The 1,153,433-nt window shown below is 33.1% G+C and overlaps 19 protein-coding genes and 3 long non-coding RNA genes across 79 annotated transcripts in view; 10 read left to right on the top strand and 12 right to left on the bottom strand.

Moving 5' to 3' along the window:
- LOC141455619 (neuroligin-4, X-linked-like) overlaps positions 1 to 370,834 on the top strand; it is a 577,612-nt gene extending 206,778 nt beyond the window's left edge. The window contains exons 1-14 of one of the 8 annotated variants that reach the window (XM_074130803.1): positions 107,372 to 107,528; positions 108,802 to 108,979; positions 119,863 to 120,033; positions 125,953 to 126,161; positions 128,026 to 128,111; positions 232,341 to 232,493; positions 259,249 to 259,431; positions 268,711 to 269,095; positions 269,997 to 270,243; positions 286,741 to 286,892; positions 291,806 to 291,924; positions 360,366 to 360,512; positions 368,930 to 369,137; positions 369,368 to 370,834. In XM_074130803.1, coding sequence (XP_073986904.1) covers positions 119,917 to 120,033; positions 125,953 to 126,161; positions 128,026 to 128,111; positions 232,341 to 232,493; positions 259,249 to 259,431; positions 268,711 to 269,095; positions 269,997 to 270,243; positions 286,741 to 286,892; positions 291,806 to 291,924; positions 360,366 to 360,512; positions 368,930 to 369,137; positions 369,368 to 369,650 — 2,289 coding nt within the window. In that variant the 5' untranslated portion in view covers positions 107,372 to 107,528; positions 108,802 to 108,979; positions 119,863 to 119,916 and the 3' untranslated portion in view covers positions 369,651 to 370,834. Of the gene's footprint in view, positions 1 to 25,615; positions 25,658 to 107,371; positions 107,529 to 108,801; positions 108,980 to 119,862; positions 120,034 to 125,952; positions 126,162 to 128,025; positions 128,112 to 175,530; positions 175,684 to 220,719; positions 220,772 to 232,340; positions 232,494 to 259,248; positions 259,432 to 268,710; positions 269,096 to 269,996; positions 270,244 to 286,740; positions 286,893 to 291,805; positions 291,925 to 360,365; positions 360,513 to 368,929; positions 369,138 to 369,367 lie in introns of those variants that run through there. The other 7 variants (XM_074130806.1, XM_074130802.1, XM_074130807.1 and 4 more) reach the window with 7 other exon arrangements.
- Positions 188,396 to 197,731, bottom strand: LOC141455623 (uncharacterized). 2 transcript variants are annotated; one of them, XM_074130841.1, is made up of 3 exons: positions 190,507 to 190,788; positions 189,608 to 189,810; positions 188,396 to 189,304 (listed from the first exon to the last, which is right to left on the bottom strand). In XM_074130841.1, the coding sequence occupies exons 1-3, from the start codon at positions 190,733 to 190,735 to the stop codon at positions 189,086 to 189,088; spliced, it is 651 nt and encodes a 216-aa protein (XP_073986942.1). In that variant the 5' UTR covers positions 190,736 to 190,788; the 3' UTR covers positions 188,396 to 189,085. The 2 variants fall into 2 exon arrangements, with proteins under 2 accessions (XP_073986942.1, XP_073986943.1); XM_074130842.1 differs by lacking the exon at positions 190,507 to 190,788 and adding an exon at positions 197,421 to 197,731 and having other exon boundaries at positions 188,399 to 189,304.
- On the bottom strand, positions 219,139 to 220,737 carry LOC141455624 (uncharacterized). Its single transcript, XM_074130843.1, has 2 exons — positions 220,637 to 220,737; positions 219,139 to 219,560 (listed from the first exon to the last, which is right to left on the bottom strand). Exons 1-2 carry the CDS (start codon positions 220,654 to 220,656, stop codon positions 219,173 to 219,175), a joined length of 408 nt encoding a protein of 135 aa, XP_073986944.1. The 5' UTR covers positions 220,657 to 220,737; the 3' UTR covers positions 219,139 to 219,172.
- Positions 282,164 to 284,007, bottom strand: LOC141455621 (T-complex protein 1 subunit beta-like). The gene has a single exon (XM_074130816.1). It carries the CDS (start codon positions 283,908 to 283,910, stop codon positions 282,303 to 282,305), a length of 1,608 nt encoding a protein of 535 aa, XP_073986917.1. The 5' UTR covers positions 283,911 to 284,007; the 3' UTR covers positions 282,164 to 282,302.
- Positions 370,835 to 373,705: 2,871 nt separating the features above from the next.
- On the bottom strand, positions 373,706 to 489,548 carry LOC141455622 (uncharacterized). Of its 22 annotated transcripts, none has more exons than XM_074130823.1 (12): positions 474,088 to 474,238; positions 446,581 to 446,691; positions 430,627 to 430,819; positions 393,018 to 393,183; positions 391,167 to 391,322; positions 389,671 to 389,780; positions 385,732 to 385,827; positions 384,545 to 384,606; positions 382,570 to 382,949; positions 381,347 to 381,511; positions 380,300 to 380,552; positions 373,706 to 379,495 (listed from the first exon to the last, which is right to left on the bottom strand). In XM_074130823.1, exons 3-12 carry the CDS (start codon positions 430,749 to 430,751, stop codon positions 379,467 to 379,469), a joined length of 1,542 nt encoding a protein of 513 aa, XP_073986924.1. In that variant the 5' UTR covers positions 430,752 to 430,819; positions 446,581 to 446,691; positions 474,088 to 474,238; the 3' UTR covers positions 373,706 to 379,466. The 22 variants fall into 22 exon arrangements, with proteins under 22 accessions (XP_073986924.1, XP_073986925.1, XP_073986919.1 ...); XM_074130824.1 differs by having other exon boundaries at positions 381,347 to 381,514; positions 385,732 to 385,824; XM_074130818.1 differs by lacking the exon at positions 474,088 to 474,238 and adding an exon at positions 489,269 to 489,546 and having other exon boundaries at positions 373,764 to 379,495; positions 381,347 to 381,514.
- On the top strand, positions 381,597 to 383,344 carry LOC141455625 (uncharacterized). Its single transcript, XR_012459360.1, has 2 exons — positions 381,597 to 381,963; positions 382,589 to 383,344. It is a non-coding gene; the product is annotated as an uncharacterized lncRNA (long non-coding RNA).
- Positions 489,549 to 491,790: 2,242 nt separating the features above from the next.
- Positions 491,791 to 498,027, bottom strand: Uvrag (UV-resistance associated gene). 5 transcript variants are annotated; one of them, XR_012459359.1, is made up of 10 exons: positions 497,899 to 498,025; positions 497,416 to 497,465; positions 497,130 to 497,343; positions 496,589 to 496,987; positions 496,189 to 496,395; positions 495,860 to 496,032; positions 495,166 to 495,392; positions 494,917 to 495,087; positions 492,749 to 493,836; positions 491,791 to 492,667 (listed from the first exon to the last, which is right to left on the bottom strand). XR_012459359.1 is itself a non-coding variant. In XM_074130812.1 (9 exons), the coding sequence occupies exons 2-9, from the start codon at positions 497,479 to 497,481 to the stop codon at positions 493,455 to 493,457; spliced, it is 1,839 nt and encodes a 612-aa protein (XP_073986913.1). In that variant the 5' UTR covers positions 497,482 to 497,490; positions 497,889 to 498,027; the 3' UTR covers positions 491,791 to 493,454. The 5 variants fall into 5 exon arrangements, 4 of the variants coding, with proteins under 4 accessions (XP_073986913.1, XP_073986914.1, XP_073986912.1 ...); XM_074130812.1 differs by having other exon boundaries at positions 491,791 to 493,836; positions 497,416 to 497,490; positions 497,889 to 498,027; XM_074130813.1 differs by having other exon boundaries at positions 491,791 to 493,836; positions 497,416 to 497,490.
- Positions 498,028 to 498,087: 60 nt separating this feature from the next.
- On the top strand, positions 498,088 to 506,618 carry LOC141455618 (uncharacterized). The gene is made up of 11 exons (XM_074130801.1): positions 498,088 to 498,229; positions 499,421 to 501,091; positions 501,762 to 501,839; positions 501,915 to 502,051; positions 502,156 to 502,358; positions 504,191 to 504,341; positions 504,440 to 504,652; positions 504,730 to 504,892; positions 504,979 to 505,111; positions 505,186 to 505,297; positions 505,698 to 506,618. Exons 1-11 carry the CDS (start codon positions 498,214 to 498,216, stop codon positions 505,818 to 505,820), a joined length of 3,000 nt encoding a protein of 999 aa, XP_073986902.1. The 5' UTR covers positions 498,088 to 498,213; the 3' UTR covers positions 505,821 to 506,618.
- Positions 506,619 to 510,063: 3,445 nt separating this feature from the next.
- hzg (CTD small phosphatase herzog) lies at positions 510,064 to 526,365 on the bottom strand. Of its 4 annotated transcripts, none has more exons than XR_012459258.1 (7): positions 526,165 to 526,365; positions 525,701 to 525,739; positions 524,393 to 524,634; positions 517,991 to 518,140; positions 517,548 to 517,733; positions 515,291 to 515,552; positions 510,064 to 515,019 (listed from the first exon to the last, which is right to left on the bottom strand). XR_012459258.1 is itself a non-coding variant. In XM_074130476.1 (6 exons), the coding sequence occupies exons 1-6, from the start codon at positions 526,235 to 526,237 to the stop codon at positions 515,367 to 515,369; spliced, it is 876 nt and encodes a 291-aa protein (XP_073986577.1). In that variant the 5' UTR covers positions 526,238 to 526,365; the 3' UTR covers positions 510,064 to 515,366. The 4 variants fall into 4 exon arrangements, 2 of the variants coding, with proteins under 2 accessions (XP_073986577.1, XP_073986578.1); XR_012459259.1 differs by having other exon boundaries at positions 510,064 to 514,959; XM_074130476.1 differs by having other exon boundaries at positions 510,064 to 515,552.
- A 138-nt stretch (positions 526,366 to 526,503) lies between these two features.
- On the bottom strand, positions 526,504 to 539,484 carry Glg1 (Golgi apparatus protein 1). Of its 2 annotated transcripts, XR_012459257.1 has the most exons (18): positions 538,992 to 539,484; positions 538,458 to 538,787; positions 538,148 to 538,375; positions 537,263 to 537,443; positions 536,701 to 536,921; positions 536,503 to 536,624; positions 536,089 to 536,350; positions 535,775 to 535,944; positions 535,195 to 535,312; positions 534,680 to 534,835; positions 534,341 to 534,598; positions 533,572 to 533,760; positions 533,291 to 533,491; positions 533,092 to 533,211; positions 532,615 to 532,846; positions 530,847 to 530,965; positions 530,557 to 530,765; positions 526,504 to 527,850 (listed from the first exon to the last, which is right to left on the bottom strand). XR_012459257.1 is itself a non-coding variant. In XM_074130472.1 (17 exons), exons 1-17 carry the CDS (start codon positions 539,181 to 539,183, stop codon positions 530,610 to 530,612), a joined length of 3,255 nt encoding a protein of 1,084 aa, XP_073986573.1. In that variant the 5' UTR covers positions 539,184 to 539,484; the 3' UTR covers positions 526,504 to 530,609. The 2 variants fall into 2 exon arrangements, 1 of the variants encoding a protein (XP_073986573.1); XM_074130472.1 differs by having other exon boundaries at positions 526,504 to 530,765.
- An 886-nt stretch (positions 539,485 to 540,370) lies between these two features.
- On the top strand, positions 540,371 to 562,224 carry Spred (Sprouty-related protein with EVH-1 domain). Its single transcript, XM_074130475.1, has 5 exons — positions 540,371 to 540,666; positions 545,185 to 545,353; positions 546,092 to 546,260; positions 557,531 to 557,604; positions 560,760 to 562,224. The coding sequence occupies exons 1-5, from the start codon at positions 540,647 to 540,649 to the stop codon at positions 561,396 to 561,398; spliced, it is 1,071 nt and encodes a 356-aa protein (XP_073986576.1). The 5' UTR covers positions 540,371 to 540,646; the 3' UTR covers positions 561,399 to 562,224.
- Positions 562,225 to 562,481: 257 nt separating this feature from the next.
- On the top strand, positions 562,482 to 1,064,227 carry RhoGEF2 (Rho guanine nucleotide exchange factor 2). 5 transcript variants are annotated; one of them, XM_074130467.1, is made up of 36 exons: positions 562,482 to 562,800; positions 566,038 to 566,255; positions 568,019 to 568,068; positions 568,773 to 568,830; positions 643,342 to 643,508; positions 644,210 to 644,407; positions 649,972 to 650,202; positions 653,702 to 653,786; positions 655,255 to 655,481; positions 655,572 to 655,694; positions 655,831 to 655,944; positions 656,025 to 656,123; positions 656,209 to 656,301; positions 656,772 to 656,965; positions 657,555 to 657,738; positions 658,018 to 658,129; positions 658,221 to 658,385; positions 659,984 to 660,037; positions 888,906 to 889,041; positions 895,509 to 895,590; positions 923,722 to 923,777; positions 974,853 to 974,930; positions 975,967 to 976,178; positions 978,554 to 978,780; positions 979,897 to 980,090; positions 981,570 to 981,798; positions 982,712 to 982,931; positions 984,617 to 984,704; positions 1,053,343 to 1,053,465; positions 1,053,637 to 1,053,800; positions 1,053,879 to 1,054,028; positions 1,055,235 to 1,055,408; positions 1,056,175 to 1,056,350; positions 1,056,448 to 1,056,556; positions 1,057,131 to 1,057,228; positions 1,060,549 to 1,064,227. In XM_074130467.1, the coding sequence occupies exons 1-36, from the start codon at positions 562,769 to 562,771 to the stop codon at positions 1,060,603 to 1,060,605; spliced, it is 4,977 nt and encodes a 1,658-aa protein (XP_073986568.1). In that variant the 5' UTR covers positions 562,482 to 562,768; the 3' UTR covers positions 1,060,606 to 1,064,227. The 5 variants fall into 5 exon arrangements, with proteins under 5 accessions (XP_073986568.1, XP_073986570.1, XP_073986569.1 ...); XM_074130468.1 differs by having other exon boundaries at positions 562,483 to 562,800; positions 975,976 to 976,178; XM_074130469.1 differs by lacking the exon at positions 1,057,131 to 1,057,228.
- On the bottom strand, positions 748,154 to 752,647 carry LOC141455413 (peptidoglycan recognition protein 3-like). Its single transcript, XM_074130473.1, has 4 exons — positions 752,464 to 752,647; positions 752,246 to 752,380; positions 749,352 to 749,894; positions 748,154 to 749,226 (listed from the first exon to the last, which is right to left on the bottom strand). The coding sequence occupies exons 2-4, from the start codon at positions 752,343 to 752,345 to the stop codon at positions 748,670 to 748,672; spliced, it is 1,200 nt and encodes a 399-aa protein (XP_073986574.1). The 5' UTR covers positions 752,346 to 752,380; positions 752,464 to 752,647; the 3' UTR covers positions 748,154 to 748,669.
- Positions 1,047,750 to 1,050,452, bottom strand: LOC141455416 (uncharacterized). 2 transcript variants are annotated; one of them, XR_012459261.1, is made up of 3 exons: positions 1,049,611 to 1,050,452; positions 1,049,010 to 1,049,486; positions 1,047,750 to 1,048,016 (listed from the first exon to the last, which is right to left on the bottom strand). It is a non-coding gene; the product is annotated as an uncharacterized lncRNA (long non-coding RNA). The 2 variants fall into 2 exon arrangements; XR_012459260.1 differs by having other exon boundaries at positions 1,047,750 to 1,049,173; positions 1,049,250 to 1,049,486.
- Positions 1,064,228 to 1,068,257: 4,030 nt separating the features above from the next.
- On the top strand, positions 1,068,258 to 1,080,799 carry LOC141455780 (uncharacterized). Its single transcript, XM_074131159.1, has 12 exons — positions 1,068,258 to 1,068,556; positions 1,068,769 to 1,069,082; positions 1,069,932 to 1,070,097; positions 1,070,230 to 1,070,553; positions 1,072,467 to 1,072,792; positions 1,073,214 to 1,073,455; positions 1,073,897 to 1,074,077; positions 1,074,280 to 1,074,517; positions 1,075,377 to 1,075,517; positions 1,075,718 to 1,075,849; positions 1,076,314 to 1,076,448; positions 1,076,539 to 1,080,799. Exons 2-12 carry the CDS (start codon positions 1,068,787 to 1,068,789, stop codon positions 1,076,800 to 1,076,802), a joined length of 2,445 nt encoding a protein of 814 aa, XP_073987260.1. The 5' UTR covers positions 1,068,258 to 1,068,556; positions 1,068,769 to 1,068,786; the 3' UTR covers positions 1,076,803 to 1,080,799.
- Positions 1,080,800 to 1,082,776: 1,977 nt separating this feature from the next.
- Positions 1,082,777 to 1,083,941, top strand: LOC141455786 (uncharacterized). Its single transcript, XR_012459433.1, has 3 exons — positions 1,082,777 to 1,083,088; positions 1,083,230 to 1,083,604; positions 1,083,807 to 1,083,941. It is a non-coding gene; the product is annotated as an uncharacterized lncRNA (long non-coding RNA).
- Positions 1,083,942 to 1,084,002: 61 nt separating this feature from the next.
- LOC141455784 (venom serine protease 34-like) lies at positions 1,084,003 to 1,087,987 on the bottom strand. Of its 2 annotated transcripts, XM_074131174.1 has the most exons (6): positions 1,086,784 to 1,087,978; positions 1,086,272 to 1,086,470; positions 1,085,059 to 1,085,253; positions 1,084,820 to 1,084,980; positions 1,084,586 to 1,084,745; positions 1,084,003 to 1,084,141 (listed from the first exon to the last, which is right to left on the bottom strand). In XM_074131174.1, exons 1-6 carry the CDS (start codon positions 1,086,934 to 1,086,936, stop codon positions 1,084,104 to 1,084,106), a joined length of 906 nt encoding a protein of 301 aa, XP_073987275.1. In that variant the 5' UTR covers positions 1,086,937 to 1,087,978; the 3' UTR covers positions 1,084,003 to 1,084,103. The 2 variants fall into 2 exon arrangements, with proteins under 2 accessions (XP_073987275.1, XP_073987276.1); XM_074131175.1 differs by lacking the exon at positions 1,084,586 to 1,084,745 and having other exon boundaries at positions 1,084,010 to 1,084,141; positions 1,086,784 to 1,087,987.
- A 679-nt stretch (positions 1,087,988 to 1,088,666) lies between these two features.
- On the top strand, positions 1,088,667 to 1,092,134 carry Dcps (Decapping enzyme, scavenger). 3 transcript variants are annotated; one of them, XM_074131170.1, is made up of 7 exons: positions 1,088,686 to 1,088,903; positions 1,089,083 to 1,089,393; positions 1,089,457 to 1,089,602; positions 1,089,679 to 1,089,903; positions 1,090,073 to 1,090,190; positions 1,090,753 to 1,090,895; positions 1,091,909 to 1,092,134. In XM_074131170.1, exons 2-7 carry the CDS (start codon positions 1,089,087 to 1,089,089, stop codon positions 1,091,918 to 1,091,920), a joined length of 951 nt encoding a protein of 316 aa, XP_073987271.1. In that variant the 5' UTR covers positions 1,088,686 to 1,088,903; positions 1,089,083 to 1,089,086; the 3' UTR covers positions 1,091,921 to 1,092,134. The 3 variants fall into 3 exon arrangements, with proteins under 3 accessions (XP_073987272.1, XP_073987271.1, XP_073987270.1); XM_074131169.1 differs by having other exon boundaries at positions 1,088,687 to 1,089,393; XM_074131171.1 differs by lacking the exon at positions 1,091,909 to 1,092,134 and having other exon boundaries at positions 1,088,667 to 1,089,393; positions 1,090,027 to 1,090,190.
- An 887-nt stretch (positions 1,092,135 to 1,093,021) lies between these two features.
- LOC141455779 (uncharacterized) lies at positions 1,093,022 to 1,107,364 on the bottom strand. 4 transcript variants are annotated; one of them, XM_074131154.1, is made up of 18 exons: positions 1,107,066 to 1,107,364; positions 1,106,639 to 1,106,763; positions 1,105,774 to 1,106,145; positions 1,105,606 to 1,105,686; positions 1,104,519 to 1,104,619; positions 1,104,368 to 1,104,444; positions 1,104,141 to 1,104,283; positions 1,103,963 to 1,104,059; positions 1,103,724 to 1,103,836; positions 1,103,349 to 1,103,609; positions 1,103,076 to 1,103,198; positions 1,102,842 to 1,102,970; positions 1,098,457 to 1,098,625; positions 1,097,819 to 1,098,133; positions 1,096,233 to 1,096,341; positions 1,094,924 to 1,095,486; positions 1,094,723 to 1,094,829; positions 1,093,022 to 1,093,447 (listed from the first exon to the last, which is right to left on the bottom strand). In XM_074131154.1, the coding sequence occupies exons 1-18, from the start codon at positions 1,107,193 to 1,107,195 to the stop codon at positions 1,093,367 to 1,093,369; spliced, it is 3,096 nt and encodes a 1,031-aa protein (XP_073987255.1). In that variant the 5' UTR covers positions 1,107,196 to 1,107,364; the 3' UTR covers positions 1,093,022 to 1,093,366. The 4 variants fall into 4 exon arrangements, with proteins under 4 accessions (XP_073987255.1, XP_073987256.1, XP_073987258.1 ...); XM_074131155.1 differs by having other exon boundaries at positions 1,104,368 to 1,104,441; XM_074131157.1 differs by lacking the exon at positions 1,105,606 to 1,105,686.
- On the top strand, positions 1,106,335 to 1,109,959 carry LOC141455785 (dynein regulatory complex protein 8). Of its 3 annotated transcripts, none has more exons than XR_012459431.1 (7): positions 1,106,342 to 1,106,429; positions 1,107,511 to 1,107,548; positions 1,107,627 to 1,107,737; positions 1,108,577 to 1,108,700; positions 1,109,149 to 1,109,359; positions 1,109,451 to 1,109,575; positions 1,109,745 to 1,109,959. XR_012459431.1 is itself a non-coding variant. In XM_074131176.1 (6 exons), the coding sequence occupies exons 1-6, from the start codon at positions 1,106,401 to 1,106,403 to the stop codon at positions 1,109,751 to 1,109,753; spliced, it is 522 nt and encodes a 173-aa protein (XP_073987277.1). In that variant the 5' UTR covers positions 1,106,335 to 1,106,400; the 3' UTR covers positions 1,109,754 to 1,109,959. The 3 variants fall into 3 exon arrangements, 1 of the variants encoding a protein (XP_073987277.1); XR_012459432.1 differs by lacking the exon at positions 1,106,342 to 1,106,429 and adding an exon at positions 1,106,725 to 1,106,864; XM_074131176.1 differs by lacking the exon at positions 1,109,451 to 1,109,575 and having other exon boundaries at positions 1,106,335 to 1,106,429.
- On the bottom strand, positions 1,109,386 to 1,115,760 carry LOC141455783 (delta(3,5)-Delta(2,4)-dienoyl-CoA isomerase, mitochondrial). The gene is made up of 8 exons (XM_074131173.1): positions 1,115,547 to 1,115,760; positions 1,114,450 to 1,114,579; positions 1,113,996 to 1,114,084; positions 1,112,568 to 1,112,695; positions 1,111,266 to 1,111,392; positions 1,109,990 to 1,110,143; positions 1,109,786 to 1,109,912; positions 1,109,386 to 1,109,701 (listed from the first exon to the last, which is right to left on the bottom strand). Exons 1-8 carry the CDS (start codon positions 1,115,617 to 1,115,619, stop codon positions 1,109,603 to 1,109,605), a joined length of 927 nt encoding a protein of 308 aa, XP_073987274.1. The 5' UTR covers positions 1,115,620 to 1,115,760; the 3' UTR covers positions 1,109,386 to 1,109,602.
- Positions 1,115,761 to 1,116,311: 551 nt separating this feature from the next.
- LOC141455781 (damage-control phosphatase ARMT1-like) lies at positions 1,116,312 to 1,124,047 on the top strand. 8 transcript variants are annotated; one of them, XM_074131162.1, is made up of 9 exons: positions 1,116,312 to 1,116,448; positions 1,116,709 to 1,116,860; positions 1,119,098 to 1,119,177; positions 1,119,283 to 1,119,388; positions 1,119,974 to 1,120,206; positions 1,120,291 to 1,120,462; positions 1,121,725 to 1,121,890; positions 1,122,307 to 1,122,537; positions 1,123,583 to 1,124,047. In XM_074131162.1, exons 2-9 carry the CDS (start codon positions 1,116,807 to 1,116,809, stop codon positions 1,123,948 to 1,123,950), a joined length of 1,410 nt encoding a protein of 469 aa, XP_073987263.1. In that variant the 5' UTR covers positions 1,116,312 to 1,116,448; positions 1,116,709 to 1,116,806; the 3' UTR covers positions 1,123,951 to 1,124,047. The 8 variants fall into 8 exon arrangements, with proteins under 8 accessions (XP_073987263.1, XP_073987261.1, XP_073987264.1 ...); XM_074131160.1 differs by lacking the exon at positions 1,116,312 to 1,116,448 and adding an exon at positions 1,116,496 to 1,116,640; XM_074131163.1 differs by lacking the exon at positions 1,116,312 to 1,116,448 and adding an exon at positions 1,118,298 to 1,118,553.
- The last annotated feature ends 29,386 nt before the right edge of the window (positions 1,124,048 to 1,153,433 follow it).

Below are 1,153,433 nucleotides of genomic sequence, written 5' to 3'. Positions count from 1 at the left end.
AGTACACAGCGCTCTAGATAACCTTATCTCATAGAAGCCACGAAGAAGAAAGAATTAGAAAAAGAGTCACTGTTACCACATGGCAGTCATGGAGAAGAAAGAAGTGAATGCTTTTTTTGCATACTGGCACATTGTATTTACAATTACAACATATTATCTGGCTACTAATAAGCAGCGAACGAAGCTGCTTCTTGGTGTGAAATCATTCAAAGTATATCCCAATTTAAAATTTCGAGACAGGGGCATTTGTTAAAAGTTAATACTTAGAGAGATTCACCTTGCAATAAGTTAGCGTACCATTCAACTACTAACTTCAGATTCTGATTCAAAAGATAAAAAAAAAAAAAAAAAAAAAAAAACTTTTTTAATAAAGGAGACACTAGAACGGCTTTAACTTCCGAACAATAGAATAAGAAGGAGATGTTTGAGCTGGAGGCAGTCGGTAGGTGTACCAACTTGGGGATTGGCGGTGAAGAAAGAGATTTCACTCCGCAAGGCCTTTCCTTGCCGCCCTCTGAGCTCGGTATTTATAGCCGAGTGGCTCAGTATGCCATCTACCGTAAATGAAATACAATATTTCAGACAAAACGTTTTTTCCACCTTGCTGGTGACCTCTGTTTCGTCCGCTTGCTCATTAAAGGTTTGGGACGTAGTTTACATATTAATTGAAAAGTTACAAAAAATAAAAGAGGATAAAAGAGAAAATGTTGATTAAAAACACTTGCATTTTCGAAGAGTTAATGTTGTTTATACAATTGTCCGTTGCATTCAAATTGATGTTTCTACAAAAGCCATAGCCACTGATTCTGGGCTACTGTTGGATGAGCACTGGGATGCGTCTCTTTTTTTTTTGTGGAAGGGGGTGAGTATTTGAAGTGCACTCGCAGCATCACAGCGTGCAGACCAGATCTACTGTTGAATAGTGAGAGTAGCGGATGTAGCAGGTTGTCGGATTCCAACGGTCCATGACGATGTTCTTTTTTTTACCATGTTGGCTCTCATGGATGGGTTCCAATATCCCACGGGTATTATACAACCATCCTCTTCCATCCGCCAATCCTTTATTCACGCACTGTTTAATTTGTTTTAGTTTAATTTAAAAAAGAAAAAGTTTAAAATTTGCGAGAATCATGGTTGATGTTAATGTCTATAAACTGCTCAGCCATTGCTAGCTGACAGTAATTGGAATCTGATCAATGATTTCTTTCTTTAGCTCTTTATAATCTCGTGGAAGGAGAAAAGTTACCAGCGAGAACTCTCACTTAGGCTTTAGAAGAAGCTGGTGAGAAAGCTGAAAGAGGCAGTTGAGATGGGCAAATACCACTTTCATATCCGTTTCACCAAGACATGGAAGTCCTCCTTCTTCTCCATCAGTGGAGCTTGCCTTAAGAATTATGTAAGCATTAGTAAGCACATAGAATTCTCAATCAATCATTTACCAACATAATCATCATCTTCAGCTTAAAACTTCATCATCTTTGAATCTTCATCTTCTGTTGTCAAAGTCGATGTGAAGTACACCTTACCCAGATTTATATGGAAGTTCGATTCTTCAGAATCTGGTTTTTGGTTAAATTCATTTACACTCCTCAACTGAGCTGAATATGCATAAACTGAGACCATTTTGAAGCATATAAAGAGAAGAAATTTTGCTGTTTAGAATAGCGATTGTGGTACAGTCTTCTCGACTTTATCAGGACAGTGGACATGATCATCTGTATAATTATTAGAGACACCAATCATTTGACTCTGGGGGAATTTTATTGGTCGATTTTCTACATGATCAACGTACAGTGAATGCGGTTTACTACTGTCAGTTGTTACGGTCGGCGAAAGCCGCCTATCGAAACAAAAGACGAGGCATGCCCATCAGAGATGTCATTCTCCTCCATGATAACGCCAGGTCTCACACCGCGGCTTTGACAAGGGATACACTGGAAGAAATGGGCTGGAAAACCCTTGAACGCCCTTCTTATAGCCCTGACTTGTCCCTCTGTGACTATTTTTTGTTTGCGCCTATGAAGGAATCACTGGGAGGAAAACGATTTGAGAGCAATGAAGAAGTCGAGGAGCACGTGCGCAATGGGCTTAAAACTCGCCCTCAAAACTTTCTATGACCAGGGAATACTGAAACTTCCAAATCGGTGGCAAAAGTGTGTAGATCACGCAGGAGACTGTATTGAAAAATGTTAATACAATAATAAGTGTATAAGGTTATCAAATAAAGGTAAAAAAAAAAAATTACCGTTTATATTTGATTAACCCTCGTAGTTCTACAATAGACAAGTCCTGGAACCATTTACAGAATGCCTTGTCTTAACAATTTGGAAGACCATGAATCCCCTAGGGATAAATATATTTGGTCCTCTGGGTGTCGTATATTATAAGGTAAGTTTATAAAGTCGACTGAGACGGCTCCTTCTTGCCCAGCGATCTTTATCTTAAAGGATTCCAAAGTCATGTTCTGGATTCTGATTCTGTTTAGACCAAACATTTTCCAGTTAGGTAAAGTCAATTATATGAATTCCCTAGTTTCTAAGATTTTATTTTTTTAAATGAATGATTAAAATTTTGTCGCTTGCTACTAATAAAACAGGCTAGTAATTCTCAACAGCGCGATAGCAATAATGTCTAGTTTATGTGGGTAGTTAAGTTAAACAGATGGTGTGGTTGTCGTAAGTCGTAGCAGATTATGGTTCCAACTTGACTACTGATCAGGCGGCACAAACTCTGACGTATGCTAATGGCAGCAGCAGGGTTCTCTACTAAGTCCACTACTGCCTCCCAGCCACCGTAACTTCCACTGGCAAAGCTTGACCTACAAAAACTACAGTTCACAATCTCCTCTCTTCACGGTATAGCCGCCCCCCAAGTCAGTGTGTCAACCTTTACAAATAAATTTAGCACCACGACGGTTCCTAATTTATTCATTGCTTTAAATTGTACAATTTCGTTAATGGAATCTCTTCTTTTTTTTATATATATAAAAACCTTTTAAATTTAACTTTAGGATTTAAGCATTTTAATATTTGTTTTTTCGTTTCTTTCCTAAGTGAGGGTTTAAATTATAAATTTCATCAAATGAAGCAGAAAGTTGAACCTTTGAGGCTGTTAAATGTTTATTCTTAAAATTATCAAAATATACTAGCTTCAATTTTGAAAATTTCTCCAATTTGCAATGAATTACTACTTAACAAGCTAAGTGTATATGTAAAATTACTTAAAAGTATTTTTTCTTCTCGAATAAAAAGTATTTTTTTGGGTGGCGCATCGATGGCTGCGGTCATCAGCGCCTATGAAGTAGTTAAAAGATATTAAAAGTAACAAGGAGCACAGTTTTCTATTTAATAGTTCAATTCTTTTCCAGCGAATTAATAATTTGTCCCTTCATTTCTGTTTCTAGCTAATTAAATACAACATCTCCGGGTGAGTTGCCATTTCTTCGAGAAACTTCCTGGGAATATCCTAGCCTAAATTTCTGAATTTTAAAATACTTATTACTATTTATATTAAATTATTTTCATTAAATTAAAAGAATGGTTGTTAAATTCTCTTGGGAGATAAAGTTGTGGCCGATTTTAATCTTTCTCACTGACAATTATAAGTGTGACTTTAATTCATTATATTTTTATTGTTATCATTCCGGATGGGATTGGCTCATTAGTTAAAGCACAGGATTTCCACATGATATCTCGGTTTCAAATCCTGCCCTTAGATTTTACCTTCCTAGATGCCCTTTTCAGCTCAATGTTGGTGATGAATGTGTTAAGAGAAAACGAAGAAGGCCATCGATGCTCTGATAAAGGCTCTAGCCGCCAATGACCACATTTTGATTCCATTTAAATAAAATGATTAATAATACCATCCATTAGTTCCAGCAACTATTGTAGTCGAGAATCAATATCAAGATTTTCTGTATCACTAAAATTTCTTTGTATTTTAAATAAATTAATACGAGAACTTTTAATATGTAGATTGTTTGCAATGTAAGAGGGTACGAAGTGACCATGAAAAACGATCCATCTGAGAGGGGTGGTATGACGCCAATTGTTTTGGCTGCTGCTGTACAGAAAATGGAACCGATGACGGCAGTAGAATAGGGGTTCATAGTTTGCCGATATTATTAACTTCTTATAAAATAATCCAAGACACATAATTAACCAAAGAATGTAATGGAGACACAGTTCATCTAAGCAAACCGCTATAACAAAATACATTCACCAGTTATTTCCTCTTTTACTAAATATATTGTTCCTTAATAAAATTTAAATTTCAGCCAATGAAATACAGTTGTTCTTAGAAGATAGGGTAATAAAGGAAAACAAAAATGAGGCCAAATAGAACAACTCATGCTGCAACGACACAAACATTCCAATATTCCGTTTTATTTCCATGCTTTTTAGTTTGTCATCGTCGAACCTAAATCAGGGCAAAAGGTTTAGTTGTGCAAATAAAGGGTGTTTATCTTGTGTATTATGTCGTCCATCCCATACTCCAGAAAGCATTCTTGCAGCTTGTTTACTTGCTCGCAAGGTTCAGGGCGAATTCCTAACAACTGCAAAAGGAAGGTCGAAGTTGAAGGAGCAAAAGAAAAAAATATCCTTCTATTATTCCAATGCTTGCACTTACTGATTGTAATGTTATTTTTAGTAAACATTCTTGAATATTTATAAGAATGTTTTTAAAATAAATCTTACTCCATTGTAGAGTTATAGAATCAATCGCAAACACACTTATCTCAGCAAGGTAATAAAATAACTTCTATTGTTAAAATATAAAATTGAGTCTAACTCTAAATTCTGCAAAAAATTCTTTAACTCTTATCAATTAAGAAGAATTAAGTCGTTGAATTTAGGTATAAAATGCAACTTTATTTGAAATGTAAATAACTTCCTTTTTTAGAAGTGATATTTGACTATTACAGGGAAAAGATGCAATTCTTTTCTTTTTTTCCATTCTTGAACTTGTTTTAAATTGGCGGTTCTATCAATTTGCCATCCACTAGTTCTGGCTAACTAGACTTTGATGCCGTAGCAGGCAACAAACTTTGCCAGAGAAGGCGTTAATATTACATTTAGGTACTATCTCCCTTTTGTTCTGAATTTTCGTCCTAAATTTTCTAGCTAGAAGTGTAGCTAACTTAAATCCATTTTTAGATTCTTTTTATTTGTAGGAAAATTTTTACGATTACGTTCGAGTTTCCATCTCCAAAAAAAAATCCGGAAGAATGGAAACGAATGAGACTCTGAGACATAAATATAATTGTAAAATTTAAACTTGTACATTCAGGTTTGAATTTTGAGAACTCTGAACTGCTACACATTACGTTGTGTTCTGGCACAGTTCAATCTAATATAATTAATTATGTTTATTTTAACATATCTTTCTCATTTACCATTAAGAAGAAATTGAATTCTTATTTTTATTTGTACTATTACTTTTAAAATTATTAAATAATCTATTATCAATTTTCGAAATCTATGTAATACAACTAATGGATGGATCAGTACCCTATATTCCTGCCATCCTTTTAGCTTAACCGAAATTAAAATCACGTAATCCTTTTCTAACCATTTTCTTCCATTCATTCTAATCGGCTATAACTTTTAAATACACTCATATTTTTTAGCTAGCTCTGCTACAGATTTAAGCACATAGAAGTTGGTGGAGAATATTAGGTCTTCGTAGCGAAATGGTGCATCTAAAATACCTGTATATATCGTCAAACATTCGTTTCCTTTCTACCACATAACGTGGGACATATCATTATTATATGTTTGAAATCCTCCTCCTCATCGCAATCTATGCAGAGAGGAGAGGACCTCGCTGTTAAGGAGTGCAGAAGTTGAGTCAAGTTAGTGAGTCCAGTAAAATCTAAATTCTTTAGGCTCGTAAGTTGATTTTAAATTCGAGAAATTTAGAGGAAAACTTGCTAAATTCGATAACGATGAACGTTGTAACTAAATCGTAAATACCTCCCATAATTGATTAATCGCTCATAGGTTCTCTCTAACCCCTTTACTCACAAAATACACACGTGCATACATACCAAATATACGAGTACATATATGAGAATATGCGAGTGTATGCTAGTAAATTAATTATGAAGGGGAACATCATCCACTTGTGTAAACCGATTAACTGGTTCTGTTGTACAAAATCAACCTACAGACCGGCTGACATGAATATGGTCCTGTCGTTTCCAAACTCTCTCAATCTATTCGGGATACTAGAGCTGGATGCACATATGTTCATGATTAGTGTGCCCTACATCTTCTACATCGTACATAAAAAATATATTAAGGATGAGGTTTTTTCGCACATTAATTAGTAAAATGACGACAAATATTACTCATTATCACGTAGAAAATTACCAACTTCTCATTTTTTAATATTTATCCAATTACTATTGAACATAGATTCATTTTCATTTACTAATTCTAAGTTATAGATAAATTAATAATCAAAACAACCATAAAAGCCCTCAATAGCGCGTTGACTCCTTGATAGGGAGGAAATGAGTCCTGGAAATTTGACCTTTTTATTGATCCCCAATTACGCTGATTGCAAAGAAAAGCTCTCAGAACTCTAATTATTGAACTTCTGAGAAAATATTTCTAGTAAGAGTTTTAGGTTTATGTATTTGTAATCAATATACAAAGTTTATATAAATGTAAGAGCTGTTTAAAAGGAAACCTTTCTGCTTTAAGGGTCATTCTGGCTCTAATTTCCTTATTTCTGCTTCGTTTTTGAACTTCTGTTTCCAAATTAGGGCGACCTAATGTGTAACATCTAGCTTCGTTGTAAATATTAAAGGTAAATGACAAAATACACTGCTTTGCTTCTCAATCTATCGCTAATTTCCTTATTTCTCCTTCGTTTTTAACTTCTGTTTCCAAAATAGGGTGACGTAATTGGAAACAAGAGAGAGCCATTTAGGTAAATACTTTGTCTAGTTGTTGACAAAGTTTTTTACAGTTAAAGGTTAAGTTGTGGCTAACAAAAATGTGTATGAGTTGTTGATTACTTAATGTGATTTGTTTTAGTTAACATAAAACTGTTTTTGAACTGCTGTAGGAGTTATACTAAACTTGACTGCCTAAATTTTTGTTAACAGTTTTCTTAACTTTGTAATAGTTTTATTGTAGCTTTAGCTGAGAGCCCTGGTGGTAACAGTGGCTGCCACATCCTGTCTTGGTTCGCTGTAGAGATAACGGACAACTCTTTTATACCAGAGAGGCAGGTATAAAATGGTTTGTGTAACCAGACATGCAGAATAATTTGCCCCAAGTTAGCAACTTTTCCTTTGGATGTTACCTTTACAACTTTGAATTAATATGTGAAAGTTATGCTTTTCCACGTTAACCCTTCAATTTTCACTCACACCCTTTTTGTGTTTCTAAAATTAAAAAGTTAAAATTTAATTCAAAATATTTTTAAGACAAATATAACTGTAGTGTACATAATGTCTATATTGCTGGTCAAAAACAAATACATTAGTGGTTCTAAAGTTTTCTCCGTAAATTCATCTAACTGTTTTTTATAGTTAGTGTGTTATTTATAATTATTACAACGCGTTTACGAACCAAAATTTTCAAATCGGAAATACTCGTGAGATACTGTATTTTTTGTTAGAACTTTCAGCAGGAAGTTAGCTAACATCCTGAGCGAACAGACATCTTAACCGTACAGGCTACAGAGCCAATTGGATCTTCCACATGTATTTTTATGCTGTATTTTGGATAAGTGTAACAAATGCTGGCGGAAATACATAACCAAGTGGTTATGCAGAAGCGCTAACGTTTTGTTTCCAGAAAGCCCAATAACCTCACCAACGAAGTGCTCTTAATTACTGAGAATCACGTCTCACTTCAGAGATTTTCCGAGAGAACTATTGTTTAGAATCAAAGCAATAGAGATACAATGTGATAGTTTTGCGCATAGTTGATATTTCTTTTTAGAAACATCGAGGAATGATTGGACAATACTGGGCCAGGATGACGAGGCCTCTTGACCGGCTACTCTATGACGAGATTATACAAGATTCCTTAAGGGTTAGCCAAAAAGCTACTGTAACCCCTAAAGTGTCTATTGGAGCACCCACTAGTTACAGCAGGGGTCGCCAAACGTTTTTGATCATGGACCCCTATATAATTTTTCGAAATCTCCATCGACCCCCATAAATGTAATTTTCAGTTGATTAGGTACTGTGTTTGTACATTCATTTTATGATTTTTAAATATTTATTAAAGTAATTTAATAAAGTATTATAGATTAGATCGCTTCTATAAAGAAATTACGCGTGGTTAGAAGTTGAGAATTGCCAAGATAAGAAGTTGCTGTTCTTTTCTCTAAGCAGCTGAGGAGGCGGATTAAGAATCTGATGTTTACCAGCCGTAATGGAATAAAGTGGTTATGAAAATAAAAGATACGATATAAAATTGATTTGGATTGAATAAAAAACCATTTTAATAAATTCATCAAAAACTTTTCTATCCAATGAATGTTATTCTTCGTGAACAAGTCAGTGCAGAGTGTTTCCATGCTGCTAGGATCTAAATGTTCGAAGCTCAAATCAATCAACTCCGCTTGGGCAGGGGTTGTAAAAAGATTAGTGTTATCAGGTTCTGTAATCCATGAGTGCTGGAGCAGCAAGAAAGAAAAAGAGGTCACTCGGGCTTGCTGGAAGGCTACATAGAGCCGGCGGTGGACTTGTAGGCGGTTAGTTGTGTGGCAGAGTGAAATGTCTGTCAGGATGGGGTGCTGGCTGGCTGTACGTTAAAGTATAAGAAGTGGCGAGGGGTAGTTTGTCGGTTGAGCTCTAGGCGACTATAACGTCTGGCAGTGGGGATGTAAGCCGCAAATTGCGTTTGCAGAAACTTTAACTTACCTCCCACAGATCTTGGCCAGCCTCCGCTACAACTCTGCTTTCCACCCTGCTTCGCCAGTAATTTTGTCAGCAAAAGTAATATCTCTTGTCAGTTCATCAACACAGCTCCACAGTTCATAAGTCTTCGCTTCATCATGTATTATATATAAATATAAATAAATTGCTTCTTCTTTATTTTTTTTATATATGTTATATCTGTTTCTGTTTTTTCTTCAGATAATATCCCATCCGACGAAATTTCCTACGCCAGAAAGAAGAATTATTGTGATCTTGCAGAATTTTAATCGACCTTATGCGTTTTCTGATCTCGAAATGCGTATAAAAACATAAAAGCTCTTCCCTAGAATTGGTTCTCTTACCAACAAGTGCGATGTCAATCCTTTTTTTAAAAAAATGGCATTCAAATTGCCAATTTTATTTTAATACTTTAAATTACTTAATTCTAGTAAAGATAAATTACGTTAATTCAGTGTTAGCCGGTGCCCATGTTTAAAATCTACTCTATTAAAAAGCATTTCCTGTAAATTCTTACAAACACAATAATCATAAGATTACAGAAAAATAATTAAGACAACCCAACAAAAAAATGAAAAATAAATAAAGGTTATTTCCCAAAGACTGGTTGAAGCTTACCATATTGTACAAAAGAGTCTTGAAAAGGTTTTTCAAATAGTTAAACATCGTCTAATGAAGACGATCACGTAAGGTGCAGTTTGACAGTTGTGATTGAAGTACTAGCAAATAACTTAACAAAATTGAAATTGATTAATCTTGGAGGTACAAGGAACCACATTATAAGCCAAGAATCATATTTGAAACAGTTCCTTTTGGATTCCCTCCTTTAAATAGAGAATTACCCTGAGTCCTTAAGTTTTATTCCTTGAGTAGAAGCGGATTGTTGACTTTATGTGCGTAGCATTCCAATCCAGACAATCCTGGACGTACACTAATCGTTTTCTTTTAAAGTGCATCAATCAGTAGAATTAGAATTAGAATTAGAAACGGGACGGGACCTACGCCCCACGGCACCGCAGCCACAAGAGGCAATGAGTAAACATTACACGGTGGAAGAAAAATTGATAAACTAGATTAAGGAAAAGATTAAGGTTTTATTTAAAATTAGAAGTTATTAATTATTAAATACACAGATCTTTATGTACCTACTGCTTTATGTAACTTTTTCATTCATGGCTTTAAATGAAAAAAAAAAATATATTTATTTTTATAAATACAAAATACAAATAATATAAGTAATAAAACTAAAGAGTTTTAGCATAAAGTTAATGTTTTATATACCAAGAAGATATTAAGTAAATTTAATGACAGTTGAAATGCATGCGACCACTCTTACCCTCCACTAAAGTTATAATGTAATCAAACTTAAAACTACGTTACTGTAATTACAAGATTAAAGAGCTTTCAGAGTTTATGATTGTAATTTCTTTAATGGTCTAAGATAAAGCTTTTATTGGTAACTATCATCCTTAAACGTACAAATAAAGAGAAATAGTGACCGTCCAAACTAAATAATATATTTATCGCATTAATCTGTTAAGAATAGAATGTTGATAGCTACAATAATTGTTAAAAGATATTTATTTGTATTCCTTTATTTGGAAGAAACGTGATATCATGTAGGAAATAAATTCTTAGGTTGTGAACATAACTTATCTCTAGAGGGGTGAGGAATTGCGATCAGAGAGATTTTCAGTTTTAAGTATAATCTGGAAATAACGGTTTTGAGATCTTGTAAGTTAGGAAAAGAGTTTTTTTTTGGGTGTGTTAAGAAGTTTGTATCTCAAAAAGCGGAAACTGTAAAGGTTCTAATTGAATACGTTGATTTTATCCAGCACTGCGGATCTGATTTTCAAATTTCGACATTTGATTCAATATTTGAATTGGCACACTTGAGAGAAAGAAAAGCAAAAATTAAAAAAAGCAAAAATTCAACTGTTTGTTGAATAGTGATTGTATTTTGGTCTCCTCTTCAGAAATATTCAATGAAATGTGTAAATCTTCAAGGGTTCCTGGAAAAAATTAATGAAAAAATCAGTTCAGAAAAATCAGACTAAAATTAGTTCCATAATTAAGTACAATGTACATTGTAGAATCATCTAAGAGACAATTATTCCAGCACAGAATATAAACGGATAGATTCCAGGCAGAATCTAGGTCTAAGGAATAAAGCGGGGCGGAATCTGTGCCCCGTGGCATTGCAGCCAAACGAGGCTTATTTTGCCTCCTCCCTTTAAATTTAGTAGATGTAACCTCCCCTAATCAGGAGGTTGAGGACTTCCCCAACTAGTTCTTTTTGTGCTACTGTCTCTCAAAGATCCAAAGGTTTCATAGCGCAATCACTCTATCATTAGCCAGTGAGAGGCCGTTTCCTCTTCACCCTGACACAATCTGCACAACGGATCCGAGCTAATAAGCCCCACCTTAAACAGATCCTTCCTGAACCTACCATGCCCGGTGAATAGACCGGGTAATAAGAGTAATCTGATTTCTACCCAAGCACAGAGTCACTTTGCCTCTTTGTATACACAGCCAAGGCTTCTTAGTCTTGCTGTGTTTGACCCCCAGGACACTTTACCCAATTCTTTTCATGTTCTCTGCAGATCCAGTCTCTGGATGCAACACGAAGTTAAATTAAAATTTTATTAAATCTTTAATGAACGAAAAAAAAGTGTCATATCCATCGTCATTTATAATCAGCTATATTTGGGAATGATCACCATTTTTTCATTTTTCCATATTATTGGCGATCAGTTCACAACCTCATCACTCACAGCTAGAGCAGATTAATAATCAACAACATCCCTGCTAATCTCTAATGAGAGTTCAACAGTCCCAATGGACGTTAATTTCGTTCAATGACCGTGAAAGATATTCAATGAAATTACTTCATTAATCTCCATTTCAATAGAAATGTGAGCAATTAGAGCAAATCGGCGGAAGATTCAATTATGGTTATATTAACAATAAGGATTATATATTATTATTACGAACAACATTGGAATGAATACAGAATAATTAGGGACTTCAATTAATTGTTTGTTTTAATAAAGTTGAATTGTTTGGCATATGATGGACATTCACGTACACTCTTTGATTCATTGAAAGGAATTTATACGACCTGTGCGAAAAAAAAATTCTTTGAATGTGTCAACTTGATATGTACATGATATCAAGCGATTGTCCACAGAAATTAACGCGTGCCTGCCACTTAAAGTCAAATGAAAGCTTGCTTCAGGAGATTATTAAATTCTTCAAGGGTTTGGGGATTAGCGGTATTACAAGTAGATACTTTTGGCGACCTATTAGTTTTTATGCCGAAACTATTCCTTTAACTTGAAAAGTACGATATAATCAATCGCTACAAACTCTTCTGTGGAATCGTCAGGCTTGAACGAGTCATTGATCGGACCTAATGGTCTGTTTTCTCGGTTGATGCCATCAATCAAATCGGTCGTACGACAAACATGCGTGCTATTACGGAAAAAATCAAAGATATTTATTTTTATTTATCTGCAAAAAAACTTATGCAGTTCACTCATTTCCGATAACTGATTAACTAAAATATAAACATATAAGTTTAAATTAAAATTCACAATTTTATGTGTTAAAACATGTAATGAGAGACTCAAAATTAAAAATAATAGAAATAAAATAAAATAACAAATAACAAATAAATAAAAGAAGTATAAAACGTTGTCTTATTCGAGTGCCTAATTTAACTATCCCAAGATACTGCATTTAAGGAAGAATACATTTCTTTCTCAAACTTAGCGCAAGCAGCACAACACCTTTTCAGGAAGTGGAAAACCTTTTCTTTAAGAATACAAGATAGCAAGTATATAACTTCCTCCAAAAGAAAAGTTGGTAATTTAGATTGTAAAGCCTCTCCTTAGTTCTTAAAGAAAGCTAGGAGAACTGGGATATTAAAGTCATTTATACATTGTCCACATCTAAAGACAGTTTTTTTTTTTTTTTTGTAGTTGCAAGTTACGTCGCATTCAATGCTTACTTCTGAACTCCGCTCGTTATATCAAACCCAATGACGATTTGACCATCTTTTGAACTATTCAGCCTCTATCAGCTTACTCAAGATCCTTCCAAAAACACCACAAATCTACTTTCCAGCACCTTTAGATGAAGCTCAAGAATTTTTTTCGTCACCAACCATACCAGCAACTTAAATTTCTATTTCTGTTTTTTGTTTGTTTATTTTTTGCCTGTCATTCAAATTCAGAAGGTGACTTTTTGATGAAAATAGTATACTATGGCTTCCTACATTTCATATTCGTTGGAGATCACATCATTTAGAACAATGCACTAAGATGATCTGATGATGCTATCTGTACAAGTTTACGGTTGAAATAGTGAAATTATAACCACAGGTTAGGCTAAAGTACATCCTTCAACAGCGCTGAATATTACTAGTATACAGACTGAGTTAATGCTGTCTTAACGAATTATCTCCCGCAGAACATTTGCTAGCGGTTTATATCATTTACCAACAGCGTCCTAATCTAATTTGTGAAACAATCCAAAAGATGATACAGATTAGTGCTCAGAGACTGATACTAGGCAGAGACTACAAATATATGAACTCACTAGTCGAATTTATGTAGTTTACTATATATAATAAAGTTACATTATCTCGAGAAAATCATCTCTGTTTACGGTGGGAAATTTTTTAGTATTTTCGCAAGATCGCAATGGTTTTAGTTGGGACATTAAAAGATGTTTATTTTGAAATAAACAATCTACAACTTCACAATTTCGAAGATATGTATTTACCACATTGCAGTTATTAGGAATTCACTTAGAATGTAGAGCTTTTAGTTCACACTCTTTGACTTTACTGTCATACTGCAGTACTATTAATAAGAATACAATTTTATCTTAATCAATTTAAGTTTTTACTCGCTTCCTGAATTAGAATTTTTATTCTTTAGGCGGGAATTTCAAGATACATACAAGAATAGTGAGCGGCCAACTAATTGGTTGTAACAATGTCTGTTTGAATACAATTTACATATATATTTAATATGTAAATCCTTGAGGTCGCAGACTTATTTAAAATGGTGCCCAGGTTGTGAGCAGTGCTCTGCAAGCAGTAGAGTACCCTCTCACCGCGTTCAGTTCCCATCAAATAGAGAGAATATTTAGAAAGAAGGTAAAAAAAAAATGAAGTCTTATACACCTTTTTTCGTCTCTGCAATTTACCCGTTATTGAACGTTTTTATTATTCAAATGTGTATAAATATGTCCTTTTTAAAATTCATTAATTAATTACTGTTTCCTGTCTGATATTGGTTAAAAACACAAAAACAAAACATTTCGTGTTTCTTTTCTAGTTTTCTTCTCATCCGCTACTCCTAAATGTCTATTGAAAGTGGGCCAGTTCCATATTTATACTAAATAATTACTACAAAGTTGAAGAAATTCGACGAAGAGAGAATTCTGCAAGCTAGAGTAGTGCAGCAAGTAGTAGATAGAGATATCTTGACGGATGTAGATACAGTGGAGAGTCTCGGTTATCCGTCATGACCGGGACCGGACACGCGACGGATAGTCGAATAGACGGATAATGGAAAAGAACAGGAAAATTTCCAGATTCTTTTGTTTAACGTGTATAAAACTTTGTATTAACTGGTATACATATTTTATACGTTTATACGCTTAAGCCTTAAAAGGTCAGGTATCTTTCATTATTCAATTCATTCTATTGTGTATTAAAATTAATGAATACAATGTCTGCGACATCTAATCGGTTTTGTGGGCGGTTTTGTTTGTGGTTGATCTTTTTTAGGAAAAAACCCACAAACTGTCGAATGATGGACATGAGTATGGACCTAAAAGACAAAGGAAAAAATCTGAAAAGAAAATATTCACACTCTGCGTTGAACGGGGTTGTGACCGTCACTAATTTTTAATTTTTAAATACTGAGGGCAGTGACGGTTAATTGGAATAGACGGTTAAAAGTGTAACTGATAACCGAGACTGTACTTATACATATTTCTGCAATAAACTGGATGGTCCTGCATGAAGAGAATTGTAAAAATTGGACTATAAAACATAAAAAATGGAATGTAACGCCAACTAACTTGGCTGATCTAACTCAATTTATTGGAAGCCATAAATTTTGTGTGTGTAAAATCCTGACTTTACACTATATAACCTCATTTGCAAAGATTAAATGAACCTCATTTTCGTATTTAGTATCCAGTTTACTAAAAGATGAACTTATTTTAAATTAAGTGTTATCAAATTAACTCAAAAATGAAAATTGTGAGGAAGTAAAATTTGTTGATAAAGGTACAAAAATTTCTTGAATCGACCCCATTGCTCAAGATAAGTTAACTTTCCAACTCTCTATTTTAACTTTTAAAAATGTCAGCCTTTCAAAAAATAAAATAAATAAATAAAATATTAAAAATATTCAAATGAAAAAAAAAAAAACCGTGGTTCAAGAATATAAAATCAGGAGAGAAAAGGATTGTTGAATTTCAAACATTTTAAAAGTCATTTCACAATTCGCAAATAAAATTAAAAACTGAAAATTATCTGTTGTACGGCAATTTTTTTACAATATTTTACTTATAAGAAATATAGATATATAGATAAATAGATTTATTTGCTTGTAGTGATATTTCCTCCATATAATTAGAATTAGTTTGCAATGCATTGATATAATCTTTCTTTATTTTGGATATTTATATGTATACATTAAAAAATATTCACTTACATCTAATTTTAAATTGCTTCTTAATTCAAGATAAAATATCTTCAACTGAAATTGCTCTTGTTTTTAATGCTGCAATGATAAAATAGTAGAGATCATCTAACTTAACTTTATTTGAAAACTGCAGTAAATTGTCAACACTTTCTACTTCATCTGTGTTGATATACTTCTAAATATATCTATTTCTTGAAAGCTTGTAATTAGGGTATACAATCAGGAAGTGATATAGACTGTCCTGTTCGCAAATGTTACATGCCGGGCATTCATTTTTAAATATCTATTTGAACAGCGTCTAGTCTATCTTCCAAACGGACAAAGTTGGCTTTTAAAGTTTAAAATATTCGAAAAATTCATTTGTAAGTTAATTTAAATGTGTATTAAAGCTTCATAAATCTGCATAAAATTTAATGTGAATTTGGAACATTTGGTTTAAAGTTGAAAGAGATGTACCAAAATCTCAGCAAATGCGGTTCTATGGCATTTACGAAAAAAAATAAAATAAACAAAAATCATAACTTCTGAACGAATTGACTTAGAACAGCCAGGTTTGTGGCGTTTCACTCCGCTTTTTATGAACCTCGGCCAAATTGTTTCTTTCTTCTTTATGCAGGACTACTCAGTAGGCCAATAAAATGAAACAATAAATGCATTTAAATAGACATAAAATGCTTAACATGTAAACACGTAACCTCGTCAAAACGTTTCGTTCTTAGTCCTAGAAAAACATAACTTAAATGGAAGCTACAATTTATTCTTTATTCTGTATATTCTAGTATTTGGCATAACTATTAGTAGTCACCGATAACAATGATCCAAATGGGCTTACTTTATTTTTGAAAGAGTAATTTTAATTGGATCAGAAACAAGAGCGTTTCCACCCAATTAAATTGATTTTATTGATAATTCAATTTTTAGGCAGAAAATTTCACTAGTTTTCTGGCTACACCAGCTGATGACGCGTTTACATATTATTCAAGGATCCCAGTTTTCATTCAAGTAAAAAATTTCTTTCTGTAAGAAGGGTTAAATGAAGGACCTGAAAACCAGTCTCTGCAAGACCCTATCCTCCTTTGTGATGAAACGCAGGAGGTTGGAGTGGAAAAACGCCCTGAGAGGCAATTAGGAAAAGGCTAATGCGTTTTTAAGCGAGCTCCAAGCTATGAGAAGCTTTTCTATCCTCCCAATAACCCCACCTCTATTTTGCCAATAAAGTCTGGACCAGTTTTTGGTCCTCCTGCTCACAGGGTGCTGGGCGCCTTGCAAATGTCGCCCCACATACTGAACGGCAAAGTATAACAGACCGTATTGAAATTAAATTACCTAACCCTATATGTATACATAGCAGCTGGCAATACCAAATTCCATATTCCATTACCAAACCCTGTACTTCATCCTGCGACCCTTATTAATTCTATTTATTAAATTATAGAACTATCATCACGTTGAAAATTTAACTAAATAGAAAATTTTCCCATTATTCTTTATTCATTTTAAAGGAATTTCCTTCTTTTAAATGAGCTTTATTGTTTACTATGTTTAGATAGAATAGATATATCAACTTTGTGAGCCTAAGAGTCTTGGAACATAGCCCCAAAATTGAAAAGACAATTGCATGTAATGGAGAAGCGATATGTAAGAAAGGTCTCAGTTTAAAGTCCAGAAGGAATAGGATTAGGGATGAAGAGAACCGGGCATGGAATCTTCCAAAGAAAGAATACAAAAATCTCTGCCCCACATATTTAGAAAACCAGAGAATAAAATCTGTTTCTAAATTGAAGGACAATAAAGTTAACTAAACATGAATTTTTATAGCAGCAATCTTTCTTAAGCAATGCATTGCATAAAATAATACTAACCAAACTAAGGTTACTAATGGCGACAATTGTGAGCATTCTATTTGAGAACTAAGTGATTAAAAAAAGTATTAGAATTCCAAAATAGCGTAAGACTGGAATCAGTAAAGAAGCGTTTTATTCAATGGAACTTAGAGAATGCAGCGTTCATACGCTTCTCATGATTAATGTTTGTGAAAGAAGAATTGAAATGAAAGTTGCTTACGAAGCAACACGTTAAACACAAATTAGTTTAACGTAAAAAGCCACCACAGACAGGTGGATATACACGATAAGTGTAACAGAGTAAGTGAAACTGAATAGCAGTATTTTATTTAAAATTATATTGCTATAAGCTTAATATGAGAGATATTTTAACTGCATTTTCCTCAACATATTTCTGCGAACAGTAAATAACAGCGACACATTGCTTCTATACTAATTATAATCGCCAGGATGCATCAGTGTTTTGATGGAACGCCGAACTTAATATGCACTCTAAAATCATCCTCCTTTTATGAGAACTTATTGCAAGTGTATGATGATCCTCTTTGAGATGGAGCAGTGTTAGGCGGAAGGTTTAGGTCGGTGAAAGTAATATTGCTTCTTCAAGTAGTGGAGATATAACCTGGGCCTCTTCTATCGAAGTGATGAGAGAAAATCTAGATAAAGTTAACATATTTTTGGTCTTCTATTAAGTGGACTGCACCTTAGTCCAAACATTAATGGAAGTAATTCTTAATGTGGACATTTACGCTTATTTTGGTCTGTTTGCTAACATTCGAAGGCGTTTTTATACGCTTAGTTTTAGAAAATATTTGTATTTCTATTCAAATACACTTCTGGTACCTTATCTTGACCACCTTCATGACCTTCTACGCTCATCGAACTTAGAGGGGAACGTTAATAATCTTTAATGGACAAGATGAGCTTTAAGAAATGTTGAGTTAATAACTTTCTCCCTCTGGTGAAACTTAGTTTTACCCTCTAAAATATTAAAATATATTTGAATTAAAGAAAATGTTTAGTTTGGGGAAAATTTTCACAAGTATAATATTATCTTATTTCATGAGTCAATTCATACGTAACTGTTAAATGGTCTCTGAAATAGGTGCGCACGCTAAAGTGTTAGTGTTAAAGACTAAATGTAATAGTGGATGGAGAGGCTGGAGTTGTGAGAGTGAAAGTAAGAGAAGATAGGAGGGATGGTGTGCATGAGAGAGGCCGATAGAAGTTGGAGGCAGCAACCGGGGCCCGAAATAAGAGATAGGAACTACCGTCCGTAGATGTAAGAAATGGAAGCTGTACCATTGGACCAAACTTAAACATTTCTACCACATTAACTTTGATTCATACGTTCCCCTGTGGTTCAAACAGTCTTCTTTCCGCGGCCCATCCTTTATCTTTTCTTATCCTTAACAAGGCTGCCACACACGACCATTCTTCTATCTTTTATACACATTCTAATATATCAAATCTTCAACTCTTTCCGTTTTTCTATCCTACTACCTCTTTTATACATTTTTTTAACTTGTTTTTTTGGATTCCACAGGGAGAGGCAATTTTTGATCATGTACTGTCCTTTTTCATTAGTTGGCCTTCTACAATACATTTTCTACTTTACAAAATATCTCTGCATTACTGTTGGGCAATAGAATTTATCTATACATTTTGCTGTGATCAAATCTGACATTAAAAAGGGTAGACCTAAATAACGGCTAGTTTTTCAGGCGAAATAACATCCATCTATAGGCTCTTTCACAATCTACACTATTATACCATCCGGTAAAACCCTTGCCTACTATTCAATAATCGTCATCTGTCTCTATTTCCGCCATTGTATCCAGTCTACAGTAATCGCGCTATCTACTCTTCTATAATTGCGCTTCTCAGCGAATTTTAAGACAATACAAGCAAGCATACTGGAGAACTGATCTTGTAGCCTTAACATTCGTTTTCTTTGTTCCTCGCCGACAGAACCTACCTAAGGCAGCAGTTAACGAGTTCTCTAATCACTGCTAGTTCTGCAGCAAGGTCACAGATTTTTGCATGTTGGATTTGTTTTCGAAGATTCCAAATAGTGGCATTAACTTCACAAAATGGAAGTCCTAAAAGCTTTTTCTAAAGTCGTATCACCATTATTAAAGTTTTTTCGGCTAGCTGATTAAGCACACTGTTTCAATTGCCCACAGCCTCAGCCTCAGCAGCTGTGAACTATTTTCTTCTTTTAATGTGAAACTTTTAGTTTTCTGGAGAAAGGTTATTGATCTTATTTTTTGAAGGAACTGAGTACATTAATTGCCTTAGGCTGCACACCCTCAACATCACAGGACTAACTGTGCGGTTACAGAAACTCAAGAAACTAGTTCGAGGTGGGTAAGTTCATTTAATAGAATAAATTAATTAAAACTTGAAACGTGTTGAGATAAAAATTACTTGTGCACAGAAGTGTGATAAAAATTTTCAAGCGATTTCGTAAACGGTTGTAAACGGAGGGAAAGCGCCATTATTCTTTGCTGTATTTCACTCATATTAATACATTAAACCAAATCGGTAGCCAAGGATTCGAACCTAGAGCAGCTTAGCTTGATTATTCATACTTCTATCACTTGGCGCCTTGTGATAAAGTTACGTGACGGCGGCATAAAATAACTGAAAACAATATTGCTAACAAAAAATTTGTTAAAGACATTACTGATATCTCACAACTCGCTGTTTGACCATCTACATTCATTATACACAGAAAAATGCTACCCGTTGCAGTTAAAATTTCATGAATGACGATATTTATTCAATGTTAATAAGAAGAAAGTGTAAGATTTTAGAATCTAAGGCACCAATGGTATAACTAGGAATAATTTATTCCATTCTACACTTTACAAGAGATTCATGAGTCCCATGGTAGAGCTTCTACAATCCAGGCAACCTTTTGGACATCATTAATGTAGTATGTAGTTGGAGCTACGTTAAGAACACCGGGAAACTCCCAAGAAGGAAGGAGGATGAAAAAGATGGGTTTGAGACTCAAGTTTGTGTGGTTTTTACCTTTATTTTTCAGGAGAGCAAATAGAACTCTGCCTTGCACAAACAAAACAACACCAACTACTACTGGTCGTTGTTTAGCCTCCGGTAGTGGAGAGTATTCTATGAAATATTCCACCATCTACTGCATTGTTCAAGGAATTAAAAGTGAGAAGGAGAGAGATATATGAAATGAAAGCTGGAGAGGATGTACCATCCACACTGTGAATATTGCAGGAGAAGTATTGTCACAGGTATCAAGATGGCTTTTCATGCAGATACGCACTCAAGTACTTCTGCAAATATTTGAGGATGGTATCTTGTGATAAAAGTATTATGTTGTACGTAAAACAAACAGCTGTAAGCTCGGAAGTATTAACAATATTATAGTTACAGTATAGAGGTTTAAATAATACATGGAATTACTTGTATTCTTGTATTTTTTAAGACTATTTTTGTATATTCACTTCTTATTTTGGGTATAAATTTATATAAGATTCACAGGAAATTATTTTTTACTGTAAGCAGAGGAATTTTTTCGTGAGTATTGAAGAGAAAGTACATTGCTTTTTCATTTTAGATATATCCTTTAATTTAAGGTATAACACAACTATAATTTAAGCACCATAACCCATTTAAGTTATAATTTAAACATTCATAATTGAAACAGTCATTAATAATTAGGTAGTCACTTTAAGCTCATGACTTTGTGGAGGTCCTCGAACCGCTCCATGACTGAAGAAGGATGAGCCGTGGAGATGGCGTAATTTCCTGTTATGATATCGCAGTTAGCCTAGATCTGGGATGGCGAACCTTTTTGAGACGTGGGTCAAATTTTGTTCATTTTTTTTTTTAGTACTAGCTCTTGGGTCACTAATGCCCATTTGGACAAGAGTTAAGTTTAAAAATTTTAAACTGAATATTTTCAAAACTAAACTTTAAAATTCAGTTGGCTTAACTGGGTAAAACGGGACGAAACAAGTGCTGTGGAAGTCTCTTTTTACAAACATAACTGAACAAAACCTTACAAAAGTGTGTTTTACCTGAAGAAAAATCTAAATATGGTTATTTGCTTTGGGTTGTCGATTTTTTTAACAAACAAAATATGAGTAAAATTATACATTTTATTTGATATTTTGTAAACACTTTTGCTTTATTTAAAATACTACAAAAGCATTTTTCGTCATTTGTTTTTTAGAAATGTAATGATCAAACTAAAGGTTATAGATAGCATTTAAATTGCTTTTGTGTCAATGCGTGTTTGAAAAAAATACAGATAGAATATAAATTATCCACACAATTAGAAAATCTAAATCAACCCGCGTAAAAAAAAAAACAAATGGTTGCCTAGCAATTGTAGGTCAGTGAAAAAGCTTGTTCGGGTGAGTGTGTGTGCCCCCGGGTCATAGGTTCGCCATCACTGGCCTAGATAAACTGAACACTGACTAAATGCATTAAATTTGTGTTGATGAGAGGATAAGAGAATGAAAATCACTTCGAAATTTATAATTATCTTGGACTCCACTGGCTATTATTTCCTACGAAGTTAGTTCAAGGCATTGTGAGGACTATCTTCTTCTTTAAAAAAATCAGCCGATCTCTTGGCTCGCAGCCACAACTAAAACCATTTGATCTAACCGCTATCATCTACATTACGATCATTCAACTTAGCCCTAGCTATTTATCCGGATATTGTTTATTATAAACAAGTTTGAAGTATGTATTCTGCAGTTTTGCATAGTCTTGCATCATAATATTACTCTCAACTCTACATTCTTAAATCTAGATATTTCTGTAACACTTATCACTTCCCTTAACGTAACCATGCTGCATAAGAAAATTTTTACTGTTTTCTGAATAGAAGTGTTTGTCCTCACAATAGTCCTCACAATGCCGCATCTGCCTTTATCCATTTGTAGTGTAATAGAGGTAGATGCGAATGCTCCCTCGTACTTTTAAATTTCACCAACTTCTGTAACATCCTAGTACTTTTTGTGACTTTATAAGCAAATAATTAGGTCGGTTAAAGTTAGACTCCTCCAAATAGTTACTCAGAAATCTAATGAAGGAACATGATAGCAATAAAAAGAAGAAGAAGAAAAAAAAAAAAAAAATTAGTTTCCTATCTTAACTAGTATCCTTCTGTAAGTTTTATCTTAAATGATATCTTTAGTATTAATTTAGTGTCAGAAATAATGCAATTTCCTGCTGACCGAGAAATACTATAATAAAAACATTTTATTAAAACGTGCTTGTTAAAACTTCAGCCAACTTTACTTTGTATTTGATTATAAATTTCCGCAGGAGTTTGTAGAATTAAGGAAGTTTAAATTCCTTTTCGTTTATTATTCATTAAAGGTTTTAGGATATCACATTGTGCTGCTGTTGATTTATTAATCAAGAATATTTTACTCACATCAAATGCCAGTCTATATTTCTGAAAAAGTTATTCGTTATTTTATTAGAACCAATGAAAATATAATTGCTTCAATAAAACAATGATTCTGTTAATAACATTATGGGATTAATAATGTAGTAATTATTAGTATAAAAAAGGAGACAAGCTTGAGTGCGGGAATTACCGAGGTATCTCACTACTGGGTATTGCGTACAAAATCTTCTCCAACATCCTTCTAAAGATAACTAATATTTTTGCTGAACGTGTCTTAAAAGACTATCAATGCGGATTCCGGGGAGGTAGGGGAACGTCGGATCAAATATTCGTTGTAAGACAATTGCTCGAGAAGTGTTGGGAGTACAAAATCGGGTTACACATTCTCTTTGTGGACTATCGCCAGGCATTCGATAGTGTCAATAGAAATAAGATGATTGAAGCTCTACGCGAATTTGACTTTCCCTGCAAACTAGTTAGGCTCATTAAAATGACGTTAGACAATAGTAGTGCTAAAGTGCTTATCGGCGGTGGCCTGAGTCGGGAGTTCCCAGTAACGACAGGAGTGAGACAGGGCGACGCGCTCTCAGCCACGCTATTTAACCTCGTCCTCCATAAAGTCATGCTGAAGTTAAACCCTACTGGCAACATACTACGTTCATCCAGACAAATCTGTGCTTATGCGGACGATGTATGTTTGATCGCGCGAAATAGTGGGACGCTCAAGGAAATGCTGTTGGAGCTTGACACGGAAAGCAAAAGGATGGGCCTGCGAATAAACGAACAAAAAACAAAGTATTTGTGCACTTTAGGTGATAACACCGCTAGTTTCGCGGCACATGGGTACATTTTTGAGCGCGTTAAAAGCTTCACTTACCTAGGGTCTGAAATAAATGAGGAAAATAAAATTTCAATGGAAGTAAGCAAAAGAATCATGACGGCCAACCGCGCATTTTTTGCCAACCGAAATTTTTTTAAAACGCCCGACTTATCCCGGACTACTAAGGCTAGGATATATAAGACTTTAATAAGGCCGGTGCTAACCTATGGAGCAGAGACGTGGACCCTTACTGCTGCAATGGAAAACAGCCTCAGGATATTTGAACGGAAAATGCTAAGAAGAATATACGGACCTGTGTTAGACAGTGAGTCAGGCAACTGGAGAATTCGTAAAAATAGTGAGCTGTGCGAGCTATACCAGGATGTCAGTGTCGTTCAATTTATCAAAATCCGACGTATTGACTGGCTGGGCCATGTGGAGAGGATGCAGGACGATAGAATGCCCAAGCAAATGTTGTACGGGGACGTATATGGCACGAGAAGAAAAGGGCGCCCACGAAGAAGATGGCTTCAAGATGTTGAGGATGACCTAAGAACACTTTCCGTCCGCAGGTGGAAAGAAAAGGCCATGGATAGAGATGTATGGAAAGGCATTATTAAGGAAGCCAAGGCCCACCCTGGGCTGTAGCGCTACATACAACAACAACAACAACAATTATTAGTATGGTTTGCTTAAATTTAGGCTCTGGTGCTAGTATTGTCGGAAGTTGGAGGTGTAGAGAAAATTAATTCATTTAATCCACATCATGTTTGCATTTATAAATAATAGAAGAGTTAGTTTCAATAAGATTTTAATGCTGAAATATTGAGGACATTTTAAAGCAAATTAATTTTTCGTGTATGTAATACATAACTTTCAAAGTGATTTAATGTTTTATAGTTTTTATAGTTTTGAGATGGCTGGCTTGCAATCTACGATGAACAATGTTAGGTGATAGACAGCGATGTCTGTGACAAGATTCTAGTTTGAGTTCTGTGCAGCTACATTTTATTGAAAGACAAAAGTGATGATGCTCAGATACAATTAACTCATGAATCGAGGAAATATTCGAAGCTTAATCTTTATCTTTTTTTTTATTAACAAACATTTCATTTTATTTAAATTATTATAAATGTATACAAATGTAAATTTCATTTTATATTCAGCAGGCAAGTTTTAAAATTAGATATCTGAATACCTGCACCAATCTTTATTTTTTAGCAGCCAATCACTTATTCTGAATTTTTTTTTTTTTTAGTTATTTGTTCAAACATTTTTTTAAAAAAATTCAATCTATTCTCATATTACTATACAGCTCTGGAATGACAGAGAAGCATTATGAAAATCTGCTGAATGTAGGCGGAAAATTGCAAATTGATCAAACGTAAAACCAATAAAAGAAGACGTCTCCTTTGTTAGTTGGTACTTCTATCCAATATTCTCTCTTTGGAGAATTACTTGAGAAAGGCTTCCGTCTTTTATTTTGCCTTCCATCCCTCCTCCTCCTCCAAAATCCACTTAGATATGAAGATAAAAGTAGATGAGAGCACAAGAAGAATACTTAAATGAAACTATGGATGAAAATCTTTTAATAATACCAATTTTTGATTGGAATTTGTTGATTTTTTTCGCTGCTTGTTTTTGGGTTCTTAAATAAGAGTGATTAACGATACTGCTTTAGGATTCCACCCCAACAGAAGTGTGCTGGGACAGAAACCTTAAGGATAGCCTAACGACCTAATGCTAATTAGAATCCATAACTGTCAATCAAAGATCCATAAGGCAAAGGATATCCGTCTCTTGGCCATAAAGATGTACATTTGTATCTTACAAGAATTAAAATAAATAATGCCGTATTAGTAATTAATTTAAAATTAATATTTTATTTTATTTTCTGTTATGTTCCAGAGGGAGCTAAGGTGTAAAATAGAAGGCTTCATAATCTAGATGGTAAGTGATATTTTCTCTGCATTTCTCGGTTATTGATTGTTCTCTGTTTTATGACTACAACAAAATCACCCTTTCAGGTGATAAAATTGATTGGGTGAAATATAAATAGTAGACTATAAATAGATAGCGTATGCCTAAGATAAGTTGTATTGCAGTATAGGGTTCGATTCCCAGTTTCCTTTACATTTTTTTTTGTTTTTTATTGTCTCACTCATACATGTCTTCCAATTTCGGTACTTCTTCTCAGCAATAAATATTGAAAAGGCTCTCTTAGAGTGACAGTTTGTTTTCTTGTTATTGTTGTTACTACTGTTATTTTGACGGCAGTGTAGAGGGAGAGCGATGACATCTTTACCCCATACTCCTTCCTGTACAGCCGCAGCCACAGGAAGATCCTTCCCTCGGCTAACCTTGTTTGCTAGCAGTTTTAATTTATGTTTTCCTCTCTTGTCTTCGCTTCCCCCCAAAGATATTTGCTTCTTTTCTTTTTCTCCACATTTTATTCATATTTTACCCGCAAGAAAAGCGCATATTTATTTAAATGTGTAGCTATTTCCGTACTAAGACGAAGTGTGTCATATATTTAAAGAATATAACAACTCAAGTTTGTACATTTTACATTTTGCACTGTTTTTGTTATTTTAAACTTATCCCTGATAAATATATTTCTTAATATTTTGTTAGTGCGGTTACTGCTTTCGAAGGCAGAAGGTTTATGAAGTTTGTGATTTTATAAAGGAACATTTTTACAGACAAATTTTTGTTATGGTAATACTGTGGGAGTAGGGCATCCCACTAAAGTCTCATTCTAGACCTTGACACTTATTAACGAATATTAAATGCCTTTAAAAATCCAATTATGGTTGAAATTCGAAAAAAGTTTGTCACTTAGTACTTCCAGAATTGTAGTAATGGGAATTAATATGAGAGTTTAATACCAGATTTTAACCCCAAAGGAGGGAAAGAAAACAAAGAAAGAGGAAAGTTAGGTATGTTGGAGAACCAGAAAACTTGAAGGTGTATCTAAGAAGAAAGGTGAGTACGGGTTGACATTAAATAGAGACTGGGAGCCGCGCTGCGGAGAAGGTACTAGGATAGCAGATCACGCCCACTATCTCCAGCAGAGTTCCAGGTATACTTGGTACCGGCTGGCCGTAGAGTAGAACAAACAGGAGTGGGCAGACGAACTTGGGCTCCAAAGTGTGAGTGAGTAGAAAGGCTCCAGTTCCAGCTCCTGTAGCTGTAGTCTGGAGGCTATCCACGAACCATAAGACAAATTAACTCCATCCATCTTTTTCACCCGCTATTCCCTCTTCATCTAGTTCACCTAGTAGCCTCTCCCCTCTATTATTGACCAGAATTTTCTAGAAAGAGAGAACTTGTGCTCGTATATTCGGTGAGGAAACATAGGTGGCAACATGTTAGCGAGCCTCTTTGATTAATTGGTAGATAATTGTTGTTGGTAGAGAAATAGAACGCCCTTACCTTGCGTTATCCAGGTCACAAATATCTTATACCCTATACTCCCGTCTTTTATATTTCAATTTAATATTTGAAAATGAATGGCGCAGCCTCTACGTCTAGAAAGTTTCTTAATTTTCCTAAAATACTTGGATAATTCTGATCACACATTCCGCGCTCCTTCAGATATCTTTCTGCTTTCATCAGAGATAATTAGTTTTCCTTCATCGTAACTTGATTTATCGTTTCACGCTGATACTGATAATTCTCTTACACAGCTGGCTGGCTATTACCTCCATTTTAAGGCTCGTATGTTTCGATTAGATATTTCTTAGCCTTACTCTGTAATTGTATAATTTATCTCTTTATTTATTTACTGTTCTTAAAGGAATTCCTTTTAACAAGAGTTGGAGCATAGGAATTTACTTATTTATTGATTAGTTATTGACATTAAAACAATGGTTAAGCTCACAACTTAATCACTTACAAACCCCACATCAAATTATATTTTGCAGAAGGTTAAACAATGATATGTATTACAAGAGTAACCATTTAAGGAAACAAAAAAATGAACGTTGCTGACAGACACGTAATAATTATAAAAAATAAGAGAGAAAATACATCTTACTATTCCACAAAATCTTAGCTGAACATCCGGCTTCTTTAGCCTCTCGCCTCTCATCCTGAACAATTTCTGACGATCATCCTAAACGTCTTAAACGTCAATGGCCTTTTGATTTGCTCTAATTGAATGTAAGGGAGTGTTAAAGTTTTATGCGGAGTGCTACCATTGGATAGTTTCTTCCCTCATTAATTATTAATATTGTACAGAACAACTGAATTACTTTCGGCAAAATTTTGCCATTGCAATAATCAAATAAATTAAAAATATAAAAAGTGTAAGTGAAATCCAAAATTTGATGATAATCTGACGAGCGGAAGTGTCACATTACTGAATAACTTTTGTGATTTTCAGCTACTTTTTCTTACGCTAAATAGCTTCAACAAAAATTTTATTACGCGAATTGAGATAAGTCATCTAATTAGTTTATTTTAGGATTATTTCGATTTTAGTAAATCTTCTCTACATTCAAAGTATAAATTAATCTCTTAATTAATGTATATCACTGGAAATTTAAGTCAAGAAATTGCTTTAATCTTGAGTTAGAGGTATAAATAGAAGTAGGCTGTTGTGTGCGAAGAGTTTAAAGTTTCTTGGAGTGAATAGAAGAGCCCCTCAGGGGAGTACAACTAGTAATTGGTTGGCTTATAAAATGAGCTTTAAGCTAATATATACCTACTAAGCTTGGCTATACATAGAAGTACTATATACAAAATATTTATATACTGGTAATTAAAGCCGAATTCAACAGAAAATATAGTTTCTTTAACTTATCCTCTACTTTCTCATATTTCTATTTATGTAATGTTCAAGTAATCTAATTTTTATTTGGTACATCACTTTGCACGAAGAGATTAGAGGTTTTCTAAACATCTGAACTAGATAAATCTATCGTGAAACAGGATCTCATATTTTCCTTTTATTTCAGTTTTTAACTTCAAGTTTTACTTAAAAATTGAAAGTATACGCAATAATGTTTGTTGTACTTACTGTCATACAACACAATCGAGTGTAATGGAAGGGTGAAGAAAGAGATAAAAAAAAAAAAATTAAAAAATCCCAAAAACATTTAAAAGAATGTCTTGGAATTATCTTAAGATTAGCAAGGAAATCTTAAACTCAAAAGCAAAATAATTGGGTTTATTATTTTGTAGAGAGATTATTTTTTAGTAGTAAGAGATGAATGATTGGGAAATAGTTAAGTGCAAATGATGTTTGAATGAAGAAGTGTGAATGTGATTTCACGAGCGGTTTTGTTGATGTCTCTGATGTATGACCAGTGACTCAGATTGATTGTTACTGCCTGAGTCACTTTGCGTTCACATTCTTCTTCAGCTTTGCTCCACCTAGGTAAGAATAAAGGATCTTTCCACAGGCTTAATGAAAAAGGGCGAAGAAGTAACCTCCATATTCTGCTACTTGGCGAAGGCTTATCGTACTACCGCTGGTAATTTTTCTCTTCATTCCTTGCGCTACACAAGGCGCTAATTTAGTTAAACAACTAAGTTGCAGACGCAAACCCCTTCTTCAGTCGACTACTCCTATTTTAAAGGTTCAAAACCCTACTGAGTTAGATAGAGGCTCTCGTTGCAACTCATTAGACAATGGCTTTAATTCTGCGGTGGAAACAACGTACAAGAAAGTTGGCTATCAAAGCTTTTCAACAAATATATGTAACACAAAAGTTTTAATACGTTCTCAGGAAGATCGTAAGAAAAAGTTGTAATTTTAATGAGATCTGTGTATTAAAGTTATTCTGAAAGTTCGAAGTAAAGTGAATTTGATATTGCTAACAAATTTCTTATATGGGATTCAATTATGATATCCGAGTTTTAGAAATACTAAGAGCCAAGGATGTAGCTTGGTATAAGAAAAGTTTATAGTTAAAAGAAGAAATTACATTAAATAATTCAATTTAAAAGTATAATTGTAAAGAGTTTCTGTCAGCCAGTTGTAATTTTAATTACCAAGTTATTGTTCTTGTATTTTTCTATAATTTACCCAATTTTCAATTTTAAAGTTTGCTCGCGGCAAACTTACTGTTTACTTTAATTTCATTATATATATATATATATAATTGTTTATGATTTTAAGACATCAGATCATCATCATATTTTCAAACTTTGGTTTAACCTAAATAGTTAGACACAAATTGAAGTTAAAAAAACTATAAAATAAGTAGAATAATAAGAGCAATTTTCATTTATTAAATATAGGACTAGATAGACAACTATAACGCTAGATAAACTGGAGTTCAGATACAGCGTGATTGAGTTTAAACTATTTCTCTTCTAGGCAAATCCTCTCATCTATTCAAGCTGTTCACTGTCTTTTTTGTGTTGTGTGGTTTACCTCCTGGGAGATAAATAAGGTTTGTTAGTGAAACCCTTTTTTTCTTCTGACCATAATTATCTGTTACTTGCACCAAAACTAGAGATTTTCTAATCTTTAAATACCAATTTGCTTTTCGTCTGCATTTGCCATTAAAAAAACAAGCCACAGTGTAGGTTTTCCGTGAGCCTTCAGGCGACAACTTGTTGAAAATGAAGTGAAGATGTTATTGATTAAGGTTTATGAGTGAGAGATCTTGGGCAATTTGTTGAAGGAGGTCGAAGTTCTTTAAGATCTAACCGAGTTCGTTTAATGTTAGTTGTCTCAGTTGAGTCTTCAAGTTTCTTTTATTAAAGCCGTTTAGAAAGAGTTTCGAATTACCTATTTTATTTCTTCTATTCAAGTTGAAAGAAAACTCTGCGATCATGTCAACTTTGTTTTTTGTTTACAGCTGAACATTAATAGCACTTTTCAAGTCCAATAAGAGCCAATTGTTATAAATAACTACTTCATGTCAGAGATATGCTACGGTACTTCGGACAAAAGGAGTGACAGTTTGTCAGCTTGTAGGACAGGTTGGCGATTACGTTGAGGACATTTAGTCATGTAATACACAAGAGCTGGGCTGTTAGTGTGAAGGGGCCAGAGTAACAGTGATACTCCAACTTGTTCACACATCCGTTGTATTGAGTGGTTACGCACTTAGAGCAGTAAATAAATAAATGCTATTGAGTTGCGAATGAGTAAATTTTAATGCAGATTCACTGACCGTCTATCAACTATTGAATGATGGTAATCTTACTTTTTTACAATCCCAACATTATTATTACATTATATTTTATTTTGTTTTAAGATTTATTAGTTTGATTATATTGATTATTAGATTTAATAGGCCTCATCAGATGTTAGGTTGCCCTCTTGTTTATGTATTCTAGTTGGTTACGTTTTACTTGTGCCTAACAATGGATATTTTTAAATTTAATGGAGAACCTTCTTCGCCTATTAACAATTCTTCATTCTCTTCATACTATGTTTCCAAAGCCATTCATTAAAGACCTCTTAGTGTCCAAAAAAAACTTTTATAGCCCTCTCTCTGAAGATTTCTCTGTCTTCCTGCAACTATTTAAATGATGCGCTACTTTTCGACCGAACAAGATAATAATTATAATAAACTGTTTGATCTTAATCTTTATCACACTCATCTCGATCTGACACCAGATTCTGAAACCTCTCTCTCTCTCTCTCTCTCTCTTTACTCAATAATCAATCAGTCAATCAACAGAGATTTAGGGTATTTACCACTACAGTTTAAAAATTTACATAATCGGAACTATCCTGTTTCCGATTAGAAGCTTCCTAAACCACAAAATCCTTTAACTTTAATAGGCCTAACCACTTTTAGTTACCAAAAGTGCCTAAGTTAATCCGTCAAGGATGCAGCAACATCTCATATTCGATCCAATTAGGGTCTTTAATCATGACTTTAGTCTGCTGCCAAACAACTTAGCTCATCCACATAGAGGAATTCTGATACAGATTAATGGTTCAGTTATCAACCGTATTATCTTGATTAATTATTCATGGCTATTGAGGAGGATTATTAAAAGGAACTTCTTTATTACCAAAGTTTTGGCAGATTGATAATATCCTTCAGGGTCAAAATTAACAAAAATTAGCCTAATTTAACTAATAAGCATTCGTTTAACAATGAAACTAGGTAACAAAGTCGCGAATACATAAAAGAAATTAAATTAAAATTAATTTTGAAGAATTTGTTTTTTACCTAATCACCTCTATTTGATGTGGATTCAGCTTCTGTCAAGATTTTGACTGCTCTATCAATAATATTTTCGTGAGGTTTGTGTTAAGGTTCTTTGGGTAAAGACGAAAAAAAATTATTGCCAATTTCAGTCACAAGTTTATTTATTACTTTTGGCAAAGTTTTCGACCTCGGGACTAGGTCATCTTCAGAACTTACGCTAAATTATTATAATGTTTTTTACATTATTACATCTATAAGATTAGTGTGTCTTCTTAACAATGTAAAAAAAAATTGCGTGTTATTACTGAAGATGACCTAGTCTCTAAAGCTTAGCAAAAATTACTGACAAAATGATGACTGAAACTGATTATAATTTTTCTTTGTTTTGGATCATCGATTCAATCATCAAAAACTATGTACAACTCCTTAACAAAAACTTACAGTTTAAAATGTTAAGTATAAGGGTTGATTAAACGCCAAAAGGTACACAAATCAGCGAGTACCCAACATTTCATTAATAGTTAAGTAATTCTACTGCATTAATTTTCATTAATAAGTTATTTTTTAGAATTTATTAGATGTCACAGACCCTTATGCTGGCCATTTTCGTCTACAAAATATATGTTCAAGTAGCACTGTAGATTGACAGTAATATCTAGTTATCTAAAATAATCAAACTATTAATTACAGGTTAAAAAGAAAAACGTTACAAAAAATAAAAAAAATTATGAGGCTAAAAAATTCAAAAACTTTTTTTGTATAAAAAACTTACACCAATGATTTTGTTGATTTTATTTATTTATTTTTATTTTTAAATAAAAATCGTCGGTTTAAGTTCTTTCTTCGATTAAAGTAATTGTTATTTTATATAGTAGTCAAACGTTTGTAATAATAAGTAATAAATAATCTGGCTTTATCGCAAATAAAATAGTTTTTTTCAATTACATTCTCAATCTAGGTATTCATCCCACAATGTTGTATATATGTAATATAAAGTAAATAAGATATGCATATTTTTAGGGCAACTAATTATTCCAGTATTTTACTATAAGTAAAATTAGGGGGCCTAAATTAAATTACAATTGAGAAATGAATAATTGTTGTTGAATAATCTACTTGTTATTAACTGTGTGTTATTTGTGCTCACGAATATTTCGGTAAGACGAATTCAAGACAGTAGCCTACTCTAACTTTGTCTTTTTCTACTTTAACATGCATGTACATATTTATGTGATTTATCATAATTATGACAAAAAAATATTATAAATGAAGTGGCCAGCATAAGGGTCTGTGACATCTAATAAATTCTAAAAAATAACTTATTAATGAAAATTAATGCAGTAGAATTACTTAACTATTAATGAAATGTTGGGTACTCGCTGATTTGTGTACCTTTTGGCGATTAATCAACCCTTATACTTAACATTTTAAACTGTAAGTTTTTGTTAAGGAGATTTTTGTACCTTTTTGATAGATTTTCCTTTTTGTTTATTTTACAAAGTTACATATCTTCTTTACATATTTTTTTAAAATTTGGAATAAACAATTCTATCATTATAATCTGATAAGGTGTTGAGTCGGAACCGTAACTACCAATGGAGAGATCTTTTTAAAAAATGATTATAGTTGCGTTCCCTCAAACCATCCTCAATAACAATTTTTTTGAAAAAGCGTTTTGAATAACATAGGAAGGTATTTGTACGTAAATAGCAAAATTAAACTGCGATTTCAGTACTTCCTTTTAAGAGGAGTAAGAAAAATAAACTACGATTTCAGTACTTCTTCCTAAAAGGCAAAGAGGCAAAGATCTTTTAATCGAACGACAATTCATTGATTTAAATCGGTTCACTCATTGATAATTTAAATGATTGCAGTACTTCCTCTTAGTAGGTGCAAGAGCATCAGCAACGTAGAGGAGCTTTAACCACTTATTCGAGCTGAATTTTATCAAAATCGCACTAAGCATTATAGAAATATTGGTAATAATAGTTTTAGAAAGGGCCTTATTTGGGTGGGGCAAACTCCCCTCCTTATGAGGCACGGCGTCGAGACTTTTAAAGTGCAAATCTGTACAAAATTTCGATTCGAATGACCCTTCATTCATGCAAATCGGTTCACGTGTCGATAATTTGCAACGATTGCTATACTTCCCCTTAACAAGTGTAAGAGCAGATCGTCGCTTTAATGTTACGTAGGGGAGCCCTCACCCTATCATCCTACCAAATTTTATCAAAATCGGACCAAGATTTACAGAGTAATTAGTAATAATAATTTTGGAGGGGGCCTTACATAAAGGGGGCTAACTCCTCTCCCATTCAATGTACAGGATCGAGACCCCCAAAAGGCACATCTACATAAAATTCCGAATCGAATGACACCTCATTCATGAAAATCGGTTCACGCGTTTAGGCGCTACGTTGTTTACAAAAAAGGTAACAAGAAGAAGAAGAAGAAGAAGAACAACAACAACAACAAGAACAAGAACATTTTTTGAAAAAGCCGTTTTTGCTCATTTTTGGCAACTTTTTTCTCGAAACCTATTAGATCTGGGTTGTTACAAAAAAATTGCAGTTATAAAGGAGGGTTTGCCCTATAATTTAAAGAAAATTTGGGAATTTTATCTTTTATAGAAAAAGAGAAAAAAATTGTCAAAGTTGGGTGTTTTTCAACGTTACGTTTTTTTGTGCATTTTTTGATGATCAACCCTTATACAACTGTCCTACCGGACAGTTTTAATATTCTAAAAAAAAAAAAAAAAAAGACAATATTTATGTACAAAATTATCTTACAAAATAATTGAAAATGAGAATTAATACAAAATTAAACTTATAATAATTTTTGTCGATTAATAAATTTACAAAATTAAGGAAAACTTATTTCTTTATTGTAACAATTATTTGGTTTCTTAGCTGAAGTTTGGGCTTTGGATGATTTTGCAGAGTTATTCTGCAAAGACTTATCCAATCCTTTCAGATAGCACAGAGCTTTTTCAATGTCAAATTTTGATCTTAATTTAGGCAGTAAACCTCTAGAGAGAGGTAGAGACAATAACTAACTTTGATCTTATTCTCCTCAGAAATTCTTCCCCTGATGTATCCCTATTCAAAACAAATTTAATTTTTGTTTCTAAAAAAGGGGAAGCCGTGGAATACTGACCAACAACTAACGCCGGAAATTTCAATTATTTTACTAACACTAGTTTTATAAGCGTAATTTAAAATATTCTGTTTAATTTATAAAAAGGAAATAATTTATATATATTTACTTCATCCTATAAAAAGTCGACCATTCGCCAAGAGTGAATGACTATCTATTTATTAAAACATCCGGCCGCATAAAAAAAAAATCGAAGGAAGTCCTGAAGTACCTAAAGTCACCATCCCTTCACTCAAACCAGAAAATGAAGATATCATTTTATCTGCTAGGTTTTCCAGCTCTAAAAAGGGCGATGGAATCCATGAACGTGAATTGGATAGTCATCGATCCAGTGGACGACAAATATCACTGGGAAATATTTGGCCAAGACATGTATGCAATAAACATTCCTCATCATTAACCTTGAGAAGGCAGTGCAAGAAAGGATTTTTTTGGTTATTAATTTATTGTTGCACAAACTGGGCAACGCGAATTTAATCTAGGATTAATTCACATTTAAATTCTTTATTATTCTGTCTAATGATTGTAATAAAAAAGATAAAATTTTATTAATTTATTTTAAAACACTGAATGAAACAACAATTTATTACAATAATGAAAATAATTAGTTATCTGCTCAAGCAATAATTACTTATTTTCTTTTTACCGTGAAATGCGAATAGGTCTTTATCGCTAGTCTATTTCGGTTCAAGATGAAAGGAAAATGCTGCAGATCCTTCTTTTTTTCTTCTGCTTCCCTATCCTTAAGGTTTTCTTTTCACAAACAACTATCCTCTTATCTTCCGTCAGCAGCGAGATGAGAGCTTCTCTTGTTTGGTGATTTTTTTATTTGACACCAAGAGAAATCTTTCTTTCTCCTCTTTTCTCTGAACGTCACTTTCTCTTTTATCTTTAAGGAAGAATAATCTTTATATTTGGAGGCGCACTTAGGCACTGGCATTCCGTTCTTTTAGTTTACGTAGGAGATGTGAAAGTTATGAGCGGCTAAGAGATAAAATATGACCCTGCCAACGGTTAACAACACTTCAAAAGGGTACTTTACCCAAACGCTCCTTTACTTTTTCATCCTAAAAAGGATTTCATTGTCTGTTAAATTGTTATCATCATTCATTTTTAAATTTTCTTTTTCACATTATCTCGCTCTTCATTAGAAATTTGAATTTCATTTGTACGATATTGTGCTTCTTGCTCTCTTAACCAATTGAAATTTATTTTTACTCAACTAATTACAGCTGTATTACGATTAAGGCCTTAAGTTATTTTGAAGGAGCCGATTTAAAAGTTTCTGAACAAAAACGTTAACAGGCGTGTGTGTTAGTGTGGATAGAATTCCACAAGAACTAAAATTCCTCGAAAAAAACTCAAATTTCATATTCTATTTTGGTTATAATTATTATTATAATTAACAATTTCTGAAACACAATGATACTAATTAATTAAAAAAAAAGTAAAATCTTAGGTGCAGAACCTATTATGCAAGCACTGCACAAAGATTAGAGCATTTAATAGCTAATTTTCAGTAATATTTTCTTTTGATTTAATTGACAAATAATTGATATTCTAATATTATGAGCGTTTGTTGAAAATTAATTAAATCAGACCAGTTATAGTCAATATTGGTCCAATTCATCGTTGTGACTTGAGGCAATTTATATTCTGACAGAATAGGATAAACCACCACGATAGCCGAGTGGTTAAAAGCGAGACCTGCCAAGCTGCGAAGTGTTGCGATGCTGAATTTGATTCCTGGTATTGGCCTATATCTTATTTAGTAGTAAATATGAGAAATTAATAGTAAATTAGATTAGCAAATCAACTCCGCCAACGATACAGTTGGGCTAAATTTATTTGAAATTATGACTCTGAAATAATTGATTTTAATTTGCTTATTTCAAAGAAAATATTTATGTAAATAACACACTGCAACTTCAACCCGCCAGCTTAGGTTCACTTTTTCAAAACTTTCACTTCTTTTCTTCCACGCGGAATCTTCATTTCATCGATTTAACACTTTGAATAAAAGTGATTTTAGTTACCAGCTGGTGAACCCAATTTGATTGTATGAAGGTGCAGGGAGTGAGAAATGCGAGAAAGTTTGTTGTTCTTCGGGGTACATCTACCACTTTTCTCAGCCCAAAATTTTTTTGTTTTCTTTAATAATTGTAGAAACTTAATAGCTATTTATTAATCAATGGCAAATTATTAATAATAAAAGGCCTACGTTACAAAATAAACTACAAGAAAAACAAAACTTCATTTTAGAGTAGTGTATTTAAATAAACGTAAATAATTTTAAAAATCAATAATGATTTACAAAAGTCTTTCATGTTTAAAATGGCGGATAATTTGATTAACCAGAAAGCGGATCTGTTTCTAACAGAAAGCAATCTTAAAAAGAACTAAATTAAATTTTGCTATAAATAACAGTAAATGTAGAACTGAAGCGTTAAATAAGTGCCCACACAGTTCTAATTTGTTAAAGATCGCTTTTATTTTTCTAGTAAAAGAACAAACAATTCTTGAACAGTAATGAAATGAAAATAGCAAATTTGATAGCATAAAAAAAGTATTATTTATTTTAGTGTATTTATTTATAATTTGAATGTTATTAATGAAAATGGTTAAAAAAAAACAACTTTATTTTTATTTATTTTATGTTGAGATTCATACAAAGGAATTTAAAGATCCATGAAGATAAGTGTGACAAGGAGTGCGGGCTTAGATCCCATAATACCCCACAATAAACTTCATTTTGCGGGAGAGAATGGGCTGGCATCTAGCATGGCAGCCCCAGAACACAGCCCCGTGCAGATTTCCATTATGATAAACCAGGATGTAATTTTTATAAAAAATAATTACTAACTAACTGGTGTACGGTTGGTTGGTTACACGAGAGGAATTAAAGACAGGAAGTGTGGGAAGGAGGAAGATGTGGGATTGTGATTTGGTGGCCTGTTGTCTGACCCACAGCCTAAAAAGAGAGGAACCGAGAATGGGATAAAGAGAGAGGACCAACGGAAATGTAGAAAAGTTTGCATCTTTTGCTCAACATTTTGTTTTATTTTTCTAAATTGTTTGAAAAAGCGGGACAATTAAAAAATATTTTTTTTAATTTTCTCTTTTAGGAAGAAAAATAATGTAACTATCGAATAGATTTTTGATTGAAACGTTATGCGGAAAAGTCCTCTTTAAGTTTCCCTGAATTCACAAAAATGATTTTTTTTTTTAAATTGTTCATATTTATGACTCAAAGAGGAAACATTGCAGCAAGATGAATATTTATATTTTCAGTCAGTTCATCAAGAAACTCTACTTCAACTTAGTGATTAAAAATGTATGACTCTAGAGAATATCTTTGCATTCTGTTCACTTCATTTTGTACTTCCGTTAATTACCTGATGGTTTCGTTTTCCCTTTATTATAGTCCTAATCATGAAATCTATTTTTATTTCATTACTGTTCATGATTCGTTTCTGCATCCTCAAGATTCCTATAAGCTAACACCTTCAGTTATTATTAAGACATTGCTTATTTATGAATAAAAATATATAATTATATCATACTTTAAAAACATTTTGAATGTTGAATAAGACAAAAGATACATTTCATAAAAACATGATATCCGCCTTTCAGGCTAGTCCAGAGGTCGCCAAAGTGGTCTATAGACCCCCAGGGGTCTATTTAACAAAAGTAGTGGTCAATCTGAGCCAGGGAGGTCGAAGGAAAAACAATTTCGAACCCAATATAGCTAACCTTGCAAAGAATATTAAGGTATTTAAATTTCAACATTAAGATATTTTTCCCGACTACTCTCTGGCACAGGCTGGTGTACCTCAAGGAAGTATTCTCGGACCGCTTCTCTATACTGTGTACACATCTGACCTACCAACTGACTCAAACACACTGCTCTGCACTTACGCTGACGATACTGCTATTCTCTCTTCTAACTCAGACGCCACTACAGCCTCCTCTCATCTACAATATCATCTACACAAACTAGAACCCTGGGCCAAAAAGTGGAGAGTCAAATTCAATACTCAAAAGTGCGAACAGATAACTTTTACTCTGCGTCGAAATTCTTGTCCTACTTTAAATTTTAACTCAATTCCTCTTCCTACTGCTAATTTAGTTCGCTACCTTGGGATGTACATTGACAAAAGATTAACGTGGAATCCACACACTAAACTGAAAAGACTCGAACTCAACCGACGAAACAAATTACTACTGCGACTAATTGGCAGACAATCAAAACTACCATTGGAACATAAACGACTAATATACAACAGTGTACTTAAACCGATCTGGACTTACGGACTTGAGCTGTGGGGTTCAACCAAACATTCCAATTCACAAAGAATACAGTCCTTCCAATCAAAAATTCTCCGACAGATTACGAATTCTCCATTTTATGTCTCTAACTCTACTCTCCATAACGATCTCAAAATCTCATACATAACTGACGAATCTAAATTTAAGTATAGAAAATTTTTTGACTCTCTTCCACTCTGTACCAATCCTCTTGTTCTAAATCTCGCCTCCACAACGATTCCAGATCGTCCTCCACGCTGTTGAAACGCTGTTGGCCTCGTGACAATCTCCAGTAATGTAAGAAAGAATAGGTATTACAATTAATTAAATAAAAATAGACTTCCTAATTGAGAGTTTAAAAAATAAAGTGAAGTACCATATAATCACCATCAAGCAATATAAAATAATTAGTCTATACTAAAACGAAAAAATGCTACTTTCATTAGAATTTTATTTCCAGGATACTTCGACTTAGGAAACTTCAAGGTTGTGGGATTTGTAGTCTTTCTTCTAAAGTATCATTTGAGTAAAAGGTACAGTACTATGTCTTGTATATTATTAGGTAACGATAAATGAGTTATTGCAATACCAAGTTTCAACAAAATCCCACATTATTGAAGTGAAAAATTTTCATTGATTTTATCGATATTGCCTCCGACGATTTCCTTAATACTTCGTGTATTCGTTACGTAGATTATTAATGTAGAATGCTTTTATTAAAAGAGTCCTTAAGTGTTATGTCAGTGTAATGAACAGTAAGTTTTATCATTTGGATAATGTTAGTAATTAGATTAAATATGTTTTAGTAATTTGACTGTCTTCAAAACCACGTTTTAGAAACAGTTTATATCTTTCAGAAGTTTTTTTCTTTGATTTTTCAGTTGTAAGTAAGCATTTATTTAAAACTGGATTAAATTGTTTTTTTAAAAAAACAAGGCGTAGTCTTAAAAAGTGCGGGAGAAAAAGAAAAAAAGATTCCATGTTTCTCTTTTTTCGGCGGGGTCACGGCTTTTTTACAGCCGGTTGATTCCACGATCAACTCTGCCCATCCTCTCCATAATTGTTCGCCCCCTCCGTCTCCTCACATCTCTCAATACCCGCCTCAGCATCTCTTCTTTCTCTTCTCCTTCTTCACTCTCCTGGTTCTTCCCTTAATCGCCAAGCCTGTTTTAAACGAAATTAAAATTAGGTATCGTCTATTCCAGGAAAGAAATATTAAAAATAAGTTGTGTGTTAGAGGGTGCAGAGAGAAAGATTAAAAATATTGATTTTAATAAGGTCCATTTTAAATTCTAGCTGCTGTTACTCCTACGTAAATTTCATTTTGTATTGTAATTATTTATATATGAAGAAAATTATTAAAAAAGAGTACAACATGTTAAACTAATTTCTTAGTTTTTACACTACAAGTCATGTTGTCTTTTTCAGAAGGAACTACCTACAAAATTTTAATTTGCGGACAAATCTAATTCCCTAACAGAAATCTATGGTAATCTAGTTTATGAAATAATGGGTGTATTTATTTTAAAGCCTTCTTAAAGTAAGATTACGTTTAGTATGCCATTATTCTGTTTTCAATTAAGGCATTTCAATTAAGACGTTGATCTTTGTCGTGCGCAAAATAGAAAGTAAAATATTAATTCTATACTAATTTCCATTTTTCACCCATCTGTAATTTTAAATTTTGATCTAAATAAAGTTACTAAACATTGCAACGTTTTGTATTGTTACCCTGAACTAGCTACTAACGAATTTTCTGACTTGAAAGCATTCAGTAAAGTTTTGAAGTTCAAAATATGGTCAGGCTTCGATATTGAAAAATTTTTTGATTTATTTTACTTAGAACTGGGACACTTCGTTAAATGATATTCAATTTTTTATAAAAGACTTTCTTCACTGTTTATTACTTGATTTATCACTGTACATATATCTTTTACAAGAGTACAGATGTAAAGACTATGATAAAGATAAGAGAATATGATTTGTAGTAAATAAAACTTTATCAGGTAGTCGAAAATATTTTAGTAGTCTGACAAGTGTTTCTTCATCTATTGTGACATTTGATCATCGATTTTACATCATATATCTTTCAAACAGATAGGCTACTCTCGTGGCAGAATGCAAATGGGTTTGGCGGAACATGTTCACCTGTAATTGTTTACTTTCCATTATGTTTCTTTCTCTCACATCTTGTAAGAAGAGGTTTTACAATCGTGCTGATTTTCTGTTTTGAGTTTCAAAAGAAGTATCCATCTTGAAGTCTTTTGAATCCAAAAAGACACTTGTAAAATTGTTTTTACAAGTTGTTCTAGCATGTGTGAGCAGAATTATTGAAAAACAGAAAATCGCTGAAAGTTTAAATTTATTAATTTTTTTAAAGAAAAGGTGATTAGCTTTGGAATAAAATCAGCCATCTAAAAGATTATTGAATTGATTTCTTATTTTTTGATTCTGCCAAAAACTGCACCTACGATTTTCTCTAAACTTGGTGGTATGCTAATTGCACAGATGTAGATAGATAATATTTTTAAAAAAGAGCGATAGAACGTTTTTAGAGATCAGATAAAATAGTTAAATAATGACTTAAAATGTCATTGAGTAGAGTCAAAGAACAACGTTCTGTGGTTTTAAGTTTTGGCAATAGATAATAAACAATACGTTAGGTATATGAACTGCATTTTGTCATTATTACATTGAGAATTTGACACTATTACAAAACTATCTCTTACTTTCGAGAAAAAAATCAGTAATGTTGCATGGTATGCAATAAGTAATGTAATGGCGGAAGTAGGTTTTAATATCAAAAGACAACCGTAACGATTTGTTAAAAAAAATATATATATATTTATAATAAAGTTTAATTTTTTCCATTAATTAACATCGCATTACTCATGTAACTACTTACACTAATATTATTAATGATAAGTTTGTCTACACTTAGAGAAGAAAATAGACAGAGGGTTCATTGTTCACTGAAGGAAGCAGATTACAATTTGAGAGAGAGTGCTGGTGATACGTGATGAGAAGTCGGCTGAATTGATGCACCACTCTTGAAGGCGCTCCATGAAGACGGAGCGGGTATGCCATGAGGAGTGGTAGGTGAATGGCGTGGTAAATGGATTACTGACAGTTCACTAGGGGAACACCAGATAAATGTAAGCAGACATTATGTGGTTCTACGTAGTATGTGCAATAAATACACTGACGCCTCAAGGGATATGGGATCTTTCTACTTCTTTCTGTCGTACTTAAGCACGAAGAGATGAGTATGAAGTATTAGTAGCTGTAAGAGGAAACTCACAATTTCGGTTCATTCCTTCTCAAATGGATTTTCTATTAAAGAAAATTGTGTGAATCAATCAACGGCTACAATTACCACAATCCTCTGATGATTTCTTTTAACCTCAAATTTTTACTGGAGCTTCAATAATCTTGCAAGAAAATTATTTAAGAAACGTTGAGATGACTTTCTAGAAAAGTTTTAGAATAGCTATAATTAACTCACCATTTTCTTCAAATTCAAAAGTATTGTATTCATTTTTTATTATTATTTTTATTATTTTGCATCAAGAAATATACATTCTGTAGCTGCAGAGTTGGGAAACTAAGCAAGTAGAAATTAAAATACTGTTAATTCTAAAATGAAAAACAGCGAGTAACCAATACACTACTTGAAATAAATCATTATTTTAATTCATTTAATTAATTAATTTTAATATAAAAAATTAATTAATTCATTTACAAAAATAAATATAACAGAAAAAAAAGCACTTTTAGTAAATAACTTTTAGAAGGACTTTTCTTCAATGTAAATTCTTTAATTGGAAAGTAAAATCTATCCCTTATTTATTTCAAGGATCAATAAGCTTTATTGTATAATTAAATATTTCAATCTGAAATAAGTTTTTTTTTTTGTATATGCATTTAAGATGGCCCTGGGACTCACATGGGAACAGAACATTTTGATTGGATTAGTAAAAGAGTAAAATGTATTACTTAATAATAAAAAGGCTTTGCAAGTATCAAAATCAGATACCTGATTGGTAAATATACTTAGATATTTACTTAACTCTACAGAGAGAAAGTGATGTGCAATCAAACGACAAGTGAAGTATTAAAGAATTTACTGACTATTCAGGGGGAAACAGTATATTCCAGAACTAGCGATGTTCTAGAGCATTGTTTTAAAAACATTTGTGAACCGAAATAGAGAAATATTGTTTTCCTAATAAACTAAAACAGTGACATAAAATGGCAGTCGAATTCACCAATAAATCGTTAATAAAATCCTTACTTAAAACATGATTTTTGAAAGAGCTATTGATATTACAGCTATTTCGCTTTATTATTGTTTAATGTTCTCTCAATAAGTATCGCAATAATTAGGAATTTTAAAAAGATTCCAAATCCTTGTTAATAAACACATAAGTGACCGTACTTTACACTAATGTGGCACGACTTTAGAGAGAAACCAAAATGCAGAAGTGGTCTTTGGATTTTTTCTTAGAAAATGTTCAAGTAAGTAATAAATATATGCCTTTTTTTCAGTAAAGCTGGCCACTTAGGATAGACAGATTCTCACAAAAGGAAGATCAATAATTAATTTCATTAAATATCTCATCCTTTGAGTATAATAGTTTAATTTCCTTTTTCTCCCTCTATATTCTAGATAATGAGGTAGTTCTTTAAAGTTCTATAGAATTTAAATATCTAATATGTATTTATTTAAGGTGTCATGAAAGCCGAGTGGAGAGGCATAACCCAAAATAGGTTTTTCTGATTTCGATCCTTGAGGTCTGGGCCATGGATTTCATTTGATAAGTTAAATGAGAAAATTAAGTTCGGTAATTTGTTATCCTCCTACAATCATCACATCTGATCCATAGTTAGAAGAAAAGCCAGCCAGAAAAAAAAGTAGGGATCGTTTTTTTTTAACTTAATAATTTAGGAGTTAGGATTAAAGATTTATAACTCGTATTTGTAAACTTTCATTAAAAACGAAAAACAAGATAAAACAAAAATTGCAGCCTTCTATCAACTTTTGAATTCTTCCTTCTTTAATACTGAATTGTATTAAGTATAAATGTAAATAGTGCTGTTTAGACTGAAAGATTAAATCGTTAATTTCTAGAACTGAAATTCGTGGATATGGTCTGATGAGCTTCATTTCAATAATCACTATTTAAGAAATATTTACTAAATAGACTATTTCAGAACGCAATTACTTTAAGCTGATTAAATTTTAATTTTTGTTTTTCAAATGTAAACATTTGAAAGATTAATAGTAGAAAAGGATAACCGTTTCCGCCTCTTTAATAGTTGATTGGTTATTTTTCATTCCGCAATTTGGTCGAACCCAATTTGACTGTACCTCCCTTCCAACCTCTTCCAGATCGACAGTCATTGCTACAGTACGGTTCTAGTGCTTGGCGGCTGTGCAAACTCGTTTATTTCTCCATTGACCATCCTCTCTGCATCGGCCGCTACCTTCTTCCTCCCCTATCATCTTTTTCTCTGTCTCTCTTTCTACCAAACAAATAGCAATTCGTAAAATGTTTATCAAGCAATTAACGAACCACGGACCATTAAGCCCCACGAGACTGTTCCATGAAAGTCTGTGCCAACTTCTATATTTAGAAACTGAGTACAGAGAGGATGTGAATGAGGAAGGGTTGTTGGGGGGCTCCATTCTCCCTAATGGTAGTGGATTGGGAGAAAATGTACAAGAGATCATATCTAACACAGCAACAACATTCTCTTTTCTAGTTGGAACGTTTTATGAGCCAATAAAATTTTAAAGCGGTTTTGATAAAGTTAGGAATATCGACAGTTTCCCTTTTACAATATGCAACAAAATATATATACACATTTTTATCGCAAAATTCTTCTATTCTAGTTGGACCCTATTTAAAAATAATAATAACTACAGATTAGGTAACTACGTACCAATGGGAGATAACAATTTACCGCATTTTAGTAACAAAAAATATTATTTAAAAACTTTTTAAACCATTGTCATCAAAGTAATTAAAAGAAAAAATGTAACAAAATAAAGTTACAAAATATAAACATTTTAATACCTACCGCCGAAACCTCGCTTTGCACAAAAGTTAGAAAAAGGCACAGATGTTTTAGCTGTTTTAGTAAGATACTACCAAGTAATTTGGCCAGATTTTTGGACATTGTGGCATTGGCCAGCAATGAGAAGTCTGACAGTATAGCTGGAGAGCTGTCACTGACGGTGTTCCATAACAGATGGTTCCAGTAATGAGATTGTACAAAAGTAAAGAAGAAATGGAATCTCTGATAATATTTCCAGCAATTAAAAACGATATAAACAAATTGAGCTCTTCCGACTATAAACTTCTACTTTATTATAAACTTCAAGAAAAAGAAAAAAACAATCTAATAAACAAGGGATGTTTCCTTAGAGTATTATTTATGGACAACAAAATGCAGCGCTGGTATTTTCCTCCACAGGATTTCCAGTTGTACACATCAGGATTCTCTTTCACTTCCTTATTTTCCACAGGCTTTGGCTGATTATATCCTTTGCATTGTTTTCTCTCCGCAATTTCAGCAAAATAGTTTGTGTGAAAATACATAGAGTTCTATGTATAAGCATATAAGCGACCAGGGATAAAATGGGTGGAAAAGAATAACTATATTACGGAGTTCTTTTTATGTACTAAGTATATATTTAAAAAGGACCATTGCAGATGGATGCATACTGCTTTGAAGTGGTTACTGCAAACTACAGTGAAAGCCTCAAGAGGCCTATTATTTGTAATTTACAGTGACCTCAATGGTTTGATTTTATCGAGGTTTTCTGGCACCAGGGCCGGATTTACCTATAGGCTAACTAGACTTCAGCCTAGGGCCTCAAGTTCAAGAGGGGCCTACATTCAAATTGTTAGCAAAATTAAAATTACACTATTCTAAAAACAGTGAACACTAAAATACTGAACAGAAAATAAGGAGAAATTTCACGCATATGACTAATAAACAAATATAAAAATTTATTACAAACTTAAAAATGGGAGATGAAAGGGCCTCATAAGTGGAATAGCCTAGGGCCTCTTTTCATCTAAATCCGGCCCTGTCTGGCACCCGCTGCTTTTTCGATGCACAACCAACATCTAGACAGTGTACTCTCGTAAAAGATTACACTATATACCACGAGAAGAGAAAACCAAAAAGCAGACTGGATTTAAACTCAGGATGAGTTCTTTGCACTAACTTCTGAAGTAATGTCTTCTCTTTTACAATTTTGGGTTATTGTACCGCCCGATGTAGGTCTAAAAGGAGTAACTGCCTCTTTTTTTTAAGATTCAGAATTGTTTCCCACGTTGCTTAGGCTATATCCTCTACTCTAGTCTTAAAGTTCCCAAAACAAGCGATTGTGATGGAATCAAATAGGATTTTACATGCTCACTGGGTGACCTTCAGCCCCTGAAAGTCATTGCTTTCTGTGTCTGCTGTGGCAGACTCATTCTCCTCACCACTCTTTCTTTCAGTGCCAATCGGCAGAGCTTTCTCAGATTCCTAACTTGTACTACCTGCGATAGGTTGAATCTCCAGAGAATTAAATTCTCAGTGGGCTTTGTCCCTTATCTTTTTTTTTTTTTTTTTAAAGACCATATATTTCCCACGAAAGTCACCGTGCTAGAGCCTCGCAAAAGGCCTACTACTCTGGGAAGAGGCTGGTATTCCAGAATATAGTTTTGAAACAATTTACCGTTTACCGTGTTGGCATCAAATCTACAGCATGGATCGTTTAACAACTTGGGATTTAGCTTACAAGAATAAATATGTGAACTATGGATGAGCACAATCACATTGTTCTCAACTGGCTATTTGTGATTGGGAAAAGAAAAGTTGGGAAGGCTGGTAACTTAATGAGAGATAGAAAAAAAAAAAATGAAATTGATGTTTATAGTGAATCACGTTACAAAGTTTTCTCCTTCGAACCATTCATCCATCCTGTTCGCTTTGACTATCATCTATTAGGTGAATAAAAGAAAACTTTTTTTACTATTAACCTTAACAGAAATATTTTTGAATCAAAAGTTAAAATGCTGAGTTAAAGTATCTGAACAAGAAAGAATATACCATTATATAGATGAGTATAATTCTATTGAAGAAGTAGTAAGCGTCCAGAAGACATTAAATTTGGAAGAGACGATCTAGAGCCCCCAACACTTCGGTCCTTCTTCCCCGTCTTGTCATCTCCATGTTCATCATTACACAATTTCTTCTTCACTTTACACAAGAGGCTTTTACAGCTTCATATTGTGGTAATAGCCTAATATTCTAAGATGTGGCTTGGTGAGTTTTACCGGCAAAGTGATATAACTAGATGATGGTGTTGAGGAGGGAAGGGCAAACATGAAAGAGGGACGTCGAGGAACTTTGGTTAGTATGTTACTTGCAGCCCTAGGTAGCAGCACTTTCACATTCTATACCATCTTCATAATACATTTTGTTCTACTTGCTGTATTAAACCTTTTAAAGACCATAGCTTAAACCTTTACCCACCAAATGGTCATTTTTGTTTTTCTTTTCCTCGTAAAATGGGCCACATTTCTACTGAACGGTATTCTTGTATCCTGAAGTTTTATACGATATAACTTACAAGTAGGCACTCATAATCCTTGGTTCAACTTCCTAAATTATTGAAATGAAGTAATTGATTTTCTATACATAAACAATTTTGTGTGAAACTTTACGCTTGGGTAGGGCTCTGTGCTCAAGTCGTAAGGCCGACCTCTTAACTACCAATTTTCATAGAGGAGTTGAATTTTTCTTACTAGATTTTCTTTTTTTTGTACTGTCAACTTCTTTGGTCTCGAAGTGCCAAAGATCTCATATGGGGAACTAGGATTGCAATTCATCAGAAAGGAAGTAAGAGGTGAAAATGAATTAAGAAAATGTACATATAATGTTGGTACCTCATCTCACTAATTATGTATCTTTCCTGTACCCAACCTCTTGTTTTTGTTGTTACTTCTTTCTTTCTAAGGAGCAAACTCAATTATTCCAAGAAAACGATATTATTCATTTTGAAAATTCAGAATTGAGTACAACTTTATTCTTGATAAAGATAAATATAAATGAATCGAAAATTACTTACAAGAGATGGCACTTTACCAAAAATACTCTCATAAACTTAACTTTATAAACTTTCAACTCTTAAAATAAAATTGATAACTAAAAAATTAGGAAAAAAGGGAAAAAGTAGGAGTGTGAGAGGAAACGATGTGGAGTTTTTCAACGTTATTGGATACGATAATTTTTTATAATTCCTCTAATTAGGCCTGAAGTATTTGTTCGCTGATTACTTTTTAATGATCATTTGAAAACATTCATTTTCCTTCTAAATTAGTTAAAAGAAAATTTTTAACATTATAAAATTGTATATATTAGTGGCATTGCGATTAGCAAGGAAAGACCACTGATTTAATTTCAGCCGCTTAGAAAGAAGTATAGAAAATTGATTGTTCAGTTCCAATAGAACAAAAGGAATAGGAATTCATCAGAGTTAAGTGAACTATTATTATTTTACCCTTTCACAACAGTGGTGGCTGTTATCTAAAGCGTTTTTACCCAGTTTACGCAGAAAAAAGCACACACTCATAAAATGAGAAAAAACATTTACTAAATAATTTTTTTTCTCGATGCACCTAAACTTGTATTTATAGAGAACATGGATAATAATAAAATAAAATAAAGAAATTCGGACGCGCTTCTCGAATTAATCGATACTCTGCGTTAAAAGATAAAACAAAGAGAGTCGATTGAAAGAATGGTCTTTTATCTTTGACTAAAACTTCTTAATAAGAAGAATCTGAAACGCCAAATATAGTAATTTTGTAAGCATGTATTCCTGGGCTCTACACACAATCCAAACAATCCAGGAATTCCTAGATCTTGACGATAAAGCGTAATCCAAGAAAAATCAGAAGTGTTTGTTGGCATATCCAGTGGTAATCGTTGACTGTAGGCCCCCGTTGCACTTGCTAGAAATTTCCTAGTGAACCTAGATGACTAGTTTCGCCATCTGAGAGTGCTAAAGGATGAGTGGTCTCAAAGAGTGTTGAACTCAGTAGATCTATTTTGGACGTAGGGCGGTCAACTCATTAATAAATACCGGTTGATGGAGAAAATTCCAAAGCTTGGGTGCGACAAGCCTACTTTGGTAAAACAGAATAGAATTCCACAATGTAAATAAGGATTGTATAGAAAATGTTTGAAAATGCAGTACCGTAACAAAGTGAAAACTGTTTGGCGCAATACCAGACAAAATGAAACATAGAATTTGATGAGCTGAAGGTGGAAAAATCTGGAGGAAATGCCAAAGATCTCTTGCAGCAAGGTTATTCATTTAATTAGTTTTTTACTGAAGTATAATTAATGAGAGAAAGGTGACATCTTTGCTTTGGTATATTTAATCATTACACTTTATTTTTTGCCAAACATTAATGTGGAAAGAAATACAATTTAATAAAATTACCTCGGAAAGTCAATTCTCGACAAAGAGGTTTTCAAAACACCTGGTACTTTTAATCTAAACATGCTGAAAAGATAGAATTGGTAAGTATGTTGTTCAGAATTGTCTCATTTGAATGGCTAAAGAAAATGAACCTTCTTGAAAAGTATATTATTCGGGCAAGATCAAGAAGAGGGAATGGTGAAATGAACATGCAAAAGGTAAATAGCGCTATCGGTTCTCTCTTTCTTCTTGATGGTAACGCACATACATAGTACAAGGTTAACATTTGCCCAAACTTAGAGGAACAAGGGACGCATATCCGAATGATATGACCTAACTCAGGAATACCTGCCTCTATTTCCCAAGGGATCACAATGCTTCGTATATCTGTACATTACCTACCTTCCTAATGCATATGTTTATACCCTACACCGGCCCAAATTCTACTGATGCGCCTTCCCTTGCTACAGTATTTTTATTATGCTTTCCGCCTTTTAACCAGTTTTACTCATCTTTTTTTTTGTATCTTTATTAAGGCAAAAAATTACCATTTTCAACGCTTATTAAGGCCAGACCAGTTTAACCTGAATGTAGGAGAAGGTAATTTAGTTGTTAGATATGGTAAATTGAATAGCATTGTTATTTTCCATTAATAGTTAAGAAAACTAAGGTGACCGTGCAGATTTTCGATTTGGAATTATAAACAAAGCTCAACTTTAACTTGTAGCTTGTGCCAAGCTTTTTATTTGGCTAAAAGCTACATTCTCCATTAATTAAACTTTTCGAAATATTTCATTTGTAATAAATAATGAGTCTAGAGCGGTGTGTTTGTTCTACAGATTAGGCACTACATTGATAAATTTTCCAGCATCTTTCTGGTGGAAATTTCGCAACCAGGAGAAAGTAATTCTTTACGATAGTCAGGCGGCCATTAAAGCGGTGATTTAATGTGCCATCAGCTTACAAAAGTTTGGAAAATGCATTAACCAACTCAATGACTTGGAAAAGTAAAAAATATTTACCACTGTTAGGATGTCAGTCAGAACGTGCCGACATGGAGGTAAATGAGAAGGCTAGGTACCACGTTCATTGGGGCCAGCTACTGTCTTGTGTCCAGCTAAAGGGGCCAGCAGAGCTAAGCTCTAGAATGAATTTCCTGGACATAGAAAATCCAAAATCTGTCATACGCAGAAGAGTTTCAACTATGCTTAAAAGTTTCCTTACTAGGCATTGGTTACTCGGCTGACACTTAAAAACGCTGGGCCTGGAACGTTCCTGATTCTTTGAGGAGAAGAAGGAAACTTTAATTCACCTCCTGAGAACTGCGAAGCTGTATCGAAATCTTTACCAAGTATTTGCAATGGAATTGGGCAAAGCCCGATTACGTTCTGTAAGAGTTACATGAGTTAGTGTTCAACTTTATAAGACTGTTTTACTCGCATCTGCTTCTTAGAGATTAATAAGGTTAACTCAAAAGCCGACCTAGATAGACAAATAAATAGAATGAATTTAAATAAATTTGTTTTTATATGTACACTCGTTTAATTCATTTTTAATGCTAAAAAATTCATAAAAATAGAAAATAATAAGTTGTTAATTACATAATAACTTAATTCAAATTATCTGGAGTTAATTTGATGAAAATACTTTGGTTACCAGTTTTATTTCTGCTCTGTTGGAATAAGAGAGAACACTGCTGGGTATGTGCGGCATGTACATCTTGATTTGTCTGAGAGCTCCTTCGCCGAGGAGCAAAGGGATCTCTTAATAGAGTTCATGCAGCTATCTCTGGCATCTGCATAAGAATACTCATTGTTGGATGTTATAAATGGTGAGCTCTATTTAGAACAAAATAGAAAATATTAGTATTTTGGGTTACTCCTTTCAGGTTTTAAGATTTATTCAAGATTTTTGTCCAAATTTTTTTGATCACGGTGGTCCAGATTTGTTATATTTCAAGTTCAACAAGAATAAAGCTAATAATTACTGGTATTCAGCGACTAATTACTACGTAAAGGCAAGTAAGTTTGTTTAGTAGAGAATCTGAAAGCAGTAAGTAGATTTATAGACAGTCAGGTAGATTTGTAAATATTTGAATGGTTTTAGAGAACAGTTAATAAAATTAACTGAGATAATTTTGTTAGAATATGTAAATTACAATATTCTCAGCATTTAAAGCTTTAACCCTCATAAATTGTAGATAAAATACGTGCAGGTCTCTCGTAAGTGTTTTTATAACTAATTTAAGAGGATTATATGCTAAAAACCAAGAGATATCGCAATTATAAACTTCAAACAAGGAAAATTCTTTAGCGTTGAAGTAGAGTTTAGCTTGTAAAGTAGAAAATAAATGTAAAAAATTAATAAATATTTTATATTTTATTTACAAGTTGCGTTTTGAATGATTTTAGATAGTCTTCTTTAGATATTGATCTTACTCTGCCAGCTAATTTCTAAATTATTCCAATGCTTGTCATAGTTTATTATTTTATTTCACATGCTCAGACCGGCAAACATTTTGACATGGGTTTGTCCACCATCAGTGGTGTCATGTCAGTGAGAGGAGGCTACCCATTGAAGGAGGCAGCGACAACAGGCTGACAGCTATCAACACCTGATTGTACCACCTTTACAAGTGATACCGCAGCAAATTGCCGTATCGTAATAGAACCACTAAAGAACTCGAAACTCCGACTTAATTAGAAATTAATTTTTCATTTTTTTTTTTATTCTGAATAGTAATTACCAGTTTGCTATTGTTTGACGCCATTTTTCTGCAAATTCGCCTTATCCAGCGTCATCTTGGCAGTCCTAAAAACTTCTACCACTTGAATAAGTTTCGCAGACCTTTCGTGGGGTTTTTCATTCGCGTTTCTGCGATGATAATCCAGTGAAATTTTCTTTCCTCATGATTTAACCTTAGAACAAGTGCTGAAGTCAACATCCATGCCAATACAGTAGTTATAATATCACAGGACGGAGAAAAGTTTTGCAGGTCGTAATTATTTTTAATTTGGAGACATGCATTTTATCAAGTGACCGGATCAAAATGGATTGTTCCTTTATTTAAGTCTAGACTGTTATTTCCAAGTAAATTCTAACACAAATAGACAATTGAACATGAAGGAAGGAAGGAAGGTATAATGAGGAAAGGTAATAAAAGTTGAAGCTTTTGTTCGTCGTACCATTTTATTCATCTCAGGGCAAGCTCTCTGACGTAATTTCCAAATTGGTTATAAAGTTTCACAGTCGAGTAAAAATTGAACGGTCAGAGAAATTTAGCCATTCAGTGGGAAAAGGGAAGATGTCTAGACACTTGTTGTTTTGAAGTTTTCATATTGTTCGTTAAAATAATTGTATTTTTGACGTAGCTTGTCTTTTCCCTTTAAAATTATTCATTTATACAGCGTAATTTAAAAAAGTATTTAGATAATGGTTTGTTCCAGAAAAATTGCGACATCTTGTGAAGAAGAAGAAAAATAAACATTATTTTAGAGAAAAAACAAATAACACCCTAGGGTCGAATTTCAAATGCCAAGCCACAAAAAAAGAAAACTGACAAGATCATTCCCTTGGTCTGATTGTTGCTTTAAATTGTGCAATAGAATATTCAACTGAAAAGATACGACTAATTAATTATCTTGAACAAATAAACGAAAATAATCGGCTGTAGATGAAATAATGTTCTTACTTTTTATCCGGGTGTACTAGGTTTTTCTTCATTTCCGGAAAGGAACTTGATGAACGTCCGGGTGTGGTTCGTATGAGGAAATCGCTGGCATCATCCACTTTATGTGACGCATCTGTGCTGTTTCTCCAATTGTTGCCCTAGGTAGGTGAGTACTCCCTGACTTTGTCAAAGGCCTTTTACTTGTCGATCCGGTCCACACAGCCTCCAAGTTATCCCCTAGATCTCACCCAAAGTACTCACAAATTACCATTCACTTTCCTTTAATAGTCAAAATCTGACTAACAGTGTTATATCAGAAAATTTTCCTAATTGCTTATTTAATCCTCGCTAAATGCCACGAGAAAAGCCTTTTTAAATAATCAAATAACTTAAGAAAATAATTGTTACGTACGATGGTGCAAAAAGCAAACAAAAAAAATAGTTAAAATACAAATTGTTAAAGTAAATAATTTTTTGTCCTTCAACCTTTTTGCTCCGTACTCACTATCTATTCTGTTTAAATCTTAAAATAAACTATCGAGTTAATAAATGGTTATAGCAAAAAGTTTTAAATAAATATTTTCTTGAAAATTATGTTTAAAGTAAATTTCATATTAGCGGTAACTGGAGAGAAAACTTGTGTTTGGGTTAACTTCAGTTGAGGTTAACTGTTAAGCAACTCTGATGTAGCCTAAGGTAAACAGTGAACGTTTAACGATGCTTCGTATTGATTAGCTTTGTAAACTATATAACGGTTCAAAATATTGCAACTGAAGTAACTTTCAGCACCCTCTATCTCACCTTGCGGTTCTAAAATCGAGGCTGAAATATTAGCACAGTTTCCTCTAAATACTTATTGGTTTTCTAGAACACGGTCTTATAATTCGACAACGAAAACTCGCAAGAAGTGCGAATATTATACGATACATGTTTCGCTTTACTAACATAGGATCCTAGGATGCACTGAAAATCCTTAGAGATGAATACCCACCAACAGGAAGTACTGGAAGAATGGATCTTTCACTTTTTTGTGATATCATCGAAAATGATCTATTGGTTTCCTTTAGCTCATCAATAAATTCCAATGCCTAGACCGAGAATTGAACTCGGTCAACTAGAACCATGTTCTAGTTGAAAAGAAACTTACTCAGCATAAACCTTCATAGTGTTTAGTATCATACACTATCTTCATAGCATAATTCGCCCAACAGGAGCTGAAAAAGATGGACTTGATTGTACAACATAAAAAATGAAATCAAATAAATTATTTTAATTTCAAGAATGATTTTTCAAATTTCTTATCATATACTTCAATCTGAATTTGAAGGATTATTTTGAATATTAAGGCATAAAAGAAGAGATTAGCTAAGATTGTACACATTGTATTTGTGCTATTCTAAGCAATATCGATTTTCAGACAAACTTTCCGTTCATTTAATTTCTTCTTTCTTTATCTCACTTGCTTTTTATCAGATTTTTTATTAAATTTGTTTATTCACTTAGATTTGGTTTAAGAAGCTAATAAAATACAGCTACTTCACTTAATTTGATCCACTACGTTTGCTAGCAAACAAAACGAAATGCTGAAAAAGTAATTTCCATCACCATTATACTCGTAAATCTTTTTTACTATTAAAGAACGATGTTTGGAAAGTTGAAAATGCTATCAATATTTTTACATTTTGATATTTCTAATGTAAATAAAACTAAGGTTTTGCTTGTATAGTGTACTTCGTTTATAAATTCTATAATTATCTAATACTTTAGAGAAATCAGAAATGAAGATTGATTGTCACCTACTTATCTGTGCGCAAACTTGAAACTAATGATATTAGGAAATGTTTGTTAAAATTAATATTAAATTTCTTCATTCGCTTGTCATCTGACAGTTTTTTGTGTTCACTGCTCTGGCGCTAATACTCTTCAGCCTGTTGCGTTCTCAATTATTAAACACGTGTTTAGGAAGACAATGAATGCTAAACAATGGAGAACGTTATGAATTTGGTTAACTCCGCAGGGCTGGATAATATCGCTAGTTTTATCTGTTTAGCACGTAACTTTTCTTTTTTTTTTAATTGTATTTTCCCGGCCGTCTTCAAATTTTCATCAATCAGTGTTCTTTTTAATCATTTTGGTAGTGAAAATTGGGCTTTAACTAAATTTTCATGTCTCATTCAATTAGAACATCTTGATATCTCCAAGAGCTAGAAATGCTGGAGCTTCTTTGCGACCTCGCTTTTTTTTTTTTGGCCAGTAAAAGGGTGTTATCCCTCAAGGAGAACTATAATACAGACCAGCACTAGATGTTAGAACTAAAGAAGATCTTGTTCTACAAACACAATGCGAATATATAAGAATTCTGAGCTTGTTAGGGCAGAAAAAGGGTGCTTTTCGGTAAGGAGTACCACAATACAGGCCAGCTCGAAAAGTTACAATTGAGGTAGATCCATTTCTACAAACACAATGCGAAATATAAGGAAATATTAGCTAGTTAGGCCACATAACAGGTGTTTTCCTGTGAGTAGAACCACTATACAGGCCGCTACATCAAATTTTTTGAAAGTTCCTTCCATTGCTACTTTGTCACCGCGAATATGAACACATTGTCCGCTACGTGATGGGTTTAACTGGGAAAAATGTGAATTAATATCGCTTTCTTATTCTATTAACAATTGTGTTATCATAAACGATACATTTTGGAGTCATTGCTTTTGATTTGATGTACGTACATAAAAGAAGAGTTGAAATGAAGCGGATCGAGGAAATAGTAGAGATACCGCGAGGAATTTGATAAAAATAAAAAAGTTTAATGTTGGTAATGAAGGCTCGCTGCAAGAGAGAATGTCTTTTACAGCAGTACTTCAGGTAGGCTGTGGACTAGATGATGAGGAATGACTGGGAAAAGTCGTTAGATATGACTGAATGAGATAGCAGAATGAAAGCCTAAGTTGGATGAGATTGGAAAGGATAATATTTCTCTTTCAAAAGTTATTGACTGCTTTCTTTGGAGGTAGAGGTTATATTGTACATAAGGTCTTGAAGAGACGAACAGGGAAGAAGAGGTAGAGGCCATCCAGTTAGTTTGGCATTGTGGTAGTAGATATCTCTAGAATTGTGGCGCGAGCTAGTCGTCACCCTCTTTACTCCCTCTTGCTACTGGAATTATATAAGTGGAGTCGGTGAATGGATAGTATACCACTGGTCCTAAACTCCAGTACTATCTGAACCACTCAGTTCCTATCTGAGCAGACCAATCCATCAACTAGGGCAGCAAACCATCGCTTTTATATAGGTAGTGTACTCTGTATATTTGTTTGGTCAACCAACTCCATCATCGTAGTTTGTGCTTTTATTGGATTGCGTGGAGAGGGATGCCAATATCTGGCCAAACTTTTCTCTCGCACACTTTTCCTCGGCTCCATGCATTCACCAAACATCACATTCTCTTTCTCAATCGCCTGTCACATCGCACTGCTATCACCATCACACTCATTGCTAATTCATTGCCCTTTTTCACCAAACTTAATAATATTTAGGTACTTGTCGGGATTGCGTCCTATTTTTTTTATTTCTATTTAAATTATATTCAAATATTGATTAACATTTCATCTTCGTCGCATGAGTATTAACAACAATCGTGTTGGAGTTTCCATAATTGTTTTTGAACAAACAATTGCCGAGGAACATCTAAGAGGATGTTGAATCTTCCGTAAAGGCTGGTATGAATGTTTGAAAATTAACAATTAACAATTATGAACCAAGCACGTTATTTTATTGGAGATAAACAGATGTGGTTAGGTCAGCAGTGTATCGGAGGACTACCTTGCGTGGATCCCGGGTTCGAGTCCTGTCTTTCGCTACTTATTCTCTTAAATGCTTCTTAACTGCTAGAATGTAACGAGAACAGTGTCTAGAGCAGTTGTCCTTTTTTCTGCTATACGCCAGTCTTTATAAAATTCTTATGCCCCCTAACATATGCATAATTTTTAATATTCAAAAATTGAAAAGTACACTAAAGAAATTTGAATGATAGGGTTTAGGCTGAAATTACGGGCAGAAGTTACTTAAACTGGAGGTTTACACAGCAACTGAGAGTCACCACGGAACTTTGGGCGAGTTCATTTTCGAATTGCCTTTCCCGTGGGGCGTAGGCCTCACATTGGGAACACTGGTCTAGATGATGCAAATCACTGTAAGGATCCAGGCGCCTAAGTCTCTGATGTAGACGATCCTCAATTTTTTTAAAAAAAGAAGGTTTTAATTTTTTGAGACAATAAAAATACAAATGTGTTAATATCACTTAATAATGAACAAAATGGAAGATGCTAATTATGATAAAAGTAGATGTGTTAGATTAACAAGTTTGGTATCATTTGCACTACTTCCAAGAGAGTGAAATGTATTAAATTTTAAATTCATTTATTTGTACCATTTATTCCATGCATTTTGGGAATGTTTAAAATTTCTATTTCCAATTAAATCTTTCACTTCGACTCAGTCCAGCACCTGTCATAATCGTTTAACAGGTATAAAAAATAAATCCCTACCTACAAGTGGGAATCGAATCTAATGATGTTCAGAGGATTGCAAATAAGTACATGCAAATTAACATTTATTATTCATCATAGCTTGCATAAATGTGAAGACACGAGAGTAAGGTATGTAAGAGGGGTTAGACAAGTGAGACGAAAAGTGAACTCTTGCTAATTGTGGACTAGACATGATATAAGCTGACAGCTGACATATATGTCACTCAGCTCTTACCAGGACAGTCTCAACTTCATCTAAGATTTCCACGTCTCTTCATTATGACTCTAACTTTCACTTTATTCGAACTTCCTCCCCCGTACCACCTCCTCTCTCGTTTTAAATTTATTCAATATACTAATGAACATTTCCATTAGTTTAATTAAAAATTATATTACGCCTGTTATCCAAAATCATTGAATATCCTACCCAATCATTAATTGGATTCATATCTTTTCAGCGAGGTTGACAATCAATTCCTGCTTTTATTGCAAAAAATTACTACCTAAATGTTTTCTCATACTTAGAACTACCTTTTTGACAGTACATTGCACCCAGGTTGGTTATCTATACTCAAGGCCACCAAAATCCTTCTTTACATATTCTTGCAAGTCATTGAAGGCAACTGAATCCTCCTCCATTCATCCGGTTTTTTGCAGTCTTATCTCCTTTATTATACTCACTTGTCATACTTATTCACCCAAATACTTTAGTTTACATCTTCGCCGTTGATACCGCTAATTCTCTCACTAAATCCTGTTCCTGGAACAGCATCCCCTTCACTTTGAGCTGAAGTCACATCCCTTAAGTTTTGGTTTTTAAAGTAACAAATAAAAATGATTTTAGATTAATGTAAATTTGACATTTATCTTTAAATCGCTAAATCTTCGTCGCATTTATCTCAATGAAATCCCCTCTAGCTGATCATGTACATTATCTCGGACTGTGCCCAGACAAAAGACACATAGGAACCTCATACTCCATTTGAACGAAGAATAGATTTTAGAACACATTTCAGAAGTTAACTTCCAGCTTTATGTATCCAAGCTTACCCTAATATAGAACTCAGTTTTGTTACCCATCAGACAAAATTTCTAAAAATAAGTTCATAAATTGATGACAATTTTCTAATACAATTAAAGTAAACACAGACCAACAATCTCAACATTATTAAATCATTGTCATAGTCACTTATCGGCTAGACGTTTGCTCAGGATGGATAAAAGGCCTAACTAGGAAATTTATGTACAGAAGTCAGCTTTAGCAGCAAATGGAAAATTAAAATTAACCACGACAAGACAAACGCTATACTCATCACCAAACGCAGACCCATTCTTAACCGTCAAATCAGATGTAATAACACACTCATTCCGTGGCCTACCCACGTGAAGTACTTAGGGCTAAATTTTGGACAACAAAACTGACTTTCACTAAGCACGTTCAGGACAAAATAAACGCAGGCAAACTGGCTATATGACTATTATTTCCTCTTCTCCCACGGGACTCCAAAATGACAGTGACTAACAAACTACTCCTTTACAAAGTAGTCATTAGGCCGATGTTGCTCTACGCCTGCTCCGCCTGGAGCATGACTTGTAGTAGCAACATCAAGAAAAATTCAGATAACCCTGAACAAATTTCTCAAACTCGCAATAGACTCTCCACGACGTACTAGAATTGACTCACTCCATGAGACTACGTCCATTACTCCCGTACACTCCTTTATCCAAAATCGTCTGCTCAAACTCCTTTCCATCCTAGACTGCCATCCCAATCCAATATGCCGTGACATTGCCTCCTACGATCCTTCTACAACATACTGACACAGAAGACTAAAACATATCCTACTCTAACTTTCTACACTAGCTGCAGGTTTTTCCTCCTTTTTCCCTGCATTCCAATCCTCCTCACCTAACTTTTCTCTTACTTCACTCAGTTAAGAAGGTTGAAATGTTTTTATATATTTATACTTCTTTATTTATTTTAGGTATTGTATATATTATTATAATAAATATTTATTCTATTTTATTTTAATACAATAAACTAATAAAGTAGCAACAGGAACTAGGGAGCATTGCAACTCAGTGCACTGAATAAACGTAGTGAGATCATAAAGATTACCAGATGCCACTATCTCCGGGAGGGAAACATTTAAACTCCCGAAGACGAGGAATCTAGTTTTACTGTAAAGTAATTTCTCACTAAGAAGTCTTTGTCTGGTGTAGATTAAATATTTAAGTAAAATAACAAAGCTGAAGAAAATCGGTTCAGCTTCTATTTTGTGATTTTTTTCTGTGCAAATTCCATGTTTCAAGAGAAATTAATCTTGTAAAACTTTCGCAGTAAGAGAAAGTCATGTGAGTGTGCTTGGACACAATTTCACACAGATAGATGTGAAGCTATCATACGTAGTGATGCCAATATCTGTGATGTCATTAGTTGATAAAGTTATTTCCACTTTAAATCATTTAATGGTCCAGGAAATTAAATAAACTGTTTTAACTTACAATAATTTTGTCCGATCACCTGACTTCCTTATTTATAATTTAACTTATATTTTTTGAGCGGATGTATGTTTTATAAACCGGCCACTATAATTGAATTGTAATGTTTTTTTCCCTGTTACTTTCCGGTCGCGTTTTTTTTTTTTTAAAGATAAGAATTCTGCTTTAATCTACTTCTTATTTACCAATGAAATAAAACATAATATTTATCATTACAAGAGAGGATATCCACCTTAGTGCAGTGTAAATACAAAAATTAAATATTCATCATTCCAAATGCAAAGTTTCCACTCTGTCACCTTTAGAAGGATAGTGAGTTCATTTGATGTTGACAAACCTAATATTCACTTCTCAATAAAACTTGACAAACTTTAACGAATTATTTAAATATTTTACTGTAGAATTTATGAATTGCATTTGCTCAGTTAAAATTAAAAATTTGCAACAGGTATATTCCACGTGAAAGTATAGAGCAAAATTATTATTGCTTCATTTAAGAGAAAACATTTTGCTAGATTATGTCCTGATTTTTCTATTTGGTAATAAAATACATCGATCAGTGTCGATTACCACCATTCATCGAGGTTTTTAACATTTAAAAAAAGCATATTAAATTTTCTAACGATTCTCTCAATTAAATTTTGGAACACCAATAGATGGTTTACAGTTGGCAATTTCATAACAATGCCTTTGAATGCAATTATATTTTTTTTTTTTCGCTTTATGCGAGTTTTAATTGTTTGAATGGAATTGTGAATACTTTTTCTCACACCCACCACATTTTGGAAAGAATGATTTTGGTCCGATTTTGGTTGGATCAAAGATAACTTTATCTTTTAACTTTAGAATAGTCACTCTATAATATTGTAATGGCTTTGCTTAACAACATTAAAACTTTACAACTTCTACTAATTCCTGTTTTAATTTGTTATATTTTTATGATTGTTCTGGTAAATGGTTCTAAGGAATTCTTTCAATCCAGATTCTAAGTACGGTATCTGGAGCGTTTTAAATTGAACAAGTTTGTCTGATCACGTTTGATTGTTAACATTTGATAGAAACATTATTTTAACATGGCATATCTAATTTACTTCGATCTGTTAATGTTAGTTGATTACCTTCAAAAATTAACAGATACGATAATAGTAAAGTATAATGTTGCAATAAGTTATAATGTTACGATTGATAATTTAGTAGTTGGTGCCAACTTTAAAAGATCCGTTCGTGTTGATGAAAGTAAAATCAGATGAATACTGAAACGTCAGTTACCTATTTAACTATCATCTCGATCACTTAGTACAAAATTCCTAATCATATATGATAGATAGAGATTGTTTCAAAAACGAGAATTGGAACCCAAAATAAGGTCCTCTTTTCTGAGTGCCCCATTTTTAAAAAAGTGCGATCAGATATTTGAATTTTTTAGATTGAAATTGAACATGGTTTGTTCAAAATTTAAAAAAAAAAAAGAACTAAAGTAGTATAGTAACTTGAAGCACAAAACTTAAATAAAATAAATGCTAATGTGTGGTTGCTTCAGCCGATAATGTTGAGAGCAGTAATAATCAATGAGAATTCAAACTTGAAGAAAATTCATCTTTTGGATTGAGAATATAGAAAATTTCTGGCAGTAGGGGTTTCACACTCGACTGTATCTAAACAAATACTGGATTTGGAAAAATGTCCATTATGTCACCATCTCTTCCAAAGTTTCAATACAAAGAATATATCAGAGATATTTATTATTTATTTTATTTATAACCGTCGAATATGGGGAAAATAACTGTAGCCAACTTAGCGGAAAATATCGTTTTCCATACATTTCCATTCAAATTTGATGAGTAGGCCACTGAGAGAGACGTGATGACAAGGAGGCCGCTAGTAATGGAAAACGAATTAGTGGCGAAGTAGAGTTGTAGCGCTCCTGCACACTCTTGAGCTCAGCAGGAAACCGTCCCGACCACCAGAATGGGACTACATGAGTGTTCGGCAGCGTAAAAAAGGAAATTGCCGTCCCTTGTAAACCGCTTAATCCTACCAGCACGGGATACAGAGAAGCGGTCTGGTCGGCACAACAGTAAACGCGTCTGGGTTGCTGGAGGGGGGCTCTAGCCCTGTGGGGGTCTGTTCTGTGCCGAAGGGTGTTTGTGGCACTAGGTATTATGCGTGCCAGAGTGACGGCGCTGTATGAATGTATTCATGAAGGCTTCATTGGCACACCACTCCCGTAGCAAAAACCTTCTATAGACGAGCCTCTACCATCAGCCCAAGATATAAATTGCGGTGGCGGTAGTTCGCCACCAGTTCTTCGAATACCTGGCCTGCAGTATTGAATTATAAATATGGAGATTATGTATTATTCACCTTTCCGTGTATATATGTGTTCATCTCATGGCAGAAATTTCTCCGCTTTACGGAGGAAATGTTAATCAAATTGCGATTTTTTAGAAATAAACCGCAATATGTTGAATCAATAATTACGTAACTTTTAATCTCGGGGTAAATTCATTCCCTTACCACTCCTAACTGGAAGTATAGCAATCATTTTAATTTTCTACATTTTAAAAGTAGGTTTTACAAATTTCTCTCTCCCCATCTCTTCCTGCCCCAAAAATTATTTTGATTATTGCTATGTACATGACGAAAACTCAAAAGAGCTCAAAATAAAACTTGATTGCACTCAACTTAATTAGTATGCTCTGTTTGATTGCCATATTCCCCGCATTACCATCCTGGTTAGTCACCCTTCCGCAAACAATACCTCTTTTTTTTAATAGTCATCTAGTTTAGTAAAACATTTTTTGGGACATTTGCACCTTCTAATTTTCCCTAATTAGAATCAAAGAGAGACGAAACATCAGATTATTTTTTAACAAATCTAAATTAATTAATTAGTGAATTAATCCGATAAATTAATAAAATATTTTTAGCTAGACAAAACTTTAGTCATGTGCAAATCACTGGATTTAACTTCCCAATATTAATTGGTTAGAGCACTTTGGAAGTGTTTCTAGAGTTTGTAAAGTGGTTAAGTGGACAAGCGTTTCAATGAGTTCACTCTGGACCACAAACCACTAAGTGATGGACTCTCACTGAGTTGACATCAGTTAACAAAAGGCCAGTTTGTAACGTTATACAAATAACAAATAATTCATTTGTCAGCATGACTGATTCCTAAACAATGACTGCATCAATAATATTAGTAATTTTTTTAACTTGGATAGTATAATAAACTGATGGATATTTAGCTAATTTAGAAACTGTAATTGGCGACAAAACGACAAAAGACAGCGTTTTTTTTTTTGGCTCTAATGAGTATTTAAAAAAATGAGAGCAGTTCTTCTTGAATGTTATATCAATTCAACCCACCCTGATACCAATAATTCAATTCCACTTTGGTACTATGATGGTTTTTTGAAGCTAAAGGATTCAAGTAAACCTACGTTCACTACCTCTTCTACAATAAATGTTTAATGAGTCATAGATCAGACGAAGTACTAAGAAGAAAAAGTGTCAACTCTAGCTCATTTATTTTTGAGGCAGTTTGATGCAGGGTGTGTGGAATTCTACTTTATGTTAGAAAATTCTCATTGTTAAATGAAGAAGGGCCAGAAATCACCCTTTCCAATTGCGCTGTATAGAGGATTAAATAAGAGAGATTGCCTAACATGAACTCAAAACAGGTACTGAAATATGGGAAAATAAGGTGCAGACTTTAATTACACTTTATACATATATAATTTAAGGCTCATCAACATCTGAGGCGCAAGGAACCTTTTCTGTAAACTACCACATTGGGTTCTGTAAATTCTGCACAGGGTTCTCTTATTACAAAGAACAGTTTTACAGGCTTTGAGCTGTGGTAGGTTTCTTAGAAGTGAAGCAGCTGGATTTGAACTCTGAATCTCCAAGTGAGAATCAACCACATTAACCACACCGTTTCAGCACCCTATTATTATTACTTTAATAAATTTCAGCCCCATTAAAAATATAAAGATTTCCATTGCAGACAAAATTGATTTGTGATTGAATAAAGGGTATCGTCTAATTGATCAAAGAGATAATTTTCTTATTTCACGTTCTCCTTAATTTAAAACTTTCGTATTGTAAATATTCGTTAATTTTCTCGAACATATTCGGTCAAAACGTTAATGAATTTGTTTTTAAAAAATCATAAAAAACGTCAGCCATTTTTAAAAATTTCAATACTCGAGAGAAAGGAATCTGGAAAGAAAATTTCCTGTGATAAAAAGAGAGTAATTTAAAAACTTGATTAGTTCCATTGAAGCTTAGAGGTTGAAATGATGTGCCCCTTCTGCAGGATGTCAAAAGACAGTACAAAGAAGTATCCCTGGGAAAATCGTATAACATTCATCCAAGTAACTATCTCAAAACAAAGAGTCTGGTTAGTGTGAGGACGGAAAAAAAGGATGGGGTTGAGCGCTGTTAAGCCATCGATAGGGCTCAAGGGTCCTACCGAATCGAGGAGCCCAAGGGCCGTCAGTAGAAGAAGGAGAATACTTGATTAGTAAGCAGATCGTCTGCAGACACGAGATAAACATTTCTTTTCTGTATCATCTCCAAGTTATCAGCTCGGGAAGAAATGCCCGTCACATAAATAAGATAATTCTTCATGCTTTCAAACAATAGGGGAAAATAACTTAGCCGACCGTACCAACCAAGGAAAGACTGCATTTATAAGGTCTCTTAATATTCAATTCTCGTTTGAAATTTGCATTTCAGTATCAGTCAATTCTCATCCTTCTCATCTCTCCCCACTTTGCCATCGAAAGTACCTCCACCCGGGTGTTCCTAGTCTGTACTCTTTATCACAGTTCGCAACTAGCTGTCTGCTACTCTACCGGATAGTTGCTTCCGTACTATCCTAATACTAATTTTCAATGACGTTTCACAAGTGGGTATTGTGCGGATTACAGATTAGTTGTGGCAGGAAGTGTTTGCTCTAAATATATCAGTATTGTATTCTGAACAGGTGATTTAGTTTTCACTCCGTGATCATAAATTCTTAAAGAAATATTCTTTTAAAAAAGTCCTAATTTTATTGTCAATTTAAATTTAGATTACTCATTTATTCCATCGTACCTTAAGTATTACATATTTAAGAAGAAACATTATATTCCTACGAAATAAGTGTATCAAATAAATAAAATAAAATTAATTTAGATAGGTTTGTGAATCGTAAGGCCTTAATGTACGATGAGAAATATAAAGAATGTCTTATCTAAAGGCATCATCTTTTTTAAAACCCCTCAAGTATTCTTATGGATTTTAAATTCCCTGATTCAATTTTTATTTACTTTAAATTCCTTGCAGCATTCAATTGCTATACAGAATTTTTTCTCGAAATCTATTTGACTGTCGTTACTGCAAAAAATTACCCTTGTAAATGGGATATGTTCTTTATTTTAAAGAAAATTTGGAAATTTTACGTTTAATAGGAAAACAAGTTGTCAATTAAATTTTTGTAACCTAATGGTTAGAGGCGTGCCCTCAAAGCAATATTGTATTACGATATACAAGGGTAGATCTCCTCACTTGGGCCTTGAATTAATTTATAACTTTAGTGAGAGAATTTTAAGTGAAGAGCTAGCTGCTTTCCTCAATCAGCTAGAGAAATGTCCTTCAGGAACTTTATAGGTGAATCCTCTAAATCTCTACAAAACTACTAAATCAACAACAGATTATGAATGAAAATCTAAAAGCTGTCAGCAAAAAGTCGAGAATATGTGCTTGCTACGGATGGTTAAAAATTTACGATTTTAGTATTTCGTATGGAAGAAAGGTCTGTCCGTGAATTTTACTAGCAACATCCAAGAAAATTACACCTTCAATAGCCCTAAAAATAAACATTTCAATATTGCTCTTATCAAGACAAGAAATGTCTACCATTAGTAAATTTTTAAAGTAAGAAACGGTGGTAATTTTCTTCTATTTGTGGGTGAATTTTTTCAATTACTTGCCACCACCAACGTGGGTTAGTACTTACCTAAGCGCCCAGGTAAGTAACGAAGAAGCCTCACATTGGATGGCCGAGAGAGATGGAACGAAAGTCGTTTACTCTGTCTGATTTATATTTATACCTAGACTCCCTGTTTCTGATTGAAAAGGCCATGTTATGTGTTCTTTCTTCCCGTTTGTTGAAGTGTTGCCATTGGTGGGGACTAGTCCAAGATGGCCACATTCTCTCTCAATACAGCCATGAGTTAGTTAAATATTTAGGCCTGCAGGCTTCTTCATCCGTTTTCTCCTCTCTACCATATCCATCCTCTTCTCGCTTTCTCTTCCACCTGGAGGATAAGACGGGATTATTTTTATTTCATTGCTCTTCGTCTTCCTTTTTTTTACTTCCTTAATCTGCAGAAAAAAATTGTGTATTCTTTAGGGATCAATATTTCTTTAAGCAAGAAGTTTAGAACAAATTTCTAAGTAAACTTTTTATTATAATGTTAATATCTTAAAAATGAAGTTCAGTTAATTTTCTTTTTTTATATTAAATATACTACTTGAACAATTCCCGTCTAAAAATTTATTATATATTACCTAGTACAAAGTTTATATAATTTGTAGTTACAAAAATATTTGAATAAAAGATAATATGTTTATTACAATATTCAAAAATTTTTGATTTAGCGTAATATTTTCTCTAACGGTTATTTTACAATAAAAATTCTCCCTACATTGATACATATCACTCTAAAAAATCCGTAATGAGTGGTATTGCTGTTACCTCTTCTTAGGCAGTTGTTGACTGTTGATTGCGTTTTCTCTCATGAAGTTTGCAATGAAAAGACATGCGATTTGTGGTGAAAAGTTAGGCACATTCTTAGTCTAAAATATAATCACCTTGTTTCTTACAATTTTTAAACAATGTGACCAAATCTAAAATAGACACTAAAGTTGAAAATTAAACAATTAGCGACTGAATATGGAAGACCTGCTTTAATTTTATTTAAATGACGAATTTCAGACACATTATTTAATGATTCCTACAAGGGAATCACGATAAAGTTGAGTCCGCTTCTACATTATATAACTAGGGCCACTTTAATTATTTCTAGCCATCCATTCGAGGTCAACTTGAGTTTGGCCAGATTTATTATTTAGTTATTTTGCAACTAAAGTACAGTGTGCTCTAAGCAAAAGAGACTAAAATATGCATACAGCTCTGGACAAAAAACTGGCATGAATGACTGGAGGTCGACCATGGAGTGATGGAATCGGCAGGCTGTTAGACATGGTTTCTCAGCAGCTACCCTAGGAGGATGTTGAGGCTGGTTGCATAGACACCGCCCTTTAGTCTGCGATGAAGATTAAAAGGAATTTATATTTTTAGTTCATGTGATGTCCATGGGTTATCGAGTGTGCCAATCCATAATCTATGCTTCTCAGCTTGTACGCTGTCACTAACTATCGGTGTTACCAAGTATCATAAACTTGTCTCTTTAATTGATTCACATCCTCAATAAGCACGCTGCATTAAACTTTTATGTACATCCATATACTATATCTCTTAGTGTGTAGGACTTGAAATTGGTTGATCCCAGAATGTTAAGCGCTTCAATAGAAAGGTGTTCAACTTAAACTTAATCTTCCATCCAATTTAAAAATATTTGACCTCTTTGTTTTTCACGTTTATTCTATTGGTGCTACAGCTTATATAAGCAATAGTTATTTATAAATTTAATAGCAAGTTAGAAGAATTATTATTTACTATCGAGAACATAAAGATGTGACATTATGTCGGGTACTCCCTTTTGGGCCTCACTTAAAGAATTCAGTTATTCGCCGCCGTTAAGCATCAGCTCGTGACGCATTCCAGCCCATCTTCTCTCGTCCACGGCTGAAGCTAAAACTTTAAAAAAGAAAATAACTAATGCTCAAATTTGCTGAAAGTGAACGCAAATTCTTTGAATAAAACTTAGTTCCAAAATGATTTGTTAACTCGCTTATCCACTTGTAAAGTTTCTCGCTAAATCCAGTTTTATAAAAAACAATGTTAGCATTAAATACTCAGTTTATTTTTGTTAATCTGATTGTTCTGGGAAGCAAAATAAGAGATAAACATGAGATGCACGCTAGTATTTTTGTTTTAATATAAAGCAAAAGAAATAAAAAAAAAAACAAAAAACACCTAGATGGGTTAGACCGCAAATGTAGACAACAGTCTGGCAGGTTTACGGTGTCGACTTGTGAGCAACAAAGAGGTTTGCTCGCTGTTTTAACATAGTGCAGGATGCTAGGGCCTGTAGAAGGGTTACTGTTGCTAGCACGGTCCTACGATCACCGGGTGGAACAGGAGACATGTTAAACTGTCGGCACTTCCTTCGGCCCAAGCCCGGGCCCCGTGCTTACCTCCTTACCTTTACTGGCCCCCTAAGACCTTGCTCCTTCCCGGCTATTTTACGACACCTCTGGTATTAAGTTTTTCTTTTTACTTTCCATTGTTCTGCCTCCAACTGCCAGCCATTCCATTGTTCTGAGCTGTTTCTTCACACTCCTTTTTGACATTTGACTGCTTAGTTTAAACTATTCTTGAATCAAAATTTCCACTTGTTACTCATCTATTTTAAACAAAACATTGTTTTTACCTTACCATTAAAATTTAAGTGTGTTATTTCTTCTTTATTCTTTTATTCATCTTTAAATTATTCTAATAATCCTCTCTCATTTATAATAACATAAATATTTATTAAAATGGAAATCCAGTAATATTTTTATAAAATCTAGTTAGATTTTGTCAATAAAAGCATTAATTCCGGATCAATGCATATTTTTTATTGTTTTATGATTGCTTTTTTCAAATACAAAGAATTTCAGTACCTGCTTTGATACGGTATAACGTTGTTTTGCGTAAAGCTGATGTACATAATAAGTTTAATTACAAATTGTGGATGTTACATTAGCCGTGGACAGTTGGTCCAGTATTAGAATTTGTATTTAAGCGCTAAAGCAAGGGATAGAAATGTGAAAAGGTGTCCAAGCACTAGGATAATGTGAGACCAAATGTTTTAAGTGAAATTTTAAATTCCTTGTGTGAAGCAGTTAATTAGAAAGCAGCAAACTATTACAGAGTTTGTACAGACATATCTGACAGTGAGAAGTCACTAGGTGACGAAAAATATTCACAAATAAAATAATGTGTAAAACTGGTACATATGCGATTTTGTTTTTTGCAAAACAATTTAAAAAAAGAATAGCACAAATGAAATTGAACCATTCTAGGGTGTCAGGCAATTGTTTTTATTGTCTAAAACTATAGCAGCGGATAAATTAACCCATTAAGGTTCTGTCTCTCTAGAGTCACGAGATAAAGGAAGGTTTCTAGTTGGTTGTCCCCTCGCAGTTTAATGGCCCGCTTTTATTTTTAGCAGGATTCATGCTGGTAGGAGTGCTTACGGTGATAGACGCTCCAATAAGTAAGTTCGTCATCTGTTTTTTATCATTTTTTCTGCCCTTCTGCATTTAGTCTTGAGGTTAACTTGCTACTACGTCTAAAAGGATTGTGGTTGGGCATTGGTAAGCCCTTTATTTCTTTAATAATGGATCCTCCTACTTCTTCGCTGGTGAGGACGGAGACCTTTCTATTACGTTGGTTTTTGTAAGTTTCTAAGTTCTTTTGCAATTAAGTGCAACTAAATCCTTCTTTGCTCGATTAACTAACACCAGTTTCAACTTTACAAATATAGTGAACGAGTTTTCAGCAATATTTCAACCACCAATAATACGCCGCCATCTTTGTTGCTCTAATATAATATTTTCTGCGGGTAGTACATATTTCTATTGGAATAAATGGTGGTTGTGGAAAGTAAATTGACGTTTATATAAAAGAGGGAGTAATGAAATATAAATCATAGCTTGATTTAATCCTCCCTTGTAGTAGAGCTTGGAGCTTTTTGCTTCAGCGCCTTTTTAGGATGCTGAGGAGTGTCACAATAGTTTGCCAGCGTGGAGGGGGAAGTGAGAAGCAATGTTACCCACGAGAATGAGAGAGTAACCGGATGAGGAGAGGATCCTGATTTCCCGTTGCCATATCTGACCCTTGAAGCAGCATTCTCACAATGTGTTCTTCCACTTTGCTCACTTCTCTGAAGATGAAGAACATTTCCCTGTTGATGATTTACTGGATGGTAGGCCAACGCGTCAAATCCTTTTATTTATTGCCAAGCTATTGCTCAAGCCGTAACCACCAGTAACCCTCATTTCTTCATTTCGCGTCCTCCTATCCCTTTCCTAACCCCTACTGTTGCCTTGTAATTCAGTAAAAATCAGTTGCGAGAAATTGCTTTCAATGTACCTGCTCTATTAATTTTTTTTTTTTTTAATTTACATTCATTTTACTTTTGAGAAAACTCAATTACGAATCTACTATTCTCTAATCGATTACAAACAAAAATTTCATCTTTGTCAATAAATTTTACTACTGTACTCAATGGATGGTTCAAGTTTTTTTAGCTCATTGCTTCGAAAAGTAGTAGAAAGAAAATCTTGGTTCACAAGTAGTTGTTTTTGATCAACAAAACTTTTTCAGAAATACATACTTTTTTTTTATAAACATTCATTTCAGATAATTCTCCTCGTTTTTGTGATATGTGGTTTTCGTTAGCCTCGAAGTTCATATTAGTTACTCATATAAGGATTTACTGCTTTTATTTTATTTCATATTTTTTCAAAAGTGAAAAATGATTTTAAGGCAAAAGATAAGTAGATCATAGCCTTTTTTTATACTTTATTTTGGTCAGTATTAGTAAAAACTGTCAAAATCTTTAGAAAATACTCGCTTACAGTTATCAACCCTGATTTTTTGTAAACTTATTGAACCGCAATGCTGAGCACTAAGGATATTGTTATTTCTGGTGGGCTGATTGGCTAAAATCAATGATACAGTTGTTTGGCCCTTGTTACCCTATTGTATTGGCTTGCTTGTTATGCACATTGATTTACTCGGAAGATACCACATCGAGGTTTGTTCTGAGTCCCTTCCAATTATCTTACTTTTGATATTTACAGTTCAGAATATATAAATTAAATTTTTAAACACAAGAAACGATTTAAAATAAAATGAAAAAAAAGGAAGAAATAAACAGTTCAGCTGAGCACTCCAGTATAAAGAAAATGCATTAATCGTTTTATGTTAAACAATTACAAAACAATTGGCCAACTGTTGTTGACGTTGTTGAGAAAAAATTCTTTTTAAACCGTTTGGTTAGCGTCACAGTGCAATTTCCTAAGGGTGTGTCAGCTAGTTTGATGGATCGCATAATATTAATGTCTGGGGAATCGATGCGCCTTTACTCAAGGAAAATCTGTCTAGCAGGATTGGGTCAATATTGGCTCAGTGTTTAGTGGCAGCCCTTCTGTTTAACTATCTTAAAATTATCAATCAAACTTAATGGTTCTTCGATTTTCTAACTTCCGTCTATTCAGCCCAGCTGTATAGATAATCTTCTATTTTGGGCTAAAGATGGTTTCATCTTCTAAATATCGATGTGGTAAGAAAAGTGGCTTTGGTGTCTTTATAATTAACAATTAATTTTAATCTTCACTTCGGATGAAGATATCAGAATACTTTGGAACTATTTACTCCCAAGAAGATTTTAGCTTTGTTTATGTTGTCATAATATTCTCCAATTGGAAGTTTATCTTGTTACAATCTCTCTCCAGAATTTCGAGAGATTTGCGAAAGAGTTCCAAAAATTTGTTTAGGTCTTTGTAAACGAAGTATAATTACATTTGTAGGGCCACCATTGCTGATATACAGCTTTCAATAACCTATTTAAGTGTGATAAATAAATTTATATAATTCTAAGACCACGTACATTTTTTTTTCTGTTGGACGTGCAAAAGTTTTCTGCATTTTCTTCATTATTTCTTGAAAATAGCCTAATCGATTTTAGTTATAATCGGTTGTTTTGAACTTAATTCAATACGAAAAAAATATATTTTAAGAATTATTCGATTTTCTACTTTCTTCTAATCTTGTTTTCTAGTAACATATGTTTCGAAAATTTACGTTTTGTGGTCCTCTAGTGAACTCTTCTCTTTATACAAGCGAATGTAGAACAAAACTCAAAATTGCTTTGAACAAATTTGGGTTTAAATTTAATTGATTCTGCATTTTATGTTTTTGGAAGATTCTGAAATATTTTAAAAAAAAATATCGCACAAGTGAAGGGAATTTAAAGAAAAAAGGTCCTTTACCTAAAGCTATTGCAGTGAGACCCTTTTTCGACTTTTCTGGCCCACAAAGCTCAATTTTTTTTTTTTTTTCTTTAAATGACAAATTTTAGAAATTTAATTTTATGACGTTAAATGGAGACTTCTAATTCTAAAATTAATTATTTGAAAGTACTGCCTACTCAGCAGTACCATTCATCGTCAAGATTACTCCTGCTGAAATTAAGGCGATAAAGATGTAGAGATGTAGTGGTAATCTATTTATTACTTCCCTAACAATGATGCAATCTCTCGGCCGTGGGAATGTGAAAAAGACTGGGGCAGAGGCAGCCTGTGGGGTGCTCCAAGTAGGTGGATTTAGATTAGGAATTATCAATCACACTGTGTGTGCTACGGAGGAGCGGAGGTGTGCCACATTTGTGTACTGGTTAGATCCAAGTAGCCTGTAGGAGCACTGGCGGCCAAATACTCCAGTTCCTCCAGGACTTCTTCTCCACCAGTATATTGGGATTACCAACTCCATTACCAAGCACCGCAACCTCTCCACTCAACCAGCACTCGCCAACTTTCATTTCATGGATCGACAGGCACTTGTTTCATAACCTTCAACCCAAAGATCTCACCACTCCATCCTATCCTGCTGCTCCTACCAACTCTAACTATACTTACTCACCTTCATCCTCTCGCAGCCTTCTACAACGCGTCTGCTCTTCTTTGAAGATTAATCATGTATTTTATACCGATTAGGAAATTCTACGCTTTAAGTAAATATCCAGCTCTGCCAGAAACAGGAAATTATGGTCGATATTTGACCTGAATAATAATTGTCAAAATGTGTATGAAGTAATTAATAACTCTCTTCATAAACTAATTAATAAAATTCAATTGAAGGTTGAATAGAAATGAAGTTGAAAATGTGCAATTAGCTCTTGTGTTGTGCACATTACTTTCTAGGAATAACTTTTTTAGACTCTCCATTGGTAGAGTAAATTTTATCTTTTTAAATCGCATGCTAATTAACAAAAATTATAAAATTTCGTTAGAACTTTGATCAGATAATGATTTCTAAGAACCAAAATTAATTTGAAACTACTTGGCTTTATATTTGGTTTTTCGTATAGTATTGGGCTAATCCAATGTGAAATCCTTTTGCGTCTGGAAATAGGGACTTAAAATGAATACTATGTAAAAATCAGCTTAATTAATCATCTTCTACGCGGGTGGATTTATTCCTCTAAAATGGTTTTACAAGAACAACTTTGCGTTTCCATCCGAGAGGCACCCCGTTTACTGAGAGAGCAGGATGTATGTAGTACACCTTTGCAGGTGATTATGCAGGAAATCATGCTCAGTACTGAGATGGAAATGACCTGAGAGCTACATTTCAAGAAAGGTGGGGATTGATGAAGGAACTTCAGAAGATGATACCATTTCATTTCTTTCGCCTGAAATATTTTTAGAGGAGTTCAGTTTCTTATTTGCTTACTTGTTGTAATGAATCAGGCAGATATTATCGTCTTTCTTCGCTAATCCATCCACCATCTCATTGACTCATATACAGCGGCTGCAAATCCAGGGAAGGGCTTTCCTTCTCCCTTTTTGGCTTAGCCAATTAGAAGCCTAGTTTGAGCCTCCAATTCCATTTTTAGCGATCATGTGCAATTAGAGCTGATATTACAGATTTATAAATTATTAGGTTGACAATTTTATCTATCGGATTCACTGCAGAAACAATTGGGCACCAGTATACAGCCTTTATTTCCTTGTCCCTCCAACGATATTACTTAACTGGGGCAGTAGCTTAAGCTTTACTTTACATACATTTTCAAGGTTCCTTCTGCTTAAACTAGCTCTTTATAAAGGAGTGCAGTTTAAAAGCTTAAATTTGATCACATCCACTTTGTGTCAGTTCCTCAGAGTCGGTAGATATTTATCACGAAGAAGTCCAAAACAAAGCTACAGAATTCCAATCCTAAGATACGTACACACTTTAGTGCGGCTTTTGTCTGAAAGAAAAATAAAGTTCCGCTTCACAAGTCGATCAATAGTATTCTTAGAATTTATCATTTATTAATTTATTTGGAGACTAATATTCCTTGAAAAATCTCATTTTTCTTACATTTTTTAAATAAAATGTTGGTCTTTTTTTTAAACGGATAGTTTCATTTGTTTTGTCAAAAAAAGAAATAAAAAGAATGAACGTTTTTCTTTTTCCATTAATATTTCTTTTGATTTAGAACTCAGCGTGACAAGAGTAACATGAGAAATTGTAGTCGTTATTATTGTGACAGGGTAGAGGAGACTTGTGGGCCCACAAGTCTTAACGTCCAATTCAGCCTCACTCCAAAGCAGCCCCCATCGTCTCCAGTCTTGATTGGCTATAATCGCCTCACAGGTTAAAAGATTTATCATCCCCCTCGGCAATAATTTATAAACCATTCCACCAACCTTTCTCCCCTACGTCTTCTTCTTCTTCTTTTTGGTTTTGTTTTTTGTTCTTTCCTGTCAGCAACAGACCTATGTATTTGCAAGATAAATAAGATATCTAACATTTAATTCTTATGCAAAGCGGTCTTAATAGCTAAAGAAAGGGAAAAAAATTTTTTTTCTTCTATTTTGTTCTGAATTCGAAAGGCAACATCTTGATCACGTTGATCTTAATCACAAGAAGTTACAACAGTCGGCTGTTAAAAAAAACACCTTGCATTACAAGCAAAGCCTTTCACTACTCAAGACCACATAATAGTTGTTGCTGTTCGATAACAATATAATCTAAAAATAGGGTGTTTATGTGTTCCTTGTGCAATCTAAATGTCCCTGAAGAACTGTTCACTTCCTAGGAATATGCCCAATTCTAGGGGAATTTAGAAAGGCACATTTTGGTAAAACTAAATTAAGTCAAGAGGAGGTGGTCAATTTATTGAATGGTACTAACTGGGTAACACTCGCCAAATATTTAAACACGGTTATAAAATATCGGAAGTTCCTGGTTGAGCATTTCCAATATAGCAGCTAAATTAATATATGTATGATAATAAATTCTGTAATTAGAAGGTAAGAATGAATTAAATTTTAAAAAAAATTAAAGTAGGCAACTCGACAGACGGCAAAAGCCATTGTCTTATACGCTTCTTTTTTGTAAAAGCTATTTGTATTTATGTAATTTGCGAATAAAAGCATTTATTCATTCATTCATTCATAATCTAAAAACCTTGCGCATTTCATAAAAAAAAAAAAAATATAGTTCTTAAAAAGCATATACATGTAGAATATTAAATATTTCATACAGTATTATTATTCTTTCGCAGATGATACTGCTTACAGCTTCTATCCTAATTTTGCATCAAAGCCACAAGAAACCTTCATCCTTAGAATTATGCTTTTATAAAGTTTAATCAACAAAAATATTAAAACATCACTTTTACTCTCAGGTACCAACTACCCTTGAAATCCCATAAATTAGCACAATGGCTTTCTCTTCATATAAGAAAGTACATGGACGAAGCCAAATTGAAAATATTAAAATAAAATTATTAAGTCCAATAAAAGTACCAAAAAATTTGGTAACAAAAAGTTGTTAACCTGTAAACAAACAAAATTTAACACACAATGGCTTTGGACGGTAAACCTTACTCTCCAGAATTTTTACATTTGAGTTTCCTATAATTTTTGAGTAATCCATTTTACACAAGACACATGTCCAACCCATGGGTAGTGTGACGGCATATTCATTTGATCTCAACAGCTATATTTCTGTTTTTGAAAAGTTTTCATAACCCCATTTCTTTAGAGTATTAAGCGATTATAAATCTAATAAAAAAAAATGCGAACTTGGTTTCATAATTTTAGCATCTAGAAATAAATTTTAAAGTAAAGAATCGCTCATTGTTTTTCAGTCAGGACTTAACTTCCAACTAACGATTAGGTTAGTTTTTTGTTGCCTAACTAATATAAAGTAGTTACAACTTGCTAGATTCGAACTGGGGATCTCAAATCCACGTTCGTGTCCAACTACCCAACACCCAGCCTTGAATGAATTGTTTGAATTAAATTTCGATAACTCTTTAAGCAGATATAAAGTTGAATAATTGAAATTCTCTGTTGAAATTAAATTTAATATAACCACTTGATTAAATATAAATTATTTGAACAGAATGGAAACAAAACAGCATTTAAAATAGTTTGTTAACAAGAGGTAACCCGAGCTAATTACGTATCAACTTAGGTACAACTATAATTATTGGACGTACAGTTTATTAAAACAACACAAGAGCAGGTTACACCTAGGGGTGTATTCCTTTTCTTTCTGGTTAAGCTCAATCCCGTTACGCAATTCTCTAATCATCATAACCCTTTGATTAGCAATCTGATGCTAGAAAACGACATTAACGAAAAGCGGCATTACTATATGATCTCCTAGGTTTGCCAATATGACTAACTAAATGCTTCTCAATACCCATTGTTTACAAACATATTTACTTGCCAAATACACATAATACTCCATTTCCATATCATCTCCTTGTTTGCTGAATCCTTCTTAATTGCAAAATTAAATAAACAAACAAAAATCTTTGTTAGTTGAGTTCCTTTAAACTATCAGTTTACAAAAAGTAACAGTAATTTTCACCTATAAATTTGTTTATGAGTATTATTTTTTTTAAAAAATCGTCGCCAGGTAGTTAAGTTGTACATAACTAGGCAAGTGCTCATAGTCCCAATATGATTTACTTGACCCAGTTTTCATATTGAATACCCTCTAGAGCAAGGTAAGTGGTATTGCGGAGCGGGTATCCCAGAGTGAATGGAAATACGCTCTGGCAAAAGAGCCGCCCCTCATACACTCTGGAAGTTAAGAGAACATCCAGGATTTTGCGCAGAGAACACTTCAATGGCAGATATGTGAGTGTATAACCATTTGTGTATACGTACATATAAATGCATTCACCAATGAGGATTCTGTCTGTAAAGGGGAGGCTTTATACATAATCCGGTATTATTTTAGCTGAATACGGTGACATCCCTAAAACATAACCCAACAATCTCCCTGCCAGTTTTTTCAAAACAATATCCAGTATTGTGTGGTCCACTTTATGTCATACGATTTAACTGTAATTAATTAATACAATTTAAATAAGTGGATTTATATAATTACATTGGCTCTTTATCTGCTGAAATTTATTGTGCGCTTAAATATATTAATTTTCAACTCAGACGGAAGTAGGGAGCCTTTGATGCGTCCATTGATGTTTCATAGTAAGGAAGTGTTATCATTTCTTTATATCTCTTTCTTTTCTCTTATATGATTGATAGAACGTTGGAAGAAAACTTTGACTTAAAATTTAAAAAAATTAGTGCGGCCATCAACTTTATTTATTTAAACAACTTCCGCGTGTGAGGGTATTATCAGACCACTTCTGGTCTCCAAAACCCTCTCCAAACTCTCTTTCCGTTTTCCATGACCTGCCATTTTCATGTTCCCACTAGACTTCCTCTTATGATTTTCCTAAACAAAGAACCTCCGCCGGGCCATATCCTCTAGCTTAAGTGCTCTTACCATTTAATTTTACTCTCTGCCATTATCAGATTTTCTAAATAAATCTTAAATCACTTGAGACATATGCAGTATTCTCTTTTTTGGCCCTTTGGAAATCTTAAAGATTCGGATATCCTTCGTATGTTTTCCACAATCGCTCTAATTTTCACTAAGAACCACATCGCATAATTCTACCACCGTTCTAAGTCTACTAAAGTAAAAATGCAATTTCCAATTAAGAAATAATTTCTCTACATTTCTCTGTTAATTGCTAGACTGGCAGAATTTTCCTTAGAAAAACAGCTCTGTATTTTCCGGAGTTAAACGGTTTTCCAATTTATATTCTTTGAAATTTTCATCAACAATTTTGTTTTGTAGCTTTATACAATAATTCCTATGTAATTAGCAATGAATAGCCATAATTGGCAACTATTTTTATCACCCTTTTTGATAGTTAAAAATGAGATAACCAAGCCTAAGGTAATCTATTTATGAAAACTAAACAGATAAAATCATAATGATTCAAATTAGATAATCTAGATTTATATTCTTAAAAGTTTTATTTATGAAGGAGATAATGTATAAAATGAGACGATTTAAAGAACTCCGTTTGCAGAGTAGAGAAAGGCGAGCACAAGAAACCAAGGACTAGTTATTTGTGGGGTTAAGTAAGTGTTAGCTGTATAAACGCAGAATTTAGAGCAAACTGTCGACTGTAAACTAGAAAACATGGTCTCGCAATCCGCAACTTGCTTTCCTTTTCCATTGCAATAACTTTGTGGATTTGTTATTTATTATTTGAATTTTTTATTATTTCTTCCCTTGCTGGCCAAATATAAGTAAATTAAGTTTTATTTTAATAGTGATCTTACAAAAGAAATAAATAATAATTGACTAGCCATAAGCCACTCTATTAAAAATTTAAATAAATCGAGTTAAAAGAAAGCTCTAACTGTTGTTTATATTGATTGAAATTGAGGTGCCCTTTTTAAAGGAAAGAACAATAACACTAAATATTATGTTTCATTTAACTAATTCGTATTTACACTGAATTTACACAATTAAATGAATAAATCAAGAGCATAGTTTGTTTTTTTTTCACTCTACCACAACTTGGCCTTTGTAACTTGTCGATGAAGTATATCCGACAAGCAAAGTGAATTCCAAAGGATTAAAATTCGATTTCTCGGCTCTAAAAGTTGAACAAGATAATTAAAGTACCACTAGCTCCGTTTTGCACAGCGGTCTAGAGGTATTCTAGGGTTTTACATCTTTTCTTTTATTTGTAAGCTAGTTTTAAATCAACTGGTTTCATATATATTACTTGCATGAATAGTCATTAACTTGTCAAAATCTCTCTACTGTTTGTGGAAGGGAGTGGAATCCAACAAATTGAGCATTTCAAACTGATAACACCGACTGCAAAAGGGCACAACTAAAATCATAGCTTAAGGGGACGGATTCCCAGCAAAGTGGCTGTATTAGTTTTGAACTGTTATTAAAGTTGAAATCTTTCATTTAGAATAAAACTCAATATTTTAGGGCAAGGGCCTATACTTCCTTTTTCATGAGGTAAGAATTAAATGAATATGAAGGTCAAGTGTCTTTTGATTAGAGCAACTTATTCAAGTAGTTATTCAGTAATCCCAGTATTTATTCTGTAGTTAGAAGTCTACTAGTTATTCAGCATGCAAGAATAAAGTTGATATACTGTTTGGCCCACACAAAAACGTGAAACCTATCTTTAAAAGTTGTTCTTCCAAGTACTGATTTCTAGACGAATAATGGACGTCAGGGGATATCGACTTATAGTTCAGAAATAACTGAAAAACATCATTTATTCTAATATCGGTTCTACGATCGAATTTAATAAATTTCACTTTAGGAATTGAGAATAAAATTAAATAAAAAAATCAACAATAATGGCTTTTAAGCAAAAGTAATTTTTTGTTTTTGTTTTTTAACTATTAATCTGTTAAAAGTGTTTTTTTCTGTATGAAGTGCGAGTTAGCGAGCCCAGAGAATAAGAGATAGAAGAGAGAAGCGCTCTCCTCCGTGGGGACTGTGTAGGTAGATCCCTGGCGGTAGAAATTGACGGTTTAGTTTTTGTTCCACTTAGTCCCTTACCCACTCGTTCTACTTTCCACCAAGTTTAACTTTTGTTTTGTGTTTTGCGGAGCCTTGGTCCAATGCGAGAGAGAGCCGAGTTATATTGGCCTGCTGAGGTCCTCTCCAAGCCTGGCCAACCATGTCGTCGTCTCCCCTATGCTTGATTGTAATGGCCGAAACTGTTCTCCACTGTTCCAACTTCTCCCACACTTCAGCTCCATTCTACGACAGAACGTAATGTTTGCGTCATTGTTTGCGCTATTGTAGAATTTATTGTCTTCCATGTTTATTTACAATACTTCCCTATTTTTGAAAATGTGGTTAGGTCCTAATTTTCTTAAATTATATTTTCATCTAAGAAATTGTTATTTGGATAAATGTAAGTAACTTGAATAGTGTTTTTGTCTAAAAAATAGAACGCATTTCTAGTAGTTCTTAAAAAGAAATTTCATTTGAAAACAAGTGCTCTTATATTAATTATTTTTGTTTTACTCCATTTTTATTCAAGTGTTGGCAGACTGTCTATCTTGCAGCAGATATTCTGGGTTTCAAGGATAGGCTATTGTTTTTTATTCAACTTTTATTGTTTTCCTGTTTGTCAGACTTATAACAAGAACATAACAAGAAGGTTTTCTTTAATTTGTTCAAACGAGCACAAAGCGCTGCAGAGATAGTTCGAAAAATTGAAGTACCCATATTTATTTATAGTGAAAGCACCAATGGTAATTGAATAATCATGGAAACTGACCCATCTTAGTAGGTGCAGAGGATCGTGGAGCGTACACTATTTTGGAATCGTGATAAAACTCGAAAAGTGGATGGTGACTCATGATTTGAACTATCGGTAAAAACGATAATGTTTGGAAGTTTGTTCTTCATTGTGTGCAACAAAAAAATACCCTTCTTTTTGGATCGAATCGTAACCTGTATGTAATGAGAAGCGAATCCTAGAAATCGTTCTGTGTACAGTGGTTCGACTAGGATCACCAAAAATTCTTCCTACACTGTTCAAAACTCCTTTAAAAATAAAAGTAATAAAACTATAGTAATGGTACAGTGGTTATATTCTCTATAAATTTTCGAAAGCCGGAAAATAAATATATTCGAATACCGGAGAGGTATCGTCAAGTAATCGACAAAATTTATCAACAAAGAGAAGCTAATCAATATTAGGTGTCCGATCCTGTTACATTACAACGCTCGCCCACTTGTTCCACAAATCACTGAATATTGAACGAGTAGAGGTTCTGCCTCACCCAACGTAGTATTTGACTATTCGCCAACTGATTATTCTCCTTTTGTAAGCATCTGGACTGAGGAAAAGATAATAACAGCTTTCGTCAAATTCATTGCATCCTAGGATCAAATTTTTACCTTGTTGGGTTGCATCAATTTGTTGCTAGATGACCGAGTATTTGCTAAGACTGTTGGTTTTTATCCGCTCCTATATATGTTGTGAATATAACGCTTGACACTGCAAACCGTTCCTACCAAAAAAAAAATTAAACTGCCTGATAATCTATTTTCAACCAACTTCGAATTCACTTACAGTGTGTACTTCGTTTATAACGATAAAAGCCAGTACATTAATTGAAAATTCGCTCTCAACACCCACGTTGAAATCAGTCCGTGCCCAAAACGTAATGGCAGCCCAGATAGGAAATATCTCTAATATTTCCAAGTCCTGAGATTCTAACCAACTACATAAGCATCTTCGTAAAATATAAGAAGTCCTTAATGTTATTTTATACAATTTATATAGCTGTAATTTGCTATAAATTTCTGCTAATTTAATACTGTTTTGTTACATCTAAGTTCACACTAAACACTAGTTATAAAACAGTTCCACTATTTTACAGAGATTCCGTTGAAAATTGTCATATAAAAAGGTTTCTTTTTCAGTATGCTGGTATTCAACTTGGCTTAAAAAGGTTGTTTGTTATTAAGATGCACTCTGTTATTCTTTTTATTCCATTCATATTTTTAATATTTTATTCCCTCTGGGAGATAAATCCGGTGACTGAGTTTATATTAAAATGCATTCTTGAAAGTACAAATGTTACGTGAATGAAATTTTCATTATGGAATGCGTAGATTTGATATCACTTCATTCGTTTATACTTCACAAAATTGCTTTTTCAATAGTAGTTATTCATAAATTATTTATCGAAGACAAAAATCTTGTATTAAAGAAAATATAAGGGCGTCCTGAAGAAGAAGGGTAATGACCGTATTTTTTAAAAGAGAGATAACTAAGAATAGTTTGAGATCATTTTATTTATTTATCATCATGATTTCATAGTAATTTGTGTATTATGGACATTTCATTTTTGGAAATAATAATATCTTTTAAGTTTATGTTTTTAGAATTGAAATGCCTCCATTGCTCTAAATCTGGAATAACTATAACAAACGAATTTAATTTTTTTGATAACAAGCCATACTTCTTTATCCTGAGAATACTACTTTTATTGCTACATATATCGACTTCCAATTAACTCGAAATCTCAACTTAGTTTCTGAAAAATTTAAATTAATAAAAATTCTAGGGAAAGTAAACACTGAAGCTCTTTAAGACATTTATTATTATTATTTATTTATTTTAGATCAATGGGCAAAATCTGTATTCTTACCTTCATGAAGGATGTTTATGTATATAGTTAATAAGCTTTGGTTTATTCTCTTGGTTCTGTCGCAAACTTCATGTTTTCTGTTAATGATCTTCCTTAATGAACAATCTTCTATGTTCCTTCTTAAAAGCTTGATTTTGCTGAAGTTCGGCCCAAAGAACAAATTTTGAACTCAAAACAAAAAAGATAGTAAGGAGCTCAATCTAAATATTTTGTAAAATATAAACCAACATTATTATAGCACCTCACCAAAGATGAATATAAACATCAAGAAATGTTTTCAAAAAATCAAGTTACTCTAATGGATGCGAGGGTATTCACTTTTTGTGGGTTTTTATTTAAGCCTCGTTGATCTGGAAGTCATTCACGATCAGAAGCCTTTTTAAACATATAAAACAGCTAGCCACTCAGTGGCTTATTATGGTTGCGCTAAAAGGTGAAAGGTATTTAAAGTGTGTAGAATGACAAGAAGCTCACATTTTTAGAAGACATGCCAAAACATTCCTTTCCTTGCTTTTTCTTTGAACTACAGGACTAAAGGACCAGGGCATTTCTAGTCCCTATACCACCCAGTCCTATCCAGCACTCCCTTCACCCTTCAATCTTTCTCTACATCATACATCCACCTCAGTCTTGGCTATTTTCACCTTCTTACATTTCTTACAATTTTTAGGCCATTTTCTTTATTCACTCCAAGCTACTGAACCACCTTAATCTTAATTTTTTAATAAACCCTTCTATATCTTCATATCGATACAAACACTTCAAACCCTGGCTATTTTTTTCCAACCCATTTTCCTTCTAAACACGTCAGGAAATCCCTGTCAGAATTTTTCTCCTCTAAATGCATAGCAGAATTTAATTTTTCCTTTCCCAGTACCCATGTCTAAAATTGTTCATTTTATATTGACAATTTGGCTTGCTAAAATATTAAGCGAAACAAAATTAGCTTTATGATAATTAATGCTATATGCTATTTTATTATACGAACTTGTCAATAAATCTGTCCTAATCCAATATTTTCGGTATCTGATATTTTATTATTCATATGTTTTTAATGATCAATAAATCTATTGCTTTCAGATAAATGATTGCATAATTTGGGTACATAACAGCTATTCTGCTTTCGGAATAGGGCAGTGAGAATGTTTAAATAAAAACGATCAGTTATAAACCTTCCATTCTGATATCTCAAAAGCTTACTGGACACAGTTAATATGGTGATTAATTTTTAGCCATGTTCTAGAAATGTTTGTTCTGTTTTTATTCTTTATTCTCCAGAGTAAATCTATCTTAAAGACGTTCATTTTTGGCACTATTTTAAATAATTAGTTTCACTATATTTATCCAGCGAGAAAAATAAGAAACATGTGCCAGTTTTTCTACCATTTTTTGCCTCTTAGTTTAAAGAAAAAGGTTCAACCTTGGGTTTGTTTGGACAAGTTTGCACATGATGGATTAAAATTACATCTGGGAAAAGTTGCAATCAACAACAACAACATAACTAGTTGAAAATTGGCACTTAATGTCTTAGTTGAAAAGAAAAAATCTGTAGCTTATAGTCAAACATACAAAAAAAAAGCCTTTCTTTTGCATTAGTGTCAGTGTGGATTAGTTGTAATAAATACAAGTGAAACTGATTGTGTATGAGTTTGGAAGCTGGTAGAAAGGACTAGAAAACATGTGGCAATGTTTAAAAAACTATTTAAAGAAAATTTGTGACTAATCGGGAACTAAAATCCTGAAATGGTTCTGGTTTATTGCCTGAAAGAGTCAATTAAAAAATCGCGACCTGTAGACTCACAAAAAAAACTTCTATTTATATTTTATACATAAATTTAAACATTTAAATACAGACTAGTTCTTAACTAGTGAATAGTGAACTTATAGTAACGATCCTAACAATGCTAATAATTCTAATATATCCTTTTATATTAATTATAGTTTACATTGAGTAGTGCATAGATACCAATAATTTTAGATAATACATATTCCCATAGATCGTACTTTTTATTGCATATTTACATTGATAGTTTTATAATAGATATCGTATTGTAGAGAGAAAGGCACAGTTTCTTTTATTTTCTGTGAAAGGTCAGGTAGCGTCAAAACTCAGTACGACTTTAATCTTCCCATCTGCTCTCCCACATCTTAGACTTTTTTTTTTTACCTATATTCACTAGATCACTTAATAAGACGTAGAATATTTTTTGAGAAATTGTAGAATTGTTAAAGTGGCCATGTGGAAGAGAGTAGTTGTAAACATTGCAAAAGTTTGACCTTATAACAGTTGCCATTTCTATGTCACATCTGTTTGGAAATGCTTATTTCTTTTTGATGGTCGGTGGTTGACAAAGCATTTATTGGTTAAGGTCCACTTTTTTTTCGTTGGGTCCGTTCTTGGAAAATGTGTCCAATGTAGTTTTACTTCCAGTGTGATCCTTAATAATTTCTTATTCCATCAGCTTCTGTCCTTTGTAAACTAATCTCTAAAACCACATCTTGGTTGCTTACATACGTCTTACATACATTCCTGTGTCTTATAGTCAATCTCCTTTTATTTTATTTAAGGAAATATTACTCCTTTACATGTCGACCTACCTATCATATACGCGCTGGTACGAGACGTGCCTCTGTATCTTGCTCTATATTCCTGCTTTTAATAAACATCAGCTGATGTTCGTACAATGTTAGTCCATTTCTTTTAAGCAATAAGATATTATAAGCAATTCTAGATTGTTTAAATTTGACTCTTATTTTCGTTTCTTTAGATTTCTTCATTCTCGAAGATATAAGAGATTTCTTTAAGGTTGGGAAATGTGCACTCTAAAAGAGACTACACTTTCAGATGCCAATCTCAAGCCTGCGTATGTATGTATGTGCGTCCAACTACTTCAGATTCATCCCGTTCTCTTTCACACAGACTAACAAATTCTTTTTTGCTGCTAAAAGCTTGCCCTGCCACCATTCACTCTTTCTCCGTGCTATCTTTCTCTCGGGTGACATCGCAGGCTCCGCTGGAAAAGAACTGTCAGAATAAAACCCAAAACTGCACAGATACTTTTACACGTACAAATATATTTGTCAACTCCTTTTGACAAATCTTCATTGCCTCGGCCGGATCTAGAGCTAGTAGATTACACTAACGTTTTGTTCTTCCTTATTTTTCTTTTGTTTATCAAACTCATTGTTCACCCGCTTTGCTAGCCATGCCATCTGCCACAATTTATGCATTCTTTTTCCATGATAGGCTCTGTTTTCCGTATGCGTTTTCAATTTTTTGTTTTGTTTTTTATGTTGGGGATATTATCAGTTTTGTTTTGTAGCAGATTTTTAAAAATTACCCTATTTGCGTGGTACATGTAGAGAAAAATATTACTTCTGTGGAATCATTACATCATGGACGAATCCCCTTGCATTAAAAAAAACGAATATGAAATATGAAAGGATTAATTACATGTTGAACGACAAAACAATCTGCCAAACCAGCTGCCCTGACAATTTACCATCCAGCTGACGGAATGGACATATTTTTAAATTTTTTCACAGTGTCTTGAAAATGGAAATTTGAAAAATTAAAATTCTACTACGATAATTTATTGATATTTTATTGATAATCCCCGGAGAAATAATGTTATTACAAATTGAAATAATCCACAAATGATCTCACCATCTAATAAATAATTAAAGACATAATCAAGCAGAAACCAAAGTGGAAAATAAAGAAGGCAGTATTACCCACGCAGAATTTATACCTTGTTCCTCGGTATTTATGTTACTGTTCCTATTGTTAGAGTTTTCCTTCCAAACTAAAGAAACTAAAAAGAAATAGTATTTAAGTAAGTAGTAACAACTTTTTGGTACTTTAGGTACTTATTTTAAGGTAATGGTTACCTTTTATTCTTACCGCTTTTACAACCTTTATGGGAATAGTTTATAAATTGCCCTATACATCTTAAAAGAAGTTTTATAAAACTTGGTTTCGGTTCTAATAATAGAATACTATTTCACTAGTAAATTAAAATAATAATAATAATAATAATAATATATAAAAGTCTGTATTGTTTGCCGTTTATTCTACATTTATGTGGGTGGGTGTATTAGTTTATTAAATGAGTCCGCAATTATTTAAAAATAAGAATAATTGTAGCCGGTTTTTAAATAAGTTTCAAAACTGTAAGCGCGAAACATACGAAACATGAGACCAAGAAAAAATGCAAAAAAGAGAATAATGGTTCAAGTTTGGCCGCAAGATGCAAAGTAGCTCTGTTACAGACATTAATTTCTTGTAGAATATTCTACAATCAATTTACTAGAGCTATTCAGGAAATCCATATAGATTTCTTTTTCATTATCTTAAAAAAATTATTTAGCTAAGTAGAGAAAAAAACAAAAAATGCTTTAAAAACTTTACTCAGTGTTTCTTACAAGCAAGATCATGCAAGATATGTAGCTCTCAATTAATGCGAAGGATTTCTATTCCTAATGTTAATGTGTCAGACATTAATGCGTATATCACATATAAGAATAATGCTCAACGTAAAAATATAAATTTCAAAATGGACCGGCGCACCTTCCTCAAAAGTTTGGGGCATCAATTATTGCGAAACGTCATTATCAGAAGGTCGCTGAGCACCGTGATCCCACGGAATTTGATAGTGAGGATCAATATGTATCTGCAAGAAGAAGGCGCAACAATTCTTCCGATTGCAACAAATGGAGAAGACATTCCTAACCCTAAAAAACGAAGAAGATGCCACATATGCCCTAGTACAAGGGACAATAAATATACTACTTTTTGCAGTAACTGTAAAAATTACATATGTAAGATACACTCAGTAACTATTTGCACTAACTGTAGAAATAATTGTAATTAATTAACTGTTTTAATTTTAATTGTAAACTGTCAATATTTTCTCTGTTTTTCATTACATTCTAAGCAGTACCTCATTTAGAAATTACATTTTTATGTTATTGATTTTTTTTTAAATTTGTATTTCTGTTTTATTAAAGTATAAATAAATGTTTTGTCTTCGATTTCTACTCCCTATAACATGATATTAGTTAGTTTTTCCTTTTTATTTAATAGTTTTTAATGCTGGGTCAATATGACCCGAGGTGACGGATTATAGCACTTTACAAAAGGTGACGGCTCATGGGTTAATTAGTTAAGTAGTGTTTTAGTTATTTATCTTGGCATATAACTCAGTAGTTTAGCTTTGGTAGTTTCTCAAAGCCATTTTAGTAACAAGGGTGCCCCTTGACACTTGATAATTCTACAGCCAATGTTCCCACGAAAGCTCTGATGTGATATTTACAAGGACGAAATGCACATCAATGCGTGAAAACTAGATGCATACGTAGATAGATGCATATTTTTTGGCAAAACCGAAAGAAATTTTAATTGGAAATGTGATACATGCTGAGGTGGTGTTCGATTTTATTATTTTTTGAATCGCCCATTGTATTAATTTTTTATCGGGTCCTAGAACATTTAATCAATACGGTTTGAAAGTAAAATATATATATATATTTTTTTTTTAATCATTTATTTAGTTACAATCAACGCATTTTGCGTTATAAGCAACAATGATAACAATAAATAACAGAATAACAGAGTGGAGAAGTTACCCAGCGGTAACACACCAAAAACATTTTACTTTCTACTGACTCTCTTCATCAGAGAGGAGATCGCGAGGCCACTGTCTTTTAAGACGTCTGGAAGTGTTGTCTGGAAATGTTCTTGAAGATAGATGTTGTACCAGTGGATTGTGATGTGTTTGTATGTTAAGATGGAAATTTCTGTAACGTGTTTTTGCAACTTGGTGACGTAGAAAGGAGCGTTTACTATAGAGCGAAGAATTTTAGATTGCAAGGACTGGATCCTTTGCAGATTTAAGTGTTTGGTTGAACCCCACAGGTCGTTGCCATAAGCCCAGACTGGCTTTAGTATACTTACATATATTAGTCTTTTGTTGTCCAGAGTGAGTTTTGATCTGTTGTCGAGTAGTCTTTTCAGTTGTCGGAAGCGTCTGTTAAGTTCTGTTCTCTTAAGTCGAGTATGAGGGTTCCATGTGAGTCTTCTGTCAAGGTAAAGCCCAAGGTAGCGGACTGTATTATTTTTAAAAGTGTATTATTTGGGCAGGTTCATTAATAAGTAGTTCACCAATTAACATACCTTTATTAACTGACATACATGTCTAGTAGTGATCCCCACTACTTCTCTTACTTCCTACCTTTGTACATATACAACATCTTCCTTTTTTTTTCTTTTTTTTTTTTTTTTTTTTTAAATTTTATTTTTAGATAATTTGAAAATTAAAGAACAAAACTTTGTGTAACTTATCACTACATCTTTTACATTTTTTTTTTTTTTTTTTTTTCAACTCATAAACTAAAAATACGCTGGAACACTTAGTATATCTACTATACTCTAATAATCTACCACAACTTAACTGAACTGACTACTGAAAATAAACTGTATCACTTAATTAGCCTACTCTACTAAGAGATTTTACTTGTATTTAACTAACAATATCTCATTTTTCTTATATAAGATATTTTAATTATTCTTGATATTTTACTGGTACAAATGTTTTACGACCATATTTGGTTGTGAACGGTCTCAGGGTACCATTTAACTTCTTATTAGATTGCGGAGTTTCTATTTTAAAGTTATTAGAGGGTCTTAAGTGATAAGAATTTCTCCTGACTAAACTTTCATTTTCTGTGCTAACCCCATAAGATCTATTGTCATACTTAGCTACTATCTTTCCTTTCTCCCAAATTTTCCCTTTCCTATAAAACACATTTTCATTAAGTTTAAAATCACTTCTTTTCCGGGTGCGTCTGTCATAATATTTTTTCATATTGTTTTGTTTATTTGTTAAATACTTTTTAAACCCACTAACTACTTTGGGACGCAACCTTTCTTCTGTAGTTGGCAAGTTTACTCTTAACTCTCTGCTTTGTAATAACTGAGCAGGAGACCACGGACTTCCTAATACTGGACTATTTTTATAATGTAACAGAGATAACTCAAGATCAGTTACATCTTCTGTACATTTTTTTAACATATTTTTCGATGTCTGTACTGCTCTTTCCGCCATACCGTTAGATTGTGGATAGGTCGGACTCGTTAAAATGAATTCTATACCCCACTGCTTGGCAAATTTTCTATACTCAACAGAATTGAACGGATTATTGTCTGCTACTACATATCTCGGAATCCCAAACGAACTAAATACTTCTTTTAAAACATTTATTGTTTCAGTGGCAGTTTTATTATTTATTGATTTTAACTCTAGCCATTTTGAGTAGTAGTCAAAGATGATCAAATAGTACTTTTTTGAAAATTCTAATATATCTATGCCTATTTTCAAAAACGGAATATCAGGTATTTCATGCGGAATTAATGGCTCATGCCTATTATTATTTTGATACTTAGCACATGTTTGACACGATAACACATAATTCTGTATATCTTTAGTTATGTTTGGCCAATATACACAATTTCTAGCGACTTTTTTAGTTTTGGTGATACCTAAGTGTCCCGCATGTAATTTTTTAAGTACGTCTTTTCTCAGTTTTAGAGGTATTACTAATTTCGAATTCAAATACAGTAACCCCTCATTTTCTAGAATATTATCTCTAGCTCTAAAAAATAATTTCATTTCCGGTTGTAGTCTACTTTCTGATTTGGGCCAACCTTCACGACAATATTTCAATATTCGATTTAATAGTGGATCTTTGGCAGTTTCTTCTTGATATTTCTTAATTGTTTGTTTAGTCATTACTACTTGAGGTTTCACTTTTACTGTGTGTACCATTTCATTAACGAATGATTCATCAAAATCATCTTTTCCTATTGCCGTACGCGATAAGAGATCTGCAACATGCATGTGTTTTCCTGGTACGTATTTAAGATTTAAATTGTATTTTAATAACTTTAACTTCATTCGTTGTAATCTTGGTGAGTGTACTTGAGAAATTGGCTTTTTCATAACTGTTATTAGTGGTTTATGATCTGTATATACTTCTATTTTCCGACCATATATATAGTGGTGAAACTTCCGCGTAGCAAAAACAATAGCTAGAAATTCTTTTTCAATTTGTGCAAAATTTTTTTCACTTTCATTTAAAATTCGCGACGCAAAACAAATTGGTTTACCCTCTTGCATTAGGCAACACCCTAGCCCATAACTCGAAGCATCTGCTTGTATTGATACTGGTAATTCTTTTTTAAAATGTTTTAAAGCTGTGCTTTTTAATAACCTATTTTTTATAACATTTAATGTCTCATTATGTACAGGTAACCATTCCCATTTAGTATTCTTTTTTAACAGCGAATGTAACGGTTGTGACAAAGTGGCTAAATCCGGAATAAATTTTCTTAAATAATTTATCATTCCCATTATGACTTGTAATTCTTTTACCGTACCTGGCGCTTTCATTTGAACAATCGAATTTATATAATCTTTATCTGGTTCTATACCCTCTTTTGAAAAAATATGTCCAAAATATTTAACAGACGGAACCATAAATTGTAATTTATTTTTATTAAATTTTACTCCTTTCTCCCGAGCTTTTTTACATACCTTATCTAAAACTTTTCTGTGCTCATCTTCTGACTCCGTAAATATTAACAAGTCATCAAAATAAATAAACACATTATCTATATCTGAGAAAATTTCATTATTTATTTTTTGAAACATTTCTGGTGCATTGGACAAACCAAATGGTAATTTCTTAAAACGATAACACCCAAAAGGTGTTGAAAAAGTACACAAGCTAGACGACTCATCATCAAGATCAACATGATAGTAACCATCTTTTAGATCCAAAACCGTAAATATATTCGCTTTACCGATTCTTCTAGCTACATCCTCTACTGTCGGAATTAACTGGTATTCTCTAATGATAGCTTTATTTAAATCATAAGGATCAAGACATATACGAAGACTACCATTGGGTTTCTCCACTACAACCAGATTACTTACCCAATTTTTAGGTGTACATTTTTCTGTAATACCTGTAGTTTCTAATTCTTTTAATTTTTGTTTAAGTTTATTTTCTAATATAAAAGGAACACGCCTAGGTGGGTTCATAACAGGTTTAATTGACTTATCTATTTTTATTGATTGTTTATCTGGAAAACAACCAAAGCCTGTAAACAAATCCATATTGTTTGCTACAAACTCGTCTTTACTAACATAACCTTTGGAACTGCTAATTTGATTTTGTTTAACACTAGCAATATTGTTTATGTTATGCAATGTTTTTCTTTGAATTAAGTTTAGCTGTATACAATCTTTGAGACCTAAAACTGGCTTTAACTTTTTATTAAGTTTATCATCAATTATAGTGAATTTAATTATTTCTTCTTTTTTATTAACCTCACATTTTATTTCTACCAACCCCATCGTTTTCAATTTTGTTCCATCAAAAGTTTCTAATAAAATATTTGAATTTTTTATTTTATTTTTAATGCCAGTTTTTTCAAAAATTGTAAAAGGTATAATACTAATATCTGCGCCACTGTCAATTTTAAACTTTATGTTAGTATTCCCAATCTTTATATCCTGGTACCACTTTTTATTATTTTCTTTACATATTTCTACTTTATCTATTGTTAGTAATTCTCCGATATCTTTTATTTTATTTTTAAAACATCCTACTGCAAAGTGATTATATTTTCCACAAATTTTACACTGTTTATTATAAGCAGGACAGTTAGCTTTTGTATGATTAGTATTACACTTTTTACATTTATATTTTACTGAACTTAAATTGTTTTTTACCAAAAATTGCCGGTTTCCAGCGAAATTTTTCTTTCTTCTTATTGTTTCCTTGCTGTTGTCTGTTGCTTGTATCTCTTGCTGACTTCCTCTGTTGCCCTTCACTTTGCTAGATCTACTGCGTATCTTATCTACTTCCTCCGTACAGTTCATTATTTTAGACTGAGTTTTACTTATTTCAGCAGTACGTCCTATCTCAATTGCTCTATCCAAAGTCAGGGATTTTTCTCTGAGCAGTATTTCCTGTAATCTTGAATCGTTAACGCCTTGTACAATCTTATCCATTAATATTCTTTCTTGTAGCTGACCATAATCACAATCTTGTATTAACTTTTTTAAATCCATTACAAATGAATCAAATGATTCAAATTCATCTTGAATTCGTTTATTAAACAAATAACTTGCAGTTATTAAATTTTTCTGTGGCTCTACATACCTATCAAAAGAAGCAATCACTTCATTATAATCGTCTCTTTTCTCTTCCGGTAACTGAAAAGTGTAGTATAACTTCCTACCTTCAGCTCCTATTAAATTTAAGAGAACTGCTACTTTTCTACCAACTGTTTTTTTATCTTCTGTTATATCAGCTGCCTTTATAAATATTTCAAGCTCAGCTTTAAAGCTTCTCCAATTCTCTGCCACATTACCAGTGAGTACTAAAGGTGATGGTGGTTTAAAACAGTCCATTTTATTAATTTTATTATTCGGCACTGTTTTTTATTATTAACTGTCACTATTATTACTTCACTTCACAGTTTTTAATTGTAATTATTAATAATTATTACTAGAATTGTTCACCCTCGACTGCGCCATGTATTATTTTTAAAAGTGTATTATTTGGGCAGGTTCATTAATAAGTAGTTCACCAATTAACATACCTTTATTAACTGACATACATGTCTAGTAGTGATCCCCACTACTTCTCTTACTTCCTACCTTTGTACATATACAGCTGGTAAGGGAATAAGATTGTAAAAGACAGGAGGAAGATGATGCGTCGAAGAGTGAAGGTAATATTTTGAGATTTAGTTTCGTTCAGTTTGATAGCCCATTTTTTGAACCAATTTTCTAAGGAGGTGAGGTGAGACTGAAGATTTCTATGAGCTATTATTGGGTCTTTGTCAGTTGATAAGATGGCAGTATCGTCAGCATAGGTGAGAAAAGTAGTTTGAGGATGAGTAGGTATGTCTGAGGAGTAGATTGTGTACAGAATGGGGACTAGTATGCTGCCTTGCGGACCTCCAGCATCAGCATGGCTGAATGGAGAAAGAATAGTTCCTACCTTCACTCTAAAATGTCTGTCAGTCAAGTAAGATTTCAAAAAATTATTTTTAACAATACTTTATATAGTCATGGAAATATAAAGTATATATACATGCGGAAAATTATAATGAGGCTTCTTCTCTCGTATAAAACTGCGTAAGAAAGATTTTCCTCGGAAAATGTTACAAATAAAAGTTCTACATGGAAAGTTGAAAGAGAAATGTAGGAGTCGTTTTCTAGAAATTCCACTTTTACTTGACTGATTTTGTCCAATAGCTTATTGCCAGGTTTCTTTGGAGACGTCGAGTCGAAATAGCAAATTTGAACTTGTTACAATTTTACGTTTGAGTTTCGCTGAACAAACTGTCCCACATTCTTTTAGGGAAAAATGGCACTTTTACGGATATAAGATACTACAAAACTTTTATTTTCGTTGAAAAAGTGAAAGTAGAAGTTCCCCTCAATCGCAACACTTTCTCGTACTAGAAGGAAATGTCTGTAATAATATAGTACGAATTGGATAGGACTGAATTGGGCTTTATTCCATCTCTTCTTGCATTTTTTATTTATTTATCTAGCAGAGATCTCTGAAAAGATGCTCACCTAAGTGTCTAAGAAATCCTGAACTAATGAATCTTGTTAGCGCGGAAAAAAGAAATTTGTTATTTTCCAAATGAAAGAAAGAACATTCATATCTGGTCTTTTCCACGGTTGTATCCATTATTATCCGAATTTACTTTTCACACTCATTACTTTTAAAGAAAAACACAATTTTCACATGGAAACACAATTTCAAGAATATCTTGAAGAAAAATTAATCCCATTTCCTGTGTGAAAAGTAAGATTTCACAAGACTGGCTTGTTTCCTCTTGCTTGTTGAAACATATGAAACATTTTCTCCAGAATATTATAGTATATTGGGGCACGGGCGTCGCCCAGGCTAGAAGGGCAACCAAAACTCTTACAGAGTGAGTTAAACGGAAAGAAATCAGAGAGAATGTAGAAGAAACATTCTTATAGACAATGAAATAACTATTTCATAATAAAAAAAAAAAAGTTTTTAAATTTTTGGCAAATTATCAAGTACTTTTACATAAAGTAAACTTAGTTGTTTAACACAATTTTTCCATTCACTTTCCGAAATGATAGGGAACACTATCCTGTTTAAATAATTATAAATAATGAGGAATACTGATAAATAATGATTTGTTATGTCCGCTGAACTTTATCATTCAAAAATTGAGACCCTGATGGTAGCTAATCGAGTTTCATAATATTTAAATGCTTTAAGAATAGAAAACATGATTGCTAACATTGTTGAGAAAAATAAAGCTTGAGTTACTTCTGAGTGAGTGGTTGCAATCTGTTAAGCTATGGTGAATTCATGTTACTGCTAATGTAATTCTGAGCATTGAAAAACTATTGTATTTGTGAAGAAATTAGTAAGGGATCAAATACCTTTCTTTCTTTTTTTTTTTGCAGATCAAATTATTCTATGGGTGGAGAAAAGCTTTCATGATGAATCCTCAAAAAAAAAAAAAAAGAATGCTGTATGATAATGATATTATGATGAGTATTAATATTATGAGCTTATCAACATTGTTTGAATGTACTGTAATTTGGAAGCAGAAGGGGCTTAATTTTCGAAGGAATGTATTTCCAGGTTCATTTTGATACTAATTGATGGTATGGAGGAAACTAATTTAGCGAGCGTAAAATAAGTTGAAAGGAATTTTAAGAGTGCCTGTATTTTTTTGTTATATTCAATGTATTAGATGAAGTTGTAGTTTACCATCGGCAATGTTCAGAACTTTATCTTGCACTGTTGGTAACTGCAAAGGTTTTTGATGATATCTGTCAGAAATATTCCTTCTTTTTTTTTTTCTTTTTGTAGTTACAATCCAGAGACTTTATGTAAGAGGATGGTGCATAAAAAAAAGGACCTACATATAAATGGACCGAAGAAGGGTGTTACTATTAAGGAGTGGGAAGGACTCACAGATACAGTTTTATGCTTGGAAACCGGGTTTATTCTCGTCTCAAAGTTACGATGTACCCTAAAAGAGACAAGGCTATCGCTAAAGCACTTAAAACTACCCCATCACACTTACAGTTCACCTGGTGCCGCCCTTTCAACGCTGCAATCCTAAAAGTAAATTAGCTTAAATATTGCCTTCTTTGAATAGAAGAGTACTGATCCAACCATCTATTGCAGTGAATTTGATTATATTAAATTTTATAGCCCCACCCTATTTGCATTCAGTGCTGCTCTATTGTTTCACTCAAAATCTATACAGATAGTTTTGAAATCTTATTGCAGCTCTGTTCACTATTCCAAAATAACTAAGTTCGGTTCATTCTGAATAATTTGCCATAAAAAAAAAATTAACATTTCGCAGCCCTATAAATCAGGTACGCTGCAATTACGCCTTTACGAAAACAGAAAAGGTAAGTTCTATATTTCTAAAGTTCCTTTGCATTGATGGCTTATACCATCAATTTTAACTGGAATCTGAACATTGCTAGGTCGTAAACTAAATATCAATTTTAATCTAATAGTGTTATACCTTATTCCTTCCTTATCGTGGAAAAGGATATAAAATTTCTCGCCGATTGTGGTGTACTCATACTGCGAGTGAACAGCTTATTCTTATGATTTGAATGTTTATTATTCAAAAATTACTTTGACAATTTTGATTAAGGAATTCATAAAAGTTGATTTCGGAAATAACTTTTTTACAGATGATAATCTATATTTCCTGTGATTTGGGCTTCGCTTAACGAAACAAAACCATTTATATATTTATAATTTTATTTTATATTGAGATTTGCTATTTTCTGTTTTTTTTTTTTTTTTTTAATTTTTCTTAGAACAGTTTTGCATGTCTTACTCTCTACTTACTAAATAAATGCAAACTGATCAAGGAATTAAAATAAAATAGCAATGATTTATGTGTCCAGCTGCCTAACCCTATATATAAACTAATTTTACCTACTTACAATTTCTTCTACTGCTCTCTTTTTTCGGCCAACAATATAAATGAACAAGCTTTAACTTCCTCAGCCCATATATCATTTCTGCGATGTTCAGTGCTGCAGGATTTTGATGGATGATATTCCCCAGAGGCTGGATGGCTAAATCCAGAATATATATATTTTGGCCCAGTGTTAGAGTTCTTGGGAATTGTAACATGAATGTTAGATTTAATAATATTTGTAACTTATTTCTCTCTTGTTTATTTGGAAATATTTTATTTTCACTGTTTTTTAGTGATGATAAAAAGAAAAACATTTCCAATTGTCCCAAGATATCTAATTTGTTAGGTCCTATCGCCTGAAAAAGTAGGCGATTACTAACTTACAAGTTGGAGAGTAATAACTAATAAAACATCAATTTTATTTTAATTATTTATCTGCAAAACATTACGTTTGGTAGTTTTTTAAATTTTAACTTTAACTATTGTAAGAAGATCTAAAAAGGGAAGTTAGTAACTTAATGTGCTGACATGTGATAACCTAATCTGGGAAATCTTAAGCCAAAAACAAGCCAGCATTTTCCTCAATGAATAGGGGGAAAAGCGCAGGATTTGAAGCCAGAGAACTATGAAGGCCGCCAGTAGCCCAAGGCCCAGATGATAGCGCATTAAAAAAACGAAACAATTACTAAACCACCCTTCCTAGACCATTTAGTCCGTCGCCTTTCATTTCGGAGCCTTACTGGCAACCGTCCTGTAGTTTAGTGAAAGTGCTTGTGCAAGTATTCATGAGAAAAGAGAAGGTGTAAACAACAGTAAACAGTTTTTTAATCTTGCAACTTGCGCTTTTTGTTTTATTGATTTTTTTAAGAATTTGCAAATAATTATTGGGAGGTAGAGTATAAAAAGCACTTTTTTCCAATTAAAATTATTGTTCTATTCGATTAATAACAAAATAAATAAGCGAAATACCCTAAGAGAATGATACAAGTTTAATTTAAAAACATTTGGAAGAAAAAGAGCGGTAAGTCTATGATAAAATATTAGAGTGCATGAAGTTCAAACACGTTTGTTTTCAAACTGCCGACTGAGCTTCTGACTTTATTGCGTTTTAAACAGAACTGCAAGCCATAAACACATTTATAGGTGTGGTTTAATGCAGCCGGTTCATTTAAACCTTTTGGCTGTACCTTGCTTCAGATTTTTTTAAAGCCATTTTTCATTTCTTTGTGAATGCTTTTTTTTTTTAATTAATGACAAAGCATTCGACACAATTTTTGAAAGTTGAAATCTTCAACAAAATTGTGATACGAGTACGTACTATGAGAAAACGGACTTTGTAATAACAATAATTCGTAATAGAACAGTAGATAACGATTCGTTATCATATTTGTTTTTGGATTTTATTTTAAGAAAAAAATAAAAATAAAGAAAATGAAATAACGAAACGTTATTAGTAATGAAAATTTGGCTGAACACACACAAATATTTGATACTGTTATTCTCAAGGTTCTAACCCACAAAATTTGTCGATCTCTGATTATTTGAGTCATATTTAATTTTTAATAGCATTAAGAATACTCAGTTAATACTCGTGTGTCTGTGTTTGTGTGTAGGAGAGAGTCCATCTCAGAAAAAAAATCCATGTCCTCAGGATCTTATTGCATGTTATTCCCACGAAAACTAATTTTGAAAATTTCAATCGCACGACTTCATCTGTGATTATTGGAGCTCAAAGCACTTTGGGCAGTTTCTTATTACGGACAATTCTAACGGCAAATGAGTTGTATGAGGTTCTAGGGAAGCAAAAAACAAGGGCATGTTAGCTGGACTTGCACCCTGGGGAATCCTATATCTACTAACAAATTAGCTAATCCCTTGTTGCTATTATTTTTTCGCGTCATCACTTTACCACTTTTACTTATCTTACTTCCCATTCATTACTCAAGCAATCACTCAAATTTTCCATGTTTTAAAATTAAACTTAGTTGGAAAAAAAAAAGTGTTTTAACAAACATAAAATTTATGCTTAATCATGGACCAATATGTAAATAAAGCATGGCTCAATCAAATACCATCAACAGTTGCAACTTAATTGAGCAAACAACCAAATCGTCCACTTTTAATGAACACAGAACAAGTATGGTAACCAAGGTTACGGCAATCAACGCTCGGCATTTATGAGGGCAGAGTCGCGACCCTAAATAAGTACATATATTCTCATCAGGTGATGTTGGTTTCCAGGTTTCCATGCAATAGAGACCACCGCTTAATGGGCGTTTTCCAGGATAGCTGCCTTCGTTTTTATATTAACTTTACATTAGGTAATACTTTCTTTTCTGTACATGTTACCTTATTATTTTTTTAACTTGTTTCAAATAAATAATGCACTAATATCAATAGTGTGATTGCAAATAGAATGGTCGATAGCACTTCTGAAAGTTTCGTCTGGACGTAAATTTTGTTACAATCAATCCAAGCCTTCACCACCGTATCTCCTCCGCCTGATTGTTCAACCATCTAATCCATACGCCTGTTCAGCAATCTGTTTTTCCGCTTTAAAAAAGCGAAACCTATTTTATACCTTTCCTTGCTGTCTCTGAACATGTTCAACTTTGTTTCTGTTTTCAGTTTTATCGCGCAGTTATTCCTATATTTGTGACTGCAAGCAGTGGCAGAGAATGCTTTGTACATTAACTGTAATTCCTCGATACTACTTTTCAGCGCTGACTAGTCACCTGACAGCTTTGGAAAGAATGCGACAAAATGCCAGCGTTTGCGCTAAATTAGTTGATCAAACCAGACTTTTGATAAATGCACTCCATATTTAAACTTGTTATTACATTAATTTTAAGTTTTTCAGACCGAGTAAATGTCCATATCCAACAAAATGTGCATTTTCTTAGGCTTAGATTAATTAAAATTGAATTTATGTAAAGTTGACAAATTCTCAACCATTCACAACATCGTATTTCCATTAGCAATTATTTCTGGGTTGTCTGGGCTGCAGTTTTAGATACATGATTTGATAAATAGTTACAGCGATTGTTCAATATAAAATATCTGTAAATATTGCAGGAGAAGATTATTAGAAGCAATTTATATGTTGGTGAAAATCCAAACAAAGAAACAAAACTAAGTTGGAAAAAATCCAAAGATGCAATAGTTACTTGTGTTAGTGGTGACGGTGGTTGATAACATGTGTTGGAGGCATGTTTGGCACCAGAGAGCTCTAGTAGGAGGGTGGTGCACCTTGAGGGGCGTAACTGTAGCCTAGAACACGTCTTCTGACAGGGAGTGGAGAACAAACTTTGCTCATATCGCCTAGTTAGCCAGAACCTAGCATGTCAGTTAAGTGTATAGCGGTGTATGGTTTAATATTACTATTCTCAGAGCACCTTCCAATTTCGTGTACCAATACGAACACACACTCCTTACTCCATGTATCTGTGTCCATAAAGTTTGGGCTGTGTATGAGTTTTCACTACATATTCCATCTTGTATGTTTCTTAAATAAACATAAACCATACACTAGACCATTCGTTTTGCCTAGGATATATAATTTGATAATCATTAAGGAAATTCATTAACATTTTTCACTGAATGTTTGAAGGTAAAGGCCAGGCGCAGATCTAGCAATTGGCATGCTCATCACTAGACAAAACAATATTACATTTTGATGAACTCAAATCAAGAGCACTTATACATTACACTCACTTAGTTAAGCGTATTCAATAAGCTTCACGACTGCTTAAATCAAAATTTATTGATTACATGGAGCCATGCCCAAAATGTGAGTGCTCTTTGTGCTCCTTAGGGGTACAGGAGGATCTCTATAGTTTCCTAGCTATACGAGCTCGTATGTCCGATTCTAGGTGAGCTCCGTCTCCGGATCATGGGTAGTTCTAGTCTTTCTGGCCATTACATTGTTAAATTGCTGTCCGCCTCGGTTAATCTTCCAGTGATTACTTTTGCCAAGAGAGCCTGGATTGTAAGATACAAAATTATAAATGAAGAACTTACATTTTAAATATCTTTTATTTATTATTATTTTATTTTCAAGAAGTTTGATTTATTTTGTTCTTTTAAAAAAGCTCTAGAAATTGATTTGCTCTCCATTGTACTTCAACTCTCATCTTTTTCTGTCTCATGTCCTTTTTTGTATTTTTTTATATGAATTTATTTATGTTTTTTTTTCTTTATTTATATAAAAGCTAACTCCTGCAGACGGCTATAAGCCATGCAATTTCCTAAATTTTGTATTTTGTGTTATAAAAATAAAGGATCAATTAATTATAAAAATGTGAATAATGAAATAACATTCCATTAAAAAAAAACTAAAAAATCTATATTTAAATATTAAATAACGATAATTGAAATTTTAAATTGAAAATTTCTAGTGGAAAGACTACTTTTTAATTATTAAACCAACGAGGGAGATAGCTTTTTTTATTCAAACAACTAACAATGAAGTCGTGTGAAACAACAAGAGACTGAGACAGTCAAACTAGGTGAATAATGAAATTAATGATTTTTGTGTCATCAAACAGTTATGATGATATAGCTCTAACTTAAACTTAACAAACTTTTTATAATACCCTGAAGAAGGAAGTAAAAATTACCGAAACGTTGGTATAAAGCAAAAAAGTTGTATTTATTGATGACCGCACCTCGATATTCCCAAAAAATCATCTATCAACAAAGGTCGAAAAAAACCAAAACCATCAATGAAACTAATGAGAATAATATACCAGATAGAAGTTTCTATATCCTCTCTGAAAAAGACAGCAAAAGTAATAATGGCAAACCCATACAGTATAATGGCAAATGGATCTATACTGAGACAACAGCTATGCAAGATGTAGTTGATATATGAGCTTTTAGCAAAAACCGATTGAAAATTAATAGAGAAACTATCAGAGCCTGCCATTTTTTTTTTACCACTACGGGTTCTTGGAACTTTTATCAGTATGTGCAAAGACCATCTTAAGTAAGATAGTCCATGTTTCATTAAGTAAAAAAAAAAAAAATTGCAAGCATAAACTTTTCAAAAAACAACAAACAAATAAATCACTTCCAAATTGTACAATAGAATTTTTGATGTGGCCATTGAAATATCTGTGACATTTAAAGTGAACCAAACAATAAAAATGTCTGAAAAAAATTTCTACTTTTCTATGTTGTCAGAAATGTATGAATAGGAATAACTTCAAGATCAAATACTAGGAGTTTTTGGTTTATTACTTTTTAAGTGATAAAGGAAAAAAAATCTAACAGAACTAATTGAAGATGGTTTTATAATAGATCACATATGTCGCACACTAAATGTAAATAAAGATTAAATGAAGTATTCTTGCTATCCAACTGCCCATATCGTTCTTAATTCCACGGCTTTCTTACATATATATTTTTTTTTTCTTAAAAGAATTTAAGTCTTGGAAGGTTTAGAAGAGCCCCTCCACTTAAGGAAGTAATACATCATCTCCTTTGTCTTCTAGGATCTTGTTGTACTATCCAGCTTGTCTTCATTTGTCACTTGTTATTCTTGTGTCCTCTCTCTCCATTTTCTCTCTCTTGGTTAGTTTTAATTTCTTGCATTCCCTCATCTGAAAGCGCTGGCTTTTCAGAGAAGAGAAAAGCATGTTTTTAACTGTCACGTTACTCTTATGAAAGAAAGATTCTTCCTAGTGAAAGTAATAGAAGTTTAAAAGCTCATTTAGATATCTCTGTTTCGTAATATTTATTGAAGTGCGCTTAATGAGGATGAACAAATAAAATGGGTTTAACTGAATGTTCAACATATTTTTTTTTTACTGTTTCTTAACTATTTTCTGTCAACATAGCTTACTTTTTTTTGTAGGAAAAAGAATATTACATTCCACTATTTCTTTCCCTTCGTGGACAAAAGTATTGCAATTGTCCAAATTTTGAATGTTTTTATTTAATTTTAAACCGCAAGCGTAGGTTCCCTTAGAACGAATTTTTTTTTGTATAGATTTTTGCTCTGAAGTAATGAATGATTTCAGAAAGATTCCAAGATGGGAAATTGCACAGTTCAGAGACTCTCAGTTTACACATGAACATTTATAATCACTTTCATTTGATATATTTTTCCGTTTGAATTTAATGGGGGTGACATTAAACCCCTATTAAAGCGCCATTTGAGGGTATTATTATATGGTTCCAATATCGGTATAACATCAATAATGACCAATTTTCATTCTACATAATCTTCTTCCATCAGAGTTCCAATAAAACTCTTCTGACTTCAGATAACATTCCTACAGGCTACAAATAACATTTCCTAATTCTCTCCTAATCCCGCATTTTCAAAGAAATGCTATTAATCTCTTTTTCTAATAACAAATTTGATGATCTTCGCCAATAATAAACTATTTCCAAGGATTAAGCCAGCCCGTAATTTTAGATTCATGTTTAGGCTAAAAAAAAAGTAAATCTAATTTGTTAATAATTCATTTTGCAATGTTTCTTACGATAATCGCAACGATGCTTGCAGCAATGCAGCAGGTAGAACTAATTACAAATTTTCTCTCATTCTATATTTTTGCAAGAATATGGATTACGGTTGATATAACGTCAGAGTGATTTTTAGAAAGATAACTTCTACCTACAAATTGTTGACGTGATATCTTTAGAGAAACTGAAGTTTACTTTTACTTTCCTGAAGCTTCTTGTTAGCTCTACGTGACACGTTGACTTTATCCGTCCATAACTCAGTTATTATTCCAATTTGGGAGAGGTTTCGCTCGTCATCAGAGGTTCATTCATCATTTAGATGTAGAAAAATTGAACTTTCAGTTCTTTTTCTGTTGCACACTATACTTGTTGATTAAGAACGTGATCATCTTCTAGCACTGCAATCAACCACTTGATTGACTTTTTAAAAATTCTAAAGAATTGTGTAAAAATTTATTCCTCACTTCTTAAAGATTAGATACAAATTTGTTGAAGTCTGCTGAAGATTACAAACTAGTTGGATTTTTTAAAATTAAATAGCAGTTTATATGAATATCACTTTGAAGAAATTTGCATTCTTTTTACTCAAACTGGTATTTACTTCTTTCGGTCAGTTCGCAATATATTGTTTCAGCTAGCACTTCAATGAACTACTGATGAATTCCTGTAGAAGAAAAAATGCAGAATTCACTCTCCATAAAATAAAGGGGCTTTTGATTAATTTTTCCACCATTCTCCTAAGGAAGAAGAGAAATTTGACGTTTACCAGTGTTCAATTGAAGTTTTTTGTTTTGACACTCTAGAAATGTTCTCTAAAACGCAAGGATAGTTGGAAGTCGATTTTTTGGATGAACCTAACTGACAATCTCCGGGCCAAACTAAATATGGAAAGATTCTATTTGCTGAGGCTTGAAATGAGCGTTTCGAACAGACGCAGAGCTTTCTCAAAAATTTCTAAAGAGTAATTGGTGAAGCTTGAAAAGCTTAACTTTCTCGATTTTTTTTTCTACATCAGAAAGAAGAAAAGTTTGACAAATCTGATGAGAATTAATGACTTAATTGTGGCCCAGGAATTGGGAGGGGGTACCAAGGAAAATGACGGTTAATCACCTTACTTGTGAGATAAACTCATCAAGTCAAACATTTCAATCGCCTGTTCTTTTAAAGGATCAAAACAAGGGAATACAAAGCTCCAAGAATGTTGGGCCAAATTCCGTCCAAAGGCACTCAACTGTCCATCATGAACAGCTCCACACCTTAACTATTGATTTATTCAAAAAGACCATGCAACCACACAAATTACTACTCTCTTTTCTCTGGCCATTACAAACTGAAAAAGAAGATAATAGAATACACGGAACTGGCAACGAATACCCTGGAAGATTTCTGCCACGACTAAGTGGAAATCTCATTGGTGTCGGTATGAAGGACTTACAGAACTTAGGAGTTGAGGAATTCGGTTCCGTTATGAATAATACAAATCCTTTCAGCTATACAAAAAAGATCTCTCTAAAATCGTAAATAAACTAAAGAGATAGGTCATAATAGGGTAGAAAAGAGATAGACTGATTGTCCAACTACCAAAGAAACAAACTTCAGTCGCACATAGCTACTTAAAAACGTATTAAATCCTTATAAATTAATAGATAAGTTCCTGCTTATTTCAGACAGATAAAAATAATGGTACATTTATCACTGGACTTTTGTAGAAGTAAATAATTATTCGTTAGAATGATCTATCTTTGTTTCCGTAAACAATAGTTAGAGTTGACATTCAAGAGCAGGAAAAGCGTAGTGAGTAAGAGAACAGGCTGATGGAACAGTAGACATTTTTATAATAAATCAAGTTGAAAATAGAAGTGCAACCCATAGAAAGTAGACAAACAAATAAATCTTTTTGGCCTTTATTTTTTAATTATTAATAATGCGGACATCTTTTAATGAAAACTTTTTCGGGGATATAATTCAATGAGAAGATTAAAGAGAGACGAATTTATTTTAGATATTTAAAAGCAGAAAATAATCCTAATCTTTTTAAATAAAATGTAAGGGGTGTTCGCATAAGTTTATCTACAAGGAATAATTATCTCCTCCGCTCATCGTTAGAGTTTTCTGTATCTAGAGATAGGTATAATATCTACAGATTTTGGGACAAACTTTTTTTCCTAACTTTATAGCAAAAAAAATTGTTAATTTTGATTAGTCAGTTTTAATTGTCAGTTGATACTGATTTAGAAGTACACCAGTTAATATTAGAGGGGAAAATTAAACCTTGTTATTTTAAATCAACAAGAGCTGAAGCTAGATCTGAGCAGTAGTTTATTGATTATTTTAATTTTACAACAACAAAAAAGATATATACCTACTAATCCTTTTTATTTTCCACCAGGTGCTCTAGCTCAATTAAATCGTACCTTTGTCTTTAACATAAAAGAGATCTACAAGTGAACATTTAATTATTTTTCTATCTTTGTGCACTAGACACACCAGCGAAGTAAATGTTCTGGTAGTTGGTGTGCTATGCTCAAACCCTACGAGGAATGGTAAAATAGTCTGTGGGTAAATCTAACCAATGTTCGTTTATTAACCCTTTATAATTAAGATACATAAAAACCACGGCTAATAACAGGCAAATTGGTACGTTGTAAATCCGAAGATCTAGATCTCTTCTTTTACAAGAGAACCTATCGCATAAATGTGGGTCATGTGATTGTTGAGACATATCAGGTACACTGAACCATGTACCTGGGGTACTACGTTATTGTTGGCAAAGAATAGTACATTGGATGGTACGGTGGTGCAGTGTTATCAAGGTATTGGTATGAACCCGATACCTGAGATTTAATCAGTTCTAAATTGTATTAACTATTTTTAATTCGGGCAGGTTTTCCTTCAGTATTTGGGTTTTCACATTCGCTTGGTTACTTACCACTTTCAAAAACTTCGAATGATTTTCAAACTTGGCCCTAAACATTCTTGTTCAACTTTTTACGATCAAAATAATATTTATTTAACGATTAGTCATTTTCCCTTACAAGACTTATTGCTCATTGATGATCTGAAAAGTCGAATAACTCTAGCCAGTCTAGATCTTGACTTCGCCACCATAAATCTGCTACAAGCAAAGCGTGGGAGTCCAGAGTTTTGGCTTGCCTATTCGTTGATTGTGCCCAGTTTGAATAGATTCTTTAGAAAAAAATAACGTAATTTTGATAGTAAACTGAAATTTGTTTTTCATATTTTAAATTACCATAACTTTTGAAAAACCTAACCGATTTCAAAAAAAATTTTTTTGGTGTTTTTAGAAGCTCAACTACTATAAAAATCTGCAACAAAAAATATAATTTTCATTTGAAAAACAAAAGTTAGATGCTGTATCTCGAGATAAAGAGGTTTAAAAAAATGGGTCAATCAATGAAAATAAACTAGACTAAAAATAATTAAATACGTGTTTTTTATTTTTTCGAAATTTCCCGCCGTTAAAAAAAAAGTGGGTGGAGCATATAACTCTGGTCATCCTGTATATATACATATGTATATAACACTTACGGTAATTCGTTTTTAAAATTAAATTTAATTAAAACACTTACACTTTTATTCGTTCCTAATTCAAAGATTGAATTCAATATTTCATTCCCTTCCAACAGTTTTTTTATGTATCTTCTGATTATCAGTTTTTACCATTTTGCTCTTTTAAAATAAGTGTACTTAAACGTGCAAGTTGCCCTCGTTCACGTTCATAAAAAGTAGCATCATTTCAATGATTTCCGAAATCGTTAATAGAGAGCATTGCAGTGCACTTTCTAGGTTGCCACTTTTGGCTGTGAGAGTACCACCAGTCGGTACAGTTTATATCCTTTTTGATTGGGTATCTGTTAGATTGCAAGTGACGTTTCAACTTCATTCTACAACGCCCTCTCTAAATATGGAGAACAACAGGCAGGTCAGCATGCTCGCATCGAAACTACCATACAGTAGGTACTGGGATCGTCGTGAAATTTTGTTTATACAACGCCTCAACAGGAATTTTGCAACATCACTCCACAGGTATCATCACAGGTACTGCAAGCTTTTTTATGTTCTTACTACCGTGATCTCACCTACTCCCGCCACGTAAATAATTCCATTTAGCCATTCCAGAGACTTTAATAGAATATAGGACAAATGTCTTCCCCCTCATCGCCCAGCTTCTTTAGGAATTTTCCACTACTTAATTTAAGTTAGACGATAATTGAAGGGCAAGGCGCATGTTGAAACGCATATATCGCGTGTGAACACCTTATAAAAGTACTTTTTTAACCAACAAAAAATGCCCATTTTGGCTACGGTTGTTGCACACAGTTGTTCTACACGCCAGGCTCTGAGGTTGACGTACCATTACAATAAATATTTTTAGCGTATCATTCGTTTTAGTGATGCAAATTCTAACGTTAGTAACAGTATATTAGACCCTGTTACATAATTAATCCTACTTATCTGATTTTATGTTAATATTTTATTACTATTAACTATATTTTAATTTTTTTAATAGTTCTAAAAATATTACATTTTTCTGATATTTTTTTATTAGTTATTACTTGTTATTATCATTAGTTTTGTTTTTGGCGGGATATTATTGGACGTTTCAGAGATGTCTATGATCGAGTGTTGCACAAAGGTCTTCAGTGGAAGCCAAAAATTAAAGCGTGAGATCTCATTGAAAGAACACTTTCGTAATTCTAGGCACATCCCAGTCTTCTATTCTAACCTGGCTTGCTGGGTACCTCAGAGAAGCGTTATAGCGCCTCTCCACTACTTAGTCCGTTTACAATAAATCCCCACCCCTCCACTGACGCTGATGAAGCTCCCGTTCTTTTCACAAATACTGCATTAGAATTGCCCCTCCTATCTAATCTTTATTTACCAGAACCGCGTTAGTAACAATGGCGTATACAAAATTAACTTAGGCAAATCTGAATACATTCTTTATTAATCGCCAGGCTTTCGCTCTCGTCTTCTTATATAATTGTCTTATCCCTCCAACTGACCACACGCAGTACCTTAAGACTGTACTTAGGTAAGAGACCTGGAAAATGAGGTACAAACTGCTGGATAGGCTGGCTACACGACTAAAGTTGAAATGTAACATTTTAAAATAAAGTTTTATTTGTTACTTTTAAACTGTGGCTTATTGAATTCTTACATTCAAGTAAAAAAAGTCTGCGCGTTCTAGTTTCCATTCAGAATGGCTTTGTTGAAAATTTGATAAAATAGAAATTTAATTTTTCTGTTCAGAATAAATTTGTTTATAAATTGATGCATAAGTTTTATTTATTTTAAGTAATATTTGTAGATTAATATATGAAGCGGAAAGTAAGCAGAAACAAAAAATACTGAACTTTTGCAAGTAAAAACAGATGGTGGTGGTGCTTTACAAGAAGAAATATTGTACAGTTGGGATGGAAAATGAAATCTGTTACTGCGGATTAACCACATTTAACCAGAATTGTGTTTATTGCTTTTTTGCTCGGGTGAGTCTTTTCAAACTGGTAGAAATATATATATTTTTGAAAGAAATTAAAATGCACAGTTTTGAAAACATCATAACTTTTTGTTTTTTGTACTTAGACAACAGTGGTCATAAGCGTCCAGCACTAATTATTATTAATTTTTTTATTAAGACGCTTCAACAACTGAGATTAGGTCAGTTGCAATGCCGGTCTCCGGATGGCCTCGATACAGAAACACTGCTGTGAGAAGTTTCTAGAAAGAGAAAATCTAAGGGCCAGCAGCTGTATTCGAACCCATGATCTCCGCGTTGGAATTCAGTATTCACTCACCACTCAGCTAACCAACCCCTTCCCTAGCACTGATTATTATTTCTAATTTCGCTGAAATGTATAATTAATCTTATTAAAACTTTTTGTTGTCTGGTGATCGAGTACACTTAGCCAATTAAGAGATTTTAAGCCTAAGTGTAGGTCATTCAGACATGTAGATCAGTGGTTCTCAACCTTTTTTTACTCGTGGCCCTCCAAAAAAACAATATTTGCACGCGTGGCCCCCTTCCCACTAGTAAAAAAATGCATTTATTTTATTATGTTTTATACAATGTACATATAGAAAAAAAAAGTGCAGTATAAAAATGTATATCTTATTCTTTAAAATTTCTCAAGGATCTCATTAAGAAGTTTTATTTAGTGAGATCCTTGCGCCTGATGTAAACTAGCCAATTTTCTTATATCTGGCTCCAAGTTGTCAGTAACAGACGAAGGTCTCCCCTTTTTTCAATATCAAGTCGATTTCGTTCTGTTGATAATAAATAAACCACACGTACTAAATGCAGATTCTACCAGGTAGGAACTGGGAAATGCTGTAAAAAATAAATTTGCTTTTTTCTAAAGCAAGGGAAACTTACTAGCTATTTCATTACAAATCCAGAAATTTTGTTTATTAGATTTATATTTAGCTTGAGCAGTAATATCGCATTGTAGCTCAATAAGTGTTTCTTGTATATCTGTATCAACTTCAGCAGCATCTACTCCAAATGGATCTACTAACAATTTGTACAGTAGATTATGTGTTTAAAGATTGTTTGTGTCAGTGAATTGTGTAGACGAGGTGTCCATGTTTCTGTTAATAACATAAAGTCTTCAGACATGGTAAGTTAGAGGGTTAAGAAATTTTTCCCAATTAAGTGGCAGGCAAACAGTTTATGTTTAGACTGCATTCCAGAATTATGTACGCCGTGTCATCATCGTACATGAACAGAATGGGGAGTTAGCCAGACATATTCTGTGAGATGCTAAGAGGAGAAGTTGTGATTCAAACGCAACCTAGCTATTGTTGAGACAAAAGCTTTGTATTCTGGAGTTTAAAATAAATAAAGGATTTTAAATAAATAATTCATTTTAATTTATCACGGAATAGACTAATTTCAGTGGCTGTCGCGTTTTTGCAAAACAATATCTCATTGCTGCTTATTCAGAATTGTGAGAGAATTACCATGCGGGTTGGTAGTTTGTAGAATAGAGTTCCAAGTCGAAGTGCTTTCTGTGTTGATCTAACTTCTAAAATCTAATAAGAAAATGTTAGAATATGTTTTCTATAATTAAGCAAATGAATCGTTAATTAAATACCAACTCTGTCAGGGTAGATTTTTTCACGCTGTTAATTTTACTGCTAATCTAAAACTTTTGGGAATCCCTTTCATTTTGGAGTAGTTATTAATTCAACTTTCTTAAAAAAGTAGATGTTTTCAAATTGAAATTGTATGGGAATGCCCTTGGTCGAGCAACACTTGTTCAAAATCTTTTATATTGCAAATTTTCTTTTAAAAATTCCCACGTTTTTCTTGCTGTTGCCGAGTTTCCCATTTTGAAATTCATCACTATTCATTTTAGCTCATTCTTAAATCTTCATAAAATATTTAGCAGATCGGTTGCATGTTACATTTTAGTAACGAGTATTTAATTCAAAGCACATTTCACTTCATCAGTCCTGAATGAAATCGTTATCTATAATTTTAGTGAGAGACTTTATGTGAAGAATAATAGTTATAGATGTGATATAGAAGTGTTATAAAGTAGAAATGTTGTGAGTCTAGATCAATTTTGTTTACTGGATAGTCAATTTTTGGTTTTTAGACCAGCATTGATTGAGAAGAGAGTAAAGGTCAACTTATCAGTTCTCTACTTCTTTCCAGGCTCTACTCCTCCTTCTTCAGGGATCGTTTCCATATAGCTTTCGAGATGGTTCTACTTCCTCTTAGCATGTGGCGGAAAATCTTTGCAACATCTATTACAGAACATCCTTTATCTTATAAACGTTTTATCAAAAATAATAATTAGTAGCTCCTTGTTGCTTTTAAGTGCTGGATATTCTTCTTACTAAATTTATTCCGCTTCGGTCTTTTTTTTCTGAAAAATTATTACTTAGGAAGCAATTCGTTAAATCTAAATGTTCCTTTATTTCTTGGAGTGTACATTAGTAATTTATTTCCATTTCACTTTGTTTCTAAACTGATAAATTTTTACCAGAAAGGAAAGTAGCCAAATTTCAATGTAGCTGTTATGGAATACTTGCGAAAGTTTCAAGTAATCAGTTCTATGTTTATTCCAGTTATATTTTACGTTTTTGTGTTTGTGAGTGAGATGAGGGTAGCTGGTTGGGACTCCATGTTGTTTAGATGAAACTTTTCCTGGAAGGAATAACGAACGAGAGCTAAAAGATTGAAAATGTGTGAGACTTTATTTGAACGTCTGTTGAATAAAAGATGAATCGTCATTTCATGTGGAACATATTGAGATGAAATGTATCACACCAGCTTCTCCCTCGACCGAATCGCAACAACACTATGACCCCACTCCATCACCATTGCCACCACTGAGCCTGCCGCAACAGTTGTTGCTTGGATCAAGACTTGCCTACATATTTGGTCGCCAACTTCGTTAACAAATGAGCTGCAACCCTTTTTGCCAGTTAATGCTATTTATGTTTGGCATTACCATTGTTTTATTAGTACTCTTTTGTTTCTTCCGCTTAAGTATACTGAATCCACAGTGATCCCCCTTGCTTCACTTCATTCATTCATCCTCTGCTTAAAATATTCAAAGTAAATAAATCTTTTGTAACAACATTCGAAGTTTTACTACCTACCTGTCGACAGTGAATGTACATATTTTACCTTTATTTACATAATTCTGTGTTTAATGTGGGTGCTATTATATTTAACAGTTGAAACAGTTCCTTTGTATTGTGTCATTGATCCATGTTTTCCCAGTTTCTTAAATATTAATAGAATTATTCTCTTTCCATTTTAAGAAATCTTGAGAGAGACGCACAGCTTTCTCATTCATCATCATGTCGTCAAGTATTTCCACTAGCTGCTGTTACTGCAATTATAAATTTATAATTTTTTCCTTAATACTAAAGTTAAAGTTTCTGGCTAAGGTTCTTGATAGGATACATTGTCAGGAAGCTGCAAGAGAACAAGCTTAGTAGAGATTTCATCGGCTTAAATGTCGGATTTTTTCAATACATATACGAGGGTCGTTTGAAAAGTCCGTGCAAAGTCAGAGAGATAGCACCACTGGCGCGTATCGAGGTTATGTTTAGTTAGTAGCATCTCTTGGAAGAACACACACCAAGTTTCAGCCAGATCGGTCTATTTCTTTGTGTTTGGCATTCGTTTGAATCGAGGAAGTCGAGTGATTTTCAAAAAATGGACGAAAAAGAATTTCGTGTGTTGATTAAACACTACTTTATGAAAGGCAAAACGCCTAAGGAGACTAAAGAGAAGCTTGATAAACATTATGGTGACTCTGCACCTTCGATTAGAACAGTTTATAAGTGGTTTCAAAATTTTCGGAGTGGCCATATGGGCACAAGGGACGCTGAACGTTCTGGACGCCCTGTTGAGGTTACTACTCCAGAAATCATTGATAAAATCCATGATATGGTGATGGATGACAGAAGAGTGAAGGTGCGTAAGATTGCTAGTGCTGTGGGCATCTCGAATGAACGGGTACATAATATTTTGCATCAACATTTGGACATGACAAAGCTATCCGCAAGATGGGTGCCGCGATTGCTCACGCTTGACCAAAAACGAAATCGTGTGAAGTGTTGCAAGGACGGTTTGCAGCTGTTCCAGAAGAATCCGCAGGACTTTAAGCGTCGTTTCGTCACTGTGGATGAAACATGGATACATCACTACACTCCTGAGACCAAAGAACAATCTACTCGTAAACAATGGGTTACCAAGGGGGAATCTGCGCCAAAAAAGGCGAAGACCGTTCCTTCGGCCGGAAAGATTATGGCGACTGTCTTTTGGGATTCGCAAGGAATAAACCTCATCGACTATCTGGAAAAGGGTAAAACTATTACAGGTGAATATTATTCATCGTTATTGGACCGTTTGAAAACCGAGCTACGCCCACGATTGGCCCACAAAAAAGTCCTTTTCCATCACGACAACGCACCAGCTCACACCTCAGCAGTTGTGGTCGCAAAATTAATGGAAATAGGGTTCCAACTCGTTTCACATCCCCCCCTATTCTCCAGACTTGGCTCCCTCGGACTACTATTTGTTCCCCAATATGAAGAAATGGCTGGCGGGAAAAAGATTTTATTCAAACGAGGAGGTGATTGCAGAAACGAATGGCTATTTTTCAGACTTGGACAAATGCTATTATTCGGAAGGGATCAACAAACTAGAGCAGCGTTGGACGAAGTGTATAAGCCTAAAAGGAGACTGTTGAAAAATAAAAAAGGTTTACCCCCTAAAATTAAGTAGTTTTTATTTTTGCACGGACTTTTCAAACGACCCACGTATATCCCAAGTAAAATTAATTCTCGCCATCAAGTTTTAGAGAAGAAACCTGACTGTAAAAACGATTCTCAGTAGAATTAAAAATACTTTCAATTCTTTACCAGTGTAATTTACGACACAACTTTTGTATCAATTCAGATCGTTTAGTTTTTACTATCGAGAGAGTTAATACGCTGTCCTCAACAATTTCATTTAATTAATTCTTTACTGCCATCTTAATATTAGTACTCAAAACATAAAATTTTAAAGAAAACATTATCATAACTTTAAGATAACATTAGATTGTAATACTTTCTTCTCACAAGGAGTAAAAGAAGATAAAGTTACTTTGGTAATACTGGATATGTAGGCAATGGTTACAGTTCTACTTAAAAAAATTTCCTAAAAGTAACCTAGAGAAATGGTTATCTTACAAAATATATGACGATGATATTTCAAACCTAGTACCTTAGATTCGGGCTTAGTTTGATCTCTTTTTGTAGTCTTTCCTGCTCTAATCGATTTTATAACCTTATGTATAATTTATATTGTTCAAGCCTTTCCAATAATACAATTGTCCATTGTGAAAGTAGAATATTAGTATTGAATTACTGGGAATGTTTTTTTTTTCTGGCAGCGGTATTCTTGCCCAGTTTTTATGTGGATCAACTTTTTGTACTGGAATGATATTAGTTCCCCTCTTAACAAGAGCACCTATTTAAACACACAGACATATCTGGACGTTAATACACAAACACACACCACACACACATATATACATCACTGAAAACAAAGCCTCTGGCAAGAGGCCTACTAATGCTTTGTAAGCCTTTCCACCGTCCTCAGCCGCCAACCATTCCTTTTCTAAAGCCGGCTCCCCCATCGCTATGTCACTTGCCTGACCTATATTCTGACACAATACAGCCAATCAATTATTACCCGTCCAGTATGTTTGTATCAGAAGTATTAAAACTGCTTCCAACAAAAATAAAAAAAAGTTAAAGCTTCTTTTCCCTCATACGAAAAAAACATACATTTATCTACACTTAAAAATATTTTTTTTAACGATCAAGCTTTCATAATAAACAATACCTTTTATCATTTATAATCAATAATTTAATAAAAATTAAAAAAAAAAAAGTTCCCTTTTGAAAGAAACCATTACCCATCACCTTTTCTTTATTTCCATTGTTAACCATTTTATATTTGTAACTTTCATTTTTACACTTTTATCTGTGATAAATTACTTTGGTAGATCATGCTGAGGACACTGGGCTAGCCAGGACTTGGCACTCACTTTCTAAGCATTTATTTATAATAATATTAATAATAGTAATATTTCAGATTTTTTTGGGAGATAAACATTTTCTTTTCAGTCGGTTATACATTCTATACCCACAAAATATTTTCTTACCTTAGTAAACCAAAAAAGATGTTCCCTTAAAGAAATGAAAGATAGGATAAACACAATTTTCTCTCTTACTACTTATTAACAAGGTTCTGTCATACAAATTTTCTTTAAACATTTGAATCATATTTAATTCTAACAAACATTATACTGTGGTAAAACTGTACATTACTCTGAAATGAAATGATACAGGCTACTTTTTATCACCCAGGGGTCCTCATAACTTGTTATTTAAGGAAAGATCTCGAACTTGAAAATCGTTTGAATGTACTAGCAGAATGAGAGAAAGTAAATATTAGCTTTATGGTTGTATTAGTCACCTTCCTAGGCTCGATTAATTATCAAAAAAAAAAAAAAATGAGAGCATTTTTTTACTTGCGATCAATAATTGGGCTGGAGAATTTGGAATGAGCCAACTGGGGACTTTAAAATTTTATTAATTTTTATTATTAGCAATAGTTAATGCCAACAAATCCTTAATTAATAATTGGAAATTAGTACATTACTCGTTACAGTTAATAATTTCATTTTGTAAGTTATAACACAATTCTATAGGCACTGCCTATTAAATTTATGATTTAATATTTGGTATTTCTGAAGGAAGGGCAGAATAATGGAACCGTTAGGTGGTGGTCAAATTCCCTGTACTCCCTTGGGAGAATCATAATTACAATGTTTCTTATGATTAAACTAATTTTCTGAAGAGCGGTTAGTTGAAGTTAGTTGCGGTAAAGAGAGTGATGTTGCTCAAAATTTATTTACAGAAATGTGCTATGATGCCCGAAATCTAATTATTGTGAAATAGTAGTGTTTAGTACGAGGGTCGTTTGAAAAGTCCGTGCAAAAATAAAAACTACTTAATTTTTTGGGGTAAACCTTTTTTATTTTTCAAAATAGTCTCCTTTTAGGCTTATACTCTTCGTCCAATGCTGCTCTAGTTTGTTGATCCCTTCCGAATAATAGGATTTGTCCAAGTCTGAAAAATAGCCATTCGTTTCTGCAATCACCTTTTCGTTTGAATAAAATCTTTTTCCCGCCAGTCATTTCTTCATATTGGGGAACAAATAGTAGTCCGAGGGAGCCAAGTCTGGAGAATACGGGGGATGTGAAACGAGTTGGAACCCTATTTCCATTAATTTTGCGACCACAACTGCTGAGGTGTGAGCTGGTGCGTTGTCGTGATGGAAAAGGACTTTTTTGTGGGCCAATCGTGGGCGTTTTTCTTGCAGCTCGGTTTTCAAACGGTCCAATAACGATGAATAATATGCACCTGTAATAGTTTTACCCTTTTCCAGATAGTCGATGAGGATTATTCCTTGCGAATCCCAAAAGACAGTCGCCATAATCTTTCCGGCTGAAGGAACGGTCTTCTCCTTTTTTGGCGCAGATTCCCCCTTGGTAACCCATTGTTTAGATTGTTCTTTGGTCTCAGGAGTGTAGTGATGTATCCATGTTTCATCCACAGTGACGAAACGACGCTTAAAGTCCTGCGGACTTCCCTTCTGGAACAGCTGCAAACCGTCCTAGCAACACTTCACACGATTTCGTTTTTGGTCAAGCGTGAGCAATCGCGGCACCCATCTTGCGGATAGCTTTGTCATGTCCAAATGTTGATGCAAAATATTATGTACCCGTTCATTCGAGATGCCCACAGCACTAGCAATCTCACGCACCTTCACTCTTCTGTCATCCATCACCATATCATGGATTTTATCAATGATTTCTGGAGTAGTAACTTCAACAGGGCGTCCAGAATGTTCAGCGTCACTTGTGCCCATATGGCCACTCCGAAAATTTTGAAACCACTTATAAACTGTTCTAATCGAAGGTGCAGAGTCACCATAATGTTTATCAAGCTTCTCTTTAGTCTCCTGAGGCGTTTTGCCTTTCATAAAGTAGTGTTTAATCAACACACGAAATTCTTTTTCGTCCATTTTTTGAAAATCACTCGACTTCCTCGATTCAAACGAATGCCAAACACAAAGAAATAGACCGATCTGGCTGAAACTTGGTGTGTGTTCTTCCAAGAGATGCTACTAACTAAACATAACCTCGATACGCGCCAGTAGTGCTATCTTTCTGACTTTGCACGGACTTTTCAAACGACCCTCGTATTTTAGAATCCGTTAACCTAACAGGTGTGCATTGTTTGATTCTGGTGATATAGAAACTTTGGTGGAACATCTCATTGGTCTTTGTCCTATATTGCAGGAATTCAGAATAAAGTGGTATCGTAAATGATGAAAATTCCCTTTAAAAAAGTAATAAAATATTTAATGGAAAATGCGGGTAGATAAATCTTCAAAAAATTACTGTCACAATATAGAAATAATACGCTATATTTTTTCAACTAAATTATTTAAATTTTAGTTTGATGAGATTCTGTTTAAAAGTTAATATATTTTATTTTGTGTTGTTGAGCGTCTCTTTTGTTTACTGCTATAAACTTGGCTGACAAACCCTTGAATCCATGTCTATGTGTCTATTTATACCTCAAAAGAATTCGTGGCTCGGCCACGGTGATAACCGGAGTAGTTAGAGGTGAGGCCCCAAAAAGCTGAGATGTATTTGTCGGTTCTGGGTTCATGCCCAGCATAAGTATTGGTTTCTACGTTCACTGGTTAATATTATGAGAAATTTATAGTAAAATATGTTTTGCTAGTTGCCTCCGAATTACGAATTTGGTAATTGGACTTGAAAAGCCAGCCTGAAAAAGTGGGCATTACTCTGTTACCTCTGTTCTTGCGATCCAGCTTGATTACTGCCTTTAAAAGAATGCAATTTTTAGTTGCTAGGCAGGAATCATAAGAAAAAGCCTGTATCAGCTGTGATTAAACCGCTGAAGATTTTAGAAAATTTTATTGCATGAATTTTTGAGAAGACCGTTATTGAGCTACACCCTTAGACCCTCTTCATTTTTATTGGTACCTAATGATTTGAAAATGGTATTTTCATTTTTTTTTTTCAACGGTCTATACCCTGAGGGAATATTAGCGAAATTAACTAACTTAAAGCGAAAAAAAAGAACTCTAGCAACGTAGATGTTAATGTTTACGTACAAGAAAAACAAATTTGGTACAAATCTCACCCGACTTTCTCTTATTACTATTTACGATTACAATTTTCGATTTTTTGACTTACAGGAATATTTTAATAAAAACTAAGAAAAGTTTATAAAGAAGGTATTTTTTTTTTAAATCTCAAAAAGTAAACAATCCATTCAATAAAGTTGTACTATACATACAATGTTGTACGGTACCAGATCATTTATAAAAACAAATTTTTTCAGGCCCAGAAGATCTCTTAAGTTGATATTTCCAATATCCGAATCGAAATCGAAAATTCTTAGTGTTTAACTAGTAGGAGAAAGTAATAATTAAATACAGTAGCTAAGAAACTTTCATTTGTAAATTAATTAAATTAGTTGCTGCCACTACAGATGCTAGTGATTAGTTGTGAGAATTGCGAAGCTACTTTGTTAAGAGTCTCTGCAGAACTTGCATTTATTTACTTAGTTTGAGAAGTAGAAGTGAAACTACTTAGAAGTGAGTTATCGATAGAGTTCTATAGTTGACTGACTACAATCTAATCCATTGCGAAGCTGAAAATCTATTGTGTAATTTTCGTGGCCAGTCTGCGTATATCTTGTTGAGTCAACAGTTTGTGTAGCTTTCCCCAAACACAAAGTTGCTTGTACGTATCAGCAATGCAAGCTCCATTGTATAGGGGCCTAAGTGAGAGAGATGTCAGTTCAACCTTTAGTTAAATGTATAGTTCCTCGCTCGAGGGGGACCAAAATCTCCGAAGAAGTAACCTCATAGTAACGAGACTAGTTAATTGTTCTCTTGTTAATTTTGTTAAATTTGCTAGTAAAAGGGATTTAATTTGGTAGTAAGAGTGCGTTACAACTTAAATGAAAATATTTTTTATAATAAAAATTATTTTGCATTTTTCAGTAATCACAACCATGTTGTTGTCTTTGTAGAAATATGTATTTAATTATAATAATTATTGAAATAAAATAAGCAAAAGTAAAAAGTGAAGAAACCTAGTGATGAATAAAGTAAAATTTTGTGCTTACTTTCCTTAAATCTGCCAACTGTGTGGCACCAGGCTGTGGTTGGGGGATATCTTTTTAATTCTCCTTGTATTGAGAAAAGTGACTAGCAATCTTGTCATAATTTTAGATTCAAGGGGGAATTAGTTTTAAGATCAGTGTTATTTTTAAAACGTTTCAGAAAATAATCTCTGGATTTTAGAAGTGGTGAAACTGTCTTGAACTTTACTCAAAAATACTTAAGCATCAGTACACGATAACGAAGTTAATGATGATTTTCTTTTCGTTAGTACCCATGTAGGTCCCATATCTGTCATTTTAAACTTTTTCTCGGAAAATTGATTTCACGGGGATTGTTAATGATGTGCAGTCTTAAGCTTAGCCCCAAAGTGACCCTTCTGAACAATTTGCTGCAAGAAAAAAGTATCTATACATTTAGAGCGATGTTAGAATTTCAAATTTGTAGGAAAAAGAGGACCGAAGGGCTCCCTATGTGACAGTTAAGCCCTTTCATAAATTTTAGCTAGGAACTTTTAGCTCCAATCTCCCAAACTACATGAAAGTGATATAATAACTCTTTTAGTTAATTTACTTTTCATTATATACATACTAGTAATGATGGCGCACATTTGTTTAGGTGATGGTGTAACAGCCGTGTGATGAAGGACAGAGATGAAGGTTGGTGCACAAGATGAGTCACTGGCCAGGCTGCCTCGTCCTCCTGGCCGCCATTTTCCTATGTTGGACCACTGCAGGGCCCAGGTACTCTTCCAGGATCGTAGAAACCAAATCGGGACCAATCAGAGGTGTAAGTATCTTAATTTTAATATTTCCCCCCCCCCAAGAAGGTTTTATCATCTAATTGAATTTAAATAATTACAACAGTTTTTCAGTACTAATAATTTCAATTTTAATTAAATTGAACAAATTAATTAACCTTCCCTGGTTTAGAACATATTGCTAATTAATAACACAACACAAGTAGTAATAGGATTTATTTCCAAATATAACAGATTTCCACGAGGAAAATTACATATCTTTATCTCAAACAAAATAATATAAGCAATTTCATCTATTGAAATTAAAATATCTATTAAGGTAAAAAGCACAAAAATCCAATGTCGCCAAAAGTAAGGAAATTAAATATGCATTGATAATTTTTTTGTATTCGTTCAGGTTTGTTTCTAGCATATTTGTATTGTGCTTTACTTCTCATATGGTTATTTATGTTTAAAATATTGTCGAAAATCCGTACACTTTATTTCACATCGATTGAAATATTTCAGTATTCTTGTACTGTTGTATCTACTCGTTTTGGCGACGTGTACAAGCTGTACTCGTATATTCGTGAACATTGACAAACAGTCATTCCCTTTTTTATAATTGCAAAAAAAATGGATTAGAAGTTATCAATAATGGTCATCTACATGTGGGAATTCTGTGTTTGGGAGAAAAGGGAATTTTAGGGATCCTTGGGTTGTTTGTTGAGTTAAGAGTGGGTAAAATAAATGGAATGCTTTAGTCAAACTTGGCAGAGCGTTTTTCCAGGAATTTCTAACCTTCTTCATTATTCCTGAAATACCGGCAGCTGAATCATTCTTTTCGGCTTTAAAAAGAAAAAAGGGTTTTGTTTACATATTATCTTTAGATTTTTTAAAATATTTTTAAACTAATCTTAATGATAAAAACTAAATTTTAATCCAATGTTACTATTTGGTTTGATTGGTTTAGTTTTAGTAGCTGGTTCGTTTCATTTCGGTTTGGTTTACTGCTATTCTAAATAAAGTTAGCTACTATCTATTGGCACCCCAAAAAATTTGCATTCGGAACGCACAAAATGTGGTTTCTTCAAACATTGGCTCGCACTTGTGAGATTTGGCAAAAACTTTCTGCACAATAACACCAAATGTTTATACAAATAGAAATAAAAAAATATATATATTATGTATCTCAGCGTTTCCCAGTTCCAGATATCCAAGAAATTCCAGGACCAAGAGACCAGAGGGTTACAGAGAGGACATGTCCCCCTCCATCAAATGTTAGCTTCCCAGTAATCTAAATGTGCCTTGGATAATAGCATCCCATTTATTTAGGAGGTGAATTAAAGTATCTCCTTCACAATCTGCAGGCCATCAACTTTCATACCCAGCTTTTTTAGATGTTCTCTGAGTCAACATTGTCTCATGAGGGAGGAGGGGACCTGTCAGCTAGCGAAATTTATCTTCACTCAGGCCAAGGCAAATCTCAGACCTATTCTGGTTATAATTACTAAGAAAGATCTTCATCTGCCTTAGGCAGGAAAACTGGTTGTTTAGAACGCAGCTGTAAATTATTCTTCCTTTTCAACTTCACCCCTAGATAAGAGAGGATTTGACGCCTAGCCTTGCCTGGGTCTCCACTTACACCCCTAGTCCCCACAGTACGGTAACTGCCCGGAGGTTGAATTTGCTAGGCATTCCCAGACCATCCTCGAGCAGATGTCACAGCGCTTTGATGACAATCCAGCCGTGTTTCGTGCTTTCGCATTATCATTCTCTCCTTGGGGATGTTGCAGAGGTACTGAGATATTGCCACTACTTGTTACCCAAGCTCCCCTTCTCCTCACTCCTTTCTCTAGTGATTAAGAAAACAGCCGATTTTGACAACCTTTCAACATCTAGGTGGAGAGTGTTCTATTCCAGATTAGGGATTAGTCTTCATGCACAGACGTTGCACTTATCTTAAGGCTTTCTTGACAGTTGTCAGTTAGACCCTGAACACAAACATTGGATTGTATTGGGAACGAGAATGCACATGTATGCGGTATCAGTTTTGTGTCTAAGAGTGCAAGTATAATATTGATGTGACAGAGAGAAAGGGTAATCTAAGTTAATGAATGGTACTAATTAAATTAACACTTGACAATATTCTTAACTAAATCCCACAATCCGAGCTAACTAATATGATTAATATGAAATATTTGGTAAAGTAGAGATCTGAAATGATGTAGTCGAATAATGTGCTTAGGGCAAATATTGGTTGAATAATTGAGAACTGAGAGAGGTTTTGACAGGAGTTGTAGATTGATCATTGATGGATTCTGTATTGAACACAGTTGATTGAGATGATGATTATGTTAATGAAGATTGATTGGGTAACTCTATGTGTATGTCACTAAGTAATATGTTTCTTTGACCTCTCTACTCCAAGACAAACGGACTTTACCTTAAGCTATGCAAAAAAGCAAAAAGAAGATCTAATAAATATATTGTGTCTGTACTAATTCTTCTATTTCTCCCTTGCTTAAGTTCACGGTGGAAACTTGTAATTACAGTGTGTATATAGTGTATATAGATATAGTAACTTAGGCGAACCCAAAGCAAAATCAAAGAGTTATACAGTGAATCCTCGCTCATACAAATCAGATATCTGGACAAAAAAAATACGCTAGCATTCCACTATGAAATGCAAGTCGCAATAGATGTTTAAGGTCGCAGTGGTTTTGGCTCTGCAGCCAGTCCCTACAAAATCTAAACTAATCTTTTTAAACTTAACAGTTTCTCTTGAAGCCTCTTAAAGGGGGGTTATTTCTCGAAAAGTTAGTTCTAATACTTGTTTGTTATTTTTACGAATCTCTGGGGTCATTTTTCTGAATCACTAAAATTCCATTTGAGAAACTGTAGACTAATAATTTAAAATTGAATTTCATGGAATTTTTAGTTTTTTAAAATATATTGGCGATCCGAAGTATATTTCGGTATTACTTTGAATCGACAGCTTGTCCTTAATCAATAAGACTTAAATAAACAAGAAAAATAATAATAATAATAGAGTTTAATAATGAAAGTTAAAATAAAAGGAGGCAAATACTGGATCTCATTTGCAAGTATTAGGGTAATGCTTGAGAATTTAATAACTCCCTGAACTTGTTTTAAAGGTGAATTTGTGACTCGAAGGGAGAGCTCTACTTCCTTCTTTCTTATTGTTCACCAGCAGCAGCAGGTTGTGTGGTCGATGTTACCCTGTACCTGCTCCTCACCCAACCCTTTCTTTATAATCTTCCCATTTTATTTTCCCTTAATTCTTTATTTTTGAATTTAAATCTCATTTCTTTCTTTCTTTCAGACCAATCAAATCATTCAATTTATCCTTGATTAGTATCTTATTGGTAAAAGGCTCAAAGAGAAAGATACTACTAAGAAGATTTTATGTAATAAAGATATTTTAAAAAATAGATTTGAAGGTGAAGATTTTTCTATTATATTGGTTTATGGAAATGATCAGAGTTTTGCATAAGTATTCCTTTTTAAGTAAACGAATTATCTACCTTCATTTCTTCTTCTTTCTTCCTATTTCAGACGAGCTTAACCAATTGAGGTGTTTTGGACGGAGGCGACTAGCAAACATACTTTACTGTAACTTTCTCATTTATACCATTTAAATAAAATCCAAGGCCTAGACCGGGAATTGAACCCAATAACTAACAATATAACTTAGCTTTGAGGGCCTCGCTCCTAACCACTCGGCTACCTTGCTTACATTAAATTAGTACCTTAAATTTTTATTTATCTTACCACATGTCTTCATCATTAGCTTTACAAACAAACAGAATCGTACTAATTATATCTGCCTTTCTAGCACGTTTAAAATTCTAATATCATTTGTATTTTAGCACATACTTTTATACTTTCAACATTTTTAGGAAGTTGCAGTAGAGTAATAATTTATCTTTGAAATTTCTAGTTTCACAAGTAATTTTGTTGTCAAAACTTCCTAAACTTTGATAAACTACTTCAAAGTACTTAGGTAGAAAATCTTAGACGGGTGGTATTAGTGGCTGCCAGGCCTTATTTGTGTTTGGAATTTTAGCAGCCACATTTCAGATATGTACTCGGTATGCCACAGTATATGCATTCTAAATTTAAAACTGTTGACGTCATTTGTGACCTGAGGTAATTTGACCCTGGGTCAAATCGAAGATAGGTTATCTTCGTTTATTTTATTGTGTTACGTTATGTTTAGATATATTTTTATATATGAAAAAATTAACGTAGATGTTACAATAGGTTGATCAACTTACTTAATAATTTTTCATATTTCGAGCAAAAGTCTTGTATCTTGTTCTAGTCTCGTCCAAAAAGTTTTTGTGGAAGTTCTGGGGAATTTGTGTTTGTATTTGGAATTCTTAACAAGGATGAAGTCAATTTTCTTTTTAAAAATCATTCCAGTCTCATCGGGAAGCCCACTACTGTGGGTAAAGGGAAATCGCTTTAAAACTGAAGTGTAAGGAAGAGTTGGCAAAGGTTATAAAGAAACTTTAGTAACAATTGTTGTGCTTTCAAATTTGGGAATTGGCTGACTACAGCCTGTTCTATGGCCATAATAATCTGCACTAGGTATGACCGGTTTACAGCAAGGAAAGTTCGGCATTCCCTTATAAATGTTTAGTGGTTCGGTCCTTTCAGACATCAGATTCATCTAAAACTTGAGCGACTTCATTTATATTTTCGGTAGTTGGGAAAATCTCCTAGTAAATCTTTCTTTTAACATGTTATCCTTGTAAGATTACATTCCTTATCTGTTCAGAAATTATTCGCCTGATCTCTCGCCCAATTAGGTGTCTGTTTTGTCTTAAAAATATTTTAACAATTATTTCAACTCTTAGAAAAACTTTGCTACTTTCGTGATTACCATTTAATTAACTAAACATTCTTAAAGAAAGATAAAACACTGAGAAATTAAGCATAATTATAAATTTTAATAAATTTAAAAATTGTTTATTTAACTAAAGAACATCTCTTTTGCAAGTTTTATTTTTTCAAAGAAAATAATATTGAAATGAAAAATAGTTTGCACTAAGTGACTCGTTTCTCTTATACCATTTTTTTTTATTTTTACTTCTTCTTATTTCTTTTCGTGGCGAGCGGTGAGTGGCTGTATGAGAAATTGTTTCATTAGTGGGGCATCTTAAGAGAATAGTTATATATTTCTGTGGTAAGACATTTCCAGCAGTTATTACTAAGAATTTTCATCTCTCGCTTGGATTTCCCGAAGGGTTTTTCAAATAAAACCCACTGTGGTAAAAAACAATGACATCTAAAAACATAATTAACATTTTTTTATTTATATACAAGGCTTTTTACACAAGAAGGGTGTGATTTTATTGATTACAAAGCAGCAGGAAATGTAAGCCTAAAATTGGAATGAAAGATATAAATTAATATTATATATTATGCAATTAAAAACAAATTTAGGATTGTTATTTAAAGACAAAATTTAACAACCGTTTGACTGTGATAGTCACAATGATTTTCTATGTGCTAACACCTGAATTAGACCAAAGAAAATGAGACAAACTAAACTACCAGGAAGAAATCTAGTTTAAATATGTTAACCTAATGAATAGAGAGGACATTTGTGAATTAGAAGAAACCAGGAGTTAAAGAATTTGTAATAGGCCTAGAACCAGTGGTAAGGGCGTGGGAGTGCTGAGATGTTCTGTAACCTTCATAGTATAGAGAAATTGATATTTGGTATTGCATGGTTTTAATACTTATATACAAAGATTGAATATTTCTCGTTTAGATATTTGTCATTTTCGGCTAACATTAGCGACATTTCTTTCAGCATCAATAGTTGCTCGCTATGAAATGTGATCCATTGTCTGTCTATTTTTTTTATTTTCCTCCCAAAACTTATTAATCATAAAATATTGCCGCCAAATTTAATTTATAATGTTACATTCAAGATTATCCTGGAATTGAACTCCGGACGACTAGAACCAGTAGAAGCATTTCTCGGTGTGAGATACGCAACAGCAACAAGATACAGTTGGCCAACGTTTGGAGTGCGCTGGAGTTCCACCAAACTTGCCGATACAATGCCACCTGTTTGCCCTCAAGCATTTCCAGATCTGTCGAACAGGTCGGCAGCGCTTCAAGTAATGCCGCGCAACAGGTAACGCATTCCTTCCTTTTGGCAGGATTTTTTTTTTTCTGCAATTAAGTAAATCCACAGACTGAACTTTAATTTAACAACTTGGTTTGCTAGTTGGTCAATAAAAAATAGATCACTATTCGTTTTAGCAAGTATAATTTTCATTTGAATATGTTCTTTTTTTCTAATTAATTTTAATTTTTGCTTTATTTATATGTGCTAATTTTTCTTTGTTTTAATGCTTGACATAATCGTTCGTCATGTAAATTCGGGCAAGTTCACTTAGTAATAAGTGAAATTACATTTAGTAAGAATTTAGATTTCTAGGAAAATTTACTGATATCTAACCCTGAATTTATTTTACTTTCAGATATTAATTGCTTGAGCACATTATTATTATTTTTTTTTATTTAACCCTTCTAAAAAATGAATTTATTGAAAATATACATGGCATCCGAGCTTGGGTGCAATTCGCAGCAAAGGATTTTAGAAAAAGTTCAGTATTGAACTTTTCTCTTTGCAAAAATTATGAATTACCTTCGGGCCCAGCGGTAAGTTTGGCGAAGCCAAATTGGTTACAATTTTTCCAGCCTGGACTAAAAAAAGAAAGCATGCTTATTTTGAAAAGCATAATTTTTGCATGAGTTTTATCATTTCTATAGTCCAAATTTTAAAACATAAATACTTTCTTAACTTGGATGCATTTCCTGGTTAGTTTACAAAACAAAAAATATTCATTATTTCATGAAATCAGGATTTAGCCAAGCATGTTAACCAATTATTTTTTCATCTTTTTGTATTTTATATTAATTTACTTATTTATTTATTTTTATCTAGAATATTGCTTGGTGTTTCTTTCCGTATTTGTGGCTTCAATATTTTATTCTTTAGATGAGGCGGCAAGAGGCAAACAAAACAATTTTTTTTTTTTTATAATAATAAATCATAATATTTATTTAACGTCAAATTTACATGTATAAATAAAAGTTGGTTGTAAGAGTACCAGATTTAATTGACGATAAAAAAAATATAAGTTTTTATAAAAAGCTTATTTTTATTTATTTATAATTTTGTAAGGGCAATAGCCCATTTACAATAAACAAAAAATGAATTGTTTAACATACAAAATGAATATAATAAAATTAATGTCATATGTAACATAATATTGTATAATATTAATATAACAAAATAATAATTAGAATAATAAGGGTGTTAATAATATCGCCAGTAACAGTTATAAGCTTATGTCTCAATAGTGGCGTTTTATGGTGTTATGGAGATGTCAAATTAATAAACGCCTAATTTACATGTATAAAAATAATTTGGTTATATGAGTTAGAACCAGATTTAAATTATGATAATAATAATATAAACATGATTCATCATTCTTGATATGCCAGAATAATTTAAGAATTATATTTGTGGTATTGTATTAGATAGAAAGTTAAGGTACTAAGAATTTGATGAGAAGGTACATTGAAATTAAAAGCAAGAGTTGTTCAGAAATTTTGAGTCATTTTGTATTTTTAATAAAAACAAAAAAGAGGTAGAAGGTGGAGAGATTCAAGATCATTTAATTATACAGAGGTTCAGTTTACAAATTTAATTCACTATCCTGTTTGCAGATGTAACAAAATCTTAATTTAAACTGCTAGCGTTCCAAAAGAAACTCTCTGTAGTCTCTCGTTGTATAAAAAATTCAATAAATAAATAAAAATAACTGATTTCCGGAAATTTAGACAAACCAATATTTTGCTTAAGAAAAAATAAAGGCAATTTTTTTTCATCTGGTCTCTATGCACATTTAAGACTGATTTAATTTTATTAATAAAATTTTAAAGCTAGGAATTAATTATACAGAGAATTTATGTTTATATTTTTGTAGGTATTACTTTCTGAAGAGGCTTGCGCCATTCCTGGCAAATCAGAGCGAGGATTGCCTACATCTGAATATTTATGTTCCTGGAAGCGGTATGTGCTGTTCAGTTTTGTTATAATTTTCTAAAATTAATTCATTATTTATTTTCATATTATCTTTTTTGCTTGCTTATAATTCAAAGTAATAAAACTACAGGTAAATTATGGAGGATATTATTTTTAATACTCCAGATTAGGTAATTGAATGTATTTTGACAAAATAATGGGTTGCTTTCAGTACAAGTAATATTAATGTTTCCTTATTTAGATAAGTAGTCTTCATATCTTACTGTTGCACTATAGGGGGTCTTTTGCTTTGGATTTTAATGTTTTGTTTCTGTAAACTAAAGTTTCCTATACCACAAAAGTGGGAGTAGTAAACATCATTTTTCATTACAAATCATATTTATATTGAGAATAAATTTTGCATAAATGTTTTCTTTGGCACAGAAGCGGATCTTGTTTCATTCAGATGTTGGGTTTAATTTAGGTGCATAACTATCATCCCCATGATTATCAATACGTTATTGTGTTCGTCCTCGTTTCTTGCTTTAAAGGCGTGTTAACGCGTATGATTATTGCATATGATTAGTGAAGGCGTTTGATTGGTGGTTGGATTTGTTTGAAATCTTCGAGAGATTTTACTTTTGCTTATACTTAGCATCAATCATGAGCTCTAAATTAGTTTTATTTATTTATTTAATTTTCCGCTCCCATCTAAGTAAATTGTTATAGTGTAATCTCATTAGGCCTTTCTGTAACTGATATTACATGTGGCTGGTAATATATATACAAAAACTTCTCAAAAAACCAAAGAAATCATAGAGAATGATTTTCATTTCATTTCAATTTTCTACTTTTTATTAAAATAGTTTCCGGTAGAATAAAGTTTCCGGTAGAATAAAGTTGAATATACTTTTGTTAAACTCTATTTATTAATAATAAAAAGGTCAATCAGTGATCAGAGAATACCTTTTTTTGGAGGCCAATTTCTTTGTAGTAGCTACACGTTTCGATTGCCATTATTCTTAACCTTATTCAAAACTTGTTAGCCATGGAAATCAAAAAAAGACTCTGGTTATCGCTGGTAAAAACCATCATAAGTTAAAACTTGGTAACATGTTTATTGAGATTAAAGACGTTTATATAACTAATTTGAAATTCATTAATGAAAACCTTTAAATTCAGCAATAAATAACCTCATATTTAACATAACACAATGTAATCATTCAGTAAAAAAACAATTTCCAGTTTCAGTCATAATTTTTTATTATTTTTGTCAAGCTTTCGACGTAGGGACTAGAACATCTTCAGGACTTAAGCTTGCAGACAATCATAATATTTTTTTACTTTACCATTGATGTTAAAAAATTAACGGTTTTCTGCAAAATTCGTGTACAGAATTCGTTTTCAAGTTGAGCAAAATTTGAACGTTTCATCCAGCAGCAGCGCTTATCTCTTTAGTTACCACAACCTTTATGCAATTCTTAATATTAGTGAAACACTGAAAATATTTTTAGTTTGATGTACACAATTTAGAATGGAAAATGTACAAATAAACGCCTAATTAAAATTTCCCACACTTCTTTACATTAAATTTTTGGCTTAGTGAGAACTAGAGTATTAATTGCACCTCTCTGATCTTCACATTAAGAGCAAGTATGTTCATTTGGAAGCCAATTAAAACACGGTCATCTATCAGGTTTTTTTTTGTTATTACTCGGACAAAAATTCAGAAACTTAATCTCGCTTTTTAATTGTTCAAGTACTTTCTTCTCAAGGATTGGCTCCTTTATTTATTAATTAGGTATTTTGCATGTAACAGGTGCTCCGTAATGCAGACGTTATTTTTTATTTTGTAAGCAGTTTTACTGTGATAAATAATTCGTGACTTCAAGTTATTGGTAACTATTTTCATTCGTTCTGTTTTATTCTATGCGTAAATCTAACAGATCGCCTGAATGGCTGTTATCATTTGTAATATTGTTTTCCCAAACGTTAGTGCCTATATTCTACTCAATATCTTCTACAAATAGAAGGTTGGAGCCTTTATCGTTAGTCTTCAATTTACTTGCTGCCGTCATTTCTGGTATATTCACTGCAATATCACCTTATTACTGTTATTGTTATTATTATTATTATTATTAGTAGTAGTAGTAGTAGTAGTAGTGTTATTTCTATCCTTTTTATTAATATTATTGCCTGATTATTAATTTTGTGCCCACCGTGGTTACGCTACCATTTTTTACCAACTTAAGCGCTCAACGCTTGCTCAGGTATGTTCACTCCCGAGCAAGAATTCATTTATTACTTTTACTTTCAGTAAAAGAAGCTTGATCCGCAACTGTGTGTGTGGTCCGATTTTTGTCCGGCAGACTCCTGTCCTTTCCTACGTGCTTACACGTTTTGGTTGTTTTGTTCTTTTTGTTTACCGGTTAGAATTCTTACCATAATCTGACTTCATACCTTGGTCGAGAAGTATCGAAATTCCATCAACCTTTACTCACGTTACTACGACCAAGAGAATATGGTTTCTTTTTTTTTTGCTAGTATATAATTATAATTGAAGTTGCCATTATTTTCTTAATGATTTAGTTAGCTAGTAAACTGGGGTTTCAAGGTGAAGTCAACTCGGCCAGGGTTACTATCATTTAGGTCGCCAAAAGGGAGCAGCGGTTATCAATGTACAAATATAGTTGTTACACCTGCAACAAGGAAGTCTTTTTCAGCAATTTGAAGCAACAATTGAACATTTTTAAGGATGCATTCAAGTAGCGTAGATTAAACCAGTAATAAGAAGTTATTAAAAAAGAGTTTTCATTTGCTCCCCTGATTGGCAGAAACCAGGATCCTAGTGAGTCCGTAGATTTCTTTTCTTTTTTCCACTTTAGGCTCGGAAATCAAGTACATTCTCAACCATCCGTAAGCCTTCCTTCCACTAATGTACCTGGATGTAGTCTAGGTTGACCATTAAGGAAGTAGAACACCATTAAGATAGTACCTCATTTCAACTATACTGCTCAGTTTGGAACATATAATTCAGTACATTTGTCTTATTCAAGAGCAATATAATTTCTCTTCATTCCTTCATTAAATAAATAACTAAGAAATCATCTTGAAGTAATCATTATACAGCAAGGTTTCTTACTTCAGTTTGAACTCCGCTAAAAGTTCTTATGATTAGGTACCCTTTAAGATAATCAAAACAGACGACTGTTCACAAAAAAATAATAATAATAAGGTTCCTCTTTTTTTTTTTTTACATTAAGAGCCTTTCTTTCCTCTTGAAAAATGGGATATATTGTAACAAAATAAATCAAGTGTCCTGTGAGGAGGTTGTTCTTGGAAGTGACACAATAGCCTTTGGAATGGTTTGGGAAAATGGAAAGTTTTTGTGACCCGAGAAATTTTTTTTAGCACTCAACCAGTGACAGCAGTATCTCTTGGAGGGTTTTTTCCCCATGTCTCTCAACAGGGCAGAAAATATCTCACAAAGAAAAGGATTGCTAAAATCAATATTTGGTGAATTAAACTTATTAAAGTTATACCAAACATAAACATTTTCAAAAAAGAAGGAACAGTCTCTAAAATAATTGCTGCTTGGGTGTATAAACTAACCTAACATCAGAGATGTAGCCGTCCGTCTGTTCGATAATGAAGTGTCGGACCGTTTTGAAGTATTTACACTTTCATCGAGCCGTGAAATTGTCGAATTCAAACATCACCTTCATTTTCATAGTTTCGCTTTAATTCACTATTAATTTAATTTAATTTAACTTGAAACCGTTATAATTTAATGATTTATTTTTGTTGGTTTCAAAGTAGAATGCTTGATTTTAATTAAATATTAAATTAATTAAATACGTTTAGGTGCTGCTAGGTCGGTGATTTTTTTTTATTATTATTATTATAACACTTTCAGAATTTCTTTCGTTATTTTTACTTCATTCGGTTTGGGAAGCGAACTGAATTTTTATTTATAAGTGTTAGTGTAGGACAGGTACAGATTTTAAAAGTGAAGATTGAATCTCAGATTCCAGTCAGCAGCATAAATATTAGTATCCCCAGTGGATATCAAGATGCTGGCTAGCAATCTTGCCTTTTGGAAGTGTGTATGTGTGCGTATGTATTTAGGTATCTATTTCTAAAAAATTTTGTGTAGAATTTTATTATCTATCGCTATTAGACTTTTTCCATATAAAAAGTGATAAAAGTTAATTATCTCCTAAAACCAGTGAATTTTGTAGGAGCGCTTTACGAAGCTAATGACAATTCCTTTTATCAGTTGTCATTAGAGAAATAAGGCGAAATTATTCCAATTTAAATTTTTTAACTTGACGGGAATCTGCTATTGGGACAAATTAGGCATTTAAGTCACATAACTCAGTCCATACAAACCGTGTCGTGTGCTTTTACTCTGGTTTGTTTTTTAAATAAAAATATAATCTTGTATTATGAAAAAAAAAGTTTAATTTTTAAAAAATAAATAAATTTATCAAAAATGGAATTAACAATCTTTCTAGTTTTAAAGAATGTTACAAAAAATACCATTTTTTTTTTTTTTTACAATAATAATTAGGTAAAATGAAACATAAATTTGTTTATTATAAGCCGGCATTATCAATCATTATCATTTCTAAGATGTTTCTTTAAAACAATAGCGTCAAACAGCTTGAACTAATCTTGTTATTTTAAAGGTAATTCTTATGAAAACAACTGAAGGTAATTCTTCTTTTCTCTGATTAGAGTGTGCCTTTTTGTGTCTTCCTTTTTGTCCTTAGTAATTAATGGGAAAATAGCTGCAATCTTTTCATTTAGATTTTATTTTTAAGTCTTTTCTTTTAGGTCAAACAGCCTTTGATCCTGATGGTTTATTAAATCCACTACAAGTATATAATTATCATATATATACTTATATAATTTATCATGCATCAAAAGAAAGGTGGTCAGTGGAGGAGTACTTTCTCGAATACTAATCAACAAATGACTTATTAGGTATTTGGAATGATTGTTCATGGTGTGCAATTTGAAAACTGTTTTTACTGTAATAAAATGTGGGCGTAACATTTCGATAAACATATGAAGTATACTTCTATTTGAGCTACTCCTCACCTCTATAATCATCGGCGTGAGATGTTGCTTTCGAGATATCATCGTTTTCTGTTAACTGCACGGGCATTTAGTAGTTACAAGTGGTATCGAGGTGAGATAATAATAATAATGAGTGAAGGGATTAGCTAAGTGTTTAGCAAATATTGGATTCAGCGCTGAAATCCCGGATTCGAATCCAGGTGCTGGCCTTCTCTTCCAAGGAGCTTCTTACAGCTTGCTGTCAGCGCATGAAAGTGTTATCTACAACGCGAGAACACTGTTCGAAGAACCGGCAGTGCACTGAAAAAGCTCCTTTAAAAGAAAAATAAAATTATAATGGGATTGTTATATTTGATAAAATGTGAAAAATCTGGTAAAATCGTTAACTTTTTATCATTATAAATTTCATATAATCGATAATGCTCTCATTCTTTTGGCATATCCGCTTATAAAATAAAAATAAATAAACTCTGCTGCTTTCATTTATTCACCTAAATACGTATATTTTGTGAGAAAAACTTTCACGAACATGCCAGCTGTCTAACTTGCCTTAACTTGACATTTACTTCTAAATCCTGTCAGATTATATATTTTTTTTCAGGCTAGGTTTGCTAATATCTACTTGGGTCTGAGAGACAGTCAAAATGTTACCGTGTCTAGTTAGGTTTTATCTTTCTTATAATCTGCGATGGCATAAATATATATAATTTAAATAAACTCGTTGTCTCATAGTTTCTGTTAAGTGTCCAGTGTGGATAGATTTCCAAGCCCACTTTAGATTTTAGTTCTTGTCACTTAAGTATTTGTTTGTCTTATGTTACTTAATTTATCGGCGTCCTTAGACTTCGGCAATGCAGAACGATCAAAATACTTATCCAGAGTAACCCTTTATGCTAGTTCATGTAGTTTTCTGGTAGATGTCTCGTTACATACTTATCTTACTTTGTTGCTGATCTACCACTTCTTTCTTTTTCTGGTTTACCTCCCAGAGGCCTCTTTTTAAGGTAGACAATCCTACGAATTTCCTGTTTACGTGAACTGTTTGCTTTTCTCTTTCCTGTCTTGTTCTTAGTCCCTGTTGAATTTGTAAGCGTTGTATGCCCCTAATATATATATATATACAAGTTTAAATCTAAATTTTATTGAACAAATTGATGCTCTTTAAATATGAAAATAGCTCTTCTATAAACGGAGATCCTTCTTTTAACGTTGCGCATCAAGTAAGCTAATATAAGTTGATTGAAATTTTTTGGGATCTTTGACTGAAATCTTCTGCGAATCTCCCACATAGGAAAAGAGAAGATATGTTCGAGTTTTCGATTATATTTCGTATTCAGTTTCAAGTTATTTTTACATAAGGACTTTACATAGGTAAAAACTCGTTTAAACATTAACAAATTGTTAATATCGATCACAAAGGAACCTCAAGACTTATGTATGTGGGAGGTGTAAATTCAATGTTAAAACTTTGATACTATCATAGTTGGATCCTGATAGTAACCACGATAAAGTACGTTAGATTTACTTGTGATAAATAAAGAATCCTATTAGTTTGGCATAAGCCCAAATGTCCACTACGTACACACAAATATATAAGAGTGAAGAGCAAATTGTTAGCTGAGGGAGCTTCCACATAGATTTCTTTATATAGAGGTTATTTATTCAAAAGCTAACAATTTGTTGGAACGGGATAATTGTTTGGGGTGTAACAGGAACTTGAGAATAGCCTAGATTACTGCGAATTTACTGGTATTTACCACTCCAGGGTCCGGCATTTCCTTTCCAATGTGACTTATTTGCTGCAATAACTGTACCAAACTAGGCACACTTAACATTAATTGTAGATCTTTTCACATTTCACTAATTTATGGTGATTTAATAGATCTCTTTTTCCAGGATATGGTTTTTGTCTTAACTTTTTGTTACTGGTACTATTACCATTTGTTATCTTTTCTTCCTGTTTTATTACTCCGTTAATTTTATTCGAAATAAATTTTATTTAATTTGTTTCTAATACTGAATTTATCTCTGTTTAAGTTTGGCGTAGATCACATATAAGAAAATGATTACATACTTTTCGAGGTTGCATTCGGAAAACTGAAAGAAAAAACAAAAGAAAAAGAAAGTTGTTAATAAAGATCTAGTCTTTGAGAATGTAGTAAAATCTACAAACGAAGTGTGCTCAAATTAATGAAAAATTAATTTTTTCTGTCTTTTTATTGAAACAGTAAATAATGAAAATGCTTCTGTAAAATTTCCGTTGTGGACAAAATATTGATCTCACATGATATTTTACTAAGAAGCGTTCTAGGTCACTCACTCGAAACCCTTAAACGATTCTTCTCTTAATCTGGCCAAGTTGCTAATAATTTAATAATGTAAATGAAACTTGTGGAGAGCTTAAGCTTTCTTTTCCAACTGCAAGTTCAGAATTATTATTTTTTTCTTTTTTTTCTTTACTTCCATTTTTTTAAATTTATTATATTTAATTTTTTTAAATTAATGTTTTGAGTAAAACTAAATTTCTTTTATGTGGGGTGCTGCTTAAAATATTTTTAAAAAAAAGTTTGCTTGAAAAGTTTAGTTGTACTTTCCTCCCCCCCCCACGTAGTACAACTTTAAGGGGTAACATTTGGTTGATCAGTTTCTCTCAACCTTTGTGGTATTAATATACCATTTTGTACAACATTAAATACCAACAAAATTTTATATGTGTTTATTTTGGAGGAAGCAGGTGTTCCACAAATCTCATTGGGAACAATGAAATAAATTAAATATCCCTCTTTCACATTCTCTCATTCCCCACACTCATGCCACGTATAAAAACTACATACAGCTGTACCCCCAATATTTCGCTGTAGCAGGCTCGGGAATTAATATGAACAATTGCCACCTAAATTACATATATTTTCACTGTTTTATAATTGGCCCACTTTGCCACTTGTGTGAGAGCCATGAATTTTTTTATTTTTAATTAAATTTATAATAAATTAGTTAACTTGGTTTTATTAAATGTTTCATTTTTTTTTTTTTTCAAATACCAGAATACTTTTTGTAAATATTATTTTTTGGGCTTAATTCGTTCCTAATCGCAAAACATAAAAAATTATAAAGCTGAGGGATATTTAACAAAAAAGATGGACTTTTTAATATATTTTTTGTATTGTTTCTCACTTTCACCTAGTTACTACGTGTACTTGTACCCAGTTTTGTTGTCTTGTACCAGGCGTAAAACTTGATTTTGGTTAGTATCTCTTTAGCGAGATACGTCGTATGTTTTAGATATAGAATTGCCTTTCACCACCCAATCCCTTAAAATTAAGTTTGACTTGGATAAGTGACTAATTATCGGCATAATATATTCCTCTTTACTAATGTTTATTTGCTGACCTCACCAACGTTTCCAACGCCAAGTTCTTCTTAAAAGCATCTCCCTGACATCATACAATTTAGCCCTATTAATGAATTTTTTTTTTTTAATAGGACCATCGTTCCCTCATATCGCCATTAATCACGTTCTCTTTAATTCACCCTAATTTTATCCTTCCTGTTGGCAATTTCTAACATTACCAGATTTGTTACCACAACGGGCATTCTATTTTTGAAAGCGTGCATTTTGTACATTATGCGAAAGTGCACTAACGTAGCTTTGTAATTCAGTGTTTTTATTCCATGGCTGAGCTTTTTTGTCAGTTCTGAAGCTTTCCAGATAGCTACCACGTTCGCTGCTTGCCTCTAAACAATATCCAGTAATTTGCATTTCTGAAGTTTTTTGTGAGTAGATTTCAGTCAGTGTAAAGTAAATAAATATGTATGTGTGTGCGTAAAAATTTATTGCGGTACGGAATTTATCGATATCCAGTGTTGGCCTTGGATTTTATTTAAAAGGATGTTAGCAATTCTCCTACGTTCACGACACCAATCCATAGTTGGACATTACGCCTTTTTCTAAAATAAACTTTGCTTTTTTTTTTTTTACTTTATGATTGTGGGAATGACGTGATTTATAACAGTTTAATTGATATATAGCAAAATATATTTCAGATTACTATTTATTTTTATGGAGTTTCTGTAGAATTGTCGACCGAATGTTCGTGCATCCTGGATGGATAGAAATCTGATAACAGATCAAGTTGTTGATTTAGACTAGCGAACGTGCTATTTAGAGCGTTACGACAAATAAAGTAAATCGAATAAATAAATACTTAAATAATAAATTAATTTATCTCTTGTCATTTTACGAAATAAGTTTATGTATAATTGAATAAATGTTATATTGCTTTATAAGATAAAACAAATATTGCAAAGATTGTATTAAAACTAAAGATAAATAATAAAAATAAATAAAGTAATAAATAACTAGGAAGAAAAGAAAATATAAATCCGTGCTATAAAATCGAAGTAACATAAAAACAATGGAACTAAACAAATTCAGATAAAAATGTTTAAAGTCGACAGTTTTATAAGTTGCAACTTTTTATTTATTTAGAATAAATTCTAAATACAGTCTAGATAAAGTACAAAATTTAAATAAATCTTATAATTTAGGATATGAGTGACTCGTACGATTGACTCGTTGGTATTAAGGGCTGCTGATGATGCGGTTCAGATCTATAGATTTTATAGATTATATTACAAAAAGAAAAGAATGTGACGGGATCGCTCGAACTAAGCGGGGCTTCGTTCCAAAGAGAGCCGAGAGAGAGAGAGAAAGTAAAAGAAGTAAGAGCGGGATGAAAAAAAATGATAGCGAGAAATCGGCCAAGGCTGGATGATGTTAAGAATGGCATCAGAAAGTTTGTTACGAGAAGGCAATAAAGTGTATTCTAGAGTGAGTGATATTCTAGGGATAAGCACCTAGACGATGCTGGCTGTATGGCGGAAGCCAATGCCAAAAAAAGAAAACAAAAAAAAAAAAAAAGGCAATAAAGGTAAAGTCGAGGAAAGAGATAATCAACAGCTGATTATTGAGGAGGTTTCGGTTGTCTAAGAAAATAACGAGGCGAACAGGACCTTAATACACGCATGGATGCTGAGATATCTGCGGGAAAGTCAACTTTAAGCGCTGCAAAGTATCTTACTTATTTGTTGGAAATAATAAACTTACTTGTTAGTTGACGTTAACAAAAATCATCTGGGTTTTGAGATGAATATTAGTACGAACTAGTAGAATGATATAATCTCAAAATTAAAGTAAAATTAATTCTTGAACTATCAAGAATGTCTTGACTCAGTTTTCCCTGACTAATCGTTACCTCATCGTGACTGATATCATAATGTTATTTTACCCTCATCACTTGTTGCCATTTGTGTTGACATGATAAGAATATCCGAATGTTTTCCAGGGAAAAGATGGCTGTTAGGGAACAGATTGACAGGCATCTTAACAGAACCTTAACATTTAAATTATATGGCACGGAAACATTGTTTATTCCAATAATTATGCTAATATAGATATCAAACGCATAGTATACATATCATTCATGCAGACACAAATATAGAACTGCATATATGCACCAATGTACACATATACATATATTTCAGTTATAAACATCTCATAGAGAGGCATATCCTGCCACTGACATTTGAGTGAATTACAGGCTCTTTGCCTTTACTCATCATTGTTACACTCAGGCACCGAATGACTCCATACATACTCACATATAGTCACATTAGTTTTGGCTGTTCTCCAAAGAGTGAGTTAATGCCTTATTAACTCTATAATTTTTCTTTATTTTACAGAATATTGGCGTAATCAATAACTTTGAAATAGTTAAATACTCTACTTCGCCTTTTTTTTTTACTGTTAACCAATCGAATCGAAAGAAAACTACTTTAAACAATTGGCTTAACTGTTTTAATTTTAGAGACCGTAAAGGGGCTTCAAGGAGACTATATTCACACTGAGTTAAAACAGATTTAAATTAATAAAAGTATACATTGCCATACAGTATTACCAACTAATCATGTTAAAGTAAAAACACTATTTAAAAATGAAGTTAGAAATTGTTTAAGTGTGAGTTAATCTTAGATGGCTCAACCTTGGTACCCTTTTTGGGTTCGAAGCCTTCCAATATTAATGTTTTAAAAACCTGTCAACCGGTATTTCGACTTTACTGACTTCAGTCGTTCGAGACTACGTCGAAAATAGTTTCATCAATTCTCTTTTAATTTCCTATATTCTTTCTCAGCTAACATCACGTTTATTGCGTTCATTTTGGAGCTCTTTTGAGAAAAATTGATTTCGAGCGGGGTAGAGAATTGCTCATAAAGTTGCAATCATAATCACCTTTCTGCCACTTCAATAAATTTAGCGATTTCGCCTTCCAAATGAAATAAACGAACATTAAAACATGACAAATTAGTTTTCATAATTTGAGCAAAGTTAGATCACTTGCCATTTTTGCTTAGAATTTGCTTGAATAACCTAGTGCTCTCCCTTGTGTTGCTAAAAAAAATTCTTCCGCAATTGACAGAGATGAAAATAACTTGAATCCAATAGGGGAAATAGATTGGCCATTTCTCCAAGGTTCTTGGCAACACAAACAACACTCTAATATACACAGGATGCGCATAGGGAAGTGGAAAATTAGTTAATATCTGCGGAGAGCATTGGTGGATTGAGTTGACGCAAGAGTCTTCCCTCTCATCATTTTGCCTAGAACTTTTCTTGAGACGCTGGGTGCGTTTGTTGTCTCTTCATCTTTGGTTACAGAAAATGATTGGTCTGTCAGACATTTCGATTGGACAGATGCGCGTCGAGATGGTGGTTAGTCTAACTAACATTCATTTATTTACTTAAATTAATGGGAGGCTCGTAAATCCTGCGCTTAGTTAAGAATAACTAAATGAGTTCAATAAACCTATAAAAATTTGTCACCTAGAATTTACGTGATAGAAAGTTATGAGTTCCACGCGAAATTTTCAATATAATTTATGATACCTTTGTTTTTTATTATTAATTACAAAATTTAATTTAATATCGTAAAACAACTATTGAATAGATTTACTCCAAACTAAGATAGTTATGATCTAATGCAAGACCGGCTAAAACAAACTTTAACTTTGAACCTGGACAAATAAATGAAATCCGTTGTCCTTAAAGCGAGAAGTACGTTGGTCAATATAAAAGTGCACAATATTCTGATTTAGTTCTCGTATTTCTCCTTTACATGGCGTGCAGATCATCAGAAGTGACTTTTTTTACAGCTTCGTAAGAGAGTTGGATTTCGTTCATAAGTTTCTCTTTTTTGTATGTACCTTCGTTATTTTCCACTTGTGAGTTCCAAGGACCCATAGCTTGCCTGACATGTTATTTTGATAAAAAAGAAATAAATAACTTCACCCTTGTAGTTAGGTAAGAGGAAATTTGTCAGTAATGCATCGCTTGATTCGCTATAACCTATTTCAGATATATTTTGTATTGATTTTTGTAGTTATTTTAGAATGCAAGTGATAGAAATGTAGATTGATGAAAGATTAGTATGATAGCTTGGTATTTGTGTATGATATTCTTGTTTAAATAAAATGCACATTTTGTTGGTAATTAGTGGTATTGCTATCTGAGATTGTCAAGCAACTAATCGTACTTTCGCGCTAATTCTTCTATAAACTGTGAAGTAATCTGGACTCTTCACTTAAACTGTGATGAGGGGGAATTTACTGGTGCTATGCATTCCCCGCTATTAAGTAAAGTATGGTTTAATCAATTGCCTACTTCTTTCTCTAGCAATACTGTACTCTTTTATGTTTTCTGCTTTGGCCATTGTAGCTAACATCCATAAGACCCTGGAATAGCCGAGCAGTGTAATAAATACTTCTAGTTTGAAACGAAAATAGACAAATTATATTTGCGGTAATTGCTGGCAGAAAAAGTAATTGCGAGTTCCACATCGAGTTTTTGTACATAAGAAAAGTTTTCACAGTTTTAGTAATACAACAGATATTTGCAACTTTTTTATTTTTTAAAGCAAAGTCATTTTATGTAATCCCAGTTAAATCTGATAATAGCTTTAGCAAAATTAATTTTCTTGCCATTTAATTACTGTTGGATAACTGTAATCCACCTACAAGATTATCTAATTATATTTTTAATTATCTTAGCGGTTAAATGGTTTCTTTATTGTTTTCACCATGTAATATTCAATCTGATTAAAATAACTGTTTGTCAGATAAAGAGTGAGTGAGAGTCAGAGAAAGAGAATTAAACTCGTGAGTTTTGTAATCTTAATAAAATTAAATACAATTGCATTTGAACAATATCTCTTTTACCTTCGCTAAACAAAGAAGTGTTGATATGTAATTGGTAATATCTTGAGAATTTTTCTGTTGATATTTTTTCTTATATGGGTTTGTCCCTTAAATAATAAAGCCAACGAAAATCCAAATACGTTTACAAAAAAAGAAAAAAAATAGCAACAAGAACAATTTCTGAAAATACCTTTTTTTCCCATTTTAGGCAGGTTTTTTTTTTTTTAATATTTCATCTGCGTTCTTGCAAAAAATTAAACTTACAAACGAAGGTATGCCCTTTATTTTAAAGAAAATTTGAGAATTTGAACTTATATAGAAATAGAAGAATTGTCAAAGTTTTTTTTTTCCAACATTAAGCTTTTTCGTGCAGTTTTTGATCAACCCTTATACAACTGTCTTATTGAGACAGTTTTAATTTAATTTCTATGTAACCAGGCTTAATGCAAAATTAACCTTTCAAATACCAAGTGGATAAAATCTGGTTCTGTCAGTATTTGGATTATTTCACAACAAAAAAAGAAGGTTCTTATTGGCGTTTCATTTTTCTTTACTATCGTTAATGCGTACTTGTAAAACTCAGTCCTTTATCCAGTACTGAGCTTAAAAACTAAATCTCGAGTGTCTCTTTGAATTGCCACACTTTTAATTTTTTTCTTAGTTTTACGAGATCTTTCTCAGTCAGGTCTTAGTTTGGTCGCAATTAATCCCTATCGTCCACTTACAGCAGTTACTAATCTCATTCAGTGTGAAAGTTTTTTATGAGTGCTAAATATAGTTTTTCATTAAGTAATTATATTACCGCAAATGCCAAAAAAAAGAAAAATTATCCCGAGAATGAAATAATTTGCCCAAAATGGGATATGAAGTAAGAGAGAGAATCTTGTGGGTGTTAAACTCCAAAATGTTTTTCATACAGGCGACCTCTGACCTCCACACCCAAACTTTCAGTTCTGTTCGCAATAATACACCTTATCGTAAGATAATTAATTAATAACCCGGACTGTTTTGAAGAAAGTTAATTTTGTAACATTAAATAATTACTTCACGTAACTTTCAAAAGTAAAAGACATTGAATGTGTTAATTAACATCTATTTACTTTTGATAGAATGGAAAGTTTTACTGCTAGAGTGATGAAAACTTTCTGTTAACAACCTTAGTTAGATTTGTGCATCCAAAGGTGTTGCCCAGCCAGGGTTTTGTTCTGTTTTATCCTTATTAAGTGGGAAACTTAAACTCGGGTTACTTTCCCTTTTGAATTACTGATTTATGAAAACATGACAAAAGACAAAATGGTAAATCGATTCGTTTATGCGGGGAATTCTAAAACCAATGCTGTATTGGTTTTAATTGTATGCTGTTCTAATTTTATTGACATCTGCATTAATTATAAAGTTATGAAAATAAAGTTTTTTAGAGAAATAATTATCTCAGGTGATTGATTGTCTTTAATAAGAAAACACTGTCCGGCTGGCGGCAGTGCACGAAAAAGACCACGAAAATTTGAAAAATTAGGAACTCGCAACTCAATTTTTAGTCATTTATCTTACTTTAGAGGGTAAATTTTTGATTACTACGTGATGCATTTGTTAACGATTACAAATGTTCAATAAATATGAACTTGGAAATAACATAATCCCACAACTCGTATTTTTAGATGACTATTTTAATTTTTAATCCCTATTTTCTAGGGATCATTTTGGCGAAAGACTTGAGTAATCGTAATTATTCTTCTTTATAGGTAAAGAAATTAAATATAGAAGGTTATTCAAGCTTTCAAGCGCTGTTCTTTTGTCCACATTAATTAACTCTTTACTTGCAAATAAAAATAGAGGGATTACTTAGGAATAAGAGAATTTTGGTGCAATAGCGTTGAATTATTTCTAAATGTCATTCAGTCAATTTTTGAAGTTCGTAGTTCTAGACTTAGTTTTGAACTTGGAGGATTTTTATTTATTAACTTTATTGGTACAATGCAGAAGAATTTAAAAGAAAAGTGAAAAAGGGAAGTCCAGTTATTCAAAATAGAAGATCTGTATCTCTTTCTTACCTTTGTTGTGCATGATGTAAATGTTGACATTTTAAAACGTTTAGAGATTAATTATAATTAATAAGTTATTTTTTATATTTTATGCTCAATGTTTGTAATTATTTTCTCGGTTATTCTTTGAAAGAAATGTTTCGTTTAATGATAACTTTTTCTAAAGTCATAATTCATAGCTGTTGGCCGATTTCCCGATAAGACTGCTATTCGTTTCCCATTACGACGCATAAATCCAACCCCAGTATGCGGCTACAATTTTTCATACTTCTTAGATGAAGCGGAAGCTGTCATAAAAAGTTAGCTGGGAAGAATGAAAATAATGGAAGCAGAGGAAGATTCTGTTGGATCTAGTTGAGATGATACGACTCCCAAGCTTGGGGCTTGGTGCTGGGAACGACGTCAAGAACGGCCCCCCCCCCATAGTGTGTTGCCTCATCCTCTTTTAAACCTATACAATTCTTCGAAGTTACCTTGCCACCAGTTCCAACAGGCTAAATGAGCTGTAAACCGCTTTATGATTTATTTGTTCGCATGTATAATGGAGTGAATTATAGTCCAGATTGTGGAGACTTCCTCTTACAGAGGGATAACTAATAGTCATTATTCCACAATAAATTTGTTACAGACCTTACTGTGCAGTGCATACGGTGCATCTCACACACACACCAATATATATATATACAGTGCAGAATTAATTTCTATATAAACAGTAGTGAATTTATGATCTCAGCATTGGCTTGGACACTGGATTAGGTTTATTTCTGAGGAAGTCGGTACAGTAAGTTGAAGATTCAGTTGGTTTTAGAATAACAAAACCATTACTGTCCTTTTTAATGATTATACAATTTATTGAAACAATGATGCGATAAGTTTTGCTCAGAACGCGTTTTAGTTTGTTGCCGAAATGATTTCTATCATATCGCTCTGTACGATTAATTTGTTCGCATGTACTTCGATGGAGCAAGGCAAATTGAAGATGTAGGCATAGGAGAGTTGGCAAAGAAGCGGGATCAAAAGGAAACATTTCCTTTCGAAATTTTCGATGAATTGTTTTATACGAAACTTCTTACTTCACTCACCATCATTTATTTGATGTTACCTTACAAAATTTCTGTGTTTTCAAATGTTTTGCTCAGTTTTGATAATTACTTAAATTTTTATGAGAGAGAAATATTAGTGAATAAAGAAATATGAGAGAGAGGAATTAGTGAATAGGGCAAAAATAATCTTCAGCATTCTAATTCCTAACCATACTTGTAGAAGAAAAGTTTGAATTTATTGTATTTAGGAACCGAACTCCAAATGAACTTTACCCAGTTGTCGTTGGAACTAAACATATCTGCATATGGAGAAATCAGGAATTATTGCCCCAAATTTACAAATTCGGAGGAAAAATTTTCTTTTATCAAAGAAATTGCCTAATTTATTTCGGTCTAAAATAATTAATTAATTCTTTTATTCTTCACTTGACTGAAGATCTGATATTGTTATTTAAATTAATAGCTCCGTTAGGCACTTAGCAGAAGACATAAATTTAAAAAATATTTTTTGCCATTGTTCGGCAAAGTCTTGTTCTTTTTCTTTCTTTTTCAAATTTTCTTTTTAAAGATAAAGTATTTTTGTATTTTTAGTTGACTGTTGACAGTCGTGAATTTTAGACCCGCATTCAACTTTGGGTGGAAGTTGTGTTTTTATTATTTTTTTTTAATTTGTGAAGAAAAAGCGAAATTACATTTGATTCGCTATTGCATAATTAACCAAGTAAAATATACATATCTGTTTTTTTAAGCATGAGTTCGAAAATGCTGTAACGCAAAAAGATTTCAGTTATGTTTTTCTCATAAACAGTCAGCAAATGTAGTGTGTGGTATAAAGTTGTGGAAGTCTCGAATTCTCTTCACCAGCCTGATGAATCAACCTCTGATAATGGATGAAAATACGAAATCTATCGTGAGTGTTATCAATCTTGCATGACAATAAATTCAGCGATAATAAGAAGTCATACTAGAATTGCCATAGAAATTCTAATTTTAATTCTTTTATCATAAAACAGCAAGATAAGTGTTAATAAGCAACCTGTATTATAACGTATTGATAAATTTATGAATAAGAACTATATAAGTTACTGAAACATTTCTTTCTGATATTGAATAATCTCTTTTAGGATGGATACTCTACTCTCCCAGTCTAAACTTTGGTAGATGTAGTAGAAAGCGCTTCTGAGCACTTATAATGGTGCATCACTTTTCTCCTTGTTATCAATAACTTTCCCTTTACATTTACTTGGAATATAATTGCTGGTAGGTGTACTAATGTAAAGGTATTAGTTCAGCAATTCAATTAGCGAGCCAGCATACACCTTGCCATTTGTAAACTAATACTATTAGGGCTAACATGTTTGCTCAGTTCTAATTAAACAATCCTCATTGGACAATGGATACGTGTCTAAGTGATGCTACTCAGGACCAATGTTTGTATCTGTTGCTATAAAATTGTCAGTGATATCAATTAATTTTTATTTCAAAGAAGTGTAATGCAGCCACAATAATATTCTTTGTTTTACTAATCTTTTTTTTTTTTTTTAAAGTTACTTGAAATGTTTATAAGAAATCCTCACATTAAGCCCAAACATATTAAAGATCTTTCACAATTTGGTAAAATTACCAAGCCAGAAACTTTCATATATTTCGTGCAGCATTGCGAATTAGGTAGTGAATTTGTTAATAAATAAAAAGTTAGACGCTATGTGAATAATTTAATGCTTTGGAAAATGCGATCATACAGCAAATAACTGATCATGATAAACCTGACCAATTTCTCTGCTCTTTTCCCTACTTCCACCAAAGTGGTATTTTGCGTTTAATTATATTCTATTGTTCTTGAAAATATGGACAAATAAATTCTCTTGGCACAACATAATTTTACCACTCCTATCGCTGTGCCTGCATGTTTTAGGTTATTGACTGTATTTGCAATTCAGACTTCCTGGACTTAGTCCATTAGGTTCGACTAAGCCTTAAAATTTCCTTTCCAACCAATCTTCTTAATCAAAACTCCTCTGCCGAATCACTGACTGCCTGTGATGTCTCTAATGTTATCATCAATAATGACCTCATGTCCGATTCGTTTACGATTTAATTACGTTGAATGAAGATTTCCGATGATACCATTGCAATTAATTATTAGAAAGGGATATTGAGGGAAGATACACTGCGTGCGTCTCTTTGCTTCCAGCAAAGTTGACACCATGCCACTGTATCCTTTAAATATTCCTTTCTGTGCCTTAAAGTGAACTTAGATGATTCCATCTCCTTACTCAATTTCACGATGCTACTCTTTGTAGTTAACGGCCCTCTGAATTAAAACTGTCCGGTAGGACAGTTGTATAAGGGTTGATCGTCAAAAACTGCACGAAAAATCGTAACGTTAAAAAACACCCAACTTTGACAATTTTTTTCTCTTTTTCTACAAAAGATAAAATTCCCAAATTTTCTTTAAAATATGGGGCAAACCCTCCTTTATAGCTGTAATTTTTTTTGCAACAACCCACATCTAATAGGTATCGAGAAAGTTGCCAAAAATGAGCAAAAACGGCATTTTCAGAAAATGTTCTTGTTCTTGTTCTTCTTGTTGTTCTTCTTGTTGTTACCTTTTTTGTAAACAACGTAGCGCCTAAACGCTGGAACCGATTTTCATGAATGAGGTGTCATTCGATTAGGAATTTCATGTAGATGTGCCTTTTGGTGGTCTCGACGCTGTACATTGAATTGGAGAGGAGTTAGCCCTCTTTATGTAAGGCCCCCTCCAAAATTATTATTACTAATAACTCTGTAAATCTTAGCCCGATATTGATAAAATTTGGCTGGTTGAAATTTAGCTTATGTTAAATAGTTTCTACACTAAATATGCAACAATTTGACAGCTTTATTTTTTATGAATATCTTTTTGCTTTCTTTCTTTATTAGTTTCGGTTGTATATCTCACTTGGGATTAAACGAAATTAATCTTTTTGTTTTGTTTTCCAAATTCTGATTGATTTCAAATGATGGATTATAAGTGGAGCGTGAGTTAAAAGTCAAACTTTATGGATATATGTATTTCATTCCCTGCAACATAGAAGGAAATGTCTAGGGATTTAAAGGGAAAAAGCTGTTTTAAATAACCAGCTCTAGGCTCCAGAGTCTTTTTCATTTCCTCTCTATCTCAGCTCTACACAGCACAGCCAGTACAACGAAGGGCAATAATTTGCAACTGCAACAACCTTCATTAATGTGGGTAGGGTTAGTTTTTTAATTTGTTTTAGTTGGATTCCGTTTTTTGTATTTGTTCAGAAAAAACTGCCTTTGATTAAATAAACACCCACTAGATTTATTTTTTATTTCTTATTCTAATTAACAAAATTTAGAATGAGTAATTATTTTAATAAATAGTTAAATAAATATTTTAATAAATAGACACAAATTTTAGTGATAAGTATTAAAATATAAAATGCAAATATTTATGAATACAAACTCTAAAACTTTTAATAGTATCCTACTTATATTTACCACAGAGATTAGTTAGAAAACGTTGTTTTGACGCATGGCAAGAGTTTTAGGATCTGGACAAGAAAAATAACGGCAATCCAAATTATTGGTTTGGGATGAAACGGATTTTATATTGCAGAAAGTAGTAAAAGCATTTGATCTTCCATTGATAGTGAAAAAAGACAAATAATGAAAAAAAAGTGCATGCCTCAAAATCTGTGTAAGAAGAACTGGTGAGGAATTTTGTGAGGTCCTGTATTAATAAACGACTAGAAATGCTCAAGCTTTCAGTGTAACAAGAGAACAAATTGAGTCCGATGACATTATATTCATCTTAGGACAAATGGATAGCTTGTTGATAAATTCTTAATTTGAGAAAACGTAGTATAGGATAAAGAATAGGAGAAAGAAATAATAAATATTCCCTCTTTAGCAATCACCACTTAACCATCAATGTAGGTTTTTTATATTTATGAGGGAAATGTAGAACATTAAAAATGAGAATAAAACTTTTTTAAGCCCAAGACAACAGGTATTTAATATTTTATTGAGATGAAAATAACGAGATTTGAATTTGGTTTAGGCTTAACAGCCAACTACAAAGTTTAATTATCTGGGAACTACCTAAATGAAACTCTGGAGCATTAAAAGAGGAATAGAGAGAAAGAATTAGTGCAGCTGGAATATTCTTGGAAGAAATGTGAAAGCTATTTTTATCATTAAGATGACAGTTTTAACTGGTGTAACTCCTAATAGCTAATATCAACTTACCTTCGAAAATCGTAGACTCACACTTTAAAATATCACTTTGGAAATAAAGTTTGGATAGAAAGACGTGGTTATTACTAAAGGTTGAACAAAAAACAGCCACCCAGACGTCTTTGCAGAATGAAGTAATAATTATGAGAAAGCTTTCCTATGAAGAAAGGACAAAGTGCCCAGAACAGGTCTTCTTGATAGAGATAAAGCAAATTATTTAGAAACCCCGGTATCTCTTATGGGATGAGGGGAAGGCGGGGAACAATGGGCATTTTGGATTGCCTGCGTTCCTTCACCGTTTTGGTGGAACCGCCCTTTTAATACAATCTACAAATGATTTAGAAGAGGAAAATTTTGCATTTTTTCCTTATATCTTGAAATCTCATGATTTGTTTTTTAATATGGATTTTAATTTACTTATGAAATGTTAGATTTAGCTTGTGAAGAGAAGCGGGCGCTTTAAATTTTTAAATTATTAATTTAGTATATATATAATTAATAGTAAACCAAATACAGTTAAAATTGAGAGTGTATGTCGTTTTGAGAGAAAAAGATAAAGAGAGAATGCTGGCATTTCAAAGACGACAGCTGAAAGTATTGACACCGATTCACCAAGTGAATTTTATAGCATTGTAGAATAGTACTCTATAGCACTTCAAAACATCCTTGCAGAATTGTTAAATGGTTTATAAAAGCAACATCCGCTTTTACGATGTAATTTTGGCCCCTCTGTAAAGAACTGAAGTAGAGCATTCAGCTAAATGATGTAAGGTTTCCAAAGGCAAAAATGTCTTGAGCTACATATATTTCAGTAAAATGCTGAATGTAGGAAATTTATATTTTAGATCACAATTAAAACAGTCCGTTACTCCAGCGAAAGCAATAATAAAATTGTTAGTGTTAAATTTAAAGGGACCTCAAGAGAGGGAAGGGAAGCTCTCTCTCTCTCTCTCCTGCACGTTCTTCCGTGTGTGGCAACCCACATCAGCGGAAGGAGGGAAGTCCTGGACGCTGAGGCTAAAGATGACCTACAGGCTTTGGAGGCCACACTCGTCTTTAGACCTTGCTTCGCCTAGAGAAGTGGTCAGTCGACAACCCTAGTTAGATCAAGTTAGAATTTCTAACTACATTGTGGAGGCCTTGGAAATAATACAGCCCAAATAAACCAGGTGATTCAGTTTTTAAAGGAATTAATTTATTTGAACACATATAAGGCTGAAAGTGGAATTAAAACCCTGACAATTGAGGGAAGTGAAGGAGAAGAAATGAAGATGAAGAGAGATGATGAGCAAAATAACCAAAACGTTCCTTGCTCAATTAAATAGTGCATTTTTTTTTTTTTTTCTATAATTCTCTTCTCTTTAGTACATTAAGTATTTGTTCAAAGATTTATTTTCTATAAAATAAAAAAATTATATTCTTTCAACGGAGGACGTTTATTTTTTTCCGCTGTTATCTATCAGTGAAAAAATTTATTAGTACATAATTGATTAATAATGGTTAATTAAAGATGAGCAGAAAAGCGAATTAGGTGTTAAATGTTGAAAACAGATCATTTGATGGTCTTTATTTTAAAGTAAAAATATTCTTCTAAAAAGAAGACAAATAAAAAATATATATTGTGAAAAATTGTGAACCTGTTGTTAAAAGATTTTATACAATGCTAAGATGGGTAAAACTTCTTCTAAGAAGAAGTTGAATTTAGTATTACATCGTGAAAATTAATGGCCCATTTTTCAAACAGAATGGACCTTCTAGAGGGAAGAGTGTGTTCCATGTAATTTTAGTAATTTGACTTATTTTCCTACCCATAATTACGTATATTAAATTCTTTGGATATCCAGTGAATAGACTGGAGAACATAACATTCTAAAATTCTTGTTCATATAGCTAGAGGTTTAAGTTATGATGGTAAAAACGGAGTGGGTGGTGTAACAGTTACATGCTAGCCGTGATGGAGAATGATTTTATTTTATGAAAGATTTCATCTGGAACGTAGCGTATATATGCCTTATTGTAGTCCATAATTACAACAAAATGAACAAAAACAGCAAACACCTGGTAGTTTACTACACCTGTTTAAGAGGAGCTTCTTATTTATCTCTAGAGCAATATTGGTAATAATTTCCCAATTTTCTATTCTGCATTTTCACTGAAAAAGCATTTTAGGTCCTCGAAAGCGAAAGACGTATTTTTAGCAATACTTAACTATCAGGAGCTCATAGAATAAAAGGGCCATTGTTTGCTGAGGTGTGATTATATAGTTATGCTGATTGTGTGCTTGAATATAGGATTAGATAATGTTGGAAGATGATATCTTGATTTGTGATTAATGGTTCGTAATAGAATATATGTAGTAGTAAAAAATCTAATTAGCAATTAGGTAAAGGAAGTATTGCGATTTCGAAATGTATGGACTTATCAACTATTAAATATTAATCATATTAATAAATATTTATAAATATGAAGAATCGAAAATGCCATTACTGAAATTTTTTTTTTGCGATTTTGACGGTAGATCTGTTAGGCACAGTTCATCGATGGAATGTTGGCTCTAATTAATTAAAATTGAGAGGTTATTATTCTGATAACCGTTTTTGAAGATTTGAGATGTTTGTTGGCGGTGAAAATAGAAATGCTTGGTGGGGTCCTAAACTTATATATTCCTTGATTCCGTATAGGTATCGGTTTTACAGTAGGTATTGTAGGCAGATAAGACCTTTGTGGTCTAAGTAAGGTTAGACAATCTAACGAGTATCCTTTGATGCAGTTTGTATCGTCGATTTAGTTCCTGTCTGTTGAGTTTATTGTGTCGGTTCTAAACAAAAAAAAAATTAGAGAATTTTGTCAACTGAAGGATTTTTGTTTTGTTTTCATGTTCTGAATGACAAATGGCTTTATTTTGTGTGTGAAACTGATTTGGATTCGTTTGCCAGCTTTTTTCTCCTTCCTAAACCAAAGGTGGTATTTTGACAATAAGAATACCTTATGTAAAGTTTTATTTTAAATTGTCAAACTCCTGGATCAATACTATTAATTCCCCCAATTTTCGGGAAGTATCAATTTAATGTTTATCTTATCCAGATTTTCTTTAACTTCAAATTAAAGGAGAAAAACTTATAGTAAATTTCAATAATAATTTTTTTATTTTTGCCAGCTTTCGACCGAGAGACTAGGTCATCTTCGAGGCTTATGCTTGAGACAATTATAGTACTTTTTCACATTTTTAACTACAAAGGTTGGTTAGTACCTAAGAAGAACTGAAATCGCACCAACCTTTGATGTTAAAAATATTATAATTGCCTACAATCATTAGCACTGAAAATGAATTTTTAAAATATAACAAAAATCCGAATAATCTGAACTTTTAGCCTCTCTCCATTAATAATAGATGAGAGATAATTTTACATAGCACAATATGAGGGCATTTTGAAGATTGCTAATTCTGGACTGACAATCGTGGAAAGAAGAAAAGTTTTCCATCCATCAATGTCCTAGGTCTTAGATAAATTGTCCTACTTGAGGGACAAGCATTCATTTTAAGTAAAGTTTGAAAGTAAATGTTAGTCCGGTCTTGACAGTTCTAATTAATTAACTATTTTTGAACTAAACTTTGTAAGGAAAAATTATTAAGTAGGTGAAGATTCTATATTTCCTAAATCGATCTGTCGGAAAGGAATCTTAGTCGATTTTTTATAATTTTGGTACACTACTTTCAAAACTAAATGCCTAAAACTATTATTAATTAGGAAATTAAGGAAGAAAAATTATTATCAATTTCAGTCATAATTTTTTGCCAAGCTTTCGACTTAGGGACTAGGTCATCTTCAGGGCATATGCTTTGTAGACAATTGTAGTATTTTTTACATTTTTAACATCAAAGTTTGGTCAGTATTTAAACAGAACTGAAATCACCCAAACCTTTGATGTTAAAAATATTATATTTGCCAATACACATAAGCTCTGAAATTGGTAATAATTTTTCTCCCTTTTCGATCAATGGTTCAATCTTCAAGAACTACGAAAAACCTTCTAAAATATTAAGAAATAATTTGTAATTATTAAGAAAAACGTTTTTCAGAGTAATCGATTTTATATTCTGGTGTAAGACGCCGAGCGGTTAGAGGCGAGGCCCTCAAAGCTAAGAGGGTACAGGTGGGTTCGATTCTCGGTCTGGGCCTTGGATTTTGTTTAATGGTGTGTATGAGTAAATTATATTTTGCTAGTCTCCTCTGTCCACGATACCTAATTTGTTAGTTGGACGTAAAGATCGCCTGAAAGAAATATGCGTTTCATTACTTTATTCTGGAATATATTTGATATTTATGTGATTTTTGGACAGGTACTAACTGTAGTTGTATAATGCTAAAATTGCTAGAAAAGCAATTGTACTGGCTGTTATAGCTTAGTAGAAGGAGACTTTAAATTTTAAGTTTTCATAGTAATAATTGGTACTTGTGAACCTTTTACCCTAGATTTTGTTTAAAAAATCAAATTTATAATAATGAATATTTAATTTATTTCACAGATGCATTAGTTTATTCCTTTCAGCATTGATTGCACTTTCTTTTGTTAATTCATTTCATTAAACTTATTTACATTTTCTAATGGTTTTGCTCAGTGGGAAAGTTAATATGCAAATAAAGGTGAATTCCAATGCAAACACTTTGTTGGATGAAATAAAAATACTATAAAACGGGTAGTGCTGAACCATTTACTATTTTTTCCTCTTAGTTCACTGTTATTCTATCTTTTTTTGCTCAGCCTTTATAGTGTGCCATTCTATTGGGTAAATTGTCCACACTTAAACATTTTTATCTTCAATGCCAACTGTTTGTTTTGTGTCTCTCATCCACTGAAAAGCTGCTGAACTACCGGGTTGTTTGGATACACTAATGTAAGAAAGAATTATAATTTTGTTCTACTGGTATTTTTTTATGACTTCAAAAATTCATTAGACCCACTTAAGGGGATTCCATTGTCACAAAATGCAAAATTTCATTATTAAATACATTTATATATGGATTACAATTCCTATAGTGTGTATAATCTCTCAAATATTAGGAAAAATATTTTTTTATTCTACACAAAGGTTCAGGTTTATTATTGTAAATTTTGCTGTGCCTAAACTTGAACAGTCTAAACTTCTAAACGAATGAATAAAGCAAAAGGAAAAATAATAAATTATTAAATATTTAAAGAACACTTTTTAAATATTCTGTCATTAAAATTTTTATGAAAAGGGGAACGCTGGCCGTTGTTAATGTTACCTCAGTCATTGGCCAGGAATAAAAGAGGACGGGAATGCAATTATTAGGTATTTGAGGTTTTTTTTTTTTTTTAAAGTAAAAGGTTTAAGAGATATTCGACTAAAAAAGTATTATATCAATATTTCATATTAGTTCTTAATGGAAGAAAAATGCTAATTTCTGTTGGCACATCTCGCTATGACAAAGCCCCGATTTATTAATTATTTATCATCACATAATTTATTACTCGTCCCAGCTTTGAAAGTAGATTACTACAAGCTTCTAGAACTGTTTGCTAAAAAAAAAATTTTTCTCTCATCTTCGACTATAAAGAAAAACCTCGCATTTTCCGTTTGGTGAAAATATTAATTTAAATTCACATGTTAATATGACTTTAATTGCTTTCCTTTAGAGTTTGTATTTTGTTTTGCGTTGCCTCAACTTCTATTTACATTCCTTTAAATGGCTGAATTACGTTTGTCCGGATTGTTTAAATTAAGTCTTGGCCGGAAATACTTATTTTAAAACCCACTGAATATGAGAATTAGTTTTTTTGCACATGGACTAAGTGTACTTTTGTCTATGTGAAGAGAATATTTCAAAAACAAAAAATAGCACGTAGATAAATGTGGTTGCGTTTGCATTATCGCTTTCGGATAGAAATGACTAAAGTTTGTTTAAAAGGTTTCTTCGTACAAATGAATTTTATGAGGATCCCGATGAAGGGGCATTAGAGCTTCTTTTTAAAGTGCTATTTCCGTCTAAAAAAAAAAAAAAAAAAAAATTGTCTCTTACATCTAACAGGAGATTTTAAAATTTGGGTTGAAGTTTATTTGATTTGAACAGTCATAGCCTGTATTAATTGTGATCAATTTGTCTATAACGAACGTGGAGAAGAGCCGTGTACCTCGTTAGTGTAATGCGAACTTTTACTGAGGGATATTGTAACCAAAACGACAGTTATTCTGTCAGTTAAGGCAATAACAGCTCGCAAAATAATGTGCCTAGTTTTAACCAGCTTTTTCAGAAATAACGCGGGTCTGGTATCTAGATTAGTGTGAGGATAATTTAAACTGTTCCTTAGAAAACAAAACACAAGATTTGCAAACGTGCAGAGTTTCTATTTTAGTTTTTCCCTTTTAAAGTCCTCTAAAAACGAAAAAGTTTTTTTGTGCAAATTTATGTGTGCTGTATGTATCTATTCAGGGGTAAACCGTTAGTAGATTGTGCTAGAAGATTGGGATGTTTCTTTTAGGTTGTTATGGAAATTTTGGAAACAGGACAAGATTAATTTAGTGGCAACTAAACGTAAAGGTGGTGGTAAGTTTACGTTTGGAAAGATGATAAGATACATTCATTATTCAGCGAAGAACTTAGCATTAGAAAGTTTTGAGGTTTTATTTTGAAGGTTTTTGTGAAGCCCTAAATTGTGTGAGTTTTAAGATCAGAATTCTCCAGTCTTTTATCTTTTTAATAATATTTCAACCTCATTAATTGCCTCTATTCTTTCACACACTTCTTCACTGTGCTTATATAAGCCTAGCTTATATGGGAATAATGGAAGTAGTCGGCACAATATTCATGAATTAAGGACCATGTTAATGGGAGTATTAAGATGCCAGCCACATTACTTCACGGAAAACTTCAAAAAGTATTTTTTTTTAATAACTAGTACTCCGTTTTCTTTAACCTTATTTATTGATTCTTTTACTGGGCTTTCTGTCCCTTGAAGCGTCTCTTCTATTCGTTTTTAAACAATCCTCTAGCTAGCCTTTATTGTCCAAGTACTGGTCATTTTTTCTCCCTCTTCCTCCTTGGCCCTATTAATACTTCTATGGCGAGGATTTATACATACCCGCGCAATACTATATTATCCAAAGTTGGGTGTGTGGACTGCACAGCCTGGCCAGTTCTGATAGCAGACTTTCTGTCTGGGGTACAGATAAATCTGGATACAGCCTCACCTTGCCGATGTTATATTTTCTCTGCTGTTATATTTCCCCCTTACTCACCATTTTCCATTTAGCGTAAATCTCTTTCACTATGCGGGCAAGAGCTGATATTGTTTAAACATTGCTTATTCAGGGGTAAATTTCGCTTTCCAATTATTTGCCAAGCATAATTCTTAGGTGATTCTGAAATTTATATTATATATTTAATATGTAACTGAATTAATTACCTATATAATATATCTCTGCTTAATTTTACTTATAAAAATTTTGAAATTATATTATTTCTCAAACTCCGATACATAAAATTGTTTTCGAAGATAGCTATATTAAATAATAACTTAATTTTTGCAAACTTCTTTGTGAGAAGTGGTGTGTGACGAGAAAAGGAGAACAACTTATTAAATATATTTATTGTATCCAAATGAACTCAAAAAAAAAAAAAGAGAAGGGCAGTGCCCCCATTTCAGCAGAAAGGCAGGATGAACAGTAATATAATTAACTAGTTAGTGTCTGGAATATTAGAAGCTGTTATTATGTCTGGTGTCAGAAATCAGGCTGTAATGTACTTCATTAAGAGAAAGTACTGTAGAGTTAAACCTAAGCTGAAACCGAGAACTAAATGTAAAGAAAGGCAAAAGTCCTTGTCCTAAAATATCGTCTTATTGTACTCATGAAACTGTCAATGACTGTCTTGAACCGAGGAGAATATAAAACAGCTTTCATTCTCCAACTTCAAGAAAATTAAATTGCAATCGAGTCCTGAGCCTGCTAGCAGCTCTTCTTGGCTGGTTGTCACCCGGAAACAATCTACATTGCCAGGAAAAACAATTTTTAAAAATCAGAAACAATGCGAGCAAGAGTGCAAATACTAGAGTTAATGGTATTCTCAATGCTCTGACATGTTTTGCTCAAGATTTTATCATTAAAATTCCTTCTAATTTTGCTTTGTTGCCTGCATATTTAGTTTTATTAGTAATCGTTGAACCAAATACAATTTTTGAATTTAGATTCGAATGAAATGTCATTGCCCCACTTCTCTCCGACACCTTATTAAATCAGTACTTATCCTTATTCATCGGTTTCAAGAAACATGATCTCCTATATTAATAAGAAGGTTTCATACTTCTTCCGTGAATCAGACTACCAATCTTCTTTCAAATCGTACAGTCATTGCAGTCGTGGTCGAACTTGTACACTGACTTTAGGCTTGCACATCACTCTGGCTGAAAGCTCTTGTTAAGAGTAATCTGAACTAATATAATTTTGCTTTCTTGGGTTTCCTTTCCTCATTAATCCTTTAAACAGTGTCCCGAATAAAAATGGATGAGTTTTATAGGTGCTGATGAATTTCGTTGTAATCAATTTTAGTTTTCTATTCTAGTTTTCCAATTTTTCTGAATTTTTTCTAATACTTTTTCGTAGAAACTCACAAATAGAGATAGTGCAACCAAAAAAAGGTGACATTTTATCTTTCTTATAATGATAACATTAATGAAAACATCAGAAAAAATATTCTGAATTAAAAAAATTAAATAAATGAACCGATACCGATGATTATCCATGTGATTCTAAGGAAAGTAAAATATTCAGCTAAATATTTCAAGTTAAGCCATTACCGTTAACAGAGTTGGATAAATGATGAATATATTAATTGTCATTATCCCATGATTAATAGTAAAATGGTATATGGTATCCGGTCAGTTCTATAGTTCTGTGTTCTCATTAACAAATCCAACCCGTTTTATTTGGAAAACAAACATTTCATGATTTAACAAGACCTATTACGGCGTGTATAATGGAGTGAAATTTGTTCGAAGTTAACAGAATGGAGAATTCATGGTTTGAATGAACAAGAGAAATAATCAATGTTCGATGCTCGTTAAATACAGCGCATTTGGCTGGTATTCTTTGTTTGCCACATGTTAACTCTGCTAATAAAATATTCCTACGGCTATCGTACATGCCTTTTACTACATTCTTCTCCAATCTTGACCATTAGTTTATTCCCAACCTTAAATTTACTTTCAGTACTTGACCTGTTCCTTAACACTGAAGTAATAAAGTGTGTAATAATTATATTGAAATATGAGGTTCCTTAAATTGTATAAATTAACGATTGTAAATTAAAACCGAATTTCTCAACTATTTCGAGGTTTATCTTCTATTAAGCTTGCATCTTGCATATATGTAAATATAACTGCATTTCAGTTTGACGTGATCGTAGAAACTGTCAAACAGCCCTGGTTCAGATATTTTGGAATACGGTAAAGCGTGAAGCAATGACTCAGTATTCTATGAAAGTCGCTAAATCCGATCTTAAAAGTATAATAGTTTTTTAAATTAATACGCCTGGGGTAGACGGTGTTTCAGTGATATTGAATCAATATGTTTCACAAGGTTTTTTACTAAATGATCAATTCAGCCAAAAACTATTATTTATTTCGCCGATAAAAAAGTCACATTGCAAGGGACTTTTACCATTCATGTATTTCCCATCTATTACCAAAGGACGCCGCTAATTGAATTTATTATTTTGCTGTAGCAAAATTTGTAATAAAATATTTTTAAATAAATTTATTTTATGTAATCATTCTAGCCAGTTTTGTGCAAAACTATTTTAGTTCTGTACTAGCTGAAGTAGTGTACTAAAGTAAGAATTTATTGCAAGAGGGAAATGGGCTCCCTTTTACGGTAAAAGCCACGCATATATATTTAAGAAAAATAAATTCTTTCCAAACGGTTCGCTACTTTTAATGTTACACTTTCAAAGTACTTTTTAAATGTTTCCTGGGATATACCATTAAATTAAACTACGTTATTAAACGATCTCTTGTAAGAAATATTATTTTGGAAAAATCCAGAAGTGGGTACTGTGCTTTTCTAAATAAGAATTTGTAAAGAGATTTAACTGTCAATCTAACCGTATTGTATCTAAAGCTTAAATTGAAAAATACTCTGGAACATATTTTCATAATTTCTTTTTCATTTTGACCAGAAATCCTTGAAAATTGCATTGAACAGTAATAATAGTTGCCTGGGAAAGAATTTGCTAAATGTTAATTATATAGATTTAGAATGCGAATATGCCAGGATGCAAATCTCCCTACTTTCCTAAACCGATGTATTATTTGTTGGAATTCAGTGTTATGCTCGGAAGTGGAAATATTAGGAACAGTGCAAATTGTTTATTTTGCATCAAATATGATACAAAAAAAAAAGCAATGCAACAGGGCCAAAGGCCATTAGAGTTTGTTTGTTCTTTTATTTATTTTTTTTTAAAAAGATCAAAGAAATGAATGATACAAACACGGGTCGTTTTTATTGGGTTGGGTTTCCAAGTTGTTCAGTATCAGCCAATTTTCCCTCTAATTTAATTTGTAAAGTCTACAGTCTCTGCTGCACATTGGTGTACGCAGACCGTTATTATTACTCTTACAACTTCGCGACCCGCAGAGATGAAATGTATTGTGGGCACTAGGTTCGTCTCCCGGTTTTAGATTTTATTTAAGTGAATAAAAAGAAATTTTTATGCCACTCACTGGTAACTTGCGATTATTATTTTTCAAAAAATATAATATATAAACACTACGCGGCTGCAGGTAATTGCTGAGGGGGTGCACGTGGCAGATGTTTTTTGAAAATGGCTTTAAAAGTTAAACTGGCCTAAAGACATGTTTTGCTTAACTATATCATCTATTGCAGGGCGCCGGTGTGCTGTACACCATTGGTAGTTGTTCCGCCGCCCATACAGTAGTTACAACGCAGAGGTGTTCAGCTCATGTGCTGTATGTAACTCGTCGTGTAAAATAAATTAATAAATACCTACAATAATATCAGTGATGGGGGTGAAGGTGTAGTGGTTATTATAATTCGTATGTAGGTGATCTACAGTTCGAATTTTACTATGTAAAATTAATACCGAAAGAGGAAAGGATTAGCTCAGGAATAAGCTCATTAGATTCCCACGCGGATATCCAGGTTCGAACCCAGCAGTCGCCTTATGATTTTTTCTACCTAGGATCTCACAGCCCAATAGTGTAGATATTGTAACAAGACAGCTGTCCAGAGACCGGTAAGGCACTGTAAACGGCTCAATTACCTAGGTATTGATTATATTCATACAAAAAATAAATAAAATAAAAGAAGGTTACTTGGGCACTGCCTTGAATTGTTGCTGCTTTGAAATAATAAATAAAATTTACAAGTTACCTTAATATTTTAAAAAAATCACAAAATAGTGCCAATATAGTTTCAGAAAAATGGCATCAAATTAAAATAAATTTTTCTTTTAATCTACATCATTAGTATAAAAAAAGGTCTATTATGAAAACAACAAAGACAAAGATAATTTGGCGTGCGATTCAAACGCGCGATGTAAAAAAATATTCTATGTTCATTATGTATATTTTTAATGTAATTAACTCTAATTATTATATGTTATTTCTGCAAACAAAAGGTGCATATTACTTGTGTAAATAACGGCTTTAGGTTTCAGTTAACACCTCAGGTGTTAATCGTTTACCAAGGGAATTAAACAAGTATTTAGTTTGTGAGCGAGGATTTAATAATAATATTTGTATCACAGTGAAAATACTCGGCTTTTAGAACTATTAATAAATATGTTCTTAACCTAAATTCATATTGACCCTGATTTCATCTTTTTTTTTTTTAGAGAGAGAGAAAGATCTGGATGCAAAAGTTTCTCTTGCTTCAGTATTTAAGTTCCGTTTACTTTTTTGTTATAATTGAATTTTAAAGAACGTTTAGTTGATTTTAACTAACCAGGTGTTCTGCCAGTGATAACGCAAAATCTAAACATGACTTATTCTTATAGTTTATCGTGACTAAACAAAAAAAAAACATTAATACCAAATCGCATTTTTTAGGATTCCCTGAGAGAATCATTTTAATTTTAAAGTAAATTTCGGCTCCCACTATACTTAGGATCTCTCTAAGGCTCCAGACTAAAAGGTATCTAGCTTGGATGTTCATTACAGAGAGCAGCCGGCCCAGTCCTTCACAAACAGCCAGAAGTAACTGGTTTTACGCCAGTTTATCCTGTAAGTGAAGAAATGGTTCCAGGCTCTTTTAGGCACTCAATGTCTCCCAATGTCGGTTGAAATAAGCTCAGCTTTGACAGTAGTCAAATCTTCATCCTCGGTGAATAGTGCTGCATAGGCTTGTTAATTTCCGCGATTTCTTTTTCCAGTAGATCCCACGGCAATTGAGAATTTCAGGAAATGAGAAGCTGGTTCATTGACTAATTCTAGCAGACAGCAATAGTACTGAATCTAGCGAAAGGTCTGATAGAGAATACCATCAGTTCTCACTTGAGATGCACGACTAGAAATGAGACGTGATAAATGGTGTAGCTTTATTTTGTGATATCGTATCCCCAGGGATCTTGACCAAGCTTTGAGTGGATGTTTTGCGCCTATCAACTGGCAGTGACTCTCACCTTTGGCAAAACGGAATTTCCAACTCGATGTCTGTCTTCAGTTCAAGGCGCTTATTACCAATGCTAATGTAAAAGCGACTAGATGTTGCCTCACTTCTTAAGATAGTGAGAGGGCTTCGTGCTATCCGCGATCGTTTTTTTTACTTTCATAACCTCCTTGATTAGCTTTACATTGAATTTACTTTTTCCATATCCCCTCCAATGTATTTTTTTTCTTGCCTAATTACTAGTTGACTTTAATTCTAGTTTACCACAATTATATATTAATTTGCGTACTGTACATATTTCACATGCGTTCTTAAAATAATGCTGTTTTAAATAATTTGAAGAAAGAGAGAAAGAATGAAAGCTCTCTCTCTCTGGCCATTATTAAAAATAGTTTAAACCGGATGAGCTCTGGTCTGAGGAGAAGCACCTCGACCTTCTACTAACCCTCGCCGCTTAACCGCCCCTGTGGACTTGGTATGGTGAATACCCAGAGTTGTCCTTTTGACATTATTCTCCTTCCTTCAGCACTCTTTTGTAAAACTTGGTGAAATTATAGCCAGGGATTATACCCTGAGCATCTCCCAAACCAGTTCACAGAAATGGAAATTTAAAGGGGTAAAAAAAAAGAAAGTAACTGCTCTAGAGAGTAAGGCAGCGTCACCTTTATCCCTTCAACTTTTCTCCGTACGGTTTTTCTCCGGTTAGCTTTCTCTCGGAAAACTCTGGTTCTTGAACGTATTGAATTCAAAATATTAACTCGATTTCCCTATCTTCTGTTTAATTCGTAGCTTGGTGTCTTTTTTTTTTTTTTTTTTAATTGAATTATTCAACGTATGTGAAAATACAATATTGACATACTTCTGTGAAATACTAAGATACGTCATTTTAATGCTTGGAACAGTTTTTTGTATTTCTTTGTTTTGTTATCACTCGAGAAGTGGCAGAAATGACAAACCTTCTGCAATCTAAAAAAGAAACTGACAAATAAAAAAGAAACCCAGAAACTGCCCACAATTTCGTTTACTGATTCCTTGCGAACGGTTGAGTACTGATTAATATTCAGTGTATTGTTCACATTTACAGATACGTATCTCCTTTCCTTAAGTGCATCTTCTTCTCTTTATTATTGTTGAAAATGTAATTAAAAGATTGTCACAGAATTCAGAGAAACGAAAGATATTACTTTGTGCAAACACATGCATATAATGAGATATGAGGGGTAGCAACCATCTTCCTTCTCAAGAGCCTTATATCTCGCAGACCATTTCATAAGTAATATTGTTTAGTCCCAGTCAACTCCCCACATTGCTTTCTTGTTCGGTCTCTTTTCTTTAATAATTAAGTTACATTGCTTACTAGATTAAAGGGACACATCTTTTATCAATCTCTACCATGTCTTATACACCTTAAGCATCACTAATTTGCTTACTCTTGTAAATTCAATAGTAAATTAGGAGCGTTTATTCTTATCATTTGTCACATCTCACGTCCATTAACCAGTCACAAAGAGGCAGGCCACTACCTGCAAGCTATAAAATCTATTGTGTTTAAAGTTTCTGCTGACCTAATCGAATGTGATGTAAAATTTCACCGTCAAGTTAAGGAGAGTGATATCACGTATTTTGACATGAAAATTCAGGCAGAAATGTGCCTTACCTACACGATTTTTTGTGTATCATTATAATTTTAGATTTAATCCTTTTTTTTATTATTATTATTATGGAAAGTGACACAAAATTAAGAAATGACTTGCGTCGTGTAATGGTTGTATGTGTCACGAGCCAAGTTAGTGGTTTATCTGGCGGTGGTAAAAAGTTTAGTATTAGAGGCGCAGAACTGTTTTGGCTGGTGGACATAGCCACTACTAATGAGTTAGTGTCCAAGAGAACCCGAACAGCAGAAGGTAGTGATGCAGTGTGGCCACGTGACCAGAATACACCCTACTCACTTCATGCAGCGACCAACGTTACAAATGAACTCCTCAGCCACCTTTACATCAAGAGACCATTCCGCTTCTCTATGACCTCTGAAATAAGAGCTAGAGAGAGAAAAAATGAAGGAGTGCTCTCCCCAGCACATTTAGCGCGCTGATGTGCTTCATCATACTGTAGACGTGTGACTTGTGATGTAGGTGACAATTTTGACTCCAGTTTGATTGAATGACATGAAAATATTTTATTAGTTTAATTAGATAAATAATGCCTATTTTTTTTAAGGCTTGCTTTAGTTCAACTAGCGATTAGTAGGTTTCATGGACGGAGGCGGTTACCAAACATACTTTAACACAACAAATCTTGACTGCGGATCTCGCTTCTAACCGCTAGGCTAGCTTGGCTAGCCTAATTAGTATTATTAGTTAATAATTAGTTAAATTAGGTTAATTAGAATTATGAAGAATATTTGCGTAAACGCCATTTCTCCTTAGGTTATTATAACATATCATTATCATAATAAATAATTAAAATTATTTTTGTTAACTTGTTAAATTGAAACAATGGTACAATTATCAACTAACGAAAACCACTGTTGATCATTTAAAGATTCCGTCATTTCCTGACATGAAATGCTTTCTTTTCCAAATCATAATATGTGCTCGCTTTATTTGTTGCAAGCAGCAAGAAAATAATTAAGATGGATCGATAACACATGACGCATAAGTGATAACTGTTAAGTCCTTAACGTTGAAATGGCAAAAAATCTTGACCCAAATTTAACATGCTTGCTATCAAGCTTTTATAAAAACTTCTGTACTTTTAGTGGTAACTTTCTGCTAAGAAAAAGGCTTAGGCATCAATTTCTTAATCTAATTGCATTAATTTATATAAAAAGGAATTAATAAAATTCTCCTTTTCACTTTTCTTAGTCTGGACAAAAATAACATTCTAAAAGGTAGGCATTACCTTAACTAATTTCAAGATTACTTAAAAAATTTGTTGTTCCTTATACCAATAAAGCTTTTTGACAATATTATTGGTTGCAAGCATACCAGGTTATCTATTGCTTTGGCATGTTGAATGCCTTTATAATACTATCAAGATGCATTTTTAATATACATATAAACAAAAATAACTAAATTTCGTGTTTATAAAGATTGATGGAGTTGAATTGTTTTTTGTTGAACTTACATTTTATTTTGAATGCTTACTTTTTACTTTTGGTGGAAATAAGACTAGAGATTTTGGCAAACGTTTCTAGCCCCAAAAGCAGGACTTACACTGAACAGTTGTCTCTCGCGCAACTCCCATAGGAACTGCTGAGATTGTATACCCAATAACTCTGCACTGAACAAGACACTTACATTTACTCATTAGACTTGTAAAAAGCAGAATCTCTCTACAATCGTACTACAAGCACTCTTGACTGATAGAGAGAATTTAAATTCATCTTCCCTCTTTATGCCAACCAAAAAAATCAAGAATCGAAAATACATAGCTATCCTATCAAGGATAGAATAGTGGAGACAAGATGCAACCCCCAAAAAACATCTTAGTCTCTAAGTCGCGCTACTCCTTCACTCCGCCAGTTGAATCAAACGCTTGCGATATCCTGCTATACCACCAATTGCTGAGCGAAGCGTTAAAATCATATAATATGAAATTTAAATAGAATTTTTTATTCGTATTTGTAGTAAGTGGACGCAGCCATTTGTTTAAAACCTGAATTTAACTTATTTCCTGTCGAGCTTGTTTAAATCAAACTAAAAAGGCATTACATTATGTAAACAACAATTTAATTATAATGAAGCCACATTAGTAATTTTAGGTCAGAGTAAACTCGGCTTTACATCTTCTAGCTTTATAAATCTAATCTAATTTATTGAATTACATGAAATTTTCATTTCGAGGGAGTCAGATAGAGTTCATTTTTGAACTATATCAGCTTATCTTTGCGAAAAGCTAAACTTTTTTTTAATCGTTATTATTTTTTAGACACATCAACATTTGATGTCATCGATAAATTATTCAATATTTTGTTAATAAATATTCTCTGATTGTTAAAATCGTAATATTACGCGAGTAAAACATTGTAATAAAAATATCATTTTTCCTCTTAAAAAAAACTAATTCATTTTATTCTAAAGATTTTTGCAAACATTAGAGCCAAATGTACAACAAATATTTCCTTATCTGATTTTTCTTCCTACTTCAATTCTGCCATTCAAAGTTAGTGAGAAACAAAAGTTACTAATTTACTTTTCTTGCTTTCATTTTAAACGAGGGAAAAAAATGTGGAGAAAGATACTGATTACATTACTGCCTTTAAGATAATTTAAAAAGTTAGATTGTTTTTTTTTTCTTACAAATAAGAAAAAGGTCTCTTGTAATTAGTATTTTATTTTTTCGTTTTTACTTCAGCGCTTTTCACTTCTCTGACACTCTTTTCGTTTTCAGTTCTGGGGCTGTTTCTTATTCTAGCCTGCTAATTTAATAATACCAGCCGGCCTTTTTTGTAAGAATTCCATTCTAATGAACCATGATAAATCAAGTTGGACGATAGTCGTCATAGAAAAAAAAATATCCTTGCCCTGAAAGGTAATAACAAGTTATTTTTGCTACTTAAAAAGATTTCTGTTCTCTTATATGCTCGCTAGTTTAACAACAACAAACGTAATATTTAATGAATTCGTCTATGTCTTATTTTGTTCACTGACTTTTAGGATTTCATTTTGGTAGGATCTTAAGACATCCTTTTCTTAAACGGAAAAGTCCGGAGGAATGCAAATTCAAGAGTAAGATAGGGACGATAAAAGAAAGATAAAGAATGTTTAGATAATTTTTATTTTTATTTTCTGTATGCAAGAGAGATAATGAGATGGTTGCAAGAAAAAAGTATTAATTAGGCATAATTTAGGAGATTTATTGGTGTGGCGGGAGCTAAGGTCAGAAGGAGAAGAAAAAGTGGCGAAGGATTTAGATTTAATAATTAGGAATTAAAAATAACACTCCGAAATTCACTGAATACTTAATAAAACGTAAAAGGTATTAATTATTTTAAACAGCACTTTCGAGAGGGCCTGCTAATACCTAATTAGGAGTTTGAAAGAGCGAGGGAAATAATATTTAGAGTGGTAAGAAAGAAAAGAAAGGGGCTTAAAGGCGTCTCCTTTATCTTTTCTGGGAGTAATAATGTTGTAGATTTATCATTAGGCATTGGATGGCAAATTGGTTATTTGTGTAGCTGTTAGACCTGTTGAAAGAATAAAAAAAAATTTATAGGCACTTTAAATTAGTACAATTTAGAAGAACGTTGGATCTGCCTTTATGCTTGCTAGTCAATCTTAAACTTGACTTTTCGCTCCATCACTAGCTACTCGGCTAACTCTAGGCTGGGTAATAGACGATAGATACTGTTTCCTTGACTAGTATGGCTGGCGTGTGGTAAAAGGAACGTCCACTAGCTTTTTTACATAATTTTAATGTGTTTCTGTAATTCTGATAAAAGAACTCTATAAGTGGAAGGCTAGCGATCGAAAAATGGTCTTGTAATGAAAAATCTTGTAATTATATCTATACGCAAGAGTCCCTAGGTGATTTTCTACACTGATTTTTGTGTCCTTGTAATGAACCGCTGGGAGAGAATTAATTTTGAACGTACAAGTTTGTAAAGATTCGATTCTATGAATGAGCAAGTGATGTGATTGAAGAATGGATATTCTAGAATTGATTCTCACGCAAATTATTACTTGAACAAAGTTCTACTGCTGAGCGCCTAATAGAGAGCATGAGCCTTCACTATAACACATACATTTCGCCGTTATTTAGAAGTAGTCCCCGCCTAATCGATTGTTTTAAAGGAAAAAAGTTTCTTTTTAAATAATTTTCTTCAAGTATATTTATATGGCGAATATATGTGGGAGTAGAAAAATGCCAGTTGAAGATTCAGTGATTAGGTCGCATTTCACATTTTGCTTGTCATATTTGACTTGACATATGTTGAGAAAGCTATATAATTTGGCAGTCAATTTCTGAATCTTTGATTTCTTTGTATTATACTGGGATTAAGTCAAGTAATGCCTATTTTTCCAGGTGGGCTTTACATCCAGCTAACAGTTAAGATGTAATTGAAGGAAATCGTCTAGCAAATATAATTCACTATAGATTGCTCATACAAATCACTAAATAAATTCCAAGACTGTACCAGGAGTAGAACTGCGTACCACAATATTTCTTAGCTTTAGGGCCTCGGCTATAATTGCTCGGCTACGTGGCGCTATTAATACCTATGAAAAAATATGTTATAACTGCATGAAAATATTCGTGACTATTAGGGGCTTCTCTTCCGAGGTGAATAGCCCCACAGACCTCCGGACAGTGTTTGCTTGTTACAAACAACTCTGTTCGACATCATCTTAACTCCTAGAAGAAAAAAACTAAGGTTATCCATCAAAACTGGTACTGACCGAGGAAATGATAAGAATCAAATGCATTAACCTATTAGGAATTCCCTGTTAATTCTATTTCTTAATGAATGTTTAACTCACTATTTGTAATATAAGGCCACTTCAAATATCACTGCGTAAAGTATAACGGTCTGTCTGTTCAATCTTTAACCGAACTCTAGAATTTCGTGATGAAATTAAATAATTTTTGTAACTGGTATGTAAGTTCATTAAAAGAGTGCGGAAGGGATTTTTCTACCACTTCATATATTAGCATGGTAAGTTTAGCAATGTTGTGTGGGCTTCTAATCTGCTAGCGCGAGGCTACGAAGAATTGTGAGACATTTGTCGCCGGCGAATTGGATCACTGTAATCAGTTAACAGGAAATAGTGTGGTTGGAGCGCGGCTCACCTCCTACCTTTCTGTCCGCCCACTGAGGGCTAAAAAGAGCCTACAACTGGCTCGCCGAGCTGGCACACACCCAGCGACTACCTGCCACTAATTGCCAAAGCTCTCTTTCTTACTTCCACATCTCCCATCCGGATGCCACTGATGTTGGTTAGCACCTTTAATTAATGGCTAATTAAGTTTGATTTAAAAGCACTGCGCCGATTTGCTGCTGTCCCTCGTATCAACTTGTCTAAACTAGTTTTGTGTTCTTTTGCACCCGCATTTAGCCTCTGTCTTCTTTATTCACATTTAATAGGCCGTCACTTTTCCTAACTGAATTTGGTTTTATATTTTCGGCATCCAATTTTCAGAAAAATCTTAATTCACTTTTAACATTTTTCATTTTTATGTATATTGTCTTGAATTAAGTCTAAATTTGGAATAATCTAAAATTATAATTAAATTCAATGAGTGTCAATTAGGAATTAATGAAGCGTCGAATTTCAGCTATTTGGATTAAAAACTTCCTTCTCACAATGGCTAAAATTGGATTCCATCCCGGTCTTGACATTGAATTTATAGGGAATTATTCACTTAAAACAACAGAATTCGAAAGTTTGAGGAGAAGCTTTCCATTTGATTCAAAATTACTCTTATCACTAGATGGAGGATGGTACCACAAATATTTGTATTTATGGTGTGTAATTGTCCTGAAGGGGCAAAGTACAAGTTTTTCAGATTTAGTTTTCAATCTGAAGTGTTTGCTACCTTTGAGTGAAGAATTTAAGTGACCCTTGGGCTGGAAGGTTGTTGTGCATTCTGCTCTAGGCTTAGATGACCCTAACTGACTCGCTGATCCTAAGAAAATATAGTGTATATTTTGACGTAATCCTCAAATGAACGATAGTAACTCAGTAAAAGAATAGATAAAATACATTAATAATTTTTGGTAACTTTAATGTTTGAACAGAAATCAGATTTTATTATTTATTTCTTAAATAAAGAAAATTACATATTCAGTTGAGTTTTTACTGAATGATTTAAGATTACGATGATAATAACAACGAGTTTTTTTATTTTATTTTATTACTATACTAAATCTTTTTATTAAAAAGTTTCCCTTTTTATTCTTGTATAAAAAGTTTACTTACTCCTCGTTCTTTCTGGTATGTGGGTCATTACAAAGAAAAAGAATATGCCAAGAAACATTTCTTATTGTTTCTTCTGTAATAACTTTTGTAAAATACAAAGAGTTCAGTAGTTGCTGAGCCGAACCTTTATTTTGTCTTTATTTTCTTGTAACATTTGTTTATACTTGGTAGCTTAGTGAATAAATAAAGTTATTTATTTATTTGCGACGACATATTTATCATTACAAGCAAATTTATCAGAAAAATCAGAAAAAAAAAAACTCGCTTGAGTCAAAACTTTCCTTCTTTGCCTGGTTAACAAGCTACTAGTATCTCCACAACATCGTTCATAGCTAACCTCGTAACGCTGTTACATTTAGTCTAACCACGCAACTGACTGCATTAACTAAACTAACGATTAAATGTTAGAATTAACTGTTAGAAACTAACTATTATAGAACGAAAATGTCTTTTGAGGTTCACTCCAGATTTTGATTTTTCTTAGGACATTTGTATTTAAGTACGACTTCTGCTTTTTAACAAAAGTATAAGCTGGATTTGAAAAGTAGACTTATGCTAGTGGATGTTTTAGGCATGAAGTTATGGATGTAGTAAATTTATGAAGATTTATTTTCTTTGTGGAATAAGAGCACATAATCTTAAATTCTTTGAACCTAAACTATTATTTTAATAATTTAAATTCGTGTACCAATGAAACATTAAGTAAGGAATACACAAATTTCACAAAATGTTAGATAAAAAATAGAAGTTAGGTGCTGTAGAGAAAGACAGCTAAGGTTGTCTGGTTGGCAAGTTTTTGTCTAAGTACCCTTGACTTTTTCCACAAAAGTTTTAAAATGTTATTATCCGGAAAGTTAAGCGCGTTTCCTTTTTCTTTCTTTTTTAACTTTAATTTTCCCTGACCCAGAGGCAGGTTGAAGGGCCATGGTACAGATCAACCCGAAAAAGCAGTGCTCAGTAGAAGAGAATAGGAAGGTTGCCGCTACTAGGAAGTAAGTTTTTAAACCAAAAAAAGAAGCAAAAGTGGGAAAACGAGATATTTCAACAAATTTTAGCCCTCTTCCTGCGGATGGGGAATTATTAACAAAACTTGGAGCCAATGAGCGTTCTGTAATAACTTCCTTTACCACCTCCTTCACTAGGGCAAGTTAATGTACGCCCCCAAAAAAGTTCTTTTGCTGTTCTAGTTGTCGCCACAAGGGTTACTTCCAAGTACTTTCTCACATTACTGTAGGTACTATGATTAGTTTAGTTTGGAACTACTTTAAATAAAACAAATCAACAATTAGAATGAAAGCATTAAATTTTTTTACTAAATATTTACTTTCTTTGATTGATCTGTAAATCGAAAATTGTACCTTTGACATATGAAAAAAAAAAATGCTGTAAGTGACTTAAAAAAATTACACTTTTTTGCTTAAGGTTCCCAACATCTTTCATAAACTATGAACAATACAGGTCCTTAAATAGTACCATGAACAGTGGGCCCAGATTTGATAAAATAAATTGTTATCTTACCCACATTGCTTATGCTTCGAAGTAGTGATGGTCGTGATTAGAAATGTATATTGCACCATTTTGTTAACTGTATTAAAAAAAAAAGAGTTCTATTTTAGAAAATTGTATTTTATGCTAGTAGAGAGTGTGGGATTTCTTTCACATTAAAGTGTCGCTATAAGTGATCATTTTTATTGTTACATCCGCAAATGGATATTTTCGGTGAAATTCGATATCAAACGTTTGTCACGACTGCAGTGTGTCCTCATACTAAAAAGAAAAAGTAAAAATTAAGAACATTGTAAGACAGGAGTTGAGAATCCATTAATTTCTTTTGATTAAGTTAGAACAGCTGGGCGTTTATTGATCTAACCATTCCTATCAACAATAAGTTATAATTTTTTAACCATTGAACATAAGGCTACTTTGCCTCAATATGTCAATTTTACGTTTATTGCTCACTTTATTCAATTAAGGTTCTTGATTAGTGATAATAATTTCCCACTTTGTAGACAAGGCATGTATTGAAACTTTAAATTACCTTACAAATGGTAATGAACAAGATCGGGCAGTTTGTTAAAAGCGAACACAATAAATTGATTTCCCATTCAAAGTTACAAATTGTATAATTAAGGCACAAATTAAAACGTTCTATAGAACAGTAAATTGAAGTTAAGCTGATAAGGTGCGATTTAACACTTTTATTGATCATTAAACTAAATTAAAATGTCTGTTTCTATGAAAGTTGAAATTATCTCTTGATTACAAATATTAATGTGAACACATTTTGAGAAACCGAGCTGAAAGCTATTAATTAAACATAGTCTGATTCCTTAAGTCAACTCTTAAGACTGAGATTCAAACCTGGTACCATCTTAACTTTGCAGGACGCGCCTCTAACAGCTCTGCTGCCTCGGCGCCAGTATGAAGGTAATCCCAAAAAATAAACAGTTCCAAAGAGCTTAGGCCGCCGAATAACTTTTCGGGTGGCTGTTGCTATACTGCTATGTTTTTGCTTCCTTTATTTCTCAAACAAGCCGCCGTTAAGGTCGCTGTGGTTTCCAATGTCCAGCAGCCGTTCATAGGTGGACCTCGCAATGGATAGATTGGGTTAATAAACGCTTAAGACGTTGAATCGCTTGAAATCAAACGTCAGTTGATGAAAGTTTATGGGAAGTTGGATATAATTTTACGCAGCTTGTCGTACTGAAGTTCACAACGAAGAAGTAGCACAATTGAAGTTGAACGGCCTTGAAGGTTGAACAAATCGTGTTTCGAAGGTCAGAGGATCACTTATTTTGGTCCCTGTTGTCACTCGAATCACCATTCGTATTACTTTGACTAAATCATTAACTTAGGTTTACTAAGATGTAATTTAGTTAGACTTTTGAACTCAAAACTCCACTGTTGACAACGTAGAAGCTTTTAGTAGTTTGGAATCAAGAGTACCAGAAGATTTTTAGAATCCTACAGATTCCTATTTAGTTTTCTAAATTTTACAATTTCATACTTCTTTTCAAAAGAAGTACCTGTTATATTAAGACTATAATAAAACATATATTCTGAGGTAATAATTGAGAAAGACATGCGAGTGTTTCAGTTTTGCTTGTTTCGAACTTTGAGTTAGCCAAGAGATCGCGCAAATTGTTCATGATGAATAATAAATCATAAGATCTTTTGCTTTAACATTTAGCTTTTCTTCACATTTTCTATAAATCTCTAGGATGGTTTATTTTCTGTACACAAATCTAGTCGGGAAGGCTAAGTCCAGAGGGAGTGGCCCATAAGAGTGAGATAATTGTAAAACTTGGCACCCATTAGCATACTTGAAGCTATCAAAATTCAGTCTTTAATACCAGTTCGAGAAGTGAAACAGGAGTTAAAATGGATTTTAACACCTACTCAGATTTCTTATTTTGCTTTCTTTTCACAATAATAACAGCTTAATTCAACATGGCTTCTGGTTTCAACATGGTTTCTCTTTTACAAAAAAATTTGGCTTTCTGTTGACACAGCTTCAATTATATTATTATATCTTCAAAACTTTCTTTTACTCCTGCAAAGAGATTTATTGCGGACGTGTCAGATTTTAGAGATTGAGATTTAATCGGATTTACACATTTTGAAGCTCTCTGAGTTTAAAAGAATTTATTTTTATGCCAGCTATAAATTCTACTATTAAATTATTTATAAGCTGTCGGAATTAATAAATTTAGCTGCACATATAAATAAATGCACATACGCAGAAGTGAACTACTTTTTGCCACAATTTTTGAAATGAATTAAATCAAAATTGGATGGACAGATTTTTATGTGGAATGCATTTTAGTTACAGAATGTTTTCAAGAGTTTAAAAGGGCTAACAAAATGACTTGAGTGAGTTGCATGTCAATTTATTTTTGTTATTTTAAACAGTTATCTAAATGCAACATATAATTGATCTGAATTGATAGTATATATATGTGTATATAAAACAAAATAAAATATCTTGATACTTTATTAGCTACCACCTGCTGTATCATGAAAGCGAAATTCTTAGCTAAAAAGTAATCACTATTTTGTTATACATTTTTTTACATGAACATTTTTACCAACACCATTGGCGACGTTACTTACGTGTTATAAAATTAATTTGATTAATTTTCTCACCCACTAATTCGTGACAGTAAAGTAACATGATTAGAGAATATACTCAATGGATGAAATGCACAGAAAAGCTCTCTGAAACAAAAGCAATCCTGTTTATAAAGAAGATCGCAGGCTTCCAGCCCTTCAAGCATCGTAGGCTATTTCCGGACAAGACAGCAAAAAGGGCCCTTCAGCCTTGATTTTGCAGATCTGGCGTTACTATCTCTAAAGTTCACTAATGAACTTCAAAACTGCCTTATTAGCGGTAACTCACTAGCCCAGAGTCTTGATGCGGAATTAGAAGTATTATAATTTCACTATTTTTACTCGCCAATAAAGAATCCGCGCTCAGTTTGGGTCTACTAAATTTTTCCTGGTTATTCCTCCTCCTATTTATGCCCATTTGTCCTGGCAAAGCTAGTAAAAATGTGTATCATTTATTTGTTCAAAAGTCTGTATAAAGCCCTGATAGGACTCAATAAATACCTTTTATGTATATATACTTATTAACAACATGCAGTGATTTTACCAAAAGCAGTGAATTGAAGAAGTATCTTCAATCTCTTGTGATTAAAAAACTTTTTTAATCTCAGTGGTAAAAAGTACTCATACAGGGTAGTCACTTTTCAATTAAACAAATTTTAGCTCTTTGATTAAAACCTCTCATAAATAATTTAAAAAAAAAGTTTGTAAAGTAAAACCTATCATTACAGGCAGATTCTTGAACTACCAATCAATAGTTGTGGACGGAGGAGGGTTGCAAAAGCTCTTACTATTATTTCTCATTAATGCATTAAATAATGACCGTAGGCAAAAACTGAAATCGAATCACTTCTTAGTTTGGCAGTCATTAGTAGTGCATCAATGTCTGTGGCCAATGGTGCTCAGGACCTTTGCATAAATCTCTGTCCTTCTCTTTAAATGAACATGGGATACTCACAAGCATCGTGCGGAAGTCGTCCCTATCTGAAAAAATCCATCAGTAGTTCTTGATTCGATTCTGGGACTTACTATGTATGCAATTGTCGCGCACCAGTTCTCAGTTAAATTCCCTTTTTTCCATTTATTGTTTTACTATGTTTTTCCCTTATACATTGGCAATTCTATGCCTTTTGTTCATTTTAAATCCATTTTCCCATTAAGCCATTGTCGTTTGATGTTCAGTGATCGAACAAAGTCTGCGCTGAGAAAGTTTTCTACTGCTTGTTGGGAATTGAGGAAGAGTCTTCTTTTGGTTTACAGCTGATGTATCTAAGGCTATATTTTTACCCGTCGTGAGGAGTATTAATAATACGTTTAGATAAAAGGAGAAAAACCGTGTATCCACTGAGTTTGTAGCGTTTAGTTGTCCACCATAATTGAAAGTTTCAATTTGAGGAAACTGGTAGTTTTCCATTCTGAAGGTAGTGAATGTGGGAAATCTGAATTCTTTTGAAATCCCTTTAGAATGTAGCCTACTACGATATCATTCTTCTTGGAACTATGGAACAGAATGAAACGCATTTAATGCGTTTTGAATGCTACATTTAATTTTATTTTATCGGGTTGGATTATAAATATATCTGAGGACTAATTCAAAGCTGACAAAATTCTCGGGTCCCGAGTGTCTCCAGTATCTTGTGACAGTTGCCTGGCTGGCTTCCAGAATGGACAATTTCATAAATTGGTCCCTCTCCTACGGTTAATAATAAATAATAGACGTTATGAATTTATTCCTAAATTGAGTAATTCATAAATAACTAGATCAAAAAGAACTAGTTTGTTTGTAATCCTCAAAAATAAAACAATACAAGCCCTTGTTTTCAACCGGCTTGTACAATAACTTTAAAGCAAAGCAGAATTCATAATAGAAAAGCAGGGTCACAAAGATTATCACTTCACCTCAATGCAAAATAATCATAATTAATATTAATATTACTATGGCCGCTATAAATCACTCAATATATTTAATCATCCTAATAGACAGAAGGATATAAAAGAGCTTCACATTCATGAAGCTATGTTATATAAAAGGTTTTTTACTCTTTAGATTAGGATTTAAGACTGTTAGTTTTTCTTAATAATTTTTATAGTAAAGTGACGATATATCAATTATTCATTTTAATACAGGATAGAATTAACCAGCTACCTGGACGCTGTCGCTATATTGGTTTTAAGCAGCTACTGCAGCATCACATTTTGCAGAAAGAGAGGCAGTGAAAGAAAAGAATAAAGTAATGACTAACAGTTGTGTTACACCTACACCTATCACTATAGAAAACGGTAATTTTTACATTTTTTAAGAATCAGTTGGAGTGTAAATGATTTAACAGTTCAAAATGAGCTGCATAAAAGTAAGAGTAATTGGGAATGTTTATGAATTTTCTGAGTTGTTAAAGTAAACTGGGTGGCGAAATTTGGTTACAGCGTGTTCAAGTTGTCGATAAACCAATGGTTAACGAGCTAAACAGAATAGATAGTTTTTTTAACGAAAGCTTTTGAGGATTGAAATGTGATACTTGATAAGAAATTGAGTCGCTTCAAACATGAAGTGTAGAACTCCCTTTAACCGTAACCTCCTCTAATGTGGAGGAGCACCTTCTCCACTTTCATTTCTGGTTTTATATTTCAAGATGATCTAATTATGTTAAACGGTTTCAATTTTTTTATTTTATAAAATATATTTCGTGATCCTTTAACTTTAGGGTTGGCCACTTTTTTTGCTGCGCTTAGCCTCTCACCCAAAATCTCATTCAAAAGCTTAAAAAGTTGTCCTTGAGTACACTTAAATTTATATAGCACATATTCACAAAAGATCGCTTAAATCTTTTAATTCTTCTGGTACGTTACCCCTATGATTTTGATGAATATTGTTGAATAGTTATTTAACCTTTATTGATTATGTTAGTACAGCAATTTATTCTACTTAGGTTCATTTTGTTATAAAGGCCCAAAAGTAAATATCGCAGTACAATTTATTGTCAATATTGACTTGGATAAGGTAACCCTTGTTATATAAGTGCAGTGGGTTTGCAGTGTAAAGGAAATGTATTTTGTTGGATTTTGCGATAGGATTATTTCTGTGGCCTGATTCCTTTAAAATTTTGAGGAAAATATCAGTCACAATATAGAAGAAAATGAAGTAAGAAAAAGTGAGATGAGACACTCTTCACTTAAATATAGAGGCGTCGAACCTTGAGTTGTCCCTTTGAGCAATAGTTAAATTCTAGATCAAGTGTATCCCTTCTCATAAAACTTTTTCGTAGAATGACCAGAATGTAATGAAAGAGATCATTGTTGCAAAAAAAGAATCTACTGGATGTTTTCTTTAGCTGAATAAATAGTGCTGTTCTCCATGAATATGGCCAATCTATTTAATTATTGTTTTCTACATTATTAAGAAGATTGCTTCAGAAATCATTTTTAGCCGCAATAAGCTTAACAAAAATTGTTTATTGTTAATTCATAAATTCATCAAGAACATTACTGCAAACAGAAATTCTTATTCACCATTTTACTAAAATTAACATAAAAATTTCAGAGCACCAACTAACTAAGTCAAAGCGAATTGACAAAGTTATAAACTTAAATTATAATGCCTTTTGTTAAATTCTCGTTATTGCGTTTGAGTAACTTTTAAATAAGAGAATGTTTCGTTCAAACTTTGACAATGGAGTATTTGGACAGAGAGAAAGCGTTTAAAACACAAAGACTCTGGATATCTAAAAACAGACTAAAAAAAAAATCTTTACAAAAAAAAAAAAATCAGTTCAACATTAATTTACATAGAGTTTTAGAAGTAGTAATTATATTTTCGTTGTGTCAATGAGGAAAAGTTGTTTTAGATTCTTATAAAAGTTCTATATTACACAATATGTAGATGAACAGCGAAGCTTTTTTAATTGTTATTTAATTTAAACAAACGAAAAACCTATCTGATTTTTAACAATACTTTTATTTGTGTGTGTAAATTGAGATGAACAATCTTTTAACAAAGAAATTCTGATCTTCTTCATACATCTATTTATGTACCGAACATCCTCTCGCATTTTATTATACAGGTTTTCAGTGCCGATCTTAAAATATTTGACTTATTTTGAAGTGGGGCCCGCAGGTAGCTTCTCCATTCTACTATACAAATCAGTCATACAGACGCTTCATAGAAGTAATATCACAAAATTAATCTTAAAAACCATAACTGCATTAGCAGTTTTTTTATATATTATATGAGTTATTTCCATTACTTTCATTTAGAGCTGGAATTGGAACAGTGTTCTCAAGATTTCTGTGATGTGTGGCAGTTGTTCCCCGAATCTCTCTTATATGCATTTCTAACTTCCTCTACAAAAGATCTCTACGAAAGAGTAGTCTCAAACCAATGCTGTTCAATCCAGTTGATTACTCCAAGGATGGTTTTGCATTCTAAGACAGCCCCTTTTTCGTAATCTCCAGCTATCTACTTTCGGTGTGCCAAATATATTTTCCTCCAATAGCTAGTAAGTTAATTGTTCAAATTCTTTCTTGATAATAATCCCTAGACTTATACACCGCAGCTCAATTTTTTTTTTTTTTTTTTTTGGGGCCTTCTGGGCGTGCAGATTAGCCAAGCTCAATATTTCCTAGCTCTCTGTTACTACCGCGTGTCTACTTTTGTTCGTCTCAGATGGCTCCTTAGATTGTATGACAAATTTAGTTTGTTTCTTAACCGACCTATAGCATTGTTTTATTAATGTATTTTTCAAGCATTCCTTAGTCAAAGAATAGTGAGTGGTGTTGACCTTTTCTGGATCTTCCAGTTGTGAAGCCAGACCGATACTTTCCAATCATTAGAAAAAGAATACCTCTTAGTCGTTAGAACACTTGCGAACACAGGGTTGACGGCAGGAACTATTGGCGGTGAGCCACCTTCTTTATACAAAACCAGCTTCGTAAATTGACAAAACTGATAAAGCTAAAAGAAGAGAAAGTAAACAGACAAAAGTATTAATGAAAAATAAGGAACGGAACGTGTGTAACGTATCTTATGTCATATCCTGTGTGAATTTGACATACAGTGCGACAAAACACAGAAAATAAAAAAAAAAGAATTGACTGGAATAGTTGATAAGATTAATCATATATTTGGATACAAATCGAAAGAAAAACAGCTGGTACCATTTCCTTCCATTTAGAATATTGACATTTATATTGTATATTTATATATTGAATGGATGTATCAATACATGTACCATTTACAATATTCACTCATCGCTCTTCACAGAAGCATATACACGTACATATACAGCAGCGTTACTGTTTCATAATGTACAAAACGGTAGAGAAATACTTCGCATTACTAACATTACCTTTTTATTGGATTCCATAATTTGAAATAAGAAGTACTTTCTCCATGATATGGGATAAGAGAACAAAATGTTTATATTATTTGCTTTCATAAATACCAATATTTAGGTCTTACCTTCATCTTGATGAAAAGTTATTTTTTAATTATTATATAATGATTATTTTTTTATAATGCTATAAAAGTTTTATTTCTCGAATCCTTAAGTACACGAGTTTAATTCCTTAGATATTCACAAAAAAATACAGTTCAATAGCAACTGTTAACAGAACGTCAGCAAGTGTCCCTCAGATCTACTCTCAAAATGAGGAAAATTTACCCTCATGTTGAATTTTTCTTTTACCCACAAAAAAAAAAAAAAGAAAAGAAAATTTGCAATAGGATGGAAAAATAAAATCGGAACGCCTGCGCTTTCTATACTCGTATTGGCTAAATTCCGTTTTTAAACGTTGTAATGTGCATTGTTAGTATTAGAGAATCGTTTTATCAGCTTTGCGCAATTATCTCCAGGTATTGTACCAAGGTGTTACTAACTACAGACATTAAAATAATATAATAAATTTTTGGCTATTTCTTTGTTATTTATTCATAGATTATCTGCTTTCTAATTATGCAAAAATAAAATAAGAGATCGGTCATAATTTTTACTTTTCTTCCCTAATAAATTTAAAAATGTAATTGCATTTATAACTTTATTAAGACCCTACTTTCCCAGAACATTTATTTATTATGAGTAATTTGAAGAATGTTTTGATGCTTACTCTTCAGAAGTGCCGCTTTCAGAATAATCAAACATCGCTGTTTCAAACAACAAGCCTTAAGAGTAAATATTTGTTTAGTAAAAATGTTTTTTTGAATGAAAATTGAAAATATCATAGAGAAAGAGCGAGTGTGGAAAGAAAGTATTTCGTTCCAGATTTATTTATTTCTAGCAGATTTTTTTTAGGGGGGGGGAATTTCTTCTTCAAAAACATTTATGGTCTGATAAAGGGAAAATATGAGTTCTGCCATTTGTTGGGGTTCTAAGAATAATGGAGGACATTTTATTTCTACAGCTCCCTCCTTCGCTAACTTAATCGATTCTTCTTTAAAAAGCTCCCATTTCTCATGGCAGATATGATGTATTCCAAGTTTCTCTCTTCCAATGGGGGTGTCTTAAAAATGGATAGCAGAATTTTTTTGCTTCTTTAACCATGAATTATTCACAAGTTACGATCAATTATTTATGTAAAGGAGATCCCCGGGTTAATAGAAAAGTTACAAAACGTTAATATCTTTTTTTCAGTCTTTCGCCAAGGACAGTTTACTTACATTGAAGCAAAGGTGTGCGTGCTCACAATGAACTTTCAGCTTTCAAAAAGTTATCCACTTCCATTAAGGCCTGTCCCACTCGATAGGTCTCATTCATCTCTCAGTCTCGTTACAGTACCTTTTCAAATTCATCAGGATCATGAACTTGTCCCCCAGAATTACATCTAAAGATCCAAAATACATTGTACAAACGTGAGCAGTTATTACACTCTTCGATAAATACCAAAATAATACACCTACAAAATGATTTTATACTTCTACTTGCCTCAAACATTTTTACAAAGTAAAATAATTTTTATTATTAGTAAACTGATTATCAAATTATTTTAAATGTAATTTAATGTTCTCAAAATAAACAAATTAATTTACAGATTCCCCACAAACATTCTTTCACCTTATTTGAATTTGAATCGCCATTCAAATAAATGAGAGGCATTACTCAAACTTAATTAAAGTTTCATTTGCTGTTTGTATAACCAATCTCTCTACTTCATTAACAGAAAGGGTGGCCACTAACTTCTGGAATCTACCGCAGAGAGAGAAACAATATTTGGCAATATCTCGCTCGTATCTGAAAAAGCTACGAAGAAATTTATATTTATTCATCCACGTTTTAGATCCTGTCAAAAAAGCGCTATCGTGGAGGGAATTCATTCATCAGTATCTCCCGCATTGTAGATTGTAAGATGAGAATTAATCACTACTTTACGTTTACCTAGAGTTCTGCAAACAAACTCGATTAAGTGTCTTCCACAGCGATTGTTTCGTGATTCAAATGAGCTACTTCATTGGCCCACCCTGTGCGACTATGCCATAAGAGGATTAAATTTCCACTTGATTCTCTCTGTATCGATCTCGTTTTTCTACTGAATTCCTGAACGTATTTCGTATGCCACAAAATTGTCCTTATTACCCATATAAGTGTAAAGAGTTTTTTTTTTTTTGGTAAACAATTTTCCTAATCACCCTTTTTGGTACATAATATCCAACAATCCAAACAATTAAAGACTCGCATGAAATGTTTTTTGTGTCCTTGCTCAATTATACCTATTGATCACCAGGTAAGTTAAGCTTGATTTAGAGAATCGTGAAAGTAATACGAGTATTACTCTGTGACTCATATATCAACGTGAAGTAGTCTTTCATCATTTTGCTAAATAATGGATGTACGCTTTAGAACCTTTCGAAAAAGAATTATTCAGCTTGTCATTTCCTGAGGTGACTAATCATTAGCAAAATTATTATCAGCCTCGCCTCATTCAAGCAACCATCCAAAATATTTTACTGTAATTTGAGAATTATCCAAGGTAGTCTCTTTGTTGTTACATTAGTAAGAATACCTTTGGCATATTGCTTAACACATGGTTCCAAATATTTCTAAACTTTACCACTCAGTTTAGTAGCTATCTCTCTCAGTTTTTGTTCGATCTAATATTCATTCAAAACATTTTACTGGTCATCCCTGACTTAATGATTTGCCTCGCGTTTTTTTGTTTTTAAAAATAGTACCAACTGTATTTCTAGTCTGATTGTAATCCCCACCACATTGAAAAGCCTTCATGCAAATTCAAACAGAAGCAAATAGAATTTAACTCAGTGAATGTATCCTAGAGCCCGGGGTTTTTGAGAGATATAAGTGGAAAATTTACGACTGGTTAGAACATAAATATAATTGTACCGCCCTTTGTTTTCTACTCTGGTAAAATATCCGCTGGTACACATGAATTTTAGTGAACCAATTCACTCTCCCTCCATCGAATGAGTGACTAGCACGTTCAATAATCCGTTTTATCCTCAGTAAATGTACTCTCATTTATTTTATTTATATTTCTCTAATGCATATTTAGTTGATAGTTTTTTAGTCAGTATTTTAGAAGTCAAATATTTTTTATTTGTTCAGGGTTTTTTTTTTTTAATTTAATTTTCAAAATAACTGTGAAATAACAAGAAAAAAAAGCTTGTGATGTCACTGTGATTTTCTAAAATTCTTTTTCTTCAACATTGAGAAAATAATTTCAGAATAAAATAAACGGAAATCTGTTCCTAAAAAAAATGAGTTCTGACATTGTGTGTCACCAATGTCGCTCCTCCTTCATCTTGGGTCTGACTAAGACCGCAGAGTGACATTTTTATTTTATTTTTTATTTATACCGTTTACGTCTCTTAGATCTTTTATTTATTTATCAAAATTGAAAGATTTGGATTACGTTGTGTCATTCTTCGATGACTTGTATTAGTATTTGAAATTACTAAATTGTAAATAATATTAAATAGTTGATAATTTTTAGGGATATTGTTAGTGATAATACTGTGATAATATTAAATTACTGTGATATTACTGAATCTGTTAATCATATTTTTAAGGACATTGTTATAAGTTGTTGTTAGTATTTGGTTGTTTAGTTTGTTATTTAGTTGTTTAGTTACTTAGTCTAGTTAGTAGTAAGTTTAGTCAAAAGGAACAAGGGCAGAGGGCATAGGAAAGTTTTTTAGTTTTCAAGGGAAGTATTAGGAAAGTTTTGAACTTACTTTCAATATATATATATATTTTTTCCAAATTCTTTAGGAACATATTAACGAATGAAAAGGGGTATTCTACCATTTAAAAAGCAGCTCCCAACCAACTGAAATTAATCTTTCTTCGGTAGTATCAATTCAAGGTTGTACTAGTATAACTCAGGCCTGCAAAACTAATATTTATTGGGGTATTGGGTTTGATTCCCGGTCTAGGCCTTGGATATTATTTAATAGTTTATATGAAATTGCTAAGTATGTTTCTTAGACGCCTCCGACCACGACAAGTAATTTGGTAGTTGGACGTAAAGGCAGCCTAAAAAAATAGGCATAACTTGATTTTTAAAATTTTTCTTCTTAATCTAGGACTATATTTCTTTACTTTAGACATATTTCTTCTTGGAATACCTTCTGAGATGTAAGAGGTGAGAAAAATAAAAGTTTGGAATATAATAATGACGATAGAAGTTGGCGAACATACTTGACCGGTGATTTATTATATTGAATTTAATATATTGAATTGGACAGCCCAGACCGTGAATCTATCCCAGTATAACATTGTTTCTTGTACGCATCCTACCGCTCTTGCTATTTGCCACCACTCCATCTTTTTAAATATTTGTGTTCATACAATTAATATTTTAAAAAAGTAATTTTAATTAACATTTTTAAATATAACTAATATTGTTCCGACAACTATTTAGTAAAGAATATAAAAAGAATGACATTTTATGAATAAATATGAATTGCAATAAAAGAACAAATTACGTGCTTTTTTTTAACAGCTAAATTAATCTAATAATTACCAGATTATAGCATTAAATTTGCAATTACTGTAAAATGCTATTCTGGAAAACTAGAGAACATGGTCTTAAAAATTAGTTTTAAAAAAAGAAAAAAGAAATCATAATTTAGTTAAAAAAATATCTAGGGAGTATAATAATTTTGTTAATTAAAAAATTTTTTAAAAAATACGAGTATGTTAGGAAAGACTTAAGTAGGATTTAATGTGACATATAACTCTAATAAATAAAAGTTAATAGGTTGGAGTCACAGGAAATAGAAGATAGTTGACTGAAGGAAGAGGTTGCATGGAGGCGCGGGTGTAGCCTTGCTCCGAGTTCTGAGTTAGTGGCGCTCGTTCCTGAATACTAAGGTATGGCGCCCGGCACTCTCCTCTCATTTGCATTAAGATAATTGGTGCATGTCCTCCCCCATCCTCCTCACAGACTGTAGTCGACACAAACTTAATGTAAATCATCTTTAGATTTGTTGTCTTCTACCGCTCTTACTTTGGTTGGCCATACCTGATTCTGTCTTACATTACGAACTTTCTTTCTTATCGGGATGATATGTAACAGTTTTCGTTTCTTGGTTCCACTTCGATTTTATAAATTTAAATATTCAATTAATCACGTAACGTGATTAAGTAACCGAATGAGTAATATTTAATAAATTAATTATATTGTCATAATATTAAGTAAAGGGAAGGGATTAGCTATGGGGTTACCGTATTGGATCCCTGTTGCGAATCCAGCTGCTGACCCTTAGATTTTCTCTTTCTAGGAGCTTCTTAGTGCTCACTGTCCGGTGATGGACAGTTTTTTTGGATCGAGAACATACTATCCGGAGGCTGGCAGTGCACTGAAAAAAACTCCGGGCGCTAATAACCTCAGATGTTGACGCGCCTTAAATCGTTAAAAAATAAATAAATAAAGTAAGAATTGTACTTGTCTTAACTTTGTTAAAAATAGTTTAGAAATTGATAGGAAATAATACCTGTTATAATATAATCTTCAATAGTTGTCTTGCCAAAAAAAAAAAAATCTTAAATGTTGACGTTTTGGACGCCTCTGGTGTTCTCAGAAAGTACAAATGAAATTTTAAAAGTTGAAAAATTAATACGATAGAATACTTATAAACCACTTGGTTTATCATATTATTCGAACAATATTACACTAATATTATAGTAGAGATAATATTAGTGTAATATTGTTCGAATATGATTTATATATAAAACAAAATAAAAATAGAACAAACTAAATAGGTAAAGAAATAGAATAGATGATTCCAGAAATAATAATGTAAAAAGGAAGGAGGATCTGAAAGAAAGAGCTAGATATTTAATATGGAATTTATGTGAGTTAAGTGGAGATGTTCTTTTATTAAGATGTGATGTCTTTACCCTTTTGGAAATTAATTGAGCAAGAGTGGTTCGTTGGATAGATTCAGAAAGAAGGCGTTTCAAATGCTTGGCATAGGTAGATTTTTTTGTCTATATTGGTTAAACAAGGCTTAGTAATTAGCTCAGTAATTTCTAGAAACTAGAGATGTGATCCAATATTGGCAGCGATGTCCCATGGACCTAACTGGACTTCTTATAATTGGAAGTATAAATTAATTAGATAGAATCAGTGAATAAAATGTGAATTGTCCTCATCGCCATATATTTAAAGAAATTAAAAATCATTAAATTTTATTAGTTTGGAGAGAATTTATAAATTATAGTCACAGTTATTTTTTATTTGTTAGTTTGATTTTATGGAATGAAATTTAAAATAATTTTAGTAAAACTAATGTTGTTTTCTTCTTAAATATTTAAATTTTGCCATAAATTTTGTCTGTACCATCTTACTGGGTTTGCTTATTTCGGACAGTTGTATTCATCCATCACTGGGTGCTTGGTCTGCAGTGTTAGCGCGGTCGATTTAGACACCCTTTAGAAGACTAAGAGAGGGAGTGTTCCGGCTTTTTATCCATCCGACAGACTTCCATGTAACACTCATTAAGGCTGCCTCGTAAAGTAACTTACTTGACTTTCAAGTTTCTTGCTTTCAAATAACTCTTTAAGTATGTGTTCTTATTGCTAGAACACGTTGTAAGAGGAGGTAAAATAATTTTCTTTTATTCGTCCGAGGGTATTCTATTTGGACAGTAGACTCACGTGAAATCCACACACGAGACTGAAACGACTACAACTAAACCAAAGGTACGGACAACTAAGACGCATGATGGGACCTAAATCTAAACTAACCACACCTAATAAACTAACTCTCTACAAGACGTTACTTAAACCCATCTGGACTTACGGATCAGAGCTGTGGGGCTCAACTAAACCTTCCAATATCTCCCGCATCCAATCCTTCCAATCAAAAGTCCTCCGCCGAATTGTAAATGCTCCCTATTATGTCACTAACATCATCCTTCACAAAGACCTAAATATTCCTTTTGTCACTGAAACAATCCATTCACGATTCCTCAATTTCCACAAAAGCCTATCCTGTCATCCCAATCCAACAGCTCAATCTCTTTCCTCATCATCCCATCCTGATAATCCCCCACGACGTCTGAAACGACGTTGGCCTCGTGATCTCCTAACCTAGACCTTTCCACAACTAGAATTCCCGAGAGTGTCAGCACTGGCTGATTTCTCTCTTCCTGCGTCCTTACGGTTGCGGTGTGCGTCGGCTATGCCCGGCAGTTTTCGCATCCTATACTGCACTTCTACTATTAACAATTTGCCTGGTGTATATTTATTTTTATACAGGTAGCAAATAAAAAAAAAAAAATTCGTCCGAGGGTAATATTTAAATAAGCAAAAAAATAATTGTAATCAAATTGTCACTAAAACTCGTTTCTACAAAAGTAAGCGTAAAATTTCATCGATAATTCGATCTTATTGACTATATCTGTCCACTAGACTTCTCCATTGGTCTTAAGCATAGGTCAGCTGCAACAGCCAAAAATTGTGAGATACTTCGCTCCTTCTTTAATCATATTGATAACCTTCTTGTAATTCCTTATATTCAAGCAAAGTATTATTCTTCTTTAGTTAACAGATGATCAGAAAAAAAAAATATGGGCAATCATTTAAAATTATTGGTAATACGTAATCACGATAAAGTACCTTTAGAACAACATACTTGACGGTTACGATTCCTTGTGTCATAAATTGGATATAGAATTTGATAACTGAAAAATGGAATCAAATATAAATTAAAAAAAAAAATAAAAATCTTAACGCCAGGATGAACTAACTGAATCATACTTGTCTGAGCAACTTAACTTTGATTTATCTATATTCGGGATCGTGACAACAAAAATCATCAAAAATAAAACCAACACACTTTTGACGTGATCCACATTAAAAAAAAGTAATTTAGTTCGATCTCTCACAAGTCTCTCTCTACCTGCAGTTCTCGAGATTCTTGTAGAAATTAATGTAATCGTCTAATTATTTTCAGGCGGAGGTTTTACGTCTAATTGCCAATTAGATGTCGTGGCCGGAGCTTAACATAACTATGTTCAATGTAAATTTTTGTTATCTAAAAATGATACAGAGTTGTTTGATCACAATATATTTTAAATGCGGTTATATGTAGCCTTTTATAATGAAAAATCGTGAACTGAGGGCTCCGTATCCTGAGGAAGGAAAGTGGAAGCAGCAATGTTTGATCGCAGTCCAACATGTATTAATATTAATAGAAATTTGTTTTTGTTATTAAAATCGAGTTAGTGTTTTCTTTTTTCTTTTTTTTTAATCCGGGTGTTTGTGCTTCAGCGGAATGTAAGTGGGAAGAATAGAGTGGAAACCATAAATTTTCACAGGGGTGTCAAATGGTTTCGCTGCATTCATCCTGGTTCCTGTTATGTATGTGTAGTACCCTCTATGGATGCCTCCTTCATTATACCTACATATCCTGATGTTTGACCCGCACTTTTTTTTTTTTTAGAAAATCTGGTTTCTTTGCAGTACTTCATCATTAAGTATTTCAGTAGTTATTATATTTCAAATCAAACTTTTTAACAGATTATTCAGCTCATTCAGAAAAAACTACTCAATTAAACTAGATTTTTTTTTGTTAAATTGCCTTGAAAATGAACGAGACTAAATATGTGAAAGAAAATCTTATTTTCTTGAATAAAGGATGATCTCTTCTAAAATGGAAGTGAAAAATATCTTTAGAGAAGTGTCTTAAAGCTTAACGCTGGGTTTTCACCACCCATCTCTCAAAAGCTTCTCAATACTGTATTAATCTGAACAGAGGGAAAAGACCGTTGAAGATTGCATTCCACTCTTCAGGTTAGAGTAAACCTATTTTCCGCTTTAACGCTTTCCCCACTTTTCTCAGTTTCATCAAGACACCTTTTGTTTTTTAAGTGAACTTATTCTCAATATTTCAACAGTTACCGAGACTTTCAGCAAATAAATAACCACGGAAAACTTTGAGTAATTAGGATATATTAAAATTTGATCAACTTTTTGACTATCTTGTAATAAAGATTAATTCACTTAAAAAGTATATATATTTTATAACAATCATTTAAAAAAATAATTTAAAAAAGTAGGTTATTTAGTCTACAGATATTTGTTAACAACAACAATTATTAAGGGAGAGGACTAGCTAAGTGGTTTGCGAATACAGGATTCCCTAGCGGAGATACCGAATTCGAATCCAGCGCTGGCTCTTAGATTTCCTTTTTTTAAGTAGCTTCTTCTTCGTATGAAATGCAAGAGCACTAAGAAAATCCAAAAGAGAGAGAAGGATCCTAATCGATTTTGCAAGTTTCCTATTGCTTCTACATCATCTTAAAACAACTGGATGAGAGACCGAAGGTGCCCCGACCTTGACCTGATTTCCAGGTCTCCTCTCATAAAATTTTGTAAATCAATACCGTGCAACACGAATTGACACTGCGTTTACCTCCTCGATTTTTTCGAGCTAAGCTATTTTTGTGACGCATTTAAACCAAACTAATGCTTCTATTTAAAATTTAATTTACTCATTTTAAAACATTTTAGGATATTCAACTAAATAAAGGAAACAATTCTAGAACTTTTGTTACCCCTTATTACTACATTATACTTTTTTTAAAGACATTCAAACAGAATATAATGTAATTATTGCACTGAAAGAAAACTGAAGTAAAATTCATTCCATCTTTGTGAGGGAAGGAATTAGCAGAATGGCATACTTCAAAGCGGATATCCCACATTTGAATTTCAACTGCCTGTCTTCAAATTTTTTCGCTCCTAGAAGTTTTTTACTCCTTAGCTTCATGTTGGGTCCTTTCTTCAAATAGACAAAGGATATCTGCATCAGTTGTCGCTTTTTGGAAGAAGACACCACTCCCAGCTTCTGAGATTTCTTACAGTTTAATTTCGAACGTTGCCAAAGAGGGAGTAATCTCGCATTAGTAGGTGCACTATATGAAGATCGCAGTTTACTAGCCGCTAAAAAATTATTTTTCAAATTAACGCTCTAAGAAGAAACTAGCAAATCTACTATAGAATTTTTATGGTAATTATCGTTGATTTCAATACCAAACTCAGATCATTTCTCTTTTTACAGTTGCGTATTGTTAAATGTTACTTCTCATACTCCTTTTTAGTGGATATAACTCGAATTATGAATTAAGATTTAGCTTCTTTTTTTAAATTTTATTTAAAATCTGTAAGTAGGAACAGTAGTGAGGAGTGTTGGTGAACCAACTGTTTTATACGAACATATAAATGTGCTAGTATGCTGTGTTGTTGTTGTTCCAAATGTAATCTTGTGAATTGTAGTCTTCACAATCAAAATACTGCTTTGAAGTTTCGTTTGAGGAAGAAGTAGTAGGTTCAATATTCTTCATTTTGCATACTTTTTCAAAATTATTCATTGCTTCGCATAAGACTCTTCTAGCTTCGCCCAAATCTTCTACTAGCTGTACTTTTTGTTCCTTAAGATTCTTTATCTACGTTAAAAAAAATATCTTTTAATGTTTTTAATTTTGTTTTTTGTAAACTTGCATCATTGAGTTACAATTAAAAGAATTTATATCTTCTTTTTTATCCATTGTAGCTCGCGTGTTTGTTGAATCTCTCACCCGTTTCGGATTTTTATCCATTATCAGAGGTTAAAATAATCTCGGATGACGGGTGAAAGCCCGAAACTGATCAGGGGTACCAAAAACAAACATGCTTATTACAACGGATACAACCATCGATATTATCCAGTTCTGTGAACCTAACCTCATTTTAATTTTAACAGAATTTACCTCACAATTGTTCCTCTCGACTCTTTTATAAAGTTTCTTAATTACACATAAAATATGTTTTCTCTGTAAAGCTGGCGTATATCCTTCTGCAGCGCTTGCATTTTCCTGATTCTCTTTTGGAGGAAAATTACCTTCACGGAACTCTATGTCTTGTAATTGACATTCCAACTGTTTTCGTTCCTCTCTCGCTAATATATATTCCTCTGCAACAATAAATCACTATTTCATTACATCTTCTAGACTCTTCGAAACCCTAGAACCCTCCTAGATGATTGAGGTGCCCCTGGATGCTTGACGAAGCCTAACGCCTTAAGAGCCTATTACGGTTGTCATCACTGGATAGTCGTCGTTAAGAAATCAAGCCAGTTCATGTGCGCTGGCGCTAAGTCAACGCACATATTTAATGTATACTCATCTTTTTTACTTGAACTTGCATACAATTGGAAAATTCTAAAATTAAAAAAATAAAAATAATCTTCTTATAATGATTACATGCACACCTAGGGAACGTAAGGAAAACCATTAAGAACTGATAAATTAATATTTAAAGGATAAAAAAGTCTTTTGTCGGAGGAAATATATTTCAGTACGAGATCAAAGCATGAGTGAGGTGGCGCTGAAACAGAAGCATTAGTTATTTTTGAAAAGAATAGCGGAAATTGCACAAAGTTAACTTCCCTTCCAATAACAGTAATATTATCAATGTTTTGGGAAACCTACCAAATCTAATGATAAAATAAAAGAAAATTTTATGGAAATTAACAAGCCTGTTCAAAAAATTTTGTTATTGTTGTTAACAAACTGATGTGTTGTCTCTGTAGTATTGTACAAATTGTTATGAGAACGTTTATGATAAAAGAATGTGTAATTTATAAGTAATTCCATAGTGTTTTTCTTACCTCTTCTAAGTTTTAAATTTTTCCTGGCTTTTTGATAATCTGTCCAAAAAAGATAGGCTGACGTTATAGGGACGATAATTACTATACTTGCCAAAAGGTTTGTTAATGTAGTCAACAATAAGGAATTGCAACAGCATGCTACTTGTTGGCTACAACGGCTACACGGATTTTGATCTACCGTTGTAAATGTGCAGCGTGATTCCACAATACTATCAATATTTTCATTCATTAGCAGTTACTATACTGTTTAATTTAACTTTTTATTTTGGTTAAATGTTTCCTTGGCAACAGAACGTGATTTTCTTTAGTACTGAGTATTACATAAAAATATCTTATTTTATTAAATATAAACATATAGAAATGTTGTTCAATATAAAAATCAGAAAAGGTTAAAATTACGAGTTTCAAGTTTCTGTATTTCAGAAGCACGAAAAATCTTTTTAATGAAGTAAAGGAATGTAAGAATATTAAATTATATATTGAATTATATGTGCAGAGAAATCAATGTTTATTTTGGCCTTAGCAAGACGAGTAAGATTTTTAAATAATTGATATTACTGGTTTTTTAAAAATCTTTTTGTGTATCTTTTCTGATAGTATGACCGCCCTAAAAGCTGGAAACGTACTGTTACAAATAGAAGATCGTCAGTGTATTCCGCAGAGATATTGAAGCACTGGCTAACCGCAATAGCGGAAGGCTAAGTTGAGTGCTGGGTCCGAAAGTTATAATAGATAACTAGAAAGGCCGACAGGTTGCCAAAATGGAGATCTTGCGGGTACCCATTTTTTGCCGCATTTCGTATAAATGCGCTTGAAAAACTTGCTTGTTTAGAACAGATGTTTTGGGGATACGGCCTAAATGGAATATGCCTGATCAAACATACTTAACCTAGGGTTATTTGCAAAACGAAAATCGAGCTGAAAAAGAATCGTCTCTCATTATCGGGCATTGTCTCAAAGGAAGCATCTAGCTGTGAAACTCTGAATAGGACGGACCTCCTTTCGTACTCTTTGGCAAAGAGTTCCTAATGCTGGGTCCCCAGTAATCACAGAGCTGAAGTGAGCTGCTTTGCAGGGCATAATGGGGATATTTTATTTTCCTAAATAGGGCATATGTGCAGCCTAAGTGCACATTTAGGGGAGGCCCCTTTTTCAGAATTGATTAGAAGAATATTTCATTTTCCTCTTTAAAAAAGGCTAGTCAGCTAAGGAGATTTCCCTGATTGTTAAAATTTCTAGGTACAGTGTGCATAGAGACTTTTAAAGCAACAGATTACAATGAAATAAAAGTAGAATAAGAAACTTTCTGTATTGAGGTTTTAATTAAAATCGCGGACAAAAGGAATTCTTAGGTCTTATGAATAATTAGAATGTAAAATCTTGAAAAGGCGCTTTTCACTGCTTTTGCAAATGGCCAGAATTAAACTCTATGGAGACTCTTGGAACGATAATTGAGTCCCTCATAATTCCCAGATGAGATTCAGTTTAAAAATGGAGTTGCTTAATAAAAGCTGAATCAACTGCGACCTGAAAGAGCTAGTCTTTCCTAAGTGTTAGTGTGGATAGTGATTGGCTGTGAAGTATATAGTGTGTGTAACTGTGAGCTATAATTTGTCCTTGGGTTGGCTAATTCCTAATAGTTGAACTTACCAACTTTTGAATGTCCTACATTTATTATTCTTATGAAGTTGCTTATATTGTAAGTGTAGGATATGGGCCAAGATCGCGACGCTAAAAGTAGATAATCTTTCTCTTACGAAGAAATTCCAGATTATCGTGGTTATGAGTTTTCCAAACAAAATAGTGATTGGTTGGTGTAAAAGAAGCTTAAAATTTCATAAAAATACATATCTCTTCATTTCTGATTTTTTTAAAATTATTTCCCATCGCCTCTGTGCCCTTTGTTCCACAAAGAAGTGCAAAATAAAGTAATCAAGTGGAAAATTGTAGAGGAAAAACATTGAGCAAGAAGAAATATTGACATGGCAGGAAATAGACTTCGTGGCACTTTGATTTTTTTTCTTTTAAATTTAAAGCGGGCGTCAGTCAACGTATTAGATTGGCTGCGCCTGCCTCCAGTGTTCCTTTGTTACAGACTTGCCTGTCAACACTGGCTTTCACAGGGACTAAAAGGCTCCTAGGAAAAATAAGATCTAAGGTCAGCCAGCTGGATTTGCATCTACCTAGAAATGTAGTATGCCAAACACCTACATAATCTGTTTTAATTAGATTTTTAATTGAAGAAACAATACGCATAAAAATTTTAAGTACACTACGTTTTTAGTAACGACAAAACGTTTCAACAGTTCAGAGAGCATTATCGTACAAAATAGTATTAAATTTAAAGTACGGTGTGAGAATATTTTCTCTTACGCCAAGGACTTGGTTTGAATCATACATTGTTTTAGATGTTCTTTTCCTAAGAGTCTCTAAAAGTTTTCAAACGAAACAAAACTGCCCAGAAGCGCCGGCACAGAACCGAAAAAGACACTAAGCGCTAATGACTTCCCAGAGGAAGACATGCCTCAATAAAAAAAATATTTGTATAAAAAGTGATGAAGAGATTCTAATACTCTAAAAATTGAAATTTACGATGGAAAACAATCAGCACGGCCATTTGCAGTGTAAAAAAATGATCACTAACGTGAGGTAGACAGATTGATTAAATCTATAGTCAACAGTGATCGTAGTATCACCTGTGACAACTAGTTCACATCTATTCCTCTTGTTAAAAAAAAAATAAATAGAGATGGAGGAAAATTTACCAGCTTTGGAACCCTTACGTTAAATATAATTTTACTTATAATTTTTAACTGCATCCTGGAAGTTGAAATGTTTAAATAACTCTCAAATAGAACTCCGCGCAGTGCTAACTATAAGAAGAAGATACCTGAAAGAATTTAGCCATGTAACTCGAATAAATCTTTCGTCATACAGGAAATTCTGGGATTAGTCACATCCCTCAAAGGAAACATAATAAACTGGCTTGACCCAGCAACCGTCTTGCAAATAAAAGATCAACAGTGTAATAAACCTTGGAAATAAAAGGTCAACCGAGAAATAATTTAAGTTTTTTCTGCACTAAGAGATAATAGAGGAACTATACATGTTACATCTTTAAGAAAGTTATGTGAAATGAACATGCGAACGAGTGTCTTATTTCAGATAAATAATTAATATTGCAATCATTCTTTCATTTCTAAATTATTTACATATACAAATTGTTACATTTTTTTGCAATTTTTTCTTTGTATTTAATATATAAAAAATAATTAATACTTTAAAAATACTAATTTTTCTGCAACCATGTAGGGAAGTTCTCATTACTCAATTAAAATCAGCTGTGTAATGCCTAACTTCCCACACTAGTGGGGGGAAATTCCCATTAGTGTCACTTTCCGCACAAGTGAGTGGAAAAACTTTATTGTGCTTCCTTGATATAAGAAGTTTTGTTATTAACATAAATATTTTCTGTAAAACTCTAATAAGCTTATTTAAATTTATTTTATTTAAATAATTAAAAAACGAATATTAAAAAATAAAATAAAAATTGAAAGGAATATAGAAATAAAAATAATACTTTAATAAATAATTAGATATTTTTAATTATAACAGTTAAAAAGGTTATAGTGTTACCTTATAGAAATTTAAAATGGATTCTAGTGATGCCTGTTTAGAAAACACTCCTCCATCAATAAAAGAAACAGCAGAAAATGTAATAAGTAATGTAAATACGTAAGTAATGTAAATAATTGTAATATAACAATAAATGTTTATAATAAATAAATTACTTTTTGTAGACTGTAAAAATGAAATTTTTAATTTTATTAGTTAATAAATGGTTGCAGAAAAAATATAATATTTAACTCTAGTGTAAAGTATTTTCCTCACACTCGGCAATCTGCACTTGCACTCGCATCGCTTCGCTCGCTCGTGCGTGCAAACCCTGCCTCGCGAGAGGAAAAGTACTACTTTCCACACTTGTTAAATAAATAACTATTGTTGCTTAAATTTATCAACTTAAAAGAGAATTTGCCATAAATAAGCAAAACCAATAAAATTTAAGTAACGGTATTTACCACCACCAGTGGGAAGGACCCCGCTCGGGTGACAATGAAAAATAGATCAAAATTTTCAAGCTAGAGTTTTTTTTATAAAAAAATCAATTCAAAGCATTTTTATATTAACAGTGTAAGTTGAATAAAGTATGCTTTCTCTAATGATATCTTAAACATTCATTTCCTCTTTTGCCACTCTTCTGGATCTTTAAGTCAGTGCAGTGAGTGTTTAAAACTATTTATTTCCGGTCCAAAAAAAAAGTTAAGGTCATCTAAAACCCCACACTTTGAATATGAATTCAATTAATGTTAAATGCCTATTCAATACGTGAATATTCTCATAAATAATAATACATTAATAAAAATAAAGCAAACGCTCTGAATTAAAAATTACCAATTTAAGAGAATTAAAATTTCTGTAAATGATACGGCAAAAAAAAACCTGTTGAAGGCTATAACTGTCTGTTAGGATATTGGGTGTATTAAATTTTGCTAGATCACAGTTTGTTTTAGCGGAGCCAGCAATCCGTTTACTAATATAAAATAAATGGATTTCTTGCTAAAGGAAAATGGGAATAAATTGCAGGCTGATCATTGGAAAAAGATTGGTTTATGGTTCAGTAATTTGGAAAGAGATAAGGCTTATCATTCTACTGTTGTTTCGTTTGCAGTAGGTTTCAATTGATTTCTATATATCACATGAATAAACAGAAAATAGAAAATATGCGATGTACACTGTTGCAGCATATATAAATTTTAATATTTGATTCATATTTCTATTAAAAATAACAAAATAGTGTTATTAATAACCTTATTATTAAACATAACGCACTCAAACTCTTTTCCTCTAGAGATTTAGAATGTAATTAGTTTAAATGAATACCAAAAACTGTAATTAAAGAAAGAGTACGAAATAGCTGTGGATTAAAGCATATCCTAATTTTGTTATTTATTTATATGGCTCCAAGCATCAGGGTTATATTATATTATATGCATACATAAAACATTTGCCTAGATAGAGATTTTCGGGCTAGAGATAGAGATTTTAGGAAAACTTGACTTTTGTCTTTCATATTTAAATGCTAATACCGAAAGTATTAGACAAGCTTCTGCGAACTTTTTTTTTTAAGCCAAATGCCCCAAAACAAGTTTAATGTTTGAGTTCCCAAAAAATTATAGTTAATGCAATCAATAACTAGTCTTCAGCATACCTATCACACTTTAAGTCTACTTAAAAGAGAGTTTTTTTTTTGTTTTGTAGAGCTCAGTAGTACTTGCTTGTATCAAACGATAAAAAGGCTTTTTTCTTTAACAATGTACAGACAATGTATAGACAGCTATGTACGAAGTCTGTACTTCATATCAAAAAACACAATTTTTACAGTTCTCTTGTAGATGCAATAGTTCTTTCTAAGGTGCTACTCAGTGTGTTTTACGACTGTAACAACTTTAAGTTAAACAAGTTGTATAACAAAATGCCGTGTCTGAGGAAACTTTATCAACTTTAATATCGTGTAAAACGGTTTAGTCTTTTTTTGCATTTTAAAACAAGCTTATCCTAGCACCTATTTTAATATTCTTTTTTAAAAGAAGACAAAAGATTACAAACATAAAACAAAAGAGTAGATGAGACAGAGAAGTGATTGTAGAAAACCGTCTGATTCTGGGAAGAGAATCTTTTGTGTATTGTATGGGTGACTGGGGTGTTTATATTGTAGATTTACGTTTCATTGTTTGCAATGGAAGGAATAGTGTGGAGTAAGACTTGGAAGTTGTTACGAAGCGTAAAGTTGTATCAGTGTGAAGCAAAGAATAGTTTATATAACCCGGGCACGTATATGTAAGAGTCGACTTTATAGTACTGCTAAAGGCGGTTGGTTGTTGGTTTACGGGAGGAAGGCTTTACTCGCATTGTGCGAATATCAAGATGAACTCATGAACTCATTCTGTCAGTTAACTGATTGTACAAGTTGATTTTTTGAAATCATTACTTTTACATAAAGGTTTTTGTACAAGACGTACCACACAAAAGCCTACTGCCTTTGCTGAAGGTGTATCATGGAAAATGACCCACCTAGACGAAATGATCCTGCCGGTGAATCTCAACCTGGACCAGGTTTAATGCCTATGCCGACTTAATTTCACTCAATATGTATAAAATATATGTATATATTTATAGAGGGCAGTTAAGTCACGTTCACCCTTCGATAAAACCTAATTATTAAGAAAACGTAAAATGCGTATTCGATTGATTAATTCTCTGTAAGGATTGACGGATAATACTTAATACACTGACTGCGACGCCATTGTTATAGTAATATTCAGTTACCTGGGAATTCCTGATTCTGATTCTGGGTTTTCTTCGACAACTGGGACTGACGAGGTGCTATAGGAACTAGCTCCAAATAGAACTTATCCCGTGAAAAGGAAAGTTACTTATTTCTGTATTCTGCCCTTCATTATTTAAATCAGAAAATTTCTACCATGTAAATATATAAAGTAAGGCCTCATAAATAAGCGTTGCACTGTCAACCAAGGATGTATTTACAAAGTTCTTAAGGAAAGTTATATAATGCGGCTTGCTTATAAAAAGAAAAACCTCAATGACCCAGTGACCTATTGACTTATTGTGACTCCGTTAACGTTCATGCGGTGAATAAAGAAGTCTTAAAAATGTGAAAGTGAATACAAAATTAATTTGTTCGAATTAATCTTTTCAAATCTTGGTTGGAAAACCTCAATAATGTGCCATATAATTTGATTCACGTCTTCATTATTTTCATCTTCAAAAATTTGTCCGGCAGTTAATAAGAAAGTATTTAAAATAATAATAACGATTATAAAAAGCTAGCCTACCTCGTGCTCGTTGCAGTTTGTTTGAATAGTAGATCCACCTTATCCAAGATAATGCAGCTAACAATGGGAAACCGTATTTAATCAATGTCCCTTTAATGAATGACCATATGCCATGGCTATATTTTGAACATCGGTCGCACTCCAGATCGACTATAACTTTACCACAATGGGGACAATAACATTTCCAGCCGGATTCAATTTTGACCACTTTTTCTCTTTCCATTTTGTATCGTGTCTATTATGTGTTTTTGTATTCGGTGTATACTTTTAATTTTTACATTCTCCTGTCGTAACTATGGTAGAATTTTCTCTCTATAAAAATTTGATCATATGTATGTATCATATATTGCAAAGTATTGAGATTATTTAATGTACCTATATAAGCTTAAACACGTTTAAGGCTTTGGATAGCATAAGGTTTCGACGCTTCTCAGTACTTGATCATTAAGTAATCATATCCAACTGTAAATTCTTTTGTGTCAGGATAAATTAGAAACTCCGTATTCTTCAAAGGAAAGAAGCCTCTTCTTTTTCCATGCCCAAGGCAAACTACTTACACTATTTTTGAGTATAATAATTGAATAAGATAAAGGCTGTTTGTGGTTTAGGCTTTCTGAAAAGGAACATTCTCGCCTTCCCTGTCACACGTTGGTATTGCCTAATTTCAGTTTGGATTTAGTTTGGCCTTTCTTAATGTGAATGATGTTCACCATCTCTCACAACAGCAGCTAGTAGCCTTGGAGCTATCAAGGCTTGCTGGACTGTGATTGTTATTAGAAGTTGTACGACCTTAACTACAGTTTCCACCGCCATTAACTGTTGTCTTTTGCTTCGGTTCATCCACTGACTTCATCTTACTCACTTCGTGGCACTCCTTTAGGATCTTTAGCCTCCTATTGTTTCAAAATTGTTTCAACCATATCAGTCTGTGGTCTTTTTTATCAGAGTATTATATTCGAAGCTAAAAAAAAAATCAGCTCTATCTCTTCTAACTGGCTCAACCGAGAGCGCCCCTTTGGTCTTCTTCAATCAATGTCCGTCATTTTCTTAGCTCTTTTGCTAATCATCCATGGCACCTTACTCGTTTAATTTGAGCAACTAATTAGTTCCCTTAGCTCAGTGTTCCTTTTATCACATTAAGAGCAATATTTTAGGGGTGAAATCATTTAAAGCTTTTTACATACTATGAACATTCCCTAGAGCTTCCCCTCGGCCATTGACACAGAATTTTCGAACCTGATTGTGTCAGCGTACGTACTATTTTTAAAAAAAATGGAATCTCGTTATTATTTATTCGTGTTCGAGTAAAATTTCTTTGAACTTTGATAATTGGCATATTACCCGAGATAGTATTTATATGAAACAAATATAACTTAAATTTTAATGCTGGAGAAAATAGTCATTCTAAAAAGCTGTATGTTTCCATTTTTTGCTCTTTGGAAGCATCAAATTTGAATTTTGACTTGACTGCTCTCTCTCTGCATTCCATTATCCTGTTCCTGAAATTCAATTTATATTTTTAAAATTTAGCAGGTAGATTCAAATTTAACTAACTGACAGAATCTTGTAGTCAGTTATTCCAGTATTTTTTTATTATTAGGTACTTATTATTATTTATTATTTGTGAAAAGAATTTTTCACATTCTGATTCTTCGGTGCCATCAAGGAACTTTTTTTATGTAAAATTCCTTTTTTAAATTCATTTCAAGAATGGGTGTTATCCACCCCATCCTTTTAAATAAATGAGAGTCTAATATAATGTACATACAGCCATTGCTGTAACTTAACCTTACATAAATACTCTATTATGTAAATTTGAGAATGATTTAAAAGTTGAATATAATGGTTCCCTGACATATAAGTTGCAGATCCGTAACAAACAACATTCACTGTTGCAAGAAATTAGAAGATAAGTGGTTGCAGGCCAAGAAGGTAAACTGATTAGTAAGCACGTAAGGCGGACCCTCTCGTCTCCTTTATTACTTCACTTCTCCACGTGGCTAAACAGATTTGCCTAAGTAATTGAACCAGGTGTATTCCGCACTAAGACGGTTACTTCCTTTAATGCATATCAATAGGATAAAGTGTTCTACTCGCATGTATCTATCTATACCCATCTCTAGTTCTGTACGGTAAACTTATACGCAACATCCCTGAGCTGCCTCTTTTCATCTCATTATTGGGGAAAGGGGATAACCCACTTCAGTGGCCTTCCTTGAAAATTAAGGAGCGAAATTTAAACTATCTTTGTGATTATTAAAGCAATTATTTCTTTCTTTAAAAAAATTAATAAATTATATAACTTTTTTAATTTTTTTTTTTTTTAGTTTCGGCTTTCTCTAACTCCCGGTGAGAAGTACGCGATCTTGTACAGCTTCCAAAATGGCTTTGGTTAAGTACTAGAAATATTTGAGACCTCTTAACTGTTAATTCCAGTGATAACTTGAATTAAAAAGCTGCACGGTAACAATATGTTTTCTTTCTATTATACGATCTCGTACTATGAGAAACCAAAATTAGGCATTACTTCATTTCTTTATAAGCTACGATTTTAAAACTAAATCAAGAGGCATCAAGATTTCTTTGTAGCTTATTTTGATTGATTAATTTTCTAAATTGACAAAATAATTAACTGCTAATGAATATTCAATCCTGCATCCTTATAAATTTAAATTATTCGTGCAAACGTAAACAATTGGTTTAAATTATTTATGTTTTTATTGAAAACTAAATAATAGTTTTACAGATTGCTGTTTGTGAGGGCACATTTAAAGCAGAAGTGGGAGGCCGCCAATTGGTGGTGTAAGGCGTAAAAGATAACACATTGTGATCGCTGGAGTTTACTATTTGAACATTTTATAACCCACTGTTTTGTGGACCCACGTAGACCTAATTAAGGCAAAGACTCCATTACTAGTACTGGCCCTTCTCAGACCGTCACAGCTTCATTTCCCCCTCCACATACCTTGCCAGTCTTTTCCCTTCACTCTTTACATTCACAAAATCCACCACTATCCTGGGTTTTAGTGTTAGTACAGCTCTCTAGCTCCACCTTCTAATTGGTTGACTAAACAACAGGCCGGTAGCTCCCCAAGTTAATAAAACTCTTAATGCTTTTACTCCGGCCTCATTGCTTTTTCAATGAGCAAAAACCCTTCTTTTAATTCTGTACAACCAACTCGCACTTACTTCAAGCACATATCCGTTTACTTATGCTTTCACGTTATCTGAATTCCATTTCGACTAAGTTTTCTCAACTGTTCGGTTTGATCCGTTTGATGATGTGAACATTAATCCATTTACGAAAATCGTTGGGGTAAGAATCTGGCGCTTCGTGCTTTAAGCATTTTCATTTTCCTCAGTTTAGTCACTGGGTGGGTAACTCAGAGTGTTTTTATAGTTTGGAAGTCCAAGGAAACTAGTTTTTCAAAGAACTTTTTTCTAATTACTATTTTTTGGATTTTCCACTTTGAAGTAAAACCAAATTAAACCGTGTGCTTGATTGGTACTTTAGTTTTAGTGTCCTTTCATGTAAAATAAGCCATTTAAAAATCAGTCTTCCGAAAAATTAGTATGTTTTATAAAGTTTCATAAACTAAACAGTAGATTTTCAAATCATTTTTTTCAAAAAAAAAAAAGCTTTTCCTCGTTCTTTTTTTAAACGCAAAAACTAATTAATGAAAATAATGTCCAACCCTTTGTAATTAAAAATAAACAAAGAGTTGCTTCTTTATTAAAAGTAGAAATGCTGTCTAATTAAGCGAAAAATTGAGATGATTGCTGGAACAAAAACTATAAAAACCGTAAGCTAGTCATGTAGCAGTCTTTATATACTTATACCCAACAAGCACCATTCTGACTTTACTTATTAGCTAAACTTAATTAAGACTTCCCTCTTGGTAAATAAAGCGGCACGTTTTAAACTTGAAAACTAAATAGAAACGCAAATGAAGATACAATTCAGTTTAAGGGAAAGCGGCCATGATGAGGGGTGGTTTCTGCGGGAAACAGAAGGGGGGGAACTAGCGAATGAGATGGAAAAATGCGGTGAAGCTTGTGCCACATTTCCTACAGCTGAACAGAGCGCTTTAAAGCGCAAACAGAATAAAAGAAAGGAACGCTTAATGCTTCCTCAGCCACAGTATAAATGATCTTCAGACTTCGTTTTTTAAATCATCTTTTACAGTGGAACTTTCCACATCTAAATCGTATTGACAGAATAGTTATAAGAGAAGCTTTAAAGTACTGCATTAATTACATTAGGAATAAAAAAAAGTTTCGTAACATTTATTTGGGAATTCGTAATCCTAAACTAATAAAATAAGAAAACAGAGGTGAGCTAAGTCATGAAGGACCATCGACAACGATTTTACATCCGATGTTTTTTCTCATAGTAAGAAAAAAAAATTATTTTAACCCAATACCAATCTCAAAATCGATTTTCTGATTTCAATTCAAAAGTTTCGACTAGCCACAATTTTTGCTACTTGTACTTGGCTTTATTTCATTAATCTTAAAATGTTTGAACACGAACAACTGCTTTTGTGGCTCCATAAGACCTTAATAGCCGCTCATCTAAAATACCTCTCTCCCCATAAATGGCGGCCCGCGTATGTTGGTTAGAGTTACAGTAACTATGGAAATCCTTTTTTTTTTAGAAATTTGAGTGGTTTCCTGTCTAGTATCGCAAACTCTGATCGCTTGCAAAAAAAAGAAAAAAAAAAGGCAAAACTTGCACCCACCGGCTACAGGAATTAATTTTATTTTACTAGCTTGATAGAAGGATTCGACTTATTAGATTTCAAATGCAGCGAATTCTTCTGGCATTCCCTAAAACATTTTTGCAATTAATTTGTTACAATAAAAACTTATTCATAGTAAGTTCAAAACTTATGTTTCGTTTGGATGTTAAAACTGTCCGGTAGGACAACTTTAATCATTCTTTAAAAAGATCTCCCCAGTGGTAGTTACGGTTCCGACTTAACACCTTATCAGGTTATAATGATAGAACTGCTTATTCCAAATCTTAAAAAAATCTGTAAAGCAGATATGTAACTTTGCAAAGTAGACAAAAAGGAAAATCTATCCAAAAGGTACAAAAATCTCCTTAACAAAAACTTACAGTTTAAAATGTTCAGTATAAGGGTTGATTAAAAGCCAAAAGGTACACAAATCAGCAAGTACCCAACATTTCATTAATACTTCATTGATATTATTCAAGTAATTATACTGCATTAATTTTCATTTGAATATCATGTAATTAAAACTGTCCGGTAGGACAGTTGTATGTTATAAGGGTTGATCGTCAAAAACTGCACGAAAAAGCGTAACGTTGAAAAGCACCCAACTTTGACAATTTTTTTCTCTTTTTCTATAAAAGATAAAATACCCAAATTTTCTTTGTAATATAGGGAAAATCCTCCTTTATAACAGTAATTTTTTTGCAACAACCTACAGGGGGTGGACAAAAGAATGGAAACACTTGACTTTTGGCATCATAATGATTGAACATGTTCAAATCAATCAAAACTTGACATATTTCAATGTTTTTTTTTTAAATTCTGCAATTTGCTATGGCTTTTTAACCTACCTTTTTTTTAAAAAACAAAAGAAATTTAAGGAAATTGTTTATAACCTTCTAGAAATGGCGGACCTCTCAGACTTTCAAAGAGGCCAAATTGTTGGTGCTCGAATGGCAGTGTAACAGAATGTGCCCGAATATTTGGCGTTTCAAGAGGTAATGTCTCAAAAGTAATGACTGCTTTTGAAAGAGAAGGGAAAACGTCCTTAGCCAAGCACAGGTCTGGTCGAAAGTCGAAGTTGTCTGAGAGAGACCGTCGGACTCTGAAGCGAATTGTTAGAGCTGATCGCAAGACCACAGCTCCTAAAATCACTATTGAGCTCAATAGACATGTCCAGAACTCAGTTTCCACAAAAGTATTTTGATGATTTTTCAAGGTGTTTCCATTTTTTTGTCCACCCCCTGTAGATCTGATAGATTTTGAGAAAAAAAAAAAAATGCTGCAAATGAGCAAAAACGGCTTTTTCAAAAATTGTTCTTGTTGTTGTTGTTACCTTTTTTGTAAACTCAGTAGCGCCTAAACGCGCGAACCGATTTTCATGTATGAAGTTTCGTACGATTCGGAATTTTATGTAGATGCGCCTTTTGGGGATCTCGACGCTGTACAACGAATGGGGAAGGAGTTAACCCCTTTATGTAAGGCTCCCTTCAAAATTATTATTACTCATTACTCAGTAAATCTTGGCCTGATTTTGACAAAAATTGGTAGAATGAAAGGGTTACCCAAGTACTCCTCTATGTAACATTAAAGCGACGATCTGCTCTTACATCTGTTGAGGGGAAGTACAGCAATGGTTTCAAATTATCGACGCGTTAACCGATTTTCATGAATGAAATGTCATTCGAATGGAAATTTTGTACAGATTTGCACATTAAAAGCCTCGACGCTGTGCCACTTAAGAAGGAGAGTTTGTCGCACGCAAGTAAAGCCCTTTCTAAAACTATTATTACTAATATTTCTATAACACTGTCTGGATTGATAAAGTTTAGCAAGAAGAAGTGGTTAAAGCTTCCCTACGTGACTCCACAGCGCCATTATGCTCTTACACCTACTAAGAGGAAGTATTGCAAACGTTTAAATTATCAACGCGTGAACTGATTTACGTCAATGAATTGTCATTCGATTCGATATTTTATGTGGATAAAGCTTTTGTGGATCTCGAGTTTTCAACCCTAAATATCTCGTTTTCTGCTTGATAGATTTTTACTAAATTTTACACAATTATAGACAATAGTAGTCTTCGTACAAACGTAAAATATAAACAAAATCTATCGAGTAGTTTTCGAGATATTTGAAGTTAAAGTTTTCACTTTATAGAACGGAAACAAACTTTAACCCAAAATATCTTGTTTTCTGTTCGATAGATTTTTACTAAATTTTACACAATTATAGACAATAGTAGTCTCCATATATAGATAAAATATTAACAAAATCTACCGAGTAGTTTTCGAGATATTTGAAGTTAAAGTTTTCTCTTTATAGAACGGAAACAAACTTTAACCCCAAATATCTCGTTTTCTGCTCGATAGATTTTTACTAAAATTGACACAATTATAGGCAACAGTAGTCTTCGTACACAGGTAAAATATAAACAAAATCCATCTAGTAGTTTTTGAGATATTGGAAGTTGAAGTTTTCTCTTTATAGAACGGAAACTAACTTTAACCCTAAATATCTTGTTTTCTGCTCGATAGATTTTTACTAAAATTGACACAATTATAGGCAACAGTAGTCTTCGTACACAGGTAAAATATAAACAAAATCCATCTAGTAGTTTTTGAGATATTGGAAGTTGAAGTTTTCTCTTTATAGAACGGAAACTAACTTTAACCCTAAATATCTTGTTTTCTGCTCGATAGATTTTTACTAAAATTGACACAATTATAGGCAACAGTAGTCTTCGTACACAGGTAAAATATAAAAAAAATCTATCGAGTAGTTTTCGAGATATTTGAAGTTAAAGTTTTCTCTTTATAGAACGGAAACAAACTTTAACCCCAAATATCTCGTTTTCTGCTCGATAGATTTTTACTAAATTTTACACAATTATAGACAATACTAGTCTCTATATATAGATAAAATATTAACAAAATCTACCGAGTACTTTTCGAGATATTTGAAGTTAAAGTTTTCTCTTTATAGAACGGAAACAAACTTTAACCCCAAATATCTCGTTTTCTGCTCGATAGATTTTTACTAAAATTGACACAATTATAGGCAACAGTAGTCTTCGTACACAGGTAAAATATAAAAAAAATCTATCGAGTAGTTTTCGAGATATTTGAAGTTAAAGTTTTCTCTTTATAGAACGGAAACAAACTTTAACCCCAAATATCTCGTTTTCTGCTCGATAGATTTTTACTAAAATTGACACAATTATAGGCAACAGTAGTCTTCGTACACAGGTAAAATATAAACAAAATCTACCGAGTAGTTTTCGAGATATTTGAAGTTAAAGTTTTCTCTTTATAGAACGGAAACAAACTTTAACCCCAAATATCTCGTTTTCTGCTCGATAGATTTTTACTAAAATTGACACAATTATAGGCAACAGTAGTCTTCGTACACAGGTAAAATATAAAAAAAATCTATCGAGTAGTTTTCGAGATATTTGAAGTTAAAGTTTTCTCTTTATAGAACGGAAACAAACTTTAACCCCAAATATCTCGTTTTCTGCTCGATAGATTTTTACTAAAATTGACACAATTATAGGCAACAGTAGTCTTCGTACACAGGTAAAATATAAAAAAAATCTATCGAGTAGTTTTCGAGATATTTGAAGTTAAAGTTTTCTCTTTATAGAACGGAAACAAACTTTAACCCCAAATATCTCGTTTTCTGCTCGATAGATTTTTACTAAAATTGACACAATTATAGGCAACAGTAGTCTTCGTACACAGGTAAAATATAAACAAAATCTACCGAGTAGTTTTCGAGATATTTGAAGTTAAAGTTTTCTCTTTATAGAACGGAAACAAACTTTAACCCCAAATATCTCGTTTTCTGCTCGATAGATTTTTACTAAAATTGACACAATTATAGACAATACTAGTCTCTATATATAGATAAAATATTAACAAAATCTACCGAGTAGTTTTCGAGATATTTGAAGTTAAAGTTTTCTCTTTATAGAACGGAAACAAACTTTAACCCCAAATATCTCGTTTTCTGCTCGATAGATTTTTACTAAAATTGACACAATTATAGGCAACAGTAGTCTTCGTACACAGGTAAAATATAAACAAAATCTACCGAGTAGTTTTCGAGATATTTGAAGTTAAAGTTTTCTCTTTATAGAACGGAAACAAACTTTAACCCCAAATATCTCGTTTTCTGCTCGATAGATTTTTACTAAAATTGACACAATTATAGACAATACTAGTCTCTATATATAGATAAAATATTAACAAAATCTACCGAGTAGTTTTCGAGATATTTGAAGTTAAAGTTTTCTCTTTATAGAACGGAAACAAACTTTAACCCCAAATATCTCGTTTTCTGCTCGATAGATTTTTACTAAAATTGACACAATTATAGGCAACAGTAGTCTTCGTACACAGGTAAAATATAAAAAAAATCTATCGAGTAGTTTTCGAGATATTTGAAGTTAAAGTTTTCTCTTTATGGAACGGAAACAAACTTTAACCCCAAATATCTCGTTTTCTGCTCGATAGATTTTTACTAAAATTGACACAATTATAGGCAACAGTAGTCTTCGTACACAGGTAAAATATAAAAAAAATCTATCGAGTAGTTTTCGAGATATTTGAAGTTAAAGTTTTCTCTTTATAGAACGGAAACAAACTTTAACCCCAAATATCTCGTTTTCTGCTCGATAGATTTTTACTAAAATTGACACAATTATAGGCAACAGTAGTCTTCGTACACAGGTAAAATATAAAAAAAATCTATCGAGTAGTTTTCGAGATATTTGAAGTTAAAGTTTTCTCTTTATAGAACGGAAACAAACTTTAACCCCAAATATCTCGTTTTCTGCTCGATAGATTTTTACTAAAATTGACACAATTATAGGCAACAGTAGTCTTCGTACACAGGTAAAATATAAACAAAATCCATCTAGTAGTTTTCGAGATATTTGAAGTTAAAGTTTTCTCTTTATAGAACGGAAACAAACTTTAACCCCAAATATCTCGTTTTCTGCTCGATAGATTTTTACTAAAATTGACACAATTATAGGCAACAGTAGTCTTCGTACACAGGTAAAATATAAACAAAATCTACCGAGTAGTTTTCGAGATATTTGAAGTTAAAGTTTTCTCTTTATAGAACGGAAACAAACTTTAACCCCAAATATCTCGTTTTCTGCTCGATAGATTTTTACTAAAATTGACACAATTATAGGCAACAGTAGTCTTCGTACACAGGTAAAATATAAACAAAATCTACCGAGTAGTTTTCGAGATATTTGAAGTTAAAGTTTTCTCTTTATAGAACGGAAACAAACTTTAACCCCAAATATCTCGTTTTCTGCTCGATAGATTTTTACTAAAATTGACACAATTATAGGCAACAGTAGTCTTCGTACACAGGTAAAATATAAAAAAAATCTATCGAGTAGTTTTCGAGATATTTGAAGTTAAAGTTTTCTCTTTATAGAACGGAAACAAACTTTAACCCCAAATATCTCGTTTTCTGCTCGATAGATTTTTACTAAATTTTACACAATTATAGACAATACTAGTCTCTATATATAGATAAAATATTAACAAAATCTACCGAGTAGTTTTCGAGATATTTGAAGTTAAAGTTTTCTCTTTATAGAACGGAAACAAACTTTAACCCCAAATATCTCGTTTTCTGCTCGATAGATTTTTACTAAAATTGACACAATTATAGACAATACTAGTCTCTATATATAGATAAAATATTAACAAAATCTACCGAGTAGTTTTCGAGATATTTGAAGTTAAAGTTTTCTCTTTATAGAACGGAAACAAACTTTAACCCCAAATATCTCGTTTTCTGCTCGATAGATTTTTACTAAATTTTACACAATTATAGACAATACTAGTCTCTATATATAGATAAAATATTAACAAAATCTACCGAGTAGTTTTCGAGATATTTGAAGTTAAAGTTTTCTCTTTATAGAACGGAAACAAACTTTAACCCCAAATATCTCGTTTTCTGCTCGATAGATTTTTACTAAAATTGACACAATTATAGACAATACTAGTCTCTATATATAGATAAAATATTAACAAAATCTACCGAGTAGTTTTCGAGATATTTGAAGTTAAAGTTTTCTCTTTATAGAACGGAAACAAACTTTAACCCCAAATATCTCGTTTTCTGCTCGATAGATTTTTACTAAAATTAACACAATTATAGGCAACAGTAGTCTTCGTACACAGGTAAAATATAAACAAAATCCATCTAGTAGTTTTCGAGATATTTGAAGTTAAAGTTTTCTCTTTATAGAACGGAAACAAACTTTAACCCCAAATATCTCGTTTTCTGCTCGATAGATTTTTACTAAAATTGACACAATTATAGACAATACTAGTCTCCATATATAGATAAAATATTAACAAAATCTACCGAGTAGTTTTCGAGATATTTGAAGTTAAAGTTTTCTCTTTATAGAACGGAAACAAACTTTAACCCCAAATATCTCGTTTTCTGCTCGATAGATTTTTACTAAAATTGACACAATTATAGGCAACAGTAGTCTTCGTACACAGGTAAAATATAAACAAAATCCATCTAGTAGTTTTCGAGATATTTGAAGTTAAAGTTTTCTCTTTATAGAACGGAAACAAACTTTAACCCCAAATATCTCGTTTTCTGCTCGATAGATTTTTACTAAAATTGACACAATTATAGACAATACTAGTCTCTATATATAGATAAAATATTAACAAAATCTACCGAGTAGTTTTCGAGATATTTGAAGTTAAAGTTTTCTCTTTATAGAACGGAAACAAACTTTAACCCCAAATATCTCGTTTTCTGCTCGATAGATTTTTACTAAAATTGACACAATTATAGACAATACTAGTCTCCATATATAGATAAAATATTAACAAAATCTACGGAGTAGTTTTCGAGATATTTGAAGTTAAAGTTTTCTCTTTATAGAACGGAAACAAACTTTAACCCCAAATATCTCGTTTTCTGCTCGATAGATTTTTACTAAAATTGACACAATTATAGACAATACTAGTCTCCATATATAGATAAAATATTAACAAAATCTACCGAGTAGTTTTCGAGATATTTGAAGTTAAAGTTTTCTCTTTATAGAACGGAAACAAACTTTAACCCCAAATATCTCGTTTTCTGCTCGATAGATTTTTACTAAAATTGACACAATTATAGACAATACTAGTCTCTATATATAGATAAAATATTAACAAAATCTACCGAGTAGTTTTCGAGATATTTGAAGTTAAAGTTTTCTCTTTATAGAACGGAAACAAACTTTAACCCCAAATATCTCGTTTTCTGCTCGATAGATTTTTACTAAATTTTACACAATTATAGACAATACTAGTCTCTATATATAGATAAAATATTAACAAAATCTACCGAGTAGTTTTCGAGATATTTGAAGTTAAAGTTTTCTCTTTATAGAACGGAAACAAACTTTAACCCCAAATATCTCGTTTTCTGCTCGATAGATTTTTACTAAATTTTACACAATTATAGACAATACTAGTCTCTATATATAGATAAAATATTAACAAAATCTACCGAGTAGTTTTCGAGATATTTGAAGTTAAAGTTTTCTCTTTATAGAACGGAAACAAACTTTAACCCCAAATATCTCGTTTTCTGCTCGATAGATTTTTACTAAATTTTACACAATTATAGACAATACTAGTCTCTATATATAGATAAAATATTAACAAAATCTACCGAGTAGTTTTCGAGATATTTGAAGTTAAAGTTTTCTCTTTATAGAACGGAAACAAACTTTAACCCCAAATATCTCGTTTTCTGCTCGATAGATTTTTACTAAAATTGACACAATTATAGGCAACAGTAGTCTTCGTACACAGGTAAAATATAAAAAAAATCTATCGAGTAGTTTTCGAGATATTTGAAGTTAAAGTTTTCTCTTTATAGAACGGAAACAAACTTTAACCCCAAATATCTCGTTTTCTGCTCGATAGATTTTTACTAAATTTTACACAATTATAGACAATACTAGTCTCTATATATAGATAAAATATTAACAAAATCTACCGAGTAGTTTTCGAGATATTTGAAGTTAAAGTTTTCTCTTTATAGAACGGAAACAAACTTTAACCCCAAATATCTCGTTTTCTGCTCGATAGATTTTTACTAAATTTTACACAATTATAGACAATACTAGTCTCTATATATAGATAAAATATTAACAAAATCTACCGAGTAGTTTTCGAGATATTTGAAGTTAAAGTTTTCTCTTTATAGAACGGAAACTAACTTTAACCCTAAATATCTTGTTTTCTGCTCGATAGATTTTTACTAAAATTGACACAATTATAGGCAACAGTAGTCTTCGTACACAGGTAAAATATAAAAAAAATCTATCGAGTAGTTTTCGAGATATTTGAAGTTAAAGTTTTCTCTTTATAGAACGGAAACAAACTTTAACCCCAAATATCTCGTTTTCTGCTCGATAGATTTTTACTAAATTTTACACAATTATAGACAATACTAGTCTCTATATATAGATAAAATATTAACAAAATCTACGGAGTAGTTTTCGAGATATTTGAAGTTAAAGTTTTCTCTTTATAGAACGGAAACTAACTTTAACCCTAAATATCTTGTTTTTTGCTCGATAGATTTTTACTAAAATTGACACAATTATAGGCAACAGTAGTCTTCGTACACAGGTAAAATATAAAAAAAATCTATCGAGTAGTTTTCGAGATATTTGAAGTTAAAGTTTTCTCTTTATAGAACGGAAACAAACTTTAACCCCAAATATCTCGTTTTCTGCTCGATAGATTTTTACTAAATTTTACACAATTATAGACAATACTAGTCTCTATATATAGATAAAATATTAACAAAATCTACCGAGTAGTTTTCGAGATATTTGAAGTTAAAGTTTTCTCTTTATAGAACGGAAACAAACTTTAACCCCAAATATCTCGTTTTCTGCTCGATAGATTTTTACTAAATTTTACACAATTATAGACAATACTAGTCTCTATATATAGATAAAATATTAACAAAATCTACCGAGTAGTTTTCGAGATATTTGAAGTTAAAGTTTTCTCTTTATAGAACGGAAACTAACTTTAACCCTAAATATCTTGTTTTCTGCTCGATAGATTTTTACTAAAATTGACACAATTATAGGCAACAGTAGTCTTCGTACACAGGTAAAATATAAAAAAAATCTATCGAGTAGTTTTCGAGATATTTGAAGTTAAAGTTTTCTCTTTATAGAACGGAAACAAACTTTAACCCCAAATATCTCGTTTTCTGCTCGATAGATTTTTACTAAATTTTACACAATTATAGACAATACTAGTCTCTATATATAGATAAAATATTAACAAAATCTACGGAGTAGTTTTCGAGATATTTGAAGTTAAAGTTTTCTCTTTATAGAACGGAAACAAACTTTAACCCCAAATATCTCGTTTTCTGCTCGATAGATTTTTACTAAATTTTACACAATTATAGACAATACTAGTCTCTATATATAGATAAAATATTAACAAAATCTACCGAGTAGTTTTCGAGATATTTGAAGTTAAAGTTTTCTCTTTATAGAACGGAAACAAACTTTAACCCCAAATATCTCGTTTTCTGCTCGATAGATTTTTACTAAAATTGACACAATTATAGGCAACAGTAGTCTTCGTACACAGGTAAAATATAAACAAAATCCATCTAGTAGTTTTTGAGATATTGGAAGTTGAAGTTTTCTCTTTATAGAACGGAAACTAACTTTAACCCTAAATATCTTGTTTTCTGCTCGATAGATTTTTACTAAAATTGACACAATTATAGGCAACAGTAGTCTTCGTACACAGGTAAAATATAAACAAAATCCATCTAGTAGTTTTTGAGATATTGGAAGTTGAAGTTTTCTCTTTATAGAACGGAAACTAACTTTAACCCTAAATATCTTGTTTTCTGCTCGATAGATTTTTACTAAAATTGACACAATTATAGGCAACAGTAGTCTTCGTACACAGGTAAAATATAAAAAAAATCTATCGAGTAGTTTTCGAGATATTTGAAGTTAAAGTTTTCTCTTTATAGAACGGAAACTAACTTTAACCCTAAATATCTTGTTTTCTGCTCGATAGATTTTTACTAAAATTGACACAATTATAGGCAACAGTAGTCTTCGTACACAGGTAAAATATAAAAAAAATCTATCGAGTAGTTTTCGAGATATTTGAAGTTGAAGTTTTCTCTTTATAGAACGGAAACTAACTTTAACCCTAAATATCTTGTTTTCTGCTCGATAGATTTTTACTAAAATTGACACAATTATAGGCAACAGTAGTCTTCGTACACAGGTAAAATATAAAAAAAATCTATCGAGTAGTTTTCGAGATATTTGAAGTTAAAGTTTTCTCTTTATAGAACGGAAACTAACTTTAACCCTAAATATCTTGTTTTCTGCTCGATAGATTTTTACTAAAATTGACACAATTATAGGCAACAGTAGTCTTCGTACACAGGTAAAATATAAAAAAAATCTATCGAGTAGTTTTCGAGATATTTGAAGTTAAAGTTTTCTCTTTATAGAACGGAAACAAACTTTAACCCCAAATATCTCGTTTTCTGCTCGATAGATTTTTACTAAATTTTACACAATTATAGACAATACTAGTCTCTATATATAGATAAAATATTAACAAAATCTACCGAGTAGTTTTCGAGATATTTGAAGTTAAAGTTTTCTCTTTATAGAACGGAAACAAACTTTAACCCCAAATATCTCGTTTTCTGCTCGATAGATTTTTACTAAATTTTACACAATTATAGACAATACTAGTCTCTATATATAGATAAAATATTTACAAAATCTACCGAGTAGTTTTCGAGATATTTGAAGTTAAAGTTTTCTCTTTATAGAACGGAAACAAACTTTAACCCCAAATATCTCGTTTTCTGCTCGATAGATTTTTACTAAATTTTACACAATTATAGACAATACTAGTCTCTATATATAGATAAAATATTAACAAAATCTACCGAGTAGTTTTCGAGATATTTGAAGTTAAAGTTTTCTCTTTATAGAACGGAAACAAACTTTAACCCCAAATATCTCGTTTTCTGCTCGATAGATTTTTACTAAATTTTACACAATTATAGACAATACTAGTCTCTATATATAGATAAAATATTAACAAAATCTACCGAGTAGTTTTCGAGATATTTGAAGTTAAAGTTTTCTCTTTATAGAACGGAAACAAACTTTAACTCCAAATATCTCGTTTTCTGCTCGATAGATTTTTACTAAAATTGACACAATTATAGGCAACAGTAGTCTTCGTACACAGGTAAAATATAAACAAAATCCATCTAGTAGTTTTTGAGATATTGGAAGTTGAAGTTTTCTCTTTATAGAACGGAAACTAACTTTAACCCTAAATATCTTGTTTTCTGCTCGATAGATTTTTACTAAAATTGACACAATTATAGGCAACAGTAGTCTTCGTACACAGGTAAAATATAAACAAAATCCATCTAGTAGTTTTTGAGATATTGGAAGTTGAAGTTTTCTCTTTATAGAACGGAAACTAACTTTAACCCTAAATATCTTGTTTTCTGCTCGATAGATTTTTACTAAATTTTACACAATTATAGACAATAGTAGTCTTCGTACACAGGTAAAATATAAAAAAAATCTATCGAGTAGTTTTCGAGATATTTGAAGTTATAGAGTTAACTTTGTACAATTGCTAACAATTAACATTAAGATTGGTATTTTAAACATTCCTGTTCTCTCTTCTAAAATAAAATAACAATTTTCCAAAGCAAATTACTGATGGGTGTCTGCGAAATTGCTTTGAAGTTGAAGAGTTAGGGGTGAGCGTTAGGGTCTACCTATTTATAGAGTTCTTGTGGTCTTTACAGAAATAAAACCCTTTCCACCCTTCATCAGAACCCTTTCCGTCTTTCACTCTCGAATACTGGTACATTCTCTCTATTCCATCCCTAACGCCGTATTTTTTATTCCATACCGCATCGGGTTAGCAGTGAGCCGCTGCTACCTGAGCACTTCAGTTTCACCTTTGTGACTAAAGCCGATATAGTTTTTCTTTTCTTCAATAGAAGAACTTTCTTCTTCCGATATTCTTCTTTAGTTGCTTCAATCTGCATACTCTATTCACCTCTATATATGCAAATGGGAGTGGAAGGCCGCAAACTACCACCAGTAGATCGCAGCACTATTTTTATTATGTTCTGATTTTTTGTCTCCTTTTCTACACTTAATGTAGTATTAAAAATAAAAATAAAAATGTTACTTCTACAATATACAGTAAAATATCTTTAGCATCCGTCATTTTCGTAGTTCTTGTCTGTTTCTTGTGAGTGCACAGAAGACAGCTCCGGATGCCCAGATTGTCTTATTACGGTAGAAAACTGAAGTTTTAGAGGTTACATTCATTCCATGGAATGAATCCCCACTAGGAGTTTCTCTTACTTAGTTTATACAATTACCTTACATTAGAATTTAATGTTCTATGGCCACTAACATTAAATAGGCAGTTAGATTTTGAGAAACAGTTATTGTAAAAGTGCCTTTTATTGCAAGAAGTTTCTAGGCACTTCTCAGAGGTTTAGAAGGGCGTGTCAGATCTACTCCACGTTTAATGCCATGAAGATAGATGGTTGGTGGAGTTCCAATGCAAAATTCGGGAGATTCCTCGCAATATTGACAATATGATCTACTCGGGGTTTACTCTTACCTGCTTGAACAGTTACCCATCCAGAGTCCATTCCTGGACGTCCAAAGGAATTCATGACCTCACCTTTCCTCATTCTTCATCACTCTCTCTCTCTCTCTTTCTGTTCTCCTTAACCGCATATCATAATGTACCTAATCTAATTTCCTTCATTTCATCAGCTTCTCTATGTAGTTTGTACAAATCTGTTATCTCTCCTACTCCCTTAAAGTAACCTACCAAATATAGAAAAAAATTTAAGTAAATAACAACCCAAAATTTACAATATTATTCCAAACAACTCATTCAGCTTATTTTCTTTAGATCAGGAAAAAAAACTATTCAAATAAATAAAACAATGATAATATATAGGGAAGGGATTAATAAGGAATTAGGGATTAGTGTTTACTAGATGCCATCGCGGAGATCCCTGGTTCGAATCCAGCTGCTGGGCCCTTAGATTTTCTCTTTCTAGGAGTTTCTTAGTGCTCACTATCCGGTGATGGACAACATTGTCCGGAAACTGGTATTGCACTGAAAAAAGCTCCGGGTGCTAATAACCTGACGCTCCTTGAATTTTAAAAAAATATAAAATTAAAATTACTAGCTAAATTGAAGAATTTAGAAGAAAGTAGAAGTACTGAAATTGAATACTAGCATTATTGTACACGTAATTGATTATTGTAATTGATTATTATTATTAAACAATATTGCGAAAATAAAAATTTATATCTTGGCTTTCTGTTCGAATTTCACATTCATCTTGCAAAATTCATAGAGTGCAATATTTCAGAGAGACAAAATAATTCTCTTCTTATTACTTATTACTGTTAGCTCATATATGAATATTTAGGAATCCGCTTTTATACTTCCGATGGCGACAGTGTTATAAAATAAAGAACACGTATCTTTTGGGTCTGCAATATCTGAGAGTCTGTTCCAGCCCGTATATCAAGTATGAATAAATTATTGGAGGAGTACCCAATATAGTTTGTTTGGAATGGACCTTCCTTACTTGCAACAAAATTTCAATGTATATTTTCATTGAATTATTTCTGAATGAAAAGTTGAATGGACGACATATGAACTTGTTACATTATTATACCGTTGAATAAAGTATGTGTGTTAGATTTTGTAAGTTGTCTGAAAAAACGATCAGCACTTAAAATGATAAAACAATAAATTATTCTTTTTTGTTACCGCCCCATTCCATCATTTATTGCTTACTCTTAGATTAGATTAGATCCAGTAGGGCGGCCTTTAAGGGCCTACGCCACCGCGACCCAATGGATTTATTGCCTCCTCTAACTATTGCAAGTAAATTCCTTAAGGGGTTATAGGCAGTCAGAGGCGCCAAAAAAGTCATTTTTTCTAATTTTTGGGGGGAAAAACGTGTTTACTTTTTTATTCGGGAACTTTTGCGTCATATCAGTCCATGTTTAAAGAACTTATTGTAATTTTTTCGTTACAAATTAATAATAATTGTACTAATGGCGAATATTTTAATGCAACACGTCAAAAAAATGCAACCCTCTCGTGGACATGATATCTTGAGACTGGATCATCTGAAATCAAAATTTCGAAAAGATTTCGTTAGTAGATGACTTTATCTCGTACTTGAACGAAGGATTTAGAAAAAAATTGAATTTTTAATTTTTGGGACAACTTTAAAGTTTGATTCACGATTTTCACTAAAAAAAATTGACCATTTTATGTTTGTAAAACAAGTTCTATTCATTGAAAAAAAAAAATCCTTCGTCCAAGTACGATTTTAATATGTGTAAAAGAAATACGTAAAATTTCAAAAAGATCGGTGCAGTAGATTTTGAGATATCGTGTCCACCGACTTTGAAAACGTAGTTTTGAGAAAAATGCGTTTAAAGTTTTCAGCGGTTAAAGGTTTGCGAATAAAACCTGGATAATCTTTTTTTCAACTTACACTGTGTCATCGATTCCAGGCCCATAATCAAGTTTTCCGATTTCTGCTGTCTGCGTAGGATTCTTGCCTCCCGCGTAGCAAGTTGAGCTCTGTGCTCAGCGATGGTAATTCGAACGGTCGCGGCTTGTAAACACTTTCACTCTTGCAATTTTGCTCGGATCGACTTGAAATTTTAGGACAACATTCCTGAGATACTATACTTTAATATAAATTTTTTTTAAAAAAATCGATTTTTTCAAATTTCTGACTGCCTATAACCCCTTAAACAGTGTTTGTAAGTTGCAATGCAAACAATTATTTCGACCATTTTTAAACTATTTCTTTAAATGAAAAATCGGAGGAAGCTCGTACTTCTTCATAATCTTTGACCACCACATCCAAATTTCCGCCGTTTATATTGTTTCACTTTTGCCTTTTAACTTCGTTTTAGAGCAGCAATCTCCTTAATTATTCAGATTTATCAAAAGGCAATTTATAACTTACAAGATAATTCATGGTCCGTTTTTGGATTACAATATAATTTATACTTTTTTCCAATAATTTTCGCAAAAATTTATGTTATAACGTTACTTTTCATCTTTATAAATTTATTAAACTAAAAATTTCATTTTAAAATGAAGGATAAAAATTGAAGTGTCCAAAGTGAAAGATTGGAGCAGGCTAATGAGAAGCTTCGTGTATTTTGTAGTTGTCCTGTACTTATAATTAATTCTTTGACTAATTGCTGCAGTGTAGTGATGCTGCCCTGGCAGATAATAGCTAGTTTTCATTCATTTGAGGAAAGACGATCTAGTGTACTTGTGAAAGAAGAACTCAAGTATTTTCCTAGCACCATTTTAATGAAGGGCTGGCAGCTAATTATGTTTGTTAATGCTGTCAAGTTCAACTTTTCTAAAAGAATGACCTAACCATTAACTTTTCTTCTAACTTTTGTTTTCTTTCTAGTTAGTTTAGTGAAGTGTAAAATCTCATTTTGTGATTCACACAATTTTTTTTTTAATTAGTAAAAAGCTAATAACTTTTTTGCATTTTTTTAAATATAGTGTTCGTAGAGTGAGTGATAATGAATAAATAGAAGTAGCAAGAGGTTATGTTGTATGCAACTTCTTCAAAATTAGCTAACTTGAGCTCATCATCACATACTTAATTTATGTTAACGAAGGATAAACTTAACAATCTACACAACGGAATATGACCTACATGCGGTTCACCACTCACGTTACACAAATCCGGTTGTAGATCAGAGCACTGGTGAGATAGCACGTGGGTGTAACTACATACTTCAAACGCATTCAGTGTAAACTTGATTACGTGGAGTACCTTACTTAAGAATAGGAGATATACGGGAAATAGATATATCGTAAGATAATACCTGCTTAAAAACTGTGAAATGATCAGAGTTTGATAAATAATGAGTTTTCATTATGGTGACTTCATAAGATTTGAAATTTTTTTGCACGAATGGCTTATAATTTTTATGTTTACCTCGACTAACTGGTATTGGTGAAAATGAACTAAACATGTGACTTGCCGGCCGTCAAGTGTCCCAAGCAGGTCGTTCTGCTACTAAGTGAAGAGACATCTGAACTCTAATGATAGGACTGCAGTAGGGTAGCCTACGTCTCATCTTCTTTGCCATCGTTCAACTTAATTTTCACCTTACTTTCTAACTGTACCACATTTAGTACAGTTCAAGGACCAATTTACTTCCTGTTCCCTTCCTGCCGCTGTACTGAGTATCAGTACACCAACTTAATTGATGTGCTAATAACTTCTCGTTGTTACTCTACAGTTGTGCTGTTTGTACCTCCATGTTCGTTCACTCCTGCTTTGCGGCCGTTTAGCCCCAAAGCGTGAAGAACATAGTGATATATAAAAATAAATTTGCTTTAAGAAACGGTTTAGATAATTTTTTTGTTTTAATCAAGCATTTTAAAATGTTTAATCTAGTAATTTATTTTTAAAAAATATCAAACGGAGACAAATTATTAACTTTGATTTTTATGGAAATCAATCAATTAGCTATAAAAATAATAAACCAATCAAAATGAAGTGTGAAATAAAGGTATTTAATTACCATTGGGAACGCCGAGATTCCTAAAACAACGGCTACGCCAGTTTTTTTAAATTTCACTCTAATAAAGGAAAATCTTCTCGCAGTTTAGAACACAGCTTTTCTTTTGGCGAAAGGAACTACTGAAATCGAATGAAATCAAAAGTGACCTACGTTTCTTTCAATAAATTCTTTTCCCCTTCACTCTCCATTAAAAATGTTCTTCAAATCTCTTAGATTTTAAATGGAATAAATTATACAAGCATTGCAGTTAAATGTATGCATTTAATTGTCAAGAATCAATCTACATTGTGGGCAAACAATAAATCTTGATTATAGGCAGAAAGTTTATTATTGATTATTGGTAATTTACCCAATAATTTGGTATAATCTTCCATAATTGTCGATTCTGAAGGATCATATAGCAATTCAGTATTCATATCTAAGTATAAATGTTTATGATCTAATTTGCGAAATGGTGTCCCAATTATTTGTTTTGGTAATTGTAGATTTGGTATGATTAATTCATTAGAAATACCAGGATCTGTCAGTTCTTTAGGTGTATTTAGCTGTTTTAATAGGCCACCTATTTTGCGTAATTCTCTGTGTATAAGATCTTGAATGGTGAATGCATGTCTACTGCCAGTTAGAATGGACAATACTATAATAATCACTAAAGAAAGAATCCTGAAAAAAGTACTTTATTCAATTAGCAGTTTCATAAAATGGCTTGTTTTATTATTAACAGGCAGTTTCTAAAAAATAATGTGAATATAAATGGGTTTCCAAATTGGTGATTGCAGCCTTCCATATATTTATTGAAACTGCACTTGATACTTTACTTCTAATGGTTGTTTTGTAAATAATGTTTTTATTTTTAGTTGTTCAGCTTTTATTTATAACAAAAAAACAAAATTCAGTTATAACGGGCTATGCTACGAAAGTCCAATTGGCCAGGTTAAAGGAGGAAATGTTCTGAAAGAACGGAAGTCATCTTCTGTTACAAGTAGACTGAGATATCACGAGCAAACCAACCCAACATTGCCCATCTGTATTGGGATGATCGAAGTGAAATTCCCCACTATAACCCGGAAAAGAAAATAAAAGGGATAGTCATAGACACTCGGTGAGTTAATTCCTAAAAACAAATTCATTCGGTTTAGAGAGTTGTTTGCTTATTTTCTTGTAAGACGATGAGGCTAAGTAGTTATTAATTTTTCGGCAAAGAAAGGATATTTACAGTGGTGCACGCAGGCCCTTTTGCAGGAGCACTAATTGTAGAGTGTTCACACCCGGATAGTTACTTAGCGTGGTTATGTTTATGGAAGTGGAGTACGTCTTGGAGCAAACAGCTAGTACGTGCTGACGTTTCATTCTCCATCTTAAATGAAGCTCAACAGTTCCGATCACGCACCCTCAAATTTTGTTAGTTTCAATCAATGATTTTTCTTTAGGACGCGGGCTGCTAACTTGAAGCATGATCTTGCCTTTAATACATTGTAGATCATAATTGCATGAAAATCATACAGAGTTTTACAAATAAAACAAAACATAGAAAACTTTTGAGGTATTTTTCCATCCCAATCTAGCTAAATTCCTGATAGAGAATCACAAATTGTTGGTGTAGAAAACTAATTTAGTACCAAAAAAATTGAAGTTCACGTCTGAAAATGAAATTACTTTTCCAGTCCGCAGCCCGTGACTTTTCCATTGCCTACCCCGTGCCTAAAAAATAAATAAATAAAATAAATTTTCTCTCTTACCTAAAAGAAAACCATACCATTTTTCCTTGGTTACTAAAAACAAATACATAATTTATTACATATGTATGTATGTTATTTTGAATGTTTTACGTTGGCGTTTGATATTTTAAATATACAGAATAAAAAGAAAACAAGGTAACAACATAAAGGAAATATTATTTTCCCCCTTCCCTAACATTATTATTTTGAACTTACCACCTTTTGGGAGCCATTTACATATTTTTCCATTCCACTTTGAACAGCAATTTATTTTTTCGCTACAATTATTACATTGTTATTTTCTGCTGTAAAAGCTTATCTCCTGTGAAAGTGTTATTCATTGAAGCATAAATAATGGTTGATTCTTTTTTTTTTTTTTTCTACGCTAGGTTATTGGTTGATGTATTAGATTGTGATTGTGGAAAAAGAGTTGTTTTTATGTGATGCAGACATGAAGAGCAAGAAAAGCCGGTTTCTACGCATACTGTTTTATATAGCAAGCTTATTTTTAAATTTGAATTTAAAATAGTGCCACATTCACTTTAATTATTCTCCATTATTTATTAAGAGGAAGAATTGCTGTTATGCCAAAAGTGGCCTCTTTTAAGGATGAATGGAATTATAGTAATCGATTTGTCAAGTCGTCTCTGCTATTAATATCTTTTCTCAATAATTTAATATTACGTACATATTAATATATTTACAATACGGTAATAAATTATTTGATTACTTCTACGTGTTTGTACAAATTTCACAGACTATTTATTCTCTTATCTTCTTTCTGTCAGTTATCATGTTTGGATATCTGCCGATATTTGTATAATACATTGAATGGATTCATCTTTTAGGAAGGTGTCCATATCGTATATTTGTTCCGTTTCTAATTTTATGATAACATTTCTTTTAAGGCTTGTTCTAATACATAAATAATTATAATAAATAATAACTGATTTAATGGCAAAAGAAAATTAATAGTATTTGCAATAAACTGATCTATAATCGCTAAGACCAAAAATAAAAACTTACCATTCAATTCCATAAATTAACCAAATTAATGTCCCTTTGTTTTACTCATTAAAAAAATAAATAAATACAAATTAGTTATAAAAGTTACCTTGAATTTACGGGGAAAAAAAGTTTACACGGTGATAACTTGGGAACACTACTGCGGAACGTTTATGATGCTTATTTGCTCTTCATCACCACGTTCTAAAGCTTTCTTCTTGAAGTCTAGGACACACCCTTTAAAAGAAGCGAAGACGTGGAGAGCGGTTGATTTCATCAAAGAAATCCGCTTTTTGAGGGGAAGAAAGAAGCTTTAAAACAATACCTCTCTCTCACTCGCATGTACAGCCTTCGTGAGTACATACTTGATTCAAAGTTAATCCAACAGTTCCACCCTATAGTCAAACATAAAATGGCTAATTTTTGAAAACACTTTTCGAAATACGCGCTTGTTTTCTCCCATCTTTCTTCTGCTAATCCCGCCTAATTCCCGCTGATCGAATATATTTTTGTAGAAACTTTAACTCTTTTTTGAGATGTACTTGGCAAAAAAGACGTGTTCTATGCTAAATGAAATATAACTAGTAACTCTATTCTCACTTAAAAACTAAGAGGCTTCTGGATGTATTGAACTTGACAATTCTAACGTTTACAATAGTAATATGGAGTAAATTTTACTCTTACATCCCCAAAGCTAAAATTAATTTGGTCTTAAACCAACCTGAAAAGTTAAATATATCACGACTCATCGACCGAACTCAACTCAGATAAGCCCCCGTATCATTCAAGAATATCTGTACTTGGCGAAAGAGAATTTCATCCTCATATTCTTTTACAATCATAATGAAAGCATTACTCAAACGGATGAAACAGAGGAGTTTCCCCTTCGTGCCTTATTTCCTTGAAAGAATCCCCGAAAGTATTGGTACCAGTCTCGAAAAAGAATATTCAGGGTAGTGTTCCCATCTTGTTAGCCCACGCCGTGGCAAAGTGATTCTGATCCTCCAGAAAAAAATCTTATAACGAGTATTTTAGTTTCTCGACGTTCCTCCTTGAATGAGATCGTTTCTATATGAATTTTTTGTTGTCATACATATTGTATTCAATATAAATTTGATGTAACTAACTTATCAAATCAACGTTACTTATTAAGTACAGTAATTCTCCCCAGTTGAAGTTATTACTTAAGCTGGCATTACGAGGGTAAGAGTAGTTATATGGTTGGATGGTGATGACTGTGCTGATTGTCTGTAGGTAATTAACAGTTTGAATAAAGCTAACCATTATTGAACATTTAATCGAGATAAGGGTGTGCAAGGTTAGAACTATGTAACTAAATCATGAGATTAAATCAGCTGTAAATTTATTGTTATAAACATAATGCTGGCTCTAATTTTGTGTTAATGTTACTTATAAACTGTTATAATAATCGTTTTAATATTTGAACAGGGTTATCTAATATGTATCTTAATGTATTTATCCTTCTAGTGTTGATACACCCCTTGATTAAGAACAGGTCATCGTTTTCTTACACAAAAAAAATTAATTTTAGTTTTTATAGACTTCCTAGTGGAAAACCAAGAAATGCTTTTCATGGATACCAAGTTCCTTAAATAGTAAATAGGTAAAGATACCAGTAATTATGCTTCAATATTCGAAAATTTCCTTGTGGAAGTAAAGAAATGAGTGTTATGATCACTTCGAGGAATATTTCATCTGAAATGTAGTAATCCTGATTGCTTAAGTGAAATGAGTGAAATTACCGAATTGAAGGAGAGTTCTCTCGTTACAGACAACACTGTCCATCACCGGACAGTGAGCTGTAAGAAGCTCCTAAGAAGAAAAAATCTAAGAGGTCAGCAGATTCCAATCGTTGGTAACATTGAAAATTGAAATATTGGACTCGCATCATAGAAACAACCAAGTGATGTTCGTTTTCTGCTCGTTACAATAGAAGTGATTCCAGAAAAAGAAGACGTAATGTTAGACAGTGTTATTTCTCTTATTCATAGCAATCTGGACTGTCTTACAATTTTAGATTCAAGTTCAAAGTTTGGTGATGTAATGAGAAGACTCGCGCATAAAACATTCAAGATTGACCAACGTTTCGGCTGGCCAGGTTTTGAAAGCTTTCAGAATTAGATGAAAATATGGTTAATTTCGCAGAGCTGGATTATATTGCCGATAATGCAGTATTTGGTGGAGTTCTCTGGCGCAACCATAGCATAGGGATGACCTGCTATCGGCACAGGGTTCAATTATCAGTCTTGGTCTTGATTTCTTATGCAATTATTCAAAATTAGGCATTTTCTGATTTTTTTTTTTGTCATATACGAAATAATATTTATTCAAAATGTTTTATGGGCCACTTGAAAAATATCTAGGGAAATTTCAAGCGTGATTCAGCAAAAATAAAATAAACTAATTTGCATATGCAGCAGGAAAAAAATTACAGACATTGAGGTTTGTGGGTGAAATCTGTAAAACGCGGGAGTTGCATGCTCTCCAAGGATATTTAATAACCTACCACCTCATGTTATGTATCACGTTATTTGAAAGGAGATATAATTCAAGCCTTCTACTCCTGTGAAACAGCAATTTCAACCTTCCTAAAAATGAGAAAAATGTAGAGCGGGCTGTTCAGTGAAATATGGGTAAATCGAGAGAGGAAGGAAACTGGTTGTGCGATAATGAGCTGTAAGTTTGTGGCACCATTACTGCTTCTTCCTGGACCATCTAGTCCTTTCCAAGAGGAATTTGTGCTTTATTTGAGCCTTAAAGTAAAAGGAATATTTACTGGAGCTTTTTTACATAAATCACTTGTATTTTAAGATACATTATTTGACCGTATTGATTTCTCAATTTAGTACAAACTTTTAAAAAGTTTACATGACGTACGTATACATGAGCCAAAATTTAATAAAAATTTGAATTGAATAGGCCATAGGAGGAGTGTTGGAATTTTTCTCTGAAGAGGAAATCTTACAGTCACTGGTTTTTTAGATAATAGAGCGGAATGTAATTTGTCCGATTAAATTACTGCCTTGCACCTCCGTCACCTAACTGTTCTGCCATGATAATCTATTAATAACTTAAAGGGTTAGAATGAATATTGGGAAATGTAGAAAAATTCAATGAATTCATAGACTTAGTGGCTTTAAACCTTGGGTCAACCCCTTGGTGTGAATTTATATACCCGAAGGCAGTAGACTTTAAAAAATTTCAGGAATCGATTTTGGCCGAGGCCATATTTTTATCTTTTAAAGAATGCAGACCAGTTACTATTTTCTAGGTAGACACTACTTCATTATTTATAATACAGATATTGTTATGAGCACTTTGCTCTTTTGCAGGCCTTAGACTGTTCTTCAGCTGAAATGCTTCTCTTCAAGTCAGTAGATTTAGACCTGGCAATATTCATTCATAATTATTATTTGGCTCCATGGACCGCCCAATAGAGGGCCTTGGATTCTTTGATGCGTTTCCGACTGTCATCTTGATTTATTGCCGCTGATTGAGTCCTCTGCTACTCCATTCAACCCAACAGAACCTAGTTCTCAGTATTCCGTCCAGCCTTTTCTCCATAACCTTCTTTGATAGTTAGCTTTCGTCCATTTTAAATACGTGAACTGCCAATTTTATGTTGTCCTACTTGATAATTTGAAATCCATTTTGATTTATTTAAATTAATGATGATCAATTTTGGTAATGTGACGGAGAGAGAACTTAGTAAATCTTACATTGTGAGCATAGTGATCTTGGTTCAAACCATATTTACTTAGTGCCATATTCTGCCAACTGCAAAAGCTTTCTGTCCCTACATAAGTGGTGAGTTCTGGTTGAAGAACAATAAGTCTTGGTGGTTTGGTAAGTAGGTGCGTAGAATAAGAAACATGCAGGAAATGTTTTCAGGAAATGCCAAGTGCGGGGCGTAGAGAAGAGAACCGTAGTTCTGTTAAAGTATTTGTGCGGTGGTGTATTCACTTGAATATAAGAACCCACCTTCCGAGTCTCCTTCTGGATCCTTCCGAATGTAAGTCCTCTCCTCCGCCGCACCCACTAACACTCTCTCTCTCTCTCTCTCACACACACACACACACACACACACGATGTTCACAAACTCCTGCTTCATTTGAATATTATTCTATACAAATCATACATTTTCAGCTACATCTTGTTGATCTTTTGAAATCGCATTTCATACGAAGAATACAAAACACAATTTGGTCCATTTGGTAATTTTATTAAAAAATTATTTTTATTCGTTTACTTTTTATTGAGGCTACTTTTTTAACCCAATGAACCATTTCTAGCGTATAAAAAACTAAATGTAAGAAGGTAAAAGTTGTTTCCTCCAACAAGTAAAGAGGCAACAGAGAATTTATCAAATTCTAAAATCTAGATTTCACTTTCTTTTACTTCGAGAAAATATTTCGTTACCTTTTTTGATTCTGCACTACATTAGAAGTATGAAACCAGAAATATAATGTTCAAAACATGTTTATTTTTGGACATTTTTACGATATCAATTTTTATTGCATTAATCGATAATTTATCAAATACCTATGGGGGAAAAATTAGTAAAAAAAAATTAAATAGTTTTTATATATATTTATATTATAACAGAACCAAAACAGAAAAACAATATAAAATTTATATGAAAAATTTGTGACTTTTTTGTTGCTGAAGTTTGTCTGCTAAACTTTCTATTTCTGGTTTATACTTGGTCCATTTCAAAGCCAAGCAAGCGCCACTGACTTCATCTGTTAATCGATTCCGTTTGTTTGTCTTAATATTATTTGAGTTATGAAATTAGTTATCTTTGAAGATGCGTGTCACCAAAAATGAGCTCGTGTGTCGTAGGTTCGCCATCACTGTTCTAGATTTTCACATCAAATAATTTTGCTGACATAGCGTAAGAATATTAAATTATCTGTTGTGATTTTGGAGATTAATTCTAACTAATTGAAGTTATGTTGCTATTGATTAAAAATTTCGCTTTTCATTATCGGGGGACTACGCCTATAGGTTTTTTAATACTAATTGTGACTGTGTAAGCATGGTGAGTTAATAGAAGAGAGCCACTAGAAGTGGCTTGAGGTGGTCGTAGAGAATCAATAGTACTTTGACTCGGAACACAAAATTGAAGTCTACATTGAGTGTTGCACCAGCTTTATTTAACAAATCATTTGTATTTTCTCTCAGAACCAACGATATGTTATCGAATCTCCACAGTTTTGTCTCTTGAAGCCAGTCTCTGCTGTTTTTTTTTTTTTTATGATTTAAGGCGCGTCAACATCTAAGGTTATTGGCGCCCGGAGCTTTTTTCAGTGCACTGCCGGCCTCCGGACAGTGTTCTCTCATTACAGACAACACTGTCCATCACCGGACAGTGAGCAGTAAGAAGCTCCTAGGAAGAGAAAATCTAAGGGTCAGCAGCTGGATTCGAACCCGGGACCTCCGCGTGGGAGTCCAGTATGCTAACCTCATAGCTAATCCCTTCCCTAGTCTCTACTGTTACCAACAGTTCTGAGACTTTACTCACAAGCGTTTTGTTTTTGAAAATAAGCATCTACACTTGGACTAGAGAGAATTTTCTTTTGACTCTAGACAATTTATTATAGTGGTTGTATTTTTTTGAATTGAAGAGTGTCATGCATGTAGCAAATTAGGAATTCATGAGCATTATTTTTATTATTTTGCCGATGGTGAATACTATAGGTAAAAATATCGCAAATCATTTTGGACCTTATTCCAGCAGACTTAACAGAGAGATAAACATCACAAACACTCGCGTTAGTATAAATTATTAGGCTAATGGGTAGGCAAAAATTCATAGGCTGTGGATGGCCGCTGGAAGAAGGTAGAAGAAGTACGGAAGGTTCCTTTCTATTGATATCCCTTAGTTAAGTTGCTTATCCCACGAAGAAGGAAGACCGTGTGAAAATGTATTCCCTATCGATCCTTTTCTTCTCTTTCTGTTTTTTTTTTCTTTCTTTCTTTCTTTACTTTGAGGTAGAAGTTCAGGTGCTCAGCATGTTGGCGAATGGGGGTTTGGAACCGATTGGAAGCCAAGATCTGTTCAATGCCCGCCGCTTTTCACTATCGGGGGACTACGCCTATACATTACTTAGTATTAGTTGTGGCTGTGTAAAGCGCGTGTGTGGTAGTGGGCTGAGTTAATAGAAGAGAGCCACGAGAAGGGGCTTAAAACATCATGTTGGCATTGGACCAGCTCTGCTCACACGACACGTTCTAGTTTATGTGCTGCACCCTCTCTGCAGACCTCGCACATCTCTTCTGGACCAGTTACCTTCCTCATCCGCGTCCACCAATCAGTCTTTCCCAGCCTCCGGGGATCCTTCTCCCTTATTTCTCTCATTCCGTTTATAAACCAATGAAATTATAGCTAGTATCTATAAAATATTCAGGATTAATCCACGACAAAGAATACTCCATAGTTATCACACTAATTCCATTGTTTGTTTACCCTCTTCAAACAAAAAATGTAGCTAACACCTCTGGTTTAAAAAATAATTTGTATTAATAGTCTTTATTTTATTTCAGAAAAGACATTTGTTCATTGAAAATTACAATTTAGCAGATAATTTGGCAGCTCATTCACCAATTGTTCACTAGTTTGTGAATTTTTTTACAAGAACTCGGCTAGAGAAGACTCATGCGATATTTTCTTTGCTTGTAATTCTAATCCTATTTCAAATTGAAAAAATTTTCTTCGTATGAAGAATTTGTAACATTTTTAGAAATAAGTCGTATCAGTTTTGTATAGAATTTTGACTTTGAAAATAGGAAAGCGCCTATATTCTAGTTTTATGATGCTAAAAACTTACGTGGTCATACCGTATTGGATACTCTAGTACAAGGTTCATTATACATTCTTATCTTCAGTTACTTCATTCACTCCAGCCTAAAATCCAACCCCGTAATTTTATGTTCCAAACTAAACCTTCACACAGGCTTGGAAATTCCATTGGGTTGCCGTAACGCTTCACAAATCAGAAACATTCTTGGTTGCGTTATTTTATCTCTTCTTGCCATCGTATATTTACATTCAACATTTCTAGACCTCGGTCGTTGAGATTTTCTCTACTCGAATCAAGAGAGCGATTACTTCCAAATGTTACTGAGAGTTAAGACTGCTGTGGTAACTTTTTTTTGCTGATGGATTAAGATCGATGTGCCTTTTAGGGCTGTTATTGAGACAGTCAAGATACATAATTAGAAATTTCTCAGTCTGCCTGACAATTTTTTTTCTAAATGAAGGGTTATTCTGTAATGGTTGCTTTCCGAATTAATTTATTTTATTATTATTTTTAGGCTCGTCAACATCTGAGGTCATTGGCACTAGAAGTTTTTTGTATACTTCATCACCGGACAGTTAGCTGCAACTAGCTTCTAGGAATAGAAAAATCTAAGGGCTTACAACTGAATTCGAACCCACTAGTATCTCCATGGGAAAATCCATCCTGTACGCTAATCACTTAGTTATTGTACTTAGTACGCTCCCATTCTTCCCAATTAATTATTTATTAGTCAGATTCAAAGTTTTTAACTCGATTTCTGATTCGAGATTTTATGGACTTCCGATTTCTAAATTATAATGCGAGGTTTTTACCTACATTTCAGAAGGAAATATCTAATAAAATGTGAATTTTAGATGTAAAAAATGCATGAACCATTGTCATCAATAAGCCCTGAATTAACTTTAACTTAGTCCCCAGGTCGAAAGCTCAGAAAAAAAAAGTAATAATGATGATTGAAATTGCCATTATTCTTTCTCTCTTATGGATTAATGAATTAGTCACCAAAAACAATGATTATTGACTATAAAAAAAAGTACGTTGAAGAAACACACAAAGTAATATAATCTTCTTACTTCCTTTTTTGTTTTTAATTTTGTTTCATAACCATGCTCGTGGTTATTTTAGAGTAATATAAAAAGAAATGCTTACTGTTTTTTGTCCAATTTGTTAATAATTCTTCTCATATTTTATATCTTTTTTTTTAAAGCATAATTTTCAAATCATTTAAACCATATAATCATTCAGTGGAAAAACGAATTATTCCAGTAGATAAATTCCATCGTTTTTCAATGCTGGCGCATTGATAATTCTGTTGCTTTCTCTTTCGTTCAGCCATATCAATTTTCTCACAGACAGTTGCTATTTGAGTCAAAATATATAATAACTTCATCTAAAAGAACAGCGAGTAATCTCATTTGTGCTTGGTGCATTACTTCCAGTCTTAAATTAGATTTTATAATTAAGTCTGTACCAACCAGCCTACAGTAAGTTTATTATTAAGTTGTATGTTCCATGTAAAAATGAATCTTCATCAAAATTCATAAAATCACATTCACGTTCTGTGCGTACCTACATATAATGCCCCCTATGTTAGAGAAGAGAAAGAGTCGATGGGGTGGCTGCAGAGTTACAAAAGATTTGACGGAACTCGCATCATTTTTTCTGTACTACCAATTTAAATTCCGTTAAGTGTTTGATACATTTGTAAGAACCAAAATCGCGAAACTTGATGCACCCAGCAAAAAGGACTCATAAGGATATTCACTTCTTTCAGTGCCAGTATGTTAAATTCAGTAATAAACCCAATTTGTAAGGATAAATTCTATAATTAATTTAGGTCTTAAAAAGTGCCAACCTTGAAAATGATTAGAGAATAGAAGAGATTGTCGCGATGACACACCCTAAAGTAGGAATGTATATCTACGTTCAGACGTTATTACTGTTTCTACTATTATTTCTGAATGAATTGATATGAAATTTCCATGAAGGACCAGGCGTTATTAATCAATAAATTTATGAAACCGTAATTCCTGTACAAATAAAAAGAGCCACTCATACGTTTCATTTTTTCAATGAAGTGCATTGTAAATTTAATTGCCTAAACAACAATACAAAAAAGTGGCGGCCAGCTGCCCAGCACAATATACTATATATGTATATGTCTAAGCCTGCATAATGTTTAATGGATATATTACATTATTGATTATGTAGATCAGCAATTTGATGTAAACTGATTTTATACGCTTCATTGCTTTAATGGAATAAATCATCTTTAGATATTAATATCTCGTAGTAATGTGTTACAGTAACGTACTGTTACTGTGTGTTGTATTCTGTACATTCTAACTAGAAATTCATTTTACAGTACTTGCCTACGTAGATTAACATATTTTAAATTTGAATTTCAATTCGTCTCTGCTTGTAATTGATTATGAAGTATAAAAGGTTTGTGATAATTTAGGTTTTCTGATTGTACTTTGAATCCAATAACGTCGAAGAAGGAATAAGAAAAGTGGTTAAATGTGTTAAAATAGTTCCAGGTGCACTTCATTCTAACCAAACGGGAAATTTTTAATTGTATGCAATTTTAATGTTTAGATTCACTTTTTTCTCATCCATAGAAATAAATGTCTATGTGAAAATTGAACTTCATACTCTGAAATAACTGAATATATGTACAAACATCCAATTCTTCCTTCTAGCCACTACCGCGCCAGCTTAGTTCCTCCATTTTCCAGATAATATTCAGTCGGCTTAAACGTTGATCTATACTGACAGATAGAAAATTGTAATATGTACACATTAGAGCGTATGTGATGTACCTAAAAAACTTAGTTTTTGTTTCACTCATATCAATAATAGAGGCTCACTTAGAAATAAGTGTTTAATTGTTTAACTAAGCGACTGTTACTAGCTCAGGGTTTGGCACTTTCAGAAAGAAAAATCTACTCCCTCACACTTTGTCCTGGAGCCTCCTATCAGATTGTTAAGTTCAGTTGATTAGATTGGACTGAAAAGGATGCTTAATTAGCGAAAGCCACAGTAAAATCTATGGGTAGCGATAGCATTGGCTTTTTCACCAATCCTCGTACAATCAAATCTAGATGATTTTTTTTAGCAACAAGTATCTCTTGATGATGGGTATTGTATCTATGATCATATGAAACTGATAGTTAAAAGTTAAAAGATAACGATAAAATATCAAACAAAAAATTTATGAATAGTTTATTAAATATTTATTTTCGAAGTTTCCTTTTTTGTTTTTAGAATAAATAATTTCACATTTAGGTATATGAATTTTTAAAACTAAAATTGAGCATGTTTATATGAAAACTTTATTTTGGACCAGAAGTAAAAAACAAAAAAATAATAATGGTACTATAAATCAAAAACGACCGATATAAAAGTTGGTCACGTGGCTAGAAGGGCTGTGTATCACTGAAAGGACATACACGTGACCCTTGATTATCTATCTTCTCCTTCTACATAGCATAGTTCTGCTGTAGAGCCTACAGCTGTTTTTTTTAGCCCATTTACTGCCACTTTCTTTTGTTTTTCTAGTGAGCAGGGTTTCTTTTTAAAGGAAGTTTTCCTCCAAAATCATCTAGTTCTCCTTTAATCCGAATTTAGTTTCTTTTATTATTGTGAGTTGGAGAAACTAGCCACAATAATTACAAATTCTTATTGTTGATCATTAGAACAATAACAGTAGAGTTCATCATTGAGGCCAGTTAACTGTAAGCCTCAATCCGAATATATACTTCACTAAAGTCCAAGCCGTTATTTTACAAAAAAAATAAATTATACAGTTAATTTACATCCTGCTTAAGCATTCTCATTTTAAGTTTTTTTATTAAGCTGTTTTCTAAACAACATTTTATTTTTTAATGTTACAGGTGCCCGTGGTATAGAAGCACCGTATGCTGTAATGGTATATCTTCACGGAGAGTCATACGAATGGAATTCCGGAAATCATTACGACGGAAGGGTGCTAGCAAGCTTTGGTCACGTAATATTTATAACAGTCAATTTCCGGTTAGGATTACTTGGTATGCATTGTTCTGAAATTTTCTAATTTGTTTTTTTTTTTTGTAATTAATCGATAGATTGTTAAAAATTGCTAATGCTCTGAGGATTGTACTAGGATTGTCGTATTATCTGTACGGTTATACAAAGCAATCCAGGGAAAGGAGCGTACATTCTTTTTTAGTACTGTTGTTCAGTCGTCAATGAGGGTTGCGTACGATCGGATTTAGTATAACCAAGTCAACCAAACTTATGCTTATCAACGTGTGAATTGCATTAGCACTATAGAGTTGAAAATGTAGTTAGGTCTGCAGTGCTAGATAATAATAACTCAGCAGGTGAGACGGTAAAGCAAGTGAAGTAGAAATCTGTACACCAAACTGATTTATCTACCTCTCTATTGATGGATGAAAGTCAGAACCGGTTTGGATATAAATAACATATTAAACATGGCTGCTGCGACTGATACAATCAAAGATGCAACATAGACTCCTTAAATAAACTGCATCTATGGTTCTGTGAGCCAACATTATATTTGATTTTACTAGATTTATCTGTAGCTTTGGATCAGGTGGACCACCATGCGCTTTTTTGATAAACTATCGGGACTAGGATAATCTACTAAAGTGTTAGCTTTGTTAAAAAGACTACGCGGTAAACCGCACGTTGTTAGGATGTAAATAAGGACTTTCCTCGATACAGTTGTTGGAATGAAGCGAAGTTATTAGCTCAGTCCACTCTTATTCTCAATTTTCATAAATGAAAATTATTGGATAATGTTTAGGATCTGACAGAGGATGTTGCTAAAAAAAATTATAAATTCCTTTAAAGAAAAATTCTTTTAGAGCAATTCAGGGATTAATTTGGCCAAGTCAAAGATACTTGCCAGGCTTTAAACCTCCTTCAAATTTCACAATATAAGATACTATTTAAATTAGGTTGGTCGACTCCAAAACCACATTTGCTCCAACATATTCATGAATCCAACATGCTCCTTGTGGATTACTGATTCTGCCCTAAAAGAAATACAGTACTGTTACAGATCCTTTTTTCTTGTACACTGTCGTGTCTAAAGTCAAATTAAATTTTTTCTATAGAACTTCTTTTCATTATCAATGGAAACTACATTCCGTTTTCTTCGCTTACTTTTTTTCGTACTTTTTAAGGTTGTTTGTTCCACACTTTCTTAAGATATTAATCGGGGATCCATCTCTTACGGAATAGCACTCTCGACTTTCGATATATTTAATGCAGCAATACTTTCATAATGTTCAACAAAAACAGTTTCTCTATTTATACGAGTTACGTGTCTTTTGGTGTTAGTGACAAGTCTACAAATAAGATGTAATTCTTAAGCGCCCGTACAAATATTTTGTCTTAGGGAATGATACTCGAAAAACAATATCAATGTGCAGCAGTTATAATCAGCGCTAGCTCTAGGCATGCCCTGATGAATCCCAAGTAGTTGCTTCAAAACCTGAATTCTTTATTTTTTGGTTTTCTGTTTGTGCCTTCAGCAAGGTTGGAATTGAATTGACATCTTTTCGCTTATGTTATGATTGGTTTTTAAAGTACTTCTTCAACTTATTTCCACCGCCTACTATTATCTAAGAACATCGAAATCATTGCTGAACTTTTAAGGAATATCAGCGTTGAATGTAGGAAAAGGCAGTAGTTACAAACAGCAACTGTACTAAATAGTAGAGCAAAAATGGAGAACAAGATGAAATTCGCGATATTTTGTCCTGATGAGATTCACAATGAGAAGGGGAAGTTAAGTTCTTTTTTGAAGAATAATGATTTATCACGTAGAAAGCAGCAATTACTAACTTTTGTATTACGCATTCCTATAACGTATTTCATAAAGACGTCCCCTTCCACTTTATTTTATAGACAGAAAATAAATATTTTAAAGTGAAACGATGAATATTTAAGAGGAAAGTTACAGTTACAGTAGTAATTAGACCATTTCGAAAATTCAGTATCAATTAATGGGACAAAATGTAGGAATATCATATGAGATTATTCTCGGCGCTAGCATTATCCTGACTAATTGGCTCTTTGACATGAACCCATTTCTGTCCTCCATCCATTCTGTTGGCTTACTGGCATACATCTTCACCTAGTCACTGGGTTAATGCCTTATCTTCTGCCTACTATACTACCTGTCCGTTTTTATTCTTCTAATTTATATTCTCCGTGAAGATAGGCAGTTTTATGTTAGTGTTACATAAAACCGTTATCCTCGCTTCTCTGAAGTAATACATCTCTCATTCAACACAAGCACTATGTCCTACAGGCCTCTCCACCTTCACTTCTCATGCTCTCTAGTTGTGATTAATTGTTTAGAAAGATCACGTAGAAGCTTGCTACTACCGCAATAATACGACGAGGACTGATAAAGCAAATGTTAAATTATTTTTTGTTTTAATTTTATATAAAGCACGCAGTATAAATACAAATGTAAGAAATGATGTTATCTTCTGAGTTCACTCTTTTACTGATGTTAAGAAGTATTATGGTCAAATTTTTGAATTGCTACATTTAAACTAAATATGCCAATTATTTTCATTAAATCCGTGAATTTGAAACGTTTTTCCAGGAAAATTATTTTGAAATATATCGTAAGTTTCAGTGAACATAATACTGTTTAGAGTTTTGATTGGTTCTGAAAGAGGTATGGCTTTCATTAAAGTTTTATTTATTTTTACTATATCCAACAAACGAACTCCGTTCTTCATTAAAAAATCACAGGCTTTAGTTTATTTAATGGCTTATATTAATCGATAATTTTGTAAAAAAAGTTTTCTAAAATTTGCATTATTGTATTTAGTGCTGATTTAGTGTGTTATTGACTGTTTGTACTGAGAGAGCATGTCGTTTAAATATTTGTTATGACAGAAAGGGAGATGTTATGAGAGATGTTTAGCTACATATGTTTGTTCACTAATCTTGTTCTAGGCACACTCCTAGATTTATGTATTTTGGGACCCTCTTCTCCCCCTTTTAATTTTATTTGATAAATTTGCTACGTCGGTGAAAACATAACTTTATGTGAGTAATTATTTATGTATATACATATATCTGCGTGTGTTGTGTACACTCGTATAAATTGATTTCAAATAGTAACAGTTCATTAATTAAACAAACAAAATTTGACAAACTTTCTAATATTTTGTATAAAGTTTAAACTGAGTTTAGATCTAATTATTACATAAATAGTAATTATTCAATTTAACAGTTATAGCTTTGTAATAACTCATTAGGTGTTTGATTATAATTTTAATAGCAATTTATTAGTCGGGTTTTGTTTGTTATTAGAATTTTATTTGGCTTCTTTTTACTTTACTTTCTTCTATCAGTTAAGATATATTTTGAGAAACAAATTTTTTTCTAAATTAATGAAGTCATTTTTCCAAATAGCCCCAACGATTTTCTGTCCACTTCGTATTATGTGTACATTTAAAGGCCTAACACATATAAGTATATATTGGACCTTTTTTTGGATAAATTAATTAAGGGTAGTTTTGGGGAATTAGACGTGAATTATATCCTTTAACTGCTGAAAACATCATCCGAGCAGCAGTGAGGAATACTACTATCATTCGTTTTATTATTATTATTTTAAACTATTTTATTCACTATCCTTAGTTCACCACTATCCGTGGGCTCATTTCTATTTTGCTTCAGACACGCCATTATCTGTTACTTTGTATGCTAATGATCCTCTCTTCCAAGGGAGAGAGTTAGTATTGTGTTCATTGCTCTTCTTTGTTTTGGAGATATCTGAGAGTGCATGATACATATTCTGGAAGTGGTACTACAGAAATCATGCCCCGTCAACCATTATGAAATTTCAGGTTTGCCGGGCTATGATTCCGTCAAGCTCTCCCATTTTTTCTAACGCTTATTTGATTGACTTCTACTTTTGATGAACCGCAGTAAGGTGCTCGGTCAGCCCAGCAGTGATCTGTAAGTAATGGTGGGACTTCTCGGTATTTAGAGAGTGCTCTTTTATTTGTCAAAAAATGGTGTTGCCACGCCTGGGACTCATGTATTTGGTATTTGCTTCCGATCAGCTCAGTGCGTTTTATTGGCCAACTTTTCTTCCAGATGTATTTCTGTTCTTTCTATTCTAAGCAAGACATCCGCTAGTATTGCCGTTTGAGAATTGGGGTATAGCTCGTTTCATCTTTCACCTTAAGGGTAGGGTTGCTGAACGGTACGTTGTTCATTAATGTCGATGAATTGGTTTCCGGATCCCTAATAGCTATGTAAGTAATCTTTCCTCAATGAGGACTTAGATTGTTGAGAAATACTCGCATTAGTGTGCAATTGCGGATGGTATGTTTAATTCTGGCAATGCCCTCACAGTACCTGAGTATCACAGTACCTCAGTACCTTCTTGCTACCAGTAGCTCTTTTTGGATCTGCAATTCTACAGGCGAAATCTAGGCTTAATGAATGAAATTATATTATTGTTGTTTCATAATTTACTCTGCTGAAAATTTTCTGATTTTTTTATTTTTTTCTAATAAATTATATATGACTCTTTCACTGCACAAATCGATTAGATCCATTATTTGCAATTTTTTAAGTTTAAGTATCAAAGCACTTGGTTCACTCCATAGCTTTTTATATTTATAATAAATTTCCTAAATAATAAAGATTAACACCATTAAACGGAAAAATTGTTTGGGTCATTAAATAATAATTGATTTTGATTAACTCCTGCTCCTGCAAATCGTTGCAATAATTCAACTCAAATTCAGTAGCAGGGCAATGAATGATAACGGTAAATTTATCTTGAATTTATATCATAAACGGAATTTTAAAAAACATTGTACATTATTTCATCGCATTTCTCCATTTGTTTTATGGAGTTATGGAGTTAATCGAGTTTTGCATTTAACGGCTCATATTACACTATCTATATCAAATTTAAACACAAATAACCCTTTTGATTTATTAAAATCCTCTTGGGAGGTGATTAATCGGAATAAAGATAGATAAGTACAATGAATGACTCCTTAAATACTGGTGTAAAGAGTGAAGCAAAAAGACACCAGAGTAAGGTAGTTACTAACCGTGGCGGGGTAGTGGAGAGTAAGAAAGACCCATCTTAAGTCTTTAGTTACCTCCAGTTACCTTGGCTTTCTTCTTACCCCATTCTCCTGGCGGCCATTGTTACTGAAGAACAAATGGTCGAGATCACAGATGTCTGTATTCAGCCTGGACTGATAACTTTCTTTCTGCTATCTCGTTCAGACACTAATCGCCCTCATACAGATTACCACTACATTGCTCAATTTATTCCACTTTATTTACACACATTCAAGTTTTACATCCTGGTACTATAAAGTTCCTTCTCTCCTAGCATTTATTCTGCTAATTCATCAACGACTTTCATGTTTTAGTACACAACTATTAACTAAATTTCATTTAGAATAAAAAATAGCACTGTATTAAGTCATTCAACAAATGTCCCACCCTCGGTAAATTGAATTTTATTTTCACGAAATATCAGTGTTGTTCTCTTTATAGCAAAAACCTTTAATGACATATCTCAATTCACCATGATTTTAAAGTGTACTATTTTTATTAAGCAAGATGTGTTAGTTTCAAGTCTAGGTGAAGAATGCTGTTGGTTTTCCTTATTTGGAAATGTTATGCTCGCTTGTTTTGATTAAGGTATACTTTCTAAAGTTAGAAAAATCCAGTCTACTTCAGATTACATTTACGCTTAAGAATCTAAGGCTTACAAAATATTCGTTGCTGCAAAACAAACTAAAAGAAAAAAAACAAGGTTGGCAGGGTCTTGGTTCGGTGGGAGCATTGCTTCATAATTAGTGCATCGTAATTATGTATTTTAACATTGGTGATGATTTCCGACCCAACGCTGCGAACAGGAACATAAGAACAAGGTATATAGCGAAGTATTTTGTATTACTTTTTAATCGTAGTAAGAACGCAATAAACAGTTAAATAATCCAATTTGAAATAGTTCAGTTTACTGAGAAGGGAACATGTTTCGATCTTTCAAATCGGTACAATAAATTTTATATTCTAGAAACTTCTCAAACTTCAGTGTTCGTCCACCTGTCCCTAGAAGCTTCCCCACACCGTATATGCTATTCTAAAATAGGAACATTTGAATAAAATAATTAGTAAAATTTAATTTGACCTTGTACTTCTGAATCTTAATTGATTAGAGAGTTTAAATTTACTTCTAACCCAGAATGCTTCTAAATTAATGTTTGACACGTTGGAAAGTTAGTATTTTAGTTAGTAAATGCGGATGGTGGTTGGTGAATAAGGTTTAGAGTTTTAGGCACTGGCAATGACGCACTATCGTGTTTCTGGTTGAACCATATATACAACTCACAGGTTCTTTGTCCATTAACCCACTACGGTTAACCATTATGCATTAAATACAAAATCGTTTAGCAATAGGTTAGGTTGGAGTAAATTTTATGGGCATTATTAATTCATGAACCACATTTCCTAGATCTCTGCACACGCTCTTCATTAACTAAATGGGCACCATTTTACATCCTGTTACAACAGCTATAATTTTATAGCACTAACCGCATGGTTTCACAGGTGTAGACTCTAATTTGGATCAGCTTATATTTTAATTGGCACTCGGGCTTGTATGGAAACTTTAGGGCTTCTAACCAGTACTTAGTATTTGATTGTAAAGTTGGTATCTAACCGGACGTAATATCTAGTTCGGCATTTCTCCAATTTGTCCTATTACCGCAGGTTCCGCAAGGCAGCGGTACTAGATCCTCTTTTTTTACACTGTTTATACGGCTGACTTATCTACTCTCTAATTTAAGGCGCTATTAATAATTCTCCCCATGAATATTGGAATTTATTGGGAGATAAGTTAAGCTGGCCGTTTGTTAGTCGGAGTGAAACAGAGTTGAATGATCTGTGGTTCTCCACGTAGACGAACATGTATCTAAACTAAATTAAGCTCGGCTTAATTATTTAAGATGTATGCTGTCGGGAAGTTATGACTTACTAACGGCACTTAGTAGTTTTTATTTTTTTTTTAATAAACACTTTTCTCTCCTTTCACTCGTTTTTTGCAGACTACTCTGCTGCCATCCTCTCAGTACATATCGATCCCGAAATAATCCCAGCAATCTTTGAAACCTTTAAAGCTTTACTTTTAGGAAATATTTTGACAATTTAGAAGTTTCCTTATGAATTTTTGTAAGCAAATTTTGAGTCATGGAACACTCTTAGAAGTGGTTTATTAACCTCTCGAAGTTTATATATCAACTGATTATTGGAAACAAAAATATAAAGTTGAGTGAATTTGCTGCAGCAAGGCGATTTATTTAAAAATAAATGCAGCTCTGAAATTATGCTTTATTAATTTGAATAAATATAATTGCATTTTGATAATGCATTATTGAATTTAGAAGTTTTTTTTAATACTTTGATGTATATTGTGGATTATCCCATATTTAATACATTGTTACTCCGTGGCATCCCAAATTCCATTGTTTCCAAGCAGCGCCACTGACATACATTAATAGAATTTTCGGTCCTGTCAATGAATGCTCTAGAAAAGTTGGATCTCCATGAAGAAAGCATTCTTAACATGAAAAGGATACCTTGCTTCAAGAAAGAACAGAAATCAGAATAAGCTAATGGAAATACAGTTCTAAAAATTGTATTAATTGAGACTTGATAGTTGTCACTAAAATAGAAAGGAAAAATCTGAAACAATATAATGTCGTCCTAAAATAGCAGATCAATATTTGAAGGAATATCCTAGAGAGATAAAAGAAGTCTTGACCCTTTCGTTGGCATAAGTGTTCTTGAAATAAATAGTAACTTTTTATATATTTTCTGAGTAATGCCCGGAACCCTTACTTTTATTATTTATTCTATTGCTCCGTTATCTTCATGTTATGGTAGGATATTTCTCTTTACTCTTGGAGTAGCATACTATTATAGAAACAAAATACTTTGGAATAAATATTTATTCTGCCCTTGGATTTTTGTCTCTTCCTAGAAACGACTTACAGCTACTGTGGTCAGTGTTGACGGTGAAAAAACTTGTCACGGCATCGATAAAGATTCACCGACGTCCCCACCTTTGATCTCAAAATGGATACTTTCTATGAAAAATTAAAATCGAAGATCTGAATGAGTTTCATCAGATATCTCAGAAAAAGAATAAATAGATAAAAATGTGGTTTAAACAGTAATGCTGCTTTCTCTTACCTACCATGTCTTCAATTTTTTCTTCAAACGTGGTATTTTAGCGTTACAGATAAGACTGTATATTATTATAAAATGGTAATTTAGAGGAAAAAATTCTCTTTCAGAAGTGCTTTTAGTAGAATTTTTCTGAGAAAATGTTTTAAGTAGTTGTAGTTCAATATGGTACAATGAGTTCATGAGTTTTAAGAAAGTCGTTGGAGCAATTTTCGTGGAAAAGTAAAAAAAATGAAAAGACCCTGCTGAAGAAAATAATATTTGGCTGATAAACTTTTGATCGCTAAGTTAAAGTTGGATAGATAGATCCATAAACTTTAAATATGTACAATTGATTACAAAGATGAAGTAAATGTAAATTTACATTTCAACCTTCGTAACAGTTTAGAGGGACGGTTAGGTTGGGAAAAGGATAAAATATGCAGGAAAAAAGGATATAAAAAACCTGCTTCTTAAGGAGAAAGTTGTAGAAGAACTTATTTAATCCTTTTGTGTCTGTAAGGAGTGGGAGGATCGTAGGTGGTTATTTCGCGTCAAAAAGACAATCTAAAGTAGAAAGGAGTTTCAGCAGACGGTTTTGGATGAAGGAGTGTACAGAGATTATGGAAACAATCTCATGGAGTGATTCGATTTTAGTACGTCGAGAAGAGTCTGTCGTAAGTCTGAGAAATTTGTTCTTTATCGTCTGGAGTTTCTTCATGTTACAACAAGGCTTCAGGAAGAGCAGGCTTACAGTAACATCGACCTAAAAAAACTATTTGATTTTTATTAGTTTTCTTATCCTATTTTAATTAAGATGTTTGTTTTTCCATGGAATAAATTAAGAATTATACTACGGCTATGGTAGTGCCTGCTACAAGTGATTTTTTTTTTTTTTTTGTATGAGAAAAATAATCGATTTCTGTCCTGTATTGAATTTTTTTTTATCCACGTTGATCATCATGGATAACTCACATCCTGTTAGCCTTCAGCCCCTTTTTCCTGCTACTCTATCATTCTACTACGGCTTCCTTTATCATGTCTTCCTCTACATCATTTATTGGATCCAATTACTTCTTGGGCGCCCCATTTTCCAACAGACTTTTCGTTAAATCCTACAGGAATTTCTAGATTTCACATCCTTTTATATATCTAATAATTTTTGTATTTCTTTGCTCAATTTTGTTCGCGATAATAGCGGGCAATGAACATTTTTCTATGTCATAACGCTATTTATTATAAGTGCCTTTTAAGAATGGTAATTCTATTTCAGCGTTATTACATTATGGGTTACTCAAATTCGAAAGGGATAGAAATAGGCTGAATAGGTCGGTCAGCAACCAAGAATGTGTACAAAATCCACACATTACAAAAAGATTTACCTAAAAGTACTCCAGATAAAGTAGATGTGTTAATGACTAGCTCAAAACACGTAAACTGGTACACAAAAAAAAAAGACCACCAAAAGAAAGTGAATCAAATCATTTTAAATTGGGATTGTGGGAATTTCAAGGTCCAATTCTTTACTAGCCTGCTTTGTCCATTGCTACTCCCTGACTTCTGTTTCCTGTGCTGAATTTTCGTTTTGCCTTCATAGACTTCTCCGAAACTGCATCTTCTATCAGAACAATTTTAATTTTATTTTTTTACAAACAGGAATCGTGACTTTTGCAATATCCTTGCAGCGGCATTTAGCTTAGAGGGTGTCTCTCCCTTATAAAAGCAAAATCTGAATACTTAAAAAGTAAGTACTAATAAGTAAAACGCTTCCTGAGACTACAGTTCCTAACTTCTAAAGCAAACTTATGCAAAGGATCCCTGATTACTCTTTTGCTTGCCGTTCACCAAGGTATTTTTGCATTCCTACAGCAGGATTCCAATTCGCGCGAATCCTTAAATTGGATTATTCGAGTGGGTGTGTTTTGATTGAAAGAGAAAAACAAATTTAATATCAATATTTCATTTTATAAAATTAATTACTATATTTAAATTATAGTAGTATAATTAAATAAATAAATTAGAAAAGTTGATATCAACGAAAACAAATACATATACCCAATAAAATTCTTCGTCTTATCATTCATTATATGTATATTATTAATGGTATTGCAATAAAATGTTTAAAGGAGAAATTTATTGGAGTAAATTACTTTTTACGAGGCAATCATTGATTTAGTAGAACAATTTGTTGACTGTCTGTCCCTTTGCCTATCCAATTGCAAAACATCATAAAACAGTCGTCTATCCCCCGCGCAGTCACTATACTCCCAGTCGAGTGCCAGCCTACCACTCCTATATCTTGTTGGTCGATAGTAAACTTAAATAAATATCTCAATGCGCTGTACATGTAGCCAAACTAACTTATAATTTATCTATTATTTGTAGTAGATTGTACTTTATTTAGAGAAAAGTGAATCATTTTATATCAAACAAAAGCCGTTATTTCTATTATTTATTACTATATTTCATTTTTCAATTAGTTTAATGAAAAACAATCTCAGATTTTTTTTTATTGAAATTTGTATTGTTCTAAATTTTCGTAAGATTTCGAATTAGTACTAAATTTTAGTTGTTGTTCTGGCTGCTGCTTTATTGCCTTTATAGGTAATTTAGCACTTTATAGTCTCCCGCCCATTCTAAGCCCGGACCAATAGTTCACAGCTACCCTTAGAACGGAAACTAGACAAACATAGAATTTAGGGTTGTATTCAATTCCCTTTATAAGACTTGAGAACGATTAACAACCTGCACGCAAACAAATTAACATAGTAATCATTGCTGCCAAATCAAACATTTGTTAACCTAGAGCTAGAAATCATTGAAATTGATTGAATAAAGTATTCATTATTAAATTTCGTTAAAATTTAATAAAAGAAGGCTTTGAAAAATATTTTCGTCTTAAAAAAAAAATATGTAGGTGGCAAGGTTTTCGAACGACGGTCACAGTTTTAGAATTTTTGAGGGAAATTGTGATGTGAATTTCGAAAGAATTTATTGTTATAAAGAATAATCTAATTTTTAAAAAAGTGTGTACGTGTCTGTTTTTTGGGAATTTTATTGTGAAACACATTTAATGTTGTTATTTTCATTTTTTAAATGTAATATTATTTTCTGGTTTCCTTTAATAATTACAGTTCTCTCAACAATTAGTTTTCGGGAGATATAATATGGATACAGTAATGGTTAATTAACGAATCGCCGAATCTCGATAAATAAATCTATCAGTCCCCTCTAGCTCCATGTTATTCAAGGCCCCAGAAGTTTCAGGCTGAGTTAACTGCTGAAAACTTACGAGATTTTGACCATTAGCAACTCGAAGTCCTGCCAAAACTAACGATGAGGATCGATCGATGGTAATAATTTGGGAACATGAAAGTGACTGTCGAGAGGATTAATTTGCAACATCTTACCCAGCTAACGTTTATAATGTCACCGGGAAACAAGATTTAAGTTATTGCAGTGTAGAAAAAAAAAACATCCTAATGAAATAATTCTTTAATGAAGGGAATTATTAAGGTATATTAAGTCTACAGCCGTCTGTTCGAGCTATTTAAAGGAAATTCTATCTTCATTAAAATAGAAAAAAACAAACAAATTTTTAAGATGTCGAGAAATTGTGAGTCCAACTTTGCTACATAGTTACTCTTATAAATACCAAGAACTAGACTTAACTATTTGTATATACTATAATTACTTATGCTATTGTATAATATATCTATAATAGTATGTATGAACAATACAAAGTACTTAATTTACTATTCGAAATAATATATTTTTACATAGTTTGGTTAAATTTAGTTCAGTAATTATATCTTTGTTGAAAAGCAAACCATTTATCAGCAATTATTTACCAGAGGGATCAAATTGTATAAATGAAAATAGTAGTTTAACGTAACTTATAATTATAATCAATTATATCCATTTTAAGGACTAGCACTAAGTAGCTGAGCGGTAAGTGAAGATGAATGCAAAGCTGTATTGTACTGTGGTACTGGGTTCGATTCCCTGTCTAGGCCTTGAATTTTATTTAATGTTTTGTGCTAGAAATTTACAGTAAAGTATGTTTGCTAATCTTCTCCGACTAAAGCTGAATTATAATCACACCTAAATTGGTAGTTGGATGTAAAGCCAGCCTTAAAAATAGGCATCACATTATGTTTGTACTGTTGAGGTTGCCTCAAATTAATTTATATTACCTCGCTGCAAATTGAGTTAGCAGAACATTTGTGTAAACTGGAAAATTATTGTAACTAAAGTTTAAAAGAAAGTAGAGGATAGATTAATTTTGTGGAAAATTTTACGAAGAAGATGCTCTTGGAAAAACTATTCACTGAAATAGTTCAAACTTCTTTATACAAAGTTTGATGGATACCGGGTTATAATTAATTTCTGTCCTCTATGAACGGATGGTCACAAGGGAACTAACTTGGCATTTATTCATTTTTGGCAGAAAGCTTTCCAATTTTGTAAAAATAGATAATCTTAAGATGTTTCAAATAAGATTTTATTGTTGCAACATTATTTTATTTTGTGGAATATAACTATCATTAACATTACTAGAGATGTTTATAATGCACAGTTCGCAGTATTTTCCTACTTCTTTATCGACCTGTTGTTCACCTAGTTGCTTGTATAAGAAAAGTGTATCCGTAGTGCAGGAAATATCCCATTAGCTAGCGAACGTTGTAAGCGGTAAGGTGGATCCTTTTTGCTGGGCCCATTAACTTTTTCTCTTAGGCGAGGATTTGCAGACAGCTTTTAACTCATTAGCCTCGTCTCCACCCTTTTGCCGGCTTGCTTAATTCACCTTGCCGTGCGCCTGTAAGTCCAGAAAGTACTCGATGTTTTGGGGCTAGACCACAAATCCCCCATCTCTAAAAACACGAAAGTTCTTGTCCATAATAGTCCTTCGTTTACTTTGCTAATAAGATGTCTGACATGTTGCTGGAGATGCACATAGAAAATATGGGCCTTTCCAACACTACTATCTAAGAACTTTTCCACTAGAGAGCTTAACTTATTTGAACCTTGCACGCAATCTGTTGTCTAGTTAATTATTTTATTTTTTCCTCCATTACAATATTGTACGTGCGTTTTTATTATTTTTATGCTAATTAATTATTCATCATGTCTTTTCATGTTACATAAAATATCTGCATGGAACCTTCACAAACTTTTTCTATTGCTAGTTTTATCTGCCAGTCGAAGGTCCTCGTTGTTTAAGAAAGTTTTGAAACAATAATATCTTGGAATTAATTTATCGATTAAAGAAATTAAGCCAAATTTGTAAAATCTATGTAAAGCACCATTCTCCCTCCGTTTTAAGAATTTGTCTACTCTTACTTTATCATTGACCCTTTCTTTTATGTTAAATGAAAGTTCAAGAATTTAATAGTAATTCATTTATATTACTTTAGTACGATGATAACGAGTCTTCAAAGTAAATTTTAGTTGAGAAGGTTTTTAACAGAAGTGGATGACATTAAATGGGATGCAAAGTTTGATGTAAATCCCTGGAAATATTTTTCAGAATATTGTTCAAAGCGTAAGGGAAAGGTTGCCAAATGATTCTAAGAAAATAATTAGTTTTATTTATTTAGTACATTCATTTTGAACAAACATTCTTCTGTAATTCAATTTCGCCTTTGACTCGATTACACTACATCTTTAGCCGACCCGTAGTCGAGGAAAGTAGAAATGTAAGGATATAAGATTACTGGCAGCGGGCAGCCAATATAAAGAAAAATCCACAAATCTTAAGACGACATATCTTATTACAGAATCTCTTATAAATAGATATTCTCTATTTTTCTTCCGTTGGTTTACACTACCATCTGTTGAAGAAGGAAACATTATCCATTATACTTAGTTTCTGTCTTCACCTCCATTATTCAAGCAGTTCTGTTTGTCCTGACTTCTGGAAACCAGCATTTTACATCAAATGGTAACCTTTTTATTTCTTCTTCCTCTTCCTATGTTTGAAGTCATAGATTAGTGCAGCGTTTCCCAACCTTTTTTGGCTCGCGTACCACTTGGTTGTACATCATGCTAAATTGTGCTACTTGGTAAAAGATTGTATTTCGTGAAATTTGTTCTTCCGAGTGTTTTATTTTATTATTATTATTTGTATAGAGGTACAATGTATCTGTTACAAAAGTGCATTACAATCAGTCTCTTTAAGCTGATTTTTACAAGGGTTTTTTTTTCTTTTGGCCTTGTGTTTTTAGCAAACAGCCAAGGGTTATGTTGCTTTAAAGGGTTTATTGTTTAAGTTATGAGGCTGCAATGGTGTGGTAACATTATATAGTGGCTTAATGTGGTTGTTAATGTTTTGTTATTATTTTTAATTCGGTGTTATTGTTAGTATTGTATAATTTGTATCGGGTGTGTGGAGAAAACGGTTGGTCAATAGTTTAAGATTATTGGTTTTTATAAAATTGTATGTTTAAGTGTATTTGATCGGTTTGGTTGGCTAGTTGAATTGCAACATAAGTTTGCAGATGAGTGGAATCTGTAGATATTAACCTACGCCACATATTGGAACTTCTCACGCTGACTCTATTGGAACTCTTATCATTTTCAACAAATCACCCTCTAACAACCCGTCAATCTTGTTCTATTCTTTTCTTCACCTTATCTGTGTATCTCCTCGACAGGGAAAGGATCAAGAGCATCCTTCTCTTCATCTTTTCCTTCGCTGCCTTTATCTCTTCCTGAGAATTTCCTGTTCAAATCGAAATGTAACAACCAATGTGTTTTAGTACAAATTTTACAGGGTATTAAGAATTTTAATAGAAGATTTCTAAGGTATCACTAATTTTGTTACACTTTTACTTTCAATGATTATAAAAAGAACAGTTGTATATACAATTCCGGGAACATTTTTGGTTTATCAACGCGTTTAAAATTCAACTATGATTAATAGATTATCGTTTGAAAATTATTTCTCGGTAGATTTATGGGTTGAGTATATTTTAGAGTAGATCGTTGCCATTTATTAGTAACTAAAATACCATCTTCCAGGTTTTTGGCAGCTATTTCATAATAAAGCCAAGGTAGTTGAAGTGGATAAGGAAGGTCTACAAACGAAAGACAAATGACTGATGTAATATTTAAGGTCTGAACTCTGGTAGTATACAGGCGGCGGGCACGTCAACTGAACATGACATGTTATCCGATGAAGGAAGTAGAGAAAGCATGTTCCTACAGTATGGCTTACTTACTACATCCAGCTTTGAATAAATATTGTAAGGAACCCTTTCTGCCTGGATATTAAACATCAACATTATTTCCTCTGTATTTTGATACTAGGAAAATAATTTATCAACAAATGGTTAAGAAAATAAATTTTACAGTGAAATCTTAACAGTTTCCATTCAGTGGAGATCTTAAAAGCCTAAAAATAGCATCTTTGCTATGTGTGAAGTCCTCATTAAAATTTATAAAGAAATTAAAATGTACGTTGTACTGAAATGATACTGAAAAAGAAAGTCCCCCTTCATTTTCCAGAACTTTCTCACCTTTAATTGTCCTACATAATGTTTCTACCAAATACTATACATAGTTTTACAGTTATAACTGTAAAGTAAAGATTTCAGTAGGAGAAAAAAGGCAGTGAAAATAGATTTAACATCAAGAAAATTATGAGAAATATATGGATAAAATAGAATATCTAAGTTTTCCATTCAGCATTACTGGTTCGTATAAGTCAGCGATGTGACATTTCATAAGCCAAAGGAGAAATAAAAAATTTTATAATGCTAAATATCAGCAGTGGGCAGCCAGTTGACAAATTAACACGATGAATTAAACTTTTTATAGAAAAAGCCTGCCTCAAGTTAACAAAAGAGTGTTTTAAAATATACTGAAGAAGCAGGTAAAAAGCGTAGCAGAAAACTTCTTGTCTCTCTAATACTCAAGAGTTGTCACAAAACTCCATCATGAATATAATGAAAACCTTCGCTCTCTTGTTTAGTTTTTTTTCTGTGAAATAATTGTCTAGAAAGTAATAGCAAAAAGGAATATTAAATTACGATTTTAATTCTAGTTTAAGTAAATTTAAATTTAATCTGGCTCTAAGTTTAAGTCCATTTTTGATCTGTGTTATGTGGATCGTAGTTAGCAATAATATCTTTGCGATGTATTTTTTTTTCTTTGTTACTATTCTTATTATTTTAAATTTAAGACCCCTCAACATCTGAGGAAAATGCGCTGTATTATTATAGAATAGATAATTTTGATGTATCAGTATTGGGTTTCAAAACACGTATCCATTTTACCACAGGTTCACCTTCTGAATCTAATAACGTTGAGGTGTGGTAACACATGGAGAGTTACTGTTTCTTATTATTCTATCACCATTTCAATTTCCATCATTATTAACTTCAATCAACATTAAAATTTCTATTCAGGATTCTTTTCTAGTTTATAATTTATTCGTGTGTCGCATTTTAACAGAATTTCCATTATCTATTCAAGTGATTGTGGGGTGTGCGGTTCTGATGTCCACTTTCTCAACTTTAACGTAGGAACTGTTAAACTAGGATTTAAACAAAGCGACATTAGTAGCTTGTGGGAATAGCCACGGCTATGTCAAAATTATTGAATTATTTAATAATGTGGTCGTGGAATTGCTTGCGATTTTATTAACGACGTTATTTGAGAAAATTTGTGTTATTTGTATAGAACCAAGTCATTGGTTGCTGTGAGATGCAATTTTAGGAAGATTAAAAAGTGGAGAAAGAGAGAATCAAGAAGCAGCGTACATATATGAAAGAATGATTTCAGGCTGGAAAGTTTTGGGCATAGAGCCACAATGATAGGCATCGTTCCTGCAATTTAGGTTGTTGATAAGTGTGCAGGCAAGTAAATGTAGCTGGAATGCTTTATTAAAGCGTGTAAATATCATCATATATCTCGGGTAAATTCTAAACTAAAGGAAGTTGTTGATAAAAAGTGTGAGTTTTCCTTCATCTAAAAGTATTCAGTTGCAATGAATTAATACTAGTGTGTGACTTTGCTGCGAGAGGGCGTGAAACTTTGCTTTCAGAGGGTCAACAAGTTTGTTATACTCCCAACGGTATGATGGAAGGGCCTCCCTATGTTTACACCCTTAATACCCAAGTTGAATCTGCAATTTAGTTTCTAAAATTAAACAAGAAAAGTTTCCCCCCTTTTTTTTCTTTTGTTTCCTATAAGAAAATAGTTAAAACTGGAAAAACTTTATTGTTAGCCAGCTAACAATAATAATAGCAATGTAGTGATATTAAAATCCTAATTCCAGTTCAGGTCACCAATTCTCTCAGACTTAGCTCCCTATTTTCTTAGATTGCATTATTAAGTTGAGTAGCATCGAAACCTACATAATTGCATTTGGAAGCTGCATATATTAAGAAAGATCTTTTATCCAATTACCCACTGCGCTCGTATCTGTTACTGTGCTTCAGAATTTCTTACTGAATTTATTGTATATATATTGCGGTTATCACTCTTTATTGGAAACGCTTACTTACTATCTTTTAAATCGTATTGAACTTAATCATTCCCGTTAAAAAAATAACGGATGTTATTAATTTGTAAATATTAAAATTTGTTACTAAAAGACCTGTAAGTATTCGTACGTTCTGTTCTAGATTATGGAATCGAAATATGGAATTTGCCTACAGCGAACGGAACTAAATTTACTGAAATAAAAGACCTCTTAGAAAAATGAATGAGGAAATGCATATTCGGAGGAAAATGGACGGCTGAGTACTATGACAAGGCCAAGTGAGGAAATAGGCAAACTTTAGCTGACATTTTAGTTATTCGTTATGTGGTGAGGTCTCGCTTAAAGCCACAAAGCTGCGCCCAACTCTGGAAATAATAAATTTACTACTAAAAAGCTGCTGTAGTAAGGAGCAAAGTCGGCTACAAAAAAAACCATTAATAAGCGTCCAAGACAATCTTCAATCTGTAATTGGAGCGGTAACATCTCTCAAATTTCTGTAACTTTCTCAATGAAGTCTCAACTGGTACACAAGTTACCTTTTACTTTTTCCGTTGCATGACCGTCCACAATGGTGATCCTTATGATACATGATAATTTATTGTCTGTCCATATGACAATCTATTTCTTTAAAAATTGTTATACCCCTACAGCTGGCTGGCGAATCCCTCCAGACACTCTCCAGTCCCAAATGTCTGAGACTTTTCAAGATTCGAGAAGATTCCAGGGAGGATAATGCTCCTCCAGCACCTGGTAATTTCTCTCAGGTGTCTGAATATTCCTTGAACAATAGCATTGCAATATGTTATGAGGTGTACTAGAGTCTGCTTCATCTCCCCAAAAAATCTGCTTGTGCCATTACTTTCTTGTTTCTGAGTCGATAATGCTCCAAAAGAAAACCTGTCATTTTCTAAGGGAAAAATCCAAAAGAGATCCAAACTCCTATTAAATTTGAACAAAGATTGGGAACCAGTAGTAGGTAAAATTTTCCTGATGACTCATGTGCCTCTTCGTGCAAAGCTCTTTCCAGATATTCGAAAACTGGCCTTTAAATTAAAGGTTGGGTGCTCTAAGAGGGTAACAGCCCAAGCTTTCCAGGGAATCACCAGAGTTCGGAGAGGCGGTAGATTGGGATACACCACTCCCAACATCAAAACACTCTTCCCAGTTTTTCATGGAGGACATACTCATATTCTCCCCAATACCCTTAATCTATCTAAGCTTTCAGAGTTACCTCCAGGGAAGGAGATAAGACGGAGATAAGAGATTCAGTTATATGACCACTTCTTAAACCTTAAAACTGCCTCTTTCAAGAGTAGGATATATTCCCCTCCATGTTCCTACAGTCACGTTGGGCGAGGTTGGTTGGTCTTCATAATTCTGTTTCAATAACATCACTCTTCGCTCCATCTTTAAATAATAACTGTAGTTTAACTGAAATGAAGTGTGTGCCAGTAAAATTTGAGCCTTCGATTTCATCATTTAAATATACGCATCCGATTTTACATTATCAAAAAAAAATATTTAACTTATGTAAAATTACTTTTTATTTAGAGGAGGAAACAATTTCTGTTTCCATTACATTATTAAAACAATTTTTTTTCTTTTAATCAAGCTTCTTAAAGTTATAAAGAGACGAAAAAGAAAGAACGTAGAGTTTTTATTAGAGAATTGTAGAAAAGGAATCGTCTTTTAAGTTGCTTAAGTTCGTTATTGAAATGTTTTTTCATAATTTAATTAAATAACAAAGTTTTTCAAAAGAAAATTTTATAATTTTAAATAAGTCTCAAGTCCTCTTTTTGAAATAAAGTAAAATTAAAGTATTGTAATCGCCTATTTTTTCAGGCAGGGCATGTCGTCCAGTGAGCTACGAAGTTTAATTAGGTTTACGGGACCGAGGGCGGGGGTTCGGAAGCTCATACTTAACACACATTTATTTACTCTTTTACATATAAATAAATAGAGAGTCAATGTTTGGTATTGAAACAGTGAACACGTATTTCTTGCGCTCTTCAATTTTTTATTTTTTAAACAGTTTTTATCTTGTTTTTTTACAATAATTTTATATGTGTGAGTTCTTTTCATTGTATTTGAATTTTTTCGAAAGTTATTTGGAATTCTACCGATGAAAATTGGTGAAAAACAGTTTTAAAGTGTATTTCAAGGTCAAATAGTTGTTATTATTTGGACAAATTTTAAATTTGAACATCGGACTTGGCAAGCAGAGGAAGTGCAGCATTGTTTATAGTTGGTGCCAGTGGTATCTCTGGAGTTGGTGTCTCTTAGTGGTGGGGGACCATATCTCTGTCCTTCTCGCACCATTCGCACTACCCGGCCAGCTACTGCGAGACTCCGTATGTTATATCACCTAATTTATTATTATAACTAATTAATTGCAATATTTGGTGATTAAATTTGATTTTTGCTGCCGAACTCTTTTTTATTATTTCTTTTTAAAGAATTAAATTTTACTGGTGAGTCATCAAGTTTGGCATTTAATTATTAAAACTATGAATCAACAATTGATCGACTTGCTATCTCAATTCAAAGATGAATTGAAAAAAGATATTAATACTCAACGTAATTTAATAGTTTCTGAGCTTAAGGATTCCCTAAGCTTAATGAGTAACAAAATGGACAATTTAAACAGAAAGGTTTGTCAACTCGATAGAGAAAATCGCAAAAGAAATTTAGTGCTATTTGGCATTTCTAAGGAGTTTAAAGATTTTTTTGAACTGGAACGTTTTGTATGCGAATTTCTAAACGAAAAGTTGCACCTTACGTTAGATTCAACACATTTTGACTTCGTAAGGAGATTGGGAATTTTTCAAGAAAATAAAGCGCGACCAATTTTGATTGGTTTAACGCAGTTCCGTACGAAGTTGACTATTTTAAAAAATAGTCCAATGTTAAAGGGATCAGGAATAAAGTTGTCCGAAGATCTTCCTAGAGAGGTTCTACAACACAGAAAAACTTTGATCCCCAAACTCATTGAAGCGCGAAAAGAGGGCAAATACGCCGTAATTAAATATGACAAATTAGTTATAAGAGACGGCAATAACTCGGGGTACAGTATGGCACAAAGGCAAAAACGTCAACTCTCTGCTACGCCTCCCGAGAACTTGGATGAGAATAGGAAGCTAAAGGATACAGCAATAACTAAGAAAACAAAATCAGGAACAAAACCAAATCAGATTAAAGAGAAACTGCAGCAATTTAGTTATGGACCTCACGGCTCCTCTTCACCCAGTGTGCTCTCCGATCAATCAAACAGCGAGACTGACTCTACTGTGTCTACTCATAAGAAATAGCAACTATTCGGGACGGAACGACATCTGCGAGTTTTGGCTTATAATATACATGGTCTGCGGAATAAGAAAAACAATTCAGATTTTATTTCATATGTACAGCGATTTGACATCATTCTATTATTTGAAACGTTTGTGGAAGAGGAAATGATAAAAGACTATGAAAATATTTTTCAAGATTTTCAGCTATTTTGGGTACCAGCGGCGAAAGTGGCAAGGCATGGCAGAGCATCGGGCGGACATCTCTATGGCATCAAACTTCAAGCTACCAAGGATCATCTGGTATCTTTTTGTCAGATTTCTGGCAAAGACTTACTGGTAATTAAAACAAAACCATTTCTAACATACATTTATCCCGTGTACTTAAACTGTAATTGCTGGGCGGATGAATTTAATCAGTTGTTCAATTTTTTTTCGGTAAATAACAATTTAACAATATGTTTAATGGGTGATTTAAACGGAAGGATCGGTGATGGCCAATCTTTGTCCAAAAATCTTATTAATTTAAACTGTAAAATAGAATCCAGAAATAGAGTATCCAAAGATAAATTTATTAATAGTAACGGTTATAAACTTTTGGATTTTTTCGATAGCTTCAGTCTTATAGTCCTTAACGGTAGATTTGAAAATGATTTGGAAGGCGAGTTCACCTACATTAGCGAGGTTGGCTGTTCGGTAATTGACTATTCCTGCATTAGTATTAAAGGTATTGACATGGTAAGTAGTTTTAGAGTAGATCATCAGCTTTATTCAGACCATATGCCAATTATTACCACTCTGTTAATTCATGATAAACAACAAATTTACAACGATAACACTTTGCCTCTTTTACCAAAATTAAACTGGTCCAAGCAAAATTTACAAAAATATCAACAAAGTATATCTTTTTATTTGAACCATATTGTTTACAAGTACGATACTCTAGATGCGGAAGTTAACTATTTAAATGATATAATCAGGAGTTCAGCGATAGGTAACAATAATAAGAAAGGCCCTAAAGTGTGGAAAGCAGACTGGTTCGATGTAGAATGTGACCGTGCTAGAAGGAAATCTTTTAAGCAGCTTAGACTGTTTAGGAGAACGAATGAGGTAGAAGATAAACACTTGTATTTAAAATATAATTTTGATTTTAAACGTTTATGCAAAAATAAGAAACAGAAATACTATGTAGATTGTGCTCGCAGACTTTATAATGTTAAAAGCAGTAAGGAATTTTGGCAGCAAGTTAGAGCTTTTCAAAAACGCAAACCCTGGGTGTTAGGAAATGTATCTCCGGAACAATTGTTTGAGTATTTTTGTAGCCTACACAATTCATCAGTAACTGCTAGATTGGTATTTGATGTGTCCCACCGAGTCGATGCCTTTTTAGACAAACCATTCTCGTTTGATGAATTAGAACTTGTTCTAAGTAAGAGTAAAGAGAATAAGGCCCCTGGGACAGACAGAATTTGCTACGAATTTTACAAATTTGCTCCGATAGTTTTCTTAAATAGGCTTCTATTACTTTTTAATAAAATATTCGAAACTAGTAAGATACCGGCCTCTTTTAAGGAATCAATTATTTTTCCCTTATATAAAAAAGGAAATAAAAATTCAGCGTCTAGTTATAGGGGTATATCTTTCATTAATGTTATCTGTAAACTGTATTCCGGGTTAATCCTTCATAGATTAAATAACTGGTTGGAGAGTAATAATATTCTAAAGGAATCACAGGCAGGATTTAGGTCAAATTATTCGACCATAGATAATTTATTTAACTTAACCAACATTATTAAAATAAAATTAAGCAAAAAGAAACAAAAGGTATACGCCTTTTTTGTGGACCTGTCGTCGGCTTTCGACAGTATTGACAGGTTTAGTCTTATCTATAAATTACATAGAACTGGTCTCTCTACAAAAATTGTGACTAGTATTAAGAATCTGTTATCGGGAACCACTGCCTCTGTTATGTGCAGAAATGGGCTCTCACCTAATTTTGGTACAAATATTGGAGTGAAACAAGGATGCCTCCTTAGCCCTACCTTATTTTCTATATTCATTAACGACTTGGAGGAGTGCCTAGGAGGAGGGGTGGTAATAAGTGATAATTGCAAGATAAAACTACTGGCTTATGCCGATGACGTAGTTCTGTTAGCCTCCAATCCAATCTCCCTCCAGTTAATGATAAATGAAATGGAGTCTTATTGTTATCGTTGGAAATTAAAAATCAATTTACAAAAATCTAAAATTATGATTTTCCGCAATGGTGGCCGTCCAGCCAATAATGAGGTATGGTATTTAGGTACACAGAAAGTAGAGGTCGTCAATGAATTCAAATACCTCGGTATAATACTTACCCCTACTCTATCGTATACTAAACATTTTCAAAACAAATTGTCTAAGGCCAAAATGAGCTTAAATACAATTTGGCATCATTTTATGGATAACACTAGCATTCCTTTTTCTACAAAAATTCGCATTTTTAATTCTGTAAACAGATCTATGATGTGCTACGGTGCCCAGGTGTGGGGTTGGCAAAGATTTGTCGAAGTGGAAAGACTTTTTTATTTTTTTATTAAAAAATTATTTAAATCCCCAAAAACTACTCCATCAGCTTTTATTCATACTGAAACTGGAATTGACCCCATTTATCTTTACACATTTGAAATGCACTTTAAATACTTAGTTAGAGTTCTGCAGCTCCCCGATAACAGATACCCTAAAATTTTATGTCATGAAATTATAAAAAGTAAAATCCTTTGGTTTTTGGAAATTAAGAATCTTATAACAAAATTTAACCTTCCAAATGACTTAAATTGGCAAAATATTGGAAATTTTACATTATGGGAAGCCAACTTCAATATTTTAATAAAATCCCTGCAAGCCGACATGAATAATACTTTCCAGTTGAAATTATTTAATTCTGGTAGCCATCCGCTATATAAAAATTTGCAATACAACCTTGGGGATAATCCATATCTATCTGATAGCCACCCGTTTCATTTAATCAGAATGATTTTCAAAGTTAGAGGGGATCTTTTGCCTCTAAATTATAAATTTTATAAGAATAGAGATCTTGACTGTTTAATGTGTGCCAGTGGAGAGGTTGAGGATCTGTTCCACTTTCTAGCGGTTTGCCCTGCACTGAGCAACATGCGCGAACAATGGTTCGGATCGCGAACCCTTCCCGCTCAGCACGTTGCGGCTTACTTGAACGGAAAGGATTGGGAGGCGTTGGCCAAATATTGCCTTGCTGCTTTGTCTCGCCGTGCTTTATTAACATAGTTTATGTTTACTAAAATTTACTTATTTATTAAAATATATAATATATAGTATAAAATAAATAAATAAAAATTACAATCATATTTAAATATATATATCACACTATTAATTTCTGATTCACTAAAAATTACTTCACTATATCTGAACAGACTCCCCTGACGGTCAGAGTACCATGTGGATGTCTTTATGGCTAAATATTCTAATTAAATTTTAATTACTTAAATAAAGTTTCTTTTTGTTTTATTATTATATGATTTATAAATTTGTACATTATGTTTTCTATAATTTATACATAATTTTTAAAAGAAGTAATTATAAGTTATGTATTTTTTAAATTGAATAAAGACTTATTTCATTTCATTTCATTTCATTTCATATAAATAAATATTCTTTTCCTAAAATGTAAAAAGTAGCTACACGCTGGACTTGAACTGGAATTTCCCACTTACTTATCCGAACCCATAACCACCTCACCAGACCTGCCCTTTTTTTCTGAAATATCTTTTCCAATATTTGGAATTTATTGATGTGTTTTGTTTCCTTCCTTCTCTTTTATGTTTCTCTTAGGCATTACTGTAACTTGTAGACATGGCATTGAATTTGTCATATAAAATTTATAGTACCTCATCATTATGAAAGCTCTTAATATGAAGTTAAGAATCAAATTAAAAAATTATTATTTTCATAAGAGATAAATAAGAGAAGAGAGTACTGTTTAAAATTAAGATGAAACTTTTCACCATTTAGAGAAATCTATGGAGCTAAGATTTGTAGCGCGAAATAGCTATGGCTTGTTTGGCTTAATAGAGAAGTTAAACAACTTTAAGTCAGAAGCAATGGTTGGTGGAGCTAATAGTTGGTGTGGAGAGTGTCGCATTGAATGTATAGACACATTAGAACTGCGCAGTGCGAGCGAGAGAGGCAAGGTTGTTATTAAAGTGCCGTCAAGACATTCAAGTAAACACGTATATATCCCAAGTTACAGCAGTTCAAGAGAGCTTAGTAAGAGCTGTGAGATAAAGAGAGCTTCTCTTCGTTCCTGTCGAGCTAGCAATGTGATAACAATACTATGCGCTTAACGGAGTTAGATGGTACATTTTGTTGTTATGGTGCTGTAAACATTGCACTTAAATAATTTAGAAGTAACATATATGTATGTATGTTTTATATGTATATATTACGTACCCACAACCTTTGAACAAATTCTCATATTTAGTCAACTAAAGTTCAATATTATCCAGAAATATTTATTGCATCGAACATGGGTAATTCATATTATTAGTTAGTGAACTATTTTTTTAGCTTTGATGTAAATTATAGGTCGTTTCTTCTTTTAGGATATAAGTTAATAATTCCTTGCCCTTGGAGCAAGGAGTAGTCCCACATAGTTATGTTGATGAGGAAGATCTTTAAATTATGAATTAGGTATTTATTTCGTTCAGCGGGTAACAGAAGCTATGATGAGGGAATTTTATTATTGCATCCAAGATTATTATACTCCAAACTTAAATACACTTAGTTACTTACACAAACACGTCAATTAATTACTCATATTCCAAATAAGTATATTCATTTACATTGTACTCGTAATATAGTCATTAAAAATTTATATCCAACAATTGGTTGGAATTGAATACTTATATTCTTCAATGCCTAAATCTTAAAATGTAATGTTTAAATATTTAGAAATGAACTAGCGAAAATTCGGTCAAAATAAAAAACAGCAACTCCGTTTTTACGACAACTTTTCGACAATTTATTGTCTTCCTCAAGGTGTGGTTATGTGAGTTGATTGAGTTACAGAAAAAACGTCTTCCTGTAACTTTTGGCCTGTTTATACCTTTTTTAAGAGCTTATATATACATATATCTAAAAAAAAAAACCATGGTTCGAAGTTTACGCATGGAGATCGGAGTAATTAGGTTTAGGAATAATATCATTCGTTTAGCAGCTTTGTTTTCTTTTTTGACTGTTTGTAATTTTCATCCATTACCAGACTATGAAACATCAGGATCTTTACTTTTAAAGTTTCTGTTGCTTAGAATAGTCTTAGACGGGTAAGGATGCTACAAAACTTTACAAGGGTGTCTAATTCTCTGAAAAAAATAGTACTTATGCGAAAGAGAAATTCGTTGTCTGATCCAACCTTAGTTCAATTGATAATAGAGTAACTGAAGTTCATAACAAATTATGCCATCTCACATCAGTTGTATTAAACAATTCTTTCATCCAAACAGCTTATGCACTCGAGAACAAGCCCTTGTTGATTTAATTAAGTTATTTATTAAGCGTTTCTTGACAGTTATTTCTACTAAAAATTAATTTTAGATTTCCTAAAACCGTAATTCTTTTCCGTAATTAAACCTTTATTAAAATGATGTGTTTTACACATTAAAAATGTGAAATGAAACTACATATTTTTCATAAAAAGATAAATTATGTTGTTCCATAATAAGATATTAACATTTTAAGAAAAGATTTTAACCAGTATGTTTTTTTCAGGATTTCTTCGGGCCGGTTCAGGCGTGGACACCCCACTAGCCATGGGCGATGTAATGGCAGCCTTGCGTTGGATCAAGGAAAACATAGGCTCATTTGGAGGTGACCCTAAGAGAGTTACACTTATGGGTCATGACACTGGCGCCGCACTCGCCAACTTACTCCTTATTTCACCACAGGCTAAAGGTGCTCATTTAAGTGTTAATTACTAACTTTCCATAGCCTATTAAATATTATTACTCTAGGGTAAAATAAACACAAGAAATTAATGCCTATATTAATGTACATTGTTAGAAACAAAATCTTATTTTACGCTATTCACAGGATATTTGTGTAAATGCCTTTTAATCTGGGTTAAGCTGTAGTTAATCCCTTCGCCCTCAATTGTGAACCTCTACATTAATCTTGGTACTTGTAATTTATCAACGATTAAAAGTTACGTTTTATCTCTGGGGAGATTTTCTACTCCTCGATTTTCTAGTGGCTGGTTACGTTGCCCCCACTTGAAGCAGCAGACAAACTTATTTTTCTGAGTTACCTGAAGCTATTTCCTGTAAAATATCTAAGGAGCTAGAACATTCCAAGTTAAAAAAAAATCTTCGGGACTGTTTTAAGGATTTTTTTAAAATCTTCGATATCTTTTAAATCCCTATTTCTTTACAGTTAACCAATTTTCTTCTCTCTTGCAATTTTTGTAATGTTACTTGATATTAAGTAGGTGATAGGTCTGCAAATTGTCGTATAATGGATCTTTTCGATGTTTTAGTTTACATATCCCTGAGAGACTGCTGAAAAATCATTTACTGATTATATAATTGAGATAAAAGTGGCAATCCTCTACATGGGTGCGAATTGAAGAAGTTTCAAAAGATTTGAATTATGAGTTTAAAAAGAGAAAAAGAAAAGAAATCTCAGTTTCCAATTATACAAAGGCATTAGAAGTGAAGTTGGTGTCCAAAGGAGTTACCATGTTTGAGCTCTTGTTGCTTTTTTCCTCCCCATTTTGTGTTTTTTAATTAGCAAACACATGCAATACTTTTATTCGTACTTAGTGGTTACAAATATACAACTCATTGGAAACTTAGTTTCATCACAAGTTTCCACTTCCTTTTGTATTAAGTAGAAGTAAAATGTGCCGCAATCTATATATTAATATTCATCGTATTTCCATTAAAAGTTCTTAATCTATTCACAGAGATTGCACGTGACATGTAATTACGGGACTGTCTTTGATTGGCCTGAACTATTATATTTACTTCATCATCACATAACCGTGACTCCCCCTTATTCTAACTTCTAGTGACTTTCCTCAAGAAAAGGGGCTTTAAAATTTTTTCTATATTAACTTTTCCTCTCGCCAATAATTTTTTATTGTATATCTTGAATAAACTATGCTATAAATAGGCTAATATAGGTTTATACTTCAATATTTACTAGCATAATGTTTTGATTTACAAAACAATAAGTTTTGTAATGAATTATTTTAATTTGTAGGATATTACTTGAATTACAAAAAGAGACAAAAAATAAATAAAAAAGTAATCTAATAAAAGAATTAAAACACAGTTCCTTAGAATGTTTTGTTTCGAAAAAAAATCAGTCATAAATAGAATTAACTGTTTCATTTGAAAAAATGTTTATAAAAAGTTCATAAATTCTTTTTGGCCATCTCTTTCATGTTTCCCAAAACAATCTCTCTTGCTCGCTACAATTTTATTAATTCTTTAGACTATTTGTTTTACACTTTTTACTGAATGAAGGAGAACTTGCTTCTCAAATTAAAGAGGCACCTCATGATATTAACTTTTTGTCTTTTTCACAAAATAGTCACTTCCAATCCTCTTAACTTAATACAATTAAACTGGCAAACGTAAGGCACCTATAATTGTTCTCAACTGTAAGGCCATTCAGTATTAGCGGCGAATTGATCTTTCGCTCTAAAGATTAGTTTGCACTTTTCAAATTTTTGAGTTCGGTAAATGAAACTCTTTTTAATTTGTTCCAGTTTTACTTTCAGATGTTGTACTGCAGTAAAACAAAAGCCGCAATACTTAAATCCACTAAGGCAATCCGAGCAAAGCATCAGAATAACCGGGGAATATAAAACCATACCACTCCATATCGCCACATCTTTGTAGTGATGTCATGTGAAATTTTTATAAAGTTCAAGTTAAATTAAAGGTCTTTAATTTAATCCAATAAAATTTACAGCATTTTTTAAATGTAAAAGGGGGGGCAAAATGAAGTGAAAATTGCGAATCGTGTAAATATCAATGTGAATTACCTTATGATCACAATGGTGAAACATTAAAGGTCTCTTTAATTCAGGATATATTCAAACATGTATTTTCGGCAAAAACTAAAAATAGAAATCACCGTCAAGGACGCAGGATTCTCTTTTAATTAGCTTCGAGGTAGTTATTTCTTATTAACTACAAATAAATTACTTTCCCGTAGCATTTGAAGTTCTAAGAAGTTGAAATAGATGGTACAAAACTGGATATCAGAAAATAATAAGCACCAGTACACTTGCATTATCATGTGTTTCTTTTCAATAAGAATTGTCCAATTTTCTTGAAGTAGGAGCCACAATTCTAATATTACATCTCAATATTACTTTCTGCGCTATATTGCTACAATTTATCCAAGGTGGCGTCTTTTATATTTTTGTAGTAAAATACCGGGTTATATAAATGTACGTATACATATATATTTATATACTACATCTATGAAACGGTTAGGTACTTCGCCATTTCAATGTATTTCCCGTTTAAATTTATACGCTCCATTATATCTCGAAGATTATATTTAAACTTCTACTCCAGTAGGCACCTATGGATCTCTCAATTTTCTTAGTACACGAATAAAAACATAAATTTGGTCTTATTTCTTCATTTTACTATTTCTTATTGTTGTAAGAGGAGTGAAAGACCGGAGGTGGTGCCTAAACGGAATACCAAGATTTTAAATTTTAAATGAATGTAAATAATCCTTCAACTAGTCAACTTTATTTTCTAAAAAATTTTGTTGAGGGCCCACTTTTTCTAATTAAACGTTCTGAAAAATGCAGTGTTGATAGTAAAGTACAGCAAAATTCTAATAATTGTTGCAATAGAAGATCAGTAATTTCAGTAGTTACATGGCTTTATTGCGAATGATAAATTGTCGAAAGATAATTGGTTATCCAAAATAAGATCCAGTTCATAAATAGAAGAATTAGCTAAGATTGGAGCTATGTGTTCCAAATTAAAGCAAAAGTTTCCAGTCTAGGGAATCTTTATGGATTGACTTCGTTTATATTGAGTGTATCTATTTAAAACTAAAACTGATCATTTTATCTAAAGATCTCAATAGAATAAGGAATTTGGTGCCATCAACCAAGGCCTCAGTAGTTCCTCTTTTTAGTCAGAATAAATATTTAATAAATGAATTTTCTGCACTGGCTAGATGGATAAAAATCTGAAACCAGTTGCATTTAAAGATCAAACAAACTGTGGCAGATACAATAGTAGCTGTTCGAACTGCGCATTACAAAAAAAAAAAAAAGTTCAAAGTGTGAAATTCCTCATTAGTTCATCAATATTTCCTTCTACCCCGCACAAGAAGTCTTATTAAATAATTTATGGCTTTAGTATCAATTTAATCAAGCTGTAATGACTTTAGTTAAGTTTATCATAAATCACTTGTCAATTGGAACTTTGAGGGCTTGGCCTAGGATGCTTTGGATTTCATTCTCATTTGTCAGTCAAGTGACATCCGAACTTTTTCTACTGCTACAACCACACTCTACTTAATCTGAATGCAAAACTAAACAAATTCACTAAAAGTGGAGCCTGGTGGAATTGAGCTCATTTCTCACGAAAGTTTTTTTATCCATCCCTTACACTTCCCTGATGGGTAAAAAGCTCTTTGGACTGCTTCTTGGTTACGTAGCTTTTCCCATAAAACTATTGTTGTTTGATGAAAAGAGGGACATATAAGAAAATGGGTGAAAATACGCTAAATATCAAAAATGTTTGTTGCAGTCAACAGAATATACATTTCACATTACTCATCTACTACTCTCTTCCATATGTAGGAAAATAAACTAATATGAAGTAAAGGGTAGATATTGGGGAACAGAATATATTAGCACACAGGAAAATACCAAGTAAAAATGTTAATTTAAAAAAATTGACCATTTTGTATTACATAAACTGAACTAACCTAATGTTTTTTGTATCTCTTTGTACAGTTTTATTTATTTAAAAAATCTAGTGTGAACACCTAAAGTACTCTAAAATTTCTCAACTCACAAATTTCTTGAATTCCAAAATTTTCAGATTTATTAAATTTTGACCACTTTAAAAATAATCTAATCCATTCTATTCTCTTCAGGGTTCTCTAATAATTTGTAATAATGGCTTTTAATGACTGGAATTAATCAAACAAAGATTAAACATCACGCTCAAAATAGGATCCCTTAGTTTCAGGCCTATTCTTACCTCTGAAGCCCTCCATATAGCTCTATTCAGCGCCTCCATTCTTCATCTTAATTTGGTAACCCGTGTTATGTGGCATCATAACTCAACAAGTCGTGCCAATTTACTTAGTATCCCAAATGCATGGCTCAGTTGTCGGCTGATGCTTGCTTGATCTCTATACACACTGTCATATGGTTGCGTTTAATCTCTAAATTAGTCGGCAATGTACCCTTAGCCCTTCTTTAGGACTCTTTAGAAGAATATGAGATCAATAGCTCATTTCCCTTTTCTGAAATCGCGCTAGTAATCTCCGTGTGGTAACATTTTAAATTATAGAAGTAACTCTTGAAGTAACTTATGAACTTATAAATTAAGTATTATTGGTATCTACGACTGCAAAATGGACATTAAGGTTATCGTAAGTTTAGATTGTTAAAATATTTTTAAATCGACATTTGACAATATTAGATATTTCCGCGTAAATTACCTTCTTTGCTCGGAATATTATTTAAATTAAAAAACAGACGTTATGGAAAATTTGTTGTAGTTGTATAACTGATGTAGTTATTTATAAATAACATTACCACTGGGAATGTATTTTACAAATTTTCTGAAATGGCAAAAAAAAAAATGAGGTGTACAAATAGAAAAAATACATAAATAAAAATAAAATAAAAAACCTCTGCGAGAAGCGTTTGGAATAAAGTGGCATAAACTTGTTACAGCGAAGGATAGAGTGAGTGAGAAAACAGTGTTGGTTTAGTGTTAGGGCTGTCAGAGAGAGATAGTATAAGCGGGAGCATGGAGCGGCTGAAACATCTGTGAACTCCTGCTAGATGGAGTAGATGTTTGTATATTTTCACATCCATTCGCGGTATTCCTTATGCTTCTTCGAATCTTAGAAAGACTTAGTTGCCGTCTATAATTCCAGCGTACATTTCTTTTCGTGCTTTGTGTGGGGAGCAAGAGCGGAGGCTTTTGTCCTGTACAAGTCAAATTAAAAGAAAAATGCCTTTTTATATGCCATATTCTTTTTAAATTGTTCATTTTACTGTAAGTATTTTCCTTAAATTTTACAAACTAATATCATTGATGTTAAAAGCAGAACTTGTTTATTCTTTTTTACTCCTTACCTCACATAGTGTACATAATTATATTCTCGCTTCCCACAAATTTACTTTCAGCAACAAATAACCTATGTACTATCTGTCAGTGGACTTTTCAAACAACGCCCTGACCTTAGATATGTTTATTTTGGCCAGAATCGTATTGTTACTTTTCAATTTTCTACGTTGAAAGGGTGTAGTCGGCTGTATTAAGGCCAAAGTCTGTGTCTCTGATGTACTCGGATAGGATTTGATTGCTAAACGGGCCTCCATTAAATTAAGTGGTAGTTTTCTCTATTAAGTGGTAGTATCTCTGCGAACTAATTAAACATAGAAAATATGTCTAATAAAATAAATAATTTTTATTAATGCTAAAGATTTAAATGTTCTAAAAACAAAATAGTACTTTCGCTAACTACGCTCACGGGAAGTGATCTATCCACTTCTTCAGTTATGTTGGTGTTTATCTCAACTAGTAGTAAATGTAGCATACAATCTAGCTCACCTCATATTGTACACAAACTCTCAATCACTCACCTTTCTCACATTTATTACACTTACAAAAAAAAAAAAAGAAAGCTAAACTGAAAAATATGGCTGATATTTTCTTCAATGATAAAGGAAATCTTGATTGTGTAATTCTTGGTCTTTAATTACTTCTTCAGAAAAAATAAAACGGTAGGTCAGTTGTATAAGGGTTGACGTCAAAAATTGCACGAAAAAGCATAACGTTGAAAAACACCCAACTTTGACAATTTTTTTCTCTCCTTTACTTTAAAAGATAAAATAACTAAATTTCCTCCTTTGTAAGAGGTTTTTTTTTAAGTGATAATATTTAGTGAGAATTGAAAGGTTCAATTTTGGAGGTTTGCAAATACCTTAAATTTCAAACCTCTGTAACCCTCTTCCTATTCTTCAGAATTCAACGACTTCTTACCCAATTATAGAGAAAAGTTTACTCTATAAATGGTACAAATTGCAATGTTTTAGTGATCATTGTTAATGAGATATAAAGGGTTCAATTTTGGAGGTTTGCCTATACGTTCAATTTCAAACCTCTATAACCCACTATGCTTAAGTTGTGAAGATATTGAGAGTTGAAATTTTTTGGGGATCATGACATTCTCTAAATTACGCCCTCTATATCTGTTCCCTCTGTAAACAACATATTAGTATGAAATTTTGCTCTGTTAAGCGCTATACTTTTCAGTAAAAAGCCATAATTTTTTCGTGTACAGATCCATTAATTGAGAAGATATTAGGAGTTGAAATTTTTTGGGTCATGACATTGTCTAAATTACTCCCCAATATCAGTTCCTTCTATGAATGTTTTAGTGATAATAGTTCATAGAGATATGGTAGGTTAAATTTTGGAGGTTTGCAAATTCATTCAAAATTCATACCTTGTTTCTCTTTTCGTATTGTTTAGATTTCAATCATTTGTGCGCCGAATTGTAGAGGAAAGTCTGCTCTATATCTGGTATAAATTGGAATGTTCTAGTTGTAATAGATAATGAAATTTAGAAGGTTAAATTTTGGAGGTTTTCAATTACGTTAAAATTTCAAACCTTAGTATCTGAATTTGTATGGTTCAGATTTTAATAAATTCTTTATCGAATTGTAGAGAAAAGATAGCTATATAAGAGATAATATTGCAATGTTCTAGTTATAATAAATAATGCGAAATATATAAAGATATCTATCTAGATAACCAGAATTTCTAAATAAAGGCCTATATTTCTAGAACTGGATTCGAACAAGATTGCCCCCTACCTTCCTCTTTACCATATATCTGAATAATCTGGTTAAAGAAATCGGAGGTGACATCTTTTAAGAAATGTGAACATTCGTTTACTGATCTTTGCGGACGATGTGTTTTTCATCACCTCCGCTGTCCCACAGGAAAATTTTTATTTCTTTTAGGACTGTTCAAATCAAAATTTAAAAAAATGGAGTTTTTGAATAAAATGGCCCCATATTATTCTCATGAGCACGAAGGAAAATTAAAACAAATGTTTCATTAAGTTTAAAAAAAAAAATCTTCAATTTATTATAATGCTTTGTTATTCTTCTCTGAACTTTTTTAATTGTTTTTTCCTTTTTTTTATTCTTTATTTTTGTATTTAGAGAAGAAAAAAAAATAGTTTGTATGAAAATTAAGAAACTTCTTTTTGTTTATCCTGACTTGAGCAACTTCTAGGCTGGCTAATACAGCTTACAAGTTTTAATAGAACTTGGTTTTAAGAGACTTTGGCCAAAGTATAAAGTTATGTATAAAAGTTCTTATAAAAATTGTGTGAGGTGAATTGATGTAGAAAATGCTACCGTGAAAAAGAATTTTTTTAAACCAAATATTATCATTGGATTTTTATTACGTGGTCAATACTTAAGTCTTTTGTATGGTTCAGATTTCAATGAATTCTTTATTGAATTGTAGAGAAAAGATAGCTATTTATATAAATGGTTTGTAATTCACACCCAAGCAAAAGCAGATTAAGTAATGGCTGGCTATTGAGAGTTATCCTAGATACTTACTTATCCTTTAGCGTACTTGTAAGGACATAGCAAATCTTAATTACTGAATTCTTAATTTTGAATTAAAGACAGCTATGGGGCTCCTATGTTGCAGGGGGGGAGGGTTAGGCAAAAGGGCCAATATTCCTATCCCAGAAAATGTCATGTCACGAAGCCAAAACCAAAAGATAATTGGAAGGAACGATGTCAATATAATCAAATACTAATACCAATAATACAATCTAAAATTCCTAGAGGACTAGAAATGGAGCTGGAAAAATATTAAATCGATGTGGCAGTGATTCAAGAGATTAGTTCGAGGGTAGAAATTCAGGTGGCGAATCTAAAGTGTTATACACTAATAAACACACTAATAAAACGAATATTTTTGGAACAGGCTCTTTCATAAAGAAAGGACAAAACACACAGACATGGATTATCATGTGGTAAATAATACAATATATTGTGTACGATTTAATGGAAAATTCTTTTACCTCAGTTTAATTAGTGTTCATGCACCGACAGAGGATGAGTTGGATGAGGAAAAAGAGGCCATCTATTATGAATTGAATAGGTTCTATAATAACATCCGTACTCATGGCGTGAAGTTAATACTCGTATTATGGGATTTCAACGTTAAAATTGCCAAGAAACCGGCATTCTATCCAATTTAGAAAGCACGATGTCTCAATGTTAATGTGCTCAGAGTGATTGATTTTGCTGATTTTGAAAAAGGCATTAAGATAATAAGTACGTGTTTCCAACATAAAGTTGTTTTCGTGACGTGGATGAAAATTTTCTTATTTTTTCTTAAATTGTTTAATTTCAAAATGTTACTTTTGTGAGGAAATGTTACTTCATTGAACAGTATACAAGAGTTATTGCTTTAGTAATAATTATTGAATCAAATAGCTCACTAGGGATTCAGTAGTTATCCAGAACGTTCGCTTTACTTAAGTCCCTTCTGAATTAATTCGGCATTCTAGTTGAGAAGTGTTATCAAGGAGTTGTTGTTATTGCTAACAGTTGTTCAATCACTAATATTTTGTCGTTCAATCAGTATTCGTTAACTTTCACCTTTCAACTTCTTTCACACTTAAGTAGTGATCTGTTTATTTTAATTTAAGGTGTATCTTCGATGAAATATATAAATAATAAACTAAAATAAGAATTCGAAAAATTCTGAATCTCTTACCATTGGCAAAGTACAAATTAACAGGAGTCAAGTCGCAGAAAAATTGATTTTTTAGCTAAGAAAATAAATAATAATGTTTAATAGTTTTAGTTGACTTTTATTGTTTATTTTACCTTTTTCTCTTTACAATGTTTCCCGATATGATTCCATGACATAAGTAAAAAAATACGTTTGTTTTTGATTGCAGGCTTGTTCTGCCGGGTAGCTCTTGTCTCTGGATCAATTCTGAGCCCTTGGGCAATCTCGCAGGACCCGATCGGACTCAGGGAAAGAGTATCCAATGAACTAGGTTGTAAAAATAGCGCACCAAATAAAGAAGATTTGGTCCGTTGTCTTCGCGGCCTTCCTTTATCAGCCATTATTAATTTACGTCCTACACCGCCTAGATTCTTAACCGCTATTGGCCCATGGACCTCTAGAGTTGAGCCAAGTGTTGCTGTTGAAGGTGCGGGCGAACCGTTCCTCTCGTCACAGCTGTTACTTGGAACTACTTCTACGGAGAGCTATTTAGATCTTAATAATCAGGATATACAGTATGGAATTGAAGAGGACCAACGAAACCGGGTGCTCAGGTATATTTTCCTCTTAAATAACGAGTTTGGTACAGAGAATTTGACTCACTTATGTTTTCCCTAAACTGATTAATCATGATGATAAAACTATGATGATAGATGTTAGTCAAAAAAATGCGTGCTACGAAGTATAAAGTCAATGATGTCCACATTTTCAACCCTTAAATGTCTTCACTTCAACACTCATCCAAGAAGTGTTATTTTTTTTTTTTTAATTTAAGGCGCGTAAAGATCTAGTTCATTGGCGCCTGGAACCGTATCAGTGCTCTGCCTGCCACTAAAACGTATACTCTTCATTTTACAGAGAACCATCTCGGATAGTGAGATGTAAAGGGTCCTGGAAACAGATAATCTGTGGATAGGACGCAACCGCGGGATACTAGTTACTAAGCTTATACCTTCCCTGTTTGTTGAAAATTGATGTATATATTGTACTTAATAAAAATAAATAAGTTGTAGGCTAATTGTGTGTGCACCGTAGTGTGTAAAGAAATTAGCAGTAGTCAACTTAATAAAATTTAAACTCAAAGAATAAAAAAAGTTATATTGAAATATAAAAGAGGAGCAAATCTAATCTCTCAGGAGATGGTAGGAAACGTGATGTGTTTATGAGGCAGTAAAAATAAATAAATAAAATTATAGAAGAGTTGAATGTTGGTCGTTAGAATGTTGGTTGTAAAATGTTCAAATAAATTACATTAGCATTTGACAGACGGTAAGCCTTCTCTAGTAACATCATCACTCTGTACTCTTGCTTGTTAACAACCTGTTCTGTACAACAAACATTCACTGCTCTTTACCAACATTACATACTACAAATATACATTATTTACCTAATTATTAAATTTTCCTCCAGTTTTATTAAGTTTGCCTATAGGGTAGTTTGTATTTATTTTTACAGGACTTACGTTCGTAACGCATATGTGTATCATTTGAATGAAATATTCTCTACAGTCCGCAACGAATACACAGACTGGGAGAAACCAATTCAACATCCAATTAACCTTCGTGATTCCACATTGGAGGCGTTGAGTGATGGTCACACGGTGGCACCACTATTGAGGCTCGCTTATCTCCACTCTAGAAGAGGAGCTCCCACCTATTTTTATCACTTCAATTATCAAACAAAAGAAAGTGATTATCCACAGGTAGAAATAAGATACTAATTGTTAATTTTTTCTTTTTTGCAAATTAGATATGTGAGGGTTTAGTATGCACATGATTTATTTCTTCTTTTTTTTTTGTACTTTTTAGTTAAGGTGATTTCAGATTTTTAACCCCAAAATGATTTACTTAATTAATTGTATTAAAAATTGGTCTTAAAATCGAATTTAAGTTTAATGTGATTAGTTGTATCAACCAATTTCTTAACGTCCCATCAGCTTCTTCTGTATCCCATAAAAGAATATTCGAAATTCTATACCTTTTTGGTTTCAACTAATCCTCATTTTATCCAAATTATTTTCTATTTCAATCTGATTGGATTCCACAGTGGTCATTCCGCTTTCTAAAAGCCCAAAGCATTGTAGAAGACATCATCATCTCTCTAAGGAGAAAGCATTAGTGAAACGTATGTCGTCTTCCAAACCATTTCAAGCACCAGACAGAAGTTCGATTATTGCATCTTCAGCATAAAGACTCTGTCTAAGAAGGTCGTTTCTTATTATCTAATGTTAAAACCATATTAAATAATCCAAGAGCCAAGGAGAAAGAACTCGTAGCTTGAATTCCAGATCACTTAATGCTGATTACCCAATGTATGTTCCACTCCTGGACTCCATTCATAAAAACTCTGATTGCGCGTTTCTTTCGTTCATTTTCAACTTGTATCAAATGTGCTTTTAAACTTAACACTCATTTATGAGTTACAAAAATTATTGATTGCACAGTTTTGATTTTTCACAAGACTTTTCGAAATAACAAAAACTTACCTCCTTATTATTTTTTTATTATATCATTCTCTGGTGTTAATTTTACACTATTCTCATAGTTCACACGAAGCAAATCCTATCATGCAAATTAAACTATAATTTATCTCTACAATCTCCTTTAAACCTTTTCCACATTCTCTCTCTCATTTTAAACCTCCTGTAATTCCAATAAGATCAAGCGTCGGTAGTCACGCGACCTTTTTCTACAAAAAAACAAATAAATAAATTTTTTGCATTGGGAGTGAACATAGCAAAGAGTAATAGTTCCTCTCGCTTAATTTATTACTAATCATCATGAACATGTTAGCCGCCTTTCTCTCATAGCACTCATGTGACGCTTTTAATGAGACAAGTTTGTTTTGGTCACTTCATAACTTGCTCCATCACTTCCATACTAAATTGGTTCAAAACTAAGTCTAAAATAACCCGATCCATCATCGATTCAAATTGGTTTCTTAGTTTGTCCTACTTTGTCCTTTATGTTTGCGATTGTATAATTTCAAGTTGGATGTTATTAGTTATTTCAGGAAGTAATTTCACACATTTTAGATTGGGAAAGTTTATATTAAACAATTTAAATGCCGTTATACCTCTAAAATGTTTACGGGTGCGATTAAACCAATTTTTATTGTTAATTATTAAATATAAAGTGATATTCAGATATTTTTCTTTTTTTATAAACTTTTACCGTTATTTAATTTCCCTTCATATGAAATTTATTAGTGAATTTGTGCGGAGTTTGAATAATATGATCATGTTATTATTCATAATTCTAATAAATATACAACAAACTTTGAGAAACACCCATATTTCTCTTGAATTTAATTTAAAGATTTCTGATCACTTTTCTTTTTAGCCACCTAGAACCTTTTTTTTTTTTAAAAAAAAAAAAAAAAGAGTTTTTAATATTGAGTTTTCCTCGACCAAATATTTATTTTAATTTCAGCTTCCAACTCGATCTATCCCGGATATCCACTTCTCCCAGTCCATAACCGTGGAGGCTCTCTCGGACGCTTTTCCTATCCACTTTTCCTTGAGTCTGCCTTCCTTCGGCTTCCCAGTTTAGGATTTCTTCAGTCATTCTTCCATCATTCATGGATTTTCTTTATACCTAAATTTCTTATTCTCTACCCTCTAGAAAGTTCTGTAGGCATCGAATACACCATGATTTTCTGTAAAGGTGGGATATATGACTAACTTCGAGTTTTAATTGATAGAAAAACAATTTCCTCTAAAATAATAAAAATTAAAACAGATATTGCTGAAAACTGTCAAGATAATGTGCTTATGTTTAAAGGAATTTCTAAACCAATTTTCGGGAACAGCTTAAAACTGGAATAATGTTTTCGATTTATTTCGCACAGTTCTCTCCAAATACGAAAAGTTAGCGACTTACCTGATCTTTTAAAAAAAGTGATACTTTATATTTATTTACTCGTGAAAGAAACTAATTGTGATGCTGGTGATCCCTAAAGCGAATAACAAGTTTTGGCTACCTGCGAAGCTATTGATCCAGAGGCTCAGTAAACGGTTCTAACAATTTTAATTTTTACGCATTTCTTTCTTTTATTATGGAAAAGGAACCTAAACTTCCCCACAAGTACAGGCAAATATTGTTTTTCAAGAATTCATCACAATTTCATGATGGTAGGTTTTTTTTAATTCCGTGTACATAATTTATATCCAGTTAGGAACTAGCTTTCTTTTAGTATGCTGAAGCTGTCCTGTTCCTAACATCTCAGTTGCTGCTCACTCTTTTTATACTTGTAATATGCATCTAGAAATCAGCTTAATTCTTCTTAGCGTGTTATAGAATTATGCCAATGGCGACGATAAAGTGTTCGATTAAATTTGAAAGACCGTACTTTACAAAAAGCAAGTAATCATAAATGGTGAAGATATTTTTGACTAATTTATCCTAGTCGTAAGTAACCATATTGGGAAGTCTTAATTGCTTTGCATAAAGAAATAACGCGAAGCTCATGTGGCTATCCAAAAAATGCAAAGGTAGAAGTTATCAAGAGGGTGGGCGAATTAATTAAATGGGATTCTGGTTTGAGACCTCGTGCAAAATAGCCGTCTTTAAGCAATTTTACGATGAAGAAATGGTGGAATGTTCTGTTATACCGAATCCTTGGGAAGAATGCAGGGTTACAGATTAGGTTCGCCAAAGTGGGCACTCATTTGAATATACAAAATGGGAAGTGTGGTCGGTCCTCATGAGTTTGGGAAAACGTTAGATTATCGCGACAAAGTTTTTTTTTTTTAAGTAAATATTACTATAAAGTAATTGCCTATTTTTTCAGGCGGGCTTAACGTCCATCTACAAATTAGGTGTCGTGGACGGCGGCGACTAGCATACATACTATACTGTAAATTTCTTTTATTAACCATTAAATAAAATCCAAGGCCGAAAACCGGGAATCGAACCCAGTACATATTAGCTTTACAGGTCTCGCCTCTAACCGCTTGGCTACCTTGGCGCCTTAAGTTCAGCACATTTGAATTGCTATGATTGTAGGGTTATTAAGTGGATGCTATTGATACTGGTAAATTGTTATTGGGGAGGTTCCTTTTTCTTATTTGGCGTGGTAAGAGTTGCACATTATGCTTAGGTCTCCTCCCTTGGGATCCACTATTGCTAGTTATAATAGATAATTAAATGTAGCTTAAATCAAATTTATTTTTAAAAAATTTATAATTAGGGGTAGAAAAATTCAATGACAGTTTTTCAATTATGTAATTGTCACTTTTTCTAACAGGAACATATTTAAAAGAAAACATAATTATGTTATGGAAACACTAGGAAAGTGTCAGCCTAATTTCCACGCCTTTCGTACCTAGGGAGAATGGTCTAGAATACGATAAACTTTTCTGTCACTGTATAACTTAAGAAACAATAGAGTAACTTCAGTTAAATTAATTGCATCGTGAAGTTCTTAAGCGTGAATCATGTGTGTATGTTTTACCATGTTAATGGAATCGAAAGACAAATAAGACTTTATAAAGAGAGTGCTTAATGCTCCAGAGTTCTTGTAAAACAGTTTTACTGATAGCTAGTTAAGTGTTTATAAATAGGGGATCGCTTGTGCATATAATGTTCACTTTATCTAAATCATTTCCTACTAGAGTATTAAATTGAATTACCTAGCCATGGTACAGCCAGCCGGTCCATGCTCGTCATAATAATAACCTAAACAGAGTTTCCATTCTACTAGAATTAGTAAGTGGAGTCAGGGGTTAATTACTTGCATTGTTTACTATCATAAATACTGGGTACAATGTCCATTAATAGACCATCAGACCATCATTACAACTGGTAGGCTGCACTATGACTTTACGACTATGTTTTGGAGAACTAATATAATCTAAAACTGGGCCCACCTCAGGGTAGAAAATATTTAGGAATCCCATGTAATACAACTCTTAATAATTTTAATTAATAATTTTTTGTAATTTTTCTTTATTCTAATGTATAAATTTAGTTCTATTCACCTTTTTTTTTGTTTTTTGGGGATTCATTTCTAAATCCGTTATCATTATTTTATAGATTTAAGAATTTAAGTTTGTCTTGTGCATCTCCCGTTAGATGGATTTCAAGATTTTAAGGAAGGCTGTTATTAATTCTTTCTTTCTTTCTTTCTTTTCTTCTTCTTATTTCGTCAAAGTGACTGCAATAGGCATTTGCATCTGTTGTCAACAGTCGAAGAAGTTAGGTCCGGAACCTTAGTTCAATGTACAAACCTACTACCGGACAACACTCTCAGCGGGATCAGCGCATGGGTGGCCAGTGCGCCAACACTGCTTCTCCCTATTATTATTGTATATTGTGCCAAGGAAAGAATGGCGACCTCTAAAAAAGAATTTCTTTAACTGTTCATCCTGTTGGGAGCGGACTTTTTGGATGATATACCCGTTACCTGGTTTGGATGATCTTATTTTCTTATAGGAGGCTGCATTATTTCTTATCGTTATTAGCATTAAGTCTCCGCTCCTTTTATATTCTTAAGAGATAACTAGATCTCGTGTTTCTCATTAGACCTCCTCTACTCCAATAACAATATATGGTTAATTAGGTGAATAATAGAGTTGACAGGAATTTTTGTTTGCTTTAATCCCCGTTAAAAAGGATCTCGATTCCGTGTCCAGTCAAGTCGGATTCGTTGGAGGTACCATGGTTTCGTTCCAGAAATAAATAGAGAGTGAGCTGGGCATCTATTTATTTTTAAAAATGAGTTAATCCTGAGAGCTTTCGAAATAATAACTAGGTTATTACGACAATATTCTTTTTGAATGAGTGAAGATAATGAATAAAACTCAGTTATGAGATACTAGAGAATGTTTTCGCCAATTACCAAACTATTAATGATGACCAATTTTCTTGAAAAAAGGAAAGTCCCCTTGACCATAAGTTCTAGAGTTTAGTATTGGAAGAAGTAGGAAGTAAATGGAAGATTCTATGTGTATGGCTGGAGGAGGAGGAGTAGTAGAACGACGGAAATTACGTGAAGGGAATTTAGGTCAATAATGACCGGAAGTAACCCCAGGGTGACCGTTTTCACTCTTCCGCCACAGACAATACTGAATGTTGGGGGTATGTGCGTAACTAACTTAAATTGTGTAACTGCTGCTGCTTGTAGGCGATTTGTGCCCATTCAACGCCACGCTTTACTATAATTCCACCAAGTACGTTCAACCATTCAAACAAACCACCTTCTTTCCATTCTGGTACAAATTGAGCTGTGATAAAACTGGCACTGTTTACAAACAAGAGCTTTTCTCTTTCTTTACCATTGCCTTAAATTGCACTGTTTCCGTTTCAATTAGATAAAATACCGAATGTTTTAACAGCCATTAATTCATATTTATGAGAAAACCATCGAATATATAGTATGTCAATTGAAATCAATAATTTTAAAATGAATTTTGAAAAAAATGTTTAAAAGAAGGTAGTATTCAAAGTGCATGGTAGAGTCCGGAAGTTTTGTAATTCCGTTACTTTAATTCTGACTGGTTTGGAAGTGTTCTCTACTTCACAGAGTGAGATCGGGATTTCGCGGAAGCTGTGGCTGATAAAATTTTATCAAGTAATTTATAAAGTAATAGTTGAATACTAAATACCGGGTGTCTGACAATATTCAGTGGAACTAGAATAATATTTTCAGGTAGAGGCAGTGCTCCTTAAATACATCATTCTTCCGTTTCAATTTATTAGTTAACTCGGCTTGATAAAAATGATGGATATTTTTTCTTTATAAAGCGTTGGCAAAGAATTTACAATTTTCTGTTATATGGGAACTTTTTATTACCTTGCGACTTACATATATTTTGTTTTAAGGTATTGACTTTATAATTCATTCCAAAAGTATTTCCGTTCTGTAGTATTTTTTAAGTGCTTAGAAGAAAGAATTTTGAATTGACATGTCCGCTATTCATTGTTTCCTTATAAAAACAAAGTTACCAATTAAAAAGTGATGAGCCCTTACTGAGATGAGAAGAAAGCCTGCTCTCATCCTTCCTACAATAACTCTTTTGAATGAATTGTTCTTGGAAAAATTTTAAAAGATCTAAATGTATACAATTAGTTCTCGAAGTTTAAAGAAAACTTCGTTTTCGAGACAAATCCAAAAACCGAAAAATCTATTCTTTAAGGTGTCACTTTGAGGTTGACGCATCAATCTTAAAGCTCATTGGGCCATCTAATATTTGAACTTTCTCAAGATTTCTGTTTTTGACTCTATGCTAGCCACAAAACACTGCTTTCTAAAACTAACTCTTTTAAGTTTCTCAGGAAACCTCAAAACGTTAATTGCCTGTTTCAAAATTTCAAAATTGAAAAAGTATTCACTGTCACAATATCGCAAAAGTAATCTGTTTGAGAATATAACTTTAAAAGTAAAATGTTTAAGCATATAAAGTTAATTTATCACCTTCTTTAATATTAGTAAAAATTCATGTGCCGAAAATTCTTAAATACCTTGTAACTAAACTAGAACTGTAAACAATTAATAGTACATAATCCATTCTCAGGCTTACAGAAACATTTCTCTTTGAGAATACGTAATCAGTGGTGTTAATATGCTCTGTGTCTATACTCAGTACCATCGTCTTCATTCTGGATTAATAGAAAATTGAATAGCAAAGTGAACAAAGGAAATAGGCCTTTGATATGTGTTAGAAAGCAGACAAGGAGAGTCCCTAATCCGGCGTCTATCACTATGTGTCTCTGCCTTTGACAGCAAACTCTCATCCTATTATCATTTATGATCTTATCTTTAATCCTGGCAGTAAATGTGCTCTGTGAGTTGCCAGGTACTTTGTTTATCTATAAATAGACAACAACAGCTAATGTAGTTTATTTATTGCCTACCGAAATTGTGCGCAATAATTTCTAAAATTTACACTATCATTGCAGTTGGGAAAACTATTGTTTGTTTCACTAGTAATAAGTTGGTGTATAAGGTGACAAAAGTTGAAAATATAGTTTTGCAAAGCTAAAAATAATCCAACATTTTATCCGTCATAAAACTTGCTTATCATAAAACATTCTACTCTTCAGATAGTTTAGTGACCAGTAACAAATGTCGTATGAAAGTAAGTCAAAATTCCTCTACATTGTCTCTAAAATACTGGTAACTCTTTGCATTTGAATGGTCTGTTTTCTCTTTAGTTTTGCCCTTGTCTTTCTTCTTCGTCATTGCTTATCCTGAGAGTGTTCCTTATCATGTTTTAATTTGCATACTTTCGAGTTAAGTTTGTAATAGGGTCATATGTTTTTAAATTTAGTTTTCACTAGTAATAAACGAAAGTTGAATGAATATATTTATTTTCTTTAATTTCTTGAAGGTATAAAACTGTCTTTAGAATTTGGTCTAAAACTAATTCCATTTTTAAAAATTCCAAATTTTAATTTTATTAGATTATGCCATTGACATTAGAGTTTTAATTACTTATTTTTACTTTCCTTTAGAAATTATTGTTTTTTTACTTTTGACTGCAAATATTAAAATAAATAAATAAATGTAGGCGCTCTATGGTGTTTTGTGTGGTGATGTTGCGGACTGGTTGTAAAACGATTTATTTACCATTCCACAACCACCAATCCAATTAAAACGCTCTTCTTAATCTAGGTGGAAATGTTCCATCCGAGCCTTAAGGGGTACAACGGATTATTAAACAATTTACGGGTTGTTGCTAAATCTTTTCCCCATCTGTTGTTAAGTATTTATTTCTGCTCAAAAATAATCGAAAAGATTTTCAACACAAAGATATTAGCTACGCCACTAACAATGAAAATATGGGGTTATTCTTACAATAATATTTCCAAAAACCTGTGCTAAAGTTGAAAATGTATACTGTTTTTATTTTAAAAAGTATGTTTTTACTCAAATTAACCAACATTTAAAGATAATTTCCATAGAGAAAACTCAAAAACATTAATCTTATAGTAGTTACATATGTAAATTCTATTTGCTTAATAATTAGGTAGCCAAAGCTATGCACAAAATGTAAAATAGTACCGAATGTGGTCGTGATGTGACCATGTCACTAAATTACCACCAAAATTAATTCAATGGAATGCTCACTATAGGCTATTATGCTAATCCCCCGTCGTTCTCCTTATTACCATAATGCTTTTACTCAACATCAAATATTGCTTCTGTCTATATTATACAGAAATAAAATAAATATTTTTTTTTGCATTCTGCATAAATAATATTAAATGTAACATAAATGAATTAAGAATTAATTATTAAGTTCCATACAGATGTTAAAAATGCATTATGAAAAAGTGTGCATTAACTTCTATCAAAATTTCCAAAAATTTAATTATCCAGAAATTGAGCTCTCTCTCTCTCTACATATACTCACACGATTTTTAATTTTTTATACACCGAGTGTAAATCAACGGAAAAAGTTTAAAACATGACATAGTCGTGTATGATTGCAACAGTATGTTTATATTTGAGAAACGTTAGGGGTTCTAAAAAAATATGGTGTAATATCATACGACTTTCTTTAATTTCTCTTCTCAAGATTATAAATAATAAATTTCCTTCAAATTCCGAACATTTGAGTAACATTTAGTTGTGTCCTACATTTTACTTGTTGTAACTACACTTTAAAATGAATTGTAATCGGACAGGTAGCCTAAACCACCGACCCTTTCCACAGAACCGCCTGGAATATTTCTACAAAAATTATAAAAGAAAAAGTTATGTATCTATATTTAAATGTAATTATTTGTGAAGTTTACTGAAGTGCCTAGGAATCATTTTCGATAAATTGGTCAAATCCATTGAATAAGGAAGTACCTCGGTTGAGGAATTTTCTTCTAACTCAATTTAGTTCCTGCTGTAGAGTGGGAGGAAGTTAACTATAAAATCTGATGATCTACGAGTATATTGCCCTTATGGGGGAAGTTCCTCAACCTCTCAACCTTGTGAAACCTCTTTATCAGAACACTATTGCTAAATCTCCGGACACTCTTTCAACGGCTCAGTAATTCTTTCCGCAAGCATGGTTACTATTCAGGTAAACGACAATAAATGAAATATTGCGGCCATTTGAACAATTTGAAGGGCCATCCTTCTAGTGAACTGGGCAAATTAAAGGTAGTTTTTTGGTACTTCTTCTTGTAGCGTCACTGTAAATATTGTACCTCTTTAGCCGTTATTCAATTTATAAATTGCTTCAATTTATTTTCTTTTATCGACTTCAACAATTCGTTCAACAGTGGTTCAACATCATCGTTTAGCTGAATGGCCGCCCAGTCCCTCCAACCTGAAGGTTCAGAGGAAATGGTTTCGGGGATAAACTAGACAATTGCTGCGTTTACTACACACTCTGAGCCTTTTCCACCCATTTAGGAATTGTACATATTGTTTTTAATGTTTAGTATTCCACATAACCGTGTCCGTGAGGCATAGAAAAACTAATGGGCGCTTTTTAGAAATAGCCCATCAAGAGGGATGACAAAAACTGTGGTATTTGTATCAGCTTGCCAGTTACTGCGCGCTAGCAGAGTGCAGAGAAACATTTTACGCCCTTCAAATTGTCAAACATATCTTCTAATCAAACTAATGGTAATACATTTCGATTCATTTTGTAATCTTATAATAATTTTTGAGTGAACACCTTTGTGTTCAGTTCCCTGAATTAGATCATATAAGTGTCAGATGTATTATTTATACCTAGTAGCAGAAAATCAACCATTAATTCTAAGTTATTTAAACTTGTCAAGTACTAAAGATGTTAAAAGACCATTTTAACTAAACTTGACCACTTGTTGAGCAGAGCCATTCCTACGTAGCAATAACCACTATTATACTATTAGAGGGCCTCTCCAGGGTAAATAGTTAACCTACCCAAGCTAGAAGCTTGAATGAAGATGTAGAATGTAACTCGTAAAATAAATAACCATACTATGTTCTTACTTACATATCCCAACTTTACGCATTTTCAGTGAGAGAGGAGGCGAAAATCGGCCAACCATATACATAAATGTTTACTGCTAGAAATGGCTATGGGGGCGGGCCACTTTATATTTATGAAGAGGTCTTTAGGGAAACATAAGTAAAGGCAACCTTTTTATTGGGAGTAAATAACTGGAATTATTCTGATATATGGTAGATACTAGTATATACATTCTCCTTAAATTTTTGTACAATTTTACATTAATACATATTCAGAAGCCGTTATTGCAAAAATAAAAAGTTAATTTAGCATGAAACTATTCCAAATCACTCATCCAGTTTTATTTAGCGAAATATAAAGTAAACAACGTTAGCGCTTTACGGAATACGTTTTTTTTTATAGATTCATTGAGTTTTTTGTCGGAAATTGTTTCTTTAGTTGAATGAGTTTGACAGTTCGTTTTTTTTTTTCTTCTTCTTCTTTAAATCGTACAACACACCCTTTTATCTGCCTGATTGGAGCATTAATCTTACCTGCTGGCCAGTACTTGTTTAAGGAACATTCCAGCCAAAAGAGAAATGAAATTCTTCTTGTATAGAATTCTTCATACAAGTCTCAAATGTTCCTTCCTGAAAAGTCAAATTCTCATTCCTCCATAAAGTTATCGATAATGCTCTGATTCAGCACTTAGTAATAATAAAAAAAAGTGGCTTTGGTTTGGGTTTAGTCGTTGATAAGTTAGTAGGTTACTTTTTGTTTGCTAAAAAAATGTTAATTGTAAATTATAAGTTTTCGTCCCCGTTTTTGTCACCTACTTTGGTTGTTAAGCTCCGCCTAAAAAAAAAAAAAAAAAATTGATGATAGCTGAATTTTGTTACTTGATGCTGAACATGTTACTTGGAATAGAGACTCACTAAACAAATTAAGGTGAAATTGAATGTACCAATAAGAACATAATTTAAGTACAAGAGCAGTTTAAACCCAATGCAAAAGTAGGGAACCAAAAAATAACTCTCTTAACCACTCTTATACAGCTTTCTGCCTGTAGAGAAATCTAAAGGGTTTGCCCAGTTTTTTAGAGTGTAATATTTTAAGTTAATTTTATTATATTCTTTATGGTTGGTAAATAATTAATTACTTCTTGTTTTTCAAAGTTAATGTTTATTTTTTATAATTATACTACATAAATTTTTTATTATTTTTTCGTTATAGGATTTGCCCAGACTACTTGCACGCAAAAAAAAATTATTACAAGATGATTCCCGAACATACTATAATATTCATTATGTGAAGTATTGGTACTGTTAGAACCGGTTTACTTATTGATAATGAATCGTTTATTCATTCAAGATATGAGGACAGAAGATATTTTTAAATTTTTTTATTTATTTCTGAAAGAGTAAAATTTAAAGGAATTTAAAATTGTACAAGGATGATTCACTTCTACAGGCTCCTCCTCTACCGTAAAACTATTTTGTTATTCTTATTCTTACACCTTACTTGTACTTTGTGTCCTAATTGAATTCAGCAATTCTTTAGAAGCATTAGTGACGTTGGTTTTTATTATTTTTGTTTTTTTCTTACTGTTTCATTCCCGTCTCTGCAATCTGTAGGTCTGTTTATTTTACTTTAAATTTTTTATATTTCTCAAGCATCTACTTTTCCATTAACATATTTTCATTTTTATACAGTTTCGTTAAAGTTATAATAAAAGTTAAAATTATATTTTGAAATTCAATATTCAGTTTATTGTAAAAATACAGTAACAAATAACACTATGGCAGCTTAATTAAGGTATACTTGCAAAAAGAAAAATTCACATACTTTTTATTTGATAAAAAGAAAATATTTTGAAATAATTAACATGGTCGACGATCTTCTTTTCTAGGCCTGGGACCGGCCTTCATTATGTGATCCACACGTAAAATAACTTCAGTAGCTTCAGTAGCTGAAAATATAATCTGTCGTTTAATGGCAAAAGACTCAAATACTCCGAGCTTATTCATATCTGTGATGTCTCCATTCACCATGTCAATACCACAAGATCTTTCACCATTTTTATGCGCCGCTCTGAGTGCTGTAATAATGTAGGATGAATCGTAGCCACCATTGTCGGAGATCGCCATTGGTATCTCTAGTAATGCTTTAGAATATGCTTCCATTGCCACAGATTCTTTACCAGTAATGTTAATTGCAGCATCGGATATTGCAGTGGACATTTGTAATTCGGCAGCTCCTCCTCCGTAAATAATTCTTTTATCTCTGATTATTGTGATCAGCACGCATATGACATCGTGTAGAGATCTTTCGGCTTCATCTATTATCTGTTCTGTCGCCCCTCTGATCACAATAGTGCAAGCTTCTCCTAGTTTTACTCCGCTAAATCTCAACAGTTTATCTTCGCCGATCATAATTTCTTCAATTAAATCACACTCTCCAAGAATAATAGACTCTGGGTTATCAAAAGTAGATGCTATTTCACCACCAGTAACCAACGCTAAACGTTCAATGCCATCGAAATCCGCGTGTTCAATAGCCATTACACCAGCGTCGGCAAATAATTGTTCAGGATAATTGTATATTAATTGGCGATTAATGAATACATTACATTTATGGCTAAGTATTTTGGTGACTTTGTCTTTCATTTTTTCTTTTTCACACTGTTCAACATCTGCAACCATCGCAGATGAATCTGTCCGAACTCTTGAACCAAAAATCTTAATTTTGTCCGTATCCATAGGTGTGTTTGCAATAAGTATTTTGGCGTTTTTTATCCGTTTTGGTTGAAATTGACCAATTTTTTTGTCTAATATAAAACCTTCATCTAGAAATGAGTCACTTAAACAGCCTCCTTTCTTTTTAATAATATGTATAGCGTTTATATTGCCAGATCCTTTCAGTCTCAAAACTGCTTTAACAGCTAATTGGCTGAACATCTTCTTATCCGAGCTTAATATCTTTGAACTGAGCGCTGTAGCCGCTGCATTCAGTAGAACGTCTTGAAATATTTCTTTATTCTCACTATGATCCACGGCATTCTTTTCCAAAGTGTCCAAAGCTACCTTTGTTGCCAACCTGTATCCTGTAATAATTGTTTGAGGATGTATTTTTCTTTCAATCATTCTTTCTGCTTCACGAAGTAATTCAGACGCTAAAATGGTTACCGAGGTAGTACCGTCGCCTACTTCATCGTCTACTCCAATCGCCATGTTTACCAAAATTTTACCAGCAGGATTGTCAACTCCGACGGCTCTTAGTATGGTTGCTCCATCATTAGTCACTACAACTCTACCTTTATGACTTGGATCGAATGATACTAACATTTTATCCATACCTTTCGGGCCAATTGTACTTTTTACAAGATCTCCTATAGCGATGGCGCCAGCAAAGTTTGATAAACGAGCCATTTCGCCTTTCTCCTCTTGTGCATCCAATTTTAAAATGCGCACCGGATTCAGCGAAATCATTTTAGCTAAATATGTAGTTCACTCTATTTTATAATAAAAAGTAAACGAAAATGCAACTGTGTTAGAAGGCACGCACGCTACTCCCATATGATTTAAAAAAAAAAATTGTCAGTTATGTCACATGTTTATTGCAATACATCTAAATTTATCTTAAATACAAAAAATATTTTATGAAATATTGTAAATAAATTGGTTAGAATGTGATTTTAAAGCCCTTTCCTCCTCCAAAAAATTAAAACTTTTATTTACTGGATGCTTGCTAGTGTTTACTGAAAATTTTTGCAATTTGCTCAGCATTACAGATAAAAGACCTTTCACATGTATTTGAACTTTTTTTTTTAATTTAAATTCATTTTTGGAACTTCCAAAGGGATGACTTAATTTTCCTTAAAAATTCTCTTTAGTATAATGCACGGTTTTTTCACTAATATTAATTAACGTGTAATATCATTCTCCAATTTTTAATTACAAGAAACATGATAAATTCTGTAATTGATAGGTTAAGTTGTACTAGAACATACACTGGGCCAAAAAAGTCTGTGAACACTAACCTAAATTTTATTACTTTTATTATTACCTTATTAGAAACTTCTTTTATTTTCAAATGAAATATACTATTCGATAGAGAGAAACCAGAGTTTTTCATTTTATATTCAATCTTTTATTTTTGTTCAGCAGGAATATCACAATTAAATGTTTAACAAAACAACACCCCAAACGAATGCAAAAAAAGTCTGTGAACACTTTGCAGAAATAAATCATTCTCACACATTGTACGTGAATTATAAATTTTAAAAACTTGTAGGACCTCCTATGTTCCTAATCACTTCCAACAAGCGAGCTTTCATCGATCCTAATAATTTTGTGGTCGTCAATGTTGGAATTTTATCCCACTCTTCTAAAATAGCGTTTTTTAGTTGTTCACGGTTTCTTATTCCTCGTTTATTTATTTGGCGGCTGATTTCATCCCACAAATGTTCTATTGGGTTAAGGTCTGGCAATTGTGGAGGGGTGTTTAGGCGCCAGAGTGTATTATTTAAAAGCCATTCCCGAGTTTTTAGTGCGGTATGTTTCGGGTCATTGTCTTGTTGGAAGACAAACGTTCCCTCCAACCCTAATTTTTTTGAATTTTCTTTTAAATTGCGTCTTAATATATCCACATACACATATTGGTCCATCATACCATTAATTAGATCTAACTTGCCCACTCCTTTAGCACTCATGCACCCCACACCAGAATGTTGCCTCCCCCATGCTTAAAAGTAGGCTTCATATTTTTCATTTTCATAGCTTCATTTCGTTTTCGCCACACTTTTTGTCGTCCATCAGACCCACATACATTGAATTTCGACTCATCTGAAAAGATTACGGTTTCCCAGAAACTAGAAGGCTTAGAAACATATTCTTTCACGAAATCCAATAGGCGGTTACGATTTATTTTATTGATTAAAGGTTTTTTCCTCGGGACTCGACCGCAACAATCGTATTCATGTAATTTATTTCTAATTGTCTGCGGTGTTACGCTTACACATAACCACTTGATAATTCTTGACTGATTTTTTGAGCGCTTGTCCTGGGTTCTTCTCGAACAGACTTCAGAATTTGCCGTTTATGAAAGGAATTAAGTTTTGGTGGCCGTCCACTGCGTGGCCTACTAATCACATTTCCGTACTTTTTAATTATATTATGCACCGTTGAAGGGTTTTTTTGAACTATCTTCCCTATTTCTCGAATACTTTTTCTTTCATTTCGCAACGTCACAATAAGTTCTCGAATTGGTCTGGGAACTTCCATATTAGTGGTTAAATATGTACTAATTAGATTATTTATTCACAAAACTGACTGTAGTGGTTTCTACAATACAATAGAGAACTTTGAAACTTTATTCAATCGTTTTTCTGTTTGTTATCTTAATGTTTTTACATATTTATACAGCTGTTCACAGACTTTTTTTGCATTCGTTTGGGGTGTTGTTTTGTTAAACATTTAATTGTGATATTCCTGCTGAACAAAAATAAAAGATTGAATATAAAATGAAAAACTCTGGTTTCTCTCTATCGAATAGTATATTTCATTTGAAAATAAAAGAAGTTTCTAATAAGATAATAATAAAAGTAATAAAATTTAGGTTAGTGTTCACAGACTTTTTTGGCCCAGTGTATGTACATATGTATCTGAATTTTTCACCTTCGCCTTTTTATTTTATTTTGCATTTATTAATTTATTTTTTGGCGAATTAAATTTCCCCTTTGAAGAAGTTTGATAGAACGCTACGCCATCAATATAGGGTATAGAAAAATTGAAATTAAGAAATAGATGTAATTATTGTATAATTGAAGTTTATTCGACAAAATGTTTCTGAAAAAAAACACCAAATACATTATTTTAAAAATGAAAGTATAGTATAAACTATAATTATAAAGTTAGTTTATAAAACTGTAAAATTAAATTAACTGTCGGTGGTTTAAACAATTTAAAACTACGAAGTTGGAGGAATTATTTCTTATGAATGGTAATTTAATCAGTTATCGGGGTTCTTGAAAGGGAAGGTGAGGCTCTTGAAATACCGTGTTCTGGTAGGAAGAATCTTCATTCTAGACGATATAAGTACATACCAACTTAAAAGGAAAGTTTAACTTGAAACAGAAGTAACTACTTCCTTGGCTCTAGATTTCAATGTGAACCGCTTTTCAAATTGATCAACTCTTGTGTATCACACATCGTCACCCGCTGGGAAGTGGAATTTGTTCTCAACTTTTTTTTTTTACAAATTTAAATATTTATAATTTTTTCTAAAGTGAATATAAAACAGTTAACTTGATTTGTTTAGAGACTGGGCAGTGTTAGAGGAGAGGATGTCAACTACCTGTTAGGATTGCCTCTGGTCGGAGGATATCCCTACTTTCCTCAGAATTACACATCACAGGACCATAAAGTTGCAGAGTCCGTCCTTATTTTCTTCACAAACTTTGCTAAGACTGGGTCAGTATATTTACTAAATAATTATATCCAACTAATTAGTGAACCACTATAATTGCACAAACTGGATTACCAATAATTGAACTGTGTTTCTTATAGTTATTTATTTTAAAGTTGTGGTATAGGTAATATTTCTTGTGAAAAGTTCATTATGTCAACATTGATTTACTGCATGTTTGAGGGAAGAGAATATATGCAAAGGCTAATTATGTATGTTGTTTATACTTGATAAACAGTGCTGTGTACTCACTAAGTAAACAACATGTACATAACTTATTCGGAAGATTTCTTGCTCAAAGTTGCTCATTCATCGGAATAATTGAGCTTGTTTTAATTGTATATAAAAAAAGGTATATGTATATTAGAATTATATTTTTCTTATTTATTTTTCATTAACTTGTCTACTTATCTATATGAACTTTACCAGACCTTTTGTTGAATATTGCTGCAATTAAGTCCCTCAACAATGTAATTATTGCAACATTGCTGAAATTAGAAATATTTTGAAGCATGTTTTGAAATTCTCTTTAATAGTTGTCGCCGACATTTTCGGCAGCACACAAGTAAAAAATATTTAATGTATTTTATATTATTAAAACTTATTCTTTCAAAGCTATTTATGTTGACTTAAGTTGAATCCGGCGATTAAAGTACATATACAAAAGTAAATTTATGTTTACTGGAATGGTTTTTACAGGTCAGTTATCTGGTTAATTAGATTATTGTACATATTTTATTTATTTATTTTTTGTTTAACATAGGGAAGTTTCAACCATCAATTATGTGTCTATGTATTATGCTCCTCATTTGCGGCTCCCAGTAATTTTCAGAGTGCATAAGCGGTTTTAGTGAATCTAGCTTACAATTCTGCCTGAAGAAGCTCAGACCCCCCAATCAGTAGGGTAAGCGATTAGTTGCACGTGATTTAACTAAAACGATCAAAGACATGCTACGTCTACAAAAACATCCAAATACTTATTTCTTGGTCGCAAAATGATGATTGGGATAAACCACAGGCATATAAAAAAAAGAGGATGTTTCTCCTACTTGACCAACAAGGGGTCGGTATAATAAATCGTCAAGGGGCCTGGGGAATCGTCTGGGATCCTACGGACTTGTCTACTCCTTTTTAATTCTAACATTTTAAGAAAAATTATGTCAATAAATTGTTAAAGAAGCTGGTGCTATCTACTGATTATATTCAAAATTATCAGATGATTGCACTTGCTTTTACGTCGGCGATGATGATTGCGCAAATATAAACGTTCAAATATATAATATACATATATGTATACGAGTTTGTGAGGGATATTAATGAAAGATGTTTTTATATTAAGTTTAAATTTATTTCGTTTCCAGAAATAGGATCCGGCCGGTGTCCTGCATCGTGTTAAGGAAAATGTTTCACTATGGTTCAGAAAGGTTGTTTTGAGTGTTAACTGCAAGAGAATACAGCTGGTCTGTTAGAGATTGAAACAGCCTCAGATTGTGGGCGGCATCTGTGTAATATTGGCTTAACACACAAGTACGAAACAAATACTACTGAAAACCAAATAGGAGTTTATATACATATATACCGATTATGTATATATAGCAGCTGGGTACACACCCACACAAATACATGTGAATAATACGGTCAAAGTTTGGCCACCATCCTATCTTAAATAGATAATATTGTATGCAAAACAGTTTGTTGTTCTTGGATGTTCATCTTAGCTAATGAGAACTTCTCTTCTACACTCAGTTAACTCCAGAAACAGACTTCATCATTATTTCAAACCGCCATGTAACACAAAGTTATGGGATCGGTCGTATCGGATTTTCTCGAAATTTTCTCCTTTGTGCTATCAAAGCCTCAGGGTTCAGAAGTATGTATTATAAAAGTTTAAAATAGTCGAATTGTTTCAACGTAAATAATAAGATTTTCAGTGCATTATTCTGCCATTAAAAAAAAAAAAGAAAAAAAACAAACAATTTTGTGTAATGTTTTCTACTGTTATTAACTGTTTATTTTATTTATTGGCACTCGGAGCACTCCCGTCTCCATTCTATGTTCTCTCGTCTCAAACAGTGTTCTTTAAGAAGTCAGCTAACAGAACTTAAACAGGTGTGAGTCCAGTGCGCACTGCACCAATCAATTATTTTTATTCTATATTCTGCAGTATCTTCTGGCCAAAATTGTGGTGCTCTGCTATAAAAATTGTGTGCTAACACAACAAGCCCCAGCAATGTTAGTTGCATTTAAGGACATACTCTTCTCCCTCCGTGGTATGTCTGCCTTCTATATTAATCGAAGTACATTCGCCTCAATAAGTTTTGCCCGCAGCCACACTCAGCTTCATCTCCTTTAATCTAGTTAGCTGATGGTTAGCTAGAATTGGATCTGAGTTAGGTGTGACCACTCCTATTAGAAGATCTTGTTCACTTTAGAACATCTACTCCTTCCCCACCAGAGATCATCTGCTAAGATGCTCAAATTCAATTCGCTAACGTCTTTAGAGAATGTGCTGGCTGACACGTTCTCGCAGGGAATATTTACTAAATATTCTCACGTCTTTATCATTATTATTATTATTAGTTTTCTAAATAATATATATTTTTGTTAAAGTCTGTGTAACGCAATCAAAGGACATACTATGAATGTTATAAAATTGTAGAAATTTTTAATTGCAACTCTCAAGGTCAAGTAATCATAGCAATGGACTTGTTAGCAACCTAAGTATATAAATCAAGAGAAAGTACTGTTTCTGTCAACATGTATGTTTATGAGAGCCTGTTTTACTATGATAAGGCGTGGGTTTATCCATTTCTTCTGTTAATAAAGAGGAATAGTATTCTTATTTACGTTTATTTAGGTAATTGAGGTGTGTCACTGATAAAGGGAGCTGGAATAAAATGTGGCCACCTATATAATTTGATTTGAATATCATATTATTGGCAATGATTAATTTAAAAAAGCGGCATTTTAATTGCCCTTTTCCTGTTTTACGAATATCCAGCGGCGGTGACCACTGTGTTTATTTATTGATGGGAGTAAGACGAAAGCCAAATTTGAATAAAAAAGGATTTTGAATATATGGCGTGGATTGTTTGTCGTTGAGTAAGTAAGGTAGTTTTGACTTAGTAGCCACTGTTTAAACAACTGAGCAGAACCACTCTCTTTTAGGAAATGTCTTGAATGTTTGTCAGATTATAGCTGTAAAGATCTCTTCGGCGACTCCAATTACTTCAAGACAGACTCTATAATGAGGCGCTTTAAATTTGAAAAAAATTCAGACCTGATGATCAAGCTACTCATACATTTAATATAGAATTCTTCGAATCCCTTGGCTTAGATGGAAACTAGAAAAAAGTTGTATGATGAGAATCAACTTAGTAAAGTTAAGAGGTTTACGTGATTGAATGAGCTGATACTCTGGTTAATCAGGCAGCAGAGGAAGGTAATCCAGCTCGTACTTATAGCCTAGATCCCAAGTTTTAAGAACAGGCTGTCTGATATGGGAGCGACCGAAGTCAGTCACTGAGAAAGGCGGCCTGACCTGTTAAGGAACTTTCTTAACTTAGGGAACAGCTCTAAACTTCCAGCGGATGGCTTCACTTCATCACTCCCTCCCGAAAAGAGTACTACACCCACGAAATTAATTATCCAGGATGGGCTAATTTTCTTACAGTTTTTCAAAATATTTCTAGTTTGTCATATTTAGTAGCTAATGAAATAGATTATCAATCAACCTGCCTAATTTTTTGGAGATAGATAGTTTGTCAATAATAATATTAACAATAACACAAATAATACTGAGATAATGATTTATCTGTGTCTTGTATCTTTAACTCTGGCATCTCATATTTCTCATTTTCATCAGACATCAGATATTAATTAATTAAGGTTGGTGCAGAGATTTTGATTTCATCTTAGTGAGGGAATTTAATCCGAACTGATCAATCAATATCTGTTGATGAGTCAGAATTAAAGGAAAAATTAATGCTGCGTCGGATAAAATCACTATTGTTATCTGGAACTTCAGACACAACCACGAATCCAACTGGTTGTTGTGTTATCTGTAATACTTATTTTATTTCGGTTAGCTGTGTAGCTATTTCTGCTACTTAACTGTCAATAAAAATTTAAATTTTGATAATTAATTAAATAATTTAAGCTATTATTCTCTCTAACCACCACTCCCTTTCTTTTATTATTTGCCCAATACATTTTATTCTTCTGTACCTTTATAATTTCCATTTATCCCTTCTTATTTATTTATTTTTACTAAATAATAGAGAGATTTATTTGCAACAGAAATATACATACGTTTACATAAATAAATTTTAGTCAAATAATCTCTACTCCTTAGTCCTAAGACTGTAAGAAGGAGGGTTATCGCTTATTTTACTTGTATTATTATTAATATTTTTTTTATAACTAACAATTTCAGTTATGCTTTTTATCGGCTTTTTCGATCGTTTGGTGATTTTGATTTTTCGGCGATGTAATTAACTATTAAATGTTAATTTTATTCTAATTAATTGAAAATTATATCTGATTTTAATACATAAATAAAACAGATATAAATAATAGTACAAATGGTACAAATTCAATTTAAACAAAAAATATAAAAATCAAAAGTTAATATTTTACATAAATTTGCAACAATATGTAACAAAAGTAAACATAACAATCATGCAAAAAAGTTCAAGCAAAAAATAAACTTTTTAAAGGTAAAGTTTAAACATCGCAGAGACCAATAAATTTATTTAACGAAGAAGAACATACAAGCCAAAGTTCATGGCTAAATTTGGAAACAAAATAAAATAATCCGATCTTACTCGTCGTGTCAGGGATCAAAAAAACTCAATATTTCTTATAACTCCACTATTAAATTTATTTTATGTTAATTAATTTATTTATTTCATTTTAGTGATCCCAATGAACCTAGACGTCAGGAAGGAATATCTTCCCATGGTAAAGAAAAAGGAAGACATCGGGGTTTCCAATGGGATCTGTATGAACCAGCAACTCAACTTTACCTCAGTCTCTGTGAGTACAAGAATGTAACAAGGTTACGTACGATTCAGACTGCTAAACTAAACTAAAGAAAAATATTTTAATTTTGTCTTAATTCTTTGTTTTCTGAGAGAAAATGTTGAATGGATTTTAAAAAATCGTATCTATGACTCCTAAAAAAATGAAACTTTTTGATTTTCATATCTGCTGTCTGTATTAATATACATATATTTTTTATTAATTTATTGGTCATTTATGTCTGTGAATAATTGAATGTGTAAAAGTAAAATAGTGAAGTAATAAATAAATTTATTTAATTATTTAAGTTGAGCAGACTTGGAACAAAAAAAAGATGTTAAGAATGATTTTTAAATAATTATCAATGATAAGGAGGGGAAAATTTGACATAGTTATGAATGAATTTCATTTTAGCGTCGACTCTAGATCCATTCTTCTTGAACTTTATGTGTACTTGACGTTTAGATCACTCTGTAATTGGCGCGTTATTGAAGTATCAAGTCGTGCCGGGTAGATTGTGATGGAACATCTAATATTGCAATTCTTTGAACTCGTTAAATAAAAAAAAATTTGAACGTCGAATTATAAAAATGCCTTTTCATATCTGTATTTGGTTGACTAGTCAGTCAGAGCACATTGTTTATATATATGTTTATATATTTATTAATTAATTAATTATTACATGAATCTCAGTGGTATTTAAAATATTTAAGTTTTCTTCAAAGCTGAAAAATCTATCTTTTCGTCACTGCTCACAAGTTCTTTATTAATATCCATTCCGTGAGAACGCCTCAAAAGAAACTAATGTGTAGAAAAATCATAAAGAAAGCAAGTAAATTATTGACAGCGATTCTCGCCACTCGAGTCTTACTGAGTAGCGTGTGAGAGTCGCCTACAGAGAGCAAAGAGTCAAATACTAAAGAAAACGGAACAATCGAAATAAAACAATTAGGGCAAATGACTTAAGAGGTATGGGTGATAAAATGAAAGAAATGGATTATTTCATGCTTCACAACTTGCTTGTTTTCTTTCATCGACATGTTTCGGATTCTTATCTTTCGTCACATATTGAATTATCAGGGTTACTTGGAGAAATTAATCATCATTTTTTAATAAATTTGTAACATGGCTATTCTCACGTCAGAATGGATGAACCATTAATATTGTCAAGCTTAGCAGATCCAAACAAAGGTTCACTTTCGTACACATGACACTTTCCAGCATTCTCTTAGATACATACAGCTGATACCACAAAATTAGTTATAATTATATTAACAATAAAATCCGTACCCGTACTACTTACTGTAAAAAAATAAAATGGCACCAGAATTACTTTAAATATCTGAAACAGCTGCAATAATAAAAAAGTTTTATGAATAATTTTCATTGATTTTGACAAAGATAATTCTCTTGTTTCTTTGATTCTGACCAACACGAAGATTGGTGCAGAGAATTCGATATCCACTTACAAAACTACTTCTTTACGCTTCACTCTTCATGTAGCTTTAATAGCGCATAACCAGAGCTATAAATTGTGCAAGTTCTTTAGAAGAAATAAGGAAATAATATAGGATCTAGTGATTCGAGCATTATAGTTTCCAACTCATTTCCCGACAGGACACAGTTCCAACCATATCTTAAGAGAAAGGATTAAGTCAGTTTAGTCGCGCTGGGCAGTTTCAAGATAGACCTAGATTGGTTAGTTTTTCTTTGCCAAAAGGTAGTGCCAGGATATGACGGTGCATATTATTTGCGAAAAAGTAATATTTATTAAACATGGAAAACATTTGAAAAGAAAAAGCACTTTCTTGTTTTAGTCGCATTTATTTACGATACAGGATGTAGCTCTTGATTAATATTCATTTATTTATTTTTTCGTTTAGCTCTCAATAAGAGGAAATAACAGCATTCAAGTCATAAATAAATAATTGATCAATATTTATTCATTTTATTAATTCTGTTATGTTGAAAACGCCTGTAGTTTATGTTAATAATACAATAGAATTGTTAAAGATAATTTTGTGCGGTTAAGAGAACGTTCCCAAACCGCGTCTAAATCAATGTCGCAACGAGTTAGGTTTAGTATAATAGAAACGCTACGAGGTCAGAAGCAGAGTGTACACTAGAGCTGGGGTTTATATTAATTAGCGGTGTTGGGAGTATTATGTGTAATTTAAGCTTGCAAGTCAAGTTGGGAGTAAGTCTTGAGTGAGTGTGTTAGCTTTGTGTGTTGACTTCTAAACTCTATATGTTGTAGGATGAGAGCATATTATATTTTCCGCAAGTTGCTGCATAAATTGGTTTATGTATGATTTTATCACACTCTGTTGTTAGAGGTCAAAGTAGCTGTTTGGAAGAGAGAAAAAAAAACAAATAGATATTTGCAGAGGTTGTGGTGCTTGGCGAAGATACATTAGTTTTTTTTTTTTTAACCCTCTTTGTTTTGGGTATCTGTTAGTGGAAACATTTACATGTTAGCGCAAATAGTCGACGTTGTGTCAGAGAAGTGTGAGCTGGGAACTCTGCGTGTTCTGAACAATCAATCAGCCAGGATTACCAGTTCTCGCTCAGTGTCAGCCAAGAGAGCCGTGCGCTTGAATAACAAGCAGTTTACAGCTAACTTATCCAGAACGGCAAGCTTCTCAGCACGGTCCTCCTTGTTTGGCTGTTTCTAAAACTTCTATTGTCTCTTTTATTTTATGTATGTTTATTGAATTCATTGTACTTTCCAGTGCATAATGCTCTACTTGATCGTGAATTTTCCTACGATATTAACAGAAGTTATTGTTGATTTAACAACATTCTAGTCTGTTTACAGTAATCTGGGGGTTAATTTTGGCTCGCTACTATTATTTATAGTTCAACCAATCTATTTATCTAGACAACTGAAAACTAATCGAGATATTTATCCCCATACATAAAAAGGATTTTGAGTAGTGGTTATGAGTGTAGAATGTGAGTAGAAAATTCTTTTTATTTCTTCTAACGAGTAACATGAAAAATGTTAATAATAAAATTGAGGTTTCGCTTCTTTCTTTGATAGTTGGACGCTAAATCACTCTTGAAAAAATTGACGATTACTTTACTTTTACTGAGCAGCATACATTTTCAGAATTATTACTTGCCACATAGAGAAATGTCTTAAATTTTCCAGTTTGGGACTTTGTGGGTCCAAAAAAAATGCTCATTGTAGACATGTTCACAATTCGCAACTAGACTACAGAAGGTAAAAGGGGAAGAAGCTTCAATTTGGTCTAAGGGCGCACAATCTTTTGATGTCTTGAGTTTATAAAAGTTTTGTTGCAGGGCCGCATCTTATTACCCTTTAGTCGCTCCTATAGAGCTTATAATTCGATAATACTTCGTTGCTTCGTTTACTGACACAGAAATTTATACAAATGAATGTTTAGTATTACTAATCAGCAGAGCAGTGGGAAAATTGGCTTATATTTGTATAAGTTTTGTAAGCTTTTTACTGTTTGATGGTAGGAAGCTTCCAACTTAATGGCAAAATTGTTTAAAAGTTATTCAGCACCTTGTAAGTAAATCACTTTGTAGGATTGCACTTTTAACTTAAATACTTAGGTATAGCCACTGCTAGAACGTAATTGATTTTTCCTCTTTTACTTTAGGTTAGGCCAACCTTATAGGTAGCTAACATTGATTAAGAATATTATGAATGTTGATCGTTTCTTGGACAAGTTGTGCTCATAATTAAAAAGGGATCGGTTTCAGTCGTGTCTAATGGACGGTAAAGAATAAACAGTGGTTAAATTTTTTTCATTAATATATAATTTGGCAGAATCCTGGTAGACGTGGCTCAGAATGGATTTAAGCATGGAGTCTAGTTCCTCAAAATCAGATAATTCAAACGGAAAATCTTCACATGGAAATGCGTAAACCACTGAGCTTATTTCTTAACATTATCTACTTTTTTTTATTGGGTAAACTTGAATCGTATCTAATTAAAAATTAGTGTGCATAGAACAGTGGATAAAATTTATGCATCAGCCGTAGAAGAAGGATTTAAAGTAGGGAAGAAAAGTTTATTTAAAGGTACAAATTGAAGAGGAAACTAAGAAACAAAAACATTTAGCAACAGAAGGAAAATTAAAAGAAGAAACTGTTAGTGAAGAAATGTCTCTTAGAATTGTGAATGCTTTTTTGCATGCACAAAATACTAGCCGGTGTCACGATCAGGTGCAGATTTAGAGTATAACTTGGAATACTACACCCATTCCATGCTTCCATTGAATAATACTGAATAGAAACAGTCTCAAAACAAGGTTTAGCCGTTAGAAAACGTGATCAGAGGGGAAAAAATCGGCCGTGAGTTGATTATTAAATAGTTATTAATTTACTTCCCCTTGCGATAGATTGCGTTCTGACTCCATCTTTTTCGAAGTCTATATTTTAATAATTTCTCTCATGGTCGTTGTGTGTGTTTGAGATTGGCTGTCATCCTACAACAACCTTCTTTTTATTCACAATTTTTTTATTCCGTTAGGTTTTCTGTTTGATAATTAGCTTGACTTTTAGTAATCCGAGTGTGATTAGTGTATTTACTTATTTCTAAATTAAAAAATAAGTCTGTACAAAATATTAATTGCTTTTTTAGACAATAGTTATCAGCAGAAAGGCTTTTTTGGTCACCTTAAGATGTCAATAGATGTCACCAAATGGCTTCATTTGATCTTGGACTTGAAATCATTTGGACTTTTAATTCGACTTTGGAATTAGAGCTGTTTGCACTAAAGTCCGACCATATTTGAATTGGCGATGCTAATTCTTGACTACATCATATGATGGAGAATCATCACCACCATAAACCTCTTTCATCTCATCGAACGACTACTTTGGTATGCGGCCTTTAAAGTAAAGGTTAACTTGATAACTGTTCTGTCACTGGATCCATTATCAAACCTCACATCACTTCAGCACCTGCTAAATCAAGACCGTCATCATTTCTGAGTCGCAAATAGACACGTAACCTATAGAGACTAAAATCATTACATATTTCCAGTTACAGCGTCCTGTTATAAATAGAAGTGGGCCAGGAAACATTTTTAATGAATGCCCCTCGTACCTTTATTCCTTCTATTTCAAAATTTCTTTGGAACCAAAATAATTAATTATTGCAACATTAGATAAACGCAGGTCAAACAATTAGAAGGACTTTACAACCCAAACTAACCTTTAACTTACTGAACTATTGAATATTTTATGTAGAACTGAACTGTGAAACGTACAGTTCATGTGATCCTTTTAGTAAAATACACGTTTACATCAACGCGAACCTCCATTCTCATACTTGAATAACACTAATTGAATCTACAACCTAATGAATAGATTACCTGTTCAAACTTCTTGAGAAGATTCATGGTTACTTTTATTTGAAACACAAAACATAAGATCGTAAGAACAATCAATTCTTGTTTGCGAAATCTGATAGGTAACTTTAAAGTACGCCCTAATATCCAACTATCCAAATTACTGACCTACAGAACAAAATAAACTTCTTTGCACACTGATTTCATTAATCACAAAAAATGTCAAGAGCTTATACCCAGAAGACTCTGCTGTACGATCTATCATGAGACCACGACCACAGTTCTAACAGCTCAACACACAACCTTCATCTTTCTATAGTGAACATTCTCATATGGTGGGGCAGGTAGACTAGGAATATTGAAGAAATGAACAAGTGACCGATGGAAGTTGTCCACCGAATTACAGTGGACAGAAGCAGGAGAGAACTCGATGTTTCACTGAGAATCCACACTAGCATCTAACTAGTGACGAATGATTTCAGTTTATAAGACAAAAAAATTAATAAATAAAAGAAGAAATATTATACTAATGACATCTTTTTAACTACTACACAATAATTTTTATTTTATTTATTTGCACAATAAATGACTCTTAATGTAGTTAACAAGAAATGATTCATGAATGAATCACTAGGATTCATGAATGAAAATACATTTGGGCCAAACCTTCGAGACAGGAAAAACATCATAAATTCTTAGTACCTATTTTAAAGAATTTTAACTAAAAAAGGAGCACCTGTAACTGAATTAAGGTGCTTGAAGAGAACTATAGTTAATATTACCTTCCATTCCTATTTCTTCATTGACTTTGAAAATACAGACTGAGTTGAACCTCTCATCTGCTTGCATTGCTTAGCTTTTTGTGACTTAGTATACACTTGAATAAAAGGTGTTTTTTTATATTTATATTCTAAACTTAACCAGTTTTTGTTGTTGTTTTTTTTTTAAATAGTTCTGTAGAGCCTCTCTTGTATACCAACTAAAAGCCCTATATCTTTCAATCAGTCTTTTACTTATGAAGTCATTTTCCGACAGTGTCGTGACTAGGATTTAGACTAGGACTTATCAGATGATTTGGAGGGAAGGAGGCTGAGTGGTTAGCGAATATTGGTTTCCAATCAGTGGTTCGAATCCAGCTACTAGACCTTTTTTTTCTTTTAATTTTCTCTTACATTTCTCCTAGAGCTTCTTACAGCTCACTGACCGGTGATGGACAGAATTTTCTATAACAAGAGAACACTGTCCGAAGGCTGTATGCATTGAAAAAAGCTCCAGGTGAAATTAAAAAGCCATATTCCTACAATGCTCATCGAGCACTTGTAATCGCGCTGATTTTGGAATTTATTTAGTTGCAAAAAATTTTATTCTACCTCTTCTTTCCTCCCAAACTGTAGTTCGCAACTATTCGACTTCAAGGAACTTTTTTTTAATTAAGCCATAACATCAAACTTTTTCGAGCCCAGATACAGACCATGAAAATTATTCAAATTAAGACGTACATATGTTATACAGATGTAGATCCCTAACAAGGTTCATGAATTTCGTATCAGTAGTGAGATAAAATTAATTCATTAAAAATAATAATACAAATTGGTAATGTAGTACCTAAAGTGAGGATCGCCTAAAGAGATGAGGGGAAAGACAAAATTGACTACAGGATGAGCAGATGGGAATGAAAGAAACATATCAAAATTGGGTAAAAAGGGGGGGAAAAAAATCAAAAGAACAAATATAAGGTAACAAGAAGCAATGGAAAGCATGAATCGAACTTGTTGCACAAAGAGAAAGAAAAGTGGCCGAGAGAAACATAACACAAACTCTTGATCTTGTATATTATCAAGAAAAAAAAGGACAGTTTAAGGAAAATCTTGCGTTAAAAAAGGGAAAAAAGAAGATCTTTATTAGCGAAAATATCAAAAGTTAACGTAAATCACTTTATTATTTTTTATTATATTGAGGCAAATTTCAGAATGCCTACAAAACCTTAGCCACGCAAAATAGACAATGTAAATTGGTATCCTTGTAATTTTTCGCATAATTATGTAAAATTATTTGTATCCTCTCCTTGTTAGAGGTCCTTCGATCCTGTGAGCTTTCATTATACTGCTGGAGCTTAGGTTTCCTCAATTTTCGCTGCCATTCTCTTCTAACCTTTCGCCTTTACCACTAAATCCAAGTTTTAAGATGTCTTTCGTCATTGGGATCCTTTTTTTTGCTCTCCAGGCCTAACGTCTTACAATCACTTCAGTTCTTTTACTGGTGTTACTCATCTCAATCACGTTGCGTTTTACGAAGACTTAGTTTCTTACCTGTTGTTTGCCTATTAATTCGACTCTTACCACTCTTAAGGTTAATAAATGCTTTTAGCCGTATATCTTTGTGGTTACTAAGCCTGAAAATATGTATGATAAAATAAGATCCTGCTAGGAATCATCTCCAAACTCATCTTCGCTTCGATTGTAATCTTAAATAGCATCCAAAACGAATACGAGTAACTCTTCCATTATCTGTCTACCATTCAAAATCTCTCATCTCCCTTGCGTAAATTCAGTATCCTATTCTAAATGAAATTAGTACTCTTTTTCAGAGCCATTGGAATTTATAAAAATTGTAATTTAAATCAATATTAATCCTTTAATTTATAAGAAGTGTAATATAAATTTAATCGTTCCTTTTGCAGGATAAGAGCAACACGAAATATTTTTCTTGCTTAAGTTTTTACAAAATTTTATCTTGACCTGGACAGAATCACCGTTGCTCACAAAGGACTTTAACAAAAGTTACGTTACCTTGGAAACTTGGCGTTTGCTAAAACTTTTTTATCCGAGACTTCTGCAAAGCCAAGAAAACCAAAGTGATAAAAGCTAAGTTACTACGAGTATCTTGTTCTGTTCTATCTAACTAAACAAAAAAGTTGATTTGGCAATGCTCAAAATGATTCTATTTTAATCATATACATTAACAAAATATTAGTTTCAATAACTTTTGCCTAAATTTTGGTATTATTGAATAATTTATTTTGCCTAACTCTGATTTGTTCAACAATAATACATAATTAATGTTAAACAGTTCAAATTACGTTAACGTTATTATGTTATTACGTTATTTTGTTAACTGTACTAATTACAATATATCTGAATGATTTATACAGATACTTTTATTCTTTTTTACCCAATTTTTGTTTTAAATATGTGTCAAAGTGATTTTTGACTTAGCCTAAATTACAGCTACGCTTATTATAAAATGAGACACTCACCATTCTAATTTCACTTTACTGGTTCGTATTCTTTTTTTTCTCGAATTTTAACATTCTTGGCAAAGATTGTCTAAGTTCTGTGTAATAACTCGAAAGGTTAAAGTGAGGCTGAAGTTAATCTGCACCCTCAAATCAGGAAGAGTTGAAAGATACGATTTTTACATGTGTATACTTCCAGGTATACATAAGTTTTAATAGTTTTAATAAGAGCGGATGCCAACCAAAGCGTTTTTTTGTTTTTATTGCTACTGAGGTAAAAATAAAAATTGTGCCACTCAAGTATTGTTTGAAATATTCAGCCATTCATCCTGTAAATTGAAGTCAAGAAAAGAATTGTCCCTTTGGGAAATTAGCGCGATCAGTTCAGATCACTGGTATTTGTTGATTTAAAAAAATAAATAAAGTTATTTATTTATTCTGTATTCTTTCTTATCCATAATTCAACTTAGTTCAGTTTTAATAATGTAAAGTGCTGTGAGCGTAATATTGCCATTTCTTTTACTTTCGGAATATTTAATTGAAACCTTTTCATTTAAAGTTAATGAAAAAAAACAAAAGCAAAAAAATTAATCTTAAAGTATATTGAACCTAACGTTTGCAGAAGGAGTGTATTTTTATTAACAAAAAATGACTAACTAAGCTTGTACTGAGAATTCACCAACGATGAAAGTGATTTTTATTAAAAACAAAACTGTTTTTGATTTAAAATAATAATTCAGTCAACGATACAGTCTTCACTACACACATTTGGCCACTTTTTTATTACATTTTTCTAATTGCACTCGCCCATGTCGGCCGGTCCATTGGATCTGGGTAAATAAGGATTGGAAATAAGGATGAGCCTGGTGGATAGTAGAGTGACGGTAGTTTCAGGCGGAGGTTTTACAAACGAATTAGGAGCAGTCTCTCAAACATTTTCACTCTACGGAGGCTGATGGGTTGGTAGGAGTTAAGATGAAGGTTTCTTGGTTTGGCAATAATGCAGATGGAAGAAAATGGGTAGATTTTAAATTATTAAAATATTCTCATCCGTAATTGAATATGATTTGATAGATAATTATTCAAAATACATTTTGTTCTGTGAATATCCAAAATAGGTCAGGGCAGTAGAGAACGTGAATTATAATCATTTAAATTTAAGTTTGTTCTAGAAGATAAAAGTTACTTTTTTCTTTACATTTTAAAACTAATTATGAAAATTTATTAGCTATAGTTGTTAGTTTGCTTGTATAATAGATAACAATCATAAATTATTTAAGACAATTTAAAGATAGTTTAGTGATAATAGTTACAATTAATGATTGCACAACTAAGGCACTTGTGCCAATTCATATAGCTGTTGCCAATTTGGTGTGCCGCCAGGTGGTTATCCAAATTGAATTAAGACGATTTGTAACGGTTAACCGACACCTCTTGAATAATTATACAAATTGGCCGGTGGACACAGAGCCCTTAGGGCCTTGTGTTACAGAGCATGTGTGTACTGTAGGGTTAACTACCCGGTCACCTCTTCCACAGATGGCATAATCATCTCTCCCAGTGACGTTTGATTGATACTCTTGTCTCATTTATTTCAGGGCTGCGGAATTAACTAATTTTATCCACGATTAAAGGTTTTATTCTAGCAAAGTTGTACATTAAAAAGGCCGCGTTTTTTTTTTTTTGCCTGTTTACGAATTCGAAACTACATATATAAAAATTCAAGAATAAAGCTTTATTTACTGTTAACACAATGTTCAACAACGTTTGAACTTCTAAATTTATAATTAACAGTCTTTAGCGAAGTTCTAGTTCAAACTGTTGATTGATGCTGAATGAAAAATGACTTTCTATAGTATAGAACTGAAATAGCCTTTGTTATTCAATCAAATGATCTTTCCAATATCTTGTGAAAATTGGTGAATTTGGGATAATATGTAGATCAATTTTAACTTTATTTATTAATTTACTATTTACTAAAAATCCAAGCAGATTATTACTTGCAAGTATTTTTGCAATAATCACCATCAACTACTACCGTTTCCTCCATATTCTTTACAGCAAAAAATTCTTAGAAGAAATCCTTTTTTTAAACAATGTTAATATAAACAGCTTTTATTGAAAAATATTCAGATAATTTATAGCGACTAGACAGAAAGTGACATTCTATGGAAGAGTGCGGTGAATGCGACGGGAAAAGGATGTCGACGCTATCATAATGGACAGCATCAATCACGAGGGCACAATGTGATTTTTTTTTTTTTGTTCGTCTTTGAAAGTCATTCTAATCTGCAAAAAGATTTACCACCAATTTTTTATCAAATATTTGAAAGTAAATGGTTTACAACAAGTAATTAGATGAAATTATCTATTTTTATGGTGTAAATCCCATTACTGTTAGTGAGTGCACTAATAAATGTGGGTTGGCCACAAAGCTTAAGCTAACGCGACCCAGTATTGGGACATTCACTAATTAGTGCACCATCTTCATTGCTAAGTGTTAGGTAATATTTGAGTACAGCACATTTTGGAAAGTAGTGCCCATTGGATATTGCTGTTATGAAGGTTACGAGATCTGACAAAAAGATTTTTGTTAACCGAAATAATAAGTAATGAGAAAGACATGAGCAAATGGCAAGTTGATAAAAATAGCTTTAATCTATATAGTTTAATTTGTAACCCTTCCAAATGTGATAGACTATTGGATGGAGAAATGAATAAGTTGCGGTTATTACGGGAGCTAAAAAGAAAATTGTTTGGACATATTTATTGAAAGGACTAAGAAAAGGTCGGTAAACAAAGTGGCGGAAATGGGACATGTTTATACAGGATGAAAAGTGGAAGATCAAAAACCTTTTTTAGAACTTGTTTTAAAAGAAAGTTAATAAGGAAACGGTCTTTCAGACTGAGAGAATTTTATGTTAGAAATTTTTTAAAAACTCATTGAAACATCTAATTGTGTGAAGATTTCCTTGATAAAGAGGGAAACTCTTCCTTAAATTAAACACTCGTTAATTACTTAATTAGTTTATTACGTAATGGGAAATAGTATTATACTGTGGAAATTGCAGTTTATTGCATCTTATGCAGAACCAAGATACAAATTCTTGATAAATACGCACTGTGGAACTAAAGCCTACTGTGATGAATTTTAAAGAAAGTGGCGTTGCCCTTGCGTTTCTGGCTCTAACTGCCTCTCCACTTTTAAATCATGTTGCTGGAATCTGGAACAATAGATAGGGATTCTGAGTTTCTGCAGAATTCAAACTCTTGTCCACTTTGGTAACAAAAAACAAAACAATGGTACTGTAATATTCAATGAGTTCTGTACCTAGTTGTTTTCTATATTCATCTCATGGAAATTCTGAGCTAAATAAAGCTATAAAAATATTAGCTGTATAGTGGCTAAATTTTTATTTTTATTAAAATCATGATACTTTATTACCTTTCCGCACCTGTCACAAATATAATTATTTACAGGACCATGAATTGAAATTAAAATTATTCTAATGGCAATGTAATTTCAGCGTATTTTAACAAATATTTTTCTTGCCTTACTTTTTAACATAAGTTTTTTTCCAATTTTCACATTGGTTTCAGTGTAGTAGTCAACCTTCCTCTTCATTTCTTCTTCACTTCCCTACGGAAAACAGGCACAACCAGCTGAAATGTTCCTACGGAACACCAAATCTAATAAACAGCCCTTTCCAAACTGATTCAACTGTCTCTACTTCCACCTCGCCCAATCCTTACTGCTTCATAGTAAGATAAAATTTTCAGTTCAACCCTTTTCCCTTTCCTTTCCACCCTAATTCGATTTGCAAAAGCGAAAACTAATTTTCTAAAATTAGCAGTGAAATCCCTTTGCCACAACTGAGATAGGTAGCTACAGACAATCTGTTTAGCTACTCGTTTGGTTGTAAATTTAAAAAATGATTATTGGAAAGTATCTAGTAAAATTCAGTAGATGCGATTTTAAATTACAATTGTAAAAATTATTCTCTTTAATCTTAAATAATGATTATTGATTTGTATTTTTTTTTTTTTTTTTTACAAAAAGAAATTAATTACAGTTTCAGAAAAACAGAAGTTACTAGTCAAACTATCTGACCAAAATGTACTTATAATCGTGTTGAACTTTCTCGTGAACCGGTATTTAACAATCTTAGCCCTGGATGGAAACATTTTTTCCCACCTCTGCTTCTACAATTTATTGTAAATAGAGGATATTTGTGAAGGCTTATTTGCAAATCAAAGAGCATTTTCAAGTTTTTCGCGATTTTCTTTAAACTATGCTCCCAATTACATATTATTTTTATTTGAAATTTTCTTCTCGGGAAACTGGTCTCAAGAACTTTATTAATTTATTAATAACCACCTTTATTTGGAGAATTTTAGATTAATCCACTAGACGGAGTTTTCTGTGGGAATAGAATTAACTTAAACATTGACACCACGGAGTTGTTGTTGTCCCTATATCTGCCGACTCCTTCTTTTCCCGACGCTTCTTTTGAAAGCCTTGATAGTTATGTGTTGAAGGAGAAAATATCTTAGGGAGGAAGGATGTTGGCTACAAGGAAAGGGTTATCTGTAACTTTGTCGGCCTCCCGCTCATGCCAGGATTTTCTTGGAGAATCCGGGTTATAACCAGCGTTGAATTGTTTTTTTTTTTTAACCTATAATATATTTATTTATCAGTCATCTCAACAACAGGAATCAACACCTATTGTTTAGTAGAAGTGGTTGCATTAATAGCAGGTTTATCAAATAATTACAATTATATGATTCTATTACTTATTGTAATTATTGTATTATTGGACAAATCCTGTTACACCAAATTTCATTCCAAAGTTTCCCAATGCTTGAAGCCGCTCATACACAATCTGTTCCAAACTGTTCTTCCCTCGAATCCTCCCCAAAGATTGAAGCGTCGATGGCCACGAGTGATCCATGATAGAAAAGGGGATCCTTCGTATTCACTTCATCGGTGTCCTGAGTTAGCCGATTCATGTTGGACATCGTTGGATGGATTGTACGCAATCATATTTCCTTGCTGACAATAGTCAGTTGAAAATTAATTAGAGATGAAAAAAAAAAAATGTGAATTAATGAAAGCATGAGAAAAAGTCATGAAAGCAGAAAGCCGATGATATCTTCAGTCAGGGATACTCCTTTCTAGTCCAAGGTTGGTCAAAAACCTAAATTAGGCGCCACTCTTTCATCATAAATTTTATAAAATCTCATTCTAGTTTTTATTAAATTTATTACAGATTTTCCAAAGCATGTTGTAGTTTAATTTTAAATTCTACAAATAATGTGATGATTATCTTTTTAGTTTAGTTTTATAATTTTACTAGCTCTTACATAGTGTTCTTCTTCTCAAAATAGTTCAGTTTACGGAAAGTTTTGAACAAAATATGGGTGAGAGATAATTAGTAAGTTGTTCAAAATTTATGTTGCAATAAATCTTAGCCGCTTTTGTTGTTAGCTTTAGTAATTAAGCACAGAAATGAAACTCCTCTTTCTCTTTATGCCATACTCATATATTCGCATAATGATATGCTGAACTAGGCACACACTAGGCCATTAACACGCATTACTAGTTCTATATATCCTAATTGAGCGAATAATTTTATTTTTCTTTCTCGCGCTCTCTCAGTGCCTTTGCTGGAATTAGATACCTGTATGGATTATTCAAGTATATGGGATGAAATCAAAAAGACCTATCTATTAGAACGTTTGATTGAGATTGGCCTGCTTGTTCAAATCGACAAAAGTTCATTCAAGATTAAGATTTGTAAAATCGTTTTGTACAGTTGGATGAAATCAAAAACCGAAAAAAGTAAATCAATTAATTTTTTTTTATAATCAATTTATGAACATCTAATACTTGGCCCCTTAAAAAAATGTAATCATAGAGAAATTCTTACCTCTTCAACTTTTGATTTAGCCTTACCGTATGCTTTAAGAAAAATCAAGAGTATCTTTATTCACCTGAACTATTCCGCTGCTTGATTGTTAAAATCACTCTGTAGATTTACTGTGTTGCATTTTATTAAATAAAGAATTAGACCTAGTTATTAGTTATACATTCTCTAATATACTATTATTTAACAGTACATTATTGGACAGTGTCTAAACACGTGTTCTATAAAATGTTGTAAAAACATTGTCCAACTCAGTGAGCAATGTGTATGATGCCAGTAGGTATTCTAAGCCCATGAAAAATCTAAAAGTGGTTGCACGTCAGTGTATTCATAGTGTATTGTGTAGGTGAATTTTGTCTTTGCACATCAAGTACGAGTAAAACTAACTAGTAAGTTTGAGCTATTTTATAACTCTCCCTTACACCTCTGAAGGGTGTCAGCGTACATGCGCTTTGTGCTACAGGTTGAGCGAACCGCAAATACAGCAAGATCCCTGAAGTTGTGGCAGGTCCTCTTCACAGTTTCAACAAAATACAATCGCACGTTTTGCCTGCCAAAAAAGGGCGCTTTGGGAGGCGTTATGGATGTATAATTTATAACGGGAGAATCAACAGTTGCACCAACAGGAAACAGGCCAAGCTTCCTGGAAATCCTATTCTTCATTCATATATTTATATAAGACCTAGAGAACGTTGGTACAAGTTGATATTTGTTTCTGCAAAAAAACGTTTTGAGTTGATTTGGACATTGCAATATTTCCTACTTTGTTTTGGGGGCACGGAGGGGTTGCTGAGGTGCTAAATCTTTAAATGATACTATAATAATAATTTATTTAGAAAAACATAATAACTTCGTATATACAATATTTATCCTATATTTTAACTGCGGATGTCCTCGATTTCATTTTTACTTACTGTTTAACTGGTTAAAAAAAGTTTAGTTTGTTTACGAGTCAACTTTCAAGTCACGGTGCCAGCAGTTTGTTCATTATTCTTCCATTAAGACATTTAAGATTCAATTTTATTTATTTCACCAAAATGTTTTAGGAAAAAGCTATGTATTCGTAACGGAGTTACAATCCTTACAATCATTCTAGCAATTACCCAGCATTTACTCTCCAATATCCATTCGCTTTGTTACTGACAAGCTAACTGTCAACTAATCGCTGCATTTATGTGAGTCTGTCCTATAGAGGGAAGTATTTTCTTTCCAAATAATGAGTGCTTTGAAATGTTTGGTTGGGAAACAAAGTACCTTGTTTCATTGAGGGAGCTATCTAATCTGGTTATTAACTAATTGATGTTATTATAATCACTTACTATCTTAAATGGATTTATATTAGTTCAACCGAGAAAATTGACTAGTTTCTATTCAGATACTCTTTCAATCCACCTTTTAGCAATGAGATAATTTTTCTTTTACCTGAAAAAAGGTCACAGTTTTCTTAAGTGATGTTCTCATAGCTGAAATAATTATCTACTTGTGCTTACGTTTTGAATGTATTTCCGCTAGGAATCCAGTTTTATGGAGCGCTTAGATGTTGGTTAACATTAAAGAGAATTCGAAAACGATCTTAAACAAAAAAAATAAGAAGTTTTTGTCCCTCCCTCCAGAAATTTGCGTGCACTTTAGAATAATGAATGAATAAGAACACAAATCAAGAACAAACAATTGATTTTGTTGAAAGAGGTTTGTTTTTATTGAATCAAGTGTAGAGTGTTAATGGATGAGGTAAGGCCCTGTTGGATTTCTACACTTAGTGTTCTGTTTGCCAGCTCTGCCGTACTTTACATTGTTCAACCCTGTAAGTTTTCCTCTCTCATCCAATCTAGTCGTCTCTCTCTCTCTCCCAGCTCTCTCTAGCCCATTTCACAATTTTATTTATAGTAGCACTTCGCAACATTTATTGCTCTGATTGCCTCGTTATTGAAGAAAATGAAATGGGCGAGTTCTATTGTTAAACATAGCATCACATAATTAATTATTCACCATTTCCTTTAATGTGAAACAACAATCAAGAAGAGTGTGCCCATAATGAGTGATTTAAAAATACATATTTTTAGCCTACATAGTCTCATAGTAAAGTATTTGTTTAACTAGTTAAAGAGAATTGAGATTGGCTGCAAATTGAAACAAAAATAGGCATTGTTACGAGATGAAATGGATAATAGATTATTCACTTGGAGATAGGGATTCCATTTATTTTTCAGAAATACATATAACCGTTTCAGAACTCTGCATTTGAAAATATTTTTATCTCTTTTTTAGAAAAAAAAAAGTGCTTGCAATATCGCGTATAAAGCTAGTTTATACGCGATATTTGTGACAATTTTACTCAATATATTTTTTTAATCCAATTTTACTTTTTCAGAAATTAAATTAGACCTGCAGCTGGAAGTCATCCCAAGAATTAAATATATACCGGTGTAGAATTATGAAATAAAAAATATTATAGCGAAATTGTGAATGTTTTAGGCAGGTCTACTGTGATGAGGAAGAGATCCTATCTTTACTTTTTATACATTCTATTAAACAATTTTATAAAGTAACAATGAGATAGATGTTTTGTTCTTTGAATAAATCATTACTGATATTTAAATTAATAAACTTAAAACAGGTTTAAATTAAATTGGAGTTACATAGTTCCATGAAAGTAATCCGATCATCCCATGTAAATTTCAAAACTACTCAACAATGATTTACTTTATATATTCGGGTTGTATATTGCAACAGAAAAAGTGGCTTGCCCCATTGGGGGAGAGTACTAGTTTTTCATTTTATCTTTTTTAAACCGCTTAAGGAGAGATCTAATTTTATGAGCGATAAATTTAGAATGAATGAAATAGTAATTCCCTTGAGTTCTGAATTCAAACTTATTTTTCATATCTGCTAATTAAAACGTTCCACGTAATTAATCAGGTGAGGTGGCAGTAAGATAGCCCTTAGGTAATAAACTTTTCTTAATTCTACTTTTGAATTATGAGAGAACAAAAGGGGCAGTAAGATTAGAGAAGTTTACCTCTTTGTTCTAGCTTGATTATTGCTCATTACATCTTCATTTGCTACCTAAATCATTTTGTGGTAGAACAAAATATTCGGAAATAAGTATTCAACTGATTGTCCCAGCTTTCCTTTTCTTTTTTCGGTCGGTATCGATTGTTATAAATATGTCTTGTGAAAAGTAAAAAAAAATTTTTTTTTTTTAATATCTCCTTATCACTTTCTTAAATGGCTTTAAGTCAGGGTTTAAGCCATCCTATTCTCCAAAACACACCCTCCCTTACAATGCCTTCGCCAGATATCATGAGGCTGGCTAGTTTGGCCGCCCTCTATACCAGAAGATGAAGGAAGTATAAGATTGAGGATTACTCATATCCCGGTTAAGGAATAACTTCTCATGCTTCTCTGTTAGCCCAGCTTCAGGGACTCTTAGAGAAGATAGAGATCAGATTCTGCTCTGTCCCTTTACTCATATTCTAACTTCATCATTGTTTACGTCATCCATTTACAGAATCTAAAGTTGATAATTCTATTTTCTCTAATATGCAATAAATATTTTAATCGTTTAGAATATTTGATCTTGATTAAGTTGCCCATAAACAGGTACACTCGTTCTTATAAAACCTCTAGTACGAGATCAGATTTTTAATGTTTAGCACAAGGTAGCTGGTTTGATAGCAGCTTACTCGCAGAGTTAATTGACTAGCACTTATTTACTGATCTTGACGCCCTTGAAGGAGATTATAACGCTAAATAGGGCCTGCAGTGATAATGTGGGCAATTTCTATCCAAAATGAACTCTAGAAGATTCCTTCATTCTATGCATAAACAGTGTTCATTAAAGGGTTTACAGTAATCAGTAATGTGCAAAAATTAGCTTTATATAAATTGCAAATGTAAGACTTCAAAAAGATTATTTATTAATATTAGTTTTAAAGGGCTATGAAATTAAATTGAGGTTAAAAAAATAATTAATAATTTAAATGATTATCATATAAATATTATTAAATAAATTATTAATTAATACAAATAATCTGTAAAACTTTCTTCGAATAATTATTAAATATTAATGTTTTTTTAATAATGTCTTTTATAATGCATAATAAAAGTTAAAATTAATAGATCACCTATTTTTTTCACGTTGGGCTTAACTAAGAATTGAGTTTGTATTCAGGGATGTAAGCTTATATTGTCTTTGATTTTATTTGTCATAGCAGACGTTATTGTATTCCTGATGGTTTTGGCTTTCATTCTTCATCAGACGTAGTTAAATAGTTTGGGGCAGAGATTTCGATTTCATTGAGAATTTCAACAACATTGAGACCCTAAAGTTTTACTCAAATTTTATTAAGTAATGCATGCGTTCTGCAATTTTACATTTATGAGGTCTTCTATAAATCTCTTAACAAACATACAGAAATTATTTCCATTGAAAATTCAATTTCGAAATTGGGATTTCTTTCTGTTAAGAGCAGGTTAGAGACTATCTATGGAAACAGTGCTTTATGTCTGCTAATGATGTGAGCTATTAGAGTACCAGTAGATAGAAAACATGAGGAAAATACTCGTTTGACCTTGAGTTGATGGGAAAATTTGATTAGTTACTGATTTACTGAAGACAAATTGGAACATTAAGGGGATAACAAAGTGGATTAATGCGGCGACGGGACAAGAGTGAGAAAGAGGTAACAACGCTGTTGCTCCCTCGCTGTTCCCCATTTATTAAATTATATCGCAGGTTACTTTGTTGCCGTACAATTTCTTCCCATCTTCAAAGTTGCTTCCTCTGTACTTGGATGGAATGGAAGGACACCCACATGCTAACGTTATATAACTTCCTAACTTGCCTACGAGAGTTTTGACGACGATATAATGAGATGCTCGACCTTTCTTCCTAAGGACAGGACCTTTAACCTTTTTATATTATTATCTATCTAATGGCTGTATTTCGTTATGTTTAAAAGAGAAAGTTAAGTATTAAATTACGCACCCTTTTTTTTCTAAAGGTGTATTTCTAATCCATAAAAAAGTTTCTCGCAACTAAATTAAAGGAGAAACCCCTTGTGCCAACAACTGCTGATGTTGCTTCGGTTAAATAATAATAATAATAAACAATTAAATTTTTCTGCATTTTACCCTTCATACGAATGGTTAACAGATAGAATAAATTGGACACAAAACCCATGATGATTGTGTGAATTTGTTTAGAATTGTTCACAGATACTAGATCTTAAAGCTGTTTTAGGGCTTGGGATTTCTGCATGTTTACATTGTAGTGGGTTTCAAGCGAGAGCTGAGGAAGGATTAGACAGATCGTGTCTTTGTGTAGTAAATTGTTGAACGCTTATGCCGCAAACTTGTTTTAAAAGTTCCCAAAGTTGATTTGTTTCCTCCCATCACTACTTTATTAGGAATATTTACATCTACAACAATTTTTGTAATTAGCAAATTTGATCTTATTGGCTCATTTCTCTTGTAAAGTCATGTAAGAGCAATCACCTCATTGGTGAATCTTATTCATGGTGGATTACATTCGCATCAAGTAAGTCTGTAGGCTACCTCAGCTTCAAGCGACGAGGAGGATTGTCTGGAAGGTTAGGAGAGGAGAGCTGTTGCAAGAGAGGATTAAAATGGGTAGCTAGTAGGGTGTGAAGTTGGCGGTAGCGAGACTTGATTAGATCGGTGACAAAAGATATGTGAAGGTCAGTATGAATGGTGGGGTTAGATATGTTAGATATCGTAATATGGTTCATTCAGGATTTTTAAGATTTTAGACTGTAGTGTCTGAATACGTTTGGATATTTGAATGTTTGGTTGAGCCCCAACACTTCTGCTCCCAATGTCTTGTAGATGGCTAAATTGTGATTCAAGTCAATATTGGACCTGCGGTCAAGTAGTCTAGAAATAGTTTGAAACGTCTGTTCACATCCTTTGTTTCAGTCGTGTATGTGGGCTCCAGAACCTTGCTTGTTAAGAATTTTTTAGATTTGGTAAATATTATTTTATATTTATTGAAAATTTGTCTATTTAAATAAAAACTATTTACGAAGTCTATTATTAACTTCAAGGTGAAGGAAAATAAGTTAAAATCCTGATCAGTCCATTTATGACAATAACTGTGTTCGAGAACTGAGCATCTATACAACTATCCTCGAATTAGTTCCAGAACGCTTAATCATAGAAAAGAGATTTTAGTATAATGTACGAGTTTGAGTGATGTGATGCTCTATTCGCAAGCTTGAGTAAATATCAACAGTCTCTACAGCGCTTATAGATTGCAGATATTTGAAGACAAAACAAACCCAACGTTGCCTAGAGGTTTATTATTGCTCCTCTAAGAATAGTATTCATCATAGAATGAAGACTTTTGTAAGGTGTAGAAGTAAATGTTGTATTTTATTCGTACAGAGCGTAATCGAAATGAAGTATTCTATAAAAGTTGCATTTATTTTTGTAAGAAATGCTTGAATTTCTTTTTGAAGATATAAGGGTCCATCTTTATTGGTTTAATTGTTTCGACTTTCGAAATCGAGTAAAATATAAATCGAGTAGAGAATATATTAGTTTGGGTAAAGAGTAAACACAAAACCAAATCCATGGCGATCTAAAACTTTATTGTGACGTTCTTAAATATGAGTGATTGAGTTAGAAGTTCTGATATGTAAAGGACTTATTAAAGCAATGGGCATCTTAAAAGAGACAATTTGGCCTAATCATGTTTAATTTTATATTAACTCATTGTGTTTGTGTATCTCAGTTAATACTTTGTATTTTTAGGATACTTTTTTTATATAACATAGTTTTAGAACATATGGTAATAGAAGTGTTGAAAATCTGAGAAAAGATCACAGGATTAAAATCAAATTTGAATAAATAAGAAGGAAAAATTCACAAAAGTCTATTTTAAAGATTATAGAAAAGTGAAGGAGAGTATTTCTTTCTCAATAATATTTTGTCTACAAGGGGAGGGTTCTAACCTTACTCCCAATTAGGTAAAGCCATGATTAAAATGAAAACTTGGCACACGTAAACACACTTAGTAAGTAGAAAGAAGTTGTACTTACAGGAGTATAATCTATGTAAAAGGGCGATAAATATCTAGCGCGCCAAGTTGTGGCGGCGCCAACTTGTCTCCAAACTGGAAAAAGTAATCGTGAGAGAGAGAGAGAAAGAGAAGAAGATATCTGTCTAAGTGTGGATGTTTGCGGGGGGATGGTAGTTCGGCAAAGATGTTACCCTGGCCAGGTTAGCGCAGCAATGTGGCAAGTGAGTTGAAGGAAGAAGAGGTTATCGTAGCTGGGTGTTCCTTACAACTCTGAGATTAGTAGGTTTACGGATTTCTCTTGTACATTTCTACCTAATTCTTCCATCTTGAAAGCTTCCACTACCGGGTTAAAGTCCACTCCCCCTTAACTGTCCCAATTTACTTCTGTCTCAAACAACAAATAGGATTACAACTTTACAGCTGGTGGTAATAAAACATAGCAGGACTAATTTATATTAAAACTTATATGTCTTTCTTTGTACTAACATGTTGTAGGTGGGTCCCGTTTTTATTTCTCGCACTTTTATTTTAATTGATAACCGTTTTCGTTTTGAAAAATATGTTAACCCAAAAGTCCCAAGGCAAATCTCCTTCACAGAAATCCAAGGATATAAGAGACCATTAGCGCTTACATCTTACTAGAGTCTAGATACATAATATCAGGGTGCCCCTATATTTTTATTATCCATTATAACAGTAATTAGGCTTTATAAAGATTTGACTTGAAAAGTCCAACCGATGTCGATTTGTAGATTTTTAATGGCGTGACTAGACTTTCTGTAACTAAAGCTTACATTTTCAGAAGTAGTTAGCCTTATTTTCTTGCCTTAATTACATACTGGATTAGTAATTTAATACGCTTTTGCGTGCTGCAATTGTCATTATGAATCTACCACCTGTATTTAGGTATTTTATAAACGTTATAAATATTACTTTAAAATGAAAAAAATAATGCGAATATATGTTTGGAATTCCTACGCTAAATAAATTACTGGTTTTGTATTTCCTAATCCAGGTGCCTCCTTCACCTTTGTGGCGTATTTCCTGCATCTAGGGTTGACGACAGAATCAAGGGAATCTTTCCCATTCCCCTCAGTTTTATTCTAAATTTGTTTTTATTCTTAGTATTGTATATTATTGTATCGAATTTATGGAGAAGATAGTATGTCTGTAGTTTAATATTATTGGATTTCATGAAACTGTATAACTCGTAAGTGTATTTGATCGGTTTGTTGAGCTAGTATCGTCAATAAGTTGGCAGGTAGCGGGCATTTAGAGACAGTAACTGCGTTCCAAAGCTGTTCTCTGCCTTTCTTAAATTTATTACAATCTAAGAATATGTCGTTTGCACCGGGGAGACGATCCAAAACACATGAGCGTTGTGGATTTATGCTTATTCCTATTCTAGCCATGTAATAATGGGGTGAGTAATTGTGGTTAAATCTTTACCTGTTTATGGTATTGTAAATTTTTTTATTAAATTAAATGCTAAGAAATAACATCTTTAAGATGAATGCCATTCGAGTTTCTGAGAGCTATCAGTGATGCCATCACATTCAGAGGTGCATATTTAAAAATCAAACGCCTTCTCTTCCACCTATTATCACATTCCTAAATGTTCACCAAAATCTTCAATGAACAGAAATGTTCTTAAACCTGTAAGCTACTTTTAGAAGTAATCTATTCCCCAATGAACAGAACCTTTCAGTTTTCATTATTATTGCTAAACTAACAAACCCAACTATTAAAGATTGTAGTTTAAAGAAAGAGCGGTTTTTATAAAAGCCAATCCATTGCACATACACACAGATTTATTGTGGCCCTCTAGGTGTCCGGAAGTGAGCTTTGTATTGAGCTAGAATGTTAGCTTTGCATCTGTTCAAATAAGTGTGATTCATGAGGAGCTAGCAGAATGACCAAGTAACTGCACACTCTGCAACATTAGAATATTGCTGTTTTCAGAGCCCAAGAAATTCTTTTTGTTTACCTGACTCCTTATTGTACAATCTAGATGTACAATAGACAAGAGACATTTCTTTCTCTTTAATTACAAATAGTTTTATTCTTTAGCATACTCTTAGCTTTTGCATTTTGGATTACTGCGGATGGCCACCTGAAAAGAACACGTCTACATCACTGTAATTCCGCGCCATTCCAAATCTACCTTGCGTAATTATCTCGTAAGCTTCATTCATCGAACAGTCATAGTTTCTATTACATTATTTTTTATCAGTCCAAACAGCCAGCCTGCAGTTAACTTCTGTAGTTATCGACACTTGATAAAAAAATTAATTGCCTAAGTGTAGGAGTAAAAATAGTTGAAAAACAAATTACCCTAAGTTTATTTTAAGCTGAGTTTCTTTCCCAAAGGATATGGCATAATGAGCAAGAAGTGAGGATTGGAAAGTAATACACGGTCTGTTATTGTAAAGGCAAAAAGAAATCTGTTTTGTTATGTAGCCTATAATTCATCTCGAAATTAATTAACTCTGATTTTATTAATTATTTTAAATAATTTTAAAAAAAAAATGTCAAAGAGGCTCTGCAAGATCTCTTACATCTCTTTCATAAAGCTTTTCAAAAAAGGTTCAAAACCATGGAAATGTAAAGTCTACACGACTGTTTAATATTTCACAACTGCATTTTAATACACAACAGTGCCACTAACAAAAATTTGTTTGTAGGTGATGGCTATTAATTAATAGCAATTAATGATGCATCGTGTTTTCAACAGCATACACAATACTGAACAATATATCGAATGCAAACAATGTTATGTATATAATGAAACATGTGCATATTTGGTTCTCATTAAGGAGAACTGGGTCAGAAATTGGCCCAGTTAGTTTCGCTATGTACTTAGAAAACCAGACTTCCCGGGTTTGAATCTAGTCATGCTAAACTTAGATTTGGAACTCTACAAGCTCGCTGTCCGATGATTGAAAGTGTGATCTGTAGCGAGTAATCACTGATCGGAGTCCGGCAGTGTATTGAGGAGGATTTCAATTAAAAGAGAGCCAAAAAAAAAGACTAATTATATAATTCAATATTTTCTTTGGTAATTTATTTCTTTTTGTACGAGCTAAACGTTTTAGGGCGATTTTTCAAAATTGTCTAGCAAATTTGAGATGAAGATAGCTGATTAAAATTAAAATTAATAATTTTCCCCCTCCCAATTTATGTACCATTTTAATATTAGGATAGACTCTATTAATTGACAATGTTAAGATACTGGTTAATTTATTAATTTTGATCTTGTTAATCAGTATTAATTTTATTCTTGGATCTAAATTTGAAACTATAAAGCTTGGAATGCTGCAAATTAGAAACCCTTATCAACTTTACTGAATAGGGAGGTAGATGTCAATGTTATTTTGTACGTAGTAAAGTCAGATTTTTATAAAGGTAACAAGCTCGAGATGGCTAGCTTGGGATGTTTTCTTTCTTATAAAACTCACTGACTATTTGGAAAAAGGCTTTTATTATACTCTTTCCATTAAATTTATAATTTCTTTTTGGCTTTAGTGTTTTAATAGAAACACTTCAAGTTGTTTGTTTTGTAAATTATATTTATAAAATGTATGAAGTGAAATTGAAAATGAATATATATTTACTATGAGGAACTCAATACCAGATAATCATAGTCAATAGAAATCCCTACCAAGCAAAACGATTAGTTTGGCATTATACTAACTTTTTTAAACCAAGTGCTTCATTTTTTTTATAAGCTTCTTTTCTTATGTTATGATATTCTTATGAATATATATCTTACCTCGGAGTAGAGGATATTACAGTCTCATATAATACCAAATCGATATTTGTGTGTTTTTATAGGAGAGTTAAGCCATTGAGTTTGTAAAAGACTGATATTGTTGGATAAATGTCTACTTGGATTTATGATAAGGTAGTGCCATTAATATGTTTTTTTAATGTCATATTACTATTTGCAATTCCATTGGTCAGGTTACCTGATGTACATAATAAGCTAGTAAAAGAGACACGTGCTAGTAAAATATTCAAGGCATAACATAATACGTATATCGTTTACTCTAAGGGCGCCTGGCACCTTAGCAGTCTTAATATACATTCATAGAGACGTATTAAACAAGACTGATTGTTTGTTTTTTATTATTATACTAAGATTTATAAAAGAAGTAGTTACACATTAAAATGTTTACTATCTTATATTTCAGCTAGATTTTTAACACTTCACTTATGCTGCTTTCGAATTTTGAGCACTCTTTTTAAATGCCTCTTAAAAGAACCATAATAAGCATGATTGGTGCATTAAGTCTTTCATTTTTGAACACCATCATGAACATATATCTTGGAAACTAAATAAAAATTTTCGAAGACATGTTTTTGGATTTAGATGACCCATATAGTAAGTAGTGTATCAGAAATACTGACACCTCGCAAAAACAAAACAAAAAAAGATTCGACCACAGTCGTTTAAAAGAAAAATAGAAGCTTCTTCAGTTCTTCCCATTTCTGCGTCTCCATCGATTTCTCTTCAATCGAAACTCTCTTAGCTCTTTACGCCAATATTATCATAAATTTAGTGCTGGTGTTTGCTTAAAATAGATTCTCTCATGTAAATTTCCAGGCATCCAACAACATTTACTTACTCTTAACGTGTAAAAGGTTATTTCAACTTATTGAGTGACTCACGGTTTTTTGTTTTTTTTATTTCATTTCCACCCCCATTTAATATTTACCTGAGCTTGCATGAAGAGATTATCATTGCTTTTTTAATAATAATTTCTCAGTAGATGCTGACTGCATCTACGAGTAGATTTACCTTCCTTCCTGACTGTATGTGCTTCTTATATGACTTAGAACGATCGCTTCATCGAACATATTCCGATTTAACAATTCTATCTTCATACTTGTCACTTGTTAGTTCATTCTTTCCTCTCAGTAGTAATTCCATTCCCTCATACTGACGGTGATTTATCTCTCTCTCTCTTATCACAATTTACACAATGAACATTTTTTGAAACTTAGACTTTGCACCGGAAAATCACCATAATCTCCAAACATTTGTACGATAAAGAGGCATTTCCGCTCAATGATATTCCTTATATTAGGAATTTAACTTAAATATACAATACCTAATAATAATGTTATAAAAAGTGACTCAAACCATATGCTAAGATTGTCCTGTTCTTTCATTCTGTTACTTGTTCACCTGTGGCTTTATTTATTTATTTATTTATTTTCCTGAATTCTTGCTGATAGCCCAAACCAAAAACATGAATAATCTTAGTGCCTAAGTCCGTATCAAAAAACATGAACAAAACAGACTTCAAGGGCGACGACATTTGATCTTTTGAGTAGCAATAGATTTGGCTTGATAATAATTCCTTCTACACATCTCTCTAACAACATTAATTACATGAGACTCTCTCTCTCTATCACTCAATCACTCTCTGGCCCTTTAGCGAACGACTGCAACATGTTGCAGCTTGTCTGAATATTTTCTGATGTACACGTAATAAATCACTTAGTCGGCCAGGGAACTTTTTTTTCTATCGTAAATCTTCAGCAACACTTTATCATCTATAAAGAATTATTTATTATTTTAAATATTTAAAACATAAAATAGAAAGATTGAGAAAAGAACGAAAGCACTAAATGAAAAAATTTTATATAATAAAAACCCAGAGCAGATTTACAATTTATTTTTAAGATAAAACACCCTATATTACAGAGCTATATTTAGCACAAGATAATAAAAAAAAAAGAAAAAAAGAAATAAAAACATAAAATTTACGACATAATGTGTTATTATTACTCGTTCATATTACTCATCTATATAACCTTTAAACTGGAAGAGAAATATTCCATACATTATACAAAATATAAAGTCTAAAATTTAAAATAACGTTCATAAATTTCAAATCGCTTGTTTTAATGTTTTGCACATATTTTATTTTAAATTACAGAGCAATAGAGTCGAGCAAGTACATAAGTAAATCATTTTAAAGAATAAGAAAGAGGTGATTTTTCCGAATGGAAATTAATTTACTCATTTCCATTCCTGTGATTAGTTATACTGTAACCTTAAACTTTCCATTTAACTTTAAACCCTTCACATTTAGTGAATAACAATCAAATTATGAATTTTACGAGTTAAAAAATCCGAAGATACTTTTTTTTTTATGTTGAGAGATGTTTAAACATTCTCTTAACTTGTCCATTTTAAGACTGATTCTTCACTAGTTTACTGATAGATAAAGACTACCTGAAGACTGGAAAAATCTATTTAAAATTTGTTGAAGATTTCGGAGCCTTTATCACCTAAATTTGTGTTGATTGCTTTGATTACCACTTGGAATTCAGTATGAACCTTTATTTAGACGCAACATGCTACAAATGATTTGCTGCCAAGGAGAATATCGGCCGGCCCTTAGGTTTCTTAAAGGGCCATCAATTCTCATGAAAAAAATGTTTTCTCTTCTAAATAGAAAATTAAAACAAATTGTTGGAAACAATAAAACAATTATTTTTCATAGAAATTACTATGCTTTTATAAATTTATAAATACTAAATTGATTTCTGACAGTCAAGATTGAAAGATCCATCAGTCATTATTATATCAACCGTGGTAAAATAATGATGCTCATTTAATAAGCCTCAAAATGGCAATCACTAATATTGCAACTTTGATGCAACAAATCTGCATATTAAACGCCAAGAGAAGGCCGTCGCCAAAGAGAATATGCCCATCTCAATTAATCGTGATGCTGGGAGAAGGTCGTATCTCTGTTTATGAAGAGGTAACTGCCTTATTACATTGCAATAAAGTTTGTGTAATGTAATAATGCAGTAAACAGATATTTAATAAATATCCAACAACGCAATTCTACAATATATTATTGGAACAGTGTAGAATAATCTACATCAGCACTTCTGATTTTCTTTAAGATGATAAGAGGTAGGAAATTAAGGTTTGTCTAAAGATAGTTATGCAACATGGAAAACGAATATAACTTGGCGAATTAATGCTGATATGCTAAGTCTTTCAATTGATCGAACGAGGATAGTCTTTCAAATCGAATGTTTGACTTAATGTTTAGCCTTTATTTTAGGAGAGGCGCAAGTTTCCAGTCATCAAAAAGATGGGGAGATACCATCTAAAAAAGAAAGTAAATAATGTTATCCTAAAGTATCTCTTTTTTTAACTACAGAAATAATTGTTAGCAAACTTAAGAATGCAGAAATAATATTAAAAATTAACAATAAATAGCAATATCATTCCATACTGATAAGCGACAGTGATAATTCATACAGATATAGCCTAACAATACCCCAATGTATGTTCTTAAAGAACCAAGTACCATTTCTTTTTCAGAAAGTTAACTGCCACGGACCGTTGCTCTTATTTAAATTCCCTCAGTTAATTTATTTGCAGATAAAAAGAGTTAAATTCACATTAAGTTGGTTTTATTAAGGCATCTTTGAACAATAAATATGTATCGCCATTTTTATTTTTGATTCAATGATTAAAATGACTTTTACTCCGATTTTAGAAAGACTTCTCAGCGGACATATTAGACTAAATTTAATATTTATCGTCAATGTTTTCAAATTGGATGAAGATAAGATTTCAAATAAGAAAAGAGGCTTAAAATTTAAATAATTAAAATATTTTCTGAGAGTAGGGAAAAAATTACTCAGCCAAAATCTTTCTTGCAGACTTTTAAAGAAGATTAATTATTAATTTTTCCATGGTTATGAATAATTTTACCTAAACTCTAAAATAACCCCTATACTCATTTTTACAAGTATATTCAAAGTTTCTTGCTTTCTGCATTAATGATGATATTTAGAAAGCTGGTAGGGAAAAGATGGAAACTAGGTGGAGTGTTAATGCGTGAGTAGAAGGGTTGCTTTCTGTAAGTGACTCTCAAAGAAGTCATCTCATGGTAATATAATCGACTGCAGATTCTAAGGATATGAATGAGTATGAATTTGCAATTGTAGAAGTAGAGATTTCGCTAGCTCGAAACTACAGGTAAACTGTAGCTTGAAAAGATAGAAGACCTCAATGCATTGCCTGGCTTCGCCCTCAAACCAATCTCAAAGACTTGACTTAGCTAAGCCCTTGAGGTCTCATATCCACCTTGTCGAGCTATTCATCTGCCTGTTAATGTTGGGTTTGGAATTTAAGTGTTGTCCTTGTTGTCAAAAAGCTTCATAGCGTGGGTCTACAAAAAAATTATGGTCAATTGCTGAATTAATTTAGTATGCTTTTAATAGAAGTGTATCTCTTAAGTGGTGGACAGAAGAACTGGAGTAGAAGAAATCTTCCTTAAACTCTCCCAAGAGGGCAGTTCTCCATGATAAGTAGAGTCGATAATAACTCTTTAAGTTATTAGCGCTGAGGGAATTTAAATAAGAGCAACGGTCCGTGGCAGTTAACTTTCTGAAAAAGAAATGGTACTTGGTTCTTTAAGAACATACATTGGGGTATTGTTAGGCTATATCTGTATGAATTATCACTGTCGCTTATCAGTATGGAATGATATTGCACTTTATTGTTAATTTTTAATATTATTTCTGCATTCTTAAGTTTGCTAACAATTATTTCTGTAGTTAAAAAAAGAGATACTTTAGGATAACATTATTTACTTTCTTTTTTAGATGGTATCTCCCCATCTTTTTGATGACTGGAAACTTGCGCCTCTCCTAAAATAAAGGCTAAACATTAAGTCAAACATTCGATTTGAAAGACTATCCTCGTTCGATCAATTGAAAGACTTAGCATATCAGCATTAATTCGCCAAGTTATATTCGTTTTCCATGATGCATAACTATCTTTAGACATACCTTAATTTCCTACCTCTTATCATCTTAAAGAAAATCAGAAGTGCTGATGTAGATTATTCTACACTGTTCCAATAATATATTGTAGAATTGCGTTGTTGGATATTTATTAAATATCTGTTTACTGCATTATTACATTACACAAACTTTATTGCAATGTAATAAGGCAGTTACCTCTTCATAAACAGAGATACGACCTTCTCCCAGCATCACGATTAATTGAGATGGGCATATTCTCTTTGGCGACGGCCTTCTCTTGGCGTTTAATATGCAGATTTGTTGCATCAAAGTTGCAATATTAGTGATTGCCATTTTGAGGCTTATTAAATGAGCATCATTATTTTACCACGGTTGATATAATAATGACTGATGGATCTTTCAATCTTGACTGTCAGAAATCAATTTAGTATTTATAAATTTATAAAAGCATAGTAATTTCTATGAAAAATAATTGTTTTATTGTTTCCAACAATTTGTTTTAATTTTCTATTTAGAAGAGAAAACATTTTTTTCATGAGAATTGATGGCCCTTTAAGAAACCTAAGGGCCGGCCGATATTCTCCTTGGCAGCAAATCATTTGTAGCATGTTGCGTCTAAATAAAGGTTCATACTGAATTCCAAATGGTAATCAAAGCAATCAACACAAATTTAGGTGTTAAAGGCTCCGAAATCTTCAACAAATTTTAAATAGATTTTTCCAGTCTTCAGGTAGTCTTTATCTATCAGCAAACTAGTGAAGAATCAGTCTTAAAATGGACAAGTTAAGAGAATGTTTAAACATCTCTCAACATAAAAAAAAAAAAAGTATCTTCGGATTTTTTAACTCGTAAAATTCATAATTTGATTGTTATTCACTAAATGTGAAGGGTTTAAAGTTAAATGGAAAGTTTAAAGTTACAGCATAACTAATCACAGGAATGGAAATGAGTAAATTAAGTTCCATTCGGAAAAATCACCTCTTTCTTACACTTTAAAATGATTTACTTATGTACTTGCTCGACTTTATTGCTCTTTAATTTAAAATAAAATAAGTGCAAGCGATTTGAAATTTATGAACGTTATTTTAAATTTTAGACTTTATATTTTGTAAAATGTATGGAATATTGTCAGAATATTTCTCTTCCAGTTTAAAGGTTATATAGATGAGTAATATGAACGAGTAATAACAACACATTATGTCGTAAATTTTATATGTTTTTATTTCTTTTTTTTTTTTTTTTTTTTTATTATCTTGTGCTAAATATAGCTCTGTAATATAGGGTGTTTTATCTTAAAAATAAATTGTAAATCTGCTCTGGGTTTTTATTATATAATATTATATATAATTTTTTCATTTAGTGCTTTCGTTCTTTTCTCAATCTTTCTATTTTATGTTTTAAATATTTAAAATAATAAATAATTCTTTATAGATGATAAAGTGTTGCTGAAGATTTACGATAGAAAAAAAAGAGGAAGCGAGAACTAACTAGCGGATAAAGCTGTCGAATACAAAATGTTGAGGAAGTATTTCACCAAGTTGTCTTAGTTTACACTCTTCCAAAGAGTAGGAAAGGGTTTAAGATAAGGATAGGCAATATGTTGTAACTTTTTTTATTCATATTAGCTGCCAATTTTCTGTTTGAATATTACTTTGCTTGCGCATTATCGATAAGGCCTTCTTATCTTTATTTTTAGATTTAAGATTTTTCTTTAGTTATTTTTTAAATTGAAAGTATCGTCGGAATAAATAATAATGATAATTTTTTTCTAGTTCCTTTCCATCAACGGTTTAAAACAGTAAAATCTTTATTTGGTAATCCACGGTATCACATTTTCCAAATATTGATTCAAAAAGGATATATATATTATTATTATTTTTAAATCCAGTTTATATTATCGTAGAATCAGGTCGCGTAATGTCAAGGAAATATAATTTTATTTAGAGAAGCTTAGTAACTTTGCGCTTAAATGGTCATGATTACGGCTCGAGGAGAGTGATGATGTTGCTAGAAGAGGAAGATTATTGGATTAAGTAAGCAGTGCCGATACCAGGGAAGAAATCTACTGTAGAGTGAATAGGTGGATAAATCCTAGGTAGTGAGCAGAAAGAATGCAGGAATGGAAAGAGCTTAGCGAGTAAAGCAAGTAATGGGTGAAGATTGGAAGGACGATAAGAGGTATTCTGAAGGTCGGCCCAGATCTTCGATTGATATATCGTACATCCTGCCTCAACCTTTCTAACTTCCTTCCTCGCCTTTCTCTCTGCACTACCTTACTGCATCAAGTTCACCATTTTCCTTCTCTCTTCCTACAATATCTGCACTCTAAGTTCTTCTAACATCTGATAACAAGCCGAAGGATAAAGAAAAAGCAGGAAATTGGTTTTCCTTTTTTTCTTTTTCTTTTTTTTTTTTTTGTAGAAATTCAATGTAGATTCCTACTACAGTTCCTTAGCCATGGAGTGGAAAGTCTGCCCTTATTCTTTCTCTCATTGACAAACTAACAAAAATAATATTACCTCTAAAAATAAAATAAAAAAGGGTTACAGATTAAAACTGTCCGGTAGGACAGTTGTATAAGGGTTGATCGTCAAAAACTGCACGAAAAAGCGTAACGTTGAAAAACACCCAACTTTGACAATTTTTTTCTCTTTTTCTATAAAAGATAAAATTCCCAAATTTTCTTTAAATTATAGGGCAAACCCTCCTTTATCACTGTATTTGTTTTGTAACGACCCAGATTTAATAGGTTTCGAGAAAAAAGTTGCCGAAAATGAGCAAAAACGGCTTTTTCAAAATATGTTCTTGTTCTTGTTCTTCTTCTTGTTACCTTTTTTGTAAACAACGTAGCGCCTAAACGCGTGAACCGATTTTCATGAATGAGGTGTCATTCAATTCGGAATTTTATGTAGATGTGCCTTTTGGGGGTCTCGATCCTACACATGGAATGGGAGAGAAGTTAGCCCCCTTTATGCAAGGCCCCCTCCAAAATTATTATTACTAATTACTCTGTAAATCTTGGCCCGATTTTGATAAAATTTGGTAGGATGATAGAGTTAGGGCTCCCCTACGTAACATTAAAGCGGCGATCAGCTCTTACACTTGTTAAGGGGAAGTATAGCAATCGTTTCAAATTATCGACATGTGAACCGACCGAAGTGTCATTCGAATCGAAATTTTGTACAGATTTGCACTTTAAAAGTCTCGACGCCGTGCCTCATAAGGAGGGGAGTTCGCCCCACCCAAATAAGGCCCTTTCTAAAACTATTATTACCAATATTTCTATAACGCTTAGTACGATTTTGATAAAATTCAGTTCGAATAAGTGGTTAAAGCTCCTCTACGTTGCTGATGCTCTTGCACCTACTAAGAGGAAGTACTGCAATCGTTTAAATTATCAATGAGTGAACCGATTTAAATCAATGAATTGTCGTTCGATTAAAAAATCTTTGCCTCTTTGCCTTTTAGGGAGAAGTACTGCAATCGTAATTTATTTTTCTTACTCCTCTTAAAAGGAAGTACTGAAATCGCAGTTTAATTTTGCTATTTACGTACAAATACCTTCCTATGTTATTCAAAACGCTTTTTCAAAAACATTGTTATTGGGGATGGTTTGGGGGACCGCAACTATAATCATTCTTTAAAAAGTTCTCTCCAGTGGTAGTTACGGTTCCGACTTAACACCTTATCAGGTTATAATTATAGAATTGCTTATTCCAAATTTTAAAAAAATCTGTAAAGCAGATATGTAACTTTGTAAAATAGACAAAAGGAAAATCTATCCAAAAGGTACAAAAATCTCCTTAACAAAAACTTACAGTTGAAAATGTTAAGTTTAAGGGTTGATTAAACGCCAAAAGGTACACAAATCAGCAAGTACCCAACATTTCATTAATACTTCATTAATATTTAAGTAATTCTACTGCATTAATTTTCATTAATAAGTTATTTTTTAGAATTTATTAGATGTCACAGACCCTTATGCTGGCCACTTCATTTATAATATTTTTTTGTTATAATTATGATAAATCATATATATGTACATGCATGTTTAAGTAGAAAAAGACAAAGTTAGAGTAGGCTTCTGTCTTGAATTCGTCTTACCGAAATATTCGAGAGCACAAATAACACACAGTTATAACAAGTAGATTATTCAACAACAATTATGATTTCTCGATTGTAATTTAATTTAGACCTCCTAATTTTACTTCTAGTAAAATACTGGAATAATTAGCTGTCCTAAAAATATGCATATCTTTTTACTTTATATTACATATATACAACATTGTGGGATGAATACCTACATTGAGAATGTAATTGAAGAAAACTATGTTACTTACGATAAAGCCAGATAATTATTATAAACGTTTGACTACTTCATAAAATAACAATTACTTTAATCGAAGAATGAACTTAAACCGAAGATTTTTCAAAATCATTGATGTATGTTGGTGAAGTTTCTTTTAAAAAAAAAATTTGAATTTTTTAGCCTCATAATTTTTTTTTATTTTTTGTAACGTTTTTCTTTTTAACCTGTAATTAATAGTTTCATTATTATAGATAACTAGATCTATAAAGATAGAAGATATAAAGGGTTGAAAATATTTTTGGTCATGAAATTCTGTAAAATTATGGCAGTTCTATATCTCCCACTGTGAACCACGTATTGGTATGGAATTTTGTTCTCTTGTACACTTTGTTTTTCTCAATTATAAACTATTGTTATTTTGTGCACAGATCTAAAAAGGTAGAAGATATTAAGGGTTGAAAACTTTTTGGGTCATGAAATTCTGTAAAATTGTTGCCGTTCTATATCTCTCACTGTGAACCACGTATTGATATGGAATTTTGTTCTCTTATACACTTTGTTTTTCTCAATTGAAAACGATAGTTATTTTGTGCACAGATCTAAAAAGGTAAAAGATATAAAGGGTTGAAAAATGTTTGGGTCATGAAATTCGGTAAAATTATGGCCGTTCTATATCTCCCACCGTGACCAACGTACTCGAATGAAATTTTGTTCTCTTGTAAAGTTTGTTTTTCACAATTATAATATATAGTTATTTTGTGCACAGATCTATCATTTTAGAAGATATAAAGGGTTGAAATTTTTTTGGGTCATGAAATTCTGTAAAATTATGGCCGTTCTATATCTCCCACCGTGAACCACGTATTCGTATGGAATTTTGTTCTCTTATACACTTTGTTTTTCTCAATTATAAACTATAGTTATTTTGTGCACAGATCTAAAAAGGTAAAAGATATAAAGGGTTGAAAATTTCTTGGGTCATGAAATCCGTAAAATTATGGCCGTTCTATATCTCCCACTGTTGACCACGTATTGGTATGGAATTTTCTTCTCTTGTACACTTTGTTTTTATCAAATACAAACTATAGTTATTTTGTGCACAGATCTAAAAAGGTAGAAGATATAAAGGGTTGAAAATTTTATGGGTCATGAAATTCTGTAATATTGTTGCCGTTCTATATCTCTCACTGTGAACCACGTATTGGTATGGAATTTTCTTCTCTTATACACTTTGTTTTTATCAATTATAAACTATAGTTATATTGTTCACAGATCTTAAAAAGTAGGAAATATAAAGGGTTGAAAATTTTTTGGGTCATGAAATTCTGTAAAATTATTGCCGTTCTATATCTCCCACCGTGAACCACGTATTTATGTGGAATTTTGTTCTCTTATACACTTTGTTTTTCTCAATTATAAACTATAGTTATTTTGTGCCCAGATCTAAAAACGTAGAAGATATAAAGGGTTGAAAATTTTTTGGGTCATGAAATTCTGTAAAATTGTTGCCGTTCTATATCTCTCTCTTTGAACCACGTATTGATATGGATTTTTGTTTTCTTATACACTTTGTTTTTCTCATTTATAAACTATAGTTATTTTGTTCACAGATCTAAAAAGGTAGAAGATATAAAGGGTTGAAAATTTTTTGGGTCATGAAATTCGGTAAAATTATGGCCGTTCTATATCTCCCACTGTGAACCACGTATTCGTATTGAATTTTGTTCTCTTGTACACTTTGTTTTTCTCAATTATAAACTATAGTTATTTTGTGCACAGATCTAAAAAGGTAGAAGATAAAAACGGCTGAAAATTTTTTGGGTCATGAAATTCTGTAAATTGTTGCCGTTCTATATCTCCCACTGTGAACCACGTATTGGTATGGAATTTTGTTCTCTTGCACACTTTGTTTTTCTCAATTATAAACTATTGTTATTTTGTGCACAGATCTAAAAAGGTAGAAAATATAAATTGTGGAAAATTTTTTGGGTCATGAAATTCTGTAAAATTATGGCCGTTCTATATCTCCCACCGTGAACCACGTATTCGTATGGAATTTTGTTCTCTTATACACTTTGTTTTTCCCAATTATAAACTATAGTTATTTTGTGCACAGATCTAAAAAAGTAGTAGATATAAAGGGTTGAAAATTTTTTGGGTCATGAAATTATGTAAAATTATGGCCGTTCTATATCTCCCACTGTGAACCACGTATTGGTATGGAATTACGTTCTCTTGTACACTTTGTTTTTCTCAATTATAAACTATAGTTACTTTGTGCACAGATCTAAAAAGGTAGAAGATATAAAGGGTAGAAAATTTTTTGGGTCATGAAATTCTGTAAAATTATGGCCGTTCTATATCTCCCACTGTGAACCACGTTTTCGTATGAAATTTTGTTCTCTTATACACTTTGTTTTTCTCAATTGAAAACGATAGTTATTTTGTGCACAGATCTAAAAAGGTAAAAGATATAAAGGGTTGAAAAATGTTTGGGTCATGAAATTCGGTAAAATTATGGCCGTTCTATATCTCCCACCGTGACCAACGTACTCGAATGAAATTTTGTTCTCTTGTAAAGTTTGTTTTTCACAATTATAATATATAGTTATTTTGTGCACAGATCTATCATTTTAGAAGATATAAAGGGTTGAAATTTTTTTGGGTCATGAAATTCTGTAAAATTATGGCCGTTCTATATCTCCCACCGTGAACCACGTATTCGTATGGAATTTTGTTCTCTTATACACTTTGTTTTTCTCAATTATAAACTATAGTTATTTTGTGCACAGATCTAAAAAGGTAAAAGATATAAAGGGTTGAAAATTTCTTGGGTCATGAAATCCGTAAAATTATGGCCGTTCTATATCTCCCACTGTTGACCACGTATTGGTATGGAATTTTCTTCTCTTGTACACTTTGTTTTTATCAAATACAAACTATAGTTATTTTGTGCACAGATCTAAAAAGGTAGAAGATATAAAGGGTTGAAAATTTTATGGGTCATGAAATTCTGTAATATTGTTGCCGTTCTATATCTCTCACTGTGAACCACGTATTGGTATGGAATTTTCTTCTCTTATACACTTTGTTTTTATCAATTATAAACTATAGTTATATTGTTCACAGATCTTAAAAAGTAGGAAATATAAAGGGTTGAAAATTTTTTGGGTCATGAAATTCTGTAAAATTATTGCCGTTCTATATCTCCCACCGTGAACCACGTATTTATGTGGAATTTTGTTCTCTTATACACTTTGTTTTTCTCAATTATAAACTATAGTTATTTTGTGCCCAGATCTAAAAACGTAGAAGATATAAAGGGTTGAAAATTTTTTGGGTCATGAAATTCTGTAAAATTGTTGCCGTTCTATATCTCTCTCTTTGAACCACGTATTGATATGGATTTTTGTTTTCTTATACACTTTGTTTTTCTCATTTATAAACTATAGTTATTTTGTTCACAGATCTAAAAAGGTAGAAGATATAAAGGGTTGAAAATTTTTTGGGTCATGAAATTCTGTAAAATTATGGCCGTTCTATATCTCCCACCGTGAACCACGTATTCGTATGGAATTTTGTTCTCTTATACACTTTGTTTTTCCCAATTATAAACTATAGTTATTTTGTGCACAGATCTAAAAAAGTAGTAGATATAAAGGGTTGAAAATTTTTTGGGTCATGAAATTATGTAAAATTATGGCCGTTCTATATCTCCCACTGTGAACCACGTATTGGTATGGAATTACGTTCTCTTGTACACTTTGTTTTTCTCAATTATAAACTATAGTTACTTTGTGCACAGATCTAAAAAGGTAGAAGATATAAAGGGTAGAAAATTTTTTGGGTCATGAAATTCTGTAAAATTATGGCCGTTCTATATCTCCCACTGTGAACCACGTTTTCGTATGAAATTTTGTTCTCTTATACACTTTGTTTTTCTCAATTGAAAACGATAGTTATTTTGTGCACAGATCTAAAAAGGTAAAAGATATAAAGGGTTGAAAAATGTTTGGGTCATGAAATTCGGTAAAATTATGGCCGTTCTATATCTCCCACCGTGACCAACGTACTCGAATGAAATTTTGTTCTCTTGTAAAGTTTGTTTTTCACAATTATAATATATAGTTATTTTGTGCACAGATCTATCATTTTAGAAGATATAAAGGGTTGAAATTTTTTTGGGTCATGAAATTCTGTAAAATTATGGCCGTTCTATATCTCCCACCGTGAACCACGTATTCGTATGGAATTTTGTTCTCTTATACACTTTGTTTTTCTCAATTATAAACTATAGTTATTTTGTGCACAGATCTAAAAAGGTAAAAGATATAAAGGGTTGAAAATTTCTTGGGTCATGAAATCCGTAAAATTATGGCCGTTCTATATCTCCCACTGTTGACCACGTATTGGTATGGAATTTTCTTCTCTTGTACACTTTGTTTTTATCAAATACAAACTATAGTTATTTTGTGCACAGATCTAAAAAGGTAGAAGATATAAAGGGTTGAAAATTTTATGGGTCATGAAATTCCGTAATATTGTTGCCGTTCTATATCTCTCACTGTGAACCACGTATTGGTATGGAATTTTCTTCTCTTATACACTTTGTTTTTATCAATTATAAACTATAGTTATATTGTTCACAGATCTTAAAAAGTAGGAAATATAAAGGGTTGAAAATTTTTTGGGTCATGAAATTCTGTAAAATTATTGCCGTTCTATATCTCCCACCGTGAACCACGTATTTATGTGGAATTTTGTTCTCTTATACACTTTGTTTTTCTCAATTATAAACTATAGTTATTTTGTGCCCAGATCTAAAAACGTAGAAGATATAAAGGGTTGAAAATTTTTTGGGTCATGAAATTCTGTAAAATTGTTGCCGTTCTATATCTCTCTCTTTGAACCACGTATTGATATGGATTTTTGTTTTCTTATACACTTTGTTTTTCTCATTTATAAACTATAGTTATTTTGTTCACAGATCTAAAAAGGTAGAAGATATAAAGGGTTGAAAATTTTTTGGGTCATGAAATTCGGTAAAATTATGGCCGTTCTATATCTCCCACTGTGAACCACGTATTCGTATTGAATTTTGTTCTCTTGTACACTTTGTTTTTCTCAATTATAAACTATAGTTATTTTGTGCACAGATCTAAAAAGGTAGAAGATAAAAACGGCTGAAAATTTTTTGGGTCATGAAATTCTGTAAATTGTTGCCGTTCTATATCTCCCACTGTGAACCACGTATTGGTATGGAATTTTGTTCTCTTGCACACTTTGTTATTCTCAATTATAAACTATTGTTATTTTGTGCACAGATCTAAAAAGGTAGAAAATATAAATTGTGGAAAATTTTTTGGGTCATGAAATTCTGTAAAATTATGGCCGTTCTATATCTCCCACCGTGAACCACGTATTCGTATGGAATTTTGTTCTCTTATACACTTTGTTTTTCCCAATTATAAACTATAGTTATTTTGTGCACAGATCTAAAAAAGTAGTAGATATAAAGGGTTGAAAATTTTTTGGGTCATGAAATTATGTAAAATTATGGCCGTTCTATATCTCCCACTGTGAACCACGTATTGGTATGGAATTACGTTCTCTTGTACACTTTGTTTTTCTCAATTATAAACTATTGTTATTTTGTGCACAGATCTAAAAAGGTAGAAAATATAAATTGTGGAAAATTTTTTGGGTCATGAAATTCTGTAAAATTATGGCCGTTCTATATCTCCCACCGTGAACCACGTATTCGTATGGAATTTTGTTCTCTTATACACTTTGTTTTTCCCAATTATAAACTATAGTTATTTTGTGCACAGATCTAAAAAAGTAGTAGATATAAAGGGTTGAAAATTTTTTGGGTCATGAAATTCTGTAAAATTATGGCCGTTCTATATCTCCCACTGTGAACCACGTATTGGTATGGAATTACGTTCTCTTGTACACTTTGTTATTCTCAATTATAAACTATAGTTACTTTGTGCACAGATCTAAAAAGGTAGAAGATATAAAGGGTAGAAAATTTTTTGGGTCATGAAATTCTGTAAAATTATGGCCGTTCTATATCTCCCACTGTGAACCACGTTTTCGTATGAAATTTTGTTCTCTTGTACACTTTGTTTTTCTGAATTATAAACTATTGTTATTTTGTGCACAGATCTAAAAAGGTAGAAAATATAAGGGGATGAAAATTTTTTGGGTCATGAAATTCTGTAAAATTGTTGCCGTTCTATATCTCTCTCTTTGAACCACGTATTGATATGGATTTTTGTTCTCTTATACACTTTGTTTTTCTCATTTATAAACTATAGTTATTTTGTTCACAGATCTAAAAAGGTAGAAGATATAAAGTGTTGAAAATTTTTTGGGTCATGAAATTCGGTAAAATTATGGCCGTTCTATATCTCCCACTGTGAACCACGTATTCGTATGGAATTTTGTTCTCTTGTACACTTTGTTTTTCTCAATTATAAACTATTGTTATTTTGTGCACAGATCTAAAAAGGTAGAAAATATAAATTGTGGAAAATTTTTTGGGTCATGAAATTCTGTAAAATTATGGCCGTTCTATATCTCCCACCGTGAACCACGTATTCGTATGGAATTTTGTTCTCTTATACACTTTGTTTTTCTCAATTATAAACTATTGTTATTTTGTGCACAGATCTAAAAAGGTAGAAAATATAAATTGTGGAAAATTTTTTGGGTCATGAAATTCTGTAAAATTATGGCCGTTCTATATCTCCCACCGTGAACCACGTATTCGTATGGAATTTTGTTCTCTTATACACTTTGTTTTTCTCAATTATAAACTATAGTTATTTTGTGCACAGATCTAAAAAAGTAAAAGATATAAAGGGTTGAAAATTTTTTGGGTCATGAAATCCGTAAAATTATGGCCGTTCTATATCTCCTACTGTTGACCACGTATTGGTATGGAATTACGTTCTCTTGTACACTTTGTTTTTCTCAATTATAAACTATAGTTATTTTGTGCACAGATCTAAAAAGGTAGAAGATATAAAGGGTTGAAAATTTTATGGGTCATGAAATTCTGTAATATTGTTGCCGTTCTATATCTCTCTCTTTGAACCACGTATTGATATGGATTTTTGTTTTCTTATACACTTTGTTTTTCTCATTTATAAACTATAGTTATTTTGTTCACAGATCTAAAAAGGTAGAAGATATAAAGGGTTGAAAATTTTTTGGGTCATGAAATTCGGTAAAATTATGGCCGTTCTATATCTCCCACTGTGAACCACGTATTCGTATGGAATTTTGTTCTCTTGTACACTTTGTTTTTCTCAATTATAAACTATAGTTATTTTGTGCACAGATCTAAAAAGGTAGAAGATAAAAACGGCTGAAAATTTTTTTGGTCATGAAATTCTGTAAATTGTTGCCGTTCTATATCTCCCACTGTGAACCACGTATTGGTATGGAATTTTGTTCTCTTGCACACTTTGTTTTTCTCAATTATAAACTATTGTTATTTTGTGCACAGATCTAAAAAGGTAGAAAATATAAATTGTGGAAAATTTTTAGGGTCATGAAATTCTGTAAAATTATGGCCGTTCTATATCTCCCACCGTGAACCACGTATTCGTATGGAATTTTGTTCTCTTATACACTTTGTTTTTCCCAATTATAAACTATAGTTATTTTGTGCACAGATCTAAAAAAGTAGTAGATATAAAGGGTTGAAAATTTTTTGGGTCATGAAATTCTGTAAAATTATGGCCGTTCTATATCTCCCACTGTGAACCACGTATTGGTATGGAATTACGTTCTCTTGTACACTTTGTTTTTCTCAATTATAAACTATAGTTACTTTGTGCACAGATCTAAAAAGGTAGAAGATATAAGGGGATGAAAATTTTTTGGGTCATGAAATTCTGTAAAATTATGGCCGTTCTATATCTCCCACTGTTGACCACGTATTGGTATGGAATTTTCTTCTCTTGTACACTTTGTTTTTATCAATTATAAACTATAGTTATATTGTTCACAGATCAAAAAAGTAGAAGATATAAAGGGTTGAAAATTTTTTGGGTCATGAAATTCTGTAAAATTGTTGCCGTTCTATATCTCTCTCTTTGAACCACGTATTCGTATGGAATTTTGTTCTCTTGTACACTTTGTTTTTCTCAATTATAAACTATAGTTATTTTGTGCACAGATTTAAAAAGGTAGAAGATAAAAACGGCTGAAAATTTTTTGGGTCATGAAATTCTGTAAATTGTTGCCGTTCTATATCTCCCACTGTGAACCACGTATTGGTATGGAATTTTGTTCTCTTGCACACTTTGTTTTTCTCAATTATAAACTATTGTTATTTTGTGCACAGATCTAAAAAGGTAGAAAATATAAATTGTGGAAAATTTTTTGGGTCATGAAATTCTGTAAAATTATGGCCGTTCTATATCTCCCACCGTGAACCACGTATTCGTATGGAATTTTGTTCTCTTATACACTTTGTTTTTCCCAATTATAAACTATAGTTATTTTGTGCACAGATCTAAAAAGGTAAAAGACATAAAGGGTTGAAAAATGTTTGGGTCATAAAATTCTGTAAAATAATGGCCGTTCTATATCTCCCACTGTGAACCACGTATTGGTATGGAATTACGTTCTCTTGTACACTTTGTTTTTCTCAATTATAAACTATAGTTACTTTGTGCACAGATCTAAAAAGGTAGAAGATATAAAGGGTTGAAAATTTTTTGGGTCATGAAATTCTGTAAAATTATGGCCGTTCTATATCTCCCACTGTTGACCACGTATTGGTATGGAATTTTCTTCTCTTGTACACTTTGTTTTTATCAATTACAAACTATAGTTATTTGGTGCACAGATCTAAAAAGGTAGAAGATATAAAGGGTTGAAAATTTTTTGGGTCATGAAATTCTGTAATATTGTTGCCGTTCTATATCTCTCACTGTGAACCACGTATTGGTATGGAATTTTCTTCTCTTGTACACTTTGTTTTTATCAATTATAAACTATAGTTATATTGTTCACAGATCAAAAAAGTAGAAGATATAAAGGGTTGAAAATTTTTTGGGTCATGAAATTCTGTAAATTGTTGCCGTTCTATATCTCCCACTGTGAATCACGTATTGGTATGGAATTTTGTTCTCTTGCACACTTTGTTTTTCTCAATTATAAACTATTGTTATTTTGTGCACAGATCTAAAAGGGTAGAAAATATAAAGGGTTGAAAATTTTTTGGGTCATGATATTCTGTAAAATTAGGCCGTTCTATATCTCCCACCGTGAACCACGTATTCGTATGGAATTTTGTTCTCTTATACACTTTGTTATTCTCAATTATAAACTATAGTTATTTTGTGCACAGATCTAAAAAGGTAAAAGATATAAAGGGTTGAAAATCTTTTGGGTCATGAAATTCTGTAAAATTATGGCCGTTCTATATCTCCCACTGTGAACCACGTATTGGTATGGAATTTTGTTCTCTTGCACACTTTGTTTTTCTCAATTATATACTATTGTTATTTTGTGCACAGATCTATCATTTTAGAAGATATAAAGGGTTGAAATTTTTTTGGGTCATGAAATTCTGTAAATTGTTGCCGTTCTATATCTCCCACTGTGAATCACGTATTGGTATGGAATTTTGTTCTCTTGCACACTTTGTTTTTCTCAATTATAAACTATTGTTATTTTGTGCACAGATCTAAAAAGGTAGAAAATATAAAGGGTTGAAAATTTTTTGGGTCATTAAATTCTGTAAAATTAGGGCCGTTCTATATCTCCCACCCCGAACCACGTATTGGTATGGAATTTTGTTCTCTTATACACTTTGTTTTTCCCAATTATAAACTATAGTTATTTTGTGCACAGATCTAAAAAAGTAGTAGATATAAAGGGTTGAAAATTTTTTGGGTCATGAAATTCTGTAAAATTATGGCCGTTCTATATCTCCCACTGTGAACCACGTATTGGTATGGAATTACGTTCTCTTGTACACTTTGTTATTCTCAATTATAAACTATAGTTACTTTGTGCACAGATCTAAAAAGGTAGAAGATATAAAGGGTAGAAAATTTTTTGGGTCATGAAATTCTGTAAAATTATGGCCGTTCTATATCTCCCACTGTGAACCACGTTTTCGTATGAAATTTTGTTCTCTTGTACACTTTGTTTTTCTGAATTATAAACTATTGTTATTTTGTGCACAGATCTAAAAAGGTAGAAAATATAAGGGGATGAAAATTTTTTGGGTCATGAAATTCTGTAAAATTGTTGCCGTTCTATATCTCTCTCTTTGAACCACGTATTGATATGGATTTTTGTTCTCTTATACACTTTGTTTTTCTCATTTATAAACTATAGTTATTTTGTTCACAGATCTAAAAAGGTAGAAGATATAAAGGGTTGAAAATTTTTTGGGTCATGAAATTCGGTAAAATTATGGCCGTTCTATATCTCCCACTGTGAACCACGTATTCGTATGGAATTTTGTTCTCTTGTACACTTTGTTTTTCTCAATTATAAACTATTGTTATTTTGTGCACAGATCTAAAAAGGTAGAAAATATAAATTGTGGAAAATTTTTTGGGTCATGAAATTCTGTAAAATTATGGCCGTTCTATATCTCCCACCGTGAACCACGTATTCGTATGGAATTTTGTTCTCTTATACACTTTGTTTTTCTCAATTATAAACTATTGTTATTTTGTGCACAGATCTAAAAAGGTAGAAAATATAAATTGTGGAAAATTTTTTGGGTCATGAAATTCTGTAAAATTATGGCCGTTCTATATCTCCCACCGTGAACCACGTATTCGTATGGAATTTTGTTCTCTTATACACTTTGTTTTTCTCAATTATAAACTATAGTTATTTTGTGCACAGATCTAAAAAAGTAAAAGATATAAAGGGTTGAAAATTTTTTGGGTCATGAAATCCGTAAAATTATGGCCGTTCTATATCTCCTACTGTTGACCACGTATTGGTATGGAATTACGTTCTCTTGTACACTTTGTTTTTCTCAATTATAAACTATAGTTATTTTGTGCACAGATCTAAAAAGGTAGAAGATATAAAGGGTTGAAAATTTTATGGGTCATGAAATTCTGTAATATTGTTGCCGTTCTATATCTCTCTCTTTGAACCACGTATTGATATGGATTTTTGTTTTCTTATACACTTTGTTTTTCTCATTTATAAACTATAGTTATTTTGTTCACAGATCTAAAAAGGTAGAAGATATAAAGGGTTGAAAATTTTTTGGGTCATGAAATTCGGTAAAATTATGGCCGTTCTATATCTCCCACTGTGAACCACGTATTCGTATGGAATTTTGTTCTCTTGTACACTTTGTTTTTCTCAATTATAAACTATAGTTATTTTGTGCACAGATCTAAAAAGGTAGAAGATAAAAACGGCTGAAAATTTTTTTGGTCATGAAATTCTGTAAATTGTTGCCGTTCTATATCTCCCACTGTGAACCACGTATTGGTATGGAATTTTGTTCTCTTGCACACTTTGTTTTTCTCAATTATAAACTATTGTTATTTTGTGCACAGATCTAAAAAGGTAGAAAATATAAATTGTGGAAAATTTTTAGGGTCATGAAATTCTGTAAAATTATGGCCGTTCTATATCTCCCACCGTGAACCACGTATTCGTATGGAATTTTGTTCTCTTATACACTTTGTTTTTCCCAATTATAAACTATAGTTATTTTGTGCACAGATCTAAAAAAGTAGTAGATATAAAGGGTTGAAAATTTTTTGGGTCATGAAATTCTGTAAAATTATGGCCGTTCTATATCTCCCACTGTGAACCACGTATTGGTATGGAATTACGTTCTCTTGTACACTTTGTTTTTCTCAATTATAAACTATAGTTACTTTGTGCACAGATCTAAAAAGGTAGAAGATATAAGGGGATGAAAATTTTTTGGGTCATGAAATTCTGTAAAATTATGGCCGTTCTATATCTCCCACTGTTGACCACGTATTGGTATGGAATTTTCTTCTCTTGTACACTTTGTTTTTATCAATTATAAACTATAGTTATATTGTTCACAGATCAAAAAAGTAGAAGATATAAAGGGTTGAAAATTTTTTGGGTCATGAAATTCTGTAAAATTGTTGCCGTTCTATATCTCTCTCTTTGAACCACGTATTCGTATGGAATTTTGTTCTCTTGTACACTTTGTTTTTCTCAATTATAAACTATAGTTATTTTGTGCACAGATCTAAAAAGGTAGAAGATAAAAACGGCTGAAAATTTTTTGGGTCATGAAATTCTGTAAATTGTTGCCGTTCTATATCTCCCACTGTGAACCACGTATTGGTATGGAATTTTGTTCTCTTGCACACTTTGTTTTTCTCAATTATAAACTATTGTTATTTTGTGCACAGATCTAAAAAGGTAGAAAATATAAATTGTGGAAAATTTTTTGGGTCATGAAATTCTGTAAAATTATGGCCGTTCTATATCTCCCACCGTGAACCACGTATTCGTATGGAATTTTGTTCTCTTATACACTTTGTTTTTCCCAATTATAAACTATAGTTATTTTGTGCACAGATCTAAAAAGGTAAAAGACATAAAGGGTTGAAAAATGTTTGGGTCATAAAATTCTGTAAAATAATGGCCGTTCTATATCTCCCACTGTGAACCACGTATTGGTATGGAATTACGTTCTCTTGTACACTTTGTTTTTCTCAATTATAAACTATAGTTACTTTGTGCACAGATCTAAAAAGGTAGAAGATATAAAGGGTTGAAAATTTTTTGGGTCATGAAATTCTGTAAAATTATGGCCGTTCTATATCTCCCACTGTTGACCACGTATTGGTATGGAATTTTCTTCTCTTGTACACTTTGTTTTTATCAATTACAAACTATAGTTATTTGGTGCACAGATCTAAAAAGGTAGAAGATATAAAGGGTTGAAAATTTTTTGGGTCATGAAATTCTGTAATATTGTTGCCGTTCTATATCTCTCACTGTGAACCACGTATTGGTATGGAATTTTCTTCTCTTGTACACTTTGTTTTTATCAATTATAAACTATAGTTATATTGTTCACAGATCAAAAAAGTAGAAGATATAAAGGGTTGAAAATTTTTTGGGTCATGAAATTCTGTAAATTGTTGCCGTTCTATATCTCCCACTGTGAATCACGTATTGGTATGGAATTTTGTTCTCTTGCACACTTTGTTTTTCTCAATTATAAACTATTGTTATTTTGTGCACAGATCTAAAAGGGTAGAAAATATAAAGGGTTGAAAATTTTTTGGGTCATGATATTCTGTAAAATTATGGCCGTTCTATATCTCCCACCGTGAACCACGTATTCGTATGGAATTTTGTTCTCTTATACACTTTGTTATTCTCAATTATAAACTATAGTTATTTTGTGCACAGATCTAAAAAGGTAAAAGATATAAAGGGTTGAAAATCTTTTGGGTCATGAAATTCTGTAAAATTATGGCCGTTCTATATCTCCCACTGTGAACCACGTATTGGTATGGAATTTTGTTCTCTTGCACACTTTGTTTTTCTCAATTATATACTATTGTTATTTTGTGCACAGATCTATCATTTTAGAAGATATAAAGGGTTGAAATTTTTTTGGGTCATGAAATTCTGTAAATTGTTGCCGTTCTATATCTCCCACTGTGAATCACGTATTGGTATGGAATTTTGTTCTCTTGCACACTTTGTTTTTCTCAATTATAAACTATTGTTATTTTGTGCACAGATCTAAAAAGGTAGAAAATATAAAGGGTTGAAAATTTTTTGGGTCATTAAATTCTGTAAAATTAGGGCCGTTCTATATCTCCCACCCCGAACCACGTATTGGTATGGAATTTTGTTCTCTTGTACACTTTGTTTTTCTCAATTATAAACTATAGTTACTTTGTTCACAGATCTAAAAAGGTAGAAGATATAAAGGGTTGAAAATTTTTTGGGTCATGAAATTCTGTAAAATTATGGCCGTTCTATATCTCCCACTGTGAACCACGTATTCTTATGGAATTTTGTTCTCTTGTACACTTTTAAGCGCAACAGAATTCTTTTCCTCATTCGACGCCCCATCCTCTTTGAACTGCCACCTAATTATATGAATTAATGTATGGTTCAGTTTGTGTGGACGAATTAATTAAAAAGCTTCCATGGAATGGTAGGAAAATTATGGATTTTTTTCTATCGACGTTGCCGCAATCTATTGTCTAATCAGGATTTGTAGAAATAAAAAACATAGATTTGAAGGTTATCGATTAAACTAAAAATGACCACAAAAATTGTTAACATTATAGTTTTGATTGATACTGCAATTTTATTATTTCTGTTGGAGATTTTGTGCATTCAGAATGTATATTTTTCGCAACGCATTAACATAACGCTGTTTGAACAATAAGGCTAATCAAAGAAATGTTGAAACGTCTAACGTTAAAAAGTAGAGCTTGAAGGATATTAATTTAAATTCGAGAAATTATTAGATCAGGTCAGACTTATCACGTGTAAATTTCAATATGATCGAGACAAAATGATATCCTAGCCTACACGCGGTTCAGTGGAGAATGCATAGAAGCTCGAATACCTACAATAGTTACGGTAATGTAGCTAAAGTGTGCAGAATTTAGCTTATGCTGTTGATATAGATACCAATGGAAGAATCTCCTAAGCTCTGTTGATAGACGCGTTAATTTTGTTAGACTTAGCAGCAAGAAATTAATAAAGACTAAAACGTAGTACATAACACTAGATAATCATCGGCAGACCGGCAGCTGTAACTTTGAGAATCTCAGTTTAATTATCTTAGATTAGTGGTGAAGGCAGATAACGATACAACTCACAAATTAGCGCCAAGTTTATTTCAGTGAACAAATGTTATTATAGACTCGCATGTTCATGATAAGCATAAGCTATCTAGATGTACAAAGGTTTCCCTTAAAAAATGCTTATACGATATGATATTTCTTGTATATCCTACTGGCAAAGCTTATGTAGGCAGGACACGTTCATCGGATGAAAAAAACATTTTATTACCGAAGAACCTATTCAACGCTAAGGCCTGCCGGATGAAGCAAGTTGAAATTAAGGTGAATGTTCTGAGTGATCTGTGACGCCAGAACTCTGGGCAATCGAACCTGCCAGCTGCTCTGAACGTATAACAAAGGAATAATATTCCTTATTCTTGTAGCAGTGGGGATCGAGTACTGGATTGTGGGGGATTTGAATGATTATAATGATTAAAGTATAAATCGGTTCTAAAATTATTAAAATCTCTTTTAAAGGTATATAGTTTTTAGGAAGTATTATTTGTATTTCTTTCTTTTTTTTTCTCTATTCCTCAGGAGCCATCCTTCAGATCTCTTCCAGCTATTTCTTACGTGATGCTTTTGTAAGCCAACGTAACTACTAGCAACTACGATTTTTCGCTGGCATTACTAAGATGTCAGAAACCTAGATAGGATGATTCTTAATCTTTTGGAAATATGCAAGAAACCTTTGGCAAGGAAATACTTATTCAAAGACATTGCGGGCCATAGAAAGTAAACAAACTCAAATCACTATTATTTTTTTAAATATTGATGATTTGAGGGCGGATAATTTTTTTTTTTTTTCTTTTTTTGTGAGCAAAGTAGTAACTACGGGAATAAATCAGTTTGAATAACCATTATCTCTAAAACTCAGATTTGCTCCATAAAGCCAAGCCTTATTTTTACTAGGCACTTGTATCTCTCTTTGTGTTTTAAAAATACAAAGAACAATTCTACAGAAACATTGAAATTTATAGTTCGAATAACTGTTAAAATTATAGCAAGTATATAGTAGAAAGACGTGAACAGGGCCGTACTAATGGGAACAATTTTTTCATTTTTGGCAAGCTGCCATATGAAACGTTACAATAAAAAAATTAAGTTGTAAAGTGGAAGGCTTTTTTTACCATGTGGGGAAAAAATACTATTTTTCAACTCTCCAATGTTTTTTATATCTCTATGTTTCAAGATTCAAGCTAATTTTGAAATACTAGTGAAAATTTAATATACCCAATTAGGAATTAAAGTGATGATGCTGGAATTCGCGGGCCATTTCTAATTGCTTCAAAGCAATCTTTTCAGTCAGCCGGTATGTGTGGATGTTTCACAGTTCTGAATCACATTGCAACGATTAACTTCCGTAGGTCCCGCTAAATATCTTACTAATATTAATAAGATCTGGTTATAATAGCCCTATAAGACTAACAGCTTATAATAAAAACTCCTTAACAAAAACTTACAGTTTAAAATGTTAAGTATAAGGGTTGATTAAACGCCAAAAGGTACACAAATCAGCAAGTACCCAACATTTAATTAATACTTCATTGATATTATTTAAGCAATTTTACTGCATTAATTTTCATTAATAAGTTATTTTTTAGAATTTATTAGATGTCACGGACCCTTATGCTGGCCACTTCATTTATAATAATTTTTTTGTGAAAATAATAATAAAATGTATATTTCTTCATCATAACTAAATAGAAGCTTATTTTAACTCTATTCCACATTATTTTTCTGATTTATCTCTATTATGCCCTTTATTCTGTGTAATCACATACATATGTACATTAAAATAAAATAAAAAGTTGAGTGTAGTTCTGATTACTATTTCAATTTAAATCACGAAGTTAGAACAAAATTTGAATCTTCAATTTGTCTAACAGAAGTATTTGAGAGCACAAATAACACACAGTTAATAACAAGTAAATTATTCATTTCTCTAATGCAGTTAATTGAGTACTTGCAGTAAAATACTTTAATAATTAACTGTCCTAAATATGTGCAAATTTTATCTATTTTATATTCCATATATACATATAAGATTGTGGGAAGAACACCTAGATTAAGAATGTAGTTGAAGAAAACTATATTGTTCAATATTAACCAAGATTAATTATTACCTGTTATTTTTAACCCTTGAATACATAAAGTAACAATCACTTTAATCGAAGAATTAACTTAAACCGACGATTTTCATTTAAAAACTAAATAAATAAAATAAACATAACGTTTTACTTTTCAACCTGTGATTAATAGTTTGATTATTACAGATTAATAGATATTACAGTCAATCTAAGTGAAATGGTGCGTTACTTGAACAGATCTTTTGTAGATGAAAATGGCCAGCATAAGGGTCTGTGTCATCTAATAAATTCTAAAAAATATTAATGAAAATTAATGCAGTAAAATTACTTAAATAATATCAATGAAGTATTAATGAAATGTTGGGTACTTGCTGATTTGTGTACCTTTTGGCGTTTAATCAACCCTTATACTTAACATTTTAAACTGTAAGTTTTTGTTAAGGAGATTTTTGTACCTTTTGGATAGATTTTTCTTTTTGTCTATTTTGCCAAGTTACATATCTGCTTTACAGATTTTTTTAAAATTTGGAATAAGCAATACTATCATTATAACCTGATAAGGTGTTAACTGGGAACCGTAAGTACCACTGGTAACAATTTTTTTGAAAAAGCGTTTTGAATAAAATAGGAAGGTATTTGTACGTAAATAGCAACATTATACTGCGATTTCAGTACTTCCTTTTAAGAGAAGTAAGAAAAATAAACTGCGATTACAGTACTTCTCCCTAAAAGGCAAAGATTTTGTATCGAACGACAATTCATTGATGTAAATTGGTTCACTCATTGATAACTTTAACGATTGTAGTACTTCCTCTTAGTAGGTGTAAGAGCATGATGGCACTTCACAGTCACGAAGAGGAGCTTTAATCACTTCTTCGAGCTAAATTTTATCAAAATCGGACTAAGCGTTATAGAAATATTGGTAATAATAGTTTTAGAAAGGGCCTTATTTGGGTGGGGCAAACTCCCCTCCTTATGAGGCAAAGCGTCGAGGCTTTTAAAGTGCAAATCTGTACAAAATCTCGATTCGAATGACACTTCATTCATGAAAATCGGTTCACGTGTCGATAATTTGAAACGATTGCTATATTTCCCCTAACAAGTGTAAGAGCAGATCGTCGCTTTACTGTTACGTAGACGAGCCCTAACTTTATCATCCTACCAAATTTTATCAAAATCGAGCCATGATTTACAGAGTAATTAGTAATAATAATTTTGGAGGGGGCCTTACATAAAGGGGGCTAACTCCTCTCCCATTCGATGTACAGCATCGAGACCCCCAAAAGGCACATCTACATAAAAGTCCGAATCGAATGACACCTCATTCATGAAAATCGGTTCACGCGTTTATCCGCTATGTTGTTTACAAAAAAGGTAACACGAAGAAGAAGAACAACAAGAACATTTTTTGAAAAAGCCGTTTTTGCTCATTTTCGGCAACTTTTTTCTCGAAACCTATTAGATCTGGGTTGTTGCAAAAAAATTACAGTCATAAAGGTGGGTTTGCCCTTTATTTTAAAAAAAATTTGGGAATTTTATCTTTTATAGAAAAAGAGAAAAAAATTGTCAAATTTGGGTGTTTTTCAACGTTACGCTTTTTCGTGCAGTTTTTGACGATCAACCCTTATACAACTGTCCTACCGGACAGTTTTAATAACCTCTTGATTTCCGTTCTTAATGGTATAAAATTTCTTTTTGTTTTTCGAAAAAATTTGACTTTAAGATGTTAAAAAAGGTAGTTTCTCTTTTATAAATTCTATTTTGGTATTAGTCGTTTCTCTCCCTGTAAAAGATGGAAGATAAAAAGTCTTATTACCTGTCTTTATTGATATACATTTTAATATAAAAATAGGAAGAAGAAACTGTATAACTTAAAACTGAAGACCTCAGAGGAAGAACGATCGTTAATAAATATTTGAAGATTCCCGAAATTTGACTTGGAGAATATTATGTTAATTTCTAAACGCGAAACAATTCTTACAGTATTGATGAACTTTAAATACTGCAATTTAAAGTAAGCAACTCAATTTCGCTGAATAGGCTCTTGTGTACGCGCAGAAACAGATGATTGCTAAATGGCAACATGGACGTTACATTAAATAACGGTTGCTAATTAAAATTGGAAAAAGCGGATGGGACACCAAAGTTGGAGAAGAGAATCGACTGTCACCCACTCCTCAGAGCACAGTTTAGACGCTTCTGTTCCATGCCAGTACAACACTAATTGGAGCGGCGAACAATTTTTAATTAAGAATCTCCCAAACTTACTTCCTCTGGTGCTATATTTATGAAAAGAGGGGAGAACTTAATAATAAGCCTCTACAGTTTCGATTTGAATGATGTCATTGATTTTTCTTTTCCTTTCTTATTATTTCTATTAAGATTTAACGAGAGAGGGAAAAAATTAACTGTCCTCCTCGTTCATTTCGCTTAATGAAGAATTTTAAAAGAAGCTTTTATTAGTTGATACTGGCAATTGCTATTTATTATCTTATTAATAAAAAATGAAAATAGAGTTACAACGGAAAGATGAAAAGGCTTTTTCCATTAAGATAAAACTATTGTAACCTAATCATTTATTTTATTAAAAGGCTAGATATCTTATAAAACAAACACTTCACATTTTTTTCATTGAAATTGTTTTCATTTCAAAACATTTGTGAAAAAAAAGGGATGTAGCTTGATAACTTTTCTTCCAGTCTCCTTAAGTATTTAGTTAGATCTTAATCTGTTTCCAGATTTTATGGAAAAACCTCGGAAGAGTTTCTTTAAAAATAAAACTAAGACATTATCAATTGTTTTTGGAACTATTTTCAGTCACGCTGTTGTCTAAAACAGGGGTGTACAATCTATCCAACCTTTTAGGTTTAAAGAGTAAGGCCAAAATTAGTTGAGAAGCAGGAAAAAAAAAGAACAAGAATCATTTTCCTGGTATCTACGAAAGGAATATTTAAATTGTGGGAGGTAATTTTGGGGTATTTCGCAAAATAATTACTATTTATGATTTATAATGTATAATGCACCCCAATAATATAGCTTCATCGTTTTTCAATATTTCTATTTATAGGCACCATCAGCCTCCGTACAATATTCTCACGTTACTGACAGTACTTTCCTCCACCAGGCAGTCAACTGAAAGAAGTCTCAAGGAAGAGAAAGTGAAGTTCTTAGTAAGGGTCGGCAGCTGGATTCAAACCCAGAATCTTCGGGTGAAAATCCATTGTGCTATTTACTAAGTTAATTCCTTAATTGCGGTACAGTTGCTAAATAAATTTTTCCCTTTTTTTCTAATGGATAAGTTTTGTCGAAGACAACCCATTTTAAGTAGTCAACGGGAACAGAGATACTTCGAAGTAAACCGTGGAATGTACACATATTTGAACTGTTTGCATAATTGAACTAAATAACTTGGATTATTCTCAAATTGTATGTAGAGAACTCACAATTATAAGTATTAACAATTACACACTGCAGAGATCGTGTGAAAGAGTTTGATCACTGCAGCAACGTTCCTTTGTTCGATGAACTTCTTCCACATTAGCTAGGTTCCTTTTTCACATTTTTTACTGTTCTATCGTCTTCATACCTGACTCGCATTCTTGTAAAATTTAACCTCACTGTGTTTGTTTATTTCATGAAAGTTCACGGTTTTTCATTTTCGTTTTAGTTTACTTGGTAGCTAACCTACGGAAACATAGGTCTACCAGTTATGATGTATTTTTTCTCTAAATACTTATAGTAAAGTAATCGCCTATTTTTTCAGGCAGGGCTTAACGTCCAACTACCAATTAGGTGTCGTGGACGGAGGCGACTAGCAAACATACTTTACTGTAAATTTCTTTTTATTAACCATTAAATAAAACCCAAGGCCTAAGACTGAGAATCGAACCCAGTACCACAATACATATTAGCTTCGCAGGTCTCGCCTCTAACCGTTCAGCTACCGTGGCGCCCCTAAATACTTATATAAAACGGAGAAAAATTTATTTATATACAACTCTTATAGGCTTATTCGATACAGTTAGTAATATGAAAGTAATACTATTTTATTTTTTATTTGAAAAAACCTGATGCTTACGAGACTTGGCAACAATTTCCCGTTAGGCCGATTAGAACGGCTCAGTTCAAAAAACATTTTCCATTTATACGTAACAGTAATCACGTTACGTACGGTCATCGAAACCGGAGAAACATCCTCGTAGCTGAAAACTGCTTACTTAAAAAAAATCGGAGTATTAAATAAATGTATTTGAATGAACCACTTTATACAAAATTTCTTACGAAATTGGTTTCTTAAGTGTTTTTACCGTTATATTTGATCGGGACTAACGTGTTATATATGCGATATATATATCGTATATATATCGTATATATATATATATATATCGTATATATATATATATATATCGTATATATATATATATCGTATATATATATATATCGTATATATATATATATCGTATATATATATATATCGTATATATATATATATCGTATATATATATATATATATATATATATATATATATCGTATATATATATATATATATATATATATATATCGTATATATATATATATATATATATATCGTAGGATTGGCTGAGGAAAACAATAAGTTTTGAAAAACCTAAGGTATGTTGTGTAGTCTAATTTGCTGGTTATTGTATGTACGTTTTGTAAAAATTGGAAAGGTTGTTACGAGTTTGTCCAAAAGTTAACAGAAGTTTTTTTTTTTAATGTGTATCATTTTTAGGACGTTTCGTTTGTTTCTAGTCTAGAACTGTTGTTAGTCGAGATGACGTTTAGTAACTTGAAGTCTCCCAGCCACTGTGCAGGCTGTTGTAGTACCCACTCTAAGTTATAATGTGTCTCCTACAGAACATTTTGTCCATATCTGTCTTTCAAGCAAATTTGAATTACGTTGTTTTCTATAAAACATTTTTATTATTACAATAAATGAATTATTCTATTGTTTACTTATGTAATAATATGTGCGCAAATAAGGTGTACATATTTTAACTTTCTCTAAAACAAGTCTATTATTTAACTAAAATTGGAAACTTCTCGCAATGCTCATTGCTTTATAATTAATACAAGCCTACATTGTAGCCAAATTGTTACATAAATTGCTTCATTTTTAGCTTTAACATGCTTCTACAGCTAAAAACCATTCCATATAACTTTGTAAGCATGTACCAGCATGAACATGTCTGCTTGTTCATACATTAAAATATCCTATTTAAACATTGTAGCAATGAAAACTTTGTTACACTCTTTAAACATAAATACATTCACATATACACGCCTAAACTCTCTCATCCCTTTTATTTACAATGTTATCATTAGTTGCTGCTGCTGTTTAGGCAAAGGACTTACTTTTTCCTCTTTTTGATGCATATAAAAAGGGTACGAATCACCCTCATAGTGTCCAGGTTACAAATAATTCAAGATAACAAATTTAGGAGTAAATAGTAACAATTTTTTGTTGGTTATTTTTAATTTAATTCAAGGCGCTTCAGCATCCGAGGTTATTAACATCTGAACCTTTTTTTCAGTGTACTGCCCATCTCCAGTTAGTGTTCTCTCGATACAGTCATCACTGTCCATCATTCTTTAAGAAGCTCTAGGTAGAGAAAATCTAAGGGCCAGCTCCTAGATTCGAACAAGGGATCTCCATTCGGTACCCAGTGTACGTGACCAATGAGCTAATCTCTTTCCGTTGGTGAGAAGTAATGTTGGTAATTTTAGCGCATACTGTATACGAAGGCAAAAACCGGCAGGAGCTATTGCTTTTTTGTGCTGTTGCCCATTTTCATTTATTTTTTTTTTTTTTTATCATTCTGGACATTTGTCATATTGACTTTCTCTTAAATTTTTCTATACTTCATAACACCAAAGTTACATGCGAAGATTTTGATCATACTGACTAGAACTACCTGATCATCGTGAACGAAATAGAGATCATGAGAGCCAACTTTAAATCTTCTGGCCTTATTTTCTTCCAGATTTCTTTTCAAATTGAGCGCAGTATGAATTGAAGAGCAATAGGTACAATAAATTATGTAGTATAATAAAATAATTAGCTATTATTGTTGACTTTATTAGAATCACTCTTTTTTTTTTAATGATTTAAGGCGCGTCAACATCTAAGGTTATTGGCGCCCGGAGCTTTTTTCAGTGCACTGCCGGCCTCCGGACAGTGTTCTCTCGTTACAGACAACACTGTTCTTCACCGGACAGTGAGCTGTAAGAAGCTCCTAGGAAGAGAAAATCTAAGGGTCAGCTGCTGGATTCGAACCCGGGACCTCCGCATGGGAGTCCAGTATGCTAACCTCATAGCTAATCCCTTCCCTAGAATCATTCTTATGATCATTTAACAGAATATGTTTTGTGAATCAGCGTCCATGGTTTCATTTTTGTTATAAAGGTATTTAATCTCTAATAAATATTAAACCATTTTTACATAAAGCTCTTATTGGACTGTTACTAGCTAATTTGATTTGATTTTATGTTTTGAGTATAAAAGTTGTCTATAAATTCTTACTGTTTGTTACTATATTTAATTCACACTTGACCATTATTAATATTATACTTATATATCCTAAAAGAAAGATGTGAATTTTTCAATTAGAGGAAAATAGTGAAACATTATTAGGCTAGTTAAAGGATAACGAAGTGTGAAATAAATTGGAAGAAGGAACGAGGAACATAATGTTAGATTGAAAGGAAGCCAACAGGGAAGTTTTATTATCTTCCAATTGTAGTTAACGTTGTGCGCGCTAATGAGCACCAATTGCACTCCACCATTTACCAGCTCCTGCCTCCTAATTGGTCCCTCCAAACCAGTTTTATTCCTTTAATTCTATTTTTGGATATTGTTTGAAGAATAACAGCATTTAAGAAAATATTTTTAATTGTTGCAATGTTATATATTGAGGGATGAGAATAGATTGGGAATTTACAACTTACTGAAATGTAGCATCAATGTTCCTTCTACTAGATGGAATTATTTGTTAAAAGATTTGTAAAAAATCTACTTAGTTTTCTAGATAAAGGACTTTAATTTAATTGGAAGCTTAAAAAACTACAGCTTTTAGTTAGTATATTATTTATATTCAGAATGTGTTCTGTGATGCAAATTCTGTAAACAATGAAATAACTTCATTCTAGATTTGAGGAATCCTCTGGAGGGTTTGTATTTCATTGTAATAGGCCACCATTTTTCAGCGCTCATTAACGAAACAGCTGTTATGTGGGCGATTAGTGAATCTTTACATCAACCATCATGCTTCGTCGAATTCCAGTCTTAGCTTCCTTCAGAACATCACCTGCTCATTTTCTTGTAATTTATTTTTTAAAGGGGGGATGCTATTGGTCTAATAGTTGCTTTTTCCTCGGTATGGAAACTACAACTTTGTTTCTGAAAATCGTACGTCGGTTGCACGGCTTTCTATAGCCAGGTTTCGAAATGGCTATGTAAGAACTCATTACAATAGGCCAATCTAAGCTGTGCATTGACGTTACACAATAGCAGAATAAGACTGATGACGAAAATATCCAATTACCCTATGAAGACAGAAGTAAAAGATCGTCTAGAACTGGAGTAATCAAAAAGCATACTCAGAAAAAGAGAGAGGAATTTCAATATAATTTATGGATCTTATTCCTTTCAGTTGAATGGAAAAGTTTTTTTTAAAACAATTTTGATGAAGTAAGTTACGTTGTTGAATTTTATCGAATAAATTATACTATTTCAGATTGAAATTTCCAGTTATGTTTGTTCTGTAATCATCAGTAAACATTGTCTAGTCTAGACAAAAGATGTAACATAATATAAACTAATAATATCCATTAAGAGATAAAACAGGACCTTTTATTTCAATATTATTTTGTTATAGTCAAATGAATCAACTTCAGTTACGTCCATGGCTTGATTCATCAAATAGTTTTTAGTAATTGTTTTACTGTCACCAAGATGTAGTTGTTGGCTACTGATATATGTTGGAGTCACCGGAGTCTCTTGTAAAGAGATTATATGACCAAAAAAAAAAATTTCTATCTTATACTTCTTCTACAAAGCAACTTAGTAATAGAAACGGAACTAGTTTAAATTAGTTTATAACGGATCCTGTTTACTTGTTGGCTCTTTTTTTATAAGATCCAGGAATCGTATTGTTCTTCTGGCCACCGAATTCCTGCACCAACAGTCACAGTCTGTACAGGGTCTGGATAGCACATGTTTGGCAATGTTCTGAGACTTAGGAGCCTAATGAAAAGATTTAAGACCGGATTACATCGTCAGAGAAAACAAATTAAAGTTTCTGGTTATCCCGTTATGCTATCCTCTCTCTCTTACACTCTCGCAGACCAATTGATAAAAATCATTTTCCTGATCCTGGGGCTTTGAAACTTGTATTTTCGATGAAAATTAAAAATTTACAAAATGCAAGAATTCAATATTTCTTCTTAAGAAATATGACTAATTAAAACAATAAAAAATAGTTAAATAATTTTTTTGGGGTGAAAAAAATCAATTTAAGATCGATTATATTTTGGGACATTACTTGAGCGAGCATTCTTCTATAGCTCCCTCTAAATTTTACACGGCAAACCATATATTCTGAGCAGTAAAAAAAAGTGTATGCTAATTTTAACTATAAAGGGTAACAAAATTAATAGTGTGAGATAAGTTAGGTGACAATATTGAAATAGTTGGCCCTGTGTTGTTGTTGATAGCTAAATCAATACGTATTAGGGTGTGGTGTGTGTAGATGGCCGCACAGGCGCGGCATCAGGGCTTCTTGCCTGTTTCAGCTGCCTTAACTCCTTTGTTTTGGCGAGGCTTATCTTCAAGGCTTCAGCCACCGCCTCTTTATCTGTCTAGCAGGGCTTTCCCGGCTGTACGCCAGAAACATCTGTACTAATGCACTAATTGTACTCTCTACTCTCTACCGTAGATTGTCCAGCAACTTTTGCACATTTGGAATGGCCAGTAGAATTATTTTTACCATTCAGACCTTCCTTACGCAGTATCTATAAAAGAAAAAAGAAGTACCGAGTTTGAATTGTGTGTAACTTGGAAAAAATATAGTAAAATATTAGTACAACGTTCATTTTTTAAAGGATTAAACCTAGTTTGGTAACAATTTTTTAAAATTAAGTTGCAATGGCTAAGGTGAACTAATTCTTGGTTTTTGAAGAAGACAAGTCATGAAGCAAAGTTGCCTGAACAGCATTGGTTCAACACTGGAGTGGTCCAGGTAAAATGAAACCTAGGTGCTCCAAGGTCACTCCCTCACTGTTTTGCAACATTCTCTTCTTTCGATTAACAACTTGTGGGAGTTCAGGTAAGAAGAAACACGGCTGTATTTTCGTGGAAAGCACACGGTAGAAAACCCATGAGGTCCCGGTTACCTATAGAAACATTTTAATTATTTGCTTTCTTTATTTGAAAAGGCATCATTTCCTCAGAGGATGATTGCGATTATCTTAAATAACTAAGTTAGTTTATGATTTGTTAACTAACTGAAGTGAAATGAATGAAATTTGTAAGATATTATCAATAAAATAAAAAAACTCTCATTAAATAATTTGAACACTTTCTAAACCCAACAGAATGAACATTAATGTCTTCTTTAACATTAACGAACTGTTCATAAACAACTTTATCCTAAACTACAGTTTATTTAGTTGAATAGATACCATAACATACAAGCAACACATACCATATCCATTACCACTAGGTCTGTACTACTTGGGAAATTAAGAGCGGCCGCAAAGGTATATACTGTTATGGCTTACATAACTTGTTTCACAAACTGCTTTTAGTCCCTTGTTAGAGCTATATATTCAGTCACACTCACCTCTTATAATTTTTTTCATCCTTTCTTTTATCTCAATTCAGATAGTATTCAATTCTAAAATAATATTTCCTTTAAAAACTCACTTTCATTACTGATATTATCATCTAATTTACCTTTCAACTGATATTTCTGGTTACTTTTAAATATATTTTGGTTCATTCATCGAAACATGTTTTTTCTTCCTTTTTTTCGTCCTTTTTCTCGATTTTCACACCCACACAGTGTGTATTTTTGTTAGAAGGAGTACTTTTGCCCCATAATAAGAGCTTGTAAGAATTAGCTCTGTTTCTTTTTTTTCGAAATACCTTCGGTTTGTAACTCAACTAATCTGAGAGTGCCGAAAACCTGAAGAGAATGTTCGAATCCTTTTGGAAAACTATAGTTGAGTCTAGGTCCAAACTTTGTACTTCTAATCCTTGTCATTAGGCGCACCACACCAAGCAACAGTGTTACTGGAGTTCTCAGTCTGATTTTCTATATTAGATAATTTATAATTGTTGTTTTTCTTTCTGATTTTCTGAACTAAAATCTATTTATGCCCTTCTGAAGGCCTTGCTCGGTCCCTTAGTTATTTATTTATATTCTTTTTCTTGAAAGTTTATTATAATTTGAATTTAGTTTAGCCACTAAATAGAACTAAAAATTCCAGCGTTTTCTGCGATATTTTAAATAAAAATAAAGGAGTAAAGGTTTTTACAAATTGGTAAGAGTATCTGTATTTGTTGAATTTTCGCCAAGCATAATTTAAAAGAAAAATAAAACATTGTAAGACTATTAGATTTTTAATTGTTTGTGGAAATTCTCGGAGAAGAATTTAAAATAAAATAGACTATACCAAAAAAAGAAGTTCTTAGTTTCATTAGTAAATTGTGGTAAAAAAAAAATTAATGAAGTGTTGGCACCAGATTTTTTGTCATAATTAAAAAGAAAGTAATTATTATATGAAAGACAAAATGTAGTAATTATTTTTAATTAAATTTGGAAAATTGAACAAAACTATTTTTATGCGTAGGTATTTTTACAGTAGAGTTGGTCTGAATAATTTTAATTAATTCTGTTCAAGCTCTCACCCTCTCTCTCTAAGCCCTAACCTCCCTTCCAGATCCTCTGACTTGTTGGTTAACCCTTAATTCACTGTACATACACTTTTTCTCTCTACTCGGTTCTTTTATTTTCTCTTGTTGGGAATTTAATAGATTGAAAAAGGCAACCACATACATGTTCTTGTCCTTTAGATGGGGGATTGTATTTAGTTCATGATTAAATGCCAAATGTCAATCCACATCGAACACACTGAAGTACGTCAATACACACAATCGACTGCAAACAAGTCGTGTTGAGAAAATAAGATACTTGCTGTATCACATACTGCAGCACTTTCTGAACTCTCTTACTGGCCATCCAGTATTTTTTGTAAATAATGATATGCTAAATGTTCTAGATCCCTGTTTAACAACGCTAAAAGCATCAAGATATGCCTGGAAAGAAATTATAGCTTACAAATACTAACCGCTAGCACCTTACAACTGAATTAATAAGCAATTATTTAAAGTTATTATTGCCTAAAAACATTATTAAAAAAAACAAAAAGATTCGGTTACAGAAATATTTTCTGGTTTTCTCTTCATTGTTTAAATCTCTTCGTTTCAGATAGAAACCTTTTAAAACAGACTTTTGAACGAAAGTTTACTATCTGCAATTCTTTTCATCTGCATTATCTGGAAACAGGTGCCTGTTTTTATTATTCTTTCATCTCCTCCGTGGCGTTAAAATCTGTCATATATATATAAGTGAGTCTGCTTTAAGGTGCTGGTCCATGATGATTATTTGGTGATGAAGTCTATTTCATTTTAATGGAAAGTACTCTTGTATAAGTCCATAATAGAAAATTGAAATTCTGCGGTAAGAAATGGTCGTAATATTTTTCACACTCGATTTTTTATGAGGTCATATTCTCACGTTTCAATTTAATATTCAATTTCGCAAGCTTACCCATACCTCTACAAAACTTTCTGAATTTTCTTATAAGAATTCTTATAATTCTTAAACATACCCATATTTGATGAGGGTGGGAATTCCTTACACGAACTTGAATCTTCTAAGATCTGCAATAATCCGAACAACAGTCACCTAGAGGGTAAACAATCGAAGCACCTCTACTCTACTATCATCCCTTGAACCTGATCCAAAAGAATCTTCAAGATAAATAGTTGTTTTTAACTCCTTTGGTTGTAATTACTGTCTAAATAGATTACTTAAATTTAAATGAACAGTTCCAATTAAAACTGTATTAAGATCAACTATCCACGTTTTTTGTTTAGGAAATAAAATGAGCAAAATACTGCTATGTAGCTAATTTCGTAAATTTTACAATTAAGGCTGCATTATTAAATTAGACTAATTAAATATTATAAACAAATGTATTTCTTTTAATTTCATGGTCGTTGCTCTAATAAACTTCCTCTTTGAGGAACTTTCTTGGAAAAACAGCTTCAGCTCAATATAATTTCCCAACAAAAGGCAACCATTTATTATTAATTTTCAAAGATAATGGAAATTCTTTTTATGTCTATCTTACTTGATGAGGTAAACTCTCTCAAACTTATTTTAGTTGTTATCTCCAGATTTTCTGTTTGCTTTAAACAAACGTCTCCTAGAAATTTTGTTAGCTTTTGGCAGCTACCTCTGCAGGCTCACTTCTTTTTTTGTTTATTGGTCTCTGAGGAGGAACCTTGCCTCATGATAATTATGATTATTAGTTACATAATTTGCTCAGTATGTATAGCAATCGAAAAGTGGATGCTGAATAACGAACTACTGTGATTGTGGAGACGGTAAGGAAATCCTATTTCAAAGCACATAACGGATGCAGACGATGTGGGCATTAATTCAATGTAACTTACCCACAGGCAAACACTTCTTGTTCATCAATAAATAGGTCCACAAGAGAAGAGCATCTTGTTGGTTGCGGTGGTGTTGGTTTTGGTGGTCGCTCTCATTCATATGCAATTATCCGTCTTTTGTAAACAAACGTCCCCCCAAATTGTTTGTTACATCATCAGTCATATCTACTGCCTTATGATCTGGTACATGTTGAGGAATTCATAGAAAACCATCTGACCTTAGCTTAAACATATTTAATTCTTTTAAAAAATGATGTTATTTTTAAACCCTATCGCTGATGCAATTCTGAATTGGAATTTTACATGTACAATTACATATCCAAATATAAATTATATATATATATATATATATGAAAGTGCGTGACTTTTGTTTTTGTCGTTTTATACTAAGATTGAAAAGAAAAAGAAAGAAGAAGTGTTTTGTGCCCAAACAGGATGGAAGTAGACATGTGTATATATTAGATGTTACCTTCAATTCAACTTAATCTAGTTTTTGTCTGAGCCTTCGTAGAATCAAATTACTATCTTCTTGTCACATGTACTGCACTCTAGGCTGAGTTCCATTTTACTTCTTGCCAACCATGTACTTGTCTATTGAACAAGAAGCCATACAGTTTGGCTAGAAATCCATTTCTTACAACACAGATCCAAGGATTTTTCCTTTTCTAACCTATTTTCTCTGTACCGACTATTACTTTATTTCGTCTATTTTCTTTAGCATTTTTATTTTCCTGAACTGCAATCAGATGTGGTTTTGCTTCATGTAGAAATGTGGCAAGCAAATGAAATTTCATAACTTAGACTTCTCTGCGACATGATTTTTTTTCTTTTATTCCTTACGAAATCAGAATAAGTTGATCATTACTTTACTACCGCTTATTTCAGATACGCGTCATGTGTTACGTAAATTTTATGATTGAATGTAAATATATTTACATTAATAATTTTAATTAATGTTTGTAATTCTACACATTAATGGTTGTTTACTGACGGTTCTGATATCAACCGTAATAACTTAAATTATTTCTTTGATTATTGAGAAATTGTCATAAATTAAAAGAAATTTTTACCGATCTTATATTTATTACCTTATGACATATGAAATACATAAATGAAATGTGGCATTTAAATTTGAATATATAATATAGAAAATTAAAAACAGAAAATTACTGAATACTAATTTTTAGTGTTTTGACTGTTGATGAATTCGAATTAACCTTCCCTTAATACTCAACAAAATAATTCATTACCTGTGAACATATACTTAATTAATATTTTATAAGTTGTGCTTCTACATTATCCAATTTCCTAAAAATTAATTGCTCTAGTTTTCATTGTTTTCTTATCTCCTCTAATTGTGACTGAAGAATTCAAACTTTACTGAAATCATCTGATGTAAGGTATGATGCCTTGTAGACGTACAGGTAATCGTTAGAGATCCATCAGAAATGCTTTTATTATGTTTCTGTCCAACTTCACTCCGTCATTTTCATCAGGACTGAAAAAGAATCATTAGCCTGAATGAAAGTAACTCACAAGAATGTAGGTTTGCTATGATTCTTTGTGAATTTTACCTGATAGTATTGAGGTAGTGGTAGAATATCAAACTACTGTATACAGGAACGAGTTGGAAAAAGTAACGTACTGTTTGCAAAAAGTCCCTTATCTTCATCTTACAATAAGGTTTCTCGCTAAATAAAGAGATGTCACTACGAGTTGGGAATGAAAAGATTTAAAATCACAAATCCCTTTATCTCGGCAGTTTCTTTATGTAAAGAAGCGAGAAAAGTTGAAGTAGTGGAAAGAGCGGGCAGAAAGGCTACAAGCAGAAAAAGAATGAAAAGGGCAGAAATACTCTTGAATTGTGGGTGGTGAACAGGGAAAGCGCTTCGGGTGGAGTTTGGTCCCTGCGGTGGAGTGGAGGCCGCGACACAATTTATAGTGCCACCTCTATTGTTGCACGGCCTCAACCATGTCACCAACCGTGGCGGCGCCAAAAACAAACTTACACCTCCTTTAATTTCGTATTCATGAGTGAGAAAGTGGAGGAGCGTTAGCTTAATAGTCTCCCTTTTGCTGTTGTTCGAACGTGACTTTAGGCTGGCTCTCTGTTACATGTTGTTATAGTTGAACCACATTCATATTAACTATATTGTTTGTAAACACGCGTACATTGATAATTGTGTATCATTTGGAGTGGAATAAGAGGCTTCCATTGCAAGCAGTGAAGTAGATACATAAGTTTAAATGGTACAATTCTTAACATCATTTCCAATTTAAATTTGAATGGAAATATTGTCATATTAAAGCTGAAATTGTTGGTAGCCAGAGGATAGTTTATTGAACGTACTACCACTAACTTACTACCCATTGAGCCTCATGGAGAGATCATCTACTTAAACTCCAGGCTAAGTTTTCTCCAGTCAAGAACATAACTCCCACATTTCATCAAGAAACTTACTTTCAATAAGCTTTCAGTTTAAATCTGTTCATATATAAAATAGTTTTGATTGATTCTTCACTATGGATCTCAATATTTTTCTCAAATTAAAATAGTTGATGAATCTATAAAAGTCCTTTAAAAAAAAAACTTCCAAGAACTGTACATTTTTCGAACCCTTACAAATAAATTTTAAGATCAATATTGCAAACTAGTGTAGAAAGAAATTCGCATAGTACGCTGATAGGTTTGATTTTCTACTGTCAAGAATTTTCTGGAGTGAATAAGGTGCTTTTATGCCTTTCATCAGTATCCCAAGCACCAAGCAGTCAAGCATACATTTACTCGCAACCTTTATTTATTTGTAATGTTAAAGGGAATTAACTTTAGCAAATACTCCAGATTAACTTCTATCAAGACCAGATTATTTTTAATTTCTATTAAACCTTACTACATTCAGCGGTTCATTAAACGAGAAAAAGAAAGAATATAAACACTTATTGTTTAAAAACTAATAGACTTGCAGAAAATCTTCAGCAGAATATTGACATATTAATTTCTATTCCTTAAATGTTGGTCACTTAATTAATAATATTGATTATTATGTTATTGCTTGTACACACTGTTTATTAATAATTACACATTTGTACATCATATCGTAATCAGTGGGTACACAGTAGCGGCTCGTGCTGCTTAAGTTAAACGGTTACACATCCCCCAGTTAAAAATGAAATTAAATTTTTGTAATATTTCGTTTTAAATTATTCCCGTAACTGAATATAGCAATAAAAGAAAACAAATTGCAATGGACAGTACTGTAGAAGAGTTAATTATTATTGTTTTACTGTTTTTACTGTTAGTTAACAGTATATCCTCAGTATACTTAGGAATTGCAACCACCGCTAAAATTGTCAACGAGCTGCAAACATTAGAGAAAAATTTAATGTCCTATTTCGCCTACTGAGGTGACATGAAATATCAAAAATTAATTCTGTAATTATTAAGAGATTCGCAGTTTGCTTGGATTGATTATTGTTATTAATTACTTTTCTTATTAGGAAAGTTTGTTGAACTTGTCTGGACTGTATTTCACTTTTGGATTTGATAATTTTTTTTATAAAAAAAAAAGGATAATAAAGATATTTGTTTAGTTTATTCTTAAATCTCTGCTTAAAAGATGATTTTTCCATTTTATGCTGACTTTGATTTGGAATGGACATGAGTTTGGGTTACAAATATTTATATAATTGTTTTATTTTAAAAGTTAATGGAGATATTTATATTTTAAAAAGTCATACCTATATATGTTGAAAAGATATGAATTGGTTTCTGAATAAGGCTTAGACAATTTTTTCTGTATAAAGAAACCACATCTTAATCTGAATTGAATTTCTTTTTGGGAAAGGGTGTGTTGAAAAAGTTCGGTTGAGACTTAGAGCTTCAATAATAATATTGCCTCAATGCATGTAATAGCGGGGCAAAAAGTTTGTAACTTTATCAATAATTAATTATGTTCTAACCCTTATGCTGGGTACATTAATTTGCAACTATACTTTTATTACTATTTAATAGCTTAATGTTTTTGCTAGGGCATAGAAAACTGGTTTTAACCTGTGCTCTAATGGCCGCAGTCCTACGAAGTTCATTTAGTGAGTAACAATTTCTGTTCTTTGTTTACAGCTACAAAGCCACGCATGAAAAGCCATTACCGTGGGCATAAAATGGCCATCTGGCTAAATCTAATTCCACAATTACATCAACCAGGCGACCAGGATGTGAGCATGAGGCATCATCACTTTCACGAAAGAGCTAACCATTATTATTCTGGTTAGTGTGAATACTAAGATTATTTAGCTAGATTTTCAGATTACTGAATTTTATTTTAGTTCTCTTTCGTTTAATTAGTAGCAGCACTTTGAGAGTAGGATGCCAACTTCGATCATATTTTGTAATGAAGGATTACATTGTAGAGATCTTGGAAAAATGGATTTTATGTAACAAACGCTACACCTAAACTTTCAATTTGGGTACTGACCGCTAGACGATTCTAAGTCATTGTTTTGTCGGCCATTCGACAATGTAGTCTGACAGAAAATGCCAAAAGTTGGGACAGAGTATTATTATTTTTATAAATATTTAAGGCGCGTTTATACCTGAGTTATTGGCACCCGGAGCTTTTTTCAGTTCATTGCCGGCCACCGAACAGTATTCTCTCTTTACTGCCTGTGATAGGCATCACCGGACATTGAGATGTAAGAAGCTCCTAGGAATTATAAACTGTCAGTTAAATTGAAATTTGTTTTTTTCAGGATTAATTCTTTTATTTTTTGTACAAAACAGGAAATTTGGTGTGATTTGGTTTAAATTGCAATTTAGTACACAAAATTAATACAATAATTTAGATTAACGATTGTTTACAAAAACTTTCCGAGATCCAGTACCAAAAAGAAGTATCGAATTGCTTTGTTGACTTTAGGTTGATAAAAATAGGCACGTCTGCTCATTTAGCAAGAGCAGTATGGGCATTATTTCTCCTCTCCTTTTAAAATCTGCAGTTTCTATTCGTTCCAGATACCGCTTCTTCAGTTTCGCTCTGAAAAGGCAACACCCCGATAGACATCATTGAGTACATCCGTCTCAGGATAGATCAAGATTAGCCTCATGATTTCCCTGCCATAATTCTGCAAACTGCTGCCTAAGATCACGGAAGACTTGGAATTGTTACTTCGATGTGCCTTCTGACATTCCTGGGTTCTTGGATTAACTTAAGTCTTAGTACAAATTTGGTAAACTAACTTGTTGTGGTAGCAGCATATGCATAAGCTGGGTTATCTTGGTGCCGATTCTAACTCATGTAAAATATCTTACCTCCCCTTCTGGTTCATCTTCTCTGTTTTCTTTTTCTAGAATGGTGAACAAGGGTCACACAGCTGGTGTCAGGCTCAGCCCGTACCTCTTTACCATTAAAAACGTGCTTCTTTACGTTCGACGCACGTGTTATTTGGAGGGCAGTTAAAGAATAAAATGAAACGCCTCTAATACGGCTATCCCAGTAGCCATCTTTTAGACTACTTCTCTAACATTCCTTGCAAGTCATCCTCCTAAGGCTTCTGCGAACTATTAATACTTTAAAAATATCAGCTAAATTCAACCGAGTTCCCAATTTTTATACAAATCGGAAATGCAAATTTTTAAAAATATATTCTATTGATTTTCTATCCATTTTCTAATATTATATCTTTGTCAGTTTCAGAAAAGATGTCCATATGTCCAGATTTTTATTTTTCATTATTTAGTATTGACTCACAATTTGTGAGGATTCTCACAAAGATTAGCAAGAAATTTGTTTTGATAATCCGTCTCGCAGAGTTTCTGCTAAAGGAAATTGGCTCTAATGTAAGCCTAACTCAGCACAGAAATTTATGTTAAATACCGGACTTTATATTATTGCAAAGTATATAAATCAAAACTCATTTCGAATTGTTATAATATTCTATCCTCTTAGTAAATTTATGATTTCTAGTAACTTCTTTTGTGTGGCTATGTTTCCAAATTAAACTTATTTTTAAATTTGTTACTATTCTGCTACACAGAGTTAATTTGTTTGATGCTGATAAATTTAGTACTTTTGTTTAGCACTACTGTGGTACTGTTGAACTAATTTATGACCATGTTTAATTTGTTAAGTTTTCCCTCTGTTTGGAAACTAATTATTGTAAAGTTGTTCAATAAAAGAAAAGCTCTTTTCCTTCCTAAATCTCTAATTCAGCCTGTTATCCGTGGTAAATAACAATTTTATTGCACCTGGTTCTTTTCTCTCCCTAAATAATCTTTTCTATCCCATGAAAATTGCAGAAAATTTGAGATCCTACTTTATCTCTGTAAATAAAAGTTTGGTTTTAGTCAAGAGTGTTTAGAGTGTTATTGATTAGTCTAATTTTTATCTTGTATTTCAGTTAGAAAACTAGAGCGGAATTTCTATCTCATGGTATATTTTACCTTCACTTAAAGAGATGGTTCTAAAGTTATAAATGGAGATATTTCAGGAAATACATGTTTTTAAGTTGGCAGTGAGAATAATTGGTCTGTTTGCAAATCAACCGAAAAAAGGGCACAAAACAAAAAAGCTGTAACCTCAAATTTTGTGTGCTATTGGTTTCACTCAAATCACTTAGCTGTGAAAGCACCTTTTACTGATTTTAATAAATAAAATAATCACATTATTTAATATGACATTAATCTCTACTTTAGATACTTTTATATAAACCTACTTAAGTTTCCACTTTTGGCATAATATCAAATCTAATCATATTTTGTGCGATACTCTAAAAATTTCAATTCTTGAATAATGCGCTTTAAATAAATAGCATTTCAGATGTAGATTTTTCACATTTGTAAAAACCTGTTTTCTGCCTAAATTGTATTCCAACGGTTCTTGAGGCTTTTTCTCCTAACGCGGCCAGTTTTTCCATATGGCTCACAATATGTTAAGGAAGTGTTGCTAATATTTTAAATCCTGTATTATTGTAAACTGTTGTTTAGCTGTTGCTTACTTAAATAGTATTTAATTATATATTTTAGTTTTCTAAAATTTTCTTTTGAACAATTTTATAGCATCAAAAATTTAAATGGATTTTTCACTCACTTGGATCAGAGATGCTAGTATCTCAGGTTATAAAATCAAGTTAGGAGTATTAATTATATCAGTTTACTGAATTTACATTTATAATTATTTCACTAAGTGTACAAGAATAAAAAATCTATTGTTGAACCCTCACATGTCGATCTCTTACATATTTCTTGTCTTTTTCGTTTCTATCAAACACAATTTCAAAAAATGGTTTATTGTAACTAACATTATATAGTTTGAAGATTAATATACTTTTCTAAAACGAATTATACCAGAAAAATTATTATGTGAGCAATTAGTACATACATCAATTTTACAGAAAATTGTAAACGATAAAAACTCTGGATTACTCAGGATGCCATAAATTCTAATATTATGTAAATGAAACGACTGTACATTACAAGAATTAGCACTTTAGAAGGAAATCTATCTATCAGTAGTGCCTTAATCGAATTTTCCTTGGGAAATGTTTCATAAAAGAGATGTAGGTCTACAAAAGAGCAATAAGTATGGCAAGTATGTAGAAAATGGTAATAATTTTTTTATTTTTTAGAAATACTCCAAAAAAGTAAAAATAATCTGTTAAGTAGTACTTTAGGTACAGAAATTTTATCTAAATCCGGAATTTTATTTAAATTTGTTTCTCTTTAAATAATAGGCGGAAGGATTATTTCATTCACTGAAAGGGTACTTAAGAAACGTCCCCATCTTTCAGATTTTTTTTTTTTATCTTTTTTTTTACCATCTTTCAGATATGGCATTAGTCGAATTTTTTGTTAATAAAAGTTTTAAATATACATGCGTGCAATGAATTTACGAAGTTTAAATAAAATGTTGGAGCCGTTTCCGAGAAAATATCACAAAACAAATAAACCATTTAGATAAATGGCACATCCGTTTAAGGATTTTTCTTTGCTAAGTTTCTGTCAGGTCTATTGGAAATATTCAGCTTACAGGTTTACAATGTGTGGGAACGGATTGGCCTGCAAAAAGTGTTGGTAGAGCTCTAACAAGTATTTTGGTCGACCATCCCAAAGGTGTCTTAGGTACCTCCACCTTCGTCTAAATCAAAATTGACAGCGGTTCCATATTAGACATAATATTCTGGTAGGTTCAGGGAAGTTTCTGCATTCTACTATAAATTGACATCAACTAGGCCATTTTCATCACCTCACTTTTTTTTTCATAGCATATTCAACGTTTAAGTTGGTGGATACTGCAAAATCATATTTCTCAACTTAAAAAGATTTTTCTTTTTTCCTTTCTTTAGGCTAGACGTTAATAATTACCTTCAAAGTAACAAAGAAAAAATATGTGAGGCCTTTTCCTTTGAAATACAAAAAACTGCATGAGTAAATTAATAATTCAAGTCCAGTCAAAAACTAATTGATTTTAATATTTAGACCAAGTACGACACCCCATTAGCGGAATGAGTCTGGGCCACACAAGCTTAGTTTGCGTCCTTCAACATCTTATACCTATTTTTCTGGATAAACGAAGAAGGAGTCAGGAAATCTGGTATTCACAAGTTCGTTCCCACGTTAATCTATATAAAGTTACGAACGATTACTTCCGTCTGGGAAAGCTCCCGTTCTTTGGACTTCCTAACTAAGCACCTCGATTAACAGAAGAACTTAATTTTCCACTTTGTTTTTTTTTTCTCTTTTATGAATATTCAAATAACGGTCTTGAATGGATCGTCGTACTGATAGACATATTTTAAATACAACAAATAATCATTTCTCAGCTATAAATCGATTCCAATAAAAAGTGGAAAACTGGATAATAAATCAGTTGAAGACTGACTAATGTAGATGAATCAAGTAAGAAATGGAGCTCAGTACAAAAGAGAAATGGCCACAAAAACAACTAATGCTACATCGCTGTTTATGCTAGAACAATTGTACAAATCAATAAATGGAGAGAAATTCAATTCCTCTTTCACCATGGCTACACAACCATTTAGCAAGATCCTGGCTATTTCAAATCCTATCTTTCATCATCCGCCGAGCTTTCAGTATTCTACAGATTCTTTTCTTAATGTCCTCTATTCTTTATAGGCTATTTCCTTTTATCTTCTATTGCCAATCCAATAATAAACACAACTAGTTACCATTCTTCTTGTACTATATGTTTCTTCCAGTTAATACTACAAGCAAAAGCTAATTGTTTGGTACCCACCTTACATTTTCAAAAACAAGTTTCTATGTTACAGATAACATTAGCTTTAAAACAACAACGTAACATGGCTATTTTATGTGGGTAAGATGTTGCTTGTATAAATCTCCAATTGTCACGTAGTAAAATTCCTGGCAAACTCCTCAATACTGGATTTTATGTGTGTATTTTTGAGTAATAGAACCATTACTATCAATTTACTAGTACTAGTACTGTTACTAGTGCGTTCTGTCTTCTTTTCATTGACCAAACACTGGATTTTATTTTAATGAATTAAGGTAATGAAGCAGCAGCTCTTTCACTTGAATTACGTCTTTTGTGATTAATGGACGCATTCGGTTTTTGAAACTGGAACAAAAATGATGGTGAAGCAATGTACAAGCAACTAGCTTGACACTAGTTGAAAATTGGCAGTCATTCAATCGAGTGTTGTATCTTACTCATGTGTTGTGTCTGCTAGTAAAGATACGATAGAAGCTTGTTGGAAGTCAAATTCTCTTCATCAAACTGATGGTGATGGATCAGCAAATAAATGCTGCTTCGAAACTGTAAAAACATGCGTGGTACTACGGATAAAATCAGCGGTATTATTCAGCTCTGCAGTCCAAAATGCTATATGATGTGAAATGAAAATTTGACTAGGTTAAAGTGAACTAATAAATATTTCAGATTAGTAATAGTAATTCATACGATACACTTCATTAACTGTAATTGTTGGCACATACTTAATATTATCTTTTCACTTAACTTTTTTTTCTTCTAAGTGCCTTTCTTAGTGAATTAAATACTTAATTTGAATTTGCTGATATTGCTTATAATGTGTACATTTTTACGTTATCCTTCCTAATAGAATGATAATTATTTGAAAGAATTTAATATTTAGATTTCATATTTCAAATATTTTTATAAACAAAATTAATTCCCTTTTGTTTTTTTCAATTTAAGGCGCGTCAACATCGTAGGTCATTGGTGCCCGGAGCCTCCAATCGGAGGTTCCGGATTATTCTTTACAGACAACGCTGTGCGTCACCGGACAGTTAGGTGTAAAAGCTCACGAGAAGAGAAAATCCAAGGGCTAGAAGCTGCATTCGAACCCGGTATCTTCGCGAGGAAATGCATTTCGATGATCACCTAGCTAATGACTTCCCTTACATTATTTTGATTATACTTTGAAGCGTCGGTAACGATAAACATAAAAAACTTATCAAACACCAATTCCCATGCAATTATGTTTCGAATGAAACTTTCCTTTGACTACAAAATTTTAAATTCTGCGACTTTGCTTTATCTGCAACACACTTACACTTCAATTTTCAAAATCAGTGGGAAAAATTTCATTAAAACAAGAAAAAATGAAAAAGTATTAATTCTTTAAATATAACAACTAAATGAAAAAACATGTGCAAAGAAACCGATTAAAGTAAAAAAAATAAACTTTGAATGTAAATACAGAAAAGTAAATAAAAAAAAAAAATTGTATACATATTCAGAAAAACTTTTTTAAGGAAATGAATTGAGGGTGATTGCCAATACTTAGGAGAATGAGAGGTGAGACTTTACTTGAGTTTTGAGGAAACTTCTAGAAGATGGACCAAGTTTGTATTGAAGTGTTATTTAATGGAGCGGCTGGTCTCGATTTAGAACGGACCATTTGATCAGGCTCTTTGAATACATTCTACTACTATCAGAGTTTACACCTAAATCACGTTTGCAGGCCACACTATCCCAAGGGAAAGCTATCCATACAAATAAATCCCTATACTAGCACTAGCACTCTTCAAATATATTCGCACAATTTAACTGGATAAGTTGAAGGTTCCAAATGTTACTATGGCCAGACCTAAGAATTTTTAGAAATATAATAAAATTATATGACTTTGCCAAAGGAAACGAACGATGAAAGTTCATTTATTTGTTGAAACGATAAAATCCAGTGGCCTGTTTCCTTGAAAGCGTGAATTTATATTTATTTATTTTTTTACTCAGAAAAGACTTGAAATGATTAAAATAAAATCTTAATATTTAATAGCCTATCTTAAATAAAATAAAATAAACATTATTACTGACTGTACGGTAAGCTGTATGAAAAAAGAGGTAATTAATTTGTAATTTTTAATTGGAGAAGATACTTTATAAAGATAACAGCAACCCCACAAAAAATGTTAAAAGGAAAAAGCTTTTACAGCATTTTTTTTTTTTAATTTAACAAAAGATAATGAATATTAAAATCTGTCTACTACTAGATTTGACATTTACTTTAAAAACAATAATAAATATAACAATATTACATATACTTTTGTTGATATACTATTTGACTTTCTATTTTCTCTAACGGAAAATGGTGTGACCATGCCAAATTGGCGATACAAACATCCGTTGTGGTTTTTAGGAAATGGAGTGAGTGTGATCAAAAGATCTTAAAAACGAAAAATAGCAGAGAGATGAAAGTTTATACTTGAATTATGTCGCATCAGAGGAGAACCTGTAACTTAGCGATTTAAATTCTTCAATCCGAGTGACCACCTGATTGGATTTTTTCAAGAATGCCGCTACGATTATCTCTAAAACTTCGTTCACACATTAAATACATATGTAATCAATAACATAATAATTTTTGCAGACAAAATCTTGTCAGATCATTCTAAAGGGTGACTTTAGTGTAATGCAGTTTTGTAGTATAGATTATGTTAGTAATAAATAGTTAAATAGGTAAAAAAAAGTTTAAGTTAGAACTCGAGAATTAAAGAGTTAGTAAGTCGGGTTAATGTTCATACTAAGGGTTTTTTTTTAGTTAATACTCAATAATAGTTAAAACATGAACATAAAAAAGGTTTTCGGTTAGCTACAATTCTACAAAGATAAGTACTAGTCCTTTATTTTCAATAGAAATGGCTAAGGAGTTTTGGTTTTAGTTTTCAAATTGAGAAGAAATTTAGCTTCAAATTCTTTTCCTACTTGTTGCTTAAAACAGATTTTCAAAATGGTATGGCAACTAATTTTTCTTTGTCACCAATAAAATTCCAATAAATATTCTTTAGTGAAGGCAATTTGAAATATTGCAGTCTCTTAAAAACTATATTCAAGCCTCTTCAATAACAAAAGTTAAACTCGGGATTTTCTTCTAATTATTTTTCAATAAAAGTTGTACAATTAATCATTATTACATATTCGTACATCCCTTGATTAGGTGCTTCTTTAGGGGTAGGAAAGATATTGGTCTTCAAAAAAAATGTCTATCGTCGTAAAAATTTTTCGTCATAAGTTGAGGCCTGATGAATTATTAACATAAAGTTAATCTTTTATAATCATTTGGTTTCTATTTTATCTCACTTTTAAATAGTTTGTAACATAATGGAATTTTTTCTCCTTTATAAGCGATATTTATATTTGGTTCTTTTAAATTAGATAAAGAGATTCTTGATTTGCTTTTCCCTAGGTGCAATCAGAGGGGAATCTTTCACTAGGGTTCCACCTACTGTTGGTAGCGGCAGCACATCATTACCTGGCGAACCGTTGGAATGTCCTCCTAATGTGACTGGAGCAAGTGATGAACCCCTAAGTTTGTCAGATCTTGGACCCCCTCTTGCTGCCGATACTGCTGGACGTGATGATGAAACCGATGTGTTGGAAAAACATTATTATAGGTATTATTTTTTTGTTTTGTTTAATCTAAACCATACATCATCAAAATTTAAAGCATCTTCATTGCAACATTTTATATAGATTTAAGGGGTATTGTGATTTCCATATTCTTTTAAAAGGTTGCTGTAAGCATGAGGCAGATATTGATCATATTGATAATAAACAACAAGTTTATCTGTATACAAATTTTCCCCTTGCATTGATTAATCTCTTATACAATTTTTTCTTGTAGCACGAGCACCGCTTTTGGAGTGACAGTTGGTGTAGGGTGTTTACTTCTGGTGCTGAATTTGTTGATATTCTCGGCTATCTACTACCAACGGCGTAGACAGAACTCATCAAGAGAATCAGCTTCAGCTGCACAAAACGAACAACTAGAAATCAAGACACTTTCTGAATGTTCTTCTGTTAGGGTTCCTGTCAAACAGCCACCTGTTCCTCCAGTACGCACTTCGTCCGTACCACCGCCAGGAACTGTCAAGAAAAGAGTACAGATACAAGAAATATCTGTTTGATTATTTGTGTATTATTTGTATCTCAAAATAATTGTACATAATGCCATAAGGACTATTAGAACTTTTAATGGAAATAATTTGTATTTTACAGTAAGCACTTTGTTCAATTGAATAAGGATTGAGGAGTATATCTTATTGCTGCAAAACACAATTCCGTAATTGTGTTTTACGAGTTAGATTCTTTTCAAGATACACTCTATCGGTCAGAATGATAAAAGAAAATATTACATCTGGCATTTTTGAGGAGGTAAAAAATTATATAGCCTAACTTTTTATTGAGATCATCTCATTCTCTCAGCCTTCCTCAATGAAAGGATAATCAATCACAGACTTTTTTTTTGAACTATTTTCTTTTCGGCTTTTAAAATAAAAAGCTTTAATTAAAAAATATAGTTCAATCAACTTTTTTTTGCGTTCAGAAATACTTGAAGAAATTAATAACCTCATTCTTTTGTAATTAATATTGTTTTCCATTGTAAAAAGAAAAGGTTTGTATAAACTAATAATTGAAATCGAAGAGATTATTAAATAAAATGGATAAATCATTAAGATAAAATGTTTTATCAACTTAAAGATATATTTCTACAAAATTAACAATAAAATAAACGTATAAGCCAGGGAGGTGTTCACAATGTAAGAAAGTAAGATTGACTTTCAAAAAAATGAATTAAAGTGTAAAAGTGTTTAAAAAATAAATAAATAAAACAACATATGAGTTCAATCTTTTGAGGTAAAGACGCTTTTTAAGTGTTCTGAAGAAAGCAAAAGTGTATCTAATGATAAATTGTGGTTGTTCAGAACTGTTGACGAATTAAAAAAAGGTTGTTAAAAAGAATTATTTATAGGACTCTTAATAAACAAATGACTTACTGGAAAAAAAAAATTGTGCGAATGGAAGGAACAAAAATAAAGCTCCAAGACTTTAAATTATGTGCAAATAAGTTGGCCATAAAAAGTTTTAAATAATATTTGTAATAATCGAATGCGCTTCACCAATTTAATGGTTGACTGTAAAAAGGGTGTGTCTTAAGAAGTCACATTTACAGCAAGGTGCATTTATTAATAAATTAGACTGTATTGTTTTAATTCATTTCATTTTAAGCGATGAAGATTGAAAAAAAAATACAAAGGAAACTAATGTTATAAAATAAATGTCCTCACCTTAAATAAAAAAGTAAATAAAATTGTTTTTTGTTTTATGTAAGAAAATTCTATTTATTTATGTTCAAGTTCCAATCATTTTTAATTGGCCAGGAAAACACTCGCACGAACTTCTATATCAGCACTTCTTACATAAATAAATAACTTGAGAACTGATGTTAGAATTGATTAAATTGAAAGTGTTTCTTGCTCGTCAAACGAACTTTCTTTCGAGATTACGAGTACGACACCTTCTCTAAATGATTTGAAGCAGACCTCCGCAGCCAGTGTAGACCAGGGTTTACATCACCTTTTGAAATCTGAGTGCCAGAATTGAATAATTTGTTAATGGAGGGCTGGCCAATCTTTCTACATAAGCATATTTCTCATGTCATTTATTTCTATAATAATAACATTATTGATAAAAACTGATTTTCAATATAACTTACAATTTAATGTTGGTTTTTTCATAATAACAAATAGAACTTCAAGTTGTCTATCAGGCGAGATCAATGTTCGGACTTCACACAACTTTCTCTAACCAAAATTTTCGAATTATTTTTAAACTGGAAGTGATAGTCACTTAATTAGTTGGTGGGAATTGAACTTAGAGGTAGCTGGCTCACATTTCGGAGTGGATTCATTGTCACGTACGTGGCTTTCAGCCTTCTTACCTTATCAAACCGTGCCATATTCACATCTTGGGACTATCGAAAAATAATTTATGAAAGAAATGTTTGAAATAAAAAGCTCAGTAATAAGTACATATATCACTGAAATATAGTTGTTGAAATTAATAAGGGGAGAAGTGATCGCCTGCTCGTGGTGCCCCCTGCGTAATCTAAACGGTCAACAGTGCACCAACCTGAATGGGTTAGGCCATCGGAACGTCTCAGGAAGTAGGAGTTTAACATCCTACAAAATTCTGAAGGTTCTCAAGGCAAGTGTAGAGGCCTAAAGGATGCAACTCCTCCATTACACTAGGGGATTGTGGGCCAATCCTTCATTTATATTGAATAAACGCCTCTACACCGCAAGGTAGATGAGGTGGAGACTAAGTAAGCAAGTAAAACTAATAAAATTGTTTTCTCTAACGAGAAATATGTTGGTCAGGCTCAGCTTTGGAGCCTAATATGAAAATGTCCCACTGCCTATGTGGCTGTAGCGTTGTGAAGTTTGAAGAACTACTTATACCTTTCAACCTGATCAGAATGCAAACATACCTCTAAACTTTAAGGACTGATTCTCCTTAACCTAACTGAAACGAAACATACACAAAAAAAAAGTCTAAGAAGCGTTGGAAACAGGTGGAATCCACTATATTTTATTCTTCGCACGCACTGAAAACCCATAGATCATTGTAAGAAGCCTGAAGTAATTAGTGTATGCTAGCAATTAATTATTCAAATTATTTTTTATTTATTCTACAGCAATGTCAATTTGAAGAAAGTAAGTTAAGTAGTTTTTACTATAAATACTTTTCAGACGAGAAGCGACAGTAGTTAGCATGCATGCTTGCTGGCGTAGCAAAGATGGAGACGATTCTCTTAGATTTTCTGTATCCTGGAGGCCTCTCCTCTCTCATTAAGAGAGGATTCTTACCCGGAGTTCACTGAGAAGGATAAAAGGCTCCAATGAAACCACAGAAGTAGACTATCAATTTTAGAAAAGTCATGCTGGTATCTTATTTACTTTACTACTTTATTTAATTCTCCTACGGTAAAATGTTTCAGAAAACGATCATAAAATATTTTTTAATTATGAAAATCACCTAGAAAGAATTAAGGCACCACGACAGTTCAGTAATTGGAGACGAAGCCCGCAAAACTAAGAAGTATAGTGGTACTGAGTGAGTTCCATTCCCAGTCTAGGCCTTGGATTCTATTTAATAGTTTTTGTGAGAAATTTATAGTAAAGCGTGTTTGCTTATCGCCTCCGTCCGTTAGTTGCATTGAAGAGATTGTGAAAACATTATTTTAACTGCAAACCATAAATTTCGTTAATTTTTTACAAATCTCAATAATGCTTTTTAAATCCGTAAATTATTAATATTAAAAAAATTTTTTTCTTTAATTACAATTGAATGTGCCCTTAGTCAAGGAGCGATTTTTTTCCTCATACAAAGACATTGAAGACAGACCACATTATTTCTGCATGCTCGATGACTTCAGTGTAAACCGCCTTTAACTGTTTGATTTGGTCACGGTGTCCTGGTAAAGATGTAGCGTTAAATTTGGCGAGGGCCTATTCTGAACAGTTTGGTATTATGGTTGAAAAAAGTTCTTCTTTAGTTTTAGAGGTAAGACTTGGGACCTTATCCTAGCAGGTATTTTTATATATAAGAGTATATAATTATTACTACTTATGTGTGGATTAATCTGGGATTTACGTTTGAAATAGATACAGGAAAAAAGTAAAGTTTACTTTTCTTAAATGAGATCATTTATATGTTTGAAGTATTAAATATGTGTGCAGATAGATTGATTGATTAGAAAATGACTGTCTAAATCAACTAATGACATCATAGGTATTTCTGAAGTTAGATTAGGCAAAGAAAATATAATTTGGTTACATTTTCGCTTATTAGAAGAATGGAACAAAATGGGAGAAGCCTATTGTGCTCTTTTAAGGTCTTATTATTATTGATTATTGTAAATATTATTGTGAACTACAGAGAATGAAGGGGCTTTGAGTCGGCTTCTTGGCACTCCGACACGCGAACACCAGCAATCTATGGTGTTCAATGCCTCAGAATTGTCTTAATTGCATATTTATTTTTTACGATCACCGCCAGGTTTGATACCGTAAGTACAAATATGTTTGTTTTCATGGGAACCTATTTCTATATAATAGCTTTCTTTCAAATAATAATAAAAGAAATAGTTATTAGGTTTACACAAAAAAACAAAAACAAAATTATGGCATACAAAGTCTTTCTGGTTTCTATTTATTCAATAAATTTACACATTTAGATATAGGATATAAAATCAAGTTGTGTTTATTAAAGTTTATATTATATATATATATTTTCATATTTATATATTACGTGTTTTTTAAACTTATGTATAAAATAGCAGTGTACCTATAAAATAATGCACACCATCAGTAACAAATTTAGCCTTTTTTTTTACTTTTTTCTTCTCTTAAAAAAAAACTACTTTTTTTTTACAATTCAAGTTTTCCAAAAATGGAAAACCTATTACTTCTCAAAGAAAATTGAGAATATATCTAAACATAAAAAACGAAAGAAAGAAAAAAAAATCTGTTCTCCTAAATACAAATAGCAACTCTGTACTCACTTTAGTAGCATTACAAATCTTTCACGGCAAACATCATTTCTTAAATAAATTAACATAAAAAGAAATAATTAAAACTAATAATTTTGAAGGCTTTGATTCCTTTTTTTATTTTCATGCGCAAACAAAAATGTGTTTTCCAAAATAATAATCTAATTTTCAAAAATTGCTTTCAATTACTCGAAAGTACATGTAGGCAGGCATTCGAATTGATTGGCCACACGAAATGTCTTAAAATATTTTTTTATTTGATTTATTTTTTTGTCAAATAAATGCATGGTATTTTTTTTATCTTTACTTACATTATTTGAAAAATTTTAATTATTGTCAACAAAATCTTTGCTTATTAAAAAGGAATATTATAAACAACGTTGCAAAATGTACATGATGTAGTTACAATGTGTTAAGCTTCTTTTTTTGTTTTTTTAATAAAATTCAATATTTGTGTATTTATCGAGAATGAGAATCCCCAAAACTAATCTTCTTTAGAACCACTATCTCTCTACAAACGCTCTTACTAGTAACAACCCTTTTTTATTATGCCCTTTAAAAAAAATATTTAAAAGTAACAGGAAAAATTGCAAAAGCATCTATTTTTAACTTAGCTTAATTCTGACTATTCTTAGGGAAGTTTTAATTGATTATATTTAAGATTTGTATAGGAAGAAAGAATTGATTATATTTAAGATTTGGTACGGTGGGCTAGATTTGATATGATAGATATGGAAGTCTAGCGATTCGCGAAGAAATTTGATTTTTGGTTGAAATCTATGAATGACAGTAATTAAGTGGGGATATAAGTGATTGATGTCTTTCATTTATTATTTTTTGGAAAAAAAATATATACTAATTAAAGAAAATAAACAATGAACAGAAAGTGTTGGAGGAAGAGATAAAGGGAGAAACCACATGTTTAAAAAACAGATTTACTAAACAAAGCCATTGCAATGTACATAAGCTACGCCTTATAAAGCCACACTAATTTTTTCTTCCTTCTTTTTCATTCAAAATCTTATAAACGTTCGTCTAACAATATATACTTTTTTTTACCTTCTATCTTTGAAAAATTATCTAAAATAGCAGGAACTCATTTCTTTAAATGTCATTAAAAACAACATAAAAAATATTAATAAAATAAATCACATTTTTTTAAAGAAAGAACTAAATAAAAAAAAATATACTAAAATGTACAGCAGTTAATTCTTATAGCTATAATGTTTTACAAAGTTATCTCGGACTTCCCAACTAAAAATTTGAAATATAAATGGATCATTTAAAATGTTCCCGTCTTACGAACAAATTTTTAAGTATTGGTTGATACCAATTCATAAAAAGAAAAAATTCTCAGCAATATTTAAGATAGTTTTTCTTGTAAATCTGGGAATCAAGTTTTGGTGAAACTACCTCTTGGATAAGTATCTCTGGCAATGTTACGAATATTGAAATTTACGCAGCTAAATGAGAAAATGTTCTGGTCCAACACTTAAATTTAGCTTGGAAACAAAAGAGAGGATCAAAGACAGAAGATAGAAATAATTGCAATGAAAAACAATAGGACTGCAAAAATTGTAACATCCCTAAATTAAACACAAAGCGTGAAGGAATGTAAGTTGAATCTTCTATTAAGGATACCGGTTGCGAAGCAATAGGGTCTCTCAGAACCTGAGATTTGCAACACGAACACACGGAATTAGTTTATCTTTTCCGTTTTATATATACAAATTTAACTATACTTTATATATAAAACTTTATAACCCGTTAACCTTTTAGTGCAAGATGTCATTCCACCTATTGTTATGTCGAGGTCAGTTCAATATTCTCGCTTGTTTCCTTTACAGCAAATTGCAGAAACTTTTAACTTAACCTTAACAAACTAATAAAGCAAGAGAAACTGAAGAACGTCATCACGCCATCATATCTCATAAAACAAAACTAAGAACGGTAGGAAATGTAGAAAATGTGGAGAGTGTACGTTAGTCTACGTTACGTTACTCTAGCAAATACAATATTTTAAATATCTTGCAACTAATCTCAACAGCCTTCTTCTAAAAAAAAAAAAAAGGCTAAAAAAGCTATTTTTAAATATACCATTCATTTCCACTGACTTTTCTGGCCGTAAGTAATTTTCCAGGACTCGCTCAAATGTAAGCGATAGAATAATACAAAATAGGCAAGCAAGAAAAACATAAAAAAAGGTAAGAAGAAATATGGCGATCCAATTCAGCATTGAAATCGACTCAATCCAGACGAACTGGAAAGGAAAGAAGTTAGGATGGTCCGATCACCTTTTATGGTTGCTGAGGGTCATTTGACAAGAAGGCGGAGTGGGACCAGAATTGAATAATATCTTAATTACAATTACTTGGAATGAATCAGACATGTAAGACTGGCTTTTCGATTAACAAAAGTTGGATTGGCAGAGAAGTCCATAAGACGGATCTTTAGCATTTTATTTTCCCACTAATGCAAATAAAATGACAATGCTGTAACATTCAAACTGAACCTTGCTGTGCTGAGAGTGAACCTACATTCCATTGGCATAATAATGGATAACATATTATGAGATCTGCCTTCAATATACCGACCTAATAAAAACTTTACGAAAGAAATTGAAGAACTATAAAACCAGATAATTTGTCGAAACCCAATTAGATTAGAAACGGTCAGCGAAAAAATGTAGCAATAGGCCAGTAGTACAGACTAATTTTGCAAATTTAACTCCCGCTTTTCCGTTTATTAGTTGGAAGTAATTAATAAGGTAATAAATTGATAAATGAGGCCAATTTCAACAAATTAAATGTTTCTTCCCAAATACAAATATTTCCTTTTCTATTTTTGAAAATACACTTATAGTATTTCTTGTTTTTTGAGACCATCCTCTTAAAGAATTTTAATATAAAACAGTAATGAACTGTTAAAAAAGTAATTCATAATGCTAAGTTTTTCTGTCATAAAAAATAATGTTCGTAGCACATAAGAAAAAAAAAAAAAAAATAGAAAGTGAAATGTATATAAATATATTTACAATAATACGCATAAATTTCTGTAGTGGAAAACAAAGAGACTTTTGAGAAATACGCCTTAAATTTATCGCCTACATTGTATTATAATGTAATAGAAAACAAAAATCATTATAAAAGTAATAAATAAAAAACTACATCCCTTCTTCATCATCATTTCCATTTACACATCTGATGATTTTAGTCTGTTTTCTTTACTTTCTCACGTTTTTAACTAGAATTTAAAACCCAAGTATTTACTATATATAAAAACGTGATTTTAATTTGAAGTTTTTATCAGTTGTTCTTCATATTTTAATGAAGTTTAATTGTGTAATTTATTATTTAGGCCAACCCAACAATAGTATCACATTAAATGGTGGGTTTACCAATTTTTCACCTTAATTTTGTTGGCCGCACTTACGGCTTATGTTTTCGTTTTTAGTTTCTTAATGTTTAAAATATTTGCTTATATTCGAATAATTTTTCGTTAATACTTAGGTTTCTATATTAAGAAGACATTCCATTTAATAATTACATATACAAATATAATATATAATTACAAGCAAAAACGCAACATAATTATAAGAATAAGAAGATAAAAAAAAAAGGTTTAGAAATAGTAATATTTACAAATCATTTTATAAATCAACATTTTGTACAAATAAAATATATTATTACTTGCTTCACTAATACCGCTGTTATATAACACCACATAAGTTTCATTTCATATATATTCAATAAAAAGAATAAAAAATATATTTAAAAAAGAAAAGAAAAAGAAATTACTCTAACAGAATCACTCAAATCGATAATTGCCTCAACTCTCTAAACCTACATTTAATTACGCTCATTGTTACTGATATATACATTGAAAATTATATATTTATATATATACTTAATTTAAAAAAAGGCTTATAAATCTATTTGTATTCATACATATATATGATCACTTCATTTTATAATTTTTTTTATTTATTTTTTATATTTATTATATATATAAAATAAAAAACGAACAACCATCGGATCCTTTTTTCAATTAACTTTTACATTTTAATAATTGGACTAAGTCCAACAAAGAAGTAATAAAAAAAACCTCAAAAGGATCACATAATACAATATTCCTCATCAAATTTTATGAGAGGAACACTGTTAACACCAAATATATAATCAGTATTTATATTAATATATTGAGCTCATTTTATTTTTTGAAACACTTAAATATTTACTTAAGTATTTCATTAATTAATAATTCCTTCCATAATGGCAACATACACATCTTGTGCCATTTTTGTCATTGTAAATAGCAACTATAAAAATGTTCTGGCCGTCGTAAATTTTTGTTTTGTTGTTTAGTAACAATTATTTACATTTGTTTCATAAAAACTTTCCATACAAAATACTTCAAATATTTATTAAATAACTTATTTTTGTTAATAATTTATTTTGTTTCTTTGTCAGCTGGTTTTTCCAGTAATAAATTGGAAGAGGGCAAAATTCCATTTCGAACCTGCCGCAAGCATTAAAATATAAACAATAGCTGCATGCATGCACTTTAGAATCTTCTTACAACAAAAGAAAAAATAAATGTGTTACCTATATATTCTGCACTACATACAGAAATTAGGCCACTTTGCTTTCTAAGTAGTGAGTGCATATTCATTAATTTTTATCCTCCCTCTCTCTTGGTGTCTCCCTCTGGAATGACCAAAAAATGAGAGAGGATCTTATCTTTATGTTATTTTACTGAATCTATTTTTCATTCTAATCTAATTATTTTAATTAGTTTTTATTTAAACTTTGAACATAAAAGAAAGAAGTCAATAACACCATAAAAATAAAAGATAGTACAACAAATAAAGATGTTAATATAGAAATGAAGAAATGATAAGCCAGGTTTATTTATACATTGCATGTTGTATAAAAGTATCCAACGTTAAGTGTAATGTTCTATTTAATCACTTATAAACCATGAGAGTTCTTGAAGGCAGTGTTATAGAAGATATGAAGAAAGCTTTTGGTAATAACTAATGGTACAAGAAACTTAATTATGTACACATTTACATGTACATATTTTAAACTAATAATCATCATTAAACATTAAATTTGTTCTTTTTTAAAATACCTATTCAATTTCAACAATTAAAAAAAATGTATTGTTTACTCCAATTCTATAAATAAGAAAAAAAAAATATTTTGATTTCTAACATATTTATGGTTTAAAAAAAGTGTTGAATTAAAGAAAAAATAAAAGTAATAAAGCTGTCTAAAGTGAACAATATTTTCCAAAAACTATATAATATTAATCAATACTTTTCTTGGTTTAAAGTTGAATTCAGTCTGTGTTCTTTCTTGGTGCTGGTCTAGTATTATTTTTGTGATTATCTTCTGTTTAACTCAGTCTTAAGAGCTGCACAAAATGAAAACATCAAATGAAGAATGTTTAAATTATAAAGATTGTAAATTAAATAAAGTCAAAAGGTTGTTAATTATAACATATTACTGAGCTAGAAAATGTTCCATGAATCTTAATGAACGCAATTAATATTTGCGACATTCATGAGAAATGTATCAATGGTCATCGCAACAGCTTATGACTGATGGTTGTAAAAACCATCCATAAAGAAAAATTAACGCTAAAGTTGGCGAAAACCAGAGGTATAAGGGAAACAGAAGGCGAGATGTGAAATATCTACACAGGGGCTCAGATGCCTGGTGCTTTGACAGACGTTGTTGGCTTCGGTCTAAATGGTCTAAAAAAAGACATGAGAAATGAAGTAAAGATCCTTTCAACTGTTACTCTAAAATAACCAATTTTAAGAAATGCTCTTAAAAACGTAAATTGATTTACTTGACAATGAAAGCAGATAATGTAAAAAAAAATGAGTAAATATGGGTTCGATCGAGAAATTTTTTTCCTCTGCTTATTTTATTCAATAGATCCGATGAGGATAAATCAAAACAGTCAGAATTTATATATATAATTGAATGGTATTACACACGGTAGATTTTCTCTTTCGAGGATTTTGTTTTCAACTCACGGTACATTTTGTTACAGACGATTTTATCTACAAAAAAATGAACGTAACCCGTAGTTTAGCATTGCGCTGAGAAGGCAATGTCGAGTGTCCAAATTACATTTACACTTCTTCACTTACATCATTACAAGAGTATAAGACAACACTAAAATTAATCCAAGAATCTCGATTTTTACCTTCGATGATGTCCGTTTTCATCTTGTTAATCTCTCTCCTCAATTCCCTGAGAATATCCTGTTTCACCTGCTCTAAATCTGCAGATAAAACTGTTTCACCATTCACCTTTGGTAATGATTCCTCGCTAGATGCTAATTGTCGTCTAGACGGTTTTGGCGAGGCTTCACAACCATTACTTGCTAGTTTGTTAGCCGCATTTCCACTTCCACTGCTACCGAATCCTTTTCTTTCAGCTGTACTGTAGTCAGGTTCCTAAAACAAAATATTAAAATCAATTCTTTACGAGCTGAATCGCAATAAAAGTGAAAACATCGTTGATCTGTCGAAGCATGCATGTTTTTTGGATATTATTTCAGTACTGCGGACCAAACCGATTTTTCAAAACTGAAATGTTTACGCTTTCGAATATGTCACACCTTTGAGTACTAACATTAGTTTTACGATAGCAGAACGCTAACGCTAAAATGTAAAACAAAAAATACGATTCTAGTTTCGCATCATGTATTTCATCTCATCATTCATTTTTTATCTTGTCCAACAAGTGACTTATTTTGTATAAAATGAGATTAGATGGTGGAAACGCCATTCTTTCGATCGCCAACGATAACATAGGTTACTTTGTTTCTTTCTTTTCCTTTTTAATTCGGACCTGTTTGGATCTCATTTCAATGTGAATTTTTATTTAAGGCGAAAATGATTCATTGCACATTACAAAGAAGCAATTTTTACCCAAATTGAGCTACATTTCTGAGAACGTTATCTGTTTTCTTTCCTGATTTACTTTTCAACGAAACGAAACTCACAGAATTATGCATAGCTCCCAATTATCCTTGTTTTTGCTTATTTTTATCCTGGAACAATGTTAAAAAAAAAAAAAAAAAATACAGAGTTCTTGGTTCTGAACATAAAGGTACATAAATATTCAGAAACCAATTCTAAATTTATTTTTTTTGTTAAAAATCAATAAAAATTCAGAGACTCGAAGTATGTATTATCTAATAAAGACACTTGCGTTTATTGCATCAAAGAGAAGAAACGAGACATACCTGGGAAACAGCTGGATCAGTTTCCTTTCTCTCAGCCGCCGCACGCCTTCTAGCTAAAGTCTTGGCCATCTCATCCATCATACTCGCCATGCCAGAGCCTCCACGACCAAGTGTGCCATAATTACTACCACTACTGCTGGTACTGGAGCCGCTATTTTCTGCAGACTGCTGCACAATTGAAAAAGATTTTATTATTACTCGTTATGATACCAATCTAGTTATGATACTACTGGAAAAATCCATTAAATTTTAATGTTCCCGTATTTTGAATCAGCTAAATGCAAGAATTGCAAACTGTATTTCTTTGTAATCAGTAGAACAACTCGGTAATAAATTGAACTAAGTTAATAAATATAACACCCTCTTAACGAAAAATTAAACGGCCCCTTCCAGTTCGCACGACAATAATCAAACAGTGTTATATTTATCACCAGTGATAGTTGATTCTCAAAACAAAAGTAGTGAACATTGTACATACGAAATCAAATCGTAAAATGAAAATAAATGAGTTACTTAAAGGTGTTTTCATTGCACAATAATTGCAACATCTACACGCAAATATTTCTATAACTATTATTAGAAAAAACAAAAATAAAAAGGATAAATCGAATATCACAGTGAGTAATCTTTTTGATTATGATTGATTTCCAATTATTACTTTCTTCATTTTGATTTTTATACAATATTTTTTCCAACAGAACTGGAAGACAGCTTTTCCGTGCCTAAATATGTTTTTTTATTTTATTTACTTTCAAACAATTCTAGCTTTTTGTTTCAAATTATTTTAAACCCAACCGTAAAATAATTCCGGCATTAATGGGAAAATTCAGCACTTTTTTAAAGATTTATTCAGTCAAGATTACCTACATTGGAGATAAATACGTAGGTTTTACAGCATAAAAAACTTGCAATAAAAGGTGCTATGACGGACAACACCTCTTTCCAGAAACGCAGACCCTACGTGTACTTCCCGCTTAAAAAATAAAGGACAGAATATGGACTCGATCTTAGCATTTTTCTTTTAAGAAACGCAGCAAACAGCAAACTTGCTTACTATTTCATATCTAAAGTGACTTTACTCTTTAAGGTGCTAGTTTTAGCCAACAATTAATTAGTATAGGCGCAATTCTTATGATAGATTAAAGTAATATGTATTCTTTTAATAAATAATTGATCAAATACTCGGGTGACAGACTTATTTTAAAAAAGTGTTAATAAAATACCTTGTTTGATCTGCGCAAGCGAGCGCTTTGCAGTTGGGCAGCTAAAGAAGTGCTATCTTGTCCATCGTTGCTAGAAGACCTAGACATGTTTGGCTGAGGAGGTGGCGGAGGAGGCGGTGGAGCATCACCACCTGCACATGTTGGAAGTGCTGGAGGTGTTGGAGCTACAGAAATGACTGGAGCTGCATTGACAGCAGCTGGCGGCATACACGGAGGTGGTGGTCCTGGAGGCGGGCAAGGAGGTGCCGGAGGCGGCGGAGGTGCGAGAGACATTGGCGGTGGTTGTGGAGCTGGTGGAGCCGAAGAAGTTCTATGATGTCCTGGGGGAGTCGGCGGTACAGCACCTCCACAAGGGGATGAAGCGTTACCATTGTTCGAAACTGAAATGTCACAAACAACTTATTATTACTACTTACATTATTTAAACACAAATAATTTAAAACTTATCATTTCAAATTTTATAAATATTTACATGTTAAGTTTGTTTTGCTGGCCATTATTTAGTATCACAAGATTACACTAGAATGGACAGCTAACCAGACTTTTTTCAACCTTAATAAAAAAATTATTTAAACATCCACAAATGTATGCAAAATATTATAACAATATCAGAACTAATATCGGAAGTAAGATCGGAGCTATAATAAAACAAAAACGAAAGACAGAGTTGAAATTAAACAAAGGAACTGATTATATACTAGTTTTAAATTTAAAAAACAAAGTAATCAATTGTTTACATAAAGATAATGAAATTGAAAGAGAAATGTAACATAACCATGATACAACAATAATGTTTACAGAAATTAACATTAGTTAAACCTGAGAGAAAGAGCTGCACACCAAATATTTTAATTAAAAGTAAAAAAAAAAAATGCAATTCACATTTTAAACAAGCAGGTAAGTCAAACAGAATAAAAAGTGTGGTTGCTAAAATTTCCAATAGATAATCTAGACTAAAATAAAAAAGAGCCAGTGGCTCTGTAATGGGTGGAGACTATCAGCAATTGAAAAATACAATAATGCCGCTCGAAAATAAAACCTTGAATACAAGCTCACCTCCTCTTTTTCAACACACAGCGCCACATATGTTAAACTGAGTGATTCATGTCGCGATATACCTATTTACGATAATAATTATAGATTATTATTAAAACATGACTCAATTATTAACGAGTTCAAACCACATCTTGTCTTCAAGTTCATATCAATAGCAATTAAGAAGCATCCGAAACTGTTTATTCTAATCAACAGAATGATATCAATTATATTTTTAACAACGCAATTTGTTTTCAAATATTTTTTCGAAGGAATAAACAACCCTAGCTTATCTTATACTGAATTCCAATTCCTCCTACAATAATTCAGATAATTGTTCTCACAATACAAAGTTTCAATTAATTATTAAAATTGATTTAAGTATTGCAATAACCGAAAACTAATCAAATTATTTACGCATTCTTAGGGGTTGAAAAATATAGTACTAACATACGACACACCCAGTCCAAAATCACCGGTTTTTACTAATTTTTTATTTTTCACAGTACATATAAGTAATTGTAAGCAATAAGGTGAGTCAACATTTGGGATGATTTACAGGGCTTTGCTTCCAGATAGATTTACCTCTTTACAGACATCATACATCCACACCGGACAGTGAGTTCGGACAAACAAGAGACCAAGCTAGAGATTTTTTGTATAAGAGGTGCCTCCTTAAAGAAGTAAGTAAAGAAACCAAAGGAGTGCCTGAGAAAGTCACAGCATTTCATTGACGACTCTGAATCAATATTTTGGACTGGCAACTTCCTCAGAGCTCATCAATAAGAATGAATATTACTAAGATCTTTATAAATAAAATTAATTCAAATTTATTGTCTTCATCGAATTACCCTTTATATTACAATAAAACACCTCATAAATCCAAAATCTGTTATATAAATATTCAAGATAATAAATTTAACAAATTTTAAAAACTTACTCTGAGATTGTTGTGACATTCTTCTTTCTTGAATTATAGCGACATCTTCTCTGGTCATTGTTCTGTTAATAAAAGAAAAATTGTTATCAACAACTACTTGATAAATAAGATATTGATAATATTTCCATTTCACATTCTGATAACTCAAGTAAAACTTCACTGATACCTTCTTACTTATTCAATGAAAAAAAAATCAAATCATTTCAAGAATTAATTACATGTTTTTGCTTCTTTAGTCAAGAGAAATAAACAATGGACGGAAGAAACTTCTCAAGGGTACATAGCTATTCATGCTAATAAGTTTCTCACAATTTTGTGATCAAATCAGCCATAAATGCACCACAACACCTACTTCTACTTGTTATGATAAATTTAGATAACTTCCTAACAAAAAATGCACATATCTCTAAAAAAAATAATACACAAAAATATTTTTAAAATGATTTAATAATCTTTATTTATGCAGGGGTTTTAATAATTCTAAGGTTTTAACACGTTATAAACAGCTAGCTTGTTACACTTACATCATGAGGAAATAAAATATAATGAGATAAGATACTAAAGAGAAAAATATAAAAGATATGATTTCCAAATAGAATAAAAAAGTAAAATCAAATCTTAAAATTACCTTAAGTCTGCCTAATTTAATTTAAAGTTCTCAAGATGTATTTATGTGAAAAGTAATTATTCAAAAAAAACAATAATTTACTTTAGGGAAGGGATTAGCTATGAGGTTAGCATACTGGACTCCCACGCGGAGGTCCCGGGTTCGAATCCAGCAGCTGACCCTTAGATTTTCTCTTCCTAGGAGCTTCTTACAGCTCACTGTCCGGTGATGGACAGTGTTGTCTGTAACGAGAGAACACTGTCCGGAGGCCGGCAGTGCACTGGAAAAAGCTCCGGGCGCTAATGACCTCAGCTGTTGATGCGCCAAAAAAAAAAAATAAAAAAAAAAAATAAAAATAATTTACTTTGATTTTTTATTGGTCTTTCATTAGTGAAAAGCTAAAGGTAACTTCATTATGAGTAACCATCGTATGAACTTTAGCCAAGTAAACGAAAAAATGAAGCATGCATTCTTTAAATAACAAAATGCAAAAACCGACCCATAAATAGGATAAAAATGAAGCAATTAAACAGTTTTTCAAAGAAAAATAAATAGTGAAACGTAAAGCAGAACTCCTTACCTCGAATGAGAACCTGAACTTGGGCTCAGGTCTAGCCGAGTAGGTCCTCCAGGAGATACTTGATGGTATATACTAGGCCTCTGTATCATCTGACTACTATAAACCAAACAACCCAAAAGAAAAAAAAAAAAAGAAAAAACATAACAAAATAATAAACTACAAAGACAAAAGCAAAAATGCAAAACTAATAAACAGAAAAAATTAAATTTTGATTTTGATTTTACTATAACAGATGTAACAAAGTTCAGAGAACATGCCCATGTAAATATGATCATGCTAAAAAAAATTAAGTTAGACATATGTCACATACTATGTAAAAAAGTAAAGTAAAGTAATCGCCTATTTTTTCAGGCGGGGCTTAACGTCCAACTACCAATTAGGTGTCGTGGACGGAGGCGACTAGCAAACATTACTGTAAATTTCTTTAATTAACCATTAAATAAAATCGAACCCAGTACCACAATACATATTAGTTTCGCAGGTCTCGCCTCTAACCTCTCGGCTACCGTGGCGCCCCAAATATTATGTATATATTAATGAAGCCCTCCTTAGTATTTGCTCGGTTTACCTTTCCTCAAATCTGATATATGCTAAACTTAGTTTGCTCAAAATATTCAAATGAATAACATATATTTTATAATCTGAAGTAAGGTAAACTGAGACTCACTTCTGTATAGAATAAGGTAAAAGAGAATGTATCTGCTTTACTTTAGATTTAAATTTATTGCTGGACAAAAATTTGATTTCACTAACTTCTATTGAAAAAAAAAAAAAATAATTAAACTGAAGTGATGAAAAGGGTTAGCAAGAGTGGTTAGACCCGGAGGCCCTGAAGCCTCTAGTAAGAAGTTTCTTCAGCTCACTGGGCGCAAGTAGACCCGTAACACTTGCAATGAACAGTTCATACATAAGGAAATACAATGGCATTAATAGATAAATATTTTGACTGGTTACAAAATTACAGATTTTTATTCTGTGGAAGAAACGTCCATCTGCATAATAAATTAAATGAACAGCCCACATAAAGTAAAAGGAAAGGAAAATTCTTAAAAATACATTTTTTTTTACTTTGATTACTAAAACAAAATGTACGCTATATTAAAATTAATATTAGGAATTTATAACACAGATATTAGATGATTTAATCGGAGCATTTCATGCAAACATAACTGGAAATTCACTTACTACCATTGAATCAGGCATTTTTTTTATTTTTTTTTAATAAAACTACAGAACTATTTAAAGTTTAAAGAATGATGTTAAGGCACTTTATTTATCGCATGAACATAATGAATAAAATGTGAACTGTGAAAAGCTAGACCAGCAGAGTAGAAGCACACAATAAACGTTCAAGGATTTTGTAATTAAAAACATTGTTGCAAATTATGAAATATTTAAAATTCTAACTAATATTTTTTAATTGGTCACCTGCTCATCTTCCTGATGATGCTTGCAGATGATAATTTATTTTTCTGAATGATTAGTAATTAATTTTTACTTAAAGGGTAATGAGAATTTATAATAAATATTTTTATACAACTAGCAGTTGTGTGATTTGATTGAGAAATTCAAGTTTAACCATTAAAGGAATATTGTTTTAAATCACTATCTTAGCAAATTTTTACACGTATATTGTTTTCAAACCAAATGCCCTTGAGAGAAATTCTGAAAGGTGTAATTGTGAAAAATTTGGGAACCGATAATATGCAAGAAAAGAAACTTTCTTAAGAATGAATTTAGCCTTCAAGATTCTAAGACTGAATAGGATGAAAGAATTGGCATTACGACCATAAGGATAAGTCATCTTTGGAACCCCATTAAGTTTATTAAAGACCATTTTTTGCTTGAAGCTTGATATATCAGTTGAGTTGTGACTTGATGTGAATGACTCTTTTTTAATAATAATCTAAATTTTTGTTGAATTTATTTTTGTTAACTAGAATATTAGCAACCTTTTTCCAGCTTTACATTGACATGTTCTTCCAATTGAAGAGAGGAGGGACTACCTCTAACGTCCTTTCAATCTAAACGCGAAATCACAAGGTAATTCTCGTATTAAGGTTGTAAAGGCTGTTCTCATGAACCATTAGTTTGCTAGTGGGCTCTCACTAGATACAAATCCGTTCAGCTCCTAAAATTTTGAAGCTTCTATCCCCTATCCTTTTGGATGACCGGTTAGGGATATGTTCTTTCAAGGAATTCTCAGTTGCATCTAGTTGAAATAAAGATCCCTCATTTTTTGAGATATTGGAATACACCATCCATTCTTGGTAGTTTACTTGCTTTAAGAAAAGGTTTAGATTATCCAGAACTGGTTAGGATCTTTGTTGAGAGAACTGTTATTAAAAGAACATTGATGTCCAATTTATTGTTCTTTATGTATCTGATAGAGTAAATGAAAATGAAATTTCTATTCGAGTTCTAATTCATTGATGCTTGAGTCCAGAGGAATTATAGAAACTAAAAAGTTTGCTTCCACTAATAATAATAAACAAATGAGCTTAATATAATTTTTAATAGCTCCTCTCGAACTTAATCCAGAAAAATCATACAAACCGTTAGAAAAAAAATTCTATCAATAAATATTCCTTTGAACCCCCAAAAAATGAAATCAGCTTATATCTGATCCCCGGCTGAGAAACAGTCGTAAACTATTTGAAAAGCTTTTTTGGGGGGGCCTTTTCTCTTTTAAAAATGAACTTACCCAAAATTAATTCATCTAGATTATTTGGCTCACATAACGTGAAAGGTCAAATTGCATAATTTTGTTTCACAAGTCATTAGCATCGATCTGGACAAATGAAATTCCTAAATCCAAGAAGAAATCCTATATCTAACGCTAAAATGACAATCTTTCAATTTATAAGAGATATTCTTAATTCTTTCTAGTTCATATATTTCAACATAATTAATGTAATTACTACGAAGGTACGATTTATAACAGTATTTCTTTCAGAATTCTATCAATTTATAAATCAGACTAAATAAATAACAATTACGATCACTTAACCATACTTTGTTGGTATTTTAGATGGAGAAAGGTAGTTTATTTTTCATGTATGTTTGAGAGTATTGGTTCTAAATCTAGATGAAGGAGGAAGTAATTTATGAATGCAAGACCGGGAAATAATTATGTTTTGGCCTGTATTATAAATTTGAAAAAACCAGATCTACTTTTAAGGGAAGAAGACCAGGTTTGTACATTCATTCCACAACCTAAAAGGGTATGCAGCAAAACATGCTTCATGGAAAAGATTAAAATTCTAACCATAAACATTGTATATTCTCTAGTTTTACCATATTAGTCAATATAAGAACTTTTTATCATATCAGTGGGTTATCAATTTGAATACGTTGTAAAAGATCAATACAATCAAAGAATACTAATTGCTTTTAGGACCTGAGAAAAGTGGGCAAGGACCGCAAGTTTAAATTGAGAAAATTTTTACTGCAGTTGGAACTAATAGTAATAATGTTAAATCTATTGGAAATATGAATTTGTCACAATATCTTTAATTAACAAGGGATTGAAGCCAATATAATATCGGATAGATCTATCCATTACATTTAGGATAGAAATGCAAACGCATTCAAAGAGATAAACTAGCACCTGGCAGGATAGTATGCGTCAAGAAGTAAGAAATATGAAGGCATACAAATACAATAATTTTGTAAGCATACAAAGATTTACGTAGAAATTAATCGAAAATTAACTATTTCTTCTGTAGTAATGAAAAATAAAATAAAATTTTAAAAAAAATTCAGAAAAACATCCTTTGTTAGCGAAATGTGGAAAAAATATTGAAATAATTCGCCAAACAAATTTTGTTTTTCTGGAATTTAATTTTTATACGTATAAATATATTTATACGGCCAATAAATAATGCTCTGAGATACAGTATTCTGACTTAAATTGTGATAGAGAAAATAATTTCTTACCTATATCCCATGTCTTCTTCGTACTGGCCGTTCGTTTGTTGATAATGGGATTGTGGCTGTTGCGTTAACGGTTGTGGAGGAGGTCTTGGCAATGAATTACTATTTAATACCTAGAATGCATCGATAAAATTATTAGTTTTGCTTTAATGGAAAAATCTTTCATAAAACTTTGAGTTGTACTTCAAAAGAAAAGAACATTAAGTTCTAATAAAGTGAAATGAAGAAAAACTGTTTCATTTAAAAATTATAAAATATATTTTTAACAGAAGCAACACTTGTTTAATGTACAATTGTAATATATTGGATTAAATGGATAAGTGATTTATGTAAATAGATGTGTCTTAAATTTGAGAGATACTCTTCAATAGTTTCCATGAACTGCCTGTCCATAATGTTCACTCCACTTTGGTAATATTCGAAAAAATTTTATGTTATGAAGAACATGCTCTTTATACTCAATGAACACAAATATTTGGAGGAATTTAGATGAATACAAAATGCATCTTTACATAAGGTCCATGGTCTGCTTCGAATCTCTTTAAGTTAATTCAAGGAATCCTTCTGAAGAATGCCAAAAATTCTTATTTTATACAACAAAATGTTTATTTGTCAAAGTAATATACTAATTTCAGAATTCCTTTTGCTTAGTTTCAAGTAAGTTGTCTTATTTTCTGCAACTTATTTTTATTGTTTTATCATAAAACAGGATGTAATTTTTTTTTTTTTAATATTTAAATGTGAATAATGAACTAGTGCACTTAGAAAATGCTTACTCAAGCTAGGGCAAAAACTATAATGAAATAAGAATTTCAAATAACATTTGGAACGATAGGTGATTTAATTAAATCACCCAAAAAGAAATGGTTTTCACAAGTCACTAAAACATTTGCTTGTAAGGTGCCCTGTTTTATTTATTTATTTATTTAACACTGTTTTGATACAAATATGTATTTGACAGTGGGACTGACCCATATAAGGTGCCCTGTTATTTTCACATTTACCTATCTCGTTTATGAAACAGTTACCCCTTTTTCCAACGTTCTTTTTATCTTATACATTCTCAATTTCTTTAAAGATAAAAACAGTATTGTTTCTATTTCTGCCCTTCATTGTTGATTGTTAATAAATTACTTATCCAGTCAGTAGTTTATTAGAAAGCATGCTCCAATGAATTAAAAATATATCTTATGAAGAGCATAAATAATGAAAAACGGAATTCAGGACATATCACGTACAAATATTATGCAAATTCGTGTATTCGAAGTATAAACAAGTTATTACTGTCTGCTAAAAAAGAAATTTACAAGGAAAATGGCAAAAAAGGAGAAGAAGAAAAAAAGAAGCTTAATTATAATCTTGGGCATATGAAGCCGATGAATAATTCATGAATATTCCATGTTTAGATTATTCTAGCATTTTCTTTTAAAAAAATTAAAATAAAAGTTAATGAAACTAAGAATAATAAAATTTTCTAAATGCTTGTTAAAAATTCTTACGTCTAAAGCGTGTGTCATGGCACGAGCAAAAGCGTCCGCGTCATCTCTGCTGCTAAAATTGAGCCCATAAACTTGTTTATTGTCACGCCACTGATGAAATGTCTGCGTCGCTTGATTATATTTCAGCCCTTTCAATATTATACAGTTTATAACTACCTGCAGACAGAATGGAAATTATTATATAATAAATCATTCTTATGTAATTAAAAGTAAAGTAAAGTAATGCCTAATTTTTTAGGCAGGCTTTACGTCCAATTACCAAATTAGGTGTCGTGGACGGAGGCGACTAGCAAACAAACTTTAACACAAAGTTCTCGTATTAGACATTAAATAAAATCCAAGGCCTAGTCCGGGAATCGAACCCTGTACCAACACAATACATAATAGCTTTACAGGTCTCGCCTCTAACCGCACGGGCTACGTGGCCTTTCTTATGTAGTTTATAATATGTACATATATTTAGTTATAAGAAAACATATCAGTGCTGCTCGCAGACAACCAAATAACTATCTTCCTGCAAATTTACTTTAACATTGAAGAATTGTTGTAACATATTCAGCCCTGCCAATTCAGATTATAAATCAATTAATCATTCAAAAGTGATTAATATTCTGCTAGTAACATTTAGCACTTTTAGAAAGCATCCAAGGGCAGTGATGGCGAACCTTTTGAGCTCGGCGGTCAAAATTTTGAAAACTCCTAACTTTACAACTTACGTAACTCTGGTGCCATGCCACTTATAGAAATATTCATTATTTTTTATATTTGCAACCATAGTAAAAGAAAATAGTTATTAAATAACCCACTTTATGATCACTGATTTGAGAAAAGTTTGCCAGATCCATATTCTCAATAAATTCCATAACTTTTTTTCGAAGAACTCCACAAATAGCTACATTATTTTAAATTATATTTTGTCTCTGATGCGGCTTGCACCCAAAATGAGTTTGCATGTTATAGGTTCGCCATCACGGTTCTAGGATGAAATTAGAAGTCAGTAACTATAAGAATAGATTTAGAACTGTAAGTGTAAGAAAGAATTTAACATAACATGCTTGAATTTCATTTCAAGCTAGTTATGTTAAATTCTTTCCGGATGATTTCAGGATTAAGTTCCAACTCTTTGTGAAATAGTAAACTCTTATTTTGGATTCCTAAACTTTATAGGAGTAATGTTTCCCGCTCCAATCTTTTCACCATATGTTCTAGGATGCGTCATTGCCAAGTGAGCGCCTTATAGCGCCACGGATGTTCTGATAAGTTGCCATTTTTTCTGAATATCTGAACTATTACTGATAAATGATATGCATATAACGTAGAATGAATGTCAAAATGTTCAACCACTATTTTATTTATAACTATTCTGTATCTAACAGATTAGATTGCTTGGAATTAATTACTTTCAAATATGTGGAAGAAATTTTAAAAATAAAATATAAAAAATTATAAAATACAGCCATCACCGTCAACTGATAGGCAACCTTTTAAAAGTAAAAGCTTAAACAGAATTGTTTCCATACTTATATCATTTATCTCGTTAAACGAAAAGAAATTAGACGAATTATAAGATTCTGGGGACCAGCCTCTTCTACAAGAATCCTTGCAGTTAACTTAGCCAAATAAAACTAACAATTCTTAAAGGCTGCTAGTCATATTGGCACTCAAAGATTCTAGTGGTACACTGGTCTCTCGGACCTCCCATTTCCGGGCCCTGGTCAGGGAATTATAAAATGGGTTCCTACGGAGAAGAGCGAAGGAAAAGACTTAATTTTTCAGGGCAAAACTGTTGCACTAATTAATATTTTAACCTATTTTCAAAAAAATAAAAATATTTGTATTTAATTTAATTACCTCATGATCTTGTAATTTTCTTGCTACTACCCTGAATGTATTATTAGAGTGGTTCTGAAATATGTGCACTTTGGAAAGACCTGAAGATGAGCCACTAGGTATCCATTTCTTGCTCGTATCATCGTACACCATGACCGAAGCGCGAGCAGAAGCTATACTCTGCTCGCTGAAACATAAAAAATAAACACATTTTATTAGACTAATATTTTTCTTAAAATTAAAATGTTTAAAAACAACTTAAAGCTAATACAATAAAACAAATTTACAACTTCCAGGAATCAAGCTTACTAAATAAATTTACTATTGATGATTTACCTGTGCATGATGTTCTTACATAAACGCAACAAACTGTAGTTAATTCCGAATGGTACAAAGTAAGAAACGGTTTAGTAAGTATAATAGTATCGCGCTGCCGAGGAGTAGATCTCTCTTACTAAGGTAGACGAAGAACACGTTATAAAATAATCGGCTTTTAACAGTGTGTTAGATTTTAGTAGATGTTTGTTCGTATCAGAGACACTCAGTTTACTATCTTATCTCTCTCTAGAAGTTTGAAATAATTCTTCTTATTTTTATTTCCACATTACTAATGCTAACTGTGCTGTCCCCACTCTTGTCACACCTATCCACCCTATTTCTATAATATGACTAATATTGTAATTCAAAGGAAACTCACGCCCAGTACCTTTTTTTTTATATATCAGCACCTGCTTACTGTAAACATGATTCAAGCTTGTCATTACCGGGCATAGTTTCTTTCTTATAAATGAATTCCTATCAAATAATAATAAATTGCCTTTCTTACGATCGATGTATTGCTGTATTAATTTATCATTCTATTAAATAATTTCTATGGACACGCAATGCTCTGAAATACTTCAATCTCTTTAGTTACAACTACAGTAAGATTTGAACTGGCAAAAGTTTCACAATGGAGTCGCCATGGCTGGACTGCAGAGAATTTAGAAGCAGATACTAAAGAGTAAAGTAAAGATGACACCTTCGTGACATTAAGACTATGAATGAAACTCGACTCGCGAAGCAGACTTGCATAAGACTATGCTCGCGAATGGTGATTCAGAATGTGGAAAACCAAACGTGATTAAGTGAGAAGGTGATTTCAGTATGAACCGTTAAAAGACTTATTGAGACTGCCCCTTCCTTCTTTTGTCTGGTCAATGTCAACAAACCATCCCCACCTTAAGGGCGCTAAGGAGGAGTAGAATTCCCCCTCCTATTTCCCCTTTACTTTTTGGCTAGTTAATAGCTGGCTGTAGGGCTGAGTTTCTTCTGTTAAGTCATTCTGGTAACTTTGTATACCATTAAGACTATTTGCAAACTATAAAAACAAAAATCGTAGAGAGCACAAACGTGAAGGATATAAATAGTCTGTTAGTTATTATAAATAGTTTATTATTAATCGAACTACTGCCGCTTCGAAGTTCTTGAACACTATGAACATGATGATACTGACAGAAATTACGCACTAATTTACTACTAATTTTTTCTTTGTAATAGAAAGTACTAATTAAAAGTACTGAAACTGAAACTTGGAATTAGTAGCGACTCTTCCATAATATCGTTTCATTAGACATCCATTACAGCTAGGGCAATTTTATTAAATGATATATCTAATTGTACCATGTACGAGTATACTCAGAACTACTACTTTATTAAGTTCTCTTGAAAATCCAGGGTTTCCATTCCAATTCTTCACATGCCAGTACTTGCCCCTTCTTTTAATTATTTCCTTTGTTATCAGCCGCTCTAATAAATAAACATTTTTTTATCAGCAATTTTGAGTCACTGTGATTAGTAACGTATTTAGACACTTATCTGTTTAACTGCTGTTAGTGGAACAATAACTTTCATTGGTTAACAGTAAACAAAGGAATAAATGACTAGTTGACTCATCGCTATCCACTAGTAAATATCTCTGTCGTGCATATATTAAATTTAACAACTATTAATTGTTCTGTAATTAGTAAAATTATGATTATTCATGAAAAGAAAAATGTTAAGATTTATCCAGGCTTTTCACAAACTAAGTACGAAGCAAAAAACTACTGTCCACGATATATAGAATCAAAGCAACACAAACGATCGCAAAATAATGAAAGAGTAAAAAGATCTAGCCACCTAGAAAGCACATGAACTAATCATACCTGATGCAGCATCACAGTTCAACGCATTTAAAATTCGGAAAATCCAAATATCAACTACGAACCGTTCATCAAATAAAGTCTTGTGAAGTGGGAAAATTCAGATTAACCAAAATTGTGATTGAGAAGTGAAATATTCAATATTCAATTATCTACACTGACTTTGCCCTGAGAAGCATGGTATAGATATACGAATGTTAGTTTCATGCTTCAACCCAACCTTTATTTATGAAAGATACCGGTAATTCGAACTCAGCAGAAGTTTGTCGCCTGCATTTGTAACTTGTTGCATAAAAAGTAAGAAAAATTAGTTTATTATTATTTGAATAAACTATTACAAATTTACTCAGCCGCAAAATTTCTTTGAAGGTTAAAAAATGTGTTGTTAAAAAAAAATGATGTTCAAAAAAGTTCTGTAAGGTTTTCTTTATGTTATACTTGAAGAAACTTGTATGTAAGTAGGACACAATGTGTAGAGGGTGTGGATAAGAAGAGGAATTGTGATAAAGAGAGGAGGGTTAAAAGAGGAGATATTTTTGCACCATTACAATGACTTCTGGTACTTTTTGCCAGAGTTTGAAAGAGATTGGTGTAAAAGAGGTGATTTCTTTTTGTGGAAGGAAGTGGGTCAAACGTACACACGGAGTAGAGAGTGAGACAACCAGAGAGCGAACTGATAGAAGAGCAACTAGTGTTGACGACTCCAAGGAGCAGAGGATCTCTCCTGAATCAATAAACCGCGGGTCTTGTGTGACACCTATGTACAAACACCCAGCTAAACAGCCAACAAAGAGAAATGCAACACTAGCTGCTACACCACTTTACGCCAGATCCCACTTCACTCTGATTTCTTGTCTGGCCATCAAAGTATAAATTTTGCCACTTTAGTCTAATTCTAAAGTAAGTAAAAAATTGGAGGTAGAAATGGTTGCATTTATGCTAGAAAATGGAAGTGGATTGCTCGTACTGCGCTTTAGTATTCACTTGTTGCTAACGGGCGTATTGTGTTCATCGTAAACAAGATGTACTTCTTTTCTTATCAAAGTTTTTAAATGGAGTCGGGTTCTGTTTTCTTTGTCCTCTTTTGCAGATGAACAGCTGGATTTGAAAATGTAGTTTATACTATTTCATTAGATCGCTTCATGTAGTGCGATTGTACTCACAGTCAATCTGTTGGCAGGTACCGAAATTTGGAATGTCAATCCTCTTCTTCTTGACAGAACCTACTGTGTAGGTCTTCTTCCAGGTTCGTGCAATCCGTGTGATTCTTCAATCTACAATGATTTATCACGAAGCCTACGATGTTTGAGCGAATAGCTGTTGATAAAACTTTTTCTCCATTTTAAGGCCAAACAAACACTCCTGCGACCTCTAGGATATACGCATTCCGTATGCACTAGCAGTCCAAGCTTAGTACAGTGCCATTCATTATTAGAGGACGGGTCCCGTAAAAACTACGCAAACCTTTGCCCGGGGATCAAGCGATCTGCCCCGCCGCTTCACTGCACATCTATCCCGAATGTGCGGACATCCAGACGAAAAAAAAACTCATTTTGGCTGCAAAAGATCAGGATTTTTCAGAAAAATCAGGCATGAATTCTTCAGGATTTCCAAACAGTTTCACCCTAGCCTTCAGCAGCTTTCAAAGATCTGATAGCCAGTAAACGTCCCATGGCTATCCGATAACTTCTTAAGAGAAAGAGTAAAATTCCTCCTCTTGTGGTAATAAGTTAAGTTATTTCTATTGTTATAGCTTTAATTTCATAGCTTTTAAAAGATGGTACAAAGTTTAATCTCTCATAAGGCGCTTATTATGTTAATCACCCAAATTGATTCTCTACTCACTCATATGAAAGTGTAATGAAAATTGTTGGTACTTTTCTTTTGCCAAAATTTCATTACAAAAACGTTTTCCGCAAAGTGGTGATGGAAGCGACTTCCTGGCAATTGGATTTCTTCAGTTGTAATCAACTGGGAATTAATTACCATCCCTTACCCATTGGTACAGCTTGCATACATCGCTCTCTATGGTGGCCTTTAAGAAGATTGCTAAAGGTTACAGTTCCCTAAAGATACTTCCTTCCCCCAAAAAAATGTCAAACAAAGAGGAACTTACAATAAGTTGTAGCCGTTGAAAAAACCAATTTCACATAAATTACTGCAATAATATCAATAGCTTTTATTTTTATTTTTTTCTATTACAATAAATGGATGTGATAAAAAGTAGTATTGACAACCCAAGATAAATAAATCCCCAATAGGTAATATCGATTTTTCCGATATACAAGAGGCTCACCTATACATACAAAAAAGTGTAAATCCAGCGATTGAAGAGCTAGCAGCACATGAAATACCACCATAGTCAGAGAGACAATATGTGGTGGTGAAAAGGTCACTTGAATTAACAATGTAGCAGTGTGGTGGAACCATGTAAAAAGGTCATCCAATATCATTAGTAACAGGTACTGTATGGTCTTCTATATTAAATAGAGGGTAAATATAATTAACTTCAATCTTTTTCTAATAAGGAGACAGAAATTAGATTTTTATCATTTATTTTTACTCTTTATTTAACAATCGTATTTGCCATCAATATTACGAGTACTAATAAAAACTAAATGAAGAAAAAAACTAAGATCATTACATACACTGTAGTCGAAAATATAAATATAACAAATTGGTCTTTTGAACAAATAATGGGTCCAACCGTCTATGACGAAAACAATGTCCACAAACTTCAATGAAGGAAACCTGAAGTTACAGTATAATAATCTAAACTTCATGAACTCTTCTTAAAAGACCTTAGTTCACTCTTAAAAATCATATTTCCTGGTAAATAATTTAAAATAAAAGTGATCGGCAGGAAGATAAATACCAACGCAATTTGAAGGAAATCTGTGCAGCTTTTTACGAGTTTTTAGAAAATTAAACAAATCTACTTGGCAAAGTTCCACTTCTGCTAAAGCTATTTTTCTTTACACAGCGATTGCAACAATACTAGTTGCTTGATCAGTAAATAAGAACTATTATAATTTTTAGAGTAAAGATTGTGAGCATGTTCTCGTGGCTAGGTCTTCTAGTTCGAGACTAGCGAGCAACTACATTTTTTCTACGTAACATATGTTCGAAAAAATTAATAGTGAAGGGCATTCGCTACCATCCAAGACCCACCTAATTTGGTACTTGAATGTTAGATTATTCTAAAACTATTCTTAAAATGAGTTACTGAATAGAAATTGAGTGACTGAGCTTGGGTACTAAGTGATTCTGTATGTAGCTCGCATGACAAAAGAAGATATGTTATCAATAGTTCATATGAAAACCAAAAGATAGCAGCAGCAATACAAAAATTAAACCATCACTTCCTATAACTGCTGTTGTTTTTTTTTTACAAATATTATCTTGTAACTGCAAATTTCATCCATTGTTAGTAATGTCTGACCGTAGATTATACTGAAATAGTACTTTAGAAAGAAACCATCACCACCTCTAGTATACCTCAGTTAATTTAGGGTGTTCACACACAAATGCAAACAAACTACTCACAAAATACTAACTGAAAAACCTCTCAGGGAACCTCAAAGCGAATATATCAATTGATATTTTATACTCATTTTACATAAATTAAATGCAACTAATAAAAATTATGGCGGATCAGATCCAATCAGGAGGCCAAGAAGATATAGTAAGTTTCATTATATCAAGAAGAACAAGCTGGCTTGGATTGTAGAAAGTTTACCTGATGTACAGGATGATCAAGAGCGTAACAAAAGAGGGTATTCCCCGGAAATAGAGAAAGATGACACGCCCGAGGAAATGCTTGAGTAAAGACTTAGAAGATGATCTTGCCTAAAATTGGAATGACCGAATGGAGACGAAAAGCTAACGGCAAAAGAGGAATTGTCTGGGGGGCCAAATATATTCTGAACGTTTGATTTGTTCACAAATAAAAATTTATACTTGAAAAATCTTCAAAAGCCAAAAAATGAAAGCCTACTGTTATTATAATACTTTTAAACCAGTGAAAGCGAAATACTCCTTTTGAAAACCCCAGTTCGACGTAATGCCTTCTGATACTATGATGAAAGATATTGAACAATAACCAAAAGTATTCTTTTCCTACAAACACTAAATGTGGAAAAGATTAGAGCCAAGTAGTAAAAGTATTACAAAGTATGTAAAAATTTGCATCCTTAGTCAAACGAAATCCAAGTTAAACGACTGTATTTCTTCTTTTTTTTTAAGGCCCAACAGGTAGCCAAATATTACTGCCATTACCATACAAATATAACCGTCAAGAATTGCTGGAATAGCCGTTGTCATTAAGTGCTGTAAGACGTTGGAAGTTCCCACGGGTAATTTACTGAAGTGCCATAGAGTGTAACTCTCATTTAGTGGTATTTAACCCTAAAGAATTTTGCTGAAAAGTATAAATTTAGAGTTAGAGGGAGAATAACCCCCTGATTCCTCAATTAGTAAACCGATTCAGATAGAAATCATGAATTTTGACTTTTAATATCTTTATTAGGGATTAAAAATGTAGTGGCAAAGTAACAGCGCGCGACCTTACAAAAGGTCAAAAGTTCTTTCAATGCTACGCAGTTACCTTCCCAGCTTAAAAGAGAAAATTAATACAGTAGTTTTCCGAGGTCCCCAAACACTAATTTTTTTCAACTCTAAAAAAAATACGTCCAATAAAAGCATTTAGTAGGTAAGTAAGTTTGATAGGCACTAGGTAAGTAAGTAAATGATTAGGATCTCAATTAACATTTAGAGATAATAACGATCCCAAAAACTAAAAATAAATTCAATGGCAGAGTACTAGACTCTCGCGGAGATCTAGAATCCGAGTCCAGCTGCCTGCCATAAGACTATCACTTCCGAATTGCTTCTTATAAGCTCACAGTACGATACACTGTCTGCGATGAGAAAACACGCCAGAAGTAAACATTGCACTAACAAAAGGCCCCGGATAACAACCATACCAAACTCTTTATTTTTACTTTATAAGGAAGTAAAAGGAGATCCTCTTGATAAAGAGTCGAGTTCCACTAACTTGAAGAACAACAGGAAGAGCTGGGTCTCTCTCAAACCGATCTCTACATTAACTTGACTCCTCAATTTGGTCCTTTCAGAGATTTAAGAACAAAAGAAGCGGAAGATCTGCTGAAGAATCTAAAATTAGTAGTCAAAGTGAGATCGCTAACATCAGTTCAAAGCAAAAAGATTATAAATTTCCTAACTACTAGATTTTGAATATAATTATGAAAATTATCATTTAGCATCATTTTAAACAAATAAAATACAAACTCAACACAAATATTAAATGAATTTCCACGGAAAAAATATTATCTGGATTTTTATCTGGTATCCAGTCAGATTGTGAACAACAACATTGTTATTATTAGAGGATATAACCTAGTTTCTTATCGAGCACATTATGAGACCAAATTAGGGCCATAACAAAATAACAAATTAAGAAATCCTTCATTTCATAATTTCAAAGTGATTAAAATAAGTGCTTCGGATGGTTCCAATAACAGCACGAGATTAACGGTTATCATCTCGTACTAATTTTATTGTCATCTACAGAAAATAGTATCTCTGAGAGACGAAGTTTAAAGAAAAGTAAAAATAACTGAATTGTTTATAGCTGAGAAGAACGGAGTTGCCACTATTTGTGCAAGCAATAGCTCTAGTTCTTGTAAATAGGTTCTTTGTTTACAAAACTAGTTTAAACATATAAATTTCTTTTATTGAACATAAAGTAACAAAATTTATTAACTTGCATTTCTTCAAACTGTAAATAACTAGCATTTATTAAAAATGTGAATACGTAATAAAGTAAATAGGTTATTTGTAAACATGTTAAGAATCTCCGTACGTCCATTTAGATTTATATGATAAGGTGAAAGAAGAATGGGGGGATTTAACATACCTAGCTTTTATAGCGCGCATGAGGGAAATCATAATCAACCCTTATTTACTATTTACGGACGGATCAAAAGCGGAGCAGGGAGTAGGTTGTGCTGTGCTTGACCCGCAAACGGGAAGTTTTCGCCTATACAAGCTCCCTAATAATGCCTCAATATTTACCGCAGAAATCGTAGCGATTTGGAATGCGGTAATCCTGGCGGAACAAATACAAAGTAATGACATAATAGTCATTCTTAGTGATTCTAAAAGTGCACTCCAAAAAATAAAACGTCCGGGCGATGTTTTTGATCCCATAATTATAGAAATTATAAGTCATTTGATTAATGCAATGGGTAGGTTGCATCTGGTTTGGCTGAAAGGGCATGCTGGGATAGTTGATAACGAGAAAGTCGACGTGCTAGCAAAAAGAGCGATCTTATTAGGGGAACATACTCCAGTGCTCAATTTAGCGGATTTCGAAGGTGCTTTAAGAAAGCGTTGTTATGACGCATGGCAAAAGCTCTACGATCTGGAAAAAGAAATTAAGGGTAAATATTACGCTGATTTACAGCCTAGGATTCCCAACAAGCCATGGTTTGTAGAAGTACTGGAGGGGGAAAGGCAATTTTACACAACAATAATGCGACTGAGGTTCAACCATAATCTCACAAATCCGCATCTGCATAAAATTAAGTTATTAGATAGTCCCAAATGTGATTGCGATAGCGGGGAGGATGGGGACATCGATCACCTCCTCTTCAGATGCAGCAGATATAATAAAAATAGAGACAAGTTCCTAAAGGAATTGGCAACACATGTACGATTTCCCTGTAGCGCTAAAAGTATTTTAGCTATAATGAATCCTGATGCGCTACGAATTATTTACAAATTCATTAGAGAGAATAAAATAAAAATATAGGATGCAGCTAAACTCCATAGTTGCGATTTTAGTTCTTAATTACTCAAACAAGTACTATCATAACTACACTACTAATTACACCACTCTAAGCTCACATCAAATAACGAAGTCACATTCAGAGACCATTGTGTTGTTCTAGGAAGGAATGTCAGTACGCAGCGCTCAAGATATCCTTATCTCATGGAAGCCACGACGCAGAATGTAGTAGAAGAGTGGCTGGCATGACGAAGAAAGAAGGGAAAGAGGCTGCGCTATTCCTCAAATTGAATATTGGAAAAGATAGGGCTGGTTTTTTTACACCAACATATTGGTAAATTGAGGCGCTGGAAGCCAACTGTAATTGTTCATGCCAATATGTTGGTTTTTTCCAGCCCTCATATAAAGTAATGGTTAATGTGCAAACAAGACCACTATAACAATAAATAAATAAATAAATAAATAAATAAACATGTTATAATTTCTTCACTATACAGTTCCCCACCGTATTAGTGTCGTTTATAGATAGATTGCTGAGTTCGGGAATTTGTGCAAATCCTAAGTGGACTTTTTACTCCCTCTTTAATTGGCTTTTATCTTAGACTCGACTACTTTCCTTTGTGGTAACAATATGAACCCAGAGAGACATCGGACTTAGACCTTCCTCGAAAGGAGTACATAAAACTGTTATACGATTTTTACTGAAACCTTATTACGATTCTTCAAGCGGAAAATAAACGAAATATCGTCTGAACTATGTATGATTTTATTTTTTTGAATTTTGCAGAACCACACCACAGGTTCAAAGGTAACAGAAGCATTTTAAAAAGAAAGCCTAAAATTTTGGGCAGCAATCCGCCCCAACTGGCGAACACGGACAATAAACAAATATGTTATGAATACAAGCCCAGGTAGGAAATGTTTATATTGGCAATTAAATTTGGGTCTTTGAACCTAGAACTATTCAAACTAGTGATATTTAGTACACGGTGGAAATTCTAATAATAGATGGGAAAAGCGCCTTTACCGGGAGTCATGAACTCTCGGTAGAAAACAACTTCTTTTACCTGTCTGACACACAAAAAAAAAAAGAAGAAGCTATTTCAACATATTTTGTAGACACAATTCCCATCAGATTTAATACAACATTTTAAAACTTTCTGACTGGCAGTTCAAATATTATTACTAGCCGCCCACGTTCAAAGTTGAAAACTGTGTATCAACTTTGTCGGAAGTAGATAATTTTTAGCATCCATCACCTCTTAACTTAGTTTATTTTAAATTTAGAAAAGAAATAATCTGCACGTCATAGAATTTTGTATTTGAATTCTAGTGGGAGTTTTCGAGGAATAATTAAGGACGATTGGCATTCAATGATTTTTTTTTTTTTTTTTTGGCCTTATTGTACCCCGCAAATTAGCCATTGTTAACGTGCACTTGCGATTATTTTAAAGTTGATTAGTCGGATTTAGTATGTGTTGAAACGTACACCTTGACAGATGTTACGAGGGGATATAATTTATTTCTTTTATATTGTTATTTTGTTTGTTCGGATGTAGTTGTATAGTTCTCGGTAGATGTTGTCTGTCTGGTGCGTCAGTATAGTATGTAAATCGGCGGGTAGAGGGCAGTCTGTCTTCAGTACTGCCTTCCACAGCTGATCCCTGCCGTTGGTATATTTGTCGCAGGCTAAGATTATATGATTGGCATCAGCTATTGACTCGGAATCACAAGGACATGTAGAGTTTATGTGAATTCCGATACGCGCCAAATGGTGTGGTGAATAATTATGGTTAAATCTTAGCCTGCAGATGGTGCTGTAAAATCCTCTACCTTCTGTGAATTGATTGAACCACGGTTTGACCGGAATGGAAGGTTGAATGGATGAATAGAATTTACCCTTTAGATTTTTTGATATGGAGTAACTTTCTTCCCACTTTTTATAACTTACTCTCTTGTAATAGCTTTTTATGTCTGAGGGAGATAGTGAGTTAATGGTAGGCTCCCGCAATCGAGTGGCTGCTTTCGCCGCAGCGTCAGCCTTCTCATTGCCGACCAGCCCGTAATGGCCTCTCACCCATATCAGATATACTGACTTACCATTCCTAATCAATTGGTTCAGCAAGTTTAAGGAATCTATAATCAGGAAAGAGGGGTCTCTGCCTGGGTTTTGTAATTTTTGGAGCACACCTTTGCTATCACTCAAAATAATGGCGTGCTGGACCGTCGATGACAGTAAATAAGCTAAGGATTTATTGATGGCTACTAATTCTGCAGTAAAAACTGAGGCTAAATTATTGAGTTTGTATTGAGAACAGGAATCTAACTGGGAATCATAAATTGCACATCCAACTCCGTCACTACTTTTAGAGCCATCGGTATAGAAATAATTAAAGTGAGGGAATTTGTTCTCGAGTTTGGACAGGAGGTAAGAATTATTTACTGCATTGGGAAGATCCGGGTCGTATTGGTAGAAGTTGACGGAGATATGCGAACTATAGTTTTGAATCAGTGTAGGGTAGTCAAAATGATACCTAGGAAGGATTTCAAGGTGATTTAAGGGGACTGAGAAGTGCGACAAGTCACAGAACACTTCTACTAGCATTGGACTTTTCCTTTCAAACCAGTATCTTTCTGTGAGGACTCGAGTAGCTATGTGACTGATTCTGCGAGTTACTGGATGATTTTTGATTCTCAGTCTGTCTACAATGAAGCGGGAAGCTAACAGCTTCCTTCTTATATTTAGTGGGAAGTCACGGGCCTCTACTAAAAGGGCGTTGATAGGAGTGGATTTGAGAGCCCCCAAGCAGGACCTCAGCGCTTTGTACTGAATTCTTTCTATTTTCACCAAGTGATTTTTTGCAGCATCCCCGTAGAGGAAACAACCATAGTCTATTCTCGAAAGAATTAATTGTCTGTAGAGCATTAGCGATGTTTTGATATCGGCTCCGTAGTCTTCGGCTTCAATGATTATTAAATTTCTTTAGTGTGACAAGAGAACACGAAGAACTATGTTCCGTTTTGCCGGAAATAATTGTTTTGACCTTAAATTTCTGTTCTTTTTTTCCCCTCCTCTCTCGTACGAAGATAAATAAAAATATGTAAAATAAAAAATATAGCTAGCAGCGGATTAGGTGCCTTTGTCTCTTCCACGTGCCCTTAAATCTTTTTTATAAAAAATCTGGGAAGAGAGACTTAGGAAACCTTTTCTTAGAGTGATCTAGGAGGTGAGACTACAAGGTCCAGGATCTGTGCAGACTTTGAAAGGAGGAAATGGCTTCTTAGAATTAACGTAAATTCGTTGCTGCCTATTCTTAGTCTACTATACAAGAACTTACGTAACTTGAGACCAGAGCAGATGATAAGTAAAAAAACGACCGATTGGTGGGAAACCCCTCGGATTAACAAGAAGAAAAAGTTTCTCCTATTGGACAAACAAGGGGACGATACAATAAGCTCCAAAAGCTAGTTCGTCTTAGTACACTCCCTTGCAAAATTACTGTCAATTATTACTGTACAGAATTCTGTCCATCAGGGAACCAACTGGAACCTGAAATAGGAAGTTCTCATGATAGGAGGCAAATTCAATTTGACCTGATAAATTATAGGAATCTGTCAGATTTCTATAAGCACATCTAGAAACGAACATAGCGCCTATGAACGTCAAGAAAAAAAACGGCTGTGGAAAATGACAGGGAAGAGATTGTGCCAGTGCAAAGGAAATAGAAAATCCATGCTTCCATACTTTTCCATACGGAAGCCGTCCATCAGACTCTTAAGTGTAGTTTGCGGATACCGCAATAGAGCCTCTGGGCTGCAGTGTCGAAAGACTTTCTGGCTAACTCCTGAGGAATCCAATCTAAAAGAAAAGAAGCGCCTATTTTGGTCAACCTATTCACTACATATTTTCCTTGGATCTGGTATTCAGACTAAAACAAAATGTACTTGTTATTAGAAGATAGTTCTTCTCGGCAGCATCAATTTATGCATCCAATACTTTGTATTTAAATTTTGTGAATACATTAGAAATGACGGCAATTTATCTAGGAATGAAAAAGAAAAAGAAGCAGCATCTTCAAGGAAGTTTAATTAAGCATTATTTTTAAATAGATTTAATAAAACTGAATAGCAGAAATTGATAGCATTGCTTGATAGAAGTGAAGAAGATATATTGTCCACCTATAACCTGTAATCTACAGACGCAAACCATAATATCTTCCAATCCGCGGTTATTAATATATAAAGTACAATCACTTTCCCTCGGGTAATCAACTACGAAGAGTAAATATAGTTTTAATATTGAAACACTAACAGCTCTATTCTCTGGCATCACTATGTCTGCTGACCTTCAAACTATATATTATATTACATACCTTTATACAACTAGAGAGGAAAGAAGCAATGTAATAGACTTTATATACTGTGGCTACAAAAAGTATTTGCACACCTACGATTTTTGTTATTTCCAAAAGGCAAATGAAATAAATTATATCGTACTGTCTTATATCTTTTTATTAGTCATTTTTGATACATATTTTATAGAAAAAATTATTTAATTATATTTATGTTTGCCAAAAAAAATTAAAAACTACATTTTAAAACACAAAAAGTATTTGCACACATCTTGATTCTATATAAAATTTAATAAAAAAATTAATTTTAATATTTAGTATTTAATCCCTGGGCTTCTATTATAGCCTTGAGTCTGTTAGGCATCGAACAAATTAATGGTTTAATATCATCAAGGCTTATTTTATCCCATTCCTCTAGTAAAGCCTTTTTCAGTGAATCTTTATTAGAAATTGTATGTTTTCGTATTCTAACGTGTAGCATTTGCCAAATATGTTCAATGATGTTCACATCTGGAGATTGAGGAGGTGTGTGAAGTCTCCTTGGCACATTATAGAGCATCCACTCCTCTGTAACTCTCGCTGTGTGTTTCGGATCATTGTCGTGTTGGAATAAAAATGAATTTTCCATACCCAATTTACGAACACTTTGGCCCAAATTTTGGCGCAGAATATCTACATACATTCGAGCATTCATATTTTTTTCAATAAACACAAGTTTACCCACACCTTTTGCAGAAACACAGCCCCAAACCATCACGTTGCCTCCCCCATGTTTCACTGTCGGAATTATATTTTGATTTTTAAATTCCTCATTTACCTTTCGCCAAACATATTGCCGGCCATCACTTCCAAAAATGTTATATTTACTTTCGTCAGTGAAGAGCACATTCTCCCAAAATTCTATTGACTTGCCTGAATATTTCTTTGCGAACTCTAGTCTTTTTTTTCTATTCTTCTCACTAATGAATGGCTTTTTCCTAGCAGTTCTACCGTAATAATTTGTCAAGTGCAAAACATTCCTTATAGTGCTTTCACTCACTCGCTGAGATGTTGTCGCGACCATATTCGCCAACTCGCCCGCACTTGTGAATGGATTGGCCCTTACCTGACGAACAATGCCTCTTCTTTGTCTTTCATTTAACACTTTAGGTCTACCGGTTCTTCGTTTATTTTCAATAGTTCCCCTATCTTCGTACCTTTTAATGATGTATCGCACCGTGGACATGTTCATATTTAAGATACTAGCGATTTGCCGATAACTTTTTTTGTTATTCCGCAATTTAATTACCTTAAAGCGAATTGTGTTTGAAATTTCTGCTGTTTTTGCCATGTTAATCTTGCTAACAACTGAATTGGAACCAAAACATAATTATTTCTAATTTAAAATTTTAAATCAACCTTTGAACGGATTTATTAATTAAACAAACAAGAATATTGTTTGGTGTGCAAATACTTTTTGTGTTTTAAAATGTAGTTTTTAATTTTTTTTGGCAAACATAAATATAATTAAATAATTTTTTCTATAAAATATGTATCTAAAATGACTAACAAAAAAATATAAGACAGTACGATATAATTTATTTCATTTGCCTTTTGGAAATAACAAAAATCGTAGGTGTGCAAATACTTTTTGTAGCCACTGTAAGTTCAGAACTTATTTTTTGTAGTAAAAATTACATTACATATAAATATATTAGACATTTACTATCAGTAAATATAATTAAGTGCGGAGTAAGCATGATTATTATGAGGGAAGAAGCTGTACGTACACTATTAGCACTCCTAGTGTGCTTCGTCGTAAGGGCCATCAGCGTTCAGCATGCTGATTACCTGTAATTGTACGGGAAACGAGAGTTTGTATTGAAATTGAGAAGAAGAGTGCGGGCCTGTACCATTGTTGTTATGTAAGGAAATGATGAGATCTTTGTAGAGTGTACAGTTACATTCTAAGTTCAGGAACATCCGTTCTAAGAGAAAATATCACAACAGGCACTCATAAATGCGGACCAGCATCTCCACTTGGGAGCATTTACCACTATTGTTACTATCTTCGCTGGAATTAGTATTTTCTCCAAAATTCTCGCAAAGTTTAGTAGTGCAAGTTACTTGCAGTAAAATGAGGAACTACCACTTAGCCGAATGATTAACCCTGTCGCCCGAACCATTGCGAGCGTTTTCAGACTCTGTATGGATCCTCCAATATATTAGGAATACTCTAATGTTTTCGATTAGAAGGATTGGATAGCATGTTGTAATATTCTGAAGATTTCTTTAAATCTCTTATTACGCAATATGGTAATTCTAAGCAATAACATTAAATCATATAAAAACTTGTTTTTTTTTTCTGGTGACAAGGTTTTTTTTTTTGGATTTGTTTAACCCAGTCTACGTCATTCTTCACATCAAACTGGGATTCCATTTTTCAAATATAACCCTTATTTTAATGACTAACTCTTGTAGCACACACTTTTTTACGGTTACCATTCTGTATTTGTAAACAGGGAATCGGGAAATGAGACTTTTGCATAAACCCAGCAGGTTCTTAAGTAACGTTAATTGGCACATTAATTAATATCACTCTCAATTTCAATCTTGCAGTTCTAAATCAAAGAATTTTCGCCTCCTATAATTCTACTGAAATCCATAGCACAATCTGACTTCCTGTCACGAAGTGAATACTAATCTAGATCTATGTTCTAAACGTTTAGAAAACTTCCGTTATCGCAGTAACTTAATTTATTTATTTTCTTTTCCAGCTCACATCTTATCCGGCTCTTCTACATTTTAATGTATCTCTAGTGAACAAAATGGACTCAAGAACTTACGATATTGTTAATGAAAAACTGGACAAAAAATCACAAATTTAAAAATAATCTGAAACAAATGGCAGATAATGACGACTTCTGAAGTGGCCCTAACTTTTCTAAAGTCTAGGTAAGCTTGAAGCCACATTGAAGGAGTTCTCATTAAAATAAGAATTTTAGTTTGAAGCCATGTTTTCCTATTTTGCAACAAACTGCACGAGAAAAAGGAACTTCTGAAGGCGGCCGGAAGAAGAGACGATCAAAAAATCAAAGTTTCCATTAAACAAAATAAAAACGAACTATTTTGCCAGGTACAATTCCCAACTTGACAAAATTTTTGAAAGCAGAAACGCAGTGAAGACAAACAAACTTGTTTGTCAAAGTTAAAACTTAAGGAATATAATTCCTCCCACTTAAAATACCAGAACGAACAGATCACACAAAACAAGTTATATCTAGTTTATTTTTAAACGAAAATTGTTCCTACCAACTGGACATCATAAAATGAAATTCATCTTCTTCAAATGGGAGAAAACATCTCTAAATACCTATAATTATAACTCTAATGGAGGATTTACAACATGTAATTAGTTTTTAAGTTCAAATAAACTTCATATTTTTAAAAAAAATCGACAAATAGGCAGCCAGTTGTTTCATGGACAATAGTCACTTAATCTCAATAATCTTTATTTAACACTGCAAGAAATCTGGTCTCAAACATCCATAAGTATTTTTTACGGCTATACCCATCATGTTAGATCATGATATATGTCCAACAAAGGTGACATTACACACTTTTTGCCTTATTGTATATTTAAATAGTAAATAATTTCTTTGTCTAATCTTACACTTTGTGTAGGCAACATGGGTATTAACAAAGTGGCCGTGCAATTTAGAGAAGGAAAGTTTTGAGATGATTCTTTAGATGTATAAAGAGGCAGATGGCTATAAAATACGGACGAACCGAGAAATCATAGAATTGTTCGGTCAGCCAGATACAATGAAGTCTGGTTGATTAGTCAGGCTGGAACATTCGCATCAGATGGAGGAGGTGAGTGGTCTCCGGACAACCAGGAGAAAAAAAGGCTGAGGATGTGATGACGATTTGAAAGCCCTTGGAAGAGCTGTGGTGATTCGAGTCTCATGTTCTTCAAGGACCGATGTAGCCCTAACTAAAGTAATGCCTTCACCTTCAATCAGAACTCTCTTCAACTTTCTTTAGGCCCTATTCTCTCTAGATCTAAGCCAAACTTATATTACTTATGCTATAAGACCAGGAACGCGAACAATTCATTGATCTCTTTCAAAAATTGTGGTTTTTAGCGATTATTTACAGCTCAAAATAGTTGCAGGAAACTTCTATTACGTAAACTGAGGTGAGAGAAAACTCATGCGTGTGTTTCATACCAAACATCTACTTTTTCTAAATACAGTAACTGGGAAGACTACAAAAATTCTTTAAAAAAAAAATAATGAAGTTAACATCTTGAATTATTTGTCGTATCAGCGGGAATATAGGTAACATCTAACTTCCTGTTTCATTTATTTACTATTCTTAAACGCTTTGTAACCTCAGTGATCGATATTTGATCAAACGAACCACACTGGCAAGCCACTAAACAAGTCACTAACCGAGTGTTGTGAAACATTTTAGTAATACATACTCCTTACTCATAACAATCGGCGACATGACCATAAAGGCTCCTTAAGAGAAAGAGCAACAGCCTTATTCTCTTTCCTCCAATAGAATTCTACTACACAAGTCCTGACGATCTGACCACATTATTCAGGAAACTGCTCTTTCCCATAACCTATATAAACACAAGTTATGACGTTATCTTTATTTACTAATAAAGCTTATGACTTATTTATGATTCAATGCTAACTAATAATGATGTAATCCAGTAAATCTAAGTAATAATATTTTTATAAGCTAAAAAGAAATTCCGATATTAAAAAATCGAACTAATATTTAAAAAAATAGGTAACCAATTATGATTATCGATAGTTATCTTTCTCAATTAACTAATTATAGTCCTAAACAATGGTTATGCAAATCGTCGAGTCATACAAAGTAAATAATCCCTTATAAAAAATCACAATCTGCTGAGTTAACAGCAAATCTTAATTGCAGTGATAATGTATGAAAAGAAAAAAAAAACGTTCTCTCTGTAATAAATGATGTTTTATTATCATCTTTAGAGATTTAGTGGCAATTATCAATGCTGCTAATAAGTGCTGGCTGCTGTGAATAAATTTAAAATACATAAAATACAATGAAAGAATCATGTAGGACGAAATTACAAAAAATAAAAAATAAAAAACGAAACCCAAGCAGTTGTAATATTAATTAAAGAAATCTGATAAGATACAGGGCAGAATTTCCTCAATAACACTTCTGTTCTTAAATGGCAAATCTGATTATCAGCCTTCAATAATTTTACACTCTTTTAAGATAAAACTTAGCTTAGAGATAGAAAGCGAAATAATCAGTTCTGGCAAAGAGATAATGAGTGAGATTAGTGCACTAAAAATATATACTTGGAAAACACTAAACTTAACACAGAATGGTGTTTACCGAATGGGGTAAATACCAAGTTAATGAATAGATTAGATTAAATACTAGAATTAAAATATTGTAAAGTGATGTGAAGAACGATTTGATTAATGAGGTATAACAAGTCAGGTGCGGCAATGATGGATAATACAGGCTTAAGTTCAAACAAAGCAAGAAATCGCAAATAACAAAATAGATCAGCGTAAAGACTGTCGTGATAATCAAGAGAACGAAGTTGTTATGAAGTGTGCCACAGTTATTTCCATAAATATGTAGACTTACTCTATTTGGAAAGTAGAACAACTACCCCTAACATCCTTATGTAATTTTTGCAAATTAATAAGCTCTCCCCGGCTGACTACTAATCTAGATTCTAACTCTTTCAAGTTACTTAATTCGGTGTGTAATTTTAAAAAATCATTTACGCAGCAATAATTCACTTAGTTTATTTAAGTAATGAATTGCTGCTTGCCTTGACCAGCGGAATAAATGCATCGCGCACTGCGTTTCGTACTCTTGGATTTCTAGATATTTCCACAAAAAGTGGTGTTAGGTAAGGGACTGGCGATCACGAAGCATTGAACATGCACTCGATTCTGACTGCAAAATGAGTAGTAGAATTTCATGATAATCTCTGGCATTATGTGGATGTATTGCTGTCACATTAATGCATGGTAATTTGATGTAGATGATAATCGTTTAAGGATGTGACGACAATAAAAGTTGATAGAGCATCATTTCGTAGAAGTAGCGACGACAATCGTGCAAACCAGAGTAACTGGGAAAAAGGGAGAAGGTGTGGAAGAAGATTTGAGGCTGTAGCTATGGTAACATTGACCTCCCAGTGGGCCGCCAGCAGCTCGCTGGACCACATGCACCACAGCGCGCCGTCACTGCTCCCTTTTTTGAACCTTTAGCAGAGTTCGGCCAACGGCCCGACCTACAGGCGCCTTCCTCTCCATTTCCTGGCTACTTGTTTTTCACCCAGATAATTAACACTTTTAACCCATTTTTTTTTTGGTCTTTTATTTTTACCATAATCAAGCCACTGTGAAATTGATTTCCGATTTGTGTAATAAGCATTGTTTTATGGCTTATTTTATAGAAAATGGTACTGCTTGCCAACGTCTTTTAAACATTCTGTTGAAAGAAAGAGTTAAAATTGTTCTCGCAAATGGAAGGAACTAAAGGGGCAAGTTGCTATAATGTAGTGCGGAAATCAACTACAGCTCAGAAACACGTTCTTGCGAGTTCAAAACTAATTCAAAATCATTTAAAAATCGTAATCTATTCAACAATGTTGTTGATTTTCTTTAGACTTAATTGCAAGAGTTCACAATTTTCCATTGGGACTTAATACTGTACTTAAACTGTATTTAGTGGCGGAAAAGTCCTGAAGGATTAGAAGGAAACCTATGTAATTTCCCAAAGGTCCTCCCAAAAATAAATTTTCAGCAATGGAATTCGTTTCAGTATAAAAACAAGAGCAAAATAAAGACCGGCACAAATTACTAAATAACAATACACAAATGTGATTTTTATATTTTTCTTACCCAGTCATTAAGAAGTCATTTTTGTTACACAGCTCAAACAGATCAAATTTTCTAATTAAAGACTTAAATATTATTGATTATAGCAAAATTAAAATTAATATAAGGATCTGTTAATAGGTCAATATAAATAAGCGTTATTTTTTTTTTGTTTTAATTGTAACAAATAATTATACATCACGATCTAACTTGGGCAGTTAAACAATGGACAGGCTAGGGGCAATGTCCAAAAACAGAAGAATGGGGTAACATCATTTGTAACTTTGCCAACAGAAAATATAAGTGAAAGTGGAATTAACTAAATAAATAACCAGCCTGTTGGCCATTAAATTTAATGCTCGTTAAATTACTTGAATAGACAAATTATTGTCTGTCTGCTCTTCAATTCAATGACCTAAAGACCGACATTAAGAGGTTTTTTGTTATTACAATGAAGGAGTGATCGGAACCTCTGGAACAGCACACAGATCTAAAACATCTGTGATACTATTTTCGTCCTCTCGTCGAGGACATTGTTCACACAGCCTTTTTGATAAGGCTGAAATTTTTCTACTATAAAAAACAAAACAAGGTGAAACTTCAATTGGGTCTTCGGGAAATAATCTAATAAACGGAGACACCAACAACAGGGATATTTTGTGTCAATTCTGAAATCTGCAGGGAGTTCAAAAAGTATTGCAATAAAAAGACAGACAAATTAAATTTTTTTCTATCTATTAATTCCAGTCTTAGTAAAACTTCAAGCATTTTTTTGAAGAGATATTTGTTTTTGTACAAAAACAGAAGATCACTTCGTTTTAAAGAACAATAACAAAGTTGTTTTTTTTATTTCCTCTCTGCAATAACTGTTCCGAATCTCCGAAATAAGCTTACTTTAATTTATTTAACAAATTTAATTCCAGTTCTTGCCAGAATTTACTTAAAAATGCAGTAAATATTCGAACATCATAAGATACACAACTTTTCTTTAAATTAAGTTAACCAAGAATTATCTCTTAGTGCAATTCAAAAACTCTTACTTCAGCAAAGCTGTTCTTTCTGTACCTCAGCGATGTGGGAAAGCACTCGGTGAGATGCAGCTTCACTCTATTTAATTAAACCTCATCGCGAACCGTATGCAACGGTATGAATTGTTATTGATAATGAATGAAAAACATGAGTCTCAAATATTAAAGTGCGAAACATTTTTGCTACAATGTGTCTCGCAACCCCAGGTGTGCGTGAAATTAAAATTAAAAACTACTAATTTAGAGAATTTGAAGAAGCCCAACTTCTTCGTTTGAAAGTTTTTTTGTGCTTACATTGCATGGGAGAACAACCCTTTTCTTGTTAAGAAATACTGAAATCAATTTCGAAAATCTAATAAAACAGTCAACAGGAGGGGCTACGTCGTACAAAGACATTTAAAGAGTAAATTTCTAAAACTCCTTTTGGTTCATTTTGTTTAGTGAAATAAATATGTTAACAAGCTAGCAGGATGTAGCTGGATAACATCTTTTACAATAAACATTGCCGGATATTCTAGCAACTGCCTTCCAAACTTCATATATTTAAATTAAACGACTTTAAATGTCTCCCATCAATATCAATACCAGAGTGGAGAAGACATCAGTTTGATGTCAAGTAGATAAAAAGTAAAAACACAGAACTAAGGTTAATCTAAGCGTTGGCTGGTAGTTAACCACAAACAGGATATACTAATAAAGAGATTGGGTATAATCGGACACAACGTTGTATGAAATGTGATACAGCAAGTGAAGAAGATTTTCAAGAATAACTTCTACAGCTTCCTCTACACCAGTAAAGAAGAGTTCAGCCTTCTTCTTCTTCAATTCTGGTTTTCTTCTTGCTATTTAGTAATTATCCACCAGTAAATGCAAATATCATCAACCAAATTTAAGTTACGAAGTGGTTATTCATTCATATTAAAAACTAAAAGAAAATTTGAAAACACTCGGAAGAATTCTGAGAGAAGAAGTTATCTACGGTTTGGACTTCGGCAAATCATTTTGAGGCAAACCTGCCGTCTATGATTAACTAGTAACTCTAGCAGAAGTAATTTAGAGAGAGTTTTTCCCATGACACGGCTGAACTAAACACCCAAAAAGACTGGCAAGTGTCGAAGTAAGCAGAAGCCTTATCGCTGCAATTAAAAGCTGTTAGTATAATGAAGCAATAGAACAAGTTAAAACCTAATTTTTTGTTTTTCTATAACTATATATAAGGGCTAACTTACAAGGAAGCTGCTATCACCCAAGCTCTTCAACAACTCAGATCAAGGAGCCCTTAAGGAGTATTAAAGATTAAGAAGTACTAAAACCCTTAACAAAAGTATTAAAGCAGGTGGTACTTTAAGATAGAGGACAATGTTCTATGTACTTGACATTTTGCTGATGATCATGATCAGCTGTTAATGGAATATCATTCGATAGCAAGGAATTTTAAGGAATAGCATTCGATGATGATCTTATACTTTGAGAAAGCTGTTTAGAAGAGTACACCGAAAGGTTCTTAGAAATGATTGAAAAAGAATATTTGAGAAAGATATAACTCATGAAATACTTCAAGGGAAAAAAAGTTGCATTAACATTCTTGACGCCATATTCTGCAAAACAAAAAAAAGTATGATTAAGAAGGCAGAAAAGAAGAATATATAGACGCTATTCTGTAGAGGAGTGAATCCTGGACCACCAAGAAAAAGAAGGAATAAAGTTGTTTGCCTTGGAAATCGACTTCTGATCTACAGTGCTGTAGTATTTCCAAGATTCAACTTGCACAAGACTGGAGAGCGGACTAATGTCCATAAAATAAATAAAACCTAGGTGATTATGCCTTCTAATGAAAATGGATGGTATGAGATGGCCGAGGAGGTAAACAATCTAAAGGAGAGGCTGATCAAAGAACCGCTGGTAAGATGGAGCAGAGGATATTAGCTAAAATGTCTTGGATATCACCACCATAATATGATTGTATAAATATATCTGGTGCGTTAGAAGGGCTGTAATCGTTGAATTTCGTAGTCCCTTTTTACTAGTGAATCTGAACACTTAATCATCTGTACAAGACCGTTCAGTAGAATAGTCTTGGGTAACACTTTCTCATAAAACAATCGTAAAATCACAATGAAATTATTTCAACTCAATGTGTCTCTCTCTCTAATATTCAGATCCATTACACCATATGTTTCAATGCTTTACATAACTTAAAATTTTATTAACCACATGTTAAAAAGTCACAAGCTACTGACTAATTATCCATTCAGAGGGCCTTTATTATTAACATTATCTATATATGTATATGGCTTTGGTAATGAAACTTCAACTTATGTTATAACGTAATTAAAGAGTATAAAGACAATAATAATAAGAAAACTATATAAAAGCTCTAAAATAACTCTAAAATAGTGAAATATCTAATTTTAAACAGCTTTATACAAAATGCAGCTCACAAAAATTTAGCCGAAGATAAAGAATAGGAAATATTTCAAATATAATATTTAGTTTACTATTGTTTTAAACCATTGTTTTACTTCATTGTAGCGTCGAAAATTGTTTGCTTTTAGATAAATTCCACAGGTGTATTGTCTTTATATTTATTTTAACTCTTAAAGAATTAAAATAAGTTTTACTTAAAAAATAAAATGAATCAAGTCATAGTCATTATTCCAAAATTAAAATGGCATAATAAAAAAATCATTCTTCGAAGTAACCCAAAAATATTTATCAGAATCCTTGGATTTTTGTTTTGTACAACGAAGTACTTAACAGTAAGCGAATTTAAAGAGTGCCCCAACCCTGAAGGACTTTTGGAGAAGGGCAATCCTACGTAAATCCACATTAGACAGGAAAAGTAATAAGTTTTCAAGAAAATAATGGATTAAACATGAAGTGTGGAAGAAGGTAATGGAATTAAAGTTGGGTTGGCCGTAATAACTGATAAAGGAGAAGGATAATTAGTCAAGGAAATCCTGAACAGAGAAGTCAGGAGGAAAAGAAAAAGAGGAGGACCCAAGATAAGGTGCATAATATATGTAAGAAGAGTAAACCAAAAGAAATCGGACGAGAAACATAGATTAAAAGAAAAGATTGGTATCAACCGACAGACCCATGCTTATGACGGAAGTTAAGCTTATTGCCTTGGTCCTTGTTTAAATTACTTCCTTTAGTTTCCCAACTCTAGCACAAGCTAAACTCGTTTCCTCCCTCGTACAACCCCATCCATCTCTGTGCATGTTTCTGATCCCTTTCACAAAGCATTTTGTACAAACAATGGCAATTTTTAATGTCGGTCAGAAATCTATATAATTCCTGAGGCACCAATACTGATATACTCAATGGAATTTGCAGAAACATGCACAATGTAACTATGTGGAAAACGTCATTTTAGCACTCCCTAAAACTACTTTGCTTACGATCTCATGTTGTAGTTGATTTAGGAAACCTACTATGTGTCTAAAATCCATGAAGCTGTGCTAATGCATATCCACATAAAGGGATCATGTTGTGGCTAGTAAATTTTCATACCTCCACTGCTGAGTTTTTGATTTTTGCACAGAATAGATTGGTTGATAACCAGTTCGTAACAATTTTTGCTCAACTTGTCATAAAGCACAGAATTGAGTTTATTTGACTCATATATTTTTGCGTAAATGAGATGAATAAAACGAAACAACTACGTATAATTAGTTGTAAAGCAAATGTATCCACGCATGATTTGTTAACAAAAAGTTTGACGAATAATGTGCGATATTCAATGATACATTTGTAACTCATTATTTGTTCAATTTCAACGGAATGTTACACTATTTTAATGGAGAACAACTTCTGTATTTACTACTAAAATTTGCTTCCCACTCAGAAAGGCGGACTAAAAAAGAACCATTTCTAAATCCAGCGAGTTAACATGGAAATTATATTGCTTTGATAAAACTGACCGACCACACATCCACTTTACCTTGCACATTCTTCACACTTCTGTTGCTGGAAGAGGTCAGTCATTCGACACACATTCCACCTGTTTCTTGTGATATCGCCTACTATGTGGTGCGCGATTAAGACATAGAATCATCTCCTAACCATTTAAGTTTTGGATCCTTATTAGTTCTCTTTCTTTGAGGTTGTGCATTCACAATGCACAATGCTAACTTCAGGCTTCTTGTCTCATCTACTTTATGCCCAACTTTCAGCCACCTCATGCCAGTCAACTACTTAGTAACGATCACATAATTTTTTTGTTTACCATTCAGTAATTTCCGGCCGGAGACTAAGTGATTTAAGTGGCTGTTTTCAGTTTCACGATTGTTGAGTTCAGTTCAGCCTAAGACGGGACCAAAATTAACTTATTTTATCGCCTAAATCATCTACTTATGCATGTTCAGATTCACCAACAGTATTCCTGATTACTATCTGAGCACATGCGCCTCCGATAATAAATGGTTTATCTAAAAAGAAAAGCCAACTACTAAGCTGGTGAGGTAGTCATCTTCGCAATCCCTAGCTTAAACAGATTTTTTAGTTTAACAAAATGAAAATGAATTTTCATTAAGGGGAGAAGAAGGGTAATGAAAACACCAAACAAAATGAAAGCAAAACAATATCAATTATTTATTTATTCGAATTTATTGGGTCATTCGTGTTAGTAAATATAGTGCTCTGTTATGGTAGAATAACGCCAATGAAGCCACGCCCTATTAGTGGGCACGGCCTTTCATGTTTACTTATTAATGTACATATGTGTGTCTGGGTTGGTGTGTACTTTTGTGCATGTCTACCTAAATATATATATATATATATATGTATGTACATTTTGTCTCAAAAATGAATGTAACATTTACAAAGAAGCCAAGAAATAAGAACATTATTAATTTGAGTGGTAAGAGTCTTTCTCAGGGGTGTAAAACTGGCCCACGAGGTAATTTTTTGTGGCACACGATGTTCTAAACTAAAAAATATGGTTATGAAGAAAATAGCGCTTAGGGGAGATCGAGGCAATAACGTAAACACCAATTCATTGTTGACCGTTTAACTACTGAAGACCAACATAAACATGGCCCAGTGTCTGTCCTGGTGGCCTGTATAAACGCGGTGACTATTTCCGGCGACGGTAAGAAACTCTCCGTGTTACGTAATGTAAACTGATCCCAATAGCGGAAACCTTTAAAAGAGCATTCTGGGTTGAGATGTTGTGGAACATACCTATCAAATCAAATTTCTAAATTTAAAGAGTCTTGCGTAAATCTTGCCTGTTGCACCTAATTGCTCGTCTTTTAAATGAGATTGACAATCCTTGATTTCTACTTTTCCAGTCTTTGTCACCTACTTTAATGGCCAGAGCTAAAGTAAACATCAAGGGTTGCCTTCATTTGGAAAAAGAAAAGTGTAATACAAGGGAAAAACATCGAATTGGCTTCCTTTTAGTCTACTTTTCTACAATTTCTGTCTCTTTCACCTACTTTTATGGCCGGGGCTAAAATAAACATCAAGGGTTGTCTTCATTTGAAAAATGTAATGTAAAATGCAGGGGAAATCACCGAATTGACTTCCTTTTCGTCTAGATTTCTACAATGTCTGTCTCTTTCACCTACTTTTATGGCCGGGGCTAAAATAAACATCAAGGGTTGTCTTCATTTAAAAATGTAATGTAAAATACAGGGAAAAACACCGAATTGACTTCCTTTTCGTCTAGATTTCTACAATTTCTGTCTCTGCCACCTGCTTTAATGGCCAGGGCTAAAATAAACATCAAGGGTTGCCTTCATTTGAAAAATGTAATGTAAAATGCAGGGGAAATCACCGAATTGACTTCCTTTTCGTCTAGATTTCTACAATTTCTGTCTCTTTCACCTACTTTTATGGCCGGGGCTAAAATAAACATCAAGGGTTGCCTTCATTTGAAAAATGTAATGTAAAATGCAGGGGAAATCACCGAATTGACTTCCTTTTCGTCTAGATGTCTACAATGTCTGTCTCTTTCACCTACTTTTATGGCCGGGGCTAAAATAAACATCAAGGGTTGCCTTCATTTGAAAAATGTAATGTAAAATGCCGGGGAAATCACCGAATTGACTTCCTTTTCGTCTAGATTTCTACAATGTCTGTCTCTTTCACCTACTTTTATGGCCGGGGCTAAAATAAACATCAAGGGTTGCCTTCATTTGAAAAATGTAATGTAAAATGCAGGGGAAATCACCGAATTGACTTCCTTTTCGTCTAGATTTCTACAATTTCTGTCTCTGCCACCTGCTTTAATGGCCAGGGCTAAAATAAACATCAAGGGTTGCCTTCATTTGAAAAATGTAATGTAAAATGCAGGGGAAATCACCGAATTGACTTCCTTTTCGTCTAGATTTCTACAATTTCTGTCTCTTTCACCTACTTTTATGGCCGGGGCTAAAATAAACATCAAGGGTTGCCTTCATTTGAAAAATGTAATGTAAAATGCAGGGGAAATCACCGAATTGACTTCCTTTTCGTCTAGATTTCTACAATGTCTGTCTCTTTCACCTACTTTTATGGCCGGGGCTAAAATAAACATCAAGGGTTGCCTTCATTTGAAAAATGTAATGTAAAATGCAGGGGAAATCACCGAATTGACTTCCTTTTCGTCTAGATTTCTACAATGTCTGTCTCTTTCACCTACTTTTATGGCCGGGGCTAAAATAAACATCAAGGGTTGTCTTCATTTAAAAATGTAATGTAAAATGCAGGGGAAATCACCGAATTGACTTCCTTTTCGTCTAGATTTCTACAATTTCTGTCTCTTTCACCTACTTTTATGGCCGGGGCTAAAATAAACATCAAGGGTTGCCTTCATTTGAAAAATGTAATGTAAAATGCAGGGGAAATCACCGAATTGACTTCCTTTTCGTCTAGATTTCTACAATTTCTGTCTCTTTCACCTACTTTTATGGCCGGGGCTAAAATAAACATCAAGGGTTGCCTTCATTTGAAAAATGTAATGTAAAATGCAGGGGAAATCACCGAATTGACTTCCTTTTCGTCTAGATGTCTACAATGTCTGTCTCTTTCACCTACTTTTATGGCCGGGGCTAAAATAAACATCAAGGGTTGCCTTCATTTGAAAAATGTAATGTAAAATGCAGGGGAAATCACCGAATTGACTTCCTTTTCGTCTAGATTTCTACAATGTCTGTCTCTTTCACCTACTTTTATGGCCGGGGCTAAAATAAACATCAAGGGTTGTCTTCATTTAAAAATGTAATGTAAAATACAGGGAAAAACACCGAATTGACTTCCTTTTCGTCTAGATTTCTACAATTTCTGTCTCTGCCACCTGCTTTAATGGCCAGGGCTAAAATAAACATCAAGGGTTGCCTTCATTTGAAAAATGTAATGTAAAATGCAGGGGAAATCACCGAATTGACTTCCTTTTCGTCTAGATTTCTACAATTTCTGTCTCTTTCACCTACTTTTATGGCCGGGGCTAAAATAAACATCAAGGGTTGCCTTCATTTGAAAAATGTAATGTAAAATGCAGGGGAAATCACCGAATTGACTTCCTTTTCGTCTAGATGTCTACAATGTCTGTCTCTTTCACCTACTTTTATGGCCGGGGCTAAAATAAATATCAAGGGTTGCCTTCATTTGAAAAATGTAATGTAAAATGCAGGGGAAATCACCGAATTGACTTCCTTTTCGTCTAGATTTCTACAATGTCTGTCTCTTTCACCTACTTTTATGGCCGGGGCTAAAATAAACATCAAGGGTTGCCTTCATTTGAAAAATGTAATGTAAAATGCAGGGGAAATCACCGAATTGACTTCCTTTTCGTCTAGATTTCTACAATTTCTGTCTCTGCCACCTGCTTTAATGGCCAGGGCTAAAATAAACATCAAGGGTTGCCTTCATTTGAAAAATGTAATGTAAAATGCAGGGGAAATCACCGAATTGACTTCCTTTTCGTCTAGATTTCTACAATGTCTGTCTCTTTCACCTACTTTTATGGCCGGGGCTAAAATAAACATCAAGGGTTGCCTTCATTTGAAAAATGTAATGTAAAATGCAGGGGAAATCACCGAATTGACTTCCTTTTCGTCTAGATTTCTACAATGTCTGTCTCTTTCACCTACTTTTATGGCCGGGGCTAAAATAAACATCAAGGGTTGTCTTCATTTAAAAATGTAATGTAAAATGCAGGGGAAATCACCGAATTGACTTCCTTTTCGTCTAGATTTCTACAATTTCTGTCTCTTTCACCTACTTTTATGGCCGGGGCTAAAATAAACATCAAGGGTTGCCTTCATTTGAAAAATGTAATGTAAAATGCAGGGGAAATCACCGAATTGACTTCCTTTTCGTCTAGATTTCTACAATGTCTGTCTCTTTCACCTACTTTTATGGCCGGGGCTAAAATAAACATCAAGGGTTGTCTTCATTTAAAAATGTAATGTAAAATGCAGGGGAAATCACCGAATTGACTTCCTTTTCGTCTAGATTTCTACAATTTCTGTCTCTTTCACCTACTTTAATGGCCAGGGCTAAAATAAACATCAAGGGTTGCCTTCATTTGAAAAATGTAATGTAAAATACATGGAAAAACACCGAATTGCCTTCCTTTTCGTCTAGATTTCTACAATTTCTGTCTCTTTCACCTACTTTAATGGCCAGAGCTAAAGTAAACATCGAGGGTTGCCTTTATTTGGAAAATGAAAGGTAAACACACCGAATTGGCTTCCTGTTTGTCTAGATTTCTAGAGTATTATGGGTTGCGATGTTATGAATCATACCTATGAAATCTACAAATTTGTAAATGCGATGTGGCCTGCGTGAATCTTGCCTATTGCACCAAATGGGCCGCGTTTTAATTGAGGTGTGTCTAGTGCTGCACGAGAAACGAGACAGATCTCGGTCTCGGTCTCGGTTTTTCAAATATTAATTTTTAGCTACAAAATTATAAAATTGTGTTCTTTATTAATAAATAATCATTACGGGTATTGAATTAATTATTAAAAGATACGATTTTATTATATATGTTCAATATTACTACATCTATTTGACTTCGAATTACATAAGTAAAGTAAGCAAAGTAAAGTAATCGCCTATTTTTTCAGGCGGGGCTTTACGTCCAACTACCAATTAGGTGTCGCGGACGGAGGCAACTAGCAAACATACTTTACTGTAAATTTCTCATATTAACCATTAAATAAAATCCAAGGCCTAAGACCGGGAATCGAACCCAGTACCACAATACACATTAGCTTCGCAGGTCTCGCACCGCTCGGCTACCGTGGCGGCCCCCTTCGAATTACATAATTTTTACATAAATTCACTAAATTTCACTATTCATATCATTCATTCATTCAAATTCATAAATTTCACTATTAATAATCTAATACTTTGTACTTTGATATTATTTGAAATATATTTTAGAATTAGTGAATTTGAAAAAAAAGACTATCTATGCACCTAAAAAATATTGCCACAAATTTTCGTTTTTAAGATACACTTTGCCCAAGCATCGATACATAAAAGAGCTTTTACTGAGTCAGAAGTTAGAGAAGATCTTCTATTGGTCATTATCATCGCAGCTTGCGAAAATAATCTTTCCGATGGCACTGAAGTTGCACAGATACTAAAAATATCTTTCGCCATTCTAGACAAATTTTTGAAGGAATTCTTAAGTGTTTTCCACCATTCTAAAATGTCAACGTCTACTGGTGCTTGGTCTAATTTGGTGTAATTAATTATTTCTGTCTTCCATGCTTCGGTGATATTTGCTGATTTTTGAGCAAATGGTGCAAAAATATTGATGCAGTCGTCGTCGTCGTCAAAAGGTGAATCATCATATTCTTTATCTTCACCAACAGCCATAACTAATGGAGCGGGAAGTTTGTTGGGAGGTGTATTTTTTATTTCACGAATCGACTTGTTGTAGCAGGCAGATATGTTATTTGGGTCTTTCATTTGGCGCGTTTTTAACATCTTTTTGAAATTATATAAAGATATATAACAGTAATAGTAATATATGATGCATTGAAGTGTAAGTAGTTGTCTTCTTTTACACACATTTTCATTACCAATATATATATTAAAATAATTATTAGAAAATAATAACATTTTTTGAAAAGATTATTAATAGCAAACCGCTTTTAATACTTAAACAAAAATTCAAAAAACCGAGACCGAGATATCTCGACGAGACCGAGACCGAGACCGAGATCGAGACTGCACAAAGTCTCGCCTCGTCTCGGTCTCGTGCAGCACTAACCTGGTCTATCTATTTTGTTTGCTACAGTTAAATAACATGTTTATCTGCTGGAGCCAGCAGAAGATACAGCTAACTTAGAATTGATGATGCTGTCTTTCCATTAATCTTACTAGTTGAGACTTGATTGGTGTATATACTGACGCCGTCTTCATCACCGGTCTGACAGGAGAATGAATACCTGTTTGTTATGTATGTACACTATATTAACAAATTTTACACAATAATAAAACTAATGTTAGTGATTATACAATATTGCCACGATATAGTTGGCAACCCTACTACAAATTAGTCCTTGAGTTAAGTTATTATTTCCACTAATTCTATAAATACAATGACACATTTCAAAAACAGCTGTTCGTGCAGGAATATTACATTGCAGCTGTATCTGTAGAATAATGAATAAATGCCAATATAATACACTCTCTCGGCGTGTAGAAATGAAAATTAATTTCATGCTATAAATATATAATATTTGGTAAAGGAAGTTCCTAATTAAGTTACAATGAAATAGAAATGTGAGAACACAGTGTTGGGTCACAATATCTATTGGGCCAAGAAATATTGGAACCATTATAGAAATTGAGATATACAATGAGTTCTTTTCTCCTACTGCATTGTTAGATTTTAGAAGTAATTCAGTTAGAAAAACTAAATTATTTTCAAATATATCCTGCTTGTGAGTAAAGTAGTTTCGAAATACGAACATAGAAGTCGGAACAACAATAATAGCATTTCCTCTTCGAGAAGCTAGAGTACAAAAGGAAACGCTTTATTTACTCAATAGGAAATACCAAACGGACGTAACAATTGAATTGAAAACGGTCACGAGGCAAATTTATGTGTAACTTTACACTCAAAACACTTCTGGGATAAGGCTATTACAGAATAGTTAATATTCTGGTAGAATAGTTTACGTAGATTTGGTTACTGTCCAATTGTAATAACTAATCAAACTAATTTACAAGGGATATTGACGTCACTAAGTTCTCTCTCTCTTTCTAGAGGTGCTCCTCCATTTTCTTGCATTTCTTCCCAAATTTCCCTCTGAAGGTAACCTGTTTAATGCGATAAATATTTATATTAGATAATCTTGCATTAAAATTAAAAATGATAATTTACGTGTCTAGATGGAAGTAGTGAAGAAGCACTCCTTTGTTAGTTTTCCAGTTGTCCGTTAAGTAAACTTCTCATATGAATTAGGCAAGAATGCTTCTGAATAAGAAATTAGCCAGCAACAGTAAAGGATAAGATCAAAGCCTAGCTGCTGTTCTTCGAGTCACAATGGCAGCTAAGAATTGATAGCTCCTGTGAACGAAATCAACAGAAATCGATAAAAGTATTAAGATCTAAGATTTGGGAAGAAGGATAGTGGTTATGCTATAGGCTAGTGCACTGAACTTTAAAAGATCCCGAGTTCAAGTATTGCGTGCTCTTAGATTTCTCGCTTCCCAGGAGCCTCTTATCCAGTGGTAATGGACAGTGTTATCTGTAACGAGAGGAAATCTTCTATTGGCTGGCAGTGTAATGAAGAAGAATCGGTTCTTGAAGTTCTTTTTTTTATGTAAACAAAGAGCTGAATGCGTCCAACGACTTGCGACTTGAAATTCTGTACCACTCGTGAATCAGAACGACAAAAGTAATGGATTAAGTCAAGGCATTTGAGGGTTGGGCAAATAAATTCTAAAAAAAATTCTGCCACAGTGTACGAGCAATAGATGTTATGGGTTAACTGTTAACAGTGATCAACAGATGGATATTTCATTATTATTGTATGGGAAATCGAATTGGAACACTTGTTGAACATTAGGGAAAGTTATAACCGCAATTATGGAGTTCACTTGATTACAAGAACAGATCAAAGTTTTTTTCCTTGAACTGTTGAATTATAAACCGCAGTTATTTTAAGAAATCACATGATTTGTAAACTCTATTTACAAAAAATAAAAAAATAAAATCGACTTAATTACTATCATTGTTTTTCCAGTTGAAACAGAAATATTATCAAAACACGCAAGTTAGAATACTTATTTATTCTCCTTGAAAAATCACTAACAAAAATTTCTATTCCTGCTTTTTTTATGTGTCCCAACTGCAAAAGAAAAATCCAAAATTGAATGTCGGTTTTCAATTAAGCAAATGGAAAAAGAGACGCTTATCTTTTAAAGAAAAGCCAGGAAGCAGAAACATGGTGAAGGTTTGTATTAACAAAAACAAAAAGAAGGTATTTAATCCAAATAGAACTCCAAGTGGTTTTGAGTGTACACCAGTTATATCCAAAAATGTATTCTTCTAGACATGGAAATGATTTCTGGAGGCGAAACTGACAACTGTTTCAGAATTCCAAACTAGGAATTAAGACATCGGGCGAAGAGAAATACCATCATCATTCCACGAAGTAGTTTGGTGTGGCCAAGTCGTGACGATTGACAAAAAAAGAGGGCTACAGAAAATTGTCTAGTGAAGGTGAAAGGGGATGCCGCAGAAGACCAAGGAAGAAATGGAAGGATGATTATGATAGCAGCACTGATGAGCAGAGGTTTACGGAGAAGAGAATTGGCAAGGCGGTAAATAATTATTGGAGGCAACTTTTTCTTTTATGAGCTACAAGATGGATTATTAAATGGAGTCAAACCGTTTGAAAAAATAAAAACTCCAAATGCAAGGAGGTATGTGGAGTTTTAATAATGTAAACGGAGCAAAAATATACATAATATACATATATATAGAGGGAGAAATAGGCCTGATTAGTCACGTGTATTCCCTTGATCAATAATGTGCATGCCTCGTGCAAATTTATATGAATATTTATATTCACCTTGCCCAGTTATTTACAATATTAAATTCTTTTATTAAAGCATTTTGCTAATGAGTTTAAATAATTCCATTATTTTTAATAATATTAAGAAAAAATCTTTCTAATGAAAGCATGCAGTGTAAATTGAAATATATTAAAGCAAATCCGTTATAGACTTCCCGTTAATTCAATTTCCAGGTTTCTGAAAACTTCATATGTTCACTAAAAGTTAATTATTGACTTTATTTGGATTAAATGTAAAAAAATGATAGAAGCGTAATGTCCCAGATAATCAATTTAATTCGATGAATGCAAAACAGTACTTTAAAATTAACACTTTAAAAATTTAAAATAAAAAAATCATCACTCTTCCCCCAAAAACTGTTATAAAATAAATTTTGAACTAAAAATTAAAAACACTTAAATATTAAAAAATGTTACTATTGAATCTTAATAATTTAAAAGAAATTTATTGCTAAGAAAATATACGTATGTAAAGCATTGAAGGGGTAAAAATGGGGCTGAAGATCACAATATGAGCATGATCTAGTTGGAATTTAATAATACAACCTTTTGTCTCCCGGAGGAGTTTAATGCCCAGCGGTTGTACACATATAATTAATGTCATATAACAATTTCAGTAAACAGTCACCTGGCACGATTTCTGTATTATCTGATCAGGCGGTATGGTGCCCATTAATAAATTATTGCATTGTTCACTACAATATAATTCCATTATAATTTAACAACTCATTAAATGGAATGAAGACTGACAACCTTCTGAAATTAATTTCCAAGGTGCACTAATAGCAAAGCTGGATTCGATCTAAAGAAAATTACCCTGTGTACTCCGTTTAAAATCATTACAGACTATCTCACCCGGTCTATAACCACAAAAATTTGGCCTAAAACTAGAAAGAAGAGTGAAGCTTCCAAAATTCTAGAAGTACAAAGCAGAAATCTAGATTTGGAGCTGGTTAATACCAGCCAACGAAACCACAAAGCCAAGATATGAGAAGAAATGACTACAGAGCGTGTCTTCAGAAGCATAACTTTCGGAGGTGCCGAAGAGGACACCCCTAAATGTAAAGCTAAAGTTTAGAGGGTTGCAAAACGTAACACGTCAGGAATGTCTGTTTGGCGTTGATTAAAAAACATTTTTCAAAGAAGGAAAACAAAGACTGATATATAAAGACTGCTTTTGCATATCGCACATTTCACTCAAATAACCTATAATCAAGTTACTAGTCAATCATTACATTAGGTCATTTTTATTTTCGGAGCTGATTATTCTCTTCTAGAAAATATTTAAAAAAATAAAATTGACAATAATTTTGTTATCAACGTCACTATACAGACAACAAAGTTAGCAGATGTGGTTTACAAATTCAAACTCAAGTTTAAAATACCAAATTTGTTGCAGGAAACGAGGGTAACTTTAGGGTACCATCGAATTACAATGGCGATTCAAAGATATTTTGCAAGTAAGAGCTACAAGTAAAGAACAAAATGAAAATTGTAACCAAGAATCTCGCGAGGCAGCAAATTATTTAAGCGACAATAATTGCTTTAGTAAAAGAAAACTGAAAGTCTACAGATCATGAACACCTAACAAATTCAAAAGGCGTTTTCAAGAAGATTGAAATTCATTTAATTAAGAGGAAACATTTTGGAAAAACTTCAATGTGAAATAGAATACTGAATATAAAGAAGTGGATTCAGATACGCAGATGGAGTTAATTGATTTGAGATGGATTAACAGTCACTACCTGTTCGGTATTGTGATAATGTTTGAAGTGCAAAAAAAAAAAACAGAACGTGAAAAAGAGGAGCAGATTATCAAAAAAATAGGTCATACATGAAAGGTGAAAGAGATAAAAACTGGGAAAGTACCATCAGAGAGAAGGTGATAAGAGATGTTAAAAATAGAATGTGGTACACAGCGTGGAATGGTAATCAAAGCATGCTGTGCATGTGTTAATAGGACGTGAGCGAAGATCAAGTAAGCATGTGGGGAGATTCTTGGCCGAGTTCCGTGCCGTAACATTTGTGAACGAACCAAGGGAGATGAGTGAGAATAATAACATGTTTCCAGCATTGGGTACCACCCGTCTAGGTCCTCAATACAAGGATACAACATTCTGGGACACCCTGTTAGATTCCAGCACTCATAAACAACATTATGACTTTAAAGTAACAAAAAAATTGGTTTGATCACTTTGCTCGACTATCTTTTACTGCTGTTATTCTCGAAAGTTTTAACTCACAAATTTTCGTTTTCTGAACGTGTAAATGTAAAGACTGAAGTTTGCTGAAAAACTTAGGCGCCAATATTTGAGAAAATGAACAATCCGTTGAATAAAGCGTCACTTCCACCTGAAAAAGTTCCTATTAACTCAATGAAAGCAACACATTTAACTTACAGTACCCAAAAGGCAAGACAGTATTATACTGAAAATAGGCACTTTTGAGGGAGGTCTAACTACTAACTTTACAGAACGTGTCTTTAAACGACTTTTAAGATAATTTCTTAAACAACTTAATTATTTTATTTATAAAATTTAATTTATAAAAAAAAAAAAAACGATCGAAACTCAACCTACATAACAAAAGACTCTTATACCTGCTCTTACTGCGACCTATTTGGTCATACGGCATCGAAGTATGGAGATCGACTAAACGTTCCAACTCTCTACGCCTTCAGACATTACAGTCAAAAATACTTCGAAAACTAGTAAATGTTCCGTTCTATGTATCTAACCTCACCATCCATAATGACCTCAAAATCCCTTTCCTTAAAGATCTTGCTAAAACTCATTTCTTAAAATTTCATTCCTCTACCGCAGCTCATCCTAAGCCTCTCATAGAACACTTATCTTCTTCCACATTACCAGGTAATCCTCCAAAGAGACTGAAGAGAAGATGGCCTCGCGATCTGCTCTCATCATATGAGCAGTATAGCAAGAGCACGTTAATGGAGTGACAGTATTCATGACATTGTTATCTTTATCACATTTGCTTGTTCCAATAAAAGTTTTAAAAAAATATTATTTTGAGTAAAGTGGTGCTTTCTACAATAGACTACTTGGTCCAAAACTTTACTACGGTGATAACATTTTTTTGAAGTTATGCAAAATATCAAATTTGAACGATCTGCGGATATTTGTATTTTGATGGATACGTAGACACACAATTACTAATTTTTAAAAAACCATTACTCCTAGTTAGAGGACTTTAAAACTAGTATTTCTGGCTAAACTACAAAATGCAAGATCTGCGCATGATTACAATACCTTCTCCTTACTATAGTAGAACAAAACATAAAAAAACTTAAGTAAAACAAATGGCCATACCTTTTCCTGGAGTCATGGTGTTGTGCGGCAGCTGGCGGGGGAAGACGTACGTCCCGCAGGCCGGCCTGACACGAACTGAAAAAACAACACTCTTCAGACATCATGACAAACTGTTTCATCATCATTATCTGTCAGTGATCATTCAACACCAACACCAGCACCGCATCACCAAACACCGCCTCAGTGTTCGCTTCTGAAAGCAAATTCGCCACCCATTAGTTTTGCAACGTTTTTCATACCGGATCTGATTTTATTGTTATTTTGTAACTAAAAATACTTTTTTACAAACAAAAATCGCGAATTTATGCGAGAATCATGGAAGTAGGTAAATCAAATTGGTATTCAAAGTGGCATTTCTTTAAAATGATTTTAATACACGATTATTTTTTTTTTATTATGAGTCGGAGAAAACATAATGCAGCAATAAACTAAGAAAAAAATCGTTAACAGGTATCGTAAAACCACGTGAAACTCGCACAAACTAGCGAAACACAAATTTTACTGCACGAAAGGAAATAGTTTTGAATAGTTTATGAAATGAAAAGCTCAACAGTTAGTTTTAAAGAAACAAAAAAAGTTAATTTAAAATCAAATTAAATGAACAAAAAAGAAAAAAACGCAAACAGTAAATCAACAAAATTAAAACAGTGAAAACGAGGATTTAAAAAATAAAAAATGATAATTACAATACTGAGGCGATTTTAGCGGTGGTTTAGTGAACTATATCTAAAAGTTTAGTGTTGTTAGGATCATCAAGACAGACAGCATCATTCTTTTATGATTGGCTCTCTCGCTCGCTCTGTGCATCATCCACACATACACTCACAGCCACTCAGGGTACGCAAAGGCTATATCATCACACACACACACACACACACACACACACACACACACACACACACACACACACACACACATCACTGTGACATTTCTAACTGTGCGGGGGGTGATGGTGTAGCAAACGATGACTCAAGGAGCAGATGCCGCAATCCAATAGGTATAATAACTAGAAGTGAACTGTGCTACTAATAACGATTATGGATTATTACATTAGTTGCAAGTAGAAGACGCGGGCTAGTGCAGAGTACAAACAAATTACTCCAAGCGTCCAGCAGTAGATCCAAATCAATCCAGTTAGTACACTATATAATTGCAGCTTTGCTCCACAAATCCACGAGAACTGTACTATTATTCATGTAACTGCAGTTTGCACAGAAAGTTAATAATAAATGAAATAAATCATTTGCTTAAACGTTATTAACTATAATAATAAATGTAGTGGCGTAGTTTCCCGTTTTAGGCTCCAAGGCTCCAAGGCAGAGACATTTTTTAAAAAAGGAAACATTTCTTTTATTAAAACCAACATTTCACCATAAAAGTGTAGTTTTAATAAGATTAATCTGAATTATGAGTCCGACGAATAAACGATGCCTGAACATTGTTCAAGAACTACATAAAGGCGGCGGGCGCTTGTTGTAGCCTTCTGCACTTGCGTAATTGTCCACTGCAGTTATGATTATTATTTGATAGTTTTCAAAATCTCATCGAAGAGATGAGATGCACTTTAATCACAGATATAAAAAAAACTTCAATTAATTTAATTACTGCCCAGTATCTGGACAATAAAACATTCGTTCCGTCAATTTTGGGGAAATTGACCCTTTCTGGACTATATAATTAAAATTAGTTCTTATTGAACTATTGAACCAATTACTGTGAATGAAAGAGATCTTGGCTTTAAATGAAAAAGAAAATTTAACTGATACTTACAATAGAATCTCCGTCATTTTTCTCTTACTAACAAAAAAAAGAGTAAAATCTAAAATATCTACTCAGTATCTCATTTTATGTTGCTCATTGGGAAATTTGCACGTCATTTACGAAACTATTAGCAAGAATTTCCGCCATTAAAATGTTATTAAAATTTTTCTGCTCTACTAAATAAAAATTTTACAAGAAATTTTCCCCCAAAAAAGAAACGGACAATTTCTGTATTTTTTGGACACAACAGAGGATACGACCAAAATTCGGAGGAGGAAAAATTTTAATGATTCAAAATTGAAGATTTAACCCAGCTACACACTCTCCTGGATATAATAATCACTCTACACTAGTTCCAATACTTTTTAAAATTCTCAAATAACTATAAAACTATACCTAATCTATTGCTGTTTTTTATTCGTGTATAATGTAGCTTAACGAAATACTGAATCATAGGTCAGACAATTTGTAGAAATAAATCTTATTTTCGTCGCAAGAAATAATTCTTTTGATGAAACGAAAATCATTCGGGGAAGGGTTCAACTGCGTTCAAGCAGGCGAGCTGAAAAGTTGGGACATAACTTGTGGAAGATTGCTTCGGCAGCTGCTGGAAATCATGAAGGTGCCCCCAAGTACGAGGGTCGTTTGAAAAGTCCGTGCAAAAATAAAAACTACTTAATTTTTTGGGGTAAACCTTTTTTATTTTTCAACATAGTCTCCTTTTACGCTTATACACTTCGTCCAACGCTGCTCTAGTTTGTTGATCCCTTCCGAATAATAGGATTTGTCCAAGTCTGAAAAATAGCCATTCGTTTCTGCAATCACCTCCTCGATTGAATAAAATCTTTTTCCTGCCAGCCATTTCTTCATATTGGGGAACAAATAGTAGTCCGAGGGAGCCAAGTCTGGAGAATAGGGGGGATGTGAAACGAGTTGGAACCCTGTTTCCATTAATTTTGCGACCACAACTGCTGAGGTGTGAGCTGGTGCGTTGTCGTGATGGAAAAGGACTTTTTTGTGGGCCAATCGTGGGCGTTTTTCTTGCAGCTCGGTTTTCAAACGGTCCGATAATGATGCACCTGTAATAGTTTTACCCTTTTCCAGATAGTCGATGAGGATTATTCCTTGCGAATCCCAAAAGACAGTCGCCATAATCTTTCCGGCCGAAGGAACGGTCTTCGCTTGTTTTGGCGCAGATTCCCCCTTGGTAACCCATTGTTTAGATTTTCATTGGTCTCAGGAGTGTAGTGATGTATCCATGTTTCATCCACAGTGACGAAACGACGCTTAAAGTCCTGCGGATTCTTCTGGAACAGCTGCAAACCGTCCTTGCAACACTTCACACGATTTCGTTTTTGGTCAAGCGTGAGCAATCGCGGCACCCATCTTGCGGATAGCTTTGTCATGTCCAAATGTTGATGCAAAATATTATGTATCCGTTCATTCGAGATGCCCACAGCACTAGCAATCTCACGCACCTTCACTCTTCTGTCATCCATCACCATATCATGGATTTTATCAATGATTTCTGGAGTAGTAACCTCAACAGGGCGTCCAGGACGTTCAGCGTCACTTGTGCCCATATGGCCACTACGAAAATTTTGAAACCACTTATAAACTGTTCTAATCGAAGGTGCAGAGACACCATAATGTTTATCAAGCTTCTCTTTAGTCTCCTGAGGCGTTTTGCCTTTCATAAAGTAGTGTTTAATCAACACACGAAATTCTTTTTCGTCCATTTTTTGAAAATCACTCGACTTCCTCGATTCAAACGAATGCCAAACACAAAGAAATAGACCGATCTGGCTGAAACTTGGTGTGTGTTCTTCCAAGAGATGCTACTAACTAAACATAACCTGGATACGCGCCAGTAGTGCTATCTCTCTGACTTTGCACGCACTTTTCAAACGACCCTCGTATACGGTTGAATAAGATCAGTTTTCTGATTTTGCTTCTGTAGCTACCGTCTGCAGTGCTAGACGCGCCCTCGATCCAAGACCAACCTTACCATCTAGACCTCGTCAACACGCCTGATCAGACCCAAAAATTAAAAAAAAAAAAACCTCGCTTTATCATGAGCTGCATTTATTTTAATTGCATAGTTCTTTGCATGAGATTGCAGGGTTAACAATAAACAAAGAACGGTTAAAGATTAATGGAGGGGGAAAAAACCCGGAACAGACACTTTCGTCACACACGAAGTAATTCAGTTAGAACAAAAGTTCCAAAAGAGTGAATACAAACTGGTGAACGTAAAAAGATTGATGAAGCCAATGGATGTAGTCAGTGATGTGTTGCAATTATAGAGAGGGATGGAGGGAAAGGATCGCGAGGTCATTCGATCACCACGCCTTAAGACATCGCAAAGCCATGCCCCAAGCATTAATGTAAGTCAGCAAAGTAGCACAGTTGGCTGGACGATAATAGTGTACCAACAGGTCGAAGACCATTCTGCCTATAAAATTAGTCTGCTTTAAATTAGGAATTACCGCAAAATCGTAATATTTTGACAAAAAGAAAAGGGGACTGCAGTTCCAATCGACAGCTAAACTTAATTATTATTGATTGATAACATTAATTAAAATTATATAGTATTAATTAATCAATTAGTCAAATTTAAAGGAGTATATGTTAACCTAACCAACACTGGAACCAGAGAGACCCTGCTTCTCCTAAAGAGAAGCATTCTAACCTTATTTCCCTAAAGAATCTGGTAATGTTCTTTTTCCCAAAATTTAGCCAACAATGTTCTATATAAACGGGTGAAAACCTAAGTTCTGTCCTAGAATTACCTCAATCTCCTCCTAGAAGTATCCCTAATCAAATATTCCGAGAAAAATTTTGCAAATTAAAGTTACAGAACTATGTGCATAATTTACTCAAGTTTAAAGAAGGTCGTTTGAGTCGTTTTCTAGTTAATCTAAAAAAACTATTTTTGAAAAAATTGGTAAGTCCATTTAGTCCCCTACAGATTAATCACTTTTCCGCACCGGGAGGACCTCAAAAAAGAAATCTTCAAACTGGAAATCTCTTAATAGTAGAGAAGAGGAATTAAAACAAAAAACTGATGGTAAAAAGTTTTAGCCAGAAAGTAGCCACAATATAGAATTTTAAATTATCACGTAATCCCCCTGATGACCGTACTCGAACTGAGGATATAATAATAAATTTGGTGGATCCAGTCCAAAGTAACCATTCCAGTTTCCTTTTAATCAATCTCCAGCTTTCTGGAACGCTTCCAAAACTCCTTCTAACTAGAGGGATTATGGGGTAGCCCTTAAAGTTCCACTAAACTTCTACATTAGCATAAGTACAGCAGATTAGTAGTATTAGTATCTTAGCCAAAAATGCTAAAAACTTGTGATATATTAGACTTAGTCAATATCAACATTAAATGAACTCATTTCTGATCATGTAACTTGAATGATTTAAGAGTCCTGCATTAACATTCAACATATTTCTTTATTGTTAATAAAAGTTTGAATCTACAAAATGAATAACTTCAAAATTTGTGATCCCTGCGCAGTCAAAGAATTTTCTATCTCTTTTTATCAAATGATGACCGGTAACTTCCTTTCAAATTTAATTAGTTCTCATTCTACTTTTAACATTTCCTTTATTTTAAATGGCCCAAAAAACCAATAACAGATATTCACAATAACATCCAAAACATGTAGTTTACAATGAACTCCATGGATTAGACTTGGATGCATGCCTAGAGGGCAAAAAACGTTTCTCCAAGAATTTCACGGGAGATATTTGGAAACGTTGTTATTGAATACCGGTCTGTGAACCCATCAGTTCCCAAAACTAGCATACGCTTCATGAAATCCTAATTTCCAGGAGGGTGCCCTTAGGCGGGTTCTACCCGACAGAAAAGCCCTAACTCACAACTTTCACTTTCAATCTTCACAATGGTTACCTTTAAAGCTAGCAGACTGGTTTCAGTAGCTTTTTAAATCAATCACAGACAAGTTTATAAAAGTCATCACTTCGAATAATGAAATCTTTTGTTAGCATGTTAGTAGGTGGTAGAAAAGAACCAAAGAAGATTTATAAAAAAAATCCAAGGCAGGACCAATGTCCTCCAAAGAGATTCTGTAAATACGCGAGAAAAAAAATAGTCATTACTTAATCTATTTATTATTTGTTAACAATAAACCTGTGTATAATTGGTGAGATTATGTGGACACGTTATACATAATGATGATAATTTGAGAGATGACAATACCAGCAGCAGAGGAAAGCTACATTTAATATTCATTAGCTAATAGAATTAATAATGTTTGTACGTAACATTATGAGAGAAGAGAGACAGTGGCAGTGAGAGGAGAGGCATTATTTATGTCCTGTAAACCCTAACATACACACGGACATCATTCACATCACACTATGTAACCAGGTCATCAATAACTGGTTGAAACAATTAAAGATTAATACATTTTCAATTGGCATCATTAATGTATAGATACTAACATTGCATTAATTTTCATTTTCCATCAAAGTATTTTTATAATGGATCAGTTTTAAAATGTTATGAATTAATTCTGTCAAAATATTTCTGCGATGAAAGCTTCATGATGGTGAAAAATAAAAGAAAAGAAATCTCTAGTAGAAGTTTAGATAGTCTTTGACATTTATATGGTTCAGGAGTTCGAACATTCTCAGGACAAATGCTGGTCTAAATTGATCTAGCTTAAGTTAATCTTTGATTCGTTGGCGAGAGATGAGAGAGTTAGAAACCGTGATATTAATAAAATTAATCTTATTTTCTTCCTTCCCCTAGATTAAGGAGAGCTTTTTTAAATCTTAAAGCCATATTTCGACTGAATTAAGTACAAATTATTAAATTATACATAATGTTAAGAACATTTAGAGTCACTACGAACCTGCAGCCAAGCTGGTGCACTCAGCTCGACAAACGGTACCAAGAGTTCCTTCGTTTGGCTAAGGAAGAGGATATCCAAACCTTTATCGCGTCACCGGACATTATTGCCTGAGGGAAAGTGGCTGTCATGGAAATACACTCTCTCTGAGAGTGCGTTGGGAAGAGATTGGTGAGCTTGAAAAGGCTTCTGTTGTTGTTAGAAATCTGAAGCCGAATTCAGGATCAGTGTTTTCGTTAGCCTTTGGCCGAGAGTGTCCTTGAATTGATTGTAATTGTGCAGATTTTCCATTTTTAGTTTCATCTAAAGTGTCCATCCAATAAGTTTGTTCCTCTGTGAGCGTATATGTGCTTAGCCTAACTCAAAAATGAAAAATTTTTGAAATTTCAAATTTGATATTTTGAAACAGTACCATTATGGTAAAAAGAAAGACCAAATCAGCTAACCGAAAATCACTGAATTGATTTCTAAGTTTATTGCTTGCTACTTCAGCAACGATTGTTTTTAAGCTACATAAATTCCAAGTTGCGTATAAATCTATAACTTCAATTTGAAGCATTTACCTAGGAAGATACTTTTTAAGCTAACTCTAAGGAGAGAGGTGGGATTCAACATCCTTAAAAAGGGTCATTCAAGAGCAAAAGATACGGCTAACATGAATTTAATATCCAGTATAATTCTATATTTAAATAAAAAGGGAAGAGCGAAAATGCCAAATTATTGATTGAAGTTGTTACAGTTTTCGACGACTTTTGGGTAAATTGCATGAAGAGGAAGTCGTGCCGGGGATGTTCGTATCGGACTATGATATTGAGGTTATCCTGGAGACAGAGAAATAAAATGACCAACTAACCAGATGCGCTATAAACTTGAAGCATGAGATGGACAAAAGAAGAGGTTGTAATTTAATCAGATTAGGGGGCTCTAATTGCAGCTTTGTAATCATACGCGTTTGGAGGATTCATATGTTTAGCGAGTTGGCTCTACTCCAAATTCAACATCTTCCAAAAAAAAAGAAAGTAAACATCTAATACTTGGCTCAACACTGGAAGAAAGAAGGTAGTGGTGACAGTGTTATGTAATGATCCAAGTATCTTACAGAGGAAATCCTATATCTCACTTCCCTCCTTAGTGTTGTGCAACTGAGCTCATTTCTCTATAAAGAAGAATGACATCAAGAATGCACACTGGAAAAGTTATGAATATACTGTGTTATAATAACTATTGTTATTAAGAAACCATTATCTAATGGGATAGAACTCTCAGGGAAAATGGAATAAACTTCTATTAAAAAATATAAAATAATTTATTATTGCAAACAAGTCGTTTTTTAAATGAGAAGAAGTTATTTTTTCAGACAAATGTTTAAAACAAAAAAATGGCGCTTCGTAAATTTCAGCGAGACCTTATGTTGGATGAAATTAAATTTTATCTATGAATAGAGTGACAAAGAAAAATTTAAGAATCAAGTCAGGATTTTTTGTATTAATTCTCACAAGAAGAAACTACTCGAAGACATACCCATTTTCGAACCTGTGACCATGAAAATTTAATACAAATATGTTGCGTATCCATGCATCCATTGAAACCCGTAAACCAAAAACATCGCAACAAGTTTACAGTTTATATTTGAAGTTTTAAAGTTAAAAACGTTGATTAATAGAAAGCAAACTGGTGCCCTAAAGAATTCGATTGTGGAAAATGCGGTGATTAGGACCACAGTGCAGGATGATATCTTAATATCCGTCGTAGCACGCATATTTATTGTACTCCTGATCGGTTTCTTGGACTTTACTCCAGATTTCTAACAGTTAGCAAATTTAATGCGGGACGAAAACATAAGTGAACTCGAAATCTTTAAACTGATCAGTCTTACCTTTGATAATTGATGAAAGTTCGAGTATGGGTGCTTTGACGGAAAGAATCAAAAATAAGATTTTTGGTCAGCATTAGCTAAACGGAAACCAAACTAATACTGTGTCAATTTTTCACCGTTTTTTTTTGTTTTTTTTCCTCAAAAACGGTTGCTTTATAGTTTCCAGGCAGTTGACAACGGACTTTTGTTACCATCAGACAACAATAATGATTGAACTAGGTACACGTTTATTCTACTCAAAATTAGCAACACTCCAGGTGTTACTGTTAAAAATTAAATATGCTGCAGAAATGTAAAAAAGTACGCTCCACCCAATAAGGTGGTTAGAAAACTCTTACGAGTGGTTTTAACTAAACACAAATTCAAACGAAAGAACCTCCATAGTTATTTTCAGATATAAATAAACAAGAACTGTTTACTGCTAGGCTATTAGCGCGATTGTAAACCAAACATTAGGAGTTTTTAAGTAAGGTACCTATTGTAGTTTTTACATTCTATTCCAGATACAAATGGTAAATAAAACAGAGAAACAAAACTGTTTTTAAGTTCCTATTTTTGTTTCAAAAAAATAGATATTACGCACAATAAGAATACTGTTTTTTAATACTTTCTTACAAATCGAAAAGATTCTAAAACACAAAAAACTTTTCAATGCCTCCGAGTGTAATCAAATGAATGCAGTTAAAGCAATCAATCTTTGGGCTGAATATAAGCGCAAGGTAACTGTTACCAAACTTGGTACCGTTGAACAAGTTTTTGGCAATATTGTGATACATTTTGGTACGGAATTTTGTTACACAAGAATAATTGCAACTCCAATATATCAACAGCTATTTAAAAGGTTCGTGCCTGGAATGTGTGCTCTACAGTAGAATTTAGTATACCAATATCCTTCGAAAGATTACCAAAAATTATTCGAAAAGGAAGAGGCGACCAGGCGTCTGAGACTTGTAGATTGACACGATCGGAGAGAAGTTTTGTCCAGAAATGACACAACATGATCCAAATCCCAAGAATAGAAAAAGGAAATAGAAAAAATATAAAATTCATCATAATTGATGTAATTTCAAATTGCAATAGCTATAAGCTACCGTGATATACGTCTAAATTAAAAAAAACAAAAGCAAATGGTGACGGCAAGCTGTTGGAAATCACAGCACCTCAAGACTGACATATCACGCAAACAACTGAGCAGAGCACGAGAAAATGGTGTTGAACGTTATGAATTAAAAACGACTTGAGAAATCCTAATAATTTTTTTTAAATAAGAAAAACTTCCACGATAGAGAGAAGAAATGGAAAGGGCACCATTGATTGCAGGTGAATTTCAAAGTTTGCAAAAGATTTCAGACTTATGAAAGATTCAACGTCTTCCCTAACCTAAATACTCTGTAGAAAGCTTCTCTTTTAAAAACTATAGAAGAAGAATTTTTGGTAGAATGTGTTCCCAACCAACAACTGGTACCTCCAAGGAAGCCCCAGGTATAACAGGAAGTCGGAGCCAGAAATAACTTTCTCCCGGATCTAATTTACACCATACCCGAACATTCTCTAGATGTTTCTATTCTAAATGGAACGAGTGGGATTTCACAAGTTAAGTTCTTGATACAGTCAAACTGGCGTGATCCATCTTTAGACTAGTCGCATGATACCTTGGATGGACGAAGCCTAGAGAGTAAGCAAGCTTTTTTGAACGATGAAACAATGGTTTTCACATACATAATCTGTCAGGAAAAACCTATTTTAGGGACCGACAGATGTTAGGTCTAAGTCTGAAATGTATTGCGGTGGTACCATTTTTATTTTACCTGTAACAAAGTTTATGACAGGCACTTCCAGCTACAAAGATAATCAAACACATTTCGTGAAATTCCATGAGAATGTTGACAGTAAATTGGCCATTAAGAGCACCAATAAGCGGAGGTCGGGTGTTAAACAATAAAATAAATAAATAAATAAGTAAATACTGGAACGGTTGCAGTAAAGAAGAACACATAACAATCCCGGGAAACTTTTAAAAAACAATAGCAATATAAAAATAAAAATAAGGTGTAAAAAAGGCTCATGATACACAATGTAAGCTGGTGAACACTAACTAACAAGTACATGGCCAACAGGAAGGAAATACCGCAAGGGTTTTTACAAGAACCAGTTTTACTAAATCGCCTTGAAGGTAAATTGCAACAATATCCTAAAAAAAACCTTATACAGTTATATACATCACATTAATGCAGTACTTGTTTTTTTGGTATGGAAAAAGTAATAAAAAAAAAAAGAAGTGGAATGCATTTTACTGCAGCATTTAACTGCAAAACACAAGGAAATAAAAACCTGTTTGAAGAAAATCCTTAGATTTTAAACATTAAATGTTCAATCTCTCCAAAACATTCATGGTTCCTCTAAACCAGAATACAAATTATATATTTTATGGGCATACCTAAAATGGAAATCCTTTCATTGTCTCATAAATTTATTTTTTATCTTTTATCAAAAACGACTTTGCGACCATGCGGTATTCTTTCTCAAATTATGCTACATAATCCAAAAATACAGTTACATACAGAAGAAGTTAATCTTCCCAAAATTTCTAGCAGCAAATCAATAAGTCTGTGGTTATATAGTGCTAAACAAAATTATAATTTACAAAATTATAGGAATTTATGAGACAATGAAAGATAATTTTGATTTTGGAGACGCCCATAAAATGTTCCAATATGCTGAATACTGTGATTTTTTGGTTCTTTCATTGACAACCATACTAGGAAAATATAATTATAATTTAATAAGGCACTTGCATTTCTTGGGCGAACAAAAGAAGCTTTCAATAACTATTTTAATTGAAGAACAGCATAAACTTAGCAATCAGAGCGAGTTTCAGTGGAAATTATGAATTATGACTAGAAAGTTAGTTGGTTTACCGATTACGTCAAATTATAGATGTCCATTAAATCCATTCAAAATTAAGTCTTTGTGGATTTGTGAGATTTAAGACGAGAACATGATCATCAGTGAGTTTGTTGCGAAGGAATCTTTGTATATATAATACATTGGATTTCTGTTTTACTTGTGAAGCCCCACAATTCAGCTACATAGTCGCAGTATTCACTGTATGATTCATGTATACTTTAAAAATTCTATTTTCCATGAAAGCGGATCGTTTATTTGAGATACACGTTGCACTCTATTTATTAATATATATACTGACATAACGTGAAATTCATTATATAGCAGTTGTGATTCTCCAAGGAATATCATGTATACCACTATATATTAGTAAAATAATTGACCACATAATGTATGCAGAAAGTGTCTGATAAATACAAGGATTATCAAATCAAGAACGTTGATATCAGACGAAGAGTTTTGCTACACGACGAAAGATAAAAGATTTGCCTTCTGAATAATGGTAGCCAGTCTTACAAACATAAGAACAGTTTATTTCTTTACTTTCCTTTGTTTCAAGGCGATTGCTTCTGCCTCTGTCATTCCTGCTGTAATCGTCCTCTATTCTACAACAACCATCTTTCAACAATGCTTCCACTTTCCTATATCACTACTCTTTGTTCTATACTATAGATTTTTCTTCAATGAAAATACTTACTCTGCCATTTCTCAAAACATTTGGCCCACAAGTTTGGTTTCCTTCATCGTGAGGTTAGACTTTTTATTTTTTATATAATTTACATTCAATTTTTAGTGGCGGTGATCTAAGAAATTCTCTTAATTTAAGTTATTCTGGACAATCTCAGTTCTATCTTCTCACATGAGACGCATTTCTATTGTTCAATCAATTGAAAGCGCTATATTAAGCGCTTGCACGGGAAACAAACATTGCCGTTCTGAACATAAACTCCCTTAAAGGAAGTTTAAAGCCCAACATCGGTTAATTCTTTCTGGATTCCACAAAGTCAGCATCCGGTCCAGCTTGCATCTACCAGTCTAAACTTCTAGGAACTCCTTCATCAAGATACTGAGCTTTATAGAATGTTCAGAAGTAGTAATTTTCTATTTGCTTTACCATTGTTAAAGCAGTTCAGAACCACATATTGAAATTACATGCACTTTGCAGTGTCCCTGCCATTTTAAAATTCTGAGGGCCACAAGGTAATGGACAATTCTGTAACAGTATTAACAACCTTCGTTTGATATTTCTTTCTTTCGGAGTCTCACAACTCAATGTCATCTAGCTTTGGCGGTCAACGGTTTGGGGCAGATTGAATGCCCACTTTCCAAACCCACTTAATCGTCAAAAATGTTGGGCATAAGATACTTGCAATTACAGTAAGTGGGGCTATTTAATAACCCCAAGCCTAAACAATAAGTTTCTAGCTGTTTACATTTTCAGAGCACCTCAATCAACTCAGCCAATGATCTTTCTAAACCCTGGAACATAGTTCTCCAAGTTAATGCAACCCTCTAGTAGTTTTGGAGATTAGGTTAGTTCCACAGAACTGGATAATATCACGCAACGACAGTTGAAATCAACAAAAATTGCCACTCAATCTATGTAAACCAATCGCCAATTGCCGACAAGACGAGTTATTTCAAGCAATGGAGGCCTTCCGTGTTTTTCGATTCCTAAAGTTTTTAGAGAAGACAATCGCAAGCATTCCTCGAAATGAGCTTCTGGTGTTTCTAAAGTAGACTGACTGCCTGAATGTATACGAGAAAATGGATTCTGATCTCAACACATAAATTAGGATGATTCTGTATTTGATTGATTCTGTATTTCCGTCAAGTTAATATTTCATTCCTATTCAAGGTTCCTTCAAACTTTAATTAATGGGTATGACGCTTTTCTAAACCACTCTGCTCAAAGGAATTGTCTTTGATATTAAATCTACACAACAAAACTATATTTGGTTTGAATTTATTTCAATGTTTTTATATACGAACTCATTATCTGTTTTATTAAGCAGTAATACAAAGAAATATTTTAATCCTGTGGTTTAAGGTGCTACAAGCATTGTCAGAAAGCATTGTTAGAGATCTATACTCGTAAAAGTACTTTTTTCTGTAAATATGTCAGAAATCCAAAGAAGATAGAATAAGGTTTTAGGAGACTAAATATTGTTATCGACTAAATGATCTTAAATCGTAAAACCAATTAAATAAAGTATTAATTTTAAGTGAAATGAAAGGCAAAGTAATTTCAACCAACCAAAGCTAAAGCTCGTGAATTAATCATAAGCATGAGCGCCAATGAAAAGCAAATATAGCCAACCAAGAATTATTGCCACCATAACAACACAAACAACAATCCAATATTCCTATACTAATCGAATTGGTAAATCCTGCAGCAATCAAAATTCGTAGAAGCAGAAAACTGGGCTCGATGAAGCAGCAAATTAAAACGATAAATTAATCAAAAACCAAATTCATTGGTTAATAAAACGTTACATTTTTGGTTTTAATGTTAGGAATGCACATTTTAAAGCTTTCATTTTAACATATTTTCTTGAACAGGACCACGTATAAATCAAAGCTAGAAGAGCTTTTTGCTCAAAAACGCAGCTGCTGATATCACACAATATTTTATATTAAGATCAAAAAAGCTTATTTTTAGAAAGGCTCTACTGCAGCGAACGGTGCATCAATGATTAACAAGATGCTGCCCAAAATGGTAAGCATCGTGAGTGGCCACCGGAACTAGTGTTACGGAAGAGAATTCAAAATAAACAGATGTTCGTGATACACATTTGTAATTGCATAGTGTAATTAAAATAGCAAAATAGGCAAAACTATTCTTAAATATTCTCCTATTGTAAGCAGCACAATACGAGACAATGGATTCATTATATTATTTGTTAATATTAATTAAATGTGTAGGTTATAAAAATATTGATTAGACAAATGTTTGGAATATTAATTGTCGTCATACGAACTTTAAGTAAATGTTTCTTTCCCAGAATACTCAGCACTCTGAAGGACGAATGATCAAAATTACTGTTTTTTAAGCGACCAAACGTCAGACCCAATATGTTTGATGTAGCGCCTCAACTCATTTTTAGGAACTGCCACAAAGTGAAAACACTGAATAATTTTCAACAAGCAAAACTATTTGCATTTTACATCTGCTTCTATCTAGCGCAGAAGCAATCAACCTCTACAGAAGTTCAAGGATTCACAACCTGCAAGTAATTTACCGTAGTGAAAGAGGAAACAACTTCAAATACACATAATGACACAAGCACAAAGTAACGACGCACAAAGTACGAATAGTTCCAGTTTAGTGAACTTTAAACTGTTCTCAAGTGAAACGGATCAAAGTTTGAATTGCTTGGCTACTGAAGAAGAAGAATTTCCTAAATTTTAAAGATGATTTTTGTGATAAGCTCTTCATTTTGCCGTCATGGGCCTGCTTTTTCACAAATTCTACCATCTTCTAGGTGTCTTCGTAAGTGTGCAGAATGATAGCACAAAGAGGAATACTCCCATTTAGTGTAATCTCTGTACTGTAACTTCTCTGCGGCCTGTACTAACCAGAGTCTTCTAAATTGCCTCAACTACTCTTCGAAAGCCAATCTATATTGAAAGATCTTATAGTCTACAAATAGATCATTCATCCACCAACATCTACTTGTACCCAGAACTCTTTTTCTGAACCTTCCTTAAAAATAACAGCCTCGAGAAAATTTTATCTTCCCCAAAATCTGCAGTACCTAATTCTCACTCGTCTTAAGGTGAGTATTAAGATACTTTGACAATCCTACGAGGATTCTCCTAAACATGGCTTCCTTCACTTTATTAAAGCCTTTCTTGGCAAATACATCGCTTACTCAAATAGTCAAAACCAGACATTAGAAAATAATGCCACAAGCATCTATCTACAGCTTTGTGTCAAAATAATTTTTTCCCCTAACATTCAATAGAATAACTGATTTCACTAGTAACTACTTTTTCTCTCAGTTTTAAACTATAAAAATCTAAACAGTCTTTCACCTGCAAAGAGTTCCTTGGGTATATTTACTAGGTCAGTAAGTGCCTCTATCTCTTCAGATTAAATTATCCGCTCTTGCGAAACGAAATAGCTGTTTTAAAAATCATCAAGCACCACACGATCAATTTTTTTGTCTCAGATCTGCCTTTGTAGAACGTGTCAAGAACGCGCTAAGTTTGTTGAATACAAGGAATGTACCGATCTGAATCGAAATTGATGATTGGATAGGATATAATTTCTAAAAATAAATATTCAACATTTACTGCAAATTATTAAAGAAAATTCGAGAATTAACAAAATAAATTATTCTGGTTAGAGTAACTTATTGTCGAAAATTTATACATTTAAAGTGCAAATCGTTTTGTTCTTTGTGGTTTTTTGTTCGGGGTGCAATAAATGATACAAATACAACTTAAGCTTGAATGAACAGAACATTAAACTGTGCATTAGTCTAACTGAACTTGAACTCTGAACATTTATGTTATAATGACCTCATAATTATAATCTTCTTTAGTGCGCGTACGCGAGGATGTCACAGTAGAAATACCAGCATCTCATGATTAAAGCAAGCTACGATCTGACAGGATGAAAATTTCACTTACCTGTAACACATAAAGTCACATTAATAAAAAGTTAAATAATGGCCACAATAAAAGAAAAGGGTTAAATGCTAATTAGGTAATTAGGTACATATTCTAGGCAGGATAATGTTAACCTCATGCGAGTTTAGTATATTAGCAGCTTTACTTAATACTTAGGTGAGGGATATTTCTATCTGGAGTAAACACACCACTTACTAACACTTTTTTCTCCTTCAGAGGACCTTAAACATGTACTTCCTTCAAAATTCAATTTTAAAAGATACATAAATCTTTTACTAGGTATAAGAATAACAAAAAATTAACCCTTCGATACAAGTTAAGTTATAAAAAGTGTCAGCTTTAAAAAACAAAAAATTGGGGTGAACAGACTCAAGACTTCCTCTGACAGCAATTTTAAGGGCTAAAATAACGTCCCCAAAATGTCCTGCATACAAAAAATCCCTTTTGTACAAAGAATGTCTGTAAATCCTGTAAACCATATTTTAGAGTCAATTTACAGAAGAATACTAATAATCCTAACGTACCATTTCTACAGGATATCTGATGAATACTAGATGATCCAGAAGTAACTGCGAAAAGCAAGAGGAACCATTGCGAAATAATGCAACATAAAGCTTGCGCGTACTGTAAGTGCAGAGAGAGTTACTTAGTTATTGCAAAATTAAGGAGAAAAACTTCTTAAAAAAAAAAATAAGTAGGTTGTTATTTAAAGAAACAGCTGTCCAGTACTAAATGTAGCGCAATACCCATTTCTGCAGAGTTATTGCCAATGATTTGCAGAAATACAGGAACTACGTAATTAGTTAGCGAAGCACGCAGCATATTGCAACAGCACAGCTGTCCGTCACTAACTTTATCTACATCTCCTCAGTCAACTGTAAACCGCATCTAAAAATGAAGTTATTTATAGATTAATTTAGAACATTTTTAAAGAATACCATTATTTCCTTAAATGAGGAATATTGGCAAACACATTGGTTTCAAATTTCGGTGAATTATGTTTTTCTTTTATAAATGCACCATTTCTTCGGAAAATTGGCTGTCGAGGAATAAATTAAGAGAAAATCAAGTAATAGTTTGATTTCTAAAATATAAATACAAGAACAAGCCTCAATTCTAGAAGATCTGAGCCTTAATCTACCTTTAATAATGGTCATGCAGTGTGCAGTTAAAGGGGAAAATCAAATTGACTTACTTTAAATAATTTCATACAATTTGAAAACAAAAACAAAAACATTTAAGAAAATAGAAGTTAGTGGAAAGCGGAAAAACGAGTATTTGCACAACAGAACTGAGCACCAGGGTAGAAGGATTAGGAGGGTTGGCGCTAAACTGTGTCAGCAGGATTACATCGATCCATGGCTGTGCTCACTATATCTCTGCCACCTACACCAGGCTCTCTTCAATGAGGACGCGCTACTCTTTCCCATTTAGCACACCAAGAGTGTCTCCATCTCTGGCAATATCTCGGTAATATCTTACACACATATATATATTTAGAGCTGTAGGGGATTAAACCATGATCAATAACCACAGAAAGGAGTGCAAACAAGGGAAAAAAAATTAGAACCATAAAACATCTTAACGCTTTCTCAGTAGAATAATGGAATGCTGAATCACGGAAGGCAACAATGATTATAATCTGCTAAGAATTCACTAAGACTACGAAACTTAAATTCATAAGTCTGCTCAAGTTGGATCATGAAAACATAATTGACAGAAGAATGTCAAACTTACAGTAAACTTACAAGTACAAGTGTATGAACATCTGCTTATCGTACACAACGATTCATTCATTTTTAAAGTAACGTTCATTCAGCTTGGCGAAATAACTTCTAGCGGACATTACAAATAATTTCCCAAAATAAATACGCCATAAAAAACTATGGTTTCATAAGTACAGATGTATATTAAACAGTTTTTAAATAACAATAGCTATCAGATGGAGATCCGGTCAAGGTAAAATAATTTATTTATTTTACATAAAGCAAAGCGACACCTTAAACTGTCTGTTAGCGCACAATCTGAACAGATTATTTACTGCCAAAAACATATATCTTAAGAACAAATAGTGAAACCTCCTAATGCGGACCAACTCCGAGGACGAGATATGTTAGATCTCAACTTATCTGTGATATAGAATTCTGTAAAGAGAGTACAACGTTCCGTCTCTGCCAGTATGTGACAGCAAGCCTTCAATATAGATTAGTAGAATAAGTAAGAATGCTGAACTCCCTAATCTATAACAATTAAATACCTACAGAAACATCCCAAACAAATAATAAATACTGTGGATGCAATCTCTGTATACTATAATCTTTTAGCATGCTAACATTGGACCAATACTTCCATACATAGCCCAACTTGTTCGTTGAACAAGACCACTCGCCCACAAAAATCTATTTTGGTTTTGTTCTCAATCCAAAATAAAACCTGAACACTCTAATAAAGATGCCCTTCTACCATTAAACCAAGTAATATCTTAACTTGAGAAGACCCAGTTAAAGCATAGCAGTGAAATGCTCAGTCTAGAAGTATTACACTAATCTATATATAGAGTATATAATCCAGAAACCCTCCATTTAGATATAAGAAGTCAGTTTAAGTTGCGAATGGCAAAAAATAAAATACGTTTTTTCAAAGACCAGCCAGATTATTATAAATAAATATTTCTTCCAAGGGTAGGTACAAAAGAAAAACTGATTTTATAAAAGATAAGCAGCAGGAATTTTGATTTTAAGTTATAGCTTCTTTTAAACTTACCAGCGTAAGAAAAGGTTCTACCCTGAAAATAATCCAGTTTTTCCCACTAGTTAAAACTTAAGGACTCAACTCTTTGAACAAGAAGCAAACAAAAGAAGACTATCTTAAGGCTGAAGACTTTTATTTCATGCAGTCTCAGTGGACTTTACTAGAAACACCAAGTAATACCTGTGCAGTTGGAAGTGGAATGCGTAAATTTCCAATATTTAGAATCATAGTTGTAACTAACTAAATAATAAGCTCAGAATAAGTTATTCTCTAGGAGTAACATGGCAACGGTGTAGTTCTACGTTTCGAGTAGAAGGTAAGAGGAAGGGGAGAGATAAAGAGGGCGTGGTGGAAGTGAGAGGAAGGAGCCATCATTTTAAATAAAATATAAATGTCAGAACTCAGACAAGATAAGCTCAGAAGAGAGACATAAGAAGAAGCTTCAACGGAACGCAAAAACTCAAAAGGGAAATAAAAGTCGTAAAACTACTACTTCTTTATGGAGACATGCATTATACTATTTAGTTATTTATAACTTAGATGTCTCCATTTTCTTAATTGATATAGACCTTAACTCCCCAGGGAAAATGACGTTTGTGTAAAGTTTTGTTTTCATGAAATATTAGAAAATAAAATGAAAAATGAAAAAAAAACCGCTTCTGGTTTGAATTTTTTCTAGCTTGATATAGAATAGGAAATTATAAGAATTATGAGAGAATAATTTATAATAATTATTTAAAAAATTTGTAAGAATGTATACATTTATACTACGTAGTTTAAAGATAATCAAAGGTTATCAATATCGCTACTTGTCCCCAATCTCAGTCTATCGCAAGATGTAATGTTACAAACAATAGGTAACATCTCTCCTCCTCAGGTTAAGTAATTCTCTCTTTTAACAAATAAATTCATTAGGCTGAGAAATCTCCCAATTTAAAGAAATCTGAATCAAGTAACTAGAGAATGTACTGGAAAAAAATGTTTAAATATCAAGATAATATTGTAGTTATTAAAATAAAATTTGGAAAAGCTATATACAATATAAAAGCTGTATACAATATACAATATAAAAGCTGTATACAATATACAATATAAAAGCGTGTAAAGAAAATATTGACAGCGAAAGGGTGTGGTCCTTGATTGTAACTCTGCAGAAAGGTTCGTTCACCCTAACCTAGATCTCTCCCTAGCCATAATCTCTTCAGCAAAAGATATATTTATTATACATTAGGGTAATACGGTGAAGATAACGAAGACGAAGTAAAATTTATTGAGAAGTAACACGTTATACATAAGTACTTATCCAAGAAGTAGAAACCTATATCCAGTGATTTTATTCGTATTAAAGGTCTCCAAAAGATGATACCTAGATTACTTGGTGAGAATCCAGAGAGATTCATTTGCGAGGTACATAAGTTATAGAGGTACGATATTCAAGGCTGAACATTTTTCCACTCCAACATTGTACCTTAACATTGAACAGCAAGCAAAACGGTAGATTACTCAGATGTAACACTCTGTTGAGAGCGACGCCTATGGCTGTTCTTCCCTGAGAACTAATTTACTAAAAAAATCTCTTCAGTAGAATCATAACTTGCGGAGGAAGACTTGAGTCAAACCTTAGTACAAGAAGTTAAAATGAGTTATTAAGTTGGGAAAAAAAACATTACAAATACGCTCATCACATAAAAAATGCTACAAACGGTTTCAAGTTGAGCAAAAATCAGACTTAATAAAATCGGATTTAATTTCGATAAATTGACAAGGTCGCATGCAATTTTGACCCAGACCAGAAGTTTAGAGAGATAAAAGATGTTAATAGAAGAATATTAGAACATATAAATGATAATATTAAAATAAAAAAACTTAAGTCAGATAAAAACTTGTCAAGGTAAAACGAAAAAAAAAAGACTAAGGTAGAAACAATTACGATGAGAGGTTAAAAAAGCGTGAAACTACAGTGGTCAGCTAGTTGGGATAATGATAGATTACTGCTGCAGTATAATGGAGACAGCCTAAGCATGTAGCTCAACTAATAACGTCATATATGCAGTAGAAAAATTTATTCTTTCGATATCACTTCTTTCAACACCATAATCTGTCTTGTTATAATTACATTGGATTTCCACAATGCATAAGAACAAACTATAAAAAAAAAAAAAAACGAAACGCAAGTTGTCAAAAGGAACAATGGCAATGGTTGTCATTAAGTGAACCAGACTAGCTTCATAAAATCAAGGGAAATGGGAAACGAAAAAGGAGAGATTGCCAACAAACGTTTGAGAATATCAGCAGATTTTCGATATGTACGTATCTTTTATATTAAGGTACTAATAGAATGAATTTGCTAATACAATTTCTACAATTTTAAATACGCCCAAAACAAAAATAAATTTGTTTTTTTAAAAAAAAGAAGCATAAACAAAAATTTTCTAAATTTTTAGTTGCCAAAATTTTATTATCTTTATAAAGTGAAATAAAAAATTCTTATCTTCAAGTATTCTTAGAAATTTTACAGGAAAACAAATCCTTAAATCACTTAAACTCAAAGTGGAAAGTTCCTAATTAAAAGAAAAAGAAACAAAACTCAAATTTAAGAGGAGAGACTCTTCGCTGGAGTTGAGTGGATTTGAAGAGGTTTGTTAAGAATAAGTAAATAATGCGGCAATTTTTTTTATTTTTAATTTTAAAAATAGTAATTCCGTAATATTACGATCACAACTTTTTTTTAAACCAGAGTGGACAAATTTTCAGAGCAGTGATATTATTTATAAAAGCCTAAAATTAACTTAAATAATAAATCATTCAATAAATAACAACCAAATATAAAATCAACAAGATTGTAAACGTGTGAAAATAGTAATATTTCAATGTAAAGGGGGGGATAAAGGCATTAATTTAGGCTATAAAGAGATCAATAGCCATTTATTAGGCTATAAAGAGATCAATAGCCATTCATTAGGCTATAAAGAGATCAATAGCCATTCATTAGGCTATAAAGAAGAAGAATGAGTGAGGCGCAAAGTGACGGAGAAATGCTGCCAAACGTGCGCTCCATTAAAAACAAGCGCCACCTGTCAAAATCTCTCAAGATTACTATCATTAGGAGACAATCTATCTTGGTGTAGATTACATAAAAGCTGTAGAATATTATTTATGAATAATTAAAAAACATTTAATAATGATGTAACGAAAGGCCATCGTTAGAAAATTGTAAAGATCATTAGTATCAATATCGCTCTCTCGCAAATTGGATAGAAAGCTTAGAAAGAGCCTTACTGCCTTACTCTCTTATACCTTGCAAGAAAAAAGTTTTGCAATCGAGGGGATTTTAGATTTTGGGTAGGATAAAAAGTGGTATACACAAAGTAGTCTATAAAGTTTTTTCTATCGTCTTCTAATCCAAACCTCAAGAGGGGAAAATTAAAAAAAGTTAACTCTTAGTATAATAACTAACCGGTTAAATAATTGAGAACTCGTCTGACTGGAATTGGCGATTTCTTTTTAAAAACAAATCTATTACAATTGACTTAATATTTCTTTTGAAGAGACTAAAACTGGTAGAAGTAATTAACTGAAGGTAGTAATATACTCTAGATGATTCATTTAAGAATTTCAAGAGCGTTTAGTTGGCCAGAAACAAGGAGAAGGGATCTTTAACAAGCCAGCAGGACAGTCAAAAGAAAAGTATTCAAAGAATGTTGACAAAAGTATTGTGTAAACACATCTATCTGTAAGATTAGAATTTTAGGAAAACATGAGTAAACTTGGAAATTCCTAAATTGATCCGTTTAGTTTGTATCTTAGCTGTTGACTTTGAAGACAGTGAAATGTTTAACGGATATAAATGCGCTTAGTGTGCGAATGCTGGCTAAAACAACAACAATTATCACGAAATTAGATATAAAAAAAGATGAATCGCTATTAATAAGAGTAAACACAGCATGGAAGTTACTAAAATGATTGTTCGTTACAATATAATTTTGTACAGTTAGCTTTTGAATGCATCTTCATAATAAACGTTGCTTATTCCAGAAACAATCTGATGTTACACCACACATGATTATCTCTTGCTGTCTTTTTTAAAGTTGTGACAATATTTTGTTCAAAGTAGCTGGAAACACCAGAATATCAGCAAAATATAATGAACTTTCACTAATATTGTAACGGTGGTAGAACATTACAAAGTACAGTCAGGGCACTTAACGAAGGAACTCTTCAGTCGGAAATACTCTAAAATATAATTTCAGAAGAGAAAAGAAACTGATAAGCAATTAATTACACTATAAGATTACATTAGATGAGTAATAATTAACATGACCAAGGTTTCGTGGAACTCCATAGGTGTGGATTTTGAGAAAATATACTTTTATAAAGGATAGGAACAGGATGTTACCCTAAGATCACTAGTTAGAGGTAAGCCTAATTCTACTTCCTCAGAAAGGATCAATAATTAATTTTCCTGAAGGAAAAACTATTAAAACATCAACTTTTTTAATCTGGGTCAAAAATTGAAAATCCAACGATTATTTCAAGAAAATCTTGAAAAGATTAAAAATCCATTCACATGCTTTGCTTTCTGTTGATAGATTTTACGCCAAAAGTTATTGGTTCATATCCCTTTGTTGGTATCAAAACTAAATATCAAATTAAAAGTTCTCTAAGATTTTTTTCTATAAAACCATGTGTCCACAAAAAGGCACGATTTTTTTTTAATAATAGACAAATGTTCTTGCAGTGTTGACATTATTTAGTTGGACAATACTTATTGCTTTTGAAAAACCAGTGTGATGGCGGAAACTTCCAGAAGTTTAACATTTTAAGCAGATTGGAAGATGTTTACTAAATAAAATCAGGTTGTATCGGGTATATACGTATGTACATTATACGCATAAACTTTGTCCATGTTTAAACGAAATCGTTTTAGCTATTTCCTTCCGTAAACTGAAGTGAAAGACAATCGACCGGAGACATCTTCAAACTGGGTGGAAGGAAGATAACGATCTCACCTATTTATAAATCTTCAGACTAATATGTGCAAAAAGAAGGTATAAGATGAAAGAAATACAATAAAAATTATTATAATATTTTTGTTGCAATCTTTCTTTTATTAATGCTTACTTCGTGTAAAATTTATACCCTGTTTATTTCATTAAAAAGTGAAAAATGATAAGTACAGCAGAGAAGATAAATGGGAGGGAATAAAGTGGAGAAAAGAATTGCAATTTCTTTATTAACCTGACATTGCAAAACACATTATTATTTGCTAACGTTTGTGCTATTTGATTTCTGAACATCTAAAAGTTGCTTTTCTTCTTCCTAATAGATTGTGTCTCTACCACAAGGAAAAGAAATGATTAAATTGAAAACACAGAAAAACTTCTGAAGTTATTACATCAGCATCTCCTTCTACTAGCGATGAAGTAATTTTCTTTATTTAATTACTTCAATGTAATTTTTATAATGAACAAAATAAAATTTGGCGTCACTGAAACATCATACACCCTTCCAAGAAGCTAAATAATAGAAAAGAATTGGGAAAATAACGCTGCAAGATTGAAAAAGGATTTGAGAGTAGACCTTTATAAATCACTGACAGCCATCTGTTCGGTTTATCGCTCCGCAGGCCCCCCCCCCCCAAAAAAAAACAATTGGCCCAGCACTACTGGTAGAAGAAGAAGATTGTAAAAAGACGTGAGAAAGTTTCAGACCAATAATTTCACTACTTGCTGAACATAAAACAAGACACGGGCCACTGAATCACCGCTATGGAGGAAAACTGCCCAGTAAATCCCAACCGGTTATAGTTTTCTAAATACATACTTTTAAACTCTAACATAAAACAATTAGAAGATTATTCCATCAGAGATGTATGTAGAAGCGCCCTACTCGTAAAATTGCCTAAAATAAAAGGAATATTCCAAGAAAATTATTAAAAGAAAAGTTATAGATGTCTACGTAACTTTCAAATATGAAACCTTGAAGAACCCTAAAATAAAATCAGTCTAGAGAAGTATTAGGTTCTTTTAAGGGTACCCTTCTTTTGGAAAGTGTAAGTTAAAATACACTGGAAAAATACCGAATTGGGTCCAAGTTCGTCTAGATTTCTACTTGTTTTGTCTCCGTTATCTATTTGTAAGGCCAAATGTAAAATATACATAAAGGGTACCCTTCTTTTGGAAAGTGTAAGTTAAAATACACTAGAAAAATACCGAATTGGGTCCAAGTTCGTCTACATTTCTACTTGTTTTGTCTTCGTTATCTAGTTGTAAGGCCAAATGTAAAATATACATAAAGGGCAGCCTTCTTTTGGAAAATGTAAGGTAAAATACACCGGAAAAATACAGAATTGAGTCCAGTTCGTCTAAATTTCGTCTTGTATGTCTCTGTCATCTAGTTTTAAGGCCTAGTTTGTCTAGATTTCTACTTGTTTTGTCACTGTTGTCTAGTTTTAACGCCAAATCCAAAAATAAACATATTTTCCTTCCGTTTATGTATAAAGTGGTTATTTTCGAAACAATAAAAAGCGTATAAAATATATATATTATAAGTCTGCCGATAAGACTATAGTGACAACTCTATATTAATATAACGAATGGTGTAATAGCGTTCATAAACTGATCCAGTAATCAATATTATCATATAATTTACTAGATAAGATATTAATAATTTTTTTTTAATTTTTTTGTAGTTAATTTATGGCGTAGTTAATAAAATGAAGAATTTATTGGATGTTTCAGTGAAAAAAAAAAAAGGTTACAACATAAAACAGAGGAATTCGATGAGACAATAAGAATGCGCGAGCTCTCTGTGATGATGAGGTGGAGGAGTGGTGAGCCATTTACCATCACAGCAACAGTAGATAATGCGCCTCCATTACTCGATGATTACACATTATTGTGAATTTATATTATTATACAATGCTACATTCCTATTATGCGCACTATCTCAAACAGCGAATACAATTTCATTATTCCTGAATTACTGCGCAGTATTATTATTGCTTTTTCTAAGTAAAGAGATATAGAACTATAACAACAAATTAAATAATTACTTACAAATTATAATAAACCACTTGGTGGAATTAACGGCTCTTTCACCATTCTAAGAAGTGTCCTTCTTCTAAAAAGGCACTTCTGTAAGTGCCAAAGGAATTGTATTGTTCCGAGATTTCTAGGATAAACCATTTTTTGAGATATTCTAGTGATCACAAGTGCACCCACTTTCAGACCTTAAGCTAAGCGTCTGCTCAATACATAGGCAAAATAAGACTTTTCTTCGCAAATCTAGACTTACACAGGCCGAGTAAATAAGTGTCAGTTTGGGTGCAAAAATGTTTTCAAAAAATACCTTTGAGAAAGATAATCCAAGAATGCAGGTCTCAGTTTGATTCATGTAGATAGTTTAGCGAGTTAGAGAAGGGAGGTCTGTACAATTCCTGATGAATTACATTGCTACGATGGAAGGAAGAAACCTAAACGTGTATTGTCGGAGAAGGTACACGTCTGCTAGAATCTTCTACTTCTAGTTGTAAGTATCGGCTCCGGAATGCAGGTCTCAATCTTGTTCACCAACATTTTAGATTCTCTTTCACAAAAACCAACCGAAGTAATACCCAATTATTTTAGACATTTAACTGCGAATTATGTTGCTCAAACACTTTAATTCTGTTCCCTTAAACTCTTTATAAATACAAGAATTTAGCAGATACCCACGAATTATCAAAAGCCATTTAAAAGAAAGTGACCACTCCAATAAAATCAACCTCAAGAAAACCAATGTGTCCTTACTGATAGATGTACAGACGCATTAGCATGCTAACGGAATTAGGTCGGCCATGTGTTTACCGTAGAATAACCCACGTGCAGCTCTAGATGTAAACATGCAAGGAACGTGCTAAGAAAGATAAGCTGCAACAAAACCTAGCCAACTCTCAGATGGAACACATTAGCGCACTATTTATAATGTAAGATCCAGTAACTGTGTTCACTGAACTGTGTACATCTAACACATCATTAATTTTGTATGTTACAGCAGGTATTATTGATGATGCAGAAATCAGACTCACTTGAGTAGGCAGAATATCATCCCATTTAGATATGTGTACGAGGTAAATGTACTGGAGAGCACAATGCCTGGAGTTAGAGCAGTGCTGTCACAATGGATGATTACAATTCCGCCATTGTACGTAATTCGTACACAATTATCTAATAATCCTTCAATTAGGTAAGATCATCGGCCTGTATTCTGTTTAAACAAGTTCATCTTCATGTCATTCTTTTCTTTGTCTTTTTAAAGAAACTATTATAAAAAGACATTAGCGGCTTCAAATCCAACGGAAGTGTTGTATGTATATTTTTAATTATTTAATACCAAAAAAATAACTCACACGTTCACACTAAGCCTATGTCTTCTACAACAAAGCGGATGCAAAGAAAGCATAGGCCTTAACTATTACATCCTCATCATTTGTCTTCTTTAATAAAATTATAATTAGAAATGAACAAGAGTTAATTCTGTAGAAGCCTTTCTGCCAATTTATTATTTTGTTTCACACTTGCGCAATGAGAAGGATTGAATAAAGTGAAATTTCACTAATTAAAGTTACTATCTTAAACAGAAAATAATTCTAATAAGACTTAATAGAAAGAAAGTTAATTACAGAAATATTTCTAGGACTTCAAAAAACTTCTAGCCATTTAGTGTTCTCAGTTGAGCTCCTTGGAAGAGAAAATCTGAAGTCAGAAGAGCCATGACTCGAACGAGCTGTCTAACATTGCTGAACTCTTTTCTCTATGCAACTTAAGTTAGAAAATACTTTAATTTTAATAAATCAGATTGATAATTGGCCCTTTTGAAACAGGCTGGTGAAAAAGTAGGTAATAAAAACTTTTAAAACCTACTCAGTAGCATTTTTAGATAAGGGCGAGTCCCAGATTGGCAAGTAAATTTACATAATTGGCCTAGTTAATGCATAATGTCACTCTTATCACTGCTGTTATGGATCAGTGGAGAGAAGAAGGCGAGAATAGCTTGTCGATCGAGTATTGACACAGATGGAAGAACTAGAACTCTCCTATAGATTGGAACCTATCCTTGAATGTACACCCAAATAGCCTTTCAGGCTTACAACCACTTGGCGTATAAAGATAAGCCATTACAATGAACCAACTGCCTACATTTCTTCTTCTTTTAATACACGAGTTTTTCATCACTAACCTCTGACTAAAATGTTATCACACATCATTCCACTGATACAAACTTTCATTTAGGTCAATCACAAAAACATTGTTGAAGACAATTATTAATATCTTTTAGAAATAACTAAAAGTGGATCATCCGTAGCTTTCTTCTAATCTTTATTGGAACTGGAACAAGTAAGCCACTTAAATTTTAAACTTAATCAAACTTAAACAAATCATAAAAGAGAAATCTACTCGATAATTTCTAATCTTTAAAGAACATGTTAACCCTTTTAAACACCAATAGTACAGGCGGTTCAGCTATTCGAAATATGAAAAAATCGTAAAGCTCCCAAACTTTATCACCTTATATCTCCTTCATAAGTACAGCTAGAAGGCGGGAATTCGGCACAATTGTGGAGGTAAACGAGTACTATGAGTGCCTATATTTACGCAGAGATAACACCAATAGGACAGGAGACAGGCAATTAGATATAAGAAGGATATCTAGGGATAACTCCTTAACTTTGTTACCTTATATCTCCTTCATAAATACAGCTAGAAGGGTAGAATTGTGAGCAATTGTAAACGCAAACGACTACTATAGTTTGATACTCTTCTCACTCAGTCAATTAGCGTAGTTAAAGGCACTGACTTTGTGACACTCAAACGAATTCTCCAATTTAAAACTAATCAATCAACAACCTTTGATAATGGATGATAATCTGAAAGCGATCGAAAACATGAAAAACGCCTGCTATGACGCATAAAATAAAAGATAATTATCTAGCAGTGCCTTCCCAGCCACACTTATTAGTAAATATCTGAATTTTTTTTCAATTTTATTCCAATTTTCTCTCCTTTTGTTTCCAAAACGCATCTTTCCCATTGAGAAATACTGTTCACTCAATTTGTAAATTTTATTCTCTTTTCTTGCAGATCTAAATTATTTTAAAAACTGATCAACACTTATTTTACAGTTGTGTATACACTAAATTACATCTACTTCATGTAGCTTAGATATACTGACCTTTACAGTTTCCCAATTTAAAATCTATCCCTTCTGTTTGTGTAACATGTAATAGTCTAGGACCATCGTCGAATAGTCTTCTCAACGTACTAGTTGTTTAAATTCACATACATTAAATTAAAATAGATTACATAAAAGAAAATGTAATTACAGCTGACCTACATAAACTATAGAAGTTTTTACAGAGTTTATACATTAAGTTAATTCAATAATAGCATGTTAGCTAGTATTATAAAAATGAGAACAAAATTATATTTAATAAAAACAAGAAGATATGCCACGTTTTTATGGGTCATGACAGTGATGTCATCAATTCAACAACAGATGACTAGTAGTCGCAATAAGTTTAGTTGCAAATGAAACTGAACTGAATAAGGTCCCGGCTTGTTTTCATTCTATCATCGGCAATTGTGAGCTAAAAACTATTTTTAAAAGAACTGCAATGTCTGCAAAAAGATATTTATATTTTAAATGAAGGAAAGGAGTTGTGAATAATTAAGTTTGAAAAAGAAAAGAAGATACGCTCTGATTGGAAAAACAAAACAAAAAAATCACAAAATAATTGTTGGGAAAATAAAGAGTTTACAACCATTGATAAATTAAGCCAGACAAAGATTTAATGGAGAATAACAAGAACAAAAAATGGAAGAAGAAATATTATTCAGTTAAAAAAGAGGGAAGAGAAATATAACAGGATTTTGATAATATTCTCTAGAGCCAGCACCATCAAGGCAAGTCTCTCTGCAGAATATTTAACAGATTCTCATCTTGCTAATGGATTTTTTTTTCTTTTCTTCATTTTAGATTTAATTAAAGATGGTCTGCTCCAATAAAGGTAGGTGGGGAGTCCTACAGTAACCATCCTTTTATACAAAGTTAATACTGGAACGAAAAATTCTTTTGTAAGATAATAGCGCGACAAAAAACTATGTATTCAATTAATTAATTAAAAATGTATTAGTAATTATTGAAATTAATTCTCAATCAATTTATATTGAAAATGTTAAAAGAAGGAACCGAAGAGAATAAAGAGAAAAAAAAAATACAAGTAAGTACCCAATTCGTGAACTTTAATGTTTACAAATGGTTATGACAGCCGGAAACAAAATAAAGTGGCCTCCTTTGGCATTATGCCCAACAATCCTTCCAAGCTAAAACATCTATTACGCTGATAGGTTCTCAAGCTCTCAAGTACTCGTCTACTTCTACAAAAAAAAATGGAGCTCATATGCATCTATTCGTTGCGATAAACTTTAAAAATAGGAAAAAACCATTAAGCATTCTTTTGCAAATCGTCGAAGTTACTAGGGGAATTTAAGACTGATTAGAGGCATAAAACGATAAGAGTTTGATCTAAAAAGGGAATCGGATAAGAGAAATGCAGTAAAACTGCATTTCTTAGCTAGTATTTTCTGCATTAAATATATTATATAACTCCGTGCATTGCCGGCCTCCGAAGAGAAAAGATATAAAGATGCTTTAGGAAGAAAGAACTATAACAGACATTTGGATACAATGGCTAAATGCAAGAGTTAATGGTGATAAAAGGAGCAACTCTTTAGGCAAAAAGTCAATTCCTTTTCAGGAATTTATCCTGATACACACCTTGTAAGTACTCGCGATCCTCAGTACCCGGTATTCTCACTACTAACTTTACACAAAACCTACCACTTTGAATTTATTGAAAAAACTAATTGTTTTGAAGGGTATGCGAGAAACTCAATCCTTCCGTTCTTAAGCTTCTAATTGTATTCCATCAACTATTAATAGAGTGGTATTCAAATAAGTTTCTGCTAAATAATTTGAACGTAAATCAACACCAGTACTTAAAAAGAATTTATTATTTCATTTAAGCCAAATTTAAGACAAAAGCGAATCTATTAACAAAACTACCACTCTAAAATGTGCTTAAGTCAGGCATAGAAAGGACAGTTAAACTAGACAAATAGGCAAATCCTTCAGCCTTTCCATATCGAATATCACGAAGGTTAATTTAGTATAGCTTTTGGACGCAAAATAATATTTCCTAGTTCTCTACCTTTAAATGAGGTTTTCATTAAATTACTTCATACTATCTTGGAACAAATATTTTTGAAACTAGAGAAAACTAAGGAGAAGATTGATGCAAGCGAGCAGTATTGTGGGCATAAAATTCCCTGCCACATTGATTTACAATTAACTAAAATATAAATTTCAGTAAATTAATAGAATAATTTAAAAAAGAAAAGAATAATGGAGACGTCAGAATGGCGGTAGAACTTCAATTTTCATTGGTGGAATGATGAACTGGCGTCACATACCACGTCCATATCTATCTCGAACTTCACATAAACTCTCTTTTTAATTTAATGTGCTGACAATAGCTAAATAATTCTATCATCCTGGTTTCTACTGTGTAGAATGTAGTAATAAGACCAAGCTACAAACTGCGTACGAATCTAAATATAATAGTAAATTTAAATCTTCAAACAAAAAGTAAGAAAATTACTCCCATGAATCTAAAAGCAAGTAAAACCTGCAGCATTTTGCACCATCATTAATTTAACTGTAATTTAATTTAGATAATACGATTCAAAACACATAAAATACTTATTCTGAACTTTACACAAATCTTGGTAAAGGTACAGGGCGTAAAGGCACTAATTTCTGAAAAAGGAGTGAAATGAAGAGTAAAGTATAAAGAAAAAGCTTATTCTCTGAAAAAAGAAAAAAAACCTGAACCAACTGAAGTGATCAACAAAGAACAGTTGGTAAGATTAAAAGGGAAAAAAGCTCTATAGAGGCCGTGCCTAAGAACTACTTCAGTAAATAGTAAGAAGATTGGAGCTACAAAATTTAAATCTTTTCTTTAAAATTTCGTTTTAAATTTGATACTACCAAATTCATAATTCAAAACATTTAATAACTAATAATCTAAAAGGTTTGACGTGAACATTAAGTAAATAACGGTGAGTTGACCAGAGGACGGCAACAGTGAGGGTGACGTAATAGTCGCCCAAGCGTAAAACTAGGAGAAGGGAGAAGTATAGGGGCTCGTGGCCGCCTGCTTAAGTGCCCCCAAACGCAAAGTAAGGCTTCATACTTCATTATACTTAAAACAATAACTATCATCATACACAATTAAGTATTGGACACTGCTTAAACTGAATCTCTAAAACAACTCCAGTAAAATAGACAACGAAATCACTTGAAATTAACGTCTATCTCAGAGAACAGAACAATCGTTAGAGACTTTTTCGAATTAAAAAACAATTCACAACGAAGAATCAACTTCCGTTTTCCTTCAAACCTGAAGTATACCACTGCATTACCTGGATCTTTCTAGAGCTGCACACTGTACTGGAGTCAAATCAATTTGCCTAGAAGAAGGAATTAGTGTAACTCAACAAGCAATGCTACGAATATAATACTCAATGGAATCCATAAGCGCCAATTCCGAGATCCTGCGGCCTATGAATGTTTCTTCTTCTAATCTGTTCTGACAGGACAATCGATGGTGGTCATAGTGCAGAGGCTTGTCCAACAATATTAGCTGATAGACAATTTTAAATACGCAAATTTGTACTGTGCTGCCCGCAGTAACGTGGTTAATCGCTTATGAACTCGGCATTATCAATAATAATATAAATTATAATAATGCAACAGAAAGAAATGCAATAAAGATTCCTTAACCTTGGTTAATTAAAAACAATTTTCGAAACAAGTAACTTTAAAGAAAATAAGATTACAGAAAGATATATCAACCCTTTAAAGGGTCTAATGTTACAAGAAATAACGAAGAAGTTTTCCCTAGGGAAAACGTTCTCTTTCCTGTTACTGAAAGATATACTTCCTTGCACTGTAGCGTGAACGCGTAATATTTTTATAAAATATAAGCTTTCATTTTGTTCAATGATTCCTTATATAAACTGCTTTCATGTTGCAGTTAACCAACTGAATATTACACGTCACTTATCTGGAAAAACTATATCGCACTAATTATTTTAAAAAATCATATTTAATTAAAAGTGTGTGATCCAATTTCTCATTAAAGTTAATGGAAGATAAAATTTTCTAATGTGTGGTGGTTGGTATAAAAATAGACAACTTATAGAAAGCATGCAGTTACTTTAGAGCTTACGGATGAAGGTATCTATTTTTACGGTCCACATTTATATTTTATTTCCGGAAGAGTAACTTCTATCCTCAAGTAGTCACTATTTGCGGAGCTCCATAGATAGATAAATATTCAGCTGGCTCGAGTTGCTATCCAAGTTTCTGTACAAAGGCTATCTTTATGCACTTCATAGCTGCACTTGCATCTATTTATATATTTATTATCTTCATCTAGCTAACTAACTACAAAGAGTAGTTAAATCAAGTCAAATTTTTCGTTATCGATTCTTTACAGGAAATAAACGTTTTGGTGGGTTCTAAGACTGAGTATTTTATTCCCGAACCTAGAATCTCAAAAACGAAGTTCTCTGCATTATATTTCGGCAAAATCAAGGGTTTTGACCATAACTTAGCTAACAAAGTCTCGGAACTGTTAGAAGCACTTTACTGAATTGGGTTAACATTTAACAACATCTTCTAAGATACAAGAAATCCGAATTATGACTGTTCACATATTATTTTTAAAAACATGTCATTTATGATTATTTCTTCTATTTTTCCTGTTTGATAATAAAATCTAAAGAGCACAAAAATATTTTCTTACTTCACCAATTTATATTTATATTCTGTTGAAAATGTTGAATATCTCCGATAATACTGGCAACTCTGAATCATATGAAACCATGCGGAATTTTTCTAATATCCGTTCTTCAGAATATCCTGTTCAGATCATAGCAGACAGATAATTCTACTGCATTTTATATTACTAACATTTTAGACATAAGATAAATATGTTATTTCTTTTCTGAAATTGCAATTTAAAAAAAATTTGTCGCATGAAACATTCACACAACATGCTGATTCTGTTTTCTGACTTCTCTGAATCAACAGATAAGCTCGCTTTGCAGTCGCATTCCCTTTCTTATTAAGACACAAAACGAACATTTAAAACATGCAAAACTCATAGAAAAACTGCATTTTCGTTCGACCGAATTCGTTTAAATTCATAATTTTAGCATTCCTTTGGCTACTAATATATTGTAGGTGGTGAAATGGAAACCTTTAAATGGAAACTTAATGAGTGCCATCTCGAAAAACTGGACTCTTCCAATCCAAAATAATCCGTCTAATTCACTGCACCAATTGTTCCTACACAAACGGCCTCAAAAGTGCCGTTTTTTTTTGTTTTTTTACTAAAATTAATCAAATTCTGAAACCGGAATTTCCTGTAAAAACATACTAACTCTGTTGCACAATATTTTGGATACCCCTCCATCCCGACAATCCACCTCCACGTTTAAAAACTATCCTATCTCATCTTAAGGAATTCTAGCTGGTATCTTCCAACACGTATCTCAGTTGCGAGTTACGTGACATAAGTGTACAATATTGCGTATTTGTGTACGTAAAAATTACAAAATAAAAATAGAACCCTAATTGGCTGCGATGACGTACTAATTTAAACACAATAAGCATACATCACCTTCAAATCTAATTTGAACATCTTAACCGATATTTAATTGCAGTATTTAGTAGTTTGATAATTTCAATAATTATTGAGGCTACTATCTTTTGAATAGTTCAGTAGTAGCTGATTTAATGGTAATCTATCCTCTAATTAGCTAACATTTGCAGTTTGCAGCTTAATTAAACCGGTAAACTGAGAGGTACTTGAAGCCAAGTTAAAACTATCAAGTTAACATTTCCTCAAGGAAATCCAGACCCCAGGTGGACTACCAGGTGACGTAACCCAAGACCGCAGTCCTGTTCGATATTAACCTCGTTTTATAATTGGGCAATATTGTGCAATTCCTTGAGTTTATAAGCATTAAGGCCAACTAAAGGTTTAAGCTGCTTTAAAAAATGTTAGTTATTATGATACAATTGAGTGGGGTATTTTTTTTTTATTATTATAGCACCTGCAACAATGTTTAGTGGCTCGATTATTGTCCAATTAGGTAACTTACTGCTCCCTCCAAAGAGCACGAGGCAAAATAAAATTAGGAGGCGTTGGGTAAGTTTATACTTTTAAAGGGATGGATATTAAAAGGAAATCTGGAATTACACAGAATGATTATCTATTTTATAATAGTAACATCAGTAATGTATTCATGAAAAGATCATTGAATTTAATCCAAAGATCTGTCCCAGAGCTAACTCTAGTTAGCTACTAACTCATTAATGAATGACCTGCAAGTTTAAACTCTATATTTGTCCTACTTAAACTTCTGCTAGATCTACTCGTCTAGAGGGACAACATTCCAAAAGCCATATTAAACATCTACGAACTAAGACGACTTGACCTAAGTCACTCTATAAATGATATCCATTCCTAACTAACTCGCCTAAATGAATGTCAAGAACTGAATTCGAAAAGGAACTAAACTACACTAATAAATAAGTTAGTACAACTTTATTAGTAAGCTGACTTACAACTACTAGCAATTCTCTGAACAGACTTTGCTTTTTGACATACGTCTTGAGCTGGGCGTATTTCCAGTAGGTGGTCATAGTTGTGACTTCTTGCGCTTGACTCTTCTGAGTAGCAAACAAGTCTAAAAAAAAAAGTAAGTTTTTCCAATTTCCTGGTAGTAATGGAAATTCTTCTTACGAGAATAACGTTTCTGATTAACCTTCGTCTCAGCCAGATTAGTTTACTTTGGCCGTCACTTTTTCTTGATAACTTTAGGAAGAAAGAGGTTCTATAGGTGTCTTGTTAATTTTTTAAGAACAAGAAGCACTAAATTAAAACAAAAATAATCCTGATTTGCCACCAGAGCATAACACTTAAACTTGATGGTTCCATTAATCACACAATGGTTCAATTTACTAGTCTGGTGACTAGTAAAAGCTTATACAGCTTATAATCACACAATAACTAGGAAACTATATGATTTAAAGCCTTCACAAGAATAAAAAAGAACATTTAGCGAGATTTTACAATTCAAAAATGATCTCGTAATACATTAACTTCTTGCCGCGACAATTTGAAGCCTTCCAAGGCAGCCGCATGAAGAAACTTGCAGACGAAGCCTGATAGAAAGCCAGGTGTGTTTCACAAAGTAAGCAACTGTTTCACTAAGCAAGAGATACTGCCTTCACTGCTAGCTAAGTACTATTCCAAACAGTTTAAAAATGAAAAGTACCTTCTCAAAAACCATCAAGATAAAATAGCAAAAGAAATGTACAGGTAATTAAAGAAGTGAAAAGAATGAATCACCTAATAATAAGCACAATTGAGAAACAGGTAAAAGTCGATTGGAGTGAATGAAAATCTGTTATCAATCTGTAATATATTACGTCTACGCGAGTGAGATAAGTAGTAAATAGACAGTTTCATGTAAATGAACATGCTGTTAAATTTATGTATATATATACATACATACGTATGTGAAATGTACATTGTTAATGGTTATCTCTTATCTAGACGATAATAAATCTATTGTTTTCATTTAACTAACGTTCGTCACGTAACTAGCAACACTATTCGGCGCCTATGAACATACTCGTATCTATTCGATATATATCGCTCTCATTAATTCAATTCATTTGCTTATTCATTCATATAAAAAAAAACTGGACGTTAGTGCTATACTGAGCTTAAAAAAATAGAAAATACTTTCAAACGGTTAAGTAGTTACTTTAATGGGCAAGCACCATTCATAACAGGAGATTACAATCTACTGTCTCAACCAAGGACAACCGATACCTCCTTGTTCAAAGTATTTAGCTGTAAATCCTTAAACAAGATTATTTCCATGTCTCCATTTCTTTACTTACTGCTGATAAATTTAAATAGCATTTTTATTGATTAGTTTAGTTATAAGCGGTTATTTAGAATAAGCTATTGAGTGGTTCTTTGTTGTTTTTAACATTAGTTATAAAATGAACTTTTATTTAAATTATCCATAACACATGAGAAACAACTACAGTAATTAGTATTATACATTACAAAAGATTGTAAATACCTCGCTTATTTACTCGAAACAATCGAAATCCCGTTTTTAGATAGTTGGGGAAGTAGCTGGGTTTTTCACATCTTTCCAGAATCTGGTTGGATTCATTGCTAGGCATTGTGGGTCTCACAACGAGACATCTCTACATAATAAGGTCAATATTAGACCATTTTTTTTTTTTTCTTGTAGCTTTATTAAGAAGAGATTGTTACCTAACTACTTCAGGATGTGAGAAGTTCAGGTATAGTAGAGTCTCTGGTAAGTTAGTTGCGTTGAAAAATTAATAGTAATTTCCAGAATAAAATCCGAATTGTTCATTATTGCTTAGTTAGGATATTAATTCAGCGTTAGATCAACAATAGCCTCTTCCGGTTCGAGGTTTTTAAAAAATGTTTAGAAAACCAACTTTCATTAAAAGGCAATGTTCTTACATTATAACAAGACAGACTTCTCCTAACCTAAATTAAAGCACATTTTAGTGAATTATATATGCGATAACCCAATTAATACCAATAAATATGAATAAATATTTTCACATAGAATTTTTATTGTATCTTCTGATACTTTACTAAATAACTACAGGAGAAAAATTAATCGAAAAATTGAAACTACATTTTTTAATTAAATAATAAGTAATAGATAACTATGCAATCAGAATGCGGAAGTAAAGGTTTAAAATAAGGGCAGTTGAACTGGCCAATCAGGATTTGGATCTATCACAGCGGGAACGCCCACAGCCACGCCCTCTCGAATTGCGAAGGCTGGTTGTTGAAATATACAGATCAAGTATAGTAAAAATTATTTCAATTATAAATATAGTTCACTAACTCCAAGTCTAAAATCAAGTTGTAAGAGAAAGACAAGAAGTAGGAACTATTTATTATAGTCTTACAAGCTTTCATCTCGTGATTTTTTTTTTTGTGTCTTTAAACATCCATAAAGCTTCAAAAGGATGAAATAAAGATGAACAAAAGTGATAGAAAACGAGAAAACTGGCGTTTTGCAACCTTGGGCAAGCATGATCAGATCTTAGGTAACCAGCTGGCTGCAGTCACGAGTGTTATGTTTAAAACCCTTTACAAGAAAACACAAGTCCGACCTACAATTCTGGGCCAAAGTCAATACATAAAGCTATATCATGGCCAGAAAAAGAAAATTTTAAATTTTATACTCTCTCAAGTTATCAGGCAGAAACAATATTCTTTTTAATTACAATTCTTCCCTTAAAAAAAATATATAAATACATAATAAATTAGTTTAAAGGCTAAATTGTAAAGAATAAACAAATTTCGTTAGAAAAAAAGATTAATATAAGAGCACCTAGTTAACTTCCATGTTTTAGCTCATAATCAAGGAAGTGTGAGTGAATCTGAGAGCCGGTAGAACCTTGTTTCTCTCGGTTTACCAGTTTAATTTAATTTCCGATAAAGAAGAAGAGATTATGTAAATCGAGAATGATTAAAGAGCTTAATATCCGGCGTTCTTATAACTGCGCCTTGTTCTCAAGCAGCATTTAACGCCGCATAAATGTACGTTCAGCAAATGATTCTTTCATTTAATGACGGTGGTAACCCTCGTTATTTAATTACCATTATTAAATGGTAACTGTTAGCAATTTACAAATTAAATCACGTTTCTTTCCTTCAAGAATGACTAAAAATACACTTAGAAGTGTTGAGGGGATTTTTCAATCTACACGTTATCTTACAAAAACAATCTTATGTTGTATTAACCTTTATTTGAAGATTGTGTTTGTTCAGAATTTACTGACATTCAAGGGAAATGTCTTTAAAAAAAATCTAGAATACTGTCTTCTCCAATGCATCTTAACTTATGTCATTTCTATTCTCACATTTTGTTAGAATATTTATAAGAGTACTGTATGTTTTCAACATTTCTGATTGCTTTTTGATTTACATTTATTATGTTTGATTCATCAGTTTATTGTTTAGATTAATACATTTTATTACGATTCATGTAGCTTCTGACAAGTAAATAATCTGGCTTCTAGACTGAAAGATGTTTGTTGGTCATCATGAAGTATGTTAACGAGTTAGAAAAAGCTTAAAAAGAAGTTAAATTTGCTTCAACAAAGTCTGAGAACAGTTCAATCCAAAGAAGATCCAAATATGTCTAAACAGTAGAGTATTGTCTTCGTAGCAACAATCATAAACCCGTAAGAGCACCATGAAATCCGGAAGCAATAAAGAATCGTTCAAATAAATGTAGCGGTGTCCACCACCAATGCGAGGACATTTCAAATTTAAAGAAAACTATTGAAATTATTTTCTAATTCTAAGCAAAATTTCGAAAAATCTCAAAAGCTTGTATCATATCTCTGTATATTTTCGTCGGACTTCAATATTGGACTGGCTATGTCTGTTAAGGACCCTACCTAAATCCTTCTAATGATGTAAGGATTGAAGTTGATCGGCCAACTGCTAGCTGAAGCTATTTGGGCTGTTGCAGCACTAAGACTTATCATCGAAGCAATGAATGCATCTAATGGATTCAATGTTCTGTATTTGATTTTACATAAAAGTTACGTGTACAGATTTATTGCATTATAAAATCTGTTAATTGTACAAGAATAAGCTTTCTTTCAGCAGAATCTAATTTAGGGTATTTGTTGAAGATTCACTAATGAATTTCTTTATCAAAAGTAAATGTAAATGCCAAAATTCACACTAAGCCATTTTTGGAATATTGTTAATTTACTTCAACACTAATATTATGTTAAATTATTACTTATGCAAACATCAACCTTTATAGTATAGTATAGTAGCATCAGTTTTTTTGTTTCAGTTTGAAGTTTTTTATTGAAGTGCGACAGAAATGCCACCTTTTGTATAATATTTCTTACCTTAGTTCAAGAACAAGCAGGAATTCTTTTTTTTAAAACAAAATCTCAGATGTACAGCGATCATTTACCTTTATAAAAACAATTTCTTTTGATTTCTGCAATTTTTTTTCATTTATTTATTTATTAGAGGTGTAATTTCTTTTTGTTTGAACCTCCACTGTTATTACCCGAGGGAATTGTTCGGCCGCTAGAGGTAAGACAATCAATTCGTCATCCTCTCCTCATTGGTCCATAGTTAACTCACCTTTCTTTATTTTACTTTATTTTTCCAGTAAGGAATGATTGATAGATATCATTAATAATTTATTCACAAACAAAACTAGTATACTGCTAAACTAATAACAACCTTTCTTTTTATCACGCACAGATAGTTAATTAACGAATGTGACCTTGATTTCTTCATTACCTTTCAAATAATAGAGCCAATCAATAGACATTCAATTTATAAATCTAATTACGAAATTACAATACACAGGAACGTATTGAATAATACTTGCATCGCAAACTGTAAACTCTACTTCTAATTATCTAGTTCACCAATGCATTTAATGTCACCCAACTATAAGAATGAAACTGCATATTTGAAACTAAAAAGAATCTGGTGTGAAAATTCATAGGAATTTCTCTCTGGCTGCTGTTCTCAAGGCAATAATTCGCAATAATTCTTTGAAGAGGGAATATTTGAAGAATGTTAAATACAGCCAACAACATTATATAGTTAGTAAATCCGTGCATGATCACTGAAATGTAACTTTTAAGAAAAACCTAACCAAACCCCTTCTCGAGGGACTGCGTTACAAAAATGATCGAAGAGGAATGTTTATGGAATTTATGGAATGAAAAGGAAGTCTATATAAAAGCCCAGGAGCCATTTTCGGGAAGTAAACAATCCATTAAGTACTGTGGCACTTTTGGTTGAGGAATTTTCTTTAAAAGCTATTTTATGAATAAACTTAGTCCCCGTTTATAAGAAGAATGGCTACTTTAAAGACAATCTATCCACTCACTTTTCCAACTCGAATATTTTCGAAAAAAATTGTTTCAAAATATCAGTGGTTTTATTTGTACCAAGTTTCAGCCAGATCGGTCTATTTCTTTGTGTTTGGCATTCGTTTGAATCGAGGAAGTCGAGTGATTTTCAAAAAATGGACGAAAAAGAATTTCGTGTGTTGATTAAACACTACTTTATGAAAGGCAAAACGCCTCAGGAGACTAAAGAGAAGCTTGATAAACATTATGGTGACTCTGCACCTTCGATTAGAACAGTTTATAAGTGGTTTCAAAATTTTCGGAGTGGCCATATGGGCACAAGTGACGCTGAACGTTCTGGACGTCCTGTTGAGGTTACTACTCCAGAAATCATTGATAAAATCCATGATATGGTGATGGATGACAGAAGAGTGAAGGTGCGTGAGATTGCTAGTGCTGTGGGCATCTCGAATGAACGGGTACATAATATTTTGCATCAACATTTGGACATGGCAAAGCTATCCGCAAGATGGGTGCCGCGATTGCTCACGCTTGACTAAAAACGAAATCGTGTGAAGTGTTGCAAGGACGGTTTGCAGCTGTTCCAGAAGAATCCGCAGGACTTTAAGCGTCGTTTCGTCACTGTGGATGAAACATCGATACATCACTACACTCCTGAGAATCTAAACAATGGGTTACCAAGGGGAATCTGCGCCAAAAAAGGCGAAGTCCGTTCCTTCGGCCGGAAAGATTATGGCGACTGTCTTTTGGGATTCGCAAGGAATAATCCTCATCGACTATCTGGAAAAGGGTAAAACTATTACAGGTGCATCATTATCGGACCGTTTGAAAACCGAGCTGCAAGAAAAACGCCCACGATTGGCCCACAAAAAAGTCCTTTTCCATCACGACAACGCACCAGCTCACACCTCAGCAGTTGTGGTCGCAAAATTAATGGAAACAGGGTTCCAACTCGTTTCACATCCCCCCTATTCTCCAGACTTGGCTCCCTCGGACTACTATTTGTTCCCTAATATGAAGAAATGGCTGGCGGGAAAAAGATTTTATTCAAACGAGGAGGTGATTGCAGAAACGAATGGCTATTTTTCAGTCTTGGACAAATCCTATTATTCGGAAGGGATCAACAAACTAGAGCAGCGTTGGACGAAGTGTATAAGCCTAAAAGGAGACTATGTTGAAAAATAAAAAAGGTTTATCCCCTAAAATTAAGTAGTTTTTATTTTTGCACGGACTTTTCAAACGACCCTCGTACATCTGGGAATACGAAAAGACGCATTCAGTGATAATTCCCAGTAGTCCTGGTTAAACCAAAACCTTATTTCGGACTTCTATTGTCACCAAAACGAAATATCAAATTTAAATTTACGGTAAATCTTTACAATAGCTCCCCAGAGGCGTGGCCTAATTCGAAGTGATTCTGATTCGCTGTTACTATAGAACCCGCCAAATTCAAATGTAAATATAAAAATATTTCTTTATTTTATATTTACATTTAAATCTGGCGGGTTATATGGTAACAGCGAATTAGAATCACTTCGAATTATTAATTCAAGATTGAAAATTTTATTTAAAAAAAAATTTCGTGGGGGGCTGTGCCCCCCACACCCCCCCTTTTTGTGGGGGCTTTGCCCCCACGCCCCCTGATCTATTTTTTGTTTTTATGGGGGGCTTCGCCCCCCGCACCCCCCTCACTGCCCCACTAATCCACTAACACAACTCTAATTTGTAATTCAGACACATGAAAAACAAAAGAAAAGAAGCCTACCTTATTCAATGCAATCCCTATCCTTCTGTTTCTACACTTTATGCACTCCCTTAAATAATGCTCTCATTTGATCGCCCATGGAAAAATGACTCCTTTTCATACTTATCTCACTTCCACACTTCGGACCTACATATCTATTACTAATTAAACCAACACTTATTCAAAATGATAAAACTTTCATCTCTTTATCCTCCCTCAGACTACATTCATGCTTTAAATTAAAAAAAAACTGTAAATTCAAAACGCTCATCTTTTATGAAGTTTCAAAAAAAAGGAACCTAAAGTTACATACTGGCACTAGCGGGAACTGATAATACGTTGAAAAAGAAGCAGTTACTATGCAGTAAGTGTACTGCGCATGCGCGCTCAACATAAATAGCTAAGAAATTCAAAAAAATTATATACAGCACATTAGCGGGAAGTTGAGAAATTTAAAAAGAATATATTGAACATTGGCGGGAAGTAGTTTAAAAAGTCAACGGTAACTGTGCTGTACTGCGCATGCACCAAAAATAAACAGGCCACGCCTCTGGGGAGCTATTGTAAAGATTAGCCAAATTTACTATAATTTGATTCATTATTTTTTGAGTTACAATGAATGAGTTGATGTCAGACAGACAGACATTCTCGTTCCCTCAGTGGACCACCAAACGAATATTTCCGCAAAATAAAAAACTTTAAAAATTTTAAATCTGCACGATTACAATACTCTCTCTTCTTTTAGAGTGAGAAATTTAAAAAATGTAAGAATAGTTGAGACTTACTCAGCGACCTCTTCTGTTCCACTTCCTTAGATTGGCTCACAAATATATATTCTTCCTAATTTATTCTCAAGAAAGTAAAAATATTTAAGAATTTTTTTTTTTTTTTAAATATTAATCACTTCAGAACACAAAAGAAACTCAAATGTACCTAGCAACTGTTCAGTGGGCATATGATTTTCCAAACAATGTGCTGTTTTATTATTATTATTATTATTAGGAATTGATATAAAAGTCAGGAATAAGTTCATTCAAAACCAAAGCTAAATACAAACGTCGACAACATTTCTACTTGAAGCGGTCAATGCTAACTCTGAAAATTTAGTTTCGTCTAATGTAGGAAGGTAAAACGATAGTGAAATGATGGAAACTCCCAGGTTGCCTTTATCCCATGTCTTGTATTAATTAGCATATTTCCTGGAGTATTAAAGAAACAAAACTTAGCTGCTTACCTTTTTCGAGGTTTAAAAAGAATGTAAAGCGTTCGTCAAACACTTAATTTTAAGTTTATCGTTCAACACACAGCTTTAGGCTTCTTCTAGAACCAATAATTTCCCTACCAAATTATCCAATGAAAAAGGACCACGAAAGTTAATTAGATACAATCAAAGATGGAAGAATATTATGGCCAAAGTCGTTAAAAGAAAATGTTGAAGGGGCCAGACTCAATACACTGAGCTGTGCAACTCTAATTGGTGAATGTGAGATCAAGTTAAGTTCGATCTGATCTGAGTGCAGTTCAGAGAACGGCTTCTCTATTCTTCTCACTTTTTCACAACCATAATTAAATCAATTTAAAACAAAAATTAACTAAATTCAGTTAATTTGCGAAGAAATTTGGAAAATTAATCCTTAAGAAAATTCTTTTCCAAGTAAGAAAAACTAATCTATTAAGTTAGTAATTACAGATTAACCCTAATTTCTGCAGAAAAGCTTTTATGTCACTATTCTATCAATGATTATATTATTACTGAAGCAATTTATTGAAATTATATCTGCTTCCTTAGCAGAAAGGCTTACTTTAAAATCTCCAGGGAGGAGAAAAGATTTTTCCTATCATAGTACCAGTCTCCGGTTATGTTGGAAGTTGCACTGCAAAGTTTTGAAGAAAATTGTTTGAAGCAAATCTTAAAAAGAAGCAGAAAAGCGAAGAGAATCCGTTGAATAGTTTTCCTGTTTAAAAGATGGCGATCAAAACCTCAAATGGTAAAATGCTGTGTTAATTTTGTAAATGGCTACTTTACTTTGGTTTCCGCTATTTATTACTTTTATGCCAACATACGTACCGTAAACTCTTATTCGTGAAAATCAATTTCTGGTGAGACTACATTCTATTTTGTTAAATGAATATAAGAAATTATATTATGAGATTATTGTTAACAGATTTTATAAAATTTCTTATGAAAAACATTATTTTTTTCATTTAAAGTAGTGTTTGTAAGAAATTTAAGGTTACGTGAAAATTGTGGAAATATTTGAAGCAAAAGAGAAATGTCAAAGATGAAAGCAACATTCCATGGAAGTTTTCTGTTAAAAGATCAAAAGTTACATATTTCCGGCACATGCTTCATACACCATTCAAATTTCAATAAGCACGTAACACACACAGCTTTGATAAATATAAGCTTAATGTGCAAAAGTTATGTTTAGTCTGAAAGTTATGTATAAAATTAGAATAAAAGTGCTGAATAAGTGGAATAATGGCAGAAATAACGCCAGCCATTAACTATATCCCTACACTACAATACTCTATTTTAGTTTTTATTGAAGGTAATTTAGGATCACTTAAAAATCAACAGAGAAATGGCAGTTCATTAACTCCAGGAAGACCATAACCATGTCTGCAAGGTCATAATAATGGCATATCTTATCTTATTGTTCAAGATAGCCAGTATTTAACACACACACTTTAAGAATTTTTTTGCACAATGCAAGCAAATATTATTTGATCAACACTGAATATGAAAGCTACAGGAATATAGATATTGTTATACTTGTCTGATAGTAGAAATTTCATCCAACTTATATTCTGTATACTTAGTCTCATTTCAGGACTTATATTCTTAACTGTAAGTTTTATTTCCAGATTAGAAATGATGTAGTGTTCAAAAAATGGTGGTGAAGAAATGTACACATCTTTGGAAATGATGCTAAATTTCCAAAAGATCAGTTTTATGAGGGAACAATCCTTAATTGTTTCATTAAATATTCTATTAATTATTTTAGTTCCAAGGATTCTTTAAATTAGCGTTTTTTTGATGTAACTCCTCCAGAGACTTCTAGAAAATATTGTCTTTTCTCATTTTTTTTTTTTTTATACCTCAGCATTCAACAATTCCCCAAAATGGTCTTCCCTAAAGTTAGTAGACACTCTTGCTGATTATACTTCAACAGCGAAGTTTCGGTGACTTTAGGACTGATGTAAGAAAGCAATAGGTTTACGCTCTACTGCACAGTTCCATTAAACATATTACTTGCTCCCCATTGCCGAGACTTACCAAATAGAGTCTGCTCCTAAGAAGAATTCTCATCCTAATCATTACTGAAGTTGAGCATTTTAACTTCCAATATCCATTATAGGAGACATGTTTTCCCCATATTTCTGATAGGTTGTAGATTTTCATTAACGTGTTGTGATGCTTCATCATGGCACAGAAATTTAAAACCATCTTTGAAATTTCAAAGAAGAGTCATTAACAAGTCTTTTCAAGATATTGTCTCAAAATTAGTAGGTTGACTAAAGTAGCCGATAACATATAGAGATGTTGGAAACGTGAAATGATTCTGATACAATAATTATCAATGACAAATGAAAAGGTGTCAAGGAGCCGAAGGAAAACTACGAATGAGTTGGATGGATGATGTGAAGGAAGATAAGCATTTGAAGATGGAGAAGAAGAAGAAGCAAGTGATTGTAAAAAATAGAAGAATAATAATTTATCAGAGAAAAGTGTTCCTAACAAACCCAAAAACTCAGTATTTGAATGATAAATGCTCCAAAAGAGGGGAAGAGAGGAGAGATAGAGAGGGAACAAAAGATTGAACTAATCAAGGAATCCTTCCTCTTTGATAATTTTATTCATTTATTTATTTGATTATTTTTAATTAAAACAGTTCAGGATCTAGTCAATAGATACGAAGTTTTTTTAGCAAAATTTAGAGCTTAAACCTTAAAAAACAGTGTTTTAATCTCTATTTCAGAAATACGACTGGCCAAGTATTACAATAGAACGAGAAAAAATATATTTCTTATCTTTTCCAGGTCTACCGAAACCTTGGAAAGAGGGAAATGAATATATAAAAAAACTAACATTTTATTGGATGCCCTACATTTCGGGTACTGGTGCCTTCCACCAGTAGCTTCTTGTGAGCTAAACTACAAAGTACGTTTATAGCATAATAAACCAGAAAAAAGGTATCTTTCTTCTGTGCTCTGTATGTTTCCCAACGAAACGATAGCAATTTAAGAATTAAAATTTTGCATTAACAAACTACAAGAGATGGTAAAAGCAAGCACTTATAAATGTGCAAAAACCTAAGTGACTATAAATAAAGACCAAATCTACTGCGAGAAGTCTTTAAATTTTTCCTTTAACGAACAAAAATAATAATAATTACTAATTTTGTTACCTTCCTTACAGATGATATAAAAAAAGATATGTTAGAACCAGCTCCGTAAAGATAATGTGAAGGTCAAATTGTGAATTTACGCAATTCTTAAAATGTAGGAGTGGCAAACACCTGATCATATTTTAAACGCTGCAATCAATATTACTATTATTATTGAAATCTTTAGCCAAAATACCATTCCATTCCATTAAATATGGATTTACTTGAACACGCGATATTTATATTTTGAAATATCTTTTATTCGTTCAATATAAAACTTTATTATCTGCAAAAATTTAATAAAAGGTTTAGGGATAATCAATAATCTTTGCAAAGATCATCAGGTTCCATGATAGTATTTAAAAACTTATGTTTGCATTTCCTGTAAGTTTTATTTTATTGATCTATTCTTCACAAAAGCACATAAACACTTAAATTCCAAATTTGAAGTAAATTTTAAAGAAAAGTGAGTTTAATGGGTACATTTTATTGTTTTTTAAGAGAATAAAAAATTAAACTATAGTTTTGAAATAAAATTTCATGGCTCAAATCACGCTAAGTGAAAGTCATGCGAATTTTAAGTGATAATTATTCTAATGATGAACGTAGTTCACGTGATAAGTGAATGGAAACTGGATTAGTCCAGTATACGGAATGAATGAGTCACCTACAATTCCAGCAACGAGGTGTAAATTCACAGAAATATTTTACCTTATAACTATATAAATATCTTCCAATTAAGTCAAAAAATTTTAAAGGTGATAGCTTAGTAAGTCAGCGGTGAAACTGGTTTTTCTTAATTCTGAAATCTGTATGAGTCACCAGATTGTAGCATTTCAATACAAAAGAAATTTTTAAACTTCAAACTAATACATTTTTTTCGCAGAAAATGATTAATACTGAAATCATTTCAATAAAAATGATTTAACCTTTTTTTAAAACTTTATTAAGTTCGTAGTACTAAATAATATTGCTAATTTTATCCATTTATCACGTAAGAATTTAGAATTTAAGGCTTGTCAACATCTAAGGCTACTGGCGCCCGGAGTTTTTTTCAGAGCACTGCCGGCCTCCAGATAATTACAGTCGTTACTGTTCATCATCGGACAGTGAGCTGAAAGAAGCTTCTAAGAAAAGAAAATCTATGAGGAGCCTGGATTCGAATCCAGGATCTTCGCGTTGGAATTCACAGTATCACTAACCACTTTAAAGCTAAATACCCTTTCTTAGATTTTTACAAATTCTGACCAATTTTGATTTGCTAAGGAACATTCTTTTAGATTGAAATACAAGTTCAAACTCTGCTAGTACTGCTAGCAGCCCTCTACACTTTAGGGCACCCTTTGGCTTCACTGTATGTGACCCTGAAATCTTAGGTGTTAGTTCATCACCAAAGATGGATAGCTGCTCGTTCTCTTCTTGCAATTACAGTCTCTATCTCCGATAGAGCTTCTAGATTCGATTGGAGTAGATTTGGCTCTCAGCAAATCATCTGATCAACAAATGAACAAGGCAACCCCCAAAAAATGCAAGGAAATATAGACGTATTCATTCAAAATATCTTCTACTCGTTTGAAACTGAATCTAAACTTGCTTTGCGCAGAAAGTTGAAGTATTTTTTAAACAAAACAATGAGTACGAACTTCTTTGTAATATCTTCGACATGAGCATGGGGATAGAAAGGACTTGAGAATAAAGTGTTTCATAAAAAGGTAGAAAAGTAATTTATTGCATTGAAAACAATACAACTCTATATTCAGCGGGAATAAAAGTAAATGTACACAACAATAGCACTGAGATTCCTGAAACTACTACATTCTGTACAGCTGCATTTATAGATATCGCCATTTTGTACACCAAATTGTAACAGTACTGCTAAGTGCTTTACAGCAGCAATATAAAAACTAGTATTAAAATCACAAAAGAACTTTGTACTAGTGGCCGTGGGTTTACCAACTTTTTATCAAGAGTCAAGAAAGAAATTTAATGGTTTCTTTGTTAGTTTATGTTGCTTTTACAAACTTTATAATTATTTACAAAACTTTCCAGACAAAGTAAATTATTCACAATTCACTCAAAGATATTTGCTGACATTATTATTGTTTGAATTAATGCGCGTCATACATCTATGGGTCATTGGCGCCAGGAGATAGCATTGCCAGGTTAATATCAACGGTCAGTGGAGCTATAAGAGGAAGGAGAAAAGATCTAAATTAAACTTGGGGAAATCCGTCAGGAATTCAGTGCACCAACCACTGATATAGTAATGGATAAAAATGCTATCAATTTCTCTATGTTTTTATAATTACAAAAAATAAAAAAGTGTGAATATTTAACTAAATTAAAAATAATTTAAAGTTCTTTGGTAAGTAATACTGGATAATATAATCACTTCCATTCCTTGTCGTAGAGGTTCTGGAACTGCTTGACTTGGAGCAGTTAAATGAAATAATTCTTCAGATACGTTTTATTTGGATTCAGTTAAGGAATTAGCCCGATTAAAGAGAGTTCTAACTCTAAAGCAAATATCTAGATAAATATCCCAATCGCAGGCACAAAGTCTGTTAAAGTGGCTAATAGTGGCTATGTGGTATGACATTAGTTGAAAGAAAAATTAATCAAGATTAAACTAGTACCATACCATGGTTTTAAAGCCTGATAGTAAGTTAAACTGTGTGCAGCTTAAACTGCAATCACGCTATTAGCACTGCAGTATTGCACAAATTTAACACAAAGATATCTGCCCAATATTTACTATGTCCATTAAGAGTTCACGAAATTTTTACAGACTATTTAAAAACCATCACTTTAAAATTCTTTTCAAGCTCCTGTTCAAGTTTAAACCTTACTATCTTCACTTAAAAGCAAAACTGAGACTGCGCTCTATATGAATTCCTACAACAGACATCGCATGCAACTTATTTAACGGTGCAGATGAAGAAAATGTAAGCAATAAAATTGCATATTTATTATAGTGATTTCATCCACTATAACAAACCTTTTTTTCTGTGATTCTGGAAATTCCAGGAGTTTTTAATCCATCTTCCAAGATTGAATCATCAGGTGCAGTAAAAAGAAATCAAAGGTACGTTAAATTAAGCTGGAAGTGGTGTCTACTGTTGGAAATGACGAGAAGCAGTTGACTGAAACTGCAAGAATAACCTGAGAATAGAGGTTTCATTTAGGTTTATTGTAACTAGCAGTTAAGAAAGAACTTCTACTGCAAGTTTACAAATTTAAGATATACTATGTTTTTTTTTTAACATGAACTAAAGAAAAATTTAATTAAGGTTTTTAAATTAAAGAAATACTATAAGATTTTCAATGATTTCAATCATCACAAGCCTGCTTTTTCTTGTAATTCTGACCATTTTTAGATTCTGATCATCTTTGGTGATCATCAGATTTGTGAACAGAAATTTGATGTCAACTTATAAAAATTCAGTTCGTGTCATCACACTAAATGATTGAATACGACCTGAAATCGATCAGAATAACAAAAAATAAGTATTCTATGCAATGATATCTATCATTGTTTATTTCAGTGTTCATACAATTAAGTACAGATTCAAAGAAAACCGAACGTAAACCACGTTCAATATCAGCGCAGAAATATATTCTATGTACATATAATTAAATACGAAAATAAAAGATTATTCTTTGTCAAAGTAATTACAATGTCTGTTCCATCAGAATCTCTGACTGGTTTGTGATTGTGTAGGGAGCATGCGCTATCACAGTTTAATGTTCCATCAGAGTTCAAACCAATAACAAATTTGTTCATCCGCTGTTTTAAACTGAAAGTAAACCCCAACTTCAAACTGATTTTTGTTTGATAAGAGCAGTAAAGAGAACCCCACAACATGTGTTAACAGTTTCGAGATATGCGCAGTAAACTCTTTCATTTGTTTGCTGTACGGTTTGAATAAATTTGAATTTGGGGGGGGGGGAGGCGTGCGCCATTAATAATCAAACATTCAAATCTATACATCGATAGCCAATGCGCACTAAATAATCACAAACCAGTTGGCAACTGATCGCAGACATCCTGACAGAAAAAAAAAACCCTACTGTAAATGAAGTATTCAACTTACTTTAAGACCGTTTGCCACTTTAACAGATTTTTATTACAAAATTTTATTAAAATTTAATAGCTGTATTTAACAGTTAACCCTAGCTTGAGATAAAAGTTTATTATTTACCATTTTCACACTTAATACAAAATGTATACATGAAGAGTCGCGGACACTAACCTAATATCCTTGTGCGGCCAGTAATATTATAATTACGCAGTTCATTGTACTAAATTATGCGGAGTATCGTGCAACCACACACTTTATACTAAAAAAAAAAAACCATCTGTTTAAGAAAAAAAACTCATTAGTATGTGTTCATTTTACATGTAGCCATAGGTAACTAGATACGCCTACACCACCTATTGTATGTGCTTTGACAGGAAATCTTGGTATAAACATAAGCGTTTTATTCTGATATTATTTGAAACCGAAGGTTTATGTTTAATTCATTTTCTCGAAATATTCACATTTATTAAAAATTGTCAACAATAAGATACGTATAAGATCCAAAAGGAAGGAAAAATATTGCCAATTTCAGTCATTATTTTTAATTGTTTGCAAAGCTAGACCTGGGGTCTAGGTCAGTGATCGGCAACATTTCTCACAAGTGGATCATTTTTCAAATTTTGTTTTTCAAAAACATTTTTGCTGATGGGTCACATCACTTTTATTTTGAATTATTTAGTACCGCAGAGTAAAGAAAATTAAAAAAAAAATTACAGATGGGATAATACAATATACGAGGGTAGTTTGAAAAGTCCGTGCAAAGTCAGAGAGATAGCACCACTGGCGCGTATCGAGGTTTTTAGTTAGTAGCATCTCTTGGAAGAACACACACCAAGTTTCAGCCAGATCGGTCTATTTCTTTGTGTTTGGCATTCGTTTGAATCGAGGAAGGCGAGTGATTTTCAAAAAATGGACGAAAAAGAATTTCGTGTGTTTATTAAACACTACTTTATGAAAGGCAAAACGCCTCAGGAGACTAAAGAGAAGCTTGATAAACATTATGGTGACTCTGCACCTTCGATTAGAACAGTTTATAAGTGGTTTCAAAATTTTCGGAGTGGCCATATGGGCACAAGTGACGCTGAACGTTCTGGACGCCCTGTTGAGGTTATTACTCCAGAAATCATTGATAAAATCCATGATATGGAGATGGATGACAGAAGAGTGAAGGTGCGTGAGATTGCTGGTGCTGTGAGCATCTCGAATGAACGGGTACATAATATTTTGCATCAACATTTGGACATGACAAAGCTATCCGCAAGATGGGTGCCGCGATTGCTCACGCTTGACCAAAAACGAAATCGTGTGAAGAGTTGTAAGGACGGTTTGCAGCTGTTCCAGAAGAATCCGCAGGACTTTAAGCGTCGTTTCGTCACTGTGGATGAAACATCGATACATCACTACACTCCTGAGACCAAAGAACAATCTAAACAATGGGTTACCAAGGGGGAATCTGCGCCAAAAAAGGCGAAGACCGTTCCTTCGGCCGGAAAGATTATGGCGACTGTCTTTTGGGATTCGCAAGGAATAATCCTCATCGACTAACTGGAAAAGGGTAAAACTATTACAGGTGCATATTATTCATCGTTATTGGACCGTTTGAAAACCGAGCTGCAAGAAAAACGCCCACGATTGGCCCACAAAAAAGTCCTTTTCCATCATGACAACGCACCAGCTCACACCTCAGCAGTTGTGGTCGCAAAATTAATGGAAATAGGGTTCCAACTCGTTTCACATCCCCCCTATTCTCCAGGCTTGGCTCCCTTGGACTACTATTTGTTCCCCAATATGAAAAAATGGCTGGCGGGAAAAAGATTTTATTCAAACGAGGAGGTAATTGCAGAAATGAATGGCTATTTTTCAGACTTGGACAAATCCTATTATTCGGAAGGGATCAACAAACTAGAGCAGCGTTGGACGAAGTGTATAAGCCTAAAAGGAGACTATGTTGAAAAATAAAAAAGGTTTACCCCAAAAAATTAAGTAGTTTTTATTTTTGCACGGACTTTTCAAACGACCCTCGTACCTTACTATAGATAATTACAAATTTATTATCATCAAATTCCAAATTATAACTTAAAAGAAATCTTAAAATTTTAGCAGAAAAGTACATGTTGAAACGTGTACTCGCACGTAATAATAGAATTTCAACACACTTTGTAACACATCAATTCATAAATTTAACTTTAATTCGTTGGCAAGAATACCTACCGATCGGCGTAATTAAGAATTGTTTACTGGGTCACTAGGTGACATAGGTTGCCGACCACTGGTCTGGGTTATCATCAAGGCTTATACTATTGACAAGTGTCCATATGAGTTCATAGGCGGACAAGACAGAAGGCACACCAAACCTTACGTATAACAACGTAAAAACAATATTACAATTGTCAATAGCAGAAGCCCTGAAGATTTTCTAGTCCCCAGGACAGAAATTTGGAAATAAAAAAAAAAATGACTGAAATTGGCAATATCTTCCTTCCAGATTAATGAATCATTCTCCAAAAACACTTAAAAGAAGAGCTGGTATGTCAGGGGAAAACTGATGGATTCATGGAACCCAATATTTGTTGGCGAGAAAGGCACTTTAAAAAAAATAAATAAAAATAAAAATTGGTAAGTTTTTGAGTATTTAAACTAAAATGAAACAAAACGCAATCCACATTACTAAAATAAAATGTAGCAAAATTATGATCCTACTTTTTAATTACCCTTAATCGAATAACTGTCGATTATTAATCCCATATCTATCGAATTCCAAAGGAATATGTAGGTGTTAGTTCTCATTTCAAGGGGGAGTAATTTCGATCTCTTAATGTCCAAACGTCTCCCTAGGCTTTCGTGGCTGTGCTGCTGTCACAAAAAGTTGGCAGGAATTAGTTTAGTGAGCTTGGTTTCTAACTCTGCCTGCTACCAAAGTTAGGCGATTTAGAGAGAAGCAGTAGTTTGGTGTGAGCAGCGTGATCACCACAGAGGATTCACGTCTCTAGTAGCAGCAAGAGGTTAACCCAGCCATGCCCAGCTGTATATCCTTGGTCTTCATGGGCTGGAGAGATAGTTCCCTGTATCCCATTAGTAAGTAAGTTTTAAGTTGTCCAATTAGTTAGTAAGTAAGTAAATGTCACACCAAGTGATCTGGACTAATGTCATGCTAATATAACCTGCCCTGATCTTTGAACCAACTCAAAATATCTGCTCAGGTTGTGACAGGAAGAAAGAGTACAATGTAAAAGTAAAGTAATCGCCTATTTTTTCGGACGGAGGCGACTAGCAAACATACTTTACTGTACATTTCTTTTATTTACCATTAAATAAAATCCAAGGCCTAAGACTGGGAATCTAACCCAGAACTACAATGCACAATTAGCTTTACAGGTCTCGCCTCTAACCGCACGGCTATCGTGGCGCCTGAGTACAATGTATGTTGGCTAAATAAAACCCTAAGATAAATTTTGATGTCCTAGATTACCAGAATGGTATCGTGCTGGACGCAAATTATGTTATTATTATGGTCGAACTATCTTCAAGGATAACCTCAGTCTTATACCTTCTGTTTGGCTACTGACAAAAAGTTAGTAACCCTGGGCAACTGATTAAAACTGTCATGTTAAGCTGTAGACACGTTAATCCCGGTACTTACACTTGTAATACACAATAACCATTCAATAAATAACAATATAGTATGAATTTTTGATAAATGCTAGTTCCCATTGTGTTGACTAGATACGTGATTACAAAGAAATTTTAATTACCATAGCACTAAAATAAAATAATGGATTATAAAACAGGAATAATTAGAATAAAAAAAGCAAGTTAAAAAAACAAAAAATTGGAGAAAATATATTAATTGCATCTTGTACTTCTGAAAATTCTTTTCAAGTACGGCCCATTAGACAATTTCCAACCAACACTACATGTATCTGTTTTAAAAAGTATTAATTAACAGGTATTATTTAAATAAATAATTTTATTAATATTGTAAAAAGATGTAGGGGCGCCAAATACCCCACAAGGGGTGACTGAGGCATGCCATCGCTTTGGGAGTAGCGGCCCCAACGGTCACTACAACTCAATATCATGCCAGGGGCAGTACAATTATAAATTTACATCACAACACATATGCTCTACAGACAAAGTCACTTACACTCCATAAACTAGGGTTTTCATCCCTAGTTTTTTTGGGAGAAAAACCCTTAAAATCACAGGCCCACTAAGATAACAAGTAATAGCTGCCTACTTACTAACCAGTAATTACTCAGTGGTGGCTAAATAGATGCAAAGATAAGAAGGGGATGAGCGTGGGTTATGCAAAATTTACTTCAGAAAATCCATACTGTTACGAAACAATCCAAGAATGGTCGGGTCTGATCTTCAATGGTACCGTAATCGGTGGAAAATTGAAGACAGGGAGAGCAATGGCACAGAATGATAGAGGCCTTGGACCCCTTTAAAAACCGTCGACTATGAAGAAAAAATAAGGGATACCAAATTATTGGTTTGTCCAAATTTACTTTTTACACGGCCCTGGTTACTTTGTAATAAAACAAAATAGCTGCCTACTTACTAACCAGTAATTATTCAGTGGTGGCTAAATAGATGCAAAGATAAGAAATTAGTAAAAAAAAAAAAAAAAAGGCATGTTGGAATTACATTAATTTAATAGGGCCAGCATTTTGAAATCCATTAGCCAGCGACTATAACTCCCCACTGTCCAAATTAAAGCATCTGTACAGTCATTACGAGCCCAGCTGACTCACACCTCCATATTTCACTAACTTCTCCCTCGTAAAATGGACACACCATGTTCCGAAACTACAAGGCAAAGACTGAACATAATTTTTAAATAAATTTTTAATGCGATCTACAGTGCGATATTTCTAATTTACTTTTTTTAACAGGCTAGTAATATATCCAATTTATACAACTGAAACCCTTTAAAAAAAAAAAAAATCAGCACTATGGTTAGAACAATGTCAGATTATTCCTTTTCCAGATGTACTCAGTTTAAAATCAGAAGGCATTTTGAAAGAAAAATAAATAACTTAAAGGCTGACTGACTTAAGGCTTAATAGTTCCTAGATACCAGACCTACTAAAAGCAGGAATCTCTTGCGGAGGTAAGAAGAATAGCACGGATGTAAAGGTTGGATGTGTCTCATGATACAAGGAAGATAGCAAGAGTTTTAGACAAAACGTGTGAATCTGTAACTGGCAATTTAGATAAAAGATTTCAAAACAATATTTCAATTTTTTTGATACAAATAATTTACCCAATTCTCAGCTCTATACTCCAAAATAATCGACCGAAGAGTAAATTTTGATGGGCAAAATATCACTTTGTTATAGGGAAAAATTGTGTAGTAGAAAATAACATTTTTTTTATAACAAATCAATGATTAAGAACTGAAAAATGTAAGCCTCCAAAAAAGAATTACAATTAAAGACAATAGAAAAAGTAAACAAGTTAAGAAATGAAGGTAAAATACTCAGCCCTTAGTTTGGAATTGTGTGTAAGTATTGTTTGTTTCAAGTATACCCAGCTACAAGATTAACAACGCCTCTCTGTTATACTTCCGACTTCTCTTAACTAACAATGTTTACACCAAAGTAAACATCAAATATAAAAACCAGAACACCCCGCTACTTTAATAAAGAACTTCCAAATGATGAGATATATTTAACTGTAAAAATAACCATGATATTTATAAAGCTTACTGAACACTTATTCACCATAATGGAGTCCAGCAATTATTCAATATCAACAAGATTACCTCTTATGGCCGGCCTTTAACATTCAAAGGAGTAGATTTATTAAAGTACCTCTAAAGAAAACTTCATTGTCAAGTGCAAAAAGAAAATATCCGTTCATTAATTGATAATTAAATTAGTGCAGTTGATAAGCTCTACACATGCAAATCAAACTTGTTCGAAAAGGAATCAGTTCTCATTATTTTAATAAAATAAGTCAGGTATCATGTATTATCTAATAGTAAAGCTCATATTTTTGAATAAATAATGTACAAACAGAATACCATACAAATTTGTTAGTTTAAAATACAAGATCTAAAAAGTAAATGTTGAGTTGAAATTTCAAAGATTAACATAACAGTTAGCCAATAAAAAAAATGGTGTAAATTATCAGCTTCAGTGGTCATCTGAAGTCTGAATATATTTAAAAATTGATGTTAACCTTTTTTTCAAATATAGAGATACAATTAGCACGGTTCTGTACACTTAATGAAAAATGATTGGGATTACAAGAATATTTTTCACTAAAAAATTTGCATAAATTTATTCTTAATAATGTCCCTTAAAACATTGTTAGTCAAAGAGTCTGACACTTGATGTTTTTTATACTAACTTCTTTTTCTAACGAAATAGTAGGAAAACAGATAGAACAAGCAATAAACAGAATATTAACTAATTTGATAAAATATATTTGAGAGCAGTTCTACAATATTTTCAGCAAAATCCTACTAGATCATATCCATATCAACTAAAAGTAGAAAGTGGTTAACCTGCACTTCACCATGTAGATGAAAAAAAAAAACATTAGATAAAACCAATTTATATCGCGATCATAATTATAAAGCGTTTGACATGTTTCCATCTTGCTCCACCCTAACTTTTGCCAAATATTTTTTACGAACTAGGTCATATAACCGCATAATTATAGCAGAAAAAATATTTTTACTTATTTACTTTTTACGCCAATAATTGAAAGAGAAAAAAAAACAATAGGATTGGTCCAGAGCCTGCTTGCCATACAGAGCAGGTGGCCCAGACAAGCCCTCGCAGGGTCATTCCATAATCAATCTTCTAATAAGACTAAACCATCTGGTGAGATTTCTTATTCTTACATAAAATTAACAAAACTTAATTTTGAAAAAAATGAAATAAGATCTACAATTATTCCAAATAAAGAGAAATGTGCTAGCTAAAAAACATCTTTACGATGACAGTGGTTCACCTTGCTATTAGGTAATTTTCTGGAAGAGTTTACTGACTCATCCAACTTATCACTAAGCTGAGCCACCTGCGCACACATTTAATTTCAAATTAAGTTTTAAAAAGTAACTTAATTCTGATCATTTACAGTAAATAAAAATAATGATCATTTAAAGTTAAAATAATTTGTGATCATATAAGAAATTTGTCGTCCGTGAACATGTGAACATTTTGTGGCAAAAGTTATAAAAATCGAATTTTATTGTTTGGATACATAAAGAACAAAGCCATTTAGGTGGGAAAAGCGAAAAATATTTAAAGGAAGACGCAATTAAAGTTACATACTAAAGCATAAAACAGAACCAGCCATAAAAATTAATTGAATGGAGCATTCTCATTTTAACAACAAAAGAGGAAACATTAGTCTCCTACAAGTGAATGTGTGCAGATCTGAACTTCAAACAAATTCACATAATTTTTGGTATTCATTAAAATTTAAAATGCTAAATAAAAAAAGATAGAGTAAGTCTTATCACTAATACTTACTTCATTTTTTCTGCTGTTTCACCTAGCTTGAAAAGAAAATATTCCAATCAAAAGCATCCGTAAAGTTCTCAAGCTTCCACGTCTGGCAAGAAACCACAAAATGCACAATTTCTTTACATGAAAAACACGACTGTAACGTTCACTAAAAGAAGGCAGACGCCATATTAGCAACACAAGAGTCTGACCATCGATTCAAAGCTACCAACAACGGAATGGTAACCGAGTAAAGCAAGACATTGGTGGGGAGACAGAAAACTTGGACGATCATATGAGCAGTGGTCCACGCCCTGTTCAAGTAACTATTTCAGACGCAAGAGTGCAGATAATACCCAACTTCATAATCAGTTGTAGTAGCGCCTGCGCTTGTTTTCTAGCTGCTCAAGAAAAATATATTCAATCAAAAGGGTTGTCCCATCAATGCTTGCAAAGGCACACTCTGAAAAGACGAAAAAAGATGATTTTGTTTGTGTCTAAAAATCTCGCCTGATAGCGGGTATTATTCAAGCCCTTCGCCTCAGTATCTATAAAAAAGAATTTGGATACATTTCTGAATTCAGAATGTCTTTTGCACATTTGCTTCTAACTTATGTATGTACATAGATAGAACGGACTTCATAAACTAAGTTAATGTAGAAAGAGGGCAAAACCATCTGGCTACATGACTTGAAAACACTTCCTAACAATTCATAGAATTTCATAATAAACTGGAATTTGTTCTTTCAGAAGATTAAACAGAAGTATAATTGATCGAATTCTTATTTTCCTATTTAAGACTAAAAAATAAATATCTCAATCTTGGCCAGCTGTGAGACTTTTTAGTCTGCAAACCGACAGTCGTAGATTTTACATTCGATAGAACAAATAGGCATCAGAAATTGTGATTTCATCCATGAATAATTAAGCAAAATATTTTAGATGTTTTGCTACTAAAAGAAAAAGCGATCAATGTTATGTTTTCTAAAAGTTCTCAGAATCTTTATCGTACCAAGGGCCGCGCCCCAGTTTCTGTCGGTTCTCGATTGCAGGAAATCACCGAAGAGTACGTTTATAAATTATTGGCCAAGGCCTTATTAAGGAACAATAAATTTAATGAAAGTCATTGTTTTAACAAAATTCAAACCATTTCAACATACCAACTCTTTAAAGAAAAATTACTAAAAAATAATTGCAATTATGTGCTGTAACTGATACTTTTGATTAGGAGGGTCAAAAACATAAATTGCAGACCAGCTAGTTCTTGTCTAAGATTTAGATTTTACATTTTTCAACGTATTATTTCACATAATTGTTACTTTCATTTAGTTTCCACGAGCGGGCGTTGGATACGGTAGTTTTTTTTTTTAAAAAATAACGCCGAGTAGTCAATTGACTTCTAACACCAATCATAAATTGTCTATTTAGTGGGATCCGCAGTTCTTAATAATCAAAGTCTGAAGTTTCTGCAAACGCAGTGTATCACAATGAAGCCCAATCCTGTACTCCAAACTGATAAATCAACCTCTGTAATGGTTCCGAAATCGATCAATAGATAAAAACAAATATGTATATAAATTGGCCAGCGACTTAAATGCTCTCCTATCATTTCAGTCAAACTGCAAAGCAGAGAGTTCGGAGAATCTTTAACTACAATTCGTAAAGGTAGTTTTGCTAGAAGTCATGCCTAGTCCATTTCTTTTAAATTAGCAACTTAGACTGAGTGGAAAATGTCCAGCGAAGATACTATTTTTTTTTAAAGAAGTCGTCTCCTTTTTGTTAACGACCTAGTTCTTTATAATCGCTCTTCCATAAATGCTTTCTTAAAGTTCCCATGTCTTGCATTAAATATGATATACATATAAATCAGATCTATCCTGACTCTACGTGCTTCTTCGAGCATCTACAGTTTCTCTTACATTACCAGTTTGACCAGTGGGCGCCCCGACCTTGCTCCACTTTCTCATCTCCCTTCCTGAATTATTTTAAGAAGTACTACATAGCTTAAAATGACAAAACATTGTCCAGTTTACAAATAATTCGAGCTAAAGCTGATATCGCTTGAATTTCACAATTTAATTCGCTCATATTACATATTTCTCGTATTACAATTTACAATCAACTCGTATGGCTAAAACTCAAGTAAGATTGTTGTATACTGAAAAATGAATGTCCGGTAACTTTTTTTACTAAAGTACAGTATCAATACTAAGTTTTGTAAAAACACTTCACTCAATGAAATAAAAACAGCTAAGACTTTGTTACATACTTAATTCAAATACTGCAATATTTGATTTGATTCTGTTTGATTCAATTGAATTTAACATGAAGAAGACAATACGTCAGAGCCAATGAAGTGTTTTGTCAAAAATTCAGTGAACAAACGTCACTACATGTAAAAATAAATAGCATAATCTTTTTATAATGCGTTTTGCTGCAGCACATATGTATATTGATATGACTAAACCCTAACTTTTTGTTATAAAATTGCGATGGGCTTTCAGCACGTTTGTTGTGTGTGTTCGCAGGTATATAAATCAGAAATCAACTTTGTTCTTTGTTTATGAATGTATTTACAAATTTATGTTACACAGCTCTTGAATTATTTTGTTTATTAATGTAGAAAATGTAACTTACTATTTAATACACATATGTTTATATACAGAAGGTAAATACAATTATAGTCAGATACTCGTATATATTTACAAATATACCTCTATAAGTAAATAAGGAATGTAATGAAAACTTATGTGTTAAGTTCGAATATAGTGTTAGATTCATTTGATTCGTTAATATATATATATCTTTTCGTATTATATCCCTTCGTTGCATATTTGTCTTTTTCAGTATAAAGATATAAAAGCAAACCAACTGAACTTTCTCGATAATCAAAGAGTATCCCCCAGTTGCGATAACTTTCAAACTTAAATAATGATGAAAACTAAGTTATATTCCTTATTACCTCTTTTTTTGGGTAACGGGTATTTAACTAGATGTTCCTACTCTTCTCTTTGACATGATTTAAATAAATTTTTTGCATATGTTCATCAATATTATGTTTAGATAGTTAATGAATAAATGATAAATTATCGGTGGCAAAAATAATGAATTAGAAAGTTTTCTATATGTTACAGATAAAAACATTAGTAAAAAGTAATGAAAATTTGCGAATTGAAATTAAAATTAACAAATTGAAATCACAAACCCAGAAGTTGAAAAAAAAAGTTCTATGTTTTGTCAAGAAAACTTCAGAGAGAGAAAAAGGCTTTCACAAAATTTCACTCGGGCAGAAATCAACAAATCTCAAAACTATTTACTACAAACTTTCACTTTTACACCATCTCCTTTAAATGTTTCAGCTGATCCAAAGAAAGACTGCAGTTGTAGTCACAAAGTAGATTCACTTGGAAGCATTCTTCTCAGCAACTCATAGCAGTAAAAGTTATTTTAGAGCAAGTAAACACTTATAAGTATTCAAAGGCTTTAAGTCGGATTATGAATACTAACTATTTTGAAATGAATGAATGAATGAATGAATAGAACGGAAGCCGTGAAAGAGTGTTCAAAGCAGCAGGAATTTTCTGTGATTCATGAATACGAATAACTGCTACATCTTCACACTGCAAACATGAAAAAACGTACTAGAAGAAAATCACTTCATTTAAATGAAATTAATAAACGTCTAAAAACGTTTTTGTTTAAGTTATGAGAATCAGCGATAAGTGCAAAGGGGCACGCACGCACTTTTTGGTTTGACTAAACAAGATTATAGCCAAAAGAAAGTGGTCGATTTTGAAGACCTCTCTAACATTCGCAAATGTTATACATTAATGTACTCGAAAAAATAATTAACTGCAAAATAAATTGATAAATTGATACCATTTCAAACGATTTCAAAGAAAAATGATTTAATTATTCGGTAAAAACGAATTTGGTCAACAGTAGTAAATAATCACTAAGAGAACACTAATTGTTTTTTGAGTTTGAATGAATGAACTGAGACAATTAAAAATTATATGGGTCTTTAATTGATTTTAAGGATACGTACTTAAAGTATAATAAGAAATTTCGTAGTAGTATTAAGAGGTATGTTATACTTTTATAGATTATATTTCAACATCAGTCTGCATTTTGCTCACTATTATGATTAAAGCGGACTTAAAAAAACAAGGCAAATAATATCTTAACTTTTTAAAAAATTAATCAATCACTTTCATGTATCTTCTTTTAGGCAGGGGCCGGTCTCGCAATTAGCGGGACTAGGTATTATGAGAGTACAATTAGTCTGAGATAATGATTCAGACTTTAAAGTAGCAAGGTTCCAATTTGGTAATTCTTGCTCTTCTTTCTCTAGCTGAGGTGACGGTGTAGGAGAAATTGAAGGATAATTTTGATGATCAATACTTAATGGTAGAAAACTATCTCTATTTTGAAGATAATCTTGTGGATCAGAATCTGTGTGACGAGAAGGTGTTATTGTACACTTATCCAGTCCGTAGTCTAACGATCTACACATTTGCGTCCTTCGTCTGGAATAGTCGCCTTCATCTTCTGCTCCATGACCTCTACGAATTCGCTGCCATTCTCTAGATGATCTGTTATAAATATTATAAACAATTTACCATGTAGAATTTGTTTAATCAATTTCTGAATAATTAAATCAAGGGGGTAGTTTAATTAAACCTTTCAAAAAAAAATATTGAAGGGACTTACTGTAATTTCCCTTCAGCGCACTTTTTTAGAGATATAGATCAATGATTAAATTGCAAGAAATAGTTCCAAAAGACAAGAAAAAAAAAAGGCAAAGACATGTTTCGAGCAAGATGTTTCGATAAAACAAATCCAGAAAAGTAAACAAAATATCAGAAACGAAAAATAACAAGAAGCTGAAATTTTAGATTTGATCTCGTGTAACTTAGCAAATAAAATTCCGTAACTAGAAATATATTTTACTGAATGGATTTTTCAATTTTTTGAAATTTTATCGAAAATGCTTTCTACGATTTTCTCTAAAATCATATTTCATATACTTATATCTAGCATTCGTTTGGATAATTTATGTAGAGAAATTTATTAAAGTAATTCCTTGAAGGGATTGGGTTAGTTGGACTTCCTCCTAGAGTGTCATTCAATGAAATGAACTGTTTTAAAAACTGTATAATGTGAGTAACAATTGAATATGTTTCGAATTACGAGTTTAAAGAAAATTTACAGGCTAGAATTTAGTGAACTGTAGTAAGTTAATATTTCCACCCCTCATTTTTATTAATTATAAAAATAAAACCTTAACTTTCCAGAATGGTTAATAAACTTACAGCGTTTTCAAGGTCTGTAAGGATTATGCGAAGTGTCCAGTAAACAATTAGACAACACTAACTTACATGGCAAACCATAGGTCACACGCATTGTAAATATCACTGCATTGTATATACAGTTTAGTGACAACAATACTTATTGGCACTCAAAATTTCCATGGTAGATCGCAATTACTTTTACAGAACCAAGTATAAAGTTGAGCTATTGCATCAAAAGAAATCACTTCAAATATGGAATTAAAAGTGAAAACAGTTCTGAACACGGAAGTTCTCAATCCCTCTTTCTGTGCCTCTGAACCCCCATCACTTATAGGTTAATTGTTTGAATAATAATAATACATAAAAGCAATTTAAACTTACTGATGTGATTTTCGATCAAGTGTCATTAATGCTGCAAGATTCTGGAGAGTTTGACGTAAATCCTCCGTTGTAAGGCCACAACACCATCTTAATTGGGCAATATTTTTGTTTAACAAGTAAACACCATAATCAAAAGGTAATTTTTCTTTGCCTTTCGAATAAAGTGGAAATCTAAAAATTAAAAAATATATTTTGGTTGGGACAGAAGGTGGGTGGCCAGGGAATATAAACTTAAGCAAATTTACTTACTCTCTATCTTTATCTGGAATGGTATCAATGATGTGATCAATAATTTTACTTCTTGAACCAAAGTGACAAACAGGATATCTTGTTGGAACATTTAAAAAATAAGCCATCATCTGAACAAGATGAGCAACAAACCCTAATGCTACAGAGATCATTAACTCATCTTTACCATTAAAATCTTCAGAATCGGGAAGATGAACCCCTCTTATGGTATACTGTCCATCTGCTTTCTGCAAATAATCGTTATAGTTGCAATTAATTAACAGCAATGTTTTTATATAGTCAGAAAGAATATAAATAGGTCCGTTATGAGATTTTAACGTTTATTCTAATTCCACAGTATAAAATGTACACAAACATGTATTTATAACCAGCAAACAGAGGCGAGAAAAAACCAAACAGAGAAGGAAACAAAATTAAATAGTGTCACAAGACTTATTAAAGTTTCTATTTATACTGTTACAGCATCATAGATGCTGTAACTGTGTAAATTCATTCATTGATCTGATAAATTATGAAGAGAATGTAACTTCTTGTAAAGCTTCTGTCCCACACTACAGAAGTACAGTCTATGATAAGAGTATTGCATATAAATTAAACGATATTATCTGGCACTGCAGACCCAACTGTATTTTAAAATACGCTTTTACTTGATTCGCTTATTTATTTATAATCCTAACATCTGTATCCTACATACCTGCTTGATTGGATAAATTATAGATAATTCTGACATTAGTTCTTTTCTGCGCACATCTAAAAGAGCAGTTGTATGAGACAACTGGCTTTTTACCTCTATCAGTTGTCTTTTAAATTCCTTACAGTTTTCTATTTCTTTATTCAAAGTACAATACTTTTCAATCAAATTAGTACCTGAAAAACAAATTTTAGAACAAGTAAACGTAAACAAACGATGTAAAGTTCAATTATTTTAATTTTAATTTGAAAGTTTTAAAGTGTTATCCATTTCTGTCACACAATTGAAGTATGGCAAAGTTGGCATTTGCAAATGCTAAAAAGGATACTTACTTATTTCTTTATTTTCATTAGAAAGCTGGTCCTTTTTTTTGAAAAGTTGTTGCACGGTTTGTTCACATCGCTCTTTCTCTTGACTTAATAGCTGCAACCTAAATTTCAATAATTCAATTTCTTTACGAACTTCTAAAATCTCTTTAGGCTGTGGGCGAACTTGAGCAGGCTTACTCATTAATCTCCGCAGGGCCAGGCTTTCCCTACCTTCAACATTATTTGCAATCAACAATCACTCCTCAATAAATAAGCGATCTCTTTGTTATTTTTGTTAATTAATATAACATTATATCAGAATGTTGTTATTAAAAGGATTATTTTCTGCCTAAATGAATTAGGTTCTCATGCAAATGAAAAAAAAAGTTAAGAGAAATTATATATTTTTTATAAACTCTTTTACCCTTATTTGTGGCGGTACCAGAAAAGTGTTGGTTATCAAGACACCCAGCCATAATTTGCTCCTTGAGCACAGTTGCTGCGGCACTTCTCTTTCTTACAGTTTGTTGCAGCGAATGTAGTCTGCATAATAATCCAACGGAATAGCTTGGTTTTACTTGACTAGCATCTAACTGAATTGTTAATGTTCTTGGCGTTACTACTGGATTTCCATCCAAGAAGCAATGCTGTCCAGTAAAATAACCACCATGCATATGAAAAACGAAAGTGTTTGGTCCAAGTACGGATAAGTCTGTTCCGACTAGGCGGGTTCCAATGTAGACGAGTCCACTGAAATACAGTCCCCATGAAGTTATGACTCTATCAGAACCTAAACCGTGCATCCAGAGCCTTATTACAACTCCTAAAATAATACATAATTATTTCAAAAAATTATTCAATTAAGAACAAAAAAGCTTATTTTCTAGAAAACTAATTGCCAAAAGAAAATGGAATAAGTTATTAGACAAAATGGAATAAATTGTTAGGGAAAAGTGGGAACAAACCATTTGCTGCTCCGTTTGCTGATTCTATTTCTATTTCCGACCATTTAGGATTTTCACTTTCCAATTTCTCGCTTATGTAAAGTGGGGAAGACATTGTAGTCAAGTGCAAAGTATAGTAATAAGACAATTTTGTATCTATGGTTTTACTTGCAATAACTTCTTCAGGTACTTGGATATTATAGGCAATAATTTGTATTAAATTCCGGAGTCTTTGCTATAAATTATTAAAACACAAATTAAATTAAGCACAACAATAGATGAAAAAAGTTCTACTGAATCAGCGTACCTGCTGGGTAACAAGAGGTATCCACTCTTTCCACCTCACAATACCACGTTCTGATAACACAGACATAATTTACACCTAAAGGAGAAGAAACTAGAAGAGAAGGAATCACAAAAGTCACATAATTTTATATTAGGCACACCTAAAGATTTTATTTTGTTCATTAACTGATAAAACGTTATTTCCTTATCATTACACATTCGGGACGTTGATTTTTTTTTTTATTTAAACAATTTATTACATAAAAGCAAAAGCTATTAAAAGTATCACAGATTGAATTATTCAGAAAAAAGTTAAATAATAAAAACATGAAATAATTTACTGATTTAAAAGAAAAAATAACGGAAACCACAAACTCTAGAGAAGCGAGCCCATAGAAACATGACCACAGCTTTTTACCAGCTGACTTTCCGATACTGAACTTAAATCTTAAGTCATTACAACGGTTTGCAAAAAGAATATAAAAAAATAATTACTATTAAATACTTTCATCAAATTGGTGTGAATTCAATTTTGGAAACTGCTGTTGCATCACAGCTAACCTAGTACTCCTTTTCGTCACTCCTTGCTTAAGAAAACCACAAAGTTACCTCCGTTGATTGTACTGTGGTTGTGGTTGTATTCCTATGGTATAGTGGCGTTAGTACTTTGTATCTGAGTAAGCTGTAACCAATTTTTAAAGGTCTTCAGGAGTAAATTAACCATGTTTAATTGAAGCGTAGTACATTCATCTCTTGCAGAAATTGCAGTTAAGGAAGAATTTTAACTTCGGCGTGTAGATCAGTCTAAATAATTCACATAATGGAAGTTGATAAAGGTAAAATTTGGGATTTTTATAGATTTTATATTAGATTTTTTTTTTTTTTTTATAGCAGTGAACTTGTTGGCACAAAATATATTTGTTGATTTAAACATTAAAAAAAAGAATTTCCTCTGTTTTGAATGTATTGCTAGTTCAAGTCTAACAATCGAAATTTATTAATCCCAAAATAATAAATTGTTATTCAAAGTAAAATAATAAATTTATTAAGAAGTACTTAATAGATCAGTGTATTGCAGTTTAACTAAACCTTTTTAAATAAAAGGACAAACATATTTATTTATTTATTATTATTGGTTGTATGACAAATTAAAAGCTTAATATAAAATTAATTCACGTTAATATGATTTGATTGACTTGATTGAATAGTATGTTACGTGCAATTTTATTATTAATTTATTTTACTAATCTATTTCAAAATTAAACTGGTTAGTGTGTCGTCATTCAGCCTGTTCATTAAAGAACACATATACCCACCACTAAATAAGCTTTTGATGAAGGGCATTAATAGTGCCCGAAACGTAAATATCCGATAAAGAAGTTGGTCTCGAAAAAATCCGTCGCTGATAAAATCCTCATCGAAATTAAATCAAGCAGGCAACTTCATGCTCGATGTCAAAATAATAATCAACTATCATATTATCTACTGTTTTTTTAAATAAGATCTATTATATTCACGGAATTATTATTAATATTGTTGAGCAGTTTTTCTACAATTAACCTTTTTACAAAAATAAATTTAAAAAAAAATTCATTTGCCTCTTTTCATAATATTTTAAATTTTTTGAACAAATTCTTACCATCATAATAACACAACAGTTGCACATAAGGGCTTCCAAACAAGTTATCTATTAATCTATTCTAAGCATATTGATTATGCTTTTTATTTTCGGAAGAAAAAGATAAGAACCTGACGATACAACTATTAACCGATCAGAAATTTGTTTATGACAGTAATTTGTGCGCCTCTTTGTATTTTCTTCAGTGACACAATTAACACTACATTCAGCAAGGAATCTTTCGTTTGGATTGAGAATGAAATTGTTTTCTTTCTTTCTCAATATTGCTTTTTACTTTGTAAGTCGAAAAACAGCTATATTTAATATTCCGAAAAACATTTTTTTGTTAGGATTTTTATTAGTATTTGATCTCAACCAAATTTATATAGAAAGACTATAATGTTTGCAGATGATATCTTGTCAAATAGCTTGGAAGAAGAAAGGGAAATTGACACAGATTCAGGTGGTAGTCAAGCAGATTCTTTTGAGAAATCGCCTATCAGATCAGAACATGATGCAGCAAGAAGATCTCGTTCCAGATCTACTTCAGTTGAGATGAATTCTAATCATGAAAGCCCGGCTTCAGTAGAGGGTTCTAAATCTATCGCAGAATCAGAAGTTAGATCAAGATCGCATTCTCGTTCTAGATCAAAATCGGGATCTCATTCCCGATCGCCAACCCCAGAAGAGGATGGAAGATCGGAATCTGGATCGGAAAGAGCATCTAGATCACCTTCCCCTCCGCCGGATTCACCAAAATCGCGCGGGTCAAGATCGCGGTCCAATTCATATACAAGAGTTGAAATGCGTTCAGAATCTGGCTCACCTAGAAATTCCAGATCTAGATCTCGATCAAAATCTTTGTCTAGAAAAGGATCTAGGTCACGTTCTGGCTCAGGTTCTAATAGATCTGCATCTAAATCGCCGTCATTAAGAGGATCAAAACATGGCTCCAGGTCACCGTCCAATCAGGGTTCACGAAAAGGATCTCGGTCACGTTCTGGATCATCTGAAGCACGAAATTCGCCGATTCCAGCTAATAAAATAAGGTCCAGATCAAATTCTGCTTCACCCTCGAGTAGGGGTTTCACATCTCCAGCTAAAGAGGTTGGAAGTAGGGTATCCAGATCAAGATCTGGATCAGCGGAATCTAAACATTCTAGATCCAAATCGCCTAATGAAATTCTTATAAAACAGTCGAGGTCTCGTTCAAGATCAGGTTCTCCCTCAAAAATTGTATCACAAAGAAATTCTAAGTCAAGATCGGGATCTCCTAGAGTTTCAAAATCTAGATCCCCCTCTCGATCAAGATCTCGATCAGGCTCGAGAAAATCTCGTTCATTGTCACGCTCAAGAGAAGGATCGAAACCGCATTCTAATGCTGAATCTAGAGAGGGATCTCACTCCCGATCAAACTCTCCGACGCGCTCAAGATCTAGATCTGAGTCAATAGAAGTCTCAAAATCACGTGTAAAATCTGTTTCTAGATCTCCGAAAGGGTTAACATCGCCGTCCAACTCAGCTGAAGCATCTGTTAAAGCAAGATCAAGATCTGGTTCATCGAAAGGATCCAGATCCAGATCAGGATCAAGATGTAGGAAAAGTTCAAGATCCAGATCGGGATCGAGAGGTAGGAAAGGTTCACGATCCAGATCGGGATCAAGAGGTAGGAAAGGTTCAAGATCCAGATCGGGATCAAGAGGTAGGAAAGGTTCAAGATCCAGATCGGGATCAAGAGGTAGGAAAGGTTCAAGATCCAGATCAGGATCAAGAGGTAGGAAAGGTTCAAGATCAAGATCAGGATCAAGACAAGGATCCAGATCTCGATCACGTTCATTATCTTCAGGACCATCGAGATTACGATCTAAATCTCCCTCGCGAAGGAATTCTAAATCAAAGTCCCCTTCTGATCGGATATCGAGCTTAAAAAAATCAAGATCACGCTCTAAATCCGGTTCTAGGAAAGGATCTCGTTCTAGATCAGGTTCTACGAAACCCTCACGTTCTAGAAAAGGTTCTAGGACTGGATCTGCAGCTTCATCACGTTCACGTTCACCGTCCAAAGATGGTACAGATGATGGTATGATATATTATTCATTATTAAATAATATAAGGTAGATTGGTGTACCAAAATCATAAATGAATTAGTTAATTAATACAAATGGTAAAAGTAAATAAATCTAGATTTAACGCCAAGTTGCCAATGCAAAGAGAAATCATTTGTGTTGCAAATTGTTTATTTTTGAGCTTTTTCTTCTTTTTAACCAAAAATGGTTTCTTATTTTTTTAAATCTGTATTATGACTTGGGATCTATAAAATTTTAATTCATTTTTATCTTAAATCTCGTTAAAGCGCCTTATGCTTATTTGCTTCCATAAAAATGTACATTAGAATACTGAACGGTGAACCGTTTTAGAACTGGCTGAAATATTTTTATTATTTTCTCTTTCTTTGTCGCAAGAGAAATCTGTTGTTGTTAATTTCAGATTTTGAGTTTTTACGTCAATATTTTACATATATACTCTCCACAACCTTAATATTCATTTTGAGGGCATCACTTTGTAATCTGGTTATTTCTTGTGGCAGATAATCTGAATAATGTTTTAAGAAAGAAGAAAAAAAGTCCACAATTTGTTTTCTCTTTCAACTGAGACTGAACTCTTTTAACTAATAATTGTAAATTGGTGATGGATTAAATTGAGGTTGCATTTGGTAAATATATAGCTGAAGTCCTCAATATTTTTTTTAGAATTTGGTGAAATAGAAGAAAGGAATTCTGTTGTTGATTCTGATGACTCGGAAATTCAATCTTCTAGACAAAAGAAGGGTAGGTACTTTAACTTATACTGTTTAATTTCCTGTTTTAATTGTAGATCAGGACAAATTAAAAACTAATTTTCAGTTGTACCAGAAAAGGACATTCGTCCCGGTAGTGAAAGTGATAGTGAAGAAGAAATCAGTAGAAAAAAAGTTAAAAGAAAACATGTTGCTGATTCAGATGATGAGGAAAGTGGGAAATCTAATGGTGAAGAGCCTCCAGTAAGTTTAAATTTCTCGTGTAAATGATTGCCCAAAATCTTTCTGTTAAATGTAAGCGTCTTCAAGATTTTTCTGCTTAATTACACTGGTTTTATGTTTAATAGAAAAAGAAACGTGAAAAAATTTTGGATGGAGACGATGAGGATGAAGAAGATGAAGGTGAACAGGCTGATGACGAAAAAAATCAAAATGAAGAGAAAGAAGAAGACGGTGAAAACAAAGATGATGAAGAACCAGAAAATCCGGAAGTACTTCCACAGATTTCTGATGACTCGGACAATGAAAGGCCTAGAAATGAGGATGATGAGTATGTTTTTATTACATTAAATTACTTGCAGGCGATTCCTTTATACCTTTCTTTGAATTACATTACTTACCATCTGCTTGGCTCGCCATTAATAAGTACAATGCTTCTCGAAAACAAACTTTACTTAATATTACAAGTTATAAAAAATAAATTTCAATCCACTCTGGAACTTGTTCTTATTTTTTATCTAAATAAGATCAGATTTTTCCCCCAACTTTAGGAATAGCTGAAGACTTTTTAATTAGAAATACTTTTTACTCTTTATGGTACATTAAAAAATTATATTTACGACAGTACATCCAATTACTTTTCAAGTTCCATCCAAAGATTTTTCTATAATGTTTTAAACCTGACAAACAATTAACAACCTAGAATTTAGAAAGATCTTCTGAGTACCATTTAGTACTAATCGTTTCAATATTCTGGAATGTGAATCTCACTGCGGAATGAATTGTTTAATAGTTTTTCAAGGTTAAAAAAAAACAAAAAACTGTTCTTTGATTTTGGGCATTTTTTTTAGGGCATTTGTTGATTAAACTCCTATATGAAATAAATTTGGGGATTAGAATATATTGCTAAACTACTTCGCAGAAGTAGCAGTGTTGGGCGGCAATCTCATGATATGAGTTAGGCTATAAAATAGGTTACTTCGCACATTTCACTGATGCTACTGCTAGTTACTCTTAATGGAGTTATGCTAACAAATAAATGCACTAATTGGTCAACTTAATTCTATGAAATTAATTTGTTTCACTTTTTGAAGTAGAAGTTTTTTATTTCGAAATCGCGTGGTAGAATTTAGCTGCATTTTCTATTTTGATGAGGTTTTTGGACATTTATTTTTAACGCTTCTTTCAACATTATTCATATATTTAAGCATTTCGGGTGCTATTCATCATGGCCTGCTGACTTTCCCACATTTCCTTTCAACCTCTCCTTGTTGCGTTCCCATGATTTCATCCTCTTCCCTTTGCTTTTTGTCTTCTGCATTTTCATCCACCTTTCAATAATTCCTGAAAGTACTCCTTCCATCATTTCATTATACGTTACCTTCATTTATTCTTTAATAAATGTGTCTGACCTTCCTCTTCTACAGGCTCGGTCCACAACCCTTTTCTCTTACATCTGCCTCGCTTTTCACACATCTCGCTTCAGCTGGCCCACTACATAATTTGCCACTCCAATTACAGCTATCTCATTCACAGGTAACCCTGAATGAATTAGTATGTTTCGTTGTTTGTTTCTTTGCATTCCTATTCTACTTTATTTCGTGGCCCTTACTATCTGCACTGAAGCCTTCTTAAGCATCCCAACCATTTTCATATTCTTTTCGGCTAATCCCTTTATGTTCCATGTTGCATATTTAGTGGATCCGTGTTCTCGCCAGATCGTAGCCAAAACAAGACAGCTTACTTCTTATCGTTTCTTTTAATCGATAAATAGTCGGAGATGTGAATAGGAACGCAGTCTTCTTGCGCTATGGAGGGACTGCCTCCTTCATCCCTCTATCCTTTTCCACTTTTCTATCCTCTTTTTTGTCAACAGGGCTTGGGACCGGTGTAGCTGATTGGGGTAGCTAACATACTTTACTTATATTTCACACAAATCTTTAAATTATTCCACATCCAAGTCCATGAATCAAACCCATTAACATTTATATCATAGCTTAGCGGACTCACCGATCTAACAGCTCGGCTATCGTGGCGCCTTTGCAGTTATATTATAATAAAACATTTTGAGGAAGAACGCTCTTGTATTAAAGTTTTTCTTATTTATTTTTAAATTATGCTTAGGAACTTAGGATTAAATCATATATTATTGATACGTTACAGCAAATTCTCTGGCTTATCTGATTTTGATTTGATGTTGATGAAGAAAAAAGAAGAACAGTCAAAGAGAAGGAAAAGAAAAGATATTGATATAATTAATGATAATGATGATATAATTGCTCAACTGATTTCAGACATGAAACATGCTGCAGAGGTAAGAAAGTGTTCACAAACCCTCAGAACGCTTTATTCCCTTATCTTTGTTGTGTATATCGATGAGAAATATTGCATTTAATCATTTTCTCTTTACAGTTAGACCGTCAGTTGAATCAAATGTCCAAACCGGCCACGAATAAGGTCGCAATGCTGCCTAAAGCATTGTCACAATTGAAGAAACATGACTTACAATTGGCTTTTATTGAACATAATGTACTTGCAGTTTTAACCGAATGGCTAGCCCCAATGCCAGATCGCAGTTTACCAGCATTGCGCATCAGAGAATCTATACTTAGATTATTGAAGCAGGTAAATAATTAAAAAAAGAATTAGAATAAATTTTTATTTGTTCCTGTACCCTTACAATACGCGTTTGTCCATCATAGTTTCCACCAATCGAACAATCAACGCTAAAACATTCAGGAATTGGAAAGGCGGTGATGTATTTGTATAAACATCCGAAAGAGACAAAAGAAAACAAAGATTTAGCTGGCAGACTCATAAACGAATGGGCTCGTCCTATTTTTAACCTCTCAGTTGACTTCAAAGGTATCATTTAAAATCTTTGACTTATCACTTAAGTTATAAATAATAAACTATCCCAAACGAACTATAACTTTGGCTATTCCTTCTAGCCCTTAGCAAAGAAGAAAGAGAAGCTCGTGATCTTGAACAGATGCCAAAAAAAAGAAGAACGTCCGAAGATGAAGCATCAAGTTCAGCTCGAGGCAAAAATGATATCAATAAAGCACTTACTTCAGAAGGCCCGTTAGTGTCACGCCTCTTCACGCTTGACTTAAAACAGAAGCAAAGTTAATTAATTTTGATTTTTTATTTTTCAGTGCATTAAGACCAGGTGATAAAGGTTGGGTTGGTAGAGCAAGAGTTCCAGTTCCTTCAAATAAAGATTACATAGTAAGACCGAAATGGAAGACTGATGTAGATATGTCTCGTGTAAGTCTACATTTCGAATTTTTATAAAGAATATTTTTGAAATTACGATGGATTTAAAAAAAAAAAGTACAAACGTACCCTGTTTTGATTCTGTGCTTACTTAACTATTAATCCAAAAAGAAATAGTCCTAATATTATGAGGGTTCAATTACTAAAGATAAGACGAAAGAAAACCCTATAAATTGTTCCTTGTTGAAAAACCTGGATGAAGTACTTCTTTCATTTCTTTAATGATGAAAAATTTCTGGAAGTATAAAAAAAAATATAACCTTAAGAAAATACTGGTTTTTTTTTTACTCTTTAACACCTTAATATGCCCCTGCAATTAATGTAAATTAATAAATCAACAAAACAAAAAGCATAATTTTTTTAAGCTAAGTTAATGATCATTTGATTTCAGACTACCAAAAAACAAATGAACCGTTTTGAAAGACATTTAAAGAACTTCATAGACAGTAAAAGAGTGAAGCAAGCTAAACGAGCGGTAGCTATTTCCATCGAAGGCCGAAATATGGCACTGTGAATTTATAAATTCTCAGATCCTGTATTATTCAGATTGTAGACTGTGATCTCTAGTTCTTATATTGCTTGTTGCAATATTTTTATATATATGCACAACATCATGTATGTATGTATAAATAAAATTATGTATCATTAATTTTATATGTATACATAATAATGTATAAAGTGTCACTGCCAAGTACTGTTTCTTGTTCAGTATCCAAAGGCGGTTTAATAATTGAAAATATAATTATTATTATTATTATAAAACATTTTTATCTTTGAACAAAAAAAAGTTTAATGAGAGACGTGTTGTAAGGGAAAGATAAATTTTATTTGCTTGTTAAAGAACATTTTTTAATATGTGATTGAAATAATGTTAAAATATAGTACGATTTTATATTACAAATAATATTTGTTGATAAATGAATATCAGATAAAACAGTTTTTTTTATAATAAAATATTAAAGAACATTTCTAAATATTTTTACTTCATTTTTATTAAATTATAACTATAAAAAGATCACTCTTACAACATATCTCAATTTTATTTCGTGAATTTGAATAAGTCTATTCGAAGTACACTTGTAAAAAATAAAAATAAATAAATTATCTATTTGTAATGGCATTTTATTAAAAAAAAAAAAAAGTGTAAAAACTAAAACTTAGTTCGATCGCATTAATATTATTGATAAAACTATATTTTTGTCAAAATAAAAATATGTCATTACTTAAAATTATTGTTTTAATGTGAGATTCAAACCAAAAAAAGTACCTCTGATTGATTTAAATATATAAGTAAACGTCACTTGTTTCTCTACTTTTTGTGTTTGTTGTGAAAACCACAATTCCTCTTTATTCCAGTTTTTTCACAGTGGAACCTGGGTAACGCAAAAACGGAGATGGATGTGCGTGTTTGTGATATTTTACAACACAAATATAGTTTTTAGGGATCCAAGATTAAAGGTTACAAAACAAAAAAAGAGGCTAAAAGCCAAATCCACTGCCAATTTAAAGATACGCTGTAGCTTCCTAACGCGTGTTAGTTTAGTGTTAATCTAGGCGCTTATAAGCTGGTATGCGCAAGGAAGAGTGAATGAGATGAGGTCGAGTTTGCCTGCTGATCTAGTGAGAGTACAAATGTTTGTGTTTTAAGATTAGGGCACCCGCAAGGTCGCCAAGATCCCCAAAGAAGTGGCTAGTCCCATTCCTCTAAGAGAACAAAATACTTGTGCTCGTATTTATAAATGTAGAAAAAGAAGGAAAACTTAATTTCAATAACTTTGTACAATTTTATATCTGTATTCAATTATATGAAATTAAATAATTACGCAAAAAAGTGATTTTTCTTTGGCAATGAATGAACAGTTATGTTTCAGTTTTTTATTACAAAAGTTATAATAACTTGAAAAAGATTTGAACAATACAAAATATTAAGAAAGCAAAGACAATACAAAAAATAAGGACTCATGGCCGAAGCAGAGACAAAAGAAAAACTAGATTTTAGCGATTTTACTTCATTAAAGTAATTAAGAAACAAATTAAAACTCATAGTTTTGTTTACTAAAAATTAAATAGTGCAATGCAAAGTACAAAAAATAATAATTTAACAATCACCCACTAAACTCTAATTCTCGAAAAAACCGGGAGGTAAATGCTTTGTTCAAGGAACCGGATATTGCCAAAATTATAAAACTCGGAAGACTGCGATGGGCGTGGCACGTGGCATGGATGGGGGATGAAGAAATACACCAAAAAAATATGGAGCGCATCGAATAAGGTCCCAGGAGGGTAGGCAGACCAAGAACGTGATGGCAGGATTGTGTGGCAAAGGATGCTTTGGCAATGCTTGGATTCCGCAACTGGAGGGCGGCTGCGCAGGAAAGAGACCCTGGCAGGCACGTCTTGAGGAGGCCAAGACTCTTCATGAGTTGTTGCGCCGTTTAAGAAGAAGAAACTCTAATTCTCACAATAGTTGTACATTTAAAAGGAAATGTATTACCATTAATCCTAGTTTAAAGAATATAATTTCTGAGGAAATGTTACTGAACAGATTTTCTTTTTTACTTTTCTTTGACTTAGATGGTGGAACTTTTATCATTGAAATTACATGATTCATTTCCATTTCAAAACTAGCCAACCTACTATGTAAAACCTAGTCCTGTCTTTAAGGTAGAATGTTAAATGTGGAAAACAGGAAATTTGAACATAAATGTAGTAAAGATTATCTTTTTTTCTTAACATCCAATATTTCCAAGTATGTAACGGAAAACACCCTTATTCACGCCATACTAGTTCAATGTTTCTAACATTTCCTTCGATACTTGCAATGAAATAAAAGAAAAAGGTCTACCCAATTTTTAACATTTACTATTGTCCTATTTATACATGAAGGTTGTTGAAAACACCCTTATCATCGCCAAACTAGCTCACAGTTTCTTACTATTCCTTCGTTTATCGCAATTAAAGAAAAGAAAATGTTGTAACTCATTCATAACATTTATAATTTAACTATTCATGTTGGTAGCGGAAAATAACCTTTTTTCTCGCCAAACTAGTTTACGGTTTCTTACTATTTCTTAAAAATTTGCAATGAAGGAAAAGAAAAAGTCTACACAATTTGTAACATTTACTATTCACCTATTTATACTAGTAGGTAGCTGAAAAATATTAGTATATTTATTTTTAAAAAAAGTTCTTTTCCGCTACCTACTTATGTAGATAGTATAACAGTAAATATCATGAATGGTTTACATCTTTTTCTTTTATTTCATTGCTAAAAACTGAGGAAAAATAAGAAACTGAGCTAGTTCGGCGAGATAAAAATTTGTTTTCGGTACGTACATGGTTATATAGTACAGTAAGTAAATGATAGTAGACAGTGTTAAAAATGGGGTAGACCTATCGGCGATTCATCACTTTTTTCGCTTACACATTCTATTTGTAGTTCGCTAGTAGTAATTAGAAATAGGGTATGCCAGTATTGGAACTTCAACTGTATAAAAGTGTATCCAAGAATGGAAATTACCTTTAGTTTATCCACGATTAATCACTTTTCTTGGATTCTACTTAGATTTCTAGGTCGTACGTGGGGGAGCCACTTTTGGAAGTTCTAGTGTGGAAAAAACACATTTAAGAATAGAAATTACCTTTTAAGAATAGAGACCTCATGCTGTTAAGTTTTTTGTAAGTTTAAATTAAAACTTAGTTTTAAAACGTGATAGTCCAAAAAATAGTATTAGAGAACATGCTCTTGCTATCTAGCGACAAATGCTTGAACTACTTTCTGATTATTAATAATAGTATTGAGATTACATTAATAATTCATATAATGTAGTATCTTTTTTTGATTACTTGTAGTAAAGCACTTTTAAAATAATTACCTACCCTAGAATTTCTAGATTCTAGCAAAGATTTCTATTTTTACCCTTTTTTCGGAACTAATCGACGTATTGTGTATGTTCAGGTTCCGACAAAAAAAAAGAAAAAGAATCTCAGAAGTAAATTGTAAAGCAGTAAAACTAACAATGATTGACCTTTCCATTTTTCTAAACCTCTACATCTAAAACTAACTGACCTACTGGGCATTATTGAAACCAGGCATACAAACAGATTGTTAGAAGGCGAAACTAAGGAATTTCTAAAAAAAAATAGCATTGATTTTCCAATTTTTCCTAACATTCTACTTCTAAAACTATCTGAAAAAACGTGTTTGATCTAGCCCTGGAACAGTAGTAGAATTCTGCAAGTAGAAAATAAGTAATTTTTAGTAAAAATAGCAAAGATTTTCCTAGTCGCCCAAATGCATATGGCCAAGTCCTGGCATAAGAAAAGGTTTTTAGTACAATAAAATAAGGAATTTCTACTAAAACTAGGAATAATTTACATTTTTTACCACTTTTCGATCTTCTATATCCACGCATAGCCGACCTACTGTACATTATCCAGACCTAGCATAAAAATTCAACGTTAGGACGAGAAACTAAGAGTTTTTAGTCAATCAAGTGATTATTTTTTTACATTTCCTTTTTTCCTTAAGGCTTACTGATGTATACTGACTTTTTTTATTAATTTAAAAAAGAAAAGAGAGTTATTACTGGTAAGTTTCCACTTCGAAACTACCAGCAATAAAGATAGCAGTCAACGAAAGCAAAATTCGTTTTGTGATATATCTCTTAAGATAATTAACAATTTTCGAGTTCTAGAAATCAAAAGAGAATATTCAAGTTTAATAGACACGTTTAGGAAATATAAATATGAACATATTTTTAGGAAATATAAATTTATTTTATTTCTTGTTTTGTTGTTTATAATGGAAAACAAAAATACAAAGAAAAGGAAAACAAAAAAGAAAAACGACTTGTCTATATAAATAACTTAGTTAATGCAATTATAAATTCACTTATTAAAGGTATATTGTACAATTATGTAAATTTACAGGTGTTAATAACTTTTTTCACGTGCAAATAACATAATTTATATTTCACTTTATATACAATATAAAGGCTTTTACTTTATTATTTTTTTTATTTTTTATTTGTTATTATTAACTCGCCTATTTTTACAATTTATACATCCCCAATGTCCACTATATACAATTTTATGTATATATAATATTTATAGTATATTTATATATTTATATTTTATCGCAAAAGATTAATTTTTTATTTATATGGAGATTATTTAAGAACATATTCTGCACATATTTTTTTAAAAAAGTTGCAAAATAATAAACTTGAGAGTTTTAATGCATAGAGTATGAATTGTAGGTAAATATAATTTTAATGAGATGATTTTTTTCCAGGCACATTTATCTTATATAATAATATAAACTACACCTGAAATAAGTATAGTTCAAGAAATATTTTTAAAAAATATGTAAGTTAATTCCAAACAAATTTTGACCAATTTAAAAAAAAAATTATTATGTATTAAAAGGCGTTTTTGATTTCCTATCTTTTTAGTATTTCAATAAATACTAAATCTCTTTTTAATTTGGAAGCAGTTACACAATAGTAATATTCATCAGCATTAAATGAATCAACCAATAAAACCACTCGTTAAATAAAGTACCAAATTAAATGTATCAAAAAATCTGCACCATTCAGAAGAAATTTAAAGGCTTGAAACTTATAATTTATTTTCAATGAACTAAGTAGTTAATATTCCTAATTGAGAAAGTAATAAAAACGTTAAATTTACAATGTAGACTATTAGTAATAAAACAAAGTTATTTAAGTTAAGGGATTTAAATTTCCACAATGCAAATACTACGCGAAAAGACAGTGTAACATGAAGTTAATCAAATTGAAAAGAATCCTGGCGTTGGCACCGAAACCATTTCTATAGTTTGAGTATAGAGATTCTGGTCTGAGGAAGATATACAGTACTTCTGAAGAACTAATCAAGCGAAGATAATCAGGCGGGTTTTACGTCCAACTACCAATTAGGTGTCGTGGACGGAGGCGACTATCAAACATACTTTACTGTAAATTTCTTTTATTAACCTTTAAATAAAATGCAAGACCTAAGACAGGGAATAGAACCCAGTACCACAATACATATTAGCTTTGCAGGTCTCGTCTCTTAACCGCTCGGCTACCGTGGCGCCTTTATGGGAGAGGATTCGTCCTTAAACTTCTACTGGGGTAGACTGAATAAGCAAATTAAACTTACATCGCTTTACAAATTTCCAAAGTTGGGTGTTTTTCAAAGTTACGCTTTTTCGTGCATTTTTTGACGATCAACCCTTGTACAACTGTCCTACCGGACAGTTTTAATATTGCTAACAATAGTGAAATGTTATTTATTAAACTTCAAAAAATTACCTCCTCCACTTAAATCATTTATTAACTTGTTAAGGCAAGTCAATATAAAAGTTTCAAGCATATAACTTAATTTCTGGTGGCTTGAATTTTATGACACATAACAGTTTAATTTTTTTTAATAAAATTTTCAACAAATTTTGAGCAATGTAAAATTATGAATAAAGCAAGAAGGGCATATTTTTATGATTACCCATGTTTACAATAATTCAATAAGTTTACTAAATCACTCTTCAATTTGGAAGCAGCTATACAGTAGTAATTTTCAACAGTATTAAATGCAACTAAACCTAAAGAACAAATGTATGAATTTTGTTCGTGAATGTATAATTAATAGTAAAACATTATAAGACAGCTTTTTCAAACTCATATTTTTTAATTTTATCTTTTCACATTTCATCATTTACAAGCAAGCCTTTGTTTTAATTAAATAAAAAAAAAATAAGGACATTTAGTAGATAGCCAAGATTCATGTGATCTAAGAATAACCCTTTAAAACTAATTTTATTATAATTTCCTAACCTTTAAGTAAATAAACAATGATCTGATTTCTTGAAGGGCAATAATAAAATAAGGAGCTTTGGTCACACAGAATTCAAAGGAAAAGTTAATAATAAATGAACCTATTAATGTTTTGAGATTGAATTTATTATTTGATACCCAACTTGTAAGTTACATTAGGCCTATAAAACATTGATTCGAGGAGCAATAAGGAATGTATCAATATCAGAAACAAAGTATTGCACTTTCCCAAATCTTAGTGTAACATTTTTTTTTTTCCATGTTTCTCTGACAAGAATGTAGGCGATTTTACAAATTTCTCTTGGCAATGCAAAAAGTGTATAACTTTGAAACAATTTTTCAAAAACAATTTACAAAAACTTCGTAGAGAAAGATCAATGCTTTTATCTAACAAGAAAAAAGAAGAAGTGAATTTATATAAGTTTATTAATGATTTTTTTTTCTATTAGAATAGCTTCTACCGTAAATTAATAAAAATACCATAACTATTTTAAGTATAATTGAAGTAGATGCGATTTCTTTTTTTTAAAAGTAGTATAAATAGAGGCTTACAAAATTAAATGAAAATGATCATTGCTGTCTTATAATGAAATTAAATTGGCAGATATATTAGGAGTTTTTTTTTTGTTTTTTTAATCAAGTTGTACAAAAATATTTAAAAAATATACAACAAAAATATATATTTTATTATTATTTTAATTTTTTTTTTTATCGAAATAACAAATATAGTATCTAGTAAAAATAAATTTTTTAAATAATTTAACTTATAGTTGGCAAAAGTTAGGAAGCAAAAATAAATAGTCCTATACTTCAATTTCAAATTACATGCAATAATTGTTTTTATTTTTGTCGCAAATTTTATTCATAAAATTGACTTAAAAACTTTCTTTAAAAAAAATATATAAATAGAAATGTTATAAAATAATTATGTAATCAAAATGAAAACTCATCTTGTGATGTTTCTTTTTATTTGTACTCAGATTAACTACATAAATAAAAGCAGTACTGAATCACACACTTTTTATTTTAAATTTAATTTATTTAAATTAAATTAAATTTAATTTGATTTATTTTTGTAAATGCAAACGAAAATATAAAAATAAAACGGAAAATTGTCCATAAGCTGTGCAAGTAATTTAATAATAACAAAAAATACACATCTTAAATTTGGAAAATTAACATTCCAAGGGGAGAGGGAGAAGAGTGAAAAAGTGACATGTGTCTGAAATCAATTTTGTTTTGAAAAATAACATAATTGAGATATGCTACTGAAAAAATGACTATATGATCCAGATGGAGTTATTATAATCTCTACTTTAAAACATAAAAGAAGTAAAATAGAAAGACGATCATATAACTAACGCTCATAAAATTCAAAACGTACCAAACCAAGTAAGAATTAAACGAAAGTTGTTCAATTACTTGATTTTTTAACATAACAAATATGTTCGTATCATGTACATTTACGGTGTAGTCACAAAAACTTTCAAAATAGTTAACACATGTAATCAAATGACGGTCAGATTTTTTGTGCTGCGTGACTCCTGTTAAAGAGAAGCGAAAATCTGATAATGAAATCTAGACTGAAAGCTATGAATCTAGATTCCGAGCAAATATCGAGATGCGCTTCTGCTTTAGTACTTAAGACATCTATCTGATTTACTTGACTGAACGATGACCGAAGGAATAATGAAGAAGAGGTCAATTCACTGGAAAATGTAATAAATAAATAGATCTTTTCTAAATATAAATATAATAAAAATAATTATTCATCCCAGAAAGTAATTTGAAATGTCTCTTTTGTCAATTAATGTAACGAAGTTGACAGGTAAAAATGGTTTTTCTTTTTGACGAAAATAATTGTCAAATGAATTCATGTAAAACCACGAAATAGTGACTATTATTTATTTAAAGGTAACATCGTTAAATCAATTATTTTAGAAGAAGGTGTCAGGACGAATTATTAATATGTTTGTGTTTACATAAGTGAGGATGAGAAAATATAGCATTCTTAAAATCACTACAAAAATCTAACACTGCATGAAGTATTAGAAAAATTATTAACGAAAAAATTGATTTAAGTCACAAGATTGATTTCAAATCACATGTAAGAAATAACAATGATTATTACTACTAAAAGATAAAACTGTAAATAATAATATTTCTTTATAAAATTATAACCTTACAGGCTTTATAGTATAAAAATTAAAACACAAGTTTACCTCAAATCAGATATTACAATTCACAACCTATCGTATAAAATATATCTACTCATACAATAAAAAAAAGTTTCCTAATCTGACAGATTTTTTTTTCTTTTTTTCTTTTTTTTTTTAACAACAGTATGGTACTCTACAGTATCATAAAAACAACTTATTTTGTACAACACATCAATTTGATATCGCTTCTTTTAAACAACAAAAATCATTTTATTAATATTTAAAGTTAATTGCTTACGAATATATTTACAAAGGGTAATATATAATATATATTAAATAACAATTTTTTTTGTTTTCTTTCGAAATTTATTCTAAATGGAAATTAAAAAAAAAAACAAATGAATAAACCACATTACAAAATGATAGACCGTTATTTTTTGGCGGGGAATCTGAATAACTATTTGAATTTAACCAGAAAAAGTAGAAATACCGACAATACTGAGTTTGTATACATACATATTTAACTGACGCAGTCTTCTGGGCTGTACATGTTAATAAATAGCTACATTATTTATGCTACAGCACTCATATTAAATGTGTATGTAATATTTTTAAAGTAAGGATTCTTAGGAGTAAGTTATAAATATTAAATCATCTGCAAAAAAAAAAATCATCAGCAAATTTTGGTCCAACCCAGAAGAAGGCAGTAAGCAGTCTTAAATGAAAACAGATTGATTAACTTACTCTAATGAGAATACGGTATATCTGCTCATATAATTAATTTACGTTTGAATAAAACGTAGATATCTATAAATCTATCTACATAAAAAAACTTAAGAAACAATAATTAAGGGATAAACAATCCAATACCTTATTTGTTATCGCGTATCTTCTGTTTTCTTTTATACGACAAAAGAGTATCAAACATATAAAATAGTGATATTTGCTGATTTTTTTTAAAAAAATATTTGGTAATCGGAACTTACCTTATGGTAGTGTGAAGGCAAAGTTGGCACGTGAGGATGAATTAGCGACGGTGGCAATAGCTGCAATAAGCGTGTGCTATGAGTTTACATGATTGGCTGGTTGTATGCCACCTCCATTATTGGCCATCGTAGAATTGTAAGGATGATTTGAATTACAGAGCATCGTGTACACGTTATCCACTTTGCTCAGTGTTTCGAAGAATGGGATAAGGTCGAGCATTTCCGTATCGGTCATATCGTCAAACCACGAAGCCACCGGAACCTAGAAGTTTGTTAAAAATAAATAAATTTAAAAAAACTTCTTTATGTAAACCAAGAAATGAAAATTCGAATCGAACAATATTAAAGATTAGGTTTAATAAACTAAAGATTTTGTTAAAACTAAATTTTGTTACGTCCGCAGTGCAGGGAAATAATATCTTTGATTTTATCTGTTGGAAATTGCATATTTATTGTATCTCTGACAGGTTTCGGAATTTAATCCATTATCAGAGGTACATTAATCAGTTTAATGAACAGATTTCGACTTCACTTATATTACCAACTCCCATTATACATGATTCTGACGAGTCAGGGAGTAAATATGCAATTTAAAAAGTGATAAAGGCATATTAGGAAACACTTAATTTATAAAATGTATGTGTTAAATAAAAATGAACATAAAATAAACAAATATATTACAGACATTACACATAAATATCTGTACAGACAAGAGATAAAAGTAGCCCAATTTTAGTAAAAAATCGTTTATTTTGAGTGCTTCTGATTTAAGGGCAAGGAAACCTTCATCAACATTTTAGGGTTTTAGATTGAAGTTTAAAAAAATAGAGTGAAAAATGTATGAAAGCTCCATTTCAAAACTTTAGCAAAATAAATGTTTTAAACAAATGGATTAGTTGGATGTTTGGCCATTTTTGCTATATAAAAATTCGATGTTTGGCTCCAAGTAACAACTAATGAAGTTGGTAAAAATATTTATGACGGGCATTGGCAATCATTTCCTTCCTTATGTGTGCTATGTACTTTATTACATTTAGTAGTAGGTAATCAATAAAGCGTGGAAAAAAAATGCTACTGATTGTAACAAGCACTGTACTCGAAGGTAATCTAATTGGCTTCATTGAAAAAGCAGATTGGCATCATGAAAGAAACGAAAACCAAATGGAGATATTGGTTTTAAATTAAGGAGAGTAAATTTTTTTAGTTATTTGGCGCCCTGACTCTAATGAAGCGACCTCTGTACCTATGTTAGCACTCAAGCGAACTATCAAATTTTAACTTTTTAAAATTATTCGTTTTTGTGTCACGGTGGATACGGACAAACAGACAAACGGACAGACATCTCACACACACACAAAACCATTTATTTAAATCTATTTTTTCGCATTCAGGAAACCTAAAAATGAAAATCCTCACGATTGCAATCTTTCTCTCGTTTCAATTAACAGATATTAATAATAATAATAATAATCCCACGCGGAGGTCCCGGGTTCGAATCCAGCAGCTGACCCTTAGATTTCCTCTTCCTAGGAGCTTCTTACAGCTCACTGTCCGGTGATGGACAGTGTTGTCTGTAACAAGAGAACACTGTCCGGAGGCCGGCAGTGCACTGGAAAAAGCTCCGGGCGCTAATGACCTCAGCTGTTGATGCGCAAAAAAAAAAAAAAAAATAATAATAATAATAATTAATAGTACTTAATAATAGCTACTTATTGGACTGGTGGTACAGCAATTCGTCAGGTGGTGAATATTATTAAAAGTAATTAAAAAAATTAATTTTAGTTTGGGTTTAACATTTTTTCATAGATGTATGACAAGTAATACAGCTCTGCACTGATTATTTTCGAATGTACCAGAGGAATTACAAGAATAATAAATAAAATAAGTGGGTAAGATACTTTTCTGGGGGGAGATGTGACAGAAAAAGTTCTGTCAGATCTGTTGATTTGACAAATAAATTTGCCAGTTTGCTTTGGGTCTCTTTGGTTTCGACACAATTTATTAACGTAGTATGTTATTTATTGTAAACAGCTAATGTCAGAACAAACATGTCCACCATATATTGTGTTGAAAATCACTTTTTGATTTCGTAGTAAAACAACAATCTCATCTCCACATAAAAAAAAAAGTATATCGATTAAATATAACCTCAACTTCAAAACAATGGCAACAACAATGTTAACTAAATAAAAATCAATGAATGATTAGGGTAGATTAAAAAGTTAAAAGGGGGAATTATCTTTTGAAATCTACTAACAGCGTTGTCCGGATGGAAGATATATGAGGCGGGTGAATTATCTACAATGACAACCTGTTGTAGATCCCTTCCCAGTTTGTTCAGATCCTTAACATAGTTGCCACGGTGGAAAACACATGATTCTCTGAACAGGCGACATCTGAAAACACCCCACCTGTCCAGAAGGTCCGCTACAGGATCCGCGTACTAAAAAAACAAGTCAAAATAAGATTCTAACAACACATTACACTCACTAATAATACCTATTCAATAAATATTAAATTTGACCAAAATTTTATTTATTTAGAAATTAAAATTAACTAAAACTTCGCAATGTTAAATTTTTAATGACCATTTTTTTTTTTTTTTAATTTTGATGTAATTTTAATTTATATTGAATATATTCAATTTGATTTACGCAAAAGTATAAATAAGCAGTAGTTTAATGATTAACTCCAAATTACCTTGGCAAGACTTGCAGTAAATAAAATACATTCGTATAGTTCCCCCATTCGCTGCAGAAATTCATCAACGTAAGGCCTCTTCAGAACATAAACTTGATGTACAGTTCCATCTATTTCAACAGGCACCACAAAATCTGCGTTGTTGATTGGCTAAAGGAAACAAAAACAAAACAAAAATACTGGAGTATATACTAAATTTTAATTTAGAAATATTGCTTGTTATCTTAGAGCAATACGAATGTAACTTCCGATACTAGCATTTGGTTTGATCTCACCCTGATGGAATTCTGATTGCTATCCAAGTGATTGGTTCACTGGATATCGCATAGAAAAATTTGACTTTCTCTACTGAAATAAAACAACCTAGTATTGTAATCTAAGTTGGATGTAAATACGAATCGAGTCCGAATGTCAGAAAATAAGATAACGGATAAAATCATTCAAGTTTGAATGTTCAAGTTAAAAAGAAAAAACTTTTAGATCTTCTGCTGATGAAACTTGATTAAATATCAATACGAACATTTGCACATAGCAGCATCTTTACCTCCTTTCAAAAAAATGACATTCCTTTCTAAGTTTGTAATCGAAAATTTTGACATAGTATTGTTAAATTGTTACTAATTTAAATATAGGGAAGGGATTAGCTATGAGGTTAGCATACTGGACTCCCACGCGGAGGTCCCGGGTTCGAATCCAGCAGCTGACCCTTAGATTTTCTCTTCCTAGGAGCTTCTTACAGCTCACTGTCCGGTGATGGACAGTGTTGTCTGTAACAAGAGAACACTGTCCGGAGGCCGGCAGTGCACTGGAAAAAGCTCCGGGCGCTAATGACCTCAGCTGTTGATGCAAAAAAAAAAAAAAAAAAAAAAAAAAAATTAATATAATAAACTTCTACTCAACTTGCGGTAGATTCCGTAATACATTTAGAACTAACAATAAAGTTACTACCAATTTTCAGGCAAACCTTAATAAAGATAGATGTACGTGGGCAATCCAACTTTCATTCGAGGTCAAATCCAAATTTCCAGTAGGGAGAGTGCAGTTCAAAAGATTGGCAACCGACTAATAGTTCTTTAGAATTTCCTGTAATTTACTAGGTTAATTTGAACTTGAGCATCATGAAACTTTTGTTAAAATATTGATTATAGTAGGATTTTGTGATATTCGTTTTTTGAGCCCTTCCATTTTATTACCTTAGAGTATGTGGATACGCATAAAATTATGTGAATTATGTTTCTGGTACTAATTTTAAGAAAATTATGGTAAGAGAAACTTATGTGAACGTTGACAAGATTTTTTTTTTTTTGAGAAATTAAATTTCTAAATGCAGAAATGTTCAGAAATTGAGAAAGTTACATTCATGTAGGAAGAGTATATTTGACACATTTAAGTTGGGTACAACAGTAAGCAGACGTCCATCAGAAGACCTTTCCTCTCTATAGAGGTTAAGCTGAATCCCCTTTGATTCTGATTTATCTATCCTTTCTTTGTTAGGGTTCAGCAGCATATCTATCATTTGCTTTCTCCGATAATCTAATGAGCCTTCCTCATAATGAACTGAAAATTATTCACTATCAATGTGAACGACACTGTAAAATTACGTAGTTTGATTCTGCATAGATTTCCTTTCCTTATCCAATAATTTTCTTTAAAAAGCTTCCTGTCAGAAATGATTACTAATTAAAGTTGGATACTTCTCAAGAACTAGTTCATATAACTAAGGGTTTACTAATAATAAATATTTTTATATTTACTTTATTTTATTTATTTCCAAGGAGATACCCTTGACAGATTTTAACTATTTCTAAACAATAATCCTTTACTATTTTTTAAAAACAAATCGTGCAATTATTCAATCTGAGCAATTAAGGTAAACTAAAGGAGTTCAGGACATATATTTATGTATGTATTTATTTATTTTTTGTCTCCCAACAAGACAAACTAGTTTTTTGATCCTTTTTGCTTGCATATTTTATCTTTTCTAACCTAAGCGTTCCGTAATACAAGGTTGTAATGTAATTGTACATATGAGGTACTTCATGTTTGTTATAAATTGCACTTATCTAATTATAAAGTTTATTTATCTACCTATCTCTAGGCCATAATTTCTTACTTGAATCCTTATAACAGGCATCGATTCCAGAACCGGAAGCTAAATAAACCGAAACCCAAAAAAATATCCTTTGCCGCCACATGTGCTGAATCTAAAGCTTGTTAGAACTGAGGCAGATCTGATCTCAATTTGATGGATCAGGCCTGAGAAGCCTAAGTAGATAGAACCTTCCCATACTTCACTAATTCTAAAATAGCGATTTATCTTTTTTAATAGTAGTGAGGCGAAATCTATTGTTATGTTTATAGTTTGTACTTAGAACTAATATCCCCACCCTAATTACTAAGGTAACATGTCAGTTAATAAACAGAGTTGATAGAGTACACACCTTGGCCCGTCTCTGTGAATACCCCAATTCCTTAATAATAATAACATAACATAACATGGCGCAGTCGGATTCGGAACTTTTATGAAAAAATAATTAATAGTGCCGGTTAATTATAATTAAAATAAAATAAAAGAATAAAAATAATTTTGTTAAACGATAAGAAAGAAGAAGATGGCTATGAGCTGTTTTGTACCACCGGCTCCACTAAGTTTGGAGGGAAACTTACTGGAAAATTGGAAGAGGTTTCGAAGTGATCTAGAAATTTTTCTAAAAGCAGCGGGATTCACGGAGACTAAAACAACAGTTGGACGTGCTACGGCCATATTACTCAACTTGATAGGTGAAAAGGGTAAGGAACTTTATAATACTTTCCAATTTGAAGAGGGCAAGTCTGAAATCTTTGAAGAAGTTCTTAAGAAATTTGAAGAGTATGTAAGCTCTCAGAAGAACCTTATAGTCTCTAGTTTTCGATTTAATAGCAGAAAACAGAAGGAACAGGAAACCTTCGATGATTTTGTCACTGAACTGAAGAAGTTAGTAAAAGATTGTGACTATGGAGCGTTGGCAGACAGACTTCTATTGGACCGAATTGTGCAGGGTGTACAAGATAACCAACTGAGAGAGAAGTATCTGCAGGAAAAGGAGCTTACCTTGGACAGAGCCATTGAGTTGGGGAGGACTACGGCCTTGAGCAGAGAACAGTCAGCCGAAATGAAACCATCGGAAGTCGACAGAATTGTAAATAGGAAGCAACCGAAGAAGACGAAAGAGAAAGTGGGTAACTATAATAAAAAAGATAATTACAAATGTAATAATAATAAATTTAATAATTTTAATTATCGGAATAATTATAAATGTAAAAAATGTGGATCTGTTCATTCACAATTAACTGTCCGGCTTTCGGCAAAAAATGCATTTTATGTGGAAAATTTAATCATTTTAAAATCGGGTGTTTCAAAAATAAAAAAGTAGAGTTTGTAAATGAATTAGAAAATGATGAAATTAATGATTTAAATCTGGTTGTTGATGTAATAAATAAAGTAAACAAGGTTAGCAAAATTAGCAGAGGGAATGATGGTCAGCCTTCCCCTTGAGGATCTGTACTGGACAACGTCTCTGTTTATACTTGTATCATCCCTAACGCTACAATTGTTCCGATTATTAGTGCTGTCATGACTGTCATATGAAGGTCTCATATGAAAGGAATTCCTTTCATACCTTTAGTGCCGTTAATGCAGAAGCCCATCGCTTCTATCCCTTCGGCGAGATTGCAAAGAATAAGACTTAAGTTGTTAAAGTATAAAATAAATCTAAAATATATTCCGGGTAAATCGATGAATATATCAGATACCCTGTCCAGATTTAGCCCACAAAATGTGAATGATGATGATGAATTCTTAAATGAATTAGTTCACACTGTAACAGTTAGCCCAAATATAACATTGTCCCATAATAAGAGCAGAGATTTTGCAGAAGCCACTAAGGCCGATGATACGTTAAAAAATATTATAGAATTTTATTTTCATGGCTGGCCAAAAGATAGCAAAGGGTTGAACTCAGAATTACAAAAGTTTTACAATATGAGACATGATATTGCTGTTAGCTCCGAGGGATTAATATTTATTAACAATCGATTAATAGTACCTTCCAAATATAGAGGTGAAATATTGGGTAAGCTTCATGAAGGACATATCGGCGTTACAAAAACCCTGCAATTAGCAAGAAATCATGTGTACTGGCCAGGTATAACCGATGATATTAAAAGCACTGTTTTAAGGTGTCAAACTTGTGCCAGGTTTAGAAATAATAACATTAAGGAGCCGTTAATTCCACACGAAGTGCCTGATTATCCGTTTTTAAAGGTTGGAGTTGACTTGTTGGATTTTGGAGTAGAATCTTATCTTGTGCTATTCGACTATTATTCCAAATGGCTAGAATTGAGGCGAATAAAATCGAAAGACTCAAACCAAATAATAAAATGTTTAAAAAATATCTTTGCTACCTTTGGTATACCCGAGCTAGTAGTAGCTGATAATATGCCATTTGGCTCAAACATGTGTAAGGATTTTGCAAGGGATTGGAATTTTCAATTCCAATATTCCAGCCCTCGATATCCGCGGTCAAATGGAATGGCCGAGATGGGTGTACAGATTTCTAAGAAAATTCTTAAAAAATGTAAATCTCAAAATTATGACCTTGACGCTGCCCTTTTGCAATATAGGGTAACCCCTATTCTTGGTAGTGAGTGGGCACCTGCTCAACTATTACAATCTAGAATTCTTAGGTCTAAGATTCCTATAAAACAATCATTATTAAGACCGGAAGTAGTGAAAGGGTTTACAGAATTCCTGTCTAAGTATCGAAATAAAGTGGGGGATTATTATAATAGATCAACGCGATGTAAAAAAGAATTCCTAGTGAATGAGGAAATCTATTATAGAGAAGGTAAGGAGTGGAAGAAAGGGAAGATAGTTGAGAAAATAAATCCCAGATCGTTCGTTTTAATAAACGAAAATAATAACAAAATTAGAAGGAATTCCTTTCATATGAGACCTTCATATGACTGTCATGACAGTACTAATAATCGGAACAATTGTAGCGTTAGGGATGATACAAGTATAAACAGAGACGTTGTCCAGTACAGATCCTCAAGGGGAAGGCTGACCATCAAGCCCCAGAAATATCCAAAATAGAGGATATTATTTCGTTAAGTATTTTGTTAATAGTTATTTGTATTTTATGAATTTATTTGAATTATGTAAAAAAATAATTGAATAATAAAAATATATTGATAATAGTTAATTTGTTAAATAGTATAGTTGATATTAGTTTTTGTGTTTTCCACAATTTAATTAAAGTTTGTTAATTAAATAAAAAATGTATAATTAATTTTTATTTATGGGGAAGATGTTATGTTTATAGTTTGTACTTAGAACTAATATCCCCGCCCTAATTACTAAGGTAACATGTCAGTTAATAAACAGAGTTGATAGAGTACACACCTTGGCCCGTCTCTGTGAATACCCCAATTCCTTAATAATAATAACATAATATAACAGATTCCGATTCCAGAACCGGAAGCTTAATAAACCGAAACCCAAAAAAATATCCTTTGTCGCCAGATGTGCTGAATCTAAAAAAAAGCTTGTTAGAACTGAGGCAGATCTGATCTCAATTTGATGGATCAGGCCTGAGAAGCCTAAGTAGATAGAACCTTCCCATACTTCACTAATTCTAAAATAGCGATTTATCTTTTTTAATAGTAGTGAGGCGAAATCTATGAGTTTATTTAAGAATTTAGATAACTTCTTGGGCTGATAAAATTATAAAAGGAGTGAATACTAGGTGTAAATAATAAGAAACATTTTATAAATATAGCAAACAAACAGAACCTTGATACGGTTGAGAACTGAGACAAAAGACTTGTTAATTTAAACAATTTTTCATTTGTGAATTGGAACAAGTATAACGTAAGAACTGAAGTAACATAAATATAACATAACGCTGAAGTAACATAAAAATCTCAATAAGCTAATTGTAATTTGAATCGGATCTAAAATATAAAGAACATTTCAGGATGTTCTCAGTGGATGTGCTCAGTTGAGTTGTAGTACGGAGATGGTTTGTTTCCGAGCCTTGGCTTTTAATTGATGACCTCTAATAGTAAAATGTTTGCAAAACTTCTTTCTCTAAAATACGAAATGATAGAACCTCTAAAAACTGCCTGCAGAAAAACACAGCTTCTTTACAGTCTGCGATGCTATTGCTTGAAAATTACCTTTAAGATCGACTTTCAGCGTTTGAACTCCTTAAGATGTAAATAAAATGCAAAATCAAAGCGCTACCTTGAGCACTTCTCATGTAATTTTAACAGCAATATAAATAGCAGCAGGAGCCAAAGCGGTACTGGACACTTCACTTCCAAACTGATTATTATCGTTATTAACTTTAACTTTAATACCTTGAATGAAGAATGAACAAGAGTTTCATCTAAGTCTATGACCATGCACTTTTTGTGCATGTCCTGGTGCCTAACTGGTGGGAGAAGAAACCTTGGCGAGCCTGGGCTTGGTGGCGAGTATCGTCCCTCGGAACCACTCCCCTTTGAACTCTCGCCGGCACCACCACTACCGCTACCATCTCCACTACCGAAGCAGCAAAGAAGTGATCTTAAAACTCCTCGTCGACCCTTCTTCCTTGAACCTGTAGTAAAAAGTTGATGATTACGATATATCAGGTCAAATCTAGCATCAAAACAAAAATAACCAGAAGCAGTTGAAGATTTTCATAAAATAATAAAAGGAAATTTGTCTTTCATGCTGTTAATTCATTATCACTTATTGAAAGCTTTAAAATAATTAGATTGATAATTATGAAATATTATAAATCTTTTCTTAATTCAACAGAAATATTCAAATCTTATTTCCAAAAACCATGTAGGCAGAAATATTTCAACAGCTATATTCATACAAATAATTACGAGGAAATGTCAATGAAAATAGTCTAGTGTCTTGTTTATGAACAAATATTTACAATTTTTATTTCAAATGTAATTAAAAACACTGGTTCGGATTTTTAAAATATTAGCTGAAGTTACTGAACATAATTTAGCTTTATCTAATAATTTCTAAATCTTGCTAATTCAAAAAATAATATGGCATTAATTTATTCAATTGAGGATGGTGAACTTTATATCTGCCGGTTGTAATTTATCACTTATTTGATGTGAACCTAGTGATAAAATTCCAAAATTAATTTTATTAGTTTAAATTTAAAGAAATAGCAGCATATCTATTAAATATGAGCATGAATAACTAAAAAACTTCAAATTTGTATTTCTAACTACATACTCGTATATAATATACACATGGGCACATATAATTTTTAAGAACGCAAGGCAGACTTCCATAAATCAAGAATGTCGGGTGGAAGTAACCTAATTAAGAAATTACTCAATTTATGGTATTAGAACGGTTCAAAGTTCTAATGTCGTATGTCATATGTAGGTAGGTAATCCTGTCAGATATAATTATGCGTACAGCCACTTATTTTTATAACAGCCACACCTCAAATAGTATTAAGTACAACTGAAGATAAAGCACAGTTTAGATCGGAATTATAGTAATAAGAACATCACTGAAGTAAAGATTCTAATTCATTAGAAAATTAAATATGAGGTTTTCTGGAGGCATATTTATTTATAGATGTTAATATGCCATAAAGAGTAAAAAATGAATGAAAAACAATCACTAGGCATTGTAATAAATACCTGGAGCACATAGTTCACCATCCACTCTTGGCAACTGGACTGCAAATTAAGAACAGTAAAGTTAAGATTCATATCAAAGAAAAAAGGAATCTTGGAATATAGGTTAAGAGTAGAATGCTCACTAATTAAACTGCGACGTACGACTGTTTTTTTTTTATCCTATTGGAATTAGGTAATACGATACTTTTTCATTTTAATAATAATAAAATGTCCTATTAAAAACAATTATATTCTATACTTAATTCAAGGTTATTGTTCGCATGTTTACATATTCTATACACGCCTACTTTACTGAAACTGTTCCTATTTTTTATAGTAAAAATGTTACATCTTCAAATAATTTAGAAAAACAACTTTAGCAAAACACTTGATTAGAAAAGCTATACAGTTTTATCAAATCACAATTTGCTATTTAGATGTTCATTAATCAGGGAGAAAAAAAAATTGTTTTTAATTTTACTTACCTCTTTCAGATGAAAAGTTTCCTATTTGTTCGTCATCGCGGGTAACTTGAGTAATAATGGACGTAGAGTCCATTTAAACATTTGTCAATACCCGTAATTTTAAACTCAATTTTGAAAGATTGAATTATCAAATACGAAAAACTCACTCTTATTAGCAAGATGGCAGCTGTTCTTATTGTTGTGGTAACCTATACCACTGAAGTCAAATTGAGGATTAAAAATAGGTTAGCCCATTTCTAATTTTTTTGCTTTCCTTGTTAGCTTAAATTTTTCTTCAGCAATATTATAAATATTTATATATTTTGTTTAAAGAATAAAGGTTAAAGATGTAGTCTTAAATAAATAACTCATATTTATAATTTTTAATAAAAATATAATCCATTTCAAAATGTTTGTACATCTATAATTGATTCATTAAAGAAACAATTCTTCCTTATATGAATATATTTGGCCGTCTTAAACTGTAACAGTTACAGTTACATTACAGTTATTTACACTTCAAAAAATTAAAATTTGTTTTAAGGAAATAATATACTCAATTTTATTACTCCATTCGTTAAACCGGACAAAGACCCTTTAAAAAGAACGGCATTCTTCTTACTTAAAAGAAATAAAAATCAATTTCTAATTGCAACCTAAAAGTTTAATATTTTTTATGTCAGTTAATTTTAATAATGTCCAAAAGGAGTTTAATTTTATTGTAATTTTTAAGTCAGCAAACGCTTGTCTTTTTATTTCTTAGAGTAACTTCTGTTTCGGTATTGGGCTCTTCAAATTTTTTAAGTAACAAAAAAAAAAATACAATCTCACTGAAGTTCTAAAGGATTTTTTTAATGCCCATTTCAAAGTTTATTGTTATAATTTATTCTCTTGAAGTGCAATAATATTGCCTGAAACAGTTTGTTTCTTGTGAAAAACAATAGTAATAATTAATTTGTTATACTTTTTGTTAAGACATTTGTTATTTTCTGAACTAATAATACAATTTACGCAAGTAATATTATGTTATTAGAAACAATAGAACACATATATTTTACCACATTGTTCCTGAATAATTACCCAATGATTACTACTTTTAAAAAAATATAAAATAAAAAAAAAAGTAGTACATTTTTTTTTTTCAGGCGTACTTTACGTCCAACTCTTGTTTAGGGTCGAGGACGGACAAAAAATAAAAAGTAAAAGCTAGAAAGAAAATGTAAACAATTGACATTTGTGCCACATTCATTGGAAACATATTTTGAAATTATAGTATGCCTTATATTATTATTATCGTATTATTGTATGAAAAAAATAGACATACTGCAGAATAGATGTCTACTTTCTAAAGAAAGGAATACTTTTTTGTTACAATTTCGAATCAATGAAATTAAATAATTTTCAAATTATAGAATTAAGGCTGGTCATTTGACTAGTCTGAAAAACTTAATGTTTTCCAAAAAATCTTTTCAATCAATTAATGATTATGGCTTCTTTGCAAAATCTTTTAGTATTTATTAAAATTTTAAAGAAAATCATTAAAGAACATTTATTTTTACTGAATAGCTTTTGTATGCTATAACTTTCAACATTTATCTCGACTAAGCAGATCTAAGAAATTTGTATAAAACTTCAGAAGATTTGATTTGATATCAACAAATATTCAGGCAACATTTGAAAGTAAGGAAAATTATTACAGCATCAGATCTAAATAGAAAAAAAAAAGAATATAAGAGACGAGTAATAATTATCTTAAAAGTGATTAAATAATGCAAACATAATTAACTTCTTAAGAGATTTTTTTTTTCTTTGTACAATTAGATCTGGAGATGAAACAAACAGATTAAATACGCTTTATGAGGCACTCTGTAATTAACTCAAAATTTAATCTGGTTTAGTCTATTGAATCATTTATTAAGGAACTAAAAAAAAAAAAAAAAAAGCAGACCTGATAATTGAAGTCCAAGTCAATCGGTAATTATTAATACTACTGTTTAAATAAGCATAAACTAAAGAGTAATATAATCATGCGGTAATACCTTATTTAGTTGCCATAAATAACAGGAAATAAAACAAAAAAAGAAAAAATATTATCTTTTGTGAACTGCAATAAACGGTGTTATAGATACGTTTATTATTACATAAAATTTATGTTTGCGAAGATCCCTAATGATTTTTACATGGCATGTACAGATAAAACCACCATTAAACTGAGTGGTCGATTTTCTTATGCCCAAGATCTAGAAAGTATAATGCAATTCCAATTTTTACATATAAAATGTGATAGGTTGAAAGATGAATGGCGGTCCAGTCGCAAGTTTTGCAAAAAAAAACTTCATTTGCACCTATGAATGTTTTTGAAATTTAAGTTTATTTCGGAAGAAAACAAAAATCAATTATTGAAACTTTTTGAGAAAAAATCAAGAGATAGGACAGATACTTTTCTTTTCTTAAGCAGCTTAAAATATTTCAGATAAGATTTAAAGTAAGGTAAATATACATTTCTCAGAGAAAGCGATGCCTAATTTTAAAAATAAAAAAATAAAAAAATTTGGCATAAAAAGTTAAACTAGCTAATCAAGTCATTCTAGTAACAAGATAACAGGCAAACATTTTCGAATATTGAAGAGCGTTTTTGCGTGGAAAGCATGGAGCTACCTCTGGAAAACGGGGTTTACGATTTCTTAAATTTAATAGGAATATCTTTGATTTCCTCGTCCGAATGAGGAAACATAATATATACGCCAACCCTGACCAGGGAAAGAACTTTTCAAATGGATCCGATTATATAAAATGACTAAATACGGAATCACAGGCTGAGAATTAAGGTTCTTAAAAAAGTTATTCTTTGAAGCTATGTCAGTCTTGATTATACAAAGTGTGAGTGAGTGGTAATGAAACAGGAGAAACGGTATGAATTCGGGAGATAACGCAGTCTCCCTTCATGAGAGAACAATGCAAAAATTTACATAAAAAGTAAAAATCAAAAAGGTCTTTTTGGATAAAAGAGACGAGCCGATTGATGAATGCAAGGATTTGTTCTTAGTATTAGAAATGAGGCTGATGTTTCGAAGAAACACGAAGACTTTACGATAAAAATCGATTGAGAGAGTTAAGCTACTGGTGTAAGAAGTGAAAGAAGAATAAGCAATTAAGGGGCACAGGCAAAGATAGTTATTTGATAAAGTGATGGATAAGCAATGAATAAAATATTAATAGGAAGTTTTGGAAACTTTCTCCATCTAAAATAGTTCAGACTAATGGTGTCCTACGAAGCGGTATCAGATGGACGAGACCTCGAAGCAAGGTGCGGTCAGAACATTAGGGCTTGCTAAGGACAGCTTTCTTGAGCGTGATTGGTTCCACTCATTTTATCCCTCCATCCTGGGGACTATGATAACAAAGTTATCACAAAGTTTATCTTTGCTATCACTAGCTTCAAACATAAAGAGCATATCAAAAGCTCTGCGAGAAGCTAAAGGGGAAAAGTACCTGATACATTTAAAGGTAGCATCTTTAGAGATCAGTAAACAAAAATAAATTAACTTAATTTTTATCTTCCTTTAACTATTTTATTTTTAAAACTTTTTTTTTTAATTTGAGATCAAATAAATCCTATTCCTTTGAACTGAAACATTAAGGACTATTTAAACTGAAGTAGTGCAATTAAAAATGGAATACCATAATACAATAATGGTACATGCTTCTTCAAAAAGAGATTTTGTTAAAAGTAAATAATAGAGAGAAAAAAAATCAACATTATGAAAGCCTGTTAAATTAGATTAGAGATTTAAAATAATAGTTAAATAAATTTGTTGCATACAATACTAAATTTATCTAACTAGCTAATAATAACTAACTTCTTAAAATTAGCAACTTTGAAAAAAATTGGAATAAATAAAATATTTCGTAACATTAAAATCAAATAATATGAACCAATAGGAAAAATGTTTGACTTGAGGACGTCACTAATCATTCTATGATGTCAACAATACAGAACTCTTATTTACTATATATATATTTCCGATAGCTGAAACATCTATGCAAATAGACTGCCATACAAATACTTACAAAATAGTGGAACTTTCCTAGAGTTTATATAATACATTAGCAATAAGAGTCACTAGAAATAGGATATTGAATAATAAATTTAATATAAAGTGAAAAGGATTTTGTAAAGTGTCATTCTATAAAGTTGACATAACTTAAACTAACCAAAACATTTTGAAAACATGTTTGGATTTCCTAACAATTAAGAAATCTATTGAAAGAGAGCTTAGGAAAAAAACATTAATCATGCATTTATTTGGTGAAATGAAAATCATTAAACTTTTCATAAAATAAACAATTATTTACAAACATTACATGAATCGAAAATTTGTCAAGTATCACCCATTTTATCAGCTTACTCACGTTTGCTTTTCAAAGTAAAATTCTTTTGGTAATCGTTAGACTTTTAGTAAATTTTATTTATTTTTTCCAATATTCGATCTTCGCATAACTCTACCGCAAAACATTCCGCTAATAAATATCATTCCAATAAAAGTCATTAAAACGACTATAAAATATTTTTTTGATGGTGAATGATATACTTGGCCATATAGTTCTTGAAAGTTTTCCAACTGAAAAAGGCCACATTAAAAATTATTTAATTTATTCATTCAAAATAAAATAAAACTTCATGACATTAAGACCACCATTACCCTTTTTGGAGGTTTAATTTTGTACATTTCTATTCTTTCTTTTAACATTTTTTCACAAGACCACTGTAATTTTGTTTGTGAATCTTTATCATGTAGCACATCAATTATGCATTCTAATTCTAAAAATTAAAATAAAATAATTAATTATACAATAATGAATGAAATGTTGTCTACGGCTTTAACAAAAAAATAATCAACTAAATTTTGTTACGGTCTAGAAATGTTAGATGCTGCTAGTAATAATTTTAAAAAACATAATTTTGTATTTTTCTGTTATGTTTGCATTGGCTTTTGCCATCCAGTTAATAATGTCAATGTAAGAATCTTTTGGTTAACAGAAGAATCTGCTCGAGTTTTTGCGAGAAATATTAATAATATTCAAGAATCAAAAATTCGAACTAGAAACAACTATAGTTCTACAAGCAGTCGTCCAAGAGTTGCTCGCTGTAAGCTCTCTTAAAATTCATTTAACTAAATTCGCCTGGCATATCGATTAGTTTTCTAAAAGTATGCCTCTTTTTTTATCCTCAACCAATTTCTATCACCAAAAGAGTTAAAAAGAGCGTTAATAGCCATATTATCTAAAAGCCAAAGCATTTAATTTTATTTAGTATAAGAACTTGACAAAGTCTATTACATTTATCAAGGTTTTCTGAAAATAGATAAAGACTAGAAATTGGTCGATCTCGCTAAAAGAAAACAGGATATTAATTTTGAAAAACTTTCATTCTTGGTCTTCAGGTTTCCGATGGCAATGGAAATAACCGGATCCAAATTTTGAAGATATTAATGAAATCAAAACTGTTTTATTTCTACTAATGTACAACCACATGGTTTGGAAAGATTTATAGATGATTTAAGTCAGTTAAACTATTATTCAATGTAAGGCAGGTTTATTCTAATTTCAAAAATTGGTAATTAAAAGCATACAGACTGAGGAATTTCTCTTGATTACGTGGGGCTTCTAAGGTAATCTGATCTTGGTGAGACAGTACAACCACATTCTGAGAGTATACAAAACAGAGCTTAAAAATAGTTGAAGAGGAAAAGAAAAAAATATTCAGTTACTCTCGATAGGGTGTTTGACGGTTGACGAGCTTCTTTACAGATTGAAGGATCACGGAACATGATATTCAGATAATGTTTGCACAATAGCTAAAGACCCTCTGAGAGTGAAATTTTTTATCTATACAGTAACGTGCTCATTTTCTTTCATTCTATTCGTTATCGGATATGATCCTTTTCCGAAGTTGGATTATCAGATTCGCGAAGAGGATATGACTTCCACCTACAATGTTTCCATTCAACTCAACTAAATACTTCATTGTCTTTGCCATAGATAGTGGAAATGAACTATGTGAAGGTACTACCACTACAAATGGCAGTAAAATGCCATCACCTCTCCGAGACCTATCCTAAACACAAGAAGATAATCAAATAGAAGCTTTAAACGTATGGCTTACAAACCATGTGTGAAAGATTAAATAACTAATCTCATTATCTTGGATATAGAGAAAAACAACAATCACTTTAATCAACTGCAATCAAGGGGCAATCAACTGCAGCTGATCATGTACCCCTTTTCCGCCAATTCATTCAAAAAAGATGTGCTTCCAGTAATGGGATTTAAAATAGAACTTCTTTTTGCGACCCCCGACGCGATTGCTAATCTTACTCTCAAAAAAATTTACCTACACCAGTCCACAAAGTGAATATACTAATTTTGATAACATAATTTATTTTTCATTACTAAAATCCAATTACTTACGCCGGCCAGCTCCTTTTTGTATGTGGGAACAATAGTTCTCAATATCTCTGCTGCATGCTCTGTATAATAGTGGATCTGCATGGATGTCAGCTTTAGCTTCATTAAATAACTCAATTATTTCCTGTTTACAAAGAGTATTCGATATTTGTCCATTATACAATGCCTGTTTTAAACATTCCTCAACTTCTCCTTTACCAATGTTATCACTCAAATTTTCACACAATTGTTTTATCTGAAAAATGTGTTAAAACCCGTATTTTTTTTTAAATGTTTAATCTAAGAAAAATAAATAATAAACTAAAAATAGTTTACCCATCTTGCCCTAGAAAATTAAATTTTAAATGTATTGAAGCAACAAGCATTCTTTGAAATTCAATAAAGGCTATATTTAGTCACGTTAAAGAGGGCAGCAATATCGGATTACTGAATGAAAGCTCTTTTTATAACATAGATTATTAAATAACTTAAAGTACATACTTCAGTAGAACACAAGGCTTTAAGTAGTGGATTAAGTTTATAGTTTAGAGCTGCTTCACGAAGTACCGTTACTACTTCACGTTCACAGCTGGAAGTAAGTTTCCCAGCCCTAAAATGCACCTGTAATGTCACAATTAAACTCATAATTACAAGAAATATATAAAATTAAATGAAAAGTAAAACCGTAAAAACTGTTAACCTTTAGACACTGAATTACTTTTCCTTCTAATTCTCTATCATCATGCTGATTAGCCATAGCTGGAGCACATAAAGATGATATATCATGTCGGCATTCACGATGCAAGTTGGGATTAAATCTATAATCGGATGTTTGTTCAATCATTCTGGAAACCACTACTGCTCGGCAATTATAATCAAAATCATCAGCATATTTAAATTTCTAAAAACAGATAAAAGTAAATAAATATTGAATATAAATTAAAAAAAAAACGCAATCGAGTAATATGTAAAACAATTTACCTTTAAACATGTAAGAGGTTGTTCATTGGAGCTCATATTGGGACAAAACTTGGCAAGCATAGCTCTGCAGGTGTTGATTAATGTATAATCTGTATAACTATCGGTTAATTCTTGTTTTTCAACAACGAAAATCCTGCGACGACAAGTTTCAGTAAGAACGCGTTTATTTGCTGTAAGGCATTCTAATACCTAAAAATGAATACCAAATTTTATTGTAAATATCATGTTTGAATAAATATTCTAAATTTGGTATTTTTTAAGAATGTGTTTATCTAAATATAACTGCCAAGCAAAATTAATACATAGAAAACCACTGTTTAGACCAAAACACCTGAGATTTATTCGAAAACCTATGCATAATCCCCAAAATTGCACCCCATTATTTTGTTATCTTTTAGGATATACATTTTGGGATCTTTTAGGATCTTCTTTCTGTTGATGAAGTCTATTATTTTGTCAACATTGAGCACGTTAATAAGAGACTAATAATTAATATTTTCTGCCTTAGGTTATTTGCTGTGCGTAGTTCAAGATAGTTTGTTTTGTTCTGTGTCTTTTTATTTATACTTTTTACGTCAGCCGACATATATCATGTGTCTTACTTATGATTTCGTATTAATGTTACACCTAACGTTATTTTATATTCTGAGCTTCAGTGACCTGTCTGCAGACTCAGAATAACCCTTACTATTTTATTACTATTACATTTTAAATATTTTTTAATTTTATGTTTTTAAATATATAATAATCACACAAATTTTTGTTATACCTTCGCATTACCATGGGATACTTTTGGGCAGTACTGCCTTATGTCAGCGGCACAATCTAATTTCATTCTAGGATTGAGATCAATATTTTCTCTTTGCTGTAAAAGCTGTGCACGTAACTGTTGATGACATTCCTTTGGTACATGTTGCTTTTGTTCCAACAAAGTATCATTGCGAATCACCTCACTCAAACATCGTACAACTTCTGATTTTACCTTAGCTCCAGGACAAAATCTACTCACATGATTTTTACAAGCTTTCTGCGGAAAATAAAATGAAAAGATTAAAAATCTTCAAATAAAAGAGAAAACACCTTTTACTTTTGCAACTTTAATTTTTACCTTGAACTTAAAAGTAAAATGATAATCTTTTAAGCTGATTAATTGCTGGTGTTCAACTGATGCTCTACATTTTAAATGTAATTTCATTAACGGATCATTTTTTTTCTCAATTAAACAATCCATCAAATCCTGGCCATTATTCTTTAATTGGACATTCTGTAATGTAGTCTTATTGATAAAAAAATATTTAAAATTAAATAAAAAGAATTTATCAATTTTGACTCTCATATACCTCCGAAATAGGCGTAAAAATAACAAGTATTTACATATGGCAAAAAATATAATTTAAAATGGAATATATTAATATCTTTTTGCTAAAAAAATATCAATATGAAGAAAGAAAAAATAATGAAGTGAGGAGCAACAGATTTGGTTATACACGTTTTTAAAATGCATTTATATATTCATTATGTTTCTACCACATACTACATTTATAAGTACAAACTCTACTTATAAATTAATAATTACATTACGAAAAGAATTTGTGTAAGAAGTAAAAAAAAATCTATACCTACATTGCACAATTCATTTATCACTTCTTTACAATTTGTCGTTACAATTGGATTCAATTCCATGTACTCAGATTGGACTTCTGTGAAATTATATATGGCAATAGAACAATCAGAGGTGAGCCTGAAAAAATAAAAAATGTCATCCTTATTTTGTGATACACATTAAGACGCTAATTGTTAATGATTAGACCCTTCTCGAAGCAGAAGTTAAATTCTTTAATGTAGTTCGCCGAACTAAGCAAATTTTTCTAAGCTTCTAAGATTGAAGGCACAACGGGATGTGAAATAGGATAAAACACACATAGTAGCGACCAGTCTCCAAATATGGAAAAAGATGACAAAAATAGGTTAGTAAATATTAACTAGCCACAATACTAATATAGCTTAACATTATAGATTACCAAATAAAACTGGCTTACTTGTAAGTCAATAGGTTAATGAATTTGGATTACTTAATCCATCAAACATACATTAATCACTTAGCCTAAATATTTTCGAAAACACAAATTCCATGTGACAAGCTGATATAAGCTAATAAATTAATAAGCATTGAAAGGGGAAATGTAAGATATTCTGTACAAACCCTTCCAGATTATCCTGTAGGCAAAGTATTTCTTCTCCTTTTCCTGTTTTATCATTGCAATAACGGGAGAGATCCTCTAAACAAAATAATTCAATCATAGGATGTAAATCAACACTTACTGCCCTCTGTCGCATGACTCTTCTAAGCTCAATTAAGCAGCCTGAATTCAACTACAAAAAACGGAACAAAGTGTTGGTCTTAGATAAAAATAAAAAAAAAAGTTTAACTGCAGTATAAAGAGAAGCTTTTCACTATATGTAACACGCCAGCAACAATGTTTAATGAACAATTAATATTAATGATACAAAACTCACCTTGTCTGTATTTCCATAAAGGCAAGGAAGTATAAATGTGGGAGGATTAATCTGATGTCCGGCTACAACCAACTGAGATGCTGAGTGTGACCAGGTTCGAGTAGATGAACATAACTTGCTAGCATCCTCACTGCACGCTTTGAATAACAAAGGATCAAGCTTAAAGTCACGTGATTCGAAATAAAGAATTTGCCTTAACGATTTCTCACATTCCAGTGTCATTAATTCGGTACCAATCTTCTCCATTAAGCAAGACATCATTCTGTCGCAAAAGAAAAGTTATTGTTAACAATAATGAAATAAATTAAAAAAAAGAAATAAAAAGCTGTAACAAGTCTGAAGTTAAACTATAAATTCATTTTCTTTCAGTTTAACAAAAGGAATCTATTGGCATTTATAAATTTGAATATGAACCTTGAATCACCACCTACAATATTACGACACGCCACATTTGCAACACTTTGACAAGATTTCCAAACAACAGGATCAGCTCGCCAATCTTCTCCTACATCTGTCTGTTTTAGTAAATTATCCAGCTACAAAATAATGTTATGTTTAATAATTAATGATGTCTGAAATTGTACATAAAGTACAATTAAAAAGTAATATTACCTCTTTATAACAAGAGCTGCTAATCCTAGTCTGCTTTCTAGCACCAGCGTACTCCATCAAACAATGGATGGTCTTTCCACCAAGTTCAATTTTCTTGCAAAAGGTACTAATTTCTCTCTGACAGCTGTTAGCTAATTCTGGGGAAAGCCTGTAGTCTTCAAGAAGCATTTTGCGGTGTGCTAACATTTCTTCTCTGCACTTAGCCTGGACTAGGTTTGGTCCTAGCTTATACACATTAACTTAGTTATAACAAAAAATACACGAAAAATAAGTGAATGAATCTGAGAAGTTAGCACTAACTTCTTCAAATGATAAAAAAGTTCACTTTGTCGTTTAAAACAAAAAGTGTAAAAATAATGCACTGAAAAATTAGTAACAGGTCTTAAAAAACTTTTATTTGTTTTTTGCGAAAAATACTGGAACGAAATTTAAAAGAAAACAAACAAAAGAAAAAACCGGATTTTAGTGGACTTAACCACATTAATCTCCTGAGTGCTCTATCTATTAAAAAAAAAAATCTTTTGTTTGAAAATACAGAACACAATTATAGAAATTATCTTACCGTAATGTGTAGCGTTTTCCAAGCAAAGCAATATCTGTGCAAGCCGGATGTCTCTATCGTCAGACACTGATTTTCTACAACGGTTATTCTTAATATCTTCTTTACATGCTCTCACAAGACCTCGACTAACTTGATAGTCCTGGACAATTAGCTGTTCATGTCTCAATAACTCACTTGCACACTAAAATGAAGCAAAATGTTAGAAAAAGATCTATTTCAACATTATTAGGGTCAATGTTTAGGTTTTCATCGGCAATGGCCAATGAAAGAATTTCTGGAGACTAATTTTTTGAATTGTATCATTCAATTTCGAATACCATCTGAGCCATTCATCAAGATCTTGTTAGAGGTGGTGAAGTTGTAACCGCACAAACTTACTTTACAGTCACTACTAGATGCAAAAACTTGATAAACTTGGTAAAATTAATTAAGACGATAAAGTAATTAGAGCTTTTGAAGGTCCGTGGAAGGATTCTGGGAGGAAATCCTCGAGTAACTTAGGAAAATTGAGCTAAGGAAATCTGAATTAATTGCCTTGTCTTTAGTTGGTTCACCAACCCCAAGAGAACTATTGTGTGGTGGCGAGATGAACTGACACGAACATTAGGCAAAGAAAGAATGCTCTTCAAGGGCCTCAAAATGCTTGTGAGGGATTTTGAAAAAATAAATGAATGAATGAATGAATAGAAATAGAAGAGAATTCATTAGTTATTTTACAAAAAAAAAGTTATTTCTTAAATACCACATAATTCGGCAAAATATTAACCATCCTGTTTCATTATTTCATGTTTGTGGGAAGTCGAATTATTATTTTCTTCTTCAAAATCGGAACTTGAATTTCTTAAGCATATTTTTAAAATGTAAAACAAATAATAATATAAAAACCTGTGGAGACATTCTCTGCTCATCTTTATGGCGAAACAAGCACTCATAAACTTGACCAGAACCCATACTAACATCTTCACAGAACAAACGCCTCTCAGATGCACATTTAGTTAATAGTTGCTTATCGTATTTTACGTTTTCTGCTTGTAACTCAGACAAACGAAGTACCTGAGTCTGGCACGCTTTTTTCAGTTTTAATAAGTATTTTTGTAAACAAGATAACGTCACCTGAAACCAAAGCACACTTTTAAATAAATATGGAAATTTTTTTGTTTAATCGAGCAAATCTAAAAATTTATTTCATTTTTACCTCAGGATTCCTATCAAATTCACAATTATATTTTGCTACGTCATCATTACATTCTTCAATGAATAAGTTCATGGCCCTTGCGTCTAAAAACGTAAGAAATCGCAATCTTTCTACGTAAGTTTTACAATCTTTTCTCTTGATCTGACTAATGTTTTCTATGGCGCATTTTAGCAGAGCGCCAGGTTGCTCTCGAGAATTGCATGGCAGACTTACTACTTCCGACTGACAGTGTGGATCAAGCAGTTCCAGCATGTTTTGATAATTTAATAAAGTTGCAGCAAACTTCCAAACATTACTCAGACAATTCTGATCAATATTGTTTGGTGTGTCCTACAAATAACAATCGTTAATAGAGATTTTTATTTTATTTAGAAAACAGTATAAAAGAGACAAAGTGGAAAATTATAGATATTTCTGGCATTAAGTATTAACTGTAAATGAATTAAAAATTCTTAAGCTGCCCGTGTTTTATTTTGGCAAACTTTTATTGTTACGTTACATTGCTTAGCCAAAATTGATTAAATATATACTTACTGAGAACTGGACACATTCTAAAATATCTAAATCACTCTTTAGTTCCAAGCGAGGGCATATTTTATCCAACCCTTTGCATTCTGATAAAAGCTGCGGTTGATTTATCTTATTTAACGAACTGCCATGGCATGCGTAATTGATAAAAATCACAAGGTAGAAAATGATATAATAACGGAAAAAACAGCTCGTCATTTCTAAAAGTATTCATTAGCACTTTAGTTGAACCTTTAAATATTTGAACAACTTTTTTCTCAAAGAAAGTAATTAAATAAAAAATAAATTCTCAACATATTAATGATTTTTAGGATTACTTTTCTTTCTTTTAACTTAAACCAATACTTAAAAAGAGCTAAAAATCCCACAGCTCACAATAACATTTCACACTTTCTCACTTATTCTCTAATTTACAATTTACGTCTAAGCTCGGTCCAGGTTCCAAGATGAAGCACTCACATCAGCATCTCACATAGACTATGTTCCAATCGACACTGTATCTTTTAATCGATAAGCACATACTTTCGATTTTTAATTCGATAGAAGATATTTATAAACAATTGCACTGGTTTAAGATCATTTTTACTTTATGGAATTGTTCTGTGAAAGTTAGGACTTATGGTTGGAATTGAAAAATTGTCTTTTTTTGCTTCATTTTTTCTAATTTGTTTGATGCTGGCCTTATGTTTCGGACAGTATGTTGACGGCTCATGATTATGATTATTTCGGCAACGTTAATAAGAACAAACGAAAATCATTATAATATTCTCTGGTAAAAAGTATAGGAATTTCACATAGAATATAAAAGAAATCAAAGATTTTATTCTTTTTATTCTGTTTGCAAAATTTACTTAATTTACTACAGTAAAAATAAAATTTGTAAGGGGTCATTTCATTTCCAATTCTTGAACATACATATATTTATAAGTACATTTTTTTTTTAAATAATTACGAAACCTATTAGAGCATTGAAAACTAAACACTTCTTTTTTTATTTTCCTTACAGTTCCTAATAAAACATTAATCCTGAGTACGTTAACACATTTGAAACGAAATTGGAATTTTAAAATTGTAGTATTATAAATAATTCATAATTTCATTTTTTCTTCTTCTTTTTGGTTGGTAATGAAATGGTATTAGCTTAATTAATTAAACAATTTAACTGACAAGTTAGTTTGTTTTTAACAAAGGGTTGATAAAAAATTCGATATTCATATTTCTAAAAATTAAGTACTTTTTTTATTTTGCAATACATATGTATGTAAATAAAGTAATTTGCGTTTTTGTTAATTCATATTTCAATATAAATTAAATTTCTGAGTAATTTATTTGGATTAAAATTATTTTTAACAGATGTAAATGATGCTAATCCCGTATCATATGCTATAAAAATTTTATGAATCAATCAAGTTTTAAAACTCAGCAATTTTACATTTCATTACCCATTATTTTAATAGCTTTTTTTTATGAATCGATGGACTATTTTTTCATTTTAGGAATCGGTAAGCAGAAGTGCCATGCGCTGTGGAACAGTTGAATGGGCGCAGGTCTGGGCTAGCTTGCTTGCCTTTTACTTTGTGGTCCATGTATTTTATATGCCTCGAAAATGGTGTTAATAAGAGTGAAATGGAGCAAAATTAAGATATTTGACTTGGTGAACAATGACCGAGGGTTTTGAAGAGTAAGTACTCGATATAATCATTTCTCTTGCACACAGTTAAGAAATGGGCGTTTGCTTATCAATTTTGGGGCTAGGTCATGGGTTGGCGTAAAGAAACTAATTCAAAAATTTGTTAGTTTCATTATTCTGCGCTTATTTTGTTGGCCCTTGTAGATTAAGTTGAGATTAGAAAACGCTACTAGTTTCTAAACCTTTGTGCTTCTTATTGTTTGGACTAAACAAACATCCACTCTCCATCTGTAGATGTTAATTTACAATTTTTTACTTAGGTTCTTTTATCAAATCATTATTTTAATATATATGTGTTTTGAACATTCTTTTGTTATGAATAACATAGTTTCAGGTTTCATCATAAATGCTCGAAATGTAAAACTTGTATTAACTAATGTTTGGTTCTTCAAGCAGTAGTTTTAATTCGCCATATCTCTATGTTGTGAATGAAAAAAAAAAAACTTCAATTGTTTCTTTTGTGGTGTAAATTTGTAGTTTGTTTTTGGATCCGTTTGTTAAGCGCCTTAACTTGAGTTTGGTTTTTTCCTTCATTTCTCAAGGTGTATTTCAAAATTTGGTTGTAACACGTCCGTTTTTTATTATTAGTAATTTTGTTGTTTACAAATTATACGCTATAAGTTTTGTAGATTATAATATTTAAATAGTTTAATAATTACATAGTTTTAATAGATAAAACTTGATAATCCTATGATGTTTGCTGGAATATGTATTTATTGTATTAAGAATAATTTTGCAAAAGCATAAATTCTATCATTAATCTGATAAGTATGAAATGTTATTTCTTAAAAAAGAACATTAGAAAAAACATTTATACATATATTTTGGATTTCTCCAAAATATAAGTTTCTCTCTGAAATGCTTTTCATACTTCGCTTTTTTTTTTTTTTCATTAAACTGATTTTTTAGTTATTGGATTAATTTCTTCTTAAATAAGGTTTCTGCCTTTTCAGTGCTGTAAATTTGTTCATCGTGTTCGAATTTACTGGAAGTAAATTAAGAGATCAATTAACCGTTTCCGCTGTTATTTTATTTTTTTAACAGAAATCTTTTTAAATGTACTTTTGCTTTTAAAAATTATTTTCATTTATTAATGTTGAGTCTTCCCTTGCCAGATGTTATCCTGCAATTTTAGCTAATTAATAATTTTTTTGTCATTAATGATGTGCTCTTCGTTACAGCAATATATGTTTAATATTCTTAATTTTTAATGAATATTTAAATGTAAATTTTATGCAGTTGTGAAGAAAAAATCGATTGCAGAATTGTCATATTTCTGTTACATATTACCAAGTTGTGTAAATGTTCAAGTACTTACCTATGATAATTAATCATTGACACATCTTGGTTAGCCATTGTTGTAAGCAACTTGATTTTGGTGTTTTCAAATTGCTGGAAGCAATCGACAGATTTGAATTGTTTAATTACTGAAGCTTTACCTAAAACTGATTGTAGCATTTCAATTTTTTCGTTTTGTTACAGTTGTTTTTAAGAATTCTTAATTTTGTTACAAAAATATGTGCTTTATTGAGTGAATTAGTTTTTATTTATCTGTGTCAAATAGATAACTATCTGCATTTAATTTCATGTAAAATAACAGTTGTTGTTTAGCAAAGAATACATTTCATTTTTGCGATCTGAATGAGACGCAATTTAAATGAAAGCTATACTTTTGTGCTGAGGTTAGAGATTGCTAGTCCACCTTCAGCGGTCTTCCAGTTAGATGCTTTCGATTATGTTCTTTCCAATGCCTCCATATTTTTCTTACTTTATTTTTATTTTTTGTAATTTAAGGCGCGTCAACACCCGATATCATTGGCGCAGCCTCGGTTATTAATGGAGAAATAGAAGGAGCATAAGGGGGTACTAAAAGAGAAAAGAACCTATTGTCAATAACATGCGCTAAATTGAGATGTAAAGCTTTGGAAATTTGGGCTTAAATAAGAATCGGTGAACCTGCGGACGATAATAAGCAGAAGATATTAAGGTCTATGTTAGGTCCAGTTAATAATAACGGCACGTGGTACAGAAGAAAAAAATAATTAGTAATGTCTTTAAAAGTTTTTTACAACTCGTATCGTCTCCTGTGGATAGATGATTACAAGACTGCAGAAATAATAATAACAATAAGAAAGCTAAACAACTGTTAACAGAAAACTATTAAAGGCCAAGTTTGGCTTCTTGCCTGCTTTGCTAGTAGAAGAGGAAGAAGAATTTAAGATTCCTAAAGTCTTCTTTTATGGTGGTCCTGTTGTTGATGACTTTCTAACCTACTGCTTAAACAGTGGTTTAAAAGACTCAACAAATGTTTTTCGAGAATGATTCTTTAAAAAATTTGTTTCAGCTAAAAATGTTGAACACAGTAAAACCTGGTAGAATTCTTGCTAGCTAGCATGTTCACAGGGAGAATCTTATTCAAATTCTGTTAAGACGGAATATCCTATTTTACTTAGAAATATTTTTTTTTACGTTTATTTTTTAAAAGCTAACATTTATTAAAGAATGCGATTATGTTTTGGCAGTAATTAGAATTTATTGGTGGATAAAGAAGAAATATATTGTTAATAAAGAAAGGGCTTTTTAGAACTAAGAATGCAGCGTACCTTGTTGTGTTATTTACATCTCTTCTCGTTGCATGTTACATATCGTCGCCTAAGAAGTGATACCTCGTAACTAAAATTTCAACGAAAATTACATTTTTATATATAAATGTTGAAAAAATAAATAAATGTTGAAAAAAAATTTCTTTTCAATCATGCACTTTCAAGACGACAGTCACACTAATAGTTAATATTGAAAGAAGAATTACTGTATGCCTTAAAATGAATTTTATATCCTGTTTTTTTCCTTCTCCTGTAAAGTTGATATTTTCTAGTTACGAGGTATCACTTCTTAGGCGACGATATTCTGATTTTTAATAATATCTTGATAATTTACTCTTAATAAATGGTGACAGCGGTGGGATTACCTAACGAGGTCTAGGAGCTATCACCGGTTATGATATAGTCCACTCAATAAATTTCAAATAATTATGTGCGGAATTACGTGGTTTTTAGGTATAGCCTCTATTTAGCGAAACTTTTATGAAGTAGGACAAAAGAGCAAAACAACCATTCATTTAACGGAGTTAGTTTGAATATAAAATTCAAAGTATCGTTGGTTCAGAATGTATTCAAAAAAGGATATAGTCTTAGATTGTTGGCTACTTATAGAGTCCAACCTTTGGTGCAACTTTTGTGTAGAGCAGGTTAACTGAGAAAGAAATACGAAATTCGCCTTTCTAAGAGGTGCAAGAGCAGTTTCAATATCGTCGCTTGATTAAGAACTTGGAAGAACACATTCTTTTTAGTAAGGTTATATTGTATGCTTTGTTTCCGTACTTGTTCTCTAAGAAAAATAGTCTTGGAGTTCCTTCGAATATGCCAGCCCAACAACCGAATAGTACTATTACAAAGGTTAATTAAGAGCAGTTTTTTGGTTATTTTAACGGGCTTGCTTGTAAATTCCAATTCCATGGATGATTATTTGGACAGTAGGGCACACACTTAACAGACTTTATACACGATATACTTACCCTGATACCAATGGAAGTTGTAGGTCTTCTTTCGCTTTCTTTGAAAATTGCATTCGAATCTGTTTTCTAGTTTATATCCAACTTGTTTTCTGTAGAGAATCAAATTATTCAAAAGGGCTTGAAAGTCTTTTTTTTTTGCTTCAAAATCCCAAATTATATTGTAATGTCCCGTAATTGGGAGGAGAGGTAATGCTTTGTTGTATCTTCTTCATTGCATAGAATTTATTCAGCAGGTTATGCCATTAAACATTCGGAAACATGCAACATTCGGCGCGGGAGTATTGCAGGAATTCTATCTTTCCTTGCAAGTAGTTTTTCCTATTTTCTACTCACTTCCTTTTCTAAGTATTTATCCAAACTCGCTTGCCTAAGTTTAACAAAAAAAAAAAAAAAAAATAGTAATAATAATGTTTTAATTGTTTTCTAAGGTAGATCTTGTTATTCCTTTATGGAGCGTTGTCTAGCTTGTTACCACGTTGCCAACATTGGCTCGGTATTTATTACCTCTCTTGTCCTTGATCAGATACTCCATAGACTCAATCCAATCATCTTTTATTTCTGATGAAGACAGTGTCTGTATGACTTCCTAGAAGTCTACAAACATTACCGCATTCTTCTCTTAAAGTCTTAAGCTTAAGTAATCTAACATGAAAACTAGATTTCTTCTATTCTCTATCGAGTCTCTGCTTATCATCTTTGATATTGCCTTCCTTGTAGAGATTTAGTTACACTTTGATACTTGCATTTACTGGACTTAGTAAACTTTGCTTTAAATTTTATTGGTATTCTTTCATGAGTCATTTGATGAAGCTCCCCTCAAGATGCAAAACTGTATAAACTGCAATAGCAACTTGAGAGACCACTTTGTAGCTGATATTTTTTTTTCTAATTTTCATGCAAAAGTTATATATATATAATTTTTTTTTCTGTTTCAGTGGTAACTACCTTGTGCGAGTGCGTGCGCAGGTGATGATGCGCGATGACAGCACGGGAGGGTGGGTACCCATGGGTGGTGGGGGCCTCTCAAACGTGTCTGTCCGCAAGCGTACTCAATCGGATAAACATGAATATCTTATATACGGCAAGAGGATTTCTGACCAAACCGTAAGTACAACTAATATTACTTAAACTTATAAATTGGAGAAGTTTGAAGAAGTATACATTCATTCCTTTTGACCTGTAGAGCAAAGCGAGGGGGATCAAGTGTAGAGAAGGGCCTTATTATAGGTAAACAAGTGTATAGAGAGAGATTGTACAAATTTATTTGGTAATTAGTGCGTATGAGTGATGAATGATGAGCAAAAGTTTGCCTAATTGTATGTGATAAACCCAAGTAGTTACATATCATCTCTCTGTAGATCTTAAGTGTACAATGTGAGCATTAGATTAGATTCCATTGAGGTTGGTCAGAAAGCCTTCGCTACTGCCACTCAGAGGATCAGTTGCAGCACTTGGAGATGTTTGAAAGTGTTAGTAGTGAGTGTTGTGTCGGTCAGTGTTACCCTCAGGAACATCAAGTTCTTTGAAGAAGTCCACTTTTAACTAAGAAAAATGAGGGATGTATTTTATTCTTATTGCTTCACCATGTATCCATTGTGCGCACCATGCAAACCCAATTTTGGGTAAGTATTTCTTCAAAAGGCAGAGACTCTCTCCTTTATTCGGAGTGTAGAAAGCGTAGATAACAGCCACTGCCCCTGCCTTGAGACCTTGGTGGTACTCAGGCATTATCCACAGGATAATCCTAATTCTTCTGTTGAATGTAATATTTAACTCAAATAAATTAAATGTTTTTTTATTTCATATATCTATAATACCATTAAAAATGTTTATTATTTGCAGATTATTCTAAGCTGTGTTATAAAAAAAGACTTTGAATATAACAAGGTAATGCCCACGTTTCATCATTGGAAAACAGGAGATAAAAAGTTTGGATTAACATTTCAAACCGCGGCAGATGCAAGAGCTTTTGATAAAGGTGTAAGAACTGCTGTGGAAGAATTATTAGACGGTGAGCATATATTTAAAACTCTAAAAAAATTTATTAAACTGAAAACAATAGATTTCTCCAATCTTTTAGTTTGCTAGTAATTTCATCATTAGTTTAGATTAATTTTGATCTTATCAGTATAAAACAGTTGAAACTGCATCATCTGCACTCCATTTCTCTTTCCCTATATTTCTTTGGATTTTTCGTTACTTCAGGTAAGGAAAGACTTGCGATTTATCGAAATAGAGTTTTTACTTGAAATATCCTTTGTGAAATCCTCTGAACCACGAAAACAGTTTTGTGTGTTTTTGTATTAAGAATGTCTTACAAGTTCCAAAATTATAAGTGGAAGATTACTCAATCTTGCTATTTCTTTCTGGTAATAGTTTTTTTTCAGTTACCAAAATTTTGGTCGAAATTCGTTAGCCGAAAAGCATCGAATGGCTCTGAACGATTTTCTTTAAATTTTGTGTACTATTTATTTTATTTCTTTTTGGATTTTATCTATTATTACCAGATTAATTTGATTCTCCATTTTTCAATTTCTGTTGTACCTATTCCTTAAAACAACGAAACCTCAAAATTTGCATCTTTTTTTTTTAATACAAATCTCTTTAATTTTTCGCCTTTTCTCCGCTAGCATTTTTAATTTTTTTTTTTTTTTCATTCCCTTCTTCCGCAGTTGTGCTGCTTTGAGAACTTTTTGACACCCAATTCTCAATCATTGTTGATTTGTGATCCTCGCTCTCTTTTTGAATTGAAGAAACAAACATACTAACAAATCAAATTATGTCTTCCACATAACATTTTTATCTTAGTCTAAAATTGAAAGACTAAGATGCATTTGTGATAATATCTGTATTTTAAATTGAAAATCCTCTTGTACAGCGAAGGAATCCACTAAGTTAAGCAATTTTTAACCAATTTACTGTTAATGTTATAATTTTTTTTGACGAATTAAACTGTGTTTTTAATAAACAAATTTTACGTTTTGAACAATTAAATTAGAGTATTATCTCTCACATTTCGCTCAGAAAATGCCACAAGGTTATGACCCTTGTCAACTGGAAGAACTATTTTCTCTCATTTTTCTGTATTTTTATTAAATTAAATATAATTGAAAACGGCTGCAATGATTTTGCTGTCATGCGACGCATACGATAATAATAACATTCAAATGTAGATATAAATTTACAATTTAATTGGTTGATTGGAAGTGCCACCAATCAATTGATTATCTCGGAAACGAGATCTCGATTTCCTTACTAGGTATACTAATTGTATAAACGTGAGATCTATTACTGATATTTGTAAATTTTTTCCGTAAAATTCGATTAAATGTACTTATGAGCAAGAGAGAAAGTGCCATTTTGAAATGCCATTCTTCTGAAATTTACTCTTGTGCACTGTTGAGGGAAGGGTGTCGTATGTGTTGCTAAAATCGAGTTTGAAAAAGAATTCCTCAGCCCGAGTACCTCACAATTACAGTGTGTCCCATGGGAAAGGTGACTAATATAAAATTTAAAACAGGATTATATATATTTATTTTAAATTTATAATAATTTTTATTCATAATATGCTCCTTCTGAGTCAATACATCGCTGCAACCTTTGCTATAATGTTTTAATGCTCTCTGTACACTCAATTCTTGGTATGCTGTCCAAAATGGTCGTCGAAGTCTTCTGGATATTAAAAATTGAGTCCAAACTTCTTCCTTTCGCCGCCTAGGGGGGTGATAGGTTAGTGGGTGCGTGAAAACTGCCGTTTACCCAAATTTTCCGTCAAAATACGGCAGACAGTGGTTTTGGGAATACCAGTGAGATCCTATGTAAGCCTGGTGGACACACAACGTTCATTTTGTAAAACTTCAGTCACTTTTTTGACATTGATAGTATCAATTCGAACTGTTTCATGTTGGATCTGCACGCGGATCATCGTCAACACTCTCAATACTATCACGAAATCTAGCAAATCTCTTAAAAACATTTTTACGATTCATCACATCGTTCCCATTAACTTTGAATAATTTTCAAAGCTTCTGTAGCATTTTTACCCAATTTAAGGCAGAATTTATTGTTGCAGCGTTGCTCCATCGTTTTTATTTCAACCGACGTTTTTGTGGTACTACCACAAGTGTTTATTTATTCTGAGCCAAACAAATATTTAAATAGCTCTTTAAAACTTAGGTGGCAAGAAGTTGAACTATTAAACTATATATCGCAGGCAATAACCTACATATGGCGAGCATCGTATACAAAAGCCGTCACGTTATCAATGGCTACGCACTGTGTACAGTGTACAGATTTTAACAGTTTCTTTAAAAAAAAAAAAATGTTGAGGGTTTGCGTGAGCTTCTTTATAAGGTTAAATTTTAGTGTAATTTACGGATACAAACTTTACAATATTAGTAAGAATTAAATAAGACTCAAATTTTTGGAATTTGAAGATAACTTGTGAGATAGAAGGGAAAGTTATGCGAGTGTTCACACGTATTTTTTTTTTTCATTGGAATTTAAAAAAAAAAGTCGACCATATTTAAATTTAAAAAAAAGAAGCCTTTTAGGTACTTTAATCATGTTAACATTCATGTAGTACCTTAGAAGTAGCGCTTCGAAGTACTGCGTGACCGAAGAACTATTGAAGCAGAAACTTATTGAAAGTCATTGAAGCGACGAATGAGACTTCATGCAGTAATAGCCACCCCTAACAATTTCCAACACCTAATAGAGGTTATTGCAGAAGAATACATGTATTATTTCAGTCTTTTAAATTTTCATTCGCTCAGCTAAATACACTAGATCGTATGAGATAAAATCGAGAACTAAACTAATTTATTTATTACGTTTTATGGATTTTGTTTTCATTTAATAAGTAATGTGAATTGTTTTCTACAGATTAAATAATCATTCCTAATAATTCTTGATATCAGTTTAAAGCGTTGACTTTCCTAGATTCAGGCACTTTTAATAAACACTGTTATTATAATGATAATTATTGTTATTAAATAATTATCCCAACATTATTTCGCTTTCTTTAAATTTTTGCTTATTAATATTGCCAATCTGTTTTAGAACTAAAAATTTGTTATCCCTAATGTTAAAGGGTAGATTTTAATTGTAAAATATTTCAATTTAAGAATTGTAAGGTGATAATGATAAATATTGAAAATATAAGATTATTTGTCCATTCTTTGCTTTTAGTTTAAAAAAATAGGAAATTAATCATAATGACGCTCAAGTCAAGAACTTAGTGTTTAGCGATGAAGATACCTTAAATATCTTTTAAAGGATGGTCGCATTTTATCTAGTCAATAGGTGCTTTTAGATTTTTTTAGGGTTATATAATTGTTTTGCGAAAATAGTTAATTATATTCTTTGAGGGTAGACTAGTGAATCTTTTCTGAGAATTATTTAAGATTTAGAGCGAGTTTGGTGAGGTTAATAATAGTGAGCATAGATTCGAAGCTAGAAATCCTCAGTTCGTGATCGTTTTGTTACTAAATTTATTTAAATTTGTCAGAAAAATATTGAAATAAAAAGTATACAACTAATTTTTTAATTGCACGAAAGCTCGCTAGAAATAAAATACGAGATTATGTATTCGTTGAGACATTCTCCTTATTATGCAGAGTGTTTTTGCTTCACAATATGTACTTATAGCTTGTTTACAAAGGAAGGTTTAAACAGAACGAGCATAAATACTATTCTTTTGTGTGAGAACAGGCATCAGTTGCTTTTGGTCGTTTAGTTATATGGGCGCGTAAGTTTAGAAGGTGTGTGATGATGAATGGAATTTTATTAGACAGTTCTGGAAGAGGGAAGGTTAGACTTAGAAGTATCATTTAGTTGAAGATTCCAGCAGCAAGTAAATATATAAAATTATTTACAATTAAATAGTTTCTAAAATACCCAGTCTTAATAAAAGTAGATCTCTCGAATGATTTATTTTCAATATTCTTAAACCATCTACTCAAGTAAAGGCGCATTGCTTTTGTCTGAAATTCTGTTACGTCATGTTTCTTACAAAAAAAAAAAAAAAACAAATCTGTTATAGTGAATCTTTTCTTAAAGCCAAAAACATTTAAGCAAAATAGGTCATAGTTTGAAGAAAGCCTATTTGAATTGGAAAGAGAGTCCTATAAATGTTCACATTGGAAATGTTGTTTAAAGAAGAAGTGTTAACTGTTCCTATTTCTCATTTTCGTACATAATTTCCCTTAATAAAAGGTGGACAATTAATTTACATATAATATATACTGTTATTTTCTTATTGTCTGACTGACAACCATCCTCTGAGCTGGGTTCTTTATGGTTAATCAACAATATCAGCTGTTATCATAAATGATTTGTATTTTTATTTAGCTTGCAAAGCATTTAGTTGTATTTAATGGTTGATACTGCTTTTTAGTATAAATATTCGTACACTCTATAGTAAATGGGAAAAGAAATGTACCCTTATTTACCATTTTTAATTTTATTAATATACCTAATTTCAGATATGGCAGTTTCAAACTAATGAGAATTTAAGATAAGCATACTCTTTGTTTACGCATTTTTGGATTATTAGTTTTCTCTTTTTTTATGAAACATTTTTATTAAGAAATAATAATTTCTTGCTTCCCCTGGATTGTAATGGCATTTACACCGGTGAGTGGTACATAAAGTAACCTTTTTAGTTTTTATTAATATTAATTTTTGTTTTGTTTTTTGTGCTAATATTCTTTTGTGTTTAAATATAATTAAATATTACATAAATTTGGTTTTATCAAATCAAAAATGCTTATTACTTAAAGAGGTAAATTATAGAATGGTTGCTGTTGCTACCAATGCACTGCAGCCACGAAACTTGTGCCTTAAGCTATAAGTATAAAATACAGAGTCCTCTCTTTTTATTTAGATCTTCTGTTTTTTGCCCCAGTCGTTTTTTTCACCATCATCTTCTCACCAAATTTCTTTTCTCTGCCAAGTACTCTGAAGATCCCCTAACGCAAGCTAAATAAATATCTTTTTACTGTTTTTGATTGGGATCTCTTTGAAGGCTCATTTCAAATAACTAACAGTTGCAATGGGATAAAACTGGATACATTTTTTTTTTTTTCTGCATTTAGTGAAAAACTTTTTTTAATATTATTCATCCTCCAAGAAAGAGCTTCTCTGTAAACAGTAATCACTTTAATTGTGATTTGCAAATTTTTACGTCTACTTTTTCCCAGCTTTGCGATTTTTTTCCCTCGAGATATTGACTTTATATTATTATAAGGAATGCGAGTATATTTAATAAAGAAAGCAAGTATGAAAAGGAAAAGTTAATATGTGTTAAGGAAAAAGTACCATGAGAAAAGATTTCTCCCTATGGTTGAATATGAGGAAATTGTAGCTACATTCTCCCATATATTTCCTTTTTTAAAAGGTATAAAAAAAATAAATAACAAAAAATAGAATCACAGTCATTAAAATAAATCTCTTTTACCTACAATATGTTAATATCGTATTAACGAAAAGAGAAGTAAATAAAATTAATAATATTAAATATTTATATTTCGATTTAAATTATTTGATGTACCCTTTGTTTTGGTACAATTAATTGGAACAATCTTCCCGCTTCAGATGATTATAGAAATTAATTTTCTCGCATAAAGGGTACCCTTCCGATAACTCGATTATTTCAGCTTCGAATAAAATAAAAACATGTACTATATCTATCTCATTCCTCAGTTAATCAAAATAATGATCAAACAAAACTAAGAAAGATAAGTTAAAATTGTCTTACTTTCAAGTAAAACAAAACAAAATGTAATATTTAAAATTAGAACTACTTTTGATCTTGTAACAACAGGAGGACTTAATGGAAGATTAATTCAATGTTAAACAATAGAGGAATTTCATTATCTTTATCTTTATCATTATCTTTTTTCGTGTAGCTATTTCTGAAAACTCTAGAACTTCATTTGAACTATATTCAATTTTATTCAGATCAATGCTGCTTATATTCAAACTCATTATTAAAATAAATATTTCAGCATTTTAAAAACTACCTTTCGTATCAGTCACTCTCAAATTGAGATAATTATTAGCCTATTTAAGATCCACCAAAAACTGCAGTTCTTTGCATTAGATTATGAACTTATTGAAAGTTCATGAAAATAAATGTTTATTTAGAATGTTCATGAATTTACTTCTTCCTTTCTGGTGTCTCATTAGTTTCATTACAACAAAAATATCTCATTTTGTGTATTTCCAACCTACCTATTTACTTTTCAGATAATAAAATTTAGAGTTTATCAAACTATTTAATTTAAAATAATGGATTATACAAAATCTTATACTTTTTGGATTAAAGCTGAATTTATATTATTTACATGCGCAAGTTAGATAAACATGAAAAAAAAAAACGGTTTATTTAAGGAAAAGAACAAATTTAATTGTTGTAAAATCATTTCATTAATTTGAGCTTAATTCTGTTTATGTGGTACTTATATTACCTCCATATTGTTGAGGGCATTCCCTGTTTGAATCGAATCTTATTTTAAGTCCTGACTTTCTTTTAAAATTCAGTCGCAGCAACATACAATAATTAAGATTAACCACAAAATTTGCCTTCATAGTGTATGACAATAATTTTAATTTTGCGAATGTTCAAGGCTTAAGTTGTACAAATCAAGTTTTAATATTCTGTGTTCTTAAAAAAGTTGTACAAATCAAGTTTTAATATTCTGTGTTCTTAAAAGAAAAGATTTGAAATATTAGTAAACTCTTGTGTCGCTGATTTTTCTGTTGCAGCTAGATCAGAAGATTTGGTCTGCGACTTTCACCCAGCATCAAAGCTTGACTAACCAGTTTGTGTTACAGAATTTGACTTGCAACTATATTCCCATCTCTCACTGCGCCACGTCAAGTGTCTTACTGGGATGGAAATTTAGTTAAAGTCAAATAATCTTCATTTAACTGGTTAATCAACCGCTCAATGATGTTTGATGAATGTCTAAAACAGGGAAGGAATACAAAAAAATAAAAAGATGCGTCCTGCGATGAATTATTAGCTATATTATCTAGCACTAACCACATTTTCTGTTGGAGAATATTTATTTAGAGACACGTTTTTGCGATCACTTTCTATCATTGTTTCTTTTAACCAAAAACAAGCTATAATATAATTGACCATGAAGTTTTCCTCAGTGATTTGCGTGTACACTTCATTTGTTACGTTTTCTTGTTGTAGCCAACGTTGCCAATTTTGAACAGCAGTTTCATTCTGATAAAATTTGACATCCTTAGCGAAAATTTAGTGAAAAGAATGCTAATTTGATAGATGTTTAAATTAAAGCACAATTATGCTGTATTGCAGTTCTGAATTCAAGTTAAAAAAGCAGTTAGGTGTAAAATAAACAAGTGAATTTGATTGAGGTTCAGGCTATAAAATAAGTCATAAATGCTAATAGTTCATCATATTTCCTAATTTTAAGACTTTTTAAAACTACATTATTATATATATACATTTTTTTTTTTAGTTGTTTAAATTTAAATTATGTCAAAATTACCTGGTGGCTCGGCATTCGGAGCCTTCTCGGAGCAGTGTCAGCCTTGGTTAATGAAATCAATAATAAATAATATTTAAAAAATCAGATGACAGAATTTAAATAAATTATTAGGATAATATCGAGTTCGTGGTAGTTTTTCGAAAGGATTGTTTCCTATAAATTGCTTTTTACGAGAAAGATAAGTGACTATGCTGGCGAAGTTGAGGTTTAAAACTTCATTCATCTGAACACGTATACCAACAAACATGGTTATTCTACCCTCGAAATACCAAAAGGTTGATAGCAGTAGGCAAACACTAAAGAAATGCTTGCATCAATAAAGGTAGAAAAGGAGCATCAATAAAACAACGAAAAAGAGTAATTATAAGAGGATTTTTCTCTCCAAATTGTCGTATATCCTTGATGATTGAACCTCTCACAAAAAACAAAGGTATAAAATTCCTCACTAAGCAGTGTTGATTGAGAAGAAGTGAGGAAGAAGAACGTTGATGAAAATAGTAGGGAAGCCAAGAAACGGAGATGAAGGTCTGCATGAGGTCTGGATTGAATGAATTCTTAGGAAAATACTGAACCAGGCTTGTAAAGTACTTCATGCCCCAAAGGGTATTGTGAGATCAAAATTCTGATAAAGGGATAAAAAAAAAGAAGGAATGAAAACTTTAAGTACCAAAAAACGCAAGACATGTAGATCTTGCACATAACATCAAAGTTGGTTGCTTAAGTAGAAGATGAAATAGTTTATCAAATTTTTTTACAATCAACTGCTTTTTATATCCAATTTATATTATTATTATTTTTTTTTTAAATATTAAATTAATCTAATATTTTAATAAGACAGTCCACTATCCTGTTCCTACAAGAAAAATTCCTTGTGTAAGATGATTTCCATTTAACGTGCGATTTTGTCGAGCAAATAGTGATCACTAGGGAACGGATTCGCATGTATTTACATATTTTTTTCTAGGCAATTTACAGACGTTTTTCAACTAGAAGTATTCTTACTGACACTTTTTAAGCCGTTTGAGTCTACTTTTATTTCACATATTTCCACATATTTGGATGTTATCGCACATTTATACATATTTGATTAAAATAAATAAATATTTCTACATATTTAATCAAAATATGTACATATTTTTTCATATTTTTCATTTTGGGCATATTTTCATAATTGGGAGGTGGTTGACAGGAACTGTGAACCACAGACTGTAGGGCGGTGAATCACAGTGGGTACAATGGTTATTGTAATTTATACAGAATGCTGCTAAACAGTGACGGGCACTTGTTAGTTCTTTGAAGTTGTCTGACGTTGTCTGTTCTTTCAGCTCGTTCGTTGAAGTGTCCAATTCATTTCGTTCGGTCACTTAGTGTATTCTTTTTTGGGTGAAGTGCCACGAACATCGGCCTCAAACAAACAACTGGTTGCTAAATAACTTCGCGAGTTTCCAGCAGAACTTTTTCGAAGTGATGGAGACATTTTGTACTGCACAGCTTGTGACAAGCGCGTTTCTTGCTTTCAACGTTCCCAAGTCACCCAACATATTGCCACCGGATCGCACATAGAGAATAAAAACAGAAAGAAAGAGAGGACGTCCTATCAAGCCTTCCTTACATCTCCATCATCAAGTAAGTCTACTCTGAGTACAGATCTGTGTCGGGCTTTGGTTAGAGCAGATATCCCTTTCCATAAACTTAAAAATCCTCATTTCAAAGGATTCTTAGAGACCTATATTGGGAAAAAAATGCCTGACGAGAGCGCTCTGAGGAAAAACTACCTGGAAGATATCTATAAAGATACACTAACCAAAATTCGAGAACATATCAAAGATGGACCGATTTGGGCGTCAATTGATGAAACCACTGACGTTGAGGGCAGGTATATTGCCAAAGCAGTTATTGGAAAACTTGACAGTGATGCTGATGTGGATTCAAAGCCATTCCTTTTGAACTGTGAGGTTCTCGAAAAATGCAATCATTCCACCATTTCACGATTTTCATAAAAAAAAAAGTCCATTTTACTTAAATATTCCAGAAAATATTTTAAGAAAATCACATATTTTCCACATAATTGACGAAAATAAATGCATATTTTAATTAAATATTTGGCATTTTTAAATACATAAAAATCCGTTCCTTAGTGATCACTTACGGCACCCCTGTCAACGATCCAGAGAACGAGGAACCCAGGTTCTGCTCTATCTATAAGTTTCTGTTTCTCCGAGTAGTAAATTTTCTATGCCTAGGAGAAACGTCAAAGCTCATTCATCCACGTCATGGGCCAAGTAGTGTCGTCGGATTCCCTATTGGAGAATGCATCCATCACCATTCTTCCTTTTTTCCATAACCCTTTTCCCCTTAGCCTGACATTTTCAAATGGCTGCATGCATGGATTCATCCGGAGGAAGGTGTCCACACAGTCTTAACCAATTTTAGTTCATTTTTTTTTATTTTTTTTTTATCTACGCCACCCGTAAGTCACGGCAGTTCTGCCATTCGACGTCGGGCTTCCCAGTACACTAATGCTTTTTTCCTGTAGATATCGTCCGATAAGATAAGACTTCTTATGTCCTCGATAGAAGGACACACGTCAAGGTGTTCGGAGGACATGTCTTCTCTTCCACACAGAGTGCAGGTCGGGTCCACCGCCAACCCAATGCGACATAGGTGGGCCTGCAAATAATCATGACCCATGAGCAGTCTGAAGCAGGCCACGCCATCCCTTCTTGTCAAATTAGAATTTTAGTTCATCATTTTCTCCGTGGCTTTATATTTAGATACGCCCTTATTGTGTTCTTTTGACAACTCAGGGATTTTCCTTCACTTTTAAGCATCTAATCTCTAATCTAAACATCTAATCTCACTTTTCTGTTTTTTTTTTGTGTGTGTTTTTTTAAAGAACTGAGGTTTGTATTTGCGCACTTAGTGTGCAAATTTCTGGGAAAATCGTATTTTTCATATTGCTAGGGTTAACATTTTTCCAAATTTATAAATTAGTATTCCATTCACACTTCATTTCTTAACGACCATCCGCCTTAGTCCCAAATAAGGACATCAAGGTGTTTGAAATGTCGTTTCCTTTTTCGTAGAAAGTTCTCATTTGTCCTTGCCAGTGTTGAGGACATTAAATACTAACAACGGCCAAACCATCCAAGTAAGAGTTTCTTTCTATTTTATTTTCTTCTTTCTTCTCTTAAAGAATTACGTGTAACTTTTTAATTCAGACATTGGAGTGTCTTGAGAAAAGCGTCCAGAATATTGAGTTGGATCAATAAATTCTTATTCTGGAGTATCGGTTAATATTACAATCCGGCTTGGAGGGTATTTGCTTCTTTGATTTCAAGGATTTTTGTGCGCCATTTTTTCTTTATCTATTGAATTATTATTTATTTTTCTAAATTTGTGGTTGAAATTTTTGAATTCAATTGAAAAGTAAATTTTCTTGCTATAAGGGTCTTGGAATGACAGTACCTTATATCTTTTATACATTTTCAAAATTGTGTATTTAAACTTTTTACTATCAAATTCCCCAAGAGTTATTCATTAACTTTCTTCTTGAACAGTGTATTTTAAATTGCATGGAAAGTTTAGCCATTAATGCTAAAATTTTAATCCTCGATACTAATAAAAAAAATGTATTTTGACTATAAATTTAGAATTGTTATTTAGTTTATTATGCCATAACTTTAATTAATTTAAAATAAAACTCCCATTATTTGAGATTAAGTCAAGTTCTAATTTAATATGATTCTTTCAGATATTGCTGCCCAATACAAACAATTAATTCAACATAAACACATTGAAGATGTTGGAGATGATGATGTCTTCATGGTGGGTTCTGTCATGTCAAGTTATCTTCTTTTTTTTGTTTTTAACTTGGACTACTTTTTTATCATAATTATTCTAAAATGTTACAAGTTTACAATAAGTCTGAACAGTCTTTTAAATTAAACAACCAGAATTGAAACAGTGTTTATTAATTTAGGAATGAAAGAAAAGTTTGATTTGCCGTATGGATCAAAAAAATCAGGGATTTTTCCAAATTGTTTTTTAAGTAAGTGAAATATTTGATTGGGCAGCAACCTTGTTTCGTTGCCTCGCCAATTCATTCTGAATCCCATTGAAAACTGGATTTTATATTTTTATTATGTTCAATTATGAAAGATAAGTAGTTCTAAAAAAAATACAATAATTTTTGTATTAAAAAAAAAAATATTTAATTTAATAAGTCATCTCTTAAGGACTTAAATGAGAACTCTATTATTCTACATTTGATTTGATTCTACAAAGGAAAAAAAAGAGTAGTTTTTTCAGTATTTGAATGATTAGCAGAATCAGAATGCATAAATCTTAGAAAGTTCAAATTTCATATTTAATTTAGTTTCGCTGAAGAGGCAATTGTAATAGTTAGTTAGGTCGATTTGATTTGGTTCAATTAAAAAAAACAGAATTATTCATTATACGTAAAGTCTCCGAAAGTATTATTTATACTTAGTATAATATCGCTTCAAAGAACAAGTTTTCCGAGATAAATTAATTTTAGGAACTTTTGAGATGCAACTTTTGACTTTTCTTTTCATTGCAATCTCTTAATGTTGTATACATCTCTTAATATTGGCTACCGGTGTAGTCATTAGTAATTAATTATGTTGCCAAAATCCTTGTGGAATCTTTCGAAGTTAAAAATCAGTGAATAACCAAGAAATATGTAAGAGATTAGTCAATGGTTAATACTGTCAATGGCAGGTTCAAAACCAACTACTAGCCCTTAGATTTTCATATCCTAGAAGCTTCTTACAACTAACTGTCCGATTGATGGACAGTGTTTTCTGTTACGAGAGTACACAAATAGTACAGAAGCCAGCAGTGCACTGTAAAAAGCTCTGGGTCCCAATGACCTTAGAAGTTAACGCGCCTTAAATTTAAAAAAAAAATATATAAATATAATCCTAAATAGCTAGAAATATTTCATTTTATAGGTTTTCATTGCATTAATCATGATCTCAAATACGGCTGTAGTTGCTTCTTTAGTTAAGCTTTGATAATTTTTTTTCACTTTGAAAGTCTTCCACAGTTGTTGAAATTATTTTTCGGTAAAAGCGGCTTTAGTAGAGTGAAATTAATATAGACTCGCTTTGGCCACGTTATTTCTTTCTTAATTCTTATTTCTGCATTACCTAAAATATGAAAAAAATATAACTGTATTGAAGAGTTGGATTTTTAATCTCAAGAGTAAATTTAGCTTTGAGTTGGTTTTAACTGTTGTGTTTCTAATTCTACTTACACTATCTATCTGTCTGGTACAGCCTAGAGCACTAACAATTCAGCCTCCCTTCCCTTTCAATTAAATATTTCTTAATCTGTAGAAGGAAAAAAAAATCCTCTATTCTGTTTTCAAATTTTACAAAATCATGCCTAATACATAACCTATTCTCCTGTCTTGGTAACTCGAGAAAGATCTTACACTTAATTGCATCTTAATTTCTAAATTCTAACATAAATGTAATGAGGTAACGATAAATTACTTTTGAACAACTTATGTAAAACACAGTTTTTCTCCAGTTCAAGAATTTGTTGTTTGCTGATTAGTGTACAACAATATCACTTTTTACTTCATGATTATTGAGCCTTTTACATTTTTTTAATTTACGAACAAGCATTCATTGAACTCTGATAAAAGACTAAAAAAATGTTGTCCAGATTTTAATAGAACGCTTCCAAGATCTTGGTCGAAAACTATTCCATTGTTAAATAAAATTTAATTAATTTTTTTCTCTGGTTTTTAATTTTTTAAGGAGTTCGAACTTCTTTTCTTATCACCTATGCTGTGTTGAATTAACACGAGATATAAGATAGAACTAAAGGGAAAAAAGAGGTGTGGGAAATCTAATTTATTATCTCTACATGCTACTTTTTCCATGTGATGAGCTCCTCAGAATTGCCTTAGACCCGAAAAAATGAGGAATGAATGACGAGAAAATTGATCGTAAAATACTTTGATAGGGGGCTTTAAATGAATTTTTAATGAAGTTGGAGTGAAAAGTGTGATTTTCCACGGCTTTCAAGCTTAAAACTGAACGGAAAAAGTTGTAAACATCTACTTTGTTGGAAACGAAAAGGACGACTTCATGTGCCCAAGTGAAATCAGAAGAAGGGTAGAAACTCGAAAGATTTTCCACGATGTAGACCCATGAAGACCGAAATTATGAGGTAACCCAATCTCATCCAGGAATATTTGACAGAAAGAAGGCCGAAATAAATAAGGAGCGAATAGAAAGAGTCCTCGTGGGCTGATAATTTGGTAGTCTGGAAAGCAAAGATGGAGGTTGTCGGTATATACCGAATCAGTTTTAACCAACGTATCTTTTAAAACGTATCTTTGTGAAATCTATAAATTCTGTTTCCTTTTTCTCATCTCATTTAACCTAATAATGACTATTTTAACTAATTTAATGATCGTGTGTTATTGGCTCATTTTTTATTATTCCTATCATGTAAAGTAGTGAAACTAAGTTTGGTAATTGCGATCAAATTCAGCAGATGTTAGAACCAAAGAATTTGTTGTTTTTTTGTTTGTTTGTTTTGAAACATTACTCGTAGTTGTCGATAAAGTACACAAAAAGAAAGGGGACGCTGGCATAAGATTTAAGAAGAAGAGAGCGTGGTATGATTAAAACTGTCTATGCATGCAAAATTAAAGCCAGTTAATTGTGTTTCCAAAAAACTGTAGAAGAGCATCATCTTCGATATTTTTGCTAAACATTGGATTGCACGTTTTTATATCAAATCCGGTTGTAATAGAATTTCTTTAGTTCTAGAACGAAATCACTTAAAAGTGAAAGTTTAATTTGTAAGTAAAATAATGGTCGTTGACATCTGTGTTAATTTTATCAAAAAATAATTGAAAAGTATTTTTGTTTGTGTTTTTGTAATTATTCTAATATTATATACTTCCAAAATGTTCATACATTACTTGAATTTTACAGACCCTCAACTTGCCGGTGGAGCGGGGAGACTCTAGGTCATCGTCGGATTCATCAACCGGCAAAACACCACCCCAGCCTCCGCCTGCTCCCCCGTTATCTGCTACGGATGAAGGAGGCTATTCGTACGTCCAACTTACCACCGTTCACGAATACATGTATCCTGTTATTGATGAAGGAAAACAGCCATCACGGACTGATTCTGGAGGAAGCCTGAAAAAGAGATCGCCCGGCGCTCCACAACCTGCATCTCTTTCTAAATGTCAGGCAAATATTGGAAGTGCAGGAAGTAGAAGAAAAGAAAGATGTCGACATTGTCAGGAACCTTTTTGCTCAGAGCAGAATGTAAGAGGCAGCTGTGAATACGCTCCAGATTGTGTGAAGGCCAGCATCAATGCGGTCGCTTGCATATCATGTGCTCAGTGTATGCTCTACCATTGTATGTCCGATCCTGAAGGGGACTTTGTACAACATCCATGTGAATGTGGTCCTGTCGATGATTCCTGTTCACGGCGGTGGATCGGTCTTGCCCTTCTCTCCCTTGTTGTTCCCTGTCTCTGGTGCTATCCACCGCTCCGCGCTTGCCATTGGTGTTGTGTGTCCTGTGGCCTGTGTGGCGGTAAGCATACTCCTGCCTCATAAACATTTTAGACGATATAAGGGGCTCCTGTTTTCCCGAGGGCTCAGGGAAAACATGACACTCTCTTGTACCGTTTTGATCAGTATTTACCTTCCCCTCCATCAAACCTAGTCCTTTAAAAAACAAATTAAAAAAAAAACCTTTCCAATTATTATTTTAATTCGAATATGTTGTGTGGTCTTGTTGGATAAACTTTATTCAGAATATTTTAAATAAATGTTGTTATTTAAAGAAATGATCTTATTGCTTTTTATTGGACACTATTTACAGTGCGGTTTGTGCTTGTAAATTAGTCGACAAAACAGTCGACTCATTTGTTTTTACAATTGTTATTGTTAATATTATGAATTATTTATTGCAAAATTAGTGTTCATTAGTTGTTTATAATATATATATATACAAAATATATATTGTACCATTTTTTGTATTTTTTTTTTTTTGTAATTATTGTTTTTTATTTTAATTTGACTCTCCTCTCCTAATAGCTTAAATGAAGAATCTAATAAATGTCCTCAAAAAAATTATTTATTGTTAATTACTTAATAATAGGTTGTATATTTGTTTATATTTATTGCTGTTATTTTTGTATTGTACATTTTCAAGGTTTGATTTCTAATGTTTCACCTTTTTTTTATATTTGTGAAATGAATGTTATGTACGAACTACTTCTCGCCCCCAAAAAGGAGTGCTTTTATTTCCCATTAGCACATTTTCTTTTTAATATTATGTAACTTTCCTTTCTTAAAAATATTATATATTCCACCTAAGATGTAAATATATATATATATACATACATATAAAAAACATTACAGAAGTTATCTTTGAATTTATACCTGTTGGTTTCTTTATTTGCCGCTTTATCCGCTAGATAGTGCTCAAGTGTCAATTATTGGCAAGAACTCAGGATATTACCAGCTTGCACCTTAAAGATTTATTTCAAAATAAAAAGAGAGAAGAATGAAATATAACTCAAACAATGATTAATTTATATAAAATATCATGATTGGTTAAATTTTGTAATAAAAGAGGAAAAATTAATTGTGGGAGGGCCATAAACTCATCCAATATGGCTGTTACTTGTTGGTTTGTTGCACTACTCAGTGACATGGGCGATGAGCTAGTTAGTGCTAGTATCTGTATCCGTCTTGTTGTGTTTTGTTGATGTGTATCCATTAATATTGTCCAATGATTATCGATGATAACGCATTTTACTTATAACAATAAAATAAGTGTGGTGTTGTTATTTAATTTATTCTTGGTTTATTAAGAAAGGCCAAATGAAATGAAGTTTGGTTTGTGATGTGTTTGGTGCTTTTATTATTAGTGATTGTAAGTGGTTTTGCTCCAACTTAGTGTTTACAGATAGTGCATTATGGATAATACTACAACAGGATTATCAGATAAGTATGTATTCGCAGTTTTTTTGCCAACAGATTCACACATTTTTATTAATTTTTTAGGTTACATTTTTTTATTGTCCTCTTCTGGTTTTTTCTTTGCAAGAAAGGAACTAAGACCTATTATTACTGTGTTAAATTTTAGTTTGGTTATATTTTTACGAAGTTAAGTAATTAAAACATTAAGTATTCTCTAGTTGTGATAACGGTATCGTACTGTATTGTAATTCTTTTTGAATTTCTGTGTGGTACTCTGTACGATCTGGCAAGATTCTGAACGTGATTCTATGAGCTTGTTCATTCGATTTTGCTGCCTTGGAACTGAAAGGTCCTAATAGATTTCCACATTTCTTACCATTAACCCCTAGAATTAATGATCAATCTAACGTGAATTTTCATAGCAGTTGTTTTGAACAATCTGTTTAATTAAAGAAGAATGAACATACAATTTTTGACCAATGATCGTTTTTGCATAACTTGATTGAATTTTTCATCTCTTATGCACTGAAATCCATATTTTTAATATAATGCTTGAAATTATCAGGGTAACAACCTAGAATGTTTATATTAGTATTTATTCATATGACACTAACCTGTTGCTATTCATTAAGGCATGAGTGGAATAAATTGACATCACATTTATTGATATTAGTAACTGTTTTACTAGCAACAAATGATAGTTAATTGCAAAGAACAAGATCTTATTCAATATATACATTTAATAACTTTTGAAAACTTCAGTCTGTAGAATTTAGTTAGAAAATTATTAGAGTTTTTGTTCCTTGCTTGGTTAAAATTTCTTTTTAATAAAAATAAATAAAAGAATATTGTTCATGTTTTGGAAAATTAGTGTGAAAAAAAAAAAAAAACTAGGTTATTGTCATAAATTTGAGTTCATTATATTTCTGAACTTATTTGTAATTCTCATTTTGTGCAATCATCACCAATTTGCGTAACATCTTTAGAGATACGATAATTCAGCTGACTCAAATATATTAGAAAATTTGATACTCATTTTTCTAGTCTGTGGTAGTATTTTCTTCAAGGACTTTGGAAAAATTCAATGAATGCATTTCTTAGCGATGTTTATAATATTTTGTTAAGTTTTTGGCTTCTTTTACATATTTTTTCTTTCTTTTATTAACTGTAAATTTAAATGGTTGCAGCTTATTGCTGGCTACTGAATGCTGAGATATTTTTTTTTATATTCTAGAAGATTCTATTTCAATAGTAACTATAGAATCTTATTCATTTTGTAATCATTAAATTTGTAGATATTGTGAATATAGTTACACAACTAACTATTTTAAATTTAGAAAAGAAATCATTCAAGAAACTCTGACATTAAATTAGTTATTTCATTCTAAAAGGATCTCATTCTTTTTATTTTCTTTTTTAATTACTGTATCGTTAAATTGTGCTTCGAGACCTATTTGGATATTTAACTTTCAAATCTTGTTGAATCGGTTGCCGAAAAAATGTATTTCTACTTTCAGAACTTGTCGATATCTTGCACTGTCTTGGCTTCCCTAATGTACTATTTCAGGTCCTGTGCTTTGTATATTATGTAGGAGAACTGAATGAGTTGCTACTATTCATAGCTTGAAAGAAATGCTAGAAATTCAATTTAAGGTACTTCTATAGGAAGGGATGCCAGATTTCTTCTAGACTGATAAAATATAACTGAAACGTTCTGAGATTAAAGACAACTTGTGGTTAATAATTTTGAGAATAGTTATATGAGGATGTTGTATAGCTGTTCACAGAAGATTTTTTTGGTAGTATTTCCTACGATTGTCTCTATATTTCTCTATCTCGTACATCTGATACAAGTTCATGCAGGATCTGTAACTTCTTCGAGTATTGAAGGGAGGCAGATAACTTCAATAACAAATCTCCACACAATAAACCACAAGTAAATCCCTCTTTTTAAATTCTAATTGGTGGGCTAACTTTACCGTTACTGCGACTACCTATCTTTAAAAGATTCAACCAGAACTGAGTTCACTTTGTATATAACTAGTTAAATATTCCAATCGGTAAGAATTCCTATAATTTACCAAGCACAAAACCAAGTTATGATGTTTCTTTTGCGCTTGCCTTTGCACAAAGTCTGTTACATATTACCAGTTGTTTCTTGTAGTCCTTAGCAAAATTTACTTTAGGAGTATTAAAAAAAGAACACATTACACCTCATTGCATTTAATTACCTTATGAGGGAAATTTATGTTTATATTAGTATTTATTCATATGACACTAACTATATAGTTAGTGCTTGGTAAATTATAGGAATTCTTACCGATTGGAATACCTAACTAGTTATATACAAAGTGAACTCAGTTCTGGTTGAATCTTTTAAAGATAGGTAGTCGCAGTAACGGTAAAGTTAGCCCACCAATTAGAATTTAAAAAGAGGGATTTACTTGTGGTTTATTGTGTGGAGATTTGTTATTGAAGTTATCTGTATAGTTAACTATAGCTAATAATCACAGAGAAAATTATGTTTTTCAAACAGATTTACTTTAACTTTCTTTAGATTATGAAAGCTGCTGTTAAAAATGTTCTGCTCTAGGTACCTTTGTCACATGGTGTTTTCAGGTAACGAAGATGTTGACGGTTTGACCAAATTGGTAGTCTTATTCCCTCTGATTAGTCCTTAACTAGCAATTGACGTCCCATTTGTTTCATGCATGTCGGGTATTAAGTAGTGGACATCCTAGTAGCCATTCATAGATTCTTCCACAGTGGTTAATCAGATTATGTGGGGTTATTCTTTGGGACCTCTTTCTCCGGCACTTGGTTGGTTCCATCTCTTGAACATTTTTGATTCTAGCAGACATTACTACAAAAATTGGACTCAAGCCCAATTTTTTATGCTGAGTATCAATTCTCAGCAAGTTTTCTGCTTGCTGTCGAACATGTCTTTATGTAAAGAGGTTCTCAGCTGGTATGCAGGCGCCACGGTTGCTGGGCAGTTAGAAGCACATACCACAAAGCTAAGTTGTATTATAGTTCAATTTCTGGTTTAGGTCTAGGTTTTTATTTAATACGATAAAATGAGAAATTTAAATAAAGTATGTTATGAAGTATCTACCTCCGTCCAAGACACCTGATTGTAATTTACTTTTACTTCTCAGCTGGATTGCGAAAATCATCCACAAATATATATATTTCATTCATTTCTATAGCATTAACTTTTTCTACAACTGTTAAGATACTTTATTTTATTTATTTTGGTTTTCAGTAACTCGAGGCGAGGCTTGTCCAATGGGCCTTCCTTCAGAAGAAGTCCCTCTACCAGACCACTGTCTGGTGAACCACCTCCTCCACATGCAATGCCTGCCCATCACCTTCAACCGCCACTACCATTCTGTACGACCATCACTATATTTAAAGATGAGAAAGGATATGGTATGAAGGTGTCCGGAGACAATCCTGTATATGTCCAGTCAGTCAAAGAAGGTAAACCACTTTATGTACTCCTTAACAAAAACTTACAGTTTAAAAAGTTAAGTATAAGGGTTGATTAAACGCCAAAAGGTACACAAATCAGCAAGTACCCAACATTTCATTCAAGCTTAGTTGATATAATTTAAGTAATTTTGCTGCATTAACTTTTCCTTCACATTTTTTAGAATTTATTAGATGTCACAGACCCTTATGCTGGCCAGTTCGTTCATAATATTATTTGGTTATAATTATGATAAAATGTATATTATATCTTCGTTTTTAAATAGGTACTTTATTTTAACTCTATTCCAAATTATTCTTCTGATTTATCTTTAATATGCCCTTTATTCTGAAGTTGTCACATCTTATACATGCATGTATTATTTGTATTAAAAAAAAAAAATTATATGTCTCAATTAAAGGAACATAATTTTACAAAACAAAAAAAAAGTCTTAAAATGAGAGACTCGAAACCATGGCTCAACTATGTCTCAACTGCAGGAATCCCTGTTTCAATTTCATTTACTTGATATCAATAAATAACTTTATAAATCTCAAAAATAAAATTTTAAATTATTTATTTCTACACCAGATTAATATCAATAAAAATCTTGGGTAACAATATTTTGCTGTTATGAAATCAGAATTTTGGCAACCAATGTAATTCTCAGTCCAGTACTCGAAGAAGAATATTAATAAAATGTACTGCCTTAAGAAGGATGGTTTTATCTAGGATAAACAATTGTGAAATTGTGTGATAAAGGTGTTAATACAAAATATAATAAATAAATAAAATGCGAGCATTCATAGTTAATATTTCGCTTAGAAATATAGTTATAAAAACATGTTTATTTTAGATTGGTAACTTTCTGAGAATTAAGAAAGTGAAGAGGTAAGGCAATTTATTTCCAACATCTCACTTGCTTCTCTCTTAATGTAATGGTTAATATATTGGTACTTCTCAGAATAATTTAATCACAAATATCAGTTGGTAACACTGTTTCGTATCCAAAGATCTAGTGCTTCATCTGTTTTCCCGGGTATTAGTACTTATAGCTCACATTTTATAGTTACTTTTGTTGCAAATATGTATATATTTTTTTTCAATTGTAAAGTAGAGTGAAATGTTAGGTGTCACATATTGTATTTTAGTGAAGATAAGACTGTCATCAATGTAAGAGAAAATAATTATATTTTATAGGAATAATTATTAATTATATATAATTATTGAAACATTGAATAGTATTAATTTCATTTGTAAAAAGGTTTACTTCTGGTTGTTTAAAATTGTCTAATTGAATTTTTGATAAGCCTTTACTAGTTTTCCTAAATTTGAAAGAGAATTTGTGAGTAAATGGTGATTTAAAATATTTAAAAATTTTATATATGAATCTATCTTCAAATCAGTACCTTATTAAAGAATAAATCACTATTTTATTTGGGAAAAATACCATAAATAATTCCCTTTACCACTTTATTATGTCAAAATTGGTACTGCCTAAAATGAAGTGGTACCCAACGACTGTCAGCGAGAACATTTATGTGTATTGATTATATCAAAAAAGAATTAAGCATTTGTACTCAATCTTAAATATGGCAAATTTTTGAAATTGAGTTCGGTGAGTGCTTCACTCAAATTCCTTTTTTTTTTTAAACTCTTGATAACTAGACTTATGTAATCGTATTGTTTAAAATTTTCAGAAAAAAAACTGTCTTTTAGAAAACCATCATATTTCTGGTTTCTTTCATGCTAATGTAATTCCCCAAACTTTCAGGTGGAGCCGCCGAACGAGCCGGTCTACACAGCGGAGACACCATCATCAAAGTGAGTGCTCTTTCCATAATTTCTTCCTCATTATGTCACCGAATACATCATTAAAAAGTGAAACTCTAAACTTTGACAGAACTCGATCCTTGGTTCTCCATGGAAGTCAGAACACTAACTCTTTAGATAATCTGTTCCTTACTAAAAATATTGCCAATTACTTTGACTTTTTCTCAGAGAAACTACAGCAATTTTTTGATCTACTGTTTTTAATCGACATCTCTGTCGTGAAGAAGTATTTATATAATAAGTAATTATATAATAATTTTGTATAATTTTTCTAAGCCGTTCTGAGTGTGGATTAAGGCCGTTTGTAAAGGGCCATTTTAAGATAAAATGCAGTTTTAGAAGCTAGGTCAATAAAAATGTGAAGTTAATCTTCTTTAAAATTCGACGTTTCAAAAAAAAAAAAAAGCTTACATTTCTTCAAATTTTATTTTGATCCAGTTGTGTAAGTGTGTTCACTCGAGATTTTTAACTGTGGTGAAAGAACTCGTTGATTCCTCAGTCTGAAATACTACTTCATTTCCTTATATCCAATAATGCAATTTTTTGTTTTGGCAATAACTTCGCAGTCATTATATCGTTGAAGTATAAAATTTTATAGCATAATTATTGAGTAATTACTTAATAATAAGGATGTTACTTAGGTTTTATTACTTTAAAAAAAAGAAGCAATTAAACTAATAGAAAAATATTTTCAGGTAAACGGCATCAATGTCATCAATTTGACGCACACGGAAGTGGTTGAACTTATTAAAGGTATGTAATTTTTATTTTTATTGTTTATATTTTCAAATCCTTCATCAGATTAGAAATACACATCAATTTGTCTTACAGAAGATTACGAGAGCCCAAACAACATATATAGTACTAAAAGAAAGTCGTGTGAGTGTGCTCATTAAATTTATTCTAAAATAGTTCCATTAGAATGTATTGGGTAATATAAATCAACTATTATTTGATAAAAATAGTAGTTTACAAGAAAACCTAACTGCATACCACATATTAATAAATAAAAGTCGTGTGAGTGCGCATCTTAAATGTTAAATATTAAATAGGAAATTGAAGAAATTAATAATTTTGGTCAACCGAAGCCGACAATTGCCGACTAAAACCGATCACATTCGGCTTGTTAGAAATATAAATGTAAGAAAGTCGTGTGAGTGTGCACATCAGATGTTAAATATTAAATAAGAAATTAAATAAGATTAATAATCAACTAAGCCGAAAATTGCCGATAAAAACCGATCGCATTCGGCTAGTTAAAGAGAAAAGAGAGAGAATAGCGATAAAAATTCCCGGCTAAGGCAGGTTGGGTTACAGATCCAGTAATTCCTAGAATCGCGGTTCTCTAACCCATCGTGCCTTGATGACATAGGTTTGGCCTGACTTTTCTCATCTATAGTGAGTTTATCCCCTATATCTCAGGAACGGGAAGTCGCAGACGTTTCAAATTTCATATTTAGTTCAAGTGACACCACCGGAAGTGACAATAAATTTTTAGTCAAAATAGCTCCACCGGAAGTACCACTTTACTGAATAGATTTTTCACTTTTTTATCGTTTTCTCAAAAACCGCTTCTTGGATTTTCTCCAAACTTGGTATAATTATAGCTCTCAAATAGTTCTACAACTTTTATAGGAAACATTTTTCTGTAAGACTTCGATTAAGGGCACTTTCGGGGGAGGGGGGTGGTGGGTCAGACCGGTAGTATGCCAGTTCACTGTGATATATGGACTTACTTCCTGTTAAACATTAATTTGGTTTAAATGTGAAACAAAAATTCTGTATTTGAAGAAAATTGGTTAAAACCGGAAGTACCATTTTACAAAATGGATTTTACAGTTTTCTTGTAAGTTACTGTTAGGATTTATTTTAAACTTAATATATTTATAGTGCTTCTTTGTGTAGGGCGCTTTATTTTTTTAGTTTTTTAGAGGATTTTTCAAAAAAAAAAAAGTTCTACAATTTTTGATTCAGAATACTAGTTGCATATTATATTTAAAGGAAATAGACTTACCGGAAGTGACGTCTCAATGAATAGATTTTTCAGTATTATGCGATTTTTTAAAAATGGCTCGTACAATTTTATTGAAACATCTTACAGTGGTTATTATCATATAAATGTACATATTTTATTTTTATTTTTTATTTTTGGAGATTTCCTCGTCCCTGGATCGTAGGGTTTTCTGCAAACCTCGAATATTATATATATTTCAAAAATCTGAACTCACCCACCATTTTATCAAAATAAATGATCTAAACGAAAATATAAATGTTAAAAAAATGGGCACAAATCGTGTAATATGAGACAACAAAATTAAAGAGATAAAATATAGAAAACAGAGTTGTAGTTTTATTATAGTAAATAAATGATTACTTCTTTTAAAGCATTACCACGAGAATAAGACTAACTATTCTACCGCGATATAGTATTTCATTGCTAGGGATAGATATTTATTAGCTACTGACTGTAGACAGTAACCTCATTCCATTATATTGTGCAGTTGCTAGAATTATGTGCAGACGCGCAAGTTTAGTTGTAAACTCTTTTGTTGCTCACGAATAGAAGTATAATATTAAATTGCTTATATTTCCAACCTTCACTAAACTATTTTTCCAATTAGAATAATAAATGTATATTTCCAGAAATAAGATTTATGGACTGTGTAGAGGGGCAGAGATTAAGAAGGGATGGTAGATAGGGGTTCTGTAGAGAGAGGAGAGACGCTTTATTCTCTGCGAAATTAAGAGAAAACCGTCACACTATTCTGCGACAGTGGGACACAACATGCAGGTAGCGCGGCCGACGAGCTAGTGTGGTGTGCCGTTAGTTCGGTCAAGGCACGCTCGGAGCACTGCCATCGGCTTTCATTAAGTACTTGTGGTTTAATTGCTTGCATATTGCTTGAGTCTCTTTGCCGTCAACTAAACGGAATTCTCTTCATTGCTCTCTTCTCTGCAGCACATTCTCACCGTTAAACTCGTACTTCTCTTTCTCTCTGTATTCACAGTTATTTGTAATACCTCATTTACAAATAATTTTATTTATTTACAATTAATCCACCATTACGGGTTTCTATTTATCTAAAATTCTCTTCCATCTTTCTCATTATGCTAATAATACTCTCTTTTTTTACTCTCACTTAATCCCAGTACGAGAAAATATTTTGGAATCCTATCATATTTTTTAGAATTAGGATTTTTTTTTTCCCTGAAGATTTACAATTTGTTTATCAGGTGGCTCAAATTTTTGTATTTCTAAATTCCAACAACCGGGGATTACCAGCGTTTCTTAAATCTTTGGAGTAAAATTTTGTTTTAATAACTCGTTTTAAGATTTTAAATAATAATTAATAATTATTTTATTAAAAATTATTTATTATTATTTATTATTTATATTATTATTTCTGGTCATAATTCAATAACAAAACAAATATGTTAAACAAATGAAATAATCGCAATATTTCGGTAATATTCAAAGTTTAAAATTTCTACAGTTTTTCGGCCATCTTTATTACTTGAAAAATTAAGTAAATAAGAAATTTACTCACTATATTATGAACACAAATGTATTATTTCTTAAGTAAATTAAGAAATATAATCTTTTACTTAATGACATTAAATTCTAAAGAATTCCTTGTAAGTAGACCAATAGAGGTAATGTATTATATACATAAATAATCAATGAATAATTGTGTACAAGGGAATTAGGGTGAAAAACGTTGTAATTACTGTTATATGTGTGTCTGTGTGTAATATGGCCGTAATATTAAATTGGGTAACTCATGGTCAGCCAGGTGTTGAAGCTGCCCTATCTCTCATTACATAACTTTTTTAGCAAGGTGTACTAGCAATCTACGTAAAATTCATATGGATTAGACATTGAGAGATTGTCACAATATTTTTTTTTGTGTAATTTCCTGAACTCATCTTTCAATTAAAAAAAAAAAAATTATTTTGTTCATTTTCATCTTTGAAAATGCTAATTTACTATCGTCTTTAGTTTTCTACCAAAAAAGTTTTTTTTTAGTAATAAAAGTAAATACATGGAATAAGTAATTAGCGGCGCAGTGTCCATAAACGTCGATGCGCCCAAAATAAATAAATAAAATAAAAAATAAATAAACGGTAGTCCGCTTAAGCTGTTAATCGTTTTCATATGCGACAATTAAACTCAAATGGTCAGTAAACTGTGTCAGCAACTAGAGTGGTCGTGTGAGTCACTCTAGAATCTAGAGTCTAGATCAGGGATGGCGAACGTTTTTGACACGTGGGTCAAATTTTGTTTATTTTTTTTTTAGTAGTACTAGCTCTTGGGTCACTAATGCCCATTTACACAAGAGTTAAGTTTAAAAATTTTAAACTGAATATTTTCAAAACTAAACATCTTTAAAATTCAGTTGGCTTAACGGGCAAAACGGGACCGAAACAAGTGCTGTGGAAGTCTCTTTTTACTGAACAAAACCTTACAAAAGCGTGTTTTATCTGAAGAAAAATCTAAATATGGTTATTTGCTTTGGGTTGTCGATTTTTTTTAACAAACAAAATATGAGTAAAATTATACATTTTATTTGATACTTTGTAAACACTTTTGCTTTATTTCAAATACTATAAAAGCATTTGTCGTCATTTGCGTTTTAAGACTGTAATGATCAAACTAAAGGTTATAGATAGCATTTAAATTGTTTTTGTGTCAATGGGTGATTGAAAAAAATACAGATAGAATATAAATTATCCACCACAATTAGAAAATCTAAACTAAATCAACTCGCGTAAACAAACAAATGGTTGCCTAGCAACTGTGGGTCAGTAAAAAAGTTTGCGCGGGTCATATGTTCGCCATCACTGCTCTAGATGGTTCCAAAAATATGTGGAGGCAACAATTGGGGATTATTATTATTATTTTTTTTAATTCATTTATCAGGGTCAAGTGTTGCTGAAACAGTACGAAAAAATTAATGCTATTTTAAGGTACTAAATATAGTATTAGTGAAGCGTTGAAAACCAGAAATTTCGGTCGAATGATTTTGACCACGAACATAGGTCTATGAACGAACGATTTACGGTATTTGAAGTCGTTGCTTTAATGAAGCAATATCGAAGCTGCTGAACCTATCTAAAACGGTATTACTTTGCAGTTTTACGGGCTAAATAACACAAAATACTTGAACGAATACCCTTTTATTCGTACTCAAAACGATCATTTTCCTGGCGAACGGACAAATTCGAAAATCAATCTGATTGTAATAAATACATGGAATAAGTAATTAGTGTCCATAATCGTCGATGCGCCCAAAAAAAATAAATAAAATAAAAAATAAATAAACGGTAGTCCGCTTAAGCTGTTAATCGTTTTCATATGCGACAATTAATTTTAAACTTATTATTTGAATTTCATTCCTAATAATTCTAGGAAACGCCTATTTCTAGAAATAGAAATAGAAAAGAAATTTATTATTCTGGGACAATTGTCCCCTAAGAATAAATACAGGAACAAATAGAGGCCTTATTAGTTTGGCCTGTGTTTAAAAGAAAATAAATAAATAAATAAGTATTTACAAAAAGTGAAAATAAAAATAACAGCAGAAATTAAGGAAATAAATTAAAACAATTAGAATTTCGGAGGAAGCTGAATAGAAAGGAGATAACTGAATAGACGGGATTTAAAGATGGATAGGGTAGGAGCATGGCGGACAGATGAAGGCAAGGAGTTCCAGAGAGAGATAGCACGTATTAGGAAGGACTTGTCAAAGGATGAGGTACGGTGAGAGGGAATATAGAGATCAGATGAGCGAGATCTAGTGATACGGGAATGGATGGAGGATTTAAACTTAAGGAGTTGAAAAATATAGGAAGGCCTTTGAGACTGGATGACTTGAAAAAGGAAAGAAGCCAAAAAAATATTGGCGGCGATAGAGAGGAAAAAGCCACTTCAACTCATCGTAGCAGTGCGAAATGCGAGAGCCTCTGGAAATGCTGAAAATAAATCTTATGAAGCAGTTCATGAGGCGCTTGAGCTTAGCTTCAATATCACCAGAAAGACCGCCATACACTGAGCAACCATAGTCGAAATGGGGGAATATAAGAGAGGAAACTAGGAGTTGCCGGGTCTTAATTGGAAAAAGGTGACCGAGAACTATTAAACTGCTTCAGAATATGGATGGAACGACGAGAGATTTGGGAAACATGGTTTTTCCAGGATAGGTTTTGATCGAAAGTGATACCAAGGTTTTTCACAGAGGAACAATATTTTATTGGGGTATTGTAAAGGAAAAGATTAGGAAGAGGAGCCAATGATTTAAGGAGTGGGTTGGAGCCAATAACAATAGCTTTGGTCTATTTCTACTTCACAAAGAAAACACAAAAGAAAGTAGAAAATAAATTACAAAATCATAATTATACCATTAACTAGAACTGGCGTCATGTTATTCCCGCAGTTCTATAGGAAATGGAAAATAATAATAATAAAAACAAAATGCCGTCCTATACATGGCGGCCATCTTCCTTGTTTATTGTTTTATTAAAAGTATTGAATAAATATGGAAAAATAAAAGAAAGTGATTTAACAAAGCAAGTCCTCTGTTTGGAAAGGAGATCGTGAGACTCGCAATGGACAAAAATATCTCTCTTCATGAGAAGATATTAATTGTGTATCTAGACAATAGATTATGTTTATTTACATCTCTTTTCCTCTACTAGTTATATTTACAGCCGATTATTTACTGTATAACCAAGATTATAAAATACATTACATATATTTTAACTTTTACGAAACGAATTAACTTTTTAAATAATTTTATCCTTCTTTTAATAATAATAATAAGAATAAGAATAATACAAATATAAACCTATTTTCCTTGTATAAATGTTTTTATAAGAATTCAGGAATTAAGTTGAATTGTTTATAAAATCTAGATTAGTTTATTTTCAATTTGAACACTTAACTATTTTTATACAAAGTTTATAAATTCTATCACTTCCGCTATCAGACGTTAATGTTTTTGTCTTCAGCTTTGTTTATTTTGGTAAATAGAAGAAGTATCTAAAACGCATTAGAACACCAAGCGAGTATTCTTGCTTAAATAATACGTTTTTCTTTTGGTGTTAGCAGTTCGCGTTCGATTCTCTTGGAGAAAAAAAAAATCCATTACACATAATTGAAAACACATCAAACACAAACTCTGATTGCGGACAAGTGCCTTAGTTAAAAAAAAATAACATTAACTGTTATTATAATGACTTAAAATAGTAAAGAGAAAAATTGTGCATATAAATGTTAAAAAAAAGAATGATTTTGTGGACTTGCAAAACAATAAAAGCTATTTTTAGAAAGCTATTTAGATAAAATAAAAGTATAATAGAGTCTGAGAGAATTCTATCGTACATTTCTGAAATAGTTACAACGGTTAAGCATACATTTCTGTATCCTGTTTAGTATATTTTTTAAAGAACATTGACTAATTTCGGCGTTCTTTATCTTTTTGAATCGCACAAATATGTGCGATTTTAATAGTAATTGTAGCGATCTTTGCACAACCTTTTACACCGAGCGAACATTCCAATATATTTGCACGAATGCTCGAAATGAAGGGAGAATTGGATGCTTTAGCTTGTGTTGGGGTTAATAAAACATATGTTCGTTCGCTTGGTGTAAAACGCATCTTTGTGAGAACTTCACTTTAATACAGTTTTCTGATTATATATGTATAAAAAAGGGAACGTTAAAGATGAAATCTGATTGGAACTTATTACCCAGGTGACATTACATCACATGGGTATTAGCCTAGATAAGTCCTGACATCTTGTCCTGACAATATGATTGGTTATATCAAAGGTACCGACTGCTAATGTTATTAGTACTAAGTACTCTAATTGTAAATGACGTCGTAAGTATTCTTTGGCCTTAGTATTCTGGTCTTATTTTATTCACTGATAATATTATGTGACAGATGAACGCTCGCATACACATGTCTAAATGAAGATTTTAAAGAATCCAGACTTTGATATTTTAAAAGAGTGATATTAATGAGCTTAAATCTTCTTACTTCAGTAGATTTTAGAATTCTTTGCTTGCGAAACTGCCTTACAGACTACTTGGACGACGCTCCAAATTGCTCTTAGAACTCAAACGTTTAACATACAACACTATCCTCAAACCTATGTGGACTTATGGACTAGAGCTGTGGGGTTCAGCCAAACCTACAAACATACGGACAGTACAAGACATTTCAGTCAAAACTCTTCCGATAGATAGTTGACGCTCCTTTCTACGTGACTAACCTCACTCTTCACAACGATCTCTCATCATCCCATTCCTACACCAATTCGCCAGGACGAAATATCGCAAGTTACTGTTCTTTCTACGAGGGCCGTTTGAAAAGTCCGTGTAAAAATAAAAACTACTTAATTTTTTGGGGTAAACCTTTTTTATTTTTCAACATAGTCTCCTTTTAGGCTTATACACTTCGTCCAACGCTGCTCTAGTTTGTTGATCCCTTCCGAATAATAGGATTTGTCCAAGTCTGAAAAATAGCCATTCGTTTCTGCAATCACCTCCTCGTTTGAATAAAATCTTTTTCCCGCCAGCCATTTATTCATATTGGGGAAAAAATAGTAGTCCGAGGGAGCCAAGTCTGGAGAATAGGGGGGATGTGAAACGAGTTGGAACCCTATTTCCATTAATTTTGCGACCACAACTGCTGAGGTGTGAGCTGGTGCGTTGTCGTGATGAAAAAGGACTTTTTTGTGGGCTAATCGTGGGCGTTTTTCTTGCAGCTCGGTTTTCAAACGGTCCAATAACGATGAATAATATGCACCTGTAATAGTTTTACCCTTTTCCAGATAGTCGATGAGGATTATTCCTTGCGAATCCCAAAAGAAAGTCGCCATAATCTTTCCGGCCGAAGGAACGGTCTTCGCCTTTTTTGGCGCAGATTCCCCCTTGGTAACCCATTGTTTAGATTCAGGAGCGTAGTGATGTATCCATGTTTCATCCACAGTGACGAAACGACGCTCAAAGTCAGGACTTTGAGTAAATCCGCAGGCGGATTCTTCTGGAACAGCTGCAAACCGTCCTTGCAACACTTCACACGATTTCGTTTTTGGTCAAGCGTGAGCAATCGCGGCACCCATCTTGCGAATAGCTTTGTCATGTCCAAATGTTGATGCAAGATATTATGTACCCGTTCATTCGAGATGCCCACAGCACTAGCAATCTCACGCACCTTCACTCTTCTGTCATCCATCACCATATCATGGATTTTATCAATGATTTCTGGATTAGTAACCTCAACAGGGCGTCTAGAACGTTCAGCGTCACTTGTGCCCATATGGCCACTCCGAAAATTTTGAAACCACTTATAAACTGTTCTAATCGAAGGTGCAGAGTCACCATAATAATGTTTATCAAGCTTCTCTTTAGTCTCCTGAGGCGTTTTGCCTTTCATAATGTAGTGTTTAATCATTTTTTGAAAATCACTCGACTTCCTCCATTCAAACGAATGCCAAACACAAAGAAATAGACCGATCCGGCTGAAACTTGGTGTGTGTTCTTCCAAGAGATGCTACTAACTAAACATAACCTCGATACGCGCCAGTGGTGCTATCTCTCTGACTTTGCACGGACTTTTCAAACGACCCTCGTACTTGCCTCAATCGTTTCATACACACTCTTGCCTTTCTCTGCCATTTTTTGTTATCCACCATAAATCGACGGTGAATCGTCCTTAAGGATGTCCTTTAGGTACTTTGTCTTCTCCTCGTTTTTCAAGCACCATTTCACTTCTTCATTCGTATTTACATATTGTTTGTATTATTTAAATACATACCTATTGTAAAGTTACTAAATTAATTTTTTTTAAAAAAATATTGATTTCTAATAAATGCCCCAAATGGTGACCCAACAATATTAGATCTTTCACTAAATCCTGATTGTTCGCCTAAAACGCGGAGAGTATCGTTACTAGTCTGAGAATAGGGAGCGCGAAGCTCTTAGATTGTCTTTCTAAATATATTGTAGTCTTTATGCGAGATGTAAAAATATAGTCCCTTTATTGATGGTGACATTTGTAATGATATTTAGTTCGGACATTTCTTTTTCGCATCAACAATCAAGTCGTTAGCTTAAGAATTGTTATTTAGATCTTCCACAGAACGTATAAAAGTAGAATCGAAAGAGTAAAGATTACTAGAAATGTTCGTAAACTTCATAACCCTTGGAAGCACTGTCTTTTTGCATTGTCATACTAAATAAGTGTTGGGTTGGAAAGGGCGGATAGTTAATCCAGTGGTGTCATGATTGTGGTTTTGTAAGTGGGAGTTGTTCCCCAGTTCGAATCCTGCGTATGACTACTTTTTGTTAGAAAAAAAATTGTTTATAGTAAAGTATGAGCTACCGCCCACGCCCACGTTGCCTAATTGGTAGTTGGGCGTTAAGCTCCGCCTAAAAAAATAGGCGATTAACTTACAGAAATCTGAAAGGCAGAAGTGAGTAACTGGGATAAATTGAAGTTTACGTATAAATTTTTCTCTATGAACATTTGATCGTTATAAATTCACAATTATTTTATTACCCATATTCATATGTATATGAAGATTCATATTCCTTGTTATCTTGTATTTACGCTACCTAACACCTTATTTATAAACATTACTCATCGGATCTTCATGAAAAATCGTAGTATACGCACGTAACCCTCTCGTTATCTACTTATTTCCTGGTTTGTGCGTCTACAATTTAGACAATGTTGGTTTTATTTAAGTATTATTTAAAATACGTAATTTTTGGGAATACTTTATATTGAGAATCGTAGTTAAGGGAAACCTTGCTATCACATAATTTTAATGAATATGTTCGTATTAGTTTAGCAGTATATTTGAGGTTCCATTATTTACCATCCTTTTACACAATAAATGGGGACATCTTCTCTATCCGATTTGTTTTGTAATAGCGATGAATTGGTGAGTTTGTATAGAGCTAGAGAGTGCCGAGCCTATTCTGACAACAGGACGGTCCCGTTTTAGTATTTGTTCTCGTGATTCGTCACCACTGTTTGTTGTCGAAAACAGTTTTGTAGGTGTATGTGGCCTCAATTCTCTTGGATTTCTTTCCTCTTTATCTGTTTTCATTTAGTCTTTTATGCGCAGTGTGTCCTAAAAAAAAAATGGCTTTTTAAATCAGTTTCGAAATTCAATTCTTCTTTTGTGCACTACCTTATTTATTTTTTTTTTTTTTTAACCCGGTTTAGATAAATACTAATCATTTATCCATAGAATTTCTGGCGCCAGCTGTAATAGATCACTAGTTGGTTTTAATTTTTATTTAAATTCAAAATTTGGTAACAATAGCCTAAAGACAGGGGTCTTCAACCTTTTACATTTTTAGGGACCCTTCGATCTCATGGTTTTCTTAAAAGAATCTCATGTTTTTAAGTTTTAGAAGTTAAGTATAAGGGTTGCTTAAACACCAGAAGGTACACAAATCAGCGAGTACCCAACATTTCATTCATACTTCTAGTATCATATTTTTTAGAATGTATTAGATGTCACAGACCCTTGCGCTGCCCTTTTATCACCCATAAATATTTTTCTATTAGAATAATAAAAGATGTATCTCATCACCATAGTTAGTATTAAAAAGGCATTTCATTTTAACTCTATTCCAAATTATTCTTGTGATTTATCTTTATACTGAATAATCATCACATTCACTCACATATTAAGGAAGCAATAGGGAAAATTGGAGTTGGTCTTTTACTGTTTTAATTTGAATTACGGAGTTAAAACGAAATTTCAGTCTTGAATTCGTCTAATGTGAGCACAAATTACATAGTTAATAACAAATAACTAATATTTGTAATTATAATTCATTCATTTTCAAACTTTAATTTAAAGTAGCCCTTTAATTGAGTACCTACTTATAAAGAACTTTTATAACCAACTAAAAATATACATATCTATTTTAATTGTATTTATTTTTTAAAATCAACTGCCTTTTTATATCCAATCTATATTAATATTGTAATTTTCATTTAAATATTATATTAATCTAATATTTTAATAAAACAGTCCAATACTCTGTTCCTGCAAGAAAAAAATCCTTTGTATAGATGATTTCCATTTTACGTGCGTTTTGGCTGAGCAAATAGTGATCACTTACGGAACCTCCTGCCCAACGTTCCAGAGAACCCTAGAGTTCCGGTTGAAGACCCCCCCCCCTGATCTAGGAGATTCTGTGGTCTTCCTACTGTTGAGATTCTTAGTCCAGCAACCTGAATACCAGGGACGCCTTCTTGAGATATGCAAAGCGTTCAGTGGATACTAGTCCAAAATTTGAAATAAAATGTTCACTCTTGTTTTTTTTAGTGTTAATTAAACCCTTAAAAATATATTGTTTGCATTTATCTATTCATCTTTCACGTGTTGTAGCAATTGTTGCCATGTTAGGAGTGGAAGGAATCTCTCAGCTATAAATTTTTGTGCATTTAAATATTGCATTCCCATCTAAGGAAATAAAACTTTAATAATGGCTACAGTATATGCAAATTCCCATTGCAAGATTTTCCATCGGCTTGACTACTTTTGGCCTTGAAGATGGAAAAGGGGAAATGTTTTAATGTAGAATTTTCTTTCTGCACATTTCCACTTAGTTGCTTTGCATGAAAACTATAGTCTACCATGCAAGAAGTGAAGTTATATTATTTATTTATTTATATTTTTTTCATGTCCACCTACCACCAATTACGTGTCGTGGACGGTGGCAGAAGCCTAAACATTAATATAAACAATTTTTTTTTCTATTAAATAAAAAGTAGTCATACGCGGGATTCGAACTGGAGACCTTCTAGTTACAAAGCCATTCTCTTGACCACTAGACCAACACCAAGTTATTTATTGCTAAGTTTATTAGAAAATCATTAAGAAAAAAATTAGTTTTTTTGTGGTAAAAATAAAAAAGTTCATTCAGTTTGTTAAAAGCAAACCCTTAACCTCAGTTCTTTCAAAATTATATTATTTCTCTGTTGATGAATTTTTATTCGGATTTGAATTGAAATAAATTATTTTGTTGGCCCTGTTTTTCTTTAGATAACAACCTGTACTCTAAGAATCTATCCATTTCATATAATATAAAAGAAGATAAATAATTATATATTATTGTATATATTTTTATTTTTTTATTTTGGCTAAACATAGCCTGGAGGAGAGGAATATTTAAAACAAATGTATAAAGAATTAACACTGTATAATTAAAATGTGGCCAAAGGAAGCAAAAGGGACAATGTATATTTAATATATCTATACATATTTATGAATGAAATGTGATTTCACCGACCAGTCAGTCTGGTTTCTACTCGCTTTGCTTACCATTAATAAATAGCCCGTTTCTGTCAACTTAGCACTCTTCTGTGTATTTACGTGTGTTTAAAATACATTTTGAACCCGTTCATTTCCTTTCAAATTTCTTCAAATTACAGAGTAATTTTTTGTTTTTTTTGGTCGTCCCCACTTTCCTTTCGTTGTCCATTTTTATTTCTATATAATATTTAAATAGGAATGAGAGGTCGGCAGCAGCATCATGGCTAAGAGATCGCGTGCTGCTGTTCATATATTATTTTCAACGCGTTGTTCATTTTTACAACGTCAGGTCCATAAAGACCGGTTTTGTCGGCTAGTAGAATTTCCTTTTTTAGTATACTCGTTTCCGGAAGAGTTGCAAATGTCCTTGGCTTTTTTCTCTTCTCTTTAAACGATGAATTTAAAAAAAAAAACACTTCATCAATTTGTCTTTTACAGTATTTTTAAAGTTTTTTTCTCTTTTTCTGCTCAAGGTAAAGAGAAAGTTTATAAGATTATTTTATTTTTTGGTCATTTGAAGAAACGTTATGTCTACATAATTCTTCTTTTTTTAAAAAAAAAACTATCAGCGTTATGTGGAAGTTATATCAAATTTACGTAATTCAAAAGCAGAATAGTGATTAATAACAGCTTGCATATAACTATGGGAACTATTTCTGTATTTATTCATTGTAATAACAAGGAATGTGATTATTTTCTTACTAGTTCACTCCTGTGGCTCACAAAATTTGGGGTTCATCGTTAAATTTAAATTATTTGTTCTATATTTTATTTCAATTTCAATTTACAATCCTAGATCTTCTATTAATTCTTAGTTGAACCATTGAGGTCAATTATTTGGTCAATTTACCCTTGTCTCGTTGTAGTAAAGCGAATATCAGGTAGAGTTTAGATTGCGACAGTACAGCTGCTAAATCCAAAATTGTGAGATAATAGGTTAATGGGTTGGTTTGATGGTTGAGACACTGTAGCTCGCTTGCATGGTTTGGGCACTCAGGTTTTGTGGGTATACGAGACCTGTAAATTAAGTAATGAGACTGATTTTTTTTATTCAAAAAAAATTATAATTCTATATTGTCACCTTCAAAATAACTTCCTTCTGAAGCCACACAACGCTGGAGACGTTTCTTCCACACCTCATAGCAGTGCTCGAACTCCGATACTGGAATAGCCTTCAGCAGGTCGTTTACAGCCGTTTGAATGTTTTCTACTGTCCCAAAATGAGTGATACAATTGAAAATGACTCCCATTTTCTGGAATGTGTCATTACTGGTGACGAGTCTTGGGTGTTTAGAGTACGACTCAGAAACCAAGCGCCAGAGCATGGAGTGGCACACTACAACCTCTCCAAGGCCAAAAAAAAAAGCAAGGATGGCGAAGTCGAAGATCAAATGCATGCTGATTTGTTTTTTCAATATCCACAGGAATCGTCCACAAAGAGTTTCTATCTCAAGGTTAAACGGAGTCAATCAACACTTTTACCGAGAGGTTCTTGAAAAACTTCTAAAAATGGGCCGGCCATTCGTGTGAGAACAAGTGGGTGTTGCATCACGATAATGCTACTTGTCACACAGCAATTTCAATAAACCAGAGTTTTTGGCCAGTAAAAAGATTCCTGTGGCTTCTCAGCCTCCTTATTCGCCTGACTTGAGTCCTTGTGACTTTTTTCTCTTCCCGAAGTTGAAAAAATCACCTCAAGGGAACTCATTTTGGGACAGTCGAAAACATTCAAACGGCTGTAATCAACTAGCTGAAGGCTATTCTCCAGAATCGGAGTTCGAGCACTGCTATGAGGAGTGGAAGAAACGTCTCCAGCGCTGTGTGGCTTCAGAAGGAAGTTATTTTGAAGGTGACAATATAGAATTGTAATTCTTTTTCAATAAAATTTTTTTAAAAAAATCAGTCTCATTACTTAATTTACAGACCTCGTATTTTCGATTGAGATTGATTGGTATTGGCTACAAAGTCGAATGCATTGTAGAACAGAGAGTTCCTGTTTTATGCAGATGATTGCAGCCCTTTACGAGAAGGAGAGCATTCATTGGTAGGTGCCTTTAGAGCTGGCTACTTCTTTTAAGCTAATTTGTCGGCCAACTCCCCAAGTAATGGTACCTTTTCGAATATTTTTTTCCCTCCTCATTGTAAATAAGAACTAATTATGTGGATAGCATAAGAAGTCCTAATACTTATTTAATTCTTAGGGAAAATATTTGTCTTGAATTTATCGCCGTCCGCGAGACTCCAAAATACCTTTTTTATTCACCTTTCAAATAAATAACTGATTACTGATGATTATTATTTCTTTCCTAAAATCCCAAATATCCAGCTAGAGTCCCTCTTTCGAATTCAAGATACTAAAAAGAATCTATTGCTGGCAGAATCGTTAGATCCAAAATTTGTTGATAGCAATTATTGCTTTTACATAGTGGGATTAGAGTAAATGTAAAAGATCCAGTGCATCATCTTTAAGAGTTGGTCGCGGTTATTTCAAATGTGGGTGCTTCGTGATGAATGCTAATTTTGGATCTTTACTAAAGTTTATTTTTCTAGTCACAGCTATAAAGATCTATTTGGTTTCCTTCATTTGTGGGTGTATTTGTGGGTATTTATGTTTTTGAGTGATGGTGTTTTTCTTTATTTGTATTTGTGAGAGCTAAATTCTTGTAAATTCATTCTAAAAATATCACTATTACGTGAATAATGGGTGGAAAACAATATCTTCGCTTTATAGTAACCTGCTATTCTATCTCTTTTGTTCAAATTTATTTCTTCTTTTCTTTTGACTTCTACATCCATCCATTACTTGGGGTAAGTTAAGTTAAATTTGTTGTGGTAACCTGGTAGATTTATGTCTGATCTGTTTTACTACAACAGCGATGTGTGGTAACAAGTTGTTCGTAAAATATTTCCTTTATCTTGAAAGTAGCCTTTCTTTCTCCTTCCTCCGCAATATTCCCCTACTATTAATCTAGTAAGTCTTGAAATGTGCTATTATACAAAAATTACTTTAATTTTAAGATCCATTAAATTGAATAAAGGACACTCTCACTAGCGGCTACCTCCATTTACGGACCAGTTTTTGGATTTCCCCATTTTACCCCTACACACTTGCTATGTAAAAGAACCTCCGTCTAACGGATACTCTACATAACGACCGCGGACATTGATTTTGGGGAACGGATTAAATGTTTCACCTCCCACCAACGACCACCTTTTTATTAAAAGTCCGTTTGACGAGGTGATCAAAAAGAATTATCCCCTCTCAAGTTTTTCTTTTTTTCTGGTTTTTCCTAAAGTTTCCTGTATAAGCTCATATACCTTGTACCATTTTAATCATTTTTCAATATTACTTTGGACGAACAATATTATTTTTTCCGATATGTCTCTCAAAAGAAAGTGGTTAACCCTAGAAGAGAAAATAAATGTGTTAGAAGATTTTGCAAAAACCAAATCGAGCCATTGACAACTTGCCGAAAGATTTGTTCTATTTTTCTAATTATAGATGATAGTATGATGAAAAATTTACCATAGATTATTATTGTTATGAATAACTGTGATGATTATTATAAAAATTATTAATTAAGTCAATAATATATTCGAGGGTCGTTTGAAAAGTCCGTGCAAAAATAAAAACTACTTAATTTTTTGGGGTAAACCTTTTTTATTTTTCAACATAGTCTCCTTTTAGGCTTATACACTTCGTCCAACGCTGCTCTAGTTTGTTGATCCCTTCCGAATAATAGGATTTGTCCAAGTCTGAAAAATAGCCATTCGTTTCTGCAATGAACTCCTCGTTTGAATAAAATCTTTTTCCCGCCAGCCATTTCTTCATATTGGGGAACAAATAGTAGTCCGAGGGAGCCAAGTCTGGAGAATAGGGGGGATGTGAAACGAGTTGGAACCCTATTTCCATTAATTTTGCGACCACAACTGCTGAGGTGTGAGCTGGTGCGTTGTCGTGGTGGAAAAGGACTTTTTTCTGGGCCAATCGTGGGCGTTTTTCTTGCAGCTCGGTTTTCAAACGGTCCAATAACGATGAATAATATCACCTGTAATAGTTTTACCCTTTTCCAGATAGTCGATGAGGATTATTCCTTGCGAATCCCAAAAGACAGTCGCCATAATCTTTCCGGCCGAAGGAACGGTCTTCGCCTTTTTTGGCGCAGATTCCCCCTTGGTAACCCATTGTTTAGATTGTTCTTTGGTTTCAGGAGTGTAGTGATGTATCCATGTTTCATCCACAGTGACGAAACGACGCTTAAAGTCCTGCGGATTCTTCTGGAACAGCTGCAAACCGTCCTTGCAACACTTCACACGATTTCGTTTTTGGTCAAGCGTGAGCAATCGCGGCATCCATCTTGCGGATAGCTTTGTCATGTCCAAATGTTGATGCAAAATATTATGTACCCGTTCATGCCCACAGCACTAGCAATCTCATGCACCTTCACTCTTCTGTCATCCATCACCATATCATGGATTTTATCAATGATTTCTGGAGTAGTAACCTCAACAGGGCGTCCAGAACGTTCAGCGTCACTTATGCCCATATGGCCACTCCGAAAATTTTGAAACCACTTATAAACTGTTCTAATCGAAGGTGCAGAGTCACCATAATGTTTACCAAGCTTCTCTTTAGTCTCCTGAGGCGTTTTGCCTTTCATAAAGTAGTGTTTAATCAACACAGGAAATTCTTTTTTGTCCATTTTTTGAAAATCACTCGACTTCCTCGATTCAAACGAATGCCAAACACAAAGAAATAGACCGATCTGGCTGAAACTTGGTGTGTGTTCTTCCAAGAGATGCTACTAACTAAACATAACCTCGATACGCGCCAGTGGTGCTATCTCTGTGACTTTGCACGGACTTTTCAAACGACCCTCGTAGTTCTTTGATAAATTTTTTGGATAATTAAGAAAAACTTAATGCATATCATATAGCTAAATAATTATGCAATTATGTACGTTTTAAATCTATTAATAATAAACAATTTTTAAATAGATGTTTGAAAAAAAACCCATATTTTTTCATTATGAAACTTGCCTACCTCCTTCTAACGACCACCTCCAAACAGCGGCCACTTTGCTTTCCCCCGCCAGTGTCCGTTATTGAGAGGTTCGACTGTATTAGTAACACTACTTTAGAAGCTGGTTGTGAGCTCAACTCAATATTTAGCATTGCTACCTTGTAGATTGGTGGTGAGAGAGAGCGATAATTAGATGAATCAGCGTCAAGGAGTGGTGACTATCATTATTTTAGAATTTAAAATTTTAGCCAACTAGAAATTGTTTATAATTGTATAAAGTTTAACACGCCCAAATTATAATAACCTCAAAATAGTTTTTTGCTTTTTATTTCGTACTAAAAGATAATATAGGTCTTGTATTTTTTTAAAATGTTCTTGTTACGTTATTTATAAAATTATTAGGTATAAGCACCGCGGGCTGCACTTATTCCAAGTGCAAATTTAGAGTAGATAGTTTGCATATAAATAATTGTAAGATTTTTCTTTTAACTCAGTGTCATTTATTACGTAAGTTGCATGCAGCGCTGTTCTTTTTACATCAAACAAGATAAAACCAATTTGCGAAATATGTATTTACCTATCCTTAGTTTTATTATTGGTTTAATGATTCAACATGAAGGAAACACTGCACAAAGTAAATTGACGGTGTCGTACTTCTTCTGTTGGTAAGACTGTTTGCAAAGTAAAACATCCTGTCCCCATCTTACTAATTATGGATATCTTAAAAATTATCAACAGCAATAATTTGTTGAACTCTATCCCCTCACTTTTGGTCGCGCGTCAGCCGCGTATGCGGGCAGGAATCTAAAATCAAGTCACATATTCTGAAACTAGAGGTGACGGGCAACAAAATTTTTCCTCTTCCATTTTTTTGCTCAGATTAACCGTTTAAGCATGAAATGCATTTGAGCCGTCTTAAAATGAACACCCTTAATAAGTAGCTAGGACTCTACCTAGAAATTCGATTGTGGGCTAATGATGATTAGTCATTCTTTGAAGAATCTTTATTGTTTTTCATCCTCTTTGGAATTTTTCCATAAGACAAACCATGGCCATGGAAAAGTAAAAAATGGGCCATGTCTAACGGTTATATACGCGCCGTTATGTTTGTAAAGTTAGACAAATAAATGTAACGTATATTTCAATACTACACTAAGTATTTTGATAAACAAATAACTTATTTTGAACATAGTCTCAGTAGCGAATCGTGGTTATTTTGACTGGGTAAACTGTAGAAGGAAATGAATCTTCAGTTTTATTTTTTCAGGCAAAATATTTGTAAATCACCAAAGGCAAAAGGTATGAACCGGTTTTAAAGGGATGTAAAACAAAAACAATTCAACTTACAGAAATTATGTTTGTATTGTTTAATTCAGTACAGAATCTAGTTTTTTACATTAAGTTTGAAAGATGATATCACGTAGGTGGCGGCCGTCAGCCGCGATGCACTCTTGAAGGCGAATTCTGAAGTTTTCAACCGCTCTTCTGCACATTTCGATGGGTATTGCCGTAACTTCCTCTCTGATTCTGTCCTTAAGTTCTTCCTGGGCATGTGGACGATGTTTAAAAACTTTTTCCTTTATGTACCCCCCCCTCCAAAAAAACCACAAATGCTCAAATCAAAGCGAGGAAGAAGTGTGGCGATCGTCACTGTCACCGCTGAGCGCTATGTGACAATGTTGAAAGAGTTTTTTGAACCTGAGCTGGAAGAATTGAGTGAAGCAACTAATCTGGGAGACATCTGGTTCCAACAGGACGCGGCTACATCCCACACTGCTAGGATTTCAATGGCGAGATTGAGGCAAGTGTTCCCCCAGCGCCTCGTCTCTTTGAGGGGTGACGTTGAGTGGCCTGCGCGCTCACCAGATTTGAGCATTTGTCATTTTTTTCTTTGGAGGTACATAAAGGAAAAAGTTTAAAGGGGTTGTGGACAGTGGCCTAGAACCCCGGGAATCGAACCCAATAAAACCAACAATACATCTTAGCTTTGCGGGTCTCGCCTCTAAACCGCTCGTCTACCGTGGCAATGTAGTCACACTTATGAAACTAAAAGCTAGTGATTTTGCTAATTGTTTTTTTTTAGTGATTATTTGATTCAGTCTTTTGTCGATGATCCTGTTGCCGAAACACATGATTTACCATCGTTATTCAGTTAGCTTCATCTTATGAATTAGGAAGTGGTTGTTTGATGTGTTTCTGTTAATCCTTTCCTTCCGTGCCATCAGTATAGCTTTATCGATTGAATGTGGCATTAAGTTCCTCTTATTTGAAGCCTCTCTCTTGGTTGCCGGCCACACAAGCCTCTTAAGAGACAATTTGCTCAAGGTGGAGTATAATCCAACTAGTTGCACTCAGATCAATTACACTGCAGACCTCCCATACATTGCATGAAGTCTCACTGCAGGTGGCTGTGTACCATCTTGGGCGCTAAGACCCCTGAACAATCTACCAGAAAAGGGGTTCATTAGCATATTCTTCAATTATTATTCTTTATTCACTTTTTTTATTTCTTTTTAGAAGTTTTATTTTTTAATATATTATGATAAGTGTGGAATATATTTAGTACATTAGTAATATCCAATACATAGAATATGATCGTGTCGGTAGGATGTATATACTATGTTTTGTGCTTGTGTTATTCTTAATGATGTACCATTTACAAAAATAATGCAGAAATTAAAGAATAACCTTGACATTTGAATATATTCATTTATTTATTATTATAGTGAGTTCGCGTTTTAACCATCAATTATACCTTCTAACTTTATTTTATTTTTTTTTCCAGTCAGTTGTTCGCGTTTCACATTTATTTTTAGTTTGTGTGATTTTTATATAATTAATAATTTATATTTTATTTTTTAATTCTCCTATAGTTAGTCCCTAACTCATCCACCTAGTGGCATTGAGGTTAGGTTTCTTTTAATCTGTATTATTTCGGATATGTGGGTGATTAGCCCACAGTCCCCTAGTGTAAAGGAGGAATTTGCCTCCTTTAGGCCTCTACACTTGCCCTGGAGCACCTTCAAAGTTTTGTAAAGCCCTACTTCCTGAGACTGTCTGATGGCCTCTGACCCATTCAGGTTGGTGCACTGTTGACTGTTTAGATTACGCGGGGGGGCACCAGAGCAGGCGATCAGCTTCATCCCCTGATTTATAATAATTTTAATTTTGTCTTATAATTTGTGTTGTTGCCTTATGTTAGTTGATACTTAAAAAATATTTAATTTTTACTATTTATTAAATAGTATTTGCTAAATTATACGTAGTGAGCCTTGACTCACTTAGAGCTTTGCACATTACTTTGGGGTTGAGTTAAAACAAAATTAATTGATGTAAACTTTTTCAAGTATTCTTTAAAGTGTAATAAACTTTTTGTCAAAACCACTGTTTTTGACTCATTAGACCGCTCAGAAATGAATAACACCGATAAAAAAAATCAAAAAATGGAAAACTACACAAACTTACTAGTGAAGAAAAGAAAATATTAAGAAAAAATTAATACAAAACTTTGTAGTTTTTGAAGAATCATACTGATACAGATAATCAGATAGAAATGTTGAGGAATAAAATTTAAGATACATTAAGTAAATTTGGGTTCCTTTATTGCAGGAGTCTTTAACACTTTCAGCTCCTGGTTTTCTTGAAGGAACCTTATGTTTAAGTAGCAGATAAAATAGTTTATCAAAGCTTTTTTCTACTCTAAATCGCAAAATAATTCTTGTATCTATTTATTTAATCTTAATATAAAACATCTTAATAATACAATTGTATAGATGATTTCCATTTTGCGTGCGTTTTGGCTGAGCAAATAGTGATCACTTGCGGAACCCCACTGTCCAACGTCCCAGATAACCTTAGGGTTCCGCGGAACCCAGGTTGAAGATCCTTGCTTTATTGATTTAGAGAGATTTATCTAATTTTTGGAGTCGATAGATTTGGTGGTGGAACAAGTTCTTATATTCAGTGTTCTTTCTTCAGCAAACGTAGCTTCTAAACTCGAAACACGAATGATTATTGTAATAAAACATTATATAATTTTTGTTTGCGTTTATTTATGCTACAATCAGCGCGTTAGCGCTATAAGTCAACAGTGATAACCGAGTAACAAATGATAAGTAACGAGTGGAGAAGTTACCCAGTGGTAACACTCCCAAATATTAGACGGTTAGTCCACTCTCTTCACTGGAGAGGAGATCACGAGGTCACTGTCTTTTAAGGCGTCTTGTCCGGGTTATCGGAAAGTGTTCTTGAAGAAAGATTTTTGAGTTAAGAGGATTTATATGAGATTTTGCAGGTTGAAGTGGAGTTTTGTGTATCTTGTTTTAGCAACATAGTGTGACAAAAGGAATTTTAAGGTCAGTGTGTGTATAGTCCAGGTTGGAGACATAAAAAAGAGCGTGTACAATAGTTCGAAGTATTTTAGTTTGTTGAGATTGAATCCTTTGGAGATTGGAGCGTTTTGTTGAACCCCACAGCTCTATTCCATACGCCCAGATGGGTTTCAAAATAGAAGTAGAGTCTTTTAAGTGGTCGATAGCGTCTATTCAGTTCTGTTCTTTTAAGTCTAGTGGGGGGGGGGGATATTAAAACAGATAACAAATCTTAGATTTCATCTTTCTCTAGAAAAAGTAAAAATTATTTCAGATTACTAAAATAATTCCAAAAAACTTTATAGTGGAAGGGAGGAATACAAAATTTGAAACCATTCTGAAAAACCACTCAAATTTATGAATCAATAAAAGGTGTTACAATGACTCTTTTTTTTAAAAATAATAATCATTGAATAAGATGTTAAACATTTATATGTATGATTAATAATGGTTTTTGATTTCCAGGTAAGACGCTATTGGTTTTTCAGACATTCATTCGTAAGTTACTTTCATTTATTATTGGTAATAGAAATTTACGAATCTCTCATTGTAAATATCTTTAATACTTGGGATTTTTACTAAAAGTCTTAACTTATTTTTGTATAATATTAGGAAATCGCAGTGGCTCTAATGAGGTCATGTGAAAGGATAGAATGAATGATGAATATGTAACGCGAATCGTTTGGTAATATGCAATGGTTTGTAACACATATGAAATAATCTTACTGTGCTTTTGCTGGAATAATACCAATATTTCATTCAAAAAGAATGAAGTGTTTGGAACATTTTTTTCAAATGACGTGTAAGTTTCATTTTTTTTTAGAAGAGGGAAAAAAATATTGGCAGTTTGTAGTGTAGTGAACTATAAGTTTATGTTTAGTCAGTTTTCTTGTAAATGGTGTGTGCGCGCGCGTGTGTGTATTAATACATGTCTGGACATGTTACACTATAGTGAATATTGTGCTCGTCTCGTACAATCATGTGTTTACTTGATTGGAAATAGTTAATGTCGGCGACTGGCTGGCTTCTAGTTTAGATTTTTAGGACATTCACACATGTGTTTCTCCTCCTTCTCCACCTCCTCCTCATCATAACTCCCAATATATTTTGCCCTTTCTCGGCCCGCTAGCTGATCTCATCTGTTACCACTATAGCGCGCTCTCAAGGTGAAATATTAACATCTGCTTTGCTCGTTTTTAATTCATACAAGTTGTTGTTTTTTTTTTTGCTTCAATGTTTTTTCCTCTTTTAACATCGACTTTTTTAATGGTTGTATGATAGATATGGCAATTAAAGTAATTGTACATTTCCTTTTCAAGTATTTAAAAAAATTGTAATAAGATCCATAGTTGCAATATTAATTATTTGTCACTTATCTTAACTATTTTCTTTCTCAAATTTATGTTTTTAATTCTTAATTCAAAGCTTGTAAAGATCTTGAGGTCATTGCCTCTCGGAGCGATCTCAGTGAGTAGCAAGTCTCCGGATTCTTTTGTCATCATTGGCCAATGAGGTTCTTTAGATGAGAAATCTTCAGGAGTAATCATCTTATAACTCGGAAGTCAGTAATTCGGCGCTACCACTGATTTGCGAGGGTGAATCAAATATGAACCTGAGTTTTGCTTTAGAACCTTTATTGGTACAATAAATAAAATGTTGAATACACCTTATTTTTCTAAATAATCTCCTCTTTTATTTACACATTTGTCCCACCGAATCGTACGTTTTTTAATTCCGTCATTAAAGAATGAATCTGGTCTTGTCACTAGCCAATTGCGCACGAACGTTTCTACACCATCGTCGTCGTCAAAGTGATGACCTCCCAGGGATGTAATGGTGCACCCACAATGTGCCACAACAAAAGCATCCCCCCTCTGTTAGATATCGTGTCAAAAGTCTTTCACAGACGGCAAGACGGTTTGCTTTCTGCTCTTTCGTCTAGTATAGGCGAGGAACCCACCTCTTGCCGACATTTTTCGGTAACCTAAATCATCGGAAATGATTGATTGGGCACTCCAATACGGTGTTCCGACGTGTGCAGCAATTTTCCATATTTTAAGGCCGGCGGTCTCCTTCAATTATCTCATGGATCGCAAGAATATTCGTGTCTCACTGGTGTTTGTCCGAGGTCGGCTTGCATGGGTGTCATTTTGCACTGATTCTAGGCCATCGGAAAATTTTTTGTGTCAGACGTAGAGTTGGGTCCTTGAAAACGTTTTTTCAGCGAACTGTACAGTTAGTCGACGCAAAATTTTGGCAGGTTTTACGCCCTCCCGGGACAAAAATTTAATAATAATGCGTTGCTTAACAGACGTGGGTACCTCTTATTCAGACATGGTACTACTAACAGCCAAACTGCTCTGGCGAGCTGGACCGAGTTACTCACCTCCACTTTACATCCCCACCCAACATATATTATGACGTCACGTTACTCACTTCACCTTGGGAGCGTCAATGAGAAAAGTCCGGTTAATATTTTATTCACCCTCGTAGTTTCTTTTTCTGTACTTAATCAAGCGGTTCTACAAACTGAGGTGAGCCTTGGCGTCCCTAAAAAATCCCTATCGCTGGCTTCTGCTTACCAGATCATCATCAACCTCCTGTTGCCATTTACTTACTAGTTGTTCTCGCCTTCTTGTTTTCAAGGAGCTATAAAAATTATTTTTGGATATTCTATTTTTGCCGATTCAGAAGTTGGGTATTATCGCTTTATCGTTAAACCCTACAGTTGGACTGGAAGTGCGACTGTATATATCGCCTTGTCAAGGTTTCTGCAACTCCTTAAGGTACTCTTTTACACTACCAGCATCCAAAACCATGCACACATTTCATTAAAAAAAACAATAACATGTGGAAATAATTAAAAACTTGAATGAAATATACTTTAATTGAGCGCCATTATTAAACAGACCGTATCATTCATTTTTTGTACAGCCTTGTTTGTTAATTGTCTGTTTTAAATTTATAATTAAATGTGAAATCTTACAAGTTAATTAAAGCTGTCCGGTAGGAGTATAAGGGTTGATTGTCAAAACGTGCACGAAAAAGCGTGACATTGAGAAACACCCAATTTTGACAGTTTTTTTCTCTTTTTCTATAAAAGATTAAGTTCCCAAATTTTCTTTATAATTCGAGGTGTGGCTATTAAATAACGAGACTGATGCTGCTACAGAAAAACTGTGCATGCGCCAAATCTTAACGACCGACAGCTGTGCACACTTCTCTTTCGATTACAGCGTCTCACGTGTTTGTAGAGAAATCTGTCTGACCGGAACCGTCGTCAGTGTAAGAGGTGTTAGTTTCGTTTTGCCGAAAACATGACCATGTAGTAGAGCAAAGAATTGTTAAATTTCACATTAAAACTTGATAAAACCGCTACTGAAACTTATCTTTTAAAAAAAGAAGTTTATGGTTATGAATGTTAATCACGTGTGCCAGTTTTTGAGTGGTTCAAGCGTTTCCAAAATGGCCGAGAAGACGTCGGAGATAATGACCGCCAGGGTCGCCCTGCCACGTCCAAAACGGATGAAAATATCGATTATAATTAATCAACATTACTACCGTGAGGTGTTTGCACAACTCCGTGAAAGAGTAAGGAAAAAACGACCCGATTTGTGGAAGAACAAGTCATAGCTTCTCCATCAAGTCAACGCGCCGGCTCACACTGCATTGTCTGTTACAAGACGTTTCTAGCCAAGTACAACATCCCAGTTTTAGGCCATCTGCCTTATTCGCCGGACGTGGCTCCATGTGACTTTTATCTGTTCCCCAAAGTCAAATCTGCATTAAAAGGAACACGATTTCAGTCCGTTGAAGCTGTGAAAGAAAAAGCGGCACGCGTCATGCTGGAGCTCACAGAAAAAGACTTCCAGCACAGTTTCGAACAATGGTAAATTCGCATGGAACGTTGTAGGGATAGGGGAGGGGTGTATATTGAAGGTGATAATAACTAAATATTTATAAATTTAAAATACAATTTTTTTACAACAATAGTCTCGTTATTTAATAGCCACACCTCGTATAGGGCAAATCCTCCTTTATAACTGTAATTTTTTTTTAAACAACCCAGAACTAATAGATTTCGAGGAAAAAGTTGCAGAAAATGACCAAAAACCGAACATTTTCAGAAAATGTTCTTATTGTTCTTACCTTTCTCTGTAAACATTTAACTTTTGTTTTAACGCGCAGTGTCGCTTGTTTACCGGGAGCTAAGCCATTTCTTGCTTCATATTAATGTACAGGCATCATTCTTAGTCAGGAACGATTCGGTAAAGAAATCGTTGTATGCGTTCTTGATGAGCAAGCAAAAAGAAGGAGGTGTCGAAAATGCTCATTTTTCTCAACTTAACATTCCATTTTAATGATTTGAAAATAAACATAAATAATCTCGAACAAAAGAAAAGATTGTGGTAGAATAAAACATCTCTTTTCGAATGATTTAAACCATTATGCCAAAAAAAAACATTTAAAGACATGGGCAGAGTTATGCAATGTGTGCAAAAAAAACGGCGGTAACTTAGTTACCAGCCCATTAGGATTGCTTGTTTCTTTTAAAAAATGGTCTGCCATCTCTGGTTGCATCTTAAGCCCCGCGCCGCTCAAATAGCAAGCTGTCTAGAAGTAATAAAAAAAAAAAAAAGAGAGAGAACCTGTTGCCTTTATGATGCTGTATCTCTTGTATGCAAGACAGAGATAAAACGATACGAGTCAGTGAAGGATCAGTTATTGTGGGACAGTTATTGAGAACAAAGGAGAAGGCGTATAGTTTGAACGCCTACACTGCATAGCGTGTGGTGGCTAAGACTTGTGTAAAACCACCTTGACCACCTCCTACGAGATCTAGGGAGTTACACCAGCAGCCTCACCTGGGACTCCAGAAGAGTTTAAAGTTGACCAAACACTGCGGCGGGCCACAGTTCTTCAACTATTCAAATATCTTTTCACTTTTTTTTAAGTTTGTTTTGTTTTAAATGTTCTCGAGACAAAAAATTATTTTAATTTGTTCATTGTGTGCATCTCAATTGTGATTAACTTTGTGACAGCGGTATTTTTATTGTTCAAACATTGATAAGATAGATAAACATTGGAAATTGGTACATAATAAAGGTAAACATTTAGTTTAATTTGTTTTTTGGTTTTTAATTACAATTTTTGTTCTACTTTTTCATTTTGAATCGTAACTTCATCACTGGAATCACATTTTTGCAGACCTTATCATTCACTTTATAATTAAATACCTCACAAAATGTTATCGAGTTTGAGGTGAAGTTTGTTAGTTTAGGATCTTGAGAATAGAACTCAAAGAAAATTCTCCGTCGTGTTTTTATTAATAATTAAATCATATAGATCGCTTAGTCAACATTATTTTTAGGCTATGATTTTTCAACATATTCAGTAAGTACAATCTGTGTTTCTAAATATCTCGTTAGATAAGTTAGAATTATAAATGTTAATTGGGAAAAAAACAAGTAAAAGTCGTCATTGTGTTTGTTTTTAAAATACTTATTTATTCACACAATAAAAATTAGTTAATGTTTAATAAATATATTTGAATACCTATCGCATTTACCTATTGTACCCTGTAGGTATAGGTGTAAATTTCGTTAAAAGGATAAATAAAAAATAATTTGAATATTTTGTTGGTTAACTAATTCTAGAATGAAGCGCACACAAGTTTCAATTCTGATTCTAAAATTGTCACATAATTAAACGTAAATGATCATAAATTTAGCTGTCAAAAATGTATTGGTTAACGGTTATTGGTTGAGATTTTCGTTGTAGATCTACATTGACAGTAACATCCTAATTTATTCTTTCCTTTCTTAAATTTACGCAATGAAAAATAAGTTTTTTTTAGAAATACGAGGTGTGTTCAAAAAGTAACGGGAATTTTTAAATTTCGCGGGTTTGGAGAGTCTGATTGTAAAATTTTTTTTTTTATTATGTTGGTACACATGCCCCTGAAGTACGATAAAATTTTCAGTAATATTCATTGTTTACTTCTTAAGTGGCAGCCGTTAAGGTTAGACGTGTTTTTCGAGCTTGGCGATTTTTGTTTGTTAAAAAAAATGGATCAAAGAATTTGTATTAAATTTTGCGTAAAAAATGAAATAAAGTGTGTGAAATGTTAATAAAGGCATATGGTGAGTCTGCTATGAGTAAAACAAGGATTTACGAGTGGTATAAGCGTTTCCAAGATGGCCGCGAAAACGTTGAAGATGACGAACGACCTGGACGTCCAAGCACATCAACAACCGATGAAAATGTGAAAAAAGTGAAAGAAATGGATATGAACGATCGCCGAATCACAATCAGAGAAGTCGCTGATGATGTTGCCATATCAATTGGCTCATGCCATGAAATTTTTTCGGATGTTTTGGGTATGAAACGTGTGGCAGCAAAATTTGTTCCAAAATTGTTGAATTTCGAACAAAAATAGCGGAGAATGGAAGTTGCTCAAGAGTCACTCAATGAAGTCGACAACGATGCGGATCTACTGAAACGTGTTATAACAGGTGACGAAACATGGGTTTACGGATATGATGTCGAAACTAAGGCTCAATCGTCCCAGTGGAGGCATTCTGGATCGCCAAGACCGAAAAAGGCTCGACAAGTGCGGTCGAATGTGAAGGTTATGCTCACTGTGTTCTTCGATTTTAATGGCATAGTGCATTATGAATTCTTGCCACAAGGTCAAACAATCAATAAGGAGTACTACCTACAAGTTCAACGCCGTTTGCGTGAAGCAATCCGAAAAAAAACGCCCGGATTTGTGGCAAAACAATTCATGGATTTTGCACCACGATAATGCACCTGCTCACACTTCATTGCTTGTTCGTGAATTTTTGGCCAAAAACAAAACTTTAACGATGCCCCAGCCTCCATATTCGCCAGACATGGCTCCATGTGACTTTTTTCTATTTCCAAACATAAAGAGAACATTAAAAGGCCGTCGTTTTACAAGCATAGATGACATTAAAAGCGAATCGCTGAAAGAGCTGAAAGCTATCACAAAGATCGAGTTTCAGAAGTGTTTCGAGGATTGGAAAAAGCGCTGGCACAAGTGTATTGTATGCGAAGGGGACAACTTTGAAGGCGACAATATTAATGTAGATGAATAAATAAATATTTTTTTCAAAAAACGAAAATTCCCGTTACTTTTTGAACACACCTCGTATACACACGTACAGTGGTCAAAAAAAGTATTCATACACACTAAGTTTTCTCTTTATCTACAGAACTTTTGTTTCTATGACGACTACTTGTTCAGCACTGAAATCGATAATAGTAACAATGAATTTAATGCTCTCATTTTCTTTTATAATCATAAAGAATTGATTAAAAAGCAGAAAAATAATTTATTGTATGCAAAATAAGTATTCATACACTCAGTCTGAATGTTATAATTAACGCAAAACTAAAGACCTAATATTTTGTAAGCAATCCCTTTGCATTTGTTATTGCCTGAAGCTTCCTTGGCATAGATTCCACCAGGTTTAGTGTCTCTTGAGATGTGATTTCTGCCCATGATTTCTTTAAATTGGTTATGAGCTCTTTTCTGGAAGAACATTTCAATTTTCGAATTTTCCTCTCCAAATAAGACCATAAATTTTCAATAGGGTTTACATACGGAGACTGTGGAAGGGTGAGAAGTTGTTTCTGGGCATTATAAAGCAGCCATTCCTTAGTATTTTTTGACTGTATGTTAGGGATCGTTATCCTGTTGAAAGAAGTATGCGCTTCCGATGAGCACGCCAGCTCTCAGAAAGCCTCGCGTTAACTTCAGTTAACCCTTGTTAAGCCACAGACCATCAGGAATCTATGCCAAGGAGGCTTCAGGCAATAACAAATGCAAAGGGATTGCTTACAAAATATTAGGTCTTTAGTTTTGCGTTAATTATAACATTCAGACTGAGTGTATGAATTACTTATTTTGCATGTAACAAATTATTTTTCTGCTTTTTAATCAATTCTTTATGTTTATAAAAGAAAATGAGAGCATTAAATTCATTGTTACTATCTTCGATTTCAGTGCTGAAGAAATAGTCATCCTAGAAACAAAAGTTCAGTAGATAAAGTAAAAAAAACTTAGTGCATGAATACTTTTTTTGACCACTGAATGTACATTTATCTGTTCTTAAATTCTCACTTTCGGTTTACGTATTTAGACTAAAATTCTGCAGTTTATATCTAAACGAAATATAAAAGTGAGCTTGCGCTATAAACATTTCTCTGCCATTCAATTATCTCTAAACAAGTATTTCTGGGTTAAACCGGATGTTGAACATTTGATACTGAAGCTATAAGTAGCTGTGGTAGCGTCAAATAATAAGGAGTAAGTTATTGAACTCTCATATTGGTTTTTCTACGATATAATAACCAAAATCAGAGCTGTCAGTTAGCTTTCTCTCCCTAGAACACGTTTTCGCGACAATATTTTTATAAGATCTAGGAAACCAGGTTTGCCCCCCCCCCCCTTATATTTAGAAACATTTGTTCCTTTTCCTAGACTCATGGACGTATTCTGTAATATCCATTATAATTATCGCAATGAGATCTTAGAGAAATGGCATTATTAAAAGTATTAATGAAAAGGGCAAAAACCATGTTCATGTCTATTTATAAATATGAGTGAAGGATAGCCTCTCCCCTCCATGGGAATAGCCCAGACTGGACTGACCAGTTGTCCCAATATCAGTATGTCCTTCTTTAATATGTATTTTATCGTTCTGAGCTAAAGATATACATTTGTTTGTATAATGAGCTATGACATAATTTGCGTACCGTGTCTCGAGTGTGACGTAATTAATAGTTTCATCTCTATACTTTTTACTTCGCCGTGCGAATAGTATTAGATCTTATTTCATATTCTCGCTAAGAATGAGAGTGCAGATAGACCACATAGAACATAATAGAAAAAAAAGAATTTTATTTATTACATAAAAATAAATACATATGTACAATGCGTACATTTGCACTATATACATACGTACTATAACCTCCAGCATAATAATTACAAAATTGTACAAAATATAAATCATAAAATTAAATAATGAAGCAAAAAACTCTTAAATAACCTCAGCTGATAGAAAAGTTCAACGTTTGGAAGTCCTTAGCTCTTCTGTGCCTGTGCACCGTGTCCAAACTATCTAATTGTCTGCAAAAGTGGTCGTGACTTAATACGCACTTACTGATTAAACCAGTAGCGAGGTACTTGATGTAGTGTTCTACATAGTCCATGTTGGTGTTGGCGTGTAAAGTCTATAATACGCGCGTAGCGGGAGGAAGTTGTGACAAGCCTGAGGAATTTATTTTGAATGATCTGCAACGAGACGACGTTGGATCGACATGTCCATACTCCAGGAGGGACAAGCATAAAGTAGCATAGGCCTAACCACTACCTTGTACAGGAGGAGTTTATTCTCTAGAGACAGTTTGGAGTCCCTGCAGAACAGCGGGAATAGTACTCAAATGGCTGCCTTGCCTTTATTTACTCTGCCCTTTATGTAAAGGGGTAAAAGTCAGATATGTGAACATAATATTTATAAAAACGTACAATCGCATAATACGTATTATCCGTTTTGGTTCTATTTTTGCATCCATTTTAAATCAGTATAATAACACACTAACTGTTTAACGTAATAGGTACTTGTAAATTTAGAATTCTTAGTGCAAAGAGGTAGGTTGTAAAGAAGTGAGATTTTGCTTAATTTTTTTCTTTATTTAATCTTCTTTGATACGAGTTCAATCAATTTTCATTGTACAAGGCGTTTAATTAACAATCACTTTTATTTGGAAATATTGTTCTTGAAAAAATAGGGATTTTTAGATCGATGGTTGTAGGTTAAAAAAAAAGGCATCTTCTGAATTTAATGGTGCTGTAATAAGTTGGCTAGTTAGCTAGGGGGTGCAAATTGCAAATTATGCAAATTTAGTTACCTGCCAAGTAATTAGCAATCTAAAAAATGCAGCTGCATTTGATAAAGATCACACTGCTGTACACGTTCAATAATCTTCAATATAAATAGATGTGTGTTGATAGAAGTGTAATTATTGATTAAAAAGTCTCCAAATAATTAATATTTGGTAATATTATTGTTTGGAAAGTGGTTTAATAGACAGACTACAGTAATTAGAGACGACTTATTTCGGTCGTACCATCTTGCAACTGATGATTATTATTTTAAATAAAGTAGAATTATTTTAGGCATTTGTCTCCTTGCTCATTCTATTTTTAAACTTTTAACTGTAAAAATTGTCCGCATTTACACTAAGGGTTTCTCTCATTATTGTAAGAATTTTGCAACTGTACAGAAAGTTCAAGTATAAAGGATGTATGTACAATAAGTATGAACGTTCACTTAGTGTCATCGCACTTACACTGACTTGATTTCTTGAACGGCGGCCATCCATGCAGTGATGATGACAACCGTAATAGGCCCATAAGGCGTTCGGGAGTAATGACTCTCTGGATAGCCGACGTCAGGCATTCAGGTGGTCGCGCGGCCAGCGCGCTTCAAACGCTCAGGAGGGTTTGTGGGAAGATTTGAGGTTGAGAGAGAGCCTTGGATAAGTGGATTTGATTGAGGAGATAGTTTGGAATGAAATTTTAGGTAACAGAGTTTGGCTTTGGTGGAAACGAAGGGTTTTCAAGTCGGTATGGATGGTGAGGTTTGAAATGTAGAAAGGAGCATTGACTGGTACATAGAATTTTGGACTGTAAGGATTGAATTCGATTGAGGTTTGTGCGTTTGATACGTAGTTCCATATACGAGTATTTGAAGTCCGTAAGTCCATTCTGGAGCCTGCAAAGTATTGTATAGTTCTTGTTTGTTTTGTAAAGGGAATTTGTTAGCATTCTGTACATGTGGTTCAATTCAGTTTGTTTTAGTCTAGTAAGAAGGTTCCATGTCAAACGTTTATCCAGGTGGAGTCCCAGGTAACAGGACTTGAGAAACTGCTGGGACAGAAATTTGATTGAGATATATGGCGGAAAGGATTTTTCGGGTTTAAGGATCACAAATCTTTTAAAACTAAATCAGTGACAGACCCCTATTAATCGCCTATTAATCAACATTTAGCTCTGGCGCTGCTAAACATAATTTACTCAGTACCCTACTCTTCCCACGATGTTTAGTCAACATTGTACCCCAAGGGAATCGAACGCCATCTTCTCTCTTCGAGGGAATTGTTAATGCGAAAAATATACTAATTGATAAGTGGTAAAAGAAAATATTTGCGATTTTAATTTTCAATTTAAATAATTAAATATACCTAATTTTTGGAAGAGATTGATGAATACAACGAGCAATCTCAATTCAGGGTTGTTCTTCCCGCCATTGAGTGTGCACTGTGATGTAGCAACTAACAGCTGTAATTAGTTTTAATAAATTTTCACCAGCGATCATACAACTCCTGGCTCCACATTAACGCATCCCTGCTATTCTTTGCATGTAAAAACTTCAATCGTTTGAAAATGTGTAGGAATAGAATATTGTAAATATTTTTGTTAGGGAAGTAGATCCACTGGCAGACATGATGACTTGATCAGTTAAAACTGTTTAAACAAAAATAAGATGCTAAACTCTCTATTCAGTGTTTTCTTATATTCTTTTTTTCTGCGTTATTGGGTTTAAGGCTGTGCAGTCAGTCCAGTAGGTTTAATTAAATTTTGTGCTCCTTATTTTTGAATTTAAATGAGGCAGAGACTGCCGTGGCCAATCGTATGTTAAATGAAAGGTTGTATTTCCGAGCAGTTTGTTAAATTAAATGAACTACGATTATAAGTAAGATTATAGCTAGTGTAACACTTTGTAACAATTTGGCCGAACAAGTCAGCTCCAGATCTGTGAATAAAACATCTTCAATGGCTATTATCAAACTGGGGGACCTGACAAAGGTCCCGGTACTAACCCAGAGCTCATTAAAGTCAAGAAAGTGGTTAGCTCGACATCGCTGATTTGCGACTTTGTGATAATGATAAAAAAGAAGTGCTGTCCACAGAGAAGAGAAGCTCTCTGCCTTAAAATACCCAGATGGATGGTGTGTGCGATGCTACAGAAGTGCATAGAGAAAGATTGCAACTGTGTGTATGTATGGAGGATGGTCGGCCATTGTCTTCGAGATGGTAGATGTTGCTTTTATTTTGTTCGGTGAGTGGATTTGCGATGTATTTTAATGTTAGTGTAATAGTTACGGCTTTTATCGATAAGTTATCGATAGTGGTAGTAAAATAAATGAAAAATCACTCTAATCCCTTAAGGGGAACGTGGACTAACCAAGCTTAGGGTACGTTCACTGCGGAGCTGTGAGCATAGATGATAGCAGAGATGATAGGAGTGATGCATCAGCGCTTAAAGAAAAACATAATACATTCGAATGTGAGCGTGCACAACGAAGCTGCGACTAGTGACTCATACGCGCTGCTATAAACGAGCATAGATGATAGAATTAAATATTTCATTTTTCTGCTAGCCGAACTCCAGTATCGCAGCTTCAAATTTCACTGCTGTTCAAAATACCTCTGTTTTTCAAGACATTTGGTGAAAAACGGCATTATTTTTGGTTATTATTTTATTATTTACTTTTAAACAATATTTTGTTTTTTAAATCGTGCTTACATTTATTTGTACGTGTATTTATTTATTTTTTTTTGGGGGGGGGGGGGTTTGTAAGGTGCGCAACAACAAGGGTCCTTTGCACCTAAACTATACTGTAGAATAGACACTTCACTACACAGCCTAACCTACACCTAGTCAATCTGATCGAAACAAACCTAACGGTTGGCCTAACTCCTATTTCCTTCTAACCTAACTAACTAATGTTGGGGTGGAGTACTCGATATTCCTCGCACCCCATAGAGATCTAACCTAAATTTTAAAAAACCTATTTACACAAAATTTGTATATACACTCATCCTAATAATTACATTCATCCTAATAAATACAATCATCCTAATAACTACAATCATCCTAATAAATTCAATCATCCTAATAAATACAATCATCCTAATAAATACAATCATCCTAATAAATACAATCATCCTAATAATTACATTCATCCTAATAAATGCAATCATCCTAATAAATACAATCGTCCTAATAACTACAATCATCCTAATAAATACAATCATCCTAATAAATACAATCATCCTAATAACTACAATCATCCTAATAAATACAATCATCCTAATAAATACAATCAGCCTAATAGATATATTCCTATATATACATTGGGTGGAGTACTCTATATTCCTCTCACTCATTTACAATACTAAATCTATTTACATTCACGCAGCCCATTCATACACGTGCCAGGGTGCCAATCCCGACACAGACCCACCCGTCCTAGAAAGCAGTGGCTCCCGAGAAAGTGCAGGAAGACGTCCTGCGAGACAAGAAGACAAAAGTTTGCCACCCCTGCCCCGGCTATTTATTTGTTTTTTTGTCAACAAAACTATTACTCACCTAAGAGTAATCAGTAGTTTTTCTTCTATGGTTATAGGATTTCCATGACAATTTTTCCACCTTATTTTTTTTTTTTAAATATAGTCGAATGTGGGGGGGGGACCCATCCTCATATATTCAAAAAAACGATCCGGATAATTTCTAAGTTCCTCATATAAATGGTGAAATTCACCCAAAGTACTTCGTTTTTTATTTATGGGATGTACATGATATTTTCTAAAGCGTTTTTTCTTTAAAATATACCATTTCGTTGCTGCTGAACATAAAAGCTCTTCTTCACTACTCGGACATGTTGCATGTATCACAGCTCCGTTGTGCACACTAATCAGCGATTATATTTTACTCTATCAGTTATCATCTCTGCTATCATCTATAATCACAGTTCCGTTGTGAACGTACCCTTAAGAGGTTTTGGCGTCACTCCGGGCATCCAAAGTATCACTTCTATTCCTAATACTTACATGACGTAAGGTGAGCTATAGATCTTGAAATTATGTTTATCTCTGAAGTAAGAATAGGAACTCTTTATTTGCAATTAAGTGATTGGGTGATTCATTAAGATTTGTAATTAATTACGATGTCTTTTTAATTGCTGTGTAAGAATGATAAAAAAATAAATGTTTATAGTCCTTCTTAGAAAACTAAATGAAAAATTTTTTTTAAAGCGATAGTTTGGCATTTTTATTTTATTCTAAACTTAACCTTGAACCAAAGAGTTTTTGTGTTCGGCAATTTGTTTCTTTTTTATTAGTTTTGTTTAACCAAACAGTTTTAGGAAGGGATGCTTTTGGTTGAGAGAGAGCGGTATATTTTACCAGCTGATGTTTTCACCCTTGGTAGTAGAATTATGGAGGGTTAGCATACTTTGTGAACGTTAGTAACACCCAATTTGAGGTGGGGAGGGAAGGCCTAAGAGAATTTTTGTAGTATGTAAGAATAATAGTATTACCCTAGGTCTCTTTTATAACATATTTGCCCTTGTAACCGGCCGGGGCTTGGTTGGTCACTTAATAGTCACGTGGAATGTGCATATGTGTTCGTTCTAAGGTAATTGTGATTTTTTTTTGAGTGATATAAATGATTTCTTATATTGGTTTTCTTTATTCTCAGTTAAATATTTTTATGTTTTAATAAAGTGTATTCGAGAAAAAGTGTATTCAAGTGTTCTGAGTAAAAAAAAAATAAAAGAGAAGTGTTTAGTGATGCAAAAAATCATGCGATTACAATGAAGGTTTTGCCAAAGATTTTAACACGTAGACGATCTATGAAAATTAAAAGGAAATGCCCATGTTGTAAGAAAGGTAGAACTATTGGTGAGTTGAATGAATTTCAAGGTAGTTTTTTTTTCCCGACTCTTTAAGATCATATTAAGGATTCAATTTAGCGAGGAATCGATCCAGAACAAAAAATAACTCCCGTCTTTTTGCCAACGTTTCTGGCAAATTTATTGCCCTTCTTCCAGGGCCTGGATATTACAAATAAAACAATACGAACAATTTAGAATATTAAACCACAGGACTACAACATATTAATACATCTTATTAACAATATAAGAAATAAAATAAAATTATAATCATTAGAACTTATATCATTTCATCAAAATGAAAATTATTAACGTTCGTTTGGTATTTTTTGCTTTTTATGCCTATTCATAGGAAGGAAGAGTATTTGGGTGGTGATATCATTCAATTTCGGTCACCATTTTTACCCAAAATTACGTTTTGAGGGTCTCCCACAATCGGAAAAAGGGGTTTGTTTTCTCATATCACAGGATTTGGCGGTAAATTAGCAAACAGATTCTACAAGAAGTGTAAATTTTACTAACAAAGTATATCAATTTTTTATATTTTTTCCCCTCAAAATTATTTGCTTTAGATTCCTTGTTTTACACATTAACTCTGTGGATGTTCTTCAATAGATCGAAAACTTTTATTTTTCACTCTTAAAAGATTTTTTCACTTTACTTTCACTTTTTTAAAGGATCTCTTTTAAAAGTAGTAAACATTTATTAAATATGTTGCAAAAGTGTGATGTGAATTTCCTGTATATATTTTTAAGTTTTCCACAATTTTTAACGCAGAACTTACAGATTTTTACTTGAAACTTCTATCCGTGGAAATTGCTTTTCGGAAGACCACGGAGAGAGGGAAACTTTGGGCTTAATTCTAATGTGTTATTAGTGTATTTCGTATAGTTTTACCATCTTTGTAGGTGTTTGTATTTTACATTAGATTTTTTATTATTTGCACATTCGCTGACGGAATTATTATGCCTAATTACTAGATTATTAAAGAGTCTTAGCTACAGCAGATGGCATACTGGAGACAGACATAAGCTTGAGACTTTTCCAACCGACTTGGCCAGGAGAAGTGATAAATTTATAAAGAATAAAAATGATGGAAATGATTCGGCACGGACTTCACAGTTTTAGAGAAATATTTCGTGTAAAGTGTCGTGGAAATTGTTCGCTAATAGCTTCGGCTTGGCCGAGTGCCTGTGGAATAGCGGAGCAGCAGCAGCAGCTGTGGCGGTTCTACCTGGCACGCTGTTCTCTGTCAGGGTCGGCCAACACTCTGCCTGGAATTCCCACACTGTAGAGAACCTCTCTCTCCACTTTCAAAACTACGTGTTCATTGCTTTGAAATTTTTTTGTCTCTCCTCTTTGTTTTTCTGTAATAAAAATCTCCTTTAATGACTTCCTTTTAAGAGATTAACCAAACAGAAATCTGTATTTTTTTTTTTTTACTTTAAAGATAAACGCATAATTCACGTCTCTGATGATGACTGTAAACTCATTTAGATATGTGTATTTATTTAGCTGCAACCATTAGGTAATCAGTTTTAATCAGCGCTCGCTATTGGCTATATAGATGTATTCAAACTTTATTTTATTTTTTTATTAGTTATCAAACTTTATTATTATTAGTTAATTATTTGATTTACTTTAAAACAACTGGAGATCATTCATGCCCGCCCGTAGCTTTGCAAAGCACTGACCGGCACCCTGAAAGTGTTCTCTCTTTGCAATCAGTCCTCTCAGAGCTGCGAACATTTAGCTCTTAGAAAGGAGAATCATCAAAACACCTTGTTTGCCTGAATAGTGAAGTGTCTCCAATTTCTTAGCCCTCGTCCGCTCCTAAAACGCTAGCTTTCAATTTTAAGTCTATTTCCTCTTAAGATCATTGTTTGATTTGTTCGGACATTTGCAAATTTTTGGTGGCTTAAGCAAAGGGATTGAATGTATTGTTCCAGTCTGGGATTGATAGCAGATATTTTGTTTACTGTCTACCGACTCACCCAGTATATCGAGACGCTATACAAACAGTAATAACTCTCAGATTTTTCTCTAAACCGCAAGACAGTCTCATACCTCTTTACAGCCAAATAGGAAGATATGATAGATATTAACTCGCAATACAAACATAAAATAGTTAAACATACACTCAGTCTTTAAATAAATTAGACTTGAGCTTTTTATTTTATCCTTTAGAAGTTTTTATACAAATTTTTCCATCTAGTATATACAGGGTGTTCATTTTATGACGGCTCAAATGCATTTCATGCTTTAACGGTTAGTCTGAGGAAAAAATGATAGAGGAAAAATTTGTTGCCCGCCATCTCTAGTTTCAGAATATGTGACTTGATTTTAGATTCCTGCCCGCATACGCGGCTGACGCGCGACCAAAAGTGAGTGTTCGCAGTTGACCCCCATTTTCATATAAACAGTTTTAAAGAGTATAAAAAGTTATGAAAGAAACCGGAAACCGCAATTCGATATTTTCAAAATTAAAGGTGCTAGGCCATTTCAAAATATGGTATTTATTAATCATATTTCAATTTTTTAACTTGTTATCAAAGAGATAGAAGTGCACGTGATAGGTCATTTTTATGTCTTTTTTCATCCTCTTTCTACTAAAAATATTGCCAAGGCAGTAAAGCTAGTATTTTTCTTAATATCGGGAAATAAGTCGTTTTCCGAGTGATTTTTCTAAGAAATAATCAAATATTAAGAGCTTTAGATGTTCTCAAGCATACACAAAATGGCTAAAAAAATAATTTTACATCTGTTACAAACAAGAAGGTTTAATAATTATTTGATAACTTTGGGAGAGTTGCGTTTAATTGCCAAAAAAAAATTGGAAACCTCCTGCCACATATTTAAGTGATCAATTTCTTTCATGTTAATTTATCAAATAATGCACTTTACTCAACTTGTGAAAGCTTGTACTGTGCCTTCAAAGGTGCCTCCTTAGGTACAGAGAGCAGTTGATAACCTCCTGGCTAACCTGGCTTGCGAGCCAGAGGAGGCACCTCCTCCATGAAATGCATTTGAGCCGCTTTAAAATGAACACTTTGTATGCTATAACTTTGTAGGAGCTAGAATATATTTTTTAGCGCTCCTGTATGTACTTTGTACTTTAATTAATGATTAAATAAATAAATAAAAAAGATATTTTGTTTGTTGCGGTAGCTGTGATGGCTCAGAAGTGGTTGTTTGTTGAAGACCAGTTAGTTGAGCCTCTTTAGTATTTTTTAGTAAAAAGACTTGATTTTTATATTACAAAAAAACCAAACCATTTACACCCTAAATATCAAATCTAGAGCTAAAATATTGTTTTTTTTTTAATTATTCATTGTTATCCAAACCGGACATATACATTGCAACCTACTTTTCCTTAATAATTCTACTTAATTAACATTCTTTTGTATTTTTTTATTATTTTGTTCTCTAGTATTAGGTGCCATATAATAATTGCTGACGGGAGGGAATTTCACATCCTACCATTGTCAGCCGGTGATCTAGTTATCCTTTTTTTACTTCTTCAGTTTTCATTCTTTCTTTTAGTGCTCCAAACTATTTTATTTTAACTGAAGTGGGAATAAAGAATTGAGGTCAATTATTTATGTCAATTATATTTATTAAATATTTTTTCCTTCCAAGCTGTATTTTGATGGTTAGGGTTGCTTTTTTATTATTATTATTTTTTATTTATTTATTAAGGAAATGCCGTTCTAGTTTTCCCAAAGTTACAAGTAATTAAACAATGCTGGGTTGTTCACCTTGATGAATATCGGTTCTCTGACAAGTGGAACTGCAATTTGTGGGGGATTTGTTGCATTCTTGACTGTCTCAAGAAACGTTTATCAATGATTTTTTTTTTACACTTAACTCCTAAAATTTGCCTCTTGATACTTATCAGAAGTTAATTAAGCAATGCTTGGTGATCATACTTAAGATCAAAGCGCGCTGATCATAGTAAAGAACCATTTCTCCCATTTTATTGCTTTTCAAGCACAAGATTTTCTGTTTTTGTATGTACGAGGGTCGTTTGAAAAGTCCGTGCAAAAATAAAAACTACTTAATATTTTGGGGAAAACCTTTTTTATTTTTCAAATAGTCTCCTTTTAGGCTTATACACTTCGTCCAACGCTGCTCTAGTTTGTTGATCCCTTCCGAATAGGATTTGTCCAAGTCTGAAAAATAGCCATTCGTTTCTGCAATCACCTCCTCGTTTGAATAAAATCTTTTTCCCGCCAGACATTTCTTCATATTGGGGAACAAATAGTAGTCCGAGGGAGCCAAGTCTGGAGAATAGGGGGGATGTGAAACGAGTTGGAACCCTATTTCCATTAATTTTGCGACCACAACTGCTGAGGTGTGAGCTGGTGCGTTGTCGTGATGGTAAAAGGACTTTTTTGTGGGCCAATCGTGGGCGTTTTTCTTGCAGCTCGGTTTTCAAACGGTCCAATAACGATGAATAATATGCACCTGTAATAGTTTTACCCTTTTCCAGATAGTCGATGAGGATTATTCCTTGCGAATCCCAAAAGACAGTCGCCATAATCTTTCCGGCCGAAGGAACGGTCTTCGCCTTTTTTGGCGCAGATTCCCCCTTGGTAACCCATTGTTTAGATTCAGGAGTGTAGTGATGTATCCATGTTTCATCCAGAGTGACGAAACGACGCTTAAAGTCCTGCGGATTCTTCTGGAACAGCTGCAAACCGTCCTTGCAACACTTCACACGATTTCGTTTTTGGTCAAGCGTGAGCAATCGCGGCACCCATCTTGCGGATAGCTTTGTCATGTCCAAATGTTGATGCAAAATATTATGTACCCGTTCATTCGAGATGCCCACAGCACTAGCAATCTCACGCACCTTCACTCTTCTGTCATCCATCACCATATCATGGATTTTATCAATGATTTCTGGAGTAGTAACCTCAACAGGGCGTCCAGAAGGTTCAGCGTCACTTGTGCCCATATGGCCACTCCGAAAATTTTGAAACCACTTATAAACTGTTCTAATCGAAGGTGCAGAGTCACCATAATGTTTATCAAGCTTCTCTTTAGTCTCCTGAGGCGTTTTGCCTTTCATAAAGTAGTGTTTAATCAACACACGAAATTCTTTTTCGTCCATTTTTGAAAATCACTCGACTTCCTCGATTCAAACGAATGCCAAACACAAAGAAATAGACCGATCTGGCTGAAACTTGGTGTGTGTTCTTCCAAGAGATGCTACTAACTGAACATAACCTCTATACGCGCCAGTAGTGTTATCTCTCTGACTTTGCACGGACTTTTCAAACGACCCTCGTATATTTTTATTCTTAAACTATTACAACATTTAATATAAATTTCTTTTTATTACTTTATTTTAAAGGTATTTAAATCATTTAAAATTTAACCTTTAAAATTCCGAATATTTGTACAGTAATTAGTATAAATTCTTAACATTTACAATGGGTAAGGTCAAATTGAACGTATTTCTGTTTCAAGTCTTAGATTAACATTCTTTACGTAGTAACAGTGACCATAGATCTAAACCGGTTTTCTTTTAGATTTAACTGTCCTCTCCATTATCTAATAATACTGCTTTAACATACCACTGGTTGTAAGAAATTCCTTGTTTTCATTATCTATTTTAACATTTTGTTCGTAGTAAATTTCGAGGGTTTTTATTTTTATTTAATTTGTTTAATTGTTGGAAGGTGTTCTTTTGGTGGCTTTCATTCAGGTATGGTAATTGTTATTTAAGGTCCATAAGTGTCAGGAGCCTTTTCAGCGCACTGGCAAGCTCCGTACTGTGTTCTGTCGCCGCCAACAACGATCTGTCATGGGGCTACAAGTAGTAGTTACTATAAAGAGAAAATCTTTGGGTAGCGCGCCTGCTTCGTCACTCTAAAGCACGGTACTCCAAGACTTTCTGTTTCTATATGTACATATCTATTCTTAATATAAAGAAGAAGACTAACAAAGCCGAGTTTTGGACGAAAAGACATTGAGTCTTTTGAGTCTTACAGAGTTAAGATTCAAATCTGTCCCATCAAATCGAGAAACAGGTCTTTAAACTTGAGGGAAACAGCCCAGCGCCTACTCCGTCAACCTCTTCCGACGAATGGCCCAAATTATTCGTCTTCTTCACACTATAAATCTCACAAACTTTACAGAGTTTGAGCACTATCTCCGTTTTGTAAAAGGGGGCTTTTTAAGCCAAAAATGTTTATTGAGGGAGCCTAAAGTTTGTCGAGAGAGAGAGAGAAAGAGGTACGTTAGAGGATCTTACTTACATCTCTAGAAGAGCCACGAATCCACATTTCGCACTGCTGACAGTCGATGGAGCTTATCCATAAGAATGAATGCTTTGTAGCCGTGTAGGCTCCTGGAAACCCGACAAGCCAATATCCGGTTAAGGACCAATTTGGAGGGGGGTAGCTTTAATCCTGATTTGGGCAACTTCCATATCTGTCCGAAATATGACTAGAAGAACATCTTTAAAAAGCATCCAGCTCCTCCAGTCTTTTATAACATCCTAACTTCAGTAGGGAAGTCAAAACGACTAAAATTCAAAGCTTCCAATGCAGCTTGGCTGAACAAAAGCAAATCCCTTACCAGAAAGTAGCGATTCCGTACGTCCAAAAACACATTAAACCTCGGCCTTGAAAACAATGGTCTATTTACCCCCAGTAAGCATCACCAAGTCAAAGTATACCGTTGCACCAGTTCTTCCTTCCTTAGAAGTCCTCTAGAAATTTTTTTAATAAGAGTGTTGGTTGTAAGGAGAGTTAAAAGGCAAATAGTTATTTGGCAAGCAAGAAGTGTGTTCCCAAACTTATCGATTGGTAGAGAAGGACTTGTTTCATTGGCTCCAAGAAATGTTATTGGTTTCGCTCAGTACCTCTAAAGAAATTTCACTCGAACCTCACAGCCCCTGAAATTTTGCTCAAGGATAAATATAACAAAAAAACACATGGAGTATATAACAAAGAAAGTATATTTTACAAAAAAATGTTATTTTCCTTGAAATATGTGCAAGATAATAATACAATAATGAAAAATATTTTTGGATGATAATAATATCCTATTATTTACCTGGACTTTTCTCGCACCCCGTAGAATATCGTCTAGAACCCCTCAGGTTGGGAACCCCTGGTTTAGTTGTTTCCGTTATAAAAGTAGATAATGGTTTAATAACAGTGCCCAAACTTACATATTTTTTTTGCACAATTTATATGTGCACACCATAAATATAGTACACTATGGTAATGAGATAAGAAGCCATTGTTTGATAGTTATTTTTTATTTAATTTAATGTTTTTAAACAGTAATAAACATAACTGCAAAATAAACTACATACAACCATTAAGTAACAACAATTTTATTTTAATCATGCAATTAGTGTTTATAAGTTTTTGCAATTGCAATTATTGCAGTTAAATTAAAATGTTACTGTGGAAAGTTCAAAATCCTAGAAATCCTATTCGTAAAATTACTGTTTCCCATTAACCATTTCTCTTCTAATTTTTGTAGTCTAGCTCCTGTAGTAATTAAGATAGAACCTAAATCGTTTGAACGTTATCGATAATAAGCGTTAACTAAAACAGTTCCAAATATCATGGCCTCCTAAATATCTCCCTGTCCTAAATAGGATATGTTAGTGAGCGTATTACTATTTTAGGGAAAATAAACACGATTTTAAGGAATGAGAATGAAAGATTAGTTTTGATTGGTGAATGTGATTCTGCTCCACCTGAAAAAAATAGGCGATTATTTTACTTAACTTTTCTGGATATGGTGACATCTATTCTTCGGGAGTATCTCTTGATTCTGAAGCATCCATTAGCGACAATGTCTTTTCTAAAAATGCTCTAATTTAGTTCTAAAATAAAAATTTTTTTATAAAATAAAGATATAAGAAAAATGTTTTGGTGAAATACAGGTTATTATCGAACTATGCTGCCAGGTAGTGGAGTTGAACGTACCAAGTGGGTAGAAGGGAGACTCTAGCGGAACTGGTGTAAAGATTCGCTCCGGTGACTTCCAGTCCATCACACTCCTCTAGATCCTTTACAATGGTTGTCCTTATTGCTCCTTCCATTCATCATAATCGCCTTGCACTTGTACAGTCCTTTGTTCAGCTAGATTGTCAACTCTATGTTCTATCTTGTCTTTTTTATGATTATATTTATAGGGCTAGTTTGTGTTTGTATAATACAGAAAAAAGAAGGGTTAAGCGCATTTCTTTATTCATTTATTTGATTACGAGATCATAGTTACAAAATGTTTTCCTTGATTGTTTTAAGTATAACCCCAGTAATTGGATAGGGAAGCTAAGCTTCAACAAACCAATGGTTTCTCTTTTAATACACAATTGCTTAAACTAATTCATATCAAAGGAAACAATTTTAACATGTGAAAATTTGAAGTACGAAAATCTACAAAATGCCTTCAAGTTGCTGATAATCGTGGTCTTATTTTCTAAAATATATTAATGCTCAACTCGTAAAATTTGGCGCAATAATTTTTTGAAATTTTGTAAAAAACATTCTCCTAAATGGTAAGACATCTTCTGGTCCCTATGGAGTTGGATATTGCGTTGTATATCAGTGCAGTTCTGAGGTTCTTTGATTTAGAATTGCCGAATTCTTTGCATCTTTTAATTACATTCTTCCACTTCTGTAACAGGCTGAAGATAAGAGCAGAGTACATGTAGATTTTAGTTGAGACTTTGTATTTATGATTGGGATGTATCTTCGGTGGCGATTTGGAGGAAGGATCGGTTGCCAGTAACTAGCGCAATAGATGCAAATACAGATCGCAGTAGAACACCAAAAAAATTAAGGGAATATTTTTTTTTGGCTTTTATTTGTGCTACAATCAGCGCGTTGGCGCTGTTAGTAACTATGGTAGAAGTGAATGGTAGATACAAACGAGTGGAGAAGTTACCTAATGGTAACACTAAAAAACTTGAGACTATTAATCACTCTCTTCACTTGAGAGGAGATCATGAGGCCATTGTCTTTTAAGACGTCTTGTCCGGGTTAGTTCAGAAAGAGTTCTTGAAGAAAGATTTTGGGATACAGGATTTGCGTGTGATAGCAGGCTGAAGTGTAGTTACCTGTATCATGTTTTAGCTATTTGTGGGTTAAAATGAATGTTATAATCTGTATGTATAGTAAATGGAGCGTTTCCCATAGTTCGAAGTGTTTTAGATTGAAGAGATTGAATCCTTTGGAGATTGGAGCGTTTGGTTAAACTGTTCTATTCCGTTTGCCCAAATGGGTTTTAAAATAGTGGTATAAATCAGTCTTTAGTTGTCTAGAGAGAGTTTAGATCTATCGTCTAAGAGTCTTTTTAAGTTGTCGATAGCATCCGTTTAGTTCAGATCTTTTAAGTCTAGTGTGGGGATTTCCAAGAAAGTCTTCGGTCTAAGTAAAGCCCAAAAGTAGCGGGCAACTTTCACTACTGGTAGAGTTTGGGAATCATTTAATTGTTGGCTTTATAATACTAGCACCATCCCTAAGTTGTCACTTGAAATTGCAGGTGGTTCTTTGGTCTATTCTGTCCACTGTTGCTCCAAGTTGTATTTTGGGACCATGCCATTCGTGTTTGATCCAATACTCAAATAAACCTGGGAGATTAATCATCATTGTAGTGGGCTGGGTCTATCCCTACTGAAGAATAGTAACTGGATATCCACATTAAAACAACTTAACGTTCGTATACTGGAGAACAGCACAAACAACTGCGTATTACAGATGTAACAAAAGCAAAGAGAAGCGTAGAGTCGTCTCACAGTCTCTCCAGAAGACAAGCAGAATGATTCTTAAGATATCACATTAGATAATTACTTAATCAAGTCACGTATTATCATAAAGAGAAACATACAAGAGTGCATGCAAGATGTGAGTCATATTCTGTTAGTATACATGACAGTAGTGTGTAGCCACAAGGATGTTGTTACGTAATTACCATTCTAACGTATACATCACACCTACACACTATCACAACATAAACTTTGTTGGCTAACCAATATTATTTTGGTTTTCCTAATGATTCCTTTTTGAATTTGGGACTAGTGCCAATTATATCGCCGTCTCTTTAACATCTAGACTATTCTTTTTATTTTATTTATAGCATTTTTCGTGTATATATTTGCTTTACATCTTTTAAACCCACTTCACAGCTGTTTTGCTAACAGCCCAACTTCATTGGATGTTTAATGATTCATTTTGTGGCTTATGTTTTGAAAACAAAATATTTTATTGATTTCTTGAGATCTCTCCATCGATCTAACTTCTCGCTTTTGGTGCGAGCGGTCCCGTTTAAAACTTCTATAATGTTCAACGTTTCAATATCAGCCTTAATAATAAATAACATTCGGAAAGCTACGATGTTCTAATGATTTAGCTTTGTCTCATTTCTTTCTTACTGTAGCTCTACAGCGCTAGCAGTAATATTGATTACAGTCAAATGAAATTTGTACGCGATTTTCTCCACAACAAACAAGGCGCTAGTGACTGCAGTAGTCGATGCGCCCGAAAAAAGCAACGATCACTCGCAATACTTTCATTTACTGCCATACCCAATTAGCTTGAATTAATCTTAAGTGCAATAAAACATCCTGCAATTAAGTTGCCTATACTAAATATAATAAAACCGAAATTAAGGATAAAAAGAAGCAAGAATATTGCCAATTTCATTCACAATTCAATAATTTTTTCTTTTTTTTAATTTATTTAGTAATTTACAATCTGTATACATATATACAATCAGTAAATATGATGAGAATGATGAATTGGTGCAGGAGGAGAGAAACTACCCAGCGGTAGCACTCACACAGGAGAAGAATGACGTTTAGGCCTTCAGACTGCGAGGAAGTCGGGGGGGGGGCCATTGGCGATTCAGTCGGCGAGGAGTATTGTCAGGAATGTCAGAGGAAGCTAGAGACAGTACAAGAGGATTAGAGTTAGTCGAGAGAGTAGTATGGAACTTTTGGTATTTAGTCTGGGCGAGTTGGTGTAAGAAGGGGATGTTGAGGTCGTAGTGAAGAGTGAGGTTAGTCACCGTAGAAAGGAGCGTCAGCTATCTGTCGGAGGAGTTTTGACTGAAATGTTTGTACTGTCCGTATGTTTGTAGGTTTGGCTGAACCCCACAACTCTAGTCCGTAGATCCACATTGTTTTGAGCGTTTGAGTTCTATGGGCAATTTGGAGCGTTGTTCAAGTAGTCTGTAAAGCAGTTTCGCACGTTTTTTTTTTGTCATTGCTTGTCTTTTAAGTCTAGCGTGTGGGTTCCACGTAAGTCGCAAAGTCTATGTAGAGCCCAAGGTAGCGCACCCAGATTTGTACAAGGAAGAGGATTGCTGTTGAAGAGGACAGGTGGATAGGAGCTCCGCCGGAGAGTAAACATGGCATGCTGGCATTTCTGTGGGTTCATTTTAATTCGCCACTTCTTTGCCCAGGATTCTATTTTATGTAAGTGTCTCTGTAACTTGTATGAAGCTGATGAAGGATGTGTACTTGTGGCTGTGGCTAGTATGGCTGTGTTCAATAAATGTAATTTTAATTTGAAAACTATTAATATGATATTATTAAATATGAAATGAAGAAGGATGAAATTAACTCAGTTTGCGTATACTAGATTCCAATTCGAAATCCCGGGTTCGAATCCAACTGACTGGAAAGCCGCCGATAAACAGAAAAAGCTCTGGGCATAAAAAAAAAACTGAAATTAAGAGTATTTGGAACAAATAATTGAAATTATTTAATTTAAAGTCGTTTGTAATGGGATTTATTTATTTTTATTTAAACACTCGTTCTTCTTAATTTAATTTACCTTAAATTGTTTTAAAAGTAAGTACGATGAAAAATGATTTTAGAGACGTACTTTTTCTTAATTGACATTTTGTAAAAATTTGTGTGAAACTGCGTTAATCAGTAAGTTAATTTAGAAAATAATTAGACATTAGATATACTGCGAATTTTGATGATAAACGTTACGTACACTTGTATCAGTCACATTTAATTAAAAAATTTGTAGCAGAATTCTGATTAGAACATTCTAAAGACGAATGGGTGGGAGTTGATTCACCGCTAAAGTATCATTTAAGAATAATGGGCAGTTCGATATAAAAACAGTTAAAATGGTTGTAGAGATAACAGAGGAATCGGGCACGCTATTAGTCTTTTAAAAGTAAGCCATCTTTACTTTTATAGCTCTTTTAAAATAAATTAGTTTCATGTAAAAGAACAATTTATATTGTAGTTGTTGTAAATTAGTGAATTATTTTAGAGAACAAGAACAAAAACTAACAATAGTGAACTAAATGGCAAGAGGGCGACAGATTTGTAATATAGTTTTGTGATGTACCAGCTCGTGTCCGGTGTACCCTATTACCCACTGTGTACTATCTGTGTCAATTAAGGTTAGTTTATCTGTTATAGTCGCTTGTAACAGTGGCCAGTAGACAGACCGTCTGTTATAATATCAGTTCTTTGCTATCTATTTATATTTTGTATGTCTGTACACAACAAACTCTTCGGAGTTTACGACTTCCATTTCTCCGTTTCAGATAACTCGTCTCTGTTGACATTAAAATTTATTCATTATGATGTATGAATGCTGTCCACACATTATTCACATGTAATTATCGCTAGAAGAAAATAGAAATGGCTGGTGTGTAATGAGAGGTTCTATTTTGTGCAGGGTGCTCTATGATGACTGTAAAAAACTTTAAAAATTTATTGGAAAAATTATTTTAATATTTATTATTTTGTACTTATATTTAAACTGACCAGCAGAACAGTTGTATAAGAGTTGATCGTCAAAAACTGCACTGAAGTGCGTAACGTTGAAAAACACACTACTTGGACAATTTCTTTTTCGCTTTTACTATAAAAGATTAAATTTCCAAATTTTCTTTAAAATATAGGGCATATTCTCGTTTACAAGAGTAATTTTTTTATATTAAACTTTACGCAGGGAGATCGTATGTAGAGATGTGAATGATGTGTAAATATTGTTCGAAATAGGACTATGAAACTATAAATAGAACTATCCAAAAGGTACAAAAATCTTAACAAAAACTTATAGTTTAAAATGTTAATTATAAGGGTTGATTAAACGATAAAAGATGCTCAAATCCTATCCAACATATCATTCATACTCTAGTTCGTAATTCTCTTGTATAGAACTGTTCGAAAAAGCGTATGTTTGACATTTTATTACAATTGATATCATTAAATACTTTTATTGCATTCAATTTTCATTAATTTTCTGTACAATTTATTAGATGTTACAGACCCGTATAGTCGCCATTTTTATTTACAAAATATTCGTTCAGTGAAGTCCATATGTTACAGAAATCTGGCGTTCTACCGAACTTACCCTCCACCCCCTCCACCAAAAGTGCCCTTAATCGAAGTATTACAGAAAACTATTTGAGAGCTATAATTATACCAAGTTTGGAGAAAATCCAAGAAGCGGTTTTTGAGAAAAAGTTAAAAAAGTGAAAAATCTATTCAGTAAAGTGGAACTTCCGGTGGAGCTATTTTGTCTAAAAATTTATTGTCGCTTCCCATAACGTCACTTAAACTAAATATGAAATTTGAAACGTCTGCGACTTTCCGTTCCTGAGATATAGCGGATAAACTCACTTTAGATGAGAAAAGTCAGGCCAAACCTATGTCATCAAGGCACGTTGGGTTAGAGAACCGCGATTCTAGGAATTACTGGATCTGTAACCCAACCTGCCTTAGCCGGGATTTTTTTATCACTATTCTCTCTCTTTTCTCTTTAACTAGCCGAATACGATCGGTTTTTGTCGGTAATTTTCGCTTAGTTGATTTATTAATCTTTAATTTTTTATTTAATATTTAACATCTGATGTGCACACTCACACGACTTTCTTACATTTATATTTCTAACAAGCCGAATGTGATCGGTTTTAGTCGGCAATTGTCGGCTTAGTTGTCTATTAACTTATTTAATTTTTTATTTAATATTTAACATCTAATGGGCACACTCACACGACTTTTTCCTACATCTACCTATATAGTTGGGTTTTCTTGTAAACTAGAATGTTTACCGAATAGTGGTTACCTTAAATTGCACAATACGTTCTAATGGAGCTATTTTAGAATAAATCTAATGAGCACACTCACACGACTTTCTCTTAGCACTACCTTTATAGTTGGGTTTTCTTGTAAACTAGAATGTTTACCGAATAGTGGTTACCTTAAATTGCACAATACATTCTAATGGAACTATTTTAGAATAAATCTAACGAGCACACTCACACGACTTTCTCTTAGCACTACCTATTTAGTTGGGTTTTCTTGTAAACTAGAATTTTTACCGAATAGTGGTTACCTTAAATTGCACAATACATTCTAATGGAACTATTTTAGAATAAATTTAATTATCTAATTGCCAGCACAAGGGTCCGTTACGTCTAATTCTAAAAATTGGAAATTTTATGCAGTAAATTACTTTAATGATAATTGGTAGGAAGAATAATGCCAACTTCAGTTGTGATTTTTTATTATGCCCAGCTTTCGTCTTAGGAACTAGGTCATCTTCTGGGCTCTGGAACATATTTTACAATGTAGTTCCACACCCCAAATAGCTCAAATTCTAGTGATGGAGTGATTGTAAGGAGAGAACACTGTCTAGAGACTGGTAGTATTCAGAAACATTTCCGTACTCCAATGATCTTTCACCAATGACCAACGATTACAGCATGTTGTTGGAACTTCTATTTTCTTTACAACTTTGTGCTTTGATCATTAACAGAACATTACATAACACTCCCAGCTCTTAAAATACAAATATGTGGGAACAGAAGTAGTGTCTAACTATATTGATTATGTCATGGGAAAACAATGGTCTGAGTTTTATTACAACTAACAGCACGTTTTATGTCTCTTCATTTATTCCAGATATGTTTTTCTTGTTTTGTATTCCTAGCGAACTAGAAAATATGTCACTTTGTCAGCAGGCTTTTCCTGACAACAAGTTTTTCCTTTCTTTTATCACCTTGTTAGAACTTTGTAATTTATTTTTTCAATTTCACTGCAATTAAACGGTCTGCTATCCAAATTTAAGGACGTACTCCCAAATTACTATCTATGTCTTCAAAAAAATCTTATCTTGCCCTAAATCTGTGAAGGCAGTTTCCTTGTTGGTCTTCTTTAAAGAAAGGTAACTTACAACCATCTCCATACAATAACCTTTTTCCATTTACTACAACGATTTCTTATTCCTCCAGCTGATCATTGTAGGTTACCAAGGACTATTACTCCAGACAAGAGACTCGCTATAACCCTTTTACTATCAAAGAAGCGCAACTTACAGTCAACTCCTACAATAACTTCCTGAAGAAGTAATTGAGGATGCAAGATTAGTGACAGTTAAATTAAAATTCTTAATATTTCTTGTTATTTCTTTATCTTTTCCTTTTTTTAAAATTCTTTTTGTACATATTTATTTTAAAGGGGAATTAACTTAAAAACCTATCATAATAGCCAACCTCTATTAAAGCCAATTAACATTTAATAAAAATACTTGATGAAAAACTTAAATAGCATTAGTAAGATAAAATTTTTTGTTCGCAGCTGATTTGTTTTTGGTTACTAATATTGTAGATAAAACCTGAGCAAATATGTGAAGCTCCATTTAAGATTAAGTAATAATTACACAATGTACACTTCTAGAAAGCACTTAATATATAGCGATTGGCGTTGTTTTGTTTTGGTTCTGTTATTACTATTTGTGAAGTGTTTGTCTTATTACAGTATATTTTTGAATTGTTTTTAAATTGGTTGAGTACAGAAGTGTGTATTGCTATTAAGTTGGTTGTGTTGCTGGTGCTGTTAATGAAAATGTTAAGGGCTGGCCCGCATTTCCGGTTACGCCCTTCTCCTCTCTTAAGTACTGATATTATACACACACTCGCTTCTATGTGTGTTAGTTTTGTACACGTGCCTCCATTTGATAAAAACACTATACATAAGTATACTGGACTGTGTATTTCACCTAAACATAATCAAGGCTTATTTTTAAAGAAACTAATTATGGCGATCACTAGACTGATTGCATGAATAGTGAATATTGCAAGCTAATTGTGGACCACTAATTGTGGTATTTATTTACCGTTCTAACTGGTTATTCTTTTTATTACTAATTATTTTTAGAAGTGACTATGAAAGTTGAACATTATTATTGAAACAGTTAATTGTCTAGTTTAATAGAAAAAAAACTAGCAACTGTTTAATGGGTTTTGCTTGTATTAGTTACTTTTGAAGTAAAATGTAATTTTTGAAAGTTTAAGGTTACTTTCTTTTTTCTTTTTTTTGAAATTGCACTTTCACCAAGTAGACCGTTCTTCTGATTTTCCTGGGAGCTAAGCATCTATACAGGGTGATTCAGCAGCTCAAATGCAACCAAAAATATTCTCTTCACTTTGCCCCGATTCTCAATAGTATCCAAGATATTTGCATTTTTAACTTTTCCGTCGATATTCGCATTTTTCACCATAAAAACGGCCGTAACTTTTCTATCCTTTATCCTACAACAAAATCTGCTTATTCCAAACGAAAGAGCATTAAATTTCCTATAAATCTGCTCAATACAGTGCCTCAAAACGTTTCTTACTAACAATGAAATTTTTACTTTAATGTCTAAAAAATTCGTTCTCGATGATTTTTGTTAAAACTTTCAATTGCATTTTATCAATGATTAATGAAACAAGGAGTCACATAATTTCGGAAAAAGTTGCGCATTTATTGAGCTTCAAGTCCATATGGATTTTTTTGGTTTTTAATAAAACCATACCCCGAACAGAGGGGTGCAAATGCAGAAAACTGGGATTTTGCGTCACCGACTTTTCACTGCTAATTTACTCAAATGTCAATTTTTGGAGAAGGAACAAAAAGAAAAGTAACCATTTTAGTTTTTAACAATTATTATTTAATAAAACGGAAGTAAAAAATAAAGTAGCGATAAAACACAATAGTAATAAAGTACTACAGGGAGGTGCCTATTTTTGCCTTTGCTTTTTCAGTTTTTCAGTTCTCTTACATTTGTTAGCCTTTATATTAAAGAAGTCGCAATAGAATGGTTTTTATAATGTCCCCACTTCATTATTCATAATCTCTTACAACCCTTGCGGCTGGGATATTTTCTTGAACGGCAAAGAGCCTCTTCTGGATGATCTTCGAGAGAACCCTATCAAATCTAAAGTAAGCAATGGAAGATCTGTCTTGACAGTTATTGGAACTAGCTAGAGATATGAGGAGGCATGCCTTGTTCTTCTATAATTAAGGCCAAATTCTGTAAGCTGACAGGGTATTTCTTGGGGACTCAGTGGGCACAGAAGAAGCTAGATCTAGATCGTGATGGTACCAGCAGATTCTAAGGGAAGATGAAAACAAATTTCATCGTAAAAAGAACCTTACCATTATTATTGTTATTATTTTTAATTATTTCATATTAAAGACGCATCAACATCCTAAGTTGTACTGCAGGACTCCCGGACAGTACTCTCTCGACACAGACAATAACTGTCCATCATCGGATTGTGTGCTGTAAAGAGCAGCAACTAGATTTTGAACCCAGTATCTCCACGTTGGAATCCATACTGAGCCCTTCCATAACAGTTCCATTTTTTTCTAGTTTATAGTTTTCAATTTCTCGATCGCCATTATATTCGACATGTTTGTGTATATTTTCATCAGATTTGTTTGTGCTTCTCTGGAACAATTATCAAAAACAAAAGTTTAACAGAAACAGCTGATGCAGGAATTGGTCGCATTTATTGGTTTGACCACGGACTGTTTAATAAAAATCAATAAAAAAGAAATACTTAAAGCTTAAAAGGTCTATCTGCTGTGTAATAATACTTCACTTCCTACATGATCAGTGTCACAATCGTATTTGATTTGTATCTGTTATAGTTGTAAACTCATTGTTTAATTAAAAAGGTCATATTTTCAAGGACTTATATACACTCTTTAATTTAGATTAATTTGATATGTTTCTCCATTTTGTTTTCCATTTGTTCGCTTAGTTCAACGCAAAATAGGTTTTTTCCCCCCCAAATTATGTTTTGAGGCTAATTCTTTTTTTATATTATTTTTTGGAATATTATCCCAAGTATTCGGAGCGGGGCAATGTTTCTAATCACAACCTGTTTCTTAATCAGAAGAACCCTAAAAAACACGTAGATTCATGGACAACTCCAGTATCGGACCAAATACATGTTAAACCAAAAATTAATAAAGGATTCAAAATTGGCGAGGAATCGGTCCAAATAAAAACAACAACTCGTCTTTTTTGCCAACGTTTCGACAAATATAATTGTCTTCTTCAGGGCGTGACTTTTCGAGTTGGTTGAGTTACAGTTTTTTGAAGAAGACAATATATTTGTCCGAAACGTTGGCAAAAAGACGATTTGTTATTTTTATTTGACCGATTCCTCACCAATTTTGAATCCTTTATTTAATAATTTATGGTCACGAAACCTATATATCCAAAAATTAATCTTTTAACAGCGACAATAACTAAAATATTGAAATCCTAAGGGGTTACAAGTGGGAAGAATGAATGGTACTTTTAAAGAAGAATATTTTGCACCAGATATTTGTTGGATGGAACGTAACGATGCGAAGAGTTGCTACTTTACAATAAAACAGTTATTTATCCTCCATAATTTAGCTGCTGATCCGTGACTTATGCCTTCCAACTTGTCCTTATTCTATAATTAGTTTTCTATTTTATACATAAACTTACATAGTTTTTATGATTAAGGAGTTGAGGCTGTTCCAGTTTATTTTATTTTTTTAAACTTTTATGAATGATTTTTGTTTTATTTAATAGAGGAAACAATTACTTGCAAATATGATTCGTAATTATTACATTACATGGTCTAATGTTGCTGCAAATGTGCTTTAAACAGCCACTGAAGTGGTGATCACTATAGTAAGAATGTTCGAAATAAAAAATTATGTACAAATGAGTGGCTCTCGTGGTCAGTGAACATGATGAAAGTATTATTTTTCTTTTAGCATTTTCCTCAATGCGAAGATTGTCTTCATAGATTTAGAAAATTATTAAATTTAACATCTTACAATTACAAAATTTTTGTTTTTAATTATTTAAATCGCTTCAACATCTGTGGTTATTGGCGCCCGTAGCTTTTTCCAGTGCACTGCCGGCCAGTGTTCTCTCCATGACCGGACAGTGAGCTGTAAGAAGCTTTGAGAAAGAGAAAAATCTAAGGGGCCAGGGCCTCCTCAACCAAGGCTCTCCACTGAGCTCTATCAAGGGCCTTAAGTCTCCACCTTCGCACACCCATTTTCCTCAAATCCCCCTCGACGTCATCAAGCCATCTCATTCTTGGCCTACCTCTTATTCTGACGCCTCTGGGGCCTTCCATCGTTTAGGGATGCGGTTATCCACCATCCTCTCCACATATCCTAACCAACTTAATCTTCCTTTTTCAATACATTGAACGATGTCTGCTTCTCCATAAAGGGTAAGCAGTTCTAAGTTGGTGCGGATTGTCCATCTTCCTCCCTCGTTCACAGGACCTCAATACTTTCCTTTCCCACACTCTCAAGGCTGTTTGGCTCTCTCTTGGGTCCTGAAACCAGCATTCGCTTCCTTAAAGCACTATCGGTCTTATCAGGGTCTTGTATATGAGAAGCTTCGCTTTGCTAGAAAGGGATCTGAAACATAATATTTTCTTTAATGCGAACAGGCACCTGCTCCCTGCCGCAAGTCTAGCTTTTATGTCCACAAATGTTTCATCCCTTTCTGTGACTAGAGACCCTAAATATTTAAACGACTTGCACAGATTCGCGTTCCCCAAGTCAAACATTTTCGGGTCTTCTTGTTGACTTGTCTCTGGTATTCAGTTAAATTTCACTGCCGAATTATACAGCTGCTACATTTTAAGTCTCCATTCTGAACTCTTTGGTTTCTGATCTGATAACCACTCGATACAGAAAAATTCTAGTCTTTTATCCATGCCAATTCTCTGATATCCTCAATTATCATTTTGCCATTCTTCGTCGAATTTCTGGTTTCATCTAAAGCGCAAATGATCCCGAAAGCATCTAATCTAGAGAGGCATCCCATTGAATGTGAACTTCAACTACTTTTTTTATATTTTGTAATATCAGTTTTATTAATTAGAATTACAGTTAGTAATAATTTTCATAACTTTTAATTGCCTTTCTAGTAGAATGTTTATTATCAGAATTGAAACAAACTAAATTACTGAAGTAAAACAGAGCATTGATCACATTCATCTCCCTCTTCATGACAATACAAATAATTATTTAATAATTAACAGCTTTTCCTTACACTGGAGAAATATTTATTAAACTTTAAAAAGGATAAAAATAGTTTTGCCTACATTATTTCGTATAAAATATAATGTTTATCTGTGAAGCCTTGTTTGTTCAGTTGTGTACGCGTCTGTTAGGGTATCTCCAGATTAGAAACGTGAATATCCTTTTAGAATGATAAGATGTTCACAATAGCCTTGCACACGTGTATACTCTGCGAGAGGATACTCTTCTTTTTTACATTTATAAAACAACTGTAATAACATTATGTTCGGTCTTTTAACAGATATATAAACATTTCAATTTATATGATGAAAGAAATAATTATTTAAAATTAATTTTGTTTTCCCCGCTACATTTATTTATTGCTAAATGTACATACAATGCATATGTACATCAGGCAGAGTTAAAAAACAATTAGATGGTGCAAAAGCTGCCCTCATAGCCAATGCTTAAGAGCAACTGTTGGGAAATAGGTAGAAAGAAATTAGCCAATGCTGAGATTCAGGGGAATTCGGGGCACAACGTTTTTATTAAAAATGGTTGGGTTACCTCAACATGAAGCTCTGGAGTGATGCGATGAAAAAAAAAAGATTAATTTTCTGTTATATATCTTCAACCTACTAACAATAACATTCAACCTACTAACAATCCATCTTTTTACAGATGAATTTTGTAAAAACATTTGGTTAACTTTGTGGAGTATAAATTTTTGTAAACATGATCCTAGATAATTGTAACTTTCAACTTAACCAAAGCTGTTAGATAAATCAAAAGCTCCTTGAGTTGTGGCCATATTTAACTAAGCTTATTTATCCTCAAGTTCATTCGTAAATAAACATTACCTTCATGTTCCTTAATATAGTTATTCAACTATTTAGATAAAGATGCTTTTTTTAAGAATATATTCTCTGTAAATTTGTCTATCCGTTAACAGCGCCCAACATTAACGGAAATATTTCATAAGTATGACAAGATGGTCATCTTAAAAGAATGCTCAAAATATTATAAATCATACAGAGGAAACCGATAAGAATTGGACTAATTAAGCGTGATATTAATTGTGATGAATTTCTATTTAATTACTATAAAAATAAAGATATTTAATGGCCATATTTTAGTTGTGAATTGTTTGGTAAATATCTGCTTTCGGAAACAGCTTTTAGGAGTTTTTATTTATTTATTTAAGGCGTATCAATTTCTAAAAGCTATTGGACCGTTCGCTGCTCTGGCCGGTGGTTTCCTTGTGAGAGAAAACACTATCTAATTTTTTGCCAAGGTGTAAAAGCTTCTTGGAAGAGGAGAAATATAGGGGCAGGTTGGACTCCAACTCGAAATCCCCGTCTGAAATTCGAGTACTCTCATACATTCTATATACGAGGGTCGTTTGAAAAGTCCGTGCAAAGTCAGAGAGATAGCACCACTGGCGCGTATCGAGGTTATGTTTAGTTAGTAGCATCTCTTGGAAGAACACACACCAAGTTTCAGCCAGATCGGTCTATTTCTTTGTGTTTGGCATTCGTTTGAATCGAGGAAGTCGAGTGATTTTCAAAAAATGGACGAAAAAGAATTTCGTGTGTTGATTAAACACTACTTTATGAAAGGCAAAACGCCTCAGGAGACTAAAGAGAAGCTTGATAAACATTATGGTGACTCTGCACCTTCGATTAGAACAGTTTATAAGTGGTTTCTAAATTTTCGGAGTGGCCATATGGGCACAAGTGACGCTGAACGTTCTGGACGTCCTGTTGAGGTTACTACTCCAGAAATCATTGATAAAATCCATGATATGGTGATGGATGACAGAAGAGTGAAGGTGCGTGAGATTGCTAGTGCTGTGGGCATCTCGAATGAACGGGTACATAATATTTTGCATCAACATTTGGACATGACAAAGCTATCCGCAAGATGGGTGCCGCGATTGCTCACGCTTGACCAAAAGCGAAATCGTGTGAAGTGTTGCAAGGACGGTTTGCAGCTGTTCCAGAAGAATCCGCAGGACTTTAAACGTCGTTTCGTCACTCTGGATGAAACATGGATACATCACTACACTCCTGAGGCCAAGGGGGAATCTGCGCCAAAAAAAAGGCGAAGACCGTTCCTTCGGCCGGAAAGATTATGGCGACTGTCTTTTGGGATTCGCAAGGAATAATCCTCCTCGACTATCTGGAAAAGGGTAAAACTATTACAGGTGCATATTATTCATCGTTATTGCACCGTTTGAAGACCGAGCTGCAAGAGAAACGCCCACGATTGGCCCACAAAAAAGTCCTTTTCCAACACGACAACGCACCAGCTCACACCTCAGCAGTTGTGGTCGCAAAATTAATGGAAATAGGGTTCCAACTCGTTTCACATCCCCCCTATTCTCCAGACTTGGCTCCCTCGGACTACTATTTGTTCCCCAATATGAAGAAATGGCTGGCGGGAAAAAGATTTTATTCAAACGAGGAGGTGATTGCAGAAACGAATGGCTATTTTTCAGACTTGGACAAATCCTATTATTCGGAAGGGATCAACAAACTAGAGCAGCGTTGGACGAAGTGTATAAGCCTAAAAGGAGACTATGTTGAAAAATAAAAAAGGTTTACCCTTAAACTCTCTCTTTCTCCCAAATCAGATCATTGGATTAAACAATCGTTTTTTTTTCTTACAACCAATTGGTGTAAGAATTGCTGATCTCTCGCGTAAAATCGTCAGCAACTCACACGTTGAAGATAAGCCTTGTAAAAATACAACTACTAGCAGATCTACTCGAAATTTATCTGATCTATATCTGTCTCCTCATTACCAACGATTACCATTTGAACATGGTGCCTTCACAGAGGACAGTGTTGGCGGAAGATATAATATTGATTAGATAAATATCTAATACATGTTAGAATACTTGATGGATCTCGCGTTATTTTTTGTTTTGTTTTAGTAATACTGTTGACAGCATTTTAAGAGAGGCGGCACTCTATTTGAAACTAACAAGAGCTTGACTTTGCAAAAATTTATAATTAAAGAATTTAAAAAATGCAATAATAATAATAATGGAGAAAGATAACTAAAATACCTAAAATAATTTAGTAAAAATATATAAATTTGTTAATTTACTGAGAAAACACTGTCCCCTTATTAATTTAATTCATTCTCAGATAATTCAAAAGCCAATGTTAGGAAGATTTGTGTGATTGGTGTTAAAATTAATAATTAAATTCAGTGTTGATGCATATTTAAGAGCCTTGATTAAAAATATTCTTAAATTGTGTATATTCTTATCGATTAAAATCCGATTTCTTTCAATTTATCAGCCTTTATTATCAGTTCGCCTAAATTCTGATACTTGAGGCATTCTACAATGAAGTGCTAGACGTCCTCCGTCACAATAAGATTACAAATTAAACGTCTACGAAACGTTTATTAGATCTGGTGATTGAGCAATTCAGACACAATTATGTTCTTCTGATGCCCTCATTATAATTGATATTAAAGTGATGCTTATCGCGTACATAATTATATATTAAAACTTTTATTAATATTTGTATTTATTTTTTATGTATATGTATGGGTAAAGAAATTTTCTTTTAAAAAGGGACATTTCAGAATATCCGGTTTTATCCAAAATTAGGTTAAAATTTGAATCATCTTTAGTACAATGCAACAAAAGAGCGATTCACTTAAAAAGCGAGTATTTTTAAGAAGTCTGATGCAACAGTTAGTTCTAGTACATTCTGATAATGTAGTACTTTAATTGTATTAAATATTCCGTCTTTAACGACACCAATAACTCTATTTTAAAATTATAATAGCATATTATTATAAAGTGATGGTGCATAAAATGAGTTCACTGTTTTTACTGCGATCTTGCAATCTTAATTTATTGTTTAATAAAATGGACAAATTACCTAACTTTATTGCGCAATCATTTTATGTTATCTTATATCAAGTTGGGCAATTTTAGTCGTTTATATCTTTATCTTAGTATTTTCTTTTGTTTCTTTTTTTTTTTACCACAATTTGGTATTTGTTATTGATTTTTTTTTTAGAAAAAAATTGGATTTTGCTTCATTTTTGGCTCCAAAATTAGAGAGATTTTAATTTTTCCTAATATTGTACGTGAGTTTTGTGAGCTAATTCAGTTTTATATTAAAAATCACAATGTTACAAATTTTTTGTTTTCCCTTCCTATGAAATCAAAATTTTGTAATTGAATTATTATTACTGGTAAAACTACCAGAGGGAATATTGCTAGATTTAATATTTGGTTTTTAAGCTGAATAACCCGAAGTACGCAAAATTGAGGAAGTTTATTTCATTGTTATTATTATTTATTCCTTTTAATTTTTCTGCATTGGCAATATACCTGTCCTCAACGTCAGTGGTTTCATCAATTGACACCCAAATCGGTCCATCTTTGATATGTTCTCGAATATAGTATCTTTATAGATATCTTCCAGGTAGTTTTTCCGCAGAGTGCTCTCGTCAGGCATTTTTTTCCCAATATAGGTCTCTAAGAATCCTTTGAAATGTGGATTTTTAAGTTTGTGGAAAGGGATATCTGCTCTAACCAAAGCCCGACACAGATCTGTACTCAGAGTAGACTTACTTGATGATGGAGATGTAAGGAAGGCTTGATAGGACGTCCTCTCTTTCTTTCTGTTTTTATTCTCTATGTGCGATCCGGTGGCAATATGTTGGGTGACTTGGGAACGTTGAGAGCAAGAAACGCGCTTGTCACAAGCTGTGCAGTACAAAATGTCTCCATCACTTCGAAAAAGTTCTGCTGGAAACTTGCGAAGATATTTAGCAACCAGTTGTTTGCACTAATTGGACACTTCAACGAACGAGCTGAAAGAACAGACAACATCAGACAACTTCAAAGAACTAACAAGTGCCCGTCACTGTTTAGCAGCATTCTGTGTAAATTAAAATTACCATTGTACCCACTGTGATTCATAGCCCTACAGTCTGTGGTTCACAGTTCCTGTCAACCACCTCCCAATTATGAAAATATGCCTAAAATGAAAAATATGTACATATTTTGATTAAATATGTAGAAATATTTATTTATTTTAATCAAATATGTATAAATATGCGATAACATCCAAATATGTGGAAATATGTGAAATAAAAGTAGACTCAAACGGCTTAAAAAGTGTCAGTATGAATACTTCTAGTGAAAAACGTCTGTAAATTGCCTAGAAAAAAATATGTAAATACATACGAATCCGTTCCCTAGTTATTATTATTTATTCCTTTTAATTTTTCTATAAATGGGTTTCTATAATAATAGCGCAACATTTCGTTTTGCTTTCCTTAGCCTCAATTTATCACTAATTGAGTTTGTTTATAATTTTTATAGCTAACGTTATGTTACAGTTATATTTAGTTTAAATATAAAGTCGTTTCTTAAAAGTTAATAATATAATGCGAGGTTTCTTATCAGAATGAAGTTTTATCAGCGAGGAAGGAAGTAATAATATTCTTTTTATGATGCATCTCGCGGTTTGTTTTTCTTGGTCATGGTATTTACTACACGTATGTTTGTTCGTTCGTTTTTTAAATAAATTTGCTTTTGTTTTTGCAAGACTGGAAATTATCTTTGTTTCAATGAATATTCAACATAAAAATACTTAATAACTACTTACCATATCTATAAGGCATTTGTTTGATTAGAGTTTTTTTTATTTCTATTTTTGAAGGAGGTATTAGCGACATTAACGGCCAAAGAGCTTTTACCTAAGAGAGTAGACAATAAGTTAGAAATAAAAGACAGAAAATACTTGGCAACTTTCAAAATGTTTGGGGGGAAATAAAATAAACAATAAAGAAAAAATATTTTGCTTTTACAATATTTATCAGATAAGTATTGCACTTAATAAACCTGAATTTATAAACAAAACATTTATGTGGTTAATTAATCTTTTATTCTACCATTGGTGGCCATTTTTCTTTTTCAATAATTAAAACTGTCCGGTAGGACAGTTGTATAAGGGTTGACCATCAAAAACTGCACGAAAAAGCGTAACGTTGAAAAACACCCAACTTTGACAATTTTTTTCTCTTTTTCTATAAAAGATAAAATTTCCAAATTTTCTTTAAAATATAGGGCAAACACTCCTTTATAGCTGTAATTTTTTTGCAACCACCCAGATCTAATAGGTTTCGAGAAAACAGTTGCCGAAAATGAGCAAAAACGGCTTTTTCAAAAAATGTTCTTGTTCTTCTTCTTCTTCTTCTTCTTCTTCTTCTTGTTGTTCTTGTTGTTACCTTTTTTGTAAACAACGTAGCGCCTAAACGCGTGAACCGATTTTCATGAATGAGGTGTCATTCGATTGGGAATTTTATGTAGATGTGCCTTTTGGGGGTCTCGGCCCTGTACATCGAATGGGAGAGGAGTTAGCCCCCTTTATGTAAGGCCCCCTCCAAAATTATTATTACTAATTACTCTGTAAATCTTGGCCCGATTTTGATAAAATTTGATAGGATGATAGGGTTAGGGCTCCCCTACATAACAATAAAGCGACGATCTGCTCTTACACTTGTTAAGGGGAAGTATAGCAATCGTTTCAAATTATCGACACGTGAACCGATTTTCATGAATGAAGTGTCATTCGAATCAAAATTTTGTACAGATTTGTACTTTAAAAGTCTCGACGCTATGCCTCATAAGAAGGGAAGTTTGCCCCACCCAAATAAGGCCCTTTCTAAAACTATTATTACTAATATTTCTACAAAGCTTAGTCCGATTTTGATAAAATTTAGCACGAAGAAGTGATTAAAGCTCCTCTACATGGCTGTGAAGTGCCATCATGCTCTTACACCTACTAAGAGGAAGTACTGCAATCGTTAAAATTATCAATGAGTGAACCGATTTACATTAATGAATTGTCGTTCGATTCAAAATCTTTGCCTCTTTGGGAGAAGTACTGTAATCGCAGTTTATTTTTCTTGCTCCTCTTAAAAGGAAGTACTGAAATCGCAGTTTAATTTTGCTATTTACGTAAAAATACCTTCCTATTTTATTCAAAACGCTTTCTCAAAAAAAAATGGTTATTGAGGATGGTTTGGGGACCGCAACTATAACCATTCTTTAAAAAGATCTCTCCAGTGGTAGTTACGGTTCCGATTTAACACCATATCAGGTTATAATGATAGAATAGCTTATTCCAAATTTTAAAAAAATCTGTAAAGCAGACGTAACTTTGCTAATAGACAAAAAGGAAAATCTATCCAAAAGGTACAAAAATCTCCTTAACAAAAACTTACAGTTTAAAATGTTAAGTATAAGGGTTGATTAAACGCCAAAAGGTACACAAATCAGCAAGTACCCAACATTTCATTAATACTTCATTGATATTATTTAAGTAATTTTACCGCATTAATTTTCATTAATATTTTTTAAGAATTTATTAGATGTCACATACCCTTATGCTGGCCAGTTCATTCATAATAGTTATAATTGTGATAAAATGTATATTATATCTTCGTATAAATAGGTACTTTATTTTAACTCTATTCCAAATTATTCTTCTGATTCTGAAGTTGTCACATATACATGCATGTTAAATTAGAAAAAGACAAATTTAGAGTCGGCTACTGTTTAAATTTGAATCACGGAGGATTTAAAACAATATTTCAGTCTTGAATTCGTCTTACCGAAATATTCGTGATGACAAGTAACACACAGTTAATAACAAGTAGATTATTCAACATTATTTATTCATTTCTCAATTGTAATTTAATTTAGTTCCCCTAATTTTACTTATGGTAAAATACTGGAATAATTAGCTGCCCTAAAAATATGCATATCTTATTTATTTTATATTACATATATATAACATTGTGGGAAGAACACCTAGATGGAGAATGTAATTGAAGAAAACTATATTATTTGCGATAAAGCCAGATTATTTATTACTTATTATTACAAACGTTTGACTACTACATAAAATAACAATTACTTTAACCGAAGAAAGAACTTAAACCGACGATTTTTATTTAAAAATAAAAATAAATAAATAAAATCATTGATGTACGAATGTTGGTGTAAGCAATTTTTAAAAAATTTTATGAATTTTTTAGCCTCATATTTTTTTATTTTTTATAACGTTCTCTTTTTTACCTGTAATCAATAGTTTGATTATTATAGATAAATAGATATTACAGTCAATCTAAGTTAAATGGTGTGCTACTTGAACAAATATTTTGTAGATGAAAATGGCCAGCATAAGGGTATGTGACATCTAATAAATTCTTAAAAAATATTAATGAAAATTAATGCGGTAAAATTACTTAAATAATATCAATGAAGTATTAATGAAATGTTGGGTACTTGCTGATTTGTGTACCTTTTGGCGTTTAATCAACCCTTATACTTAACATTTTAAACTGTAAGTTTTTGTTAAGTAGATACTAAAGTTGTACCTTTTTTTCTATTCTACGATAGAAATAAAAAGGGAAACATTTGCTTTATTTAACTAGGGGAATTGAATTCACATTACGGATTTCTAGCCTAATGTTCTTTGTTAAGCGGTGGCCATTAATATTTACTAAATGATTCACAAAACTCAGAATTCAAGTTATGTACACTAGGGTGTTTAAAAAAAATGATGACTTTTAAATTTTAAAGAGCGCCGGGCGGAAAATCAAAGTTCATTTAAAAACGAAAATTTTCGTCCATATTAGAGCGAAATCGATTAATATTTAGAGGTCGCTACCATTGATCAAAAGATTTTTGTTTTGCTTTTTTTTTATATAAAAAAATCCTTATTAAATGTTTTGTATCTTTTCAAATTATTAGCAAAACATGTAATTGTACAAAGTTTATTTAAATATAATTTGCTATAAAGACAACGCAGTTGGAATCATTTTGATGGCCTTTTTATTTTCAAAGTTATGAATGATTAACATTAATATCACTTCATTTTTTGTGTTTCGTACAGAATTTAAAAAACACAATAATTTTGGTTACTGAAACGTCTAAATTAGGGAATATTTTGCATTTATTGTTATAATTTGAAATTAATTGATTGATCTAGTAAATTACAGCTTCTTTAATTATTCATAACTTTGAAAATAAAAAGGCCATCAAAATGATTCCAACTGCGTTGTCTTTATAGCAAATTATATTTAAATAAACTTTGTACAATTACATGTTTTGCTAATAATTTGATAAGTTACAAAACATTTAATTAAGATTTTTTATTAAAAAAAAAAAAAAAAAAAAAAAAAAAAAAAGCAAAACAAAAATCTTTTGATCAATGGTAGCGACCTCGAAATATTAATCGATTTCGCTCTACTACGGACGAAACTTTTCGTTTTTAAATGAACTTAGATTTTCCGCCCGGCGCTCTTTAAAATTTAAAAGTCATCATTTTCTGAAACACCCTAGTGTACCATAAATCTATACTAAATTCAAGAACTTAAAAACTCGGAAACATTACTGGTCCACAATATTTGCTTGAAAAGTTACTTAGAGCCATATAGTCAACACTGAAATTGGAAACAATATTTTCCCAGATTTGAGGTTAGCACAGCATAGCAAGTCAAATACACAATTTTTTACTTGAAGTTGTCTTTTTTAAGAAGAACTGAATGAAATGCTTGCCTGAGTTTTATAACTTAAGTGTACGAAGAGTAAACAGGGTGAACCAGTAAGTACTACTGTGTGTAGTACATCTAAAGTGGAGTTCAATGACGTATTGGCCAACTTCATATTTTCCTCTGTTCTTGAGTGACGTCACTTTAAAGTTTTTTTTCTAAAATCATTACTTTTTTCCAATAAAAATGTTATTACTCAGAAAGTTTTAGTCCGAATTCGATTCTGATGATACGGTTAGAAAGACAGATAAATTTTCTAAAAATTGATACCATTTTGAAGCATAAGTTATTCTCCAAACAGCCTCAATCTTCCTCCGGATGCTGGAAAAATAATAGTAATCGAAATTTTCAAGAAAACTCATTCGGACCTTACGTGATCATTATCAGACCTAGGTGCTGGCACTTTTTATAAAAGATTGCTTGTTTAATGGGCTTTCAAACGGTATATCATTTTCCAGGATTCCTTTTATGTTCGTATGAGAAATTACGTTTGTTTTACAAGAAAACGTGTTTACGAGCACTCAACAGTGTTAGTTATCAAGTTGTTTAATTCATTGAAAACTCTTTTAGATGGACCAGTAGTCAATTTTAATGTAGACTGTCCTTAAATTAGGAAATCAAAAGTTACAAATTGCACTAAAAAAAAATCTAAATTCTGAAATATTTGAGAAAATGTTAGGAAATATTTTAAACAAGTACTATTTTTATAAAAAAAAAAATGCATATAGTTGTATTTACTCCAAATTACAATTTCACATACAATACACTGTTGAAAAAAGAAAAAAATGTAAATAAGCCTTAACCACCCTTTGAACCCCCTTTGAACCCTCTAACAGATAATAGTTGTATCTGAATTAAGTATTAACCAGTACAACTAGGCGCCTTACAAATAAACTTCACTTATCTGTTACCTTGGTTTCAAAATTTTCTGTCGTACCATAACACTGTTGAGTGCTCGTGAACACGTTTTCTTGTAAAACAAACGTAATCTCTCATATGAACATAAAAGGAATCCTGGAAAATGATATACCGTTTGAAAGCCCATTAAACAAGCAATCTTTTATAAAAAGTGCCAGCACCTAGGTCTGATAATGATCACGTAAGGTCCGAATGAGTTTTCTTGAAAATTTCGATTACTATTATTTTTCCAGCATCCGGAGGAAGATTGAGGCTGTTTGGAGAATAACTTATGCTTCAAAATGGTATCAATTTTTAGAAAATTTATCTGTCTTTCTAACCGTGTCATCAGAATCGAATTCGGACTAAAACATTCTGAGTAATAACATTTTTATTGGAAAAAAGTAATGATTTTAGAAAAAAAACTTTAAAGTGACGTCACTCAAGAACAGAGGAAAATATGAAGTTGGCCAATACGTCATTAAACTCCACTTTAGATGTACTACACACAGTAGGCCTATGGACAATACTTACTGGTTCACCCTGTAAATACTAAGAGAAAAGTCAGTATATTGTGTTCAAATCTGATGTTTGTTTTGTTTCTTGTAATGTGTTTCATTTAATGCTGATTAAAGTTTTTTAATCATTAATACTTTCCCGACCATGTTTTAGAACTATTCCATTATCGTCTATCTAGTCAGCATTGCACCATTATACGGGTACAATGGGGGGAACGGAAGTTCCGTCTCCATTCAAACTGTAGATCCAACCGTATCATTTACCTTTTCATTAAGATAAACACCCTGTTAGCATTCAGTTTTCGTTTAAAAGTTACCTTTTTTAAAAAATGTCTGTCTTTTTAGGCTGCATTACTGTAAAAAATAATGATATTGATAAAATAATAGTAATGCGATCGATATATTACTACTGGGAAGAAGACGACATTTACATTTACAAGTTTTATTTTACTAATTAATAGCAAGCTCACATTTATGTCATTTAAAATAAAATAATAAATGGTAATTTAAAAAGAACCGAGTGTCTGAACAAATTAAACATAAAAGAAGCAACATTTTGTGTCACTGAACACAGCATATAAACTTTTATCTTGATTGTATTATTGTAATGTATGCTAATTAGGTATATTAGTAAGCGTCACTGTACGATTTGGAATTCTAGTATGGTGTTACAACTTGTAGCAAGATTGTTGGTCAACTCTGCAATGTTTTATAATTATTGGCATTAAAAAAGTTTTATGTGTGGGTTTTTTTAAACATTATTATGATCTAATTTTATCAAAATATCTTTGTCTTCTGCTTTGATTTTACTTATTATTTATAACAAATGAAGTATTGCATTGTCAAGCCAGATTATCAGGATGTATGTTTTGTGAACACATAATGTTGTGTGAACAGAATACGTGGTGTGGCTATTAAATAACGAGACTATTGCTGTAAAACATTTTATTTTAGATTTATTAAAACTGTCCGGTAGGACAGTTGTATAAGGGTTGATCTTAAAACTGTCCGGTAGGACAGTTGTATAAGGGTTGATCGTCAAAAACTGCACGAAAAAGCGTAACGTTGAAAAACACCCAACTTTGACAATTTTTTTCTCTTTTTCTACAAAAGATAAAATTCCCAAATTTTCTTTAAAATATAGGGCAAACCCTCCTTTATAGCTGTAATTTTTTTTGCAACAACCCAGATCTAATAGGTATCGAGAAAAAAGTTGCCAAAAATGAGCAAAAACGGCTTTTTCAAAAAATGTTCTTGTTCTTGTTCTTCTTCTTGTTGTTACCTTTTTTGTAAACAACGTAGCGCCTAAACGCTGGAACCGATTTTCATGAATGAGGTGTCATTCGATTGGGAATTTTATGTAGATGTGCCTTTTGGGGGTCTCGACGCTGTACATCGAATGGGGGAGGAGTTAGCCCCCTTAATGTAAGGCCCCCTCCAAAATTATTATTACTAATTACTCTGTAAATCTTGGCCCGATTTTGATAAAATTTGGTAGGATGTTAGGGTTAGGGCTCCCCTACGTAACATTAAAGCGGCGATCAGCTCTTACACTTGTTAAGGGGCAGTGTAGCAATCGTTTCAAATTATCGACACGTGAACCGATTTTCATGAATGAAGTGTCATTCGAATCGAAATTTTGTACAGATTTGCACTTTAAAAGTCTTGACGCCGTGCCTCATGAGGAGGGGAGTTTGCCCCACCCAAATAAGGCCCTTTCTAAAACCATATTATTACCAATATTTCTATAACGCTTAGTCCGATTTTGCTCCGAAAATTCAGCTCGAATAAGTGGTTAAAGCTCCTCTACGTTGCTGATGCTCTTGCACCTACTGAGAGGAAGTACTGCAATCGTTTAAATTATCAATGAGTGAACCGATTGAAATCAATGAATTGTCGTTCGATTAAAAAATCTTTGCCTCTTTGCCTAGAAGTACTGCAATCGCAGTTTATTTTTCTTTCTCCTCTTAAAAGGAAGTACTGAAATCGCAGTTTAATTTTGCTATTTACGTACAAATACCTTCCTATGTTATTCAAAACGCTTTTTCAAAAAAAGTTGTTATTGAGGATGGTTTGGGGGACCGCAACTATAATCATTCTTTAAAAAGATCTCTCCAGAGGTAGTTACGGTTCCGACTTAACACCTTATCAGATTATAATGATAGAATTGTTTATTCCAAATTTTAAAAAAATCTGTAAAGAAGATATGTAACTTTGTAAAATAGACAAAAAGGAAAATCTATCCAAAAGGTACAAAAATCTCTTTAACAAAAACTTACAGTTTAAAATGTTAAGTATAAGGGTTGATTAAACGCCAAAAGGTACACAAATCAGCAAGCACCCAACATTTCATTAATTCTTCATTAATATTTATGTAATTTTACTGTATTAATTTTCATTAATATTTTTTAGAATTTATTAGATGTCACAGACCCTTATGCTGGCCACTTCATTTATAATATTTTTTTGTTATAATTATGATAAATCACACAAACGTACATGCATGTTAAAGTAGAAAAAGACAAAGTTAGAGTAGGCTACTGTCTTGAATTCGTCTTACCGAAATATTCGTGAGCACAAATATCACACAGTTAATAACAAGTAGATTATTCAACAACAATTATTCATTTCTCAATTGTAATTTAAATTAGTCTCCCTAATTTTACTTATTAAAAATGTCCGGTAGGACAGTTGTATAAGGGTTTAGTAAAATACTGGAATAATTAGCTGTCCTAAAAATATGCATATCTTATTTACTTTATATTACATATTAAATTTTTTGATAAAAAAAAGTTTTGAATTTTTTAGCCTCATAATTTTTTTTTATAACGTTTTTCTTTTCAACCAGTAATTAATAGTTTGATTATTATAAATAACTAGATATTACAGTCAATCTACAGTGCTACTTGAACATATATTTTGTAGACGAAAATGGCCAGCATAAGGGTCTGTGACATCTAATAAATTCTAAAAAATATTAATGAAAATTAATACAGTAAAATTACATAAATATTAATGAAGAATTAATGAAATGTTGGGTGCTTGCTGATTTGTGTACCTTTTGGCGTTTAATCAACCCTTATACTTAACATTTTAAACTGTAAGTTTTTGTTAAAGAGTACATATTTAGTTATTATCACCTTCAATATACACCCCTCCCCTATCCCTACAACGCTCCATGCGAATTTACCATTGTTTACCAGTCAGATTTCTCTACAAAACACGTGAGACGCTGCACAGCTGTCCGTCGTTAGGATTTGGCGCATGCATAGTTCTTCTGTAGCAGCATCAGTCTCGTTATTTAATAGCCACACTTCGTATCTTGTATCCTTCAAAGTTGTTACTTTACTTCCTTTATTATTCTTTTTATATGGCCGTACCATCTAAATTTCTTTTTCTCTACCTTCTGCAGCACATTTTTTAAAAAGATAATTTCCTCCAAGTCTTCTTGATATTCGTGCTGCCTTTCTCTAGTAATCCATTTTTAAACTCTTAGAAGAGCCTTATTTAAGGCTTAAGTCTCAGCGGTATGTTGCAGTATATTTTATATAAATAAAATTAAACACAAAAAAAATCATGTCTGAATCGGCCGTAATCTTTCTCCATCTTAGATCAATGATTCAGTCACAAATAAATAGAAAAATATAAAAGAAGTTTCTGTAAAGGTTGAGAGTTAAGTATGAATTGTACGAGCTGCTGGCAACATTCCTGAAAAACTTAAACCATTTCCTGCTAGCTTCAAAATTGGACAATGTGTTCTTACCTCTTCTTTTTTTCAAAGTAAAGTAACTGAAAAATACGTTAAAAGAAATTACATGAAGAACTCTTTAGTTAAAGAAACTTGTCTAGATTCGGTAATGTAGTGAAGGAGAGTGCAGGAATTGTGTATAGAACATTGTAGAACGGCTAGTGGGGATGTCCAGAGTGCTAGGGAAAGAAATAGTAGAAGGAGAAACGGTAAGATGAGGACAATAGATAATGTTGCGTGTGCAAGAGGAGGAGGAGGAAGAGTGGAGGAGAGGTCTGTAAGCAAGTGAACTACACGGTCATGTCCGTATACTGAAGACTCTCCGATATGAAGACAATAGTGTTGTGGTTAAAAAGGGAGAGTTTTAGTGTGTTGTTTTCATTTACTGGTTCTTCTAATTCTGGTCGTGTGTAGAGCGCTGCTCTCAGAGCGGGTGGTATATGGCGGAACTAACAATACCTCGCCACACTCCCCTGCACATACATACTCTGTGTTCTCTCTTCATCATGCACACAAACGGAACCAACCATCTGTTTATTTATTCTAATTACTTGCAGGACGCTCATTTTTCTAACTTTTATAATTAACCACATTTTACAGCCTTTTGGTTACAGTTTTATCACACAGATTTATCTTCATTCAAATACTCTACTTTTTTCTCACTTAATGCCGATTCCAAAACTTGGAAGTCTTAATAAAAACGTTCTTATTTATTACGAATTAGCAAACTCACTTGTCGATTATAATCCAGTGCCGGAAATATAGTCATTGTGAAGGATTTTAGCGGGTAGTTCCTCAGACTTCGCGATTATTTTTGCACGAAATTGGACTGTCCTTCAGAGGTTTTACAATCGGTGCTTTTTTAAAAGTAGGTAATTTATTAATTACAGGAGAAATAGATAAATAGACAAACTTTATTATTCATTAAAATGATGAATTACCAATGAAGTTTACATAATTTAGGGGTCGCTTAAGATGCGAAGAATAATATATGCAAGGAAAAAGGATGGAAAAACCAGCAGCTAGAGGAGAAATTTAAAGAAGGATATATTCAATTCTTTTGTGTCTTTAGGCGTTGAAAGGATTGTAGATGGCTATTTGGCGGCAGAGTGGGTTAGGATGGCAAACTAAAATGAAAAGGAGTTTCACTTTGACGATTTAGGTTAAAAGGGTGTACGGAAATAATGGATGAAGTCACATGAAGAGAGTTAATTTTAGAGAGTCGTATGAAATTTGTTTTGTGTCGTCTGGAAATTCTTGATGTTAAGACTTCAGATGGAGTAGGCGAACGGTAACAATGGCCTGATGACCACTTGGTAGAAGAGGAGTTAGTTTCTGTACAGTCATGTTCTAGTCTCGTTAGAGTAAAAGAAATATAAGTCTTCTAGTTCAGTTTACCAGAATTCACTTTGACCTGAACGTGTGGAGGTCAGTTCATTGTCCAAGGTTAAGCCGAGACACTGGGCGTGGTCAGACCACGAAAAACAGTAAAAAATGTTTTCGAGTTAAGGGAATAGCATACTTCAGCTTGTCTTATATGCTTATGAAGGATGTATCCTTGGAGGATAGGGCTCAATCAAAGAGTGGCCATCCCTTACTGCCAGCTTCTCTTTCTAGGGTTCCCTTATAGAGGCTGTTACTAATAAAACTATTTTTTGCGAGTCTTCATAAAAATATTTTAATGGTCTACGGACGAGAAACATTTTTGGGCGCACCGTGTTGTGACCAGAGCTTGCTTTAATACCTGGGTTATGGTTTCGTCTCCTTGGTTGATATTAGACCAGCGTTTCCCAACCTATGGTACGCGAGTTGCTGGTTGGTGGTACACGAAAAATAATCAATAATTGTGGACATCAAAAATAAAAAAAAATTAAAGCATAAAAATATCATAGAAACGTTTTTTCGTATAATTCATAAAAATTATTTTGATTAATAATATTATACAGTTGTTAATATGCACAGTAATAAGGGTAGTCTGTCTCAAGATATACGAGAAAATATTGTAGCACATTTTACGGGATTAAAATTCCGAAAACACAAATAATTAGATTTCAAACCCCTTCTATAAAGAAAATTTAGGAAAAGCTACATCATTATCAATAAAAGATAAAGAAAATTTTAATAGAATTATCGTGTGACAGAACTTAATTAATAACTATGTAAAAATCTGCTTAAAGAGACTGATTGTAATGAGTAAGCTCTATCTAAATTTAATTGGTACTTACAGGTAGTTGAATGCTTAAAAGAAATTAATTTAGAAGATTTGGGCACAAATATAATAATCCTAAAGAAGAACTTTGTAAATTAATTAATAATTTTGAAGAGAAAAATAAGTGCCCAATTTTTAATTATTTAAAAAAAGTTTTAAAACCTAAGATCTTACTCTTTACAAAATTTATAAAGTGAACATAAAGTAAAGATAATAGTAAAATAGCATACGCCTAATAACAAATTTCACGAAATACAATCATTTTTACGAAGTGGTACAATTTAGCATGATGTTCTATCAAGTGGTAAGCGAACCAAAAAAGGTTGGGAACCGCTGTATTAGACGATGAGTGGACACAAGAGAATAAGGGCTCAATACATCTGTTTTGTCGTTATACTTATAATTGCCATCAGTTCCTGAAGGTACATAACTAATAAAGATGTTCTTTTGTTTTATTTTGCAGCTGCCAAACAAGTTGATCTGACGGTGCATCAAAATCCACTGCGAGAAAGATCCTGCAGTAACGTGATTATGTCGTCACCAAGTCTACAAGCTAGGCATGCCATGCATCATCATGCTCAACATCAGACTAGAGATAGGGATAGAATTACTGGGCCCCAGCCAGTCGATGTATGTATGATTGTTTTACATTTCTGTTAAATTTTATTTAACTTTTTGATCGGATTGGTGTATAAAAGTGACTCCGTATTTTATTATTTACATCTGCCAGTAACAAAACAGAAAGAAACATGGCGGAATTTCTGAAAAATTAATTTAAAAGGAAATCGAACTGAATTTTACGCTTATCTCCTATCTTAGCAAAAACACTAGCATTCCTCGTGTTTTTTTGCAATCCTTATTATACTCCAGGCAATTCCAAAATTACTAATGCAAGTTGGTACTTGGACAACAACAGTCTGTCAAAGATAAGACACGTAAACTACAAGAATAGCTGCTCCAATCAAAGTTCACTGTGCATGTTAAATGTTCCTTAATGATGAAATGGCACAAAATTTTGGATTAAATTCATTTAATGGCTGGACAATCCAAGCACTAGCTGCCACTGATTTTGGGAGAGGTAAATTACAAAAAAAAAAAAATCTTAGCGTGTCCAACTTTGCGTGCTATCTGGTGGGACGTGTGCCAATCTTGTTTAGAGATGTCACTGCCGAGGCCTTCGTTCGTGTACCCACTATTTGTCTGATTTGTAAAATGATGTAATTTACTTTTTGTCTGTTTGTTGGAATAAAATCAGAAATTTTTCATTACTTCACGAAACAGCCATTATATTTCAATAACTGTCATTATTTCTTTTCTTTTTCTTTTTTTAGTTTGAAAAATTACGCCAATTCGAACATCAGCGAGCGAACACGTTGAAATTAATGTTAGAAAAGGAGCAAACCTATGTAGACTCGTTGAGAAGTAAGCTAGCAAAATGTTCAGATACGAGTGTTGAGAGTAAAATCACACAAGATCTGTTAGGTGCAGAAAGAAGAGTTAACCAGTTGCAGATGGAACTTGAACAAGAGGTAAAATCATTTGAAATTTAAATATTCGTATGATAAAGTTGCCAAATTTTTTGTAATAACAAATTTAAAATTTAAAATCACGAGCGCTACTTGCGCCACTCTTTAAAAAAAAATATATATTCACCCTTTTCTTTATAATTTTGATTTTGCTTCTGAATAGAGTTCGGCTCATTAAATTGTTTTTTTAAATAATTGAACGCTTCATTTAATCAGTCGTTTCATTTTAGCTTTTCTTTAAAAATAAAAAATAATCATTACACTTTTTGAAATTTATAAACCAAAACCAGCATGAACTATTTTTTTGAAAGAATTAAAAAAAAAAAAAAAAAATGTATTTGGCGGATTATACGCCTTGGCAGCCAAGCTTATATTTACTTTCCATCCAGAACGAGAAATTGTTGCGTCACAGGCTTTGTAGGTACTTTTCTGTTTTTATATCTATTATTAAATTACTTTTTTACATGCTTCATACGGCAGTAAAACTGTGAGTAAATTTAGTGCTTTTGTGGTTAAATTTTCCAAGTTTACAACCTGGCACCATTATTTTTTTTGTTTAATTTCTGAGTTATCATGCAGCTTTTTGTTGCAAAAATATCCCACCATTTCCTTATTTTTTTTCTTTGAAGGAGCGTTTTTTAAGGATCGTCTTTTGTGGCTTGGCCGAGGCAATATTGCGAGAGTGTTGTATTTTCAAAAATGATATTTTATCGTTGTACATTGCTTAAAAAAAAGTCTCACTATCTCTGCCATCTGAAAGTTGAAGCCAAAAACTTCGGAGCTTCGTTTGAATCCTGAACTGAGCCGTGCTATTCGAGGGTCGTTTGAAAAGTCCGTGCAAAGTCAGAGAGATAGCACCAATGGCGCGTATCGAGGTTATGTTTAGTTAGTGGCATCTCTTGGAAGAACACACACCAAGTTTCAGCCAGATCGGTCTATTTCTTTGTGTTTGGCATTCGTTTGAATCGAGGAAGACGAGTGATTTTCAAAAAATGGACGAAAAAGAATTTCGTGTGTTGATTAAACACTACTTTATGAAAGGCAAAACGCCTCAGGAGACTAAAGAGAAGCTTGATAAACATTATGGTGACTCTGCACCTTCTATTAGAACAGTTTATAAGTGGTTTCAAAATTTTCGGAGTGGCCGTATGGGCACAAGTGACGCTGAACGTTCTGGACGCCCTGTTGAGGTTACTACTCCAGAAATCATTGATAAAATCCATGATATGGTGATGGATGACAGAAGAGTGAAGGTGCGTGAGATTGCTAGTGCTGTGGGCATCTCGAATGAACGGGTACATAATATTTTGCATCAACATTTGTACATGACAAAGCTATCCGCAAGATGGGTGCCGCGATTGCTCACGCTTGACCAAAAACGAAATCGTGTGAAGTGTTGCAAGGACGGTTTGCAGCCTGTTCCAGAAGAATCCGCAGGACTTTAATTAAGCGTCGTTTCGTCACTGTGGATGAAACATGGATACATCACTACACTCCTGAGACCAAAGAACAATCTAAACAATGGGTTACCAAGGGGGAATCTGCGCCAAAAAAGGCGAAGACCGTTCCTTCGGCCGGAAAGATTATGGCGACTGTCTTTTGGGATTCGCAAGGAATAATCCTCACCGACTATCTGGAAAAGGGTAAAACTATTACAGGTGCATATTATTCATCGTTATTGGACCGTTTGAAAACCGAGCTGCAAGAAAAACGCCCACGATTGGCCCACAAAAAAGTCCTTTTCCATCACGACAACGCACCAGCTCACACCTCAGCAGTTGTGGTCGCAAAATTAATGGAAATAGGGTTCCAACTCGTTTCACATCCCCCCTATTCTCCAGACTTGGCTCCCTCGGACTACTATTTGTTGCCCAATATGAAGAAATGGCTGGCGGGAAAAAGATTATATTCAAACGAGGAGGTGATTGCAGAAACGAATGGCTATCTTTCAGACTTGGACAAATCCTATTATTCGGAAGGGATCAACAAACTAGAGCAGCGTTGGACGAAGTGTATAAGCCTAAAAGGAGACTATGTTGAAAAATAAAAAAGGTTTACCCCAAAAAATTAAGTAGTTTTTATTTTTGCACGGACTTTTTAAACGACCCTCGTAGATGTGCTTCTACACTGCTAACAGATATTCTGACTTAATAATCTCAAATCGAGCACAGCGTAAGTTTATGAAAGTCAATTTTATTTAAATGAAGAACCCTTTTAAAAAATTTATACTTATTGGTTAAAATTATTTGGAATGAATTGCCATTTTTCAAAATTAATTTAAGCCTGCTTTTTTTTCATTTCTTAGAAAACGCTTCACTATTTCTTTTCCCTTGAAATAGATGTAAGAATATAAAGAAGAATAAATAAAACGCCAGTAACAATTACAAACAAATGTTCTGAAGAAACAGTAATAAATAGAAGAAATAACTTGTATGATTTGTTATGATGTCATTTGTGAACGTAAACCTATAAACGAGCTGAAAAATATTTTATGTAATTTTATGAATAGCCTAAAGGCGCGTAATTAGTAATAGTTTGTAATTATTATTTTCATTCATCAAATTTTTAATAATAATAACAATGAATTCTTTGAATAAAATTCACGTAGCAATTTTTTTTACTTCGTTGATTAATGTGACAGCAATTCTATTTATTATTATTAGATAAGTGTGATTTCATAGAAGAATGCGTTTTTTATCGATTTCTTAGAAAGGTTCCGTTTAAATATTAAATAAACTAACGTAAGATAAGATAAATTATTGGATACGATGTATAAGTGGGACTATTTTTTTTAGGAATTAAAACGTCATTAGTAGAGCGAAACTTTGGCTATGCAAAATCTTTATGTTGAAAGAATAAAATAAAATAAAGGAACAAACATTCTGTAAAATTATTTATTTTTAATTGTCTACGACTAATCTCTCACCAAAGAGTTATTATTAGGGTATTTGCTTATTTCATATTAAGATTTAACTTTTGCCCTATTAATTACACTTCATTATTATGATCTTAAGTGCCTGCGCTTCCTTTTCCGAACGGTCCCTGGTTCTAGTGATGCTCAATATTCATTGGAGAGTTTCGGAGAGGGCGAAAAAATTACTCTCGTATTCAAAACCTGCATAGAAAAACGATCGACTTACATAAATCACGATTTAATGGAGAGACTGAGGAAATTATTCTTTCCAACAATTAACTAGGGAGGAGATTAGCTATGCGGTTAACGAATTGGATTCTCACGCGGAGGTCCCTGGTTCGAATCTACCTGCTGGCCCTTAGATTTTTTCTTGAAGTTTCTAACAGCTCACTGTCCGATGTTGTCTGTAACAAGAGAACATTGCCAGGAGGCCGGCGTTGTACTGTAAAAAAAGCTTCGGGCGCTAATAACCTCAGATGTTGACGCGCCTTAAATCATTTTAAAAAAAATACTGCAGTCCACTAAATGTTCAGGCAAAGGCCTAATTTACCAAAAGTCAACTTTCTTGAAAAATTTAAGATCAACAATGTTTCAAGATATCATTTAATCTATCCTGTTTAATTAAAGTTTATAAAGTAGAACAAATTTGGCATTAATTTCGATTACCTCATAAGGCAGCCAGATCTTTTTTATCTAAACCTCAATTATCGTAAATTCGACCAAAGAAAACTTAAAAAGTTTTTCCTTAAAAATAATTAATGAAATAATATTGGCAAAATCTATACAATTCAAAATATAGATATATCTACTATTGTGTTAATAATTAAAGAAATAATATTGGCCAAAATCTATACAATTCAAAATATAGATATATCTACTATTGTGTTAATAATTAAAGAAATAATATTGGCAAAATCTATACAATTTAAAATATAGATATATCTACTATTGTGTTAAGTATTTATCGTGAAACCTATTCCATATTTCAGCTAAATTTGTTTGTTTGTTTCATGTATTATTTACAATATTTTTAGCTGAATGTTGCATCGTTTCAGTCTTTTAGAATATATTTTTGTGTTAATCAATTAATTTCAGATACATTTTAGTTATTAATTCTGTTATGTAAATATTATTTTTAATTAGCTTTTTTGGCTGTGGCTTTCTTTCTTTTGTTTTATTTATTTAAGTTGCATTTAGACATTTTTTTTTTCTTTTTTTTTTGTAAATATTTTGAGTGTTTTTATTTTCTATAATTTTGTTTGCGTTTTATACAATCTGCTTTTGTTTATTGCTGTTGTGAAAATTTATTGAAAAACTTTTAGTAATTCCTCTTTTATTACTTCTTTGTTTTAGTTTTCATCTTTTATTTGTTTTTCTTTTTCTTTTTTCTTAGTTATGTTTGTGCCAGGTTTTTCTTTTTTATTGTTCTGCTGTTGATAACTTTTTATTTCTCTCTTTCTTGTCATGAGATAACATGTATTGTTGGAAATTGTTGAACATTTAAGAATTTATGAACTACTCGTGCTTTTAATATTTGTAGCATTAAGTCTTTGAAAAATATGCTCATTGTTATTGCTGAAAGTGAAAGGTAAGGGGAATGTCTATTCATAATTTTATTTTATTATTGCTGTTTGGTGCCATGTATTGAGAGGTAGGTACGTTGGATGCTATTGAAAAATAGATGGTAACCAAACTATCAATAGCGATTGGTGTTTTTGGTGTGGTAATATCGAGAGTAATGCGGTAATATCTTGATTCTTTTAGCAATTTAAATCTAGTAATTCCAAAATTTGAGAATCCAGAGAGCAAACGCTAATTGGTTGCATAAAAATGCTGTTTTTGAATATAAGGAAGTTAATCTTATTTATCCTCTTTTACCATCATGCTGTCGAGGTGCATTCATTTGCGTTTTCCTGCCTTCCTTGGTATAATCACTTGTTTCAGTATGAACTTCCTTTGCGGAAATACTATTTTTATTGTACATACCTTTTCAGGGTAGTTCTTGGCTTTCTACCGCCTCTTTGGTTCTTCATTTTCGCTTCATTGCAAAGAGTTTCTGTATGGCCGGCCAACTTCATTCTCATATAAAGTGCCCAAACCAGTCCAGTTCAGCCTTTTCTTTCTGTAAATCTTTTCATAGGTTTGACTTCGACGGAATTTTTTTTGAATTTTACTCAATTTTCTTCATGCCTAATTGAAGTGTCATCAAGGTTTTTCCGTTTTATTTTTTTGTTATGGTTCCTACATATGTCTGTTATTTCACTCCTTTGTTTAGCCTACATAATTAGTCTTCTTAATAATTTGAACTAAAGGATATTTTGGATTTGTTCCCTGTTTAAGATTTAATTAAAATTTTACAAGTAAATAATAAAAAAACAAATGAAAATTGAACCAGTTACAAGAGAAAGAAAGTTATTTGCCGGCAAAAAAAAAGATACGCCCCCATAACCTCTCACATGTTGGTGATGGTAGAAACTAGCGCGCTCTAACCATTCATTTGATGCTTGATGGTTACTACTATCATTCTTAACATGATGACGCTTTAAAAAAAAAAAAAAAAAAAAATCACCCAAGATAACTATTGAAGTATGCTGAAGAAGATGAGAACTATTTGTTGATGGTATGTCCGTGTGTGTGGATAAAATTGGTGCAGGGTATGGTGGACGCTCCTCCATTGCCATGCAGGACATCCCGTCGTCCTCTGCTCCCATCGTCCCCACCTCCACTTCCGCCAAGACATTATCTATTGCATTCACAGTCCACATCAAGTGATAGTGAACAGCTTAAGCAACACCATCAGCAACAGTTTTCATCAACATCACATCAACAATCATCGGGTATAATACATCATCATGTTCATCAACACAACAATCATACATCCCCGGTGAGTTTCTTTGTTGTTTTTTTTTTTGAAATTTCTAGTTCATCACATTATTCTGAATGAAATTATTTTTTAGAACGCACTGCTTCATTTAGGGGGACTTGAATTAAAATGATAAGTTCAATGGGGGGTCCTTAGTAAGGTAATGAGTAAATGCGCTTTTTAAAACGTAAGAAATAATGTCTTTGCTCTTCTAATGTTGGTGACAAATGTACTATTCCGAAGCAGAAAAGATGCTCAGAAAAATAAGTATTGGATCCGAAAAGTGTAATTTTTCTGAGAACATTTAATGCAAAAAGCATTAGTCCTTGTTGCAAAGAAAATAAATATTTAAAATACTAGTTAGTTTAACGAGCGAAATATAGAAAACATACTGGAACTGGTCACTTCTCCTTTCCATTTAATTTGCGAACTAAACAAGTCACGATGTCTATTTCCATCAAATTTTTGATAAGAAAAAGGGGTTATTAATCCTTTTCAACATTTCATTGAAATGTTTGGGAGGTAACTGGCCAGTTCAAGGTAAACACTAGAAATATTTAGAAAAGCTGGCTTTACTTATGGGAATTTCCAAAATATTTTTATGATAAGTAAAAGTTATTTTTACCATAGGTAATTGTTAGAAGATATAAGAAGTTGTTACTGATACTAGTATGCGTGACTTAGTTTCGATTTCCAGTCTTGGTTTTGTATTTTACTTGATGAAATAAATTTTGGGGGAAAAAATAGGATTGTCTGTTGATTGAAGTGGCGTCTTCAGTAATGATTTTCACGTTTTGGTTATAAACCACAAAAAAAGTCGTTCCAGCCATTCGCTTTCGAGTCCTGTTCTAGCCGTTCTCAAGTTCTAACCTCCAGAGATAGAACAGAACATCATATTTCCCAGGTGTAACCCGTTCTTTAGATGTTAAGTCGTGAAGTAGTTAGAATCAAATTGTACTAATGAGGAACGAATCGTCTTGAGTAGCTGGGCTCATGAACGACCTCACGCTGGGAAAACATTGAAAGAGATCCAAAATGATTTTAACGTTAGATTTAATAGGGGAGCACCACCGAAACCAACAATTTTACGTTGGGAGAAGAAGCTATTTGAAACTGGGTTCCTTTAAGGATAGACCGCGTTCTGGAAGACCATCTACCAATCCGAAGACCTCGAGACACATGTGACCATGTCAGTGAATTAGCGCAACTTATCTCGCCGTTACTTCGCGAAACTGGTTTTTACCGCAATTGGAACGTTGGGGGCTTCGTAATCGAATCTGGTTTCCAACAAGATGGTTGCGCTAGCTCATTTTTCTCAATCCGTGTGAGGGAATACCTAAACGAAGTGTTCAGAGACAGATAGATCCGGCCAGCGTTACCGGCACCTCTGAAATGGCCTCCACGAAGTCCTGATCTGACATCCTGTGATAACGCATTATGGAGATACATCAAACAAAAAGTCGCCCAGAATCGTTATCAGACAACTAAAGACCTCAAAGAAGCTGTTCGGAATGCATTTGCTTCCATCACTCCAGCAATGCTGCGGTGCATTTTACATCGCTCCTGGAGGAGAATAATATTGTGCGATGAAAATGACGGTGTACACACCCAACGCCTGGAGTAAATAATGGTTACTTGTAATTTGTGACAATGAGCTTCTCTCAACATATATGAGGTCTGTAAATTAAGTAATGAGACTGATTTTTTTAAATTTTTTTATTCAAAAAGAATTACAATTCTATATTGTCACCTTCAAAATAACTTCCTTCTGAAGCCACACCGCGCTGGAGACGTTTCTTCCACTCCTCATAGCACTCCGATACTGGAATAGCCTTCAGCTGGTCGGTTACAGCCGTTTGAATGTTTTCTACTGCCCCAAAATGAGTTCCCTTGAGATGATTTTTCAACTTCGGGAAGAGAAAAAAGTCACAAGGACTCAAGTCAGGCGAATAAGGAGGCTGAGGAGCCACAGGAATGTTTTTACTGGCCAAGAACTCGTTTATTGAAATTGCTGTGTGACAAGGAGCATTATCGTGATGCAACACCCACTTGTTCTTGATGTTTGGTCTCACACGAATGACTCTTTTTCGAAGTTTCTCAAGAACCTCTCGGTAAAAGTGTTGATTGACCGTTTGACCTTGAGGTAGAAACTCTTTGTGGACGATTCGTGGATATCGAAAAAAAAAATTCAGCTTGCATTTGATGGAGTTTTTGGCCAGTAAAAACATTCCTGTGGCTCCTCAGCCTCCTTATTCGCCTGACTTGAGTAATTGAGACTTTTTTTCTTCCCGAAGTACAAAAATCACCTCAAGGGAACTCATTTTGGGACAGTCGAAAACATTCAAACGGCTGTAACCGACCAGCTGAAGGCTATTCCAGTATCGGAGTGCTATGAGGAGTGGAAGAAACGTCTCCAGCGCTGTGTGGCTTCAGAAGGAAGTTATTTTGAAGGTGACAATATAGAATTGTAATTCTTTTTGAATAAAAAAAAATTTAAAAAATCAGTCTCATTACTTAATTTACAGACCTCGTATACATGCTGTTAAAAGAACACTGCACGGATGTTTGCAGGGGGTAATGGGACTTTTGGAACATACTGTATACGGCTGGAAAGCGAAATTCTCTATACATTGGCCAGTTTTTAATTTGATTATTATTTGTTTATTTATTTTTTAAAATAATTGGTTTGATCTATAAGAGAAATTAAAAAAATTAAATAAACCCCTGTCTCATCTACTAAGATCCATTTTACCGTACAAAGATTAACAATGCAGTGCAATCTAGAAAATAAATAATAACAAAAATAACTTTTTTTGCACTTAACAAGTTTTTATCATTAAATAAAACCATCTCCATCGCTGCTTGTGACATAAATTTATGTTATTATTAACATTCTAAACAAAATTTTGATTATTAACAAACTAAAAATAAAAGCGGAGAAAATAACAAATTTTTAACCCCTTTCAGAATTTTTTTTTGAAGGTACAACTTTTTGTTTTCGAATTGATAGTGTAACTGACGTTTTAGAAAGTAAAACACTTCTGTTTCTCCTGAGATATATTAACTTTTTATCTTCTAATAATGTTTTATGATTGATTGTAATTATTATTTTTAGCTTTCAGTGTTTTAGTCAAACATCTACTGCATGCTGAATTTCAGTTTGGGCAGCACTTGCCTGTTAAAAAAAGATTTATAATTTGATCCTCATTGTAAAAAAGAATAAAACCTTATTTTGTATCGACAATTACAATCCTAATTGGGATTAAATGTATATAAGGATTGCGATTGTTTGTATATAATGTAGAGAAATTTGTTTATGTCAAAAGATTTTCTTGGATCAGATTTTTAAGTTAAAATGTCTGATTTTTTTTTTGGATGTATTTTACAAGCATGATGAATCTTTTATAGCTATACAATAAATATTTGTTTAATTTTATTGTAATCGATTGTAATTTTTTTTTTTGTATAAAATTACATATTTTTTATCAAATCATGAATATAAATTGAACATTTTTTATAGGGAGCAAGCCCGCAAATTCATCATACTCATCATAGAACAAAATCAAGCCCAGATACACTGAATACCAATTTATCTTTAGCAGAAGGTGAGTATATTTTGTTTTATTTATTTGCTTATACAGTGCTAGTAATAGAAAAGTTGTAAAATTAACAGCATAACTTATTGTATAAAACATAAAAGGAAATGGGAAGTAATTAAAAAAAAAGAAAGAAATATAAGAAAAATTTAAAAAAAACATTTTACATGTACCTTTATAAGGGAGATATAAAGCTGAATATGCCGTTATAACAAACTGTAATCTACAAGTGTATTTTATTCATTTATTTTCAGAAGATTAATTTTTAATTTAGTATTTAATTTAAAATATTACAATTAATAATTAATAAATCAAATTGATAAAGCCTCATTGAATGTTATAATAAGATGATATGAATGGGTACGATAAATGATAAATTGTTAATATTGGATGTTAGCAAGTAATTGTGGTCGACTTTCATGTCACATGATTTACGCGATGTTATGTATCCAAAACTGAACGCTGATGCTATCTAGTGGCGTATCACCTGTACTAACGAAAGTACTCTGCATAGTCGCCATTTTAGATAGTATAACCTCCCATCTTTGATAACACTTTTTTATCTTTGAACAGCCAGATGGGGACAAGTAATTTTGATTGTTCAAATTTAGAAATATCAAGAGATCTGGATTGTTTGTAAACTAATTTCATCTGATATGATATTTTTTTCGTAATTACCAATAATGGCTTTGGAATAAGAATTGATAAATTGAAATTAACACTCTACAGGAGGAAAGTGTAGGTAACGTGAAAGGTGTTTTTTGAGTTCAATACTTTTCTTAGATTAACTCGTAAGATACTAAAACTTTTCTTTATACAAATTTCGAAGATATTTTTATTTTTAATTATTAAATTATAGTAACATTATGTTTCTCATCAACACAGAATTTTCAAAGTATTCTAGAACTTCAATCAAAACATGAGAATGTCAGAATATTTTAAATAACTATTTTGTTTCAAATTATTTTTATTGATTCCTTCATTTAATTAATCCGTAGTTGAAATATTTGAAATTTGATTACCAATATGTATTTTTACAAAAAAAATTGCAGTTTCAAAGAAAATATAATCGCAATAGCTTAGAGTCTGTAGGTAGGTATCTGTTGCATCGCATTTAACTACAACACAGGGATGAATTTGAATGATGCTGCGCTCCTCCTACGCTAAAAAAAGTGCAAGTCATTGTGCGTAAGGATTTCATCTATTTTGTTAACAGTTTTGTTGGGGGTAGCACATCGAATTGTTACGGACAGTGTAATTGAGTAAGTTCCAAAAGTCGTGCGGTTAAAAAACATAAGTAATCTATCACATTCTATTAGCTTTCTTGTTTATTGGCCCTTTGTTTAGCAGTTGAGAATGCAAGCTTACTTTTTTGCTTAAAAATTGCTGCTATCTCGTGGTTTATTATTTTTTTTAACTCTGTTAACTTTACATTTTCCTAATTAAAATGCACACTTCGATGTGTTGTTTGTTGCAGCATCAAAACGACTTATAGCTTCAGAGTCAATGTCTGAATTATCATTCGCTAAACGGTGCAGAGGGGGAGAGTCTTGGGAGGTGGACTCTCCTCGGATGATGACTCCTCCAGGAACACCGCCTCCCCCGTACGTGAGTTCTGCGTCGTTAGATGACACTTACTCGCATATACCTGATGAAGATGCGCCTCCTCCGCCGCCTTTACCACCTCCTTCTAGAGTAGTCGATGTAAGTCACTTTGAGGTGTTGATAATATTTCATTTGTAGTGATTATTCTATCATTTATTTATCTCTTTACTTTATTTATCTTTCATACAGTTGAATGATTCATCCGATCACTCACCTTCTAAAGTTAAAAGTAATTTCCACGTGCACACCGCAGGCCAAGTACAACAGCCTATTATTTCAATGGAGGATGAAGATATGTCTGATCAAGAAATGGTAAACTTTTGAATGCTATTTAAATAATTTGAAATTGCTTGTAAATCAAATTAGGAAATATGAAATCCTTTACTCAACTTACAAGTTTATGACATTTGCTTATATTTTGTTTAATACCATTTTTTTATATTATCAGAGTCAGATTGAAGATCATGGCCCTTTTAAAAGTCTTTCAAAATTATGGAATCATCAAGCTCATCTAGCAGTCTTTCTAAATTACGTTATCTCTAACAGTGATCCTTCCAGTTTGGTAAGCAATTCGTTCTTATATTAAAAAAAGAAAAGCCACTGATATTCTATTAATTAATTGTTGATTATTATTATTTACAGTTATTTTATCTTGTAACCGACTTATATAAGGAAGGAAGTGCCAAAGAAATGAAAAAGTGGGCGTACGAAATACATTCCAGCTTCCTTGTTCCTGGAGCGGTAAATAATTTACATTTTATCATTTTTATTCATTCATAAAATTACATTTTAAGATTTGTATATAATTTGTATGATTATTTTGCAGCCATTGAGGCTAAACAACGTCGATGAGAATATGGCGCGGGAAATTGATAATGTTTTATTGAAAGAATCCCATAAGGAGGAAATTCTTCGAAAGGTAATTTTTATTAACTTCTTCCCTACATAATTTTATGATCATCTATCTCGAAATCCTGAGCTGCAAGTTAGTTTTCTTTTGCTTTACCACTCAAACTTGCAAAGTGAAATTCCATGACTACCTTTACTTCCTTTTTTTTAAAGACTATTACTTTAATTCAGATAAAAATAAAATAATCTTCTTCAAATCTCTTGGCATTACATTAATACAAATTTTTGTTTAAATTTCTTGAGACAATGTTAGTGGTTGCATTTGTGAATGGTAGATTCCCCGTTCGGATCCTGCTCGTAGCAATGATTTATTTGTTAGAAAAAATGTTGATAGTAAAGTATGTGCTTTCTCGACACCACGACACCTAATTCGTAGTTGGATGTTAACCCCGCCTTAAAAAAAAAAAGAAAAAAAAAAAGGGATTACTTTACATAGCTCTTACTAAAAATTCTTAAATTGTTTCTAAAAAAACATTGCAGATTTTCTGGAAAGCGCGACTGAAAGCTAAAGAAGAATTGAATGAACAGCTAGCTGACTTTCAGGCAAAAAGAACAGCTGGTCTAGGCACTTTATTTGGGCCAAAAGATGTTGAATTGGATGAAAGTATTCATGACAAAAGCAAGGAAATGAAGATTATTGAAACTATACTCGTGCCTAAGATGGAACCATATTTGTGAGTCATCTTTATGAATTTTATGTTTTATTTATATTTGAATAATTTCAAATTCATTCAATTGATCTGAGTAGATTCTAAATTGTGATTTTTTGTTGAATTCGTTATTATTTTTAGTATTTATTTAGTATACTCTACTGGTAAACGAAAGTGAATGGAAAAAACTTATTTTGACGAAAGATGTCTTTAGAGAAAACTGTCTTGCTTAAGGCTATCTAATTGATTGTTCAATGCATGTAAGAACCTGATTAACCAATTCGACTTTGGGAAGGAACCAGTATGGTAGTAGTTACAGTGTTTGTAGTTCCATTGTTAAAAAAAACCATACCCATTACTGCCTAAAAGGTGTACTCTTCTACTTCAATAAGTTTAGAAAAAAATCAGATGGGTTTAGAGTTAATTTGGCATAGTTAAAACACCAAACGATAGCATTGTTCATTTTTAGAATCCTGTCTACACTGCATAGTTCATACTTATTAGACAGAAGATTTGACAGTTTCCAAAGATTTTGAGAGAAAAAATGTAATTGTTGAATTAATGTTAATTTTAGTTTCATTAATAAAAATTAATTTCAATGTATCTCATTCAGGGAAGACATAGAAAAAGGAGTGGTGGATGATAGAAGATTTACTACTGGTGCTGCTCTCGGGACTGTTTTAGGAAAAGTGTTCGGTTTAAGAGGCGCACATTTCAATGCACTTCTGGAAAGATGTCCAACTTATGTGTCCAAAGATAAATCTCTAAAGGCAAGGTTAATTGGAAAAACTAGAAAGGTTAGTGCATTTTTAAAACAAAATTAAGGTTATTATTATTATTAAATAAATTCGGCTGTGCCGAATGCTTGAAACCTTCTTGTCAATGGTATTAACTTACCTGTTTAAGTGATATCAAAAAATGTTTGGTCTTGCTTGGGCAAAATAATTAATTATTCCATTTGAACTTTTTGTAGGAGTAATATCAATAATTATTAATACAATTTTTTGAAAAAGTAGCCTTTAGGTTCTTGAAAATCATCCTACATTATTTGAAGTAACAATATGTTTTTTCACCAGGTGTCTACAAGAGGACATCATTGCGTTGCACATCAATACTACACTGTAACTTATTGTAATCATTGCCAGCTAATTATATGGGGAATTGGTCCGCAAGGATATCAGTGTTCAAGTAAGTAATTGGAATTTACAATTGAAAAATGAATTGGACATGTTGAATATGCCAATTTTTCTGGTAATATTACAAATTTTATTCTTTATAGATTGTGGTTTAAATATACATAGAAGTTGTGTAAATGTTTTGGAAGAATATTGCCCGGGTCCAATGGTTAAGAAAGACAGAGGAAATGATAGGATCAGTAAATTAATGGAAAGAATTCGGCCGGAAAATCCAAAAAGGAAACCTAGTCCTCTCAACGTCGCGCAAGGTTAGTTTATCTTATTTGAATTTATTAAAAATTTAAATATGTTATGAAGTGTTATCCTGATTAGATTACAAAGGATAAATTATACAATTTCGAGAAATGGATTTTTTGAAATATTCGATGAGTTTCAATTTTCATTTCTTAAAAATTCCTTTGCGTTTTGAACATTTCTTAAAACATTTCCGATAACCAATGTACTGTAGGTAGGCACGTAAATAATATAGACTTTGACAAATAAAGATTCATTTCTCATGTAAGAAATAGAATAAAAATAGATAAGGCAGATCGTCTTATTAGATTTTTATATTCAGTATTCATATACAATTTAAAATTATCAGCAATATTTGAAAATTTGGTGACCTCTGTTCTGAAACCTAAGAGGAAACCTTCTAAGTTAGTAATAGCTAATAACCTTCAAGTGACTTTGGCGGGAATAACCTCAGTTGGAAAGAAAAAAGTAGTAGCATTTTCTCAATAGCAAGAATATTCATCAGTGCAAGTTATGGAGATAATAGGTAGTGTAATAAGCATCAGTATAAACAAAATAATTAATTTGTCAGTTGGAATATCACTAAAGAGTCTAATTATGCCATAACAAATCTTAGTCAATGCTTACTTTTTAAAAGTATGTATTCTTGTCTCTGCTCTTTGCAGTTTTTGAGCCTTACAACTACTAAGTATAATTTCTTTTAAAGGAACCACTGGTTCTCTTCTCATAAATTTTCGTATTTAAAGTTTCATATTGGATATTAAAAGCTGTTCTCAACTTGCGGACACGGATATTGACATTTCCAACAATGTTTTACTATAAATAAATCTAAACGAGTATTTTCTTTAATATCCCACAATTATTATCATGCTAATTTTACTTTAAATTGTATTTTTTTATATTTCTTGTTTTACATGCTGCAATTTCGTATTAGATGGAAATTTTCTAATACTTCCTTCATGACCGAATGTGAATATGTATACTGGTATAATTAAAAAACATTTAAGCACTTTTATTGAACACCTTAGAATGCAAAATTTCACTGAGCACCAACAAAGTATATTATTCAATAATTACAATTTGTGAAAAAAAAAAATTCTGTAAAAATTAGCATTATTTATTATATTTCTAAAAAGTAAGATTTATTAAAAATGAACATCCATATGCGACAGTTATCGAATTTTAGTACATTTTAAAAAGCAGCAACTTTTTGGTAAACACATATTAGGGAGCCTAACCCCTACTTTTCTCAGACTAGCACTGTAGTCTGTGCTATTCTAAAATTATAATTGTTTTTCAGAATAATTCAACACTAAATAAGATAAGCAAAATGTATTTATTTGTCAGTGATAATGATAGTGCGAATTTAATTATTCATCTAGACCTATTTAAAATTTAGGTGTAACAAAACAAAATATACTGTTATGTTCGGCTAGATTGGTGTTAGAAAAACATTTTTGTAGAAATTCAATCGTTTATATTTGAAATTTTCCCTTGCTATGAATTATTGGGTATTTTTAGATTCCGTTTTGATTTTGATTTAATTGTGACTGATTTATTTTATTAAAGCCTCCTTTAGCATTTCTAATGAAATACTTTTATCTTGTGACAGTTGATCGAACAAAGAGGACACAAGAAGAGGATTTTTCAGCAGTACATGAATCAGGTTAGTTTTTATGGTTTATTCACATTTATTTTTGTTTGCCTGATATTATTTAATCATTTTCCGTTTATAGTTTATTAATGAGTGTAATATGGTATAAGGATGATTTAGAACAAGCGTTTATTGTTTATTTTAATTTCTGGGCTCTAAAAATTCAATTCTCTTGCGGATATTATTAATTTCTCTGTTTTTATTTTTATTACTTATTTTTATTTTCGCATAGCAATAGGTTTATTTTACAGTATTTTTTTCAACAAAGTAATGAAATGTCATGCAGTCAGCAGTTAAATTTGTGATTGAACAGAGAAATGTCAAGCCAAAACTTAAGAAAATTAAAAAATAAGTACTTTAATTAAGCCTTTTGTCCTTTTCGTTATTTAGCTGTTTTTTTCCGAACTTCTTCTAAAGAAAGTGGGACAATGTATTTTATTAGTTTTTCATACTTTCCTTGAAAATAGCTCGCAAAAATTTTGTTTAACTTTCATTTACTACTTATCCACCTAATGCCTATCACTTATATTTGAATAATTGATTTTGAAGTATAATTGATTGAAAAAAGCAGGGTTTAGGCTTTTCTGGAAGCGATTTCCTTTAATTATTAACAAAATATAAATAAAAGAAAGCTTAGATTCATCTTTGAACATTTAGTCAAGGTTCATTGCTCTATTTTTTAATTTTTTATAATTCTACTCTTTTATGAAATAATTTTGTACATATTTTAAGAAAAAGAAGGTAGAATTTTTTTTAAATAAGTTGGGTTGGCTAGCTTTTTTCTAATGTATCATTCAGCTGTACTTGACGTCATTACACCAGTCTACTACCATCTCCTCCTTAATAATGGGAATTAAATTCATTGGTAACTTTCTGAAATTAAAGAAAAGTAACTTTTCTGAAAATATAAACCTCGATTTTCTCTCTCTCTCTCTCTGTCTCATTTTTAAGTTACGGTTACGGTAATTTGCAAAAAAAGGTTTTAAGAAGAGGCGATAAAACTTATTTATTTCCCTGTTTATTTATATTTGCTATAGTGCCAAATATTTGGTTGAACTCACATCTAGGGAATGTATATATATAATCTTGGATTTGTAAATAATACTGCAACATTCCAGGTTTCGTTTCATTAGTTTTTAACTTCTCCCAAGGCATTTACAAATTTAGTTCAGATTGTAAAAGTAGGATTTTTTTTTTTTTTTTACTCTTCACTTTAGTTTCAACTGTTTTTTTTCGCCTTAACCTGCAGATGAAGGCTTAGTTAAATAATTTCTTTTTTTTCTAGTAGGAAGATAAATATATATTTCCATTTAGTAGCTTCCGGGGACGCGACTTAGCGTAGCGTACAGTATCTTTCAATCGAAAGCACTACTTTCCTTAGTGCAGTTGTTTCTTTTTTAGATTTTATCTGAACTTTGTGGTCTACTACAATTATTTGAATCTTTTTTTTCTTTTTTTTAAGTAATTTTAACTAAGGGAACTTATGGGATAAGGGGTAGTTTGGCTATTCTCTTAAGACTCCCTCGCGGCCTACCGGCTAAAATAGCCCCCTACTGTCAGGCCTAGCCTGAATTCGCTTATGCAGCACTACTACTGCTGCCCTATCGAAGAGCCGCTTCCTTTCACTAGCCAGCAGCGCAACGGGGATGACTCCCGCGATGACCAAAATGGCTGGTTCAGAGACTGTTTGGTAGGCAGAAGCTATCCGAAACGCGCCAACTCTCGGTACTCGCGCCAATCTCTTTCTATTTACTTATTTTTGGAGCGCGTCTGCCAAGATCTCTCAGCCCCGTATAACAGTATGGAGTTTTGTATATTGTAAGGGGAAGGTTAATTGAATTATTTTAAATTCATAGTTTGAAGTATATTTTACAACCTAATGTACCACTTTACTGGAATGGTACAGCAAAATGGTTAAAGAAATGAAAATACCAAGCCATTTAACAGCTATATAGTTTTATCCAATTTGATTTACCTTAGTCAGCATAAGCCGTCTCTAGTGTGGCAGTAGTGACGTTCCTAGGTGAAGGTAACGTTTTAAATCCTACTTGCAAATCACCAATTCTTTGAATCTCTAATAATGCAAGTTATCCTCGAATCACTCGCTGCCTACTGCTGCAGCAATGGCGTTTCTGTTGTGCCCGTTTACTCAATACTTCGAGCCCAACTTAGTGGTTGTAATTCGAAAAATAATAGGTATTCTTAATCGAACTTTTTGTAAAACAGTGCTAATTAATTAAATATTAAAGTGAACTTCAGTGATTGAACTCAATAAATATACAAACAATTACTGAGTATTTCAGAGCTCTTATTTTCAAATGATACCAATTAATTCACTCAAATAGTAAATTATTGAATATTTTGTGACAAATTAAGAAAAATATTTTCAGAAATAATGTTATAACTAAGTTAGAGGGGATCAAATAGAGATATGCGTTTGATTTCCATTAGATCTCTCTTTCAAGTCTTATTCCTTCTTATTAGGTGGTTAATGTGGCATTTATTGTACTGAGGTTCAATCTTCAGATGATTTACTACAGAGTTTAGTATTGCTTGAACTTTCTCTTCTCTATTGAGCCTCTTAAAGTCAATTGTTTTAATTGTCTTGTGAAAGCGTAAATAATGGTAAACATTTTGACCAGTTATTCTTTGATTAGTTTAAAATGAATTATCCATTATTTACTGCACCCCCCCTCTCTTTATCGTAACTCTCCACAAAATACTCACACACACACATGCACGCAATATAACCCAGCTTCTATAAATAATATTAAGTTAGCAGCGTGTGGATTATTAGCAAATGTGTACTAGATCGCCGGCCGGGACTGCAGCTCACATTTTTTGACCTGAAGTAGGTCACCATATTTCAAATCTCTGACCCGATCTAATTCTGCATACAGTGCTCGCCCGATTTACTCTTGCTGTAGGTCATTTCTTACGGTCGCTTTTCTCATTATAGTTCATCTTAAATGCAATGGTGTTGCTTCCCTTTAGAGACCACCAGAGTTGAGTCTATCCAAAATATTTTTAGAAAAAAAGAAAACATTGTTTCTTTTTGTTTTTTTTAAACTTCCTTTTATTTATTACTATGTGTGTTTCTGTAGCGTGCTTTGCAGTTTTGATTTAAAAGTACTAAACAATACTTAACGGATAGAGGTAGCTTAAACTTCAAGAATTGTCCCAAAGGTTAGCAGCATTGTGTAATCTCCTACTCTTGTGTAATTGCTCCTCCAATTTTGATTATTACTTTCTTGGTAGTTTACTGTAGCCCACACTAGATCATATTTGATCATAAATTGATACTATTTCAGCTGTAATGAAACCTTGAAAACTACGCATTTTCTAAAATTATATCATGAAAAATTTGCTCTGAAAGATCCAATTTCGATTTCAAACGACTCTTCGATATTCTTTAAACTTGTTCCCCCTCACCATTTGAGGTCATTGACGCCTAGAGCTTTTTTTTTTTAGTGCACTGCTGGAGTGTTCTGTCGTTACGGACAACACTGTTCATCTATAAAAAAAAATGTGCTATAAGAAGCTCCTAGGAAGAGAAAATCTAAGGGCCAGCAGCTGGATTCGAACCCATAAATATACAGGGTGCGGCATCATAACTTCCTTTTTTCAAAACTTAATAAAACCCATTGTATGAATTAGAACATTTTTATTTGTTTTTTTATAATCTAGTTGCATGCCTAAAGTTTTGTTTTACATAGTTTTGAAGTTAAAATGAGATAGGTGACGTCCGCCATTCTCCATACACTGAGTAAACCGATTTCTGGCGTTTGTCATAACTCTTGCCAGCATAGCAGGCGTTATGTTGGCAATTTCTTCCTGGATGTTGAATTGCATCGAAGGCCTTTGCATTCACCTAAACTCACAGTGTGGTGTTGCAATTTCCTAAGCTGGAATTATTGGTTCCTGGTTCGTTGAGGAAAATGAAGTCGCAGAGACAGTAAATTCGGACCGATATGTAAACATGTTACAGGAATATTTTTTCCACGGCTAGATGAGGTGAACTTAGGGGACATTTGGTTCCAACAAGACGGTGCAACGGTACACACTTCAAGAGCATCGATGGCTGTTTTTGAGGGAACACTTCCCAGAGCGCCTCATCTCAATTAGGGGCGATTGGGAGTGGCCGGCCCGCTCTCCCGATTTGGACCCTTGTGATTTTTTTCTATGGGGCTGAAATCCCGTATTTATGTGAACCGTCCAAGGACCCTACAAGATTTAAAGACCAGCATCCAGGAAGAAATTGCCAACATAACGCCTGCTATGCTGGCAAGAGTCTTGACAAACGCCAGAAATCGGTTTACTCAGTCTGTGGAGAATGGCGGAGGTCACCTATCTGATCTTATCTTCAAAACTATGTAAAACAAAACTTTAGGCATGCACCTACATTATAAAGAAACAAATAAAAATGTTCTGATTCATACAATGGGTTTTATTAAGTTTTGCAAAAAAGAAGTTATGCTGCCGTACCCTGTAGATTGAAACTTTTTTACTCAGGAAAAATGCTTTTTTAGGTAATTTGATGAAAGAGGTAGCGCTAAGCTTACCCTCCAGTGTATCATTTATACGCAATGTGTACCATCTCATCATCGCCATAATATTAAACAGAAATATTGTGAAAATAAAGTTATTGCGCACCAATCAATTGAAATAACTCAAACAGAGATATTACACTGCTTCCTAGATTTGAAGTTCTGAATGACCTTATCTTTGCTAGAATTCATACGTACTCTATACACATACACTTATGGGTTCCAAGTTAGTACACATGCCGTCACTAATATTGATGGTACAGTTAACCACATAGACACTTAACTTTACTATTTTTGGCTTCCTGCCACAATTACTCTTTAAAAAATGTTTTTATTCACATTTAGACACTTAATACCTTTCTAAATTTGTTTCTTTTATTATTTATGCGCCATTAATGCAACTCTATTTAGTTTTTCTCTGTTGGAATTTTTTTTGTTTTTGACTGACTTTACTCGTTAGAAGTGTGTTGTAATTGTGGAGAATGTTTATTTATTTCTTGTTTTTACCAAAAATCTTCTTCAGGTTCTGTAGAAAAGACTATCATCTATTGGGTTTAGGTTCGAGTAGACACCTAGGCGCCCGAATCTGTTATCCCGGACAGTTACGTGCTACCGTTCCGCTGTAAGGGCTCATTATATCAATTTAATCGAAGGGTTGAATCCTTAAAAAAATAGATAGAATAAAATAAAAAAACCTTTTAACACGTGCCCTTTCATGTTTTGAGCCAGGTTCACCTCCTTTTTTTACCTCCTTAAAAAAATGTTCGATTTAATGAAGATATCTCTTTGTCTAAAGTTTAAACTTGTTGCTATAACTTCCTCTTTTGAATTTAATTTTGATTGATACTTCCTTTCAGTTTTGTCCTCTCTTTGACTTCTGCCAAGTTCAATGTCCTATCATTTGGCCAAGATCTCCTATTAAAAAAAACATTTTAAAGAGAATAATATACAAAATTTAAAAATTGATTAAGAAGGCCGTGTGGGTGGCCATTTTCTTTTAATTAGGGAAGAATTTTTTTATTAATTGCTTCTAGGTAATTAAGGTTACCTAAGTCACTTTAATTAACATTATGTAAGGAGTTTGTTACATCGTTAAGTTCGTACCCTGAACAATTATAGAATTTTTTCATGTTACATGCGTTTTTATAAGGCAAATCAGCGAACGGTAATTTTAATTGAGTTTCTAAATCAATTTAGAAAATTGGCGAATCTTTGCTTGATTCTAATTAGTTATTCATTTCTTTCTGAAAAAATCCAACATAATAAATTCTTAGTTTGGAAATTTTGTGCTGTATAATGTATTTTCATCAGAAAGATGTTTGTTGGAGAAGAGTTAATTGTTCAACACATAGGTGGGGAGAAAGATACATATTCTATATCGACCAACTTTTCACATAATGATGAATGCATTGGTTTGAGGTGGGAGGCTTGTTGAAGTGGCCGCAGAGATGTTGAGGGTATTCAGCATTAGTTCTTTTGTTCTTCAACATTTCCTCTTTGAGGACATAGAAGAAGTCCAGAGAAGTGTTATCAACTGCAGTCAGTCTTTCTATTTTTCTATACTCGCCTACATCATTTCTATCACGTACTGATAGCCGTTTTTGTTTCTCTTTGTAATTTTTTTTTTTTTTTTTTCAAATAAAAATACTGATGTCAAAGGTCAGTGACATTCTTCTCTAATTCTAATATATTGAATTTAATATGGGAGTGAAAACCAATGACTTTTTCGATGCACAGCCTTTTTTTTTTACAAATATTTCGCTTCATTTATTGCCGAAATTATGATTTCGTTTTAGTAGCTGGAGACGAAACCTATCACTTCATCGCAGCCATTGATTCAAATTTGCATTTTGATTGTTTCAGTTTTTCGTTAATAACTTTTCAGACAAATTTCTTCGTCCAACGCTGCTCTAGTTTGTTGATCCCTTCCGAATAATAGGATTTGTCCAAGTCTGAAAAATAGCCATTCGTTTCTGCAATCACCTCCTCGTTTGAATAAAATCTTTTTCCCGCCAGCCATTTCTTCATATTGGGAGTCCAAGGGAGCCAAGTCTGGAGAATAGGGGGGATGTGAAACGAGTTGGAACCCTATTTCCATTAATTTTGCGACCACAACTGCTGAGGTGTGAGCTGGTGCGTTGTCGTGATGGAAAAGGACTTTTTTTGTGGGCCAATCGTGGGCGTTTTTCTTGCAGCTCGGTTTTCAAACGGTCCAATAACGATGAATAATATGCACCTGTAATAGTTTTACCCTTTTCCAGATAGTCGATGAGGATTATTCCTTGCGAATCCCAAAAGACAGTCGCCATAATCTTTCCGGCCGAAGGAACGGTCTTCGCCTTTTTTGGCGCAGATTCCCCCTTGGTAACCCATTGTTTAGATTGTTCTTTGATCTCAGGAGTGTAGTGATGTATCCATGTTTCATCCACAGTGACGAAACGACGCTTAAAGTCCTGCGAATTCTTCTGGAACAGCTGCAAACCGTCCTTGCAACACTTCACACGATTTCCTTTTTGGTCAAGCGTGAGCAATCGCGGCACCCATCTTGCGGATAGCTTTGTCATGTCCAAATGTTGATGCAAAATATTATGTACCCGTTCATTCGAGATGCCCACATTACTAGCAATCTCACGCACCTTCACTCTTCTGTCATCCATCACCATATCATGGATTTTATCAATGATTTCTGGAGTAGTAACCTCAACAGGGCGTCCAGAACGTTCAGCGTCACTTGTGCACATATGGCCACTCCGAAAATTTTGAAACCACTTATAAACTGTTCTAATCGAAGGTGCAGAGTCACCATAATGTTTATCAAGCTTCTCTTTAGTCTCCTCAGGCGTTTTGCCTTTCATAAAGTAGTGTTTAATCAACACACGAAATTCTTTTTCGTCCATTTTTTGAAAATCACTCGACTTCCTCGATTCAAACGAATGCCAAACACAAAGAAATAGACCGATCTGGCTGAAACTTGGTGTGTGTTCTTCCAAGAGATGCTACTAACTAAACATAACCTCGATACGCGCCAGTGGTGCTATCTCTCTGACTTTGCACGGACTTTTCAAACGACCCTCGTATCTTCATTTTTGGCGGAGTTGCGGCCAAAAAAAAAAAAACTGATTGGGGTTCTATAAGAACCACTGGTTTTGATAATGATTATGAAAACTACATAAAAAAAATTGTGAAAAAATGACGTTGATCTCATTTTGATATCACTAATATTTGTCGATATATTTAAGATCAAAGTTACAATTTTATCTAAGCGTGATGCAAGTCGCTTGCATACGGGGTACATTAAACTGATGTGATGGTTGCTTTTATTTGATGGTAAAATAAATTTATTCTGATTCACCCGCAACCATTACGTTACACTACATTTTTTTAAATCTTCAACTATTAATATTTTTGTTCTTTGCGTCACAAATAACTCTTTTTTTTTTGCACTCAGAGGGACCTCCCAAAATGTGTATGTAACCGTTCACGAATAGATAAAATTGTAACTTTGATCTTAACCCTTTCGCGACGAGTTTTTTTTTTTTGTTTTACAACAGAACAATTTTGGTAGCATAAACTATGAGTAGGGCACACTAGAATGCTAAAATTAAGATGTTATAATTTTAGGAAACTTTTAAACACTGATTTATGACCGGGACATATATGTCCCATCAGTCCTGACCACTGGGGCATATGTGTCACAGCAGTCTTCAATGAGTCATTTTGTTAAGAAAACCAATGATTTTCTAATCATTAAAATTTATGGATCAATCAAAATTTAATCGAAAATGGGCGGTATTTTCCAAAACTAAACTATTTACGTTCGTGCAGTATGGAATGAGCTGCTTGCTACAACAGTTCAAAAACGCGGGAATTGCATTATGTACGGTAGTGCCATCATCTATGTTCTGTGAATGAAAATACCTTCAAAAATATTGGCAGGACTGGTGGGAAAGTCTCCCATTAGACAGAAAAGCGTTTCTGTCCCAAAAGAATTTTTGGAAATTTGCTTGGGTCGTATGTGCCCCGTTAGGCGCGAAAAGGTTAATTATTTCGACAAATATTAGGGATATCGAAACGGGGTCAACGCCATTTTTCACAATTTTTTATGTAGTTTTCATAATCATTGTCAAAACCAGTGGTCCTCATGTAACCCCGATTAGTTTTTTAGCCAAAACTCCGCCAAAAATGAAGATACAGCATCGAGGGGGTGGAAAATTTGAAAACTAGACCGAAAAAAAACATTGTTTATTTAATAGGGTTTTCCGGATTTCTGCTTTCTTAAAAAGTTATTTGCGATTGGTGCGTTTTAAATGGATCACTCTGTATTTAAATTCTGTAAAATATTCGTTGTGTATTATTAAAAGTAACTTACACGAATATTATTAGTTTTATACTGTTTTAAGCAAGCCTTTAAGGTGTGTAACTTTTGGGTGGAGGCTGTGCTACGAATGGTGATAAAAGTGAGATTATCACAAGACGCCCGAACTTTATTTACCCACGGTTTTAACATTTCTGTACCGCGGCACCGTCTTTTTTCCTCTGAAAATTGTTTATCTTGACTTTCATGATAGTGTTCTTTTTGCTCTGCTGTCTACTAGTATCCCCCTGTCTGCGAACACCCTCTTCTAAAGCGTATATATTCACTGTGAGTCACATTTAATAAAGTTGATTTTCAATTATTGATTCTGATGGCAAAGGATTTTTAGGATAAACTTTTCGTGGACGGATTTGTTGGGTTTCTATTGCTGTACTTAGGCCGGAAGGGTTTTTTTCTTTTGGAAAATTTGTCCCTAATCGAATTTTTCAACTTGGACATTATAGGACTTCTTGTGTACAATGTGGTTGCCAAGTTTAGAGAAAATTGATGCAACCATTTTCGAGAATATCTCCAAAAAGTGGTGGAAAAGCAATAAAGGGAACTTCCGTTTTAGCTTCTTTATCGCTAAACTTCCGTCAGTTCTCGTGGTATTATTCAAACGAAATGTTTAGTTTTTGTGCTAGAACCATTTTCTAAAAATAATAATTATTATTTTCAGACCTCAGGGACCTCGAAACGAATATGTCATGTGAAAATTCTATTTCATGAAGTTTTTTTGAATAAAACTAAACAGAAAACAAAAAAAAAGGCCAGCAAACAAAATTCCCAATTGAATACTCTAGAAAGCTCTTAACCAGTTAAGCGTGGAATTTAGTTCTAAAAAAAAAAATCCCACAGTGTGCGGAATTAAAATCAGACAATGACGTGTATACACGACGGGAACGCAGGGCAAAACAACCAAAAGTTTACAACGTATCGTAATAATCACTGCAAGCACTGGGGCTTGAGATTACCATAGCATTCTATGCTCATTCAAAATCTTGCACCACTTCACGTATGCATTGCTCTAGTTAACTAGGGGACGCAAGAGCTTTTTTACAAGGAAGAAAAGAGCTTTGAATTCTGTGCAAAATGAAATCATGCTCGTACTGAGGTCCTGAACCTCTACCTAAAGTAAAGAAAGGCATTGCACATGGGTTGAGAGCTTCTATTTGTGTGCGTAAATCCCAATCTCTAATGCGGAGACCAAACATGTACCAACCACTTATCATTTGGCTGACTCCCACCGTAGTTCTATTGGTAAGATAAAGGAAACATCCCACCAAATTAATATTCTTATTGTATTTTTATAAAAATTTTGAGTTATTATACTTAATGGCAATTTTATATTTTTCAAAACGAGTATACACGTCGATCGAACACACTTATCAGGTTAAAGACTCTTTGGCCATGTGATCGTCGAAAGAACGAACGTTCACAGAATGTTTTTATCCCATCTGTTTACACTGACCGAACGTGCAAGTTTTTCAGCAATCGATACTTAGGTGATATTTTTTTTTTTTAAATTGGCAAGCCTTGTAGTGGAACATTTTCAACATTTCCTTCTTCCCTTTAGATGGAAGTAAAGACTCCTCCCAAACTTGATAAGTAATCTATTTCCGTCATGGTAACCGTCTGCTAGGGAGACAGAAATGGCTGGATGTCTCACAACCATTAAAGGAAGGGGAATATGAAGTATTTGACTGGTTTACCTGCCAGTGATGGTTCTTTTTGACAGAAGTTTAATTTATTTGATTATCAACTTTTACTAGAGACGAAATTGTAAAGTTTAATGTATTTAATGATGGGTAGGGAGGACTGCAGCGGAGTTCTAAAAAAGCTGAATAAACTTTAGCACTTAGAAAAAAAAAAAAACTTCTAGAATTTAATTTTGATAACTTTTTTTGATAAATTTTGATTTGGCTAACTTAATCTACTCGGAATCGTTAGTAAAGTACAATTAACTGGAGCAGAAAGAGAAAAATTGTCGTGCGTAAAATATAATTTAAAAGTGTAAAAAGAAAATGAAGTGGAAAATTATTCAGCATTCAATTTTAGACTCTATTTTAGACTAACTTCACACTTTGGGGGGGCAAAAAACCAGCTTCTAGATATAGAAATAAGATCTTAGTGATGCTAGTTAGTCTGATTTCTTTATCGTAACTTCTAACCTCTAAATCTTCTTAACCCTGCCAGTTAAACAAAGGATGCTGTCGTTTGTTTTTGGATTTCGTTAACCTTTATTTTTATTTAATTTTTTTTTGCTATTTTTTGACAAAGACAGATACGGAGGCTCAAATGTGCTGACTAATTTACTTCTGACATTTTAGGAACCTAATAATAAACTGTTGGTGTTGGTCTAGTGGTCAAAAGTGTGGCTTTGTAAGTGGGAGGTCCCCATTTCGAATCCCGCGTATGACTACTTCTTATTTGTTACAATAAAATTGTTTATAAGTAAAGTATGAGCTTCAGCCCCCGCCCACTGGTACCTGATTGGTAGTTGGATTGTTAAGCCCCGCCTGCAAAAATAGGCCATTTTACTTAAACTTTACTGCTTAATTATCAATTTTCCTAATCAATTGATTTCCAAAAAAATGGTTAATAAATAATAAATCTGAAATCCAACTTTTGAAATTTGAAGTAAATACATATTTGTTTTCTATCGCATAATCTTGGTTCTTTTTCTGACCTATTATTTTGTGTAATAACATTTTGAGAGCCTTCAAATATGTTTATATACTTTAAAATATTATCTAGACGGCATTTGCAAAACATTTGCAGCGAATATTAATTTTTATTTTTTGTTCTTTTTTGTTCCAGGTAAGACATACGTGATATTTCTTGGTGTTGCTGGTAAGTTTGCCATTGCATGCAATTAATTATATGTTGGAATGATTTACATTGTAAATATGAACTCTTAACTATTAAAGCTTAGTGAATATATTCGACGTGCTTTTCGGATGTGATTATTTTTAGAATGTCTTTTAGGAATTGGTTGTATTTTTTAAACTTATAATGCAATTAGCAGTAAATGGTAATTTTTTGTATTATTATAGCAATCCGGTTTAGTTTTTAACATATATAATTGAATCAATTAAATATAAATAAATAGATGTCATAAGAGAGTTGTTTTCAGTTTAAGAAGAGTACATAGATTCATAAATAAGTCTCTTAAAGATCTGAATGAAATTTTATTATTACTAATTTCGATATAAACAAATAATTATTTCTTGAGTAGTCCTACTGTTTTCAATCTTTGTCTTGGAAGCGATCGTATGTGTGTCGAAAGAATGTAAAGCAACATGATCAAGGCTAGTTATTTGGGACCAATCGTGGAATGTTATTGAGATTCTTAATTACCTATTTGCTTCCAAAAATTTTCAGCTACAAATGTGTAACATGTTCATTAGATTTGGAAGGGTCGTCGAACTTTGTTTACAAAATAAAAATGGCGACTAAGAAAAATAGTAAAGATCTGTGTTGCAGGAAGATAGTTGGTTTCAGATTGAGACGTATACTTTTTGAAGTAAACAAGTCCAATAAAAGTTGAAACTTATTTTCTTGTCTTAGAATGATTTGATTCAAATAATCGAAGCACTGATATTTTTTACTATAAAATTATTTGTTTGCAATCACATCTTTTAATTATATCTAAAGGAAAACAATAATTGAAAATATTTCATTGAAGTCGTAGCAACCGAGTTGGTAATTTCACAATTTATATCATAAAACAGCACGAGGCTGTAAATACCCAAATCAACTTGATAGTACTCATAACTAATAAATAATTTATAAGTTTAAATTAATTTATACTACAAATTTTTAAATAGAAACAATTAAATTAACCCCGATTGTTAATTACAGAAAAAAAATGTTTTATTTTTAAGTACGTACGACATTTTTTGCGTTCTAAGTGCATAAATAAATAAATTATTCAGAATTCTGTTTTAAGATAAATAAATATACTTCAATTAAAACTGCCGGAAGTATTATCGACACGTGAACCGATTTTCATGAATGAATTAAAGTTGGTTAGAATTAAATAAAATTATTATGGTTAATAGAAAAATTGAGAGTTAAAACCTTGCGGAAGTAAGAGAACTCGAGTGCACATGTTTTCAAAAATAATTCTATTTGTGCACATTATAAATCAATACAGATCAATTAAGAAAACCTAACTATGTACGTAGTGGTAAGAAAAAGTCGTGTGAGTGTGCATATCAGATGTTAAATATTAAATAGGAAATAATCCGAATAATAATAATTAAATAAGTTTATAATCGTGGTCAAATAAGCCGACAATTGCCGACAAAAACCGTTAGTATTCGGCTTGTTAGAAGTAAAAACGAAAGAAAGTCGTGTGAGTGTGCACATCAGATGTTAAATATTAAAAAATTAAATAAGTTAATAGTCAACTAAGGCGAAAATTACCGATAAAAACCGATCGCATTCGGCTAGTTAAAGAGAAAAGTGAGAGAATAGTGATAAAAAAATCCCGGCTAAGGCAGGTTGGGTTACAGATCCAGTAATTCCTAGAATCGCGGTTCTAACCCATCGTGCCTTGATGACATAGGTTTGGCCTGACTTTTCTCATCTAAAGTGAGTTTATCCGCTATATCTCAGGAACGGAAAGTCGCAGACGTTTCAAATTTCATATTTAGTTTAAGTGACGTCATGGGAAGCGACAATAAATTTTTAGTCAAAATAGCTCCACCGGAAGCACCACTTTACTGAATATATTTTTCACTTTTTTAACCTTTTCTCAAAAATGGCTCCTTGGATTTTCTCCAAACTTGGTATAATTATAGCTCACAAATAGTTCTACAACATTTATAGGAAACATTTTTCTGTAATACTTCGATTAAGGGCACTTTTGGGGTAGGGGGGTGGTGGGTTAGACCGGTAGAATGTCAGTTCACTGTGATACATGGACTTACTTCCTATTAAACGTTAATTTGGATTAAATTTGAAACAAAAACTTAATATATTTATAGTGCTTCTTTGTGTAGGGCCGTTTTTGTGGAGGGGGAGAAGGGATTGTTGGACATTCTTCTAACGTTCCATTTACTGAAATGCGTGGACTTACTACCCATTAAATATTAATTATAATTATGCGTGCAACATTCTACTATTTAAGAAAGATAGGTAACCGGATGAAACACCATACTGCTTAGATTTTTCAATTTTTAACTTTCCTTTATTCTACTAAGAGTGGACATTATAATTGTGCAGATTTTTTTTTAATTGGTCGCCACTATAAGGTTTTGGGCCAAAACCGGAAGTGATACTTAAAGGAATCAATTTTTTTACTATTTTATGAAATACAAATACTTTTTTTTAAAAAAAACTAGTTTGCGTATGTGTAGATTTAAAACATTATTCACCGTCATTCCATATTTATAATTAATAACTGCAAGGTCCTTCGATCCTCTGGCAAGGCTAGAAGAACCACTTACTGTAGATGAATTTTTTGAAAGCCCATAGAAAGTGTTTGGGGTTGAGAATGCGGTAAGAAGAATAATGGTTGAAACTCCAAAGGGATGATTGATGAAAATGGTTTCCGGTTTAAAACCTTTGCAGAAATCCTCATGAATAATTGATAACGTCTAACTACTTCCGTTTGTTCCTTTCTCTGCCTCTTTTATACTTCTTTGAGATCATGGTACTTTATCTTACTACAGCTAAAGATACTTGTTTTGTGGTCTTCTTAAAATTTGAGAATTATTGTGACTGCTGGTTTCTGAAAAACTTTTTAGCGATTGCAGTGAAAAATACGAATGTAAGCTTCTATCTCTCCAAAAAGAATTCTTCCCGCATTCTCTTAAAAAATAGTATTCACTTAACAAATTTTGCGTCAAAAAATCAAAAGCAGATTAGCATTCCTATTTCTAAACAACATTATTACCATTTCCAAAACCCCTTTTGTTGAGGACAGCACCAATATTTTTTTGGTATGAATGCAGTTGGGGGATGCAACAGCATGCAGAGTCTTGTGCGATCTTGTGTCCGTACGTGCATTCAATAAAAGAAAGTCGACACAGGGCGTGCGCTCTCCCCTCCAGTTCTATGCGTTCGTGTCTTCTCCCCCTATAATTCCGCCGACACCACTAGTTTACCGGTCTTTCAGTCTTTATCTGGCGCGCAACCGTTCCTAGTGGTGTTAAAAAAAAAATGAACGTTCCTTATTTTTTAAATTTATGATTTTTTTTTTTCTTTTATTTATTTATTTTTTTGTTATTGTTTTGTTTTAATTAAATTTTTGAATAAGTGGTCACTAAACTTTTTTTTTTTTTTAAAGTTTGTCTTCTACAAACATTCCACTCAACAGCGTGTTTTTAAAGTGAATTTTTAAGTTTGTTTTTTAAAAAAAATAATTTCTCAATTTTTAATTAATTGTGTTTATCTAAGTGCCTTTCATCAAACCAAATAAATGTGAAGTTCTATTTCTACAGAGTGAAATTTAGTTAACAAATATTGAAATATTTGTTTAGAAAAAAGGGGTTGAAATAAATAAAGTTTAAATTTATAGTGAAGTTCAACTAGCAGGCCTGATGTAAGTGCGTTGTTTACCCATCGTATTGGTTTAATACTTTACTTTAATTAAAAAAAAATAATAAAATAAAATAATTTGGCGTCTCAATTAGACTAAAATGGAGGAGGTTACACTTATTAACTCTTAGATTTTGTTTATTATTAAATAAATTAAGTTTAACTCCGAGTCCCATCTGGAATGTTTACAATTGAATTGTGATATAAGTCATAGTGTGACTTTGTCTATCAAATGTTTTTATTTCTGTGTTTACATTTTATTTTTCTTGGTCAATTATAATTTTTCTGCAGAATTAGTATATTTACAAAACTTCAGTGGATTAACCCATTCTTTAACCTTACTTCTTGTCCAGTATTATTATTAGGGAAGGGTCCTCGACTGTTTCACTTATTTGTACAAGTTCCTTTTAAACCTTATCATAAAATTTTACTGCTTATTTTTCAATATTCTGATTTTTATCTCCATTATTATGTGTAGTAAGAGTTAAATGTTGTTGTCAAAAATTAATCTAATAGATATTTGGTTTTTCCCACCTTGTACATTTTGTTAGAATGAGAATGTTTTATGAGTTGCACATACAACATTATTTGATGATAAATTGTACTTTTATTATCCTTTGTTTTTATTGACGTAGCTAATCAATGTGTGTGGAATACATTAAATTTTGCTTTTTTTAATGTTTTTAAATGGCAGCAATTCTTTTTTAGTGGTACTATTTTATTATTCTTTAGCTTAAAGTTTTCTTTTTGAAGCCAATAAGTTTGGATTGTTCATTTATTTCGAAATCTTATTGTGTTGAATTTCTGTACTGTTTTCTTTGAACTGTCCATTTAACTTTCATATCGTTCAAAGCTGAATTTCTTATTATTGGAATTTAAATCAGACTGAATAAATTAAATGAAATCTTTCAATGAATTGACCTACCTTAAACCAATTTTTGTAAAGACGTTTCCACTGCAGGAACTTTCTCTGTCTTTTTTATTTAAGATTTATTTTTATTTAATCTGTTTTGTTTTTTTTGTAAAAGGTGCCAAGTTTTACAGCGCATAGATGACAGTTAAAGGTCAAAATTGTGCTCCCTCCTCGTGAAAGTCTAAAAAGTTTTTAAAACATTGACCTGTTTCTATTATCATTTTTTTTTAAAAAACGGTCTTATCTAAATATTTTCATTATTTACCTAATTTTGTTAATAGATAAAAAACAAGTGCCTAAAAAGTTATTAAAACTGTCCGGTAGGACAGTTGTATAAGGGTTGATCATCAAAAAGTGCACGAAAAAGCGTAACGTTGAAAAACACCCAACTTTGACAATTTTTTTCTCTTTTTCTATAAAAGATAAAATTCCCAAATTTTCTTTAAATTATAGGGCAAACCCTCCTTTATAACTGTAATTTTTTTGCAACAACCCAGATCTAATTGGTTTTGAGAAAAAAGTTGCCGAAAATGAGCAAAAACGGCTTTTTCAAAAAATGTTCTTGTTCTTATTCTTGTTCTTGTTCTTGTTGTTGTTACCTTTTTTGTAAACTGCGTAGCGCCTAAACGCGTGAACCGATTTTCATGAATGAGGTGTCATTCGAGTCGGAATTTTATGTAGATGTGCCTTTTGGGGGTCTCGACGCTATACATCGAATGGGAGAGGAGTTAGCCCCCTTTATGTAAGGCCCCCTCAAAAATTATTATTTCTAATTTCTCTGTAAATCTTGGCCCGATTTTGATAAAATTTGATAGGATGATAGGGTTAGGGCTTTCCTACACAACATTGAAGCGACGATCTGCTCTTACACTTGTTAAGAGGAAGTATAGCAATCGTTTCAAATTATCGAGACGTGAACCGATTTTCATGAATGAAGGGTCATTCGAATCGAAAGTTTGTAAAGATTTGCACTTTAAAGGTCTCGACGCTATGCCTCATAAGGAGGGGAGTTTGCCCTTCCCAAATAAGGCCCTTTCTAAAACTATTATTACCAATATTTCTACAAAGCTTAGTTCGATTTTGATAAAATTTAGCACGAAGAAGTGATTAAAGCTCCTCTACATGGCTGTGAAGTGCCATCATGCTCTTACACCTACTAAGAGGAAGTACTGCAATCGTTAAAATTATCAATGAGTGAACCGATTTACATCAATGAATTGTCGTTCGATTCAAAATCTTTGCCTCTTTGCCTTTTAGGGAAAAGTACTGTAATCGCAGTTTATTTTTCTTGCTCCTCTTAAAAGGAAGTACTGAAATCGCAGTTTAATTTTTGCTATTTACGCACAAATACCTTCCTATTTTATTCAAAACGCTTTCTCAAAAAAGCAGATATGTAACTTTGCAAAATAGACAAAAAGAAAAATCTATCCAAAAGGTACAAAAATCTCCTTAATAAAAACTTACAGTTTAAAAAGTTAAGTATAAGCGTTGATTAAACACCAAAAGGTTCACAAATCAGCAAGTATCCATCATTTCATTTATACTTCATTGATATTATTTAAGTAATTTTACTGCATTAACTTTTCCTTCACATTTTTAGAATTTATTAGATGTCACAGACCCTTATGCTGGCCAGTTATTCATAATATTTTTTCATTATAATTATGATAAAATGAATTATGAATTATTCTGAGTAGTCATATACACATGCATGTTAAAGTAGAAAAAGACAAAGTTAGAGTCGGCCACTTATATTACATATATACAACATTGTGGGAAGAACACCTAGATTGAGAATGTAATTGAAGAAAACTATATTATTTGCGATAAAGTCAGATTATTTATTACTTATTATTACAAACGTTTGACTCCTACATAAAATAACAATTACTTTGATCGAAGAATGAACTTAAACCGACGATTTTTATTTAAAAATAAAAATAAAAAATGAATAAAATAAAATCATTGATGTATGTTGGAGTAAACATTTTTTTAGAAAAGTTTTTGAACTTTTTAGCCTCATACTTTTTTTCTTTTTAACCTGTAATTAATAGTTTGATTATTATAGATAAATAGATACTATTACAATCTAGTCTACAGTCTTGAAAAAATATTTTGTAGATGAAAATGGCCAGCATAAGGGTCTGTGACATCTAATAAATTCTAAAAATGTGAAGGAAAAGTTAATGCAGTAAAATTACTTAAATAATATCAATGAAGTATAAATGAAATGATGGATACTTGCTGATTTGTGTACCTTTTGGTGTTTAATCAACCCTTATACTTAACTTTTTAAACTGTAAGTTTTTGTTAAGGAGATTGTTAAAAGAATTATCCTTTATATTCATTTAATGTGGTTGAATTTTTTTGTTATACAGGGTAACCATGGTTACATGCTCCACCCACTTTTTTTTTAAACGGCGGGAAATTTCGAAAAAATAAAAAACACGTATTTAATCATTTTTAGTCTAGTTTATTTTCAGTGATTGGCCCATTTTTTTAAACCCCTGTATCTCGAGATACAGCATCTAACTTTTGTTTTTCAAATGGAACGTTATATTTTTTGTTGCATCTTTTTGTAGTATTTGAGCTCCTAAAAAAAAACAAAGCAAAATTTTTTGAAATCGGTTAGGTTTTTCAAAAGTTATGGTAATTTTAAATATGAAAAACAAATTTCACTTTACTGTCAAAATTACGTTATTTTTTTTAAAGAATCTGTAAAAAAACTGGGCACAATCAACGGATAGGCAAGCCAAAACTCTGGACTCCCACGCTTTGCTTGTAGCAGCACTTATGGTGGCGAAGTCAAGATCTAGACAAAGCAAAAGTTATTCGACGTTCAGGTTGTTTTTTCTACAAACATTTAGTGTGGAGTTTTAGGAAATGAACTAATCGGCCCATACTTCTACAGAGAGAACTTAACTGGTGCAAGGTATCCAACTTTTTTTTTAAGAGACATTTTGCCAGTTCTGCTTGAAGATGTTTCTCTACAACGTCGGCTAGATATGTATTTTCAACAAGATGGTTGCCTGGCACATAATGCGAGAGTTGTTCGACGTTACCTGGACAGAAATTTCCATGAAAAGTGCTTGGGAACTCATTGTCCCATCCAATGGCCACCTCGATCTCTGGACTTAACCCCAATGGACTATTTTTTGTGGAGATATCTAAAAAATAAAGTGTACAGTGACTTTAATCCCGTGGCTTCAGTCGATGATCTGAAACGTCGAATTACTTTAGTCTGCCTAGATCTTGACTTCGCCACCATAAGTGCTGCTACAAGCAAAGCGTGGGAGTCCAGAGTTTTGGCTTGCCTATCCGTTGGTTGTGCCCAGTTTTCAACAGATTCTTAAAAAAAAATAACGTAATTTTGACAGTAAACTGAAATTTGTTTTTCATATTTTAAATTACCATAACTTTTGAAAAACCTAACGGATTTCAAAAAAAAATTTTTTGTTGTTTTTAGGAGCTCAAATACTATAAAAATATGCAACAAAAAATATAACGTTCCATTTGAAAAACAAAAGTTGGATGCTGTATCTCGAGATACAGGGGTTTAAAAAAAATGGGTCAATCACTGAAAATAAACTAGACTAAAAATGATTAAATACGAGTTTTTTATTTTTTCGAAATTTCCCGCCGTTTAAAAAAAAAGTGGGTGGAGCATATAACTTTGGTCACCCTGTATATTGAACAACTTAAAACCTCTCTGTTTATTTTATAATCTGTAATTCATTATATTATTTATATTATAAATAAATATATTTTAAATTTTTCTGTTACTCTGCTAGCAAGAGAAGGAATATTGTTTTTCGTATAGATTTTTACATTCCACTGGAAATATTGGTTTTAAAATCTTCTGGACAGAAAAAGTATTTATTGATCTCACCACCTATCAGCCAAGTATTATGACGTGTTTACATTCAGATTTTTATGAAGCAATAAATCTATTATTAAAAAATGCGCACATATTTAATGTATAAATAGCGAACACAATCTTTTTGGTGATGATCAATCGTTTCCGTTGATCAGTGTCTACATCAGATGATCTCTTCTTTGTTGGATCGATACTGGACAACAAAAGTCTTCAATTTAGGAAGTCCCAAAATTTTGAACGGTTGTGTTGTCGTGTCCAATAGTGCAGTTGGAATTGTGTGTAAAAGTTTATATAGAATGACTAGTTGCTGTTCTGTCACAACTTGTGTCAGTCTGTAGGACCTAATGGCTTCCGGTGTAGTATCGTTGGCTTCTCTAGTTTTTCTTATACAAATTAAAACATTAATTAAAAAAATGATTTATAAAATTAACTTTTGTTAAGATAAAAGAAAATCCCAAAATGAAATTTGGAATTGCGCAGATTATTGGCGAAAATAAGTGTTGATATATTTCATTGCTGATTTACTTTTAACGTGACATCAACTGTTACCATTTTAGAGCTTGGCATAGCAGCTACTTGATTTCCTAATTTCTTTTCCCGATCTTCTTTAAATAAGGATAACTAACTTTAAAATGTTTTTTAATTTCAAATTTTCTTTCTAATTTTGATGTTCTCTTTTGTATGAAATTTGTTTTTTTTTTATTTTAGAAAATGCAGTTCGTAGCGTGTAAATTCGTTTTCAGTTTTTACAGTTTTCAGAAATTTTAAACTTCATCTTTCTCAATGATTTAAATGAATTAGAATGATGTGGAAATAAGTTAACAGAAACAGTTAAAACTTACTGCTAGACAAAATTAGATTTACATGTTTGTTATTTGTCTAAAAGTTTTCTGAGTGATCCGTGGAATAAACTGTTCTTCTCTTTCTCTTCAAAAAGTATTGAAAAACTGTTGGGGGTTGAAATAACTTTAAAATGTAAATCTCTTTGTGCTTTTAAATAGATTTAAAAATATTTATCTTTAAATATCTTCATCTTGTTTTAACCTGTCGGCATCCTTATAAATTAAAACCAGATAGATGCAACGTTTTTTCTGTCTTTCAGTATTTCTCTTTATAAAAAATAGATAAAATTGAGATCAAAATTTTATGTAAGTATTATTGTAATCTATCGCGGTTACTATTTATTTAATGCGATTTATCTTTCCCACACAGTTCACTGTAAAGAACCCTTTCTGTTCTGCATTTCACATTGAGGGGGATGTTTACTCCCTTTATGTAAATTGAGTGGAGGTTCCATATTAAAGGGCAGAAAAAGAAAAAGTTCTTTGATAAAAGTGTTTGAAATGCAGCGATTGGATAATTTCGCTTCTTTGTTAGTGAGGTGGTTTGTTTAGATTAACTTCTATGCTTGTGTTCACTTGGTCTTTGCATAGTGCAGTTGAGCTCCAATACTAGAACGAAGTGAAGTTCATATGCTGTTCTTAACACGTTCGCTGACGGCTGCTGCATACGAGGGTCGTTTGAAAAGTCCGTGCAAAGTCAGAGAGATAGCACTACTGGCGCGTATCGAGGTAATGTTTAGTTAGTAGCATCTCTTGGAAGAACACACGCCAAGTTTCAGCCAGATCGGTCAATTTCTTTGTGTTTGGCATTCGTTTGAATCGAGGAAGTCGAGTGATTTTCATAAAATGGACGAAAAAGAATTTCGTGTGTTGATTAAACACTACTTTATGAAAGGTAAAACGCCTGAGGAGACTAAAGAGAAGCTTGATAAACATTATGGTGACTCTCCACCTTCGATTAGAACAGTTTATAAGTGGTTTCAAAATTTTCGGAATGGCCATATGGGCACAAGTGACGCTGAACGTTCTGGACGCCCTGTTGAGGTTACTACTCCAGAAATCATTGATAACATCCATGATATGGTGATGGTTGACAGAAGAGTGAAGGTGCGTGAGATTGCTAGTGATGTGGACATCTCGAATGAACGGGTACATAATATTTTGCATCAACATTTGGACATGACAAAGCTATCCGCAAGATGGGTGCCGCGAGTGCTCACGCTTGACCAAAAACGAAATCGTGTGAAGTGTTGCAAGAACGGTTTGCAGCTGTTCCAGAAGAATCCGCAGGACTTTAAGCGTCGTTTCGTCACTGTGGATGAAACATGGATACATCACTACACTCCTGAGATCAAAGAACAATCTAAACAATGGGTTACCAAGGGGGAATCGGCTCCAGAAAAGGCGAAGACCATTCCTTCGGCCGGGAAGATTATGGCGACAGTCTTTTGGGATTCGCAAGGAATAATCCTCATCGACTATCTGGAAAAGGGTAAAACTATTACAGGTGCATATTATTCATCGTTATTGGACCGTTTGAAAACCGAGCTGCAAGAAAAACGCCCACGATTGGCCCACAAAAAAATCCTTTTCCATCACGACAACGCACCAGCTCACACCTCAGCAGTTATGGTCGCAAAATTAATGGAAATAGCGTTCCAATTCGTTTCACATCCCCCCTATTCTCCAGACTTGGCTCCCTCGGACTACTATTTGTTGCCCAATATGAAGAAATGGCTGGCGGGAAAAAGATTTTATTCAAACGAGGAGGTGATTGCAGAAACGAATGGCTATTTTTCAGACTTGGACAAATCCTATTATTCGGAAGGAATCAACAAACTAGAGCACCGTTGGACGAAGTGTATAAGCCTAAAAGGAGACTTATGTTGAAAAATAAAAAAGGTTTACCCCCCAAAATTAAGTAGTTTTTATTTTTGCACGGACTTTTCAAACGACCCTCGTATGTGGTACTTTCGCTTTGTTCTAGTGGGTCACTACTGCATTTGCAGTGATTATTGTATGAGTCTAATTGCAATTGCTATTCTTTCGATTGCAAAATTGAGCAATATGAAACAGTACTGCTAATGCAGTTAATTTTTTTTTCTTTATTTATATATTTTTGGTGCTATACAGGGTGTTCAGCATAAGACTACGGTAACTTCGGGAGGCGATTCTGGGCATCATTTGCAACGAAATATTCCATATAAACTATGGCTCGATTCGGCTCCATTTTATAGATATTTTTAATTTTATGTTTTTTCAAGATGTTACTACTTTTTAGCAAAAAGTGGTCTATATTTCTCAAACTATTAAAGCTACAGCTATTTGAATAAGCTCATTAGAAAGAAGGTTAAATTTCCTTTTAAATAAGCTAATTTGTATTCCAAAAAAATAATATTAAGTATTCTACTTTGTGGCCCAAACATAAGAAATAGCAAGTTTCTAATTTTTTCCAAAAACTTTGACTTCATTTTTCTCAAAAACATTTCATATGAAAAAACCGTGCACTATTCAGGAAAAACATCTACATACGATCACCTTTCGAACGGTATACAATAATTGGGGTTATGTTAAAAATTGATGCAGAAATCTGTGATTAATTGCAAAAAAGTAGGCCTCAAAACAGCGTCGGCATTAAGAAAGGAATTCACCTACCATAAGAATATAACTGATCAGAATCATCAAATCCAGTACGATTTTTTGCAAACGTGTAATTTAATAATTAATTTATTTAAGAACTATATTCAAAAATATAAAATTTACATTATAAATAATAAAATAAAATAAAAAGAAGAAAAATGAATATGGTGTTAAATGAGTGTTAGGTACCAATTTCAAAAGAAAGGATTTTCGTTTAACGAGTTTAGATCTGTGTGTTATTCTGTAGTTAATTAAAGGAATATTCCTTTCTATCACCTTCCGAATCGCCTCCCGAAGTTACCGTAGTCTTATGCTGAACACCCTGTATAGTAAGATGTATCAAAAACCTCTTGTCCAATTTCATCTAACAAACCTGGAAATCACATTTTAATATACAAGGTGTATGCGGAGGAGTGGTCGAAACTTTGGGAGGTGATTCGGCAGCTCAAATGCAACAAAAAATATTCTATTCACAATGGCCAGATTCTCAATAGTGCCCAAGATATTTGTATTTTTAACTGTTCCGTCGATATTCGCGTTTTCCACCATAAAAACTGTCGTAACTTTTCTATCCTTTATCCTACAACAAATCTGCTTATTCCAAACGAAAGAGCATTAAATTTCCTATAAATCTGCTTAATCCAGACAGAGCCATAAAACGTTTCTTGTAACAATGAAATTTTTACTTTAATGTCTAAAAAATTCGTTCTCGATGATTTTTGTTAAAATTTTCGACTGTATTTATTCAGTGATTAATGAATCGAATCAAGGAGTCACATAATTTCAGAAAAAGTTGCACATTTATTGAGCTTCAAGACCATATGGATTTTTTAGGTTCTTAATAAAACCCTACCCCGAACTGAGGGGTGTAAATGCAGAAAAGTGGGATTTTGCGTAACGTTTTGAGGCTCTGTATTGAGCAAATTTATAGGAAATTTAATGCTCTTTCGTTTGGAATAAGCAGATTTGTTGTAGGATAAAGGATAGAAAAGTTATGGCCGTTTTTATGGTGAAAAACGCGAATATCGACGGAAAAGTTAAAAATGCAAATATACTGGATACTGGAGAATCCAGAAGTGAATAGAATATTTTTTGTTGCATTTGAGCTGCTGAATCACCTCCCGACGTTTCGACCACTCCTCCGTATACACCCTGTATATACAACAACCAACTGAGGTTGTTGGCGCCCGAAGCTTTTTTCAGCGCACTGCCAGCCTCTGCTCAATGTTCTCTCGTTACAGACAACACTGACAGTGAACTGTAAGAAACTCCCTAAGAAAAGCAAAATCTAAGAGCCAGCAGCTGTATTAGAACCCTGGTTCTCCGCTTGGGAATCCAAAACGCTAACCACATAGCTTATCCCTTGCCTAATTTTTTTTAATTAAATTTACCGTTTAAATTTAGAACGTTTGTTAATTATTAATTATCTCGAAGTTAAAAAAAGACATGGTATTAGGAGTGGGATATTTTTTGTTTTGGTCAGCGGTCGAATTAAAACCAAAAAACCGACTTCAAAAATGTATTACTTGACTTACCACCTACTTATTAATATATTTTTTAAAAAGTAAATACAATATTTAATAGCCTATTTAGGAAAAGATTATAGATTAGGATTAGAACTATAATTTGGAACAAGTAGTTTTACTATCCTGATAAAATAAATGCCAAAAAATAGTTTTTAATGTGACAAATAACATTTTTGCAATATGGCCGATTTATGTCGTCAATAAAATTGGGATTTAATTCACTACTGGTTGAATTTTTCAATCCGTTTTTCCTGATCTAATTTGGCTCTATGTGTTTTTCATTAAAGTAAATGTAGATTTTGCTTTTTGATTTGTGGATCATGGAATGCCAAAAAAATTTCAGTGCATTTTTATCAGGCATAAGTTTCCGTTTATGGTTTTTTTTTCTGCAAATTGTTTCATTGATTGTCAAACTTATCAGTTCCAAGTGGATACTAGGTTGTACGCCGCCTTTGCAGTAATTGATAGCCTTGCCAAAGATATGTTTTTAAAAATTTCGGTAAATAATCAAATCCTAGTACAAATGCATGCTTTATTTTTATTGGCATAATGCAGCTTGCAAGTTTCTAGCTTTTTCTCTAGTTTTCGTAGCTAAATGTTGTCCACTGGCCGCAGAGAGTCGAATATCTCGGTACCACCTCCTCGTGAAGGCAATAAAACATGATACGGGAAGCTGTTCGTTTATCTTCTCCTCTTGGCAGTAGAGGTTCCGGGTTCTAAATAACTCCACCTGTGAAGGTATTTTCCTTGTCTAACATGCTCCAATCAGCAGAACAATCTGGTTACTATTTCAAGGCTTCCTGAAGAGTTTACACAGATCGGGCATACTGTGTATGGTGGTTCTTGGAAGATCTTTCTTTGATTTATCGCGTGCTTGCTCGGAACGTGTTACTGAAGAGCCTCTCTCATATTGTCTTTAGCTTACTTTGCCTTAGCAAAGTGCAAGTTTTAGACCTATTCATGGACTAGATACTCCATTTCTGGCCAACTACTTCGTCATCACTTAATACCAGACATAACCTGGCAACCATTTAACTAATTGAGGAGAAATTCCTTCAGGAACTCGTTGCATTCCCAAAACAAAAGGATTTTGTTATTGTAAAGGCTTTAACCACAGTCTGAATGCCCTGAAAATAAAATGAGAATCCCCCCTTAACTTTTAAGACTTCTTCTCCGCGCAGATTGTAGTTCTAAAAAAATTTTATCCAGCCCAAAACTATTGTTTTAAAAAAGGGCACGTTGTTTTGGAAGATATTTCTGGACCTCTGATGTTGGAAAAGAATCCACGGTCTTTGATGCTAAATATTACTAGCTCATAGATCCAGAACAGAAAAAGCTGCTGACCTAGATAAAGCCATCATCCTTCTAGTCGTTCTATAGCATAAAACAGGAACTCAGAAATTTTTATTCATTCAGATATGGCATTCCAAACTATACTTCAGTTATTTATTGCTTTTTTATAAAAACAATTATTATTTTAATTAAAAGATAAAACTAATGTTCATTTTTTCGTTTAGAGTAAAGCACCATTAGCCCAGTAAAGTTTAAATTGCTAAATTTAGTTTGTTTAAATTACTGTAATGCAATTTACCTTAACCTAATTCACTAATTAAATATTTACTAATAGTTTGATTAGAATTGTGTAGTTGCACTACTTTTTTAAATTTATACCTATTAATAATTCTGAGACCTCTGTAAAATATATATATGAAATGTTTTATTACTTTAATTATCGAGTTGAGGCTAGCCACTGATGGTTTAATACTGCCTTTGTATGCGTGGGGAGATTCATCATCATCAACAGTGAATTTTGTGGGCTAAAAATATAGCAAAATACATTTAATTAACGGCTATACTTTATTTTTGTAATTTTATTTATTTATTTTTTTGTTCTAAAATTGAAAATGCGTTCTAAAAATATTACGTTAATAAATAGAGTACCTTAGGGTTTAGGCGGGAAGTTCAGATAAAAATTATTAAACAGTAGAAATTATTAATTAATATTTTGTTTTAAAATCCGACTTTTGCTTACACAAGTTCACCAGATTTTAAGGGAACATATTAAATTTTACTATTTTTAAATGTTGAATTTAGTAGGAATAAACTGATGATAGAAATGTGGTAGCTGAATTTGAACCAATTTCAAATTTAGTTTGATTACCAAAATAAGTTTGTTTCGGTTAATTAATGAAATAAATGAGAAATTTTGATTCAGTGGTTATTTTCTGTTTAATTTATAAAAAATAACTAAACACCTAGAATTGAACTGGTTCAGTGCAGCATAGGATTTCTTTATTTAGATTTCACATATGTAGGGCCGATGATGCGGTTAACGGGCACAAATACAATAACCGGTTAGCTTGTTTATGTACTTTTGCGGTCTTATTCTTCTTTTTTCTCTTTGTAAAAAATCTATTTATTACCTACATCTGTCTGTCTACTAGTCTGGTTATATCGTGCTAGAAATCATGTCTAAAAGGTGAATCACTTTTGTCTGGTGTCATTTTTTAGGTTATTTCATTTTTTATTTATATTGGTTCAATGCTAATTTTTTATGGCGAATTTTGGTTTGGGGGTTAAACAGCATAACATCACTAATTCATTCCTTGAATTGAAATATTACTAACAAATTTGGGTGTGAACTACAGGGTGGGGCAAAAGGTATGAACCTTTTTTAAAGGGATGCAAAACAAAAACAATTCAACTTACAGAAATTATGTTTATATTGTTTAATTCAGTACAGAATCTATTTTTTTACATTAAGTTTGAAAGATGACGTAGGTGGCGGCCGTCAGCCGCGACGCACTCTTGAAGGCGAATTCTGAAGTTTTCAACCGCTCTTCTGCACATTTCGATGGGTATTGCCGTAACTTCCTCTTTGATTCTGTCTTTAAGTTCTTCCTGGACGATGTTTAAAATGTCACCCCTCAAAGAGACGAGGGGCAATTGAGTGAAGCAACTAATCTGGGAGACATCTGGTTCCAACAGGACGGGGCTACATCCCACACTGCTAGGATTTCAATGGCGAGATTGAGGCAAGTGTTCCCCCAGCGCCTCGTCTCTTTGAGGGGTGACGTGGAGTGGCCTGCGCGCTCACCAGATTTGAGCATTTGTGATATTTCTCTCTGGGGGTACATAGAGGAAAAAGTTTTTAAACATCGTCCACAAACCCAGGAAGAACTTAAGAACAGAATCAGAGAGGAAGGTACGGCAATACCCATCGAAATGTGCAGAAGAGCGGTTGAAAACTTCAGAATTCGCCTTCAAGAGTGCATCGCGGCTGACGGCCGCCACCTACGTGATATCATCTTTCAAACTTCATGTAAAAAACTAGATTCTGTACTGAATTAAACAGTATAAACATAATTTCTGTAAGTTGAATTGTTTTTGTTTTACATCCCTTTAAAACCGGTTCATACCTTTTGCCCCACCCTGTACTTATCTTGTACCACTATTTAGTAATTTTGGAACTTCTTTAGCCTGAGTGATTGGAATAAAGAGATCTGTTATGTCTAAGTTCAAATGCATCTTTTAGAACATTTTAGGCCGACTGCCTGCCTACAAAATTCCAAAAAAATGAGCTTGTTCTTTGTTTCATCTCTTCTAGTGAACTGGTATTTTTCTAAATCGTATAATTTAGTTAGGACATTCTGTACTCAGAAATATTAGTTAGCTTTTAAAATTTTGTACCGTACGAAATTGAGCTTCAGCAGTGAGTTCTGTTAAAAGTTTCCTAGAAAATTATTTAATTTTCAAATAAAAGTACTTAGCTCCCTGGTGATAGATGGTAACGAGAGAACTCTGTCCGGAATCTGGTATCTTCAATACGCACGCGATTTTCTCGAATATGTTAATGATGATAATTTGACATTTAATGTGCCTTAATAATTAAAATTTGGGATCCTTTGCTGGAGTAAGTTTAAACTTTTTGTTCTGCCTCTAACCCGTAGTACCCATACTTCCATAGTCGCACTCTTCTACTTGGCCACACCAAAAATTTCCAGGTCCTCGTGAGATCTACGCAGAATCCCTTCCAGGCCTAGCGATTCACCGCCACATTGCTTCTGTAATCTGAATGTCTTCCCCCTTGAGAGAAAGACATTCGTTATTCTAGGTACCAATCCTCCAGAGGATTTCTTAAATAGGTCCCACGCCAGTTTTGGGCAGATTTCAAAGACGTTTGGCTTCTGGAAGAAGTTGACGGATGCTGGTATAAATTATTTCCCTTTCTTTGATCATGACAGTACAATGTTATGACGATTTTTTTGCTCTCGACTAGCTCCGTCTCAAAAATTGTAGCCAGCCTACTGAGGGTAACCGAAATTGTAAACTTTCGGTGCTTCTACTTCTTCTTACACCACTTTTTAGTGTTCCACTCAGTCATCTTGTTTGCAGTTAGCGCTTCTTAGCCTCTCTGTCTGACATGAGGTTTTCGAATGGCACTGGAGAAATATTTTTGCATTTATGGGTGGTTGTGGGTAGGGTAATAAACGAAACTTTTGCTATTATTCCGTTTTGGAGAAATTTTTCTTACACTGCAATCCAAAATGTCTGCTCTAAAGACATGGCCTATAAATAGAGGACTTCAAAAGACAAAAGAAAGACCTCCTCATTGTGAAGATCCTTTTTTAAAAAAATTAATATTAGTTAATTAGGAAAAGTAAGAGATTTTCATAAAGAGAGAAAGATATAACTTTTCACCATATTTACTGGTCCTTTTTTTATTGTTTAAAACTTTGACAGTTGGTAAGATTGCGACACAGATAAATATCGATATATTGCAACAAAGAGAAGGTGACTTTACAGGTGTATCGATCAATGAGACTTCACTTTTACGAACGTTAGCGATAGCATGGTAACTCACCCCTTGGATGTTATTGCTATTATCTATATATATTCATATTGCTGCATTGTTCTGCTGCCACAATAACTGTATCATTTTGCATGTCTCCGAGTCGTTATTAGAGTTATTACCAAAGCTTACATATACATAATGCATTTCCAAAGTAAGTTATATACAAAAATTAGATCTATTACTACAATGAACAATTTTTATTGAAAGCACATAAACAAAACGAACTTACTTATTGTTTCTGAGGTTAGTGAACCGTACATTACGCCTAAAATATAACATTGTTGGGATGCCTACCTCCCAAACTTTCCAATCAAGAACTGCCCTTAAACAAAAAGGTTTTTGTAAAAAAATATATATTAATGTATCCAATAAATATGTAATGATTATTAAAACTCTCTCTGGTAGGACAGTTGTATAAGAGCTGATCGTCAAAAACTGCAGGAAAAAGCGTAACGTTGAAAAACACCTAACTTTGACAATTTTGTTTTCTCTTTTTCTAGAAAAGATAAAATTCCCAAATTTTCTTTAAAATATAGGGCAAATCCTCCTTTATAAGTGTAATATTTTTGCAACAACCCAGATCTAATAGGTTTCGAGAAAAAAGTTGCTGAAAATGAGCATTTTCAAAAAATTGTTGTTACCTTTTTTGTAAACTGCGTAGCGCCTAAACGCGAGAACCGATTTTCATGGATGAGGGGGTCATTCGATTCGGAATTTATTTTCTGTAGTTAGCAGAAAAACCTAGGAAGCCATTTTGTAGATAGTGAACATTCCAGTTGAACAATTTTATTTAAACTTTATTTTAGCAAACACATTTAATTCTTCTCTACAGTAAATAGAAGTTAGGAAGGCGAATCTTTTTCTTCTTTAAGTTTGAATGTTACCTATGAGTTAACAACTCGATTACAGTTATAAGAAAAAGTCATGTGAGTGTTTCAAACCAGATTATATTTTCCGTAGCGAGGTGGAACCCGTTCATTTTGTGATCTTAATGAGACAGAAGCAAAGAATGTAATTTGCTTTACTACTTTACCAGTATCTTTACCTTTATGTGTGTTCTTAAAGAGTAAATGTTATTTGGCTTCTGGAATCTCTTAACTTGTAATGTTTCCTTTACTTTTAACTTTACAGTTTTCTCTCTTTTTTGGCTGCCACTTTGTTTTAAGTGTAGTGCGAAAAAATTACTTTATATTCTCTTTCATTTGATTTGTTCCTGACAATTTTTTTTATTTTTTAAACCAAGTAAAAGATAACCTCTTTTAAGAAAGAGATGGTAATTGTAATCGTACAAATATTCTACTTTAGTTTAGGTGCCAACAGAGGATGCTTCAAAAAACGGTTTTGGTCGAAATTGGGGATCCAGTACCAGCTTTACTGAGGCGGGGATCGTTGAGTTTAAAAGAAATATTTCCTCGAAAATAGATTGTACATTCTACTTGAAACTAACACAAAATTCTGGCAAATATGGGACACAGAAACTTCTGCTAGTATTCTGGGATAAATGCCCAGAAAAACCCTCTTGATCACACCACTAAATAGTGTGGCTTCTGAAAAAGTGAAGGTTACACCTTTTTTGGGGGGGAGTTCCACCAATTGCATCGACGATAGTAGGATGGACGATATATGCTAATGTCGTTGAGTTTCATGTGATCATGATAGCTTAGCTAGGATTATCGATCCAAAAGTACGATATGTGCAGTAACTCCCAATCAAACGGAGAGAGTGTACGACGGAAAAAGGCGTCTATACGAAATTTCCGTTCCTTCTATAAGTGGAAAGTTTCAGGATGTCTGTCGGTCACCCTTGAGTTTCCGGTATGAGATCTTGGTTCGAGCCCAAGGTTTCATTCCAAAATTTAATAAATCTTCCTGGTCTTAGGGATCGACTCCAAGGAGTTAAAATCTAGACGTTGTCGATCATCCTAGATACCGTGAGAATAATTCATCACTACATTTATGGTACTAGAGATATCATTACATATTTTCCATTTAATTTTCTATATTAATTTTTCCTTAATAGTTTTTCCTTTTTCATTATTCTGTTCATTTACTTCCCGTGTTCTAGCAACTCAGTTCAGTTTGGACAACATCCCATTGTTTTTTTATTTTAATTTTCAAATTTTTACATTTTAATTTCTTTATCCTTTGCCATACATTTTCAAAAAAAACAACTTTATGTTTACCTATGCCCATCCTTATTTGTGACTAATTTGGTATTAGAATTGTTGATTTCCGTTGGTAGTTTATAGGATAAGGTCGGCAGTGTTTGTTGTTTTAGTTAGTTGTAGGTCTTATCCTACCTTTTAAACATTGGCACGATTCCAGGGCAAAGAGTTTCCTGTATCTATGAATGTCTTATTTTTGCTGGATATAGGTCGTTCAGTAAATAAAGAATCGGAAGAATATTATCTTCATTTTGCATTTTTTTTTCCCCCTTTAGTAGATGATTATTTTCAAAAACTATTAATATCTATCGTATACTCCTTAACAAAAACTTACAGTTTAAAATGTTAAGTATAAGGGTTGATTAAACGCCAAAAGGTACACAAATCAGCGAGTACCCAACATTTCATTAATACTTCATTAATAGTTAAGTAATTCTACTGCATTAATTTTCATTAATAAGTTATTTTTTAGAATTTATTAGATGTCACAGACCCTTATGCTGGCCATTTTCGTCTACAAAATATATGTTCAAGTAGCACTGTAGATTGACTGTAATATCTAGTTATCTATAATAATCAAACTATTAATTACAGGTTAAAAAGAAAACGTTATAAAAAATAAAAAAAATTATGAGGCTAAAAAATTCAAAAACTTTTTTTTATAAAAAACTTACACCAATGATTTTGTTTATTTTATTTATTTATTTTTATTTTTAAATAAAAATCGTCGGTTTAAGTTCATTCTTTGATTAAAGTAATTGTTATTTTATGTAGTAGTCAAACGTTTATAATAATAGATAATAATTATCTGGCTTTATCGCAAATAATATAGTTTTCTTCAATTACATTCTCAATCTAGGTATTCATCCCACAATGTTGTATATATGTAATATAAAGTAAATAAGATATGCATATTTTTAGGGCAGCTAATTATTCCAGTATTTTACTATAAGTAAAATTAGGGGGACTAAATTAAATTACAATTGAGAAATGAATAATTGTTGTTGAATAATCTACTTGTTATTAACTGTGTGTTATTTGTGCTCACGAATATTTCGGTAAGACGAATTCAAGACAGTAGCCTACTCTAACTTTGTCTTTTTCTACTTTAACATGCATGTACATATTTATGTGATTTATCATAATTATAACAAAAAAATATTATAAATGAAGTGGCCAGCATAAGGGTCTTTGACATCTAATAAATTCTAAAAAATAACTTATTAATGAAAATTAATGCAGTAGAATTACTTAACTATTAATGAAGTATTAATGAAATGTTGGGTACTCGCTGATTTGTGTACCTTTTGGCGTTTAATCAACCCTTATACTTAACATTTTAAACTGTAAGTTTTTGTTAAGGAGATTTTTGTACCTTTTGGATAGATTTTCCTTTTTGTTTATTTTACAAAGTTACATATCTTCTTTACAGATTTTTTTAAAATTTGGAATAAACAATTCTATCATTATAACCTGATAAGGTGTTAAGTCGGAACCGTAACTACCAATGGAGAGATCTTTTTAAAGAATGATTATAGTTGCGTTCCCCCAAACCATCCTCAATAACAATTTTTTTGAAAAAGCGTTTTGAATGACATAGGAAGGTATTTGTACGTAAATAGCAAAATTAAACTGCGATTTCAGTACTTCCTTTTAAGAGGAGTAAGGAAAATAAACTACTATTGCAGTACTTCTTCCTAAAAGGCAAAGAGGCAAAGATCTTTTAATCGAACGACAATTCATTGATTTAAATCGGTTCACTCATTGATAATTTAAATGATTGCAGTACTTCCTCTTAGTAGGTGCAAGAGCATCAGCAACGTAGAAGAGCTTTAACCACTTATTCGAGCTGAATTTTATCAAAATCGGACTAAGCGTTATAGAAATATTGGTAATAATAGTTTTAGAAAGGGCCTTATTTGGGTGGGGCAAACTCCCCTCCTTATGAGGCACGGCGTCGAGACTTTTAAAGTGCAAATCTGTACAAAATTTCGATTCGAATGACCCTTCATTCATGCAAATTGGTTCACGTGTCGATAATTTGCAACGATTGCTATACTTCCCCTTAACAAGTGTAAGAGCAGATCGTCGCTTTAATGTTACGTAGGGGAGCCCTAACCCTATCATCCTACCAAATTTTATCAAAATCGGGCCAAGATTTACAGAGTAATTAGTAATAATAATTTTGGAGGGGGCCTTACATAAAGGGGGCTAACTCCTCTCCCATTCGATGTACAGCGTCGAGACCCCCAAAAGGCACATCTACATAAAATTCCGACTCGAATGACACCTCATTCATGAAAATCGGTTCACGCGTTTAGGCGCTACGTTGTTTACAAAAAAGGTAACAAGAAGAAGAAGAAGAAGAAGAAGAACAACAACAACAACAACAACAAGAACATTTTTTGAAAAAGCCGTTTTTGCTCATTTTTGGCAACTTTTTTTTCGAAACCTATTAGATCTGGGTTGTTGCAAAAAAATTACAGTTATAAAGGAGGGTTTGCCCTATAATTTAAAGAAAATTTGGGAATTTTATCTTTTATAGAAAAAGAGAAAAAAATTGTCAAAGTTTGGTGTTTTTCAACGTTACGCTTTTTCGTGCAGTTTTTGATGATCAACCCTTATACAACTGTCCTACCGGACAGTTTTAATTTGGTAATTAATCTCAAGATACGTATGTATTGTCAACAATTGTTTTTTATGAAAATTAAATATTGATTTTTTACTGTTTAATCTTAGTAACACCCTCTTTGCTTCCAAAGTGCTGATGGACCTTACTTTTTCCAATCAGCCGGCTAAAACCATCTCATAAGATCTTTCTACTTAATTTCTATAAGAATGCAACTCCAAATGATGGTTATAATGTTCTAAGCAGCCTTATGAGTTTCATTTTGTCCGTGATTTTTGCGTGCAAGTCACATGGTCATAAAAATATCAACCAATTAAAAAAAGGCGCACTTAATTGTTTAATCGATGGAGCGGTCTAATTAATCTGACGTAAGGTGCCGATTTATCTCTTTCTAGAAATGGTTGGCTAACGTTTTATATAACAAAACATCGACTGATTTTCATGTTAATTTCAGTTTTCAACTATTTTAGTTTGGTAGAGTGCTATTTGGGATTCTATTTAATTATAATTGAACCAAAAATAATATCGAGTCAAACCTGTTTTTGTGCGCTATATGAATATTTATCGAGCTTCTAGATATTGCATTGTTTAAAGTGAGAAATAATTTTTTTGCTTTTTTAATGTTAACAAGGTGATTTAATTATTTGCGTATTTTGTTTGTAAAGCAAATAATTACTAAATGAAATCTTTTTTTATGCGGTCCCCATCTATCGCACAATACCAGGTATTACTGTTACTGCATTTTATAGAAGTAATTCATAAAATAAAATAGACATCAGTAATTTTTAAGGAAATTACAAAGAAACCGTACATTTAGCTCACTTTGGGGCACCTAAAGATTAACTTGTCTTGGATAGATTTTAGTTACTAACGAGGAAAGCACGAACTAATATTCTGCTTTAGTAAACTTCACTGTTTATACATTATTAAACCTTTTTTTAACTGGTAAGCTGGTAACTGCTCTTGGAAGTTGCGATGAAGGAGTTCCTTAGACCTGATAAGTTCTTAACCCATCGTCTCCTAGGTGGTCTTACTGGGAAACAGCTGCTTTCGTTTCTTCAGGTGATTTTTCCTTATTCGGCTAACGGATTCTATTAATTGGCTTTAGGTTAACTTTGGCTCTCCTTTCATCAGCTGAAGTGATCCTTTATTCCAAATATAGAATAATTAAATTGCGAAACGACTTTGTACACTCTATTAAATGAATTCCAATTGGTTTCCTTTAGAACCATTTTTATTCTAAGACAATTTTTTTTATCGTTATATTATTCTATATTATGTTATTTACTCTATATTTCCTTGTAATAATATTCCTTATAAATTCTATATTATCTCCTTATGATGTTCCTGAGTAATTACCCATTTCAAGAAGAGGAGCATGAGCAATGAATAACAGTTTTTTCCCCTCTATCTGGTCGCTAAATTAACGAACATAGAGACGAACTTCTTTAGTTCTCTATTCTCTTCAGAACTAATGAACTTCATATAATGTTAGGATCCAGTTCCCATTGAATCCAGCACACCTGAGGGCGTCACTCTGCGTCTTTACTTCCACACCCTTTGCCATTATCTTCTTCTTCTTCAATTTGGTAGTTCTATTATTAGAGACTTCATTGAAAAAAAACTTTGTAATTAGTTTGTATTAAGATTTTTCCCCCCTCTCCTGGTCTAGTTATCTAGTTGAAGAAAGATGATTTTCTACATTCTTTAAATAAACAATGAATTTGTTTTTTTAAAGCTCTACTAAAAAAGCACTCTTTTGAAATTTTAGTGTATTATTTTTTAATTTCATTATAAAACAATATTTTGTATTATCTTCTTTTTATCTTCATTGAAGCTGAGATATTCCGTACTTCTGATTTAGATTTTATAAAGGTTGTAATAAATTAAATGTTATTTATTTAATAATTTGAGTCCTCTTCAACAATCTTCTTCCTTGCACAGATCTGGTGCGCTACCTTGGGCTCTACATAGACAAAAGTCTCACGTGGAACCCACACACTAGACTTAAAAGACAAGCAATGACAAAACGTGCGAAACTTCTTTACAGACTACTTGGACGACGCTCCAAATTACCCATTGAACTCGAAACGATTAGTACAGTATACAGTACTATCCTAAAACCTATGTGGACTTACGGACTAGAGCTGTGGGGTTCAGCCAAACATACGGACTGTACAAGACATTTCAATCAAAACTACTTCGACAGATAGCTGACGCTCCTTTCTACGGTGACTAACCTCACTCTTCACACCGACCTCAACATCCCCTTCGTACACCAATTAGCCAAGACTAAATATGAAAAATTCAATACTGCTCTCTCTACTTGCTCAAATCCTCTAGTACAGTCTCTCGCCTCCTCTGACAACCCTAACAATCCTCCTCACCGACTGAATTGCCAGTGGCCCCGCGACTTCCTCGCAGTCTGAAGGCCTAAAATTAATTTCCTGTAGAAAGTGCTACCGCTGAGCAGTTTCTTTCCTCCTGCCTTTCACGTCTCTACACTTCAATCTCCCTATTTACTTATTGTATAGTGTATTATACAGATTGTAAATAACAAAATAAATTAAAAAAAAAAAATTAATAATTTGAAACATTTTATAGAGTTTGCTGATTTTCTTTTTGTCTGTCTGTTTGTTCAATGCGGCAAGAAATACAAAATTTGCTACCAAGATAGTTGATTGTCGTAAGTAGTAAGGGGTTGTTCTAATATAATGAAAGAGTATAAAATACAGAAAAGACCAGAAGAATGCGGTTCCAAGTCCGAGAATGTGGTTGTAAATAAAGAACATTCTCGAATTTTTGGATATAAACATCTGAAAGCAATAAAATAAAAACAAACGTGAAAATATAGTAGGGTTTTATTACATCTCTCCTTTACAAATCTTTAAGCATTCCAATTCTTACCGAATACAATCCTTACAAACCAAAATCGTTCGAAAAAACGCCAATCTTCCTTATTTATGTCCCCCAATAAAATCCTAAACATTCCTTTCGTGTCAGAATCTGATAAAATTCCGCTATCAAACATTCTTTACTGTCTTTCCTATCATCACAATTCTTTTGATCAGCAGCTTTCAAGTCCAAACCTTGCCCAGTAGACGATTTAAACATGGTTTCTTTACGCCTCGAAGTCTTCTTCTTAATGTCATTCACGTCATTTTATTCTAGGTTCACAATTCGCTTGTTGACAGTTTTACAGTTGTTAATAAAGAAATGGGTGATAAGAACAATCGTTTCTCTTAAGGTTGTGGCAAATTCTAGTGTCTGAATAGAGATCATTGTTTTCTAAGGAGTGTGGTAATTCATCTCTTATATATTTAATTGAGAGTTAGGTAGGCTGAATGAGTTATATAGATATAGAGAATGTGAGAAATAGAGTCTTTAGATTCCATTAGAACAAGAGGATTGATTCTGTTGGACAGTGAAAGAGAGGGGATATGGATTGTTAGATCGAGTGGATCACTGTCAGCCACACTCCACTTGTTCGTCGATAATTCCTCTCCCTACACACTTAGTTCTAGTGCTGATCCATGAGTGGATGATGTTGTTTTCCGTTGAATATATCTCTCTCTATTGGTTACCATTTTCCACTAGATTTCACTTTTTCAAGGCCCAGTTCTTTTTTTTTCCAGTTTCGTTGGCTCTATTTTTCCAGATTTGCCATAAAGAGCAAAATTTGGGTATTTTTCAAAAAATAGGTTTCCAAGAGTTTTGTTTTTGTTTTTTTTTAAACAAACGATGATTGAGTGAAAAGAAATTGATAAGTTGGTGTAAACCATTGCATCCTACCATTCATAATAGTCATTTAGGATGTAAATATGGCTGCACACGTTTTGCTGACAGGGCATTCAGTCAGTCTAGATTTGGGCATACAGTAAAAGTGCATACTGGGACGACGTCTATCAGCTTAGTCAAGAATTTAAATACATAATTTACACCTGGCAAATATTTATATTTTGTAATTTTTAAATTTTGGGCCTTATTTTGTTGCTAGATTATTATTATTTTTTGAGTGATTTAGTTATTTATTTTACTACTATATCGTACATATTCCCGATTTGAGATACCCGAAGTCTTAATAAGAGATATTTGGTGTGGAAGGGCGCGTAACTCGGGAAGAAAGATTTTAGATATTATTAATTTGATGTTTAGAATCTAGGCCACCATTGGGGCTGGGCAATGTTAACTTTGGGACAAAAACGGAACCGATCTAAATTGTCGGTTCGCTGAATCGATTATTTTCATTTTTCTTTTTTTTTTTTTTACATTTTCTCGAAAACTGCTTCTCAGGAAAGCGCTTCTTAAGCTGATTTTTGGGTGAGAAATAGCTTAAGTTTCCTTCCAAAGAATCGTAAATAAAATTAACAGTTTTTTCTCCTATGTATTAAATTAAATCTACCTCGGAGGTATACAACTCTAAGTCCATTTTTTCAGAATTTCTTTTTTTAATCTTTCTAATACAAAATTATTGTTTTTTATTACCCAACCATCTGTTATGGTGCATCTATGTTAGTTATTAGCCACCAATGATTTAAGCAAAATAACTCCTGTGGGCTTATAAGTAAAAGAAAAAAATCTTTAAGCTCTCCTGTAAAAAATTTAAAATGTGATAATAGTGATGTGCACCTCCGAGGTACTGAAATATAAAATTTAAATTTCAAATTTGAAGTAAATTGCTTGATAGGACACTTTGACACTTTCCAGATATAATTATTTGCGATTTTCAGTAATTTTCTTTTGTTTTTGTACAAAGTAGTTTTACTGAAAATTTGTAGTAGGTGAATTGCGGAGAAGGAAATTCATAAAAGAGTTTTTCACCCCAATACTATTTACTATTTTGCGTTTTCACTTAAAAATTTTCATTCTAGTCTTAGATCCTACAAATTCGTCTATTTCTTTGTATATGTACGTTTGTCTTTGTGTAAATGACAGAGAGAGTGTGTGTGAACAACTTATCTAAAGCGGTAGCCTCTGGCTAAGTTCATATTTTGATATTTCTTGGATGTTTCAAATCATTGTTGTCACACAACAGGCACTACAATAAGTTTTTTTGGGCGATATTGGAATGGCCAGTTTAATGAATCGGATTTTAATTTAAAAAAAAAGAGGACTTTGTCGTCAGTATTTCAATGACGTAATACATTTTCATTTTTAGAAATAATATATTAAGATAACATTTTTTATTTTTATGTTTTATTTTTAAATACCCAAGAGAAAAAAGAATAATCTATTTATGGAAAAAGAAAATGGAAAGTTTTCAATTAATTTTAAGATTTTTCAGAATCTTAAGGGTGGGGTGTTAGGAAGGAAGGCTGGGTCAACCCTCGAGTTACTTCGGTATTTTTTATTAATACATGTAATATTGATCGATATTCATAGTAGCTAGAGGTTCACTTGGGTGTATTTTTCCAAGTTAATATTTCAGTATATCTAGCTAGCTTTATAGGCAACTTTCAGAAGATGCTATGTTAAGGTTAAGGTATACTCTAATTAAGAATAAAAATCTAGAGCATTTTCTATCTAAAAATAATCGATAAAAATAAATAAATAAAACAGAACTGTGTTGAACAGTTCATCGAACTGGAAGATATGTTGTTTTGATAAATTTGTTCGTGAAATGGAACTAAAGATAAATTTTACGAAATCAAAAACTGTGATGACGTTGTAGTAAACTAAGCAAAAAAGGAAAAGTCGTCTTAAAAGACGTCGTAAATTAATTTAAATTTAATTGTTAAAATAAGTGAGGAAACAAAAAAATTAAAAGAAGTTTTTCTAGTTCGTTCTTTAACTCTCGGAAAGCAACCCTAAAAGAGAGTTTATTCCAGCTTGCTGTAAACCAGTCTTTCTCAAAGTGGGCGATAACGCTTCCTTGTGGACCGAACAGTGAAGCGGTAAAGTGCCCAAAGAAAATTGGGGGATATTGCAGCGGTTTAGGCGGGCAATGGCTGATTTGTGTTTTTCTAATATTTGTAAACTAAAATCAAAAACCTGCCTACTACACTACATCGATTATTTCAGTATTTTGCCTTAATTTTGGCTGTAAAAGCTAATCCCGCAATTTTACCCCCTGGATTGTGGTCGATTGTTCAACGATTTTTTGATAGCATCCCTATTGTTGTATTTGTGTGAACGTGGATTTAGTGCTGAGGTAACGCTGCTACTTAGAAAGAGTAATCGTTTGCATGTTACCGAACGCGGCGGTGACTCACGGCTGTTTTTGAGTAAATTCCAGCCTTATGTTAATAAACTTGTTTAAAATCATCAGATTCATCCTTCACATTAGATTAGTTTTAAAATTTAAATTGAAATGTTTGTTTTTATGTAAATAAAAGGTTTTCTAAGTTTTCTAAGTTGCCTTTTATTGCTCACATTAGGACAGTCTCATTTAAAATTTAAATTTGAACTCAGAAATAGGATATGATTCATTTGGCACGCTACAATTAAATTAAAGTAATGAATGCGATTGTGATTTTTAAGATGTGGTGAAATTAAAAATAAAAATTGATCGAAAATAATTGATTCTCAAAGTGAGCGGAAGACGAAATAAGTTTGACAACCTCTGCTGCATAAAAATGATTCTTAAATATTTCAAATTGGAATTTAAAAGGTTATAAATAATGAGAAAAAGATACCATTTTATGAACTAGAAAAATCTGATGATATCACAAACTCTATAAATGCTTCATTTTGATTCTTCAATTTTATGGTAACCTCTTGGCCACTACTCTTCGCGCAGTTCGAATTTAGAGCACTCAATGACTATGTGCTCCACAGCCATGTTGAAACCGCTTTGTTACTGTATATTCTAGTAAATCTTTTCAAAAATAAACATGAAAAATTTATTCGGTACCGGGTAACTTCTAGGTAACCGATTTTGATCAAAACCTTAGTATGACACTTTAAACCATTTTTCGTTTTTGAATTACGCCCACACATGCGCACACCTTTCTGTACTTAGTAGAATAAAAAGTTAATAGGAAATCAAGTCAAGTGTTCGATAGCTCTTTGAGAAGTATTATAAGCTTTCGAAACGCAGGCACACGGGGTAATGGAACCAATGCAGAGTATATTTTGTAAAGAAACGTCCTCATTCACCCTAAAATACCCTAATTATTTAAAACAAATAAAACAAATAGAAACAGGCCCCCACTTTTGGCATATTTACTCTATAACTAAAGCTGAACTTCAAATTATGGGTGGTAATAAATAAAACAAAAAGCTTAATTAAAAACGGTGAAAGACTTCATCTAGTGGGCAGTGGAAATTAGGAGTTAAAGTATGAATTAGTTGCCTTTGTAAATCGAAATGAAAAGAAGACTGCCATTAACTTGGTATTATTCAATATTTGCTTTTCCAGAACTGGAGGAAGAATTCGTACAATACCCTTCTTGAATGATAGATTATCATTCTCCTCCTAATCTTTTGTTTTTACCATCCATTCTTTGGGGGACAAAAAAACTATCGGAATTCTTAAGACCAGCAGTTGCATTATCAAAGTATCTAAAGAATTGAAAAAGTAGACAGATTAATAAATGGGAAGATTTTATGATCATAAAATGGATTTGCCATAACTCTTTAATTAATTTAAATACACTATACAGAAAGCTACTCTTGCCTGACAGTGCTAACATTGTCTAAAAAGTTTGCTCTTTAGGGTGGTTATTTTTCGAACTTTAAAGTGGAGGTACCATCCTTGGGTATTTAGAGATCTGTAAATTAAGTAATGTGACTGATTTTTTTAAATTATTGTATTCAGAAAGAATTACAATTCTATATTCAAAATCACCTTCAAAATAACTTCCTTCTGAAGCCACACAGCGCTGGAGACGTTTCTTCCACTCCTCATAGCACTCCGATACTGGAATAGCCTTCAGCTGGTCGGTTACAGCCGTTTGAATGTTTTCGACTGTCCCAAAATGAGTTCCCTTGAGGTGATTTTTCAACTTCGGGAAGAGAAAAAAGTCACAAGGACTCAAATCAGGCGAATAAGGAGGCTGAGGAGCCACAGGAATGTTTTTACTGGCCAAAAACTCGTTTATTGAAATTGAAAAAAAGCAAGGATGGCAAAGTCGAAGATCAAATGCAAGCTGAATTTTTTTTTTTCGATATCCACGGAATCGTCCACAAAGAGTTTCTACCTCAAGGTCAAACGGTCAATCAACACTTTTACCGAGAGGTTCTTGAGAAACTTCGAAAAAGAGTCATTCGTGTGAGACCAAACATCAAGAACAAGTGGGTGTTGCATCACGATAATGCTCCTTGTCACACAGCAATTTCAATAAACGAGTTTTTGGCCAGTAAAAACATTCCTGTGGCTCCTCAGCCTCCTTATTCGCCTGACTTGAGTCCTTGAGACTTTTTTTCTTCCCGAAGTTGAAAAATCACCTCAAGGGAACTCATTTTGGGACAGTCGAAAACATTCAAACGGCTGTAACCGACCAGCTGAAGGCTATTCCAGTATCGGAGTGCTAAGAGGAGTGGAAGAAACGTCTCCAGCGCTGTGTGGCTTCAGAAGGAAGTTATTTTGAAGATGACAATATAGAATTGTAATTCTTTTTGAATAAAAAAATTTAAAAAAATCAATCTCATTACTTAATTTACAGACCTCGTAGACTTAATATGAACTAAGAAAAAACCTAAAACGTTGGAAAACCGATCCAACATGTTTCTCCGAAACGTGGCGGTACCTGATCCTTACATTTGTAAAGTAAAATGTATGGCGCATGGTCTTGCGACTTGGTTAAGAAAGCTTTTGCCAGAAGTACAAAATCTAAGTTCGACGTAGACTGTTAAAAAACTATGATTTTACATTTTTGAAAGTGATAATCACCCAAAGAATGTACTCCAAGATAAGATGGCAATATTTCTCTTGTACATAGAAATAATTGTAATAAAGATTTTAATGGATTCAAAGGAATAATCAATATAATTGGGCAAAACAGAAAACAGCGATTTTAATGGCTATTTTATAGACAAAATATAATTTCGATTAGATAAACAAATTTATTTTGTAAATATTTAAAGATAAAAGCGTAAAAAGAGTCACTTTCTAATCGTATATCGAGGATGTTATGAACTGAACTGATTCTTTTTATTTACTGAATTAATCGCATAAGGAAAACCCCTTCTGATAGTTACAATGCCGTAACAGTGATGACGTTGTTAGGTAGATCTGTCTCCCTGGAGACTCAACTTGATAATCCTTGTGTTGTATACTGTGTAATATATGTATGACATATGTAAGGACGTGATATACTTTAGAATTGTGATGTAGTTCTGCTAGGGAACATATCTGCATGTAGATAATATATCTGGCACTAAGAACACGTAGATTGTAACTTATTTTTATCTCTGGAACTGCATTTTGATGTTTTACATAAAGAAGAAATTTATTGCTACATATTTATTTACAAATCGGTTTGTTATTCTAAAAAAGAGCCCCGTGTAAAGGTGGGTGAGCTTTAGAGTTTCCCAATTTCACCTTTCAACCACTCCGTTGAAATAGGCAGTTTTGAACTCCTGTGTGCGATATGGGTGTCTTCTTCACTAAACTGCAATAACTTATTGTATATCTGCTAGATTGATCAATTAGAGAGATCCAGTTCAAAAACTTAGTACAATAGCCTGGTACGTCTAGTTATCAACTGTACATGCGAAGCTGCGACGACATTATTACCCCAATTTCTAGCTGGATACAAGAAGTTCGGGGCGTGCGGTGCGGTTTCTTTCATTTTCATAAAGCTTTAGGGTGAAATGATGTAAGTGCGTGGCCCTTCAGAGGTTGCATATTATTATTATTTCCGCCAAATCTTGAAGATCTTTAGGTTCGTTCTAACACAATACGAGGTGAGGCTATTAAATAATGAGACTATTGCTGTAAAACATTTTATTTTAAATTTATACATATTTAGTTATTATCACCTTCAATATACACCCCACCCCTATCCCTGCAACGCTCCATGCGAATTTACCATTGTTCGAAACAGTGCTGGAAGTCTTTTTCAGTGAGTACCTGCATGACGCGTGCCGCTTTTTCTTTCACAGCTTCAACGGACTGAAATCGTGTTCCTTTTAATGCAGATTTTACTTTGGGGAACAGATAAAAGTCACATGGGGCCAGGTCAGGCGAATAAAGCGGATGGCCTAAAACTGGGTCTTTGTACTTGACAGAGACTTGCAACAGAGACAATGCAGTGTGAGCCGGCGCGTTGTCTTGATGGAGAACCCATGACTTGTTCTTCCACAAATCGGGTCGTTTTTTGAGCAAGTACCTCACGCAGTAGTAATGTTGATTAATTATAATCGATATTTTCATCCGTTTTGGACGTGCAAGGGCGACCCGGGCGGCGGTCATCATCTCCGACGTCTTCTCGGCCATCTTGGAAACGCTTGAACCACTCAAAAACTTGCACACGTGATGAACATTTATCGCCATAAACTTCTTTTAATAAAAGATAAGTTTCAGTAGCGATTTTACCAAGTTTTGATTTGAAATTTCACGACCATTCGTTGCTCTACTACATGTGTAGTATCACGTTTTCGGCAAAACGAAACTAACACCTCTTACAAAAACAACGGTTCCGGTCAGACAGATTTCTCTACACGCACGTGAGACGCTGCAATCGAAAGAGAAGGCTTTACGCTGCACAGTTGACGGTCGATAGGATTTGGCACATGCATAGTTCTTCTGTAGCAGCATCAGTCCCGTTATTTAATAGCCACACCTCGTATCATTTCATTATAGTGATAATGTGTAAACTGTCCACTGGCTTCTAAGTACAAATTTTAAGCTTAAAGAAACCTTTAATTGTGCAAATTATGCTATAGCCTGAACACTCATGTCCACACTGGATATTGCTTTTACCTCTTATCAAGCTAGGAAGTATTTTTTTATGAAAATTTGCTTTAATTTGCGCTTTTTTATTATTAGTGATCGTATTGTGATTTTTCAGCGAGCTTTTTAAACAACTTATCTTCCTGATATATAAGACAAATATAAGCCTCTTGGCCACTGATGGCTACCACCCAACAATCCTCCATATTCCTTTTATGATTTGTCCAGGATACTACGAGTATGTTCCATTATAATTGAGAGATGTCTTTAAACTATCTCTTTTTTTTTTTCTAAATTTTGGTAGGATAATTATTTCCGTCAAATCTCTTAAGATCTTTAGGTTCTTTCTTGGTAACACTTCATCGAAATAACCCTTGATATGTCAACCATCTTATCGGCATTTCATTGCCGACTGTATCTTACAAAATAGTTAAATGCGTATCGAAAGAATTGTTAAATTCCTAGGAGATGTTATTAGACATCAGTATTCAGTAAACATTGCGAAATGCGAGTCCACAGTTCAAAGATATTATGTCACAAGTTTATTAGCAGTATTTCAGTAGATCATAATAGTATAATATTTTCAAGGCCGTGTAAATAGAGATCTGCTTATGTGGGTGGTCTTTTTTTTCTGTCTCTAATGTTATTAAAGTCCATCTAATTTTTTTTTTTATCTAATATTATGTTTGATTCTATTAAAAAAATTGATTCCAAAGTATATATATTTATTGATGTAATAGGAAGATATAATATTCCCAATTTCAGACAATTTTTTTAATTTTTTGTGCCAAGCTTTCGCCCTAGGGGCTAGGTCATCTTCAGGACATATGTTTGTTGCTAATTGTAATATTTTTACATTATTACCTTTAATGTTGGTTGTCCCCTGCACTTGACTGTAAAGTTGTTGTTTGGGCTCCAGTGTATTGAAATCCCACTGGGGGTATTCCATCTTTTAAATGCCATTTTTAAACTGTATTAATAAATTCTTCTAAATGTATAAAAAAAATTGTCCAGTTAGCTTGATCATCAAAAAAACACGATAAAATGAAATGTTTAAATACTCAACATTGTCATTTTTTGAATAGGTTTACTATGATTGGGTGAAATGGACGATGCTTTTGACAAAAAGTTCTATTTTAAAAACTAATATGCCTGAAAAGTAGCAAAAAACATTTTGAGCAAAAGAGATAATTAAAATTATTTGAGTTACGGCGGTGAGAAATCTTGTAAAATATTTAAATGGCAGTGATAATTGTAGTCAAAAACTCGTATCGCCAATGAGATTGCACCTTTCCAATGATTTAAACCAATCAGGTGCGTATTGTAGTGTTTATGAAGCGCGTGTTATAATAAGCGGTAATTTGTAATTGTACTGAATATTTAATTGTGCATATTTGTTCTGACACTTCTGATTTATTAAATAATTATCTTACTCCAAACTCCATTCATTTGAGAGTTTTCGTAAAATTATTCAATTAAATACTTTTTCTTAGGTAAATTTGAGTAGATTATTGAATATTCATCTTATTTCGTTTTGACAATCGCTATAATCATGGGGAACAAGACAGTCGTTTAGCCTCTACTTCTTAAAATTACCGGGAACATTATTAGCACGCTTTGTATTAGATAATTTTCTACTTGATATTAGTAAATAAGTAATGGCCAAGCTTATTAAAGAATTTCCTTCTTAAAAGTATCCAAATGGAAATAAATGAGAAGAATGTTGTTAGGTGTTATTATAATACCTTGCTTAGAGAGTACGTAGTTCTCTGTTCCTCACTGTATGCTCCATATCTTATCTTTGGCCCAATATATTATTATGACATACCATAATCCTCGGGTTGCGAGATCTGTTCGGCTAGAATATTCTTCTCTTCCACTCGTGAGATAGTTACATTCTGTGAAGGTTACCCTCCTTCTTTTATTTGTATTTTTTTGTATATTCTTATCATATCTCCCACTCTTTTTCTCCATTTTTAGGCGTCTTTTGTAATAAGTGGGATCTTATTGTTATTATTTAAAATAATAATTCCAAATATTTTTATTATTCAATTTATTTTTTGAATTTATTTTTTTACCGATTTACGTCTATTTGAATTAGGACAAACCCAAAAATTGGACCATCCAAAAATAAGCTTGACGAAAAACGAAAAAATGGACTGAAACTCACTCGACGTTCAGACATATGTTATTTTCTAAATAAATATAGTTACAGTTAAAATTATCGAAATCTTCTATACAAATGTTGTTAGATTACCAATATTTTGGCGTTATTAGAATTTTGGTTGCTATGGAAACCCATCTTTGCATCAAGATAGGTAAGGATTAGTTCCTTTAAGAACTTTTGCAGCTGTCCTAGAAGCAGCTGTAAGAAACACCTTGGAATACTTAACGGCAAAGTAAGCAGCACTGCTCCTCTGTTATCAGGACTTCTCTACCAAACTTTAACCCAAACACAAAAAGTATAAGATTAATCTATTTTTGGTAATAAAATATGAAAGAGTTTTGCGGTTTTCTCTAAGGACTATTCCTTTTGAAAGAACTAGTGAGGAAGTTCGAACTTTGGTCTCCAAGTCGTGAAGTTTTTTGTTTTGTTTTTCTTGACGGTACTTTGTGAAACAAGTGGGCAGTGGGCTTTGTCTTGCACAACTGGAGTGGATCTTTTTTTGTTGTCCAAAGAAGGCTGTTGTTGTCAATAATTTCGTCAATTTCTAGGCAATACCTCTTTGTATTGATCTTCTTTTTTTTTTTACCGGTTAAAAAAAATATATTACTGAAGCTAACCCGCAACCATAGTTTTCTTGGGGCTCAGTCTTATCCGGCTTTTTTTTTGGTTATTGTTGCGCGAATACAGTGAAGAATCAACTTTCTAACGTTATTTATGTTCGTGGATCGTTCAAATCATGAGGCACCTACGTTTTTTTGCGAATGCACTGTGGCTGATGCCTATAGCTTTTCAATCTTCTAAATTATTTGAGATGGGTCCAAGTTTCATGATGCTCTTTAAAGTATCATCTTCAATTTTGAGGGTGTGAACCAGTAGGTGAGCTGCCAGGGGTCAAAAAATCACACTGAATTTTATAGAACCAAACTTATAAAATGTTTTTTTACTGATACCTCAAACCGTTTGCGTTTTTCATAATTAATTTTAATTCATAAAAACCAAAAGTATGAAATGGTTTGCTTAACAAGGTATGTATTACAGCTCCGTAATAACAAATTATGGTACGCTAAATATACATTTTCATCTAAATTGAAATTACATATACATCTTAATCACATCATTTTTGCTTTATTGAAGCTATTAACCTTGAAACTTTGGGGCTATCTCTGCCAATCTAAGTTCCTGATTGATTCTCTGTGGGGAGTTGAGACTTAGTTAGAACTTCTATAATGACCATTCATCTAAAATTGTCTTTGAAATGATCAATTTGTTTTGCTCTCTATTAATAAAAGCATCTACGAACAATTTTAAAGTGTTGCAATCGTGTTTAAAGTTTGAAATTAAATCTTTCACTGATTTTGAGTAGATGAATCTAGCGTCTATTTTCCTTTATCGCTTATCACTTATCAATCTTTGACTCTTCAACAGTGTTATTATCGCCATTATCCTCTCTCCGGAGCTTACACAGTAGTGTAGTGTCTTAGGCATTATTGGTAATATGTTATAACTCAAGGCCTTCGACGGAGTCTCTAGCTTTCCTGACTGATATGATTATATTTGCTCAAAAGAATCCTTGCTTCCTAATGCCTGATGGATATTTTCTGGCCAGTCGTATCCCATCTACTACTTCAACCCATTTTGCATGCGTTCGAAATATCAAATCTGGAATTATAAGACCTAGATCACCGTAAATGAACATGGAAGACTCTGTTTAATAGGAAAACCATTTAAAGTGTACCATAAAAACTGATTTACTTTACATCTGGATCAAACCAAAAGCCATTTACCGCTTCAATCCAATCCTCCATAAAGTATTCGCTGAATTACAGATGCTCCTTTTTTATGTTACCCTTTATTATGATCTCTGGATCCCATTCGTTTTCGATGTTTTCACCATTCCTTATAGAAAATTCCATTCCAGCTTGCTATTCATGCTAATCCATTGATATCCTCATTATCTCGTGCTACTCATTCTGAAAAAACCCAAGGCGTCATTTAAAGCTGTAGTTGCATAGAGACCATCTAAATCAGAAGCGTACAAATGTAGTTTTAGGAATGCAATGGGTGTGTATGTACTTCGATAAGTGCGTTTCAATGCACTTTGTACTTGTAAATAAATAAATAAGATTGGTAGAACTTCTACTTGTTCGTAAACAATTGTCTATTTAACTGGTGAGTAATGGAAGTATTTTCTACGTGGTCAGGTTTGTCTATTAAAAGTGGAGACACTATAAAAAAAAAAACCCTTAACTCGTAGCACACTCGATTGGATAAGATTTCTGTCCTTGAGGTTTGCACCTGTGCTTCTTGATAATCCTCTTTGGCTTCTCAATCGTTCCTTAGGAGTCCTTTCTCTCCATTGTGCTTCTTCTTCTCTCTACCTTTTTAGATTGTAGCTTTTGTTCGCATTGTAAATAAATATATAATCTATTTAAAATCATCTTTTAATTGATTGTTCTATTTTGTTTGTTTTATACAAAAAAAATAGACTATTTAGTCGAGTACTGGCAGCCTATTTAAACGTTCTAAGAGATGCATCTTTTTTTTTTGGTATGAAGACGACCTTGAGTTGGCTTAGATCCAGAAAGTGTACGATAGAGTGTTGGCACTTTTTGGCACGTACATTTTCCCACCTCACTTCTATCCACCACGATAACTGATGTAGAGTTAGCCACTGGTGGTTTGTAGCCTAGTTTTGCGGACACGCTTTATTTTATAGGTGGCGAGGTAAGCAGTAAGAAAAAAGAAATCATGCTTGGCGCCTTATCCTGTTGTGTGTGTGTGTTAAACACTACCTCTCCCCCTTAATTCTCTGTTCGAGAGAATAATATTCTCCTTACATTCTCTGCTCATCTTTTTTCATCAGCTTTGTGTTATTTACTCTTATGGTTAAGTAAAAAAAAGGAACGTGTCAAATTTTTGTAGTTCAGTTTTACCGGAAGTGTTGCAGCTTCTTATAGTAAGAAAGAAAATAATGTATTATGGTTTTCTAGTAGCCGAGCGGTTAAGAGAACAGACCCGTAATGCCAATATGTATTGTGGTGTAGTGGGTTCGATTCCCCTGATCTAGGGCCTTCGATTTTATTTAATGGTTTTATATGAAACATTTATAGTAAAGTATGTTTTGCTAGTAGTCTCCGTCCGCCATACCTAATTAGGTAAGTTGGACGTTAAGCCTGCCTGAAGAAATAAGACATTACTTTACTAATTATATCACATATATGGGATTTTCATCAATGACAATATACATTTTTTAATGTACCCATGCTTAAGACCTGTTTGACAGGTGATTTCCTTAACGTTGTTGAACCAACTTTGCTCTTGAGCAATGTTTTCAATTTTTGGAAAAAATGCTTTTCGAATTATTCTAGCGATTTAAATGACTCAGTGTAAGTAACTTCGTTCTACATCCAATTTACTGTTTAAGACGGCTCAAATGCATTTCATGCTAAAACGGTTGATCTGAGCAAAAAATGGTAGAGGAAAACATTTGTTGCCCATCACCTCTAGTTTCAGAATATGTGACTTGATTTTTTAGATTCCTGTCCGCATACGCGGCAGACGCGCGTCCGAATGTATTGGGTTCACAGTTGACCCCCCCCCATTTTCATAAACACAGTTTTAAAGAACCTAAAAAGTTATGAAAGAAACCGGAAACCGCAGGTTGATGTCTTTAGACAGGTGGGTATTTTTTTTAACGTTATTTAACTTTACTCTTGAAAACTTTTAAAACTAAAACTTAAAATTTGAGCCATCTTAAAATGAACAATCCTATATATTTACAAATCTACAAAACAATTTAATATGATAGATCCAGCCTTTTGGAGGGTTCTCTATCTAAAAAGATCAAAGAATCGATTACCAAGCTGGAGACAGGTTTTCGTGACCCCAGAGGATATTAGTTCCCTCTTCTTTGGACTTGTCTCTTGTATCTCTTTTCAATATATATTTCTTCGTAATGTTTTATTCATTATTTTTATTGTTTATTATTATTTCATATTCTATTACGTGTTATTTCGGTTTCCTTTGAAGTGTTATTTCCATGTAATGCGCAGTTTTTAAATAACTAAATAATTGTTCAATGTTTTTTTGGTGGCTGATTCATTAATCCGTTTAGAAGAAAAGAGTTATACCGATTTCAGTCGTTATTTATTTATTTTTGCGGAGTTTTCGACCCTGGGGACTAGGCAATCTTCAGGGCTTATTGACAATATAATATTTTACAATCTTCTGTCCTTTCTGCTTGTGATATAAGCTAATTGCTTGTGTCAATAAGCCCTGAAGATGTCCTAGCTCTAGGTCGAAAGCTCGGCATAATAAAAAATCATGACTAAAATTGGCATTATTCTTTTCTTCCCAATTAACTAAATAATGCTAATGACGTATGCATCCGAATATATTTTTTTTAATGCATTAATCCGGAAGTCAACAATCCTAATTAGAAAAAGTCGACTAAGTTATGCACCCCATATTAATTTTATTTCTAAATTTGGTCAATTTTTTATAGTAGTATTCATTTACTACAAGTAAAATTACTTAATTACTAAATAATTAGTTTTGTAAAGCGTCTTTTTGTCTACGTGGCTCGCAACAGTCGTTTATATTTTTAAAGTTTGGCAATTGCTTCAACCAAAATTTACAAGTATTTCAGACACCAAGGTCGTAACCTTCCCATTTTCAATTATGGGATATTACTGTCGATGTAGGTTTGACTTTATTCATTAATTTATTGCTTTTTGTTGGTAGAAATTTATTTTTAATCTGTTGAAAATATTGCTACGAGGGTCGTTTGAAAAGTCCGTGCAAAAATAAAAACTACTTAATTTTTTGAGGTAAACCTTTTTTATTTTTCAACATAGTCTCCTTTTAGGCTTATACACTCCGTCCAACGCTGCTCTAGTTTGTTGATCCCTTCCGAATAATATGATTTGTCCAAGTCTGAAAAATAGCCATTCGTTTCTGCAATCATCTCCTCGTTTGAATAAAATCTTTTTCCCGCCAGCCATTTCTTCATATTGGGGAAGAAATAGTAGTCCGAGGGAGCCAAGTCTGGAGAATAGGGGGGATTTGAAACGAGTTGGAACCCTATTTCCATTAATTTTGCGACCACAACTGCTGAGGTGTGAGCTGGTGCGTTGTCGTGATGGAAAAGGACTTTTTTGTGGGCCAATCGTGGGCGTTTTTCTTGCAGCTCGGTTTTCAAACGGTCCAATAACGATGAATAATATGCACCTGTAATAGTTTTACCCTTTTCCAGATAGTCGATGAGGATTATTCCTTGCGAATCCCAAAAGACAGTCGCCATAATCTTTCCGGCCGAAGGAACGGTCTTCGCCTTTTTTGGCGCAGATTCCCCCTTGGTAACCCATTGTTTAGATTGTTCTTTCGTCTCAGGAGTGTAGTGATGTATCCATGTTTCATGCACAGTGACGAAACGACGCTTAAAGTCCTGCGGATTCTTCTGGAACAGCTGCAAACCGTCCTTGCAACACTTCACACGATTTCGTTTTTGGTCAAGCGTGAGAAAATCACTCGACTTCCTCGATTCAAACGAATGCCAAACACAAAGAAATAGAGCGATCTGGCTGAAACTTGGTGTGTGTTCTTCCAAGAGATGCTACTAACTAAACATAACCTCGATACGCGCCAGTTGTGCTATCTCTCTGACTTTGCACGGACTTTTCAAACGACCCTCGTATGTCTGGTTTTACGGGAGGTATTGTTGTTACATTGTTCAAATAAAACAATATTTGAAGGAGAATGTTAACAAAATTTGTAGTTAGCCGCAACACCAAAATGAAATTTAATTGTCCAATAAAAGTTAATTCCGACCATTTACTTTCTTATTAAATTAAAAAAGTGCTAGTAATCTATTTTTTATCTACTTTGCAATAAAACGTAAAGATTTAGATTTTTTTTCCCCTATTTCAATTATCTATAAATTAACTGCAACCACAATTTCTGTTTTATGATTCTTTTTTATAGGGCGATATTTTTATTTTATATTTCAATTTATTAATTTTGTATCATTATGCTACAAATGGCCTTGAATGTTGGACCTAATTTATCGCATTTATAGCACATTTATTGCCTTTTTTTTTGTTCTGTTAAATATTTTGTAAGCGAATGTTGCGAAATTGTGAAGTTAATTTGGTTTTTATATCTCTCGGCTGATATTTCTACGCGGAAATATTCTTTTAGTCACTTTCTGTTTTTTAAAATGTGATTAAACAGTTTCTCCGCAACACAATAATCTTTTCTTTTCTTTTCTAAATTCACTGACAATTTCAAAGTTCAGAGAGGCAGCTTGATTTTTATTAAGAATACGTTTTTAGAAATTTGTCGAGTCTATCGGTTCGGCCATTTTGATGTTTAGCGCCCTAAAACATAAATCATCTTGACTATTCTTTATATTTATTTATTTTAAATTGAGCAATATGATTTAGCAATCTCTTTGGACGATACATGATAGATGTTGCCTAAAAATCCTAGGGAGCCGTTCCAGTAAACTAGAAAAATAAACTGTAAATATTTGCTATCATTTTTAAATGGTTCCAATAAAGTAATTTTTGAAACTAATTTATTTTTACGATTTTTTCTTGAGAATTTAGTTAAGTTCCAAAAAAATTTTTAAAGATATTCCTTCCAAATTTTTCTTCTTTTTTTTTTTTATCACGTTTTATTATTTTTTAAATAAAAACAAGAAGCTCAATGAATACGAGGGTCGTTTGAAAAGTCCGTGCAAAGTCAGAGAGATAGCACTACTGGCGCGTATCGAGGTTATGTTTAGTTAGTAGCATCTCTTGGAAGAACACACACCAAGTTTCAGCCAGATCGGTCTATTTCTTTGTGTTTGGCATTCGTTTGAATCGAGGAAGTCGAGTGATTTTCAAAAAATGGACGAAAAAGAATTTCGTGTGTTGATTAAACACTACTTTATGAAAGGCAAAACACTTGAGGAGACTAAAGAGAAGCTTGATAAACATTATGGTGACTCTGCACCTTCGATTAGAACAGTTTATAAGTGGTTTCAAAATTTTCGGAGTGGCCATATGGGCACAAGTGACGCTGAACGTTCTGGACGCCCTGTTGAGATTACTACTCCAGAAATCATTAATAAAATCCATGATATATATGGTGATGGATGACAGAAGAGTGAAGGTGCGTGAGATTGCTAGTAATGTGGGCATCTCGAATGAACGGGTACATAATATTTTGCATCAACATTTGGACATGACAAAGCTATCCGCAAGATGGGTGCCGCGATTGCTCACGCTTGACCAAAAAGGAAATCGTGTGAAGTGTTGCAAGGACGGTTTGCAGCTGTTCCAGAAGAATTCGCAGGACTTTAAGCGTCGTTTCGTCACTGTGGATGAAACATGGATACATCACTACACTCCTGAGATCAAAGAACAATCTAAACAATAGGTTACCAAGGGGGAATCTGCGCCAAAAAAGGCGAAGACCGTTCCTTCGGCCGGAAAGATTATGGCGACTGTCTTTTGGGATTCGCAAGGAATAATCCTCATCGACTATCTGGAAAAGGGTAAAACTATTACAGGTGCATATTATTCATCATTATTGGACCGTTTGAAAACCGAGCTGCAAGAAAAACGCCCACGATTGGCCCACAAAAAAGTCCTTTTCCATCACGACAACGCACCAGCTCACACCTCAGCAGTTGTGGTCGCAAAATTAATGGAAATAGGGTTCCAACTCGTTTCACATCCCCCCTATTCTCCAGACTTGGCTCCCTCGGACTACTATTTGTTCCCCAATATGAAGAAATGACTGGCGGGAAAAAGATTTTATTCAAACGAGGAGGTGATTGCAGAAACGAATGACTATTTTTCAGACTTGGACAAATCCTATTATTCGGAAGGGATTAACAAACTAGAGCAGCGTTGGACGAAGTGTATAAGCCTAAAAGGAGACTATGTTGAAAAATAAAAAAGGTTTATCCCAAAAAAATAAAGTAGTGTTTATTTTTGCACGGACTTTTCAAACGACGCCCTCCTACTAGAAAGTATTAACAAATAATTTAGTTTAATAGTGAACAATGAATAAATAATTTTAGTAAGAGTAAAAGAATGAATGGTTTTAGTTCTTGAACGAATTTGGTGACGTGTTTCCAAAAGTTAAAGAACACGTATTGCAATTCAGTGGAAATTAAAGAAAATAAAATAAAAACTTGGAAATAAGAGCTATAACAGTTTGCCAAATAATCACTTCTATTGTTGACTTTATTTACATTTTTATTGCAGATTTTCTTACATTTTTTGTTTTATTTATTTAAATATTATTTTATTCGTGATTTATTAAAACTGTCCGGTAGGACAGTTGTATAAGGGGTTGATCGTCAAAAACTGCACGAAAAAGCGTAACGTTGAAAAACACCCAACTTTGACAATTTTTTACTCTATTTCTATAAAAGATAAAATTCCCAAATTTTCTTTAAAATATAGGGCAAATCCACCTTTATAACTGTAATTTTGTTGCAACAACATAGATTAAATAGATTTCGAGGAATAAGTGTCTGAAAATAGGCAAAAACGGCATTTTCAAAAAAAATGTTCTTGTTCTTCTTGTTGTTTCTCTTTCTTGTTACTTTTTTTTTTGTAAACAATTTAAAGAAGACTAAACTGTGACTAAAATTTTTCGATCTTAAGAAAATTTGGAAATAGAATTTAGCAGTTTTAGATCTTTGGAGTAAGAAATATTGTTTGTGACGTCTAGGAAAATGTGAGTTAGTCGATTTCTAAAACAGTGAAGGGTTAGATTCGTTAATTTGTTTTTTATGTCTGGTGATCAATACTTGGGTTATATTACAAAATAAAATAAGTAAACAATATAATAATTCTAAAAAAATCTGGTCATAATAAAGAAAATACTCGTAGATGTGGAGTGTAACTTCTGAAATGTAAGAAGGGACGCTGTAAAGTACTCGTTTGGTCTTCCCATAAGTTCGATAATTTGGTTTTTAGACGTTTGTTTGTGTGTATGTAAGGTAAAAGTAATCGCCTTTTTTATTTTCAACTAATTCTAATAACCAAATTAGGTGTCGTTTATTTGGAACGGAAGCAATACTTAACTGTTAAAAAATAAAAATTAGCTATATGCGGGATTCGAATTTGGGATTTCCCACTTACAAATCCACTTTCATAACCGCTAGACCCTGTCTTTCGTATTTGTATTTATGTAAACACTTAACTCAAAAACCGAAAACTCCCTAGTATTTTTTTTAGGTATTACTGCGGGAGCCCTAAAAAAAAGTAAATTGGCCGCTAAAATTCTTTTAACAGAAACTATCACTTTCCTAAAGGTATTTTATTTTGTGGTGAAAGGGGGGATTGTTTCCAAAATGGCTCCTATGATTTTCTGGACTTTGTTTCTAGTGGTCCTTCAAATTTTATTAGATTTAAAACTTTCCAGGAAAATAGAATTTAGGGCACTTTTCTAGGGTCAACTCTGGAAAGGGCCCCTTTCAACAACCCCTTATTAGACAACCATTTACTGTTCGAGGGTTAAATTTTTGTTACTGAACAAAGTACTCGTAGAAGTATCACTTTGACCAAAAGCTTATGGTTTTGACAAAGGTCAAGAGGTTTGCGGGAAAAATGCAGGAATAATTTGATTAGGAAAATTCTTTGAATAATTTGAACAAGAAAATAGAGGGATCAGAGGGTGCGGTGAAGAAGAATGCCAAAGCATCATTTCAGAATATATTAGATCCAGTTTAACCAATGAGTACTTACAGTTCACTAGAAATCAAAATGAACGTATGGTTAATTTCTTTTGATCTCATTACCTCCAAGTCTAATTAATACGCCATACTGAGAAATATAAATATATATTTAAAATATAGTTTAAAATTATTTAGTGTGTAGTTGAGAGCTAGATATTTATGGTTTAAAATAAAATTAGGATGGCAGTTGTTGGGCAAATATTAAGGTGAGCCTAAACGCCACCTATGTATGGAGATCTTGTCTAACTATATGGAACACAACAATGAAAGCTCAAAATCTTCTGGGGGATCCCTCAAGAGGAGCAGCAGCTTCAAGAAGTTACTCAAGTTACCTATTTGGGGTTCAGGTTAGTTTCATTCAATAATAAAACCTATTGCCATTCATTTCTTTCTTTGTGTTTAGGTGGTTTTTCTTTGTTTATAGTAAAATTGTTCTCTTTGCTTTTTTTTTGGTTTATGAACAAACAATCTTTTTGTTCATAATACATTTTTTATCGCTGCGTTTTCTTAATAATTTAAGTTATAAATACTTTTTTTAAATTACAATATAAGTAATAAAATGGATTAAAAACTGTGTTCTGTATTTTGTAAAGTTCTTAGGCTGGAGTGGCGAGTAAAGCGGCTCTGATAGCGAAGAGCAAAGCGGCGAAAACAAACACAAGTTAACATATGGGTCCGTGCATATTGAGGAGCAAAGCGAAGATAGATAGAGCAATGCATTGAGACATATTTGATTTCTTCGCTCTCATCGCGTTCAATTTTCAAAGATTAAAATGGATATTGCTGAATTTATTGGTGTAGTTTTTTTTAAAAATAAATCTCTGTGAGACCAAAAAGGATCTTCTACATCACAACCGATTTGTGCTGGATAAGAAATGGGACAGGATTAATGGGGTTAACGTTGAAATTCGTCCTTTTCTTGATTAACATGCATTCTACACTGGCTAGTACGTAATTAAATGTTGAAATAGACATTCGAAAATACGCATGAAACTTGCCAGGATGCTCCCGAAGTTGTTGGTACTATTGATGGGATTCACCATGTTCATGTCTAATCCCGTTTATATCATGAACGGTCCTGCTTCTAAGCTGCTGTAAATACCATATTTTCAAGGAAGAATTTTCGTATAGAAATAATTCCTCCATCGCCGTCTCGTCGAAAGGAGAAACGCGACTAATACTCGGTCACTATGTGCATGCGACTATTTGTTCGTTACTCGTCGCACTCTCTCTGATTTAAAGCCACTAGCATCGCCGCTTCGCTCGCCGCTCCACTATGTTTCCAGCCTTAGAACAGAAGAATTGTAGTATTTATTTCTTGTAAACAGTTATATTCAAGCAGGCAAACTGCTCACAATGTATCTTATTATTTCCCTAAACTCTCAACCATATCTTGCTTATTTTAAGGCATAATGAGGCACCTGAGTAATAATAATTTGTAGACCTGTTTTTATCTTTATAAAAAAGATAATTCTGGGTAAAAACTACTTTGCGATTATTTTGCACTCGCTTAATAAAGGGTGGCGCTTCTAGTTTTGAATCTGTAACAAAGCCAGCCTCTGGGATAGAGTCCCTCATTTAAACAACATAGTGCTATGTTCGTGAATATTTAATGATATTTTAATATGTTGCTCTGGTGTCACAGGAAAAATCCGATAGGTTATTTTCCGATAGAAGCCCCCCCCATTTTCTGGTTGTTGCTTTGCATCATTCAAAATTACTAAAAAAAACAAAATGTACCAGCAGAAGCATTAAATTACGTTAAACAGGGGAAATGTAGATGTGTTTTTACATTTGGTGAATAAGACGATGCGCTGATGGCTTCACCTATTTTAGTGTTGCGTGTGAAACGCGATAGGCATTCTTCTCAGGAAGTTGGGGGCCATAATGGGTTTACCCGGTTCTCGCTTTATTTTGATATGCATTCTCCTTTCTGTTGTTATTATTTATAACTGTATTTGGACGTCAACAATTCATTAAATTGAAGATAAAATGCTTTCCCAATAATGTACATTTTTTTGTTTTATATTTCCTTTTTTAATAAACTAGAAAAGTAATCAAGAAATGACTTTCCTTCATTAACAAGGACAGCCAGTATTCATACAAAGAATATGATAAAATATTGTGTTAGAATATACACACAGCCGTCTCTGTATTTATATACACTGGCAGTATAAAGTAAGGTTTTTTCGCTTCCTTTTTATAAGGTACTGGTGGCAAAGTGCTGATTTTAGTCGCCGATAGGAAACTCCAGGTTTAACAAGATTTTGCTCAAGCAAGTTGATTCACCGATAAATTCGTTTTACCTCGGCATCCACTTTATCCACCCTCAATTCTCTGGGCACTGTTCCGTCACATTCAGTCTCCCAGCCGAGAGAGAGAACAAGGCGACGCGGTACTCCCCAAATCAACTTGATCAAATCTGAAATTCATCACGTTGAACTCTTATTTAGCTTATCTTTCCTTTATTTAATATATTTTCTTTATTTAATTTGATCAAAAATGAAAAGGAAGTTAACTTTTCAATAAATAGCAATAAAATTTACAATATTTAATAACAATTAATTTCTTATCTCTTTTAAAAATTAATTTAAATCAAGAATTCTGATAAATTTCGAATTTTTGCGAATTTGCAACAAACCACAAACAAATTTTGCTGTGCTACAATCCTTAAAACATGATCTGGAGCTCAGCTAGCTCAAGATCTTCGACCAAATCTTCCTATTTCTTAGCCGAAGACTACTTCCTCGTCTTCTTGTACTTTCTTGTAACTTCTTGGGTTGCCTCTCCATCAATCTTAACGGTTTATAGAGTCTGGCTTTCCTAAAAATTCTTGAAAGTTTATCACTCCCTCGGATTCCCTATTCTCCGGTCATACTTTTAGGGATCATCGTATCTTTCGTAAAAATATCCTTTGTCCATATTGCGTAAAACCTTCTTATTCTTCTTGGGCATCAACCGTAGTCGCACTGACATACGAAGATCCGTTCACAGTTGTTTAGGCAATTAATTTTACTTTTCGAGACAGATGTTTGAATCGCAGAATCTTCAGATACGCATTTATTACTCTGCAGCAATTTTTGCATATACGCATATTAAAACTGTCCGGTAGGACAGTTGTACAAGGGTTGATCGTCAAAAACTGCACGAAAAAGCGTAAAGTTGAAAAACATCCAACTTAGACAATTTTTTTCTCTTTTTCTATAAAAGATAAAATTCCCAAATTTTCTTTAAATTATAGGGCAAACCCTCCTTTATAACTGTAATTTTTTTGCAACAACCCAGATCTAATAGGTTTCGAGAAAAACGATGCGAATATATTATATGTAGTCATGCCATTATTAACTATCACCAAAGAACATAAAGTAGGAACATATTAGGGAAGCTGGGAATTGTTAGATTTATGCTACAGAACTAATCTACCTGGATTGATGCTGGAACGATAAAATCCACAGGCAAAAACAAATTATACTTTTTCTCAGAAACGATGAGAAAAGTAAGAAATAAAAACCTTGTAGGTGTAGGACAAGTTTTGCTCGTTGATATTTATTAAAGGATAAAAAAATGTATTCTTAAATCCTTAGATTTTTACAAATCGCCTAAAATAGCACGTTGATTTGGTAATGAACACGATTGGAGTTGGTGTCAGAGGTAAAAAGAACACTGTCCGAAAGTACGAGTTTATTCATAGCAGTCCAAACTTCTAACAATTTCTTGGTACAAGCACACTGAAAAGTGCCATGAATAGAAAATCCCACCACAAATTAAAGTTTAAACTTTCTTTAAGCTACTCGAAAAATTAGGATTTTTCATATTTATGCAATAGTTTTCACTACTACGGCGAATCTTATTACGTTCAGTCAATCGTACTTCACTTTACGGCGATGAAATGCGTTCAAAGAATGACTGAAGTAGGGTTTTAAAACCATTTAAAATAATTCTCTTATTTTGCTTACGAGAAAATTTCAGGCAGCACAGGTTTAAAATAAAGTACACATACTTTACTTGAAGAACTCTAAAATTGACAAATAAGTAGCCGAAAGAAATACAGATCAAAACGAGAAGAATTCCTTAGTTTGTGCAATTAGTTAGTTGTATTCTTATTTATTTTGTTGTCAGTTCCATGTGTCTTGGAAATTAAATTTTGAACATTATTGATCACATTCAATTAGTTCAGTTTATTGATTTTATTGATCGTTTGAAAGACGTTTAGAAAGGAAACTAGGATAACGTTTCACTAAAAGTTCTTTTGAATTTATTCCGTTTGTTGTTGGCTGAAGCCATTTTGTTTGTTCAAGCCAGAGTACTCAAACTGAATGGGCATAAGAAGAAGCTAAAGAGTTCTTCTACAGTTTTATTATCTTATTGTTGTAGCCTGCCTGCACTATCATAAAATTAGAGATAGGAAAGAATATCCCACACAGGAAAAAGAACATTCTAAATTGATAAGTTAATCTTGTACTTCTATTTTGGAGAACTCAATATTATTTTGTACTTTTAATTAATGTTCGTCGGATTTTGAGCACATAAGCTTAGGATCACTGCGACCAGATCTATAGTGACCCCATTGATCTTAGGAGCGGCTACTTATCCCTTGATGATGAAGAGAAAGAGCGGCGGAACCCTCTATTCTGGCTACTTCTCTTGAGTATACTGGAGAAGAGAAATCCAAATTAAAAGTTTCTTAGAAAAATTCTACTAAGACGATTTTATGCTCCCACCAACCCCTGATTTCTACTCCAATCTCTTGGAAGTTGAGCTCCTGTAAGAAGTAGAGTCGGCAGTTAACGATAACTATTTCCATGTGCTGCCATTACTTTCAAACGCCTCTTCAGTGAGGCCTCAAAACTAATAACTACCTGCGCTCTAGGGACGTTTTAAGAACTTATGAGGGTAGAGGGCAATCAGGAATAACTAATATTAGATGTCCAATCTTCAATTTCCACAACCATTCAGCTTATTCCCTTAATGGGAGAGTATATTTCTTTATATTTCCTGCTGAACAAATGAAGTATAAACATCATTTCCGACATGATTTTAATCAAAATCTATATAAAACAAAAAATACTGTTGAGTTTTTTCCAGTTTATGACATTTTAGGCTATCTTTAAACACAAAATACCAAATTTATACTTACTTTTTTTCACTCTGACCTCATATTTGAAAAGTTCATTCTAAAGGATCTCGTTCTAATAGCCCCAAAACTCTCTCTTCTGAAAAATAATCTCACTAAACAAATTATAAATGTAACATTTTCTTCTCTTATCTTTGGATTTATTTTTTGTTGAATTCTATCTGAAATTTTGTTTAATTTCTAATCTACTTAAGGTATCCATAATCAATTAATTTTAATTTACACCTATCTTTTAGGCGCCACGGTAGCCGAGCGGTTAGAGGCGAGACCTGCGAAGCTAATATGTATTGTGATTCTGGGGTTCGATTCCTGGTCTAGGCCTTGGCTTTTTACTTAATAGTTAATAAAATAAATTTGCAGTAAAGTATGCTTGCTGGTCGCCTCCGTCCACGACACCTAATTGGTAGTTGGACGTAAAGCCCGCCTGAAAAAGTGGACATAACTTACACCCGTCTTTTTAACCAAATAAACGATTAAATTCCGAAACCGGTAGAGATTCAATAAAAATGTGAGCTACTATCGATAAAATCAGCGATAATATCCAACACTGCGAACCTAACCACCACTTTTACAAAATATAGAAGTTACTTTTGTGTCTGCGGCAAATAATAAACAAAAACTTGATTGCTGATCACCTTTTCTTCGCCCTTGATAATGGTTTAAATATTTTTTTTGAAAAATTACAGTTGCTATATTTAAAAACTCTGTCCACCATATAAATAAAGTCTTTACTTTGGCAGTGTTGTTCATTCATATTATAAACGCTAGCTGCTGCTTATTTCTAAACTAAGATGTCGCACACATCTATTTATATATGTATTTATCTAATTTTAATATTATATTCATATATTATTTTTTAGAACTTCATTCAAAAAGGCCATTATAATTTGTTTGTTTTTTCTATGAAGAACAAGAATCAAATAAGATTTGTCAAATTTGATCATATAAATATAACTGAACTAAATTTACGAAAGTATGACAAAAATTTAGATGTTTCTTTCTCCACTGTCGCTAAATTCCTCCTTAGCTGCGTTAGACTTGAAAGAAGATTAGTGCACCTTCTCCTAATGTCCGAAAGTCATGTTCTACGCAAAAACTGCAACCAACTCTTATACTGTTACGAAAATGAAAAAGACTGAATTACTTTCTTAAAATATCTTGGCTCAGTATTGATCTTTATTCCTGCACTCGTTGTACTGAAATTCAGACTAGTCTTATCAATCCGCACAGAAAGCTCTGTACTTTATTTATCCGACGGATACCTCTGAAATCACAATATTCCGGGCATCTCCACTCAGTCTTCTACTGAGTGACTTACATTAAAATGTCAGTTGTCTTTCTGTTATTTAAGTAAATGAAAGTATGTGAGAGGAAAATAAATAAATCGATGTTATTAACGGCCTAACGTAGGTTCCATTCAGATTTAGAAACCTTCCTAGACTGTTCCCCCACTTGCAGGCTGGTGGAATGTCCCGTTTTATAATAAGCCCTGTAGTATTTGGCTAGGTTATGTATTTGCGTAAATCCTTACGTAGTTTGGACCAAGGCAATTCGCTCTGACTTATTATAAATTCTTTGCTCTCCACCACTACTTGGCGATGGCGATTAGAGCGCATACGGACAGACGAAATGGTTTAAATAGTGCGCTGTTTTTATCACCGTCGGCTTGTGGTCGCCATTCCTCATTTCTTATCCCTCCCCGTGTAGTCTTTCACCGTAATAAATCTTCAAATCACTCAGTTTAGTGCATAACCTATTTTTATTGCAACGGTATATTCTTTACATAGTTGCTAACCTTTTTATTTTACTTGTTTATCCATTTTAATTAAATAAAAGTTTGTTTCGTGTTGTATATCTTTCTAGAATCGTCTTAAACTCTTTTGTTTATCCAATTCAATGCTTGGAAAGTGACTCAAGAGAGAAGATAGTTACTATTTTTAATTATGTACTTTTATATTTGTCTTTATTTATAAAAATCGTAATGGACTCCGTTCGCAAATTCCGTGGGACATCCTTAGCAGGTTGATCAGCTACAAATATATATCATGTATCTTGTGATAAAGTTTGATCTTCTAACTGCATTTCTCAATGCTCATCAGTCAATTTCAATTTGATATATTTTAAAATATAATAATTTTTTTTTAGTAGTCTCGTCTACTATCATCAGATGTTCTTTCTGGATACATCAGATGTTCTTTCTGGATACATCAGATGTTCTTTCTGGATACAAAGTATACTATTATTATAAGAGCGGGCTTTTTTATAAAATTGAAACCTTTATGAAGAAATGGTATGCTCTAAGTTAGTGCATGAAAGGGGCGTTCTGCGAAAGGTTGGCCACTGCAAGCTGCAATCCTGCTTACTCTCTAAAATGAGGGGATAAATTATAGTTTTTTGTTTTGGTTTTAATAAAACGAATTCTCGGTACAAAGATAGATTTTTTGCTAATAAGGAATGGATTCGGTGATGGACATAGTTTTATTCGAAGGCCAGTAGTGCACTGAAAAGAAGCCTTGAGTGGGCGCCGCTGACCTCAGAAGTTGAGGCGCCTTTAAATTCAAAATAATAATAAGGAACGGGTATTCTGCAGTTAAGCGTAAGGGTTTTTTTTTATGTAAATATTGATACATTTATTAAATAAATAAAAACAATAACAATAAAAATGTAAATTATTCAAATTCATTGAAAAATGTTTAAATCGTGTTGTTTTTAAAAAACAATTAACTTGTTACATTTAATAATGAAATATTCTTGCCAACAGTTACATTCATGATATTTTAACATAACCTTTAATAAATGTACATTTCAAATTTGTACCCACGTACTAAATTTGTTTTAAAGAAAACTGTGCTTAAAAAGGAAAAGAAGAAATAATATTAATTAGTGATATTTGTAAAGAAATAACATTTCATAACTCTGCCTTAAAAAGGACAATTCAAAATTATATTTCTTACTTGACCAAATCTCAATATTTTGAATAATCTGGGCATTGTATTCTGTGGGAGGTTTTCTCACTCTTAATAATAAATTTAATTAAACTGAAATCGTGTGAATTCGACTCGATTATTTCAACTAGCTGGTAATCGCACGAGTTGCAATTGGGCCTTGTTGAACACCACTTTGTGGCTCGCACCCACATTTTAGCTAGAACGTAGGGTAAGAGACAGGAGAATCAATTAACAGGTGCGAGCTAGGGGATTTTACGAAGAAGAAAGAAATACGTAACCTATTAAAAAAAAAAAAAGTAAAGTAATCGCCTATTTTTTCAGGCGGGGCTTAACGTCCAACTACCAATTAGGTGTCGTGGACGGAGGCGACTAGCAAATATAGTATTTTACTGTAAATTTCTTTTATTAACCTTTAAATAAAATCCAAGGCCTAATGACCGGGAATCGAACCCAGTACCACAATGCGTATTAGCTTTGCAGATCTCGCCTCTTAACCGCTCGGCTACCGTGGCGCCTAATAAGTAACATATTATAATATACCGCTTCCGATTACCCGTACAGCTAATAATTGCATTTAGTGCAGCGTTACCTTAATAAAACAGGACGGCTAGGGCGACTTTCACCTGGTTAAGAAATGTCGTCGAACTCATTTTAATTTTTCTCTTTTAAAAGACGGAAACCATTTTAGTTGAATTAAAATTATTAAGGAAGTTATAAACACCTTTTGACGATACTTTAGCAGATTCATAGGTATTTTTTTTTTTCAAGTATTGTGGTTCGCTCAAGTAGATAACATAAGTTATAATGGCTAACATTGGACAAATACTCATCTCAACTTAACTATGGCTCTACAGCCCGTGTAGGATCTTGGCCTCCGCCAGTACCTGACCCCAAGTCTCTCTATGTAGAGCTTTTCTTCTCTAGTGTCTTCGGTTCAGTTCCCTGAGGTCCTCCTCAACATGTACCACCCAACGCAACCTTCCCTGCTTGACGACAAGCACTAAATCCTCTTCCTCGTACAACTCTCTTAACTCCGCGTTTTTTTGCGGCGTCAGGGACCACTGGTCCATAGACCGCCTTCAATACCTTTCTTTGCCAGCGGTTCAATTTCTATTCGCCACAACTTCCACGATTCCAGGACTAAGAACTGACCTGTAGATCATCAATTTGGTCTTTCTTGAATGGTCTTCTATTATAGAAAGTCTGTCTTAGCGCTCCTAGACACCTATTTCCGGCTGCTATTCTAATTTCTATATCACGGCTTACCTCATTTTTGTTAGTGAGGACAGCTCCTAGTATTTGAATTCTTTAACGCCCTCAAACCAGTGCTGATCCGCGATTAGTTCTCTAAAACATCTTGCTCGCCGAGTTGTGACCATGTTCTTGGACAAATAAGACATGTTTTTTGAGAATTATGTATGTATTATTATTTCAATAATAATTTGGTAATTTGAGTTTGTCATATGACGTCTAAATTTTGGCAATCCTTGCTCATTTTCTTCATCTAAGTAGTGAGCTTTTGCCGTTGTTAATGTTGCTTACCTAATCTGTTTTCGTTTTAACACAATCATGTGCAAAAATTACTAGCATAACTTTTCTATAAATAAACCAACAAATTGAGGATGACTCGGTAAATTTCTGCTGTTACTTCACAGATCTCCTTCAGTTCTACCTCTTATACCTTTGTTTAGTGTCTTTCTTCTGCAAACTCACCTTGTATTCACTGTTACAGCTACAGCTGAGATTCACCAAAACCAGGGTGAAGTATTTATTGACTAAACACCAGATGTTCAGGAATTTTAATTACCTGGTAAACCACTGTTGCTGCAACATCATTGGCTCTGTAAATTTATATTTTTTTTCTTACTAATCGCCTCTGAATTAGGACTTGACAGATGTTCCATCTTAGTTATCTGTTTAAATATAAATTAATTAATTACTTAAGTTTATTGAGACACCAAATAAGCGTCCTTCTCAACCAGGAATTGCAACAGGTGTTGCTAGACAGTAAATTAATACCTGAAATTTCAATTATCAAACTATATCCAATGATTTCATCAGTCATTTCTTTGCTTAAACGATCAGGGTTGTTAAGAAAAATTTGACTTGCTAACTTAAGTGGCGTAGATTCCTAAGGCTAAGCATACCCAAAATATTCGTCGAAAAGAAACATTGTTTTCAATGATGATTGGTTAAAACAAATTAGTTTTGAATTGAGTGTTCTGCGAATAAACGTAGCCTGAATGTTTGAAACCTCCTCCTGCCTCCAGTTTTGCTGCAATTTTCCGTAAGAGTTAACTTTGACCGCTTGTTCATATTGACGGCTGAATACTGCTTTGCACCTAGCTCTGAGAATTGTCGACAAGACGAAGAGGCCTGCATCGAATTTAATCGTACTTACTTTGGAGCTGGAAAACTCTTTCTTTTTTTTTGATTGATTATTGAATTATTTGTTTGCGACCTATTTATGGCGTGTGGCCATAAAAGAAGGAGTACATTCAAAGGAAAGACCATAAATTGTCTGGTGGCCATATTTAGATATTTCCAATCTATCACCATCGAAGTCTTTCCGAAAATATGGGTAAAAATTATCTATTTGTTTCCCATACTTGTGCTGTTTTTACAATGTTTAGGAGGGTCCATATATTGTGTAAAGTACCTTTGCTATTGTAGATTAGATTAGATTAAATTAGGGTGGCCTCAAGGCCTGCGCCACCGCGACCCCTATGGATCTATTGTGGCTCCCCGGCTTTAGAGCTCACCTCCAGACCCGTCCGTTTAATCAGACTCTTAATTCTGGGTAAAGCTCTCAGGCCTTGGTTTTTCCTCCATGAGAAGTAACATCCTTAGCCATACGAGCCCCTCACACTGACACAACACGTGCAGTGCCGTTTCTTCCTCTTCCTGACAGAACCTACAAAGGCTATCTTCTGCCAGGCCCATGCGATGCATGTGTTTTCTGAGCCTGCAGTGGCCAGTTAATAGGCCTACAATTATCCTTATAGCCCCACGGCCTTGACGGATTAATTCTGCGGTCAGCCTCGGCGAATAGCCGCTGATGAACTCCTTCGCCTGTCTCAGCCCAGTGGTGGCAAACTATTGCTATTGTAAGGAGAACTGTAAGAATGACCACCCTATTAAGGGCAAATGGAATTAATGGAATGGAAATAGATTTAAGAATTACAGGCAGGCGGGACTTAACGTCCAACTACCAATTAGGTATCGTGGACGGAGGCAAACATACTTTACTGTAAATTTCTTTTATTAACCATTAAATAAAATCCAAGGCCAAAGACCGGGAATCGAACCCAGTTCCACAGTACATATTAGCTTTGCAGGTCTCGCCTCGTAACCGCTCGGCTACCGTGGCGCCTGAGATTTAAAAATTTCTTCAATTTTAAAGAAATTAGTGATTCAGTATTTCATCAGATCAGTTTTTTGAAATTGTTTAGTTAGTTGTTCAATATGTGTACCTGTGAGTCATTTAAACTAATTATTTCCTGTACTTTTTAGAAGTTGAAAAAGAAATTTGGATTATAATCACTTGTGCAAATAACTGAAGGCCGCCCAAACTGAAAATTACGTCTAGTAAAAGAGATGTTACAATATTGTTTGTTTTGTTCATAGTAAAAATCATTAATTCAGTATCTGTTTTGTAACAATATCAGCAATTATTGATGTTACTTATATTAATATTTTGATATATATACGAACTTCCTGTTTGTGCAGCCAGAAATTGATGCTGTTACGTCCTTTGTCTATAAATCTTTAGTTTAGACTTGTCACAGAAATAGGTTAGGAAATGAAGTACAGCTGTCCATGGTGGCATTATGATGGATGACCTGTTTACTATAAGGGAAGTGGTAATGTGTGCAGTTGTCTGTATGTTTTATTTTATTTTGACCTTGAATAATTTCTCTCTGATCTCTTTTATTGAGGACTCCTTTGAAGGCCCTTCTCCCCGTCCGGACGAGGATATCTAAATCTTGTCTTTTCTATTTTGATGAATATACCTGCAATTTTGAATGGTAAGGGTAAATGAACATTTGTGCGGCCATCATTAAGAGTTCTAACCCATTTCCTTAGTAATCCACTGCTCATATTATTTCCTCACATAAACTTAACTGATCAAAACTGTCCGGCAGGACAGTTGTATAAGCGTTTATCGTCAAAAACTGCATGAAAAAGAGGAACATTGAAAAACACTCAACTTCCACAATTTTTTTCTATTTTTCTGCAAAAGATAAAATTCCCAAATTTTCTTTATAATATAGAGCAAATCTTCCTTTATAACTATTTTTTTTGCAACAACCCAGATCTAATAGATTTCGAGAAAAAAGTTGCTGAAAATGAGCAAAAACGGCTTTTTCAGAAAATCTTCCTCTTCTTCTTCTTGTTACCTTTTTTGTAAAAAACGAGCGCCTAAACGCGCGAACCGATTTTCATGAATGAGGTATCATTTGAATCGGAATTTTATGTAGATGTGCCTTTTGGGGCTCTCGATGCTGTACATCGAATGGGAGAGGAGTTAGCCCCATGTATGTAAGGCCCCCTCCAAAATTATTATTACTAATAACTCAGTAAATCTTAGCCCGATTTTGATAAAATTTGGCAGGTTTGAAAGGGTTAGGGCTCCCCCTACGTAACATTAAAGCGACGTTCTGCTCTTACACCTACTAAGAGGAAGTTTTGGTTATCATTTAAAATTATCGTTACGTGAACCTATTTTCTTCAATGAAGTGTTATTTGGTTCATAATGTGATGTAAAGTTTGCATTTTTAGAGTTCTCGACGCTGTGTTATCTGTAGGAGAGGAGTTTGTCCCACGCAGGTCAGACCTTCATTAAAACTATTACTAATCTTTCTACAATGCTTAGTCCAATTTTGCTAAAATTTAGCACGAAGAAGCGGTTAAAGCTTCTCTACATGTCTCTAAACTACCATAATGCTGTTACCCCTACTAAGAGGAAGTTCTGCTATCGTTCAAATTATCGACGTACGAACTAATTTTCATGGATAAATTGTTTTTCAATATGCAATTTTAGAAACGGCTATCACAGATGAATTTCTAACGCATTCACATCTTTAGCGCTAAGAAAACGCATCATTGCGTGTATTTAGCAGTGGACGGAATCATTTTAAATACTCACCAACAAACAGCACTACAACGGCCGAATTTCAATATGGTACTTACTTGAAAAAACACACCTAATAATACGAGAGAGCCGTATTTGTTTCTTGTTCATGTGCATTTATGATGTCATTGTGACTAGATAAGACATAAATTAATACGAATTTATCCACATTAAATTAAGGCGCTTATTCGCATAAAAGCTAGCGTGGGAGTTGTGCCGATGTGAAATGTAAGTTGAATACAATGACTCTACCGATGACAATGTGTACAGTTATAAGTTTGAGACGTCGACATGCCTCCAGGTGAGTTGGAATGCGATGTTTGCGGGAGGTAGTTGTTTTTTGTTTTTTAATAAATAATTGGTAACTTCAATACGTCACGTATAACGACAATTCGTGTCCACTTTTTCTTTTCTTTTGATATTTTCCTTTTTCTCTGTTTTTGTTAAACAATTTCTATTAAGGTTATTGTTTATTTATTTAGCAATGTATTATTTTTGGGCGTGTGTAAATAATAATTTACAGTAAGTCAGTGGATGTTTTAGTCTCGAGTATCCTGGACTGCTCAAAACTTGTGAAAATGGAAATTATTTTGGGCAAAAATATATTGTAGGCCGTTCACTACACAATTCGATTAATTCCTCTTTTTGAAATATCTTGAAATTAAAGTGTCAAAGCACTTGTTTCAAACATAGCTTTTGTTTTCTATACGTAATTGATGAATTTGAGTGGGTGCTATCTTGATGGGAGACACTAATAAAAAAAAAATGTCCATAGCTAAAGAAAAGGTGCTGATCTATTGAATAGAAACAAAATTTTAAAGAAATAATGTCACACCAATGGAAGTATTCTGCTAAGTAGGTTATAACTTACTTTTGATTTTAAACTATTTCTAATAATGTATTCCTTTCTAGTTAAAGGAATTCTATTAAAACTTAAGTTATTTAAGTTGACATGGGAACTTTGTCAAGGACTTCAATATCGGAAGTAGGTCCTCGCAGGACATGTCTCCACTCACACTTTCTGTTTATCCTTTCTGTTAAGTTATTAAACGGATATTGCTTTTTAATTAACAGTATATGTATATATGTATACATATTTTTATACATTTCTTTACTTTCAAAGTAAATAAGAAACATTATTACATTTGCCTTGATAAGATAGATCACAGAGTCATATAACGAACTGTGTTTAAATTACTGACTTTAATTGGCATAAATATGGTTGAATTAAAAATTATTTTAGCTGTTCCATATTAAAACACGGTATAACACATAATTCTGGTTTAAACACACATGACTGCATCTTAGTGCCATTTACATCGTTTTTTTTTTAAATCAAAAATTTGATTAAAAGTTCAATTTCTACGCTGATTTGTTGTTATATTATTAGAAAACGGAATTGCGATCAATTTGAAGATTTCCCCGCCTTTACATTATACTCCACCATAATAAATATGGCTACCCTTAACACACAAAGGAAATAACAAAGTGGGAATGAAGTCAAATGGAAAGGTTGTTAAAGCGTGCCCGTCAATTGGTAACACTGCCCTTTAAACGTCAGTTTCCAGGTTGACCTTAAAGGGTGTTTATTAGGATAGATGGGTAACCTTCCTAAATTGTTTTCGTTTTTGCGAGGGGTTGGTTATCTCTGGTTTTCCACAGTACATATCTATACAGGGTGAACCAGTAAGTATTGTCAATAGGCCTAATACGTGTAGTACATCTAAAGTGGAGTTCAATGACGTATTGGCCAACTTCATATTTTCCTCTGTTCTTGAGTGACGTCACTTTAAAGTTTTTTCCTAAAATCATTACTTTTTTCCAATAAAAATGTTATTAATCAGAAAGTTTTAGTCCGAATTCGATTCTGATGACATGGTTAGAAAGGCAGATAAATTTACTAAAAATTGACACCATTTTGAAGCATAAATTATTCTCCAAACTGCCTTAATCTTCCACCGGAAACTAGGAAAATAAAAGTAATCGAAATTTTTAAGAAAACTCATTAGGCCCTTACGTGATCATTATCAGACCTAGGTGCTGGCACTTTTTACAAAAGTTTCCTTGTCTAATGGGCTTTCAAACGGTATATCATTTTCCAGGATTCCTTTTATCTTCGTATGAGAAATTACGTTTGTTTTGCAAGAAAACGTGTTCACGAGCAGTGATATTGTATTGTGTTGTTTAATTCATTAAACTCTTGTGGATGGAGCTGTAGTCAATTTTTAAAGTAAATTGTCTTAAAATAAGGTAGTCTAAGGTTACTTATTGCACATAAAAAAAAAAAAAAATCTAAACTGAAATATTTGACAAAATGTTAGAAAATATTTCAAACAAGTGCTATTTTTATGTGCAATAAGTAACCTTAGACTACCTTATTTTAAGACAATCTACTTTAAAAATTGACTACTGGTCCATCTAAAAGAGTTTTCAATGAATTAAACAACTTGATAACTAATACTCTTGAGTGCTCGTGAACACGTTTTCTTGTAAAACAAACGTAATTTCTCATACGAAGATAAAAGGAATTCTGGAAAATGATATACCGTTTGAAAGCCCATTAGACAAGGAAACTTTTGTAAAAAGTGCCAGCACCTAGGTCTGATAATGATCACGTAAGGGCCTAATGAGTTTTCTTAAAAATTTCGATTACTTTTATTTTCCTAGGTTCCGGTGGAAGATTAAGGCAGTTTGGAGAATAATTTATGCTTCAAAATGGTGTCAATTTTTAGGAAATTTATCTGTCTTTCTAACCGTGTCATCAGAATCGAATTCGGACTAAAACTTTCTGAGTAATAACATTTTTATTGGAAAAAAGTAATGATTTTAGAAAAAAACTTTAAAGTGACGTCACTTAAGAACAGTGGAAAATATGAAGTTGGCCAATACGTCATTGAACTCCACTTTAGATGTACTACACGCAGTAGGCCTATTGACAATACTTACTGGTTCACCCCGTATATACAGAAGTTGGTCTCTGATTATTTTTGCGATATGTTCACTTTTCTTGTAACACATGTGGCGATGAAGTATTCACAATGTATGCTCGTACTGTTTCCAGCTTTGTGGCTTTTTAGTGAGTTACCGCTAAATCGTTAAATTCTCACGTATCCAACCTTACAATGGGTGCTATAACAATATCGACAGTATTCGTTTTTATAGCTGCCTAATCGATTGTTTATCACCAATGGTTGAAACTATTTTATGCGAATAAAATAACGGAAAAGAACCAAATATCATTCTGTGAAATACCATTCTTGCTCAATTATTTTTTTTTGGAATTTCATTTCCAATCATTTTCAAGGGAAATTATTATGTTTATTAATTATTATTAAAAATCTATAATTTAGGGAAGTCGCTTTAAAATCTTAAAACCAGGTTTTTCCTCTTTCATCTAGCGGTGTTACCCACTGAATTCTCTTATTTACATTAATAATAGGTTCCTTTTTAGATAATACATTTTTTAAATAATTAAAAATTGTGGTACATATTTTTCTCATCAAAATTATTAATTAATTTGCAAAGTTCTTCTTTAGGATTGTTATATTTGTTTAAAATAAGTAAGCAATTTTTAATTGTTTAAAAAATGTTTTAAACTAAGATATTATAGCCTACAAAGTTTATAAAGTGAACATGAACTTTAACTCCATTGTAACAGGTACATTGTATCTCTACGTATACAAATACATTTTTAGAACATTTCATTCTTGAAATCGGATCAATTAACACCATTCCAATATTTAAACTGATCAGGTGCGCATTACAGTAATAATATAGTATGGCGAAGAATCAGGTATTGTTAGCTTAACCTCTTATAATATAATATAAAGTAAAGTAATTGCCTATTTTTTCAGGCTGGCTTTGCGTCTGACCACCAAATTAGGTATCGTGGATGGAGGCGACTAGCAAATATATTTTACCTACTAGTAAACTCTTATTAACCAATAAAGTTCAAAGTAAGATCGGGAGTCGAACCTGCTAACCAACAATACATCTTAGTTTTGCGGGTCTAGCCTATAACCGCTCGGCTGGCCCCTTATGTATTCTACAGTCAGCTAAACGTAAACATAAATTTAATAAGTAGTTACCTAACTCCAATCATTTTGAGTATTCTTTTGAATTTATCCAATTAATTGGTTGTTCTGTAATTTTGAGCAAAGTATTAGTTCTTGCCTTGTTTTCTTTAGACAATTTGCAGTTCGCTTACGTTCACTTACCATCGTAGCATTCGATTAATCTACTCAAATTTACTGAAAAAAATGATTAGTACTTGTGACATTACCGTTTGATAATTCGCATGACCATATTCCACGTGAAATATAATATATTGGAAAGTCGTTGCATTTAGACAACGGTCTCTGGCAGATATCACTATCATAGGTAATATAAAACTGAAGTATCCCTTACGTATATCACTTTGAAGAATCTCCAGTTCAAGCTTGGATACTTGGGTTATTAACAGTTAACTCTCTGTTCGTTGGAGCTACACTTTACTAGCGGTTATTGGCTGTAGTTGGTGCCCATCTAATTCTTATCCAGCTTCAGCTGTAGTGTTATTGAACGCTTCTGCCTTCTGACCAGAATTTCAACCATTATCTAATTAACTAAGTTATAAGAAGCCCGATCTTGAATTAAATCATTCATGTTCTTTTACTGCAAATACTTCCACTGATTTGTTTGAAAAAAAAAAATTCTGGTTCCACTGAATATGTTATTTTGGGGGAAATTAGCGAGATTTTTGTTCAGTTAATTTTTTAATTCTTATAAAACTCGATTTTTTTTAAGTACCAATCTTTCGGATTGCGTCTTGTTACGTTCACTTACCATCGTAGCATTCGATTAATCCACTCAAATTTACTGAAAAAAATGATTAGTACTTGTGACATTATATCAGAACTTTGTGAACATTCTTTGGTTTTTGTAAATATACTCAGATCTTTGTAAATTTTCTTGTAACTGTTTAGCCTGTACCTATTCTTTTTAGATATGTTTTCATTTTCTTTATAATTCTTTTTTATTTTATTGGTTTCTCATTATTGAATTACGCATTTGTTAAAAAATTTGCCAAATTTTGGATATGTAATATTGTATGCGGAATTGGTTTTGGATTGCCTTTGCTCTGTTGTAATATTGTGTGTAAGGGCGTTGGTTGTTCATTCTTCTGCTTCTTTTAAGTTTCAAAATCCATTTTGTTTGGTGCACGTCTTGAAAAATCGTTCTTTATAATTTGATCATTTTTTTTATAGCAACAATGTGTGCCTTTTTCAATAGCTCTGTTGTGCCTCTGATTTTTCACAATATGCTACATGCATACAAGAGTTTTAGCACCTGTCATACATCTTCTAAATAGAGCAAGGGTCATTCCTTGCCGTAAAATTTGACCGTACGGAGACACTACTAGATAAAAAAAGCACGTTAATTAAGATGCGTTTTTAAGTATTATGTTTTATTCTACTATTTTATAAAATAAGCTTAATTTACTAATGAAGTAAAGGCTTCAATTTTCTACGAACAATTTAAATTTAAAATAAACTTTAAAGCGATTTTAAATATCATTCACGCCAGATTGTAGCTTAAATAAAGTAACGTGAAAAATCAATCTCAATTTTTTACCGAAACTTTATGAAACCATAAAAAGGTTAACATATTTACAACCTTCTAATAGGATGAAAATTATTAATCACTTACTTTTATAGGTTATTTTTATTGAAAATAAAGGAAACAACCTTCAGATAATTCCTCCAGATAGATTTCTATCAGAATAAAGTGATATCAGATAACCTTTTCCACTACCGCCATCTTCTTCCAGCTTTCTTATTTGTATATATAGGACTTCCTTCCATTTGTAATGATTTTTAGAAAGGTCTTGTCTTTCTGTTTTGTTTATAAAAACCAAGGTCAGAATATAGTTATAATGATCGTTATTTTTGTTTTTAAAATATCGAGGTAGTATATGTTTCCGAGTTTACACAAAGATACCACAGTTATTAATAATAATAGTGGAGCATAATCGATTTTTAGTTTTGACACAAGATTGATTAATCGCTATTTTTACTGGAATAAAAGTCCATGCTCTTTTCATAGATTGTTTGCCGTTACACGTATGCACTAATTACCATATATTAATTGGTTTTTTGTTTGTTTTTGCCCAATTATTCTCTGAGATCCTTAGGCTTAGAATTATTATATCCATGAATACAGCATCCCTGTTCTACAGATAAGTTATCAAATATATCACCAATTCGTATACAGACATCACAACATTATGGTGATGTAGATCTCTGTGCTTTTATTTTGCAATAATTAGATATTAATTAATGAATGAATGAACATGAAGAAGAGATAAAATGCATAAGATTATAATTCGTGCATTTATTTAAAAAGAAGGATAAATAATAGCCTGGAATGTTATCCCTAGTTTTTGCAGAAGCTCTTTACAATCTTTCTGATCGACACTGGATACTTGATTTTTATTCGTCATAAGTAAGCATCCATTACCCAGGCGCATACGAGCGGACACAATGAGCATTTCTTCCACATCTCGGGAGCTAGAAAAGCAGTTAGCGTGTTCTAATTAAGGTTTTACTTGAATAATCCTTTTTAAGAAAGTTAATTTGACCTTTATGTAAACAACTTCTTTTTCTTTTCTTTTTTTATTTGATCATCGAAATTGCTTTCGTACCAGAATTTATGATTTCCAATTCGGCAAAAATTTCAGAATATTGATTACAACTGGTTTTCTTAAAATAAAATCTTTTCACCAGAGTGCCCTCTTTTAGAAATGGGTAAAAAATGTCTTTGACATCCTTTTCTGTGGCATAGTCTAAACGGAAACATCATTCTATAGATGCGGGTTCTCTAGCTGTTTAGATCTAAACTCTCTACAGGCTCTGACTGCGCTTTTTATTTTCCATTTTTTTTTGTAGATTTATAATTTAAAGATAAAGGATTAATAATGTATTTTATGTTCTACGTTAAAGTGAAAAAATATATATTGACGAGTCGCTTAAGAAATATATTGACAGTTCGTTCTATCTTTGGATTATTTTATGAATTTAATGTCACACAAAATTTCGGGGGAGTTAAAATGTATTGTGGTTCTGGGTTCGATTCCCAATCTAGCCTAAGAATTATTGCGAGCAATTTAAAGTAAACCCCCGTTCACGAAATCTAATTTGGTAGCTGGACGTTAAAGCCTGTCTGCAAAAATAGGCAATTACTTTACTTTACTTTTTTTTTTTTTGCTTTTTTTTGGCATTGGCTTCCGCCATACAGCCAGCATCGTCTAGGTGCTTATCACTAGAATATCACTCACTCTCCATTCTTACTTATAAATACATTCGCTTCACACATTCATCCCTCTACTATATACAACTATTTACATAAACTACTGCTAATGGATGGATCAGTACTCTGTATTCCTGCCATCCCTACAGCTTAACCAAAATTAAAACCACCGTAATCCTTCTCTAAGCATTTTCTTCCATTCATTCTAATTCGGCTATAGCTTTTAAATACATTCATATTCATTGCTAGCTCTGCTATCGACTTAAGCACATAAATGTTGGTGGAGAATATAATGTCTTCGTAGCGAAATGGTGCATCTAAATACCTGTATATATCGTCAAACATTCGTTTCCTTTCTACCACATAACGTGGACATATCATTATTACATGTTTGAAATCCTCCTCCTCATTGCAATCTACGCAAAGAGGAGAGGACCTTTTGTTGATCCTGTGTAGATACGATCCGCACACCGCGTGGTTCGCTCTCAGCCTGCTTATTGTCGTAACAACCCATTTATTAGTGACAGTTCCCTTAAACCATGGTTGTCTAGGTAACTGATCTGCCATAGTTTTATAGAATCTACCTTTATCACCATTATTGGAATCTGTCTGCCATTTTTGTAGTGCTGCTTTTGCAATTATACCCTTGATATCGGTGTGTGGTAATTTATAATTAGCCATTTCCCCACTATTGATGGCTTCCTTTGCAAGTGTATCAACAATTTCATTCTCTTTTATACCACAATGACCCCTTACCCACAAAAAATTAATGCAGACTCCCTTCTCTTTAAAAATGGCAATAGTTTCTACAATCTCTGCGATAATGTGATTCATTCCTGCAGACTGGTTGTGTATATGTGTATACTTTACTTACTTCAACGAATATCCCCATCTAGACAGTCTCTTGCGGGAAGATTTAAAGATCCTTGGTTCGAGATCCTGACTGCTCCTAATTTTTCTCTTCGTAGGAGCCTGTTATAGTTCACTCTCTGATGATGGAGGCAGTATTATCTTTAACAAGAATTATAACTTACCGTTGGCCCCGACTATGCACTGTTCTGTTGGGAGAGATCATTAATTATTATTTAAAAAATTATTTACAGATAGAGAATGATGAGTTGGTCTGTAAGCGATATGAACCCAGCGTAAATCTAATTAGTTTTACTGTTGTTTCTAATTAATTCACATTCCCTTTGTAGGCGAGATTAGGTTGCACATAATTAAGTTGAAGTATTTTAAATTGCTATTGTTTTATTGTAAGCCTGTTTGTAGGGCTTTCAATTAATATCCCCAAATTTTATTAATAAATTTTCTTTTACTTTAAAAGTTGAAATTTTTGAAATAACTCTTGTTATGTTTATGTTATATTGAACTAGTAATATTTTGTAAGATTAAAAAAGTAAAGTTAATCTTTAACAAAAACTGACAGTTTAAAAAGTTAAGTATAAGGGCTGATTAAACACCAAAAGGTTCACAAATCAGCTAGTACCAAACATTTCATTAATACTTCATTGGTATCATTTATAAGTAATTTTACTACATTAACATGTCATTACTATTTAATAGAATTTATTAGATGTCACAGACTTTTATGCTGTCTATTTTCATGTTCAAAATATTTGTTCAATTATCACAACATTTAATTTACAATTTTAACCGATTTTAATGAATTTTTTTACCCGATTGTAGAGAAAAGTATGCTATACAACTGGTATAAGTAGCAATGTTTTGGTGATAATGGTTATTGAGATATAGAAGATTAAATTTTGCAGGTATTTCAAACAGTTCAAATTTCAAAGCTCTATCTCCCTTCGTATTGTTCCGATTTTAAAGAATTTTTTACCCGATTGTAGAGAAAAGTTAGCTCTACAACTGGTATAAATAGCAGTGTTTTGGTGATAATGGTTATTGAGATATAGAAGATTAAATTTTGGAGGTTTTCCAAACAGTTCAAATTTCAAAGCTCTTTATCTCTCTGTATTGATCCGATTTTAATGAATTTTTTTACCCGATTGTAGAGAAAAGTTAGCTCTACAACTGGTATAAATAGCAATGTTTTAGTGATAATAGTTATTGAGATATAGAAGATTAAATTTTGCAGGTATTTCAAACAGTTCAAATTTCAAAGCTCTATCTCCCTTCGTATTGTTCCGATTTTAAAGAATTTTTTACCCGATTGTAGAGAAAAGTTAGCTCTACAACTGGTATAAATAGCAATGTTTTGGTGATAATGGTTATTGAGATATAGAAGATTAAATTTTGGAGGTTTTCCAAACAGTTCAAATTTCAAAGCTCTTTATCTCTCTGTATTGATCCGATTTTAATGAATTTTTTTACCCGATTGTAGAGAAAAGTTAGCTCTACAACTGGTATAAATAGCAATGTTTTAGTGATAATAGTTATTGAGATATAGAAGATTAAATTTTGGAGGTTTTCCAAACAGTTCAAATTTCAAAGCTCTTTATCTCTCTGTATTAATCCGATTTTAATGAATTTTTTTACCCGATTGTAGAGAAAAGTTAGCTCTACAACTGGTATAAATAGCAATGTTTTAGTGATAATAGTTATTGAGATATAGAAGATTAAATTTTGGAGGTTTTCCAAACAGTTCAAATTTCAAAGCTCTTTATCTCTCTGTATTGATCCGATTTTAATGAATTTTTTTACCCGATTGTAGAGAAAAGTATGCTCTACAACTGGTATAAATAGCAATGTTTTAGTGATAATAGTTATTGAGATATAGAAGATTAAATTTTGGAGGTTTTCCAAACAGTTCAAATTTCAAAGCTCTTTATCTCTCTGTATTGATCCGATTTTAATGAATTTTTTTACCCGATTGTAGAGAAAAGTATGCTCTACAACTGGTATAAATAGCAATGTTTTAGTGATAATAGTTATTGAGATATAGAAGATTAAATTTTGGAGGTTTTCCAAACAGTTCAAATTTCAAAGCTCTATCTCCCTTCGTATTGTTCCGATTTTAAAGAATTTTTTACCCGATTGTAGAGAAAAGTTAGCTCTACAACTGGTATAAATAGCAATGTTTTAGTGATAATAGTTATTGAGATATAGAAGATTAAATTTTGGAGGTTTTCCAAACAGTTCAAATTTCAAAGCTCTTTATCTCTCTTTGTATTGATCCGATTTTAATGAATTTTTTTACCCGATTGTAGAGAAAAGTATGCTCTACAACTGGTATAAATAGCAATGTTTTAGTGATAATAGTTATTGAGATATAGAAGATTAAATTTTGGAGGTTTTCCAAACAGTTCAAATTTCAAAGCTCTTTATCTCTCTGTATTGATCCGATTTTAATGAATTTTTTTACCCGATTGTAGAGAAAAGTATGCTCTACAACTGGTATAAATAGCAATGTTTTAGTGATAATAGTTATTGAGATATAGAAGATTAAATTTTGGAGGTTTTCCAAACAGTTCAAATTTCAAAGCTCTTTATCTCTCTGTATTGATCCGATTTTAATGAATTTTTTTACCCGATTGTAGAGAAAAGTTAGCTCTACAACTGGTATAAATAGCAATGTTTTAGTGATAATAGTTATTGAGATATAGAAGATTAAATTTTGGAGGTTTTCCAAACAGTTCAAATTTCAAAGCTCTTTATCTCTCTGTATTGATCCGATTTTAATGAATTTTTTTACCCGATTGTAGAGAAAAGTTAGCTCTACAACTGGTATAAATAGCAATGTTTTAGTGATAATAGTTATTGAGATATAGAAGATTAAATTTTGGAGGTTTTCCAAACAGTTCAAATTTCAAAGCTCTTTATCTCTCTGTATTGATCCGATTTTAATGATTTTTTTTACCCGATTGTAGAGAAAAGTATGCTCTACAACTGGTATAAATAGCAATGTTTTAGTGATAATAGTTATTGAGATATAGAAGATTAAATTTTGGAGGTTTTCCAAACAGTTCAAATTTCAAAGCTCTTTATCTCTCTGTATTGATCCGATTTTAATGAATTTTTTTACCCGATTGTAGAGAAAAGTTAGCTCTACAACTGGTATAAATAGCAATGTTTTGGTGATAATGGTTATTGAGATATAGAAGATTAAATTTTGGAGGTTTTCCAAACAGTTCAAATTTCAAAGCTCTTTATCTCTCTGTATTGATCCGATTTTAATGAATTTTTTTACCCGATTGTAGAGAAAAGTTAGCTCTACAACTGGTATAAATAGCAATGTTTTGGTGATAATAGTTATTGAGATATAGAAGATTAAATTTTGGAGGTTTTCCAAACAGTTCAAATTTCAAAGCTCTTTATCTCTCTGTATTGATCCGATTTTAATGAATTTTTTTACCCGATTGTAGAGAAAAGTATGCTCTACAACTGGTATAAATAGCAATGTTTTAGTGTTAATAGTTATTGAGATATAGAAGATTAAATTTTGGAGGTTTTCCAAACAGTTCAAATTTCAAAGCTCTTTATCTCTCTGTATTGATCCGATTTTAATGAATTTTTTTACCCGATTGTAGAGAAAAGTATGCTCTACAACTGGTATAAATAGCAATGTTTTAGTGATAATAGTTATTGAGATATAGAAGATTAAATTTTGGAGGTTTTCCAAACAGTTCAAATTTCAAAGCTCTTTATCTCTCTGTATTGATCCGATTTTAATGAATTTTTTTACCCGATTGTAGAGAAAAGTTAGCTCTACAACTGGTATAAATAGCAATGTTTTAGTGATAATAGTTATTGAGATATAGAAGATTAAATTTTGCAGGTATTTCAAACAGTTCAAATTTCAAAGCTCTATCTCCCTTCGTATTGTTCCGATTTTAAAGAATTTTTTACCCGATTGTAGAGAAAAGTTAGCTCTACAACTGGTATAAATAGCAATGTTTTGGTGATAATGGTTATTGAGATATAGAAGATTAAATTTTGGAGGTTTTCCAAACAGTTCAAATTTCAAAGCTCTATCTCCCTTCGTATTGTTCCGATTTTAAAGAATTTTTTACCCGATTGTAGAGAAAAGTTAGCTCTACAACTGGTATAAATAGCAATGTTTTAGTAATAACAGTTATTGAGATATAGAAGATTAAATTTTGGAGGTTTTCCAAATAGTTCAAATTTCAAAGCTCTTTATCTCTCTTTGTATTGATCCGATTTAATGAATTTTTTTACCCGATTGTTGAGAAAAGTATGCTCTACAACTGGTATAAATAGCAATGTTTTAGTGATAATAGTTATTGAGATATAGAAGATTAAATTTTGGAGGTTTTCCAAATAGTTCAAATTTCAAAGCTCTTTATCTCTCTTTGTATTGATCCGATTTTAATGAATTTTTTTACCCGATTGTAGAGAAAAGTATGCTCTACAACTGGTATAAATAGCAATGTTTTAGTGATAATAGTTATTGAGATATAGAAGATTAAATTTTGGAGGTTTTTCAAACAGTTCAAATTTCAAAGCTCTTTAGCTCTTCGTATTGTTCCGATTTTAATGAATTTTTTTACCCGATTGTAGAGAAAAGTTAGCTCTACAACTGGTATAAATAGCAATGTTTTAGTGATGATAGTTATTGAGATATAGAAGATTAAATTTTGGAGGTTTTCCAAACAGTTCAAATTTCAAAGCTCTATCTCCCTTCGTATTGTTCCGATTTTAAAGAATTTTTTAGCCGATTGTAGAGAAAAGTTAGCTCTACAACTGGTATAAATAGCAATGTTTTAGTGATAATAGTTATTGAGATATAGAAGATTAAATTTTGGAGGTTTTCCAAACAGTTCAAATTTCAAAGCTCTATCTCCCTTCGTATTGTTCCGATTTTAAAGAATTTTTTACCCGATTGTAGAGAAAAGTTAGCTCTACAACTGGTATAAATAGCAATGTTTTGGTGATAATGGTTATTGAGATATAGAAGATTAAATTTTGGAGGTTTTCCAAACAGTTCAAATTTCAAAGCTCTATCTCCCTTCGTATTGTTCCGATTTTAAAGAATTTTTTACCCGATTGTAGAGAAAAGTTAGCTCTACAACTGGTATAAATAGCAATGTTTTAGTAATAACAGTTATTGAGATATAGAAGATTAAATTTTGGAGGTTTTCCAAATAGTTCAAATTTCAAAGCTCTTTATCTCTCTTTGTATTGATCCGATTTAATGAATTTTTTTACCCGATTGTTGAGAAAAGTATGCTCTACAACTGGTATAAATAGCAATGTTTTAGTGATAATAGTTATTGAGATATAGAAGATTAAATTTTGGAGGTTTTCCAAATAGTTCAAATTTCAAAGCTCTTTATCTCTCTTTGTATTGATCCGATTTTAATGAATTTTTTTACCCGATTGTAGAGAAAAGTATGCTCTACAACTGGTATAAATAGCAATGTTTTAGTGATAATAGTTATTGAGATATAGAAGATTAAATTTTGGAGGTTTTTCAAACAGTTCAAATTTCAAAGCTCTTTAGCTCTTCGTATTGTTCCGATTTTAATGAATTTTTTTACCCGATTGTAGAGAAAAGTTAGCTCTACAACTGGTATAAATAGCAATGTTTTAGTGATGATAGTTATTGAGATATAGAAGATTAAATTTTGGAGGTTTTCCAAACAGTTCAAATTTCAAAGCTCTATCTCCCTTCGTATTGTTCCGATTTTAAAGAATTTTTTAGCCGATTGTAGAGAAAAGTTAGCTCTACAACTGGTATAAATAGCAATGTTTTAGTGATAATAGTTATTGAGATATAGAAGATTAAATTTTGGAGGTTTTCCAAACAGTTCAAATTTCAAAGCTCTATCTCCCTTCGTATTGTTCCGATTTTAAAGAATTTTTTACCCGATTGTAGAGAAAAGTTAGCTCTACAACTGGTATAAATAGCAATGTTTTAGTGATAATAGTTATTGAGATATAGAAGATTAAATTTTGGAGGTTTTCCAAACAGTTCAAATTTCAAAGCTCTTTATCTCTCTGTATTAATCCGATTTTAATGAATTTTTTTACCCGATTGTAGAGAAAAGTTAGCTCTACAACTGGTATAAATAGCAATGTTTTAGTGATAATAGTTATTGAGATATAGAAGATTAAATTTTGGAGGTTTTCCAAACAGTTCAAATTTCAAAGCTCTATCTCCCTTCGTATTGTTCCGATTTTAAAGAATTTTTTACCCGATTGTAGAGAAAAGTTAGCTCTACAATTGGTATAAATAGCAATGTTTTAGTGATAATAGTTATTGAGATATAGAAGATTAAATTTTGCAGGTATTTCAAACAGTTCAAATTTCAAAGCTCTATCTCCCTTCGTATTGTTCCGATTTTAAAGAATTTTTTACCCGATTGTAGAGAAAAGTTAGCTCTACAACTGGTATAAATAGCAATGTTTTAGTGATAATAGTTATTGAGATATAGAAGATTAAATTTTGGAGGTTTTCCAAACAGTTCAAATTTCAAAGCTCTTTATCTCTCTTTGTATTGATCCGATTTTAATGAATTTTTTTACCCGATTGTAGAGAAAAGTATGCTCTACAACTGGTATAAATAGCAATGTTTTAGTGATAATAGTTATTGAGATATAGAAGATTAAATTTTGCGGGTATTTCAAACAGTTCAAATTTCAAAGCTCTATCTCCCTTCGTATTGTTCCGATTTTAAAGAATTTTTTACCCGATTGTAGAGAAAAGTTAGCTCTACAACTGGTATAAATAGCAATGTTTTAGTGATAATAGTTATTGAGATATAGAAGATTAAATTTTGGAGGTTTTCCAAACAGTTCAAATTTCAAAGCTCTTTATCTCTCTTTGTATTGATCCGATTTTAATGAATTTTTTTACTTGATTGTAGAGAAAAGTATGCTCTACAACTGGTATAAATAGCAATGTTTTAGTGACCCGAGATCTATATTCAAGAGCTAACCATATAACTTAGCCCTTCCATTTTTTTTTTTTGTATTTCAATTTATTTAGATGAGATTTATGGTTAACAATATTTCTACTTTCTTAATAACTTTTAATTTTAATTTAGCAGAACGAAATTTTTCAGATTGTTGGAACAAATGTTGTACGAAAAATCTTTAAAAAATTTGGAGGGGGTGTAAGAAACTTGACAACTTGACGGACGTTTAAGAAACTCTTAATCTAGCCACCAGCATTTAAATTCCGAATTCGAATCCAAGACGTGCGGGACTCCAGATCTCCAGCTGTGGAGCTAATCCCCAATCCTGGTCATGCAGCTTTAATACTGTCTTATGTATAATACTTATCTTGGTCCAGGGTTTATGAATTTATTTTTTTGAAAAGCTGATTGTCCTTTTTGATAAATAAAATATTATGGTTAAAAACATGTACGGTCTGAAGTGCGCTGGATTCGCGATAATTCAACGATAATATTATAGTTCTTTTAAACTGTAAAGTTTACTCTGCAGTAGGCTGTTAGTAACATCCGAGGCAATAAATTTTTGAAGGGGACAAGAAAACTATGTTTAAATAATAACAGACAGCTTTGGTGCCATGCAATAACTCAAAAGAAAGTCTTTTACAAATAAATCACATCCCATTTAGTTAAACTAAAGAACTAGATAATAACCATTTACTAGATGGGGAAAAATTTAGAAACAATGAGAGAAATATCAAGCTGATAATGTATTTAAGGCAATAAACGATGAAAAAAATAGAAATCAGTTATATTGAGAAACAAATTAACGAGATTTAAGGAAAGAAATCACAAAAATTAGTGAAGGTTGATTGATTTAGCAGTTCTGAGTTCGGACAAAGAACAGTTAGTAAAAGGGTATTTTGGATGTGGAAAAAAAAAAATAAATTCTTCATCAGAAAATTTAAAATTTTATAATCTAACCGTGGAGTTTGTAGCGAATATCTTTTAATTTAATGTTATCCTTCAGTTACTACGAGGGTCGTTTGAAAAGTCCGTGCAAAGTCAGAGAGATAGCACCACTGGCGCGTATTGAGGTTATGTTTAGTTAGTAGCATCTCTTGGAAGAACACACACCAAGTTTCAGCCAGATCGGTCTATTTCTTTGTGTTTGGCATTCGTTTGAATCGAGGAAGTCGAGTGATTTTCAAAAAATGGACGAAAAAGAATTTCGTGTGTTGATTAAACACTACTTTATGAAAGGCAAAACGCCTGAGAAGACTAAAGAGAAGCTTGATAAACATTATGGTGACTCTGCACCTTCGATTAGAACAGTTTATAAGTGGTTTCACAATTTTCGGAGTGGCCATATGGGCGCACAAGTGACTCTGAACGTTCTGGACGCCCTTTTGAGGTTACTACTCCAGAAATCATTAATAAAATCCATGATATGGTGATGGATGACAGAAGAGTGAAGGTGCGTGAGATTGCTAGTGCTGCGGGCATCTGGAATGAACGGGTACGTAATATTTTGCATCAACATTTGGACATGACAAAGCTATCCGCAAGATGGGTGCCGCGATTGCTCACGCTTGACCAAAAACGAAATCGTGTGAAGTGTTGCAAGGACGGTTTGCAGCTGTTCCAGAAGAATCCGCAGGACTTTAAGCGTCGTTTCGTCACTGTGGATGAAATATGGATACATCACTACACTCCTGAGACCAAGGGGGAATCTGCGCCAAAAAAAGGCGAAGACCGTTCCTTCGGCCGGAAAGATTATGGCGACTGTCTTTTGGGATTCGCAAGAAATAATCCTCATCGACTATCTGGAAAAGGGTAAAACTATTACAGGTGCATATTCATCGTTATTGGACCGTTTGAAAACCGAGCTGCAAGAAAAACGCCCACAAAAAAGTCCTTTTCCATCACGACAACGCACCAGCTCACACCTCAGCAGTTGTGGTCGCAAAATTAATGGAAATAGGGTTCCAACTCGTTTCACATCCCCCCTATTCTGCAGACTTGGATCCCTCAGACTACTATTTGTTCCCCAATATGAAGAAATGGCTGGCGGGAAAAAGATTTTATTCAAACGAGGAGGTGATTGCAGAAACGAATGGCTATTTTTCAGACTTGGACAAATCCTATTATTCGGGAGGGATCAACAAACTAGAGCAGCGTTGGACGAAGTGTATAAGCCTATAAGGAGACTATGTTGAAAAATAAAAAAGGTTTACCCCAAAAAATTAAGTAGTTTTTATTTTTGCACGGACTTTTCAAACGACCCTCGTACATCAAAGAAAAATACCAGAAAACTAATGCACGATATTTTCAGATATTTACTTTAAAAATGTATTGTCATCTAATGACTTATTTAGTAACAAACAAATGCTTAGATTTTTTAGAAGATTATACAATTTAAAATTAAACAAAAAAGTTGCTAATCTTAGATTCTTGTGGGAAATCGCTGAACATGTAATCGACGGCAATTGCTGCAGTATCTGGAAAAGTAAAATATTGGGGTATATTAAATCACAACGAACTTTCTTTAATAACGATATTAATTACATATATTGAACACAGAGTTCCAAAACAACATAAGATGTATTAAAAGTATTGGCAAATATTTTGAGTAACGTTCTATCAGTAAATTGTAGAATAATCTCAATTATAACTTTATTACAACTTTAATTCATCTGATTTTTCATAAGTGCTCCAATGAGGCCATTTTCTCAAATCTTCTATTAATGCTGCACCTGGACTCTCAGTGGCCATGACTTGTTTTTGCGCAAATAGCTTATAATCTGGTGCAATTTTACCTAATTTTACACCCTCCTTAATTAACAATTTCGCTGCCCTTATTTGTCTTTGTGGTGGTAAAATTGTCACAAATGTGCCAATAAAGTAAATAGCAATACTTCTCCTGTTAAATGTAAGCGTATGAGAACCAAACTTGCCCCATCCTAAGCCCGTATAGACTGCACCATCACCTCCAACGAGGAAATGCATACCCATATCACTCCCACCACGTTCTAAATGATCTATCTGAATGTCATGCACTTTTTGGGAACATGTTGTAAATGAAGTGCAATTTGAGCCTTCGGTGTCGGCTATGATCACATAAGGAGGTGGATTAACTTTTAAATCCTCTACCTTTCCACGAGGCGGTTCTGCATACCAATCTTGACGAGAATATAGTAGAAATGTTGCATATGCATTCATCTCAGGATCCCATTCTGAAAAATGACCAACACTTTAACTTACTATAAGCCTTTTATTGACTAATAGAATAGGCTTAATTAATGCAAGTGCATAAGCAAGATTCCTGCTCTACACTTACAGCTTCATAATTATTGTTTACCTTTTACAATCACCGGAGCATGTGGAGACCAATGAACGCATTTCATCAATAAATTACTTAAAGCTGCTCCTGGTCTCTCGGTAGGTCTGATTTCTCTCTGAAGAAACAGTTTATAATTTGGGTTAATTTTACCCAATTTTACACCTTCTGACAATAGGATTTCAAAAGCTGTAATTTGTTTTTTCGGTGGCAAATCTCTAGTAAAATTTCCTATGAACGCTATACCAATTGATATGGCATTGTATGATTCAGAATGAGATGCTATTTTGTCCCAGCCCCTTCCCTCGTAAATGTAGCCGTCTCCAGCCACTAAGAAGTTGTAGGCAATATCGTGCCATTGGCGACTGAAAGCATATGCCTGCAATGACCTTACCAGCCGGGAGCATATAGTAGTTAGAGAACAACTACTGCCATCTGTATGGCCAACTATAACTATATCAATTGGTTGATGTTCAAATTTCGTAACACCATCCTTTTCGGGAAGGGCAAACCAATTATCGCGTGTTACCAGTCTATCAGTGTAGTTACTTCTTAACTTGATATCTGGAAAATAACAATTTTTCGTAACTGTATCACAAGAATCCAAACCTAACTTCTATGAATAAATAAGGTTAAATTAAAAAATTCTTCAAGAATTGCTATTTTAACAATAAGTAAATACGTAGTTTTTTTTAATCTTTAGATTTGTGACGCAATATTTTGATAAAAAGAAGATTAACGTTAATAGAAGACTAAAATTAATAAAGCATTTCGATTGTTAGAAATCCTTAACATTAATAATTAAAGAAAGAGTAATTTCTTTTCATAAAATTGTTTACTCGCAGAAGAATGGACTGTGTCTGGGATGTACGAGTGTATCAGCGAGGACTGGTCACTGAAAGGAATATTAATATAAATAAAATTTAAAAAAAAAAAAAATTAATTGGTTCGAAATGCTTCAGGTTTTAAATTATGAGGTGAAGATTGTTAAAATGGCTAGAGAAAATTTTTTATTTTTGCTGGAGAAGGAAATAATACGAGGGTCGTTTGAAAAGTCCGTGCAAAGTCAGAGAGATAGCACTAGCGCGTATCGAGGCTATGTTTAGTTAGTAGCATCTCTTGGAAGAACACACACCAAGTTTCAGCCAGATCGGTCTATTTCTTTCTGTTTGGCATTCGTTTGAATGGAGGAAGTCGAGTGATTTTCAAAAAATGGACGAAAAAGAATTTCGTGTGTTGATTAAACACTACTTTATGAAAGGCAAAACGCCTGAGGAGACTAAAGAGAAGCTTGATAAACATTATGGTGACTCTGCACCTTGGATTAGAACAGTTTATAAGTGTTTTCAAAATTTTCGGAGTGGCCATATGGGCACAAGTGACGCAGAACGTTCTGGACGCCCTGTTGAGGTTACTACTCCAGAAATCATTGATAAAATCCATGATATGGTGATGGATGACAGAAGAGAAGGTGCGTGAGATTGCTAGTGCTGTGGGCATCTCGAATGAACGGGTACATAATATTTTGCACCAACATTTGGACATGACAAAGCTATCCGCAAGATGGGTGCCGCGATTGCTCACGCTTGACCAAAAACGAAATCGTGTGAAGTGTTGCAAGGACGGTTTGCAGCTGTTCCAGAAGAATCCGCAGGACTTTAAGCGTCGTTTCGAAACTGTGGATGAAACATGGATACATCACTACACTCCTGAGACCAAGGGGGAATCTGCGCCAAAAAAAAAGGCGAAGACCGTTCCTTCGCCCGGAAAGATTATGGCGACTGTCTTTTGGGATTCGCAAGGAATAATCCTCATCGACTATCTGGAAAAGGGTAATACTATTACAGGTGCATATTATTCATCGTTATTGGACCGTTTGAAAACCGAGCTGCAAGTAAAACGCCCACGATTGGCCCACATAAAAGTCCTTTTCCATCACGACAACGCACCAGCTCACACCTCAGCAGTTGTGGTCGCAAAATTAATGGAAATAGGGTTCCAACTCGTTTCACATCCCCCCTATTCTCCAGACTTGTCTCCGTCGGACTACTATTTGTTCCCCAATATGAAGAAATGACTGGCTGGCGGGAAAAAGATTTTATTCAAACGAGGAGGTGATTGCAGAAACGAATGGCTATTTTTCAGACTTGGACAAATCCTATTATTCGGAAGGGATCAACAAACTAGAGCAGCGTTGGACGAAGTGTATAAGCCTAAAAGGAGACTATGTTGAAAAATAAAAAAGGTTTACCCCAAAAAATTAAGTAGTGTTTATTTTTGCACGGACTTTTCAAACGACCCTCGTATTTTTTAAATGTCAATAAGGATCTGTAGGACAATTAAGGAGCGCTTTTCTGTTGCAAATGTCACAAACCTGATGTAATTGAACGTAATTGAAATTTTATATACTTGTTCTCTTTTAAATAATGTACAATATAAGAAGTAAAGCCCAACCTGAACGGCTTGAATCTTCTAAAATATTTAGATAATGATTCACAATTCGGTTATAGAAGTTACATGGAATCAGCTAATTATTGTAAAACAGTAAAATAATAAATAAATAACTAAATATAAATCAAAGTATTTGAACGTATACATTTGTAAATGACAAATATGTTTTATAAATAACTTCTATAGAAATTAAACATGCTTTGTTACAATAAAAAATTATTAACATAAAGAATTAAATAAAAAAGTAAAGCTGTGAAGGAAAACTGAAGTATTCAAAATGGAATTTCACAGAAAAAAAGAAGAAAAAACCAACATGCCCATATATAAGTCATACGAAGACAGGCTTGGAAAATTGAAATAGTCTTTTCACTCCCTTACAAGCAAATAATATATTTCAATAAATTTATAAATATTTAAGCCTTACAAACGTCATATACATTGCATTAATACAATTACTAACTTACAGTTCTCTTCATTCATTATTAATAATACAATTAAAGACACAGTCATTCCAATTAAAACAAGGATCACAATAAATATGTACACTATGTGTCTTCGTTTCATAGATGATACAATTTTTTTAAGATTTTTAATTTCCTCTGCAAATGGAAAAAGGTTATATTAATTATTGCATAATTGACAGTTTATTAATACAGAAAAAAAATATGGAACGAGAACCAACTTTTTATTGCATTATAATGAATACTTAGGGCTATAAATTCAGGCTGTTTGATCGTTATGTAATATTATACCATTGTAGATACTGTTATATTAAATAAATTTTTCTATAAATGCTTCTCATTAATTTCTTTCATTACTTGTTTTAAATTTATTTATTTTTATTAGATTCAGCAGAAGACGTTTCTAGGGAAACATTTTGGCAACAATTCAACATTATTGCTCTACGAAGTTTGCGTTTTTTTTTTGTTTTTTTTTCGGGTGTACTAAAAGAATTTTAAATTCAAATTTATCTAAAATAAGAAACTGTGGGGTTAAGGAGCTGTTCATTAAAAATGTCTCGTTTTTCCGCGTAAAAAAAGAGTTGTTTTTTACACTTGAAATTTACACATTAACAAAGTACTAAAACAAAGAACCAACTTCAAAAGGAAACATGGTGGAGAGTAGCGACGGGTTGCCACACAACAAAGGACCACCGATACCCAACTTTACGAGGGTCGTTTGAAAAGTCCGTGCAAAGTCAGAGAGATAGCACCACTGGCGCGTATCGTGGTTATGTTTAGTTAGTAGCATCTCTTGGAAGAACACACACCAAGTTTCAGCCAGATCGGTCTATTTCTTTGTGTTTGGCGTTCGTTTGAATCGAGGAAGTCGAGTGATTTTCAAAAAATGGACGAAAAAGAATTTCGTGTGTTGATTAAACACTACTTTATGAAAGGCAAAACGCCTCAGGAGACTAAAGAGAAGCTTGATAAACATTATGGTAACTCTGCACCTTGGATTAGAACAGTTTATAAGTGGTTTCAAAATTTTCGGAGTGGCCATATGGGCACAAGTGACGCTGAACGTTCTGGACGCCCTGTTGAGGTTACTACTCCAGAAATCATTGATAAAATCCATGATATGGTGATGGATGACAGAAGAGTGAAGGTGCGTGAGATTGCTAGTGCTGTGGGCATCTGGAATGAACGGGTACATAATATTTTGCATCAACATTTGGACATGACAAAGCTATCCGCAAGATGGGTGCCGCGATTGCTCACGCTTGACCAAAAACGAAATCGTGTGAAGTGTTGCAAGGACGGTTTGCAGCTGTTCCAGAAGAATCCGCAGGACTTTAAGCGTCGTTTCGTCACTGTGGATGAAACATGGATACATCACTACACTCCTGAGACCAAGGGGGAATCTGCGCCAAAAAAGGCGAAGACCGTTCCTTCGGCAGGAAAGATTATGGCGACTGTCTTTTGGGATTCGCAAGGAATAATCCTCATCGACTATCTGGAAAAGGGTAAAACTATTACAGGTGCATATTATTCATCGTTATTGGACCGTTTGAAAACCGAGCTGCAAGAAAAACGCCCACGATTGGCCCACAAAAAAGTCCTTTTCCATCACGACAACGCACCAGCTCACACCTCAGCAGTTGTGGTCGCAAAATTAATGGAAATAGGGTTCCAACTCGTTTCACATCCCCCCTATTCTACAGACTTGGCTTCCTCGGACTACTATTTGTTCCCCAATATGAAGAAATGACTGGCGGGAAAAAGATTTTATTCAAACGAGGAGGTGATTGCAGAAACGAATGGCTATTTTTCAGACTTGGACAAATCCTATTATTCGGAAGGGATCAACAAACTAGAGCAGCGTTGGACGAAGTGTATAAGCCTAAAAGGAGACTATGTTGAAAAATAAAAAAGGTTTACCCCAAAAAATTAAGTAGTGTTTATTTTTGCACGGACTTTTCAAACGACCCTCGTAAACGGGATTAGTATTCTACTTAGTATTCTTAGTAGGGGTAAAAGCATGATGGTACTTTAGAGCCATGTAGGGAAGCTTTAACCCCGCTTCTTTGTGCTAAATTTTAGCAAAATTGGACTAAGCGTTGTAGAAATATTAGTAATAATAGTTTTAGTGAAGGCCTGACCTGCGTGGGACAAACTCCTCTCCTACAGATACACAACGTCGAGATTTCTAAAAAATGTAAACCTTTCATCACATTATGAACCAAATAACAAACACTTCATTGAAGAAAATAGGTTCACGTATCGATAATTTTAAATGATTCCAAAACTTCCTCTTAGTAGGTGTAAGAGCAGAACATCACTTTAATGGTACGTAGGGGAGCCCTAACCCTATTATCCTACCAAATTTTATCAAAATCGGGTTAAGATTTACAGAGTTATTAGTAATAATAATAATTTTGGAGGGGGGCCTCACATACATGGGGCTAACTCCTCTCCCATTCGATGTACAGCATCGAGAGCTCCAAATGGCACATCTACATAAAATTCCGAATCGAATGACACCTCATTAATGAAAATAGGTTCACGCGTTTAGGCGCTACGTTGTTTACAAAAAAGGTAACAAGAAGAAGAAGAAGAAGCACAAGAACATTTTCTGAAAATTCCGTTTTTGCTCATTTTCAGCAACTCTTTTTCTCAAAATCTATTAGATCTGGGTTGTTACAAAAAAATTAGTTATAAAGGAGGATTTGCTCTATATTATAAAGAAAATTTGGGAATTTTATCTTTTATAGAAAAAGAGAAAAATATTGTGGAAGTTGAGTGTTTTTCAACGTGCAGTTTTTGACGATCAACGCTTATACAACTGTCAGTTTTAATTATATAGAAAGGCGCAATGGGATAAACCTGCTAGCAACCCAAACGTTAGTCTCTGCACTAGGTCGTTACAAAATATTTATACTATTTACGATTTAATAATATTTGTTAATTGTAATGTAAATACTAAAAATGCTCATTCTTGTTGCATTACTTAAAAGGAGATTGTCACATTTTTGAAATTCCTCTGTTGTTTAGAGAAGACGTCACTTGTTTACATTTTTTTTTTCCATTTCAAACGCGAGCATGTTTGTGTTACCACATATCTTATTGTGTATAATCTTACTGTATTATTTTCCTTTCGTTTTGTATAATTATCTACATATTTTTCTTAAAGGAAAAAATTAATAACAGATCTCTGTAGGTAAAAACGTCAAAGGCTTCAGTTGATATACATTCACCTGTCTGTACTTTTTTGATTCAAGTAGTTTGAAAGGTTGATAAGTTAATTAAAGGGCGAAAGCTAGAAAGGTACTTTAGGCTGTACTTAAATGGTACTTAAAAGAAAGATTTATATTTAGTTTTTTGTTAGTTTTAAAGTACCAATAGGAAGTTTTTACTATTTGCTTTCTTTCTCTTTAAAATAAGGCTCTGCCTTAACTGCGTTATCCTTATAAATACATCTTTTTAATTCTCATTTTGTAAGAATCGTCCTTAGTTTTTTGACAAACGTTCTTTAAATATTATAATGTAAAAATCTTAACATTTCTCCTCTATATTATTGAATTTTAGTTTTCTAGTTTGTAAAGTGTTTTGTAAGGTTATTTTGTGAACATTTTAAAATTCAAATAGTTTGTCCAGTTAGGCTATCTCTGCAGGCATTATATTCATTTAAGGGTTGAGTGTAAGAAGTGAAAGCCTTGTTAGGCCCAAGTTGTTTCTATTGTTGCCATGTTCTGGTTACCTCCCATTTTGCTATAGTGTTTTTTTAAGAGTTCTAACAAAATATAAGCGAATATTTTAACTACGTAGTAAGGTTCCTTAGGCTATTAATAATTCCTAGTTCCTAACGAAAATAAAAGAATATTGCTTTGCAAAATATTTATATTTGTATTTAGACCATAAGAGAATATTTAGACTAAAAATAAAGATTGCCTATTAGATCTTTCGCTGTTTTTTAAACATCCCTCATTGTTATAATTTTAAAACTTTCAAGTCTAAATTGTAGAAATAAGACCCGTTTTCATTTTATTGAAACTTTGGTGATAAAAGATCACCTTAACCTCTGAGGATTAGTTTGTTTAATGCAGGAATCTGTCAAGAATCATGCATTGCCTAAATGAATCCCTGCTGGTCCAAATTATCCAAATTAATAGCAGCTTCAGGATTGGTCCCCAAACAGTGAATAAAATTAAACTTTAGTATAGTATAATTCAATATTCTATTATTTACTGGTATAATAGCTGTATTTAAAAGATGCAAGAATTATTAAATTTAAACTAGCGCGAGTAATTTAAGCGTAAGGAACTCACTTGGGAACAGTTAAGTTCCTACTTGCCACCAAATTTTAGGATCCCTTTAATTGCAAAGATTCCACTCCAAGTTTTTTTAAATAAGATAAAAATTTAATTACTAAATTTTTAGAGAATTAAATTTTCTCGATTATTTTGTTGAATGCATTTTTTAATTTTCTAATTTCTCTCATGTATTTTTTTTTTAATTAAAATATTAATTGATAATTAACTTACACAAAAAATAATTCTTAATTAATTTATTATTTTCTTGTACCCTTCATTTTTTTCCGGTTGTTTTTTAATAAAGGGTAGAAATCAAATTAGTTCGTGATCCTTTGTGCAGAAGTTGCTTTGATCGATTATTACTTTTCGTGGCATCAAAGTGTATTATTTTTATTTTTAATTAATCTATTTCTTTGATTTTTTTTTTTTTTACGTTTTATTATGAATAATAAGGTGGTACGTCATCTCCTCTTGTTTCTTCAGCTTTTTTCATTTCATTTTAATCAGAGGAACATTGTTAAGAGGAAATTTTGTCTGCTTAATTCTTGAGGAATTACAAATTTAAAATTACTAAAAGATGTGCTCTAAATTTAAATTACCTTTCCGATAAGAAAAATGCCAGGTTTAGTCATAAAATTCATTTTCTTAATTCAACTCTGGCAAAATGCTTTTAATTTCGGAAATAATTAATTTCAACAATTAATTTTTTTTTGTATTATTATTAAAATATATTTAATTGAAATTTTTCTGAACGGTGAAATCTGTAAAGAGTTGAGATAATTACAATATTTATATCAGATAAGTTTTTTTTTGTCAGCTTAACGATATATGTCATATGCTGATTATTTTATTCATCCTGTATAACCTTCCCTCTTCCTAGAATAACCTTGTTTTACGGAAGTCTATTTTTAGCCAGAACTTTTTTTAATTCTTTTTGAATTTTGTATTCGTCATATACGATATAATCTTTTAGACTCTTTTATTCCACAACCGACTACCGTCAAATTGCCTGATTAAAAGGATTAACCTATGATTGCGAGGTCGAACTAAGTCGCGGAATCGATTTACCCCTACACAGGGGATATCTTATTTCCAGTGTACTATAAACTAATTTCACATTAACCTTAAATCGTCAATAACTTGGTAACCAATTCGTTAACTTCGTGTTGTTGTACGTTTTGTGAATAAATGCCATAATAAAAGTCGCGTCACTTGAAAACTTAGTGTAGTTAATGGCCCCCTGTTCAAATATGAAATATTGGGTTTAGTTTATTCAGCATAAAGTGTTAAATACGCCCATTTTGGTTGCCTCAAGTGCAGCAAGTGTTAGTTAGTGACTTATTAATGACCCTTACTGGGCTTAGCAGCATCTGAAAATGATGTCAAGGATTAACTGTACTCTATATGGCTATATTTTATCAACTCTGAACGTCCATAATAATATGAGATGGAGAATAAAATGTTAAAAATATTCATATATTCTACTCTCCCAATAAATTTCTATTAAATCATCAAAAATATTTCTGTAAAATTAAGTTTTCCATCTGGTACTTGGGAAATTTAAAAGACTCTTGCTTTGCTTTCATTCGCTCAATTGCTAATGGGTACCCCTGATTTCAAATGTAAATGAAAATTTGGGAATTTTATTTAATAATTAAGATCGCATTTTATTTTGCTCTTTACAAGACAAATATTCTTTACTTTTAGGTGCTGTGGTAGCCGAGCGATTAGAGGCGAGACCTGCAAAGCTAAGATGTATTGTTGGTTAGTGGGTTCGATTCCCCGGTCTAGGTCTTGGATTTTATTTAATGTTTAATATGAGAACTTTGTCGTATAGATGATCTTTGCTAGTCGCTTCCGTCTACGGACACCTAATTTGGTAATTGGACGTAAAGCGTGCCTGAAATTATAGGCAATTACTTATTTATACTTCACTTTAGAAATGAACTTTTAAATGGATACATATATTTTTTGCTTTGATTTTTTTGAGAAAGATGAAAATTTCCGTGATTACTTTTATCTCGCTATATTTTATAAAAATGATTTATGATATTGCCAAGTTTCTTTTTTGCTTCGATGATCCGCTTGACAACTTTCATTGATCGAATGGTTGTTGAGGGCACGTTTCCTCCATCTCATTACCGTCTCAACAATGATCTCCTTGCTCCAGCTTTCTAGAGATTAGAGTTGGGGAGGCTGTGGGAAAATATTAGTTTATTATTATAATTTTCTCATTTTTTTTTTTTTATTAAAAAAAAAAGCTTGTTATTTTTTGTGGTCCAGGTGAATGAGTGACCTAATTTGTCTTCAGCCAGTCTACGCTCTTATACAGTTCGTTAAACATCATCTAGATGTTGAACGACCTCATCTAATAGAAGGATATTAATCATACGTTTACTGTGATCCTATTGCCAAAACAAATAAAGATGAATTTCACTTAATATAAATACTCATTTATAATGATTTTTCTTCTTCTAATCCTTTTTCATGAATCTTCTGAATTAATATCTGAATATGAATGAAAATACCGAGGCATGTGACGGAGAGGCAATGCTGTCGCAACAAATTCACTGAAATAGCATTGATTTTGATTATTTTATTTGCAAGACGTTTGATGGCTTTACGCTTATTTGTATTTGACTTATAATTCTCTTCCTTTACAAATATACAGTCTCATCTCTGACCTTACTCTTTGTGTAAGAATGTTGGTGGATGTCAGGTTTTGTTCGGCTGAGATATGCGCAAGGACTCAGAGTATCCTGAACTAGCGGTGATTTCTTTGACCTAAATTTAATAATAATTAACCAATAAAAAGGGAAGGAGATTAGCTATGCGGTTAGAGTACTGGACTCCCTACACGGAGGTCCAGGGTTCGAATCCAGCTGCTGACCCTTAGATTTTCTCTTCCTAGGAGCTTCTTACAGCTCACTGTCCGGTGATGGACAGTGTTGTCTGTAACGAGAGAATACTGTTCGGAGGCTGGCAGTGCACTGAAAAAAGCTCCGGGCGCCAATAACCTTAGATGTTGACGCGCCTTAAATGATTAAAAAAAAAAAATTAACCAATAAACAGTACTTTTTTTGGACACCCTCTGGTCAGTTATTGAACATCTCTTCTCTGATTGAGGCGAATCGTTATTTTATTTTTTTTAAAATACGTTTCATGAAGAGAATTGAGTGAAATATCACAATCTCTCGCAAAAAGTCATGTTAAACCTGTATTGAATTCAACTAATATTTGGTAAAAAATTCGAAGTTTTTGGGAATTCTTGAAAACATAAGTAAGAGATGGGACATGTGAGTCTCGACCATTTCTTTCCTCTTTTAGATAGTATCTTCTGGTAATTCTGGAACATTCTAGATAGGTGAGTATAAACCTATAGAAATGTAAAAAAAATATCTGAACAATTTTATGAAGCAGTAAGTTAGTTGAAGATCTTCCACTGTGCTTACAAAGCTTTCATTTCCTTTTCATACAGCCATGCTCTAAAGTAAGCTTAATTTAGGACGTACTAGCTTGGATTCCTCCTAATACCACCAAATGGAAAGAGCTTATTTTGTTTGACTTTTTTATTATGTTTTGTCTCTCGCCTTCCTTTTCCTACGTGTAAGATAAAATTTTATTCCTTCCCAGTTTTGTAATGGGCGCTCGTGACTTCATCTAGCTTTATTGCTTACCATTTCCGTCCTATTTAAACATAATTACTTACAGTTCTTGGTTTATTAAATTTAGATAGACCTTATTAACTTCTCTTTAAGCTACGGGAAAGATTTAAACATTTTAATCCGATTGTAGCAATTATTTTTAACATTGGATTAAATAAATGTGTATACTGTAATTTTTGCATTTTTTGTTTTATTTAACAGTTTGGTGGAAATTTCGCAACCGACAAAACTACGTTTTTAAAAATATTTTTCACTTTTTTAGGACTTTTTTGGCTATCATTTCCACGATTTTCTCTGCACTTCCTGTGTATTGCATACACGTACAAGAGTTTTTTTTTTTTTGAATAATTTTCTAAACGTACCGAACTAAACAAACGATACAAACTTCTAGCCAGACTACTCGACAAACGCTCAAAACTCTCACTACAGAACAAACGACGACTCTATACAGCTCTTCTCACACCAATATGGACTTACGGACTCGAACTTTACGGAACAGCTAAAAAATCCAATATCAATAGACTGCAAACCCTACAATCCAAAATTATCCGCCGCTTAGTAGACGCTCCATTCTATGTTAGCAACCACACAATAAACACAGATCTCCAAATTCCACTCATCTCCGAACTTGCCAAAATTCGGTATAAAAATTTTCACCAAAAGCTCTCACTTCATCCCAACCCTCTAGCTGTAAACTTGACTTCAACTACGCTACCCTCCAATCCTCGAAGACGGCTGAGGCGCCGTTGGCCCCATGACCAACTGGGAGACTAATGGCGGTCATCACTTACTGCATTTACCTATTGTACCCTGTAGGTACAGGTGTAAATTACATTAAAAGGATAAATAAAAAAAAAGATTCGAAATTTGAAAAAATGTACAAGTTAGGGCCTCATGAATTGTTATTAGAGAAAGTGTTCTGGGTGTTCACACTAGATATATCAGCCAGCGTTGCTGCAGTGTGCTGCTTAAATTGCATTCAATTTGCATGTGCACGCTACTCGTGCTAATGCATTCTGAGAGAGAGAGAGAGAGAAAAGTTACCCAGCGGTAAAACTTCCCATACCCTGATCTAACTGGTTTCATCACTTGGGTGAAAAAGAGGGAAATCGGCGAGACCCATTGGTGCGTTAATCGCTTGGCAGAATTCAATCAGGTATGGGTGCGGGAATCCAGATTGCGGATTAAAGGTTTAAGGTTTTTTTTTTTTAAAGGGATTAATAGAGATATATTTTATTGTAGCGGTATCTGGCTGACGAATCTATTTGGATAGTTGAATTGGTAAGATAGAAAATTAAAGGGAAATTAATAATTATACTGGAGCTTTGTGGATTCAAAGGGTTGTTTTGTCTTTAGTGGTAGAAACGCTTGGTTGAACCACATAATAGTGTAACTTCGTATGCCCAGATTGGTTTTTAAATGCCCCTTAGTTGTTTAATAAACGATAGGGTATCGGATTTCAAGCAGTTTCTTCAGTACTAAGTAGCGTCTGTTTTGTTCAGTCCTTTTCAGTCGTTTGTGAGTGTCCCAGTTTAATTTTGGACTAGATAGTGGACATCAGTAGATGGGTGGTTGTTGGACTTAAATTCTAGTAAATTGGTGAGGGAGTGATGTGAGGAAGGGTAAAAGAAAGAGAAAATAAATTTATTATCCAGGAACTATTGTCCCCTTAGAATGAAAGGGTAGGAGCATGGCGGACAGATGAAGGTAAAGAGTTCCAGAAAGAGGTATCGCCTATTAGGAAGGATTTGTGAAAGGATGAAGTACGGTGTGAAGGAATATAGAGATCAGAGGCACAAGAGTCCAGTATTACGAGAATGGATCGAGGATTTAAACTTGTGAAGTTAAAAAAATATAAGATGGTCTTTGAGATTGGATAACTTGGAAAAGGAATGAAACCAAAACATACTGGCGGCGATAGGCAGGAAAAAAAACCACTTCAACTCACCGTAGTAGTGCGAAGTGTGAGTGTCTCTGGGGAATGCTGAAAATAAATCTTATGAAGCAGTTCATGAGGCGCTTGAGCATAAACTTCAATATCACCAGAAAGACCGGCCATACACTAAGCAACCATAGTCGAAATGGGGGGGGGGAAATAAGAGAGGAAACTAGGAGTTGTCGGCTATAAAAGTGATATTTTGAAAGTTTTGATTTCGTTAAATTCGGTGAGGAGGAAGAAGAATTGCATTATTGTTCGCCAAACTGGATATATAGGAATATACGCTTTGTTTACTGTAAATAAGATGGAGCCAAGGATATGCCCGTTTAGACTCTTAAGGAGAGAATGTTGTATCGTCTTGAACGCAATAGCCCCAGTCGTGAACAATTAGGACTTGAAGGATAAGGTAGTAGGTAAATGGAAGGATGTCCTTTAAGCGTCCTAAGGAAGACCCAGCCATTCTCTTTGAATTAGATGGCGTCCACAACGTGATGACCTGTTGTATAGTTTGGAACGATGACGTTTGTCGTTTAAAATTATATTAAATAAATATCAAAAGATGACGTTCAAAATGGCGGAAGGAAAGTTTGCCCATGTCGTCAATATTATTTCATTAAAGCCCACACCAGCAGTGCCTTCTTCACAAATTCCATTAATATTAGCTAAACTTATACTGGTTGGTATACCTGCTTTCATCTAAAACTTCCTTTTATGTATACCTCATCTTTATACAACCTAATTAAGTGGAATTTTCACCTGCATTCTAGGTGTATATCTCCCTCCACGTCTCACCTTCATTCATTCACTAATCATAACTTCTTTGGCTTTATTTATAACTCTACTTTCTTATCGATGTTTGTACTCCATTAAAGCTTCTATTAGCTGTTCTTTTTAGACTGGTGCTGTTAATTATCATTCATTAGTTGAGGTACGTTGTTTATTGAATTATAAGCCTGAACGCTGGCATCGTTATTGTATTGTAAATTCATGCGTGTACAGACTCATTAAAGCCATTTTATGATGTTAGATTTCCCATTAAAAATTTCGAAGAAGTGCCCACTCTTTCTCTTAATTGAAATTTTCGAAAGTTAATGCTAAAAAATTTCTTTCGAACTTTACATTTTTTTAAATAAATGGTTGCTTCACTTAAGAAATCGTTGAATGCAGAAGAAAGAATCTTCCCGGAAACCTCCTCAAATCTTAAGTTCTCCGAAATGAATACTGCCTTACATCACATCCTGCTGAAAGAACTTCTAAAGCTGTTCTTTCCGGTTATATGGAAGTTATGGACGTTAAGTTGCCAAAAATATAAATCCCATTGATGATAGATGTGTAGACTGTTAAGGTATCATGCAAGAAAGCCAATAAATACTTACTGTCTCAAGATTTTTTTTTTCATCTTTCTAAAATTACATCTGAAATGCTTCGAACTCGACAAGAGTTGGTCATCAATTTACGGCTTTCAGTTTTTCTTTATTCAATTATTTCCCGATATTTCGAGTATCTTCGCACATTTCAAAATCGTCTTTCGTCACGATAAAAAAAGTGAAAATTGAGAATCAGACAATCAAGCTTCTTTATAACAAGGAATGTGAATTTATAACAATTAAAAGAAATATAACTTAGACCGAACCTGTTCAGTTGAATAATGATTTATAACCGACTAAGTCAAGAAATATGTTCATTGATAATAATTGTTCGACGAATAATAATTGCAAACATTAGATAAGCGAATAATGTAATATAATTTAATAATAATAATTATGATTATTAAATGATAGATTGCAAATAATGTATGACACTCATTATATATTATGTATAATTAATTTTGCCTTTTTATTGTTTCAGGTAAGTGTCATCACCTTTGTCTATCTTCCTATCTGTAGGTAAGATTAAATTTCTATTAATTTTTACTTCTAAATTGATTAAATACTTTAAGCAGCATTTGAGGTCCCTTCTTTTTTTTTATAGATTTTATTTCTTTTTATAAATCCATAAATAAAAACCATACATTTAATAATTAATTTGACAAAAGCCGTCTAATTGAATCCATCTGTCGTAAAAATATTTGAAAATGGGTATTGTTTGCTTTATTTGGTACTTCAGCGAATTGTCGAGCTTACCTAACCTCTTTTTTGTAACTATGATTTTGAAGTTTATAATTTTAATTAAAAATAAATTTTTCAATTTAAAAAAAGAATATATGAAGAACTGTTGTGCACCTTAGAAATATTTGTTAAATTTGTTCGTTTCGAGAGATTTCTTTTTGGATATTTTGGCGTAGTTCGCTAACACCTTCCGTTTTCCAAAGTTATCTTCATCTTTAGCATGTGGTTAGGGCCGTACTGATGGATTATATCGTCCATTTTATCCAAAAGCATTTAAATTTAACAATTTTTCTTTGTGATACAGAGCAAATCCTCCTTTATAACTGTAATTTTTTTGCCGATCAATTAGTTATTGAGAAATACGATACCACAATTGGGTGAAAAAGACTTTTTCAAATTTATTGTTCTTCTTCTTCTACTTCTTCATGTACTTGCAATGGAAGAGGAGTTAGTCCCATTTATGTGAGACCCCCCTATTAAAAATTTATTTAGTAATTACACGGCACTTCTTATCCCGATTTTGCATGGGGCGATGGCTTGGTGGGCAAAAACCTTGCAGGTGGGTGGAGTCCGGGCGCTCAGTGGTATTCAAAGGCTAGCTTGCCTGAGTGTCACTGGTGCCATGAGGACTTCCCCTACTGCGGCCTTGGAGGTTTTGTTAAATCTGCCCCCACTGCACATATACATTCAGGGCGTTGCAAGGGCCGTTGTCGTTAGGCTTATGGAAGGACAAGCTCCTATTACCGCTAGGCATGGAGGAGCATATCAAGAGTTATATGAGGAGCTGGAGGCTGATCTTATCTTGGGCCTGCCTTCGGATTCTGTGACTCCCAAATATAACTTCGACAAGCCTTTCAAAGTCTGTATTGGAGACCGGGAAGCTTGGAGACGTGTACCTCCAGTGGTGGGAGATTCAATGTGGTACACTGATGGCTCCAAGATGGAGGAGGGTGTGGGAGCGGGAGTGTACGGGGTGAAGCCGAAATGTAGCATTTCGGTTAGCCTAGGAAAACTAGCCACAGTTTTTCAGGCTGAGCTAGCTGCAATTAGGTTCTGCGCTACCTAGATTAAAGGGCGAGGAGTTATTAATTCCAAGGTCGTAATTTTCTCGGATAGTCAGGCTGCTCTACGGGCAATTAGTTCCTACCAGGTCAACTAAAGGCTGGTTTGGAACTGTCTGGGTACCCTGAAGGAAATTAGTGACCAAAATAAGGTCTTTCTGGTTTGGGTACCTGGTCATTCAGGACATAAGGGAAACGAAGCGGCAGATTTATTGGCCCGGGAAGGCTCTGCGGGACACTTCGTTGGCCCGGAGCCCTGTTTTGGGGTTCCGAAGTGCGTTAAGACTGCGACCATTAACTTATGGGTGCTGCAGGGTAGGTCTCAGGAGTGGTGGCTTGCTACCGCTGGGCAGAGACAGGCGAAGGAGTTTATTAAAGGTTATTCGCCGATGCTGACTGCAGAATTAATCCGTCAAGGCCGTGGGGCTATAAGGATAATTGTAGGCCTATTAACTGGCCACTGCAGGCTCAGGAAACACATGCATCGCGTAGGCCTGGCAGATGATAGCCTTTGTAGGTTCTGTCAGGAAGAGGAGGAAACGGCACTGCACGTGTTGTGTCAGTGTGAGGGGCTCGTGTGGCTAAGGATGTTACTTCTCGGGGAGGAAAAACCAAGGCCTGAGAGCTTTACCCAAGAGTCGCTCTCCAGCATTAAGAGTCTGATTAAAAGGACAGGTCTGGAGGGTGAGCTTTAAAGTGAGGGGAGCCACAATAGATCCAAAGGGGTCGCAGTGGCATAGGCCTTGAGGCCGCCCTAGTCTAATCTAATCTAATCTAATCCCGATTTTGATAAAGTTTTGCAGGAAGATGAGGTTAGAGTTCTCCTACATAACATTAAAGCGTCCTGCTGTTACCTCTACTAACGGAAAATAGTGCAATCCTTTCAAATTATCGTCACGTGAACCAATTTTCATGAATCAATTGTCAGTCAGTTCGAAATTTTATGTAGATATGGTTTTTTGGGGTCTCGATGGTATACACTTTTGGGAGTCCGATTAAATAGTAAAGGTTTGAAAAATTTTAGAAAATCACTTGGGGAAAGAATGCTAATTTTGAACTATTAGTCCATTATAAAGATCATAATTCAAACAATTTCAAACAGGTTCAAACAATTCCAAAAAACAATTAGGGGAAAACAAAGAATGATTATTTTGTATTATTTGTAGTCGATTCAAAAAATAAATAAATAAAGAAAACATTAAAAAATTTGAGAAATTAATCCCAAAATACAATAGGCGTAACTATGATTGCTAATTTTGAACTTATAATCAAATAAAAATGATAGATTAAAAATCAGTTAGGTGATCAGCTGGTCAGCTGATAAATGAAGGTTATCTAAGCCGAGTGACCAACTTTTCTTTTTATTTGTTTATTTGCCAGTTACAATATACAAAAATGAAAAGTCATTAGTGACTTTTTTTTAAAAAATTTTAAACCAAAAGAAAGTTTAAATGGTGTGACTGTTCAGCCTAGATTTTTCTTTATTTACATTGGTAAAATTAAATTTGCCTTGATATTTTAAAGTCGACTTTAAAATAAATCGATTTAATAAAATCCCTAATTCACTAAATACATTTCATTGAAAGGAAAATAAATTTAAAAAAAAAGAAAGTTGGTCACCCTGCTTAAATAACCTTAATTTACCAGCTGATCTGCCTGGCCAGTTACCGGCGGACATCTTTCACTCGTTACTCGTGTCTCTTTGTTAACGTGATTTTTTAAGTGAATATTAGTGCGTGTTAAAGTGAAGTTCTATTTTATAATTTGTGTTTAAGTTATACTTAGTGCGTGATATACAGATTTAGTGCGAATAGTGTTGTGAATTATTTTAAAATGTGTCAAGTGTCAAGTGCTATTGGACTGGTGATCTATTGAGATGCTGGTGTAATTTTATATTATTTAAACATTTAAACAAGGTAAAACTTTATTATCAATTACCTATTTTATATTTTTATTATATTTCTATTATTCTTGCATGTTATCATTTAATTATTGCTTAGAAATTATTATTAGTGCTACGTCTTGACCATGTTCAGTGTTGGTTATTTCTTTAATTTTGAATACTACCAAAAAGTATTTAAATTGATTTCCAAACCTTTTTGATGAATTCTTTGATCTTTTCATTTTTGATCGATTATAAGTTCGAAATTAGCGTTCTTTGAATACACTACCTTAAAGTTTACAAGTGGATCAAGTCAGTTACTGCTAACTAAGTTACCAAATTATATCAGTTTCTTTTAAGTGTAATTCTTGTAAAATATAACAAAATTATATTTAGAAAAGTTTTTTATTATAATATTACATGAAATCCATTGCATTAATTTGATGAACGTAGAGACTAGCAGTGAATTATTTCTTGTAATGACTTCAGTTGTTTTGCCAGTCGTTTACTAGCTCTTCACCAAATTGACAGGGGTACGTCAAAATTAGCTTTGTTAGTGTCTTGTACGTTATTGTTAGTGTTTTTATGTTAATAAGCGGCTATAACTGTCCCATTCGGGTTGTGATTGTTGCAGTTTTGTGTAGATGAGTCTACGTCCGGAGTTACGTAGAGCTAGCACGCTCTTTGATCTTTCCGATTATAAGAGATTTCTCAATAGTTTATTGGAGATCTTAGGTCTTTATTTCGTAACCTTCTTAGAGGTAAGATTGTGCTTTCGTTTTCGATAGGCTTAAATTCAATTTTTTTTTTAACCAGCTATTATAAGATTAGTTGTCTATAAGTCGGTGATGGTTTTGTTAGTCTGTGATGTCTTTTGGTAATGAAATTGTGTCGTAATTAGCTCTGTCCATAGAGTGGAAATTGTGGAGTATAGGACTTATTACTCCCTGTGGTAGGCTCGCGAGAATCGTCGTCGAGTACTGTATTCAATGTTATTGAATCTTACCCTGAAAGTAAGGTCTTGTAAAAATGATCGTATGATTTGAATAAGGTAATTAAGAGAGTAAGTCTACCTAATTGTCTAAAGCAGTCCAGCGTGTCCAAATTGTCAAATTCATCAGCTAATTCAAGAAATATAGCTGCAGTGTACTTTCTGTTTTCTACTTTGTGCACGATATGTTCAGTTACTCTCTTAACTTGATGTTATTGATAAATGCTTTGGATCTGAACTCAAACAGGTAAGGTGGTATTTTGTAGGAGTCGGTTTAAGTTATGTATTAGTTGTTAACAGTTAAATTTGCCCAACCGTAATTATTTAAATTAATACATTAACAGTTACGGCTGATGACATTTGTCAGGAAAGTGCGATAGATGCAGTCTCTTATTTATGCAATTGGCTAAGATTAATTGCAGCATACTTGCATCTATAGAAAAATAATAAAATTATGTTATTACCCACATTGAACCACATACTTCATTTTGTTCAATTAAAAAACAACCTTGCCCTATTTAATTTAGCCAGGATCACTCCCTGGTAATTTGTCACAATAATTGCCTACCACTGATGTCTCTAATATATATATATTGATATACAGCCTAAATATCACTATTTGTTTTGATTATTAAGCGTGTAATTTGTGCTATATAGCAGTTTTCAGTTGGTTGCGGTCTGTAAAAGACATAGAGTTTCACGGGGCGCTAGGCCTAAATCATTCATCATCATTTAAGAAGCTCTCTAATTAGTAATGTCTGGCCAACCATTACAGAGGACATCTGTAAACCGCTACTTCTAATTTATTTGTTGTTGTTGTTGTTTTTTAATTGGGCGCGTAAATATATATGAGTAGTTGAAGCCCATAGCCATCTTAGTCTTGCTGTTAGCTTCCGCAGTGTTCTGTTATTACAGAGAGCTGTCCAAAGTAGAACAGTGAGCTTTAGTGGCTCCGAGGAAGAGATAAGTGCAGCGAATAGGAGTCACAATCTCTGCCCCGATCTGTCACTTTGTTTGCGATGTCAATTTCGGTTTGTCTGGCATCTGTGATTTGAAGCTTGAATCTTGATTAAAGTCTGCAAAGAGAAGAATTTTTTTAAACAAATATTTTAAGTTTAATGAGTGATTGTGTTGTTAGTGAAAGATAAACTCCTTGTAAGCAGCATTATATTTTCAAATTTATTAATGTCCATTAAAGTAGATTAGTTTTTTGAATCCTCTTTCAGAGAAATAGAGTCAACTGGGCGAGTCTTGTTTCATGCAATAGTTTTCAGTCATTTTGATTTGCTAAATTGAAATCATGGCCCTTGCTTCCAGTGCGGAGGTCGAGATTTATTCGTCCATGATATAATGAGAAGGAGATTTCAGTTCATAACGTAAATCTCTTTCTGTCCTCCTCCAGCGTGAATCATCAGGCTTCCTTATCATTTGATTGTCTCCGCAAATACTAGTCATCTTCCAGATCCTGTATTCACCGTCACTTGGGTCCTTATTCTTGGCCGCCAGCCATCCTGGTCACTCGCTTACCTAGGATTTCAATTCTCTGCAATTTACTATCCTTCTAAGTTTATGGTCTACGCAAAATCTGCATTATCCTAGTTAGTTTCTCAATTTACTCATTTTTGCGGATTTTATAGATTTCCCTAGTCTTCGCCGATCTCAAAATCGTCCTCACGCACATTCTTCTTCCAACAAATTAGCTTCATTTCTTCTAAGTCCAGTCTTTCGATTCATAGTGCACGAATGGTTTATTTTTTTTTACGTAGTGACTTAATACACTACTTATCAAATTCTTGTCATAATTAGTCGGACCACCCGGCTGCAAAAGCCTACTGTTTGCCACAATTCACGTCTAGATACATAATCTAGGTACTTAAATTCACTTGTGACTTTAAAACTATGCTCCCAAATCTTCAGATTCCTGAACCTTTTTTGGTCTTCTCGTTGTCACTATACACTGGGCCCTTTCTTCGTTAATCTGAACTCCTTCTAAATATTTGTATGCTTAGTTAAGCGCTGCTACAAACGTTTACTTTTACATTGTCGGTTGTTAACGTTTCCTCCCAAGTTCATGGATATTTTCCACACTGATGTCTTTAAGACCAAATTGACAGGTAAAAGCAAATCCTAAACCCTCTAGTACTGGGTTGAGAGACATCTTGTGGCACTACCACTCTTGTTGAAGTATGAGATTAGGTAATTCTTATTAATCATATCACTTGATGAGCCATACTCGGTTTACTGTATCTTAGACCAGATTATTTGTGTAAATTTTTTTAAGCATTAAATCACTGAGAATATGTATCTTTATGGCCTAAACTCTTATTTAGTCGCCCAATATTTGCTTGAATTAGGAAAAGGGTTGGAAAATCCCCTTTTCTTAGATCGATATTGAATTATTAGTTTTTCCCTAATCACCTGACACAATACAGTGAATTTAAATAGTTTCTAGCTTTTACTGTACTAATTTAAAAGGATATACGCACTGATGATGGTGTTGGTTATTTACTTGAAAGGTATATTATACTAATTTGTGCTAGACCGGATTGGCTGGGTTGGTGATATTGGAACCACAATGGAAGGGATGAAGTCTGAGGGCAAACAGATTGATGGACATACGGACCGGCTTAGTTAATAATGTAGGCGCCTGTTTGTAGCAAGTTGTAGTGTGCGGTTAGCCAACCACAGGCTCACAGTAGAGAGGAGAGATGTAGTGTATGAAGTTTGATGGTTTTGTCGAGGTTAACCTCTTCTCTCTCTGTAGGATCTCCTCTCCTGCGCCATCATGTTGCTGTTTGTGTTAGGGCCGCCACCAACCATCTCAGCACTGAGTGCAGGATCACGGTCAACGCCCCCGCCTTACTGTATATGGCACGTACTATGCTTATTTAATAAAGATCTCTCCCAGATTGTATCGCTTACAAGATTTGCAAAACCACCGAGGTTAGCAACTAGCAATAACAACGAACAACTCACAAACTACATTATTCTACATACTTCTTCATCTTTTCTAAATCCCTTCCTTCACAAACTGAAGTGGATAGCTTTAATTTCTTCAGTTTTGTTTTTCTTTTTAGTTTCTATTTGTTGGGAGTATAGTAATTGACAGTCTCATAGTGGAGTGTTTGTATTGACCAATCACTAACCATTAATAACTCACAAATTAAACAATTTTTTTTTTACTTTATTAGGTAAGAAAAGTATTTTCAGTTAAGCATATTAAGTTAAGTTTAAGTGTATTCAGTTAATCGAGCTTTTCCACCTGAAATATCTATTTTAACCCAAGTTCGGAATAGAGGTGTTCCGAAAATAGACTGTGCATGTGGGTGTGTTTTTTATGTTTACAAAATATTTCCAAAGATCGAAAACAGTATATTTCGACTTGATTTCCACCAGGGTATCCTCAAGGTTAGCGGTCAAAATTTCTAACCTGGAATTACCACTTTATTGAACAGAAGTTCTGTCATCCTCCCTAAACTCTGCCACTTCATACGCCTATCCAATCGCAGCAGACGTTCCTCAAAGGTTCCATCCTCTGTTCAACACATCCATAAATCCTCTCCCTAAACTTCCACATATTATTCTTATCCTGTACGTTAATTAAAATCTAAACTGAGTAAAAGGAAAAATAAAGTGATCCATTTGAAGACTAACGCTATTTTCTTCATTAAAATTTGCTTTTGTCCTTTTAATAATATTCTTGTTACAAGGAAGGCGGGCTTTTCCTGCAGAATTTGTGAGCCCGTACTTGTAAACAGGCGTCCACCTAGGTACTATTCTTGCGTTTAAATACTTTTTGATAGAAATTGTTAAGGGTACAGTATGAGCTCCATCTCCTGTCCAAAAATAACTGATTACTTCCTTTTATTTTAATTCCTATACTACATTTGTTTTTACATGATTTTGTAATGAAAAGAAAATAATGTTATTTTCTTGTAAAATGAAAGAAAATTGTTTTAATTTAATTATTATTATTATTATTATTATTATTATTTCAACTGTCTGCTATTATTTGTTTTCTCTCTTTTTAAATATTATCATATTACGTAATGGTAATTTTTGCAAGATCAGTCGTGCGTTCAAATTACATAATACTTTTTCTTTTTTTTTAAAGACATAACTAAATATTATTCATGTGTATTATTTAATTATAAAACAAACGGTTTAATAATTATCGCAATCTTCAAGCCGGTCACGGTTCTGGCGATGCTATCTTTAGCTACAATTTGAAATTTAGGAATGGAATTTGGTTTTATATGAAGGTGCTTCTTTTCATCTTCTGTCCTGTGATTGTTAGTGCTTTGTTTCTCTCTTTTGTATGTTTACTGGTAAAAGTGAGTTCAGTGATGTATGGCAAAGATATGTTGTAAGTTGATAATGTAAAATCACCCTAAATGGTGGTTTCCAGGGCGCTCTTACACTTCAGGCGACCCTTTGGGTTTTTATCATGAGTAGTTAGTGTTAATGTGGATAACAGCAGGGAATTGTTGGCATGAATAGGAAGGCTGGTACTGGAATTTCCTGGAATAACGAGAGGAAAATCAGATCGTTTTTACGGATGTGATATTGAAGTTATCATGGGGTAAATTGCTGCTGTGTGTATAAATTGTTTCGTTGAGATTGGATAGTTTTTAAACGTGTTGGTAGTTTTTTTTCTGTAGCCTCCTTTTGTCTTTAGAATCTGATTTGGGGGATTCTAAGTGAGTCAGAGGTTTAAATATAATACCAGATAATCGAACTTGTTCCTCTTATTTGGTTGAATTAGAAGAGAAATCTTATTTGTTTATGGCGTTATGATCTTATTTTAACTCCACATCAAGTTGGCTTAATATTTAATTTATTTTAACAAGTAATACTTATTTAAAAAAAGAGTATGTCAGCTCGATGTAATAAATGAATAATTATACTTTGGGAATTTCAACCCATGGTTTAAGAGGCTTCCTGCATGTTCCGGGTTCAAACCTGTACATTTTAAGAGAGTTACTTACTTTCAGTTTGCTAATTTTGTTATTACAGCAGCATAAAGAATATTGAGTGCAGTGTTGACGTAGAGTTTAATAAGGTTACCCAAAGTGCAGTTGTGAGTCACCATTTCATTGGGGCTACATCTCACTTTCTCCTTTAGCACCTAGCCTTCAGGATGGGGGAATATTGAACCAACCTCACGTATTATAGATTTTTGCTTGGAAACATTATGTAGCTTTGAAGTCAGAGTATAGTAGCGAATAGAATAAAGTTAGCATTAAGTGATTGCGTAACTTCTTTTTCAAATCAGTTAATCAATACTAACTTTTTTGGTTATCTTATCCTCTTCTTACTTCTAGAATTTCCTTGCTTTTCTCTCTCATTTCTTACTCGGTAAGAAAAGAAACGCGATCTTATCAAAATTTTCACCAATGTTAGTATACATCTGATCAGTGGAAATACTGGACGATGCTTGATTAACGCAACACAGCTAGATGCTGTATAATCGCTGTCGTGTTGCATCTGATTGGATAAATTCATTGTAGTGGTTTTTGAGTTTGTAAATGAAATTATCACTTTTAATGGCTACTTTTTCTGACGATCTGTTCTCACAGGTGTTGTTGGCGAAGAGCATTTAAGAAATATTATAAATTAATATATTCTATTCAATAAAATACGAGGGCAGTATTAGTAGAGAATTTTACATCTTAATTCTAAATCATCTCCATAGTGGTGCCTTAAAATTTCAATTTATTGCTTTCGCATGCAAAAATTACAAACTTAATTTGTCTCATTTAATTACATACAACTATTTTAAGGCAAAGTAAATATATTGAGTTATTATTTATGAAACATTAAATAACTTTAAATTACTACTTTATTACATTGTTGGCATTATTGTGCACTTTTTTTTGTGCAAAAGTTTGTAAGAAATATTCCAGGGGTCTCGTGTAATTATTTTTATTTTTAATTAACCCGTTGCCGCACACTTTTAATTTGATGATCGTGCTCAGAAACACACTTTTTTTTTCTCAATTGTTTATGACTGCCAGATGGAATCAAGTGTATGTTGTATGTTTGGAAGTAAAAATTATCACATTTGGCCACGGTTTTTCCAAAAAACCTCTCGACGGCTATAACCGTCATTTGCTCATCATGTCATTTTTTCTCTTTCCGGAGCAAATGACGGCTATGACCGTCGTGACGACTATACAGCATTTGCTTTACTAATTCAATAATTAACAAGTGTATGCGTTAGTACACTTCGTACTAACGCTGTACTTTTTTTTATTAATTAAAATGTGCACGACGGCTATAGACGTCGTTTGCCTACATATCAACAAAGATCGGACGGCTATAGCCGTCATTTGCGGCAACGGGTTAATAACTTAACCAGAAAATGTATTCCCTTAATAAAAATCTACGCAATGTGTACCTTAATGGCTACAATTAGCTTAAGTTATAAAGTTGTTATTTAAAGTTGTAAATGTTATTGTTTCAGTCCACTGATAGTCTCACAATACTTTCTAATTGGTTTTAATTAACTTTCCTTTGTCTTGAAATTAATGATAATTTTACGAATCATTTAGTTAATATCTTTTCTTTTAATGATTAATTGTATTTGATCATAAAGAAGTAAAACTTATTTTATAAAATATTCCAGAACAGTTTTTCAAAATTAATAGGCCAGCTTTTAGAATCTGTACTATTTTTCTTTCCGTACCACAGCTTCCCTTCGTCAACCACCGGTCAGTAGAGAATCTAACCAACTATCGAGTTAAGGTTCTTTAATGGCAGCAAAAACTCATTCTGTACTTTTAAGAGGAAGGGCTCTAACCCGGCTCATTTTTAATGTCTGGAATTGATATATTTCCTTTAATATTAGCACCTGATAGGGTTTTATTGTTGCTTGAGAACAGTCATATAAGAACTGTCTAGTAAGTAACAAGTGAAACTAAATCCGGATTAGTCCTAAACATTTTTTTGAAAAAACCGGATTAGAAAAACGTATTTGCGCAGAATCTAAGTCTATGCCGCGAAGAACACTTGAAAGTCAAAGAACCAATCGGAAATACTAAAGGTAATGTCTACTTCTAAAGGTAATGAAAAGGTAAAGTAATGTCTTACTTCTTCTGGCTTTGCGTTGAACTTCCACCAACGAAATTACGGTTCTTTAATGGCAGCAAATACTCATACTTTACTCTTAAAATTTTCCTCCTAACAAATAAAACTTATAGCTACACGCAGGATTCGAATTTGGGTTTCTCTCACTTAAAAATATAGGATTCATAATCACTACACCAAACTTGTCCTTAGCCGGAAAAATATCTCCTGTTGGTACATTTTGAGAAGGCAGTGCTATCAGGAACTTAATAATTTAATATACGTTATAATACATTTTGGCAGAATGTATTAGTTTAGTGTATTATCCAATGCCTGAAGTATTTTATAAAATGTTTGAATCGGCAAGAAGTTTCATGAAGTATGTTATTTTTTATTTTTTTTTTATTTTTGGCGCATCAACAGCTGAGGTCATTAGCGCCCGGAGCTTTTTCCAGTGCACTGCCGGCCTCCGGACAGTGTTCTCTCGTTACAGACAACACTGTCCATCACCGGACAGTGAGCTGTAAGAAGCTCCTAGGAAGAGAAAATCTAAGGGTCAGCTGCTGGATTCGAACCCGGGACCTCCGCGTGGGAGTCCAGTATGCTAACCTCATAGCTAATCCCTTCCCTATGAAGTATGTTATTATTTTCATTGTCAGGTTATACATTCTCTGCTGTTGTACTGGATGAAAATATGAAAAAGTCACCTCATTTCAGGTGCCCCCTTCAACGTTTCAACCCAACTTCTATCGCTTTTACCGATTTCTGTCTTTTTTCCCCTTGTGTTTTGGCCTCTTGTACTTAACAAATTCGCCATTTTAATGTTGGATGTTCGAACAAATACCTTTTAGAACCAAAATCTCAATAAAGCATAATATCATTGATTATCTTCTTATAAATGTTTACTTTGTTGTCTTCTTTACATCTCTTGTTTAGGTTATTTTGAGTTATGGTTAGTTGTCTAGTCTATAAAGCCTATACATGACGAGCGTCTTTAGTATTTTGATTAATTACAGCGTCATCCTGTTGTTTTTTTTTTATGAATTCAAAGAGTTCTGTGTAAATGTTGCCATCATCAGATGCAAGTATAGTGTACAGATTGGCAGGTAAGGGACATCCAGTCGCTAGAACAGCCTTCCACAACCGTCCTCTTCCTCTAGTGTTGTCTTTCTTGTCTTTGAATCCATGCATTTTCCGTTTATCTATTTAATTCAACTATCCTAGAGTTATCTGTGAAAGGGCTAGCTGGCTCTTTTGTGAGTGTTGCTTAAAATATGAAATATTCCTTTAAAGTGGCCTCTCCATGTTGGTATTTACATCTGAAGTGTTGTTCAGGTGCTGGAGTTTGTAGAGAAAACTTCTTTTTTTAGTGTGATCCAGAGCAGAACGATACGGCTACGTAATAATTTTCTCTTACCTAACAGCAGTCTGCTGGCCAATTATCTATTTTTGCCCAAGTTCCAACATTGTTATACTATTTTTCTGCCATAAATCTTTTGGATTTGAAAGAGTCGCAAGTACTTTGTCAGTTTTGTTGAGAGCGAAGGTATTACTTAAAACTGTTATTTGTTTGGCCGTTTTTTAAGAAAAACTGTCAATTTAAAAAGTCAAGTTACATTCACATTTTCATTTCAGCTCCTTATTTTAGTCAGACATAATTTTCTACCCTAAAATTCTGTAATTATATGATCATTACTACTAGGGATTTCCATGTACTTCGACATTCGCTTATGATCTAGGTTTTTATGAAACTTTACAGAAGATATTAATGAAAATGAAATGGTTTTGTAAGTGGATCTCCAGTTCGATTCCCGCATGTAGCTTACTTTTCATTTGTTATGAATAATGTTAATTAATAAAGTATGCACTTCCGCCCCGTCCATGAAACCTTTTTTTTAATTTGAAGTAATAGAAAGTGAAAGTAATAATTTGGTTTCTTTACAAATAATCAGGCTAAGAAACCTTTGGAACCTTGAGAGCAAAGGAGTTAGTAGCGCAGAAGGAACTGGTAGGGAAAGTCCTCAATCTCTCTAGCAGAGGGAGGTTTCGTCTACTAGATCCAAAGGGGTAAGGCATAATAAGCCTCTTTTGGCTGCAGTGCCGTGGTACCTTGTCCTGCTATTTTAATCCTTAATCCTTACAAATAATGAAACCCAGCTAAAAATAAAAATAGAAAGATCAAAACGATTAGGAAAATTGTTACCTGGAAAATTTGGCCACCCACGCGAAATTTTATTTTATTCATTTTTTAATCTGGATGGCGAAAATTTTGTGTAATGCCTCTGGATTAATTCGTATCCATTATAATTTGTATTAAGCATCGCTTTCATGAGTGCATTATGTTAGCCGAGGTGTGTATGATTGTTAAGGGGGATGATGTAGTGTAATGGAGAGGAGGTCAGTTGGCGCCGAGTTGGACGAGTTTTCTAGTGTAGGTGGGTGTCCAGAAGCCAGCTATGGTGTATCCCCATAGTTCGCACACCAGGGGATTTATGGTGCACATGACATTTAGCCTGGCCCCGCCATCAGCTCTAGTACATTCTTTGCGACTGCTGCCCTTGGATCCTCTACCACTAGTATTTTGGACTTCCTGCTGAAACTTTTCCACTGCCCACTAGAGAATGATGCCTCCTACACGTTTGCCCTATGATCTCAATTTGTTCTCTAACTCCTTCCTCTTTCTTTTTTTTTTCTTTTTTATTAATAGTCTCCCATGTGGGCGAGGGAAAAATTTGGTGAAATAAAGAGAGTTTTCTTCCACGAAATTTATTCGTTAAAATTATTTTTCATATTTTCTGGGTATATAGATATTATGAATTCTAAATATGGGATAAAAAGGGTATATTTTTGGTCATTTTATTTATAGAGTCGAAGAAATTTTGTGTGCTTTGGATTTTTCGTCCATTCTTTTGCAATTAATAAAAGGAATTATGAAGGACAAAAAAAAGTCACCTTTTTTAAATCAGAAGTTGGGGTATTCTGTGAAAGAATTCTGGGTAGGATCCCGGATATTGTTTCAATAATTCAAGTTATATAAGTTGGGTTCTTATATATCTAAATTTCGTCCTTAAAAAAAAATTCTGCTTTTCCACAATAGATGTACTTTTGAGGAAAATTGGAAAGTCGCCTTTCTTAAAATATCCTCTTTTTCTGCCCGGCAATATGAAGAGGAAGTTAACAAAGACGAACTCTTGTCAGATCACCTTTCCTGCTCCAATTCAAGTTAGCGATATTGGAACAGAAATTCTTTACTTCTCCTTCTTATTCAATCTTAAGGGCTTACAAAGCTCGCTAGTCCTATCCAATTGGCTTTGCACCAACTTAACGGCTATTCGTTTAGGCTTCGCTTAGTATACGAGGTCTGTCAATTAAGTAAAGAGACTGATTTTTTTAAATTTTTTTATTCAAAAAGAATTACAATTCTATATTGTCACCTTCAAAATAACTTTCTTCTGAAGCCACACAGCGCTGGAGACGTTTCTTCCACTCCTCATAGCAGTGCTCGAACTTCGGTACTGGAATAGCCTTCAGCTGGTCGGTTACAGCCGTTTCAATGAGTTCCCTTGAGGTGATTTTTGGATTCAGTTGAAAATGACCCCCATTTTCTGGAACGTGTCATTACTGGTGGACGAGTCTTGGGTGTTTGAGTACGACCCAGAAACCAAGCGCCAGAGCAATGGAGTGGCACACATCAACCTCTCCGAGGCCAAAAAAAGAAAGGATGGCGAAGTCAAAGATCATATGGTCAACACTTTTACCGAGAGCTTCTTCGAAAAAGAGTCATTCGTCAGAGACCAAACATCAAGAACTAGTGGGTGTTGCATCACGATAATGCTCCTTGTCACACAGCAATTTCAATAAACGAGTTTTTGGCCAGTAAAAAGATTCCTGTGGCTCCTCAGCCTCTTTATTCGCCTGACTTGAGTCCTTGTGACCTTTTTTCTCTTCCCGAAGTTGAAAAATCACCTCAAGGGAACTCATTTTAGGACAGTCGAAAACATTCAAACGGCTGTAACCGACCAGCTGAAGGCTATTCCAGTATCGGAGTTCGACCACTGCTATGAGGAATGGAAGAAACGTCTCCGTGCGCTGTGTGGCTTCAGAAGGAAGTTATTTTGAAGGTGACAATATAGAATTGTAATTCTTTTTGAATAATTTTTTTTAAAAAAATCAATCTCATTATAGTAATTTACAGACCTCGTAGATACGCTATTCAGTGTGGTATGTATGATTTTCTAGCTAGGCTCGATTTAATTTGTTCATTTCTTGTCTAACCCCTAATTTTTTTAAGAAATCTTATTTCTGACGACTCATGAATTTTGGCCAGTATTCATAATATTTTTTTAGTTGCCATGGTGACAAGAAGTATGTCCATGGATTTATGGGTAGCCATTTTCATCTTCACCACTTCCATTCAAGAAACCTTTCTGTTTACAGCTTTAAATAGATCTCCCTCTCACTTCCGTTTTGATAATTTCTTGTTGTAAAAGTTGTAATTTTGGGTGCGCTCCCAGATATTTAATGCTGGCTACTTGTTCCGTCCTCTCATTATCTAGTCTTATTTTTGTTACTTTCATTAGTGGCTAAAAATGTATATTGAAGAAATAGAATTATGTTGGTATAATCTTGCAATTTTGGAGGAAAATATCATTTATTTCAAAAAAACTATTGGTGCAAACACCATAAAATCAGCACACATTTCATCTTAAACAGATGTTTACTGTCCCTTTTTTTTCAGCCATCAGGGTCTCGGGTAATTACAGTAATTAAGAGAACTTCTTGTATGATATTGGCTAAATAAATCTCTTAATAACGCCCAAATCATCTCTTTTTGTCTTATGATGATGCGAATTAAAGGGGAAAAACAAACTAAAAAAGCTATAACACTAAACCACTAAGCTATACTATTAAACTAAGTTAATATTAAGAGAAATCTTATTATTTTATTGTTAAATTTGGTATTGTTATTTAAAATAACTTGGAACTAATTTTAAAATAGAAATGTCAGTAGAAAATAGTTCGTGGCCTTTAGTGTAAACAATAGGGGCGATTCTATATTTAAAAGCAAGTAAAATTTTGTTTAATTCTCTAGTTTTATATTTAGACTCACGAGCCATAGATTTTTATAACTGAAAAATAACAAATTGTGTTTTCCAGACAAAAATACTGCAATTCTTAGCGTAAACATGTAAATTTTAACCCTAGTCTTGGTTTATTTATTAAATCTTATAATTTCTGCCCCTTTTGTCTGAGAAAATTTTAGTAAATGAAGTACTTGGATTCAACAATTAAGTCTTATTTCCCTGCAGGTTGCCACATAGTACAATAAAAATTAATTAAATATTCAAACTGCTGTTCATACCTTTATAGCTGATGTTGGGTTTGTTTTCCCAATCTCTGGGCATTTTGGACACTTATATGGGTCAGAGTCTAATGTGCTGAAATCTTAAACGCAGTATTATTGCTATTATTTTGCCCCATATTCTGCGCGTCATCATTTTTGGTTATTGGCGACAGTAGCTTTTTTTTAAGTGCCCTGTCGACCTATGTACAGTTAGCATGTAAGCAGCATCTAGGAAGATAGAAAGCTGAGAACCAGTAGCTGGATTCGAACCTAGGCTCTCCACAAGGGAATCCAGTATGCTAACCAGGGTATTAATTCTCTTCAATTATCAATGATGTGCAACAAAAAAAAAGGATAAAGTAGATAAAAATTCATTTTAGTTTGTCCACTAATTGTCATTTTCAAAAAAATATTAACATTAATAACAATTTACGAGGTGTGGCTATTAAATAACGAGACTATTGCTATAAAACATTTTAATTTAAATTTAAACATATTTAGTGATTATCACCTTCAATATACACCCCTCCCCTATCCCTACAACGCTCCATGCGGATTTACCATTGTTCGAAACAGTGCTGGAAGTCTTTTTCTGTGAGCTCCTGCATAACGCGTGCCGCTTTTTCTTTCACAGCTTCAACGGACTGTGAAATCGTGTTCCTTTTAATGCAGATTTGACTTTGGGGAACCAGATAAAAGACACACATGGAGCCAGGTCAGGCGAATAAGGCGTATGGCCTAAAACTAGGATGTTGTACTTTGGCTAGAAACGTCTTGATATACAATGCAGTGTGAGCTGGCGCGTTGGCTTGATGGAGAACCCATGACTTGTTCTTCCAGAAATCGGGTCGTTTTTTCCTTTAATCTTTCACGGAAATTGAGCAAGCACCTCACGTAGTAGTAATGTTGATTAATTATAATCGATATTTTCATCCGTATTGGACCTTGAAGGGCTACCCAGGTGGTCATCATCTCCGACGTCTTCTCGGCCATCTTGGAAACACTTGAACCACTCAAAAACTTGCGCACGTGATAAACATTCATCGCCATAAACTTCTTTTATTAAAAGATAAGTTTCAGTAGCGGTTTTACCCAATTTCACGACAATTCTGTTGCTCTACTACATGTGTAGTAATAAGTTTTCGGCAAAACGAAACTAACACCTCTTACACAAACGACGATTCCGGTCAGACAGATTTCTCTACAAACACGTGAGATGCTGCAATCGAAAGAGAAGGCTTTACGCTGCACAGCTGTCGGTCGTTAGGTTTTGGCGCATGCATAGTTCTTCTGTAGCAGCATCAGTCTTGTTATTTAATAGCCACACCTTGTAATCAGAGTAATCAGATAATTGTTTGTAATATTAAACAATCGCAAGTACAACTCTTCTAAATGGATCGCTCCTATTCTATGTTTACGTAATGGATGGTGAATAACCTCTAATTTGCAATCTTATTTTTTATTAAATATTTAAACAGAATGAAATAAACTTTACATCTCTGTTCAGTTTGCTTATTTATTTGCGAATTAGTATTTAGAATTAATGTGAAAGAGAGCATCAAATATAGCAAACCATTTGTGAGGCTGTGTGTATAAGAGGAACACTAATACAGACTCAGAAGAGATGAGCATCTTTATTTATGCGATTTAGATCGATTCAGGTCAAGGTAACGCCAGCCCACCCCAACTATGTCTCCAGCATCCTAACACCACAGTACCCATTACTACTACTACTACCAAGTCTAGTATTCCGCCTTAACTCCAGTTCTGTGTGCATAAACTTAAAAATTTACTTCCTTATCCAGGCGTATACCTCACATTTTACTTACCCCCTCTCTACTTATTACCTGTTAATAGTAATTACTTAGTGTGAAAGCTATAAATAAGTAAGACAATTAGAATATATTGCGTCATTAATTAAGAAGAGTTATTGTTTGCGAGCACCCACGTAAGTAATATATTCTGATTGAAGTGCAAACTTGGTAACTCGTTGGGGTAGGGTGGGTAGATGAAGCCCTTCCAAGTATTCCTTAGAGAAGTCCCTGAGCAAACTCTTCTCGAGCTAGGCTACCATCTTGGGAACAGTGAACAATAATTTACTTACGATAATGCGGAAAATCGTGTGTTTATCAATTTTATACGAGTGCGGGAAATGTTTCTTTCTGCGACAGTAACTTACTTTCCGTACTAATATCAAATTTCCTTGTTAGAATTGACCACTTTCCCTAGTCTCATTGTTTTCAAGTTTTAAAATTATGCTAATTAGAAATTGTTCTCAATTGCGTTTATTCATCACGCGGGAAATACATACAAAAATGGGATTTTTTAATTAATTGTATTTTAGCAAGATAAATGCCAAGAAACTTGAGTTCTATAATCTTTATAGTTTGTGTAATACGAGTACGAGTAGTACAATCGTTAGTTACTCGTGCGTTTATAAGACTCGCCTTCCTCACGTTTTGTAATATACTATACTTATTAGAAAACGTTTATACTTTTCATTGCTTGCATCTTAATGTTTTTTCTTTCATAATAAGTCTCTTTTCGTTAATGGGAAAATAATTTAATAATTGGGAAAGACCGAGGAATCGGTCAAATAAAAAACAAACTCGTCTTCTTGCCAACGTTTCGACAAATACAATATATTGTCCCTCTTCAGGGCGTGGCTATGCGGGTTGGTTGAGTTACAGAAACTGACCGATTCCTTGCCAATCTTGAATCCTAAGTTTAACAATTTACGGTCACGAAACCTATATACCCTATTTTAGGTTGTATTTAGGGGCGGATGTTAGTCTAGTGGCCATCAGTGTGGCTTTTATAAATGGGAGATCCCCAGTTCGAATCGGGTGTATGACTACTTTTTATTTGTTAGAGCAAATTGTTTGTAGTAAAGTATCAGCTTCCGCCTCCGTCCACGATACCTAAGCTCTGCCTGAAAAATTAGGTGATTACTTTATTTTTAGGGTGTATTTTTTGGAATAGATTTTGGTAGATTGGCATGAAATATGGTTTCGTTTATTAAAAGACTTTTTTCCTTTTTTTTTTTTAATTTGAGAGTAAACAAAGGTAGTTCTTGTCACAAAGAAGACTTTTCCGCACTCGTGACCATTTTTTGTTAAAACACTGGATTTTTTGTATGACCGTGGGAAAATTATTTTTCTGACTAAGTAGTCCTCAAAAACTGATATTTCTTTCAAAATTGTACTGCTATAAGAAAATCTTACAAACAGAAATGGCAATATTTCATCTCATGTAAGAAATAGTTATTTATTTAACAAATGTGGAAAGTAGTACTTTTCCTCGCTTCCCTCGCTCGTGCAAGTGCAAATTGCCGAGTGTGAGGAAAATACTTTACATTCGAGTTAAATATTATATTTTTTCCGCAACCATTAGATTTATTAACTAAAAAAATTAAAAATTTCATTTTTACAGTCTACAAAAAGTAATTTATTTATTATAAACATTTATTGTTATATTACAATTATTTACATTACTTACGTATTTACATTACTTATTACATTTTCTGCTATTTCTTTTATTGATGGAGGAGTGTTTTCTAAACAGGAATCACTAGAATCCATTTTAAATTTCTATAAGGTAACACTATAACCTTTTTAACTGTTATAATTAAAAATATCTAATTATTTATTAAAGTATTATTTTTATTTTTATATTCCTTTCAATTTTTATTTTATTTTTTAATATTCGTTTTTTAATTATTTAGTTATGTTAAATAAGCTTATTAAAGTTTTACAGAAAATATTTATGTTAATAACAAAACTTCTTATATCAAGGAAGCACAATAAAGTTTTTCCACTCACTTGTACGGAAAGTGACACTAATGGGAATTTTTCCCCACTAGTGAGGTAAAGTTGGGCATTACACAGCTGATTTTAATTGAGTAATGAGAACATTCCTACATGGTTGCAGAAAAAAAGAATATACATATTTAACGATGCTTAAAATGGTTGATAAGAAGAAAACGTTTTTAAAATTTTTAAATAAACATAACTCCCATTGATTGAACGAATGTTGGCGACTTATAAATTAGTCTACGTTGCTGATTATAATTTTTTTTCTTTTTGCTACTGATTGCTGATTTATGTCTATGATACAGCTAGCTCCCTCTTCCTCGTGTCTATCTACTTTCTAAGAAGTGTCTTCTTGTATTTTACCTCACTAGCAAAATTTAAATTAATTATTTTTTTTTTTATCAGAAAGAGATTCTGGTAAAATTTGCGTACATGTATGTGACAAGTCACTATGGCATTCAGAAGCTCTAAAACCAGTCAAATTAGTTGTTGAAGTTGGAATTCTTAGCACTACAAGTAGCCTTGTGGGGCATTTACTCCCTATTTATTTGTATATTTTAATTCAGGGTCAAATTTATATTATTTTTTGTTATCATTTACAGAAACATTCTTTATAAAAATGTAAGGGAGTCAGAACGTATCTTCAGCTCGTAAACTTTCTAAATATTTGGAAGCTAAAATCGTCTTGTTATCTGTTGTATCGGAGTCTATATTTAAATTTACTTAAAGAATTTATTAAAAGATTTATTTTTTTCTGATTTTATCTAATACATACTTCAGTTTTCTGTCTACTGTCTTCATGTTCGGAGGATTTAATTTGAATAACGACTGTTTTACATGAAGAAGACTTGGTTGCTACTCCCTCAAGTTATTGATTTAGATTTGGAGAGTGGAACCGATATTGAAGAGGATGGTGTTTGTTGTATGTAGATGTGGTAGCCACCCCTCTAGTTGTAGCCGTCTATCAGTCAGTAGTCAGTGTTACTAGTCATTCCGTTATTAAACATGCAGATCCCTCTGCTCAGTTGGGCAATATATAGTCACTATGTACTGTGCGCTTCGGCTCTCTACTATCTATCTATCGATTGCACAATCTCTCAATCAACTTAGTCTAGCTGGCTAGCTAACGCTACCAATTTTATACTGCACTTCACATTAAGTACACCATAAGGATGCTTTCTGATAGAAAGAATCACATTCTTGTCCCAGTATAAGTAATATTTATCTAGCAGCTGTTCTATTTGATTTCTAGGATATTTGATATGGTATTGAATAAAAGGGAATTAAACGTTAAATTGATTGGTTTTGATGTTGGGCGTTTTATTTTTTGGTAGAGTTTTCAATTTAAATTAGTTTAAGAAAAAAAAACTCGAAAGTTAATGAGCTCATATTTTGACGATGATGACGCATGAAACACGCGTCTATCTAGCAGCTGTTTCAATTTTTTGTTTTGTTTTTAAATTCATTTAGTTATTTACAATCTGTATATTCATATATACAGATTGTAAATAGCAAGAATAGAGGTAAAAAAATGCGGGAAGAGCAGAAGGAGAGAAACTACTCAGCGGTAGCTCTCTCGACAGGAAACCGATTATGATAGTAATGGTCTTCAGACCTCAAGGAGGTTTCGGGGTCTGCAAGTAGGATTGACAGGAATGTCAAAGAAGGCGAGAGACTGTACAGGAGGATTTGACCAGATAAAGAGAGCAGTATGAAACGTGATATTATTTCTTGGCGAGTTGGTCTGTGTAGGAAATGTTGAGGTCGTTGTGAAGAGTGAGGTTAGCCTCGTAGAAAGGAGCGTCAGTAATCTGTCGGAGTAGTTTTGATTCGAATGTCTGTACAGTCCTTATGTTTGTAGGTTTGGCTGAACCCCACAGCACTAGTCAGTAAGTCCACATTTAGGCTACTATTGTATATTAAACGTTTGAGTTCTATAGGCAATTCGTAGCGCCGACCAAGTAGTCTACAAAGCAGCTTTAGCACGTTCTGTCATTGCTTCTCTTCTAAGTCTCTCGAGAGTGGATGGAGGACTTTGGAAAAGGACATTCCTGCAGATCTCTCGCTGGAAGCTACCACTAAACTCATGCTGTAGACGCTGTCATCTTCCTACGTTATCTTCATTCGTTTCAATCTGACATTATCCATAATTAAGCTCTGTATTGTCATTTAGTACTGACATAAGTCTAGCGAAGTGTATTTGTGTTTTCTATAGTTTACCTTAATATACGAGTAGTTTTAACTCCGTTTTTGCTTTCATTTCTGTTTCTATTCTTGTTCAACAGGCTTCCTGAATTGGGGATCCCCTGGTCTATAGGGTAAGGGTTTACATTGATTCTCATTATGGGAACTTAGAACAGAATTAAGATAATATTTCATACTTAAAGTAAAGCCTAACTTGGTTAGTGGTGGTGTGAACTAAATTAATTGGTTATTCGGGTGTATTTTTGCCATTTTAATTTAATTTAGAATGTCGATGTTTGTCAAAAACGTGCTTAAAGTTACCGCATACTTGGATTCAGAGCCGTTAAAGGGCTTACTGAAGTAAAATCCACAGGTTCCATTCTACAGGTATATCTCATCTTTCTTGAAGAGGTTTTACACTGATGGAACAGAAGTACATAGTGAGTGAGCTGCATTACTGACCAAGACGAAGTATTCAACCAACATCCTCTTGTTATCGACCCTGTACTAGCATCACTGGAAATTCGTGCACACAGTTAGTGGTTGTCTATAGAGGGGCGGTTAGTCGGACCTGGTAACCTTGGTAACCACACCCTATCTCTACTACGGCTTACACTACGATCTCTTCCTATTTGCCGTCCTACCGCCTCCTTGCCGACTCATAATCTTACCCAATTTCTTTTTCATTTTTATTCGTCACGCTCTTATTCTGTTTTTTTTTTTTGAGCGTGTTTATCCGTGTCTAAATTTAGAAATATTGTGGTGACTGTTCTTTACGAATTAGCTAGTCAGACTAATTGTGGAGTTTTAGATTTCGTAATGAATAAATTAAAGGAATTGTTGTAATATTTAAATTATTATTTCAAAATTTACCTGTAGAATTAACTTTTGAACTGTAATCAAAGCTATTCTTTTTTATTATTCTGATTACAATGGAGATAGTAATTACTAATTAAATAGATTAACCGTACGTCCAGTCCAGTCGTGGCTAATTTCTAATCCTGTTTAATCCACGACTGTTGTATTATTCTACGTTACGTTTTACTCACAGCGGTGATTATCTCGTCTTGATATTGAACAGATATTATATGAACCCCAAACTATGTGGTTTGATCTCATCCTACTTTTAACTCCATAGCCGTCTGGGTAATTCGGGCATCATGGTCTTAGTCAAATGTACGCTTGTTGCCGTTCGTTATTGTGGTATGCCTGTCATTTCAACAAGGCTTGTTTTTGTTATCCTATATTTTTTTTTTGTCGGTAACAGGTAATTTCTAATATTCCAGTTCGTCATTGTAGGGTAGCCTACTTTGCAAGCTTGTCAAACTTAACATTTCGTTGGCTTCAACTTCTCGAGAGTTCCTTTACCCAAACAAAACAAGTATGGTTTCTACTTTTTCTTTGATGTCTGGCTACAAGCTACCCTTGTGACGATGTGATCTTGAAAAGTGGTTCTAATGTATTGCAATGTTCTCAATTCAATTTTCAATTACTAATTCAGCTTTATTGATTGATGCGTCCTGTACTGGTTTCATTAATTTGCAAAAAGACTTCCGGATTGTATACCAGCCCTATCCGCTCTGTTATTGATTTTGGAACTGTCCATTAACACCGAGGGGCTAACAGGTTTCATTCTTTATGTTATTTTAGGTTCCCTGTAATTTGGAGAAAATTAAGAAGTAAGAATCTTGGATGTTACACTAATTTGTTTTTTCTATTGTAAAAATATAATTGCTTCATTTTCTTTCTATCACTTTTTTATCTTCAAGTTTCTCGTTAAAAACAAGATTTAAAAAGAAGTTATTTTTCCCACCGTAATATTTCGTTTCGTTTGTTGGAGGATGTAGAGATCCTCGTCTCAAACTGAACTTTATTTCTTTCACTACTGCTTTTTAAAAATTACTTTCTTACTAATGCTCTGATGTTGAAAAGAACTTTAGCCCATCTAAAAATTCTTTTCCAGCATCAAAAAATTGTTCTATTTCTATAGGAAGGAAAATATTTGCAATTACTTGCTTGCTTGCTTGTCAGCTTCAGTTTTTAATTGTCATCTTTTGCAGATTTTGTTTTTTTAAGTGTTTTCAGATATTTTCTTATAGAATTATTATTACATAATCTCATTATTTATCAAATACCTACCTAAATAGTTTTTATTGTGGTAATAATTGATCTTATGATGAATATAATCAAATAGGTTATTGGAGGAAGAGACAGTGTGACCATTCATTAACATTTAGGTTCATATTCTAGCGCCCAGTAGATTATAGTGGAACAACCCCCTGGTTTAGTAGAATTGAAAAATCTCGATAAATGAGCCGTTCACTGCATAAATCGATTAACTCCACTTTTTGAAATATCTTAAATTTAAGGGTCAAAGCATTTGGTTCAGTCTTACGAGGGTCGTTTGAAAAGTCCGTGCAAAAATAAAAACTACTTAATTTTTTGGGGTAAACCTTTTTTATTTTTCAACATAGTCTCTTTTTAGGCTTATACACTTCGTCCAACGCTGCTCTAGTTTGTTGATCCCTTCCGAATAATAGGATTTGTCCAAGTCTGAAAAATAGCCATTCGTTTCTGCAATCACCTCCTCGTTTGAATAAAATCTTTTTCCCGCCAGCCATTTCTTCATATTGGGGAACAAATAGTAGTCCGAGGGAGCCAAGTCTGGAGAATAGGGAGGATGTGAAACGAGTTGGAACCCTATTTCCAATAATTTTGCGACCACAACTGCTGAGGTGTGAGCTGGTGCGTTGTCGTGATGGAAAAGGACTTTTTTCTGGGCCAATCGTGGGCGTTTTTCTTGCAGCTCGGTTTTCAAACGGTCCAATAACGATGAATAATATGCACCTGTAATAGTTTTACCCTTTTCCAGATAGTCGATGAGGATTATTCCTTGCGAATCCCAAAAGACAGTCGCCATAATCTTTCCGGCCGAAGGAACGGTCTTCGCCTTTTTTGGCGCAGATTCCCCCTTGGTAACCCATTGTTTAGATTGTTCTTTGGTTTCAGGAGTGTAGTGATGTATCCATGTTTCATCCACAGTGACGAAACGACGCTTAAAGTCCTGCGGATTCTTCTGGAACAGCTGCAAACCGTCCTTACACGATTTCGTTTTTGGTCAAGCGTGAGCAATCGCGGCACCCATCTTGCGGATAGCTTTGTCATGTCCAAATGTTGATGCAAAATATTATGTACCCGTTCATTCGAGATGCCCACAGCACTAGCAATCTCACGCACCTTCACTCTTCTGTCATCCATCACCATATCATGGATTTTATCAATGATTTCTGGAGTAGTAACCTCAACAGGGCTTCCAGAACGTTCAGCGTCACTTGTGCCCATATGGCCACTCCGAAAATTTTGAAACCACTTATAAACTGTTCTAATCGAAGGTGCAGAGTCACCATAATGTTTATCAAGCTTCTCTTTGGTCTCCTGAGGCGTTTTGCCTTTCATAAAGTAGTGTTTAATCAACACACGAAATTCTTTTTCGCCCATTTTTTGAAAATCACTCGACTTCCTCGATTCAAACGAATGCCAAACACAAAGAAATAGACCGATCTGGCTGAAACTTGGTGTGTGTTCTTCCAAGAGATGCTACTAACTAAACATAACCTCGATACGCGCCAGTGGTGCTATCTCTCTGACTTTGCACGGACTTTTCAAACGACCCTCGTAGCTTTTTTGTATTTATAATAAATTTCCCAAATAATTAACACCATTTAACGGCAAACATTTTTTTGGCCTTTGAATGATAAATAATTTATTTCAGAAGTCATTTTAATTAACTCCGTGCTCTGATGAAAATCGTTGTAATAATTCAACTCAAATTCATTCGCATGCACTGAATGATACCGGTAAATTTTATTGAATTTATATTATAAACAGTTTTTTCAAAAAAAAACAATGTAAAACATTATTTCATCGCATTTCTCCACCTTTTTGTTTTATGGAGTTAATCAAGTTGTGCAGAGAACGGCTCAAATTGTAGTCTAGTTGTGAAGTTAAGTACTTCGTAGGAAATTATGTAGGTATATTAAAGCAGCTATAAGTGAATACATTTAAGTAATGAGTGTTGCAATAACAGTAAATTTGAATAGAATATGACATTACGTTGGAATGGTGTGTTACGAGGCGACCTATTAATTTACCTGTATGTAGTTACGTATGCCTAACCATCCATAACTACCGTCAAAATTCCAATAAATTATATTAACATATAGTTATTTCAAGTTGTATAATTCAAGCTTGGAATATTCTGGACTGAAACTGGATTTCGAGCTGTGGCAAGAAGCTCCGTAAGTCAGGCGTGTGGAACATTTTGAACCTGGAGGTCCATTTGATAAGATGAGGGCCACCCCTCAAATGATGAATTTAAAAAAAAAAAAGAAAAACCCTCGCAAATCCTTCGCAACCTCCTCTGCTCTAAGAAAAATTACTTATTAGTTTCCCTGAGAAAATCAAAAAATGTTTTCAAAAATATTGGAAAATAATTTTAGGCATACATTTTTTTATACATTAATCTTCGGCAACATTTTATTAATATTTTTATTTACGATTCTCTTGGTTGAAAAGAATCTGGAAAAGCTGCTACGTTCATTTGTTAGAATTATGAAAAACCAAAGCTGTACCTAGGAAATCTTTCCCGTCAAAAGGAAGACCTAAAAGCGGATCCATCTTGCATAGGATGCCTAAATTACGCCTGTACCTAAAGCGAACGGGATCTTATCCGTTTGAGAGCCTTTAATATGGTGGACATTAAACAGTAACTAATAAAATGATGGTTGTTTATTCGATTTTTTTACTTTAAATAATGCTTTTAAACAATTTTCTCGTCTATCTTAAAATGTTTTCCTCTTCAATTTCTAAGAGGTAACTCAAGTTTCGAAAAACTAAATATTGGTATTTCTCGCTACTTACAAAATTGTTATTCTAAATGTACCATTTAATTCATGATCTCTAATTAGCTCTTATTTTATGGTATATTTTACATTTTAAATAAACTAAGTGTGATACTTGTGAGGAATGCTTAAATATCTCCTTGTATACTTGAGAGAACTGTATTGTTATACTTAACGTACTTACCACACAGATAAATTACAGTATTTTTGTACTAACTGTTTCCTTATTGTTTCAGGTATGTGGCATTACTGTTAACATTTCTTTTTAAAGGTAAGATTTCATTATTTTATGAACTACTTTTATGAGTAGTATTTTATTACAGTTTATTTAATTGCTCCTCTTTGCGTGATATTAGAAATAATTACGTTCTTAGGCGAATGCATGACCTTCGTTTTTTGTTTTTTTTTTATTTGACAAATCCATCTGGATTTCCCTTTTACTATGAGATAGTCTTTTGCGTCATCTCCTAGGTTGTGTCATAGTTTGGGCTTCAGGCGTTTTAAGTTCTCCACTTCTTACGATTCCCTAGCGATTGTAGTGGCAGATAACTGAATATAAGATGTTGTCGATATTCGAGAGAGTAAGATATTGAGTGAGAGGGTGCAATGCGTTTTCTCTCTTCGGTTATCATAAGATGTGAAGGGTAACCTAATAAATAAAACGTTTAGAGTTGAAATATAAACTATTTTGTATAATTATCGACTTACATGGATTGTGATTCACATTTACGCCCTCTCTTTAACATTCTGTTGAGGCGCAAAGAGAAACCTGCTTTGATCCAGTTTGCGGGGGAAGTCGCCCTCTTCGCATCTCTTTGCTGTACCAAAAAACAAAAAAAAGTCGCAAGTTCTGGTTTCTAGAATATTTGAAAAGAAAAAAATAGTAAAATTCATTGAGCACGAGCGAAACTGCTTTACAGTCTACTTGGACGACGTTCCAAATTGCCCATAGAACTCAAACATTTGATATACAGTCCTATCCTCAAACTATGTGGACTTACAGACTGGAGCTGTGGGGTTCAACCTACAAACCTAAGGACTGTACAGACATTTCAATCAAAACTCCTCCGACAGATAGCTGACGCCTCTTTCTACGGTGACTAACCTCACTCTTCACAACGACCTCAACATCCCATTCGAAAAACAACTTCCCAGTTCGAAAAATCACAAGTTCCATGCTGCTCTCTTTACTTGGTCAAATCCTCTTGTACAGTCTCTCAGCTTCTTTGACATTCCTAACAATCCTTCTAGCAGACTGTGAATCGTCAATGGCCTCGAGGCTCCTTGAGATCTGAAGACCATCACCTTCATAATCGGTTTCCTGCCGAGAGTGCTACCGCTGGGTAGTTTCTCTCCTCCTGCTATTCACGCACCATATCTCATCCATCTTCTAATTTACTTATTGTATTATACAGTTTGTAAATAACTAAATAAATTTTAGAGGGAAGGGATTAGCTATGAGGTTAGCATACTGGACTCCCACGCGGAGGTCCCGGGTTCGAATCCAGCAGCTGACCCTTAGATTTTCTCTTCCTAGGAGCTTCTTACAGCTCACTGTCCGGTGATGGACAGTGTTGTCTGTAACGAGAGAACACTGTCCGGAGGCCGGCAGTGCACTGGAAAAAGCTCCGGGGGTAAGGACCTCAGTTGTTGATGCGCAAAAAAAAAAAAAAAAAATTTAAAAAAAATATCATTCAGCAAATTGATAAAATTGTGGACCGAAATCTTATTGGGCGTCTTCTAGTCGAAATGCTAAATTCAATCTTAGATTTTCCGTTCTTGGGTTGTGCAGAAAACACACACACACACACACACACACTTCTTTATCTACCTCAAAACGTGTGACAGACACATAATTAGTGTTTGCAATATATCCTCTTTATAGTAAGAGAAGTTTCGCTGCATCTTTCTTTATAATTATTTGCAGAATCACAATAGTGATGTTTTGGTAAAGAAATGAAAATTTTAAATATTAAATATTTGAATTGCATCCTACTTTAATTGGGTGAAGTCCTTGAATGGGGGAATAGAATGCACCACTGTTTGTGGCCGCCAATGTAATCTCTATTATACAAACTACCATCATTTGGTTATTTATATCAGATTAAAATTGGTTTAGATTGGAAAATAAGGATCGACCCATATTGAAAGGCGTGTAGGTGAGCTCTTACTAATGGCGATACCAAAATGGTTTAGTTTGATTCTGCCTTTATGTGAACGATTATTTACTGCAGTTTTCCCATTCATACTTGATATCTATAATTATTATTTAGATTTAATATCAAATGATCATTATGACTTCTGAATAAGAATCAAATAACTCCATAAAATTATACTGTAAACATAGTGACTTGTATCGCCCATCTTTTTCTCCTTCTACACTGTGAACATGACTCTCACAGCAGTAACTATTGCTTACAGTAGTAAGAGTTATTCTAAAAATATCTTGGTGAGGAAATTACGTGAGAAAAGTTGTCCAAAGAGTGTCTTGTATATCATTAAGCAAACACAATTATGTATATCTTTAGGGTATGTGTTAATAAAAGGAATCTAATCTAGTTGACAGTTTGAGCAAAGATGAATAACAGTGAAAAGGTCAGTACAGAAAGATCTAATTGGTATAAAAGGAGTGTAAGAAGGTAACGGTTATTGAAGACTGGACTGGAGACAAAGAATTTGGGTTCTAAGAGTACAGAAGAGATGGAGTAAAAGCCAACTGCTTCAGACGGAAGGCCGGATACAGGTGATGTTGATGGGAAGTAAAATTGAGGTTTTTCGGTTTACTCTCAGCTAAGGATAAACTCTGATCATCAGATACTCATTTGAATTCTTATCCAAATGGAGAAGATTGCAAACTAAATAGGTTTGAAATAACCCATCTACTAGAAAAGAATATGACATAAATTCTATGAGATTTGTATCTGCCATCTTTATAACAGAAGATTAAAAAGAATAAATAACGATGTTAACCGGCAAAAGATCAACTTATTGCCGAAACAAGCTAACATTTCACCTGAGCCTGCAAGAAAAGCCCAATCATCTACTTGGGTTCAGCCTTACCTCAAGCCACCATATCAGAGGTTTGGTTGTATCCTGGGTTTTCGAATCCAGCTGTTGACCCGTAGATTTTACTCTTCCTTAGAGCTTCTTACAGCTCACTAGCCGGTGATGGACAGTGTTGTTTGTAAGAGAGAACACTGTCCGGGGACGGGCAGTGCACAGAAAAAAGCTCCGGGCGCCAATAACCTTAGATGTTGACGCGCTTTAAATCATAAAATATATATTCAAGTATTTTCATTCCTAACTAAATAAGTACTATTTTTAAATCAAAGAAAAATGCATTAAATTATTTTTTAACTAAAAAAGAATTCATAACCACAAAAGTTAAACTATTTCTATAGCCTCGAAAATCTCTATCCCGTGTTGCTAAATAATAAAAGTTGGCACCACTTCTGAAGGGTGATACGGGTAATTAATCATTCTCTTTGGGTTTGTGTTGTTTGTAAATAATTTACAATTACAATAAATAAAAAGTAAACATAACCTTCTCTCACACTTGCCACACACACTAATACACATATTTACAAACTCTTTTATTATGAGCAAAAATATCGTTTGTAACGACGGTAGAATTGTGGTCACTTTCTTGTTATTGTTTCTTTAGATCACGAAAGTGGAAGAGTTCCCTTTTAATCGCTGCAACACGTCGAAATGAACGAACGAATGAAACGAATTCCAAAAATAACACAACATTTTGGAATATTTCTCACCTAAACAATAATATATTTTGGAAATTCCTACTTAGTCTTTTAAATCCGAATATTCTGGAATTCCACTGAGGGTGGCTAGACATATCGCTTGTAAACGTCGCCGGAAGTAGTCAGCGCGTTTATACATTTCCTCTGGCCCCCAAGAAAGGCCCTGGGCCACGTGTACACTGGTCTTCAATAGTTTAAGGGTTAACAAGAAATTTGGTGTATACGGTATTGCTTCAATCTCTCCTAAGCGCTATTTCCTTCATAACAATTTTTTTATATTTTCATTTTATTGCTGTGCACCGTGGGCCACAAGAAGTTACCTCGGAGGCCGCCAGTTTCGACAACCCTTGTTACACATGTTCTCAACAATATCACTGTTAAAGGCAAGATGATCTTACAGTACCACCAGAATCACAATATATTATCTGAGAAAACGTTTAGTGGATTGGTCTAACACGCGTTTTATCTAAATTTATTAGCAGTTGCCTGAAAAATTACTGGTCACGCAAAAAAACTTATTTTTTTAAAGTTATATCTTGTGCTGTATTGTTGAATTCTTACTTGGAATTATAATAGACAAATTTTAGTACCGCACAATAATCTAAATTGTCAATTTAGAGCAGAGCTTTGCGGTAACAACCTCTCTTCTTGAAAATTCTGCAATTAGTTGCCCGTAAAAGTGTTTTTAGATGAATGTACGTAAAAATAACTGAATGTATGTTATAATAAAGGGGGTTCCATTTGAACGTAGACTCTCACGAATGTTAGGTTATCTATCAGTAAGGTTTAAAACGTTTTCTCAGAGAACATAATTGCAATTCTGGGGGACCTCTAATATCATCATACATACAACAATTAATATTAAAATTAACAGTAATTTCTGCAACAGCAAGGAGCATGTCCTATATAATATTGTAGTCAGTTATCTTTTAAGATCAAATTCTATGCTTCAAGAACATTGATTTTCATAAATTGTGGTAAAAGGAAAAGTTGTAGGAGTGTTCACACCAATTTTGTTGTGTTCCTAGATCGATGTGATTTAAAGAAAAATTGAAATCATTTTCGAAAAAGCGTAATGAAGTTACTCATCATTCATTTGGTCGGCTAGCTATTTCAAATTTAGGATTTCCATCGTATATTTAATTCGTGTTATATTTGATGAGACCTATATTGCGCTATAATGACAATTTAGAGCGAGATTTCCTCTCTATCTCATCGAAAAGTCTTTTAACTGAGAAAATGTTTTGTAAAAACAGTTATAGGACTAAATTTATGCAATAAGTGCACCAAGTTGTAAGAAAATCTTATGAATAAAACTCGAAAAAACTGAAAATACTATGCAGTTAAGTAGCACTGATCTCATCCAGTAGTCTGGTCCATTAATACAATCTAAACTAAATATTGAATTTAAACCTTACCGAATTATGCTGACACTCTACACTATCACTTTTTTTTTTTTACTCCGGGGCCCTCAAATTTTGCGAGAAAAAATTCGAAATCTTTACTCGGCAAAATTAGACATGATGGTTATTCTTTTAACTACAGTAAGATTGAGTTGGGAAAAACACATCTAGTTATTGGTCCCTGATTTTTCCTTCATACAAAAAGGTTTTAATTCGAACATATTGTTTTTCCGTTCATGAATATTAAACTCGAGTCAATAAATATTTAAATTGATTTATGCCATTTTTTCAGCCATAGATAAATGAAATTTGAAACATTATGTTAGAAATATATTTTCCATGTTCGGTTACATATATGTTGTATGGGAGATATATTTATAATCTATCCTTTATACAAGCCGGAGATAACAGGTTGATATTGTTTTTCAACCTATAATCCTCTTTAATACCTTTCCAGATTAATTCCTTCTTTCTTCGCTCCGGATGGTAACCCGGTGAAAGTGTGTAGGGGCACCAGGATGTGGTTCAATTAGTTTCCAAGACTTATAGCCGGACTTAGAGGCCTGCAAGCTGATTGGATATTTTTGGGCTCCCAATTTCTTCTTACATTTTTTATATCCTGCAGCTTACTTACATGTACGTAATTTGTAAAGGTAGTATTTTCTGTTCATCTTGGTGGAAAAAAACGTTCTGTACAAAATTTTGGCGTCAGCTCTTTGGATTATTTAATAGTGAGATTTCTTCAATTAACTCAAATAAAATTGCCCATTACTCCTACTTCCAGCAAATAAACCATTCTTCGCTGAATAGTTATAAAGTGTGACTGGTGAGGAAATTGATACTACTAGTGACAATGAGAATGCATTCGCACTGCCGAGTGCATTATGGTTTAGCAGTTGGTGAAGAAAAGAGAAAAAATTGATAAATCTCGAGAAGAAAGGGGAGATACTGAAGTTTTAAAAAAAACCCATCAAGTTGATACGTGTATCCGTGTTCAAAAACCTGGGATCTCTTCTGTTCAATAGAAATGAGGTTGATGTAAGAGAGACCTTCAACAAAGGCTTTTTTTCTTTGACCAGGAATAGATGCTTAAGATTCTGCATTTCGGTCGACTCTGTAAGAAGCAAAAGTGTGGTTAAATTAAAAGAGAAAGTTATCCTTTACTAAAGATTATTCGACCAGTTGGTCCTGCCAGGATGTCCATGCTGAGAGCACATAACTTGGGGGAGAGACAATCAAGAGATATATTGCATATTTTTTAAAAATAAAAACAAGCCCCAAAATTATAAATTTTAAGTAGTATCTCTTTGGGCCGTAAACAAACGATTGGCTCTGGCCAAAAAAAATCGCTTTTAATACCGTCTTTTCATCTTGAAATAATAGAATGTGGTGATATTTTTAAATCATTGAACAGTTCAAAAAAGCAAGCGGCCGCGGTAGTTGTATCATGAAGAAAAGCCAGGGGATGACGGTACAAAAAGTTTGGAAACCTTTTTCTCTGATTTCGGCTGGCGAATTACGACAATATTGTTGGATAATGAAGATCCTGAGGCGGTACATTGGTCAGATCTTAGCAGTACAACGGTGTGTTTGAGGTTAGAAAGATTAAGAGAATGGTGAGGAAGTAAACTGGGTGAGGAGGCTCACATGCACTGGATACGATAGCTCCAGATTATTAGTAGGGCATACGACATGAAAAGATCCCGAGGTAGCCTAGCGTTAAGATACCTGCAGGTAGTGGTACACGGATGGCTGCAAGATGGAGGAGGGCGTAGGAGCGGGAGTCTACGAAGCCGAAATGTAGCTTTCCGGTTAGCCTAGGAAAACTAGCTACAGTTTTTCAGGCTGAGCTAGCGGCAATCAGGTTCTGTGCTACCGAGTTTCAGGAGCGAGGAATTATTAATTCTAAGGTCGTAATTTTCTCGGATAGTCAGGCTGCTCTACAAGCTATTAGTTCCTACCAGGCCAACTCAAGGCTGGTTTGGGACTGTCTGGGTGCTCTGAAGGAAATTAGTGACCAAAATAAGGGTCTTTCTGGTTTGGGTACCTGGTCATTCAGGATATAAGGGAAACGAAGTGGCAGATTTATTGGCCCGGGAAGGCTCTGCAGGACACTTCGTTGGCCCGGAGGCCTGTTTTGGGGTTTCGAAGTGTGTTAAGACTGCGGCCATTAATTTGTGGGTGCAGAGTAGGTCTCAGGAGTGGTGGCTCGCCACCACTGGACAGAGACAGGCGAAGGAGTTCATCAGAGGCTATTCGCCGAGTTTGATTGCTGAATTAATCCGTCAAGACCGTGCGGGGCTATATGGATAATTGTAGGCTTATTAGCTGGCCACTGCAGGCTCAGAAAACACATGCATCGCGTGGGCCTGGCAGATGATAGCCTTTGTAGGTACTGCCAGGAAGAAGAGGAAACTGCACTGCACGTGTTGTGTCAGTGTGTGAGGGGCTTGTATGGCTAAGGATGTTACTTCTCGGGGAGGAAAAACCAAGGCCTGTGAGCTTTACCCAAGAGTCGCTCTCCAGCATTAAGAGTCTGATTAAAAGGACAGGTCTGGAGGGTGAGCTCTAAAGTTGGGGATTCACAATAGATCCAAAGGGGTCGCAGCGACGTAGGCCTTGAGGCCGCCCTAATTTAATCTAAACTAATCTAACTGCAGGTAGTAAAGGAACACCTGCAGCACTTAAAGGTGGAGGATATGCGAAGGAAGCCCGGAGCTTCAGAGAAATCTAGAGTAATCATAAGGGGCTAAGTTTACCTTAGTACCTTCTGTTGGTAGTAAGTGGCCTATGCTAGGCTTCATCCCGCCCTACCGAACAAGGTGTTGTGTGGTCGGAAGCCAGAATCTCAAATGCGTCGTACCAGCTCGAGAAGCAACGGCAAGAGAAAGGAAAAATGACCAGGAACGCTGAAAAACCAAAGCAGTCGATAGTAATAATTTATAACTTCAGCTGGGACAATATTCACCAAGAATACAGGGAATAAGGAAGTAGAAGTTAGAACGAAAGTTAAAAAGATCGATAAGTGTTCTGACTGTGAAAAAAAGTCAGTTATTCACAAATACCTTCTTGATTTTGTGTAGGCGAGTAAAAGTAGTCGAATACTTTCAAGTGGTAATTTTTATTCGTTGAATTACGAGGAATGGCGTGCAATTGGATGAGAAAGCAATGATAATCATTTGTGTAGGTGGATTCCTAATTTTATTAAGTGAAAACTGTGAAAATGCCAATTTGTTAGTAAAATTGTATAATTTATTCATTTCCTCATTTTCATGTCAAACGTTTTCAAATGTAATTGATGTCATTTATTATATTTTTACATTTAAGTAGCCGTCTATTTTTAGGATTTCGATTCTGATTTTTTAATATTTTTTTTTTTTTTTTTTTTGGCGCATCAACAGCTCAGGTTATTAGCGCTCGGAGCTTTTTTCGGTGCACTGCCGGCCTCCGGGCAGTGTTCTCTCGTTACAGACAACACTGTCCATCACCGGACAGTGAGCTGTAAGAAGCTCCTAGGAAGAGAAAATCTAAGGGTTAGCAGCTGGATTCGAACCCGGGACCTCCGCGTGGGAATCGAGTACGCTAACCACATAGCTAATCCCTCCCCTTTAATATTTCTCTATTTATATGTAAATAATGGGAAATTGAGGAATATGTTTTCAAAGAACCCTTTGTTAAAACAACAGTAGCAGAACTGATCAGTTTTAATTGGGTAAATAAAATGGAGCAAAATCTAGATTTCTATTGAGACCAATTCTGGATAACACTCTCAGCTCTAGGAAAATCCTCCGCAAAGCTTTCCTATTTTAGGATTATCTGCAGTGTAATTAAAACATCAACGGAAATTCTGATTCAAATAAGTTTTTTTTTTTCACCATAATTTTTTGTATTCGGAACATCAATGCACGTAATCATTATTTTTGCAATCTAAATATTCTCTGAAAAATGGTCTCATCCACCTACCATCACAGTAAAGTCCACGAGAAATAAAAAAAAACTTGGGTTTTGGAATAGCTGATAAATCAAATCTATAGATGGAAAATAATGAGTAACTATTAACTAATTTAAATTCTATGAATATTTAGTTGCTTTGAATATTGCATAATATTGTGTATGAATAGGATTTTAGAATAACAGAAAATGGCCTCAAATGTAAATAGATAATTAACATTTTGAAGCTGGATTAAAATATTTCAGGATATTTTATGTCGCTACTTAATTCATTCAACAGTATTATAATGAATTCATAAAGATTATTAAAATATTTTACTGGACGTAATAATTTCTAATTTTAGATTTAATGAAAAATAACACTTCAAAAAAAGAAAATTTAATATTTAAAAATAAATATTTTTAATAACTAAATAACATACAGATTGAAGAAAATAAAAAGACAGTCAGCTATAAAGGCATCCATGTTTGTACGATTAGTTCTCTGAGCTATTCATAGATAGCGTTACTGGTATCATTTCTTGTCAACGTATTTCAACAGAGCGCCTAGTTGCCCTGTTAGTAGTACCGCTCTGTTATGTTCGCTGCACAACTTTATTATCTCCATAAAACAAAAATGGAGAAATGCGATTAATTAATGTACATTGTCTTTTATAATTCTGTTTATATTATAAATTGCAATTAATTTGCCGTTATTATACACAGGCTGCTACTGAATTTGAGTTGAATTGTTGCAACGATTTACATTAAAATTTTGAAATTAAATTATTCATTATTTATATAAATATTTATTATTTATTGGCCAAAAAAATGTTTGTTGTTTAATGGTGTTAATCTTAGCTGGTTGGAAGTACTGCCACAGAGCGAGACACAAAAACTTCGTCTTCTTCAAACCTTTCAAGTAGCTGTATTGCCTTTTTAAGAAACAAACCATTTTCGCTCAAATTAATCTTATCGAAACTGTTAGAGAAGCAACAGAGTTTTTTAAATGCTTCCATTTTTGTTTCTTGGTAATTTAACATCAAGTCCAATGGCGCCCTGATTTTTCAATAGAAACGAACAATATCTAACACCGAAAAGTGAGCTGATGTTGTAAACTTATAGGAAGAGAAAACCTAAGGTTTGGCCAGAGGATTCGAACCCAGGATCTCTGTGTAAAAATCCAGTTCCTTGATGACTAGCCAATCCTTCTTTTAATTTGTAGTTTTGTCTAATATTTATCTTATATCTTTTGTTTGAAAATTAATTCCATCAAATTACTTAAATGAACTTAATGTACTTAACTAACCGAGAAGTTAAGCTTTTATTTTATCATTTATTTAGTATCGTAATTTTATAACTTAAAGGGAATTTATTATTATTTCAAAATGTCAGACATGATGAAAATGAATGCTGAATTACTACATCTTTTATTTTCTCAAAATTTACGTAAATAGCCTAGCCATGAATTCTTGAGATGTTTTTTTTAGCATCTTCTTGAACTTATGTGTTTTCCTTCATCTTTATATTGACATGATTGGTCAAAATGAAGACAAAATCAGATAATAACCATCAGAAGGGGTATTCTTGTTAAAGGAGTGGTAAAGTGTTACGCGATTTTCTTAGTAACAAGTGCAACGTAGCTCTTTAAAGCTTAAATTGCAAGATGCATATCTACATAAAGGTTCCGAGAAATTGATCTTTAGATATTTTAGATACGTATATCTTGAGTGGTTAAGGATTATCTTTATTTCAACCACTTAATAGAATATGTTTACTTTTAGAACTCACGAGAGATGTAACAAAATTCTTCCCTGGGTTAAATAATCGCTTTATCAGCAGCTTGCGGTTAAGTTTTATTTTCTTTCAGAAAAATAGAATTATGACTTAGTTTTTTTTTTTTTTTATATACTTTTGGCATTATTCCAAAATAGGTTTTACGACCTATTTTGGAATAATGAAATTCCAATTTCTGTTGGCAAACATGGAATTATTGTGCAATCGTATGTTAGAATGATGTCATTTTGCAGACCAATCTATTCAAATCCACCTACTCACAAATATTATCTCAAATAACTCATCAAAACAACATCTGGCTATTTTTTTTGTGAACATGTTGCATTTATAGTTTTGCATTTTATCACGATAGATACAGTCTGAAAAGAATTTGAAAGATCTATCTCTGTTTATCTTTATTTCAAAGCTAAAATTTGTAGTGAGAATAATGAATGGTAACAAATTTCATTTGAAGTCTAAGCTTAATTTAAATTTCAGTTCAGTCTATTCAGCAGTTTCCTCCTTTTTTAGTTTTGCGCTGAATATTGTAAAGAGCAACGATTGTATTATCACAGATGAATGGGATACAAGTTGAAACCAATCGAAGGGTTATTTTGTATCGTGTAATCTTTTTTTTTTGGCGCTTCAAAAGTCTGAGATCGTTGGGAGCTCTTTTCAGTTCACTGTTGGTCTCCAGAATGTGGATCACCGGACAGTGAACTGTAAGAAGATCCTAGAGAAGAGAAACTATGAGAAACAGCTGGATTTGGATCTCTGCGTTGAAATCCACTGTACGCTAACCTGTCCGCTAATCCCTTCCCTCGTTATGTAATTATTGCAATTCTTCGCAATTTGCCCTAAATATTAACTCTTGTTCGCCATATTATCCTCTAAATATGAACATCCACTAGATTAATAGACTATAAAAGTTAAAGCCAGATCCAGATTTGGAAGCAGAATGTAAACTATTTAAAGAGCAAAGATGTTCTTTAACTTTAAGCATTCTCCAGTAAACAGTTACAGATGCTATGATGTAGACTTCTAGGGTGATGATTTGTACACTTAAAATGTCTGTGAATGGTTGTTAGGATGATTGTACTGGGTATCACACAATGTTTAATAGTGTTTTTTTTAAATAAGTTATTTAACCAAAGGAATTTTTAGGGCAGTATGATGGGGTGAAGAGGTGGCCACAGTAGCCGAGCGGTTAGAAGCGAGACCTGCGAAGCTAATATGTATTGTGGTACTGGGTTCGATTCCCGGTCTTTAGCCCTTGGATTTTATTTAATGATTAATAAAAGGAATTTTACAGTAAAGTATGTTTGCTAGTCGCTTCCTTCCACGACACCTAATTTGGTATTGGACGTAAAGCCCGCCTGAAATAAATAGGCAATTACTTTACTTTACTCTCTTTATGGGGTTAAGTTTGTAACCGAAAAATAGTCATAGATGGCCAGGAGCTGCTGCATAATATAAATTTGACCTTTGAACTGCAAGACTGAAGTGCTATTTACAGCTAACATTCCAACAAAAAATAGTAAGAGATTCATTCTGTACTGTACGTTCGGCCTGGCCAGTGCCTGCATATTATGTTATCGTCTGTGAGTCTTATATTTTCCTTATTATTATTTTGTATTTAGTGTAATTTTCCTTTCTGTATCAATCTTTTCTTAAGTAAAGATATTCTGTTGTTTGTTCAGTAAGCACCAGAGAGAATTTTATTTTGTTCCCTGTCGCCCCGGGTGATTGTCTCCAGGACTCTCCCTCCTCTCACCAGTGAACTATCCCGCCAGAGGCACCCTGTTTTTGCGGTTAGGGATCCTCGTAATTTTCCTGTTTGCGGCTGGTTAGAGATCTCGTATCTGATAGCTTCGGCTATCTGGCGCCCGCAAAGATACCGTCCCTTAAGACAGAGCGATCTCTCTCTTCTCCTAGCCGGTCACAAGTTTGGTCCGTAGAATTAGAGCTGGTAATTTTTCTAAGTTCTAGAGAATTAAAGGATTGAGTAAGGTAGGAGTTGAAATGCTTAGTTGAACCCCAAATCTCGCATCCGTCCAAAAGAATATTATAATAGAGTTATAGTGGAAGTCTTCTGTTTTCAAGTGAGCTTGCGGATGACCAGTTCCCCAGTCTTCTTAACTTTGACTAAGGGATTACGTATGAGATGATCCCTAAAAGTATTCTCTGTTGAAAGTGGTAGAATGTTTTACGGCCATCTTGTGGTGGACAAATGGCGCGAGGGCAACGCCAAAAATTATTATAAATAAATTATATAAATTATCATTATTTTTGATAAGCCTCGGCTTATTCTCGCTAATATCCTAAGGTTAATTTATCCTAAATTTAACAAAATAGAATATATAAACATAAAATGTAATGTAAATAATTAAAGCATTCTTTGATTGAAATTATAACAAGAGTTGTAATTAATTCAGAAAGGCGTTGAATAATAATGATTGACCCAGTTCTGCTATCAGTTAGGTGAAACCTAATTGCTTAATATCTTCATGATTTCCTTTCTACCGTCACCCACACAATCTTTGTTTAATTGCATTCAAATATTTAAATCATTTTAATAAAAAACCTTAATAAAATTAGAATTTTAGAATAATTTAGTTTATTCTAAATTATTATTTTAAACTTCGAGTTAGAGGCAATGGTTAATTAAATGTAACAGCCATTCGGAAAGGTAGTGGGGAATTTTGAACGAATGTGTTTATACATAAATTCTAGTATAATTTTATTGTGTTATTGTGTTTATTCAGTTTTGTTCATTGTTTTTGGTGATTGATTCATTAATCCAGAATTAAGGAAGAATAATGCCAATTCAAGTCATAATTCTGGCTTACTTCTGTACTGCACCTAACTGATGAAAGCCTAAACATTTTTTTTAAATTTATTTATTTATCTCATTGTGATAATGTTCTTAATTCGGCACGCTGTAATCCTAGACTGCTCAAGAATTGCACGGTGTCTTATTTATCTCTCGATTCACGCTGCAATGTATCAATACCAGTTATTCAGCTGCCTTGAATTAATAAAATCACTAAATTCAGGTCTTCTAGTCCGAAATTCTTCCTTTAGTTTACTGGCATGTACAGGGTGCGGCAGCATAACTTCCTTTTTGCAAAACTTAATAAAACCCATTGTATGAATCAGAACATTTTTATTTGTTCCTTTATATTGTAGGTGCATGCCTAATGTTTGGTTTTACATAGTTTTGAAGATAAGATCAGATAGGTGACCTCCGCCATTCTCCATAGACTGAGTAAACCGATTTCTGGCGTTTGTCAAGACTCTTGCCAGCATAGCAGGCGTTATGTTGGCAATTTCTTCCTGGATGCTGGTCTTTAAATCTTGTAGGGTCCTTGGACGGTTCACATAAACATGGGATTTCAAAAAACCCCATAGAAAAAAAATCACAAGGGGCCAAATCTGGAGAGCGGGCCGGCCACTCCAAATCGCCCCTAATTGAGATGAGGCGCTCTGGGAAGTGTTCCCTCAAAAACAGCCATCGATGCTCTTGAAGTGTGTACCGTTGCACCGTCTTGTTGGAACCAAATGTCCCCTAAGTCCGCCTCATCTAGCCGTGAGGGGGAAAAAAATTCCTGTAACATGTTTACATACCGGTCCGAATTCACTGTCACTGCGACTTCAATCTCCTTAAAGAACCAGGAACCAATAATTCCAGCTTAGGAAATTGCAACACCACACTGTGACTTTAGGTGAATGCAAAGGCCTTTGATGCAATTCAACATCCAGGAAGAAATTGCTAACATAACGCCTGCTATGCTGGCAAGAGTCATGAGCATGACAAACGCCAGAAATCGGTTTACTCAGTCTATGGAGAACAGGGGACGTCACCTATCTGATTTTATCTTCAAAACTATGTAAAACCAAACTTTAGGCATGCACCTACATTTTAAAAAAACAAATAAAAATGTTCTAATTCATACAATGGGTTTTATTAAGTTTTGAAAAATGGAAGTTATGCTGCCGCATCCTGTACTAAACGTTTTACGATTTGCTATGAAAAATTACTGGAATTAGATTGTTCTCCACATAATTCCTTAGAACTTAATTGGGCCTCTCAGGTAAAACAGCTTTTTATAGTGACAGGAGAACAGAATATATGGGAAAACCAAATAAATGTGACTTCAAGAAAATGAAAACTGATTTTATTTCTAAATTAACCAACCACTCTTTCTCCCTAGATATTGCCCGGATATTGCATTCTAACTATAACCCTTTTTACTGGAAAATATCTTCTCTGAACTTTGTTGAGCCCTATAGCAACTTTAAATGCTCGTGTTATCAAAACACGAATTATATGTCAGTTGCGAATTTCCTGTATTAAATTAATATGATCATTTCACAACGGGGAATAGTTATGTGCTGGATAGCTCTACAAGTTGTTCGATATGTAATTCCGGTGAAAGTGCAACACTATTTCAAGTCGTACTTGAAATCACTTCTTTATAAGTTGTCCCTTGCTGGCAAACCTGAGAGAAAGATTTCAGCGGGATTATATCCAAAATTGTAGCGAACCTCTTGTGGATTTGCTACAAGTATCAAGTTTAAAGAAATGAAATGATAATTATTTTTTCGTGGATGAAGCATGTAAAGTAAGAAATTTAATTTTAGATTAACAAGGAGCACATCAATTAATATTCACATACATATTTTGATCCTAGAATATCTATTTCCGTTAGATTAGATTAGACTAGGGCGGCCTCAAGGCCTACGCCACTGCGACCCCTTTGGATCTATTGTGGCTCCCCTCACTTTAAAGCTCACCCTCCAGACCTGTCCTTTTAATCAGACTCTTAATGCTGGAGAGCGACTCTTGGGTAAAGCTCACAGGCCTTGGCTTTTCTTCCCCGAGAAGTAACATCCTTAGCCACACGAGCCCCTCACACTGACACAACACGTGCAGTGCCGTTTCCTCCTCTTCCTGACAGAACCTACATAGGCTATCATCTGCCAGGCCCATGCGATGCATGTGTTTCCTGAGCCTACAGTGGCCAGTTAATAGGCCTACAATCATCCTTATAGCCCCACGGCCTTGACGGATTAATTCTGCAGTCAGCCTCGGCGAATAGCCTTTAATAAACTCCTTCGCCTGTCTCTGCCCAGTGGTGGCAAGCCACCACTCCTGAGACCTACTCTGCACCCATAAGTTAATGGTCGCAGCCTTAACACACTTCGGAATCCCAAAACATGGCTATCTATCTATCTATTTCCGTTAAGAATCTCTTCCCAGTTGAAATTACTAGGCTCATTATAATTTCTTTCATATGGAATTAATTATTTGTTATTAAATGCTTTATTTATTTTGTACTTCATTTTTTTGTCTGTGTTGTTCTTTGTATCTCTTATATTTAAGTTATAATAATAATCGTACAAACCTCTTTGTATAGACCAAGGATGGCGAACCTTTTGAGACGTGGGACAAATTTTTTTCATTTTTTTTATAGTACTAGCTCTTGGGTCACTAATGCCCATTTGCACAAGAGTTAAGTTTAAAAATTTTAAACTGAATATTTTCAAAACTAAACATCCTTAAAATTCAGTTGGCATAACGGGTAAAACGGGACGAAACAAGTGCTATGGAAGTCTCTTTTTACAAATATCATAACTGAACAAAACCTTACAAAAGTGTGTTTTATCTGAAGAAAAATCTAAATATGGTTATTTGCTTTGGGTTGTCGATTTTTTTTTTTTTTTTTTTACAAACAAAATCTGAGTAAAATTATACATTTTATTTGATATTTTGTAAACACTTTTGCTTTATTTCAAATACCTGCTACAAAAGTATTTGTCATCATTTGCGTTTTAGAACTGTAATGATCAAACTAAAGGTTATAGATAGTATTTAAATTGCTTTTGTGTCAATGGGTGATTGAAAAAAATACAGAAAGAATATAAATTATCCACCACATTTAGAAAATCTAAATCAAACCCACGTAAACAAAATGGTTGCCTAGCAATTGTGGGTCAGTGAAAAAGCTTGTGCGGGTCAGTGTCTGACCCGCGGGTCATAGGTTCGCCATCACTGGTATAGACCACAGTCTTAAGCAAATAAATGATAATACTAAACTCTTTACGAACACCTCAGAATTTTCTTCGAAATGGAGGCTGCTACTGTCTAAATGTGGAAAATCCCTCGCCTCCCTCATTTTGAGCTCAAAAATCTTTTAATGAAATTTAAGACCCCCTGCATTACATTTCCAGTCTATTCTCCATATCGGCTGGCCTCCTCTGAGCCGCTTCTCCCCTTTCACGATCATCAAGCTATCATTACTTTCAACGTGCTTGCTCATTGTATTTACCATTTAAATTATGAATTAAAAGAAGAATAAAGATGGAAAGAAAAACACTTACTTTATTGTTAAAAAAGTTGGCTAGACCTTATCTTTTATTGGCCAATGTTTAACTGTTGGATTATAGCGGCTCTTTTATATCTCTGAATGAACACATGATAATATTAATTGATGGAAATAGAATGAAATGCATAAAATGCTTGCATTAATTGCTTGAATACATTTTCCTAAAGAGAGGAAATTATTTACCGTGTAAGTTTAGTTTTAGCCATCACAACGTATAAGTTATTAGAACTACACTTACACTTCGTTATCGTTGACTGAGAGAACACAGTTTTATTCCATACCCTTACGGGAAATACGATATGGAGACTTAAGCTAAGGGAGTACATTTGCACATCTCTAATAGTAGAACATTGAAATAACAGCCAGTATTCTGTGAATGCTAATGCGAGCTTCTACCCATTTAGCCGGCTGGGTAAGTTGCCCAGAGTAGATGCCACCATCTTCCCAGTGTATTCTCTTTTGTTTACTCCCATTATGATAACATGGGCGGGATATTCTGGAGGATTTCCTTCCATTTATTCTGGCAGAATAGCCAGCTTTTCATTTGGAGTTTTCTTAAGTTTTTTTTTAGAGAAAATTTATTAATTAATGGTCTGAAAGAGTAAATTACAGACTCCGTTTTGTTGGGTTTTCAGTAGCAAGTGCTTGTTTAACATATTGCAATGACTCTATCGCATATTCACAGCTTTTTTATTTTATTATTTCTAATCAAAAAGTTTTTCAGTATCCGAGTGTTTGCTCAAAATCTTGCGTGAACCTTAAAAAATAAGAAAAAAATCATTTTTCTGCAACCATGTAGGAATGTTGTCATTACTCAATTAAAATCAGCTGTGTAATGCCCACCTTTACCTCACTAGTGGAGAAAAATTCCCATTAGTGTCACTTTCCTCACTAGTGAGTGAAAAAACTTTATTGTGCTTCCTTGATATAAGAAGTTTTGTTATTAAATATTTGTATTTTATTAAATAATTGTATTTAAGTGTGCAATAGTTATTACAACTCAAAATCTCGTTGTATGATTAACTGAAGATAGCCCATTTTATCGCTTATTTTGTCCATTGCTGTGCGCGTGTTATTTTTTGTTTTTCGTTTTTCCCATTTCTGGCCGATTTCGGAATTTTCTCCATCATTGGGTTTTTTTGCCTTCTTTTTGGCATTCGCTTTCGCCATACAGCCAGCATCGTCTACGTGCTTATCACTAGAATATCACTCACTCTCCATTCTTACTTATAAATACATTCGCTTCACACATTCATCCCTCTACTATATACAACTATTTACATAAACCTTACAACTAATGGATGGAACAGTACTCTATATTCCTGCCATCCTTATAGCTTAACCGAAATTAAAATCACCGTAATCCTTCTCTAATCATTTTCTTCCATTCATTCTAATCGACTATAACTTTTAAATACATTCATATTTCATTGCTAGCTCTGCTACAGATTTAAGCACATAGATGTTGTTGGAGAATATTATGTCTTCGTAGCGAAATGGTGCATCTAAATACCTGTATAAGTCGTCGAACATTCGTTTCCTTTCTACCACATAACGTGGACATATCATTATTACTGTATGTGTGAAGATACGATCCGCACACCGCGTGGTTCGCTCTCAGCCTGCTTATTATCGTAACAACCCATTTATTAGTGACAGTTCCCCTTAAACCATGGTTGTCTAGGTAACTGATCTACCATAGTTTTATAGAATCTCCCTTCATTACCATTACTGTAATCTGTCTGCCAATTTTGTAGTGCTACTAATTGTACACTTGATCATTGGTTACATTGGTTTGAATTATCCAGTATAGTGTAGAGACTATTTCAACTGTTTTTGTCATACACTGCACGTGTTTGGCTGTCAAAGAGGGGATGGTTACATGGTGTGCGCAGTAAGAGTAAAGTAATGCCTATTATTTTCAGTCGTGTTTTACGTCTAACTACAAAAATTTGGTATCTTGGAAGGTAAACGAACTTTACTATAAATTTCTCTTATCAATTATAAAATAAATTCAAGACTGGAAATCGAACCCAGTACCACAAAAGTAGGTTTGCTAGTCTAGCCTCCGTCCACGTCACCAAAATTTGGTAATTGGACGTAAAGCCCACCTGAAAAACGAGGCATTACTTGTAATTTTTGTCCGTAGATAATATTTAAGAATCGTAAAGTTGGGGTTGATTTTTTAAGAAGGAGATTTTCCTATATTAGCTTTTTTCTCCAAACAAAACCTTAATTAGTTTAATTAAATTTTAAGTAGATCCTGTTAAAGCTGTCCAATGAAAATAAAATTTAGATGGCTGCAGATTATAATATAATTTATACTCGAGGCTAAATATCAAGGCTTTACCTATTTTTTTATTACATGATGACGTTTTAGGTATTTTTAAATTACACTTTATTACACTTCCTCAAGATATTAGCCATCAGATTACGAGTATATTTCTAGCATTGTTTTTTCTTTTTTTACATTTTATTTTGTTTTTAACTTATTATCAAGTTAGTCTGTCCACATATGAATCTAACAGATTATCTGCTGAGGTTGGATTTCATTAAATATTTATTCATTTTTTTTCCGTGAAGCGGCACAAGTTTTTGAATAAATGGAACTAATAATCAGTTTGAAAATGGTTAATTTTAAATTTGTCAATAAACTAATAAAAAAAATATAATTTTGCAACATAATCAATAATTATTATTAAATTTCATGACGCCTTTTTTTTTTAATATTAATTCAGTAAAACGGTTTGAAAGTTTATTGACATTATATGTTAAATGCATTCTGTGAAATTTAATCCAAGTTTAGTTTTGTTTGCAAAGAAGAAAAAAAAGAAGTGCATTTTGCATCGTTGACGTAGACCGTGGAGGTTACGAGAAGTTTAACCATCACGAACTCAAATTAAAGACGATAGTTGAATTTTCCAATAAAGTTTCAATTTTCTCATAAGTTTTTGTTGCTGGAGCTTTAGGAACCGTAAAATTTTGTCCATAAAAGATTTTTTTTTTTTAACAATGATCAGTAAGTTTACACAATTAGGTCACAATTAATAAATTAATACATATAATATCTGATGCGAAACCCATTCTTAACGCACTTTACTTTATATTATGTAATATAAGCCAACTACATTTTCATGTAAATTCTAGTTTACAAGAAAACCCAAGTACACAGGTAGTGGTAAGAGGAAGTCGTGTGAGTATGCTCATTAGATTTATTCTAAAATAGTTCCATTAGAATGTATTGTGCAATTTAAGGTAACCACTATTCGGTAAACATTCTAGTTTACAAGAAAATCAAACTACATAGGTAGTGGTAAGAGAAAGTCGTGTGAGTGTGCTCATTAGATTTATTCTAAAATAGTTCCATTAGAATGTATTGTGCAATTTAAGGTAACCACTATTCGGTAAACATTCTAGTTTACAAGAAAATCCAACTACATAGGTAGTGGTAAGAGAAAGTCGTGTGAGTGTGCTCATTAGATTTATTCTAAAATAGTTCCATTAGAATGTATTGTGCAATTTAAGGTAACCACTATTCGGTAAAAATTATAGTTTACAAGTAAACAGGTAGTGGTAAGAGGAAGTCGTGTGAGTGTGCTCATTAGATTTATTCTAAAATAGTTCCATTAGAATGTATTGTGCAATTTAAGGTAACCACTATTCGGTAAAAATACTAGTTTACAAGAGAACCCAAGTACACAGGTAGTGCTAAGAGAAAGTCGTGTGAGTGTGCTCAATAGATTTATTCTAAAATAGTTCCATTAGAATGTATTGTGCAATTTAAGGTAACCACTATTCGGTAAACATTCTAGTTTACAAGAAAATCCAACTACATAGGTAGTGGTAAGAGAAAGTCGTGTGAGTGTGCTCATTAGATTTATTCTAAAATAGTTCCATTAGAATGTATTGTGCAATTTAAGGTAACCACTATTCGGTAAACATTCTGGTTTACAAGAAAATCCAACTACATAGGTAGTGGTAAGAGAAAGTCGTGTGAGTGTGCTCATTAGATTTATTCTAAAATAGTTCCATTAGAATGTATTGTGCAATTTAAGGTAACCACTATTCGGTAAACATTCTAGTTTACAAGAAAACCCAAGTACACAGGTAGTGGTAAGAGGAAGTCGTGTGAGTGTGCTCATTAGATTTATTCTAAAATAGTTCCATTAGAACGTATTGTGCAATTTAAGGTAACCACTATTCGGTAAACATTCTAGTTTACAAGAAAACCCAAGTACACAGGTAGTGGTAAGAGGAAGTCGTGTGAGTGTGCTCATTAGATTTATTCTAAAATAGTTCCATTAGAATGTATTGTGCAATTTAAGGTAACCACTATTCGGTAAACATTCTAGTTTACAAGTAAACAGGTAGTGGTAAGAGGAAGTCGTGTGAGTATGCTCATTAGATTTATTCTAAAATAGTTCCATTAGAATGTATTGTGCAATTTAAGGTAACCACTATTCGGTAAACATTCTAGTTTACAAGTAAACAGTTAGTGGTAAGAGGAAGTCGTGTGAGTATGCTCATTAGATTTATTCTAAAATAGTTCCATTAGAATGTATTGTGCAATTTAAGGTAACCACTATTCGGTAAACATTCTAGTTTACAAGAAAACCCAAGTACACAGGTAGTGGTAAGAGGAAGTCGTGTGAGTGTGCTCATTAGATTTATTCTAAAATAGTTCCATTAGAATGTATTGTGCAATTTAAGGTAACCACTATTCGGTAAACATTCTAGTTTACAAGTAAACAGGTAGTGGTAAGAGGAAGTCGTGTGAGTATGCTCATTAGATTTATTCTAAAATAGTTCCATTAGAATGTATTGTGCAATTTAAGGTAACCACTATTCGGTAAACATTCTAGTTTACAAGTAAACAGGTAGTGGTAAGAGGAAGTCGTGTGAGTGTGCTCATTAGATTTATTCTAAAATAGTTCCATTAGAATGTATTGTGCCATTTAAGGTAACCACTATTCGGTAAACATTCTAGTTTACAAGAAAACCCAAGTACACAGGTAGTGGTAAGAGGAAGTCGTGTGAGTATGCTCATTAGATTTATTCTAAAATAGTTCCATTAGAATGTATTGTGCAATTTAAGGTAACCACTATTCGGTAAACATTCTAGTTTACAAGTAAACAGGTAGTGGTAAGAGGAAGTCGTGTGAGTGTGCTCATTAGATTTATTCTAAAATAGTTCCATTAGAATGTATTGTGCAATTTAAGGTAACCACTATTCGGTAAAAATACTAGTTTACAAGAGAACCCAAGTACACAGGTAGTGCTAAGAGAAAGTCGTGTGAGTGTGCTCAATAGATTTATTCTAAAATAGTTCCATTAGAATGTATTGTGCAATTTAAGGTAACCACTATTCGGTAAACATTCTAGTTTACAAGTAAACAGGTAGTGGTAAGAGGAAGTCGTGTGAGTGTGCTCATTAGATTTATTCTAAAATAGTTCCATTAGAATGTATTGTGCAATTTAAGGTAACCACTATTCGGTAAACATTCTAGTTTACAAGTAAACAGGTAGTGGTAAGAGGAAGTCGTGTGAGTGTGCTCATTAGATTTATTCTAAAATAGTTCCATTAGAATGTATTGTGCAATTTAAGGTAACCACTATTCGGTAAAAATACTAGTTTACAAGAGAACCCAAGTACACAGGTAGTGCTAAGAGAAAGTCGTGTGAGTGTGCTCAATAGATTTATTCTAAAATAGTTCCATTAGAATGTATTGTGCAATTTAAGGTAACCACTATTCGGTAAACATTCTAGTTTACAAGAAAACCCAAGTACACAGGTATGGTAAGTCAGTATATCTGATATGGGTGAGAGGCCATTACGGGCCGGTCGGCAATGAGAAGGCTGACGCTGCGGCGAAAGCAGCCACTCGATTGCGGGAGCCTACCATTAACTCATTATCTCCCTCAGACATAAAAAGCTATTACAAGAGAATAAGTTATAAAAAATGGGAAGAAAGTTACTCCATATCAAAAAATCTGAAGGGTAAATTCTATTCATCAATTCAACCTTCCATTCCGGTCAAACCGTGGTTCCATCAATACACAGAAGGTAGAGCATTTTACAGCACCATCTGCAGGCTAAGATTTAATCATAATTATTCACCACACCATTTGGCGCGTATTGGAATTCACATAAACTCTACATGTCCTTGCGATTCCGAGTCAATAGCTGATGCCAATCATATAATCTTAGCCTGTGACAAACATACCAACGGCAGGGATCAGCTGTGGAAGGCAGTACTGAAGACAGACTCCCTCTACCAGCCGATTTACATACTATACTGACGCACCAGACAGACAACATCTACCGAGAACTATACAACTACATCCGAACAAACAAAATAACAATATAAAAGAAATAAATTATATACCCTCGTAACATCTTTCAAGGTGTACGTTTCAACACAAATCCGACTGTTCAACTTTAAATTAATCGCAAGTACACGTTACCAATGGCTAATTTGCGTTGTACAATAAGGCCAAAAAAATAGGAAATTAAATAAGTTAACTAAGCCGAAAATTACCGACAAAAACCGATCGTATTCGGCTAGTTAGAAATATAAATGTAAGAAAGTCGTGTGAGTGTGCACATCAGATGTTAAATATTAAATAAGAAATTAAATAAGTTAACTAAGCCGAAAATTACCGACAAAAACCGATCGCATTCGGCTAGTTAAAGAGAAAAGAGAGAGAATAGGGATAAAAAAATCACGGCTAAGGCAGGTTGGGTTACAGGGCCAGTAATTCCTAGAATCGCAGTTCTCTAACCCAACGTGCCTTGATGACATAGGTTTGGCCTGACTTTTCTCATCTATAGTGAGTTTATCCACTATATCTCAGGAACGGAAAGTCGCAGAAATTTCAAATTTCATATTTAGTTCAAGTGCCACCACCGGAAGCGACAATAAATTTTTGGTCAAAATAGCTCCACCGGAAGTACCACTTTACTGAATAGATTTTTCACTATTTTAACTTTTTCTCAAAAATGGCTCCTTGGATTTTCTCCAAACTTGGTATAATTATAGCTCACAAATAGTTCTACAACTTTTATAGGAAACATTTTTCTGTAATACTTCGATTAAGGGCACTTTGGGGGGAAAGGGATGGTGGGTCAGTGCAGTAGAATGCGACTTCGCTGCAATATATGGACTTACTTCCTGTTAAACATTAATTTGGATTAAATTTGAAACAAAAATTCTATATTTGAAGGAAATTGGGTAAAACCGGAAGTACCATTTACAAAATGGATTTTACAGTTTTCTTGTAAGTTACTGTTAGGATTTATTTTAAAGTTAATATATTTATAGTGCTTCTTTTTGTTGGGCGCGTTTTGTGGAGGGGGAGGAGGGATTGATGGTCATTCTTCTAAAGTTCCCTTTACTGAAATGCGTGGACTTACCACCCGTTAAATATTAATTATAATTATACGTGTAACGTTCTACTATTTAAGAACGATGGGTAACCGGATGTATTACCATGCTGCGTAGATTTTTAATTTTTTACTTTCTACTAAGCGTGGATATTATAATTGTGCTGATTTTTTGAGTTTTCGCTTGCCCTGGAGTCAGCAATAGTTATTTTTTTTTTATATAAATTACAAATGCAAATTACAAATCCACTGTAGCTCAAAAAAATGAAAAGAAAACTCATAGATAGTACAAATTCGGTAATGGACGCCAGTGGTTGCCACCACATAAAGGTTTTGGCTTCAAATTGGTAATCCGGAAGTAACGCTGTAAAAAATAATTGCTGTACTGAAAAATATTAATAATTAACCAGAAGTAGTACTTTGGATAAGAGATTGAACGCTATTAATCGGATATACTGGAGCAAATCACGAGCTCATTCATTGGCGCTTAAGCAGTCTAGGAAGAACACCTGGAATTGTCAGGACTGGCGACAGAGTAAAGATTCGGATGTACATTTAAGATGTTGAGGAATATTGAGGTCATTGTGAATGGTTTGGATGGACAGTTTGTATAAGAAGGGTTGATCTGTCAATAACTGCACGAAAAAGAGCAATGATTGAAAACTCCTAATTTTGAAAAATGTTTCCTCTTTTCATGTGTTGATCTCAGATAATTGGTCTAGCAGGATATTTTTTGAATACAGCTCGATTTGTCTAATACCATCTTAAATTGTAGTTTCTCGTTTGTTCAGGAGGAGAAGCTCAGTCAGTTCCTCTAAATTATGTTTTCCTTAAATTATTGTGGTTTAAAAATTCAAATTATTAAAAAAAAATATGTTAGATCCTAATATTGTTACAATTCCAACGTTGTATTTATTAAATACCCCATTGATATTAAATTCACGAACTTGACACACGCAGTAGAATGGGTCTTTAAGCATGTTCTTTGTAAGCGGCATGCTTTGTGGTTGGATAGGTTTACAGTACTGGTAAGAAGGTGGAAGTCTATGGGAGTTCACTGTGTTATAAAAGAGCCCGACAGTATTGCCAAGATGGGGAGCCCCGACCCTGGTGGTGAGGAGAAGCCCTTAACATTGGTAGCTCCCAGTGGTAGGAGACGATAAGTTCAGACCTGGGTCTCTTTATATAGCCCCACTATGCTTTGGCCTTTATATTGTTGTCTTCCCTCTTTGGTATTTACAACATCAGCCGTAAAGAAGATATTCTACCGTCTTCTAAAACCATTTCAACTTCTGATATTAATTATTTCGGTTACTGAAGTTATTGTGACATGGCCTTGGTATTTAATTAACCTTAGGCAGGAAAATGACGAAAAGTGGCTAATGATGATTTTATTCAACTACTTCATTTATCGATTTCCCAAAACTAAAGTGTTGAAACCAACTTTATATTTCTCTACATGTTTCTCTTCAATTTTCGCCTCCTTCATTTTCAACTTAAATTGAATGCAACTGTTTTTTCGAAGTTAAAACTAAAAATATTTATCTCCACGGTGTTTCCCTTTAAGAATGGTTTCCAGGACAACGATATATCCATTCCTCCTTGGTCCCAGGAGTGGTGATTGGCCATCACTGGGCAAAGTCAGATGAAGGAGTTCATTAGGGGCTACTCGCCAAAGCTGACTGCAGATTTAATCCGTCAAGGCTGTCTGTTTACTAGGATAATTGTATGCCTATTAACTGGCCACTGCAGGCTTGGAAAATACATGCATTGCATGGGCCTGGTGAATGATGGCCTTTGTAGGTTCTGTCAGGAAGAGGAGGAAATGGTACTGCACTGTTGTGGGCTAAGGATGTTACTTCTCGGGGAGGAAAAACCAAGGCCTGTGAGCTTTCCAAGAGCCGCTCTCCAGAATTAAGAGACTGATCAAAAGGGCGGGTCTGTAGGGCGAGCTCTAGAGAGGGGGAGCCACAATAAATCCTCAGGGGTCGCAATTGGCGAAGGCCTTGGGGCCGCCCTAGTTGAATCTTATCTTATTCCTCTTTGCAAAGCAAGTGAATTCCCGTTTTTGTGACGACGAGCTGTACCTGTGTGTTCAGCCACATTCTTAAGCTGAATTAATGAAAAATAGAAAATGTCGAACCAATAACCATTTTTTGTAGGAAGAAAATTCTTACCCTAGCAAACCATTACATTATATTATTTATTTTATCAAATACGATCACTCATGACTCACAACTAATGACAGAAATATTTATAACAGAATGTCAATATTACTTTTCATTCGCTCTTGACAACACTTAACTACTATTGATTACAGTCGTCAAGAAAATCACTGCACATCCAGAGTTATGTTTGACTCAGAATCAATTTAATGGCTCAGAAATAATGGCAGCAGATAAAGTACATCGTAAATGGGAAATGTAGTAAATAAAAGTTTCTACTTGCTATAGTTAAACATTATAGAAGGAAAAATGTTGCTAGATTCTGTAAAAGGAAGATAAATGTTGGTAATGTAGAATAGTAGAATGTTTCATAGTTTTGAAAGAGTTTAGAGGTGGTAGGATATCTTTAGCGGATTTTATTATCTACTTCCATGGAATCAGACTAAGTTGCATAAATAATCCATTTGTCTGACTGCAGCTGCTTCTCGGTGGCCTTCTTGTAGATTACAATAATTTCAGTATTTTCCATTGTTCACCCCCTAGAAGATAGAATCTAGCAGATTTTCTATTTTTTGTTTTCCATCGGAAAGTTCCGTTTGAGGTTCTCCAAGAACGAAGTAGTTTTAACCAACTGATCTTTGGGTATACCCACTGTAACTGAAAAAACCAAGAAATATGCAACTTGCATTTGAAACCAGGGGATAAGTAGACAGTGGGTCCCATGGGAAAGGTGACTAATATAAAATAAAATACAGGATTATATTTATTTTGAATTTATAATCATTTTTATTCAAAATATCGTCGTTGTCAAACCGGTATCTGCTATGTGCACTTTTTGGAGATTTCGACATTTTGACTATTATGACTAGTTTACTAACCAAATTTTCGAATAAAAAGACTGCTATGTGACTCTAAGCATTATACGGTGAACTGTGGTCGCTAAATATGCTCTGTGCATCAGCCACTATATTGTCAGAATAAAAACTACGAAAAGTAACGTAATCAAATAAGATTACGAGCATGTAACCACCCAATATTCAGTCTATCAGACCTGGTAAAAAAAAGGGTTATTGAATGATATCAGAGGGATGTTTATACAGATCTAATAGTGGAAATGTGCTTCAAACTTCGGCCATCCCCATGATTATACGAGTATAATACTTCCTCAACGAAGGCGTCTTCCTCGAGAGTATCCTGAACCTTCAACATTGTATGACGGCCCAATTGGAAATAACTCGATCTAAGTTCAATCAGTTACAGGAACTTGAACCGTTTATTGACCCTGTCCACCAACCATTTTATGATTGTTTAAAGTATAAGTCTGATTAATGCGTTTTTTTTCAACAATAATAAAGTACTGATGTAAATTAGACGTATTTTTTTTTACTAATACCTGCTATGTGCCAATTATTGACCATTTATAATATGCTATGTGCACAAATTACTCTAATTTGGTAATAATATATAAATTATTATATTTGAATACCTAAAAATCAAATAAAATTATATATAACACATAAAACTTTAATTTAGTTTTCAAAAATCTGCTTCATATAAAATTTTACAGGAAAACGTTTTTATTCAATATCTCAAAGTTATACTTTTTGCACATAGCAGATATTGGTTTGGCAACGACGATATACTCTAAACGGTGCTAAATCATGCGAATATGGGGACGATCGAGCACCACGATACTTTTGTCAGCAAGGAACTCACGTACAACTTGGTGAGTCGTGCATTAGCAAGTCCATGACCATTGCTCTCGATATACGGGGACGAACTCGCCAAATCCTGGCCCATAAACGGTGTAACACTAACATATGGCGCGCATAATATCGTCAATACAAAAGCAGTAGAAACCTTTTCAATGGCGACGCACTGTGTATATTTTTTTTTGAGAAATTGTTTCTCATAGGCTTTATATAAATTAAATTTTATAGAATATGCTTCTATTTTACAATTACGATTCGAGCATTGATGCTCTCTGAAAACTCATTTTAATAATTACGATCGAAACTTAACCTAGATAACAAAAGACTCTTACATCTAATGTTACTGCGACCCATTTGGTCATATGGCATCGAAGTATGGGGATCGACTAAGCGTTCCAACTCCCTACGCCTCCAGGCATTACAGTCAAAAATACTTCGAAAACTTCTTAACGCTCCGTTCTATGTATCTAACCTCACACTATCCATAATTACCTCAAAATTCCTTTCATTACAGATCTTGCTAACACTCGTTTCTTCCAATTTCATTCCTCTACAGCAGCTCATCCTAACCCTCTCATAGAACACCTATCTTCCTCCACATTACCAGGTAATCCTCTAAGGAGATTGAAGAGAAGATGGTCTCGTGATCTTCTCTTATCGTGAGAGCAAAGCACGTTACTGGAGTGACACCACTGGGTGCCTTATCCAAACATGATTTCCCGTTATTTCTTTTCTCTTTCACCATATTTGCTTGTTGCAACAACTGTTGAAGTGGTAAGTTACAATAAAATATTAAAAAAAATAATAATAATAATAATTACGGCAATCGAAGCAGTTCAAATAAGCGGTCACTTTAAGAACTGGAAAAACGACTTGTTGAGGTAAATTGGCATCAATATCAATATATTTACTTACAAACGGTGTTATTATTTACATATAATTAAATAGTTTTCATCGCGGGAAAACTGTAAAACGATGTAGAATATTCTCTCAGTCACATTTCTATAAAAGTTAAAGGTTATTGCCCAATAAAAAGTTTGACTAAGGAAAAATCAAAGAAAAATTATTGGCATTGAAATATTACGTGGGTAAACTAATTCAATTTTTCCCCTCTTCTTATAGTTTTTTTTCCTATTTTTCAATAAAGAAAAGTGTGTATATATTGAGGTCAACAAAGAGTTGATTGGCTTTAAAATAAATCTCTAAAAAATTAAGGTTTTATTTTTCAGTTTTATTCTCGCATAATTTGAGCCACATATTTATTTAAAGTTAATTAATTTTTTGATATTTGCTTTCCTTTTATTTTTATTGTTTTATTGAATTTCTGTCGGAGATATTTCAATTTTGATGCTTCTTCAAGGCAAACTCTTCGATTTTGCTGGAGTTAATTGGTTATATATCTAAAATTCTTTAACATGGCTCAATCCCGAACGCGAACTCGACAATCACCTCTCGAGGTGATCTGCTAACTTTTCTTTCATAACTATTAGTTAGTAATATATTAGTAAAAGTCTTTAAGCTTAAAACAAAAATTAAGTTTCAAACGGGATGGTTGTCAGGGTAAGTTATTGCTTTGATCGCGTTCCATAAAAAGAACACTTAGGACATTTCCGGATTTCTTAAATTATGTTCCAGTGTACAACTAAATCGTCTCGGTTTCCGGTGAGACTTTGAAAATTCGCTTTTATGTTTTAAACTCGGTGTAGATCTTGAGAAAATAAAAGATTTTTGGCTTTTTATTTCGGTTTTCTGCTTTACTTCGTTTTACATTGTTCATATTCTACAATAATTTTAAAATCTAACAGTCAAAAATATCAACTTAATTGAAACATGAGCAAATTGTTCGATAACATTTTATCGAGAGAATTCAATGGAGCATTCAGTGCACTTTCGGCTAGGATTGGGATTCCTCAGAATCAGAAGTCGCTTTTCAGTGCAGCGTTGCTCTAAATGCGATTATAGGAAGTCGTCCATGTTTGCCTGTCCCATATGATTTCCTGTCCTGCAGCAGTTAAAATATTCCGAACAAATTTTTGGCAGCCCTAGATAGATAGATTAGACTAGGGCGGCCTCAAGGCCTACGCCACTGCAACCCCTTTGGATCTATTGTGGCTCCCCCACTCTAGAGCTCGCCCTTTTAATCAGACTCTTAATTCTGGAGAGCGACTCCTGGGTAAAGCTCACAGGCCTTGGTTTTTCCTCCTCGAGAAGTAACATTTTTAGCCACGCATGCCCCTCACACTGACAAAACACGTGCAGTGCCGTTTCCTCCTCATCCTGACAGAACCTACAGAGGCTATCATCTGCCAGGCCAATGCGATGCATGTGTTTTCTGAGCCTGCAGTGGCCAGTTAATAAGCCTACAATTATCCTTATAGCCCCAAGCGGCCTTGACGGATTAATTCTGCAGTCAGCCTTTGCGAATTACCTTTAATGAACTCCTTCGCCTGTCTCTGCCCCGTGGTGGCAAGCCACCACTATTGAGACCTACTCTGCACCCATAAGTTAATGGCCGCAGTCTTCACACACTTCGGAACCCCAAAACAGAGCTCCGGGCCAACGAAGTGTCCCGCAGAGTTGGCAGCCCTAAGTCTACAAAAAAAATCATTTATAGTTAACTGGGTGCGATTTTAGAACTTATATTCGAATATTCCATTTGTTTAATAATTTAAATTATTTATTCTTAAACTAATAGAATTTAATTATTTTTCTGTTACAGGTAATTACAACTTGCTTTACTGTAGCTGTACGTCATAATTAGTTGCTAAGGTGAGTGAACATTTTGGGTGTGCTATGCTGTGCGAATTACCCAGATCGGGCTGCCATTTATTATTTGTTAGTTTTCGTCATTTAGTGCGTACTCGGTGGAGAGTTATAATTACTTTGCTAAGCCTTCTAGATAACAAATGTACTTAGAATATTCTTCTCTTCGTAAATCGTATAATGTGAAGTTAATGTTACCTTTACACTGTCTTGTGTTTCAATGTGAGATACATATAAGTGCCACAACCTCATCTAAAATTAGGTCATTACTGAAGCTACATTACAGTTTATCGCAAATATTCTTCAACATACTTTTATCTCGTATTTATAGAAAGAATTGCGGAAAGTTTTTATTTAAAAAAAAAAAAATAGATTAATACAGTTAGGGTCAGATTTGTAAAAAAAGAAGAGAATGAAATTTTAAACAGTATCAGCACAATATATAGTTAGAGTGCACTATAATGAGGTCATCACCAAATTATTGCTGATGTTAAACAAAAACATTGCTTGAAAACCAATGGCAGACAGGGTGGCACCGTTGGGAATCGTTCACGACGCACTTCTTCACATAAGGTGAAAGGAATTCCTATCAATGCTTAGCCTGCATTCAAGTTTTATCACGTTAATTTTTTGAAATCAAATCACGTATGAAAAGAACTATGTATTATTCTCCTTTATAAGTGGCTTCCGTTCAAATAAATTGCATTAACTGATTTATTGCCTGGTCCTGTAGATACCGGTATTGCAGATTTATCTATTCAGGAAGTTGGTTGCATTCTTACACAGTTTTAAAGGTGATCGAGCAATTGGTGATTTTATTAATTGGCTCAGCTTCAATAATTTGACTCCTCGTCAAATCTATCTGACGGAATTAATTTGATAAATTAACTGAATAACGGTCTGACATCTTAACTTGAATTTCCCTTCTACATTCCTCGTTTTGAAGGCTCAATCGTTTTTTGATTAGATACATATTGTTCCTTAAAGCCTGAATCTACACATGGTGTTGTACCTTGAACGATTTTGACTGCCAAAAACCAGTAATCCTATCTCTCGGGGATTTATACTTTTTCCCTTTTTCTTTTTTGCAAAGGATTCTCAGTGGTTTGCGTATAATAGATTCCAATGCGGAGCTTTTTTTGCATCTCAGTATCCAGTGGTGGACATTGTTGCCAGTAACGTGAGAACACCGTCCAGAGGCGGCACAGAGAAAAGCTGTGGGCGTCAATGACCTGAGTTGTTGACGTGCTTTTTAAAAAAAAGTAATATTAAAATAAAATATAAATACTGAGATCAGGATACGTTTTATTGGACTTTTAATTAATTTTTATTAATATTAAAAAAAAAAAAAAGAAGATAAATGGTTGAGTTCTTTTTTTGATTTAGCGAGTCCTTAATTTGAAGTTTGTCAAATATAAATAAAATTTATGAAGATAAAGGAAAATACAGTCTTCTATGACAGTTAACAAGATTAACTTGTGACCCTTGTGTGGTATATAGCATAAAGCACATGACCCTTTTTAAGATCGATTTAACCCTGGAATTGAATTTTGTCATGTAGGAAGAAAGACAAACTTAATTAAAAGAAGGTTTTTTTTTAATTTTTTTTTCTTAATTAGAATTGTGTATTTCCTGTCTCAGTTCGAATTTTTATCGTGTCTTTCTAAACTGCGAGAAAGTGTTATCTCGAAATTTTATTTTATTTTTTTTCACGAAACAAGTATGTTTCTTTAGATCTCTAGATTTGGAGGAAGATAACATTCCCTTTAATTAATACGAGGGTCGTTTGAAAAGTTCGTGCAAAAATAAAAACTACTTAATTTTTTGGGGTAAACATTTTTTATTTTTCAACATAGTCTCCTTTTAGGCTTATACACTTCGTCCAACGCTGCTCTAGTTTGTTGATCCCTTCCGAATAATAGGATTTGTCCAAGTCTGAAAAATAGCCATTCGTTTCTGCAATCACCTCCTCGTTTGAATAAAATCTTTTTCCCACCAGCCATTTCTTCATATTGGGGAACAAATAGTAGTCCGAGGGAGCCAAGTCTGGAGAATAGGGGGGATGTGAAACGAGTTGGAACCCTATTTCCATTAATTTTGCGACCACAACTGCTGAGGTGTGAGCTGGTGCGTTGTCGTGATGGAAAAGGACTTTTTTGTGGGCCAATCGTGGGCGTTTTTCTTGCAGCTCGGTTTTCAAACGGTCCAATAACGATGAATAATATACACCTGTAATAGTTTTACCCTTTTCCAGATAGTCGATGAGGATTATTCCTTGCGAATCCCAAAAGACAGTCGCCATAATCTTTCCGGCCGAAGGAACGGTCTTCGCCTTTTTTGGCGCAGATTCCCCCTTGGTAACACATTGTTTAGATTGTTCTTTGGTCTCAGGAGTGTAGTGATGTATCCATGTTTCATCCACAGTGACGAAACGACGCTTAAAGTCCTGCGGATTCTTCTGGAACAGCTGCAAACCGTCCTTACACGATTTCGTTTTTGGTCAAGCGTGAGCAATCGCGGCACCCATCTTGCGGATAGCTTTGTCATGTCCAAATGTTGATGCAAAATATTATGTACCCGTTCATTCGAGATGCCCACAGCACTAGCAATCTTACGCACCTTCACTCTTCTGTCATCCATCACCATATCATGGATTTTATCAATGATTTCTGGAGTAGTAACCTCAACAGGGCGTCTAGAACGTTCAGAGTCACTTGTGCGCCCATATGGCCACTCCGAAAATTTTGAAACCACTTATAAACTGTTCTAATCGAAGGTGCAGAGTCACCATAATGTTTATCAAGCTTCTCTTTAGTCTCCTGAGGCGTTTTGCCTTTCATAAAGTAGTGTTTAATCAACACACGAAATTCTTTTTCGTCCATTTTTTGAAAATCACTCGACTTCCTCGATTCAAACGAATTCCAAACACAAAGAAATAGACCGATCTGGCTGAAACTTGGTGTGTGTTCTTCCAAGAGATGCTACTAACTAAACATAACCTCGATACGCGCCAGTAGTGCTATCTCTCTGACTTTGCACGGACTTTTCAAACGACCCTCGTAAGTACCTTGCAGTTCGTAATTGAAAGGAACGATTTCAGTCTACCTTCAACTAAGTATATTATATTTTATTGTAAGGATTTTCCTGGTTTCAGAAACATAAAAAAATCCCTTAGTTTCCTTTGAACTTTATTTTCAAAATTGCATTAATACGTAAGAAACATTTAGGCAGAATACACGATCTTTCGCTTACATAAAAAAATACTCCTATAGGTTCGTCTTCAGAAACAGTCCACCAATCTGCTAGCAAAATAGCATCCTTCCTTAGAACAAGAAATAGAAATATTTGTTTTAGAATAGGGTGTGGTTGGTAACTTCCGTTGTGTATTTTACACCAGTTTAAACATTGTTACGTCTTTCTAACTAAATAGAAATCAATTATTTATTTAAATTATTTTAAACTAACTTTTCTGTAACTCATAACCAACTCACGAAACAACGCCCTGACGAAGACAATGAATTTGTCGAAACGTTGGCTGTGAAGACGGTAGTTGATGGTTCTTTTTATTTTGACCGAATCCTCGCTAGTTTAATCCTTAATATTAATAGTTTACGGTCACAAAAATAATCCAAATTCCTATTTTAAATGATAGAAATTATTATTCGTAACATTTCCCCCCAAATAAAGGCAGTACAGGGTGTCACGCTTCTGTCTTTAAAGCGTCATTTAAATGTAACGAGCGTCCTAATTACTTGTATTATATTAAATTGGAATTTTTCAAATTACAAATTTGAGCGAAGTTCCCAATTGTCGCAATAAGTTTGGCTGGCACCGCACAATAAAGTTCGGCTGGAATGGGTGCCAGGTCATGTGGGGATTAAGGGAGAATGAAACAGCCGATCAGCTGACTAGGGAATTCCAGTCCTGGGAATCACTAAGGGTGCAGTTTGTGTGGCTCCCAGAGACTGGATCTGGAGAGAGCATGTAAAGAACTTGGTGATATGTCCTGTGGACAAAACACAGAAAGACTATGATGCCTTGGCTGTGTAAACAAAGAGCCAAAGAGACTGTGTGCTTGGGCAGAAATCAGATTACTCTGGATCATAGGGCACATTCATGGGGTCTGGTAGGTTCAGGAAGCATCTGTACAAGGTGGGGTTCATTAGCTTGGAACCGTTGTGCAGATTGTGTCAGGAAGTGGAGGAAGTGGCCTCTCACTTGTGGTTGCGCTATGAACCTTTGGTTCTTTGGAGACTAAAGAAGATAGTAGCGCAAAAAAAGAACTAAGAATAAAGAACAAAAAGAATAAAGTTTGGCTGGAAAGGATGCCAGGTTATGCGGGAATCAAGGGGAATGAAACAGCCGACCAACTGGCCCAGGAATGGAGCTAATACTGCATTTATTGGCCCAGAACCTGCCCTGGAAATAATCACCAAGGGTGCAGTTCGTATGGCACCTAGAGACTGGATCTGGAGAGAACATGAAAAGAACTTGGTGAAGTGTCCTGGGGTCAAACACAGCAAGACTATGATGCCTTGGCTGTGTAAACAAAGAGCCAAAGAGACTGTGTGCTTGGGCAGAAATCAGATTACTCTGGATCATAGGCCTATTCATGGGGCCTGGTAGGTTCAGGAAGCATCTGTACAAGGTGGGGCTTATTCTCGGAACCGCTGTGCAGTTTGTGTCAGGAAGTGGAGGAAACGGCCTCTCACCTGCTGTTCGATTGCGTTGCAATCGAGCGTTTGCGCTATGAAACCTTAAGAACGCTGAGGCCGAAGGAGATAGTAGCGCAAAAAGAACTAGTAGGAAAAGTCCTCAACTTCTTTAGTAGGGAAGGTTTCGTCTACCAAATCCAAAGGGGTAAGGCAAAGTAAGCCTCTTGTCTCTTGTGGCTGTGGTGCCGTGGGGTATAGGTCCCGCCCAGCTTTTCTATTCTATCGCCCAAAATGGTTTTCTAGATTTTTGATGCCTAATTTAGAACGAGAGGACGTGAAGTGTGAGTTTCACACCGAACATCTAATTATTTTGTTGGTGAAGGTGAATTAATAGAGAAAAATGGTAGTTGTGAGGAGGGATTTGTAAGTTTTCTTGTTGATTTCAATTATTAGCCAGCTTTGTATGTACACTGTAGATGTTGTTTACATACGCCGTTCGGCCCAAATATTTGGACTAGTACGCTGTATTTGTGCGGCGAGCTGCGCATATTATGTGTGAAGTGTGAACCGGATATGTGAGGTAATTGGTGAGCTCAGAGCTGAGTGCTTGCAGTGGCCGTGGAAACTTTGCCACCTCCCAATCCACTGCTCACTTCCACCGCCTCCTATATTCCATTCCTTAGTCCTCCCCACCGCTATAAAACAGAAAAACCACATATACGCTAGTATATGACTCATTCATAAACACAGCTGGGCACAATGTCCCGCGTAAATTCCTTGTGCAGACCGTTCTTTCCACCAAGCAACATCCAACAACATAGAGATAGAATGTTATAAATGTTTTGTACCTTTTGTTGCAATATTATATTGCACTTTTTGCATTATTTTTATTACCTGTCCTTGCCCATTAATCCTGTTCTCACACAAGCTCTTGTCTTACGTGTTATCTTTTTCTATTTATTGCGTTTTGTTTTCTCTATTGTAAATAGTTTCCTAGTTGTTAGTTTTAAATATTTTCTAGTGCTCTAACCGTCTAGTCAAGAACGGTGTTCATTAATACTCACTTTCCTTGCTATCTATTGTATAAATAAAATTTTATGTTCACATCCTTTTTAATAATAGTTTATCTTGCTCTATTATAGTAATATTTCTCCTAGAATCTGCGCTGTTTTAATTCTCATTGGATAAAGTAGAAATCCTATTTTCTATGGAGATATTTCATATCGTCTTGAAAGTGATTTAATTTCATTACTCTTACAGTTGCCCATGTCAGTTCAGTGTTTTTGATCATTTCTGTTATAATCATCTTAATGCATCTATAGCATTTTAATGCATACCTAAAAAAATTTTATCTTATTAAAACATGAGTTGTGAAGTCCCTACCTTAGGCATTTTTTTTGTTTTTTCTTGTTTTTTGGCTTCTAGTACTTCGCAGATCAGGCACTTACGAATGTAAATGTTGGGTGTTTGATTATTTTCTTATAAATGTTTACATTTTTATCTTCTTTACATCCATTGTTTAGGTTATTTTGAGTTTTGTTAGTTGTCTATTCTATAAACGATATCCATGACGAGTGTCTTTAATATTTTGATTAATTACAGTGTTATCCTGTTGTTTTTTATGAATTCAAAGAGTTCTGTGTAAATGTTGACATCATTAGATGCAAGTATAGTGTACAGATTGGCCAGTTAAGGAAATTTTTGAAAGCTTTTGAACACCAATTACATTACTTCAGTTTTGAACTCTAGATTTTAGGGTAGGAAATTCTGTCGCAATATATAATTTTGTCTTTTTTTCATCCAAAACATCATTTAACTGATGAAAACCTTTGAACTCATTTTGACAAGGAGCTGCCTTCATATAGGGTTTCAGTTTTTTTTGCCAATATCTTTTTTTTATTTCTTTTTGTAAGTCAACATTAGGTTGTCTATTAAATATTGTTTCCAACTGAACAGAGGTTACTTTTATCAATTTAGATTGGATGTTCTGATTAACCCATCCATGGACCAGAGAGACTAGTACAAGTTTTTGCATAGGCGTTGACATATTCAATTATCAAAAAGTTTTATTGAAAGTTTCAGTCGATATCCTGCAGCCGATGTAATCTGGGATGTTCTCCAATGCTGAAGATGAAAATATCATCTTCAATCAATTCAAAAATCACTTCAATAAAACTTTTCTATTATATTTCTAGAAATGTTGCTGCAAAGCATATATTTGTATGTTATATATTTTAATTTGCTGCAACGAGTTTTAATCAATGTTATGCAAACTTATTATCTTACACTATCATCCAAAAAAATCTTAACACCCAACCATATTCCGTTAATTAAACTTACTAAATGGTGGCCACAGTGTTCTATTAGAGTAAATTAATGCCTATTTGTTCTGGCGGGCTTTACGTCCAACTACCAAATTATGTGTCGTGGACGCAGGCGACTAGCAAACATACTTTACTGTAAATTTCTCATATTAACCATTAAATAAAATCCAAGGCCTAGATCGGAAATCGAACCCACTAACCAATAATACATCTTAGCTCACTCGCTTCTATCCGCTCGGCTACCATGGCGCCTCAGTAATCTGTTCAAACTAAATTAAATCTTGGTTTCAAAATAACCATACTTGTAAGTACATACTTATAAGTACTTGTAAGTATATTTTTTTAAATTGTTTTATTTAATTGAATGGTACCTTTTCGTTTCACACGCCTTTATTGGTATTCTTGCATTTAATATAAAGTGAATTTTAACTTAGCTTGTTTTTAATAACATGCAGAACTGCGTAATATGCAACCACAAATAGGATTTTCCGGAAATACTCGTTATATATCAGAAATTGGACATTATTATATGATAATTTCTTTATCTTCCTAATAAAAGAGAATGAAAATTAAATACTATAGTATTGCAGTGCACATTAAAGGTTTGTTGTTGTTCTGTATGAGTCTTGATTCCAATGTCGAAGAAGTAAATACCTTTTTTTAATAAAAGCCTTTCTCAAATAGAAGCAAGACATCCCTTACTTTAACTTCTTCCTGAGTAGAAACTTCTGTCTCTTGGTGAGTTGAATAACCTCCAAAAAGTTTCTTAGAATATTAAAATGAAATATATATATTGCTCAAGGTTATTATACCGACTGAATGAGGCTGCCAAACAATCTCTTCTACGATAATTACAATTTAACAAATACTAGCATGAAATTTACAACAGTTATTTGATTAATTTTTTTATAATCCTAGAATGTTTAACAGATATTTATCTACCTTTACTCACAGCGGGGGGTCTTATTTAAAATTAAGTGGTCTAATCTCCTGTTGAGTAAACAAAGACTTGTTGATTGTAGCGTTCATTGTCTGAAACGTGCAATGAAATGTTTTATTTGTAATGAGGTATTATTTTTTTTTCACTATATCGACCACTTGACATTTCATTCAAGGACATAATACTATGATCAGTCGCCAATATTGTTGCTATAATAATATTATATATTGAAAATCGTCTTAAATAATATTAATTTCTTGAACCTAAAGGGAGGTTCTTACCAGACACCCCTAAAGGGAGCTTTACAAAATTTTATGTTAATGCAAGAATAGTATCTAAATTATTATACAAATTTTGTTATAATGAAATAGCATGTTTGTACAAGATGGTTGCACAATAAAACAAAACATTCAATAAACAATATAACTAGTTATCTGCATCATTCTATTTAATTATTTTTTTATTACTAGGTAGTAATGTCTACAGCTGTCTTTTATTACTTTGTATTTTGCTTTTAATTAGATTGCGGACCTAGGAAAAGGCGCCTATAACTAACTATCCAAGATGTTGCTATTAATTTTGGGCAGATCAAATCTTTTTAAATTACTTCTTTTGTTTTTTGCCTTGATATGTGTTTTTTAATCTCCATGTTTAATTGATCAACACAGTTATTTATATCCTAAATATGGAAGCAAGCAACTTTGGATGGTGTAATTGTTGAAGAGTTCCGGAACCTCTAGATTTCCTTACTCGAACATTCCTGCTCCTTACCAGTTCGTGCCTTGTCCATCATAAAACGGAAACTTGTTACAATAGTTTGAAAGATGTTTTAAAAGAGCTGTAACAGAGTGGTGTCCAGAATTTTGCTTTTAAATGATTCAAGAATATGAATCCCGTATCCACTTAGCGTGTTGGTCCATTCTCGTATGGTGAAACTGAAATTGCAGTTTCATATAACAGGAGTATGCTATATTTGGTAGAGCCGGACAATGATAGATGAATTTTGTGACCCCCAAAATGAAGTAGGCACCCAAGAAGATAAGCTCCAACCTCTGTTCCCAACTTACGATCGGAACAGAGAGATATAGATTGCAATTTTTCAATACGATTACGATTACAATTGATACCATTAGACCAAAATGAAAAATCAAATTCTGATGAAAGTATTAGTTGCTTTAAATTAGGTTTTATTTATATATTTTGCAGAGTACTGCTAATTTTTTTTGATGATTCAGTCATTAATCTAGCGAGCGTTAAAGATTATTGCCCATTTCAGTGAATTGTTTTATTTGTTTTAATGCCAAGCCTAGGGACTAGATAATCTTCAAAACTTATATTGATTAACAATTTGAGTTTATTGTGGGTGTTAACATTAAAAATTGTTGTTTCTTTAGTCGTGACTATTTAGACACTGAGTTTTTTACTTACTAAGGTTTTCAGATACAGATCACAGACGTAATAACCACAAATTACAATTGATAATTAGTATAAAAACTAAATATGACTGGTCAAAAGTTTGGAATTGAAGCAAATTAAAATATTTGTACTGAAATTTGCGATAATCTTTCTTCTTTTATAAATCGTAACATTTTTAGAAACTACAAGCTTGTCACATTTAACAATTAAAATTATACTAAGATTGTAATTAATAAGGGAAAAATTTGCAATATTTTAAGAGAAAGAATAATTAATATTGTATTTAGCAAAACTTGGGACAATTATTTTTGATTATTGTTTTTTCTTAATTTAACATACTTCAAAATCTGAAATCATAAGCGCCAGGAGCTTTTTTCAGTGCTTTGTTTGTCTATTGTCGTTAGAGGCAGTCCTTGTCCATCATTGGACAATAAACCAGCTCCAAGGAAGAGAACATCTAAAAGGCCGGAAGCTGGATTTCAACCAGAGATCTCTGCCTGGAAATCCATTATTTAAATCGCTTAACCCTGTCTCTCATTATTATTGCCGAGCTTTAATATTTTGAAAAGACTAACCTCTGAAATAACGCTCAATAAGTCGTTATTTATTAACTAGGAGAAAATTGCACCTTGTATTTGGACACAGCTGCAATATTTAGGATTAGGTAGATTCTAAATAATAAGTTATTAATTCAGCTTTTAGAAAGTTTGTAGGGGGAAGGGACCAGTAATTGACTGGGCACCAGTAATTGACATACCAGAAATAAACTGGTATTATAAGGGATATGAGCCGTTTTCAGTGGTGATTCTTTCAATTTCGTTATTGAGAAGCCTTTGGGCAGCAGTTCCAGAAAAATATTAATTATTGGAAGGTTCCTTGGTATCAGTGGAAGGTTATTTGTGTTAAAAGTTCAAAATCAAGGAAAAAACAAGCCGTTGCTAAGGAGGATTGATAAGAAAATAATTTTCCTTTTTTCTTATTTTTCGTTTATTTGTTCATATATTCGTGTGGTTATCAATGTTCTGTTATAATTAGTATTGCTTGTAGATTTCATTTATGTAGTTTTTTTCTTAATTATAAGAAGCATTGAGGTTTAAAATGGGGCTGTCAATCACTGGTCCTTGAAACGGCAATCTGCCCAGTAATTGACATACATGTCAATTACTAGTTCTACAGCTTTTTTGTTTGAGACCAGTGATTGACTTCCTGGGAAAATGGTAAGATAGGTTGATAAATTTTATTATAATTAAAAATTCAATCATTGTAAAATAAAATCATTGATAAAAATCGGCAAAATAAATAGTAAAACTTCCAACAAAATATGTTTAAATTAATGAATTAGCAAATGTACGCCTTATTTCAAGAGGGCATGCAGAATGATTATTCTGTAGAGAACAACAATGTATGAACAAAAAACTGGAATAATCGTGATCGCCGAACAGCTTCACGAGGCCTACGTGACTAATAAAAACGACGCCCACTTATCGGAGTTGGAAAATCTCTCATTCTCCCTCAGTTTTGGGTCCTACCCACATGACAAAGAAGAAAGCGAGGAAATGGCTAAACCATAGAATTCCATCAAAGGAAACGGCCAGAGGAAAAATGAAGCTCCCTCAAGAGAAGTACCAGGTGCGAAATCAAACATACGAGTACGTGGAGAGTTGGTGACTTTGTGATGTTACACAATAATAACATAAAAAAGATTGTAAGATCTATTGTATTTACTAATTGACAGACATGTTGACCGAAGACGAATATATAGCATCCCATAGGCTAAATAGGCTAAACTGTATTAAAAAAAAATGAAATCGGTATGAAAACCATTTTTAATCCCCAAAGACGTGAAGGTTGGATCGCCCTGTACTACTTTATGGAGAACGTTACCAATTTAATAAAACCGTTGATTTGTGAGGTTTTCAAATGGCTTGTGATTTCAAGTGGCTAATTATCAATTACATAAGATATATTATGATGTTCATTTCCTATGTATTGCGAAAGAATATTTTGTTTTTTCATTCGTTTTTTCTTTTATGGTGTGCCTATTTTAGTAACACATATTTTTGTCAATTGGTTACCTAGTTATGTGAATATCAGTGGTTTATTTGTAGGCATGTGTATTTTAATACCTATCCTTTCCAAGTTAAAGAGTCAATAACAGATATATATTTTTTAATCTAGTTTTTTTTTCATTGACGTTTCATTTATTTATTACTGTTATAAGTGCGAATGCTTACAACCTGTGGCGGGACGCGATGAACGTGCACACAATGTATAATATACATGTGCCCAAGAGGTAACTCAGTAATAATAAACAATAAAATACTGAATAGATGCAGAAAGTAAGAATGGATTACATTCAGATAGTTTGGTTTCGAAGCAAATGACACTGGCAGCACAGATTGTGGAAAATATTAGCGAAGCGCTCCAAAAGAAAGGAAGCGTAGGAGAAATTTGGTTCACTAGAAAGCACCAACAACTCGAACACAAAGTCGCGTAGTTGCAATCGGTAGCAGCGTTATAGGCGGAATGAATAAAACAAGGATGTGACCACATAGTCTAATCGGAAGTAGAGTTTGGTAAAGTGAGAACCAAAAAAGTTCCCAAAAAAAAAGGTTTAAGTAACAAAATATTTAGCGGAAACTTGAAAGGATAAGAGAGCGGAAGGGTTGAGAGAAAGAGATAAAAGCGAGCCGACAGACATTGTGTACGATCTAACAAGTATGTTAGCTAATATCTCCTTGGTACTATTGAAAGAAAGGGCTGTTCTTCAAATTACCTGTCTTGGATTGGACTTAATTAAAACTGTCCGGTAGGACAGTTGTGTAAGGGTTGATCGTCAAAAACTGCATAAAAAAGAGTAACGTTGAAAAAATATTAGATTATTTAGGTTTGCCTATTTAAAAACTGATTGTAATTAATTATGAATAAGACCGATTTTTGTTATAAATCCAATTGAAAAAGTGATTTATGTGATTTAAGTGATTTATTTAGATTTAAAAGTGATTTTGAATGCATACCTTATGTCGTTTCATGAATATATTTGTATGTCAATTACTGGTCCCACCCCATGTCAAACACTGGTTCCACCGGAAATTCGGTATGTCAATTACTGGTTCATTGACATACTTCCAAAAAAAATCATTTTTGGTTAACATAAAGATCGAATTTACTGCTTTTAAAATATTAATAAAATAAAATACATCCTACTGGAGCGGTACAATTTTACAACCTACACCTGGAGCCAAAATAACGGAAGTTATTCTATCTTAAACTCGAATTTTTTCTTAAGCAGTCAATTACTGGTCCCTTCACCCTACCTGTTTATTTGTGTATATAGCATTAATCGATTATTTATTGATTTAGTGTCGCGCATGATTAAATCTGAAAATTGGTTGGTTTTGAGATGCAGTTCACTTGCTGCAATCCATTCTGTTAATAGCAAGTTTAAAGAATTAACTGAGTATGACTGGTTTGAAATTATGCAATCAATAATAAAGGCGGTTTATTTGCTATAGTTCAGTTGGCTTGCAATAATCCACAGTGTGTACAGTTGGATACACAACAATATGGATCTTATTACCCGGACTGGTGAGTGTGTGTGTTTGGAGTTATAGTGGGGGTACCCTGTGCTCCCACTTCAGAATACTCAACGTTGAGTGTGTCAGTGCCGGCCCAACAGTTTCGCTGAGTGATCTAAAATATAGTAATAATTAAAAAAAGAGAGAAAAAAATTACTGTATAAAATTTTTACAACTCGCTGACTATGTTCAATTTGTGCTGGTCTAAAATTTGTCTAATAATATTTAACGTGTCCAGTTCAGTGTTCGAGGTGTGCCAGTGCTATAATAATATTGTTCTCACGTAGTACAGAAATCTAAATTGAGTGCTCTTACTTTCTTGTATCCTATTCGTTTGAATTAAAGTGTTCCAACAGTATGTGGTTTACCGCTCCGGAGAATACTTTTAGGATGTCCTCGTTCAGAACGAAGAAATGGAAACGAAAGTATGCGCTGAGTAAGAATGGTAACGGTGCTAATGAACGTAATGGTACGATTGACAAAAAGGAAACTAGTATGGCCAAAGATGTACCGGCCAATAACTGGGAATTCGTACCATTCAATCCGGCACTGTTCGGCGGTAGCGGAAGTGGTAGGCGAAGTGTCCCAGACTCGCCAGTGGACGAACCAGATCTAGCCATTGCTGTCGCTGCAGCCTCCGCCTCTTCCAGGGTGTCGATGACACCTTCGCCAGGACCTTCTCCGCCAGGTTCTAGGCCTAATTCCCGGCCACCATCTTGGTTGGCTGCCTTGCCACATCATTTTGTCATCGAAGAGCTAGAAGAAAATCTGGAAGGTTCGTGCAAATATTCCTTTTTCTTTGACAGAATTTAAAAACGTTTAAGGAAAATTTAAATTGCGTAAATTGACTTGTATTTCTAATCATAAATGGGCGTTTAAGAGATTGTTTTACTCTCCAACGAGTTCAAAACGAGTAAAAGAAACGTTCCATGGTTAACCAGAAGAAAGTTGGTTTACCGCACCGAAGAATACTTTCAGAACGAAGAAATGGAATCGAAACTATGCGCTCAGTAACATACAGAGTGAACGTAATGATAGCCGAGGGGTTAGAGACGGAGCCTGTGCTAAGTTAAGTTGTATTGTTGAGGTACTAGGTTCGATCCACAATGTCTAGGTCTTGGGTTTTATTTAATGTGTTAATTGAGAATTTTATGTAAATTATGTTAGCTATCCGCCATCGAAGCTTCGTCATCGTCTGAAGACACAAAAGCCCGCTTTAAAAAAGTTATTACTTTACTAGTCCAAAAAAGTCTTTCTGAATTAACAGTACCTTTTAAGACAGAAATAAAAGAAACAATTAGTAACTATAAAATGGAAACCTATCAGTGAAAGATCAGGGCAATTCGACCGAACGTTTACTGCGTGAATAATTCGTCAAGTCGTAGCTCGAAAAAGTTTTATTTATACTCATGGGAACAAGGTGGCGACAAAGTGATGCAGGATCGTTGGCCTCGTCTCTATTCACTTCATCCAACGTCCACTCCTCCTCTCTACCTTGATCCTGTTAAACTAAGAAATAATGAAGGAAATGTTTACTAATTCACTTGGGAAGAATAAACTATGTAATTAAAAATTTTTTTTCTGTTTTACACTTTCTTTAGAATGTTCACCCCCGTTTTTTAAATCTTGAACACTATTCGATTTCTCCAACTTTTGCAGTAATTAAGCTTAGCTAATATTTGCAGTGTGACACACGTTAAGAATGTAATCTTCCTGGAAGAGACTTCGTTGAGGATTTACAGTTTGCTGTGGAGAACAGTCTGGGATAGTCCCGTTTCTTACCTTGTATTCTGATAAAAAACGATAGACCAATTGTGCTATTGTAGAGGAAAACGACTTCCATTTGATATTAGAATTCTGAAAAAAGTAACATTTTTTAGTGCTTGAATTATTCGAAAGTGTTGAAGTTATTTTTTCATTGTCCTTGCATTTTTTACCTTACGAATACTTTTCAATAAAATTATGTGAAAATCTAATTAAATTTATCCATCTTACTTGAAAGATTATTCTGAAACTTATTTATAAAACGTTTCTAAATAAATAGTAATAATCTAAAAAATTAAGATATTTGGGTTTTTTGTAATTAATATACAAGGGTTTGTATTCCTTTTTTCTTTATTATTGCTCACTTCCGGCGATAGGACAGTATATTGTTAGTAGTTGAGAGAACACACTCTTCGGGCGCTAGTCACCTCAGACAAAAACATTTTAAAAAAACAAAAAAACCTGGCAGGAAGCTAATATTTTATATTTCATTTGGGGAAATGTGACGTACCGATCAGAAACCCTAAACCGGAAGTAATATTTCAAAGAATTGATTTTCCAATTTATTGAAATTTACTCAAACTCAACGAGTTCTCGAGTTGGTCTACAACCACTATTTGGAACATTTTTCTGTGGGAAATTTGATTCAGGATAATATTTATACACTGGAAAAAGTGGAAATTTTCTAATACAAATTCATTTAATGAAACTTTTTGGATTACTAAGCCCTGCAATGCGATAAAAAATGATTTGGGCTCTTTTAATCCAAAAAGTTTCATTAAATGAATTTGACTTGGAAAATTTCACTTTTTCCAGTGTATAAATATTGTATTTTGCAGGAATTTTTCTCATTTCTGAAAAGTCCCTTTCCCTTCCACAAAAAAAAACGATGATTTATTTGTTAAGTAAGCTTTGAAATGCGAGAAACCCTTGTTTTTGCCTCTTTTTTTTGCTCAAAAATGTCTTTTTTATTGATTTTGAATGTCGAAATTTCATTTTTATCATTTACAAAATACATCAATCTGTCGGAAATTCCCTCAGCTTCAAAATGCATGCATTGGTTTTGCAAAAACCTGTATTGTTTTTCCACTTATTAGGCTTAACAATGCAAAAAAGCAGTTTTTTTGACCTGAAAAATTAAAAAAAAAAAAAAAAAAAATCCGCAACGTAAACCGATTTGGTTTTCAGTGGATTTTGGTTAGTTTTGACCCAAATAATAAGGAGAAAGAAGAATTTTTCATGTTGGTGAACTTTTCAATTAAAATCGTCCTAGGCGAACCGAGATACATTTAGATAATAATTTTAATTATTTGAATAATTTTTGAGTTAATTCGTTTTAGGGCGTTATGAGTAGCGATGTGGAGGATGCTGTTTTTTATTTTTTTTTTTAAAGGTGTCATTTCGGTGTATTCTGTAAATTTTTAAATTTTTTAAGAATGTAGAATTGCAATAAGACACAGTCCTGGGAGTGATTAAAGCACTGTTAGTTACTTTACAAAAACTCTTTAAATCGAATTTTAAACAATAAATTTTCTTATTGTTTTTCAATATATACAACAAACTAATGGTTAGAGGGTCGTTTGTTTGTTCAGTTTCCTTGGAAATTATGGTAGGCGTCACTTTGCTCTGGTTAGATTCATTACGTCACAATAATGGCCTAATACATTTTTCCCATATTTTTTTTTATTAACCAGTAATACCTAAATCTTGAATTTTAAAAAAATTGATTGATTGAATTTTTGATCATATTTTACACATTATTTCAATTAACTTTAACAAAAACTAAAGAGGGCGAACAAAAAATAATAAAACGGTTGTTACGTTCATAACTGGGGACAGATGTTGGCCGCCATTATGATGATGTGTCCCTTGGTTATAATACCATTACTTTGTTTTTTTATTTATTTTCCATTATGTAAAATTAAAACATGAAACTTTTTTTCATTTTATTCAGTGTAAATAGAATTAAGCAATGTCCTTTGAAGAATTCTATTATCATGAGTTAAATTTATAAAAAATTTAAATTATTAAGCAAGAGTAAAGTAGCAAAATGCACTTTTTTAAAAAAATTAATTGCAGTTTTGCAACAGCCAAATTTCTTCCAGTTGACAAATTGAAGTAAAAAATTGGCTCAGGCCAAGAAATAGTATTTCCTTTAAAACAGAATATTAGTTCTACTTTTCGGACATCTCTGGGGTCCATCTTCAGAAAATGTAAAAAAGAGAGAGGACCAATCAGGAAATAATAATTCTGTGAGAAAACTTAAATTCAAAGTAGTTAAAGAACTTAAGGTGAAATGTAGTTAAAGTTGGCACAAAAGCTCGATTAGCTTTTGCAGAAAGCCTTGAGCTTCAATCAATTATGTAGATAATGTTGCTGTTTTAAATGACCATATTAACGATGTTAGAGAAATCTAGACTTTGGCGTAAGATGGAAGTAAAGTCTTCTCGATGTTTGTGAACGAAAAGGTAATGAGAAATTTTTTGGGGGGCGTTGTAAGATGTAGGTGAATAGAACATGGAAACTGGAGGAGGAATAAAGGAATTAGAAGATCCTTGGTAGGTGTGTTCAAGCCTGGGAGTTCACTTGGAGAGGATGGAATCCTGAAGATGTTTGTTTACTGGCCAATCTGAAGGGAGAAGAAAAAGAGGAAAGCCACGGTTGCCTAGATGATGGGAAATAGTGAGAAGATAATGGCGAGAAGAACCTTCCTATTAAAGTGCCACTTGTTGAAATTTCAGGCTTTGCCACTCACATATTGTTCTGTGAATGAAATATTTTGGCTAATTCGGAGTTAAACTCCGAAATATTAGCCCTTAAACTCAGAAAATTGGGGTAAGATAAATTCTTCTTAATGTTTACCCTCCATAATATATTGTTGTATTCATAATTAAATAGCTCTAAATCTATTTGTATTCTCCAGATATTGTTTAAATTATGTTCAGAAATGATTGGTTTAACTGATCCAAGATAAACATCCTTCAGTTCTTGATTTTGGTCCATGCAGTTAAACAACATGAAATTTTTGTTTGTATTTGTAACTAATTTTAATTTGATACCACACACGATTTGTATTTTTAACTTGGAACGTTGAATCATGCACATATGTGTAGTTGGAAGTCATTGTATAAAAACATGTTTTTGTTCTTCTTTTTTCTTTTTGTAATTTAAAAATAGCAGCGGTTTATTCCTTCTAACCATTAACCTCCTTAGTATTAAACCTATTGATTGCTTTTTAAATAAGTTGTTTTTGGCGATATTGTCCTGTAGAATTGCTGTAAAACAGAGATTATCTCCGCTTGTCCGTTTCCTTTTTTACCGGACTACCTCTTATTTAATTTGTGTTGGTTATTTTTGTTTATATGATAATTAATATGAGTAAAGAACCATCTTTCTTGGAGCGCAAATTCCTCTTCTTTTAGTTCAAGTCTTGTCCTTAATAATTCCTCAAACAGTCTTCCAGTCTTCCAAACTCCTGGAAATCCCTTAAAGAACTTCCCACAATTAAAAACAAGATATTACTGCTTTTTTTTTTTGTACTGACGGAACTCTATTTGTAAAAACTAATGTATTCTTCTTCACAATGGCACTACAACCCAATTAGTTGGGTGCTGGCCTCCTCGATTTTAATGCGCTAGTCGTCCCTCTCTCTTGCAGCCGCCATCTAGTTTCTAGTTCGCAACAACTGCCTGGCATCCTGCGTCACACTGTCGAACGATCTTAGCTTTGGTCTCCCAAATCTCCTTTTGCGGTCAAGGACTTCCTGTAGAAGCTTGTACGGGATCTCTTCATGGGCCATTCTTGCGACATATCCAGGCCCAACTAAGTCTGATTAGCTTAATTAACGCTATAATATTCGGCTCTTTTGTCAGAGCATACAGCTCTCTGTTTGTTCTGCTACGCCAAGTCGGGTGCTCACGTATTGGGCCGAAGATCTTACGCAGTATTTTCCTTTTTTGTTTATTAAAAGGCGTTGTTCATCAGCTTTCGTGATTGTCCAGGTTTCGGGAGGCATATACCAGGACAGGGCGAATAAGAGTTTTATAAATTCTTAGCTTGGTTGGTTGCCCTGTCCAACAACTTACTTCTCATGTGCCTATAAAGACCGAAGTAGCACTTATTCGCGGATATGATCCTCCTGCTGATCTCGCTCTAGATGTCACTATTAGCAGTTACTAGAGATCCCAGGTACACAAAGCTGTCGACCTTCACAAATGAGTAACCGCCGACCCTAAGGGGACCTTCATCATTTGTTAAAAATTTGGTCTTACTTTCGTTTACACGAAGGCCCATACTTCTGCCAGCCTTTTCTATCTCCACAAAAGCAGTTATTACAGCATCCGCAGATCTTCTTATAATGTCGACATCGTCGGTATATGCGAGAAGTTCTACAGACTTAAAAAAAAACTAATGTTTAAACAAATAAATTATTATTATTTCTGTTTCTAAATATTGTGAATATAAAGGTTAATATTGAAAAAGACGTCACTATTCTCGATTTTCTTTACATTTCGTTTTCATATTTTACCATTTTAGTTTTTTTTTTTTTTTTTTTGGTATCTGTTCTAGTTCTTGCACGTGTTTTACGGTATTCTTTTTTTGAAGATTTCTTAAAATGCTTTGAGTAGATGTTACGAGTTCTTAATCTTTTCTTCTAAGAAAAGCTAAAAGGAAGATTATCATCTTCTATAGCCATTAAAATAGAGTTCTTTAGAAATTGCTTCCTTTGTAAGAAGTGTGGTCCACGAGTGAACCTCTAGTAAGTTTCAGCTCCTTTTTTTGTTGTTTTGTTTTCCAATTTATTTCCAAAGAAGTGTAGCCGCGACTACAGTGATTCATTTTTATAATTTTATCTACACATTCCTGGTATTCTTTTAAATATTATTAATTGTTTCTTTTTGAACGAAGATCTGAATATTACGCTTTTTAAATGACAAATTTATTTGATTAATTTGCGTAATCCAATTAAAAATTGCCATTGAAAAGTAGTTATTTCAAAATGATACTAAACCTTTATTGTATCTGTGCATGATGTAACCTTACCAACTTCAGATTATCCTCAAGAGGTTAGTGATCAGTTTTTCCCCGTTCTGGTGTCGTTTTATTCAGTCTTAGTAGCTGTTAAATGTAGGGATGGTACTTTGCGCGGCATCATATCTCGAATCGTTCTACAAAGAAGGGGGAGTTCTGATCCCTAAACTGGGTTCAGCCAGTTAAAAAAAAGTATAATTCATTTTTAATCAAAAGATTGTTTATTAATTTCCAAAATTTGAAAATATATCTTTCTCAAAATAAATTACAATTTAAAAAAAAAAATCCTTAAGGTTTGTTTAAATTTTTGTAATGTGGGTGGGTAGTTCGTTAGGTGATTATACGAGGGTCGTTTGAAAAGTCCGTGCAAAAATAAAAACTACTTAATTTTTTGGGGTAAACTTTTTTTATTTTTCAACATAGTCTCCTTTTAGGCTTATACACTTCGTCCAACGCTGCTCTAGCTTGTTGATCCCTTCCGAATAATAGGATTTGTCCAAGTCTGAAAAATAGCCATTCGTTTCTGCAATCACCTCCTCGTTTGAATAAAATATTTTTCCCGCCAGCCATTTCTTCATATTGGGGAACAAATAGTAGTCCGAGGGAGCCAAGTCTGGAGAATAGGGGGGATGTGAAACGAGTTGGAACCCTATTTCCATTAATTTTGCGACCACAACTGCTGAGGTGTGAGCTGGTGCGTTGTCGTGATGGAAAAGGACTTTTTTGTGGGCCAATCGTGGGCGTTTTTCTTGCAGCTTGGTTTTCAAACAGTCCAATAACGATGAATAATATGCACCTGTAATAGTTTTACCCTTTTCCAGATAGTCGATGAGGATTATTCCTTGCGAATTCCAAAAGACAGTCGCCATAATCTTTCCGGCCGAAGGAACGGTCTTCGCCTTTTTTGGCGCAGATTCCCCCTTGGTAACCCATTGTTTAGATTGTTCTTTGGTCTCAGGAGTGTAGTGATGTATCCATGTTTCATCCACAGTGACGAAACGACGCTTAAAGTCCTGCGGATTCTTCTGGAACAGCTGCAAACCGTCCTTACACGATTTCGTTTTTGGTCAAGCGTGAGCAATCGCGGCACCCATCTTGCGGATAGCTTTGACATGTCCAAATGTTGATGCAAAATATTATGTACCCGTTCATTCGAGATGCCCACAGCACTAGCAATCTCACGCACCTTCACTCTTCTGTCATCCATCACCATATCATGGATTTTATCAATGATTTCTGGAGTAGTAACCTCAACAGGGCGTACAGAATGTTCAGCGTCACTTGTGCCCATATGGCCACTCCGAAAATTTTGAAACCACTTATAAACTGTTCTAATCGAAGGTGCAGAGTCACCATAATGTTTATCAAGCTTCTCTTTAGTCTCCTGAGGCGTTTTGCCTTTCATAAAGTAGTGTTTAATCAACACACGAAATTCTTTTTCGTCCATTTTTTGAAAATCACTCGACTTCCTCGATTCAAACGAATGCCAAACACAAAGAAATAGACCGATCTGGCTGAAACTTGGTGTGTGTTCTTCCAAGAGATGCTACTAACTAAACATAACCTCGATACGCGCCAGTGGGGCTATCTCTCTTTGCACGGACTTTTCAAACGACCCTCGTAGAGGAGGTATATTGTTATCTCCTTTTGGAAATAGTTCTCCAGTTTTTAGATCTCCCTTCCTAAGATTTACTCCCAAGTCATTTGGCCGTCTGCCAAGAGCGATGATATTCTTTACTTCTTGGACAATAGGAGGAGGAGGTCAAAATTATTTCAATTTTTATACTTTATTATAAAGAGCTAATGTATTTTTTTTATTTATTTTTAGTATTTTTGGGTTTTTGTTTGCACTATTAACCATCTATTGTTTTTGAGGGCTGGAAAAAAAAGCCAGTTCTATCTTTTTCAACATTCCGTTTATTGCAAAAGAATAGTTGCTCTGCAGCCTCTTTCACTTCTTTCTTCTATTCATGACTTCCACAAGAAGATCATACATTTTGTTGATACAATTTTTAACTATAAAAAAACAAATAACTATCACCAATACTTTGGTATTACGATGATTTAGTAATGTTCACCGTAAGAAAAGGATCAAATATTATAATAAATGTACGACTAAAAGTTAGAACAACAAGTTTTTTTTTTAGGAATTTGTAGGTGTTGCAGACTGGTTAGGTTAGAATGGATTGTGTAAATACGAGAAGAGAGTAGTGCACATTCTGGTAGGTAATGTGTACCACCTTGGCCCAGTTCAGCATCTGTCATTTTGCTCTCCGTGTACTGTAAACTTTGCTCGGTGAATGCAAGAAGTCTCTTTCTCCATGAATACTTCTTTATTTTACTTTAATCAATGATTACTGTGTGTAGTTGATGTTTATTATATTTCTAAAATCTTCATTTATTTATTTAAACTTAATCATCTTTTAGATTTCTTCAAGTATTTTAAAGATTGATTATTCTTATTTTCATTATCTAATAACAATGATTAATTTGAATGGAAATTTCTTCAATTGTGACTTTTTAAAAAGTGATTATGACATTATTATTAATGTTTTTAATAATAATCGTAAAATTAGGCTTTTATTGATTTGTTAAATTTTGATATACAGGGTGTATACGGAGGAGTGGTCGAAACTTCGGGAGGTGATTCAGCAGCTCAAATGCAACAAAAAATATTCTCTTCACTTTGGCCCGATTCTCAATAGTGTCCAAGATATTTGCATTTTTAACTTTTCCGTCGATTTTCGCGTTTTCCACCATAACCATCCTTTATCCTACAACAAATCTGCTTATACCAAACGAAAGAGCATTAAATTTCCTATAAATTTGCTTGGTACAGAGCCTCAAAACGATTCTTATAACAATGAAATTTTTACTTGAATGTCTAAAAATTTCGTTTTCGATGATTTTTATTAAAATTTTCAACTGCATTTTCTCAATGGTTAATGAATCAAGGAATCACATAATTTCAGAAAACGTTGCGCATTTATTGAGCTTCAAGATCATATGGATTTTTTTGGTTTTTAATAAAACCCTACCCCGAACAGAGGGGTGTAAATGCAGAAAACTGGGATTTTGCGTAACTGACTTTTCACTACTAATTAACTCAAATGTCAATTTTTGGAGAAGGAACAAAAAAGAAAAACAACGGCCGTTTTTATGGTGAAAAACGCGAATATCGACGGAAAAGTTAAAAAATGCAAATATCTTGGACACTATTGAGAATCGGGCCAAAGTGAAGAGAATATTTTTTGTTGCATTTGAGCTGCTGAATCACCTCCCGAAGTTTCGACCTCTCCTCTGTATACACCCTGTATGTACCTTTGTTTGTTTGTCCATTTTTTAAATACATTTTTACTGTTCAATTCAATCGTCTTCGAAATTTGAAAAATTGCCATTAAATTAGCAAGGGATTTTTTGTGGATAGTGTTATAAGGGGTTGTGGCTATTAAATAACATGACTGATGCTGCTACAGAAGAACTATGTATACGTCAATTCAATTTCAAACAATGGAAGGTAATTTCCATTTATATTCAGTTAATAATATATTAGATATACTCCATTATTGTTTTGGTTTGTACCTTTTAGTGAGTTGAATTTCAAATATCTGTGTATTTCAAATAACATACAAAAGCCTCTTCAAAGGACCACTTTAACATCTTGAAACTGGTTTTCTTGTGGAAGACTGTTTTAGGAGGTAATCGGTTTGTTGAAAAATTCCAATGCACTTTCAGTCTTTAAAAAAAACTAAACAATTAAACTATTCGAATCCCCATGGCTCGTCTTTAGTGTCGATTTTATAAATATAAAATGGAGATAACTGTGTTTACATAAATTATTATTGGTTATTGCATTGCACCAGCTGGTTATCTAATCTAACAAGGTCGTTTTTCTAACATATCACCATAGCTTTTCCCTTTGATTATACAGTAAACCTCTCTTACACGTACAGCCAGGTGGTGATTGCCATTATTCCAAACAATGTTGGTTATCAATCATAACCAGGATCTTAAAATGGTCATTTTTAATCTTCAGTTGAAAGAGAAGCTTTATTTCATTTTTTTTCTAAATCATAGTTTTTCGGAGTGTACAGTTTGTAAGACAATCCGTTGAAAAAGCTGAATTAGTTTTAAAAATTGCGAGTTTTACGGATATATTTATTGGCTAGAATTTTGGGAATTATAGAAACAGAAAACTCGTATGAGGTTACGTCATATTTTTCAATCAATAATTTTACAAAATATAGAATAATTTATCCATCTAATTGCTGCAATTTAAGATTAAGGTGTCTATTGATAAATGTGGTAACTAGTAATGAACAACGATCGTCTTCGAAATTTGAAAAATTGCCATTAAATTAGCTAGGGATTTTTTGTGGATAGTGTTATAAGGGGTTGTGGCTATTAAATAACAAGACTGATGCTGCTACAGAAGAACTATGTATACGTCAAATCCTAACGATCGACAGCTGTGCAGCGTAAAGCCTTCCCTTTCGATTACAGCGTCTCACGTGTTTGTAGAGAAATCTGTCGTTTGTGTAAGAGGTGTTAGTTTCGTTTTGCCAAAAACATGATACTACACATGTAGTAGAGCAACGAATTGTCGTGAAATTTCACGTGAAACTGGGTAAAAACCGCTACTGAAACTTATCTTTTATTAAAAGAAGTTTATGGCGATGAATGTTAATCACGTGCGTGAGTTTTTGTGTGGTTGAAGCGTTTCCAGGATGGCCGAGAAGACGTCGTAGATGATGAAAATATCGATTATAATTAATTAACATTACTACCGTGAGGTGCTTGCTCAATTTCTGTGAAAGAGTAAGGAAAAAACGACCCGATTTGTGGAAGAACAAGTCATGGGTTCTCCATCAAGACAACGCGCCAGCTCACACTGCATTGTCTGTCAAGACGTTTCTAGCCAAAGTACAACATCCCAGTTTTAGGCCATCCGCCTTATTCGCCTGACCTGGCCCAATGTGACTTTTATCTGTTCCCCAAAGTCAAATCTGCATTAAAAGGAACACGATTACAGTCCGTTGAAGCTGTGAAAGAAAAAGCGGCAAGCGTCATGCAAGGAGCTCACAGAAAAAGACTTCCAGCACGGTTTCAGAACAATGGTAAATTCGCATGGAGCGTTGAAGGGTCAGGGGAGGGGTGTATATTGAAGGTGATAATAATTAAATTTGTATACATTTAATACAAAAATTGTTATAGCAGTAGTCTCCTTATTTAATAGCCACACCTCGTAGATGCAGATTATAATAGGGATATTAAGTAATACTTAATATTTAATATCGATTAAGTGGAAGAAATATCAGTCATGGCCAGGAACAACGGGCCGTTTCCGGTTCATTGGTAAGGGACACCTACACTTGGTGTAGAAGACCTTGGGCACTTCCTTCATTCACACAACAGATGGAGGTTAGCGCTTAGCATTTGTGGCTAGAGTTCGTCCTTCAGCAATACAATTTTTTCTTTTCAAAAAATATATGTATTTGTTTATTTAAAGTCATTAGAACCATTTTTTAAAAAAAATCGCTAGAAAATTATACATTTCATTTAATTAATGGAAAAATTTGATATAATTGGTTTTATAAGTGATTTCCTGAAATTACATTTTGGTGGAAAACCTTTCCCAAACTTCCCTAATGTGAATTTTTCCGTTAAAAATATTTGAAATAAAAGTTTATATAATTGTGTATAATAAAAGACATTCAGAAGTAAATAAAATTTTTGCAGCTCGTAACTAATCTAGAAATATTAAAAGGCCCCACTGAAGGAGTGTTGCTTTTTATGATAAATGGTATGGGTAACTCGCCTAAATGTTTGGTTTTTAGCGCTTAAAAAAAAATTTTTTTTGGTGTACTGTTGGTATTGCCAGGTGAATAAGTCAGCACCCCGGAACAGTACTGTGAACCAGTTTATCTTTGTTCCTTAGGCATCCTAGACATCTTTGCTATCTTTGTTTCTTAGACATCTAGCCATTCTCTAATTAGGTAATCAATTACGCCCTGAAAACTTTGTGTTAAAAATATTTAATATGCTCATTGCTATCACGCTACTTTATTTAGAAGACGATCTGTCCTGTAATAAATACCTTGTTTTGTACATATGTACATACAAGGTTATGCTCTAACAGTTCTGTAATAAAGCAATGTTTACCAAACAGGGATGAAACTATTTTAAAAGAAAACGTCTTAAATAGATTTAAATAGTTTTTCCAGAAATAGATTATAGCGAAAAAACGCTTCTTAAAACTCTTTGAGGCAGACGATTTTAAAGAAAATAAAAGCCCTACTTGCACAGAATTTCTTTTATTATAAAAAAATGGCAATAAACATTCATTTCCATTATTTTCCATATGTAATCATCCCTCACAGATAATCATCACTCTCAAAATACGACAAAAAAGAAAAAAGAAAAAATTAATACCATTTCAATAGTCCTTTTTTAGTGTGGGACACTGGTATTGTATAATACCACTATGCAACTAATGCTTTATATGATGTTCATTCAAACACAACTTTTTACCAAAACAAAGCGGAACTTTGCAGACATTACAGCACTGTCCTTCAGCTAGCTGTTCCTTGAAATGTTTAAGTTCCATGTTTTGACCCAATTTTTTATAAACAATATATGAATTAACAACAGCTGCATCCAAATAACTAGCAACAGTATGCGGTGCCACCATTTTTTACTATCGGTCAAGTTTATAATTGATATACAATTTGTTTTTCACTTATTTACGCATTTACCATTGGTGCATAGCACCGCCAACTGAATGAAAAACTTTAAATAACATATTAAGCTGTATGTATGAATAACTTCAACTTTTCGAGGTGGGTTAAAATATATCCTACCATGCAGCAAAAGCTAAGCGAAAGGTGGGAGTTTTTAACCCACCTAGCCCCAAAGAGATAAGAGATGTTTAGACTCTAAAATGTTGCTGAAAAAATTTATAATTATTTATTTAAGAAAAATTGATATTGGGTCCGGTAAATATGAAAAAAAATTTAGGGCGCCATTTTTAGTAAATGGGAGCCAGAAATATTGACTAAGTAATCAATATTATTTGCGTGACAGTTACTTTGGTCTAAATGGTATTGCTACCATACTTTAAAAACCTTAATCATTATGCCGACATCTTCACTGCCCATCATCCGAAACTTGAAAATCTCTTCAATAACCCTATCAATCTGATAGAGTGCACCTGGTTGGTATTTAGAAATAAAGAATCTAAGATCTTTAAAGTGATTTTTAATGCTCAGGCGAGAAACGTCCCGAAAATCTCGTTATTCAAAACAATCCTATTCCTTCTTTGGACGTGATATGATACTGCCTGGGTTTCTGTTGGGACATTACACTCAATTAGAATCCTTACACGAGACTTAGAAGATAATAAAGGGTACAAAAGGTGCTGAAAATAAAGACATCTAATTGAATGAAATCTAAATTAAGCTCACCTATAAAACTAATCTTTTACAAGACCTAACTTAAAACCATGTGGGCGTACAGAATAGAGTTGTTAAGGTCAACTAAACACTCCAATATATCTTGCATCCAATCCTTTAAATCAAAAGTCTTATTGGTAATAGTTCTTAAAGTTTCTCTAATCTCACAAGTCCATCCTACTATCCTCCCAGCTTCATAGTTCAACCTCTTCCAGCAATAATCCATCCTGATAATATTCGGCGACGCCTAGAACGACTTTGTTTGACTAATGGATGACATTGACCACACAACCATTAAAATTGCTGCGATAGCAGTCTCTCTTTCTGTGCTCCTAACATTGCAGTTCTACGTTAGAATTGCTTGGCATTTCTATAAATTGCAAGTCTGTTTATTGAGACTAGCCTGATATATTTATAAGATAGATAAAATTTAAATTGGTATAATATATATTTAATAAAAAGAAAACCCAAAAAATGTTTAAATCAGCAATACTTTAACTCCAAAACAGTATGTTTTTCTGTATTTACAGAATATTTAAATCATTTTAATGACAATAATTGACCTGCTTAGCATCACTTAGAGATTTATCCTTGCGAATAATATATACTTATATATATTTTTTCCTTGGTGCCAAGTATTTCGAGGTTAACGTAAAGTGGGTATATTATGGGATCTGCAGCTCCCAGTTAACCATCTTTTAAGTTGCCTCGTCCATACTTACATAGAAGTTCACAGATACTCGTAAATGTTTGCAAATATTTGTTCATATTCAGGAATAAAAACATTTTGCGAACATAATGTAGGTGTGACAGATGTGCTTTGTTTCTATTCTAAAATATATATATATATATTTCTTGACAAGGACAACGAGTGAATCTTTTTGCGTCCAAAAGCGAAATAATGTGAAAATACAATGAATAGAGCTGGCTCCATTATGTTGCTAAATCCTAAAACTGCAATAAGAGATATTCTTCTTTAAATTTTTTTGTTGTCGCAGATATATTTTCGCTGTATTAATTTAACAGAGGCTTGTTTAGAAACATTGTAGATTAAACTGCTTCTTGTGTTATATTTCAAAAATATCTTTTCTTTATATTAAAGAATTAAATTTAATAAAATTTATTCTAGAAGTGCAGATTTTGTGTTCGCTTATTGAGTTTGGCGGCTCATTGTTTTGAGTACTGTATTAAAATGGTTATTTGTCGGCAAAATTGTTATAGAAAAGTATGTGCTTCCGTCTACTTGAGTGCCTCCTAATTTGGTTGTAGTTGGACGTTAAAAAGCCCGTCTGATAAAAATAGGCGTTTTCTTTACTTGTAATTTTGTTCTTGATCGAAACTAGTACAGAATCCTGTGAACTGTAAAAAAAATGTAACTAATGAAGATAGATTGAGTTTTTTTTGTATTCAATTAATGGCCTCTTTTATTTAGAACTAATCTGGTTGTAAATTTACCTGACACACACAAAAACAAAGTGATACGCACTATCAAATAGCGTGTGTAGTGTTGTGATCTGTGACCTCATTTCGTTTTAGGTCGTGTCACTTGATATTTATCGATTGAATGAAACGCTATCCAATATTACGTCTTCTTTCATTGTTATTAATTAGGTGAAATCGATTCATCAAATAGAAATCTCTTTTTTAGATAATTTCTGGTTCCTTTTTAGGCTAGTATTTCTGTATTTAGACGTACGCTAGTTAATAAACAAACTAGTTTTCATTTGATCATATCAATTCTTGTTCCATTTATTGGTAGTTCCTTTACGAAAACAAGTTTAGTCTAAGACTTTAGGAATTGCAAGTCTGAATTGTTTTAGTTTTAAAATAATTGTTTTCGTGCAAAAATAAAACATTTAAGTACACAAGTTATAGAGAGAAAAACATAAGGCAGACCCGTATCTTAGAATCTGAAACCGGAAGAAGCCACCCGAGGTTCCATGTGTGCTCCACCTGTCTACTAGCAGGGCAGCCATCTTGATGAATAGCAGCTACACTCTAAAAAAACTGACCTTCTTACTTCTTTAACTCATTTGTAGTCTCTGTGCTGTCTAAATCTAAAAAAAATGATGTTGCTTCTTTGTGAATTGCAATTATACTTGTATCAATTACCAAATTAGCTCATGCGCAAGATGCGTTTCCTGATGATCTCTTTGAAAGCTGTGAAGTGCCCTTGTTTAATAGTACTTTTATCTAACAATTTAAATTTTATAAAGCATAACATGAATTCTATTTTTGAAAATGGTGCATTGAGTTAAATTTCTGCTTATATACTTGAAGCAAACGTTTTTTACACTAATACCTCACTTTGCGTCGTGGTTACGTTCCAAAAAAACACGACGCAAATTGAAACGACGCAAAGTGAATTAAGATTTTCTATAGCAAACCATGTAAAGATCGAAGATAGGTTCCAGGGTTACGAAAATACACTAATACCTCTCTTTGCGTCGTGGTTACGTTCCAAAAAAACACGACGCAAATTGAAACGACGAAAAGTGAATTAAGATTTTCTATAGCAAACCATGTAAAGATCGAAGATAGGTTCCAGGGTTACGAAAATACACTAATACCTCTCTTTGCGTCGTGGTTACGTTCCAAAAAAACACGACGCAAATTGAAACGACGCAAAGTGAATTAAGATTTTCTATAGCAAACCATGTAAAGATCGAAGATAGGTTCCAGGGTTACGAAAATACTACTTTTTAAAAAGAAAATTGAACAAAGTAAACATTTAAAAAGCAAAAATAATATAAAATTTTATTATATACATACAAAAAACAAAAAAAAAAAACTATGTTGTATTCGATTAAAACAAAATTAATTTATGAAAAACAAAATTAAAATTAATAACTGTCTGATGAGTCCATGGTGGCTGTTGTCGTAAGTCGGCTTTCTTTCACAAAGAATTGGTCCAATGTTTGCTGAACAGCTTTTCTTTTTCAACGTAAAATAAATTTCCTAGTAGCAATTGATATTCGTAGCTACCGCCTGGGACACTTTAAAACTCCTTCCGCTGTCAGGATCGTTTTTTAAAAAAATCTCCATAGCTTCGTCAATCAAACACATCGCTTTGGAAATTTGTTTGGAGGTTAAATTTTGTTCTTCGGAGATTTCTATTGAACGGTCACTGTCATCTTCTTCATTAGCAAATTGCAATTCCATGTGCAATAGTTCTTCATTAGAGAATTCTTGGTTGTGCGAGGTTAGCAATTCATTTATGTCAGTCTCCTCCATACCTTCAAAATTAGACTCTCTAGCTAAATTAGAAATTTCATGACGAACAGCTGGTTCAACTTCTGCAGCGCATTTTCGGTGAACACGTTCAGGCTATATTGTGCGCCAAACACCATTCATGCAAGATGGTTTAACCTCCTCCCACGAATCGGAAATAATTTCTATGGGTTTCATAATGCAAATTGTGCTGATTTTTAGTTAGAAAGGGAAATCCCCGAGTTTTGATGGCAACAAACAAAGCAACTTCGAAAATCTAACGACGCAGAGTGAAAATTAGTACTAATTAAGCAGCGACGCAACTTCGAAAAAACGCAAAACGAAACGACGCAAAGCGAGGTATTGGTGTACTTGTTCTCATTGGGAAAAGAAACATTACTATCGAGGCAAATTTTTAGAACCTGTTTTCTCATAGGAAATGTTAATTTTCGAGATTGCCTCTGTCTCTTAAGAGAAAATATGGTTATTAAAAAAAAATTCTATGGTAATGTGGGTGGGCAAAATATCCTGCGAGAGAAACCGAAACTCATCCATAACTCGATCGAAATTCTTAATAAAATCGATATTACTACATTATTGATAAGATTTTTCATTTTCTGAGGTTTTCTCTGAAATGTCTCTAACGTTTTTCATTAAACTTTGTAAATACTCGTATATTGTAACTCATTGTAGCTCAAACTTTAATTTGATAGATTTTTTTTTTTACGGCATTTCAAATTAAGGGGCTCTTGGTATATAAAGAGATAAACCTATTGCAAATATTTGGAGTTTCAAGAACGTTCCACAAGTGGAAATAACAGTTTATTGAGTGGATATTCGCTTTTTCTGTTTTTATTTACATTTTTGCCTCCTACTATTGTCTCTAAACTTTGTATATCAATTACATAATTTACTTTTTATGCCTTCTAAGAAAGTATAGGACTTTTCTCCTCCCCTGAAGGTGTTATTTTGGTGTAAACTACATTTTTTTAAATATATTTAATAATATTAAGCACGAAATATGTTTAAAAATATGTAGTTTAAAAAAAAAACAACGTATAAGTAACCTCATGAAGTTGCACAAACAAACAAAAATTGTATGAATGTCCAAACTAGATTGATTATTTTTATTTTTTTACTATATTTATTTTCACAACTGCAGTATATTTCTGCAATAAGCGAAGCTGATACAACTTGATACATAGAATAAATACATGAAAAGCAGCACGATGGGAGAATTCACTCGTTGGTGAAACTATCAAAGAGGTACAGTTCACTATCGTACTTCATTTAGAGGAGGATTTCGCCTGGGGGGATTTCCTGGTAGAGTAGTGAGTTAGGATACTAGAAGATTGGGATGTGAGGTAATTGAAGTATGGAATTTATTGTAACGAGATCTTATAGCTTCTGAAACATAGGGAACATGGAAATATCGGTGCAAGGTAGAGTTTGATACAAAGTAAGGAACATTAGCGATTCTACGGAGTGTTTTAGACTGGAAGGATTGGATTCAGCAGGTATTGGAAGCTTTGGCTGAGCCCCAAAGTTCCATTCCGCAAGTCCAGGCAGGTTTCAGTATCATAGTGTAGATAAGTCGTTTATTCTGTAGTAAGAGTTTAGAGCGCTTGACGAGAAGTCTAGAGAGAAGTGTGAATGTCGGTTTAGTTCTTTCCGTTTGAGTCAAAAATTGATTTAAAAGGTAGTATTTGGCGAAGGAGACTAAACTAAATCAAGTTGGCTGTGTTAAATGTGTGTTGGTCTGCGGATGATGGACCAATTCTCTTAATAATGCTGCTCTTTCCAAGCACAATATATGTCTGCCTTCAAAAAATAAAAAAACAAGAATACGCTGCTGCAAAAAAAATGAATACATAAATAAAAAAGAGGTCCAAACTGTATTGTTAGTGGCCCTGTTGTTTACAAGACGTTTCTCAGAAGGTTGGCTGTTGTTCTGGCCAAAGTTAACAATGAAGCTTCAAAAGCATAACTATTTAAGAGAGTTAGTTTGGATGTAGTATGAAGCATGTAGGGGTAATAATAACCTTGTATTTAGAGAATAGAGCCTGTAGTGTGCTGTGTTAGTGTTTGTCAAAAAGTTATCTTGTTTTCTTTGCTCGATTCAACAGTTTGAATAAAAGCTAGAGAGACCTGGAGGGTAAAGGCGGTGCTCGTAGTGGTGGTGGGGAGATCGTGTTGCTTGCACACTTCGGCGATGATCTCATCTTGTCGAGGAGACTCCCACAGCTCTTTTTTATTGTGCCGATATGGTCACAAGCGCTCCGCGGACTAGTATGTCACTACAGTACACAATTGCTTGAATTCAATTTCACAAAAGAGTTCGTTCACAATTTTTTTGTTTTGTTTGATTTAAGTAATGATAACATTACTTAAGGAAGATAATAACGACCATGTACATCTAAGAAATCCGTCTCAGTTTACTGTATCTTCGGCACAGTTCGTGTCTTTTCAGACGGGTAGTTTGTTCCTAGTTGGTCTACATAATTCAAAACTAGAAAGATGTGGTATGGTCTACATAATTCAAAACTAGAAAGATGTGGTATATGTATAATTTTTTCAAAAACAGGGACGTGGTGAGCAGAATTGAAGAGATTGAAAGAGAACGCAAAACATTTGTACCAAAATTATGAGAGCCGTACCACTCTGCAAATATCGATTACGTCAACTTTTTGAAATATCTTAAATTCAAGTGTCAAAGCACTTGGTTACAGTCATAGCTTTTTATAATGTAAATATTATTTATAATAAATTTCCCAAATACGAGATTAAGTAATAAAGATTAAAAGAGTAATAAACCATTAAACGACAATTTTTTGGGGGGGCCTTTGAATAATGAATATTTTATTTCAGAAGGCATTTTGATTAACTCCGTTTTCTGATGTAAATCGTTCCAGTAATTTAATTCAAATTCAATAGCAGGCGCTAAATGGTAACGGTAAATATATTTTGTGGTTTCGTGACCGTAAATTAATTAATTAAGGATTCAAAATTGACGAGGAATCGGTCAAATAAACAACAACAACTCGTCTTTTTACCAACGTTTCGTCAAATTTATTGTCTTCTTCAGGGCGTGGCTATGCGGGTTGGTTGAGTTACAGAAAACTGAGTGAAACTTACAGTTTTCTGTAACTCAACCAACACGCTTAATCTCGCCCTGAAGAAGACAATATATTTGACGAAACGTTGGCAAAAAGACGAGTTGTTGTTTCCTCGCAAATTTTGATTCCTTAATTTGGTAACGGTAAATTTATTTGAATTTTTTGTATTATAAACAGGAGTTATAAAAAAATACAATGTACATTTTTTCATCGCATTTCTCCACATTTTGTTTTATGGAGTTAATCGAATCGTACAGTGAACGGAGCTTACATTTTGAAGTTTCCGGGCTCTTGATAAAATAAAACTTAAAATTTTGAAAAAACCAATTTCTAAAAGCTCCTGATGGTGGACGACATCGGGACACTCTTGAAACTACTATTAAAAAGTTTTATAGTTGACCAGTGCCCACGATCCTTTCTAATTATTATTTCATTTTGTTTTACACCTTGCTGAACTGAACCTTGCTGTATATTCAGTTTTCTTAGTCAAATAATATAATCAAGTTTACCATATTTAGTGAGATCTTTGTGGTGCTTTTCTTTAGTCAATTTTTTCATAATTAGCTTAATGTGGTGTTGTGTTTGTAAGTAAACATCAAGAGTTCACTTTAACTTTGTTCCATTAGTAGGTAAAACACAGAAACTGTGTGTGAGAATTAGTGAGATTCTAGGGGTGAGGTGGCACCCAAACTTATCAACTCCACCCGATGAACAAATAAATATATTTTTAAATACTGTAAATGTTACGGGTAGGACGAGCAGTGCATTAAAGTAGCCCACCAACGTTTCCATACTAATAGTTTCATTTTATCGATTGCCTTGAATGAACTAATATCATGCAATCAATATTTATGTTATATAATAGCATGCAAACTAGACATAATTTAAGGATACATCTACAATTTATTTCATTTAGACGACATAGTATATTAATTAATCATTTCGGAATACATAATTAAGTATAAATGTATTCAAGAAGAAATTATTTAATTTAAGTTGGAAGTCTTGAATACTAGTTCCTTCACGCCGAGCGATGACGTCGGTTAGATCATATTATATGCATAGTACGTAGTTGCAATGGTGCGTGTTGCTAAGAATCATGATGTTTGTTGGTTGGAAAGTCTGTAATGAATACACAACTTTTGAATTTTAGAAGACAGACTCTTGTCCAAAATATTATTTTAAACGATGTATCATTTTATATAACGAAGTTCACATTATGTGTCGATAATATGAAGATCAAGTTAAATTGGCCTCCAAGGCAGAAACATTATGTTTTTGTTTTAGTTTATTGGTGTTACAGACAGCGCATTTTTGCGCTATAACAGTGATAACAGCGAACGGAGTGGAGAAGTTACCCAGTGGTAACACTCCAAAACATTAGACTGTTAGCCGATCTCTCCACGACAGAGAAGATCAAGAGGCCACAGTCTCTTAATAAGGCGCCTTGTCCGGGTTGTCAGGAAGAGTTCTTGAAGAAAGATTTTGAGCTAGAGGATTTATATGAGATTGCAAGCTGAAATGGAGTTTACTGTATCGTGTTTTAGCGACTTGTGTGGCAAAAGAAATGTTAAGGTCAGTGTGTTTAGTTTGGTTAGAGACGTAAAATGGAGCGTTTACTGTGGATAGAAGTATTTTAGATTGTAGGGATTGAATTCATTGGAGATTTCTGCGTTTGGTTAAACCACACAGCTCTATTCCATACGCCCAGATGGGTTTCAAAATAGTGGTATAAATCAGTCTTGTTGTCTAGAGAGGTTTTGATCTATCGTCTTAGTCTTTTAAAGTTGTCGATAGCGTCTGTTCTGTTCTGTTAAGTCTAGCGTGGGTGTACCTGATATTACGTTTTAAACTGTTAAAAGCTAATATAAAAATGATACCTTTAAAAAAAATCAATAAACCTACAGCGCAGAATTGTTTGTTTTTCAAAAATAGAATGAATTCAGTTAAGATCGATATTGTTTACGACAGTAATAATGAGTGGTTAATATATTGAATCGATTTTTTACTTGATAATAGATCCTGTTCGCTTTTCATAGTAAACAAGTGCCAGGGTTATTTCATTTTTAACATCCATCCGTATTTTATTTATTTTTTTCCCTTAACAGCTTTTTTTTCATGTAGTATTATTTGGACAGACTAGAATTGAATTAGGAAAGGCATTCGTCCTGTTGCCCATCGTAGCCCTTAATTTCGCCCAATTTTAAGAGAAAGCTGTTAGTTCTCTCTTGGTTGCTTTTAAATTAAAATTCTTGTTTATACTTTCTTATATCTCTAACTGAGCTCAGACAAAATAATTTATCATATCGAATGCCAAAATGTGAAGATTATGTGTGTTCAATAGCCTCCTCTCTACCGGTTATCAACCCGCACCTGCAATCCAACTAAAGGAAATAACTGTCAACACCAACAATTTCAAATATTCGGTACTTAACGCTCAAATTAAAGGTTATCTTTCTTCACTCTGTTGAGTTCATGGTTGTCCCTTGTTTCAAGAACAATAAAGGCCTGTTTCGTACCACAAAAATTAGTTGTCATGAAGTTTCAAATGAGTTTTAGGATAAATCTTAACAAAGTATCTTTTTACGAAATTAATCAGCCGCCTAATAAAGAAAATGAGATAAGGTGTAGACATTTGATTAGACACATTATATTGTAAATAATTAAAGGTAATGTTACTGAATAACACGAGTTAAGGTCAATGACAAGAGTTACAGTAAATAAATAGAATAATTATTATTTTAACGATGGTTGAAAATAAAGGCGCAGTTAATCGAAAATAATTGATTGTAGTTGGAATTTTTAAATGAATTATTTGAAGTAAATTTAGCCTTGGTTTGAGGGGAGGGGCCGTCTGTTTTCTCATTTTCTTTCTTTTTTATCATTTCAAGCTCTGATTTTTTTACAGCAATAACTCTGTGAGAAAGATTGTTTTTTTAATGGTAACACCATAAGTTCTGACAAGTTTTTTCTGGTAATTTGAATAGTTTTAACGAATGCCTTGTTTAGAATGCGATTGTAGCAAGGAATCTACTCAAAATTATCGAAGAATAATTGCAGGAGAGGTTATTTAATTGGATAATTTCAGGAATTATCCAGTGAATGGAGTTTTGAGTACCGTAATTATTTATTAAATTGATATTTATGCAATCAATACTTTTCAAAATAGAAAGTACTTATTTTATGCATTTTATTTTTATTTTAGTAAATAAAATATTTATAATTTAATTTTCTGTAAATAAATTCTTCTTCTTCTTCTATGGGCACTACAGACCGAGACGGTCCATGGCCTGCTCTATGCGGGTAGACCACTCAACCCTATCATTCACCAGGTGGGCCCTCAAACCTATCTTTCTCATATCCGCTCTCACATTGTCCACCCATCTGGTCTTCGGACGTCCCCGGGGGCGAGAGCCGTGCCACTTTCCTTTTAGCACCTTTGATGCTATCCTTTCCTCGGACATCCGGTATACATGCCCATACCATTTCAGCCGCTGGGCCTTCACAAACGCGGTGATGCTTGGCTCCCCATACAGGGCGTACACCTCTTGATTTGGCCTTCTTTTCCAGCTCTGGTTTTCCCTTTTCGGCCCAAAGATCCGTCTTAGGACTCGCCTCTCGAACCTGTCAATCCTCTCACAAGCTGCCTTATTCAGTGTCCATGTTTCGCTTGCGTAGGTCACGACAGGCCTTATATCAAGGTCTTATACATCTGGATCTTTGTTCCTCGGTTGACCAGGCTGCTCCTCATTATTTTATATAGACCGTAGTACGCTCTGTTTCCCGCTGCTATCCTTCTTCTGACTTCTTCTTTTTCGTCGGCTATGTCCGAAATGATAGAGCCCAGGTAGGGGAAGTTGGAGACAACCTCGAACTCGTAATCCCCAAAGACGTAAAACGTCGCGGGATGCACCTGAGGCTTCCTCCTAGCCACCAGCACTTTCGTCTTTCCCTCATTAACGCGGAGCCCGACGCGCTTGGCTTCTCGCTCCAGCGTGACGAAGATACTTTTTACGGCTGCCAGGGATCTACCAATGATCACCACATCATCCGCATACGCCATGATCTGAGAGGTGCGATCAATCAGCGTGCCATTGAGGTCCATCTCAAGAGTCTTGCTTACCTTGTGCAGCAGACAGTTAAACAGGAGGGGCGACATCGGATCTCCTTGCCTGAGCCCGTTTCCGATATCGAAAGCATCTGAAAGAGTCCCGCTGGAGATAACTAGTCCTCTAGAACCTCGCAGTGTCATTTCAGTAAGCCTTATTAGTTTTGGCGGGATTAGCATGTCTTTCAGAGCTTGTACGAGTCCGTTCCTAAATACGCGGCCTTAAAATCCACAAACAATATCCAGACAGTCATGCCATGTTCTCTCATTTTTTCTTGGACTTGCCTTAAAGCAAATATCTGGTCGATTGTGGACCTCTCTCTTCTGAAACCTCCTTGATAATCTGCCAACCTTCTTTCCACATACGGGACCAATCTGTTATAAAGGCATATTGCAAAGACCTTATAGGCGATATTAAGCAGAGTAATGCCTCTATAATTTTCGCAGCACGTGGGATCTCCTTTTTTGAAAATTGGTACAATGGTTCCTTTTGTCCAATCTTTTGGCATTACCTCTTCCTGCCAAATTTGACTGATCAAGTTGTAGAGTTCCTTAACGAGCTCATCTCCACCAGCCATTAAAAATTAAATTTAAATATATAGCTGCATTAACCTAACATTAGTATCAGCTGTTAATGCACGAATGGAGTTTACCAAGTGAGCTATGGCAATAATAAGCACCTGATTGGTTGAAATAATCGAAATGGTGCAAATTGATTGGCTGATGAGTTAATGACCGAAATTATCGACAAATCAGGGTTGTGGTTTTTTTTTTTAAAGCTGCTCTGTAAGAGGCACCTTAGCTTAGCAAACAAAGCTTAATAGAGGTAATTCTCTGACTGGTCCACTGGTTGGAGACTGTGGTGATTGCTAGGCTGGGGAGAATAAGGTGACGTTTGGGGAATTTTGAATTGTAAGTCCACCATTGGGCAAACTGTGCCTCACCAATCAATCCGTTACCCTTGTAAAATAAATAATTAACATTTACTGTCCAACTGCATTTTACCCATTTACAGTAGATCTTTTAGGGTATTCCTGGTTTAGAAATGGGGGGTTACCCTTCCCAGTAAATACTCTTTTTGTGTATAATATGGTTCTCATTTTTATCGGGCTCAAATTGTGTACTGTAAAAAATCAAGTTCGAAGGAATTTGCTGGCGTGTTGTGAAATGAGTAATTACTTCTCAGAAAGGATTGTAGAAAAAAACTTTTATTTAATAACTACGTAGACGTTTAGGTATTGAGAAATCCATAATTTTTCCATCACTAAATGGAAAAGTTTTAAGAAATGTTAGATTTATGATGATGTGGTAAATAAACCATAACTTTACGAAGATATTTTGTGAGTCAACTTTGAAAGATCATGTATTCCCTCATTATGTTACCTAATTCCTCCAATACGTTTTCTCTCTTTCAAAACACTAGTTTTCTGACTCATTTTAAACTCGTAACTATTTTATATTTTTTTGTTGAAAATGTAATTTCTAGGAGTAATATTAATTTTGCCGGAAATGACATCAACAGGCGGGGGTTAACACCAGTATTTTCATTGATGCTTCAACAAAAAATAGATTCATTCATAATTACTTCAATGTTTACAACGTTTTCTTTTTTTTTTATGTGCATTAATAAAAAACATTTGCCAATAAATAAAAGCAGTGCTATCGATATAATATTCTATATATAGAGATGGTGATGAAACTTAACGAATAGTATTATTTGTAAATAACCATTCCGGTAGAGTAGTTCTACTTATTTAAAACCAAACAGTTCTGTTAGTAAACAAGAGGGCCGGGTGGTCCTTACAAATAGAACTGCCCTTCAGACAGACAGTGAGCTATTGTTGGTTGAGTAAAGTTGTTTCTCAGCATCACAAATCGGATCTTCTTTTCTCATAATGTGCATTTATATTTACTTAGACAATAGTGTGTATGTTTTGTTGCATGCATTTCGTGACTACTGCATTCTCTCAAGTGCATTCCATCTACACTAAAAACAGGTTTCCTCCAGAGACTCTAACTACTTTAAACATGGTTCCTTTTGATTACTTCCACTTCTAGTAAATATTGCAATCAACCGAACAAAAAATTAAAAAAACCCTCATCAACATTACCTCAGTTTGATCATTTGTAGGCTGTAACATTTTTTAAAATACAAAGCAGTCAGTAATCATTCCATCTAGACTTGGATGTAACGCCGAATGTGTACCATCTCCTTAACAAAAACTTACAGTTTAAAAAGTAAAGCTTAAACCAGTTCTTCGTGATAAATTTTATCAAAATCGGCCTAAGCGTTATTGAAATATTAATAATAATAGTTTTAGATAGGGCTTTACTTGCGTGGGGCAAGCTCTCCTCAAGAGGCACAGTGACTTAGTCACTTTAGTCTTCTAAACTGCAAATCTATGCAAAATTTCGATTCGGATGACACTTGAGAAGTTAAAACGATTGCCACAATCCCCTTAATAGTTGTAAGGGCAGAACGTTGCTTTACTTTACGTAGGGGAGCCCTAACTCTTTTATGCTGTCAAATTTTTTTAAATATCGAGCTAAGATTTACTGATATACTAACAATAGTAATTTTGGATGGAGCCATAGGGCTAACTCCTTTCTCATTCGATGTACGAGCGTCAAGACCCCCTCAGAAGGCATATTTACATAAAATTCCGAATAAAATGACATCTCATTCATGAAAATCTACTTTACAATCTACACCTAAAACCAATTTGGACTTATGGAAATTGATTTATGGGGCTCATCCAAGTGGTCAATCAAAAATACTCCATTATATAACTAACTCTTCTTTTTATGCATCCTTGACAATCCATTCTGACCTTCAGATCCAGTAAGCTAATCCGCACACGTCATCGAAAATCCGACTCATTTTCGCACATCAGCTCAAGCTTTTAATCTACTACTTTTCTCAGAAGCTATTCCAAAAAATATCCTTCTACAACTGAGGGTGACATGTTCTTGCGGTGAATGAGAAGGTGGCGCAACTATTCCCAAAGGCTAAACGACCATCCTCCCCCCACCACAATGACCAAGGGGATTCTACCATCGTCCCTGCTTTACCGCGACCACCACGAAACCTTTCCTCAAACTCGTGAACCTGGAGGCAGAACTCCAGCGGGCTGATTCACGATCCCGTGGTACCATTTCATAGAGACTCTGTCTCCTATTTTAAGGCCTGGAATGGTCACTGGCCCAGCTCATGACTTACGTTTTCTCTACACCCTTCTGGTGTCAGCTTGGACTTACTACACTATTCCAGGTGAGACAGTTTTCTGCACACGTCCCCCATTAGTCGCCACTTACGACAGGCAGAAGATACCGTCGGACTATTCTCACCCGGTCCCACACGGAGAACTGAGGGTGACAGTTCGCCTTCAGTTCCTGATCGCGATCTCTTAATGTATGACCAATGAAATAGTGCGGAGTGTCACCGCTGGGTGGTACTCCTTCGCTGCCCATTATATGTTGGATTATTTACTCGTTGATGGTTCTGCTAGCAGGGAAGTCGTTAAACAAACGAGCGTGGTACAACTGTTATTTGTGTTGGACTTTGCTGTCCTATTACTTGATCATTTTTGGCGGACTTCCGGTACTGTCAGTAGAGTCATCTAGAACGGAATATGGTGCTTGGAGCTTCTAACCGTCTTGTAAGTGGCCATTGTAGTACAAGACACTCAGCCAAATACTACTTGCAGTTACATGGAAAGAAATATAATTGTGCAAGTTACAAATGAACTAAGTTCAAAACCTCGTTGTACTCAATTGTTTTCTGGTAAATAAATGAGTGTTTATCTTTGTCTTAAGGAAAATATTTACTAAGAAATTATTAGTAATATTTATCTTAAACTGAATCACTTTCTATTTTTTTAATTCTTCCTTGTTTTTTTACACGCCAACGAGTTCACTTAATTTAAATTTCTCTTTAGTAAAAAAAAGGTTGTAGCTAAATGAGCAGTTGAAATTAATTATCTATAATTAAATACCACTTAAAATATTTTTTAGCGGAAAGATAGACCGGAAATCAACTAAGAACGTGAACGCCAGAAATAGTTATACTATACCCCTACAGCTATTTCCTGTTTAGTGTTTACGTAACTATAACCAGTTTGACAGATTTCTTTAGTTCTTACTCTACAGCGATTTACATCCAACTGAAATTTTGCATAATTGTTTATACGATGTGCCGCCACTTAATTCCCCTCCAAACCTTTAATTTACAAATCAGTCTTTACCATGTTTACAGAGGAAAGTTTAGTGCTGTTTTCATTGAGTTTTTTCCAACCGTTTCCTCGCATTTTGTTGTTTCTTCCTGTAGTAAATTTAGATTGATTACTTGTAAAACGAGTTAGTGTATTTGATGTAGAACTATTATTTTTAGTGGCAAGATTTGGCTGAACTTAAAAAATTACTCATTATAAGTTCTGTTCTGATTATAAAGTTTTATTATTGTCTTTGGTTTGGTTGCCTGGGTGTAATTTAAGATAACTAATATTTTTTAAAACGTCTAGTTTACAAGAAAACCTAACTACACTACATATTAGTAAATAAAAGCCGTGTGATTGCATATCAGACGTTAAATATTAAATAGGGAATTAAATAAGTTAATAATCGTGGTTAAATAAGGCGAAAATTGTAAGAGCAGGAAGGAGTTTAATGTTACTTGGGGAGCCCTAACCCTTTCATCCTGCCAAATTTTATCAAAATTCGGATATGATTTATAGAGATATTAGTAATAGGAAGGGGTCATTCATAAACGGGGCTAACTCTTCTCCAATTCGATGTACAGCATCAAGACCTTCCCAAAAGGAACATCTACATTAAATTCCGAATCGAATGACACCTCATACATGAAAATCGGTCCTCGCGTTTAGGCGCTACGTTGTTTACAAGTAAAAAAGGTAACAAGAACAATTTTCTGAAAATGCCGTTTTTGCTTATTTTTGGCCACTTGTTTCTCGAAATCTATTAGATCAGGGTTGTTGCAAAAAAAAAAAAAAAATTACAGTTATAAAGGAGGATTTGCTCTATATTATAAAGAAAATTTGGGAATTTCATCTTTTATAGAAAATGAGAAAAAAATTGTCAAAGTTGGGTGTTTTTCAACATTACGCTTTTTCGTGCACTTTTTGACGATCACAAACCTTACACAACTGTCCTACCGGACAGTTTTTTTGTTATATTGAAGCAGTTGGTTAGATTGTACTAATACAGAATTACATTATTTAATGAATAACGAAAAAAAATTGTTAAAATTAGACGCTTCTAATATTTCCTGGAGTCCAATTCTGAGTGGAATAAAATCGGTTACAAACAATTGAGGCTTGGTTTCCCGATGCGTCATCCCCTGCTTTAATGGGCAGATAAATGTCGCTCTAAATCCTTTTCCAGGAACTATCACCTTTGTTTTATCCGTTTTGAAATAACCGTGGAAAGCAAAATGTGCTCGAATTTCCTTAGCTACGTGTTTTAGGCAGATATTGTTTTTTAAAAATTGTTTACATAGAGGGAAAGAAGTTAAAAACAGCAAAAAGGTTTAAAAAGACAAATCTGCCTGTATGATATAATTAAAAAAAATGCTTAACTAATGTGCGGAAGATTTGAACTCATTATTTTTATGCTGTATTTCGTTTTTAAACTAACCCAGGCGTAAAAACAAAATGCCCATTTCTCTACTACCCAGCAGTTCTTTTCTCTTAAATTTGTGTTCATTATGTTAAGTGGAGTGCTGCAAATGAGTATGTAAATGGACCCCGGCAGATCAGTTTTGTTTGTGAACCCTCTGTAACTATTTAGGTCCTGTATATCCGAACTCTCTTCTAATTTCTCTCGCCCTTTCATACACCCAATTACCGACAAGTTCACTCTATTCGTTGTAACCTTCAATCTACCTGCCTATTTGTTTTCTGTTTTAATGTTTGTTTGAAAAGTAAATGGGAATGAATATGCAAAGTAAAAAAAAATTATTGTTGATCTATTTATTTATTGCTTAATAAAAATTCATTACCTTCTGTTATCAATCTTCTTTAAAAAAGCTGCATGTGTCTATTGTAAAATACAGTTCGTCTCAGTGCCTGCTTTAATCAGTAATTGAGAAGGCCGTGACTTTCCAAAAATATAATCAAAGCGTTAACTGTGCTTGACTCTAAGTGTTGGCAGTTTAAAAACAAACTCTCCCTGTGAGAGAGTACAAACTACATCATCGCTGGATTATCTATAATTATATTTATATAACAAGTGGGATCATTCACGTGGACTAAATCAGGTTTCTCTTTAAACAGGGACGACAGACTAAATTAAATCTTTACTAGCTACGTACATTTACATGAACCTTATTTCTTAATTGTTCAATGAGTGCGCAATTAAATTTACTTTAATTTATTTTTTATTGCATCCTACTCGAAGAAATATAAGATATCTTTACAAATTGGTTCTGTATACAGAATTATTTAATGTTGCCAAATCCTGAGGACAGCTATCCAGGAATTGGGATCCAGATCTAGGAGATCATGCTACCACCATCGTTTTGCGGTTGCTGAGTGGGGTGTTAAAGAGAGTGCTTCGAGAACAGTTGGGATGACTGGATAAATAAATAAATCTTAGAAGGTTAATGGGTTAATTCGGAAATTATATAATATAAACTGCTTCACAAAAAAAAGTGGCGCACTTTAAAAAAGCGTTTATTTTTTGTTTTATCACATTTTGGGGAAAGATTATTAGTTTTAATTATTTTCATAAACTGTCAGGGAACAATTAATCGAATCAAGGCCCGAAGTTTCTTGTAAATAGGGAAGCAATTCCTCGTTTAATCCCCTTCGGACTTTTTGTGTAAACAACAACATGAACTTTACCTCAACAGTAAATAAATTTATTGACCTCTACAGTTGCATTTCGACTTTTTTCAAACTGAAAGCATTGCCAATTCTCAGAAAATGGTGATTACTGCAGAGCAAGTGGCCGTATTATTGCATTAGTTGAGGATGGACGGAGTCAGCGGTACACAGCACGAACGTTAGGGTTGCCTGAGACCACCGTCCGTAGAGCCATCCATCGTTACCGGGAGACAGGCCTCTGCACTCGCAGACGAGGTTCGGGTCGACAAAGAGCCACAGAAGCACTTGATGACCGATTTATTAGAATTCACACTCTGAGAAATCGTACATCAACTCCTTCTGAAACTGCTCAAACACTGCTTACTGTTCGTGGAGTTTCATTCAGTGCCGAAACCGTACGAAGAAGGCTCGCTGAAATGAATTTACGCCCTAGGAAGCAAGCCACAGGACCATTGCTCACCGTAGACCATCGGAGAGCCCGTCTAGAGTTCGCTAGGGAACACCGCAACTGGTCTGAGAACGATTGGAGAAACGTTCTCTTTTCAGACGAGTCCCGTTTTGCTCTCTACGCACCTGATGGAAGGCGACGAGTTTACCGAAGGCCTGAGGAGCGCTACGCTCCGTGCAATATTAGACTACCATTCGGAGGTGGTTCAGTGATGGTGTGGGCTGGGATTTCTTTGGGGGCTTAGACTGAGCTCCACGTGTTCAACAGGGAAATTTTGAATGCAGATTTGTTAGTGAGGGAAATTTTGCAGCAATATGTGATACCCTATGCACCATTTATTGGGGAAAATTTTATTTTTATGCAAGATAATGCCCGACCACACACTGCCGCCTGTGTTGTTCAATATCTACAGGATACTAGCATTCGTGTTTTGAGGTGGCCAGCACGCAGCCCGGATTTAAATCCAATTGAACATCTTTGGGATGAGCTCGGTAGGCGATTAAGATGGAGAAATAATCCTCCCAGGAGCTTAGAAGAGTTGCGAGGTGCTCTGGTAGAGATATGGCAGGAATTAACACAAGATTTCGTGGGAAATTTATTAAGGAGTATGCCGAGGAGATAGGATGCAGTAATGCGAGCAATACACCTTACTAAAATTCTTTTTCTCTTTTTTTTAATCGGAAGAAATACTTTTATTTTCAAATTCATTTTTTGCCGAGAAGTACTTTTTTGTTAAATTAAAGGTTTCTATTTCTTTTAGATCATTTTTTATTTTATTTTAGCCCTCCCGTAACTTTATACTTCTTATATTTGCTAACTAAAATAAAATGTAGAACAAAAAAGTTACAGAGAAAGAAAAATAACGCATTTTTAAAGTGCGCCACTTTTTTTGTGGAGCAGTGTATATTATGATACAGAGCATCCACAGTGTTGTAAAGGAAGCCATGGCCAGTTATATAGCGGAAACAATACATCCTTACAATTTTTTGGGGGGGTTAGAATTCATTGCATTTTACTTGGGAAGCTTGGAGAAGTTGTTTTCCTTCACCTGATTCCAGTTGGCTGTGGCTCCACAATCTTCGTATGTGTCTTGGTTGAAGCAACTAAGAGGTATTTCTTGTCTAGCAGGTTCGCTTCTTCCATCACCTTGAAGAACAGCATGAGAAACTTGTCGGCTTAAAATTTTGTGCAGTTATTAATAATATTGGCGAGTTGAAACAAAACACCACAATTAGAAACATCACTGTAGAAGTTGCAAATCATTTTATAGTAACCTATGCTTTTTCTATATTTATTTGAAGTACACCCGAACATTTTTAGCGTTTTTCTTTTTAGTTTCCAATTAAAGTAAAATCAATTGAGAGAGAATCGAGTGATTTGTGCTCCAAATTTCTTTAAATGGTTCTAATTTATTTGTGCTCCAAATTTCTTTAAATGGTTCTAATTTACTTCACACCCAGTACCACCATTTTCAATTTCAAAAATGTGTTTCCTTTTTTGCTGTCATAAAAAGGTACAATAAAAAGAGATTAGGATAAAGTAATAAAACTTGTTTTTTTTTACGATATTTCCTTGTAACTAAACACGTAAATGGTTACCTTGAGTTCTATTTCACATTAATGACTGTGTATGTAATTCAAATGTAGTTATAACAACACACATTTAAATGCACAGAAGATGAGATGAGTGGGTTGCTGACTACAAATAAATTAAAAGCTTTATTATTGTAGATGATATGTTAGTGACTAACATATTTATAGCTAAATGACTAATATTGTATTTTGTAAGTTGATTTAATTTCTTCACTTTTTTTTTTTTTCAAGTGTTTGTGGTAAAAAATACTGGTCAGATATATGTACATTTTAATCAAATTATCTTCATGTTTCTGAGAGGAAATAGATGATGATGTCAAATTTTGCGAAATTCAGGAAAAGCAGGTTTCAGATTTTTCTCGAGCGAGCGAGAAGACTCGGTTTCTGAGTGAGCAAATAAAGTGCTTCTGTAGGTCGTTAAGTTTCCTGTAAAAATGCTATCTAAGCGTAGTGAGAGCCTCATTTCCTGCCTTCTAATAATATTTAAGTAAAATTCTAAATTGGGAGCAAATCAGTTGAGCACTACCGCTGAAATAAATTGTGAAATTTTTGGTGATTTTTTTTTTTTTAACAAAATGGTGCCGACAGAAATTTTATTGCGTCAGTGAGTGACCCATTTTTAACATCTAACTTTTTGAAAGTAATAAATAACCAGGAAAGGTTTTTCCATTACAGGAACTAGCCCTGTAAAAGAAAAAGTTCCTCCACACCGAATTGTTACAACAATATAAACAAATAACTTAACAAAAACTTACAGTTTTAAAAGTTAAGTATAAGGGTTGATTAAACGCCAAAAGGTACACAAATCAGCAGTTCCCAACATTTCATTAATATTTCATTGATATAATTTAAGTAATTTTACTGCATTAACTTTTCCTTCACATTTTTTAGAATTTATTAGATGTCACAGACCCTTATGCTGGCCATTTTCGTCTACAAAATATTTACTCAAGTAGCACACCATTTAACTTAGATTGACTGTAATATCTATTTATCTATAATAATCAAACTATTAATCACAGGTGAAAAAGAAAACGTTATAAAAAATATAAAAAAAATATGGGGCTAAAAAATTCATAAACTTTTTAAAAAAATGCTTACACCAACATACATCAATGATTTTATTTATTTATTTTTATTTTTAAATAAAAATCATTGGTTTAAGTTCATTCTTCAATTAAAGTAATTGTTATTTTATGTAGTTGTCAAACGTTTGTAATAATAGGTAATAAATAATCTGGCTTTATCGCAAATAATATAGTTTTCTTCAATTACATTCTCAATCTAGGTGTTCTTCCCACAATGTTATATATATGTAATATAAAATAAAGAAAATAAAGATATGCATATTTTTAGGACAGCTAATTATTCCAGTATTTTACTATAAGTAAAATTAGGGGGACTAAATTAAATTACAATTGAGAAATGAGTAAATATTGTTGAATAATCTACTTGTTATTAACTGTGTGTTATTTGTGCTCACGAATATTTCGGTAAGACGAATTCAAGACTGAAATATTGTTTTGAATCCTCTGTGATTCAAATTTAAACAGTAGCCGACTCTAACTTAGTCTTTTTCTACTTTAACATGCATGTATATGTACAACTTCAGAATAAAGGGCATATTAAAGATAAATCAGAAGAATAATTTGGAATAGAGTTAAAATAAAGTACCTATTTATTTACGAAGATAGAATATACATTTTATCATAATTGTAACAAAATAATATTATGAATGAACTGGCCAGCATAAGGGTCTGTGACATCTAATAAATTCTAAAAAATGTGAAGGAAAAGTTAATGCAGTAAAATTACTTAAATTATATCAATGAAATATTAATGAAATGTTGGGAACTGCTGATTTGTGTACCTTTTGGCGTTTAATCAACCCTTATACTTAACTTTTAAAACTGTAAGTTTTTGTTAAGGAGATTTTTGTACCTTTTGGATAGATTTTCCTTTTTGTCTATTTGCAAAGTTACGTCTGCTTTACAGATTTTTTTAAAATTTGGAATAAGCTATTCTATCATTATAACCTGATAAGGTGTTAAATCGGAACCGTAACTACCACTGGAGAGATCTTTTTAAAGAATGATTATAGTTGCGGTCCCCAAACCATCCTCAATAACAATTTTTTTTAGAAAGCGTTTTGAATAAAATAGGAAGGTATTTGTACGTAAATAGCAAAATTAAACTGCGATTTCAGTACTTCCTTTTAAGAGAAGCAAGAAAAATAAACTGCGATTACAGTACTTCTCCCTAAAAGGCGAAGATTTTGAATCGAACGACAATTCATTGATGTAAATCGGTTCACTCATTGATAATTTTAACGATTGCAGAACTTCCCTTAGTAGGTGTAAGAGCATGATAGCACTTCACAGCCACGTAGAGGAGCTTTAATCACTTTTTCGTGCCAAATTTTATCAAAATCGGACTAAGCGTTATAGAAATATTGGTAATAATAGTTTTAGAAAGGGCCTTATTTGGGTGGGGCAAACTTCCCTCCTTATGAGGCATAGCGTCGAGACTTTTAAAGTGCAAATCTGTACAAAATTTCGATTCGAATGACACTTCATTCATGAAAATCGGTTCACGTGTCGATAATTTGAAACGATTGTTATACTTCCCCTTAACAAGTGTAAGAGCAGATCGTCGCTTTATTGTTAGGTAGGGGAGCCCTAACTCTATCATCCTACCAAATTCTATCAAAATCGGGCCAAGATTTACAAAGTTATTAGTAATAATAATTTTGGAGGGGGCCTTACATAAAGGGGGCTAACTCCTCTCCCATTCGATGTACAGCGTCGAGACCCCCAAAAGGCACATCTACATAAAATTCCGAATCGAATGACACCTCATTCATGAAAATCGGTTCACGCGTTTAGGCGCTACGTTGTTTACAAAAAAGGTAACAAGAAGAAGAAGAACAACAACAACAACAACAACAAGAACAAGAACAAGAACATTTTTTGAAAAAGCCGTTTTTGCTCATTTTCGGCAACTTTTTTCTCGAAACCTATTAGATCTGGGTGGTTGCAAAAAAATTACAGTTATAAAGGAGGGTTCGGAGTAAGATTTAAAGAAAATTTGGGAATTTTATCTTTTATAGAAAAATAGAAAAAAATTGTCAAAGTTGGGTGTTTTTCAACGTTACGCTTTTTCCTGCAGTTTTTGATGGTCAACCCTTATACAACTGTCCTACCGGACAGTTTAAATTCATACGTAAGCTGTAATTAACCAGTTAAGAGTGGAATTTTGTTTTTAAAAAAGCGCCCCACAGTGTGCGGAATTAAAATCAGACAATGACGTGTATATACGTTAAACGCAGGGAAAAACAAACCAAAAGTTTACAACGTCATAATAGTCAACTGCAAGCACTGGGGCTTGAGATTACCCGAGCATTCTGTGCTCATTTTTAAATCTTGCACCGCTTCACGTATGCATTGCTTTAGTTAACTGGAGTTGCAAGAGCTTTTACAAGGAAGAAAAGAGCTTTTTGAATTCTGTGCTGAATGAAATCAAGCTCGTACTGTGGTCTGAATCTCTAGCTAGGTAAAAACGGCATTGCACAAGGGTTGAGAGCTATTTGTGTGCGTAATTCCCAAACTCTAATGCGGAGACCAAACATTTATCATTTGGCTGACTCCTACCACAGTTCTATTGGTTGGATAAAGGAAACATCCCATCAAATAATATTCTTATTGTATTTTATTAAAATTTCGAGTTTTTTTTTTATAGTTAATGGCAATTTTATATTTTTCACAACGAGTATACTACGTCGAACGCTCCGTAATAGAGATTTGTGGTTTGACGTGAATACACGTCAGGTTAATTAACAGGTTAATAATTATCTTAATGTCTCTCGCCTCCTCTCTGATATCTTTGACAATTCTTCTCGCCGACTGAATCGCCATTGGCCCCGAGACTTCCTTGCACTCTAAAGACCATTAATATCCTATAGAGAGTGCTACCGCTGGGTAGTTTCTCTCCTCCTGCCTTTCACGCATTTATTCATCTTATATATTCCTATTTACTTATATATGTATATTTATACAGATTGTAAATTACTAAATAAATTTTAATAAAATATTATCATTATCTAGTAATTTTACTCGAATATGCTAGTTATTGTTTATCTACTTTTATCAGCATAATAATCATAAAAAGCATGGATGATTCAAGGTTTTTTTATTTATGAGAGTCACAAAGGTCCAGAGCGGTGGGAGAGAATCAGGACTTAATTAAGGGCTAATGTTAATGAAATAATTTTCGCTAACAGATTCCCTGATCAGCTCTCTGTTCAGTTTTATAATTTAACGAATACCCTTTAGAAATCTAAATAATATTCTAATGAACATGCATGAAAAATAATGAATAATGAAGCATGAATTAGGGGGCTTCGGCTTGTGGTTTGAATTAAAGAATTGTTCGCTCGCTTGGTGTAAACGCACCTTAAGAGACAGTGAGAACATAATTCACTCACTAGTATGTAATACGAGGTGTGTTCAAAAAGTAACGGGAATTTTTAAATTTCGCGGATCTGGAGAGTCTGATTGTAAATTTTTTTTTTTTATTATGTTGGTACACATGCCCCTGAAGTACGATAAAATTTTCAGTAATATTCATTGTTTACTTCTTAAGTGGCAGCCGTTAAGGTTAGACGTGTTTTTCGAGCTTGGCGATTTTTGTTTGTTAAAAAAAATGGATCAAAGAATTTGTATTAAATTTTGCGTAAAAAATGAAATAAAGTGTAATAAAGTGTGTGAAATGTTAATAAAGGCATATGGTGAGTCTGCTATGAGTAAAACAAGGATTTACGAGTGGTATAAGCGTTTCCAAGATGGCCGCGAAAACGTTGAAGATGACGAACGACCTGGACGTCCAAGCACATCAACAACCGATGAAAACGTGAAAAAAGTGAAAGAAATGGTTATGAACGATCGCCGAATCACAATCAGAGAAGTCGCTGATGATGTTGCCATATCAATTGGCTCATGCCATGAAATTTTTTCGGATGTTTTGGGTATGAAACGTGTGGCAGCAAAATTTGTTCCAAAATTGTTGAATTTCGAACAAAAACAGCGGAGAATGGAAGTTGCTCAAGAGTCACTCAATGAAGTCGACAACGATGCGGATCTACTGAAACGTGTTATAACAGGTGACGAAACATGGGTTTACGGATATGATGTCGAAACTAAGGCTCAATCGTCCCAGTGGAGGCATTCTGGATCGCCAAGACCGAAAAAGGCTCGACAAGTGCGGTCGAATGTGAAGGTTATGCTCACTATGTTCTTCGATTTTAATGGCATAGTGCATCATGAATTCTTGCCACAAGGTCAAACAATCAATAAGGAGTACTACCTACAAGTTCAACGCCGTTTGCGTGAAGCAATCCGAAAAAAACGCCCGGATTTGTGGCAAAACAATTCATGGATTTTGCACCACGATAATGCACCTGCTCACACTTCATTGCTTGTTCGTGAATTTTTGGCCAAAAACAAAACTTTAACGATGCCCCAGCCTCCATATTCGCCAGACATGGCTCCATGTGACTTTTTTCTATTTCCAAACATAAAGAGAACATTAAAAGGCCGTCGTTTTACAAGCATAGATGACATTAAAAGCGAATCGCTGAAAGAGCTGAAAGCTATCACAAAGATCGAGTTTCAGAAGTGTTTCGAGGATTGGAAAAAGCGCTGGCACAAGTGTATTGTATGCGAAGGGGACTACTTTGAAGGCGACAATATTAATGTAGATGAATAAATAGATATTTTTTTCAAAAAACGAAAATTCCCGTTACTTTTTGAACACACCTCGTAGATACTAACCAAATTAAAACGCAAAAAATTATGACAGGTCCCGGAGGTTGAGGGAGAGAAATAATGTATATTTTTGTTTGTTGAAAGGAATTAATTATTACTTGTGGACAACGGCCACAAATGATACTCTCTGTCTGCCAGCGGAGCCATCCATTCAGTTCAAGGACTCACTTAATTAAGATCTATTGCCCATTACTCAGCTTCTCTAAGCTTTTGTAAATACCCTCCCCTCCCCCTCTGTTGATCATAAATATTTTGTGCTACTCAAAAACTGGTATTCAATCCTACTTAGACTGCACAAAAGTTTTTAAAAGATTCTTCACACGCAAAAAAAGCAAAAGAAAAGTGCATTACATTTATTAAGTGTGCAAGCAGTTTTGGTTCAAGTGTCATCATCACGGCTCGATACAAAAAAAAATGCATAAAATTCGTCCGTGTAAGCATCTTTTATTTTTGGATAGATGGTGCTGGTCTAAACTGTTCGATGTATCTTATTATCATATTGGAGTATAAGAAGTTACACGAGCAAAGCTCCTAAAAAATAGAACGGATAGATCTCAGCTTTGTGTTTAATGTCCTTATAACGATAATTTTGAAACAATTCTAGTCAACGGTGGGGAAAAAATTCTTTAATAAATTCCCATTTTTGTATGTCACATACATGGGCGCCACGGTAGCCTTTGCGGTTAGAAGCGAGACCTGCGAAGCTAATATGTATTGTGGTACTGGGTTCGATTCCCCGGTCTTAGGCCTTGGATTTTATTTAATGGTTAATGAAAGAAATTTACAGAAAAGTATGTTTGCTAGTCGCCTCCATCCACGACACCTAATTGGTAGTTAGTTGGACGTAAAGCCCGCCTGAAAAAATAGGCGATTACTTTACTTTACTATATCACATACATCTTGAAGTGCTAAATTTCAAATTTTTCTACGATTTGTGCGCACTTTCTCCCCTTATTGATGCCAGGAGAGTCCTAATCCTTAAATCCTAGATCATCTGAGAAATCGCAGGATCTAGGGGGGTTCCAGGATGGGTAAATTATTATTTTCAACACCTTGTAATTTGCAGCAGCTATCCTAAAGTTTTCTTTTTTTTTTTGAATAGTGAATTGATGGATTTTGTATTGCAGTTTACTCCAAACTCTCCACAATATCTGCGAGTGGTAACAACATTAATTGGATCAATTTCTGTAGAAGAGCTCTCTTAGCTCCTGGCAATGGTCCTGTGAAGTATCCTGAAAGTTTGTGGGAATTTCTCTTTGCGCTCAGGACGAGATCTGTTTTGATTATAATTGTCGTAGACCAGGAGAAGACTGGATCTTTTTGAAGAACGCATTTAATAAAAACTATAATTTGGGATAAATGTTTTCACGTGCTAACAGTGTGATTCGTACATATTTGATTATTCCAGTTTTACAACCAGTTGTGATTAGAAGAGCTGACGGAACAAGTTTTTCTATAAAAATTGATTTGTGTGGCACAATTTGTTCCGCTTTCTCTTTTGCCCCTGGAGGAACTACGGCTGCCTGCTATCTTATCAATTTTATGATACCAACTTTACACCAGAAAGACAGGTTTTCTGATATCCTGGTACGCAGAAAAGGGAGTGTTTGGAAGAGAGACAGAGAGGTTCTGAGCTAGTAAAAGGAAGTATTATAATCGTGCAGAGTTTTAATTTGCAATTTTTACCGGAAATGTCTATTACGGAAGTTCTCTGTTCACCCATTTATTAGAATAATAATTTTACGCGCTTCTCAATACGTGATCAAGCTTCTTTCAAAAAGTGTTTTGTTTTGGATGAAAGATTCACATCTTTCAAGATGATCGAGGGTTGAGTCGAGCTGAAATATGCAGATGCAGAGTCAGAATTCAAAATCAGTAAATTTCTGTGTCAATAATATGAAAGAAAAATGAATATTTCTGTTTCTAAAATTAATACCGTAATAGTAGGGAAGGGATTAGCTATGGGGTTAGCATACTGGACTCCCACGCGGAGGTCCCGGGTTCGAATCCAGCAGCTGACCCTTAGATTTTCTCTTCCTAGGAGCTTCTTACAGCTCACTGTCCAGTGATGTACAGTGTTGTCTGTAACGAGAGAACACTGTCCGGAGGCCGGCAGTGCACTGAAAAAAGCTCCGGGCGCCAATAACCTAAGATGTTGACGCGCCCTAAATCATAAAAAAAAAAAAAAAAATACCGTAATAGTGCTATCAATATGAAGTCCAATTTTAGATATTTATACGATTAATTTCTGTAACAAAACTGAAAAATTAATGTTTGCTAATTATTTGGCTTGAAATTTATTTATATTTCAGTTTTTTTAAATTTAAAGACTGGACAACAAAAGACTAATTTATATTTCTATTTTGAAACCCATCTGGGCGTATGGAATAGAGCTGTGGCTTCAACCAAACGCACAAATCTCCAAAGTATTCAATCACTTTAATGTAAAATATTTCCAACTGTTTTGTGCTGCATTTTGTCTTCAGCCTGACTATAAACACTGACCTTAACATTCCTTTTGTCACACAAGTTGCTAAAACAAGATACAGAAAACTCCACTTCAACCTGCAATCTCATATAAATCCTCTAGCTCAAAATCTTTCTTCAAGAACTCTTCCTGACAACCCGGACAAGACGCCTTAAGGGTCGGTGGCCTTGTTGATCTTCTCCCATATAAAGAGAGCGACTAACAGTCTAATGTTTTTGGAGTGTTTTACCACTGGGTAACTTCTCCATTTGTACACCTCTGTGATTCATAGTTCTGTTATCATTGTTACTTATAGCGCCAACGCGCTGATTGTAGCAAAAATAAACGCCAAAAAAGAAAATTAAAGATTTCAGTTTAAATAGGAAAATACAGTCGACTCTCGATAAATCGAATTCCAAGGGACTACAAGAAAAATTCGAATTATCGAGACTTCGAATTATCAAGAAGGGGGGAAAAAAATTCGAATTATTAAGAGTTGTTATTATGTATATATGTATGTACATACGTATATTGAAAATACGTGTGAACTTACCTATGTTTTAGACATACGATATATAGCCTCAAGTAAAAAAGTAAAAATAATGAAAACGACAAAAAAGAACCAAAAAATTACATATGTATTAACATTTCAATAAATAATAATATACATAATATGTATATTACATATGTATATGTAATATACATATTATGTACCTAATTAAAAAAATGAAGAACAGTTTTTTTTTTCAATGTGGCTTGACTTAGTCAAGTGACTTAGAATTGTAGAAAGCGTTGATGGTGGAATATTGAAAGTTTTGGCGATATCTTTTTTCTTCGAACCACTTTTCACGGCCGCGATAATTTTTTTAAGTAAGGGAGACGTACTTCCCATCGTGAAAAACTAGGAAAGAGAATTGGAAAGTTAAACTGGGCTGAAAGGAGGGAAACATTACGCAGGAAATGAACAATAAGCGGAAAATGAGAAGTAAACATTACTAGGGAAAATTCGAATTATAAAGAGGGGAAGCGGCCTCCTTCGAATTATAGAGCCTTCTCTCCCCCTGTTGTTAAGAAAAGGATTTCGAATTATCGAGCGCATCTAAATACACTGATTTTTTTCGATTTACCGAAGTTAGCAACTGTAGAGTTCGAATTATCGAGTTTCGAATTATCGAGAGTCGACTGTATTTCAAGAAAATTTTGTGCCTTGAGTTGATATTCCTTCAAGGTGAATACGAGGGTCGTTTGAAAAGTCCGTGCAAAAATAAAAACTACTTAATTTTTTGGGGTAAACCTTTTTTATTTTTCAACATAGTCTCCTTTTAGGCTTATACACTTCGTCCAACGCTGCTCTAGTTTGTTGATCCCTTCCGAATAATAGGATTTGTCCAAGTCTGAAAAATAGCCATTCGTTTCTGCAATCACCTCCTCGTTTGAATAAAATCCGGATTCTTCTGGAACAGCTGCAAACCGTCCTTGCAACACTTCACACGATTTCGTTTTTGGTCAAGCGTGATGTCCAAATGTTGATGCAAAATATTATGTACCCGTTCATCCGAGATGCCCACAGCACTAGCAATCTCACGCACCTTCACTCTTCTGTCATCCATCACCATATCATGGATTTTATCAAAGATTTCTGGAGTAGTAACCTCAACAGGGCGTCCAGAACGTTCAGCGTCACTTGTGCCCATATGGCCACTCCGAAAATTTTGATACCACTTATAAACTGTTCTAATCGAAGGTGCAGAGTCACCATAATGTTTATCAAGCTTCTCTTTAGTCTCCTCAGGCGTTTTGCCTTTCATAAAGTAGTGTTTAATCAACACACGAAATTCTTTTTCGTCCATTTTTTGAAAATCACTCGACTTCCTCGATACAAACGAATGCCTAACACAAAGAAATAGACCGATCTGGCTGAAACTTGGTGTGTGTTCTTCCAAGAGATGCTACTAACTAAACATAACCTCGATACGCGCCAGTAGTGCTATCTGTCTGACTTAGCACGGACTTTTCAAACGACCCTCGTATATATTTAGGATACGTTCCTCTTCTGTTCCTCACAGACTCCTCTTCTGTCCATTGTTCGCTTGGTTCGCTTCGTCGTTATTCGTTTTTTATATTCTATCAACTTTTATCATTCTACCAACATATAACGAATGTATGTTACTGTATGGTGTTGGAAAAGTTAATTTTAGGCTCGCATACTTTCTCATTTCCGCCTTTTTAATAGAGAATGTCCACCTTTTTCCGGTAGACTGATGACTCTAGAACGGAAAACTGATCATCAAAATGCCATTTGACAAAATTGAAATTTATTTTTTAATTTAAGAAAAACAAGAATTTTGAATAAAAATATTAAGCAAGAACATAAAAATGAAGAAGGGTAAATTTTGACAAGCGAATGAATGACAGTCTATCGTTCTCTCTCTCTGTGTGTACGCCTAATAGTAAAGAACTGATGATGTCATTCTGCACATCCGGTTTGATGTGTAATATATCTTGTGCCTTCTTGTGCGCTACTCTACTACGGTGTGGTAGTATGTTTGTTTGTAATGGTTGTTATTGTGGGCGTTACTTTGTCTGCATCCATCACTGGTGCCTCAATTGAAGTGTATTTTAATTAACTTACACAGAGCATATTGTCGGCGGGTTCACTGGTTCTGCTCAGTTTTACAAATATTCAAAAATTGTCTGCCATTTTTCTTACTTAACTTACTGAAAGAAAAAAATTAAAAGTCGGATTAATTTTCAGCGAAAAATATGTTTATTTGTACATTTGTTGATATTCTTTTCTATTCTTTGATCGAAGATTCCATTTCATGTTAAAAGTTCTCCAACATAAAATCAATTTTCTTTTTCTTCTCCCAATCAAACCAGAATATTATTCATTTCTCAGTTAAAATTTCTATTAAAGTATACTTTTTATATCTCTATCCCCCGTTTAAGAAGTCACAGCTAATTCATGTTCATCAGGAAAGTGGGTTACATTTTTGGTTAGGAAGAGTAGGGAATTCTTGAATGTTCTATATGATTTGAAGTGGTCGAAATGGTTAAGCAAGAAGCACCTGGCAAGGTGCTGAAGACACAAGGAAGGCCTCCTTAAGGAAAATGACTCCTAGATGATTGGAAGTTAGAGATAAGGGAGCGCTTGGCGAGTAATTCTTAATATAAGGTCAAGATTTCTTCAAGGATTACAAAAACCACTGAAAATGAAAGAAGTTATCTATAATGAAATTCAGTAATCACAGCCTTATCAGTAAAAAGTGTCGGGAGTATTCAGAATATAGTGATTGCAATGTATAGTAGTTGAGGTGTGTTTAAGGAACACATATTTTAATCCATGGTAATATCCATTTATCCAAATTTATTAGTTGGAAGTATAAATTAAATTCTAATGGCTAGAAAGGCCTATATAGTTACAAATTTATAATATATGCAATAATTAAAATATGAGTTATTCGTTCTAGTGAATTTGGCTAGCTCACAATTTGGCTGCTAGAATTGGCAACCAGTTCAGTACGTTTTGATATATATTTTTCTAAAATTCCGCCTACTTTTGCTTCCTATTCGCAACTTAACGTAAGGTGAGAGATGTTAAATTATATCTTTCCTTATAAATTATTATTGCTGCTATATATAAAGACACAAATAGACCACATAAACGAAATCATTCGTCTAATCATTTACGATAACTTGTACGTTTCCAAATGAACCATCAACCGAGACCTTAAAATGTCTTAAGTCAACCTAGTAACGTGATAACGATAATTCTTTAGTTTAATCCGTGAATGCTACTCAACTGGATGGTTTCTTCCTCGAAGTGTATTCAGTGTTACTTACACAAATATTGATGTAACAATACAAACAGAAAATCTTCATTTAATGAAGACCCATTACTGTTACAACTCTATCTCCAAGCCTATGTAAGTACCCCCATTACTTACTTCTCTTGATTGCCAGCAAATACTTTGTTCTATTCACGACAGTTGCCACTTGTCTTTATGCTTGTCTCTTTCTACAGAACACTCTAGTAAATTAATGGGAAAGCACGCTAGACAGTTTCCTTGTTTAGGCTTTTATTCAAGCCTAAACAATCCTTAGAACGCTTTGCGAAACTTGACCACTTCAACCACTTCCGTTATCGTCATTTTAATCAAGTTTTACCAACTGTGGAGCTGTTGAGGATTTCTTGTTGTACATTACAGTAGGCTGACTTAAGAATATAATAATGCTTACTGAGTAAATATCGTTATTTGTGGATCATCCTTTTACTGAAGTTACCGTGATATCTTGAAATCAGGCGATCGGAAAGTAGTATAATGTAAAGAATTACAAGTTTTTATAAAATGTAGATAGTGAGTGAGATGTCTCTGTAATTAGGAAAATTCAGGGCAGCTTCTTTCTATTAGATCTGGACATTTAGCCGTTTTATTCCAGCCTATTTAAAATGAGTATTTTACTTAAAATTTAATGATGATTGAGAAAAAAATCAGTAAAAGTTGCTAACTTTGACTATTAATGATCGATATTTATAATAATGAGAGGACGTAGAATGGAGAACAAAAAACAAACAGAGTCTCCAGGTTATAAAAATACCTGATCCGAGAAGTTATATTGATAAGCTCTCTGGAGCTAATTTAAGAACTAGTACTTGTTATAGGATATCCGTTTTGATGACTTGATGTAAAGTAAATACTTCCGTTGGTAGTCCTGTGTAGTACTAAGAAGTGCGCTGCACATACTTCTAATGAAATTCTTCATAATAATGAGTTGATCTGAGAGGTTTGCCATTAAGAGACTGTAGCATTATCTTCTCAGGTTTCAATATTCCAGATAAAGATCGGTCTGGTACATCCTGTAGTTTTATAGCTTTCGCCCGAATAATTAGAATTACCTTCTCTGATGTGGCTCTCAAAGAAATCCCACAGCTTTCATTGGTGCCAGGATTTGTTACTTTAGGATTTACTTTAAGGCGGTTGGTATGACTGGTTTCTTAGTCTACATCTACTCATATCTTAATCGTCTCATTGAAGTCAGAACGCCAATGTTATGTGACAGCCTTTGTAACATCGTAAAGTTCAAGGTAATTGTTATATTGTGAATTACATTAGAAGCAATGGGCTTGAGAAGTGGGTGTGATATTTAGTTGAGAGGGCTTACGAGAGTGTAGGCTTCTCAATGAACTCTTTGTATGAGTCATGATTAAATCTAAAAGGTGTATTGGAACAGGAAGGAAGTACTATATCCGAGTAAAGTAATAGAAGGTAGGGAATGTAGCGTACGTGATACACCATTAGGAGGTGCCTAATTAAAATTATTATATTCATGGTGAAGCATTAGTTTTTTAAAGTAGCGCAGTTAAAAATGTTTTTAATCATAGAACAAAAAAAAATTGTTTAAATCGTTTTAATAGCTTATTAGCTTAATTCAATATGATAAAACCTTTGAAGTTTAAATATAACTTAATTCTTCTAAAGACTTACTAGAGGAAATAAGTTGAATAAATCACTTAGTGAATTTTGAAAGAAAGGAAATTGGTGTGGTTACGCTTGAGAGAACTTGGTCCACGCCACTATTAACCACTACAAAGTGAAAGAGAATTGTGGTCGTTGCGTGTTAGGTGTTCTCTCTTTAAGTGAAAACACCAAAGTGCGAGTTACTGCCTGAGAACTGCTCCGTCTCTTTTACATTGAACAGAGGAGGCTGAGTGTTTATAATAGGAGTTTTATATATGTTTCTTTGTCAGTTTGTTAAAATTGTACGAATGGCTGCCTTTAAGTGACAATTTATTGTCATAAAAAATAGCACATAAATTTATGGGTGACGTAAATAAAACTATTGTGGCAATATCATTAAAATCTGCTTGATTCCTTAAAAAAACTGTTGCTGCATTTTTGCATGAAGGTTTTACAATCGAACAGATTTGGAGTTATCATTTGAAAAAGTGGATTTTTTTTTACGAATTTGACTCTGTAGTTGTTTGGGGTCGTAGGCGTAATATTTGTAGGAAATTACTGCATAGATTTCTTCTTGTATTTCAGTTAGTCAGAGAATGGTGCATGACATGACACCGGATATGAGGCGCATTTAAAGCTATTAGTGCTTCCACTACAGTTGGCAGATGTTTACTTTGGCTGAGCTTAGGTAGAACCACCTGTACGTAAAAAAGGAGATGATGATACTGTTGTCATGATTTGCAGATCCTTTAAAACTGGGGTCTGCAGCTGGTCCTTTTATGTGTTTTGTCATCACTCTTCTTCTTCTTCTTCTTTTTTCTTTGTACCTACAGTGCCTTCTTGATCTTGGCTAGATTCCTAGAAAAGAATCCTTTATCTTAAGATCCCAGAAAACTGTGAGTAATTTACAATTTTTAACACTTCCAACCTGATCTCTTGCTTTGCTCCCTTATGAGAAAGAACTGAGAGGGGTTAATCTGTTATCCAAGGTCATGCTGAGTTTTTGGAGGAGAGAATTCAGAATAGCACCAAAGTGTTATCTTTTTTTTCATTCAAGGCAATCCCATTAAACTGTATAGATCTTACGCATATTATACGACGATAATTTTTGGATCCTGTGTACAGTAGTAAAGGTAGAATTATCACTCATTTAAGTACTTTCCGGAGAAAAGTACATGACTTAAAAAAGTCCCAGAATCAAAGAACAGAACAATCTTAGCTCTAAGAGTGCTACTCATTCGCAGCTAACTCGTGATCTCCCATTACTCCCTTTTTTGACTTTTAAAATGCTTATTGTCAGATCCGATTTTGCGTTTTCAGGTTGTGCTGCGCACGCACTCCACAAAGAGACTAATCAAGTCCGCAATGCTGGATTATTTGATTTTATCCGTCGTAACACGCATATTTGCAACCCTGATTTGTTTCGGAATTCAGAACCCAGAAGTTGATTATTTACATTGATGTTGAGAATTTATTTCAACTGTGTTACCGTCTCACACTTATTGTCAGCCAATGTGATGAGTGAGACAGGAACATATTTGAATAACTAACCTCCAAAACTTCAAATCGTAAATTAGACACATACGCCAAATTCCCGCTGCATAGTCTAATTGGTAAGGGATATAAATAAAATTAAACACTAATCTAATCGCAGTGTTTTCAAAGTGATGATTGCTAGAACACGTAATATAGTTGAATGACTAATAGTTGTTTTGAAATTTGAAACATTAGTTTGAATTTGTACTAGCTTTTAGGGGCCGTAAAAATATTGCATTCAAATTAGCGAGGAATCGGTCCAAATAAAAAAAACAACAACTCGTCTTTTTGCCAATTAGTCGAAAAGTCGGCAAAAAGACGAATTGTTGTTTTTTAATTTGAACCAATTCCTCGCTAATTTGAATTCTTAACAAATACTTACGAGGGGGTACCCAAAAATAACCGGAATTGCGTTGCCGCGCATGGAGCTTATGTAGTACGCATTTCTGCCGCTAGACGTGTATAGCGCAATTCCTTGCCAGTTCAGTCCTGCCTGTGTTGACTGCCTGGCTTGTTCTGTTCATCTGCAGTGATTGTTTTTACCAGCGCTGTTTTGTTCTTTTTTCGTTTTTTATGATGGCAAGTTTAAGTGAACAACGTGCAGCTCTGAAATTTTGTTTTCTACTCGGCAAAAATGCTGCTGAAAGTGTTTTAATGTTGAAAACAGCTTACAAAGATGACGCTATGGGAAAAACTCAAGTATACGAGTGGTTTACTCGGTTTAAAAATGGCGACATGTCGATTGATGACAAACCTCGTTCTGGACGTCCATCAACTGCCCGAATCGACGAAAATGTTGAAAAAATTCGAGAGCTGGTGTTCACAGACCGTCGACAGGCAATTGATCAACTGTCAGAGAGTAGTGGGTTATCTTGGAGCTCGGTTCAGCGAATTTTAACGGAAGATTTGGGGATGAAAAGGGTTGCTGCCAAGTTTGTTCCTCGAGTTCTGACTGACAATCAAAAAGAACATCGAGTTGAAACATGTCGTGTGTTGAAACAACAGCTTGAAACTGATCCAGACTTTCTGTCAAAGGTCATTACTGGTGATGAGTCATGGTGCTGTGGTTATGACCCAGAAACAAAGCAACAGTCGAGCCAATGGAAGACGTCATCTTCACCCCGACCAAAAAAATGTCGTCAAGTCAAGTCAAACATCAAAACAATGCTGATTTGCTTTTTTGATGCCAAAGGCGTAGTCCATTCAGAGTTTGTCCCCCCAGGTCAGACCGTCAATCAAACCTTGTATTTGGAAGTTTTGAAAAGATTGCGCAATAGTGTTCGCCAAAAAAGACCCGATTTGTGGCAAACAGGAGACTGGTTCTTCCACCACGACAATGCACCTGCACACACAGCCATCTCTGTTACACAGTTTTTGGCTAAAAATGGCATGGTTCCGCTGCCCCACGCACCTTACTCGCCTGACCTGGCTCCGTGCGACTTTTTCTTATTTCCACGCATGAAAAAGGGCATGAAAGGTCACCGATTTGACAACATTGAAGAGGTTAAGAAAAAAACGAAGAAGGAGCTGTCAGCCATTTCTAAAGATGACTACAAAAAATGTTTCGAACAGTGGAAGCACCGGTGGGACAAATGTATTAGTTGTAATGGAGAGTATTTTGAAGGGGATAAGGTTGTTCTGTAAAAAATTTGTAAATAAATAGCTTTTAAAAAATAATTCCGGTTTTTTTTGGGTACCCCCTCGTAGTTTGAAGTAGCTGTTTCAAACGTAGTATTAAATCTTGTGACGTACAACTCAACTTATGTTACTTAAGAAAGTTTCAACTGTTACAAAATATTAATTTATGTTACTAAAGTCTTACATTTCTTTGTTTATATACATGTTGATTAACTCAAAGTGAATAGTTGCAGTATAATTTATTTCTCTAAAATTCTAGTAGAAAAGAGGAACTTAACACGATCTTGTTAGGAAATACGGTGAGATCTGGCTTAAGAAAATTCTCAAGATTACAAGATACCATCTCATTTCAAAATTGAAAGAAAGTAAGTCCTGTCCTAGAAGCAAGCGAAAAGAAAATAAAATCTACTGTTCCTGCAAAATGGCGCTGAAAATGGTCTTTGATGACAGTTGTTGATGATAGCCTTTTTACTTTTAATGACGTCCAAGCAAAACAGATCTGTGTTTTTTGAAAATTAAATATTCCAATGCAGCTAGTTTATATATTTACTAAAATTTAAACATATTGAGAAAAGACAACTTAAAAGCAACTTAACTTATTTAATGCAATTGAACCGTAAAGCTAAAGTTAGAAGTTTTGTTAGTCAGCCGATATTCACTGACAAGTTTTTAATGGTGTTTCAACTTTTACTGCGTGCAAGGTTATTCTTCTTATCTTCAGGTTACTTTTCTCAACTTCTTTATCAAACATTTTTGCGTTCTCTTTTAGTTTTCTGTTAGCAAAGTTTTTCTTCTTTTTTTTTTTTACCTCTTACATTTTCTTAATTTCTTGTTCGGCTGTATTGAATAATGCGAACCTATTCTGCTCTTAAAAAAATGGAGGCGATGAGAGCTTGGCCAGAACACACATAGGTATTTATAGATTCAATAGTCTGAAAAAGGTATGGCCAAATTATGAAATATATCTAATGTGCATGTACACATACCAGTAACTCTGGTCTAGAATTGCTTAGAATTTCATTGCAGTCGTTTTCATCAGTTATTCTGCTCAGATCATGTAGCGCAATTGTTTTTAGGTTTTACAGTTTAGCCCAAATTAGATCTGTCATTACTGTGATACTGTAATTCAACTAAATTTTGGTATTTTCCAACTGAGGCCAAAACCGGCTACTGTGGATATCGTAAAAGTTCAAGAAGTTTTACAACGAAGCAATCTAACTTTACTTGTTCTGCTCGATGTGATTTATTTTCCCTGGCGTCAGATATGTTTTACGCTATACAGTTTTTGTGAACTTTGTTTTTGCCTCTCAGGGACAAAAAACATAATGGAATCTTGTAAAGCCATCTTCTGAACCTATTGTAGATTTGAACCTATTTCAGTACTAATTAGTATATCAAGCGTCCGTCATATGAAATTGCTAGACCGTGTAGTTCTTCAATTAGTGCAATTTTCATTCATTATTCGTTCTTATAGTGTACATGATAGACATCAGCTTTCATAATTGGTCCGTACAGTTGAAATAATCTACATAATCTGCCAAACTCATACATGAAAATTGAGGCGAAAAGTCGATTTAAATAATTTTGTTTTTTATTCGCGATTTACGTACATCTGAAAGTAACCTTCTGTTACATACTTTCCTTCAAACAGCTTTTCCTTATTTACGATCTAAGGGTACGAAGGATGTTACTGATGAAATGTGTCCCAGTCCCTCGTAACTCCAACTTAGTCAAAAAAGCAGTCAAACGTTCAGCATGTTTCTAAGAAGTATAATTCAAATAATCTTAGAAAATGGCAGATTTGTATTGAACATCGTGTCCATTTTTCTTTAACCCTTTTTTCGATTAAAAAAATCAATTTTCAGAACTTTCCTGTTTCTAGCTCTTATTAGAATTAAAAATAAAAACATATAATCTAAAAAACTTTTTTATTTTTGGTGTTTTTAAAGTAAAATTTTTGTTTATTGCATTATTCGATAATTCAAGAAATACCTATTATGGAAAATTAGTAAAAAATAATTTAATAATCTTCTTCATAAAAATAATCTACTATAATGAATTGACCAACAACAGTGGCGTATTGGAAGTGTGAAATGTGGGTGTTCTGTTAGGCCAATAGAAAGCAGGGATTGTAACCTTCTCCACACCTTCTTCAAATAGGCTACGCCTTGACCAATGAAAGCATAGTGCAGCCGGTAGACAAAATGGTGGTTGTATACTTCCATTTTTTCTCTTACTCTTATAAATTATTTTATTTCCAATTTTTAGAAATAATCACAGGGAACAAATTTATGGAAACTCTTCAAGGCATTTTAAAAATGAAGGGACATACAATTTTAGGCATAGAGAAATAAATATATTTACGTAATTTCAAAAAGAAACTTATAAAATACAGGATATAAGTGGCTAGCAAGCTTAGGCTACAATCAAGGAGGTGTAATGCTGAACCATACTTCCTAGAGTTCTTGGATTACTCCTAGAATTACTACTCTCTCAAGTACTATTTCAGGATAATTTACTCACCTACCATTAATATATTGCAGAAACAAAATAAAATAATTACTTCTTACTGTTCAACTTTATTTTAAAACGTGACTTGAAATTCAGCTTGTTATAATAAGCACAACTTACACTATTTACGGGATACTTGATAGTAAATTACTTTTTATTACAGTTATTTACATACTTGGACTCTACATCTCCATTCTCATAAATATTAATCGTTTTGTGTATTTACAGGAGAACGCGGTGGGGCAACACGTGGTACGGGCGGAGCTGGAGGTGATAAAAGGCCAGATCCTGTGAGGGAAACCGAGGAAAAAGCAGGAAGACAGACTCCCCATGATAATGAGGATTCTAATCACCTGCATGATCTGTAAGTAGCTTTAGTATATTCACTAAAATAGATTCAGTATCAAATTCTCCTACTGTTGTATAGAATAATATTTATATAACATAATAGAACAATTATTTTTAAACGGCTCCCACTTTGATTAATAAAGGATTGAATACAAAACCAAGGGAACTGTATAAAAATAATAATTTCTCCCTTCATAAAAATTTGTCTTACTGTGAAGCACTAAGTGATTCATCTAAGATATGCAGAACGGAATTTCTTCTTCTACTTCTTCTTTCTTGCATTACCCACGAAGAGCCCTACTAGCCTCTTCAATTGGAAAATTGAGCTTTCAAGACGTATTAAGGTTTTGCAGGATAGAGTTATCGGCCTTACGCCTAACCCCTAAAACAATGGAGGATCTACAAGGGAAGGTAGCCCTTGGGTGCAGTGTGTGTGTGCCTTGGGGTGCTTGTTTACGTGAATGTAGTGCAAGTGTATTGTGTGTCCCTTATTGTATTAAAAATGCTAACCCTTAGGATTGCAACTCCCAGGTAGGTGCATGCAACAGCCATCCACTGCGGGAAGGACGTTTATTAAGTGAACCCAAAACCGTGCCATTGATTGTCTATTCACAGCCTCCTCTTGTGTGATAAAATCAACAAAAAGAAAAGCAAACATTTACAGAAATTGTGGAGAATTTCTTTGACACACGTTTTAGAAAAAATAGTACTCCATTCGCTAGTGGAATAGTTTAAATTAAATGAACGCTTCTTTGAGCCCTTCTCAAGAAAAATGTGAAACTTGACTGAAATTCTATTCCTAGCTTTTGATCAAATCCATTAAGAAGTAAAATATTACAAAACTTTGGGAGAATTTTTCTATCCGTTCGCATGGCGAAAATAGAATTAGAAAATCAGTGATAAAGTTGGTGGACGCGATTATTTTTGAAGTTTGTCTCGGTGCGTTCAGCGTTCGAAGATACGCTGCGTTTGAGCGTTTTTTTGACTTGTGAGTGGTTCAGTTCTATTTAAAACTATGTCTTAAGTTGTAAAAATTAATACAAAATAAATTATTAATCATAGTTTTTAATTATAAGTGACGTAATTATGAAACAACCTTGGTGTGTAAATCAGTTGAGATATATGTAAAGGGATGGAGATAGTGGTGGCAGGCTAGGGGTGGCAAAGAAGTGATATGTGAAGGAGGCGGCATAGCGTGCCTGGTGGCAGTATAGCAGTACCACATATTGTGCGCTTGTCTCTCCTTTTCTTCTTTAATTCAGTAGAGTGTTTCTGGCCGCGTTCTGATTTTCTAACATTTTCTGTGTTTTTGCAGTTGTTGTATGTGAACTGTGCGCACTAGTATCTATTTTGCTTCTAGTCAAACCTACTATCTGGCCAGCGTGAATGAGACAGAGAGGCTTCTGTCCACCACCACCTACAGCGACGACACACAGCGCACAGGCATTGGCTGTGTTTGCGTTTCCGACTGATAACCGACTTCCTCTTTACTTCATCTGTCTCTTGTTTTCTCACAGAGTCTCTGTGTTCAGTGTTCAGTTGGTTCAGTGTATCGTGTTGTGCTACGAGAACGTGTCAGCAGGTGTTACGTGGTCTCTATAGAGTCCGCGAACGAGCTACGTAGAGAGAGAGCATGATGTTTACATAAAACCTTGCTGACAGTGGCCATTGTGCGAGGGAGGCGGTTCCAGCGGCGGAGGATTGCCGCTGTCAGTCCGGGAGTGACTCTTTCCCCGGCAACACGATATTATGTTCCATAGGAAGAGGAGTTTACCTTCGTGAGTACTCTATACAAACAACCACACCGCCTCCTTACACTCAAAAAACTCCCATTCTATAAATAACCTTTAGCCTATTCATCGTTGATCTTCATCTACATTCATCATCTTAATACCCCTTCATCATACTCTGGTCCAATCTCCAAGCTCTATCTATCGGCGGATCGGATAACTCTCCCTCTCACTATTACACATATCTAAACGTTAAGCGGAGGGCGTTTGCAAAGTAGTACCAGTCCTTCTACACCAGTATTAACCAGAATTTGCTTATCTTTAATCTCACGATGAGCGAATAACTTGATAACCAATAAATGGATAGTTATACAGCTCCATGAAAGTATGTCGCTTCCCACTTGGTCTTCCCTCATCTTGTTAGTATCACACCATATCCAAAGTTTCCGGACAGTTGCTTTCCAACTAATTGCGTTCCTCTCAGAATTCATCTCTAAACAATGTTTTGAAATCTCGTAACTTGCTCTCCTTATATTTCCCTATAACTTAAAGACATCCTATAACTCAGGTTCAATTACAGTGATCCTGTGGGATGGGTGGGGGTGAATTGAATTTCAGTTTCTTGAGATTCCTTCATGTTATCCCATAACTAAAACATTTGGAAACCTATATTTAAATTTTCATTCATTAAAAAATACTGCCATTGTCTCTGGGTTACCTTCAAAAAATTGCGCTTCTCTTTTGTAGAATATTTGCAGTAAGAAGTTGATTTTAACATTTTTATTTGTTTAGCTTCTTTGTAATCATTCTATCAGAGGTCTTTAGAGCTAGAATCTTAACTTAGAGGGAGACTTCACTCTAAATTACCATTTCAGTTGGTCTTTGAAGTTTACACAATTCAATAAACTAGAAGATTCTGCATTAAAAGAATGAAATTATTTTATTAATTATTATGATAGCAGTCATTATGCAAAAGTATTCTGGTAACCTACTAACCTTTTCTGTGGTTAAAAGAAGGTAATTCTAATAGTGTAATTTTGAACGATTTGATGCGCTCTAATTCCAAAAAAGTTGTATTCACAAAATATGTCTGGGCGCTTAGCTCCCAGGAACGAAAAATAGCAAGTATTCAAATCTATCTATTCCAGTAGCCATGGGTCCTGACTGAAAGTTAATGAACAAAATCTGTCCATCGGTTGCACCATTTTACTCATTTTAATTTTAATTTTATTTTTGAGATTTACTCGTAAACAGATCTAAGACTTTCTTTAAACTTGGTTGATTAATTGATTGATTGATTTTCTTTCAATTCATAGCACCATGCAGATGGATCAACGCTCAATCTATTTCCAAGAAAGAGCACTTGGTTTCGTTTCTCTCTAAAAAGTTCCATTTTAGTATTCACGAAAAATCATAAATGTCGAATCACCAATTTTCCATGTTTATTTTCATTATTTTGAGAGAAAGAGAACTTTTGTTTTTTGAAAACCTTACCAGATGACTTCTTGAAGTTTGAGGATGTTACCGATCATACAAAAGGCTATTACTTTTTTGGGGATAATTCTTTGGGAGAGGTAACATAAGTGTCATCCATCTAAAGTACCAATTTATTAAAAACATTACGGAAGTATGTTGCTAATGTTCCAACATAACAGCAAATCCCTAGCCGTAAGATTGAATCCCTTGATCGTGTTCTTTTTAACTTCCCTTTGCCGTATACAGGAAATGTGTACATTCTGATTTTAATTTTAATGAATACCTATTCTTTTTATTTAAATTGTTTTCATAAAAACTTTTATCACATCTTAATCCACGAAATATCATTCGAAAGTTGTGCAATAAAGTTTTGAAACATAAACCAGCTTTTAGCAAAAAATAGAATACTTCAATTATTCTAAAAAAAAAAAAATGGAAATAAGATGAAATAATATGAAATGTTGCTGTTTTTAATAAGATTAATGATATGCAAATTTATTTGTATGTAATTAGCAGCGTGCAGCATTACCGAGAGTACAATGATATACGTGATTTTAATTAAATTTTTTAAAGAATCTGGCTGAACCAGTTGCAGGTTTATTTTTAAAATTTTACAAAATAAAGACTAATTATAATTAATTTGGAACATTTTTTATTTAATTTATTTAATGGTTCAATGTTTGCTAATTAAACAGTCTCTTAATTTTAATTTATATATTGAATTTAAATAAACTTACCACCATTTTTGTAAATTCTACCGTTAAATCTGTATTCTGGCAACATGTCCAACCCATGACCTCATAACCAGAGAAACTATCGATACCCATTTCTCATTTCAGATTGCTACCATTTCTACAATTACTCCCAATCCCTATGATTGATTTGTGCCTGCAGGATGTAGGCTAACCGATTTATGTATTTTACTCTGGCTGTCATAGATAATGTACTATTTGTTTTACGACAAAATTGACGAATATATTTGACTTCCCTTGATATAGCAACTAGTTCAGCTGGATGCATTGTCAGTTAATCCAACCATTATGCCCATAATTGGCGTACAGGATCGTGTAAAGCAATCCCTTTCTTTGTTGAAACACACTGTATGCCTCACAGGTAATGTAGTCCTCGAAAGACTGAATTCCCGTCAACAGCTCACTAGATATTCAAGTTTTTGTAAAAAAGGGCCTAATTTTTTTTTTTTGTTAAGGGAGCTGTTTTTAATCATAAAAGGGAATATCAATTAAAAACAGCAAGTTTTTTTAACAAAAGCTAACTGTTACTTGAAATTCAATGTTATTTATTTTCCCTTTATTTGGAAATAGCATTGCTTTTTAAGTTTTGCGAAGTATGAATTTAACAAAAAGACTTCACGGGGTTTCGAAGAGGAAAATGTTTTAGTCTATTTCATTCATAACCATTTAATTTTTATTTCAACAAAGCATGATGACGTTAGAAGCGAAATGATTAATTGGTCGTAAACAAGAAGTAAGTTTGTTCGTAAAGAAATGAAAAAGAGAAAAAAAGAATATTGAAACACAAAATGAAACATCGAAAATGAAAAACAAGAAATGAAACATTTAATTTTTCCTTTAACTAAGGAAAGCAAGTAAATACCGTGATTGTTGTCAATAGTACCCATCCTCTCTAGACCAGGCACGATGGCGTCATTGATTATTCTAAAATTAACCTGAACTGAAAATAAATAAATAAAAAGAACCCAACTTGGAACATTCACTACAAATGTAAATAATGAAAATATTTACCTTTATACTTTATTTATTTTTAAAGATTAAATATTGCACTGAACTTCAATATTTTAAAACTCACTTAATTTTTAGCGGACACAAAACGGTTGATAGTTATTTTTAATTCAGAAAAGTGTGTATTATGACCCAAAACTTATTTAAACACTTCTAAGTTTCTCTTTCACCATTCTAATTTAGAAATTAAAAAAAAACTAAAATATTCGATCATTGTGGAACCAGCCAGATGACCTGTTTATATTTATTTGGGTTGAGAAGGATTATTTTAATTTTAAGAGCGAAGAATTATTTTTTATGAATACACATGTACTTCAGTTAGTATCTGTGGATTCGTTCATTTAAATTGATTTTGAATTTATAATCCCAACTCTCTGTGATTCCATGTTCAGTGATGTAAAACATTTCCCCTAATTGTTTTTGAGTTTTCTATAATTCATAAATAGTTAAATACAAATTATGATGCTTGTTTTATTATGTAAATTAATAACTGCAATATTTAGTGTTTGCAGCTGTTTAAATTTATTAATTCTAAATATTTGTTGCGTGTTAGTTTCTTTTGTTAGTTCAACTGCTTTTTGTTTTATTGTTATTCACCTACGATTTATTTATTTTTTATGTTTGAATGATATCGATTATTGTTCTTGTTTCTTGATGACTAGTAAGAGTAGCGTTACTGATCGATTTTTCGATACATAGTATAACTGTATGGATACCTCTTCCAGCACAATCACGCAGCACCTATCGAGATCTAATAATGTCCTGGGACCTTACCCTTGAAGCAAGCCTCAACCGCATGCATACAAGTCAGGCCTCAAAGCTGCCGGAGTCCGTTATTGTTGCTGCCTTACCTCTCGCTTTTAGCAAGGGGACCTGGATCAGTTCCAATTCCCCAATATAAAGTAAAGTAATCGCCAATTTTTTCAGGCGGGGCTTAACGTCCATCTACCAATTAGGTGTCGTGGACGGAGGCGACTAGCAAACATACTTTACTGTAAATTTCTTTTATTAACCATTAAATAAAATCCAAGGCCTAAAGACCGGGAATCGAACCCAGTACCACAATACATATTAGCTTCGCAGGTCTCGCCTCTAACCGCTCGGCTACCGTGGCGCCCAATTCCCCAATATAATCTGCATTAATCTCTTTAAACCTTGGTGAAGTCCGTGAAATCCAAATTTTATTGGCACCATATTTACAGTCTACTCTAATTAGCAACCGTAGAATTTAAAATCGGTGGTAGAACGTTTTTGAATGTTCTCTCTTTCCCTAGATCTTGCATTTTCGTTTCTGTTATTGAACAATGTTTTTCTCTTATATTCGAGGAATGAAGATTATGTCAATTTAGGTTCTACAGGTTTATTGAAATTGATCATAACCTAATGTTATTTATCAACTAAACAAAAATCGTCCTTATTCTAATTAAATTCATTAAACATTTCTAGATCAGTCTTAATTCTTTGATTAAATATCTATAGATCAGAATCAATTTCAATCCAAACTACCTTTTGTGCAGGTCTCAACATGTCACCAAAAGTAAGACCAGCAGTACTTCCATCAACAGGTCGGAGAGTTACAAGGAGCGCATACATCAGAGGGTAAGTTTCTATTTATTATTAATATACTTTTTGTATTATATAATAATTTAAATTATTCAGGAAATGTTGGTTAGTCAGAATTATGAGAAATTTCGCCGGTCAGTCCTCCCCGAGCGGATGTTTTCTTTGATAAGCGACTCCAGTTGTTGCCATTTTATCATTTATTGTCTTTGTATTGTTGCATTCTTGCATAAATAATGAACTCTTTCTACTATTCGAACAATGAATGGTGGGTTCTTATGAATGAATTTCCCCCCTCTCTGCCTCTCCCATTTACAAACACATTCTCGAATTACTAGAAGAAAAAGTATTTAATTAATACAAAACCGATTCTTTTGATTTACATGCATTAGTTTGTATCAGCCAAAATTTTAGGTTCATTTCAGATGTTTTGTTATTCATAAATGAAACTTAAATTGGACATTCCGTCTATACAAAAGGTTTGTCTTTTTTGTAGATTGATAAAAGCTTTTTGTGAGCTATAGAACTAAACCGTGTCTATTACAATAGTATAAGATTGATTTTTAACATTTTCGTGCTAGATAAGAGGAGTTATTGCGATTATGTCAACTTTTTGACAGTTTAAACCGGAAATATATTCGGCAGTGAAATTTAGATGCCCAAGCTCGTCCCATAAGTTGAGAATACTGTGCTGAATCCAGTTCTCCAATCTTTCTAGATATTCTATTCTTGAAAGTTCAACGCCCGTTGATGTAAAAGTAAAGTAAAGTAAAGTAATCGCCTATTTTTTCAGGCGGGGCTTAACGTCCAACTACCAATTAGGTGTCGTGGACGGAGGCGACTAGCAAACATACTTTACTGTAAATTTCTTTTATTAACTATTAAATAAAATCCAAGGCCTAAGACCGGGAATCGAACCCAGTACCTCAATGCATATTAGCTTTGCAGGTCTTGCCTCTAACCGCTCGGCTACCGTGGCGCCTTGCCCGGTGAAGTTAGCCACCAACGAGAGAACATTGACTTGGGATCAGTTCAATCCAAAATTCTTGAGAACAATTGTGCTAAAAGTATGGATTCGTTGATTTGTTATAATTAATTTCAAGCTAGTCGTGACAACGCTGCTGCAACCGCGACAAGATTTGACAGGTTTGACATTTATTGTTGAACATTGGTTTGTCAAGGTTGTTGTTTTTTCCTTAAAGAAGGAGATGGTACAGATTCATTACCACAGTTCTTTGTCTCTGGTTGATGTCGTGGAGTGTCACTTTTTCAAGCAGCAGAATTTTTCCTCATTTGATTCTCATACCTCAACCAGAGTTTCTTGCTTTGCACTGCCTCCAATTTAGTCACTTTGTAAAACAAAGTTTAATTAATTTAAAGCATCTTGAAGATATCATCTTCATACTGCGTGTGTTTTTTTGATTATTCAAGGTAACTAACTATACCTGTAAGCTAAATATTATCTGTTATGTTTTTAACTTTTTGACCTCGTTGTCAAATTTGTCACCGTCTGTTAGATTTCCATTTTCCTTTAACTGTACGAAGGTCATGTTCAATTTTCCTTATAAGATTCTACCTCAAGTACAGTTTTTGGAAGCTCTGAGCTAAGAGTGTTTTAATAAAGTATTTTAAGGACTATTATTTGCAAAAAGGTTAGAATATTTAATTTAACCTCACAATTGTTTGCCTCATTTCCAGATAGGTTTAAATTTAGACAAATACCTTGAGTCGTTATTTTTTTTTATACACAGGGTGTTCATTTTAAGACGGCTCAAATGCATTTCATGCTTAAACGGTTAATCTGAGCAAAAAATGGTAGAGGAAAAATTTGTAACCCGTCACCTCTAGTTTCAGAATATGTGACTTGATTTTAGATTCCTGCCCGCATACGCGGCTGACACGCGACCAAAAGTGAGGGTTTGCAGTTGACCTCCATTTTCATATACACAGTTTTAAAGAGTATAAAAAGTAATGAAAGAAACCGGAAACCGCAATTCGATATTTTCAAAATTAAAGGTGCTAGGCCATTTCAAAATCTGGTATTTTTAATCATATTTCAATTTTTTTAACTTGTTATCAAAGAGAAAGAAGAGCACGCGATAGGTCATTTTTATGTATTTTTTCATCCCCTTTCTACTAAAAATATTGCCAAGGCTGTAAAGCTAGTATTTTTCTTAATATCGGGAAATAAGTCGTTTTCCGAGTGATTTTTCTAAGAAAAATCAAATGTTAAGAGCTTTAGATGTTCTCAAACATACTCAAAATAGCTAAAAAATAATTTTACATCTGTTACAAACAAGAAGGTTTAATAATTATTTGGTAATTTTGGGAGAGTTGCGTTTAATTACCAAAAAAAATTGGAAACCTCCTGCCACATATTTGAGAGATCAATATCTTTTATGTAAAGGATCAAATTTATTCCTTAATTTATCAAATAATCCACTTTTGCAGCATGAACTGTGTCTTGAAAGGTGCCTCCTCAGACTTGCAAGCCAGGTTAGCCAGGAGGTTATCAACTGCTCTCTGTATCTGAAGAGGCACCTTTGAAGGCACAGTACATGCTTCACATGTTGAGTAAAGTGCATTATTTGGTAAATTAAGGAATAAATTTGATCCTTTCGTTGTGAAGAGTGAGGTTAGTCACCGTAGAAAGGAGCGTCAACTATCTGTCGGAGGAGTTTTGACTGAAATGTCTTGTACAGTCCGTATATTTGTAGGTTTGGCTGAACCCCACAGCTCTAGTCCGTAAGACCACATAGGTCTGAGGATAGTACTGTATATTAAGCGTTATGAAGTATATGGAGGTTATGAAGTTGTCTTTTAATGGAAAATAATTGTATTTACTATTAAATTCGAGTCTTTCTGTACGTGTGTTTTTATCTTTGTACGGGGGTTCCAAATGTTCTCAGTTAATCTCTTGTCTAGGATAAAAATATTTAAATTTCAAATATTTAACGGACAGGTTTGTCAGTTACAAAATGAATGAGTGCAAATGAGTGATGAATGATGAAATCGCTTTCCAAGGCTATTATGACTGTTCGCCCCTTTTAGAGTTTTGTTTATTCAGTATAATCTGCATTTTATTTAAAAAAAATAAAATAAAACATTTTAAAAAATACGAACGTTCTATTTTGAGCTCTTAAAGGAATTGATGAAAAGTTTTGTTCAAAGCCAATTGCAAATCAATCTTATAATTTTTTTTTATTTTTTTTAAACCTAATCGATTTTAGATGTGAATTCGTGAGTAGAGGGAAATTTTTTTGGGTCATGGTTTTGCTGTGAAATGGGGCCCTTATAACTCCCACAGAAAACAACAGATTATTCGTATGAAATTTTGTGCTCTTACACACTCGGTTTTACTGAGTAGTATGCTATAGTTTTCTTGAGTAGTAGAGGGAAAATGGCGGTTCTGGCGCACCTAAATTGTGCCAGATCCAAACACCTCCAAATCTGACCGGGTAATCATCGAGTTCAACGAAGCTGTAAGCCATATCCATCAGCACCATTCTACCCCCACCTGTCATCGAATTTGACGAGGCTGAAATCCGCACCATCACAAAAAAAAGAGGAATCGTTTTAAAAGACCTAAAGATTTAAATCGGTATAGATATACTCAGATCTCAGAACTGTTAAATAATAATTTTGTTCAGAATAATGTTTGAAATAAATAGGTTTATGACAGAGAAGATTAAAATAAACAACAGACTAAAGGTTTTATTTAAGCGTATGCTTATTTTTTTCGAAAAATGAGTTTAAAAAAGCACTCACACAAAACAAATAGGGTGAAGCGACCGGTAATTTAGAGCTTAAGAAAAAATTCGAGTTTCGTTTAGAATATCTTCCGTTATTTTGGCTCCAGGTGTTGGTTGATACAATTCTGCCGCTCCATTAGATTGTATTATGTATTCAGTAACTTCGATTTTTATGTCAACCAAAAAATATCACTTTTTTGAAAGTATTTCAATGAGCCGGTGATTGACACACCGAATTTTCAGTGGTACCAGTGATTGACATGGGGTGGGACCAGTGATTGACAACAAGTATATTCCGGAAACGACCTAAATCACTGTTCCACTTAGATTTTTAACAAAAAAATCAGTCTTATTCATAATCAATAACAATCGGTTTTTAAATTAGCCTGCCTAAATAATGTAATATTTTTCAACATTACGCTTTTTCAAGCAGTTATTGACGATCAACCCTTATACAACTATCCTACCGGAGAGTTTTAATTTCGTTCGAACCTTCTAGGGCATCTGCGTCATACAATTATCGAGAAACTTCATTGTACAAAAAGTTCAAACTAGTATTGGTTACTTTGGCTCAAGAAACAGTTCGCTTATCCGTCTTGCAATGATAGGATGACGGTTCCGGAATGTTCTCTACCAAGATTTACCTGCTAGCTTATTATTGAAAGGGTTCGGTATATCTAGTTTATTAATAAGTTGCCACACACTCATCAGCAGATGGCTTTTAGTGATGGGAAACCCAGCTCCGGCAAAGGACGTGATCCAAAAAACTAAAAAAAATCCTCTTCCGCAGAGGAGAGTAATGTACTTGGCTCCATTCGTCTGCTGACTGTAGATTTACCTTTCACATTGTACAGTAGGGTAACTCGAGCGACTGGGTGCTTTTTAGCAGCTTTACTAATTGATGTCCCTTGACCTACAACTTCCTCCCGCAGTTAACAACACATTATTGGCATGAAATTTTGCTCACTAATATACTACACTTTATTGAGTTATAAGTTATATGCTGTAGTTACCTTAGGTACAAATCCATAAGTTGAGAACATATTGAGAGTTGAAATTTATTTGGGTCATGGTTTTGCTATGAAATGGGGCCCTTTATAACTCCCACAGTAAACAACAGATTATTCGTATGAAATTTTGTGCTCTTACACACTCTGTTTTACTGAGTAGTATGCTATAGATTTCTTGAGTACAGAACCATTAGTTGAGAAGATATTGAGAGTTGAAATTTTTTTGGGTCATGGTTTTGCTGTGAAATGGGGCCCTTCTAACTCCCACAGAAAACAACAGATTATTCGTATGAAATTTTGTGCTCTTACACACTCTGTTTTACTGAGTAGTATGCTATAGTTTTGTTGAGTATAGATCCATTACTTGAGAAGATATTGAGAGTTGAAATTTTTTTGGGTCATGGTTTTGCTGTGAAATGGGGCCCTTATAACTCCCAAAGAAAACAACAGATTATTCGTATGAAAATTTGTGCTCTTACACACTCGGTTTTACTAAGTAGTATGCTATAGTTTTCTTGAGTATAGATCCATTAGTTCAGAAGATATTGAGAGTTGAAATTTTTTTGGGTCATGGTTATGCTGTGAAATGGGGCCCTTATAACTCCCACAGTAAACAACAGATTATTCGTATGAAATTTTGTGCTCTTACACACTCTGTTTTACTGAGTAGTATGCTATAGATTTCTTGAGTACAGAACCATTAGTTGAGAAGATATTGAGAGTTGAAATTTTTTTGGGTCATGGTTTTGCTGTGAAATGGGGCCCTTCTAACTCCCACAGAAAACAACAGATTATTCGTATGAAATTTTGTGCTCTTACACACTCTGTTTTACTGAGTAGTATGCTATAGTTTTGTTGAGTATAGATCCATTACTTGAGAAGATATTGAGAGTTGAAATTTTTTTGGGTCATGGTTATGCTGTGAAATGGGGCCCTTATAACTCCCAAAGAAAACAACAGATTATTCGTATGAAAATTTGTGCTCTTACACACTCGGTTTTACTAAGTAGTAAGCTATAGTTTTCTTGAGTACAGATCCATTACTTGAGAAGATATTGAAAATTGAAATTTTTTTGGGTCATGGTTTTTCTGTGAAATGGGGCCCTTATAACTCCCACAGTAAACAACAGATTATTCGTATGAAATTTTGTGCTCTTACACACTCGGTTTTATTGAGTAGTATGCTATAGTTTTCTTGAGTACAGATCCATTAGTTGAGAAGATATTGAGAGTTGAAATTTTTTTGGGTCATGGTTTTGCTGTGAAATGGGGCCCTTATAACTCCCACAGAAAACAACAGATTATTCGTATGAAATTTTTTGCTCTTACACACTCTGTTTTACTGAGTAGTATGCTATAGTTTTCTTGAGTACAGATCCATTAGTTGAGAAGATAATGAGAGTTGAAATTTTTTTGGGTCATGGTTTTGCTGTGAAATGGGGCCCTTATAACTCCCACAGAAAACAACAGATTATTCGTATGAAATTTTGTGCTCTTACACACTCGGTTTTACTGAGTAGTATGCTATAGTTTTCTTGAGTACAGATCCATTACTTGAGAAGATATTGAGAGTTGAAATTTTTTTGGGTCATGGTTTTGCTGTGAAATGGGGCCCTTATAACTCCCACAGAAAACAACAGATTATTCGTATGAAATTTTGTGCTCTTACACACTCGGTTTTACTGAGAAGTATGCTATAGTTTTCTTGAGTACAGATCCATTACTTGAGAAGATATTGAGAGTTGAAATTTTTTTGGGTCATGGTTTTGCTGTGAAATGGGGCCCTTATAACTCCCACAGAAAACAACAGATTATTCGAATGAAAATTTGTGCTCTTACACACTCGGTTTTACTAAGTAGTATGCTATAGTTTTCTTGAGTACAGATCCATTACTTGAGAAGATATTGAGAGTTGAAATTTTTTTGGGTCATGGTTTTGCTGTGAAATGGGGCCCTTATAACTACCACAGTAAACAACAGATTATTCGTATGAAATTTGGTGCTCTTACAAACTCGGTTTTACTGAGTAGTATGCTATAGTTTTTTTGAGTACAGATCCATTAGTTGAGAAGATATTGAGAGTTGAAATTTTTTTGGTTCATGGTTTTGCTGTGAAATGAAGCCCTTATAACTCCCACAGAAAACAACAGATTATTCGTATGAAATTTTGTGCTCTTACACACTCTGTTTTACTGAGTAGTATGCTGTAGTTTTCTTGAGTACAGATCCATTAGTTGAGAAGATATTGAGAGTTGAAATTTTTTTGGGTCATGGTTTTGCTGTGAAATGAAGCCCTTATAACTCCCACAGAAAACAACAGATTATTCGTATGAAATTTTGTGCTCTTACACACTCTGTTTTACTGAGTAGTATGCTGTAGTTTTCTTGAGTACAGATCCATTAGTTGAGAAGATATTGAGAGTTGAAATTTTTTAGGGTCATGGTTTTGCTGTGAAATAAGGCCCTTATAACTCCCACAGAAAACAACAGATTATTCGTATGAAATTTTGTGCTCTTACACACTCTGTTTTACTGAGTAGTATGCTATAGTTTTCTTGAGTACAGATCCATTAGTTGAGAAGATATTGAGAGTTGAAATTTTTTTGGGTCATGGTTTTGCTGTGAAATGGGGCCCTTATAACTCCCACAGAAAACAACAGATTATTCGTATGAAATTTTGTGCTCTTACACACTCGGTTTTACTGAGTAGTATGCTATAGTTTTCTTGAGTACAGATCCATTACTTGAGAAGATATTTAGAGTTGAAATTTTTTTGGGTCATGGTTTTGCTGTGAAATGGGGACCTTATAACTCCCACAGAAAACAACAGATTATTCGTATGAAATTTTGTGCTCTTACACACTCTGTTTTACTGAGTAGTATGCTATAGTTTTCTTGAGAACAGATCCATTAGTTGAGAAGATATTGAGAGTTGAAATTTTTTTGGGTCATGGTTTTGCTGTGAAATGGGGCCCTTATAACTCCCACAGAAAACAACAGATTATTCGTATGAAATTTGGTGCTCTTACACACTCGGTTTTTCTGAGTAGTATGCTATAGTTTTCTTGAGTACAGATCCATTACTTGAGAAGATATTGAGAGTTGAAATTTTTTTGGGTCATGGTTTTGCTGTGAAATGGGGCCCTTATAACTCCCACAGAAAACAACAGATTATTCGTATGAAAATTTGTGCTCTTACACACTCGGTTTTACTAAGTAGTATGCTATAGTTTTCTTGAGTACAGATCCATTACTTGAGAAGATATTGAGAGTTGAAATTTTTTTGGGTCATGGTTTTGCTGTGAAATGGGGCCCTTATAACTCCCACAGAAAACAACAGATTATTCGTATGAAATTTTGTGCTCTTACACACTCGGTTTTACTGAGAAGTATGCTATAGTTTTCTTGAGTACAGATCCATTACTTGAGAAGATATTGGGAGTTGAAATTTTTTTGGGTCATGGTTTTGCTGTGAAATGGGGCCCTTATAACTCCCACAGAAAACAACAGATTATTCGTATGAAATTTTGTGCTCTTACACACTCTGTTTTACTGAGTAGTATGCTGTAGTTTTCTTGAGTACAGATCCATTAGTTGAGAAGATATTGAGAGTTGAAATTTTTTAGGGTCATGGTTTTGCTGTGAAATAAGGCCCTTATAACTCCCACAGAAAACAACAGATTATTCGTATGAAATTTTGTGCTCTTACACACTCGGTTTTACTGAGAAGTATGCTATAGTTTTCTTGAGTACAGATCCATTACTTGAGAAGATATTGGGAGTTGAAATTTTTTTGGGTCATGGTTTTGCTGTGAAATGGGGCCCTTATAACTCCCACAGAAAACAACAGATTATTCGTATGAAATTTTGTGCTCTTAACACTCGGTTTTACTAAGTAGTATGCTACAGTTTTGTTGAGTATAGATCCATTAGTTGAGAAGATATTGAGAGTTGAAATTTTTTTGGGTCATGGTTTTGCTGTGAAATGGGGCCCTTATAACTCCCACAGAAAACAACAGATTATTCGTATGAAAATTTGTGCTCTTATACACTCGGTTTCACTAAGTAGTATGCTATAGTTTTCTTGAGTATAGATCCATTAGTTCAGAAGATATTGAGAGTTGAAATTTTTTTGGGTCATGGTTTTGCTGTGAAATGGGGCCCTTATAACTCCCACAGAAAACAACAGATTATTCGTATGAAATTTTGTGCTCTTACACACTCTGTTTTACTGAGTAGTATGCTATAGTTTTCTTGAGTACAGATCCATTAGTTGAGAAGATATTGAGAGTTGAAATTTTTTTGGGTCATGGTTTTGCTGTGAAATGAAGCCCTTATAACTCCCACAGAAAACAACAGATTATTCGTATGAAATTTTGTGCTCTTACACACTCTGTTTTACTGAGTAGTATGCTGTAGTTTTCTTGAGTACAGATCCATTAGTTGAGAAGATATTGAGAGTTGAAATTTTTTTGGGTCATGGTTTTGCTGTGAAATGGGGCCCTTATAACTCTCACAGAAAACAACAGATTATTCGTATGAAATTTTGTGCTCTTACACACTCGGTTTTACTGAGTAGTATGCTATAGTTTTCTTGAGTACAGATCCATTACTTGAGAAGATATTTAGAGTTGAAATTTTTTTGGGTCATGGTTTTGCTGTGAAATGGGGCCCTTATAACTCCCAAAGAAAACAACAGATTATTCGTATGAAAATTTGTGCTCTTACACACTCGGTTTTACTAAGTAGTATGCTATAGTTTTCTTGAGTATAGATCCATTAGTTCAGAAGATATTGAGAGTTGAAATTTTTTTGGGTCATGGTTATGCTGTGAAATGGGGCCCTTATAACTCCCACAGTAAACAACAGATTATTCGTATGAAATTTTGTGCTCTTACACACTCTGTTTTACTGAGTAGTATGCTATAGATTTCTTGAGTACAGAACCATTAGTTGAGAAGATATTGAGAGTTGAAATTTTTTTGGGTCATGGTTTTGCTGTGAAATGGGGCCCTTCTAACTCCCACAGAAAACAACAGATTATTCGTATGAAATTTTGTGCTCTTACACACTCTGTTTTACTGAGTAGTATGCTATAGTTTTGTTGAGTATAGATCCATTACTTGAGAAGATATTGAGAGTTGAAATTTTTTTGGGTCATGGTTATGCTGTGAAATGGGGCCCTTATAACTCCCAAAGAAAACAACAGATTATTCGTATGAAAATTTGTGCTCTTACACACTCGGTTTTACTAAGTAGTAAGCTATAGTTTTCTTGAGTACAGATCCATTACTTGAGAAGATATTGAAAATTGAAATTTTTTTGGGTCATGGTTTTTCTGTGAAATGGGGCCCTTATAACTCCCACAGTAAACAACAGATTATTCGTATGAAATTTTGTGCTCTTACACACTCGGTTTTATTGAGTAGTATGCTATAGTTTTCTTGAGTACAGATCCATTAGTTGAGAAGATATTGAGAGTTGAAATTTTTTTGGGTCATGGTTTTGCTGTGAAATGGGGCCCTTATAACTCCCACAGAAAACAACAGATTATTCGTATGAAATTTTTTGCTCTTACACACTCTGTTTTACTGAGTAGTATGCTATAGTTTTCTTGAGTACAGATCCATTAGTTGAGAAGATAATGAGAGTTGAAATTTTTTTGGGTCATGGTTTTGCTGTGAAATGGGGCCCTTATAACTCCCACAGAAAACAACAGATTATTCGTATGAAATTTTGTGCTCTTACACACTCGGTTTTACTGAGTAGTATGCTATAGTTTTCTTGAGTACAGATCCATTACTTGAGAAGATATTGAGAGTTGAAATTTTTTTGGGTCATGGTTTTGCTGTGAAATGGGGCCCTTATAACTCCCACAGAAAACAACAGATTATTCGTATGAAATTTTGTGCTCTTACACACTCGGTTTTACTGAGAAGTATGCTATAGTTTTCTTGAGTACAGATCCATTACTTGAGAAGATATTGAGAGTTGAAATTTTTTTGGGTCATGGTTTTGCTGTGAAATGGGGCCCTTATAACTCCCACAGAAAACAACAGATTATTCGAATGAAAATTTGTGCTCTTACACACTCGGTTTTACTAAGTAGTATGCTATAGTTTTCTTGAGTACAGATCCATTACTTGAGAAGATATTGAGAGTTGAAATTTTTTTGGGTCATGGTTTTGCTGTGAAATGGGGCCCTTATAACTACCACAGTAAACAACAGATTATTCGTATGAAATTTGGTGCTCTTACAAACTCGGTTTTACTGAGTAGTATGCTATAGTTTTTTTGAGTACAGATCCATTAGTTGAGAAGATATTGAGAGTTGAAATTTTTTTGGTTCATGGTTTTGCTGTGAAATGAAGCCCTTATAACTCCCACAGAAAACAACAGATTATTCGTATGAAATTTTGTGCTCTTACACACTCTGTTTTACTGAGTAGTATGCTGTAGTTTTCTTGAGTACAGATCCATTAGTTGAGAAGATATTGAGAGTTGAAATTTTTTTGGGTCATGGTTTTGCTGTGAAATGAAGCCCTTATAACTCCCACAGAAAACAACAGATTATTCGTATGAAATTTTGTGCTCTTACACACTCTGTTTTACTGAGTAGTATGCTGTAGTTTTCTTGAGTACAGATCCATTAGTTGAGAAGATATTGAGAGTTGAAATTTTTTAGGGTCATGGTTTTGCTGTGAAATAAGGCCCTTATAACTCCCACAGAAAACAACAGATTATTCGTATGAAATTTTGTGCTCTTACACACTCTGTTTTACTGAGTAGTATGCTATAGTTTTCTTGAGTACAGATCCATTAGTTGAGAAGATATTGAGAGTTGAAATTTTTTTGGGTCATGGTTTTGCTGTGAAATGGGGCCCTTATAACTCCCACAGAAAACAACAGATTATTCGTATGAAATTTTGTGCTCTTACACACTAGGTTTTACTGAGTAGTATGCTATAGTTTTCTTGAGTACAGATCCATTACTTGAGAAGATATTTAGAGTTGAAATTTTTTTGGGTCATGGTTTTGCTGTGAAATGGGGACCTTATAACTCCCACAGAAAACAACAGATTATTCGTATGAAATTTTGTGCTCTTACACACTCTGTTTTACTGAGTAGTATGCTATAGTTTTCTTGAGAACAGATCCATTAGTTGAGAAGATATTGAGAGTTGAAATTTTTTTGGGTCATGGTTTTGCTGTGAAATGGGGCCCTTATAACTCCCACAGAAAACAACAGATTATTCGTATGAAATTTGGTGCTCTTACACACTCGGTTTTTCTGAGTAGTATGCTATAGTTTTCTTGAGTACAGATCCATTACTTGAGAAGATATTGAGAGTTGAAATTTTTTTGGGTCATGGTTTTGCTGTGAAATGGGGCCCTTATAACTCCCACAGAAAACAACAGATTATTCGTATGAAAATTTGTGCTCTTACACACTCGGTTTTACTAAGTAGTATGCTATAGTTTTCTTGAGTACAGATCCATTACTTGAGAAGATATTGAGAGTTGAAATTTTTTTGGGTCATGGTTTTGCTGTGAAATGGGGCCCTTATAACTCCCACAGAAAACAACAGATTATTCGTATGAAATTTTGTGCTCTTACACACTCGGTTTTACTGAGAAGTATGCTATAGTTTTCTTGAGTACAGATCCATTACTTGAGAAGATATTGGGAGTTGAAATTTTTTTGGGTCATGGTTTTGCTGTGAAATGGGGCCCTTATAACTCCCACAGAAAACAACAGATTATTCGTATGAAATTTTGTGCTCTTACACACTCTGTTTTACTGAGTAGTATGCTGTAGTTTTCTTGAGTACAGATCCATTAGTTGAGAAGATATTGAGAGTTGAAATTTTTTAGGGTCATGGTTTTGCTGTGAAATAAGGCCCTTATAACTCCCACAGAAAACAACAGATTATTCGTATGAAATTTTGTGCTCTTACACACTCGGTTTTACTGAGAAGTATGCTATAGTTTTCTTGAGTACAGATCCATTACTTGAGAAGATATTGGGAGTTGAAATTTTTTTGGGTCATGGTTTTGCTGTGAAATGGGGCCCTTATAACTCCCACAGAAAACAACAGATTATTCGTATGAAATTTTGTGCTCTTAACACTCGGTTTTACTAAGTAGTATGCTACAGTTTTGTTGAGTATAGATCCATTAGTTGAGAAGATATTGAGAGTTGAAATTTTTTTGGGTCATGGTTTTGCTGTGAAATGGGGCCCTTATAACTCCCACAGAAAACAACAGATTATTCGTATGAAAATTTGTGCTCTTATACACTCGGTTTCACTAAGTAGTATGCTATAGTTTTCTTGAGTATAGATCCATTAGTTCAGAAGATATTGAGAGTTGAAATTTTTTTGGGTCATGGTTTTGCTGTGAAATGGGGCCCTTATAACTCCCACAGAAAACAACAGATTATTCGTATGAAATTTTGTGCTCTTACACACTCTGTTTTACTGAGTAGTATGCTATAGTTTTCTTGAGTACAGATCCATTAGTTGAGAAGATATTGAGAGTTGAAATTTTTTTGGGTCATGGTTTTGCTGTGAAATGAAGCCCTTATAACTCCCACAGAAAACAACAGATTATTCGTATGAAATTTTGTGCTCTTACACACTCTGTTTTACTGAGTAGTATGCTGTAGTTTTCTTGAGTACAGATCCATTAGTTGAGAAGATATTGAGAGTTGAAATTTTTTAGGGTCATGGTTTTGCTGTGAAATAAGGCCCTTATAACTCCCACAGAAAACAACAGATTATTCGTATGAAATTTTGTGCTCTTACACACTCTGTTTTACTGAGTAGTATGCTATAGTTTTCTTGAGTACAGATCCATTAGTTGAGAAGATATTGAGAGTTGAAATTTTTTTGGGTCATGGTTTTGCTGTGAAATGGGGCCCTTATAACTCTCACAGAAAACAACAGATTATTCGTATGAAATTTTGTGCTCTTACACACTCGGTTTTACTGAGTAGTATGCTATAGTTTTCTTGAGTACAGATCCATTACTTGAGAAGATATTTAGAGTTGAAATTTTTTTGGGTCATGGTTTTGCTGTGAAATGGGGCCCTTATAACTCCCACAGAAAACAACAGATTATTCGTATGAAATTTTGTGCTCTTACACACTCTGTTTTACTGAGTAGTATGCTATAGTTTTCTTGAGTACAGATCCATTAGTTGAGAAGATATTGAGAGTTGAAATTTTTTTGGGTCATGGTTTTGCTGTGAAATGGGGCCCTTATAACTCCCACAGAAAACAACAGATTATTCGTATGAAATTTTGTGCTCTTACACACTCGGTTTTACTGAGAAGTATGCTATAGTTTTCTTGAGTACAGATCCATTACTTGAGAAGATATTGGGAGTTGAAATTTTTTTGGGTCATGGTTTTGCTGTGAAATGGGGCCCTTATAACTCCCACAGAAAACAACAGATTATTCGTATGAAATTTTGTGCTCTTACACACTCTGTTTTACTGAGTAGTATGCTGTAGTTTTCTTGAGTACAGATCCATTAGTTGAGAAGATATTGAGAGTTGAAATTTTTTAGGGTCATGGTTTTGCTGTGAAATAAGGCCCTTATAACTCCCACAGAAAACAACAGATTATTCGTATGAAATTTTGTGCTCTTACACACTCGGTTTTACTGAGAAGTATGCTATAGTTTTCTTGAGTACAGATCCATTACTTGAGAAGATATTGGGAGTTGAAATTTTTTTGGGTCATGGTTTTGCTGTGAAATGGGGCCCTTATAACTCCCACAGAAAACAACAGATTATTCGTATGAAATTTTGTGCTCTTAACACTCGGTTTTACTAAGTAGTATGCTACAGTTTTGTTGAGTATAGATCCATTAGTTGAGAAGATATTGAGAGTTGAAATTTTTTTGGGTCATGGTTTTGCTGTGAAATGGGGCCCTTATAACTCCCACAGAAAACAACAGATTATTCGTATGAAAATTTGTGCTCTTATACACTCGGTTTCACTAAGTAGTATGCTATAGTTTTCTTGAGTATAGATCCATTAGTTCAGAAGATATTGAGAGTTGAAATTTTTTTGGGTCATGGTTTTGCTGTGAAATGGGGCCCTTATAACTCCCACAGAAAACAACAGATTATTCGTATGAAATTTTGTGCTCTTACACACTCTGTTTTACTGAGTAGTATGCTATAGTTTTCTTGAGTACAGATCCATTAGTTGAGAAGATATTGAGAGTTGAAATTTTTTTGGGTCATGGTTTTGCTGTGAAATGAAGCCCTTATAACTCCCACAGAAAACAACAGATTATTCGTATGAAATTTTGTGCTCTTACACACTCTGTTTTACTGAGTAGTATGCTGTAGTTTTCTTGAGTACAGATCCATTAGTTGAGAAGATATTGAGAGTTGAAATTTTTTAGGGTCATGGTTTTGCTGTGAAATAAGGCCCTTATAACTCCCACAGAAAACAACAGATTATTCGTATGAAATTTTGTGCTCTTACACACTCTGTTTTACTGAGTAGTATGCTATAGTTTTCTTGAGTACAGATCCATTAGTTGAGAAGATATTGAGAGTTGAAATTTTTTTGGGTCATGGTTTTGCTGTGAAATGGGGCCCTTATAACTCCCACAGAAAACAACAGATTATTCGTATGAAATTTTGTGCTCTTACACACTCGGTTTTACTGAGTAGTATGCTATAGTTTTCTTGAGTACAGATCCATTACTTGAGAAGATATTTAGAGTTGAAATTTTTTTGGGTCATGGTTTTGCTGTGAAATGGGGCCCTTATAACTCCCACAGAAAACAACAGATTATTCGTATGAAATTTTGTGCTCTTACACACTCTGTTTTACTGAGTAGTATGCTATAGTTTTCTTGAGTACAGATCCATTAGTTGAGAAGATATTGAGAGTTGAAATTTTTTTGGGTCATGGTTTTGCTGTGAAATGGGGCCCTTATAACTCCCACAGAAAACAACAGATTATTCGTATGAAATTTGGTGCTCTTACACACTCGGTTTTTCTGAGTAGTATGCTATAGTTTTCTTGAGTACAGATCCATTACTTGAGAAGATATTGAGAGTTGAAATTTTTTTGGGTCATGGTTTTGCTGTGAAATGGGGCCCTTATAACTCCCACAGAAAACAACAGATTATTCGTATGAAAATTTGTGCTCTTACACACTCGGTTTTACTAAGTAGTATGCTATAGTTTTCTTGAGTACAGATCCATTACTTGAGAAGATATTGAGAGTTGAAATTTTTTTGGGTCATGGTTTTGCTGTGAAATGGGGCCCTTATAACTCCCACAGAAAACAACAGATTATTCGTATGAAATTTGGTGCTCTTACAAACTCGGTTTTACTGAGTAGTATGCTATAGTTTTTTTGAGTACAGATCCATTAGTTGAGAAGATATTGAGAGTTGAAATTTTTTTGGTTCATGGTTTTGCTGTGAAATGAAGCCCTTATAACTCCCACAGAAAACAACAGATTATTCGTATGAAATTTTGTGCTCTTACACACTCTGTTTTACTGAGTAGTATGCTGTAGTTTTCTTGAGTACAGATCCATTAGTTGAGAAGATATTGAGAGTTGAAATTTTTTTGGGTCATGGTTTTGCTGTGAAATAAGGCCCTTATAACTCCTACAGAAAACAACAGATTATTCGTATGAAATTTTGTGCTCTTACACACTCTGTTTTACTGAGGAGTATGCTATAGTTTTCTTGAGTACAGATCTATTAGTTGAGAAGATATTGAGAGTTGAAATTTTTTTGGGTCATTGTTTTGCTGTGAAATGGGGCTCTTATAACTCCCACAGAAAACAACAGATTATTCGTATGAAATTTTGTGCTCTTACACACTCTGTTTTACTGAGTAGTATGCTGTAGTTTTTTTGAGTACAGATCCATTAGTTGAGAAGATATTGAGAGTTGAAATTTTTTTGGTTCATGGTTTTGCTGTGAAATGAAGCCCTTATAACTCCCACAGAAAACAACAGATTATTCGTATGAAATTTTGTGCTCTTACCACTCTGTTTTACTGAGTAGTATGCTGTAGTTTTCTTGAGTACAGATCCATTAGTTGAGAAGATATTGAGAGTTGAAATTTTTTTGGCTCATGGTTTTGCTGTGTAATAAGGCCCTTATAACTCCTACAGAAAACAACAGATTATTCGTATGAAATTTTGTGCTCTTACACACTCTGTTTTACTGAGTAGTATGCTGTAGTTTTTTTGAGTACAGATCCATTAGTTGAGAAGATATTGAGAGTTGAAATTTTTTAGGGTCATGGTTTTGCTGTGAAATAAGGCCCTTATAACTCCCACAGAAAACAACAGATTATTCGTATGAAATTTTGTGCTCTTACACACTCTGTTTTACTGAGTAGTATGCTATAGTTTTCTTGAGTACAGATCCATTAGTTGAGAAGATATTGAGAGTTGAAATTTTTTTGGGTCATGGTTTTGCTGTGAAATGGGGCCCTTATAACTCCCACAGAAAACAACAGATTATTCGTATGAAAATTTGTGCTCTTATACACTCGGTTTCACTAAGTAGTATGCTATAGTTTTCTTGAGTATAGATCCATTAGTTCAGAAGATATTGAGAGTTGAAATTTTTTTGGGTCATGGTTTTCCTGTGAAATGGGGCCCTTATAACTCCCACAGAAAACAACAGATTATTCGTATGAAATTTTGTGCTCTTACACACTCTGTTTTACTGAGTAGTATGCTATAGTTTTCTTGAGTACAGATCCATTAGTTGAGAAGATATTGAGAGTTGAAATTTTTTTGGGTCATGGTTTTGCTGTGAAATGAAGCCCTTATAACTCCCACAGAAAACAACAGATTATTCGTATGAAATTTTGTGCTCTTACACACTCTGTTTTACTGAGTAGTATGCTGTAGTTTTCTTGAGTACAGATCCATTAGTTGAGAAGATATTGAGAGTTGAAATTTTTTAGGGTCATGGTTTTGCTGTGAAATAAGGCCCTTATAACTCCCACAGAAAACAACAGATTATTCGTATGAAATTTTGTGCTCTTACACACTCTGTTTTACTGAGTAGTATGCTATAGTTTTCTTGAGTACAGATCCATTAGTTGAGAAGATATTGAGAGTTGAAATTTTTTTGGGTCATGGTTTTGCTGTGAAATGGGGCCCTTATAACTCCCACAGAAAACAACAGATTATTCGTATGAAATTTTGTGCTCTTACACACTCGGTTTTACTGAGTAGTATGCTATAGTTTTCTTGAGTACAGATCCATTACTTGAGAAGATATTTAGAGTTGAAATTTTTTTGGGTCATGGTTTTGCTGTGAAATGGGGCCCTTATAACTCCCACAGAAAACAACAGATTATTCGTATGAAATTTTGTGCTCTTACACACTCTGTTTTACTGAGTAGTATGCTATAGTTTTCTTGAGTACAGATCCATTAGTTGAGAAGATATTGAGAGTTGAAATTTTTTTGGGTCATGGTTTTGCTGTGAATTGGGGCCCTTATAACTCCCACAGAAAACAACAGATTATTCGTATGAAATTTGGTGCTCTTACACACTCGGTTTTTCTGAGTAGTATGCTATAGTTTTCTTGAGTACAGATCCATTACTTGAGAAGATATTGAGAGTTGAAATTTTTTTGGGTCATGGTTTTGCTGTGAAATGGGGCCCTTATAACTCCCACAGAAAACAACCGATTATTCGTATGAAAATTTGTGCTCTTACACACTCGGTTTTACTAAGTAGTATGCTATAGTTTTCTTGAGTACAGATCCATTACTTGAGAAGATATTGAGAGTTGAAATTTTTTTGGGTCATGGTTTTGCTGTGAAATGGGGCCCTTATAACTACCACAGTAAACAACAGATTATTCGTATGAAATTTGGTGCTCTTACAAACTCGGTTTTACTGAGTAGTATGCTATAGTTTTTTTGAGTACAGATCCATTAGTTGAGAAGATATTGAGAGTTGAAATTTTTTTGGTTCATGGTTTTGCTGTGAAATGAAGCCCTTATAACTCCCACAGAAAACAACAGATTATTCGTATGAAATTTTGTGCTCTTACACACTCTGTTTTACTGAGTAGTATGCTGTAGTTTTCTTGAGTACAGATCCATTAGTTGAGAAGATATTGAGAGTTGAAATTTTTTTGGGTCATGGTTTTGCTGTGAAATAAGGCCCTTATAACTCCTACAGAAAACAACAGATTATTCGTATGAAATTTTGTGCTCTTACACACTCTGTTTTACTGAGGAGTATGCTATAGTTTTCTTGAGTACAGATCTATTAGTTGAGAAGATATTGAGAGTTGAAATTTTTTTGGGTCATGGTTTTGCTGTGAAATGGGGCTCTTATAACTCCCACAGAAAACAACAGATTATTCGTATGAAATTTTGTGCTCTTACACACTCTGTTTTACTGAGTAGTATGCTGTAGTTTTTTTGAGTACAGATCCATTAGTTGAGAAGATATTGAGAGTTGAAATTTTTTTGGTTCATGGTTTTGCTGTGAAATGAAGCCCTTATAACTCCCACAGAAAACAACAGATTATTCGTATGAAATTTTGTGCTCTTACCACTCTGTTTTACTGAGTAGTATGCTGTAGTTTTCTTGAGTACAGATCCATTAGTTGAGAAGATATTGAGAGTTGAAATTTTTTTGGGTCATGGTTTTGCTGTGAAATAAGGCCCTTATAACTCCTACAGAAAACAACAGATTATTCGTATGAAATTTTGTGCTCTTACACACTCTGTTTTACTGAGGAGTATGCTATAGTTTTCTTGAGTACAGATCTATTAGTTGAGAAGATATTGAGAGTTGAAATTTTTTTGGGTCATGGTTTTGCTGTGAAATGGTGCTCTTATAACTCCCACAGAAAACAACAGATTATTCGTATGAAATTTTGTGCTCTTACACACTCGGTTTTACTGAGTAGTATGTTATAGTTTTCTTGAGTACAGATCCATTACCTGAGAAGATATTGAGAGTTGAAATTTTTTTGGGTCATGGTTTTGCTGTGAAATGGGGCCCTTATAACTCCCACAGAAAACAACAGATTATTCGTATGAAAATTTGTGCTCTTACACACTCGGTTTTACTGAGTAGTATGCTATAGTTTTCTTGAGTATAGATCCATTACTTGAGAAGATATTTAGAGTTGAAATTTTTTTGGGTCATGGTTTTGCTGTGAAATGGGGCCCTTATAACTCCCACAGAAAACAACAGATTATTCGTATGAAATTTTCTGCTCTTACACACTCGGTTTTACTGAGTAGTATGCTTTAGTTTTCTTGAGTACTTATGCTTCGTTGAACTCGATGATTACCCGGTCAGATTTGGAGGTGTTTGGATCTGGCACAATTTAGGTGCTCCAGAACCGCTAGTTTCCCTCTACTTTCGTGAGTATTAAACGCTCATTTATTTAAACGTATCGGCGCTAATGGCCATAGACGTCGATGCGCCGACAAAAAAAAAAAAAAAAAAAAAAAAAAAAAAAAAAAAAAAAAAAAAAAAAAAATTTAAACGTATCTTATGGCGTGAAACTGATCAAAACGATTCGCTAATTGAGTTCCATATCACGCTAATTTACTGCTAAGTGCACCAACCGAGTAAACTGATTCTGCCTTCATTTCCCCTATAAAATGGGCAGCATGGAAACTCATCAAAATTACTCTGCGGTTTCTCAGTTCTGTATAATCAAATTACAATTGATTTATTTGTCATGGACCAAACTACTAATTAAAATATCGATTTATTACTGTTTACAATAAAAACAAAAACAAAAAAATCGGTTTACAAATGATGAATAAAAATAAAATTTGGCTTTTTTCTCAGCTAAAACGGCAACACAGACTTTAAAAAAAAAAATCACTTAAAAAGTAACACATTTTAAGACGCTCTCTAATTTCTACTCAATTATCAGACTGTAAATATTATTAAACACGATTTTTAAACGGCTACTGCTTTGATAGGCCCAATATCTGGCAAAACTGATAATATACGGCCGGCCAGTCCAGTCTTTTTCATTTAAGACCTATCGCGGTTTAGGACCAAGTAGTAATTGTTTGCCTCAGGGGGAATCACGTAGTGGAAATATTCCAGCGAGACGTCCAACGGCCTTGGCAAGGCCTTTCTTGTCGGTTTATTATAGCAATTACAGTTCTCGGTAAACATCAACTCTCTTGTACCGCGCTTTGTTTAAGATTTCCATTATCATTTAATGTGCACGTTAATTTTCTAAGTTATCCTGCAAAGTTTCGCTGCCATCAGACTACAGATTTAAGAAATATTATAACTTTTCTTACTACTTGAATTAAAAACTTGAAGAGGTAATAATATTCTTTTCAAACATTTATCATTATAAAACCGTTAAACAGTATAAAACGTTCACCAAATGAGCATGCTTGCATTGTATCCTAAATAGGCAAATTTTACTTAATTTGTACTTCACTTGGAAAAAATACTGGGCGTCACGATTCGATAGCCGAGCGATTAGAGGCAAGGCTGCAAAGCTAAGATGTTTTTTGGTACAGAGAGCAAGCGAAAGATAAATTCCTGGTATCGACCTAGGATTTTATTTGATAGTTTACAATAGAAATTTGTTATAAAGTAAGTTGTTGCTAGACGCCACCCTTCACGATACCTAAATTTGGGTCGATGAAAGATTATCTTGTGAATTTTCAATTTCTTAAGCGATGATGAGTTTGTGCTGGTGCTAACTCCTGAATACACCATCATTTTTTCACTTATGCAAAGCTGCGGTTTATAGTAGATTAAATCTTCCAGTTCATATTGAGAGTTGATGGGATACTTGTTGTAGTTAGTGGTAGACACGACTATTTCGGCAGATATCTAAACCAACCGCATCTAAATGGTCTTTCTTTCCAAGCTAGTGCCACTTTCGTAAATTGTTTAAACCTTGTTGAACTGAGCATTTATTTAACTTCAAGTTTTCTTAGTCGCTATGGCGGCTGAACGTCACTTTTTTCAAATAATGGCTTAAAAGTTCTCAAATTTAGAACTCCATAATTATATTGAGCAAGCGAAAGATAGAATAAACATTTTATATATTAGTAATAATCGATTAGAATCAAGAAAATGTGTTATAATTAATAATTATAAACTGCATTAAACTGTATTTATAAAACAAAGCAGGGAAACTAGCTAATGGTAAAAGATCATTTAGGCGCATTCTAGCGGCGTATTTGTCAACTACCATTTAAGTAAACTCAGACAGGTGGTCTTAGAAACGTTGTTTTCCCCAATGGGTGGGCTTAACTTCTTCCAAGATCTTTTTTTTATTGTTTATTTGTCGTGCTTTTTTACGATGTAATTCATGAGTTTATGAGCAATTAATTACAAAAATAGCAGTAACTTAGCGGTACTGTTCACAGACCCTTTTCAAAAAAAATTACCCAAAACTTTTTAACAACCCTAGAATCTGAACTTTGTGTCTGGATGATCCAATTAATTTGATTCATTCATCTATAAATTGACTGTTTTATTGTTTGACAAAAAGTTATTGTGCAACAAATATAAGATTGTAAAATGGAAATTTAAAACTGCAATAGCTAACGCCTGGTAAACAAAGGAAACAGATATTCTTATTACTTAAATAGTTCTATCTGTCGTTTAATTTAATATAACGTTCAAGGAATATTAGTTTTATAATCATTTAATTTTCTAATTACCCACAAACTAAGCATCTGTAGTTACCAAGTGTTGATCGCTTTCTTCTGACTTAATTCATTGTCTTCTTCTTTTATTTACCAGCTTTAATAACAATCAGCAGTTCCCAGGGGTTTTTAAAGCAGTGTAACTAACTATCCGAGAAAATTCTTATTGTACTAACTGTTGTTCTCTAGTTATTTCCAACGAACTACATTAATAATACTTCTAATAGTTCTAATAGTATGCTTAGTTTCAAAGGATTTCCTCTGAAGATAATTTAGTTACTCCAGAGAGACAGTGCTAGGAGGTTTAAGCAGTTTAATATATGAACCACTACTTTAGTTAGGTGGACTCTGAAAAAATGCAACATTTACCTTAGATTAGATTAGACTAGGGTGGCCTCAAGGCCTATGCCACTGCGACCCCTTTGGATCTATTGTGGCTCCCCTCACTTTAAAGCTCACCCTCCAGACCTGTCCTTTTAATCAGACTCTTAATGCTGGAGAGTGACTCTTGGGTAAAGCTCACAGGCCTTGGTTTCTCCCCGAGAAGTAACATCCTTAGCCACAATAGTCCCTCACACTGACACAATACGTGCAGTGCCGTTCCTCCTCTTCCTGACAGAACCTACATAGGCTATCATCTGCCAGGCCCATGCAATGCATGTGTTTTCTGAGCCTGCAGTGGCCAGTTAATAGGCCTACACTCATCCTTACAGACCCACGGCCTTGACGGATTAATTCTGCAGTCAGCCTCGGTGAATAGCCTTTAATAAACTCCTTCGCCTGTAACATTTACCTTAAGAACCAAATCAAACTCGCGAACGTATTGAATGTTTACTGAGAACTTAAGATCTACCTGGAGGCTTTAGTTCAAAGTTGAAGTTCTGAAGTTTGCTAGACCATCGATGCCCTGCCACATTGACAGTAATGCTGTTATCACCCCGGAAGGTCATTTAAATTCTTTTATTGTGAATTTAACTTTCATAAAAATGAATACAATCTGGCTGAATAGTTAGGTTATTAACCTGCATTGGTTGAGTGTGCGTATCCTTTTTGTACATCTTTCGGTTAATTGAAGTAGTTTGATTTAGTAATACATTGTAAGAGGAGTTGATTATAAGCGAGGACACAATGAACAGAGTCCAGTTTCCAACGCACACATCTTTTGTAGGAGAGGTGCCAATGGCAACCATAAGTCCTCCGTGTTCCTACAATGGAATAGCCTCTTCCTTTGTCTAACTTCCATAATTACTTCTCCCATATTTAGTTACACAGGCCTTTTACTAAGCCTTAGTACATTGGCTGTGAGGACTTTTTTTTTTAATCTGGCCGACTTTTTCTAAGTTATTATTTCTTAGATGGTTATTGCCTAAGTGCAAAATTTGTATAGTTTTCATCAAAAGACCGTGATTTTGAGGCACTCTGATTATCTGAAGCTCAGATCTGATTTTGAGGTACGATACGGAAATCCGACATTGTCAAAGGGGAGAATCTATCTGAACGGTCAATTGAGAACTACGTTTTGCTATTCAAACGAATTGCGAACCATGAAGCTTTTCGACTTTGGCCTACCCTTTCCGTCTTCATCATCTTTTCCTCGCTTTCCTTACCCAAGTTTACCTGAACATCATCCAGCCTAGCGCTTCATCGTTTTACACCTCCCAGTCTACCTCTAACAATCTATTTTCGGACACAGCCTTCGTCCCTTTTTTCACGACTTAACTAGCTCAACCTATTCTTTTTTTTTAAATTGTAATTCATTAAATCACTTTAAGTAGGTTCTGTAAAGTTTTCTTTGAACAGCATTGTCTTTTTCAAAACCTTTCCTTTGTGGTTAAAAGAATTTTTTCCCTTAGTTTTGTGAGCACTTAAGACTAAATCTTTTATAAAAATCATCCCTTTATAAAAACTTTTTATGAAAAACTTTTATAAAAAAGTGTACAACTTAAAGATTTTACTGTAAAACGCGATTCTTCCTTTATTTTTCTATTTCTTGATCATTAATCCGTGGTGAACATGCTTTCTAGATGCTTGGTATTTTTGCGAGTCCTGGTAGGAATGGCCTAAGATCTTAATGGTAGGCTGGTGTCACTTGGTAGTTAGAGATCACTTTTTTTTTAAACTCATTAATTAGAAGACCATGGATGTTAACTCATGCATTTATGGTTTTTGTGGAAAGCCTGATGGATTAATAATAACCTCTGTGGTCAGTTTATTTCGATCGTTCTTCATAATTCCCTTCTAGAACTGCCAGGTGTCGCTCTACCTTAAGTCGTTGTTTTACCATGAATAATCGAGTCATACTTTGTTTGACCCGACTTTATGGTAAATTAGTTAAATCAAATAATCAAATCTAATAGTAATATAAACCTTTCAGTAGTTTAGTAACCAGAAAGCCAAATTAGAGGATTTTCTTATGCGAGTATAGTAAGTTAATCGAGGATAAAGTAAATTAGTTCTCGGTATGTTGTTGCCATGTGATATGTGATAGTTCAGAGAAAGGCCGCTAGAATGGGCAAGTTGTATTTATTACATTTAGTGGCCTGCTGTAGAAAGTACTCTTGTCACACTCCATTCTAAATATATCAGGCCTCCTCTGTATGACACTACACACTGATAAAGCATTTCCTTTTATCCAAAAGTTTTGGAAGTTAAAATTAACTGTTGACATTTAATTTCCACCCAGCTCAAACTGTTTTCAAATGTTAAGTCATCAGACTGGGCCATTATTAATTTCATTGGGTTAATGGCCCCTTTATAATTTACATCCTTTTTTTCATTTTTAACGCACAATTTATTATTTATTTTAATTTAATTTTCGTAATAGTCTCTCTTATTAAGCAATTTAGTTAATTCGTATTGGTATTGTATTCTGGATCTGAAGAATCTTTATTGGGTACCGATTTGATAATAAATCTTGTATGTTTCATCCAGATTTTCATTTAACAAACAAACCAAAGCATATTTTAGCATATACTATTGGAACCGGATTACCTAAAGAGGGCAAGGATTTCTGCATCTATTATTATTTATTATTCCACATTACCTGCGTCTTATACTAGTATTTATATCTACCTACGATCTCTTTAATGAAAGTTAACTAATTCATTGGTCTGCTTCAGGTATTTTTCAGCGTTTAGTTACTAAAAGCTGTACCTATTCGACCCTAGAGTTCATGAAGTTATTTCCTTAATCAAAGATATTTATTTTTATGGCATGTTATGAGCAAACACATCATTTAGTTCTGGCATAGCTTGATTTGTTGTCCTTGCCTCATCATTTTCTCACGTGGATTTATGACCCCGTGAGGAATTTTACCCTGAATTTTATCAAAATGTGTTGAGCTACATTCTGCTTGTTTCATACGTCTTGACTAATCATTTTCTATACAAAGAAACATTTATTGAATTTACTGTTAATGGAAATTTTTCAAAGTTACCAACTATTATTTAATTTTACAAAAACTGCAACTTTTACTAATTGTTTTGTCAGTTTTTTTGTAATTAACTTTGAAGATTTTTTAATAAAAATTATAAGAATTGTTGACTGATAATGTAAATTAGTTGATGTTCAGAACTAAACCCAGTGTTTGAAATATATTTCCAGAAACTTTAATGGCCATCTATGATAGCTCCGACATTTCAATGTAGTACAAATTATTGCTTCCAACTACATTGAGGTCATTTAGTGAAAATTTCTGCTTTGAAAACTAAATTTCAAATCCTGATATTGTGTTATCATGGACCACATTTACTTGTTGCAACAATTATTGCAGTTGTAAATTTCAGTAAAAGATTTAAAAATGCAATAAAATAAAAAGAAAATAATGTTTTGCATTAATAATTCACGTCATTTATTGCGAAATCTCGGTAATCTTGATGTTTGTTTCTTTATATTAATATAAACTAATAGAAGATATGCGCTGCCTTTTCAATATTTACTACTTTAAATATCAGTAATATTTTTATCATGTAATATATTAAGTAAGTGGGAGATGATCCCCAGTTCGAGTCCAACGTGAAGCTACTTTTTGTTTAAGGGAATAATGTTGGTTTCGAATTTCGAATTAATGTGCATTAATGTGCCCATGTCACCTAGTTTGGTTATTAAGCCTCAATATAAAAAAAAAGAAAAATAGCGGTTACTTTAAAGAGAAAAATCTCGATTATTCCGGCTCATTACTTTCATTTAAGCTTCAAATAAACTTTTAAGAACACACATGTGTGTGCAAAGTTTGAAAAAAAAACTATTGGGGATCCATTTTTGATAATTCCTGAAAAAAAAAGTGAAAATTCCATGTAGTAACAGCAAATCGCAAAGCAAGGTTACAGCAAATCGCAAAGCATAGTTACTTTAGCAAATCGCAAAGCAAAGTTATATCAAATCGCAAAGCATAGTTACTTTAGCAAATCGCAAAGTAAGGTTACAGCAAATCGCAAAGCAAGGTTACAGCAAATCGCAAAGCAAGGTTACAGCAAATCGCAAAGCAAAGTTATATCAAATCGCAAAGCATAGTTACTTTAGCAAATCGCAAAGTAAGGTTACAGCAAATCGCAAAGCAAGGTTACAGCAAATCGCAAAGCAAAGTTATATCAAATCGCAAAGCATAGTTACTTCAGCAAATCGCAAAGTAAGGTTACAGCAAATCGCAAAGCAAGGTTACAGCAAATCGCAAAGCAAGGTTACAGCAAATCGCAAAGCAAAGTTATATCAAATCGCAAAGCATAGTTACTTTAGCAAATCGCAAAGTAAGGTTACAGCAAATCGCAAAGCAAGGTTACAGCAAATCGCAAAGCAAAGTTATATCAAATCGCAAAGCATAGTTACTTCAGCAAATCGCAAAGTAAGGTTACAGCAAATCGCAAAGCATAGTTACTTTAGCAAATCGCAAAGCAAAGTTATATCAAATCGCAAAGCATAGTTACTTTAGCAAATCGCAAAGTAAGGTTACAGCAAATCGCAAAGCAAGGTTACAGCAAATCGCAAAGCAAGGTTACAGCAAATCGCAAAGCAAAGTTATATCAAATCGCAAAGCATAGTTACTTTAGCAAATCGCAAAGTAAGGTTACAGCAAATCGCAAAGCAAGGTTACAGCAAATCGCAAAGCAAAGTTATATCAAATCGCAAAGCATAGTTACTTCAGCAAATCGCAAAGTAAGGTTACAGCAAATCGCAAAGCAAGGTTACAGCAAATCGCAAAGCAAGGTTACAGCAAATCGAAATCGTTTTCCCTTCCAGCAATTTTCCTTTTTGAGTTTTTTTTAACCCACAAACTATAGTTATCAAGAGCTTACCTTCTCCATTTGTACTTCGCGTTTAATTAATATTTGACTAGATTATGACTAAAACAATAAACAGAATTTAATATCTCATATATTCCAGCTGGATTATGTAATATATGACCGTGAATTATGAGTAATAATGTTTTAAACAGTTTATGTAGTTTCAATCTTAAACAATGTATTTGTTATTGATAAATAAATTGTTTCCTTTCGCCTCCGTGGCCAAACCTTGTTTACTATTTTTGGTCATATTACTTAATATTATTTATGTAAATTACATTATTTATGTTTATAAAATATGGCAGGCAAGACAATCTTTTTTATTATTGAAAATCTATTCGATAAAATTCGTCCAGAAACAAATCTTATTTAATGTAACCAACTAAAGAATAAAAACATATTTGTAAACAAAAGTATAAAGTCTAATTTTGTGTATGGTTACAGAGGCAGCTCCGAGAAAGACGGAAGACGAGCGACCCTAACCTCTCCAAAACAAACAAGTAAGTTTGTAGCGTTTATATTATCATTGCTTTCTATTTCGTCACTATTCAATTGGCTTATTGCCACAAACTATTTCTCTTCCTAGTTATCTTTTCTAGGTAGTTAGCGTGCAATCTTCTTTTGTAGAAATTTACTGTGAAATATCTTGGTAACTATTCCTTACGTTAGTTTTTAATTCTAATAAATTTGAAATTCTTAAAACAGTTCTCTGTCTTAGAGATCATTTAATAATTATAATCATTTAATAAATTACCTTTTATGAGAGCATCAAATTTTTTGTCTTTCTAATAGAACATAATGTTTACTGTTTGTTCGTCACCCTGCGTAGAACCATGCAATTCCTGCGCATCGTAGAAGTGTCCCTAAGTTGCCAAGTCGTAAGCATGTAGTCAAAACATTGGGGCTTTATCAGAGGGTCAGGATAGCAGAATCATTTTTGTCTTCGACTGCCACCTGTATCTAAGACTGCCTATTCAGAATGTTCGCATTCAGAGATTTTGTAATCTGCACCCTTCTGATAGCTCAAACGTACCATTGAACATTTGTAGGAATTGGCAATTAATACAAGTTTAGTTGGAAATAACCATTTTGTTTTTTTTAGCAAGTAAACGCGGTCAACTTTTAGATTAAAAATGATCATTTAAAAAAATCACGTAATCAAATAAAGTGCTCCACATATATATTACTTAATATATATTACTTAAGTAAAATAATTTTATCGGAAAGATAAGAATATTTTGATAAGAATAACGTTAATTAAATCTACTTTATTACAAATCAACTACGTAAATATAAATATTTCCATATCAATAAATAAATATAATTTTTAGAATTTTTGATGGAGTCTTAGGGAATTTTAGTTTTAAGCTATTGACGGGGATTTTTCTGTTAAAGATTACGGATTTACTACGACCCTAACTATTAGCGAAATCAAAGAAGTGACCAATCAGCGCGTACATTGTAGTCGACGCATGAGAGTCATCGTTGGATTACTTCAAATCTTTCTAGCCTTTACAATGTAATTTCCTTTGCTTTGATATAGGATGACAGCTTTGTTCTGTAACTATATTGTGGTGGAATGTTATATTAAATAGTTCGGTCTATTTAGTCGTTATGGTGCCTAAATTCGTCATCAGGCAGGCATTGGCCCTTACTGGATCGATGTTCAATGATTATGTATGAGATCGTGTCCCCCAGTGCATTCCCTCCCTGTCGTAGATTATGGCCAATAGTACAAATGGCCCTAAATGCATGACAGTATCCACATTTAAAGTATTCTAGCCTACATTGCATCAGTTTATCTTTTATATTCTGGCGATTTCCTTATGATATTACATATTACTCACGTAGTTAAGATTTATACATGACAGTTTTCAAACGGACAATTTATGAATTGAAATGAAACAAGGATCTAACTAGAAATTAATAAATCAATTTGTGTTGGGCTTCTGGTGTATTTGAGACACCATTTTGAGCCTACACAATCGGTACATTATGTTCAAATACTTTGCACACTTTTAACCTAACAAATGTTAGTAAACATTTGGCGTTCGTAACTATACAAACTGCCATTTTTATCGCTTTACTCTTGAAATATTATAATTTTCTTAATTGTATTTCCTGGAAGTTTTCTTTTATCATATTTGTATTCTGCTGCTGATAGTATACTTCAGGGATATTTGCTTTTAGTGATGGTAAGTTTGGGCGTAAGCGATCGCTTTTTATGGCTGTACTGGTGTTCATTTGTTTATTATTATTATTCAATAAATCTTTACTGAGTTTGCGGTTGTTTGAGAATGTTAATTTATAGCAGTTTGATTATTCTAAATTCATCAAGTAATAGCATCAACTAAGGCAAAAGTCTCGTCAGAAAAAAGAATTTTCTTCGATTAGTACCAAATAATAAGATGTAATTGGCATACATTATACGTTTAAGGCACCACGGTAGCCGAGCAGAGGTGAGGACATCAAAGCTAAGATGTACGAGGTGTAGCTATTAAATAACGAAACTATTGCTATAAAACATTTTATTTTAAATTTAAACATATTTAGTTATTATCACCTTCAATATACACCCCTCCCCTATCCCTATAACGCTCCATGCGAATTTACCATTGTTCGAAACAGTGCTGGAAGTCTTTTTTCTGTGAGCTCCTTGCGTGACGCGTGCCGCTTTTTCTTTCACAGCTTCAACGGACTGAAATCCTGTTCCTTTTAATGCAGATTTGACTTTGGGGAACAGATAAAAGTCACATGGGGCCAGGTCAGGCGAATAAGGCGGATGGCCTAAAACTGGGATGTTGTACTTGGCTAGAAACGTCTTGACTGACAATGCAGTGTGAGCCGGCGCGTTGTCTTGATGGAGAACCCATGACTTGTTCTTCCACAAATCGGGTCGTTTTTTCCTTACTCTTTCACGGAAATTGAGCAAGCACCTCACGGTAGTAATGTTGATTAATTATAATCGATATTTTCATCCGTTTTTGGACGTGGAAGGGCGACCCGGGCGGTCATCATCTCCGACGTCTTCTCGGCCATCATGGAAACGCTTGAACCACTCAAAAACTTGCGCACGTTATAAACATTCATCGCCATAAACTTCTTTTAATAAAATTAAGTTTCAGTAGCGGTTTTACCCAGTTTCATGTGAAATTTCACGACAATTTGTTGCTGTACTATATGTGCAGTGCTCGTATCATGTTTTCGGCAAAACGAAACTAACACCTCTTACACAAACGACGGTTCCGGTCAGACAGATTTCTCTACAAACACGTGAGACGCTGCAATCGAAAGAGAAGGCTTTACGCTGCTCAGCTGTCGGTCGTTAGGATTTGGCGCATGCATAGTTCTTCTGTAGCAGCATCAGTCTTGTTATTTAATAGCCACACCTCGTATTGTTGGTTACTGGGTTCGATTCCCGGTCTAGGCCTTGGATTTTTATTTAATGCTTAATAGTAAAGTAAAGTTTGCTAATTGCCTGGTACTGCAGGTCTCCGAACAGTGCTTCCATAGAAATTAGCTGTTAAAAGCTTCTAGGCAGAAAAAAATACCTAGTGCCAGCAACTCGATTCGAATCCGGCATCTTGTCTGGCAATACAGTGCGCTAATAGCTCATCTTATTCCTTCTTCAGTTTCCTAAGCTTCTCTTCCTATTCATTTTGAAACCAAGAAAGAAAATTTACTGCTATAACCTATTTACTAGGGGTTTCTCAATTTTTAAAGTTTTTATTTGTCTTTGTTTTAAAGCGCTGCTCATAATAAATGTTTTGGAGAGGACTGCTCAGCAAGTTCAGTATTTACTTTCCCAGTAGGACGGAGCCGCTTTAGATTCACAACTTATGCAGATTATTAATATTTTCCCTTTTATTTTTAAAAATGTCACAATTGTTAAACACTTCCTTTTATAATTTTGTTTTTATTCTGTAATTATAGAAGAATCATCATTTACAATCTCACTAATATTCTTCATTATACTCTTCTTTAACTGGAATAAGTCTGAGAAATGAATCGAACTACCTTATAATAGCTTAGCCTTACAATCTTGCAGCTGAAACTGCTAGTAACTAGTACGATTATAATAATATTAGAGCAAACAAAATAATTATAATAATTAGGGAAGACACAACAGCACCGTGTATTGTACTGGACACAGATACGATGTTCCAATCAAATACGAGTAACTTTCAAAATACGAGGATCGTTTGAAAAGTCCGTGCAAAGTCAGAGAGATAGCACTACTGGCGCGTATCGAGGTTATGTTTAGTTAGTAGCATCTCTTGGAAGAACACACACCAAGTTTCAGCCAGATCGGTCCATTTCTTTGTGTTTGGCATTCGTTTGAATCGAGGAAGTCGAGTGATTTTCAAAAAATGGACGAAAAAGAATTTCGTGTGTTGATTAAACACTACTTTATGAAAGGCAAAACGCCTGAGGAGACTAAAGAGAAGCTTGATAAACATTATGGTGACTCTGCACCTTTGATTAGAACAGTTTATAAGTGGTTTAAAAATTTTCGGAGTGGCCATATGGGCACAAGTGACGCTGAACGTTCTGGACGCCCTGTTGAGGTTACTACTCCAGAAATCATTGATAAAATCCATGATATGGTGATGGATGACAGAAGAGTGAAGGTGCGTGAGATTGCTAGTGCTGAGGGCATCTCGAATGAAAGGGTACATAATATTTTGCATCAACATTTGGACATGACAAAGCTATCCGCAAGATGGGTGCCGCGATTGCTCACGCTTGACCAAAAACGAAATCGTGTGAAGTGTTGCAAGGACGGTTTGCAGCTGTTCCAGAAGAATCCGCAGGACTTTAAGCGACGTTTCGTCACTGTGGATGAAACATGGATACATCACTACACTCCTGAGACCAAAGAACAATCTAAACAATGGGTTACCAAGAGGGAATCTGCGCCAAAAAAGGCGAAGACCGTTCCTTCGGCCGGAAAGATTATGGCGACTGTCTTTTGGGATTCGCAAGGAATAATCCTCATCGACTATCTGGAAAAGGGTAAAACTATTACAGGTGCATATTATTCATCGTTATTGGACCGTTTGAAAACCGAGCTGCAAGAAAAACGCCCACGATTGGCCCAGAAAAAAGTCCTTTTCCATCACGACAACGCACCAGCTCACACCTCAGCAGTTGTGGTCGCAAAATTAATGGAAATAGGGTTCCAACTCGTTTCACATCCCCCCTATTCTCCAGACTTGGCTCCCTCGGACTACTATTTGTTCCCCAATATGAAGAAATGGCTGGCGGGAAAAAGATTTTATTCAAACGAGGTGGTGATTGCAGAAACGAATGGCTATTTTTCAGACTTGGACAAATCCTATTATTCGGAAGGGATCAACAAACTAGAGCAGCGTTGGACGAAGTGTATAAGCCTAAAAGGAGACTATGTTGAAAAATAAAAAAGGTTTACCCCAAAAAATTAAGTAGTTTTTATTTTTGCACGGACTTTTCAAACGACCCTCGTAGGTACTTCATCATTAAAAAAATAAATTAAATAGTAATAAAACACTTTTGAATAAAACATAATTCTTGAATTGAATATTTAACAATAAATTTACTAAATTATTGAAGTGACCTGTAAAATTATGTACATGCCTTTGTCGGCAGCTATGGTAACAAGCTATGCCCCCAGGTTATTGCGGGGGAGTTAGTTTGAAAATGTCAAAGTCTTTGAACCCATCTTCTGTATAGATGAATAGATATGGGTACAAATGTTTCTCCGTAACTCGTTTAGATGAGTGTGCATGAATTTTATATGTATATCTTGTGGAAGGGATACACTTATTTTAGTTTTTAAAAGAATAGAAATTATATTATTACAAGAATTTATCAAGTTATGCTGGTTTTTTGTGAGTGGGGAGGGGTTGCTTTTTTAACTTGAAAACAATAAATAATTCTGTCGAGGTTAAGCAATTAGATTTATTTAAAGTTAATAGAACTAATTCAAATAATGTAACGGACTGGTTTAAATAGCAGTGTTCGAGTTAGCTTAACCGCTATATTGGCTAGCTGCCAATCAACATATCCAGACAATATATTAATGATCCAATAGCACATAACCACACAATTCCATTCTTCAAGTTTGACTTGAAGAATCACCCAATATTTCCTGGTTAGAATGATCACATAATTCTTAGTTGATGTTTGTTATTATTATAAATTACTATAAATATGTCTTGATAGTTCGTGTTGTTTACTATTTATCTTCTGCAACGCCGGAACGACTATTTCCTGTAAAATATGAATCATAATAAAATATCTATAAGCATTAGAGTTGTTATTGGAAGATGTAGTTAATGTGGCAGCTAAATTAAATCCATTTTTTTAATTTGTTTTTTTTTTTTAAATAGAGTTTTCGCTCTCCTTGCAGTACACGTCAACCTGCAAGATAGTCATCAATTTGAAGAGGCTAAGTTATACCAGAAGATGGTAAAATTGTGCATTATAGTTTTGCTCCAGCTTTCAGAGCTTGACTCTTTCTCATATTTCATCCGTAGAAGATTTTCGACTTCTATTTCTGAGCTCTCTGTTGAGAAAACTGATTACTTACCTCCTAGAACGGTATTTCGGCTCCATGAAAAGGATTATTAACTTGATGGCTTCCCTCCATGCTAAGAGGCTGTGTTACCAAATTAGAGCAACTTTTGCCCAGAGCTTTGATTTTTGGACAAAACAAATGCTGTGTATGAGAGTTGGTGGTGAATACGCAAGAAATGTTTTATTGCTGTGCTGTCAGTGTGGTCTCAAAATGCTCTGAAGAATTTGCGAGTGACCACTTGCTCCTTCTTCGGTGTAGCAAACACAATATAGTTCTCAAAATAAATAAAAAAAAAATGGCCCTTTTCATCCTTATACGGTAATTAATTATTGAAATAAGCATGAATGTTTTTGTTTTTCGCTGCCCATAGTAAAATGGCAAAACTTACGCAGCGTAAGAGAAGATCGTAAACAGTATGCCCCTAGAAATAATCCAGCTGCCTCCTAGAATCAGGAGCATAGCCAACAATAAGGCTAAGCACGAGGCAACATTCCCTCTCATCCAAAAAAGGATATTTCCCTGCAGAACTGTCCCTGAAGCAATTAGTCATAACCTTACTTTTTTTCTCTACTATCTTCCCACATTAGCATCATTCATTTTAATCGATATTTATTTAACTCGAATTTGTTATTAACTGCATTGGTCTGAAACAAATTATATCATTTTATTTAATTTATCTTAGCTAGTTAGAATTCTGCAGTTTTAATTCCTTACCAGTTCTCGTCATCTAAATTTTCTCTAACGTTCACCTATTCTCTTCTTACAAAGTTTAGAAAGTAGATTAGATTAGGTCTACGCCACTGCGACCCCTTTGGATCTATTGTGGCTCCCCTCACTTTAAAGCTCATCCTCCAGACCCGTCCGTTTAATCAGACTCTTAATGCTGGAGAGCGACTCTTGGGTAAAGCTCATAGGCCTTGGTTTTTCCTCCTCGAGAAGTAATATCCTTAGCCACACGAGTCCCTCACACTGACACAACACGTGCAGTGCCGTTTCCTCCTCTTCCTGACAGAACCTACATAGGCTATCATCTGCCAGGCCCATGCGATGCATGTGTTTCCTGAGCCTGCAGTGGCCGGTTAATAGGCCTACAATTATCCTTATAGCCACCACGGCCTTGACGGATGAATTCTGCAGTCAGCCTCGGCGAATAGCCTCTAATGAACTCCTTCGCCTGTCTCTGCTCAGTGGTGGCAAGCCACCACTCCTGAGACCTACTCTGCACCCATAGGTTAATGGCCGCAGACTTAACACACTTCGAAACCCCAAAACAGGGCTACGGGCCAACGAAGTGTCCCGCAGAGCCTTTCCGGGCCAATAAATCTGCCGCTTCGTTTCCCTTAAGTTGAGAAAGTAACTGCGTACACTGAAAAAAAAAAAAAAACAATTAATTGTTAATGTTTTCTGTTACTTAGTTATTCGTTGTATTCTATTGTTGTCCAAAGATATTCCTAAAAATGTGGCTTAGGTGTCCTACCTTGGAACAGAATGTAGATACAGTAGAGAAATCGCCTATTTTTTCAGGCGGAGCTTAACGTCCAACTACCAATTAGGTGTCATGGACAAGGGCTGAAGCTCATATTTTATTATAAACAATTTTTTCGAACAAGTAAAAAGTAGCCATACACGAGATTCGAACCGGGGATCTCTCACTCACAATGCCACGCTCTTGACCACTAGACCAACAGAATGTAGGTAAACCCTTCCTACTTTTAAATTGTATAGTTAATGTAAACTATAAAATTAACGCGCTCAAGAACATTTGGAATGAGTGTAGCTTTTATTAGCCTTGAAGATAGCCTTTGTATTTAATTAGTAGAGATTACTATTTATTATCATTATTATTAGTAAGTTCATATTTAACCATCATAAGTTATGTATTTAAAAATCTAAACGTTACAAAGGGAAATTTTTATTACCTTTTTCCCAAATACTAAAAGTTATATTTAAGTTAGTAAATGTAGTGTATTTTCAAATGTATTATTTAGTAAACAAATCGTTTGATGTTCCTTTTAAGTATTTATTTTTGACCATATTTCTCTTTTACTTTGTGCAGCAATTAAGAGAGTGCCGATTTCTTAAAAACTGCCTACGGTGGCAAGTCGAAAAAATCTTTCGAGGCGGTAAGTTTGTACATATGAGCGCCATAAGAATGCGTACGTATTGTAAGCCTGCGCAGAATGATGGTTGCGGCAGTGGTGGGATAGCTCGCATGGCCAGTGTGTGTCCTGAGCAGGCCGGTGTACGCGCGTCTGTCTCCACAGGATAGGTGTGTTTTCATTTTTTTTTTGTGACCGGTCGGAACGTGTGTGTGTGTGTGTATGTTTTTGTTTATGTTGTGTATCGGTGTTAGTTTTCAGTTTTATGTAAATATTTTTGTCAGTGTTATGACGCTTCTATTAATGTTTTAAAAAAAAGAGAAAAAAACAACCCTAGTTTTCTTCTGTGTTGTGCTAGAAATTTGTACTCATGCCGAAATGTAGTCCAGGCAGTTCGGATACAATGGACTTGAGTAATCCAGATCTGCAGCCCAGTTCGGGCCTTCAGCAGCCGAAGCCAAGATCCCCTCTTCCTAAAAGAAGCTCTATCTCAGATAGGTCCGTGTTTCTTCATTGATTTTACAATCAGTAAAAATCATTTTTAAGATCAAGTGAAGGTTTAATCCATTAATATTAACCTAATTTTATCAATTAATCCAAGTCTACTAAAGTCTAACAACAGAAAAAAGAGAAATCCAAGTTAGCAAATGCCATTCATTTAAAAGGACACGCAATATTTAATCGCAGTCAATTTAAAAGTGTCCTCATAATAACATAATTTTTTTTCACCAGCATTTTTGCAGTTAAGGTAGTTTATTTCGCACATCATATTAAATGCTAAGAAATGAGTTTCAAATATTAAATTGATTTAAGGAAAATCAGGCCGGCCACATCAGATTAAGAATATTTTAATCACATATTAGTTGTTATCATTGCATGCAATGCAGATGATAAGTCAAACCTCTTCAAATTTGATAACAATAGATAATTGTGATCGATAGCTCGTTACGTGTTATATTCTATGTTTGATTGCATTAATATTATCATTAATATTTAATTTCATGTGTTGATACTGAATTGTTTTTTTAAAAATTCGTACAGTTTTCATTTTAATTGTCTCTTCAATTTTTTGTTATAACTTGAAGTTACCATTTGGTCAAAAAACTGTTATTTGTTAACGTTTCTAATCAAGTTAATTTTCTTTTACGCTTGTACAGAATCCTTCTAAAAGAGATATAATCTTCTGAAGAGAGATGTAATCCACATATCATGCAAAAAGTGATAATCGTCTTCTTTGAACCTTCAATACTTTCTCTGAGTATTCTTTAGAGGGAATACATTTCTCTGAGTAAAAAATTCATCATCCCAAGCCTTGCATCCATTACTTGGATCTTGGCTGCCTCTAGAATCTTATAGCATTGTTCTGTGTCTCGAGATGCTGTTCACCAGTTTCAGATTAACCAGAGTTCTTAGCACCATCCACCTTAATTTCGATCTTCTATTATTCTAACTTAGGAATGGCTCAGCCCTGAATTGTTTTCTTCAGAACTGAATTTTAGTCCATCCTTAAATTTGTCCCGTGTACCTAAGCCTTGCCAATCTTATGTACTTGGCATTGTCAAGTTGACAACTTACACCGCCCATAAAAGTTAGCTAGTTCTTGGACTAAACTCCGTTTATTACATTCTTTGAACGGACTGCTCTATGGCGTTGGGTCAGCGGCCACATGGTCGTAGGACACAGGACAAGTCATCAGTGTTGCAGCTTCCCTACAAGATCAAACTCTCAGCCTATCCAAAAATATTTTACTTAAAAAAGAAAACATTGCTTTTATTAGTATTTTATAACTACCTGTATTTTACAGTACAAATGTGGCTCAGAAAAAAGAATCATCTCTTTGAATTACTTGTTAATTGCGAACGAATAAAGCCTTAATTATACCAAAGCACGTTTTCCGCTGCCTCCTGCACTAGCACTGTTGTTCACTTCAACTGTGGTTACTGATCGTACGGAATGTCCAAAAGGCTAGCTTTAAGTTACCTCCGGGAGTTACCTGAGAGCTAAGGCTCACTGAAATTACATTGTCATTTTGAACTGAAAACCTTATTAAATTTTAATGCTCTGATACTATCTGTTGTCCTATCAAAAAAACATATTTTTTAGCATCCAACTGTTGGAGAGTTAGTTCCTACCGCAAGATTTTTGATCTAGAATAAGGAACCTCTTAATAGTTTACTCATTGTTAGTATAAAGCGCCGTTCCAATTATCTTTTAAGCTTTTATAATTTAATTTTGTATTATTATGGGTTCAACCAAACGCACAAATCTCCAAAGGATTTAGTCCTTCGAACTATTGTGCACGCTCCATTTTATGTCTCCATCCTGACTATACACACTGACCTTAACATTCCTTTTGCCACACAAGTTGCTAAAACAAGATACAGAGAACTCCACTTCTACCTGCAATCTCTTATCAATCCTCCAGTTCAAAAATCTTTCTTCAAGAACTCTTCCTGACAACCCGGACAAGACGCCTTAAGAGACAGTGGCCTCGTTGATCTTCTCTCAAGTGAAGAGAGCGACTAATAGCCTAATGTTTTGGAGTGTTTTACCATTGGGTAACTTCTCTACTCGTATATGTACTTCTGTTATTTATTGTTACTGTTATCACTGTTACTTATAGCGCCAACGCGCTGATTGTCGCAAAAATAAACGCCAAAAAATTATTTAATTACAAAATTAATTTTACTAATAAGTATAAATACAATAGCTGGGCGGAGAAATACTTCTAAAGTGACTGACAATGGCAGAAACAGGGTTTAACTTCTACTAAAGAATATAAAAGAAAAGTTGAAGAGTCAAAGCCTTTTTGCCGCTGTAAAAGAAGCGAACACGAAAAAGAGGAAAAGATTTTGTACCAGAAAAGAACTTTGTTAAATTTTTAGAGCCAAGATTTTTGATTCTTTGTTGTAATACGTAGTTATCCTGCCTCTTTTTTGCAAGGATCCAATTTTACTCTCAATTTTGTGCGTACTCAGCGTGTTCTTAAATAAAGAGAACCAGATGAAATGTTTCTCAGATGAAAAAAAGAAGAATTTTATGAACCATTTTTTTAGTGGCTGATTAGTTCATCTAAAGAGAAGAGATTTATTGCCAGTGTTAGTCTTATTTTTCTATTTGTTTTTGCCAAGCTTTAAGCCGAAGACTTGGGTCATATTTAGGGCTTTATAACATGTATATTTTACTCAAATGTAATCTTTTCAGTCAAATATGTTTCACAGTCTCTAAAAATGACTTAGTGATTACGTGAAAGCTGGACAAGAGTAAAACTTAAATAAAAATCTCTCTTATCCCACTTTTAGGCAGCCATTATCACCAGAAGACTTTTTCGCTCATTTAAAAAACCAAAAAAGAAAAGACATGTGAAGATTCCCAGTGTGGCAAATGGGTAGAAGAAGTTAATGAAGAATAAAAGTCGGAGCAAACTCACCCAAAATCTTGCGTAACATTCTCCTAAGAGAATTGTGTGGAGATGCGGCATTTTGGAGCTAGGATAAGGAACTAATATAGGCGTAGTTTATCTTCTAATAAATCTTAGACACCTAGCCGACCGAATATACCTCAGGGCTAAGGGTGTGTCCGCATTTCATTTATTTTACTGGTCACGATCACACCTTGAAGCCCTCCTAATCAGTATTACCATTTTGGCTTCATCGGATGCTTCCCCCTAGTAAGCTTTTCCTAAAGTTCATGTAATAATGTACTGTTTTATCCGTTGTTTCTTGGACTCGATCAGTGTCGGACCATTTTAACAGTATATTCAACATTTGGAACGCCAACAACCCACAATTATTTATTAAACCTGATATAGTTATATATTAATTGTTCGTCAAAAACTTTAAAAAGTGTTAAAAATCCAAAAAATTGACATTGAATGAAATGAAATTTGAAAATTAGTTGTTTTTTTGAAAAGTAATTTAAGTTGAATTGAAAATGAAAATTATTGATTATCCTATTGTAAGAAGTTATCCGCAAATTTCGACTAAGACTTAAATTTTAATAACAACGGTGAATGTTAGTATGCGTGTATAGGACTTTGAAAGATATGAAAATCGGTACAAGGCTAAATCCATTATTTAATTTCAGTTTAGTGAAATATACAGGCAAATTCTTAAGTTTTAAATTTCTTTATTTTTAAAATATGCTCCTGTTGCTATCTGCTTCTTATTATATATTATATAGTATCTCCTTAACAAAAACTTACAGTTTAAAATGTTAAGTATAAGGGTTGATTAAACGCCAAAAGGTACACAAATCAGCAAGTACCCATCATTTCATTTATACTTCATTGATATGATTTAAGTAATTTTACTGCATTAACTTTTCCTTCACATTTTTAGAATTTATTAGATGTCACAGACCCTTATGCTGGCCATTTTCATCTACAAAATATTTGTTCTAGACTGTAGATTGTAATATCTATTTATCTATAATAATCAAACTATTAATTACAGGTTAAAAAGAAAAAAAAAATTAGGCTAAAGATTTCAAAAACTTTTTTAAAAAAAAGTTTACACCAACATACATTAATGATTTCATTTTATTTATTTTTATTTTTAAATAAAAATCGTCGGTTTAAGTTCATTCTTCGATTAAAGTAATTGTTATTTTATGAAGTAGTCAAACGTTTATAATAATAGGTAATAATTATCTGGCTTTATCGCAAATAATATAGTTTTCTTCAATTACATTCTCAATCTAGATGTTCTTCCCACAATGTTGTATATATGTAATATAAAATAAATAAGATTTGCATATTTTTAGGACAGCTAATTATTCCAGTATTTTACTATAAGTAAAATTAGGGGGACTAAATTAAATTACAATTGAGAAATGAATAATTATTGTTGAATAATCTACTTGTTATTAACTGTGTGTTATTTGTGCTCACGAATATTTCGGTAAGACGAATTCAAGACTGAAATATTGTTTTAAATCCTTCGTGATTCAAATTTAAACAGTGGCTGACTCTGACTTTGTCTTTTTCTACTTTAACATGCATGTATATGTGACTACTCAGAATAATTCAGAACTCATTTTATCATAATTATAACAAAAAAATATTATGAATGAACTGGCCAGCATAAGGGTCTGTGACATCTAATAAATTCTAAAAATGTGAAGGAAAAGTTAATGCAGTAAAATTACTTAAATCATATCAATGAAGTATAAATGAAATGATGGGTACTTGCTGATTTGTGTACCTTTTGGCGTTTAATCAACCCTTATACTTAACATTTTAAACTGTAAGTTTTTGTTAAGGAGATTTTTGTACCTTTTGGATAGATTTTTCTTTTTGTCTATTTTGCAAAGTTACATATCTGCTTTACAGATTTTTTTAAAATTTGGAATAAGCAATTCTATCATTATAACCTGATAAGGCGTTAAGTCGGAACCGTAACTACTGTAGAGATCTTTTTAAAGAACGATTATAATTGCGGTCCCCAAACCATCCTCAATAACAATTTTTTTGAGAAAGCGTTTTGAATAAAATAGGAAGGTATTTGTACGTAAATAGCAAAATTAAACTGCGATTTCAGTACTTCCTTTTAAGAGGAGCAAGAAAAATAAACTGCGATTACTGGACTTCTCCCTAAAAGGCAAAGATTTTGAATCGAACGACAATTCATTGATGTAAATCGGTTCACTCATTGATAATTTTAACGATTGCAGTACTTCCTGTTGGTAGGCGTAAGAGCATGATGGCACTTCACAGCCACGTAGAGGAGCTTTAATCACTTCTTCGTGCTAAATTTTATCAAAATCGGACTAAGCTTTATAGAAATATTGGTAATAATAGTTTTAGAAAGGGCCTTATTTGGGTAGGGCAAACTCCCCTCCTTATGAGGCATGGCGTCGAGACTTTTAAAGTACAAATCTGTACAAAATTTTGATTCGAATGACACTTTATTCAAGAAAATCGGTTCACGTCTCGATAATTTGAAAGATTGCTATACTTCCCCTTAACAAGTGTAAGAGCTGATCGCCGCTTTAATGTTACGTAGGGGAGCCCTAACCCTATCATCCTACCAAATTTTATCAAAATCGGGCCAAGATTTACAGAGAAATTAGAAATAATAATTTTGGAGGAGGCCTTACATAAAGGGGGCTAACTCCTCTCCCATTCGATGTACAGCGTCGAGACCCCCAAAAGGCACATCTACAAAAAATTCCGAATCGAATGACACCTCATTCATGAAAATCGGTTCACGCGTTTAGGCGGTACGCGGTTTACAAAAAAGGTAACAACAACAACAACAACAACAACAACAACAACAACAACAACAACAAGAAGAAGAAGAAGAAGAAGAACAACAACAATTTTTGAAAAAGCCATTTTTGCTCATTTTCGGCAACTTTTTTCTCGAAATCTATTAGATCTATGTTGTTGCAAAAAAATTTCAGTTATAAAGGAGGGTTTGTCCTATAATTTAAAGAAAATTTGGGAATTTTATCTTTTATAGAAAAAGAGAAAAAAATTGTCAAAGTTGGGTGTTTTTCAACGTTACGCTTTTTCCTGCAGTTTTTGATGATCAACCCTTATACATAGTGTAACGAAGTTGACCTGGGCGGAGAAGAAAGGCCTAGATTGTTCTAGAGGTTGAACGACCAAAGTCAGTAACAGGCCGCCACTGCATAAACAAAAGGGGCGGTATCTACTTGTGGCAGAAAAGAAAGGCCTAGATTGTTCTAGGGGTTAAGCGGCTAAAGCCGGTAACAGGCCACCACTGTGTAGACAAAAGGGCCGGTCTTTCTCTTAGCTAGAAAGAAAAGGGCTAGATTGTTCAAGGAGTTAGTGACCTGTGTAAAAGCCAGCTAAGAGAAAGGCCTCAGTTGGGGTGGTAGCATATGTGTTTCCCAGCCAGTGATTGACAGGTGAGAGTGAGACAGACGGAGTTGGAGAGAGACGGAGAATGGGAGGAGGCGGCTCACAGCTGAGGTGGTGGCAGTATGTTTTCTCCAGCCAATGAACGTCAGGAGGGCGTGGAAACTTATGCTCAGAGAGTTGGAGGAGGGCAGTCCCAGTTGGAGGGAGGCACGCAGTTAAAAGGAGGCCGACACAGCTGGAGAAGTCAGTGTTAATCGAGTTTCAATGGAGTTTTCAATCAAGTTTCAATCGAGTTTTTAAGCAAGTTTTAAGGAGTTATTAGAGTTTATAGTTATTAGTCAAGTTTATGAGTTAGTCTTGGAGAGTCAGTGTTGCGGAGTGCTTCAGTGGTAGCTAGTTGGGCAATTAGTCAGTTGATGAGTAGAGCGGTGTTAGTGTAGCTGAGACTAGTGCAATTCGGTGCAGTGCGGACCAGGGGTCAGTCGTGGAACAGTTTTGTGGCGTTACGTAGTGAGTAAGTAACAGTAAACTGTTGTGACTGTTGTAAATGGTGACTGTAATGAATAGCGTTAGTTGCTAGTAAATGTTCATGTTAGTTAATGTTAATGTGTGAATAAATCAGGTTATTACTTACAACTTTAGCGAGTTTTATTATTTAATCAAACCCACATATTATTAAAATAACTAGTGGCAGGCACTAGTTGTGTAAGTAAAGTTTTTTTTTTGGGGGAAAAACTTTACATTGGTGTCAGAAGTGGGATATAGTAAAACCGCTAGACGAGTAAGTGCTGATTTTATTAGTTCGGGTGAATTGCCGGAAAGTTGTAGAGAACTGACGAGTATTATATGCCCGTGAGTACTAAGATGCCCAGCATGGAGGAGTTAATAGCACTGATGAAGGAGATGAATGAAAACCTGAAGCAGGGCCAGTTAGAGATGATAGAAAAAGTGAAAAACATTAGAAAAGGCCAAATTGAGATGAAAGAAGAAATAATAAGGAAAATAAAAAGGGAAGTAAACGAGATGCCAGAAGAAATTGAGGGCGTAACAGAAACAAACAACATCCAAGAAGAAGACGAAGGCAGCCAGGATGATACAGACAGCAGGTCAGACTTAAAAGGTGACCAGGATAAAGGGAGACGTAGCTGTGTAGAAGTTCAGGAAGCTGCAAGGGAAGAAGAAAGCATAGAAAACTGCAGCGGACAGGAAGAGAAAGAGCAAGGTAAGGGAACTTTTGTTATACCAGTTGTGGAAGAGAGCCTTGAAGCGAGGACAGCGAGGAAAGAAGAGGGAGATAAAGTACTCCTGCCAGGATCGAAAAGGGAAGAAGGGCTATCGGACATCCACGGAGGTAATACCGGGATCCATCCTGCAGTGAAGAGGGCAAGGGCCAAGCAGAGGCGGCGGTTCTCTTTGGTAGGCTACCACGAGGACGGTGTAGACTGGGGTAGTCGTAGCACCGAGTGGGTAGCAATGAAGAGAACCAGCCGAGGAACCAACGGCGCCCTGCGGCAGGACAAGTTGGTGTTACCGCTGAAGAGGATAGCTTTCGATATGGCAGGACCTTCTCCTGAGTACAGAAGAAGAAGGCGCTTTAAACTGGTTGCGATGGACCACTTCAGTAAGTGGGCAGAGACCCACGTCGTAGCAGATCAAGACGCGTCAATGGCGGCTGCAGCATCGACGGTCTACCAGATCCTCGGCGTAAGGAGGACAAGGACGACGCCGCTACACCCTCACTCTGACGGCATGGTGGAGCGAATCTACAGGACCCTAGAAGGCAGCCTGGAAGCTGAAGAGTCGGACGTGAGCGGCTACGTTGCGGAACTTCGCCGGAAGTGGAGAGCAGCACGTGGAAAGGCACGCGGCAGGAAAAGACTGGACAGCGACCGGAAGAAGGCATCGTATGACAGGCAGGTCATCGGAAGAACGTTCCGGAGAGGCCAGAAAATTTGGGCGTTTAAACGTGTCCGCAAAAAGGGAAAACCTCCTAAGTTGCTGGGAAGGAACTTGCACCATTGTCTGTCGGCTCAACGACCTGGTGTAACGGATTCAACGCACGCCCAGATCCAAGATGAAGGTGGTACACTTGGACCGATTGCTGCCCAACATCACGAAGGAGACTTCTGTTCGGGACGAACAGTTCTAAGAGGGGAGCAGTGTAACGAAGTTGACCTGGGCGGAGAAGAAAGGCCTAGATTGTTCTAGAGGTTGAACGACCAAAGTCAGTAACAGGCCGCCACTGCATAAACAAAAGGGGCGGTATCTACTTGTGGCAGAAAAGAAAGGCCTAGATTGTTCTAGGGGTTAAGCGGCTAAAGCCGGTAACAGGCCACCACTGTGTAGACAAAAGGGCCGGTCTTTCTCTTAGCTAGAAAGAAAAGGGCTAGATTGTTCAAGGAGTTAGTGACCTGTGTAAAAGCCAGCTAAGAGAAAGGCCTCAGTTGGGGTGGTAGCATATGTGTTTCCCAGCCAGTGATTGACAGGTGAGAGTGAGACAGACGGAGTTGGAGAGAGACGGAGAATGGGAGGAGGCGGCTCACAGCTGAGGTGGTGGCAGTATGTTTTCTCCAGCCAATGAACGTCAGGAGGGCGTGGAAACTTATGCTCAGAGAGTTGGAGGAGGGCAGTCCCAGTTGGAGGGAGGCACGCAGTTAAAAGGAGGCCGACACAGCTGGAGAAGTCAGTGTTAATCGAGTTTCAATGGAGTTTTCAATCAAGTTTCAATCGAGTTTTTAAGCAAGTTTTAAGGAGTTATTAGAGTTTATAGTTATTAGTCAAGTTTATGAGTTAGTCTTGGAGAGTCAGTGTTGCGGAGTGCTTCAGTGGTAGCTAGTTGGGCAATTAGTCAGTTGATGAGTAGAGCGGTGTTAGTGTAGCTGAGACTAGTGCAATTCGGTGCAGTGCGGACCAGGGGTCAGTCGTGGAACAGTTTTGTGGCGTTACGTAGTGAGTAAGTAACAGTAAACTGTTGTGACTGTTGTAAATGGTGACTGTAATGAATAGCGTTAGTTGCTAGTAAATGTTCATGTTAGTTAATGTTAATGTGTGAATAAATCAGGTTATTACTTACAACTTTAGCGAGTTTTATTATTTAATCAAACCCACATATTTAATAACTAGTGGCAGGCATTAGTTGTGAAAGTAAAGTTTTTTTTATTTTGGGAAAAACTTTACAATATATATAGTATATAGTATATAAATATGTATTATTTATAGATTTGTAAAATATTCAAAGCCTTTCCCTTTTTTTTCAACTTTTAGTTTACTTTAAATGTATAACTGAAACAAATCCAGTGCCCACAATATCAGCAAGATTTGCATTCATTTTTATCTTTAGGCAATTAAATTTTTCTCTATTTCAAAAAATAAATTGAAATAACGGAAAAATGATCATTTATTGCTAAATATTGTTTTATTAAATTGAATTAAAAAAAAGAAGGTAGAACTCTGCACGTAGATTATTATATCGAGGTTGTCAAAACCGCAATGACATTGCTTCTCTCCGGACAATATTAAAATAATATTTTTAGATTTTCTATTTTTTACCGTTTGGTTATTACGTTTTATTATAAAATTTTTGCGATGATATAATCAAGCTCTAAAAATAATCTTTATCTTAAATAATCAATAACTTATGTAATTTCTAGTGATATGAATTAATTTAAAGCCTGAATTATTCTTTACATTTATTTATCAATATATGTAAATAATTTTTAATAATTATTTTTCATTTTATTAGATTTGTTAAAAAAGGCGCGCTCTTTCTCTTACTTTTGCTGTGTTTTCGTTCAGTACTGTGGTCATATTGTGATTCAGTTTTGGTCTTTAATTAGATGTATTTGGGCAGAGAAAATAGTCAATCGTCTTTTGTCAAAATAGTCAGTTTAACTATTATAATTCAATCCAGTCTTACCTCAAGAAAAATAGTTATTTATTTAACAAGTGTGGAAAGTAGTACTTTTCCTCACGCGAGGCAGGGTTTGCACGCACGAACGAGCGAAGCGATGCGAGTGCAAGTGCAAATCGCCGAGTGTGAGGAAAATACTTAACACTCGAGTTAAATATTATATTTTTTCTGCAACCATTAGATTTATTAACTAAAAAAATTAAAAATTTCATTTTTACAGTCTACAAAAAGTAATTTATTTGTTATAAACATTTATTGTTATATTACAATTATTTACATTACTTATTACATTTTCTGCTGTTTCTTTTATTGATGGAGTGTTTTCAGGAATCACTAGAATCCATTTTAAATTTCTATAAGGTAACACTATAACCTTTTTAACTGTTATAATTAAAAATATCTAATTATTTATTAAAGTATTATTTTTATTTCTATATTCCTTTCAATTTTTATTTTATTTTTTAATATTCGTTTTTTTAATTATTTAAATAAAATAAATTTAAATAAGCTTATTAGAGTTTTACAGAAAATATTTATGTTAATAACAAAACTTCTTATATCAAGGAAGCACAATAAAGTTTTTCCACTCACTTGTGCGGAAAGTGACACTAATGGGAATTTCCCCCCACTAGTGTGGGAAGTTGGGCATTACACAGCTGATTTTAATTGAGTAATGAGAACTTCCCTACATGGTTGCAGAAAAAAGTAATTGTTAATGAGTTCGAATTTTGATAGATTGGTAATAAAGGAACTCCCCAATCGCAGTATACTCCTCTGCGTTTATTTATTTATCATTTTTTCGCAAAATAGATCCCAAAAAAAATTGCGAAAAACCTACATTTTAAAGGCTCTGTTTTAAATAATTTTTTATTTATTTTAAAAGCAGGTTACTATTAGATGAAAAATTTAAAAATACGTTTCTCTTAGTAACTACATTTTGACAATACAGTATTGAGCTTACAGATTATGTCTTAAGTTTCAGTATATTTCATTCAAGAAAAGATCTTAATTTTGGGTTTAAAATATATTACTAGAAGTCGGTTTTAAAATAATTCTTTGGAAAATAAAAGGGCAATTTCAGTTATTTGAATATAAGTTTGTCAATACACAGCTCATAGTGTAAAGTTCACACATGCGCAATCTTGTATTTCCAAAACATGATGGATATTCCATTTATGGTGGTAGAAATTATTTCCTTAAGTCTTGATGTAACTTGCTACATCAAAATTACCGTTTAATTTGGTTAAAGGTATACTAGTTGTGAACTCAAATATGTTTACCACAGTACTGAATGTTAAATGAATTGCGTTTTGTGTGTGGTAAGGTTTGTTTTGTCCGATATTGATTATAAAGTTACTTTCTGTTTGAGGGGAGATACAGTAATGTTCCTGTCTGGTTCTTCCTGATGGAAATCGGGGTGAGTGGTAAAATGGCTTCTGCTTTGCAAAGTATCACCCTTTTTTCACAAACTCTATTCGGGTTGAAGTGTGAAATCTTGGAAACTTTCTAAAGGAGTTTCTCATCTCGATCTCTCGAGTTAGTTGATTTGTTATTCCATTATCATCCCACTAAGGCAGGGGTCGGCAACATTTTAGGTAGAGAGCCATTTCTCCTTAAATAATTTTAATAAATCTTACTAAGAGCCGCAAGGATGATGGAGTAAAAAGCTCTGTAGATCATTAGTATTCGCAAATTATTATTTTATGATATTCAATAACATTTAAATGTTTTAAAACTGTCCGGTAGGACAGTGGTAAAAGGGTTGATCGTCAAAAACTGCACGAAAAAGCGTAACGTTGAAAAACACCCAACTTTGACAATTTTATATTTATTTATTTTCACACATTGCAAAGTAAATAAACTAATAAATGATAACTAAACCTATGTTTGAATGAAAATGGCAGCAGTCCCATATATTAGGTACTGTATTTTAATATAATTCTATTCAATTTCAAACCAAATCTCAATTTAAAATTCTTTTTGAAAAAATATCTTTACTTTAATAAATGAAATTTTCATTTGTTTTAATAAAATTGAAATATACAATTTATTTTAGACAGGCTGAAGAGCCACCAAAGTAATAATATTCACAACCGTAGCAGAAAAAAATGATTTATTAAATGACCCATTTTATCATCATTGATCTTAGCAAACTTTACCAGATTCTTATCCCTCATAAATTAAATACCGTAATTTCTTCAAAGTACTCCACAAATCGATATATTAATTAAAATTATATAATAATTTTTTGTCTGTGACGAGCCATGTCACCAAAACTAAGTTCGCGTGTAACCACTTCAGACACGTCATAGATTTTCAATCACAGGTATAGTGTACAAGTGAACCAAATTTCATACAAATATGTTTTTGGCAGTGGGAGATGTAGGGGACGTAATTTTAGAGAATTTGATTTTAGAGAAACTTTTCAACTCTTTATATCTCCTCAAGTAATGAATCTGCACATAAAAACTATAGCTTATAGCTGAGAAAAGTATAGTGTATTAGGGAACAAAATTTCGTACTAATATGTTGTGGTATGAGAGAGAATTTAGTCAACTGATTTGGTATTTTAATCCATAACATTGGCAAAATTATAACCTATAGTCATCATGTAAAATTCTTCACTTCTTAGGTAACATAGCATTCTACATCTCCTAGCATCTTTCTTTCGGGTACCTGCAGAAACTCTCACTGACGTCTTTTAGGAAAAGTACTCTCTTCTGTGGAGACGCGTTAATTATTTATATAGGGTTATTATTGATTGACCTATCGTTCTTTTGTGTATTTTGTGAACATTCTATTGCACTTTGTAGCTTTTAAACGCTAAGTCGAGCGGATTGTAACGAAATAAACAAATATTAGATAAATAATAAGCTTATTTACCAGCGCTTTGTGAAATAAGATAGAAGTCATCTTTAATTTGCATTTATATTGAGCTAGTTTTAAGGAAATCCGGTTTTGTGAAACTGATTTAGCAAATGTGAGTTCATATAGGGTTTTACAAGAACCCTAATAGCTAATATTTAAAGGACCTATACCAATGGTTGGCAAGCGACTGTGATGATGCAAGTTATACAACTTTCTCCCATTACACAACAACAAAGCAGCCCAAGTAGCATGGGACTGACAGCAGATCGCTATGTTCCCTGGGCTGTCTGCTGAGATGACCCCTACTGGGGTCGACCATGAGACCGGTTTAACTGGACATTTGATTACACACTAAATGATGGTCTTTTACAAGCGTCTTCATCGTTGAGCAGTTTTAAATCTTTATCTTATCATTATATGATAGGTTTAAAATATTATCGTATTATCGATTGATTATTTATCGAATTATCTTTTACTGAATGCTGATTTTAAATAGAGGCAATTACAAGAGAATTCTTTAAGAAAACGTAAATTACGTATGATGTTTGTTGATAGCTCTCTCGCTGCTAATGTTTCTTTCCTTCTCCACAAAACATAAAATTGCAGAACCTCAAATCTGATATTTCCAAATTCCAAATATCATTGCCCTAGTTCATAAAGATCACGAGGCTTCTGGTGCTTCAGTCGTCTACACGGAGTATTGGGTTATGTTAGACTTGAAAGCTGTTATACGAGGGTCGTTTGAAAAGTCCGTGCAAAGTCAGAGAGATAGCACCACTGGCGCGTATCGAGGTTATGTTTAGTTAGTAGCATCTCTTGGAAGAACACACACCAAGTTTCAGCCAGATCGGTCTATTTCTTTGTGTTTGGTATTCGTTTGAATCGAGGAAGTCGAGTGATTTTCAAAAAATGGACGAAAAAGAATTTCGTGTGTTGATTAAACACTACTTTATGAAAGGCAAAACGCCTCAGGAGACTAAAGAGAAGCCTGATAAACATTATGGTGACTCTGCACCATCGATTAGAACAGTTTATAAGTGGTTTCAAAATTTTCGGAGTGGCCATTTGGGCACAAGTGACGCTGAACGTTCTGGACGCCCTGTTGAGGTTACTACTCCAGAAATCATTGATAAAATCCATGATATGGTGATGGATGACAGAAGAGTGAAGGTGCGTGAAATTGCTAGTGCTGTGGGTATCTCGAATGAACGGGTACATAATATTTTGCATCAACATTTGGACATGACAAAGCTATCCGCAAGGTGGGTGCCGCGATTGCTCACGCTTGACCAAAAACGAAATCGTGTGAAGTGTTGCAAGGACGGTTTGGTTTGCAGCTGTTCCAGAAGAATCCGCAGGACTTTAAGCGTCGTTTCGTCACTGTGGATGAAACATGGATACATCACTACACTCCTGAGACCAAAGAACAATCTAAACAATGGGTTACCAAGGGGGAATCTGCGCCAATAAAGGCGAAGACCGTTCCTTCGGCCGGAAAGATTATGGCAACTGTCTTTTGGGATTCGCAAGGAATAATCCTCATCGACTATCTGGAAAAGGGTAAAACTATTACAGGTGCATATTATTCATCGTTATTGGACCGTTTGAAAACCGAGCTGCAAGAAAAACGCCTACGATTGGCCCAGAAAAAAGTCCTTTTCCATCACGACAACGTACCAGATCACACCTCAGCAGTTGTGGTCGCAAAATTAATGGAAATAGGGTTCCAACTCGTTTCACATCCCCCCTATTCTCTAGACTTGGCTCCCTCGGACTACTATTTGTTCCCCAATATGAAGAAATGGCTGGCGGGAAAAAGATTTTATTCAAACGAGGAGGTGATTGCAGAAACGAATGGCTATTTTTCAGACTTGGACAAATCCTATTATTCGGAAGGGATCAACAAACTAGAGCAGCGTTGGACGAAGTGTATAAGCCTAAAAGGAGACTATGTTGAAAAATAAAAAAGGTTTACCCCAAAAAATTAAGTAGTTTTTATTTTTGCACGGACTTTTCAAACGACCCTCGTATAAGAGGATTGTGATTTAGGATAAGGAATATGTCATATCTGCCTCGAAGAGAATGGATTGATCATTATGTAGAAATTTATCGGAGCGTTGGTGATTTTTCGAAAAACTTTTAATTGTAAGGATTGGATTCGGTAAAGATTGGAATGGTTAGTGGGACTCCACATCACTAATTCGTAGGTACTTTGAATTCGCAACAATGTCTTGTAACTTGAGTTTAGATCGTTTGTGTAGTCTTGATAGTATGCGAAATCGACTGTTAGATTCTTTAGACAGAAAAGAATGGAGATAACAGAGCCACAATAGTTCTTCGAGGTTTTAGTAGAAGTTGTTTTATCGCTACTTTTTCTTTGATTCTAAATATGTACAGAGTCTTGACCCAGATCTAAAGGTTCCATTATTTAATAATAATCAGCGATTAATAATATAAAGTTCATGAAGTATTTCTTCAGAACATTTTTCAATAGCTTCCTTAAACCTAAACATAAACATATTTGGTATTTAAATGGATTTTTGATTAAAGAAATGATTATAGTCAATGATAATAAATCCAACCCAATCAGTTTGTTATATATTACGTTCTAGTACCGTCCAGAGAATTGTATTATATAATTAAATTATTAATTATACGTTTTTTGTTATTAGATAAACGCAATTAATGATTATCATTTTTTTTTTCAATTCATTTTTAGGTCAAAGTCTTCATTAATCTATCTATCCTTACTATTTATTTTCAAATATAATAAATATTTCATTATATTATTAGTTTGCTGCGTATAGTATAAATTTAATATACATACGTATAAAATTTGCGTGTATGTACATAAGCATACACTGCTTAGTAAATAATGCAATTCAGAATTTTTACCTTAAAAAATTTATTACGTGAATGTTGAATATACATAAGTTTTTATTTAAATTTTTAATTCCAAATAATCATTTTTATATTTATTAGAATAAGTTATTTTGCGTCTAGTTTTCACTGGAAGACGTGATAAGTAAGCTCATTTATTAAAAACGTTATTTGTTTTGGCATACGTATCTTATGTATGTACGAGGTGTGTTCAAAAAGTAACGGGAATTTTCGTTTTTTGAAAAAAATATTTTTTTATTCATCTACATTAATATTGTCGCCTTCAAAGTAGTCCCCTTCGCTTACAATACACTTGTGCCAGCGCTTTTTCCAATCCTCGAAACACTTCTGAAACTCGATCTTTGTGATAGCTTTCAGCTCTTTCAGCGATTCGCTTTTAATGTCATCTATGCTTGTAAAACGACGGCCTTTTAATGTTCTCTTTATGTTTGGAAATAGAAAAAAGTCACATGGAGCCATGTCTGGCGAATATGGAGGCTGGGGCATCGTTAAAGTTTTGTTTTTGGCCAAAAATTCACGAACAAGCAATGAAGTGTGAGCAGGTGCATTATCGTGGTGCAAAATCCATGAATTGTTTTGCCACAAATCCGGGCGTTTTTTTCGGATTGCTTCACGCGAACGGCGTTGAACTTGTAGGTAGTACTCCTTATTGATTGTTTGACCTTGTGGCAAGAATTCATGATGCACTATGCCATTAAAATCGAAGAACACAGTGAGCATAACCTTCACATTCGACCGCACTTGTCGAGCCTTTTTCGGTCTTGGCGATCCAGAATGCCTCCACTGGGACGATTGAGCCTTAGTTTCGACATCATATCCGTAAACCCATGTTTCGTCACCTGTTATAACACGTTTCAGTAGATCCGCATCGTTGTCGACTTCATTGAGTGACTCTTGAGCAACTTCCATTCTCCGCTGTTTTTGTTCGAAATTCAACAATTTTGGAACAAATTTTGCTGCCACACGTTTCATACCCAAAACATCCGAAAAAATTTCATGGCATGAGCCAATTGATATGGCAACATCATCAGCGACTTCTCTGATTGTGATTCGGCGATCGTTCATAACCATTTCTTTCACTTTTTTCACGTTTTCATCGGTTGTTGATGTGCTTGGACGTCCAGGTCGTTCGTCATCTTCAACGTTTTCGCGGCCATCTTGGAAACGCTTATACCACTCGTAAATCCTTGTTTTACTCATAGCAGACTCACCATATGCCTTTATTAACATTTCACACACTTTATTACACTTTATTTCATTTTTTACGCAAAATTTAATACAAATTCTTTGATCCATTTTTTTAACAAACAAAAATCGCCAAGCTCGAAAAACACGTCTAACCTTAACGGCTGCCACTTAAGAAGTAAACAATGAATATTACTGAAAATTTTATCGTACTTCAGGGGCATGTGTACCAACATAATAAAAAAAAAAATTTACAATCAGACTCTCCAAACCCGCGAAATTTAAAAATTCCCGTTACTTTTTGAACACACCTCGTATATTAGTGTACTGCAAAGCTTAAAAATTTATGGAGAGATAGATCCAGTCGGAATCAATATTAGTAATTACACATTTAATCATTTTGATCCACTTTCTTCGCAAAACTACAGCGATTATCATAGAATTTGGAACGTATTCCTCACCAAGTGTGAGAATTAAGATGATGCTGGGATTGTAAATGATATTAAAAAGGTTACTGTAAAAGATTTAAATAAGACCTGGTAAAGAGCAATGTTGTTAGACATGAAACGTTGAACGCGCTCGTTTTAGGTGTGCGAAGATGTTGAAGTAGACGTCGAACTTATTAGATTCTTAGATAGATTAAAGCTTGTTCAGAGAATAAAGCTGTTTAATCTATTTCTAGACTTTCGTAAAACTACAGGTGATTTCCTAATCAATGTCAACTCCTAGCTGTAACCTGTACCTAGTTAATGCTGGCCAGGCTGATTGGAAATCCCCGGGTGCTCACCTTGCCAGATAGTTCAAGGATTATCCATAAAAAATACTACCTCAAATACTATTATTATAGTAAGATCTATTTTTGTATATGTTAAACATTCGGTTATTTTCAATTCCTTTATCCTCCAACTGTACATGAACTGAGTGTAAGTTCCCGTACATGCTCAGATGTAAGTATTTAATGAGAAAGTGATAGTAAATAATGGTCCATTTCTAAAAATCAGCTTTTCACTTCAACAACTTCTCATGAGCGTTGGCAAAAAAAGAGACGCGATTAAAGATTCTCAAAAAGTAGAATGAGAAATTAGATAGAAAAATTACTGTAATGAACATTCATAAAACTAAATTGAATTCAGAATGCATACCTTGAATCGACGAAAGTACTGAAACTGATCTAGTTAATTTTACTCTATTAACTCATGTATTAAATGCCAAATTTAAAATTTCACCGTAATTTGATAATCACTGCAATCTCGTACATCTATTTTTAAAAATTCTTTTATACGTAATCGCATTGATTTAGAATTCCATTTTTACAGGATAGGAGAAGCTGAATATTTTTGATTTCTTATCTTATATTTCCTGTTTTGACATTGGCTGATTTTTCAATTTATCAACCGAGATAAAGCGCTGAGTATACTAAATTACAGTTTTATAAATACTTATATTTAAGTAAATATGTACGGAAAAAATGATTGCCTTAATGATGTGGTTTTGCAAGTAATGGTTGGCAGGTGTATTACAGATTTTAAACGTATTTGGTTCACTCTCTTGATAAATTGCATCTTTTTTGCATTAAATGTTACAAAACACATTTTTAAATACTGAGGAGAGTGACGGTTAATTGGAATAGACGGATAAAAGGGTGACGGATAACCGAGACTCCACTGTACTACACATTTTTTATAACTTTCTCTTTAAGAAAATTTCAAAAATAATTTTGTTTTATTTAAAAAAATTATTCGTAGAGTATTGGGTATGCGATTTCAAGACCCGTAATTATCCAAAATCTAAATACGATCACAGCTTAGGAAGGCTCGATGTTAAAATGTTCATAAGTAAATAATTTTTTCCAGCTTGTAAACAAGATAACATAACTATCTACTCAGATTCAAGTATTAGATTTCTGTCTTCTTTTAGTTTGGATAAACACTCAAATTTAGCAACATCTTTGTATAAATGTATTAAATGATGGGCCAATTAAAAATGAAAAAGAAAATTTGGTGCGTGAGTCTTATTTATTTATAACCTTACTAAAATAACTAAAAACTATACTTCATTTACTTTTCCATTCAAATGGCAATTTCGCTCAATCAATTTTCTAATAATTTGTAAGATTTTAAGTAATTCTTGAGAATTATAATAAAAAAAAGCTGGTGAATATAAACACCAGATTTATTTGGTTAAATGGGGAGTTTATTTTATTCACGTAAATTTAGACATTTCACTAGGAATAAATTATTCTCAGTGACACGTATTTCTTCGGATATTCTTGGAGTTCCATTAGTTCGTCTGGTGAGCGATAGGTGACAATATTTAGTTTCCTTATATCATAGTCAAAGCTACCATGTATGGTTTTACAAATAAAGTTTAAAGTTAGCTCTCAGAGGGCAAACGGAAGGAAATTTCTTAGAAAAAAAAAGCAGAATCAAATTCTGGATGATTGAGATTTGCTACAAAGAAAATAAAAAGCTGCTGGCTCAAAGTGAAGAGAATGGTATTGAGGAAGAGGTGAAGATATCAAGAGATTGGACGATGTGTAGAGTTTAGATAGGACGGAGGATTATGGAGATTGGCCTTGACCAAACTAGTCAGTCAAGTTGTTTGGAAATAACTAGAGAATGAATCTAAAATCTAAATGTAATAAAATTAGAGGTGCAGTTTTGCATCAGTCATCCATCTTATTTATCCATTATGGAAACCTATTCAAAATGAATATTTTACGATGTGCGTATTAAATGAAATATAGACCTCTCTCCTCGTACAAACACGAGGTGCGTCAACATCTGAAGATTATTAAAGTTATTTTTCAGTGCATTGCCAATCAGTCACTGTTCAGTGTTCTCTCCGTTACAGACAAAGCTTCTAGAATGAGGAAATCTAAGAGCTGGTCCAGCAGAATTCGGATTCTGCGCGAGGAATTCATTACTATTATTATTTTAGTTGCTGTTAATCTTCTCCTTAATTCTGACAGGTTTCCAATGTTTTTCCTTTTTCTCAGGTACTCTAGAGCAGGGGTGTCAAAACTCAAATAAAAAAAACGGGCGATTTGGTGCAACAGACAAGATTCACGCGGGTAGAGACAGAAAAAGTAGAGATCTAGACGAACGGGCAGCCAATTCGCTGTTTTTCCCTTGTATTTCATCTTCATTTTTCCAAAAGAAGGCTACCCTTTATGTATACTTTAGCTCTGGCCATAAAAGCAAGTGACAAAGTCAGAAAAAGTAGATATCTAGACGAACTAGAAGCCAATTCGCTGTTTTTCCCTTGTGTTTCACCTTACAATTTCCAAAAGAAGGCAACTCTTTGTTTATTTTAGCACTTAGCGCTATTTTCTTCATAACAATTTTTTTTTTTTCAATTTTCATTTTATTTCAAAACCTCGTGGGCCATAAAAAATTACCTCGGGGCAGCATCCCCGCCAGTTTGACGCCCCTGCTCTAGAGTATTATGGTAGAGAATTTGATTATGTTGTTTCAATCATTAGGTATCATTTCGAAGGTTCTTTTTATTGTTTCCTTCTATAGATCATCCAGCAGAGTAGATAACAGATTACACTAAACTATTGAAATTTTTGGTGAGCAAGCCTTTGTCGGCATAAAACTTTGTTTACATACGTAATTTCATGTTTTATGCTTTTTAAAAAATGACTTCTGCGATTTTCTTTTAATAATTGCGATAAAGTAGTTCTACAATTTTTATTGAAATCCTTTGTTCCGGATAAACTAATTCCTTTATTGTATTTTTAGCTTGGTTTGGGTCTCCTCTAAAGTACTTTTTTCGTATAATTTATACAATTATCACCTAATTAGAATTAAATTCGTAACCAAAACTATAATTTAGAATAAAATGAGCAAACCGGGAGAACATTGTAACGAATAGAATTTTAATTTTGAGTCATTTGTTTGGAAAACTTTCTCTTTTAATGGGATTATTAAATTAACCAGAAATTTAATTTTGAAATTAACTATCTTTTTAGTACTTTTCATTAACAACCGGTAAATTGCAGTAAAATTCATGTGAGTGGTCCCTCTAGAATTCTGTTTCAGTCCCTCGACCAGCGTCACGTCATCTAAAGCTGCTTTACCCTTGTGAGAAACTTCCTGTAACAGTGTTTGCGTCACTACTTCTTCGCTCGCCTTCCTAATACGTTTTTTTTTTTACCCTAAGACGTCGACGCTACATGTATTTTTGATTAGTTTCCAAAATTTATTTCAGTTTTGTTGAGTAACAACTTTGTTATTGCTATTAATATATATAATATACTAGCTTTACCACTCCAAATAGGTAGTATTATAAATTATATTTCAGATAGACGAGCTGTAGTAAATTCATTCATATTTTTTATTTTTTAATAAATTTGAGATATTGATGAAATTCTGCAGTCTCCTATTGCTGTAAAGGGAAACTTTGGTTTCAAATTTTTAAAATGGCTCTTTCCATGGAAATTATTTCTGTTTCCGGTGGCCGAAAAATGAAATTCTAAATATTATCTCTTTTCTTTTTTCTTCCATTTCGTCACCTCTTGGAGAAGACAGGAGTGCAGTCAAACCCCAAAAACTCTATATAACTTTTCGTTACATTGCATCCATTTTCAAAGATTGTTTCATAGGTGCATCTATCATTTAGTTTTGGCTAATTTCAACTTCTAAAAAAATTCCGTTGGATGTTATGAATAATAAAACAAGAGAAAGCTTTAAAAGCCCGACTTTTAATTAATCCAGGGGAATTATCCAATTGAATTCATAAATTTATAACTGTAGTAAAATATTAAAAGAGTTGAGCGTTTTTTAGCAATTTTTTAGTATTAATTTTATAAAATTGTAATTGTAAGTGTCCGGCGGGGCTCCTGTCCACCTGTCCTCTTCAACAGCAATCCTCTTGCTTGTATAGATCTTGAAGGTGCGCTACCTTGGGCTCTTTATAGACAAAAGACTCACGTGGAACCCACATACTAGACTTAAAAGAAACGTGCGAAACTGCTTTACAGACTACTTGGACGACGTTCCAAATTGCCCATAGAGCTCAAACGCTTAATATACAATACTATTCTTAAAACAATGTGGACTTACGGACTAGAGCTGTGGGGTTCAGCCAAACCTACAAACATACGGACAGTACAAACATTTCAATCAAAACTCCTCCGACAGATAGTTGATGCTTCTTTCTACGTGACTAACCTCACTCTTCACAACGACCTCAACATCCCCATTCGTACACCAACTCGCCAAGACTAAATATCAAAAATTCTAATACTGTTCTCTCCACTTGCTCCAATCCTCTTGTACAGTCTCTCGCTTCCTCTGCGAGTCGAAGTTTAAACCCATTTCTGTAATACCATTACCAGTGTATTGTCCAGTTTTAATCGCTTAGGTTCTTATCTGTTAGCTTACTTTTAAGTTGGAAGAATTGGGGTCCCAGCAGAAGTGAGTTTTTGCGTAATTATCTAGCCAGTCGTCAAGAAGTTTTCTTTTTTTTTTAATTTGAATATAAAGGCGGTCCCCCCTCGTGCACATTCAGTTAATCTGAATTCTGATTTGTCGAAAAAAAAGAATGAATTTCTTGTCCAGTTTCTGCAGTTTTGACAACTTCCTATTCGTATTGGTTTCACGGCTTGCATGATAATAAAGTTCGCTGATTTTTTGTATTTATTTACTTTGAGTCATTCTTTTACAACAAACATATGCATTAAAAAAGCGTATACCAAGGGAAAAGCTGCATTTCTATAAAATTTGAAACGACGATCTCAATCTTTGTTTTTTAGTAAGAAAAGATTTATTTACAGATTTGTTACATATAAAGACAGTTTTCTTGATGAGGTATTCTTGATGTTTGACTTTTGTTTGCGATAACTATTTCTATTATAAATACTGTTGGAAGGCCACCATAGGCACTAGAGTGATGTGGCGTACTGTTGGCCAGTGTACCACACAATAAGATATTTAACATGACTAAAATAATGGGGTCAAGATCTTTTTCTCTTTTCTCCTGCCAGTTTATTATACGTGTGTTTTGATCTTTCTAACTCTCGTTTACAACAAATACGTTCTCATAAAACACAACACTCCATTGCAACTTGATATTTGGAGGTCATTTTGCATTTTAGCACACACACATGCAGTCTGTTAGTAATTAGAAGAAATGACAGCCCCGCTGGTACTGAAATTAGATTGTTTAAACAGACTGTGCAAACATCATAATTAGAATCTGAGTCGAATGGCGACACACTTTCTATTTTTGCTGATATATTTGAATTTTCAATATTTCCTATTTTACTTTTATATCTTTAGTTAATTATTGAATCTATTAAAAAAGAAAGCTATTAATAATGATCTTAATTCTAAAACACATATCTTTGTGAGAAGCATACCAAATTTTTGTTTTGCTTCCTTATTGCAATTTTCTGGCATTTAAATGCACTGAAATGCGACACAAATTTTATAAAAGAAATCAAAATGTTCTATCACATATTATGATTCTGTTGAACTTTCCTATAGATAAAAAGAAGGTGTAATTCTTATTAAATATACACCTTTAATGTAGGATAAAATAGTCGATATTTTGTCTGCCTGCGCATCCAGCCATGTAACTATACATCAAAAGATCCTGCTTGTTTGCCTAAAAAGTCTTGCTTATATCATCGATTTTGTTCGATAATTTCACCTGGATATTGGGGAAGGCTTGGCCCTGGATTTTTGTGTTTGGCGTTAAAGATATTCAAGTTGGTCATATCTCATTATATTAATTGATTTTCTAGAATGGATAGGTTTAAGTTACTCAATGGAAATTAGATTGTAGAGTAGTTAATGATGTCATTTATAAAAATTTCTCTAATAAAATCAGAATAACTAATTCATAAATAGTGCCCTGAAAGCTATTAGAAATGCTACAATATTTCCAGGTTAGCACGAAGGTGCAAAGATTTTGCTACTAACTAACTTCAATTGTCTATGAGTAAATTATAAATTCTAGTTTTGTTTTATTCCAGCTAAGTGTTGCAATATGCTACAGGTTGTTCTCTCTATCCTTCGCATAATACGTAGAAAAAAGTTTTATCGTGTTGTTATTTTCTTGGAAATGTTTGTGCAATATAAATTCAATTCTTAACTGGTTTTTTTAGTTTTAGGTTGCTTGAATTGGAATTATGCCTAATTATTCTGCTTTGATTTCGCTTTAGAATATTTTCTATGAATTGACTAAATTCATTTTAATTCATTAAAAAGTATAAAATAAAATAGTTTTCTTTAAAAGTTATAAAACAAGATTGGATTCTGAACTTTCAAAATTATGATTCTGTTTTTGAAAAAGATAAGAATTGGCTTTTAATGCATTTAATGGAGTAAGCCAAAAGATACATTGAAAAGGAGTTTATGTCTGCTTAAAGCTGATCGAAATTGTGATATACTAAGAATCTTTTCAGTATTTTCGATCATATGGCAATCAGTGGTCTGTTGATCGGTAAGAAATGTTTCTTAAGCTCGATTATATCGTGTACGTATGCAAATGTTCAGAATTCTCTCAAGAATTGGGTTCTAGCTGGATCATTCAAGGAAACCAGAATCAAGGAGGTACCATTGCTTTTTTTAAAAAAAAGCAATTTGATGGGTTTTCTGGGCAAAAGTGGACGTTCTTTCCCTTATATGTTAAAGTAGGCTAACAGAGTTTTTAACGGTATCTTCTCGCAATTCAATGTAGAGAGATTTCGTGCAATGACGGATAAAATCAACTCGTACATTACCAAACACTGCAAACCTGATCACATTTTCAACAATCAAAAAGTTAAATTCTGGTCGGTTATTTTCTTTTTCCTTTATTTAAAAATTATAATAAATGGTGCCTTGTTAAATAAAATAATCATATTTCTTAAATAATTGGATAAAATTTAGAATTACCTAAATCCTTGATTAATTTCTCAGCGTAGTTCTATTTTTATTAGCGACAATAATTGATTGGAGATCGTGGGTCCATGTTATTACTTCCTGCAAGGCTCGAGTTTGTTTGCCTGGCCATTAGTCGGAACGGCTATTTTAACTTCTCCGCAGTTGTGCGTTGTGTATAACCCGGGCCCACCACCATACTACTCGATCATTATAACACCACAAGGTTGTCTGTGTTGTGTGTTGTGCTCGCACGTGGGATCCTATCGCTGTTTACTTTGTTTTCGTCTTTTTCTTTTTTATTAAAAGTAGATTAAATATTTCCAATTTTTGCAATAATCTTTTTTAATAATTTGACGTCAACGAATACGAGGACCATTTACTTATTTGTTATGGTGTAGTAAAGGTAAAAGCTATTTCATGTGTAATAAAAATACTGTCGCTCAACTTCAAAATGAAGATTCTGCTTTAGGGTTATTGGAGATAGCAATAATTTTCTCTCCCATCTGACTTACTTTCAACGTTTACTGGGTAAGGTTAGTGTTATGGTCAAGAGGTTGGTTCTTCATCCTTTCTATCATTTTTTTTGTTTTACAGGGACTCTGGCCCAAAGACCTTCGACCTCTTCTTCGAGTACTAGTAGCTAGGTCACTTGGATTACTTCGATTAAAGCTTATCATCCAACTTTTAGCGTCCATTGCTTAATATCGTGTAGAGCGTAATTGCTGTTATCTCCCTAGATTGATAATTAATCGACTGAAATGTTTGTAATTGTGATTTAAGAAAATTATAATCGCAAAAACCATTTGTTTTCTTATTTAAGTGAACATCTGCAACATGTTCTGTGTATAGTCCTTTCTCCGATTTCAAGAGGTCCCGTTATATGGTAAATTCTGGTTAGATAGAATTTACAACATGGCCTGCTTATTGTCAAACAAGAATCCGTGGTGTAAAAATGCTTAAGAACGCCCTGATCTAAAATGCTTGTGACTTGAAAAGTTCTTGTATAGCGCGTATTTGAACTTTTTAAGATCTGGAGAACGGTGCAGGATTTTCTGTCATTTCTTTAAAGATGATATATTTTCTCCTTAGTATTCCCCATAGGGGGGGTCGATTTAGATATTGTTCTATTTTTTTTGTATGAACCTTTAGAAAGTGTAATTAGTTGTTAGTTTGATTATCTGATAGTTGATTAAAGTATTGTTCTTGTTTATTAAGGTATTAATAAAGAATAAAAAAGCCTTTATAACTGGATAGTAGTGTCGTACTAAATCAGGTGTCCATGATGTGTATATCAGGTGGTTATCAAGATGACCTTCAACTTCATACGGTGGCCATGGGCGGCCAGCGCTGGTGGTGGTCCCCAATGTTTATTTGCGAGATGGCATTGATTTTTTTTCCCTTCTCTATTCTCTTCCTATGGTCTTGTGTTCCGCCAGTGTCAAACAAGGGCACGACGATACATCTTCGATTCTCTTCTAGATATAACCACTCATCCACCTTTTTTATAATCTTGGAGTTATTGGCTTTGCTAGTCTTATACCTACATTTCAATAATGTTCTTTTTCCCGATACAATTACTTCTCCCCTTATCAGACTGCAGGTTTATAAAGAGTTTATTTGGAAGTTTGTTTTCTTACCTCTTGTAAAGAGGGTTTCGATAGACAGCTATGTATCAATTGAAGTTGGAGGAGTACAAAACCTGTCACTTAGGTTTGAAACTTTAAAAGAAATAAGCGAACGTGAGTTTACGCTTCTTTCAACAAAATCCTTCTTTTTAGTAATAGATTATTTTAGTAATATGTTCTTGTATACTTGTTGCATGTTAAAGAGTAAAACAATCAGGTATGGACACACCCAGATATCTCTCTTAATCGCAGATTACTTGATTAAAGAATTCGTAAAAAGAAGTAAAGTAGGCTTATTAAAGAACAGAGTCACTATAATAAAATGAGCCGTTCAAGAAAGCGAATCACTTCAGTTGGCACAGAATCTCGCTGAAATCAATGCGAAGAGAAAAATAAATCTTAAGTGATTGACCTATTAACGGATGTTAGTATCCTAGTTTTGAATGAAAGGTGACTGTCCACGTTCGTTTCTCATAAATACTGAATATAGAAGTTCTAGACCTACTTTAAAGTAATTACTTGCAATTGTTGTGGAAATTTCAAACAAAAAGAATAAGTGAATAAAAAATCGTAAACATTTAAGAGCACACAGGTTTAAAGATTTCATTCAAATTAGAATATTTGGTTAAGTATTTAATCCAACTTAACCATGTAAGCAATGGAACCCCAATGAATTCATAGAACGACACTTTGAGAGGAAACTGAAATTACCTGTAAGAGTATCTGTCACCGCCCACGCAATTTAGAAGTTGGACGTAAGGCCCATCTGAAAAAAAAAAATTGATATTAATTAGTTTTCTTTCTGACGTCACTCTATTCCCAGGAAGAACTGGTCTAAACTAAGTTTCCGTAGAAAAATATCAAAAAGTTTTAGGATTAGAAATGATTCAGAGTGTCCCAAACTTTCTGTATTAATTACAGCACAAATAACTCGTACCAAATATATAACTTACATTGAGCTTAAACAAAAAACATCTGGGTTGTCACTTGTTTGTCATCACTTCCATTCGAAACATATACTCTTAATGTAGCCACATCTTCCTGTAATTTCATAGCCATTAATAAGGGCACACATAAGAAAACCAGAGTTAAATCGTGAAAATAGAAAAAGGGGAAAAATTAAGCGGCACACATTAAGTGTTTAAAATTTATAGGATCGGACTGGAATACCCTACGTTTCCGAAATGAGACAAAAATTAAAGAATACGTTCGTGCAAAAAATTTAACCGTTAACTTTATCAGAAAGAGGAAGGTAAAAATAGCCACTTTTAAAGCTAGCTAAAGAGTTGGTCTACGATTTTGTTGTCGGATGATCTACTGGCAAAATTGAGAAATCAGTGAATGAGCTCACTATGAGTTGCAATAAGGATTAACCTTGGTTTAGTTATTCTCCGTTTGAGATGAATAGACTAGCCTATTCACTGATTCACCCATTTGTTGTTGGAACATTTCATTCTCGAAATATAGTATGATGATAGAATCGATTAAACAAATACTACTAAGTTTGGCCCTTTGTCTTGAGGTAAATTGGTTATAAAAGCATGCTGAAGGTACCGATTAATTTTGCCATTGCTTTCAATGTAACATTTACGAATAGTTTAATTCCGATTAAAATATTTTTAACAAATTGTACTTTTGGAATTTGAAGTAAATGAATCTTAAACAAACTTCTGAACTAAAAATTAGTAAATATTTAATTGTCCTACATTAAAGTGATTAATAGTTGGGTGAAAGATATTTATTTAAAGTAAAATAATTGAGAGAGACAGAGCATGCGCTGTAGGACCAGCTGATGCTGTGTCGAGTGGCCGACCTTCACCTTATTCCTTGGCTCGATTATAACCGGCCTGCCAGCTCACGCAACCTCTTATCATCTTTATTATTGTTATTGTTTGAACTATTTTGATGTAATTAAATAAGATGCAAAGCGGCAACTTCTGAACCCAAAACTTTTAACTGATCTGGACACGCCAAACTATATGAGCCGAATCGCGCAGGGCCGAGCTTTGAACTACAAATTATTGTTTTGATTTTTTTTTTCTCGATGCATTGTGGCCTCCGGGAAGTGTTCTCTCATTGCTGACAATACTGTCCACTGCGAAACATTGAACTTAAAGCTCACTTCAATGAGGATTAAATACGCTTCTTAAAGAAGCCTCTAAGAAGAAGAATTATCGCGGCTTAGGGCTAGATTAAATACTAGATAGGGAATCTAGTACGACAGCCATTAGCTATTCCGTTTTTCCATTATTGTTGTAATTTCCACAGCCGATAAGAAAGGCAAGCATGTGCCCCTTTATCTCCTCTGCAACTTCTACCTGATGGTGCTGCTTTGAATGAAGGACTTCCTAAAGATAACCAGCATCATATGGTCCTAATGGACATCTTTGCTGCTAGACTATTCACAGGCCTAGACCAGTAACAGAAAACTGCAGCACCACTCAAGGTTTTCTCCTTCAGAAAGATGATCTCTTCTCAATAGCATTGGTTTCCGGCTCAGATTACAAGAGTTTAGAACTATCATCCCATTGATTAGATATAATAATACATTTCATGCCTTACTATGTTCGGCTGATTTTTAACGTTTGGTAAGTTTGAAGACCAAACGGTCCCAATAAAGGAATGCTGTTTATCCTCGAAAACCAGTTAAGGTCGGTACCTCAATCACTATACTGATCGACTGGCAACTAATTGAAAGTGTAGAAACATTATATTCACCTTTTAATGAACCATTTTTTGCGCAATATTCTCAAATTTCCAAGTCCATGTACAGAGAATTACCTTTCCTGATGGTTCCTTGGAGTACTTGCAAACTTTACTTCCCTTTCTGTAAGGCACCAAAGGAAATTATAATATATCAATTATTATTAGTTTGTTCTATCGGATAATTTTAAGTTAGAAGTGATTAATGCTATATTTTTTAATCAATGAATGCTCCAAAGAGACAGCTTTGCCGTTTCTCTTCTTTGTTGATAGAGACGTTGAACTGATACTACTGGTAAAATAGGTTGCGAAGATTTCTTCACGAACGGTACAATTTACTAAGAGTCTAATTGGTTTCTATAGTATTCCTATGCTTAAGGCTTAAGCAATGCTGGTCCTTCAAGGTCTGATACTACAATAATGAGCGAACTCAATCTGTATATCACATTAAATTAAGTGCGGCGTTGAACTTTATAATAGATTCCTTTTTTTAACATTATTTAAACTTCAACCGCTGTTTTACAAATTGGTTCTGATTAGATATTAAAGCATATTAGTCAGTATTTAGTATAGATAAGCTTTTATATTGACATTATAAAAGTATGAGTATAATCTGGATTGAAGTGGCCGTATTTAAGGAAGAATACCAGCAAGAATTAATGCCATTGGGAAAAGTTTTGTAATACAGTGATTCATTTTAAATTTTAATGAATTTTGCTGTTAGTTTTCCGCGTAAAAAATAGAAAATGATCAGTAAATCAATTAAATTTGTCAGTTTTCTTTCAAGCTTGAGAAACCAAGATGCGTTCCAATGAAAGTCGATCGCACTATTTCCTCTTAGAATGCGAGAGAGTCCTGAAGAATGGCACGTGTACGATGATGGTAGCCGTGTAGGAGGTGGAGGAGCTGCCCTCTTAGCCCACCTGCATGTCTGCCCAGTGTGCTGCTGCACACGGAGGCGCGCTGCACATGGCAAGCGGTGCACAGGGCGAGCGGTCGCTGCCCTTGCAACATTGATCCTCCCCACTCTCCTCCAGCCCTTTGCAACTCCTCCCTTTGGTCACCCTATCACCACTGTACGAGTATATTCTTCACTTCTCTTTGTTTTTATCTACCTTTTAAACATTATACTTCTCTTCCTTCAGCCAAAGAAAATATGTATTGATTTGTTTACTTATGTTATTATTAATTTTCATTCTTCATTAAACTTTATTTTCTCTGCGGTTTCGCTACAGCTAATTTGGTTACTCGTGGTTTGAATCGCCGCACGAGAAGGCACGAACAGTTCTCCCATTCAGTTTCAAGTTTCTTTTTTTGCTACCACCAGTCAATTTTGCCAGTTACTACATCAGTTACTGGGTAAAGTATATACCCAGTTGCACATATCATTATTTAAGGCTCCTGGAGACCGTACCGACCGCTTCAAGCAGCGATTACTAGTCAACTAAAGGTTTTACCATAAAAAGTAGTAACATTAACTTAGACGGACTGCTCGGGCAGTCATCAGCTGGTCAACGCATCTTGCTTCTTCTCGAAATGTCAGCGAAGTTGGACATTAGAAATCTTTTTCCCGATTATTCAAAAGAAGGACCTGATTTCCTTCATTGCGTTGGAATTCCATGTAGAACTGGTTACAAGTGTCCATATTGTTCTCTTAGTACAAAAAACAAACGGCTATAATAGTTTGGTGTAACTGCGCGAGCGATTTCTGTATTTCTATGCTGACCTACTGCGCGAACTGAAGTCTTAGAAGGCAAAAATAAAAGAGCACTTACTATGTACAGAAAATTGAAAAATATAAAACAATACCATTGTACCTTAACAGTTGTTTAAGCCCAATTTCTTTAGAAAAATTCGATCTATATTAGAAGATTATTCTTGTTTTACCATAACATTTAAAGGATACGCGTTTGTTTTAAGTGAATTTTACTAGAATTCGATTTTTACGTAATTTATATACTACTTTATAAATTTATTTAGCTAGCTGCAGGTTTTTTAGAACCTTTTTCCCTATATAATTGATAAAATTGTCCTTGTCCCATGCTAAGGGTTCCTGAACTGTAATGAAGGTAACTGTAATGATGAATGATGATAAATTAGTATTTTTTTAAAATTTTATTTAATTACATTTGTAATTATTAATAAACTTTATCTTATCTTATAAATTTATATAGCTTATTTCGATTACTTATTAATGTTATCTTCCAAATTTGTAAACTCTCTTACAAATTCTGTTTTTACTTTTCGTATCATAAAAAAGAAATAAAATAAAAAAAAACTACGTTAAGAGAAGAATAGAAGAAAGTTATATCAAGAAATGACTATTTCCGGTCACGTATCCCATAGTCAGCACAACTGATCTTCCCAAGCAAGTAAAATGGGTACCCCAGCCCATTCTGCAATTCATTGACCCCAAACATTGTTGTCACTTTGATGGGCCTATCTTTCTCTCTTCACGTCACTTGTTTGCACGCTTACTTCATGTTATACATATAAAAGAGATTGGTAACATTTTATTTCTCTTCATTCAATTTTGTTACAGCTTCAAAAGCATACAAAAGGGTACTTGGCGTGTCCATTCGAATGTCTAGCAAAGCGAAATATACTGTTCGTCTCCTCCACTCAGTAACTTTTGTATTATTTTCCTTTGAATATAGTTTATCGTTACTATACTTGTCATGTGAAGTAAATATCTTAGGACTGTGATTCTTTTTATGCCTTAGTCGTTTTATTTTATAAGGAAATATGTTGGGAACGTGTTAAAGTTTTGAAATTGAGCTATACTGGAAATAGATAATGAAATCCCTTCATTGCGGTAAATGTGTTTGGCAGATAATCTTCATAAATAAGATGAAACTATTGTAACAGCACCCACCAACTTTGTACCTAGTATAATTTAGAGACACCAAAATTTTTATAGTAATAATTCCAAGATCGAAAACAAATTATACATTGGAACGATTTAAGTAAGTATTTTAACAATTATTTTATTTATTTACAAAATATGTTCGGCGACCTAAGAAGTAGTTGTTTTTACAAATTACTAGTACTAATTTTTGTTTGAAAAAATTAGCGACTTTAATTTCGAAAGTTCTTATACAGCGTATTGTTTTAAATGTTGACCTAAAGTTTATTAAGGACTTCAACTGATTGGAATTGCTTGAAATATACTAATGTGGTTCTCTTCTTTTAAGGAAGAATAATTTTTGACTACATATTCGAATTAACTGTACGCCCTAGATCTACATTTTATGTTAGTAATTATGTTCAGTTCTTTGTGAAAATCTAAATCCATAGTTCCACTTTGGTGTAGCTGAGATCAAATTCAGATGATCTAAAACTATTTACTTTCATCTCAATAGTACTTATGTTCCTCAATAGATTTCTATCGAACGGGACCTCAAAAAATAGTAAATTTTGATCCTATTTAATTATGAGACTTTGATTTAAAAATCAGTTTAGGTTGTACACGGCATGCAAACTTCCGATTAGAGAAAAATGAAGAACGCAAATTTGCTATTAACCATTAAATAAATGTTGAAATATAGAGAAACTTTTTAAAGAAATTATTAATATTTGAATAAATTAAATTATATATTGACCTATTTACGTGAGAAAAATGATTAAGAAGAAAATAAGAAATATAAATAGCCAAACCTTGAGTCTTCGATTTTAAAAAAAATTGCATTAAAATGATTTTTTTTTTTAAATCTTTCTACGTCAGCTTTACCTCTTTGAGAACGTGAACTGGTCTCGAGTTTTAACCCTTTTTGTGTGCGTTACGTTAAAAAAGAATACTGTGTTGTTAGCGTTCTCAAAATTCTGCAAACTTGACTTCTTTAACAACTAAGAATACTGGCAATGTATTCAAATTAATAAATAATAAGACTCAGAAAACAAAATTTTAAGTTATAATTTGTTAATAATGTTAAATAACTGACGGCTCGTGGATGGATGAAGCTCGGTTTTTTTAAGAGAAAGTCTCTTGTTTTCTTTTGAGGTAGTTATTTGTTTCCATCTGCAAAAACTAAAAGGAAAACTAAGTTCTTTGAGATATGTTTACGGAATGTTTTTTTTTTTTAATTTTATGCCTAATATTTTTATGAATCCAGTAGATTTAGTACTTCAATACTGAATAAGTTTTATTGGTTAGCTTATAACTTTTGTAAACATTTAAGAAAAGTATGAGGATGTCGCAATGAAAGATTGTAATGCTGTCACCTAAATAGTTTGACTGTTTGGCTAGGGTGACAGCTACGTACAGATAGAACTGTCATAGATCTTCGCCGCAAGTCCGGTTTTCTACTCCTCATTGACTCTCTAATCTTCAATCATCTTCCTATTGTCTATTTCTCACTCACTTTAACGTTTTCTAACGACATTCTCTCGTCAGTCTCGTTATCATCAACCTATTTACCACTTTTTTTGTTTATTCTTTCATCTAAGGTTCACTTGCATTGTTCTTTAATGAATTTTTACGCTGCATCGTGTTCAGTCATTACTTTTTATTATTATTAGTATGTATAGTATTTTTAAACTATTCCTTGATTTTTTTAATATTTAATTTAATTTGTTTTAGCGCAAATGGAGGTCGAATTTTATAAAAATAAAAAGTAAACAAAATAGTAATAATTTGAAGTGTAAAACTTGTGGAAAGAAGTCAAAAGAACATGCAGGTTTATTAACTTCGGGTAGCATCTGTACTAATTGTCAACTACCAGGATCACTTTCCTTGGTTCTGGTATAATTCCCTGTCTATCTTAATTCTATTTTATCTTTCTAGGAACTTTCTAGGGCAATTTCTCCTCTGCTTGCTGAGCCATCATTATCTATTTACTTTCATGACCAAATTAATCTAAGACTAAAGATGCAGCTCATTAATTGTTCAACATATTGATACAATAATTAACATTTGCATTAAAATGATTAATTTTAATTTTGCAATATTCGTTTAGTTTAAATAAATAAAAAAAAGAAATAATTTTTAGAGTTAACTCACTTTTAGTTTATTTAATATAGATGTACTACCTAAATATATTTTCGGAATTGAAAAACCAAACATGCAGAATGGTTCTTTTTGATCCACAAATTTTAATTATTTTTTTGTTCTGTACTTTTAAATTAATTTGACGAATTAACCCGTATTCTGCAATCTAAAAAGGGATTATTTTTTCATCATTACTTTAAACTTTAACTGCTGTATAAACAAATTGGTTCTAACGTAGATCATTAAAACTTGAATATCTAATCAGCATTTTAAAGAACTTTTTCTCATCTGACGTGGTTATGGTTGAGTAGTTGGCGCACAGCTGCTCCTCAATTCCTCTGATCCGGCGAGTTAAGGTTTTCTGTAGGTGTGTGCCGAAGACGTAATACTGCCTGTCTTATTATTATCTTCCGCAATTTACTTCGTTACGTCATTACTTCCAATATCTGGCATACAGTTCCCCCCGTCACTGACGTCAGCCGTAAATAAATTATTAGTGGAAAAGAATAAATAAAAGTTTCCATTTTCTTTCATTAGCATCCCCGTTCATGCTGTAAATTATACCCAGCTTTTCCCCAAGTTCCTTGTATTTTCTTGGTCCGCCCACACATACCACCCACGCTGTATTTCAATGATATATCACCAGGACCGCATTTGTCTGGTTAGCGCTTCAATGTGTATAGACCGCATTCTCTTATTTGTTCCCTTCATTTTGTTTTTCCATTTTCACTGAGCATCTTCTTTGTATCCGTTTTTTTGTTTTACATTTTTCTTTAAAATTTCTATAATGGCTACTTTTGCAGCATTCATTTCGCCGATTTTAATTTAGCAAGTTACTTAAAATTGTTCATTGTGGTTTCTAAAAGCTAGGAAATGAATTCTGGTGTTCAGACTTCTGTCCAACCCATTGATATACTCGTAGATCTCCATTTGACATTAAAAAGACCTTGTGGGCTAACAAACAATAGTTCAAGATATGTTGCTTCAGTTTTTGTGTTTCTTTTGATCTTTTTCCGTATTTATACCCTTTTGTCTGCTCAAAGGCATTTTAGTTTGACGATTGTCGTTTATTGTTGATCTTTGATATTTTTGGTTTTTCTTTTCCTCAATGCTGTTTATTTTTAAGATTGGCTAGTTGGTTTACAATAATTTAAATTGAAAATGTCTTATATTTTAATTTAGCCATCTCAATCAGTAACTTATGTGAGGAATACCTGCATCGTTTACATTTTGTCATAAATGAAATCTTTAATGTTATAATTTGTTATAATTTAATCAAAATTCGAATTTTAAACTTAAGTTTAAAGTTTGCGTAGTTTTCAGGATTTATTGACAATTTTGTTGAATTAGATACTGTTTCTTGGAAACCGTTCGTCACAGGCTCATCTTATCATGTTAACTTTAAAAAAGTAAGTTTTGTCGAGTAGATTATGTAGTATTTATTTATTTGATTTATAGGACTCACGTCCTGTCTCAAATACAGTTGGGTACAGCATAAATTAATACAAATATATACAAACATAAGCACCAAAAAAACTGAAAGAAACACTTTGAATTATGTCATTGAAATAAGCCCAAAGGAATAGCTCCTTTGTGGTATTTCATCGTATTTTTTAAGTCCTTGGAAATAAGTAAAAAAGATAAATAAAACCAAAATAATTAAAAAAGAAATAAAGTAAAAAACATAAATTATTTTTTTAACTTATTAACTCCTCTCTTAAAGTGAAACATTCACAGAATACAGTTTTCATTACAGCTCTACTGCCACTGAGTTAACACAAAAGGTAAACTGAAAGAAGCTCTGTCCTTATACTTTTCTCGGATACTAAAATATGCAGGACAAACCATGAATATATGGTACAAATCCTCTTTTAGAACATTACCACATAAAAGGCAATTACTGTTTAAATCTATTCTGTAAGTGCTATTTTTTAATTTTAATGATAATGTATATTTATTAATTGTCCTAAGTTGAGCAAATAAACGTGTGTATGATAAACGGGTAATTGAGTAAGGAGATATTGTTGCGGGATCGAGCTTTATGAAATCTTTGCATGTATTATTGCCTATATTTTCAACATTTGGCACCCCACATCTACAAGGAAAAAGAAGCGTACCCATACTTTACCTAATAAAACGAACTTTATGTTTGACATTTTGTTGACCTTGAACTTCGCCTACTACTTTGCTACCGTATTTGACCTTTTCACAAGAACAACCACCTGGTTTCCGGGGGGGGGGAAGGAATTTCCTGTCTAAACTACACCTCCATTGTTGCAGGAAGAATGGTGAAACAGTGGCATAGTAGTGCGACAATTCATTTCTTGAGGGCGAAGAGGGTAAAGTGATCTGGTTTTGTGACGTCGACGCTTTTGGGTTTGTGTTGTTTTAGCCACCTTTCCTCGTCCATTATGTCATAGATGTTTGGTAGGACATTTGTAACATTTTACCTTCCTCTATATCGTTTGAATTTCGATAATTACGTTGACTTTGGTTTATTGAAATTATTTGGGGAAAAATAGTTTAGTAAATTGGTGTTGTAGCCCATTCTGTAATTCTGTTTTGAAGCTCAGTGCACCCAATTCATGTACAGCACTTTCCTGAAAGTGTTTTAAAACCACAAAATGTATAGTTAGGTCTCTTCTCTTTTAAAAATTGAGATAACCTGCCATATAAATGAGAGATTCAAAATTGATTGCATCTTTACCGAGTTAAAATTAAAAGTATTATCAGCATTAGAATGATAATATTTATTACAGTACCGAGGCACCATTTCTTTAATATTGTTGATGTTAAGGTGTAGTAGACACGCTAAATTTCATGCCGAAAGTGTTTTATCTTGAGCTAATGGTCATCTTTGGAAAAACACTGTTTACGTCATGAACTTTTCTTTTAATGTTATTTTTCATCTACTTAAAACGTTTATCGAAAGCACTTCTAACATTTTACTGCTAGTAAATCTTTATTGGGGCAAGTTTCAAATCCTTGATCTTGTAAAGTAGGTTATAATGGATACGATTGTAGATTTAATTGCGGCAGATTAATGGGAAAAGTGTGATATAAACACATAATTTATTAAATAATGAAAATCCATTGAAAGGACATCATATAAATTGATAAATGCTGCATACTACATTGCTGCATTAAATGACCTATAAAATTTTGCACTTTTTTGATCATTTTTCTCCAAAATAGAAGTCCTTGTCAAGATTAGGACGCACTAGTTTACGCTGTATAACAAAAATTTTAATTTTCAATGAATAACTCTAATGCCTTATCATTTACTTTTTTTTAAAAAAAAAAATAATGGTGATCGAATAAGGAATACTACTACGTATTGTCAGCTCTCTTCGCCAAATCGACTGGATTTGATGACTAAAGAGAAAGAGATAGACCAGGTTTGCCCCAGTATTTCGTACTACTTTCCTAACGGAAGCTCCAATAGACTTTGCAGAGTGTAAAGAAGGAATCATCCTACTCGAGTGTTTTAAAAGAAATGGTGACCCCAATGGCCAAGCTGACGATTTCCTGGAGAAAAAACTATTTCCTAATATCAACCTCGATATTATTATTTCTGAAGGAAGTGCTAAGAAACCATTAGCTAAGATGAATCTAATATATTGAACGAAGAGAGTGGTGCAGTACATGGTAAGAAGCAGGGATACAAGCTGAGCGACAAAGAATAAGTCCGAGAAGCACACGGAAAGGTAGCATTAAAGAAGAGATATCGTAAAGACGGGTAGTAAATACTAGAGTACTAGATGTTCTAAATGAGGAAAAAGGAATCAACTAGAAGAATTGTGGCGAGGAACAAAGCCTGCTTTGCCTATGTAATATTATTTAAAACTAAGTTAATTTCAAGAAAAACAAAATAACTACTCTATCAAAGTGCCTATACATCGAAATCGTGGAATGTTAAGACTAAAATCGTTAAATGCTCTTCGTGACTTTGAAAGAAAAATAATTAAGAAAGTTATATGAGTCTATACAAGAAAGAGGCGAATGGAGAGATACTAACTAATAAGGAAATTAATAAGTTGAATGAAAACCAAAATATAGTTAACTTTATTTAGGCTTATTGAATGGCTAGGGCACCTAGAAAGAATGAGCCAGAATAGAATTTTATGTAACTACTTGACTGGTACAAGAAGAAGTCGTCAACCTGGAAGAAGATGTTTTTTTTAGGAGAATGAGAATGATCTGTGGTGCCTAAAGGCTCGAGGTAGGATATTAAAAGCGAGCGATACGAATTTATGGAGGCGGATTGTGAGAGTAGCCAAGGCCCACTACGGGCCGTTGGCTGCTTAAATAGTATTGCATTGTTTGTGGGATGTCAAAGTGAAGCACAAAGTATTCGGTGAACCAAAAAGTACAGAAATAAGTAAAAATGACTTTAAAAAACCCATTTCAACATTTAAATTTGAGCAAAATAAGTTGTACATTATGTCAGTTACGATCTGCTAGTTTTTGTTTTTGCTTTTTGTGGAACAAGGTTCATTATTTTAAAAAGCCATTGACTATTAAATATTTCAAGTATAAATATTTATAAAAAATCATTCCTTCTAGATTATTATCTGTTGCAGCTATGGTTTTTTTACGGGTGATATATGGGTAAAGGAAATTACGTCAGATTTGAAATTACCTGCAGCGAGAGATGAAACGTTACTTTTAAATTCCATACCAACAAATCTAATAAAGATTTATAATATAAATGCAAAGAGCATATGTGCAAGGCACTACAATAAAACTGTTAGAGATAAATTCCATCATTTTACGTCATATTTAAAGATAATCATTATTTATGGTTTCGTAATGGAGTTGATTACCTTACAGTTTATCATTTCAAGTAAAAGAGAACTAGATCGTAATAGCGGAAACTCTGCTGGCGTCTAATATAGTATGTTTGTTTTTAGTTGAGAGGAGATGTTTTGCATTCCTGGACAAGTTTTTGGATTTTGTCCAACTGAGATATTAACTTTCTTACTACCAAACTTTTCAGATAATTTTTCCTCGTCTTTTTATTGGCATTCGTGTTATTTATTTCTCAAGTTGTTAATGAAGATAAAACTGTATTTATAATTCAAAAAATGTGTAAGTGTTAAGTATTTTAATACTTGTTTATATCATAATTGTGTTCATAATGTTCACTTATCTTGACAGATAGATATTTTCTTAACAACTTGAAATATTTTAAAATTAATAATGCAGCTCCTCATCCAATTTAGCATTTATTTATTTATTTATTTAATAAGTATTTGTGTAGGGAACGCTTTTTTGATACCCCCAATGTTTGCCCCAGGACAGTTTGGATTTGTTTTATTATTAATGGGTTCTGCTATCCATTTGGTAAACCCTAAATGAAACCCCATAGCCAGTGTGTGCTCACCGTCGTATGTATATTGATGGGGGATACAGTGGCTGAATTCACCCTTCTGTTTTGTTCCGCACCTCTTGTTCCCCTGATACTATCCATTTTTGTTTGTTTCTATGGTTGAAAAAACCTATTTTGCTTTAATACCGAGCGACTGTGGTCATTTCTTTTAACTTTCCACACTTTTGCCAGCCGCAATTTCACGCTTTTTCTACTCTTTGTTATTTTTTTGTTTTTTAAAATCTTTAGGGCAAAAAGTTCAAATTAACACCATAATATTTTTTTCCCCCAACTTCTCCCACAAAGTTTGCCCATAAAGAAAGATTAATGCTTGTAGGAGGAAATTATACAAAACTCTGACGAGCAACTTTAGAACTTGTGGCTCAACTTCAGATCGCGGTTAGAGGGCAAAAAATAAGTTTTACTCCTTCTCCACAGCCTCTCTTATACTTTTTCGCCCTTAAGTGCCGCCAATCTTTTATGCCTAAAGTTATTAGATACATGATACCCAGGTTTATCTATCATCTTCGGAACGTTTTGTACCCTGCCTTTGACTACGACATCCTTGAGTTTTTTTTTTTTTTTTTTTCATCGTTTTTAATCTCTTAGACCTGAGAGATCTGTATCTTGACAGAACTTTTTCCTGCAAAATCTCTTTAAAGAGTAATTTAAACAAATTACTCTGTTACCTTCTTGGTCAGTCAGTGAATAAACACAAGAATTAACCTTAAGGAAGGAAGGGAATCTTAGGTTAGATCCCATAATGAACTTCATTTTTGGGTTGTCTGCGATATTTCAAATTCACATACTTATTATATGGTATATACGTAATTCTCTACAAATATTTTTAATGTTTTCTCTTCTTGTTCACGCTCTCTCCCTCTCTCAAATTTTAAGTGAATGTGTAATTGAAAAATTGAAATTTTTAGCCGCAATTTCAGACATTTTTAAATAAACATTACAGTTCAGACAGCCCCAAACAATTCTTACTGCGGTCAATATCCTACAATTTTCTTAATTGATGATTTACTTTTTGATAATTTATATTTTTTGCGGTATAATGCGACTGTTTTTCTTTAATTTCAATAAATTTCTGATTCTCAATCATCTTCAGATACTACTGTTTCGCTAGGTTTATGTAGGAATTTCGATTTATGCTTATATTACGTTACACTGACCGTGTTTGATATGCACAAGCCAGTTGATTCGCAAAAGATGGATGAATACTTCTAACCCAAACGAGTAGGAAAATCTTAGAAACAGAATTAAAGTTAGAAGTTCTATTATTAATAATATTTTTTCTACAAAATGAGTTTAACGCTTTCATCAATTTTATGTTATTATTATAACATAATATGATTTATTAATCATATTGTCTAGATTTTCACTTTCTAATTAAATACCCTCTCTAATTTCACATAAAGAAATCTAAGAGATACAAGGCGCTTTCATCTTAAGAGTTTATTACAACTTAGTTCCTGTGTTAGTTCAAGTAATAGTAAAAAGTAGCAATAAAAATCAATTTTTTTGATATTATACGTGCGGCTGAAGGGCAGTACAACGGCAGGGCGTAAACGACGAGCTAGAGTATAGAGTTACAGTTTTTCATATTAAGACTATTTTCTGTTCATAATTAAATTATTTATGTTTATCATACCAAACTTCTTTGACAAAAGCATTAGCAGTAATTCTTGAAATGTGTTTTATTTACAAATCTGAACTCGCCAAGCTCATGCTACGCTATTTTTGGAATTATTGAGCAATTCAAAGTATAAACATTCAGGAAGAGATTAGCTATGTGATCTTTTTAGTCCACTAAGATTTCGAATAGAATGCAGATTCCTTTTCTTTTTTTTTTTTGGATTTCCTCATCCTAGAAACAAACTACTTACAGTTCTCTGCGATGATTGACTGTGCAGCGAGAGAACATTGTTCGGAGGCAGGCACTAAGAAGGCGTTAGGAGTCAATGAAATTGTTTACCATGTACGCGATAATACGAAATAGCGACTAATAACAACACTCGGTCTACTAATCGGTCAAAGAGTGTTGATGTCCTGTGTTCACTGAAAAAGAGGAGAAGCAAAGCAATGGCTTTTATATATTAACAGAAATAAAAGCAGTAAAAAAATTATTTTTTCTGCAACCATGTAGGAATGTTCTCATTACTCAATTAAAATCAGCTGTGTAATGCCCAACTTTACCTCACTTGTGGGGAAAAATTCCCATTAGTGTCACTTTCCGCACTAGAGAGTGAAAAAAAACTTTATTGTGCTTCCTTGATATAAGAAGTTTTGTTATTAAATATTTTCTGTAAAACTATAATAAGCTTATTTAACTAACTAAATAATTAAAAAACGAATATTAAAAAAATAAAATAAAAATTGAAAGGAATATAAAAATAAAAATAATACTTTAATAAATAATTAGATATTTTTAATTATAACAGTTAAAAAGGTTATAGTGTTACCTTATAGAAATTTAAAATGGATTCTAGTGATTCCTGTTTAGAAAACACTTTAAATTGAGTAATGAGAACATTCCTACATGGTTGCAGAAAAAAATATAATATTTAGGTCGAGTGTAAAGTATTTTCCACACTTGTTAAATAAATAACTATTTTTTAATGATTGTTAATCAAAAATTTTATTTTTTTGTTGCAGCGATGTGGAAGTGGATACGCAGGCGCTTTCCTATAAATCAAATTCCGGTAGTTCTTCAAATTCTAGTCTTTCAACCAGGTAAATATATATAATATGATACAAATTATATAGATTTAAAATAAATAAAATAGAAATTTTTGTGAAATTTACCGTTAAATAAATGGCACGCAGTTTTGAAGGTTGACAAAATAGTGAGCTCGCTTTCATCAGAGTCATTTAACTTCTATTAATAAATGTCGAATGAAAAGAGCCAACCACAACATCTATTTAGTTCACAGTGTCTAATTTCTTAAATTGTTTGTTTTGTAAAAAAAAAGAAGAGATATTTAACACGTTAACTGCCTAACAAGGCCCCTCACCTAATCATGTAATTTTTAACTATTCTAAATGTATTCAGATGAAATTAAGATTTAATATTTTCAAAATTACTCTGAAAATTTCTATTCAAACTTCACGCTTCTAAACGAACATCTTTATGCATTGATAAAATTATAATGTGTTGCACTGGTATTTTAAAGTCAAAGAAGGGTTTCTGAGAAAGCATTTAGGCCCATTTCTTTCTGTGGAAGACGAATGATGATACCCAGAATGTTTCATAACTCTATACAATTCTAATAAGAGCAAATATCAAATATATTTTTTCCAAATTGGGCGAACTATTTAATCATGAAGGTCCCATCATGTGTATTAACTCATATCTAACAAACTAATTACATTTAAGATGTCAGAGGTTAGAAGTTACATTTCTGCTAACAGAAATGAGTGGCCAACAAATATCATTTGGTTCTTTATAACAATTGTCTTATTGAGGTGGCTGTATTAAGAGAATAAAGATATACAAGAATAATTTTGCGGATTTGAGTAGAAAAAAAGGTTTGATGAACTATTTTATCTGTTACTTAAACATGAGATTCCTTCAAGAAAAACCATGAGCTCGAAGGGTCCCTAAAAGTATAACAGGTTAAAGACTCCTGATAAGAATATTGAGTACAAACTGCTACACATTTATTGAATAATCATTTTTTATCGTATTTAATAATAATCATTTTACTCTACAAAAAAGTTTTCGTAATTTCAGATAATGTATGCCTAATTTATAATTTTAAAATTATTGATTTTCCAGAAGTCTTGATAGTCCCAGTAATTCGTTAGAAGCGGTAAGTTCAGCGCATACTGGTCAACAGCAGCAGCAACAACAACAACAGCAACCATGGGACAGCGATATGGAAGTAGAACCAGAAATCACTGACTGGACAGCATCCGTTCCTGATGACGTATTCAAAAATCTTTCCTCACACGAAAAGAAGCGACAAGAAATAATCAATGGTAAAAAAAATCCTGTTATTTTCTTGAAAAGATTGTAATTTTTAAACCTGTTTCTATTATTTCTGGTCATCTGCTGTTGCTGAGCAATTTTGAGGGCTTCAATTTATTCCCTAAAAAATAATTCGTAATATTAGTTGTTCATTCGTACGGAAGGTTATCCTGCTTTGCACTAAATTGAAGAAAGTTCTAAAAAATCAAAAGCAGAACCTTTTAAATTAATTAATTAGAGTGTTCCATTTCCTTAAATTTAGTTTTAATTTTAAAGAAATACGAAACTCTCGATACATGCTTTATGGTCTTTAGGTGTTCCCTTATTGAAAAAATTAAACGTCTCTTGCCAATTTGTGAACTATTTAGACATAACTCCTTTATGCCGAACTAATGGCGTACAGAGCTTCTAATGTCCACAACAATGAGGAGTTTTATTAGAGAATTTGTTCTTGTAATTATAGAAAACCAGAAGCTGTCATAATCACTGGAAAAAATTAAACCTTTTTTACCACAAATCAGCGGCTAAAACAAGTCAGCTGTCTTGCAGCTTACAGCAATTATTCATTACATTTAATTCATTATGTTAATGCAAGCAGAAGTGAGAAAGTTGACTTAATAGATGTTTATACGAGGGTCATTCAATAAGTAACGAGACAAATTACTACTGCTCAAAAACAGCTAAATTGATCCGTATGAAACTTTCAGGACATAAAGTTGGCAACCTTGCGATGACATCTGATCAGCTGTTCAATTATATTTTGTAAACATAACCTCAAATTTACTCAGTTAACGATGGCGAGTCCGCTCGAAAATTGCACCGTGGAAGAACAACGTGCCGTGATCAGATTTTTAGTCGCGGAAGGTGAGAAAGGTAGTAAAATCCACAAAAGAATGTTAAAAGTGTACGGAGACAATTATTTGAATCGTTCGAACGTTTACAAATGGGTAGAACAGTTTCAAAGTGGCCGTACAAAAGTTTCTGACGAGCAACGCAGTGGACGACCGATCGAAGTTGGGACTTCCTCTCTCGAATCTCGGATTGACGCGTTAATTCGGGACAATAGGCGTATCACCGTTGAACTGATAAGTGAAAAATTACTTTTAAAATTACGTTTACACGCGAGTGTTGGAACTGTCCATAACATTATTCACAACAAGCTGCAGTACAAGAAAACCTGTGCGAGATGGGTGCCCAGACAACGAACGGACGCTCACAAAGAAACCCGGCTACAATTCAGTCAACAGTTGAAAAATCGATATTCGACTGAAGGAGAAGGTTTTTTCAAAAAAATTGTAACGTGTGATGAAACATGGATCCATCACTATGAGCCAGAGTCAAAACGACAGAGCCTTGAGTGGAAGCATACGACTTCTCCCATTCGGAAAAAATTCAGGACCCAGCCATCTGCCGGTAAAGTCATGCTTACAGTATTCTGGGATTTTCAGGGGCCAATTTATTGTGATTTTCTTGAAGGCCAAAGAACAATCAACAGCCAGTACTACAGTGACATGCTGGAAGACAAGATAAGACCTGCAATTCGAACGAAACGCCGTGGGCTCTTGACTGAAGGCGTGATTTTGCTTCATGACAACGCCCGTCCACATACGGCACAGCTGACGAAAAAAAAACTTCAGAAACTGGGATGGGAGATCCTTCCACATCCCCCCTACAGCCCCGACCTCGCCCCAACAGACTTCCATCTGTTTGGATCTCTTAGAGATGGTCTACGAGGGATACATTTTCGATCCAATGAAGTGGTAAAAAATCAGGTGCAAAAGTGGCTTCGAGATCAACCCAAAGAATTTTATGCCAAGGGCATTTACAAATTAGCAGAAAGATGGGACAAGTGTATAAGTGTTGCTGGGGACTATGTTGAAAAGTAACCAAAGTTTTGTACTGATTCAATAAACCGTTTTTGAGCAATAATAATTTGTCTCGTTACTTATTGAATGACCCTCGTATAATAAAAGATTGAAAGTTAGAAAAAGTAAAAATGTAACAAAATAGCATCTTAAAACTTTGTGATATATCGAGATAGTTAACATTAAAATTTAATGCTCTTTTTCTTCTAGTTAGTCTTTTATTATAATACAGGCTAAATGTAGGAATGTAGCTTTGGATTTGTACCAAATTTACAGAATGTCTGCCCTTAGATTTTCTCCAGCCTCTAATAAGCTAGTCTGGTAATAGTGTTGCTATAAAGAGAGAACACTGTCAGGTGGTCGGCAGAGCTCTGAAACTGCTCAGTGCATCAGTGATCTAAGATACTGACCGCCTAAGATAATCTCTCCTCTATTATTCACATTGCTTTTCATTTGATTGAATATATTAATGTAATGTTCAAAGTAAATAAATAACTGTATTTTTTTTTTCTCTCTTTCAGAACTGTTTTATACGGAGAGGTCACATGTTCGAGGTTTAAAAGTTTTGGAACAAGTTTTCTATAGGCCAATGCGGGACCAACAGATTCTTGTACAGGACCAGATGCAGCTCCTTTTTTCTAACCTGGAGGAGATGCTCACATTCCATTCGCAATTTAATAATAGTATGAAGAGTAAAAGAAAAGAAAATCCAGTTGTAGGTGATGTTGGTCAACTTCTTTTAGATATGGTGAGTGCCAAAAATAGGTTAATTTTTTAACATTTACTGATATTAACGATGTTTATTCCATTTAAATGTCAATAATTTCACAAAGTTTACTTTGTCTACAAAGTTTTTATTATTCAGTTGTATAGAAAGAATGAGCGTGTGGACTAAAATTGATGATTTTATGTTTTGCCTATAACGGATAAAATAAGTTCAGAGAGAAAACAAATGCGCTGCTACAAAAGTTGTCACGAAATGTTGTGTGAGGTTTATTACTGTTCCAAGACACAATTACCTCTCACGAATGCTGTTTGAATCAAAGCCAATTCAGTTGGGGACAACTTTACGTCTAAGTAGAACTTGTCTTTGCTATAAATATTTCTCTTCATTTCCAATTTGATTAGAGGTTAAACTTCAATAAGCTCAATAGGCGGATTGATAAACGTAAAATTATTCTTAAAAACCACTTTGTTATTTTGAACTTCTCAAGTTGCCTCAAAACTCTCCTGGATTGTGTCAGAAGAGGCAATGGGTTAAACCACATTTCCATTATTATGGAATTGTAAGAAAGGTGGTTTGAATACATTTGTGGACAGAAATTTTGGACATTGAACTTAAAAAAAACTTAACGGCTAGCGTTGCTGAATAGCTTTCCTGTGGATATAATTGAAATTGATGTTTATAAACTCTTTATTATTGCTAAACCCAGCAAATGAGCAATCAATTCCTAAGGTAGATTAATGGATAAATTCAGAATTAAATGCTTGTAGAATGAGAAGTGTAAAGAAAATAAAGCAAAGAGGAAAATTGCTTTAGGAGAATGCAAGCGGAACCCAACAAATTAGACAATTTTATGAAATGAAAGCAGCTAACTGCCGCTGTTAAATTGATCCTAAAAGACAGCCAAAATACCCAAGAGAAGTTTCTGTTCGAATCTAAACAGAAGTATCCCAAATATTGTTGAGTAAATTTAAATAGCAGATACTTAGACACAAGTAGATGTGCATTAGAAATTAGTGTTGAGGTTCATATTAATGGTTGTAGATAGATATAAAATGTATATTTTTAATTTAAATATTTTTTTTATGCCCCAAATAATAAAACACAAAAAAAATTACATAATCACCAATTCTGTTACAGTTTGATGGAAGCGAAGGAGAAGCGTTTCAAAAGGCCGCTGCTACTTTCTGCGCTAAACAACAAATCGCCTTAGAAGCTTTAAAAGAACGACGGAAAAAAGATACAAAACTAAATAACTTTTTAATTGACGCTGAAATGAATCCAGTGTGTAGGAGGTTACAATTAAAAGACATCATTACCATAGGTTGGCTAAGGTATTTTATTTTAAAATTCTATCTATAGATGAATGCATAACGCTAGAAAATATCGAAAGATTCTAACAATAGTTTGTTTTACTTTGTTACTCGTTCGTATAATTTTGCACCTTGCTATAGTTAGGTGGGTAAATAGATCATAATTTAAGTTTGTCTAAGTGAAGGAGTGAAGGTTTACTTCATTCGTCTGTGACAGATAAAATCTTTGGTTTATTCAATTAAAATGCTCAAAAGAAAGTGTAGAAAGGAACTGTTGTGCAAAAAAGATACTTTAAGCCCATCCCTATTTGCAGTCTGGTACTTCCAAACGCTTTATTACATTAATCTTCAAATTCAGAACCCTCAGATAGTTCAATTTGAGCATTTTTTGAATACCCCGACTACATCTTTGGTAATATTAGTGATCATATACCAAAAAAAAACCATGATTACGTAAACCTTATGAAAAGTGGAATTTATGGTATATTGTGAGAAAGGAAGACAGATTAAAGTTAGTGCCTAAAGTAGTGTTAAGCTTAAGAAGCAGTGGGCGATTGAATCCAAATAGTAGTGCACATGCAGATTCGGAATGGACAGCGTCCCACTCATCAAGGTTAGCCACTCTCATATTTTAGTTCGATAGGTAAAAAGGAGACTTAAGATAAGGGCTTATGAATGTTACCTTAACAAGACACCAGAAGAATGGTATGGGTGGATATCTAGTTCTCATGTGAAATGCTTGTAATAACGCCTTCGACAGAAGTTTACTGACAAGAAAAGTGGTTGAGTACTGGTGAAATCCTATGACAGACTGGTTAACTGAGGTCAAAATAGCATAATCGGTAGATTGAAGAATGAAATTTGATACAATGATAGGTTTTCTGGAGCTACGAAGGTCTGATCCATCACATATTCGTTTCCGATGGAATCATTGTAAATTTCGCCGTCCAGATAGAATTTACTTGAGTGGATTAACTTTAAACATGATATCGATCTTGGGCAGTGGCATGAAAGTTTAGTTCTAGCAAGATAATACACGGGCACATACAATAACTCTGCCACGCGTCCTGGTCCAGATTTAACTCCACCTGGACCTACTAAACCGGTAAAATTAAAATTGAAACTGGAGTGAGGCAAGGAATGGTTTTAGAAATGCATATAAAGAACCGTATATGTATAATATTTATTTATACAATCGTACTCATGCACTTGTACTTAATATGCACTCGCATATCTATTCCAATTGATGGCAAATTAGCATTTTTTTTCTGGCCCTCCAGAATAATTTGGCCTAGGGCAAGTAAGGATTTAACTCGGTGTCCGCCCTGGTGCTCCAAATTTGAACTATTCCGTAAACCTTCAAGGTTTTGCGCTTTTAATGTGTCACTATTACTGGCAGGGAAAATTTAGAGTATTAGTTTAAAAATTTCCCTTCATTAATGTTATTATAATGTGATATATTAAAAATTGTAATTTATAAATTATATCTTTTCTCCTTAGGTTAACGAAATATCCTTTGCTGTTCGAAAACCTCGCGAAGTATACTGAAGCAGAAACTGAAGAGGAGATTAGGGTGAAGAGGGCGTTAGAACGTAGTAAAGAAATATTAAACCATGTAGATGCAGCTGTTAAAGAAGCTGAAGACCAGCAAAGGCTGGCTGAGATCCAGCGAAGGCTAGATAAATCACCTTTCGATAAAGTTGATCATCCAATTGCTGTTGAATTCAAGGTTAGTATTTTTTATTATTGAACATGTTTCTATTTATCTGTTATTTTGGAAAATAAGAGAGAAATATCGTAGCATTAGGAAATGGAGAATTTATTATTTTTATTCTTTCATTTAATAGCGAATTTCATTTGCACAGTTCATAAAAATTAGTTATTGTACGAAAGAATAGGAGAACTAATTTGGAAATCAATAATTTTCCATTAACTAGAGCAGGGTCGGGCAAACCGCGATATGTAATTGAATACAAACCATTAAAAACCATTATCTGAATAATTTATTTAAATTAAATTAATAAAAATAAACAATACAGCTTTATTCAAGTAATATAAATACAAATTATAAGGAGCATCAACATATTTTGTAGAGGAGATTGCGGAGTACTTTTTTAAGTTCCCATCATTTCATAAACTTCGCAAGTATCCTTTGACTTAAAGACTTAGTACCACAAGCCTAAAGTAGAAGTGGATTTCATAGGTAGAAGTGGAAGGGGATTTCATTAGTATAATAACTCTTAAATGAAATTTTCAATTTTAATTAAGAAATAGTAAAGAAATGTATTATAGGGCTGATAATTACATTTCTTGCTTTAGAAATGAAAAAAGCCAAATAATAATTAAAGTAGCAACAAAGAAGATTTTGCCTCAAAATACTTCTGTTCATTACCAAATATAGTTCCATAGTCAAAAAATCTTTGTGTTGTTTTTACTATAGAATTTGGAATAATGTTAGTCTTGAAAATAGTTCCAGTAATTTGCAAATTCATTATAATCTTTAATTGTAATAAATTGATGTTTTTACCATCGAGAATTTTATATTTTAGGTTTTTTTATTTTTATTTTCGAATCCTTTGTAATTTCATTTTATTTTTAGATAATAAATACCTTTCATTATGTTTATTATTTTTTTTTTACAGAACCTTGACCTAACGAAGCATAAATTAGTGCACGAAGGTTCTCTGAACTGGAGGATAGCCAACCGACAGAAAGCACTGGATATCCATGTACTTCTCTTGGACGACGCTATCATTCTTCTGCAAAAGCAGGATGAGAAGTTTATTCTCAAGTTTTATAGTCAGTCACTTCTCAGTCCAGTCATAAAAGTTTCTACCGTACTAGTCAGGCACAATGCCGTCGGTAGGTATTTAAATATTTCTGGACAATGTTATTGTTGAATGATTAGTTAAATTTTTTTATGAAATGCTATTAAGTAAAGAAAATTGAGGATTTATGATGAAGTCAAATCGGTGATGGAAACGCTTTTAATTTTAGATTTCCATTAGTCCTCGGATATTGGAGAGGCAATTAGTCACTATCTCAGAATGAGAAGTATAAGAGAATGATAAAAACTTTAAAAGCATTCTGAGAGCTCATGTCGAAATTGATAGTCACTTGAGAGAAATTGAGATCATAATCAAGTTTTCAAAATTAATATAATGAGTAAGAAATTGGGTTTTTAGAGGCGCCGTGAAGTTAGCTTAATCACAAACAGAATAACATCAAGGAGCTAACAGAGTCACTTGGCTTTATTCTTATGGTTCCAGTCATGAGCAAATTTACCTGGAGCTTGAGCTTGCTTAGAGTTTGAAACTCTATTCCAGGCGGGATAATGGATGTAACTGATTATTACTTGGCGGATGAATGGTAAAAATATTGTAAAAGGGTGAGATTCCACCTCCTTCAACATCCTGAATAGTAGTTAAAAGTAAAGGCCTTCTGAAAAAATAGGCATCAGTTATCTTCTTTAAATACTTTAAATTAATTTTCTTTTATTTTGATAAATTACATAAAATAAATTGATAAAAGCCAATAACTATGATATAATTGTTTTTCATTTTTAGAAAAATAAAAACAAAAGTAGAAAAATACCAGTGAATGGAAGCGTGGAATAAGAGTGTGACATGAGAAAAAGTAAATAAATAAAATAATAATATGAGAAACTATAGGTTTGTTAAATGTGGATAAAACTGTTTATCCGCAGAAGATAATTAGCTAAAAGATAAAAAAATTAATGGACATCCAAATAATTATTCAGACGACTGATAAAAAAGAAAAAAAAAAAACAATGTTTTAGTCCGAGCAAATCAAAAAGCATGAGCAACTTATTTTGCCAGCATTTCTGAGTAGAGCTGTCGTGACTGATCGTCCTGGACTTATTTTGAGGAGGAATAATAATTAATAATAATAATAATACAGAGATTGTCGCAAAAAAAAAAAAAAACTATTTTACGACTTAAGAGTTCACGATGGTATGAAGTGTGAGTTGTTAACGCGAGTTCCAAAAATTTACATAAGAACAGATTTACAGTGTAAATAAAATTAACCAATTCGAGAGGGCATTTTTTGGATCTCAGACATCCATAAAACTATCATTTATATTGCTATTAAACTTTTTTCTACCTCTTTCTTTAAAATTTCTGGAAAAATATGTGATATGCTGGAAAAAAGGTTGTACTACACTGATTCAAATGTTTTTTTAGATTATACTTCCACATTTTTACTAACTTTGTTGCAGAAAATACATAATATTTTAAGCGAGAACAATCTCACTTACCAGTATGCCTACTTTGGTCTTCAGTTGATGAAAAACTTATTCCCATGTTGTAATTAATAAGTAACTTTTATTGCAGATTTAACAATTCGATATGCTTTCTCACATGCATAAAAATTATATGCTGGAAAATAATCCAAAACCAAAGTTATGTTTACAAGCTATTGTAATGAGTTCAACTAACCTTGAAGCTTGATAAGCTTGAGTCAAAATTCATTAACTCTGTTTTCTATTTACGTTTTCAATTAAATAAGAATTTCTTATTTTACAGATAAAAAGGCATTATTCCTTGTGAATACGTCACAAAATGGTGCTCAAATATATGATCTGGTAGCTAATTCTTCATCGGAAAAACGGAAGTGAGTACTTTTTTTTATATTTTAATTTTTTATTATTATTAATAATTTTTCTTATCGTTTCTTTTACATAATCGTTCCTACATAATGTACAAACATTGGTTGTAAAGAATTGATGGATACATAGTTATCTCATTTTCAATAATGATCTTCGCAAACTTATACGATTTTTATTATACATCTTTAATTTTTTTCGTTAAATGCTGTCGAACTATGCATAGTTAATGCATAGTTCTACTGGTTCGTAAGCAGAGAGTTCAGTTTTTGCCAAAGTTTTTCTTAAAAATCCTTCTATTTTTTATTCATTATTAGTTTTGTAGACAACCATAATTTTATACCTTGTATATTGATCTAAATAAGTACAGTTAAAAAAATTGTATACTGATGTCGTATTTACCGTCAAAATATTCTTGAATCACATAGAACAGTGCGAACAGTGAATAAAAAATGTATACAGAAATTTTTTGAAAATATGCTAATATAAGATCTCTAAATTCTGGTTATCCCTTGGCTACTAGTCACATTTTTGTGTCCTTATATTGAATCATTTTAATCATCGTGGTATCTAAAATGCACCCTACCTGAAGTACTAAAGCCTTCATAAGTTTAACTAACAGCCTATGTTAAATTAATATTGAAAACATTATTTAAATCTTGTACTTCGTGTATGACCAACAGCTTCCTGTAAGAAGTCAGGAGAATTTATATTTGTTTATCTGAAAGTTAGTTATAGTTTCTTACACTAAAGGCTTATTGGCTCCTAAAGCAAGTATTCGAAGTGAAGATTGGAAAAGTAAACTTTTATGGCCACATCTTGTGATCCAACAAATGCGATATGAATTATTTAGAAATGGAATTCCAAAAAAAATGAGCCATAAAGATGGTTTCTGAATCTACATTGAATTTAGGTAGAGAGGTATAGAGACGCCACGATAGCCGCTACGATGTACTCGTATTATGGTATTGCGTTTGATTGGAGATCTAGGTCTTGGATTTTGGACTGCAGTTCTAAACCAGGAGAATATGAATTCAAATGGTCTCTTATGAGCTTATGATGAGTTAAGTAATGTAAATAAATTTCTTTAGACCATTCAGTTTACTTCTAAAAGATATATAAACAAATTCAAACTAGTTGTGACACCACACTTTACGAATTGATGATCTGATGTTAATTCCATTTTTAAACTAACTTAATAGATTTTGTTATAATAATAATAAAAAGAAAGATCCTTTCTCTAAATATTTTTAATGAATCTTGATAATTTGATTGCAATATGTTTTTAAATCATTTACTGTCAATTTGAAACTATGGCGTTCTGATGAACAATAGAACTTTTGCCTTTTCCTTCAGTTCTAATACAGTTTTATTGTTTTCCGGTTGTGCTGCTACTAATGAGTTTTTCTAAGCGATGGTAGAATTAGGTCGCTTGCATTTTACCCACACTTTGAGCATTATCTTGTATCATCTTGCTCTTCTCTTCGCCTTTCTCTAATCTCTTACGATTCAATCAATCCCCGGTAGGTTTGTCTCTTCAGTTTTGCTTTTGTTCTCTTTACCATCAGAAGTCGGTAATTCTATTTTATTCAGATTTATAACATATGAATCTGTTTAAAGTATAACAAAAACAAATTTAAAATTGAATACAGAATTTTATTTACTTAGTTTTTCGATTGTTTATAACATTAATGAGTATAATAATGTGCGTGAAATATTATGGTCAGAAAATAAAAATTTTATATTGTTCTTACTTGCTAAATCTAAAATTGATGAGGCAGATTAGAGGAATCAATAATTAATCCTCTAAGCTAATTATTGTTATAGTAAATTGTATCCCATTTGGGATAACACCCCTATTAATATATCAGTTTTGGCATGATAATCTGCCATGCATGCTCGTATCATCTTATCTGCTTTTAGTTAAATTATTATTATTATTATTATTGTCGTACATGGTGTGTAATTACAAAATCTATTTGAGAACATAGTATAAATAAGTTTATTTTTTCCCATTAAATTGCTTCTTTTTTTTTCTTTTTGCAGGAAATTTAGAATCTGAATAATAATTTAATCTTGAATTTTTTAATCGTTTCAATTATTCTTAATTTCGAAATTAGATATACGAGTACATCCATTAGATTGAAATTTAATATTTACATAGAAAAGTAAGAGTGAACTACAAACTATTATGGCTGGAATCACCTCAAACTAGGAATTGAATCTCACAAAGTTGCATTGTCTAGACTTTAATTATTACTGCTGGTAGTTAATAATGGTACATGAGTTGGTGGGAACGCTTTGTTGTTAAAATAGTGGCAGCTCCTTGGGTGGACAGTATTCATCTTAAGCTGTCATTGGCAGCCGCTTACTGCTCATTACTCCAGTGCTTAACTTTCGAGAATTAGTTTGAGCTTATCATTTTCTATTCATATTGTGTCCACTATTAATAGCTGTAGTATATTATTATTCAATGTTTAGCTACTCAAATATTCATAAGAAACAAATTCAGTAAATTTATTTGATTTTAATGAAACATTAGATACCATTAGGGTTCTTTATTTTTTTATTATATTTTACAAGAAAGAAAAGTCTGAATTGTTTTATAAAATATCTGTTTCACTGCAATTTTCCGCAAGGTAATTTATTTTTCTACTCGATTTGTTTTTTGTTACTTTTGTTTTTAATGATTTTTGGTGAATATCGAGGTGCGGTCTTGAATAAAAACAACTTTTTTGCTTTATACCAACGTTTCGGTAATTTTTACTACCTTCTTCAGGGTCTGTACAAAAGGAATATTACACTAATATAGGTAAAATTGAAAAAATAAAAATAAATAAATAAAAATTATTTCTAAAACACAAAATTAAATAGATAGATAAATATAATTTGGAAAGACTTACATTATAAAAAATGTTTGTGAAGTTCAATGTAGAGCTACGAGTATATCATCATAACTGTTAAGGAATTAATGGAAAAACGGGTTTCTATAGAGGTAAGGGAGGGGCGAAAAACAATAGGGCTGGAAAAACCTAAGGTATGTGGTGAGTAATTTGTTAAGTTATAGTTTGAAGAATGTTATTGTAAAAATTTGAAAGGTTGTTCTTGTCTGTCCTAAAGTTGATAGATTTTTGTTGTTTTTTTTAATGTGTATCATTTCTAATATGTTCTGTTTGTTTCTGTTGGTGTTAGTTGCAAGTAAGTCTAGGTGGTGTTTAGTTAGAGCAGATAAGGTATCATTAGGTTTTTTAGTTTTGCAGTCTGAACAATTATTCAAGACCGCACCTCGATATTCACCAAAAATCATCTATCAACAACGGTCGATAAAACCAAAAATCTTTGTTTTTAATTACATTATTATTTCAATTATGGTGATTGAAGGCCTTACAGAAAAACACTATTAAAATTATATCATCTCCATTAAAAGTTTTTCTACAAAACATAAATTTTTCTTTATTTTTATGTTAATTAGTTTTCAAAATGTAGCTTATTGTGATTGAGTAAGGCATCGTTTTACCACTGTTGGATCTAGACAATTTCTTTTGGTTTGAAATTGAAAACAGCTGCACAACATTGTCAACTTCGGTGAAGATTTTTAAATTGCTCTAGCATAGAAAGCGTGCCTTGGACCGATGATAAGATAGAGATGATTTTTTTGCATTTATATATACAGTGGAGTCTCGGTTAACCGTCATGACCGGGACCGGACACGTGACGGATAGTCGAATAGACGGATAATGGAAAAAAACAGGAAAATTTCCAGATTCTTTTGTTTAACGTGTATAAAACTTTGTATTAACTGGTATACATATTTTATACGTTTCTTCGCTTAAGCCTTAAAGGTTAGGTATCTTTCATTATTCAATTCATTCTATTGTGTATTAAAATTAATGAACACAATGTCTGCGACATCTAATCGGTCTTGGGGGCGGTTTTGTTTCTGGTTGATCTTTTTAGGAAAAAACCCACAAACTGTCGAATGATGGACACGAGTATTTACTTAAAAGACAAAGGAAAAAGTCTCAAAAGAAAGTTTTCTTTTTAAAATAATTTTTTGTTTTTAAATTTTTAAATACTGAGGAGAGTGACGGTTAATTGGAATAGACGGATAAAAGGGTGACGGATAACCGAGACTCCACTGTATTTAGAATAGGGCAATTATACATTCTTAATGGATTTTTAGGGATTCAGGTCACTCTAGTCTGTGTTTAAATCTAAGCCGAATTGTATCGTAAACTAAGTCGTAGTTTCCCAAAAAAACACGACGTTGAACATTATTTGGAAAAGTGTGATAGAACACTCTAAAGATTAATTGATAAATATAAGTCCTTTTTATTTTAATACTCCTTGGTGATTATCTTTCTTTAAAGGTGTTAATTTTTGCAGTCGAAGTTTTTGTTAAAGGATCCACATTAATTTTTACTTAGTAACAGTATTAACAAAATTGCAAAATTCATCTAGATTTACACCTTGAATTTTTTTTCTCTACACTCTGCTACAAACTTTGGAATGTTATTTCGGTTTAAAGTGACTTTGTTGGGCCTATTCAGGCTTTAAATTTAGTGTTTACACTAGAGTGTTGTGTGTTTACTCCACTGTTTCGTGTAAACTATCGTAGGACTAACAGTTTAGTTCTTTACTGTCCCGTTTCTTTCAAGTTAATGCCTGGCGTTCAGTTTTTTATTTATTTGTTTGTTTTCTTGTCCTTTATTCGCACGATCTCTTTTCTTTTTTTATTACTTCCTCTCTTTTTTAGTGAATTATTTATTTTTTAAAAACGAAGTTTTGATGCATATATATTTTAAACGTAATATGCGCTTAATATTTTTTGAATTACTCGTTAACTTATTTCTTGAAGAGATTTGTGATTATTGGTAAAAATAATTAAACAAAACACCCAAAACAATTTGACTTAAAAAAAAAATAATATTTATTTTTAAGATAACATGTTTGAATTACTTTCTACTTCTGAAGGTTTGTTCGTCCCAATCATATACAGATCTTTATTGTCTGTATTTCTCTTTCAGTAACGCACAAAGATGTATTATATCACGCCATATTTTAGTCCTTCTTCATCCCACTTCTCAATCTTTGTTTTCCTTTTCTTTTGTTCCAAGAAAGAGGTATTGCTCACGTTTTCTGCCATTTACCAATTAGTTACATAATATTTATTCTCCTTTTACAATCATTCCTTTAACGGAATGGTTTAGACATCCCGTTGTGTAATATACATTCCGTGTAATATCTACAGTTATATTAAGGAGATTTAGCTGTAATAACAAACTTATTAAGAAAATATCTTTTTATTATTTATAATTTTTATTGTATTATTTTCTGCATATATTGGATTGATTTTAAGCTATTATATAAAATAATATCTGGTATTTATACCCTTAATTCACTAATAATAATAATTCAATGAAATATTAGGATGTAAGCATTTTTTTTTCGTTTAAGAAATTTCGTTCTGTTGGCTGCAACGTAAATGTTTTAATAGATGAGCTTGAATTATGAAAGATTCGGTGCGTTTGGTGCCAAAATTTTGTAAAAATTAAATTTTATAAAAAAAATGTTATAAGACATCCATTGCAAAATTTAGTCAGAAGCTCATTAACAACTTAAAGATTATTCTCGACTCACTAGTATTTTGTGATAGTCATACTGATCTACTGTTAATTGTATTACTTTAGTAGGCTGTTAAAAACATAAAATTGCTGTTCGGTTCACTAAGAGTGGCAGTCTGAAAGAAGAATGTGTTTGGACGCAGAAGACGGTAAAATAAGTACATATCGCATGTTAGCATGAAGCTTCTCAGTCTGTCCTGTTCCAAGTCAGAGAAGAAGCGAATTCCCTTTGGGGATTTAGAGTTGAAGGTGCGAGTGAGACAGAGAATGGTTGTTTGTTCTTACAGAGAAATATATGCTTCTGCACTCCGCTATAATAGATCTTCATTACCGTTACCACTGTATCTTCCGTACTTCTTTCCCTTGTAGATTTACACTCTCGTAATTTCAATTTAAAATCTTTCTCATAATTTTTAATTTTACCTCTCTCTTTCTCTTACATTCATCTTGCTTTTTACGGCGAGTATTCCCCCCCCAAACCATTTTGATTATATATATTTTTTTTTTAATAGGAGAAAATTTAGAACTTCTTTTAAATGATTGTTACAAACAAATTTTTCGAATAAAGTTTGTAATTAGAACTTTTGTAAATAAGATATGATTGATGATTTTTCTTCTTAAAAGCTCTTTATCTTTCATTCTTCCTAATTTATATAAATGGGCATCAAGATATTAAGAAGTCGAAATTGGCTCCGGTTTACTGTTCTTAATTTTCACTGAAGTTTCATTTTTCATTTCACCAATTATTAAAACTTTCCGGTAGGACAGTTGTATAAGGGTTGTAAGGTATTTAGATTTTTAAGGGCAGCGTTTAGCTCAAAGTGCGTAAAAGAAATAATAAGTTATGTAATAGTTTTTCTTCTGATTCCAAGTGAGCCTTAGGAAAAAAAACCCTGATTAGTGCCTCTTCAAGCAATAACAGTGAATAAGAAAGACTAGAAAAGGAAGAAGGAATGATCAGGGAAACCACGGTAAGAAAAGACCTGACCTAGGCGAAGCACCAATTACAGTAAAAATAAAAAATCAACTTCGCTGGTATGGACATGCGTTTCAGAACGGTTAACGACAGTACAGCGAAATTTTGTTGAAGGTAGATGGGAATGGATCTCTGAAAAACTTGTGCAGAGCAAGTAAATGTGGGCTCATAGAAAAGTAGGAATAAAATGGAGTAAAAGAATGTAATTGGCCACGAATAGAGACGGATGGAAGAGATACTTCAAGACCTCCACAGTAGAAGAGTAGTTGATTTCGAGATGATGAGGATGAGTAAAGACATGGCTTCAAAAATAGTTATTAATCTTGAAATGTTTTCTGTTAACTGATCAAACATTTTAGAAGTGAAAAATTGGTTTAATAAGGGTTGCGGGAACTTAAATAAATCCAAAATTAAAACTTACAGCCTAAGTTTGCTGAGTACCACGCCGTTTTTTTGGCGGGCAGGATTGATACAGATCCTGAGTCTTAATTGCAGGACTCACCATGCAATCGCTTAAGAGGACAGAGTTTATTTGTAGGAAATTAATAGTTCTAAAAGCTCTCTTTGTGGTGCGGGCAAATCAAGATAACGAGTTTGTAATTAATTTTCTTAATAAAAATTACAATAAGTCTTTATTTGCTATTGTTGCACCATAAGAGAAGGAATAATATAAAATCAGACAATAATCAGCTCAGATAAAGAAGAAGGATTGATTTTGTTTTCCTTTATAGTCTTACAATTTTCACATTATACTGGTTTATTACGTACATTGTGTGGTGATTCTGTATTCAACGAGAGAAGAAATATAGACATGGTTATATTTTTAGCATTGTATTGAAATGAAAACATTGAGTTGAAATGTAAATAAAAGGTACACGAGGTTTCTTCTTTCTCTGAATACGTCTAGATTTAATAATACATTGTTGTTCTCCTATTCTCCTTAGCCAAGGATATATTATCTTTAATATTAATAAAATAGGAATTACTCGTCGCCATCTTACTTCTCCTTGCTCTTATTAACTGAATAATTATAATCTCTGTTGTCATTTAGTGTTTAATAGTCCTTACAGATATTGAGAAATTATTGTGCCTGATTTCTTTAACAATTCAAGATGATTTGTTTGTAAAAATAAGGCGATCCTCTTAAGTGGGTAAAGCTTTACCCATTTGGTGATGTTTAGTGTTTGGTATGTGTTCTTTTTTCTTTTTGTCTTCATTGAACATATTTTTATTGGAATTCATGATGCCCATTTAGTTATTGCGCAAGTGATCATGGGTTTATTCAAAATTTATAAATCTACTCATAGATGTTAATAGTATACGGTAAATCATTTTTTGTGCCTCCAGTCGCGTACTGATATAACCCCTAATTGTTGCTTGTCAGAACTTGTATGGAATAAGAAACTTCTGAAAGGGAGATTTTCTTTAATTAAGGCGCTTGTTCCTACATCAGAGATCATTTTCCTATGGTTCTGTTTTCTTTAGTAAAAGATGGCACTGTTAGGAAGAGTAAATCTAATCCAGCCAGCTGGAGCTGAACCTTAGATTACCTTTAAGTTTATCCTTTCTTTTAAATTGTTCAGTTACTATCTTACAGCTAAGAAAAGGGTAATAATGACTCTGAATGTTCGTTCGGAAAAAATTTAATAATAAGAAAGTGTCATAAAAGAGGATAAGAATCTATGTTTTAAGAATTATCTTTGTAAAGGTCGGCTGAAGTAAATTCTTGTTCTTACTAATAGAAGTAATCAATGTATAGGTTCAGCTTTTACTTTAAAAGCTCTGGCGAAAACTTTTTTAAAGAATTTTCGTTTTAAAACTTAATATCTTTTGATGTATTGACATTTCTAAATTTTACTTTTGCAACGCTGTCACTTAACAATTAGGGTGAAGGGACCAGTAATTGACTGCTTAAGAAAAAATTCGAGTTTAAGGTAGAATAACTTCCGTTATTTTGGCTCCAGGTGTAGGTTGTAAAATTGTACCGCTCCAGTAGGATGTATTTTATTTTATTAATATTTTAAAAGCAGTAAATTCGATCTTTATGTCGACCAAAAATGATTTTTTTTGGAAGTATGTCAATGACCCAGTAATTGACATACCGAATTTTCGGTGGAACCAGTGTTTGACATGGGTTGGGACCAGTAATTGACATACAAATATATTCATGAAACGACATAAGGTATGCATTCAAAATCACTTTTAGATCTAAATAAATCACCTTAATCACTTTTTCAATTGGATTTATAACAAAAATCGGTCTTATTCATAATTAATTACAATCAGTTTTTAAATAGGCAAACCTAAATAATCTAATATTTTTCAACATTACGCTTTTTTATGCAGTTTTTGACGACCAACCCTTACACAACTGTCCTACTGGACAGTTTTAATTAAGTCCCCAAGCCAAGACAGGTAATTTGAATAACAGCCCTTACTTTCAATAGTACCAAGGAGATATTAGCTAACATACTTGTTAGATCGTACACAATGTCTGTCGGCTCGCTTTTATCTCTTTCTCTCTACTCTTCCGCTCTCTTATCCTTCCACGTTTCCGCTAAATATTTTGTTACTTAAACCTCTTTTTGGGAATTTTTTTTTGGTTCTCACTTTACCAAACTCTCTACTTCCGATTAGACTATGTGGTCACATCCTTGTTTTATCCATTCCGCCTATAACGTTGCTACTGATGGCATCTACGCGTCTTTGGGTTCGAGTTGTTGGTGCTTTCTAGTGAACAAAATTTCTCCTACGCTTCCCTTCTTTTGGAGCGCTTCGCTAATATTTTCCACAATCTGTGCTGCCAGTGTCATTTGCTTCGAAACCAAACTATCTGAATGTAATTCATTCTTATTTTCTGCATCTAAACAGTATTTGATTGTTTATTATTACTGAGTTACCTCTTGGGCTCATTTATATATACACTGTGTGCACGTTAATCGCGTCCCGCCTCAGGTTGTAAGCATTCGCACTTACAACAGTAATAAATAAATGAAACATCAATGAAAAAAAAAAACTAGATTAAAAAGTAAGTAATGTGTAACATCACAGTCACCAACTTCTCCACTTATGTTTAATTTCGCACCTGGTACTTCTCTTGAGGGAGCTTCATTTTTCCCCTGGCCGTTTTATTTGATGGAATTCTATGGTTCAGCCATTTCCTCCCTTTCTTCTTTGGCATGTGGCAAGGACCCAAAACTAAGGGAGAATGAGAGATTTTCAAACTCCGATAAGTGGGCGTCGTTTTTATCAGTCACGTTGGCCTCGTGAAACTGTTCGGCGATCTCGACTATTCCAGTTTGTTGTTCATACATTGCTGATCTCAACAGGATAATCATTCTGCATGCCCTCTTGAAATAAGGCGTACATTTGCTAATTCATTAATTTAAACATATTTTGTTGGAAGTTTTACTATTTATTTTATGTTGCCGATATTTTTTTATCAATGATTTTATTTTACAATGTATTGAATTTTTAATTATAATAAAATTTATCAACCTATCTTAACATTTTCCCAGGAAGTCAATCACTAGTCTCAAACAAAAAAGCTGTAGGACTAGTAATTGACATACATGTCAATTACTGGGCAGATTGCCGTTTCAAGGACCAGTGATTGACAGCCCCATTTTAATGCTCAATGCTTCTTATAATTAAAAAAAAAACTACATAAATGAAATCTACAAGTAATACTAATTATAACAGAACATTGATAACCTCACGAATATATGAACAAATAAACGAAAAATAAGAAAAAAGAAAAATTATTTTCTTATCAATCCTCCTTAGCAACGGCTTGTTTTTTCCTTGATTTTGAACTTTTAACACAAATAACCTTCCACTGATACCAAGGAACCTTCCAATAATTAATATTTTTCTGGAACTGCTGCCCAAAGGCTTCTCAATAACGAAATTGAAAGAATCACCACTAAAAACGGCTCATATCCCTTATAATACCAGTTTATATTTGGTATGTCAATTACTGGTGCCCAGTCAATTACTGGTCCCTTCACCCTATTCTTTACTTTTTTAATACATTTTTTTTTTCTTTTTTACATCGAATGTTAAAATTTAAATGATTTATACAGCCACCTGTTACCAATTTTCAGTATAATTCAACAATTCGACTTTTGACAGATATTTTGATAGGGGGATCTCTTGAAATAAGTTTGGATGAAAGGGAAAGTCGAATTTACGAGGGTCGTTTGAAAAGTCCGTGCAAAAATAAAAACTACTTAATTTTTAGGGGTAAACCTTTTTTATTTTTCAACATAGTCTCCTTTTAGGCTTATACACTTCGTCCAACGCTGCTCTAGTTTGTTGATCCCTTCCGAATAATAGGATTTGTCCAAGTCTGAAAAATAGCCATTCGTTTTTGCAATCACCTCCTCGTTTGAATAAAATCTTTTTCCCGCCAGCCAATTCTTCATATTGGGAAACAAATAGTAGTCCGAGGGAGCCAAGTCTGGAGAATAGGGGGGATGTGAAACGAGTTGGAACCCTATTTCCAGTAATTTTGCGACCACAACTGCTGAGGTGTGAGCTGGTGCGTTGTCGTGATGGAAAAGGACTTTTTTGTGGGCCAATCGTGGGCGTTTTTCTTGCAGCTCGGTTTTCAAACGGTCCAATAACGATGAATAATATGCACCTGTAATAGTTTTACCCTTTTCCAGATAGTCGATGAGGATTATTCCTTGCGAATCCCAAAAGACAGTCGCCATAATCTTTCCGGCCGAAGGAACGGTCTTCGCCTTTTTTGGCGCAGATTCCCCCTTGGTCTCAGGAGTGTAGTGATGTATCCATGTTTCATCCACAGTGACGAAACGACGCTAAAAGTCCTGCGGATTCTTCTGGAACAGCTGCAAACCGTCCTTGCAACACTTCACACGATTTCGTTTTTGGTCAAGCGTGAGCAATCGCGGCACCCATCTTGCGGATAGCTTTGTTGATGCAAAATATTATGTACCCGTTCATTCGAGATGCCCACAGCATTAGCAATCTCACGCACCTTCACTCTTCTGTCATCCATCACCATATCATGGATTTTATCAATGATTTCTGGAGTAGTAACCTCAACAGGGCGTCCAGAACGTACAGCGTCACTTGTGCCCATATGGCCACTTCGAAAATTTTGAAACCACTTATAAACTGTTCTAATTGAAGGTGCAGAGTCACTATAATGTTTATCAAGCTTCTCTTTAGTCTCCTCAGGCGTTTTGCCTTTCATAAAATAGTGTTTAATCAACACACGAAATTCTTTTTCGTCCATTTTTTGAAAATCACTCGACTTCCTCGATTCAAACGAATGCCAAACACAAAGAAATAGACCGATCTGGCTGAAACTTGGTGTGTGTTCTTCCAAGAGATGCTACTAACTAAACATAACCTCGATACGCGCCAGTAGTGCTATCTCTCTGACTTTGCACGGACTTTTCAAACGACCCTCGTAATAATTGTACCAATCGTTACATTGGCCAGAGTTATAATCTGGATGATAGCACCACCCAAAGCAATCTTTTCACGTGGTAGAACATAAAATGTCCTAAGTTTCTTATTTTTAGCTAAATAATAATGTTAGTTTAAAAGTGATGAAGGTGTTGCTGTCAATTTTTTTATTTTAACGGTCCTGTTTAATAGAGGTAATTCTCTCTAGATTGGTTTTACTAGCGGAAGTAGAGTTTATGAATCCATTATAAAGAAATTTCTTTTTGCGTTGTTTGACGCAACAAGTTCAAGGCAAGATATAAACAATTCTCGCCTACTATTTCGCGCCAATATTACCACGTTTTTTTTTCAAAGGCTGCTATATTTGCTAAAAGAGGATTCTAGCCTCTTTCTATGTTTAGACTTTAGAATGTAGAATGCAGAAATGTGTTTAGACTTTTCCCTGTAGAATGTAGAATAATAGCTGTTGCTTGGCTAATTTTCCGTTGTCTTAGGCAGCCATATGAATAGCTTTGTGAAAAACGCTGGCAATAAAGTGAAAATATTAGATTTCTCTGATCAGATCTTAGGGTACGTTCACTGCGGAGCTGTGAGCATAGATGATAGCAGAGATGATAGGAGTGATGCATCAGCGCTTAAAGAAAAAACATTCAAATGTGATCGTGCACAACGAAGCTGCGACTAGTGACTCTATACGCGCTGGTATAAACGAGCATAGATGATAGAATTAAATATTTCATTTTTCTGCTAGCCGAACTCCAGGATCGGAGCTTCAAATTTCACTGCTGTTCAAAATACCTCTGTTTTTCAAGACATTTGTTGAAAAACGGCATTATTTTTGGTTATTATATTATTATTTACTTTTAAACAATATTTTGTTTTTTAAATCGTGCTTACATTTATTTTTATGTCAATTATTTATTTGTTTTTTTGTCAATAAAACTATTAATTACCTAAGAGTAGTCAGTAGTTTTTCTTCTATGGTTATAGGATTTCCATGACAATTTTTTCAACGTTTTCTTAATTTTGACCTCATTTTTTTTCTAAAATATAGTCGAATGTGGGTGGACCCATCCTCACATATTCAAAAAAACGATCCGGATAATTTCTAAGTTCCTTATATAAATAGTGAAATTCGCCCAAAGTACTTCGTTTTTTATTTATGGGATGTACATGATATTTTCTAACGCGTTTTTTCTTTAAAATATACCATTTCTTTGCTGCTGAGCATAAAAACTCTTCTTCACTACTCGGGCATGTTGCATGTATCACAGCTCCGTTGAGCACACTGATCAGCGATTATATTTTACTCTATCAGTTATCATCTCTGCTATCATCTATACTCTAAGTTCCGTTGTGAACGTACCCTTATTCCGCACGTCTCATCAGATAACGATTTAAAGTAGCATTAAACTCTGAAGAAGTGCAATCTAATGTTAATCAATCTACTGCTGTCCTTCATGTCTCAGAAATCATTCTGAACCTGTTAGCCAACTGAATCCGGATAGGTTCGAGTTAAACGTTGCGAACTTAGAGTTTGCTAGCAAAAGTATAAAATAATTATTGTCTTTGTTCTTTATTATGAGAATTGGTAAAGAAAGAGACAGTTATATTTTCCGGATAATTCTTTCCTCTTTCCGGGGGCAAGGTCAGCTGATTTTTTTTGAAAGCATGATAGCAAAATTTATAAATAACAGAAATTGTTTTTTCACAAAACCGAAATAAAAGTAGCATTTTTTTTGTTTGTTTCCTTCTTTCTATCTTTTTGTTATTTTAACATATACGAGTATGTATAATACATAAAAGAAGTTCAGTAAATTATTTTTAGTACATCATAATTTACAGAACATGAAACATAAGTACAGTATAAATAAAAAGTGTCCCTAAAATAAAAACATGAAAGAGAAACTATGAGATTTGTATTGTGTGTGCAACGAGACAAGAAAGTGGTGGCTAGTAGTCTGGAAGAAAACAAAAATAATGCAATAAATCTTTTTTTTCCTTTTTTTACTGATTTCTTTTACTTTGAAGTGAAAGAAAACATTTTCTGCCTGCAAGTTAATGTTAATAATCAGGTTTTAAGATAATTTCCCCAGTTCTTTTAACGAGGGTTCCTTTAATAAGGATTCTTAGTTTTTATAAATAAAGGAAAGACAGTATAGTTGTATACTGTCTTCGAACTATTAAGGAATTAAATACAAAAAAATAGAAATTCTGATGATGTAAATTATTTTTTCTGCAACCATGTAGGGAAGTTCTCATTACTCAATTAAAATCAGCTGTGTAATGCCCAACTTCTCTCACTAGTGGGGAAAAATTCCCATTAGTGTCACTTTCCGCACAAGTGAGTGGAAAAACTTTATTGTGCTTCCTTGATATAAGAAGTTTTGTTATTAACTTAAATATTTTCTGTAAAACTTTAATAAGCTTATTTAACATAACTAAATAATTAAAAAACGAATATTAAAAAATAAAATAAAAATTGAAAGGAATATAAAAATAAAAATAATACTTTAATAAATAATTAGATATTTTTAATTATAACAGTTAAAAAGGTTATAACATTAAATTATTACAGTTAAAAGGGTTACCTTATAGAAATTTAAAATGGATTCTAGTGATGCCTGTTTAGAAAACACTCCTCCATCAATAAAAGAAACAGCAGAAAATGTAATAAGTAATGTAAATACGTAAGTAATGTAAATAATTGTAATATAACAATAAATGTTTATAATAAATAAATTACTTTTTGTAGACTGTAAAAATGAAATTTTTAATTTTTTTAGTTAATAAATCTAATGGTTGCAGAAAAAATATAATATTTAACTCGAATGTAAAGTATTTTCCTCACACTCGGCAATTTGCACTTGCACTCGCCTCGCTTCGCTCGCTCGTGCGTGCAAACCCTGCCTCGCGTGAGGAAAAGTACTACTTCCCACACTTGTTAAATAAATAACTATTCTTCTTCTTGAATACAAGAATGGGTCCGAAATATTGGATAAAATAACCTCGAAATATCAAGTATTCGTACAAAAAGGAGTTAATTTATATCTTTTTTTTTTTTTTACTGTTGATTTTATCTCCTCGGAGAAGGTTTCATTCAATCGGCAAGATCCGTCAGGTTCCTTCTTCAAACAGACAATTCACTCAGGAACATCATTTCTCATTAAACTCTCTAGAGACTTTATCCCCTTCCAAAATTAGTTTTAAGATTATCACTGTGCTCTTTCCTTCACATCTCTATTCCGCAAAATGAGTCGCTCATTTTGATGATGTGCTCGAATTAAATCATTTTTTGTTTCTTTCTTTCTTTTTTAATGATTTAAGGCGCGTCAACATCTAAGGTTATTGGCGCCCAGAACTTTTTCCAGTGCACTATCGGCCTCCGGACAGTATTCTCTTGTTACAGACAACACTGTCCATCACCGGACTGTGTGCTGTAAGAAGCTCCTAGGAAGAGAGAAAATCTAAGGTTCAGCAGCGGGATTCGAACCCCCGGGACTTCCGCGTGGGAATCCAATACGCTAACCGCATAGCTGATCCCTTCCCTTTTTTCCTCTTGCTAATTTTCTTGCTTGTGGATAAACAGTTCTTTTTTTTTTGACATTTGTCCCCATTCTAAGTGTCCACAATCCAGATTTACCACAGTTTTGTTACAGATCTTTCACTGCATCTTGTGAACTTTTTTCTGGATTCAATAAACTTGTTTTTTGCTTTGAGTTTTTTTTGAAGAATTATCTTTCTGAAATATTAGTCTAAGTTAAGGATTCGGCTCTTTCTCATTTACTTTTTCTTGGCTCCCAGTTCTAATTCATTCTTACTGTAGGCCACGGGCTCCGATTTCCTTATAGTTCAACTTCAAACCTCCTTACACCTGTTTATCTGCTCGATGTTTCTAATTTTTTAAATATTTCTCTAAAGAAAAACACCTATTTTTAGACTGAAGAGGCATTAAATTGATAAATAGTTTAGCTGGCAATAAAACAAAAAACAAAGACGCATAATTTGATCGACAAAATGTATCGGAAAAATTCTGTGTTTGATAGTATTTGCAAAAGCAACATTTTGCAAATGATCCACATATCTGATATTCTTAACTTGACTATTTCAGCGTAATCTCTAGAATACGGAGGATTGCAAATATGACAATTTCTATCTCCAGAATGCTTATCGGTTAAACGTGATTTTCTTCTCTCTTCGAATTCTGAAATTTATGCGTTAGTGGAGCAATAATTGTAAGCAGCGAAAAAATCATGAATAAGAAAAGTTACCGGGAATTTTAAGTTGGAAGTTTGCTGACAGGGGGACTGTGTACCTAATTACTAGTATTCAAACATATTACTAAGTACAATCATTGTCTTCAGGACTTTTTTAGTGGTTTAGATCTTTGAAATTTTAGTTTTTCCGGCTCACCAATGTAGGTACTGGGAAGTTACCTTAGGCCAAGTTGCTGAGAGTTACCTTCACTCCATCTTAACTCTTTCTCCTTACATTTTGTTTTCGGTCCCGGTAATTATTATGTGAACCAGGAAGAACGAGAGGTTTTTTTTTTTTTTAATTAGTTTTACAGAATAGTATAAATAAACCGGGAGCCACAGGGTACACAGACACTGCGACCCAAACGGATCAGTTATATCATTACCCTCATTCTTTTGAAGGTAATTATCCCCTATTCATTTGCCGTAAAAATTTTGTCGAGGGTCTTCATGTCTTTAGCCATTGATATAACCCTATCAGGTTGCCGCGCACGTAGAACTTGAAAACTGCTTTCTTCACTGTCTTAGGTCGCAGAAAAAGGTAGAAGGGTTCCGGATACATGAAAAGTTTACTTAGAACTTAGCCTAGCCAGTTTGTCTGCCTTCTCATTGCTCTCATAACTCGTACGCTCTTGCACCCAGTATCTAAAGAGTTTATAGGAGCTGTCCACCTCAGTGTGAGACTTTATGCAGTTCCACAGCATCTTAGATGTGATTTGGTAGTAGGCATTGATGGCCTAGATTGTCGCCTAATAATCGGAGTAAGTGATGATCCTTCTGTCAAGGAGATTTCGCTTTTGGATCCTCTTGGCAGAGTAAGTAAAGGCAATAACCTCCGCTTGGAGATTTTTTTACTTGTCTCCCGAATATGGATTTTGTCGGCCTCTGGCTGTTGATACCAGCACCACTGCCATCCGTGGTCATAGAAATGTACCCTACAAAGTCACCTAGTTTCTCGGGTTAATTCAAACTTTACTGTTTCTACCGGTCCGGAGGTTTTGGAACGGAATAGTACGGGATTAAAGAGATGGTGAGTTGATATGACGAATTCATTATTTGGGAACAGGATGGCCGTTTTCGGCAAGGCGAAACCATTAAGTAATGGTCGGCAAGGTGTGAATGAGGTAATAGGTGGAAGGATAGGTGTCCTTGAGTTTCCGCAGCTTAGATGTTAAACCTTCAGGAAATGTTCAGGACAGCCTTCCAGGAATACCTAAAATCTAAAGCTGAAGACTTTCTTCTTCCTATTGTAAAAAAAGGTCAAAAATTGTGAATTTTGTTAATGAAGCCAGTAATATTGAATTAAAAATGTTAATATGAAGGACGGAGTGTAATATTCTCGTAGTTTAGGAGCTACTGTATTCTAGCAGATTAAATTAGTTATATTTAATGCATATTATATGACTATAGACTGTAATGGGGTTTTAATAGTAAATGTTGATAGAGATGTTAAGGGGCAGATTACAGTATTATGGGGTGCACGTGATTGCGAGAGGGGATGCAAGGGTCTCCAAGGCGACCTTATAGTGTTGGCCGGCGTTGACGCACCGCGCGCTGTCTGCTTGCCCAACCGCTCTACCAAACAGAACCAGTATCCAGTGATACGCCGGTAGACAGTGAACGGCACGTTGCAGTAACTGCCCACAATAAACTTCACGTTCGACTGTACTTAATTATAAATCTTGAGTAAAACCTTCGTGTGGTTTTCTAAATTTACCCGCTCGCTCATTCTATTTATTGAACTATTTGTATCCAAAATAGCGGGAAGCGGGCTAGAGGTAAGGCCCTCTGGGGTCCGCCATTGGGGCTCACGTAATAAATTATCTTCACATCCCGTTGATGAACGAGATATGTTAAAAGAAAGACGTAAATCACTTTCAGCTAGTCCACAATTAGGGATACCGGCTGTAGCCACTAGAGAGCGTAGGGGAAGTTATGCAGCGCCGACAACTAGTTCTTCACCTTCCTCCATACCGGGTAACTGTTCACCAGTACCTGTTGGAAGTCCTGAAGTACGACGCGAGAGAAGATCAAGTCTTGTTCACAGGTATCATCTATCATCTTTTCCGTTTTCAGGTTTTTATAAACAAATCAAGCTTTTTCTTCTATCTTAGTTTAATGTTCTAAGTTAATCCTTTACGGATTTAAGTGTTCGGAATTTGTTCAGATGACTTTGAATCGGAAGTGCGAATGAATAAGACTTGGTTCTAGAGAATGTGAGAATAAATAGTGTATCTGAGTTTACGTTTAGTTTGGTTAGATAACTTGATTTCAAATTCACTAAGGTCCGGAGGCCGGCAGTGCACTGAAAAAAGCTCCGGGCGCTAATAACCTCAGCTGTTGATGCGCAAAAAAAAAAAAAAAAAAATCCCCAGCTTTTTTTTTTTTTGCCGTTTCCCCATTAACGGCTTCATCATACTGTCTTTTTAAGCCTGGTGCATTTATTAGAATGTAAACTAGATGTAAACCTGTTTTTTTGAGCCTGATAGGGTTTTTTTTAAAGGAGATTTATTATGCTTTATCGTTCCTACAAAGTACTACACTAAAGAAAAATAAAAAAATGAAACAGGAACAAAGGAGGGCTTGCATTACCAGTTCTGATTACCTCTCCCTATTTTCCAACTTTTCATGTTTTTCTTTGATCTCACAGAAAAACTGACAAGTGCTAATCTACCTCGTTAGTTTGACTGAAAGAAGCTTACAACATATGGATGTTAAAACAAACGAAACGCTAAATATTTGTTTGTGTAGAATGAATTTTATGATAACCAGTGATATTAGATGAACTGGCGAATAATTTTTGTTTTGTTTTCTACCACGATTATAAATAAATAAACTTCTGTTTTCCGAGCTCACGGGTGACTAAATAGTTTAGGGTGATGGTAATTAGTAAATTTAGCTGGAAGTAGGCAAATCTATTTAATAAATAATGCATGAATCTTCTTTCATCCAATTTTATGCTCTTACTCGTTTCTCACTGTGATGTTTTTTTATTTTATTTTGTTATTATCTTTTTATATAGAACACATTATCAAAATCTATAAATTGTTATCTATTTAATTATCTAAATTTTACCCCTCATTTATTTTAAATATTGTATAATAATCAAACAATATTTTGTATTTTAAATATTATTTAAAGCTTTTTTGTGGTGTAAATAATTTAATATTTCTTAAACATGGCTCGGATGAGATAAGTTCACATTATACATGTTGTATTAAAATTTTATGATGGTATTAGACGTAAAAAAAATAATTAAATGGCAGATCTATATTTAAAAAAAAAAAACATTGTGTACTATATCGATTGCCCATAAATCGAAATATTCATTGTTGCATATCTGTGACAATCTCATTATCTTTTTCTATTAAGTATTATTTTTGAATATGTTTTTGATAACATATTTCTTAACTCTATGGAACTGTGCTGTCCATTCAATTTGTAACCATAAAAATTAACATACTTTGAAATCTATGAAACCTTGTTTTAAATTATAATAAAGATAATTTTACTATGTATTTATTGAAGAGGGAGTGGCTTAATTATGCCAAAACCACTAAGGACAAAAAAAGGAACAGAAGTTGGCTTCTCAAACGACACTGTATAGAATGTTGCATCTTTAAGTGAACAATGTGAACAAATATTGGATGAGTGTTTGTGACAATGAACTGCGCTAAAACTAAGTAGTATTTCTGCACATCGGCTACCTCTCCAAGGTTCCTAGAATATTGTGTGGGCTTTGAAGTTGTATTCTCACCCAACGCTGAAGTTGTTCGTGTTGTTTTAAACTGGGAACCCTGTGACCAAGTTCTGTGAAGAATTGGCTAGACCATTTCCATCTACCGGGGCTTCAGAAGGTGTCTTCCTAACCTTCAAGAAATATCTCTACCTAAGGTTCCATTGTGTTTTTACTTTGTTGCCAAAAAAAAAAAAGATAAACATCAAACCTCAATTTCCCTTGTTGAAAGCAACATGTAAAGAAGACAAAATAATCGTAACATTTTTTTCTTTGAATCACAATACTTCATTTGCGCAATTTCACTTTCAGGAATTCTAAGTAATCACATTGTGCGTTTTTTGATAATGTGTGCAATCAATAAAAAAATTACAATGTACATCTGTAGCTCTTGGAGAGAAAACGGCGGAGCTTTCTTGGTGTAAACTTTACATAATAACGTATTCAGTAATGTATTTTCTTTTCATGAAATATATTTGTGTGCTGAAATTTAATATGAAAGATCTAAATAAGAAATGTAACTCTGTATGGAGGAGAATGCTAAGGTTTCATACCATAAGCTAGCGGTAATCTTTTTAATTCTTCAACTCCCCTCTCACTTCTTGTGCTCCACTTCTACCGCTTCTTGATCCATCTGTGTTTTATTAAGCAACGGTTTTAGTATAGAATACTGGTAGTTTATTTTTAAAATTCTACTTCAATGAACTGATTGTTGATGTGTTCACATCTTAGACCAATGCTTTCCCAATATTTTTTTAGATTATCCCATAGTCTTTTTTTGTGGCCTATCCGATTGTGAAATCCCCTAGGATATTACTTCTGGTGGCGCAATCTACATGAATGCAAGTCATTCTTTACAAATGGAAATTTCTTCCAAATTCTTATATTAAAACGCCTTTACTTCTAAAAAGTCGGAAGTTCATATTAGTTTGAACATTCTCGCACTATTGTACGAGTATACCCAAGAGATGCGGTTGCCTGATCGAGCTCCGTCCCTTGAATGAAAGCTAAATGCACAGAAAATAGGTGAATGCATGTCATTTGAAAACAGCGTCATTAATTGGACAATGTTGCTAATTATGGCAACCATTGTCTTGAAAATAAGTGGCATAATACAGCCGGCTACTTTTAACGCTATTGATTGGCGCTCCTTGTAAACTAAACATTTTAGTATTTTAAGAAAATGTAAATTCGTCGCTTATTCTTACACTACGAATTCTCAGTTCTTGGAGCATTGATGTTGTTTAAATGCACACCGTGCTTTATTCAGCTGCATTAGTGATTTATTGGCATTTACACGGCTGTCTGTGTATTCAGTGAATTACCTAATTTCCCAGTGGTTTTGTGTGAACATGGAAAGTTCATTCAGTTGCTACAATTTTGGGACAGAAGTCTCTCGGCTTATGCCGAGAACAAAAAGTAAATTCTAGTTCAGGTATAAGCACCACTATCCTCTACAAAGTGGCTTGTAGTTTCATTTAGATTCACCACGGGCAGCGCAAATTGGCCATTGGATAAGGCTGTAATTAAATAGGCGATACTCTAGCGTGTACACTCAACTCCTAGACCAGATGATGGATCTGAAACCTGCTAAAACTAAGCTGGACCACCTTAGATAGATCAAGAACCTGTCAGACCAAACAACACCTGACCTTTTCCGTCGTCACCTTAATGACCCCACTGCACCACCTTCATTTACCTGGACAGAAAGTAAAGGAGTCGAAGTGTGAGAGAGTCTGCCACTAACTGGACCCATATTTCAGCTAAAACGTTAGTTGCTTCATTAACTTACCACTGACTACTTTATTTAGATAGCTTTCTAGAACATTCATCAAGAACTTGTCACCATCTGACTAAGAAATCAAAGGTAAAAAAAGTCTTTAAAAGCACGCATTCTGTTGCTGTAAGCCAGACTTTCTATTAGCCTTGCACATTGTATACTCCAGTTGAGATAAGTGTATAATGGATTGTTGTGGCTGAGTTGAATCTAGTGAGTAAGATCATAACAAGCTGTCTGCTGTTTGTACTTGTAGATAATTGAAACCAGTTGTGTTTATACAAATAATGTTGTGTATAGTGTAGATGGATCAAACAAAGATGAAGATATCAAGCACTTTTTGCGCTAGAAAGAAAAGGAGTGTGTAAAAGGGGAACGAGATGAAAAAGAAATACGTAAACAATATCTGACAAGTGTGTAAAAGAGGTGATGAAATGTTTACAAAAAGTTGATAGAGTTTAGAGGTCAGTAAATTTTTGCCAGAAGATGTGTTCTTCCTTCACAACTCACAACCACTCTTTACTATTTTACAGCAATTCGTATTGACTTGTCCTTCTACATAGAATATATATATACAAACTTGTCTCACAGATATACCCAATCACACTTCTCGGCCTTATATATTCAACAACATGTTCTTTTATTCATTCGCAATATTTTTTTGTACTGCAATATCTTGAATCAATTCTCTTTATTTACATTATCTTCACTTTGATTCTGATTGAATAGTACTTGCAAATATTGATGAAGTAAAATGATACATATATGCCAATTGCGCAGATCTATAAAATATTACTTTAAAAATAAATTTAGTTCATTTTGATACTTTACAAGATCGCTTAACATATTATGTTATACATATTGTTATAGATTCACAAAAGCTTCGGATTTCGAATTTTTTGTCCAACGTAGTGTTCATTATTTTGTTGAAACGTTATGTGGTGGTTAATGTTACTATACAAAATTTATTTTTCAATAAAATTAGGTAGGATGGTTTTCTTTTGCCTTTTTCCTATTATAGGATTATTTGAGCTGTTCTAAATCCCAGAAATATTCATTTCTGAAATCTACTCGCCATATCTGAACTATTACACCATTGTTATGTTTGCATTTCTTTTATTTCACGGGCTAATTCTTCTGGAATAGCTTAGTAATCCGAGTAGCGTAATCTCCAAGGAGTTGTGTCCTTACCAAAGCATTCAACTTCTTATTTAAGCAATTACCATCTGTAGTAAGGTTTTATTTAACAGTGAAGATCCATTCAACTCCGTTTCATTGTAAGTTCAAATAAGATAATGTTGATAATGTAAGTGTCTTGTTGATTGTAACACTGAAGTTGGACGCCGAATACCGCTTAGTAAGGGACTCGAATCGAGTACCACCAATACTTCTTTGCGGGCCTCGTGGCGCCTATCTGCTAAATGAAAAAAACTTTGAACTCTAATTCAGCAGTAGCCACGCTTAAGTCTGCTTAAAAATTTATTCAAAACGCTTGTTTTTCTTTGACATTTTCCGGTTTCGCATTTCTTCTTTTTAGGTACAGTTACACTAGAATGACATTCAAGTCGTACACCTAGATTTAGATGCTACATAAAACTAATTTTAAATGTTTTCAAAATATTCTAAAATTAATATCTGTTCATTTTCTACACGCCCTTTTTTGACATATAATCATGAATATTACAGACGCCGGTCGAACAGAATTTCGCCATTAGTATTATATGTCCATTCTTGTTCTAGGTACATAATTATTAACCTAAAAGTAGAACATTATATTCTTTGTGTTTGACAGAAAATTTGTGACAAAATAGATGCTAGATGGCTAAAATAGAAATCGCCATTTAATTTTACCGTGTATAATTTCTTTAAAAATAAATAATTTAATTTTTAGACTAGATGAGAAATAAATTACTAACTCTAAATATAAACAAATGAGATCTATCCTGTGGTGAATAACTTTTGCGTTTTGCTAAATATATCTTAATTTGTGTCTAGAAATAAAACAGATTAAAAAAATTTTAGGTAATCCTCATGACTATTAGCGAATTTTAGTTTTAATTAATTAAGGTGGAAGAGTATTTCTGTTTGTCAGATACAGTCCAAATGATTGTGACGTAATTTCCCATACCAATTTGTCTTTCTTGCTTTGGATTTTGTGACATTAAAAAGATATGTTGAGAAGATTATTGGAATGAGAGGAGAAAATTATTAGCAAATAACGTTAATTGTTGCTGTTCTATTCAAAAGCGATAGGTGCCCTTCATCTGAAACTTCTTTTGGCGGTTTGAAGAGTAGCGGAGTGTTAAAACTACATCTCTAGACCATTCTTTAATCCTTAATCTCGAAACGTAGTGCAAACAATGCGCGTTTTTAAAAAGATTTCCTTTTGCCATTGCCAGAATACTTTTTAAACGGATGGCTGGGGGGCCAAAGAAGCTGGAAACTTTTGACAAAAATGTTGTTACTCTTATCTCTTTTAAATTCCAGCAATCAGTTTAAAGATACAACCCTAGTTGTCTCTTTACACATGGATCAATTACTCTTTAAATTGTTTGGCTAGAGCTAGAGCTGTGCAACTTTCAGCACGAGTTACGGTAGTTAATGTTGTACTCCACCGATATCGGCACCCTTCCGATACATACGCTTCTGTGCGTGTCCAACAGTTTTATGCTCAATGATCCTGGGTTGTGGTAGACGTTGGTTGGTCTTTGATTGCCGGCTTACAATTGATGACGGAAGATGATAGTTCGGTCCTGACTCTTTGCTTGTATACTTACCAAAAAGGCTTAGTAAGATACGTGAAGCTAAGGTGGAGGTAACTAAGATGTAAATAAGATTATGTGCTTTCTTCTATGAGAGACTTTTCCGTTAATGCGTTCAACTTTTACATTGATTACGCTGACCTGACATAGATATTCTAGGTTACGTTCTGTTTGTTAAAGGTATTTGATGTCGGATGCATGCCTTGTAAAGATCGTTGTATGAGATGGAAGTCATATTGAAAACCTAATCAGCTTGCTTTAGATGTGTCCGAACTTCACTCTTCAACATCTTTTGTTTAAATAATAATAAATTAATTAAGTCATAAAACCCGGGTGATCTAATTGGACTCTTGTTATTTTCTCCTATCGCTCTCTCAACTTCTCTCTCACTATATCTATATAATATACTATATTATATACTATATATTTACAATAAAGTCATGATAAAAAGTAAAATAATTTTTAATGGTATTTGCTGCCTGAGCAATTTTACTCAGAACTACGTAATAATTTCTACACCATCTACACCCACTCAAGCCATTGAAACAACTTTTTAAATGCAGTAGAGGAAGTAGAAGCCATTCTTTATGCTTAAACTTAGTGTACTTTGTGCTTAAGCGGGATGAAAACTGCTTAAAATTAGGCCAAAGTATATTTGAATTGCGCACAACCATATTTCCTCGCATTCATATTTCCTTTATATTACTTATTATTATTATATTTTATTCATTTATTTATATTTTTCTATTTTAATGTGATAACTTAGATTTAATGTAAATTTAGTTCTATAAATCTTAACCATTTCATTTTTTAATGGTTTAAGGTTTACATTTTTTACTTGCCCTTTTTTGACATATAATTATGAATATTACAGACGCCGGTCGAACAGAATTACGCCATTAGTATATATGTCCATTCCGTTCGATTCCGACTTTTCCGTCTCTTCAAGTTAATGCTTTTAAGGCTCAAGAGCGCTTTTTTAAAGAAAGAAATCATCTTCTGTACTTACTGTTCATTATTTTTGGTGACTGAATCATAGTTTCAATAAGATGAAAAATTAATGCCAGTTTCAGTCATTATAATCTTTATCATGCCCATAATAAATTTAATAAGTAAATGTAATAAATAATAAACTTTATTATGCCATATGTTAGGCATAATAAAGTTTATAATGACTGAAACAGGCATTAATTTTTTCATCCTATCTTCTGTAAATTTAGACAACTTTTTGCCTTTTCAATGGTGAATCAAATGTGAAAATGTTAACATCTTTTTAATTTAAACACCAATAGTAATAATTATAATCATTGTTAAAAATACTGCAAGTTAACGTAGACCGAGCATTAACGTCTAATCGACGTCAAATCTCGACGAAAATTAAGATTATTTTGGAAAATATTCTGTTTAAAATCTTAAATATTCTTCATTTTTAACGATTCCTCTGTTTTGTACTCTCCTTGGGGACCCAACAAGGTCTTAGAAATGTGTTTAAATTGATTGGCAAAATCAATAATATTATTTTTTCTTGCTTTTTTTGTGAACTTTTGTTGAAATTCGTGTTAAATCCGTAAATAATAATAAATTTGGTAACTTAAGAGTAAATTTTAGTATAATTATTTATCGTTTAACAAAATTATGCTGAGCTGAATGAAAAAAAATAACTATCTTTTGATTGTGAATTAGTAAAAGAGAGAAAAGTGCTGAGTTTAAGGTAATAATTGCACTAAAATTTTGAAAATTTAAGTGTTACACCCATAATCTCTGTTTCTGATATTCTTATCCTTATTTTCAGCCTTTTCATCTTCATTTCAGACTGAATTCCTTTGCTTCATTACAGTTGACTGTTTGTGGTAAAATCATATTAATAAATTATAAAATTTTTTGATTCTTTATATATTTAGAGAAAGTGTTATTTAAAAAAAAAGTATTAGCATAATGAAAGATTACTAAATCTTCCACGTACCTCACATTGAAATCATTAAATTTTCTTAAGTACATAAACATGCGAAATAACTTTTTGACCAAAGTCAGTTTAGAAACTGCTGCACTAAATTTAATATCTTTACCGCACCTCGCCATATCCCCATTATTGTTTTTACCATGAACCCCTCGCATAGTACTAACAGCTAGTTCCACGCAACCATTCCTCCCTTAAACACGCTCTCTTACCAGATCTACCGGAGCATTCTAAAGCCTTGAATTAAAACCCGTCCACCATCGGGTCGCTTTAACCGACCTTTAAAAACCGAACCAGGCTAACCTCTTGCCGAGGAGGTTAAAGTTAATTTTACAGTCATGTGATTTGATTTATTATCCCTCTACCTTTTTGGGCCTGCACGTAGGAGTCTGTAATTGGACCAACCAGGGTTTAGCTTTTTTTAATTGCTTAGAACCCTAATAAATGTTGATGGTTGTAAATAGTAATACGTTTTGCCCTCATTATTTGAATAAATATCACACAATTAGTTCGCTTCTGGTTTTTATTCATTAATCTAAACTGATTTGTTTTAAGCTCTCTCCATATTGAACGTATAATTGAATCTAAAAGTTTCCCGTAGCAATGTGTTTTACAAATATTGGAATTTATGGTGGAAGAAGGCTCTTAGCTATTCCAAAGGAAATTAATGTAGTTGGCATTTCTTTTCTGTTTTAGATTCAGCAGCTAAAAGAAATTACTTTCACATAAAAGATTTAGTTCGTTCAGAGATTACTAGATCAAGGCGGCTCTTTTATCCAAATTTTGAGGCTCTTCAGCTTGTCCAAAATAAATTGTATATTTCAATTTTATTGAAACAAATGAAAAGATATTTTTTCTAAAAGTATTTTAAATGTGATAGGTTTGAAATTGAATAGAATTATATTAAAATACAGTACGTAATACGAGGGTCGTTTGAAAAGTCCGTGCAAAGTCAGAGAGATAGCACTACTGGCGCGTATCGAGGTTATGTTTAGTTAGTAGCATCTCTTGGAACAACACACACCAAGTTTCAGCCAGATCGGTCTATTTCTTTGTATCTGGCATTCGTTTGAATCGAGGAAGTCGAGTGATTTTCAAAAAAATGGACGAAAAAGAATTTCGTGTGTTGATTAAACACTACTTTATGAAAGGCAAAACGCCTGAGGAGACTAAAGAGAAGCTTGATAAACATTATGGTGACTCTGCACCTTCGATTAGAACAGTTTATAAGTGGTTTCAAAATTTTCGGAGTGGCCATATGGGCACAAGTGACGCTGAACGTTCTGGACGCCCTGTTGAGGTTACTACTCCAGAAATCATTGATAAAATCCATGATATGGTGATGGATGACAGAAGAGTGAAGGTTCGTGAGATTGCTAGTGCTGTGGGCATCTCGAATGAACGGGTACATAATATTTTGCATCAACATTTGGACATGATAAAGCTATCCGCAAGATGGGTGCCGCGATTGCTCACGCTTGACCAAAAACGAAATCGCGTGAAGTGTTGCAAGGACGGTTTGCAGCTGTTCCAGAAGAATCCGCAGGACTTTAAGCGTCGTTTCGTCACTGTGGATGAAACATGGATACATCACTACACTCCTGAGACCAAAGAACAATCTAAACAATGGGTTACCAAGGGGGAATCTGCGCCAAAAAAGGCGAAGACCGTTCCATCGGCCGGAAAGATTATGGCGACTGTCTTTTGGGATTCGCAAGGAATAATCCTCATCGACTATCTGGAAAAGGGTAAAACTATTACAGGTGCATATTATTCATCGTTATTGGACCGTTTGAAAACCGAGCTGCAAGAAAAACGCCCACGATTGGCCCACAAAAAAGTCCTTTTTCATCACGACAACGCACCAGCTCACACCTCAGCAGTTGTGGTCGCAAAATTAATGGAAATAGGGTTCCAACTCGTTTCACATACCCCCTATTCTCCAGACTTGGCTCCCTCGGACTACTATTTGTTCCCCAATATGAAGAAATGGCTGGCGGGAAAAAGATTTTATTCAAACGAGGAGGTGATTGCAGGTCGAATGGCTATTTTTCAGACTTGGACAAATCCTATTATTCGGAAGGGATGAACAAACTAGAACAGCGTTGGACGAAGTGTATAAGACTAAAAGGAGACTATGTTGAAAAATAAAAAAGGTTTACCCCAAAAAATTAAGTAGTTTTTATTTTTGCACGGACTTTTCAAACGACCCTCGTATATAGGACTGCCGCCATTTACATTCAAACACAGGTTTAGTTAAGTTTATTTACTTTGCAATATGTGGAAATAAATATATAAAACGTTTAAATGTTATTGAATATCATAAAATAATAATCTATGAATACAAATGATCTGCAGAGTGTTTACACTAGCATCCTTGCGGCTCTTGTTAAGTTTTATTAAAATTATTTAAGTAGAAATGGCTCTCGACTTAAAATAGGTTGCCGACCCCTGCGCTAGCTAAATAATACAATATCGAACAAAAGTATTCTAATTTTTTAGTTGTTTTAATTAACTTTGCTACGTTTTTCAGAAACCTTTGTGGAAGAACAGTTACTGTTTTGTCCAATATTTAATTCTTTTTTTCAGTTTAAAAAGATGCAAGCAAATTATATCAACCTTTTTTCGCGTCTCCCAAGATATACGACGGCTTAAACGTTGTCAGCAAACGATTCTTACCGTAATAAAGTTTATTTTTATTCAATGCACATTAACTTAATGTCCGTACTCAATCTGACAAGATTCTAAATTTAAAAATTTATTTTGTTTATAATCAGATTTCAGTCCAAACCAGAAACACGTATTTCAGATGTTCACGACTTATTCTTAAAGTAAGCTCGGATTTTCTTTTATCGAAGCATATCCTAAGCTAAGCGATCTTTTCGTTAGTTAGTAATAGAATTGATAAGATGTTATTCTGAGTAGAAACCGGTAGATCGACAGACGTAGTTTAGAAAGATTGCAATATGCGCGAGCGTACTAAAATACAGTTAATTAGTCGAAAGTGTTTTAACATTTGATTTGTAGTTTAATTACATTGTAGATGCATTGTAACCGCAACCACTCACCGCACACTGCTGTAAATTGCCGTTTTGATTGATCCACCATCTTGTCGGTACCACGCTTGTGCTTGTGATTGCACTTTCTAAATAACTATCATAAATGGTCGTATTTTGTAGAAGAATTTTGTTGCACAAATAATTTTGAAAATAGCTTAAAATCGGTGAGCGGAGATAGAAATACCTATTTAATTGCTTGTATTTTAGAATGTTCTCTACATAATTAAGTTAGGAGATTTAGTAATTATGCTGTTATTATATTTTAATTGTTCTTGAAAAAAATCTCGTATCACAATTATCTATTCGAGACTGCTTTTGCTCTTGAAATTCTACAACCTTCATATTCCGAGTTGGTAGCCTATTTTTTTATTATTTTATATTAGCGAAATAAAGTTTTGTTTTCTTTGGAATACTTACTTCCACTTAGTAGTTTTTTTTTTGTAGTCTACTGATTACATCTTTCGATCTGTAAAGCTAGTAGTAGTGGTTTTTTGTAATCTACTGATTACTTCTTTCGATCTGTAAAGCTAGTAGTAGTGGTTTTTTATAGTCTACTGATTACTTCTTTCGATCTGTAAAGCTAGTAGCAGTGATTTATTTTAGTCTACTGATTACTTCTTTCGATCTGTAAAGCTAGTAGTAGTGGTTTTTTGTAGTCTACTGATTACTTCTTTCGATCTGTAAAGCTAGTAGTAGTGGTTTTTTGTAGTCTACTGATTACTTCTTTCGATCTGTAAAGCTACTTTTATTCTTTTTAGGATTTTGCACTGACTATTTGCAAACTGTTAAAATGAAAGTTGCAGTGAAATGTACATGTATTTAACTCTTAATTCAGTTAGCTGTTATAATTAAGATTGATTTTATATATTTAAAGCAGGGATATTTGTTTTAATTAGAATTTAAATTTAAATCAAAGCGGCTTAAAAGCGTATTTTGTCATCGTTCAATACCAACATGACCATCTATGGAGGGTAAAGGTCAAAATGGCAACTGTACGACCATTTATTGTTAGCCACCCGTAATGTCGCAAGTTATTGTTATTGCCCCTGACGATTACTTGTACAATTTTCTGCTTACCTTTAATATTGTACCTGTTCTTTTGTTTATATTTAGCCAGCAACTGCAATACGGGAAATTGAATAGAACAAATTATTAGAGAGAGAGTATTGTAAATATGTTAATATAAATTTAGGCTTTAGAGCTCTAGAAAGGGGCCTCCTCCAGAGAGCAATGGGTGGTGAACTGACGTGAGCCAGGAAGCAATGTATGTAAGTGTGAGAGATGGTTTTGTGAACGCCTTCTTTTATGTGTTGGCGGTCGCTTTATAATTCACCATCTCTCAGGCAATATGTGCACACTTTACAATTGTTATACAAAAACTTTTGTAATATCATCAGACAGACCATTGTGTAGAGTAGCCCATAACTCTAGTTTGCTGTATTTCATTGAGTCTACATTTCTCATTCTTAAAACACTCATATTAGCACTCGAATTCCATTTAGAACTCATTCTCAGTAACAGATATTTGCTCATCCATAAATCGTTTGTCCGAAATGCGCTGATAAAGATACACGCTTAGAAAAATTTATTATTTGTTGTTACGTTTTTAGACCAAAAAATGATTTTTTTTTTTTTAATCCTGACATATTTATTGTTTATTTCCTAAGTGGTACCACTCCTGTTCCTTTCTTTTTCTAAATTTTTTATCAATTATTGGTACGATGATTACGATATAAGCCATAATTTACTCTTATCATTTTATGGTTTATATAAATTAAGAAATAATCTTTCATCCACTGCGTTACTAATAAAGTATGGAGTCTCTTTTTATAATCACCAAAATGTTAGTCAAATTTTCCAAAGTCGTTAATATTTTAGTAAAAATACAAAGAAAAACAACTTCTGGATATTATTTGGACTGAGGCTTCCAATTTCCGTCGTATCCAGTCATCTCAATCCAAAATCCTCCTGCGAACCCCCGTGCGTTCCAAAATATATTTCCAACTTCACGACAGTAATATCTTCTTCGTTTCCGATCTTATTATCTTCCTCTTTATATAGGAAATTCTATCCCAGCCATGTTCACTCATGTCAGTCCATTGATTTCGTCCAGATAAAGCGCAAGTTCGTCTGGAGACTGTTCAGTGTTATTTAACTTCCTTCAAAACCATTAAGAGTTACGAAGGTACTGGGTGATGTGTATTTGATGTATTTAGAGTTTTTTTTTTTTTTTTTTTCTTTTTTGGCATTGGCTTCCGCCATACAGCCAGCATCGTCTAGGTGCTTATCACTAGAATATCACTTACTCTCCGTTCTTACCTACAAATACATTCGCTTCACACATTCATCATTCTACTATATACCGCTATTTACATAAACTACTGCTAATGGATGGAGCAGCACTCTGTGCTCCTGCCATCCTTCTCGCTTAACCAAAATTAAAATCACGTAATCCTTCTCTAAGCATTTTGTTCCATTCATTCTAATTCGGCTATAGCTTCTAAATACATTCATATTTCATTGCTAGCTCTGCTATCGACTTAAGCACATAACTGTTGGTGGAGAATATAATGTCTTCGTAGCGAAATGGTGCATCTAAATACCTGTATATATCGTCAAACATTCGTTTCCTTTCTACCACATTTAGAGTTATTTTTCGCAAAAACTTAAAACAAAATGAAAAACTAATTAAATTAGTTCTTCCAGTTGAAATTTTCTTTTAACTTATAATTTTAGTAGTCCATACCGTCACTGCGGAGGGTGTAGCTTTCGTAAAATTTGTAGATCTACTTGTACACAATGTGTGTGCGAAGTTTACAGAAAAATCGTTGTACCCGAAGGTTTAAAGAAACCTTCAAAAAGAAAAATTGAAAAACCGCTCAACACTTCCGGGTATATCTGATTAAGAGATTTTGATTCTAACTTTCGGTTAGGTTTTATAGGACTACCCGATAGTTAGTATGAATTACCTGTAATTTTTCATTTTTGCTACAATATTCTCCGTGACTAAAAACCAAGCAAACCTTCGTAATAGTCCTTTGACAAGGAGAGGAAGTCTCGAGTTCATTAAGTCTCCTACCTACTGGTAAGAGTAGAACCTTTACTCTAGCAGAGAGGTCCGGTAAAGCTTCCGTCTCCGGTTAAAATTTTCTCAAATTTTACGTCTCCGGTAAAATTTTGAAAATTTTTACTCAATTGCAATACTTCCTCTTTTGCACATTGAGTGTACACAGCTATTCTTACAGCCTAGAGACCAATATTGGGTGTTGCTTGCAACAAATAATTTTATCTCAGTACTGCATAAAATTTGAATTGATTTGCTGTACAATGGTGAACTTGAAATTTTAAAACATGACCTGTCCTTTTCAACTGTTAAACTGATCTCTAAGGCTATTTTTAACATCTGCACCCTTTAAATATTAAATGCTCACTATTGTTTATGTATAAAGCGTTTGCTTAGCCTTTAGAACTACGTTCCACTTCAATAGAAAATAGAGAAAAACTTTATAAATATGGCTTAATAAGTGTTTCATTTTAATGTTCTGTTTTCTTTAAATGTTTTTTATTTTATCGAAAATTTTGATTTATCTGAGAGTTTTATGTGGAAATTAAAGAAAATTACGGAAACAAAGATAAGAAAATCAACTGGTTAATGAATTTTGATAGTTTCTTTTGAAGATTATAGGTTTTCTTCGTGTAAGTTACCGGAATAATGAACCACTGTCATAATTAGACTTATATTGCCCGAATTCATAGTTGGAAGTAGTTCAATGCATCACCATCATTGTAATAATACTAATAACTATGATTGTAATTACTATGATTATGACATGATTGTGGTAAATGCCATAAACCTAATCTATTCAAAGCTCTGATGGTTTTTTTTGACAACGTTTGCAATTGAGAGTTTGCCAAATTAACTAAACCAAGTAGTTGAATCTATCTAAAACATCTGTCCCCAGGATAGATTGTGTTAGTTAAAAGTATTGTTAGGCTGGATAGCCGCAGGGACGCTAAGCTAAGATAATTAACTTCACCATATTTCGTTTATGAAAACAAACAAAAAAAAAACTGAGTTACTAAAACTGGTTAGAAATTTGGTTAAGTTTCAATTACTTTAGATTTTCCTGCTCACGCTAGTAACTAGAAATGAAGCATAAGAATTCTATCAGAACATTTCATACAGTTCTCAGAAAACAGAGAAGGAAAGGCAGTATTAAGAAGGAATGTTTGCTTATAATGAATATTGAAAGGAAGGAACTGTTCGGTTTGCGAACATTCAGTAGATCAGAATAGATAGATGATGGATTACCCCAACAATTTTGCTCGCATTACTTCTTAAAAATGTTATTACGATCAAATTGATCATGAAACTCCTTCATTTTTTTCTCAACTATAAATATTAACTTTAAAAAAGAATATGATATATATTGATAAAATAGAACTATTATTCAAATTAAAGTTCATCCGAAAAACTCACCTGTTAACACTTATGGAAAACTTGTCGAGTTATAAAAATGTTGTAGATACTTTTGATGATCTACATTCTACAAATTTTCCGGCATAGCTTTGCAATAAAAGTTTGTAAAACTGAATGTGTGCACTGAGATTGTATTCAGTTTAAAGGTAAAAGTTATCCAATAATATGCTAAAACGAATGTAAATGTAATGTTGACTGTATACTTTATTTAGGAACTTTCCAGCTACGTTACAAGATAAAAGTGGTTTATCTTTCCTTCATTTGTGTAAAAACCTGTACATATCAGTTGTCAGCATTTTAAACTTAGTACTGTAATTTTAAAATTTGGGACGTAAATTTATTTTAGATTAGATTTCGTGCTTTGAAATGTCCACAAAGAGTGTGTACTTTGGTGAAGATAATTTGTAATATTTTACGAGTATTTTATGGAGGCGAAACGGAGCGGGGATAAGAATTAGGTCTGTCCATTATTATGAATGTAGTAAGTTTGTTTTAACTTCGTTTCTTTTATTTCATCTGTATAAGAAGCTTGCAATTTTTATCTCTGTTAACAAGTTTTGTAACAGAATATTATTTCAAATTTTAGTATTCGTGGTGAGCAACGTTTTGTTAGGTTTATTGTCAGAAGGTCTTCTCTAGTTACTTTATTCTAACTTTACTTTGTTACGTCTTTTTTTTTTTGTTAAGCATTTTAACTTTAGCTTATCTTAAGTGCTGGCCACTCTTAAAAGGTTTCAGGACTTTAAAAAAGGACACACTCTCGCCACCGTTACTATTGTTTCCCTTATCTTTTCAGTATTAGTGTTAGTGTTCCCTTATCAAAATGTGTTGTTTTTTCATCCATTTTGTATTTACGTTGTGCTTTTTCTATTTATTGTGTGTGATATTCATTTGTTATTTACTACATCGTAGTTTGTTACTCTGCATTTTGGCTTGAAATTGTGCAGAGTGGTAAAGTAAAGCAAGATGGTAAAAAAAAGTATAGCCACTTCTTCAAGTCCACACACATAGTGAGTTCATTAGGTTATGCCAGTTTAGAATTTCATTCGAAGTCGGATTATTTAGGGAATAGAATGCCTTCCCAGGCATCAAGAAACATGCGTTGAGTTTCCACAGACGAGTTGAAGACTCTCCTGTGGGTTGTAGGACTGGAGAGTTTGGTCCAAGATCCAGATACTCGGCACCATGGAGAAATTTCCTAACATTTTCTAGACGATAATTCGCGCAATGCATTCAGTTAAAGGTCGACCTTGTTTAACCTGATCCTGCCCGAAACCAGGAGATGGTTATTCTTTCCTCTAGCCAGGCTGTCAAAAAAAAGCGCTTTGTTATCAGCTCTTATGGATTGCCTGGGCATGCCTTAGCCAACACTGCGACCTGAGAAATAACAATATAGGTCCCAACTGTAAAGTGGCAGGAATGAGATAAATTGCTGTCGTTTAAACCCATTCAGCGGAGAAGGCGATGGACGCTATAACAGTTTGGACGCAGGAAATGCTTAGCACTTAAGTCGCATACATAACGCTACCATTTGGTTGCTAATTGACATCTCATTCTGTCCACAACTAAGCCGTCATGATGTGCTCAATGTACCTGTACTGTGCAAATTACATCACTTTCGCCAAAAAAACTCACATTTTTTGTATTATTTTTAGTTTTGTGACGCAGTAAAAGTAAAAGTTTGTGCAATTAAAACAAGTTCAGATCTTGGCCATCTGTTGCATCATAGCTTTTCAAGGAGGATATCTGTTAGTATCATAAATATACAATAGTGAAGTGCAAGGCAGAAACACTAAGCAGCTTTAATGAGTATACTTAAATGGACTTGTATGTTAGTAAATCGTTCTAATTGAAACTATTATCTCTAACTAAGAAATTTTAAATAGTTTTGTGTTTTAATAAAAATAAGATTAGTAAAATTCTATCTGTTGTTGTACAGGAAGGGATGATATTGGTTACCAAAGTATCACATTACTTATCTCTCTTGGTAAATGCATACATTGATTGTTATCGTGTGTAATAGATACATTTATCGCTTAGCTCTTTTCAGTTACTTCACTGTAAAATGTGGCTGCTAGCGAGTGGCACAGCTTGGTATTAGCTCCAGTGCTGTAGCTCTCCGAAATACTTTTAGCAAAAACGACTTGATTGCCATTCCATTCCCTTATCTAGCTCCAAACAGTTAAAAAGAAACGTTGCTATTTTTAGATTGGTACAGCTTTTTTAATTGTGCCTTCTACTGCTAATAAACCGAATGTTTACGAACTCTGATGAAGATGGTCCATGCGGAAATTTTGACAATTCTTGATAAAAAGGAGATTTCATGATCCATAACTAACAGAGTTTAACTTTTACCATCAGCATTTATCAATCTTTTAAACGCAGCCCGACCCAATATATTTCTTTAAAGTTAGAGACCAAATTGTGCATTTTATAATTGTATAATTTAATTAATAATGTAAAAATGAAGTGTAATACATCAGCACGATACTCAGATCAATTGGTCGTACTTATAATGTACATATATTAATCGTGATAATTCTTTGCGGAGTTCTCGGGCATTTCATTTCCATTATTGCTCTCTCTTTTAAAAAAATAATAACAAAAATGAGTTGCAAAAAAAAGACTATACTAAATCCGTATGACATCATAATCCTGATCTCTATGGAGTTCAATTAGTATGAGTAATAAATATAACATTGGCCTGTTGTGTTGGGGTCATACGATTCCCGTAGCATCAGTCTGATAACTGTGACCACAGAACATTATACAAGTATATCCAACCACAGCTTTGCTCTATTGCATTCCCTAAATTCCTCTAATAAAAATAAAGGTAAAACACTGTACCCTTAAACTGATTTTTTAACACCTCAATACACTATAGATTATACATATAAATACATATGCATTATAACCACAATTTCAGCTTTGCTTTATACAAATTTCACACCACAAAGTTATAAAAAACTATATACATTATTTATTTTTAGGGGGACTTTTATTAATTTGTTTTTTTAAATGTTTTTAACAAAGCTTATATGTGATTTATACATCGTTGTAAGGTGAATGGCTTTTGTCCTAATGAAACCGACCGTGTTCTTCTAAGCTTGCGAACAGAATCATCGAATGTTCTTGTAAGAGTGGTTAGGCAAGGATTGATTTTGTCGCTGTTCTAAGTTGGAAGCTCTCTTTGGTATTTCTGCCAGGAAGGTATTTGTAAATCTTTATGCAAAATCTAATTTGAAATTTGTAGCTACCCATTTTTGTCGCCGCATGATCGAATATCATGTATCCAGGTCGAGAGATATTTGACTTTTTTAGCTTCTTTCTCAGGATCCTCTGCTATGTGCGGAAAATTTAGTTCCAGCTCTTTTAGTTTAGAATTCTTATAGAACCTGCACCAGTAAGATGGCGGCCAGAAAAAAGGAACGAAAGTTAATTGTAACCTACCTGAAGCCTTTGGTCAAAATACCTACTTTATGACAAGTGGTATGTGGTTTATTTTATTTTTGTAAAAATATCTCAATGTAAGGATGATTAAAAAAAAAAGCTAAAAGTGATACTGAATGTTAAAACCTACAGGATAGTTCCTTATTTACATCGTCATGGTTTCTTTTTAAGCTGTCAAGTAGCTCTTAGAAAAGTAATAGCGTAGAAGGTAGCTGCTGCTAATCAGCATTCAGCGTCGGTCTCTCAAGATATACCGCTAGCAAGGAAGTTGGAGTAGAAGTCAGACTAGCCACCACCACCATCTCCACTGTCCAACTGGTCTAAGAAGGGTGGAAAGCCTGTCCTGCACAACTAGTACACCCTTAGACCATCTCCTAACATCCTCTCTAATTAAATGTACATCTTTGCGACTTTATCAACTTTTAACTATTCTTATTTGAACATTTAGATATTTCAATGAAATTCATCTTATCGAATTAATTTTCCAATTAGCTGAGGACTATTCATTAAAACTTATTAGGTGGTAGACTCAGTTTTTTCATTGTAAAAGATTATGTTGAATGTTAAAATAAAAGTTGGATGAAAGTAATAGGGAAATCCGATCTAAAAATAAGAATGACTTTTAATCTTACTTTCAACCTCCTACAATTGTTTCTTGCGTTACTATTCTCTGATGTGAAATATAAGCATAAATCTGATTTTTAAAAAAAACATACAAGTAATATCGATGTTAAAAATAAAAATAAACCAACTCCATTTCGTTAAAATCCTCTTAAACAGTATGTGAAGTACAACCACATTAAAACTTCCAAGTGCCTGGCCGTAAATCTGTATCCACTCCTATCAGCATGTATTCTAGCGTACTTAGGAATTGGTAAGCCTAGCATTCCGTGCACTCGATACTACAGATCGATATATTGGGTTAAAAAATTTAGCTACTTATTGATTTCATTAGCATTAAAGGAAGTTTAAATTAATTATTTTGAGTTATTAATATTGGAGGAAGGCTTTATCTTCAAAGTGCAATAGGTCGGCTGTTTGAACCAATTTAATCCAAGGTTGGAAAATGCCAGCAGCCAGACTGTCTCTTTAGCACTACACAAAATGCCAATGGAATTCCGCTATAATTATCCTAGATAATCAGCCCCCACTCTCTGAGTGAAGTCTAGCTCCTAGGCAACTATTCTCTTCTCATTCACCAAATCTCTCTTACTATCTAACCCATTATAATCCGCATTAAATGCAATTTAAATTGAAAATTAATTTAAACATTTAATATTATCAGTAATGCATACAAAATAAATTACTAATTAAACTTTTGATTAAAAGTTACGAAAATTTAGACAGTGCTTCAATGTTTAATTTGAGGAATACACTAACCTCGGCAAACTATCTGATCCATAATTTGCAGTTATATGATTCATTTACAATAGTTGTCAATATTGCTAAAACTTAAAAGGTAATTTAGTGTTATATTTGTTACTTAATTGAACAATAATCATTTATAATTTTTTCCCCTTTAGTAATTTTTGAAAATTTTAAATTCAACGTGAACTATTTCCCTGTTAAAAAAGAAAATCTTAAAGTGAAAAGTGATAATTGAATTATTTGAGAATTCAATCATTATAATAAATTACCTTGAAAATTATTATTATTATTATAGAACTAGTTAAAACAGAATTCACTAAATTCTGTAAGCTATCCTGAACATTGGTAAAAATAAGTGACAATTCTGTAAAAGATGGTTCGTGCACTCTTTAGGCTATAACTGCAGCATAAAGTAAGCGTAGGCCGTACAGTAATCGCCGCTGGTTGGCCAAATTAAATTTTATTTCTTCCAATAGAAACCCCATGTCCCCCCATGCTAAAATCTGACCGCAATGCTTAAACAGAATTGTTTACCAATGCTACAAATTTTGTTCGTCATTGGAGAAGAACACTGGCTCCATTCAGTAAAATAAAAACAAAAAGCGCGTATAAACTAAACGTAGACGTTATTCCAGAATAATGTAGTGTTTCTCCTTTCTACCGTTTCAAGGTAGGTTGTTGGCATTTCTATTTGTACATACAGAATTGATTATACTATAAAATACAGTGTATATATGCCAGCCGCTATAGCTTGAAACAGTATTTCTAGTGTTTCAGAATGGCTTTTATCAAGTTCTGTTAGGCGACTGCCTAAAAGGGCGAGGAAATTCAAATCAGAAAACCACTCACCAACCACTTTTGCGTTTCTCTAAACTTTCAGACAGTTCAGAAAGGAATTTAATTTATTTTCTTTGCCATTGTTTGTTTTCTCTTTCTCTTACTTCTGTTAGAGAATCTTCTTTTCTGATTGATTACAGAATGCGAGTTAAATATTATCTACGTATGTCCATCTATATAATCATATAGAGGGCCGTTTAAAAATGAAATTGGCCAGATGTCAATAAAATACGCACAAAACTGGCATGGGCATTTTTATAATTTTATTTTTTGTAGTCTGAGAATTTTATATAATTAAAATTGTTTAGTAAAAAGTATAATATAAATTAAAAATTAATCAAATTGTAATCGCTCGGGAATTATACGTAAAGATGTAAGTCTTAAGGGTGGGTCAAGAGGAGTACGTTCAAAAATGATAGAAGGGAAAATTTTTCTTTATCTAGACACATTCAGTGGAAATTGTAATTAACAATTCTGGTCTAAAAAGAACAAAGCCTCTCTCAGTTTGTATAAATTATTAAGTACCATTATTGATTTCTGAAGAAAAATTAAAATACCTAAAGGCCCCAAAAAAAGCAATAATACAAGAGGTTTTAGGAATAAGTTGGACTAGGGCAGGTTTAATAAAAAGGTTTAAAAAAAGTGGTCTTCATAGATTAATAATTAGAACAGATTTCCAGAATAAGTGACCACATCGGCGTCTGCACTAATTCTTTTATTGTTAAACTTCTCAAGCGTGAAGCCAATTTGCAGATGTAACAGTCTGACAATGGAGCTGAAAGCCCATTCGTTCTGTGCACACAAAAATATAATGATCGATGGAGTTGAACTACCATTCATACCAGTAGCACTAATTACCAGTAACAATGTGTAGCGTTCAGTTTGAGAGAGAGTAATCAGTAGAAACCCTTTTTTAGCGAATATACCAGAAAAAACAAATCATGAATAGATTGGAAGATATTTATGATATAAAATCACAAACAGAAAGGAAGTTACGGAGTAATGCTGCATAATGCCAAATTATTGAATAATAGCATGAATGAATCTTGTTACGATTAAGTTTCGAAAGAAAGAAATTGCGCAATATCAGAGCAATAATTGTTGCGAGACTTTACGATGGTATATCGAGAAAGGGTCAAAGAACATGAAGACGCTGATTCAACCATCCTATTAAAGATTAAAAATAGTCCTGCGAGACAGAAAATAAAACTTAGTTCCGATTATATTTTGTTAAATAAAATCTACTTTTCTCAGCGGAAATGAATACATAATGGAGGAAATGTATACAATGTTAGGGAAAAAATACAGCGTTGGATTTGTTTGGTATCCGCCATGTTTCCGACAGATAAAAGAGACAATAAGAATATGTGAGCCTATTGTTGGCACTGAATTTCATCAATTGAAAAATACAAAACAATAAAGCGTAAACTAATATTTAAATAAACTACCTTTACTTCTGTTATAATCTGTCCATAGCTTATAACCTGTTCTTTTGGTGGGAGCAGAGAGCCATCTTTTGCTGTTTTCTGCGTTAAATTTTGTAGAATTGCTCGCTTCGAATAAAATGAAAAAAGTCAGACCAATTTGCTAAAGTTAATCCTATCCATCTATCTAACATTGTTGAGAATGTACGAGGGTCGTTTGAAAAGTCCGTGCAAAGTCAGAGAGATAGCCCCACTGGCGCGTATCGAGGTTATGTTTAGTTAGTAGCATCTCTTGGAAGAACACACACCAAGTTTCAGCCAGATCGGTCTATTTCTTTGTGTTTGGCATTCGTTTGAATCGAGGAAGTCGAGTGATTTTCAAAAAATGGACGAAAAAGAATTTCGTGTGTTGATTAAACACTACTTTATGAAAGGCAAAACGCCTGAGGAGACTAAAGAGAAGCTTGATAAACATTATGGTGACTCTGCACCTTCGATTAGAACAGTTTATAAGTGGTTTCAAAATTTTCGGAGTGGCCATATGGGCACAAGTGACGCTGAACGTGTTCTGTACGCCCTGTTGTGGTTACTACTCCAGAAATCATTGATAAAATCCATGATATGGTGATGGATGACAGAAGAGTGAAGGTGCGTGAGATTGCTAGTGCTGTGGGTATCTCGAATGAACGGGTACATAATATTTTGCATCAACAAAGCTATCCGCAAGATGGGTGCCGCGATTGCTCACGCTTGACCAAAAACGAAATCGTGTGAAGTGTTGCTAGGACGGTTTGCAGCTGTTCCAGAAGAATCCGCAGGACTTTAAGCGTCGTTTCGTCACTGTGGATGAAACATGGATACATCACTACACTCCTGAGACCAAGGGGGGAATCTGCGCCAAAAAAGGCGAAGACCGTTCCTTCGGCCGGAAAGATTATGGCGACTTTCTTTTGGGATTCGCAAGGAATAATCCTCATCGACTATCTGGAAAAGGGTAAAACTATTACAGGTGCATATTATTCATCGTTATTGGACCGTTTGAAAACCGAGCTGCAAGAAAAACGCCCACGATTGGCCCAGAAAAAAGTCCTTTTCCATCACGACAACGCACCAGCTCACACCTCAGCAGTTGTGGTCGCAAAATTAATGGAAATAGGGTTCCAACTCGTTTCACATCCCCCCTATTCTCCAGACTTGGCTCCCTCGGACTACTATTTGTTCCCCAATATGAAGAAATGGCTGGCGGGAAAAAGATTTTATTCAAACGAGTAGGTGATTGCAGAAACGAATGGCTTTTTTTCAGACTTGGACAAATCCTATTATTCGGAAGGGATCAACAAACTAGAGCAGCGTTGGACGAAGTGTATAAGCCTAAAAGGAGACTATGTTGAAAAATAAAAAAGGTTTACCCCAAAAAATTAAGTAGTTTTTATTTTTGCACGGACTTTTCAAACGACCCTCGTATTTATCACGAGATTGCCTTGGACTTGGGTAACTACGTATATTAACTTTAAGCTTGTGAAAAATTATTTGAAAGATCGAAATCTAATGATGTTTAAAGAATTGAAGAGAGGAATTAAGAAAAAAAATATCTTAATTTTTAAATTATTTATTTTGAATTTTAAATAATAATATTCAGAAGAGAATAATATTTACCTGCTCATACAGAAACAAACATGGCAAAAATACATTTTATTAGGAGAAAGAAAATAATTTTATTAAATAAGATTATCTTGAAAAGAAAATCCGGTAAAAGGGGAACAAGAACAACAAAAATGATAAGAAAGCTAAAAGTATGTAGATGCTCTGTAAAAAAGCCGGGCTTATAAGTTCTGAATGAAAGATTTTTCATACAAAAAAAGTATTTTCTATTTTTTCTTTTTAATATAATCTGTTTCTTGTCAATAATTTAATGAATAAAATTCTTTGAAAAAAGGATTTAGTTTATTTTTATTTTTTTTAAGTAGATAAATAATCAGGGTCTGGGAGTGGATTTTCATTCAATACGAAGGACAAAGTTTTTCTTTCTTTTTTTTATTGTTGAGAAAATCTTTTTGATCCTACAGATTTTAGAAGATTAGTGGGAAATTGCTAATGAACATCCTACGCGAAAGAGTTTTCATTTAAACATTTTGCGTGTGCGTGTGTTAATTACCAAGAATAGTAAGTAAGGTGGCTTAATGGCCGACAATGTCAGGGCTCTAAAAATAGTATTAGTTTTTATGAAATACAAATTAAGCGTGCGTTTACATATCTTTTGGTAATTTATAAAAAGAAATATAATTAGGACTGCAGTTAACTTCCCAAATGGGCTAAAATCGAAGAAATAAGGATGGGTATATTGGTAACACAATCTTGGGGCTCTTCTCGAATTGCTGAGTAAATTATTGTACGCGGATGCCACAAAAGTTAGAGGTGCAAGCTTGAGTGGCCACAGTTACGAGGTGTGGCCATTAAATAACGAGACTACTGCTATAAAACATTTTATTTTAAATTTATACATATTTAGTTATTATCACCTTCAATATACATCCCTCCCCTATCCCTACAACGTTCCATGCGAATTTACCATTGTTCGAAACAGTGGTGGAAGTCTTTTTCTGTGAGCTCCTGCATGACGTGTGCCGCTTTTTCTTTCACAGCATCAACGGACTGAAATCGGTGTTCCTTTTAATGCAGATTTGACTTTGGGGAACAGATAGAAGTCACATGGGGCCAGGTCACAGGCGAATAAGGCGGATGGCCTAAAACTGGGATGTTGTACTTGGCTAGAAACGTCTTGACTGACAATGCAGTGTGAGCCGGCGGCGCGTTGTCTTGATGGAGAACCCATGACTTGTTCTTTCACAAATCGGGTCGTTTTTTCCTTAATCTTTCATGGAGTTGAGCAAGCACCTTACGGTAGTAGTGTTGATTAATTATAATCGATATTTTCATCCGTTTTGACGTGGAAGGGCGACCCGGGCGGTCATCATCTCTGACGTCTTCTCGGCCATCTTGGAAATGCTTGAACCACTCAAAAACTCGAGCACGTGATTGACATTCATCTCCATAAACTTCTTTTAATCAAAGATAAGTTTCAGTAGCGGTTTTATCAAGTTTTGATGTGAAATTTCACGACAATTCGTTGCTCTACTACATGTGTAGTATCATGTTTTCGGCAAAACGAAACCAACATCTCTTACACAAACGACGGTTCCGGTCAGACAGATTTCTCTACAATCACGTGAGACGCTGCTATCGAAAGAGAAGGCTGTCGGTCGTTAGGATTTGGCGCGTGCATAGTTCTTCTGTAGCATCATTAGTCACATTATTTAATAGCCACACCTCGTATGTAGGCAAAATCGGAACGCAAAAAATTAACTTTTTTGTTATCAAGATGAAGTTAGGAATGACATAATAAGATCTGGGGTAACAGCACAATTCTTATCACTGCCTACCAATAGGATTTGGCAGTACTCCTAATTATTAAAAGACGTCTTTCTTTCATTTTTGTTGTTGATGAAGATATTTAATAATCTGATTGTTTAAAAAAAAAAAAACAGAATTCTGCTTACACTGCAGACAAAATAATTAAGCCAGTTAATTGATTTGGACGAGGACCAAAAGTAGAATAACATCTCCAGATTATATCTACGGTAGCCATTTATAAGTAAGATCGTTTTCGGATTTTCATTTCTCTGCAGTCAGCAAAAATTTAATAGAAAAAATTTAGAAGACAAGAACAACCTCTATTTTGTATTCTCTAATTTTCGATTCAGAAATCAGGATTAAACCTAGCCTACAAGAAAATGACGAGATTTTGCTGGCTCTCAACATAATTGACGAACGTTCATTTTGTTTAATTCTTTTTTTATGCACATTCATTTCGTCAGAGCTTCCCCATGCCCTCCAGGTTATCCTTTAGGATCGATATATTCACCACGTGAAAAATAAGCAAAATTCCTCACATTCTTTGGCTCTAAAATGCTCCATTCTTAGAGGCGCTTCGTTCATTTCATCCACCACACGAATTGCAGGTAACAAAGTATAAATTCCCTAAATAAATTCATCTCTTTAGACATTTTGAGTATGCTAAATGGATTTTTTAGGTTTTCCCTATAAAACATAAGGTTTGCTGAGGGTATAACAAAAAAATTAATTTTAATATTTAGAGAGGAAATTTCTTTGCCTATTTTGGAGCCAGGAATTACGCTGAGAATCCTTAGAATATATTTTAAGAAGTAAAACAATTAAGAATTGATTTATGATTAATTAATGGCAACTCACGATGGTTCATTCTCATCTAATATTGATGAAGCTCCTTCGGGGACGATGAACCATTGTTTCCAAGCTAATGAAGAATTTATTTTGGATTATTTATTAACTCAGTTGGAAAAATAGGGTATTTTTAACATCCATAGACTGCTTACAAAAGGATTTTCAATCGCACAAACAAGCCAAGCTAGTTATAGACAGTATGTTTGTTGAGTAGGAGGTAAGTTTTGCGTTCAGATGATAATCGAAATAAACTAGGAGCCGTGGTATATGTCAGAATGTTTTTCAAAAGTACTATATATCTTTAGATTACTGATTTCATTGGAAATTTCTTTTTATAAGGTTACCAAAACAGTATTTTACCATAATAATTCATTCTTCATGATTCATTTCATTAATTTTAGACACAGTTTACCAATCATTATGGTAGTGAAGGGTAAAAAAAAAAAAAAGGTAAAAGTCTTGCTGAGTTCGATGTTTTCTACTCCACACGACCAGTGGTTAGAAATGGGTACATATCTTGTACTTGATTATATACATTGTCGGAAAACAATCAGCGAATTTCTGGATAAATACGATTTCTTTGTCGTAAGTAATGGGAAATGTAAATATAGATGGCGTCTTTACTGTTATCATTATCCAAGATTTATTTGGAGGATTTCAAGTCACTTTGGGTAGTACTCATAACACATCCCATTAAATAATACATTGTACATCCCTGGCTAATCTGCACAGACAGGAAGCCAACAAACAAACAAAAAAAAAAGAAAAAAAAAGTCACTTTGGGCCTGTCTTTATTTTAAAATTTCAAGTGAAATGAACAAAATAATTGCATATAATGGAATCCAAACCAATAAAAGGCATTTTACAAGAGGTGGTACACAAAATGGGTGATGGGAAAAGGTTTGTCCCTATATAATATCTTGAAACTTGTATTATTATCTTGAAAAAAAAAACTTTACGCCAGGAAATGGGCAATGGCAATAAATAATTAATATTTAAAACTTCTTCTTTAAAGATGGGTTTACTGCAAGCAATTATACTTGTATTTCCCTTGATATCACTTCAGATAGCTCAGAAATTAAACGAACTGAATATATTCGGAACAGATGCAGCTTGATCGATGGTAACAACAAAAGTACGATCTTCTTTGGAAATAAAAAAGAAAAGGAAGTAGAAATTGCAGTTCTGACTGTTCGTGCCGAGTTATTGATCGCTAAACTGTAAAAGATGAAGTCACTTTTTAGAAACTGACTGATAAAGAAATAAGAAAGCTTGAAATTTGAACTGTGAGCGCACATTTCATTGAATATGGTTCCAGAAATTAGTGTAATTATTATTACTAGAAACTACTTAATAAGGGGGAATATTGGTTTGGAATGTTAGACTCAAAAGCAGAAACTTTTAGAGTTCTGAATTATTGTAATAATTATAGGTGGGCGTATTAATAGTATGTGTAGTTATTAAAATTTGAAATTGCATTATTATAACGTTAGATACTCAAAATGTGAGGATGTGAATGAGAGAGAGGCTAGAAACTGTCAAAGGACAGTTTGGATGCAAACTGGAAATACAAATACCCTCTAAAGGGAAATTAGCTGGCTAAAGTTATGCATTCTGATGCTAGTATTTTGGTGCATAACTCGATTTAATTATTTTTCTCTTTTAAGTGAATATACTTCTAGTTTGAAGCGAGCAGACATATTTGTTATCTTTTTCGTTTACAATTTTAATATACTTTACTCTCCTCTGCATGATGTTATATTTTATTTTCTAAAAAGTATTTATTCATTTGTTTTTTATATAAATGGGAATTTGTCGTGAAGGTATGCAAGGCACGGGCACTTTAGCCCCTATTCTGTCCGGTTTTTTAATAAAAGATAAACAGAGGACTTGTTTCAATGGCGGAGATGTACTCCTTGGAACTAAAAAAAAGGACAAATTTTAGCCTTTTTTCCCCCTAGAAATTTAGTAGTAAATGCATTTCAATTCGTAAAATGTTCTGCAAGTGTCCTGAATATCTTTGAAATTAACTTCATCTGCGCAGACTTCCTGGGATGATAACGAATATTCTCACAGTGCATTCACTTGAGAACAGTTGGCTTTGAATCCTAGGTAGTTGCAAAACCACATCTGCAGGATACTTTGTGTGTTGATTCGAGAGAGTAAGGGAAACAACAGGATCAGTAGTTTTCTGCAGAAATCGCTGAACTTCTACCTACACATTCTCTGAAATATTAAGAAAATTGTATGTTTTTAAATAGTGTAAATTTAATTTTTTTTCTTTAATTTGTAATTGTTACTGGTAATTGGGCAAGAAGCCTTCTAGCACTGGCTACAAACGTTGAGAAAAATGCCTCCGATAGATTTGATGCTACCAAATTTTGAAAAATGTTATCTAGATTTCGGGGGGAAAAATTAAATTTATGTTTAAAAGAAAATTTTCGTCTCTTTGTATCTCAATCAGTCTCCTACCAACCGGTGGTTTTCAAACTTCAATTTATCCACCACAGCATTCATGTTTTTTTCCCCTAATCTTAGCTGGTTTCGGATTTTCATTCTTCTCTATCGGAATTGGAAGCAAAATTGTTTTCAATTCTTAGGTTTTTTGGAAATTTCTTGAAAAAACAGTTTCTTGACATTCTTTGAGGGGACATACGAGGTGTGGCTATTAAATAACGAGACTATTGTTATAAAACATTTTATTTTAAATTTATATGTACATATTTAGTTATTATCACCGTCAATATACACCCGTCCCCTATCCCTACAACGCTCCATGCGAATTTACCATTGTTCGAAACAGTGCTGGAAGTCTTTTTCTGTGAGCTCCTGTATGATGCGTGCCGCTTTTTCTTTCACAGCTTCAAAAGGACTGAAATCATGTTCCTTTTAATGCAGATTTGACTTTGGGGAACAGATAGAAGTCACATGAGGCCAGGTCACAGGCGAATAAGGCGGATGGCCTAAAACTGGGATGTTGTACTTGGCTAGAAACGTCTTATCAGACAATGCAGTGTGAGCCGGCGGCGCGTTGTCTTGATGGAGAATCCATGACTTGTTCTTCCACAAATCTCACTCTTTCACTCGTTATTTAATAGCCACACCTCGTAAATCAACTGTAAAACAATAGCATGCATAAAAGTGAAATATTTCAAAAGGTTGCACACATACTGAACCAAGAAAACTATGTTCTCAAATGTCAATTACGGAGAAAAGTAAATTTACTATTTCAATAAAATTAAGAGCGGCCGGAAAAAAAAAGAAATGGTAAATTTTCCTCACCAGATTTTATTTTTCCCCATTCTGTAGGCAAAAAAACATTTCAAAATATTTATTTCCCTGTAAAATTATTTTAGAATAGACTTCCAAGACAAATCTTAGTAACCTTTTTTTCCCCGCTAGTTGAAGCTGACATGGAAATATTTACTATTTATCTTTCAATATTTACATTTCTGCTTCTGCTCTAAATATTAGGTGGAAAATGCAAACAACTTTTCTTTAATAAAAGAGAGAATAAAAAAACATCCTCTATTTGAACAAGTATTCAGGCGCTAGTGTAGGCAGACCGCAAGATAATGTAGGATGTATTGCTGGTTTAGTATTTGTACAGGTTTTAGGAGGTTTTAGCTTAGAAGTCAGGTTTCACCTTCTCAGTTTATCTTCCCCTACTTCAGTTTCACTGTGAGCAAGTTGCAAGATTTTTAGATCTTATTTAATTGTGATTTATTTAATTATTTATTTTTTTTGCATAAATTTTGTACATCCAAGGAGAGGATTGTCGAGAAAATCCTCTGAAAATCGGAAAAATGTTTTGTTCCTTGTTTGTTTTTTAAATTACAATTTTTCTTTATTTTCCCACCAATTATATTCTTATATGAAAAACTTGGTTTTTCCTTTCCTACCGTAAATTTCAATAATTATTTTGAGTGTATTCCTAATTAAAAAAAGCATTTCTATATCGTCTGTGAAAGGAAAAAATACTGTAATAATTTTTTTCCTTTAAGACCATTTCTTTACTTTAACGCCGAGGCTTTTTGATTGCAATTATTTAGTATTCATATTTTTAATTTAAGAAGTTCTGGGGAGAGCTAGAAACTTGATTTTAAAAGTCTTCTAGATGAACTCTTTTTGAAAGAGTACTCCATTGAAAAGAAAGCCTATAAAAGTCGATCAGATTACTTACATTGAATCGATCGAATTTCGTTTAAAGTTTATAATGTACTCGTAAACTTTAGGTAATCAAAATTATTCTATCAATCAAATGTTAATTAAACCAAATATATAGTTATTTATTTAACAAGTGTGGAAAGTAGTACTTTTCCTCACGCGAGGCAGGGTTTGCACGCACGAGCGAGCGAAGCGATGCGAGTGCAAGTGCAAATTGCCGAGTGTGAGGAAAATACTTTACACTAGAGTTAAATATTATATTTTTTCTGCAACCATTTATTAACTAATAAAATTAAAAATTTCATTTTTCTGCAACCATTTATTAACTAATAAAATTAAAAATTTCATTTTTCTGCAACCATTTATTAACTAATAAAATTAAAAATTTCATTTTTCTGCAACCATTTATTAACTAATAAAATTAAAAATTTCATTTTTCTGCAACCATTTATTAACTAATAAAATTAAAAATTTCATTTTTACAGTCTACAAAAAGTAATTTATTTATTATAAATATTTATTGTTATATTACAATTATTTACATTACTTACGTATTCACATTACTTATTACATTTTCTGCTGTTTCTTTTATTGATGGAGGAGTGTTTTCTAAACAGGCATCACTAGAATCCATTTTAAATTTCTATAAGGTAACACTATAACCTTTTTAACTGTTATAATTAAAAATATCTAATTATTTATTAAAGTATTATTTTTATTTCTATATTCCTTTCAATTTTTATTTTATTTTTTAATATTCGTTTTTTAATTATTTAAATAAAATAAATTTAAATAAGCTTATTAGAGTTTTACAGAAAATATTTATGTTAATAACAAAACTTCTTATATCAAGGAAGCACAATAAAGTTTTTCCACTCACTTGTGCGGAAAGTGACACTAATGGGAATTTCCCCCCACTAGTGTGGGAAGTTGGGCATTACACAGCTGATTTTAATTGAGTAATGAGAACTTCCCTACATGGTTGCAGAAAAATTATATTTCATAGTATTTCATTTGAATGTACTTGCTGGAACATAGGACATTTCTCTTTTCCCACTCAGATTTGGTAGCTACCGTCCTACTACGATCGTATAAATAGCAACCTGAGTTGCTGATAAATAGAACACGGACAATAGACTTCCTGCATCCACTTCTCTCAAACTCACCGTACAATCTATACGTTACCAATCCTATTCTCTATTCTCCCAACAACCTTCATTCCCTTATTTATCGAAAATTTGCTAATTTGATTTCTGCCTTCTTTTTTTAACCATTCTCTCAAATGTACATTTTCCAAGGTGTGCCATTGATTCCTTTAGTGGGCCAACTATGAAATGAAATGTCACAGATTTTGTATGTTTAACTATGGGAGAAAAGATTGTTTTGAAAATTCTGTTCTATGTAATAGAGTCATTTGGATCCGCTATTTCCATTTGTAAAAGGAAATAGAGTGATTTTGAACTGTCTTATTTTCTAACTTGTTACTAACTTGTTTTTCCAGTTTTCTGTAATAATAAAATTCGAAATTAGTTTTTCATGGCAGCTAGTTGGATTCGAAACACTAAACTTTAAAAATTTCTGATGAAAGATAATTAATTGTTTTCTGGGCTCTGCCAACCATTCCACAACTTATTTTGTATTCTTACGAATTGCCCTTTTAATGCTTTTGTCTTAAACTGGCTAAAACTAGTAGAGGAGCCCAATTATGTTGAGATGGGGTTTTAAGGAACTTCGAGTCCACTTCCTTGGTCGTTGAGTTGTTCAGTTTAATAAAGTAAGTTTTTCATGAGTAACTACAAGTTAAGAGTCTGAATTATAATAAGACAATTTAAAGTGTTTACAATAGTTTATTTTGTTTGCAACTTAGGTATATATTTTATGAAAATTGTAGACAGGCCCGACATCATTACATGGAACTCTTAAAATTTATTATTTCCTCCAAAACAGAAGTGATATACAAAAGTAAATCACATAAACATGTGGTATTAAATGCACAACGATTTTCTATCACATTTTAGAGGGTTAAAGGTCAGTGTGATAATTAAATGTTAAGAATAGAATATTAAAATTTGATCAAGTTCAATCAAAATACTGAAGACCTCAAAAATATCAAAACCCTTTCAAACTTTAAGGTCAACGATGAGTTGAAAGTTTTACTTACAATACAACGGAACTTGGCTACGCGATGAATAACAAAAGACCTGCTAAGGTACGACTTCCTTAAATGCCTTCTTTTATGTTTTGGCGTGGCGACAAGTGCATGCGTCTCTGGCAGCAGTTGCTTTTGCTTTAACCTTTGTTGCCAAGAGTAAACACTAACATTCAATTAATTCATCAAAAATAACAGTAACATTTTGATTTCACGGAAGGTGACCGTAGCGCTACTAATATTTGGCTCTCTAAACCTCTGCCTAAGACGCCTAAATTATAGGCCGACCCTTTAGTCCTAAGCTAGTTCCTTGTTGTGTGCTGCTTCCAATTGGTAACTCATATCAACTATATTTTTGGTGGTTTTATATTTGCATCTTAGGATATCAGTACGTATAAGTGTTGTTAGGCTTTTATGTCACAAGAACTCTGTAGAAGTAGTACGCTTACGGGTATGATTAGTTGTAAGTAAAAAAAAAAGGAAATATTTATTGACTACCTGATTTAAAGGACCCCATCAGGAGTACATATGTTGTAAATGGTCCTTTTGTACTCAGTTTAAATAATTTTTAGCGAAATAGTTTTATTAAAGTGGACGCACTATTGTAATATTATTAGTAAAATAATAATAACTGGGGCAGTAAGCTCCAGTAAAATAGAAAGTAGAAATATTGTAGAAAAATTGCTAGTTAAAAAATCTGTCTTGAACAATGTAGGCGTTTCAGAAGGTTGAATGGCTACGTTATTTCCAGTAATGTGTGCTAGAATGTAAATAGTATTGCGTCTTTACAACTAACAGAATCATAAAGTATGTCTTTAAACGAAAATATGATGCTATCTCCAGCCTCAAAACATGACAGATTCTACATTAAACTTATAATATAATGTCAACTGAAAAAATTATAAACCTTGCTCCATAAATACTGTGTTTTATAAATATTTAGATTTACTTTCTCTTTTTTAAATTGCGTCTCGCCGCTGTGTACTCGTTTCTATTTTGGCAAATTATTTTTGTACACTACTAAAATGAAACATATGTGGGTTTCCTTAAAGAGTTACTGATAGAAAATAGTGAATTGAATTTAATAAATATTTAATACTGACTCCAGATATTAATGTAAATCCAAGTGTGAAATTCATCTATCTTATATTTTAGAAAAATAACAACTGGAAAGAGAAACAAAGTCTTAGCTGATAGGATATTTTATTTCTACCGTTCCTTCAGTGGAGTGTAGTTTCACTGCTAGCCACTAGATCGCACTCGTATTAACTCCTCAGACAATTTTGTTCACGCATTTTCCTTCACTCTTTAAGTCTTTTTCTTTAAATTTCTGGATGAATAAAAAGCTTTGTTTATAGCTTTAATGTTTCTCTAAGATCCTATATGATGCTTATCTATTTGCTTAATTTAGTAAATGCTAAACCTGTTTCATTCGCCTGTTAATAACTTTGCACAAGTATTTGAACTTTTGGTGAAAGTTAAGATCATTTAAATTCTTAGAAAGTAAAATTTGAAACATATTTACAATTCAGTCATAATCTTGAACACTTATGATCATTTCAGTTTAACAAACAAAGCGCTAATAAAAATTTAAATATTTAGTAGATTTTCTATAAATTCTGTATACAATGAGTTCTATGAACAGTGGAAGTCAGGTGTAATCTATTTTTCAACAGATTTACTTTTAGTACAGAACTTGAGTGTAATTTGTAACCAGCATCCAAAGGGATGTAGACCAAAATTTTAGTACTCATAAAATCTTGGAACTACTGGTTCTCTCTTCGTTTCTACGCTAGCAAAGAATTATCTATTAATCCGTTCTACCTTCCTAAGTATTCTGTGGGTTACCTAGCTGCTTTCTCTGCGACAACTATTCGAAACATGAACGAACAATGGTTTTGTTTAAGATCCCTTGTGGGAGAAAACCTATGGACAACTCGGCACTCGAATCTATCCATGATTCTGCCATTCCATTGCACTTCCTGATTAACTTTATTTACTTTACATTTAACCAAAAAAAATCTCTAGAAAAATATCAAAATAATTTATTAAGAAAAACAGAGAGTATGTGGTGAATAAAAATACAAGTTGGACATCTTATATTCTACGGTTGGCGAGCGTAGCGAACAGTGGTCAGGAGAATTCTGTCAGTAAAGGAGGATAAAATATCTTCCCTTGAGAGTGCGCATTTAGTAAAGTAAAGGGAGACAAAATAGGATGGAATGGTAGTTGTTTTATTTTTCATAAATAAATATATTTCTGAAATTTTAAATAATGACAATTTGCATTTAAATTAAAATAAATTTTGTTTATTTTTCGTCTGAAAAAAGAAAATACTTAGACTAAACTATTATGAACCCAGTGCTAATAATAAATATAAAATGAAGAGAAATCAGTTAGTGTGGGTTAATTGTTTTTTGTTATCACTTAATTGATAAGAGTTAACATAGGATATCAATATTTTTGGATTTTCCCGGATGTGGATTTAAAGAAAATCTGTAATATTGAAAGGAACCTAAAGTTTCTAGGCCTTAGCAATCTGTTTACTTTAGGCGAAAACCTAGGATTTGGTGATGCACCTTTAATATTGTGTTTATAAAAGAAAAAAGATCTACATACACCTTATATTTATTTATTTTAATCCTACAGTTAAAACAACTTTTTCATCTTTTCCTGGTTTTTAAAAGAACAGTATGGAAACAATCTGACTTCTTCAAAGAGCTTGGTGGTACCTTTGATAGTAAATTTCTATATATTTATCATGGCAAATCTATAAAATAATTTGAAGAATAGATTGTCTGTTTGTTAAAGACAAATATTAAATAAAGGATGTTGAACTTCGAGGAGAACTTTAACCTATATATCTGGTGTTGTTTATTCCAACTTCTTATAAGAGACAGAACTTAATATTTACCATGCTCTCCTCATTCAAACTGCCTTAAGGGCTATACCAAACTGTGTCGTAGTGTCTTATGCACATCCATCCAGCTATCCTATCTGCTCTAGAACATTCTCGCAAGTGGAAAGTAGTTATGTAGTTCTAATTATTGATTAAACATTTATTAGTCTCCTCCCTACGTAATACTACCTGTAAACTATATTAACTATAGTTCAATGTTCTTAGTATGTTCTTGCTAGCGCCCAACCAAGTTCATATATCGCCTCCAGTCTCCCTTTATTACATCATCATTAGTAATCTTAACGTTAGCATTATAATTACGTTTCTTCGCTAAGATTATCAATAAGCTGAAGAGAAGGAGTTACGTAACCTTCCTTCTCTGATTGAAATTACTGGCCATCTTAATTGATCAATATTTTTAAAACACTTCTTTTATTATTGTGGGGAGTTGCCGTTACTTGGCATATAGGGCATAATGTTGTTTTTCAAAGGCTGCTAACCTTGTACTTGCCAAGTCAAGAAGGTTCTGTCTCTTCTTGTTGCTTCTTCTTTCTAGCATCCTTTACTGCAGTGGATGAAAGCTTGTGGTGTAGCAGAATGGTATGTTACGTAACATTTCTATCTACAGCTACCACTATACCGGAAGTTCGCCTAAGATCTGTAGCAAAAAGTTCTTAAAATTCTTTTAAAGTTGGACGGACAACTTTCTGCTGTTTCCTAGTTAGAACTCAATTCTAGTAAATCTATTTAAGGTTTTAATCAAACAAGAAATTCTTTTTCTTTTTCTGAACATCCTTCCTCTTCTAATTTAAGACTTGAGTAATTATGAACCATATTAAATTCTGTTTTCTTTTATTTATTTATTTTGTAATGTATTTAAGATATTAAATATATTAAAGGTTAAATTGAAATTGTAGTAAAGTATGTTTGCTAGCCTCCTCCGTCCACGTCACCTAATTTGGTAGTTGTACATAAAGCCTGCCGGAAAAAATAGGCATTACTTTAGTTATTCTCAGTAAGAAGAATTATTGCAATCGTTAGACAAGGGCAACCATTAACTTGCCTCTAATTTTAACATTTAAGACTCTTATCATCTTCTATAATAATCAACTTAATCTGTGCAGTTACAAAAAAATTGCACTTAAAAACAAAGGTTATGCGCTTAATTTTATATTTTTTTAATTTGAGAAATTAATTTTTATTGAAAACAATGAAAAAGTTGTCGAAAGTTGGGTGTCTTTTTAAAAAAAACCGCTTGTTAATTCAGTTTTAGAAGATCAGTTCTAATAGAACTGCCCCACTGTACACTTTTAAATAAACTTTCAATTCAGGGTTTAGCCTAAGAGAAGGCAAAACTCTTCCTAAATCGTTAGCCCTTAATTTGCTACCTATCCCTTAACCTAGTTAAGGTTTGGAAGAAGATTTCCATTGAATCTTCCTCGTAAGGCTGAAGTATCGGTGGCCTTGTGACTGACTACTTATTCGAATAATTGAGAGGACATCCTGTACATTCAATTCATTTGATATTTTGAATTATACCAAGTTGTGATGGTCATAGTTGAAAAACTTATAAATGATCAATGTCTCTCTAGCGATTATTTAAAAATATTATTCTTAATCTGCGACAGAAACTAGTAAAAAAACACTCTTTGCCAAATTTCGGAAAATTGAAAATGTTAAAGGCAGCAAGAGAAATATGTGAAAAACTTCGATTAATTGCAAGAAGAAAACTTACAAGTAATAGAGAAAACAACTTGTACGTTTTTTAGTTAAGTATGTTGAGAGAATGAGGTAAATGGGCCATCATGGCCTTGATCCAAGTTAATTAGTGTTTTGGTTGAATAATCAGTTTTATTACTTATCGCTACTTATCGCCGGTTTTATATGCTAATTAGTTCGGTTTTGATAACAGTTTGTTGTTCTTTATTAATACAAATATAATTATATTTGGGCTCACAGCACGAATTGGTTGGTGGTGTTGGTACCCCTTAGCTGTAGAATGGGTGAGAGAGCCTTGTCCGAGGAGGGGATACAAATAGTGTCTGTTTTTACGACTGCCTTGTGCGTGTGTTAGTGAGGTAGTCCACACCGCTCTCTCATATAACTAGTGCAGCATATCAGTATGTAGAACTTAGTGATGGTGTTCATCAATGACCAAAACTTTAGTTCCAGCTGAGTGATGATATTGTATTATTGTCTAAACTATAGTTCTATCATTTCTATACTCTTATAATTGGCTCTAAAGTAAAGAACAAATTCATTCATAAATAAACTAAATAGTAGATATAACTATAGTTATGTTAAAGTTATGTCTTCAACATCGCCGCCAAACAATCCAATTAAATTTGTATTCAACGGGGTACAAACTCAAGCATCGAGGTATTTATACCTTTATTTATATTGTGCAGAAAGTATTCAATAAGCTCAATTATTCTAGTATTTTTTGTATTTAAGTTGACTGTGCAGTTAGTATTGGCAATGTCTGGCCTTAACATACTCGTACACAAGACTTACATCTAATTATAACAACCAATGTCTCGTTGCCACATATTTGTTGTTATATTTACAGTTGTATTTTGCCTTACAAATGTGCTATTATAACAGAAAATGGTGTTGAGAACTACTATAACAGCACTTCCAACTCATTCAATAATGGTTATACACTTGCATTGGCCGCCTCCAATATTTAAGCTTTCACTACTACATCATCCCCCAACCTTGCATTCATTTCATTCATAAAATCTTTTAATAGTTGTCCCCTATTTGAACCCAGTAACATTATTTATTTATATTGAATTTGTTATTTACATAGATTTTCCCTTTGTCTATCATCCATTGTTGACTGAATCTTCTACTTAAAATCACTTCCGTTTTATTTTTGCTTTTGTTTACCTAAACCAACACAAGTCTGTAGGAATCATGCGTGCGTATACCGAGGATTGTTTTGTCTACTCCAAAGGTTGTTTAGAAATTTATCGAGAGTTTACTATCAAGTTGTAGTTGAAATTGGAACTATTGCTGGGTTTTCTTATTTTTACTTGGGTGACTTAATACAATAGTAGCTCTTGCGACTTTTGGCGCGACTTAATGCGGCGGGGGAGGACTACCTGGGATTAGGGAAGAGGACAACTGAAGAACTAGAAGATTGATAATGAAGTAGGTGGGTAGTTTTCATGTATAAGGGGTTTCTGGATTTCTTGAACCAAAAGGAATTTTAAGATCATCAGGGTCAGGTTGGATACGTAGGTAAGGAGCTTGGAAGATTTCGCGTAAGATTTTTGATTGTAAGGATTGAATACTTTTGGATAGAGCTCCTAACTTCGAATAAGTAGTTCATTAGTAAGGGCCTTTGGAACGTCTTTCTAACAATCTAAGAACATTCTGCATCGTTTGATCAGCTGTCTCTTAAGAGAAATCCACGTGAGTCTTTTGTCCAAGTATTTGACAGTACCAGCAACTAGATTTGGAATTTTAATAAAATATATAGCAGGACAAGTACCTAGTTGAACCAGATGAACATTTCTGTGGTGCTATTGTTTCCGTTTATTCTAATTTTCCAACACTAGCACCACGGAACAAATTCACTTAGGTGTAAAATCAATATTGTTTCGAAAAACGTTTTGGAATATCCATCCCCGAAAAAACACAGTTTCAACAATATCCTTGTAACGATTATAAAAATAAGGATGAAAGCAAGAATAAAAAACTTGTATTTAGATTGTTCGTAGTTCGCCATTCCCAAGAACGTGCCAGTTCCTTATGAATAAATTAGTTGTTGAGCAGTTATTTTACATTATCTTATTTTCTATTATACTTTATGCAGCAAGAAAAAGTGAAAATTCGAGAGCAGATGACAAGTGCTTCCCTGTTATTTTGCAAAACACCATTGTTTGATTCGATCTTCTTGTCCATACACTGCAGCTGAAGCTCAGTATTAGTGACAAGCTTCAGTCAAATGGTTAAACTCCAGTATCGTTTCGATATGTACAATTCTTACCCATAATTTCCTTTTTGTCCTTCATCAGATGTTGATTTTTACCATCGTTAGCATTACAATCTATTAAAGCCTTTTTTACTCACTTCCATCAATCAAAAGATGAGAATTACCTTTAAACTATTTAAATAATCATATATTCAAGTTGATGACAATTCTTGCCACAAATTTAGCACAAACATTTAAATCAAATAAAAATTTAATAGATAGTTCTTCAAAAAATGTTAAGTATGCTTACTATAAAGCGATTTTTCCAAAGTTGTGCTATCAGCCAGTACTTGTGCTTGTCTTATTTAGGCTGTTATTGATGTTATAATACATATGATAGCAGTTACTTTCTGGTTAAAAACTAGGAATTAAAACTGTATTTGAATCGTGTTATAATATTGTTTATTAACAGTGTCTTATTAATCTTATTAATATTATTGAGATGGCAATTTGCGTAGCCCGGACACTCGTTCCTCCAACCTTTACTCAGGAGATCCTCTCCATACTCTTACGGACTAATGGAGAATCCATCTTAGAGGATGCTACGCCATACCTGAGACGTGGTCGAACAGGCTAACTCCATGGAATCTAATCAAAACTAATTTTTCATCCAAATTTTAGATTAAAGAATAATGTTTAAAATTCAGACGACAGATGAATTCATGTTTTTATACAGATATAGGAGAAGTTAAGCCCTTTAAACTGGTCTAAGAACGGAATTTCATAAATAATGTATCTAGTCCACTTTACATTCACATTTTTTTATAGCATATTGTTGGTAAACTTTCATTTTTACTTCCAATTTTGGAGATTTTTGGATCCCCAAAGCCTCTTGAGTACGCCTCTGTTCACAGCTATGATATCTGCTCAAAATTAATGTAAATCCATGATAAAGTTGATTGAAGAATTGAAGAAACGAGTTGTTCACTTCTTTTCATTAAATTATGAAAGTAGTTATTAAAATTATTCAAATTTGTATAGCTTTTTAGAAGGTTATTATGGAAATTTGCAAACGAGAGAAAATGTTCCATTATATTCCCAACCTTAATCCATTTTTTTATTAATTGGAATTTATTGATGAATGTTGCATCAATCTGTTACAATATAATCATTGAATTTGTCATTCATTACATTCATAATCAGGCAGCCCAGAATGCCAGTTTCTTTCTCTGTAAATAATGTTTTTGAAGTTAAAAACTAATCCATATATTAAGTAATGATTATTGAAAAAAAAATTAAAATAGTTGTAGCAAAATTTGTTTAAAAATGAGAGAATTTCAAGAGTGAGTAAAGTTAGTCTGAGTAAAATTCCCCTCAGAGTTTGTGGGCTATTTATAAACGCTTTTTTTAAAACAGCCATGCCTGATCAATCGCCCACTTGACTCGCTTTAAAATCTATTAGCAACCGAGTATTATAAGATGCATTGTTAAATATTTGCAGCTATTAATGAACCTTTTTTTTTATACTAAATCTATAATTTTGTATTATTATCTTTTGCTAAGATATTCATTTGTAAATATCATGCGAATTTAGACTGGCAAATAATGTTGACGTATAGATTATTTGACGATCAAACCTTATACAACTGTCCTATCGGCCAGTTTTAATTAATGCTTTATTTCTTCCGGATGTATCGATTGCTGTGGCCATTTACCACCTTTTAGATTATTAATTATAAAATTGATAAAATCAATAAAATCACTACTGATATGTGCTTTGAAGAAGAAGTATTTCTCAGAGCTTTAATAGATTTCAGCTGAGAAAAAGGTGGGACAGATGAAAGCTAGTTTTCTAAAGAGAAATCTATATTTTTGTAATGTTGACAGAAAAAGAAGAATTGGTCGGTAAACATGGTTACATGTTACAAACAATTTTTTTTTCCATCTAATTATAAACTGCTTATGAAAAAAAATGCGCTGTCTACACAGGAAAATTTACCACGTCCTTTGTGCACAATATTGCCTAAATTCTATATGCCTTTAAAGTATTATAATTTAAATCTTTAATAGAAAATTTTACATTTTCTAAGCTGTTCAAATGTTTAGATCCGTAAAGTGTAGATATAAGCGTCCTAGATAGATTGCTTTGCTACGAGTACTTAAATTTCACTTAGCTCCCACATTGATTATTTACCTGCCATATTTGATAGCTGAAAACATAAGCATTGTTTGGCTACTATAAGGGCAGGCACCAATTTGGAAATTTTTTTTTCTTCTTATAATACAATTATTGTTGAAAATGTGGATGGACATTGCCTACAACTAGGATTAATATTCAATTAACTATTATTGGTTTGTTCCATCCAACTTTACAAGTTCACAAGAGATTTATAAATTATCTCGTTTCTGTTTAATACGGCACAGCCCTAGATTCAATCCTATATACTCAAACTACTAGAAATAATTAAAGCTTCGAAACTTCTCACAGCTCTATCAAGTCAACCTAGTTTATAAATATGTTTTTTTTTTTAAGTTTCACTACTTCAGAGATGTAACACCTATTTCTGACGTAAAGCGTAGATATGTTTAAAACTACGTATATTTAAACTTACTTTTGTCGATGGGAAAAAAATTATTTATCTCCACAAAACTTATTGTTATCCACTGTAAATTGTATAACTAGAACCTTCAGTATCAATAATATTAAAGAGAGAAGTTTAAATATCAATATTTAATGCGATTTTGAGTAAAAAAGTGTCAAATCATTTTTAAAATAAAGCAGCGATATTAAATGGGGTTTATCCATCATCGTTCGGATTCTTGTCTAAACTGAATAGTCAGTTTAGTAAAATTTCTTTACACGAACTTGATGAACCAATCTCTTAAGGTGGGTTTTAAGAACAGAGGTAATAATGTTACATTGATCCAAATATGCGTTTAACAAAACACCCTAACTGCATTTAAAATCAAGGAACCCTAAAACTTGCCGTCAACCATGAATTCCAGTCCAAAATCTGTCCCAAATTCAGAAAAAATTCTCTTAATCTAGGGATGTTATTATAGCAACCAAACAAGAGTGAATAGTAACAGTTCTTATCTCGTACCAGTTTGGAACTGATTTTGTTGGATAAATAGAATATCAGCGGCAGAAAGATTAAGTTAACCTAAAAAATATTTTTGCTAACTAGGGCCTAAAATATTTGTGTTCATTACATAAAAGCACCCTGTAAGAATCTGCATTCTTGTCTAAGCTTTGTAGCTAGCTCTATCAAAACTCTGAACTCCTATTTGTGAGTAAAAGGCAGCAATAATAAATTCGTGCCTCATACTTCGCAGGACTGAAGCACATAGACTCTTTAAACTTCAAGAATAAAGAATTGACAAATATAAAACAAAATCTTGAAATAACATTCCCATCAATCTAACATTGAAATCACTTTTTGGACAAATACATTTTTTGAACAAAAAATAATGCAATCATGATTGCAATATTTCTTTCCTGGTATAATGTACTCATTTCTTATGTTTTATATATAAAGTCCAAGGAGATTTATAAATAAAACAGGATAGTCCAGGGAGACTTCTTGAATAAAACATTACACGAAGTTGTCCTGCTTGTTTTTTGGCTGAGCCCTGAGTCAAATCCATGTTTCTTCGATGTTTTTTATACTAAGTACACAATTTATCTACTTCAATAAGCATTAGGGTAGCACCACTTTTATATTAATGTTATTTGACCTGTTGGTATTTCAGTAATGGTTTGCTTATTTTGTAACTTGTAGTAAAGAGTATGTTAGATCGATTACTGTTTAAATAATGAGGTCATAGTAATTTTGTTTAAAAGATGAAAGATGAACTTCAGAAAGCAAGTAATACAATACTTGAATTGTGAATTTGTCGATGACCTTGTTTATATTTCCACCCTATCTTACATTGCTGTTTGTGTCAAGTTATTTTTCAACAAAAACCCCATTCATTATGTTACCGCCCATTTTTTGCTTTTGTTTAGCATTCATTAACGTTCTATTAAATTGTTTATTTTTCTATAATTATTTTTTTTTATTACAACAATTTGATGTTGCATTTAAAAATTTTACCATACAACGGATATAATGTATGCTGACGCCCTACATAAAAGTTCTCATAGTTATTCACATCACATTGAGTTCTGGTAAAAAAATATCAAGGCCAGCAAAGTTTCTCTCTATTTAGTTGAAAATTACTATTCTCCTAATGGTAATCCACTTCCTGAAAGAAAATATCCTGTTACAACTTTGTTTAAAGGAAAAATGATACTCTAATTTTCGTCAAAAATTAATATTAATTGGCGATTATGTAAGTAAAAGCTGGTAGCTTTCCATCATTTTTAGTAATGCTTTAAGTAATCTGTTAATACAACATTATATATTTGAATACTACGTCGTTTACTTCATTGTTAAAACTCTGAATAATTTAAAAGGCCTATTTAAATTTAAAATGTCCTTAGTTTCATAAAATCAACCCCTCATCAAGATTTATTCATGAAGTTATATTCATTTTTGTTTTGTTTATCATATAAATTTTAATTTTTCGTGAATAACATCACTTAACACCAACTCCAACACGTTGATGAGTTCCTTCTCATTCATTGACGTCCGCTGATAAGGAAACAAAAGGCTGGGCTAAATTTAATAGTAATCTCCCAGGACCAATTCCTTCAGGTCAATGAATCTCAGGTGAAGAAACCAATGGAATTTGGAGGCTCAACGACCCCATTGCACATCCTTAGACTCCAGCTATGGCAAAAAATAGCAATTAGAAAATGTTAAAATACAGACTTATTTATGCTCTTTTTAAAAAAAATCTGTAGAATATACATTGCAATGACTCACATTATTTCACAGCCAGTTCAGGGTGATTCGTTTTATTTTTGATTAAGTTTTTTTTTTTTATCCAAGAATTTTGTTAACAAAAGTTTAACAGCAAATATTGGTATTTAGCGCAAACATAAATAGAATGTTGGGAGTTGTTTATTATTTAATGTATAGAGGGGAGTGTAAGGCAGAGTTCACTAACTTTGAAACTTTTTAATTTTTAGCCTCTTCAACGTTACTTCTTGGGTTTGATTTGTTCGTCTTCAATATGTTGTAAACCATCACAACTTTGGCCTATTTCTCTGTTTCATTCCCAGCAAATCACTCTCGTTGCAGGAACTTTTCTTAATGCTTTGCTGTTAATGTTATTAATGCTCTTTCAAATTTGGTTATTGATAATCTGATAATTCGGTTTAGAGATCGGTTTAACTTGTACATAAGGCTATTCTTACTCCACGAATAAATCAGAATCTTCTGTGACAAAAGATCCTAAATATATAAAACAAATTGCTTGTATAAACCAGAATTTTTCCTAGAACTCTATACTTTAGGGAAAAAATTTTCAGATTTAATGCTGCAATATAGTTACCATTTTCATTCCTCTGGAATCGTTTTAATCTTGTTTTATTAATGGTAGATAAATTTATTGAATGTTTGGCTATTTTTAAAACGGTTTCAGAATTGGTTTTTGCTCCTGCAATCCATTGTATGTAGCGGGGTAGATTGTTGTATTAACCAATTGCTGTAGTTTAGGCTTAAAATAGAACAGCTTTTCTATTTATTTTTTTAAGTAAGGCTCTGTTTGTTTACGACTATTTGAAATAATCATGTTTGTATACTGGTTTGCATTTAAGATGTATTTATTGTTTGGATTGTTAAATTGAATTAACTTAGGAAAGTGGATAAGTCACTTACATCGAGTGGTTAGCGTTTGCTGCGAACATTCCCTCAACAGTAACAAAAGTTGCCTTCAACAGTTTGTATTAGAGCCACCAGATGTGTGCCATCCACTTGGGTTTAGTGTACCTTTTCATACTCTTAGTGTTCATTTCTCATCATCACTTCCTTCATATTTTTAGCTACGTACATTTGTACATTATTCAGACGAAGATATCAGGTTATTATAAAGCTATTTAACTTACTTAATCAAAATACCCGGTATGCAGTTATATTAAGTATTTGTATCAGCCAGTCGAGTTAAGCGTACAGTATTACATAATTAATGCAACTAAAAAAAGAAAACGATAGTTTGGGCCGTCTTTTCGCCCTAAATTCCACCACGGAATACTTTGCCAATTTTCTTATATCTTGCAAACCGTCTGATTTGATGAAAATTGATATTTACTTTACTAGATCCTTTATTAAATACATATTTCAAACATTTTGTATTTCCTGAAAGAAAGATAGTAAAATAAAAATGGAGTATTTGTAAAAATTCGTTTATCAAATTTATAAATATGTTCATTCGTTATCCTAATTATAGTTAATAAAAAACTAAAACTTAAAAAATACTTACCTCAGTTCTATCTCACGTGTAATCTTTAAGTTAAATGTAATCTCGCAGTTTCAACCCAATCTTCATAGTAATTGATTTCTTAATAAAATTAACCACTTATTCTTTTGTTATCCAGCAATTCTGATTAGTATTAATATAAATCTCTCTCTCTCTTCTAATCGTTAAAAAAAACATAATTGTATTTTAAAATGTTATTTCAGTTTTTCTCCAATTGGTAAAGTTAAGTAACCTTAATAATACTCAATAATACGGTCAAATTAAGAGGTGACTGCATGTTGAGGTAAGATCCACTAAAGATCTGAAGATAGCCGATGGAAGCGGATGCCTTTCAGTTACTTTTACGACGCGAATTCCTGCGGTTCCACCACTACTTGTGAAGGTGAAGAACTTGGCACTGAATGCCTGTTGGTGCAGGTATCTTTTTGGCAGCGTTATTACAGTCAAACGAGAAATGATTTACAGAAAATGATTTTCTATTGTGGGTTTTACATATGACAAAGCCTTTGTACTTGACGGCTCGAACACAAGCAGGATTCAGGGTAACTGAGCCTACCTGAAGTAACTTCTGGTACTATTATCTCATTTTAAATTGACTAGTTGTGTTGGTACTACGGTCTCTATTGAGACAAGATTCACCAGGGCAATCTTTCTTCTCTCAGTTCTTCTTTTTGCGTTTAATACTTCTGATCTTTGCTTTGCGGATAAGCGGCTTGAAACTCAGTTAAAAAAAAAATTGTATCCGCTCTATTTGAGGCTGCGAAGAAGGTAGAAAGTTCTTTGGACTTTGCCTTCAACAGATACGAAAAAGTTCTAGAAGATTGAAAATATTGTTTTCATCTAGGATTTTCGTTTATTCGGCGTTTCTATGGATACTACCTGTTTGTTTACCTCCCAGGTGAGGATGGATAGCATCATCAGAGAATTTACTTCTATTAATCTTACAGTAGGTTTTGGTGCTTCATCAGTTTCCCTGAGGTAGTTTCTCGAGTGTGAACCTAAGGTGGATTAGGATTCTTGTTTTAAATTTCTTTTGTGATTTAGCCATAATGTCACGGAAGGATGTTTAATAATAAGGTATCATATTAGTAAAATATTAAAACAGAGTATTATAAAGAACTAAATTATTGAATGTTTAATTCCAATACTGTTTTGATGCATTTTTTGGCATATGCTGTTTTCAAGCAAAAAACTCTGAAATCTTTTTTAAAATTGTGACTTGACTTTTCTAGCTTAGCACCTATGAATTTTCTTAAGATTGGCCAATAATTTGAACTATATCAGACGTAAGTTAATTTGCAACTATCTTTGCTAAGTTCGGTGAAAAGTTAATATAAAAAACTGGTAACTCATTGTGCCTTCCTCAGTATTCTCCTATTAGTTTGAAGAGTACATTTTACAATGCAACAATTTATGATAATTAATCAAATTGAATGTGGCATGAAACAAACGGAAACACTCTAAAAGTTCAGGGAACTTTAAATTAATACAATTTACTCTATTAAAAAGTAGGAAATTATTTTGGGAGTCATTTTTAAAAGGAAAAATATTCAGTTTATTCTTTTACTCTGATGTGGACGACCATACGTAATTAAATCATAAAATAGGTCTTTAATATTTCTTAGATGTAATCAGTGGAGAGCCTGACTTTGTAGTCTTACGATTAGAAAAAGCTTCTTGGCCGTGCCAAATGTACAGGTTCCAAGCCTGTGCATGTTCAAGCTCAGCAAAATTACGAAAATTTAATTTATACATTGAAAAAAAGGCCTAGCTCAAGAAATCCTCTGGATTTCTCAAAATTTGGGATATTTTTACAAAAATAAAAATACTTAAGGTATTATAACAAAAAATTATGATTCAATTTGTTAATTATTGCCACATTTCTCATGGCCCACATTCATTAACTAAAATTATTAATTTAAATCAGTTTTCCTATCTGATAGCTACAATTATCTTTCAATGTTCAACTTAATTATTGTTAACAATGAAATTAAATAGAAACATTTGTAAATACTGAAGAATTTTTATTTATTTTTGACATCTTGTTTCATAGGAATATTATCTCGAAAACTTTCAAATTAGTACGTGCTTCCAAATATATCTCGAAATCACATTTGTATTCCATATTAGTAATGTTAATAAAAAAAAAGGAATTTGTGTTTTATTAGCTCCTACCACATTGGTTGCTCTTATCATTTACAATTGTTCTTTCAATTACCTCTAGTCAAAGTAGTGATGAATATAGTAAAGCATCAAATAAGAAATCTATTAAAACCTGTTTCTATTTAAAATCGTGTTCAATGTGCGCCTGCATTTATTTTTAACTAGTTTGATACGAAAATTGGTTATTCTGAATGTTTCACCCAAGTTAATGTTTCTTAATGAATATTTACTAGTTTATAATAATTTTGGTTCCAACTGTTGAGATGGTTTATTAATAATGAAAAGGTTTGTCCTTAAAAACATTTTATGTAGTTCAAGCTTATTTTCTGCAACTAAGTAATAAGATAATTTGTGCTTTAAAAGAACGTAGTTTTTGCCCTCACTCCCTCACACTTTTATATGAGCTTTTATGAGTGTAGAATTTGTTATAAAAACATGAACCTATGTTTTCTGAGCGCTATTAATAATACATTCCATTAGGAAATCAAATTATTTTGCCAACTTTGGCCATTAATGACAATCTAATTTCCACTCTGATTTGAACTTATTCGGAAATTAAATCCATGTAGATATCGTTTTAAAAGTAACCATTATTTTATCCAGTACCAATGTTGTACCAAAAATTGTGTAAATATGTAATTTTTTTCTTCTATGATCTGCCAAAATCTTAAAACAATTGATTTTTAAAATAATTTTATAGATATCTATTATTTTTTATCTTTTGATATTAAATGAAAATCTAAAATCAATCAGTTTTGTAAAGTGCCTAGCCTTTTTTATGTTTGACAATTTAGGTTGAACTTAGCCCTAGTTTGATACCACGTTGGGTGTATTCAAGTTAATACTTCTGGGTTGTCTAAAATAAAAGATTCTGGAACTTTCCTCTCAGTAAGAGGTTTTTCGTTAATCCAGTTCAAAAACTTGTTTTCATAGTTTAAATATTTGCAAATATTTGGATTTTTTTTTTTTTTTTACTTAAAGTAGTTTATTTGCCAATCTTACTTCGTAATGGGAAGTTCGTTGTAAAAGAATCTGACTTGTTTCACATCTACAACTTATACCGATCTTTCTTTTCTCTGTAGTTTTGTTTTACGCTGAGCTTCAGCAACAGATTAGCTTGGATGGGTTTCTTCAGTGCGATTTGTACTCCAACTACTTAGCCTTCCTCTTTGATTGCTTTAGCTTTTAACTAAATTGTAAAGAATGATATAAAATCTAAAGTGTCAGTAAATTTAGTCGAATCTACGGTCAGACTTAATGCTTTTAACATGTTTGTAATGGTATACAGAAAGATAACTTGGCTATAAAGGAAGTCCAATGTGTAGGGAAAGCATTATATTATTTCAAATTTTGTCCGATTTTCCCCTAGAGATTTTGCAAATCATCGAAAGACTTTGGCAACAACTTACTTCTTATCTTCTCAGTTTAGCAAATAAAAACTTCTGAATTACATATATCTTGCAAACATTTAAAAACTATTTGACGCACTTAGTTTATTCGTAATCAATTCGTATGTATTATTTAAAGTATTGATTTTAATAAAATTAAATTTGGTCTTATTTTTTGTTGCAGATGGTTTAAACATATAAGTGAAGCAGCCGAGGCTTATAAAACTAGAGAAGGAAAGCATCGAGGTAAATCGGAACCCAATGTAACTTCGGATCTTGATACTGCTTTCGGATCAGTTCGAGACAAGTTAGTAATTTTGCCTTTTTCTAGTCGGCTAATAGCAGAAAATATTTATTGAAATGTCTTTTTAATTGAGATGACATAATTTGGGGACAATTAAGTTTGGAATTAATTACATTTGATTAAATTTTCATATCGGAAAAAACATTATATCTGATTTTTTTTTTTTTTCTACAGGGAAGATGCCGTATCTTCAGAAGGAACAAGTGGAACAGACCTCCTTTCACCACCTAGATCAAGTAATGGTCCTGATACGCCTAGTCCGTGTGTTACTCCAGTGCCATCTGGACAAACTACACCTCAGCCGGGTTCACCTGCTACAACTGCTTCTTCCAAACTTGGTAAATTTTTTCATCTGTAATAATTTGTTATCAAAGAAATGGTTTACCCTAAATTTTATTTAATATTGTGTTATCTAGCTGAATCAAGCAATAGGCGAAGTGATGGGAGTGACAGTGATACCCATATAGCTAGTTTGACTGCTGCCGAGAGCGCACTTATAGAACCAACTGAAGTGCTCATTTCTCAAAGGGATGTGCTGACTGCAGAGCCAGTGTTGACACCTTTAGGTAAATACAGTTTTTTTTTTTTTTTGGAAATGTTTGTAAACTTCCTGCTTTAAACAGTATCTACTTCTGATGCAAATAAAGTTTTTTGTTACGTTCTACGAAGACAGGATCAGTGCATCTTGCTTCTCGGCTTACTGCAATCAAATAATACTGCGTAAAGTGTCATATTTCAAACCTAGTACCAAATAAACAGTCAACTTATCATTTTCCTTAAATACGACCATTCTTTTTACCAATCTAAACCCATTATTTCTTCTCAAGCACAAAATTATTTTCACCCATCATAAAGGGGCACGTCTCTCTCAGTTGATTGCAAATTTCTATTTATTCTCGCATAAAACATAATCCGTGAAAAAGACCCTAAAAAATATAATATAGTTGCAGTTCTTGAATAGACCTAGATAAGATAATATTTTTGAGGAACCTTAAGTTTTGGTCAGTTATAAATAAACTTTCTTTATTTTAGATTTTTAATTTATAACTTACCAAAACTCCTCAAAAATAATATCTTAAAAAATATAATGTGTCATCCTTAGATAAAAGATAGAATTTACATTGTGAAGGAGGTAAGGTACTAGCCAAATCCTCTGCGACCTATAGATTGTGGCTTTCTAATGATAAATAGTTTCTGCTTAAATGTTAGTTTTCGTTAACTAAAATTTGTAATTGTATACGAGATGTACTCGAGTTAGCCTGAGGATTCGCTAAACCCAAATAGTTCAACACAACAGCTTCTTTATAGAATCTATGTGTTTGTAAGTGTGTGACAAAGAATGCCACTGTAAATGTTGAAATACCAAGTACGGGATACCTGCAGGGCTAAGGAAGTAGTGTCTACTTACTTACACCTACAAGAAGAGATAGAATTGTGTAGGTTACTGTAAATTTTGTTAGGTTGCAGGTGGCTAATGAAATTCTCTCTTCTTGATTTGGTTTAAAAATTTACAATGCTGTAAAAATTCTTTCCGTATTCAAATTGTTCCTCCTTGAAATTTTTACAAAAATATTCTGATGAAAACCACAAAAACACTCTAAACAAGCTATTTAAGAATTTATGGTTTAGTCTGTCAGAAGGTTTCTCTTACTGATTTTAAACAGATGTTACATTTTTACTAGATTTGGTCAAACTAATTTATAAGAGAATTTTATAACTTTTTTATTTTATTTAAAAAAAATAATAATATAAATTTATGTGTTGATTTTTAGAAAAATTAAGAAGAAAAGATGAACTAGTGAAGCAGGCTTTATACGAAAAACAAGTTTTAGTAGCTGATATTCTCCATGTGCCTAGAGAGGAGTTCGAGACAATAGCAGAGCTCGCTGGCGAGTCAGAACCAAATAAAGAACCCTCAGAGCTGGTATTAGCTGCAGTCAATCAAGGTACGTATTTTTATTGGCGGGCTTTACATCCAACTACCAAATTAAGTGTTGTGGTTGGAGGCGATTAACTTACATACTCTACTATTAATTTCTCGCATAAACCATTAAAGAAAATCCAAGAACTAGACTGGGAGAATCGAACCCAGTACCACAATTCTTCTTAGCTTTGTGGGCCTCTCCTCTAACCGCTCGGCTACCGAGGTGCCTCTTATTTTCATTACTATTTTCAATAAATTATTTAACTATAATGATAGATTTTAATTAGGCTCACTTAGGTTAGCTGTTGTAAATCAACTAAATGAGTAATATATGAGTAAATAATATAAATATGAGAATAAATATCATGAGCTAATATGTTTAGTCTATGAATAGAGACATTAAAATTCTCGAAAGCTGAAATCGGAAAAAATAAAACATTCATTGATTTAAAGTTGAAGGAAATCAGCGACATTCTATTCCAAAAGAGAAAAAAAAATTTGATTAATTGGAATTAAACACACGAAACATAATAACGAAATGAATCATAAATGTGACAATCACTGAAGATTCGATGCCAGAGAGAAGATCAGAATTATAGTTATGAAAAAAAAAAAGTGATATCTCAAAGAGAGTAGAGTAGATAAAAAGAATTAAATGGGTTTAGTTTGATAACAATAAATATTTTTTCCTGCAGCATTTTTCTGTTATCCATTGGTACTTATATGCTGAGATATTTGGCAGTTATAAAGTCTCGCAAGTATATTAAAATAACTTATTCTGTTAACAGCTCATGAGCTGTTGAGAATGGTGAATGATTCACTTCATATTAGTGAAGAAGAAGCTGTAGCAGCAACTTCGGAGGTAGGCAGGACCACCCCGAAATCAGAAAGGCTACCTGGAGTACCAGCTTACAGAGTACATAGTATAGCTTCTTTACTTAATTCTTACTTGACGCAACTTTTAGTAAGTAATTTTCATTCGCATTTTAGTTATATTAGCACTTTTCTCGTTACATGTTATGTAACATTAATCACATTTTTTTCCTTTTTATTTTTTTTAGAATATAATGGCTGCCAAAGATAAAGAAAGAGAAAATTTGAGGCGCGAACTCCAAAGAGCTAAAGAACAAGTGCACGCGCTTCATGAAAGACAGGATCATAACGGTCCAAGTTAGTGTTTTATAATTTTTCATATTTTGAAATTTTTGAATAATTAAAAACAAATTTTTTGGCATGAATTTGGCGATTTCCTCTTGAAAATTGCACAGCCCATCAGTTTTTTTGTTTTTAATTTTATTTCCACAGTTTTAAGCTTTGATAATAATAATTAACTTTTTTCTTTTTAACTTACGCCTTCATGTTCAATGGCCAATTCGGCTATGCGACGTCTGGCAGCGCAATATAAAATATTATAATTAACTTTGAAGTGTGCTTAATTTCTAATATTTTGTATCTATTTAATATTATCAAAGTTTTTATTCATCACTCTGTTTGAACTCAAACATTAGCTGTCATTTGCTTTCAAAAGATAAATTATTTTACCCTGATCGAAAACAAAAAACTATAAGCAATTGATCCATAAGTAAGTTGTATTACAAGCTGTACATAAAGTATGGCTTTAGAAACTCAGCAAAATTCAATAGAATGAATATTTAATATTGTAAATATTTTAATGCACAAGAAAGAGGAAGGAAAACGCAAAAGATGCATGTTTGTGTGCAATAGTTGTGTATATTATGTCCAGGTTTCGCACCGTCCCCCGCACTTGAAGATTTACCAGTTACTTTACCAGTTATTGATACGACTACTGAAACCCCTATAATTCCTACCACACCTTCAGAGGTTAGTTTTTTCTTGTTAATAGCACTCATTATGTGATATTCTGCATGCTGAAAGATTTTTATTTCGAATTGTTTATTTCATTTTGATATGATTGAATAATGATATATGCATGAATCTTTTTCTCTGACTTCCTTTCACCAATTAATTATTATAAATGTACATTTCTAAGATTATCTCTTTGTATGTATTCTGTATTTCAGTAATCAAGGAAGTTTAGCAAACAGATATTTGTTCTTGTTGTGATTATTACAGTTTACAGTTCCACTACAAATTCTCTCGAACCTGTAATTTGTACTAAACACTGGGTTCTCTTGACGTTTCTGAGTATTAAGTACACCATCATATAATTGGGGAATACCCAATTGATTTGTAGGCCTGTCAGAATGAGTGTACGAGGGTTGTTTGAAAAGTCCGTGCAAAAATAAAAACTACTTAATTTTTTGGGGTAAACCTTTTTTATTTTTCAACATAGTCTCCTTTTAGGCTTATACACTTCGTCCAACGCTGCTCTAGTTTGTTGATCCCTTCCGAATAATAGGATTTGTCCAAGTCTGAAAAATAGCCATTCGTTTCTGCAATCACCTCCTCGTTTGAATAAAATCTTTTTCCCGCCAGCCATTTCTTCATATTGGAGAACAAATAGTAGTCCGAGGGAGCCAAGTCTGGAGAATAGGGGGGATGTGAAACGAGTTGGAACCCTATTTCCGTTAATTTTGCGACCACAACTGCTGAGGTGTGAGCTGGTGCGTTGTCGTGATGGAAAAGGACTTTTTTGTGGGCCAATCGTGGGCGTTTTTCTTGCAGCTCGGTTTTCAAACGGTCCAATAACGATGAATAATATGCACCTGTAATAGTTTTACCCTTTTCCAGATAGTCGATGAGGATTATTCCTTGCGAATCCCAAAAGACAGTCGCCATAATCTTTCCGGCCGAAGGAACGGTCTTCGCCTTTTTTGGCGCAGATTCCCCCTTGGTAACCCATTGTTTAGGTTGTTCTTTGGTCTCAGGAGTGTAGTGTTGTATCCATGTTTCATCCACAGTGACGAAACGACGCTTTAAGTCCTGCGGATTCTTCTGGAACAGCTGCATACCGTCCTTGCAACACTTCACACGATTTCGTTTTTGGTCAAGCGTGAGCTATCGCGGCACCCATCTTGCGGATAGCTTTGTCATGTCCAAATGTTGATGCAAAATATTGTGTACCCGTTCATTCGAGATGCCCACAGCACTAGCAATCTCACGCACCTTCACTCTTCTGTCATCCATGACCATATCATGGATTTTATCAATGATTTCTGGAGTAGTAACCTCAAGGGCGTCCAGAACGTTCAGCGTCACTTGTGCCCATATGGCCACTCCGAAAATTTTGAAACCACTGATCTAATCGAAGGTGCAGAGTCACCATAATGTTTATCAAGCTTCTCTTTAGTCTCCTGAGGCGTTTTGCCTTTCATAAAGTAGTGTTTAATCAACACACGAAATTCTTTTTCGTCCATTTTTTGAAAATCACTCGACTTCCTTGATTCAAACGAATGCCAAACACAAAGAAATAGACCGATCTGGCTGAAACTTGGTGTGTGTTCTTCCAAGAGATGCTACTAACTAAACATAACCTCGATACGCGCCAGTAGTGCTATCTCTCTGACTTTGCACGGACTTTTCAAACGACCCTCGTAACACTCCAAACTTTGTCTACGTTTACCTCTATAAGTTTCGAACAAAATTAGCTTTGACAAAACTCCCAAAGTGGGTGGTATAAATTCCAGATTGGATAATTGCTTTCCTCTTAGTAAAAATATTTAATACTTTGGTTGATCAATGAACTATTAAATTTAAAAAAAAAAAAAAAAAAATACGGACTGCTCATTCTCAGGGAGAAGTGTTGCCTTTGTTGGTGGGGAGCCTAGAGGTTGATGAATTTCTATCTCAATTGACGCATCTGGTTATCAGACGCCTCAGGAGTGTGCTGATAATATTTCCATAAATAATAAAAGCAATTTAAAGCTTTGAATACCTAGGTATTTTTAGCGATATCATTAGTCGCATTAGTAGATAGCAGGCCTAAAGCTTAATGAACCATCTTTGCCCTTATATTTTTATGTTGCTAAGTCGAATGAACCATTAAATATTTATCAATGAAATTTCTATATTTGCAAGTTATATTACTTTCATGCGGCAGCTCCAACAGACGGCTTGTAGCCATGCTATTTCTGTATTGTATGTAATAGTGTTATTTTATGTTTTTACCGAATAAAGAATTTTATATACAGGGTGTTCAGCATAAGACTACGGTAACTTCGGGAGGCGATTCTGGGCATCATTTGCAACAAAAAATTCCATATAAACTATGGCTCGATTCGGCTCCGTTTTATAGATATTTTTAATTTTATGTTTTTTCAAGGTGTTACTACTTTTTAGCAAAAAGTAGTCTATATTTCTCACACTATTAAAGCTACAGTTATTTTAATAAGCTCATTAGAAAAAAGGTTAAATTTCCTTTTAAATAAGCTAATTTGTATTCCAAAAAAATAATATTAAGTATTTTACTTTGTAGCCCAAACATAAGAAATAGCAAGTTTCTAATTTTTTCCAAAAACTTTGACTTCATTTTTCTCAAAAACTTTTTATATGAAAAAACCGTGCACTATTCAGGAAAAACATCTACATACGATCACCTTTCGAACGGTATACAATAATTGGGGTTATGTTAAAAATTGATGCAGAAATCTGTGATTAATTGCAAAAAGTAGGCCTCAAAACAACGTCCGCATTATGAAAGGAATTCACCTACCATAAGAATATAACTGATTAGAATCATCAAATCCAGTACGATTTTTTGCAAACGTGTAACTTAATAAATGTTTAAAGGGAGAGAGAATTTAAGTGTCGTTTCGGTAATATTGTATAACGGCTTGAAAAGAATTAACTGTGCCGTAAAACTTTAGTTTTGAGAAAAATCCATCTGTGGTAGTTAAGAAATCATTTAAGAGAAATCGTGAATGTTTCAACAACTTTTTTGACACCTATTTGAAGACTTTAGGGACTTGTTGCTGGTAAGCCAATTTAAAAGCGTATACCACAAAAAATGGTTCATGTAAAAGCGGTTTCGGTACTATTATGAGATTTACAGGCTAGAAATTAAAAAATAAACAACAAAAAAATCTATCAAAATATTTCTTTAAGATGGATCTCCCAATTTTAAAAATGATAAGAAAACATCAAGAACATTTGAAAAAAATTAATCATATCTCAATTTGTGGTCTTTCTAAAATCTATACATAGCTCAAGATTTAATTTTTTGATATTCTTTCTGTACACAGGTGTTTGTTGATGCGCTGTCAGGAGAAGCTGAGACAACTTTAGAAGCAGTGGAGTAATAATATACTTTTGGAGAAAACTTAATTCCTGTATGATTCCAAATTACATAGAGTATTTTCTCTAGAATTTAAATATAATATACATGTTTGTCACATTATAAACATCCTCCTCTGCAACTCATGACTCACTCTTTTTCTTTTTTACCTTTTTGTAAATGTTTTAATTTCTGAATATATAACTGAAAATTAATTCCCATATGCTACATAAAAGAAAAAGCTTACAATGAGCAGTGGAATAATGAGTAACATGGGAAGAAAAAGGAACAACCTTAAGCACGATATTTCTGTCTTGTTTTGACCCCGTATATTGTGAAAATCCAAAATAGTAACTTTATTTTGTAGAACGATTGATTAAAAACATAAATTTTTAAAATATTCCAAGCATTTTTGTTTTGTGCCGAACATTAGTAAGGTATATTTTAGAATGAAAATTGTTACCACATTTTTTTTATGAATCAGTGTTTAAATTGTACTTTGTTTCTACTTCTTCTTTACGTTCTTTTATATATATAAGTAAAAAAAGGACGTTACAAATTATGTCGCGGGTAATTATATATTTTGTGCAAATTGATGACGCTTGGTACAACATATATCTATATGTACAATATATATATATTGTTTTTGGTCAGATTTGTGTGGAATTCCCACATTTCCCTCCCTCTAATGTGTTATATATGGAATATATATTTTGTAGCTCTTAGGATAAGAGCTCTGTCTTAGGGCGATTAATTAATTGCCCTGAATAAATTTGTACAATAAAAATTAAATGTGTATAGTTCTGAAAGCATATCTTTTGCTACTTGTAAACTGTATAGTAATAATAATTAATAAAAACTTATTGTTAATAGAAAAAATGTTGTTTTAATATTTGTTTAAAATAATATTAATAATAATAACCCTTATTATTAAAATTTACAACTTTGAAATAAAGGAGTATCAAAATAATCAAATATTTGATTCATTTTAATAAATTTATTCTGTTGTTGCCGATTTTAGTTTCTTTTATTTTACGATTTAATTTATTTGTAGAAAATTCTATCATTTATAAATAAATAAACAAAATAGTATATTACTGTGAGAAAATGATTACTTATTTTAGGAAAAAATATCTAGGTGAATACTTGTTTTGGGCACTTGATTCAACGATTTTATAATGTAACCGGTGTTAATTTAAGCAAAAATTTCTCAAAATAATAATAATAATTCATTGGTGCAGCAGAAGCAAAAATTTAGTTTCGATAAATCGTTATAAATATTGCCCTTGATGTTAAAAATGAAAGAATTAAGAAAATAGATGGTTTTGTATTAACATTTGTTAATTGGACATTCAAAAATAAACATTTGTGGCTGCACCTTCTCAGGCTCACCATGTATGATTTTATTACTTTTTACCAGATGTGTGTGTGGTACGCATTTCAAAGCAAATCCCATTATTTTGATATTCAAGTTCGAAAGCCTCAAAATTTGCCTCTAAAAAATATCATGTGGGACATTTAAATAATCTTTTTTGAAATACAAATGTACTAGTTGTTTAACTCATTGCTTTATGGTTCGTTTTATAATAATTATTTTTGAGTAAATAGATTTAAATTACAGTAAAAAAAAAAAAATAATCGGGATATTTGTACATTCTTCTATCTGTTCCTGCTATCACAATCGATTGAAATTAAAATTTTAAACATTGTTTCGAAACACTTTAAATTTTGAATTTTGAAAATAGTTTTGAAGAAAATAATTGCCTAAAATTTCTGCACATTCATAGGCCTTATTTAGAGGACTGTTGTGATGATGTTAGAGTGAGTCACGTAGGATATCCTATTAACTTAGCATTGTACTTTGAGCTAGGCAAATAAACGTGAAGAAACTTTTAGCAATTGTTTGCGATACCAGCAAATTACAATAACAAAGTGAGAAATAAAAGGACAACACACCGTTACACATTTTAATTGCTACATGTGTGACTAATCAATAACTTCTTATAATAAAGTGTAATTAGCGAATGTAGTAAATTTTTAAATGATTTTTATTATTAATTGATCTAAAAGAAATCATTCTAAATTATTGGAGATAGACAGATAAATCTATCATCACTTATTTTTTACAGTAATACAATTAAATACGTTGTCAAATTTCTCATTGGCGGTCAAGGATAGTTTTTTTTAAAAAAAAGTTATGGAAATGTTTAAATTTTGATTAAAACAGTACATATTCTGTAAATATAAAACTTGAACAAATCTGCTAGAATTCTGATTTTTTTTTTTTAATTGAGTATTTAAATTTATCTGTACCTGAACTTTGCAACACTCCTTTTTTATAAGTCCTTGTTAGAAATATTAAACGAAAAAAAATAAAAAAGTTAATATAAATTTGTAACTTTGAGTTTCATTAAAGTAATTTATAACAAAAAAGCTCATACTCTCTTTTTTGTGTTGGTTTTTCTTCTGTCAAAAATAAATTAATTATTGGCGACACAAAACAATTATATTATTAATGCTGTTTACTACATACATTATAATTGGTATGTTTCTTATAAAAACGACATTTTAAATATTAATTAGTATTTACTTGCATTTTATATGGCCTCATAATATGACCAAGCTACGGAGAGTAGTATTCACCTTCATGTAAATGTCAAATATGTATATATATATTGTAAAACATATACCATATATATTTAGTAAAAATATCAACAGTAATGGTACTATTAATGAAACAAGTAGTTTATTTTGTTTCATTTAGATTATATTATTTCACAAGAGTTAGGAAGTTTGAACAAAAAATGAGGGATTTGACCTCCAGACTTCGACAATTTTATGAATGTCTATTCAAACGGCTAATATCCAATTATTCATTGTTAATAGAATACTACTTTGCTTCTCCGTCTTTATTGGGTGCTAAAAAAATTTTAGTATAATTTATTTGACAAACACCACGTTAATTAAAGGGTATACAAGGTATACAATAAAAACAGAATCAGGCTGCTTCAAGCAGGTTCATTGTTTATTTAAACCTAATTGTGTATATTTGTACATATTACAATTTATTCTCTTTCTTTATTTATTCTTTGCCAATGTTGGTAAACATTGGGTCTCGGTATATTTTTATTTGTAATGTAATAGCTTCAATAAAAAGAAATGATTTATATATTTTGTGTACGTTGTATAAAAATTGAATATATTTGAAAAATCAAATCAGTTGAGATTTCATTAATTTTGAGCAAACTACTACATTTACAAAAATAAAAAATAATAAATATGAATGAATACCTCTCTCTCTCTCTCTTATTTTAATAGATAAAAACTCTGCTTTTTGTTTTGTATAATTTGTTCTTAACTTATTTGTTTATATTTATTTCGCGATTGTGCTGTATATCCTGCAAGTAAATACATTCTAAGTTATATTTTTGTATGTAAAGCTTTATTTCAAAAAAAAAAAAACCTTGTGCTTTTCGTTAAAATTATTTTAACCAAAGTGAATATATTGTGTAAATATGTCGATATTTATATAAATATATAGATATAAACCATACAATATAACGGGCAATTCTGTTTAAATGGCCTAATTGTAATAGAAATGATTAATTCATTAAAAATTATATAGCCAATAAAATATTTAAAAAATACGTACGCATTTTTCTTCCTAATCTCAAACCCACTTATTCTTCAGGTGTTCCACATTTCTTAGTGAATAGACTCGCTAAAGTCTAATCCCTCCCTAACGACAAAACTCTCAAACGGGAAACATTATACAATGTTACTCAACTGCAGATTGTATCATACCTACATGGAAGTGACATTGAAAGTTGTCGAAGATTGACCAGCAGAGTTGTATACATGTTGTTAGTAAAGATTTTACTGTGTTTTGTAATTCTGAGTTTGGAGATGAAGTATAAGACACAACCACGAGAATAATGCATTCCCAGTCAAAAAAATCGCAATACCCAGAAATTTTAGAATTTCTCGGGAAAAGCAGGTGTTATATTTCACAAATATGCTCATAAATTCTCATTAAACAAAGACTTAAGAATAATCAATTTTACTAAACAAAAAAATAAAATTGAACTCATGTTTAATTAAAACAAAAATTTTTTCAAAACAACACAAAATATATATATATATATTTTTTAAATTGTACATTTTTGAGGTTTAGAACAGAATTTAACAAGAGGTATTGCCTCCTCTGACTTTAATAACGACTTCCATCCTACCCCTGAAAAGAGTTTTAATAAAATCTTGGGGGATGTTGTCCCACTCATCCAATACACCTGTCTTCAGCATTTCAAGTGTGGTAGGAGGAGGATCCCGCGACCGAACCTTCCTTTTAAGGTTGTCCCACACATGCTCGATTGGGTTAAGGTAGGGACTTCTTGCTGGACACTCTAAGTTACGGATACTGGTTGCGTTGAAGTAGTCAGAAACATATTGCCTTATGTGGCTGGGCATTATCATGCATAAGCAGTGATTAAGGACCAATGAATGGTACGTAGGGTATTACATGATCTTGTAAAATCATCTCCACATACTTTAAAGCATTCAAGGTCCCTCTTTGAATTGGTACCAACTCGGTACGTGCCTCCCAAGAAATGGCATCCCAGAGCATGATCGAGCCCCCTCCAAATGCCACAGTCTCTAACACTGACCTCTAAGTCTAGTTCTCTAAGTCTTCTCAATACTCTGCCACGGTCATCTGGACTGTTTAGAGCCACCCTCGTCTCTTTAGTGAATAGGACAGTTTTCCATTCCTCTTCAGTCCATGTTTGGTGTTCTCTTGCAAACCTTAGTTTCTGTCTACGGTGTTTTGCAGTAAGAAGTGGTCCTTTCACAGACTTTCTGGATAAAAGGTTTCACTCTCTCAGTCTTCTTCTAACAGTAGACTCTAAGATCGTTATTCCCCGAACAACAGCAACCAAGTTTTTAATGCTTGAAGCTGTTGAACTGCGTTTCCTGAGTGTTTGCATTTTAATAAAACGATCATCAATGGGATCTGTCACTTTTGGAGGTCCTGAATTTGGTCATCTTGAGTGACTCCCTGTCTCTCTGAAGCTTTTAATGGCCCTTGAAACAATAGAGAAATGCAAACCAAGGCGATTAGCGTTGTTTTGCAAAGATTTTCCTTCTTCACTTCTGAAGAGTTCTTCAGAGGGTGCTTCTTCGTGAAGACTTATTACTCTAAATAAACCATCACGGCTTAAACGACTCATTATCACTTGAATAAAGAAAGAAAGAAACTGATGTACGGGGCAAACTAAAGGTAAATACAGACTGAAAGAGGAAGTGAAATCAAGATAAACATTTAATCCTTCGTTTGTTGACAAATAATGAGTAACAAAGGTGTTAATAATCCCTACTGTCTCTCCTCAGCTAATTCATAAATTAATCCTATAACAAGAAGTAAAATAAAAGGTGGGCTAGGCTTCAAAATCTAAAAAAAATTCGAAATTTATAGGTGTTGCGATTTTTTTGACTGGGAGTTTAGTAAGAAAAAAAAACATTAATTGTTCGCTTGATAGCTTCCCTTGATTTGATTCGTTCGATTGATTGTTTTACTAGCAATCAAAGAGTTATTTCTTCATTCACTTACACAACACTGTTGCACTTATTTCCTCATGTCGTTTATATCATAGAATGTTTTTATTTGGAAGAGTTTGAGACTTGTGTTTTCGGGACCTGTTTCTCTTCTCTTGATGAATATTGCACTCCAGACTTTACGTTCACGGCGTTCGTTTTTCTTTAGTTAATGTTTTAATCGCATTAGAGAAATCTTGAATGTTGATTTAAATTCTTCCACACCATTAACCCTGTCCAAAATTATCTCCTCTCCTCACAGAAATTTACTGTTGCTTACCAAAAGATTGCTGTTACACACTGAAGAATGAATTTCCGAATTTAACTGTTTTGTGCATTTCATAAAAAAAAAAATTTACCTCTTCTTTAACACAAAAGAAATGTCAATCTCACAGAAGAGAAACCTGACATTTCAGAAATTTTAGCTCACTAAGTTTTTATTTTTTTCTATTTCCTTAAGGAAAATTCGGCTAAAATTATATCCTAAAAATATATATTATAAATTTTTTATTACCTAATTACTTGATCTTGTTGTCAGTCCTCCTGAATATTTAAAACGAAAATGTCTCCTCTTAATCAAATCAGTCATCTAAAGTCACCGTACTTAGTGTAAAAAAAAAAAAAATCGCCTGTTAATTTAAAAAAAAAGATAATGTTAGATAAGGATTGTATAGTAGACAAATTGCTCGGCTACTTTATTGCCTTTGCGTACATTAAACCTCTTTTACTACTTAAAAAATGTTTTTAAAAATTTCTAATTTTAAGTACATTTTTTCAGAACATTGAACAATTTCTCTTTGCTTCTTCCGTCACATGATTAAGCAATAGTTACTTTAGACTTTTATAATTACAGTTGACAAAACCTTTTCTCTTTTACTAATAATTTGAAGAAGATTATGAAAGTCTCCAGAACGTCACATTTAGACTTTGAAGATAACGTTGTTAACGAAAATCAATGGGCTGCTAACATTTTGTACAAAAATTATTATTTATAATATTTACTAGAAAGATTCCTTATTTCTAATGTGAGAGGGTTAAAATGTGTTTTTGAGGATCTTTCATTGACAAGTTTTATATAGTTGAGGTAATGGGCGATTGAAAAGAATCAATATGGATTGTGCAGGAAGTATATAGAAGCCAAGTTTAAAAATAGTTTTTATAATATATCAATAAACTGAATAAATGAGTTGGCCATGCCCTTTTTTTTTTTATCGGTGAGGTAATTTCTGTTTATTTCAGGAAAAAAAAATATTTTTCGGTTAGTCACCATTTGGTATAATCTGCCATCCTAATCATCATCCTCTTTATCTCGCCGCTGCCTTTTAATTCAGGAGCTCTTCTCATTCAAGAAAAAATGTGCAACAGTCCATAAGATAGATTATGTAGTATATTCTGAACTGACAATAGCAGTTAATGTATGCATAAGAACTATAACGGGTACAGAAAAGATAATCTAGGTTGAAAGTGTCTAATTTATCCTAAATTTAATGACCCTATGAGTCTAATTTAGATGATTTTTATGACAAAAGGTAAATTTATTTTCTAAAATATCTTACTCTTCCCAGTACAGCGTTATAATTTGACTAGGTATTTAATGGCTTTGAATTATTTGTATTGGTGTAACCATTTTGTTACTTTTTGCATTTAAGCCTTAATAAACATGTTTCTACTGATTCGATTTACGGGAAAAGCAACAGAAATCAAAGTAAGAGGGACATTCATTTTTAAAATGAAATCACTTTCATTTAGTGTATTTTTCAGTCCCACTAAGCAAAAAAAAAAATCATGCTAATTATTTAGATCATTCAGTTATGAACGAATCAGCTTTGTATTTCTCTAGTTCAAAACAAATGGAAATGTTAAAAAGTAAAGATACGTTTTGAATTAAACTTGCCGCCAACTTAGCAAATATACTACAGCGATAGTCATTACTTTAAGGTACAAAAAGTATAATAATATACGAGCAAAACAAATGTGTGATATTATTTACTACTACCCTGAAGCTTTTAGTACTTTCTTTAAATTAAACATATTTAATATCAAGTTACCCCTAACGGTTCCAGTCTTCTATAGAGCGAACACAACAGCTTTGTCCTGAGTTGCGCCACTTTGCTTACTCTTTCATCGCCATTTTGTAGGGCAGTGCTGGCAACTTAGGTTTAATATCTCATTTTAAGTTTTGTGAGAAGTTAATGTGATTATGGTTTGTTTAATATTAATATTAGTTAATTACTTTGATTTTGAAAATGAAGTACGTGAAGTTGTGATAAAATTCACTTGAATCTTCCTGTATTCGGGTAAGCCCTGAGCTTGAAGTGATTGTGCAAGGTTTAGAAGTAGTTTACTGATACAAAATAAAACCTACCTTCGTTAGATTTAATCTTCAAGTAAGTAGTTGGCAAGCATTGTGACAAACATTCAGCTTTTCACTAAACATTCATCGTTTATCTTAGTAATTGAGAACAAAGTATGAACCTTCCTTCTAGAATTCTAAAGGAAAATTCTAGTTGGTTATGTTGTCAACAAAAGGCCCGAGCACGCAAAAAATTTCCCTTCAAAAAGTTACTAATTTAAAAAAAAAAATTAATAAATTTTACAGGTGAATGCTTCATCCATCATGACGGCCGATTCTCTGACAGAAAAAGGAAGCATCGTGTGTTTAATATGCAATGCTAGTGTTGGCGTATCCACAAGGAACAGTTGTCCAATTTTCCAGTACAATGTAACCTCCTCTGAACAGCCTGTTGCCAATATTCTCAGTGTTATTCTGGGACAAGAAGTGAGAAAAGAGCTAGTTCACAGTGAAATAATATGTAAAAAATGCTACAAATTATGCAACGAAGTAGATGAATTGCAGGAGCGCCTCACAGAGATCAAAATGGAACTGAACAACTACTATCAGAGAACCCTCAGGTGACGAATTATATTTATTACAGAATTATTGTTTGCCGAACAGTACTTACAAGTGGAATTATAAACCCCTGAGTTTCATATGGTGTTTAATCATTCAAACAGAAAAAAAATCCTCGATGTACAATTTCAAATGTGGGCTGTTGATTGAGTGCTAAATTTTCGCCCCTCTTATCTATTTATCATTATTTAATTACTCATTTTTTAAAGAAATAGAACATAATGGTTATTGGCTAATTAAAAGTATAAGAAATAGGGAAGTTCATTCCCTTGATGATAAAAAAGCAAACCTTATAGCAAGATTATTGATATGATTATTAATTTTAAGTATCAAGTTATTCAGGTTCTGTAGTCTGCGTTAAATATTACTTTGAATTTGACAAGTCAAATTTTCAATTGTTATTAATGCATCTGCTTTTGAATCGTGGGTGAAAATATTGAAGTTTAAGTTTGTGAATGTTGGATGTATCAAACCTAATAATTTCATATTTCCTTACTACTGCCTTGTGTGTGAGTGAAATGTAGTAAGTAGGAGCCTCGCAGTTTTATTACAATCACTCACAGGTTGTTTGTTTGGGTGCAGTACAATCTTTTTTTTGTTGTCCAATTATCTTCCTCCTTGAGAAGCGTATTTTTTTTCTCTATAGCTTACTGGTTAATTGATATTAACCAAAATGAATATAAGGAATTTCCTTGATTGATCTTACTATAAGCACTGGATCGTATCGAATTCAGTTAGTGATTAACAGTGTTATCTAGCTTTCCAAAAACACTCTCCTTTTTGGGCATAGGAAAATGTTTTTATGGGCATTTTGTTTTCTTTTTAATTCACACTATACTGGTATATTCCAGAAAAATGGAGGGAGGTCAAGATGATGATTTAGATACTTCTTCATCAAGAGTATTGATAATTCCTAAAGCTACTCCTGGGACTAGAAGACCTGGCCGGCCTCGGAAAAATCCTGAACCAGTAATAACAAAAGAAGATGCAAAATACCCTGATGAAAATGGTGCTCTTGTAGGTTTTATATTGGATCTTTAGTTTCAGTTATTAATCTTATATTTATATTTTATTACAGAAACTAGGTCTTTGATTTTTGTTAAATGGCAAGATTCAATGTCATTAGCTAAAGTTTTATTTTTTTTTTAGGAAATGGAGGAGACCTTAATAGAAGACGATGATGATGATGATGATGATGAGGACGACAGAGGGATTGGTATGGATGACGAGAATGATCTTGACTACGTTCCTAATCCTTCTGCTTTAGCAGTTAAAAGAAGTGGTGAAAACCTCAGAAAAGTACATCAAGCGTTACTAGCCGCTTCTGGTCAATCAGCGGGTGATGTACAGATTAAACTTGAAGTGATTGATGAAGGAGATGATGAACAAATACTAGACAGAGATGGCATGCCCAAGAAAAGATCTCTTACAAAGAAGAAAGAACCAGATGTGCCAAATATCATCCCTAGAATGGTAAAATTTGTAATTAAATTACCAATTTGGTACTAATGGTAAAAATACTTGATGGATTGCGCTAACTAAACCATTCAGAAATTTTATAGAATTTTTGACGTTAAAATAATTTCTTAAGTTTCCAATCACTAAGTAATAACAACCAAAATAAACTGGTCTAAGATTGATGGTGCATTCCTTCAGATATATTAATGATATCAAGCATCTTATATATATTTTTATTTATTTATTCATTTTTTGGTCTCCAGGACTTAACTTACATCCACATTTTTTTCTAGTTACTTTTATGAATGATTAACAATTTAAAAATTAACAGTACTAAAATATTTTTTCACTTTTTCATCTCCCTTCTGATTCACTAAAACATGCGTTGAAATAAGGCTTTTTTGATAATCACAACATGATGATCAAGTGTGATAGAAATCTTCATTTTGGACGTCCATATTTTTTGTTTTTTTCTCATTCCTAGTTAGAGTTAGAATTGCAATTTTGTAGAATTTTTTTTGGAAAGACGGGTTTTGAGGTTTTCTTTTAACTTCTTTGAGGATTCTCAAGGAAGTTAAATATTAATTTTCCTTCCGAACAACTTATTGTTCTACCGTTTTTATAAAGTAGAAAAAATTAAAGCATTGCTGAAATTCCAAATTAGATGAAAATCAGTAAAGCGGAAGTTGAAATTACTGAATATAATTTGAAGTATATTAGGAATGGCCAAAGAAAGTCAACATTTTAAATACTTTTAAATTGTTGAATTATGTTTGAGTACCATTGGTGCCCGCCCTTCTTCATGAGCTTTTTGGGAGTTGAAAAGTAGAAAGCATTAATAATTTGTAAACTTCGTTTGCAGTTTATTTTTATTTTTTAATCATTTTTCCAGAAAAATTTATTTAATGGGTTCTACATTCTGAAGAAGGTACGACGTTAAAAATCTATTATTTCAAATGTTAAGGAAGCGTGGTTTTGACTGCTGTTGTACTAGGTCATTAAAATTTACCATTTATTGTACTTTACGAAAGGGCGTATCCTCTACGATAGAGGAACATGATGTTCAAATTTATTGAAGGATAATTTTTCCTTTCATAAACAGTTCTTATTACATAAGGGTGAAATTAGAAAACGCAGAGTTTTTCTATTTTAAGTCCTTGCATAGGTGATTGCCATAGTTTCAACTGCCAATAAATTGCAGTAAACTGCCTGAAGAATTGTCTCACAAGTGAAAATCATTAATATGTTATATTTTTATTCACTTCTTTTTTGTGTTCATATGACGCAAAAACAATAATAATTGTAGTCTAAAGCAGAGTTACGCAATCAAAGTGCTGGTTGCCATTTTTTGGTAAAAGGTGTGCTATGATTTTTTTTAAAATAGACAATTTACTAAACAGAAAATAAACGTCTCATTCCCCTGAGTGGGAATAGTAGACTTCGGCGTGACTTTATTTCTTGTTCTTTTCGAGTTGACTTCGTGGCCGATTTTATAACCAGTCGTTGATAAAGGATACATCCTTTGTTAGATCTTGAAGGTTTATGAATACCAGCTCCCTGCACTGAAGCTTTCTTAGAGAAAAAGTCTAGATTTGCATTAGCTTCTATTCTTTTAACTTAATATTAGGGGGTCTTCTTCAGAAATTCTTAGTACCTATTGGAGGGGTAAAAATGCTGCTTTTGTAAAACAGAATAGAATTTCATGGACAAAAGAAAGTGTCTGCATTAGTTCGTAATAATATCTAAATTTTAAAATGCATGGTACTTTTTGCGTGTCGAACGAAAAGAAAAAATGAAATGTGATGTTTGCGGGTGAAAAAAAGGTGGCGGAACACTGTAATGAAAATACTTTTTTTCAGTAATTATTATGTTATTAGTTATGTTATTCATTATTAGTCGTTTTTATTTAAAATTATAAACTTTTGCAGATAGTAAGTAGAAATGGGAAGGTGTACACATGTTTATTATGTTCGGCCGAAGAGAAGGTACAAGGCGATGCAAAAGCTATTATTTCACACATGAGAGAAACACATAACATTCGCCTTTATATATGCGACATGTGCGGAATGGAATTTTTAAAAAGGACTGAATTATCAGCGCACTTTGATCAACATGTCGCAACTGAGGAAGGTGATTTCCAATGTGATATTTGTAATCGCGTTTTCAACAATCTTCGTCTGTTTAGAGTGCACAAAAGAATGCATCAACCACAACCTAAGAATCATATTTGTGAAATATGTGGCAAGGGTTTCTTGTGAGTATTTCTCAATATAACTTTTGAGTTATCTTTAAATTTCTTTTTATCAGAAACTATTACACTTTTACTATTATTATTATTGAATGTGTAGAGTTTGTTCCGTTATCATTTCTCTTTACTTTTCTTTTTTTTTCATAAAAGATGTTATTATGTATATGAGGATATTCCTCTCAGCAGCTTGTTGTTTATCTTCATTCGGACAGGTTTCTAATTTTGATTCATCTAGAAAGGTTTGTTTTCAGTTCAAACGTTTATATTTTCAATTAAATAATTTGTGCCATTTTAATTCACTTGAAATCTCTGAAGTTGATAATCATCCAAAACTGTCCGCATTGAATGAAAAGCATGATTTAAGCAATAAAAATCTATATGTCCAACTTTGGGTTTCATGTATTTAATTAATTTTAATCTGTTTTAGATCTCGAAATACTTTAGAGGAACATATGAATGTGCATACGGGTACCAGACCGTATAAGTGTAACGATTGTGGTAAAGATTTTGCATCTAAATATTCAGCTCGGGCGCATGAAAAAACTCATACAGAACGACCCCGACCTTACAAATGTTCACAATGCAACAAGTCTTTTATTACAGAACAAAATCTTTTACAACATGAAAGAACCCACGTTGCTGTTAGGAGCTATTCGTGCCAAGTTTGTGGTAATTTATTTAATAATTATCAGCATATATATAATGTAAAATGTATAATATCGTGGATGCTGCCCTCGCCTGTGTTGTTGCGCTGGCAACAAGGTGTTGACTTTGGGTTTGAAATCACAAAGCTGGTGACTAGTTTCAGCTACTATTAAATTATTAAAGCATAATTATTATGAGCATTTACCTTAAGCTATGGAAGAGTAAGACAATAAATAATAATATGTATATATGTAAATTTGAGGTTAAATAAATTTTATAAATATTATTGAAATTACTCTTAACCAAAGTTAAAAAGTATGCGCAACTTTGTAAACTTCAGAAGCGTGAAAATGAGATTTATGATGTGTAGATCTAATGGTATTCCAAGTTTTTTGTTTTTCATTGTTTTATATATTATTTTTTAACAGTTATCTTAGCTGTAAAACATTTATTTATTATTTTCAGGAAAATCTTTTAGTTCTGGTCGTAATTTAGAAGTTCACTGTGTAGTACATACTGGATATAAACCATTTATTTGTAGAATGTGCGGAAAAGCATTTGCCAGGAAGGCTGAAATAAGAGATCATGAGAGAACTCATACTGGTGAAAAACCATATCAGTGCGAATTTTGTGGTGCTACTTTTGGGTTAGTGAAATCATATATTTTTTGAACTGTAGAAGGAAAAATCTCTTTTAACGCTTAATGTGCTTGTGTAAAAGAATGTTTCGCACACACTAGCAATTTGAGTTTTTTTCCTATAATTCTTTGAAACTAGAGTTAATCATCCATTTGCTTACTTTTTTAAAAGTTAAATAAAATACTATCTTTTTTATCTAATTATTTTCAGTCAAAGAAGTAATCTACAATCACATAAAAGAGCAACACATTATGATGATAAGAGATACCAGTGTGTTGAATGTGGGAAAGCCTTTAAAAGACGGAGACTACTCGATTATCACATTAAAGCCGCACATACTGGTGAAAGGCCTTATAAATGTCAAATTTGTAGTGCTACATTCATTTATCCTGAACACTTTAAGAAGCACAGGAGAATACATACTGGTGAAAAACCTTATCAATGTGAAGTAAGTATTAATACATATTTTTTGGGAGAAGATTTAGTTGATCAAAATCTCTATAGTTATTTGAATGCTACGTCAGTATCAAAATTTAGGTAGGGCCCTACTTTTGCACTTAGATCGCAGCCAAATAGATATTATACGTAGATGGCGAATAGTTGTTTGTTAAATAATACTCAAGGTTTATGTCTAGGCATCCAAAGCTTTTTAACTAAATACTATTCGAGTTTTATTTTACCGAATACTTAGGTGATTTACATTTTATGTAATAATTTTCGTTAACAATTATAATTTTAATTAAAATTGAACATCAAAACTAGTGATACAAAAAGGACAGATTCAAGCATTCGTAAAATCAATAGGTTTCTGGACTGAATGAATTAAGTTTTTATGATTTTAGGTGTAATATTATATATAGTATTTTTTATGTTAGAATTGATACTAGTGGAATGAAAATCGTGACAATCGATTTTAAGTAGCTAAAAGTGGGACTTAAAACGGGCATTTTCCACTTCCTTAGCAGCAACCTCAGCTACCCTACACCTACCTCTCCCAAAGCCTAATCAAACTTATTTCTGAAAAGCTTCGTGAAACTAAATGTTTCACTAAGGTGGATGCTATCTGTCTAAAATATCATTCGTACACGACACCACAAATGACAATGTCTCAACTCAGACACAATACAATTGACACAGTCTCAACTCAAAGAATCGAATTTTCAGTTGTTTATCTTTAAGTTAAACGCGAAAGCGAATAAATAAACTATTACTTTATAGTAAGAGAAGCCATTCCGTTTTATGTACATGATGGGGTTTTGGTTCTTACTTCTTCGACGATGTTTAAAATAAAATAAATTGTATTTCAGGTATGTGGAAAAGCGTTCAATAGCCGAGATAATCGTAATGCCCATAGGTTTGTACATAGTGATAAGAAGCCTTACGAATGTTTGGTTTGTGGCGTTGGATTTATGCGCAAACCGCAACTGTACAACCACATGCAAGCGCGGGTAATTGCATTTTTTGTTTTTTTTTTCCTGTTTCAAGTAGAAATGAAACGTGATAAATATATCGTTAACAAATGTTAATTAATTCTATCGTCTGTAGTAGTTTGGTAAAGTGTACTAAAACGTGTAATACTAACCCCTACAAAATATGTGTGTTTTTCGTCATCTTATAATTTTATTAAAATACTATTTTTTAAATATAGGGTCATGTTAATGATACAATAGTAGTTAATCAACCAAGATTGACTACTGATGAAGATCTACTAGCTCAACAAGCAGAAGAAGCGCAGCTGGCTGCTGCTATGGGTGAACAACCTAAATGGCAAAATGATGAGGTGGGTATTATAAGCTTTATCTCTTATTACTTTATAAATATATATTAATTTAGTCCTATTAAAGTACGTATATCAAGAAGCAAACATTTTTGGTTGATTGATTATGAGAATCGATAGTACGATATCAGTGGAAATCGAATTTCTTTCCAGAATATACACATTGAAACGACAGTGAAACGTAAAATTGCTATTTAATTTAGACCAGGTCTTCAGAAATTGTCCGTTTTAACTCCTGCTTTTAGCTACTTTGAATTTTACGACTGTAACGATTTTCATTCCACTATTATCAAAGTCAATTACGTTTTTAAAATCGCTTTTTTCATTAAAATTGTGTGTTAAAAGTTCAGAATATAAAATAAAAGAAAGTCATAGGGTTCAAAAGTAAATTTTTGTTATAAAATTAATAATTTTATGGATCAAGAAAGAAATATATATATTTCTATACATATACACAAATATTTTAGGATCAAGAGAATGAGACTAAAGTTTATATCAGTGAATTAAAGGAACATGTAATAATACAACCTAGTAAAAATGAGGAAGTGGGAGAAGAAGGCCATTATACAGAAGAAGTTGGACATCTTATTATCGATGGACCGGTAATTATTTCTTTTCCTAAAATAAAATCAATTAGAGAACAGTATAAGAAAATTTGGTATCGATTTAATATTAATTGAATTGAATTTAAGGTTCATTTTGCTGATGGAGATACCTTAGAATTAGCTACAACTGATGGCACTACTACATTAGGAGAGGGAATGGAAGGTGCTCATCATTTAGTAGTACCGGCCGGAGCAACGGTCAGAACATCACAACCAGGTACAGAGTACACTGTGGAGGCGGGTGATGGTACTACAATGCAGACTGCAAATGGGCAGGTACATCTTGTTCAGATAACACTACCTGAATCGTCGGAATCACATACTGCATGGTTCAATATTGTGGAACAGTAAAATAGATAGTGGAACTTTGTAAGCGAACATATTTTTAAAAAAAAAACACAATTATTGATTTTAGAATTTGACAATTTCACAGCGCATTAGTTGTTACCATTCATTTAATGGTTCGTGAAATACTGAATTGAACTTTTATTTATTTTTGGGAATAAGCGTAATTTTTAATTTAAAACCATTTCATCTTTTTGGTGACTAATTCATTAATCCAAAGAAAGAAAGATTATTACCAATTTCAGTTATAATTTTTAATTAATTTTTTTTTACTAGCATCGACCTAGGCATCTTCAGCACTGTGGAACATATGTTTCACAACACATCAATGTGGATTGTTACCTGGTAAAACATATGTTCCACAGCTGTGAAGCACAGCCTAAACCTTAGGTTGACAGCTGCATAAGCAAATAAGGAAAAATTTATGACTGAGATTGGCAATAATCTTTCTTTTTTTGGATCATTTCAATAGTTGTGAAAAAATATTCTTAGTGACGCACGCAAATTTTTGAAGCGGATTAATAGGTGCTTCAATGCCCTGAACTTCTCTAAACTTCCAATATTTATGGACTGGCCATGTTCTATCAATTTACTTTTTGTTTTGTAAAAATCTTCGTTTACTTTTAATTTTATTTTAGCTGAGCTCTGATTCATTTTGTCTCCACTAATTTTAGTCGTCACTTTAAAATTTATTCAACTTGCACGAATTAAAATAAGTACCAAATTAGCAAATTTTTCCTGAGCTTCAAACTTTTATTAAGTCTTACAAAAAAAAATACTTCTTATTTTTGTATTTTTATTGTCATTGAAGTATGTAAAGTACAAAATGTATGAAATGGCATCCAGTAGGAAAAAATACGAAGCTTGAATTACTAACTCTTCAAGTTATGTAAGAAGTTCGCTACACTATTTCAACAGTGTTTCAGTGTTTTTGACGAACGTTTGGACAGGGAATATTGATCTTCAGTATGCGGTAAAAATATAGATTTTTTTTTTGTTCTTAAAAAAAAGGAAAGAAATTGAATTTAAGTGCTTAAAAGTTATTCACCAGTAAATAACTTAGAAAAATTTTGTAATAGCAAATAATAATGTAAATAATTGTAAATAGTTCAGTTTTGTTTTAAATATGTAAATGTATTTGCCCTATTCATTATACATATATGAAACAAGTGTACATATCTGGTTAGTGTTATTTAATTTTGTGATTTAAATAATTTTATTTAATTTTTATGTCTACGCTTTAGGCAGTCTTAATGTTTTTTGCATTTTGTACAATGTAATCTATGCAAATATTATTTCTGTATACATAAAACATTGAAAAACTGTTGTATATAGCATATATTGAGATAAAGTGTGACATTTCCCAAATTAAATTTAATGAAATAGTTCATATTCTTTAAAATAATAATAATTTAAAGGAATTAAAATGTTTACGAGTTACGCAGTTCTATGTTAAAAATGTGAACGAAAAGATGTTTCAGAAAATAACATTCCTGAAAATACTAATTACATAATTTCGCCCACCTATTACGTCTATGTAGTAAAGACTTCCATGCTAGGAATTATAGGATACATGCAAGCCTGATAACCTCCGACTCTCTATTTCAATAGTTCCTGAAAGGAAAGTTTTTAATTTATTGATATCTTTCGCTGTTGTATAAACTGAATTGAATAAACAATTGCGTTATACGTATTTAGATTACAATAACTTTTAATAAAAATATAACTATTAAAATCTGAAAATTCCGCACATTTAGATTTCTTTTTGCAATAAAAGAGTTCTTTAAATGAGTATCTAGTGAAAGAATGATTTTTAGTTCGCGCGGAGGTAGATATGATGTGCTGTAACAAAAAAATTTGATTAAAGAAGACCTAGAATTAAAATTAGTGTAAAACATATGGATTTTTTTTTTTTTTTGAATTTTTACACTAAATGACCTAAAATCGGCTGATGATAGAAAACTAAACTGCAAGGGCCTTACATTTAAAGAGTTATCTTTTCAATTTTTGTTTTTAGTATTTAGAATCGCTGACTTGTTTCATGGTTACAGTTTTATATTTAATTTTTAAAAAATAAAAAAGGAATAAACTTTGTTATTCTCGATGAATTTACATTTTTAAGCAAAGTAATAATCCGCATGATTTTCGTTTAGGGATTATAAATGTACAAATAAATTTAGTCAAAAAGTATTCGTTAGGTACGCTCTCCTACCTCTGAGAAGTCAAGCATACCCATAGAAACATTTTTCACTCAAAGAGAATTAAAATTTCTTCAATTATGAAGCTGCAGCAAACTAAAGAGGGAATAATCTCATTTGGCTACTAAATTATATAGACCTTTATATAGATTATAATTTATTTATTATTTATATAATGATTATTTATTATATAGATGTTGGATGGTACAATATTAAAGATGAAACTGTCCGGGACTGAGATTTTGTCAGGCTTGGCTTTTGATATTTCGGTGATACAATTTTAATTTACTTGGTCGTATCTTCAGATCATATCTCGTACGTACCTTCAGACTTAGAAACAATGCCATTGTACATTGCTTACTGTCATATTTAATTTCTCTAGAGCAACGTAGAGCCAACACCTCTTCAACTATAGAGTAATGGAAATGCCCAATCGGCAGCCATCATGTGTAGAAAAGTTTTCGGTTGCGTAATATGAATTAGAAATGTCAGAAATTCTTTAAAATATCCTACATTTGCCTATTTTCATGAAATTAGTTAATTTCTCCTAAGTTCCTTAAGTTTTCTACTTTATTATTACTAGTTTCTCTGGATTAATGTTACACTCGGAAGTTTCGGTTTAAGGCCAGCAGAATACTCTGAGATGAGTACATTATAAATACCTTACCTACGATACGACTTATACAAAAATAAATAGGATTTAATTAAACACATACTAAAATTGCTGTTTTAAGCCCATATGCCACTCACTATAATTTTATTTTCCTAAGAGCCCAACAGACATGGATAGAGTTCAAAAAATAGAGAACTCAGCTAGGGGCCGCTTTGCACCGATAAGACTTTAGACGCCAATGATTCAGTTGTTGATGCGCTTTAAATTCAAATAATAATGATTAACAAGTATAGTGTTGAGAATAATTTCTATAAATAATGATTAATGTAAATAATTTTTTTGTTTTATGTTTTTTTACAGATTAATATATTAACTAATTTTATTAAAAGTATTCAGTTAGAAAAAATAATTAAGGGAAATGGCAACACTATGTACAAAGTGCTTTAGTTCATGTAATAAAAAAAATTACATTAAAAAACAAAAAAAAACGCAAATTAGAATAATTTTGAAAGTTAAAACATTTTGTACGCATGTAAATTTTAATCTACAGTGGTCATGTAAATAGGTTCCAGTATAGATTTTATAATTTCTGTAAATAGACTGTAGAAAATATGAATAGTTCAACTTGTATTCCATAATCGGTCATCTTTTTTTCTTTTTTATTTATTTTTTTTTAATTCATAAGAAAATGTAACCGTTGTTAAATATTTACAATTTATTTTAAAGAAAATGTTACCTTGAAGAGTCGATAAGTATTTTTTAAAAATAAAATGTTATAAAATAAAAGTCGGAGATAAGTTTTAAGACATCCTAAATCAGCAATTTTTCCAAAATAGGCTCTTTTCGTTTAGGGGTCATCAGTCAACTTTTGGCATTCATTCATTTTCAGGAACTTCTGATTCAGAGTGGCATCACAAAACTCTTCTCATACCACTAAAATCAGAGCACATTCGTTTTATTTTGGATCTTTGTTCTTAGATTATTTTCTTAATATTACATTTAAAATAAACTGTCAACATCTTTCTTCCAACCCGAGCTATTCTTTGACAGCACTTGTATTAAACCAAAACTTAACTTGGTATTGTATATATAATTATTTTTAAATTATTTATTAATGTGACAGCTAGTGATAAACTATTTTACAGTTTTCATTGTAATTATTGTAGTAAATACAAGCACTTTATGTTGTTTATTTTAACATCTTCTTATGGACCAAAATTTAAATGTTGATTTGAATTTTTTTAAACTTTTTCTGATGGCACTGCCTGAATATCAAAGTCAATTCATTCTGAACCGAGTATCTTGTGGAGATAAACGAATCCGTATGTACAATCCAATACATAACTCTTCCTAGTAGTGACCGACCAATCCATATGCTTAAAGAAAAAATAAAATCAGTTTTGTTTTGGATTTGTATATTCAACATAGGAATTCAAACGTTTGAGCTCTATTTTCATAATTATTTAGTAAACAAAATTAAATTGTTTCATTCATTTCATGTTTTCAAATATTGTCTAAATTCAACTTAGACCGATCTAATTCAAATTTCTCCCGAATTCAAAAAGTTAACCGCCCCTTCCTACCTTACGCTCCATATCTGAGTCAGATCTCATAAAGCTACCGATTATTTGCTTTTTACGTTCTAGAGGAAATGGGGAAAATTGCAATGCTAAAGAATATTCTCTCCAAGCCGCCTTGACTTGAATCCGGTTTCTACATTCTAGAAAAATTAAAGTCTCATATTTTAGGGTGAGATTCTATAACCGAAATAATTTGGCGTTTTCAGAAAGTTTGAACGTCCATACTTTAATAACAATAATAATTATGAAAATTTATTTAATCTTTTTTATAAGCAAGTATAAACATTTTGGATGCATTTTGGATAGTATACATTGAGGGTAAAAAAAAACTAAATCTCGTAAAACAGGAAGAAGAGAGAGATGGTTGTCCATAACAGCATAAAATAATAATCGGATTAATGGGGACTTCGCCAGAGGGATTTATATTACAATGCATCGGAGGAAGGGTAATATTAAAAGATAAAATTTAAAAACTAATAGACATAAAATTCAAATAATTATAATTTTTCAATTAATAATTTTAGCATATATAGGAGGGAATAAATACTTTGTAGAATAGCACTATACAGACTTACTTACCTTACATTTATAACTGATTCAACTACACTTGGAAAGCTTTTCTGGCTCAATCAGAACATCCAAATATTTGGATCTCCATTCAGGCCCCCTTTTCTACGATGACTAAATAGATCTACCTCTCCTTAGAAAGGGTAGCTCTTATTATTCCTAAAGAACCGTATAACCGTCTGCCTAATTGCACCATTTCCCAATTCTTTGGGAGAAGAGAAATGCCAAAACCTTTCGATATTTGTTTAAATGAAACAGAGGGACAACGGGATTTGTGAGTAGTACGATCATTTAAACTTTATTTTAAATAGTAAAAAACTATTATTAGTGAGATTTCAATTTTAAGTAAGAAGAAATATCAAATATTTTATAAAATAAAAATTAAGCGATTACTGTATAGAGATTTTCTAAATTTTAAAGTTCTTTGTTTTTTTGGAAATTAGAATTAAATATTGTCTATCAAAATATTAAAATGTTTTCTACATTAAGTAAAAAGCATTTATAATTTAGATTAATTAAACTTTACTCTTATTCTTGTATATTTAATAAAAATAAAAGCTGAACTCTCTGCTTCAAAGTTATATTCGAGAAAACACAAGTTATCTGAAGCAAAATAAAAATAAATAAATAAAAAATCGTGCGTCATTGCCAAGGGTCGAGTTTCAAATCCCGAAGGAAAAATTTGTATGGTATGATAACTAAGATTCTTCTGTAAGACTTCTGAAAGTGGCTAGAAATCTCCCTACAATTTCAACAAGTAACAAATCTTTCGATTTACGTTCGAGAAATCCAACGGTAAGAAAGAGGCTTTAGAAGTTCGGCTGATATCAGTAAGTTCATACCTGTCTTAGTAAAAATGTAAATTCAACTCGGTGTTGTGTGTAACCCGAGTGATTTAATTTACAAAGAATCAAAAATGCCTAAGGCATATCAAAATGAGCGAAATGCATAGTGTTGTCTTCACTTGGAAGTGAAAAATCTAAGGTTTAGTTCTTCAGTCATAAATTTTATTTGAACATATCTCTACTTTTCAAAAAATAATTACATGTTCGCATTTGTTTTTTTTTTTCTGGTATGTGCTGTAATTAGAAATATATCATCAAATCGGATTCTAAGTTTATCATTTATGTAAGCTAATAAAACGAACATTCAAACAGCCTATTTATTACATACAGGATTTTGAAAGACCTTCGTACAAAGCTCGACCAGAAATTATAGTAACCAACTAAGAAGGTATCTTAGCCATTCAAGCGGGAGTATGCTGTTTTTTTTTTATTAAAAATGAACTTGCTCACTAAATTTAAACAGTTTATTAATTTGGTATTTATTTAAAGGTAGGTATTTTATTTGTTTAAAATCCATTAGTTATACTATTCTTTAAAAGAAAAACAACATAATTTAATAGTATATCAGCTTAAATAGTTTTAATGGACTAATAAAAATAATTTTCTGATTTTTTTTTTTATTGAATGTAGTTTAGAAATCAAATGTATCCAGTTTGATTGTGATACTAAGATAGAGTTACGCCAATGGAAAGCAAAAAAAAAACATTGCAACGAGAGTTAAGATATGAGATTGAAACTTTCACAGTTTACTTTAATTAATCTATATTTACAAATTAAATGTGAGTCAGCTCTTGAAGAGCTTTACATGTATTAATATAAGTTGTAAATGAAGTTCAGTTCTTCAAAGTAAATTTTTTCTAAGATATGTTTTCAATGGAATGAGAACGGCACAATGAAAGAAGTTTGATATTGTGTTACGAATAATACTAATGCATCCTAATTGTATAGTGAGGCGTGCTTCGAAAGAGATCGATGTCCTCTTGTGAAATTTCATCCTAGCTTGCGGTAGGTGATGTCAATATTTTTTTATTTTTCAAAAAATAAGTACTTGTTCCTATTTTTTTCAATCTGTTGTATAAAATATTTAGAATTAATGTCCTAACTCTTAAGATGTTAGTTGAGCAAGCCGACTCAAATATTGTATTCTGTTCTATTGGGTTTTAAATTGAAAGACGAGCTTGCTAAGACAAAGTATCTGCTGTTTTAGTTGTAGAAACGTGCAAATACCAATTCATGAAACATGAGATTGAGCATAATCTGTTTGGAAGATATGCACCAGCAGAAGGAACTCAAATATCCTCGGAGGTGTAAATCGTAGCCTTTGCCATGGCTAGTAGGTGTGAAGAGTAAATTGATCTTACCCTTTTGGTGCTGAGAGGCGAAACCTTTCTTTTAAACTCACTTGTCGGAGGCGACGATCTACAACCTCCACAATAGTAATACTTTAGTATTCCTTTTCTATCTAATAAATATTAGTAGAATCTACATTTTCTTTGTCAAATTTTTAGATTTTAGAGCAAGTAACAGCCTTGGATCTTGTTACTGTAACACAAACAAACATCAAACATTAGAAATTATCATTAAGAACATAAAACAAATATTGAATGCTTTTTTATTCTTAAAGGTAAGAGAAATGTTGATCTGGAAAGCGCTGTATTCAAGCAAGAAAGTTCAGCCGTGTGGGTGAAGGGGTCTCTCTCAGATTAGCCGTTCCACTGGGTCAAGTAAAAGGATTCGCCAAATTAATTATGCCCCAAGGCCACTCAAAAGGCCTTCTAATCGACTCCAATTAGGTCCAGAACCCAGACTAGAAATCCAACTCTATAAATTATCCTCTGCTACCTCTTTGTGACACAGCGAAATCACAGGAATAAATAGAGCATTAGTTACTTTACCGCCTTGAACAATGTAAGTTAAATGAATTGTTAACTTACCCTTGTTACATTACTTCCGATAATAAAGTATAATAAATAATTAAAATAGTACCAGCTATTTTTTGTTCAATCCAATCTCTGTGGAAATAAACATCAGTATTTACTGTAGGCGCATCTTCCCTACCACAATGGTCACCGAAGGAGACAATTCCCACTAAAACATATCTATTTGTTTGTGGATCTCTCCATAAAACTGGGCCTCCAGAATCTCCCTTTAAATAAAAATTAACAATTTTGATGATTTTAAAGAAAAGCTACTGTACTTTAATGAAAACTATTACCACACCTGGCAAGAATCTGCTTTAGTTGCAAGAGTACACATCTGATTGGGGTTACGAATATCAATTCCATAGAAATAGTTGTCACATACTGCCAGGGGCACTACTTTCAAATTCACTTTGTGCAAAACCTCAGAATACGGTCCTTTTGGTGACAATTTGCCCCAGCCTTTTAAGCAAATAAAATAAATCTATATATACAAATATATATATTTGTAAGATATTATTAAATTTCTTGGTCACAAACCAATAACTTTTACACTCTGCCCTTCAAGATTGATTTTTTCCTTTGGCATGCACGCTGGTTCGACAAAAGGATTAAAACCTATCTTTTCTGTTACCAATAAAGCAATATCATTTTCTACATCTCCTCTCTTATCGTACAGCTCATGTTCAATTATTTCTTTCACACTGAGCACAGCAGCAGTTTGTGTGTCTTGAGCTACAATCAAAAAGATGTTTTAAAAAATACAAATCCAAGAGGAGTCAAAAATATAAAATACAAAATATATTTTCACCATATTGAATAAAAGTTTTCATGTATTTAATCGGAGGTAAAAGAGCCTAAAAAGAGCTTAAACAATCCTAGAGTTAATATTTGGTTATAAACTTTCTTCTTAAAATAAGTCTTCCTTTAGAATGTATTTATTATGTTAATCAATAGAACTAGGACTTTAATCAATAAATAACAGGAACTATCTTACAGCTAGCCGAGTGAAATAACATTAATAGTCATCTGTACTCTAGATTAAGGCGGGATTCAGCTCAATGGCAGTGAATTGGACTCAGGAAGTGCAGTAACGGTAAGTCTATCTTGCTGCCTTAGATTTCCTCTTCTTACAAACTTCTACTGCCCACTGTACGCTGAACAGTATCTGTTAGGGCCGCTGTACTGAGACCACAGTTCAAAGAAAACATTCTAAGCACAAATGACGACAGACGTTGTCGTGCTTTAATTGAAATTAAAATAAAATTAAGTAAAAGTACGAGAAACTTTCTGGTAATAAATGAAAAAATAGAGTGTTGTTAATTTAATTCCCTTTCTTTAGTTGCCCTTATGACAGCGAAAAACATGAAGGAGGATGAAGGAGATTGAAATTCTCCTAAAGTGGCCTTCTTTAAAGAATGTTCTTCAAAATTAAGCCTCAAAATCAAGTCTGATGGAATTCACACTTTCATTGAGGTGCACACTTATTAAGCGGTAGAACAATGCTTCGTCTGAATGCTGGACAACTTATTCTCCTCCCCCCGCAAATTCTATTTGTGTTATTGTTTGATTTGTAGTATAAATTTAGGAGAAGAGGTTTTTGAGCCAGACCACTAGAAAGTGAGCTCACTGGGTGTTTGTCCGATGCAACTTAATATTTGAGTTGGCTCTTCCGACCTGTTAAAAATCCCAGAACGTCCAAAAAATTGAAAACTCCTAAAATAATGTATTACTTACAACTAGCAGTACTTACGGTCATATATATTATGGTCACCAACGGTAACTGCTAACTTCTCGGACCTCTTGGGCTCAGTGCAGTGGGCTGCAGTGAGCACATGGTGTGCTGAAATAATCGTACCACCGCAGAATACAAATGGGCTGCGTTGAGTCCTGATACCTACCATAAAAGGGAATTCATTTCTTTCTACTTCATCTCCTCCAACTATTCTGGCCTACAAATCAATACCAAGTAAATTTGTTTGAATTCTTATCTTCTACGTCAGTTTCATGATAATGTACGTTACCTGTTTTCTATTAAATAAAAGGCAACTTACTAGTATGTAATAAATCTTTTAAATTTAAAAAAAACTTTACTTAGAACGGAGAGTAACAAAAAGTAAAAAAAAGTCGCGACTATAAACGCTATTTTTATTTATTTATTTATGTTGAAAACTCTTGATTTCTCGCTAGGGAAACAAACTAAAATTTTCCAGATTTCAGATTATATTTTCTGAAAGCTATTGATTGTACTAATGGCTAGATTACCTGATTTTTATTAAGTCTTCCACAAGGGCAACTCGTTCTACTAACGCCAGGGGTCACACCATATTCACTCAAATCCTCGTCAGAAGTTGACCTTATTAACACGATGAAAGATACGATGAAATGCAAGATAAATTGGTAATTCACATTGATCATTTCTGCTTTCCTGAAAAAAAAATTAAATAACAATTAAAAAAAAAATAAGGATATTAATGCTTTTATTTGATATTTATAAAATTTCTAACTTAAATGTTATCAAATAAAATGTGGAGTCAAACAAACTGATAGTTAAGATTTTATGTCCAGCCAAAAGTCATTTAATACGTTCAGACTTGCCTTTAAGACGTTTGAAAGAAGTAATATTTTAATAAAGATAATTTAAATATCTAGTCTAATGAAAAGTTTATTTACACAAATGGTTCGAATATTTTATAGCCAAATTTACTTAAATGCCGGAAATTTAAATTTACTGAAATATTAAGCAAAATTATAAGACTATTTAGTTGTTAGAAAGTAATATTAATTACAAAGAGCGTTGCTTGGAAGAAAGTGAATGCAGGTACAAGCCAGATTTGCTTAAAAGAAAGCGAGTTGCTCAGTAAATATATACAATTGCTTAATCCTCCTACCCACTTAACTTCAATTTCATTTGTTCAGAACAATGAAAATAGTATTACTATAACCAATACACAAATTAATGTATTAATACATTGAATAAAAAAATGAACGTATTTTTACATGAATAGCTTAAGAAACATCGAAGTTACACTCAAGTTTAACTAATGATGTACTATTTGGTGCAACGTAAAGCAACCCGGAGCTTGAATAGCTTCATGTCTTTTGCGTTCCCTGGAGTCCAAAATGTTGTATGGATTGAACAATAGTAACACGGATTTTTTTTTTGTTCAAGAAAACAATAAGAAATCATGAGAAGTATAAACTGGTCATTTCTGATGCTTTTTCGGTTTAATTTAATAGAATTTCATGATTATACTCATAAACCCCATTGTTTGGAAAACGATGTTTTCAAAAGTTCAGAATAATAACAAATGGAAGAAATTAAATGTCATATGAAAGATTCTTTTGAGAATAAAGGTACTATTTGTTCTTGTCTGTCTTCCGAATCATTTCCCGAAATAAAAACGTCCGTTGCTAACTGCCTTCAGCAGCGTCTTCATATTGTATCTGTATAAGAATTTTCTGTGACAACTTCTTAGTATGTCAATATGTCTTTGACCACAATAGAGTAAATTATAAATAATAGTAATACTTTAGATCAGAGTTCAAAGCGCAAAAATTCTGAGGAAAATCTTCGAATTTAAAAAAATATCTCCTGCTGGACCTAGAAAAAATGTCAGCACAATAAACCTGTTTTGGCTTCAGTCATGGGAATCAGGACTGAAGCTCAATCATTCGCTGTGTTGACACTTCGGTAAGAATGTTCTCTTTCATAGAGTCTGAATAAGAAAATTTATTTAACCGTATTTAACGTGCTTTTAACTTCCTCCTTTGCTCGAAAAAGGAAATAATACATTCATTTAGATTTCCGAATTAGAGTTTTCATCTGAAACTCATGCTTAGAGGTCCCCAAAAGCCCGAACACAGAAAAAATAGCGGAATGCAGCGTCATCCCAAGTACTCTTTTGCTCTTCTACTACCCAGTGCTGTTAATCTATTGTATGCCATAATGACTGGTCGTAATCGTTAATCGGCTTAATAGTTGCTACAAGTACTCGGTCTTCTTAAATAACTAGAAAGGGAAGGAACGACCGACCGTTCAGTGTTTAATGTTTTCCACATTAAAATAAAAGTCCGAATTCTAATGCGGCTATTCAAAAGTGTCAAATATTAAAATACGCGCCATGTTGTAACAAGTTAGATGGATCAGTTTTGTAAGCTGTCAAATGAAGTAATGTGATTTGCTTAAAGCATTCTGACAGTGAAAACATTTTTCAAGTGAAGACATTTTATTTTGGACTAAATTTAATCAAGCTTTGTCCCTCACATAGTTTACGTTTACTGGTTTTCATTGATTTAGTCTCCACAGTTTTTTTTTTAAGTCTACTAGTCCAGAAGATTGCTAAGGATGTCAGTACTAGGATTTTGAAATAGAACTTTTGAAAGTATGTTTACTTTGTTTATAAACATTATTCTAACTTTTTTTCAAAATAGAATATTAATTACAAGAAATAATTATGAATATTAGTAGAATTATGAAACAAGCAGTTTTCCCGCTTTATTGTAAGTTGCACTTACCAGTTAGAAAGAAGGTTAATTTAATTGGTGGCTGTGTTTGTCTCAGCAATATGAACTCAACGGATAGCAAAAGATTTAAACCAAATAACGGTAATGAAAAAGATACGCAGCAGGGAATAAACGATTTATCAGTATTTAAATTTGAGCGAATTCTGGCAGATCATGGACAACGAAAAACAATTTGTGTGGAAGGAACCCTACGAGATAGAGAGGGCAAGGCTATATTGTGGTTGGAAAAGATACCATTTAGTGAAGAAACTGTAAAATCATTATGCACTAATAAATCTTTTCTACACAGGGAGTTTTTAAATGACATCTACGGGAGTTACACGTGCAAAACCGATCCGGACATAAATGGTTAGCTTCTTTGATTACACTCCAATATTTACTTATTAGAACTGATTTACTCTTTTGTTTCAGCAATTAAAGCTACAATTATTTATCCTGCAACCGATCAGCATATAGCTAAGTTTGAAGATAAACCATTGCATATAATTGAAGAAACACCAGATTTATATAATAATGTTACTTTACCGTATATCTTGAAAGAACAGTTTGACATTCAGGTAAAAAATGATTTAATCACAGTGAATTTATGTTGAATTTTCTTTTAATTAATATTGCACGTCACGTTTGTTTCAGTGGGTCTATAATGTTTTAGAACATAAACATGAGACAGAAAGAATAATCTTTGAAGACAAAAATCCTAATACGGGATTTGTTTTACTACCTGATTTAAAGTGGAATGGTAAACAAACTGAAGATCTGTACTTACTCGCTTTAATTCATCTCCGAAACATTAAATCTTTGAGGGATCTCTCCGCGGAACACTTACCGTTGTTAAGAAATATTCTTAACAAGGGCACTGTTAGTATAAATGCATTTTTAATCTAACCACGTGTCCAACCTATCATTCTTAAAATTCGTGCGTATTATTTTATTGTATGCACAATATTAAGAATAATAATCTTAAATGTATTCAATTTTCAGATCATGGATGTTTCTTCTAACCCATCCCTTCATTTTTTATTTGCAGGAAGCTATAAGAAACAAATACAACATTCCAAAGAGCCAGCTCAGGATTTACATTCATTATCAGCCAACGTTTTATCATCTTCATGTTCATTTTACGTATCTTAAGTATGAAGCTCCAGGTAGGGTACTCATCCGGAATTCTTAGTTTAAATGGTGCAAGTAGTCGGAAAGACAACTAACAAAGTATCTTCTTTGCTCTAGTTATGTCCTCTTTTAAATTTAGATCGGTACAGTGTGCTCCTTACTTGCACATAATCGGACTTGTTTTTTTGTTCTGTGATGAATAAAAGAAATTCTGATAACTTAGTCGTAGGTTTTTTAGAAGAAAAGTTTTGGGATATCTGGTTGGAGAAATTATGTAACAGATTAAAACGAGGGCGTTTCGATATCCGACTGTTTGAAATTTCCAAAAATTGTGAGACTAGAGCAATATACGAATTCGGAGCCTTCTCCGAATCCTTCTCTTTATGTATGGTACTGCCTAAAACCGGTCAGGGTATCAGTTAGGTAAAGAAAAGTCGAAAATCCTTGCATTCGAACATTTGATGTTGATATAAGAAGATATCTTTATTTATTCATTCAAAAATTCACCCTTCGATCTGAAAATATAAGAATTAAAAGAATATGTTAAATTGTATAGTAATATATATTGATCCTTATAATTTTATTCTCTTTTTACAGGTATATTTACTGAGAAATCTCATTTACTGAGTTCAGTAATTAACAACATCGAATTGTTGCCTGATTATTACCAAAAAGCAACTTTGTCGTTTGTCCTACGAGAAGGTGAAAATCTCTTGCCCCTGATTGATGAATATATAAAGGTTAGAACCTTTTTTTAAAAATATACATAAGTTATGTGTTTTCAATTATTTATACCCCCGTCAAAGTAATATTGTGTTCTATCTTTAACGTTAATATATTTATGACTTGTTAATTAAGCTTGAAATCCTAAGTTTAGAGTTAGATTCCTAGAAAGAGTTAATGAATAAACTAACTAAATATTTTGTCCCGTCTTGCTTGTTTTTCAAAATCCTGGCCCCGGCTCCTCCTTTACCCATCTTCAGAGAATTTTGAATTCAGTTATCAAGTCTGTTACTTGTCAATGTGTAATGACGTGACGAAAACTTGATAAATAGGATATTTCTGAAGAAGAATAAAAATTTAAAAAAAAACAGACAGTGCCACAAACCTTTTACATTCTAAGCATTGACTTTACCAACTATACTAACATAATCTTCCTATTTAAGACAATTATTTGGTCTTTGTGTTACAGTTCCAAAGAGAACTATTCCTTCTTTTTATGCGTACTTCAGTGCACAATCCTTTTTAATGTCGTCGGCCAACTTCTGAACCAACTCTATTTACTTGCGGTTCTAAGCGTCTTAAACTTATCTTTTCAAATTATTAAGTTTTCTTTTATGTAAAAAAGAAACCTGCAAATGAGGAATCCACCAAAAAAATTACCATTTTTTCATCTGTAGCGGGTAACTTTTCAAAGTTCATTTTGATAAACCCGTAACGTCAGTCTGCATTTAGCAACTACTAAAATATTGTTAAGTGAAGCCTTAAAACGTAATACAAAGTTAAATCGTCGAATTTCAGGGCTTCTGAATTGAATTTAATGAAAATCGTATGATTAATGAAGGAAGTTCCATTGGGCAACTTTTTAATGTAACACTAATATTCATAAGAGAAAGTCTTAAGTTCAATTAATTTTTACTTATTTTCTCCAAGCTTCCTTTTCATACCCATTTCACTGGTTTATTGCCAATCTAACTCCTTAAAGGTTGGCCTCTTCTCAGGACAATAATATATTGTTACTTTTTTGTTTCAGAAAAATTGTTAAAAATGACTTCTGAAGTAATCGTAGAATATCGATCAAAAATAAGGGCATGTCAATTTTTTGTTAAAGGCAAACTAAATGAAGATGAAACCGAAATTGAATTAAAAAATAATGTGGTGTTAATATTGTCTGGTTCTAACAAAATAGAAATAACTTTCCCTGAATATGTTCAACATGTTATTAACAGCGTTTCTGGAATAAACTTCGTTGAGAATTACATGTGCTTTAGAACTAGAACAAATCCTCACAAAATATTTGGTACATTTGAAAGAGAATTGATAGTATCTTATGATGAAGAACCTATACAACATGGTTATGTGCCACAAATACAAATAGGCAAAACAACAAGAATTTTTTGTAGGCAGTGTTTGTCAGCAATTAGTAAAGAAGTATGTTTTGAACGCAAATTGCCATTGCCTTTATTCTCTAGTACAGAAGACTTTTTCTGTCATCACAAACTACATACAGAGAACTTACTAAATCCTAGATTACAAGATTGCCTTTATGGCTTGTACTATTACAAAGTGAATCCTGCTATATTTGAATGTGATGTATTGGACAAAAATATATTTGAATGTCCAAGTTGTTCTTCTTGGCTGGGCATCTCAGAATCAGGTTTTGTTCAATTATGGAACTCAACAACCATCTTGAGTGACTGCTTACCAATGGCAGGTGGTGATAAAGTGGGCCTGCAAGATTTTATCAATATAATAGAGGTGGCAACGTCAGAAAAATATGCCGGCTGTAGAACCAACAAACTAATATTACACTGCAAAGATGTGACAGATCGGTCCACCGATCAGTATCTTCTTATATGGATTATGGAAAAAAAATTAAGCATATTCTCTGGGAAGAACCATTCCGATGCTACTGTACTCAAACATAATGAGGTTTGTAAAGTGTTGTACTTATACGAGAGCAGTGAAAATAAAAAAGTGACTGAATGGCTGAATTTTAATGAAGCCAATTGCATTCCAATTTCGAAAAATATGTTTGTTGATGGACATGAACATTTAAAAAATATGTCTTTTAATATACCTGTAAAATTTAGAAGAGCTAATGACATGAATGTATCTTATGTAGGATATTTAAAATAAATACTAATTTTGAAAAAAAGACTATTATTAAATTATTATTAATAGTTACATGCAATTAATTGTACTATTTTACTTAAAATTAAAAAAAATTACATAAATTTCTTGAACAGTTATTAGTTCACACCAAATCGGAACTAAAAACAAATAATATAAAAACTGTATTACTCTATCGTAACTATAAATTATGTCATAAACATAAAAACAAATTGTATAATTTGTAAAATCTTTTTACAGAATCTACGGCTTAATTTGAAATTAGCCTTAAGTATTTTCTTAAACCTACAACGTTAAGAAGTAAGTTACAAACTGTAGGTACGAAATTGCAGTGTCTACTTCTGGAATGTGAGTTGCTCTATTTTGAAGGAGGAGGCTGAGAAGTGTTTGCTTGACCTGCTGCAGCAGCGTTCTGGGATTGATACCAATTCTGCCAGTTCTGAAATAAAAAAAAGAAAGAATAAAAAGAAATTCAGGAAAAATACATACAAATTGGAGACTCGACCAAGGCTTACGAGTTGCCGTACACTAAACGTTAAGACGGCTTTGTCTACTGTAACTACATGTACCTACACAAGTAGATGTAGACTTTTTCCCGAAATCCCCTTTAAATCATTGAATTCTACATCCTCAAATGGGATGTTTTCTATATAAGTCCATCAACATTGTCTAGTTAATTGGAAATGTTTAAAGACCTGAGGTAGGCAAAGATGATATGCAGAGGCATTTGTGCATGATAAAGAACACGCCGACACATTCAAGTTAGTACAGAGGCAGCTCATCGTTTTTAAGCGTACGAAAATGGGACGCCTCCTGATGCATAGTCGGGAGGCTGTCAGTTCTATACACATGGAATCTCGATTTTTCTAGCGAGTAAAAATGCAGTTCTGTCGTCAGGCCAGTTGCTTACCAGCTATTAGTTATGTGCAGGTAACCTTATAAGAGCTCATTCATAGTAGTTTTGTTGTGATTGACACGATAAAAGGCTGAATTATTTGTAAAATGATGTAGCCGAGTAACTAGGTGGATGGAATATTGGTGGATTCTATTCTTGTTCTTGCAGCCCAAGAAGTGTGCTGGTAGATTCTTTTCGTTTTGATTCTGGTGACCACGATTCCGGAGTTTGATCTACTTTTATTTCTGGTCTGTCACGTCTTTTTGATCCTGATTTACTTTTTAATTGCAAATGTATGATAGAGGATAGTGTAGGAAGATGTACGCCACAATTCGCGCAATTGGGTTTATCCATTATCTTATGCAGACATTTTGAAGAGTGGTGGATTTTAACAAGTTTAACGCACCTAGATAGAATCAGAAGACAATCTTTTTTTTTTATCTCCATAACCTTGGTAATTTGTGCATAGCGACAATGGCCTGAATTAATTTATTTGGGTCTAACGTTACTCACTTATACGGAGCACATTTAATTGAAAAGTTGACCATGAAGTTAAATTTTTTCTAGCTCTACTGACCACAACGGAGTAGGTTTCTTGTCCCTGTTATTCCAGGCGAGTAATTCTCAGAACCTTAAAAAAGATCGTAGAGAGCGTAAACTTCCATATAAAGTGCCACTTCATTGTAATGTTTGCATTTACAATTGGTAAAAAGTTAGTAGAATTAAACATGTATGTGTCGACTAAGAGAATTGCCGTAATCGTAAATGGAATGAGTTATTTTGTTAAATATATTAATAGGACATAGCATCCATACAAACCTGGCCCCAATTTTGGTATCCAGGATATCCATATTGCCAGTTACCGTATCCTGCAGCCTGACTATATCCTTGCTGATTATACCCCTGACTATAGGTTTGATTATATCCTGCAAGCAAAAATTATATAATAAAACATTTATCCTAATTCAGAATAATGCTTGAACTATTTTTTCAGAGGTATTATAATAATTGCAAAACTACCTTTCCACCCCTGCTGATAGTTGCTCCACTGTTGATGTTGCTGAGGATTACCCCAAGGCTGCTGCGTACCCCAAGATCCTCCGCCACCTGCAGTTGCCATTTGCCCTTGACTTTGACCACCTCCGGATTGATACTGGCCCCACTGGCTATTGGACTGGGGATTAGCAGAGGAGATTGAGCCCCCAGAAGATCCAGAGTTGAGATTTCCACCTCCTCCGCCTCCACCAGAACCTCCACCATGACCTCCTCTTTTGTTCCAGTTATCTCGGCCGCTGTCTCTGTTTGAATAGCCGCCTCCTCCTCCTTGTCTGCCGCCATCTCGGCCACCTCCACCTCCTCCTCCTCCTCCACCGCCACCTCCTCTACCTCTATTTCTATCTCCGCCGCCAAAGTTACCTCCTCTTGAATTTCTATCTAAATCATAATCCCTATTACCACCTCTGTTGCCACTTTGATTACCACCTCTCCAACCGCCACCTCCTCGGTCATTGCCAGCACCACCTCCTCCTTGTCTATATCCTCCTCCTCCACCTCCACCACCTCCTCCGCTTCCACCGTGATTCCTAAAATAAACAAACACTGTATGAAATACATGGTGTTTCAACAATTTTTTTTTTCAGTTTTTATCTTATACTCGTACTTTTATCTTAATCAGGAGTCGCCTTCTCACTTCTACACTCTTACTAGCTAGAAAAGTGAGTATTGTGATCGAGAAATTTTCGGTTTAGAAATCGATTTCACCCCGGAAAATAAGAAATGAACTCTAAAATGAAAAATTGCAGAAAGCTCTATCTTATTACGTTTAGGTGCTCTTAAGAAACCCTAAAGATTAGTATTAAGTCCCTTCCAAAATTATTTTTTCGGAAAATGTTATTTTAAAAATATAGAATTTTTATAAGAAATTATATCAGTCTCCTTCATCTTTCTCATGAGCGTAAAAACCGATTTGGTCCACCCTATTTTGGCTTATGCTAATACTGATCGCTCCGTTCCAATTTTCTGTAAATAGAATAGTTTTACAATAATTTACTATAAAATGTTTTATTAACTAGTAATGTCTTAAGACTGCCTCAATCCAAAAAGGGTTTTCTTCTAAAGCACATTTCATTTGCGAGTATTTCTAATATATTATTTGGATTACTCTAGACATTATTTTTTCTCATTAAAAAATTGATTTGGTTACGCTGTTTGCAAGTCTAAAACGATTTCTCTAATACCAAAGTTTTGAAGAAAAGTTAAAGTCAGCCAGCTAGATGATTTCAAAACATTTCCCATCTTTTAAAAAAATATAGAATAATTCTAATAATACCTGTTGTCTCTCCACCTGTCGGGAGTTCCGCGAGGAGGCCAGCCACCTCTTCCACCCCCTCCGTGTCCTCCTCCTCCTCCACCACCACCACCTCCTCCAGGTGGTCCTCCTATAGGCAGAAGTTAATATTAGAAAAGTATAAATAAATTAATATTAAATGAGTATAATTATTGTATCCTATCATATTAAATAAAGTTTATGACCTCTTGGCACTCGTTAGAGATTCGGCCAGTGAATAGCAACAGTCTTTATAAAGAATTTTGGCGTACGTATCCTTTATGAGAGATTTCAATACTCATATATAATGTTGACACAACTTGCTGAAAAATTTTCTTAGAAACTTTTAATATAAGTATAAAACAGAGCATTTATTTTCTTTTTAAACCTCATTTCGTAACACAGATAAAATTTAGTTACTATTTTAAAACACAAACATTCCCAAAGGGAATAAAAAAATGTTTGTTATAAAAGATGTTTTCATACAGAAAAGCAGTTTTCGGTACAGTTCCAATCCAAAATGGATTATTTATAACCGTGCACTGGTCTGGACCAGAATAAAATAATTACACTTAAGTCATCTAGAACGGACTGCATCCATCTCAGTATTCTGGTGGTTTCTGCCGAGCATGCTGCTTTTTAAAAATTCGCTTCTGTCATCTGCTGGACTCACATGTGGCTCTCTCCATTCTTAATTTCACTTAAAACATTATGTGGGTTATATGATCTTTAGAAGCCCAAATTTGTGTGTCTTTTATTTATAGTATTTATTTAGTTTTATTATAACTTTTATTTTTAAATCTCCCTTTTCAATTAAGTTGGTTCTAGAAAAATATTCTTAATTTTAAAACCACCTGAGCTGTCCGGATCCAGGCGTGAGCTTTCACATGTTCAAGGAGTGCATGCTATCTTCGACCATTCCTCTATTCCTGCCTCCTTCCAAGCTAGTCCCCTATAGTTGGTCATGGCTCTAAGCCCTGTAAAAGTCTTTTGGGTGGGGATACCATAACAAAACAAAAAATGATACAATAAACCTCTATTCAATCTAATGGTATAAGCCAAAAGCAGGTAAAAATGAACATATTTTTGTAGAAAAAACAAACTCATCTTTTTTCAAGACGACATAAGTGGGATTTTTGCCACATTGATCTTATATAGTTTTGTTTTAATTATTGATTATTGTAGCAAAATGTATACATTAATTCTGCTATCTCTGATGCTGTTTTTTTTTTTAATCGTTAAAAAAGAATATAATAATTAAAATGTTAGAACTGAGAATTCGTAGTGAATAGATATACGTTTTGTGTTCATCCTGATTTCTTTTTGGCTTTATATAACACAAAATCTAGTATGTGTGATACTAGTCCATACGAATGATAAAGGACCTTCTTCCAGTGTTAAAAAGTCATTCATTTGGTTGAGAAACAATCCAAATCATATGATTTTTTTTTGTAATACCTGTATTCGTAACATTGTAATATTTCGCTGTTAAACTTCATAAAATATAAATCACAAAACAAAAAATTAATTCAAGAAAAACGTAAAAAATCACTTCATATAAATTGAATTACAGATGATAATATACTGACTCCTAAAGGGTGAAGACGGAGGCGGTGCTCGTCTGAATCCGTCGTGCCTCTGTCCACCACCCCCGCCGCCACCATGGTGCTGCTGGTGACCGCCTCCGTGGCCGAAATCTCCTCTAAACCTCTTCGCGTTAGGTCCACCTCGACCACCGCCTCCACCACTTCCACCGCCACCACCACCCATTGGACCCTTTCGCGCAAAACCAGCAGCAGCTGCCTCTTTATTGTATTTGTGGACCAAAGTTTTCGCCTCATTCTCGTCCAATTCAGCGTAAATTATTTCAGAGAATAAGCTCTTATCGGGTAGAACAAAGTTAGCTGCAGAAAAACAAATTTTTTAACTCCTTTTATAAAATAAGAGTACACTGTTACAATTAAAATTGTATTAAAACAAAAAAATTACAAATGAAACGTTTCATGATGGGTGAAAAATAAATAAAATAAGTACATGCAAGACTTACGAAAGTAAAAGGAAAATAAAGATGGAGTGCGACAAGAGATGTCGAGTAAAGGCAATTTAAGTTAGGGGTGTACAATATGCTGTATAATAAAATAAATACATGTGTCTAGTGAGAATCTGAATTAAATTTTATCAATTCACTGAAAACTTTTTTTTAGTTGTATCGAAATCCTTTTGTTACCTTTCATTTCCATAACGGCATTTTCGGGGACATCTTTTTTTTCTTGTTGGGCCTGTTTTTGAGTCCTTGTCTTGAACTCTTCATCTGTAGGTACTATTACGACAGCCTTCCTGATGAAACCCTCAAAATTGCGCATTTTGCGCCTTTGGGCAGCCGGATAAACATTTGTCTGTGTACGTAAGACATTACGTCAAATAGCTTTAATTAATTTTAATTATTCCAGATTTTTTTCTGTGTTTTTCATTTAATGTTTTAAATGGTCGAAAAATTGATCAATAAAAACTAAACTTAAATAATATTCTTACCATACTTACGTTGAAAGCTTCCGCTCAAGACGAATCAAATTTAACATTAACTTAATTAAAAACTTAATTAATTTTTAACGTTATCTTTGTTTAAGTCTAAGGATGAATCAGAATTATAGTAAATAAATTAACAAAAAAATGTCCTTCACATTTTGCTGTCTTGTTTTAATTAAAACAAGATTATAATCACAGAATACCTTGTACCACTGTAATAATCAATAATAATAACTTTATGTTTTCAAAGTGAAAAGCACTACTGCGATTGCACATCTTTTGTAAATACTCTTGCTTCCTTGGATGAACGCAAAAAAAAAAAAAAATTATATAACGACCCTCTTTTAGAAAAATGAAAAATTATACTTGCAGTGAAGTCTACATATCTTCTTTATTCTGTAAACACCAGTAAACTTGTCAGGCGAATACTTGCCAATTATCAATAAACATCGTATCTTTCCTCCAACTCTATCACATTCTCTCTCTCTCTCACTTTAAAACCCACCCTTAATTCTCTCCGCTAACTATTAAATTTTAATTTTAGTGTACCACATAAGTAACGTGTTGTACTTAGAACAGACGAAAGAAGTATGCTCAAAAGTTATATTTTGTGAAAACGTATTAAAGAAAAAAATATTTCATTGACCTTATAAATAACTTATTTATAAAATATTTACCTCTGAATTAGAAGTTAGAGCAGAATGTCCCAAGGACAGGAGTTACCAAATTGGAAAAAAGGAAATTACACTAATACGCACCAAAATCAATAAAGGAGATCCTAATGAGGCCCCTGAAAAGATTTAACTTACCTCTTTGAAACTGTGAACAACTGCTTATTTGATTTTTTTTTGAGCCAACGCAATATTATCTACATCAAAATTTTCTTTGCACGCAATATAGTTTATAAACAATCACACTAATAATAAATTGGTAATTTATATTTATTTGCATTGACTCATTTTTTCATACTTTTTTCTTTTTTAATTATAGAACTAGGTATAAAATCTTGAATTTATACCCGAAAGGCCTCTAGCAACCACTATTAGGTTTACTTAATTACGCTTTACACTGTAGATTAGAAAGTCAAAGATCTAATGGATGATGTCATATTCACCTTCCTAACATTTTTTTTTTCAATATATTATAAAATTATTCAAAATAAAAATTTGTACAAAGTATGCTAGCCAGGTAGAAAGCACTTATCTGCATTATTCTCTAAAATAGACTCAAATATGACAGATTTTCAAAATTAGATCTAGGAGTTTAATTTAGAGCCGTGAATACATCATAAGTTAATAAAATACAATATATTACTATTTTTTTCTCTACTTAAATATTATAGGGAAGAAAAGGAAGGCATCACAGAAGCACGATAGCCACAGTTAGAGGCGAGGCCCGCAAAGCTAGTAAGTATTATGGTACTTGGTTCGATTCCCGGTCACTAGGCAGTTTATTTAATTTGACAATACGAGAAATGAAGAAAAGATTTTCTCTAGACATACGTAAGATTTATAACTGGTCTGGAACAAGTCAAGGCGTCATATTGGTATCAAACTTTTTCAATACTAGGTCTGAGGAAGCTGAGATGTCACGCTTCTTTCAAAAGTATAATTTAATTAAGTAGTGAAGTAACAATTAACAATTCTGAATTTCAAGAAATCTTAATTATCTAAACTGAGGTAAGAAGTGGTGAGCGCTCACATAATTTTTTTTTTAGTTTTATTCTCAGAGTATTTTATAAAAGTCTTGGTAGAAGTGAATCGTCAATTTATACAATTTCGATCCTTGACTCTTCTTCTTTGCGTACTTTGCATACAACTACCGATCGATCAGGTGTCGTGGACGGAGGCAACAGCTAAATACTTGACTATAAATTTCTTTTTATGCCATTAAATAAAATCTAAGGCCACGACCGGGAAACGAATCAAGTACCACACCTTTACGATCTTCACCTTGTAAGCATTTGACTATCGTGGCACCTTATTGAAAGGCAATATATTCAGTACACTTAAGTCGAAGAAAATATGCCGACAAAATTATGAAGATGACGCGAATATTAAATAAACTTTTTTTCAACTTTCTCTATTAAGAAATATTACAACCAAACCTAATTTTCGATTTTAAGTTTTGACGTCTCTTCCGGTGTTTGCAATTTTTTGAGTCTTATTTTACTGACTTAATGTTGAGATTTTTTTAGAAAATGATTTTCTATAAACTTCCCATACTCATTTTCATATCTAGCTCTTTAATTTTTAATTGTAACCTTCTTTTTTTATTTTCACTTATATGAGGAAAAATCAATTTAGGCACCTATCGGAGCGGGTATAATGACTCTCGCTAAAGGGCCGTTTTAGTAAAATATACGGTTCCTTTCAACACTAATACGAGATGTGGCTATTAACTAACGAGACTGATGCTGTTACAGAAAAATTATGCATGCGCCAAATCTTAACGACCGATAGCTGTGCAGCGTAAAGCCTTCTCTGTCGATTGCAGCGTCTCAAGTGTTTGTAGAGAAATCTGTCTGACCGGAACCGACGTTTGTGTAAGAGGTGTTAGTTTCGTTTTGCCGAAAACATGATACTACACATGTAGTAGAGCAACGAATTGTCGTGAAATTTCACATCAAAACTTGAAATTTATCTTTTATTAAAAGAAGTTTATGATGATGAATGTTAATTACGTGCGCGAGTTTTTGAGCGGTACAAGCGTTTCCAAGATGGCCGAGAAGACGTCGGAGATGATGACCGCCCGGGTCACCCTTCCACGTCCAAAACGGATGAAAATATCGATTAATTAATTAATCAACATTACTACCGTGAGGTGCTTGCTCAACTCCGTGAAAGAGTAAGGAAAAAAACGACCCGATTTGAGGAAGACAAGTAATGGGTTCTCCATCAAGATTTTTCTGTCAAGACGTTTCAAGCCAAGCAAAATATCCCAGTTTTAAGCCAACCGTTATTTGCTTGACCTGGCCCCATGTGACGTTTATCTGTTCCCCAAAGTCATATCTGCATTAAAAGGAACACGATTTCAGTCCGTTGAAGATGTGAAAGAAAAAGCGGCACGCGTCATTGCAGGAGCTGACTGAAAAATACTTCCAGCACTGTTTCGAACAATGGTAAATTCGCATGGAGCGTTGTAGGGTTATAGGAGGGGTGTATATTGAAGGTGATAATAACTAAATATGTTTAAATTTAAAACAAATTGATTTACAGCAATAATCTCGTTATTTAATAGCCACACCTCCTATAGTATTATTTGCGAAATTCTTTGCCTAAAAAAAATATCATGTCAGGAATTTAGTTCCGAATGGTTGTTTCATTCTCTACAATTTTATTTAAATCTCCCCGAGCTGATGACTTTAAATTTAGTGAACCTGGTATACGTGTAAAAGTTTACTTTTTTTTCACGAGATTGTAAAAAATCAGGAGAAAATGTATTTCTCTTATAAAGAAATGTAATTAAAAAAAAGTCATTTGACTATCACTGGAAAAATGGAACTGAAATTATTCTAAACCTTAAGAAATTTACCTCTTACTATCAAAATTATTTTCTATACAGTAATTATTGAATAATTGACAATGCCTTCAGAACATATAAAGAACTTTCATTGCTTAGAACAAAACGTTTAATGCTACATCGACCAATTTGTGATCCGCTACAAAACATTGTGGAATTCGAGTTGGTATCTCGAGCTTGGCCTGAGATTTATTATGTTTCTAATGAAAGATTTGAAGGTATATTTGCAACCTTACAATCTTAAGGCCAACTCATCGGTTTTTAAATGTAAAGCATGCCTGAAAAAATACTCTATATAATAAATAGGCTTTCGATCCTCAAGTGGCAAATTTTTTAAAACTTTGTTTTTGTACCCGTTGTTTGGTATTTGAAAGTGTACATAATCAAAATATTTTTTTGTTTTACGAATTTCAAAAGATGTCTGATGACGATGAACGAAATGTAGTTCTCTTACATATTATATGAAATAATCTTAAAACTACATCACAAAAAACACTTATCAATGAAAGTAGGGAGCGATTCGGGTATAAATTCAAGTTGCAACGAAATTTATAATTCTGTTACCTGATCTAATATGAAATTTCTTCTTCTATGAGCACCAACGTCCATTAGTTTGTTGAGGCATTTTGTACATTTATCAATAAGTATATCCCATCGGCCGCTATAGTTAGCTTTTCTTGGTAAACCCATTACCTACAAAATAAATACAATCAAAAAGCTATTATTATTTATAACACATTCTTGAGAGAACAATTGAAGCAAATAATGAGATATTACGAACTTTAAATATTAATTTACCTTCATTTTATCTATTAATGCATTTGTACCAATAATATTATAACGCTTTTCTGGATGTTCTTTGACGTATTTATTGGCCCAAGTTGTTTTTCCACAAGCTGGAAGTCCGCACATCATAATCATCTGAAAGAATCAATAAATGTAATTTATTGGATTTCATAGAGGTAAATGAGCAGCAATATCTTCATAATTTTTAGAATAATACAAGTTATATTTATCATAAAAATGTTTTATATCTAATTTTTTAATAAATGAATAGTAATGTAGAATAACCTCGCAATCACTTCGCTTTTCAGGTCTTTGCGGCCCTGCCACAGCGTTTTCAACAGGAAAATTCTTCACAAAGACAAAATCTTCCAGAACTTCACCCCAAGGATCTGTCTGACCGAAATTCACAGCAAATTTAACATTTTTCGTTAGTATATGAGGTGCTAAAGCCTTGCCCTGAAGTTCCTCTTTAGGAAATTGCCAAGCTACATCCAAATATTCACCGTTGAGTCCGTAAGATATTATGAAGTCCGTTTCAGTGAACTCCTGTAAGGATGAAATATTATCAAACTAGAATTATTCAAATGTAAATAAACAGGATTACTGAATGGTTCTGGAATTTTACTCGTTATTGTTCTTTAGAAAATTTTTAACACTTACCAAGTATGCGGTAACAACATCCCCTTCTCCAAATGATTTACCATAATTTGTAAACTGACAATTAACTGACATTTTTCCCGTTCCACCATATCCAAAGGATAGAGGTTCTTCACCTGAAAAATTTAGGAATAAGTGCTAAACAAGAGAATAAAGAACGTACGAATGAAAAGTAATTAATGTACAATATTTAATTTAAGGATGGAATGAATTTTTACTTCACCAAAAAACTGAATGGATACCTAGTTGCATTGAAGTATCTAAAGTTGACCAACCAACACGGAGAACATTAGGATTTGGTTCATTTTCTAAATGGGAGACGTTGCAATATTCAACAAGCTGAAAAATAAATGTTTATTTATAGCAACGGTTAATTACTACCTTGGAATAAATTTATAAAAAAATTCTGAAATTACTAACCTTAACTTGGTAACATAACTTTCCTTCAGTATATGCGTGTGTACCACGAGCACCCGCCCAAATAAAACCAAATCCCCCCTGTGTCATTGGAGTAGCAGTAAACAAGGTATCTTTGTCAATTATCAAATTTAAATCGGAATCATCTAGAATTACAAATTAAAAAAATTAGTGAAAATAAAAAGGTTAGAATTATATTCAACTTATTTATAAATAAGTAAGATGCTTACACCAACTGAGTGTTACATCAGTATCTTTGAGCTCTGGTTCTTCTTCTTTAACTTGTCTAATTGGACTCTGTTGTCTGCTTTGAACACAAAATTAATTTTATAAAAGTTTTCTAACATAGAAAAAAAAAAAAAAAATTAAAAAACTTTGTACCTTTTATAAGGGCTTGGAGACATAGAACGCTTTCTTTTACGATCTTCCCTGTAAGAATCTCTCTCCGTTTTGATTTCATTCTCTGACTTAATATGTTTGACCTTAAATGATAAATCAGAGAAAACTTAAAATATGCTGTTTGTATTCTCAATCTACAAGCACTGCACTGAATATCAAGAACATATTACATAATTACACAGTACAGGAAAGAGAACTTGGCTTTATGGACAAAAGAGAAAATTTTAAGACTTTACATCTAAGCCATCTGTACCACACACCTCCGCATTTGATTTCAGAGGATTGTCTTTAAGCAGTAGCTGATGCTTTGAATTAACCAGGAATGAAAGCGCAATGTGCATCAACAAAAGATTTAAATTTACATATATATAGACTCCAAGAAAAAACATTTTTCCGCAAAAAAGTTTTAAAAAAAGGTCTATTAATTATTACAAAAACGTCATGTAAGTTCAACGATAAACTTGGAGCTATTTATGTCAGAAATGCTCAAAAAGTAGGCTTACGTAAAGCTGCACTTCCGACTTGATTCTCCTTAAACTTGATATTCTAAATGCTTTAAATAAATGTATTGAGCTGACAGCAAGATAGCGCCTGATCGTAACGTAATGAAGTCGGAATCTCTACACTAAACTGATAAATCGACCTCTGATAATGGATGAAAATCAGAAACCCTTTTGGGAAGCAATAATCATGGTGATACGACGGATAAAATCATTTACTGAATTCTAGAGGGTAATGAACAAAATACACGGTGAAACTATCTCCTTATATCCTTTCTTCGCCCATGAGCCTCACAATAAATTCCTAATCCGATTTAGTAGATGGTACTAAGGGTGCCACAAAATACTCTCTGAATCAGGAAGGCGTAAGCTTTCTGACTAACTCTGTAGAATCAAATCTAAATTCATATACCCAGATGGAAATAAAAACGAAATACAGAAAACTTTCTCAAAACAAAGGACTGACAGCTCTTTATACAATACAAGTACTTAGTTTTTCTAAACAATTAGTTTATTATTAAAACTAAATATATATTACGTTTTTTACATCACTAGAACATTTGACTTACATCGTTTCCGTCGTAGTGTTCATTTTTCACATGGGATTCATACCCTTCTTTTTCCTTTACTTTACCATCCTTAGAATCCACCTTTAAAGTTGCGGTTTAAGGGATTAAAAAATATCAAATATTCAATGCTTAAACTAAAGTCACAAACTTAAAAATTAAGAAACTTACATCCATCGATGACTCATGATAACCAGAATCTGTAAGGGGTTCTTGCTTGATTTCCTTTTCTCCCTTCTCGCATACTGATTCTTCTGGATTTACACTGGATTCTGTATTTTCTTCTTCCATTCGCTCATTAACTTGATCTGGATTACATTCCTCTCGAGAATTTTCCCAATGCCGATCTTCTTCACTTTCATCTTGCTGCATTTCTTCATTAGACTGCGCTTCTTCAGCATCATGCGGATGATCATTTTCTCCATTTTCATTCTCACTGAGCGTAGGTTTTTCAGTGTTACTTTCTTCTTGGTTCTGATCATCATTTTCTTCTCCTCCGTCTTTATCTACATCATTCTCTAGCATCCCTTGTGATTCAGCAAGCTAAAAATAGAATTAATTAACAACTTTCACGACATTAAGACTTCTCAAATAGGTTTCAATTCGTTAAATTAAATACTATCTTGAAAATATTGTTTCAACACGTGCAATCTTGGTTACTAAGCATTAAGATAAAAAAAGGTTTCAATTGCCTTTAGTATTTTCATTACAGATGTTATTAAATATTCACAGAATGAAATAACAAAAGCCATTTAACATTTCTATTTCACTTAGGAAAATTGTAGCTAATTTTAATGTATGAAGATATTAAATACACGCAGTAATTCGTCAGTATTATCACTTCTATTATTATCAAAATATCATCGCATTGCTCTAATAAATAATCTCACTTATTATATCGCCAAAATTTATAAATACTTGCTCTTAAAAACAAAACTACCATCTCAATGGAAATTAATTAATAAAAATAGTAAGCAAGGAAAATTATACAACTTTGGCCCAATCCGTACTAAATAAACGAAAAATAAGTACTCACAGCGTCATCATCTTGATTTTGAAAGTCCGAAGACTGTTGGTCAGCTGTACTAGTTGAATTCAGTATTGTTTCATTTCCGACATCAGAATCGCAATTATCTTGTGCATCATCATCTTTACGCCCCGCTAAAATAAAGCACGCAAATAGCATTAGGCTGGCGAATCAATAGTGTGATTCATCGGTGACAGAAAATACCAAAAACATTACTCTTTCTGCATTTAGGGAGGTATTATTTATTTTTAAAGTAATAACTCTTAAACATGTCATTTATGTAATGTCTTTGAGGCGGAATGGTCTGTTAGAGTCAGTCTAGTATATACACATCAAATATGGCGGCAACAAACGAGATAGCTTGGGTGATGTACCATAATACTTTACAAATAACATTGACCAGCAAAAATTTAAATAAAATTCAAATCATACTTACCACCTCCAGATTCTTTATCTAAAGCTTCCTGCAATCTTTCCACAAGAACGGACTTAATACCTTTGGAGTCTAATCCTCGAGCCAATAATTCGGCTCTCAGCTCTACAACTTTTAACTTAGAAGGATTCATTTTCACTCAAAGTAACATTTACAAAGTTAAAAGGTTATACAAATAACATTAACATTTGACACAGAGAACATTAGACACAAATATTTTAGACTGCTTAGTGTGCACTACACACAATCACCATGCCAAACACTAGCTAACCAGCTTGCAAAAGGCGGAAGTGTTGATACCACCGCCTTTGAAATAAGAGCGTCCTTTATTAACCCGCGATTTTTAAATTTTGCCCTAGTGTTACTAGACGTTGTTATGGGCACAGAAACAACAAATTCTTTGATTATTATTATTTTATGTTAATTATTTGAAAACGCCTTTTTTCAGTATGGAAGGACAGAATCAGAATCCTCTCACAAATGATGGTAATAAAGATCATATTTTTTATATTTTCAATTTAATTTATAGCTTGTCTAATCAACTTCGTCTAACAATTTTTGCAGAAGGGCCCTCTGAGTTAGAAAAAAAGATTATCGAAGCTTTTGAAGTTTTTGATCATGCTGGAAATAAGACGGTGGACGTCCGCGAAATAGGAACTATAATTCGGTCCTTAGGTATCAAAATCCTGTATTTTGTTAAACTAATGAAACTCTTTAGAGCAAGGAAGAGCAACACGCGGCCCGCGGGCCGCTTGCGGCCCTCCAAGCATTTCTAAAATTGAATTTATTTTATCGACTTTCTCCCATCAATATATTGTTATAAAATTAATTATAATAAAATGGTAGTACATACTAAACCGAAATATTTTTTTATGGCGAGTTACTTGTCGACGACGTTTTTAAACATGCAATACGAACGCGCCGCGTCTGCGCGATTTTTTTGTGACGAGATACACACTTGTCGGTGACTTGTTCAAACATGCAATACGGACGCGATGCGTTTCGTACGAAGTTTCGTAAATTATTAATCAGAGTTAATCTATGTGCGGCCCGCCAAAAAACTTAAAATTTAAATTGGCCCATTGATTAAAAAGGTTGCTCACCCCTGCTTTAGAGCAAGATTCTTATTACTGATATTGAATACTCTTTCACACCAATTTTTGTTCCAAAAGAGAAGTGGAACAAAAAAGATTGTGTAAACGTATTTTTCACTTTTATTCATATTTTACTCACTTTTTTTTTTAACTTCAAATGACAAATCTTTTTGTATTTCTAATAGGAATTTTCAATTTTTGTAAGGCTTTATCGATTCCCTGAATGCCTGAGAAGTCTGCCTTTGCATTACTGAATATTCTGTTTCATGACACTTTCACACAGCTTCACATTAAATAGCGCGCTTATTTTCTCTATGTTGTCAATTTGACGATATCTAGCGATACTGATAGTAAATGTTAATAAAATACAACCACGATTGTAGCTTACAGCAGTCATGTTATAAACATTTTTTTATTTAGGTTGTGTTCCTACCGAAGCAGAGATACAAGAAATAATCGTTAGTGTGGAAGATCCAGAAACCTCGGGGAGTGTTCATTTAGACAGTTTTCTTCCACATGTGGCGGACATAATCTCCGAATATAAGTAATTTTTTTTTTCAGTTTGTCTTTATTATATGTCACCCAAAGTAAATTCAGAGGTTCATTAATATTCGTAGCTGTTCAGGCTTGTAGGGAAAGAGAAATCTTACAACTCAATTATGATTTTGCCTAAAAACAAAGCAATCTATTTCAGTATGTCAGCAACGCGCATTTGTATATAACAATAAAATTTGGTGCAGAAACTCGCTGAGATTAGCGAAATCAGCATGAAGAAAATAGTTTTTAAGGGGATGAAAACTAAAATAAAAGTAAAATGTGAGAAGTAGAAGTAGTGAAAATCTGTAGGTTTTTAAAAAACGTTTTTACTTGATTTCAGTAATTTAGTCGTCATCAAAACACAGAACGAGTTCATTCAACTTCTTATTTTACATAGTTTTACAAAGGAAAAAAAATAGATTATCTAAAGAAATCATTTTTCTGATGTTGGTCAGGATGCAGCCAGCTAGTGCAGAGGAACTCTTGAAAGCTTTTCAAACACTAGACAAGGAGAATAAGGGATATTTAACGAAGGAATATCTGACAAAAGCCATGATGGAAGAGGGAGAACCATTCACTCAAGAAGAAATTGATGAAATGATGGCGATAGCTGTAGATCCTGATTCAGGAAATATTAATTATGAATATTATATCAATCAAATAATGGTAATCAGTAATTTTAAATACCCATATCTTTTCAAAAATAACTTATATTTTTAAGATAAATGTATTAAATTATTAAGTATTTTTTATACAGGTGAAAACAGATTTGTACAAAAATCTTCCTAAAAGACTCCCAAAAGAGCTGCAAAAGTTCTAGAGTGAACCCTCCACAATAGCCTATCCTTAATTCCAGCCAAGTTATCCTTCAAAAATACCCAGGTTGCCTTTATTTATTTGCATATAACCTTATAATTTCGCAAACACTGGAGCTGAGCTTTTCGTGGCTTCAGCCACAGTTGCGTTCAAAAAATCTTCACTTTGAAGCATTGTCTGATTCCAATCAGCCTAGAATAAAGAAAAATAATATTCGTCTGTTTTTATTTTGCAGATTGATTGAAACAGCGTATTTCACATGACAGAAACACTTACAATGTGATTGAGTGATTCTTGGACTGGATGGTCTCTCGAATAAATAAGACTTCTCTTGGTACCTTGTACTGCCACAGGACTTTTTCTGCTGATATCCTCAGCGACTTTCATCGCTTCAGAAATCATACTGTAAATTATTCAGTCAATTAAAATTAAAAAATACTCTTAAAAAAATTTATAAATTAATATAAAAATAATATTTGCCTTTCTTTATCCTTATAAACTCTGTTCACAAGGCCACATTCCTTGGCTTCTGAAGCCAACAATTTTCTAGCAGTGAATGCTAGCTCATTTACTAAACTAGTGCTACCGACTACACGGGGCAGCCTTTGTAATGTACCCACATCTGCTGCCATACCTGGAAAGATATTTCATTTCTTAATATTTGAGGAGGGGGAATGAAAATATTGTTACGATACATTTCCTAATACAGGATTTCCACAATTTAAATTTCTATTTATTTTAAATGATGATAAACCGTACATGCCCGAATGTAAGGAGACTTTAAGTCCTACATTTTCTTACATAAAATGGACGTGGTCAATTTACATTAGGATTCGTGATAATGGGTCTAATACAGTTTATATCTACAATATGGGGTAAAAACAGTGACCTACCAGGGGGTTTTTTGACGCGACAAAATTTGAGGTCATTGATCCCGGAGCTTTTTTTCAGTGCACCGAAGGTCTCCGCACAGTCTTCTCGTTACAGTCAACACTGTATATCATCGTACAGTAAGCTGTAAGAAGCTCCTAAGAAGAAGAAAATCTAAGGGCCAACTGTTGGATTAGATCTAATTCCTTCCCTGAATGTTTCTTATTTTCCCATTTATGTAAAACAATGTTTTTATATTTTTTATTTTATTGTTTTTCAACTAATACCTAGTTAATTAAACAATTACCATTGGCGAGTAGTTAATAATTTCTTTTCTACCTTGACATGGTTACACATACAAGGATTATCCCTCTTACCTGCATGAACAGTAAAATGTTCTGAATAATTAGGATTAGACAAGATAAAGTTGGGCAGAGTAAAAATTGAATTAAATCTTTAACTTACACTGGAAATTTCGGTCTACTTATCTCATGAGGGTAAATGTTGATAAAAAAAAAACTGAAAATTATATTTGCATGTGAGGGGGCGAATCAGATCAATTAACTAATCATATATTTATTTTTCTATTACAACAATAAGCAAAAGCTAAATTTCCCTTAATGAATGTTTTATTAAATTAAAATCACATAAAATTAGCTAACGGTTTTCTTTACTCTTAAAACCTCTTTTTTGAGGTTACACAAATTTTAAATCTAGAACAAGTTCATCAGTGCTTCCTAGAAGCTCAGTTAAACTGTATTTTAACGGTTTAAGCATACAAAATTGTTTATAATTACAATTATTTATAATTACTACTTGGAATATAATCTATAGTCATTAAATAGAATTATTTATAGAAACAGACTTTAAAATAACGTTCACTTACCTATACCTACTTCTTTAACTTGGAATACAGCATCTTCAGTACAATATCTAATATCAGCAGCTGTAATAAGGTCTACTCCAGCTCCAATACAAGCATTATGTACAAGACTAATAACTGGTTTAACGCACTGAAAAGAAATGTCATTAATTATATTAATTCTTCATAAAAAAAAAAAGAAATTGTTTGCCTTTGGAAATTATGTGAGTGAATTAACCAACTCACAGTAGAAATAGCATTATTATTTCCATCTCGGTGGAGTAGACACACAAAAAAAAAGAGCGAGGACTCGATTTTAGTCTGGGCCTTGGATTTTGGTTGGTCGTTAGGCACGCAGATTTTGGCGTGGCCACGCACTCAACAATGGTGACTAGAGGCACCCCTCTATCTACAGCTCAGCTGTTGGAGTTAGTTACAACTTGCAATAAGACACACAAGCCCATCTCTTAAGTCCCAACTGAGACAGGAAACAGGCACACTAACTAGCATTATTGCCGGGGTACTTGGATATCCAGATCAGGGCGAGAGTCGACGCTGAATTATTGTGGATCTTTTTAAGGCAGAAAACATCTTTACAGGGTGTAACACTGTAGGTGTATCTAGCTCGTGTGCAGAACCTGAAAATGATAAGGAACCAGTGTTGTCTACCCCGTATTATGATTGCTTTGCAATTGATAGGTTTTAAGAAATCTCAATTGGAGGCCACAGGAGATAATATGCAAAAACGAAGAGTGAGAAAGTCGTAGAACTTGCAAAATGGAGAGTTTTCTTTACTTCAACTATGGGTTTGCTCTGAAAACTCTTTCAAGTGCAGAGCGTAGAAAACAGCAGTCACCCATGTTCTAATCTGATCTAATCAAAAAATTATTCTACACATTTCAACAGTATAGAATAAAGGAGACATTGGGACAGAAAGTTTATTGATAATTTTTTATCATTATTTAATTCCTAATAAAATGAAAATTAAATTAATTTCTAACACTAAATTTCTACGTAAACTTTCTTGGGACCCACAAAAAGGTATGGGCTCTATCTAGTGTGCAAAACGATATCGGTTCTCCAAATTTTCTCCATATTTCTGAAATATAGATTATTTACATAGATCCTGATTTTTACGCAAAAGATTGTCGTAGAATTATCGCTTTTATTTGGTATCATTTTCTGAAAAAATCAGAAAAGAGAGCTCTAGAAATTAGATTGCACTCCTTTCTTCTCAAGTGAGTATTTTAAACATCAATCTATTTTCCAGTATCACTTATAACATTAGACAAAATATATATAAATTATTCTTAAGTCGCTACTCACTTTCTCTAATGACGTAATGGAATCTTGATACTTATGTATAAGACTTTTTAATATTTTACATCTGCGAGCTACATCTTCATGCTCCGATAAAGTTTGACCAAGTGACATCATAGAATTAAAATCAATTCCTGAAAATAGTAAACACATAAATTAACAAAAATAGAAACATAATTATTATAAGAAGCAATCTCCTAAAAATCAAACGCAGGCCGAGATTTGAAATTGTAGTTGAATTGGAGTGTGGGTTTATTTTTTCAACCAGTTTTAGATTTGATGTCTTAATACAAGACATCAAACTTGAGTCAGTAAAAAAAAAAGCAGAAAAACTGTTACGAGAAATGACGAACGTAAATATCCTAAGGCCGGTATTTCCTCTAGAAGATATCGCTTTATTAGGGATAAGGACACCCCCTAGTAGTGTTCCATCCAACAGCCCAAAAACTTCTGACACCTCCAACACTCACTCACTACATTTGGACCTGCAGGGATAGTTTATGTGCGCAGTGCTTAGCTTTACTCTACTGACAGGCTTATTTACATTTTTAAAAAACTGAACACCTTGCAGATGATTACACACCGAAAAAAGTACTTAAGTCGCGGTGGATGGCCTTAATTAAGCTATCCCACTTAATCTAACTAATAGAATTCCTAATTTGGTAATTGGATGTAAAGCCGTCTGTAAAAATAGGCATTACTTTACTTTTAAAAGTGAAATTTAACAATGAGTGTTAAAAATTGACTCAATTAGATTTTTGTTTTACTTTATTACAGAACCTCTCAAGCCAATTATCTTTAAATGAAAACTTTACAAATGATCGGTAAAACGTATTTGTGCAGAATTTAATGTGGACTACAAACTGTTATACGTGTTATAAAAAAGGATAGTTACAGCTGATGTGTTGAGGTATAGCCAAAACAGCCCAAATCTGCAGAATCGAAAAACTCTCTCACAAGACATTAATCATGAATTATTGAAGCGTAATTTCTCTAACAGTCGGGGTGAAGACGAATTGAAGATATGATAAATATTTTTATTGATCTGTATAAAACAAGGTAAAGTATAGTTTTTGGTGTCTGATTCATTATTCCAAAAGGAATAAAGAATATTTCCAATTTCAGTAACTATTTTTTGCAGCTTTCGTGACTAGATCATCTTCAGGGCTTATGCTATTGACAATGATAATATTGTCAATAATGATAATATATACTGTTACATCTAAAGGTTGGTAAGACGTCTACCCTACTATTAACATACATATGTATTCTGTAACAGTCACGACAGAAAACACACCAATCTTAGGTGTAAGAATATTAATGCAAAAAATATTATAATATTATATCTTTACAAAATTAGGAAAAAAGTTGTACGACCGTAATCTAGGTCGTAATTTATTTTTTACTGAAATCTAAGTTCAAAGACTGAAGTACCTGCCGTAAATAGTCTTCCATTTGCAGACAATAGCACAACTCGACAGTCATCTTGGTCCCCAAGAGCAGTAAAACATTCTCCAATTTCTCTAAAAAAATAAACAAATATTAAAGAAAGTTAAAACAATCAATTTATTACTTTTACTCAATAATTGTCAACAAGTACTTTTCTTAGGGAATGTTTTATTGCATCCTTCTCTTTCACTTTGTGATAAAATTAATGAAGAGGATGCAACTGAAACTACTTCAAGAAACTAAAAAAGGAAGTTTTCAACTATTTTGTATTTCCACTGCAAACCTTTTGGAAGGGGAACTTTCATTCAACTTTGCAAATTTGCTGCATTTTCTAAATTAAATTCTTAACTAATTGCTTCAAAGCTTTGCTATGCTTGGTTATAATTAGAAGGTTAGTTTTACCAACATAACTTACATTAAAATAAATAATTTCACTTACTTCCACATGGTCTCATTAAAAGCGTTCAATTTTTCCGGGCGATTTAGCTGTACATGATAAACAAATGGCTTTGGTACTGTCACATTTAGTGTTTTGTAACTTGCTGAATCAGACATGGTTTTCACCAATTCTGAAACAATAACGAAATATTTCTATAATTAGGTATATCAATTAAGTCGCCTCCGTTCAGCTTTACTGATCTCAGAGAGAGTTATAAAAAAATCAATGTTTCATATCCCAAAGAATTTATATTTATTTACAATATCTTGCAAAAACAATTTAATAAAATGTCTCTTTAATTATGAAGATTATAAAAGAGTACAAGGAATGAAAATTGTACCCAATTAAATTTCAATAGTACAAAGTTTTCGCGTAAAAAATGTAAGTACCGAAGCGTCTTATTACGATAATGGAAGAAAGGGCGGCTTAAAACAACCATGCCCAATCAACCAAAAAATCTATGATGTCAAACGTTTATACAAAGAATTCAGGCGCTTTGGCGAACAATATACATAAATATAGATTGGATAAGCTATAATTTACAAGTGGTTCGCGAAATCCACTTAATTACCACATAAGCTATCTCTGCAGATCCTATGTCACGTATGTCGTTATTTCAAGTCGTTTTGGGTGTATGAGTATTGTTTTTGTACTGTTAGGCTGGAATACTCACATGCTCCAAGATCCCTGAGGAAGTGTCTGGCGCTTTTCTCTTGGCCGAAATAAAATTCAACAAAAAAGTAATTTAATATTAAAGGGATGAAAGTTTTTAACAATTTTCAAGATGCAACGTGATAAAATGGAATGGGAAATAGAGCTTTTACTGAAACTTATGTTTCTGAAAGCAAATGGACCCAATAAACTTATTTACCTACAAAAATAAATTCAATTTACTAAAGAAATAAAGCCAAAATGTTTTCTATACAGTAAATAAAATTAATAGTTCTAGTTTCAGTTTTAGAAAGTATAAAAAAATAACTGTAACTGTTCGGTTTGGTGAATCATTGACTTGTTTTAATCCACTGAAATTAAAACAGCAATACGATATGTTCAAGCTTCTATTGTTCAGTAGTAATATTTTAAGTGATTATACTTACTTGCAGAATTATTTTGAAGTTGTAATCCTTGGGAGACTTTTAATAAAGCTGGTGTTAACTGCTTCGAAAACATGACTTCGCATAAACTTAAGAAATAACTCCAATCGTGTAAACTATCTTGACGAATCGGTATTATCTATCCGTATCTTGATTGAATAACCTTCACATCACTATTCGTATTTATTCACTAATATAACCTCTTCTTCAAATATACTTGACGTTCTGCCAATTTTTAAGGTTAATGGTATTTATAAGATAATCTTACTGAAAAATATTTTTAAGTAAATAAAAATATTTTAAGTAAAACTATGCTGTTTCTTAAGCCGTTCATGTTTTCTGATACGAATAAGGAGTAATTTGTTAGTGGAGTGTAGAGGAATTTATTTCAAGTTTATTAGTGGTATTCGATTCTGTTCACAATTTCGGCAAAATAACTACGTTTGTAAACTATGTAATCATAGATAAACGTAAAGGTCAACACTTCTGAATGAAAACTCATTTTTTGGGAGGTTTATTGAAAGTGCAACAAATAGCTTACTAGCTAAAGCAGTCAGCTAACAAATGACATCATAAAAATATGTGCATGTATGGTGCTGTCAGCTGTGTAATATTAAGCTGCAGTCACATCTTACGTTATTTAAAAACAAATCTATCAGAAAATTATTTGGGAAATTGCTTTCTAGCTTTTATGTTGAAGAATCTGTTTAATTTAAAAAAACAATGAAAAACAATGAAACAACTTGTTCACAACTGCAACATATTTTTCAAGTTTAGTTCAAATGTAACTTATTTCTTGAAGGTGTTGTAAATTATTTTCTACTCCAGCTGTTCTACTTTTGTAATTTTAGTAATAGTGCAGAAATGATAAGTCGTAAACGAAGAGAGTGTTCCGAGTTTAAGATGTAAGAATACGAAGAGCATTCTTTATCACATTACAATCACATATCTCAGTCAGAAATTTATGTCTACTTAAGTCCTTCAATGATTATTTACGTTTACTACAAATTATTATTCAGTTTTTGTTTTATTACACGAAGTAATGATAGTGTGTGAAAGAAATGAGTCTCACATCTATTTTAAGTTGAACAAAACCTGTAAGTGTGTTTAGTGAAGTATAAATATAACAGCTGGATAATATAATTGTTATTCTTTTTAAATTTAGGTGTGCCAATAAATCAAGGAATAAATAAAATAGAAAGTTAAAAAAAATGACAAAAACTAACAATTTCCTGAAAGAAATTGTGTTGCATGATTTAATGAATGTTACAGTTACTAAAAAAAGTTGTTGGAACTTGGAAACGGAAAAATGCCAAGGTAAATTCTATTCAAAATAAGTATTTGTAAGCTCTTATTCTTTACTGAAATTTTATTATTATTATTATTGGGACCAGGGGGCGGGTCCTGTTTCTCAAAGTGGCCGCGAGGCTTATCTCTTAGGTAATCTAATTCTCCCCTTCTTACAACTTGTAATAACTTCACTAGAGCGGATACACATGCCTGAAGGTGAAAAAAAACTATTTTGTTGTTATCTCATTGTTAAGAGAATGGTGTTGCTCTTAAACGTCCTAATGTTAACGATAATTTGTTTATTGCTGACAAAATAGATTAGAATGAAAATTGTTTAAGCTGATGTGCCGAGAAAAGGATAAAAGAGCATTAATTCAGTATAAAAACTGAATAATTTCGCCAATGCCAATGATACATTTATTGCATCAAAATAAGATCGTATAATTCTTTTAATCCACTCAACTTTCATAAATATTAACTGTATTCTAAAAGAAACAACTTCTGCAAAAGAATTATGTAATACATATTAAAGTAATATGCACAGAAAGTCCATGACTAACTTTTTTGCGGAGAAATAAGAGAGTCATTTTATCGGAGAAGTTGGCGATAATGAGTCTCAAGTCTATGCTTTCTCGTAAATGTCCAATGGAGCACTATTGAAACCTGAACTTTTTGTATCATTGCAAGCCTCAAAAAATGGTGGCCAAGAAGCGGAGGGTGGAAACCTCAGGCAAAGTCAGAAGAAAATTTCTTTTTCACTACATTATCTTCTAAATTTACAATTTGTTATTTCACAAAATAAGAAAGGCCATTTGGAGATAAGGGCTCCTGATGGTCCACTTAGATAGCCTATCCTTCAAGAAGGGGAAACGGCTCTGAAGCTTTGTTTCAGTTAGTATGTCTCAAGTTCGGCTCCTCGGAGAAGAAAATTTGAAGCCATTCCATTTTGTTTCCTTAATAATTTTGTAAATTCCCTATTTCGTCTGGTACTATAATAATTTTTTTTGGTGCATAATAAATAGATGCAAGCCTTATAGTATATAAACTTACCTAAAGTTTAGGTAGGTGCAGAGTGTATTTGACGATTTTAATAATTTTAAACGTGCGTGCATTCCCTTGCGTCTAACTAGTATACAAATTCCTAAAAGAACGCCGAATTCCTCTGCCTGCAAGGATAATCTATCTTTAACAAAGAGTTGTGAATGTTTTGAATAAATACAAAAGATGGCGTTAGATATGTAGATTTTATGCCCAATTTAATCCATTTGTTGGCTACGAGGCCCTTATTAATGTGTTAGAAGAAGCAGTAAAACTTTATGTTGTTAGGCTCGCAGGGGCGTTAGGTAGATCACTTTCAAAGCGATGCATTAACGAATTCTCTGGCATAATTCGCAAAATTATGAATTTTAAGTACCGCTGAAGCTTGATATGTCGGTGATTAATATTGCAACAGTTATATTTTAGATTTGAATAAGATAATGGATTAGAGGAACTGCCTCCCTAAGACTGCAGTGACTGGTGAATTAAATGAAATTTTCAAGATGTTTTAACAGAGCAATGCTGAGAAATCACGATTCAGTTATACATATTTCTGTGACATTTTTATCTGCGCCTCGGTACCTGTTTGGTGAAGAGATATTTGATCAAGTACGAACTTCCAATGCCAGCGTTCTCCTCAGAAAAAACGCTCTTACATTTGGCATTGTAGAAGATTGCATTGGTAAGCAATAAAACACAAACATTCCGAACTTCCGTGTGGTCATTTTTCAGAACCTATTTGGCATAAAATTGTTTCGGTAAGCTTACCTATTTGGAAATTAAAATTGTAGTTATCATTCAAAACAAATGGATATAATTACTCAGATAAAAAATAAATAAATTAAATATTTAATTGATTTTAAAGACTAATCGAATGCACTTGATGTATTGGTATTCAATCTGGATAACTGCTTGGGAGGTTACTGTTAGGTAATGGGCATTGTGCTTATCTTGCAACAACAGTAAAGATTTGGAAGATGAATCTGTTACTAGTCAAAGGCTATATTGCTCAAAAAGTTTTTCTTTATTTGTTTGTGCATAACTAGGGTTATTTTCAAATAATTGATTTTGGGTGACACTGATATATCAGAAAAAAATTGTAGTTTTCTTTCAATTCTTTGCTTATCAGAGATTTCTAAATAGTAGGTAGAGAGTAATGTGGTAAATAATATATTCGAAATTATTAGTTGAATGCAAAATCTCCATTTGTTATGGGCGATTTTCAGGAACTCCCTGAGTGTTTGATGAAGATAATCGTAGATTCAAGCCCTCCTCGAAATGCTAAATTATCAGCTAAGTACAAGAGGTAAGTAGATTACTAAACTATTTACTTTCTTTGCATATATGTTATCACAATTACAAAATTTGACGGATTTACTAACTAATGTATTTTATAAATTATCATTTCAAGGAGTTTTGCTTATCCTTCCATGGCACATAGACTTCCAGTGATTTTAACAAAAGTTATAGATTATTTGTCAAGAGATAAGGCAGTTATCACAAAATGTTACGGAGAGGTAAGTTCATGTTTAAATGTTATCATTTATCATTTAATTGAACGTATAAAAAAAAGAAAGGTATTTTAAAGATCTTTGGTGTCTCGCTTGGATGCCTCTGTTATTTTTACTAAGCCGACTCAGGTGAATAGAATATAAGAATCGAGGGTCTCTTTTCTCTTATCCGTTCTTTAAGTGTACTTTTATGCTAATTCCAATCTTACATGAATGAGGAGACTCGTGTTAGGTTGAGATTAGATGCCATAGGAATCAGAAAGTTCACTTCATCTCACAGAGTTGAGTTAAATCGTAAATATTAAAGTTTTTATTTATAATATTACTCTGAAGGCTAACTAAACTAAGTATGTCTCTGGATACCAATAATGTTGGGAATAAATTTTGCCAATCACTTCCTTCATGACAACTTAGCTGACTGGATATTTATAACTGTTTTCAAATGGTTTGACATGAAGTTAAAACGGCTTGTGCCAAATATTGGTTTTAAACTTTTTGCAGGATTTGAGTTGCATTGAGATGCTGGTTATTTTAGAGATAACTTCATTTTTAAATTGGACCTTAAATTCACTTCCATACTTTCTTTCTTAGTGTGCAATGGAAGAAGTAAAAGAAGTAATAGGCGAAATTTCACAATTAAAAAATCATTTGCAAACTTCCAAACAATTTGAATATTTCTCATCCGATGATGCTGACACAGGGGTGTGGAATGCGCACTTAAATAAGAAGGAGGAATTAAGCGAATGTTTAAATTATTTTGAGTCGGATTGGTTGTTTGCAGAATGCTATGTATATAGGAGATTAAGAGAAATTTTTGCCACAAAGTATGTTATGTAATTAATTATTATATATTTGAATATTCCAATAGGAATGTCTGGTTAATTAATTTTTTTCAATTTAATTTTCAGATATTTTCTAAAAACACTGGACCCTTTTTCTTCACAGAAAAGTGAGCTTCTCAGAATATCACTTCCTGTCGTGCAATCTCTATTTCATTATTTGTTTGAAAAAGAAATTTTGGATGCAACCAGGGTCATGGAACTTACTCAATTGCAGTCAGAGTTTTGTCTCCTTACGAAGGTATAGTTTTCAGGATTCTGAGTTGAGGAATACAGGAAAGATGTTAAATTTAAGTTAAGTTAGGACATTGACTTTATTTCATAAAACTATTGACAGTACTTATATTTCTCGTACCAAAAAGTAAGCCATCCATAGCACTTATACGGTCTTTGTTCTATTCATAACGTTAATTTAACTTATAAGCTAATCAAAATAAGCAAGAATTAATAATTAAACTCGGCAACGGACTCAACTGATTTTTAATAAAGTTTTAGTATCAAGCATAGAGTTCTTGATAATTTAAGATATAAGTTCTTGATTGACATGTAAGACAATCTTCTCGATTTTATGAGTTGAACATTTATTTAAGATTATAAAGTGAATATATCCTTCAATATTAATTTTTATTTTAAGCGAAAGGAAGAACTATGATACAGTCAAGTTTTTGAAATTGAGATTTTACCAGATTTCAAAAACGCTTTACATTTTTTCAATCCATACTTATTCAAAGTTGGAGGCGCGGAAAATACTGAAAGGATGGTCGTTCCTATAACAAATTTCTTCTTAAATAAAAACAAAAAACTCATAATTAATATATGCCCATAGAATCACAATAAAACACGCAAATATATAAATATTACTTAATAAATGCAAAAATGAAAGTAAATGAAATGCATAATGTATCCTATCGTTTGGAATTAAAGATAAATGTTTTATATGCGTGCCTTTCTATTCATGGAGAATACGCGAAGACAATTTTCTCGATTTTATGAGTTAAAAAATGACGCTTTAGTCCAAAAATTTCTTTAAATAATGTGGCTTAATCAATTTTTGTTACAATTAATTGAATATATACATCCATATGGGCGGATATTAGTACGGTGGCCACGAACGTGGATTTTTACGAGGGAGATCCTCAGTTCAAATCCCGCGTGTAGCGGGTTAAAAATAATAATAATAAAAAATAAAATGGTAATAGTAAAGTACTATATGTGCCACCGCACCCGTCCATGACACCTAATCGGTTGTTGGAAGTTATGCCCCACCTGAAAAAATAGGCCATTGCTATATACTCGTAAATCTATAATATTTATACCACTTAAAAAAATTTACGCTATATCTACAATAGAGTTTCCTCTGCTTAAGCGATTATACTTTAACAGTTTTTGTTGAATAAAGCTTAGTAAAAAAGAAAAACTGAATCCAACTTTAGCTTGTTTTAATTTGTTGCATTAGAGTTTTATTTGTTTGTAACAATAACTGATGTTATATGTTTGTTTTAGATATCTCTATGGGGAAACAGAATTGATCTTTCACTAAAGGTTGATGGTGAAGTAAGTGAGGATATTTTGAATAAAATTACAGAGTGGGATGAATATTTACTGGTCGATGATTCTCCAAAAATATTTTCTACTTTATGCTCTACAGATAATAGCGATAAAATTGTGGGTGAGTGAAATTTTGTCACTTATGTGTATTTTATAGGGAGCTTTAAATAGAAGCTCTACTTTGTCCATTTTCACTAATAAATATTGTTAGGAGTCTGCTATCAGCACAATATATCTTCGCGTAGCATATCTTGGACCTGAACATTAACCACATCCCAGTACGAAGTTGTATTATTAAGGGGGGTTCTCCGTTTGCAATAGCCAATTTTGCCCAATTTAAGCTGTCATCCTAAACACTTCTAATTCCTTTCCTTTAAATCTTATTTGAAAGATACCAAAGATTTATTCTCAGAATAAAAACCATTATAGTGGAGAAATATTTAAAAAACCTTTTATGTGTTTTTTAAACATATTTTTCTAAAGTTTTCTGTAAAATTTATATTTTATTCATCCACTAAAATTTATGTTTATTTGTAGATATTGTTACCGACAACGATGGAGTCGAAATACTATGTGATTTATGTCTAGCCGATTTGCTTGTTACAAGATTTCATGTAAAAAAGGTGAACTTTAGGGTAAAACCAATCCCTTGGTTTGTTTCTGATGTTATACCTCGTGACTTCCAACAAGTTATTTCTTCAGTTGCTTGTCATCATGATGAGATTTACGAGTCTATGGGAAAGCGATGGCAGAAATATTTAGATACAGGTAGAAATATTTTTACCAATTTTTTGATATCAGAGATTTGTTCTTTATGTTTAAAAGCGATTGATTTTATTTTAAATTTTTGACGAAAATAATTTATCAGTTAGATTGGTCACTTATTATTAAATTTAAAACCTACTCTAAGAAGAGTTAAATTTTCTTAGCATTTTATTCTTAGTATTACATTATTAGTAAACATCAACGGCTTACTTTACGTCGAACTACCATATTAGATGTCGTGGACCCAGACGAATAGCATATATTCTTTACTACATTTCTCATATTAACTGAATGAAAACAAGGTCTACTCTAGGAACCGAACACATCTTAGCTTTGCGTTCCTTGTCTATAACCGCTCGCTTCATGGTTAGTTTTATGGCTGTGAGAAACAATTGTAGAAACACTTTTTTTTAAGTCATTGTTATAATTTAGTGCTTCCTTTGGCAATTTAGGTTTTGTCTCGTTGTCGATCACTTTTCTGTCTAAGCTGGGGATCAGCTTCTGCAGTCCATAGGTTATCTAGAGATGTGTGTGCTGACTTGTCTATGAAGACTTTGAACAATGATACTCGAATCTTCTATATAAAACTGAATTGTCAAACTATGATTGAAGGGGGAAATCCGAAACTGATTAAGAATACAGAATAAAGCTTGCCGTCGCACATGAAATCAATGATATGTCCATTTGAAGTGAATTATAATTTAATCTAGCATCATAAAAGATTTTCCTATTAAAAAATGCCCGAATTGGAAGAAAATAGATAATTAAATGAAAAAAATAATATATATATATATAAAAAACAATCATTTATAATTTTAAGTTCTTTAAATTTACAAATATGTAAAGTTCACATTTAGTTTTAAGTAATTTTCTTAACATTTTGGTATTTTATCTGTAAAGGCACGGTTCAACCCCTTACTACAATTGTAAATTATAAGCAACAATAAATAATAATAATAATAATAGTAATAATAATAATAAGTAATTTTCTCTCTTAATTAAGAACTTACCCTAATCAAGATTTTCTTGATTTGATCTGTTTTCTCAGGTGTATGGGCAGTACTTAGTGACCAGTATTGGTGCTTAGGTAAAACTTATCCAGAGATGTGTGTTGAAGATCCTTTTCTTTACTCAGAGCTCCAAGCATCTTCACTCATCATTATGAAAGGCGATCTTAATTATAGGAAATTGTTAAGTGATATCAACTGGGAGCCAACCACTCCATTCTCAAAAGTTGTTGGAAATTTCCAACCTGCACCATTAATTGTATTAAGGACTTGTAAAGCAGATTTAATTTGTGGTTTAAAACCAGGGCAAGCTGAAAAAGTATCACAAAAAGACCCTGATTGGCTTACTGCTGGAAATTATGGAATAATGCAATACAATTGTAACTCAGATAAAGTTTTAAGAGACTAAAAAACACTATTTTAAGGGATTGTTTATAATTGTCTGATCTTTTTTTAATTTTGAAGTTTTATTTATGGAAACTTTCAATAAATTCCTTTACATTTTACTTTATTTTATTTTTTTGATTAAATTTCCTCTCTATTTACATAAGGGTCTTTTTAAGCTTATTATTTTTTTCAATAATCTATTATTTACTCTACTTCTATGAATTAATTTACTCTTTGCGAAGATGTGGTTGGTTAGCAAGAGTGGGAAAATTGTTTTTCTGTATTTGTTTTTGTTCATTGCCAGAGGTGATTAAGGAAGAAGGTAATCAAACTCTGTCTGCCTCACAAGCTGTGTACGAGAATTATTTAACAGAAATATTCGCGAAATGCGAATCATTATCATCTACTGGCGCTTCAGCCCATAATGAGCCCTGGCCTGCTCGATGTTCTTCCCTCGTTCAGCCCCCTCGATTCATAATCATCCAATTCCTAAAGCCAAGCATGCTTCTGGCATCTTCTCACTCACCATCAACCCAACATAGCCTAAGACGTCTCATTCTTCTTAAACGGTCCAGCCTTTTCTCCATAACTTTTTTTGGGTTTTCGGAACTGTTCATCCTAACAACATGTCCTGCTTAACGATTCTCGCGATGTCTGTGGCACCTGTTACACTCGTATCACCTCCGATTTCTCCGCCGTCGCCGGATTGCCCTTTCTTTTATTGGACCGAATATCCAAGAGCGCTTTCTCGTCGGGTTAATTGATGACCCACATCTTGAATGTGTATGTAGGGACTGAACGGAGAAAAGTTTTATGTAGTATTGTAACTAGTTAGAAGAATTAGTTTATTAATTTCATACTAAATATTTTTACATAGCTTATTTATTAACATTTTGAACTACGTCGTTATACTATTCGTGAATTTAGTTCAAATCATTCAGAACTGTAAAAACTAAAAATATATTAAATTCTGTTGTTAACAACAGATCGCAGGCCAACGTGCTATTTCAGTGATCTTATCAAATCTTTTTTTCCTAGTTGAAAGTACACTTCGCAGATTTTCGAAATGGTTTCAACGAAATAATTTATTTCTGTTTCTCTGATTACAAAAATTTTAAAGCATTTGTAAAATATAGTTGTAGATGAAAGTATTTTGTATTTATATTTAGTTGATTCGCGATTTTTTTTTTTTTTTAATGGCTCAAACAAAAAGTTGTTTTCTTATAACACCACTTCTGCACTATGTACAAGTTCTGTTAACGGTACGATAAATTGTATACTATAAAATGAATGACTGGAATCCATAACATACACTATGTAGTAAGTAGCATAGTTTGCCTGAGGGTCATTAACTTTAGAGTTCAAATTTAATAACCCCTTTTATAAGCACTAATAAAAACTTGAAGAATTAATGAATATTAAGAAATTTTACCTACCTGTGATACAGCTTTACAGCAGGATTTAAAAAGCTAATTATAAATATAAATAATAAATCGTAGCGTGAGCTTGGCTACGATTAAAGATAGTTATCAGAATTTTATATCTTTTTTCCCATTTCGAAGTCTTTAAATCCAGGTAAATTTTGGGAATTCTTCCCATATCGGAATTAAGTATACTCTTATAGAATTCTATACTAGACAAAGATCGTTTATTTTATGAATAGAATCCACAAAAATTTTAATTGGGCTGCAATATTAATCAATATGAAATATGTCTTTAAATGCTAAATTTTTTCCCCAAATTTAAATAATTTTCTGCGTAGGTTAATGTAATAAACAGTGAAAACTACACGCCTGTACTTCTGGTTAGCGCTATTCTTTTAGGACGTACTATAGATTTAATGAAATAAGTGAAATTGGGATATACTGCATGAGAAATTCCAGTGAAATGGAATAACTAAACTCTAGAAATGAAAATAAATTTCAGTAGGCCTGGCACTCTTACTTCATTTAATATCAGACAATGAAAGATTTTAGTTTTTGCGTCAGTTATAAACTTTTTTTTTTTATAAGTTCTTAATTTTGCTTTTATTATTAATGATTTGACTAGACTCTACAGGATAGTTAGTTGCCTTAAACTGTCCCTTGGTGCGACGATTTATGGAGATGTAGACAGGTACAACTAATATGGAATAAAAGTTTTTATAATTGTAAGAGAAAAAAGCTACTGGAAGAGGAACAACAGATTCGAGTACGTTCTTCTCAGGGCTGCAGACTGCTGAATGAATAAAAGAACATGACTTGATTGTGACTGTAACAGAGGCAAATCCCTGGTAATAAAGTAAAAGTTAAAAAAATACTCAATTTTTTAGACAGTAAATCCTTTTGTATTAAAAAACTATTTTGTACAAAACTATTTGTAATTTTGAATTAAAAAGTATTAAACGTATAAAAATATCCAACTAATAAATAATTTTCTGCGTAAGTTAATGTAATAAACAGTGAAAAGTACTCTATTAATATTTAAGTTGCTAATAAATGTGCTGGTTGGTGAATATTATTATTTAAAAATGCACCCTAATTTGTTTTCCGCTATAACTGCTAGTGCTGCGTGAAGTTTTCTAACCGCTTTTATGCTGCTGTCCATGTGTTGCACTTAAACGACACTTTATCATTCTTCTCCTATGGGGGGAAGTGCTTCATTCTCTTTTTAAAATTGGATCACAGCATGAATGGGTTGGAGTAGGAGGTTGTATGAAGTTCACGACTATCATACTAGCAAGATTCACTCACCCTAACTGAAGGCAGTAGCTACCCTACCTTCCGTTTTAACCATTTCTCTCTTCACTATCACCTTCTTCTCACACCGTACCCTAACTGATCGCCCTTCTGAAAGAATCTCATAAGTCAGTTCATAATTCGTACTTGCTGTTTCAATTTTACACTCTGAGAGGTAGGTAAAAAAAAATCTCTGGATACACGTTATATAAACAAATCGTTTAATTCAGGACCCACCTACACGTTCCTCTGAAACTAAGTTTACGATTTTATGTTTACTGGAAACATTCCTTTTGAGGTGGCCTCAAAATAGTATTTAGTTAATGGTAGTCCATAGGACAGCAAGCTTACAGTCAAATGAACATTATTATAGTTTTTTTGGGGGGAAATTTTCACAAGACGGCATTACTAACGATTACTTTGAATAAATATTCGCATACATATTCCACAATTGTTGATCTAATGTATTTTTCATGTTTTTAAAGGCGCGTCAACATCTTAGGTTATTGGCGCACAGCCGGCCTCCTGATACTATACTCTAGTTACACTATCCATCGCCAGATTGTGAGGTATCAGAAGCTGCTAGGAAGAAAAAAATGTAAGGGCTCATTAGTTGGATTCGAAACCGAGATCTCTATGATAGAATCTAGCATTCGCTAAACAATAAGCTAGACCCTTTCCTATATGATGTAATTAAACAAATATTTCGAATATCATTTTAAGAAGAGATTCGGTTGAGGGATAATTTCGTTTTTTTCTCTATCTTACCATTACTATTGTGTTCACATACAGAAACAAAAACATTTGCGCATATAGAAAAACTAATGCATGATGATTACAGATTTCTCGTTTCTTGGGATTTGTTGAATCGTACAACTAATTATATCTGCGGCATCTTTCAGAGAAACAAATTATATCCGATGTTGCATGACTTATATACTTTTAAAAAATTATTATTATTTTTTGTTGGGTGAATCCATAATGCTCTAAAAAAAGGGAAATAAGTTCTTCTATATTAGATGTCGACCTTTTTCATTTGTTCTTCGACATTTTTTCGGATATTTATATTATAAATCTGCTAAATATTTTTGTTATCAAATGATAACTCAGACTTAAGAATTTGGAGTCAAAATTAAGTTTGAGTTTAGCTTTCTGCCCTTTGCTTTTTTAGGTCCAGGAATCACTGCAACTCACTTTCTGTTGACTGACTGGTTATCTACAGTGGAGAACGAAAAAAGGGAAAAAAAATTGTTAGATGAAGAGAAGACTGATACATACGTATCAGAAACTCTTGTGGCTTGATATTAGATTTTTGAGGTGTTTGCTGAACTCTTGACACATCATTTTCCGCTTTATAAGAGTCTATCAATGTACAACATTATACTGAAAAGTAAACAACACACATATTAAGAATTAATGTTTTTTGCTTCTGACAAAAAAACTTTCCAAGTAGTTGATCATTGGAACTTAAGCCCGCAATTTCTACTAAATAATTCTAGAAGCTTTAGGCACACCGACGACAGTTTAGGGATGGAAAACCGCCGAAGTTATATGAAAAAATAAAAGTTTTCCATTAAAAAGCTGCAAAAAATATAAATTTAATGACTATTTATATAACAATACTTTGGAAATTATAAGAACTGAGTCAAGATTAAATAGCTTAACCGCTTAGCTTTGCCAAGAAACGTGAATCAATCAGGTGGCTGCATTCTAAACATAATGCTTTAAATCTAAAATTAGAACCTAAGTTTATTTTAGATTCAATTCCTTGGTAGTTGGTTAGTCAGCTTATTCTACCGTGACCCACAGATTCATTGCAGCATCCACAGATTGTTTTCAGTCCTTTCTGTTTGATTATACGATTTTGGAAAGGAACACTTAGGAAAAGTTTGAAAGCATGAGGTTTGATGAGCGCTCAGCCATTCAGCCCTTTAAACGGACAGAAAATACTCAGTACGTGTAGAGAAGTATCTTCTTCTTTCTGTACAAGTTTAAAGTGATTACTAATGACTCAGTAATTATTATTAATGAATTTCAATAATAACTTTTTATTTTATAGCTTAAGGAAATCATGTTGCCTGTAATATTTTGTCAACATATTACAGAAATAATCTAATTAGGAAAGTAATTATGATGTATCCTAAATGCAAGAATAGTTTTACAATGAAAAAGTCACATTTATCCTCCAATCAAAACCACTGAAAAAAATTTGGTTGCTCGCGCATAAGGAGCAATATTTCTTTACCTTCTGCTACCGGAAATATTGTCAATAATTTAATAGAAATAACTGCTTCTACTTTCTCTACTTTTGAGAATAAAGCATAAATAATTTTTTACCACTTCTTAGCAATAATACTTAGTAATAAGTAAGAAATAAATTAAAACGCGAATGAATTGTCTCGTCAGCGAATGTTCGACCATTTTAGGCAGTTATTCTTTACTTTACCTCTTCTAGAAGGGGTAGGCATGATTGAATAAATAACATAACTGACTAAATATGCTTAATTTTTTAGCTGGAATATGCTTCTAATCCCAAGCAGAATAACTAAGTTAACCCTTTGCATATGGTGGAAAATAAGTTATATATTGAGAGTGTATAGGGTCAGGATCAATTAGATGCTTACATCAAAAGGGAGGTGTTCCAATCCGAACGGGTCTTGAATTAGATTGGGGCTTCAGAGAGAGATAGTGAATGTCTCGTGTTGGCGCCAATTTGTTTTACTATCACAACTACTACTAGAATCAGTTGTTGTCTCCCTCGCTCTCAAGTAGCCTTAGTACTAAATGTACAGTGAAGGGGAAATCAGCCCTTTAGCAAGCTTCGTATCTTGCCCTATTCGCGACCCTACTGTACGTCTGTGGCGACCACCCATCAAAATGAGAACGATTGCATATTAGGTACATTTGAATGCTCTCTGCACCCTCCTCCACTTGATTAGACTTAACACCCTTTTCTTCTAAACTTTGTTCTGCACCCAGCTCTTCTTACCGTTCCCTCTCATCTCTCAAATGAATCACTTTCCAACTGTTAAATAAACCGCAATGACTTTAGACGAGTCATCATTCACCCCAATGCTTAAACGATTGCTGCACTTGTTTTGCACTTTTCATACTTTTATTAGAAATATTTGTATGCAAATAAAGATGTTCAGTCGTTATCTATGAAACGAGACATGAGAGACTTGTTTAAGCTACATAATTGATTTTAATAAACATAATCAACAATTAAGACATGCAAAAATATCAATTTAATAATTTAAAAGTGAATTTTAGCAGCCTTTACGTCAATTCCCGTCTAATCTAATAAATAGAGACAAAGAAAGTTTTTAAAAAAGAACCGCATTACTGATTCATTTGTTCAGATTAAAGATATCTCCTTATAAATTATTGCAATAGAAAATATAATCGCCTAGGAGTATAATGAAAAAAAATAAAAACATTCAAGAACTTCAGGGTCTTGATTTCAAACTTGTTCTAGCTGTATTAGTTTTAGATCAATCGATCCGAAACGTTGAATAATCTCTAGAATTTTTATTTCGACTATTAACATTAATTCACTTTCTACAAGAATGTTTGCTATATAAAAGTAAAGTTCTGATACAAATGTAACTGAGAAAGATGCATACTATTAAAATATTGATTGAGCGACCTTAAAAGATGAAATACTCGTATTATGCAAAGCAAACATGTCTACACTAAGTTGAAATTGAATAATTAGAGGAAGTTAATCAGAAAGAGATTCAGATATCTTTCTTTTAAAAATTGTTAACAGTAAAAAAAAGAGAAGAGAAAAAATGTTAGACGAAGAGAAGAAAGATACATACGTATCAGAAACTCTTGTAGCTTGATATTAGTTTTTTAGTTGTTTGCTGAACTCTTGACACATCATTTTCCACTATGTATGAGGGTATCAATTGTAACACCGCTTTCAAAATGTGTAGTAAATCGTCCATTGTCACCTATTTGAACTATAACTTCTTCTTTTTGATCCTGCACTCTCACCAACTGAATTGTATAAAGTATTTATTCCTGACGGTTATTTGGATTCACTGCCAAAGTATTTTTGACATATTTTTAGATTCCATTTTCTGTATCCATCCCTAAAGCATTTAACTTTTTTTGCGGGGGAAAATCACCCAAAGAAGGGTAAAATTAGTATTAATTTAGTAATATAATTATTTTCATGAATTGTTTAGCTTCCAATCTTCAGCACAATGAGTGAATGAGTTATTGAATGCAGCTTTGATAGTTACAATATTTGACTTCGTAAACTGACTTTGTTAACTTGTGTTGTTCACACTGTTAACTTACTGTTACCTTTATGTAACAGCTAATCATTTAATATTTTAAAATCCCTTACTTAAGGCAAGATATAAATAAATAAAAGATGTAATAGATGTCAAAAAATTTAAGTCCGTCATTTTGAATGAGTAGGCAACTATTATTTAGTAAAATTGGAATTTAAGAGGAGGTAAAGAAACAAACAACAATTCCTCAGAATTAAGGATGAAGTTGAAACAGAGTGAAATGAGAAAAAAATGTAATTGGCTTTTAGAAGATAGATTTAAGATAATAATTCTATAAGTATGTTGGCTTGTGTCCATACAGCTCTATATATCATGCTGGCGCAAACCAAGCACCCCAACTCAACAAACTTATCTCATCAATAATTTAGTGAACTATTTGATTTAATATTCTTTCTTATAATCATGTTACTAAACGTTGAGGTAAAATTAAAGGGGTCAAGGTTGTGTTAAGTAGGGCGAAAATTTATTGCTGCTAATCGTAGTCTTTTTTCAATTCATTTGCTGGCTTAAAGTGCAGAATAACTACTCCACACATTTTATATTGCAATGAATATTTATTATCCTTATTCACACAAATGTATAATACATAACTCTACACTTATCCACATTTATACATATTAATTTAGCTACATAGTAATACACCATCAATATTTTTACTACGGAAATGTGGTAATATTGTATTAAAATTTTTAGTTGTTGTTTGCGAAACACAACAGATGACTGGAGTCAGATTTTACATCTGGCGACAGAATATCTAAATAAAACCGAAGAATTTCTTCACTTTCTTTTTTGTTTCCTATTTTGGTGTTTTATTGAAATAATAGATTCGTAAACCAGAAGCTTTGTTTGTGGGTTGTTTGTAGCAGGTATATTAGCCTTGTTCCCACCTTACCACGATTCCTTCTTACTTCGTCGTACAGTACATACGGGATATTTACTTGTTACTACTTTCTCCACTGAATCGTTTACACTGGTAGCAGTATAGGCACGTTCACTGACACCCTTAAGGTTTTTCTGTCGGTATAGTTTACGTCAGGGAATAGATATAGAGGGGAAAGTTTGAAGGTGTGTAGTTGAAGGCATTACAAAAAACGAATTTGTACATTTTGTTAAAAATGGAGCAAACTGTTTACCAAATAACTTGTTTATAAATCTAATTAGAGTAAGGTAATTTAAATTTATTTTAGAAACTTACTTTAAACAGGGGTGACTGTGCAGCCACAGGAGGTGTAGTAAGTAGCCTTTATCACATTAATTTTTGAAGTCAATATATTGATTCCATATTAATTGTACCTTAATTTCAACTGATTATGATTTAATTATTAGTGTTCTTTTCTTCTTTCTTTAGAGGAAAGGAACTAAGGGACCTCCTAAAGACCCGTGGCGCCATTCCTAATTTCTCCATATAATCATACCCATCCATCTCAGATTCTCCTCTACATCATAAATCCACCTCAAGCGTAGACTTATCCTCTTCTACCTCCTAGTGCCTCTCCATTCCACACATTCCAGCTAACTGAGTAATGTAGAGGATCAAAATTTGTATAACTTCATAAGGGGAGTTTTTGGAAGAGCATTCCAGAGCAGAGATTACTTCTCTATGAGTACGAGTCCAGCGAATGGTTTTCTCAGAGAATTACAGTGAGAAAAACTGGATTGTAAGACTTGGTAGTTTGAAATTCTAAATCTACTATTTTTAGTTTTCATGTGCTTCGATGCTAAAGTTTGTTGATTTCGAGAGTCATTTAAAACAAAAAATAATAATTTCATATTCTAATTATTTCAGTAGTGTTTCTTAATGATTATATTTGTTGGGGAGTGTCGTTAAGAAGTTACCCACTACCTTCTTGAATTCATTTGTCTCCCTTCTCAGAAAAATAGCAAAAAGAGGGGAAAAGAAAATAAACTTTTATATAATATTATTAAGTTATAGTCTTAATACTGAGTGTATGGAGTCTCCAAGGAAGATCGTGCTCCCTCAAATCTCTTTCCAACGGTACCGGTGTTCAGGTTATAATTTGCATAAATGTCAGTTAAGTGTTGAAAACACCTTCCAATGTAGAGCCTTGCCTTTTACAGATAAGGGTTCTCTACCAATAATAAAAGCTTACTTATATACATTTCAACTTAGTACTTTCTCTCTCTTACGTACTACTTTTTTTAGTACGTTCCTTTCTTTTTCTATTTAGCACAGCGTTAGAATAAATGTATACATTTTTTATACGATTAGTTAAAGCACTAGGAACAAATTAGTATACCATTGCAAGTGGCTCCCCTGAACATCATCAGTCATCAATTATTATTATTTGTATATATCTCTTTTAAAAATCTGTAATACTTTTAAAGAAAAAGTTGGCTGTGAAATGTATTGAAATATCTGGAGATTTTTCTAACTTGGCGGTCCCTTATTTTAAGGTATCATCATAATTTACACTTAAAAGCAAGGCAAAATTACTTTGAGTGTAATTTGAGTCCAAATGTAAAACTTCTTCTAACGAAGAAATGTCTAATGCTGAAAAACAGTTATATCTAGATACAATTTTACCATTTCCTTTTAGAAATACATGGAAACTATTTTTTACAAATAAATTGTAAATTTTAATCAGTTTTTTAGAATAATTTAGTGTAGATTTTTTAAAGGTTTTATTACTTTTTCTTTACCATGTAAAAGAATGAAATAAAGAGACTCTTTTAAGAATCTACTAAATTTTCGCTTTAATACTCGTATTAAAACTGATAAATATAGCTTTAAGAAAATCGCTACGATGAAAGACTTCAATTGAAAGATTCAATAAATGGCTAATTCTGTTCAGTATCTTATTAACAGGTACCATGGCAGCATCCAGTCGAAATATAAAATTTGAATTTCCACAACTTTCCGTTTTTGAGTCATGTTGACTACAGAGTTTGGCAGATGACACTAACGGGATAGCTTCGACTTTTTATCTTGTTTTACTCGATGGATGTCTAATAAAAGCAATAAAGTATACACTTCGCTGTGCCACCCTACCTCCAATCATCTTTCATGGAATCATGATCATGCACGTCAACAAACGTAAAACATGGAACCCATACAAGATTGAAATAAGTCCAATAGACGTTACCTCTCTCGAAACTAGCCGAAGATCCTCAAAAATAATCTTAAAACTCTGCCAGAAAACCTTTCATGTCACTCTTTAAGGTGCTGGGTGAGGACTACTTAAACACTGGTCTCTGCTATGGGCCACAAACAGTAAAAGAAAATGCTAGCAAAACACAGGGTGTAAAGATTTACAAGAGCACTAACGAAGTAATAATGAAAATTAAAAACATAACTGTTAACCTTGAACCAAGAGCATCTAATAGAACAATAACAGTCAATTACTGACTAAAGAGTGAAAAATAGTAGATGTAAACAAAAAGTAAACAAGTTTCAAAAGTTGTATGTTGTTCACCGTGATTCGATAACCATCCACCCTACAGCCTCCTAACTTCCTTCTTTACACACACACACACACTCACATATATTCAGTCACGAAATAGTATAGTTAAAGGGCGGGCACAGGGGAACAGATATATCCTCTCTAAACTACCATTCCGAAAAGAAAATTTACTGCAGTTTCCAGTCCCCACACTACACTTATATACCCCCTTGTTGTGAAGAAGTCCTTCAATGCAAGAGAGAAGTTGGGATTGTGGGTGGTGAATCTGTACGTTAAACTATAGTTTGCCACTATAGCTAATCAATGTGACTATTAGCTAAAGAGCTACTTCCGATATTCTATCGTTTCCCTACATTTACTAACAGCTGTACATTGTTTGAAATGTTATTCAGAATACATAGAGCTTATTTTACTGGGAATGTGCTCAAGTAACAAATTACGATAACTGGAAGAGTTTGACAAAAATATGTAAAATAAAATAAATTGCAGGAGGATCTGTAAGTGGCGTGGTTTGCACTGTAAAAACTAATACGAAGCGAGAAAATATGTCAGAAAGTTTGTTAATTTAGAAGTCGGAACCTCTCTTATATCAGAATCTGGAGTTTATTTATGTCTATAAAGATCTATTGGATATCCAGTGCCTTTGGAAATTTATTCTGACTATTTACAAATTTATCGCATTCGTGGATACTAAATTTTATTCTGGGAGGTTCCGTCAAGATAAAAGTTGGGAAAAGTCTGACTTTAGAGGAACATCCCGCTACAATTTCAACAGCGAAAAGTGAAGAAATAGGTGTAAAGAACTTGCACTAAAATATCTCCAAGATATGGATAACTAGAGTCTATCTGAATTTTTTTTCCTATAAATTAGATTAGACTGTACTGGAGGTGTTGGAATGTTAAACTGCCTTCAAAATCCCCTTTAAAGAGGAAAGGGTAAGGATAGTTTGAGTCTGCTTGAACATTTAATGAGATTTAGGAGAAAATTTAGGGAAGACTGCCTTCTTGAAGAGTTCACTTGTTTTCTTAGTTCACCCGAAATCTTTTTTGTTATACCCTGAAAGCTGGATCTGACATTTAAAAATAAGCAAATAACAAATCAGGATTGAGAATCCTTAGTGAAGCACATAGTTTTCTACTTCTACAATAATTTTTTACAAGAGAACTGTAACAAAGCATTCCTCAATTATTTAATAATATTTTTTTTTATTCTTCAATCCACGATCAGTTTAAAATAAGGGACCTACTGCCTGGTAAGTCCCACTAGTAACAAAGTATGGGTCAGTTTCCTAATTATCGGTAGGAGAGAATTTTTATTGGATGGTTTGACAAGACCTAAAATTAAATGAAATCTGTTTATTTCAATAAACATTAAGGATGTGAAAGATTTTAATATTAAGAGAAATGAATCACTTCATCAGTTACAAAAAGTATATGTTTTGATAGTGCCTTTCTTACAGAGTGGGTTAAGAAGTGAACTTATCAGCAAGTTTAGTTGGCTCACGGTGCCCGGTTATTCTGAACGTACAAATAACCTAATGATTCCCTTTTCAAAACTGTGACACTAACTATACCTTTTTCCCCTTCAACTAGAACTTCTTACCCTCGTTTTATGGATTTTTCATATGATTGTCTCTTGATTCTAATTTATGTGTCTTAATATTTTACTCCCCTATAATTTATTGACTTTTAAAGGGTTTCACTTTTATAGATAATTATTATACATTGTGTAGTATTTTTATTTTAGCTAGATCTTGTTGCCCTAAAATTTGATATTTCGGTAGAAAGAGAATTAAGGAATAATAGCAAGATTTCTAAAGTATCCAATCTACAGCTCTTCTCCAAGTGTTAAACATCGTAAGTTGAGTATTAAATAGGGAGAACTGTTTTCAGTAAATAAAAGGCGGCCAAATAGAGTCTCATTATGGCATTTAGGCAACTCCAGAGCAAAATGTTTAACAAGAAGAAGAAAGCAAATCTACAGTAAAGGAAGAAGTTATTCTACAGATAGTGAGATAGTTGGTAAGCAAGTTGTGGCTAATTTCGGCCATCGACGTACTATCGGCAGTTATTCTTTACCCTAAAGCGAAGTAAAAGTGGATTTTCATTTCAACAAACCCACCAACTGTCACTCAATGTCAAACTAAAAAAACGCCTTCAATGTATAGATCTAAACTAGAAACTACACAATAGATAGATCTAAACGTAAGAAAACTCGAGATTTTAAAATCCAAGTCTTATATTCCACAAATAGCGCCAATTGATTTATTTCATTGTTCCTTCATAAGGAAGAAAAGCATATAAATTGATATTTGAATGGTATTGCGGTAGTCTAAGAGATTGAAAGATAGAGAGAGACTGCAGGTAACGTAACTGCAGTAATTGGCCAGAAATTAGTCTTATCACTAAAGATAGATTTCTTGCAAGGTTCATGATCACCAGGTTATTAACTTGCTACAAGGGGCTAGGGGACACTTTTACAATGTGACTACGTGCTCTGAATTTGGCATCACTTCCATGGACATGGTGTATCTTGTCTCCTGTTTCTAGAACTCAACCTTTATTTACTCAATGAAGTTCTATTGTTGATTTTTTTTTTTTTTAGTTATTTCTAGAAATACTTTGTCGTTTTATCGTTTATTATAGACAGGATTGGTTCAAAAATTAATTTTGAAAACTTAGTTATTTAAAAAACTGCTAGTTATTTTTTTAATATTTTGTGAATAATATTAAACAATAAATTTGACGTCAAACTGTGAATATCGAATTGATTTGAAAGAACATGTACTAGAAATTTGTCTTACAATGTTTCTCCATAAATTACTGTAGCCGTTATATGCTAGTTTTCACGCATAGTTAGTCCTTATATATGTGATGAATAACAAACAGGCTGTGCCTAGGCAGTCATTCCCTTGCGACTTCTACCATATACTCATCTTCAACTGATTTTAGCTTGAGTTTAAATTTCAAAATGTTTACTAATCTAAGTTTTATTACCTTCTGGAACTCTGGATTTTGAAGTAATACCTTAATCAATACTCTTGCTATTCCATTAAAATGAAGTAGGTGTTTATAAGACATTGACATATAAATGAGGAAGAAATCTGGTTCGAATCATTCAGGTGACTTTCAATTACTTCAATCTAAATAGAGAAATTTGTGTTGAAATTCTATTGAGCGAAAAGTGGATAATAAAAGTCAGAAAATTTATTCATAACAAGGAATTTTTGCATCTTTGATTTCTCCAAGTATGCAATATTAACTATTAATATTAATTTCCTATAATAATATTACGGGATGTTAGGGCATTCTTTTAAATTGACACTTTAGAGAGAAGCTGAAATATCTCTTTTCCAGAACTACCTTATGCAAAATATTACTGGGAAAAAAAACTTTCTTGTGAAAACTCAAAAACTAAAATCTGCACCCACTGGAATAAGAGAAAATATTTTTTTTTGTTTGTATGTACTTTATATTATTTGTTTTTTGTTAAAACAAGATATTTTAATTTTAAGTTATTGTAGAAAAAGAGAAAAGAAGTTGATAAAAAAAAGGTTATAAAAGTGAGAAAATAAAGTGAGTTGAATTCTGGAAGACCCAAGGCCCGCATACCTCCGACAAATAAATACGAGGAACTTACAAATCTTTCACCCACATAATCACAAATAACCGAGCATTAGATTAAGTTAAGGGTGGATTTAGTAATCGGTTGAGCATTACGCTTATGTTTAGGGCAATGTGAAAAATGTTGAGTAAAAAAGATATTTTAAAAAATATAAAATTGAGTTTGGTTTTTTTTTGGCCAAGTTTGCATGTGGTAATTTAAGTAAAACAATTGCCTATTTTTATTTTTATTTATTTTTTCCCCAACCGGGGCTTATTATATGGTTTTTATTTTAAAAGGAAGGTAAATATTTTTGATGAAATAAGTTTATAGCAAACGTGTGTGTGTCTCGGTCGTTTTTTTTTCTTGGTGGAGAATGAAATTGATAGTTCTTGAATATCGTGCGTCTTTAAAACAAATTTAAGAAATCGTTACTATAATAGGACTCGTCCATTTAAGTGTATTGGCCCCATATCTTAAAATGCTTTCAAAGATAAATGCAGTTCAGATAGAATAGACTAAAACTAATAGATGCAAATTATAGTTTATATATATATAAAAAAAAAAAATCCTTGCACTTTGCTTGCACTGTTCTTCTAAGCACAACCTTGACAAAGCATCTTGCATCGCTTGACAAAACAAATCGGTTGAAGGTGAAGTGAACTATATTGTGATCGTTCGCTCAAGTCAGTTGAGGCCGCTGGGCTTGTTAGTTGAAATGGTCTTACTAAATTTTCACGCTTTATTTCAGCTAAATTTGCTTCATTAGTACTTTTTCACAGCTATAAAAGTATAAGTTAAACAAATTAAATATAAACATAATTACTTTTTGTAACATTTATTGCTTCTTGACGCTACAATAATGAAATAGTTTGGATTCCATTTTTTTTTTTTTAAATGCCTTTAAAAAAAATTAATAAAAACTAAAAAAAAAGGTTATTTTTATTAAAATTAATTTACCTGATGATCTCCTGTTTCCCAGATCTTCTCCAAGTTCAAACAGTTTTTTCTTTTTTTTTTGACATCAACGTTTACAGAGTGTATAAAATTATTACCCCATTAGTTATAATAGTCTCGCTTTGCTAGCAATTAAGGGTGCCATTGTTACAGGCAGATTAGACTGTGGTATGGTGCGTGGGACTGGGTTCTGTATCTGTGTGTGTTTATATATACCGAAGAGAAAAAAGCCTAACTAGAAGGGGAGAATGGTGTTGTCCAGGGTTGTGTAGGTGAAGTGCCAGAGAATAGAAGGGCACGGTTAGTAGGTGTTACTGGATGGTGTTTAGGAAAGTGTTAACACTAAACATGGACGTTGGCCCAGAAGCTAGTGGCTAAAGCCACAAGCCTCTAGATAGTGTGGTGACAGCTATACGGTGTGTGTCCAAGGGCTTATCTCCTCTTAAAATGACCACCTTATATAATTATAGGGGCACACATCTCGGTTGTGTTGCATGAGTAAAGATACTGCCGTTGCTCATGGGGAGGAGGGCTCGCTGCCCACTGTTTGCGTTCACGCTCTCTTTCTCTCATTGATTCCGCTAATCTCTCGCTCACTCTCCAACGGCGGCAATCCACACTCTATCGTTCTGTGGTCAGTTCAAACACTGCTGCCACCCTAAAACACTCTGTCTTTATAGCTTCTCCGGGATCCCTTTACTTTATAATGTTGGCACCACGTTATCCTCTTTTCCCTTTCTAAAACATAAATACCGTCATGACCAGAGTGTACCCAACTATTACCCGGGTCGCCCTAGCATTAAACGTCTGTGATGATGTTAGGGATGACATCAACACGCGACCCTATTAACTACCTCCAACAAGGTCCTTATCTTTTCGTTTCACCATTAACGCTGTCAAACGGTCCTACTACAAATCACATCCCCTCTTTTTTTTGTGTTCCAAATAGTTTTTTTATTTTTGCAAATTTCTTACACAAATATTGTGCCTTATTTTAATATTTTCTTCAGCATTTAGAAGTTAAGTGAGGTAATCACAAAACCAAATATACTTGAAGATATTAATGATATTTTGAAGATTGTAAGATGGATTCCCCATTTCCAAATTGAAGAAATTTTATTTTGGAATCAACTGAAGAGCAGTTAATTACTTTCAGTTGCACAAAGGAGATTAGATCTGCGAGCAGCACTCTAAACTAGAACCTCCGATATGTAACATTAATATCACTCTAGATATTAAACTTTGGCCTTAAAACTATATAACAGTTGCAAAACAAGTAAAAATCTAGATGAACTAGGACCTAATTCAGTATTTTTCCAGTGTATTTTTACTTACATTTTCTAAAAGAAGGCTACCCTTTATATATATTTTACATTTGGCCTAAAAACTAGATACTAGAAACAATACAAGTAGAACTCTAGACCAACTGGCACCCAATCCGATATTTTTCCAGTGTATTTTTACTTACATTTTCCAAAAGAAGGCTACCCTTTATGTATATTTTACATTTGGCCTAAAAACTAGATACTAGAAACAATACAAGTAGAACTCTAGACCAACTGGCACCCAATCCGATATTTTTCCAGTGTATTTTTACTTACATTTTCCAAAAGAAGGCTACCCTTTATGTATATTTTACATTTGGCCTAAAAACTAGATACTAGAAACAATACAAGTAGAACTCTAGACCAACTGGCACCCATTCCGATATTTTTCCAGTGTATTTTTACTTACATTTTCCAAAAGAAGGCTACCCTTTATGTATATTTTACATTTGGCCTAAAAACTAGATACTAGAAACAATACAAGTAGAACTCTAGACCAACTGGCACCCATTCCGATATTTTTCCAGTGTATTTTTACTTACATTTTCCAAAAGAAGGCTACCCTTTATGTATATTTTACATTTGGCCTAAAAACTAGATACTAGAAACAATACAAGTAGAACTCTAGACCAACTGGCACCCAATCCGATATTTTTCCAGTGTATTTTTACTTACATTTTCCAAAAGAAGGCTACCCTTTATGTATATTTTACATTTGGCCTAAAAACTAGATACTAGAAACAATACAAGTAGAACTCTAGACCAACTGGCACCCAATCCGATATTTTTCCAGTGTATTTTTACTTACATTTTCCAAAAGAAGGCTACCCTTTATGTATATTTTACATTTGGCCTAAAAACTAGATACTAGAAACAATACAAGTAGAACTCTAGACCAACTGGCACCCAATCCGATATTTTTCCAGTGTATTTTTACTTACATTTTCCAAAAGAAGGCTACCCTTTATGTATATTTTACATTTGGCCTAAAAACTAGATACTAGAAACAATACAAGTAGAACTCTAGACCAACTGGCACCCAATCCGATATTTTTCCAGTGTATTTTTACTTACATTTTCCAAAAGAAGGCTACCCTTTATGTATATTTTACATTTGGCCTAAAAACTAGATACTAGAAACAATACAAGTAGAACTCTAGACCAACTGGCACCCAATCCGATATTTTTCCAGTGTATTTTTACTTACATTTTCCAAAAGAAGGCTACCCTTTATGTATATTTTACATTTGGCCTTAAAACTAGATAACGGAGATAAAACAAGTAGAAATCTAGACGAATTGGGACCTAATTCGGTATTTTTACTTACATTTTCTAAAAGAAGGCTACTCTTATGTATATTTTGGCTAGTTTTTTGTCAGTTTCGAAGGTTATCAAGGTTTTTTTTCAAGAATAGCATTGCGGAGAGTCGTGTATATTTTTAAATGAATAAATTTCTTCTCTTAATCATAGATAGTGATCCATTAAAACTGGTTAGTGAATCGTCTGGCCACATATTATGAAGAGAACTTTTTTAGTGACCAGTGAATATTATTTTTTGGAGACAATATTTTTTTGTTTTTATTGAATCTCAAAGTTTCGGTTTTATCGTCAATGTAACTGTACCGACTCGAAATGATACTATAAATAAATTAGTTTTCATTATAGCCAGAAAGTCATTTTGCAATTGTGTTTGTACAAGTAATGTGTATACTTTGAGGTTCATTGAATGCGCATGATCATTGTGAGTTATGTTGCCTATGGTAGCTTCCGATACTGTTTCTTTTTTGTCCTTTGACCAATAATATATGCTTTTGCAGGTACGCTTGTTTTTCAGGTCTTTCTCAAGAATTATCTTCTACAGTTTTCTGTAATGTTCGTTCACTATTAGCCAAACACATATTTGAAACTTAAATTCAGTATAAACTGTAAAAATGCGAAGTACGTATAACTCCAATCTTCCAAGTGGGTGTAAATATACTGTTTCATACCCATGATAGTATTAAGAGGCATTAAAATGGTTTATAGAAATCCAAGTTTTTAGAAAATCGGCTACTGGAAGAGCTGCTGCTTTACTTCAGATAACTAACAGAAAACAAGCAATTACAAAATAATTACTTTTTTTTAATCATTTTGCTGGGAAAAATGATTTTATTAGTTGTGGCGATAGATGAAACTTAAAAATTGTAAATATACTTTCTGATTTGTAGTATTGGCGTCTGTGGGCAGCATTTTAACCAGACAAATTCTCTTATTATCGAGAACTTGTAAAAATTCTGAGGAAATCGTGTATGTTTCACCAGATTTTTTTAAACAACAAATTAGGGCATCTAAAAACTTTAACAGAAATAAAGTTGGATTAATAGTGGTAAGGTTGGTGAAGAGGAAATAAAGAGAGTTCCTGTGTAATGTGGGTGTTGGTAAGAGGTACAGGCCCTTTGGGCACCTCCCTCCAGGCTGTGATAAGGTGCGACAAGTTGTCTTTTCCTTTCAGACTCACTTCTACAATTCTTTATCTTTGTCACACACTTCTATATACACCGTTCGGACGGTGCTTGTATATGAGAGCAGGCTCTTTACGAGTCCCGCGTGTCCCTCTTACCACTCATACCGTCCTTGTCTATCTTCACCAGCACTTTATCCAATGTGTAGTTCCAAACGGACAGACACGACCAACGAAGAACACAGAATGTTCCTTCGGCCGACCGTGGAACCCCTCAAGTCATTAGGAAGGCACAAGTCCTCTGGGAGCACTACACTCTATTACCCTCTAAATGTAATCCAATCAGTGTGTACACTGGCCAACTGTAGTCTGTCTCTTTCTTTTTTTTACCCTCCTTCTCTTTGGTCTAACCTCACCTCGGCATCGACACATCAGACCGTACCAAAACAAGGCCCATTCGTTCAACATTTTTACTGCTTTCTTTCCAATAACTCATTCCAAACTAAAACAGTTTGTCCCTTAACTTTGAGGACCAACACGAAAAATAAATAAAACTATTCAGAGAAAATATGTCATTGTAATACATATATTTATATAAAACATCGAGAAAGTTACAATATAAGCACGCTTAAGAAGCTAATTCGAGAATGACTATCCTTCTTCGTGGACTTTTTTTACCTCAGATCGAGACCCTAACACTACTAGTTAAGGACTAATTTTGTTAATCATGATTTCTTTTGTTGGCACCTTATTTCATTGTTTCCTTTAATGAAAGCTCTAACAAGAAAGCCACCAGGCGAGATGAAAGCAAGAATTTTATCTTGATTGATAAGCTCACTAATTTACTTCGTCGATTAATTAAACGAAAGTAAAATTACATCTTAAATATTTTTTCCAAGATTACTACAATATTAATTTTATTTTCACTTTTTTGAGGAACTTTTCCTGTTTTAATATTAATTTATTTATAAACAGAAAAATGGGCGCCACTTGTACAGAACGAAGATAGAACTAGATTCAATGAACTAAAGAGATATTCTTTAGTTTGTCAGAACGTGCCTAAGTCCCCATTATTGGGCCTTTGTCATACACCCTAGTTTTCATTTTACTTCTTAACCCACTCTCCCTCACAGCAGTTTCTTTCGCTACTGAAAGGCGTGATCCAATCATTACAGGCGATTTATTTATATGTATTATTATTTCTATATAAGTAGGTAGAAAGTTTAATTATTTCAAACGATTTGTGTTGTATAGGCTACTTTAGATCATATCATTCGTGTTAGTTCTTTCTAAAGTCAGAAATCGTGTTAGTCTTCGTTTTAGTTCAATGATCTATTCTGTGGCACACTGACAAGAATTAAGTTAAAATTATGAACATAAAACACAGAGAACAGCAGATGGAAAGGTCCTGGAGATTATAAATTTAAGAAAAACTTAAAACTATTTGTGAAAATTATGAAATATAAGTTTAGGGAACCCCAATATCGAGAACTACAGCATGTGCTGACAATTAAAGACAAAATTGTATCAGAAGATAATGTTATTCGATTATCGGGTGTCCTAGAAGGCCAAAAATTTATACTATCCTTTGGGCCCAACAATTGTGACACGAACAATAATTTAAAATCAGGCCGTACGTGTTACTCTTACGGACTGTTCTCTTACAACACTATTATTGTTCATTTTAGGGTATCTAAAGTCAATTTCAACAGACAAAGTATTCAAATACAAGCTTTTGAACAGTAAAAGTAGTTTGAAGAGTTTCGAAGCAGGTACTTTTTTTAAAAAAGAAGTCTTGGATAAGTGAAAAAATCCATTCTACTTCTGGTTTGAAAATTGTCTACTAACTCCCAGTTTTTGCTGCGACATTTCACTGAAATCAATCTTTTGAGGAATGAATAATTCTTCCCCTCTTAAAGTTTCCTTATTCGAATTATCCTGAAAAAAGTTATTAAATTAAAAGTAGTAAACTAATATTTACACCTAAATCGGAATTTTAGCAACAAATTTAAACCTCCTTTTGTAGAATGCTATAATACATTATGCTATAATAGAGCTTTAGAAGAAAGCTTATCCCCGTGAGAGATACTAAATAACCTGTTTATAGCTCCGTTAATACGCCGTTACTCACTTAAATTAAAATAAATAAAATTAACAAAAACAAAAATGACTGCGACAGTGATAAGAAGTCTAGTCAAGTTGAATGAACAGAATATATATAGAGAGAATTGACTTTGAACGCTTTACATGTCGGTTACTTATTGCGCTTTCCTTCTGCCCTCCTTCAACTTTACTAGCGCTAGAAAAAGAGAAGCAAGTACGAGTGTGTGAAGTAAATTGAGGTTAGATACAAATACAATTGAAGGGGAAATAACAGAGACTCGAGATGGGTGGAGTACAAATGATATTTTCAGAATAAAGTTCCTTACTAACACATGTGTTAGAACTTGAACGGTTTCTTTTCTTTCGTTTTTTACTAGCTTGTGCTTCTTTACTATTTGGGAAGTAAGCTGTAGTCGTATATAAAGAGGAGAGAAAGAGACGGGGATGAGCATTGAGTGCGGAGAAATAGAAGGCCCCGGAGATCGTTAACATCACGCTGGAAGGTTGGGCACGGCGTTGAGGCTTCACAGTCCTTGAAAGAAATGTCCAGCACATAAAGAACCGTCATAGTAAAGCTGCATGCGTGCACTTGACGCCGAACTATTATTCTTGTTATCTTATTTCATTCTATCACACTGGCGTGAACAGATATTTCACTTATTATCTACGAAAATAGCAAATAATTATATATTTATTGTACAAATTACGAAGGGGATTTCTGTTGCCTAAGATCGCTTTTTGTTACAAACAAAACATTGCTCAGATAAAAATCCCCGATAATGTCCTCTAATTGCGCGCTAAAAATACTTTATGCCTTAAAATGTAATTTTATTGATGCATTCGTAAAGTCATTCCTAAGTTAATCAGTACATGATTGTTAACTCAGTCTATCTTTACTGGCACATTGATATGCTGTGCGATCTATTTGTGTAGCACCTCATTTTTCTCCTCTATAACAGTAATTTTTTTTTCTGTATTATTTTTAATTTTTTTATTAATATTCAATATAATCTTCTACAGGTTGATTACATCCTTACAAAACAGTGGTGTATTGTAAATTTGTTAAGCCGAAATGGAATTTTGGGGATGCTGTTGAACATTGGTCGAAGGAGATAGCGTAAGGTGGTGGAAATCCACTGCCTAATTGAGCGAACAGTCGCTCCACCCGCTATGACACCACTGTTACCCCTAATGTTGATCGCTTAATCAGAAGACAAGACCCTCTCTTTCACTTCACTCATTGTCTTTGAAAAGGATCCAAAATCTGTAGCTTACTCTTCCATGTTCAATCTTCTAACTTCTTTTCATCTACGTATCTGTAAACGTCCGTATTCTTTCTTTAATCAAATTCACTCTGTGCACGCAAAGTAACCATTTTTATAGATTTTTTTTTTAATGGATAGACAATAATTTAAAATGCTTTTATTTAAACAATTTTATTTTTAATAACTTGAATTTATTTTCCAAGTGTCTTGGAAAAGTTCAAAAATTAAGAAAATTATATTACTTTCAATGATGAATTAATTGTTTTTCTTTTTAATTTCAGGAATACTAGTACTTTTTCTTTTACGAGTAATGTTTCTCGTAAATGTTTGTACAGTGAATCATCAAAGATAAAAAGTAAGAATTATGAATTTCTTAGCTTTTGGAACTCAGAACTAGTTTTTTAGAGGAGAGAAAGAAGAGGATCAGTGGATCAGTTTATAGGGTACTAAGAGGAATGGTCGCAAAGGATAAAAAAAAGAGACAGAAACTCAGATAAGTATGTTCATTGTAGCGATTCTATTCCTGATGGATATGTGTGTAGTACGCCTATTTGTGGGTAAGTTAGTTTGGCAAACCAGGAGATTTGGTCTCCCCCGATACCACCTACTTCTTATACTCTAACCAATGATGATGGTAAAGAAGTAAGGCTTTAAAACTCTTACAGAAGGCCCTAGCAGATTCCCTCTCCAATGGACCAACCTCCCCACTTTATAAATCATATTGGCACCCCCCCATCGCCCCTTAATCTAAGTAGATGTCTCTTTACTGAGAAATTGATTTATATCATATTCCCTTTCAACATAATTCCGCTTCTTTCTCTATGTACTTCAATTACTAAAAGATGAAAAAGAATTCATGTCAACCCTTTGCTTCAACTGTTACCAGTTTTTATTTTTATAGATTGTTTAATTTGTAGAGTTAATTCTAGCAGTGATATCTCCTGCTTTCAATCTAATCAATGGAACATTCTTCTTTATGATCTGAATGTAAAATCCAATCCGGAACGTTATTTTTTGCTAACTTTCAATTCACAGTTTAATTCTTATCAAGAAAAATTAAAATTTGCAAACGACTTCCAGTGATAAAATTCACGTATGTTTATGGCGACCAGCAATTGATCTATAGAACGGTAATCGACGGCCATTCCAGAAAATTTGTCCAAATTAATGGAAAAAATCAGTTTCCAAAGCAATCCAAAATCCAGGAATGGAGCGTGAAAGAGTTCTAATGGTGGTGATGACTAGAAATACGTACTTCTGTGGATGGTCACTTGGATACCATCCAAAGAGAGTCCAAAGCAATCTTTCCGTGGTGTAAGAATGAAGTGCAAGAAGCTGACTTTTCAGGAAACTTTGGGAAGCCTCAATAATAATTCTACCAATACCAAATAAATATTCTCATAATGAACTTTGTTAGTCGATTTAAAAATTGTGGATATTGTAGCATTGAAAAACGGTGCATATAATGTTTGCTCATATTTTAGTAACAATTAAAAACCTATGTTTTTATTTGACGTTTTTAATAAATTGTAAGAATTTCGGAAGTTTATTCTCTTTCAAGTATATTGTAAACTTTTGCTTAAACGTAAAGTGTTGGATATCATTCAAGACTTACAAATACTCGTAGATAAGCAAAAGCACGATTGGGAAGTAAACGATTTTTAGGAGAACGGCAAGAGGTTTATACCGCTTTATAATGTGCCAAAAATTAAAAAGGTGGTAGATTTTTAGAATAATTGCTTGACTAACGACTATCCTATCTTATGTTTCCTCAATTAAGTAATTTAGAGATCCTTCTTATGATGGTCACCTGTTTAGGAATAACCGCCTTGTTTTCTTTCGAATTTTACTAATTTTCCGGCTTCTATGTCTATTAGTAACTTTAAAAATATTGCTGTTTGAGACCAAAATATATATAGCAAAGTTCTATTTAGAAAACTAAGAATTATGTTTACACTCACTGTTTGTCTGGTTCATTTTAGTGGCTACAGTGTCCATTCTGATATGATTTGTTGAGGGAGGATGGTCAAGTAGTTGGTTACATGAGGAAGGAGGACAACTGGTTGGTAAGTGTGGTCACATAAGTATGTACTGCTGGGTTCAGAGGCGGCTTGTTGGGTTACGGTGGCTTATGAGATTACACGCTCCAAGAGGATCGTTTCTATCCTAACAGTACACCCAGTCGGAAACAAATTGTTAACCCTCACACCTACAGCTGGTATGACCCGGATTGTGTTGTGCCAGGAATAATGTATTCTGTTTTCTGCCATAGATACGTGATTTATTTTACTTATTTATTTTTTTAACAACTAGTTGAAATTTTTATTTTTCTTACTTTATTTTTCAATGCATGGAGATGTTTTTTTTTTTTGTGCAACGCCAGCTTCTCCGTTTCACTGTAGAGAACACTTGTCATAAGCCAAAATTCTTAGATGAACCCAATTGGAGGATCCTCTCTAATTTGTTGAAAAGTCTTTGTTAAAACTTTATTTTACATGCCAAAGATTCTAACATTCAAAATATTTGTTTCAGAAAGGATATAAAATAAGATGAGAATATATTAAATGATTAACGTAAACCTTGTTTACCTGAAGTTATTATCGATGCCGTCCCGTTGCAGTTCATCATGTCAAAGTGATTACCATCTAGGACAGGGGTGGCCAACGTTTCTGTATATAAGATCTACTTTTTATCTTAAAAGTGTGTCGCGATCGACTTGTCATAGGCATAGTCTAAGGAGGTAGAAGGGGTGTGAAATGCATACTATGTTTATACACTGTGTTTCAGTATAAGGTGATTCCAGCGAGGTGTAGGTAGATAAGTAAAATATATTATTTTTTAAATCATTTATTAAGTTTTCGAGATATAGGCTCATGAAGAAAATCAATTTCCAGACACAACTTTTGATAGCAGCATTCCGTACATGCGGTACCTAAAAAAATCGATTTTCCGACACTTTTTCAAGATAGATTTTTACTAACTTAAAATGCAATTTAATTTTATTATCATCTGCAATGTATAAGTTGTACTATTTGTTCGTAAATATGAGAAAGTTGTTATAAAAATGCACAGTATGGCGGATAATTTGATTTCAATATTTCACTTTCGCGTTTTTTTTGGGCCGGGAAAATTTATCATTAAAGAATAATATGAGTTACTTTTTGCTAATCTATCAATAGCTCGCTGAGTACACCTCGTACTGAAATATAGATATCGGCTTATCTACCTGCGTAAAAAACAACAATAATTATTTAAAGGGCCAAAAAACTCACATCCAGCGGAATTAAAAGAACATGGATAATTATTAACAATATTTATTAATTCAAAGTAGCAACAGATAGAGAGATTTAGAATTTACTTTGTTGCCTTAACATTAATGGGAAGACTTAGTTTGCATGTCTCTAACCAAGGAATCATAATTATATGTATATCCTGACAAAGATAATAATAATGAGTCTTCAGTATGGGAATCAGTCAGGACAGAACGTTGTTTAGTTCGTTAGCTTCAAGTATGAAAATGCCGATTCTACAATCGCTTCAAAGTCCATGGTACACGGAATTCCACCCCAGACATTGCGAGCGATCGACGATCGACCAAAACTGGCCTCGCGATCGACTTGTTGGCCACCCCTGATCTAGGACACAATCATTATAAAGAAACTCTACGAACGTAACGATTCCCGTTTTATTTGAGAAATATCCATTTAATTCCACAAAATAGAGTTGCCATTCAGTAGTTGGTACAAATATTTACTTTTTTAATAGTGCAAAGTGTTTATAGCAATTAAATGAAGTGAGATAAATATTTTTTACTTCACTTTCCCCTTTAGTCAAAATTGTAGCTTTTAATTTCCATAAAATGTATTAATCAATGGCCTCCCCTGGCAGAATATCCACTGTCCAGTCAATACATCCTCTAATACCTCAGAAAAACTACCTACACCGGCCTTTCTTCCAAACTGATTTTATCACCTTTGAATTTGGGAAACCAAATTGAGCAGCTTTTTCATTCAAAACTTCTTCTATTTAACTTCACAAATTCTCCTTGTAAATTTAGCGGGTGAAAACTCTTTTTTCCTACAATGCTTTATGTTTAAGAAACAGTAAATCAAAGGTCAAGAAATAAGTTTAAATAATTCCCAGCTGAGTTTTTAAAAGAAAAAAACAACTTTCAAAGGCAGACGTCAATAAAAATAAGTCAATCCGAAAGCAATTAGTTTTTTAACTAGAAATATTTATTTATATTTTAAAATAATTAAATATAAATGCTGGATTTATTTCTTCTGAAGGTTCATTAATACAACTTGTCTCTGTTTATTTATTACTTAGGGTCGGGCCTTAATAATTCATTTCTGGCTTAGAAATATCAAAACAAAGCACTCTTATAGACCCAATCGCCTGCTACTTGCGTGCTTAAGAATCTTATTAAATAGGGAAGTTCAGTCTTCGGCCAGCTTTAAGGAGCTTAAACTTCGAGATGGTTTAAGACTTACAGGAAGGTGATAATACTACCGAATATTAATTAGTCTTAACTCCACCAATGGCAATAACCAAAACTTTGGTCTTTTGATTGAGTTTAGTTTCATTTTTATAATAATTAAATATATTTTTTTTTTGCTTTAACAACAAAATTGTTAGTAGTTATAGCTAGCTATTGGTGGCCCACAAAATGCTGGGATTAGTGCCAGCCCTTTAGAACAGAACTAAGTTTTGGCACTGCTATTTCTAACACTGAAGTAAAAAATTTTAAACGAATTCTATATTAAAGAGAAAATCCATTTCAAGATATAAAATAGCCGAAACCCTTATTTTGATATGAAATTCGTTTAGAGTCACTTACATAAAATTTCGATATCTTGTCGAAGTTCGGTCATCAAATATATGATTTTTCAATAAATAAAAATTAAAAACTTTTTTAAAAGTAAAACAAAGCTCTGTACAAACAATATGGAAAAAGTGAATATGGAAATATTCTTCTTTAGACTGATATTTAAGATTAAATTAAATGAAATTGCTCTGTTATCCTTTAAAAAAATAAATCAATACTAAACTTAAAATACATCCTAGTCCAGTTTAAGAATAAAAATACTTTCCTTGTCTCAGTGAAGAATGTAATGTAAAACAATAATCAATCCAAACAGACTGCACTTGAATCCATTTTTTAATCCAGATAGAAATTAATCGACAAAGTTTTATGTAACTTAATTACGCGAAATCAAACATAATTTTCTTCGACCTTTAGGGCTCACTGACTCTTTTGGTGGAAATCTTTTAGTGAACCAGCAATTTGTTTAGTTTATTACATTTTTTGAAATGATTCTTAAAAAATGATGATAAATTACATTAAATCTTATATGTTTTGATTGATTTATTATTTTTTTTGCAGCATAACTCTTTAATATCTTTATAAATCTTCCTCACCGACGTACAAAGTTTTCTATAAAATTCCGGTCCACAGAGTTTAGAAACTTTCACATGTATGTGAAGAAGTTCTTCTGATTCCAATAGAAATTGTCGCCTCCTCGAATGTAGCGCTAAAAGTAAGTTTGGTGGAAGTAAAAACAAGATTATAGATTGCAATAAAGAATGGAAAGGAGACATTGAACAGTAAATTCGATTCCAAAACTATTTCTATTAGGACTCTAAATGAAAGGGCATTGAGTATTATTTTTGCTTGAAGACACTTTATATTAGTTCATATTCTGAACCAACAATGGCAACATAGAAACACTGAATGATTGAACAACTTAATGCTATAACCAAACTGCAGCTGCTTTTTCTTAATGCAACTTGAAATTCGTGCTCAAGAAATCCCGAAAGAAGAAATCGTAATTTTGAGTTGATCAAAAATTACACTTTGCCATTCTCCGTTTCAGAAATCAGTATTATTTTAGACTGGATAATGCGATAAAAATTTTATTGTTATAGTTTGTAAATAAACACTTGCTCTTGGATATCTTAAATACCTCTTTAATGTTATGGTATGTTATGTCACAGTTAGCGGGTCTTTTGTTCTCAATAAGGGGATGCTACATTGATTTTACAAGAGCGAAGCCGCAACGATCCTTTGATTATGTTAATCAGATTCTAGAATCTTGTAATTCAAAAATATCTTGAATGATGTGGTAATGCCTCTTAAAAAAACCGTTTTTGAATATTGCAAAAAGTTTCGGAATGCAAAACAGTTCAACGATCATGACGCCCTAGTACCACTTGACAAAATCCATTTGCATGAAAATAATTTATTACGAAATGTTATACGAAAGGCAAAATAAAACTCTTTCAAGATTGGGAGAGATGGTAACCCAGTATGATTAAGTAAAATGGCCCTTAAGGTTGACAATTTTACTTTTTCTATATTCACAGAAAGAAGTAAGAAGCTGGTTTTAGCGCATTTGTAGTATTCCGACAAAACTGCATTTAAAAACTTTCATTAAGCTTCAGCGATTAAAAAAAAAAGCTTAACAACTGTCTGTGCAAGACAATTTTATGGAATAGAAGACCATAAAAGGAAATAAAGCAATTCAGCAATCATAATTACAATATTTTATTTTTGACAAACCATTTACATGATTAGTATTTCCATGTTCAGGGATTTTTAGATTTTGTTCTTTCTGTGCAGTTGTTCATGCTTAGGGTGTTTCCAGAAAATAAGGTGAACAGAAGATTCAGCCTTCAGGCCATAAAGACGCCCAGTGATGGTCACAGTGTTCAAAATGAGGGGTCATTCTCTGCACACATCTCGCCCCCTCACATGGGTGCAGTTAAAAAAGATAAAAAAAAAACACACCCAAAACGCCGCAAATAGAGAGGGATAATGTTTCCTCTCTCTGTCTTTTACATCATCTCTCTCCCTTTTTATCCTTAACGCTCCAGATTGTGTGTGAGAGGGTCATCCGAATTGTGTTGGGTCTCACATTGTGCTTGTAATATCTCAACACACAACTAATAATACTTACAATACAAACATATACAGATACAATACCATGTGTGAGTCTGTGAAGTCAGAGCTATGGTAGCATTTCCTAGTCACAAATTACGCTTACAAATTATTCCCCTGTTTGCTTTCAAAGTACAGTCACACTTAGCTGTTCGTCAGAAAAGTAGTTTTTCTCCATCCCCAAGACCGTATTATTGTTGGTTTCTGTTTCTTCTTATTTCCTTCTCTTTCCAAATTCTCATAGTGATTCCCTCAGAATATCTTACCATCTGTCTGAATCCAATAAAGATTATTACTTTTCTGATGCTAAAAAAGTCAAACTATTAGAAAAGGAGGCTCAATATTTACACTTGTTCCTTTATTTACCTTTTTTTACATACCTATTTATTTGGATTTATTTTTTAAATCATTAACTTCTTATTTTG

Source organism: Rhodnius prolixus, unplaced genomic scaffold (assembly GCF_049639745.1).
Source record: "Rhodnius prolixus isolate KJV_2025 unplaced genomic scaffold, Rpr scaffold_4, whole genome shotgun sequence".
Taxonomy (NCBI): Eukaryota; Metazoa; Arthropoda; class Insecta; order Hemiptera; family Reduviidae; genus Rhodnius; species Rhodnius prolixus.
Note: the sequence above shows the minus strand (reverse complement) of the source record. Positions and strands in the feature narration are given on the sequence as shown.

Coding starts and splice junctions, on each gene's coding strand:
- LOC141455623 (XM_074130841.1), bottom strand. CDS start 190,735: ATGAATGAAAATATTGATAGTATTGTGGAATCACGCTGCACATTTACA. Junction 189,811..190,506: donor AAATTTAAAACTTAGAAGAG/GTAAGAAAAACA, acceptor TTATTGTTGCAG/AGGAATATATATTAGCGAGA. Junction 189,305..189,607: donor TCGAGAGGAACAATTGTGAG/GTAAATTCTGTT, acceptor TTTTTAACGTAG/ATAAAGAATCTTAAGGAACA.
- LOC141455785 (XM_074131176.1), top strand. CDS start 1,106,401: ATGAAGATATTAAATACACGCAGTAATTC. Junction 1,107,549..1,107,626: donor GAATCCTCTCACAAATGATG/GTAATAAAGATC, acceptor CAATTTTTGCAG/AAGGGCCCTCTGAGTTAGAA. Junction 1,108,701..1,109,148: donor GACATAATCTCCGAATATAA/GTAATTTTTTTT, acceptor GATGTTGGTCAG/GATGCAGCCAGCTAGTGCAG.
- LOC141455622 (XM_074130818.1), bottom strand. CDS start 430,751: ATGATGATGAAACAGTTTGTCATGATGTCTGAAGAGTGTTGTTTTTTC. Junction 382,950..384,544: donor AATGTCACAACAATCTCAGA/GTAAGTTTTTAA, acceptor GTGACATTTCAG/TTTCGAACAATGGTAACGCT. Junction 380,553..381,346: donor CTGATCCAGCTGTTTCCCAG/GTATGTCTCGTT, acceptor ATTTTGTTTTAG/GAACCTGACTACAGTACAGC.
- Dcps (XM_074131169.1), top strand. CDS start 1,088,976: ATGAATATTAGTAGAATTATGAAACAAGCAGTTTTCCCGCTTTATTGT. Junction 1,089,904..1,090,072: donor ATATTCTTAACAAGGGCACT/GTTAGTATAAAT, acceptor TTTTATTTGCAG/GAAGCTATAAGAAACAAATA. Junction 1,090,191..1,090,752: donor TCTTAAGTATGAAGCTCCAG/GTAGGGTACTCA, acceptor CTCTTTTTACAG/GTATATTTACTGAGAAATCT.
- hzg (XM_074130476.1), bottom strand. CDS start 526,237: ATGGACTCTACGTCCATTATTACTCAAGTTACCCGCGATGACGAACAA. Junction 525,740..526,164: donor AAACTTTTCATCTGAAAGAG/GTAAGTAAAATT, acceptor CTTAATTTGCAG/TCCAGTTGCCAAGAGTGGAT. Junction 515,553..517,547: donor TCTTCCATCCGGACAACGCT/GTTAGTAGATTT, acceptor ACAAACTTCTAG/GTTCCGGTGGCTTCGTGGTT.
- LOC141455784 (XM_074131174.1), bottom strand. CDS start 1,086,936: ATGATCAATGTGAATTACCAATTTATCTTGCATTTCATCGTATCTTTC. Junction 1,086,471..1,086,783: donor GAAGACTTAATAAAAATCAG/GTAATCTAGCCA, acceptor ATTGATTTGTAG/GCCAGAATAGTTGGAGGAGA. Junction 1,084,142..1,084,585: donor GATTGAACAAAAAATAGCTG/GTACTATTTTAA, acceptor TTTGTGTTACAG/TAACAAGATCCAAGGCTGTT.
- LOC141455780 (XM_074131159.1), top strand. CDS start 1,068,787: ATGACGGCCGATTCTCTGACAGAAAAAGGAAGCATCGTGTGTTTAATA. Junction 1,074,078..1,074,279: donor TTTTGTGGTGCTACTTTTGG/GTTAGTGAAATC, acceptor AATTATTTTCAG/TCAAAGAAGTAATCTACAAT. Junction 1,075,850..1,076,313: donor CTAAATGGCAAAATGATGAG/GTGGGTATTATA, acceptor CAAATATTTTAG/GATCAAGAGAATGAGACTAA.
- Glg1 (XM_074130472.1), bottom strand. CDS start 539,183: ATGACGAGCTGTTTTTTCCGTTATTATATCATTTTCTACCTTGTGATT. Junction 534,836..535,194: donor TGATAAATGAATTGTGCAAT/GTAGGTATAGAT, acceptor ACTACATTACAG/AATGTCCAATTAAAGAATAA. Junction 533,492..533,571: donor AACCTCTTACATGTTTAAAG/GTAAATTGTTTT, acceptor ATCTGTTTTTAG/AAATTTAAATATGCTGATGA.
- LOC141455618 (XM_074130801.1), top strand. Junction 502,052..502,155: donor CTAATGGTGAAGAGCCTCCA/GTAAGTTTAAAT, acceptor TATGTTTAATAG/AAAAAGAAACGTGAAAAAAT. Junction 505,112..505,185: donor GCACTTACTTCAGAAGGCCC/GTTAGTGTCACG, acceptor TTTATTTTTCAG/TGCATTAAGACCAGGTGATA.
- LOC141455624 (XM_074130843.1), bottom strand. CDS start 220,656: ATGGTATGGTTTTCTTTTAG. Junction 219,561..220,636: donor ATGGTATGGTTTTCTTTTAG/GTAAGAGAGAAA, acceptor TACTTTTTTCAG/GATTCTTTCTTTAGTGATTA.
- Uvrag (XM_074130811.1), bottom strand. CDS start 497,944: ATGCAACAGCAGTTTCCAAAATTGAATTCACACCAATTTGATGAAA. Junction 497,466..497,898: donor TTCACACCAATTTGATGAAA/GTATTTAATAGT, acceptor CTGTGTTATCAG/AACGTGGTATTGTGAGGTGG. Junction 495,088..495,165: donor ATTCCAGATAAAGATAGAGA/GTAAGTAAATTT, acceptor TTTAATTTTTAG/ATTTCCACTTTATTCGAAAG.
- LOC141455783 (XM_074131173.1), bottom strand. CDS start 1,115,619: ATGTTTTCGAAGCAGTTAACACCAGCTTTATTAAAAGTCTCCCAAGGA. Junction 1,112,696..1,113,995: donor TGGAAGACTATTTACGGCAG/GTACTTCAGTCT, acceptor TACTATTTTCAG/GAATTGATTTTAATTCTATG. Junction 1,110,144..1,111,265: donor AGTTAAAGAAGTAGGTATAG/GTAAGTGAACGT, acceptor ATATCTTTCCAG/GTATGGCAGCAGATGTGGGT.
- LOC141455781 (XM_074131162.1), top strand. CDS start 1,116,807: ATGTTACAGTTACTAAAAAAAGTTGTTGGAACTTGGAAACGGAAAAAT. Junction 1,119,178..1,119,282: donor TTATCAGCTAAGTACAAGAG/GTAAGTAGATTA, acceptor TATCATTTCAAG/GAGTTTTGCTTATCCTTCCA. Junction 1,120,463..1,121,724: donor AGTTTTGTCTCCTTACGAAG/GTATAGTTTTCA, acceptor TGTTTGTTTTAG/ATATCTCTATGGGGAAACAG.
- Spred (XM_074130475.1), top strand. CDS start 540,647: ATGACCGAGGGTTTTGAAGA. Junction 545,354..546,091: donor AGAGGATTTCTGACCAAACC/GTAAGTACAACT, acceptor TATTATTTGCAG/ATTATTCTAAGCTGTGTTAT. Junction 557,605..560,759: donor GAGATGATGATGTCTTCATG/GTGGGTTCTGTC, acceptor TGAATTTTACAG/ACCCTCAACTTGCCGGTGGA.
- LOC141455413 (XM_074130473.1), bottom strand. CDS start 752,345: ATGAAACGAAGACACATAGTGTACATATTTATTGTGATCCTTGTTTTA. Junction 749,895..752,245: donor AATAATGAATGAAGAGAACT/GTAAGTTAGTAA, acceptor GTTATTTTCCAG/ATATCAAGTTAAGAAGTAAC. Junction 749,227..749,351: donor TGCTCCGGTGATTGTAAAAG/GTAAACAATAAT, acceptor GTCATTTTTCAG/AATGGGATCCTGAGATGAAT.
- RhoGEF2 (XM_074130467.1), top strand. CDS start 562,769: ATGGATAATACTACAACAGGATTATCAGATAA. Junction 568,069..568,772: donor GCGGAGACACCATCATCAAA/GTGAGTGCTCTT, acceptor AAATATTTTCAG/GTAAACGGCATCAATGTCAT. Junction 655,695..655,830: donor ATATGTCTGATCAAGAAATG/GTAAACTTTTGA, acceptor TTATATTATCAG/AGTCAGATTGAAGATCATGG.
- LOC141455779 (XM_074131154.1), bottom strand. CDS start 1,107,195: ATGAATCCTTCTAAGTTAAAAGTTGTAGAGCTGAGAGCCGAATTATTG. Junction 1,104,445..1,104,518: donor TCTCCAAGCCCTTATAAAAG/GTACAAAGTTTT, acceptor TTGTGTTCAAAG/CAGACAACAGAGTCCAATTA. Junction 1,103,610..1,103,723: donor ATGTTGTTACCGCATACTTG/GTAAGTGTTAAA, acceptor TCATCCTTACAG/GAGTTCACTGAAACGGACTT.
- LOC141455621 (XM_074130816.1), bottom strand. CDS start 283,910: ATGATTTCGCTGAATCCGGTGCGCATTTTAAAATTGGATGCACAAGAG.